The 1,148,595-nt window shown below is 45.2% G+C and overlaps 10 protein-coding genes across 16 annotated transcripts; all 10 read right to left on the bottom strand.

The window, feature by feature from the left end:
• Positions 1-474: 474 nt before the first annotated feature.
• LOC143767276 (uncharacterized) lies at positions 475-32,069 on the bottom strand. Its single transcript, XM_077255483.1, has 6 exons — positions 31,924-32,069; positions 31,615-31,794; positions 31,408-31,531; positions 31,227-31,324; positions 29,325-29,406; positions 475-2,612 (listed from the first exon to the last, which is right to left on the bottom strand). The coding sequence occupies exons 1-6, from the start codon at positions 31,999-32,001 to the stop codon at positions 1,510-1,512; spliced, it is 1,665 nt and encodes a 554-aa protein (XP_077111598.1). The 5' UTR covers positions 32,002-32,069; the 3' UTR covers positions 475-1,509.
• Positions 32,070-146,576: 114,507 nt separating this feature from the next.
• Positions 146,577-154,443, bottom strand: LOC143767281 (uncharacterized). 2 transcript variants are annotated; one of them, XM_077255491.1, is made up of 7 exons: positions 154,390-154,443; positions 154,016-154,165; positions 153,707-153,886; positions 153,501-153,624; positions 153,320-153,417; positions 151,231-151,321; positions 146,577-148,254 (listed from the first exon to the last, which is right to left on the bottom strand). In XM_077255491.1, exons 1-7 carry the CDS (start codon positions 154,414-154,416, stop codon positions 147,332-147,334), a joined length of 1,593 nt encoding a protein of 530 aa, XP_077111606.1. In that variant the 5' UTR covers positions 154,417-154,443; the 3' UTR covers positions 146,577-147,331. The 2 variants fall into 2 exon arrangements, with proteins under 2 accessions (XP_077111606.1, XP_077111607.1); XM_077255492.1 differs by having other exon boundaries at positions 154,016-154,393.
• Positions 154,444-230,137: 75,694 nt separating this feature from the next.
• On the bottom strand, positions 230,138-914,496 carry LOC143767203 (uncharacterized). Of its 6 annotated transcripts, XM_077255335.1 has the most exons (13): positions 914,214-914,483; positions 462,384-462,507; positions 462,203-462,300; positions 450,739-450,888; positions 450,430-450,609; positions 450,224-450,347; positions 369,684-369,781; positions 247,915-248,064; positions 247,606-247,785; positions 247,400-247,523; positions 247,219-247,316; positions 233,378-233,468; positions 230,138-232,435 (listed from the first exon to the last, which is right to left on the bottom strand). In XM_077255335.1, the coding sequence occupies exons 1-13, from the start codon at positions 914,466-914,468 to the stop codon at positions 230,634-230,636; spliced, it is 3,474 nt and encodes a 1,157-aa protein (XP_077111450.1). In that variant the 5' UTR covers positions 914,469-914,483; the 3' UTR covers positions 230,138-230,633. The 6 variants fall into 6 exon arrangements, with proteins under 6 accessions (XP_077111450.1, XP_077111451.1, XP_077111452.1 ...); XM_077255336.1 differs by lacking the exons at positions 369,684-369,781; positions 450,224-450,347; positions 450,430-450,609; ... (2 more) ...; positions 462,384-462,507; positions 914,214-914,483 and adding exons at positions 270,774-270,871; positions 270,955-271,078; positions 271,162-271,341; positions 271,471-271,620; positions 271,845-271,882; XM_077255332.1 differs by lacking the exons at positions 230,138-232,435; positions 233,378-233,468; positions 247,219-247,316; ... (7 more) ...; positions 462,384-462,507; positions 914,214-914,483 and adding exons at positions 338,575-344,393; positions 361,363-361,453; positions 369,865-369,988; ... (5 more) ...; positions 379,276-379,425; positions 412,106-412,204.
• Positions 435,699-442,014, bottom strand: LOC143767033 (uncharacterized). The gene is made up of 3 exons (XM_077255053.1): positions 441,963-442,014; positions 440,676-441,090; positions 435,699-439,608 (listed from the first exon to the last, which is right to left on the bottom strand). Exons 1-3 carry the CDS (start codon positions 442,012-442,014, stop codon positions 438,261-438,263), a joined length of 1,815 nt encoding a protein of 604 aa, XP_077111168.1. The 3' UTR covers positions 435,699-438,260.
• LOC143767211 (uncharacterized) lies at positions 494,141-522,954 on the bottom strand. Its single transcript, XM_077255358.1, has 10 exons — positions 522,805-522,954; positions 522,496-522,675; positions 522,290-522,413; positions 522,109-522,206; positions 509,181-509,330; positions 508,872-509,051; positions 508,666-508,789; positions 508,488-508,582; positions 505,855-505,945; positions 494,141-497,011 (listed from the first exon to the last, which is right to left on the bottom strand). Exons 1-10 carry the CDS (start codon positions 522,880-522,882, stop codon positions 494,904-494,906), a joined length of 3,228 nt encoding a protein of 1,075 aa, XP_077111473.1. The 5' UTR covers positions 522,883-522,954; the 3' UTR covers positions 494,141-494,903.
• Positions 594,704-617,930, bottom strand: LOC143767232 (uncharacterized). The gene is made up of 10 exons (XM_077255410.1): positions 617,785-617,930; positions 617,476-617,655; positions 617,269-617,392; positions 617,088-617,185; positions 612,623-612,772; positions 612,314-612,493; positions 611,609-611,732; positions 611,428-611,525; positions 609,354-609,444; positions 594,704-598,721 (listed from the first exon to the last, which is right to left on the bottom strand). The coding sequence occupies exons 1-10, from the start codon at positions 617,860-617,862 to the stop codon at positions 597,040-597,042; spliced, it is 2,805 nt and encodes a 934-aa protein (XP_077111525.1). The 5' UTR covers positions 617,863-617,930; the 3' UTR covers positions 594,704-597,039.
• LOC143767034 (uncharacterized) lies at positions 676,386-786,580 on the bottom strand. Its single transcript, XM_077255054.1, is given in 10 exon segments — positions 676,386-681,315; positions 681,318-681,958; positions 682,126-682,662; positions 699,227-699,317; positions 765,846-765,943; positions 766,024-766,147; positions 766,218-766,676; positions 779,210-779,316; positions 779,396-779,519; positions 786,560-786,580. Coding segments are annotated over 10 exon segments (3,051 nt in total). The 3' UTR covers positions 676,386-680,466.
• LOC143767309 (uncharacterized) lies at positions 882,099-888,297 on the bottom strand. Its single transcript, XM_077255549.1, has one exon. It carries the CDS (start codon positions 887,107-887,109, stop codon positions 886,030-886,032), a length of 1,080 nt encoding a protein of 359 aa, XP_077111664.1. The 5' UTR covers positions 887,110-888,297; the 3' UTR covers positions 882,099-886,029.
• Positions 914,497-977,246: 62,750 nt separating the features above from the next.
• Positions 977,247-1,042,706, bottom strand: LOC143768155 (uncharacterized). The gene is made up of 13 exons (XM_077256843.1): positions 1,042,679-1,042,706; positions 1,042,301-1,042,450; positions 1,041,992-1,042,171; positions 1,041,785-1,041,908; positions 1,041,604-1,041,701; positions 1,030,663-1,030,812; positions 1,030,354-1,030,533; positions 1,030,147-1,030,270; positions 1,029,966-1,030,063; positions 1,016,464-1,016,554; positions 985,000-987,271; positions 981,674-981,683; positions 977,247-978,929 (listed from the first exon to the last, which is right to left on the bottom strand). Exons 1-13 carry the CDS (start codon positions 1,042,703-1,042,705, stop codon positions 977,565-977,567), a joined length of 4,869 nt encoding a protein of 1,622 aa, XP_077112958.1. The 5' UTR covers position 1,042,706; the 3' UTR covers positions 977,247-977,564.
• A 27,919-nt stretch (positions 1,042,707-1,070,625) lies between these two features.
• LOC143767219 (uncharacterized) lies at positions 1,070,626-1,101,981 on the bottom strand. Its single transcript, XM_077255369.1, has 10 exons — positions 1,101,601-1,101,981; positions 1,101,292-1,101,471; positions 1,101,086-1,101,209; positions 1,100,905-1,101,002; positions 1,082,041-1,082,190; positions 1,081,747-1,081,911; positions 1,081,541-1,081,664; positions 1,081,360-1,081,457; positions 1,079,957-1,080,044; positions 1,070,626-1,074,969 (listed from the first exon to the last, which is right to left on the bottom strand). Exons 1-10 carry the CDS (start codon positions 1,101,781-1,101,783, stop codon positions 1,073,282-1,073,284), a joined length of 2,898 nt encoding a protein of 965 aa, XP_077111484.1. The 5' UTR covers positions 1,101,784-1,101,981; the 3' UTR covers positions 1,070,626-1,073,281.
• Positions 1,101,982-1,148,595: the final 46,614 nt, after the last annotated feature.

Raw genomic sequence — 1,148,595 nt, forward strand, 5'->3', positions numbered from 1 at the left:
AAATATCTCTCCGAGGATCTATTTATACCAAGGAATGTGACGGTCACAAGAGGGCATTCTCTGCGTCTGGAGGAGAGAAAGTTTTTCCATCAACATTGAAGAGGATTCTTTACTGTTAGGGCAGTGAGAATCTGGAATTCCTTGCCTGATTAGGTGGTGATGGCGAACTCAGTTTAGGGGTTCAAAAGAGGCCTGGATGTCTTCCTGGAGCGTAACAATATTGTATCTTACAGTTATTAGGTTCTTTAAAAGGACGTAGATCTGGGGATTTATTCTGATGGAATATAGACTGAACTGGATGGACAAATGTCTTTTTTCAGCCTTGCTAACTATGTTACTATGTTTAGAACTAACTTGCTGAAGCTGATGTTTTCTCTGCAGATTTCAGGACTGCTGAACGGGGAGCATATTTTTTAAAATTTTGCACTTTATTAACCTTCAGTTAGTCGCGTCAAAATATTTACACTATTAGTCACAATGGGTACATGGGACCCAATTTTCATACAGAAAAATAAACAATATATTAAAAGAGAATTTTTACTTTATTTAGGAACCTACGGTACAGCACGTTAGCTGAATGAAAATATGACATTTTTAGTAATCAGCAAAATTTAAACCTCTACTTCTATACTAAGAAAAAAACAAGTAATAATTTGGTACAATAATCACATATCTTCTTATGGAGCTCATTGAACACAAATTTCTTGCAATCATGACATCTGGTTTTGTTTTTATCAGTCACTAGATCTCACATACAATTGACACTGACCTACTTCCACAAAAAAGCTCAATTTCATAAATGAGCTGTCTTTTCAGGAAACTTGACAATTTAGAAAATTCTGCTTTCATACTTTTATCGGCGCTTACGAATTCCATCGGAAAAATGTTTCAGCAATTCTCTTAGGGTAATTTTAGTCTTATTAGTCATGTTATAAATGACATAAGCATTTATTACTGATAGATTGAAGAGATGAAAAAACATAACCATTGGACATCTCTTACTGTTCGAAGCGACTTTATAAGTTTTGTACAGTTTATTATTTGTATCAACGCCACCCTTGGTTTTATTGTAAAAGACTATTATTTCCGGCTTCTTGTTATCAACTTCACATATATATACCATGATGCATAGTGGACAGTACTAGAAATGCCTTGGATTTTTTTTGCCATGGCACATGTAGTCAATGCAGGAAGGAGGGGTGCTCGGAAGATTCTAAAACAGAGGGTTAGTCACAGTCCATACTTGCGGAAACATGATGAAAACAAACTCGACTGGGGTCCGATGGACTCCACTAAACTAATTAAAGGTTAAATAGTACATACAAATTATAAATATTTTATAGACATTATAATTGTAATTGCTTTTTAGAATAAATGGTCATTGATCATTATATACATTTTCTAATAATGATTTAGTGCTCTAAGTTGTTTTCCCTTTCTCTTGTAGACAAGTGACTTTACATGATTACAGCTTGTAATTTTTCTTTTACATGGTGACACTGTAATGATTTAAAACAAAACCGGCTTCTCTCCTGTATGAGTTTTGCGATGCCTAACAAGTTGTGATGTATCTGTAAAACATTTCCCACATTCAGAACATGAAAATGGTTTTTCCCCTGTGTGAGTTCTCTGATGTTTAACAAGATACGATTTACCTAAAAAGCATTTCCCACATTTTGAACATGAAAATGGCTTCTCCCCTGTGTGAGTTCTCTGATGTGTAACAAGATGTGATTTAGCTAAAAAACATTTCCCACATTCTGAACATGGAAATGGTTTTTCCCCTGTGTGAGTTCTCTGATGTGTAACAAGATAATATTTATGCATAAAATATTTCCCACATTCTGAACAAGAAAATGATTTTTCTCCAGTGTGAGTTTTCTGATGTCTAAGAAGTTGTGATTTATCTGTAAAACATTTCCCACATTCAGAACATAAAAATGGTCTCTCCCCTGTGTGTGTTCTCTGATGTCTAACAAGATTGTGTTTCTCACTAAAACTTTTCCCACATTCTGAGCATGAAAATGGCTTCTCCCCTGTGTGAGTTTTTTGATGTGAAACAAAATGTGCTTTCGTTTTAAAAAATTTCCCACAATTTAAACATGAAAATGGTTTCACCCCTGTGTGAGTTCTTTGATGTGTAAGAAGATTTTTTTTCTCACTGAAACATTTCCCACATTCTGAGCATGAAAATGGCTTCTCCCCTGTGTGAGTTTTTTGATGTGAAACAAGATATGATTTCTTTTTAAAATATTTCCCACATTTTAAACATGAACATTGGTTCTTCCCTGAGTGACTTTGCTGATGTAAAAAAAATCTTGATTTAATACTGTAACATTTCCCAGATTCTGAATATAAAAATGTTTTTTCCCCTGTGTGAGCTACTTCATGTTCCTCAGTACTTTTGTGGTTTTGCTTTTCCATAATTTCCTTTAATGAAGAAGAAGAAAGGACCTGTTGAAAAGGATCAGATGATAGATTTTTCCTAAGAAGGGCTTGAGGTGAATCTGGGAAAATTACATATTCTTCACATGATTCTGATTTGATACCATGATCGCCTGTTTCAAAATCTGAAAATATCAGATGACCCTCTGTGCTCCTGGTACCATCATCTGCCAAGAATAAAATTATTTGTAAATAACACTGCATTTACAGTATATTAATATTTAGATTTTTCTATATTTTATAACATTTTCATACAAATTGTAATAAAATTCAGGTTTAGACTGACTAAGAAAGTAGACTGCTAACCAAGGACTAGTAGATTATGATGTTTGGCCACCAGGTTGTATTTTTTTCAATATTTTCTTGTCTCTGTTAACTGTAAGCCAGTGCTAGTGTACATCGCTCACACACTTTTTGACAGGTATATACATGTATCTAGCATAGAGCAAAACAGTATGGTCATGTAAAACTAAAACATGGCTTTGGTTAAAGTGTAGGTTTTGTATTTTTTTTTTACAAAAAGGAACTATGCGATAGATACAAGATAATAGAAGAAATTCTTTGTACTATTTTATATGTATTGGAAGTCAACAGCAAGCTTTGGACTCCGTCATGAAGTGATGGAGCAATGGAACATCTGAAAAAGAATTTGCAGCCGTGTCCTCTGTAATCCATGGTTGACAGTGGCAAGTTCTTTCAAAGATCACCTAACTTACAGGCTACAGACACCTTTGTGCACAACAAATAGGTAACCACATATGTGACTAAGCTTCTCTAGTGAATAAAGTTTCACATATCTGTTTTTTTGCTTGGAGTTATCCTGCTCATAGCAGTTTTTCACCTTTCCCACACTCAAACTTTTACCTTTTGGGATTTTTCTCCAGCTTCCACCCTTGGTATGTTTTGATTTCTCATGAACTAGCACTACTGAAGTTCAGTTACCCCCATCACCACCTCCTTCTTCACTGTCTATGGCTGTTTACTACAACCAAGCACACTCACTGCCAAGAAGGTATATGATTTCTCTGACATTCGTCCCCTCTCCATGGGACTTATTCACACTATGAAGTTCTGCACCGTAAAAATATTGGTATTTGGTGGTTCATGAGAAAAAAATTGCCACACGCTTCATTCTGTTGCAGTCAATGGACCAGGATATTTCATGGAATGGAAGGCAGCTTCTGCGCCTGTCTGCATTATGAATCAAAAGCTGCACACAGAGCCAAACAAGGCCACAATAGACACATCAAGTGCACATTCGTACACCATTTTTGTAAATGAAGATGTAACCCCAAGTCTGAGTGCTCAGTGCACAACGCTTCAGAATATGAACATAGGCATTATCCCTCAATCCGACATCAGCTTTTATACATCCAAAACTGATTTGTTGCACAACTGATGCAAACAGAAACAGAGAGTGGTCCAGTTAATTGTTGTTGGGTCTGTCTAGGTTCCATTATGTCTTCGTTTTTAGAATGGAAAACAAAGTTCTGCATGATGAGCTTTTTTATAAAAAAAATATAATATGAATAAAAGGTGTCATTTTATTCACACTATTTACCGATAACCATAAATCACTGTATTGTACATATACATCCAAAGAAGCAAGAAGAGCTATAGCTTTAAAAGTATGAATACTTTATTTGAATCAACAATAAAAACATAAATAAAGATAGGAAGCAAAAAAATTTTTTTCTGTAGAGACACTGTGCACATTATAAACGGACCAGCCTGTGAAGGATGTGGTGCTGGAAGGGCCTTGTAATTAAAGCCAGATGCAGCGGTAAAGCTTGCAAGGATATAATAAATAAGGTGCAAGTGCGACTTAAGATAAAGATAAAGGGTTAAATAACCTGGATGTAAAGGACCCCCAAAATTAGTACATTTGCTCAATAGCATAAACACATTACCTCCGTGGGCGTGGACCGGTTCCCTAGGCATGATAGTACCTAGGCATGATAGTTTTTTGAGGTTATACTGTATTGTACATGTTGTTACAATTACAGGGACACAAAATATGTCCATGTTTACTGGGATGGTTTTTGTGACGATCTGAGGTTGTGGGTTGTAATAATCACCTAGGAAGGTTAACGATACAACTATTTTTTACTCCTTACATCCATGGTTTTACAACTCCGGGTAGATGGCCAAAATACAGCCTCTGTACCAGGTGATACTCATTGTCTTCCAGCTTTTGGTTGAACCACAGATTTCGTATCTCCTGCCAGTATAGTCTGTAGTCCAAATCCACACTCCTCCAAGCGACAGATAACAAAACCAAAGCCCATGTATACAGCAACAACAGTCCTTAAGAAACTTCCTTAACCTTTGTCTGGCTGAGTAGGTACAATTGTAACTATTCCGCTTTAAAATTGCAATAACTTTTTTTCTAAAAGCCGTAGAGGGCTGAAATTTCGTGACATCTCTGCAGTCTGAAACCAATTAAAGGAGAACGTCTTCCCACAGTGGAGGTATATATGAAGGTACAATTGTACCTCTGCAGCCTGTTAACGTTGTAAAATTATGCAGCCTGACGAAGGTTAAATCAAGAAGACAGATCCCTCAGCGGTAGCAGGGGGAACCAGTCCAGCCGACAATCGATCTCCAAACTCCATAGGCCATCCATCCATGGGCTCCAGGACCTCAGCCTAGATCCTCACCCCTTGATGTCATTCCAACACCTCCCTGACTAGACATGTGAATTCTTGTTCTCTCTCCCTGGGATCAGCCCCCTGGATGGGCAGAAGAGCTCACACCGTCTCCCTTAAACATCGGCTTTTAACTCAAAGAATGAAGAATGTTACAAAAAGACCATCATCTAGAAATTCATGTGAGATCCCCTGTTATGACAGCTCCATTGGGAGCACCCTACTGAGAGAGGGGATCCGCCCACCAGGACAGGGAACCTACAGATTAAAAGGGGGCGGTCCTCCTCAGTTGTGTTTCAGAGCATGAGAGGAACCGCCAACCGGATTAGTACATAATAATCATATTTACATCACAGAGTACCATCACCTCTAAAGAGTGAGAAAATTACAACACACTTCCCTTCAGCCCAGGAAGATGCCATGGCGCGCTAGCTGAATGATCTCTCACTTCTTCCAGAAGGGTTTCCCCTTTGGCTGAATAAGCTAGGCAGATCGTGTCTCTTATCCACAGGGCGATAGTGTTCCTTGTGACACCCGACCACTTCTTTCTGCCTTGAAAGGAGACAAAGCCCTACTCTGCCTCCAAGACTGAGTCCTCTCTAAATACTCTAGTATATTAAAGTATGATATCTTTGTTCCTCCGCTGTAACAGGGCTATCGAAAAAGGATGGTAGATACATTTCCTGACTCCTATGAAATCTAGACGCGACTTTTGATAAATAAGCCGGGACCAGTTTCAGAACTATCTTGTCTTGAAAAATCATCAAAAATGGAGTATCTACGACAGTGCTTGAATGTCACTGACTCGTCTTGCAGAAGTTAAGTTTACTAATAAAGCTGTCTTGAGGGTCAGAACCTTAACAGAGGCAGCATCTTATGGTTCGAAGGGGGAAACTTGTTAATGCATCTAGCACAAGGTTCAAATCCAACGGAGGTAATCTAGAAATACGCACTATGTCACCCCGTTCACAGGCTTTTATAAATATAGTAACTCACCTGTCCCCTGCTACATTATACCTGTACTCTAAGGGTGTAACAGATAACCCCAACTCCCGACCCTTCTGCAAAAATTCCAGAATTGCCGGAATTGGAACCTGGTCCGACAGGGGAGCTGAGTGGAACAGCAAAAACTTCCTCCAGGTCTTATAATAAATTTTGGTGTTAACCTTCTTCCTACTCTTTAGTAAGGTGGTGATTAGGGCTTAAGAAAACCCTCTACGCCTCAGCAGCTCCCTCTCAAAATCCACGGCACCAAGTGGAGACCTTCCATCTGGGGATGACAGAATGGGCCCTGAGAGAGAAGCCCCGGGGTCGTTGGCAGTACCCAAGGGTCGGTCACGGACATCGCCCTCAGCCAAGAAAACCAAGGCCTCCTGGGCCAGAAGGGGGCGACCAAGATTACACTTGCTTTCTTGTCTCTGATTTTCCTGAGTACTAGCAGGATCAGACACATTGGAGGGAATGCGTAGAATGCCAGAGTATAATCCCACCGGACTTGAAGGGAGTCTACCACCTCTGGCTGGTCTGACGCTTGTATGGACGCAAACCTCCTGACCTGCTTCTTGTAGCAAAAACGTCTATGTCTGGGAGGGCCCATAACCTTACTATCTGCCTGAACACCCGTCGGTCTAGGGACCATTCCCCCTGGCATACGGAGTGACGACTGAGATAGTCTACCTGAATATTGTGTTCCCCTCTGATATGATGTGTTGACAGGGAGAGGAGGTGATCTTCGGCCAGGGTGAGTGTCGTCTGAGGTGGACATTAGTGACTGTGACCTTGTCCCCCCCTGCCGACTCAAATAGGCTACCACTGTAGTGTTGTCGGTGTGTACTCGTATATGTGTGCACAGCAGAATTGGTAGAAACTCGAAAAGCGAATACTTTACCGCCCTAATTCTTTCAGGTTTGAGGAACCCTGTGCTTTCCTGGTCGTCCACTTCCCCTGGGCTAGTCTGTCTCCCACGTGAGCTCCCCACCCAGAGAGACTGCCATCTGTCGTGACTATAATGTTGGGTTTTATCTCCCACTGTACCCCTTTGGACAGATGTAGTGGGTCTATCCACCAAGATAGGTTGTCCACAGTGGCGACTGACAACTGCATTCTTCCTTCGAGGTGACCCTGCAATCTCCTCTCTGCTTCGAGCACCTCATTCTGCAAAGCCCTGGTGTGAAATTGGGCCCACTGCATGGCCGGCATACAAGACATGAGAGAACCTAGCAGTTACATTGCATCCCTCAAGGACAGATCTGTATTGTCAATTATCTTCCCGACTTTCTGGATGATGCTGAGTCTTTTATTCTCTGGTAGAAAGCAACGTTGAGCTACCAAATCCAGAAGGAGGCCGAGGGAACTAGTCTTGATTTTTCCAAATTTATTATTCATCCCAGACCCTGTAGATGATATTATATGGTTCAGCAGGGTACTACACGGGGTAGCCGATCTCCCTACTACAAGGAAATCATCCAGATATGGGATGACCAGGGTATCCTGTTCTCTCAAATGAGCCATCACCTCTGCCATCACCTTAGTGAACACATGTGGTGCCATGGACAGATCAAATGGCACAGCAGCGAACTGAAAGTGTCTAAACTGATCGTGAGCCATACCGCCACTCTGAGGTACTGTTGGTGGTCCTGGTATTTGGGCAAGTGGCAATAGGCGTCCTTTAGGTCCAGGACCGTCATGAAGCACCTGGGAAACAGAAGCTTGGTTGTAGATCTTATGGACTCCGTTTTAAAGGTATGAGATCATAAGAAGGAATTTAGTTTTCACAAATTAATAATGGTTCTGAAAGAACCATCAGGTTTGGAGACCAAGAACAGAGGAGAATAAAACCCCCTCACTCCCTGGCCCCCAGGAACCTCAACTAGGATCCGTTTATTTATCAACTGCAGAATTTCCAGGTTCAGGGCCCGTTGTCGATCAGAGGAATCTCTTAGGGTTGTTAATATGAAAGCATCCAGAGGAATATTCCAGAATTCCAATTTTAGCCCAGATGAAATTACCGTATTTTTCGGACTATAAGACGCACCCCAAATTTTGGGGTGAAAATAGCAGAAAAAAAGATTTTTATAAGATGGGGGTCCATCTTATTGTCCGAATTTAAGGTATCTTATCTGAGGGCAGGCGGTGGTACAGCAGGGTCACAGGAGGCATGGTCCCTTTCTCAGGATAAGTCCGGTCCGATGTCGGCGGTGCTGATGTTCGGTGTGGGCTGTGGGGAGTGCACCTTAACAGGGTCCCTTCCTGCTAACGTGGGCGATGCCACAGCCTGGTGTCCACGGTGGGTTGCGGCAGTGGTGTAGCGGCGGCCAAGATGCGGTGATGCTGAGGTTCGGTGGGAGGTAAGGCGTGCACCTGAACAGGGTCCCTTCCTGCTAAGGTGGACGATGCCGCTGCCTGGTGTCCACGGGAGGTTGCAGCAGTGGTGTGGTGGTGGCAGAGGTGCGGTGATGCTGAAACGCAGTGGGCGGTACGGCGTGCACCTGAGCAGGGTCCCTTCCTCAGGTGAGGTGACGCCGCAGCCCGGTATCCAAGGCGAGCAGCAGAGTCGGATTAATTACGAGTTTCTTGGTGGCGATGGCCATCTTCCTGAGGCCACGCATGCGCAGATTGAGTTCTCTGCTTCCTGGGGCTTCAGGAAAATGGCCACAGTAGGCCGCGAGTGCGCAGATGGAGATCGCGGCAGCCATTTTCCTGAAGTCGAGATCTAAATCTGCGAACTCGGCTTCAGGAAAATGGCCGCCGTGAGCTCAATCTGAACACGTGTGGCCTCCCATGGCCATTTTCCTGAAGCCCCGGGAAGCAAAGAACTCAATCTGCGCACACGCGGCCTCATGAAGATGGCCGCCGCCACAGAGAAACCCATGATTCACCCAGCTCTGCTCTCCGTGGACACCGGGCCGCGGCGTCACCTCACCTGAGGAAGGAACCCTGCTCAGGTACACAGCATACCGCCCACCGCACATCAGCATCGCCACACCTCTGCCGCCGCCACACCACTGCCGCAACCAACCGGTAAGCCTGCGTTCGAACTTTAAGACGCACCCCCCATTTTCCTCACAATTTTTTGGGGGAAAAAGTGTGTCTTATAGTCCAAAAAATACGGTATATCGAGGATCCAGATATTAGATATTATGCGGACCCATTGTTTAAAGAAATATTTCAGCCTACCTCCCACCGGGAGATCAGGGCTAGTGTTACTTGTGCCTATATCTGGATGATGAGGTCCCACCGAAGTAGGCACCTTTATGTTTCGATTCCGCTAGCTCCCAGTCTCGGTTTCTATACTTCCTCTGAAAAGATGATCGCCTCCTAACGGTGTTCCTGAAAGTAGGGGTATACGGTTTAGGAAACCCTTTTTTCCTGTCACCCGCTTTTGCGAAGATCTCATTCAGCACAGGGCCAAACAAGCACCTCGGCATGGAATGGCACACAATTAGCGTGTGCATCCCCTTCCAGTTCTTCAACCACAGGGCTCGGCAGGCAGCATTGGCCAGACCAGCAGACCTGGCAGCTAACCGCAATGAGTCGACGGAAGCATCCGCCAGATAGGCTGCCCCTCCATGGATTTGTGGAAACGAGTCCAAAAACTTGTCCCTAGGCTTTCCAGACCAAATCTCATCCTCTAGCTGGTCCAGACAGACCATCATCAACCTGGCTGTACAGGAGCTGGCAATACCCGGTTTGAATGCTCCGGCCGACGACTCCCAAGTCCGCTTTAGAAACATCTCTGCCATTTTATTGGACGGATCTTTCAGGAGACATCTGTCTTCTAGGGGCAATGCTGACCATTTGGATGAAGAGGCTACTGCAGCATCGACTTTGGGGACTTTAACCCATTCTGCTAAGACATCATCATCAAAGGGGTATTTACGTTTTGTGGAGGATGGCAGGAACCACTGACTGTCCTGCTTCTCCCATTACCTCATCACAAGGTTTTTAACCATGTCAATCAGAGGAAAAGATTTCCGATTCCTGTGGCCTAGGAATGCGAACATCAAGTCCTGAGCAGACTTGGGCCCCATCTTGTCAGTCATTCCCATGGTAGACCAGACTGACCTGACCAATGCATCCACATTCTCAATAGAGGAACAAGACTTGCCCTTCTCGTCTGAGGAAGATGAAGACAAAGAGGATTCTCCAGATTCCATTTGCTGTCCTCTTGCTGGCAGGATAGATCCTGAGTCAGATTCTACACAGCTAGCCTTCCTATGGGTTTTCCGCCCTTTAAGGGAGCTCCTAATCTCCTTTCTGATAAATGTTTTAAGATCAGGCGTACGCAGCATAGGAGCTTCCTCCTCCAGGGTCTGGCATATACACGATTGACATAGCCTTTTAAGCGTCAGGCAGGGGCTCTGTACATAAAATAAAGCACACTGTGCTTGGTTTTAACGGACTTTTTCTTTACCTGGGAATACACAGAAACAGAAGGGGGATTCAGCTTACCAGGTGATCATTGCATGCACTCACCAACTGAAGCTTGTTAGCAGGGTACCGGCTTGGGAGGTGGAGACATAGCATATGATTTGGGCGTTACAAATGATTGCTGACCCCGTTCACTCCTGGCATCCGTGGTGTCATTCCTAGAGCGACCACTGTTGCTGCCAATCCTGCGCCGTTCAGTGGCCCCTTCTTTAGGCGGTGGGTGCTCCTCGACATCTCTTGGGGAAGACATGCTACCGGCACACTGCTGCTGTATGTCACGCCCCTTCACTTTCCCATCCACAATGTACCTCTCCGGTCCGTCCGGAAGTTAAGTACAAGAAGTCCGGTTCACGGGCGCGTCACCTTGTATGCATGGATGCCTGATCTGGAATGGCCTCCACGCGGTGCCGGACGGCCGATGCCTGCACCGAATGGAACACGGGAAGCTCACCTCTACCTGTGCCGCACCCACGTGGCCCAGGGCGGCGCTACCCAGGCCCTGGGATCGCGACAGCCATGTCAGATGAGGAGGCGCCTGAACAGGCAGAGCACCCATGACGCTGCTTCTGGCATCCCAGGCTCTTCCATTCTCACAGGCACCGCACAGAGGCTGATTGGACACAGGTTCGATTTCTTCCACAGGTTCCCATCAAAACAGGAAACCAACTGAGGAAGCGAGGGGGACCATCCCCTTTTAACTTGTAGGTTCCCTGTACTGGTGGGCGGATCACCTCTCCCAGTAGGGTGCTTTTGTGGTGATAGGAAAATATGATTTTTATTTTTACGGCTCTACTTTATAAACTTCTGTGAAACACTTGGGGGTTCAAAGTGCTCACCACACATCTAGATAAGTTCCTTGGGGGGGTCTAGTTTCCAAAATGGTGTCACTTGTGGGGGGTTTCCACTGTTTAGGCACATCAGGGGCTCTCTAAATGCGACATGGCATCCGATATCAATTCCAGCCAATTTTGCGCTGAAAAAGTCAAACGTCGATCCTTCCCTTCAGAGCTCTGCCATGCGCCCAAACAGTGGTTTACTCCCACATATGGGGTATCAGTGTACTCAGGCCAAATTGAACAACAATTATTGGGGTCCAATTTCTCCTGTTACCCTTGGTCAAATAAAAAAAAAATTAGATCTGAAGTAAATTTTTTGTGAAAAAAAAGTTACCGTATTTTTCCGACTATAAGACGCACTTTTCCCCAAAAAAAATTGTGAGGAAAATGGGGGGGGTGCATCTTATAGTTGGAACGCAGGCTTACCGGCATTGTGGCGGCGACAGAGGCGCGGTCAGCGGTATGGCGTGAGAAGGGCCCCGTCCATATTTGAGGTGGATCCGCGGCCCGGTATTGAAGGAGAGCAGCAGAGCTGGGTGAGTTACGGTTTTCCCGGTGGCGGCGGCCATCTTCCTGAGGCCGCGCATGTGCAGATTGAGTTTTCTGCTTCCTGGGGCTTCAGGAAAATGGCCGCGGGAGGCCGCGCATGCGCAGATGGAGATCGTGGCGGCCATTTTCCTGAAGCCGAGTTCGCAGATTGAGATCTCGGCTTCAGGAAAATGGCCGCCACGATCTCCATCTGCGCACGCGTGGCCTCCCGCGGCCATTTTCCTGAAGCCCTGGGAAGCAGAGTACTGAATCTGCGCACGCGCGGCCTCAGAAAGATGCCGCCGCCACCGGGAAAACCGTAACTCACCCAGCTCTGCTGCTCTCCTTCAATACCGGGCCGCGGATTCACCTAAAATGTGGACGGGACCCTGCTCACGCCATACCGCTCACTGCGCCACATCATCCCCGCATCTCTGTCGCCGCCACAATGCCGGTAAGCCCGCCTACACCGGGAAAACCGTGACTCACCCAGCTCTGCTGCTCTCCTTCAATACTGCCGTGGCATCACCTCAAATGTGGAAGGGACCCTGGCCGCCGCCACCTGAGGAAGTGACCGCACACCTGCCGCCGCCACAGCACTGCCGCAACCTCCCCATGGACACCAGGCCATGGCGTTGCCCACCTAAGCAGGATGGGACCCTGCTCAGGTGCACGCCGTTCCGCCCACCGCACCTCAGCATCACCTCACCTCTGCCACCACCATGCCTCCTGTGACCCTGCTCTGCCACTGCCTGCCCTCAGGTAAGAGATCTTAAATTCGGACAATAAGACGGACCCCCATCTTATAAAAAAATCTTTTTTTCTGCAATTTTCACCCCAATTTTGGGGTGCGTCTTATGGTACGGTGCGTCTTATAGTCCGAAAAATACGGTAAATGTTCATTTTTTTTTAAAACATTCCAAAAATTCCTGTGAAGCACCTGAACGGTTAATAAACGTCTTGAATGTGGTTTTGAGCACCTTGATAGGAGCAGTTTTTAGAATTGTGCCAATTTTGATTTTAACCCTTATAACTTCTGTCATGATTCTCAATGGCGAGAGAACATAGCCCAGCATATATGAGAACTAGCTCTTGGAAGATGGAAACTATACTGACCATGAACTAAACCTGCCGCACAACTAGAAGTGGCCGGGTAGCATGCCTACGTTATTTTATCCCTAGATGCCCAGCGCCAGCCGGAGAACTACCTAATCCTAGCAGAGGAAAAGACAGTCCTGGCTCACCTCTAGAGAAATTTTCCCAAAAGGCAGACAGAGGCCCCCACATATATTGGCGGTGATTTTAGATGAAATGACAAACGTAGTATGAAAATAGGTTTAGCAAAATCGAGGTCCGCTTACTAGATAGCAGGAAGACAGAAAGGGCACTTTCATGGTCAGCAGAAAACCCTATCAAAACACCATCCAGAAATTACTTTAAGACTCTAGCATTAACTCATAACACCAGAGTGGCAATTTCCGATCACTAGAGCTTTCCCGACACAGTAACGAAACAGCAGCTGTGAACAGGAACAAAATGCAAAAACACACAAGGACAAAAGTCCAACTTAGCTGGGAGTTGTCTAGTAGCAGGAACATGCACAGAGGCTTCTGATTACATTGTTGACCGGCAAGAAACTGACAGAGGAGCAAGGTTATATAGCGACTCCCACATCCTGATAGGAGCAGGTGAACAGAGGGGATGATGAACACAAGTTCAATTCCACAAGTGGCCACCGGGGGAGCCCAGAATCCAATTTCACAACAAACTTCCTATCAAAAAAAAAAAATTGTGCTGATGTTAAGTAGACATGTGGGAAAAATACAGCTCTTACCGATAACGGTATTTCTCTGAGCCCATGACGGCACCACGGAGAGACGGGATCCGCCCACCAAGGACAGGAAACCTACAGATAAAAAGGCGGTACCTCTCTCCTGCATCAGTTGTTTACTAGAGAACGATCGGAGACTAATGAATAGAGTCTTAATTTTAACATTACTTGAAAACTTATTTGAGATACCGCGTGACTATTTAGATAATTGGCATAGGGCACTATATTAATGTGCACACCAATAAGTGAAGGGAGGGAATGTACGGGTGCTGTTATGGGCTCAGAGAAATACTGTTATCGGTAAGAACTATATTTTTCTCTGATGCCCATGATGGCACCACGGAGAGAATTGCAGAGATTGTACATTTAGGGAGGGCCCACCGCTTCCAGAACCCTTTTACCAAAGGTAAGGTCTGAAGAGGAGATAAGGTCCAATCTATAGTGCTTATAGAATGTAGATGGTGAAGACCAGGTAGCAGCTCTACATATCTGATCGATTGAGGCTCTGGCCTTCTCCGCCCATGAGCTTGCAACTGCTCTCGTTGAGTGAGCCTTGACATTTCCTGGGACGGGTACTCCGCTTGATGAGTACGATAGGCTGATGGCGTCCGTGATCCATCTTGCCAAAGTGCCTTTGGAGGCTTTTTTCCCCTTCCGGGGACCCTGAAAGCACACAATAAGAGAGCTGTCCTCCCTACTCTCTCTGGTGGCTTCTATGTAATGCATCAGGCATCTCCTAACATCCAATGTATGTAAGGACTCTTCCTCCTTGTTTTTGGGGTTAGGACAAAAGGAGGGAAGAGATATCTCTTGTGTCCTATGGAATCGGGATGCTACTTTAGGGAGATACGCTGGATCTGTTTTGAGAACAACCCTATCATCAAGGAATTGAGTGAAAGGGGGGTTAGCAGATAGAGCCTGTATGTCGCTAACTCTACGTGCAGAGGTGAGAGCGTCCAGCAGAGATGTTTTGAGGGATAAGATTTTTAATGGGATATCTGCCAAGGGTTCAAATGGAGGTTTAGTCAGGGCTTTAAGGACTAAATTTAAATCCCACTGAGGGGTGTTCCTTACAGGAAGAAGTCTCGATCTACCAGCTGCCCTGATCAACCTGGAAACCCACCGATACTCCGCCAAATCGTAGTTGAATAGAGCTCTCAAAGCTGGTACGTGGACTTTCAGGGTGCTTGTGGCCAGACCAATTTCTAACCCGTTTTGCAGGAATTCTAGTATGGCTTTAAGAGGGACTCCCTCATCTATTTTGGCACCCGAGGATAGGAATTTTTTCCATATTTTCCTGTACTACCTGGTTGTAATTGGTTTCCTACTTTGTTTTTAAATCATATATTTTTTATTAAAGCATATGACACGCCATTAACACAGTCCGATACAATTTCCAGACAAATACCGTACATTAGATACATGACCTGATAATATATTTTCATTTTACTAAACAACACCCTTACCACCTAACCAACCCCCCTCCCCCTCCCCCCAATCTCTTGCCCATTATCCAATACAACCATCTGACAGCATCACCTCTTGAGAAAAGATAACAAGCTTTACAAAAACACGCCTGTACATGTAGGAGTCCTCCCTGTTATGATCCGGTGACCTTGGAGCCACATGAAACTTTCTCTGGAGTCGGTGGAACCTGTACTGACCGCAAATCCTGAACTAACACAGCAACTAGAAGTAGCCGTGGGGTGTGCCTAACAAAACCCTAGACACCTCGACACAGCCGGAGGACTAAATACCCCTATAGATGGAAATAGGAATACTGCCTTGCCTCAGAGCAGAACCCCAAAGGATAGGCAGCCCCCCACAAATAATGACTGTGAGTAGGAGAAGAAAAGACACACGCAGGTAGAAAACAGGATTTCGCAAAAGAGGCCACTCTAGCTAAATAGGAAAGGATAGGACAGAATACTAGGCGGTCAGTAATAAAACCCTTCCAAAAATATCCACCGCAGATAATACAAAAAATTCCACAATCTAACTAAAGACGTGGAATGAATATCTGCAACCCCAGAGAATACAACAAGACTAAGAAAATACTGACACAATCTAAGCTGGACAAGAAAGCACAAAAGAATAGCACTGAATTATGAAGCACACAGCATGTGTGCCACAGAGAAAAAAAAAAACAGACACTTATCTTTGCTGATTTGGCAGAAAGGCAGGAGGAACGGCAGAGGTCCAACACCTCCCAACAACAATTGACAACTGGCAAGGACTAATGAATCCTGCACACCTAAATACCCCAGTCAGAACTGCAATCAGCAGACACACCTGACCAGGACTGCAACCCAGGGACAACTGCATTACCACCTACTACCACCGGAGGGAACCCAAAAGCAGAATTCACAACACCCCCCAGAATCAACTACACGACACCCATTCTACTTTGCAGTAACTCAGCAGACGCCACACCTGGGTAATTCATCCATGCACCCCACACATTTTCAAATTTTGTACTCTGACCTCTCTTACAGTATATATTTCTTTCCATAAGGACAATAAAATTTATCTTGTTGATAAATTCCTTTTTCCCTGGCGTTTTTTCATCCAACCAGTGCATTGCGATAAGCTTTCTCGCAGCATACAGCAATCTTGCGATAGTCAGCCTTCCACATTCATCCGTAGCAATATCATCCATACAGCCCAAAAGGCAAGTCAGCGGGTTACGCACCACATCTACTCCTGTCACCTCCTGGATCAAGTTAAGCACCTTCACCCAAAAGGGTTGGAGGCGAGCACACGACCACATCATATGTAGCAGATCAGCGCCTTCCTCACCACACCTGGGACACTTTGAGTCACCTCTCAGTCCTGCCTTCCTCATCCATGCCGGGGTCCTGTACACCCTATACACCAGGTATAACTGTGACACACTCTTAGCCTCACTCAGGGAAGCCCTGGGGATATATTGAAGTATGGACTCCCACTGGGACTCCGACAAGGGGCCCACATCCGCCACCCATTTCTCCTTAATCTTTAACGGATGCTTCAATAAAAAGGTATCCATCAGACCCCTGTACATCAAGGTAATGAACCCCCTCATATTCCTCCGAGGCCCAATAAGATTCAACAAGCTATCTGACTGCAAATTCACGCGCAACACCTCATTTTGACAGTTTAGGGCATGTCTCAGCTGCAGGTACTGAATGACTTCTGGGTTAAAGGAAACTCAGTCCTAAGTGTCTCGAATGTTTTAATAACATCTCCATCAAGCAACTGAGACACGAACCAAGTGCCAATGTGCCTCCACTGACCGAACCCCCACAATCTCATGAGCTCTGCCAACCTAGGTTCAAACCAAATTGGAGTATATCTCGTAAATTCCGTTACTCCCCTCCATTGCTTAATTTTCTGCCATACTTTCCCCATCATAGCTATTGTTGGGAATTTTGGGGGGTTAATTCTGAATCTACCTGCTTCAAGACTGGCCAACAATGGGCCCTTCCCTACCGCGCGTTCAATGATTATCCCTGCTGAAGAGCTCTGTTCTGGCTCTCCCCAACCTACCATGTGCTGGCATTGAGATGCTATATAGTAAATCCATGGATTGGGGACCGCCAGACCACCCTCATCTTTTGCCCTTTGCAGATGTTCCAATTTGATGCGCGCCTGTCCACCCTTCCAAATTAAATCCCTAAATAGAGTATTGATCCTATAAAATTTACTCTGAGGCAGCCACACTGGAGCATTATGCAATATGTAGAGGAGCTCAGGCATAAGTATCATTTTGATCAAATTGGCTCTGCCTGCGACCGACAGAAATAGCTTCTTCCAGGCCCCAATCTTCTGCTGGAACTTCCCAAGCAAAGGAGTCAGGTTGAGCCGCACATAGTCCTCTATTTTGTCCGAAACCACAATGCCCAGATACTTAAACTCATGTACTACTCTTAAGGGAACCCCAGGGTCAAGAGTCAGAGGAGCCGCCGCGTCCATGGGCAACAACACAGACTTCTCCCAATTAATAGATAATCCGGAAAGAGCCCCAAATTTAGAGATACTGTTCATAGCGGCCCCCAGAGACTCCTGTGCATCTTCCAAGAACAATAACACGTCGTCAGCGTACAGGGCTATTTTTTCTTCATAGTTTCCATACCGAAACCCCTTTACGTCCCTGTCCCTCCGTATTGCCGCCGCCAAGGGCTCAACAGCAATTGCAAGCAGCAGAGGAGACAAGGGGCACCCCTGCCGCGCTCCCCTATACAAAGGGAAATCCCCCGACAAGACTCCATTCACCCGTATCCTGGCTCTTGGAGACGCATACATCAGCTGCACCTAACGTATGAACCTCTCACCAAAACCCATAGCCTTCATGACCGCCCACAAATACCGCCACTCCACACTATCAAACGCCTTAGCGGCGTCTAAAGACACCACAACCCTCCGACCCATATTATCCGCCTTTACCTGCATATTGAGAAACAGTCGTCGAAGATTACACGCTGTAGAACTATTGGGCATAAATCCGGACTGGTCTCGGTGTATTAGTGTTGTTATCACCTTGTTAAGACGGTTAGCCAACATCTTGGCCAAGATTTTGATATCTGTCGTTAATAACGAGATTGGGCGATAAGAAGCTGGATCCCTCGGATCCTTACCCTGTTTTGGCAGTACAACAATTATTGCCTCCCGCATGGACCTCGGCAGCTCCCCCTCCACCAGACCAGCAGCATACACCTCCAATAAGGCAGGAAGCAGTATCTCTTTATATTTTTTATACACCTCCCCCGGGATCCCATCTACCCCCGGGGCTTTATCATTGGGCATAGAGACCAATGCGGCGTCAAGCTCCTCCAAGTTAAACGGCCCCTCAAGAAGTCCCCGATCGGCCACTGAGAGTCTGGGAAGCTGTACCCCTGTCAAGAAACCATCCACCTCCTCCATCGTTGGCTGTACCCGTGATTTATAAAGATCCTAGTAATACTCAGTCATCACCTCCAAAATTGCTTTGCAACCAGTGTGCTCCCTCCCATCCCATCCCTTCAAAGTGACTATATGTGTGTAATCTCTCTGCGCCGTCACTATTCTGGAAAGGAGATGGCCCGCCCTGTCCCCCTCTTCAAAGTATTTGGCAGTTTGAAACATTCTTCTACGTTCCGCTGTTTTCATTGCCATCTGACATACTCTATTCTGCGCCACCTTTAATCTTCCCTGTGCCTCTGGGGATTGATCGTTAATTAATGCCTCCTCAGCCTCCTCCAACTCTTTTATCAACATCTGATCCTTCCTGCCTGTTTCTGCCTTCATTCGAGATATCCCCTTAATACAACAGAGCCCTTTGAAATAGGCCTTCATGGCCTCCCATACCGTCAATACCGAAGCCGACCCAGCATTAATTTTAAAATATTCCTCAATTCCCCCCCCCATGTGTCCATCTAAATCAATAAGGTGTAGCCAGAACGGATTCAGCCTCCACATGCACCCCCAGAAGGCCAGGATCACACACTCTCAAGTATCACACTCATGGGGGAATGATCAGATATTGTTCTAGCCATATACGTTACCTCCCCTACAAGGCCCAACATCTGTGAATTGCCCAAGGCCAGATCTATTCTTGACAAAGAAGCGAAAGAGGACGAAAAACAGGAATACTTATACACCCCAGGATGAGAAATCCTCCAAAAATCATGCAGAGCAGTTTCCCTCAGGACGGCACCAAATGGTGTGCAATTACCACCCGACTTCAACGGCTCTCGTCTCCCCCTATCCCAGTGTGCGTCCGGAATGTTGTTAAAGTCCCCTATTATCAAAAATGGTATCCCCGGTGTCTCCTCCAATATTCCCAGAAATCTGTGGATAACCTTTCCACAATATGGTGGTGGAATATAAATTGAAACCAGCCACATCAGACATCCGTCCAATTTTGAAAGCAAACATACGAATCTACCCGACTGATCTATAACCACTTTGTGATACACAAAATGTACCCCGGCACAGATGAGGATGCTGACCCCCCTGGAATATGCTGAATATGTGGCATGTTACCCCACCTGAACCCATCTCTTAGCCAGAAAATGAGTTCTCTCCTTCACCATATGAGTCTCCTGCAGACAGATCACTGACGGCTTGGCATCATTCAAAAATTTGAACACAGCTTGCCGCTTCACACCAGACGCCAAACCCCTGACATTCCAACTCACAATTCTCATTCTTCCCGCCATTTTCCCTCCTCAGTACATATATTTCCACATTTTTTCATCCATTTGCGGCCAAAGCCACAACCACAGTAACCATGGTGATGTACATTATACAAATATTTCCCCAACCCCACCCCCCACACAACAGAGAAACATCCCCAACAGTAAGTTAGTAAAAGAGAAACAAGAATAAGAAAGAACCGTTCTATCATCCCGCTGAGTCCTTTAATTTTGCTTGACGCAAATGTTGCTCGTTGCTGTCCAGCCATCCGAGTGCCTCTTTATCCTCCGTGAAGAAGTGCACTTTCCCTTCAGCGACCACTCTTAGTTTGGCCGGGTACAGCATCGAGTAAGTGACGCTGATCTCCCTCAGCCTTTTCTTGATATGGACAAATTTGGCTCTCTGCTTCTGCACCTCTATGGAGAAGTCCGGAAATATGGAAATCCTGGAGCCATTTATCTGCAAATCCGGGTTTTCTCTGGCATGTCTGAGAATGGCGTCTCTGTCACGGTAGTGCAAGACCTTGACTAGCACTTGTGTAGGAGGACGCCCAGGGGGGAGGGGATACATAGGCACGCGGTGTGCTCTTTCAATAGCATACATCCGAGATAACTTGTCGGCTCCAATATGGTTTAATAGCCATTTTTCAAAGAACTCTGTTGGCGCCGCACCTTCCGTCTTTTCAGGCACCCCAATCAGCCACACATTATTGCGCCTGGACCTATTTTCAAGGTCATCTGTTTTTGCTTGTATGGCAAAAATCGCAGCACTCATGCGTTTTGTAGCCTTATCCGCCTTAGCAATACAGTCCTCGGCACCGCTAATGCGTTTTTCCGCCTCTCCCATCCTTTCCTTAGTCACGTGCAAGGAATGTTGCATTTTAGACATGTCTGCCTGCATGACCCCCATCTGTGCAGCCATGTTGGTGATAGTATTGTGACTGTATAAAACCACCTTAAACACATCCTTCAGAGTGGGCTCCTCAGGAATCTGCATTCCCTCGATGCATAGCACAGAGCCTTTCATGATTCCCTGTCATGGTTCCCAATGGCAAGGGAACGTAAGAAACATATAAATAACGAACAAGCTCTCGGGTGATGGAAACTCGAGTTGACCGTGAGCTAAATCTACCACACAACTAATAGTAGCCAGGGAGCATACCTACGGCTTCCTATATGCCACGCGCCAGCCGGAGGACTAACTACGCCTGGTAGAGGAAGAAACAGACCTGGCTTACCTCTAGGGAAATACCCCAAAAGATGATAGCAGCCCCCCACATGTAATAACGGTGAATTAAGAGGAAAAGACATACACAGTATGAAAGTAGATTTAGCAAAGAGAGGTCCACTTACTAGATAGCAGAAAGATACAAAAGAGGACTTCACGGTCAACTGAAAACCCTTTCAAAAACCATCCTGAAATTACTTTAAGACTCCTGTGTCAACTCATGACACAGGAGTGGCAATTTCAGCCCGCAAGAGCTTCCAGCTACAGAGAATTACAAAAACTGCAAACTGGACAAAAGATACAAAACAAAAGGACAAAGTCCACTTAGCTGATAAGCAGACTAGTAGCAGGAACATGCAACCGAAGGCTCTGGTTACAATGATGACCGGCAAGGAAATGACTGGAGAGCAAGGCTAAATAGGAAACTCCCAAACACTGATGGAAGCAGGTGAACAGAAGCAGAAAAGTGCAAACAAGTCACCAATACCACCAGCAACCACCAGGGGAGCCCAAAAAGCGGATACACAACAGTACCCTCCCCTTAAGGAGGGGGCACCGAACCCTCACAAGAACCGCCAGGGCGATCTGGATGAGCCCTATGAAAGGCACGAACCAAATCCGAGGCATGAACATCAGAGGCAGTTACCCAAGAATTATCTTCCTGACCATAGCCCTTCCATTTAACCAGATATTGAAGTCTCCGTCTGGAAATACGGGAGTCCAAGATCTTTTCTACCACGTACTCCAATTCACCCTCCACCAGCACAGGAGCAGGAGGTTCAGTAGAAGGAACCACCGGTACCTCATATCTCCGCAACAGCGACCGATGGAACACATTATGGATAGCGAAAGATGCCGGGAGGTCCAAACGAAAGGAGACAGGGTTAAGAATCTCCAAAATCCTATAAGGACCGATGAACCGAGGCTTAAATTTAGGAGAAGAAACCCTCATAGGGACAAAACGGGAAGACAACCACACCAAGTCCCCAACACGAAGGTGGGGGCCAACACGATGACGGCGGTTAGCAAACTGCTGAGTCCTCTCCTGGGACAATTCCAAATTATCCACCACTTGTCCCCAAATCTGATGCAACCGATCCACTACCGCATCCACTCCAGGACAATCCGAAGATTCAACCTGACCAGATGAAAAACGCGGATGAAACCCTGAATTGCAAAAGAAAGGAGAAACCAAAGTGGCAGAACTAGCCCGATTATTAAGAGCAAACTCCGCCAACGGCAGAAAGGCAACCCAATCATCCTGATCCGCAGACACAAAACACCTCAAATAAGTCTCCAAAGTTTGATTAGTTCGTTCCGTCTGGCCATTGGTTTGAGGATGGAATGCAGACGAAAAAGACAAATCAATGCCCAACCTGGCACAGACTGCCCGCCAAAATCTAGACACGAACTGGGTACCCCTGTCAGAAACGATGTTTTCCGGAATACCATGCAAGCGAACCACATTTTGAAAAAACAGAGGGACCAACTCAGATGAGGAAGGCAACTTAGGCAATGGCACCAAATGAACCATTTTAGAAAAACGGTCACACACCACCCAGATGACAGACATCTTCTGAGAAACAGGGAGGTCCGAGATAAAGTCCATAGAGATGTGCGTCCAAGGCCTCTTCGGAATAGGCAAGGGCAACAACAACCCACTAGCCCTAGAACAACAAGGCTTGGCCCGAGCACACACATCGCAAGACTGCACAAAAACACGCATATCTCGAGACAGGGAAGGCCACCAGAAGGATCTAGCCACCAAATCTCTGGTGCCAAAAATTCCCGGATGACCTGCCAGAGTAGAAGAATGAACTTCCGAGATGACTCTAGTGGTCCACTCGTCAGGAACAAACAGTCTACCAGACGGACAACGATCAGGTCTATCCGCCTGAAATTCTTGCAAAGCACGCCGCAAATCTGGAGAGACAGCAGACAAAACCACTCCATCCTTAAGGACACCAGCAGGTTCAGAATTCCCAGGAGAGTCAGGCTCAAAACTCCTAGAAAGAGCATCTGCCTTCACATTCCTAGAACCCGGTAAGTACGAGACCACAAAATTAAACCGGGAAAAGAACAACGACCAACGTGCCTGTCTAGGATTCAGGCGCCTGGCAGACTCCAAATAAATTAAATTCTTGTGATCAGTCAAAACTACCACCTGATGTTTGGCACCCTCAAGCCAATGACGCCACTCCTCAAATGCCCACTTCATGGCCAAAAGCTCCCGATTACCAACATCATAGTTTCGCTCGGCGGCCGAAAATTTTTGCGAAAAGAACGCACAAGGTCTCATCACTGAGCAGTCGGAACTTTTCTGCGACAAAACCGCCCCCGCTCCGATCTCGGAAGCATCGACCTCAACCTGAAAGGGAAGAGAAACATCAGGCTGGCGCAACACAGGTGCAGACAAAAAGCGGCGCTTAAGCTCCCGAAAGGCCTCCACGGCAGCAGGGGACCAATTGGCAACATCAGCACCCTTTTTAGTCAAATCCGTCAGAGGTTTAGCAACGCCAGAAAAACCAGCTATAAATCGACGATAAAAATTAGCAAAGCCCAAGAATTTCTGGAGACTCTTCAGAGAAGTAGGCTGCGTCCAGTCGTAAATAGCCCGAACCTTGACAGGGTCCATCTCAATAGAAGAAGGGGAAAAAATGTACCCCAAAAAGGAAATTTTTTGAACCCCAAAAACACACTTTGAACCCTTTACACACAAAGAATTCTCCCGCAAAACCTGAAAAACCCTCCTGACCTGCTGAACATGAGACTCCCAGTCATCAGAAAAAATCAAAATATCATCCAAGTACACTATCATAAATTTATCCAAATATTCACGGAAAATATCATGCATTAAGGACTGAAAGACAGAAGGTGCATTAGAAAGGCCGAAAGGCATTACCAAATACTCAAAATGGCCCTCAGGCGTATTAAATGCGGTTTTCCACTCATCCCCCTGCTTAATTCGCACCAAATTATACGCCCCACGAAGATCAATCTTAGAGAACCACTTAGCCCCCCTTATGCGAGCAAACAAATCAGTCAGCAAAGGCAACGGATACTGATATTTGACTGTAATTTTATTCAGGAGTCGATAATCAATACAAGGCCTCAGAGAGCCATCCTTTTTAGAGACAAAGAAAAAACCGGCTCCTAAAGGTGATGAAGAAGGACGAATATGTCCCTTTTCCAGGGACTCCTTAATATACTCGCGCATAGCAGCATGTTCAGGTACAGATAGGTTAAACAAACGACCCTTTGGAAATTTACTGCCAGGAATCAGATCTATGGCGCAATCACAATCCCTGTGAGGAGGGAGTGAACCAATTTTAGGCTCTTCAAAAATATCACGATAATCAGACAAAAATGCCGGAATCTCAGATGGAATAGATGACGAAATGGACACCAAAGGAGTGTCCCCATGAGCCCCCCGACATCCCCAGCTTAACACAGACATAGCTTTCCAGTCAAGGACTGGGTTATGAGACTGTAACCATGGTAATCCAAGCACCAAAACATCATGTAAATTGTACAACACAAGGAAGCGAATCACCTCCTGATGGTCTGGAGTCATACGCATAGTCACTTGCGTCCAGAACTGTGGTTTATTACAAGCCAAAGGTGTAGAATCAATACCCTTCAGAGGTATAGGGACTTCCAGAGGCTCTAAATCAAACCCACAGCGCCTGGCAAAGGACCAGTCCATAAGACTCAGAGCGACGCCAGAGTCCACATAGGCATCCACGGTAATAACTGATAATGAACAAATCAAGGTTACAGACAAAATAAATTTGGACTGTAAAGTGCCAATTGAAATAGACTTGTCAACCTTCCTAGTACGTTTAGAGCATGCCGATATAACATGAGCAGAATCACCACAATAGAAGCATAACCCATTTTTACGCCTATAATTCTGCCGCTCGCTTCTGGACATAATTCTGTCACATTGCATTTTCTCTGGCATCTCTTCAGAAGATACCGCCAAATGGTGCACGGGTTTGCACTCCCGCAAACGCCGATCAATCTGAATTGCCAATGTCATGGACTCATTCAGACCTGTAGGCGCAGGGAACCCGACCATAACATCTTTAACGGCATCAGAAAGGCCCTCTCTGAAATTTGCCGCTAAGGCGCACTCATTCCACTGAGTAAGCACAGACCATTTACGAAATTTTTGGCAGTATATCTCAGCTTCATCTTGCCCTTGAGATAGGGCTATCAAAGCTTTTTCAGCTTGAATCTCCAAATTAGGTTCCTCATAAAGCAACCCTAAAGCCAGGAAAAACGCATCCACATTGAGCAACGCAGGATCCCCTGGTGCCAATGAAAATGCCCAATTTTGAGGGTCACCTCGCAGCAAAGAAATTACAATCTTAACCTGCTGGACAGGATCTCCTGAGGAGTCAGGTCTGAGAGAAAGGAACAATTTACAATTATATTTGAAATTCAAAAACCGAGATCTATCTCCGGAAAACACCTCTGGTGTAGGGATTTTAGGTTCAGAAATAGGAGTATGCATAACAAAATCTTGTAAATTTTGAACCTTCGTAGCAAGATTATTTAAACCTGCAGCCAAACTCTGAGGATCCATCTTTAAACAGGTGAGCTCAGAGCCATTCAAGGATTATAAGGAGAGAAAGGCAAAGGCAGTAATTAGAGCTGAAATACAACTGATCCAACTATGGAGCAAGCATAGGGAAAAAGAAAAAAAAAAAAATTACAGACTTCTTTTTTCTCTCCTTTCTTCTGCCAATAAGTTTTAACTCGGGCCGGTCATACTGTCATGGTTCCCAATGGCAAGGGAACGTAAGAAACATATAAATAACGAACGAGCTCTCGGGTGATGGAAACTCGAGTTGACCGTGAGCTAAATCTACCACACAACTAATAGTAGCCAGGGAGCATACCTACGGCTTCCTATATGCCACGCGCCAGCCGGAGGACTAACTACGCCTGGTAGAGGAAGAAACAGACCTGGCTTACCTCTAGGGAAATACCCCAAAAGATGATAGCAGCCCCCCACATGTAATAACGGTGAATTAAGAGGAAAAGACATACACAGTATGAAAGTAGATTTAGCAAAGAGAGGTCCACTTACTAGATAGCAGAAAGATACAAAAGAGGACTTCACGGTCAACTGAAAACCCTTTCAAAAACCATCCTGAAATTACTTTAAGACTCCTGTGTCAACTCATGACACAGGAGTGGCAATTTCAGCCCGCAAGAGCTTCCAGCTACAGAGAATTACAAAAACTGCAAACTGGACAAAAGATACAAAACAAAAGGACAAAGTCCACTTAGCTGATAAGCAGACTAGTAGCAGGAACATGCAACCGAAGGCTCTGGTTACAATGATGACCGGCAAGGAAATGACTGGAGAGCAAGGCTAAATAGGAAACTCCCAAACACTGATGGAAGCAGGTGAACAGAAGCAGAAAAGTGCAAACAAGTCACCAATACCACCAGCAACCACCAGGGGAGCCCAAAAAGCGGATACACAACAATTCCCCTGCTCTCCTCCTCCTTCTCCTGCACAGAACGGCTCCCACCATCGCTGTCCTCTCCCTCCTCCTCCATATCTCCGTGCCCCACAGGCTTATCTTTCACCTTGACTGTCACAGCTGGGCTCCGGATCTCCTCTGTCTGTCGGGCGAAGCGCTGCAGCCTGGCTGCTGCATCTGCTCTCCTAGGATCCTCCCCCGCAATCACAGGCTCCTCCGACAGCCTTTCCTCCTGGCCAGCGCCATCTTGGGTCTTTTTCTCCTGCTCCCCAGCCACCTTCCTGGAGCTCCTTCTGCCGGTCATTGCCCCGAAGGCACTCAGATCCGCAGGCACCACACCGGTCACTGATTCCCCAATAATTTCAGGTACCTGGCCACCAATTTTACAGGCTGCAATCCTGCATATAGCTTATACAGAGCGGGAGCTCCTGCCTCAGACGACTGCTCACATCATGCTCAGGCCACGCCCCCCCTTGGTTTCCTACTTTGTAGTAGTGTAGATACCAGCCCCGGAGAAAATCTTCTACTTTCTAGTAGCTCCCTTTCAAATGCCAGGCTGTCAAGTGTAAACTTGCAACCTGCGGATGATGATCTGGACCCTGGGAGAGGAGGTTTGGGAGGTCCGAAAGTACCCAAGGGTAGGAGATGGACATCCTCATCATCCAAGAGAACCAAGGCCTCTTGGGCCAGAATGGGGCTATTAAGATTACATGATTACATGAGCCCTGTCCTCCCGAATCTTCCTCAGCACTGCTGGAATCAGAGCAATTGGGGAAAAGGCATATGCTAGTTGATGGTGCCAAGGAATCAGAAATGCATCTAGTGATACGGGACTCCCCGATGGTGTTATGGAGCAAAAGGTGTCTACTTTTTTTGTTCAGATTGTTCGTGAAGAGGTCTATGCTCAGTACACCCCATTTTTCCGAGATCTGGATGAACATCGTTTGGTTTACCTCCCATTCCCCTTGTTTTAGATGGGAACAACTCAGAAAATCCGCTCTGTAATTGTCCACCCCTTTATATGAAGGCCTGACAGAGATTGAAGGTTGCCCTCAGCTATATGGAAGATCGATTTGGTTACTTCCATCAATCTCTGAGGGGGTACTCCCTTGGTGATTCAGGTACGCTATCACTACTCTGTTGTACGACATAATCCTGACATGGTGGGAGTGAAGGGGATCTAGGAACTCTAAGAGTGTAAACTTGACTGCCAGCAGTTCTTTCATGTTGGAAGATGCTTTCTCTAGACTCGGCGGCCAAGTCCCCTGAGCTAATAGGTCGTTCAGGTGTGCCCCCAACCGCTGGGGCTCCCATTCTGCACCACGCAAAATCACGTCCCAGATCCCGCGCATGCGCAGACGGACGATGCTGCTCACAAGATGGCGCCACGCATCACCGCGCGCGTGTGCTGGTTCCCGAAGCCCCCGGGAGCTTCAGACAGGCAGACTGACGCTTGGGGTAAGCGGTGTGCTTAATCCCCCATCCACAGAGGGACCCCCCCTGGATGCTGCTGCTGTTTCTTACCTGGAGAGGTGGCCGCGATTCCTCCTCGCCACCTCTCCTCGTGCACCCTAGAGGCCCACTAGCCCCAGCGGTGGCGCTTCGGGTCACCACACCAGCTGAGACAGGGGGACCCCCGCTGCCTGAGTCGGACTGATTGGCCCCGGACTCCCACGACGACATCGTCTTCTGTAGGTAAGTCTGTAGGTCTCCCATCAAGGACAGGAAACCAACTGATGTGAGAGAGAGGTACTGCCTTTTTATCTGTAGGTTTCCTGCCCTTGATGGGTGGATCCCCTCTCTCTGTGGTGCCGTCATGGGCGTCAGAGAAATGTTACTTATTAAGTATTTTGTGTGACATATCTGTGTGATTTAAGGGCATAAAAATTCAAAATTGAAAACATTGCGAAATTTTCGCCAAATTTCCATTTTTTTCACAAAGAAACACAAGTTATGTCAAAGAAATTTTACCACTATCATGAAGTACAATATGTCTTGAGGAAACATTATAAGAATCACTAGGATCCGGACAGTGGTCAGAATTGTAAAAATTGGCCCGGTCATTAACATGCAAACCACCCTCGGGAGTAAATGGGTCAAGAGACATCCACTGAGTGTATTAAACAGGACTGTGAATACAGAAGTATGTTTTGTGCATCAAAAGTGGCAAAAACAAAAACAGAAAAAAGGGTAAGTGGCCGATATGCACACATAGTACCAAAAAAGTGCCATGATTACAGAACTAAAACCTAAAAAAAACAATTGATACTGGATAGTTTAATTCACTATTTAACTTATCTATATCTTTTATCACACATGTAAAATATAGAGTAACAAAAATGAATTACGTGGATGGAAAATAAATCACCAGAGGCAAGATGTCAGAATATAAGAACATGATTGTACAAAAATGAGGAATGAAAACAAAATCGATGGCAGTAGGTTTACAAAAAACAGGGTAATACCAGACATTGCAAAGATCTTCAGTAGATCATCATATAATGTAATACAGTAACATGTGCCCCAATACAGATAATATAAACTGACCAGATATGAGCAAGAGATGAAATGTCCGAACATGTCACAAAATAATCATATATTATTGTATGCACAATCATGGAGCATAAATAAGAAATACCCATAATGGAGGTTTGTTCACTCTGGGATGGAGCCAACCCCGACGTGCGTTTCTGCCGCTGATTATAACCTAAAAAACACTCACCTGTATTATCTGTAGGAATCTCCTCTTTACACCGCTCATCACCCCTCAAATATGTCTCTGTAATATGGGTCAGATCTTTACCCTGAAACAGATGGAGAAGTTGTATCAAATGATCCAAAAGAACAAAAAAGATAATAATAAGAATCTTATTTATATAGCGCCAACATATTCCGCAGCGCTTTACAAATTATAAAGGGGATTTGTACAGACAATAGACATTACAGCATAACAGAAATCACAGTTCAAAACAGATACCAAGAGGAATGAGGGCCCTGCTCGCAAGCTTACAACCTATGAGGAAAAGGGGAGACACGAGAGGTGGATGGTAACAATTGCTTTCGTTGTTCGGACCAGCCATAGTGTATGATCATAAATTATCATAAGAATCAAAAAATGACAGCAGTAGTTATCATATAGCTGCAGGTCTCCTGTATAAATCCAACCTATTGGATCCTATTTCTAACCAGCAGCCTCCATAACCAGAAAATGGTGATAAGATCCAGACAACACTTAATGTCTATGATCAGATTTACCCTGTCATCTCCACCAGGAATAAAACACAAATGGCCACATTATTAGAGACAACCATCTAGTGACTGTTTGTTTTCAGAACCTCAGAAATTCATCTTGTAATAGATTCCACTAGATGAAGAAGTAATTCTGCAGGAAACAGTGGCCCATCCCGATAGGATAGCTTCTTACAGTTGGCACAAAATAAGATGGAGAAACTGATATGTTGTGAACAGTCTGTTTAACCTCATCCAAGAGACTCTCTATAGGATTAAAACATGAGGACTATGAAAGCCGGGAAGCAATAAACACACTGTGTAATGTTCCTGGAATCAATTCATTAGTAGACCATTGCGACAAGGTGCATTGTCCTTCTACTGTAGGGTAAACAGCTGCCATGAAGTGATGAACTTAATTGGTCAAAATGCTTCTGTAAGCCCTAATGTCCAAACATCCATCCAGAGATAATAAAGGGCCCAGGATGAGCCAAGAAAAAATCCCCAGTTTTTGCTCTCCAGCTCTGTCCATCTGTTATTCCCATAGATAAGAATGATGTAATGTGACATCTTCAGAATCTCTCACCTCTCCAGTAAGCCGGAAGAGGATCTCTAGGGTGAGGTGTAATATCCTCTCCACCATCTTGTCCCTGTCCCTATCCATCCTTGTAGGGTCACTCAGGAGAATTATCTTATATACTCTACCTCCACTAGCCCGAAATGATGACACCTGACAGAGGATACATGGATTCCTGCTGCGTGCATGAAATTCTGACCCACTAATCAGCATAGCGCAACAGAAATCAGGATTCATCTGACTAGAAGCTGTTTTCCACTGCTCAGTGATATCATTTTTACTCAATTAAGTTTTTTTTTCTATTTGTCTCAGACAATGGTGGCACTGGAACTGTTCATCTGGTGTTATATCAAACCTGTTAAAAGGACCAATGATTGTATTCTAACACGTTAGTTGGACTCCAGTTCTGTATTCAGTTAAAACTTACAAGACTGTGCACTACCTGCTCCTCAGCACAGTTATTGCTCGATAAGTCATTAACGTTCACAGGATCCCATTTCATTGTATTTTCTTCCTCGATCACAACATTCTCAGTACTTTTGATAAAGAGAGTTTTTCTAAAGTTACCTAGTTGAAGTGCTCAATACTCCCAGTGTAATGAGGTTTCACACTGAAAAATGATCACTTCATTTTGTATTACACTCCAGGGTTACAGGTCTAATCTCTATACAACAAAGTAATGGTAAGAAAGTGTTGGTATCTCTAATAAATTGGCCATTCAGTGTATAATACTGCTGGATACAACAAGACTGAACACAAGACCTTCATAGCCTTATACACATCATAGGGGAGATCTCATGACACCTTCTCTCCATCTACCTGATGATCCTGAGGAATATCAAGATCTTCTTGTTTACAGTCCTGTGGAAGAAGAGGACGGGGACATCTCTCTGGTGTTGTCCTCTCACTGGATAGAACTGGAGGAAACACATACAGGGACTGAATTCATTCTTTACATACAGATAATTATAGACCGTGTGTATTTAGTCCTGTCTATTACCTGGAGATGTGAGGGGCTGGGGAACCTCCATCATGACGTCCTTGTACAGATCTTTGTGTCCTTCTAAATACTCCCACTCCTCCATGGAGAAATAGACGGCGACATCCTGACATTTTATAGGAACCTGACACATACAATGATACCGTCATCCCCCCGATCCCTCCATAGCGTTACTGTATAATGTCCCAGCATTCCCAGCAGTGTCACCTCTCCAGTCAGCAGCTCAATCATCTTGTAGGTGAGTTCTAGGATCTTCTGGTCATTGATATTCTCATGTATCAGGGGGTGAGGTGGAGGCCCCGTGATTGGACTCAGGGGTCTTCCCCATCCCTCAGACACAGGGTCCTGACAGCGCTCACTAGTGGTCTTCTTCACTACTGTGTAATCCTGGTTATGGAGAGACACATTAATAAACCTCACTACAGACATTTCCAGAGTCCTCACCTCTCCAGTTCTGTCCATCTGTTATTCCCATAGATAAGAATGATGTAAAGTGACGTCATCAGAATCTCTCACCTCTCCAGTAAGCCGGAAGAGGATCTCTAGGGTGAGGTGTAATATCCTCTCCGCCATCTTGTCCCTGTCCCTATCCATCCTTGTAGGGTCACTCAGGAGAATTCTCTTATATAGAAGATCTCCACTGAGAGGATCCGATATTGTAGGGACCTGAATGGGGAGAAGATGACGATGTAACATCATAAAGATCCCATGTAAGAAACCTCCGGAGCTGTTACCGGCGTCACATGATCACTACATCCAGTCATGGCCCCGTCCTGCCCCCGGTATAACACACAGTCCCACTATAGTCACATACAGAGATTTATCACAGGCTCAGCACTGAGGGGGTTAATGTCCCCTGCGCCCAGTAATGGGGAATCTCCAGCACCTACCTCCACCTGCAGAGCCGCACACCACATATATGGCTGTTCTGTGCGCACAGGACCTGGGATGAGGTCACAGGAGGGGAGGAGTCAGGGGTCACATGATCAGGGGCCTCAGTGTATGCAGGACTCTGCTGTGTGCTGGTTGTCATGGTGCTGGATGAGGGGAAGTTTGTGTGGGGTCAGGAGGGGTTTACAGGCTGGATGTAGCAAAGCCGCGTGTGTACGAGGTGTACGGAGCAGAGCCGTGTGCTATGTACACCTGGGCATAGACCTGTCAATCATCTGGTGGGGAGAATCTCGCTGTGGGCCGCACTGGATTATCCAGGTCTCTGTATCGTCTCCGTTCCCTTCTATCTATGGTCTCTGAAGCTCCGGAGCTTATCGTGCAGTCAGGCTCAGATTCTTGCCGCTCGGGGATCAGGAGATTCTGTGTGAATGTAAAGTGTAACCGTCGTTTTCATTTTTTTTTTTTTTAAATTCGTTTATTAATTCAGTATAAACAAACAATGCACACATTTGCAATTATCATCAATTATACCGTGACATACAGATAGTTGTAGAATAACGTCATATCAGAAGTTACTAAATAATGAGATGTGCATGGTAAATCATTAGATTCTTATAAGAAAAATACCTATTATACAACTTAACAACTTTAACCACTAACAGTAACAGTAAGTCGCCAAAAGAAAACAGATTTAAATCCTGCTCTATGAGCAATGTCCCCAAAAAACCACAAGCCCACCCTCCAAAGTAGATGTCTAGTCAGTGCAAACTATAGAGTATGACAAGAGGAGTTCCATTTGCCCCATATCTTCTCGAATTTACCTGGACATCCTCTATTCTGATACATTGTTTTTTCATATGGGATAATTGAATTCACCAGATCGATCCAAACTCTAAGGGTCGGGGGGGAGCCACCCATCCATCTTAACGCCAATACCTTCCTTGCCAAAAAGAGCGTCTCTCGGAGAAAGATCCCAGTGTGATGATCCCAGGTCTCCGTATCCCACACCCCGAACAGACAGGTTAACGGTTCAAGTGGGACAGGGATCGACAATAACGATGTTAATAATGTCGTCACCTCTCTCCAATAATGAAGAACTACAGGGCACCTCCAAATCATATGAACAAAATCAGCATCGGGCACATGACATCGCAAACAATCCGACGAATGTAAGCGGCCCATTTTAAAGAGACGCGTCGGGGTTAAATAGGCCTGATATATGATATATAATTGGGTCATTCTATTATTGATTGAAGGGGAAACTTTAGTTGAAGATTCAAGAATATCCTCCCAATCCTCTCCCAGTACATCGGGAAGGAGTTCCTCCCATTTCCCCTTGACAGAGTCGATGACCGACCCATCTCCCATGGATAATAGATATGTGTATAGAGAGGATATAAGTCCTTGAGGACCCTGTGATTTGAGGATACCTATTAAAGGCAAAGAAGAGATCGCCCGACCCGTACCCACATTTCGTACATATGATTGAAAAGCTGACCTCAGCTGTAAATACCTGAAGAACTGAGACCTAGGGATGTTGTAATTATTTCGTAGTTGTTCAAAGGTTACAAAAATCCCCTGGTTATGTATATCACTCACCGAGAGAACACCATGGGAGACCCAGAAATCAGTGGATGGGTGGTTTAGTAATTCAGGTATATAACCATTGTTCCACAGTGGCATCTCGGCTATGACATCTGTAAATTTAATAATTCTTTTTATTTGTCTCCATATCAATCTCGCCAGCCGGAGCATAGGTAACAAACGACAAGTACCAACTTTCTCCATCTCTAAAAATCCCAGTGGGCAATCAATCCGGGCAGAATGGATTAAATGACTCTCAGAATTAGGCAAGGAGCTATCAGGCATCCATTTACTTATCGCCTTAGCCTGTCCGGCAAGGTAGTACAAATAGAGGTTTGGCAGAGCCGCCCCACCCCCCTTTTTTGGTCTCTGTAAAATAGATAGTTTGAGTTTGGGTCTGGCCTTTCCCCATATAAAGGATGTGATTAAGGAGTTTAATTTTGCAAAAAATGATTTGGGTATTGGTACAGCACTATGTTGAAAGCAGTAATTGAGTTTGGGAAGCAGTATCATCTTAATTAAATTAATGCGGCCTGCGACAGAAAGGGGGAGTCTACTCCAGGTTATAAATTTAGACTTGACCAAATCCAGCAATGGGTAAATGTTTTGTTGTAGGTCTAACCGACTGTATTGAGACATATGAATACCCAGATATTTGAAGTTGGAAGCCACAGGTAGCGAAGTGGGAATCCCGAGGCAGGGAGACAAAGTATGAGATAGAGGCATCAGGGCAGATTTATCCCAATTTATATATAGGCCGGAAAATTTGCTAAATTTATCTATGGTTGTTATCACTTGTGGTAGAGTTTCTTCTGTTTTATCCATAAATATTATCATATCATCAGCATATAGGCCAATGGTATCTGTACGATCTGCAATATTTATTCCTTTAATATCCGTGGAAGATCTTATGCGTATTGCTAAAGCCTCTATCGCAAGGGCGAAGAGAGCTGGGGACAGAGGACATCCCTGACGGGTTCCCCTGTGTAATGTAAAAGAATCGGAGGTGGAATTATTTACGATTACACGCGCCCTGGGATTCTTATACAGCGTGTCTATCCCCCTAATAAATTTCTCTCCAAAACCATATTTCTGCAGACACGCGGAGAGGAAAGGCCACTCGAGGGAGTCAAATGCCTTGGCCGTATCCAGCGATGCCAGCGCCCAACTATTGTCTGGCTCTAGAGAGCTGTATTGAATCACCGATTGGACTCGCCTGATATTGATAGAAGTACTTTTCCCGGGCATAAAGCCAGTTTGATCTGGGTGTATAAGGTCCAATATGAGTGTATTTAGTCTAGTGGCCAATATTTTAGTGAAAATTTTGTAATCTACGTTTACCAGTGATATGGGGCGATACGATCCACACTCCAGCGGATCCTTTCCTTCTTTTTTAAGTACAATAATGTTTGCATCATAGAATGTTTCGGGCATTGTCTCTCCCTCCCATATACTCTTGAGTACTTTCAATAAAAGTGGTGCCAATTGACCTCGATATTTCTTATACAGCTCAATAGGGAACCCATCAGGTCCAGGGGCCTTCCCGGTGGCCATGTCCATTATAGCTTGCTCAACCTCCTCCAAAGTAAACTCAGCTTCCATAAAGGCTTGCTGAATTGGACTTAATGAAGGGAATGCTATGTCCGATAAATAGTCTACACATTCAGGAACACCCAAACCACTATTAGACTTGTATAAAGATTTATAGTAATCATGAAAACACTGGAGGATCTCCTCAGTAGAAGAAACCAATGAACCATCAGGTGCCCGAATCTGCAATACTGTATTGGATGTGTTATGTTGGCGTACTAAAAAGGCCAATAGTTTACTGGCTTGATTCCCCAATTCGAAATATGATTGACGGGTAAAAAACAATTTACGTTTGGATTTTGTGTCCATATGTTGGGTATATAGCCTTTGGGAAGTGAGCCAAGCTACCCTGTTGCCACTAGTTTGGTTGGCTACATAGGCGGCCTCGGATTCCTTTAACTGTCGCTCCATCTCATCATCCCCTCCCGCCGTTATTCTTTTAATGTAGGAAATAGTGGAGGACAGACATCCCCTTAGATATGCTTTTAAAGTATCCCAGAACAGACCAAGACTTGGGGGATCTGGGTGGGTGAGGATAAAACAGTTCAACTGATCTACCGTTCTATCGCTAGAATCTATTAATTTCAGCCAGAAGGGATTCAATTTCCAAGGTATAAAATTATTTGATTGACCATATTTAAGTTTAAGAATAACTGGACTGTGGTCCGATATCCCCCTATTGCCATGCTCAATACTATCTACCCATAACGCCATATCGCTAGACCCAAATATGTAGTCTATACAAGACAGAGACCGCCTAGTTGATGACTGGCAAGTGTAATACTTTATCCCAGGGTGACGAATTCTCCATAGGTCCAGCCATCCGCTACCACCCATAAACAGTGCCAACGGAGAAGAAGATTGAACAGAAGGGCCTCCAGATATCCCATCCCCCAGTCTCAATCTATCCAAGGAACTATCCATGACTAAGTTAAAATCTCCCATACAAATAATACTAGCGTCAGGATAATTTAGGGAGAATCCCATTGCCATACGGAGAACCGATAAATTAGCTGGGGGTGGGTTATAAATACACAGTATTACGTATTCCCGAGTATTAATAAAGGCGTGTACAAAAACGAAGCGACCTTCGGGATCTCGTCTTGCCTCCCTGGCCTCCCATCTAACACTTCTATGGATTAGCAGAGAAACCCCTCTTGAGTAACTGGTATGAAATGCATGGAGGGACCACTGCACCCACGGCTTTTGTGTACACTTAGCGGTGTCCCCGGTCAGATGTGTCTCGACAAGTGCTACAACATGGGGGTGATATCGCTTAATTTGTGAAAATACCTTGATTTTTTTACGGGGAGTCTTAATTCCCCGCACATTCCAAGTCATACACACAATCTCAGATCCCATAGTTACACTTGAGAAAAAGAATATTATACACCATAGCTTGTGTAGAGATCAGGAACACCACGCAGAGCACAGAATTATCAATGGCGACTATTAAACACATCAAAAGGTCAAAACTGGTGTAAAAACCCAAATAAAATAAAACTTGAACAGTAGAGGAGTTTAATCCTTCACTCCTACAGTCAATCAGAAAAGGGGATACCCTCACTGGAACCAGCGTTCGGTATTGTTGGTAAACTCAACACCCTGTACGGAGAGCTCCATTTGTATTGCCATTGGATAAGAGAGATTACTCAGGAGTCCGGCACATTAGACACCTTGTATGTACGTAACCATTCGGTTACCTCCGCCGGATCTGTAAAAAACAGGGAAGAGCCTTCATGGACAACACGGAGCCGAGCCGGGTAGAGCATGGAATAGAGGATGCTTTTATCCCTGAGCCGCTTCTTAACTTCCACAAATCGAACTCGCTGCTTTTGGAGCTCCATAGAGAAATCCGGGAAAATTGATATAGTGGCGTTATTGAATTTAATAGGGCCCTTCTGCCTCGCCAGGCGGAGTATCGCATCTCTGTCCCTGCAATTGAGAAGACGCGCCAAGAAAGGCCGGGGTGGGGCTCCAGCAGGGAGAGGCCTCGTTGGTACTCTATGGGCCCTCTCCACAGAAAACGTTGAGGAGAATCCATCTCCTAGGGAGGTTTTCAGCCAGTCTTCTAGAAATTGTTCAGGCTGCTGACCCTCCGTGCGCTCCGGCAAGCCAATTATTCGAATATTATTACGGCGCAGTCTGTTTTCCAAGTCATCTGCCTTTTGTTTCCAAGCGGTCACGGACCCGGTGGCCTTTGATAACTTAGCTTCCATAGGGGTAATGGTGTCCTCTATCTGAGACACTCTTGTTTCAACCTCCGAGATGCGCCCTCTCATAGCCTGCATGTCATGTCGCAAGCGACCAACTTCAGTATGTACATCCTCTATTTTCTCAGTAAGAGAGGATCTAGTGAGGGAAATGGCCTGCATCAGTTGCTCAGAGGCTTGTTTGAGAGTTAGTTCGTCCTGTTCTCCCACCTCATTACTGTCAGGTGGACAATTTTTGCGTTGGTGCTGCGTGGGATTATTTCTGAGAGTGCGCACATTATCAGGGGTGCTTTCTCTGGAATATTTCTTTAATTTCTCAGCAGCCCCCGTTCCTTTAGAGTGTTGCATGGCGGTTAGCAGAAGGACCCCACAGAAGGATCACACATATAGTTATAGCTGATCTATTCTTCAATAACTGATCTGCCAATATTAAATACTGAGATGGCTTCCAGGAAGATCATCAGTTAGGCAAGGGACCTTTCAGATGTTCATAGAAACAGCAGCACAGAGTTTAATAGGCACAACGTCCCAGAGCAGCCAACAGCATCCCCAGGCAGCACAGCAGGTAGGGAGGGGTTAATTCCTCCAAAGTTTATGGTACAAATAGGGGCTTGTCAGACAAGGGGGGTGCAGAGCCCAATTTTCCAGGGCACATACCGCACTACCCCTTTATTATTGCTATGATGTGCTCACCTCCCAGATTGTACCGCTGTCTTATCATGGAGCGTCACTCTCCTTGCTGCTGGAGAGCACGCTGCAGTAATGGCCGCCGCCTCCCGGGTGCCGCCGCCGCTCCGGACCCAGCACCTGTATTGCAGTGTTCCACAGCGCTCCCGTCCCAGCGCAGGTGCCCGCTCTCTCCAAGGGGGATATGTCCGGCTTCAGCAACCGCCGGCGCCGCGTCCCTGTGCAATGGAACACGCGCCCAAGATGGCCGCCGCAGCTTGGGGATCACACTGCCCGTCCAGGCCACTTCACTTCCCGACGTCTCCGGGCTCCAAAACCGCCGTTTTCAGGGGTCACCGGTCTCCTGGGATCTTAAGGGCTCCTCTCCAGCCGGTGGAGCCGGTGAAACAGGGGAATTTATGGCAGGATTGTTCAGGATGACCGGAGCTCTCCAGAGGTGCGTCCTTTCTCCTGGACTACATAGCCACGCCCCCCGTCGTTTTCATTTTTACTTAATAATAATGTAGGAGAAGCGATTTTTTAGTAAAGTTTCAAATATATTTTATAAATGAAATCCAAAAGAAAACCTTTCAGAAACCTTCTAGAAGATTCTCCCAATGCTGTTTGTGAACCAGACAATTTGCTCGTTGTCAGGGTAACTCCATATTCAGTTCCACAGACACTCAATGTGGCTTTCTTTGGTTGCGGAGCCTACACAGCTCGCTCCTGGCTGAGTCCCGTGCACTGGTTGTCAGTACAGCAGCAGTCTCCTCAGTCTTCTCTGTCTCCTCAGTCTTCTCCGTCTCCTCAGTCTTCTCCGTCTCCTCAGTCTTCTCCGTCTCCTCAGTTTCATCAGTCTTCTCCGTCTCCTCAGTCTCCGGCACAGCGCTGAGTTCTCTCACTTGTTTGTTGTCTGCACACGGCTCCTCTGGCTGTCAGATGATTGTCCTGTGTGTTCAGTGACAAATCTATGGAACGTGACTCTGGGTTGGTGATGTGAGACCAGTAAGTGAAATACCTGTCTTTTACGATGGGTATGTGTCCTGTCTTGGAATGTGTTGCTTACAAAAATAGGATTTTCACTCTTTGTCTATGTATGGTATAAAAAATTTGTGATCGCTTCTGTGGTGTGTTAAAACCTCTTGCATTAAGCGAGCTGAGTTCAATTGATCCCATATCATGTCAAAAGAAGGTAAAGGAAAGAATGGGGAACGTGGATAGAAGAGAAAAAGAGGTGAGGTAGGGGAATGAAGCAAAACATGAAGGGATGGGAAAAAGAAGGTCTAAGCTGATGTAATTAGGAGTGGTCGCCTGGCTTCGGAAGGGCTCCAAGGGCCAGAAGATACGTTAGCTGTATTATTGTACTAACAATGATATTAACAAAAATTACCATAGAAACTGAATACCGTACTATATAAACTGAATTGGATAACATTAAAACAGCATTCATATATGCTTGTCTCAGCTTTTCAGGTGTGCAGAATAAAAAGAGAAAAGGAAAAAATAGATAATACTTGGGGAATTGGAGCAATTTCCCGGCCACTCCATGTTCTGAATTCTTCTCTGGGTCTCTGCTGTGGTTCTCTCTGGGGTTGGGGAACATTATCCAGCTTGGGAACTTCAGGAAGACCAGGCCAGTCCATAGGTGAAATCGAGAAGGTTGATATGCAGACATGGGGATTCAGTGGATGCTCTAGTCCACTGGTCTGAAACCACATGAACCAGGGCTCATACCACTGAATGCCCGATGTCCTTTTACCATGGGCATAATGTCACTTAGACGACACACCACAAAACAGGCAATAATATACTGAACAGTCCCAGCAAAATACCCAAGATGGTGCAAAATTACGAAGTCTCACCCTTTTGCTGACTCGCGTTGATTAAAGCAGCTGTGACTCTATGGCTTCCAGGGCCAACTACCACCATATGTGATACCCACAGAGAGGAGGTTTCAACAAACTTAGGAAGCCTTCAGACCATTGAGGTACATGACCAGGTGACCTGAGGCTCACAACCTGGCTTCTCCGAATGTCTCCATGGAGCCACGTAAGCCTCAGGTCAAAATCCTGGCTTCCCCAAACGTATCCATGAGGCTCAGGTGACCGGTGAGTCAAAATCCTGGCTTCCCCAAACGTATCTAGCTAGAGATGGGTTGCACCTTACAAAGACTGGAAAACATGTATTTGGAAGTCGCCTTGCTACACTTATCAGAAGAGCTTTAAACTAGAACAATGTGGGAAGGGAAGCAAAAGGCCAGAAAAAAAACATTTATCTGACAAATACTATTGAGAACTCTGCTATTAAAAGAGGAAAGGAAGAACAAAGAAAAAAATCAAAATAATACAAATATTGGAGGAAGAGAAACCAATCACAGACTAAAATGTTTCTATACAAATGTGCAAAGCATGGGCAACAAACAAGGGGAATTTGAACTACTAACACAGAAGAAGAAATATGATGTCATTGGAATCACTGAAACTTGGTGGGACGATATACAGGGGTTGGACAAAATAATGGAAACACCTGGAAACATCAACAAAAGTTAGTTTAATATGGTGTAGGTCCACCTTTTGCGGCGATTACAGCCTCAATTCTCCGAGGTATGGTTTCATACAAGGTGTGAATTGTTTCCAAAGGAATTTAATCCGATTCTGCAGTTAAAACACCCTCCAGTTCTTTGAGCGACGATGGAGGCGGAAATCGACGTCTAACTTGAATCTCTAAAATCGACCATAAATGCTCAATAATGTTGAGCTCTGGGGATTGTGGGGGCCAGATGAGATGCTCAACTTCATTAGAATGTTCCTCGTGTCATGCTTTAACGATTCTAGCTGTATGAATTGGTGCATTATCATCTTGAAAGATGGCATTCCCCTCTGGGAACAGTGCTTGAACCATTGGATGCACTTGGTCACCCAAAATGCCTAAATAATCTCGGCTGATAATTCTTCCATGAAGGGATATCATTGGCCCGGCGGATCTCCACGAAATAGCACCCCAGATCATCACAGAACCTCCGCCATGTTTTACAGTTAGGAGAAGGCAGTCTGGATGGAATGCTTCTTTCGGCTGTCTCCAAACGTACACTCGGCCGGAGGTCGGAAATCGAGTAAACGATGATTCGTCTGAGAATATCACGTTTCCCCTGCTCGAGGGACCAATTCTGGAGGTTTCTACACCACTCTAAACACTTGAAAACATTTGTCATTGAGAGCAGCGGTTTTCTAATTGCAGCTCTTCCGTGGAATCCAGATTTGTGCAGCTCCCGACGAACAGTTTTCATGGAAACTGGGTTCTGTAGGTGTTCATTGAGGTCAGCAGTGATTTTCGGAGCCGTGGTCTTGCGATCCTCTCACAATTCGCTTTAGAGTCCGACGGTCTCTTTCAGTCAACTTTGACTTTCAGCCAGACCTGTGCTTTGCTGCGGACGTTTTTCCTTTTCTTTCAAACGCAGTCATTACTTTGGAGACAGTACCTCTTGACACGCCAAGCATTCGGGCACTTTCTGTTACACTAGCGCCTGCCATACGAGCACCAACAATTTGGCCTCTTTGAAAATCCGAGAGGTCTGCCATTGGTATCAGTTTCTCATCAATCTTCTAAGGCTACTTTCACACTAGCGTTAACTGCAATCCGCCACAATGCGTCGTTTTGCCGAAAAAACGCATCCTGCAAAAGTGCTTGCAGGATGCGTTTTTTCCCCATAGACTTACATTAAGCGACGTTTTGCGACGGATTGACACACGTCGCAACCGTCGTGCGATGGTTGCACCGTGTTCTGGCGGACCGTCGGGACCAAAAAATGCTACATGTAACGTTTTTTGCTCACGACGGTCCGCTTTTTCCGACCGCACATGCACGGCCGGAACTCCGCCCCCACCTCCCTGCACTTCCCCGCGCCTCACAATGGGGCAGCGGATGCGCTGGAAAAATGCATCCGCTGCCCCCGTTGTGCGGCGGAGACAACGCTAGCGTCGGGAACCTCGGCCCGACGCACCGCGACGGGCCGAGCCCGACGCTAGTGTGAAAGTAGCCTTACAATTATGCAAAACAAACAGTTAATTTACATACACATATCACATAACACAAATAATCAACTACAAAACATTACCATATGTCACCGTTTACATGTTTATCACATGTTCGAAGATTATAATGCCAAAACATTAGGTGTTTCCATTATTTTGTCCAACCCCTGTACATGATTGGAATACAAGGCTAGAAGGATACAACTTATTTGCAAGAAATAGACTTGATAAATGAGGAGGAGGTGTTGCATTGTATGTTAGAAAAGATTATATCTGCACAGAGATTGAAGCTTCAGAGACTGGGAGTTCTGTGGAAACTGTTTGGGTAAGAATACAAGGAGAGAACAACGGAAAGGACACCATTGTAAGCATTTATACTATAGGCCGCATGTGCAAGCTAAAGATATGGATTAACTCTTTATGCATCGAATGGTCAAGTTCTCCAAAAATATGACATAGTGGTCATGGGAGATTTCAACTAGTCAGACATTTGTGGGGAATCTCTCTCAGGCAAAACTAACAGGTCAAGCAAATTCTTATCCTCTCTTGCCGACAACTTTATCTTCCAAAAGGTAGGGGAAAAAACAAGGGGATCTGCTACCTTGGATCTAATCCTTATAAATAGGGAGGAAATGGTTGAGGAGGTAAGAGTGACTGGGACCCAAGGAGACAGCGACCATGCTATTTTAGAGTTTTGGATAACTGGTGGAGGAAGACCTGTGAAGACTCAGACTTCAAGGTTAGATTTAAGAAAGGCAGATTTGAAGGGACTCAGAGAATCGGAGGGATCCAATGGCTGGATATCCTTAAGGACAAAAATGTCCAGGAAGGATGGGAAATCTTGAAAAATTCTCAAAGCACAATCGTTAACAATTCCAAAAAGAGGGAAGAATACAAAGCATTTAAGAAAACCAGGATGGATGAACACAGAACTTAACATGCTAAAAAGGAAGAAATAAATATTTCTGAAATGGAAAGCGAGAGGCATATCTAAAGAAGAATATAATGCTGTCTAAAGAACCTGCAGGGCACAAATCAGATTACTAAAGCTGACAATGAATTAAAGCTTGAAAGAGACGTCAAAAGCAATAAAAAAGTATTTTAGGGATATGTCAAAAGTAAAATAAAAGTCATAGATGCTATAGGATTTTTACAGATTGAAAATGATGAAATGGTAAGAAAGGATGTTGAGGGGCCAAACTTTTAAATTCCTATTTTGCATCTGTTTTCTCTCAGAAAGGAAATGTAACATCAACTGATCTTCACTATCCTATTACAGGAATACAAGAATCCAGGATATCTATAAACAGAAAGATAGTGAGGAAACACTTAGCTAACATAAATGAATTCAAGTCTCCAGGTTCTGATGAATTACACCCCAGAGAACTGAAGGAGATAGCAGAAGACATTTTTGAAACACTCTCCATAATCTTTGACAATTCTTGGAGAACAGAAGTCCCAGAACACTGGAGAAGAGCAAATGTTGTTCCTATCTTCAAAAAGGGGAAGAAGGTGGACCCAGGGAACTATAGGCCGAGAATGAAGTGTGTAACCCGAGTCAGCATTGGTTTATAACTAATAAGTCATGTCAGACTAACTTAATTTCCTTCTATGACAGAATCACTGACTGGATGGATCAGGGAAATGCTGTGGATATAGTATATCTTGATTTCAGCAAAGCATTTGACAAAGTATCTCACACCATACTTATTGAATTAATGACTAAGTATTGAATGGACAAGGCAACTGTTAGGTGAATTCATAACTGCCTTAGTGATCGGAACCAGAGTGGTCGTAAATGGCTGCACATCCAGTTGGAAGACTGTCTTAAGTGGGGTACCAAAGGGTTCTATCCTGGGCCCTGTATTGTTTAACATCTTCATTAATGATTTAGATAAAGGAATTGCGGGTAAACTGATTAAATTTGCTGATGACACAAAGCTAGGAGGGATAGCTAATACTGGAGAAGAGAGAGAGAGGATTCAAAAAGATATAAATAAACTGGAGCAGTGGACAGCAACTAACAGAATGGATTTTAGCAGGGAAAAATGCAAAGAACTACATCTGGGCAATAAAAATGAAGAAAGCATATACAGAATGGGAGGAATAGAAAAAGACTTGGGTATACTAATAGATCACAGACTGAACATGAGTCAACAGTGTGGTGCAGCAGCAAAAAAGGCAAATACAATTCTGGGATGTATTAACAGAAGCTTATAGTCTAGATCACGTAAAGTCATTATTGCCCTCTACTCCTCTTTGGTCAGACCTCATCTGGAATACTGTGTCCAGTTTTGGGCACCATATTTTAAAAAAAGACATCAACAAACTGGAGCACGTTCCAAGAAGAGTGACCAGAATAGTGACCACTCTGCAAACCATGTCCTATGAGGAACAGTTACAGGATTTGGGAATGTTTAGCTTGGAAAAAAGAAGACTGAGAGGAGACTTAATAGCTGTCTACAAATTTCTCAAGGGCTGTCACATTGTACAAAGATCATCTTTATTCTCATTTGCACAAGGAAAGACTAGAAGCAATGGGATGAAACTGAATGGGAGGAGACAGATTAGATATTAGAATAAACTTTTTGACAGGGTGATCAATGAGTGGAACAGGCTGCCACAAGAGGTGGTGAGTTCTCCTTCAATGGAAGTCTTCAAACAGAGGCTGGACAGATATCTCTCTGGGATGATTTAGTGAATCCTGCTTTGAGCAGCATGGCCCAGGAGGTCCCTTCCAACTCTACCATTCTATGTTTCTATGATTCCTCTGGAGATGAGGAGCAACGAGTAGGAATTGTTATTTCACTGTTGCAGGGGAATCTCAGTCCTGGGCTTTTTGTCTACCACAGGATTCTATGTGTCTGCAGTCTGTGGAGGAGTTTTTCAGGGCCCTAGCCCTTATCTATGATGATCCTGACCATATTTCCTTGGCTGAATCCATGCTGTGTCGCATTCAGCAAGGAAATCGTTTAGTAGAAAGCTGTAGCTCTGAGTTCCATAGGTGGTCAACTGACACCTAATGGAATGACCGGGCTCTCAGAAGCCAATTCCTATAGGGCCTCACTGAAAGGGTGAAGGATGCATTAGCAGTGTATGAAACTCCTGTGTCTTTGGAGGCTGCCATGTTCTTGGCTATTCGGTTGGACAGACGCCTGAGGGACAGGTGGGTAAGACCACTAGCTTCCGAGACCTCTTTCCGGGACAAGATCCTGTTGTTGGAGCAAAGGTCCGGGGGTGAACCTATACTTGCTGAGTTAGAGGAACCCATGCAGTTGGGAGGGACATTCATGTCACATATTTCCCCTGACATTTTATTTTGGCATCTCCTGCAATTCCAAAGCAAAAGGAGACTTAATTAACCCTTGGAAGCCTTGAGCTTGATATTCAAGGAGTGTGTTTGTCTTCAACCTGCAATTATCATTTTGTCTTGACAACAGAGGTGGAGCTAGAGAGTAGGCTTGAAAAAAATTCTGTGATTGTAGAAAGTAGAGCTGGAGTCAGTATGGTGGATGCTGAGTTTGCTAAAACTGATAGTTTTGTCTGCTCTATCTTGGCTAAACCTATTCCTATTTATGCCATCGACTCAGCACCACTTGCACAGAGAACACTGACACAAATTGTTCATAACTAGTGATGAGCGAGTGTACTCGTTGCTCGGGTTTTCCCGAGCATGCTCGGGTGACCTCCGAGTATTTGTTAGTGTTCGGAGATTAAGTTTTCATTGCCTCAGCTGAATGATTTACAGCTATTAGCCAGGCTGAGTACATGTGGGAGTTGCCTGGTTGCTAGGGAATCCTCACATGTAATCAATCTGTCTAGTAGCTGTAAATCATTCAGCTGCCGTGATGAAAACCCGAGCAACGAGTACACTTGCTCATCACTATTCATAACATAAGACTGAAGGTAGGCTCTTGGCATTATGAAATAATCCCTTGTTATGTCCTGAAGGGTCTCCACACTCCAATGGTTCTGGATTTGCCCTGGTTGGTGACGCATAATCCAACTGTGGATTGGCTATCCTCCCCGATGTTAATGGCCACACCAGTACCTGAGTGTTGATATACTTCCTGCTTGCTGCTAGCAAGAGCAGGTGATATTTTTCTATTTGCACTTCCCTGTTGAGGCTTGGAGCAGCAGCAGTCGGCTAGCGTCCTCTTTCACGTTTGAAGGATGACAGTGTTTCTGTGATGGACACCGTATCAGGCTCACCACCACAGACTGTACGCGTGTCCAAAGACGTGCTGGGGAACCCGGGGACTCCTGCAATGGAATGTGTGGACATTGCAGAAATTGTGCTGCAGGAGAAACAGGATTTGCAATGACATGAGCACTGGGGGAGTGATTGGGGGTGGAGCTAGGTCCTGGACTCCTAGCAGGGATAGTGGTACCCAGCAGTGCCGGGAGAATAGTCAGTAAAGCCGAGGTCAGACCAGAGGGCAGCATGGTAACAAACGGGTAACACGAATAAAGTGGTAAGAAGTAAGCCGGGGGTCAGAAGCCAGAGAAAGCAACGCAGTACCAGGTGGACAGGCAGGCAGGAAGTCAGAGATGGAGCCGGGGTAGAACCAAGAGTAACACAAAAAGTACAGAATCAGCAGATGAATATCAAACAGGAAACGGACCAGGTCATACACAGAACAATTGTACAGAAGCAGGCAATATACACAGGTATACAAGGGTCAGCTATTCAGCCAGGAACGGATGTATCACTGACAACAAGCATAGCACCAGTGCAGTTACAGTTAGGTCCATATATATTTGGACAGAGACAACATTTTTCTCATTTTGGTTATAGACATTACCACAATTTAATTTTAAACAAAACAATTCAGATGCAGTTGAAGTTCAGACTTTTAGCTTTCATTTGAGGGTATCCATATTAAAATTGGATGAAGAGTTTAGGAGTTTCAGCTCCTTAACCTGTGCCACCCTGTTTTTTAAAGGGACCAAAAGTAATTGGACAATTGACTCCAAGGCTATTTAATGGACAGGTGTGGGCAATCCCTTCATTATGTCATTCTCAACTAAGCAGATAAAAGGCCTGGAGTTGATTTGAGGTGTGGTGCTTGCATTTGGAAGGTTTTCCTATGAAGTAAACATGCGGTCAAAAGTGCTCTCCATGAAGGTGAAACAAGCCATTCTTAAGCTGTGAAAACAGAGAAAAAACCCATCCGAGAAATTGCTACAATATTAGGAGTGGCAAAATGTACAGTTTGGTACATCCTGAGAAGGAAAGAAAGCACTGGTGATCTCATCAATGCAAAAAGACCTGGGCGCCCACGGAAGACAACAGTGGTGGGTGATCGCAGAATAATCTCCATGGTGAAGAGAAACCCCTTCACAACAGCCAACCAAGTGACCAACACTCTCCCGGAGGTCGGCGTATCAATATCCAAATCTGTCATAAAGAGAAGACTGCATGAAAGTAAATACAGAGGGTTCACTGCATGGTGCAAGCCACTCATAAGTGTCAAGAATAAAAAGGCTAGACTGGACTTTGCTAAAAAACATCTAAAAAAGCCAGCACAGTTCAGGAAGAACATTCTTTGGACAGATGAAACCAAGATCAACCTCTACCAGAATGATGGAAAGCGAAAAGTATGGCGAAGGCTTGGTACAGCTCATGATCCAAAGCATACCACATCATCTGTAAAACACGGCGGAGGCAGTGTGATGGCTTGGGCATGCATGGCTGCCAGTGGCACTGGGTCACTAGTGATTATTGATGATGTGACAGGACAGAAGCAGCCGAATGAATTCGGAGGTATTCGGAGCCATACTGTGTGCTCAGATCCAGCCAAATGCAGCAAAACTGATTGGTCGTCGTTTCATACTACAGATGGACAATGACCCAAAACATGAAGCCAAAGCAACCCAGGAGTCTATTAAAGCAAAGAAGTGGAATATTCTTGAATGGCCAAGTCAGTCACCTGATCTCAACCCAATTGAGCATGCATTTCACTTGTTAAAGACTAAACTTCAGACAGAAAGGCCCACAAACAAACAGCAACTGAAAACCACCGCAGTGAAGGCCTGGCAGAGCATCAAAAAGGAGGAAACACAGCGTCTGGTGATGTCCATGAGTTCAAGACTTCAGGCAGTCATTGCCAACAAAGGGTTTTCAACCAAGTACTAGAAATGAACATTTTATTTAAAATTATTGAATCTGTCCAATTACTTTTGGTCCCTTTAAAAACAGGGTGGCACATGTTAAGGAGCTGAAACTCCTAAACCCTTCATCCAATTTTAATGTGGATACCCTCAAATGAAAGCTGAAAGTCTGAACTTCAACTGCATCTGAATTGTTTTGTTTAAAATACATTGTGGTAATGTCTATAACCAAAATGAGAAAAATGTTGTCTCTGTCCAAATATATATGGACCTAACTGTACTTATAGCCCTCCCCAAACCAAAGAGAGACCACATAGGATTAACCCTAGAAGGACCGTAACAGGAATTCCAGGCAGACCATGAGTTTCTCTCCGAGTCTACTCAAGTTTCCCCTTGTTTTGTGTATTCTAGCTGTTTTTAGTAGTTAGTAGGGTTCAACCAGCGTTCACCTCTTCCTTCCCTAAGCAGGGCTTACCACTAGGGTCTGACAGGGACTAGGTATCCTGCTGGGCGATAGGTTCGGAACCTTAGGGCAGACAGCGTGAGGTTAGATCTGCCTAGGGGTCTCCACTCCCATTTCCCTAATGTTGGCTCCCCCTCCCTTTATTCCTTTGTGTTGCAATTGGTCTGTCCTACACTGTGCATCACACCACATATACTCCCACTCTACACAATCAATGGAGACAATAGTTTTAGTGGATGGGTTATCTTGTGTCACTTGCGGGAGCAGAACAGTTCTCCCCCCCCCATATCTAGTATGATGGCCCCAGTTCTCCTCATATATACACTGCTAAAAAAAAAAAATAAAGGGAGCACTTAAACAACAGAATATAACTCCAAGTAAATCAAACTTCTGTGAAATCAAACTGTCCACTTAGGAAGCAACACTGTTTCACAATCAATTTCGCATGCTGTTGTTTAAATGGAATAGACAACAGATGGAAATTATTGGCAATTATCAAGACACACTCAATAAAGGAGTGGTTCGGCAGGTGGGGACCACAGACCACATCTCAGTACCAATGCTTTCTGACTGATGTTTTGGTCACTTTTGAATGTTGGTTAGGCTTTCACACTCCTACAACCCACACAAGTGGCTCAGGTAGTGCAGCTCATCCAGGATGGCACATCAATGCGAGCTGTGGCAAGAAGGTTTGTTGTGTCTGTCAGCGTAGTGTCCAAAGGCTGGAGGTGCTACCAGGAGACAGCCCAGTACACCAGGAGACGTGGAGGGGGCCGTAGGAGGGCAACAACCCAGCAGCAGGACCGCTACCTCAGCCTTTGTGCAAGGAAGAACATGAGGAGCACTGCCCGGGCCCCGCAAAATGATGTCCATCAGGCCACAAATGTGCATGTGTCTGCACAAATGGTTAGAAACCGACTCCATGAGGATGGTCTGCGTGCCCGATGTCCACAGATGGGGGTTGTGCTCACAGTCCAACACCATGCAGGATGCTTGGCATTTGCCACAGAACACCAGGATTGGCAAATTCGCCACTGGTGCCCTGTGCTCTTCACAGATGAAAGCAGGTTCACATTGAGCACATTTGACAGACGTGACAGAGTCTGAAGATGCCGTGGAGAGCAATCTGCTGCCTGCAACATCCTTCAGCATGACTGGTTTGACAGTGGGTCAGTAATGGTGCGGGGTGGTATTTCTTTGTAGGGCCGCACAGCCCTCCTTGGGCTCACCAGAGGTAGCCTGACTGCCATTAGGTACTGAGATGAGATCCTCAGACCCCTTGTGAGACCGTATGCTGGTGCGGTTGACCCTGGGTTCCTCCTAATGCAGGACAATGCCAGACCTCATGTGGCTGGAATGTGTCAGCAGTTCCTGCAAGATGAAGGCACTGAAGCTATGGACTGGCCCACCCGTTCCCCAGACCTGAATTCGATTGAACACATCTGGGACATCATGTCTCGCACAATCCACCAATGTCACGTTGCACCACAGACTGTCCAGGAGTTGGCGGATGGTTTAGTCCAGGTCTGGGAGGAGATCCCTCAGGAGACCATCCGCCGCCTCATCAGGAGCTTGCCCAGGCATTGTTGGGAGATCATACAGGCACGTGGACGCCACAAACACTACTGAGCATCATTTCCTTTTCTTGAGGCATTTCCACTGAAGTTGGATCAGCCAGTAACTTCATTTTCCACTTTGATTTTGAGCATCATTCCAACTCCAGACCTCTGTTGGATATTAGTGATTTACGGTTTTATTGTTCTCAACACATTCCACTATGTAAAGAATAAAGATTTACAACTGGAATATTTCATTCAGTGATATCTAGGATGTGGGATTTTAGTGTTCCCTTTATTTTTTTGAGCAGTATATATAGTATGACGTCCCCAGTTATCCTCACATATACACTCACCGGCCACTTTATTAGGTACACCTGTCCAACTTCTTGTTAACACTTAATTTCTAATCAGCCAATCACATGGCGGCAACTCAGTGCATTTAGGCATGTAGACATGGTCAAGACAATCTCCTGCAGTTCAAACCGAGCATTAGTATGGGGAAGAAAGGTGATTTGAGTGCCTTTGAACGTGGCATGGTTGTTGGTGCCAGAAGGGCTGGTCTGAGTATTTCAGAAACTGCTGATCTACTGGGATTTTCACGCACAACCATCTCTAGGGTTTACAGAGAATGGTCCGAAAAAGAAAAAAAATCCAGTGAGCGGCAGTTCTGTGGGCGGAAATGCCTTGTTGATGCCAGAGGTCAGAGGAGAATGGGCAGACTGGTTCGAGCTGATAGAAAGGCAACAGTGACTCAAATCGCCACCCGTTACAACCAAGGTAGGCCTAAGAGCATCTCTGAACGCACAGTGCGTCGAACTTTGAGACAGATGGGCTACAGCAGCAGAAGACCACACCGGGTACCACTCCTTTCAGCTAAGAACAGGAAACTGAGGCTACAATTTGTACAAGCTCATCAAAATTGGACAGTAGAAGATTGGAAAAACGTTGCTTGGTCTGATGAGTCTCGATTTCTGCTGCGACATTCGGATGGTAGGGTCAGAATTTGGCGTAAACAACATGAAAGCATGGATCCATCCTGCCTTGTATGGAGCATCTTTGGGATGTGCAGCCGACAAATCTGCAGCAACTGTGTGATGCCATCATGTCAATATGGACCAAAATCTCTGAGGAATGCTTCCAGCACCTTGTTGAATCTATGCCACGAAGAATTGAGGCAGTTCTGAAGGCAAAAGGGGGTCCAACCCGTTACTAGCATGGTGTACCTAATAAAGTGGCCGGTGAGTGTATATAGTATAATAGCCCCAGTCCTCCCATATATATAGTGGGATGGCCCCAGTTCTCCATATTAAAAATAATGAAGTTTATACTCACCTCAAACTGATTCCCGGCACTGCAGCCTCCACTTTCTCTTCAAGTCTGCAGAGCGGCATGAGACAATAATGTCATCACGCCGCCTGCGTGAGCACACTGAAGTCTCAGGAAGCTGCGGTCTGCAGTTTATGAGACAGACCAGGGCTTACACTAGGAATTACGGGGCCCCATACTGGCAAAATTTTAGGATTCCATTGAGACTCCACCCGGTTCCACACCAGCTTGGCCTCCACCGTCCCACCACCCACTCTTGGAAAAACTCAACTTCACCAGCATATCCTCACTAATCAGATATTAACAGTTCCCATCAAACACCAGATCACATTCATAACCAGCAGCTTTTGCTCTGGCCAAAATAATTTTTAAGTTGATACCACGACACGGTAGACTCTTTCAGCTGGACCCTGCTGCTCTACTCTAAACTGTTAAAAATAAATATATATTTATGTATTTTTAGACAATAGAATACACCTAAGTGTACACAGGTACGCGCTGGACTATTAGCACAACAAAATAAGGGCTATAAATGTACTTGAGGACTGGCCATTTATATCAGTCCCATTCAATGCCAGTATTATGACCGGATCAGTGCCAGTATATCCTCAATGTACTAAACATATATAGTCAAGGAGTTAGTGTAATATATGTTTTCCTACCTCCAAGTGATGAAATAAAAGACTGTAGCGATGCTCCTATATTTCCAGATCCTCTCGGGTAGAGATGGTATAGTGAGCAGGTGGCTGCCCCGGCCGGCAGCAAGCCACCACTGACTAACCTCCAGATGAAGACAAGATCCTGCAGAGCCGACGCCGCGTGTGTTCTCAGCAGTAAGTGCGGGCGGTGCGCAGGACCTGTGTGACGTAGTAGGTCACGTGACCGTAATCCCCGGGGAGTGAGTACGATGTGCAGCTAGGACATAATCAACCAACGCGTTTCAGAGACACCTGTCTCCTTCTTCAGGGTTAGTCCCTGCCTCATACTCATCGTCCTTATATAGCTGCTGGTTAGGTTAAATGGCTATTGGAAGCCAAATAGTTCCGTGCCCATATTCAGTCCTCTTGGTGCAACGGTGTCCAGAGCGAAAATCCACTGAGTCTCTGCTCGTGACATTGCCTTAATATAGTCCCCACCTCTCCAGTGGCGTTGAACCACCGCTATACCGGATACTTTCATGTCCCGTATTGTCCCGCCATGATGTTCTATAAAATGCTGTGATAGTGGGTGACCCATGAACTTATTTTTAATATTGCGGATATGTTCACTGATCCTTATTTTTAAGGGTCGTTTTGTTCTTCCCACATATAATTTCCTGCAGGGACATTCTATGGTATAAATCACCCCCGATGTGGAGCACGTGATAAAGTCCCTAATATAAATTGTCCTATCCTCTTTTTTTAATGTATAGACATTTATGAGTTGTAGTCTGCTTACATACATTGCATCTATGACAGGGAAAAAAACCTTTTAACTTGGTATGTAAGAGAGAGGACTATGTAAAAAAGGATTTTCTCTGGACAGTAGGGGCAATCATATTTCCCAGATTTTGAGATTTTTTATATACAAAGCGTGGCTGATTGCTAATATTTTCTCCCAATATTTTGTCATTTTTAAAAAAATGCCAATGTCTACTTACTATCTTGCGGAGGATATTTGCATTTGTATTATACTATTTATGTATTTTTCTTTAAGGGAATGAGTCACATACATTTACATTTTTTTTAAACAACCATTAATACCACATATGAGGGATAAATATTGTCTCACCATGACCAGACCACATATTACCACCACATATTACCATCACATAGTGAACGAATAATACCACATACAAGGAACAAATACTGCCACACCTTGGCCAGACCACATATTACCACCACATAGTGACCGAATAATACCACATACAAGGAACAAAAAATGCCACACCATGACCAGACAACATATTACCACCACATAGTGACTGAATACAATACTGATAATTAATTAAAAAAACAATACTAAGTGCTACTGTGTACAGGAACTCTGTATTAACTGTCAGTGTACAGGTAATACAGTGATCACTGATGGCATTATACACAGGAGCTCTGTACATAGTGCCAGTGTACAGGTAATACAGTGATCACCAGTGACATTATACACAGGAGCTCTGTATAAAATGTCAGTGTACAGGTAATACAGAGATCACCGCTGCCAGTGACATTATATACAGGAGCTCTGTATATAGTATACAGTGTATAGTGTCAGTTTACAGGTAACACACTGACTCACCAGTGACGTCTCTAGCTGAAGTCCTTCATCTTTGCTTTGCTTTTTCATCCAGCACAGACAGTCATCACTTCTTCCAGCCAGGACTTGTCTCTGCATAAAATAACAGTTACCTAGATCACCACTTCCAGAGCACATTCCCCATATATTCCCTTTCTTCTACACTACACATCTGAATGCAGAGGTGCACCCACAATCAATATATAATTGATTATTATGCAACCCACCATTCCAAATATAAATTATAATCCACCACTGTGCACCCACTAACTATAAATAGCCACTTTCCTCATTTAATATATAAATTAATTCGCACCTGTACTCTTTCCCTCAATTCATTACTTCATCCTCAACACCCCCACTATGTACCTCCCGCTCTAACCCTATCCCCGATTAATTATATTTACATGACCCTCCCACCCCAATTCATTGTCATGTCTTTCTCTCCCACCCTCTACTCATTATCAACTGCTCTACCCCACATTCAATACATCATTTACTCCCCCACCCTCAAAATTCATTATTTGTTTTCCCCTAGAGCATTATTTGCTCTCCCCAGCCCCCACCTTCAATTCATCAGTTGCTCTACCCACCCCCACCTTCAATTAAATTGCTGTGCCCTATCACTCACACTTAATTCATCATTTGCAGTGCCCCTTCCTCCCCCCCACTTTATCATTTGCCGTCCCCACATTTTAATTTGAAGTCCCCTTACTTCATCCACTACAGTCCCCTATCACCCCCTCACTTCATCTGCAGTGCCTCATCATTTGCAGCCCCCTTCCATTTCATCATGTGCAGTCCCCTTCCCCCCACTTTATCATGTGCAGTCCCCCTTACTAATCCACTTTCTTGTGCAGTCCCACTCCCCTTCATCATGTGCAGTCCCCCTTACCCCCACATCATGCGCAGTCCCCCTTACCCCCACTTCATATGCAGTCCTCCTTAACCCCACTTCATGTGCAGTCCCCCTTACCCCCCACTTCAACATGTGCAGTCCCTCTTACCCCCCACTTCATCATGTGCAGTACCCCTTACCCCCACTTCATCATGAGCAATCCTCCTTACTCCCCCCCACTTCATCATGTGCAGTCCCCCTTAACCCCCACTTCATGTGCAGCCCCACTCCCCCTTCATCATGTGCAGTCCCCTTTACCCCACACTTCATCTGCAGCCCCACTCCCCCTTCATCATGTACAACCCAACTCCCCCCACTGCATCATATGCAGCCCCACTCCATCATGTGCAGCCCCACTAACCCCGACTTCATCATGTGCAGCCCCACTCCATCGTGTACAGCTCCACACTCCCCCATTTCATCATGTGCAGCCCCACTCCTGGCACTTCATCATGTGCAGCTCCACTCACCGCACTTCATGTGCAGCTCCACTTACCCCCCACCCAATTATGTGCAGTCTCCTTTATCCCCCAAACCAAACTCCATCATGTGCAGTCCCCCATACACCCCCCCACTTCACTTGGAGTTACCCTCACCCACTGAATTTATTTTATAAAGAAAACAAAAAAGTTTTCCATACTTATCTCAGTCGCTCCCCAGCAGTGCCTCTCTGCTTCCAGCATCAGGGACATGTCGGCGCGTGCGCGATGACATCATCGAGCACGCCCGATACCTGACCCGGAAAAGCTTCCTGTACATGGAGGGAGCGGGAGCTGTACAGCCATCAATGTTAAACGGCCAGGCACAGCTCCCGGCCCCGGCGTGATAGGACTGTGAAGCGGGCGACTGTGTCTGCTGCTGGCCGTGTCACAGACTGTACAGAGGACACGGCAGCACACAATTTGCTGTGCGGCCGTTCCTGTACAGCTTCCGGCGGGAGCAATTTGCCTCTCTGCTACCCGGCCTGTCATGATCTCTGCAAGCAGAGATCATAGCAAGCCTATAGAGGGACAAGCTCTCGGAAGATGGAACTATACTGACCATGAACTAAGCCTGCCGCGCAACTAGAAATAGCCAGGTAGCATTTCCTATTTATTGCTAGATGCCCAGCTCTGGCCTAAGACCTAAATAGCTAGCAGAGGGAAATATAAGACCTGGCTCACCTCTAGAGAAATATTTCAAAAGCAGACAGTAGCCCCCCACATATAATGACGGTGAGTTCAGATGAAACAACAAACGCAGCAGGAAAATAGTCTTAGCAAATTTGAGGTCCGCTTACTAGATAGCAGAAGACAGATAGTATACTTTCATGGTCAGCAGAAAAACACTAACAAAACACCATCCAGAGATTACCTTAAACTCTGGCATTAACTCATAACACCAGAGTAGCAATCCCTGATCAACGAGAGCTTTCCAGACACAGTAACAAAACTTCAGCTGTGAACTGGAACAAATAGGCAAACGAAACATGGACAACAGTCCAACTTATCTAGTAGTTGTCAGAAGCAGGAACAAGCACTGAGAGGCATCAGATAACATTGTTGACCGGCAAGAAACCACCAGAGAAATGAGCTTAAATAGCGACACCCACTACTGATGGAACCAGGTGAAACAGGAAAGAGGATGACAAGTCCAATTCCACAAGCGGCCACCGGGGGAGCCCAGAATCCAAATTCACAACAGTACCCCCCCCTCAAGGAGGGGGCACCGAACCCTCACCAGATCCACCAGGGCGACCAGGATGAGCCCTATGGAAGGCACGAACAAGATCAGAAGCATGAACATCAGATGCATTGACCCAAGAATTATCCTCCTGGCCGTAACCCTTCCAGTTGACCAGATACTGGAGTCTCCGTCTGGAAACACGAGAGTCCAAAATTTTCTCCACAACGTACTCCAACTCACCCTCAACCAACACCGGAGCAGGAGGCTCAACTGAAGGTACAACAGGCACCTCATACCTGCGCAATAACGACCGATGAAAAACGTTATGAATGGAAAAGGACGCAGGGAGGTCCAAACGGAAAGAAACAGGATTAAGAATCTCCAATATTCTATAAGGGCCGATGAACCGAGGTTTAAACTTAGGAGAAGAGACCCTTATAGGGACAAAACGAGAAGACAACCAGACCAAATCTCCAACACAAAGCCGAGAACCAACACGACGATGACGGTTGGCAAAACGCTGAGTCTTCTCCTGGGACAACTTCAAATTGTCCATAACCTGCCCCCAGATGTGATGCAATCTCTCCACCACCGCATCCACTCCAGGACAATCCGAGGATTCCACCTGACCGGAGGAAAATCGAGGGTGAAACCCCGAATTACAGAAAAACGGGGACACCAAGGTGGAAGAGCTGGCCCGATTATTGAGGGCGAACTCTGCCAATGGCAAAAAAGCAACCCAATCATCCTGGTCAGCAGAGACAAAACACCTCAGATATGTCTCCAGGGTCTGATTAGTCCGCTCGGTCTGGCCATTAGTCTGAGGGTGAAAAGCAGATGAAAAAGACAAATCTATGCCCATCCTAGCACAGAATGCCCGCCAAAATCTAGACACAAATTGGGTACCTCTGTCAGAAACAATATTCTCAGGAATACCGTGCAATCGGACAACATTCTGAAAAAACAGAGGAACCAACTCAGAAGAAGAAGGCAACTTGGGCAGAGGAACCAAATGGACCATTTTAGAGAAACGGTCACAGACCACCCAGATGACAGACATCTTCTGGGAAACAGGCAGATCTGAAATAAAATCCATCGAGATGTGTGTCCAAGGCCTCTTAGGAATAGGCAAGGGCAACAGCAGTCCGCTAGCCCGAGAACTACAAGACTTGGCCCGAGCACAAATGTCACATGACTGCACAAAGACTCGCACATCTCGTGACAGGGAAGGCCACCAGAAGGATCTTGCCACCAAATCCCTGGTACCAAAAATTCCGGGATGACCTGCCAATGCAGAAGAATGTACCTCAGAGATGACTCTACTGGTCCAATCATCCGGAACAAACAGTCTATCAGGCGGACAACGATCCGGTCTATCCGCCTGAAACTCTTGCAAGGACCGCCGCAGATCAGGAGAAACGGCCGACAAAATTACTCCCTCCCTAAGGATACCTGTGGGTTCAGTATTACCAGGAGAGTCCGGGTCAAAACTCCTAGAAAGGGCATCTGCCTTAACATTCTTAGAACCCGGTAGGTATGACACCACAAAATTAAAGCGAGAAAAAAATAAAGACCAGCGCGCCTGTCTAGGATTCAGGCGCCTGGCAGTCTCAAGATAAATCAAATTTTTGTGGTCAGTCAATACCACCACCTGATGCTTAGCCCCCTCTAGCCAATGGCGCCACTCCTCAAACGCCCACTTCATGGCCAAAAGCTCCCTATTCCCAACATCATAATTCCGCTCTGCGGGCGAAAATTTGCGAGAAAAGAAGGCACAAGGTCTAATGACGGAGCAGTCGGAACCTTTCTGCGACAACACTGCCCCAGCTCCGATCTCCGAAGCGTCAACCTCAACCTGAAAAGGCAGATTCACATCAGGCTGACGTAACACAGGGGCAGAGGCAAAACGGTGCTTAAGCTCCTGAAAGGCCTCTACAGCATGAGGGGACCAATTAGCAACATCAGCGCCATGTCTGGTCAAATCAGTCAGTGGTTTAACGACATCCGAAAAACCAGCAATAAATCGGCGGTAAAAGTTGGCAAAGCCCAAAAATCTCTGAAGACCCTTAAGAGAGGAGGGCTGAGTCCAGTCACAAATAGCTTGCACCTTGACGGGATCCATCTCAATGGAAGAGGGAGAAAAAATATACCCCAAAAAGGAAATTTTCTGGACCCCAAAAACGCACTTAGACCCCTTCACACATAAAGAATTAGACCGCAGAACCTGAAAAACTCTCCTGACCTGCTGGACATGAGAGTCCCAGTCATCAGAAAAAATCAGAATATCATCCAGATATATTATCATAAATTTATCCAGAAAATCGCGGAAAATATCATGCATAAAAGACTGGAAAACTGAAGGGGCATTAGAAAGACCAAAAGGCATGACCAAATACTCAAAGTGGCCCTCGGGCGTATTAAATGCGGTCTTCCACTCATCCCCCTGCCTGATCCGCACCAAATTATACGCCCCACGAAGATCAATTTTAGAGAACCACTTAGCACCCTCTATACGAGCAAACAAATCAGTAAGCAATGGCAATGGGTATTGGTACTTAACAGTGATCTTATTCAGAAGCCGATAATCAATACATGGTCTCAAAGAGCCGTCCTTTTTTGAGACAAAGAAAAACCCAGCTCCCAAGGGAGAAGAAGATGGACGAATATGTCCCTTTTCCAAAGACTCCTTTATATATTCCCGCATAGCAGCATGTTCCGGCACGGACAAATTAAACAAACGACCCTTTGGATATTTGCAACCCGGTATCAAATCTATGGCACAATCGCACTCACGGTGCGGAGGTAACGACCCAAGCTTGGGTTCGTCAAAGACGTCTTGATAATCTGAGAGGAACTCAGGGACTTCAGAGGGAATGGACGACGAAATAGAAACCAAAGGTAAGTCCCCATGAATACCCTTACATCCCCAGCTCAACACAGACATTGCTCTCCAGTCCAAGACTGGATTGTGAGACTGCAACCATGGCAATCCCAGTACCAAATCGTCATGTAAATTATACAGCACCAGGAAACGAATAATCTCCTGGTGATCCGGATTGATACGCATGGTTACTTGTGTCCAGTATTGTGGTTTATTATTAGCCAATGGGGTGGAGTCAATCCCCTTCAGAGGAATAAGAGTCTCCAAAGGCTCTAAATCAAAACCACAACGATTGGCAAAGGACCAATCCATAAGACTCAGAGCGGCGCCAGAGTCAACATAGGCGTCCGTGGCAATGGATGACAAAGAGCAAATCAGGGTTACAGACAAAATAAATTTAGACTGAATGGTGCCAATGGAAACAGACTTATCAAGCTTCTTTGTACGCCTAGAGCATGCTGATATAACATGAGTAGAATCCCCACAATAGAAGCACAATCCATTCTTCCGTCTAAAATTCTGTCGCTCGCTCCTGGACAGAATTCTATCACACTGCATACTTTCTGGCGTCTTTTCCATAGACACCGCCAGATGGTGCACCGGTTTGCGCTCCCGCAGACGCCTATCAATCTGAATAGCCATTGTCATGGACTCATTCAGACCTGCAGGCACAGGGAACCCCACCATAACATCCTTAACGGCATCAGAGAGACCTTCTCTGAAAGTTGCCGCCAAGGCGCACTCATTCCACTGAGTAAGCACAGACCATTTACGGAATTTTTGGCAGTAAACCTCAGCTTCGTCTTGCCCCTGAGATAGTGCCATCAAAGTTTTTTCTGCCTGAAGTTCCAAATGAGGTTCCTCATAAAGCAAGCCCAAGGCCAGAAAAAACGCATCCACATCGCGCAACGCAGGATCCCCTGCTGGCAATGAGAAGGCCCAATCTTGAGGGTCACCCCTGAGCAAGGAAATCACAATCCTAACCTGCTGAGCAGGGTCTCCAGCTGAACGAGACTTCAGGGACAAATAAAGCTTACAATTATTTCGGAAATTCTGGAAGCTAACTCTATTCCCTGTGAAGAACTCCGGCAAAGGAATTCTCGGCTCAGATACTGGAGCATGTACCACAAAATCTTGTAAATTTTGTACTTTCGTGATGAGATTATTCAAACCCGCAGTTACACTCTGAAGATCCATTATTGTCAGGTGCACACAGAGCCATACAGAGATGAGGAGGAGAGAGAGAAAAAAGACTGCAGCAAGGCAAACTGGAGGGAAAAAAAAAAAAAAAAAAAAAAAATACCAGCAGACTTCTTATAACTCTCCTTTCTCAACCTGGGTCTTTAACACTTTATTGGCCGGTCAAACTATCATGATCTCTGCAAGCAGAGATCATAGCAAGCCTATAGAGGGACAAGCTCTCGGAAGATGGAACTATACTGACCATGAACTAAGCCTGCCGCGCAACTAGAAATAGCCAGGTAGCATTTCCTATTTATTGCTAGATGCCCAGCTCTGGCCTAAGACCTAAATAGCTAGCAGAGGGAAATATAAGACCTGGCTCACCTCTAGAGAAATATTTCAAAAGCAGACAGTAGCCCCCCACATATAATGACGGTGAGTTCAGATGAAACAACAAACGCAGCAGGAAAATAGTCTTAGCAAATTTGAGGTCCGCTTACTAGATAGCAGAAGACAGATAGTATACTTTCATGGTCAGCAGAAAAACACTAACAAAACACCATCCAGAGATTACCTTAAACTCTGGCATTAACTCATAACACCAGAGTAGCAATCCCTGATCAACGAGAGCTTTCCAGACACAGTAACAAAACTTCAGCTGTGAACTGGAACAAATAGGCAAACGAAACATGGACAACAGTCCAACTTATCTAGTAGTTGTCAGAAGCAGGAACAAGCACTGAGAGGCATCAGATAACATTGTTGACCGGCAAGAAACCACCAGAGAAATGAGCTTAAATAGCGACACCCACTACTGATGGAACCAGGTGAAACAGGAAAGAGGATGACAAGTCCAATTCCACAAGCGGCCACCGGGGGAGCCCAGAATCCAAATTCACAACACCGGCCCAGCCCGCCCCTGATACCAGCCTTAACCCCTTAAGCCCCGAGGGTGGTTTGCACGTTAATGACCGGGCCAATTTTTACAATTCTGATACTGTCCCTTTATGAGGTTATAACTGGAACGCTTCAACAGATCCCGGTGATTCTGACATTGTTTTCTCGTGACATATTGTACTTCATGATAGTGGTAAAATTTCTTTCATATTACCTGCGTTTATTTGTGGAAAAAAAATGGAAAATTTTGAAAATTTCGCAATTTTTCAACTTTGAATTTTTATGCCCTTAAATCAGAGATATGTCACACAAAATACTTAATAAGTAACATTTCCCACATGTCTACTTCAGCACAATTTTGGAAACAAATTTTTTTTTGTCAGGGAGTTATAAGGGTTAAAAGTTGACCAGCAATTTCTCATTTTTACAACACCATATTTTTTTAGGGACCACATCACATTTGAAGTCATTTTGAGGGGTCTATATGGTAGAAAATAACCAAGTGTGATACCATTCTAAAAACTGCACCCCTCAGGGCGCTCAAAACCACATTCAAAAAGTTCATTAACCCTTCAGGTGTATCACAGGAATTTTTGCAATGTTTTGCAAATAAACATTTAATTTTTTTTACTTCAACCCACTAAGGAACTTATCTAGATGTTATGGTGAGCACTTTGACCCACCAAGTGCTTCACAGAAGTTTATAATGCAGAGCCGTAAAAATAAAAAATAATATTTTTTCACAAAAATGAATTTTTTTACCCCAATTTTTTATTTTCCTAAGGCTACCAGAAGAAATTGTACCACAAACTTTGTTGTGCAATTTGTCCTGAGTACGCCGATACCCTATATATGGGGGTAAACCACTGTTTGGGTGCATGGCAGAGCTTGGAAGGGAATGAGCGCCGTTTGACTTTTCAATGCAAAATTGGCTGGAATTGAGATGGGACGCCATGTTGCGTTGGGGAGCCCCTGATGTACCTAAACATTGAAGCCCCCCACAAGTGACACCATTTTGGAAAGTAGACCCCTTAAGGAACTTATCTAGATGTGTTGTGAGCACTTTGACCCACCAAGTGCTTCACAGAAGTTTATAATGTAGAGCCTTAAAAATAAAAAATAATATTTTTTCACAAAAATGAACTTTTCGCACAGTTTTTTGTTCTCAAGGGTACCAGAAGAAACGTACCCCAAAAGTTGTTGTGCAATTTGTCCTGAGTACGCTGATTCCCCATATGTGAGGTTAAACCACTGTTTGGGTGCATGGCAGAGCTCGGAAGGGAAGGAGTGCGGTTTGACTTTTCAATGCAAAATTGGCTGGAATTGAGATGGGACGCCATGTTGCGTTTGGAGACACCCTGATATGCATAAACATTGAAACCCCCCACAAGTGACAGCATTTTGGAAAGTAGACCACTAAGGATCTTATCTAGATGTGTTGTGAGAGCTTTGAACCCCCAAGTGTTTCACTACAGTTTATATCGCAGAGCCGTGAAAATAAAAACATTTTTTTTCCACAAAAATTATTTTTTAGCCCCCAGTTTTGTATTTTTCCAAGGGTAACAGGGGAAATTCGACCCCAAAGTTGTTGTTCAATTTGTCCTGAGTACGCTGATACCCCATATGTGGGGGGTAACCACCGTTTGGGCGCATGGCAAAGCTTGGAAGGGAAGGAGCACCATTTGGAATGCATACTTGGATGAAATGGTCTGCCGGCATCACATTGTGTTTGCAGAGCCCCTAATGTACCTAAACAGTGAAAAAAACCCAAAAGTGACCCTATATTGGAAACTAGACCCCCCCAAGGAACTTATCTAGATGTGGTGTGAGAACTTTTAACCCCCAAGTGTTTCACTACAGTTAATAACGCAGAGCCATGAAAATAAAAAATCATTTTTTTTCCACAAAAATTATCTTTAACACCCAGTTTTGTATTTTCCCAAGGGTAACAGGACAAATTGGTCCCCAAGATTTGTTGTCCAATTTGTCCTGAGTACGCTGATACCCCATATGTGGGGGGGAACCACCATTTGGGCGCATGGCAGAGCTTGGAAGGGAAGGAGCGCCATTTGGAATGCAGACTGCATGGATTGGTCTGCAGGTGTCATGTTGCATTTGCGGAGCTCCTGATGTACCTAAACAGTAGAAACCCCCCACTAGTGACCCCATATTGGAAACTAGACCCCCCAAGGAACTTATCTAGATGTGTTGTGAGAACTTTGATCCCCCAAGTATTTCACTACAGTTTATAACGCAGATCCGTGAAAATAAAAAAATCATTTTTTTCCACAAAAATGGTTTTTTAGCCCCCCAAATTTTTATTTTCCCAAAGGTAACAAGAGAAATTGGACCCCGGAAGCTGTTGTCCAATTTGTCCTGAGTACGCTGATACCCCATATGTTGGGGTAAACCCCTGTTTGGGCGCAAGAGAGAGCTTGGAAGGGAAGGAGCATTGTTTTACTTTTTCAACACAGAATTGTCACGCGGGAGCTGGGTAGACTACAGCTGATTACCCAGGCCCCTGCGATATCCCTCAGACTAGGGAAAACCCTGTCTGTCCCTCTCCCAGAATTTACACTGATGGTGTGCTTGTCTGGGCCGCCAGGCCTGACCCTGACTCCTGTTTCAGTCCTAAGCTGAAACCTCCACCCGCCTCCCAGTGATTAGACCACACACCAACCCCTACAGAAAGCACAGACAGGGAAAACTAAAAACGCTCCACGCCGCTGACACACAGGAAAACACTATAATGTGCACAGGGCAAAACAAATACAAATATAGGAAGGAGAAATATGACAAAGGATAATACACCACCAGATACGATATTTCTTCTCCTAGACCACCACTCCAGACCGAGATCACCAGGCACAAGACACAAACTATAATCGGCGACGCCCAAAGTCCAGAATGACTATTTAAAGGCCACGGGCGTGACCCAGCCTCCAACCCGATTACCAGCTAGATTAACCCTGGACAACCTGGATAAAGTCTAGCCGGCGCCACTGAGCGTATAGTGGACGAATGTGGAATTACCGCTGTCTGTCGGACGCCCTAGTGTGAATAGCGTCCGACATGACAAGAATTGGCTGGAATTGAGATCGGACGCCATGTCGCGTTTGCAGAGCCCTGATATGCCTAAACAGTGGATACCCCCAATTCTAACTGAAACCCAAACCCAAACACACCCCTAACCCCAACCCTAACCACACCCCTAACTCCAACACACCCCTAACCCTAATCCCAACCATATCCCTATAAACACACCCCTAACCCTGACACACCCCTAACCCTAATCCCAACCGTAAATGTAATACAAACCCTAGCCCCAACCCTAACCCTAGCCCCAACCCTAACCCTAGCCACAACCCTAACTCTAATGGGAAAATGGAAATACTTTTTTTAATTTTTTTTATTTTTCCCTAACTAATGGGGTGATGAAGGTGGGTTTGATTTACTTTTATAGCGGGTTTTTAGCGTATTTTTATGATTGGCAGCTGTCACACACTAAAAGACGCTTTTCATTGCAAAAAATATTTTTTCGCGTTACCACATTTTGAGAGCTATAATTTTTCCATATTTTGGTCCACAGAGTAATGTGAGGTCTTGTTTTTTGCTGGACGAGTTGACGTTTTTATTGGTAACATTTTCAGGCACGTGACATTTTTTGATCGCTTTTTATTCCGATGTTTCTGAGGCAGTATGACCAAAAACCAGCTATTCATGAATTTCTTTTGGGGGGGCATTTATACCTTTCCGCGTTTGGTAAAATGGATAAAGCAGTTTTATTTTTCGGGTCAGTACGATTACAGCGATACCTCATTTATATCATTTTTTTTATGTTTTGGCGCTTTTATTTGATAAAAACTATTTTATAGAAAAAATAATTATTTTTGCTTCGCTTTATTCTGAGGATTATGACTTTTTATTTTTTCGTTGATGATGCTGTATGGCGGCTCGTTTTTTGCTGGACAAGATGACGCTTTCAGTGGTACCATGGTTATTTATATGTCTTTTTGATCACGTGTTATTCCACTTTTTGTTCGGCGGTATGTTAATAAAGCGTTGTTTTTTGCCTCGTTTTTTTTTTACGGTGTTCACTGAAGGGGTTAACTAGTGGGACAGTTTTATAGGTCGGGTTGTTACGGACGCGGTGATGCTAAATATGTGTACTTTTATTGTTTTTTTATTTAGATAAAGGAATATATTTATGGGAACAATATATTTTTTTTTCTTTATTTAGGAATTTCTTTTTTTTTTTACACATCTAAAATTTTTTTTTTTACTTTATAACATTGCCCCAGGGGGGGCATCATGTTATAAGGTTAGATCGCTGATCTGACACTTTGCAGAGCACTGTGTCAGATCAGGGTTCTGACATGCACGGCTGCAGGCTTACCAGCGCTTGCTCTGAGCAGGCGCTTGGTAAGCCACCTCCCTGCAGAACCCAGAAGTAGCCCCACGGCCATTTTGGATCCGGGGCCTGCAGGGAGGAGACGCTCGATACAAGCAGGGGTGGATTAAGGGTAGCCAGGGCCCCGGGCTGTTCAGACACTGTGGGCCCCCCCGGTCATGTGACGGGGGTCATGTGACGGGGGTCATGTGACACCCGAACCAGATTATTCCAGAAAAATGGCCGGCCGGGCCCTACTCTACTGTAACCTATTAAATATTTGTTAAAATCTGCAATACAATTTAGGTATATTTTGACCAATAATATCACATACAAGGAACAAATACCACTGCGCCATGACCAGACCACAAATTACAACCACAGTGATCGAATAATATCACATGCAAGGAACAAATACCACTGCACCATGTCAAGACCACATATTACCACCACTTGGTGAACAAATAGCACATTCAAGGGACAAATACCACAACACCATTTCCAGACCACATATTACCACCACATAGTGACTGAATACTACAATACTGATCAGTAATTAAAAAAAAAAAAAAACACAATACTATCACCATAAGTGCCAGTATTCACAGGAGATCTGTACTTAGTATGCAGTGTCTGTGTAGAGGTAATACAGAGATCACTGGTGACATTATACACAGGAGCTCTGTATATAATGTATAGGTAATACAGTGATCACTGGTGACATTGTACACAGGACCTCTGTATATAGTATACAGTGTCTAGTGTCAGTGTATAGGTAACACTGACTCACCAGTGACTTCTCTAGGTGAAGTCCTTCATCTTTCATCCAGCACAGACCGCCATCATTTCTTCCAGCCAGGACTCGTTTCTGCAGGAAATAACACCGTTATCTCGAGCTCTGCTTGCAGAACACATTACTTAATTTTTCACAACTTCTACATTACACCATATGGAGAAAAAAAGGCGATATAGTGTCACTCTGCACAGTAACAGGACCGCCCCCCCCCCCATTTGAAACAGTATACTAAAAAAATAAAATAAATACATCACTGCAGTAATAATATCCCTTAATTAGCCCCTATGGTAATAATATTCCCCACCCTGGCCCCGTGTGTCTCATTCCTGGCTCCAGCCATATGTTCTCCCATCCTGCCCTCATGAGTATCCATTCTACACCATATGATCTCCCCATCCTGCCCCATCTGTCTCCATCGTATCCATCCTGCCCCATGATCCAATCCTGCCCCATGTTTCATTCTGCCCCATGTCTCCAATCATGCCCCGCGTCTACATTCTGCCCATGCCTCCAGTCCTGCGCCCAGCGTGTCCAGGAATCTGCCCCAGTGTGTCCAGCATATTACCCCCAGTGTGTCCAGCATATTACCCCCAGTGTGTCCAGTAATCTGCCCCAGTATGTCCAGCATATTGCCCCAGTGTCCAGCAATCTGCCCCAGTGTGTCCAGCATTGCCCCCAGACAGTGTCTCCAGCAATCTGCCCCAGTGTCTGACTCCAGCATATTGCCCCCAGTGTGTCCAGCATTGCCCCCATACAGTGTGTCCAGCAATCTGCTCCAGTGTGTCCAGCATATTACCACCAGTGTGTCCAGCAATCTGCTCCAGTATGTCCAATTGTCCAGCATTGCCCACAGTGTGTCCAGCATTGCCCCAGTGTCTCCAGCATTGCCCCAGTGTCTCCAGCATTGCCGCCAGACAGTGTGTTCAACAATCTGCCCCAGTATGTCCAGCATATTGCCCCAGAGTATCCAGCATTGCCCCCAGTGTGTCCAGCAATCTGCCCCAGTGTCTCCAGCATATTACCCCCAGTGTGTCCAGCAATCTGCCCCAGTATGTCCAGCATTGCCGTCAGTGTGTCCAGCAATCTGCCCCAGTGTCTCCAGCATTGCCCCAGTGTCTCCAGCATTGCCCCAGTGTCTCCAGCATTGCCCCAGTGTCTCCAGCAATGTGCCCCAGTGTCTCCAGCATTGCCCCCAATGTGTCCAGCATTGCCCCAGTGTGTCCTCCAGCATTGCCCCCAGTGTGTCCAGCAATCTGACCCAATGTCTCCAGCATTGCCCCAGTGTCTCCAGCAATCTGCACCAGTGTGTCCTCCAGCATTGCCCCAGTGTGTCCAGCAATCTGCCCCAGTGTCTCCAGCATTGCCCCAGTGTCTCCAGCATTGCCACAGTGTCTCCAGCAATCTGCCCCAGTGTCTCCAGCAATCTGCCCGTGTGTCCTCCAGCATTGCCCCAGTGTGTCCAGCAATCTGCCCCAGTGTCTCTAGCATTGCCCCAGTGTCTCCAGCAATCTGCCCCAGTGTCTCCAGCATTGCCCCAGTGTCTCCAGCATTGCCCCCAGTGTGTCCAGCAATCTGCCCCAGTGTCTCCAGCATTGCCCCAGTGTGTCCACCGTTAGCTTATCAAAAAACAAAAAAAACCAAACAGAATCTCCTCACCTGACCAGCGCTCCAGGCGGCGAGCTCCCTCCAGCAGCGCACACTCGCCGGCGACGTGTGCGCTGCGGCCGACTTCAGCTGCCAGCCTCCAATTGGCTGGCGGCTGTTGTTAACTATTGACGTGCGGGCGCGCAGCGCCGGAAGAGGGCCCGGTGAGCAGACGAGAAGGGGCCCGCTGTGGGCCCCCTCTCTCTGCCCACCGGGTCCAGGGGCACATAAATGCCGGCGGGCTTTCACAGTCACACTCGGGCGGATTAGCAGAGGGTCAATCTGTGCGGTAGCCCAGGGCCCCCCCACACCACTGGGCCCTGGGCTACCGCCCACATTGACCCTCTGGTAATCCGCCCCTGGATACAAGGTGAGCACATCGCCTTGTACCGAGGGTCTCAGGGAGACCCGCAGGGAGCCCCCTCCCTGCGCAATGCTTCCCTATGCCCCCAGAACGCTGCGATCATGTTTGATTGCAGTGTGCCAGGGGTTAATGTGCCAGGAGCGGTCCGTGACCGCTCCTGGCACATAGTGCCGGATGTTAGCTGCGATAGTCAGCTGACACCCGGCCGCGCTCCCCCCGTGAGCGCAGCCGATCGCTATGACGTACTATCCCGTCCCTGGGAATTAAGTCCCAGGTCACCTTGACGGGATAGTACGTCATATGGGGTTAAATAAAGATACACACACGAAATCTGCATTAGGCCAGGGTCACACTTGCAAGAAACTCGCATGAGTCTCGCACCTCTATACACTGCACTGCCGCCTGCACTCGGGACCGGAGTGTGCGGCTGCATGTATTTCTATGCAGCTGAACGCTCTGGTTCCAGTGGCGGTGGCAGTGCCAGGTATTGAGGTGCAAGACTTGCGCAAGTTTCTCGCAAGTGTGACCCTGGTCTTAATTGCCATATGTTTAATTAAAAAAAAAAAATTGAAAAAAATGGCATGGGCTCCGGTGCAATTTTCTGTGCCAGCGACTGGGGTACCGATGTTTATAGCCTGGGAAGGGGTTAATACCCATAATAATAATAATATTTTTTATTTATATAGTGCTAACATATTCCTCAGAACTTTACATTATAGAGGGGACTTGTACAGACAATAGACATTACAGCATAACAATAAACACAGATCAAAACAGATACCAAGAGGAATGACGGCCCTGCTAGCAAGCTTATAAATTATGAGGAAAAAGGGGAGACACGAGAGGTGGATGGTAACAGAACATGATGCGAGGAACTTGATTATGGTTTAAGTTTTTTGAATGGGCCACACAGGGATAGTTAGTAATGATGAGCGAATATACTCGTTACTCGAGATTTCTCGAGCACGCTCGGGTGTCCTCCGAGTATTTTTTAGCGGTTGGAGATTTAGTTTTTCTTGCCGTAGCTGAATGATTTACATCTGTTAGCCAGCTTGATTACATGTGGGGATTCCCTAGCAACCAGGCAACCCCCACGTGTACTTATGCTGGCTAACAGATGTAAATCATTAAGCTGCGGCAAGAAAAACTAAATCTCCGAGCACTAAAAAATACTCGGAGGACACCCGAGCGTGCTCGAGAAATCTCCAGTAACAAGTATATTCGCTCATCACTAATACTTAGGTTAATGATAGGCCAGTCTGAACAAATGCCTTTTTAGGGCACGCTTAAAAATGTGGGGATTGGGGATTAATCATATTAACCTGGGTAGTGCATTCCAAAGAATTGGTGCAGCACTGTTGTGAATTCTGCTCTTGGGCTCCCTCCGGTGGTTGTAAGTGGTAGCGCTGCTGTCTCTGAATCGCAGCAGTTATCAGGTGTGTTCACTTTTTGCAATTTTGACTGGGCTATTTAGTCTTGCTTCACCCTTTAGTCAGTGCCAGTTGTCCATTGTTCCTGGAGGATTCACGTGCCTGCCTGGTCTCTTCTGCTTTGCAGTTCATTTCAACAAAGATAAGTTCTGGCCTTGATTTTTCTTGTCCAGCTTGGTCTGTATAAGGATTTGTTTAGCCAAGCTAGTAACTCTGGAGATGCAGATATACCCCTCCATATCTTTAGTTAGCTATGGAGATTTTGTATTTTCTGTGGTGGATATTTTCTAGTGTTTTAATACTGACCGCATAGTACTCTGTCCTATCCTTTCTATTTAGCTAGAAGTGGCCTCCTTTGCTAAATTCTCATTTCCGTCTGTGTATGTTTTTTCCCTCTCCTCTCACAGTCAATATTTGTGGGGGGCTGCCTATCTTTTGGGGATTTTCTCTGAGGCAAGATAGTTTTCCCTTTTCTATCTCTAGGGGTAATTAGTCCTCCGGCTGTGTCGAGATGTCTAGGGAGCGCTAGGTACATTCCACGGCTACTTCTAGTTGCAGTGTTAAGTTCAGGGTCTGCGGTCAGTACAGGTACCACCTTCTCCAGAGTACGTCTCATGCTGCTCTTAGGCCACCAGATCATAACACAGCATGTGAAAAGTCTTGGAGACGGGAGTGGGAGGTTCTGAAGATGCTAACCTCAGGTTATTAGCAGAACGGAGAGCACGGGTAGGGTGGTAGGCTGAGACCAGGGAGGAGATGTAGGATGGTGCTGAGCCATGGAACGCTTTGTAGATAAGGGTAATAAGTTTGTACTAGATTCTGGAGTTGATGGGTAACCAGTATAATGACTGGCACAAGGTAGAGGCATCAGTATAACAGTTGGTGAGGAATATGATCCTGGCTGCAGCATTCAGAACAGATTGGAGTATGGAGAGTTTGGTAAGAGGGAGGCTGATTAGTAGAGGGTTACAATAGTCCAGACGAGAATGAATGAGAGAAACAGTAAGAGTTTTTGCAGAGTCGAAAGTAAGAAAAGGTCAAATTCTAGAAATGTTTTTAAGGTGCAGATAACAAGAGTGAACTTTTGATCGGATGTGGAGGGTGAATGAAAGCTCGGAATCAAGTATGACACCAAGGCTCCAGGCATGTTGCTTGGGAGTAATGGTGGAACCACACACGGTGTCACACTCATGCCCTGACTGGTGGGCGTAAGTCAGGGGGTTTGTGGCCCCACTGTGCCACAAGCCAGACTACCCTGGAAGGGGTGTGACTAGTACATCTGCCTTGGTCTTCTCTGGAGCCTCTGATGGTGAGGTCAGACTTGTGTGGCAGGCAGCTGCCAGGTGCTACTCCAGGGTGGTGTCTGGCTGTGGCTGCTGATCCCACTTGGAGAACAGGAACACTAGGACAGGTGCGGGCATCAGGCAGGACTGGCAGATGAGCACGGCTGAAACTCGGACGAGTAGGCTGGCAGGCACGGCTGAGACACAGGGCAGGCAGGCACGGCTGAGACACAGGGCAGGCAAGCACGGCTGAGACACAGGGCAGGCAGGCACGGCTGAGACACAGGGCAGGTTGGTGTGGTGTATGAAGGAACAGGTTGGGTCATGCTCACACAGGAGGGGCAGGTACAGATACAAGCAGGAAGGAATGAAGTATGAAGGAACAGGTTGGGACCTGTTCACACAGGAAGAGAACCGCAAGGCTGCGGAAAGGAGCTGTAGAGCAGCAAGAGATAGTGCAGCAACAGAAGCTAAGCAGAGCAGAACCGCAAGGAATGCAGAGAGGAGCTGCAGTAAGAGATTTCTGCAGCAGCAGAAGCTAAGCAGAGCGGAACCACAAGGAATGCATAGAGGAGCTGCAGCAAGAGATTTCTGCAGGAGCAGAGCAGAGTAGAACGGAGCAGAACTGCAGGAGTGCAGAGCAGAGGTAAAGCTGCAAGAGAGCAGAGCACAGGCAAAGTCACAAGGGTACAGAGCAGCAAGAGTGCAGAGCATAAGCAAATAGAGAGGACACAAGGAAACACACAGCAGGGAAAGAAGCCACAGACAAGGAGACAGAGGTATGTGTTATGACCCCAATGGCGAGGGTCTCAGAGGAACGTGGAAGTCTGCAGAATACAAAAAATCCAGCTCATAGGGCAGTGGTAACTGGGTTGACCATATATCTACTCCTAACGCCAACACTAGAAGTAGCCGGGGATCATTCCTACGTTGATTCTAGATGACACGCGCCAGCCGGAGAATCTAGCTACCCCTAGTAGAGGAAAACAAAAGACCTTTCTTGCCTCCAGAGAAGGGGACCCCAAAGCTGGATAGAAGCCCCCCACAAATAATGACGGTGAGGTAAGAGGAAATGACAAACACAGAAATGAACCAGGTTTAGCACAGAGAGGCCCGCTTACTGATAGCAGAATAAAGAAAGGTAACTTATATGGTCAACAAAAACCCTATCAAAATCCACACTGGAAATTCAAGAACCCCCGAACCGTCTAACGGTCCGGGGGGAGAACACCAGCCCCCCTAGAGCTTCCAGCAAAGGTCAGGATATAGATTTGGAACAAGCTGGACAAAAATACAAAACCAAAACAAATAGCAAAAAGCAAAAGGCAGACTTAGCTGATATAACTGGAACCAGGATCAGAAGACAAGAGCACAGCAGACTAGCTCTGATAACTACGTTGCCAGGCATAGAACTGAAGGTCCAGGGAGCTTATATAGCAACACCCCTAACTAACGACCCAGGTGCGGATAAAAGGAATGACAGAAAAACCAGAGTCAAAAAACTAGTAACCACTAGAGGGAGCAAAAAGCAAATTCACAACAGTACCCCCCCCTTAGTGAGGGGTCACCGAACCCTCACCACGACCACCAGGGCGATCAGGATGAGCGGCATGAAAGGCACGAACTAAATCGGCCGCATGAACATCAGAGGCGACCACCCAGGAATTATCCTCCTGACCATAGCCCTTCCACTTGACCAGGTACTGAAGTCTCCGCCTGGAGAGGCGAGAATCCAAGATCTTCTCCACCACGTACTCCAACTCGCCCTCAACCAACACCGGAGCAGGAGGCTCAGCAGAAGGAACCACAGGCACAATGTACCGCCACAACAAGGACCTATGAAATACATTGTGAATAGCAAACGACACAGGAAGATCCAGACGAAAAGATACAGGATTAAGGATTTCCAATATCTTGTAAGGCCCAATAAAACGAGGTTTAAATTTGGGAGAGGAGACCTTCATAGGAACAAAGCGGGAAGAAAGCCATACCAAATCCCCAACGCGTAGTCGGGGACCCACACCGCGGCGGCGGTTGGCAAAGCGCTGAGCCTTCTCCTGTGACAACTTCAAGTTGTCCACCACATGATTCCAGATCTGCTGCAACCTATCCACCACAGAATCCACCCCAGGACAGTCAGAAGGCTCCACATGACCCGAAGAAAAGCGAGGATGGAAACCAGAGTTGCAGAAAAAAGGCGAAACCAAGGTGGCGGAACTAGCCCGATTATTAAGGGCAAACTCAGCCAACGGCAAGAATGTCACCCAATCGTCCTGATCAGCAGAGACAAAACACCTCAAATAAGCCTCCAAAGTCTGATTGGTTCGCTCCGTCTGTCCATTAGTCTGAGGATGGAAAGCAGACGAAAACGACAAATCAATGCCCACCCTACTACAAAAGGATCGCCAGAACCTGGAAACGAACTGGGATCCTCTGTCTGACACAATATTCTCAGGGATGCCGTGCAAATGAACCACGTTCTGGAAAAACACAGGAACCAGATCGGAAGAGGAAGGCAGCTTAGGCAAAGGAACCAAATGGACCATCTTGGAGAAGCGATCACAAATCACCCAGATAACGGACATGCCCTGAGATATCGGAAGATCAGAAATGAAATCCATGGAGATATGTGTCCAAGGTCTCTTCGGGACAGGCAAGGGCAAGAGCAAACCGCTGGCACGAGAACAGCAAGGCTTAGCTCGAGCACAAAATTTATCCAGATACTTCCGGAAAATGTCATGCATAAAGGACTGAAAAACTGAAGGCGCATTGGAGAGCCCAAAAGGCATCACCAAGTACTCAAAATGACCTTCGGGCGTATTGAATGCGGTTTTCCATTCATCACCTTGCTTAATGCGCACAAGGTTGTACGCACCACGAAGGTCTATCTTGGTGAACCACTTGGCACCCTTAATCCGGGCAAACAAGTCAGACAACAGCGGTAAAGGATACTGAAATTTGACAGTGATCTTATTTAAAAGCCGATAATCAATACAAGGTCTCAAAGATCCGTCCTTTTTTGCCACAAAAAAGAATCCCGCACCAAGAGGGGAAGAAGACGGACGAATATGTCCTTTCTCCAGAGACTCCTTGATATATGAACGCATAGCGGTATGTTCAGGTACCGACAGATTAAACAGTCTTCCCTTAGGAAATTTACTGCCTGGGATCAAATCTATAGCACAGTCACAGCCCCTATGAGGAGGCAGTGCACTGGACTCAGACTCACTGAAGACATCCTGATAATCAGACAAATACTCCGGAACTTCCGAAGGCGTAGAAGAAGCAATAGACACAGGCAGGGAATCCCCATGAATACCACGACAGCCCCAACTTGAGACTGACATAGCCTTCCAGTCCAGGACTGGATTATGGGTCTGTAACCATGGCAGCCCTAAAACGACCAAATCATGCATTTTATGTAAAACCAGGAAACGTATCACCTCGCGGTGTTCAGGAGTCATGCACATGGTAACCTGTGTCCAATACTGCGGTTTATTTGCTGCCAATGGTGTAGCATCAATACCCCTAAGAGGAATAGGATTTTCTAATGGTTCAAGAGTAAAACCACAGCGCTTAGCAAATGAGAGATCCATGAGACTCAGGGCAGCACCTGAATCTACAAACGCCATGACAGGATAAGATGACAGTGAGCAAATCAAAGTTACAGACAGAATAAATTTAGGTTGCAAATTACCAACGGTGACAGGACTAACAACCTTAGCTATACGTTTAGAACATGCTGAGATAACATGTGTAGAATCACCACAGTAGTAGCACAAGCCATTCCGGCGTCTATGAATTTTCCGCTCATTTCTAGTCAGGATTCTATCACATTGCATTAAATCAGGTGTCTGTTCAGACAACACCATGAGGGAATTTGCGGTTTTTCTATCACATTGCACCGAATTAGGTGTCTGTTCAGACAACACCATGAGGGAATTTGCGGTTTTGCGCTCCCGCAACCGCCGGTCAATTTGAATAGCCAGTGCCATAGTATCATTCAGACCTGTGGGAATGGGAAAACCCACCATAACATTCTTAATGGCTTCAGAAAGGCCATTTCTAAAATTAGCGGCCAGTGCACACTCGTTCCAATGTGTCAGCACGGACCATTTCCGAAATTTTTGGCAATACACTTCAGCCTCGTCCTGCCCCTGAGACATAGCCAGCAAGGCCTTTTCTGCCTGAATCTCAAGATTGGGTTCCTCATAAAGTAAACCGAGCGCCAGAAAAAACGCATCAAGATCAGCCAATGCCGGATCTCCTGGCGCCAGCGAAAAAGCCCAATCCTGAGGGTCGCCCCGTAAGAACGAAATAACAATTTTTACTTGCTGAGCAGAATCTCCAGATGAACAGGGTCTCAGGGACAGAAACAATTTACAATTATTCACGAAATTCCTAAACTTAAACCTGTCTCCGGAAAACAGTTCAGGAATCGGTATTTTAGGTTCTGACCTAGGATTTCTGATAACATAGTCTTGTATGCCCTGCACACGAGTAGCCAGCTGGTCCACACTTGTAATCAAGGTCTGGACATTCATGTCTGCAGCAAGCATAGCCACTCTGAGGTAAAGGGGAAGAAGAAAAAAAAAACTCAGAATCTTCTTTCTTATAATCCCTCTTCTGCAATGCATTAAACATTTAATACTGGCCTGGCAAACTGTTATGACCCCAATGGCGAGGGTCTCAGAGGAACGTGGAAGTCTGCAGAATACAAAAAATCCAGCTCATAGGGCAGTGGTAACTGGGTTGACCATATATCTACTCCTAACGCCAACACTAGAAGTAGCCGGGGATCATTCCTACGTTGATTCTAGATGACACGCGCCAGCCGGAGAATCTAGCTACCCCTAGTAGAGGAAAACAAAAGACCTTTCTTGCCTCCAGAGAAGGGGACCCCAAAGCTGGATAGAAGCCCCCCACAAATAATGACGGTGAGGTAAGAGGAAATGACAAACACAGAAATGAACCAGGTTTAGCACAGAGAGGCCCGCTTACTGATAGCAGAATAAAGAAAGGTAACTTATATGGTCAACAAAAACCCTATCAAAATCCACACTGGAAATTCAAGAACCCCCGAACCGTCTAACGGTCCGGGGGGAGAACACCAGCCCCCCTAGAGCTTCCAGCAAAGGTCAGGATATAGATTTGGAACAAGCTGGACAAAAATACAAAACCAAAACAAATAGCAAAAAGCAAAAGGCAGACTTAGCTGATATAACTGGAACCAGGATCAGAAGACAAGAGCACAGCAGACTAGCTCTGATAACTACGTTGCCAGGCATAGAACTGAAGGTCCAGGGAGCTTATATAGCAACACCCCTAACTAACGACCCAGGTGCGGATAAAAGGAATGACAGAAAAACCAGAGTCAAAAAACTAGTAACCACTAGAGGGAGCAAAAAGCAAATTCACAACAGGTATGACAAAGTTCAGACAAGGTAATGGACAAGAACAAATGGTAATGGTACAAGAACAAAGACACAGGGACCAGGATATTCTGCCTCCTGTAGGGCGGAAAAACAAGATCAAGGCAAAGCTAGAACAAAGACACTGAGAGCAGGATATACAGCCTCCTGGAGGGCAGACAAACAAGATCAAGGCAAGGCAAAGAAAAAAGCCTCCAGAGAAGGCAAAACACAGAGCAAGGCCTGGCAGCTAAGAAGCAAAACACTGAGTTAACACATTGCACAAGCCCAGTCCACAGGAAGCATGCAGAGAGCAGAGGCACAGAATATGGAGCCGGCAACAGACAGAAATCACAACATGACCTGCAGCAGTGAGTAAGATGGTGTGGGAGGGATGGGAGGCCATGCAGTGATGCTGGCAGAGTTGTTACACACGGAGATGGCAAAGTCAGGCAAAGGTAGGTTAGTAGAGGGAGAGAACACGAGTTCAGTTTTTGACAGGTTGAGTTTCAGATAGAGGGAGGACATGATGTAAGAGACAGTGGTAAAACAATTACTGGTGTTTTCTAAAAAGGCAGGCGTGATATCAGGAGCAGAAGTGTATAATTGGGTGTCATCAGCATAGAGATGATATTGGAACCCAAATCCACTGATTATTTGTCCAATAGGGGCGGTATACAAAGAGAAGAGGAGGGGGCCTAGGACTCATCCTTGAGGAACCCCAACAGTAAGGCCTCTTTCACACTTGCGTTTTTTACAATCAGTCACAATCTGTCAAAATGTTGAAAAGACGGATCCTGTGCAGATTGTAAAAAATGGATGCACTGGATCTGTTTTTTTGACGGATCCATAGCGTTTTCCAAGCGATCTGTAGCATCGATTGGAAAACTGATTGACAGGTTGGTCACACTTGTCAAACATAGTGTTACCAACTTTTTGCTATTGATGCTGATGTGGCGCCCCTAGGGGTATTTGCCACAAAAATAGTTATTGACACCAAATACAAATACTAGAATAGCAAGACTGCACTACCATCTCCGGCCAGAAGGGGGAGCTCCAGAGACTCCCCTTGATCTATTCTGGTCTGAGAAAAGGACTGGCAGTTGGGTTGAGGAGCTGAAAGTGAGAGGTCGTATAACTGAACTCCTAACAGCCCTATGACGGATTATAGGCCTGTAATACCCATAGTAGGAAAAGAGGAATAGAGAAAAAGGACATTGTGAGAACCGGGTAGCAATAATCACTACCCATAATAGGCGCAGAGACGGATACCGGATCCGCGGCTATATTCATTATATATAATACAGCAACCGGAAGGAAGTGAGGTGATATCAGCTTCACCAGGGTAAGACGCAGCAACAGACACAGAGTTCAGCGGTACTCCCAGAGGGGGTAAGCCGACAAAAAAAAGGACTCGGGTTGTCCGTCGAACCAGAGCACAGAAGAGACAGATTGGGTCGGCAGCCAGTTCACAAACAGCAGCAGGGCCATACAGAAACTGCGCATAATAAGAGGTGGAAATCCTAACAGGGTCAAAGTAATTCAGAGTTCTTAAACAGACTCCGGTGACAGTATTGGTTGCAAATCCCTTTATGTTGAAGTAAACTGGTTAAACGTTTCAGCGCTTCAGTCTTTCATTTGGACAATAGCCATCGATCCAGGATCGGGGTCATCACAGCTGAGAGGACCTGCTGCTGATCAAGTAAGTGTCTGTTCCTTCATGATATCCCTTACACTGTGCATCGCCTGAGGCCACAGCACCGGGTCAAGCCACTAGTGACATCCCCCTCAAGAGACGGACCTCATTGATCTGGTGCTGGGTACCTCGGTCTCCCGCGTCACGAACAGGATTTGGGCCAGCCCGTACACCGGGTATTGTGTGCCGTAATTGGAGTCTGAAACTGCAAAAATTTGGATGAAAAATCTTGGAAATTGACTTTGTTAAAGAAAATCCCGTTCCCCATTGAAAACTATTGAAAGTGACTTTTCTCCATTGGTTATAATGGGGTAAAAATGGCCGCCATCCCCTGATGTAATCATCTCATAACCGTTAGGCACAAAACTGTTAATCGAGCTACGTCATTACCCAAGCCCCAGTCTAACTGAAAAACTTCAAAATCCACCATCACAGAGCGTGCGGCAGTTAGAGGCAGCAGGGGGCGTGTCATTGTCATCCTGCTGCACAGAGGAACGAATCTACATTATCTAGACGGAAGCTGGGACCGGAGGGGTCTGGATTAACTTAGGGGGTACAGCATGTCGCAGCACGGAGACGCCGCAGCACTCGGCGACGCTAATGCAGCTGAAAGACAGTGTCGATAGAGAGCCCGGCAGCGCAGCAGTGCAAGGAGTGGCGCCCATCATGCCGGTGTTGATGCCATATACCCCGGGTGGCCCGTGGCTTCCAATGTATGAAGGTGAACCTAATACCCTTGACGGTTTCAGGGAAAAGATGCTGGCTCATTTTGATATGTTCCCCGTGGGTGAAGCTCAGCGTGTTAGCCTCCTGATGATGCAGTTAAGTGGCCATGCTAAGCGAGAAGTCACGGCATGGGCAACTGATCTAAAAGGTACTGTTGAACGCATATTTGCTGGATTAAAAGCTACATTTGAAACCACTACCAGCAGCAAAGCTAAAGTACGATTCTTTAATTGCAAACAAAAAGCTAATGAGGGCGTGAGAGATTTTGCCTTAAACCTGCAGGAAGCCCTTAAATCACTTACACTGGCTGAACCCATTTTTAACACAGGAGCTGATAAACTGCTAAGAGACCAATTTATTGAGGGACTCTACACCCCTTCTCACCGGGGTCATGTGAGCATGCTTGTTTTTAAGAACCCTGAATTGACATTTGCCCAATTAAAGGAGAGCGCTATACGTCTCCAGCTGGCAGAGGCACCTCAGGATCAGGATCTCACACAACCCATGGCAGATGCACTTCAGCAATGGGGAATGCCAGTGACATCAGCTACGTCCAGTGCCAGTGCTAAGTCCCTGGGGCCCATTACTAATGAGGCTCTTCAGCAAAAGCTTGACTCTTTAACTGATGTTGTTGCTTCAATGGCTAAAACCATGCAGGAGATGAGAGAACCCAAGATGGAGTTGGTAAACCGTAGAGAGGATGTTCCATGGATGAGGTCCCGGAGATACCTGACATGGAGAGGACGACCCCGTGACTGCTACCAACCGGATGGACAGCCCATTTGCCGCCGTTGCCAGCAGCCAGACCACTTTGCACGAAATTGTGATTTAAACGGGAATCCCCTGGGAATGCGGGCCACTTCGCAGGAATGAATTTTCAAGGCCCAACACCCTGGCATGAGAGGTACATCGGAGGACGACCCATCATCCCTATCGTGCTGGATGGAATTCCCCTCAACGCTTTGCTGGATACAGGTTCCCAGATTTCATCTATACCATATATCCTTTATAAGAGGTACTGGGCTGAGGTAGATATTGATAAAGGACCCTCTGATGTTGAACTAGATATATGGGCCAGTAATGGTAAGTTGGTACCGAAACTAGGATTCAGGGAGATGACCATAAAGATTGGTAAAGCAGAATTGAAGAAACAGGGTATAATTGTCGTTGATGTTGACCGACAGAACTGCGAACCAACTGTATTGATAGGAATGAATGTGTTAGAGAACTGCTTTTCTGAAGTTATTTCTGTCTTACAACAAATTGCTGAAACTGCCCGATCCTGCCAGCAGAGAGTTCTCCGGAGGGAAATAAAAGTATTAATGTTAAGGCAACAGATAGAAGTTGCAGGTGGAGAAATCGGCAGTGTGAGGGTGAGTGATCCAACGTCTATTGTAATCCCACCAAAAACAGAAATGCTGGTATGGTGTAGAGCGGCCATTGGTACTAAAAGAGGAGACTATCAAGCCTTAATAGAACCAGCGTACACCGACAGCAGGCCCACTATACTCACGGCACGAGGGGTGGTCGAGGTACACCGGGGACGGGTGCCGGTACGACTTTTGAACTGTGGAGAGGAAGAGGTCACTTTGCCAAGGTACGCTACAGTGGCAAAGTTATATACTGTTGACAACAATGCCATCACAACCGTTGAGCCCTTAGAATCGACCTGTCAGGTAGAAAATAACGGCTCAGATGGAGAATCGGAGGATTGGTGCCAACGGCTAGACGTGGGTGTAGATTCAACACCTACCCATCAAAGACAAGGGGTGTATAGATTAGTGACGGAATATGAACAGGTCTTCAGTAAACACCCATTGGACTTCGGACGGATAGAAGGGGTGGAACATACAATCCCCACCGGTGACCATCCCCCGATAAAAGAAAGATATAGACCCATACCGCCCGCTCACTATCAATGCACGAAGGACATGCTGAGAGAGATGAAACAGGCCGGGGTAATAAGAGATAGTTGTAGCCCTTGGGCGGCCCCTCTGGTGATTGTCAAAAAAAAGGATGGAACCATGAGAATGTGCGTAGACTACCGGCGGATTAATAACATCACCCATAAAGACGCCTATCCCTTGCCTAGGATAGAAGAGTCCTTGACTGCTTTGAAATCTGCTAATTATTTTTCCACCTTAGACTTAACAAGCGGATATTGGCAAGTCCCTGTGGCTGAGAGAGATTAAGAAAAAACGGCATTCACCACACCAATGGGTCTAAGCGAATTTAATCGCATGCCGTTCGGACTCTGCAACGCATCCGGTACTTTCCAGCGACTGATGGAATGTTGCCTCGGACACAAGAACTTCGAGACCGTCCTCTTGTACCTAGATGATGTGATCGTCTACTCAAAGACTTACGAACAGCACTTAACAGACCTGGCAGAGGTGTTCGAAGCCTTATCCAAGTATGGTATGAAAATCAAACCATCCAAATGTCACCTTCTCAAGCCAAAGGTACAATACTTAGGGCACATCGTGAGTTCGGAGGGAGTAGTGTTATGACCCCAATGGCGAGGGTCTCAGAGGAACAAGTAAGTCTGCGAAGTACAAAAATCCAGCTCATAGGGCAGTGGTAACTGGGTTGACCATATATCTACTCCTAACGCCAACACTAGAAGTAGCCGGGGAACATGCCCACGTTGGTCGCTAGATGTCTCGCGCCAGCCGGAGGACCAACTACCCCTAGAAGAGGAAAACAAAGACCTCTCCCGCCTCCAGATAATAGACCCCAAAAGTTGGATACAAGCCCCCCACAAATAATAACGGCGAGGCAAGAGGAAATGACAAACACAGAGATGAACTAGGTCTAGCAAAGAGAGGCCCACTCACCAACAGCAGAATGTAGTAAGATAACTTATATGGTCAACGAAAACCCTATCAAAATTCCACACTGGAAATTCAAGAACCCCCGAACCGTCTAACGGCCCGGGGGGAGAACTCCAGCCTCCCTAGAGCTTCCAGCAAGGTTAGGATACAGATTATGTACAAGCTGGACAAAAATGCAAACAAAAACAAATAGCAAAAAGCAAGAAAGCAGACTTAGCTTAATCTAGCAGGAACCAGGATCAGTAGACAAGAGCACAACAGATTAGCTCTGATTACAACGTTGCCAGGCATTGAACTGAAGGTCCAAGGAGCTTATATAGCAACACCCCTGAACTAACGGCCCAGGTGAGCATACAAGGGATGACTGACATACCCAGAGTCAAATCACTAGTAACCACTAGAGGGAGCCAAAAAGCAAATTCACAACAGTACCCCCCCTTAGTGAGGGGTCACCGAACCCTCACCAAGACCACCAGGGCGATCAGGATGAGCGGCGTGAAAGGCACGAACCAAATCGGCCGCATGCACATCAGAGGCGACCACCCAGGAATTATCCTCCTGACCATAGCCCTTCCACTTGACCAGGTACTGAAGCCTCCGCCTGGAGAGACGAGAATCTAAGATCTTCTCCACCACGTACTCCAACTCGCCCTCAACCAACACCGGAGCAGGAGGCTCCGCAGAAGGGACCACAGGCACAACGTACCGCCGCAACAAGGACCTATGAAATACGTTGTGAATGGCAAACGACACCGGAAGATCCAGGCGAAAAGATACAGGATTAAGGATTTCCAATATCTTGTAAGGACCAATGAAGCGAGGCTTAAATTTGGGAGAGGAGACCTTCATAGGAACAAATCGAGAAGACAGCCACACCAAATCCCCAACGCGAAGTCGGGGACCCACACCGCGGCGGCGGTTGGCAAAACGCTGAGCCTTCTCCTGTGACAACTTCAAGTTGTCCACCACATGACTCCAGATCCGCTGCAACCTATCCACCACAGAATCCACCCCAGGACAGTCAGAAGGCTCCACATGTCCCGAGGAAAAACGAGGATGGAATCCAGAGTTGCAGAAAAATGGCGAAACCAAGGTGGCGGAACTAGCCCGATTATTAAGGGCAAATTCAGCCAACGGCAAGAAGGTCACCCAATCATCCTGATCAGAAGAGACAAAACACCTCAAATAAGCCTCCAGAGTCTGATTAGTTCGCTCCGTTTGTCCGTTAGTCTGGGGATGAAAAGCGGACGAAAACGACAAATCAATGCCCATCCTACCACAAAAGGATCGCCAGAACCTGGAAACAAACTGGGATCCTCTGTCCGACACAATATTCTCAGGAATGCCGTGCAAACGAACCACGTTCTGGAAGAACACAGGAACCAGATCAGAAGAGGAGGGCAGCTTAGGTAAAGGAACCAAATGGACCATCTTGGAGAAACGATCACATATCACCCAGATGACAGACATGCCCTGAGACACCGGAAGATCAGAAATGAAATCCATAGAGATGTGTGTCCAAGGTCTCTTCGGGACAGGCAAGGGCAAGAGCAACCCGCTGGCACGAGAACAGCAAGGCTTAGCTCGAGCACAAGTTCCACAGGACTGCACAAATGACCGCACATCCCTTGACAAGGAAGGCCACCAAAAGGACCTGGCCACCAGATCTCTGGTGCCAAAAATTCCCGGGTGCCCTGCCAACACTGAGGAATGAACCTCGGAAATGACTCTGCTGGTCCATTTAGCAGGCACAAACAATCTGTCAGATGGACAAGAGTCAGGCCTACCAGCCTGAAATCTCTGCAACACACGCCGCAGATCAGGAGAAATAGCTGACAAGATAACTCCTTCCTTAAGAATACCCACAGGTTCAGCGACTCCAGGAGCATCAGGCACAAAGCTCCTAGACAGAGCATCGGCCTTCACATTCTTAGAACCTGGTAAATACGAGACCACAAAGTCAAAACGGGAGAAAAACAATGACCAGCGGGCCTGTCTAGGATTCAGGCGTTTAGCAGACTCGAGATACATCAGATTTTTGTGATCAGTCAAGACCACCACACGATGCTTAGCACCCTCGAGCCAATGACGCCACTCCTCAAATGCCCACTTCATGGCCAACAACTCCCGATTGCCCACATCATAATTTCGCTCTGCCGGCGAAAACTTCCTGGAGAAAAAGGCACAAGGTCTCATAGTAGAGCAACCAGGGCCTCTCTGCGACAAAACGGCCCCTGCCCCAATCTCCGAAGCATCCACCTCCACCTGAAAGGGAAGTGAGGTGTCAGGTTGGCACAAAACAGGCGCCGAAGTAAACCGGCGTTTCAACTCCTGGAAAGCCTCCACGGCAGCAGGAGCCCAGTTAGCTACATCAGAGCCTTTCTTGGTCATATCCGTCAATGGTTTAACAACGCTAGAAAAATTTGCGATAAAACGACGGTAGAAGTTAGCAAAACCCAAGAACTTCTGAAGACTCTTAACTGACGAGGGTTGAGTCCAATCATGAATAGCTCGGACCTTGACTGGGTCCATCTCCACAGCAGAAGGGGAAAAAATGAACCCCAAAAAGGGAACCCTCTGTACACCAAAGAGACACTTTGAGCCTTTAACAAACAAAGAATTTTCACGCAAAATCTTAAAAACCATCCTGACCTGCTCCACATGCGAGTCCCAATCATCAGAAAAAAACAGAATATCATCCAGATAAACAATCAAAAATTTATCCAGATACTTCCGGAAAATGTCATGCATGAAGGACTGAAAAACTGAAGGTGCATTAGAGAGCCCAAATGGCATCACCAAGTACTCAAAATGACCTTCGGGCGTATTGAATGCGGTTTTCCATTCATCGCCTTGCTTAATGCGCACAAGGTTGTACGCACCACGAAGGTCTATCTTGGTGAACCACTTGGCACCTTTAATCCGGGCAAACAAGTCTGACAACAGCGGCAAAGGATACTGAAATTTGACAGTGATCTTGTTTAAAAGCCGATAATCAATACAAGGCCTCAAAGATCCGTCCTTTTTAGCCACAAAAAAGAATCCCGCACCAAGAGGGGAAGAAGAAGGATGGATATGCCCTTTCTCAAGAGACTCCTTGATATATGAACGCATCGCGGTATGTTCAGGTACCGACAAATTAAACAGTCTGCCCTTAGGAAACTTACTGCCAGGAATCAAATCTATTGCACAGTCACATTCCCTATGAGGAGGCAGTGCACAGGACTTAGACTCGCTGAAGACATCCTGATAATCAGACAAATACGCCGGAACTTCCGAAGGCGTAGAAGAAGCAATAGACAAGGGCAGGGAATCTCCATGAATTCCATGGCAGCCCCAACTTGACACCGACATTGCCTTCCAGTCCAAGACTGGATTATGGGTCTGTAACCATGGCAAACCCAAAACAACCAAATCATGCATCTTATGCAGAACAAGAAAACGTATCACCTCCCGATGTTCGGGAGTCATGCACATGGTAACCTGTGTCCAAAACTGCGGTTTATTTTTTGCCAAAGGCGTAGCATCAATACCCCTAAGAGGGATAGGATTTTCTAATGGCTCCAGAACAAAACCGCAGCGCTTGGCAAATGACAGATCCATCAGACTCAGGGCAGCACCTGAGTCTACAAACGCCATGACAGGATACGATGACAGTGAGCAAATCAAAGTTACAGATAGAATAAATTTAGGTTGCAAATTACCAATGGCGACAGGACTAACAACCCTAGTAAGACGTTTAGAGCATGCTGAGATAACATGTGCAGAATCACCACAGTAGTAACACAAGCCATTCTGGCGTCTATGAATTTTCCGCTCATTTCTAGTCAGGATTCTATCACATTGCATTAAATCAGGTGCCTGTTCAGACAACACCATGAGGGAATTTGCGGTTTTGCGCTCCCGCAACCGCCGGTCGATTTGAATTGCCAGGGCCATGGAATCATTCAGACCTGTGGGAATGGGAAAACCCACCATCACATTCTTAATGGCTTCAGAAAGGCCATTTCTGAAATTTGCAGCCAATGCACACTCGTTCCACTGGGTCAGCACGGACCATTTCCGAAATTTTTGGCAATACACTTCAGCCTCGTCCTGGCCCTGAGACATAGCCAGCAAGGCTTTTTCTGCCTGAATCTCAAGATTGGGTTCCTCATAAAGCAAACCGAGCGCCAGAAAAAACGCATCAACATCAGCCAATGCCGGATCTCCTGGCGCCAGCGAGAAGGCCCAATCCTGAGGGTCGCCCCGTAAAAAAGAAATAACAATTTTCACTTGCTGAGCGGAGTCTCCAGATGAACAGGGTCTCAGGGACAAAAACAATTTACAATTATTCCTGAAATTTCTAAATTTAAATCGGTCTCCGGAAAACAGTTCAGGAATCGGTATCTTAGGTTCTGACATAGGATTTCTGATAACATAATCTTGTATGCCCTGCACACGAGCAGTAAGCTGGTCCACACCTGTAATCAAGGTCTGGACATTCATGTCTGCAGCAAACACAAGCCACTCAGAGGTAAAGGGGAAAAGAAAAAAAAAAATGAGAAAAAGAAAAAAAAAAACTCAGAATTTTCTTTCTTATAATCCCGCTTCTGCAATGCATTTAACATTTAATACTGGCCTGGCAAACTGTTATGACCCCAATGGCGAGGGTCTCAGAGGAACAAGTAAGTCTGCGAAGTACAAAAATCCAGCTCATAGGGCAGTGGTAACTGGGTTGACCATATATCTACTCCTAACGCCAACACTAGAAGTAGCCGGGGAACATGCCCACGTTGGTCGCTAGATGTCTCGCGCCAGCCGGAGGACCAACTACCCCTAGAAGAGGAAAACAAAGACCTCTCCCGCCTCCAGATAATAGACCCCAAAAGTTGGATACAAGCCCCCCACAAATAATAACGGCGAGGCAAGAGGAAATGACAAACACAGAGATGAACTAGGTCTAGCAAAGAGAGGCCCACTCACCAACAGCAGAATGTAGTAAGATAACTTATATGGTCAACGAAAACCCTATCAAAATTCCACACTGGAAATTCAAGAACCCCCGAACCGTCTAACGGCCCGGGGGGAGAACTCCAGCCTCCCTAGAGCTTCCAGCAAGGTTAGGATACAGATTATGTACAAGCTGGACAAAAATGCAAACAAAAACAAATAGCAAAAAGCAAGAAAGCAGACTTAGCTTAATCTAGCAGGAACCAGGATCAGTAGACAAGAGCACAACAGATTAGCTCTGATTACAACGTTGCCAGGCATTGAACTGAAGGTCCAGGGAGCTTATATAGCAACACCCCTGAACTAACGGCCCAGGTGAGCATACAAGGGATGACTGACATACCCAGAGTCAAATCACTAGTAACCACTAGAGGGAGCCAAAAAGCAAATTCACAACAGAGTAGCACCGGATCCCGAGAAAATAACTGCCATAAGGGATTGGCCAAGACCTACCAACGCAAAAGAAGTGAGGCAATTCTTGGGATTAGTGGGTTACTATCGTAGATTTATAAAAGGATTTACCAAATTGGCAGCGCCCTTGCAAGATGCTTTGATAGGGCAGACGAAGAAACCTTCAAACCGAAACCCTCCTTTTCAGTGGAACGACGAAAGAGAAGACTCCTTTGAACAACTAAAGAAGGCACTAACCGGAGAAGAAGTTCTGGCGTACCCGGATTACCATCAACCTTTCATCCTCTACACCGATGCCAGTAATGTGGGATTGGGAGCGGTGCTGTCACAAAAGCAAGAAGGTCGGGAGAAAGTCATCGCCTTTGCAAGTAGAAAACTCCGGCCTACTGAAAGAAATTCTGAAAATTATAGCTCCTTCAAATTGGAGCTACTGGCAGTAGTTTGGGCTGTGACTGAACGTTTCAAACACTATTTGACCGGTGCAGAATTTATTGTCTATACTGACAACAATCCATTGACCCACCTAGACACGGCTAAATTAGGTGCGTTAGAACAGCGATGGGTAGCCCGGTTATCTAATTACAACTTCGTGATCAAGTATCGAGCAGGTCGCAAGAATGGAAATGCCGATGCCCTATCCCGGATGCCACGCTTGAGAGATGTAGAAGAAGAAACGGGGGAGCTTGAAGAAATTGAACTACCAGCCTTTCATCAGCCCAAGGTAAAACATCGTCAGTCAAATACCTATCAGAAACAACAAGAAGTGAATTTTAATCCGTTAGCACACCATAGATGGGCTGACACCCAAGATAGCAATCCGGCTGTGAAGCTAGTGAAGGAACTATTGACTAAGCAAAGTGCATATCCCGATGAGGATGCCCCAGAAGAGACGCATCAACTCTGGAAAGAGAGAGGCAAAATGTTCCTGTATCAAGGGAAACTCTGTAGAAGATACACCAATCCGAAAACACATGAATTGTTTTGGCAGATTATCGTGCCTAAACAAGATGTGAGGATGGTCCTCGAGGCTTACCACCATGGTGCTGGTCACTTTGGTTGGAAAAAGCTAGAAGTACTTCTGAGAGAAAGATTTTATTGGGTCGGGATGAGAAAATCAATCGAACAGTGGTGTAGAAACTGTGGCCCGTGCAACCTCAGAAGGAACGATCAAAAGAGCCAAAGAGCACCACTGCAGCCCATAATCACCAAACAACCACTTGAACTGGTAGCCATGGACCACGTGAAGTTGACACCGAGCCGGTCCGGTTACGTCTATGCCTTGACCATCGTGGATCATTATTCGCGCTTCTTGGTAGTAGTACCTGTAAAAGATCTGACTGCAAAAACAGCAGCCAAAGCGTTCCAAACGTACTTTTGTAGACCCCATGGATATCCGGAACAGGCTCTCACTGACCAGGGTACAGCCTTTGAATCAGAGATCTTCAGAGAATTCTGTAATATGTATGGTTGCAAAAAGATCCGGACGACGGCCTATCATCCGCAAACAAACGGCTTATGTGAGAAGATGAACCATATTGTGATAGACCTACTAAAGACTTTACCTGAAACGGAAAGGAATCTATGGCCAGAGAAATTGCCTGACTTGGTGGATCTGTATAATCATGTCCCGGTGAGCTCTACCAACTGCACCCCAGCTTATCTTATGCGTGCAAGACCCGGCCAATTGCCAATAGATCTAGAAATGGGAATTCTGAAACCAGACGCAGAAGTTCAAGACTCCAATTGGGATGTCGTACGGCAAAAGCAGTATCGCCAAGTGCAAGAGAGTGTGGAAATAAGCCTCCAGCAAACCAGAGAAAGACAAGAGCGAATTTTCAACCAGAATGCTCTAGCAACTCCATTAAGACCGGGTGACCAAGTACTCAAGAGGAATCGTCGAACCAATAAACTGGATAATCAATGGGAAGCCGTACCCTACACAGTTTTACCAACAAGAATGGATAATCCTAAAATGTGTCTCATTAGCAAAAACGGAGGTTTAACATCTGTACTAGTGTCAAGAGACAATCTTAAATTATGTCCAGAAACGTTGAAAGAGCCAGAAGTTGTCCAGCCAGAATCAGAAGTTATTCAACCTATACAGGTTCAACCAGTAAAGGAAAAAGAGGAGGAAATGTATCACACCTGTATAGGAGACTTTCCCAAAACCCTACTAACATACCATGGTGCAGTAGTGGTTCCCATGGTGGCCTTTTATCCAACACCGAATCCAATATTAGAAGTCCCAAGACAGGAAGAGGCTGACCCCGTACTACAAGAGGTTCCAGGTCAGGAAGAACAGATTCCTGATCAGAGTGATCCCATTCACGGTGGACTTGCCAACCCCATAGTGGTGGAATTATCTTTAGCAGAGAGGGCAGATACTATATCCGCAGTAGACAGTAGTACACCACATAAAGAGACACCGCTATTACGTAGATCCCAGCGTAGTACCCAGGGTCAATTGCCGGCCAGGTATGCGGATTACCAACTATAAGACTATAGTCATTGTTATCGTTCTGTAACGTTTAAGCCCAGTACCTACAGAGACTTACCTGTATGAACTTTTTGCATATTCTTGAACTTTTTATCAGCCCAGAAACACTAAATCAGAGCTCCGGAAAGACTGTTTTGTGAACTTTGCTTCCTAGTACCTTCAAGGATAGAACTGTATTAATGGACGCTATTTGAAGTGACTTTTTACAGAATTCCATTTTTTTTTTGTTTCTTTGAGTGGTTTTTGTAACTTTTTATTTTGAAGACTCTGTACATATCAATTGTTATTTCAAAATGTTATCATCCCACAGAGTACTGTTCTTAACTAAGGGGGGATGTGGCGCCCCTAGGGGTATTTGCCACAAAAATAGTTATTGACACCAAATACAAATACTAGAATAGCAAGACTGCACTAACATCTCTGGCCAGAAGGGGGAGCTCCAGAGACTCCCCTTGATCTATTCTGGTCTGAGAAAAGGACTGGCAGTTGGGTTGAGGAGCTGAAAGTGAGAGGTCGTATAACTGAACTCCTAACAGCCCTATGACGGATTATAGGCCTGTAATACCCATAGTAGGAAAAGAGGAATAGAGAAAAAGGACATTGTGAGAACCGGGTAGCAATAATCACTACCCATAATAGGCGCAGAGACGGATACCGGATCCGCGGCTATATTCATTATATATAATACAGCAACCGGAAGGAAGTGAGGTGATATCAGCTTCACCAGGGTAAGACGCAGCAACAGACACAGAGTTCAGCGGTACTCCCAGAGGGGGTAAGCCGACAAAAAAAAGGACTCGGGTTGTCTGTCGAACCAGAGCACAGAAGAGACAGATTGGGTCGGCAGCCAGTTCACAAACAGCAGCAGGGCCATACAGAAACTGCGCATAATAAGAGGTGGAAATCCTGACAGGGTCAAAGTAATTCAGAGTTCTTAAACAGACTCCGGTGACAGTATTGGTTGCAAATCCCTTTTTGTTGAAGTAAACTGGTTAAACGTTTCAGCGCCTCAGTCTTTCATTTGGACAATAGCCATCGATCCAGGATCGGGGTCATCACAGCTGAGAGGACCTGCTGCTGATCAAGTAAGTGTCTGTTCCTTCATGATATCCCTTACACTGTGCATCGCCTGAGGCCACAGCACCGGGTCAAGCCACTAGTGACATCCCCCTCAAGAGACGGACCTCATTGATCTGGTGCTGGGTACCTCGGTCTCCCGGGCGTCACACTGCCTATGCAGCATCAGGAATAAAAAGATATAATGTTAAAAATAATAAAAAATCTTGATATTCTCACCTTCCGGCGTCCACCGCAGCCTTCCCGATGCGAAATGACCCGATGACGTTACGGTCTCGCGAGACTGCAACGTCATCACATGTCATTGTCTCGCAATGCATTTACTGAGAACAGGAGCTGCCGGCAGCATCGGGAAGGCTACAGAGGACGCTGGAAGGTAAGAATATCACGATTTTTTATTTTTTTAAATTATTTTTAACCTTATATCTTTTTACTATTGATGCTGCATGGGCAGCATCAATAGTAAAGAGAGAGCGAGAGAGAATTTCCCTGAAGGGAAATTCTTCCGCACATGCTCAGTTTCAAAAGACGGCATCCGTTGCTGGATTCCTGCGTCTATAGGCTTCCATTATAGCCAACGACGGGCAGCGCAGGATCCATCGCTGACCGATTTTCCGACGTACAGAAAAAACGTTCCTCTGTGCGTTGTCTCCGCCCGACGGACAGCAAATTTACGACGGATCCAGTCAGTGCATGATGGATGAAATGGAAGGCCATCCGTCACAATCCATCGCTAATACAAGTCTATGAGAAAAAAACAGATCCAGCAGAACCATTTGCTGGATCCGTTTTTTTCACAAAATGACGCATTGTGACGGAAAAAGAAAGATGGAAGGTGGTATAGAGATGTTCAGCACAGCCTGTGAGGAGAGGTGCACAGTTGCAGGTTCCCAAACCTTAATATATAGAAAAGTAGGTAACTAGCACACTCCAGTAAATTGTGATGCAAAAACGGGGGATTTATTTACATACAGTAGTCACCGGTAGTCACAAACATTTCGGTCTATATTTGACCTTCATATAAGAGGAGGAAATGTGAAGTATACGCGGTGTCCACCGCTAGTAAAGGACTTTACTAGCGGTGGACACCACGTATACTTCACATTTCCTCCTCTTATATTGGACTCATTTGCCGCCCATTTTTGGCGTATTTAGCCTATATTGTTCAAGTGGATGCAAATCTAAATATTACCATCGGGGCCATATCAAGTTTACCACTATATACTGTAGCACACTGATGAAGGTCGAATATAGACCGAAACGTTTGTGACTACTGGTGACTACTGTATGTAAATAAATCCCCCGTTTTTGCATCACAATTTACTGGAGTGTGCTAGTTACCTACTTTTCTGGAAGGTGTGAAAGAGGCCTAAGGTGAAGATGAGAGGAGGAGGAACCAGCAAAAGATACAGTGAAAGAGCAGTCGGAGAGATAGGAGAACCAGAAGAGAACGGTGTCTTTAAGGCCAATGGAGCGGAGCATAGTGAGGAGGAGCTGATGATCCACAGTGTTGAATACTGCAGAGAGATCCAAGAGAATTAGCATGGAGTAGTGACCATTATTTTTAGCTGTTAGTAAATCATTAGAGACTTTAGTGAGGGCAGTTTCAGTAGAGTGTAAAGAGCGGAAACCAGATTGAAGAGGGTCGAGAAGAGCGTTATCTGAGAGATAGCGGATAAGACGGGAGTGGACCAGACGTTCGAGGAGGTTAGAGATGAAGGGAAGATTAGATACAGGTCTATAGTTAGAGCAGTTTTTGTCAAGGGATGGTTTTTTAAGTAATGGATGTATGAAGGCACACTTAAATGAGGAGGGAAAGATACCGGAAGAGAGAGAGGGTGAATATTTTTGTTAGGTGAGAGCTGACAGCAGGGGAAAGGGACTGGAGGAGATGTGACGGAATGGGGTCACTGGTGCAAGTGGTCGGGTGAGAAGATGGAGCTTTCTGAGGCTATGAATATCAGACCCCAGCTGTATATTTAGCCTTAACTGGCTATTAAAATAGGAGAGGCCCCAAAAATGACATAGGGCTCCCCTATAATTTATAGCCAGAAAGGCTATGCAGATGACTGCGGGCTGATATTCATAGCCTGATGTGCCAATTCCGGCACTTACCCTCTCTCTTCCCTTTGCCCTGTAGCGGTGGCATATTGGGTAATAAGGTGTTAATGTCACATTTGTAAGGTGATATTAAGCCGGCTTAGTAACAGAGACGCATCAATAAGACTCCTACCATTACTAATCCTATAATTGGTAAATGGTTAATAAAACACACACATGCAGAAAAAAGTATTTTAATGAAATAAAACACCACTCAGTTTTGCCATCTTTATTACACTGGTAATCCAAGCGAAGCCATCGATCTTCTGAAAAAAATTAAATAAATAAACCAACAGTATACTCCCTGGTTCGACGCAGTCCTTAATAACGAGTGTCCCACGACGAGTCCAGCTCTGCTACATCTGGATGCCTGACATCCAGACATAGCAGAGATTGTAGATGACCACCGGAGATAACTCTCCGGCGATCACCTACACTCTAGCTGACTAGCCTAGGGTGACCCCCGGTCACATGCACGGCAGTTCTCACGGTAAGCTAAGTTATCATGAGAACTGCAGTGGACGTGGACTTCCGGCGTTGTGACAGGTAAGACATTATTTAAATTAGTAGACATGCGTAGTAAGCTGCATTTACACAGTTACTACGCATGTGACTATCATTAGATAGTCTATGGTAAATTTACGGTGCGGTGACGCATTGTAAACAGACATGCTGCATTCTGGAAAGATGCACCGCATGTCCATTTACGCAGGTCTACCGAATGCATCTTTTAACGCATAGTGGAGACGGGACTTCATGAATGCTGTAACATCTGGACGCTGCATGTTGGACGCTGCATGTTTGACGCTGCGGCTGTAGGCAGCGTCAAACATGCAGCGTTTCCTGACATGGAAACATACCCTTAAGATGGATCCTGGGAATGTGCAGGCAATAATTGATTGGGTTCAGCCTCGTGACCTTAATGCATGGCAAAATTTTCTAGGTTTTGCCATTTACTACATAAAGTTTATTAGAGGTTTTTCATAGATTGTTAAACCTCCTACTGATCTCACATGTAAGGGGGCGGATCTTAAAGTTTGGTTGTTGAATGCTATTGGGGCCTTTAATAAATTGAAAGAGTTTCTTACAACTCTCTCATGGTGCGCCCATTTAACTGCTCTCTTTCCTGGCCTCATGTCATATAGTACCTACGCCACTGTTCTGGCTTTGAGATCCCATAAAAAAAAACTTATCCTTAATCCCCCAATTTTAGATAATCTGGATTTCCCACCAGGCCTATCTGCAAATAGGTTTCTCCGTTCAAAACAGATCCCATCTTATATACTTTTCTCATGTCGTCTCCAATACTTCGCTGCTCCCCATCAGTGACTTGCTACAGGGAAGATTTTGAATATAGTCAATTACAACACTTCTATTCAACTATGAAGAAGCGCACACATTCATAGAGATCTCACAAAGTTTGAAAAACTGTGCCTGTCATTGTCACCCCCTACACACTCCATTTCCCTGCTTTATAATCTCCTCATTGCCAGGAAAACTGACAATAGGCCAGCATTTTGCGATGCCTGGGAAAGGGAACTTGGGAAATCCTTCTCTGACTCACAATGGGATAAGTGTTTCTTCCTAATACATAAAACCTCAACAGAGTCCAAAGCTCAGGAAACCTCCATCAAAATTTTCTCTAGATGGTACCGGCGATCCTTCATAGATGGTATCCAGTGGTCTCAGACAGATGATGGAGGTGTGGGGAGGGGACAATGTCACACATATGGTGGGGTGCCCTATAATTAATACATTTTGGGCAAAGGTGGGTCCCTCGATTGAGAAAATAACTGACCACCCCGAATACGCCAGAAGCCCTCCTCCTATCAATGTCACCAATAAGTAAACGCATGTATAAAAGGTCATCAATAGGCTACCTAATACAGGCAGCTAAGAATGCCATTCCGCAACATTGGAAGAGCACTACTCCACCCACTGTGGAGGAATGGTTTGCAGAGAGTTCTCTCCTTAATAGGATGGAGCATCCGTTTACTCTCTCACTGGCTGATGTTGATAGATACTGTGTGATTTGGAGGGATTGGATAGATTTCCAAAACTCTGACGCATACCATATAGCCCCCAACTAAGATTATCCGGGATGCCGTCACAATATTCATAATCACACTCTATTGATTAGTGATCTGCTGTGGTACGCTCCCTCTCTCTCTATCTTTCATATGGGAAAATACATGCTTGATTAGGATATTGATGGAAAACCTTCTCTATACCCAAATGTACTGTAGTTATGCATAGATTTATAGTTATATTTACCCCCTGAACTATTTGTATTGTATTTTCTTGTATTTTATGAACACAAAAATAAAAAAACTTGAATTTAAAAAATTGAAAGAGTTTTTTTATGTCCACTCCAGTTTTAATCCAATCAGATCTCCAGGAATCATTCATTGTGGAGGTAGATGCTTCGGAGGTGGAGGTAGGATCTATATTACCTCAAGGTTCCAAAACTCTGACCAACTTGGGGTCATGTGTATTTATTGATAGGAAATTTTTGTCCATCAAGTGAAATTAAGATGTTTTGATTCGGGAGCTAATCACTGTCAAATTCATTTTTAAGAATGGCGACTTTTTTGGAGGGAGCTATTGATCAGGTCACTGTGGTGATAGATTATAAAAATTTAGCTTACATTGCATCAGGTAAACGGTTGACCCCAAGACAGGCCAGATGGTCCTTATGTTTTTCTACTGTTTCCTGTTCGGAGCAGTTACCTGGCTATTTAGTCAGCTCTCTGCCTTAGATTGCTGCCAATTGCAGCTTTGCTCAAGAGATGTGTGTTTGCTCTGTGCTCCTAGTCTTTTATTGTGATCTTTGCTTCTTGACCTTGGATCAGTTTGTTAAGCCCATTTGTCGTGATCCACTACCTTCTTGGTATTCTGACCTTGAACTGTTACCTGACTCTGTCTTTGCCTCACCCCTCTGTCTATGACATACTCTCCTGGCTTTTCACAACTTGAAGAGAGAGTGGTCTTTTCTTTTAAATAGGATTTCCTGTCTGCATTGTTCATGGTATGACTAAGTAGGTTACACCGTCGAAACATGACAATTGTTACCATTTTTCCTGACATGTATATAGAATTTTAATTAAAACTAAATATTTTTTATATAAATCCAGCAGCTATTTTTCCATTTTTATATTAATTTGCTGAAGCCGACAAGCTTTCAGGACTCCTCAAAATATATATGGAACTGGTAATGGTGAGCATATTTTACAAAGTTTTGCACTTTACTAACCTTCAGATAGTTCCATCAAAATATTTACAATATTAGTGGCATTGGTTTCATGGGGCCCCAGTTTTAATTTTTTTAAATAAATAATTAAAGAAGAATTTTTACTTTATTTAGGAGCTTAAAGCACAGCATCTTCGCTAAATGAAAATATAAAATGTTTAGTAATCAACAAAATGTAAGCATCTACTTATTGGCACAAGAATCATATCTTCTTATGGTGCTAATTGTGCATAAATTTCTTGCAATTATCACATCTGGCTTTCTTTTTTTTGGCCCCTAGATCTCACATAAATTGACATCGACATTCTTCCAGAAAAGAAGCCTCGGTGTCACCACTAAGTCGTCTTTTTCGGAAACTTGGCAATTTTGAAATTTCTACATTCATGAGCTCTTACGAATTCCGTAAAAAAAACCTCTCAGAAATTCTCTCTGGGTAATATTAGTCTTATTAGACATGTTGCACATAACAAAAGCTTTTATTGCTGATACATAAAAGACATGAAAAAATATGACCATTGGCCATCTCTTACTGCTCCAAGTGACATTTTAATAGAACGCCAGAGTAAGTGGACTACAAGGACGCTACCGATTCAAGAATGAATCAAACAATTTAGTTGAAGGTGGTTTTAACCACCTTCAACTAAATTGTTTAAGATTCCTTCTTAAATCATCAGCACAGTTTAAGTCCATTTACCCTGGCTTTCTATTCTATACAGCTCTGTGGAGGTTGCAACGGTTGACAATATAGCTATGATAGTGGTGGTGTTATACACAACCCTTACAAGTGAGCAGCTTTCAAGTAAATCTCTAACCATAATACCCAGATAAGACCCTATTGCATTTTGTATCCTTTTACAGAGCAACGTTTTAAGTTTCGCACAGTTTGATGTTTGTATCAAACCCACACTTGGGTTTTCTTGCAAAAGTGTTTTATTTCCAGCTTCTTGTTATCACATTCATTTATAACTTTATCAGGACGGAGGGGCATTTAAGCTAGGAAGCTACCGAAACAGACAATTATCTACCTTAACAAAATAAGATGATGGCTAAAAAGCCATGGCCAGCTCACCGATCCTTGCAGGCGCACAGAGCTTCGTCTCGGATCCAGACGAGGGATAATTACAAAGTAGAAACAGAAGGTGCTCCAGCTCCAATAAAAGAGATTCTTTATTAATGGTTAAAATCCAGTGACATAATAAATCCTTGCTGTAATACAAATGCGGGGGTACAGAGCCCATGCAACGCGTTTCGATCGCTGCCGATCTTAATCAATGCATGAGTATAAGCCTAGGGTGGAAAATGCAACAGCTACCGGTAAAAGTCAAAAATAAAAATAGATACCAATAAAAGTAAAATTAATTGAGACATCAGTAGGTTAAGTGTTTTTGAATATCCATATTGAATCAGGAGCCCCATATAATGCTCCATACAGTTCATGATGGGCCCCATAAGATGCTCCATACAAAATACGCCCCATATAATGCTCCATATTAAAATATGCCCCATATAATGCTGCACAAAGGTTAATAATGGCCCCATAAGATGCTCCATAGAAACATTTGCCACATACAATGCTGCATAAAGGTTAATGGCCCAATAAGATGCTCCACACATTATGGCCCAATAAGATGCTCCCTACATTATGGCCCAATAAGATGCTCCACACATTATGGCCCCATGAGATGCTCCACACATTATTGCCCCATGAGATGCTCCATACATTGTGGCTCCATACATTGTGGCCCCATACATTGTGGCTCCATACATTGTGGCCCTATACATTGTGGCCCCATACATTGTGGCTCCATACATTGTGGCTCCATGCATTGTGGCTCCATGCATTGTGGCTCCATACATTGTGGCTCCATACATTGTGGCCCCATGAGATGCTCCACACATTATGGCCCCATACGATTCTCCATACATTGTGGCCCCATAAGATGCTCCACACATTTGCCCCATTTGCTGTTGCTGCGATTAAAATAAAAAAAAATCACATACTCACCTCTCTTCGCTCAGGCCCCCGGCACTTGCGATAGTCACCTTCCTCGTTCCATCGCTGCGCGTCATCGCGTCATCGCGCCCTCTGACCTGAACAGTCACAGCCAAAGGACGGAAGACAGAGCAGCGCGCAGCGGTGGAACGAGGAAGGTGACTATCGCGCAATGCTTACCTCCCCGATATACTCACCTGCTCCCGCCGCGGTCCCTGGCAGCGTCTCACTGTCAGATGGTCTCCGGGAGCCGGCGGCATCTTCCTGTGTTAAGCGGTCACGTACCGCTCATTACAGTAATGAATATGCGTGCATATTCATTACTTTAATGAGCGTTACCACGTGACCGCTGAACACAGGAAGAGCTGCCCGGAGATCATCGGACATGCAGGGACCGCGCCAGGAGCAGGTGAGTATGTGACAGCCACAGCTCTCCCTCACCCGCCAACCCCACGCCGACACTGACTCGAGTATAAGCCGAGAGGGTCACTTGTTGTGAATTCCGCTCTTGGGCTCCCTCCGGTGGCTGTAAGTGGCACTTTTGTGAGTTCTGCTCTTGGGCTCCCTCTGGTGGTTTTAAGTAGTACTGCTGCTCCTTGGATTTAGTAGTCAGCAGCTGCTTCCACTGATTGTCTTTCTGGCTTGGCTATTTAGCCTGGTTCTATCCTTCAGCCTGTGCCAGTTGTCAATGGTTCCTGGTTGGATTCACATCTCTGCTTGGATTTCCCTGATATTCTGACCAGTTCAGCAAAGATAAGTCCTTGCTTTGTTCTTTTGCAGTCCACTTGTTGTGGACTTAATCTTTCTGCACTTTCTATGTTTTTTCTAGTCCAGCTTGTCAGTATGGATTTATTCAGTTAAGCTGGAAGCTTTTGGAAGCAAATTTACCCTCCACACCTTTAGTCAGGTGTGGAGATTTTTGTAAACTCTGTGGTGGATTTTTCTAGTTTTTAATACTGACCGCACAGTATTCTGTCCTGTTCTATCTATCTAGCTAGACTGGCCTCCTTTGCTACATCCTGGTTTCATTCTGCGTATGTCATTTCCCTCTCCACTAACAGTCAATATTTGTGGGGGGCTGTCCTATCCTTTGGGGATTTTCTCTGAGGCGAGATAGCTTTCCTGTTTCTATCTTTAGGGGTAGTTAGTCCTCCGGCTGTGACCAGGTGTCTAGGGAGTGACAGGAACATCCCACGGCTACTTCTAGAGTTGTGTTAAGCTCAGGAACTGCGGTCAGTACAGGTACCACCTCCTCCAGAGCACGTCCCATGTTGCTCCTAAACCACCAGTTCATAGCAGTCACTATCAGCCCAAAAAAGTCGGCTGAAAATCTTGGCTTATACTTGAGTATATACGGTACATTTTCTAATAATCATTTAGTGCTCCAAGTTGTTTTCCCTTTCTCTTGTAGACAAGTGTCAGGACTCTGAACATTTTTTACCTTTTGTGCATTGCTGCCCTTTTCCAAGATGGCGTCTTTGGTCTCATGTGCACTGTGTCTTCCTGCTATAAAGCTCCACCCCAGCCTTCAGTCTGTGCTAGAGTATTCTGCCTTGCTTCCAGCTCTTGACCTCTGATTACTCCCTGGCTATACACCTGCTCCTGTGAACCTGTGTGGTGATCCTGCTACTTTGCTCTGAGTTCCTGCTGCATACACAAGTTTCCAGTAATCCTCCTTCATCTGCTGCTCGTGTTTACTTCATCTGCATTTGCTGGACATGTAAGCTGCTGCTGCTTTGCATTAACCTGAGACTATTAACCAGGCCTCCCTGGTTGAGCTAAGATATGATTTGAACTGCCTAATAAGCTTATCTATCTGTGCCTGGATTAAGACAAGGATTTATTCGTGTCAAGTATCCTCAAGAATAACTGTGCTTCATAGATTTTCTGCTTGATTGCATCTTCCTCTGAAGTTTCCTATAGACAGCTAAGCTGCGTTTATTATTTGCACCAAGTGTTGTGGACTTGGGTTCCTCTCTGCACCTGTTTGAATTACCGTGTGATAATATAGACTTTACCACTTATAAAACTGTGTCCTGTAGTTGTCTTGTTCCACACAAAGAGTCTCCTGAGTTATCCCCTATAATTATTACAGGATACTCTAGCCTAAAAAAAAAAAAAGAAGACTGCTGGAACAATGACTGCAGAAAGCAAATTAGAGAAGGTGTTTTCCATAATTAGATCACTGCAGAAAGATGTGGAAGGTCTGCAAAAGAAGTTTGGAAGCTTTGAACACAATCAACAAGTGTTTGGACAAACTTTGCAGGACTTGAGCAACTGCATGGCAGCCCAGGAAAACAAACTTGCTGGCATAGAGTCCCAGTATGGACGGGCTTTTCAGGACATAAGCACACAAATAGCTGCACAAGTGACTATACCCTCTGGGCAACAGCCACCAACTGGCCCACCTAAGTTGCCCCCATTCAGATTTAATGGTGATTGAGACAAATTTCGTGGCTTTGTGAATCAATGTATGCTATATTTTGATGTGCATGCTGACCGTTTTCCTACTGATAGATCCAAAGTATTGTGTGTAATAATGCTACTGACCTCACGAGCGCTCGCCTGGGCGAATCCGATGATTGAGTCTCGTGACCCACGGTTAAATGACTTGGATGATTTCTTGGACGCTATGGCATTAATGTTTGATGAGCCTAATCGCCGTGCAACCGCTGAATCTGCTTTGTTGTCTTTACACCAGGCTAAACGTTCTATTATTGAGTATGCCACTGAATTCAGGAGATTGGCGGTAGATACCAATTGGGACAGTTATGCACAATTGCCTATTTTTAAAAGGGGTCTGTCTAGTATTGTAAAAGATGAACTAGCCAGCTCTGAGTCACCACAAGAGCTAGAGACATTTATACAGCATTGTGTGCGCATAGACATTCGCCTTACTGAGCGTAGGTGTTTCTAACTTTTCCCTTCCTTCCAAAGAGCCTGCAGGTAAAACCTCTCGGGAGGTGGAGGAGGTGCCCATGCAAATTGATTCCGTTCAGAGGCGCGAGATCAATGAGCGCCGGGAGCTTCGCCTTCATGAAAGTCTATGTTTCTACTGCGACCAGTCTGACCACTTCTTGATCAATTGTCCTAAGTGTCCTAGACGGCCTAACAAGGTTCACCCCCCAAGGAGCTGAAGGAAAAGAACTCTCACTGTTCTCTCCCTATTAAGATCCTGTGTTCAGGACAGTGGATTTCCAGTTCAGCTATGATTGACTCTGGTGCAGGTGGCAATTTCATGGATATCGCATTTGCCAAGGAACATGGTATTAAAATTCAGCAAAGAGCCTCTCCAATTACCATGGAAACAGTGGATGGGTCACCTTTAATCTCTTGGACTGTGGATCAGGAGACCGTACCCCTTGAAATTTTGTTGGAACCTAATCATCAGGAGCAACTTTCTTTCTTGCTAATTTCTTCTCCTCATTTTCCTGTGATTTTAGGCATTCCTTGGTTGCGTTCTCAGAACCCAATTATCAACTGGGAGACCAAGGAGATTATCTTCCCAACAAGGAGCAACTCAGCGTTAACAGAAGCTGTCCCTGAGTTCACGGCTACGGAGCCACATGTACAGGTATTTTCTTTACCTCCAGCTTATAAAGAGTTCTCTGACATCTGTGACAAGAAGAATGCAGATCAGCTTCCTCCACACAGGCATTATGACTGTCCTATTGAGCTGCTTCCCGGGGCAGCCATTCCTTTTGGTAACGTATACCCTTTGGTGGCACCTGAGCTTCAAGCCTTAACCCCTTCATGACCCAGCCTATTTTGACCTTAATGACCTGGCCATTTTTTGCAATTCTGACCAGTGTCCCTTTATGAGGTAATAACTCAGGAACTCTTCAACGGATCCTAGCGGTTCTGAGATTGTTTTTTCGTGACATATTGGGCTTCATGTTAGTGGTAAATTTAGGTCGATAATTTCTGAGTTTATTTGTGAAAAAAAATGGAAATTTGGCGAAAATTTTGAAAATTTCGCAATTTTCACATTTTGAATTTTTATTCTGTTAAACCAGAGAGTTATGTGACACAAAATAGTTAATAAATAACATTTCCCACGTCTACTTTACATCAGCACAACTTTGGAAACATTTTTTTTTGCTAGGAAGTTATAAGGGTTAAAATTTGACCAGTGATTTCTCATTTTTACAACAAAATTTACAAAACCATTTTTTTTTTAGGGACCACCTCACATTTGAAGTCAGTTTGAGGGTTCTATATGGCTGAAAATACCCAAAAGTGACACCATTCTAAAAACTGCACCCCTCAAGGTGCTCAAAACCACATTCAAGAAGTTTATTAGCCCTTCAGGTGTTTCACAGCAGCAGAAGCAACATGGAAGCAACAATTTCTTTATTTTCCCAAGGGTAAAAGGAGAAACTGGACCACGAACAATGTTGTCCAATTTGTCCTGGGCATGCTGATACCTCATATGTGGGGGTAAACCACTGTTTGGGCGCACGACAGGGCTCGGAAGGGAAGGAGCGCCATTTGACTTTTTGAATGAAAAATTGGCTCTGTCATGGTTCTCAATGGCAAGAGAACGTAATTAAGCATACAAAAGGACTAGCTCTTGGAAGATGGGAACTCGAGCTGACCATGAGCTAAACCTACCGCACAACTAACAGTGGCCGGGTAGCGTGCCTACGTTTTATCCCTAGACGCCCAGCGCCAGCCGGAGAACTGACTGACCCTAGCAGAGGAAAATACAGACCTGGCTTACCTCTAGAGAAATTTTCCCCAAAAGGCAGACAGTAGCCCCCACATATATTGGCGGTGATTTTAGAGGAAAATGACATACGAAGTATGAAGATAGGTTTAGCAAATTGAGGTCCGCTTACTAGATAGTAGGAAGACAGAAAAGGGAACTTCACGGTCAGCTGAAAACCCTTTCAAAATACCATCCTGAAATTACTTTAAGACTCTAACATCAACTCATGACACCAGAGTGGCAATTTCAGCTCACAAGAGCTTCCAGCCTCAGAAATATTCAATCACAGAGAACTGGAACAAAAATGCAAAACAAACTTAGGACAACAAGTCCAACTTAGCTGATAGTAGTCTAGGAGCAGGAACATGCAACAGAAAGGCTTCTGGTAACATTGTTGGCCGGCATAGAAATGACTGAGGAGCAAGGCTAAATAGAAAACTCCCACATACTGATGGAAAACAGGTGAACAGAGGAGATGAAGCACACAAGTGCAGTACCACCAGAAACCACCGGGGGAGCCCAGAAACCAAATTCACAACACTATAGGCTGGACCACGGTGAGTCATTGGACGTGGTATATCTCGATTTTTCCAAAGCGTTTGATACCGTGCCGCACAAGAGGTTGGTACACAAAATGAGAATGCTTGGTCTGGGGGAAAATGTGTGTAAATGGGTTAGTAACTGGCTTAGTGATAGAAAGCAGAGGGTGGTTATAAATGGTATAGTCTTTAACTGGGTCGCTGTGACCAGTGGGGTACCGCAGGGGTCGGTATTGGGACCTGTTCTCTTCAACATATTCATTAATGATCTGGTAGAAGGTTTACACAGTAAAATATTGATATTTGCAGATGATACAAAACTATGTAAAGCAGTTAATACAAGAGAAGATAGTATTCTGCTACAGATGGATCTGGATAAGTTGGAAACTTGGGCTGAAAGGTGGCAGATGAGGTTTAACAATGATAAATGTAAGGTTATACACATTGGAAGAAGGAATCAATATCACCATTACACACTGAACGGGAAACCACTGGGTAAATCTGACAGGGAGAAGGACTTGGGGATCCTAGTTAATTATAAACTTACCTGGAGCAGCCAGTACCAGGCAGCAGCTGCCAAGGCAAACAGGATCATGGGGTGCATTAAAAGAGGTCTGGATACACATAATGAGAGCATTATACTGCCTCTGTACAAATCCCTAGTTAGACCGCACATGGAGTACTGTGTCCAGTTTTGGGCACCGGTGCTCAGGAAGGATATAATGGAACTAGAGAGAGTACAAAGGAGGGCAACAAAATTAATAAAGGATGGGAGAACTACAATACCCAGATAGATTAGCGAAATTAGGATTATTTAGTCTAGAAAAAAGACGACTGAGGGGCGATCTAATAACCATGTATAAGTATATCTCGCTGAGGATCTGTTTATACCAAGGAAGGTGACGGGCACAAGGGGGCATTCTTTGCGTCTGGAGGAGAGAAGGTTTTTCCACCAACATAGAAGAGGATTCTTTACTGTTAGGGCAGTGAGAATCTGGAATTGCTTGCCTGAGGAGGTGGTGATGGCGAACTCAGTCGAGGGGTTCAAGAGAGGCCTGGATGTCTTCCTGGAGCAGAACAATATTGTATCATACAATTATTAGGTTCTGTAGAAGGATGTAGATCTGGGGATTTATTATGATGGAATATAGGCTGAACTGGATGGACAAATGTCTTTTTTCGGCGTTACTAACTATGTTACTATGTTACTATGATCACTTCTGTGGTGTGTTAAAACCTCTTGGATTAAGGGAGCTGAGTTCAATTGATTCCATATCATGAAAATAGAAGGCAAAGTGAAGAATGAGGAGAATTACACAGTTGAGAATAAAGACCCAGCAGCGGAGAATGTTAGTGTTGAGCCTGAAGAACCTGCATTGGAGCATTGCAGTGTTGAGGAAGAACACCCAGCAGTTGATAATTGCAATGTTGAGCCTGAAGAACCTGCATTGGAGAAATGCAGTGTTGAGGATGAAGACCCAGCAGTGAAGAATATCAGTGTTGAGCCTGAAAAACCTGCAGTGGAGCATTTCAGTTTTGAGGCTGCAGAAACTGCAGTGGAGAATTGCAGTGTTGAGGATGAAGACCCGACATTGACGAATTTCAGTGTTGAGGCTGAAGACCCTGCAGTGGCGAATTGCAGTGTTGAGGATGAAGACCCGGCAGTGAAGAATTACAGTTTTGAAGCTGAAGACCTGGCAGTGGAGAATTGCAATGTTGAGTCTGAAGACCCAGTATTGGCGAATTGCAGTATTGAGGCTGAAGAACCTGCAGTGGAGAATTGCAGTGTTGAGTCTGAAGACCCAGCAGTGGCGAATTGCAGTGTTGAAGCTGACCAACCACTACAGTTCCCATTATTAGGAAGTGTTTCTCCCATATTGTTTGCCTATGCATTGAATGCAAGGCCTGCCCCAAATTTTAACGCACCCCTTGGAAGAGATGTGGAAGAGGGCCTCAAACATCTGTTCCTTCCCATTACAATTACAAAGGAGCGGGTCTCCTATACTTGTAATGCCCATGCAGCAACATTTCCCTCTTGGGGGTATACCTCAACATACTGTATAAAAAATTTTGTTACAGGCATCATAAACACTAGGGTTGAGCGAAACGGATCGTTCATTTTCATAAGTCGCCAATTTTTGGCAAAGTCGGCGTCTCATGAAACCGAGCCGATCCCAGCGTTGCATCGGCCATGAGGTACGCGACTTTCGCGCCAAAGTCGCGTTTCGATGACGCTAAAAGCGCCATTTCTCAGCCAATGAAGGTGGACGCAGAGTGTGGGCAGCGTGATGACATAGATCTCAGTCTCCACCATCTTAGAGAAGGGCATTGCAGTGATTGGCTTGCTTTCTGCCGCGTCACAGGGGCTATAAAGGGGCGTTCCCGCCGACCGCCATCTTACTGCTGCTGATGTGAGCGTAGGGAGAGGTTGCTGCCGCTTCTTCAGAAGCAGGGATAGTGATAGGCAGGGTACATAAAGCTACAAACCGCTTGTGCTGTAGCGATTTCCACTGTCCAACACCACCTTTTGTTTGCAGGGACAGTGGAAGCTACATTTTTTTTTCCTCAGCGCTGTCGCTCATTGGGCTGCCTTAGAAGGCTCCCTGACCCTGATAGCTGCGTTGCTATGTGTGTGTGCGCCGCTGTGCAAACCAACTGCTTTTTTCAAAGCACAAATCCTGTATTTCCTTCCTTTCTGCACAGCTATCTTGTGTGTTTGTCCACAAACTTTTGTGTGCAGCAGTCCTTTTTCTAGCTGCCTGCCATACTTTTCTGAGATAACTGCAGGGAGATAAATATTGGCAACTCTGCCTCCGTGCCAGTCCTGTGGGTGGCATCTCTCTCTCATTGTGTGGCACCAAAAACGAAAACCACTGTGTGACACTTGGCCATTTTTTTTTTTTTGGGCTACATTCTCCCTTTTCCAAAAAAATAAATTAGTGGGAGATAAATATTGGCAAGTCTGCCTCCGTGCCATTGCTGTGGGTGGCATCTCTCTCTCATTGTGTGGCACCGAAAAAAACACTGTGTGATACTTGGCCATTTTTTTTTTTTTGGCTAAATTCTCCCTTTTCAAAAAAAATAAAAATTAGTGGGAGATAAATATTGGCAAGTCTGCCTCCGTGCCATTGCTGTGGGTGGCATCTCTCTCTCATTGTGTGGCACCGAAAAAAACACTGTGTGATACTTGGCCATTTTTTTTTTTTGGCTAAATTCTCCCTTTAAAAAAAAATAAAAAAATAGTGGGAGATAAATATTGGCAAGTCTGCCTCCGTGCCATTGCTGTGTATGGCATCTGTCTCTCATTGTGTGCCACCGAAAAGCAGTGTGTAATACTGGGCCTTTTTGTTTTTTTTGGGTAAATTCTCCCTTTTCAAAAAAAAAAAAATTAGTGGGAGATAAATATTGGCAAGTTTGCCTCCGTGCCAGTCCTGTGTGTGGCATCTGTCTCTCATTGTGTGCCACCAAAAAGCAGTGTGTAATACTGGGCCTTTTTGTTTTTTTTGGGTAAATTCTCCCTTTTCAAAAAAAAATAGTTAGTGGGAGATAAATATTGGCAAGTCTGCCTCCGTGCCAGTACTGTGTGTGGCATCTGTCTCTCATTGTGTCCCACCAAAAAGCAGTGTGTAATACTGGGCCTTTTTGTTTTTTTTGGGTAAATTCTCCCTTTTCAAAAAAAAATAGTTAGTGGGAGATAAATATTTGAAAGTTTGCCTCCGTGCCAGTCCTGTGTGTGGCATCTCTCTCTCATTGTGTGCCACCGAAAAGCAGTGTGTAATACTGGGCCTTTTTGTTTTTTTGGGGTAAATTCTCCCTTTTCCAAAAAAAAATAGTTAGTGGGAGATAAATATTGGCAAGTCTGCCTCCGTGCCAGTCCTGTGTGTGGCATCTGTCTCTCATTGTGTCCCACCGAAAAGCAGTGTGTAATACTGGGCCTTTTTGTTTTTTTGGGTAAATTCTCCCTTTTCAAAAAAAATAGTTAGTGGGAGATAAATATTGGCAAGTTTGCCTCCGTGCCAGTCCTGTGTGTGGCATCTGTCTCTCATTGTGTCCCACCGAAAAGCAGTGTGTAATACTGGGCCTTTTTGTTTTTTTTGGGTAAATTCTCCCTTTTCAAAAAAAAAATAGTTAGTGGGAGATAAATATTGGCAAGTTTGCCTCCGTGCCAGTCCTGTGTGTGGCATCTGTCTCTCATTGTGTCCCACCGAAAAGCAGTGTGTAATACTGGGCCTTTTTGGTTTTTTTGGGTAAATTCTCCCTTTTCCAAAAAAAATAGTTAGTGGGAGATAAATATTGGCAAGTCTGCCTCCGCGCCAGTCGTGTGTGTGGCATCTGTCTCTCATTGTGTCCCACCGAAAAGCAGTGTGTAATACTGGGCCTTTTTGTTTTTTTTTGGGTAAATTCTCCCTTTTCAAAAAAAATAGTTAGTGGGAGATAAATATTTGAAAGTTTGCCTCCGTGCCAGTCCTATGTGTGGCATCTGTCTCTCATTGTGTGCCACCGAAAAGCAGTGTGTAATACTGGGCCTTTTTGTTTTTTTGGGGTAAATTCTCCCTTTTCAAAAAAAAATAGTTAGTGGGAGATAAATATTGGCAAGTTTGCCTCCGTGCCAGTCCTGTGTGTGGCATCTGTCTCTCATTGTGTGCCACTGAGAAGCACTGTGTAATACTGGGCCTTTTTGTTTTTTTTGGGTAAATTCTCCCTTTAAAAAAAAAATAGTTAGTGGGAGATAAATATTGGCAAGTCTGCCTCCGTGCCAGTCCTGTGTGTGGCATCTGTCTCTCATTGTGTGCCACCGAAAAGCACTGTGTAATACTGGGCCTTTTTGTTTTTTGGGGGTAAATTCTCCCTTTTCAAAAAAAAATAGTTAGTGGGAGATAAATATTGGCAAGTTTGCCTCCGTGCCAGTCCTGTGTGTGGCATCTGTCTCTCATTGTGTGCCACCGAAAAGCACTGTGTAATACTGGGCCTTTTTGGTTTTTTTGGGTAAATTCTCCCTTTTCAAAAAAAAATAGTTAGTGGGAGATAAATATTGGCAAGTCTGCTTGAGTGCTGCTCTTGTGTGTGCCATCTGTCTCAAAATATTGGGGCACAGAAAACCTAGTGTGTAACATTGGGCCTGATTTTCCTTTCAGTGTCAGGCACCTATAAAGGTATATATAAATCCTACAGAAGTTTGAGTTCAAGTTATAAGTTGTTTTACAGTAACAAATAGCGTTACTTTAGTTACGTTTTGCAAACAATGAGGAAGTCTAGTGGAAGAGGTCGTGGCCGTGGGCGGTCATTGTCAGCTGGTAATGATGGTAGTGGTGGTGGTGGAGCATCAGGTGGTCGTGGTAAAAGCAGTACAGCACCTAAGTCTCGAGTTGTTGAGCCAAAAACGTCGTCTGCCTACACAAGGCCTCGAACGCTCTCTTTTCTGGGAGTAGGAAAACCACTTTTGAAGCCGGAGCAGGAGGAACAAGTATTGGCTTTCATTGCTCACTCTGCCTCTAGCTCTTTCGCCTCCTCCTCGGAAAGGGCAAAATGTCAGAGCAGTGCATCATCAGTGGATGCTCCCGGTCAGGAACAAGTCGCTTCCTTGTGTCCTTCACCCAGAACAACAGTGAAGGATGCGTCAGTCGACACAACAGGTTACTCCATGGAGCTCTTTACACATACCGTTCCTGGGTTAGACAGTGAAACAGTTAACAGGCCATGCCCATTAGAAGTTGAATCGGACATGGAGTGCACAGATGCACAGCCACAGCCAGTTTACTATGCTGTTCCTTTGACTCAGACCAGAACATTGCCCTCGCAGTGTACTGAGGCAGAATCAAACCCAGCGGAGACTATGGTGCCCCGTCACGAACGCTATACCACCGGCTTACACGGTTACACAGACGAAGTTGCACACGACATAGAAGAGGAGGTCATAGATGACCCAGTTGTTGACCCCGATTGGCAGCCATTGGGGGAACAGGGTGCAGGTGGCAGTAGTTCAGAAGCGGAGGAGGAGGAGCCGCAGCAGGCATCAACATCACAACAGGTTCAATCTGCCGGGCCCGTATCTGGCCAAAAATGCGTGGCAAAACCAAAACCAGTTGGAGGACAGCGTGGCCATCCAGTTAAAGAAGCTCAGTCTGCAATGCCTGAAAAGGTATCCGATAGTAGAAAGAGTGCAGTCTGGCATTTTTTTAAACAACATCCAAATGATCAGCGCAAAGTCATCTGTCAAAAATGTTCAACTACCTTAAGCAGAGGTCAGAATCTTAAATGTCTAAATACAAGTTGCATGCATAGACATTTATCCACCATGCATTTGCAAGCCTGGACTAACTACCAAACGTCCCTAAAGGTTGCAGCACCCTCGGCCAATGAAGCTAGTCAGCAACGCTACATCCCTTCCCTCACTGTAAACCCACCATTTCCCGCACCACCTGCAGTATCTGTGCAGCTTTCGTCGCCAGGCCAAAGAAGTCAGGGAATCGCCAGGTTTGCAGTAGGAAACACTGCATGTAGGGCACCGGCAAGAATACCATCTCCAACCCTCTCTCACCCATGTCCACCGGCACCACCGCTAGTTCCACGATCTCCAGCTCTTCAGTCCAACTCACCCTACATGAGACTCTTGTTAGGAAAAGGAAGTACTCATCCTCGCATCCGCATACACAGGGTTTGAACGCACACATTGCTAGACTAATCTCATTAGAGATGATGCCCTACCGGTTAGTTGAAAGCGAAGCTTTCAAAGCGCTGATGGACTACGCTGTACCACGCTACGAGCTACCCAGTCGGCACTTCTTTTCTAGAAAAGCCATCCCAGCCCTCCAACAGCATGTTAAAGACCGCATCGTCCATGCACCCAGGAAGTCTGTGACTGCAAAGGTACACCTGACAACAGATGCATGGACCAGTAGGCATGGCAAGGGACGTTACGTGTCCATCACGGCACACTGGGTGAATGTGGTGGATGCAGGGTCCACAGGGGACAGCAATATTGGGACAGTTTTGCCTAGCCCACGGTCAAGGAAAGAGTTGGCTGTAGGCGTTCGCCCCCACTCCTCCTCTTCCTCCTCCTCATGCAGAAGCGAGAGCTCGTCCACACACCGCAGTCGCACATCCACTCCATCCGCAGCTGCCACTGTTGCACACCAGGTGTGCCATTATGGGACAGCTAGTGGCAAGCGTCAGCAGGCTGTATTGGCAATGAAGTGTTTGTGCGACAACAGACACACCGCGGAAGTTCTGTCCGAGTTCTTGCAGAATGAAACTCAGTCATGGCTGGGCACTGTACATCTTGAGGCAGGCAAGGTTGTGAGTGATAACGGAAGGAATTTCATGGCTGCCATAGCCCTTTCCCAACTGAAACACATTCCTTGCCTGGCTCACACCTTAAACCTGGTGGTGCAGTGCTTCCTGAAAAGTTACCCGGGGTTACCCGACCTGCTCCTCAAAATGCGCAGACTTTGCTCGCATATCCGCCGTTCGCCCGTACACTCCAGCCGTATGCAGAACTATCAGCGGTCTTTGAACCTTCCCCAGCATCGCCTAATCATCGGCATTGCAACAAGGTGGAACTCCACACTGCACATGCTTCAGAGACTGTGCGAACAGAGGCGTGCTGTTATGTTTTTGTGGGAGGATACACATACACGGGCAGGCAGTTGGATGGCAGACATGGAGTTGTCAGGTGTGCAGTGGTCGAAGCTACAAGACCTGTGTCAAGTCCTTCAGTGTTTTGAGGAATGCACACGGCTGGTTAGTGCAGACAACGCCATAATAAGCATGAGCATCCCCCTAATGCGTCTGCTGATGCAAAGTTTGACGCACATAAAGGAGCAGGCGTCTGCAGCCGAGGAAGAGGAAAGCCTTGATGACAGTCAGCCATTGTCTGGTCAGGGCCGTGTTGAGGACGCGGTAGCAGGCGAAGAGGTGGAGGAGGACGAGGAGGATGATGGGGATGAGTACTTTTTGAATGAGGAAGCTTCTCCTGGGCCAACAGAAATTAGTGGCATTGCAAGGCCGGGTTCTGTTTTTTTAAGGGAGACAAGTGACGTAGATTTGCCTGTAACTGCCCCTCCAACCAGCACAACCGCAGATTTGACAACTGGAACTTTGGCCCACATGGCGGATTATGCCTTACGTATCCTCAAAAGGGACACACGCATTATTAAAATGATGAGCGATGATGATTACTGGTTGGCCTGCATCCTTGACCCTCGCTATAAAGGCAAATTGCAAAATATTATGCCACATGAGAACCTCGAACAAATATTAGCAACCAAACAAGCTACTCTTGTAGACCGTTTGATTCAGGTATTCCCAGCACACAGCGCCGGTGATGGTTCTCAGTCTCACACAAGCTGCAGGGGGCTACATGGCAGAGGTGTTCGAGGTGCACAGATCAGAAGTGGCGTTGGACAGAGGGGTTTTCTGGCCAGGTTGTGGAGTGATTTCGCAATGACCGCAGACAGGACAGGTACTGCAGCATCCATTCAAAGTGACAGGAGACAACATTTGTCCAGTATGGTTACGAACTATTTTTCAGCCCTTATCGATGTTCTCCCTCAAGCGTCATTCCCATTTGATTACTGGGCATCCAAATTAGACACCTGGCCTGAATTGGCAGAATATGCATTGCAGGAGCTTGCTTGCCCAGCAGCTAGTGTGCTATCAGAAAGATTATTCAGTGCTGCTGGTTCAATATTAACCGAAAAAAGGACTCGTCTGGCTACCCAAAATGTGGATGATCTCACCTTCATTAAAATGAACCACTCCTGGATTTCAAATTATTTTGCCCCACCTTTCCCGGCTGACACCTAGCTTTCCTATAAAAAGTGCTTGCTTGTGGACTGGTCTTACTGAGTGTTCCAATCTGTTAATTTGCAGCAGCTGTTTGTCCAGCATACGACAGGTTTACACCTCCCGCAATGTGAAAACTCCCCCCACGGGGCCGTGGTCTCGCCACTTGGCTCAAGCACCCGTTACAGTGCTGTTTGTCTGAAGAGGTGGGTGTGCCCGCTTTTGGTCGACGGCACTGCCACTGGGTCCCTCATAGTACAATGTAGTGTCTCTGGTGGTGGTGGTGCGCACCCAACGTCAGACACACCGTTGTAACATGAGGGGCCCTGGGGCGGTACCGCCGGCCACAAGAGAGTTCCCCCCCCCCAGCTCAAACTGTGCTCTACCACGTGCAAAATTATCTCGCACAGCTCCACCAATGTTTAGTCTATTCGCTGACATCATTCAATGTCTGGCACCGACAATACCAATTTGTAGACATCTATGATGCTACTTAAAGTAGTCTGGGTCAGTGTCCTATATTGGCACCATTAAATATTTACTGCCAAATTACTATGTCAGAAACTCAGCAGATGAGCCCACCCCTGTACCTAAGTATGCCACCCTTTTTATTTTTTTTTGTTTGTTTTGCGAGACATTAACATCTATTTATATTTTGGGAGTACTGGGTCAGAAACTCCTTGCAATACTCCTCCACTGACCACAATGCTGCCTGCCTGTGTATCCATGTAACCGATGTAAAACTGCCATGAGCCTATTGTTTGTTTTTTTAGGCCTTTGATAGCCTGTCTGCGGCCCCTACTTGCATTACTCCTCCACTGACCACAATGCTGCCTGCCTGTGTATCCATGTAACTGATGTAAAACTGCCATGAGCCTATTGTTTGTTATTTTAGGCCTTTGATAGCCTGTCTGTGTTCCCTACTTGCATTACTCCTCCACTGACCACAATGCTGCCTGCCTGTGTATCCATGTAACCGATGTAAAACTGCCATGAGCCTATTGTTTGTTATTTTAGGCCTTTGATAGCCTGTCTGCGGCCCCTACTTGCAATACTCCTCCTCCGCTGACCACAAAGCTGCCTGTGTATCCATGTAACCTATTTTAAACTGCCTTGAGCCTATTTTTAGGTATTTTAGGCCTAGTAAGCCTGTCTGCGGTGCCTCCTTGCAATCCTCCTCCACTGACCACAATGCTGCCTGCCTGTGTATCCATGTAACCGATGTAAAACTGCCATGAGCCTATTGTTTGTTATTTTAGGCCTTTGATAGCCTGTCTGCGGTCCCTACTTGCATTACTCCTCCACTGACCACAATGCTGCCTGCCTGTGTATCCAAGTAACCGATGTAAAACTGCCATGAGCCTATTGTTTGTTATTTTAGGCCTTTGATAGCCTGTCTGCGGCCCCTACTTGCATTACTCCTCCACTGACCACAACAATGCTGCCCGTTTACCCCTTGAACCAATTTTACAGTGCATAGAGCCTATTTTTTTATTTTATTTAATATTAATAAAGCCATGAAGGACTACGCTGTACCACGCTATGAGCTACCCAGTTGACAATTCTTTTGCGAGAAAAGCCATCCCACCCCTCCACCAGCATGTAAAAGACCGCATTGTCCATGCACTCTGACAACATACACATGGACCTGTAGGCATGGCCACGGAAGGTTACGTGTCCATTACGGCGCAATGGGTTAATGTGGTGGATGCATGGTCCACAGGGGACAGCCTACTAAGTCTGTCTGCAGTCCCTAATTCAAATTGTCCTCCACTGTCTAAATCTTACCTTCTACCTTCTGGCTCTCATTAAGTGCTGTTTTTAAATAAAAAAATGGTGTTTAGGGCCTACTAACGGTGTCTGCCCCTGCCTGGTGTTTGTCCTCAACTGAATACAGCTGAGCTTCTACCTTCTGGCTCTCATTAAGTGCTGTTTTTAAATAAAAAAAATGGTGTTTAGGGCCTACTAACGGTGTCTGCCCCTCCCTGGTGTTGCCCTCAACTGAATACAGCTGAGTTTCTACCTTCTGGCTCTCATTAAGTGCTGTTTTTAAATAAAAAAAATGGTGTTTAGGGCCTACTAACGGTGTCTGCCCCTGCCTGGCGTTTGTCCTCAACTGAATACAGCTGAGCTTCTACCTTCTGGCTCTCATTAAGTGCTGTTTTTAAATAAAAAAAATGGTGTTTAGGGCCTACTAACGGTGTCTGCCCCTCCCTGGTGTTTGTCCTCAACTGAATACAGCTGTGCTTCAACCTACTGGCTCTCATTAAGTGCTGTGTTTTTAAAAATTGGTGGTTAGGGCCTACTAACGGTGTCTGCCCCTCCCTGGTGTTTGCCCTCAACTGAATACAGCTGAGCTTCTACCTTCTGGCTTTCGGCCTATAGTATCAGATATTAAACTGCATTTGGCCTTCAACTTTGGTTACGGCCTACTAACGGTGTCTGCCCCTCCCTGGTGTTGCCCTCAACTGAATACAGCTGAGCTTCTACCTTCTGGCTCTCATTAAGTGCTGTTTTTAAATTAAAAAAATGGTGTTTAGGGCCTACTAATGGTGTCTGCCCCTGCCTGGTGTTTGTCCTCAACTGAATACAGCTGAGCTTCAACCTTCTGGCTCTCATTAAGTGCTGCTGTGTTTTTAAAAATTGGTGGTTAGGGCCTACTAACGGTCTCTGCCCCTCCCTGGTGTTTGTCCTCAACTGAATACAGCTGTGCTTCTACCTTCTGGCTCTCATTAAGTGCTGTTTTTAAATAAAAAAAATGGTGTTTAGGGCCTACTAACGGTGTCTGCCCCTCCCTGGTGTTTGTCCTCAACTGAATACAGCTGTGCTTCAACCTACTGGCTCTCATTAAGTGCTGTGTTTTTAAAAATTGGTGGTTAGGGCCTACTAACGGTGTCTGCCCCTCCCTGGTGTTTGCCCTCAACTGAATACAGCTGAGCTTCTACCTTCTGGCTTTCAGCCTATAGTATCAGATATTAAACTGCATTTGGCCTTCAACTTTGGTTACGGCCTACTAACGGTGTCTGCCCCTCCCTGGTGTTGCCCTCAACTGAATACAGCTGAGCTTCTACCTTCTGGCTCTCATTAAGTGCTGTTTTTAAATTAAAAAAATGGTGTTTAGGGCCTACTAATGGTGTCTGCCCCTGCCTGGTGTTTGTCCTCAACTGAATACAGCTGAGCTTCAACCTTCTGGCTCTCATTAAGTGCTGCTGTGTTTTTAAAAATTGGTGGTTAGGGCCTACTAACGGTCTCTGCCCCTCCCTGGTGTTTGTCCTCAACTGAATACAGCTGTGCTTCAACCTTCTGGCTCTCATTAAGTGCTGTGTTTTTAAAAATTGGTGGTTAGGGCCTACTAACGGTGTCTGCCCCTCCCTGGTGTTGCCCTCAACTGAATACAGCTGAGCTTCTACCTTCTGGCTTTTGGCCTATAGTATCAGATATTAAACTGCATTTGGCCTTCAACTTTGGTTACGGCCTACTAACGGTGTCTGCCCCTGCCTGGTGTTTGTCCTCAACTGAATACAGCAGAGCTTCTACCTTCTGGCTCTCATTAAGTGCTGTTTTTAAATTAAAAAATGGTGTTTAGGGCCTACTAACGGTGTCTGCCCCTGCCTGGTGTTTGTCCTCAACTGAATACAGCTGAGCTTCAACCTTCTGGCTCTCATTAAGTGCTGTGTTTTTAAAAATTGGTGGTTAGGGCCTACTAACAGTGTCTGCCCCTCCCTGGTGTTGTCCTCAACTGAATAAAGCTGAGCTTCTACCTTCTGGCTTTCGGCCTGTAGTATCAGATATTAAACTGCATTTGGCCTTCAACTTTGGTTGCGGCCTACTAACGGTGTCTGCCCCTCCCTGGTGTTGCCCTCAACTGAATACAGCTGAGCTTCAACCTTCTGGCTTTCAGCCTATAGTATCAGATATTAAACTGCATTTGGCCTTCAACTTTGGTTACGGCCTACTAACGGTGTCTGCCCCTCCCTGGTGTTGCCCTCAACTGAATACAGCTGAGCTTCAACCTTCTGGCTTTCAGCCTATAGTATCAGATATTAAACTGCATTTGGCCTTCAACTTTGGTTACGGCCTACTAACGGTGTCTGCCCCTCCCTGGTGTTGCCCTCAACTGAACACAGCTGAGCTTCTACCTTCTGGCTTTCGGCCTATAGTATCAGATATTAAACTGCATTTGGCCTACTAGTGTGGTTGGGCCCTTGAAACACTGTCTGCTGCTCTTGGGTTTGCTACTCCACTGAACAAAGCAATGCCGCCTGTTTAGTCCTGTTACCAATTTTGAACTGCATTTAGCCTACTTTATTCTTTGGCCCTATATCTGTTTCCTCCTCATCCTGCCCATTGCCCAGCCACTGCTAGATGAGTCTGCTGGTACATTGACTTAGACCACTACATTCCCCTTGCACTCTACACAGCCAGAATCTGACCCTGCTGAAAGTAAGGTTCCCCTTCCCGCATGTTATACCACCTTACACAGGGACAAAGAGGAAGGTGCAGATGAAAGTGCAGGTTCCTTCATCAGGTGGGGGGAGCATACTCGTTGGCGATGTCACTGGCACAGGGCCCCTCAGAGTACGCAAAAGTGTCGCTGCTGGTGGGAGGCGCCCCCGCCATGCAAACACACCGCCGTACTTTGAGGGGCCCTGTGCCAGTGCCAATGCGAACGAGTGGGCCCCCCCTGCTTGCTCAGGATCACAGCACTTGCAACGTTGAAATACTTACCTCTCCCTGCTCCACCGCCGTGACGTAGTCCACGTTTCCTGAGCCCACTAAACCAGCCCTACCCCCCACAACTTTTGCCAAATGACCCCCAATTTCCTATGCCCAACTATTATTATAAAGTTAATTAAGATTGACAAGCTTCAGAAACAAGAATGGATGTTTTAGGCATTAAAATGGGCACTGTAGGTGTTTTCCTGGCCTCCACTCACTGCCGACTATGCTTCCCCATTGACTTGCATTGGGTTTCGTGTTTCGGTCGATCCCCGACTTTTAGCGATAATCGGCCGACTGCACTCGACTCGACTCTGGACAAAGTCGGGTTTCACAAAACCCGACTCGATCTTAAAAAAATGAAAGTCGCTCAACCCTAATAAACACCCTTTAAAAAATGATGTGGCTGTTGCATCACAGACCACGGTCACCTTGGTGATCTAGTGGTGGATGAAGAGGATGAGGAGGAGGACAACAGCAAATAGGCCAAATCTGGAAGCGTATACCCATGTGTGGGTGTGAAGAGCTGCATGGGAGTAGACCTCCCAAAAAAAGACACTGGATTTGAGTTTATGTTACGCTGCTATCATTCAGAGGTGTTGAGAAGTCTGGCCCAATCCAGGCCTTACTCATTTTTATAAGAGTCAGCCTGTCAGCATTTTTAGTTGACAGGTGGATGCGCTTATCAGTTATAATTCCACCAGTGGCACTAAATACCCGCTCTGACAAAACGCTAGTGGCAGGGCAGGCCTGGACCTCCATGGCGTAGAGAGCGAGTTCATGCCATGTGTCCAGCTTGGATACCCAATAATTATAAGGCAAAGAGGAATCACGGAGGACGTTGGTACGATCAGCAAGGTACTTCCTCAGCATCTTCCAAAACTTTGCACTCCTTGTGAGAGTACCCCGCGCCTCAGGGCCTGTGCGATGGGAGGGTCTGAGAAAAGATTCCCACAACTTTGCCAGTGTTCCCCTGCCTCTGCTGGATTGGAGTTGTATCTCTCTCACCTGTACTCATTGGTTTTCCAATGAACTGTGACCTCTGCCGCCAGCATTTTCAGATGGGAATTTTTTTTAAATAATTCCACAACAAGGGCCCTCTGGTACTGAACCATTTTAGTACACCTCTCTGCCTCTGGAATAAAAGATAGACAGTTCTCCCTGTAGCGTGGGTCTAGAAGTGTCACCAACCAGTAATGACTGTCACTCAAAATTTTGAGAACACGAGGGTCACAGGAAAGGCAGAAAAACCTAAACTCAGCCATATGTGCCAGACTGCTAACAGGCAAGACTTCTGTGTCCTCACCAAGAGGATGACTGACCATTCTCTCCTCCTCCTCCCTGTCCTCTGGGCCATCCACGCTGAATAGACGGCATGACAGTTGTTCTTATAGTACCGTCTATAGCGCATGAACCTAGCTCCTGTTCTTCCTCCTCCTCATTGTCACCCAACCCACGTTGGGATGAGATGAGACTGGACTGTGTGTAATCACCCTTTATGGTTCCTTGCTCTATCTCATCATGCTCCACCTGCAATGCATCCTGTTTGATTGTGAGCAGAGAGCATTTCAGAACACAGATAAGCGGGATGGTGATGCTAATTATGGCATAATTGCCGCTCACCATCTTAGTGGAGTCCTCAAAGTTTTGGAGGATGGTACATATGTCTGACATCCATGTCCACTCCTGAGGTGTTATGTGTGGAGTCTCAACTGAATACCGATGGCCTTGTTGATGCTAGTAGTTAGCAACTTCCCTCTTCTGCTCACAAATCCTTTCCAACATCTGCATTGTGGAGTTCCAACCCATGGGGACATCACACACCAGTCGGTGAGCCAGAAGCTGCAAACGCTGAAGCACGGCAAGAGCTTTGGAAGCTGTAGCTGACTTTCTAAAATGGGCACACAGGCAGCATACTTTCACAAGCAGCTTCGCGTAGCTTATGAGAAACCGTTGAACAATGACATTAAGCACATGAGCGAGGCATGGAACATGTGGGAGCTCGCTTCACCTCAAAGCCACCACCAGGTTCGGCCATTGTCACACAAGACCATGCCTGGCTGTAGGTTCAGCAGTGTCAGCCACAGATCTGCCTGCTCTTTCAGAGCTGTCCACAACTCTTCAGCATTGTGCAATATGTCACCTAAACATATCAGCTTCAGCACAGCCTGTTGCCGCTTGGCTGAGGAAGTGCTGCAGTGCTTCCAGCTTGTTACTGATATGGTCATTTCAGAGATGGAGGCTGAAGAGGAGGAGGTGCAGGAGCTGTAGACTGTGGGGGCAATCTTGATTGACCTAGGGCCCGCAATCCTCAGCTTTGGAAGGATGTGTTTCATCCCACGGTCTGACTGGGTGGCGCCTTCCACTATGTTAACCCAGTGTGCCATCAGCGAAATGTACCGGCCATGCCCACAAGCACTTGTCCACGTGTCCGTGGTTAGGTGGACTTTCCAAGTAACTGCATTGTTGAGGGCATAGCTAATGTTGTGGGACATGTGCTTGTGTAATGTGGGGACGGCACACTGGGAGAAATAGTGGCGGCTGGGGACCGAGTACCGAGGGACGGCCGCCGCCATCAGGTAGCGGAAAGCTTCAGTCTCCACGAGCCTAAAAGGCAACATTTCGAGTGGAAGCAGACGAGTGTGAATGTGTGAATTTAGTAGCGTGGCCTGTGGGGTGTTGGCTGCGTTTTTGTGCTTGCGTTCCAAGGACTGGGGTATGGACAACTGAAAGTGAACATATATTCCCTTAAAAGATTTATTTTCAAAAATCCAATATTGCAAAAAAAAACCTACCCAGTGAACAGACTGGTAAGATACCAATAAATAAACTGTGGAGATCAGACTGAAAGAATCCATTGTGTCTTTCTCCTGAGACATCTGGCTTATATCAGGAAACTTAAGCAAAGTTGACATTTCCTTTTATGGACGCATTCCTTCTTGATATGGTAACCTTTTACCTACATACCAGAAGCTGTACCTTATCTCTAGTATAGACTGTTTTTGTAAAAGGATGTGAAATATGAGCGCTTGTGCGCATGTCTGTAAATGTATGACTCTTTTCTATATAAAGGAGGGGTAGAGTCCAGTGAGTCAGACGTGCTCCTGGGCTTCCCCTGTATATGATCACACAACCTTTTGTGCTGCGTGTCATTTCACTCGGATCCCTACCTCTAGTAAGCCAGGGACTGAGAAGGACTCAACATTTCTTTGGTGCACCGAACAGGGACTCGAGGTGAGAGTATTTGCTCGAGATTTACCTGCGGATACGGACAACGGAGATCTGGGATAATGGACGGCAAATGAACTGAAAAACCTGGCCAGGTAAGAGACATTATTAGTTCTCTTTTATCTGCCCTGTATTATCCGAAAGATCTCTATGAGCCGTGTCACGCTGGGTTAGTCTAGTAGTGAGTAGATACCTATAAAACTCGGGTTACCATATTGTATAGATTTATGAGTCCTGTCCCTGGCAGTGTGTGAACAGTGTGAAGGTTGTGGTATGTTGTGAAAGAAGAGCAAAAGTGCGTAGAAAAATAAGCCGAAATAGTTGGGGTATAAGCCTTATACACGGAAGTCAGCCTAACTGGGTCATGTGGTTGCGTCCTTCTGGGAGACCTCCGCCCATGCTTGACTCTCATTAAGTGCTTAACCTCCTTCATTTCTGGATAAGGTTTGATAGAATGAGCCCAGGACGCGGTTTCATGAGCCTGGGACAAGTATGCTAACTGACACAGAAAGTTTTGTGATCTGTATGGTGTTGCTGGGTCTGTTTGCGTGCATAATAGCACTTAAGTACGTTCTGCACGTTAGGAAGAACGGAGCAGACAAGCCTTTCAATATTTTAGCTCCCTAGGAGAGAAGGCAACGATACATCACCATAGAGTAAGTGATTGTCCAAACGTCACCTGGGGTAGAAATAGCTAATATTGAAGAGAAAAATGGGAAATAAACAGACAAAAACCGTCTTAGGACAAGTGGAAGCAGCAGATATCATACAGGAAAGATGTGGAAAGATAGTCAGAAGGCAGATTAGGAGGGTAAGAGAAAAATTGGGAATTTCAGAAGCACTTATGTTCAGTACAGAATGGGAAAAACTGAGTAAAGAACGAGGTGGAATTATCAAAGACAATGGGTGGGAAGAAATCATACATTGTATGATAGAGGTCTCAAAAACAGCTAAAGAGGAGAATTGGAAGTACGATCCAGACACTTCCAAATGGATCATGGGGAAGGGAAAAAGTTGTGACATAATCCCGCCACCTTACCTAGATCCAAAAGCCCAATCATTTGTACCATCTGGAAGAGCAGAAGGAGGAAAACAATTTCCAGCCTTGTATCCCAATCTTGGTGGGGTAGGAGGATGGGAATGTTCACACTGTGGACAACAAAATCCAGATTGGAGAAATGATTGCCTAGCCTGTGGTACACCTAGATATGGCGCTGTACTTGCCCCTGTTAGGGTAGTACCAAGACCCTTTAGGGAACCTGGTGCTGACGGGGTAATGTGAACTAGATATCATCAGACCCGACAGTATTTTCCATGGTCTCCAGCCGAGGGTATGTCCCTCCTGCATAATGCGCCTGATCCCACTCAATATCCTATCCGATTTGCACAATACATACAACAAATCATGCAGACTCATGCCGGGGTCTGGGCGGACGGGGAAGAATTATGTAGAATGAAAATGTCCCCCGGACTTTTTCAGGAATTATTGACACACCTACAGCCCAATAGACCAGTGGCAGAAGGGGGTGCCTTACAGACAGAAGCATCAGGTACCCAGTTCACAGAGGCATTAATAATTTTCATGAGAGGAAAACAGAGGGAAAGGGGGTCTACAGGTGTGATTATGCAGAAATTTGGGCAAAGTATTGAAGAATATAGTCAAGAACTAGAAAATAGCTTTAGGGATGAAGGATTGGATTTGACTGATGCTTCAGTAAGGAGACTTTTTACAAAACAATTAATAGAGGGGCTAGATCCGAAAATCAGAGAAAAATTTAAATCCTCTACTCCAGATTGGAGAACAATTGAACAACCAAATATTGTGAAACAACGATGTTTAGGAATAGCCATGGATATGAGAGAGAATCGTAAGCCTGTTAGAATAGCACAAGCTAATACAGGAGGAAGAGTGAGACACAATTTTCCTTGCCACTACTGTAAAAAGCCAGGTCATTTTCAAAGAGAGTGCAGGAAGAAGTTGGCAGATATAAAGTCAGGCAAATTTGTTCCCAGAAATAACCCTCCCCAAACGGACAACCAGCAGAAATCTACCATCATAGATGGTCCCATACCAGATTCAGATTGACTCGATGTGTTACAAACTTCCCTACCAGCTAGAAGACCTATGATACAGGTGAATGTGGGGGGGAGAGAGATTCCATTTTTGATAGATACAGGTGCAACTTCCTCAATTTTGAATCAAGATTTTCTTCCGAATCCGGAAGATATTTCAGAACAAACAACTTTTGCTGAGGGTTATGATGGGGTAATTCGAACACTGCCATATACTGTGCCCCTAGAGGTCTCATTAGGACCTAAATGTTTTGCATCCAGATTTTTGTATGCCAGAGGTGCCCCAACATGTCTGTTAGGAACTGATGTACTAAATAAATTAGAAGCTAACATCAATTTTAGGGAAGATGGCACAGTTATGCTGACTATCCCTGATGATGCAGAATCATTAGAACAATATGTCAGAATTCAGGCTTTTGAGGATTATACTGAAGAAAAAGAGTACACTACAGATCTAGACCTCTCAATGATCCCAGAAACACTGTGGGCACAGGGTGACACTGATGTGGGATTATTGCATATTTCTCCTGTAAAATTATCTGTGCAACCAGGAACTGTTCTCCCACAGCTCAGACAATACCCTGTGAGTGCCCAGCAGGAATTAGCGATTACAAAACAGATAGAGGGATATAGAGAGAAAGGAGTTTTGGTAGAGATACAATCACCTGCTAACACTCCTCTGTATCCAGTCAAGAAGAGAACTCTTGATAAGGGTTCTATGCCCAAATATCGTATGGTACATGATCTAAGAGAAATAAACAAAGTTCTAGATCCAATCACCCCAGTTGTACCCAATCCTCATACGTTACTATCACAGATACCAGCCAGTTCTCAAGTGTTTACTGTAATAGATCTTTCAAATGCATTTTTCTCGGTTCCTTTACACCAAGATAGTTGGCATTTGTTTGCATTTACATTTAAGGGCAAACAGTTGGCGTGGACACGCCTTCCACAGGGAATGATACACTCCCCTACTCTTTATTCAAATGCCCTACAAACAGTCCTTCAGAGATTTGAACCTGAACCACAGGTAGTAATTTTACAGTATGTGGATGACATACTACTTTGCTGCCCAGATCTAGAAACCGCAGAAAGGTCCACTGTAAGTTTACTATGTTTTCTAGAAAAAGAAGGGTGTAAAGTGAATAGACAAAAGCTACAAGTTTGTCAGACCAAAGTGGTCTTTCTAGGTCATTGCATTTCTCAAGGTAAAAAGCATCTTACACCTCAAAGAACTGAAGCAATAAGACAGATGAATGAGCCTAGAAATCATAAACAGCTACGAGCATTTTTAGGAATAGTGTCTCATTGTAGACAATGGATTATACATGCCAGTCAACTAATGCAACCACTGTATGACTGTGTAAAAAGTGAACCTTATTTGTTGACAAAAGAAGGTCAGATTTCGTTCCAACAATTAAAAGATGCCCTTGTTTCAGCTCCAGCGTTAGGGCTACCAGACTACACCAAACCATTTCAGCTTATGGCTGCAGAAGTTGATTCTCATGCTACAGGAGTTCTTACCCAGAAGCATGCAGGGAAACAAAGACCAATTGCATATCTTTCAGCAAGGTTAGATCCCGTAGCTAGAGCAGCGCCAACCTGTGTACGTGTAGTTGTTGCTGTCTCACTATTGTTGGACAAAGCATCAGAAATTGTCCTAGAGTATCCACTCACAGTTCAAACTACGCATGATGTTTATGGGATATTAAACCAGGTCCAACCAAAACACATTTCCATGGCCAGACATTTGCGGCTACAGTGTTCTTTGCTGCTCCCCTCTACTATCACATTTGCAAGGCTTCAGACTCTTAATTTAGCAACACTGCTACCTCTCGAGTCTGAAGGGGGGAATAAGGACACTGATCCACACGCAAATTTTTTCCCTACAGACACACATGATTGTACAGAGCTCATTTTACAAGAAACGGCAGGCTTACCCAATGTATCCGAAACACCACTTCAAAATCCAGATTTAGAGCTGTTTATAGACGGTAGTAGGTTTGCAGATGACACAGGTAACTTCCATACAGGGTATGCAGTTGTGTCAGAATCTGAAACTCTCAAAGCAGAACCACTTCCACCAAAACAGTCTGCACAAGAAGCAGAACTAACAGCATTGATCGAAGCGCTAAAAATAGCTGAGAATCAGACAGCTAATATATACACTGATTCTAGGTATGCACATGGTATTGTGTTTGACTTTGGAGTAATCTGGAGAGCTAGAGGTTACATGACAGCGTCAGGACAACCTGTAAAACATGCTTCTTTGATCAAACAGATCTTAGAGGCTGCACAAGAAACAAAAGAAGTAGCAGTAATTAAGGTAGCTGCACATGTGAGACTCGACACTAGGGAATCTAGGGGAAATGATAGGGCTGACAAAGCAGCCAAAGCAGCAGCGGTCAAACCCTTACAACAGGTTTATACTGTAAATCCCACAGAAAATACTGAAGATAGACTGAGACAAGCACAGGAAGATGCAGGAGAAGAGGAGAGGGACAGGTGGAAAAAGGAAGGGGCAGAAGAACAAGCGGGAATTTGGAAGAAAGATGGACTAATATGTCTACCTAGAGCCTGGTACCCGATTGTAGTTGGTGGACTACACCACCCTACTCATGTGTCTGCAAATGCAATGACACTACTGGCAAAGCAAGTCTGGTTGGCTCCAGGTTTTGGCAACTACGCAAGAGACTATTGTGCTGCATGCGTTATATGCCTGGCACATAATCCCGGACAGACAACAAAGACCCCTATGAAGCACCACGTCCGACCTCTCTATCCGTTTCAGCGATTACAAATAGACTTTATCCAGCTGCCAAAAAGTAATGGGTATGAGTATGTGTTGGTGTGTGTGGACATGTTCTCAGGGTGGCCAGAGGCCTATCCAGTTCGGAAGGCTTCAGCTAAAAACACTGCTGTAAAGCTAGTTGCCGAACTGATACCCCGTTACGGTCTCCCTGAAGTGATCGAGTCAGATAGGGGTACTCATTTCACTGGAGAAATATTTCAAAATGTACTGAAAATGTTGGGTGTTGAAAGTCAGTTACACACTCCGTACCATCCTCAAAGTTCTGGTAAGGTGGAACGCATGAATGGAACTTTAAAATTAAAAATACAGAAAGCCATGGCTGAAACAGGAAAGCCTTGGACAGAATGCCTTCCACTGGCCCTTTACTCAATACGCAATACCCCAAGGGGTAAGACTAAACTGTCTCCATATGAAATTTTGTTTGGCAGGACTGCCAATTTAGGATGTTATTTTCCACAGCAGCTTGTGTTAAATATTGAGTCATTGACTTCTTATGTGCAAAATCTTCAGAAACAATTAACTAAGGTGCATGCACAAGTTTTTGCTTCCCTTCCAGATCCTGACAACACAGAAGGAAGTCACAAGTTGGAACCAGGTGATCAAGTCTATGTAAAAAGACACACCAGAAAGGCTCTAGAACCAAGGTTTGACGGACCCTTCCAAGTCCTGTTGACAACACCTACATCAGTCAAGCTTGAAGGAAAGGCATCATGGATACATGCAAGCCATTGCAAAAAAAGCAGTATAAACTCATGATATTGATGTTAATAATGATAACCTCAATGGAGGCATGGGATAGACTGAATTCTCTAGCCCCTTTGAACAATAGATTCGTACAACATCATAAAAAATTAGTGCATGACTTGTTAAACAATACACAAACCCTGACAGATTGTTGGATCTGTACCCATTCACCGGTATCAGCCACAAGTATACCTTTTCTAGCAGTTCCCGTATCAGCAGAAGAAATATTCGCTTGGCCTAATTGTTCAGACAACCTGGCCAACAACCAAACTGGTAATGCTAGGCTGTGGAATACTACAATCGCCATACCAATTGTGGGATGGGTAGAATTTCCTTGGTGGCAGGGTAATCTCTCAGGGACTGGTACACATCTACAATATTTGGCCTATAAGGGTGGGGCCTGGGTACCTAGGAATAAGACTGGATTAACTAATTTAGGACAGGTCCCCACAGAAAATCTACAGCTCAGTTTCAGTACAACCGCCGATCCCTCTGATGCTTTCAAACCTGTAGTATTGGAAAGATACATACACAATAGAAATTGGGAACATTCTGAGTTGTTCCCTCAAGGTAATGCAAGCGATTGTACAAGCAAACCGGGGAACCTGGTTTGTAATGAATCTGATGAGTATGTCAATGGAATGCCTGTATGTGGAAATCCCGCAGCCGGGTACTGTAGCCCCTTGGGACAAAAACCCTCTTGGTGTATGCTTCAGGATGTATCTAGATTTGTGGATTTGGCTCACAGATTGGTATTGCAGCACTCAGCTCTATGGGATCTGCCTGAAGGTACATTTTGGATATGCGGAGAAGGAGCATATAAATGGCTTCCCGTAGGTATAAAGGGTACTTGTACATTAGGACGCCTAACCCCAGCTACATTCATAATTTCAAATAAACAAGTGAATATGCAAGCCGTGCCCAAGCACACACTATATAAAAGAGCTGCAGATAACTCACCACGTCCCTCGGGGAGGCCACATACAGTACAAATGGGAATTCCTAACAAAATTGCTAGTACCATTTTTATTTATCCTATGTTAACACAAATGTGGGATAAATTAGTTAGAGCCACGGATTATTTAGATGATCAGATCTGGGATATATTGGATATACTAAACACTAGTATAGCTGTACAGAATCAGCTTATAATAGTCGTCAACCAACATACCCTGGTATTGGATTACCTAACTGCCTCACAAGGGGGTATGTGTCAAATCATCGGACCCACCTGCTGTCATTATATAGACCCGAATAGTACTATGAGTATGACATTTAAATTAAAGGACGTACAACGACTCAGAGATCAGTATGACAAAGATAATGACCAGAATAAGGATAGCTGGTGGTCAGATACCTTTTCTTTTCTTAACCCAGCCAACTGGTTCAGAGGAATCGGTGGGTGGGTTGCTGGGATTATGCAGAGCATAATACATATAGTTATGATTATTGTAGTCATATACGTACTATTCCAGATTGTGCTCAAGGGTATCTCAGTATGCACAGATAAACTTTGTGTAATAGATGCAAGAGTATAAATTTTTTATTTTTTTTTTTTCTTTATTCTTATGTTATCCTCTAGTGATTCTAATTAATATTACCGTACTAATTTTTGTTTTTATATTTTAGTATACTGCTAAAGAAGAAAATAATTTGCGATAGAAGAATTAATACTAGATTTGATTCTCTTATTAATAATATAAGTGTGTGCATGTGTAATACCAAAAATAAAGGCTTTGTCTTTGGCCCTGTGGTAATAAAAAAAGAATATGTCAAAGGGGGGAATTGTGGAGATCAGACTGAAAGAATCCATTGTGTCTTTCTCCTGAGACATCTGGCTTATATCAGGAAACTTAAGCAAAGTTGACATTTCCTTTTATGGACGCATTCCTTCTTGATATGGTAACCTTTTACCTACATACCAGAAGCTGTACCTTATCTCTAGTATAGACTGTTTTTGTAAAAGGATGTGAAATATGAGCGCTTGTGCGCATGTCTGTAAATGTATGACTCTTTTCTATATAAAGGAGGGGTAGAGTCCAGTGAGTCAGACGTGCTCCTGGGCTTCCCCTGTATATGATCACACAACCTTTTGTGCTGCGTGTCATTTCACTCGGATCCCTACCTCTAGTAAGCCAGGGACTGAGAAGGACTCAACAAAACCGACCACAAAAAGGCTACAATGACCCTGCAATAAGCCTAACTGGAAACCTGCCTTGCTGTGGAGGTTGGCACCCTAATAACGAATTTGGTGCCCCCACTCACCGAGGACTATCCCTCACTCCCCTAACTCATCCTACCAATAAAGGTGGGAAAGCAATAATAATATAGGGAAGATGAAAAAAGCAGGAGACAATATAATATACAAGGCTTGCAGGTATGTTGTAGACCAAAAAAGATATAGATTAAAAGAATGTTGTCATCTCACACACTGATTAGTGCTCCAGCAATATCACCAATGGCATATTAATAGTTACTACCTAATCCATAGGCCAGATGTAGTTTATGTATTAACAAAAACACCCTAATGCCCAAGTAAAGTTTACTTATCGTGTGTAGGATGCCCCCCGCTGTAACGTTTCATCAGGAGGTCACAATAGCGATATCAGATGCCGGATGCCATGATGGAACAGCTTTTTTAAGTGAACTTCACTGGGACATTTTAGTGACTCGGGAAGACCTAACAGTTGGACTGGCAACTTCCGTCGTGTTGGTGTTATGGGGAACGGTCGCCTACCTTCTGTCTGCGGCCACCACACTGCTTCTTCCTGCCTGTTGTGGTGCTACGCCTCCCTCCAGGGCTGGACTGGGACTAAAATTCAGCCCTGGCATTTGAAGGTACACAGGCCCACTTGTCACATGGTGACTGTATAATATCTTTGTTCACTTGTAGGTTACAAGAAGTGAGGGGAGTGTAACATGACTATATAACATAAAATTACAGCTGTATCCAGCTCAGTCCTATTTATTGCTTTTAGTTGAATTAAAAAAGAAAAGCCACTACTTTACCGACATACCTGGATCTCGTAGATAATGAGGGATTGTGACGACCAAAGGCTATGGAACCTCATTCTGATGCTCCATACACTTTGCCTACAGCCACTTTTGGCTCCGCTGCGTAGCACAAGACCCGGTGACTCTGAAGAGCGGTGACATCAGTAACGTCACCGCTCTTCAGATATTCCGGGTCTTGCGCTGAGCTTGGCGACTGTGAAGAGCGGTATTGTTACTACCGTCACCGCTCTTCAGAGTCGCTGGGTCTCGCCAGGTCTGGGCTAGTAGAGGGGGTGTTTGATAATGGAGAGCCATTACTTACACCAGGGATTGATAGCAGCTGACATTTCGCAGCTGACATCAACCCTAAAAATCATTACACATACCAGAATTAAATGCTCTGGCGGATGGGAAAAGCAGTACAGTTAGCGCTATTCCCAGGCGCCGGGTGCTTACTACAACTGTCATCATCCTTGCCTTATCTCCCTGTGAAGCATTTCTGCTGTATTTACATGTGCTGATCTCAGGCCACTAAATGAGTGTGATCGACAATACTGAAGTCGTTCACTTGTTTCCCGGCCTCTTTACACCAACTGAGAAAGAATGAAGGGAACAGAACAATCACAATTAGATCAATCTGTCCCCATACAGTATCATGTTATCAGCAGCACAACTACAGTTTACACCGGCGATGTGCTGCTGAGAACAAGGATTTCTGTTCCCATATAAACAATCCAATCACTTGCTGAATAGGCAGCATTTTGCTTGTTTAGTATAATACACCCCATAGTCCTCCATATATTATAATGTGCACCTCAGTCCTCCATATAGTATAATACACTCCTCAGTCCTCCATATGGTATAATACACTCCTCAGTCCTCCATATAGTATAATACACTCCTCAGTGCTCCATATAGTATAATACACTCCTCAGTCCTCCATATAGTATAATACACTCCTCATAGACCTCCATATATTAAAATACACTGCAATTCCTCCATATAGTATAATACACTCCTCATAGTGCTCCATATAGTATAATGCGCCGCCATTGTCATCCATGTAGTACAATTCACTTCCCATAGTATAATGCACCCCATAGTTCTTCATATAGTAGAATGTATTCCTAATAGTCTTCGATACAGTATAATGCAGCCCACATATAGTCTAATGTCACACCAGAGTATAATGCAGCCACACCACAGAATATATTGTAGCCCCGAGTATAATGTAACCCCCCAGAGAATATAATGCAGCCCCCTCATATAGTATAATGCAGCCCCTGCATATATAATATATGGTACCCCCCTCATAGAGCATAATGCAGCCCCCCATAGAATATAATGTAGCCCCTCCATAGAATATAATACAGCACCCCATAGAATGTAATACAGCCCTCCCCCATAGAATGTAATGCAGCCAGCTCTCCATAGAATGTAATGCAGCGAGCCTCCATAGAATGTAATGCAGCCAGCCGCCCATAGAATGTAATGCAGCCATCCCCCATAAATGTAATGCAGCCATCCACCATAGAATATAATACAGCACAGCACCCATAGAATGTAATACAGCACAGCCCCCATAGAATGTAATGCAGCACAGCCCCCATAGAATGTAATGCAGCACAGCCCCCATAGAATGTAATGCAGCACAGCCCCCATAGAATGAAATGCAGTCATCCCCTATAGAATGTAATACAGCACAGCCCCCATAGAATGTAATACAGCACAGCTCCCATAGAATGTAATGCAGCACAGCCCCCATAGAATGTAATGCAGCACAGCCCCCATAGAATGTAATACAACACAGCCCCCATATAATGTAATACAGCACAGCCCCATAGAATGTAATACAGCACAGCCCCCATAGAATGTAATGCAGCACAGCCCCATAGAATGTAATGCAGCACAGCCTCCATAGACTGTAATGCAGCACAGCCCCCATAGAATGTAATGCAGCACAGCCCCCAAAGAATGTAATGCAGCACAGCCCCCATAGAATGCAATGCAGCACAGCCCCAATAGAATGTAATGCAGCACAGCCCCCATAGAATGTAATACAGCAGAGCCCCCATAGAATGTAATGCAGTCAGCCCCCATAGAATGTAATGCAGCCCCCCCCAATCCAGTTATCTCTCAGTGATATATTTAAAAAAAAAAACCTCACCTCCCCTCATGCCCAGCGCTGCTCCTGGCTCCGGTCTCAGCAGCTGCAGTCTGCCCGGCCACACAGCAGGTGCGCGATGATATGACGTCATCGCGCACCTGAAGTATCAGCGCCAGGCAGAGCGGGGAATGATGGGAGAGGGAGCGTCAGCAGACGCTTTCTCCTCCATCATTGCATTCAACTGTACCTGTATAGTTGAATGCGGCGGTGCTGGCGGGGGGTGAGTCGGTGGGGGTGGTGAGTCAGCGCTGGCGAGTGGCCCACGACTGCCACCGGCCCTTCTGGCATTTGCCAGAACTGCCTGATGGCCAGTCGGCCCCTGCCTCCCTCCCCCTGTGTGCTGCTGTCCTCACTCTGCATGTCCTCCTGCCAGCTTGGGTCAGTTACTATATCATTTACCACCTCGTCTTTTACTTCTGCACCCTGGTCCTCCTCCTGACTTTCTGGCAACTGGGTCTCATCATTGTTCACCTCTTGTGACATGTTCCCACTGTCCCCTTCGTGTGAGCGTGGCTGCTCAAATATTTGGGCATCTGTTATGGTTACCCCAATGACCATGGGAAAAAAATACAAAACGGACTAGCTCTCGGGTGATGGAAACTAAGGTCGACCGTGACCTGAACCTGACCCAACACTTACAGTAGCCGGGGGATGTACCTACGATGCCCTAGACACCACGCGCCAGCCGGAGATCTAACTACCCCTATAAGAGGAATATACAGGCCTGCCTTACCTCCAGTGAGGAACCCCAAAAGATGATAGTAGGCCCCCACAGATATTGACGGTGAGTTCAGAGGAAATGACATACGTAGGATGAACAGCAGATTTAGCACAGTGAGGTCCGCTTACTAGATAGCAGAAGGACAGGAAAGAGTTACTTCACGGTCGACCTAAAAATCACTATTCAAAAACACCATCCAGAAATTACTTTAAACTCCAGTGACAACTCATGCCACTGGAGTAGTAATTTTCTGTCCACAAGAGCTTCCAGCACTGAAGAGTCACATTGCAGATAGCTGGACAAAAATAGCAAAACAAGAAACAAAATTCAACTTAGCTGAACTGGAACTTGAGGCAGGTGAATGCAACAGAATGCTACTAGCACATTGTTGGCCGGCATGTGACTAACAGCCAAGCAGCCTTAAATAGGAAACTCCCCAAGAGGGTGGCGACAGGTAATCAGAGATGGAGGAAGGCACATAAGAGACACTACCATAACAGACCACCGGGGGAGCCCACAAACCGAATTCACAACAGTACCCCCCCCTTAAGGAGGGGGCACCGAACCCTCACCAGAACCACCAGGGCGACCTGGATGAGCACTATGAAATGCACGAACCAAATCGGGAGCATGAACATCGGATGCTGTCACCCAAGAATTATCCTCCTGGCCATAACCTTTCCACTTAACCAGATACTGAAGTTTCCGTCTGGAAACACGGGAGTCCAAGATCTTTTCCACCACATACTCCAATTCACCCTCAACCAACACAGGAGCAGGTGGATCAGCAGAAGGAACAACCGGTACCTCATACCTCCGCAATAATGACCGATGGAAAACATTATGGATATTAAAAGATGCTGGGAGGTCCAAACGAAAGGACACAGGATTAAGAACCTCCAGAATCCTATAAGGGCCGATAAACCGAGGCTTAAACTTAGGAGACGAGACCTTCATAGGAACAAATCGAGAAGACAGCCACACCAGGTCCCCAACACAAAGACGAGGACCAATACGCCGATGACGATTAGTGAACTGTTGAGTCTTCTCCTGGGACAACTTCAGATTGTCCACAACCTGTCCCCAAATCTGATGCATCCTATCAACCACAGCATCCACTCCAGGACAATCCGAAGACTCCAATTGACCGGACGAAAACCGAGGGTGAAACCCTGAATTACAAAAAAATGGAGAAACCAAAGTGGCAGAACTAGCCCGATTGTTAAGGGCAAACTCTGCCAATGGCAAAAAGTCAAGCCAATCATCCTGATCAGCGGACACAAAACACCTCAAGTAAGTCTCCAAGGTCTGATTAGTACGCTCAGTCTGGCCATTAGTCTGAGGATGGAATGCAGACGAAAAAGACAAATCGATACCCATCCTGGCACAGAACGTCCGCCAAAATCTAGACACAAACTGAGTACCCCTGTCAGACACTATATTCTCAGGAATACCATGCAAACGCACCACATTCTGAAAAAATAGAGGAACCAACTCAGAGGAGGAGGGCAATTTGGGTAAAGGTACCAAATGAACCATCTTGGAAAAACGGTCACAAATCACCCAGATGACAGACATCCTACGAGAAACCGGAAGGTCAGAAATAAAGTCCATAGAGATGTGCGTCCAAGGCCTCTTAGGAATAGGCAAGGGCAACAACAACCCACTGGCCCTAGAACAGCAGGGCTTGGCCCGAGCACAAACATCACAAGACTGCACAAACATGCGCACATCTCGAGACAAAGAAGGCCACCAGAAGGACCTAGACACCAAATCCCTGGTGCCAAAAATTCCAGGATGACCTGTCAACGCGGAAGAATGAACCTCCGAGATAACTCTACTGGTCCAATCATCAGGGACAAACAGTCTACCAGGCGGACAGCGATCAGGCCTATCCACCTGAAACTCCTGCAAAGAACGCCGCAGGTCTGGGGAGACAGCTGACAATATCACCCCATCCTTCAGGATGCCGGTAGGTTCGGAATCACCAGGCGAGTCAGGCTCAAAACTCCTAGAGAGGGCATCCGCCTTCACATTCTTGGACCCAGGCAGATATGACACCACAAAGTTAAATCGGGAGAAAAACAACGACCAGCGCGCCTGTCTAGGATTCAGACGCCTGGCCGACTCAAGATAAATTAGATTCTTGTGGTCAGTGAGGACCACCACCTGGTGTCTAGCACCCTCAAGCCAATGACGCCACTCCTCAAACGCCCACTTCATGGCCAGAAGTTCCCGATTTCCCACATCATAATTTCGCTCAGCGGGCGAAAACTTTCGGGAGAAAAACGCACATGGTCTCATTACTGAGCAGTCAGGATCTTTCTGCGACAAAACTGCACCTGCTCCGATCTCCGAAGCATCCACCTCAACCTGGAACGGAAGTAACACATCAGGTTGGCGCAACACAGGAGCGGAAGAAAAGCGGCGCTTAAGCTCTTGAAAGGCCTCCACAGCCGCAGAGGACCAATTAGCAACATCAGCACCCTTTTTGGTCAAATCAGTCAAAGGTTTAGCAATGGCAGAAAAACCCGCTATAAATCGGCGATAGAAATTAGCAAAACCCAAGAACTTTTGCAGACTCTTCAAAGAAGTAGGTTGCATCCAATCACAAATAGCCTGGACCTTGACAGGGTCCATCTCCATAGATGAAGGGGAAAAAATATATCCCAAAAAGGAAATTCTCTGAACTCCAAAACTACACTTTGAGCCCTTTACAAAAAGAGAATTAGCTCGCAAAACCTGAAAAACTCTCCTGACCTGTTGAACGTGAGATTCCCAGTCCTCCGAAAAAACAAGAATATCATCCAAATACACAATCATAAACTTATCCAGATATTCACGGAAAATATCGTGCATAAAGGACTGAAAAACGGAAGGGGCATTTGCGAGACCGAAAGGCATTACCAAATACTCAAAATGGCCTTCAGGCGTATTAAATGCGGTCTTCCACTCATCCCCCTGCTTAATCCGCACCAAATTATACGCACCACGTAGATCGATCTTAGTGAACCACTTAGCCCCCTTTATACGAGCAAACAGATCAGTCAGTAAAGGTAACGGGTACTGGTATTTAACTGTAATCTTATTCAAAAGTCGATAGTCGATACAAGGTCTCAATGAACCATCCTTTTTACCTACAAAGAAAAATCCTGCCCCTAGTGGAGACAACGAGGGGCGAATATGACCCTTTTCCAAGGATTCTCTGATATACTCCCGCATAGCAGTATGTTCAGGTACAGACAAATTAAACAAGCGACCCTTAGGAAACTTACTACCGGGGATCAATTCAATAGCGCAGTCACACTCTCTGTGGGGAGGGAGAGAATCAACTTTAGGCTCTTGAAAGACATCATAAAAATCTGACAGAAATGCTGGGATCTCAGAGGGAGTAGATGAAGAAATAGGAACCAAAGGTGCATCCCCATGAATACCCCGACATCCCCAGCTCAACACAGACATAGATTTCCAGTCCAAGACGGGATTATGAATCTGTAACCATGGTAATCCAAGCACTAAGACATCATGTAGGTTATATAATACAAGGAAACGAATAATCTCCTGATGGTCTGGGGTAAGACGCATAGTCACTTGTGTCCAATATTGTGGTTTATTGCTAGCCAAAGGTGTAGAATCAATACCCTTCAGGGGAATAGAAACTTCCAACGGCTCCAAACCAAACCCACAACGCTTGGCAAAGGACCAATCCATGAGACTCAGAGCGGCGCCAGAATCCACATAAGCATTCACAGTCACAGATGATAAGGTACAAATCAATGTCACGGACAAAAGAAATTTTGACTGCAAGGTACCTGTAGAAAAAGATTTATCAACCTTTTTATCAACCTTATTTATACGTTTAGAGCATGCTGATATAACATGAGCTGGATCTCCACAGTAGAAGCACAATCCATTTTTGCGCCTGTAATTTTGACGTTCGCCTCTAGACAAAACACGATCGCATTGCATATGCTCCAATGCCTTTTCAGAGGTCACCGCCAAATGGTGCACAGGTCTTTGCTCAGAAGACACCGCCATATGGTGCACAGGTTTTTGCTCAGAAGATACCGCCATATGGTGCACAGATTCTTCCTCAGAAGACCCCGCCATATGGTGCACAGATTTGCGCTCCCGCAAACGCCGATCAATCTGGATAGCCAATTTCATGGCATCATTCAGACCTGTAGGCACAGGGAACCCCACCATGACATCCTTCACGGCATCAGAGAGACCTTCTCTGAAATTAGCTGCTAAAGCGCACTCATTCCATTTAGTAAGCACCGACCATTTACGGAATTTCTGGCAGTATATCTCAGCTTCATCTTGCCCTTGGGAAAGAGCTATCAAGGCTTTCTCAGCCAAAATCTCCAAATTAGGTTCTTCATAAAGCAACCCCAAAGCCTGAAAAAACGCATCTACATTTAACAACGCAGGATCCCCTGGCGATAATGCAAATGCCCAACTTTGTGGGTCGCCGCGCAGTAGAGAGATAACAATTTTAACTTGTTGAGTCTGATCACCAGCAGAGTGAGATCTCAGAGACAAAAACAATTTGCAATTTTCTCTGAAACTCAAAAACCGGGATCTGTCTCCGGTAAAGTATTCAGGCAGAGGAATCTTAGGTTCAGACATTGGAGCACGTATAACAAAATCTTGTAGGTTCTGTACTTTTGTCGCAAGGTTATTCAAACCCGCAACTAAACTCTGTGGATCCATGTTTCAAATGGGTGTAACCCAAGCATTCAGAGGTTAAGAGGAGAGGAGAAAAAAAAAGGCTGAAGACTGCAGTTTAAGCAAGGAATACAAATGATCAAACTAAGGTGCACTTTCAAACACAGAAAAAAAAAAAACCTTTTCTTCTCCTTCCTACTTTAGTGCATATTTTAACACATAGATTTTTTACAGGCCGGCCAAACTGTTATGGTTACCCCAATGACCATGGGAAAAAAATACAAAACGGACTAGCTCTCGGGTGATGGAAACTAAGGTCGACCGTGACCTGAACCTGACCCAACACTTACAGTAGCCGGGGGATGTACCTACGATGCCCTAGACACCACGCGCCAGCCGGAGATCTAACTACCCCTATAAGAGGAATATACAGGCCTGCCTTACCTCCAGTGAGGAACCCCAAAAGATGATAGTAGGCCCCCACAGATATTGACGGTGAGTTCAGAGGAAATGACATACGTAGGATGAACAGCAGATTTAGCACAGTGAGGTCCGCTTACTAGATAGCAGAAGGACAGGAAAGAGTTACTTCACGGTCGACCTAAAAATCACTATTCAAAAACACCATCCAGAAATTACTTTAAACTCCAGTGACAACTCATGCCACTGGAGTAGTAATTTTCTGTCCACAAGAGCTTCCAGCACTGAAGAGTCACATTGCAGATAGCTGGACAAAAATAGCAAAACAAGAAACAAAATTCAACTTAGCTGAACTGGAACTTGAGGCAGGTGAATGCAACAGAATGCTACTAGCACATTGTTGGCCGGCATGTGACTAACAGCCAAGCAGCCTTAAATAGGAAACTCCCCAAGAGGGTGGCGACAGGTAATCAGAGATGGAGGAAGGCACATAAGAGACACTACCATAACAGACCACCGGGGGAGCCCACAAACCGAATTCACAACAGGCATCGCTACATGCCATCTCCTCTTGCCCCACTTCAAGTAGACTGGGTGAGAGTCCCGAATCTATAAATGGAAAAGTGAACAGCTCTTCAGAGTGTCCAAGTGTGGGATCAGTTGTCTCTGGGCACTAGGCATGGTGGGAAAAAGGAGGATCAGGGTGAGGAATATACGGTCCAGACTCACGGCTACTCAGACTTGACAGTGTGGAAGACAGGGTGGTGGTGATTGCAGCAAAGTGACTGGAAGCATTATCTGCTATCCAACCAACAACCTTTTGACACTGCTCTGGGTTCAATAGTGGTGTGCTGCTGCAGTCCTCTAGTAATTGGGACAAGAAGGTCAGGCAAGAAGATGTGGGTGTTTGTTGGTCCACAATTTCAGCTTGCCCACAGCCTCGGCATGCACCATCACCATCACATCTAGTTCCCCATCCCTTGCCACGTGCCTTGTCCATTTTAAATGGAGGACAATATTTTGCACGGTCACTACAAATGAGTTTAAAATAGGTGGCCTGTAGGTAACTATTTTTTAGTTCAGCAAAATTGTGTCAATAATTTGTATAAGATGAAACGGAGCGGGGTAGTCGTGACTGAGGGTGTTAGTACTGGAACACCCTGGCCCTCTGTCACATTACCTCATTGCAGTCCACACACTTGTAAGTCAGGGTCCATTCCACACTGCCGGGGTTCCTTTTCTTTCAACACCACACAATGACAGTCAGAGTCCAGGGTTATCTTCAACATAACAATTTTACTCAGCTCGTCCAGTTTAGTCACCGAAACAGCACAAGATTCTTTGCAGAATATCACCATTCTGTTCCCTGTACTGTCCCTCACTACTCCAGGAATATCCACCGGATCTGCCGGTGCCGCAGCTTCCTGACTGTTCAGACTAACCCGCTTCAAGAGTTCCTTGCCCACTTCCCTGTCCAAAGGTGAAGTCGAAGAATGGCTCTTCTGTTCCTTACTAGGCCATAGGCCTTGGACGTTAAGAGTTGTTCCCACAAATTTAGCTGCTACCATCTTTATGCTGCTCTGGTCAGGGCCGGCGTTATGGGCAGGCAGACCAGGCAGCTGCCTGGGGCCCCCGCTCCCCCAGCTAGCGGCAAGTCACACAGCTGCTATGGGGCCCCTGTGAGGCAGGGGGGCCCGCCTGCCGCCAGCGCTGACTCCCCCGCCGCATTGATCTATACCGGCGTCTGCCGATACAGTTCAATGCAATGATGGAGGAGAGAGCGTCACCTGACGCTCCCTCTCCCTTCATTCCCCGCTCTGCCTCTGACACAGCGGGTGCACATCATCGCGCACTCACTGTGTCCCAGGCAGTGCGGCGGCAGCCGCCGACACAGGAGCAGGGAGCAGCGCGGGCTCGGTAAAGAGCTTGTGTTTTTTTTTACTGGACTGTGCGGCCATTCTCGGGAGGAGAGAGGCAGGGAGGGAAGGGGGATGTGGGCTGTGCTGTATACGACTGTGGGCAGTGCTGTATACTACTCTGGGCAGTGCTGTATACTACTGTGGGCTGTGCTGTATACGACAGTGGGCAGTGCTGTATACGACTGTGGGCTGTGCTGTATACGACTGTGGGCTGTGCTATATACGACTGTGGGCTGTGCTGTATACTACTGTGGGCAGTGCTGTATACTACTGTGGGCAGTGCTATATACGACTGTGGGCAGTGCTGTATACGACTGTGGGCAGTGCTGTACACTACTGTGGGCTGTACTGTACACTACTGTGTGGGCTGTGCTCTACACTACTATGTTGGCTGTGCTGTATACTACTGTGTGGGCTGTGCTATACACTACTGTGTGGGCTGTGCTATACACTACTGTGTGGGCTGTATTATACATAATATATATATATATTATATATGGCTGCATTATACTCTGTGGGGTGGTGGCTGCATTATACTGTATCGAGGACTATGGGGAATACATTATACTATATGAAGAACTATGGGGTGCATTATACTATGGGAAGTGAATTGTACTACATGGATGACTATGGCGGTGCATTATACTATATGGAGCACTGTGAGGAGAGTATTATACTATATGGAGGACTGAGGAGTATATTTTAATAAATGGAGGACTATAGGGTGTATTATACTAAACAAGCAAAATGCTGCATATTCATTGGGTGATTGGATTGTTTATGCTGGAATAAAAATCATTGCTCTCATCAGCACATCGCGGGTGTAAACTGTAGATGTGCTGCTGATAGCATGATACTGTATGGTGATGTTAGTGATCGTTCTGTCCCCTTCATTCTTTCTCAGACGGTGGAAAGAGGATGGGAAACAAGCGTCCAACGACTTCAGTATTGTCGATCACACTTGTTTAGCGGCCTGAACTCAGAGCAAGTAAATACAACCGAAATGCTTCTGTATGATGTGCAATATGTTAGCATTTGGGGCCCCATTTTAAACATTGCCTAGGGCCCCACTTTGCCTAAAACCGGCCCTGGCTCTGATATTCCTCCGCTACTGCGTGACTGTCAGCTCTTAGGCCCTGGACCGCTGGGCTCTTCTGCTTGAACGTTCCCCTGGACACGACTGTCCTGTCCCTGCTCCAAGCATACACACACTAACTTCAGGAAGTTCCCCAACTACTCTTTTCCTAGCCCCTCCTAACCAGATAAAATCCTATTGGTTTAACTAATCCCTATTCTATTGTATTCTACTGTGCTCCCCCCTACTGGTCTAAAGGCCCCGTCTCACATAGCGAGATCGCTGCTGAGTCACAAGTTTTGTGACGCAACAGCGACCTCAGTAGCGATCTCGCTATGTTACATAGTTACATAGTTATTAAGGTTGAAGGAAGACTGTAAGTCCATCTAGTTCAACCCATGTGTGACACGTACCAGCGATCAGGCCCCTGCTGTGAGATCGCTGGTCGTGTCGGAATGGCCTGGACCTTTTTTTGGTCGTTGAGGTCCCGCTGACATCGCTGAATCGGTGTGTGTGACACCGATCCAGCGATGTCTTCACTGGTCACCAGGGTAAACATCGGGTTACTAAGCGCAGGGCCGCGCTTAGTAACCCGATGTTTACACTGGTTACCAGCGTAAATGTAAAAAAAACAAACACTACATACTCACTATCTGATGCCCGTCAGGTCCCTTGCCGTCTGCTTCCTGCTCTGACTGCCGCCGTAAAGTGAGAGCACAGCAGTGACGTCACCGCTGCGCTCTGCTCTCACTGTACGGCGGCTCAGTCAGAGCAGGAAGCAGACGGCAAGGGACCTGACGGGCATCAGATAGTGAGTATGTAGTGTTTGTTTTTTTTGGTAACCAGGGTAAACATCGGGTTACTAAGCGCGGCCCTGCGCTTAGTAACCCGATGTTTACCCTGGTTACCCGGGTGCTGCAGGGGGACTTCGGCATAGTTGAAGACAGTTTCAACGATGCCGAAGTCGTTCCCCTGATCGTTGGTCGCTGGAGAGAGCTGTCTGTGTGACAGCTCCCCAGCGACCACACAGCGACTTACCAACGATCACGGCCAGGTCGTATCGCTGGTCGTTGGTAAATCGCTATGTGAGACGGGGCCTTAAGTCTAAAGGTACCGTCACACTCAGCGACGCTGCAGCGATATAGACAACGAGCCGATTGCTGCAGTGTCGCTGTTTAGGTCGCTGTAGAGATGTCAAACACAGCAGCTCCAGAACGATGCAGGAGCGATCCAGTGACGTAACGGTGACTCATTTATCGTTCTCACAGGTCGTTACCTCCATGTAAAACATTGCTGACATTGTTGCTTTTGCTGTCAAACACGACGATACACGCCGATCTGACGACCAAATAAGGTTCTGGACTTCTAGTTCCGACCAGCGATGGCACAGCGGGATCCAGATCGCTGCTGCGTGTCAAACACAACGAGATCACTAACCAGGATGCTGCAACGTCACGGATCGTTCTCGTTGTAAAGTTGCTCAGTGTGAAGGTACCTTTACACTATCCCTATATCTTTACAACACATGAACTAAGTACAATGCAATACACAATGTATAAACATTACATGACATATGAAATATACCAGGGACGTATGCAAGGAGTGCAGGGCATTAAACTGGCCCCCTGCACACCTTACAAACACTCTCCAACAAAATTTTCTAGTAGCCCAGAAAAGGCAAAATTTTCTGCACACTCAGATGTGAAACTTGTGATTGCCAAACTCCTGTTTAAAAAAATGCCCTGTAGGTAATTTTTTTTTACTTCAAACTGGTGTCAATAACTTGTATAAGACACGCCAACAAAATTTTACAGTAGCCCAGAAATGGCAGAATTTTCTGAACACTCAGATGTGAAGCCTGCGACTGCCAAACCCCTGTTTAAAATAGCTGGCCTGTAGGTAACTTTTTTTTCAGCAAACTGGTGTCAATAATTTGTATAACACACTCCAACAAAATTTTACAGTAGCCCAGAAATGGCAGAATTTTCAGCATAGTCAGATGTGAACCCTATGATGGCCAAACCCCTGTTTAACCCCTTTACCCCCAAGGGTAGTTTGTATGTTAATGACCAGGACAATTTTTATAATTCTGACCACTCTCCCTTTATGTGGTAATAACTCTGGAATGCTTCCATGGATCCCGGTGATTCTGAAACTGTATTCTTGTGACATATTGTAACTCATGATAGTGGTAAAATTTCTTTGATATTACTTGCGTTTATTTGTGAAAAAAATGGAAATTTGGCGAAAATTTAGGAAATTTAGCAATTTTCCAACTTTGAATTTTCATGCCCTTAAATTATAGAGATATGTCACACAAAATACTTAATAAGTAACATTTCCCACATGTTTACTTTACGTCGGCTTAAGTTTGGAACCAAAATTTTTTTTTGTTAGAAAGGTATAAGGGTTAAAAGTTGACCAGCGATTTTTCATTTTTTCAGCACCATTTTTTTTTTAGAAACCACATCACATTTGAAGTCACTTTGAGGGGTCTATATGACAGAAAATACCCAAGTGTGGTGCAATTCTAAAAAATGCACCCCTGAAGGTGCTCAAAACCACATTCATGAAGTTTACTAACTCTTCAGGTGCTTCACATGAAGTTTTGGAATGTTTAAAAAAAAAAAATGAACATTTAACTTTTTTTCACAAATAATTTACTGGAATTTTTTAGAATTTACAAGGCTGGAATTGGGCAGGTTAATCCTTGCAAAGGACGTATGAATCAAGCCGCATACAAGGTTATCCTGAAAAAAACGTTGATTCCTTCTGCTCAGGCAATGTTCCCCAACTCTGAGGACTGTTTTTTTACAGCAGTACAATTCCCCATGCCACACAGCTAGGTCAATTAAGACTTGAACCCCATTGAAAACCTCTGGAATGTAATCACGAGGAAGATGGATAGTCACAAGCCATCAAACAAAGAAGAACTGCTTACAATGTTGTACCAGGAGAGGCATAAGGTCACCCTAAAGCAGTGTGAATGACTGGTGGAAAGCATGCCAAGACTCATGAAAGCTGTGATTAAAAATCATGGTTATTTTACAAAATATTGATTTCTGAGCTCTTCGTGAGTATTGTTGTTTCTAAAAGATTATGAACTTGTTTTTATGCATTATTGGAGGTCTGCAAGCAATACATTTTTTTGTTATTTTGACCATTTCTCATTTTCAGAAAATAAATACAAAATGTATTGCTTGGAACTTCAGAGACATGTTGTCAGTAGTTTATAGAATAAAAGACCAATTTACATTTTACTCAAAATTATACCTATAAAGAGAAAAATCAGACCAACTGAACATTTTGCAGTGGTCTCTTAATTTTTACCAGAGCTGTATCTTCTAATGGTGCTCATCTAATATATAAAGCTGAATGTGTGTGTGTGTGTATGTATGTATGTATGTATGTATGTATGTCCGGGATTGGCATCTGAACCGTAGCAGCTACAGCCACAAAATTTTGCACAGTCACACGTCTGGACCCCGAGAGCGTCATAGGCTATGTTGTGAGGTGAAATTTTAACCCCGCGCTTTCCAATTCACCAAACAATTTTGCCCCTATCTACATAATGGGGAAAAAGTGAAAGGAAAAGTGTTGGAGGCGTCGCAGCTACAGGCACAAAATTTTGCACAGTCACACGTCTGGACCCTGAGAGCGTCAAAGCTATATTGTGAGGTGAAATTTTAACCCCGCGCTTTCCAATTCACCAAACAATTTTGCCCCTATCTACATAATGGGGAAAAAATGAAAGGAAAAGTGTTGGAGGCAAATTAACAGCTGCCAGATGTGAACAAGGGGGACTTAAAGAATGACAGCGATGGCACCAAAGAGTATATACTGTACAGTTGCTAAGGTGGGGCCCCAACATGGGATAATCACACCACCACGGGGATATGAACACACACACAAAATGCGCCACACACTACCACGTGCTCGAACACATATACCACCCTCAGTGCACATTTCACCACACATACACCAACCTCGCCACATAAAAGTAGAAACACAAAAGTCGCCGCTCAAAACTCGCCACGCGCAAAACTCTCCACATGCAAAACTCGCCACACGTGCAAAACTCGCCACACGCAAAACTTGCACACGCAGAAAAATTGCCACACGCAGAAAAATTGCCACATGCACAAAAGTTGCAACACATGCAAAAGTTGCCTCACACAAAACTTGCACATACTCAAAAGGCACCACACATAAAACTCGCCACGCGCAAAACTCGCCATGCGCAAAACTTGCTGCACACAACTTGCTACACTAACCTGTCACATGCAACTCGACACACAAAAAGTTGCTACACGCATGTCGCCACACAAAACTCATCTCACAAAAGTCCCTACATGCATGTCGCCACACGCAACTCAACACACACAACTTGACACACGAAACTCGCCCTAAAACACACACAAGTCTGGTATCCTTCAAAAATAAAAATCTGATTAATAAGCAGACAAACTACAAGAGCAACAAATGTACCATATAGGAATCCGGCAGCTGTCAGTCACATGACCAGTCTATTATGTGTATGTGTGAGCTAATATATACTGCCAGGGGGTGGGCTTACTGTTGGCTGGGGATTTATCAGGCTGCCATTTTAGCTTACAAATACTGAGGTAAAAATACTGACCAAATAACGTGTGAACGAGGGCTAATACAGGAGGAGATGACATACAGCTATATACTATATACAGGAGATGACACACAGGTATATACTATTTACAGGGGAGATGACACACAGGTATATACTATATACAGGAGGAGATGACACACAGATATATACTATATACAGGAGAGATGACACACAGGTATATACTATATAGAGGAGGAGATGACATACAGGTACATACTACATACAGGAGGAGATGACATACAGGTATATACTATATACAGGAGGAGATGACACACAGGTATATACTATATACAGGAGCAGATTACCTACAGGTATATAGTATATACAGGAGGAGATGACACAGGTATATGCTATGTATAGGAGGAGATGACATACAGGTATATACTATATACAGGAGATGACACACAGATATATACTATATATAGGTGAGATGACACACAGGTATATACTATATACAGGAGATTACATACAGGTATATCTAATATATAAAGCTGAATGTGTGTATGTATGTATGTGTGTATGTCCGGGATTGGCATCTGTACCGTCGCAGCTACAGCCACAAAATTTTGCACAGTCACACGTCTGGACCCCGAGAGCGTCATAGGCTATGTTGTGAGGTGAAATTTTAACCCCGCGCGTTCCAATTCACCAAACAATTTTGCTCCTATCTACATAATGGGGAAAAAGTGAAGGGAAAAGTGTTGGAGGAAAATTGACAGCTGCCAGATGTGAACAATGAGGACTTAAAGAATGAGAGCGATGGCGACAAAGAGTATATACCGTACAGTTGCTAAGGTGGGGCCCCGACATGGGATACTCACCACACACGGGGATATGAACACAAACACAAAATGCGCCACACACTACCACGTGCTTGAACACATATACCACCCTCAGCACACATTTCACCACACACACACACCAACCTCGCCACATAAAAGTCGAAACACAAAAGTCACCACTCAAAACTCGCTACATGCAAAACTCGCCATATGCAAAACTAGGCTCACGCAAAACTCGCCACACGTGCAAAACTCACCTCATGGAAAACTCACCTCATGCAAAACTTGCACACACAGAAAAATTGCCACATGTACAAAAGTTGCACCACATGCAAAAGTTGCCTCACACAAAACTTGCACATACTCAAAATGCACCACACATAAAACTCGCCACGCGCAAAACTCGCCATGCACAAATCTTGCTGCACACAACTTGCTACACTAACCTGTCACATGCAACTCAACACACAAAATGTTGCTACACGCATGTCGCCACACAAAACTCATCTCACAAAAGTCGCTACATGCATGTCGCCACACGCAACTCAACACACACAACTTGACACATAAAACTCGCCCTAAAACACACACAAGTCTGGTATTGTCCTTCAAAAATAAAAATCTGATTAATAAGCAAACTACAAGAGCAACAAATGTACCATATAGGAAATACGGCAGCTGTCAGTCACATGACCTGTCTATTATGTGTATGTGTGAGCTAATATATACTGCCAGGGGGGAGGGCTTCCTGTTGGCTGGGGATTTATCAGGCTGCCAATAGCAACCAATCACAGCTCAGCTTCTATTTTGCTACAGTTAATTAACCTGAGCTCTGATTGGTTAATATAGGCAACAAAGACATTCTCAGTATAACAAAGCTAATATATGTTGTGAAATGCTTCTATTTGCTTAGTTTTTGCCTTTTAATAATTACATTTCTATCTATTTGTTTTGTGGTTTTTGTGTGCAGAATAAATTTTTGTTAACACATTCTATTTTGCTAACAGCAGTCATTAACCCGGGCGAAGCCGGGTAGTACAGCTAGTTGTATATAAATTTCTTGCAATTATCAGATCTTGTTTTGGTTTTTTTTTGGTCACTAGGTCCCACTTACAAATGACATCAACCTACTTCCAGAAATGAAAGCTCGGTGTCATCATTGAATCGTATTTTCAAGAAACTTGGCAATTTTGTAATTTCTGTACTTTTATGACCTCTTACGAATCCTATCAAAAATAGTATCAGAAATTCTCTTGAGGTAATTTTAGTCTTATTAATCATGTTATAAATAACAAGCATTTATTGCTGATACATTGAAGAGATTAAAAAATACGGCCATTTCTTAATGTGCTTAGAGACATTTTAAGGTTTGCACAATTTGACATTTGTATTAACGCCATCCTTGGTTTCATTGTCAAAGTCTATTATTTCCTGCTTCTTGTTGTCATCTTCACACATAACCTTGCATAATGCATAGTGGACAGTACTAGAAATGCCGTGGATTTGTTTTCACTGTGGCATATGTAGTCAATACAGTGTCTCAAGATGCACGGAGGATGGAGGTGCACCCAAGCTAAGAAGCTACCAAAACGGACAGTTACATTCCTTCCAGACTTGTGGAGAGACGACGAAACTCGATTGAGGTCCAATGGATTGTAATTACTTTTTAAACAAATGGTCATTGGTAATTATGTACATAATCATTCAGTGCACTAGGTGGTTTTCCCTTTCTCTTATAGAAAAGTGACTTTATTTGATTATAACTTGTAATTTTTAGTTTAGATGTTCACAAGGTAATGATTTAAAACAAAAGTGGCTTCTCCCCTGTGTGAGTTTTTTCATGTTTAACAAGATCGTATTTACGGGTGAAACATTTCCCACATTCTGAACATGAAAATTGCTTCTCCAATATATGAGTTCTGTGATGCTTAACAAGATTTGATTTATCTATAAAACATTTCCCGCATTCTGAACATGAAAATGGCTTTTCTCCCGTGTGAGTTCTCTGATGTTTAACAAGATTTGATTTATCTACAAAATATTTCCCACATTCTGAACATGAAAATGGTTTTTCCCCTGTGTGAGTTCTTTGATGTGTAACAAGATGGGATTTATCTAGAAAACATTTCCCACATTCAGGACATGAAAATGGCTTTTCCCCAGTGTGAGTTCTCTGATGTCTAACAAGATTTGCTCTCTGATTAAAACAATACCCACATTCAGAACATAAAAATGGTTTCTCCCCTGTGTGAGTTCTTTGATGTTTAACAAGAATTTTTTTTTCACTAAAACATTTCCCACATTCTGAGCATGAATATGGCTTCTCCCCTGTGTGAATTTTTTGATGTGAAACATGATGTGCTTTCCTTTTAAAATATTTCCCACATTTTAAACATGAAAATAGTTTATTCCCTGAGTGACTTCTCCGATATAAAATAAATCTTGATTTAATACTGTAACTTTTCCCAGATGAAAATTGCTTCTCCCCTGTGTGTACTTCAAGATCATTGGTAGTTTTGTGATTTTTGTTTTTCACATTTTCCTTTAATGAAGCAGAAGAAAGCACCTGTTGAAAAGGTTCAGATGAATGATTTTTCATGAGAAGGGCTTGAGGTATATCTGGGATAATTAAATGTTCTTCATATGTATCTGATGTGATACCATGATCACCTGCTGCAAAATCTGAAAATATCAGATGTCCCTCAGAGTTCCTGGTAACATCATCTGCCAAGAGTAAAATTATTATTTGTTAATAACACTGCATTAAACTTATATTAATATTTATATTATTCTATACAATTTCCATGCATCTAGCATAGAGCACAGCAGTATGGTCATGTAAAAATAAGCCATGGCTCTCGTGCAAGTGTAGGATAGAATATATATATATATATATATATATATATATATATATATATATATATATATATATATATATATATATATATATATATATATATATATATATATATATATGAACTAAGTGAGAGGTGAAAGATAAGAGAAATCATTCTTTATACTATTGTATTTGTATTGGAAGTCAACAGATAACAATGTATTCCATCATGAATATGGGAGCACTGGAGATCTGAAAATGAATTTGCAGCAGTGTCCTCTGTAATCCATGGTTGACATTCGCTGGTTCTTCCAAAGATCACCTAGCTTAACGGCTACGGCCACCTTTGTGCACAACAAATAAGTAACCACATATCTGACTAAGCTTCTGTAGTGAATAAAGTTACACATATCTGTTTTATGCATTGAGTTATCCTGCTTATAGATGCTTTTTTCACGTCTTCCATATTCAAAGATTTTCTTCTCGAGATTTTTGCCGACAATGATCACATGATATGTTTTGATTTCTCATGAACTAGCACAGCTGAAGTTCAGTTACCCACCACCAGGCATGTATGTGATTTCTCCGTCATCCTTCCCCTCTCCATGGGACATATTCATAGTATGAAATTCTGCACTAGAAAAATAGTGGTGTCTTGTGGTCCACGAAGAAAAAAAATGTAAACCTACACCATTCTGATTCAATTAATGGACCTGGATATTCTGGATGGCATGTATGTGCTAACCGGAAATGCAGACCCATTCCCTTTGACAGGGGAGTTCAATTCGCAAATCTGATCAAACACAGACAAGTCTCCATACTTAAGGTACCTTCACACTAAGCGACGCTGCAGCGATATCGACAACGATGCCGATCGCTGCAGCGTCGCTGTTTGGTCGCTGGAGAGCTGTCACACAGACAGCTCTCCAGCGACCAACGATGCCGAAGTCCCCTGGTAACCAGGGTAAACATCGGGTTGCTAAGCGCAGGACCGCGCTTAGTAACCCGATGTTTACCCTGGTTACCAGCGTAAACGTAAAAAAACAAACAGTACATACTTACATTCGCGTCCCCCGGCATCCGCTTCCCTGCACTGTGTGAGCGCCGGCAGTACAGAGCACAGCGGTGACGTCACCGCTGGGCTTTGCTTTACGGCCGGCACTGACACACTCAGTGCAGGAAGCTCTGAGCAGCAGCGTTGACGCCGGGGGACGTGACAGACATCAGAGGGTGAGTATGTACTGTTTTTTTTTTTACTTTTACAATGGTAACCAGGGTAAATATCGGGTTACTAAGCGCGGCCCTGCGATTAGTAACCCGATATTTACCCTGGTTACCATTGTAAAACATTGCTGGCATCGTTGCTTTTGCTGTCAAACACGACGATACACGCCGATCTGATGACCAAATAAAGTTCTGAACTTTGAGCAACGACCAGCGATATCACAGCAGGATCCAGATCGCTGCTGCGTGTCAAACACAACGATATCGCTAGCCAGGACGCTGCAACGTCACGGATCGCTAGCGATATCGTTTAGTGTGAAGGTACCTTAAGTTGGACAGCTTTGGAGTGTGATTACACCAGTATTTGTGAGTTTCGTCTTTTCCATTTCAGGAAAATGGAATTTACATCTAAAACTAAACTATTGCACAATTGAAGCAAACGGTAGCGGAGTGGTCCTGTTAATTGTTGTGGGGTCCATCTGGGTTCCATACTGTGTTCTTTTTTTAGAATGGAAAACAAAGTTCTGCATGATTAGCTTTTTATACAGTTATAAAAACAAATATAATATGAATAAAAACAAAGGTGTCATTTTTATTCACACTATTTATCGATCACCATAAATCACTATATTGTACATGTTGTTACATTTACAGGGACACAACATATGTCCATGTTTACTGTGATGATTTTGTAAAAATTTTTAATAGTAATTCTATAGGTATAAATCTCTGGTGATCACTTTCAGCACTTATAATGTTCTGGAATTATATCTGTATATAACGTCATATTATGCATGTAAAGAATGCTTTTGAGGTTCTTGGGCTGAGAAAATTCTCCTGTACATAACAGCACAACCAGTGGCTCCCTAGTAATGTTTCTACCTTCCATATCAGGGGTCTTGAGTTCGGATCCCCGGCACTGACAAACGTCAAAAATATATTAAGAGACATCCACTATGTGTCCTGTATTAAACAAGACTGTGAATACAGAAGTATCTCTGCTGCATCAAAAGTGGAAAAACAAAAGGAAATAAACAGGTTAGGTGCTTGATATGTCATGGTACCAAAAAAGCACCATGATTACAGAACTATAAACAAAAACAATACTAGGAATAAGAGTGAATTAAAAACCATCAATATCTTTTATCACACATATAAAATATAAAGTGAAAAATGGATCAAGTGTAATGTAAACAAAAATTACCAGAGGCAAGATGTCAGAATTTAAGAACATGATTGTACAAGCATGAGGAAGGGAGCCAAAATCTGTTTAAGATTTAGGAATACAGACACATAATCAACGTGTTTAATTAGGGGAAAAATATACTATGTAATTATCAGAGTGGATGATAGTAGGTTTACAAAATACAGGGTTATACCAGAAATTGCAGAAGTCTGCAGCAAATCACCATATAATGTAATATAATAATAATTATCATGTGCTGCAAGACAGATAATGTAAACTGACCAGATATGTGCAAGAGATGAAATGTCCGAACATGTCACAAAAATAATCATATATTATTATATGCACAATCATGGCGCATAAATAAATACCCATAATGAATTTGTGCTCCCTCTGGGATGGAGCCAACCCGATGTGCGCTCCTTGCACTGATTGTTTTTTAGGTTATACTCACCTGTGCGGTTATCTGTGGGAATCTCCTCTTTACACCGCTCATCACCTCTCATATATGTCTCTGTAGTATTAATACGGGGCAGATATTTACCCTGAAAGAAAAATTGTAAGAGTCAGAGAACGATGGAAAAAAATCAGAAGATCAGAAAAGATCATAAATTATCATGATGATCAAAAATGACAGCAGTAGTGATCACATAGTTACAGGTCTCCTGTATAAATCCAATCTCTTGGCTCCTTACTCTAGCCAGCAGTCTCCATAAGTAGAAAATTGATCCAGACAACATCTAATGTCTATGATCAGCTTTAGGCTACTTTCACACTAGCGTTAACTGCATTCCATCACAATGCGTCGTTTTGCAGAAAAAACGCATCCTGCAAAAGTGCTTGCAGGATGCGTTTTTTCTCCATTGACTAACATTAGCGACGCATTGCGACGGATTGCCACACGTCGCAACCGTCATGAGACGGTTGCGCCGTGTTGTGGCGGTCCGCCGGGAGCAAAAAACGTAATGTTATTTGCTCCCGACGGTCCGCTTTTTCCGACCGCGCATGCGCGGCCGGAACTCCGCCCCCACCTCCCCGCACCTCACAATGGGGCAGCGGATGCGCTGGAAAAATGCATCCGCTGCCCCCGTTGAGCGGCGGAGACAACGCTAGCGTTGGTGACCTCGGCCCGACGCACTGCGACGGGCCGAGCCCGATGCTAGTGTGAAAGTAGCCTTACCCTGTCATCTCCACCAGGTATAAAACACACACTGAATGGCCACATTACTAGAGACACCCATCTAGTGAGGTTTTCTTTTCAGAATCACAGATAATTAATCTTGTAATAGATTCCATTAGATCAAGAAGTAATTCTGCAAGAGTATTGGCCCGTCCGCAAATAAGATGGAGATACTGACATGAGGTGTAAAAGACTGTTCACAACATCCTGGAAATGTTCTATATCAGAGGTGTCAAACTGCATTCCTCGAGGGCCGCCAACAGGTCATGTTTTCAGGATTTCCTTGTATCGCACAGGTGATAATTTAATCACCTGCACAGAATGATTCCAGCACCTTGTGGAATGCTCAGGAAATCCTGAAAACATGACCTGATGGCGGCCCTCGAGGAATGCAGTTTGACACCTCTGTTCTATATGATTAAAACCTGAAGACAATGAAGGCCATGGTGGAAACAAGTGTTCCTGGAATCAATCCATGACTAGTGACCATTGTGACATGGTGCATTGTCCTTCTACCGTAGGGGAAACAGCTGCCATGAAGTGATGAACTTGATTGGCCAAAATGCTTCTGTAAGCCCTAATGTCCAAACAGCCATCTACTGATAACAAAGGACCCATAATCAAAAAAGAATACATCCCCCGCCGTTACTCCTCCAGCACCAGCCTGAAATGATGACACCTAACAGAAAGGACACATGGATTCCTGCTGCTTGTATGAGCTTCTGACCCACTAATCAGCACAGAAATCTGGAGTCATCTGACTGCACAATGTTTTCCACTGCTCAGTGATATCATTATTGTTCAATTAAGTTTTTGGTTTCCATTTCTCTCAGACAATGGTGGCACTGGGACTGGGCATCTGTTGTAATAGACTTTCTGTGCTTCGGTCCAATGATTGTATTCTAACTTGTTAGTTGGACTCCAGATCTGTATTCAGTTGAAATTTCCAACAATGTGCACGACCTGCTCCTCAGCACAGTTATTGATAACTTCCTGAACAAGTCATTTATGTTTTGTGGATCCCCTTTCCCTCAATCACAATAGTCTCAGTACTAACACTTCTTTAGGAGTTTTTCAAAATGTTGGCCTTATCATAACACTGACAACTAAGCCTTGTTGAAGTGCTCAATACTCCCAGTGTAATGTGGTTTCATACTGAAAAATGATCACTTTATTTTATATTACACTCCGGGATTACAGGTCTAATTTGTATACGGGAAAGTTGCAATTAGGAAAGCACCGGAGTCTAATAAATTGGCCGCTGAGTGTCTAATGCTAGGGGATAAAACAAGACTGAACACAAGACCTTCATAGCCTTATACACATCATAGGGAAGATCTCATGACACCTTCTCTCTATCTACCTGATGATCCTGAGGAACATTGGGATCTTCTTGTTTACAGTCCTGTAGAAGAAGAGGACGGGGACATCTCTCTGGTGTTGTCCTCTTACTGGATAGAACTGGAGGAAACACATACAGGGACTGAATTCATTCTTTACATACAGATAATTATAGACCGTGTGTATTTAGTCCTGTCTATTACCTGGTGATGTGAGGGGCTGGGGAACCTCCATCATGACGTCCTTGTACAGATCTTTGTGTCCTTCTAAATACTCCCACTCCTCCATGGAGAAATAGACGGTGACATCCTGACACCTTATAGGAACCTGACACATACAATGATACCGTCATCCCCCGATCCCTCCATAGTGTTACTGTATAATGTCCCAGCATTCCCAGCAGTGTCACCTCTCCAGTCAGCAGCTCAATCATCTTGTAGGCGAGTTCTAGGATCTTCTGGTCATTGATGTCCTCATGTATCAGGGGGTGAGGTGGAGGCCCTGTGATTGGGCTCAGGGGTCTTCCCCATCCCTCAGACACATCGGCCTGACAGCGCTCACTAGAGGTCTTCTTCACTACTGTGTAATCCTGGTTATGGAGAGACACATTAATAAACCTCACTACAGACATTTCCAGAGTCCTCACCTCTCCAGTTCTGTCCATCTGTTATTCCCATAGATAAGAATGATGTAATGTGACGTCATCAGAATCTCTCACCTCTCCAGTAAGCCGGAAGAGGATCTCTAGGGTGAGGTGTAATATCCTCTCCGCCATCTTGTCCCTGTCCCTATCCATCCTTGTAGGGTCACTCAGGAGAATTCTCTTATATAGAAGATCTCCACTGAGAGGATCCGATATTGTAGGGACCTGAATGGGGAGAAGATGACGATGTAACATCATAAAGATCCCATGTAAGAAATCTCCGGAGCTGTTACCGGCGTCACATGATCACTACATCCAGTCATGGCCCCGTCCTGCCCCCAGTATAACACACAGTCCCAATATAGTCACATACAGAGATTTATCACAGGCTCAGCACTGAGGGGGTTAATGTCCCCTGCGCCCAGTAATGGAGAATCTCCAGCACCTACCTCCACCTGCAAAGCCGCACACCACATATATGGCTGCTCTGTGCGCACAGGACCTGGGATGAGGTCACAGGAGGGGAGGAGTCAGGGGTCACATGATCAGGGGCCTCAGTGTATGCAGGACTCTGCTGTGCTGGTTGTCATGGTGCTGGATGAGGGGAAGTTTATCTGTGGGGTCATGAGGGGTTTAAAGTGTGGATGTAGCAGAGGCGTGTGTGTAGGAGGTGTACGGAGCGGAGCCGTGTGTGTGTGTGTGTACACGAAGAAACCGCATCCATATCTTTGCATTAACTCTGTATATACACTGCACAGTACCATTTCTACAGTCCTGTATATATACACTGCACAGTACCACTCCTCCTGTCCTGTATATATACACTGCACAGTACCACTCCTCCTGTCCTGTATATATACACTGCACAGTACCACTCCTCCTGTCCTGTATATATACACTGCACAGTACCACTCCTCCTGTCCTGTATATATATACTGTACAGTACCACTCCTCCTGTCCTGTATATATACACTGCACAGTACCACTCCTCCTGTCCTGTATATATACACTGCACAGTACCACTTCTCCTATCCTGTATATATACACTGCACAGTACCACTCATCCTATCCTGTATATATACACTGCACAGTACCACTTCTCCTGTATATATACACTGCACAGTACCACTCCTCCTGTCCTGTATATATATACACTGCACAGTACCACTCCTCCTATCCTGTATATATACACTGCACAGTACCACTTCTCCTGTCCTGTGTATATACACTGCACAGTACCACTCCTCCTGTCCTGTATATATACACTGCACAGTACCACTCCTCCTGTCCTGTATATATACACTGCACAGTACCACTTCTCCTATCCTGTATATATACACTGCACAGTATCACTCCTCCTGTCCTGTATATATACACTGCACAGTACCACTCATCCTATCCTGTATATATACACTGCACAGTACCACTTCTCCTGTCCTGTATATATACACTGCACAGTACCACTCCTCCTGTCCTGTATATATACACTGCACAGTACCACTCCTCCTATCCTGTATATATACACTGCACAGTACCACTTCTCCTGTCCTGTATATATACACTGCACAGTACCACTCCTCCTGTCCTGTATATATATACTGTACAGTACCACTTCTCCTGTCCTGTATATATACACTGCACAGTACCACTCCTCCTGTCCTGTATATATACACTGCACAGTACCACTTCTCCTATCCTGTATATATACACTGCACAGTACCACTCCTCCTGTCCTGTATATATATACTGCACAGTACCACTCCTCCTGTCCTGTATATATATACTGTACAGTACCACTTCTCCTGTCCTGTATATATACACTGCACAGTACCACTCCTCCTGTCCTGTATATATACACTGCACAGTACCACTTCTCCTATCCTGTATATATACACTGCACAGTACCACTCATCCTATCCTGTATATATACACTGCACAGTACCACTTCTCCTGTATATATACACTGCACAGTACCACTCCTCCTGTCCTGTATATATATACACTGCACAGTACCACTCCTCCTATCCTGTATATATACACTGCACAGTACCACTTCTCCTGTCCTGTGTATATACACTGCACAGTACCACTCCTCCTGTCCTGTATATATACACTGCACAGTACCACTCCTCCTGTCCTGTATATATACACTGCACAGTACCACTTCTCCTATCCTGTATATATACACTGCACAGTATCACTCCTCCTGTCCTGTATATATACACTGCACAGTACCACTCATCCTATCCTGTATATATACACTGCACAGTACCACTTCTCCTGTCCTGTATATATACACTGCACAGTACCACTCCTCCTGTCCTGTATATATACACTGCACAGTACCACTCCTCCTATCCTGTATATATACACTGCACAGTACCACTTCTCCTGTCCTGTATATATACACTGCACAGTACCACTCCTCCTGTCCTGTATATATACACTGCACAGTACCACTCCTCCTATCCTGTATATATACACTGCACAGTACCACTTCTCCTGTCCTGTGTATATACACTGCACAGTACCACTCCTCCTGTCCTGTATATATACACTGCACAGTACCACTCCTCCTGTCCTGTATATATACACTGCACAGTACCACTTCTCCTGTCCTGTGTATATACACTGCACAGTACCACTTCTCCTGTCCTGTATATATACACTGCACAGTACCACTCCTCCTGTCCTGTATATATACACTGCACAGTACCACTCCTCCTGTCCTGTATATATACACTGCACAGTACCACTCCTCCTGTCCTGTATATATACACTGCACAGTACCACTTCTCCTGTCCTGTATATATACACTGCACAGTACCACTCCTCCTGTCCTGTATATATATACTGCACAGTACCACTTCTCCTGTCCTGTATATATACACTGTACAGTACCACTTCTCCTGTCCTGTATATATACACTGCACAGTACCACTTCTCCTATCCTGTATATATACACTGCACAGTACCACTCATCCTATCCTGTATATATACACTGCACAGTACCACTTCTCCTGTATATATACACTGCACAGTACCACTCCTCCTGTCCTGTATATATACACTGCACAGTACCACTCCTCCTGTCCTGTATATATACACTGCACAGTACCACTCCTCCTGTCCTGTATATATACACTGCACAGTACCACTCCTCCTGTCCTGTATATATACACTGCACAGTACCACTTCTCCTGTCCTGTATATATACACTGCACAGTACCACTCCTCCTGTCCTGTATATATATACTGCACAGTACCACTTCTCCTGTCCTGTATATATACACTGTACAGTACCACTTCTCCTGTCCTGTATATATACACTGCACAGTACCACTTCTCCTATCCTGTATATATACACTGCACAGTACCACTCATCCTATCCTGTATATATACACTGCACAGTACCACTTCTCCTGTCCTGTATATAAACACTGCACAGTACCACTCCTCCTGTCCTGTATATATACACTGCACAGTACCACTCCTCCTGTCCTGTATATATACACTGCACAGTACCACTCCTCCTGTCCTGTATATATACACTGCACAGTACCACTTCTCCTGTCCTGTATATATACACTGCACAGTACCACTCCTCCTGTCCTGTATATATATACTGCACAGTACCACTTCTCCTGTCCTGTATATATACACTGTACAGTACCACTTCTCCTGTCCTGTATATATACACTGCACAGTACCACTTCTCCTGTCCTGTATATATACACTGCACAGTACCACTTCTCCTATCCTGTATATATACACTGCACAGTACCACTCATCCTATCCTGTATATATACACTGCACAGTACCACTTCTCCTGTATATATACACTGCACAGTACCACTCCTCCTGTCCTGTATATATATACACTGCACAGTACCACTCCTCCTATCCTGTATATATACACTGCACAGTACCACTTCTCCTGTCCTGTGTATATACACTGCACAGTACCACTCCTCCTGTCCTGTATATATACACTGCACAGTACCACTCCTCCTGTCCTGTATATATACACTGCACAGTACCATTTCTCCTATCCTGTATATATACACTGCACAGTATCACTCCTCCTGTCCTGTATATATACACTGCACAGTACCACTCATCCTATCCTGTATATATACACTGCACAGTACCACTTCTCCTGTCCTGTATATATACACTGCACAGTACCACTCCTCCTGTCCTGTATATATACACTGCACAGTACCACTCCTCCTATCCTGTATATATACACTGCACAGTACCACTTCTCCTGTCCTGTATATATACACTGCACAGTACCACTCCTCCTGTCCTGTATATATACACTGCACAGTACCACTCCTCCGATCCTGTATATATACACTGCACAGTACCACTTCTCCTGTCCTGTGTATATACACTGCACAGTACCACTCCTCCTGTCCTGTATATATACACTGCACAGTACCACTCCTCCTGTCCTGTATATATACACTGCACAGTACCACTTCTCCTGTCCTGTGTATATACACTGCACAGTACCACTTCTCCTGTCCTGTATATATACACTGCACAGTACCACTCCTCCTGTCCTGTATATATACACTGCACAGTACCACTCCTCCTGTCCTGTATATATACACTGCACAGTACCACTCCTCCTGTCCTGTATATATACACTGCACAGTACCACTTCTCCTGTCCTGTATATATACACTGCACAGTACCACTCCTCCTGTCCTGTATATATATACTGCACAGTACCACTTCTCCTGTCCTGTATATATACACTGTACAGTACCACTTCTCCTGTCCTGTATATATACACTGCACAGTACCACTTCTCCTATCCTGTATATATACACTGCACAGTACCACTCATCCTATCCTGTATATATACACTGCACAGTACCACTTCTCCTGTATATATACACTGCACAGTACCACTCCTCCTGTCCTGTATATATACACTGCACAGTACCACTCCTCCTGTCCTGTATATATACACTGCACAGTACCACTCCTCCTGTCCTGTATATATACACTGCACAGAACCACTCCTCCTGTCCTGTATATATACACTGCACAGTACCACTTCTCCTGTCCTGTATATATACACTGCACAGTACCACTCCTCCTGTCCTGTATATATATACTGCACAGTACCACTTCTCCTGTCCTGTATATATACACTGTACAGTACCACTTCTCCTGTCCTGTATATATACACTGCACAGTACCACTTCTCCTATCCTGTATATATACACTGCACAGTACCACTCATCCTATCCTGTATATATACACTGCACAGTACCACTTCTCCTGTATATATACACTGCACAGTACCACTCCTCCTGTCCTGTATATATATACACTGCACAGTACCACTCCTCCTATCCTGTATATATACACTGCACAGTACCACTTCTCCTGTCCTGTGTATATACACTGCACAGTACCACTCCTCCTGTCCTGTATATATACACTGCACAGTACCACTCATCCTATCCTGTATATATACACTGCACAGTACCACTTCTCCTGTCCTGTATATAAACACTGCACAGTACCACTCCTCCTGTCCTGTATATATACACTGCACAGTACCACTCCTCCTGTCCTGTATATATACACTGCACAGTACCACTCCTCCTGTCCTGTATATATACACTGCACAGTACCACTTCTCCTGTCCTGTATATATACACTGCACAGTACCACTCCTCCTGTCCTGTATATATATACTGCACAGTACCACTTCTCCTGTCCTGTATATATACACTGTACAGTACCACTTCTCCTGTCCTGTATATATACACTGCACAGTACCACTTCTCCTGTCCTGTATATATACACTGCACAGTACCACTTCTCCTATCCTGTATATATACACTGCACAGTACCACTCATCCTATCCTGTATATATACACTGCACAGTACCACTTCTCCTGTATATATACACTGCACAGTACCACTCCTCCTGTCCTGTATATATATACACTGCACAGTACCACTCCTCCTATCCTGTATATATACACTGCACAGTACCACTTCTCCTGTCCTGTGTATATACACTGCACAGTACCACTCCTCCTGTCCTGTATATATACACTGCACAGTACCACTCCTCCTGTCCTGTATATATACACTGCACAGTACCACTTCTCCTATCCTGTATATATACACTGCACAGTATCACTCCTCCTGTCCTGTATATATACACTGCACAGTACCACTCATCCTATCCTGTATATATACACTGCACAGTACCACTTCTCCTGTCCTGTATATATACACTGCACAGTACCACTCCTCCTGTCCTGTATATATACACTGCACAGTACCACTCCTCCTATCCTGTATATATACACTGCACAGTACCACTTCTCCTGTCCTGTATATATACACTGCACAGTACCACTCCTCCTGTCCTGTATATATACACTGCACAGTACCACTCCTCCGATCCTGTATATATACACTGCACAGTACCACTTCTCCTGTCCTGTGTATATACACTGCACAGTACCACTCCTCCTGTCCTGTATATATACACTGCACAGTACCACTCCTCCTGTCCTGTATATATACACTGCACAGTACCACTCCTCCTGTCCTGTATATATACACTGCACAGTACCACTTCTCCTGTCCTGTATATATACACTGCACAGTACCACTCCTCCTGTCCTGTATATATATACTGCACAGTACCACTTCTCCTGTCCTGTATATATACACTGTACAGTACCACTTCTCCTGTCCTGTATATATACACTGCACAGTACCACTTCTCCTATCCTGTATATATACACTGCACAGTACCACTCATCCTATCCTGTATATATACACTGCACAGTACCACTTCTCCTGTCCTGTATATAAACACTGCACAGTACCACTCCTCCTGTCCTGTATATATACACTGCACAGTACCACTCCTCCTGTCCTGTATATATACACTGCACAGTACCACTCCTCCTGTCCTGTATATATACACTGCACAGTACCACTTCTCCTGTCCTGTATATATACACTGCACAGTACCACTCCTCCTGTCCTGTATATATATACTGCACAGTACCACTTCTCCTGTCCTGTATATATACACTGTACAGTACCACTTCTCCTGTCCTGTATATATACACTGCACAGTACCACTTCTCCTGTCCTGTATATATACACTGCACAGTACCACTTCTCCTATCCTGTATATATACACTGCACAGTACCACTCATCCTATCCTGTATATATACACTGCACAGTACCACTTCTCCTGTATATATACACTGCACAGTACCACTCCTCCTGTCCTGTATATATATACACTGCACAGTACCACTCCTCCTATCCTGTATATATACACTGCACAGTACCACTTCTCCTGTCCTGTGTATATACACTGCACAGTACCACTCCTCCTGTCCTGTATATATACACTGCACAGTACCACTCCTCCTGTCCTGTATATATACACTGCACAGTACCACTTCTCCTATCCTGTATATATACACTGCACAGTATCACTCCTCCTGTCCTGTATATATACACTGCACAGTACCACTCATCCTATCCTGTATATATACACTGCACAGTACCACTTCTCCTGTCCTGTATATATACACTGCACAGTACCACTCCTCCTGTCCTGTATATATACACTGCACAGTACCACTCCTCCTATCCTGTATATATACACTGCACAGTACCACTTCTCCTGTCCTGTATATATACACTGCACAGTACCACTCCTCCTGTCCTGTATATATACACTGCACAGTACCACTCCTCCGATCCTGTATATATACACTGCACAGTACCACTTCTCCTGTCCTGTGTATATACACTGCACAGTACCACTCCTCCTGTCCTGTATATATACACTGCACAGTACCACTCCTCCTGTCCTGTATATATACACTGCACAGTACCACTTCTCCTGTCCTGTGTATATACACTGCACAGTACCACTTCTCCTGTCCTGTATATATACACTGCACAGTACCACTCCTCCTGTCCTGTATATATACACTGCACAGTACCACTCCTCCTGTCCTGTATATATACACTGCACAGTACCACTCCTCCTGTCCTGTATATATACACTGCACAGTACCACTTCTCCTGTCCTGTATATATACACTGCACAGTACCACTCCTCCTGTCCTGTATATATATACTGCACAGTACCACTTCTCCTGTCCTGTATATATACACTGTACAGTACCACTTCTCCTGTCCTGTATATATACACTGCACAGTACCACTTCTCCTATCCTGTATATATACACTGCACAGTACCACTCATCCTATCCTGTATATATACACTGCACAGTACCACTTCTCCTGTATATATACACTGCACAGTACCACTCCTCCTGTCCTGTATATATACACTGCACAGTACCACTTCTCCTGTCCTGTATATATACACTGCACAGTACCACTCCTCCTGTCCTGTATATATATACTGCACAGTACCACTTCTCCTGTCCTGTATATATACACTGTACAGTACCACTTCTCCTGTCCTGTATATATACACTGCACAGTACCACTTCTCCTATCCTGTATATATACACTGCACAGTACCACTCATCCTATCCTGTATATATACACTGCACAGTACCACTTCTCCTGTATATATACACTGCACAGTACCACTCCTCCTGTCCTGTATATATATACACTGCACAGTACCACTCCTCCTATCCTGTATATATACACTGCACAGTACCACTTCTCCTGTCCTGTGTATATACACTGCACAGTACCACTCCTCCTGTCCTGTATATATACACTGCACAGTACCACTCCTCCTGTCCTGTATATATACACTGCACAGTACCACTTCTCCTATCCTGTATATATACACTGCACAGTATCACTCCTCCTGTCCTGTATATATAAACTGCACAGTACCACTCATCCTATCCTGTATATATACACACTGCACAGTACCACTTCTCCTGTCCTGTATATATACACTGCACAGTACCACTCCTCCTGTCCTGTATATATACACTGCACAGTACCACTCCTCCTATCCTGTATATATACACTGCACAGTACCACTTCTCCTGTCCTGTATATATACACTGCACAGTACCACTCCTCCTGTCCTGTATGTATACACTGCACAGTACCACTCCTCCTATCCTGTATATATACACTGCACAGTACCACTTCTCCTGTCCTGTGTATATACACTGCACAGTACCACTCCTCCTGTCCTGTATATATACACTGCACAGTACCACTCCTCCTGTCCTGTATATATACACTGCACAGTACCACTTCTCCTGTCCTGTGTATATACACTGCACAGTACCACTTCTCCTGTCCTGTATATATACACTGCACAGTACCACTCCTCCTGTCCTGTATATATACACTGCACAGTACCACTCCTCCTGTCCTGCATATATACACTGCACAGTACCACTCCTCCTGTCCTGTATATATACACTGCACAGTACCACTTCTCCTGTCCTGTATATATACACTGCACAGTACCACTCCTCCTGTCCTGTATATATATACTGCACAGTACCACTTCTCCTGTCCTGTATATATACACTGTACAGTACCACTTCTCCTGTCCTGTATATATACACTGCACAGTACCACTTCTCCTATCCTGTATATATACACTGCACAGTACCACTCATCCTATCCTGTATATATACACTGCACAGTACCACTTCTCCTGTATATATACACTGCACAGTACCACTCCTCCTGTCCTGTATATATATACACTGCACAGTACCACTCCTCCTGTCCTGTGTATATACACTGCACAGTACCACTCCTCCTGTCCTGTATATATACACTGCACAGTACCACTCCTCCTGTCCTGTATATATACACTGCACAGTACCACTTCTCCTATCCTGTATATATACACTGCACAGTATCACTCCTCCTGTCCTGTATATATACACTGCACAGTACCACTCATCCTATCCTGTATATATACACTGCACAGTACCACTTCTCCTGTCCTGTATATATACACTGCACAGTACCACTCCTCCTGTCCTGTATATATACACTGCACAGTACCACTCCTCCTATCCTGTATATATACACTGCACAGTACCACTCATCCTATCCTGTATATATACACTGCACAGTACCACTTCTCCTGTCCTGTATATATACACTGCACAGTACCACTCCTCCTGTCCTGTATATATACACTGCACAGTACCACTTCTCCTATCCTGTATATATACACTGCACAGTACCACTCATCCTATCCTGTATATATACACTGCACAGTACCACTTCTCCTGTATATATACACTGCACAGTACCACTCCTCCTGTCCTGTATATATATACAATGCACAGTACCACTCTTTCTGTCCTGTGTATATACACTGCACAGTACCACTCCTCCTGTCCTGTATATATACACTGCACAGTACCACTCCTCCTGTCCTGTATATATACACTGCACAGTACCACTTCTCCTATCCTGTATATATACACTGCACAGTATCACTCCTCCTGTCCTGTATATATACACTGCACAGTACCACTCATCCTATCCTGTATATATACACTGCACAGTACCACTTCTCCTGTCCTGTATATATACACTGCACAGTACCACTCCTCCTGTCCTGTATATATACACTGCACAGTACCACTCCTCCTATCCTGTATATATACACTGCACAGTACCACTTCTCCTGTCCTGTATATATACACTGCACAGTACCACTCCTCCTGTCCTGTATATATACACTGCACAGTACCACTCCTCCTGTCCTGTATATATACACTGCACAGTACCACTTCTCCTGTCCTGTGTATATACACTGCACAGTGCCACTCCTCCTGTCCTGTATATATACACTGCACAGTACCACTCCTCCTGTCCTGTATATATACACTGCACAGTACCACTTCTCCTGTCCTGTGTATATACACTGCACAGTACCACTTCTCCTGTCCTGTATATATACACTGCACAGTACCACTCCTCCTATCCTGTATATATACATTGCACAGTACCACTTCTCCTGTCCTGTGTATATACACTGCACAGTACCACTTCTCCTGTCCTGTATATATACACTGCACAGTACCACTCCTCATGTCCTGTATATATACACTGCACAGTACCACTCCTCCTGTCCTGTATATATACACTGCACAGTACCGCTTCTGTCCTGTATATATACACTGCACAGTACCACTTCTCCTGTCCTGTGTATATACACTGCACAGTACCACTCCTCCTGTCCTGTATATATACACTGCACAGTACCACTCCTCCTGTCCTGTATATATACACTGCACAGTACCACTTCTCCTGTCCTGTATATATACACTGCACAGTACCACTTCTCTTATCCCGTATATATACACTGCACAGTACCACTTCTCCTATCCTGTATATATACACTGCACAGTACCACTCCTCCTATCCTGTATATATACACTGCACAGTACCACTTCTCCTGTCCTGTGTATATACACTGCACAGTGCCACTCCTCCTGTCCTGTATATATACACTGCACAGTACCACTCCTCCTGTCCTGTATATATACACTGCACAGTACCACTTCTCCTGTCCTGTGTATATACACTGCACAGTACCACTCCTCATGTCCTGTATATATACACTGCACAGTACCACTCCTCCTGTCCTGTATATATACACTGCACAGTACCGCTTCTGTCCTGTATATATACACTGCACAGTACCACTTCTCCTGTCCTGTGTATATACACTGCACAGTACCACTCCTCCTGTCCTGTATATATACACTGCACAGTACCACTCCTCCTGTCCTGTATATATACACTGCACAGTACCACTTCTCCTGTCCTGTATATATACACTGCACAGTACCACTTCTCTTATCCCGTATATATACACTGCACAGTACCACTTCTCCTATCCTGTATATATACACTGCACAGTACCACTTCTCCTGTCCTATATATATACACTGCACAGTACCACTCCTCCTGTCCTGTATATATATACTGCACAGTACCACTCCTCCTATCCTGTATATATACACGGCACAGTACCACTCCTTCTGTCCTGTATATATACACTGCACAGTACCAGTCCTCCTGTATATATACACTGCACAGTACCACTTCTCCTGTCCTGTATATATACACTGCACAGTACCACTCCGCCTGACCTGTATATATACACTGCATAGTACCACTTCTCCTATCCTGTATATATACACTGCACAGTACCACTCCTCCTATCCTGTATATATACACTGCACAGTACCACTTCTCATGTCCTGTGTATATACACTGCACAGTACCACTTCTCCTGTCCTGTGTATATACACTGCACAGTACCACTTCTCCTGACCTGTATATATACACTGCACAGTACCACTTCTCCTATCCTGTATATATACACTGCACAGTACCACTCCTCCTGTCCTGTATATATACACTGCACAGTACCACTCCTACTGTATATATACACTGACAGTACCACTCCTCCTGTCCTGTATATATACACTGCACAGTACCACTTCTGTCCTGTATATATACACTGCACAGTACCACTCCGCCTGTCCTGTATATATACACTGCACAGTACCACTCCTCCTGTCCTGTATATATACACTGCACAGTACCACTCCTCCTGTCCTGTATATATACACTGCACAGTACCACTCCTCCTGTCCTGTATATATACACTGCACAGTACCACTCCTATCCTGTATATATACACTGCACAGTACCACTTCTCCTGTCCTGTGTATATACACTGCACAGTACCACTTCTCCTGTCCTGTGCATATACACTGCACAGTACCACTTCTCCTGTCCTGTATATATACACTGCACAGTACCACTCCTCCTATCCTGTATATATACACTGCACAGTACCACTTCTCCTATCCTGTATATATACACTGCACAGTACCACTCCTCCTATCCTGTATATATATACTGCACAGTACCACTTCTCCTGTCCTGTGTATATACACTGCACTTTACCACTTCTCCTGACCTGTATATATACACTGCACAGTACCACTTCTCCTGTCCTGTATTTATACACTGCACAGTACTACTCCTCCTGTCCTGTATATATACACTGCACAGTACCACTCCTACTGTATATATACACTGCACAGTACCATTCCTCCTGTCCAGTATATATACACTGCACAGTACCACTTCTGTCCTGTATATATACACTGCACAGTACCACTCCTCCTGTCCTGTATATATACACTGCACAGTACCACTCCTCCTGTCCTGTATATATACACTGCACAGTACCACTTCTCCTGTCCTGTATATATACACTGCACAGTACCACTTCTGTCCTGTATATATACACTGCACAGTACAATTCCTCCTGTCCTGTATATATACACTGCACAGTACCACTCCTCCTGTCCTGTATATATACACTGAACAGTGCCACGTCTCCTGTCCTGTATATATACACTGCACAGTACCACTTCTCCTGTCCTGTATATATACATTGCACAGTACCACTCCCCCTGACCTGTATATATACACTGCACAGTACCACTTCTCCTGTCCTGTATATATACACTGCACAGTACCACTTCTCCTGTCCTGTGTATATACACTGCACAGTACCACTTCTCCTGACCTGTATATATACACTGCACAGTACCACTTCTCCTGTCCTGTATATATACACTGCACATTACCACTCCCCCTGACCTGTATATATACACTGCACAGTACCACTTCTCCTATCCTGTATATATACACTGCACAGTACCACTCCTCCTATTCTGTATATATACACTGCACAGTACCACTTCTCCTGTCCTGTGTATATACACTGCACAGTACCACTTCTCCTGTCCTGTATATATACACTGCACAGTACCACTCCTCCTGTCCTGTATATATACTGCACAGTACCACTCCTCCTGTCCTGTATATATACACTGCACAGTACCACTCCTCCTGTCCTGTATATATACACTGCACAGTACCACTCCTCCTGTCCTGTATATATACACTGCACAGTACCACTCCCCCTGACCTTTATATATACACTGCACAGTACCACTCCTCCTGTATATACACTGCACAGTACCACTCCTCCTGTCCTGTATATATTTACTGCACAGTACCACTCCTCCTGTCCTGTATATACACACTGCACAGTACCACTCCTCCTGTCCTGCATATATACACTGCACAGTACCACTCCTCTTGCCTTGTTTTTATACACTGCACAGTACCACTCCTCATGTCCTGTATATATACTGCACAGTACCACTCCTCTTGTCTTTATACACTGCACAGTACCACTCCTCATGTCCTGTTTTTATACACTGCACAGTACCACTTCTCCTGTCCTTTTCTCGGAGAGGCAACATTGGTCTTTGGGAGAGTCAATACTTATTATTGTATAATAATAACTTAACTTATATAAATAAACTAAAATATATAAAATATAACTTGTAATTATATTATTTTCAGTTTTTCCATGGGAAAATAAAAAAATATTGGAAAACCCATTTAAATGGATTATCCCAAGTAATCTCCTACCCTGAGAACTTTCCAATCTCTTGAGTCCGACCACTGAGACCTCCATGATCCCCAGAACTGGAGTTCTAAAAAGCACCATGTAAATGGACCTGTGGTCGATCATGTCCACTGCGGCACCATTCACATGTGGCTCTCCAAATAACGCCTTTAAGAGGAGAGTTGAAGGGCACGACAAAGTATAGCAAAATCCACTGATCGGGTGTGGGGGGGGGGGGAGTGTTATAGTATGTGGGCTGGTGGGGTTTGTGTGGCAGGGCTGCTTTCTTGTCCCAGTCCAGCCCTGCCTCAGACAATGGTGGCACTGGAACTGTTCATCTGGTGTTATAGTTCACCTGTGTTAAGGACCAATGATTGTATTCTAACACGTTAGTTGGACTCCAGTTCGGTATTCAGTTGAAATTTACAACACTGCGCACTACCTGCTCCTCAGCACAATTATCACAATTATTCATAACTTCCTCGATGAGTTGTTAACATCAACATTATCTCTTTCCATTGTATTTTTTTCCTCAAAACATTCTCTGTACTTTTGACAAAAAACCTCTTGAGGTTGTGAGTTTTTCAAAATTTAGGCCTTAGCTGTTGAAGTGCTCAATATTCCCAGTCTATTGTGATTTCACACTGAAAAATGATCACTTACTTTTATATTACTCTCCAGGGTTAGAGGTCTAATCTGTATACAGCAAAGCTTCAATTAACTGATAGAGGACTCTAAATACTCTCAATTAGATATCCACCAATTAAATAAAGACACATCTCTATGCTGCTGGCTGGTTCCTGGGCATGGTTGGCTACTGTGTGTTATATTCAAATCAGGCATTGTTAGGTCCTGGTAAACGAGAAATGCCTTACCGTGGCTACCAGGTACACATGAATTTACCAATTTATGCACTATACTTTCTCAGGTTTTCTTGTTTCTAGTGCAGTAATGCAATTCAATTTTCATAGTTCATGTTTGCAAGTTTTGGCGCTACAGAGCGCTTCCTTTTTTGTTTGAATGTATATGAGTTGGTGACTCTAGGTTCAGCACCTGTTCACACTTAGTCTATGTTTGGATGTGACGGTCAGTTTTTGAAATTCACATTACATTTTAAGTCACTTAGAGGGGTCTATATTAAAGAAAATACCCATAAGTTACACCATTCTAAAAACTGCACCCCTCAAGGTGCTCAAAACCACATTCAATAAGTTTAATAACCCTTCAGGTGCTTCACAGGAATTTTTGGAATTTGAAAGGGAAAAATAAACATTTAATTTTCTATCACAAAACTTTTTATTTAGACCTTTTTTTTAACTTTTGCTAGGATAACAAAAGAATTTGGACCATACATTTTGTTGTCCAATTTCTCCTGAGCATGCCCATACCCAATATGTGGGGGAAATCTACTGTTTGGGCGAACGGCAAGGCTCAGAAGGGAAGGAGTGCCATTTGACTTTTTGAATGTAAAATTTGATGGAATAAATAGCGGATCCCATGTCACATTTGAAGAGACCCTGATGTGCCTAAACAGTGGAAACCCCCCACAAGTGACACCATTTTAGAAACTAGACCCGTTATGGAACTTATCTAGATGTGTATTGAGCACCATGAACCCACAGGTGCTTCACAGAAGTTTATAGCGTAGAGCCGTGAATATAAACAAAATCAAATTTTTCTCAAATAAATCTTTTTTAGCTCCATATTTTGCATTTTCATGAGGGCAAAAGGAGAAAATGGACCATAAACTTTGTTGTGCAAATTCTCCTGAGTTCACCGATACCCCACATGCTGTAGAAAATTACTTTTGAGGCACAGTGCAAAGCTCAGAAGGGAAGTAGCTGTTTGAGGGTGCCATGTTACTTTGACAGAGCTTCTGAAGTGCCAGAAAAATAGAACCCCCCATAAGTGACTTACCAATTAAACCTCTCAATTAACTCATCTAGGGGGTGCAGTGATTATATTGACACCACAGGTGTGTCACAAAGTTTTCTACCATTGGGAAGTGAAGAAATTTTTTTTTACAGCTTTACCACCAAGATTATGTGTTAGTTTTACATTTTCAAACTGGGAAATGGCTAAACATGGCACCAGAATATGTCCCACAATTTCTACTGAACGTGACAATGCCCAATATGTATACCTCCCAACTTTTGAAGATGGGAAAGAGGGACAAAGGGGCAAATTTTAGGTCATGCCCCGGACCACACTTTGAGGCTGGATACTCCCCTGTCTTAGCATTATGAAAACCCATCATCCCACAGTTCTTGGCGTAGGAACCTCATAGAAAGACGACACCCATGTCGTTATGCTCAGCGTGCCATAGGGATTTGTTTAAGTGTAGACATGGGGTAGTTGGGTGAGCCAGTTCCGTAGTAATCCGTTTCTCAATTGTGCTGGTTCTGGAACCTAGAAAACTCACTGGCTGATAGTTCCACCGAAGTCCATGTCAAAATGTATTTGTCCCACTTCTATCATTATTCGGTGCTATGATATTTACATTTGCAAGGACAAAGAAGCCTGGGTTTTATTTTCACATGTGCTCCTACTTGTACTTTTGCTTTGAAGCCATAAAAATTCCTGAGGGAGAGGGGAAATGAGGGATTTAGGGTTACACACACAGGCAGAGTGGGAAGAGGCGGTCGGAAAGGCCCACAGCCTGTGTCTGAAAAGCCAATGTACTTTTAGGTAGTGTAGCATGGCTAAAGGGTGTCTAATCGACGGGAGGTATGTATCACAGAGAAGGCTTGTCGCTGTGATGTAACCCGGAGTGTTTTCTGTTTGCACATAAAGCAATAAGGAGTTGCTTAGTATATTTGGGTCCGGGTTACGGGTAGCTATGAGAGATGGGAGGGTCTGGCTACCCATATACCTCACCGCTGGGTAAGGGGCATAACCATGCCTATCAATGTTTATTTCAGGGCCTGTGGTGATGTCAGAACCACATGTCTAATCATGTGACAGGTACCTGGGTGTGGTTTCAGGCTTCATAATGGAGGTGTGTTTGGCACATGGCAGAGAGTGTGGGAATCTGTCATGGTGGACAGAGATCCCTGTGTCCAGGCGGGACACTACAGACAGGAGTCTGTGTGTATGGAGGAGAAAGCCTCCACAGGACTGAGCCTGAAGGACTGGACTCTTGTATTTTCCTTTCCTGAGCTGAAGGCCATTTGTTTTCTATTTAGCTGTATGGTTTATGGAGCAAATAAACCTGTGAACTTTTAAAGAGAACGTGCCTCCTGTTTCCTCCAACGCACCTGAGGGAGTGAATCTCTACAATTGGTGTTTGGAATGCGGGCAAAGATCCAAGGAGCACGTCTTGCAGCGCTGGCTGGTCTGAGCCAGAAGATTGGACGGTCTTGAAAAACCGTGAGTAAAAACTGACTGGGGTCAGTGAGAACTGCAGTTTGTGGATACCTCTGAGGAGAAGAGGGAGCCGGGAACCTGTGTGGCTGGCACCAACAGGTAACGGACAGGTGTCCGTGTGTACTGACCAGGGTCAGAGTGGAAGAAAACAGAGACAGTGTGTCTGGGCATCTCTGAGGCTGAGGGGTGTCCAGGAACCCATGAAGTTGCCAACGGGTGACGGTCTGAAAACCGTGCATTGTACTGACCGGGGTCAGTGGAAAAACTATGTTTGGGCTGTGTGTAAAGCCGGGTGCGTAACAGACCGGAGTCTGTGTGCTGTACTGACTGGGGTCAGTGAAAGACTGTGTTTTTTTTCTATAAAGCACATGTGCAGGTGTTTGCTGTGGCTCGGCGGGGCCACGAAGACTGAAGGTGTCTAGCTGTAACTCGGCGGGGTTACGAAGGTTGCTGTGGATCGGCGGGTCCACGAAGTCTGCGGTGGTTACGTGCAGTGCAGTTGCAGCAAGCGGTTCTGCAGCAGCCGAAGCTGCAGTTGCAGCAAAGAAAAAAAAAAAAAAGACATTGCTGGTTTAATGTGTGCAGACTCTTAAAGGGCCAGAGTCACATTGGTGTGCTGGGCGAACTGAGGCCTGAGAGTACTGTGGGAAGTCCACGGGGTGTACCCCAGTGTGGGGTGGTGTCCCTAAAAGTGGGGTGGAGTCCCAAAACGGAGCGGTGAGCCAAATAATTATGGTTGGTCAAAAAGGGGCCGGGCATCCCAAAAAAGGGGCGGGGTCCCAAAAGGTGGTAGTTGCCCAAAAGGGGGTCGAGTCCCTAAAAGGGGTGGTGGCCCTAAAGGAGAAAATGGTCCACAAGGGGGCGGTAACCCAAAAGGGGGCGGAGTCCAAAAAAGGGGCGGCGGCGAATGCACTGATAAACTGTTGCTGAGTTCAGTGTTTGAACAGCGCATGTTCAGAATGTTGTACTGACTTTTCATCTGACAAAATGACACAGAGCTGTTCTGTAGAAGTCAATGGTGTATGCGTGACTGGACTTCTGGACTCAGGGAGCCTGGTGACGCTGGTGAGCGCCACACTCCCTGTCTATCTGATTCCCGGAAGGAAGATGGAAGCCCACTGCGTTCATGGGGTTGCTAGGGATTATCCGGTGTCCAGGGTAATCATTGAGACGCCCACTGTTATTGCCAGCCATGATGTACCTGTAGTCCCAGACTTGCCATTCCCTGTTGTAATAGGCCAGGACTTTGAAAGGTTTTGGGACTTGTGGGAGGAAAGGGGAGTGTCTGATTGCTCAGAACGGAGTCTGAGTGACCCTAAGGGAGCCTCACCACAACAGGAGGCTGTAGTGATTTCGAGTGGTGTGATGTGTAAAGAGAAAGTAGCGCCACCTAATGTCAGTAGTCCAGAGTTACGGGTGACTGGAAGAAAGTGTGGGTCTGACACCTGTTTAAGTGGGGACTTGCTGTTCCAGGATGACAGAGTGAGAGGGGGTGACTCCTATCCAGACTGTGACTCGAGCGCAAAGGGAAAGGAGTACAGTAAGGAGGAGCCCAGTAAAAATCACAATTCTTCAACTCGTCGTGGGGGACGCAAAAAGACGGGACAGGTTACACCCTCTGAGAAGAAAGATGTTGAGGAAGAGACAGGGTCAGGTGCAGATAACGTTATTGTCCTTGATGAGGAGGTCACTTTATCTTTGACAAACCCTAGCACTAAGATAGTTAGTGACGGGCTGGCGTTAGAACAGACCTGTAGTAGACCCACATCTGCAATGCCTGGAAAGAGTGAAGTGGCTCAGTATGATGAAGTACCTGATGCTGAAGAGATGGAGAACTCTGAGGTTACCAAGAGTCCAGAGGTACCAGAGAGTCTGAGTGGGCAAGAGAGCCCGTCTGAAAATCTAATTAGAGAATTGGTGGTGCAACATGTGCTGGCCAAAAGAGAGCAGGACCATAACATAGAGCTGCTTAATGAAACAGTCGAACGAGAAAGGGTCCTGAGGCAAGCAATCAAGCACAGAGTGGGTGACCTAGAGAAGGAAGTCTCTGAACTCAGAGGTCACCTATCAGCGTGTCAGGCCATGAATAGGGCCATATTGAAAGATATGGATGTGCTCAGAATGGCTCAAGAAAAGCATCAGCAGGAGCTTCTCCAGAGAGAGGAGGAACGTCGCTGCCTGGCAGAGGAGTTGCCAATGCCCATCTTGGCGAAGGCTCAAGTGGAAGAAAAGACTGAGGAAGAGTTTGTGCTAAAAGCGGAACAAGAGAGTCACCCGGTCGTGACAGATGTCTTGGTGGAAAGGTCAGAGGCAAAAAGGGAGCTGTCTGTCTATGAAGAGAGTGAGACCCCGCTCTTCAAGACCGTGATTGATGTACCCGAAGAGGTGCAAGAAGCCTGTATCGGTGAAGGTGTGCATGAGGCCTTCAGAAAAGCAGTGGAAGCATGTAGTGTGCACTGGGCACCAGAGACTAAACAGTTGGTGATACTGTCAAATAGGGAAGTCACAGTGAAGCGGGTGGCTGTCCTGAGGGATATGCATCTACACTGCCTCCATACAAAGCAGAAGATCATTTTGAAGAATGATGAAGCCGTTCGATGTTTGGAGCGTGAAAGGAAAGCTCTTAGTCAGCTGGGCTTAGTGGAAGACACAGTCCAAGTACCCAAAGGTCTGGTGGCGAAAGTCATTGGGAAACTTGGGAGAGTGATGCAGGAGATGGTGGATAAATCCGGTCTGAAGAGACTGAGGATACCGGCTGATGAAGAGGTCCAGGTCATGGATGAAGATGAGATGGTTCCGTTCCTGGTTGTCGGGTCCAGAGAGAGTCTTAGGAATATCCGCATGCTCCTGGAATATCGCGTGGCCTACCTAAGGGAGGTAGAGAAGCTGAGACGTGAGAGACTGCAAGTTAATAAACAGCTGCCAGAGAGGCGAAGAGGTGCTCCAAAGCCTGGAAGTCCTCAAGCTGAAGTTAACAGAGGATATAGACGTAAAGAGAAGAGCTGTTCTCCGAAGGAAGATAATAGGAGAGATCAACAACCGAGAGAGAACCGAAGGTGGTCAGTTGAAAGAGCTAGAAATAGTGACTCCTCAGTTAGCTCAGGGTTAAGTGACCTCAGCAGGAAATCCTGTAGCAGACGAGGTGACAAGGGTTCAATAACAGGCCCTGACTTAGACAGAATGTTTGACTGTCAGGGACGACTGAGAGAGGTCTCTAGTCGGTTTAGGATAAGTGCCAAGCCCCACGGCTTTAGGCAGAGGGGGGAGGTATGTAGCATGGCTAAAGGGTGTCTAATCGACGGGAGGTATGTATCACAGAGAAGGCTTGTCGCTGTGATGTAACCCGGAGTGTTTTCTGTTTGCACATAAAGCAATAAGGAGTTGCTTAGTATATTTGGGTCCGGGTTACGGGTAGCTATGAGAGACGGGAGGGCCTGGCTACCCATATACCTCACCCCTGGGTAAGGGGCATAACCATGCCTATCAATGTTTATTTCAGGGCCTGTGGTGATGTCAGAACCACATGTCTAATCATGTGACAGGTACCTGGGTGTGGTTTCAGGCTTCATAATGGAGGTGTGTTTGGCACATGGCAGAGAGTGTGGGAATCTGTCATGGTGGACAGAGATCCCTGTGTCCAGGCGGAACACTACAGACAGGAGTCTGTGTGTATGGAAGACAAAGCCTCCACAGGACTGAGCCTGAAGGACTGGACTCTTGTATTTTCCTTTCCTGAGCTGAAGGCCATTTGTTTTCTATTTAGCTGTATGGTTTATGGAGCAAATAAACCTGTGAACTTTTAAAGAGAACGTGTCTCCTGTTTCCTCCAACGCACCTGAGGGAGTGAATCTCTACAGTAGATACTCAGACATGGCATATTCACATTATCGCGACATCGGGGTTTTATGTTTGGCTGCTGTCATGCACTAAAAGACGCTTTTCATTGTGAAAACTAGTTTTTGCATCACCATATTTTGAGAGCTATAATTTTTCATATTTCGCCTGACCGAGTCATGTGAGGGCTTGTTTTTTGAGGGACGAGCTGACATTTTCTCATTGGTACCATTTTCAGGCACATGACATTTTTTTTGTCACTTTCTACTGAGATTTTTGGGAGACAGAATGAACAAGCTCCAGCAATTCAGGAATTGCTTTTTTTTTTTTTTAATACTGTTCCGCATCTGGTAAAATTGGTAAGGTTGGTAAGGCAGCTTTATTCTTCGGGATAGGGTTCCTTCTCACTTGCGAGAAATACGTGCGAGTCTCGCATGTTAAAACCAAGCTCTGGTGCCTGCACTCCGGAGCGGAGCGTGCGGCTGCATAGCAACAAAAGGAGCTGCACGCTACGCTCCCGAGTGCCAGTGCCAGAGCTTGGTTTTAACATGCGAGACTCACATGTATATCTTGCAAGTGAGGAGCCCGTAGTACGATTACAGCGATACCTCATTGATATCATTTTCTTGTGTGTTTTGGCACTTTTACACAATAAACACGATTTTATAGAAAAAATTATTATTTTTGCATCGCTTTATTCAGACAACTAAAACTTTTTTATTTTTCTGCTGATGGAGTTGTATGGCGGCTTGTTTTTTGCGGGATAAGATGATGTTTTCCAAATATGTGTGCTTTTATTTTTGTTCACATTTACATAAGTGTATTTATTGGTAAAATAATTATTTTTTTTTTTTTCTTTATTTGGGGTTTTTTAAGAAAATATTTTTACACATATTTTTTTTCACTTAATTACAATGTCCCAGTATGGGACATTACTATATAATGTCAGATCGCTGATCTGACACTTAGCACTGCTGAATAGCAGATCAGTGATCTGACAGGCAGGGAAAGAGGCTTCTCAGGTCCTGCTCTTAGCAGGCACTGACAAGCCCCCTCCCTGCAGGACCCGGAAGGACCCCGCAGCCATCTTGGTGCCGGAAGTCTCCATGGAGTCCATCAGAATGACTCGATCGTGTGCACAAATTTCACAAGTGGATACAAAATATTTAATATCATTAAGCACGCATGGCTACCAAGAGTCTAGAAATATCTTTCTGTGTAGCTGTGAACCCAGGATCACCACTTAAGACAGAATCATGAAACTCCTACAGACGTAATCTTAAGTACACAGGCACAAATAATTTGGACCTTCTAGTAGTGGAAGGAGCAAATGATGGAACTTTACAGATCTCCTCTTCCGATTCTGGTATAACATAGAAACCATAATAGCCTAAGAAAGAATAGAGAGTGGAGGTTTTGGAGGAGAAACTGAATCATGGCAGCCGGGTAAAGCATCAGCCCTCACATTATTGGACCCTGGCCTGAACGTGAAAGAAAAATTGAATCTAAAAAACATTGACCATCTAGCTTGTCTTGGCGTTAGCCCACATATGTCAAACTCTGAGCCATGGGCCAAATCTGGCCAGCAGAGTAAGTATATTTGGCCCACGATGCTGCATACCCAATGTGAAGGCTTGTTTTTTGTGGGACGAGTTGTACTTTTGAACGAAACCATTGGTTTTAATAAATATTGTCCTGGAAAATGGGAAATAAATTCAAAGTGCTGTGAAATTGCAAAAAAGTGCAATCCCCCAGTTGTTTTTTATTTTTTACTAGGTTCACTAAATGCTAAAACTTACTTGTCTTTATATTTCTCCATGTCATTATGAGTTCATAGACACCAAACATGTCTAGGTTCTTTTTTATCTAAGGGTACCGTCACACATTGAAATTTTCATCGCTGCGACGGCACGATTCGTGACGTCGCAGCGTCGTATAAGCATCGCTCCAGCGTCGTAGACTGCGGTCACACATTGCAATCACGGCGCTGGAGCGATGCCGAAGTCCCCGGGTAACCAGGGTAAACATCGGGTAACTAAGCGCAGGGCCGCGCTTAGTAACCCGATGTTTATCCTGGTTACAAGCGTAAACGTAAAAAAACAAACAGTACATACTCACCCGTCGGTGTCCTTCAGGTCCCTTGCCGTCTGCTTCCTGCTCTGAGTGCAGCTGTACAGTGAGAGCAGAGCGCAGCACCGCTGCGCTCTGCTCTCACTTTCCGGCCGGCACTCAGAGCAGGAAGCAGACGGCAAGGGACCTGAAGGACACCGACGGGTGAGTATGTACGGTTTGTTTTTTTTACGTTTACGCTTGTAACCAGGGTAAACATCGGGTTACTAAGCGCGGCCCTGCGCTTAGTTACCCGATGTTTACCCTGGTTACAAGCGAAGACATCGCTGGATCGCTGTCACACACAACGATCCAGCGATGTCAGCGGGTGATCAAGCGACGAAAGAAAGTTCCAAACGATCTGCTACGACGTACGATTCTTAGCAGGGTGTCTGATCGCAGTAGCGTGTCAGACACAGCGATATCGTAACGATATCGCTAGAACGTCACGAATCGTAACGTCGTAGCGATGGAAATTTCAATGTGTGACGGTACCCTTAGTGGTGAAAAAAATTTCCCAACTTTGTTAAAAAAATCAAATAAAAATTGTGCCGTTTTCCAATATCCGTAGCGTCTTCATTTTTTGTGATCTCGGGCCGGGTTGGGGATTGTATTGCATGCCGAGCTGATGTATTTAATGATACCATTTTGGTGCAGATACGATCTTTTGATTGCCCATTATTGCATTTTAATGCAATGTCGCGGTGACCAAAAACGTGTAATTCTGCCGTTTTCACTTTTTTTCTCACTACGCCGTTCAGCGATCAGGTTAATGCTTTTTTTATTGACAGATCAAGCAATTCTGAACTTGACGATACAAAATACAGTATGTGTTTGTTTGCACGTTAATGACGGGCCAATTTTTACAATTCTGACCACTGTCCTTTTATGAGGTTATAACTCTGGAACGCTTCAATGGATCCCGGTGATTCTGACATTGTTTTCTCGTGACATATTGGGCATCATGATAATGGTAAAATTTCTTTGATATTATCTGCGTTTATTTGTGAAAAAAATGGAAATTTGGCAAAAATTTCGCAATTTTCCAACTTTTAATTTTTATGCCCTTAAATCACAGAGATATGTCACACAAAATACTTAACCCCTTAACGACCGCCGATACGCCTTTTAACGGCGGCCGCTAAGGGTACTTAAACCACAGCGCCGTTAATTAACGGCGCTGTGGAAAAAGTGAATAGCGCCCCCCAGAGTCGGATTTTCTCTGGGGTCTCGGTTGCCGAGGGTAGCCGAGACCCCAGAGAACATGATTCGGGGGGTTTTTACCGACCCCCGAGTTGCGATCGCCGGTAATTAACCGTTTACCGGCGGTCGCAACAAAAAAAAAACGCGATTTGCCGTTTAATTTCTCTGTCCTCCAATGTGATCGCACATCGGAGGACAGAGAAATAGGGTCCCCGATGGCCTCCGATAGCCCCCCAATACTCACCTATCTCCCCTGGTGCTCCTCGTGGCTCCCGATGGGCGCCGCCATCTTTTTTCCGGGGAAAAGATGGCGGGCGCATGCGCAGTACGCCCGCCGCCCGGCACCCGGAAGATCTTTGGGGTCTCGGCTGCCGGGGGTAGCCAAGACCCCAAAGAACATGATCGGGGTCGGTTTGCACCGACCCCTGTTTTGCGATCGCCGGTAATTAACAGTTTCCCGGCGACCGCAAAAAAAAAAAAAAAAAAAGCGATCTGTAATTCTCTGTCCTCTGATGTGATCGCACATCAGAGGACAGAGAAATAGGGGGATTCGGGGACCCTATCATACTCACCCGGTGTCCCTGGGTCCTCTTCTGTCTCCTCCTGCCGGCAGGCTTTTTCCTCATGGCGGGCGCATGCGCAGTGCGCCCGCCATCTGCTGCCATCTGCCGGCCGGCAGGAGAGACGAGTTGGGGCTAAAATTAGGGTTAGGGTTAGGGTTAAGGCTAAAATTAGGGTTAGGGTTAGGGTTGGGGCTAAATTTAGGGTTAGGGTTAGGGCTAGGGTTAGGGTTAGGGCTAGGGTTAGGGTTGGGGCTAAATTTAGGGTTAGGGTTAGGGCTAGGGTTATTGTTAGGGTTAGGCTACTTTCACACTAGCGTTTTTTGGCTTCCGTCGCAATGCGTCGTTGGAGAAAAAATGCATCCTGCAAAAGTGCTTGCAGGATGCGTTTTTTCTCCATTGGCTTGCATTAGCGACGCATTGCGACGGATTGCCACACGTCGCATCCGTCGTGCGATGGATGCGTCGTGCTTTGGCGGACCGTCGGCACAAAAAAGCTACATGTAACTTTTTTGTGCGACGTGTCCGCCATTTCCGACCGTGCCTCCCTGCACCTCACAATGGGGCAGCGGATGCGTTGAAAAAACAGCATCCGCTGCACCCGTTGTGCGGCGCTTACAACGCTAGCGTCGGTACGTCGGCCCGACACACTGCGATGGGCCGAGTACGACGCTAGTGTGAAAGTAGCCTTAGGCTTCTTTCACACTTGCGTCGGTACGGGGCGGTCGCAATGCGTCAGCCCGACGTACCGACGCACGTTGTGAAAATTGTGCACAACGTGGGCAGCGGATGCAGTTTTTCAACGCATCCGCTGCCCAGTCTATGTCCTGGGGAGGAGGGGGCAGAGTTACGGCCACGCATGCGCGGATATGGCGGACGCGACGTACAAAAAAAAGGTTACATTGAACTTTTTTGTGACGACGGGGCTAAAGTTATGGTTAGGGTTGGGGCTAAAGTTAGGGTTAGAGTTGGGATTAGGGTTAGGGTTTGGATTAGGGTTGGGATTAGGGTAACGTTTGGGATTAGGGTTGGGATTAGGGTTACGTTTGGGATTAGGGTTGGGATTAGGGTTAGGGTTGGGATTAGGGTTGGGATTAGGGTTAGGGGTGTGTTGGATTTAGGGTTTTGATTAGGGTTATGGTTAGGGTTGAGATTAGGGCTGTTTTGGGGTTAGGGTTGTGATTATCGTTAGGGTTGTGATTAGGATTATGGATCGGGTTGAGATTAGGGTTAGGGGTGTGTTGGAGTTAGGGTTGGAGTTATAATTTGGGGGTTTCCACTGTTTAGGTACATCAGGGGGTCTCCAAACACGACAGCCAATTTTGCGCTAAAAAAGTCAAATGGTGCTCCCTCCCTTCTGAGCTCTGCCGTGCGCCCAAACAGTGGTTTACCCCCACATATGGGGCATCAGCCTACTCGGGATAAATTGGACAACAACTTTTGGGGTCCAATTTCTCCTGTTACCCTTGTGAAAATAAAAACTTGGGGGCTAAAAATCTTTTTTGTGGGAAAAAAAAATATTTTTTTATTTTCACTACTCTGCATTATAAACTTCTGTGAAGCACTTGAGCATTCAAAGTTCTCACCACATATCTAGATAAGTTCCTTAGGGGGTCTAGTTTCCAAAATTTGGTCACTTGTGGGGGGTTTCTACAGTTAAGGTACATCAGTGGCTCTGCAAACGCAACATAACGCCCGCAGACCATTCTATCAAAGCCTGCATTTCAAAATGGCGCTCCTTCCCTTCTGAGCTCTGCCGTGCACCCAAACAGTGGTTTACCCCCACATGTTGGGTACCAGCATACTCAGGACAAATTGGACAACAACTTTTGGGGTCCAATTTCTCTTGTTACTCTTGTGAAAATAAAAATTTGGGGGCTAAAAAAATCTTCTTTGTGGGAAAATTTTTTATTTTTTATTTTCACTACTCTGCATTATAAACTTCTGTGAAGCACTTGGGCATTCAAAGTTCTCACCACATATCTAGATAAGTTCCTTGGGGGGTCTATTTTCCAAAATGGGGTCACTTGTTGGGGGTTTCTACTGTTTAGGTACATTAGGGGTCTGCAAACGCAACATAACGCCCGCAGACAATTCTATCAAAGTCTGCATTCCAAAATGGCGTTCCTTCCCTTCCGAGCCCTGCCGTGCACCCAAACAGTGGTTTACCCCCACATATGGGGTACCAGCATACTCAGGACAAATTGCACAACAACTTTTGGGGTCCAATTTCTCTTGTTACCCTTGTGAAAATAAAAACTTGGGGGCTAAAAAATCTTTATTGTTAAAAAATATATATTTTTTATTTTCACGACTCTGCATTATAAACTTCTGTGATGCACTTGGGCATTCAAAGTTCTAACTACACATCTAGATAAGTTCCATGGGGGGTCTAGTTTCCAAAATGGGGTCACTTTTGGGGGGTTTCTACTGTTTAGGCACATCAGGGGCTCTCCAAACGCGACATGGCGTCCGATCTCAATTCCAGTCAATTTTGCATTGAAAAGTCAAATGGCGCTCCTTTGCTTCCGAGCTCAGCCATGCGCCCAAACAGTGGTTTACCCCCACATATGGGGTGTCGGCGTACTCACAACAAATTGTACAACAACTTCTGTGGTCCATTTTCTCCTGTTACACTTGGTAAAATAAAAATTTGGAGGCAAAAAGATCATTTTTGTAGAAAAAATGCAATTTTTTTATTTTCACGGCTCTACGTTATAAACTTCTGTGAAGCACCTGGGGGTTTAAAGTGCTCACCACATATCTAGATAAGTTCCTTAAGGGGTCTAGTTTCCAAAATGGTGTCATTTGTGGGGGGTCTCCACTGTTTAGGCACATCAGCGGCTCTCCAAACGTGACATGGCGTCCGATCTCAATTCCAGCCAATTCTACATTGAAAAAGTAAAACGACACTCCTTCTCTTCCAAGCTCTGCGGTGCGCCCAAACAGTGGTTTACTCCCACATATGGGGTATCGACGTACTCAGTAGAAATTGCACAACAACTTTTGTGGTCTAATTTCTCCTGTTACCCTTGTGAAAATAAAAATTTTGGGGCAAAAAGATCATTTTTGTAGAAAAAATGCAATTTTTTATTTTCACGGCTCTACGTTATAAACTTCTGTGAAGCACTTGAGGGTTCAAAGTGCTCACCACACATCTAGATAAGTTCCTTAAGGGGTCTAGTTTCCAAAATGGTATTACTTGTGGGGGGTTTCCACTGTTTAGGCACATCAGGGGCTCTCCAAACGCGACATGGCATCCGATCTCAATTCCAGCCAATTCTGCATTGAAAAAGTCAAACGGTGCTCCTTCACTTCCAAGCTCTGCGGTGCGCCCAAACAGTGGTTTACCTCCACATATGGGGCATCAACGTACTCAGGAGAAATTGCACAACAAATTTTGTGGTCTAATTTCTCCTGTTACCCTTGTGAAAATAAGAATTTGTGGGCGAAAAAATCATTTTTGTGAAAACAAATGCGATTTTTTATTTTCACGGCTCTACGTTATAAACTTCTGTGAAGCACTTGGGGGTTAAAAGTGCTCACCACACATCTAGATAAGTTCCTTAAGGGGTCTAGTTTCCAAAATGGTGTCACTTGTGGGGGGTTTCCACTGTTTAGGCACATTAGGGGCTCTCCAAACGCGACATGGCGTCCGATCTCAATTCCAGCCAATTCTGCATTGAAACAGTCAAACAGTGCTCATTCACTTCCAAGCTCTGCGGTGCGCCCAAACAATGGTTTACCTCCACATATGGGGTATCGGCATACTCAAGAAAAATTGCACAACTAAATTTGTGGTTAAATTTCTTTTTTTACACTTGTGAAAATTAAAAAAAATGGTTCTGAAGTAAAATGTTTGCAAAAAAAAGTTAAATGTTCATTTTTTTCTTCCACATTGTTTCAGTTCCTGTGAAGTACGTAAAGGGTTAATAAACTTCTTGAATGTGGTTTTGAGCAGCTTGAGGGGTGCAGTTTTTAGAATGGTGTCACACTTGGTTATTTTCTATCATATAGACCCCTCAAAATGACTTCAAAGGTGATGTGGTCCCTAAAAAAAAACATGGTGTTGTAAAAATGAGAAATTGCTGGTCAAATTTTAACCCTTATAACTCCCTAACAAAGAAAAATTTGTTTCCAAAATTGTGCTGATGTAAAGTAGACATGTGGGAAATGTTATTTATTAACTATTTTTTGTGACATATCTCTCTGATTTAAGGGCATAAAAATACAAAGTTTGAAAATTGCAAAATTTTAAAAAGTTTCGCCATATTTCCATTTTTTTCATAAATAATCGCAAGTAATATCGAAGAAATGTGACCACTATCTTGAAGTACAATATGTCACGAAAAAACAATCTCAGAATCAGCGGGATCCGATAAAGCTTTCCAGAATTATAACCTCTTAAAGTGACACTGGTCAGAATTGTAAAAATTGGCTCGGTCATTAAGGGGTTAATAAGTAACATTTCCCACATGTCAACTTTACATCAGCCCAATTTTGGAACCAAATTTTTGTTAGGGAGTTAAGGGTTAAAAGTTGACCAGCAATTTCTCATTTTTACAACACCATTTTTTATTTGGGACCACATCACATTTGAAGTCATTTTGAGGGGTCTATATGATAGAAAATAACCAAGTGTGACACCATTCTCAAAACCACATTCAAGAAGTTTATTAACCCTTCAGGTGTTTCACAGGAATTTTTGAAATGTTTAAAAATAAATGAACATTTAACTTTTTTTCACAAAAAAATTATCCAGCTCCAATTTGCTTTAGTTTACCAAGAGTAACAGGAGAAAATAGACCCCAACAGTTGTTGTACAATTTTCCTGAGTACAACGATACCCCATATGTGGGGGTAAACCACTGTTTGGGCGCATGGCAGAGCTCGGAAGGGAAGGAGCGCCAACTTTTCAATGCAAAATTTACAGGAATTAAGATGGGACGCCATGTTGCGTTTTGGAGAGCCACTGATGTGCCTAAACAATGAAACCCCCCCAAAAGTGACACCATTTTAGAAAGTAGACCCCCTAAGGAACTTATCTAGATGTGTTTTGAGCTATAAACCCGTAAGTGTTTCACTACAGTTTATAACACAGAACCGTGAAAATAAAAATTCTTTTTTTTTTCCACAAAAATAATCTTTTAGCCCCCAGTTTTGTATTTTCTCAAGGGTAACAGGAGAAATTGGACACCAAAAGTTGTTGTCCAATTTGTCCTGAGTACGCGTATACCCTATATATGGGGGGGACCACCGTTTGGGCGCATGGCAGAGCTCGGAAGGGAAAGAGCGCCATTTGGAATACAGACTTGGGCCGGCGTCACACTCAGCGTATGTTTTTTACGGCCGTAATATGCAGAAAAGTCCCCAAAATAGTGATCCGTATGTCATCTGTAGCAGGGCCGGACTGGCCATAGGGCATTTCTGGCAAATGCCAGAAGGGCCGGTCCCTGCAGTGGGCCGCTCGATCTGTCGCTCCCTTCATGCTGTTAGCTGGCGTTCTGTTCTTTGCAGCCAGCACACTAGGCAGCATCAGCTTGCCTTGTGCACAGGATCGCGCTGCACTTCTAAAATCACTGCGGCCGCCACGCTAGACAGGATGAAGTTTTTGGCCGCAGTCTGATGGTCTGAACACCAGCTGTCATGAGGTAACATAGACGCAGGGGGAGGGGGAGAGGCGCGCTCTGCTCTTCTTTGCTGCTGGGACCCTGCCACTTACTGCAGCCTGGGGTCAGGAGTCAGGACATCAGACGCCCACTTCCTCCTGTCCAGCCAGGCGGCAGGGACAGAAAGCATTTACGAGCTGCTGATAACCTTACCCTGAGTGCATGGAGCAGAAGCACAGAAAGCCCGGAATTGTACCTGGAGGCAAGCTCTAAGGCTACGTTCACACTAGCGTTGTGCGCCGCTGCGTCGGCGACGCAACGCACAACGCACGCAAAAACGCGGCAAAACGCACGCAAAAACGCTGCGTTTTGCGACGCATGCGTCGGTTTTTGCCGAAAATCGGACGCAAGAAAAATGCAACTTGTTGCGTTTTCTTGGTCCGACGCTTGCGGCAAAAAAGACGCATGTGTGGCACAACGCAACAAAAAAAAACGCATGCGTCCCCCATGTTAAGTATAGGGGGCGCATGACGCATGCGTCGCCGCTGCGTCGCCGACGCAAACCCGACGCACATTAGCTTAACGCTAATGTGAACGTAGCCTAATAGAATTAAGAAAAAAAAGCTGTGTCCACTCTTCTTCCATGGCACTAGCTCAAAAAATCACCACTCCTGTGGTGAACTATACTCCCAGCATGCCATAGGACCTGCTGTACATGCTGGGAGTTATAGTTCTCAAAAGCAGGGAAAAGGCTATGTGCACACGTAGTTTTGATGGCTGCAGATTTTTCCGCAGCGGATTTCAGAAATCCGCAGGTAAAAGGCACTGCGTTTTACCTGCGGATTTATCGCGGTTTTTATGCGGATTTTGTGCAGATTCCACCTGCGGATTCCTATTATGGAGCAGGTGTAAACCGCTGCGGAAACCGCACAAAGAATTGACATGCTGCGAAATGTAAACTGCAGGGTTTCTGCTCTTTTTTCCGCAGCATGTGCACTGCGGATTGCGTTTTCCATAGGTTTACATTGTACCGTAAATGCATGGAAAGCTGCTGCGGACCCGCAGCGTCAAAACCGCTGCAAAATCCGCAACGTGTGCACATAGCCTAATAGTCAACCATGGGACATAGATGGCACCTATGGGATCTTAAAGGAAATCTGATGGCTGAGGGTATGTTTCCACTTGGCGTATTTGCTGTGGATTTGATGCAGTGTCCTATCCACAGCAACCAGATGTTACAGCATAGTGGATGGGATTTTATGAAATCCCATCTCCACTAAGCGTGCACTGACACCTCCGCGACGTCATCCCAGGTCCTTCGCACACATCATCCCTGGGAACGGAAGGCGCCACGTGCACCACTGACAGGCGGGAGGACTCCGGAGGCCATCAGAAGGTAAGTATATCAATATTTTTTATTTTAATTCTTTTTTTTTTACAGGGATATGGTGTTCAGTTCATGGAGGAGGAGAGTCTCCTCCACCCTGGGTACCAACCTCACATGATCCGCTTACTTCCTGCATGGTGGACATAGCCCAATGCGGGAAGTAAGCAGATGAATGCATTCCTATGTGTGCGGAATCCCTGCGATTCCGCAAAATAATGAACATGCTGCGTTTTTTTCCGGAATGATTTTCTGCTACGGAAAAAAATGCAACGTGCACAAAAATTGCGGAATGCATTCTAAAAATAGGATGCTTAATGTGACTTTTTTTTCGCGTTTTCATAGCGAAAAAACATGAAAAAAAGTGAAAAATCCTGAACGTGTGCACTTAGCCTTAGTGTGTAACCACCATACGACAAGTGGGCCTATGTACCTTCAAGTGCCAGGGCTGAATTTTTGTCCCAGTCCGGCCCTGATCTGTAGGCAGGGTGTGTCAGCGTATTTTGCGCATGGCATCCTCCGTATGTAATCCGTATGGCATCCGTACTGCGATATTTTCTCGCAGGCTTGCAAAACCGACATCTAATAGATTTATGTGCTCAAATGTTCGTTAAAACATATATACAGTATATATACACTCACCGGCCACTTTATTGGGTACACCATGCTAGTAACGGGTTGGACCCCCTTTTGCCTTCAGAACTGCCTCAATTCTTCGTGGCATAGATTCAACAAGGTGCTGGAAGCATTCCTCAGAGATTTTGGTCCATATTGACATGATGGCATCACACAGTTGCCGCAGATTTGTCGGCTGCACATCCCAAAGATGCTCCATACAAGGCAGGATGGATCCATGCTTTTATGTTGTTTACGCCAAATTCTGACCCTACCATCCGAATGTCGCAGCAGAAATCGAGACTCATCAGACCAAGCAACGTTTTTCCAATCTTCTATTGTCCAATTTCGATGAGCTTGTACAAATTGTAGCCTCAGTTTCCTGTTCTTAGCTGAAAGGAGTGGTACCCAGTGTGGTCTTCTGCTGCTGTAGCCCATCTGCCTCAAAGTTCGACGCACTGTGCGTTCAGAGATGCTCTTAGGCCTACCTTGGTTGTAACGGGTGGCGATTTGAGTCACTGTTGCCTTTCTATCAGCTCGAACCAGTCTGCCCATTCTCCTCTGACCTCTGGCATCAACAAGGCATTTCCGCCCACAGAACTGCCGCTCACTGGATTTTTTTTCTTTTTCGGACCATTCTCTGTAAACCCTAGAGATGGTTGTGCGTGAAAATCCCAGTAGATCAGCAGTTTCTGAAATACTCAGACCAGCCCTTCTGGCACCAACAACCATGCCACGTTCAAAGGCACTCAAATCACCTTTCTTCCCCATACTGATGCTCGTTTTGAACTGCAGGAGATTGTCTTGACCATGTCTACATGCCTAAATGCACTGAGTTGCCGCCATGTGATTGGCTGATTAGAAATTAAGTGTTAACAAGAAGTTGGACAGGTGTACCTAATAAAGTGGCCAGTGAGTGTATATATATATATATATATATATATATATATATATATATATATATATATATATATATATATATATATATATATATGTCATATATAGACACATATATATATATATATATATATATATATATATAATGTATTTATATTTAATTCAGCGCGATATATGTGAAAAGCCGGTAATTCAATTGCCGGCTTTTCATTTCTCCTTCACAAACCCGACATGATATGAGACATGGTTTACATACAGTAAACCATCTCATATCCCTTTTTTTTTTCCATATTACACACTACTAATGTTAGTAGTGTGTATGTGCAAAATTTGGGCGCTGTAGCTTGTAAAATAAAGGGTTAAATGGCGGAAAAAATTGGCGTGGGCTCCCGCGCAATTTTCTCCGCCAGAGTGGTAAAGCCAGTGACTGAGGGCGGATATTAATAGCCTAGAGAGGGTCCATGGTTATTGGCTTCCCCCGGCTACAAACATCTGCCCCCAGCCACCCCAGAAAAGGCACATCTGGAAGAGGCGCCTATTCTTGCACTTGGCCACTCTCTTCCCACTCCCGTGTGGCGGTGGGATATGGGGTAATGAAGGGTTAATGTCACCTTGCTATTGTAAGGTGACATTAAGCCAGATTAATAATGGATGACACCTATCCATTATTAATCCAATAGTATGAAATGGTTAATAAAACACACATTTTTAAAAAGTATTTTAATGAAATAAAGACACAGGTTGTTGTAATATTTTATTATACTGGTAATCCAGCTGAAGACCCTCGTTCTGTAACAAAGGAAAAATAAAAAAACAACAATATCTCATACCTTCCAACGCTCAGGTCAGTCTGTTGTGAATTCTGCATTTGGGTTCCCTCCGGTGGTTGTAGGTGGTAATGCAGTTGTCCCTGGGTTGCAGTCCTGGTCAGGTGTATCTGCTGACTGCAGTTCTGACTGGGGTATTTAGGCGTGCAGGATTCATTAGTCCTTGCCAGTTGTCCATGGTTTTTGGAGGTGTTGTCCTTGCTTGGTTCCTTCTGCCTTGCTGCCAAATCTGCAAAGATAAGTGTCTGGTCTTGTTTTTGTGGCACACATGCTGTGTGCTTAATAATTCAGTGCTGTTCATTGTTTTTTTGTCCAGCTTAGATTGTGTCAGTATTTACTCAGTCTTGTTGGATTCTCAGGAGTTGCAGATGTACATTCCATGTCTTTAGTTAGATTGTGGAATTTTTTGTATTATCTGCTGTGGATATTTTTGGAAGGGTTTTAATACTGACCGCTTAGTATTCTGTCCTATCTTTCCCTATTTAGCTAGAGTGGCCTCTTTTGCTGAAATCTGTTTTCTGCCTGCGTGTGTCTTTCCTCTCCTACTCACAGTCAATATTCGTGGGGGGCTGCCTATCCTTTGAGGTTCTGCTCTGAGGCAAGTTAGTATTCCTATTTCCATCTATAGGGGTATTTAGTCCTCCGGCTGTGTCGAGGTGTCTAGGGTTTGTTAGGCACACCCCACGGCTACTTCTAGTTGCGGTGTTAGTTCAGGGTTTGCGGTCAGTACAGTTTCCACCTACTCCAGAGAAAGTTTCATGCGGCTCCAAAGTCACCGGATCATAACAGTACAACTGTCCAACAATGAGTTAAATGCATCTCAGAAGAAGGGAAGAAAGGTGTTGAGTCATTTTTTTTTCTGTAGTTTGCTTTGCCTGTTCTTCCCTCTTTTTCTCTGGGTGGCTGAGGAGTCTTGTGTTAGCATGGATGTTCAGGAATTAGTTTCTCGTGTAGACCAGCTTGCTGCTAGGGTACAGGGAATTTCTGATTATATTGTTCAGACTCCTGTTTTAGAGCCGAAGATTCCTACTCCTGATTTGTTTTTTGGTGACAGGTCTAAATTTTTGAGTTTTAAAAACAACTGTAGACTGTTTTTTGCTTTGAGACCTCGATCCTCTGGTGATTCCATTCAGCAGGTTAAAATCGTTATTTCCCTGCTGCGTGGTGATCCACAGGATTGGGCATTTTCCCTGGAATCTGGGAATTCGGCTTTGCTTAATGTAGATTCCTTTTTGCAGGCTTTAGGACTATTATATGATGAACCTAATTCTGTGGATCAAGCGGAGAAGACCTTGTTGGCCCTGTCTCAGGGTCAAGAGGCGGAAGAATTGTATTGTCAGAAATTTTGAAAATGGTCTGTGTTGACTAAATGGAATGATGATGCTTTGGCGGCAATTTTCAGAAAGGGTCTTTCTGAATCCGTTAAAGATGTTATGGTGGGGTTTCCCACGCCTGTCGGTCTGAGTGATTCTATGTCTCTGGCCATTCAGATTGATCGGCGCTTGCGGGAGCGCAGAACTGTGCGTGCTGTGGCGTTGTCCTCAGAGCAGAGTCCTGAGCCAATGCAGTGTGATAGGATTCTGTCTAGAACAGAACGACAAGGATTCAGACGTCAGAATAGGTTGTGTTATTATTGTGGCGACGCTTCTCCTGTCATTTCAGTCTGCCCTAAGTGGACGGAGAGGATCGCGAGTTCAGTTACCATCAGTACTGTACAACCTAAATTTCTGTTATCTGTGTCCTTGATCTGCTGATTGTCATCATTTTCTGTCATGGCGTTTGTGGATTCAGGCGCCGCTTTGAACTTAATGGACTTTGAGTTTGCCAGGCGTTGTGGTTTTCCCTTGCAGCCTTTGCAGAACCTTATTCCTTTAAGGGGCATTGATGCTACACCTTTGGCTAAAAATAAGTTTTGGACACAGGTGACCATGCGCATGGCGCCAGCCCATCAGGAAGATTGTCGATTTCTGGTGTTACATAATTTACATGATGCTATCGTGCTGGGTTTTCCGTGGTTGCAGGTACATAATCCTGTGTTGGATTGGAAGTCTATGTCTGTGACTAGTTGGGGTTGTCAGGGGGTTCATAATGAGGTTCCTTTAATGTCCATCTCTGTTGTGAACTCTGTTTTCGGGCTCCCTCTTGTGGTCACAGGTGGTATTGTGTGAGTTTTGTTTTTGGGCTCCCCCTGGTGGCTTTGTTTGTTATCTTTCGGGTCTGTGGCTGGATCAGCTGCCTCGTTATGCACTAGGGAGGTTCCTATTTAGCTCTGCTACACCTCCACTTGTTGCCGGCTGTCGATGTACTCAGTGCTATTCTGATTACTCCTGACTATCTTCATTTTCAGTCTCTTCATGAGAAGCTAAGTTTCTGTTTGATTATTTTTTACTCATCAGTCTGCAATATGATTTCTGTGTATGATGAGTTTAGGCCAGTTTGCTAATATGTGATTTCTTGCTGCTGGTAAGCTCTGGGGTACGGAGTTGCTTCCCCCGCACCGTTAGTTGGTGCGGGGGCTCGAGCAATCTCTGCGTGGATATTTTGAATAGGGTTTTCTATTGACCGCACAGTTCCCTTCCTATTTTCTGCTATCTAGAGTTAGCGGGCCTCATTTGCTAAATCTATTTCATCTCTGCGTTTGTGCTTTCCCCTTAACTCACCGTAAATATTTGTGGGGGGCTTGTCTATATCTTTGGGGTCATTTCTCTGTGGCAAGTGAGGACTTTACTTTCCCTCTAGGAATAGTCAGTTTCTCAGGCCGTGAAGAGACGTCTAGGATTTTCAGGTAACGTTCCACGGCTACCTATAGTTGTGTTCGGATAGGATCAGGTTGCGGTCAATCTAGTTACCACTTCCCCAGAGCTAGTCGTCGGTTTAGTTACTTAGCTAGTCAGACTTGCGATCCTTGCCACTAGGATCATAACAGTACAGCCGGCCCATAAAGTGTTAATTGCATGGCAGAAGCAGGAGAAGAGAAGCCTTGAGAATTTTTTTTTTTTTCTTTTTGCTGCCGTGTGTCTAGCTGCTGTGGGTCTAGCTTCTCTCCTCCTCTTAATCTTGGTGTGGCTCTGAGTTCAGCTGCTGACATGGATATCCAGAGTTTGGCCTCCAGTGTAGATCATCTTGCTGCAAGGGTACAAAGTATTCAGGATTTTGTTGTTCACAGTCCTATGTCAGAGCCTAGAATACCTATTCCGGAGTTGTTTTCTGGAGATAGATCTAGGTTCCTGAATTTTAAGAACAATTGCAAATTGTTTCTTTCCTTGAAACCTCGTTCCTCTGGTGATTCCGTTCAGCAAGTTAAGATTATTATTTATTTCTTGCGCGGCGACCCTCAAGATTGGGCCTTCGCATTGGCGCCAGGGGATCCTGCATTGCTCAGTGTGGATGCGTTTTTTCTGGCCCTTGGATTGCTCTATGAGGAACCTAATCTTGAGAACCAGGCTGAAAAAGCTTTGCTGGCCCTCTCTCAGGGGCAAGATGAAGCAGAGGTGTATTGCCAGAAAGTTCGGAAATGGTCGGTGCTTACTCAATGGAATGAGTGTGCCTTGGCTGCTAATTTCAGAAAAGGTCTTTCTGAAGCCATTAAGAATGTTATGGTGGGGTCCCCTACGCCTGCAGGTCTGAATGAGTCAATGACTCTGGCCATTCAGATTGATCGGCGTTTGCGGGAGCGCAAACCTGCGCACCATTTGGCGGTGTCTTCTGAACAGACACCTGAGTCTATGCAATGTGATAGAATTCTGACCAGAAGTGAATGGCAAAATTATAGACAGCAAAATGGGTTGTGCTTTTACTGTGGTGACTCAGCTCATGTTATCTCAGCATGCTCTAAGCGCACAAAAAAAGATTGATAAATCTGTCACCATCGGTACTTTACAGCCTAAGTTTATTTTGTCTGTTACCTTGATTTGTTCCCTGTCATCTTACCCGGTTATGGCTTTTGTAGATTCAGGTGCTGCCCTGAGTCTGATGGATTTGTCATTTGCCAAGCGCTGTGGTTTTGTTTTGGAGCCTTTAAAATTCCCTATTCCACTAAGGGGAATTGATGCTACACCATTGGCTACGAATAAACCTCAGTACTGGACACAAGTGACCATGTGCATGACTCCTGTTCATCAGGAGGTGATTCGCTTTCTTGTACTGCATAATTTGCATGATGTTGTCGTGTTGGGTCTGCCATGGTTGCAGACTCATAATCCAGTCCTGGATTGGAAAGCAATGTCTGTGTCAAGTTGGGGTTGTCAGGGAATTCATGGCGACGCTCCTGTGGTGTCAATTGCTTCATCCACTCCTTCTGAAGTCCCTGCGTTTTTGTCAGACTACCAGGATGTATTTGATGAGCCCAAACTCAGTTCTCTACCTCCTCATAGGGATTGTGATTGTGCTATAAATTTGATTCCTGGTAGTAAGTTTCCTAAGGGACGACTTTTCAATTTGTCAGTGTCGGAGCATGCTGCTATGCGGAGTTATATAAAGGAGTCTTTGGAGAAAGGACTTATTCGCCCCTCCTCCTCCCCTCTTGGTGCGGGATTCTTTTTTGTGGCTAAGAAGGATGGTTCCCTGAGACCTTGTATTGATTATCGCCTTCTAAATAAAATCACGGTCAAATTTCAGTATCCTTTGCCATTGTTATCTGATCTGTTTGCTCGCATTAGGGGGTCTAGTTGGTTCACCAAGATAGATCTTCGTGGTGCGTATAACCTTTTGCGTATTAAGCAGGGTGATGAATGGAAAACTGCATTTAATACGCCCGAAGGCCATTTTGAGTACTTGGTGATGCCTTTTGGACTTTCTAATGCTCCTTCTGTCTTTCAGTCCTTCATGCACGACATCTTCCGCGAGTATCTGGATAAATTTATGATTGTGTATCTGGATGATATTCTGTTTTTTTTCTGATGATTGGGAGTCCCATGTTAAGCAGGTCAGGATGGTGTTTCGGGTCCTGCGTGCCAATGCTTTATTTGTGAAGGGCTCAAAATGTCTTTTTGGAGTCCAGAAGGTTTCTTTTTTGGGTTTCATTTTTTCTCCTTCTACTATTGAGATGGACCCAGTCAAGGTTCAAGCTATTTATGACTGGACTCAGCCTACATCTGTTAAGAGTCTTCAGAAGTTCTTGGGTTTTGCTAATTTTTACCGTCGCTTCATCGCTAATTTTTCTGGTGTTGTTAAGCCTTTGACGGATTTGACCAAGAAGGGTTCTGATGTTACTAATTGGTCTCCTGCGGCTGTGGAGGCCTTTCGGGAGCTGAAGCGCCGGTTTTCTTCGGCTCCGGTCTTATGTCAGCCAGATGTCTCTCTTCCTTTCCAGGTCGATGTTGATGCTTCTGAGATTGGAGCGGGGGCTGTTTTGTCGCAGAGAAGCTCTGATGGCTCTGTGATGAAGCCATGTGCTTTCTTTTCAAGAAAGTTTTCGCCTGCCGAGCGGAATTATGATGTCGGTAATCGGGAGTTGTTGGCTATGAAGTGGGCATTTGAGGAGTGGCGACATTGGCTCGAGGGAGCTAAGCATCGTGTGGTGGTCTTGACTGATCACAAAAATCTGATTTATCTCGAGTTGGCCAAGCGGCTGAATCCTAGACAGGCTCGTTGGTCGTTGTTTTTCTCTCGTTTTGATTTCGTGGTCTCGTACCTGCCTGGTTCGAAGAATGTGAAGGCTGATGCTCTTTCTAGGAGTTTTGTGCCTGACTCTCCTGGAGATTCAGAGCCGACTGGTATCCTCAGAGAAGGGGTGATTTTGTCTGCCATCTCCCCAGATTTGCGACGAGTGCTGCAGGAGTTTCAGGCGGATAGACCTGACCGTTGTCCACCGGAGAGACTGTTTGTCCCAGATAGATGGACCAGCAGAGTTATTTCCGAGGTTCATTCTTCGGTGTTGGCAGGCCATAGGCCATCCTGGAATATTTGGTACCAGAGATTTGGTGGCCAGGTCCTTTTGGTGGCCTTCCTTGTCGCGGGATGTGCGTTCCTTTGTGCAGTCTTGTGGAATTTGTGCTCAGGCTAAGCCTTGCTGTTCTCGTGCCAGTGGTTTGCTGTTACCTTTGCCTGTCCCGAAGAGGCCTTGGACGCACATTTCCATGGATTTTATTTCAGATCTCCCTGTCTCTCAGAGAATGTCGGTCATCTGGGTGGTGTGTGATCGTTTCTCTAAGATGGTCCATTTGGTGCCTTTGCCTAAGTTGCCTTCCTCCTCCGAGTTGGTTCCGCTGTTTTTTCAAAATGTGGTTCGTTTGCACGGGATCCCTGAAAATATTGTTTCCGACAGAGGATCCCAGTTTGTGTCTAGATTTTGGCGGACTTTTTGTGCTAAGATGGGCATTGATTTGTCTTTTTCGTCGGCCTTCCATCCTCAGACGAATGGCCAAACCGAGCGAACTAATCAGACCTTGGAAACCTACTTAAGATGTTTTGTTTCTGCTGATCAGGACGACTGGGTGACTTTTTTGCCATTGGCTGAATTTGCCCTGTAAGAGTCAGGTCGGTCTGGTAGTTGGGGGCAGGTATATCTCGCCTAGATACCTGTCCTATGTGTGTTAGGCTGCTCTGTGTCTTCAGCATACTCATGGGTTAATTAGTGCAGGTTCAAAAGATGACCAGCTGGAGGAATCAGGCGTCAGCCTGGGGCACACAGAATGCTTGTCTGTGTGGGACAAATGTGAGTAAGGAGCTGTGCTCATGACCTGTGTTATGTTTGCTGGGTGGGAGTAGCCCCCCAGTTGTTAGATAGGAACGTATTTGTCTAGTAAGTGCCGGACAGGCAAGGATTTTCTTTTATGCTTTGTTTTCTTTATGTTGCTTTCACCTTAAATAAACCTGACCAGAGGTCAGCATACTTCGTAACCAGCTGTACGCCTCAGATTCAATGCACAAACCACGTGACCTTTGACCCCAGCAAAGGCGATCCCGGAGTGTTTTGTCACAGCCCTTAATAATCGGGCTAGTTCTGCTACTTTGGTTTCGCCTTTTTTTTGTAATTCGGGGTTTCATCCTCGTTTTTCCTCGGGTCAGGTGGAGCCTTCTGACTGTCCTGGAGTGGATATTGTGGTGGATAGGTTGCATCAGATTTGGGATCATGTGGTGGACAATTTGAAGATGTCACAAGAGAAGGCTCAGTGCTTTGCCAACCGCCGTCGCTGTGTGGGTCCCCGACTTCGCCCTGGTGGCTTTGTTTGTTATCTTGCGGGTCTGTGGCTGGATCAGCTGCCTCGTTATGCACTAGGGAGGTTCCTATTTAGCTCTGCTACACCTCCACTTGTTGCCGGCTGTCGATGTACTCAGTGCTATTCTGATTACTCCTGACTATCTTCGTTTTCAGTCTCTTCATGAGAAGCTAAGTTTCTGTTTGATTATTTTTTACTCATCAGTCTGCAATATGATTTCTGTGTATGATGAGTTTAGGCCAGTTTGCTAATATGTGATTTCTTGCTGCTGGTAAGCTCTGGGGTACGGAGTTGCTTCCCCCGCACCGTTAGTTGGTGCGGGGGCTCGAGCAATCTCTGCGTGGATATTTTGAATAGGGTTTTCTATTGACCGCACAGTTCCCTTCCTATTTTCTGCTATCTAGAGTTAGCAGGCCTCATTTGCTAAATCTATTTCATCTCTGCGTTTGTGCTTTCCCCTTAACTCACCGTAAATATTTGTGGGGGGCTTGTCTATATCTTTGGGGTCATTTCTCTGTGGCAAGTGAGGACTTTACTTTCCCTCTAGGAATAGTCAGTTTCTCAGGCCGTGAAGAGACGTCTAGGATTTTCAGGTAACGTTCCACGGCTACCTATAGTTGTGTTCGGATAGGATCAGGTTGCGGTCAATCTAGTTACCACTTCCCCAGAGCTAGTCGTCGGTTTAGTTACTTAGCTAGTCAGACTTGCGATCCTTGCCACTAGGATCATAACACATCTCCTCTTCTTCCTCTTCCGAAATTCCAGAGTTTTTGTCTGATTTTCAGGATGTATTCGATGAGCCCAAGTCCAGTTCTCTTCCACCGCACAGGGACTGTGATTGTGCGATTGATTTGATTCCAGGCTGTAAGTTTCCTAAGGGCCGACTCTTCAACCTGTCTGTGCCTGAACATACCGCTATGCGGAGTTATGTTAAAGGGACACTGTCACCTGAATTTGGAGGGAACAATTTTCAGCCATAGAGGCGGGTTTTCGGCTGTTTGATTCACCCTTTCCTTACCCGCTGGCTGCATGCTGGCTGCAATATTGGATTGAAGTTCATTCTCTGTCTTCCGTAGTACACACCTGCGCAAGGCAATCTTGCCTTACGCAGGCGTGTACTATGGAGGACAGAGAATGAACTTCAATCAAATATTGCAGCCAGCATGCAGCCAGCGTGTAAGGAAAGGGTGAATCAAACAGCCGAAAACCCCGCCTCTATGGCTGAAAATTGTTCCCTCCAAATTCAGGTGACAGTTTCCCTTTAAGGAGTCTTTGGAGAAAGGGCATATTCGGCCATCTTCTTCACCGATGGGAGCAGGTTTTTTTTTGCTGCTAAGAAGGATGGCTCCTTGAGACCCTGTATTGATTATCGCCTATTGAATAAGATCACGGTCAAGTTTCAATACCCTTTACCTTTGCTTTCCGATTTGTTTGCAAGGATTAAGGGGGCTAGTTGGTTTACAAAGATTGACCTTCGGGGGGCGTATAATCTTGTTCGTATTAAGCGGGGTGATGAATGTAAAACTGCGTTCAATATGCCCGAAGACCATTTTGAATACCTTGTGATGCCGTTCGGGCTCACTAATGCTCCATCTGTTTTTCAATCTTTCATGCATGATATCTTCCGGACTTATATTGATAAGCTCTTGATTGTATATCTGGACAATATTTAGATTTTTTCTGATGATTGGGAGACTCATGTGGAACAGGTCAGGATGGTATTTCAGATCCTTCGTGACAATGCTTTGTTTGTGAAGGGGTCTAAGTGTCTCTTTGGGGTGCAGAAGGTTTCTTTTTTGGGTTTTATTTTTTCTCCTTCATGTATTGAGATGGACCCGGGTTAAGGTTCAGGCCATTCATGATTGGATTCAACCCACGTCCATAAAGAGCCTTCAGAAATTTGGGGGTTTTGCAAATTTTTATCGCCGTTTCATTGCTAACTTTTCCAGCGTGGTTAAACCCTTGACCGATTTGACGAAGAAAGGTGCTGATGTGGCGAATTGGTCCTCTGCGGCTGTTTCTGCCTTTCAGGAGCTTAAACGTCGATTTACTTCTGCTCCGGTGTTGCGTCAACCGGATGTTTCTCTTCTGTTTCAGGTTGAGATTGACGCTTCTGGGTTTGGGGCAGGGGCCGTTTTGTCTCAAAGGGATCCTGTTGGTTCCTTGATGAAACCGTGTGCCTTCTTTTCCCGTAAATTTTCGCCTACTGAACGCAATTACGATGTCGGCAATCGGGAGTTGTTGGCTATGAAGTGGGCGTTTGAGGAGTGGCGACATTGGCTTGAGGGAGCTAAGCACCGTATTGTGGTCTTGACCGATCATAAGAATCTGATTTACCTCGAGTCTGCCAAACGGCTGAATCCTAGACAGGCTCGATGGTCTTTGTTTTTTTCCCGTTTTGATTTTGTGGTCTCGTATCTTCCGGGTTCTAAGAATATTAAGGCTGATGCCCTTTCTAGGAGTTTTTTGCCTGATTCTCCTGAGGTCCTTGAACCGGTCGGCATTCTGAAAGAAGGGGTGGTTCTTTCTGCCATTTCCCCTGATTTACGACGGGTTCTTCAGGAATTTCAGGCTGACAGTGTTGTGAATTCCGTTCTTGGGCTCCCTCCGGTGGTTGTAAATGGCACTTTTGTGAATTCTGCCCTTGGGCTCCCTCCGGTGGTTTTAAGTGGAACTGCTGCTCTTTGGATTGAGCATTAGCAGCTGCTTTCACTGATCGTCTCTCTTGGTTCTGCTATTTAACCTGGCTCTGGTCTGCAGCCATTGCCAGCTGTCAATGTTTCTTAGTTGGATTCAGATCTCTCTTGGATTTCTCTGACAGTCGGTCCAGTTCAGCACAGATAAGTCCTTGTTTGTTCATTTGTTGTCCACTTCCTGTGGACTTAATCGTTCAGCTCTCATTATGTTTTCTCTAGTCCAGCTTGTCAGTATGATATATTCTGTTTAGCTGGAAGCTCTGGGAATGCAGATTTGCCCTCCACACCATTAGTCAGGTGTGGAGTTTTTTCCTGAAACTCTGCGGTGGATTTTCTAGCTTTTAATACAGACCGCACATTATACTTTCCTATTCTGTCTATCTAGGTAGAAGTGGCCTCCTTTGCTAAAATCCTGATTTCATTCTGTGTATGTCATTTTCCTCTCCACTCACAGTCAATATTTGTGGGGGGCTGTCTTTCCTTTCCTTGTCTTTGACTCCCTGATGAAGCAGTGAGCGAAACGGCGTTGGAGTGGTGTGTGCAGGGCAGTGGTACTCCTAACTGGTCAGTATTCATAATATATTTTGGTACATTTGGCAGCGCTTTTACTGAGCAATATATAATTATTTGTTTTTTGTTTTTGGCTCACAACTTTTGTGGACACACTGGTTGTTTTGTATGCAATTTATTTTTTATTGCACTATTGCACTTTATTATGAATTGATTTATTTTTGCTGCACACAATAGGTGTGTGTGTGTGTGTGTATATATGGATATACACACATATTATTCACAAATTTATTTGACTGATTTTTATCACATATTATATTATTAAATTATTATTTGCTGCATTATATATATTTTTATGTTTATTATACTGATCAGTTTGGACTTGCCCTGTCTTGCACATACAGGATTTTTATATATATTTTTTTTATCTATCCCTAAGTAAACCTCGATTGGAGGAGATACATATTATCTATAGTTGTATGTTTTATATTCTTAATAAATAAATATCTGTTGTAGATTATACAATTTTAGTAATAAAAATCTCCATACGTTTTGGTGATGTTCTTTGTGATTGCAATTTATTTTTAATAAAAAATATATTTTATTTAATATAATCTGGTCTGATGGAATTTTTTAAGGGTTCATTTCTATAGTGTTTTTCCTCAGTTTATAAAAATTATTATCTCTGGTGTTTCTTTCTATATAGGTTGTTGTTCACATCTGTGAAGAGCCTTCAGAAATTTTTGGGCTTTACTAATTTTTATCGCCGTTTCATTGCTAACTTTTCCAGTGTAGTTAAGCCCCTGACCGATTTGACGAAGAAAGGCGCTGATGTGATGAATTGGTCCTCTGCGGCCGTTGAGGCCTTTCAGGAGCTTAAACGTCGATTTATTTCTGCCCCTGTGTTGCGTCAGCCGGATGTTTCTCTTCCTTTTCAGGTTGAGGTTGATGCTTCTGAGATTGGGGCCGTGTGCCTTCTTCTCCAGAAAGTTTTCGCCTGCGGAGCGTAATTATGATGTCGGCAATCGGGAGTTGTTCGCTATGAAATGGGCATTTGAGGAGTGGCGTCATTGGCTTGAGGGAGCCAAGCACCGCGTTGTGGTCTTGACCGATCATAAGAATCTGATTTACCTCGAGTCTGCCAAGCGGTTGAATCCTAGACAGGCTCGATGGTCCCTGTTTTTCTCCCGTTTCGATTTTGTGGTCTCGTATCTTCCAGGATCTAAGAATGTGAAGGCGGATGCCCTCTCTAGGAGTTTTTTGCCTGATTCTCTGGGAGTCCTTGAGCCGGTTGGTATTCTTAAGGAGGGGGTGATTCTTTCTGCCATCTCCCCTGATTTACGGCGGGTGCTTCAGGAATTTCAGGCTGATAAACCTGACCGCTGTCCAGTGGGGAAATTGTTTGTTCCTGTGAGATGGACTAGTAAAGTAATTTCTGAGGTTCATTGTTCGGTGTTGGCTGGTCATCCTGGGATTTTTGGTACCAGAGATTTGGTTGCTAGGTCCTTTTGGTGGCCTTCCTTGTCGGTTGATGTGCGTTCTTTTGTGCAGTCCTGTGGGACTTGTGCCCGGGCCAAGCCTTGCTGTTCCCGCGCTAGTGGGTTGCTTTTGCCCTTGCCGGTCCCTGAGAGGCCCTGGACGCATATTTCCATGGATTTTATTTCGGATCTTCCTGTTTCCCAGAAGATGTCTGTTATCTGGGTGGTTTGTGACCGGTTTTCTAAGATGGTCCATTTGGTACCTTTGCCTAAGTTGCCTTCCTCTTCTGATTTGGTTCCATTGTTTTTTCAGCATGTGGTTGGTTTGCATGGCATTCCGGAGAATATTGTGTCTGACAGAGGTTCCCAGTTTGTTTCCAGGTTTTGGCGGTCCTTTTGTGCTAGGATGGGCATTGATTTGTCTTTTTCTTCAGCGTTTCATCCTCAGACAAATGGCCAAACTGAGCGAACTAATCAGACCTTGGAAACCTATTTGAGATGCTTTGTGTCTGCTGATCAGGATGATTGGGTGGCCTTTTTGCCGTTGGCCGAGTTTGCCCTTAATAATCGGGCTAGTTCGGCTACTTTGGTTTCACCTTTCTTCTGTAATTTTGGTTTTCATCCTCGTTTTTCTTCAGGGCAGGATGAGCCTTCTGACTGTCCTGGTGTGGATTCTGTGGTGGACAGGTTACAGCAGATTTGGACTCATGTGGTGGACAATTTGAAGTTGTCTCAGGAAAAGGCTCAACGTTTTGCTAACCGCCGTCAGTGTGTTGGTCACCGGCTTCGTGTTGGGGATTTAGTCTGGTTATCTTCTCGTCATGTTCCTATGAAGGTTTCTTCCCCTAAGTTCAAGCCTCGCTTTATTGGTCCTTATAAGATTTCTGAAATTATCAATCCGGTATCTTTTCGTTTGGCCCTTCCAGCCTCTTTTGCCATCCATAATGTTTTCCACAGATCTTTGTTGCGGAGATATGTGGTGCCCGTTGTTCCCTCTGTTGATCCTCCTGCCCCGGTGTTGGTTGAGGGGGAGTTGGAGTATGTGGTGGAGAAGATTTTGGATTCTCGTTTTTCGAGGCGGAAGCTTCAGTATCTTGTCAAGTGGAAGGGTTATGGCCAGGAGGATAATTCTTGGGTTGTTGCCTCCGATGTCCATGCTGCCGATTTGGTTCGTGCTTTTCATTTGGCTCGTCCTGGGGCTCTGGTGAGGGTTCAGTGACCCCTCCTCAAGGGGGGGGTACTGTTGTGAATTCCGTTCTTGGGCTCCCTCCGGTGGTTGTAAATGGCACTTTTGTGAATTCTGCCCTTGGGCTCCCTCCGGTGGTTTTAAGTGGAACTGCTGCTCCTTGGATTGAGCATTAGCAGCTGCTTTCACTGATCGTCTCTCTTGGTTCTGCTATTTAACCTGGCTCTGGTCTGCAGCCATTGCCAGCTGTCAATGTTTCTTAGTTGGATTCAGATCTCTCTTGGATTTCTCTGACAGTCGGTCCAGTTCAGCACAGATAAGTCCTTGTTTGTTCATTTGTTGTCCACTTGCTGTGGACTTAATCGTTCAGCTCTCATTATGTTTTCTCTAGTCCAGCTTGTCAGTATGATATATTCTGTTTAGCTGGAAGCTCTGGGAATGCAGATTTGCCCTCCACACCGTTAGTCAGGTGTGGAGTTTTTTTCTGCAAACTCTGCGGTGGATTTTCTAGCTTTTAATACGGACTGCACAGTATACTTTCCTATTCTGTCTATCTAGGTAGAAGTGGCCTCCTTTGCTAAAATCCTAATTTCATTCTGTGTATGTCATTTTCCTCTCCACTCACAGTCAATATTTGTGGGGGGCTGTCTTTCCTTTGGGGAATGTTCTCTGAGGCAAGATAGCTTTCTGTTTCCATCTTTAGGGGTAGTTAGTTCTCCGGCTGTGACGAGATGTCTAGGGAGTGACAGGAACATTCCACGGCTACTTCTAGTGTTGTGTTAGGATCAGGAACTGCGGTCCGTATAGATACCACCACCTCCAGAGCTCGTCCATGTTGCTCCTTAACCACCAGGTCATAACAGACAGACCTGACCGCTGTCCAGTGGGAAACTGTTTGTTCCTGACAGATGGACTAGTAGATTGATTTCTGAGGTTCACTGTTCTGTGTTGGCTGGTCATCCTGGTATTTTTGGTACCAGAGACTTGGTTGGTAGGTCCTTTTGGTGGCCTTCTTTATCACCTGATGAGCGTTCTTTTGTGCAGTCCTGTGGGACTTGTGCGCGGGCTAAGCCTTGTTGTTTCCATGCTAGTGGGTTGCTTTTGCCATTGCCGGTCCCTGAGAGGCTCTGGACGCAAATTTCTATGGATTTTATTTCTGATCTTCCGGTTTCCCAGAGGATGTCGGTTATCTGGGTTGTTTGTGACCGGTTCTCTAAGATGGTTCATTTGGTGCCTTTGCCTAAATTGCCTTCCTCTTCAGATTACACCTAAAGAACATCTCTAGAATCCGCCCTTTTCTCACCATGGAGACAACAAAAACTCTCACTGTCGCCCTAATCCACTCCCGCCTGGACTACTGTAACTCTCTTTTAATTGGCCTCCCCCTCACGCGACTTTCCCCTCTCCAGTCTATCCTTAATGCAGCAGCCAGGGTCGTCCATCTGGCTAATCGTTACTCGGACGTGTCCGCTCTTCGCCAGTCATTACACTGGCTGCCCATTCATTACAGGATACAATTCAAAGCACTTGTTCTCACCCACAAAGCTCTCCACAGTGCGGCACCCCCTTACATCTCCTCCCTCATTTCTGTCTATCGGCCTAGCCGACCGCTGCGCTCTGCAAACGACTTTCGACTAACCTCTGCACTAATCCGTACCTCCCACTCCCGACTCCAAGACTTCTCCCGTGCTGCGCCAATCCTCTGGAATGCTCTACCCCAAGATATTAGGACCATCCACAACTTGCATAGCTTTAGGCGCTCACTCAAAACTCATTTGTTCAGAGCGGCCTATCACGTTCCCTAATCAGTCATTTTATGTTTGTGTGTGTGTGTAGCCCATTCACTCTCATCTACCCCCCACCCCCTGAAGATGGCTGGACCATCATTGTAAATACATCATTGTAAATACACACCTGTACTTTGTATCTCCCCACCTCATTGTAGATTGTAAGCTCTCACGAGCAGGGTCGTCTTATTTTGCTTTATTGCTGTATTGTTAACATTGTTACCTATGACTGTTGTGTTTGAAACTGTTAAACTGTAAAGCGCTGCGGAATATGTTGGCGCTATATAAATAAAGATTATTATTATTATTATTATTATTTGGTTTCATTGTTTTTTTCAGCATGTGGTTCGTTTGCATGGTATTCCGGAGAATATTGTGTCTGACAGAGGTTCCCAGTTTGTTTCTAGGTTTTGGCGGGCCTTTTGTGCTAGGCTGGGCATTGATTTATCTTTTTCCTCTGCATTTCATCCTCAGACAAATGGCCAATCTGAGCGAACTAATCAGACCTTGGAGACTTATTTGAGATGCTTTGTGTCTGCTGATCAGGATGATTGGGTGGCCTTTTTGCCATTGGCCGAGTTTGCCCTTAATAATCGGGCTAGTTCGGCTACTTTGGTTTCGCCTTTTTTTGTAATTTTGGTTTTCATCCTCGTTTTTTTCTGGGCAGGTTGAGCCTTCTGACTGTCCTGGTGTAGATTCTGTGGTTGACAGGTTGCAGCAGATTTGGGCTCATGTGGTAGACAATTTGGTGTTGTCTCAGGAGCAGGCTCAACATTTTGCTAACCGTCGTCGGTGTGTTGGTTCCCGGCTTCGGGTTGGGGATCTGGTCTGGTTGTCTTCCCGTCATGTTCCTATGAAGGATTCTTCTCCTAAGTTTAAGCCTCGATTTATTGGTCCTTATAGGATTTCTGGGATTATTAATCCAGTGTCTTTTCGATTGGCGCTTCCGGCCTCTTTTGCTATCCATAATGTCTTCCATAGATCTTTATTGCGGAAATATGTGGTACCCGTTGTTCCCTCTGTTGATCCTCCGGCCCCTGTGTTGGTTGATGGGGAGTTGGAGTATGTGGTTGAGAAGATTTTGGATTCTCGTTTTTCGAGGCGGAGGCTGTTGTGAATTAGACTTTTTTGGCTCCCTCTTGTGGTCACTAGTGATATGACTCTGGGATTGTCTTTCCTCAGTTTGGCACCCACCTGGGTCGTTAGTCCAGGGGTGTTGCTATATAAACTTCCTGGATTCTCAGTCCAGTGCCTGGCATCGTTGTAGTCAGTTCCTTTCTGTATGCTCCTGTCTGCTGGTCCTGGTTCTTGCAAATTAAGCTAAGTCCTGCTTCCTTGTTTTTTGGTTATTTGCATTGCTCTTATTTTCTGTCCAGCTTGTACTGAATGTGATTCCTGATTTTGCTGGAAGCTCTAGGGGGCTGGTATTCTCCCCCCGGGCCGTTAGACGGTTCGGGGGTTCTTGAATATCCAGCGTGGAAATTTTGATAGGGTTTTTGCTGACCGTATAAGTCATCTTACTATATTCTGCTATTAGTCAGTGGGCCTCTCTTTGCTAAATATCTAGTTCATTCTTACGTTTGTCTTTTCTTCTTACCTCACCGTTATTATTTGTTGGGGGCTTGTATCCAACTTTTGGGGTCTTTTCTCTGGAGGCAAGAAAGGTCTATCTTTTCCCTTCTAGGGTTAGTTAGTTCTCCGGCTGGCGCGAGACGTCTAGAACCAACGTAGGCACGTTCCCCGGCTGCTGCTATTTGTGGTGCTAGGATTAGATATACGGTCAGCCCAGTTACCACTGCCCTATGAGCTGTTTTTTTGTGTTTGCAGACTTGGTATTTATTTCTGCGACCCTCTGCCATTGGGGTCATAACAGTATGCCAGGCCTAAGTTGAATGTTTAATGCATTGCAGAAGTGGGATAATAAGAAAGGAAATTCTGAGTTTTTTTGTTTTTTTTTTCTTTCTTCCTCCCCTTTACCTCTGAGTGGCTTGAGCTTGCTGCAGACATGAATGTCCTGACCTTGATTACAAGTGTGGATCAGCTTGCTGCTCGTGTGCAGGGCATACAAGATTTTGTTACCAGTAGTCCAATGTCTGAACCTAAAATACCTATTCCTGAACTGTTCTCTGGAGACCGATTTAAGTTTAGGAATTTCAGGAATAATTGTAAATTGTTTCTATCTCTGAGACCCCGTTCATCTGGAGACTCAGCTCAGCAAGTTAAAATTGTTATCTCTTTCTTACGGGGCGACCCTCAGGATTGGGCCTTCTCGCTAGCGCCAGGAGATCCGGCATTGGCAAATATTGATGCGTTTTTTCTGGCGCTCGGATTGCTTTACGAGGAACCCAATCTTGAAATTCAGGCAGAAAAAGCCTTGCTGGCTATTTCTCAGGGCCAGGATGAAGCTGAAGTGTATTGCCAAAAATTTCGGAAATGGTCCGTGCTTACTCAGTGGAATGAGTGTGCTCTGGCCGCAAGTTTCAGAAATGGCCTTTCTGAAGCCATTAAGAATGTGATGGTGGGTTTCTCCATTCCTACAAGTCTGAATGATTCCATGGCGCTGGCTATTCAAATTGACCGGCGTTTGCGGGAGCGCAAAACTGCTAATCCTCTGGTGGTGTTGTCTGAACAAACACCTGATTTAATGCAATGTGATAGAATTCAGACTAGAAATGAACGGAAAAATCATAGACGTCAGAATGGGTTGTGTTTTTACTGTGGTGATTCTACACATGTTATATCAGCATGCTCTAAACGCCTAACAAGGGTTGTTAGCCCTGTCGCCATTGGTAATTTGCAACCTAAATTTATTTTGTCTGTGACTTTAATTTGCTCATTGTCTTCCTACCCTGTTATGGCGTTTGTGGATTCAGGTGCTGCCCTGAGTCTTATGGATTTGTCATTTGCCAAGCGCTGTGGTTTTGTTCTTGAGCCTTTGGTAAATCCTATCCCTCTTAGAGGTATTGATGCTACGCCATTGGCGGAAAATAAACCGCAGTTTTGGACACAGGTAACCATGTGCATGACTCCTGAACATCGGGAGGTGATTCGTTTTCTTGTTCTGCATAAGATGCATGATTTGGTCGTTTTGGGTCTGCCATGGTTACAGACCCATAATCCAGTCTTGGATTGGAAGGCAATGTCTGTGTCAAGTTGGGGCTGTCAGGGAATTCATGGTGATTCCCCACTGGTGTCTATTGCTTCCTCTACTCCTTCGGAAGTTCCTGAGTATTTGTCTGATTATCAGGATGTATTCATCGAGTCCAGGTCCAGTGCTCTTCCTCCTCATAGGGACTGTGACTACGCTATAGATTTGATTCCAGGTAGTAAATTTCCTAAGGGAAGATTATTTAATCTGTCTGTACCTGAGCATACCGCAATGCGTTCGTATATCAAGGAGTCTCTGGAGAAGGGGCATATCCATCCATCCTCTTCCCCTCTTGGTGCTGGATTCTTTTTTGTGGCCAAGAAGGACGGATCTTTGAGACCTTGTATTGACTATCGGCTTCTGAATAAAATCACTGTTAAATTTCAGTATCCTTTGCCTCTGTTGTCGGACTTGTTTGCCCGGATTAAAGGTGCCAAGTGGTTCACCAAGATAGATCTTCGTGGTGCGTACAACCTTGTGCGCATTAAGCAAGGAGATGAATGGAAAACTGCATTTAATACGCCCGAAGGTCATTTTGAGTACTTGGTGATGCCTTTTGGGCTCTCTAATGCTCCTTCAGTGTTTCAGTCCTTTATGCATGATATTTTCCGGAAGTATCTGGATAAATTTATGATTGTTTATCTGGATGATATTCTGTTTTTTTCTGATGATTGGGACTCGCATGTAGAGCAGGTCAGGATGGTGTTTCAGGTTTTGCGTGAGCATGCTTTGTTTGTTAAGGGCTCAAAGTGTCTCTTTGGAGTACAGAAGGTTCCCTTTTTGGGTTTTATTTTTTCCCCTTCTGCGGTGGAGATGGACCCAGTCAAGGTCCGAGCTATTCATGATTGGACTCAGCCCACGTCAGTTAAGAGTCTTCAGAAGTTCTTGGGTTTTGCTAACTTCTACCGTCGTTTTATCGCTAATTTTTCTAGCGTTGTTAAACCTTTGACAGATATGACCAAGAAAGGTTCTGATGTTGCTAACTGGGCTCCTGCAGCCGTGGAAGCTTTCCAAGAGTTGAAGCGCCGGTTTACTTCGGCGCCTGTTTTGTGCCAGCCTGATGTCTCACTTCCCTTTCAGGTTGAAGTGGATGCTTCTGAGATTGGGGCAGGGGCCGTTTTGTCGCAGAGAGGCCCTGGTTGCTCTGTAATGAAACCATGTGCTTTTTTCTCTAGGAAGTTTTCGCCTGCTGAGCGGAATTATGATGTTGGCAATCGGGAGTTGTTGGCCATGAAGTGGGCATTTGAGGAGTGGCGTCATTGGCTCGAGGGTGCTAAGCATCGTGTGGTGGTCTTGACTGATCACAAAAATCTGATGTATCTCGAGTCTGCTAAACGCCTGAATCCTAGACAGGCCCGCTGGTCATTGTTTTTCTCCCGTTTTGACTTTGTGGTCTCGTATTTACCAGGTTCAAAGAATGTGAAGGCTGATGCTCTTTCAAGGAGCTTTGTGCCTGACTCTCCTGGAGTCGCAGAACCAGTTGGTATTCTTAAAGAGGGAGTTATCTTGTCAGCCATTTCTCCGGATTTGCGACGTGTGTTGCAGAGATTTCAGGCTGGTAGACCTGACTCTTGTCCACCTGACAGACTGTTTGTTCCTGATAAGTGGACCAGCAGAGTCATTTCCGAGGTTCATTCCTCGGTGTTGGCAGGGCATCCGGGAATTTTTGGCACCAGAGATCTGGTGGCTAGGTCCTTTTGGTGGCCTTCCTTGTCACGGGATGTGCGGTCATTTGTGCAGTCCTGTGGGACTTGTGCTCGAGCTAAGCCTTGCTGTTCTCGTGCCAGCGGGTTGCTCTTGCCCTTGCCTGTCCCGAAGAGGCCTTGGACACACATTTCCATGGATTTCATTTCAGATCTTCCGGTGTCTCAGGGCATGTCTGTCATCTGGGTGGTATGTGATCGCTTTTCCAAGATGGTCCATTTGGTATCTTTGCCTAAGCTGCCTTCCTCTTCCGATCTGGTTCCTTTGTTCTTTCAGAATGTGGTTCGTTTACACGGCATTCCTGAGAATATTGTGTCTGACAGAGGATCCCAGTTTGTTTCCAGGTTCTGGCGATCCTTTTGTGCTAAGATGGGCATTGATTTGTCGTTTTCGTCTGCCTTTCATCCTCAGACTAATGGACAAACGGAGCGAACTAATCAGACTCTGGAGGCTTATTTGAGGTGTTTTGTTTCTGCAGATCAGGATGATTGGGTGACCTTCTTGCCGTTGGCTGAGTTTGCCCTTAATAATCGGGCTAGTTCCGCTACTTTGGTTTCGCCTTTTTTTTGCAACTCTGGTTTCCATCCTCTTTTTTCCTCGGGACATGTGGAGCCTTCTGACTGTCCTGGAGTAGATTCCGTGGTGGATAGGTTGCAGCAGATCTGGAATCATGTGGTGGACAACTTAAAGTTGTCACAGGAGAAGGCTCAGCGTTTTGCCAACCGCCGCCGCGGTGTGGGTCCCCGACTTCGTGTTGGGGATTTGGTATGGCTGTCTTCTCGATTTGTTCCTATGAAGGTCTCCTCTCCTAAATTTAAGCCTCACTTCATCGGTCCTTACAAGATATTGGAAATCCTTAATCCTGTGTCCTTTCGCTTGGATCTTCCGGTGTCGTTTGCCATTCACAACGTGTTCCATAGGTCTTTGTTGCGGCGGTACGTTGTACCTGTGGTTCCTTCTGTTGAGCCTCCGGCTCCGGTGTTGGTTGAGGGCGAGTTGGAGTACGTGGTGGAGAAGATCTTGGATTCTCGTCTCTCCAGGTGGAGGCTTCAGTATCTGGTCAAGTGGAAGGGCTATGGTCAGGAGGATAATTCCTGGGTGGTTGCCTCTGATGTGCATGCAGCCGATTTAGTTCGTGCCTTTCACGCTGCTCATCCTGATCGCCCTGGTGGTCTTGGTGAGGGTTCGGTGACCCCTCCTTAAAGGGGGGGTACTGTTGTGAATTAGACTTTTTTGGCTCCCTCTTGTGGTCACTAGTGATATGACTCTGGGATTGTCTTTCCTCAGTTTGGCACCCACCTGGGTTGTTAGTCCAGGGGTATTGCTATATAAACTTCCTGGATTCTCAGTCCAGTGCCTGGCATCGTTGTAATCAGTTCCTTTCTGTTTGCTCCTGTCTGCTGGTCCTGGTTCTTGCAAATTAAGCTAAGTCCTGCTTCCTTGTTTTTTGGTTATTTGCATTGCTCTTATTTTCTGTCCAGCTTGTACTGAATGTGATTCCTGATTTTGCTGGAAGCTCTAGGGGGCTGGTATTCTCCCCCCGGGCCGTTAGACGGTTCGGGGGTTCTTGAATATCCAGCGAGGAAATTTTGATAGGGTTTTTGCTGACCGTATAAGTCATCTTACTATATTCTGCTATTAGTCAGTGGGCCTCTCTTTGCTAAATATCTAGTTCATTCTTACGTTTGTCTTTTCTTCTTACCTCACCGTTATTATTTGTTGGGGGCTTGTATCCAACTTTTGGGGTCTTTTCTCTGGAGGCAAGAAAGGTCTATCTTTTCCCTTCTAGGGTTAGTTAGTTCTCCGGCTGGCGCGAGACGTCTAGAACCAACGTAGGCACGTTCCCCGGCTGCTGCTATTTGTGGTGCTAGGATTAGATATACGGTCAGCCCAGTTACCACTGCCCTATGAGCTGTTTTTTTGTGTTTGCAGACTTGGTATTTATTTCTGCGACCCTCTGCCATTGGGGTCATAACAGGAGGCTTCAGTATCTTGTCAAATGGAAGGGTTATGGCCAGGTGGATAATTCTTGTTTTTTTTGCCTCTGATGTCCATGCTGCTGATTTGGTTCATGCTTTTCATCTAGCTCGTCCTGATCGGCCTGGGGGCTCTGGTGAGTGTTCGGTGACCCCTCCTCAAGGGGGGGTACTGTTGTGAATTCTGCTTTTGGGTTCTTTCCGGTGGTTGTAGGTGGTAATGCAGTTGTCCCTGGGTTGCAGCCCTGGTCAGGTGTATCTGCTGATTGCAGTTCTGACTGGGGTATTTAGGCGTGCAGGATTCATTAGTCCTTGCCAGTTGTCCATGGTTTTTGGAGGTGTTGTCCTTGCTTGGTTCCTTCTGCCTTGCTGCCAAATCTGCAAAGATAAGTGTCTGGTCTTGTTTTTGTGGCACACATGCTGTGTGCTTAATAATTCAGTGCTGTTCATTGTTTTTTTGTCCAGCTTAGATTGTGTCAGTATTTACTCAGTCTTGTTGGATTCTCAGGAGTTGCAGATATACATTCCATGTCTTTAGTTAGATTGTGGAACTTTTTGTATTATCTGCTGTGGATATTTTTGGAAGGGTTTTAATACTGACCGCTTAGTATTCTGTCCTATCTTTCCCTATTTAGCTAGAGTGGCCTCTTTTGCTGAAATCTGTTTTCTGCCTGTGTGTGTCTTTCCTCTCCTACTCACAGTCAATATTCGTGGGGGGCTGCCTATCCTTTGGGGTTCTGCTCTGAGGCAAGTTAGTATTCCTATTTCCATCTATAGGGGTATTTAGTCCTCTGGCTGTGTCGAGGTGTCTAGGGTTTGTTAGGCACACCCCACGGCTACTTCTAGTTGCAGTGTTAGTTCAGGGTTTGCAGGCAGTACAGTTTCCACCTACTCCAGAGAAAGTTTCATGCAGCTCCAAAGTCACCGGATCATAACATCAGTCCCACGAAGTAAATCCATCTGAAGGGGTTAAATCATTTTACAGCCAGGAGCTGTGCTAAAGCAGTGCTCGTGGCTGTAAAACCCCGGGGACTGAATGGAAAGCGGGTGACCTGGAGTTACCTTGAGTTGCGGTTATGCGCCCTCTGCTGTCCTCATATGAACTCGAGCGTGGGAACTTTTACCAGGCAGCAGCTTCCGATGGATTTACTTCGTGGTACTGACCTGAGCGTCGGAAGGTATGAGATAGTTGTTTTTTTATTTTTCCTTTGTTACAGAACGAGGATCTTCAGCTGGATTACCAGTATAATAAAATATTACAACAACCTGTGTCTTTATTTCATTAAAATACTTTTTAAAAATGTGTGTGTTTTATTAACCATTTTGTACTATTGGATTAATAATGGATAGGTGTCATAATTGATGCCTCTCCATTATTAATCTGGCTTAATGTCACCTTACAATAGCAAGGTGACATTAACCCTTCATTACCCCATATCCCACCGCTACACGGGAGTGGGAAGAGAGTGGCCAAGTGCAAGAATAGATGTGCCTTTTCTGGGGTGGCTGGGGGCAGATGTTTGTAGCCAGGGGGGGCCAATAACCATGGACCCTCTCTAGGCTATTAATATCTGCCCTCAGTCACTGGCTTTACCACTCTGGCGGAGAAAATTGCGCGGGAGCCCACGTTAATTTTTTCCGCCACTTAACCCTTTATTTTACAAGCTACAGCGCCCAAATTTTGCACATACACACTACTAACATTAGTAGTGTGGAATATGCAAAAAAAAAGGGGATATGAGATGGTTTACTGTATGTAAACCATGTCTCATATCATGTCGGGTTTGGGAAGGAGAAATGAAAAGCCGGCAATTGAATTACCGGCTTTTCTATAGAACACCGCTGCGTATTTCTCGCAAGTCACACTGCTGGTCCGTGTGTAATCCGTATTTTTCTCGCCCCCATAGACTTTCATTGGCGATTTTTTTGCGCATTACGGTGACAAACGCAACATGCTTTGATTTTGTACGGCCGTAGAAGACCGTATAATACGGATCAGTAAAATACGGCTGATAGGAGCTGGGACATAGAGAATCATTGGGCCGTTTGTTATGCGTATTTCACGGGTGTATTTTCTGCGCTCATACATCCGTAAAACTCACCAGTGTGACGCCGGCCTTAGATGAATTGGTCTGCAGGCGTCACGTTGCATTTGCACAGCCCCTAATGTACCTAAACAGTAGAAACCCCCCACAAGTGACCCCATATTGGAAACTAGACCCCCTAAGGAACTGATCTAGATGTGTTGTGAGAACTTCGAACCCCCAAATGTTTCACTAGTTTATAACGCATAGCTGTGAAAATACAAAATATTTTTTTTCTCGCAAAAATGTTTTTTAGCCCCCCAAATTTGTATTTTCCCAAGGGTAACAAGAGAAATTGGACCCCAAAAGTTGTTGTACAATTTGTCCTGAGTATGCTCATACCCCATATGTTGGGGTAAACCCGTTTGGGCGCACGGGAGAGCTCGGAAGGGAAGGAGCACTGTTTTACATTTTCAAAGCAGAATTGGCTGAAATTGAGATCGAACGCCATGTCGCGTTTGGAGGGCCCCTGATGTGCCAAAACCCCCCAATTCTAACTAAAACCCTAATTCAAACACATTCATAACCCTAATCCCAATGGTAACCCTAACCACACCCCTAACCCTGACACACCCCTAACCCTAATCCCAACCCTATTCCCAACCATAAATGTAATCCAAACCCTAACCCTAGCCCCAACCCTAACCCTAACTTTAGCCCCAACCTTAACTGTAGCCTTAACCCTAGCCCCAACCCTAACCCTTGCCCTAACCCTAATGGGAAAATGGAAATAAATATTTTTTTTTAATTTTTCGCTAAGGGGGTGATGAAGGGGGGTTTGATTTACTTTTATAGCTTTTTTTTGTGATTTTTATGATTGGCAGCCATCACACACTGAAAGATGCTTTTTATTGCAAAAAATATTTTTTGAGTTACCACATTTTGAGAGCTATAATTTTTCCATATTTTGGTCCACAGAGTCATGTGAGGTCTTGTTTTTTGCGGGACGAGTTGCCGTTTATATTGGTAACATTTTCGGGCATGTGACATTTTTTGATCGCTTTTTATTCTGATTTTTGTGAGGCAGAATGACCAAAAACCAGCTATTCATGAATTTCTTTTGGGGGAGGCGTTTATACCATTCCGCGTTTGGTAAAATGGATAAAGCAGTTTTATTCTTTGGGTCAGTACGATTACAGCGATACCTCATTTATATCACTTTTTTATGTTTTGGCGCTTTTATACGATAAAAACTATTTTATAGAAAAAATAATTATTTTTGCAACGCTTTATTCTGAGGACTATAACTTTTTTCTTTGATGATGCTGTATGGTGGCTTGTTTTTTTGCGGGACAAGATGTTTTCAGCGGTACCATGGTTATTTATATCCGTCTTTTTGATCGCGTGTTATTCCACTTTTTGTTTGGCGGTATGATAATGAAGCATTTTTTGCCTTTTTTTACGGTGTTCACTGAAGGGGTTAACTAGTGGTACAGTTTTATAGGTTGGGTCGTTACGGACGTGGCGATACTAAATATGTGTACTTTTATGTTTTTTTTTTAATTTAGATAAAGAAATGTATTTATAGGAACAATATATATATATATTTTTTTTAAATGTATTAATTTTTTTTACACTATAACATTGCCCCGGGGGGGGGGGGGGGGGGCATCATGTTATAGTGTAAGTTCGCTGATCTGACACTTTGCTGTGCACAGTGTCAGATTGGCGATCTGAAGTGCACAGCTCCAGGCTTCCCGGCGCCTGCTCTGAGCGGGACCTGTATGCCGCGGCCATTTTGGATCCGGGCCTGCTGCAGGGGGGAGATAAGAGACCCTCGGAGCAACGCGATGCTTCCCTATACTTCCGGAACACTGCAATTATATTTGATCGCAGTGTGCCGGGGGTTAATGTGCCGGGGGCGGTCCGTGACCGCTCCAGATGTCAGCTGACACCCGGCCTCGCTCCCCCGTGAGCACGGCCGATTGCATATGACGTACTATCCCGTCGGTGGTCATACGGGCCCACCCCACCTCAATGGGATAGTACGTCTAATGTCAGAAAGGGGTTAAGAGAGAGACGTGGAAAGTGTCGGTGATACCAAGGCGCAGAGGATTGGCCAAACAGTAGACCACAGGATTGACCTGTTCCAGAACCTTGTACGGGCCAATGTAGCGAGGCGCAAACTTAGTGGACTCAACTCGCAGCAAGATGTTACGGGAGGAGAGCCACACTAAGTCGCCAGGAGCAAAGGTTGGAGCGGGGCGCTGGTGTGTATCAGCAGAAACCCTCATTCTCTCCTTGGAGGCAGGGATTGCATCCTCTGTGTGGTTCCAAATGTCACGTGCCTCCACCGCCCAGTCTACCACCCTAGAATCAGTGGATGACACGGGCATGGGCACAGGGACACGCGGATGCTGGCCGTAATTAGAGAGAAAAGGAGTCTGCCCAGTGGAATCGGCTACGGCGTTGTTCAAGGCAAATTCCGCCCAAGGTAGCAAAGATGCCAAGTCATCCTGTCTAGCAGAGACAAAATGTTGCAAGTATGTCACCAGTCTGGTTGGTCCTCTCTACCAACCCATTTGCCTCGGAATGATATGCAGAGGAGAAATTCAACTCTATGCTGAGTAAACGGCAGAGTTCTCTCTAAAACCGAGACGTGAACTGGGGACCCCGGTCGCTGACAATTTTATCAGGCATTCCATGTAAACGCAAAATATGCTTTATGAATAACGCCACCAAGGCCTGTGCAGAAGGTAACCGTGGAAGCGGCACCAAGTGCACCATCTTAGAGAAATGATCGGTGACAACCCAGATAACAGTGCAGCCACGAGACTTGGGTAAGCCCACCACGAAGTCCATCCCGACCATCTCCCAGGGCCTGTCTGCCACCGGCAGGGGGTACAGCAACCCAGCAGGCCGTTGCCGAGGAGACCGATTCTGGGAGAAGGAAACGTACACCCGAATATAGTCCCCGACATCACGGGCCATATGTGGCCACCAGTACGTCCTCGCCAAAAGCTCAGATGTCCTTTTGGTCCCAAAATGCCCACCCACTCTGGACGAATGAGCCCAAGAGAGAACCTCCGATCGCAAATTCGCTGGCACGAAAGTCTTGCCGGGGGCACGGACTCTAGCGAGACCGGAGCCACAGTTCTCAAGCTCTCAGAAGGGACAATAAGCCGAGGCTCCTCCTCCTCAGATGACACTACGGAGGGGGAGAGAGCATCGGCACGAATGTTCTTCTCCCTCGAGAGAAAATGGAGAGTAAAATGAAACCGGGAGAAGAACAGGGAACATCTAGCCTGGCAAGAATTAAGCCGCTGGGCCGTCTGTAGATATACCAAGTTCTTATAGTCAGTGAATACCTGGGAGGGAAAGCGAGCTCCCTCCAAGAGGTGTCTCCACTCTGAGAAAGCCAACTTCATGGCTAGCAACTCCCTGTCCCCGATGGAATAATTCCTCTCCGCCGGTGTGAAGGTCTTGGAGAAGAAGAAGCAAGGATGCTTCCGACCTTGAGCATCCTTTTGGAAAAGGACTGCGCCAGCACCAACGGATGAGGCATCCACCTCCATGATAAATGGCTTATCTACATCAGGGCGATGTAGAATGGGAGCGCTAGCGAAGTGTGATTTGTTCGAGAGAAAGGCCTTGGAGACATCCTCCGACCACAACTTGGGATTTGCTCCCTTCTTGGTGAGTGCAACCAAGGGAGCTACCAAACTTGAGAAGTGTGGAATGAACTGGCGATAGTAATTAATGAACCCCATAAAGCGCTGCACCGCTTTAAGTGAATGGGGTTCCTGCCAGTCCATCACAGCCTGTAGCTTGGCAGGATCCATAGCCAAACCCTGGGCAGAGATTATATAACCAAGGAAAGGCAAGGACTCCTGATCAAACACACACTTCTCCAACCTGGCGTAGAGGGAGTTTGCCCATAAGAAGTCGAAGACTTTGCGAACATCTATCCGATGGGAGTCAATATCTGGAAAGTAGATGAGAATATCATCCACATAGACTACGACCGAGGTGGTGAGCATATCCCGGAAGATGTTGTTCACAAAGTCTTGGAAAACGGCTGGGGCATTACAGAGCCCGAAGGGCATCACCAGATATTCATAGTGCCCATCCCTGGTGTTAAAAGCCGTCTTCCATTCGTCCTCCTCACGAATCAGGTTGACAGCACCCCGCAGATCTAATTTTGTAAATACCCTTGCTCCCCGTAGCATATCAAAGAGCTCAGATATCAGGGGTAGTGGGTACTTGTTCTTAACGGTGATGTCGTTAAGACCCCTGTAGTTTATGCATGGATGTAATTCTCCACTCTTTTTCTGCACGAAGAACCCAGCCCCTGCAGGTGACACTGACTTTTTAATGAATCCTCTTGCCAGATTCTCTTGGATGTACTGAGACATTGCCTCCGTCTCCGGGAGAGATAACGGATAGACTCGACCCCGGGGAGGCTCAGCACCAGGCAAGAGGTCGATAGGACAGTCATAGGGGCGGTGAGTCGGAAGGGTCTCTGCAGCCCTTTTGGAAAACACGTCCGCATAGGACCAATAGTGCTTGGGGAGAGAGGAAAGATCTGTGGGTACCTCTGTTGTAGCAACCTGAACGCACTCCCTGACATCTACCCTCACAGGATTTACTCCATCCCAAAATTCTTCCTGAGGACCACTCTATATGAGAATGATAGCATAGCAACAGGACCTCATCAACTCCCTCAGGAAGGACTAATAGAGAGATAATCTCCTGATGTGATGGAGATACAAAGAGTGAAGGGAATGGTTTGGTGTGTAATCTGTGAGGGTAGAGTCGACCCATTTACCACTCGAACGGTTACTGGTTTAGTGAGCATCACCAGGGGTATTGCGTGTAGCTGGGCGAAAGCGGATGACATAAAATTACCCTCCGCCCAGAGTTCATGCATAGCTCTACCATAAGAGTGGATGGGCCTATGGTAATTGTCCCATTGAAGGACAATTTAGAGGCAAACGTCGCCATGTCTAGTGTATCTCCTCCAACTGCCACTAGACGCTGACGTTTCCCCGACCGCTGAGAACACTTGGAGGCAAGATGTCCTGACTGCCGGCAAACATGACAGACCTCAAGTGCACGAGCGGACCGGGACTTGGACCCCACTCGTGACCCCTCTATGGCCTCATGTGACTCGGGCACCTGGACCAGAGATTCCAAAGGTCTGGCGAAGGTGGGAGCCATCCGAAACCTCTGCCTACACTGGGCTCGCTCCAACCTTCGCTCGTGAAAATGAAGGTCTATGCGAGTTGATACAGCTATGAGCTCCTCCAGTGTGGCGGGAATCTCCCTGGTGGCCAACGCGTTCTTCACATGGTCAGCCAGCCCCCTCTAAAATACAGGAGAGTTTTATCTGGCCACTCCAACTCAGACGCTAATGTCCGGAAGTGGACGGCAAAATGGCTGACCATGGTCGAACCCTGAGTCAATGCCAGCAGTTGGAGCGCCGTATCATGGGTGACTTGAGGTCCTACAAAGACCTGTTTCAGAGTGCCCAGAAACCGAGGAACACTGCACCACATGATCGTTGCGCTCCCACAGCGGCGTAGCCCACTCCAAAGCTCCATCTGACAGGAGAGAGATTATGAATCCCACTTTTGCCCGCTCTGTGGGAAAACGTGCAGCCAGGAGCTCGAGATGTATACCACACTGGCTCACGAAACCCCTACAGGACTCACTGTCCCCAGAGTATTTTTCAGGCAACAGGAGTTAAAATCAGGTTGGAACAGAGGTGGCAGTGGGTAAAGCTGCTGCAGCCACGCTAGCAGCCTGAACAGCTATTGCGGTAACATCCACCGCCGAGGTTGCACACTCGAGAGACGCCAACCGGCCCTCCAGCAGCTGGATGTACCCCTGCAATCACTGTTCATCTGGCATTACTTATCCAGATCCTGGCACTAGTATACTGTTAGGGTTGGCGGCACGCAGAGAATATATATTTATTAGAAATAGTAGGTGCGTTCGCAACCCGGGATCCACCGTGCAGGAAAGAACCTGCTGCTAGATATGGCGGTACAAAATAGTAGAATAAACAAACTTCACAGAGTCTGTTAGCAAAGAGAACGCTGTGCCCGGTTTAGCTCACAGAGGAACACAGCTACTTAGTAGAGCAGGTAGTGGTCATGCAGTCAAATGCAAACACGCAGCTCCTCTCCGGTGGAGCCGGATTTCTATGGCTATACGCCAGCCCTGAATCCATTTACATGAAACTCCTCGCCGGAGGTGCCAGCATTCTATGGGCTTATTTCAGCCGGGTCCCTGACTACATACAAACACAACCACACTGGCGCTGAGCTCATACATAAATTGATACTAGCGCATGGCCGTGCGGTCATGAGAATTTTTTATAGCTGCAGCAACTTCAGGATCTTCCCAGAAGGACCAATGGAAGACTGCCACAGAACTTGATCAGGTACAGGACCTTCCTGGAGGACCAATGGAAGTTGCTGCAGTACCTGAGCATGTGACCCTTGATCTCCACTGAGAGATCTTACCCTGGGCATGCTCAGTGTGTGCAAAGCAGGACTTAGTCCCAGAAAAGCCTGCTCGCAGCAGACCAGTGCAGGGAACAATAGCAGAGCCTGGAGAGGCAGCAGTAACCTTTTGCACAGTATCAGATTCAGTGAGACGCTGGGACCGACGTCTCCACTGAGCAGGCTCCACTGCGGCTGATGCAGAATAGGAGACCGCAGCAGACATGGTTCGAGATTCCCCCTGTGCAGCGCTGGGAACTCGACTCCTAACAGACCCCTCAAAATGATTTCAAATGAGATGTGGTCCCTAAAAAAAATGGTGTTGTAAAAATGAGAAATTGCTGGTCAACTTTTAACCCTTATAACTCCCTAACAAAAAAAATTTTGGGTTCCAACATTGTGCTGATGTAAAGTAGACATGTGGGAAATGTTACTTATTAAGTATGTTGTGTGACATATCTCTGTGATTTAATTGCATAAAAATTAAAATTTGGAAAATTGCGAAATTTTCAAAATTTTTGCCAAATTTCTGTTTTTTTCACAAATAAACGCAGGTAATATCAAATAAATTTTACCACTATCATGAAGTACAATATGTCAGAATCACCGGGATCATTTGAAGCGTTCCAGAGTTATAACCTCATATAGGGACAGTGGTCAGAATTGTAAAAATTGGCTTGGTCATTAACGTGCAAACCACCCTTGGGGGTAAAGGGATTAAAGGGCTAAATTAAGCCATTGGGCCATGTGCTTTTTACTGCTCTTACATAAAATAAAACATTGGAATATTATGTTAAGATGTATTAATTAAAATGTACTTTGTTCGTGGAACAGCCCCTTTAAGTTTGTTTCCATATTAAAAAGTTCATTGTTATATTTGATAAGGAAAAGCTAGTTTTTTTTTTAAAATATATCAAGGTTGTCCAAGCTTTTAATTTTGGCCCTTTGTGTATTTGAGTTAGACATCCTTGTTAACCATTTTGCTATTTCAATATAAGCTTCATTTTTATGCTCCGCCACAAAAGTGAGCTGTTGAATAGTGTTGAGCATTCCGATACCGCAAGTATCGGGTATCGGCCGATACTTGCGGGTATCGGAATTCCGATACCGAGATCCGATACTTTTGTTGTATCGGGTATCGGTATCGAAACAACATTAATAGTAATTATGTGTAAAAGAGAGAATTAAAATAAAAAATATTGCTATACTCACCTCTCCGACGCAGCCTGGACCTCACCGAGGGAACCGGCAGCGTTGTTTGCTTAAAATTCGCGCTTTTCCTTCCTTACTTGAAGTCCCGGCTTGTGATTGGTCGCGTCGCGGTCACATGGGCGACGCGACCAATCACAAGCCGTGACGTCACGGGAGGCTGGACATGCGCGCATTTTAAAATGCGCGCTTGTCCTGCCTCCCGTGACGTCCCGGCTTGTGATTGGTCGCGTCGCCCATGTGGCCGCGACGCGACCAATCACAGCAAGCCGTGACGTAATTTTAGGTCCTTCAGGATTTTAAAATTACGTTCTGGCTTGTGATTGGTCGCGTCGCGATCACATGGGCGACGCGACCAATCACAAGCCGTGACGTCACGGGAGGCTGGACACGCGCGCATTTTAAAATGCGTGCTTGTCCTGCCTCCCGTGACGTCCCGGCTTGTGATTGGTCGCGTCGCCCATGTGGCCGCGACGCGACCAATCACAGCAAGCCGTGACGTAATTTTAGGTCCTTCAGGATTTTAAAATTACGTTCTGGCTTGTGATTGGTCGCGACGCGATGCGACCAATCACAAGCCGTGACGTCACGGGAGGCAGGACAAGCGCGCATTTTAAAATGCGCGCGTGTCGAGCCTCCCGTGACGTCACGGCTTGTGATTGGTCGCATCGCGTCGCGACCAATCACAAGCCAGAACGTAATTTTAAAATCCTGAAGGACCTAAAATTACGTCACGGCTTGCTGTGATTGGTCGCGTCGCGGCCACATGGGCGGCACGCGACCAATCACAAGCCGGGACTTCACGTAAGGAAGGAAAAGCGCGAATTTTAAGCAAACAACGCTGCCGGTTCCCTCGGAGAGGTGAGTATAGCAATATTTTTTATTTTAATTCTTTATTTTACACATTAATATGGTTCCCAGGGCCTGAAGGAGAGTTTCCTCTCCTTCAGACCCTGGGAACCATCAGGAATACCGTCCGATACATGAGTCCCATTGACTTGTATTGGTATCGGGTATCGGTATCGGATTAGATCCGATACTTTGCCGGTATCGGCCGATACTTTCCGATACCGATAGTTTCAAGTATCGGACGGTATCGCTCAACACTACTGTTGAATCAATTACAAGATTGTAAATACTCAGCCATGCAATCCCAATACCAACCCAGCAGGCAAATTATTCAAAACATAGCAGGAGATAGACTCAAGGTGAAGTCCTTAAATTGTTCCCACTTTAAGTGTGAATTCCACCATTACCAGCTGGACAATGTTCTGGAGAAACAGTGTCCTGTCAATGGCAACAATTTGAATGGGTCTTTCCAACTTGTCCCTAATCCTAATCTCAGGGCCAGTCCTGAATCAATGGCAGCAGACAGACAATCAAAGAAAGATACTGCTGATAATATATGGTTTTGGAAAAGGAGTTCCACGCTCAACAGTACTTTATCTGAGTAAAAAGGAACCTGGAAGTCTTGATGACCTCCTCAACAATCATCCAAACTTAGGCGTTTTCCCGACGGCTTGTTTCCCTGTTCCCTGTGGGCATATCAAGCAGTCTTTGATAAAATATCCAGCATGACCACAGTAGAGGCAAAATATAAGATTGGTCCAACAACGGGCAGCTCCAACTTCTATTGGTTCCACTTCTGGTAGGTAGACTGATTCGGGGGAATTGACCAAAACCTCCTGTAGCTCATAACACCTCTCCTACCCCAAGGAACAGGGTGGAGTATGCAGAGCCAGAGCTTCCTTAAGTGTATCCGAAAGGCCACAGCGAAACTGATACCTGAGAGCTGCATCATTCAGAACTTCAGAGGACCATTGTTGGAATTCGGTACTATAGTCAGGTTCATGATCTTTTGCTCCACAACCAGGATTATGTCAAGTTCATCATAGATTAACTCCAAGGAGTAAAAAAAGAAGCATTAACAAATGACCGTACTGTGGTTTGGGAAGACAAAGAAAATGCACAAACCTTGAGACCCCCTCGCAGTAAGAACATAATTATTCCCACCCCCTGGGACTTATTCTCTGATGAGCAGGGTTGTAGGGTAAAAATAGTTCTCCCTGAACACCCAAAACAGGTCTTTTGCCCCTGAAAATTTGACAGGAAAGGCCATTACTGATTAGGGAAAAACCAATTTCATATTAGAGGATACTGACATCACAGCCACTGCCAGTAGTGGAGAGCAATGGGAAATTTTCATCAAACTAATTATCTGACACTGCAACTGATATTGCGACGATTAAATACTCTGGTATTACTAGGCCAGATCCTGCATAATCTGTTTCAGGTTTGTCACTTGGTCACAGAGCATGTGAACACGTTCATACATTGTAATGTGGCACTAGTCACTACTCAAGGACAAGCCCTTAGGCTGGGTAGTCTAGAGGTTCAAGGTCAAAAGTCAGGGGAGTACATCACAGACAGTCTGTAATTGTTAGTTTGCTTACTGTAAGGGTACCGTCACACATTGAAATTTTCATCGCTGCGACGGCACGATTCGTGACGTCGCAGCGTCGTATAATCATCGCTCCAGCGTCGTAGACTGCGGTCACACGTTGCAATCACGGCGCTGGAGAGATGCCGAAGTCCCCGGGTAACCAGGGTAAACATCGGGTAACTAAGCGCAGGGCCGCGCTTAGTAACCCGATGTTTACCCTGGTTACAAGCGTAAACGTAAAAAAACAAACAGTACATACTCACCCGTCGGTGTCCTTCAGGTCCCTTGCCGTCTGCTTCCTGCTCTGAGTGCAGCCGTACAGTGAGAGCAGAGCGCAGCACCGCTGCGCTCTGCTCTCACTTTCCGGCCGGCACTCAGAGCAGGAAGCAGACGGCAAGGGACCTGAAGGACACCGACGGGTGAGTATGTACTGTTTGTTTTTTTACGTTTACGCTTGTAACCAGGGTAAACATCGGGTTACTAAGCGCGGCCCTGCGCTTAGTTACCCGATGTTTACCCTGGTTACAAGCGAAGACATCGCTGGATCGCTGTCACACACAACGATCCAGCGATGTCAGCGGGTGATCAAGCGACGAAAGAAAGTTCCAAACGATCTGCTACGACGTACGATTCTCAGCAGGGTGTCTGATCGCAGTAGCGTGTCAGACACAGCGATATCGTAACGATATCGCTAGAACGTCACGAATCGTAACGTCGTAGCGATGGAAATTTCAATGTGTGACGGTACCCTTAGTGATATCTGTAATTTGTATGTAATCCCTTCTCATGTACAGCAACGGGAGGAAATCAAATTGCACAAGTATCATTTCACTGGTGACAAAGACAAGGCTTTTACATAGTTTTCATTCTTTTGTGGTAACATACTGATCCAAAACATGGATAATAAAAAAAACAAGACAAAAGAAGAATTAAAGCCTTTGAAGTGTGGTGCGGGAGAAGCATGTTATGGATTTTTTATATAAATCCAATGGCACTTTTCCATTTTTATATTCACTTACTGAACATGACAAGTTTTCTCTGCAGATTTCAGGACTGCTCAACATATACTGTATATGAAACTGGTAATGGTGAGAATTTTTTTTTTTAAGTTTTGCACTTTATTAACCTTCAGTTAGTCGTGTCAAAATATTTACACTGTTATTTGCGTTGGGTTCATGGGACTTCAGTTTTCATATTGAAAAAATCCCCAATAAATTAAAGAAACATTTTTACTTTATTTAGGAATTTAAGGCACAATATCTTAGCTAAACGAAAAATATTACATTTTTATTAATCAACAAAATGTAAACGGCTACTTATATACTATGAAAAAAAACAAGTAATTATTTGGAATCACATATCTTCTTATGGTGCTCATTGCACATAATTCTTGCAATTATCACATCTGGTTTTGTTTTTTTCGGCCACTAGATGTCACATAAAATTGACATTGACCTTCTTCCAGAAAAGAAGGCTCGGTGTCATCATTGAGTCGTCTTTCCAGGAAACTTGGTGATTTCTAAATTAATGTTTTCATACTTTTATGAGCTCTTACACATTACATCGGAAAAATAATTTTAGAAATTCTTTTGGGGTAATTATCTTATTAATCATGTTATAAATAATGTAAGCATTTATATCTGATACATTGAAGAGATAAAAACAAAGGCCATTGGCCATCTCTTATTGTTTCGAGCAACGTTTTAAGTTTCTCACAGTTTGACATTTGTATCAATGCCATTGTGGGTTTTATGGTAAAAGTCTATTATTTCCAGCTTCTTGTTATCACCGTCACATATAACTTTATCATGACTCATAGTGGACAGTATGGTGGCTCAGTAGTTAGCACTGCAGCCTTGCAGCGCTACGGTCCTGGGTTCAAATACAACCAAGGACAATATCTGAAAGTTTGTATGTCCTCCCCGTGTTTGCGTGGGTTTCCTCCCAAACTCCAAAGATATACTGATAGGAATTTTAGATTGTACCAATAATGTCTGTAAAACGCTATGGAATAAATGACGCTATATAAGGAAGTAAAATAAATACTAGAAATGCCTTGGGGTTTTGTTTTGCTGTAGCACATGTAGTTGATGCAGCGTCATTAACCCCTTCACCCCGAAGCCTGTTTTCACCTAAGTGACAGGGCCAATTTTTACAATTCTGACCACTGTCACTTTATGAGGTAATAACTCTGAAACGCTTCAACGGATCCTGGTGATTCTGACATTGTTTTCTCGTGACATATTGTACTTCATGATAGTGGCAAAATTTCTTTGATATTACTTGCGTTTATTTGTGAAAAAAACAGAAATTTGGTGAAAATTTTGAAATTTTCAAACTTTGAATTTTTATACCCTTGCATTAGAGACTCATATCGCACAAATTAGGTAATAAATAACATTTCCCACATGTCTACTTTACATCAGCAAAATTTTGGAACCAAATTTTTTTTTGTTAGGGAGTTATAAGGGTTAAAAATTAAACAGTGATTTCTCATTTTTTTCAACAACCTTTACAAAACCATTTTTTTAGGGACCACATCACATTTGAAGTCACTTTGAGGGGCTTATAAGATTTAAAATACCCAAAAGTGACACCATTCTAAAAACTACACCCCTCGAGGTACTCAAAACCACATTCAAGAAGTTTATTAACCCTTCAGGTGCTTCACAGGAATTAACGGAATGTGGAAGGAAAAAATTAACAGTTAACTTTTTTTCCACATAATGATCTTTTAGCAACAATTTTTTCATCTTCACAAGTATAAAAGGAGAAAATGGACCACTAAAGTTGTTGTGCAATTTCTCCTGAATACACCGATACCCCATATGTGGGGGAACACCACTGTTTGGGCGCACGGCAGGGTTCGGAAGGAAAGGAGCGCCATTTGACTTTTTCAAACCAAAATTGGCTGGAATTGAGATCGGACACCATGTCGCGTTTGGAGAGCCCCTGATGTACCTAAACAGTGGAAAACCGCCACACGTGACCCCATTTTGGAAACGAGACCCTTCAATGAACTTATCTAGCTATGTGATGAGCACCGTGAACCTCCAAGTGCCTCACCAAAAATTATAACGAGTCGTAAAAAAAATTAAACACATTTTTTCCACAAAAATGATCTTTTAGCTATGATTTTTTTTATTTTCCCAAAGGTTATAGGACAAAATAGACAGAAAAAGATGTGCAATTTTTCATGAGTACGCCGATACCCCATATGTGGGGAAAAACCAGTTTGGGCACACGTCGGGGCTCGGAATGGAATAAGTGACGTTTTGGATTGCAGACTTTGATGGAATGGTCTGCGGGCGTCATGTTGTGTTTGCAGAGCCCCTAATGTGCCTCAACAGTGGAAATCTCCCACAAGTGACCCCATTTTGAAAACTGGACCTCCCAAGGAATTTATTTAGATATGTGGTGAGCACCGTAAACCTCCAAGTGCCTCACCAAAAATTCTAACAATGAGTCGTGAAAAAAACCAAAACACAATTTTTCCACAAAAATGATCTTTTAGCTACGATTTTTTTATTTTCCCAAAGGTTATAGGACAAAATAGACAGAAAAAGATGTTGAGCAATTTTTCATGAGTACGCCGATACCCCATATGTGGGGAAAAACCACTGTTTGGGCACACGTCGGGGCTCGGAATAGAATAAGTGACGTTTTGGATTGCAGACTTTGATGGAATGGTCTGCGGGCGTCATGTTGTGTTTGCAGAGCCCCTGATGTGCCTAAACAGTGGAAATCCTCCACAAGTGACCCCATTTTGGAAACTACACCCCTGAAGGAATATATCTAGAGGCATAGTTTTATAGTATTGATTAGAATTCTTTTGCTTTTACTGGTGTATGAATTTATAATGTGGTGTTATGTGTAAGATGTGCTCGGTACATCAGATAATAAAAGTGTGTTGTGTCAACAGGGTATAAACTAATTTTATTAATTTGAGGACGTGTGGTATGCTTTGAAGCAATCCTTAAAGCAAAGGCCAGGTTTCTCAGGGCAGGTTTCACAATGGTAAATTGTATCCTTTTGGATTCCCCTCTTGGAACATACTCTGCACCGTTTTTGTGATCGTCCTGTCCTCGCTGTTTGGGGAACCTCTCCTGGGAAATGTTGACCTGGGACAATACGGGCACTATCAGATTCAGAAGTACTGGGACCCTCACCTCCCTGTGTGCCAAACATTAGGGCCTTGATGACTCCCTCCTGAAACTGAAGGAAGGTCCCCCCGTATTGCTTGTAGATCGGAACAGCTTAAAAGCATTGTACAGTGCCATCTGTACAATGTGCACGGCCAATTTTTTGTACCATACGTAAGCTTTTCGCATGGCATTGTATGGTTGGAGGACCTGATCTGAGAGATCCACACCCCCCATGAACCGATTGTAATCCAGGATACAATCTGACTTTGGGACTTGTGTTATGGTCCCACTAACAGTGACAAGGGTGCTGTTGTCACGGTGTATGGTGTTCAGGATAAGGACATCCCTTTTGTCCTTATACTTGACCACCAGCATGTTGTCGCTGCATTTGGCTCTGCTTTCCCCTTTTCTCAGCATTTGTCCAATTAGCGGCTTAGAGAGGCCTCGCTGATTTTTTCGCACGGTGCCACATGCAGCTGTACCTCTGGCAGAGAGGGCCTTGAAGAGTGGGACGCTGGTGTAAAAGTTATCAATGTAGAGGTGATAACCCTTATCCAGCAGTGGGTGCAGCAATTCCCACAATTTTCCCACTCACCCCCAGGATGGGGGGGGCATTCAGGAGGGTTAATCTGGGTGTCCTTACCCTCGTAGACCCTAAATCTGTGGGTGTACCCTGAGGTACTCTCGCAGTTTGTACAGCTTTATTCCGTACCTGGACCTCTTACTGGGCAGGTACTGTCGGAATTTTAGCCTCCCTTTGAAATGAACCAGAGATTCATCAATAGCGATGTCCCTCTAGGGTGTGTACGCCTCAGCAAATTTTCTGCTGAAGTGTTCAATCACTGGCCGAATTTTATATAGACGATCAAAGTTTGGATCGTCTCGGGGAGGACACTGCGCATTATCACTGAAATGCAAAAATTTTTGGATCCCTTCAAATCGTGTCCTTTTCATGGCCATGCAGAATACCGGTGTACTGTCGAGAATTTCAGTACTCCAGTATTGCCGAAGCTTTGGCTTTTTGATTATGCCCATATGCAGCACAATTCCCCAAAATGTCATCATCTCTGCTGCATTTACAGGGGTCCATCTGGCGTAAGATGACGTGGGATTTTGGGTGAAAAATTGCTGGGCATAAAGGTTCGTCTGGGCCACCATAAGATTTATTATTTCATCACTGAAAAAGAATTTGAAGAAGTCAATTTCAGTGAGGCCAGTCGTGTCAAACTGGATTCCTGAGCTGCTGCTGAAATCCGGATTGATGGGCTGTAAATTTTCAGGGGGTGCAATCCATACGGGATCGATTGCTGCAGGAGTTGCCTGGGTCCTTCGGCGCCTTGTTGTGGGTCCTTCCTCACCAAATGAGGATGATGATGATGATGATAATGATGATGATGAGGAGGAATAGAGGAATGTGGGATCTTCCTCACTGGCTGTATCCGTGTCTGACGCAAGGATGGCGTAAGCTTCCTCTGGTGAATAGCGCCTTGTTGACGAATGGGCCATTTTTTTTCCCCAAACCCTGGGGATGTGTGTGTAAGTGGTGCTTTTACACGTGTAATGTGTGGGGCTTTTGTATAGGGTACTCTTTATTATAACCAATGAGAGAGAAAAAACAAGTAGTGAGAAAAAATGTAGAAGAAACAAGAAAAAAAAGATGAAAAGAAAAATCAGATGTAAAAAAATAAGTTTGTATAAAAAAAAGTATAAATTTACCGTACGCAACTAAATTTTTTTTGCAAAAGAAAAAACAAACGCCACTAACAGTGTGACGTACGCTCCCCTAATGAACGCGCTAAAAATTCGACGACGCAACTAATTATTCTTTTTACAAAAAAATGCGAACGCCACTAACAGTGTGACGTACGCTCCCCTAATGCACTAGAGATTATCCGGCAAAAAAGACGCTACCTCCCTACCTATAAAACTACACTGTACGATTTTTTTTTCTAAAAGATGATCGGTCGTCACTAACGCTGTGACGCCGGCTACACTAACACGCTACCACTAAACTACTCTGTACAATTTTTTTTCTCTCTAAAAAAAAAGACCGGTCGTCACTAACTCTGTGACACCAGCTAATCTACGTCTAAAACTACACTGTACTAACTACTATTATATTTTTGTAACGTCCGCTACGCTAACTAGCTAAAAAAAAAAAAGTCCAGTAGCGCAGTCTCTTATCAGCAGCGATACTGATCAAAGAGCTGCGGACACAGGAAGAGCACGAAATGCTCTGCGCGGGACGCCGCGCACAGGAAAAAAGCGCAAAAAAGTGTGCTAAAAATTGAATTGGAGGGGTGGAGGGGTTTACTGGAACAGGGATGGAGGGACGTCACCAAACAGTGACACCGGCTACGCTACCTTGTTACGTCTAAAACTACACTGTACTAACTACAATTTTTTTCCTAAAAAAAAAAACAAAAACGGACGTCGCTTAGACTGCAACGTCCGCTACGCTAACTAGCTAAAAAAAAAAAAAGTCCTGTGGCGCAGTCTCTAATCAGCAGCGATACTGATCAGAGCGCTGCGGACACCACAGGAAGAGCATGAATGCTCTGCGGGGGACGCCGCGCACAGGAAAAAAAGCGCAAAAAAGTGCGCAAAAAATTTCAATTGGAGGGTGGGGGAGGGAGGGGGTACTGGAACAGGGATGGGGGGATGGGAAAGGGGTGGGGGAGGTGCTGCTGCTGTGATCACAGGCCTCACACAGCAGCAGATGGCAGCAGAGAGCACAAGCACGAAGCTGGAGCAGGAGATCAGCACAGCACAGGAAGCAGGAGATCGCCGGGACGATCGCACTGGCCACAAATGGATTCCTTCACTCAGGTGACACAGAGGGGCTTAGACCACCGCTCTGCACGCCAAATCTGAGAGAAAGATCGGTATTTTAAATTAACCCCTTTGGCACCGATTGGCTAGAAGCTATTGTTCAGCCAATCAGCGCCATAGGGGTTAATCAGGTGAGGTGACGTGGCGATCACCCCACCTACTGTGACGGCTGTGATTGGTGCGACGTCACACAGCATCAATCACAGCCTGTCACATGCTTTTTTTTTTTAACTTTATTGTCATTTCGCTGTGTTTGGCTGGTCAGAATTGACCAGCCAATCACAGCGATCGCTGATGCGGGGGGGGGGGGGGGGGGGCGCGGTGCAACCCCCCGGAGCTACGTGCAGAGATGGCAGCATCAGGGACAGCAGCCATCGGAGCCCGATCACCGCACGGTGCCACGCAGTGACCAGAAAATGGCGGCGCCGTACTAGTACTGCGGCTGGCACTAATGCAGTGCCGGCAGCGCCGTGCTAGTACGGCGCATGGCACGAAGGGGTTAAGGACAAGGAACCTACTAAAACACTCTTAACTGCCTTCAATACTTGTGGAAATATGACAAAAACAAACTTGATTCACGCGACGAAAGGCTAAATAGTACATAGAAATATTAAATATTTTATAGAAATTAGGATTGTGCTTACTTTATAGAACAAATGGTCATTGATAATTATATACATTTTCTAGTAATCATTTAGTGATCTGAGTTGATTTTCCTTTCTCTAGTAGAAAATTGACTTTACTTGATTATAACTTGTAATTTTTCTGTTACATGGTGACAATGTAATGATTTAAAATAAAAGTGGCTTCTCTCCTGTGTGAGTTATTTAATGTTTAACAAGATTGAATTTGAGTAAAAAAGATTTCCCACATTCTGAACATGAAAATGTTTTTTCTCCTTTGTGAGTTTTTTGATGAGAAAAGATTTGATTTCCTTTCCAAATATTTCTCACATTTTAAACATGAAAATGACTTCTAAAATATGTGAGTTCTCTGATGTTTAACAAGATTTGATTTATCTATAAAACATTTCCCACATTCTGAACATGAAAATGGCTTTTGCCCAGTGTGAGTTATCTGATGTCTAGCAAGATGTGATTTATCAGCAAAACATTTCCCACATTCTGAACATGAAAATGGCTTTTCCCCTGTGTGACTTCTCTGATGTGTAACAAGATGTGATTTATATATAAAACATTTCCCACATTCTGAACAGGAAAATGGCTTTTCCCCCATGTGAGTTCTCTGATGTGAAACAAGATGTGATTTATCTACAAAACATTTACCACATTCTGAACAGGAAAATGGCTTTTGCCCAGTGTGAGTCCTCTGATGTTTAACAAGATGTGATTTATCAGCAAAACATTTCCCACATTCTGAACATGAAAATGGCTTTTCCCCTGTGTGACTTCTCTGATGTGTAACAAGATGTGATTTATCAGCAAAACATTTCCCACATTCCAAACATGAAAATGGCTTTTCACCAGTGTGCGTTCTCTGATGTCTAACAAGAACTGATTTCTGACTAAAACAATCCCCACATTCAGAACATAAAAATGGTTTCTCACCTGTGTGAGTTCTCTGGTGTTTAACAAGAGTTCTTTTCTCACTAAAACATTTCCCACATTCTGAACATGAAAATGGCTTGTGACCAGTGTGAGTTCTCTGATGTGTAACAAGATGTGCTTTATTCATAAAACATTTCCCACATTCTGAACATGAAAATGGCTTGTGCCCTGTATGAGTTCTCTGATGTGCACCAAGATGGACTTTAAGTCTAAAACATTTCCCACATTCTGAACATGAAAATGGCTTTTCCCCTGTGTGACTTCTCTGATGTCTAACAAGATAGAAATTCTCAGCAAAACATTTCCCACATTCCAAACATGAAAATGGCTTTTCACCAGTATGAGTTCTCAGATGTCTAACAAGAACTGATTTCTGATTAAAACAACCCCCACATTCAGAACATAAAAACGGTTTCTCACCTGTGTGAGTTCGCTGGTGTTTAACAAGAGTGTTTTTCTCACTAAAACATTTCCCACATTCTGAACATGAAAATGGCTTGTGCCCAGTGTGAGTTCTCTGATGTGAAACAAGATTGACTTTAAGTCTAAAACATTTCCCACATTCTGGACATGAAAATGGCTTTTCCCCAGTGTGAGTTCTATGATGTGCTACAAGATAGCATTTATGTGAAAAAAATTTCCCACAGTCTGAACATGAAAATGGCTTTTTCCCTGTGTGAGTTCTCTGATGTCTAACAACACCCGCATTCGGTGTCTCACCTGTGTGAGTTCTCTGGTGTTTAACAAGAATTTTTTTCTCACTAAAACATTTGCCACATTCTGAGCATGAAAATGGCTTCTCCCCTGTGTGAGGTTTTTGATGTGAAACAAGATCTGATTTCCTTTTAAAATATTTCCCACATTTCAAACATAAAAATAGCTTCTTCCCTGAGTGACTTCTCTTATATGAAAGAAATCTTGATTTAATATTGTTACATTTCCCAGATTTTGAACATGAAAATGGTTTCTCCCCTGTATGAGCTACTTCATGTTCATCAGTACTTTTGTGGTTTTTGTTTTTCATATTTTCCTTTAATGAAGCAGAAGAAAGGACCCGTTTAAAAGGATTAGATAGATTTTTCCGAAGAAGGGCTTGAGGTTTATCTGTGATAATTATATGTTCTCCATATGTATCTGATGTGATGCCTTGCTCCCATGCTGCAAAATCTGAAAATATCAGATGACCCTCTGAGCTCCTGGTACCGTCATCTGCCAAGAATAAAATTATTATTTGTCAATAACACTGCATTGAAAATATATTAATATTTATATTATCTATACAGACTAACTAAGACAGGAGACTAATACCCAAAGGACTAGTAGATTATGATGTTAGGCCACCAGGTTGTGCTTTTTCAATATCTTCACATCTCAGTTGAAGCCGTATTCTCTGTAGGTTCTGGTTTTACCTCACTTGTCACCAATTATTTGCAGTTTCATGTTCAGTGGACCCTGAGTGTCCTGTATTAAACAGGACTGTGAATACAGAAGTATCTCTTCTGCTTCAAAAGTGGCAAAAAAAGGACCTAAAAAGGTTAATTAAGTAAATGATATGTCATAGTAACAAAAAAAGGCCATCAGTATAGAGCTGTAACTGAAAAAAAATCACTACTAAAAGTAAAAGAGTGAGTTAAAAACCATCAATATCTTATCACATATGTAAAATATAAAGTAAAAAAAAGGATCAAGTGTAATGTAAAAAAATCACTAGATACAAGAGGGAAGATGTCAGAATGTAAGAACATGATTGTACAAAAATGAGGAAGGAAACCAAAATCTGTTTAAGATTTAGGAATACAGACACATAATCAACGTGTTTAATTAGGGGAAAAATATACTATGTAATGATCAGAGTGGATGGTAGCAGGTTTACAAAAAAACAGGGTTATACCAGACATTGCAGAAGTCTGCAGAAGATCACCATATAATGTAATATAATAATAATCATCATGTGCTGCAAGACAGATAATGTAAACTGACCAGATATGTGCAAGAGATGAAATGTCCGAACATGTCACAAAATAATCATATATTATTATAACCACAATCATAGTGTATAAATAAATACCCATAATGGATTTGTGTTCCCTCTGGGATGGAGCCAACCCGATGTGCGCTCCTGGCACTGATTGTTTTTTAGGTTATACTCACCTGTGCGGTTATCTGTGGGAATCTCCTCTTTACACCGCTCATCACCTCTCATATATGTCTCTGTAGTATTAATATGGGGCAGATATTTACCCTGAAACAAAAATTTTAAGGGTCAGAGAAAGATGACAAAAATCATAACCAGAAAATTAGGGGAAGATCCAGACAACATTTAATGTCTATGATCAGCTTTACCCTGTCATCTCCACCAAGTATAGAACACACACTGAATGGCCACATTATTAGAGACACCCACGTTGTCTTTTCAAATCCTCAGCAATTCAGATTGTAATAGATTCCACTAGATGAAGAAGTAATTATGTGGGATTATTGGCCCATCTGCAAATAATATGGAGATACTGATATGTTGTGAACAGTCTCTTTCATCTCATCATGAAGATGCGCTATAGGATTAAAACATGAGGACTATGAAGTCCGGGGAAGCAACAAAAACTCTCTAATGTTCCTGGAAGCAATCTATGACTAGTGGATCATTGTAGAACGTAAATGACGTTTTATTTTGTAGCACTCGAAACGTTTCAGTCCTAACATGGACTTTCATCAGTCACGTGCCAACGTGGGCCTGTGGGGCTAGGCAAAAAAATAAGGAGATGGAGGCAGTATGCTAGGATATGGCAGAAGAACCCTATGTGGCACAAAAAGGGAAAATGGTAACCGCTTAGTTGTGGTATTAGAGGTCGTGGACGCCAATGCCACGGGTGAGATGTAGCACCTGTAGGCGGAGGTGGTGCCGTAGAGAGGGACAAGCGGCGGATACCGCGTCTGAAGGAAGCACCCCTCTCCCTCTCTACGGCAGGATGACCCAAGAAAAAATCCCCCGCCATTACTCTACCTCCACCTGCCTGAAATGATGACACCTGATAGATGGTGGCACAGGAACTGTTCATCTGATGTTATAGCCCATCTGTGCCAAGGAAAAATGAGTGATTTCAAACACATTAGTTGGACACCAGTCCTGTAGTCAGTTGAAATTTACAACACTGTGCACTACCTACAATTTGTAGTGCAGCGGTATCCACGCTATGCAGTGATGAGGCAGTGACCCAGAAAAGTTCCAAACAAAGGTCTCTTTAATGCGTTTCCTTGACAGCATTAATGTCCAAATCACAGCATTACACAGTACACGATATCCTCCGGATAGCAGCCGAGAACCATATCCTCCAGTTTACGGGCAATAAACACGCCAGTCCACTTCCAGGACCAGTTGCCATGGGCAACTGCACCGCTGTGTATGTGGGTGCCAGGCGTCTCAGCTCCCCTGGGTGTTTGGCCTCATACAGGTGGAGCTCTGCAGAGCTGACTGCACTGAACTCTAGCAAACACCAGATTGACACTAAAGCCTGGGTCAGACATGCGAGAAACTCGCACGAGCCTCGCATGTCAGTACCCGGCACTCCCACCAGCACACAGATAGGAGCATGCGGCTGCATGTATTTCTATGTAGTAGCACGCTCTGGTCCTGAGTGCCGGCAGTAGTGCCGGGTATTGACATGCGAGACTCGTGCGAGTTTCTCACGTGCCTGACTCCAGCTTAACTCTGACCCTGACACACCTAAATCGTTTACTGCAGGGCTTTTATTTTAACCAAAGAACCAGTAGCCTTCGGCCACAAGGAAAACCAGGCCAGGAAGGAAATGGACTGCCACACTACCATCCTGTAGTCTCTTTAAAAACAAAACTCCAGCAGGTTTTCTCAAATCTGCCCTGGACAAATAGCTTGTCCAAGACTAACACTCACTTTTATTTTTCATTGCAATCACAGCTACGCCTGTGACTGCAATGCACTCCCATGGCCTCAATTATCCTCCAAACGCATCCTGGGGGTAACATACAGTGACCCTGACATGTAACACAGGTCACTGTCTCACGTATTATTGATATCTTCAACAAATCATGTAAGTCCCGAGGATCCCCTTTCATTGTATTTTTTCCCTCAATCACGATATTCTCACTACTAATACTTTTGACAAGAAAAACTGAAGAGGTTAGGAGTTTTTCAAAACTTCCCTGACAACCATGCCTAGGTGAAGTGTTCAAAATTACCATTCCAATGTGGTTTCAGACTGAAAAATGATCACTTTATTTTATATTACACTAGTTATTAGTATTCTCTATACAGGAAAGATTCAATAAGGAGATTTTTGTGTACTCACCGTAAAATCTTTTTCTCCGAGCCAATCATTGGGGGACACAGGACCATGGGTGTTATGCTGCTTGCCACTAGGAGGACACTAAGTAAACACAAAGAGTTAACTCCTCCTCTGCAGTATACACCCCTTGACTGGCCAGTAACGACTCAGTTCGGTAGTAAAGCAGTAGGAGTAAAACCAAGACACGTAAACTATGTCCAAAACTAAGTAACAAAATACCAACAACAACCAGCCAATAGGCTAACAGGGTGGGTGCTGTGTCCCCCAATGATTGGCTCGGAGAAAAGGATTTTACGGTGAGTACACAAAAATCTCATTTTCTCCTACGCCTCATTGGGGGACACAGGACCATGGGACGTCCTAAAGCAGTCCCTGAGTGGGGAGCAATTGCACTGCTAAAACCCCATGTACCACTGGCTTACTGAGGTACCGCTGTCTGCAGAATGCGCCTGCCGAGGGCAGCGTCTGCCGAAGCCTAGGTATGGATGTGATAGTGATTCATGAAGGTATGCAGACTGGACCAAGTCGCAGCTTTACAAAGCTGTTGTGCGGATGCCTGGTGCCGAATGGCCCAAGAAGCACCGACCGACCGAGTCGAATGCGCCGTAATCCCTGCTGGGACAGGAGTGTTCCTGACGCGATAGGATTCCTGAATGGTGGAACGAATCCACTTGGCTAGAGTGGCCCTTGAGGCAGGTAGACCTTTCCTATGTCCTTCCGGAAGCACGAACAGGACATCCGACTTACGGAAGAGAGCCGTGCGAGATATGTACCGCCGAAGGTCTCTAACCACATCCAGAGTATGGAGAGCCTTCTCGATACGATGGGTTGGTGCCAGACAGAATGACGGCAAGACAATGTCCTCATTGAGATGAAAGGAGACGACCTTCGGTAGGAAAGAGGGAGAGGTTCTCAAAACCACCTTGTCTGAGTGAAAAATCAAGAAGAGGGGTCGGCAAGAGAGCCGCCAACTCAAACTCTCCTGATTGACATAATCGCCACAAGAGAGACCACCTTCCATGAAAGGAGGGTGAGAGAGATGTCCTGCAATGGTTCGAAAGGGGCCTCCTGAAGAACTCCGAGAACCAAGTTAAAATCCCATGACGCCAAAGGCATTCTATAGGGAGGGACCACCCGGGAGACTCCTTGGATGAACGTCTTAACGGACAGTTTGGAAGCGATCTTCCGTTGGAAAAGAACAGACAATGCGGACACCTGTCCCTTGAGCGAGCTTAGGGCAAGGCCTGACTCTAGACCGGATTGGAGAAAATCCAGAATGGACGGAATGGAAAAGACCAAGGGAGAACGTCCATGGGTATTGCACCATGAAAAGAAGATGCGCCAGGTGCGATGATAAATGCGCATGGATACGGGTTTCCTAGCGCAAATCATGGTAGAAGAAACCCCTGGAGAGAATCCGGCTTGGGTTAAAATCCAGGATTCAACGGCCACGCCGTCAAAGACAGGGCCCCGGAGTTCTGGTGGTAAAACGGGCCCTGTGAGAGAAGGTCCGTGCGATCTGGAAGGCGCCAGGGGGTGTCGGCGACCATTTGGAGGAGTTCCGCGTACCATGCTCGGCGCAGCCAGTCGGGCGCGACGAGAATCACCGGTCTCCCCTCTGCTCTGATCTTCTTGATGACTCTCGGGAGCAGAAGAAGAAGCGGAAATATGAATGGCAGCTGGCACCGATGCCTCGACAGCACCAGGGCATCTGCCCCAACGGCGCAAGGATCGCGGGAGCGAGCAATGAACTGGGGAACCTGGTTGTTGAACCTCGAGGCCATAAGATCCACATCCGGCATCCCCCAGCGAAGGCAAATCTGCTGGAAGACTTCGGGATGGAGGGACCACTCGCCCGAGGCAAGACCTTGGCGACTGAGGAAGTCCGCTTCCCAATTCTGCACGCCCGGTATGTGGATCGCCGAGATGAGTGAGTGATTGGTCTCGGCCCAGCGCAGGATGTGGGAGACTTCAAGCATGGCTGCTCTGCTGCGGGTTCCCCCTTGTCAGTTGATGTACACCACGGCTGTGGCGTTGTCGGATTGGATTCTGATGGGATGGCCTGCGAGAAGGTGGTGAAAGTTGCGTAAGGCAAGAGTGATTGCTCGAATTTCCAAAATATTGTATGGTAGGCGACTCTTGTGGACCAACGACCCTGTGCCGTGTGGTGATAGAAAACTGCACCCCAGCCCAAGAGGCTGGCATCGGTGGTCACCACTAACCAACGCACAGGAAGAAAGGACTTCCCGTGGTTCAGGGAGGACTGTAGCGTCCACCACCTGAGGGTCTGCCTGACCTGTGGGGGCAGGCGAAAACGACGGTCAAGGGAAGTCGGGCTCCTGTCCCAGGCTAACAGGAGCGCCTGTTGCAAAGGACAGAGATGGAACTGTGCAAATGGAACGGCTTCCATCGCCGCAACCATTTTCCCCAGGATGCGCATCGTGAAGTGAATGGAGTGAGGGACTGGGCGGGAGAGCTTGCGCGCTCCATGTTGTAAGGATAAAACCTTCTCTGGAGGGAGAACGACCAACCCGCGGGAGGAGTCCAGAATCATGCCCAGGAAGCAGATTTGCTGAGCCGGCACTGGAGATGATTTCTCGAAGCTGATCTTCCAACCCAGGCGAGAAAGAGAATCCACGGTGATGCTGACAGACTCCTCGCAGGCAAACTGGGACGGACCTTTGATTAATAGGTCATCTAGATAGGGCAGGACTACCACTCCCCGAGCGTGAAGAATGGCCATGACAGCCGTCATGACCTTTGTGAAGACTCTGGGGGCGGTGGCAAGTCCAAAGGGCAAGGCCACAAACTGGAAGTGTTCTTCTTGGACTGCGAAGCGCAGGAACTGCTGATGAGAGGGAAAGATTGAAATGTGTAGATAAGGACGCGACAACAGAACGGAGCGAGTCCATCCTGAAGTGTCGGACCCGTACGAACTTGTTCAGCAGTTTGAGGTCCAGTACGGGCCGTAGAGTCCCGTCCTTCTTTGGCACGACGAAAAGGTTGGAGTAAAACCCCTTGAACCTTTGGTCTCGAGGGACCGGAGCGATGACACCGTCCCTTTGAAGCGCCTGTATGGCCTGAAGGAGACGTGACGCCCTTGATTTGGGGGGAGAAGACTGGAAGAAACACAGAGGGGGGGATGGAGGAAAACTCGATTTTGAAGACACGAGCTCTCTGACCCACTCGTCGTGAACCACCGAGAGCCAATTTTGACGGAACGAAAGAAGGCGTCCGCCTACTCTGTCGGTGTCCGCCGGATACGCCAACAAGTCATTGTGTGGAAGGTTTAAGGGATGCGGACGGCTTAGGGGCAGACGGTCTCAGTCTGGGTTTCCAGGAATGGTTTGGTCTGTATGGTAGCTGGGAAGTTCTGTTGTCCCGTCGTCCCGAACCAGGGGAAGAGGAGGACCAACCGGAGTTGTTACGAAAGGACCGGAATCGAAACTGCTGTTGATTCCGAAAGGGGCAGGCCGGTTTTTGCTGGGGAAGAAATTTACTCTTCCCTCCGGTAGCGTCAGAAATGATTTGGTCTAGTTTCTCCCTGAATAAACGACCCGCTTGGTAAGGTAGAGAAGTCAGCGACTTTAGAAACAGAATCTGCTCGCCAATCGCAGAGCCATAAGGCCCTCCTGATGGAAAATGCGTTTGCAGCCGCTTGCGCTGTGCAATTAGCCGCATCTATGGAAGCGTTAACAACGAAATCTCCAGCCTGAGCTATCTGGTTAGCGAGTCTGGCCGCCTCTGGGGGAAGGTTACTGCCGTGGACGGTAGAGGTTAACACCTCTGCCCAGGCCACCATAGCCTTAGCTTCTCAGGTAGCTGCAAAGGATGGAAGAAGAGCTGCTCCTGAGACTTCAAAGACTGAGCGAGCCAAATAATCAATTTGACGGTCAGAAGGATTTTTTGACTGATGAACCGTCTGACAGGGATAAGACCGTTTAGGATGTGAGTCGCGATACGGCCGGATCCACAGAAGGAGAGAGAAGCAACCCCTTCACCAGATCCTTTGAGAAAGGATATTTAGCTTCCGTGGCTTTTTGAGCAGTGAAATGCTTTTCGGGGTGCTCCCTGTGTTTTTGGATAATGTCCTGAAACTCAAGGTGATTAGCAAATATCCTTTGGACGCGTTTAGTCTTTTTAAAAGATACGACGTGTTCCTGAGAGGAAGCAGATTCGTCGTCCACCATTAATGTTTTGCTGACTGCCTCAATAAGGGAGTCAAGTGTCTCCTGACCAATAGAGGAGTCTTGGGTTAAAGATTCCTCCGACTCATATACTGAGTCCTGTACGCTGCGACCTTCAGGGGAGGGAGAGCGAGAAGATGAGCTCGCAGAAGCTCGAGTGTGTACGGGAGATGAAGGAAGGGTCCTTTTCCTGGAACCCCGGGAGTCCCGTACAACGGTACGCCCCCTGTGGTCGGACGGCCCCGCACCGTCACCAGATTCCGTCGCAGCCGACGGAGGTGAGTTCTGGCTTAAGGAGGACCCTCGGAAAGAGTCCAATGCCTTGACTAAGGATTCCATTGAACATGACAGGGACGCGGCCCACACAGGAGGATTAGGCTCGGCGGGATCGGTGGCGACATTGGAGGTGGCAGCAGAAGACGGCTGCGCACAGGCCGGGTCACAGTTCTGGCACAAGGGGGTACTGTGGGCACGTGGCAAAGAAGAATTGCAAGTGGCACATACGGTAAAAAATACAGTGTGCTTTTTGTTGCCCCTTTTTGCCTCCTTAGATTGAGACATAGGGAATGTCTATCTCCGATAAACTGCAATAGCAGAGTTATGTGTGCAGAGAAGGGGTTAAGCTTTTCCCTATGCAGTGGAGCAGCTTACCCGCGTGTCATGGTTCTCAATGGCAAGAGAACGTAATTAAGCATACAAAAGGACTAGCTCTTGGAAGATGGGAACTCGAGCTGACCATGAGCTAAACCTACCGCACAACTAACAGTGGCCGGGTAGCGTGCCTACGTTTTATCCCTAGACGCCCAGCGCCAGCCGGAGAACTGACTGACCCTAGCAGAGGAAAATACAGACCTGGCTTACCTCTAGAGAAATTTTCCCCAAAAGGCAGACAGTAGCCCCCACATATATTGGCGGTGATTTTAGAGGAAAATGACATACGAAGTATGAAGATAGGTTTAGCAAATTGAGGTCCGCTTACTAGATAGTAGGAAGACAGAAAAGGGAACTTCACGGTCAGCTGAAAATCCTTTCAAAATACCATCCTGAAATTACTTTAAGACTCTAACATCAACTCATGACACCAGAGTGGCAATTTCAGCTCACAAGAGCTTCCAGCCTCAGAAATATTCAATCACAGAGAACTGGAACAAAAATGCAAAACAAACTTAGGACAACAAGTCCAACTTAGCTGATAGTAGTCTAGGAGCAGGAACATGCAACAGAAAGGCTTCTGGTAACATTGTTGGCCGGCATAGAAATGACTGAGGAGCAAGGCTAAATAGAAAACTCCCACATACTGATGGAAAACAGGTGAACAGAGGAGATGAAGCACACAAGTGCAGTACCACCAGAAACCACCGGGGGAGCCCAGAAACCAAATTCACAACAGTACCCCCCCCTCAAGGAGGGGGCACTGAACCCTCACCAGAACCACCAGGGCGATCAGGATGAGCCCTATGAAAGGCACGGACCAAATCGGAGGCATGAACATCAGAGGCTGTCACCCAAGAGTTATCCTCCTGACCGTAGCCCTTCCACTTGACCAGATACTGAAGTCTCCGTCTGGAAACACGGGAGTCCAAGATCTTCTCGACAACGTACTCCAACTCACCCTCAACCAACACCGGAGCAGGAGGCTCAACGGAAGGCACAACCGGTACCTCATACCTGCGCAACAATGACCGATGGAAGACATTATGAATAGAAAAAGATGCAGGGAGGTCCAAACGAAAGGACACAGGGTTAAGAATCTCCAATATCTTGTACGGGCCGATGAACTGAGGCTTAAACTTAGGAGAAGAAACCTTCATAGGGACAAAACGAGAAGATAACCACACCAAGTCCCCAACACAAAGACGAGGACCAACACGACGACGGCGGTTGGCAAAATGCTGAGTCTTCTCCTGGGACAACTTCAAATTGTCCACCACATGCCCCCAAATCTGATGCAACCTCTCCACCACAGCATCCACTCCAGGACAATCCGAAGACTCCACCTGACCGGAAGAGAAACGAGGATGAAACCCCGAATTACAGAAGAAAGGAGAAACCAAGGTGGCAGAACTAGCCCGATTATTGAGGGCAAACTCCGCCAAGGGCAAAAAGGCAACCCAATCATCCTGATCCGCAGACACAAAACACCTCAAATAAGTCTCCAAGGTCTGATTAGTTCGCTCGGTCTGGCCATTAGTCTGAGGATGGAAAGCAGACGAAAAAGACAAATCAATGCCCATCCTAGCACAGAACGCTCGCCAAAATCTAGACACGAATTGGGTTCCCCTGTCAGAAACGATATTCTCCGGAATACCATGCAAGCGCACCACATTTTGAAAAAACAGAGGAACCAGCTCAGATGAGGAAGGCAACTTGGGCAAGGGAACCAAATGGACCATCTTAGAGAAACGGTCACACACCACCCAGATGACAGACATCTTCTGAGAAACAGGGAGATCAGAAATAAAATCCATGGAGATGTGAGTCCAAGGCCTCTTCGGAATAGGCAAAGATAACAACAATCCACTAGCCCGAGAACAACAAGGCTTGGCCCGAGCACAAACATCACAAGACTGCACAAAACCTCGCACATCTCGCGACAGGGAAGGCCACCAGAAGGACCTAGCCACCAAATCCCTGGTACCAAAGATTCCAGGATGACCTGCTAACGCAGAAGAATGGACCTCCGAGATGACTCTACTGGTCCAATCATCAGGAACAAACATTCTACCAGGCGGGCAACGATCAGATCTATTCGCCTGAAACTCCTGCAAGACCCGTCGCAAGTCTGGGGAAACAGCAGATAATATCACTCCATCCTTAAGGATACCTGTAGGTTCAGAATTACCAGGGGAATCAGGCTCAAAACTCCTAGAAAGGGCATCCGCCTTCACATTTTTAGAACCTGGTAGGTAAGAAACCACAAAATTAAACCGAGAGAAAAATAACGACCAGCGCGCCTGTCTAGGATTCAGGCGCCTGGCAGACTCAAGATAAATCAAATTCTTGTGGTCGGTCAATACCACCACCTGATGTCTAGCCCCCTCAAGCCAATGACGCCACTCCTCAAAAGCCCACTTCATAGCCAAGAGCTCCCGATTACCAATATCATAATTTCGCTCAGCGGGCGAAAATTTACGAGAAAAGAACGCACAAGGTCTCATCACGGAGCAGTCGGAACTTTTCTGCGACAAAACCGCCCCAGCTCCGATTTCTGAAGCGTCAACCTCAACCTGAAAAGGAAGAGTAACATCAGGCTGACGCAATACAGGGGCGGAAGAAAAGCGGCGCTTAAGCTCCCGAAAGGCCTCCACAGCAGCAGGGGACCAATCAGCAACATCAGCACCCTTCTTAGTCAAATCAGTCAACGGTTTAGCAACATCAGAAAAACCAGTTATAAATCGACGATAAAAATTAGCAAAGCCCAAAAACTTCTGAAGGCTCTTAAGAGAAGAGGGTTGCGTCCAATCACAAATAGCCTGAACCTTGACAGGGTCCATCTCAATGGAAGAGGGGGAAAAAATGTACCCCAAAAACGAAATCTTTTGAACCCCAAAAACGCACTTAGAACCCTTTACACACAAGGAATTAGAGCGCAAAACCTGAAAAACCCTCCTGACCTGTTGGACATGAGAGTCCCAGTCATCCGAAAAAAATCAAAATATCATCAAGATACACAATCAAAAATTTATCCAAATAATCACGGAAAATGTCATGCATAAAGGACTGAAAGACTGAAGGGGCATTTGAAAGACCAAAAGGCATTACTAAATACTCAAAATGGCCCTCAGGCGTATTAAATGCGGTTTTCCACTCATCCCCCTGCTTAATTCGCACCAAATTATACGCCCCACGAAGATCAATCTTAGAGAACCACTTGGCCCCCTTTATTCGAGCAAACAAATCAGTAAGCAGTGGCAAAGGATACTGATATTTAACCGTGATTTTATTCAAAAGCCGATAATCAATACACGGCCTCAAAGAGCCATCTTTTTTAGATACAAAGAAAAAACCGGCTCCTAAGGGAGATGACGAAGGACGAATATGTCCCTTTTCCAAGGACTCCTTAATATATTCCCGCATAGCAGCATGTTCAGGCACAGATAGATTAAATAAACGACCCTTTGGAAACTTACTGCCCGGAATCAGATCTATAGTACAATCGCAATCTCTGTGCGGAGGTAGTGAACCAAGTTTAGGCTCCTCAAAAACGTCACGATAATCAGATAAAAATTCCGGAATCTCAGAGGGAATAGATGACGAAATGGAAACCAAAGGTACGTCCCCATGAGTCCCCTGACATCCCCAGCTTAACACAGACATTGCTTTCCAGTCGAGGACTGGGTTATGAGATTGCAGCCATGGCAATCCAAGCACCAACACATCATGTAGATTATACAACACAAGGAAGTGAATAATCTCCTGGTGATCCGGATTAATACGCATAGTTACTTGTGTCCAGTATTGTGGTTTGTTACTAGCCAATGGCGTGAAGTCAATACCCTTCAGAGGTATAGGAACTTCCAGAGGCTCTAAATCAAACCCACAGCGTTTGGCAAAGGACCAATCCATAAGACTCAAAGCGGCGCCAGAGTCGACATAGGCGTCCGCGGTAATAGACGATAAAGAGCAAATCAGGGTCACAGATAGAATAAACTTAGACTGTAAAGTGCCAATTGAAACAGACTTATCAACTTTCTTAGTACGTTTAGAGCATGCTGATATAACATGAGTTGAATCACCACAATAGAAGCATAACCCATTTTTTCGCCTAAAATTCTGTCGTTCGCTTCTGGACAGAATTCTATCACATTGCATAATCTCTGGCGCCTTCTCAGTAGACACCGCCAAATGGTGCACAGGTTTGCGCTCCCGCAAACGCCGATCAATCTGAATAGCCATTGTCATGGACTCATTCAGACCTGTAGGCACAGGGAACCCCACCATAACATCTTTAATGGCATCAGAGAGACCCTCTCTGAATTTCGCCGCCAGGGCGCACTCATTCCACTGAGTAAGCACAGACCACTTACGAAATTTTTGGCAGTATATTTCAGCCTCATCTTGCCCTTGAGACAGGGTCATTAAGGCTTTTTCAGCCTGAATCTCTAAATGAGGTTCCTCATAAAGCAACCCCAAAGCCAGGAAAAATGCATCCACATTGAGCAACGCAGGATCCCCTGGTGCCAAAGCAAATGCCCAATCCTGAGGGTCGCCCCGGAGCAAGGAAATTACAATCCTGACCTGCTGTGCAGGATCTCCAGCGGAGCGAGATCTCAGAGACAAAAATAATTTACAATTATGTTTGAAATTCTGGAAGCGAGATCTATCCCCAGAGAAAAATTCAGGTAAAGGAATTCTAGGTTCAGATGTAGGAGCATGAATAACGAAATCCTGTAAGCTTTGAACCTTCATAGCGAGATTATTCAAACCTGTAGCTAAACTCTGTGGATCCATATTAATCAGGTGAAATCAGAACCATTCAAGGATTAGAAGGAGAGAGAGACGAAGGCTGCAGTAAGCAGAGATGCTAGTGAATCAACTAATGAGCAAACTCAGGAAAAAAAAAAAAATTCTCTGCAGACTTCTTTTCTCTCCTTTCTTCTGCCAATTATTTTAACCCTTGGCCGGCCAAACTGTCATGGTTCTCAATGGCAAGAGAACGTAATTAAGCATACAAAAGGACTAGCTCTTGGAAGATGGGAACTCGAGCTGACCATGAGCTAAACCTACCGCACAACTAACAGTGGCCGGGTAGCGTGCCTACGTTTTATCCCTAGACGCCCAGCGCCAGCCGGAGAACTGACTGACCCTAGCAGAGGAAAATACAGACCTGGCTTACCTCTACAGAAATTTTCCCCAAAAGGCAGACAGTAGCCCCCACATATATTGGCGGTGATTTTAGAGGAAAATGACATACGAAGTATGAAGATAGGTTTAGCAAATTGAGGTCCGCTTACTAGATAGTAGGAAGACAGAAAAGGGAACTTCACGGTCAGCTGAAAACCCTTTCAAAATACCATCCGGAAATTACTTTAAGACTCTAACATCAACTCATGACACCAGAGTGGCAATTTCAGCTCACAAGAGCTTCCAGCCTCAGAAATATTCAATCACAGAGAACTGGAACAAAAATGCAAAACAAACTTAGGACAACAAGTCCAACTTAGCTGATAGTAGTCTAGGAGCAGGAACATGCAACAGAAAGGCTTCTGGTAACATTGTTGGCCGGCATAGAAATGACTGAGGAGCAAGGCTAAATAGAAAACTCCCACATACTGATGGAAAACAGGTGAACAGAGGAGATGAAGCACACAAGTGCAGTACCACCAGAAACCACCGGGGGAGCCCAGAAACCAAATTCACAACACCCACGGTCCTGAAGTGGGGTCCCCAGGGAGGAAGAGAGGGAGGTAGCATTTTCGCCTGTATTTCCCTGCAGCAGTGGAGTCCCAAGATGGCGCCCGAGATTTGCAGGACCCTTCTCATTCAAAGCGAGAAGCGCCTGAACAGTGGGCGGGGCTCCGGCGGTGGGCGGGATTTTTGAACTGCGGCCTAGTCCGGCTGGAGAAGTCGGGAACTAAATTAGTGGAGCCGGCCGGTGGAGCGCTCTGGCGGCCGCGACGCCGCGCCTAACGATCGCCGCTGGCATCTAGCCAACGGTACCTCTCCCCAGGGACCCGGACCGCGTCTTCCCACGCCGGCAGCGTGAGGAAAAATAGTACTCACCGAGGAGGAACCACCTCCAGCTCAATCGATCCTCCCTGTGTCGGGGGACAGAGAGCCTCCTGAAGCGTGCTTGCCTTCTTAGGGGACTTACAGCTGTGCCTGCCGCAGGGGACTTATGGATGCGCCTGCCACAGGGGGCTTACGGCTACTGTGGGGACTACAAGACGCCAAGGTGGGGCTTGAGTGCGGTGGAGCCCGGGAGATGCACATGAGAGGAATACTCTAAGTGCTCGTCATCTTACAGGGGGGAGATCGGGACCGTATAGGAACCGTCGCCCTAGCATAGATTAGGCATGCCCCAAACGTCGCAGGAGAGGTACGGGGAGCCGTGCTCGCCTGTTGATGGTTCGGGGGAGAGCGGACCCGGAAAGGTTCCGTCGCCCCCTTCACTCCGTTAATTAAAAAATAAAAATTTACAGAAAATTAAATATAAAATAAAAAACGTTGGGGTCTGAGAACAGACCCAAGTGCCTCCTACAGACACTAAGCAAGAACTGAGTCGTTACTGGCCAGTCAAGGGGTGTATACAGCAGAGGAGGAGTTAACTCTTTGTGTTTACTTAGTGTCCTCCTAGTGGCAAGCAGCATAACACCCATGGTCCTGTGTCCCTCAATGAGGCGTAGGAGAAAAAGAAAGTGTCAGTGTTTCTAATAAATTGGCAGTTCAGTGTATTATACTGGTGGATAAAACAAGACTGAACACACGACCTTCACAGCCTTATACACATCATAGGGGAGATCTCATGACACCTTCTTCCATCTACCTGATAATCCTGAGGAACATTGACATCTTCTTGTTTATAGTCCTGTGGATGAAGAGGACGGGGACATCTCTCTGGTGTTGTCCTCACACTGGATAGAACTGGAAGAAACACAAACAGGGACAGAATTCACTCTTTACATACAGATAATTATAGGCCGTGTGTATTTAGTCCTGTCTATTACCTGGTGATGTGAGGGGCTGGGGAACCTCCATCATGACATCCTTGTAGAGATCTTTGTGTCCTTCTAGATACTCCCACTCCTCCATGGAGAAATAGACGGTGACATCCTGACACCTTATAGGAACCTGACACATACAATGATACCGTCATCCCCCGATCCCTCCATAGCGTTACTGTATAATGTCCCAGCATTCCCAGCAGTGTCACCTCTCCAGTGAGCAGCTCAATCATCTTGTAGGTGAGTTCTAGGATCCTCTGGTCATTGATGTCCTCATGTATCAGGGGGTGAGGTGGAGGCCCCGTGATTGGGCTCAGGGGTCTTCCCCATCCCTCAGACACAGGGGCCTGACAGTGCTCACTAGAGGTCTTCTTCACTACTGTGTAATCCTGGTTATGGAGAGACACATTAATAAACCTCACTACAGACATTTCCAGAGTCCTCACCTCTCCAGTTCTGTCCATCTGTTATTCCCATAGATAAGAATGATGTAATGTGAGGTCATCAGAATCTCTCACCTCTCCAGTAAGCCGGAAGAGGATCTCTAGGGTGAGGTGTAATATCCTCTCCGCCATCTTGTCCCTGTCCCTATCCATCCTTGTAGGGTCACTCCGGAGAATTCTCTTATATAGAAGATCTCCACTGAGAGGATCCGATATTGTAGGGACCTGAATGGGGAGAAGATGACGATGTAACATCATAAAGATCCCATGTAAGAAACCTCCGGAGCTGTTACCGGCGTCACATGATCACTACATCCAGTCATGGCCCCGTCCTGCCCCCGGTATAACACACAGTCCCATTATAGTCACATACAGAGATTTATCACAGGCTCAGCACTGAGGGGGTTAATGTCCCCTGCGCCCAGTAATGGGGAATCTCCAGCACCTACCTCCACCTGCAGAGCCGCACACCACATATATGGCTGTTCTGTGCCCACAGGACCTGGGGTCACAGGAGGGGAGAAGTCAGGGGTCACATGATCAGGGGCCTCTATGACTAGTGGCCATTGTGACAAGGTGCATTGTCCTTTTACTGTAGGGGAAACAGCTGCAATGAAGTGATGAACGTGATTGGCCAAAATGCTTCTGTAAGCCCTAATGTCCAAACATCTATCCTGAGATAATAAAGGGCCCAGGATGAGCCAAGAACACATTCCCGCCATTACTGCACCTGACAGAAAGGATCCATGGATTCCTGCTGCTTGTATGAGATTCTGTTATGGCCTGGTGGTTAAGAAGCCACACTGATATGACCTGGTGGCTAAAAGGCAACATGGGACGAGCTCTGAGGAGGTGGTATCTCTACTGACCGCAGTTCCTAATCCTAACAACAACACTAGTAATAGCCGTGGGATGTTCCTGACTATCCCTAGACACCTCGTCACAGCCTAAGAACTAACTACCCCTAAAGAAGGAAACAGAAAGCTATCTTGCCTCAGAGAAAACCCCAAAAGGAAAGACAGCCCCCCACAAATATTGACTGAGTGGAGAGGGAAATGACGTACACAGAAATGAAATCAGATTTTAGCAAAGGAGGCCAATACTAAACTTGATAGACAGAATAGAAAAGGATAATGTGCGGTCAGTATTAAAAAGCTACAAAAATCCACGCAGAGTTTACAAAAATGAACTCCACACCGACTCACGGTGTGGAGGGGCAAATCTGCTTCCCCAGAGCTACCAGCTAGCCTGAATATAACATAGTGACAAGCTGGACAAAAAGAGACATATTTGCAGAGCAATAGAGTCCAAAGCAAATGGACAAACAAGAACTAGCAAAAACTTATCTTTTGCTGAAAAGGACAGGCCATATGAGAAATCCAAGGAGAGAACAAAATCCAACCAAGAACATTGACAGCTGGCATGAACTAAAGCCCAGAGCAGGTTTAAATAACAAACCCAGGCAAGAAAATTAGTGAAGTCAGCTGCTACAGCTACCTAAAGGAGCAGCAGTTCCACTCGAAACCACCAGAGGGAGCCCAAAGGCAGAACTCGCAAAAATACCATTAGCAGCCACAGGAGGGAGCTCCAGAACGGAATTCACAACAGATTCTGACCCACTAATCAGCACAGAAATCTGGAGTCATCTGACTGCACAATGTTTTCCACTGCTCAGTGATATCATTTTTGTTCAGTTAAGTTTTTTCTCTCCATTTCCCTCAGACCAGGCCCGGATTGCTAATCTGCCCAGGCAGCAGATGCCCGGTGGGCCGACATGTCTCCACCACACAGTGGGCCGCCGGTCCTTTAACCCCTTCCCGACCTTTGACGCATACGCTGCGTCATGAAAGTCTGTGCAAATCCGACCTATGACGCAGCGTATGCGTCATGGAATGATCGCGTCTCTGCAGATCGGGTGAAAGGGTTAACTCCAATCTCACCCGATCTGCAGAGACAGGGGGAGTGGTGCTTCAGCCCAGGGGGGGTGGCTTCACCCCCCGTGGCTACGATCGCTCTGATTGGCTGTTGAAAGTGAAACTGCCAATCAGAGCGATTTGTAATATTTCACCTAAAAAACTGGTGAAATATTACAATCCAGCCATGGCCGATGCTGCAATATCATCGGCCATGGCTGGAATTACTGAAGTGACCCCCCCCCACACCCACCGATCGCCCCCCCAGTCCTCTGTTATGGGGTCCGGTCCCCTCCGTCCGCCTGCCGGCTCCCCTGTCCTCCTGTCCGCTCCCTTTTTGTTTGGATTCACCCCCCCTGTGGTCCGATTACCCCCCCTGTGCTCCGATCCACCCCCCCACCACCCCTTCATACTTACCGATCCTCCCGGTGTCCGTACGTCTCCTCGCTGGGCGCCGCCATCTTCCAAAATGGCGGGCGCATGCTCAGTGCGCCCGCTGAATCTGCCAGCCGGCAGATTCCTTACAAGTACATTTTGATCGCTGTGGTAGGTTCTATCACAGCGATCAAAATAAAAAAAATAATAAATAAACCCCCCCCTTTATCACCCCCATAGGTAGGGACAATAATAAAATAAAGAAAATATTTTTTTTTAGTTTTCCACTAGGGTTAGGGTTAGAACTAGGGGTAGGGTTAGGGTTACGGGTAGGGTTAGGATTATGGCATGTGCACACAGTGCGGATTTGGCCGCGGATCCGCAGCGGATTGGCCGCGGATCCGCAGCTGATTGGCCGCAGATCCGCAGCGGATTGGCCGCGGATCCGCAGCGGATTGGCCGCGGATCCGCAGCGGATTGGCCGCTGCGAATTCGTAGCAGTTTTCCATCAGGTTTACAGTACCATGTACACCTATGGAAAACCAAATCCACTGTGCCCATGGTGCGGAAAATTCTGTGCAGAAACGCTGCGTTGTATTTTCCGCAGCACGTCAATTCTTTGTGCGGATTCCGCAGCGTTTTACACCTGTTCCTCAATAGGAATCCGCAGGTGAAATCCGCACAAAAAACCACTGGAAATCTGCTGTAAATCTGCAGGTAAAACGCAGTGCCTTTTACCTGCAGATTTTTCAAAAATCGTGCGGAAAAATCTCACACGAATCCGCAACGTGGGCACATAGCCTTAGGGTTAGGGTTGGAATTAGAGTTAGGGTTGGAAATAGGGCTAGGGTTGGAAATAGGGTTAAGATTAGGCTTGTGGTTAGGGTTACAGATAGGGTTAGGGGGTGTGTTGGGGTTACAGTTGTGGTTAGGGTTGGGATTAGGGTTAGGGTTGGGATTAGGGTTGGAATTAGGGTTACGGGTGTGTTGCGGTTAGGGTTGTGGTTAGGGGTGTGTTGGGGTTAGGGTTGTGATTAGGGTTATGGCTACAGTTGGGATTAGGATTAGGGGTGTGTTGGGGTTAGTGTTGAAGTTAGAATTGAGGGGTTTCCACTGTTTAGGCACATCAGGGGTCTCCAAACGCAACATGGCGCCACCATTGATTCCAGCCAATCTTGCGTTCAAAAAGTCAAATGGTGCTCCCTCCCTTCCAAGCCCCAACGTGCGCTCAAACAGTGGTTTACCCCCACATTTGGGGTACCAGCGTACTCAGGACAAACTGGGCAACAACTGTTGGGGTCCAATTTCTCCTGTTACCCTTGCAAAAATAAAAAATTACTTGCTAAAACATAATTTTTGAGGAAAGAACAATTATTTTTTATTTTCACGGCTCTGCATTATAAACTTCTGTGAAGCACTTGGGGGTTGAAAGTGCTCATCACACATCTAGATAAGTTCCTTGGGGGGTCTAGTTTCCAAAATGGGGTCACTTGTGGGGTGTTTCTACTGTTTAGGCACATCAGGGGCTCTGCAAATGCAATGTGACGCCCGCAGACCATTCCATCAAAGTCTGCATTTCAAATGCCACTACTTCCCTTCCGAGCCCCGGCATATGCCCAAACAGTGGTCTACCCCCACATATGGGGTATCAGCGTACTCACAACAAACTGGGCAACAAATATTGGGGTCCAATTTCTCCTGTTACCCTTGTAAAAATAAAAAATTGCTTGCTAAAACATCTTTTTTGAGGAAAGAAGAATGATTTTTTATTTTTACGGCTCTGCGTTCTAAACTTCTGTGAAGCACTTGGGGGTTCAAAGTGCTCACCACACATCTAGATAAGTTCCCTTGGGGGTCTAGTTTCCAAAGTGGAGTCACTTGTGGGGAGTTCCTACTGTTTAGGCACATCAGGGGCTCTGCAAACGCAACCTGACGCCCGCAGAGCATTCCATCAAAGTCTGCATTTCAAAACGTCACTACTTCCCTTCCGAACCACGACGTGTGCCAAAACAGTGGTTTACCCCCACATATGGGGTATCAGCATACTCAGGAGAAACTGGACAACAACTTTTGGGGTCCAATTTCTTTTGTTACCCTTGGGAAAATAAAAAATTGTGGGCTAAAAAATCATTTTTGAGAAAAGAAAAATTATTTTTTATTTTCATGGCTCTGCGTTATAAACTTCTGTGAAGCACTTGGGGGTTCAAAGTGCTCACCACACATCTAGATTAGTTCCTTGGGAGGTCTAGTTTCCAAAATGGGGTCACTTGTGCAGGAGCTCCAATGTTTAGGCACACAGGGGCTCTCCAAACGCGACATGGTGTCCGCTAATGATTGGAGCTAATTTTCCATTCAAAAAGCCAAATGGCGTGCCTTCCCTTCCGAGCCCTGCCGTGCGCCCAAACAGTGGTTTACCCCCACATATGGGGTATCATCGTACTCAGGACAAACTGGACAACAACATTTGGGGTCCAATTTCTCCTATTACCCTTGGGAAAATAAAAAATTCTGGGCTAAAAATCATTTTTGAGGAAAGAAAAATTATTTTTTATTTTCACGGCTCTGCGTTATAAACTTCTGTGAAGCACCTGGGGGTTATAAGTGCTCACTATGCATCTAGATAAGTTCCTTGGGGGGTCTAGTTTCCAAAATGGGGTCACTTGTAGGGGAGCTCCAATGTTTAGGCACACAGCGCCTCTCCAAACGCGACATGGTGTCCGCTAACGATTGGAGCTAATTTTCCATTCAAAAAGTCAAATGGCAAGCCTCCCCTTCCGAGCCTTGCCGTGCACCCAAACAGTGGTTTACCCCCACATATGAGGTATCGGGGTACTCAGGAGAAATTGTCCAACAAATTTGAGGATCCATTTTATCCTGTTGCCCATGTGAAAATGAAAAAATTGAGGCTAAAATAATTTTTTTGTGAAAAAAAAGTACTTTTTCATTTTTACGGAACAATTTGTGAAGTACCTGGGGGTTTAAAGTGCTCACTATGCCTCTAGATAAGTTCCTTTGGGGGTCTAGTTTCCAAAATGGGGTCACTTGTGGGGGAGCTCCAATGTTTAGGCACACGGGGGCTCTCCAAACGCGACATGGTGTCCGCTAAAGATTGGAGCCAATTTTTCATTGAAAAAGTCAAATGGCGCTCCTTCCCTTCCGAGCCCTGCCGTGCGCCCAAACAGTGGTTTACCCCCACATATGAGGTATCAGCGTACTCAGGACAAATTGGACAACAACGTCCATGGTCCATTTTCTCCTTTTACCCTTGGGAAAATAAAAAAATTGTTGCTAAAAGATAATTTTTGTGACTAAAAAGTTAAATGTTCATTTTTTACTTCCATGTTGCTTCTGCTGCTGTGAAACACCTGAAGGGTTAATAAACTTCTTGAATGTGGTTTTGAGCACCTTGAGGGGTGCAGTTTTTAGAATGGTGTCACTTTTGGGTATTTTCAGCCATATAGAACCCTCAAACTGACTTCAAATGTGAGGTGGTCCCTAAAAAAAAATGGTTTTGTAAATTTTGTTGTAAAAATGAGAAATCACTGGTCAAATTTTAACCCTTATAACTTCCTAGCAAAAAAAAAAAATTGTTTCCAAAATTGTGCTGATGTAAAGTAGACATGTGGGAAATGTTATTTATTAACTATTTTGTGTCACATAACTCTCTGGTTTAACAGAATAAAAATTCAAAATGTGAAAATTAAGAAATTTTTAAAATTTTCGCCAAATTTCCGTTTTTTTCACAAATAAACTCAGAAATTATCGACCTAAATTTACCACTAACATGAAGCCCAATATGTCACGAAAAAACAATCTCAGAATCGCTAGGATCCATTGAAGCGTTCCTGAGTTATTACCTCATAAAGGGACACTGGTCAGAATTGCAAAAAACGGGAAGGTCATTAAGGCCAAAATAGGCTGGGTCATGAAGGGGTTAAATCCTATGAGTTAGGTCCTGTGTGTGCGTGTTATCTAGTTGTCATCAGTGCGCGAGCACGGACGCCGTCCTCCTGTGTGCGCGGCTGCGGCCCGTGTCAGGGCGGGCAAGCAGGAGATCACACGAACACACGGGGTCAAGATATTTGTAAAGGCCGCCGCGCATAGGGCACCTCCATCTGTGACGCTGGCCGGCCTGTACCAGCGACAGAGGAGACTCCTCACCAATTCCTGGGATCCGCTCCCCTTCACCACCGAGGCTGGACAGGACCCACCTCAGCTCTTCATCCTCCCCCCATCTCGGGGACCTGGGTGAGACCCAAGATAATATTTTTTAATGTATATACAGCAGTTGCACCTATATAATGTGTATAGACTGCTGTATATGCGATATATAGGTGACACTGCTGTATATAATCACTGTGTCACCTATATAATGTATATACAGCAGCTGCACCTATATATTGTGTATAGACTGCTGTATATACGATATATAAGTGATACTGCTGTATATAATCACTGTATCACCTATATAATGTACTAGACTGTGGCCCGATTCCAACGCATCGGGTATTCTAGAATATGCATGTCCCTGTAGTATATTGACAATGATGATTCCAGAATTCGCGGCAGACTGAGCCCGTCGCTGATTGGTCGAGGCAACCTTTATGACATCATCGTCGCCATGGCAACCATTATGACATCTACGTCGATACTGTGCCCGTCGCTGATTGGTCGAGGCCTGGCGGCCTCGACCAATCAGAGACGCGGGATTTCCAGGACAGACAGACAGAAAGACGGAAAAACCCTTAGACAATTATATATATAGATATACAGCAGCTGCACCTATATAATGTGTATAGACTGCTGTATATGCGATATATAAGTGACACTGCTGTATATAATCACTGTGTCACCTATATAATGTGTATAGACTGCTGTATATGCGATATATAAGTGACACTGCTGTATATAATCACTGTGTCACCTATATAATGTGTACAGACTGCTGTATATACGATATATAAGTGACACTGCTGTATATAATCACTGTGTCACCTATATAATGTGTATAGACTGCTGTATATACGATATATAAGTGACACTGCTGTATATAATCACTGTCACCTATATAATGTGTATAGACTGCTGTATATACGATATATAAGTGACACTGCTGTATATAATCACTGTGTCACCTATATAATGTGTATAGACTGCTGTATATACGATATATAAGTGACACTGCTGTATATAATCACTGTGTCACCTATATAATGTGTATAGACTGCTGTATATACGATATATAAGTGACACTGCTGTATATAATCACTGTATCACCTATATAATGTGTATAGACTGCTGTATATACGATATATAAGTGACACTGCTGTATATAATCACTGTATCACCTATATAATGTATGTACAGCAGTCTATATACAATGCCTACAAGTAGTATTCAACCCCCTGCAGATTTAGCAGGTTTAATAAGATGCAAATAAGTTAGAGCCTTCAAACTTCAAACAAGAGCAGGATTTATTAACAGATGCATAAATCTTACAAACCAAAAAGTTTTGTTGCTCAGTTAAATTTTTATAAATTTTAAACATAAAAGTGTGGGTCAATTATTACTCAACCCCTAGGTTTAATATTTTGTGGAATAACCTTTGTTTGCAATTACAGCTAATAATCGTCTTTTATAAGACCTGATCAGGCCGGCACAGGTCTCTGGAGTTATCTTGGCCCACTCCTCCATGCAGATCTTCTCCAAGTTATCTAGGTTCTTTGGGTGTCTCATGTGGACTTTAATCTTGAGCTCCTTCCACAAGTTTTCAATTGGGTTAAGGTCAGGAGACTGACTAGGCCACTGCAACACCTTGATGTTTTTGCCTCTTGAACCAGGCCTTAGTTTTCTTGGCTGTGTGCTTTGGGTCGTTGTCTTGTTGGAAGATGAAATGACGACCCATCTTAAGATCCTTGATGGAGGAGCGGAGGTTCTTGGCCAAAATCTCCAGGTAGGCCGTGCTATCCATCTTCCCATGGATGCGGACCAGATGGCCAGGCCCCTTGACTGAGAAACAGCCCCACAGCATGATGCTGCCACCACCATGCTTGACTGTAGGGATGGTATTCTTGGGGTCGTATGCAGTGCCATCCAGTCTCCAAACGTCACGTGTGTGGTTGGCACCAAAGATCTCGATCTTGGTCTCATCAGACCAGAGAACCTTGAACCAGTCAGTCTCAGAGTCCTCCAAGTGATCATGAGCAAACTGTAGACGAGCCTTGATATGACGCTTTGAAAGTAAAGGTACCTTACGGGCTCGTCTGGAACGGAGACCATTGCGGTGGAGTACGTTACTTATGGTATTGACTGAAACCAATGTCCCCACTGCCATGAGATCTTCCCGGAGCTCCTTCCTTGTTGTCCTTGGGTTAGCCTTGACTCTTCGGACAAGCCTGGCCTCAGCACGGGAGGAAACTTTTAAAGGCTGTCCAGGCCGTGGAAGGCTAACAGTAGTTCCATAAGCCTTCCACTTCCGGATGATGCTCCCAACAGTGGAGACAGGTAGGCCCAACTCCTTGGAAAGGGTTTTGTACCCCTTGCCAGCCTTGTGACCCTCCACGATCTTGTCTCTGATGGCCTTGGAATGCTCCTTTGTCTTTCCCATGTTGACCATGTATGAGTGCTGTTCACAAGTTTGGGGAGGGTCTTAAATAGTCAGAAAAGGCTGGAAAAAGAGATAATTAATCCAAACATGTGAAGCTCATTGTTCTTTGTGCCTGAACTACTTCTTAATACTTTAGGGGAACCAAACAGAATTCTGGTGGGTTGAGGGGTTGAATAATAAATGACCCTCTGAAAAAACTTTTCACAATTTAAAAAAAATAATAAAGAAATAACATTCTTTTTTTGCTGCAGTGCATTTCACACTTAAAGGCTGATCTACAGTCCAAATGTCACAATGCCAAGTTAATTCCAAATGTGTAAACCTGCTAAATCTGCAGGGGGTTGAATACTACTTGCAGGCACTGTACATGATACTGCTACTGATGTGTATATACATTATACAGGTGATACTGCTGTGTATATATGTATGTGTGTGTGTGTATACAGTATGTGTACACACACACACCGCAGTGTCACCTGTATAATGTATATACACATCAGTAGCAGTATCATGTATAGAGACTGCTGTACATACATTATATAGGTGACAGGAAAAACATTTAAATCATTGGTATTAAGATACATATGACATTTTTCCAGATCTGCTGTAGAACCCTGCCATATAGAGATCACATCGCTCACATATCTGCTCAAGCATCATTTTTTTGTTTTTGAAAACTTTTTTTTTTTTTGCAAATTCCTTGGTGCTCCTATGGGCTCGAAAGTTTCACCTACGCTTGCAACTTTCTACATAGCCAATCCGCTGCGGATCCACAGCCAAATCCGCACCATGTGCACATAGCCTAATTCTAACCGTAATCCTAACCCTAATTGCAACCCTAACCCTAGTTCTAACAATAACCCTAACCCTAGCTAACCCTAGTTCTAACCCTAACTCTAACCCTAACCCTAGTTCTAACCCTAACCCTAGTTCTAACCCTAACCCTAGTGGAAAAATAAAATATATTTATCTTATTATGTTCCCTATCTATGGGGGTGATAAAGGGGGGGGGGTTATTTACTATTTTTTTTATTTTGATCACTGTGATATGATCTATCACAGTGATCAAAATGAATGAACGAATTTTGGAATATGGGGTAAGTATGGGGGGGTGGGAACAGAGCACGGGGGGAGCGGACAGGAGGATGGAGGAGAGCAGAGGACAGGACTGAGAACGGAGAGGAGATCGGTAGCAGATCGTGGTCTCCAGCCATGGCCGATGATACTGCAGCATCGGCCATGGCTGGATTGTAATATTTCACCAATTTTCATTGGTGAAATATTACAATTGCTCTTATTGAAAGTGAAACGTCACTTTCAACAGCCAATCAGAGCGATGTTAGCCACGGGGGGGAGGGTAGAAGCCACCCCCCCTGGGCTCAAGTATCACTCCCCCTGTCCCTGCAGGTCGGGTGAAATTTCAGTTATCCCTTTCACACGATCTGCAGGAATGAAATCCTGCCATGACGCCACAAAGGCATCACAAGTCGGATTGCCACCGACTTTCATGACGCCTACGTGGCATCACAGGTCGGGAAAGGGTTAATACCAATGATTTAAATGTATCGTTTACCATCAGTGGTGTAGGCACAAGAATTCCTATTTTGGATGTATTGCTAACAGGTGATTCCATTTTAAATAAGATACATTCTTCGCATACAGAAAAGATACCGTATTTTTCGGACTATAAGACGCACTTTTTTCTTAAAACTTTTTTTGGGAAAATGGGGGTGTGTCTTATGGTCGCAATATACTTACATATCCTGTGGCAGTGGCAGCGGTCCCGATGCAGCCTCCCATCCCCTGCTAGTGCGGCTGGGCTCTGTGGTGTGGTGGTGGTGAGCTGTACTCCGGGGAAGTGGCAGCGGCTCTCTGTGCTCCGTGGGGGGCTCCGCCGGCATACCAAAGCCCAGAGGCCCCGCTCATCCGTTAATGCCATGTTACTGAGGCCTCCGGGAAGATGGCCGCCGAGCCGGCGCATGCTCGGATTCAAATCTCGTCCCGAGATCTCGTGGCGAGATCTCGGCAACGAGATCTGAATCTGAGTGTGCGCCGGCCCGGCAGCCATCTTCCCAGCGGCCGTGTTCCTGGAGGCCATGTTCCCGGAGGACACCGCAACATAACATTTACGGATGAGCGGGGTCCTCCGGGCTTTGAAGAAATGCTGTCGGAGCCCCCCACAGAGCCCAGAGAGCCTCTGCCACTGCCCCGGAGCACAGCCCCTGCCCCCTAGCACAGCCACTGCCCCGGAGCCCAGCCACTGCCCCGGAGCCCAGCCAAAGCCCAGAAGCACAGCCCCTGCCCCAGAGCACAGCCCCTGCCCCAGCACAGAGCACCGCACCTGCCTGGGATTTCCCGGAGGCCAACACACCAGCCTGGACCACCAAACGACCAATGAACACTCCTCCACCTGTGCCGATCCCTTCACTGGTAAGCTGAATTCGGACTGTAAGACAGACCCCCATTTGACACATTTTTTTTTTTTCCCCTATTTTCCTTCTGAAAATTTGGGGTGTGTTTTATGGTGCAATGCATCTTATAGTCCGAAAAATACGGTAATTCAGGAAACTCACTACTTCTTTCTTCCTCCTCTCATTCCAAACATACCATTAAGGCGATCCCTTATGGTGAATTTAACAGAATCAAACGTCTATGTTTTAATCGGGATTTTTTTTATATGGAAGTTATGTTGTCACTGAACATTTGATACCTAAAGGTTATAATTGTCATGATATCAGAGAAGCTTTCAACAAGGTTTGCAGACAACCTAGATCCCTTTCATCTACCAGAGCCCTTCCCACTACTGATTCAGATTCCATTGTTACATTTTCCACCCCCTATAGTCCCCAATTTCAGTTAATAAAAAATATATTGAAAAAATATTTACCTGTAGTTAATCAGGATGGCAAATTAAGTCAAATTACCAGGAATGGCTGCAGATATGTAGCCAGGAAAGGTTTCAGTTTAGGCAATGCGCTTTCTCCTAGTGTTCTCAAACAACATTCAACTCCTAAATCCTGGTTGTCCACTACTGGTTCTTACAAATGTGCTGGTAATCATTGCAATGTGTGCGATTACGCACTGGATAAAACTAAATTTATTAGTTCTATTAGTTCTTTTTCAGGTTTTCACAGAAGATTACGTCTTTCATGAATTGTGACACACAATATGGAATTTACTGCATCTGTTCTTTGTTGTGCAAAATGTAAGATGTTGGTTGCACTGCACGAAAGATTAACCCCTTCACGACATGCCCCGTACTAGTACTGCGCATGCCGTGTCTCCTCCTTTGATGTGAGTTCCGGAACTGAGCCCACATCAAAATCGCGACATGGCAGCTGTTTTGTACAGCTGACAAGTGCACGCAATAGCAGCAGGTGGAATCGCGATCCACCTGCCGCTATTAACTAGTTAAATGCCACTGTCAAACGCGGCATGATCACATGATCGGGGGTCGGCTATGCGTCGGCATAGTAACCAGATGTCTCCTTGAGACCTCTATGGTTGTTGATGACGGTTTGCTGTGAGCGCCACCTTGTGGCCGGCGCTCATAGCAAGCCTGTAATTCAGCTACATAGCAGCGATCTAATGATCACAGCTATGTAGCAGAGCCGATCAGGCTATGCCAGCTTCTAGCCTCCCGTGGAGGCTATTGAAACATGGAAAAAGTTAAAATAGAAGGTTTTAAAAAATATGAAAAAAATAAATAAATAAAAAGTTTAAATCACCCCCTTTCGCCTCATTCAAAATAAAACAATAATAAAAAAAAAAAAAAAATCAAGCCTACACATATTTGGTATCGCCGAGTTCAGAATCGCCCGATCTATCAATAACAAAAAGGATTAACCTGATCGCTAAACGGCGTAGCGACAAAAAGATTCAAAACGCCAGAATTACGTTTTTTTGGTCGCAGCGAAATTTAATTTAAATGCAGTAACGGGCGATCAAAAGAACGTATCTGCACAAAAGTGGTATCAATAAAAATGCCAGCTCGGCATGCAAAAAAATAAGCCCTCATCTGACCCGAGATCCCGAAAAATGGAGACGCTTCGGATATCGGAAAATGGCGCAATTTTTTTTTTTTAGCAAAGTTTGGAATTTTTTTTTGCCACTTAGATAAAAAATAACCTAGACATGTTTGGTGTCTATGAACTCGTAATGACCTGGAGAATCATAATGGCAGGTCAATTTTAGCATTTAGTGAACCTAGCAAAAAAGCCAAACAAAAAACAAGTGTGGGATTGCATTCTTTTTGCAATTTCACTGCACTTGGAATTTTTTTCCCCGTTTTCTAGTACAATACATGCAAAAACCAATGGTGTCGTTCAAAAGTACAACTTGTCCCGCAAAAAAATAAGCCCTCACAATGCCATATTGACGGAAAAATAAAAAAGTTATGGCTCTGAGAAGGAGGGGAGTGAAAAACGAAAATGCAAAAAGGCTGCGTCTTGAAGGGGTTAAAGGGAACCTGTCACCCCCAAAATCGATGGTGAGGTAAGCTCACCGGCATCAGGGGCTTATCTACAGCATTCTGTAATGCTGTAGATAAGCCCCCGATGTTACCTGAAAGAGGAGAAAAACAGGTTATATTATACTCACCCAGGGGCGGTACCGCTGCGGTCTGGTCAAATGGGTGTCTCAGGTCCATTCCGGCACCTCCTATCTTCATTCCATGACGTCCTCTTCTGGTCTTCACGCCGCGGCTCCGGCGCAGGCATACTTTGTCTGCTCTGTTGAGGGCAGAGCAAAGTACTGCAATGCGCAGGTGCCGGGCCTCTCTGACCTTTCCGGCGCCTGCGCGCTGCAGTACTGAATGCTGTAGATAAGCCCCTGAAGACGGTGAGCTTACCTCGCCATCGATTTTGGGGGTGACAGGTTCCCTTTAAGAAACGCATAGCTGAACATCTAGCCAACATTCAAAACAAGAATGTGGCTTACTCCGGTGCCTCAAACACTGTGAATATTCATCAAGGAAACGTCACACATTTTGCTTTTTATGCATTTGAAAAGATTTGTAATCTTATTCGGGGTGGAAAAAAAAAGAAACCATTGACTTCAAGGGAGGCATTCTGGATTCTAAAGCTGGACACGAGATACCAGATGGGCATGAACTCGAGAAATGATTTATTTTATATTTATTGACTTTTTTTTTGTTTTGTTTTCCTTTCGCTGCTGTGTTTGCATCCACACCTTGTGCATATGTAATTAATCATTTGTCGTCTGTGATTGGTTGTTCATTGATATTTATTCTGTGATTATAATTGTATATCCTGTAACTAAGAGTGCTGCATGCACCTGGCTTGCTATGCCTAAATAATTTTTTCATCAGTGGTGTGCCGCTATCCTCCTGATTGGCTGTGCTGCTATCCTCTGTTTCTCCTGATTGGCTGTGCTCACCAGCCTTGCGAGCACCCACCTGCCTTCTGATTTGGCTCTACCCATTTGGTGCTGCATGTGGATCCCGTTGAAGCTCCCAGACCTCCTTCTCCTATATAGTATAGATAGTACAGTATGTGTATCTATCTATCTATCACTCCGATTAATTGTGAGAAAAGTAGCGGACTCTTTATTGGCCCATGTGGCAACGTTTCGGATCCATAACTGAACATTTCTCGGATATGGAAGTGAAATGTTGCCACAAGGGCAAATAAAGAATATATAAAAAAAAATCGGTTCCATTTTCTTCCAGAAAAGTGGTACGATTTTCTTCTCACTCGCTGTCCGTGTGCAGCTGTTTTTTTTTTCTCAGTAGAAGTTGCAGTCTGATACAGGGCGAGTCAGACCATTGAGAAGAGCAAGAGCCGAGTATCATTGGCATATCACATCCGATGCCATATGCTAGTGTGATTCCACCCTAATGAGTACCTGTATTAAGCCCACGTTCACAATGTCAGTATTTGTTCAGTATTTTATCAATATTTGTAAGAAAACCAGGAGTGGAGCAATCAGAGGAAAAGTATAATAGAAACACGTCACCACTTCTGTATTTCTCACCCACTGCTGGTTTTGGCTTATAAAGACTGATGTGAAATACTAACCATATACTGAACATGGGAATGATTGCAGGTGTACTAATGTCAATTAACAGTGACTAATATACCTGAACTACCCATATTTATTTGATAAGTAATGTTGGTATACTTGTGCAAGATTTGTGTCCTAATTAGTGATGAGCGAATATACTCGTTGCTCGGGTTTTCCCAAGCATCCTCCGGTGACTTCCGAGTATTTGTTAGTGTTCGGAGATTTAGTTTTCATCCCAGCAGCTGAATGATTTACAGCTACTAGACAGATTGATTACATGTGGGGATTCCCTAGCAACCCCCACATGTACTCAGGCTGGCTAGTAGCTGTAAATCATTCAGCTGCCGTGATGAAAACTAAATCTCTGAACACTAACAAATACTCGGAAGTCACCCGAGCATGCTCGGGAAAATCTGAGCAACGAGTATACTTGCTCATCACTTGTTAGGGCTGGCGGAACGCACCAAATAATTATAAGCTACAAATAAGGTGCGTTCGCAGTCCAGGGTCCACCATGCAGAGATGACACCTGCTGCTCGGTAATGGCGGACAGTATATGGCAGTATAATGTGAACACACACGGGTTAGTGTCACCCGATATGCAAGAAGGCGAACCCTGTTGCGTCACAATACCGCAGAATGAACACTAGTATTAGGTCACAGGACTGTACCCCAAGGACACGGGGTTAGAGTCCCTCTAGACCACAACCAGCCTCGCTGTAACTGCGGTGCCAGGGAAAAGCTAAATAATGATTTACAGCACTAAGTGCGCACAGCGCCGCTCTGGCGGACGCCAGTAACCACCCTAACTAGGGCCTGGAAAGCGCACTAGTTGCGCACGGTGCAGCACTGGCGGTCGCTGTTAATAGACGCAGTATACTCATGCCTAGTGCTGGATGGCACAGTCTGGCGCTAAATAGCTCAATCACCCAAGTACATTCAACACCACTAGGGATGGGTATGATTTGGGGCTTTCACCAGATTCAATCACACGTACACACACACACGAGTTTAGTTTTATACTAGCGCATGGCCGAGCGGCCATGCGAACTTTTTATAGTTGTAGCTATCCAGGAGCTTCATAGTGGTGCAATCGGAGCCGTTCCAGGACCTGAGCATGTGACCTCCAATGACAGGTCGTCCCGTGGGCATGCTCAGTACTAGAAAAGCAGGACTTACTTACTGAAACGTCTGCTCACTGCTGATCATTGCTAGTTACAAAGGCTGAGCCTGGAAAGGAAGCAGTAACCAAGCGCATAGTATAAGCTTGAGCCAGATGCTGGGATCGACGTCTCTGCTGAGCAGGTTCCACTGCTGCTGGAGGAGAATGGGAGACCGTAGTGGACATGGTTCGAGATTCCCACTGTGCAGCGGCGGGAACTCAACACCTAACATTGCCCCCCTCCTTGGGCCTCGCTATGTTCAAAAGCTGCAATGAGCTGAGGAGCACGAATATGCTCAACATGTTCCCATGTCCTGTCCCCTGAGCCATGACCCTTCCAGTCCACCAGATCTTTTTGCCATGTACCACCTTGCACCCAACGATACCATTCACCTCATAATCATCCGTAGACGAGCCCGATGTCCCGGCAGATGATTCGGAAAACCGGGACATATGAACGGGTTTTAGGAAGAACACATGAAAGGTGTTGGTGATACCTAGGCGTGGAGGAAGGGCCAGACGGTAGACCACAGGATTAACCTGTTCCAGGACCTTGAATAGACCTATGTAACGAGGCGCAAACTTAGGGGACTCAACTCGCAGCCTAATATTACGGGTGGAGAGCCACACTAAGTCGCCAGGAGCAAAGGTCAGAGCGGGGCGCTGATGTGCATTGGCGGAGACCCTCATTCTCTCCTTGAAGGCCCGGATGGCATCCTGTGTGCTGTCGCAAATGTCACGTGCCTCCACTGCCCTGTGTGCCATCCTAGAGTCGGCGGAAGACATGGGCACAGGAACCCGCGGATGCTGGCCGTAGTTAAGGAGAAATGGGGTCTGCCCAGTGGAGTCGGCTGCTGCGTTGTTCAGCACAAACTCCGCCCATGTTAGCAAGGATGCCCAGTCATCCTGCCTAGCTGAAACAAAATGTCACAGGTATGTGACCAGAGTCTAGTTGGTACTCTCTACCAACCCATTCGTCTCAGGATGGTAAGCTGAAGAGAGATTCAGCTCAATGTTGAGCAGATGACAACGCTCTCTCCAGAACCGAGATGCAAACTGGGGACCCTGGTCACTGACAATTTTGTCTGGCAAACGGTGTAGGCGGAAAGCGTGCTTAATAAATAAGGCCACCAAGACCCATGCAGAAGGTAGTCGTGGAAGAGGCACCAAGTGCACCATTTTGGAAAAATGGTCGTTGACTACCCAAATAACGGTGCAGCTACAGAACTTGGGTAAGCCCACCACAAAGTCCATCCTGACCATTTCCCAGGGCCTGTCTGCCACCGGCAGGGGGTAAAGTAGCCCAGCAGGCCGTTGTCAAGGAGACCTATTCTTGGCGCAGGAGACACATGCCCGAATATAGTCTCTGACGTCACGGGCCATATGCAGCCACCAGTACGTCCTCGCCAGAAGCTGAGATGTCCTCTTGATCCCAAAATGTCCACCCACCACCCTGGATGAGTGAGCCCAAGACAGAACCTCCAGTCGCAAATTAGATGGCACAAAAGTCTTGCCCGGGGGCACAGACTCTAGCAAAACCGGGGCCATGGTCCTCAGGCTCTCCGAAGGGACAATTAGCCGAGGCTCGTCCTCCTCAACTGATGACACTGCGGAGCAGGAGAGAGCATCAGCATGGATGTTCTTCTCCCCGGAAAGATAATGGAGGGTGAAGTTGAAGCGGGAAAAGAACAAGGACCATCTAGTCTGGCGAGAATTTAGCCGCTGGGAAGTCTGTAAATAAACCAAATTTTTGTGGTCGGTATACACTTGGAAGGGAAAACGAGTCCCCTCCAGGAGATGTCTCCACTCCGAGAAGGCCAACTACATAGCTAGCAACTCCCTGTCCTCGATGGAATAATTCCTCTCCACTGGTGAGAAAGTTTTAGAGAACAAGAAGCAAGGATGCTTCCGACCTTGAGCATCCTTCTGGAAGAGGACTGCTCCAGCACCGACGGATGAGGCATCCACCTCCTTAATAAATGGTTTATCTACATCATGACTATGTAGAATGGGAGCGCTAGCAAAGTGTAACTTGATAGAGGACAAGGCCTTGGAGACCTCCTCCGACCACAATTTGGGATTAGCTCCTTTCTTGGTGAGGGCTACCAAGGGAGCTACCAAACTTGAAAAGTGGGGAATGAACTGCCGATAATAGTTAATGAACCCAATAATGCGCTGCACCGCTTTGAGAGAATGGGGTTCCTGCCAGTCTATCACAGCCTGTAGCTTGGCAGAATCCATAGCCAATCCCTGGGAGGAGATGATATAGCCCAGGAAAGGCAAGGACTCCTGCTCAAACACACACTTCTCCAACTTGGCATAGCGGGAGTTTGCCCATAGGAGGTCGAAGACTCTGCAAACAGCTCTACAGCAGGAGTCTATATCTGGAGAGTAGATGAGTATATCATCCAGATAGGCTACGACCAAGGTGGAGAGCATATCCCGAAAAATGTTGTTTACAAAGTCTTGGAAGACGGCATTACAAAGCCCGAAAGGCGTCACCAGTTACTCATAATGGCCGTCCTTGGTGTTAAATGCCATCTTCCATTCGTCCCCCGCACAGATGCGAATCAGGTTGTAAGCACCCCGCAGATCAAGCTTGGTAAAAACCCTCGCTCCCCGCAACCTGTCAAAGAGCTCAGATATCAGGGGCAGAGGATACTTGTTTTTAACGGTGATGGCGTTAAGACCCCAGTAGTCTATGCAGGGACGTAATTCTCCATTCTTCTTCTGCACGAAGAAGAACCCAGCCCCTGCGGGTGACACGGACTTCCTAATGAATCCTCTTGACAGATTCTCCTGGATGTACTGAGACATTGCCTCCGTCTCCAGAAGAGATAACGGGTAGACTTGACCCCAGGGAAGCTCAGCACCAGGCAAGAGGTCAATAGGACAGTCATAGGGGCGGTGTGGAGGAAGGGTCTCCGCAGCCCTCTTGGAGAACACATCTGCATAGGGTCAATAGTGCTTGGGGAGAGAGGAAAGATCTGCGGGTACCTCAGCAGGAGCAACCTGAACGCACTCCCTCTGACTTCTACCCTCACAAGATTCACTCAATCCCAAAATTCTTCCTGTGGACCACTGTATATGAGGTGAGTAGTACCGTAGCCAAGGTATCCCCAACAGGACCTCATCAATTCCCTCGGGAATGACAAGAGATAATCTCCTGATGAGATGGCGACATAGAAAGAGTAAATGGGATGGTCTGGTGTGTTATCTGTGAGGGAAGTGTAGTCCCATTCACCACTCTTACGGTCACTGGTTTGGCGAGCATCACCAAAGGTATTGTGTGCTGTTTGGCGAAGGCAGAAGACATGAAGTTGCCCTCCGCCTCGGAATTCATGCAAAGCTCTACCGTATGAGTGGATGGGCCTGTGGTAATTGTCCCCTTGAAGGACAATTTGGAGGAAAACATCTCCGTGTCTAATGTACCTCCTCCTACAACCACTAGACGCTGACGTTTTCCTGACCGCTGAGGACATTTTCTGGCATAATGTCCCGACTGCTGGCAGACAGGACAGACCTTGAGTGCACGAGCAGTCCGGGACTTGGACCCCGCCTTCATGGCCTCATGTGGCTCCGACGCCTGGACCGGAGATTCAAATGTTTGGTGAAGGTGGGAGCCAGTCGAAACCTCTGCCTACACTGGGCTCGCTCCAACCTTCACTCATTAAAACGTAGGTCGATGCGGATAGATATTGCTATTAGCTCCTTCAGTGTGGCAGGAATCTCCCTAGTGGCCAAGGTGCCCTTCACATGGTCAGCTAGTCCCCTCCAGAATACAGGGATGAGGACTTTATCCGGCCACTGCAGCTAAGATGCCAAAACCCGCAAGTGGACAGCAAAATGGCTGACCATGGACGAACCCTGTGTCAATGCCAGCAGTTGGAGCGCCGTATCATGGGTGATACGAGGTCCCAAAAAGACCTGTTTCAGAGAGCTCAAGAACCGCGGAGCACTCTGCACCACATGATCGTCGCGCTCCCACAGCGGCGTAGCCCACTCCAACGCCCTGTCCGACAGGAGGGATATAATAAATCCCACCTTAGCCCGCTCCGTGGGAAAACGTGCAGCCAGGAGCTCAAGATGTATAGCACACTGGCTCACAAATCCCTGACACAGCTTACTGCCACCAGCAAACTTGTCAGGCAACGGGAGACTGGATAATGTCGGAGCTGGGGTGGCAGTGGACAAACTAGCTGCAGCCACGCTAGCAGCCTGAACAGCTACTGCGGTAACATCCACGGCCGAGGTTGTGCGCTTGAGAGCCCCCAACCTGCCCTCCAGCTGCTGGATGTACCGCTGTAGTCGCTGTTCATCCGCCATTACTAGCCAGACTGTGGCGCTAGTATAATGTTAGGTTTGGCAGAACGCACCAAATAATTATAAGGAAGATGTAAGGTGCCGGAGTCAACCTTGCAGAGATGACACCTGCTGCTCGGTAATGGCGGACAGTATATGGCGGTATAATGTGAACATACACGGGTTAGCTTCACCGGGTATGTAAGGCGAACCCTGTTGCATCACAGGGCCACAATACCGCAGAGTGAACACTAGTATTAGGTCACAGGACTCTACCCCAAGGACACGGGATTAGAGTCCCTCTACACCACTAGAGCTCGGAGCCGCAACTGCGGTGCCAGGGAAAAGCTAAATAATGATTTACCGCACTAAGTGCGCACAGCGTCGCTCTGGCGGACGCCACTAACCACCCTAACTAGGGCCTGGAAAGCGCACTAGTTGCACACAGCGCCGAACTGGCGGTCGAATAGACGCAGTATACTCGTGCCTAGTGCTGGATGGCACAGTCTAGCGCTAAATAGCTCAATCACCCAAGTACATGCAACAACACTAGGGATGGGTATGATTAGGAGCTTTCACCAGATTCAATCACACATCCACAAATTTAGTTTTATACAAGCGCATGGCCAAGCGGCCATGCAAACCTTTTATAGTTGTAGCTCTCCAGGACATTCCTAGTGGTCCAATCGGAGCGGCTACAGGACCTGAGCATGTGACCCCCAACCTCCAATGAGAGGTCGTCCCGTGGGCATGCTCAGTAGAAGAAAAGCAGGACTTGGTCCCTAAAACGTCTGCTCGCCGCTAATCATTGCTGGTTAAAAAGGCTGAGCCTGGAAAGGCAGCAGTAACCAAGCGCACAATATCAGCTTGAGCCAGACGCTGGGATCGATGTCTCTGCTGAGCAGGTTTCACTGCGGCTGGAGGAGAATGGGAGACAGCAGCGGACATGGTTCAAGATTCCCCCTGTGCAGTGGCGGGAACTCGACACCTAACAATCACTAGTCCTAATATTTTATGTACTGTTGCTGTAATACCGTAATTTCCCCCGGGATCAATAAAGTATATTATATCGTATGTGGTCTTATTCTGTAAATATACACTGCACAGTACCACTCCTCCTGTCCTGTATATATACACCGCACAATACCTCTCCCCTGTATATATACACACTGCACAGTACCACTCCTCCTGTCCTGTATATATACACCGCACAATACCTCTCCCCTGTATATATACACTGCACAGTACCACTCCTCCTGTCCTGTATATACACTGCACAGTACCACTCCTCCTGTCCTGTATATATACACTGCACAGTACCACTCCTCCTGTCCTGTATATATACACTGCACAGTACTACTCCTCCTGTCCTGTATATACACTGCACAGTACCACTCCTCCTGTCCTGTATATATACACTGCACAGTACCACTCCTCCTGTCCTGTATATATACACTGCACAGTACTACTCCTCCTGTCCTGTATATATACACTGCACAGTACCACTCCTCCTGTCCTGTATATATACACTGCACAGTACCACTCCTCCTGTATATATACACTGCACAGTACCACTCTTCCTGTGTATATGCACTGCACAGTACCACTCCTCCTGTCCTGTATATATACACTGCACAGTACCACTCCTCCTGTCCTGTCTATATACACTGCACAGTACCACTCCTCCTGTCCTGTATATATACACTGCACAGTACCACTCCTCCTGTCCTGTATATATACACTGCACAGTACTACTCCTCCTGTCCTGTATATATACACTGCACAGTACCACTCCTCCTGTCCTGTATATATACACTGCACAGTACCACTCCTCCTGTCTTGTATATATACACTGCACAGTACCACTCCTCCTGTCTTGTATATATACACTGCACAGTACCACTCCTCCTGTCTTGTATATATACACTGCACAGTACCACTCCTTCTGTCTTGTATATATACACTGCACAGTACCACTCCTCCTGTCTTGTATATATACACTGCACAGTACCACTCCTCCTGTCCTGTATATATACACTGCACAGTACCACTTCTCCTGTCCTGTATATATACACTGCACAGTACCACTCCTCCTGTCCTGTATATATATACTGTACAGTACCACTCCTCCTGTCCTGTATATATACACTGCACAGTACCACTCCTCCTGTCCTGTATATATACACTGCACAGTACCACTTCTCCTATCCTGTATATATACACTGCACAGTACCACTCATCCTATCCTGTATATATACACTGCACAGTACCACTCCTCCTGTCCTATATATATACACTGCACAGAACCACTCCTCCTGTCTTGTATATATATTTTTCAGACTGAAAAATTATCACTTCATTTTATACTACATTAGTTATTAGTATTCTCTATATAGGGAAGTTTCAATAAAGAAAGTGTCAGTGTTTCAACTTTCTAATAAATTGTCCGTTCAGTGTATAATACTGGGGGATAAAACAAGACTGAACACAAGACCTTCACAGCCGTCTACACGTCATAGGGGAGATCACATGACATCTTCTCTATAGCTACCTGATGATCCTGAGTAACATTGGGATCTTCTTGTTTACAGTCCTGTGGAAGAAGAGGACGGGGACATCTCTCTGGTGTTGTCCTCTCACTGGATAGAACTGGAGGAAACACATACAGAGACTGAATTCATTCTTTACATACAGATAATTATAGGCCGTGTGCATTTAGTTCCATCTATTACCTGGTGATGTGAGGGGCTGAGGAACCTCCATCATGACGTCCTGGTACAGATCTTTGTGTCCTTCTAAATACTCCCACTCCTCCATGGAGAAATAGACGGCGACATCCTGACACCTTATAGGAACCTGACACATACAATGATACCGTCATCCCCCCAATCCCTCCATAGCGTTACTGTGTAATGTCCCAGCATTCCCAGCAGTGTCACCTCTCCAGTCAGCAGCTCAATCATCTTGTAGGTGAGTTCTAGGATCTTCTGGTCATTGATGTCCTCATGTATCAGGGGGTGAGGTGGAGGCCCCGTGATTGGGCTCAGGGGTCTTCCCCATCCCTCAGACACAGGGGCCTGACAGCGCTCACTAGAGGTCTTCTTCACTACTGTGTAATCCTGGTTATGGAGAGACACATTAATAAACCTCACTACAGACATTCCCAGAGTCCTCACCTCTCTAGTTCTGTCCATCTGTTATTCCCATAGATAAGAATGATGTAATGTGACGTCATCAGAATCTCTCACCTCTCCAGTAAGCCGGAAGAGGATCTCTAGGGTGAGGTGTAATATCCTCTCCGCCATCTTGTCCCTGTCCCTATCCATCCTTGTAGGGTCACTCAGGAGAATTCTCTTATATAGAAGATCTCCAGTGAGAGGATCCGATATTGTAGGGACCTGAATGGGGAGAAGATGACGATGTAACATCATAAAGATCCCATGTAAGAAACCTCCGGAGCTGTCACCGGCGTCACATGATCACTACATCCAGTCATGGCCCCGTCCTGCCCCCGGTATAACACACAGTCCCATTATAGTCACAAACAGAGATTTATCACAGGCTCAGCACTGAGGGGGTTAATGTCCCCTGCGCCCAGTAATGGGGAATCTCCAGCACCTACCTCCACCTGCAGAGCCGCACACCACATATATGGCTGCTCTGTGCGCACAGGACCTGGGATGAGGTCACAGGAGGGGAGGAGTCAGGGGTCACATGATCAGGGGCCTCTATGACTAGTGGCCATTGTGACAAGGTGCATTGTCCTTTTACTGTAGGGGAAACAGCTGCCATGAAGTGATGAACCTGATTGGCCAAAATGCTCCTGTAAGCCCTAATGTCCAAACATCCATCCAGAGATAATAAAGGGCCCAGGATGAGCCAAGAACACATTCCCGCCATTACTGCACCTGACAGAAAGGACACATGGATTCCTGCTGCTTGTAGGAGATTCTGACCCACTAATCAGCACAGAAATCTGGACTCATCTGACTGCACAATGTTTCCACTGCTCAGTGATGTCATTTTTGTTCAGTTAAGTTTTTTGTCTCCATTTCCCTCAGATAAGGGCGGCACTGGAGCTGGGCATCTGGTGCTATAGTTCGCCTGTGTAAGGACCAATGATTGGATTCTAACACGTTAGTTGGACTCCAGTTCTGTATTCAGCTGACATTTCCAACACTGCACTACCTGCTCCTCAGCACAGTTATTGATAACTTCCTCGATGAGTTGTTTACGTCGACATTATCTCTTTCCATTGTATTTTATTCCACACAACATTCTCCGTAATTTTGACAAAAACCCTTTAAACGTTGGAAGTTTTTCAAAATTTAGGCCTTAACTGTTGAAGCGCTCAATATTCCCAGTCTAATGTGATTTCACACTGAAAAATGATCACTTACTGTTATATTACTCTCCGAGGTTACAGGTCTAATCTGTGTACAGCAAAGCTGCAATTAACTGATAGAGGACCCTGAGGCCGGCGTCACCCTAGCGAGTTTTACGTACGTATGAGCGCAGAAAATACGTCCAGAAAATACGCATTGCACACGGCCCAATGATTCTCTATGGGGCAGCTCCTATCTGCCGTATATTACGCATCCATAATATACGGTATGTTACGGCCGTAGACAGTAGCAGCATGCTGCGTTTGTCAGCGTATTGCGCAAAAAATCTGCCAATGAAAGTCTATGGGAGCGAGAAAATTACGGATTACTCACGGACCATGCGTGTGACTTGCGAGAAATACACAGCGGTGTTCTATAGAAAAGCCGGTAATTCCGTGCGGTGTACAGTAAAATCACACCGACAGAATAGAATAGGTAGAATAAATGTGCACACATAGTATAGGTATATATATACTGTATATATGTCAGTGAGACACATCTGCTATATAATTGTCTAAGGGTCACTTCCGTCTTTCTGTCTGTCCTTCTGTCTGTCTGTCTTTCACGGATATTCATTGGTCGCGGTCTCTGTCTGTCATGAAATCCAAGTCGCTGATTGGTCGTGGCAAAACAGCCACGACCAATCAGCGACGGCCACAGTCCAGTGGAAAAATGGCCGCTCCTTCCTCCCCGCACTCACCGCCCGCTCCGTACTCCCCTGCAGTCTGCCCTCACACAGGGTTAATAGCAGCGGTAACGGACCGCGTTATGCCATGGTGTAATGCACTCCGTTACCGCTGCTATTAACCCTGTGTGACCAACTTTTTACTATTCATGCAGCCTATGCAGCATGAATAGTAAAACGATCTAATGTTAAAAATAATAAAAAAAATAAAAAATCGTTATATACTCACCGTCCGTCGTCCCCTCAGATCCAGAACCGGCCTTTCCCGCACGCGACACTCCGGTAACCTGTCCACGCTGCGATCTCGCGAGATGATGAAGTAGCAGTCTCGCGAGACCGCTACGTCATCATCTCGCAAGACCGCAATGCACTCTTGGGACCGGAGCACGCGAGGAGCATCGGTAACCGCTTCGCTTGGATCCGGGGGCTCCGGAAGGTGAGTATATAACTATTTTTTATTTTATTTCTTTTTTTTTAACAGGGATATGATGCCCACATTGCTATATACTACGTGGGCTGGGCAATATACCTCATGGGCTGTGCTATATACTACGTGGCTGGGCAATATACTACATGGGCTGGGCAATATACTACGTGGCTGGGCAATATACTACGTAGCTGGGCAATAATACTACATGGGCTGGGCAATATACTACGTGGCTGGGCAATATAGCACATGGGCTGTGCTATATACTATGTGGCTGGGCAATATACTACATGGGCTGTGCTATATACTATGTGGCTGGGCAATATACTACGTGACTATACAACGTGGGCTGCGCAATATACAACGTGGGCTGCTCAATATACTATGTGGGCTGCGCAATATACTACGTGGGCTGCGCAATATACAACGTGGGCTGCGCAATATACAACGTGGGCTGCGCAATATACTACATGGGCTGCGCAATTTACTATGTGGGCTGCGCAATGTACTACGTGGGCTGCGCAATGTACTACGTGGGCTGCGCAATGTACTACGTGGGCTGCGCAATGTACTACGTGGGCTGCGCAATATACTACGTGGGCTGCACAATGTACAACGTGGGCTGCGCAATATACAACGTGGGCTGAGCAATGTACGTGGGCTGCGCAATGTACTACGTGGGCTGCGCAATGTACTGCGTGGGCTGCGCAATATACTACGTGGGCTGCACAATGTACAACGTGGGCTGCGCAATATACAACGTGGGCTGAGCAATGTACGTGGGCTGCGCAATGTACTACGTGGGCTGCGCAATGTACTGCGTGGGCTGCGCAATGTACTGCGTGGGCTGCGCAATATACTACGTGGGCTGCACAATGTACAACGTGGGCTGCGCAATATACAACGTGGGCTGCGCAATATACAACGTGGGCTGAGCAATGTACGTGGGCTGCGCAATGTACTACGTGGGCTGCGCAATGTACTGCGTGGGCTGCGCAATGTACTACGTGGGCTGCGCAATATACTACGTGGGCTGCACAATGTACAACGTGGGCTGCGCAATATACAACGTGGGCTGCGCAATGTACGTGGGCTGCGCAATGTACTACGTGGGCTGCGCAATGTACTGCGTGGGCTGCGCAATGTACTGCGTGGGCTGCGCAATGTACTGCGTGGGCTGCGCAATATACTGCGTGGGCTGCGCAATGTACTGCGTGGGCTGCGCAATGTACTGTGTGGGCTGTGCAATGTACTGTGTGGGCTGCGCAATGTACTGCGTGGCTGTGCAATATACTACGTGGGCTGTGCTATACACTACGCATACATATTCTAGAATTCCCGATGCGTTAGAATCGGGCCACGATCTAGTATATATATATATTTATATTTAATTCAGCGCTAGATAGCAGAAAAGCCGGTAATTCAATAACCATGGTCCCTCTCTAGGCTACTAATATCTGCCCTCAGTCACTGGCTTTACCACTCTGGCGGAGAAAATTGCGCGGGAGCCCACGCCAATTTTTTCCTGTATTTAACCCTTTAATTTAATAGCTAGAGCCCCCAAATTTTACACAGAGACACTTCTTACATTAGTAAAGAGGAATAAGTAATAAAAGAAGGGGTATGAGATGGTTTACTGTATGTAAACCATGTCTCATATCCTGTCAGCTTTGTGAAGGAGATAGGAAAAGCCAGCAATTGAATTACCGGCTTTTCTGCTATCTAGCGCTGTATTAAACATAAATAAATATATATATATATATATATATATATATATATATATGTGTGTCTCACTGACATATATATAGACTGTATATATGTTTTTAAGAATATTTGAGCCGATGGATCCATGATATGTCCATTTTGCAAGCCTGCGAGAAAAAAATCACTGTACGGAAGCCATACGGATGACACACGGATAAATTTGTGCATAAAAATCGCATCTTCGCATTGAATACGGAACAGTGTTTTGGGACAATTACTGCGTATTACGGCCGTAAAAAACGGACCGTATTTACTTACGCCTAGTGTGACGCCGGCCTAAGGATGTGTGCACACGTAGGTGGGATATCTGTGGATTTTACCGCACCTGTTTTTGTAAATCCTCAGGTAAACCGCACTGCGGATTACCTGCGGATTCACTGTGGAATTACCACGTATTTACTGCAGTTTTTGTGCAGATTCCACCTGCTGTTTACACCTGCGGATTCCTATTATGGAGCAGGTGTAAACCGCAGCGGAATCCGCACAAAGAATTGACATACTGCAGAATGTAAACCGCTGCGTTTCCGGGCGTTTTTTCCTGCAGCATGTGCACTGCGGTTTTTGTTTTCCATAGGTTTACATGGTACTGTAAACTCATGGAAAACAGCTGCAGATCCGCAGCAAAGTCCACACCGTGTGCACATACCCTAAATACTCACAATTAGATATCCACCAATTAAATAAAGACACATCTCCATGCTGCTGGCTGGTTCCTGGGCATGGTTGGCTACTGCGTGTTATATTCAAATCTGTTACCTATTGTAGATAATTAAAGAAGTTGTCCACTACAATAATTTTTGTTTTCATAAATCTTGCTATTATGTGCCACTGAAAACATCCACTGTGTTTATTTTAGCAATATTACCTTTTATCATGCTGTAGCAGCACATTCTCAGTGCTGGATCCAGCTCTCATGGGGTTAATCGACAACTTCCTTTCTCCTGAGTTATTGTGCTCTAATACTACAAGTTCCATGATGCATTGCACTGGCCACTAAGCCCGAACCTACCACACCCTCTCCAAAACACACCCCTCCCTCCTCTCCCTCCTCTAGCTTCAAAAAGATTTGTGATGTCATTTCTGTCCAACCTCCTCTTTTACATTTGTCCAACCCACACTCCATTACACACAGATAGATAGATAGATAGATAGATAGATAGATAGATAGATAGATAGATAGATACAGATATATTTATGTCTATTTCCATAGATATGTCCATATCCATGTTTCTAAACTCCTTCACCCCTGGAGCTTTTTTCGTTTATCGCTCCCCTTCTATCCAGAGCCATCATTTTTCCGTCAATATGGCCATGTGAGGGCTTACTTTTTGCGGGACAAGTTCTACAAGTTTTGAACGACACCGTTGGTTTTACCATGTCGTGTAACAGAAAATGTGAAAAAAATTCAAAGTGCGATGAAATAAAAAAAAAAGTGCAATCCCACACTTGTTTTTTGCTTGGCTTTTTTGCTAGGTTCACTAAATGCTAAGGCTGTGTGCTAAGGCAGCCTAGCAGTATTTGGTCAGTATTTTACATCAGTATTTGTAAGCCAAAACCAGGAGTGGAACAAATAGAGGAAAAGTATAATAGAAACATATGCACCACTTCTGCATTTATCACCCACTCCTGGTTTTGGCTTACAAATACTGATGTAAATACTGACCAAATACTGCTAGTGTGACAGCAGCCTTAGGCTATGTGCACACGTATAATGGTGCACTGCGGATTTGATAAATCTGCAGAGCAAAAACGCTGCTTTTTTGCAGATTTTTCACGGACTTACCGCTGATTTACTGCGTTTTTTCTGCGGATTTCACTGCGGTTTTACAACTGAGGTTTTCTGTAGGAGCAGCTGTAAAACCGCTGCGGAATCCGCAGAAAGTGGTGACATGCTGTGGAATCTAAACCGCTGTGCTTCCGCGCGTTTTTTTTCCGCAGCATGTGCACAGCGTTTTTTGTTTCCCATAGGTTTACATTGTAATGTAAACTCATGGGAAACTGCTGCGGATCTGCAGCGTTTTCCGCATCGTGTGCACATACCCTTAGACTTTTCATTGAGTCAGGCACATCCGCAGCAAAACCGCAGATGTAAAAAAGATCTGCAGTTTTGCTGCAGATGTGGGTCCGAGAAACGCTGCAGTTTGGGAGGAGGGAAGTGTGTGGGCGGTGACTGTGTGCGTGTATGTGTGTGCGGGCGGGGTCTGCGGGCTGTTCGGATGTGTGCGGGACTGTTCGGGTGTGTGCGGGCGGGGTGTGCGGGCTGTTCGGATGTGTGCGGCGCTGTGCGGGACTGTTCAGTAGGGTTGAGCGAAACGGATCGTTCATTTTCATAAGTCGCCGACTTTTGGCTAAGTCGGTGTCTCATGAAACCCGATCCGATCCCTGTGTGGGGTCGGCCATGCAGGACGCGACTTTCGCCCAAAGTCGCGTTTCAATGACGCTAAAAGCGCCATTTCTCAGCCAATGAAGGTGGACGCAGAGTGTGGGCAGCGTGATGACATAGATCTCAGTCCCCACCATCTTAGAGAAGGGCATTGCAGTGATTGGCTTGCTTTCTGCTGCGTCACAGGGGCTATAAAGGGGCGTTCCCGCCGACCGCCATCTTACTGCTGCTGATCTGAGCGTAGGGAGAGGTTGCTGCCGCTTCGTCAGAAGCAGGGATAGTGTTAGGCAGGGTACATAAAGCCACAAACCGCTTGTGCTGTAACGATTTCCACTGTCCAACACCACCTTTTGTTTGCAGGGACAGTGGAAGCTACATTTTTTTCCCTCAGCGCTGTCGCTCATTGGGCTGCCCTAGAAGGCTCCCTGACCCTGATAGCTGCGTTGCTGTGCCTGTGTGTGTACGCCGCTGTGCAAACCAACTGCTTTTTTCAAAGCACAAATCCTGTTTTTCCTTCCTTTCTGCACAGCTATCTTGTGTGTTTGTCCACACTTTTGTGTGCAGCAGTCCTTTTTATAGCTGCCTGCCATACTTTTCTGAGATAACTGCAGGGAGATAAATATTGGCAAGTCTGCCTCCGTGCCATTGCTGTGTGTGGCATCAGTCTCTCATTGTGTGCCACCGAAAACCAGTGTGTGATACTTGGCCATTTTTTATTTTTTTTATAAATTCTCCCTTTTCTAAAAAAAAAAATTAGTGGGAGATAAATATTGGCAACTCTGCTTCTGTGCCAGTCCTGTGTGTGGCATCTGTCTCTCATTGTGTGCCACCGAAAACCACTGTGTAATACTTGGCCATTTTTTGGGGGGTACATTCTCCCTTTAAAAAAAAAAAAATAATTAGTGGGAGATAAATATTGCCAAGTCTGCCTCTGTGCCATTGCTGTGTGTGGCATCTGTCTCTCATTGTGTGCCACCGAAAACCAGTGTGTGATACTTGGCCATTTTTTTTTTTGGGTACATTCTCCCTTTTAAAAAAAAAACTAATTAGTGGGAGATAAATATTGGCAAGTCTGCCTCCGTGCCATTGCTGTGTGTGGCATCTGTCTCTCATTGTGTGCCACCAAAAACCACTGTGTAATACTTGGCCATTTTTTTGGGGGGTACATTCTCCCTTTTAAAAAAATAATAATAATTAGTGGGAGATAAATATTGGCAAGTCTGCCTCCGTGCCATTGCTGTGTGTGGCATCTGTCTCTCATTGTGTGCCACCGAAAACCAGTGTGTGATACTTGGCAATTTTTTTTGGGGGGGTACATTCTCCCTTTTCAAAAAAAAATAATTAGTGGGAGATAAATATTGGCAACTCTGCCTCTGTGCCAGTCCTGTGTGTGGCATCTGTCTCTCATTGTGTGCCACCAAAAACCAGTGTGTGATACTTGGCAATTTTTTTTTTTTTGGGGTACATTCTCCCTTTTAAAAAAAAATAATAATTAGTGGGAGATAAATATTGGCAACTCTGCCTCTGTGCCAGTCCTGTGTGTGGCATCTGTCTCTCATTGTGTGCCACCGAAAACCAGTGTGTGATACTTGGCCTTTTTTTTGGGGGGGTACATTCTCCCTTTTCAAAAAAAAATTATTAGTAGGAGATAAATATTGGCAACTCTGCCTCTGTGCCAGTCCTGTGTGTGGCATCTGTCTCTCATTGTGTGCCACCGAAAACCAGTCTGTGATACTTGGCCATTTTTTTTGGGGGGGTACATTCTTCCTTTTCAAAAAAAAATTATTAGTGGGAGATAAATATTGGCAACTCTGCCTCTGTGCCAGTCCTGTGTGTGGCATCTGTCTCTCACTGTGTGCCACCGAAAACCAGTGTGTGATACTTGGCCATTTTTTTTTTTTTGGTACATTCTCCCTTTAAAAAAAAAAAAATAATTAGTGGGAGATAAATATTGGCAAGTCTGCCTCCATGCCATTGCTGTGTGTGGCATCTGTCTCTCATTGTGTGCCACTGAAAACCACTGTGTAATACTTGGCCATTTTTTGGGGGGGTACATTCTCCCTTTTAAAAAAAAATAATAATTAGTGGGAGATAAATATTGCCAAGTCTGCCTCTGTGCCATTGCTGTGTGTGGCATCTCTCTCTCATTGTGTGCCACCGAAAACCAGTGTGTGATACTTAGCCATTTTTTTTTTTTGGGTACATTCTCCCTTTAAAAAAAACCAACTAATTAGTGGGAGATAAATATTGGCAAGTCTGCCTCTGTGCCATTGCTGTGTGTGGCATCTGTCTCTCATTGTGTGCCACCAAAAACCACTGTGTAATACTTGGCCATTTTTTTTGGGGTACATTCTCCCTTTTAAAAAAAAAATAATAATTAGTGGGAGATAAATGTTGGCAAGTCTGCCTCCGTGCCATTGCTGTGTGTGGCATCTGTCTCTCATTGTGTGCCACCGAAAACCAGTGTGTGATACTTGGCAATTTTTTTTGGGGGGGGTACATTCTCCCTTTTAAAAAAAAAAAAATTAGTGGGAGATAAATATTGGCAACTCTGCCTCTGTGCCAGTCCTGTGTGTGGCATCTGTCTCTCATTGTGTGCCACCAAAAACCAGTGTGTGATACTTGGCAATTTTTTTTTTTTTTGGGTACATTCTCCTTTTAAAAAAAAAATAATAATTAGTGGGAGATAAATATTGGCAACTCTGCCTCTGTGCCAGTCCTGTGTGTGGCATCTGTCTCTCATTGTGTGCCACCGAAAACCAGTGTGTGATACTTGGCCTTTTTTTGGGGGGGGTACATTCTCCCTTTTCAAAAAAAAATAATTAGTGGGAGATAAATATTGGCAACTCTGCCTCTGTGCCAGTCCTGTGTGTGGCATCTGTCTCTCATTGTGTGCCACCGAAAACCAGTGTGTGATACTTGGCAATTTTTTTTTTTTTTGGTACATTCTCCCTTTTAAAAAAAAAAAATAATTAGTGGGAGATAAATATTGGCAACTCTGCCTCTGTGCCAGTCCTGTGTGTGGCATCTGTCTCTCATTGTGTGCCACCAAAAACCAGTGTGTGATACTTGGCAATTTTTTTTATTTTTTGGGTACATTCTCCCTTTAAAAAAAAAATAATAATCAGTGGGAGATAAATATTGGCAACTCTGCCTCTGTGCCAGTCCTGTGTGTGGCATCTGTCTCTCATTGTGTGCCACCGAAAACCAGTGTGTGATACTTGGCCTTTTTTTTGGGGGGGTACATTCTCCCTTTTCAAAAAAAAATTATTAGTGGGAGATAAATATTGGCAACTCTGCCTCTGTGCCAGTCCTGTGTGTGGCATCTGTCTCTCATTGTGTGCCACCGAAAACCAATCTGTGATACTTGGCCATTTTTTTGGGGGGGTACATTCTCCCTTTTCAAAAAAAATTATTAGTGGGAGATAAATATTGGCAACTCTGCCTCTGTGCCAGTCCTGTGTGTGGCATCTGTCTCTCATTGTGTGCCACCAAAAACCAGTGTGTGATACTTGGCAATTTTTTTTTTTTTTTGTTGGTACATTCTCCCTTTTAAAAAAAAATAATAATTAGTGGGAGATAAATATTGGCAACTCTGCCTCTGTGCCAGTCCTGTGTGTGGCATCTGTCTCTCATTGTGTGCCACCGAAAACCAGTGTGTGATACTTGGCCTTTTTTTGGGGGGGGGTACATTCTCCCTTTTCAAAAAAAAATTATTAGTGGGAGATAAATATTGGCAACTCTGCCTCTGTGCCAGTCCTGTGTGTGGCATCTGTCTCTCATTGTGTGCCACCGAAAACCAGTCTGTGATACTTGGCAATTTTTTTTTGGGGGGGTACATTCTCCCTTTTCAAAAAAAAATAATTAGTGGGAGATAAATATTGGCAACTCTGCCTCTGTGCCAGTCCTGTGTGTGGCATCTGTCTCTCATTGTGTGCCACCGAAAACCAGTGTGTGATACTTGGCAAGTTTTTTTTTTTTGGTACATTCTCCTTTTAAAAAAAAAAAATAATTAGTGGGAGATAAATATTGGCAACTCTGCCTCTGTGCCAGTCCTGTGTGTGGCATCTGTCTCTCATTGTGTGCCACCAAAAACCAGTGTGTGATACTTGGCAATTTTTTTTTTTTTTTGGTTACATTCTCCCTTTAAAAAAAAAAAAATAATTAGTGGGAGATAAATATTGGCAACTCTGCCTCTGTGCCAGTCCTGTGTGTGGCATCTGTCTCTCATTGTGTGCCACCGAAAACCAGTGTGTGATACTTGGCCATTTTTTTTTGGGGGGGGTACATTCTCCCTTTTCAAAAAAAAATTATTAGTGGGAGATAAATATTGGCAACTCTGCCTTTGTGCCAGTCCTGTGTGTGGCATCTGTCTCTCATTGTGTGCCACCGAAAACCAGTCTGTGATACTTGGCCATTTTTTTTGGGGGGGGTACATTCTCCCTTTTAAAAAAAAAAAAATAATTAGTGGGAGATAAATATTGGCAAGTCTGCCTCCGTGCCATTGCTGTGTGTGGCATCTGTCTCTCATTGTGTGCCACCGAAAACCACTGTGTAATACTTGGCCATTTTTTTGGGGGTACATTCTCCCTTTAAAAAAAAAAATAATAATTAGTGGGAGATAAATATTGCCAAGTCTGCCTCTGTGCCATTGCTGTGTGTGGCATCTGTCTCTCATTGTGTGCCACCGAAAACCAGTGTGTGATACTTGGCCATTTTTTTTTGGGGGGGTACATTCTCCCTTTTAAAAAAAAAAACTAATTAGTGGGAGATAAATATTGGCAAGTCTGCCTCCGTGCCATTGCTGTGTGTGGCATCTGTCTCTCATTGTGTGCCACCAAAAACCACTGTGTAATACTTGGCCATTTTTTTGGGGGGTACATTCTCCCTTTTAAAAAAAAAATCATAATTAGTGGGAGATAAATATTGGCAAGTCTGCCTCCGTGCCATTGCTGTGTGTGGCATCTGTCTCTCATTGTGTGCCACCGAAAACCAGTGTGTGATACTTGGCAATTTTTTTTGGGGGGGGTACATTCTCCCTTTTCAAAAAAAAAATAATTAGTGGGAGATAAATATTGGCAACTCTGCCTCTGTGCCAGTCCTGTGTGTGGCATCTGTCTCTCTGTGGCATCTGTCTCTCTTTGTGTGCCATCAAAAACCAGTGTGTGATACTTTGCAATTTTTTTTTTTTGGGGTACATTCTCCCTTTAAAAAAAAAAAATAACTAGTGGGAGATAAATATTGGCAACTCTGCCTCTGTGCCAGTCCTGTGTGTGGCATCTGTCTCTCAATGTGTGCCACCGAAAACCAGTGTGTGATACTTGGCCATTTTTTTTTTGGGGTACATTCTCCCTTTTAAAAAAAATAATAATTAGTGGGAGATAAATATTGGCAAGTCTGCCTCCGTGCCATTGCTGTGTGTGGCATCTGTCTCTCATTGTGTGCCACCGAAAACCACTGTGTAATACTTGGCCATTTTTTTTTTGGGTACATTCTCCCTTTTAAAAAATAAAAATAATTAGTGGGAGATAAATATTGCCAAGTCTGCCTCTGTGCCATTGCTGTGTGTGGCATCTGTCTCTCATTGTGTGCCACCGAAAACCACTCTGTAATACTTGGCCATTTTTTTCTTTTTGGGTACATTCTCCCTTTTAAAAAAAAATAATAATTAGTGGGAGATAAATATTGGCAACTCTGCCTCTGTGCCAGTCCTGTGTGTGGCATCTGTCTCTCATTGTGTGCCATCGAAAACCAGTGTGTGATCCTTGGCCTTTTTTTTGGGGGGGGGGGGTAAATTCTCCCTGGAAAAAAAAAAATATTTAGTGGGAGATAAAGATTGGCAAGTCTGCTTGAGTGCTGGTCCTGTGTGTGCCATCAGTCTCAAATTATTGGGGCACAGAAAACCTAGTGTGTAACATTGGGCCTGATTTTCCTTTCAGTGTCAGGCACCTATAAAGGTGTATATATAAATCCAACAGAAGTTTGAGTTCACCTTATAAGTTGTTTTACAGTAACAAATACCGTTACTTTGGTTACGTTTTGTAAACAATGAGGAAGTCTAGTGGAATAGGTCGTGGCCGTGGGCGGTCATTGTCAGCTGGTAATGATGGTAGTGGTGGTGGAGCATCAGGTGGTCGTGGTAAAAGCAGTACAGCACCTAAGTCTCAAGTTGTTGAGCCAAAAACGTCGTCTGCCTACACAAGGCCTCGAACGCTACCTTTTCTGGGAGTAGGAAAACCACTTTTGAAGCCGGAGCAGGAGAAACAAGTATTGGCTTTCATTGCTGACTCTGCCTCTAGCTCTTTCGCCTCCTCCTCGGAAAGTGCCAAATGTCAGAGCAGTGCATCGTCAGTGGATGCTCCCGGTCAGGAACAAGTCGCTTCCTTGTGTCCTTCACCCAGAACAACAGTGAAGGATGCGTCAGTCGACACAACAGGTTACTCCATGGAGCTCTTTACACATACCGTTCCTGGGTTAGACAGTGAAACAGTTAACAGGCCATGCCCATTAGAAGTTGAATCGGACATGGAATGCACAGATGCAAAGCCACAGCCAGATTACTATGCTGTTCCTTTGACTCAGACCAGAACATTGCCCTCGCAGTGTACTGAGCCAGAATCAAACACAGCGGAGACTATGGTGCCCCGTCACAAACGCTATACCACCGGCTTACACGGTGACACAGACGAAGTTGCACACGACATAGAAGAGGAGGTCATAGATGACCCAGTTGTTGACCCCGATTGGCAGCCATTGGGGGAACAGGGTGCAGGCGGCAGTAGTTCTGAAGCGGAGGAGGAGGAGCCGCAGCAGGCATCAACATCACAACAGGTTCCATCTACCGGGCCCGTATCTGGCCACAAACGCGTGGCAAAACCAAAATCAGTTGGAGGACAGCGTGGCCATCCGGTTAAAGAAGCTCAGTCTGCAATGCCTGGAAAGGTATCCGATAGTAGAAAGAGTGCAGTCTGGCATTTTTTTAAACAACATCCAAATGATCAGCGCAAAGTCATCTGTCAAAAATGTTCAACTATCTTAAGCAGAGGTCAGAATCTAAAAAGTCTAAATACAAGTTGCATGCATAGACATTTATCCACCATGCATTTGCAAGCCTGGACTAACTACCAAACGTCCCTAAAGGTTGCAGCACCCTCGGCCAATGAAGCTAGTAAGCAACGCTACATCCCTTCCCTCACTGTAAACCCACCATTTCCCGCACCACCTGCAGTATCTGTGCAGCTTTCATCACCAGGCCAAAGCAGTCAGAGAATCACCAGGTTTGCAGTAGGAAACACTGCATGTAGGGCACCGGCAAGAATACCATCTCCAACCCTCTCTCACTCACCCATGTCCACCGGCACCACCGCTAGTTCCACGATCTCCAGCTCTCCAGTCCAGCTCACCCTACATGAGACTCTTGTAAGGAAAAGGAAGTACTCATCCTCGCATCCGCGTACACAGGGTTTGAACGCACACATTGCTATACTAATCTCATTAGAGATGATGCCCTACCGGTTAGTTGAAAGCGAAGCTTTCAAAGCGCTGATGGACTACGCTGTACCACGCTACGAGCTACCCAGTCGGCACTTCTTTTCTAGAAAAGCCATCCCAGCCCTCCAACAGCATGTTAAAGACCGCATCGTCCATGCACTCAGGCAGTCTGTGACTACAAAGGTGCACCTGACAACAGATGCATGGACCAGTAGGCATGGCCAGGGACGTTACGTGTCCATCACGGCACACTGGGTGAATGTGGTGGATGCAGGGTCCACAGGGGACAGCAATATTGGGACAGTTCTGCCTAGCCCACGGTCAAGGAAAGAGTTGGCTGTAGGCGTTCGCCCCCCTCCTCCTCTTCCTCCTCCTCATGCAGAAGCGAGAGCTTGTCCACAGACCGCAGTCGCACATCCACTCCAACCGCAGCTGCCACTGTTTCACACCAGATGTGCCATTATGGGACAGCTAGTGGCAAGCGTCAGCAGGCTGTATTGGCAATGAAGTGTTTGGGCGACAACAGACACACCGCGGAAGTTCTGTCCGAGTTCTTGCAGAATGAAACTCAGTCATGGCTGGGCACTGTACATCATGAGGCAGGCAAGGTAGTGAGTGATAACAGAAGGAATTTCATGGCTGCCATAGCCCTTTCCCAACTGAAACACATTCCTTGCCTGGCTCACACCTTAAACCTGGTGGTGCAGTGCTTCCTGAAAAGTTACCCGGGGTTACCCGACCTGCTCCTCAAAGTGCGCAGACTTTGCTCGCATATCCGCCGTTCGCCCGTACACTCCAGCCGTATGCAGAACTATCAGCGGTCTTTGAACCTTCCCCAGCATCGCCTAATCATCGACGTTGCAACAAGGTGGAACTCCACACTGCACATGCTTCAGAGACTGTGCGAACAGAGGCGTGCTGTTATGTTTTTGTGGGAGGATACACATACACGGGCAGGCAGTTGGATGGCAGACATGGAGTTGTCAGGTGTGCAGTGGTCGAAGCTACAAGACCTGTGTCAAGTCCTTCAGTGTTTTGAGGAATGCACACGGCTGGTTAGTGCAGACAACGCCATAATAAGCATGAGCATCCCCCTAATGCGTCTGCTGATGCAAAGTTTGACGCACATAAAGGAGCAGCCGAGGAAGAGGAAAGCCTTGATGACAGTCAGCCATTGTCTGGTCAGGGCCGTGTAGAGGACGCGGTAGTGGGTGAAGAGGAGGAGGAGGACGAGGAGGATGATGGGGATGAGTACTTTTTGAATGAGGAAGCTTCTCCTGGGCCAACAAAAATTAGTGGAGTTGCAAGGCCGGGTTCTGTTTTTTTAAGGGAGACAAGTGACGTAGATTTGCCTGTAACTGCCCCTCCAACCAGCACAACCGCAGATTTGACAACTGGAACTTTGGCCCACATGGCGGATTATGACTTACGTATCCTCAAAAAAGACACACACATTATTAAAATGATGAGCGATGATGATTACTGGTTGGCCTGCATCCTTGACCCTCGCTATAAAGGCAAATTGCAAAATATTATGCCACATGAGAACCTCGAACAAATCTTAGCAACCAAACAAGCTACTCTTGTAGACCGTTTGATTCAGGCATTCCCAGCACACAGAGCCGGTGATGGTTCTCACACAAGCTGCAGGGGGCTACATGGCAGAGGTGTTCGAGGTGCACAGATCAGAAGTGGCGTTGGACAGAGGGGTTTTCTGACCAGGTTGTGGAGTGATTTTGCAATGACCGCAGACAGGACAGGTACTGCAGCATCTATTCAAAGTGACAGGAGACAACATTTGTCCAGTATGGTTACTAACTATTTTTCATCCCTTATCGATGTTCTCCCTCAACCGTCATTCCCATTTGATTACTGGGCATCAAAATTAGACACCTGGCCTGAATTGGCAGAATATGCGTTGCAGGAGCTTGCTTGCCCAGCAGCTAGTGTGCTATCAGAAAGAGTATTCAGTGCTGCTGGTTCAATATTAACCGAAAAAAGGACTCGTCTGGCTACCCAAAATGTGGATGATCTCACCTTCATTAAAATGAACCACTCCTGGATTTTAAATTATTTTGCCCCACCTTTCCCGGCTGACACCTAGCTTTCCTATAAAAAGTGCTTGCTTGTGGACAGGTCTTACTGAGTGTTCCAATCTCTTAATTTACAGCAGCTGTTTGTCCAGCATACGACATGTTTACACCTCCCCCAATGGGAAAACTCCCCCCACGGGGCCGTGGTCTCGCCACTTGGCGCAAGCACCCGTTAGTTACAGTGCTGTTTGTCTGAAGAGGTGGGTGTGCCCGCTTTTGGTCGACGGCACTGCCACTGGGTCCCTCATAGTACAATGTAGTGTCTCTGGCAGTGGTGGTGCGCACCCAACGTCAGACACACCGTTGTAACATGAGGGGCCCTGGGGCGGTACCGCCAGCCACAAGAGAGTTCCCCCCCCCCAGCTCAAACTGTGCTCTACCACGTGCAAAATTATCTCGCACAGCTCCACCAATGTTTAGTCTATGCGCTGACATCATTCAATGCCTGGCACTGACAAACAATACCAATTTGTTGACATCTATGATGCTAGTTAAAGTAGTCTGGGTCAGTGTCCTATATTGACACCAGTAAATACTAATTTACTGCCAAATTACTTTGTCATAAACTCTGCAGATGAGCCCACCCCTGTACCTAAGCATGCCACCCTTTTTTTATTTATAGTTGTTTTGCGAGACATTAACATCTATTTATTTTTTGTGAGTACTAACTGTGTCAGACACTCCTTGCAATCCTCCTCCTCCGCTGACCACAATGCTGCCTGTGTATCCATGTAACCGATGTAAAACTGCCATGAGCCTATTGTTTTGTTATGTTAGGCCTTTGTTAGCCTGTCTGCGGTCCCTACTTGCAATACTCCTCCACTGACCACAATGCTGCCTGTGTATCCATGTAACTGATGTAAAACTGCCATGAGCCTATTGTTTGTTATGTTAGGCCTTTGTTAGCCTGTCTGTGGTCCCTACTTGCAATACTCCTCCACTGACCACAATGCTGCCTGTGTATCCATGTAACCGATGTAAAACTGCCATGAGCCTATTGTTTTGTTATGTTAGGCCTTTGTTAGCCTGTCTGCGGTCTCTACTTGCAAAACTCCTCCTCCACTGACCACAATGCTGCCTGTGTATCCATGTAACCGATGTAAAACTGCCATGAGCCTATTGTTTTGTTATGTTAGGCCTTTGTTAGCCTGTCTGCGGTCCCTACTTGCAAAACTCCTCCTCCGCTGACCACAATGCTGCCTGTGTATCCATGTAACCGACGTAAAACTGCCATGAGCCTATTGTTTTGTTATGTTAGGCCTTTGTTAGCCTGTCTGCGGTCCCTACTTGCAAAACTCCTCCTCTGCTGACCACAATGCTGCCTGTGTATCCATGTAAACGATGTAAAACTGCCATGAGCCTATTGTTTTGTTATGTTAGGCCTTTGTTAGCCTGTCTGCGGTCCCTACTTGCAAAACTCCTCCTCCGCTGACCACAATGCTGCCTGTGTATCCATGTAACCGATGTAAAACTGCCATGAGCCTATTGTTTTGTTATGTTAGGCCTTTGTTAGCCTGTCTGCGGTCCCTACTTGCAATACTCCTCCACTGACCACACCAATGCTGCCCGTGTACCCCTGGAACCTATTTAAAAGTTCATAGAGCCTAGTTATATATTTTATTTACTATTAATAAGTAGGGTTGAGCGAAACGGGTCAACCATTTTCAGAAGTCGCCGACTTCCTATGTGGGGTCGGCCATGAGGTCGGCGATCTTCTGAATCTGGTATCGGAATTCCGATACCGAGTTCCGATATGTTTGCGATATCGGAAATCGGTATCGGAATCCACATTTAAGTGTAAAATAAAGAATTAAAATAAAAAATATTGATATACTCACCTCTCCGACGCAGCCTGGACATCGCCGCTGGTAACCGGCATCTTCCGTTCCTAAGAATGGCGCTTGAAAGACCTTTCGATGACATCACGGCTTGTGATTGGTCGCGGCGGCCCACGTGACCGCTCAGCGACCAATCACAACAAGCCGTGATGTAATTCTCAGGTCCTAAATTCCTCATTCTAGGAATTTAGGCCATGAGAATTACGTCACGGCTTGTGATTGGTCGCTGAGCGGTCACGTGGGCCGCCGCGACCAATCACAAAGCCGTGACGTCATCTAAGGTCCTTCACGCGCTCATTCTTAAGAAGGAAGGCTGCCGGAAAGAAGCAGGGCGCGGCCGAGGGTGAGTATATACCTAATAGGAATATACTCACCCTCGGCTTCTTTCTGGCAGCCTTCCTTCTTAAGAATGAGCGCGTGAAGGACCTTAGATGACGTCACGGCTTTGTGATTGGTCGCGGCGGCCCACGTGATAGCTCAGCGACCAATCACAAGCCGTGACGTAATTCTCATGGCATAAATTCCTAGAATGAGGAATTTAGGACCTGAGAATTACGTCACGGCTTGTTGTGATTGGTCGCTGAGCGGTCACGTGGGCCGCCGCGACCAATCACAAGCTGTGACGTCATCGAAAGGTATTTCAAGCGCCATTCTTAAGAACGGAAGATGCCGGTTACCAGCGGCGATGTCCAGGCTGCTTCGGAGAGGTGAGTATATCAATATTTTTTATTTTAATTCTTTATTTTACACTTAAATATGGATCCCAGGGCCTGAAGGAGAGTTTCCTCTCCTTCAGACCCTGGGAACCATAGTATCCCATTGCACTGCATTGGGTTTCGCGTTTCGGCCGACCCCGACCCCGACTTTTTTATAGGATCGGCCGATTTCACTCGACCCGACTTTTGGGAAAGTCGGGTTTCATGAAACCCCACCCGATCCTATAAAAATAAAAGTTGCTCAACCCTATTAATAAGGCCATGATGGACTACGCTGTACCACGCTACAAGCTAACCAGTCGACACTTCTTTTGCGAGAAAAGCCATCCCAACCCTCCACCAGCATGTAAAAGACCGCATTGTCCATGCACTCTGGCAATCTGTGAGTACAAAGGTGCACCTGACAACAGACGCATGGACCTGTAGGCATGGCCACGGAAGGTTATGTGTCCATTACGGCGCAATGGGTTAATGTGGTGGATGCATGGTCCACAGGTGACAGCCTACTAAGTCTGTCTGCAGTCCCTAATTCAAATTGTCCTCAACTGAATAAAGCTGAGCTTCCACCTTCTGTCTCTCATTAAGTGCTGTTTTTTAAAAAATTGGTGGTTAGGGCCTACTAACGGTGTCTGCCCCTCCCTGGTGTTTGTCCTCAACTGAATAAAGCTGAGCTTCCACCTTCTGGCTTTCAGCCTATAGTATCAGAAATTAAACTGCATTTGGCCTTCAACTTTGGTTACGGCCTACTAACGGTGTTTTTCCTCAACTGAATAAAGCTGAGCTTCAACCTTCTGGATCTCATTAAGTGCTGTTTTTTTAAAAATTGGTGGTTAGGGCCTACTAACGGTGTCTGCCCCTCCATGGTGTTGTCCTCCACTGTATAAAGCTGAGCTTCCACCTTCTGGCTCTCATTAAGTGCTGTGTTTTTAAAAATTGGTGGATAGAGCCTACTAACGGTGTCTGCTGTTGTGAATTCTGTTTGTGGGCTCCCTCTGGTGGCTACTGGTGGTACTGGTTGACTTCTGTCTTCTATCTCCAGTGCACCTGTTCCTATCAGGAAATGGGAGTTTCCTATATAGTCTGGCTTCTCACTCATTTACTTGCCGGCTATCAATGTTACCAGAGCTCCTCTGTTACTTGCTACCTGCTCCAAGTCTGCTGAGTCAGATAAGTTTGATCATTTTGTACCTTTTGTCCAGCGTGCATTTATATGAATCTTGCTGCTGGAAGCTCTAGTGAACTGAAATGACCACTCCGGTGTCATGAATTGATACCGGAGTTTAAAGTCATTTCAGGATGGTATTTTGTAGGGTTTTGAGTTGACCGCGAAGTCCACTTTTGTATTTTCTGCTATCTAGTTAGTGGGCCTCTCTTTGCTGAACCTGTATTCATACTGCGTATGTGTTTTCTTCTTAACTAACCGTCATTATATGTTGGGGGCTACTATTACTTTGGGGTTTTCTCTGGAGGCAAGCCAGGTCTGTGTTTCCTCTATTAGGGGTAGCTAGATCTCCGGCTGGTGCGAGACGTCTAGGGATAAAACGCAGGTACGTTCCCCGGCCACTGGTAGTTGTGCGTTAGGTTCAGCATCGCGGTCAGCTTAGATTCCATCTTCCTAGAGCTAGTCCTGTTTTTGCCCATGTCCCTGCCATTGGGAATCATGACAGTATAGCCGGCCCAAATGTGTTAAGTATTGGCTGAAGAAGGAGAGAAAAAGAAGTCTCTGACACCTTTTTTTTTTTTTTTTTACTCTGAAGTCTGTTTAGCCATAATTGCAGTCTGCTTCTTTTCCCTCCTCTTAATCCCTGAATGGCTCAGATCTCAGCTGCTGAGAAATGGATATCCAGAGTTTTGCTTCAAATCTGAATAGTCTTGCTTCTAAGGTTCAAAATATACAAGATTTTGTCATACATGCTCCTATGTCTGAACCTAAAATTCCTATACCAGAGTTTTTTTCTGGAGATAGATCTCGTTTTTTGAATTTTAAGCACAATTGTAAATTGTATCTTTCTCTGAGACCTCACTCCGCTGGAAACCCTGCTCAGCAGGTTAAGATTGTTATTTCCTTGCTGCGGGGTGACCCCCAGAATTGGGCATTTGCATTGGCGCCAGGGGATCCTGCGCTGTTCAATGTGGATGCGTTTTTTCTGGCACTGTGGTTGCTCTATGAGGAACCGAATTTGGAGATTCAAGCTGAAAAGGCCTTGATAGCCCTCTCTCAAGGGCATGATGAAGCTGAAATATATTGTCAAAAGTTTCGTAAATGGTCTGTGCTTACTCAGTGGAATGAGTGCGCCCTGGTGGCGAATTTCAGAGAGGGTCTCTCTGACGCCGTTAAAGATGTCATGGTGGGGTTTCCTACGCCCACAGGTCTGAATGAGTCCATGACAATGGCTATTCAGATTGACCGGCGTTTGCGGGAACGCAAACCTGTGCACCATTTGGCGGTGTCTTCTGAGCAGGCACCGGAGAATATGCAATGTGATAGAATTCTGTCCAGAAGTGAACGGCAGAATTATAGGCGTAAAAATGGGTTGTGTTTCTATTGTGGCGATTCTGCTCATGTTATATCAGCATGCTCTAAACGCACTAAAAGGGTTGATAAGTCTTTTGCAGTTAGCAACTTGCAGTTTAAGTTTCTTTTGTCTGTAACTTTGATTTGTTCGTTATCATCTATTAATGTGAATGCCTATGTGGACTCTGGCGCCACCCTGAGTCTTATGGATTGGTCCTTTGCCAGGCGTTGTGGGTGTAGTCTAGAGTCTCTGGAAGTCCCTATTCCTTTGAAGGGTATCGACTCCACACCATTGGCTAGGAATAAACCTCAATACTGGACACAAGTGACTATGTGTATGACTCCAGACCATCAGGAGGTGATTCGATTCCTTGTGTTGCATAATTTGCATGATGTCTTAGTGCTTGGATTGCCATGGTTACAAACTCACAACCCAGTCCTTGACTGGAAAACAATGTCCGTATTAAGCTGGGGATGTCAGGGGGTTCATGGGGAAGTACCTTTGGTTTCCATTGCTTCATCTACTCCCTCTGAGGTTCCGGCATTTTTGTCTGACTATTGTGATGTTTTTGAGGAGCCTAAACTTAGTTCGCTCCCTCCTCACAGGGATTGCGATTGTGCTATAGATTTGATTCCTGGCAGCAAATTTCCTAAAGGTCGTTTGTTCAATCTGTCTGTGCCAGAGCATGCTGCTATGCGAGAGTATATTAAGGAGTCCTTGGAAAAGGGACATATTCGTCCATCCTCATCCCCTTTAGGAGCAGGTTTTTTTTTGTGGGTAAAAAAGATGGTTCCCTGAGGCCTTGTATTGATTATCGGCTGTTGAATAAGATTACAATCAAATATCAGTATCCTTTGCCACTGTTGACTGATTTGTTTGCTCGTATTAAGGGGGCAAGGTGGTTCTCTAAGATTGACCTTCGGGGTGCGTATAATTTGGTGCGGATTAAGCAGGGAGATGAGTGGAAAACTGCATTTAATACGCCCGAGGGCCATTTTGAGTATCTGGTAATGCCTTTTGGTCTTTCTAATGCCCCTTCAGTCTTTCAGTCCTTTATGCACAATATTTTCCGTGAATATCTGGATAAATTTATGATTGTGTATCTGGATGATATTTTGATTTTTTCCGATGACTGGGAGTCGCATGTTCAACAGGTCAGGAAGGTTTTTCAGGTTTTGCGGGCCAATTCTTTGTTTGTAAAGGGTTCAAAGTGTATTTTTGGGGTTCAGAAGATCTCTTTTTTGGGGTATATTTTTTCCCCTTCTTCTATTGAGATGGATCCTGTCAAGGTTCGGGCTATTTGTGATTGGACGCAACCGACTTCCCTTAAGAGCCTTCAGAAGTTCTTGGGCTTTGCTAATTTCTATCATCGATTTATAACTGGTTTTTCAAGTGTCGTTAAGCCTCTAACGGATTTGACTAAGAAGGGTGCTGATGTTTCCAATTGGTCCTCGGCGGCTGTGGAGGCCTTTCGGGAGCTTAAGCACCGCTTTTCTTCTGCTCCTGTGTTGCGCCAGCCTGATGTTTCACTTCCTTTTCAGGTCGAAGTTGATGCTTCAGAGATCGGAGCGGGGGCGGTTTTGTCGCAGAGAAGTTCCGATTGCTCGGTGATGAGACCATGTGCGTTCTTTTCTCGAAAATTTTCGCCTGCCGAGCGAAATTATGATGTTGGTAATCGGGAACTCTTGGCTATGAAGTGGGCCTTTGAGGAGTGGCGTCATTGGCTTGAGGGTGCTAGGCATCAGGTGGTGGTATTGACTGATCACAAGAATCTGATTTACCTTGAGTCAGCCAGGCGTCTGAATCCTAGACAGGCGCGCTGGTCGTTGTTTTTCTCTCGGTTTAATTTTGTGGTCTCATATCTACCAGGTTCAAAAAATGTGAAGGCAGATGCCCTTTCTAGGAGTTTTGAGCCTGACTCCCCTGGTGATTCTGAGCCTACGGGTATCCTTAAGGATGGGGTGATATTGTCTGCTGTCTCTCCAGACTTGCGACGTGCTTTGCAGGAGTTTCAAGTGGATAGGCCTGATCGTTGTCCGCCTGGGAGACTGTTTGTTCCAGATGAGTGGACCAGTAGAGTCATCTTGGAAGTTCATTCTTCTGTGTTGGCAGGCCACCCTGGAATCTTTGGTACCAGAGATTTGGTGGCCAGGTCCTTTTGGTGGCCTTCCCTGTCTCGGGATGTGCGTACTTTTGTACAGTCTTGTGATGTTTGTGCTCGGGCCAAGCCTTGTTGTTCTCGGGCTAGTGGATTGTTGTTGCCCTTGCCTATTCCGAAGAGGCCTCGGACGCACATCTCTATGGACTTTATTTCGGATCTCCCGGTTTCTCAGAAAATGACCGTCATCTGGGTGGTGTGTGACCGTTTTTCTAAAATGGTTCATTTGGTACCCTTGCCCAAGTTGCCTTCTTCATCGGAGTTGGTTCTTCTGTTTTTTCAGAATGTGGTTCGTCTGCATGGTATCCCGGAGAACATCGTTTCTGACAGGGGATCCCAATTTGTGTCTAGATTTTGGCGGGCGTTCTGTGCCAGGATGGGCATTTGTCTTTTTCGTCTGCTTTCCATCCTCAGACGAATGGCCAGACAGAGCGAACTAATCAGACCTTGGAGACTTATTTGAGGTGTTTTGTGTCTGCTGATCAGGATGACTGGGTCGCCTTTTTGCCGTTGGCGGAGTTTGCCCTTAATAATCGGGCTAGTTCTGCCACTCTGGTTTCTCCTTTCTTCTGCAATTCAGGGTTTCACCCTCGTTTTTCATCTGGTCAGGTGGAATCTTCGGACTGTCCTGGAGTGAACACTGTGGTGGATAGATTGCACCAGATTTGGAGTCATGTGGTGGACAACTTGAAGTTGTCCCAGGAGAAGACTCAGCAGTTTGCTAATCGTCATCGTCGTGCTGGTAATCGTCTTCGCGTTGGGGACTTGGTGTGGTTATCTTCTCGTTTTGTCCCTATGAAGGTCTCTTCTCCTAAGTTTAAACCTCGGTTCATAGGTCCTTATAAGATTTTGGAGATTCTTAATCCTGTATCGTTTCGTTTGGACCTACCAGCATCTTTCACTATTCATAATGTCTTCCATCGGTCTTTGTTGCGGAGGTACGAGATACCGGTTGTTCCTTCTGTTGAGCCTCCTGCTCCTGTGCTGGTGCAGGGTGAATTGGAGTATGTTGTGGAGAAGATTTTGGACTCTCGCATTTCCAGACGGAGACTTCAATATTTGGTCAAATGGAAGGGATACGGTCAGGAGGATAATTCTTGGGTGACTGCCTCTGATGTTCATGCCTCTGATTTGGTTCGCGCCTTTCATAGGGCTCGTCCAGATCGCCCTGGTGGTTCTCATGAGGGTTCAGTGCCCCCTCCTCAAGGGGGGGGTACTGTTGTGAATTCTGTTTGTGGGCTCCCTCTGGTGGCTACTGGTGGTACTGGTTGACTTCTGTCTTCTATCTCCAGTGCACCTGTTCCTATCAGGAAATGGGAGTTTCCTATATAGTCTGGCTTCTCACTCATTTACTTGCCGGCTATCAATGTTACCAGAGCTCCTCTGTTACTTGCTACCTGCTCCAAGTCTGCTGAGTCAGATAAGTTTGATCATTTTGTACCTTTTGTCCAGCGTGCATTTATATGAATCTTGCTGCTGGAAGCTCTAGTGAACTGAAATGACCACTCCGGTGTCATGAGTTGATACCGGAGTTTAAAGTCATTTCAGGATGGTATTTTGTAGGGTTTTGAGTTGACCGCGAAGTCCACTTTTGTATTTTCTGCTATCTAGTTAGTGGGCCTCTCTTTGCTGAACCTGTATTCATACTGCGTATGTGTTTTCTTCTTAACTAACCGTCATTATATGTTGGGGGCTACTATTACTTTGGGGTTTTCTCTGGAGGCAAGCCAGGTCTGTGTTTCCTCTATTAGGGGTAGCTAGATCTCCGGCTGGTGCGAGACGTCTAGGGATAAAACGCAGGTACGTTCCCCGGCCACTGGTAGTTGTGCGTTAGGTTCAGCATCGCGGTCAGCTTAGATTCCATCTTCCTAGAGCTAGTCCTGTTTTTGCCCATGTCCCTGCCATTGGGAATCATGACAGTCTGCCCTTGCCTGGTGTTTTTCCTCAACTGAATAAAGCTGAGCTTCCACCTTCTGTCTCTCATTAAGTGCTGTTTTTTTAAAAATTGGTGGTTAGGGCCTACTAACGGTGTCTGCCCCTCCATGGTGTTTGTCCTCAACTGAATAAAGCTGAGCTTCCACCTTCTGGCTCTAATTCTTTTTTTTTTTTTTTTTAATTGCTGGATGGGGCCTAAAGGTACCTTCACACGAAACGACTTTGTAACGATATCGCTAGCGTTCCGTGACGTTGCAGCGTCCTGGCTAGCGATATCGTTTAGTTTGACACGCAGCAGCGATCAGGATCCTGCTGTGATGTCGCTGGTCGTTGAATAAAGTTCAGAACTTTATTTGGTCGTCCGATCGCCGTGTATCGTTGTATTTGACAGCAAAAGCAACGATACCAGCGATGTTTTACACTGGTAACCAGGGTAAACATCGGGTTACCAAGCGCAGGGCCGTGCTTAGTAACCCGATGTTTACCCTGGTTACCAGCGTAAAAGTAAAAAAACCAAACAGTACATACTCACCTGCGCGTCCCCCAGCGTCTGCTTCCTGACACTTACTGAGCGCCGGCCCTAAAGTGAAAGTAAAAGCACAGCGGTGACGTCACCGCTGTGCTGTTAGGGCCGGAGCTCAGTCAGTGTCAGGAAGCAGACGCTGGGGGACGCGCAGGTGAGTATGTAGTGTTTCTTTTTTTTACTTTTACGCTGGTAACCAGGGTAAACATCGGGTTGCTAAGCGCGGCCCTGCGCTTAGCAACCCGATGTTTACCCTGGTTACCCGGGGACCTCGGCATCGTTGGTCGCTGGAGAGCGGTCTGTGTGACAGCTCTCCAGCGATCAAACAGCGACGCTGCAGCGATCGGCATCGTTGTCGCTATCGCTGCAGCGTCGCTTCGTGTGAAGGTACCTTAATACCTCTGTTTGCTGCTCCCTGGTGTTTTTCCTCAACTGAATAAAGCTGAGCTTCCACCTTCTGCCTCTCATTAAGTGCTGTTTTTTAAAAAATTGGTGGTTAGGGCCTACTAACGGTGTCTGACCCTCCATGGTGTTTGTCCTCAAATGAATAAAGCTGAGCTTCCACCTTCTGGCTCTAATTCTTTTTTTTTTTTTTTTTTTTTTATTGCTGGATGGGGCCTAATACCTCTGTTTGCTGCTCCCTGGTGTTTTTCCTCAACTGAATAAAGCTGAGCTTCCACCTTCTGCCTCTCATTAAGTGCTGTTTTTTAAAAAATTGGTGGTTAGGGCCTATTAACGGTGTCTGACCCTCCCTGGTGTTTTTCCTCAACTGAATAAAGCTGAGCTTCCACCTTCTGGCTCTCATTAAGTGCTGTTATTTTAAAAATTGGTGGTTAGAGCCTACTAACGGTGTCTGTCCCTGCCTGGTGTTTGTCCTCAACTGAATAAAGCTGAGCTTCCACCTTCTGGCTCTCATTAAGTGCTGTTTTTTTAAAAATTGGTGGTTAGGGCCTACTAACGGTGTCTGCCCCTCTATGGTGTTTGTCCTCAACTGAATAAAGCTGAGCTTCAACCTTCTGGCTTTTGGCCTACAGTAGCAGATATTAAACTGCATTTGGCCTATTAGTGTGTTTGGGCCCTTAAAACAGTGTCTGCTGCTCCTGGGTTTGCTACTCCACTGAACAAAGCAATGCCGCCTGTTTAGTCCTGTTACCAATTTTGAACTGCATTTAGCCTACTTTATTCTTTGGCCCTATATCTGTTTCCTCCTCATCCTGCCCATTGCCCAGCCACTGCTAGATGAGTCTGCTGGTACATTGACCTAGACCAGTACATTCCCCTTGCACTCTACACAGCCAGAATCTGACCCTGCTGAAAGTAAGGTTCCCCTTCCCGCATGTTATACCACCTTACACAGGGACAAAGAGGACGTTGCTGATGAAAGTGCAGGTTCCTTCATCAGGTGGGGGGTGACGTCACTGGCACAGGGCCCCTCAGAGTACGCAAAAGTGTCGCTGCTTGTGGGAGGCGCCCCCGCCGTGCAAACACACCGCTGTACTTTGAGGGGCCCTGTGCCAGTGTCAATGCGAACGAGTGGGCCCCCCCTGCTTGCTCAGGATCACAGCACTTGCAACATTGAAATACTTACCTCTCCCTGCTCCACCGCCGTGACGTAGTGCACGTTTCCTGGGCCCACTAAAACCTTGAACCAGCCCTACCCCCCACAACTTTTGCCAAATGACCCCCAAGTTCCAATGCCCAACTATTATTATAAAGTTAATTAAGATTGACAAGCTTCAGAAACAAGAATGGATGTTTTTGGCATTAAAATGGGCACTGTAGGTGTTTTCCTGGCCTCCACTCACTGCCGACTATGCTTCCCCATTGACTTGCATTGGGTTTCGTGTTTCGGTCGATCCCCGACTTTTAGCGATAATCGGCCGACTGCACTCGACTCGACTCTGGACAAAGTCGGGTTTCACAAAACCCGACTCGATCTTAAAAGAATGAAAGTCGCTCAACCCTACTGTTCAGCTGTGTGCGGGGTTTGCGGACTGTTCGGATGTGTGCGGGTGTGTGCGGAACTGTTCGGATGTGTGCGGCGCTGTGCGGGACTGTTCGGGTGTGTGAGGGACTGTACGGGTGTGTGCCTGGCTGTTCGGGTGTGTGCGGGACTGTTCCAATGTGTGCGACGCTGTGCAGGGCTGTTCGGGTGCGTGCGGGAATGTTCGGGTGTGTGCGAGATGTCTTTTGGTGTGTGTGTGCAGGCATCATCCAATGGGACTACTACAAGTACGCAGCATCCAATCTGCAGCTAAATCGGATGTAATCCGGACAGTGGACACGCACCCTACACTATCCATACATCTATCAATAGATACAGTACAGACCAAAAGTTTGCTGGACCGCAGAGTGAAGGCAAAAGGACAAACAAGTGCTGAGCATCTCTGGGAACTCCTTCAAGATTGTTGGAAGACCATTCCCGGTGACTACCTCTTGAAGCTCATCAAGAGAATGCCAAGAGTGTGCAAAGCAGTCATCAAAGCAAAAGGTGGCTACTTTGAAGAATCTAGAATATAATACATAATTTCAGTTGTTTCACACTTTTTTGTTAAGTATATAATTCCACACGTGTTATTTCATAGTTTTGATGCCTTCAGTGTTGTGAACTATACTTCTTGGCTCCCTCTTGTGGTCACTAGTGGTATGGCACTGGGATTGTCTTTCCCCAGGTTGGTACCCACCTGGTTCGTTAGGCCAGGGGTGTTGCTATTTAAACTTCCTGGATTCTTAGTCTGGTGCCTGGCATCGTTGTAATCAGTTCATTTCTGTTTGCTCCTGTCTGCTGGTCCTGGTTCTTTGCAAGATAAGCTAAGTCCTGCTTCCTTATTTTTGTTTATTTGCATTGTTCTAATTTTTGTCCAGCTTGTACAAAATGTGATTCCTGATATTGCTGGAAGCTCTAGGGGGCTTATATTCTCCCCCCTCACCGTTAGTCGGTTCGGGGGTTCTTGAATATTCAGCGTGGATATTTTGATAGGGTTTTTTGCTGACCGTATAAGTCATCTTCCTATTTTCTGCTATTAGTCAGTGGGCCTCTCTTTGCTAAAATCTAGTTCATTCTTACGTTTGTCTTTTCTTCTTACCTCACCGTTATTATTTGTTGGGGGCTTGTATTTAACTTTGTGGTCTTTTCTCTGGAGGCAAGAGAGGTCTTATTTTCCCTTATAGGGTTAGTTAGTTCTCCGGCTGGCGCGAGACGTCTAGAATCAACGTAGGTAGTTTCCCCGGCTACTGCTAGTTGTTTGTGCTAGGATCAGATATACGGTCAGCCTAGTTACCACTTCCCTATGAGCTGGGTTTTTTGTGTTTGCAGACCTTGCTGAAACCTCTGAGATCCTCTGCCATTGGGATCATAACACTTCAGTGTGAATGTACAATTTTTATAGTCATGAAAATACAGAAAAATCTTTAATTGAGAAGGTGTGTCCAAACTTTTGGTCTGTACTGTATATCTATCCAGATATATCTATAGATATATGAATAGATGTATGTATCTATAGAGCTATCTATATGTAGATCTGTCTATCCATTTCTTCTATCATCTACCTATCTATCTGTGTGTAATTGAGTGTGGGTTGGACAAATGTAAAAGAGGAGGTTGGACAATAATGACATCACAAATCTTTTTTTTTTGTTCAATAATACATCTTTATTTAGCTTTCAAAAATGCATACACAAACGCAGAAAAACCGCGCAAAGAACGCACCCAAAAAAATTAAAACATGCACAAAAACTGCGCAAAAACGACACAAAAAAAAATAAAAATGCATCAAAACCGCACAAAAACTGCACCAAAAACGCATCAAAACTGCATAAAAAAACGCATCAAAACTGCACCAAAAACTGCATCAAAACCGCATGAAAACCACACCAAAAACTGCATCAAAACCGCATGAAAACCACACCAAAAACTGCATCAAAACCGCACTAAAAACTGCATCAAAACTGCACCAAAAACACTTCAAAACTGCACCAAAAACGCAACAAAACCGCACCAAGAACTGCATCAAAACCGCACCAAAAACTGCATCAAAACCGCACCAAAAACTGCATCAAAATCACACCAAAAACGCATCAAAACTGCACCAAAAACTGCATAAAAAAGCATCAAAAACCTGAATCAAAACCACGCAAAAAAACATACCAAATACTGCAGCAAAAACTGAATCAAAACCACAAAAAACCCGCATCAAAACCGCGCAAAAAACGTGAAAAAAACGTGAAAACATGCATCAAAAACGCAGCTGCGTTTTCTGCAAGGAGATGCAGATTTTGTGCAGAAAATTCTGCACCCAAATCTGCAACGTGTGCACACAGCATAAAACTGACCTACCATTATGATTCTCCAAGTGATTACGAGTTCATAGACACCAAACATGTGTAGGTTATTTTTTATCTAAGTGGTGAAAAAAAATTCCAAACTTTGCTAAAAATAAATAAAATAATTGCGCCATTTTCTGATACTCGTAGCGTCTATATTTTCTGAGATATCGGGTTGGGTGAGTGCTAATTTTTTGCGTGCTGAGCTGACGTTTTTAATGTTACCACTTTTGTGCAGATACGTTCTTTTGATCGCCCGTTATTGTATTTTAATGCAATGTCGCGGCGACCATAAAACCATAATTTTGGCTTTTGATTTTTTTTCTCGCTACGCCGTTTAGCGATTATGCAATTTTTTTTGTTGTATTGAAAACAGCTGACATGCTGCGGCTTTGAAGTGGGCTCACCGCCGAAGCCCACCTCAAAGCGGGGGATACTGCCAGCTGACGGACTATTCCGTCAGCTGGCAGAAAGGGGTTAATGAACAATATGTTTCAGTTAAAAAAAATGAAAAAAAAAAATGGCTCCCACGCAATTTTCTGCACCAGAGGGGAAAAGCCGATGGCCGGGGGCCAATATTTGTAGCCTAGGAAGGGGGTAATGCCCATGGCCACTCCAAGGCTTTGAATATCAGCCCGCAGCTGTCTGCGTAGCCTTTACTGGCTATTAAAATAGGGGGACCCCCCCAAAAAATGACGTGGGGTCCCCCTATATGAAAGGCTACGCAGACAGCTGCGGGCTGATATTCATAGCCTAAAGAGGGGCCATGGATATTGGCCCCCCCGGCTACAAATACCAGTCCGCAGCCCCCCTAGAAATGGCGCATCTGTCAGATGCGCCAATTCCGGCACTTAGCCCCTCTCTTCCCACTCCCGTGTAGCGGTGGGATATGGGGTAATAAGGGGATAATGTCACCTTGCTATTGTAAGGTGACATTAAGCCGGATAAATAATGGAGAGGCGTCAATATGACACCTATCCATTATTAATCCTATAGTAGTGCAAGAGTTGGAAAAAAAAAAAGACACAGCCAGAAAAAAGTATTTTAATATTCTTAATTTAACCATTCTTACCATACTTCAGCCCCTGCAAAAAAAGTAAAAAAATAAACCGTATACTCACTTTCCGCCATAGTCCAATTAATAACGAGTGTCCCACGACGATTTCCCCTATAGAACAGTGACATCGGTTGATGTCACTGCTCTATAGACCTCCAGTGACACACTGACAGGAGACAATGGCTCCTGCAGTGCATCACTGAGAGGTTACTATAGTTCACTGATCTCACTTTATGGCATTTGCTGCGTGGGAACTTTCTCACACAGCAATGCCAAAAGTGAGACTAGGGACTATTTTCTCACAGGGGCGTAGGAATACATTGTGGGAATACATTGTGGAAGGATACCTTCCATCATTGTATTCCTGGTGCCCCTGGAGAGCGGATTTAACAGCTGATGCTGCTGCTCTCCACGGGAGATCGTCATGGGACATTTGTTTTAATTGGATGTCTGCGGATCAGGGAGTATAGTGTTTATTATTTTAATATTTTTACAGGTGACACTGGCTTCGGGGATCAGTGACAAGTGTTGGTGAGTATGTACTCTATGTTATATGTACTGTATGTCTATATGTATGTTGTATGTATGTACTGTATGTATGTACTGTATGTAGCATGTTGCATGTCGCATGTTGCCACATGTTGCATGCTGCATGTCGACGCATGCTGCATGTTCTCACATGTCGCCACATGTCGCATGTTGTCACATGTTGCATGTCACATGTCGTCACATGTTGCACGTCGCATGTTGTCACATGCTGCATGTAGCATGGTGCATGTCACGTGTCGCATGGTGCATGTCACATGTCGCATGGTGCATCAAACATGATTGCAGCGTTCCAGCGGCATAGGAAAGCATCGCACAGGGATTGGGCTCCCTGCGTTCTTTCCTGAGACCTTCGGAACAACGCAATGTGATCACGATGTTCCGAGCGTCTCCTCCATCCTCCTCCCTGCAGGCCCTGGATCCAAGACACTATAGCATGATGTCCCACCCTGGGACAAAGTAAAAAAAAAAAAATTTTACATGTGTAAAAAAAAATAAATGATATATTGTTCCAATAAATACATTTATGTAAATAAAAAAAAAACAATAAAAGTACACATATTTTGGGGTCCAATTTCTCCTGCTACCCTTGAGAAAATACAAAACTGGGGGCTAAAAAAAATGATTTTTGTGGAAAAAAGATTTTTTATTTTCACGGCTCTGCGCTATAAACTTTTAGTGAAACACTTGGGGGTTCACTGTTCTCACAAGACATATAGATAAGTTCCTTGGGGGGGGGTCTAGTTTCCAATATGGGGTCAATTGTGGGGGGGGTTTATACTGTTTAAATACATCAGGAGCTTTGCAAACGCAACGTGACTCCCTCAGACCATTCCATGAAAATCTGCATTCATAAACGCCACTTTTTCCCTTCCAAGCTCTGCCATGTGCCCAAACAGTAGTTTTCTCCCACATATGGGGTATCAGCGTACTGAGGACAAATTGCACAACAACTGTTGGGGTCTGATTTCTCCAGATACCCTTGGGAAAATATCAAATTGGGGGCTAAAAGATCATTTTTGTGGAAAAAAAAAGGATTTCTTAATTTTCACGGCTCTACATTATAAACGTCTGTGAAGCACTTGGGGGCTCAAAGTGCTCAACACACAGCTAGATAAGTTCCTTAGGGGGTCTACTTTCCAAAATGGGGTAACTTTTGGGGGATTTCCACTGTTTAGGCACATCGGGGGCTCTCCAAACGAGACATGGCGTCCTATCCCAATTCCAGCCAATTTGCATTGAAAAGTCAAATGGCGCTCCTTCCCTTCCGAGCTCTGCCATGCGCCCAAACAGTTGCTTACCTCCACATATGGGGTATCTGCGTACTCAGGACAAATTGTACAATAAGTTTTGGGGTCCAATTTCTCCTGTTACTCTCAGTAAAATAAAACAAATTGGATATGAACTAATTTTTTTGTTAAAAAAATTTAAATGTTCATTTTTTTTAAACATTCTGAAAATTCCTGTGAAACACCTGAAGGGTTAATAAACTTCTTGAATGTGGTGTTGAGCACCTTGAGGGGTGTAGTTTTTAGAGTGGTGTCACACTTGGGTATTTTCTATCATATAGACCCAAATGTGATACCCAAATGTGACTTCAAATGTGATGTGGTCCCTAAAAAAAAATAGTGTTGTAAAAATGAGAAATTGCTGGTCAACTTTTAACCCTTATAACTCCCTAACAAAAAAAATGTTGGTTCCAAAATTATGCTGATGTACAGTAGACATGTGGGAAATGTTACTTATTAAGTATTTCGTGTGACATATCTCTGAGTTAAAGGCATGAAAATTCAAAGTTGGAAAATTGCGACATTTTCTACATTTTCGCCAAATTTCCATTTTTTCCACAAATAAACTAAAGTAATGTTAAGGAAGTTTTACCATTACCATGAAGTACAATATGTCTTGAGAAAACATTATCAGAATCATCAGGATCCGTTGAAGCGTTCCAGAGTTATAACCTCATAAAGGGACAGTGGTCAGAATTGTAAAAATTGGCCCGATCATTAAAGGAAACCTGTCACCCCCCCCCCCCCCCAGGCGTTTTTAACTAAAAGAGCCACCTTGTGCAGCACTAATACTGCATGCTGCCAAGGTGGCTCTTTTAGTTCTGGTCCCTGCCAACGCTGCAATAATCGCTTTTATAATGTGCCCCTCATACCTGAATTTGTCAGGGGGGCATGTCTTTCCCCCTGACACAAACGCCTCCCAGCCGTCACTCAGGGCCTCTGAGCTCCGGGCGCCGCCTCCTCTTCCTTCATTAGTGTCCCCGCCACCTGCGCTGTAAGGTTTTTTTTGAGCATGCGCAGTTGCGCTGCCCTTCGAACTTACAGCGCAGGTGCCGGGGACGCTAATGAAGGAACAGGAAGCGGCAAACCACCCTTGGGGGTAAAGGGGTTAATGACTAGGCCAATTTTTACAATTCTGAACACTGTCACTTTATGAGGTTATAACTCTGGAACACTTTAACGGATCCCGCTGATTCTGAGTCTGATTTTTTGTGACATATTGTATTTCCTATTAGTGGTTACATTTATTTGATATTGCTTGTGTTTATTTATGTAAAAAACGGAAATATGGCGAAAATGTTTAAAATTTAGCAATTTTCAAACTTTGAATTTTTATGCCCTTAATTCAGAAATATACAGTACGTCACACAAAATAGTTAATAAATAACATTTCCCTGTCTACATGAGCACAATTTTGGAAACAACATTTTTTAAGTTAGGATGTTGTAAGGGTTAAAAGTTGACCAGCGATTTCTCATTTTTACAAAATTCATAAAACCATTTTTTTAGGGACCATCTGACATTTAAAGTCACTTTGAGGGGTTACATGACAGAAAATACTCAAAAGTGACACCATTCTAAAAACTGCACCCCTCAAGGTGCTCAAAATCACATTTAAGGCTAAGTTCACATTTGCGGTCAGCGCTGCAGCGTCGGGCGCCGCAGCGGCGCCGCATGCATCATGCGCCCCTATATTTAACATGGGGGCGCATGGACATGCGTCGCACTTGCGTTTTGCGCCGCATGCGTCACTGCGGCGCCCGCGTCCGGGCGCAGAGGACGCAGCAAGTTGCATTTTTGCTGCGTCCAAAATCAATGGAAAAAAAGACGCATGCGGCGCAAAACGCAGCGTTGTGCATGCGTTCACATTTGCGTTGTGCGTTGCGTCACCGACGCTGCGGCGCACAACGCAAATGTGAACGTAGCCTAAGAAGTTTATTAACCCTTTACGTGCTTCACAGGAACTGAAGCAATGTGGAAGGAAAAATTAACATTTAACTTTTTTTTTACAAATATTTTACTTCAGAACCATTTTTTTGAATTGAGATCGGACGGTGTTGCATTTGGAGAAACCCCTGATGTGCCTAAACAGTGGACACCCCCACAAGTGACACCATTTTGGAAACTAGACCCCTTAAGGAACTTATCTAAATGGGTGGTGAGCACTTTGAACCCCCAAGCGCTTCACAGAAGTTTATAACGTAGAGCCGTGAAAATAAAAAATCTTATTTTTTCCACAAAAATTATTTTTCGCCCCCACATTTTTATTTTCCCAAGGGTAACAGGAGAAATTAGACCCCAAATGTTGTTGTGCAATTTGTTCTGAGTACGCTGATACACGTTATGCGGGGAAAAACCACTGTTTGGGTGCACAGCAGAGCTCGGAAGGGAAGGAGCGAAGTTTGACTTTTTCAATGGACAATTGGCTGGAATTGAGATAGGACACCATGTCGCGTTTGGAGAGCCCATTTTGGAAACTAGACCCCTTAAGGAACTTATCTAGCTGTGTGGTGAGTAGTGATAAGCGAATATACTCGATGCTCGGGTGATCTCCGAGTATTTATGACTGATCGGAGATTTAGTTTTAATCTCTGCAGCTGAATGATTTGCAGCTATTAGACAGCTTGATTACATTTGGGGATTCCCTAGCAACCAGGCAACCCCCAAATGTACTCAGGCTGGATAGTAGATGTAAATCATTCAGCTGCAGAGAGGAAAACTAAAGCTCCGAGCACTTACAAATACTCCGAGACCACCCGAGTGTGCTCGGGAAAACCCGGGCAATGAGTAACTTTGCTCATCACTAGTGGTGAGGACTTTCAACCCCCAAGTGCTTCACAGAAGTTTATAACGTAGAGCCGTGAAAATAAAAAATCATATTTTTTCCACAAAAATTATTTTTTCGCCTCCAAATTTTTATTTTTCCAAGGGTAACAGGAGAAATTAGACCACCAATGTTGTTGTGCAATTTGTCCTGAGCATGCCGATACACGTTATGTGGGGAAAAACCACTGTTTAGGTGCACAGCAGAGCTCGGAAGGGAAGGAGCGTATTTTGACTTTTTCAATGTAGAATTGGCTGGAATTGAGATCGGATACCATGTCACGTTTGTTTGGAGAGACCCTGATGTGCCTAAACAGTGGAACTCTCCACAAGTGACACCATTTTGGAAACTAGAACCCGTAAGGAACTTATCTAGCTGTGTGGTGAGTAGTGATGAGCAAATATACTTGATGCTCGGGTGATCTCCGAGTATTTATGACTGTTCGAAGATTTAGTTTTCATCGCTGCAGCTGAATGATTTGCAGCTATTAGACAACTTGTTTACATGTGCGGATTCCCTAGCAACCAAGCAACCCCCACATATACTCAGGCTGGAGAGTAGCTGTAAATCATTCAGCTGCAGAGATGAAAATTAAAGCTCCGAGCACTTACAAATGCTCGGAGACCACCCGAGCGTGATCGGGAAAACCCAGGCAACAAGTAAATTCGCACATCACTAGTGGTGAGGACTTTGAACCCCCAAGTGCTTCACAAAAGTTTATAACGTAGAGCCATGAAAATAAAAAATCGTATTTTTTCCACAAAAATTATCTTTTTGCCCCCCAAATTTTTATTTTCCCAAGGGTAACAGGAGAAATTAGACCCCGAATGTTGTTGTGCAATTTGTCCTGAGTACGCCGATACATGTTATGTGGGGAAAAACCACTGCTTGGGTGCACAGCAGAGCTCGGAAGAGGAGCACCGTTTGACTTTTTTAATGTAGAATTGGCTGTAATTGAGATCGGACACCATGTCACGTTCGTTTGGAGAGACCCTGATGTGCCTAAACAGTGGAAACCCCTCACAAGTGACAGCATTTTGGACACTAGACCCCTTAAGGAACTTATCTAGCTGTGTGGTGCGTAGTGATGAGCGAATATACTCAATGCTCTGGTGATCTCCGAGTATTTATGACTGATCGGAGATTTAGTTTTCATCACTGCAGCTGAATGATTTGCAGCTATTAGACAGCTTGATTACATGTGGGGATTCCCTAGCAACCAGGCAACCCCCACATGTACTCAGGCTGGATAGTAGCTGTAAATCATTCAGCTGCGGAAATGAAAACCAAAGCTTCGAGCACTTACAAATACTTGGAGACCACCCAAGTGTGCTCAGGTAAAACCTGGGCAACAAGTAAATTCGCTCATCACTAGTGGTGAGGACTTTGAACCCCCAAGTGCTTCACAGAAGTTTATAACGCAGAGTTGTGAAAATAAAAAATCTTTTTCCCTCAAAAATGATTTTTTAGCTGGCAATTTTTCATTTTCATAAGGGTAATTGGAGAAATTAGACCCAAAATGTTGTTATTGGTTTGTCATGAGTACGCCGATACCCAATATGTGGGGGGACCACTGTTTGGGCGCATGGCAGAGCTCGGAAGGGATGGAGCGCCGTTTTGGACTGCAGACTTTGATAGAATGTCTGCAGGCATCATGTTGCATTTGCAGAGCACCTGATGTGCCTAAACAGTAGAAACCCCCGTAAGTTCCCCAATTTTGGACCCCAAAAGGAACGTATCTAGATGTGTTGTGTGAACTTTGAACCCCAAATGTTTCACTAAAGTTTATAGAGCAGAGCCGTGAAAATAAAAAATTCCACAAAAATGATTTTTTTTACCCCACACTTTTTTATTTTCCCAAGAGTAACAGGAGAAACTGGACTTCAAAAGCTGTTGTCCAATTTGTCCTGAGTACGCAGATATCACATATGTTGGAGAAAACTACTGTTTGGGAACACGTTCGGGCTCAGAAGGGAAGTAGTGATGTTTTGGAATGCAGACTTTGATAGAATGGTCTGCGGGCATAATGTTGCGTTTGCAGAACTCTTGATGTGCCTAAACAGTAGTAACCCCCCACAAGTGAACCCATTTTGGAAACTAGACTCCACAATGGAGCTTATCTAGATGTGTGCTGAGCCCATTGAACACCCAAATGCTTCACAGAAGTTTATAACGCAGAGCCGTGAAAATAAAAAATCACTTTTTTCCACAAAACTGATTTTTAGCACGCAATTTTTTATTTTCCCAAGAGTAACAGGAGAAATTGGACCCCAAAAGTTGTTGTCCGATTTGTCCTGTGTATAATGATGCCACATATGTGGGGGTAAACCACTGTTTGGGCACACAGCAGAGCTCAGAAGCGAGGGAGCACCATTTGACTTTTTGAACGCAAAATTTGCTGGAATCCATCGTGGCGCCTTTTTGCATTTGGAGACCCCTGATGTACCTAAACAGTGGAAACCCCCCAATTCTAACTCCAACCCTAACTCCAACACACCCCTAACCCTAATCCCGACCCAAACCATAACCCTAATCACAACCCTAACCCCAACACACCCCTAACCGTAATCACCCTAATCCAACTTAACCCTAATAATAACCCTAACCCCAACACACCCCTAACCGTAATCACAACCCTAACCCTAATCCCAACCCTAACCATAACCCTAACCACAAACGTAACCCTAATCCCCACCCTAACTCTCATCCAACTAATCCCAACCCTAACCCTAATCTCAACCCTAACCCTTATCCGAACTCTAATTCCAACTTTAACCCTAATCCCAACTCTAACCCTAACTTTAGTCCCAATCCTAAGGGTATGTTTCCACAGTGCGTAATCTCTGTGCTTTGGACGCAGCGGTTACCGAGCTCTGCCCAAAGCGCCGCGCTGTGTTGTATGTACAGTGATTCTGGATGTGTTCATTGAACACATGCTGAATCACCACGTCATATTCATAGACAATGTTATGTATCTTGCGGAGACGGAGTGTCTACGCAAATAAATAGACATGCTGCGATCTGGAAAGATACGTCGAATGTCCGGTTGCGCAGGGCCGCCGGATGCGGCCCTGCACGCATAGTGGAGATGGGATTTCATAAAATCCCCTCCACTATGCTGTAATGTCATGATCTCTGCAGGCAGAGATCATAGCAAGCCTATAGAGGGACAAGCTCTCGGAAGATGGAACTATACTGACCATGAACTAAGCCTGCCGCGCAACTAGAAATAGCCAGGTAGCATTTCCTATTTATTGCTAGATGCCCAGCTCTGGCCTAAGACCTAAATAGCTAGCAGAGGGAAATATAAGACCTGGCTCACCTCTAGAGAAATATTCCAAAGAAGACAGTAGCCCCCCACATATAATGACGGTGAGTTCAGATGAAACAACAAACGCAGCAGGAAAATAGTCTTAGCAAATTTGAGGTCCGCTTACTAGATAGGAGAAGACAGATAGTATACTTTCATGGTCAGCAGAAAAACACTAACAAAACACCATCCAGAGATTACCTTAAACTCTGGCATTAACTCATAACGCAGGAGTAGCAATCCCTGATCAACGAGAGCTTTCCAGACACAGTAACAAAACTTCAGCTGTGAACTGGAACAAATAGGCAAAACGAAACATGGACAAAAGTCCAACTTATCTAGTAGTTGTCAGAAGCAGGAACAAGCACTGAGAGGCATCAGATAACATTGTTGACCGGCAAGAAACCACCAGAGAAATGAGCTTAAATAGCGACACCCACTACTGATGGAAACAGGTGAAACAGGAAAGAGGATGACAAGTCCAATTCCACAAGCGGCCACCGGGGGAGCCCAGAATCCAAATTCACAACAGTACCCCCCCCTCAAGGAGGGGGCACCGAACCCTCACCAGATCCACCAGGGCGACCAGGATGAGCCCTATGGAAGGCACGAACAAGATCAGAAGCATGAACATCAGATGCATTGACCCAAGAATTATCCTCCTGGCCGTAACCCTTCCAGTTGACCAGATACTGGAGTCTCCGTCTGGAAACACGAGAGTCCAAAATTTTCTCCACAACGTACTCCAACTCACCCTCAACCAACACTGGAGCAGGAGGCTCAACTGAAGGTACAACAGGTACCTCATACCTGCGCAATAACGACCGATGAAAAACGTTATGAATGGAAAAGGACGCAGGGAGGTCCAAACGGAAAGAAACAGGATTAAGAATCTCCAATATTCTATAAGGGCCGATGAACCGAGGTTTAAACTTAGGAGAAGAGACCCTCATAGGGACAAAACGAGAAGACAACCACACCAAATCTCCAACACAAAGCCGAGAACCAACACGACGATGACGGTTGGCAAAACGCTGAGTCTTCTCCTGGGACAACTTCAAATTGTCCATAACCTGCCCCCAGATGTGATGCAATCTCTCCACCACCGCATCCACTCCAGGACAATCCGAGGATTCCACCTGACCGGAGGAAAATCGAGGGTGAAACCCCGAATTACAGAAAAACGGGGACACCAAGGTGGAAGAGCTGGCCCGATTATTGAGGGCGAACTCTGCCAATGGCAAAAAAGCAACCCAATCATCCTGGTCAGCAGAGACAAAACACCTCAGATATGTCTCCAGGGTCTGATTAGTCCGCTCGGTCTGGCCATTAGTCTGAGGGTGAAAAGCAGATGAAAAAGACAAATCTATGCCCATCCTAGCACAGAATGCCCGCCAAAATCTAGACACAAATTGGGTACCTCTGTCAGAAACAATATTCTCAGGAATACCGTGCAATCGGACAACATTCTGAAAAAACAGAGGAACCAACTCAGAAGAAGAAGGCAACTTGGGCAGAGGAACCAAATGGACCATTTTAGAGAAACGGTCACAGACCACCCAGATGACAGACATCTTCTGGGAAACAGGCAGATCTGAAATAAAATCCATCGAGATGTGTGTCCAAGGCCTCTTAGGAATAGGCAAGGGCAACAGCAGTCCGCTAGCCCGAGAACTACAAGACTTGGCCCGAGCACAAATGTCACATGACTGCACAAAGACTCGCACATCTCGTGACAGGGAAGGCCACCAGAAGGATCTTGCCACCAAATCCCTGGTACCAAAAATTCCGGGATGACCTGCCAATGCAGAAGAATGTACCTCAGAGATGACTCTACTGGTCCAATCATCCGGAACAAACAGTCTATCAGGCGGACAACGATCCGGTCTATCCGCCTGAAACTCTTGCAAGGACCGCCGCAGATCAGGAGAAACGGCCGACAAAATTACTCCCTCCCTAAGGATACCTGTGGGTTCAGCATTACCAGGAGAGTCCGGGTCAAAACTCCTAGAAAGGGCATCTGCCTTAACATTCTTAGAACCCGGTAGGTATGACACCACAAAATTAAAGCGAGAAAAAAATAAAGACCAGCGCGCCTGTCTAGGATTCAGGCGCCTGGCAGTCTCAAGATAAATCAAATTTTTGTGGTCAGTCAATACCACCACCTGATGCTTAGCCCCCTCTAGCCAATGGCGCCACTCCTCAAACGCCCACTTCATGGCCAAAAGCTCCCTATTCCCAACATCATAATTCCGCTCTGCGGGCGAAAATTTGCGAGAAAAGAAGGCACAAGGCCTAATGACGGAGCAGTCGGAACCTTTCTGCGACAACACTGCCCCAGCTCCGATCTCCGAAGCGTCAACCTCAACCTGAAAAGGCAGATTCACATCAGGCTGACGTAACACAGGGGCAGAGGCAAAACGGTGCTTAAGCTCCTGAAAGGCCTCTACAGCATGAGGGGACCAATTAGCAACATCAGCGCCATGTCTGGTCAAATCAGTCAGTGGTTTAACGACATCCGAAAAACCAGCAATAAATCGGCGGTAAAAGTTGGCAAAGCCCAAAAATCTCTGAAGACCCTTAAGAGAGGAGGGCTGAGTCCAGTCACAAATAGCTTGCACCTTGACGGGATCCATCTCAATGGAAGAGGGAGAAAAAATATACCCCAAAAAGGAAATTTTCTGGACCCCAAAAACGCACTTAGACCCCTTCACACATAAAGAATTAGACCGCAGAACCTGAAAAACTCTCCTGACCTGCTGGACATGAGAGTCCCAGTCATCAGAAAAAATCAGAATATCATCCAGATATATTATCATAAATTTATCCAGAAAATCGCGGAAAATATCATGCATAAAAGACTGGAAAACTGAAGGGGCATTAGAAAGACCAAAAGGCATGACCAAATACTCAAAGTGGCCCTCGGGCGTATTAAATGCGGTCTTCCACTCATCCCCCTGCCTGATCCGCACCAAATTATACGCCCCACGAAGATCAATTTTAGAGAACCACTTAGCACCCTCTATACGAGCAAACAAATCAGTAAGCAATGGCAATGGGTACTGGTACTTAACAGTGATCTTATTCAGAAGCCGATAATCAATACATGGTCTCAAAGAGCCGTCCTTTTTTGAGACAAAGAAAAACCCAGCTCCCAAGGGAGAAGAAGATGGACGAATATGTCCCTTTTCCAAAGACTCCTTTATATATTCCCGCATAGCAGCATGTTCCGGCACAGACAGATTAAACAAACGACCCTTTGGATATTTGCAACCCGGTATCAAATCTATGGCACAATCGCACTCACGGTGCGGAGGTAACGACCCAAGCTTGGGTTCGTCAAAGACGTCTTGATAATCAGAGAGGAACTCAGGGACTTCAGAGGGAATGGACGACGAAATAGAAACCAAAGGTAAGTCCCCATGAATACCCTTACATCCCCAGCTCAACACAGACATTGCTCTCCAGTCCAAGACTGGGTTGTGAGACTGCAACCATGGCAATCCCAGTACCAAATCGTCATGTAAATTATACAGCACCAGGAAACGAATAATCTCCTGGTGATCCGGATTGATACACATGGTTACTTGTGTCCAGTATTGTGGTTTATTATTAGCCAATGGGGTGGAGTCAATCCCCTTCAGAGGAATAAGAGTCTCCAAAGGCTCTAAATCAAAACCACAACGATTGGCAAAGGACCAATCCATAAGACTCAGAGCGGCGCCAGAGTCAACATAGGCGTCCGTGGCAATGGATGACAAAGAGCAAATCAGGGTTACAGACAAAATAAACTTAGACTGAATGGTGCCAATGGAAACAGACTTATCAAGCTTCTTTGTACGCCTAGAGCATGCTGATATAACATGAGTAGAATCCCCACAATAGAAACACAATCCATTCTTCCGTCTAAAATTCTGTCGCTCGCTCCTGGACAGAATTCTATCACACTGCATACTTTCTGGCGTCTTTTCCATAGACACCGCCAGATGGTGCACCGGTTTGCGCTCCCGCAGACGCCTATCAATCTGAATAGCCATTGTCATGGACTCATTCAGACCTGCAGGCACAGGGAACCCCACCATAACATCCTTAACGGCATCAGAGAGACCTTCTCTGAAAGTTGCCGCCAAGGCGCACTCATTCCACTGAGTAAGCACAGACCATTTACGGAATTTTTGGCAGTAAACCTCAGCTTCGTCTTGCCCCTGAGATAGTGCCATCAAAGTTTTTTCTGCCTGAAGTTCCAAATGAGGTTCCTCATAAAGCAAGCCCAAGGCCAGAAAAAACGCATCCACATCGCGCAACGCAGGATCCCCTGCTGGCAATGAGAAGGCCCAATCTTGAGGGTCACCCCTGAGCAAGGAAATCACAATCCTAACCTGCTGAGCAGGGTCTCCAGCTGAACGAGACTTCAGGGACAAATAAAGCTTACAATTATTTCGGAAATTCTGGAAGCTAGCTCTATTCCCTGTGAAGAACTCCGGCAAAGGAATTCTCGGCTCAGATACTGGAGCATGTACCACAAAATCTTGTAAATTTTGTACTTTCGTGATGAGATTATTCAAACCCGCAGTTACACTCTGAAGATCCATTATTGTCAGGTGCACACAGAGCCATACAGAGATTAGGAGGAGAGAGAGAAAAAAGACTGCAGCAAGGCAAACTGGAGGAAAAAAAAAAAAAAAAAATTCCAGCAGACTTCTTATAACTCTCCTTTCTCAACCTGGGTCTTTAACACTTTATTGGCCGGTCAAACTGTCATGATCTCTGCAGGCAGAGATCATAGCAAGCCTATAGAGGGACAAGCTCTCGGAAGATGGAACTATACTGACCATGAACTAAGCCTGCCGCGCAACTAGAAATAGCCAGGTAGCATTTCCTATTTATTGCTAGATGCCCAGCTCTGGCCTAAGACCTAAATAGCTAGCAGAGGGAAATATAAGACCTGGCTCACCTCTAGAGAAATATTCCAAAGAAGACAGTAGCCCCCCACATATAATGACGGTGAGTTCAGATGAAACAACAAACGCAGCAGGAAAATAGTCTTAGCAAATTTGAGGTCCGCTTACTAGATAGCAGAAGACAGATAGTATACTTTCATGGTCAGCAGAAAAACACTAACAAAACACCATCCAGAGATTACCTTAAACTCTGGCATTAACTCATAACGCCAGAGTAGCAATCCCTGATCAACGAGAGCTTTCCAGACACAGTAACAAAACTTCAGCTGTGAACTGGAACAAATAGGCAAAACGAAACATGGACAAAAGTCCAACTTATCTAGTAGTTGTCAGAAGCAGGAACAAGCACTGAGAGGCATCAGATAACATTGTTGACCGGCAAGAAACCACCAGAGAAATGAGCTTAAATAGCGACACCCACTACTGATGGAAACAGGTGAAACAGGAAAGAGGATGACAAGTCCAATTCCACAAGCGGCCACCGGGGGAGCCCAGAATCCAAATTCACAACACTGTAACATCTGGACGCTGCGGCTGTACGCAGTGCCCAATCCCTAGCAAATCCTGAAGAATCCTTAATGTGTAAACATACCTAGGTTTGGAAACATACTAGGTACACTAAATGCTAAAACTGACCTGCCATCTTGATTCTCCAGGTCATTATGAGCTCATAAACACCAAACAAGTCTAGGTTCTTTTTTATCTAAGTGGTGAAAAAAAATTCCAAATTTTGTTAAAAAAAAAACATTGCGCCATTTTTACGTAGTGTTTCCATTTTTCGTGATCTTGGGTCACGTGAGAGCTTTGTTTTGCGCACTGAGCTGACATATTTAATGATACCATTTTCGTGCAGATCTTTTGATCGCCCATTATTGCATTTTAATGCAATGTGGCGGCGACCAAAAAGCATATTTCTGGCATTTTGACTTTTTTCATCGCTATTCCGTTTAGCAACCAGGGTAATCCTTTTTTTATTCATTGATCGGGCGATTCTGAACTCGACCATAACAAATAGAAGCTGCCATAACCAGATCTTCTCTGCTACATGCAGGCACTGATCAGATCACCTGCATGTAGCAGAATACCTCAGTTGCTATGAGTGCTGACCATTGGATGGCGCTCATAGTAATTCGGCAGTAAAAACCACAGAGGGGGTCACCGATGGTCAGATTTCAGACACGATTGCAGGAAATTTATGTTAAATGTAACTGTCATCGTTTGACAGCAGCATTTAATGGGTTAACAGCCGTGGGGGATCACGATTTCTCCCACGGCTGTTAGTGGCCATGTCAGCTGTTCAAAACAGCTGACATGTGCCGGAAAAAGTGTGATCTTACAGCCAGAGACCACAACAAACTGGGGTAGGCGTCCAATAACAGATAAATCCTTTATTGGTAGTTAAGGGGTTAAATTAGACCATTGGGCTTATGCTTTTTACTGCTCTTACATAAAATAAAATATTGGAATATTATGTTAAGATGTATTTAATTAATTAAAATTAAAATGTACTTTGTTCGTGGAACAGCCCCTTTGTTTATTTCTATATTAAAAAGTTCATTGTTATCTATATATATAAGAGGCTCGCTAATCCCGCCCCCTGCACAGTAGCTCCGCCCCCCACATCACCACACACAATCCCGCCCCCACATTACCACACACAATCCCGCCCCCCTACCACATTAACACACAATCCCGCCCCCACCACATTACCACACACAATCCTCCCCATCACATCACCACACATAACCCCGCCCCCACCATATCACCATACACAACCCTGCCCCCCACCACATCACCACACATAAACCCGCCCCCCCCACATCACCACACATAATCCCGCCCCCCACATTACCACATAATCCCGCTCCCCAAGACATTACCACATAATACCGCCCCCCACCACAGATAATCCTGCCCCACCACATCACCACACATAATCCTGCCCCCCACCACATAATCCCGCCCCCCACCACATAACCACACATAATCCCGCCCCCACATTACCACACATAATCCCGCCCCCCACCACATTACCACACATAATCCCGCCCCCCCACCACATCACCACACATTATCCCCCCCCCCACATAATCCGGCCCCCACCACATAACCACACATAATCCCGCCCCCCACATCACCACACATAATCCCGCCCCCCCACCACATCACCACACATTATCCCGCCCCCACATCACCACACATTATCCCCACCCCCCACATCACCACACATAATCCCGCCCCCCCACATATAATCCCGCCCCCACATCACCACATAATTCCGCCCCCCATCGCCACACATAATCCCAGCCCCCCACATCACCACACATAATCCCGTCCCCCCACATCACAACACATAATCCCGCCCCCTCACCACATATACTCCCGCCCCCCCACCACATCACCACACATAATCCCACCCCCCAACACATCACCACACATAATCCCGCCTTCCAAGACATCACCACACATAATCCCGCCCCCATCCCATTACCACACATAATTCCGCCCCCCACCACATTACCACATAATCCCGCCCCCCACTACATTACCATAGATAATCCTGCTCCCCACATCACCACACATAATCCCACCTCTCAACACATCACCACACATAATCCCACCCCCACCACAGATAATCTCGCCCCCACATACCACACACAATCCCGCCCCCACCACATTACCACACATAATCCCACCCCCCACATGAGGTTCTGTCCCCACACATTACCACACGAGGCTCCGTCCCCACACATTACCACACGAGGCTCTGTCCCAAGACATTACCACACGAGGCTCCGTCCCCACACATTACCACACGAGGCTCCATCCCCCCACATTACCACACGAGGCTCCGTCCTCACACATTACCACATGAGGCTCCGTCCCCACATATTACCACACGAGGCTCTGTCCCCACACATTACCACACGAGGCTCCATTCCCCCACATTACCACACAAGGCTCCGTCCCGACATTACCACACGAGGCTGTCCCTACACATTACCATACGAGGCTCTGTCCTCACACATTAACACACGAGGCTCCGTACCCCCACATTACCACACAAGGCTCCGTCCCCACACATTACCACACGAGGCTCTGTCCCCACACATTACCATACGAGGCTCCGTCCTCACACATTACCACACGAGGCTCCGCCCCTCCACATTTCCACATGCAGCACTTCCTTTCTATGTAATTCAACCACTTTAGCCAAGGTAAACATACATTTAATTGCATCCGCATTCTCCCAAACAAAATGAGCCAAGAAGAGTGGCCAGGTCCATCTTACAGGCCGCAGGAAAATCTGGACAAAGATGCAGTAGCTGATGGACAACAACAATATCGACTAAATCATAGCATTGGTTATCAAAAACGAACACCTGAGAAGATTGATAAGGACAAAGAGAGATATTATTGTTATTAACTTCATTTTCAGTTAATTTACCACCTGCGTAAGCGCTGTTGAATGTTGTCATTATTTACTTTAGTTTAATCACCAGCAGCGTTAACTAGATAGCAATGAGTGTGCCAAGCGTTAGCTGGCTGGAAACAGCTAGTATTTGATAAGGAAAATCTTCAGCAATTGTGCAAATGTTTTTTTAAATATATCGAGGTTGTCCAACCTTTTAATTTTGGCCCTTTGTATTTGAGTTTGACATCCTTGTTAACCATTTTGCTAATTCAATATGCTTCCTTTTTTTTGCTCCACCACAAGTGAGCTGTTGAATCAATTACAAGATTGTGAATACTCAGCCATGCAATCCCCAATACCAACCCAGCAGGCAAATTATCCAAAACATAGCAGATGGACTCAAAGTGAAGTGTTCCCACTTTAAGTGTCCTAAATCAATGAAGTTGACAGCAGGCCCACAATCAAAGAAAGATACTGCTGATAATGTATGGTTTTAGAAAAGGAGTACCACGCTCAACAGTACTTTATCTGAGGAGTAAAAAGGTACCTGAAAGTCTGCATGACCTCCTCAACAATCATCCAGACTTAGGCATTTTCTCGACGTCATGTTTCCTTGAGGGCATATCGAGCAGTCTTTGAGAAAATATCCAGCATGACCACAGTAGATAATATAGCAAAATATAGGATCGGTCCGACAGCTGGCAGCTCCAACTTCCATTGGTTCGACCTCAGGTAGGAAGATTGATTTCAGAGAAATAACCAAAACCTCCTGTCACTCATAACACCTCTGCCAAATCTTGCGATCGAACCAAATGGCATAAGTCATGGCCTTCCCCAAGGAACAAGGTGGAGTATGCAGAGATTCCTTCAGTGTATCCGAAAGGCCACAGTGAAACTGACACCTGAGAGCTGGACCATTCAGAACTTCAGAAGAATATTGACGGAATTCGGTACTACAGGGTGGGCCATTTCTATGGATACACCTAAATAAAAGGGTAATGGTTGGTGATATCAACTTCCTGTTTGTGGCACATTAGTATATGGGAGGGGGAAAACTTTTCAAGATAGGTGGTGACCATGGTGGCCATTTTGGATCCAACTTTATTTTTTTCAATGGGAAGAGGGTCATGTAACACATCAAACTTATTGAGAATTTCACAAGAAAAACAATGATGTACTTTGTATTAACGTAACTTTATTCTTTCATGAGTTATTTACAAGTTTATGACCACTTCTAAAATGTGCTCAAAGTGCTGCCCATTGTGTTGGATTGTCAATGCAACCCTCTTGTCCCACTCTTAACACTCTGACAGCAACACCGAAGAAGAAATGCTAGCACAGGCTTCCAGTATCTGTTGTTTCTGTTGGATCCAAAATGGCCAAGTTCAAAATGGCCGCCATGGTCACCATCCATCTTGAAACGTTTTTCCCCTTCCATATACTAATGTGCCACAAACAGGAAGTTGATATCACCAACCATTCCCATTTTATTTAGGTGTATCCATATAAATGGCCCACCCTGTACAGTCAGGTTCATGATCTTTGCCTCCGCAACAAGGATTATGTCAAGTTCATCGTAGATTAACACCCAAAACAGGTCTTTCTCCCCTGAAAATCTGTCAGGAAAGGCCATTACTGATTAGGGAGAAACCAATTGCATATGAGAGGATACTTACATCACAGCCTCTGCCAGTAGTGGAGAGCAATGGGAAGTTTTCATCAAACTAATTATCTGACACTCCAACTAATATTATGCCTACTCAACACTCCGGTATTATTTGGCCAGATTCTGCATCATCTGTGTTAGGTTTCCCACTTGGTCACAGAGCATGTGAACACGCTCCATACACTGTAATGTGACGCTAATCACTACTCAAGGACAAGCCCTTAGGCTGTGTATTCAAAATGTTCAAGGTAAAAAGCCAGGAGGGTACATCACAGACAGAGGGGTGAAATAAAGGCATAGTCATGTCACAGTCTGGAGTACTGGATCAGAATTCCAAGAAGGTAGTGCAGTATGAAAAAGAGCAAGGCAAATGCAAGGTGAGAAGCAAATCGAAGGTCGGGCAACAAAGATCAGAATACAAGATGAGGAGCACAGACCACACACACCTGTTGAGCAAAGCTACATTTGGCAGAGCTGGCTGAATAGTACTCATAACAAGGGGCACATGACCTGATGGGTGGACCTGATTGGATGGCTAAATTGTCACTCAAGACACGGACAGTCATCACGTCCTGTCCTAGATTGGATGACAGAACTCTCATTCACTGCATCCAGACACACTGACAGGCAGAATCATGACAGTACCTCCTCTTTTGGGGGGGGGGGGGGTGCCATTAGACCCCCAGGTTTCCCAGAAAACCTATGATGGAAGGCTCTGAGCAGACCAAATGAACCTGAACCCAAGATCCCTCCTCGGGTCCATATCCTTTCCAATCATCGAGATATTGGAGTCTCTTACCCTCCGAGAATCCACGATCCTCTGCACCTCATACTCCAAACCTCAATTGACATAAACTGGTGGAGGCAGACAAGAGGCAAACAGCACTGATGGGACAAACTCCTTCAACAGGGACACTGATAGACAGAATCGTTACAAATGTATTATCAAAATGTTCCTTAGAAGTTATGACCCATATTATCTAACAGGAGAAAATCAAATTGCACAAGTAACATTTCACTGGCGACGAAGAGACGGCTTGTACATAGTTTTCCTTTTTGTGGCAACATACCGATACCAAACATGGACAATAATAAAACAAGACAGAAGAAGAATTGAAACCTTTGAATTGGGGTGCTGGAGAAGGATGTTATCGATATTCTATATAAATCCAGCAACACTTTTTCCATTTTTATATTCATTTAATGAAACTGACAAGTTTTCTCTGCAGATTTCAGGACTGCTCAACATATATATGGTACTGGTAATGGTGAGAATATTTTTTAAAGTTTTTCACTTTATTAACCATCAGTTAGTCGTGTCAAAATATTTACCCTATTATTTGTGTTGGGTTCATGGGACCTCAGTTTTCATATTGAAAAAAACCCCCAATAAATTAAAGAAGATTTTTTACTTTATTTAGGAACTTAAGGTACAACATTTAGCTAAACGAAAAATATAACATTTTTAGTAATCAATAAAATGTAAGCATCTACTTATATACTATGAAAAAAGCAAGTAATTATTTGGCACAAGAATCACATATCTTCTTATGGTGCTCATTGCACATACATTTCTTGCAATTATCAATCACATCTGGTTTTATTTTTTTTCACATACAATTGACCGACTTACTTCCAGAAAAGAAGGCTCGGTGTCATTATTGAGTCATCTTTTCAGGAAACATGGTCATTTCTAAATTAACGCTTTCATACTTTTATGAGCTCTTGCAAATTATGTCGAAAAAATTGCTTCAGAAATTGTTTTGGAGTAATTTTAGTCTTATTACTCATGTTATAAATAAATAATATAAGCATTTATAGCTGATATATTGAACATATAAGAAAATATGACCACTGGCCATCTCTTATTGTTTCGTACAACGTTTTAGGTTTCTCACAGTTTCACATTTGTATCAATGCCACCCTTGGTTTTATTGCAAAAGTCTATTATTTCCAGCTTCTTGTTATCACCGTCACATATAACTTTATCATGATGCATAGTGGACAGTATGGTGGCTCAGTAGTTAGCACTGCAGTCCTGTCACCCTATGGTCCTGGGTTCAAATCCAACCAAGGACAACGCCTCTCAATCAGCCAAACCAGATCTCCACTTTGCACTGACGAGGGGCAGTACCCCGAAACACAGTGTCTGCAAGTTGAGATTGTGGTTTGGCTATTATCCTAAGTCATGTGACAAGGCTCGTTATATGGTCGACATTGACTTGTAGGATTGCTACCTTCCAATAGGTGGCACTAAAGTTCTAGTTCTCTTCCTCTCTGAAGAGACAATCGGCATAATTAGCATATTTCCCAGAGGAGCTTTGCGGCTTTGTCTCCTCACCTCGACATGCTTAACATGTCACTCTCCACAAGGAGAAATTATACTTTATGTAAAGCACCATGGAATAAATGGCGCTATAGGGTATGTGCACACGATGCGGAAAACACTGCGCATCCGCAGCAGTTTCCCATGTGTTTACATTACAATGTAAACCTATGGGAAACAAAAAACGCTGTGCACATGCTGCGGAAAAAAACGTGCAGAAACGCAGTGGTTTACATTCCGCAGCATGTCACTTCTTTCTGCGGATTCCGCAGCGGTTTTACAGCTGCTCCTATAGAAAACCGCAGTTGTAAAACCGCAGTGAAATCCGCAGAAAAAACGCGGTAAATCCGCGATAAATCTGAAGCAAAAATGCAGCGTTTTTGCCCTGCAGATTTATCAAATCCACTGTGGAAAAATCCGCAGTGGACCAATATACGTGTGCACATACCCATATAAGTGAGTAAAATAAATACTAGAAATGTCTTGGGATTTTTATTTTTTTGCTGTAGCACGTGTAGATGATGCAGCCTCATTAAGGACTAGAAAGCTACCAAATCAGACTGTTAACTGCCTTCCATACTTGCAGAAATATGACCAAAATAAATTTGATTGGGGTCCAATGGACTCCACACAACTAAGGTTAAATAGTACATAGAAATATTTAAGATTTTGAAGAAATTAGGATTGTACTTACTTTATAGAACAAATGGTCATTGGTAATTATATACATTTTCTATTAATTATTTAGTGTTTTAAGTTGCTTTCCCTTTCTCTTGTAGAAAAGTGACTTTACTTGATAATAACTTGTAATTTTTCTGTTACATGGTAACAATGTAATGATTTAAAACAAAAGAGGCTTCTCTCCTGTGTGAGTTATTTCATGTATAACAAGATCGAATTTCTGGGTAAAACATTTCCCACATTCTGAACATGAAAATGGCTTCTCTCTTTTGTGAGTTTTTTTTTCAAACTCTTTTTATTAGTTTAAAACAATACATATCAAACCAGTAACATGTCATAGAATCCATGTCAAGTTGTCGTTTCCATTCTGCTCAATATGACATTATCAAAACAATAATAATAAGACAAAATAAGACGACCCTGCTTGTGAGAGCTTACAATCTACAATGAGGTGGGGAGATACAAAGCACAGGTGTGTATTTACAATGGTGTATTTACAGTGATGGTCCAGCCATCTTCCGGGGATGGGGGTAGATGGAAGTAGTGAATGGGTTACACCCGCACAAAAACAGAAAATGAGTTTGATTAGGGAACGTGATAGGCCGCTCTGAACAAATGTGTTTTGAGCGAGTGCCTAAAACTATGAAAGTTGTGGATGGTCCTAATGTCTTGGGGTAGAGCATTCCAGAGGATTGGCGCAGCAAGGGAGAAGTCTTGGAGTCGGGAGTGGGAGGTACGGATTAGTGCAGAGGTTAGTCGAAAGTCATTTGCAGAGCGCAGAGGTAGGTTAGGCCGATAGACAGAAATGAGGGAGGAGATGTATGGGGGTGCCGCACTATGGAGAGCTTTGTGGGTGAGAACAAGTACTTTGAATTGTATCCTGTAATGAATGGGCAGCCAGTGTAACGACTGGCGAAGAGCGGACACGTCCGAGTAACGATTAGCCAGATGGACGACCCTGGCTGCTGCATTAAGGATAGACTGGAGAGGGGAAAGTCGAGTGAGGGGGAGGCCAATTAATAGAGCGTTACAGTAGTCCAGACGGGAGTGGATTAGGACGACAGAGAGAGTTTTTGTTGTCTCCATCGTGAGAAAAGGGCGAATTCTAGAGATGTTCTTTAGGTGTAAGCGGCACGAGCGGGCAAGACATTGTATGTGGGAGGTGAAGGAGAGATCGGAGTCAAACATAACACCCAGACAGCGTGCCTGCTGCCGGGGTGTTATGATGGTGCCACCCACGGAGAGGGAAATGTCAGATTTAGGGAGGTTAGTAGAAGGCGGGAGCAGAAGAAGTTCAGTTTTGGAGAGGTTGAGTAACAATAAACTCATCCAAACTCTACCTAGGTTTGGAAACATACTAGGTACACTAAATGCTAAAACTGACCTTCCATCATGATTCTCCAGGTCATTATGAGCTCATAAACACCAAACAAGTCTAGGTTCTTTTTTATCTAAGTGGTGAAAAAAATTCCAAACTTTGTTAAAAAAAAAACAAAAAAACAAACATTCCACCATTTTTCTGTAGTGTTTCCATTTTTTGTGATCTTTGGTCTCGTGAGGGCTTTATTTTGCGCACTGAGCTGACATATTTAACCCCTTCATGACCTTGGGATTTTCCGTTTTTCCGTGTTCGTTTTTCACTTCCCTCCTTCCCAGAGCCATAACTTTTTTATTTTTCTGTCAATTTGGCCATGTGTGGGCTTATTTTTTGCGGGATGAGTTGTACTTTTGAAAGACATCATTGGTTTTACCATGCGGTGTACTAGAAAACGGGAAAAAAATTCCAAGTGCGGTGAAATTGCAAAAAAAGTGCAGTCCCACACTTGTTTTTTGCTTGGCTTTTTTGCTAGGTTTACTAAATGCTAAAAGTGACCTACCGTTATGATTCTCCTGTTCAGTACGAGTTCATAGACACCTAACATGACTAGGTTATTTTTTTATTTAAGTGGTGAAAAAAAATTCCAAACGTTGCTTAAAAAAAAACAAAAAAAAACGCTCACCGCCGGAGCCCGCATCAAAGCGGGGCTTCTGACCTCGGACGTACTATTCCGTCCGAGGTCAGAAAGGGTTTAATGATACCATTTTCATGCAGATACAATCTTTTGATCGCCCATTATTGCATTTTAATGCAATGTGGCGGCGACCAAAAAGCATATTTCTGGCATTTTGACTTTTTTCATCAAAACAATAAACTCACTCAAACTCTACTTATTCTGTAATCCCCCCCCCCCCCCCCACTTCTCTTTGTGCATCCATAAAAATCTAGAGTTTATGAAATCGGGTAATGTCCATCAATACATTTAAGGAGATACCATCAGGTGTCCTTCAACTGGACTCTCAGTCTATCTTTGATAGCTGGTGATAATGTAGGAATAAGAAAAGACCAAGTCGTGAGAAACTTCCCTGTTAGTCTCGCTCTGTTTGTTAATGTTTCCAACCAATCCATTTTGAATGGGAACATTATTTTTGTCTGTATTGGTGATTGGGATGGTATATTAGGGTTCAACCAATGGTGTAATATGTTCTTCCTAACTGCCGAAGCCCATATTACCGAAATTACTTTTATATGCTTGGGCAGAGATTGCTGAGATTCCCCCAACATTTTGAAGATAGCCCATTGCGGTGTAAGTGGGAATGTGTTACACCCTGCCATACTTACCGATCCGGCCGGCGCGCTCCCGACGCTCCTCCTCGCTCCTCCTTTCCTCGGTGCTCGTCCCTTTGCCGGTCCGCGCATGCGCAGACAGGCACCTCGCACCGCACGGGTCTCTGGGAGTTCGTGACCCGATGGCTCCGCCCCCAATATGGCGGCGCCCATCGGGTATTTCACTCCAGCACCTGCCCGGGTTAGACGCCTTTGCGTCTATCGTGTTTGCCGGTTCCTTGCCGGTACCCCCTTGGTCTCTTAGGCTCCCTGCGTTTATTCTGTGCCCTGCTCTGCCTCATTGTCTCCTTCCTCCGTACCTGTCCCGTGTTCCAGCCTCCGTACCAGTCCTGTGTTCCAGCCTCCGTACCAGTCCTGTGTTCCAGCCTCCGTACCAGTCCTGTGTTCCAGCCTCCGTACCAGTCCTGTGTTCCAGTCTCCGTACCAGTCCTGTGTTCCAGCCTCCGTACCAGTCCTGTGTTCCAGTCTCCGTACCAGTCCTGTGTTCCAGCCTCCGTACCAGTCCTGTGTTCCAGCCTCCGTACCAGTCCTGTGTTCCAGTCTCCGTACCAGTCCTGTGTTCCAGTCTCCGTACCAGTCCTGTGTTCCAGTCTCCGTACCAGTCCTGTGTTCCAGTCTCCGTATCAGTCCTGTGTTCCAGTCTCCGTACCAGTCCTGTGTTCCAGTCTCCGTACCAGTCCTGTGTTCCAGTCTCCGTACCAGTCCTGTGTTCCAGCCTCCGTACCACTCCTGTGTTCCAGTCTCCGTACCAGTCCAGTGTTCCAGCCTCCGTACCTGCCCGGTGCTCCAGTCATCCTCCCAGCCTAGTGTTCCTGCCTTCCTAGCCGGTCCTGTGTTTCCATCGCTCCCAATCTTCCGTGAATCCTCTTCATACTGGTTAGTACCTAACGTCCTAGGCTAGTCTCTTATCTATGCGCCTGGGTGGCACCACTTCTCCTGTATTCTCTGTCCCACCTCTGGCTCCCATACTAGTCGCCCCTTTGGTTCCGGCAGTCGCGGCCTCACCCCCCTTGGGCTTGTCCCAAACACTCCCTGTATAGGGGGTGGTTCCATCTGGTCCGCTCGCCCTCGGGGGCTCTGTAGCCGTGACCCAGAGGGTCCACTTCTTGAGTTGTGACAGTACGCAAAGGCCATGGATCCCGCCGGAGCCGCAGCCGCTCAGAAGGAGTTAGTTTTCTTGCGGGAAAACCAGTCTCGTATGATGTCCTTCATGAAGTCTATGGACTCCCGTCTCTCGGCCCTCCAGTCCTCCGATCCGGGAAATGTCTCTCAGCTGGCCAGCTTGCAACAAGAACTGGCGCAGCAGCGCGACGCTCAGTCCCATATTTTGGGGTATATGGCTTCTGTAGATAGTCGTCTACTTTCTCTCCAGGCTGCCGCGTCTGTTCCCGCACCAGCTCTTGCACCTCATCCCACTCCTCGTTTGGCTAAGCCCCCTCGTTTTAATGGTGATCCCAAACAATGTCGGGGATTTCTCAATCAGTGCCGTCTTCACTTTGAGCTCCTTCCCTTGCAGTATCCCACGGATCGGGCCAAGGTGGCGTTTATTGTTTCGCATTTGGAGGGGGAAGCCTTAGCATGGGTTAATCCACTTTGGGAGCGGGATGACCCTGTGGTCCTCCAGCTTACACCATTCTTAGAGACCTTTCGTCGAGTGTTCGATGAGCCAGGTCGTTTGGCTTCCACCACCGAAGCCTTGTTCAATCTACAGCAGGGGTCCCTAACCGTTGGGCAATATGCAATTCAGTTCCGAACTTTAGCTACCGATTTGGGTTGGAATAATGAGGCGTTAGTCGGGGCTTTCTGGCGGGGGCTTTCCAGTCGTATTAAGGATGAATTAGCTGGCCGAGATACTCCTACAATTTTGGAGGATTTAATTTCTTTAGCTACGCGAATTGATCTTCGCTTTCAGGAGAGAGCCCGGGAGAAAAAATTTCCGCGTTCTTCTATGACCTCTCGCAGGCCTCTCAGCCCTCGTCCTAGGGTCACCGCTTCAGTTTCTGCCCCTGAACCGATGCAGGTGGATCGTGTCAAACTCTCAGAACAACGTCGCAAGGAGAGGCGAGCCCAGGGTCTCTGTTTTTACTGTGGCAGTTCCTCACATCTCCTTCGTGCCTGTCCTGACCGTCCGGAAAACTCCTCCGCCTAGGTCAGGTAAGAGAGGCCTCCCTAGGTACAAATGAAACCTCTCAACCCCTCACTTTGCCTGTTTTATTGCACGTACATGACAAACGTTTCTCTCTTGAGGCTTATTTAGACTCTGGGGCTGCGGGAAATTTTATTAGGCTAGAGGAGGTAACTAAATTCTCAGTTCCCGTTAGACCGTTAGAGAACCCTCTTCTTCTTGCTTCAGTAGACGGGAGACCTCTGCAGGAGACTATTACTCAAGTCACGCATTTTGTGGAACTTCAGGTTGGGGCTCTTCATAGAGAGAAAATTTCGTTTTTAGTTTTGGCCAACATCTCTCACCCTGTTCTTCTCGGTCTCCCGTGGTTGCGTCTCCACGAACCTTTCCTGGATTGGCGTAGGGGCAATATTCTTCGTTGGGGAGATTCCTGTCGGTCTCGTTGTCTGCTGCCGGTGCGCCCTGTTGGTGTCCCTTGTTCCTCTCCCGTCCTCTCCGGGCTGCCCTCTGCCTATTCTTCTTTTTCTGATGTTTTTGACAAAAAGGAGGCGGAGTCTCTTCCGCCGCACCGACCTTACGACTGTCCCATTGACCTTGTTCCTGGTGCCCTGCCTCCTAGGGGAAGAATCTATCCGCTCTCGCCTGCAGAAACTCAAGCTATGTCGGACTATGTTCAAGAAAATCTTGCCAGAGGCTTTATTCGGAAATCGTCCTCTCCTGCAGGTGCGGGATTCTTTTTTGTGAAGAAGGATGGTTCCCTTCGTCCGTGTATAGATTACAGAGGGTTAAACAACATCACTGTGAAGAACAAATACCCTTTACCGCTTATCTCTGAACTCTTCGACCGACTGAGAGGTGCACGGATTTTTACTAAGCTTGATCTTCGAGGAGCTTATAACTTGGTTCGTATCCGTGCGGGAGACGAGTGGAAGACCGCATTCAATACTCGGGACGGTCACTATGAGTATCTGGTAATGCCGTTTGGGCTTTGTAATGCTCCAGCGGTGTTCCAGGAGTTCGTCAATGACATCTTTCGTGACTGCCTCTACACCAGTGTAGTTGTCTACTTGGATGACATCCTCGTCTTCTCTCCTGATCTTTCCACTCATCGCCGAGACGTTCGCCGAGTCTTACTTCGCCTAAGGGAGAATCATCTCTTTGCAAAGTTCGAAAAATGTGTTTTTGAGCAGTCTTCTGTGCCTTTCCTGGGATATATTGTTTCTGAGGAGGGTCTAAGAATGGATCCTGAAAAGGTGTCTGCCGTTTTGAATTGGCCCCGTCCTTCGGGAACAAAAGCTATCCAGCGGTTCCTTGGCTTTGCCAATTACTACAGACAATTTATCCCTCAATTCTCCTCATTGTCTAAGCCAATCTCTGCTCTGGTCCGTAAAGGGGTTGATCCTAATCTCTGGCCTCCGGAGGCAGAGACAGCTTTCCAAACTCTGAAACAAGAATTTGCTTCTGCCTCGGTGCTTCATCGTCCCGATTCCAACAGGCCTTTTATCCTTGAAGTGGACGCATCTTCTTTTGGAGCCGGAGCTGTGCTTTTACAGAGATCCAATTCTGGACGGTTGGTTTCCTGTGGCTTTTTCTCCAAAGCTTTTTCTCCCCCGGAACGCAATTATTCCATCGGTGACAAGGAATTGTTAGCCATCAAGTTGGCCCTGGAGGAGTGGCGGTATCTTCTTGAAGGGGCTGTTCATCCTTTTGTTATTTTCACTGACCACAAGAATCTAGCCTATGTTCAGTCAGCCCAAAGACTGAATCCTCGACAAGCTAGATGGTCCTTGTTCTTCGGACGCTTCGATTTCGAGCTACACTTCCGGCCTGGAGACAAGAACATCAGGGCTGACGCTCTGTCTCGGTCTTTTCTACCTTCGGATGTAGAGGAGAGACCCGCACACATTCTTGATCCAACTAAGATTGTCTCTTTGGCTCCCCTCGATGTAATCTCACCGCCTCCAGGAAAGACCCTCGTTTCTAATTGTGACAAGTTGAAGGTCTTACGCTGGGGACACTCCTCCCAGTTCGCCGGACATGTCGGAGCTAAGAAGACCCTCTTCCTGATTTCTCGCCATTATTGGTGGCCTTCTCTTCGCCAGGATGTTTTAGATTTTGTTGCTTCTTGCTCCACGTGTGCTCGGAATAAAGTTCCTCGACAGCTGCCTTCTGGACCTCTACTTCCACTTCCTGTGCCATCGGTTCCATGGACTCATATCGCTATGGACTTTGTCACCGATTTACCGAGATCCTCTAATTGCACGGCAATTCTAGTGGTAGTAGACAGATTTTCCAAGATGGCCCACTTCATCTCTCTACCTGGACTCCCATCTGCTCCTGACCTTGCGAAGATTTTTTTACTTCAAGTTTTTCGGCTTCACGGATTCCCTCAGCACATCGTCTCTGACCGAGGAGTCCAGTTTACCTCCCGTTTTTGGAGAGCGCTCTGTGGTCTTATGAAGGTATCGCTAGATTTTTCTTCTGCTTATCATCCCCAGTCCAACGGTCAAGTGGAACGTGTTAATCAAATCCTCATCTCTTATCTTCGGCATTTTACTAATGCTCACCATGATGACTGGGTATCTCTTCTTCCTTGGGCAGAATTCGCCTGTCATGATCTCTGCAGGCAGAGATCATAGCAAGCCTATAGAGGGACAAGCTCTCGGAAGATGGAACTATACTGACCATGAACTAAGCCTGCCGCGCAACTAGAAATAGCCAGGTAGCATTTCCTATTTATCGCTAGATGCCCAGCTCTGGCCTAAGACCTAAATAGCTAGCAGAGGGAAATATAAGACCTGGCTCACCTCTAGAGAAATATTCCAAAGAAGACAGTAGCCCCCCACATATAATGACGGTGAGTTCAGATGAAACAACAAACGCAGCAGGAAAATAGTCTTAGCAAATTTGAGGTCCGCTTACTAGATAGCAGAAGACAGATAGTATACTTTCATGGTCAGCAGAAAAACACTAACAAAACACCATCCAGAGATTACCTTAAACTCTGGCATTAACTCATAACGCCAGAGTAGCAATCCCTGATCAACGAGAGCTTTCCAGACACAGTAACAAAACTTCAGCTGTGAACTGGAACAAATAGGCAAAACAAAACATGGACAAAAGTCCAACTTATCTAGTAGTTGTCTAGAAGCAGGAACAAGCACTGAGAGGCATCAGATAACATTGTTGACCGGCAAGAAACCACCAGAGAAATGAGCTTAAATAGCGACACCCACTACTGATGGAACCAGGTGAAACAGGAAAGAGGATGACAAGTCCAATTCCACAAGCGGCCACCGGGGGAGCCCAGAATCCAAATTCACAACAGTACCCCCCCCTCAAGGAGGGGGCACCGAACCCTCACCAGATCCACCAGGGCGACCAGGATGAGCCCTATGGAAGGCACGAACAAGATCAGAAGCATGAACATCAGATGCATTGACCCAAGAATTATCCTCCTGGCCGTAACCCTTCCAGTTGACCAGATACTGGAGTCTCCGTCTGGAAACACGAGAGTCCAAAATTTTCTCCACAACGTACTCCAACTCACCCTCAACCAACACCGGAGCAGGAGGCTCAACTGAAGGTACAACAGGTACCTCATACCTGCGCAATAACGACCGATGAAAAACGTTATGAATGGAAAAGGACGCAGGGAGGTCCAAACGGAAAGAAACAGGATTAAGAATCTCCAATATTCTATAAGGGCCGATGAACCGAGGTTTAAACTTAGGAGAAGAGACCCTCATAGGGACAAAACGAGAAGACAACCACACCAAATCTCCAACACAAAGCCGAGAACCAACACGACGATGACGGTTGGCAAAACGCTGAGTCCTCTCCTGGGACAACTTCAAATTGTCCATAACCTGCCCCCAGATGTGATGCAATCTCTCCACCACCGCATCCACTCCAGGACAATCCGAGGATTCCACCTGACCGGAGGAAAATCGAGGGTGAAACCCCGAATTACAGAAAAACGGGGACACCAAGGTGGAAGAGCTGGCCCGATTATTGAGGGCAAACTCTGCCAATGGCAAAAAAGCAACCCAATCATCCTGGTCAGCAGAGACAAAACACCTCAGATATGTCTCAAGGGTCTGATTAGTCCGCTCGGTCTGGCCATTAGTCTGAGGGTGAAAAGCAGATGAAAAAGACAAATCTATGCCCATCCTAGCACAGAATGCCCGCCAAAATCTAGACACAAATTGGGTACCTCTGTCAGAAACAATATTCTCAGGAATACCGTGCAATCGGACAACATTCTGAAAAAACAGAGGAACCAACTCAGAAGAAGAAGGCAACTTGGGCAGAGGAACCAAATGGACCATTTTAGAGAAACGGTCACAGACCACCCAGATGACAGACATCTTCTGGGAAACAGGCAGATCTGAAATAAAATCCATCGAGATGTGTGTCCAAGGCCTCTTAGGAATAGGCAAGGGCAACAGCAGTCCGCTAGCCCGAGAACTACAAGACTTGGCCCGAGCACAAACGTCACATGACTGCACAAAGACTCGCACATCTCGTGACAGGGAAGGCCACCAGAAGGATCTTGCCACCAAATCCCTGGTACCAAAAATTCCGGGATGACCTGCCAATGCAGAAGAATGTACCTCAGAGATGACTCTGCTGGTCCAATCATCCGGAACAAACAGTCTATCAGGCGGACAACGATCCGGTCTATCCGCCTGAAACTCTTGCAAGGACCGCCGCAGATCAGGAGAAACGGCCGACTAAATTACTCCCTCCCTAAGGATACCTGTGGGTTCAGAATTACCAGGAGAGTCCGGGTCAAAACTCCTAGAAAGGGCATCTGCCTTAACATTCTTAGAACCCGGTAGGTATGACACCACAAAATTAAAGCGAGAAAAAAATAAAGACCAGCGCGCCTGTCTAGGATTCAGGCGTCTGGCAGTCTCAAGATAAATCAAATTTTTGTGGTCAGTCAATACCACCACCTGATGCCTAGCCCCCTCGAGCCAATGGCGCCACTCCTCAAACGCCCACTTCATGGCCAAAAGCTCCCGATTCCCAACATCATAATTCCACTCTGCGGGCGAAAATTTGCGAGAAAAGAAGGCACAAGGCCTAATGACGGAGCAGTCGGAACCTTTCTGCGACAACACTGCCCCAGCTCCGATCTCCGAAGCGTCAACCTCAACCTGAAAAGGCAGATTCACATCAGGCTGACGCAACACAGGGGCAGAGGCAAAACGGCGCTTAAGCTCCTGAAAGGCCTCTACAGCATGAGGGGACCAATTAGCAACATCAGCGCCTTGTCTGGTCAAATCAGTCAGTGGTTTAACGACATCCGAAAAACCAGCAATAAATCGGCGGTAAAAGTTGGCAAAGCCCAAAAATCTCTGAAGACCCTTAAGAGAGGAGGGCTGAGTCCAGTCACAAATAGCTTGCACCTTGACGGGATCCATCTCAATGGAAGAGGGAGAAAAAATATACCCCAAAAAGGAAATTTTCTGGACCCCAAAAACGCACTTAGACCCCTTCACACATAAAGAATTAGACCGCAGAACCTGAAAAACTCTCCTGACCTGCTGGACATGAGAGTCCCAGTCATCAGAAAAAATCAGAATATCATCCAGATATATTATCATAAATTTATCCAGAAAATCGCGGAAAATATCATGCATAAAAGACTGGAAAACTGAAGGGGCATTAGAAAGACCAAAAGGCATGACCAAATACTCAAAGTGGCCCTCGGGCGTATTAAATGCGGTCTTCCACTCATCCCCCTGCCTGATCCGCACCAAATTATACGCCCCACGAAGATCAATTTTAGAGAACCACTTAGCACCCTCTATACGAGCAAACAAATCAGTAAGCAATGGCAATGGGTATTGATACTTAACAGTGATCTTATTCAGAAGCCGATAATCAATACATGGTCTCAAAGAGCCGTCTTTTTTTGAGACAAAGAAAAACCCAGCTCCCAAGGGAGAAGAAGATGGACGAATATGTCCCTTTTCCAAAGACTCCTTTATATATTCCCGCATAGCAGCATGTTCCGGCACAGACAGATTAAACAAACGACCCTTTGGATATTTACAACCCGGTATCAAATCTATGGCACAATCGCACTCACGGTGCGGAGGTAACGACCCAAGCTTGGGTTCGTCAAAGACGTCTTGATAATCAGAGAGGAACTCAGGGACTTCAGAGGGAATGGACGACGAAATAGAAACCAAAGGTAAGTCCCCATGAATACCCTTACATCCCCAGCTCAACACAGACATTGCTCTCCAGTCCAAGACTGGGTTGTGAGACTGCAACCATGGCAATCCCAGTACCAAATCGTCATGTAAATTATACAGCACCAGGAAACGAATAATCTCCTGGTGATCCGGATTGATACGCATGGTTACTTGTGTCCAGTATTGTGGTTTATTATTAGCCAATGGGGTGGAGTCAATCCCCTTCAGAGGAATAAGAGTCTCCAAAGGCTCTAAATCAAAACCACAACGATTGGCAAAGGACCAATCCATAAGACTCAGAGCGGCGCCAGAGTCAACATAGGCGTCCGTGGCAATGGATGACAAAGAGCAAATCAGGGTTACAGACAAAATAAACTTAGACTGAATGGTGCCAATGGAAACAGACTTATCAAGCTTCTTTGTACGCCTAGAGCATGCTGATATAACATGAGTAGAATCCCCACAATAGAAACACAATCCATTCTTCCGTCTAAAATTCTGTCGCTCGCTCCTGGACAGAATTCTATCACACTGCATACTTTCTGGCGTCTTTTCCATAGACACCGCCAGATGGTGCACCGGTTTGCGCTCCCGCAGACGCCTATCAATCTGAATAGCCATTGTCATGGACTCATTCAGACCTGCAGGCACAGGGAACCCCACCATAACATCCTTAACGGCATCAGAGAGACCTTCTCTAAAAGTTGCCGCCAAGGCGCACTCATTCCACTGAGTAAGCACAGACCATTTACGGAATTTTTGGCAGAAAACTTCAGCTTCGTCTTGCCCCTGAGATAGTGCCATCAAAGTTTTTTCTGCCTGAAGTTCCAAATGAGGTTCCTCATAAAGCAAGCCCAAGGCCAGAAAAAACGCATCCACATCGCGTAACGCAGGATCCCCTTCTGGCAATGAGAAGGCCCAATCTTGAGGGTCACCCCTGAGCAAGGAAATCACAATCCTAACCTGCTGAGCAGGGTCACCAGCTGAACGAGACTTCAGGGACAAATAAAGCTTACAATTATTTCGGAAATTCTGGAAGCTAGCTCTATTCCCTGTGAAGAACTCCGGCAAAGGAATTCTCGGCTCAGATACCGGAGCATGTACCACAAAATCTTGTAAATTTTGTACTTTCATGATGAGATTATTCAAACCCGCAGTTACACTCTGGAGATCCATTATTGTCAGGTGCACACAGAGCCATACAGAGATTAGGAGGAGAGAGAGAAAAAAGACTGCAGCAAGGCAGACTGGAGGAAAAAAAAAAAAAAAAAAAATTCCAGCAGACTTCTTATAACTCTCCTTTCTCAACCTGGGTCTTTAACACTTTATTGGCCGGTCAAACTGTCATGATCTCTGCAGGCAGAGATCATAGCAAGCCTATAGAGGGACAAGCTCTCGGAAGATGGAACTATACTGACCATGAACTAAGCCTGCCGCGCAACTAGAAATAGCCAGGTAGCATTTCCTATTTATCGCTAGATGCCCAGCTCTGGCCTAAGACCTAAATAGCTAGCAGAGGGAAATATAAGACCTGGCTCACCTCTAGAGAAATATTCCAAAGAAGACAGTAGCCCCCCACATATAATGACGGTGAGTTCAGATGAAACAACAAACGCAGCAGGAAAATAGTCTTAGCAAATTTGAGGTCCGCTTACTAGATAGCAGAAGACAGATAGTATACTTTCATGGTCAGCAGAAAAACACTAACAAAACACCATCCAGAGATTACCTTAAACTCTGGCATTAACTCATAACGCCAGAGTAGCAATCCCTGATCAACGAGAGCTTTCCAGACACAGTAACAAAACTTCAGCTGTGAACTGGAACAAATAGGCAAAACAAAACATGGACAAAAGTCCAACTTATCTAGTAGTTGTCTAGAAGCAGGAACAAGCACTGAGAGGCATCAGATAACATTGTTGACCGGCAAGAAACCACCAGAGAAATGAGCTTAAATAGCGACACCCACTACTGATGGAACCAGGTGAAACAGGAAAGAGGATGACAAGTCCAATTCCACAAGCGGCCACCGGGGGAGCCCAGAATCCAAATTCACAACATTCGCCTACAACAACCATACTAGCGAATCTTCATCTAAGTCACCTTTTTTTATTGTTTTTGGGCAACATCCCGGCATTCCCCTCCCTGTTCTCCCCACCTCAGGCGTACCGGCGGCGGATTCCTTGTCCCAGGAGTTTTCCCAAATTTGGCTGGAGACTAAGGAGGCGCTAGTAAAAGCCAGTAGCAAAATGAAGAGGTTTGCCGACAAAAGGCATTTGGATGCTCCTCCTTATCGACCTGGCAATAAGGTGTGGCTTTCCTCTCGCTATATCAGACTTAAAATTCCTTCTCAGAAGCTGGGCCCACGATACATCGGTCCCTTTGAGATTTCTAGCCGAGTTAATGATGTAGCATACAAATTGAAATTACCCACCTCCTTACGCATTCCTAATGTCTTTCATGTATTCCTCCTCAAACCCGCAATTTTCAACCATTTCCATTCTGTTCCATCTCGTTCTCTTCAACCAGTCTCCTCTGATGCGTTTTTTGAGGTTAAGAATATTCTCGCCAAAAAGACTGTCAAGGGCAAAACATTTTTTCTAATTGATTGGAAAGGGTTCGGACCCGAGGAAAGGTCTTGGGAGCCTCTTGAGAATATCAATGCTCCTTTAATTTTGAAAAAATTCCTTTCCAGCCCTAAAGAGAGGGGGGGTAAGAGAGGGGATACTGTTACACCCTGCCATACTTACCGATCCGGCCGGCGCGCTCCCGACGCTCCTCCGCTCCTGCTTTCCTCGGTGCTCGTCCCTTTGCCGGTCCGCGCATGCGCAGACAGGCACCTCGCACCGCACGGGTCTCTGGGAGTTCGTGACCCGATGGCTCCGCCCCCAATATGGCGGCGCCCATCGGGTATTTCACTCCAGCACCTGCCCGGGTTAGACGCCTTTGCGTCTATCGTGTTTGCTGGTTCCTTGCCGGTACCCCCTTGGTCTCTTAGGCTCCCTGCGTTTATTCTGTGCCCTGCTCTGCCTCATTGTCTCCTTCCTCCGTACCTGTCCCGTGTTCCAGCCTCCGTACCAGTCCTGTGTTCCAGCCTCCGTACCAGTCCTGTGTTCCAGCCTCCGTACCAGTCCTGTGTTCCAGCCTCCGTACCAGTCCTGTGTTCCAGTCTCCGTACCAGTCCTGTGTTCCAGCCTCCGTACCAGTCCTGTGTTCCAGTCTCCGTACCAGTCCTGTGTTCCAGCCTCCGTACCAGTCCTGTGTTCCAGCCTCCGTACCAGTCCTGTGTTCCAGCCTCCGTACCAGTCCTGTGTTCCAGTCTCCGTACCAGTCCTGTGTTCCAGTCTCCGTACCAGTCCTGTGTTCCAGTCTCCGTACCACTCCTGTGTTCCAGTCTCCGTACCAGTCCTGTGTTCCAGTCTTCGTACCAGTCCTGTGTTCCAGTCTCCGTACCAGTCCTGTGTTCCAGCCTCCGTACCACTCCTGTGTTCCAGTCTCCGTACCAGTCCAGTGTTCCATTCTCCGTACCAGTCCAGTGTTCCAGCCTCCGTACCTGCCCGGTGCTCCAGTCATCCTCCCAGCCTAGTGTTCCTGCCTTCCTAGCCGGTCCTGTGTTTCCATCGCTCCCAATCTTCCGTGAATCCTCTTCATACTGGTTAGTACCTAACGTCCTAGGCTAGTCTCTTATCTATGCGCCTGGGTGGCACCACTTCTCCTGTATTCTCTGTCCCACCTCTGGCTCCCATACTAGTCGCCCCTTTGGTTCCGGCAGTCGCGGCCTCACCCCCCTTGGGCTTGTCCCAAACACTCCCTGTATAGGGGGTGGTTCCATCTGGTCCACTCGCCCTCGGGGGCTCTGTAGCCGTGACCCAGAGGGTCCACTTCTTGAGTCGTGACAGAATGTAATATGACAGGTAGTCTCTAAATCTACATATATCTAGTGATCAGCGAGTGTGCTCGTTACTCAAGATTTCAGAGCATGCTCGGGTGATCTCCGAGTATTTTGGGAGTGCTTGGAGATTTGGCTTGTGTCGCAGCAGCTGCATAATTTGCGGCTGCTAGACAGCCTGAACACATGTGGAGATTCCCTAACAAACAGGCAATCCCCACATGTATTCAGGCTGTCTAGCAGCAGCAAATCATTGTAACATCCCTGCCGTCATAACTGCATGGCTTCCCATCTCCTCTTACCACTCTGGGCCGTGCTGTGAGTTCTGTCTTCTGCCGGCTCCATGATCTGGGCCTCATGTCCTTGCATGCTGGCTGTATGCTTAGGGCTGTGGCCCCAGCACTTCCTGTTTTTTGTACAGACTGTGTGCACCCTCCTAAGGTGTCCCCAGCCAATCGCCAAGAGGCATCAGGTACTTAAGGCATCTCCACCCCTAGGGGGATGCCTGAGCAATGTACTTTCTCAGTTAGTGTTTTTCTGCTGAGTTGCCAGGTCCTGTCTTGCTGTGTCTCTCACTTCAGCCATCCAGGGGGACTCGTACCCTGGCCTGTACCTGTGTCTCTTGTTTCAGCCACCCAGGGGGTCTTCGTGCCCTTGGCTGCACCTGTGTCCAGTATCTCTTGTTTCAGCCACCCGGGGGGACTTTCTACCCTTGTCTGAATCCTTATTTCTGTGCCTTGTCCCGTACCTAACCCTGTCTGAACTAAGTCCTATAACTGTGTCAGTTTGTATCCGTCTGTAGCCTTTTCTATCCTGCTGTGTTTCCTTGTGTTGACTCCTACTCTTTGCTCCTCAACCTGTGGCTCTGCTCTTTTCTCCGCAATCTGCGGCTCTGCTCTCTGCGGTGAATCCTGCGGTTCTATTCTGCTCCGCCTCTTGCGGTTCTGCTCTGCTCCACCTACTGCGCTTCTGCTTTGCGCCGCCTCCTTCGGTTCTGCACTGCTCCACATCCTGTGGTTCTGCTCTGCTCTGCCTCCTGCAGTTCTGCTCTACTCAGCCTCCCGTGGTTCTGCTTCTTGAGTCTGTACTGGTTCCTGCGTGCTTCCTTATCCTACTCATTACTACCTGTGTTTTTGTGTCCCTCCAGTCTGAACTGGTTCCTATCTGATCCCTATTCAGACCTGCATATGCTCCTGTCCTAATCGAACCTGTTCCAGTCCCGATAGCCGTGCCCACCTGCCTGCCTTGAGTTCCAGCCATGCCTGCCTGCCTAGAGTGCCAGCCTTCCTGCCAGAGTGCCTGTCCATACTAGCTCGCACCTGTCACTAGGGTTTCGTCCTTCAGTGGGATCAGCTGACACAACCAAAGCCCTGGAATGGCACCTGGCAGCGATCTGCAAAACAAGCCTGAATTCACCATCAGAGGCTCCAGTGAACACCAAGGTAGCTGCTTACACATGCCCCTTCCACGGTAGTCTAGTTTGTGGCACAGCGGGGCCACATTCCGACGCTCACGCCACCCAGTCAGGGTACGAGCCTAACAATCATGTAGCTGAAGCGACACAAACTAAATCTCTGAGCACACCCAAAATACTCGGAGATCAACCGAGCATGCTCGGAAATCTCAAGTAACGAGCATACTCGCTCATCACTATATGTATCCTAAGCCATAGATCTTGTATTCCTGGACAACTCCACAGGTGATGGAGGATGTCTGTGTTGTGTGTTCCACATTTTGAACATGTATACAATGTTGTAGGTGAAATTTTGTCCTGCATTGATGGAGTGATGTATGCTCTTTGGATAATCAATAAAGCCATGTCCGTGTAACTACTATAGGGAATAAATTTCTTCTGTGACATCGTAGCATCCAAATTACCCATCTAGAAGGCCGGGTGTCTCTCCCCTCCCAAGACCAAAGCTGGTGTAGTATGGAGTATATTTTGCTCGCTGAAGCATTCTGCAATCTTGAGGTTTTAAGAATGACCTCCATGTTATTCATCTGAGCTGTGTCTTTCCTACTTCTAGTATATTTTTGGGCTAGGCTACGTGCCTGAAGGAAGAGGAATGGCCGGAGTATAAAAAAAGGAAAGCGCTGTGTTATTGTTTCAAAAGATAGCAGCTAGAAATTCTGATCCAACATGTCAGCCCGCATAGCCTGTTGAAGAGACGTAAACAACTTAATATATCCCTGTTTTGCCAAGGTTACATAATGTACAGGTGGACAATTCATAAATTTAGGATTGCGTAGAAATGGCTGAAAGGGAGACAGATCACCTGTCCCTCCACAGATTTTCTCCCTCTCCTCCATGTCAAAATAGTTTGCCACAAAACCAAGTGTTCTCTAATATCATCAGGGAGCTCATCGTTACCAAGTTTGATCAGAGCGGTTAGTGACACCTGAGGGCTCAACAGTTTCTCCAATTGTACATTGGCAAAATGGGAGACCCCGCAAATCCAATGCACAATGTACCTAAAGTTAGCCACCAGACTGTATATTCCAATATCCAGAAAATTAATTCCTCCCTCTCTTCTGTGCAATTGTAGATTGAGCAATCTTATACGCGTTCTCACCCCATATGAACCCCCTAAACACTGCATTTAATTGTTTAATATCTGGTTGTGACAATAACAGCGGAATAGCTTGGAATAAGTATAGCAACTTTAGAAAGATGACCTTTTTAATCAAATAGCATCTACATGAACTTTGTGAGTTTTTTTATGCGAAACAAGATTTGATTTCCTTTTAAAACATTTCCCACATTCTGAACATGAAAATGGCTTTTCACCAGTGTGAGTTCTCTGATGTGTAACAAGATTTGATTTCCTTGTAAAACATTTCCCACATTCTGAACATGAAAATAGCTTTTCCCCTGTGTGAGTTCTCTGATGTCTAACAAGATGTGATTTATCTATAAAACATTTCCCACATTCTGAACATGAAAATGGCTTTTGCCCAGTGTGAGTTCTCTGATGTCTAACAAGATGTGATTTCTTTATAAAACATTTCCCACATTCTGAACATGAAAATGGCTTTTCCCCTGTGTGACTTCTCTGATGTTCAGCAAGACGTGATTTATCTATAAAACATTTCCCACATTCTGAACATGAAAATGGCTTTTGCCCAGTGTGAGTTCTCTGATGTCTAACAAGATGTGATTTCTTTATAAAACATTTCCCACATTCTGAACATGAAAATGGCTTTTGCCCAGTGTGAGTTCTCTGATGTACAGCAAGACGTGATTTATCTATAAAACATTTCCCACATTCTGAACATGAAAATGGCTTTTCCCCCGTGTGAGTTCTCTGATGTGTAACAAGATGTGATTTATCTATAAAACATTTCCCACATTCTGAACATGAAAATGGCTTTTCCCCCGTGTGAGTTCTCTGATGTTTAACAAGCTGTGATTTATCTATAAAAAAATTCCCACATTCTGAGCATGAAAATGGCTTTTCACCAGTGTGCGTTCTTTGATGTGTAACAAGATGTGTTTTAGCCATAAAACATTTCCCACATTCTGAACATGAAAATGGCTTTTCCCCTGTGTGACTTCTCTGATGTACAACAAGACATGATTTATCTATAAAACATTTCCCACATTCTGAACATAAAAATGGCTTTTCCCCTGTGTGACTTCTCTGATGTACAACAAGACATGATTTATCTATAAAACATTTCCCACATTCTGAACATGAAAATGGCTTTTCCCCCGTGTGACTTCTCTGATGTTTAACACAATTTGATTTATCTATAAAACATTTCCCACATTCTGAACATGAAAATGGCTTTTCCCCCGTGTGACTTCTCTGATGTTTAACACAATTTGATTTATCTCTAAAACATTTCCCACATTCTGAACATGAAAATGGCTTTTCCCCTGTGTGACTTCTCTGATGTACAATAAGATGTGATTTATCTATAAAACATTTCCCACATTCTGAACATGAAAATGGCTTTTCCCCCGTGTGAGTTCTCTGATGTTTAACAAAATTTGATTTATCTATAAAACATTTCCCACATTCTGAACATGAAAATGGCTTTTGCCCAGTGTGAGTTCTCTGATGCTTAACAAGATACGATTTCTTTATAAAACATTTCCCACATTCTGAACATGAAAATGGCTTTTGCCCTGCGTGACTTCTCTGATGTGTAACAAGATAGAATTTACAGCTAAAACATTTCCCACATTCCGAACATGAAAATGGCTTTTCACCAGTGTGAGTTATCTGATGTGTAACAAGATTTGATTTCCTTTTAAAACATTTCCCACATTCTGAACATGAAAATGGCTTTTCCCCCGTGTGAGTTCTCTGATGTGTAACAAGATGTGATTTCTTTATAAAACATTTCCCACATTCTGAACATGAAAATGGCTTTTCCCCTGTGTGACTTCTCTGATGTACAACAAGACGTGATTTATCTATAAAACATTTCCCACATTCTGAACATGAAAATGGCTTGTGCTCTGTGTGAGTTCTCTGGTGTGTAACAAAATGGCATTTATGTAAAAAACATTTCCCACATTCTGAGCATGAAAATGGCTTTTCAGCAGTGTGAGTTTTTTGATGTGTAACAAGATGTGTTTTATCTATAAAACATTTACCACATTCTGAACACGAAAATGGCTTTTCCCCTGTGTGAGTTCTCTGATGTACAACAAGATGTGATTTATCTATAAAACATTTCCCACATTCGGAACATGAAAATGGCTTTTCCCCCGTGTGAGTTCTCTGATGTACAACAAGATGTGATTTATCTATAAAACATTTACCACATTCTGAACATGAAAATGGCTTTTCCCCAGTGTGAGTTCTCTGATGAATAACAAGATGTGATTTATCTATAAAACATTTCCCACATTCTGAACATGAAAATGGCTTTTCCCCAGTGTGAGTTCTCTGATGAATAACAAGATGTGATTTATCTATAAAACATTTCCCACATTCTGAACATGAAAATGGCTTAAGCCCAGTGTGAGTTCTCTGATGTTTAACAAGATGTGATTTATCTATAAAAAAATTCCCACATTCTGAGCATGAAAATGGCTTTTCACCAGTGTGAGTTCTTTGATGTGTAACAAGATGTGTTTTAGCCATAAAACATTTACCACATTCTGAACATGAAAATGGCTTTTGCCCTGTGTGAGTTCTCTGATGTACAACAAGTTGTGATTTATCTATAAAACATTTCCCACATTCTGAACATGAAAATGGCTTTTGCCCAGTGTGAGTTCTCTGATGTGCAACAAGATAGCATTTATGTGAAAAACATTTCCCACATTCTGAACATGAAAATGGCTTTTGCCCAGAGTGATTTCTCTGATGCTTAACAAGATTGAATTTACGGCTAAAACATTTCCCACATTCCGAACATGAAAATGGCTTTTCACCAGTGTGAGTTCTCTGATGTACAACAAGATTTGATATCTGATTAAAACAACTCCCACCTTCGGAACATAAAAAAGGTTTTTCCCCTGTGTGAGTTCTTTGATGTTTAACAAGATCGAATTTACAGCTAAAAGATTTCCCACATTCAGAGCATGAAAATGGCTTCTCCCCTGTGTGAGGTTTTTGATGTGAAACAAGATCTGATTTCCTTTTAAAATATTTCCCACATTTTAAACATGAAAATAGCTTCTTCCCTGATTGACTTCTCTGATGTGAAAGAAATCTTGATTTAGCATTGTAACATTTCTCAGATTGTGAGCATAAAAATGGTTTCTCCCCTGTGTGAGCAACTTCATGTTCATCAGTACTTTTGTGTTTTTTGTTTTCCATATTTTCTTTTGATGAAGTAGAAGAAAGGACCCGTTTAAAAGGATAAGATGATAGCTTTTTCCTAAGAAGGGCTTGAGGTATATCTGGCATAATTACATGGTCTTCATATGTATCTGATGTGATACCTTGATCCTCTGCTGCAAAACCTGAAAATATCAGATGTTCCTCTGAGCTCCTGGTACCGTCATCTGCCAAGAATAAAATTATTATTTGTCAATAACACTCCATTGAAATTATATTAATATTTATATTATCTATATAGACTGACTAAGACAGGATACTAATACCCAAGGACTACTAGATTTTGATGTTAGGCCACCAGGTTGTGCTTTTTTTGTTTAAGAAGTTTTTTATTGAAGGATGCAATATTCATGTTCACAAATTATGCAATACAGTGATCCATGTATTAGTGTACAAATCTAGGCCTCATGGGCATCATATAATTGAAACATGTGTAATTATATTCAGAATCCATGAGATCAGTAAACTCAACAGTATCACACATTCAAAAAGGAAATGACCTTCATTTTTAACTTATTTTGTTCCTTTTTTAAACAGCAAAATAAAGATTATAAAACGAACAATAACTTTTCATCATTGAAACCATATCAACCTACTGGTAACAGTTATTTAGTGTATTGTCACTTCCGTCACACCCTATCGTGTCCATTAGATCGAATCGGGGGATCTCCTGCCACCATCCTAGTGATATACCATGGGGACTGTTCAAAACAAGCTATAAGATGAGTTCTCACCTCTTCAGAGAACATATCGATGAAACTCTCCCAAGTATCAAAAAAACAGGGCACCATGCGATCTTCCCCCAACTGTGCCTCTATCCATTCCATACGGAACACATGTTTTAATTTATTTAAAAACATTGTCAGCGTTGGAGGTTCCGCTGTGATCCATTGTTGTAATATACATTTTTTCCCTACCATGGACACTATACACGTCAGACGTTTGGCCCCTTTCGTAATTCTTGATACCTCCTCAGGCCATATTCCCAATATCGCCCACTCTGCCGTGGAGGGTATATAATTCAAGAGGTGGTCTAGACAAAATCTTTTTACCTCCCTCCAAAACCCCATAATTGCCGGGCAATCCCAAAATTGATGGTAAAGGCCTGCCTCAGGAGCCGCACACTTTAGACAATTAGCCGATTGAGATAGGCCCATGAGAAACGAACGATGTGGGGATACATATGTGCCATGGTACAATCTAAGCAACATTTCCCTATAAGAAGAGGCCGGTAAAGCTTTCCAAGCATAAAACATTGCCTTAACGATATGTTCTGGGGTTAAGGCTGGGAAACGAGCGAGCCATCTTGGAAGGCCTGCTTTTCGTTTAGTGTAGTCCATCTCCTCTCTCAAAAAGAGATAGAATCTAGAAGTAGAATGGAATAGTGAAGACCTATTTCGTAACATGGTGTCAAATGGGTTTTCCCAATCTGTATCCGATAACCGCTCTCCCACCCTTGTAGCATAGACCTCCAAGATTGCACAATTCGCGAGACACCCCATTGTCAAGGGAAGGTATCTCCGAGTGAATGTCCAAGAGTGTGGTCTACGTGTCGAAGAGTCTAATATGCAGCCCACTGTCACAGCCCGATACCTAGCACATAAGCCCTCCATCCCCAATCTCAACCCGACATCTCGATTCCCAAATATTGGTAAGAAAAGTGAAGAATGTGCATTAAGAGAAAATCTATGGCGTAACTTATGCCATACCTTCCACATCACCATTAACAAAGGATTATCCGTCACTGAGGAGGGTAACAGTTCCTTATGTGTATGTAGGAGATATAATAAGTTGGTATGGGGTATCAGATTCTGGTCTACTTGAGTGTTAGTGAATATGGAAGTATCATGAATCCAGTCTTTAAGATAGCGAAGCAGCGCTGCCAGGTTGTAATTTTCCAAATTTGGAAAGTTGATGCCCCCATTCGATGGGCGCTGTTCCAAAATGGCCATACTAATAGCATGATGCTTCTTTCCCCATATGAAAGAGCGGAACATACCATTTATTACCCGTAATTCACTAGGGGAAAGCAATACTGGAAGGGATTGTATAAAATATAATATCTGTGGGATAGCAATCATTTTTAACAGATATGCCCGACCCAAATATGAAAGGGTTAGATGTTGCCATCCTTCTAGTTCCTTTTTAATTTTTTGCATAAGAGGAAAAAGATTACTTCTCTGGAGATCATGAGGGTTTTTAGTTATATGTACCCCCAAGTAAGGCAATGCCTCTTTGCACCATTCAAAGGTATATAGCCCCGCCCATGGTGGTTTGCGCGAAGCGCATAGGTTAAGTGCCTTGGATTTAGTTGGATTAATAGAGTATCCAGACATAGTCCCCAGTTTATCCATAAGGGCTATAATTTCAGGGAGGGCCTCCTCTGGGTTGGCAATATAGAGCAAGATGTCATCTGCAAATGCTGTGAGCTTCAGGCTAATTCTCCCTACCCGTATCCCTCTAAACAATGGCAGGGACTCTAAAGCACGAATAAGAGGATCAAGGGCAAGGTTAAATAGAATGGGGGAAAGTGGGCAGCCCTGACGAGTGCCTCTGGTTAACTCCACCCCCTCAGTTAGTTGTTGATTAACTATAATTTTGGACTTAGGTGAATTATATAATAGTCTGATCAATGCCGCAAATCTCTCACCAAATCCCTGGCTCTCCAGCACCGCATATATCCAATGCCACTCTACACTATCAAACGCAGCCTCCGCGTCCAGACTAAGCAAGATGTTAGAAGAGTTCTTGTTTCTAGCTGACACTATGGTGGCCGCAATTGCCGTGCGGACAGCAATGGTCGAGTGTCTATCTCGGGTGAAACCATATTGGTTCGGTGATAGAAGCTCAGGGAGAAACATCTGTATTCTGTTAGCCATAATCTTTGCCAGCAGTTTATAATCCAGATTTAACAAGGATATGGGTCTGTATGATGTTATCTGTGTTGGGCTTCTACCCGGCTTTAAAATTAGGGAAGTTAATGCAGAGTTAAAAGAGGTTGGGGATGTGCCCCCCTCCAAATAATAGTTGAGTAGGTCCTTGAGGAGGGGATCTATATCAGGAGAGAGCAATTTATAATATTCTACAGGTAAACCATCCGGTCCCGGTGATTTATAATTTGCCATTGTTTTAATAGCGGAGCGTATCTCTGTTAGTGTGATAGGCATCTCAAGGGTTGTGCGCTGGGAGTCTGTCAACATAGGTAACTGTAAAGAGTTTAAAGAATGTGTTATGGAGGATATGTCTCCTCCCCGTGTGGAGTAAAGGGCCGTGTAGTGGGTGTGAACAGCCTGTAGTATGTCCTCACTATTAGTCAAATGAGTCCCTGAAATGGGGTCCACTAGAAGCGGGATTTTCTGTCTAGGACCTTTCGGATTTGCCAGTCTAGCCAGTAGAGTTCCTATTTTATTACCCCATCGGAAAAAATGTTGTTTGTCAAAGTCTACTTTCTGTTGGGCTATCTTAGTCAAATGTGCATTTAGTAACGACAGAGCATCCTGCCATTGTGACCAGTCCTCTGAATCATCAGATCCCAGGTACCGTCTATAGGCCAGTATGGCCATATTCTGGAGGTCCCTCGTTTCCCGTCCAGCCTTACGCTTTTTCCCTGTCACATATCCTATAATTCTCCCTCTCATAACTGCCTTGCCCGTCTCCCACATGAGTACAGGATCATCCCAATGCTGTATATTGTCGTCAACAAAGTTACCCCACTCCTGCTTGAGGAATGTCTCAAACTCTCTACTCCTAGCCAAGTAGGCTGGGAATCTCCATGGGCCCGGCTGGTGTGGGTTACGGCCGCAACGGAGAAGCAAAGTAATAGGTGTATGGTCAGAGATCCCAGCATCCCCTATATCTGCTTCTATCACCTCCGACAAAAGGGACTCACCAACCAGAAACATATCAATGCGTGAGAGGGACTTATGTGCCTTAGATATGCAGGTGTAATCTCTCTCCGTCGGATGCAGCACTCGCCATATGTCGACCAAAGGGGTGTCACGCATGAGATTAATCAAGCCAGGTCCCGATCCGGAACAGGGAGTGGGCGAGCCCGCCGACCTATCTAATTGCGGATCTAGCACAGCATTAAGATCACCCCCCACCACCAAGTTAGGCAAATTTTCCGTTAAGATCATCTGGGAGACGGAGGCAAAAAAGGCAGCGTTGTCAACATTCGGGGCATAAATGTTCAATAATGAGTAGGGGGTATCTTCAATGGTCACTTTCATTAGAAGAAATCTGCTCTGAGGGTCATTAACTATGTCTCCCGGGATCACCCGCAAGTGTCTAGCAAACGCTATGGCCACTCCCCGTTTTTTTGAAGAGTATGTGGTAGCATAAGTCTGGCCTAACCAGTTATCTCTCAAATGCAGTGTATCCTTATGTGACCAATGAGTTTCCTGTAAGAATATAACATCAGGTTTGGCTCGTTTGAGTGCCTGTAATACGCGACGCCGTTTTACCGGCGAATTGAGGCCCGCAAAATTCCATGATAAGATTTTTAAAGGATTACCTGTCCCTTTCCGGCCAGGTATTTGCGAAGTTGTCATCATGGTGGATAGAAGTGGCGTAAAGGCAGAGCGCTTCCAATGTACAGTAACATATAGGGTTTCGGAGTCCCAGCTGCTCCGCGACCCTCTAAATTAGATAGGTGTGTGACATCATTAGCAACAATACACTTATGCAAAAATACAGTAACCAATTTCTTGTTTTCATAGAAAATTAATTTTAACCAAAGTATATTCAATATTACTATGTATCTCATGTTCCTTGTCATTTTGACTTATTTAAAGAAAGATCTGTCAGTATCATATCTGGTCTCATCCTAGATGTTAAGACGTGCTTTCAAGTGTCTGGGGGAGCAAGGTCTCGTCTCAGCTGATCTAGAGCAAGCTTAGGGTCTTCAAACAACTTTGTCTCTGTGCCCAGGGTTACTCGGAGTCTAGCCGGGTAAGCCAAAGCAAAACGGACCCCTTGATCAATGAGGAGCCGACAAACCGGGCCAAACTCCTTTCTACGCCGGGAGACAGCTGCCGAGAAATCTTGGAACACCAAGATCTTTGTCCCTTGGATAGTAACATTTCTGAGTTTCCTGGCTGCTGCCAGAACTCTCTCTTTGTCATGGTAATGGAAATATTTAGTAATGACCGGGCGAGGCCTCGCACCAGGCTCCCTCCTCTCCGGTCCCACCCGGTGTGCCCTCTCAATTTGCCTAGAAGAGCCAGGCTCCAGCTGGAGGGCCTCCATCAAGTCAACCGTGAGGAACCGAAGAAGGTCCGCACCCCTACAACTCTCAGGGATGCCAATGAACCTGAGGTTGGATCTCCTGCTACGATTCTCAAGATCCTCAACCTTGTCTAACAAAGAGCCAATGAGAATCTTTTGTGCCTCCACCGTGGTCTGGGTAGTCATTACGGTGTCCTCCATATCACTAATCCGCTGCTCAGCCTCTGTAATTCGAGATGTATTTGCCGACACAGCGGTCACTGTTGTCTCAAGGGCCTTATTCCAGGTTTCAAATTTTTTGTCAAAATATGGGAGGAGAATATTCGATACTGCTTGAGCCGTAGCGGTGTGGGGCCCAGGTGGGAGCTGTGGATCAGAGGTGTCCTGCGACTCCTCCTCCGGCCGCATCCGATCAGGAGACCCCCCAGCCGGAGGCCCACCCGCCGGTTTGTTTTTATTTTTATTTTTAGTCCGTCTAGATGTAGCCCCTTCCTGTGAGGGAGTCTGTGTTTTATCAAGGTACCTCTCCATGATGCGGTAGCACAAAAGCTCTCTCAACACCAGGGGCCCTAGTAGTAGGCTTTGGTTTTGGACCAATTGGTCTCAGCTGCCACTATCATTCAGGTGAGCGAGATTGAGGTCCTAGATTAGCAATAGTGGGGACAGGGGGTTTGATCTGTCTAGCAAAGAGGGGCCGCACCAAAAATAAGAGAATTATTTATATGATTAAATGACTACCAGAGAGTTTTGGTAAATGTAAACAGCCTGTGACTATAAGCAATATATCAGGTGTTATTGAGCATGAATATTATAACCAGTCATATATAAAAAGAATCGCACGTCCCCTGTTTTTCTGTCACAATGCAGGGTATAGAAGGACTATTCTCTCCTCTCCCCCCTGCACAAAGCCACACTCCACTCACCCAAAGGGGAAATGAAATTAAAAGAGGAGGAACTATAACTAAATAAATTTGAGGAGAGAAAAGAAAATAAATAGAAAATAAAAATTAAAAGAATGAGTTCAATAGGAGATGAGATTAACTCTGCCTGTGCTTCCCAATGCTAAGGAAGTCCTTATCCTTTCTCCAGGTGGATCCCAAGAAGACTTCACCCTGGGCTGAGATAGGGTCCCGGCTGAAACGGTGGGGCCTGGGGGCCACGCTACAAGAAGCCAGCAAAGGCTTAGTGAGTCAGGAGGGCCGTTTACTCACTGGGGCCACAATGTCCAGCTTGATGAACAGGACGACTCCGCTCACCTCCTCTCTGCCAGCCACTTCGCCTCCGATGGTGTTTCCCGGAACAAGGCGGACCCAGGACTCCAATATCAGCTGCCAAATCAGAGGGCCAAATGCCCGGCTCCAAACTGAGGCCAAATATGGCGGGAAGGCGCCTTTACACCGCGGCCGCGATGTCCCACTGTCGTCGGCTCCGACAGAGCCTCCCACCACCACCTCACCTGTCGGGTGCTCCGCTCCAGTGGTCTCGCCCAAGGCTGGCCGGGTCCGTCTGGTAAGTATGTCGTTCGGGTGTAACACCCTCGTGTCCTCCGGCTCCTGTTCGTCACTCGGTGGAGCCGCGCCTCCTCCACGGCTCTCTCAGTCACTCTCCAGCCGCATCCAGAGCACGATCGTTCCAGAATCACGAATCCTTTCTCCCAGCCAGGTATTTCCGGGCACCGTTAGCAATGCGGTCAGAATGGCTGTAGTCTGCCTCACCGCCGCGTGGCCCGCTCTCAGGCCGCAGGTCGGGTCTCACCCACCAGGAAGGATAGCAAACGGCAGGGACTCCCGGGCAAGATAATGCGCATACCCCTGTAATCCTCTTTTCGTGGTGAATCACAGCCGATATAATCAGTCGGTGTTTGAGGGTTGTAATCGGGGATGACTCCAGATTAGATTTCTCATTAACAGGGAGCACTTCTAAAATGCGGCCATCTTAGTTGGCTCCGCCCCCGGAAGAGGTTGTGCTTTTTTAATATTTTCACATCTCTGTTGAAGCCGTATTCTCTGTAGGTTCTGGTTTTACTTCACCTGTCACCAATCATTTGCAGTTTCATGGTAAATGGACCCTCATAAATGTAACTGCAAGTCAGTGCTAATAGATAATGTTCATCTCTCATACACTCCCTGACAGGTATATACATGCATCTAGCACAGAGCACAGAAGTATGGTCATGTAAAAATAAGCCACGGCTTTTATGCAAGTGTAGGTTTTGCATTTTTGTTATAAAAAGAAACTAAGCGATAGTTACAAGGTACGAGAAGTTTTTTATACTATTTTATATGTAATGGAACTCAACAGAAAGCATTGGATTCCATCATGAATATGGGAGCACTGGGGATCTGAAAATGAATTTGCAGCAGTGTCCTCTGTAATCCATGGTTGACAGTTGTTGGTTCTTTCAAAGATCACCTAGCTTAAAGGCTACGGACACCTCTGTGCACAACACATAGGTGACGAAGCCTCTGTGGTAATAAAGTTCCACATATCTGTATTTGCATGGAGCTGTCCTGCTCATCAGAAACACTCATAGCTGTTTTTTCACCTCTTCCACATTCAAACTTTTTCCTCTCGGGATGTTTCTCCAGCTCTGTTCACATGATATGTTTTGATTTCTCATGAACTAGCACCGCTGAAGTTATGTTACCCTCCACCTTCTTCAATTTCTATGGCTGTTTCCCACACCCAAGAACACTTCCTGCCAGGCAGTTATATGATTTCTCCGTCACTCTTCCCCTCTCGATGGGACATATTCACACTATGACGTTCTCCACCGTAAAAATATTGGCGCCTGGTGGTTCAGGAGGAAAAAATGTCAACATACAATATTCTGATTCAGGTAATGAACCAGGATATTCTGGATGACATGCGAGTGCAATCTGGAAATGCAGACCCATTCCCTTGAATGGGCAAATTCAATCAAGCGGATCAAACACAGACATGTATCCATTTTTCCATTTTTTGCCAGACAACTTTGGAGTGTGTTCACTTCTGAGTTTTGACTGTTCTTTTCAGGAAAATGGAATTTATGTCCAAAATAGATCTGTTGCACAACTGAAGCAAACAGAAGCCGAGTGGGCCTGTTAATTGTGGTCCGTCTGGGTTCCTTTATTACTGTTTATTATATGTGTTCTTTTTTAGAATGGAAATCAAAGTTCTGAGTGATAAGCTTTTTTTGCCGTTAAAAAATATATATTTATATAATATGAATGTAAACAAAGGTGTCATTTTCATTCACACTATTTACCGATCACCATAAATCACTCTATTGTACATGTTGTTACAATTACAGGGACACAACATATGTTCATGTTTACTGTGATGATTTTGTATGACTTCTGAAAATGATTCTATAGTTAGAAATCTCTGGTGATTACTTTTCAGCACTTATAATGTTCTGGCGAGATATCTGTATATAACGTTATATTATGCATGTAGAGAAGAATGCTTTTGAGGTTTTTAGGCTGAGAAAATTCTCCATAACAGTACAGCCTGTGGCTCCCTAGTAGGGTTGAGCGACCTTAACTTTTTGGGGGTCGAGTCGGGTTTTGCGAAACCCGACTTTGTCAAAAGTCGAGTCGAGTGAAGTCGTCTGATTATCGCGAAAAGTCGGGGATCGACCGAAACACGAAACCCAATGCAAGTCAATGGGGAAGCATAGTCGGCAGTGAGGGGGGCCAGGAAAACACCTACAGTGCCCATTTTAATGGCAAAAACATCTATTCTTGTTACTGAAGCTTGTCAATCTTAATTTACTTTATAATAATAGATAGGCATTGGAAATTTGGGGTAATTTTGCAAAAGTTGTGGTGGGTAGGGCTGGTTCAAGTTTTTAGTGGGCCCAGGAAACGTGGATTACGTCACGGCGGTGGAGCAGTGAGAGGTAAGTATGTCAAGTTTGCAAGTGCTGTGATCCTGAGCAAGCAGGGGGGGCCCACTCATTTGCATTGGCACTGGCACAGGGCCCCTCAAAGTGCAGCGGTGTGTTTGAACGGCGGGGGCGCCTCCCACCAGCAGCGACACTTTTGCGTACTCTGAGGGGCCCTGTGCCAGTGACGTCGCCAACGAGTATGCCCCACCCACCTGATGAAGGAACCTGCACTTTCATCTGCACCTTCCTCTTTGTCCCTGTGTAAGGTGGTATAGCATGCGGGAAGGGGAACCTTACTTTCAGCAGGGTCAGATTCTGGCTGTGTAGAGTGAAAGGGGAATGTAGTGGTCTGGGTCAATGTACCAGCAGACTCATCTAACAGTGGCTGGGCAATGGGCAGGATGAGGAGGAAACACAGATATAGGGCCAAAGAATAAAGTAGGCTAAATGCAGTTCAAAATTGGTAACAGGACTAAACAGGCGGCATTGCTTTGTTCAGTGGAGTAGCAAACCCAGGAGCAGCAGACACCGTTTTAAGGGCCCAACCACACTAGTAGGCCAAATGCAGTTTAATATCTGCTACTATAGGCCGAAAGCCTAAAAACTGAAGCTCAGCTTTATACAGTGGAGGAAAACACCAGGGAGCGGCACACACCGTTAGTAGGGCCCAAGCAAATTTGAAGGCCAAATGCAGTTTAATATCTGCTACTATAGGCCGAAAGCCTAAAAACTGAAGCTCAGCTATATACAGTGGAGGAAAACACCAGGGAGCGGCACACACCGTTAGTAGGGCCCAAGCAAATTTGAAGGCCAAATGCAGTTTAATATCTGCTACTATAGGCCGAAAGCCTAAAAACTGAAGCTCAGCTTTATACAGTGGAGGAAAACACCAGGGAGCGGCACACACCGTTACTAGGCCCCAACCACCCTTTTAAAAAAACAACTACTTAACGAGAGCCTGAAAGTTGAAGCTCAGACAAGGAAACCTGGAGGAGAACACCAAGGAGGAGGACAACACCAAGGAGCGGCAGACACCGTTACTAGGCCCCAACCACCCTTTTTAAAAAACAACTACTTAACGAGAGCCTGAAAATTGAAGCTCAGCTTTATACAGTGGAGGAAAACACCAGGGAGCGGCACACACCGTTACTAGGCCCCAACCACACTTTTTAAAAAAACAACTACTTAACGAGAGCCTGAAAATTGAAGCTCAGACAAGGAAACCTGGAGGAGAACACCAAGGAGGAGGAGAACACCAAGGAGCGGCAGACACCGTTACTAGGCCCCAACCAAAGTAGTAGGGCAACTGCAGTGTTACATTTAAAAATACTTAATGAGAGCCTGAATGTTGAAGCTCTGCTTTTTCAGTGTAGGACAGCGTGATTGAGTGGTGCCGCAGACAGACCAAGGTAGTATGTGGTAACTAAAAAAGTTGGCTCTATGCATGTTTAAATTTGTAACAGGGGTACACAGGCAGCATTGGTGTGGTGAGCGGAGGACAATCGTAAGGAGGGACCGCAGACAGACTTCCTAGGCCTAAAATAATAAAGTAGGCTCTACGCAGCTTCCATTAGGTGGCAGGGGTACACAGGCAGCATTGGTGTGGTGAGCGGAGGACAATCGTAAGGAGGGACCGCAGACTTCCTAGGCCTAAAATAATAAAATAGGCTCCATGCAGCTTAAATTTGGCAACAGGGGTACACAGGCAGCATTGGTGTGGTCAGCGGAGGACAATTGGAAGGACGGACCGCAGACAGACTTCCTAGGCCTAAAAAAATAACATAGGCTCCATGCAGCTTAAATATGGCAACAGGGGTACACAGGCAGCATTGGTGTGGTCAGCGGAGGACAATTGGAAGGACGGACCGCAGACAGACTTCCTAGGCCTAAAATAACATAGGCTCCATGCAGCTTAAATTTGGCAACAGGGGTACACAGGCAGCATTGGTGTGGTCAGCGGAGGACAATTGGAAGGACGGACCGCAGACAGACTTCCTAGGCCTAAAATAATAACATAGGCTCCATGCAGCTTAAATTTGGCAACAGGATTACACAGGCAGCATTGGTGTGGTCAGCGGAGGACAATTGGAAGGACGGACCGCAGACAGACTTCCTAGGCCTAAAATAACATAGGCTCCATGCAGCTTAAATATGGCAACAGGGGTACACAGGCAGCATTGGTGTGGTCAGCGGAGGACAATTGGAAGGACGGACCGCAGACAGACTTCCTAGGCCTAAAATAACATAGGCTCCATGCAGCTTAAATTTGGCAACAGGAGTACACAGGCAGCATTGGTGTGGTCTGCGGAGGACGATTGGAAGGAGTCTCTGACACAGTTAGTACTCCCAAAAAATAAATAAATGTTAATGTCTCGCAAAACTACAAAACAAAAAAACAAAAGGGTGGCATATTTAGGTACAGTGGTGGTCTCCTCTGCTGAGTTTCAGACATAGTTATTTGGCGCTAAGTATTTACTGTTGTCAATGTAGGACACTGACCCTGACTATTTTAACTAGCATCATACATGTCAACAAATTGGTATTGTCAGTGCCAGGCATTGAATGATGTCAGCGCATAGACTAAACATTGGTGGAGCTGTGAGAGATAATTTTGCACGTGGTAGAGCACAGTTTGAGCTGGGGGGGAAAACTCTCTTGTGGCCGGCGGTACAGGCCCAGGGCCCCTCATGTTACAACGGTGTGTCTGACGTTGGGTGCGCGCCACCACCGCCAGAGACACTTTATTGTACTATGAGGGACCCAGTGGCAGTGCCGGCGACCAAAAGCGGGCACACCCACCTCTTCAGACTAACGACACTCTAACGGGTGGTTGCGCCAAGTGGCGAGACCACGGCCCCGTGGGGGGAGTTTTCCCATTTAGGGAGGTGTAAACATGTCGTATGCAGGACAAACAGCTGCTGCATAGTAAGAGATTGGAACACTCAGTAAGACCAGTCCACAAGCAAGACATTTTTATAGGAAAGCTAGGTGTCAGCCGTGAAAGGTGGGGCAAAATAATTCGAAATCCAGGAGTGGTTAATTTTAATGAAGGTTAGATCATCAACATTTTGGGTAGCCAGACGAGTCATTTTTTCGGTTAATATTGAACCAGCAGCACTGAATACTCTTTCAGATAGCACACTAGCTGCTGGGCAAGCAAGCTCCTGCAATGCATATTCTGCCAATTCAGGCCAGGTGTCTAATTTGGATGCCCAGTAATCAAATGGGAATGACGGTTGAGGGAGAACATCGATACGGGATGAAAAATAGTTAGTAACCATACTGGACAAATGTTGTCTCCTGTCACTTTGAATAGATGCTGCAGTACCTGTCCTGTCTGCGGTCATTGCGAAATCACTCCACAACCTGGTCAGAAAACCCCTGTGATCAACGCCACTTCTGATTTGTACATCTCTAACACCTCTGCCCTGTAGCCCCCTGCATCTCGTGTGAGAACCATCACCGGCGCTGTGTGCTGGGAATGCCTGAATCAAACGTTCTACAATAGTTGCTTGATTGTTTGCTAATATTTGTTCGAGGTTCTCATGGGGCATAATATTTTGCAATTTCCCTTTATAGCGAGGATCAAGGAGGCAGGCCAACCAGTAATCGTCATCGGTCATCATTTTAGAAATGCGTGGGTCCTTTTGGAGGATACGTAAGGCGTAATCCGCTATGTGGGCCAAAGTTCCAGTTGTCAAATCTGCGGTAGTCCTGGGTTGAGGGGCAGTAACAGGCAAATCTACGTCACTTGTCTCCCTCAAAAAACCAGAACCCGGCCTTGCAACGCCACCAATTTCTATTGGCCCAGGAGAAGCTTCCTCATTAAAAAAATACTCATCCCCATCATCCTCCTCTTCGCCCGCTAACGCGTCCTCTACACTGCCCTGACCAGACAATGGCTGACTGTCATCAAGGCTTTCCTCTTCCTCGGCTGCAGACGCCTGCTCCTTTATGTGCGTCAAACTTTGCATCAGCAGACGCATTAGGGGGATGCTCATGCTTATTATGGCGTTGTCTGCACTAACCAGCCGTGTGCATTCCTCAAAACACTGAAGGACTTGACACAGGTCTTGGAGCTTCAACCACTGCACAGATGACAACTCCATGTCTGCCATCCAACTGCCTGCCCATGTATGTGTATCCTCCCACAAATACATAACAGCACGCCTCTGTTCGCACAGTCTTTGAAGCATGTGCAGTGTGGAGTTCCACCTTGTTGCAACGTCGATGATTAGGCGATGACGTGGAAGGTTCAAAGCCCGCTGATGGTTCTGCATACGGCTGGAGTGTACGGGCGAACGGAGGATGTGAGAGCAAAGTCTGCGCACTTTGAGAAGCAGGTCGAGTAACCCCGGATAACTTTTCAGGAAGCACTGCACCACCAGGTTTAAGGTGTGAGCCAGGCAAGGAATGTGTTTCAGTTGGGAAAGGGCTATGGCAGCCATGAAATTCCTTCCGTTATCACTCACTACCTTGCCTGCCTCAAGATGTACAGTGCCCAGCCATGACTGAGTTTCTTTCTGCAAGAACTCGGACAGAACTTCCGTGGTGTGTCTGTTGTTGCCCAAACACTTCATTGCCAATACAGCCTGCTGACGCTTGCCAATAGCTGTCCCATAATGGGACACCTGGTGGGCAACAGTGGCAGCTGCGGATGGAGTGATTGTGCGACTGAGGTCTGTGGATGACCTCTCGCTTCTGCAGGAGGATGAGGAGGAGGAGGAGGGGGGGCGAACACCAACAGCCAACTGTTTCCTAGACCGTGGGCTTGGCAGAACTGTCCCAATATTGCTGTCCCCTGTGGACCCTGCATCCACCACATTCACCCAGTGTGCCGTGATGGACATGTAACGTCCCTGCCCATGCCTACTGGTCCATGCATCTGTTGTCAGGTGCACCTTTGTACTCACAGATTGGCTGAGTGCATGGACGATGCGGTCCTGAACATGCTGTTTGAGGGCTGGGATGGCTTTTCGCGAAAAGAAGTGTCGACTGGGTAGCTCGTAGCGTGGTACAGCGTAGTCCATCAGCGCTTTGAAAGCTTCGCTTTCAACTACCCGGTAGGGCATCATCTCTAATGAGATTACTCTAGCAATGTGGGCGTTCAAACCCTGTGTACGCGGATGCAAGGATGAGTACTTCCTTTTCCTAACGAGAGTCTCATGTAGGGTGAGCTGGACTGGAGAGCTGGAGATCGTGGAACTAGCAGGGGTGCCGGTGGACATGGCAGACAGAGAGGGTTGGAGATGGTATTCTTGCCGGTGCCCTACATGCAGTGTTTCCGACTACGAACCTGGTGATTCCCTGACTGCTTTGGTCTGGCGACGAAAGCTGCACAAATACTGCAGGTGGTGCGGGAAATGGTGGGCTTACAGTGAGGGAAGGGATGTAGCGTTGCTGAGTAGCTTCATTGGCCGAGGGTGCTGCAACCTTTAGGGATGTTTGGTAGTTAGTCCAGGCTTGCAAATGCATGGTAGTTAAATGTCTATGCATGCAACTTGTATTTAGACTTTTAAGATTCTGACCTCTGCTTAAGGTAGTTGAACATTTTTGACAGATGACTTTGCGCTGATCATTTGGATGTTGTTTAAAAAAATGCCAGACTGCACTCTTTCTACTATCGGATACCTTTCCAGGCATTGCAGACTGAGCTTCTGTAACCGGATGGCCACGCTGTCCTCCAACTGGTTTTGGTTTTGCCACGCGTTTTTGGCCAGATACGGGCACGGCAGATGGAACCTGTTGCGATGTTGATGCCTGCTGCGGCTCCTCCTCCTCCGCTTCAGAACTACTGCCGCCTGCACCCTGTTCCCCCAATGGCTGCCAATCGGGGTCAACAACTGGGTCATCTATGACCTCCTCTTCTATGTTCTGTGCACCTTCCTCTGGGTCACCGTGTAAGTCGGTGCTATAGCGTTCGTGACGGGGATCCATAGTCTCATCGGGATCAGATTCTGGATCAGTACACTGCGAGGGCAATGTTCTGATCTGCGTCAAAGGAACAGCATTATAATCTGGCTGTGGCTGGGCATCTGTGCACTCCATGTCCGATTCATCTTGTAATGGGCATGGCCTGTTAACAATTTCCCTTTCTAACCCAGGCACGGTATGTGTAAAGAGCTCCATGGAGTAACCAGTTGTGTCGCCTGACGCATCCTTCACTGTTCTTCTGGGTCAAGGACACAAGGAAGCGACTTGTTCCCGACCGGGGGCATCCACTGACGACGCACTGCTCTGACATTTGGCACTTTCCGAGGAGGAGGCGAAAGAGCTAGAGGCAGAGTCAGCAATGAAAGCCAATACTTGTTCCTCCTGCTCCGGCTTCAAAAGCCGTTTTCCTACTCCCAGAAAAGGGAGCCTTCGAGGCCTTGTGTAGCCAGACGACGAACCTGGCTCAACAACTCGAGACTTAGGTGCTGTACTGCTTTTACCACGACCACCTGATGCTCCACCACCACTACCATCATTACCAGCTGACAATGACCGCCCACGGCCACGACCTCTTCCACCAGACTTCCTCATTGTTTGCAAAACGTAACCAAAGTAACGGTATTTGTTACTGTAAAACAACTTATAAGGTGAACTCAAACTTCTGTAGGATTTATATATACCTTTATAGGTGCCTGACACTGAAAGGAAAATCAGGCCCAATGTTACACACTAGGTTTTCTGTGCCCCAATACTTTGAGACAGATGGCACACACAGGAGCGGCACTCAAGCAGAAATGCCAATCTTAATCTCACACTATTTTTTTTTTCAGGGAGAATTAAAAAAAAAAAAAAAAAAGGGACTGTCCTACAATTACTATCTCCCTGCAGTAATCTCAGCAAGGTATGGCAGGCAGCAATAACAAGGAGTGGACAGCTGCACAAAAAAAAAACAAAAGTGTGGACAAACAAACAAGATAGCTGTGCAGAAAGGAAGGAACAACAGGATTTGTGCTTTGAAAAAAGCAGTTGGTTTGCACAGCGGCATACACACACAGCAACGCAGCTATCAGGGAGCCTTCTAGGGCAGCCCAATGAGCTACAGCGCTGAGGAAAAAAAATGTAGCTTCCACTGTCCCTGCAAACTAAAGGTGGTGTTGGGCAGTGGAAATCGCTACAGCACAAGCGGTTTGGGGGTGAATGTACCCTGCCTAACACTATGCCCACACAGGCATCGGGTCGGGTTTCATGAAACCCGACTTTGCCAAAAGTCGGTGACTTATGAAAATGAACGATCCGTTTCGCTCAACCCTACTCCCTAGTAATGTTTCTACCTTCCATATCAGGGGTCTTGAGTTCGGATCCCCGGCACTGACAAACTTCAAAAGTATATTAAGAGACATCCACTGAGTGTCCTGTATTAAACAGGACTGTGAATACAGAAATATCTCTTCTGCTTCAAAAGTGGCAAAAATAAAAGGCCTAAAAAGGTTAAGTGCCTGACATTTCACGGTACCAAAAGAGGGCCATGATTATAGAGCTATAACTGAAAAAAAAATCACTACTAGAAGTAAAAGAGTGAAATAAAAACCATCAATATCTTTTATCACACATGTAAAATATAAAGTAAAAAAATGGATCAAGTGTAATGTAAAAAAAAATCACTAGATGCAAGAGGGAAGATGTTAGAACGTAAGAACATGACTGTACAAAAATGAGGAAGGGAACCAAAATCTGTTTAAGATTTAGGAATACAGACACATAATCAACGCGTTTAATTAGGGGAAAAATATACTATGTAATGATCAGAGTGCATGGTAGTAGGTTTACAAAAAACAGGGTTATACCAGACATTGCAGAAGTCTGCAGCAGATCACCATATAATGTAATATAATAATTATCATGTGCTGCAAGACAGATAATGTAAACTGACCAGATATGTGCAAGAGATGAAATGTCCGAACATGTCACAAAATAATCATATATTATTATATGCACAATCATGGCGCATATATAAATAAATACCCATAATGGATTTGTGCTCCCTCTGGGATGGAGCCAACCCGATGTGCGCTCCTGGCACTGATTGTTTTTTAGGTTATACTCACCTGTGCGGTTATCTGTGGGAATCTCCTCTTTACACCGCTCATCACCAATCATATATGTCTCTGTACTATTAATATGGGGAAGATATTTACCCTGAAAGAAAATTTTTAAGTCAGAGAAAGATGAAAAAATCATAACCAGAAAATTGGGGGAAGATCCAGACAACATTTAGGCTGTGTTCACACGTTGCAGATTATTTGCGTTTTTTCGCGTTTTTTCCCTATAAAAATGCTATAAAACCGCAAATAATCTGCATACATTATGCATCCTATCATTTTTAATGAATTCCGCATGTTTTGTGCACATGATGCGTTTTTTTCCGCAAAAAAAAAGCATACCGCACAAAATCCGGACATGCTCTATCTTTTTGCGTTTTTTTTTGCGGATTTCCCACTCCAAAATGCATTGGGAAGTGTCCGGAAAAAACCGCGGCAAAAACGCGTCAAAACCGCGGCAAAAACGTGTCAAAACCGCGGCAAAAACGCATGCGGTTTTCTTGCGGATTTCTTGCAGAAAATGTCCGGAATTCTCAGGAATTTTCTGCAAGAAATCTTGAACGTGTGCACATAGCCTAAATGTCTATGATCAGCTTTACCCTGTCATCTCCACCAAGTATAAAACACACACTGAATGGCCACATTATTAGAGACACCCGCGTTGTCTATTCAGATCCTCAGCAATTCAGATTGTAATAGTTTCCACTAGATGAAGAAGTAATTCTGTGGGATTATTGGCCCATCCCATACTGATATGTTGTGAATAGTATCTTTCATCTCATCATGAAGATGCGCTATAGGATTAAAACATGAGGACTATGAAATCCGGGGAAGCAACAAAAACTCTCTAATGTTCCTGGAATCAATCCTTGACTAGTGGATCATTGTGTCATGTTGCATTGTCCTTCTACCATAAGGAAACAGCTGCCATGAAGTGATGATCTTGGTTGGACAAAATGCTTATGTAAGCCCTAATGTCCAAACATCCATCCACAGATAACAAAGGATACAGGATGAGCCAAGAAAAAAATCCCCCGCCATTACTCTACGTCCACCAGCCTGAAATGATGACACCTGATAGATGGTGGCACAGGAACTGTTCATCTGATGTTATAGCCCATCTGTGCCAAGGAAAAATGAGTGATTTCAAACACATTAGTTGGACACCAGTCCTGTAATCAGTTAAAATTTACAACACTGTGCACTACCTACAATTTGTAGTGCAGCTGTGTTATGATCCTTAGTGGCTGAGGATCACAAATATACCAGCTAGGTAACTAAACAGAGGACAAGCTCTAGGGAGATGGTAACTGGACTGACCGCAAATCTGAACCTATCCAAACACAACTAGAGGTAGCCGGTGAACGTTCCTAAAATCCTAGACGTTTCGAGCCAGCCTGAGAAACTAACTACCCCTAGAGAGAAAGAAAGACCTCGCTTGCCTCCAGAGAAATAATCCCCAAAGATATAGAAGCCCCCAACAAATAATAACGGTGAGGTTAGAGGAAGGCACATACATAGGGGTGAAAACAGATTCATCAAATGAGGCCCACTAATACTAGATAGCAGAAAATAGAAAAGGGATCTATGCGGTCAGTAAAAAACCCTTACAAAATATCCATGCTGAGATTTCAAGAACCCCCGCACCAACTAACGGTGTGAGGGGAGAAACTCAGTCCACTAGAGCAACCAGCAAGCGAGGGAATCACCTTTTAGCAAGCTGGACAAATAACATGATGAACACTGATGATCAAAAAACGAACAAACAAAAACTTAGCTGGTCTTGGAGAGACTGGGAGCAAGGTAGTCAGAAGGAATCTGAATAGTACTGATTACATCAACAGCCGGCAACAAGTGGAAGTGAAACAGAGCTATATAGGAACCTCCCAGTGAATAATGAGGCAGCTGATCAGCCAAGACCAGCAGGATAACAAACAAAGCCACCAGGGGGAGCCCAAAACAAAAGTCACACCATACCACCTGTGACCACAAGAGGGAGCCTGAAAACAGAGTTCACAACAGTACCCCCCCCTTGAGGAGGGGTCACCGAACCCTCATCAAAACCCCCAGGGCGATCGGGATGAGCCACATGGAAGGCACGAACCAAATCGGCCGCATGAACATCAGAGGCGACAACCCAGGAATTATCCTCCTGACCATAGCCCTTCCACTTAACCAAATACTGAAGCCTCCGTCTAGAAATACGAGAATCCAAGATCTTCTCCACCACGTATTCCAATTCTCCCTCAACCAGCACAGGGGCAGGAGGCTCAACCGGAGGAACCACAGGCACCACATACCTCCGCAACAACGACCGATGGAACACATTATGAATAGCAAACGATGCTGGGAGGTCCAGACGAAATGACACAGGGCCAAGAACTTCCAAAATCTTATAAGGACCGATAAACCGAGGCCTGAACTTAGGAGAGGAGACCTTCATAGGAACAAAGCGAGAAGACAACCACACCAAGTCCCCAACACGAAGTCGGGGACCCACACAGTGACGGCGGTTGGCAAAGAGCTGAGCCTTCTCTTGTGACAGCTTCAAATTGTCCACCACATGATTCCAAATCTGATGCAACCTATCCACCACAACATCCACTCCAGGACAGTCAGAAGGCTCCACCTGACCCGAGGAAAAACGAGGATGAAACCCCGAATTACAAAAAAAAAGGACAAACCAAAGTAGCAGAACTAGCCCGATTATTAAGGGCAAACTCGGCCAATGGCAAAAAAGTCACCCAGTCGTCCTGATCAGCAGAAACAAAACATCTTAAATAAGTTTCCAAGGTCTGATTAGTTCGCTCGGTTTGGCCATTCGTCTGAGGATGGAAGGCCGACGAAAAAGATAAATCAATGCCCATCTTAGCACAAAAGGTCCGCCAAAATCTAGACACAAACTGGGGTCCTCTGTCGGAAACAATATTCTCAGGGATCCTGTGCAAACGAACCACATTTTGAAAAAACAGCGGAACCAACTCGGAGGAGGAAGGCAACTTAGGCAAGGGCACCAAATGGACCATCTTAGAAAAACGATCACACACCACCCAGATGACAGACATTCTCTGAGAGACAGGGAGATCTGAAATAAAATCCATGGAAATGTGCGTCCAAGGCCTCTTAGGGACAGGCAAAGGTAACAACAACCCACTGGCACGAGAACAGCAAGGCTTAGACCGAGCACAAATTCCACAAGACTGCACAAAGGAACGCACATCCCGCGACAAGGAAGGCCACCAAAAGGACCTGGCCACCAAGTCTCTGGTACCAAATATTCCAGGATGGCCCGCCAACACCGAAGAATGAACCTTGGAAATAACTCTGCTGGTCCATCTATCCGGGACAAACAGTCTCTCCGGTGGACAACGGTCAGGTCTATCTGCCTGAAACTCCTGCAGCACTCGTCGCAAATCTGGGGAGATGGCAGACAAAATCACCCCTTCTCTGAGGACACCAGCCGCCTCTGAATCTCCAGGAGAGTCAGGCACAAAACTCCTAGAAAGAGCATCAGCCTTCACATTCTTCGAACCAGGCAGGTACGAGACCACGAAATCAAAACGAGAGAAAAACAATGACCAACGAGCCTGCCTAGGATTCAGCCGCTTGGCCGACTCGAGATAAATCAAATTCTTGTGATCAGTCAAGACCACCACACGATGCTTAGCCCCCTCGAGCCAATGTCGCCACTCCTCAAATGCCCACTTCATAGCCAACAGCTCCCGATTACCGACATCATAATTCCGCTCGGCAGGCGAAAACTTTCTTGAAAAGAAAGCACATGGCTTCATCACAGAGCCATCGGAGCTTCTCTGCGACAAAACAGCCCCCGCTCCAATCTCGGAAGCATCAACCTCAACCTGGAAGGGAAGAGAGACATCTGGCTGACATAAGACCGGAGCCGAAGAAAACCGGCGCTTCAGCTCCCGAAAGGCCTCCACAGCCGCAGGAGACCAATTAGTCACATCAGAACCTTTCTTGGTCAAATCCGTCAAAGGCTTAACAACACCAGAAAAATTAGCGATGAAGCGACGGTAAAAATTAGCAAAATCCAAGAACTTCTGAAGACTCTTAACAGATGTAGGCTGCGTCCAGTCATGAATAGCCTGAACCTTGACTGGGTCCATCTCAATAGTAGAAGGAGAAAAAATGAAACCCAAAAAAGAAACCTTCTGGACTCCAAAAAGACATTTTGAGCCCTTCACAAATAAAGCATTGGCACGCAGGACCTGAAACACCATCCTGACCTGCTTAACATGAGACTCCCAATCATCATAAAAAAACAGAATATCATCCAGATACACAATCATAAATTTATCCAGATATTCGCAGAAGATGTCGTGCATAAAGGACTGAAAGACAGAAGGAGCGTTAGAAAGTCCAAAAGGCATCACCAAGTACTCAAAATGACCTTCAGGCGTATTAAATGCAGTTTTCCATTCATCACCCTGCTTAATACGCACAAGGTTATACGCACCACGAAGATCTATCTTGGTGAACCAACTAGACCCCCTAATGCGAGCAAACAAATCAGTTAACAATGGCAAAGGATACTGAAATTTGACCGTGATCTTATTTAGAAGGCGATAATCAATACAAGGTCTCAGGGAACCATCCTTCTTAGCCACAAAAAAGAATCCCGCACCAAGAGGGGAGGAGGAGGGGTGAATAAGTCCTTTCTCCAAAGACTCCTTTATATAACTCCGCATGGCAGCATGCTCTGGCACTGATAAATTGAAAAGTCGTCCCTTAGGAAACTTACTACCAGGAATCAAATTTATAGCACAATCACAATCCCTATGAGGAGGTAGAGAACTGAGTTTGGGCTCCTCAAATACATCCTGGTAGTCTGACAAAAACGCCGGGACTTCAGAAGGAGTGGACGAAGCAATTGACACCACAGGAGCGTCACCATGAATTCCCTGACAACCCCAACTTGACACAGACATTGCTTTCCAATCCAGGACTGGATTATGAGTCTGCAACCATGGCAGACCCAACACGACAACATCATGCAAATTATGCTGTACAAGAAAGCGAATCACCTCCTGATGAACAGGAGTCATGCACATGGTCACTTGTGTCCAGTACTGAGGTTTATTCGTAGCCAATGGTGTAGCATCAATTCCCCTTAATGGAATAGGAAATTTTAAAGGCTCTAAATCAAAACCACAGCGCCTGGCAAATGACCAATCCATCAGACTCAGGGCAGCACCTGAATCTACAAAAGCCATAACCGGGTAAGATGACAGGGAACAAATCAGGGTAACAGACAAAATGAACTTAGGCTGTAAAGTACCGATGGTGACAGATTTATCAACCTTTTTTTTGTGCTTAGAGCATGCTGAGATAACATGAGCTGAGTCACCACAGTAAAAACACAACCCATTTTGCCGTCTATAATTTTGCCGTTCACTTCTGGTCAGAATTCTATCACATTGCATAGACTCAGGCGTCTGTTCAGAAGACACCGCCAAATATTGCGCAGGTTTGCGCTCCCGCAAACGCCGATCAATCTGAATGGCCAGAGTCATTGACTCATTCAGACCTGCAGGCGTAGGGAACCCCACCATGACATTCTTAATGGCTTCAGAAAGACCTTCTCTGAAATTTGCAGCCAGGGCACGCTCATTCCACTGAGTAAGCACCGACCATTTCCGAAATTTCTGGCAGTACACCTCTGCTTCATCTTGCCCCTGAGAGAGGGCCAATAACGCTTTTTCAGCCTGGTTCTCAAGATTAGGTTCCTCATAGAGCAATCCAAGGGCCAGAAAAAACGCATCCACACTGAGCAATGCAGGATCCCCTGGCGCCAATGCGAAGGCCCAATCTTGAGGGTCACCACGCAAAAAAGAAATGATAATTTTAACTTGCTGAACGGAATTACCAGAGGAATGAGATTTCAAAGAAAGTAACAACTTACAATTGTTCTTAAAATTCAGGAACTTAGATCTATCTCCAGAAAACAACTCCGGAATAGGTATTCTAGGCTCTGACATAGGACTGCGAACAACAAAATCCTGAATACTTTGAACCCTAGCAGCAAGATGATCCAGACTGGAAGCCAAACTCTGGACATCCATGTCAGCAGCTGAACTCAGAGCCACACCAAGATTAAGAGGAGAAGAGAAGCTAGACACACTGCAGCTAGACACACGGCAGCAAAAAAAAAATGTCTCAAGGCTTCTTTTCTCCTGCTTCTGCCATGCAATTAACACTTTATGGGCCAGCTGTACTGTTATGATCCTTAGTGGCTGAGGATCACAAATATACCAGCTAGGTAACTAAACAGAGGACAAGCTCTAGGGAGATGGTAACTGGACTGACTGCAAATCTGAACCTATCCAAACACAACTAGAGGTAGCCGGTGAACGTTCCTAAAATCCTAGACGTCTCGAGCCAGCCTGAGAAACTAACTACGCCTAGAGAGAAAGAAAGACCTCGCTTGCCTCCAGAGAAATAATCCCCAAAGATATAGAAGCCCCCAACAAATAATAACGGTGAGGTAAGAGGAAGGCACATACATAGGGGTGAAAACAGATTCAGCAAATGAGGCCCACTAATACTAGATAGCAGAAAATAGAAAAGGGATCTATGCGGTCAGTAAAAAACCCTTACAAAATATCCATGCTGAGATTTCAAGAACCCCCGCACCAACTAACGGTGTGAGGGGAGAAACTCAGTCCACTAGAGCAACCAGCAAGCGAGGGAATCACATTTTAGCAAGCTGGACAAATAACATGATGAACACTGATGATCAAAAAATGAACAAACAAAAACTTAGCTGGTCTTGGAGAGACTGGGAGCAAGGTAGTCAGAAGGAATCTGAATAGTACTGATTACATCGACAGCCGGCAACAAGTGGAAGTGAAACAGAGCTATATAGGAACCTCCCAGTGAATAATGAGGCAGCTGATCAGCCAAGACCAGCAGGATAACAAACAAAGCCACCAGGGGGAGCCCAAAACAAAAGTCACACCATACCACCTGTGACCACAAGAGGGAGCCTGAAAACAGAGTTCACAACACAGCGGTATCCCTGCTATGCAGTGATGAGGCAGTGACCCAGCAAAGTTCCAAACAAAAGTCTCTTTAATGCGTTTCCTTGACAGCATTAATGTACAAATCACAGCATTAGTGTCCAACTCACCACATTACACAGTACACGATATTCTCCGGATAGCAGCCGAGAACCATATCCTCCAGTTCGCAGCCAATAAACACGCCAGTCCACCTCCAAGACCAATTGACGTCGGTGACTGCACAGCTATGTACGCTGTGGGTGCCAGGCATCTCAGCTCCCCTGGCTGTTTGGCTCCTCTTGCCTGTGTTGCCTCACACAGGTGGAGCTCTGCAGAGCCGACTGCACTGCACTCCAGCAAACACCAGACTGACACTAAGCCAGGGTCAGACATGCGAGAAACTCGCACGAGTCTCGCACATCAATATTAGGAACTGCCGCCAGCACTCGGACAGGAGCGTGCGGCTGCATGCATTTCTATGCAGCAGCATGCTCCAGTCCCGAGTGCCAGCAGCAGTGCCAGGTATTGACATTCGAGACTCATGAGAGTTTCTCTCATGCCTGACCCTGGCCTAACTCTGATCCTGACACACCCAAACCCTTTACTGCAGGGCTTTTAACCAAAGAATCTGGAGCCTTCGGCCACATGGAAAACCAGGCCAGGAAGTAAACGGACTGCCACACTACCATCCTGTAGTCCATTTCAAAACAAAAGTCCAGCACGTTTTCTTAAATCTGCCCTGGACAAATAGCTTGTCCAAGACGAACACTCACTTTTATTTTTCATTGCAATCACAGCTACGCCTGTGACTGCAATGCACTCCCATGGCCTCAATTATCCTCCAAACGCATCCTGGGGGGAACATACAGTGACCCTCACATGTAACACAGGTCACTGCCTCACATATTATTAATATCTTCCTCAACAAATCGTGTATGTTCTATGGATCCCCTTTCATTGTATTTTTTCCCTCAGTCACAATATTATAAGTACTAATACTTTTGACAAGAAAAACTGAAGAGGTTAGGAGTTTTTCAAAATTTCACTGACAACCCTGCCTAGGTGAAGTGCTCTAAATTCCCATTCTAATGTTGTTTCAGACTGAAATATGATCACTTTATTTTCTATTACACTAGTTATCAGTATTCTCTATACAGGAAAGTTTCGATTAAGAAAGTGTCAGTGTTTCTAATAAATTGGCAGTTCAGTGTATAATACTGGGGGATAAAAAAAGTCTGATCACAAGACCTTCATAGCCTTATACACATCAAAGGGGAGATCTCATGACACCTTCTCTATATCTACCTGATGATCCTGAGGAACATTGGGATCTTCTTGTTTACAGTCCTGTGGAAGAAGAGGACGGGGACATCTCTCTGCTGTTGTCCTCTCACTGGATAGAACTGGAGGAAACACATACAGGGACTGAATTCATTCTTTACATAAAGATAATTAAAAGCTGTGTGTATTTAGTGCTGTGTATTACCTGGTGATGTGAGGGGCTGGGGAACCTCCATCATGACGTCCTTGTACAGATCTTTGTGTCCTTCTAAATACTCCCACTCCTCCATGGAGAAACAGACGGCGACATCCTGACACCTTATAGGAACCTGAAATGACAGAAAAAAGACTCGCACATCCAAACTAGTGTGAATAGGTGCATACCAGGAGCAGCTACCTCCATACATAAATATACAAAGAAGGTTGTACTCTATCGTGCCAAAGCATGTCTAATATGAAATACATGAAATATGAATAGCAAAATGGCTTTTGAACATTAGGAAAATATTTAACCCCTTCCCGACATGTGACGGTATAGTACGTCACATGTCGGGACCCCCGCTTTGATGTGCGCTCCGGCGGTGAGCGCACATCAAAGTCGCGACATGTCAGCTGTTTTTTACAGCTGACATGTGCGCGCAATAGCGGCGGGTGAAATCGCGATCACCCGCCGCTATTAACTAGTTAAATGCCGCTGTCAAGCGCAGACAGCGGCATTTAACTACCGCATCCGGCCGTGCGGCCGGATATGAGCGCATCGCCGACCCCCGTCACATGATCGGGGGTCGGCGATGTGTCAGGAAGGTAACCATAGAGGTCCTTGAGACCTCTATGGTTACTGATTGCCGGTGGCTGTGAGCGCCACCCTGTGGTCGGCGCTCACAGCACACCTGCAAATCTGCTGTGTAGCAGCGATCTTATGATCACTGCTGCATAGCAGAGCCGATCGGGCTGTGCCTGCTTCTAGCCTCCCATGGAGGCTATTGAAGCATGGCAAAAGTAAAAAAAAAAAGTTTTTAAAAATGTGAAAAAAATAAAAAAAATATAAAAGTTTAAATCACCCCCCTTTCGCCCCAATCAAAATAAATCAATAAAAAAAAACCCCAACCTACACATATTTGGTATCGCCGCGTTCAGAATCGCCCGATCTATCAATAAAAAAAAAGCATTAACCTGATCGCTAAATGGCGTAATGAGAAAAAAATTCGAAACGCCAGATTTACGTTTTTTTGGTCGCCACGACATTGCATTAAAATGCAATAACGGGCGATCAAAAGAACGTATCTACACCAAAATGCTATCATTAAAAACGCCAGCTCGGCACGCAAAAAATAAGCCCTCACCTGACCCCAGATCACGAAAAATGGAGACGCTACGAGTATCGGAAAATGGCGCAATTTTGTTTTGTTTTGTTTTTTGCAAAGTTTGGAATTTTTTTTCACCACTTAGGTGAAAAATAACCTAGTCATGTTAGGTGTCTATAAACTCGTAGTGACCTGGAGAATCATAATGGCAGGTCAGTTTTAGCATTTAGTGAACCTAGCAAAATAGGCAAGCAAAAAACAAGTGTGGGATTGCACTTTTTTTGCAATTTCACTGCACTTGGAATTTTTTTCCCGTTTTCTAGTACACGACATGCTAAAACCAATGATGTCGTTCAAAAGTACAACTCGTCCCGCAAAAAATAAGCCCTCACATGGCCAAATTGACGGAAAAATAAAAAAGTTATGGCTCTGGGAAGGAGGGTAGCGAAAAACGAAAATGGAAAAACGGAAAAAGCTCCGGGGGTGAAGGGGTTAAGAGACGCTTAGCACAGAATTTGATATAATCAAATAGTGTGAGCCCATCAACCAATCGTCAAGGTGGTCTCATAAAACTGATGGGTCCCTGACCTCCCTGTCCAAATGTGAACACTTACCGAAGGCCAATATCTGTATGCCTGGGTGAATGTGGACACCTCTGTTCAGCAAAGCCTACATATGAGTTGGCCGGGACCAAGTGTGATGAGATGCAATTAAAAACCACATGGTGATGGGAGAAGTGCTCAGTCAATAAGCTAGCATAGAAATGACAGAAAAAAGACTCGCACATCCAAACTAGTATGGAGGTAGCTGCTCCTGGTATGCACCTATTCACACTAGTTTGGATGTGCGAGTCTTTTTTCTGTCATTTCTATGTTAGCTTATTGACTGAGCACTCCTCCCATCACCATGTGGTTTTTAATTGCATCTCATCACACTTGGTCCCGGCCAACTCATATGTAGGCTTTGCTGAACAGAGGTGTCCACATTCACCCAGGCATACAGATATTGGCCTTCGGTAAGTGTTCACATTTGGACAGGGAGGTCAGGGACCCATCAGTTTTATGAGACCACCTTGACGATTGGTTGATGGGCTCACACTATTTGATTATATCAAATTCTGTGCTAAGCGTCTCTTAAATATTTTCCTAATGTTCAAAAGCCATTTTGCTATTCATATTTCATGTATTTCATATTAGACATGCTTTGGCACGATAGAGTGCAACCTTCTTTGTATATTTACCTTATAGGAACCTGACACACACAATGATACCGTCATCCCCCCGATCCCTTCATAGCGTTACTGTATAATGTCCCAGCATTCCCACCTCTCCAGTCAGCAGCTCAATCATCTTGTATGTGAGTTCTAGGATCTTCTGGTCATTGATGTCCTCATGTATCAGGGGGTGAGGTGGAGGCCCCGAGATTGGGCTCAGGGGTCTTCCCCATCCCTCAGACACAGGTTCCTGACAGCGCTCACTAGAGGTCTTCTTCACTGCTGTGTAATCCTGGTTATGGAGAGACACATTAATAAACCTCACTACAGACATTCCCAGAGTCCTCACCTCTCCAGTTCTGTCCATCTGTTATTCCCATAGATAAGAATGATGTAATGTGACATCATCAGAATCTCTCACCTCTCCAGTAAGCCGGAAGAGGATCTCTAGGGTGAGGTGTAATATCCTCTCCGCCATCTTGTCCCTGTCCCTATCCATCCTTGTAGGGTCACTCAGGAGAATTCTCTTATCTAGAAGATCTGCACTGAGAGGATCCGATATTGTAGGGACCTGAATGGGGAGAAGATGACGATGTAACATCATAAAGATCCTATGTAAGAAACCTCCGGAGCTGTTACAGGCTTCACATGATCACTACATCCAGTCATGGCCCCGTCCTGCCCCCGGTATAACACACAGTCCCATTATAGTCACATACAGAAATTTATCACAGGCTCAGCACTGAGGGAGTTAATGCCCCCTGCCCCAGCAATGGGGAATCTCCAGCACCTACCTCCACCTGCAGAGCCGCACACCACATATATGGCTGTACTGTGTGCACAGGACCTGAGATGAGGTCACAGGAGGGGAGGAGTCAGGGTCACATTATCAGGGGCCTCTATGACTAGTGGACCATGGTGTCACGGTGCATTGTTATTCTAGGGTAGGGTAAACAGCTGCCATGAAGTAATGAACTTGATTGGCCAAAATGCTTATGTAAGCCCTAATGTCCAAACATCCATCCACAGATAACAAAGGACCCAGGATGAGCCAAGAAACAAATCCCCCGCCCTTAATCTACCTCCACAAGCCTTATATGATGACACCTTATAGATGGTGGACCAGGAACTGTTCGTCTGATGTTATAGCCCATCTCTGCCAAGAAAAAATGAGTGATTTCAAACACATTAGTTGGACACCAGTCCTGTAGTCAGTTAAAATTTACAACACTGTGCACTACCTACAATTTGTAGTGCAGCGGTATCCACGCTATGCAGTGATGAGGCAGTGACCCAGCAAAGTTCCAAACAAAAGTCTCTTTAATGTGTTCATTTGACAGCATTAATGTCCAACTCACAGCATTACACAGTACACGATATGCTCCGGATCCCAGCCAGGAACCATATCCTCCAGTTTGCAGCCAATAAACATGCCAGTCCAACTCCAAGACCAGTTACCGTGGGCGACTGCACAGCTATGTATGCTGTGGGTGCTAGGCATCTCAGCTCCCCTGGCTGTTTGGCTCTGCTTACCTGTGCAGCCTCACACAGGTGGAGCTCTGCAGAACCGACTGCTTCTGCACTCTAGCAAACACCAGACTGACAACAACTCTGACCCTGACACACCCAAACCCTTTACTGCAGGGCTTTTAACCAAAGAACCTGTAGCCTTCGGTCACATAGAAAACCAGGCCAGGAAGTGAACAGACTGCCATCCTGTAGTCAGTTTCAAAACAAAAGCTCAGCAGGTTTTCTCAAATCTACCCTGGACAAATAGCTTGTCCAAGACTAACACTCACTTTTATTTTTCATTGCAATCACAGCTACGCCTGTGACTTTAATGCACTCCCATGGCCTCAATGTGCCTCCTTGCGCATCCTGGGGGAACATACAGCAACCCTCACATGTAACACTGGTCACTGCCTCAGATATTATTGATATCTTCCTCAACAAATCGTGTATATCCTGTGGATCCCCTTTCATTGTATTTTTTCCCTCAATCATAATGTTCTCAGTACTAATACTTTTGACAAGAAAAACTGAAGAGGTTAGGAGTTTTTCAAAATTTCACTGACAACCATGCCTAGGTGAAGTGCTCAAAATTACCATTCTAATGTGGTTTCAGACTGAAAAATGATCACTTTATTTTATATTACACTGCAATATATTCTAATGGTACAACTTCCCACCTCTGATTGCTGTCTCATCTCCTGCAATATATTCTAATGGTATATAATTCCAGCTACTCCACACAATTCCAGCATGAGTCCGCAAATGTTATTCATCTTAGCTGCATAGATAATGGTATTTAGTTATTACAACTTACTCTGTTTGTCCTCTTATGCTATGAGGTGAACTATCTTCTCAAAGTGGTTTATGATCCATGTAGGCCTGGACATTTGTTTATATGTTCACTACATTTATTGTGTCCTGCTGTCTCAACTTAGGGAGGCATTTATGCACATTTAATGTAAGCACATTTCATCAAAGTACTGGCAGTTATAACATGGCAATTAGACAGGGCAGGAGACAGGTAAGACAATTAAATAAATCTATTCCCTGTACATTTAGAACACAGCAAATATTCACCATATGCATTTGTATAATCTATATCCTGGCTGCAGCATTCACTCACACTCACCACCCTAGCATTAATTCTTTACGCTCCATTCATATCGGCCCCTCTGTCCCTTCCTCTCCTATGTATAGTACTCACGCTCTGTTCATATTGCTAAACAGCGCAGATCCACTCAGTCCCACCATCCAACACACGAGACGATCTCACAAATCACTTAACCATCTGCTTACTCTTTCTATCCTCCTTCTCCTAGTCACAGGAGATATCTCTCCCAACCCCGGCCCCCCATGTTATAGAAAGTCAAACCTCCCAACTGCTACACTCAGAAACCCCTCTAAACTTATTAACAGTCACTGCATGCCTTCGGTCTCTTTCAATTGTGCCCTTTGGAATTCTCGCTCAGTGTGTAATAAACTGCCCTTCATCATTGACTTCTTCCTTTCTGATTCTCTTAACCTTCTAGCTCTTACTGAAACCTGGATCCAGCAGTCAGACACCACCGCTGCTGCTGCTCTTTCATATGATGGACTACACTTTTCTCATACCCCAAGATCGACAACAGAGGAGGTGGAGGCATTGATCTGCTCCTATCACCCAAATGTACCTTTCAGGTTATCCCCCAAGTACCCTCACTTGTCTTCCCTTCTTTTGAGGTCCATGCGATCAGACTCTTCATCCCCTTCTCCATGCGAGTGGCGGTGGTGTATCGTCCCCCAGGACCCTCCCATCAGTTCCTGGATCACTTTACCACCTGGCTTCTGCACTTTCTCTCCTGTGACATCCTCACCCTCATCATGGGTGATTTCAACATCCCCATTGCTTTTCCCCTCTCCTCATCTGTTTCTCACCTTTTATCTCTAACCTCCTCTTTCAGCCTGTCGCAGCATAATAACTCTTCAACTCATGAAGACGGAAACTCTCTCGACTTGGTCTTCTCCCGTTTTTGTTCAGTGGATCATTTTACAAACTCCCCTCTCCCACTCTCTGACCACAACCTTCTTTCATTCTCTATCAAGAACTGTCATCCCGCTCAGGTCAACCTCACTTTCCACTTTTGGAAACATACAGGCCATTAACACCCAGAAACTTATGAAGAACTTGCAGTCCTCGTTGGCCCCTATCTCCTCCCTCTCATGTCCCTATTCTGCACTGAAGCACCTCCTATACATAGAACAACTCGGCACAGATGGCAAAAACCGTGGCACACACTGAAAACACGTTTCCTACAATGGTGCTCCAGGTGCACCGAACGCCTGTGGAGAAAATCTAATCTACCCGAAGATTTCATCCATTATAAGTTTATGCTTAAAACATACAACTGTGCCCTACACCTCTCCAAACAAACCTATTTCAACACCCTCATCACCTCACTGTCCAATAACCCTAAAAGTCTCTTTGAAGCTTTTCATTCCCTTCTCAAACCAAGAGTGCAGGCCCCAACCACAGATCTCCGCGCTGACGATCTGGCCAATTACTTCAAAGAAAAAATTGACCATATCCGACAGGAAATTATCTCCCAATCTCCTCATATCATGCACGGTCCTCCCTCCCCCACTGCATCTAGCTCACTCTCTGACTTTGAACCAGTCACAGAAGAAGAAGTAATTAGGCTCCTTGCATCTTCTTGCCCAACCACTTGCACCAGTGACCCCATTCCGTCACTTCTCGTACAGTCCCTTTCCCCTGCTGTCACCTTTCACCTAACAAAAATATTCAACCTCTCTCTCTCTCTTCCGGTATCTTTCCCTCCTCATTTAAGCATGTCATCATACATCCATTACTTAAAAAAACCATCCCTCGACCAAAACTGTGCCGCTAACTATAGACCTGTCTCTAATCTTCCCTTCATCTCTAAACTCCTCGAACGCCTGGTCCACTCCCGTCTTATCCGCTATCTCTCAGATAACTCTCTTCTCGACCCTTTTCAATCTGGTTTCCGCTCTTTACACTCTACTGAAACTGCCCTCACTAAAATCTCTAATGATTTACTAACAGCTAAATCTAATGGTCACTACTCCATGCTAATTTTCTTGGCTCTCTCTGCAGCATTCGACACTGTGGATCATCAGCTCCTCCTCACTATGCTCCGCTCCATCGGCCTTAAGGACACCGTTCTCTCCTGGTTCTTCTCCTATCTCTCCGACTGCTCTTTCATTGTATCTTTTGCTAGTTAATAATAATAATAATCTTTATTTTTATATAGCGCTAACAGATTCCGCAGCGCTTTGCAGTTTGCAAACATTATCATTGCGGTCCCCGATGGGGCTCACAATCTACATTCCCTATAAGTATGTCTTTGGTATGTGGGAGGAAACCGGATTACCAGGAGAAAAAAAACGCAAACACAGGGAGAACATACAAACGCCTTGCAGATGTTGCTCTTGGTGGGATTTGAACCCAGGACTCCAGCACGGCAAGGCTGCAGTGCTAATCACTGAGCTACCATGCTCCTCCTCCTCTCATCTTCCCCTTACTGTTGGGGTTCCTCAAGGATCAGTCCTAGGCCCCCTCCTTTTCTCTTTGTATACCGCCCCTATTGGACAATCAGTAGATTTGGGTTCCAGTACCATCTCTATGCAGATGACACCCAATTATACACTTCTGCTCCTGATATCATGCCTGCCTTTTTAGAAAACACCAGTGATTGTCTTACCGCTGTCTCTAACATCATGTCCTCCCTCTATCTGAAACTGAACCTGTCAAAAACTGAATTCCTCATGTTCACTCCCTCTACTAGCCTACCTTTGCCTGACATTGACATCTCCGTTTGTGGTTCCACTATTACTCCCAAGCAACATGCCCGCAGCCTTGGGGTCATACTTGATTCCGAGCTTTCATTCACCCACCACATCCGATCACTGGCTCGCTCTTGTTATCTGCACCTCAAAAACATTTCTAGAATTCGACTTTTTCTTACTTTCGATTCTGCAAAAACGCTTACGGTTTCTCTTACTCACTCTCATCTGGACTATTATAACTCTCTACTAATCGACCTCCCTCTTACCAAACTCTCCCCGCTCCAATCTGTCCTGAATGCTGCAGCCAGAATCATATTCCTCACCAACCGTTACACCGGTGCCTCTACCTTGTGCCAGTCATTACACTGGTTACCCATCCACTCCAGAATCCAGTACAAACGTATTACCCTCATCCACAAAGCACTCCATGGCTCAGCACCAGCCTACATCTCCTCCCTGGTCTCAGCCTACCACCCTACTCGTGCTCTTCCTTGTGCTAATGACCTGAGGTTAGCATCCTCAATAACCAAGAGCCTCCCGTCTCCGAGACTTTTCACACGTTGCGCCAATTCTTTGGAATGTACTCACCAGGTTAATACGATTAATTCCCACAGTTTTCCCACAGTTTTAAGCGTGCCCTAAAAATGCATTTGTTCAGACGGGCCTACCGTCTCAACGCATTAACCTAACTATCCCTGTGTGGCCCATTCAAAAAACTTAAACCATAATCCGGTTCCTTGCATCATGTTCTGTTACCATCCACCTCTGGTGTCTCCCCTTTTCCCATAGATTGTAAGCTTGCGAGCAGGGCCCTCAATCCTCTTGGTGTCTGTGTTGATCTGTTTATTGTTATGCTGTAATGTCTATTGTCTATACAAGTCTATGTAAATTATAATGTACAGTGCTGCGGAATATGTCAGCGTTATAGAAATAAAAATTATTATTATTAGTATTCTGTATACAGGGAAGTTTCAATAAAGAAAGTGTCAGTTCAGTGTATAATACTGGGGGATAAAACAAGACTGAACACAAGACCTTCATAGCCTTCTACACATCATAGGGGAGATCTCATGACACCTTCTCTCCATCTACCTGATGATCCTGAGGAACATTGGGATCTTCTTGTTTACAGTCCTGTGGAAGAGGAGGGGGACATCTCTCTGGTGTTGTCCTCTCACTGGATAGATCTGGAGGAAACACATACGGGACCGAGTTAATTCTTTACATACAGATAATTATAGGCCGTGTGTATTTAGTCCTGTCTATTACCTGGTGATGTGAGGGGCTGGGGAACCTCCATCATGATGTCCTCATACAGATCTTTGTGTCCTTCTAAATACCCCCACTCCTCCATGGAGAAATAGACGGCGACATCCTGACTCCTTATAGGAACCTGACACATACAATGATACCGTCATCCCCCGATCCCTCCATAGTGTTACTGTATAATGTCCCCCATTCCCAGCAGTGTCACCTCTCCAGTCAGCAGCTCAATCATCTTGTAGGTGAGTTCTAGGATCTTCTGGTCATTGATGTCCTCATGTATCAGGGGGTGAGGTGGAGGCCCTGTGATTGGGCTCAGGGGTCTTCCCCATCCCTCAGACACAGGGGCCTGACAGCGCTCACTAGAGGTCTTCTTCACTACTGTGTAATCCTGGTTATGGAGAGACACATTAATAAACCTCACTACAGACATTTCCAGAGTCCTCACCTCTCCAGTTCTGTCCATCTGTTATTCCCATAGATAAGAATAATGTAATGTGACGTCATCAGAATCTCTCACCTTTCCAGTAAGTCGGAAGAGGATCTCTAGGGTGAGGTGTAATATCCTCTCCGCCATCTTGTCCCTGTCCCTATCCATCCTTGTAGGGTCACTCAGGAGAATTCTCTTATATAGAAGATCTCCACTGAGAGGATCCGATATTGTAGGGACCTGAATGGGGAGAAGATGACGATGTAACATCATAAAGATCCAATGTAAGAAAGGTAAATGCTAGAGTGTATGGGCTCCTTCCCGGTGTGACGTCATTTCCGGGGGCGTGTCCTATTGGGAGGGGGCGTGTTCTCCAAGGCGGCAAAGGAAAGCAGCATGATAGCTTGTGGACGCCATGGAGGTCAGTGGTTTCAGGGTGAAAAATGCTACTTGCCCATCGCTATTCGCTATTGGGGGGAGGCCCTGTGGTGGTCGACCTACTTGTCTGTGTGGGGAGTGACCCGTGGTGGGATTTTGGGGGGCTCCGCTGCTGCTGGCTATTGTGGGGGACTCCTGCAGTGTGGTTTTGGGGGCTCCGCTGCTGCTGGCTATTGTGGGGGACCCCTGTGGTGGGATTCTGGGGGGCTCTGCTGCTGCTGGCTATTGTGGGGGATCCCTGCGGTGTGGTTTTGGGGGGCTCTGCTGCTGCTGGCTATTGTGGGGGACCCCTGCGGTGGGATTTTGGGGGGCTCCGCTGCTGCTGGCTATTGTGGGGGACCCCTGCGGTGGGATTTTGGGGGGCTCCGCTGCTGCTGGCTATTGTGGGGGATCGCTGCGGTGTGGTTTTGGGGGGCTCCGCTGCTGCTGGCTATTGTGGGGGACCCCTGCGGTGGGATTTTGAGGGGCTCTGCTGCTGCTGGCTATTGTGGGGGACCCCTGCGGTGGGATTTTGGGGGGCTCCGCTGCTGCTGGCTATTGTGGGGGACTCCTGTGGTGGGATTTTGGTGGGCTCCGCTGCTGCTGGCTATTGTGGGGGATCGCTGCGGTGTGGTTTTGGTGGGCTTCGCTGCTGCTGGCTATTGTGGGGGATCCCTGAGGTGGGATTTTGGGGGGCTCCGCTGCTGCTGGCTATTGTGGAAGACCGCTGCGGTGTGGTTTTGGGGGGCTCCACTGCTGCTGGCTATTGTGGGGGACCGCTGTGGTTTTGGGGGGCTCCGCTGCTGCTGGCTATTGTGGGGGACCCCTGTGGTGGAATTTTGGTGGGCTCCGCTGCTGCTGGCTATTGTGGGGGACCCCTGTGGTGGAATTTTGGTGGGCTCCACTGCTGCTGGCTATTGTGGGGGACCCCTGCGGTGGGATTTTGGGGGGCTCCGCTGCTGCTGGCTATTGTGGGGGACCGCTGCGGTGTGGTTTTGGGGGGCTCCGCTGCTGCTGGCTATTGTGGGGGACCCCTGTGGTGGGGTTTTGGGGGGCTTTGCTGCTGCTGACTATTGTGGGAGACCCCTGTGGTGGGATTTTGGGGGGGCTCTGCTGCTGCTGGCTATTGTGGGGGACCGCTGCGGTGTGGTTTTGGGGGGCTCCGCTGCTGCTGGCTATTGTGGGGGACCCCTGTGGTGGGATTTTGGGGGGCTCTGCTGCTGCTGGCTATTGTGGGGGATCCCTGCGGTGGGATTTTGGGGGGCTCCGCTGCTGCTGGCTATTGTGGGGGACCCCTGTGGTGGGATTTTGGGGGGCTCTGCTGCTGCTGGCTATTGTGGGGGATCCCTGCGGTGGGATTTGGGGGGGCTCCGCTGCTGCTGGCTATTGTGGGGGACCGCTGCGGTGTGGTTTTGGGGGGCTCCGCTGCTGCTGGCTATTGTGGGGGACCCCTGTGGTGGGATTTTGGTGGGCTCCGCTGCTGCTGGCTATTGTGGGGGACCCCTGCGGTGTGGTTTTGGGGGGCTCCGCTGCTGCTGGCTATTGTGGGGGACCCCTGTGGTGGGATTTTGGGGGGCTCTGCTGCTGCTGGCTATTGTGGGGGATCCCTGCGGTGGGATTTTGGGGGGCTCCGCTGCTGCTGGCTATTGTGGGGGACCGCTGCGGTGTGGTTTTGGGGGGCTCCGCTGCTGCTGGCTATTGTGGGGGACCCCTGCGGTGGGATTTTGGGGGGCTCCGCTGCTGCTGGCTATTGTGGGGGACCGCTGCGGTGTGGTTTTGGGGGGCTCCGCTGCTGCTGGCTATTGTGGGGGACCCCTGTGGTGGGATTTTGGGGGGCTCTGCTGCTGCTGGCTATTGTGGGGGATCCCTGCGGTGGGATTTTGGGGGGCTCCGCTGCTGCTGGCTATTGTGGGGGATGTTATGATTCCAATGGCAGGGAATCGCAAAGTCTGCAAACATAAGTACTAGCTCAATAGGGAAGTGGTAACTAGGCTGACCATATACCTGATCCTAGCACAAACACTAAACAGTAGCCGGGGAACGCCTACGTTGGTCCTAGACGTCTCGCCCAGCCGGAGAACTAACTAACCCTATCAGGGAAAATAAGAACAATGCAAATGATCAAAAGTACGAAAGCAGGACTTAGCTTATCTTGCAAAGAACCAGGACCTGAAGACAGGAGCAAACAGAAGTGAACTGATTACAACGATGCCAGGCACTGGACTGAGAATCCAGGAAGTTTAAGTAGCAACACCCCGGACCTAACGAAGCAGGTGAGTATCAACCTGGGAAAGAACAATCAAGTGCCAACCCACTAGTGACCAAAAGAGGGAGCCAAAAAGTATAGTTCACAACAGTACCCCCCCTTTAAGGAGGGGTCACCGAACCCTCACCAAGACCACCAGGGCGATCAGGATGAGCAGCGTGGAAGGCACGAACCAAATCGGCCGCATGAACATCCGAGGCGACCACCCAGGAATTATCCTCCTGACCATAGCCCTTCCATTTGACCAAATACTGGAGCCTCCGTCTAGAGAGATGAGAATCCAAGATCTTCTCCACCACGTACTCCAACTCGCCCTCAACCAACACCGGAGCAGGAGGCTCAACAGCAGGAACCACAGGCACAACGTACCGCCGCAACAAAGACCTATGGAATACGTTGTGAATGGCAAACGACACAGGAAGATCCAAACGAAAAGAAACCGGGTTAAGAATTTCCAAAATTTTATAAGGACCAATAAAGCGAGGCTTAAACTGAGGAGAGGAAACCTTCAGAGGGACATACCGAGAAGACAACCAAACCAATTCCCCAACACGAAGTCGGGGCCCCACACCGCGGCGGCGGTTGGCAAAATGCTGAGCCTTCTCCTGTGACAACTTCAAGTTGTCCACCACATGATTCCAAATCCGCTGCAACCTATCCACCACAGAATCCACCCCAGGACAGTCAGAAGACTCAACATGACCCGAGGAGAAACGAGGATGAAAACCAGAGTTGCAGAAGAATGGCGAAACCAAGGTAGCGGAACTAGCCCGATTATTAAGGGCAAACTCAGCCAATGGCAAGAAGGTCACCCAATCATCCTGGTCCGCAGAAACAAAACATCTCAAATAAGCCTCCAGTGTCTGATTAGTTCGCTCCGTTTGACCATTAGTCTGAGGATGGAAGGCAGATGAAAATGACAAATCAATGCCCATCTTAGCACAAAAAGATCGCCAGAATCTGGACACAAACTGGGATCCTCTGTCGGACAGGATATTCTCCGGAATGCCGTGTAAACGAACCACATTCTGAAAAAACACAGGAACCAGATCGGAAGAGGAAGGCAACTTAGGCAAGGGTACCAAATGGACCATCTTGGAAAAACGATCACACACCACCCAGATGACAGACATTCCTTGAGACACCGGAAGATCAGAAATGAAATCCATGGAAATGTGTGTCCAAGGCCTCTTCGGGACAGGCAAGGGCAAGAGCAACCCGCTAGCACGAGAACAACAAGGCTTAGCCCGAGCACAAGTCCCACAGGACTGCACAAATGACCGCACATCCCGTGACAAGGAAGGCCACCAAAAGGACCTAGCCACCAAATCTCGGGTACCAAAAATTCCCGGATGTCCTGCCAACACCGAGGAATGAACCTCGGAAATGACTCTGCTAGTCCATTTATCAGGAACAAACAGTCTGTCGGGTGGGCACGAGTCAGGTCTACCAGCCTGAAATCTCTGCAACACACGCCGCAAATCAGGAGATATGGCCGACACGATTACTCCCTCTTTAAGAATACCAGCTGGCTCTGAGACTCCAGGAGAGTCAGGCACAAAGCTCCTAGAGAGAGCATCAGCCTTAACATTCTTTGAACCAGGCAGGTATGAGACCACAAAGTCAAAACGAGAGAAAAACAATGACCAACGAGCCTGTCTAGGATTCAGGCGCTTAGCAGACTCGAGATACATCAGATTTTTGTGATCCGTCAGGACCACCACACGATGCTTAGCACCCTCGAGCCAATGACGCCACTCCTCAAATGCCCACTTCATGGCCAACAACTCTCGATTTCCAACATCATAGTTCCGCTCAGCAGGCGAAAACTTCCTAGAGAAAAAGGCACATGGTTTCATCACAGAACAACCAGAGCCTCTCTGCGACAAAACAGCCCCAGCACCGATCTCAGACGCATCCACTTCAACCTGAAAGGGAAGTGAGACATCAGGTTGGCACAAAACAGGCGCCGAAGTAAACCGGCGCTTCAGCTCCTGGAAGGCCTCCACGGCCGCAGGAGCCCAATTAGCCACATCAGAACCTTTCTTGGTCATATCCGTCAAAGGTTTAACAACGCTAGAAAAATTAGCAATAAAGCGACGGTAGAAATTAGCAAACCCCAAGAACTTCTGAAGACTCTTAACAGACGTGGGCTGAGTCCAATCATGAATAGCTCGGACCTTAACTGGGTCCATCTCCACAGCAGAAGGGGAGAAAATAAACCCCAAAAAACCTTCTGCACTCCAAAGAGACACTTTGAGCCCTTCACAAACAAAGCATTATCACGCAAAACCTGAAACACCATCCTGACCTACTTTACATGAGAATCCCAATCATCCGAGAAAACTAGAATATCGTCCAGATACACAATCAAAAATATATCCAGATACTTCCGGAAGATATCATGCATAAAGGACTGAAACACTGAAGGGGCATTAGAGAGCCCAAAGGGCATCACCAAGTATTCAAAATGACCTTCGGGCGTATTGAATGCAGTTTTCCATTCATCTCCCTGCCTAATGCGCACAAGGTTGTACGCACCACGAAGAACTATCTTAGTGAACCACTTGGCACCCTTAATCCGAGCAAACAAGTCTGACAATAGTGGCAAAGGATACTGAAACTTAACAGTGATTTTATTCAGAAGCCGATAGTCAATACAAGGTCTCAAAGACCCGTCTTTCTTGGCCACAAAAAAGAATCCCGCACCAAGAGGGGAAGAGGATGGACGAATATGCCCCTTCTCCAAAGACTGCTTGATATAAGAACGCATCGCGGCATGCTCGGGTACAGACAAATTAAATAATCGTCCCTTAGGAAATTTACTGCCAGGAATCAAATCTATAGCGCAGTCACAGTCCCTATGAGGAGGAAGAGCACTGGACCTGGACTCACTGAATACATCCTGATAGTCACACAAATACTCAGGAACTTCTGAAGGAGTAGAAGTAGCAATAGACACCGGCGGAGAATCGCAATGAATTCCCTGACAACCCCAACTTGACACAGACATAGCTTTCCAATCCAAAACAGGATTATGGGTCTGTAACCATGGCAAACCTAAAACGACCAAATCATTCATTTTATGCAGAACAAGAAAACGAATCACCTCCCGATGTTCAGGAGTCATGCACATGGTCACTTGTGTCCAATACTGCGGTTTATTTTCTGCCAGTGGTGTAGCAACAATTCCTCTGAGAGGAATCGGAATTTTTAAAGGCTCCAGGACAAAACCGCAGCGCTTGGCAAAGGACAAGTCCATAAGACTCAGGGCAGCACCTGAATCCACAAACGCCATAACAGGGTAGGAAGACAATGAACAAATTAAAGTCACAGACAAAATAAATTTAGGATGCAAATTACCAATGGTGACAGGGCTGACAACCTTGGTTAGGCGTTTAGAGCATGCTGATGTAACATGTGTAGAATCACCACAGTAAAAACACAGCCCATTCTGACGTCTATGATTTTGTCGTTCGGTTCTAGTCAGGATTCTATCACATTGCATTGAGAGAGGTGTCTGTTCAGACAACACCGCCAGAGGTTTAGCGGTTTTGCGCTCCCGCAAACGCCGATCAATCTGAATAGCCAGCGCCATAGAATCATTCAGACTTGTAGGAATTGTAAAACCCACCATCACATTCTTAATGGCCTCAGAAAGGCCATTTCTGAAATTTGCGGCCAGAGCACATTCATTCCATCGAGTAAGCACGGACCATTTCCGAAATTTTTGGCAGTACACCTCAGCTTCATCCTGGCCCTGAGAGATGGCCAGTAGAGCTTTTTCTGCCTGAATTTCAAGATTAGGCTCCTCATAAAGCAATCCGAGCGCCAGAAAAAACGCATCAACATCCGCCAATGCCGGATCTCCTGGCGCTAACGAGAAAGCCCAATCCTGAGGGTCGCCACGCAAGAAGGAGATAACAATTTTAACTTGCTGAGCTGAATCTCCAGACGAACGAGGTCTCAAAGATAGAAACAATTTACAATTATTCCTAAAATTCCTAAATTTAAATCGATCTCCAGAGAACAGCTCAGGAATGGGTATCTTAGGCTCTGACATAGGACTGCTAACAACAAAATCCTGAATGCTATGCACACGTGCAGCAAGCTGATCCACACTAGTAATCAAGGTCTGAACATTCATGTCTGCAGCAAAGCTTCAAGCCACTCAGAGATTAAGGGGAAGAAAAAAAAAAAAAAAAAAACAAACTCAGAACTTCTTTTTCTTTTAATCCCACTTCAGCAATGCATTAACTATTTATGGCCTGGCATACTGTTATGATTCCAATGGCAGGGAATCGCAAAGTCTGCAAACATAAGTACTAGCTCAATAGGGAAGTGGTAACTAGGCTGACCATATACCTGATCCTAGCACAAACACTAAACAGTAGCCGGGGAACGCCTACGTTGGTCCTAGACGTCTCGCCCAGCCGGAGAACTAACTAACCCTATCAGGGAAAATAAGAACAATGCAAATGATCAAAAGTACGAAAGCAGGACTTAGCTTATCTTGCAAAGAACCAGGACCTGAAGACAGGAGCAAACAGAAGTGAACTGATTACAACGATGCCAGGCACTGGACTGAGAATCCAGGAAGTTTAAGTAGCAACACCCCGGACCTAACGAAGCAGGTGAGTATCAACCTGGGAAAGAACAATCAAGTGCCAACCCACTAGTGACCACAAGAGGGAGCCAAAAAGTATAGTTCACAACAGGAGGACCCCTGTGGTGGGATTTTGGGGGGCTCGGCTGCTGCTGGCTATTGTGGGGGACCCCTGCGGTGGGGTTTTGGGAGGCTCCGCTGCTGCTGGCTATTGTGGGGGACCCCTGTGGTGGGATTTTGGTGGGCTCCGTTGCTGCTGGCTATTGTGGGGGAGCCCTGCGGTGGGATTTTGGGAGGCTCCGATGCTGCTGGCTATTGTGGGGGACCCCTGTGGTGGGATTTTGGGGGGACCTGCTGCTGCTGGCTATTGTGGGATTTTGTGGGGGGGACTGCTGCTGGCTGTTGTGGTTGACTTCAGTGGTAGGCGACCTGCTTGTGTGAGGGGGGCTGCAGGCTATTGGGGGACCCCTGACCTGCTTGTGGGGGGGCGACCTGCTGCATGCTATTGGGGGTGACCCATTTTAGTGGGGGGTGACCTGCTTGTGGGGGGGGGACCTGCTGCTGGCAATTGGGGGGACCCCTGTGGTGGGATTTAGGGGTGACCTGCTTATGGGGTGACTTGTTTGGGGTGGGAGATCTGCTGCTGGCTATTGGGGTGACCCCTATGGTGGGACCCCTGTGATGTGATTTGGGGGCGACCTGCGTGCGGGGGACCCCTTTTAGTGAGGGTGACCTGCTTATGGTTGGGTTTGGGGAGGCGACATGCTTGTTGCGGGACCCCTTTTAGTGGGGGTGACCTGCTTGTGGAGGGGTGACCTGCTAATGGCTATTGATGGGCCCCTGTGGTGGGGTTTGGGGGTGACCTGCTGGCTATTGAGGGGGACCCCTGTGGTGGGGTTTGGAGGTGACGTGCGGCTTACGGGGTGGACCCCTTTTAGTGGGGGCGACCTGCTGCTGGCTATTGGGGAGACCCTGGTGGTGGGGTTTGAGGGCGACATGCTTGTGGTCGGGTTTTGGGAGGGCGTGACCTGCTGTCTATTGGGGGGGACCCTTGTGGTGGATGTGGGGGGAGACCTGCTGCAAGCTATTGGGGGACCCCTGTGGTGGGATGTGGGGGTGACCTGCTTGTGGTGGGATGTGGGGAGGCGACCTGCATGTGAGGGGTGACCTGCTGCAGGCTATTTGGCGGACCCCTGTGGTGAGATTTGAGGGCGACCTGCTTGTGGGGAGGCGACCTGCTTGTCGTTGAATGTGGGGAGGCGACCTGCTTGTCGTTGAATGTGGGGAGGTGACCTGCTTGTCGTTGAATGTGGGGAGGCGACCTGCTTGTCGTTGAATGTGGGCAGGCGACCTGCTTGTCGTTGAATGTGGGCAGGCGACCTGCTTGTCGTTGAATGTGGGGAGGCGACCTGCTTGTCATTGAATGTGGGGAGGCGACCTGCTTGTCGTTGAATGTGGGGAGGCGACCTGCTTGTCGTTGAATGTGGGGAGGCGACCTGCTTGTCGTTGAATGTGGGGAGGCGACCTGCTTGTCGTTGAATGTGGGGAGGCGACCTGCTTGTCGTTGAATGTGGGGAGGCGACCTGCTTGTCGTTGAATGTGGGGAGGCGACCTGCTTGTCGTTGAATGTGGGGAGGCGACCTGCTTGTCGTTGAATGTGGGGAGGCGACCTGCTGCTTACAGATGGAACCCTTTTATTGGGGGGTGACCTGCTGCTTACTGGGGGATACTTTTAATTGGGGGCTGACCTGCTTATGGGTTGGGTTTGGGGGGGGGCTGAAGAGGGTTTAAGCTGGGTGGGGGGTGGACATCGAAGGGGGTGTGTGCTGGGTGGGGGGGTCCACGTCCGATGGGTGTTGGACGTCCGATGGGGGTTTGTGGGGGTTGGACGTCCGAAGGGGGTGTGTGCTGGGTGGGGGGTCCACGTCCGATGGGGGTTTGTGCTGGGTGGGGGGGGTCCACGTCTGATGGGGGTTTGTGCGGGGTGGGGGGTCTGCATCTGGGGGTTTCTGCTGAGTGGGGGGTTCCGCGTCCGGTGGGGGTTGGACGTCCGATGGGGGTTTGTGGGGGTTGGACGTCCGATGAGAGTTTAAGCTGGGGTGGCGTTCGATTGGAGGGGGTGTCTGATGGGATTTATGGTTGTGGCAGGGGGCGTCATATTTGGATTTACGCTTGAGGGGAGGGAATGTCTGGTGGGCTTTAGATTTATCCTGTGGGGTCCGCTGGTTAATGTGAGGTGGATGTTTCTGACTGGGGGAGCGAGGTTATGCTGTGTGGCCCGCTGGTTAATGTCAGGTGGAGGTTTCTGACTGGGGGAGCGAGGTTATGCTGTATGGCCATCTGGTTGATGTGGGGGGGCTAATGCTTCATTGGGGTACACAAAAAAAATATGAGTGTATGCTGCTTATGCTATGCAAAAATTTTTTTTAGGTATTTCCCTGTAGAGTAGGCCACACCACCAACTGGCACGAAGCTAATCCTTTTTAGCTTAATGTCAGTAGGAGGCAGACATGGGTCTGGACCACCCAGCCCAGTTTCTGACTTAGGTTTTGGTTGTTTTTTTTTTATTAACGATTTTCCTTTTTTTCAGATACGGCTTTTGAGGGCGACAGTGGAATTGTCACTCTAATCTCCCACCTAGAATTGTCACTACCGTATCATCTGTGGTCTACGAAGCAAGGCCCTAACACATCAAGAGTGTTTGTGGTTCCCCAGAGGACGGTCCATGCCACGAATCCCCCTGCCCTCTGGCCCCCCCAGAGCCAGATAGAGTAGGGAGGGAAGACGAATCCGTTATGTGCCAGCCGCCGAAAGGTCTGCGTCCAGGTTATTCCATGCCCATCTTCATCATCGGTCTGTGAAGAATGATGTGTGAGCTTCAGGACACATACAGTGGGGCAAAAAAGTATTTAGTCAGTCAGCAATAGTGCAAGTTCCACCACTTAAAAAGATGAGAGGCGTCTGTAATTTACATCATAGGTAGACCTCAACTATGGGAGACAAACTGAGAAAAAAAAATCCAGAAAATCACATTGTCTGCTTTTTTATCATTTTATTTGCATTTTATGGTGGAAAATAAGTATTTGGTCAGAAACAAAATTTAATCTCAATACTTTGTAATATTTCCTTTGTTGGCAATGACAGAGGTCAAACGTTTTCTGTAAGTCTTCACAAGGTTGCCACACACTGTTGTTGGTATGTTGGCCCATTCCTCCATGCAGATCTCCTCTAGAGCAGTGATGTTTTTGGCTTTTCGCTTGGCAACATGGACTTTATTCGGACTCCCATGACAGCACTACGAGAGAGGGGATCCGCCCTTCAGGAACAGGAAACCTACAGAGATACAAAAGGGCGGCACCTCTCCCTATGCATCAGTTGGTTTCCTGTTCCTGGAGGGACAGGATCCTACAGATGAAATTCTCCGTAGTGGATCCCAGGCCGGCCGGCCGAATCTGGTAGCGGGGGGGTCTCCTACCTCGGCCGGTGCGGATGTCCCTGGAGGCGCCACGGTGGTCCTGGCTGGACTGCACGTCGGTGGCGTATGACAGCAGGGAGCAGGGTCCGGAGGATTGCCTGATCTCCATTCTATGCCGGCGTTGGTAAGTATATCCCCCCCTTGGTTCTTGCAGCGATGCGGTGCGGCGGTGGAGTGGGGTGGCGGTGACGGGAGAGCGGCGCCGACCGGAGCGCTGTCGCACATCTCCGGCGTCCTGCACCGCTCTCAGGAGCGTTTCCGGAGTGCTGTGACGCCGGGGGCGGAGTCGGCAGGCGCTTCCGGGTTACTGGATGGCTGCGCATGCGCAGTCTATCCAAGATGGCGGCGCCCATCGATCCTGGACACCGGATTCCCCACTAACTACCGCTGACCTCCCAGCTGCGGTCTGGTAAGCAGAAACCAATGGGATGACGCCAGGCAGCCTGCTGACCGGAACCCAGGGGGATTTAAGCAGGTGTCGGACTTAGAGCCCTGCTTTTGGTCACACTTCCATCATGGAGAGTGATGGTGAGCAGCCTCAGCTACTGGAGGTGCGACAGAAGCCCTTGGAGAAGGAGCATGTCAGGAGTGACCAGTCCAGCCGCAAAAGCTCGTCCAAGCAGGGATCGAGAGCGTCGACTGGGAAAGAACCCCCTCGTGTTCCGGTACCTTTCTTGGCGTACACTGGTAAGTGATCTACGTGAATGTTCACTCAGTGACGCGGGCCCCCTTATACTTTGTCATTCTAGGGGAAGAAAAGTGCAAAGACGAAACATAAGGAGTGCGCCCTATGTGGAATCCCCTTACCAGATTCTTATCCCAAAAAGTTATGTGCCCCCTGTATACAGCAGACGGTGAGGTCTACAGGTATGGTAGGGGTTAAGGGACATCAGGTCGGATAGATGGTATCACCTTATTGTCCTCCCCTAGGTAGCGGAAGAATCTGCAACTACGGCTAACTTAAAAGAGATGATCCGTCTGGAAGTAAGGGAATCCCTGCGGTCTCTATCCCAGGCGGGAAGTTCAAAACCTAGAACTCCCTTAATCTCTGAGTCTTCGGAGGAAGAAAGAGAGGAAGGTTCCTATGGCTCTATTCCCTCTTCCTCGTCATCGGAAGAGGACTCTGGCCGTTTTTGTCTGCCGCTGGACCGAGTTGATAAACTAGTTAAATCGGTCAGGGGTACGATGGGCCTGGAAGAGCCAAAAACTCAACCTTCCAGGCAGGAATTAATGTTCAGCGGATTAGACCATAAGAAACGCAGATCTTTTCCGGTGATAGATAAAGTTCAAGAGTTAATTCTCCGAGAGTGGAAGAAACCGGAGAAAAAAGGCTCGTTACCACCAGCTTTAAAACGCAGGTATCCCTTTGAGGATGCAGCGGTTGATACCTGGGACAAGGCCCCTAAGCTAGATGCTGCGGTGGCAAAAGCGTCCAAAAAAGCCGCATTACCCTTTGAGGATATGGGGTCCCTTAAAGATCCGCTGGATAGGAAGGCAGACACCTTTCTTAAAGGTACCTGGGAGATGGCGGCTGGATCTCTGAGACCAGCGGTGGCCGCAACGTGTACAGGAAGATCCTTAATGGTCTGGCTGAATCAGCTGGAGTCACAACTTAAGGAAGGTGCGTCCAGGAATACAATCCTGAATGCGCTCCCAGTAATTCAAGATGCTGCGGCCTTCCTGTCGGACGCTTCATTGGATTCTGTCAAGATGGCGGCCAGAGCAGCAGGTCTTTCCAACGCGGCTCGTAGAGCCTTATGGTTAAAATGTTGGTCCGGTGACATCCAATCAAGATCCAAGCTCTGCGCTATCCCATGTAAAGGGGAATATCTCTTCGGACCAACTCTGGATGACTTGCTTGAAAAAGCAGGTGATGACAAGAAGAAGTTCCCTAATCTGGCATCAGCATCTTACCGTCGCCCCTTCAACAGAAGGAGGTTTGGTCGCGGAAGGAAACGCGCGTCCTCACCCTCGAGAGATAATTTCAGATGGAAGGATAGACGCAAGAGAGGTACGGGCTATATGTTCCGCCGTTCCTCAAAAGAACGTAAAAAGTCAGACCAATGACTAGCAATCCCTGTGGGAGGGAGATTGGCAGCCTTCTCTTCCGCATGGTCTGACATCACTAATAGTGACTGGGTCCGAGGCATTGTATCAGACGGCCTGAGACTGGAGTTTGACCATTGGCCTCAGGATAAGTTCAAATTAACCCCCTTACGTTCCTCCTCTATTGAACAAACGGCTTTGGAAGCTGAAGTCACCAATTTATGTCTTAAAAAGGTGCTGATTGAGATCCCAGATTCAGAAAGAGGAAGAGGGTTCTACTCTCCTCTATTTCTGATTCAAAAACCAGATAAGTCATTTAGGACCATCATTAATCTTAAATCTCTTAATGAATTCCTGGTTAATAAAACCTTCAAAATGGAGTCTATCAGTACTACAATAAAGATGTTGTTCAAACACTGCTTTATGGTAGTTGTAGATCTTAAGGACGCATACTATCATGTTCCTATCCATGAGAACTTCCAGAGGTTCCTGAGGGTGGCGGTGTCTATAGAGGGAATTGTTCGTCATTTTCAATATCGAGCCCTTCCCTTCGGCATTTCTGCAGCTCCTAGGGTATTTACCAAGGTAGTCGCTGAGGTTATGGCATATTTGCGAGAATCCGATATCCTCATAATACCTTATCTGGATGATTTCCTTATTGTGGGGAATTCAGCAGATCATTGCCTTTCGCAAGCAATGACAGCCATAGCCAAACTAGAACATCTGGGCTGGATTATAAATTATGACAAATCCCGTTTACAGCCCCTAAAAATTCAGAGATTCCTCGGACTGTTATTAAATTCAGAGACCCAACAATGCTGTTTGCCGCCTGATAAATTACTCCACATTCAACAACAGGTGTTGAAGGCGATTAATAAACCATCCATGACCCTTAGACAGGCTATGTCACTGTTAGGATCCCTAACTTCGTGCATTCCTGCCGTCCGTTGGGCCCAATTCCATACCAGACCTTTACAGTTTGAGGTTCTGGACAATGATAGAGCCTTACAGGGGTCCTTGCAGGGTCAGGTGATGTTAAGTCCAGTAGTACTTACATCTCTCAGATGGTGGCTAGGAGAAGGCAATCTGTCGGCAGGAGTTCCCTGGGTGACACATGTGACTCGTGTAATAACAACTGACGCCAGCCCTACGGGATGGGGGGCGCACATGGGTGACATCGTAGTTCAAGGGCTATGGGACCCTCAAACATCAGCTTCCTCCAATCAGAGAGAGTTAATGGCTATTGAGCTAGCAGTTAAAAAACTCCTCGTGTATCTACAGGGTCACCATGTCAAGATCCTCTCCGACAACCAGGTGGCAGTAGCCTACGTAAACCACCAGGGTGGAACACACTCCGAATCTCTGATGGAAGTAGCAGACCGCCTTCTCCAGACAGCAGAGAGCAATTTACTATCTTTAACTGCTCTACATTTAAAAGGGAAAGAAAACATAAAAGCGGACTTTCTAAGCCGCAACACGTTAAAACAAGGGGAATGGTCCCTGAACAGAGACATCTTCGGTCAGATTGTCCACATGTGGGGTCATCCAGACGTGGACCTGTTTGCCACCAGGGACAACAGAAAAACAAAAAAATTCTGTTCTCTGAATCCCAGGGAGAATCCGTTGGCAGTGGACGCCTTCCTGATCAAATGGGACTTCCGTTTGGCTTATGCGTTTCCCCCGCTGGGCCTATTACCTCTTGTGGTCAGGAAAATAAGGGAGGACCGAGCAAGGGTCATACTGGTCGCCCCTTTCTGGCCCAAGAGAGCTTGGTTCGCGTGGCTCAGGACCATGTCGGTGGAAGACCCCTGGGTACTTCCGGACATTCCCAATTTACTCCATCAAGGTCCGATCACCCATCCGCAGGTGAAGGGGCTCCATTTGACGGCATGGTGTTTGAGAGGTCATTATTAAAAAACAGAGGTTTTTCCTAAACTTAATTGATACCCTTATGAAGAGTAGAAAAAATATAACAACAAAGATCTACTCTAGAACCTGGAGGAAGTTCTTGGCCTCTTCAGATTTCAGAATTGAAGAAGGGTTACCAATTAACCAAATTTTAGAATTCCTGCAGAAAGGGTTAGAGTTAAACCTATCCACGAGTACACTAAAAGTACAAGTCTCAGCCCTGGGGGCCCTGTTTTCTTGTAACGTTGCTAATAACTATTGGGTATCAAGGTTTATAAAAGCTTCTAGTAGAGCTAGACCTATACACAAGAACAGGTCGGTACCTTGGGATCTCAACCTAGTCCTGTCAGCCTTGACTAGAGAACCGTTTGAGCCCTTACATTCTGCTTCAATTAAATTATTGTCCCTCAAGACAGCGTTCTTGGTAGCGATAACATCTGCTCGTAGAGTAGGGGACATTCAAGCGCTCTCTAGACTCTCCCCATATACAGAGTTTTTACAGGACAGAGTAGTCCTAAAACCGGACCCCGCCTATTTGCCAAAAGTCGCCTCACATTTTCACAGATCACAGGAGATAGTGTTACCATCATTTCTCCCTAACCCCTCTAACGCCAAAGAAGAACTACTCCATACATTAGATGTTAGGAGATGCCTGTTAGAATACATCACAGTCACTAATACTTGGAAGAGAGAGGATGCGTTATTTTTATCCTTCCAAGGTCCTAGGAAAGGGCTTAGAGTTTCGAAGTTCACACTAGCGAAGTGGATTAGGGAGGCTATCTCTCTGGCTTATACTGCAGGTGGAGGTCCGGCTCCGCAGAATCTGAGGGCGCATTCCACCAGGGCCATGGCTACATCCTGGGCGGAAAGATCTGGAGTATCAATCGACCAGATATGTAAGGCAGCTACGTGGTCGTCCCCTTCCACCTTTTTCAAGCACTATCGGTTGGACTTGGGGTGCTCCTCTGATCTCACCTTCGGGTTAAGGGTGCTGCAGGCTATAGTCCCTCCCTAAGGTAGTTTTACATCTCTGTAATTCTCTCGTAGTGCTGTCATGGGAGTCCGAATAAAGCATTAAGCTACTTACGGGTAGCTGCGTTTTTTGGAGGCCCATGACAGCACCCTTAGTTCCCTCCCTATTCACGGGGGGTTGCACTTCCTATAATGTATATAATGAGATATATATAGATCTCACGTGTGGTATTTGTATTGGATTAGTTTTGTATATAAACTGTATATAATATTTGTGTGCTACTAACCGCGGTAGTCCTCTCAGGCTCTAATATACAACTGATGCATAGGGAGAGGTGCCGCCCTTTTGTATCTCTGTAGGTTTCCTGTTCCTGAAGGGCGGATCCCCTCTCTCGTAGTGCTGTCATGGGCCTCCGAAAAACGCAGCTACCCGTAAGTAGCTTAATGCTTTCAACTCCCTCCAAAGGTTTTCTATAGGGTTGAGATCTGGAGACTGGCTAGGCCACTCCAGGACCTTGAAATGCTTCTTACGAAGCCACTCCTTCGTTGCCCTGGCGGTGTGCTTTGGATCATTGTCATGTTGAAAGACCCAGCCACGTTTCATCTTCAATGCCCTTGCTGATGGAAGGAGGTTTGCACTCAAAATCTCACGATACATGTCCCCATTCATTCTTTCATGTACCCGGATCAGTCGTCCTGGCCCCTTTGCAGAGAAACAGCCCCAAAGCATGATGTTTCCACCACCATGCTTTACAGTAGGTATGGTGTTTGATGGATGCAACTCAGTATTCTTTTTCCTCCAAACACGACAAGTTGTGTTTCTACCAAACAGTTCCAGTTTGGTTTCATCAGACCATAGGACATTTTCCCAAAACTCCTCTGGATCATCCAAATGCTCTCTAGCAAACTTCAGACGGGCCCGGACATGTACTGGCTTAAGCAGTGGGACACGTCTGGCACTGCAGGATGAGTCCATGGTGGCGTAGTGTGTTACTTATGGTAGGCCTTGTTACATTGGTCCCAGCTCTCTGCAGTTCATTCACTAGGCCCCCCCGCGTGGTTCTGGGATTTTTGCTCACCGTTCTTGTGATCATTCTGACCCCACGGGGTGGGATTTTGCGTGGAGCCCCAGATCGAGGGAGATTATCAGTGGTCTTGTATGTCTTCCATTTTCTAATTATTGCTCCCACTGTTGATTTCTTCACTCCAAGCTGGTTGGCTATTGCAGATTCAGTCTTCCCAGCTTGGTGCAGGGCTACAATTTTGTTTCTGGTGTCCTTTGACAGCTCTTTGGTCTTCACCATAGTGGAGTTTGGAGTCAGACTGTTTGAGGGTGTGCACAGGTGTCTTTTTATACTGATAACAAGTTTAAACAGGTGCCATTACTACAGGTAATGAGTGGAGGAAAGAGGAGACTCTTAAAGAAGAAGTTACAGGTCTGTGAGAGCCAGAAATCTTGATTGTTTGTTTCTGACCAAATACTTATTTTCCACCATAAAATGCAAATAAAATGATAAAAAAACAGACAATGTGATTTTCTGGATTTTTTTTCCTCAGTTTGTCTCCCATAGTTGAGGTCTATGATGTAAATTACAGACGCCTCTCATCTTTTTAAGTGGTGGAACTTGCACTATTGCTGACTGACTAAATATTTTTTGCCCCACTGTATATCCTACCAGGCAGTGAGGGGGCTACTTTAAAAAAAAAAAAATAAAATGGAAAAGACAGGACAAATATGTCCTAGTTCGCCCCTGAGCTATATGGACGTCTCCTGGGGAAACCTTCCTATTCATGCAGCCTCCATGTTTTCCAGAGGCTCCTGTGACCCTGCTCTTAAAATATCCAGGCTTCGGTCTAGGCCTTCTCTGGTGGCCGGTCCACACCGCCACTGCCCTGAACAATCATGCACGCCAACTTTCTAGTGTGTCCTACTCTTCACCTATCAGTTTAAGAGTACTTCGCTTCTGCAACAGAGGACTAAAGTCTGCCTCCCAAGAGATCTGCTGTTCAATTTTGGTTGTTTTGGAAATGTTCTGTCCAAAAAACCGACGGGACAACTCTCCGACCCGCCAGGAAAAGATGAGACCTTCCTTTAGGCCAACCCCCTCCTGGCATCCACGAACCCACCAGCACTGGTCTGCTAGGCCTGGATCTAGCAGACTCTCTTCGACATGATGGGGCGTTCCCACCTTGGATGTTTCTCAGGGTCGGATGCCGTGTCCTTCACAATTCAAGGCCGGTACTATGATCTCTGGTCTGGGACACCGAAACCTCAGACATCGGAAGCAGGCCTGGGGGGAACAGAGCCACATACCAAACCGACAGTCCAGCCCGCATGCACCAACAGCATACTACAGTTTTACAATACTGTAGAAATGCATAAAATGAAACAAGCAAAGGCATAAAGTTATTCAATGCAAAAAAATGCAGTTTTATAAAATTGGAAATGTTTCTATATCTAATGGTAAAATGATATTTATCCAGTATTTCTATAAGTAAAAGTCTGAGATTTCTGTGGGAAATGGTCATTTGTTCCTCTTAAACCAGTTCTGAATGTAAATAAAACATTGCTCTGATGAAGTCTCCACATTGTATTTTAGCCTTTCATTTCATGTGTAGGGCAGGACAAGCCCATGATGTATCTGTGTAACACATGGAAGGTGCTATAATAACAGCCTTAGGCTGGTTTCACACCAGCGTTCGGCAGGGCTGCGGATGGCAGCCTTCTTCCTCCGTTAAGGCTACTTTCACACTAACGTCGCTTGCTGTACGTCTCAATGCGTCGTTTTGTAGAAAAACCGCATCCTGCAAAGTTGCCTGCATGATGCGTTTTTTCTCCATAGACTTTCATTAGCAACACATAAGGACGGATTGCCACACGTCGCATCCGTCATGCGACAGATGCGTCGTGTTTTGGCGGACCGTCGGCACAAAAAAAGTCGAGTCCGCCATTTTTGACCGCGCATGCGTGGCCGAAACTCCGCCCCCTCCTCCCTGGAACTCACAATGGGCCACGGATGCGTTGTAAAACTGCCTCCGCTGCCCACGTTCTACATAAAACACACTGTCCGTCGGGCCGACGGTTTGCGACGGCCCGTACCGACTGACTAGTGTGAAAGTAGCCTAAGCCCTGCTCACTGCCACAACTCTTCATTCAGTTCTGCCTACGTCTGCATGCGTCCTGCATACCCTATCTTTAATATTGGGTACGCAGGCCAAGCGGATGCCTCCGCATGCGTTGTTTTAACGCTGCGCCGACTGCAATAAAATGCAACATGTTGCGTTTGACGCAGTTCAGCTCATCTTCAAAATGAGGCATGCCTGCGTACCCAATGTTAGGGGACGCATGCAGACTTAGGCGGAGCTGAAGGAAGAGGCGCAGCAGTGGGCAGGGCTTAATGGAGGAAGAAGGCTGCCGAACGCTGGTGTGAAACCTGCCTGAGACAGGTAAGCCACCTTTGAAACAATGTTCACATGTACAAGCTCTTAGCCCCTTTGTGGCGGGGCCAATTTTTTAAAATCTGACCAGTGTCACTTTATATAGTAATAACTCTGGAATGCTTCAACATCCCATTGATTTTGAGATTAATTTTTTTTTTCGTGTTATATTAGACTTTATGATAATGGTAAACTTGAGTTGATATGTTTTGCTTTATTTTGTAAAAAATCAGAAATTTTACAAATTTTAAAAAATATAAATTTTTAATGATTTTCCCGGGGTCACACTAGAGAGGAATACGGACGAGTGCTATGCGAGAAAAAAATCGCATAGCACTCGAACCAATGTTAATCTCCCATCACTTTTTTTTCACGGCCGTATATGTGCGAGTGAAATTGCAGTATGCTGTGATTTGCACCGTATATCAGCCGAGACTCGCCAATGAAAGTCTATTTGTGCACGAAAAACTCGTACCACACGGGCCATCAGTGTGACTTGCGAAAAATACGCAACGGTGTCCTTTGAAAGGCCGACAATTCAGGTGCAGTGTACAGTAAAATCACACTGACAGGTTACAATAGAATAGATATATATACACACAGTATAGGTGTATATAAAATCTAAAGAGATACACTACAGACCAAAAGTTTGGACACACCTTCTCATTTAAAGATTTTTCTGTATTTTCATGACTATGAAAATTGTACATTCACACTGAAGGCATCAAAACTATGAATTAACACATGTGGAATTATATACTTAATTTCAGTTGTTTCACACTTTTTTGTTATGTCTTATATTCTAGGTTCTTCAAAGTAGTCACCTTTTTCTTTGACTGCTTTGCACACTCTTGGCATTCTCTTGATGAGCTGCAAGAGGTAGTCACTGGGAATGATTTTCACTTCACAGGTGTGCCCTGTCAGGTTTAATAAGTGGGATTTCTTGCCTTATAAATGGGTTTGGGACCATCAGTTGTGTTGTGCAGAAGTCTGGTGGATACACAGCTGATAGTCCTACTGAATAGACTGTTAGAATTTGTATTATGGCAGGAAAAAAGCAGCTAAGTAAAGAAAAACGAGTGGCCATCATTACTTTAAGAAATGAAGGTCAGTCAGTCGGAAAAATTGGGAAAACTTTGAAAGTGTCCCCAAGTGCAGTGGCAAAAACCACCAAGCGCTACTAAGAAACTGGCTCACATGAGGACCGCCCCAGGAAAGGAAGACCAAGAGTCACCTCTGCTTCTAAGGATAAGTTTATGCGAGTCACCAGCCTCAGAAATCGCAGGTTAACAGCAGCTCAGATTAGAGACCAGGTCAGTGCCACACAGAGTTCTAGCAGCAGACACATCTCTACAACAACTGTTAGGGCTTGTTTCCATTTGCGAGAAACACATCCGTATCTCGCATGTGGAAACCAAGCTGTGATGCTGACACTTTGGAGCGGAGCGTGCAGCTCCATGTGTTCCTATGCGGCCGCATGCTCCGCTCTGGAGTGCCGGTGCTACAGCTTGGTTTCCACATGCGAGATACGGACGTGTTTCTCGCAAATGGAAACAAGCCCTTAAGAGGAGACTTTGTGCAGCAGGCCTTCATGGTAAAATAGCTGCTAGGAAACCACTGCTAAGGACAGGCAACAAGCAGAAGAGACTTGTTTGGGCTAAATAACGCAAGGAATGGACATTAGACCAGTGGAAACCTGTGCTTTGGTCAGATGAGTCCAAATTTGAGATCTTTGGTTCCAACCACCGTGTCTTTGTACACAGAAAAGGTGAACGGATGGACTCTAAATGCCTGGTTTCCACCGTGAAGCATGGAGGAGGTGTGATGGTGTGGGGGGGCTTGGCTGGTGACACTGTTGGGGATTTATTCAAAATTGAAGGCATACTGAACCAGCATGGCTACCACAGCATCTTGCAGCGACATGCTATTCCATCCGGTTTGCTTTTAGTTGGACCATAATTTATTTTTCAACAGGACAATGACCCCAAACACACCTCCAGGCTGTGTAAGGGCTATTTGACCAAGAAGGAGAGTGATGGGGTGCTACGCCAGATGACCTGGCCTCCACAGTCACCAGACCTGAACCCAATCGAGATGGTTTGGGGTGAGCTGGACCGCAGAGTGAAGGCAAAAAAGGCCAACAAGTGCTAAGCATCTCTGGGAACTCCTTCAAGATTGTTGGAAGACCATTCCCAGTGACTACCTCTTGAAGCTCATCAAGAGACTGCCAAGAGTGTGCCAAGAGTGTGCAAAGCAGTCATCAAAGCAAAAGGTGGCTACTTTGAAAAACCTAGAATATAAGACATATTTTCAGTTGCCTTACACTTTTATTAAGTATATAGTTCCACATAGTTTTGATGCCTTCAGAGTGAATGTACAGTTTTCATAGTCATGAAAATACAGAAAAATCTTTAAATGAGGTGTGTCTAAACATTTGGTCTGTACTGTCTGTGTGTATGTATGTGTGTGTGTATATGTGTGTATATATATATATAATATAATATATCACACGGACAGCGGAATAGCTGATAGTTAATTTGTCGGCTTCTGTTAAATCATTGCAGAGGCTGACAGGATAGGAGACATGGTTTACATACAGTAAACCATTGCAGAACAGTTAGACTTATATAGGTCAGTGACTAATACGGTTAGTAGTGTGTGTGTGTGTAAAATTTGGGGCCTGTATGTATTTAATGTTTTCACTGAAAAAACTGGCGTGGGCTCCCGCAAAATTTTCTGTGCCACAGAGGGAAAGCCAGTGACTGAGGACAGATATTATAGCCTAGAGAGGGACCATGGTTATTGCCACCCCAGAAAAGGTGCATCTGTAAGATGCGCCAATTCTGGCACTCAGCCTCTGTCTTCTCACTGCCCTGTAGTGGTGGCATATGGGGTAATAAGGGGTTAATGTCACCTTTGTATTGTAAGGTGACATTAGGCCAGCTTAGTAATGGAGAGATGTCTGATAGATGCCTCTCCATTACTAACCTGTGGGCTTGATGTTACTTGACAATAAAAAGGTGACATCAACCGCACAATTATGAACCCCTCTGCTACAGGGCAAGTGGGAAGAGCGAGGCTAAGTGCCAGAATTGGCACATCTATAAGATGCGCCATTTCTGCGACAGCTGAGAGCTGATGGTTTTTAGCCTGTGGGGCTGCCAATATCCATGGCCTCTTCACAGGCTATAAATATCAGCCTACAGCTGTCTGCCTAGCATTTGCTGGTTGGATTTTATGTCAATATTTTGTGTCCCCCTGTAAAATAGCCAGTAAAGGCTAAGCAAACAGCTGTGAGCTGATATTAATAGCCTGGGAACCTTTATGGTTATTGGCTCCTTTCCAGAATAGTAACATCAGCTGTCAGCTTTCCCACTGCTGGTTATGAAAATTATGCGGGAGCCCATGCAGGTTTTATTTTTTGAAAAATAAACATATTGCATTTCACGCAGGTTTCTTAGTTGTTTTTTTTACAGCATATGTAGGTTAACCCCTTCATGACCTTGGGATTTTTCGTTTTTCCGTTTTCGTTTTTCACTCCCCTCCTTACCAGAGCCATAACTTTTTTATTTTTCCGTCAATTTGGCCATGTGAGGGCTTATTTTTTGCGGGACAAGTTGTACTTTTGAACGACATCATTGGTTTTACCATGTCGTGTACTAGAAAACGGGAAAAAAATTCCAAGTGCGATGAAATTGCAAAAAAAGTGCAATCCCACACTTGTTTTTTGCTTGGCTTTTTTGCTAGGTTCACTAAATGCTAAAACTGACCTGCCATTATGATTCTCCAGGTCAGTACGAGTTCATAGACACCTCACATGACTAGGTTATTTTTTACCTAAGTGGTGAAAAAAAATTCCAAACTTTGCTCAAAAAAAAAAAAAATTGCGCCATTTTCCGATACCCGTAGCGTCTCCATTTTTCGTGATCTGGGGTCGGGTGAGGGCTTATTTTTTGTGTGCCGAGCTGGCGTTTTTAATGATACCATTTCGGTGCAGATACGTTCTTTTGATCGCCCGTTATTGCATTTTAATGCAATGTCGCGGCGACCAAAAAACCGTAATTCTGGCGTTTCTATTTTTTTTCTCGTTACGCCGTTTAGCGATCAGGTTAATGCTTTTTTTTTATTGATAGATCGGGCGATTCTGAACGCGGCGATACCAAATATGTGTAGGTTTGATTTTTTTTTTATTGATTTATTTTGATTGGGGCGAAAGGGGGGTGATTTAAACTTTTATGTTTTATTTATTTTTTTCACATTTTTTTAAACTTTTTTTTTTCACTTTTGCCATGCTTCAATAGCCTCCATGGGAGGATAGAAGCAGGCACAACGCGATCGCCTCTGCTATGTAGCAGCGATCATAAGATCGCTGCTACACAGCAGAATTGCAGGTGTGCTGTGAGCGCCGACCACAGGGTGGCGCTCACAGCTGCCGAGGATCAGTAACCATAGAGGTCTCAAGGACCTCTATGGTTACCATTCAGAAGCATCGCCGACCTCCGATCATGTGACGGGGGTCGGCGATGACGTCATATCCGGCCGCCCGGCCCGATGCGGTAGTTAAATGCCGCTGTCTGCGTTTGACAGCGGCATTTAACTAGTTAATAGGCGCGGGCAGATCGCGATTCTGCCCGCGCCTATTGCAGGCACATGTCAGCTGTTCAAAACAGCTGACATGTCCCGGCTTTGATGCGGGCTCACCGCGGAGCCCTGCATCAAAGCAGGGGAGCTGACCTCGGACGGTATAGTACGTCCGAGGTCAGTAAGGGGTTAATTATGTTAATGCTCTTACATGGGTGCATGGGTGTGTGTCTTTAGTTAATATTAATGAGGGTATCTCGTGAAGAGTTTGAATAAGGAAATGCATCAAATTCCTTTATTTTTTTAAATATATCTTTATTTAGCGCTCACGATTTACAGAAACGCATCAAATCCGCATAAAAAAGTACAGAATTTCCACTGCGTTTTCTGCTAAGAGACGCACTAACCATGCAGACATTTCCTCAAGCAAATCTGCAACGTGCGCACTTAGCCTTAACCATTATGCATCCATATTCATTAATGAGCAGAACCACGTGACCGCTGAACACAGGAAGAGCTGCCCGGAGACCATCGGACATGCAGGGACCGTGCCAGGAGCAGGTGAGTATGTGACAGCCGCCGCTTCCCCGCCGACAATGACTCGAGAATAAGCCGAGAGGGTCTCTTTCTGCCCAAAAAAATTTCGGCTTATACGCGAGTATATACGGTACAGCACTCTAGAAGGGTGTGTATAAGGGCATATAGGCGCTGGTGGTACTATATATGGGGAAAACCTGGTGACAGGTTCCCTTTAAGAAACCTATGGAACTAGGTTAAAATTTGCATTTTTTTGGATGGTGAAAAACTTGTAATTTAAATATTGATGGTGGCTGAACTGCAGGTGGTCTGTGTCGCTTCATAAGTTTAAGGCCGGGGTCACACTAGCGTAGAATACGGACGAGCGCTATGTGAGAAAGCATCGCATGGCACTCGGACCAGTGTTAATCTATGGGGCAGATCACATCTGTGATTATTTTTTCATGCCAAACAAATCAGCATACGAGAAGAATCGCAGCATATATACCTGACAGGGGCCCATACATTCTGATATTATCAGTAATATATACCTGACAGGAGCCCACACATTCTGATATCATCAGTAATATATACCTGACAGGGGCCCATACATTCTGATATCATCAGTAATATATACCTGACAGGGGCCCATACATTCTGATATCATCACTAATATATACCTGACATGGGCCCATACATTCTGATATCATCACTAATATATACCTGACAGGGGCCCATGCATTCTGATATCATCACTAATATATACCTGACATGGGCCCATACATTCTGATATCATCACTAATATATATACCTGACAGAGGCCCATACATTCTGATATCATCACTAATATATACCTCACAGGGGCCCATACATTCTGATATCATCAGTAATATATACCTGACAGGGGCTCATACATTCTGATATCATCACTAATATATATACCTGACAGGGCCCATACATTCTGATATCACTAATATATACCTGACGGGGCCCATACATTCTGATATCATCACTAATATATACCTGACAGGAGCCCATACATTCTGATATCATCACTAATATATATACCTGACGGGGCCCATACATTCTGATATCATCACAAATATATACCTGACAGAGGCCCATACATTCTGATATCATCAGTAATATATACCTGACAGGGGCCCATACATTCTGATATCATCAGTAATATATACCTGACAGGGGCTCATACATTCTGATATCATCACTAATATATACCTGACAGGGGCTCATACATTCTGATATCATCACTAATATATACCTGACAGGGGCCCATGCATTCTGATATCATCACTAATATATACCTGACAGGGGCCCATACATTCTGATATCATCACTAATATATATACCTGACGGGGCCCATACATTCTGATATCATCACTAATATATACCTGACAGAGGCCCATACATTCTGATATCATCAGTAATATATACCTGACAGGGGCTCATACATTCTGATATCATCACTAATATATATACCTGACAGAGGCCCATACATTCTGATATCATCACTAATATATACCTGACAGAGGCCCATACATTCTGATATCATCAGTAATATATACCTGACGGGGCCCATACATTCTGATATCATCACTAATATATACCTGACAGGAGCCCATACATTCTGATATCATCACTAATATATACCTGACAGGGGCCCATACATTCTGATATCATCACTAATATATACCTGACAGAGGCCCATACATTCTGATATCATCAGTAATATATACCTGACGGGGCCCATACATTCTGATATCATCACTAATATATACCTGACAGAGGCCCATACATTCTGATATCATCAGTAATATATACCTGACAGGGGCTCATACATTCTGATATCATCACTAATATATATACCTGACAGAGGCCCATACATTCTGATATCATCACTAATATATACCTGACAGGAGTCCATACATTCTGATATCATCACTAATATATATACCTGACAGGGGCCCATACATTCTGATATCATCAGTAATATATACCTGACAGGGGCTCATACATTCTGATATCATCACTAATATATATACCTGACAGAGGCCCATACATTCTGATATCATCACTAATATGTACCTGACAGGGGCCCATACATTCTGATATCATCACTAATATATATACCTGACGGGGCCCATACATTCTGATATCATCACTAATATATACCTGACAGGAGCCCGTACATTCTGATATCATCAGTAATATATACCTGACAGGGGCCCATACATTCTGATATCATCAGTAATATATACCTGACAGGGGCTCATACATTCTGATATCATCACTAATATATATACCTGACAGGGGCCCATACATTCTGATATCATCACTAATATATATACCTGACGGGGCCCATACATTCTGATATCATCACTAATATATATACCTGACGGGGCCCATACATTCTGATATCATCACTAATATATACCTGACAGAGGCCCATACATTCTGATATCATCAGTAATATATACCTGACAGGGGCTCATACATTCTGATATCATCACTAATATATATACCTGACAGAGGCCCATACATTCTGATATCATCACTAATATATACCTGACAGGGGCCCATACATTCTGATATCATCAGTAATATATACCTGACAGGGGCCCATACATTCTGATATCATCAGTAATATATACCTGACAGGGGCTCATACATTCTGATATCATCACTAATATATACCTGACAGGGGCCCATACATTCTGATATCATCACTAATATATATACCTGACAGGGGCTCATACATTCTGATATCATCACTAATATATACCTGACAGGGGCCCATACATTCTGATATCATCAGTAATATATACCTGACAGGGGCCCATACATTCTGATATCATCAGTAATATATACCTGACAGGAGCCCATACATTCTGATATCATCACTAATATATACCTGACAGGGGCCCATACATTCTGATATCATCACTAATATATATACCTGACGGGGCCCATACATTCTGATATCATCACTAATATATATACCTGACGGGGCCCATACATTCTGATATCATCACTAATATATACCTGACAGAGGCCCATACATTCTGATATCATCAGTAATATATACCTGACAGGGGCTCATACATTCTGATATCATCACTAATATATATACCTGACGGGGCCCATACATTCTGATATCATCACTAATATATACCTGACAGAGGCCCATACATTCTGATATCATCAGTAATATATACCTGACAGGGGCTCATACATTCTGATATCATCACTAATATATATATTCCTGACAGAGGCCCATACATTCTGATATCATCACTAATATATACCTGACAGGGGCCCATACATTCTGATATCATCAGTAATATATACCTGACAGGGGCTCATACATTCTGATATCATCACTAATATATATACCTGACAGAGGCCCATACATTCTGATATCATCACTAATATATACCTGACAGAGGCCCATACATTCTGATATCATCAGTAATATATACCTGACAGGAGCCCATACATTCTGATATCATCACTAATATATACCTGACAGGAGCCCATACATTCTGATACCATCACTAATATATACCTGACAGGAGCCCATACATTCTGATATCATCACTAATATATACCTGACAGGAGCCCATACATTCTGATACCATCACTAATATATATACCTGACAGAGGCCCATACATTCTGATACCATCACTAATATATACCTGACAGGAGCCCATACATTCTGATATCATCACTAATATATACCTGACAGGAGCCCATACATTCTGATACCATCACTAATATATATACCTGACAGAGGCCCATACATTCTGATATCATCAGTAATATATACCTGACAGGGGCTCATACATTCTGATATCATCACTAATATATATACCTGACGGGGCCCATACATTCTGATATCATCACTAATATATACCTGACAGAGGCCCATACATTCTGATATTATCAGTAATATATACCTGACAGGAGCCCATACATTCTGATACCATCACTAATGTATATACCTGACAGGAGCCCATACATTCTGATATCATAACTAATATATACCTGACAGGGGCCCACACATTCTGATATCATCACTAATATATACCTGACAGGAGCCCATACATTCTGATATCATCAGTAATATATACCTGACAGGAGCCCATACATTCTGATATCATCAGTAATATATACCTGACAGAGGCCCATACATTCTGATATCATCACTAATATATATACCTGACAGGAGCCCATACATTCTGATATCATCACTAATATATACCTGACAGGGGCCCACACATTCTGATATCATCACTAATATATACCTGACAGGGGCCCATACATTCTGATATCATCAGTAATATATACCTGACAGGGGCCCATACATTCTGATATCATCAGTAATATATACCTGACAGGGGCTCATACATTCTGATATCATCACTAATATATACCTGACAGGGGCCCATACATTCTGATATCATCACTAATATATACCTGACAGGAGCCCATACATTCTGATATCATCAGTAATATATACCTGACAGGGGCCCATACATTCTGATATCATCAGTAATATATACCTGACAGGAGCCCATACATTCTGATATCATCACTAATATATACCTGACAGGGGCCCATACATTCTGATATCATCACTAATATATATACCTGACGGGGCCCATACATTCTGATATCATCACTAATATATATACCTGACGGGGCCCATACATTCTGATATCATCACTAATATATACCTGACAGAGGCCCATACATTCTGATATCATCAGTAATATATACCTGACAGGGGCTCATACATTCTGATATCATCACTAATATATATACCTGACGGGGCCCATACATTCTGATATCATCACTAATATATACCTGACAGAGGCCCATACATTCTGATATCACTAATATATACCTGACAGGGGCCCATACATTCTGATATCATCAGTAATATATACCTGACAGGGGCTCATACATTCTGATATCATCACTAATATATATATTCCTGACAGAGGCCCATACATTCTGATATCATCACTAATATATACCTGACAGGGGCCCATACATTCTGATATCATCAGTAATATATACCTGACAGGGGCTCATACATTCTGATATCATCACTAATATATACCTGACAGGAGCCCATACATTCTGATATCATCACTAATATATACCTGACAGGAGCCCATACATTCTGATATCATCACTAATATATACCTGACAGGAGCCCATACATTCTGATACCATCACTAATATATATACCTGACAGAGGCCCATACATTCTGATATCATCAGTAATATATACCTGACAGGGGCTCATACATTCTGATATCATCACTAATATATACCTGACAGGGGCTCATACATTCTGATATCATCACTAATATATATACCTGACGGGGCCCATACATTCTGATACCATCACTAATGTATATACCTGACAGGAGCCCATACATTCTGATATCATAACTAATATATACCTGACAGGGGCCCACACATTCTGATATCATCACTAATATATACCTGACAGGGGCTCATACATTCTGATACCATCACTAATGTATATACCTGACAGGAGCCCATACATTCTGATATCATAACTAATATATATACCTGACGGGGCCCATACATTCTGATATCATCACTAATATATACCTGACAGGGGCCCACACATTCTGATATCATCACTAATATATACCTGACAGGGGCTCATACATTCTGATACCATCACTAATGTATATACCTGACAGGAGCCCATACATTCTGATATCATAACTAATATATATACCTGACGGGGCCCATACATTCTGATATCATCACTAATATATACCTGACAGGGGCCCACACATTCTGATATCATCACTAATATATACCTGACAGGGGCTCATACATTCTGATATCATCAGTAATATATACCTGACAGGAGCCCATACATTCTGATATCATCAGTAATATATACCTGACAGAGGCCCATACATTCTGATATCATCACTAATATATATACCTGACAGGAGCCCATACATTCTGATATCATCACTAATATATACCTGACAGGGGCCCACACATTCTGATATCATCACTAATATATACCTGACAGGAGCCCATACATTCTGATATCATCACTAATATATACCTGACAGGAGCCCATACATTCTGATATCATCAGTAATATATATACCTGACAGGAGCCCATACATTCTGATATCATCACTAATATATACCTGACAGGGGCCCACACATTCTGATATCATCAGTAATATATACCTGACAGGGGCTCATACATTCTGATATCATCAGTAATATATACCTGACAGGAGCCCATACATTCTGATATCATCACTAATATATACCTGACAGGGGCCCACACATTCTGATATCATCACTAATATATACCTGACAGGGGCTCATACATTCTGATATCATCAGTAATATATATACCTGACAGGAGCCCATACATTCTGATATCATCACTAATATATACCTGACAGGGGCCCATACATTCTGATATCATCAGTAATATATATACCTGACAGGAGCCCATACATTCTGATATCATCACTAATATATACCTGACAGGGGCCCACACATTCTGATATCATCAGTAATATATACCTGACAGGGGCTCATACATTCTGATATCATCAGTAATATATACCTGACAGGAGCCCATACATTCTGATATCATCACTAATATATACCTGACAGGGGCCCACACATTCTGATATCATCACTAATATATACCTGACAGGGGCTCATACATTCTGATATCATCACTAATATATATACCTGACGGGGCCCATACATTCTGATACCATCACTAATGTATATACCTGACAGGAGCCCATACATTCTGATATCATAACTAATATATACCTGACAGGGGCCCACACATTCTGATATCATCAGTAATATATACCTGACAGGGGCTCATACATTCTGATACCATCACTAATGTATATACCTGACAGGAGCCCATACATTCTGATATCATAACTAATATATATACCTGACGGGGCCCATACATTCTGATATCATCACTAATATATACCTGACAGGGGCCCACACATTCTGATATCATCACTAATATATACCTGACAGGGGCTCATACATTCTGATACCATCACTAATGTATATACCTGACAGGAGCCCATACATTCTGATATCATAACTAATATATATACCTGACGGGGCCCATACATTCTGATATCATCACTAATATATACCTGACAGGGGCCCACACATTCTGATATCATCACTAATATATACCTGACAGGGGCTCATACATTCTGATATCATCAGTAATATATACCTGACAGGAGCCCATACATTCTGATATCATCAGTAATATATACCTGACAGAGGCCCATACATTCTGATATCATCACTAATATATATACCTGACAGGAGCCCATACATTCTGATATCATCACTAATATATACCTGACAGGGGCCCACACATTCTGATATCATCACTAATATATACCTGACAGGAGCCCATACATTCTGATACCATCACTAATGTATATACCTGACGGGGCCCATACATTCTGATATCATCACTAATATATACCTGACAGGGGCCCACACATTCTGATATCATCACTAATATATACCTGACAGGGGCTCATACATTCTGATACCATCACTAATGTATATACCTGACAGGAGCCCATACATTCTGATATCATAACTAATATATATACCTGACGGGGCCCATACATTCTGATATCATCACTAATATATACCTGACAGGGGCCCACACATTCTGATATCATCACTAATATATACCTGACAGGGGCTCATACATTCTGATATCATCAGTAATATATACCTGACAGGAGCCCATACATTCTGATATCATCAGTAATATATACCTGACAGAGGCCCATACATTCTGATATCATCACTAATATATATACCTGACAGGAGCCCATACATTCTGATATCATCACTAATATATACCTGACAGGGGCCCACACATTCTGATATCATCACTAATATATACCTGACAGGAGCCCATACATTCTGATATCATCAGTAATATATATACCTGACAGGAGCCCATACATTCTGATATCATCACTAATATATACCTGACAGGGGCCCACACATTCTGATATCATCAGTAATATATACCTGACAGGGGCTCATACATTCTGATATCATCAGTAATATATACCTGACAGGAGCCCATACATTCTGATATCATCACTAATATATACCTGACAGGGGCCCATACATTCTGATATCATCACTAATATATACCTGACAGGAGCCCATACATTCTGATATCATCAGTAATATATATACCTGACAGAGGCCCATACATTCTGATATCATCACTACTGTAATATATACCTGACAGGAGCCCGTACAGTCTACAATAATATATACCAGGAAGGAGCCCATACACTCTAGCATCTTCACAGTGAGCTGGCTAGAGTGTATGGGCTGCAGTCAGGCACCTGGAAGGAGCCCATACAGTCTAGGCTCAACCATGTAAGAAACCTCCGGAGCTGTTACCGGCGTCACATGATCACTACATCCAGTCATGGCCCCGTCCTGCCCCCGGTATAACACACAGTCCCATTATAGTCACATACAGAGATTTATCTCAGGCTCAGCACTGAGGGGGTTAATGTCCCCTGCGCCCAGTAATGGGGAATCTCCAGCACCTACCTCCACCTGCAGAGCCGCACACCACATATATGGCTGCTCTGTGCGCACAGGACCTGGGATGAGGTCACAGGAGGGGAGGAGTCAGGGGGTCACATGATCAGGGGCCTCTATGACTAGTGGCCATTGTGACAAGGTGCATTGTCCTTCTACTGTAGGGGAAACAGCTGCCATGAAGTGATGAACCTGATTGGCCAAAATGCTTCTGTAAGCCCTAATGTCCAAACATCCATCCAGAGATAATAAAGGGCCCAGGATGAGCCAAGAACACATTCCCGCCATTACTGCACCTGACAGAAAGGACACATGGACTCCTGCTGCTTGTATGAGATTCTGACCCACTAATCAGCACAGAAATCTGGACTCATCTGACTGCACAATGTTCCCACTGCTCAGTGATGTCATTTTTGTTCAGTTAAGTTTTTTCTCTCCATTTCCCTCAGACAATGGCGGCACTGGGACTGGGCATCTGGTGCTATAGTTCGCCTGTGTAAGGACCAATGATTGGATTCTAACACGTTAGTTGGACTCCAGTTCTGTATTCAGCTGACATTTCCAACACTGCACTACCTGCTCCTCAGCACAGTTATTGATAACTTCCTCGATGAGTTGTTTACGTCGACATTATCTCTTTCCATTGTATTTTTTATATTCCCAGTCTAATGTGATTTCACACTGAAAAATGATCACTTACTGTTATATTACTCTCCGAGGTTACAGGTCTAATCTGTGTACAGCAAGGCTTCAATTAACTGATAGAGGACCCTGAGGCTGTGTGCACACGTAGGGGGGATGTCTGCTGATTTTTCCGCACCTGTTTTTGTAAATCCTCAGGTAAACCGCACTGCGGATTCACTGCAGAATTACCGCGGATTTACCACAGTTTTTGTGCGGATTCCATCTGCAATTTACACCTGCGAATTCCTATTATGGAACAGGTGTAAACCGCTGTGGAATCCGCACAAAAAATTGACATGCTGCGGAATGTAAACCGCGGCGTTTCCGCACTGTGCACTGCGGTTTTTGTTTTCCATAGGTTTACATGGTACTGTAAACTCATGGAAAACCACTGCGGATCCGCAACAACCCGATAACGGAACAAAATTAGCCAACTACTAATTAGGTCAACTACCAACCAACCAACAGTTTTCCTTCCATACAAAGGTTAATTCATGATGAAATCCATGAACAAATGAGTCCACGGTACTTCTGGAGTTGGCAATGGAGCCAATTCCCCGGCCGGTTATGACCGACACGTTAGCACATACACAAATTTCACAAGTGGATACAAAATCTTTAACCCCTTAGTGACGGAACCAATTTGCAGCTATCCTGTCGAGGTGGTCTGGGCCCCTATGACCACCAACGGGATAGTACGTCATCACCAATCAGCTGCGCTGACGGGGGAGCGTTGGCGGTCGCGGCCGGGTATCAACTGATTAACATTAACCCCCACGGAACACTGCAATCAAACATGATCGCAGCGTTCTGGCGGCATAGGAAAGCATCAAGCAGGAATTGGGCTCCCTGCGTTCTTTCCTGAGACCTTTGGAACATCGCGATGTGATCACATTGTTCCGAGCGTCTCCTCCATCCTCCTCCCTGCAGGCCCCGTATCCAAGATGGCAGCGGGGGGCCTTCCGGGTCCGCAGGGAGGTGGCTTGCAAGCCTGCAGCACTGCCTGTCAGATCGCAGATCTGACAGAGTGCTATGCAAAGTGTCGATCAGCGATCTGACACTATAGCATGATGTCCTACCCTGGGACAAAGTAAAAAAAAAATATTTTACATGTGTAAAAAAAAAAAAATATTTATATATTGTCCCAATAAATACATTTATGTAAATAAATAAAAAAAACAATAAAAGTACACATATTTAGTATCACCACATCGGTAACTACCCGACCTATAAAACTGTCCAAATAGTTAACCCCTTCAGTGAACACCATAAAAAAAAAAAACGAGGCAAAAAAACATTGCTTTATCATCATATCGCAGAACAAAAAGTGGAATAACGAGATCTCTTCCTCCCAGAACTCCACCCCGGCCTTTTTTGGTGCGCCTCCTCAATTGCAGAGACAGGGATGCGATTCTTCGCTTGGCAAGGCACAAGGGCCCTATTAAATTCAATAACGCTACTATATCAATCTTCCCGGATTTCTCCATGGAACTTCAAAAGCAGCGAGTCCGATTTATGGAAGTTAAAAAGCAGCTCAGGGATAAGAACATCATTTACTCCATGCTTTACCCAGCTCGACTCCGCATTGTCCATGAAGGCTCCTCCTTATTCTTTACTGATCCGGCGGAGGTAGCCGAATGGTTGCGGTCATACAAGGGGTCTAGAGTGTCGGATTCCTAAGTAGTTCTCCTTGTCTAATGGCAACACAAATTGGAGCTCTCCATATGGGTGTTGAGTTTATCAACAATACCGGACGCTGGTTCCAGTGAGGGTATCCCCTTTTCTATCTGACTGTAGGAGTATAGGATTATACTCCTCCACTGTTCAAACTCTGTTTTGTTTGGGTTTTTACACCAGTTTTGATTGTTTGGTATGTTTGTTAGTCGCCAATGATAATTTTATGCTCTGATCCCTGCTCAGGTTATGGTGTATATTATTCCTTTTTCTAAGTGTGGATATGGGGTCTGAGATTATATATATGACATGGAATATACGGGGTATTAAGACTCCCCGAAAGAAAATCAAGGTATTTTCGCAGATTAAAAGGTATCATCCCTATGTTGTAGCACTTGTGGAGACACATCTGACCAGAGACAGTTAAATGTACACAAAAGCCGTGGGTGCAGTGGTCCCTTCACGCATTCATACTAGCTACTCTTTGTTGATACATAAGAGTGTTAGATGGGAGGCTAGGGAGGCACAACGAGATCCCGAGGATCGCTTTGTTTTTGTACACGCCTTTATTAATACGCTGGAATATGTGATATTATGTGTTTATAACCCACCCCCGGCTAGTATATCGGTTCTCCGCATGGCAATGGGTTTCTCCCTAAATTATCCTAATGCTAGTGTTATTTGTATGGGAGACTTTAACTTAGTCATGGATAATTTTAAAGATAGATTGAGACTGGACGGTGAGATGTCCGGGGGGCATCCTGCTCAATCCCCCTCTCAATTGGCACTATTTATGAGCGGTAGCAGATGGTTAGACCTATGGAGAACACACCACCCTGAGACAAAGGAATATACCTGCCATTCATCAACTAGACGATCTCTATCTTGCATAGATTACATATTTGGATCTAGTGACCTGGCATTATGGGTGGATAGTGTCGAACATGGTAATAGGGGGATATCAGACCACAGTCCAGTTATTCTTAAATTTAAATAGGGTCAGTCAAATAATAATATATCTTGGAAATTGAATCCCTTCTGGTTGAAATTGATAGATTCTAGTGATAGAACGGTTGATCAGCTGAACTGCTTTGTCTCTACTCATCCAGACTCCTCGAATCTTAATCTGTTTTGGGACACTCTAAAGGCATATTTAAGGGGATGTCTGTCCTCCACAATTTCCTACATAAAAAGGGTGACGGCAGGGGAGGATGATGAGATGGAGCGGCGACTGAGGGATTCGGAGGCCGCCTATGTAACCAATCAAACCAGTGGCAACAGAGCGGAATGGCTCACTTCCCAAAGATTATATACCCAGCATATAGACACTAAATCGAAACGTAAATTATTCTTTACCCGTCAATCCTATTTTGAGCTGGGGAATCAGGCCAGTACACTTCTAGCCTTTTTAGTACGCCAGCATAATACCTCTAATACAGTACTACAGATTCGGGCACTTGATGGTTCGCTGGTATCCTCTACTGAGGAGATTCTTCGGTGTTTTGTGTTTTTGTAATTACTATAAGTTATTGTACAAATCTGGTAGTAATCTTGGTGTCCCTGAATGTGTAGACTATTTATCGGACATAACGTTCCCCTCACTGTGTCCAACCCAGCAAGCTTTTATGGAGGCCGAGTTTACTCTGGAGGAAGTGGAGCACGCTATAATGGACATGGCCACTGGGAAGGCCCCTGGACCTGACGGGTTTCCCGCTGAGTTCTATAAAAAATATCGGAGCCACCTGGCACCACTTTTACTGAAGATACTCCGGAGTATATGGGAGGGAGAATCTATGCCTGAAACATTTTACGATGCAAATATTATTGTACTAAAAAAGGAGGGGAAGGATCCTTTGGAATGTGGATTGTATCGCCCCATATCATTGGTGAACGTAGATTATAAAATCTTCACTAAAATCTTGGCTACTAGATTAAACACGATCATGCTAGACCTTATACACCCAGATCAAACTGGCTTTATGCCTGGGAAAAGTACTTCTATCAATATTAGGCGGGTCCAATCGGTGATTCAATATAGTTCTTTAGAGTCGGATAATAATTGGGCACTGGCATCACTAGACACAGCCAAAGCGTTCGACTCTCTCGAGTGGCCCTTCCTCTCCGCATGTCTACAGAAATACGGTTTTGGGGACAAATTTATTAGAGGGATGGATACACTATATAGGAATCCTAGGGCACGTGTAATTGTGAATAATTCTATCTCTGATTCTTTTACCTTGCACAGGGGAACCCGTCAAGGATGACTTCTGTCCCCGGCCCTCTTTGCCCTCGCGATACAGGCTTTGGCAATACGCATAAGGTCCTCCACAGATATCAAGGGAATAAATATTGCGGATCGTGTGGATGCCATCGGTCTTTATGCCGATGACATGCTCATATTTATGGATAAAATAGAAGAAACACTACCACAAGTAATAACGACCATTGATAAATTTAGTAAATTCTCCAATCTTTATATAAATTGGGACAAGTCTGCCCTGATGCCTCTATCTCATGCTCTGATACCTTGTCTCGAAAATCTCTCGTCACTACCTGTAGTCTCCAATTTCAAATATCTAGGAATCCATATGTCTCACTGTAGTCGGCTGGACTTACAACTTAACATTTATCCACTATTAGACCTGGTCAAATCTAAATTTATAACCTGGAGCAAACTCCCCCTCTCTGTTGCAGGCCGCATTTATCTAATTAAAATGATATTGCTTCCCAAACTTAATTACTGTTTCCAACATAGTGCCGTGCCAATACCCAAGTCTTTCTTTGCAAATTTGAACTCTCTAGTTACATCCTTTATATGGGGGAAGACCAGACCCAAACTTAAACTATCTACTTTACAGAGACCGAAAAAGGGGGGTGGAGCGGCCCTACCAGACTTTTATCTGTACCATCTTGCCAGGCAAGCTAAGGCAATAAGCAAATGGATGCCTAATAACTCCCTACCTAATTCAGAGAGTCATCTAATCCATTCTGCCCGGATTGATTGTCCATTGGGTTTTTTGGAAGTGGAGAAAGTCAGTGCTCCCCGTTTGCTGCCTTTACTTCGACTGGCGAGATTAATATGGAGACAAATTAAAAGAGTTATTAAATTTGCAGATATACGGTAATAGCCGAAATGCCACTGTGGAATAATAGTTGTTTCCCAGAACTATTGAATCACCCATCTACTGAGTTCTGGATCTCGTGTGGTGTTCTTTCGGTGGGTAATGTACATGACCAGGGGGTTTTTGTATCCTTAGAACAACTACGGAATACTTACAACATCCCAAGATCTCAATTCTTCCGTTATTTACAGCTAAGGTCAGCTTTCCAATCGCATATACGAAATGTGGGTGCAGGTCGAGCAATCTCATCTCTACCTCTGATAGGCATTCTCAACTCAAAGGGTCCTCAGGGACTCATTTCCTCTTTATATACGTGTTTATTATCCGTGGGAGATGGGTCTACTATTAACTCTATCAAAGGGAAGTGGGAGGGACTTCTTCCCGATATACTGGGAGAGGAATGGGAAGATATTCTAGAATCTCCAACTAAAGTTTCTCCTTCAGTTAATAACAGGATGACCCAGCTATATATTATTTATCAGACTTATTTGACCCCGACACGACTCTTTAAAATGGGTCGCCTCCACTCGTCAGATTGCTTACGATGTCATACACATGAAACAGATTTTATCCATGTGATATGGAGGTGCCTGGTAATTTTTCGCTATTGGAAAGAGGTCACGACATTATTAACATCTTTATTGTCAATCCCTGTCCCACTTGAGCCATTGACCTGCTTATTCGGGGTGTGGGATACAGAGGCCTGGGATCACCATACTGGGATCTTTCTTCGTGAGACGCTCTTCTTGGCACGGAAGGTACTGGCGTTAAGGTGGATGGGTGGTTCCTCCCCGTCTCTCAGAGCTTGGATTGACTTGGTGAACTCGGTCATTCCATATGAAAGAACACTGTACCAAAATAGAGGATGCCCAGGTAAATTCGAAACATTTTGGGTAGATGGAATTCCTCTTATCATACTCTGTAGTCTACACTGATTAGATACATACACAGGAGAGTGGGCTTGTGGTTTTGGGACATTGCTTGCGGAGCAGGATTTAAATCTGTTTTTTCCTTTTGGTGACTAACTATTACTGGTTAAAGTTGTTAAAGTTGTATAGTAGGTATTTTATAGGCACTAATGATTTAACATGCACAGTTTATTACCCCTATAAACCTTGGATATGATGATATTCTGCAATTATTTGTATTATGCGGTATTATTGATAATGATAAATGCAAATGTGTGCATTGTTTGTTTTATTCTGGAATTAATAAACGAATTAAAAAAAAAAAAGTGGAATAACACGTGATCAGAAAACTGGATATAAACATGGTACCGCCGAAAACGTAATCTTGTCCCGCAAAAAACAAGCTACCATACAGCATCATCAGCAAAAAAATAAAAAAGTTATAGCCCTCAGTATAAAGGGATGCAAAAATAAATATTTTTTCTATAAAATAGTTTTTATTGTATAAAAGCGCCAAAACATAAAAAAATGATATAAATGAGATATCGCTGTAATCGTACAGACCCGAAGAATAAAACTGCTTTATGAATTTTACCAAACGTGGAATGGTATAAACGCCCCCACAAAAGAAATTCATGAATAGCTGGTTTATGTTCATTCTGCCTAACAAAAATCGGAATAAAAAGCGATCAAAAAATGTAATGTGCCCAAAATTGGTACCAATAAAAACGTCAACTCGTCCCGCAAAAAACAAGACCTCACATGACTCTGTGGACCAAAATATGGAAAAATTATAGCTCTCAGAATGTGATAACGTAAACAATATTTTTTGCAATAAAAAGCGTCTTTTAGTGTGTGACAGCTGCCAAACACAAAACCCGCTATAAATAGTAAATCAAACCCCCCTTTATCACAGCCTTAGTTAGGGAAAAACAATTAAAAAATAATAATTATTTCCATTTTCCCATTAGGGTTAAGGTTGGGGCTAAAGTTAGGGTTGGGGCTAAAGTTAGGGTTGGGGCTAAAGTTAGGGTTAAAGTTAGGGTTCGGGTTGGGGCTAAAGTTAGGGTTGGGGCTGAAGTTAGGGATGGGGCTAAAGTTAGGGTTGGGGCTAGAGTTGGGGTTAGGGTTTGGATTACTTTTACGGTTGGGTTCAGGGTGTGTCAGGGTTAGGGGTATGGTTAGGGTTGGGATTAGGGGTGTGTTCGGATTAGGGGTGTGGTTAGGGTTGGGATTGGGGTTAGGGGTGTGTTGGGGTAGGGGTGTGGTTAGGTTTGGGATTAGGGTTGGGGGTGTGTTGGGGTTAGGGTTGGAGTTAGAATTGGGAGGTTTCCACTGTTTAGGCACACCAGGGGCTCTGCAAATGCGACATGACGTCTGATCTCAATTCCATACAATTCTGCGTTGTAAAAGTAAAACGTTGCTCCTTCTCTTCTGATCTCCGCCATGCGCCCAAACATTAGTTTACCCCCACATATGGGGTATCAGCGTACTCAGGACAAATTGGACAACAACTTTTGGGGTACAATTTCTCCTGCTACCCTTGAGAAAATACAAAACTAGGGGATAAAAATTTATTTTTGTGGAAAAGGTTTTTTTTATTTTCACGGCTCTGCGCTATAAACTTTAGTGAAACACTTCGGAGTTCACTGTTCTCACAAGACATAGATAAGTTCCTTGGGGGGTCTAGTTTCCAATATGGGGTCACTTGTGGGGGGGTTATACTGTTTAGGTACATCAGGAGCTCTGCAAACGCAACGTAACGCCCTCATACCATTCCGTCAAAATCTGCATTCATAAACGCCACTTCTTCCCTTCCAAGCTCTGCCATGTGCCCAAACAGTAGTTTTCTCCCACATATGGGGTATCAGCGTACTGAGGACAAATTGCACAACAACTTTTGGGGTCTAATTTCTCCAGATACCCTTTGGAAAATATAATATTGGGGGCTAAAAGATCATTTTTGTGGGAAAAAAAATAATTTTTTAATTTTCACAGCTCTACATTATAAACTTCTGTGAAGCACTTGGGGGATCAAAGTGCTCACCACACATCTAGATAAGTTCCTTAGGGGGTCTACTTTCCAAAATGGGGTCACTTTCGGGGGATTTCCACTGTTTAGGCACATCAGGGGCTCTCCAAACGAGACATGGCGTCTTCTCTCAATTCCAGCTAATTCTGCATTGAAAACTCAAAGGGCGCTACTTCCCTTCCGAGCTCTGCCATGCGCCCAAACAGTGGCTTACCTCCACATATGGGGTATCAGAGTACTCAGGACAAATTGCACAACAACGCTTGGTGTCCAATTTCTCCTGTTACCCTTGGGAAAATAAAAAATTGGGGGCGAAAAATTATTTTTGTGAAAAAAAATACGATTTTTTATTTTTACGGCTCTACATTATAAACTTCTGTGAAGCACTTGGGGGTTCAAAGAGCTCACCACATAGGGGATTTACTTTCCAAAATAATGTCACTTTTGGTGGGTTTCCATTGTTTAGGCACATCAGGGGCTCTCCAAATGAGACATGGCGTCCTATCTCAATTCCAGCCAATTTTGCATTGAAAAGTCAAATGGCGCTCCTTCCCTTCCGAGCTCTGCCATGCGCCCAAACAGTTGCATACCTCCACATATGGTGTATCTGTGCACTCAGGACAAATTGTACAATAACTTTTGTGGCGCAATTTCTCCTGATACTCTTGGTAAAATAAAACAAATTGGATCTGAACTAAATTCTTTGTGAAAAAAAAGTTAAATGTTCATTTTTTAAACATTCCATAAATTCCTGTGAAACACCTGAAGGGTTAATAAACTTTTTGAATGTGGGTTTGAGCACCTTGAGGGGTGCAGTTTTTAGAATGGTGTCACACTTGGTTATTTTCTATCATATAGACCCCTCAAAGTGACTTCAAATGTGATGTGGTACCTAAAAAAAAATGGTGTTGTAAAAATGAGAAATTGGTCAACTTTTAACCCTTATAACTCCCTAACAAAAAAAAATGTTGGTTCCAAAATTGTGCTGATGTACAGTAGACATGTGGGAAACGTTACTTATTAAGTATTTTGTGTGACATATATCTATGATTTAAAGGCATGACAATTCAAAATTGGAAAATTGCAACATTTTCAAAATTTTAGCAAAATTTCCATTTTTTTCACAAATAAACTTAAGTAATGTCAAGGTAATTTTACCACTACCATGAAGTACAATATGTCACGAGAAAACAATGTCAAAATCACCGGGATCTATTGAATCGTTCCAGAGTTATAACCTCATACAGGGACAGTGGTCTGAATTGCAAAAATTGGCCCGGTCATTAAAGGGAACCTGTCACCCCCCCCCAGGTGTTTTTAACTAAAAGAGCCACCTTGTGCAGCACTAATGCTGCATGCTGCCATGGTGGCTCTTTTAGTTCTGGTCCCTGCCAACGCTGCAATAATCGCTTTTATAATGTGCCCCTCATACCTAAATTTGTCAGGGGGGCATGTCTTTTCCCCCCTGACACAAAAGCCTCCCAGCCGTCACTAAGGGCCTCTGCACTCGGGGCGCCGCCTCCTCTTCCTTCACTAGTGACCCCGGCACCTGCGCTGTAAGGTTTTTTTCGAACATGCGCAGTTGTGCTGCCTTTCGAACTTACAGCGCAGGTGCCGGGGACGCTAATGAAGGAACAGGAAGCTGCAAACCACCCTTGGGGGTAAAGGGGTTAATGACTATGTCAATTTTTACAATTCTGAACACTGTCACTTTATGAGGTTATGACTCTGGAACACTTTAACGGATCCCGCTGATTCTGAGTCTGATTTTTTGTGACATATTGTATTTCCTATTAGTGGTAACATTTATTTGATATTGCTTGTGTTTATTTATGAAAAAAACGGAAATATGGCGAAAATGTTTAAAATTTAGCAATTTTCAAACTTTGAATTTTTATTCCCTTAATTCAGAAATACACAGTATTGCACACAAAATAGTTAATAAGTAACATTTCCCTGTCTACATATCTACATGAGCAGAATTTTGGAAACAAAATTTTTTTAGTTAGGAAGTTGTAAGGGTTAAAAGTTGACCAGCGATTTCTCATTTTTACAAAATTCATAAAACCATTTTTTAGGGACCATCTGACATTTAAAGTCACTTTGAGGGGTTACATGACAGAAAATACCCAAAAGTGACACCAATCTAAAAACTGCATCCCTCAAGGTGCTCAAAATCACATTTAAGAAGTTTATTAACCCTTTACGTGCTTCACAGGAACTGAAGCAATGTGGAAGGAAAAAAATAACATTCAACTTTTTTTTACAAACATTTTACTTCAGAACCATTTTTTTTATTTTTACAAGTGTAAAAAGAGAAAATGAGCCACAAAATTTGTTGTGCAATTTCTCCTGAATACGTCGATACCCCATTTGTGGGGTGAACCACTGTTTGGGCGCAAGGCACAGCTCGGAAGAAAAGAAGTGCCGTCTGACTTTATCAATGCAGAATTGGCTGGAATTGAGATCGGACGGTGTTGCATTTGGAGAGCCCCTGATGTGCCTAAACAGTGGAAACCCCCACAAGTGACACCATTTCGGAAACTGGACCCCTTAAGGAACTTATCTAGATGGGTGGTGAGCACTTTGAACCCCCAAGTGCTTCACAGAAGTTTATAACGTAGAGCCATGAAAATAAAAAATCGTATTTTTTCCACAAAAATTATTTTTCGCCCCCAAATTTTTATTTTCCCAAGGGTAACAGGAGAAACTAGACCCCCAATGTTGCTGTGCAATTTGTTCTGAGTACGCGATACACGTTATGTGGGGAAAAACCACTGTTTGGGTGCACAGCAGAGCTCGGAAGGGAAGGAGCGAAGTTTGACTTTTTCAATGGACGATTGGCTGGAATTGAGATAGGACACCATGTCGCGTTTGGAGAGCCCTTGATGTGCCTAAACAGTGGAAACCCCCCTGAAGTGACACCATTTTGGAAACTAGACCCTGATGAGCGAATATACTCAATGCTCGGGTGATCTCCGAGTATTTATGACTGATCGGAGATTTAGTTTTAATCTCTGCAGCTGAATGATTTGCAGCTATTAGACAGCTTGATTACATGTGGGGATTCCCTAGCAACCAGGCAACCCCCACATGTACTCAGGCTGGATAGTAGCTGTAAATCATTCAGCTGCAGAGAGGAAAACTAAAGCTCCGAGCACTTACAAATGCTCGGCGACCACCCGATCGTGATCGGAAAAACCTGGGCAACAAGTAAATTCGCTCATCACTAGTGGTGAGGACTTTGAACACCCAAGTGCTTCACAAAAGTTTATAACGTAGAGCCATGAAAATAAAAAATCTTATTTTTTCCACAAAAATTATCTTTTTGCCCCCAAAATTTTTATTTTCCCAAGGGTAACAGGAGAAATTAGACCCCAAATGTTGTTGTGCAATTTTTCCGGAGTACGCCGATACACGTTATGTGGGGAAAAACCACTGTTTGGGTGCACAGCAGAGCTCGGAAGGGAAGGAGCGCCGTTTGACTTTTTCAATGTAGAATTGGCTGTAATTGAGATCGGACACCATGTCACGTTCGTTTGGAGAGACCCTGATGTGCCTAAACAGTGGAAACCCCCCCACAAGTGACACCATTTTAGAAACTAGACCCCTTAAGGAACTTATCTAGCTGTGTGGTGAGTAGTGATGAGCGAATAAACTTAATGATCGGATGATCATGTACTCAGGCTGGATAGTAGCTGTAAATCATTCAGCTGCGGAAATTAAAATTAAAGCTCCGAGCACTTACAAATACTCGGAGACCACCCAAGCGTTCTTGGGGAAAACCCGGGCAACGAGTAAATTCGCTCATCACTAGTGGTGAGGACTTTGAACCCCCAAGTGCTTCACAGAAGTTTATAACGCAGAGTCGTGAAAATAAAAAATCTTTTTTTCCCTCAAAAATGATTTTTTAGCTGGCAATTTTTTATTTTCATAAGGGTAATTGGAGAAATTAGACCCAAAATGTTGTTGTCCGGTTTGTCATGAGTAAGCCGATACTCAATATATGGCGGGGACCACTGATTGGGCGCATGGCAGAGCTCGGACGGGATGGAGCGCCGTTTTGGAATGCAGACTTTGATAGAATGTCTGCGGGCATCCTGTTGCATTTGCAGAGCACCTGATGTGCCTAAACAGTAGAAACCCCCGTAAGTTCCCCAATTTTGGAAACTAGACCCCAAAAGGAACTTATCTAGATGTGTTGTGTGAACTTTAAACCCCCAAATGTTTCACTAAAGTTTATAGCGCAGAGCCGTGAAAATAAAAAATTCCACAAAAATGATATTTTTACCCCACACTTTTTTATTTTCCCAAGGGTAACAGGAGAAACTGGACTTCAAAAGCTGTTGTCCAATTTGTCCTGAGTACACTGATATCACATATGCTGGAGAAAACTACTGTTTGGGCACACGTTGGGGCTCAGAAGGGAAGTAGTGATGTTTTGGAATGCAGACTTTGATAGAATCGTCTGTGGGCATAATGTTGCGTTTGCAGAACTCTTGATGTGCCTAAACAGTAGTAACCCTTCACAAGTGAACCCATTTTGGAAACTAGACCCCACCATGGAGCTTATTTAGATGTGTGCTGAGCCCATTGAACACCAAAGTGCTTCACAGAAGTTTATAACGCAGAGCCGTGAAAATAAAAAAATCATTTTTTTCCACAAAAATGATTTTTTAGCCCACAATTTTTCATTTTCCCAAGGGTAACAGGAGAAATTGAACCCCAAAAGTTGTTGTCCGATTTGTCCTGAGTACGCTGATGCCACATATGTGGGGGTAAACCACTGTTTGGGCACACAGCAGAGCTCAGAAGCGAGGGAGCACCATTTGACTTTTTGAACGCAAAATTTGCTGGAATCCATCGTGGCGCCATGTTGCGTTTGGAAACCCCTGATGTACCTAAACAGTGGAAACCCCCCAATTCTAACCCCAACACACCCCTAACCCTAATCCCAACCCTAACCATAACCTTAATCACAACCCTAACCCTAATCACAACCCTAACCCCAACACACCCCTAACTGTAATCACAACCCTAATCTAACTTAACCCTAATAAAAACCCTAACCCCAACACACCCCTAACCGTAATCACAACCCTAACCCTAATCCCAACACACCCCTAACCCGAATCCCAACCCTAACCACAAACGTAACCCTAATCCCAACCATAACTCTCATCCAACTAATCCCAACCCTAACCCTAATCTCAACCCTAACCCTTATCCGAACTCTAATTCCAACCTTAACCCTAATCCCAACTCTAACCCTAACTTTAGCCCCAATCCTAGGGGTATGTTTTCACAGTTCGTAATCTCTGCGCTTTGGACGCAGCGGTTACCGAGCTCTGCCCAAAGCGCCGCGCCCTATTGCACGTACAGTGATTCTGGATGTGTTCATTGAACACATCCTGAATCACCACGTCATATTCATAGACAATGTTATTTATCTTGTGGAGACGGAGCGTCTACGCAAATGAATAGACATGCTGCGATCTGGAAAGATACGCCGCATGTCTGGTTACGCAGAGCCGCTGGATGCGGCCCTGCACGCATAGTGGAGATGGGATTTCATAAAATCCCCTCCACTATGCCGTAACATCTGGACGCTGCAGCTGTACGCAGTGTCCAATCCGTAGCAAATCCTGAACTAATCCTTAATGTGTAAACATACCTAGGTTTGGAAACATACTAGGTACACTAAATGCTAAAACTGACCTGCCATCATGATTCTCCAGGTCACTATGAGCTCATAAACACCAAACAAGTCTAGGTTCTTTTTTATCTAAGTGGTGAAAAAAAATTCCAAACTTTGTTAAAAAAAAAAAGCGCCATTTTTACGTAGTGTTTCTATTTTTCATGATCTTGGGTCGCGTGAGGGCTTTGTTTTGCGCACTGATTTTTTGATCGCCCATTATTGCATTTTAATGCAATGTGGTGGCGACCAAAAAGCATATTTCTGGCCTTTTGACTTTTTTCATCGCTATGCCGTTTAGCGATCAGGTTAATCCTTTTTTTATTCATTGATCAGGCGATTCTGAACTCGACCATAACAAATAGAAGCTACCATAACCCGATCTGCTCTGCTACATGCAGGCGCTGATCAGATCACCTGCATGTAGCAGAATACCTCAGTTGCTATGAGTGCTGACCACTGGATGGCGCTCATAGCAATTCGGCAGTGACAACCACAGAGGGGGTCACCGATGGGCAGATTTCCGACACGATTGCAGGAAATTTATGTTAAATGTCACTGTCATCGTTTGACAGCAGCATTTAATGGGTTAACAGCCGTGGGGGATCACGATTTCTCCCACGGCTGTTAGCTGCCATGTCAGCTGTTCAAAACAGCTGACATGTACCGGAAAAAGTGCGATCTTACAGCCAGAGACCACACCAAACTGGGGTAGGCGTCCACTAACAGATAAATCCTTCATTGGTAGTTAAGGGGTTAAATTAGACCATTGCTTTTTTCTGCTCTTACATAAAATAAAATATTGGAATATTATGTTAAGATGTATGAATTAAAATGTACTTTGTTCGTGGAACAGCCCCTTTGTTTCTATATTAAAAAGTTCATTGTTATCTATATATATAAGAGGCATCATGATTACTCGCTAATCCTGCCCCCTGCACAGTAGCTCCGCCCCCTACATCACCACACACAATCCCGCCCCCACATTACCACACAATCCCGCCCCCCACCACATTAACACACAATCCCGCCCCCACCACATTACCACACACAATCCCGACCCCCATCACCACATATACCCGCCCCCACATCACCATACACAACCCTGCCCCCCCACCACACATAATCCCGCCCCCCACATCACCACACATAATCCCACCCCCTCAACACATCACCACACATAATCCCGCCGCCCAACACATCACAACACATAATCCCGCCCCCCACATTGCCACACATAATCCCGCCCCCAGGACATTACCACATAATCCTGCCCCCATCACATTACCACACATAATCCCGCCCCTCACATTACCACATAATCCCACCCCCATCACATTACCACACATAATACCGCCCCCCACCCAATATAATCCCGCCCCCTCACCACATATAATCTCGCCCCCCACCACATATAATCCCGCCCCCCACCACATCACCACACATAATCCCGCCCCCCCACATCACCACACATAATCCCGCCCCCCACATCATTACACATAATCCCGCCCCCACCACATTACCACACATAATCCCGCCCCCCCACCACACATAATCCCAGCCCCTAACACATCACCACACATAATCCCAACCCCCACCACATAATCCCGCCCCTCCACCTCATCACCACACGATACCGCCCCACATCACCACACATAATCCCGCCCCCCACATCACCACACATAATCCCGCCCCCTCACCACACATAATCCAGCCCCCCACAACATCACCACATAATCCCACCCCCAACACATCACCACACATAATCACGCCCCCCCACCCCATTAACACACATAATCCTGGCCCCCCACCACATCACTACACATAATCCCGTCCCCCACCACATCACCACACATAATCCCGCCCCCACCACATAACCACACATAATCCAGCTCCCACATTACCACACATAATCCTGCCCCCCACATTACCACACATAATCCCACCCCCCACCACATAATCCCGCCCGCCCACATCACCACATATAATCCTGCCCCCTCACCACATATAATCCCGCCCCCCACATTACCACACATAATCCCACTCCCCCAACACATCACCACATAATCCCGCCCCCCAAGACATCACCACACATAATCCCGCCCCCCATACCATTACCACACATAATCCCGCACCCCACATTACCACACATAATCCCGCCCCCTCCCTACATTACCATAGATAATCCCGCTCCCCACCACATCACCACACATAATTCCGCCCCCCACCACACATAATCCCTCCCCTCAATACATCACCACACATAATCCCGCCCCCACCACATCACCACAGATAATCTCGCCCCCCACATTTCCACACATAATCCCACCCCCCACGTTACCACACATTACCACACGAGGCTCCGTCCCCACACGAGGCTCCGTCCCCCCACATTACCATACGAGGCTCCGTCCTCACACATTACCATACGAGGCTCCGTCCTCACACATTAACACACGAGGCTCTGTCCCTCCACATTACCACACGAGTCTTCGTCCCCACACATTACCACAAGAGGCTCCGTCCTCACACATTACCACACGAGGCTGTGTCCCCACACATTACCACACGAGGCTGTCCCCACACATTACAACAAGAGGCTCCGTTCCCACACATTACCACACGAGGCTCCGTCCCCTCACATTACCACACGAGGCTCTGTCCCCACACATTACCACACGAGGCTCCGCCCCTCCACATTTCCACATGCAGCACTTCCTTTCTATGTAATTCAACCACTTCAGCTAAGGTAAACATACATTTAATTGCATCCGAATTCTCCAAAACAAAATGAGCCAAGAAGAGTCGCCAGGTCCATCTCACAGGCCGCAGGAAAATCCGGACAGCGATGCAGTAGCTGATTGACAACAACATCGACTAAATTGTAGGATTGGTTATCAAAAACGAACACCTGAGCAGATTGATAAGGACAGAGAGAGATATTATTGTTATTAACTTCATTTTAAGTTAATTTACCACCTGCGTAAGCGCTATTGAATGTTGTCATTATTTACTTTAGTTTAATCACCAGCAGCGTTAATTAGATAGCAATGAGCGTGCCGAGCGTTAGCTGGCTGGAAAAAGCTAGTATTTGATAAGGAAAAGCTTCAGCAATTGTGCTATTTTTTTTCTAAAAATATATCGAGGTTGACCAAGCTTTTAATTTTGGCCCTTTGTATTTGAGTTTGACATCCTAGTTAACCATTTTGCTAATTCAATATAAGCTTCCTTTTTTTGCTCCACCACAAAAGTGAGCTGTTGAATCAATTACAAGATTGTGAATACTCAGCCATGCAATTCCCAATACCAACCCAGCAGGCAAATTATCCAAAACATAGCAGGAGATGGACTCAAAGTGAAGTGTTCCCACTTTGTGTCCTGAATCAATGAAGTTGACAGCAGACCCACAATCAAAGAAAGATACTGCTGATAATATATGGTTTTAGAAAAGGAGTACCACGCTCAACAGTACTTTATCTGAGGAGTAAAAAGGTACCTGAAATTCTGGATGACCTCCTCAACAATCATCCAGACTTAGGCATTTTCTCGACGTCATGTTTCCTTGAGGGCATATCGAGCAGTCTTTGAGAAAATATCCAGCATGACCACATTAGAGGCAAAATATAGGATCGGTCCAACAGCTGGCAGCTCCAGCTTCGACCTCAGGTAGGTAGACTGATTTGGGGGAAATGACCAAAACCTCCTGTCACTCATAACACCTCTGCCAAATCTTGTGATCGAACCAAATGGCATGTCATGGAAGTCATGGACTTCCCCTAGGAACAAGGTGGAGTATGCAGAGCCAGAGATTCCTTCAGTGTATCTGAAAGGCCACAGTGAAACGGACACCTGAGAGCTGCACCATTCAGAACTTTAGAGGACCATTGCCGGAATTCGGTACTACAGGGTGGGCCATTTATATGGATACACCTAAATAAAAGGGGAATGGTTGGTGATATCAACTTCCTGTTTGTGGCACATTAGTATATGGTAGGGGGAAAACTTTTCAAGATGGGTGGTGACCATGGTGGTCATTTTGGATCCAACTTTATTTTTTTCAGTGGGAAGAGGGTCATGTAACACATCAAACTTATTGAGAATTTCACAAGAAAAACAATGATGTACTTGGTATTAACGTAACTTTATTCTTTCATGAGTTATTTACAAGTTTATGACCACTTCTAAAATGTGCTCAAAGTGCTGCCCATTGTGTTGGATTGTCAATGCAACCCTCTTGTCCCACTCTTAACACTCTGACAGCAACACCGAAGAAGAAATGCTAGCACAGGCTTCCAGTATCTGTTGTTTCTGCTGGATCCAAAATGGCCAAGTTCAAAATGGCCACCATCCATCTTGAAAAGTTTTTCCCCTTCCATATACTAATGTGCCACAAACAGGAAGTTGATATCATCAACCATTCCCATTTTATTTAGGTGTATCCATATAAATGGCCCACCCTGTACAGTCAGGTTCATGATCTTTGCCTTCGCAACAAGGATTATGTCAAGTTCATCGTAGATTAACCCAAGGCGTAAAAAAAGCATCAAAAGATGCCGTTCTGTGGTTTGGGAGGACGAAGAAAATGCCCAAATCTGGAGACCCCCTTGCAGTAAGGACATAATTATTCCCACCCACTAGGACTTATTCTCTGATGAGTAGGGTTGCAGGGTAAAAAATAGTTCTCACTGAACACCCAAAACAGGTCTTTCTTCCCTGAAAATTTGTCAGGAAAGGCCACTACTGTTAAGGGAGAAACCAATTGCATATGAGAGGATACTGACATCACAGCCACTGCCAGTAGTGGAGAGCAATGTGAAGTTTTCATCAAACTAATTATCTGACACTCCAACTAATATTATGACTCAACACTCTGGTATTATTTGGCCAGATCCTGCATCATCTGTGTTAGGTTTTCCACTTGGTCACAGAGCATGTGAACACGTTCCATACACTGTAATGTGACGCTAATCACTACTCAAGGACAAGCCCTTAGGCTGTGTATTAAAAACCAGGAGGGTACATCACAGACAGAGGGGTGAAATAAAGGCATAGTCATGTCACAGTCTGGAGTACTGGATCAGAATTCCAAGAAGGTAGCGGAGTATGAAAAAGAGCAAGGCAAATGCAAGGTCAGAAGCAAATCGAAGGTCGAGCAACAAAGATCAGAATACAAGATAAGGAGCACAGACCACACACACCTGTTGAGCAAAGCTACATTTGGCAGTGCTGGCTAAATAGTACTCATAACAAGGGGCACATGACCTGATGGGTGGACCTGATTGGATGGCTAAATTGTCACTCAAGACACTGACAGTCATCACGTCCTGTCCTAGATTGGATGACAGAACTCTCATTCACTGCATCCAGACACAGACAGGCAGAATCATGACAGTACCTCCTCTTTTAGGGGGGGGGGTGCCATTAGACCCCCAGGTTTCCCAGGAAACTTACGACGGAAGGCTCTGACCAGACCGAATGAACCTGAACCCAAGACCATCCTTGGGTCCATATCCCCTCCAATCAACAAGATATTGGAGTCTCTTACCCTCTGAGAATCTATGATCCTCTGCACCTCATACTCCAAACCTCCATTGACATAAACTGGTGGAGGCTGAGAAGAGGCAAACAGCACTGATGGGACAAACTCCTTCAACAGGGACACTGATAGACAGAATCGTGACAAATGTATTATCAAAATGTTCCTTAGACGTTATGACTCATATTATCTAACAGGAGAAAATCAAATTGCATAAGTAACATTTCACTGGCGAGAAGAAACGGCTTGTACATAGTTTTCTTTTTTTTGTGGCAACATACTGATCCCAAACATGGACAATAATAAAACAAGACAGAAGAAGAATTGAAGCCTTTGAATTGTGGTGCTAGAGAAGGATGTTATCGATATTTTATATAAATCCAGCGGCACTTTTTCCATTTTTATATTCACTTGCTGAAGCTGACAAGGTTTCTCTGCAGATTTCAGGACTGCTCAACATATATATGGAACTGGTAATGGTGAGAAATTATTTTAAAGTTTGCACTTTATTAACCTTCAGTTAGTCGTGTCAAAATATTTACACTATTATTTGCGTTGGGTTCATGGGACCTCAGCTTTCATATTGAAAAAAAACCCCAATAAATTAAAGAAGATTTTTTACTTTATTTAGGAACTTAAGGTACAACATCTTAGCTAAATGAAAAATAACATTTTTAGTAATCAACAAAATGTAAGCATCTACTTATATACTATGAAATAAGCAAGTCATTATTTGGCACAAGAATCACATCTTTTTATGGTGCTCATTGCACATACATTTTTTTGCAATTATCACATCTGGTTTTATTTTTTTCCACATACAGTTGACATCGACTTACTTCCAGAAAAGAAGGCTCGGTGTCATCATTGAGTCGTCTTTTCAGGAAACATGGTCATTTCTAAATTAATGCTTTCATACTTTTATGAGCTCTTACAAATTATGTCGAAAAAATAGTTTCAGAAATTCTTTTGGAGTAATTTTAGTCTTATTACTCATGTTATAAATAAATAATATAAGCATTTATAGCTGATATATTGAAGATATAAGAAAATATGACCATTGGCCATCTCTTATTGTTTCGTACAACGTTTTAAGTTTCTCACAGTTTCACATTTGTATCAATGCCACCCTGGGTTTTATTGCAAAAGTCTATTATTTCCAGCTTCTTCTTATCACGTCACATATAACTTTATCATGATGTACAGTGGACAGTATGGTGGCTCAGTAGTTAGCACTGCAGCCTTGTCACCCTATGGTCCTGGGTTCAAATCCAACCAAGGACAACGCCTCTCAATCAGCCAAAATGAGCCTCCACTTTTCACTGACGAGGGGCAGTACCCCGAAACACAGTGTATGCAAATTGAGATTGTGGTTTGGCTATTATCCTAAGTCATGTGACAAGGCTCGTTAAAGGGTCGACATTGACTTGTAGGATTGCTACCTTCCAATAGGTGGCACTAAAGTTCTAGTTCTCTTCCTCTCTGAAGAGACAATCGGCATAATTAGCATATTTCCCAGAGGAGCATTGCATCTTTAAGTCTCCTCACCTCGACATGCTTAACATGTCACTTCTTCACAAGGAGAAATTATACTTTATGTAAAGCACTATGGAATAAATGGAATTATAGGGTATGTGCACACGATGCGGAAAACACTGCGGATCCGCAGCAGTTTCCCATGAGTTTACATTACAATGTAAACCTATGGGAAACAAAAAACGCTGTGCACATGCTGCGGAAAAAAACGCGCGGAAACGCAGCGGTTTACATTCCCACAGCATGTCACTTCTTTCTGCGGATTCCGCAGCGGTTTTACAGCTGCTCCTATAGAAAACCGCAGTTGTAAAACCGCAGTGAAATCCGCGGTAAATCCGCAGCAAAAATGCAGCGTTTTTGCCCTGCAGATTTATCAATATATGTGTGCACATACCCATATAAGTGAGTAAAATAAATACTAGAAATGCCTTGGGATTTTTTTTGCTGTAGCACGTGTAGATGATGCAGCGTCAATAAGGACTAGGAAGCTACCAAATCAGACTGTTAACTGCCTTCCATACTTGTGGAAATATGACAAAAACAAATTTGATTGGGGTCCAATTGACTCCACGCGACTAAAGGTTAAATAGTACAAAGAAATATTCAATATTTTATAGAAATTAGGATTGTACTTACTTTATAGAACAAATGGTCATTGGTAATTATATACATTTTCTATTAATTATTTAGTGTTTTAAGTTGCTTTCCCTTTCTCTTGTAGAAAAGTGACTTTACTTGATAATAACTTGTAATTTTTGTGTTACATGGTAACAATGGTGTGAGTTATTTTATATATAACAAGATCGAATTTCTGGGTAAAACATTTCCCACATTCTGAACGTGAAAATGGCTTCTCTCCTTTGTGAGTTTTTTTTTTCAAACTCTTTTTATTAGTTTAAAACAATACATATCAAACCAGTAACATGTCATAGAATCCATGTCAAGTTGTCTTTTCCATTCTGTTCAATATGACATTATCAAAACAATAAACTCATCCAAACTCTACCTACGTTTGGAAATATACTAGGTACACTAAATGCTAAAACTGACCTGCCATTATGAATCTCCAGGTCATTATGAGCTCATAAACACCAAACAAGTCTAGGTTCTTTTTTATCTAAGTGGTGAAAAAAATTCCAAACTTTTGTTTTAAAAAAAAACATTCCACCATTTTTCTGTAGTGTTTCCATTTTTCGTGATCTTTGGTCGCGTGAGGGCTTTGTTTTGCGCACTGAGCTGACATATTTAACCCCTTCATGACCTTGCAATTTTCCGTTTTTCCTTGTTCGTTTTTCACTCCCCTCATTCCCAGAGCCATAACTTTTTTATTTTTCCGTCAATTTGGCCATGTGAGGGCTTATTTATTTGCGGGACGAGTTGTACTTTTGAACGACATCATTGGTTTTACCATGTCGTGTACTAGAAAACGGGAAAAAAATTCCAAGTGCGGTGAAATTGCAAAAAAAGTGCAGTCCCAAATTTGTATTTTGTTTGGCTTTTTTGCTAGGTTCACTAAATGCTAAAACTGACCTACCATTATGATTCTCCAGGTCAGTACGAGTTCATAGACACCTAACATGACTAGGTTATTTGTTATCTAAGTGGTGAAAAAAAATTCCAAACTTTGCTAAAAAAAAAAAAAGCACCGCCGGAGCCCACATCAAAGCGGGGCTTCTGACCTCGGACGTACTATCCCATCCGAGGTCAGAAAGGGGTTAATGATACCATTTTCATGCAGATACAATCTTTTGATTGCACAGTATTGCATTTCAGTATTTGCAATGTGGCGGCGACCAAAAAGCATATTTCTAGCATCTTGACTTTTTTCATCAAAACAATAAACTCATTCAAACTCTACTTATTCTGCAATATCCCCCCCCCCCCTCTTCTCTTTGTGCATCCATAAAAATCTAGAGTTTATGGAATCGGGTAATGTCCATCAATACATTTAAGGAGATACCATCTGGTGTCCTTCAACTGGACTCTCAGTTTATCTTTGATAGCTGGTGATAATGTAGGAATAAGAAAAGACCAAGTCGTGAGAAACTTCCCCGTTAGTCTCTCTCTGTTTGTTAATGTTTCCAACCAATCCATTTTGAATGGGAACATTATTTTTGTCTGTATTAGTGATTGGGATGGTATATTAGGGTTCAACCAATGGTGTATTATGTTCTTCCTAATTGCCGAAGCCCATATTACCAAAATTGCTTTTATATGATTGTGCAGAGTGCTGAGATTCCCCCAACATATTGAAGATTTCCCATTGCTGTGTAAGTGGGAATGTAATATGACAGGTAGTCTCTAAATCTACATATATATATAGTGATCAGCGAGTGTGCTCGTTACTCAAGATTTCCGAGCATGCTCGGGTGATCTGAGTATTTTGGGTGTGCTCGGAGATTTGGTTTGTGTCGCCGCAGCTGCATAATTTGCGGCTGCTAGACAGCCTGAACACATGTGGAGATTCCCTAACAAACAGGCAATCCCCCACATGTATTCAGGCTGTCTAGCAGCAGCAAATCATTGTAACATCCCTGCCGTCATAACTGCATGGCTTCCCATCTCCCCTCTTACTTACCACTCTGGGCCATGCTGTGAGTTCTGTCTTCTGCTGGCTCCATGATGTGGGCCTCATGTCCTTGCTTGCTGCATGCTTCCTGGCTGTATGCTTAGGGCCGTGACCCCGGCACTTCCTGTTTTTTGTACAGACTGTGTGCACCTTCCAAAGGTGTCCCCAGCAAATCGCAAAGAGGCATCAGGTACTTAAGGCATCTCCAGCCCTAGGGGGATACCTGAGCAATGTACTTTCTCAGTTAGTGTTTTGCTGCTGAGTTGCCAGGTCCTATCTTGCTGTGTCTCTCATTTCAGCCACCCAGAGGGACTTCGTACCCTGGCCTGTACCTGTGTCTCTTGTTTCAGCCACCTGGGGGACTTTATACCCTGGTCTGAATCCTTGTTTCTGTGCCTTGTCCCATATCTGACCCTGTCTGAACTAAGTCCTATAACTGTGTCAGTTTGTATCCCTGTCTGTAGCATTTTCTATCCTGCTGTTTCCTTGTGTTGACTCCTTCTAATCTTTGCTCCGCAACCTGTGGCTCTGCTCCGCAACCTGCAGCTTTGCTCCGCAACCTGCGGCTCTACCCTTAGCTACGCAACCTGTGGCTCTGCTCTTCGCTCCGCAACCTACGACTCTGCTCTCTGCTGCGCATCCTGCGGTTCTATTCTGCTCCGCCTAATGCGGTTCTGCTCTGCTCCACCTACTGCGCTTCTGCTTTGCTCCTTCGGTTCTGCACTGCTCCACCTCCTGTGGTTCTGCTCTGCCTCCTGCAGTTCTGCTCTACTCAGCCTCCCGTGGTTCTCCTTCTTGAGTCTGTACTGGTTCCTGCCTGCTTCCTTATCCTACTCATTCCTACCTGTGTTTTTGTGTCCCTCCAGTCTGAACGGATTCCTATCTGATCCCTATTCAAACCTGCCTATGCTCCTGTCCTACTCGAACCTGTTCCAGTTACGATTGCCGTTCCCGCCTGCCTGCCTTGAGTGCCAGTCATGCCCGCCTGCCTAGAGTGCCAGCCTTCCTGCCAGAGTGCCTGTCCATACTAGCTCGCACCTGTCACTAGGGTTTTGTCCTTCAGTGGGATCAGCTGACACAGCCAGACAAAGCCCTGGAGTGGCACCTGGCAGCGATCTGCCACACAAGCCTGAATTCACCATCAGAGGCTCCAGTGAACATCAAGGTAGCTGCTTAGTCATGCCCCTTCCACGGTAGTCTAGTTTGTGGCACAGTGGGGCCACATTCCCACGCTCACGCCACCCAGTCAGGGCACGAGCAAAACAATCATGTAGCTGAAGCGACAAACTAAATCTCTGAGCACACCCACAATACTCGGAGATCAACCGAGCATGCTCGGAAATCTCAAGTAACGAGCATACTCGCTCATCACTATATGTATCCTAAGCCATAGATCTTGTATTCCTGGACAACTCCACAGGCGATGGATGATGTCTGTGTTGTGTGTTCCACATTTTGAGCATGTATACACTATTGTAGGTGAAATTTTGTCCTGCATTGACGGAGTGATGTATGCCCTTTGGATAATCAATAAAGCCATGTCCGTGTAACTACTATAGGGAATACATTTCTTCTGTGACATCGTAGCATCCAAATTACCCATCTAGAAGGCCGGGTGTCTCTCCCCTCCCAAGACCAAAGCTGACGTAGTATGGAATATATTTTGCTCGTTGAAGCATTCTGCAATCTTGAGGTTTTAAGAAAGACCTCCACGTTATTCATCTGAGCTGTGTCTTTCTTACTTCTAGTATATTTTTGGGCTAGGCTACGTGCCTGAAGGAAGAGGAATGGCCGGAGTCTAAAAAAAGGAAAGCGCTGTGTTATTGTTTCAAAAAATAATAGGGAGAAATTCTGATCCAACATGTCAGCCTGCATAGCCTGTTGAAGAAACGTAAACAACTTAATATATCCCTGTTTTGATAAGGTTACATAATGTACAGGTGGGCAATTATTCATAAATTTAGGATTGCTTAGAAAAGGTTGAAAGGGAGATAGATCACCTGTCCCTCCACAGATTTTCTCCCTCTCCTCCCTGTCAAAATAGTTTGCCACAAAACCAAATGTTCTCTAATATCATCAGGGAGCTCATCGTTACCAAGTTGGATCAGAGAGGTTAGTGACACCTGAGGGCTCAACTGTTTCTCCAATTGTACATTGGCAAAATGGGAGGCCCCGCAAATCCAATGCACAATGTACGTAAAGTTAGCTACCAGATTGTATATTCCAATATCCAGAAAATTAATTCCTCCCTCTCTTCTGGGCAATTGTAGATTGAGCAATCTTATACGCGTTCTCACCCCATATGAACCCTCTAAATACTGCATTTAATTGTTTAATATCTGGTTGTGACAATAACAGCGGAATAGCTTGGAATAAGTATAGCAACTTTGGAAAGATGACCATTTTAATCAAACAGCATCTACATGAACTTTGTGAGTTTTTTGATGCGAAACAAGATTTGATTTCCTTTTAAAACATTTCCCACATTCTGAACATGAAAATGGCTTTTCTCCTGTGTGAGTTCTCTCATGTACAACAAGACGTGATTTATGTATAAAACATTTCCCACATTCTGAACATGAAAATGACTTTTCCCCTGTGTGAGATCTCTGATGCGAAACAAGATTTGATTTCCATTTAAAACATTTCCCACATTCTGAACATGAAAATGGCTTTTGCCCAGTGTGAGTTCTCTGATGTACAACAAGACGTGATTTATCTATAAAACATTTCCCACATTCTGAACATGAAAATGGCTTTTCCCCCGTGTGAGTTCTCTGATGTGTAACAAGAAATGATTTCTTTATAAAACATTTCCCACATTCTGAACATGAAAATGGCTTTTCCCCTGTGTGACTTCTCTGATGTACAACAAGACGTGATTTATCTATAAAACATTTCCCACATTCTGAACATGAAAATGGCTTTTGCCCTGTGTGAGTTTTCTGATGTGTAACAAGATAGCATTTACGTAAAAAACATTTCCCACATTCTGAACATGAAAATGGCTTTTCCCCAGTGTGAGTTCTCTGATGTATAACAAGATGTGATTTATCTATAAAACATTTCCCACATTCTGAACATGAAAATGGCTTTTCCCCAGTGTGAGTTCTCTGATGTTTAACAAGATATGGTTTCTTTATAAAACATTTCCTACATTCTGAACATGAAAATGGCTTTTCCCCAGTGTGAGTTCTCTGATGTATAACAAGATGTGATTTATTTGTAAAACATTTCCCACATTCTGAACATGAAAATGGCTTTTGCCCAGTGTGAGTTCTCTGATGTTTAACAAGATATGATTTCTCTATAAAACATTTCCCACATTCTGAACATGAAAATGGCTTTTCCCCAGTGTGATTTCTCTGATGTATAACAAGATGTGATTTATCTATAAAACATTTCCCACATTCTGAACATGAAAATGGCTTTTGCCCAGTGTGAGTTCTCTGATGTTTAACAAGATGTGATTTATTTATAAAAAATTTCCCACATTCTGAGCATGAAAATGGCTTTTCACCAGTGTGAGTTCTCTGATGTTTAACAAGATATGATTTGTCTATAAAACATTTCCCACATTCTGAACATGAAAATGGCTTTTCCCCAGTGTGATTTCTCTGATGTATAACAAGATGTGATTTATCTATAAAACATTTCCCACATTCTGAGCATGAAAATGGCTTTTCCCCAGTGTGAGTTCTCTGGTGTTTAACAAGATGGCATTTATGTAAGGGCTGTCCCACACGTCCAGATAATTCCGGTACCGGAATAAATCGGTACCGGAGTTATCCGTGTCCGTGTGCCTGGGAACTCACGGAGGCCATACGAGCGGGACACGTGTGCCGCCCGTATGGCGAGTGGGTACCACACGGAGCGTGTGGTACCCACTCTGCATGGTGCTGAAGCTGCGATTCATATCCTCTCTGCAGTAACGTTTGCTGCAGAGAAAATATGAAGAATAGTGTTAAAAATAAAGATTTAGGTGTCCGCCGCCCCCCCACCCCCTGTGCGCCCCCCCGCTGGTCAGAAAATACTCACCCGGATCCCCCGTCGGCAGTCGCTCCTTCCTGGTCTGGCCGCGGCTTACTGTATGCGGTCACGTGGGGCCGCTCATTTACACTCATGAATAGGCGGCTCCGCCCCTATTGGAGGTGGAGCCACATATTCATGAGTGTAATCGGCCGCATACAGTAGAGAAGCCGCGGCCAGACCAGGAAGGAGCGACTGCCGACGGGGGACCCGGGTAAGTATTTTCCGACCAGCGGGGGGGCGGACAGGGGGTGGGGGGGCGGCGGACACATGGATCTTTATTTTAAACACTATCATTCATATTTTCTCTGTAGCAAACGGTGCTACAGGGAAGATATGAATGGCGGCTTCAGCACCATGTGGGGGGGACAGCGCTTACTGTAGCGCTGTCTCCGGCACGCCACACGGACCCCAGACGGAGAATGTCCGTGTGAGGTCCGTGTTTTACACGGACCCATTGACTCTATTGGGTCCGTGTAATCCGTGCGCTCCCACGAACACTGACATGTCTCCGTGTTTGGCACACGGAGACACGGTCCGCACACGGTCCGCACAAAATCAATGACATCTGAACAGATGCATTGATTTTTATGGGTCTACGTGTGTCAGTGTCTCCGGTACGGGAGGAAACTGTCACCTCACGTACCGGAGCCACTGACGTGTGAAACCGGCCTAAAAAACATTTCCCACATTCTGAACATGAAAATGGCTTTTCCCCAGTGTGAGTTCTCTGGTGTTTAACAAGATGGCATTTATGTAAAAAACATTTCCCACAATCTGAACATGAAAATGGCTTCTCCCCTGTGTGAGGTTTTTGATGTGAAACAAGATCTGATTTCCTTTTAAAATATTTCCCACATTTTAAACATGAAAATAGCTTCTTCCCTGATTGACTTCTCTGATGTGAAAGAAATCTTGATTTAGTATTGTAACATTTCTCAGATTGTGAACATGAAAATGGTTTCTCCCCTGTATGAGCTACTTCATGTTCATCAGTACTTTTGTGCTTTTTGTTTTCCATATTTTCTTTTGATGAAGTAGAAGAAAGGACCCGTTTAAAAGGATTAGATGATAGCTTTTTCCTAAGAAGGGCTTGAGGTATATCTGGCATAATTACATGGTCTTCATATGTATCTGATGTGATACCTTGATCCCCTGCTGCAAAATCTGAAAATATCAGATGTTCCTCTGAGCTCCTAGTACCGTTATCTGCCAAGAATAAAATTATTATTTGTCAATAACACTCCATTGAAATTATATTAATATTTATATTATCTATATAGACTGACTAAGACAGGATACTAATACCCAAGGACTACTAGATTATGATGTTAGGCCACCAGGTTGTGCTTTTTCAATATTTTCACATCTCTGTTGAAGCTGTATTCTCTGTAGGTTCTGGTTTCACTTCACCTGTCACCAATCATTTGCAGTTCCATGGTAAATGGACCCTCATAAATTTAACTGCAAGTCAGTGCTAATAGATAATGTTCATCTCTCATACACTCCCTGACAGGTATATACATGCATCTAGCACAGAAGTGTGGTCATGTAAAAATAAGCCACGGCTTTTATGCAAGTGTAGGTTTTGCATTTTTGTTATAAAAAGAAACTAAGCGATAGTTACAAGGTATGAGAAGTTTTTTATACTATTTTATATGTAATGGAACTCAACAGAAAGCATTGCATTCCATCATGAATATGGGAGCACTGGGGATCTGAAAATGAATTTGCAGCAGTGTCCTCTGTAATCCATGATTGACAGTTGTTGGTTCTTTCAAAGATCACCTAACTTAAAGGCTACGGACACCTTTGTGCACAACAAATAGGTAACCACATATGTGACTAAGCCTATGTGGTAATAAAGTTCCACATATCTGTTTTTGCATGGAGCTGTCCTGCTCATCAGAAACCTTCATAGCTGTTTTTTCACCTATTCCACATTCAAACTTTTTCCTCTCGGGATGTTTCTCCAGCTCTGTTCACATGATATGTTTTGATTTCTCATGAACTAGCACAGCACGTTACCCCTCCACCTTCTTCAATTTCTATGGCTGTTTACCACAACCAAGCACACTTACTGCCAGGCAGGTAAATGATTTCTCCGTCACTCTTCCCCTCTCCATGGGACATATTCACACTATGAAGTTATCCACCGTAAAAATATTGGCGCCTGGTGGTTCAGGAGGAAAAAATGTCAACATACAATATTCTGATTCAGTTAATGAACCAGGATATTCTGGATGACATGCGAGTACGATCTGGAAATGCAGACCCATTCCCTTGAATGGGCAAATTCAATCAAGCGGATCAAACACAGACATGTATCCATTTTTCCATTTTTTGCCAGACAACTTTGGAGTGTGTTCACACCCGAGTTTCTGAGTTTTGACTGTTCTTTTCAGGAAAATGGAATTTATGTCCAAAATAGATGTGTTGCACAACTGAAGCAAACAGAAGCCGAGTGGGCCTGTTAATTGTGGTCCGTCTGGGTTCCTTTATTATTGTTTATAATATGTGTTCTTTTTTAGAATGGAAATCAAAGTTCTGAGTGATAAGCTTTTTTTGCCGTTAAAAAATATATATTTTGAATGTAAACAAAAGTGTCATTTTTATTCACACCATTTACCGATCACCATAAATCACTATATTGTACATTGTACATGTTGTTACAATTACAGGGACACAACATATGTCCATATTTACTGTGATGATTTTGTATGACTTTTGAAAATTATTCTATAGTTAGAAATCTCTGGTGATTACTTTTCAGCACTTATAATGTTCTGGCGAGATATCTGTATACAACGTTATATTATGCATGTAAAGAAGAATGCTTTTGAGTTTTTTAGGCTGAGAAAATTTTCCAGAACAGTACAGCCTGTGGCTCCCTAGTAATGTTTCTACCTTCCATATCGGGGGTCTTGAGTTCAGATTCCCGGCGCTGACAAACTTCAAAAGTATATAAAGAGACATCCACTGAGTGCCCTGTATTAAACAGGACTGTGAATACAGAAGTATCTCTTCTGCTTCAAAAGAGGCAAAAACAAAAGGACCTAAAAAGGTTAAGTGCCTGACATTTCATGGTTCCAAAAGAGGGCCATGATTATAGAGCTATAACTGAAAAAAATCACTACTAGAAGTAAAAGAGTGAAATAAAAACCATCAATATCTTTTATCACATACATAAAATATAAAGTAAAAAAATGGATCAAGTGTAATGTAAAAAAAAATCACTAGATGCAAGAGGGAAGATGTCAGAATGTAAGAATATGATAGCACAAAAACGAGGAAGGGAACCAAAATCTGTTTAACCCCTTTAGACGTACTATCCCGTCGAGGTGGGGTGGGCCCGTATGACCACCGACAGGATAGTATGTCATATGTGATCGGCCGCGCTCACGGGGGGAGCGCGGCCGATCGCGGCCGGGTCTCAGCTGACTATCGCAGCTGACATCCGGCACTATGTGCCAGGAGCGGTCACGGACCACCCCAGGCACACTGCGATCAAACATGATCGCAGTGTTCCGGCGGTATAGGGAAGCATCGCGCAGGGAGGGGGCTCCCTGCATGCTTCCCTGAGACCCCCGGATCCAAAATGGCCGCGGCATCCGGGTCCTGCAGGGAGGTGGCTTCACAGTGCATGCTCAGAGCAGGCGCCGGGAAGCCTCCAGGAGCTCTGCACGTCAGATCGCCGATCTGACACAGTGCACAGAAAAGTGTCAGATCGCCGATCTTACACTATAACATGATGCCCCCTGGGGCAATGTTATAGTGTTAAAAAAATATATATTCATATGTGTAAAAAAAAAAAAAAAATATTGATCCTATAAACACATTTCTTTATCTAAATAAAAAAAAAACAATAAAAGTATACATATTTAGTATCGCCGCGTGCGTAACGACCCGACCTATAAAATTGTCACACCGTAAAAAAAAAAAAGGCAAAAAACAACGCTTTATTATCATACCGCCAAACAAAAAGTGGAATAACACGCGATCAAAAAGACGGATATAAATAACCATGGTACCGCTGAAAACTTCATCTTGTCCCGCAAAAAACAAGCCGCCGTACAGCGTCATCAAAGAAAAAATAAAAAAGTTATAGTCCTCAGAATAAAGCGATGCAAAAATAATTATTTTTTCTATAAAATTGTTATTGTATAAAAGCGCCAAAACATAAAAAAGTGATATAAATGAGGTATCGCTGTAATCGTACTGACCCGAAGAATAAAACGGCTTTATCCATTTTACCAAACGCGGAACGGTATAAACGCCTCCCCCAAAAGAAATTAATGAATAGCAGATTTTTGGTCATTCTGCCTCACAAACATCAGAATAAAAAGCGATCAAAAAATGTCACGTGCCTGAAAATGTCACCAATAAACACGTCAACTCGTCCTGCAAAAAACAAGACCTCACATGACTCTGTGGACCAAAATATGGAAAAATTATAGCTCTCAAAATGTGGAATAAAAAGCATCATTCAGTGTGTGACAGCTGCCAATCATAAAAATCCGTTAAAAAACCCGCTATAAAAGTAAATCAAACCCCCCTTCATGACCCCCTTAATTAGCGAAAAATTTAAAAATTAAAAAATGTATTTATTTCCATTTTCCCATGAGGGTTATTGTTAGGGCAAGGGTTAGGGCAAGGGTTAGGGCTAGAGTTAAGGCTACAGTTAGGGTTTGGATTACATTTACGGTTGGGAATAGGGTTGGGATTAGAGTTAGGGGTGCGTCAGGTTTAGGGGTGTGGTTAGGGTTACCGTTGGGATTAGGGTTAGGGATGTGTTTGGATTAGGGTATCAGTTATAATTGGGGGGTTTCCACTGTTTAGGCACATCAGGGGCTCTCCAAACGCGACATGGCGTCCGATCTCAATTCCAGCCAATTCTGCGTTGAAAAAGTAAAACCTTGCTCCTTCCCTTCCGAGCTCTCCCGTGCGCCCAAACAGGGGTTTACCCCAACATATGGGGTATCAGCGTACTCAGGACACATTGGACAACAACTTTTGGGGTCCAATTTCTCCTGTCACCCTTGGGAAAATACAAAACTGGGGGCTAAAAAATAATTTTTGTGGAAAAAAAAGGATTTTTTATTTTCACGGCTCTGCGTTATAAACTGTAGTGAAACACTTGGGGATTCAAAGTTCTCACAATACATCTAGATAAGTTCCTTGGGGGGTCTAGTTTCCAATATGGGGTCACTTGTGGGGGGATTCTACTGTTTAGGTACATTAGGGGCTCTGCAAACGCAATGTGATGCCTGCAGACCAATCCATATAAGTCTGCATTCCAAATGACGCTCCTTCCCTTCCGAGCTCTGGCATGCGCTCAAACGGTGGTTCCCCCCCACATATGGGGTATCAGCATACACAGAACAAATTGGACAACAACTTTTGGGGTCCAATTTCAACTGTTACCCTTGGAAAAATACAAAACTAGGGGCTAAAAAATTATTTTTGTGGAAAAAAAATAATTTTTATTTTCACGGCTCTGCGTTATAAACGGTAGTGAAACACTTGGGGGTTCAAAGCTCTCACAACACTGTTGTGAATTCTGCTCTTGGGCTCCCTCCGGTGGTTATAAGTGGTTGCGCTGCTGTCTTTGGATCGCAGCATTCATCAGGTGTGTTCACTTAGTGCATTTCTGACTGGGCTATTTAGTCTTGCTTGACCCTTTAGTCAGTGCCAGTGTCCATTGTTCCTGGAGGATTCACATCCCAGCCTGGTCTCTCCTGCTTTGCTGTTCATTTCAACAAAGATAAGTTCTGGCTTAGTTTTTTGCAGTCCACATGCTGTGGGCCTTATAGTTCAGTTCATTTCCATGTTTTGTCTTGTCCAGCTTGGTCTGTTTAAGGATTTGTTCAGCCAAGCTGGTATCTCTGGAGATGCAGATATACCCTTAAATGTGGAGATTTTGTATTTTCTGTGGTGGATATTTTCTAGTGTTTTAATACTGACCGCATAGTACTCTGTCCTATCCTTTCTATTTAGCTAGAGTGGCCTCCTTTGCTAAATCCTGATTTCAGTCTGCGTATGTTATTTCCCTCTCCTCTCACAGTCAATATTTGTGGGGGGCTGTCTATCCGTTGGGGATTTTCTCTGAGGCAAGATAGTTTTCCCTTTTCTATCTCTAGGGGTATTTAGTCCTCCGGCTGTGTCGAGGTGTCTAGGGAGTGCTAGGTACATCCCACGGCTACTTCTAGTTGCGGTGTTAAGTTCAGGGTCTGCGGTCAGTACAGGTACCACCTTCTCCAGAGTACGTCTCATGCTGCTCCTAGGCCACCAGATTATAACAGGGAACGGTTACGATTTTGTGCTGGACGCGAGACGGACCAGCCCGAGGAATTCCGAAAGGATCGGAATCGAGTTTGGTTACGCTTCTTGTAAGTGCGTTTAGGTCTGAGTTGGGGAAGAGAAGTACTCTTACCCCTGGTAGCGTTGGATATCATAGTATCCAACTGTTCACCGAAAAGTTGCCCACTGAGGTAGGGCAGGTGCGTGAGGGACTTCTTTGAGGCTGTGTCCGCTTTCCATTCTCGCAGCCAGAGGATATGCCGAATTGTGATGGCGTTTGATGCTATCCCTGCTACTCCCCTTGCGGAATCCAGAGCTGCATGAAGCATGTAGTCTGCTACAACTGCTATTTGAACTGCTTGGTCTGACAGCTCAGGAATGGATGCTTGGAGAGCTTGTAAATTTTTTTGCCTAGGCCCAAACTGAGGCGACCGCGGGAGCCAGGGATGCCCCTGCTGCCTCGAAAATTGAACGAGCCATGCGTTCTACCTGCCAGTCTGCTGCGTCCCTGAGGGTTGGGATATCTGGCAGTGAAAGGAGGGTCTGTGCTGCTAACCTAGAGACTGGGGGGTCCACTTCGGGTGGATCCGTGCATTCCTTGGTGTCCTTTTGTGGGAAGGGGTACCTCGCCTCCAGATATTTGCGATTAGCGAATTTTTTCTCAGGCTGTGATAGCTGCTTTTTAAGGATCGCCTTAAACTCTGGGTGGTTAGAGAAAACCTTAGGTGGCTTCAGAGGTCCTTCAAAGGAAATGTTCTGGGGCCTCTGGTGGCGGATCAGAAATGTCCAGCACCCGATGGATGGAAGAGATTATGTCCTCAACTAGCGCTGTATTGCTAGGAGGGATTGGGATCAGGGACCCCTCCGTTTCCCTGTCTGAGTCAGAGTCGCAGATGCCTTCCGAATTCTGTGTATCACTGAGGCGTCCCCTGCTGAGTGAGCCGGGGAGGAGGCCTTCTCTGGTTGGGGATTGCGGAGATCTGCATTGTCTGTCCCTGGAATGGGACGGTCTAGATGACTTGGAGCTACGGTGTCTCTCCCTAGAGGGGGATGGCCGAGTGCTATGGGATGACGCAGATGGACTTGATCTATGGGTCCACTTGCGTCCTGACCTAGACATGGATCTGCCAGGAAACCAAATAATGTATAATGAACAGCGCTCCATCCAGGTGTAAGAGTCTTCAAGATGAACTTTATTTAAGCCATGGTTCAATGCGACGTTTCGACCATAACATGGTCTTTATCAAGCATGCTTGATAAAGACCATGTTATGGTCGAAACGTCGCATTGAACCATGGCTTAAATAAAGTTCATCTTGAAGACTTTTACACCTGGATGGAGCGCTGTTCATTATACATTATTTGGTTTGCTGGAATCCAGGACGGTTCTCTGGATGTGGAACGAGCGCTCTATTGAACAGTGAGTGCTGTCAGTCTGCTTTGCTTTTTTATGGATCTGCCAGGGTCATCTTGTTCCTGAGTCAAGCTCTCCCTTTGTTGAGTAACGGTCATAGCCAAGGCATGACCCTGCAGAGCCTGAAGCAATGTGGAGGTTAGGTTATCTATAGACTGCGTCATAGATTGCGATATCTGAGTAGCCCATAGTGGCATTAGACACCGAGGCATTGGCAGGGGCTTCTTCATGGCGCATAAATAAATACCCATAATGGATTTGTGCTCCCTCTGGGATGGAGCCAACCCGATGTGCACTCCTGGCACTGATTGTTTTTTAGGTTATACTCACCTGTGCGGTTATCTGTGGGAATCTCCTCTTTACACTGCACATCACCTCTCATATATGTCTCTGTACTATTAATATGGGGCAGATATTTACCCTGAAACAAAAATATTAAGAGTCAAAGAAAGATGAAAAAATCATAACCAGAAAACTGGGGGAAGATCCAGACAATATTTTATGTCTATGATCAGCTTTACCCTGTCATCTCCACCAAGTATAAAACACACACTGAATGGCCACATTATTAGAGACACCCACGTTGTCTATTCAGATCCTCAGAAATTCAGATTGTAATAGATTCCACTAGATGAAGAAGTAATTCTGTGGGATTATTTGCCCATCCGCAAATAATATGGAGATACTGATATGTTGTGAACAGTCTCTTTCATCTCATCCTGAAGATGCGCTATAGGATTAAAACATGAGGACTATGAAGTCGAGGGAAGCAACAAAAACTCTCTAATATTCCTGGAAGCAATCCATGACTACTGGACCATTGTGTCATGGTGCATTGTCCTTCTACCGTAGGGGAAACAGCTGCCATGAAGTGATGAACTTGATTGGCCAAAATGCTTATGTAAGCCCTAATGTCCAAACATCCATCCACAGATAATAAAGGATCCAGGATGAGCCAAGAAAAAAATCCCCCGCCATTACTCTACCTCCACAAGCCTTAAATGATGACACCTGATAGATGGTGGCACAGGAACTGTTCATTTTATGTTATATAGCCCATGTGTGCCAAGGAAAAATGAGTTGGACACCAGTCATGTAGTCAGTTAAAATTTACAACACTGTGCACTACCTACAATTTGCAGGGCAGCGGTATCCACGCTATGCAGTGATGAGGCAGTGACCCAGCAAAGTTTCAAACAAAAGTCTCTTTAATGCGTTTCCTTGACAGCATTAATGTCCAAATCACAGCATTAGTGTCCAACTCACCGCATTACACAGTACACGATCTCCTCCGAATAGCAGCCGAGAACCATATCCTCCAGTTTGCAGCCAATAAACACGCCAGTCCACCTCCAAGACCAGTTGACGTGGGTGACTGCACTGCTATGTACGCTGTGGGTGCCAGGCATCTCAGCTCCCCTGGCTGTTTGGCTCCACTAGCCTGTGTTGCCTCACACAGGTGGAGCTCTGCAGAGGTGACTGCACTGCACTCCAGCAAACACCAGACTGACACTAAGCCAGGGTCAGACATGCGAGAAAATCGCACGAGTCTCGCATGTCAATACAGGGAACTGCCGCCAGCACTCGCACAGAAGCGTGCGGCTGCATGTATTTCTATGCAGCAGCATGCTCCAAGTCCCGAGTGCCAGCGGCAGTGCCAGGTATTGACAATCGAGATTCGTGCGAGTTTCTCGCATGTCTGACCCTGGCCTAACTCTGACCCTGACACACCCAAACCCTTTACTGCAGGGCTTTTAACCAAAGAATCTGGAGCCTTTGGCCACATGGAAAACCAGGCCTGGAAGTAAACGGACTGCCACATTTCCATACTGTAGTCCATTTCAAAGCAAAAGTCCAGCAGGTTTTCTTAAATCTGCCCTGGACAAATAGCTTGTCCAAGACTAACACTCACTTTTATTTTTCTTTGCAATCACAGCTACGCCTGTGACTGCAATGCACTCCAATGGCCTCAATTATCCTCCAAACGCATCCTGGGGGGGAACATACAGTGACCTTCACATGTAACATAGGTCACTGAATCACATATTATTAATATCTTCCTCAACAAATCGTGTATGTCCTATGGATCCTCTTTCATTGTATTTTTTCCCTCAGTCACAATATTATCAGTACTAATACTTTTGACAAGAAAAACTGAAGAGGATAGGAATTTTTCAAAATTTCCCTGACAACCATGCCTAGGTGAAGTCCTCAAAATTCCCATTCTAATGTTGTTTCAGACTGAAATATGATCACTTTATTTTTATATTACACTAATTATTAATATTCTCTATACAGGAATGTTTAAGACGATTAAGAAAGTGTCAGTGTTTCTAATAAATTGGCCATTCAGTGTATAATACAGGGGGATAAAAAAAAGTCTGATCACAAGACCTTCATAGCCTTATACACATCATAGGGGAGATCTCATGACATCTTCTCTATATCTACCTGATGATCCTGAGTAACATTGGGATCTTCTTGTTTACAGTCCTGTGGAAGAGGACGGGGACATCTCTCTGGTGTTGTCCTTTCACTGGATAGAACTGGAAAAAACACATACAGGGACTGAATTCATTCTTTACATTCAGATAATTATAGGCCGTGTGTATTTAGTGCTGTGTATTACCTGGTGATGTGCGGGGCTGGGGAACCTCCATCATGACAACCTTGTACAGATCTTTATGTCCTTCTAAATACTCCCACTCCTCCATGGAGAAATAGACGGTGACATCCTGACACCGAATAGGAACCTGACACATACAATGATATCATCATCCCCCGATCCCTCCATAGCGTTACTGTATAATATCCCAGCATTCCCAGCAGTGTCACCTCTCCAGTCAGCAGCTCAATCATCTTGTAGGTGAGTTCCAGGATCTTCTGGTCATTGATGTCCTCATGTATCAGGGGGTGAGGTGGAGATCCCGTGATTGAGCTCAGGGTTCTTCCCCATCCCTCAGACACAGGTTCCTGACAGCGCTCACTAGAGGTCTTCTTCACTACTGTGTAATCCTGGTTATGGGGAGACACATTAATAAACCTCTCTACAGACATTTCCAGAGTTCTCACCTTCCCAGTTATGTCCATGTGTTATTCCCATAGATAAGAATGATGTAATGTGACGTCATCAGAATCTCTCACCTCTCCTGTAAGCCGGAAGAGGAACTCTAGGGTGAGGTGTAATATCCTCGCCGCCATCTTGTCCTTGTCCCTATCCATCCTTGATGGGTCACTCAGAAGCATTCTCTTATATAGAAGATCTCCACTGAGAGGATCCGATATTGTAGGGACCTGAATGGGGAGAAGATGACGATGTAACATCATAAAGATCCCATGTAAGAAATCTCCGGAGCTGTCACCGGCGTCACATGATCACTACATCCAGTCATGGCCCCGCTCTGCCCCCGGTATAACACACAGTCCCATTATAGTCACATCCAGAGATTTATCACAGGCTCAGCACTGAGGGAGTTAATGTCCCCTGCGCCCAGTAATGGGGAATCTCCAGCACCTACCTCCACCTGCAAAGTTGCACACCACATATATCGCTGTACTGTGTGCACAGGTCCTGTGATGACGTCACAGGAGGGAAGGAGTCAGTGGTCACATGATCAGCACTAATGTCCAAACATCCATCCACAGATCCACATCCACAGAACAAAAGATCCAGGATGAGCCAAGAAACAAATCCCCCGCCCTTAATCAACCTCCACAAGCCTTATATGATGACGCCTTATAGATGGTGGCACAGGAACTGTTCATCTGATGTTATAGCCCATCTGTGCCAAGAAAAAATGAGTGATTTCAAACACATTAGTTGGACACCAGTCCTGTAGTCAGTTAAAATTTACAACACTGTGCACTACCTACAATTTGTAGTGCAGTGGTATCCACGCTATGCAGTGATGAGGCAGTGACCCAGCAAAGTTCCAAACAAAAGTCTCTTTAATGTGTTCATTTGACAGCATTAATGTCCAACTCACAGCATTACACAGTAAACAATATCATCCGGATCCCAGCCTGGAACCATATCCTCCAGTTTGCAGCCAATAAACATGCCAGTCCAACTCCAAGACCAGTTAACGTGCGCGACTGCACAGCTATGTATGCTGTGGGTGCCAGGCATCTCAGCTCCCCTGGCTGTTTGGCTCTGCTTACCTGTGTTGCCTAACACGGGTGGAGCTCTACAGAGCCGACTGCTTTGCACTCTAGCAAACACCAGACTGACAACAACTCTGACCCTGACACACCCAAACCCTTTACTGCAGGGCTTTTAACCAAAGAACCTGTAGCCTTCGGCCACATAGAAAACCAGCCAAGAAGGAAACAGACTGCCAAACTACCATCCTGTAGTCAGTTTCAAAACAAAAGCTCAGCAGGTTTTCTCAAATCTGCCCAGGACAAATAGCTTTTCCAAGACTAACACTCTCTTTTATTTTTCATTGCAATCACAGCTACGCCTGTGACTGCAATGCACTCCCATGGCCTCAATGTGCCTCTTTGCGCATCCTGGGGGAACATACAGCAACCCTCACATGTAACACTGGTCACTGCCTCAGATATTATTGATATCTTCCTCAACAAATCGTGTATGTCCTGTGGATCCCCTTTCATTGTATTTTTTCGCTCAGTCATAATGTTCTCAGTACTAATACTTTTGACAAGAAAAACTGAAGAGGTTAGGAGTTTTTCAAAATTTCACTGACAACCATGCCTAGGTGAAGTGCTCAAAATTACCATTCTAATGTGGTTTCAGACTGAAAAATGATCACTTTACTTTATATTACACTGCAATATATTCTAATGGTACAACTTCCCACCTCTGATTGCTGTCTCATCTTCTGCAATATATTCTAATAACATATAATTCCAGCTACTGCACACAATTCCTGCATAAGTCCGCAAATGTTATTCATCTTAGCTGCATAGATAATGGTATTTAGTTATTACAACTTACTCTGTTTGTCCTCTTATGCTATGAAGTGAATTAACTTCTCAAAGTTTTTTATGATCCATGTAGGCCTGAACATTTGTTTATCTGTTCACTATATTTATTGTGTCCTGCTGTCTCAACTTAGGGAGGCATTTATGCACATTTAATGGAAGCACATTTCATCAAAGTACTGGCAGTTATAACATGGCAATTAGACAGGGCAGAATACAGGTAAGACAATTAAATAAATCTATTCCCTGTACATTTAGAACACAACAAATATTCACCATATGCATTTGTATAATCTATTTCCTGGCTGCTGCATTCACTCACATTCACCGCCCTTGCATTAATTCTTTACACTCCATTCATATCGGCCCCTCTGTCCTTTCCTCTCCTATGTATAGTACTAACTCTCTGTTCATATTGCTAAACAGCGCAGATCCACTCAGTCCCACCATCCAACACACGAGACGCTCTCACAAATCACTTAACCATCTGCTCACTCTTTCTATCCTCCTTCTCCTAGTCACAGGAGACATCTCTTAACCCCGGCCCCCCATGTTATAGCAAGTCAAACCTCCCAATTGCTACATCAAGAAACCCCTTAAACCTTATTAACATTCCCTGCATGCCTTCTGTCTCTTTCAATTGTGCCCTTTGGAATTCTCGCTCAGTGTGTAATAAACTCCCCTTCATCATTGACTTCTTCCTTTCTGATTCTCTTAACCTTCTAGCTCTTACTGAAAACTGGATCCAGCAGTCAGACACCACCGCTGCTGCTCTTTCATATGATGGACTACACTTTTCTCATACCCCAAGATCGGACAACAGAGCAGGTGGAGGCATTGGTCTGCTCCTATCACCCAAATGTACCTTTCAGATTATCCCCCAAGTACCTTCGCTTGTCTTCCCTTCTTTTGAGGTCCATGTGATCAGACTCTACATTCCCTTCTCCATGCGAGTGGTGGTGGTGTATCGTCCTCCGGGCCCCTCCCATCAGTTCCTGGATCACTTTATCACCTGGCTTCCGCAGTTTCTCTCCTGTGACATCCTCACACTCATCATGTGTGATTTCAACATCCCCATTGCTTTTCCCCTCTCTCCATCTGCTTCTCACCTTTTATCTCTAACCTCCTCTTTCAGCCTCTCGCAGCATACTAACTCTTCCACTCATGAAGACGGGAACTCCCTCGACTTGGTCTTCTCCCGTTTTTGTTCAGTGGATGATTTCACAAACTCCCCTCTCCCACTCTCTGACCACAACCTTCTTTCATTCTCTATCAAGAACTGCCATCCCGCTCAGGTCAACCTCACTTTCCACTTTTAGAAACATACAGGCCATTAACACCCAGAAACTTATGAAGAACTTGCAGTCCTCATTGGCCCCTATCTCCTCCCTCTCATGTCCCTATTCTGCACTGAAGCACATCCTAAACATAGAACAACTCTGCTCAGATGGCGAAAACCGTGGCACACACTGAAAACACTTTTCCTACAGTGGTGCTCCAGGTGCACCGAACGCCTGTGGAGAAAATCTAATCTACCTGAAGATTTCAATCATTATAAGTTGTTGCTTAAAACATACAACTGTGCCGTTCACCTCTCCAAACAAACCTATTTCAACACCCTCATCATCTCACTGTCCAATAATCCTAAACGTCTCTTTGACACTTTTCATTCCCTACTCAAACCAAGAGTGCAGGCCCCAACCACAGATCTCCGCGCTGACGATCTGGCCAATTACTTCAAAGAAAAAAATTGACCATATCCGACAGGAAATTATCTCCCAATCTCCTCATATCATGCACTGTCCTCCCTCCCCCACTGCATCTAGCTCACTCTCTGACTTTGAACCAGTCACAGAAGAAGAAGTAATCAGGCTCCTTGCATCTTATCGCCTGACCACTTGCACCAGTGACCCCATTCCGTCACTTCTCGTACAGTCCCTTTCCCCTGCTGTCACCTTTCACCTAACAAAAATATTCAACTTCTCTCTCTCTCTCTCTTCCGGTATCTTTCCCTCCTCATTTAAGCATGCAATCATACATCCATTACTTAAAAAACCATCCCTCGACCAAAACTGTGCCACTAACTATAGACCTGTCTCTAATCTTCCCTTCATCTCTAAACTCCTTGAATGCCTGGTCCACTCCTGTCTTATCCGCTATCTCTCAGATAACGCTCTTCTCGACCTTCTTCAATCTGGTTTCCGCTCTTTACACTCTACTGAAACTCCCCTCACTAAAGTCTCTAGTGATTTACTAACAGCTAAATCTAATGGTCACTACTCCATGCTAATTCTCTTGGATCTCTCCGCAGCATTCGACACTGTGGATCATCAGCTCCTCCTCACTATGCTACGCTCCATCGGCCTTAAGGATACCATTCTCTCCTGGTTCTTCTCCTATCTCTCCGACTGCTCTTTTACTGTATATTTTGCTAGTTAATAATAATAATCTTTATTTTTATATAGCGCTAACAGATTCCGCAGCGCTTTGCAGTTTGCAAACATTTTCATTGAGGTCCCCGATGGGGCTCACAATCTAAATTCCCTATCAGTATGTCTTTGGAATGTGGGAGGAAACCGGAGTACCAGGAGGAAAACCACGCAAACACAGGGAGAACATAAAAACTCCTTGCAGATGTTGTCCTTGGTGGGATTTGAACCCAGGACTCCAGCTGCTGCAAGGGTGCAGTGCTAACCACTGAGCCACCGTGCTCCTCCTCCTCTCATCTTCCCCTTACTGTTGGGGTTCCTCAAGGATCAGTCCTAGGTCCCCTCCTCTTCGTATACTGCCCCTATTGGACAATCAGTGGATTTGGGTTCCAGTACCATCTCTATGCTGATGACACCTAATTATACACTTCTGCTCCTGATATCACGCCTGCCTTTTTAGAAAACACCAGTGATTATCTTACCGCTGTCTCTAACATCATGTCCTCCCTCTATCTGAAACTGAACCTGTCAAAAACTGAACTCCTCATGTTCTCTCCCTCTACTAACTTAACTTTGCCTGACATTGCCATCTGCGTGTGTGGTTCCACTATTACTCCCAAGCAACATGCCTGCAGCCTTGGGGTCATACTTGATTCCGAGCTTTCATTCACCCCCCACATCCGATCACTGTCTCGCTCTTGTTATTTTCACCTCAAAACATTTCTAGAATTCGACCTTTTCTTACTTTCGATTCTGCAAAAACTCTTACGATTTCTCTTACTCACTCCCGTCTGGACTATTGTAACTCTCTACTAATCGTCCTCCCTCTTACCAAACTCTCCCCATTCCAATCTGTCCTGAATGCTGCAGCCGGGATCAAATTCCTCACCAACCGTTACACGGATGCCTCTACCTTGTGCCAGTCATTACACTGGTTACCCATCCACTCCAGAATCCAGTACAAACTTATTACCCTTATCCACAAAGCGCTCCATGGCTCAGCACCACCCTACATCTCCGCCCTGGTCTCAGCCTACCACCGTACTCGTGCTCTTTCTTGTGCTAATGACCTGAGGTTAGCATCCTCAATAATCAGAACCTCCCGAGGGGGCGTGGCCAAGCAGCATGTGAGGAGGACGTGTGCCTGCGGAGCTCCCACATGTCCTAGTTAATTACGGCTGCTAAATCCCCACAGCACAGCCAGTAATTATCTGTGGAGAGGCCCTGGGGACTGGTGGAGGTCGTCAAGCCATCGAGGGAGCATTCCAGGCCTGCAACATGCCAAAAAAAGGTCAAAGGAGGATTACAGGAGAGATGGCCTCTGGTTCCCAAGATGGCGCCACCGCTTCAGCATGTGCTCTGGCAGATGCAAACACTGATAGTGCAGCCAGAAACAGAGAAGTAGCGGCTCGTCTGCAGCGATATGCCTGAGTGGAGGAATTGGAGAAGGAATCTCCCCAAGCAGCTGGAAAAGATCCGGACACAGGAGGAAAAGGTACAGAGCGGGGGATGAGTGAAGAGGGGGAGGAGGAGACTGAAAGTGCTGGAGGGCAGAAGAACCAGGAGGCTCTGGCTAGCTGGGGAGAGCTGGTGGAACAAAATAAGAAGCAGCTCACAAGCTGCAGATTCCTGCTGAGCCCACTATAAAGGACGTGCTGGTGGCTGTTATGGAGTGTGGATCAGCCATTACTAAGTTGGGCTTTCTACAGGAATCAATGCAAAATGTAAAACATGAACTCCACACAGTTAAGGACAGAACTGGGCAATTGGAAAAAAGATTTGTTGCGGTTGAAAATACGGTTTCTGTGTCTGCGCAGCACAATAAGGAGATCACGAAAGATATTGCTGCGATTTGGAACAAAACGGATGATTTGGAGAACAGGTCCAGGCGCAATAATGTTCGCATTGTCGGTGTGCCAGAACGATGCAGAGGGCAAAAATGCTACCACTTTTATTGAGGCCTGGATAAAGGAGAAAGTTGGACCGGACATTCTGACTCACTTGTACGCAGTGGAGAGCACTCATAGGATCCCGGCCCGTCCCCCTCCCCCCGGCCATCCACCAAGGCCTATTTTGGCCAAATTACACCACTACAGAGACAGAGACAACATTCTTTGGTTCTCAAGAGATCACCCTGAACTAACTATTGATGGTTCTAGAGTTTGATTTTATCTGGATTTTTCACCGACAGTGCAGAAAATGAGAGCAAAATTTGTTGATATTAAAAAACGGCTGGGGGCTATTGGCCTGAAATACTCAATGATTTTCCCGGCTAAATTGCGGGTCGAGGCTGGGAATAAATCTCATTTTTTTCTGGATGCTATGGAGGCAGCTGACTGGTTGGATCTGAATGAACAACATTTAAGAAGAGAGATGGAGGACTGCAGTGGGGAAAAGTAAACTTTTAGACACTTTAAGTTGTCTCTTTGCTCAGATGGTCGCCTTGTGCTGTGGGGTGTTATCCTGTAAAATGTGGGGGGCGAGATGGGAACTAAAACGCCCGGTGTTGGGGTTTTATCTATTCCAGAGTGGAGAATACGCTTCTTCTGTGTGATGAATCCAACACAATTTAAAGTTATGTTGGGATGGGTTGTTAGGAGGGCAGGAGGGAATAGGGGGGTGTTCGGTCCTTTGATATGTGCACATATGTTAAAATAGGTTTGGCTAAGATTAACTGGATATTGTTGTGTATGACTAAAACTACCAGTTATGGGGGAGGTTAGGATTCTTAGTTGGAATGTTAGAGGGATGAAGTCCCAGTAAAAAGACAGGCGATTTTTTCTTTTATTGCGGACCATAAACCAACAGTAATCTGTCTCAATATTCTAGATAAGAGATGGATATTGGCGGGATATCACTCCACTTATTCCCAGTATTCCAGAGGCGTTAGTATACTAATTGGACGGGGTGCTCAGTTTTCATGTAATCAGGTGGTGGTGGACGAGGAGGGGCGGTTTGTTATTTTATGTTGTACCTTGTCTGCAGTTACAATGGTACTCATATCTTTATATATTCCTCCGCCATATAGTAGTAAGATCATATATCAAATCCTTACTATTTTGAGAGGTTTTCCAGGGGTCCCATATTTACTGGTGGGTGATTTCAATAACATTTTAGATGCCCATTGGGATAGAGGTAATCATGCACCTATAAAACCGGGAGGTAATTGCACACCATTTGGGGCGCTCCTGCGAGAACTAGCTTTAACTGATCTGTGGAGATGCAGGAATCCCGAGGTGTATCAGTATTCATGTTTTTCCCCTACTTTTACTTCCCTATCTCGTATCGATCTGGCCCTGGGGGATGGTCTCATGTTGGGGAAAATTAAAAATGTTGAATATTTGCCGAGGACTGTGTCGGACCATTCACCCCTGTCCATTGTGATCAGAGGGGATGACGTGGTGTCACGGGGTAGGCCTTTGTGGCGCTTGAATCCATTTTGGTTGCAGCTAGTGGATAAGACTGATATGTTCACCTCAGAATTACAGGAATTCCTTCGGTTTAATGAGAACTCAGCCTCTTGTCTGGTGGTGTGGGAGACTCTGAAGGCATGCGTGCGTGGTATGTTTATTCGTGAGATTTCAAAGATTAAGCCTAGTTCAAGACAAAAATCTAAACTTGTACTTCAGGAGTTGGACAGAGCGGGCTTTCTCAATGCAGGTCACCCCTAACACACAGAGGAGACTTAAGGGTGCTCAGTCACGAGTGACCAAAATGACTCTAGAGGTGGCCGCGCAGAAACGTATGCTCCAATCGACCCAATTCTTTGAAAGTGCAGAGAGTGTGGGGCACCTACTCTCGGTTATAACGTCAGCACAAAAAGGGTCCTCGTTCATACCTGGGGTCAGTGGGGTCAGTGGTGGGGATGGGACACTTATTACAGATTCCCCGGGAATTCTAAGAATTTGAGGGCCTTTGACACTAACTTGTATTCCTCTCATTTGGAGCTTGCGGACTTTCTAGAAGCCGCCAGGCTCCCGCGACTTTCTGATGCGGATAGAGCTTAGTTAGATGAACCTTTGGGTTTAGATGAGCTTGAAGAGGCTCTGAACACTATATCTAATAACAAATCACCGGGGGTGGATGGCATACCAGTGGAGGTGTATAAAAAATCTAAGTCGGTTCTACTCCCAATATTATTGACTACAATTAACGATAGCCTCGGGCTTGGGGTCCTTCCGCCTTCTATGTGGGAAGCTATTATTACTGTCTTACCAAAAAAAGATAAGGATCCTACCCTCCCGGCCTCGTACAGACCAGTCTCCCTTCTGACAGTAGATGTTAAGCTATTAGCAGAGGTGTTGGCCATTCGTCTTTCAAAAGTCGTGGAATCTCTAATACACTCGGATCAGACGGGATTCATGCCTCGTAAGTCAACGGCCCTAAATGTTAGAAGACTGTATCTCAATATGCAAGTGTGGGTGGACAATGTGGGGAGGAGGGCAGTTCTGTCCCTTGATGCCGCTAAGGCGTTTGACAGCGTGGAATGGAAATACCTGTTTGCTACGCTTCAGTGCATGGGTTTTGGTCCAGGCTTTATTGGTTGGATTAAGCTTTTGTACTCAGAACCGTCGGCAAGAATGGACTGTTATCTGAGCCCTTCAATCTGTATAGGGGTACGAGGCAGGGTTGCCCTCTGTCTCTGCTGCTGTTCGCCCTGGCGGTGGAGCCTTTGGCTTCGAGGATAAGACTTAGCCCAGAAATTGAGGGGTTTAGGTACGGGACATTAGAGGAGAAAGTGGTTCTCTACGCCGATGACATTCTCCTGTTTTTGGCTGAATGACAAATCGCTGAATGGAGTAATGTCACTTTTTGCTGCGTTTGGGGCTATATCGGGTTTGGCCATAAATTGGGAAAAGTCTGCTATTTTACCATTAGACCCAACTGTGGTTAGAGCTCCACAGGTGTCAGTAGTGTCATGTTTTAAATACCTGGGTATCAATGTATCAAACAACATATTAGATTATGAACGCTTAAATCTTTCCCCACTTGTGGCTAGGATTAAACAGAAGATTAAGGCCTGGACTAAGTTACATTTGTCAATAGTTGGGAGAGTGAAACTGTTGAAAATGGTGATTATGCCTCAGCTTTTATATGTTCTTCATAACTCCCCAATTTGGCTTCCCCAAAATAGGTTCTTTAAAATTAATGCACTGTTTAGGGAACTTATATGGTTGAAAAAGGGTGCGAGAATTAAGTTAGAGCACTTACAAAGGAGTAAGGAGCAGGGAGGGTTGGCAATGCCTAACCCTTGGCTATATTTTTTATCTTCCCAGTGCCAACATCTGGCAAGTAGAATGGAGGACACATCTGTGGAAATAGAGGGAGGTCGAGGGATTCTTCAGTTTCTGGGGGGTCGGGGTCCCCTTGTTGTCTAAGTTAGAGGCGAATAAATTTAAACCGTGGGTTTCTAAATTTCCGACGGTAATGCTTATGGTCAAAGTGTGGGGTAAAATTAAAAGTTTAAGGGTAATTACTGGGTTCACGAGGTATACCCCTTTATGGGATAATCCATACCTGCCGCAATTGAGGACATTGAAGGGGTTTGCGCAATGGCGAAGAGTGGGTATCTGGTGGCTCTCACAGCTGATAGATGGGGGTGTCTAAATCATTTGAGGACTTACGAAAGGAGTTCTCACTTCAGCATTCTGTATTTTATCAGTATTTACAAGTAAGACACGCTTATACAATGCAGACTCATATACACCCTATTATTATACATCATGATACTGTTATTAATAGGCTTGGATTACAGGCATCTACAAGGGGACTAATTTCATTCGTGTATCCTCCTCTCGAGGGTGCTAATAGGTCACCCAATGACTGCATTAGCGAAATGGGAACAACAAGTGGGGGGGGGGGATTTCGGTAGATCAATGGGAGTCATTAATGCAAATGATCCCTAAGTTGTCCCTCAGTGAGCCTAACCGTCTGTCTCAACTATATATCCTTTATAGGGTTTATAGGACTCCTAAGTGGCTGTTTGATTTGGGTCTAAGGCCAGATTCAAAATGTCCCAAGTGTACGCTCGATAATGCAGATATCCTACATATGTTCTGGACGTGTCCCTGTATACAAATATTTTGGATTATGGTTCTCAACTTAATACATATTGCCACAGAGCAGGATATTCCCAGAGATCCTATTGTCTGTGTGCTTGGATATGTTGAGGAGGCGGGAGGAGATGATTATTCACAAATAGCTGTTGCTAGAATGCTTTTTACTGCTAGAAAATTAATAGCATATCACTGGATCTCAGATAAAGTTCCCACGAGGAAAGAATATGTAAATAAGCTAAACCTCATACTATGCAGAGAGAAGGCCATTTATCTTAAACGGGGTAGACCGGCAGTGTTTGAGAAAATTTGGGCAGGATGGTTGAATGTTCTGGGCTTACCGTATGTAAGTTTATTCTCGTGACACCATGTTTATATCACCCTGAAAGTGATTTAGTTGTACTCCATGACTGGTGCCTTGGGATATGTGCCTTATCTATGTCTGTATTTTTCTTGTGATATATTTTATCATTGGACCAGGGTTGGGTAGGGGGGGAGCGGTTGGGAATGGGGAAAAGATTATGGGGAATTTTGGTGAAAATTCTGTTATGTCCTGAAAACTTTAATAAAAAATATCTGATTAAAAAAATAATCAGAACCTCCCGCTCCCGTCTCCAAGACTTTTCACGTGCTGCGCCAATTCTTTGGAATGCACTAACCAGGTTAATACGATTAATCCCCACAGTTTTATGCGTGCCCTAAAAATGCATTTGTTCAGACTGGCCTACCGCCTCAACGCATTAACCTAACTATCCCTGTGTGGCTCATTCAAAAAACTTAAACCATAATCCGGTTCCTTGCATCATGTTCTGTTACCATCCACCTCTGGTGTCTCCCCTTTTCCTCATAGATTGTAAGCTTGAGAGCAGGGCCCTCATTCCTATTGGTGTCTGTTTTGATCTGTGTTTATTACTATTCTGTAATATCTATTGTCTGTACAAGTCCCCTCTATAACGTAAAGTGCTGTGGATATGTTGGCGCTATATAAATACAATTATTATTATTAGTTATTAGTAATCTCTATACAGGGAAGTTTCAATAAAGAAAGTGTCAATGTTTCTAATAAATTGGCCATTCAGTGTATAATACTGGGGGATAAAACAAGACTGATCACAAGACATTCATAGCCTTATACACATCATAGGGGAGATCTCATGACACCTTCTCTCCATCTACCTGATCATCCTGAGGAACATTGGGATCTTCGTGTTTACAGTCCTGTGGAAGAAGAGGATGGGGACATCTCTCTGGTGTTGCCCTCTCACTGGATAAAACTGGAGGAAACACATACAGGGACTGAATTCATTCTTTACATACAGATAATTATAGGCCGTGTGTATTTAGTCCCGTCTATTACCTGGTGATGTGAGGGGCTGGGGAACCTCCATCATGACGTCCTTGTACAGATCTTTGTGTCCTTCTACATACTCCCACTCCTCCATGGAGAAATAGACGGTGACATCCTGACACCTTATAGGAACCTGACACATACAATGATACCGTCATCCCCCGATCCCTCCATAGCATTACTGTATAATGTCCCAGCAGTGTCACCTCTCCAGTCAGCAGCTCAATCATCTTGTAGGTGAGTTCTAGGATCTTCTGGTCGTTGATGTCCTCATGTATCAGGGGGTGAGGTGGAGGCCCCGTGATTGGGCTCAGGGGTCTTCCCCATCCCTCAGACACAGGGGCCTGACAGCGCTCACTAGAGGTCTTCTTCACTACTGTGTAATCCTGGTTATGGAGAGACACATTAATAAACCTCACTACAGACATTCCCAGAGTCCTCACCTCTCCAGTTCTGTCCATCTGTTATTCCCATAGATAAGAATGATGTAATGTGACGTCATCAGAATCTCTCACCTCTCCAGTAAGACGGGAGAGGATCTCTAGGGTGAGGTGTAATATCCTCTCCGCCATCTTGTCCCTGTCCCTATCCATCCTTGTAGGGTCACTCAGGAGAATTCTCTTATATAGAAGATCTCCACTGAGAGGATCCGATATTGTAGGGACCTGAATGGGGAGAAGATGACGATGTAACATCATAAAGATCCATGTAAGAAACCTCCGGAGCTGTTACCGGCGTCACATGATCACTACATCCAGTCATGGCCCCGTCCTGCCCCCGGTATAACACACAGTCCCATTATAGTCACATACAGGGATTTATCACAGGCTCAGCACTGAGGGGGTTACTGTCCCCTGCGCCCAGTAATGGGGAATCTCCAGCACCTACCTCCACCTGCAGAGCCGCACACCACAGATATGGCTGCTCTGTGCGCACAGGACCTGGGATGAGGTCACAGGAGGGGAGGAGTCAGGGGTCACATGATCAGGGGCCTCTATGACTAGTGGCCATTGTGACAAGGTGCATTGTCCTTTTACTGTAGGGGAAACAGCTGCCATGAAGTGATGAACCTGATTGGCCAAAATGCTTCTGTAAGCCCTAATGGCCAAACATCCATCCAGAGATAATAAAGGGCCCAGGATGAGCCAAGAACACATTCCCGCCATTACTGCACCTGACAGAAAGGACACATGGATTCCTGCTGCTTGTATGAGATTCTGACCCACTAATCAGCACAGAAATCTGGACTCATCTGACTGCACAATGTTCCCACTGCTCAGTGATGTCATTTTTGTTCAGTTAAGTTTTTTCTCTCCATTTCCCTCAGATAATGGCGGCACTGGAGCTGGGCATCTGGTGCTATAGTTCGCCTGTGTAAGGACCAATGATTGGATTCTAACACGTTAGTTGGACTCCAGTTCTGTATTCAGCTGACATTTCCAACACTGCACTACCTGCTCCTCAGCACAGTTATTGATAACTTCCCCGATGAGTTGTTTACGTCGACATTATCTCTTTCCATTGTATTTTTTATATTCCCAGTCTAATGTGATTTCACACTGAAAAATGATCACTTACTGTTATATTACTCTCCGGGGTTACAGGTCTAATCTGTGTACAGCAAGGCTTCAATTAACTGATAGAGGACCCTGAGGCTGTGTGCACACGTAGGGGGGATGTCTGCTGATTTTTCCGCACCTGTTTTTGTAAATCCTCAGGTAAACCGCACTGCGGATTCACTGCAGAATTACCGCGGATTTACCACAGTTTTTGTGCGGATTCCATCTGCAATTTAAACCTGCGAATTCCTATTATGGAACAGGTGTAAACCGCTGTGGAATCCGCACAAAAAATTGACATGCTGCGGAATGTAAACCGCGGCGTTTCCGCACTGTGCACTGCGGTTTTTGTTTTCCATAGGTTTACATGGTACTGTAAACTCATGGAAAACCACTGCGGATCCGCAACAACCCGATAACGGAACAAAATTAGCCAACTACTAATTAGGTCAACTACCAACCAACCAACAGTTTTCCTTCCATACAAAGGTTAATTCATGATGAAATCCATGAACAAATGAGTCCACGGTACTTCTGGAGTTGGCAATGGAGCCAATTCCCCGGCCGGTTATGACCTACACGTTAGCACATACACAAATTTCACAAGTGGATACAAAATCTTTAACCCCTTAGTGACGGAACCAATTTGCAGCTATCCTGTCGAGGTGGTCTGGGCCCCTATGACCACCGACGTGATAGTACGTCATCACCGATCAGCTGCGCTGACGGGGGAGCGTTGGCGGTCACGGCCGGGTATCAACTGATTAACATTAACCCCCACGGAACACTGCAATCAAACATGATCGCAGCGTTCTGGCGGCATAGGAAAGCATCAAGCAGGAATTGGGCTCCCTGCGTTCTTTCCTGAGACCTTTGGAACATCGCGATGTGATCACATTGTTCCGAGCGTCTCCTCCATCCTCCTCCCTGCAGGCCCCGTATCCAAGATGGCAGCGGGGGGCCTTCCGGGTCCGCAGGGAGGTGGCTTGCAAGCCTGCAGCACTGCCTGTCAGATTGCAGATCTGACAGAGTGCTATGCAAAGTGTCGATCAGCGATCTGACACTATAGCATGATGTCCCACCCTGGGACAAAGTAAAAAAAAAATATTTTACATGTGTAAAAAAAAAAAAATATTTATATATTGTCCCAATAAATACATTTATGTAAATAAATAAAAAAAACAATAAAAGTACACATATTTAGTATCACCACATCGGTAACTACCCGACCTATAAAACTGTCCAAATAGTTAACCCCTTCAGTGAACACCATAAAAAAAAAAAAACGAGGCAAAAAAACATTGCTTTATCATCATATCGCAGAACAAAAAGTGGAATAACGAGATCTCTTCCTCCCAGAACTCCACCCCGGCCTTTTTTGGTGCGCCTCCTCAATTGCAGAGACAGGGATGCGATTCTTCGCTTGGCAAGGCACAAGGGCCCTATTAAATTCAATAACGCTACTATATCAATCTTCCCGGATTTCTCCATGGAACTTCAAAAGCAGCGAGTCCGATTTATGGAAGTTAAAAAGCAGCTCAGGGATAAGAACATCATTTACTCCATGCTTTACCCAGCTCGACTCCGCATTGTCCATGAAGGCTCCTCCTTATTCTTTACTGATCCGGCGGAGGTAGCCGAATGGTTGCGGTCATACAAGGGGTCTAGAGTGTCGGATTCCTAAGTAGTTCTCCTTGTCTAATGGCAACACAAATTGGAGCTCTCCATATGGGTGTTGAGTTTATCAACAATACCGGACGCTGGTTCCAGTGAGGGTATCCCCTTTTCTATCTGACTGTAGGAGTATAGGATTATACTCCTCCACTGTTCAAACTCTGTTTTGTTTGGGTTTTTACACCAGTTTTGATTGTTTGGTATGTTTGTTAGTCGCCAATGATAATTTTATGCTCTGATCCCTGCTCAGGTTATGGTGTATATTATTCCTTTTTCTAAGTGTGGATATGGGGTCTGAGATTATATATATGACATGGAATATACGGGGTATTAAGACTCCCCGAAAGAAAATCAAGGTATTTTCGCAGATTAAAAGGTATCATCCCTATGTTGTAGGGCTTGTGGAGACACATCTGACCAGAGACAGTTAAATGTACACAAAAGCCGTGGGTGCAGTGGTCCCTTCACGCATTCATACTAGCTACTCCAGAGGGGTCTCTTTGTTGATACATAGGAGTGTTAGATGGGAGGCTAGGGAGGCACGACGAGATCCCGAGGGTCGCTTTGTTTTTGTACACGCCTTTATTAATACGCGGGAATATGTGATATTATGTGTTTATAACCCACCCCCGGCTAGTATATCGGTTCTCCGCATGGCAATGGGTTTCTCCCTAAATTATCCTAATGCTAGTGTTATTTGTATGGGAGACTTTAACTTAGTCATGGATAATTTTAAAGATAGATTGAGACTGGACGGTGAGATGTCCGGGGGGCATCCTGCTCAATCCCCCTCTCAATTGGCACTATTTATGAGCTGTAGCGGATGGTTAGATCTATGGAGAACACGCCACCCTGAGACAAAGGAATATACCTGCCATTCATCAACTAGACGATCTCTATCTCGCATAGATTACATATTTGGATCTAGTGACCTGGCATTATGGGTGGATAGTGTCGAACATGGTAATAGGGGGATATCAGACCACAGTCCAGTTATTCTTAAATTTAAATAGAGTCAGTCAAATAATAATATATCTTGGAAATTGAATCCCTTCTGGTTGAAATTGATAGATTCTAGTGATAGAACGGTTGATCAGCTGAACTGCTTTGTCTCTACTCATCCAGACTCCTCGAATCTTAATCTGTTTTGGGACACTCTAAAGGCATATTTAAGGGGATGTCTGTCCTCCACAATTTCCTACATAAAAAGGGTGACGGCAGGGGAGGATGATGAGATGGAGCGGCGACTGAGGGATTCGGAGGCCGCCTATGTAACCAATCAAACCAGTGGCAACAGAGCGGAATGGCTCACTTCCCAAAGATTATATACCCAGCATATAGACACTAAATCGAAACGTAAATTATTCTTTACCCGTCAATCCTATTTTGAGCTGGGGAATCAGGCCAGTACACTTCTAGCCTTTTTAGTACGCCAGCATAATACCTCTAATACAGTACTACAGATTCGGGCACTTGATGGTTCGCTGGTATCCTCTACTGAGGAGATTCTTCGGTGTTTTTGTAATTACTATAAGTTATTGTACAAATCTAGTAGTGATCTTGGTGTCCCTGAATGTGTAGACTATTTATCTGACATAACGTTCCCCTCACTGTGTCCAACCCAGCAAGCTTTTATGGAGGCCGAGTTTACTCTGGAGGAAGTGGAGCACGCTATAATGGACATGGCCACTGGGAAGGCCCCTGGACCTGACGGGTTTCCCGCTGAGTTCTATAAAAAATATCGGAGCCACCTGGCACCACGTTTACTGAAGATACTCCGGAGCATATGGGAGGGAGAATCTATGCCTGAAACATTTTACGATGCAAATATTATTGTACTAAAAAAGGAGGGGAAGGATCCTTTGGAATGTGGATTGTATCGCCCCATATCATTGGTGAACGTAGATTATAAAATCTTCACTAAAATCTTGGCTACTAGATTAAACACGATCATATTAGACCTTATACACCCAGATCAAACTGGCTTTATGCCTGGGAAAAGTACTTCTATCAATATTAGGCGGGTCCAATCGGTGATTCAATATAGTTCTTTAGAGTCGGATAATAATTGGGCACTGGCATCACTAGACACAGCCAAAGCGTTCGACTCTCTCGAGTGGCCCTTCCTCTCCGCATGTCTACAGAAATACGGTTTTGGGGACAAATTTATTAGAGGGATAGATACACTATATAGGAATCCTAGGGCACGTGTAATTGTGAATAATACTATCTCTGATTCTTTTACCTTGCACAGGGGAACCCGTCAAGGATGTCCTCTGTCCCCGGCCCTCTTTGCCTTCGCGATAGAGGCTTTGGCAATACGCATAAGGTCCTCCACAGATATTAAGGGAATAAATATTGCGGATCGTGTGGATGCCATCGGTCTTTATGCCGATGACATGCTCATATTTATGGATAAAATAGAAGAAACACTACCACAAGTAATAACGACCATTGATAAATTTAGTAAATTCTCCGGTCTTTATATAAATTGGGACAAGTCTGCCCTGATGCCTCTATCTCATGCTCTGATACATTGTCTCGAAAATCTCTCGTCACTACCTGTAGTCTCCAATTTCAAATATCTAGGAATCCATATGTCTCAATGTAGTCGGCTGGACTTACAACTTAACATTTATCCACTATTAGACCTGGTCAAATCTAAATTTATAACCTGGAGCAAACTCCCCCTCTCTGTTGCAGGCCGCATTTATCTAATTAAAATGATATTGCTTCCCAAACTTAATTACTGTTTCCAACATAGTGCCGTGCCAATACCCAAGTCTTTCTTTGCAAATTTGAACTCTCTAGTTACATCCTTTATATGGGGGAAGACCAGACCCAAACTTAAACTATCTACTTTACAGAGACCGAAAAAGGGGGGTGGGGCGGCCCTACCAGACGTTTATCTGTACCATCTTGCCGGGCAAGCTAAGGCAATAAGCAAATGGATGCCTAATAACTCCCTACCTAATTCAGAGAGTCATCTAATCCATTCTGCCCGGATTGGTTGTCCATTGGGTTTTTTGGAAGTGGAGAAAGTCAGTGCTCCCCGTTTGCTGCCTTTACTTCGACTGGCGAGATTAATATGGAGACAAATTAAAAGAGTTATTAAATTTGCAGATATACGTTAATAGCCTAAATGCCACTGTGGAATAATAGTTGTTTCCCAGAACTATTGAATCACCCATCTACTGAGTTCTGGATCTCGTGTGGTGTTCTTTCGGTGGGTAATGTACATGACCAGGGGTTTTTTGTATCCTTAGAACAACTACGGAATACTTACAACATCCCAAGATCTCAATTCTTCCGTTATTTACAGCTAAGGTCAGCTTTCCAATCGCATATACGAAATGTGGGTGCAGGTCGAGCAATCTCATCTCTACCTCTGATAGGCATTCTCAACTCAAAGGGTCCTCAGGGACTCATTTCCTCTTTATATACATATTTATTATCCGTGGGAGATGGGTCTACTATTAACTCTATAAAAGGGAAGTGGGAGGGACTTCTTCCCGATATACTGGGAGAGGAATGGGAAGATATTCTAGAATCTTCAACTAAAGTTTCTCCTTCAGTTAATAACAGGATGACCAAGCTATATATTATTTATCAGACTTATTTGACCCCGACACGACTCTTTAAAATGGGTCGCCTCCACTCGTCAGATTGCTTACGATGTCATACACATGAAACAGATTTTATCCATATGATATGGAGGTGCCTGGTAATTTTTCACTATTGGAAAGAGGTCACAACATTATTAACATCTTTATTGTCAATCCCTGTCCCACTTGAGCCATTGACCTGCTTATTCGGGGTGTGGGATACAGAGGCCTGGGATCACCATACTGTGATCTTTCTTCGTGAGACGCTCTTCTTGGCACGGAAGGTACTGGCGTTAAGGTGGATGGGTGGTTCCTCCCCGTCTCTCAGAGCTTGGATTGACTTGGTGAACTCGGTCATTCCATATGAAAGAACACTGTACCAAAATAGAGGATGCCCAGGTAAATTCGAAAAAATTTGGGGTAGATGGAATTCCTCTTATCATACTCTGTAGTCTACACTGATTAGATACACACACAGGAGAGTGGGCTTGTGGTTTTGGGACATCGCTTGCGGAGCAGGATTTAAATCTGTTTTTTCCTTTTGGCGACTAACTATTACTGGTTAAAGTTGTATAGTAGGTATTTTATAGGCACTAATGATTTAACATGCACAGTTTATTACCCCTATAAACCTTGGATATGATGATATTCTGCAATTATTTGTATTATGCGGTATAATTGATAATGATAAATGCAAATGTGTGCATTGTTTGTTTTATTCTGGAATTAATAAACGAATTTAAAAAAAAAAAGTGGAATAACACGTGATCAGAAAACTGGATATAAACATGGTACCGCCGAAAACGTCATCTTGTCCCGCAAAAAACGAGCTACCATACAGCATCATCAGCAAAAAAATAAAAAAGTTATAGCCCTCAGTATAAAGGGATGCAAAAATAAATATTTTTTCTATAAAATAGTTTTTATTGTATAAAAGCGCCAAAACATAAAAAAATTATATAAATGAGATATCGCTGTAATCGTACAGACCCGAAGAATAAAACTGCTTTATGAATTTTACCAAATGTGGAATGGTATAAACGCCCCCCGAAAAGAAATTCATGAATAGCTGGTTTATGTTCATTCTGCCTAACAAAAATCGGAATAAAAAGCGATCAAAAAATGTCATGTGCCCAAAATTGGTACCAATAAAAACGTCAACTCGTCCCGCAAAAAACAAGACCTCACATGACTCTGTGGACCAAAATATGGAAAAATTATAGCTCTCAGAATGTGATAACGTAAACAATATTTTTTGCAATAAAAAGCGTCTTTTAGTGTGTGACAGCTGCCAAACACAAAAACCCGCTATAAATAGTAAATCAAACCCCCCTTTATCACAGCCTTAGTTAGGGAAAAATAATTAAAAAATAATTATTATTTCCATTTTCCCATTAGGGTTAGGGTTGGGGCTAAAGTTAGGGTTGGGGCTAAAGTTAGGGCTGGAGCTAAAGTTAGGGTTGGGGCTAAAGTTATGGTTAAAGTTAGGGTTCGGGTTGGGGCTAAAGTTAGGGTTGGGGCTGGAGTTAGGGATGGGGCTAAAGTTAGGGTTGGGGTTAGGGTTTGGATTACTTTTACGGTTGGGTTTGGGGTGTGTCAGGGTTAGGGGTATGGTTAGGGTTGGGATTAGGGTTAGGGGTGTGTTCGGATTAGGGGTGTGGTTAGGTTTGGGGTTAGGGGTGTGTTGGGGTAGGGGTGTGGTTAGGTTTGGGATTAGGGTTGGGGGTGTGTTGGGGTTAGGGTTGGAGTTAGAATTGGGAGGTTTCCACTGTTTAGGCACACCAGGGGCTCTGCAAATGCGACATGACGTCCGATCTCAATTCCATACAATTCTGCCTTGTAAAAGTAAAACGTTGCTCCTTCTCTTCTGATCTCCGCCATGCGCCCAAACATTAGTTTACCCCCACATATGGGGTATCAGCGTACTCAGGACAAATTGGACAACAACTTTTGGGGTCCAATTTCTCCTGCTACCCTTGAGAAAATACAAAACTAGGGGATAAAAATTTATTTTTGTGGAAAAAAGATTTTTATTTTCACGGCTCTGCGTTATAAACTTTAGTGAAACACTTGGGAGTTCACTGTTCTCACAAGACATATAGATAAGTTCCTTGGGGGGTCTAGTTTCCAATATGGGGTCACTTGTGGGGGGGTTATACTGTTTAGGTACATGAGGAGCTCTGCAAACGCAACGTAACGCCCTCATACCATTCCGTCAAAATCTGCATTCATAAACGCCACTTCTTCCCTTCCAAGCTCTGCCATGTGCCCAAACAGTAGTTTTCTCCCACATATGGGGTATCAGCGTACTGAGGACAAATTGCACAACAACTTTTGGGGTCTAATTTCTCCAGGTACCCTTGGAAAAATATAATATTGGAGGCTAAAAGATCATTTTTGTGGGAAAAAAATTATTTTTTAATTTTCACAGCTCTACATTATAAACTTCTGTGAAGCACTTGGGGGCTCAAAGTGCTCACCACACATCTAGATAAGTTCCTTAGGGGGTCTACTTTCCAAAATGGGGTCACTTTGGGGGGATTTCCACTGTTTAGGCACATCAGGGGCTCTCCAAACGAGACATGGCGTCCTATCTCAATTCCAGCTAATTCTGCATTGAAAACTCAAAGGGCGCTCCTTCCCTTCCGAGCTCTGCCATGCACCCAAACAGTGGCTTACCTCCACATATGGGGTATCAGAGTACTCAGGACAAATTGCACAACAACGCTTGGTGTCCAATTTCTCCTGTTACCCTTGGGAAAATAAAAAATTTGGGGTGAAAAATTATTTTTGTGAAAAAAAATAAGATTTTTTATTTTTACGGCTCTACATTATAAACTTCTGTGAAGCACTTGGGGGTTCAAAGAGCTCACCACATAGGGGGTTTACTTTCCAAAATAATGTCACTTTTGGTGGGTTTCCATTGTTTAGGCACATCAGGGGCTCTCCAAATGAGACATGGCGTCCTATCTCAATTCCAGCCAATTTAGCATTGAAAAGTCAAATGGCGCTCCTTCCCTTCCGAGCTCTGCCATGCGCCCAAACAGTGGCTTACCTCCACATATGGGGTATCTGTGTACTCAGGACAAATTGTACAATAACTTTTGTGGTCCAATTTCTCCTGATACTCTTGGTAAAATAAAACAAATTGGATCTGAACTAAATTCTTTGTGAAAAAAGTTAAATGTTCATTTTTTAAACATTCCATAAATTCCTGTGAAACACCTGAAGGGTTAATAAACTTTTTGAATGTGGTTTTGAGCACCTTGATGGTGCAGTTTTTAGAATGGTGTCACACTTGGTTATTTTCTATCATATAGACCCCTCAAAGTGACTTCAAATGTGATGTGGTACCTAAAAAAAAATGGTGTTGTAAAAATGAGAAATTGGTCAACTTTTAACCCTTATATCTGCCTAACAAAAAAAAAAAATGTTGGTTCCAAAATTGTGCTGATGTACAGTAGACATGTGGGAAATGTTACATATTAAGTATTTTGTGTGACATATATCTGTGATTTAAAGGCATGAAAATTCAAAGTTGGAAAATTGCAAAATTTTCAAAATTTTTGCCAAATTTCCATTTTTGTCACAAATGAACTTAAGTAATGTCAAGGAAATTTTACCACTACCATGAAGTACAATACGTCACGAGAAAACAATGTCAGAATCACCGGGATCCATTGAAGCATTCCAGAGTTATAACCTCATAAATGGACAGTGGTCTGAATTGTAAAAATTGGCCCGGTCATTAAAGGGAACCTGTCACCCCCCCAGGTGTTTTTAACTAAAAGAGCCACCTTGTGCAGCACTAATGCTGCATGCTGCCATGGTGGCTCTTTTAGTTCTGGTCCCTGCCAACGCTGCAATAATCGCTTTTATAATGTGCCCCTCATACCTAAATTTGTCAGGGGGCATGTCTTTTCCTCCCTGACACAAAAGCCTCCCAGCCGTCACTAAGGGCCTCTGCACTCGGGGCGCCGCCTCCTCTTCCTTCACTAGTGACCCCGGCACCTGCGCTGTAAGGTTTTTTTCGAACATGCGCAGTTGCGCTGCCTTTCGAGCTTACAGCGCAGGTGCCGGGGACGCTAATGAAGGAACAGGAAGCGGCAAACCACCCTTGGGGGTAAAGGAGTTAATGACTATGTCAATTTTTACAATTCTGATCACTGTCACTTTATGAGGTTATGACTCTGGAACACTTTAACGAATCCCGCTGATTCTGAGTCTGATTTTTTGTGACATATTGTACTGACTGTTAGTGGTAACATTTATTTGATATTACTTGTGCTTATTTATGAAAAAAACGGAAATATGGCGAAAATGTTTAAAATTTAGGAATTTTCAAACTTTGAATTTTTATTCCCTTAATTCAGAAATACACAGTATTGCACACAAAATAGTTAATAAGTAACATTTCCCTGTCTATATATCTACATGAGCAGAATTTTGGAAACAAAATTTTTTTAGTTAGGAAGTTGTAAGGGTTAAAAGTTGACCAGCAATTTCTAATTTTTACAAAATTCATAAAACCATTTTTTAGGGACCATCTGACATTTAAAGTCACTTTGAGGGGTTACATGACAGAAAATACCCAAAAGTGACACCAATCTAAAAACTGCACCCCTCAAGGTGCTCAAAATCACATTTAAGAAGTTTATTAACCCTTTACGTGCTTCACAGGAACTGAAGCAATGTGGAAGGAAAAAAATAACATCCAACTTTTTTTTACAAACATTTTACTTCAGAACCATTTTTTTTATTTTTACAAGTGTAAAAAGAGAAAATGAGCCACAAAATTTGTTGTGCAATTTCTCCTGAATACGCCGATACCCCATTTGTGGAGTGAACCACTCTTTGGGTGCAAGGCACAGCTCGGAAGAAAAGAAGTGCCGTCTGACTTTTTCAATGCAGAATTGGCTGGAATTGAAATCGGACGATGTTGCATTTGGAGAGCCCCTGATGTGCCTAAACAGTGGAAACCCCCACAAGTGACACCATTTCGGAAACTGGACCCCTTAAGGAACTTATCTAGATGGGTGGTGAGCACTTTGAACCCCCAAGTGCTTCACAGAAGTTTATAACGTAGAGCCATGAAAATAAAAAATCGTATTTTTTCCACAAAAATTATTTTTCGCCCCCAAATTTTTATTTTCGCAAGGGTAACAGGAGAAACTAGACCCCCAATGTTGTTGTGTAATGTGTTCTGAGTATGCAATACACGTTATGTGGGGAAAAACCACTGTTTGGGTGCACAGCAGAGCTCGGAAGGGAAGGAGCGAAGTTTGACTTTTTCAATGGACGATTGGCTGGAATTGAGATAGGACACCATGTCGCGTTTGGAGAGCCCTTGATATGCCTAAACAGTGGAAACCCCCCTGAAGTGACACCATTTTGGAAACTAGACCCCTTAAGGAACTTATCTAGCTGTGTGGTGAGTAGAGATGAGCGAATATACTCAATGCTCGGGTGATCTCCGAGTATTTATGACTGATCGGAGATTTAGTTTTAATCTCTGCAGCTGAATGATTTGCAGCTATTAGACAGCTTGATTACATGTGGGGATTCCCTAGCAACCAGGCAACCCCCACATGTACTCAGGCTGGATAGTAGCTGTAAATCATTCTGCTGCAGAGAGGAAAACTAAAGCTCCGAGCACTTATAAATACTCGGAGAACACCTGAGCATGCTCGGGAAAACCCGGGCAACAAGTAAATTTGCTCATCACTAGTGGTGAGGACTTTGAACCCCCATGTGCTTCACAGAAGTTTATAATGTAGAGCCGTGAAAATATAAAATCATATTTTTTCGACAAATATTTTTTTCGCCCCAAAATTTTTATTTTCCCAAGGGTAACAGGAGAAATTAGACCCCCAATGTCGTTGTGCAAATTGTCCTGAGCATGCCAATACACGTTATGTGGGGAAAAACCACTGTTTGGGTGCACAGCAGAGCTCGGAAGGGAAGGAGCGCCGTTTGACTTTTTCAATGTAGAATTGGCTGGAATTGAGATCGGATACCATTTCACGTTCGTGTGGAGAGACCCTGATGTGCCTAAACAGTGGAACTCCCCACCAGTGACACCATTTTGGAAACTAGACCCCTTAAGGAACTTATCTGGATGTGTGGTGAGCACTTTGAACCCCCAAGTGCTTCACAGACATTCATAACGTAGAGCCATGAAAATAAAAATCTTATTTTTTCCACAAAAATTATCTTTTTGCCCCCAAAATTTTTATTTTCCCAAGGGTAACAGGAGAAATTAGACCCCCAATGTTGTTGTGCAATTTCTCCTGACTACGCCGATACACGTTATGTGGGGAAAAACCACTGTTTGGGTTCACAGCAGAGCTCGGAAGGGAAGGAGCGCATTTTGACTTTTTCAATGTAGAATTGGCTGGAATTGAGATCGGACACCATGTCGTGTTCGTTTGGAGAGACCCTGATGTGCCTAAACAGTGGAAACACCCCCACAAGTGACACCATTTTGGAAACTAGACCCCTTAAGGAACTTATTTAGCTGTGTGGTGAGTAGTGATGAGCAAATATACTCGATGCTCGGGTGATCTCCGAGTATTTATGACTGCTCGGAGATTTAGTTTTCATCGCTGCAGCTGAACGATTTGCAGCTATTAGACAACTTGTTTACATGTGCGGATTCCCTAGCAACCAAGCAACCCCCACATATACTCAGGCTGGAGAGTAGCTGTAAATCATTCAGCTGCGGAGATGAAAATTAAAGCTCTGTGCACTTACAAATGCTCGGAGACAACCCGATCATGATCGGGAAAACCCGGGCAACAAGTAAATTCGCTCATCACTAGTGGTGAGGACTTTGAACACCCAAGTGCTTCACAAAAGTTTATAACGTAGAGCCATGAAAATAAAAAATCGTATTTTTTCCACAAAAATTATCTTTTTGCCCCCAAAATTTTTATTTTCCCAAGGGTAACAGGAGAAATTAGACCCCAAATGTTGTTGTGCAATTTTTCCTGAGTACGCCGATACACGTTATGTGGGGAAAAACCACTGTTTGGGTGCACAGCAGAGCTCGGAAGGGAAGGAGCGCCGTTTGACTTTTTCAATGTAGAATTGGTTGTAATTGAGATCGGACACCATGTCACGTTCGTTTGGAGAGACCCTGATGTGCCTAAACAGTGGAAACCCCCCACAAGTGACACCATTTTGGAAACTAGACCCCTTAAGGAACTTATCTAGCTGTGTGGTGAGTAGTGATGAGCAAATAAACTTAATGATCGGATGATCATGTACTCAGGCTGGATAGTAGCTGTAAATCATTCAGCTGCGGAAATGAAAACTAAAGCTCCGAGCACTTACAAATACTCGGAGACCACCCAAGCGTGCTCGGGGAAAACCCGGGCAACGAGTAAATTCGCTCATCACTAGTGGTGAGGACTTTGAACCCCCAAGTGCTTCACAGAAATTTATAACTCAGAGTCGTGAAAATAAAAAATCTTTTTTTTCCCTCAAAAATGATTTTTTAGCTGGCAATTTTTTATTTTCATAAGGGTAATTGGAGAAATTAGACACAAAATGTTGTTGTCCGGTTTGTCATGAGTAAGCCGATACCCAATATGTGGCGGGGACCACTGATTGGGCGCATGGCAGAGCTCGGAAGGGATGGAGCGCCGTTTTGGACTGCAGACTTTGATAGAATGTCTGCGGGCATCATGTTGCATTTGCAGAGCACCTAATGTGCCTAAGCAGTAGAAAGCCCCGTAAGTTCCCCAATTTTGGAAACTAGACCCCAAAAGGAACTTATCTAGATGTGTTGTGTGAACTTTAAACCCCCAAATGTTTCACTAAAGTTTATAGCGCAGAGCCGTGAAAATAAAAAATTCCACAAAAATGATTTTTTTACCCCACACTTTTTTATTTTCCCAAGGGTAACAGGAGAAACTGGACTTCAAAAGCTGTTGTCCAATTTGTCCTGAGTACACTGATATCACATATGTTGGAGAAAACTACTGTTTGGGCACACGTTGGAGCTCAGAAGGGAAGTAGTGATGTTTTGGAATGCAGACTTTGATAGAATGGTCTGTGGGCATAATGTTGCGTTTGCAGAACTCTTGATGTGCCTAAACAGTAGTAAACCCCCACAAGTGAACCCATTTTGGAAACTAGACCCCACCATGGAGCTTATCTAGATGTGTGCTGAGCCCATTGAACACCCAAGTGCTTCACAGAAGTTTATAACGCAGAGCCGTGAAAATAAAAAAATAATTTTTTTCCACAAAAATGATTTTTTAGCCCGCAATTTTTCATTTTCCCAAGGGTAACAGGAGAAATTGGACCCCAAAAGTTGTTGTCCGATTTGTCCTGAGTACGCTGATGCCACATATATGGGGGTAAACCACTATTTGGTCACACAGCAGAGCTCAGAAGCGAGGGAGCACCATTTGACTTTTTGAACGCAAAATTTGCTGGAATCCATCGTGGCGCCTTTTTGCGTTTGGAAACCCCTGATGTACCTAAACAGTGGAAACCCCCCAATTCTAACTCCAACCCTAACCCCAAACACCCCTAACCCTAATCCCAACCCTAACCATAACCTTAATCACAACCCTAACCCTAATCACAACCCTAACCCCAACACACCCCTAACTGTAATCACAACCCTAACCCAAATCCCAACACACCCCTAACCCGAATCCCAACCCTAACCACAAACGTAACCCTAATCCCAACCATAACTCTCATCCAACTAATCCCAACCCTAACCCTAATCTCAACCCTAACCCTTATCCAACCTTAACCTTAATCCCAACTCTAACCCTAACTTTAGCCCCAATCCTAAGGGTATGTTTCCACAGTTCGTAATCTCTAGACGCAGCGGTTACCGAGCTCTGCCCAAAGCGCCGCGCCCTGTTGTACGTACAGTGATTCTGGATGTGTTCATTGAACACATGCTGAATCACCACGTCATATTCATAGACAATGTTATTTATCTTGCGGAGACGGAGCGTCTTCGCAAATGAATAGACATGCTGCGATCTGGAAAGATACGCCGCATGTCCGGTTACGCAGTGCTGCCGGATGCGGCCCTGCACGCATAGTGGAGATGGGATTTCATAAAATCCCCTCCACTATGCCGTAACATCTGGACGCTGCGGCTGTACACAGTGTCCAATCCGTAGCAAATCCTGAACGAATCTTAATGTGTAAACATACCTAGGTTTGGAAACATACTAGGTACATTAAATGCTAAAACTGACCTGCCATCATGATTCTCCAGGTCATTATGAGCTCATAAACACCAAACAAGTCTAGGTTCTTTTTTAGCTAAGTGGTGAAAAAAAATTCCAAACTTTGTTAAAAAAAAAAAACATTGCGCCATTTTTACGTAGTGTTTCCATTTTTCGTGATCTTGGGTTGCGTGAGGGCTTTGTTTTGCGCACTGATTTTTTGATCGCCCATTATTGCATTTTAATGCAATGTGGTGGCAACCAAAAAGCATATTTCTGGCCTTTTGACTTTTTTCATCGCTATGCCATTTGGCGATCAGGTTAATCCTTTTTTTATTCATTGATCGGGCGATTCTGAATTCGACCATAACAAATAGAAGCTACCATAACCCGATCTGCTCTGCTACATGCAGGCGCTGATTAGATCACCTGCATGTAGCAGAATACCTCAGTTGCTATGAGTGCTGACCACTGGATGGCGCTCATAGCAATTCGGCAGTGACAACCACAGAGGGGGTCACCGATGGGCAGATTTCCGCCACGATTGCAGGAAATTTATGTTAAATGTCACTGTCATCGTTTGACAGCAGCATTTAATGGGTTAACAGCCGTGGGGGATCACGATTTCTCCCACGGCTGTTAGCTGCCATGTCAGCTGTTCAAAACAGCTGACATGTACCGGAAAAAGTGCGATCTTACAGCCAGAGACCACACCAAACTGGGGTAGGCGTCCACTAACAGATAAATCCTTCATTGGTAGTTAAGGGGTTAAATTAGACCATTGCTTTTTACTGCTCTTACATAAAATAAAATATTGGAATATTATGTTAAGATGTATGAATTAAAATGTACTTTGTTCGTGGAACAGCCCCTTTGTTTCTATATTAAAAAGTTCATTGTTATCTATATATATGAGGCATCATGATTACTCGCTAATCCAGCCCCCTGCACAGTAGCTCCGCCCCCCTACATCACCACACACAATCCCGCCCCCACATTACCACACACAATCCCGCCCCCACATTACCACACACAATCCCGACCCCCATCACCACATAACCCCCGCCCCCCACCACACATAATCCCGCCCCCCACATCACCACACATAATCCCGCTTCCTCAACACATCACCACACATAATCCCGCCGCCCAACACATAATCCCGCCCCCCACATTACTACACATAATCCCGCCCCCCACATTACCATACATAATCCCGCCCCCAGGACATTACCACATAATCCTGCCCCCCACCACATTACCACACATAATCCCGCCCCTCACCACATTACCACATAATCCCACCCCCACCACATTACCACACATAATCCCGCCCCCACCACATATAATCCCGCCCCCTCACCACATATAATCCCGCCCCCACCACATATAATCCCGCCCCCCACCACATAACCACACATAATCCCGCCCCCCCACATCACCACACGTAATCCCGCACCCCATATCACCACATAATCCCACCCCCCACCACATCACCACACATAATTCCGCCCCCCCACATCACCACACATAATCCCGCCCCCACCACATTACCACACATAATCCCGCCCCCCCACCACACATAATCCCAGCCCCCAACACATCACCACACATAATCCCAACCCCACCACATAATCCCGCCCCTCCACCACATCACCACACATGATACCGCCCCCACATCACCACACATAATCCCGCCCCCCACATAATCCCGCCCCCTCACCACACATAATCCAGCCCCCCACAACATCACCACATAATCCCATCCCCAACACATCACCACACATAATCACGCCCCCACCCCATTATCACACATAACCCTGGCCCCCCACCACATCACTACACATAATCCCGTCCCCCCACCACATCACCACACATAATCCCGCCCTCCACCACATAACCACACATAATCCAGCTCCCACATTACCACACATAATCCCGCCCCCCACCACATTACCACACATAATCCCACCCCCCACCACATAATCCCGCCCCCACCACATCATCACACATAATCCCGCCCCCCCACCACATCACCACATAATACCGACCCCCCACATCACCACACATAATCCCGCCCCCCATCACCACACATAATCCCGCCCCCCCACATCACCACAATCCAGCCCGCCCACATCACCACACATAATCCCGCCCCCTCAACACATATAATCCCGCCCCCCACATTACCACACATAATCCCGCTCCCACATCACCACATAATCCCGCCCCCCAAGACATCACCACATAATCCCGCCCCCCAAGACATCACCACACATAATCCCGCCCCCCATCCCATTACCACACATAATCCCGCCCCCCACATTACCACACATAATCCCGCCCCCTCACTACATTACCATAGATAATCCCGCTCCCCACATCACCACACATAATCCTGCCCCCCACCACACATAATCCCTCCCCTCAACACATCACCACACATAATCCCACCCCCACCACATCACCACATATAATCTCTACCCCCACCACATTTCCACACATAATCCCACCCCCCACGTTACCACACGAGGATCCGTCCACACACATTACCACACGAGGCTCCATCCCCACATTACCACACGAGGCACTGTTCCCACACATTACCACATGAGGCTCCGTCCCCCCACATTAGCATACGAGGCTCCGTCCTCACACATTACCATACGAGGCTCCGTCCTCACACATTAACACACGAGGCTCTGTCCCTCCACATTACCACACGAGTCTTCGTCCCCACACATTACCACAAGAGGCTCCATCCTCACACATTACCACACGAGGCTGTGTCCCCACACATTACCACACGAGGCTGTCCCCACACATTACAACAAGAGGCTCCGTTCCCCCACATTACCACACGAGGCTCCATCCCCTCACATTACCACACAAGGCTCCGTCCCCACACATTACCACACGAGGCTCCGCCCCTCCACATTTCCATGATTCAACGATTTAATTCAACCACTTCAGCTAAGGTAAACATACATTTAATTGCATCCGAATTCTCCCAAACAAAATAAGCCAAGAAGAGTCACCAGTTCCATCTCACAGGCCGGACAACGATGCAGTAGCTGATCGACAACATCGACTAAATCGTAGGATTGGCTATCAAAAACGAACACCTGAGCAGATTGATAAGGACAGAGAGAGATATTATGGTTATTAACTTCATTTTAAGTTAATTTACCACCTGCGTAAGCGCTATTGAATGTTGTCATTATTTACTTTAGTTTAATCACCAGCAGCGTTAATTCGATAGCAATGAGCGTGCCGAGCATTAGCTGGCTGGAAACGGCTAGTATTTGATAAGGAAAAGCTTCAGCAATTGTGCTAATTTTTTATTAAATGTATCGAGGTTGTTCAAGCGTTTAATTTTGGCCCTTTGTATTTGAGTTTGACATCCTTGTTAACCATTTTGCTAATTCAATATAAGCTTCCTTTATTTGCTCTACCACAAAAGTGAGCTGTTGAATCAATTACAAGATTGTGAATACTCAGCCATGCAATCCACAATACCAACCCAGCAGGCAAATTATCCAAAACATAGCAGGAGATGGACTCAAAGTGAAGTGTTCCCACTTTAAGTGTCCTGAATCAATGAAGTTGACAGCAGACCCAAAAACAATCAAAGAAAGATACTGCTGATAATATATGGTTTTAGAAAAGGAGTAAAACGCTCAACAGTACTTTATCTGAGGAGTAAAAAGGTACCTGAAAGTCTGGATGACCTCCTCAACAATCATCCAGACTTAGGCATTTTCTCGACGTCATATTTCCTTGAAGGCATATCGAGCAGTCTTTGAGAAAATATCCAGCATGGCCACAGTAGAGGCAAAATATAGGATCGGTCCGACAGCTGGCAGCTCCAACTTCCATTGGTTCGACCTCAGGTAGGTAGACTGATTTGGGGAAAATGACCAAAACCTCCTGTCACTCATAACACCTCTGCCAAATCTTGCGATCAAACCAAATGGCATAAGTCATGGCCTTCCCCAAGGAACAAGGTGGAGTATGCAGAGCCAGAGATTCCATCAGTGTATCCGAAAGGCTACAGAGAAACTGACACCTGAGAGCTGCACCATTCAGAACTTCAGAAGAATATTGCCAGAATTCGGTACTACAGGGTGGGCCATTCAGTGGCGTAGGAAGGGGGGTGCGGGGGGGGCGGGCCGCCCCGGGCGGCACAGTGCGGGGGGGCGGCACAATGTGGGGGTGAGTCAGTGGCGTATCTAGGGGGGAGCAGCCGGCAGGGGGGCGCAGTCGGGCCGCCTAAAGCGGCGGTCCGCAGTGTCTCCCCCGGCGGCTGCATTCTGCCACCCCCCCCCGCACTGGGAGTCAGCTGTTCTCTGTGCCGACTGTCAAGCTGACAGCCGGCACAGAGAAGCTGCGGCGCGCCGGCTCCCAGTGTTCAATTGTACTCGTATCTGAGATGCGAGTACAATTGAAGCTCTGACTGCCGGGTCAGAGCGACGCCAGCAGTGTGATCAGGTCATGTGATCACGCTGCTGACGTCACTCACCTGCGCGGCAGAGCAGGAGACACAGAGCGGTGGTAAGTGCTCCAGTGGAGCTGAAGACACCGAAGGTGCAGGGGGGGATTTACTGTAAGTGGGAATGGGGGGGCATACATTGTGGGGGGGGGGGATTTACTGTGAGTGGATGGGGGGCATATATTGTGGGGGGGGATTTACTGTGAGTGGATGGGGGGCATATATTGTGGGGGGGGGATTTACTGTGAGTGGGGATGGGGGCATATATTGTGGGGGGGATTTACTGTGACTGGGGGGGATTTAATGTGAGTGGGGATAGTGGGATATATTATTGGATTGGGGATTTACTGTGAGTGGAGATGGGGGGATTTATTGTGGGGGGAGATTTAATGTGAGTGGAGATGGGGGATTGAATGTGTGTGGGGGGAGATTTGTCAAGGGGATGGGGGGATTTAATGTGTGGGGGAGATCTGAGGACACAAAATGAAGAGCAAAGGGGGAGATGGGGGGGCATATATGAGGAAACGGTATGGGGGATGGGTGCAGACAGCTTGGGGTCAAACGGGGGAATGTATGCGGACACAGTATGAGTAGCGATGTGAAAAACGTATGTGGACAGAGTACGGGGAGTGAGGGTGTTGGGATGTGTGCATGCGTAGCATGGGAGACAGTGTAAGGGCACAGCCAGGAGGGGATAGTATACAAAGGAGGGGGAGTGTGATGAGAGGGGACAGTATAAATACTGGGCCCTATAGGGGGGACACAGTGTGAGAGGTCAGTGTGAAGAGGGGTCCGGTATAGAAAGGAGAGGTCAGTGTGAAGAGCATGTACCATAAGAGGGACAGTGTGGGGGTCATATTTTGTGCAGACAATATAGTGAGGGGAAATTTTTCATTCAGGAGCATTATAATGACACTTGTATCTTTAAGGGCGTCATGTGGAGATTTTCTGCAAAAGAACAGAGAAGATGGAAGTCTGCAGAGACGGCTGTGGATGAGAAAACTCATCATGGGGTCTGGATAAGATGAAGAAAAGGAGAACGACTCCAGAGACGACGCCATCTATCAGGTACCTGGATGTAAATGTTATTTGTGATACTGACTAACTCTCATGTTTTTATTTATGTTAGGAGCATTAAAGGGGATGTCCAGGTTTGTGATGAGTCTGCAGTCATTCTTTGTGACTGCAGACTTCTGAGTTCTCACAGTGCGCCCTGCACACTGTCAGGATTCTCTGGTGCTGGCGATTTACATACATGCGGTCACGTGCTGACTAGACACGTGTGGCCTCACTCTATGAAAATGAACTGAGCGAGGCCAGGCACGTCTAGTCGGAATGTGGTCGGAAGTATACAAATCGCATGCTTGTGCTGACATGACTGTCCACCGGCAAGGGAGAATCCTAAAAGTGTGCAGTGCATTAGTTGTGAGAATTCAGAAGCTGCGATGTCAGGATTCAGCTCTGCAGGTTCCAGTCGTCGACACATGGACACGTCACTCATATGCGATTTTCATACTCATGGTCCTGTAACAACGAGCTTCTCTTCTGCTTCTCTCAGTTTTTCACTGAACATTGGGAGCTTAAGGGAGAGGAGCTCGTCGGTACATGACTAAGTGTGAAAATCGCATACGTTCTGGGGGGGGCGCCAAACTCGGGAACAGCCCCGGGCGGCAAAAGCTCTAGCTACGCCCCTGGGGCCATTTATATGGATACACTTAAATAAAAGGGGAATGGTTGGTGATATCAACTTTCTGTTTGTGGCACATTAGTATATGGGAGGGGGAAAACTTTTGAAGATCGGTGGTGACTATGGTGGCTGCAGCGCCCCAGGGTCCTGGTCGTTGCAGTACTGTTGCTCCGCCGCTAAGGGGGGCTATGGTACGTCTGATGGCACTGAAGGAGTTCATCTGAGCAGGTATCACAGACACTAGTACACTTCACAGTCTGGTCTCCAGGGGGAGCTAAGGGCGCTATGTATTAGGCCACTCCTCACAGTCTGGTAAAACTGGGGGTCAGATAGGAAGTTAGAAAGAAGCTGACTGGGAATCGAACAGGCAACATCCTGTGGCAGAGGGTGTTGCGGGGAGAGACTCAGGGGGGTCCTTGTCAGGGGTGGGATCCTGACAGAGACCTAGCGAACAGAGAGAACATTACGGGACCGCACCTGCCCTTCGTAGCGGTGGTACCCCAAGAAAGGATAAGAAGTGAGGTGTATTGAGAAGAGTGAGAAACGAGATCAAAGCAACAAGGAGATAAGCCAGTAGGAGTCGTGCTGTAAGACCGAGGCAACATCCTACTGAGGCGCGTAGCCGGTGGCCAGAACGCCGAGGAAGTAATTGACTCCAAGTATTACTTCAAACAGAGGCAGGACAGTTGATTACAGGTTGGCTGTCTCACCTAAATCACCTATGAAGACATGGGGGGCAACAGTGGGAGAGGGGCGACTCTAGGGTCCCGGAAGAACTCCAGGCCTACTCGTCATACGGGTGCGTCCCAACCATAGCATCTGGGGGACAGAGAAGAACATCAGAAACAGTTGTGAGGGAACACGAGAAACAGACACAACAGTTGTGGGGACTATCCCGGGAGCACAGCAGGGGAGGACCACAACACACAAGCGCTAGCAGGTAGGCACAGATTTCCACCTGCAAAGGGGACTCTGGAGGTGCCATCGGACCGGCCGGACTTGCGCAGCCCGGTTAACCGTATTCCGGACTGAGGATCCTGAAACCTTCAGTAAAGAGGTAAAGAGACTGCAACCTGGTGTCCTCGTTATTGAATGCGCCTTGCACCACACACCGAACTGTTACCCCTTTTATTTGGATGCCCCTCAGCAGGGTCACGGACCGGGCCTAGCCACCGTGACAACCCCAAAGCAGAGACTCAGAGGCCCGGTACCGGGTACCCCTCAGCCCTGCGGCAGTGGGGGCCCTCCATGGCCATTACGGATCCAACTTTATTTTTTTCAATGGGAAGAGGGTCATGTAACACATCAAACTTATTGAGAATTTCACAAGAAAAACAATGCTGTACTTGGTATTAACGTAACTTTATTCTTTCATGAGTTATTTACAAGTTTATGACCACTTCTAAAATGTGCTCAAAGTGCTGCCCATGGTGTTGGATTGTCAATGCAACCGTCTTGTCCCACTCTTAACACTCTGACAGCAACACCGAAGAATAAATGCTAGCACAGGCTTCCAGTATCTGTTGTTTCTGTTGGATCCAAAATGGCCAAGTTCGAAATGGCCGCCATGGTCACCATCCATCTTGAAAAGTTTTTCCCCTCCCATATACTAATGTGCCACAAACAGGAAGTTGATATCACCAACCATTCCCATTTTATTTAGGTGTATCCATATAAATGGCCCACCCTATACAGTCAGGTTCATGATCTTTGCCTCCGCAACAAGGATTATGTCAAGTTCATCGTAGATTAACCCAAGGCATAAAAAAAGGATCAACAGATGCCATTCTGTGGTTTGGGAGGACGAAGAAAATGCCCAAATCTGTAGACCCCCTCGCAGTAAGGACAAAATTATTCCCACCCACTGGGACTTATTCTCTGATGAGTAGGGTTGCAGGGTAAAAAACAGTTCTCACTGAACACCCAAAACAGGTCTTTCTCCCCTGAAAATTTGTCAGGAAAGGCCATTACTGATTAGGGAGAAACCAATTGCATATGAGAGGATACTGACATCACAGCCACTGCCAGTAGTGGAGAGCAATGGGAAGTTTTCATCAAACTAATTATCTGATACTCCAACTAATATTATGACTACTCAATACTCTGGTATTATTTGGCCAGATTCTGCATCATCTGTGTTAGGTTTCCCACTTGGTCACAGAGCATGTGAACACGTTCCATACACTGTAATGTGACGCTAATCACTAGTCAAGGACAAGCCCTTAGGCTGTGTATTCAAAAGGTTCAAGGTAAAAAGCCAGGAGGGTATATCACAGACAGAGGGGTGAAATAAAGGCATAGTCATGTCACAGTCTGGAGTACTGGATCAGAATTCCAAGAAGGTAGCGGATTATGAAAAAAGAGCAAGGCAAATGCAAGGTCAGAAGCAAATCGAAGGATCGAAGGTCGAGCAACAAAGATCAGAATACAAGATGAGGAGCACAGACCACACACACCTGTTGAGCAAAGCTACATTTGGCAGAGCTGGCTAAATAGTACTCATAACAAGGGGCACATGACCTGATGGGTGGACCTGATTGGATGGCTAAATTGTCACTCAAGACACTGACAGTCATCACGTCCTGTCCTAGATTGGATGACAGAACTCTCATTCATTGCATCCAGACACACTGACAGGCAGAATCATGACAGTACCTCCTCTTTTAGGGGGGGTGCCATTAAACCCCCAGGTTTCCCAGGAAACCTACGACTGAAGGCTCTGACCCAACCGAATGAACCTGAACCCAAGACCCTCCTCGGGTCCATATCCCCTCCAGTCAACAAGATACTAGAGTCTCTTACCCTCCGAGAATCCACGATCCTCTGTACCTCATACTCCAAACCTCCATTGACATAAACTGGTGGAGGCTGAGAAGAGGCAAACAACACTGATGGGACAAACTCCTTCAACAGGGACACTGATAGACAAAATCGTGACAAATGTATTATCAAAATGTTCCTTAGAAGTTATGACCCTTATTATCTAACAGGAGGAAATCAAATTGCACAAGTAACATTTCACTGGCGACGAAGAGACGGCTTGTACATAGTTGTTTTTTTTTTTGTGGCAACATACCGATACCAAACATGGACAATAATAAAACAAGACAGAAGAAGAATTGAAGCCTTTGAATTGTGGTGCTGGAGAAGGATGTTATCGATATTTTATATAAATCCAGCAGCACTTTTTCCATTTTTATATTCACTTGCTGAAGCTGACAAGGTTTCTCTGCAGATTTCAGGACTGCTCAACATATATATGGTTCTGGTAATGGTGAGAATATTTTTTAAAGTTTTGCACTTTATCAACCTTCAGTTAGTCGTGTCAAAATATTTACACTATTATTTGCGTTGGGTTCATTTGACCTCAGTTTTCATATTGAAAAAAACCCTAATAAATTAAAGAAGAATTTTTACTTTATTTAGGAACTTAAGGTACAACATTTAGCTAAACGAAAAATAACATTTTTAGTAATCAACAAAATGTAAACGGCTACTTATATACTATGAAAAAAGCAAGTAATTATTTGGCACAAGAATCACATATCTTTTTATGGTGCTCATTGCACATACATTTCTTGCAATTATCACATCTGGTTTTATTTTTTTTCACATACAATTGACATCGACTTACTTCCAGAAAAGAAGGCTCGGTGTCATTATTGAGTCGTCTTTTCAGGAAACATGGTCATTTCTAAATTAATGCTTTCATACTTTTATGAGCTCTTGCAAATTATGTCGAAAAAATAAGTTTCAGAAATTCTTTTGGAGTAATTTTAGTCTTATTACTTATGTTATAAATAAATAATATAAGCATTTATAGCTGACATATTGAAGATATAAGAAAATATGACCATTGGCCATCTCTTATTGTTTCGTACAACGTTTTAAGTTTCTCACAGTTTCACATTTGTATCAATGCCACCCTGGGTTTTATTGCAAAAGTCTATTATTTCCAGCTTCTTGTTATCACCGTCACATATAACTTTATCATGATGCATAGTGGACAGTATGGTGGCTCAGTAGTTAGCACTGCAGCATTGTCACCCTATGGTCCTGGGTTCAAATCCAACCAAGGACAACGCCTCTCAATCAGCCAAACCAGATCTCCACTTTGCACTGACGAGGGGCAGTACCCCGAAACACAGTGTATGCAAAGTGAGATTGTGGTTTGGCTATTATCCTAAGTCATGTGACAAGGCTCGTTAAAGGGTCGACATTGACTTGTAGGATTGCTACCTTCCAATAGGTGGCACTAAAGTTCTAGTTCTCTTCCTCTCTGAAGAGACAATTGGCATAATTAGCATATTTCCCAGAGGAGCATTGCATCTTTAAGTCTCCTCACCTCGACATGCTTAACATGTCACTCTTCACAAGGAGAAATGATACTTTATGTAAAGCACTATGGAATAAATGGATTTATAGGGTATGTGCACACGATGCGGAAAACACTGCGGATCCGCAGCAGTTTCCCATGAGTTTACATTACAATGTAAACCTATGGGAAACAAAAAACGCTGTGCACATGCTGCGGAAAAAAACACGTGGAAACGCAGCGGTTTACATTCCGCAGCATGTCACTTCTTTCTGCGGATTCCACAGCGGTTTTACAGCTGCTCCTATGGAAAACCGCAGTTGTAAAACCGCAGTGAAATCCGCGGTAAATCCGCAGCAAAAATGCAGCGTTTTTGCCCTGCAGATTTATCAATATACCAATATACGTGTGCACATACTCATATAAGTGAGTAAAATAAATACTAGAAATGCCTTGGGATTTTTTTTTGCTGTAGCACGTGTAGATGATGCAGCGTCAATAAGGACTAGGAAGCTACCAAATCAGACTGTTAACTGACTTCCATACTTGTGGAAATATGACAAAAACAAATTTGATTGGGGTCCAATTGACTCCACGCGACTAAAGGTTAAATAGTACAAAGAAATATTCAATATTTTATAGAAATTAGGATTGTACTTACTTTATAGAACAAATGGTCATTGGTAATTATATACATTTTCTATTAATTATTTAGTGTTTTAAGTTGCTTTCCTTTTCTCTTGTAGAAAAGTGACTACTTGATTATAACTTGTAATTTTTCTGTTACATGGTAACAATGGTGTGAGTTATTTCATGTATTACAAGATCGAATTTCTGGGTAAAACATTTCCCACATTCTGAACATGAAAATGGCTTCTCTCCTTTGTGAGTTTTTTTTTTCAAACTCTTTTTATTAGTTTAAAACAATACATATCAAACCAGTAACATGTCATAGAATCCATGTCAAGTTGTCTTTTCCATTCTGTTCAATATGACATTATCAAAACAATAAACTCATCCAAACTCTACCTACATTTGGAAATATACTAGGTACACTAAATGCTAAAACTGACCTGCCATTATGATTCTCCAGGTCATTATGAGCTCATAAGCACCAAACATGTCTAGGTTCTTTTTTATCTAAGTGGTGAAAAAAATTCCAAACTTTGTTTTTTTTTAAAAAAAAAAAACATTCCACCATTTTTCTGTAGTGTTTCCATTTTTCGTGATCTTTGGTCGCGTGAGGGCTTTGCTTTGCGCACTGAGCTGACATATTTAACCCCTTCATGACCTTGGGAGTTTCCGTTTTTCCTTGTTCGTTTTTCACTCCCCTCATTCCCAGAGCCATAACTTTTTTATTTTTCTGTCAATTTGGCCATGTGAGGGTTTATTTATTTGCGGGACGAGTTGTACTTTTGAACGACATCATTGGTTTTACCATGTCGTGTACTAGAAAACGGGAAAAAAATTCCAAGTGCGGTGAAATTGCAAAAAAAGTGCAGTCCCACATTTGTATTTTGTTTGGCTTTTTTGCTAGGTTCACTAAATGCTAAAACTGACCAACCATTATGATTCTCCAGGTCAGTACAAGTTCATAGACACCTAACATGACTAGGTTATTTTTTATCTAAGTGGTGAAAAAAAATTCCAAACTTTGCTAAAAAAAAAAGCACCGCCGGAGCCCACATCAAAGCGGGGCTTCTGACCTCGGACGTACTATCCCATCCGAGGTCAGAAAGGGGTTAATGATACCATTATCATGCAGATACAATCTTTTGATCGCCCAGTATTGCATTTTAATGCAATGTGGCGGCGACCAAAAAGCATATTTCTAGCATTTTGACTTTTTTCATCAAAACAATAAACTCATTCAAACTCTACTTATTCTGCAATATCCCCCCCCCTCTTCTCTTTGTGCATCCATAAAAATCTAGAGTTTATGGAATCGGGTAATGTCCATCAATACATTTAAGGAGATACCATCTGGTGTCCTTCAACTGGACTCTCAGTTTATCTTTGATAGCTGGTGATAATGTAGGAATAAGAAAAGACCAAGTCGTGAGAAACTTCCCCGTTAGTCTCTCTCTGTTTGTTAATGTTTCCAACCAATCCATTTTGAATAGGAACATTATTTTTGTCTGTATTAGGCTGGTTTCACACTTGCGTTTTTGTCTGCAGCGTTTTTTGCACAAAAAACGCATGCGTTTTTTTCCTATATTTAACATTGAAAACGCATGCGTTTTTTGCACATGCGTTTGGTCGCGTTTTCAAACGCATGCGTTTTTTGTCTGCATGCGTTCATTTTCAAAAATGCTACCTGCAGTATTTTCTTGCGCGTTTTTTTGCCGCGAAAAAACGCATGCGTTTTTTCGCGGCAAAAAAATGCATTGCTGTCTATGTAAACGCATGCATTTTTAAGCACATGCGTTTGTTTGCGCTAAAAACGCATGCGTTTTTATAGAAAAAAACCAGAAAACACACTGAAAAGCCACCCACCACCATCAAGGTGATAAAGGGATCCAAACCCTAACCCTAACTCTACCCCTAACCTCACCCCTAACCGTTTAATGAACATTTTCTGACAGTCATATTGCCACGTATTTAAGTGCCACGTATCACGTATTTCAGTGCCACGTATGCCACGTATTTAAGTGCCACATATTTAAGTGCCACGTGCCACGTATTAAAGTGCCACGTGCCACGTATTTAAGTGCCACGTGGCACATATTTAAGTGCCACGTATTTAAGTGCCACGTGCCACGTATTTAAGTGCCACATATTTAAGTGCCACGTATTTAAGTGCCACATGCCACGTATTTAAGTGCCACGTGCCACGTATTTAAGTGCCACGTATTTAAGTACCACGTATTTCAGTCACGTTTAGGGTTAGGGTTAGGGGTAGGGTTAGGGTTTTCTTGTTTTTTCTTGTGTTTTTCTATAAAAACGCATGCGTCTAAAAAACGCATGCGTTTTACCGCGTTTACATGCGTTTTTCACACATGCGTTTTTTTTAAAAAACGCATGCAGATAAAAACGCAAGTGTGAAACCAGCCTTAGTGATTGGGATGGTATATTAGGGTTCAACCAATGGTGTATTATGTTCTTCCTAACTGCCGAAGCCCATATTACCAAAATTGCTTTTATATGCTTGTGCAGGGAGTGCTGAGATTCCCCCAACATATTGAAGATTTCCCATTGCTGTGTAAGTGGGAATGTAATATGACAGGTAGTCTCTAAATCTACATATATATAGTGATCAGCGAGTGTGCTCGTTACTCAAGATTTCCGAGCATGCTCGGGTGATCTCCGAGTATTTTGGGTGTGCTCGGAGATTTGGTTTGTGTCGCCGCAGCTGCATAATTTGCGGCTGCTAGACAGCCTGAACACATGTGGAGATTCCCTAACAAACAGGCAATCCCCCACATGTATTCAGGCTGTCTAGCAGCAGCAAATCATTGTAACATCCCTGCCGTCATAACTGCATGGCTTCCCATCTCCCCTTACTTACCACTCTGGGCCATGCTGTGAGTTCTGTCTTCTGCCGGCTCCATGTTGTGGGCCTCATGTCCTTGCTTGCTGCATGCTTCCTGGCTGTATGCTTAGGGCCGTGACCCCGGCACTTCCTATTTTTTGTACAGACTGTGTGCACCTTCCAAAGGTGTCCCCTGCAAATCGCCAAGAGGCATCAGGTACTTAAGGCATCTCCAGCCCTAGGGGGATGCCTGAGCAATGTACTTTCTCAGTTAGTGTTTTGCTGCTGAGTTGCCAGGTCCTATTTTGCTGTGTCTCTCATTTTAGCCACCCAGAGGGACTTCGTACCCTGGCCTGTACCTGTGTCTATTGTTTCAGCCACCCAGGGGGGCTTCATACCCTTGGCTGCACCTGTGTCGTGTCTCTTGTTTCAGCCACCTGGGGGACTTTATACCCTGGTCTGAATCCTTGTTTCTGTGCCTTGTCCCATATCTGACCCTGTCTGAACTAAGTCCTATAACTGTGTCAGTTTGTATCCCTGTCTGTAGCCTTTTCTATCCTGCCGTTTCCTTGTGTTGACTCATTATAATCTTTGCTCCGCAACCTGTGGCTCTGCTCTTTGCTCCGCAACCTGCAGCTTTGCTCCGCAACCTGCGGCTCTGCTCTTTGCTCTGCAACTTACAGCTCTGCCCTTAGCTACGCAACCTGTGGCTCTGCTCTTCGCTCCGCAACCTGTGGCTCTGCTCTTCGCTCCGCAACCTACGACTCTGCTCTCTGCTGCGCATCCTGCGGTTCTATTCTGTTCCGCCTCCTGGGGTTCTGCTCTGCTCCACCTACTGCACTTCTGCTTTACTCCTTCGGTTCTGCACTGCTCCACCTCCTGTGGTTCTGCTCTGCTCTGCCTCCTGCAGTTCTGCTCTACTCAGCCTCCCGTGGTTCTCCTTCTTGAGTCTGTACTGGTTCCTGCCTGCTTCCTTATCCTACTCATTCCTACCTGTGTTTTTGTGTCCCTCCAGTCTGAACTGATTCCTATTCAAACCTGCCTATGCTCCTGTCCTACTCGAACCTGTTCCAGTTATGATAGCCGTTCCCGCCTGCCTGCCTTGAGTGCCAGTCATGCCCGCCTGCCTAGAGTGCCAGCCTTCCTGCCAGATTGCCAGCCGTGCCTGTCCATACTAGCTCGCACCTGTCACTAGGGTTTCGTCCTTCAGTGGGATCAGCTGACACAGCCAGACAAAGCCCTGGAGTGGCACCTGGCAGCGATCTGCCACACAAGCCCGAATTCACCATCAGAGGCTCCAGTGAACATCAAGGTCGCTGCTTAGTCATGCCCCTTCCACGGTAGTCTAGTTTGTGGCACAGTGGGGCCACATTCCCACGCTCACGCCACCCAGTCAGGGCATGAGCAAAACAATCATGTAGCTGAAGCGACACAAACTAAATCTCTGAGCACACCCACAATACTCGGAGATCAACCGAGCATGCTCAGAAATCTCAAGTAACGAGCATACTCGCTCATCACTATATGTATCCTAAGCCATAGATCTTGTATTCCTGGACAACTCCACAGGTGATGGAAGATGTCTATGTTGTGTGTTCCACATTTTGAGCATGTATACACTATTGTAGGTGAAATTTTGTCCTGCATTGACGGAGTGATGTATGCCCTTTGGATAATCAATAAAGCCATGTCCGTGTAACTATTATAGGGAATAAATTTCTTTTGTGACTTGTCTCTCCCCTCCCAAGACCAAAGCTGATGTACTATGGAGTATATTTTGCTCGTTGAAGCATTCTGCAATCTTGAGGTTTTAAGAAAGACCTCCACGTTATTCATCTGAGCTGTGTCTTTCTTACTTCTAGTATATTTTTGGGCTAGGCTACATGCCTGAAGGAAGAGGAATGGCCGGAGTCTAAAAAAAGGAAAGCGCTGTGTTATTATTTCAAAAGATAGTAGGGAGAAATTCTGATCCAACATGCCAGCCTGCATAGCCTGTTGAAGAAACGTAAACAACTTAATATATCCCTGTTTTGCCAAGGTTACATAATGTACAGGTGGACAATTATTCATAAATTTAGGATTGCTTAGAAAAGGCTGAAAGGGAGATAGATCACCTGTCCCTCCACAGATTTTCTCCCTCTCCTCCCTGTCAAAATAGTTTGCCACAAAACCAAATGTTCTCTAATATCATCAGGGAGCTCATCGTTACCAAGTTGGATCAGAGAGGTTAGTGACACCTGAGGGCTCAACTGTTTCTCCAATTGTACATTGGCAAAATGGGAGACCCCGCAAATCCAATGCACAATGTACGTAAAGTTAGCTACCAGATTGTATATTCCAATATCCAGAAAATTAATTCCTCCCTCTCTTCTGGGCAATTGTAGATTGAGCAATCTTATACGCGTTCTCACCCCATATGAACCCCCTAAATACTGCATTTAATTGTTTAATATCTGGTTGTGACAATAACAGCGGAATAGCTTGGAATAAGTATAGCAACTTTGGAAAGATGACCATTTTAATCAAACAGCATCTACATGAACTTTGTGAGTTTTTTGATGCGAAACAAGATTTGATTTCCTTTTAAAACATTTCCCACATTCTGAACATGAAAAAGGCTTTTCCCCTGTGTGAGTTCTCTGATGTACAACAAGACGTGATTTATGTATAAAACATTTCCCACATTCTGAACATGAAAATGACTTTTCCCCCGTGTGAGATCTCTGATGCGAAACAAGATTTGATTTCCATTTAAAACATTTCCCACATTCTGAACATGAAAATGGCTTTTCCCCTGTGTGAGTTCTCTGATGTACAACAAGACGTGATTTATCTATAAAACATTTCCCACATTCTGAACATGAAAATGGCTTTTCCCCCGTGTGAGTTCTCTGATGTGTAACAAGATGTGATTTCTTTATAAAACATTTCCGACATTCTGAACATGAAAATGGCTTTTCCCCTGTGTGACTTCTCTGATGTTCAACAAGACGTGATTTATCTATAAAACATTTCCCACATTCTGAACATGAAAATGGCTTTTGCCCTGTGTGAGTTCTCTGATGTGTAACAAGATAGCATTTATGTAAAAAACATTTCCCACATTCTGAGCATGAAAATGGCTTTTCAGCAGTGTGAGTTTTTTGATGTGTAACAAGATATGTTTTATCTATAAAACATTTACCACATTCTGAACATGAAAATGGCTTTTCCCCTGTGTGAGTTCTCTGGTGTACAACAAGATGTGATTTATCTATAAAACATTTCCCACATTCTGAACATGAAAATGGCTTTTGCCCTGAGTGAGTTCTCTGGTGTTTAACAAGATGGCATTTATGTAAAAAACATTTACCACATTCTGAACATGAAAATGGCTTTTCCCCAGTGTGAGTTCTCTGATGTATAACAAGATGTGATTTATCTATAAAACATTTCCCACATTCTGAACATGAAAATGGCTTTTGCCCAGTGTGAGTTCTCTGATGTTTAACAAGATATGATTTCTTTATAAAACATTTCCCACATTCTGAACATGAAAATGGCTTTTCCCCAGTGTGAGTTCTCTGATGTATAACAAGATGTGATTTATCTATAAAACATTTCCCACATTCTGAACATGAAAATGGCTTTTGCCCAGTGTGAGTTCTCTGATGTTTAACAAGATTTGATTTCTCTATAAAACATTTCCCACATTCTGAACATGAAAATGGCTTTTCCCCAGTGTGATTTCTCTGATGTATAACAAGATGTGATTTATCTATAAAACATTTCCCACATTCTGAACATGAAAATGGCTTTTGCCCAGTGTGAGTTCTCTGATGTTTAACAAGATGTGATTTATCTATAAAAAATTTCCCACATTCTGAGCATGAAAATGGCTTTTCACCAGTGTGAGTTCTCTGATGTTTAACAAGATATGATTTCTCTATAAAACATTTCCCACATTCTGAACATGAAAATGGCTTTTCCCCAGTGTGATTTCTCTGATGTATAACAAGATGTGATTTATCTATAAAACATTTCCCACATTCTGAGCATGAAAATGGCTTTTCCCCAGTGTGAGTTCTCTGGTGTTTAACAAGATGGCATTTATGTAAAAAACATTTCCCACATTCTGAACATGAAAATGGCTTTTCCCCAGTGTGAGTTCTCTGATGTATAACAAGATGTGATTTATCTATAAAACATTTCCCACAATCTGAACATGAAAATGGCTTCTCCCCTGTGTGAGGTTTTTGATGTGAAACAAGATCTGATTTCCTTTTAAAATATTTCCCACATTTTAAACATGAAAATAGCTTTTTCCCTGATTGACTTCTCTGATGTGAAAGAAATCTTGATTTAGTATTGTAACATTTCTCAGATTGTGAACATGAAAATGGTTTCTCCCCTGTATGAGCTACTTCATGTTCATCAGTACTTTTGTGCTTTTTGTTTTCCATATTTCCTTTTGATGAAGTAGAATAAAGGACCCGTTTAAAAGGATTAGATGATAGCTTTTTCCTAAGAAGGGCTTGAGGTATATCTGGCATAATTACATGGTCTTCATATTTATCTGATGTGATACCTTGATCCCCTGCTGCAAAATCTGAAAATATCAGATGTTCCTCTGAGCTCCTAGTACCGTCATCTGCCAAGAATAAAATTATTTGTCAATAACATTCCATTGAAATTATATTAATATTTATATTATCTATATAGACTGACTAAGACAGGATACTAATACCCAAGGACTACTAGATTATGATGTTAGGCCACCAGGTTGTGCTTTTTCAATATTTTCACATCTCTGTTGAAGCCGTATTCTCTGTAGGTTCTGGTTTCACTTCACCTGTCACCAATCATTTGCAGTTTCATGGTAAATGGACCCTCATAAATTTAACTGCAAGTCAGTGCTAATAGATAATGTTCATCTCTCATACACTCCCTGACAGGTACATGCATCTAGCACAGAAGTGTGGTCATGTAAAAATAAGCCACGGCTTTTATGCAAGTGTAGGTTTTGCATTTTTGTTATAAAAAGAAACTAAGCGATAGTTACAAGGTATGAGAAGTTTTTTATACTATTTTATATGTAATGGAACTCAACAGAAAGCATTGCATTCCATCATGAATATGGGAGCGCTGGGGATCTGAAAATGAATTTACAGCAGTGTCCTCTGTAATCCATGGTTGACAGTTGTTGGTTCTTTCAAAGATCACCTAACTTAAAGGCTACGGACATCTTTGTGCACAACAAATAGGTAACCACATAGGTGACTAAGCCTATGTGGTAATAAAGTTCCACATATCTGTTTTTGCATGGAGCTATCCTGCTCATCAGAAACCTTCATAGCTGTTTTTTCACCTATTCCACATTCAAACTTTTTCCTCTCGTGATGTTTCTCCAGCTCTGTTCACATGATATGTTTTGATTTCTCATGAACTAGCACAGCACGTTACCTCCCACCTTCTTCAATTTCTATGGCTGTTTACCACAACCAAGCACACTTACTGCCAGGCAGGTAAATGATTTCTCCGTCATTCTTCCCCTCTCCGTGGGATATATTCACACTATGAAGTTATCCGCCGTAAAAATATTGGCGCCTGGTGGTTCAGGAGGAAAAAATGTCAACATACAATATTGTGATTCAGTTAATGAACCAGGATATTCTGGATGACATGAGAGTACGATCTGGAAATGCAGACCAATTCCCTTGAATGGGCAAATTCAATCAAGCGGATCAAACACAGACATGTATCCATTTTTCCATTTTTTGCCAGACAACTTTGGAGTGTGTTCACACCTGAGTTTCTGAGTTTTGACTGTTCTTTTCAAGAAAATGGAATTTATGTCCAAAATAGATCTGTTGCACAACTGAAGCAAACAGAAGCCGAGTGGGCCTGTTAATTGTGGTCCGTCTAGGTTCCCTTATTATTGTTTATAATATGTGTTCTTTTTTAGAATGGAAATCAAAGTTCTGAGTGATAAGCTTTTTTTGCCGTTAAAAAATATATATTTTGAATGTAAACAAAAGTGTCTTTTATTCACACCATTTACCGATCACCATAAATCACTATATTGTACATTGTACATGTTGTTACAATTACAGGGACACAACACATGCCCATATTTACTGTGATGATTTTGTATAATTTTTGAAAATGATTCTATAGTTAGAAATCTCTGGTGATTACTTTTCAAAACGTATAATATTCTGGCGAGATATCTGTATACAACGTTATATTATGCATGTAAAGAAGAATGCTTTTGAGGTTTTTAGGCTGAGAAAATTCTCCCGAACAGCACAGCCTGTGGCTCCCAAGTAATGTTTCTACCTTCCATATCAGGGGTCTTGAGTTGAGATTCCCGGCGCTGACAAACTTCAAAAGTATATTTATAGACATCCCCTGTGTGTGTCCTGTATTAGACAGGACTGTGAATACAGAAGTATCTCTTCTGCTTCAAAAGTGGCAAAAACAAAAGGACCTAAAAAGGTTAAGTGCCTGACATTTCATGGTACCAAAAGAGGGCCATGATTATAGAGCTATAACTGAAAAAAAATCACTACTAGAAGTAAAAGAGTGAAATAAAAACCATCAATATCTTTTATCACATATATAAAATATAAAGTAAAAAAATGGATCAAGTGTAATGTAAAAAAAAAAATCACTAGATGCAAGAGGGAAGATGTCAGAATGTAAGAATATGATAGCACAAAAACGAGGAAGGGAACCAAAATCTGTTTAACCCCTTTAGACGTACTATCCCGTCGAGGTGGGGTGGTGGGCCCGTATGACCACTGACGGGATAGTATGTCATATGTGATCGGCCGCGCTCACGGGGGGAGCGCGGCCGATCGCGGCCGGGTCTCAGCTGACTATCACAGCTGACATCCGGCACTATGTGCCAGGAGCGGTCACGGACCACCCCAGGCACACTGCGATCAAACATGATCGCAGTGTTCCGGCGGTATAGGGAAGCATCGCGCAGGGAGGGGGCTCCCTGCATGCTTCCCTGAGACCCCCGGAGCAACGCAGTATGATCGCGTTGCTCCGAGGGTCTCTTACCTCCTCGTCGCTGCAGCAGGCCCGGATCCAAAATGGCCGCGGCATCCGGGTCCTGCAGGGAGGTGGCTTCACAGTGCATGCTCAGAGCAGGCGCCGGGAAGCCTCCAGGAGCTCTGCACGTCAGATCGCCGATCTGACACAGTGCACAGAAAAGTGTCAGATCGCCGATCTTACACTATAACATGATGCCCCCCGGGGCAATGTTATAGTGTTAAAAAAATATATATTCACATGTGTAAAAAAATAAAAATAAAAAATATTGATCCTATAAACACATTTCTTTATCTAAATAAAAAAAAAACAATAAAAGTATACATATTTAGTATCGCCGCGTGCGTAACGACCCGACCTATAAAACTGTCACACCGTAAAAAAAAAAGGCAAAAAACAACGCTTTATTATCATACCGCCAAACAAAAAGTGGAATAACACGAGATCAAAAAGACGGATATAAATAACCATGGTACCGCTGAAAACGTCATCTTGTCCCGCAAAAAACAAGCCGCCGTACAGCGTCATCAAAGAAAAAATAAAAAGTTATAGTCCTCAGAATAAAGCGATGCAAAAATAATTATTTTTTCTATAAAATTGTTATCGTATAAAAGCGCCAAAACATAAAAAAGTGATATAAATGAGGTATCGCTGTAATCGTACTGACCCGAAGAATAAAACTGCTTCATCCATTTTACCAAACGCGGAACGGTATAAACGCCTCCCCCAAAAGAAATTAATGAATAGCAGGTTTTTGGTAATTCTGCCTCACAAACATCAGAATAAAAAGCGATCAAAAAATGTCACGTGCCTGAAAATGTCACCAATAAACACGTCAACTCGTCCTGCAAAAAACAAGACCTCACATGACTCTGTGGACCAAAATATGGAAAAATTATAGCTCTCAAAATGTGGTAATGCAAAAAATATTTTTTGCAATAAAAAGCATCATTCAGTGTGTGACGGCTGCCAATTATAAAAATCCGTTAAAAAACCCGCTATAAAAGTAAATCAAACTCCCCTTCATCACCCCCTTAATTAGCGAAAATTTAAAAAATGTATTTATTTCCATTTTCCCATGAGGGTTATTGTTAGGGCAAGGGTTAGGGCTAGAGTTAAGGCTACAGTTAGGGTTGGGGCTAAAGTTAGGGTTTGGATTACATTTACGGTTGGGAATAGGGTTGGGATTAGGGTTAGGGGTGCGTCAGGTTTAGGGGTGTGGTTAGGGTTACCGTTGGGATTAGGGTTAGGGATGTGTTTGGATTAGGGTATCAGTTATAATTGGGGAGTTTCCACTGTTTAGGCACATCAGGGGCTCTCCAAACGCGACATGGCGTCCGATCTCAATTCCAGCCAATTCTGCGTTGAAAAAGTAAAACCTTGCTCCTTCCCTTTCCGAGCTCTCCCGTGCGCCCAAACAGGGGTTTACCCCAACATATGGGGTATCAGCGTACTCAGGACACATTGGACAACAACTTTTGGGGTCCAATTTCTCCTGTCCCATTGGGAAAATATAAAACTGGGGGCTAAAATATAATTTTTGTGGAAAAAAAATGATTTTTTATTTTCACGGCTCTGCGTTATAAACTGTAGTGAAACACTTGGGGATTCAAAGTTCTCACAATATATCTAGATAAGTTCCTTGGGGGGTTTCCAATATGGGGTCACTTGTGGGGGGATTCTACTGTTTAGGTACATTAGGGGCTCTGCAAACGCAATGTGATGCCTGCAGACCAATCCATATAAGTCTGCATTCCAAATGACGCTCCTTCCCTTCCGAGCTCTGGCATGCGCTCAAACGGTGGTTCCCCCCCACATATGGGGTATCAGCGTACACAGAACAAATTGGACAACAACTTTTGGGGTCCAATTTCAACTGTTACCCTTGGAAAAATACAAAACTAGGGGCTAAAAAATTATTTTTGTGGAAAAAAAATAATTTTTATTTTCACGCCTCTGCGTTATAAACGGTAGTGAAACACTTGGGGGTTCAAAGCTCTCACAACACTGTTGTGAATTCTGCTCTTGGGCTCCCTCCGGTGATTATAAGTGGTTGCGCTGCTGTCTTTGGATCGCAGCATTCATCAGGTGTGTTCACTTAGTGCATTTCTGACTGGGCTATTTAGTCTTGCTTGACCCTTTAGTCAGTGCCAGTTGTCCATTGTTCCTGGAGGATTCACATCCCAGCCTGGTCTCTCCTGCTTTGCTGTTCATTTCAACAAAGATAAGTTCTGGCTTAGTTTTTTGCAGTCCACATGCTGTGGGCCTTATAGTTCAGTTCATTTCCATGTTTTGTCTTGTCCAGCTTGGTCTGTTTAAGGATTTGTTCAGCCAAGCTGGTATCTCTGGAGATGCAGATATACCCTCCATATCTTTAGTTAGATGTGGAGTTTTTGGATTTTCTGTGGTGGATATTTTCTAGTGTTTTAATACTGACCGCATAGTACTCTGTCCTATCCTTTCTATTTAGCTAGAGTGGCCTCCTTTGCTAACTCCTGATTTCAGTCTGCGTATGTTATTTCCCTCTCCTCTCACAGTCAATATTTGTGGGGGGCTGTCTATCCGTTGGGGATTTTCTCTGAGGCAAGATAGTTTTCCCTTTTCTATCTCTAGGGGTATTTAGTCCTCTGGCTGTCGAGGTGTCTAGGGAGTGTTAGGTACATCCCACGGCTACTTCTAGTTGCGGTGTTAAGTTCAGGGTCTGCGGTCAGTACAGGTACCACCTTCTCCAGAGTACGTCTCATGCTGCTCCTAGGCCACCAGATCATAACAGGGAACGGTTACGATTTTGTGCTGGACGCGAGACGGACCAGCCCGAGGAATTCCGAAAGGATCGGAATCGAGTTTGGTTACGCTTCCTGTAAGTGCGTTTAGGTCTGAGTTGGGGAAGAGAAGTACTCTTACCCCCGGTAGCGTTGGATATCATAGTATCCAACTGTTCACCGAAAAGTTTCCCACTGAGGTAGGGCAGGTGCGTGAGGGACTTCTTTGAGGCTGCGTCCGCTTTCCATTCTCGCAGCCAGAGGATATGCCGAATTGTGATGGCGTTTGATGCTATCCCTGCTACTCCCCTTGCGGAATCCAGAGCTGCATGAAGCATGTAGTCTGCTACAACTGCTATTTGAACCGCTTGGTCCGACTGCTCAGGAGCGGATGCTTGGAGAGCTTGTAAATTTTTTTGCCCAGGCCAGAATGGCCTTGGCAGCCCAAACTGAGGCGACCGCGGGAGCCAGGGATGCCCCTGCTGCCTCGAAAATTGAACGAGCCATGCGTTCTACCTGCCAGTCTGCTGCGTCCCTGAGGGTTGGGATATCTGGCAGTGAAAGGAGGGTCTGTGCTGCTAGCCTAGAGACTGGGGGGTCCACTTCGGGTGGATCTGTGCATTCCTTGGTGTCCTTTTGTGGGAAGGGGTACCTCGCCTCCAGATATTTGCGATTAGCGAATTTTTTCTCAGGCTGTGATAGCTGCTTTTTAAGGATCGCCTTAAACTCTGGGTGGTTAGAGAAAACCTTAGGTGGCTTCAGAGGTCCTTCAAAGGAAATGTTCTGGGGCCTCTGGTGGCAGATCAGAAATGTCCAGCACCCGATGGATGGAAGAGATTATGTCCTCAACTAGCGCTGTATTGCTAGGATGGATTGGGATCAGGGACCCCTCCGTTTCCCTGTCTGAGTCAGAGTCGCAGATGCCTTCTGAATCCTGTGTATCACTGAGGCATCCCCTGCTGAGTGAGCCGGGGAGGAGGCCTTCTCTGGTTGGGGATTGCGGAGATCTGCATTGTCTGTCCCTGGAATGGGACGGTCTAGATGACTTGGAGCTACGGTGTCTCTCCCTAGAGGGGGATGGCCGTGTGCTATGGGATGACGCAGATGGACTTGATCTATGGGTCCACTTGCGTCCTGACCTAGACATGGATGTGCCAGGGTCATCTTGTTCCTGAGTCAAGCTCTCCCTTTGTTGAGTAAAGGTCATAGCCAAGGCATGACCCTGCAGAGCCTGAAGCAATGTGGAGGTTAGGTTAGCTATAGACTGCGTCATAGATTGCGATATCTGAGTAGCCCATAGTGGCATTAGACACCGAGGCATTGGCAGGGGCTTCTTGGGGCCCTGACACATTAGTTTGTATACAGTTCTGGCAATGTGGGTACGTGCTGCCACTGGGGAGAGCGGTCCCGCAGGCTGTGCAGAATGCATATAGCAGTTCTGCCTGGTTCTTTTGGACCTTGAGCCCGGCATAGTGCAGAAGGGCTAGCTATGTAGAGAACCCTATAGTGATTGCAGAGAAGCCTATAGGGGAGCCTTATAGGGAATATGGATTCACAGCTGAGTAAAAAAAACCCAGCTGTGATCTTACCCCACCAGTGTGCCCCTAGGTCCAGCGCCGAAGATCCACAGTCCTGTGCCCCCCGGAGACTGGCTGCCTGGTCCGGGTCCTGCAGGTCGGGAGATGCAGGGTTAATCTGCAGCAGAAAATGGCTGCTGAGAAAGAGAGGAAGTGGGAGAAGGGGGCGAAGAGCTGGAAAAAGGTGGCAGAACTGTGTAAAAATGCGCCCTTTCTGTCTTGATCCACCCCCTCTATGACACTGTAGAGTGTCATATTTGTCATCCGGGGGCAGGCCGGAGGGGGGGAGAGGAGGCGGCGGCTTCAGCTAGGCCGAAGCCGGGGCCTAAATTAGATGCCTGAGGCCCAGAAGTGCTCCAGGCCGGCGCGAAAGTCCGGGAGGGGGTCGGATCTGAACCGGATTCCCCCGGATTTAAAGGCAGGATGGCGGTGGGGCTATAAGCGGAAGGGGGACCCCGCTGTGGGGTCCCCCTGAGGCAGTATATAGCTGGTGTTGCCGCAGAGACAGGGACGCAGGGAGCCCTGTGTCTGTATTGTGCCATGCCTGCCTGCACTCCCCCCAGCCCCGACATTAGCCCGCAGCTGGGCTGGGGTCCCTGGATGCAGGCGCAGTGTGCTGGCCCATTGCTGGGAGCTGTAGGATGCTGCCTGTACAGGCCCTACCTGAGGCGTCTCAACCTAATACCCCCAGAGGGGGATTAGGGAGGGTGATGTTGTCACCTTCAGGGGCCTTTATCCTCGCCTCGACCTCAACCCAGAAACCAAAAGGAATTGGGGAAGGAGGGGGGTCTCGACTTCGAACCAGCACCCGAGGGACTGGGGAAGGAGGAACATGGGGAATAGCCATCTCCACTTCAACCGGGCACCCCATAATAGGGGGCCGAGGAAGGAGCCATGCCGGAGTCTCACAGGAGACCCTCTTTTCTTCATCTGTAATCCCGTCGGAAAAAAAGGAGTAAAGAAAAATTTTTTTTAGGTGTGCCTCCTATGCGACACTAAGCAAAAACTGGAGAACGCTGACGCCGTCCAGGGGTGTATACTGCAGAGGAGGAGCCACAGTTAATCTTTTTCAGATTATGCATAGTGTCGCATCCTAGTGGACAGCAGCATAACACCCATGGTCCTGTGTCCCCCAATGAGGCGACAGAGTAAATTCCTGTGAAACACCTGAAGGGTTAATAAACTTCTTGAATGTGGTTTTGAGCACCTTGAGGGGTGCAGTTTTTAGAATGGTGTCACACTTGGTTATTTTCTATCATATAGACCCCTCAAAATTACTTCAAATGAGATGTGGTCACTAAAAAAAAATGGTGTTGTAAAAATGAGAAATTGCTGGTCAACTTTTAACCCTTATAACTCCCTAACAAAAAAAAATTTTGGTTCCAAAATTGTGCTGATGTAAAGTAGACATGTGGGAAATGTTACTTATTAAGTATTTTGTGTGACATATCTCTGTGATTTAATTGCATAAAAATTCAAAGTTCGAAAATTGCGAAATTTTCAAAATTTTTGCCAAATTTCCTTTTTTCTCACAAATAAACGCAGGTAATATCAGAGAAATTTTACCACTATCATGAAGTACAATATGTCACGAGAAAACAATGTCAGAATCACCGGGATCCGTTGAAGCGTTCCAGAGTTATAACCTCATAAAGGGACAGTTGTCAGAATTGTAAAAATTGGCCCGGTCATTAACGTGCAAACCACCCTTGGGGGTAAAGGAGTTAAGATTTAGGAATACAAACACATAGTCAACGTGTTTAATTAGGGGAAAAATATACTATGTAATGATCAGAGTGGATGGTAGTAGGTTTACAAAATAGAGGGTTATACCAGAAATTGCAGAAGTCTGCAGCAGATCACCATATAATGTAATACAATAATAATTATCATGTGCTGCAAGACAGATAATGTAAACTGACCAGATATGTGCAAGAGATGAAATGTCCGAACATGTCACAAAATAATCATATATTATTATAAGCACAATCATGGCGCATAAATAAATACCCATAATGGATTTGTGCTCCCTCTGGGATGGAGCCAACCCGATGTGCGCTCCTGGCACTGATTGTTATTTAGGTTATACTCACCTGTGCGGTTATCTGTGGGAATCTCCTCTTTACACCGCTCATCACCTCTCATATATGTCTCTGTACTATTAATATGGGGCAGATATTTACCCTGAAACAAAAATATTAAGAGTCAAAGAAAGATGAAAAAATCATAACCAGAAAACTGGGGGAAGATCCAGACAATATGTAATGTCTATGATCAGCTTTACTCAGACATCTCCACCAAGTATAGAACACACACTGAATGGCCACATTATTAGAGACACCCACGTTGTCTATTCAGATCCTCAGAAATTCGATTGTAATAGATTCCACTAGATGAAGAAGTAATTCTGTGGGATTATTTGCCCATCAGCAAATAATATGGAGATACTGATATGTTGTGAACAGTCTCTTTCATCTCATCCTGAAGATGCGCTATAGGATTAAAGCATGAGGACTATGAAGTCGAGGGAAGCAACAAAAACTCTCTAATATTCCTGGAAGCAATCCATGACTACTGGACCATTGTGTCATGGTGCATTGTCCTTCTACCGTAGGGGAAACAGCTGCCACGAAGTGATGAACTTGATTGGCCAAAATGCTTATGTAAGCCCTAATGTCCAAACATCCATTCACAGATAATAAAGGATCCAGGATGAGCCAAGAAAAAAATCTCCCGCCATTACTCTACCTCCACAAGCCTTAAATGATGACACCTGATAGATGGTGGCACAGGAACTGTTCATTTTATGTTATATAGCCCATGTGTGCCAAGGAAAAATGAGTTGGACACCAGTCATGTAGTCAGTTAAAATTTACAACACTGTGCACTACCTACAATTTGCAGGGCAGCGGTATCCACGCTATGCAGTGATGAGGCAGTGACCCAGCAAAGTTTCAAACAAAAGTCTCTTTAAGGCTACGTTCACATTTGCGTTGTGCGCCGCAGCGTCGTCGCCGCAGCGTCGTCGCCGCAACAAAACGCATGCGTCGTGCGGCCCTATCTTTAACATTGGGGCCGCATGGCGCCGCATGTACATGCGTTGTCATGCGTTTTGGTGCGTCGTACGCCGCATGCGGCGTTAGGGCGCACCTGTCAGGGCGCGGCAAACGCAACATGTTGCATTTTTTTTGCGGCGCTGACTTTTTAAAAAACGCATGCATCGTGTTTGCGTCGCTTTTGCGTCGTCGATGCGCCTTTTTTCCCATTGATTTGTATTGACAACGCAGACGACGCAAGTACTTGCGTCGTGGTGCGTTGTACGACGCATGCGTTTTCCAATAAATATGCAAAACATTGTATAGATTTTGGGGGGGCGCATGCGGCGCAAAACGCAGCGTTTTTTGTTCAAAACGCAACTGCGTTTTTGTTTGCGTTGTGCGTTGCGGCGCCGACGCTGCGGCGCACAACGCAAATGTGAACGTAGCCTAATGCGTTTCCTTGACAGCATTAATGTCCAAATCACAGCATTAGTGTCCAACTCACCGCATTACACAGTACACGATCTCCTCCGGATAGCAGCCGAGAACCATATCCTCCAGTTTGCAGCCAATAAACACGCCAGTCCACCTCCAAGACCAGCTGACGTGGGCGACTGCACTGCTATGTACGCTGTGGGTGCCAGGCATCTCAGCTCCCCTGGCTGTTTGGCTCCGCTAGCCTGTGTTGCCTCACACAGGTGGAGCTCTGCAGAGGTGACTGCACTGCACTCCAGCAAACACCAGACTGACACTAAGCCAGGGTCAGACATGCGGGAAAATCGCACGAGTCTCGCATGTCAATACAGGGAACTGCCGCCAGCACTCGCACAGAAGCGTGCGGCTGCATGTATTTCTATGCAGCAGCATGCTCCAAGTCCCGAGTGCCAGCGGCAGTGCCAGGTATTGACATTCGAGATTCGTGCGAGTTTCTCGCATGTCTGACCCTGGCCTAACTCTGACCCTGACACACCCAAACCCTTTACTGCAGGGCTTTTAACCAAAGAATCTGGAGCCTTCGGCCACATGGAAAACCAGGCCTGGAAGTAAAAGGACTGCCACATTTCCATACTGTAGTCCATTTCAAAACAAAAGTCCAGCAGGTTTTCTTAAATCTGCCCTGGACAAATAGCTTGTCCAAGACTAACACTCACTTTTATTTTTCTTTGCAATCACAGCTACGCCTGTGACTGCAATGCACTCCAATGGCCTCAATTATCCTCCAAACGCATCCTGGGGGGGAACATACAGTGACCTTCACATGTAACATAGGTCACTGAATCACATATTATTAATATCTTCCTCAACAAATCGTGTATGTCCTATGGATCCTCTTTCATTGTATTTTTTCCCTCAGTCACAATATTATCAGTACTAATACTTTTGACAAGAAAAACTGAAGAGGATAGGAATTTTTCATTTCCCTGACAACCATGCCTAGGTGAAGTGCTCAAAATTCCCATTCTAATGTTGTTTCAGACTGAAATATGATCACTTTATTTTTATATTACACTAATTATTAGTATTCTCTACAACAGGAATGATTAAGACGATTAAGAAAGTGTCAGTGTTTCTAATAAATTGGCCATTCAGTGTATAATACAGGGGGATAAAAAAAAGTCTGATCACAAGACCTTCATAGCCTTATACACATCATAGGGGAGATCTCATGACATCTTCTCTATATCTACCTGATGATCCTGAGTAATATTGGGATCTTCTTGTTTACAGTCCTGTGGAAGAGGACGGGGACATCTCTCTGGTGTTGTCCTCTCACTGGATAGAACTGGAAGAAACACATACAGTGACTGAATTCATTCTTTACATTCAGATAATTATAGGCCGTGTGTATTTAGTGCTGTGTATTACCTGGTGATGTGCGGGGCTGGGGAACCTCCATCATGACAACCTTGTACAGATCTTTATGTCCTTTTAAATACTCCCACTCCTCCATGGAGAAATAGACGGTGACATCCTGACACCGAATAGGAACCTGACACATACAATGATACCATCATCCCCCGATCCCTCCATAGCGTTACTGTATAATATCCCAGCATTCCCAGCAGTGTCACCTCTCCAGTCAGCAGCTCAATCATCTTGTAGGTGAGTTCCAGGATCTTCTGGTCATTGATGTCCTCATGTATCAGGGGGTGAGGTGGAGATCCCGTGATTGAGCTCAGGGGTCTTCCCCATCCCTCAGACACAGGTTCCTGACAGCGCTCACTAGAGGTCTTCTTCACTACTGTGTAATCCTGGTTATGGGGAGACAGATTAATAAACCTCTCTACAGACATTTCCAGAGTTCTCACCTTCCCAGTTATGTCCATGTGTTATTCCCATAGATAAGAATGATGTAATGTGACGTCATCAGAATCTCTCACCTCTCCCGTAAGCCGGAAGAGGAACTCTAGGGTGTGGTGTAATATCTTCTCCGCCATCTTGTCCCTGTCCCTATCCATCCTTGATGGGTCACTCAGGAGAATTCTCTTATATAGAAGATCTCCACTGAGAGGATCCGATATTGTAGGGACCTGAATGGGGAGAAGATGATGATGTAACATCATAAAGATCCCATGTAAGAAACCTCCGGAGCTGTTACCGGCGTCACATGATCACTACATCCAGTCATGGCCCCGCTCTGCCCCCGGTATAACACACAGTCCCATTATAGTCACATCCAGAGATTTATCACAGGCTCAGCACTGAGGGGGTTAATGTCCCCTGCGCCCAGTAATGGGGAATCTCCAGCACCTACCTCCACCTGCAAAGTTGCACACCACATACACTCACCGGCCACTTTATTAGGTACACCATGCTAGTAACGGGTTGGACCCCTTTTGCCTTCAGAACTGCCTCAATTCTTCGTGGCATAGATTCAACAAGGTGCTGGAAGCATTTCTCAGAGATTTTGGTCCATATTGACATGATGGCATCACACAGTTGCCGCAGATTTGTCGGCTGCACATCCCAAAGATGCTCCATACAAGGCAGGATGGATCCATGCTTTCATGTTGTTTACGCCAAATTCTGACCCTACCATCCGAATGTCGCAGCAGAAATCGAGACTCATCAGACCAAGCAACGTTTTTCCAATCTTCTACTGTCCAATTTCGATGAGCTTGTACAAATTGTAGCCTCAGTTTCCTGTTCTTAGCTGAAAGGAGTGGTACCCGGTGTGGTCTTCTGCTGCTGTAGCCCATCTGCCTCAAAGTTCGACGCACTGTGCGTTCAGAGATGCTCTTAGGCCTACCTTGGTTGTAACGGGTGGCGATTTGAGTCACTGTTGCCTTTCTATCAGCTCGAACCAGTCTGCCCATTCTCCTCTGACCTCTGGCATCAACAAGGCATTTCCGCCCACAGAACTGCCGCTCACTGGATTTTTTTTCTTTTTCGGACCATTCTCTGTAAACCCATTCTCTGTAAACCCTAGAGATGGTTGTGCGTGAAAATCCCAGTAGATCAGCAGTTTCTGAAATACTCAGACCAGCCCTTCTGGCACCAACAACCATGCCACGTTCAAAGGCACTCAAATCACCTTTCTTCCCCATACTGATGCTCGGTTTGAACTGCAGGAGATTGTCTTGACCATGTCTACATGCCTAAATGCACTGAGTTGCCGCCATGTGATTGGCTGATTAGAAATTAAGTGTTAACAAGAAGTTGGACAGGTGTACCTAATAAAGTGGCCAGTGAGTGTATATGGCTGTACTGTGTGCACAGGACCTGTGATGTGGTCACAGGAGGGGAGGAGTCAGGGGTCACATGATCAGCACTAATGTCCAAACATCAATCCACAGATCCACATCCACAGAACAAAAGATCCAGGATGAGCCAAGAAACAAATCCCCCGCTCTTAATCAACCTCCACAACCCTTATATGATGACGCCTTATAGATGGTGGCACAGGAACTGTTCATCTGATGTTATAGCCCATCTGTGCCAAGAAAAAATGAGTGATTTCAAACACATTAGTTGGAAACCAGTCAAGTAGTCAGTTAAAATTTACAACACTGTGCACTACCTACAATTTGTAGTGCAGCGGTATCCACGCTATGCAGTGATGAGGCAGTGACCCAGCAAAGTTCCAAACAAAAGTCTCTTTAATGTGTTCATTTGACAGCATTAATGTCCAACTCACAGCATTACACAGTACACGATATCATCCGGATCCCAGCCTGGAACCATATCCTCCAGTTTGCAGCCAATAAACATGCTAGTCCAACTCCAAGACCAGTTACTGTGCGCGACTGCACAGCTATGTATGCTGTGGGTGCCAGGCATCTCAGCTCCCCTGGCTGTTTGGCTCTGCTTGCCTGTGTTGCCTAACACAGGTGGAGCTCTACAGAGCCGACTGCTTTGCACTCTAGCAAACACCAGACTGACAACAACTCTGACCCTGACACACCCAAACCCTTTACTGCAGGGCTTTTAACCAAAGAACCTGTAGCCTTCAGCCACATAGAAAACCAGCCAAGAAGGAAACAGACTGCCAAACTACCATCATGTAGTCAGTTTCAAAACAAAAGCTCAGCAGGTTTTCTCAAATCTGCCCAGGACAAATAGCTTGTCCAAGACTAACACTCGCTTTTATTTTTCATTGCAATCACAGCTACGCCTGTGACTGCAATGCACTCCCATGGCCTCAATGTGCCTCTTTGCGCATCCTGGGGGAACATACAGCAACCCTCACATGTAACACTGGTCACTGCCTCAGATATTATTGATATCTTCCTCAACAAATCGTGTATGTCCTGTGGATCCCCTTTCATTGTATTTTTTCGCTCAATCATAATGTTCTCAGTACTAATACTTTTGACAAGAAAAACTAAAGAGGTTAGGAGTTTTTCAAAATTTCACTGACAACCATGCCTAGGTGAAGTGCTCAAAATTACCATTCTAATGTGGTTTCAGACTGAAAAATGATCACTTTACTTTATATTACACTGCAATATATTCTAATGGTACAACTTCCCACCTCTGATTGTTGTCTCATCTCCTGCAATATATTCTAATGGTACAACTCCCCACCTCTGATTGCTGTCTCATCTCCTGCAATATATTCTAATGGTACAACTTCCCACCTCTGATTGCTGTCTCATCTCCTGCAATATATTCTAATGGTACAACTTACCACCTCTGATTGCTGTCTCATCTTCTGCAATATATTCTAATAACATATAATTCCAGCTACTGCACACAATTCCTGCATGATGTTATTCATCTTAGCTGCATAGATAATGGTATTTAGTTATTACAACTTACTCTGTTTGTCCTCTTATGCTATGAGGTGAATTAACTTCTCAAAGTGTTTTATGATCCATGTAGGCCTGAACATTTGTTTATCTGTTCACTATATTTATTGTGTCCTGCTGTCTCAACTTAGGGAGGCATTTATGCACATTTAATGGAAGCACATTTCATCAAAATACTGGCAGTTATAACATGGCAATTAGACAGGGCAGGAGACAGGTAAGACAATTAAATAAATCTATTCCCTGTACATTTAGAACACAACAAATATTCACCATATTCATTTGTATAATCTATTTCCTGGCTGCTGCATTCACTCACATTCACTGCCCTTGCATTAATTCTTTACACTCCATTCATATCGGCCCCTCTGTCCTTTCCTCTCCTATGTATAGCATAAAATGAAACGCTCTCACAAATCACTTAACCATCTGCTCACTCTTTCTATCCTCCTTCTCCTAGTCACAGGAGACATCTCTCAACCCCGGCCCCCCATGTTATAGCAAGTCAAACCTCCCAACTGCTACATCAAGAAACCCCTCAAACCTTATTAACATTCCCTGCATGCCTTGTCTCTTTCAATTGTGCCCTTTGGAATTCTCGCTCAGTGTGTAATAAACTCCCCTTCATCATTGACTTCTTCCTTTCTGATTCGCTTAACCTTCTAGCTCTTACTGAAACCTGGATCCAGCAGTCAGACACCACCGCTGCTGCTACTCTTTCATATGATGGACTACACTTTTCTCATACCCCAAGATCGGACAACAGAGCAGGTGGAGGCATTGGTCTGCTCCTATCACCCAAATGTACCTTTCAGATTATCCCCCAAGTACCTTCGCTTGTCTTCCCTTCTTTTGAGGTCCATGTGATCAGACTCTACATTCCCTTCTCCATGCAAGTGGTGGTGGTGTATCATCCTCCGGGCCCCTCCCATCAGTTCCTGGATCAGTTTATCACCTGGCTTCCGCAGTTTCTCTCCTGTGACATCCTCACACTCATCATGGGTGATTTCAACATCCCCATTGCTTTTCCCCTCTCCCCATCTGCTTCTCACCTTTTATCTCTAAGGCTACGTTCACATTTGCGTTTTGCGCCGCATGCGTCCTTTTTGGCCGAAAGTTGGACGCAAAAAAAATGCAACTTGAAGCGTTTCTTGCGTCCAACGCTTGCGGCCATGCGGCGCAAAACGCAGCACAACGCATGTCCATGCGCCCCCATGTTAAATATAGGGGCGCATGACGCATGCGGCGCCGCTGCGGCGCCCGACGCTGCGGCGCTGACCGCAAATGTGAACGTAGCCTAACCTCCTCTTTCAGCCTCTCGCAGCATACTAACTCTTCCACTCATGAAGAATGGGAACTCCCTCGACTTGGTCTTCTCCCGTTTTTGTTCAGTGGATGATTTCACAAACTCCCCTCTCCCACTCTCTGACCACAACCTTCTTTCATTCTCCATCAAGAACTGCCATCCCGCTCAGGTCACCCTCACTTTCCACTTTTAGAAACATACAGGCCATTAACACCCAGAAACTTATGAAGAACTTGCAGTCCTCATTGGCCCCTATCTCCTCCCTCTCATGTCCCTATTCTGCACTGAAGCACATCCTAAACATAGAACAACTCTGCTGAGACGGCGAAAACCGTTGCACACACTGAAAACACTTTTCCTACAGTGGTGCTCCAGGTGCACCGAATGCCTGTGGAGAAAATCTAATCTACCCGAAGATTTCAATCATTATAAGTTTTTGCTTAAAACATACAACTGTGCCGTTCACCTCTCCAAACAAACCTATTTCAACACCCTCATCATCTCACTGTCCAATAACCCTAAACGTCTCTTTGACACTTTTCATTCCCTACTCAAACCAAGAGTGCAGGCCCCAACCACAGATCTCCGCGCTGACGATCTGGCCAATTACTTCAAAGAAAAAAATTGACCATATCCGACAGGAAATTATCTCCCAATCTCCTCATATCATGCACTGTCCTCCCTCGCCCACTGCATCTAGCTCACTCTCTGACTTTGAACCAGTCACAGAAGAAGAAGTAATCAGGCTCCTTGCATCTTCTCGCCTGACCACTTGCACCAGTGACCCCATTCCGTCACTTCTCGTACAGTCCCTTTCCCCTGCTGTCACCTTTCACCTAACAAAAATATTCAACCTCTCTCTCTCTCTCTCTCTTCCGGTATCTTTCCCTCCTCATTTAAGCATGCCATCATACATCCATTACTTAAAAAACCATCCCTCGACCAAAACTGTGCCACTAACTATAGACCTGTCTCTAATCTTCCCTTCATCTCTAAACTCCTTGAATGCCTGGTCCACTCCCGTCTTATCCGCTATCTCTCAGATAACTCTCTTCTCGACCCGACCCTCTTCAATCTGGTTTCCGCTCTTTACACTCTACTGAAACTCCCCTCACTAAAGTCTCTAGTGATTTACTAACAGCTAAATCTAATGGTCACTACTCTATGCTAATTCTCTTGGATCTCTCCGCAGCATTCGACACTGTGGATCATCAGCTCCTCCTCACTATGCTACGCTCCATCGGCCTTAAGGATACCGTTCTCTCCTGGTTCTTCTCCTATCTCTCCGACTGCTCTTTTACTGTATCTTTTGCTAGTTAATAATAATAAGAAGAATAATCTTTATTTTTATATAGCGCTAACAGATTCCGCAGCGCTTTGCAGTTTGCAAACAATATCATTGAGGTCCCCGATGGGGCTCACAATCTAAATTCCCTATCAGTATGTCTTTGGAATGTGGGAGGAAACCGGAGTACCAGGAGGAAAACCACGCAAACACAGGGAGAACATAAAAACTCCTTGCAGATGTTGTCCTTGGTGGGATTTGAACCCAGGACTCCAGCTGCTGCAAGGGTGCAGTGCTAACCACTGAGCCACCGTGCTCCTCCTCCTCTCATCTTCCCCTTACTGTTGGGGTTCCTCAAGGATCAGTCCTAGGTCCCCTCCTCTTCGTATACCGCCCCTATTGGACAATCAGTGGATTTGGGTTCCAGTACCATCTCTATGCTGATGACACCTAATTATACACTTCTGCTCCTGATATCACGCCTGCCTTTTTAGAAAACACCAGTGATTATCTTACCGCTGTCTCTAACATCATGTCCTCCCTCTATCTGAAACTGAACCTGTCAAAAACTGAACTCCTCATGTTCTCTCCCTCTACTAACTTAACTTTGCCTGACATTGCCATCTGCGTGTGTGGTTCCACTATTACTCCCAAGCAACATGCCTGCAGCCTTGGGGTCATACTTGATTCCGAGCTTTCATTCACCCCCCACATCCGATCACTGTCTCGCTCTTGTTATTTGCACCTCAAAACATTTCTAGAATTCGACCTTTTCTTACTTTCGATTCTGCAAAAACTCTTACGATTTCTCTTACTCACTCCCATCTGGACTATTGTAACTCTCTACTAATCGTCCTCCCTCTTACCAAACTCTCCCCACTCCAATCTGTCCTGAATGCTGCAGCCGGGATCAAATTCCTCACCAACCGTTACACGGATGCCTCTACCTTGTGCCAGTCATTACACTGGTTACCCATCCACTCCAGAATCCAGTACAAACTTATTACCCTTATCCACAAAGCGCTCCATGGCTCAGCACCACCCTACATCTCCGCCCTGGTCTCAGCCTACCACCCTACTCATGCTCTTCCTTGTGCTAATGACCTGAGGTTAGCATCCTCAATAATCAGAACCTCCCGAGGGGGCGTGGCCAAGCAGCATGTGAGGAGGACGTGTGCCTGCAGAGCTCCCACATGTCCTAGTTAATTACTGCTGCTAAATCCCCACAGCACAGCCAGTAATTATCTGTGGAGAGGCCCTGGGGACTGGCGGAGGTCGTCAAGCCATCGAGGGAGCATTCCAGGCCTGCAACATGCCGAAAAAAGGTCAAAGGAAGATTACAGGAGAGATGGCCTCTGGTTCCCAAGATGGCGCCACCGCTTCAGCACGTGCTCTGGCAGATGCAAACACTGATAGTGCAGCCAGAAACAGAGAAGTAGCGGCTCGTCTGCAGCGATATGCCTGAGTGGAGGAATTGGAGAAGGAATCTCCCCAAGCAGCTGGAAAAGATCCGGACACAGGAGGAAAAGGTACAGAGTGGGGGATGAGTGAAGAGGGGGAGGAGGAGACTGAAAGTGCTGGAGGGCAGAGGAACCAGGAGGTTCTGGCTAGCTGGGGAGAGCTGGTGGAACAAAATAAGAAGCAGCTCACAAGCTGCAAATTCCTGCTGAGCCCACTATAAAGGACGTGCTGGTGGCTGTTATGCAGTGTGGATCAGCCATTACTAAGTTGGGCTTTCTACAGGAATCAATGCAAAATGTAAAACATGATCTCCACACAGTTAAGGACAGAACTGGGCAATTGGAAAAAAGAGTTGGTGTGGTTGAAAATACGGTTTCTGCGTCTGCGCAGCACAATAAGGTGATCACGAAAGATATTGCTGCGATTTGGAACAAAACGGATGATTTGGAGAACAGGTCCAGGCGCAATAATGTTCGCATTATCGGTGTGCCAGAACGATGCAGAGGGCAAAAATGCTACCACTTTTATTGAGGCCTGGATAAAGGAGAAAGTTGGACCGGACATTCTGACTCACTTGTACGCAGTGGAGAGCACTCATAGGATCCCGGCCCATCCCCCTCCCCCCGGCCATCCACCAAGGCCTATTTTGGCCAAATTACACCACTACAGAGACAGAGACAACATTCTTTGGTTCTCAAGAGATCACCCTGAACTAACTATTGATGGTTCTAGAGTTTGATTTTATCTGGATTTTTCACCGACAGTGCAGAAAATGAGAGCAAAATTTGTTGATATTAAAAAAACGGCTGGGGGCTATTGGCCTGAAATACTCAATGATTTTCCCAGCTAAATTGCGGGTCGAGGCTGGGAATAAATCTCATTTTTTTCTGGATGCTATGGAGGCAGCTGACTGGTTGGATCTGAATGAACAACATTTAAGAAGAGAGATGGAGGACTGCAGTGGGGAAAAGTAAACTTTTAGACACTTTAAGTTGTCTCTTTGCTCAGATGGTCACCTAGTGCTGTGGGGTGTTATCCTGTAAAATGTGGGGGGCGAGATGGGAACTAAAACGCCCGGTGTTGGGGTTTTATCTATTCCAGAGGGGAGAATACGCTTCTTCTGTGGGATGAATCCAACACAATTTAAAGTTATGTTGGGATGGGTTGTTAGGAGGGCAGGAGGGAATAGGGGGGTGTTAGGTCCTTTGATATGTGCACATATGTTAAAATAGGTTTGGCTAAGATTAACTAGATATTGTTGTGTATGACTAAAACTACCAGTTATGGGGGAGGTTAGGATTCTTAGTTGGAATGTTAGAGGGATGAAGTCCCAGTAAAAAGACAGGCGATTTTTTCTTTTATTGCGGACCATAAACCAACAGTAATCTGTCTCAATATTCTAGATAAGAGATGGATATTGGCGGGATATCACTCCACTTATTCCCAGTATTCCAGAGGTGTTAGTATACTAATTGGACGGGGTGCTCAGTTTTCATGTAATCAGGTGGTGGTGGACGAGGAGGGGCGGTTTGTTATTTTATGTTGTACCTTGTCTGCAGTTACAATGGTACTCATATCTTTATATATTCCTCTGCCATATAGTAGTAAGATCATATATCAAATCCTTACTATTTTGAGAGGTTTTCCAGGGGTCTCATATTTACTGGTGGGTGATTTCAATAACATTTTAGATGCCCATTGGGATAGAGGTAATCATGCACCTATAAAACCGGGAGGTAATTGCACACCATTTGGGGCACTCCGGCGAGAACTAGCTTTAACTGATCTGTGGAGATGCAGGAATCCCGAGGTGTATCAGTATTCATGTTTTTCCCCTACTTTTACTTCCCTATCTCGTATCGATCTGGCCCTGGGGGATGGTCTCATGCTGGGGAAAATTAAAAATGTTGAATATTTGCCGAGGACCGTGTCGGACCATTCACCCCTGTCCATTGTGATCAAGGGGGATGACGTGGTGTCACGGGGTAGGCCTCTGTGGCGCTTAAATCCATTTTGGTTGCAGCTAGTGGATAAGGCTGATATGTTCACCTCAGAATTACAGGAATTCCTTCGGTTTAATGAGAACTCAGCCTCTTGTCTGGTGGTGTGGGAGACTCTGAAGGCATGCTTGCGTGGTATGTTTATTCGTGAGATTTCAAAGATTAAGCCTAGTTCAAGACAAAAATCTAAACTTGTACTTCAGGAGTTTGAGGCTGCAGAGCGGGCTTTCTCAATGCAGGTCACCCCTAACACACAGAGGAGACTTAAGGGTGCTCAGTCACGAGTGACCAAAATGACTCTAGAGGTGGCCGCGCAGAAACGTATGCTCTAATCGACCCAATTCTTTGAAAGTGCAGAGAGTGTGGGGCACCTACTCTCGGTTATAACGTCAGCACAAAAAGGGTCCTCTTTCATACCTTGGCTCAGTGGTGGGGATGGGACACTTATTACAGATTCCCCGGGAATTCTAAGGATTTGAGGGCCTTTGACACTAACTTGTATTCCTCTCATTTTGGGGCTACCACGGAAGAACTTGCGGACTTTCTAGAAGCTGTCAGGCTCCCGCGACTTTCTGATGCGGATAGAGCTTTGTTAGATGAACCTTTGGGTTTAGATGAGCTTGAAGAGGCTCTGAACACTATATCTAATAACAAATCACCGGGGGTGGATGGCATACCAGTGGAGGTGTATAAAAAATCTAAGTCGGTTCTACTCCCAATATTATTGACTACAATTAACGATAGCCTCAGGCTTGGGGTCCTTCCGCCTTCTATGTGGGAAGCTATTATTACTGTCTTACCAAAAAAAGATAAGGATCCTACCCTCCCGGCCTCGTATAGACCAGTCTCCCTTCTGACAGTAGATGTTAAGCTATTAGCAGAGGTGTTGGCCATTCGTCTTTCAAAAGTCGTGGAATCTCTAATACACTCAGACGGGATTCATGCCTCGTAAGTCAACGGCCCTAAATGTTAGAAGACTGTATCTCAATATGCAAGTGGGGGTGGACAATGTGGGGAGGAGGGCAGTTCTGTCCCTTGATGCCGCTAAGGCGTTTGACAGCGTGGAATGGAAATACCGGTTTGCTACGCTTCAGTGCATGGGTTTTGGTCCAGGCTTTATTGGTTGGATTAAGCTTTTGTACTAAGAACCGTCGGCAAGAATGGACTGTTATCTGAGCCCTTCAATCTGTATAGGGGTACGAGGCAGGGTTGCCCTCTGTCTCTGCTGCTGTTCGCCCTGGCGGTGGAGCCTTTGGCTTCGAGGATAAGACTTAGCCCAGAAATTGAGGGGTTTAGATACGGGACATTAGAGGAGAAAGTGGCTCTCTACGCCGATGACATTCTCCTGTTTTTGGCTGACTCTGACGAATCGCTCAATGGAGTAATGTCACTTTTTGCTGCGTTTGGGGCTATATCGGGTTTGGCCATAAATTGGGAAAAGTCTGCTATTTTACCATTAGACCCAACTGTCGTTAGAGCTCCACAGGTGCCAGTAGTGTCATGTTTTAAATACCTGGGTATCAATGTATCAAACAATATATTAGATTATGAACGCTTAAATCTTTCCCCACTTGTGGCTAGGATTAAACAGAAGATTAAGGCCTGGACTAAGTTACATTTGTCAATAGTTGGGAGAGTGAACCTGTTGAAAATGGTGATTATGCCTCAGCTTTTATATGTTCTTCATAACTCCCCAATTTGGCTTCCCCAAAATAGGTTATTTAAAATTAATGTGCTGTTTAGGGAACTTATATGGTTGAAAAAGGGTGCGAGAATTAAGTTAGAGCACTTGCAAAGGAGTAAGGAGGAGGGAGGGTTGGCAATGCCTAACCCTAGGCTATATTTTTTATCTTCCCAGTGCCAACATCTGGCAAGTAGAATGGAGTACACATCTGTGGAAATAGAGGAAGGTCGAGGGATTTTTTTTTTTTTATTATTATTATTTATTTATATAGCACCATTAATTCCATTGTGCTGTACATGAGAAGGGGTTACATCAAAATATAAATATCACTTACAGTAAATAAAACTAACAATGACAGACTGGTACAGAGTGAAGAGGACCCTGCCTTTGCGGGCTTACATTCTACAGGATTATGGGGAAGGAGACAGTTTCTTCAGTTTCTGTGGGGTGGGGGTCCCCTTGTTGGCTAAGTTAGAGGCGAATAAATTTAAACCGTGGGTGTCTAAATTTCCGACGGTAATGCTTATGGTCAAAGTGTGGGGTAAAATTAAAAGTTTAAGGGGAATTACTGGGTTCACGAGGTATACCCCTTTATGGGATAATCCATACCTGCCGCAATTGAGGACATTGAAGGGGTTTGCGCAATGGCGAAGAGTGGGTATCTGGTGGCTCTCACAGCTGATAGATGGGGGTGTCTAAATCATTTGAGGACTTACGAAAGGAGCTCTCACTTCAGCATTCTGTATTTTATCAGTATTTACAAGTAAGACACGCTTATATAATGAAAACTCATATACACCCTATTATTATACATCATGATACTGTTATTAATAGGCTCGGTTTACAGGCATCTACAAGGGGACTAATTTCATTCGTGTACGGGGAGCTCCTCTCGAGGGTGCTATTAGGTCACCCGATGACTGCATTAGCGAAATGGGAACAACAAGTGGGGGGGGATTTCGGTAGATCAATGGGAGTCATTAATGCAAATGATCCCTAAGTTGTCCTTCAGTGAGCCTAACCGTCTGTCTCAACTATATATCCTTTATAGGGTTTATAGGACCCCTAAGCGGCTGTCTGATTTGGGTCTAAGGCCAGATTCAAAATGTCCCAAGTGTACGCTCGATAATGCAGATATCCTACATATGTTCTGGACGTGTCCCTGTACACAAATATTCTGGATTGTGGTTCTCAACTTAATACATATGGCCACAGAGCAGGATATTCCCAGAGATCCTATTGTCTGTGTGCTTGGATATGTTGAGGAGGCGGGAGGAGATGATCATTCACAAATAGCTGTTGCCAGAATGCTTTTTACTGCTAGAAAATTAATAGCATATCACTGGATCTCAGATAAAGTTCCCACGAGGAAAGAATATGTAAATAAGCTAAACCTCATACTATGCAGAGAGAAGGACATTTATCTTAAACGGGGTAGACCGGCAGTGTTTGAGAAAATTTGGGCAGGATTGTTGAATGTTCTGGGCTTCCCATGTGTAAGTTTATTCTCGTGATACCATGTTTATATCACCCTGAAAGTGATTTAGTTGTACTCCATGACTGGTGCCTTGGGATATGTGCCTTATCTAGGTCTGTATTTTTCTCATGATATATTTTATCATCGGACCAGGGTTGGGTAGGGGGGAGCGGTTGGGAATGGGGAAAAGATTGTGGGGTATTTTGGAAAAAATTCTGTTATGTTCTGAAAACTTTAATAAAAAACATCTGATTAAAAAATAATCAGAACCTCCCACTCCCGTCTCCAAGACTTTTCACGTGCTGCGCCAATTCTTTGGAATGTACTAACCAGGTTAATACGATTAATCCCCACAGTTATATGCGTGCCCTAAAAATGCATTTGTTCAGACTGGCCTACCGCCTCAATGCATTAACCTAACTATCCCTGTGTGGCTCATTCAAAAAAGTTAAAACCATAATCTGGTTCCTTGCATCATGTTCTGTTACCATCCACCTCTGGTGTCTCCCCTTTTCCTCATAGATTGTAAGCTTGCGAGCAGGGCCCTCATTCCTCTTGGTGTCTGTTTTGATCTGTGTTTATTGTTATGCTGTAATGTCTATTGTCTATACAAGTCCCCTCTATAACGTAAAGTTCTGCGGAATATGTCAGCGCTATAGAAATAAAAATTATTAGTTATTAGTATTCTCTATACAGGGAAGTTTCAATAAAGAAAGTGTCGGTGTTTCTAATAAATTGTCAGTTCAGTGTATAATACTGGGGGATAAAACAAGGCTGATCACAAGACATTCATAGCCTTATACACATCATAGGGGAGATTTCATGACACCTTCTCTCCATCTACCTGATGATCCTGAGGAACATTGGGATCTTCTTGTTTACAGTCCTGTAGAAGAAGAGGACGGGGACATCTCTCTGGTGTTGTCCTCTCACTGGATAGAACTGGAGGAAACACATACAGGGACTGAATTCATTCCTTACATACAGATAATTATAGGTCGTGTGTATTTAGTCCTGTCTATTACCTGGTGATGTGAGGGGCTGGGGAATCTCCATCATGACGTCCTTGTACTGATCTTTGTGTCCTTCTAAATACTCCCACTCCTCCATGGAGAAATAGACGGTGACATCCTGACACCTTATAGGAACCTGACACATACAATGATACCGTCATCCCCCGATCCCTCCATAGCGTTACAGTATAATGTCCCAGCATTCCCAGCAGTGTCACCTCTCCAGTCAGCAGCTCAATCATCTTGTAGGTGAGTTCTAGGATCTTCTGGTCATTGATGTCCTCATGTATCAGGGGGTGAGGTGGAGGTCCCGTGATTGGGCTCAGGGGTCTTCCCCATCCCTCAGACACAGGGGCCTGACAGCGCTCACTAGAGGTCTTCTTCACTACTGTGTAATCCTGGTTATGGAGAGACACATTAATAAACCTCACTACAGACATTCCCAGAGTCCTCACCTCTCCAGTTCTGTCCATCTGTTATTCCCATAGATAAGAATGATGTAATGTGACGTCATCAGAATCTCTCACCTCTCCAGTAAGCCGGAAGAGGATCTCTAGGGTGAGGTGTAATATCCTCTCCGCCATCTTGTCCCTGTCCCTCTCCATCCTTGTAGGGTCACTCAGGAGAATTCTCTTATATAGAAGATCTCCACTGATAGGATCCTATATTGTAGGGACCTGAATGGGGAGAAGATGACGATGTAACATCATAAAGATCCCATGTAAGAAATCTCCGGAGCTGTTACCGGCGTCACATGATCACTACATCCAGTCATGGCCCCGTCCTGCCCCCGGTATAACACACAGTCCCATTATAGTCACATACAGAGATTTATCACAGGCTCAGCACTGAGGGGGTTAATGGGGAATCTCCAGCACCTACCTCCACCTGCAGAGCCGCACACCACATATATGGCTGTTCTGTGCGCACAGGACCTGGGATGAGGTCACAGGAGGGGAGGAGTCAGGGGTCACATGATCAGGGGCCTCTATGACTAGTGGCCATTGTGACAAGGTGCATTGTCCTTCTACTGTAGGGGAAACAGCTGCCATGAAGTGATGAACCTGATTGGCCAAAATGCTTCTGTAAGGCTACTTTCACACTAGCGTTAACTGCAAACCGTCGCAAACCGTCTTTTTTCTGAAAAAACGCATCCTGCAAAAGTGCTTGCTGGATGCGTTTTTTCCACATAGACTTGTATTGGCGACGTATTGCGACGGATTGGCATACGTCGTGTCCGTCGCACGACATATGCGTCGAAATTTGGCGACACGTCGTCGGCAAAAAACGTTGATTGTAACGTTTTTTGTCTCCGCCTAAAAAACGTGTCGCGACGCATCCTGCGGGATGCGTCGTTGGCTACAATGGAAGCCTATGAGCGACGGATGCGTCGGGACACGTCGTACGACGCAATGCAGCGCTGCAATATGTTTTTTTTTACACTGAGCATGCTCAGAAGCTGGATTTTGTTGCCAATTGGCCAGACACCCCCAAATCTATATAAACCTGGCCTGGGCCTTCAACCCCACATATGCCTGCAAGACCCAGAGAGAAGACTGCCAGCAAGACTCCAGCCACAAGACTCCAGCCACAAGACTCCAGCCACCATAGAGCCAGTGTGAGTATTGCAATTTTTGTGTGCATCTGTGTGCCTGTGCATTTGTGTGTGTATCTGAGGTACTGACTACAGCAAGAGCTTAAAACCTGAAGAGAACCAGAGGCCTGCCATCGTCCTGCACCAGCCAGTGCCATGCTAGAGTCCAGATCCACCCTGATGCCAGCCACTGTGAAGACATGCAGCTCCAGCCAAAGGATTGTCAGCCTTTTTTACGTGTGTGTGTGTATGTGTGTGCATATGCGTCTTCTGATTGGGTTCACCTTTCTGCCTTTGTTGTACATAAGCTTTATGCAAATACACATATGTGCTTGTGCGCGTGTGTGTGTGTGTGTATTTTTGTACGGCTGTGTGCTTTTGTAAGTATGTCTTCATGTGCCTGCACCTTATTATGCCTTCGCCAATCTTATGTCTGTTCATGTGGGAGGGTATGTGTCCACGTTCAGGATTTCATCAGGATTTGGTCATGATTTTTCATCAGTATTTGTGTGGGTGATAAATGTAGAAGTGGAGCAGATGTTTCTATTATACTTTTCCTCTAATTGTTACACTCCTGGTTTTGGATTACAAATACTGATGGAAAATCCTGACCAAATCCTGATGAAATTCTGAACATGGACACATACCAGGCATGTTTGTGCGCATCATGTTGATTTTATATGCATTTGTCCATGCCTAATTGGTTCATTGCCTTTTTCTGATGGATTTACTAAGTATAGTGGTCTGTGCAGCATGTGGTTTAAATGTGTGTCTTTTTTTTTTAATCTTATTTTATTTATTTATTTATTTTTTTAAATCTGATGTATTTTTGCAAAGTCTAGTCTGCAGCTTGTGGTTTGAATGTGTGAGTGTGTGTTTTTTTTTCTATTTTAGGCCGGCGTCACACTTGGCGTAAGACAATACGCCACGTATTATACGTCCGTACTACGGCCGTAATACGAAGAAATGTTCCCAAAATATTGATCCGTAGTCAGGGTGTGTCAGCGTATTTTGCGCATGGCATCCTCCGTATGTAATCTGTATGGCATCCGTACTGCGAGATTTTCGCGCAGGCTTGCAAAACCGACATCTAATGGATTTATGTGCTCAAATGTTCGGTAAAACATATATACAGTGTATATATATATATATATATATATATATATATATATATATATATATATATATATATATATATATAATGTATGTCATTGAGACACATATATATATTCTGTATTTAGATTTCATTCAGCGCGATATCTGTGAAAAGCCGGTAATTCAATTGCCGGCTTTTCATTTCTCCTGCACAAACCCGACATGAAATGAGACATGGTTTACATACAGTAAACCATCTTCATATCCCCTTTTTTTTTTTTGCATATTCCACACTACTAATGTTAGTAGTGTGTATGCGCAAAATGTGGGCACTGTAGCTGCTAAAATAAAGGGTTAAATCGAGGAAAAAATTGGCGTGGGCTCCCGCGCAATTTTCTCCGCCAGAATGGTAAAGCCAGTGACTGAGGGCAGATATTAATAGCCAGGAGAGGGTCCATGGTTATTGGCCCCCCCGTGGCTAAAAACATCTGCCCCCAGCCACCCCAGAAAAGGCACATCTGGAAGATGCGCCTATTCTGGCACTTGGCCACTCTCTTCCCACTCCCTGTAGCGGTGGGATATGGGGTAATGAAGGGTTAATGCCACCTTGCTATTGTAAGGTGACATTAAGCCAGATTAATAATGGAGAGGCGTCAATTATGACACCTATCCATTATTAATCCAATTGTTTGAAAGGGTTAAAAAACACACACACATGATTTAAAAGTATTTTATTGAAATAAACACAGCGGTTGTTTTAATAATTTATTGTTCTCTCAATCCATCAGCAACACCCTCGCTTGGAAAATAATAAACGCACAAGATACATACCTTCTGATGTCAGATCACGTCCCACGAGGTAATCCATCTGAAGGGGTTAACTAATATTACAGGCACGAGCTGCGATAAACCACTCGCTGGTGCCTGTAATCCCCCGGGTGCTGAAAGGAAAGCTGGATCTGTACTTACATTGAGTCGCGGTGATGCGCCCCTGCTGGATGTTCTCATGAACTGCAGCCTGGGAACTTTTTCCCACGCTCCAGGTCATATGAGGACATCCACCAGGGGGCGCATCACCGCGACTGAAGGAAATATAGGTCAATGACCTACATTTCATTCATTCGCCGGGGAATTACAAGCACGAGCACAGCTGCATTAGCAAGGCTCCTGCTTGTAAATTATTTTAACCCCTTCAGATGCATTACATCGTGGGACGTGACGGTTCAGCTGAGGGTATGTATCTTGTGCGTTTATTATTTTGCCAAGCGAGGGCCTGGAAATGGATTGAGAGAGCAATAAATTATTACACCAACCGCTGTGTTTATTTCATTAAAATACTTTTTAATCGTGTGTGTGTGTGTGTTTTTTAACCCTTTCAAACAATTGGATTATGGATAGGTGTCATAATTGACGCCTCTCCATTATTAATCTGGCTTAATGTCACCTTACAATAGCAAGGTGGCATTAACCCTTCATTACCCCATATCCCACCGCTACAGGGAGTGGGAAGAGAGTGGCCAAGTGCCAGAATAGGCGCATCTTCCAGATGTGCCTTTTCTGGGGTGGCTGGGGGCAGATGTTTTTAGCCACGGGGGGGCCAATAACCATGGACCCTCTCCTGGCTATTAATATCTGCCCTCAGTCACTGGCTTTACCATTCTGGCGGAGAAAATTGTGCGGGAGCCCACGCCAATTTTTTCCGCCATTTAACCCTTTATTTTAGCAGCTACAGCGCTGAAATTTTGCGCATACACACTACTAACATTAGTAGTGTGGAATATGCAAAAAAAAAGGGGATATGAGATGGTTTACTGTATGTAAACCATGTCTCATATAATGTCGGGTTTAGGCAGGAGAAATGAAAAGCCGGCAATTGAATTACCGACTTTTCACTAACACCGCTGCGTATTTCTCGCAAGTCACACTGCTGGTCCGTGTGGAATCCGTATTTTTCTCGCCCCCATAGACTTTCATTGGCGAATTTTTTGAGCAATACGCTGAAAAACGCAGCATGCTGCGATTTTGTACGGCCGTAGAAAGCCGTATAATACTGAACCGTAATATACGGCTGATAGGAGCAGCCCCATTGAGAATAATTGTGCCGTTTATTTTGCGAGTTTTACGGACGTAATTTCTGCGCTCTTACGTCCGTAAAACTCGCCAGTGTGACGCCGGCCTTAAAGTGTTGATTTTCTGTTGAAACCATTCGCAGTTGATGTACCGTACTTGTATTTAAAATAAAGAGCATTTCAGCTCCCAATTGTGATGTGAAGGAAAAAAAAAAAGAAAAAAAAAATAATAAAATGTTTGTTAAAAAAATGTCCGTAGTATCATTTCAGAAAGGTAAATTTAAAACTGGTGTATGTACCAATGGTTACACATGCAATAAAGAGTTGGTTGACATCTCATTTTTTAATAAAGGTTATACTTTAAAGGTTTTTTGGGGGAGGTGATTTTTGAAAATAAAATGTGGTAAATATATTTTTACATGGTGGGTTCACATTTAAAAATATTTTTTTGGGACATGGAAATGAATGGTCTAACGTGCACCTGTTTTTCTGTGTATCTTAAACATTACCTAGTTCAGGGGGTGGTCTAACTATAAATCCATTATACTTATTACAGATACACCAGGGACCAGGACCACATCCGCCGCCTTCTGTCTTGCACACCTGGAACAGCCAACCAGGACCTGCCCACCAGGACCACAGCCACCAAACTTTTAAAGTAAGTTTTGAAGACCCCAAATCTGCTTCTTCAATGTGTAGAGCAGATTGCAAGTGTCTTTTAACTTACAGATACACCAGGACCACAGCTGCCGGCCTTGCTACAGCAACAATGTCCTCTTCTGACAGCCCTCCTCCAGAGCAACGGCGTGTATTGGTAAGTTAACACAAAAAATGTTGGGTTTTTTTTAGTTTTTTTAAATTTACATTTTTGAGGTTCACTACATGCATAAATTATGTTTCAACAGGAAGCTGAATCAGATGAGGAGCTGTCAGAAGGGGGCGAGACGGGTGGAGAGATGCAAGTGGAGGAGGAACCAAGTGTAAGTAGTGGTGAAACAGTTGCTTCGCACATCACACTGCACCATACACAAAACAGATTTTCATACATAACTAAACACCGAAAACATGCCTACATTACAGAGAATTTGTTTCCTTTATTTCAGTCTCCTGCTGCTGCTGCTGACCAGTCAGCAAATCGTGAAGGTTCTCCCAGCCACTCCCAGAGTCGGCGGACTCGTCGCCGCGGTCGGCCATCAGTGAGTTGTTTTTTTTTTGGAGCGGGATTCTATTGGTACTTTAGTGTTTCAGTGTACTAATTTGTTTGTTTTTCTTCTTTTTTTTGCACAGGCTTCACAGCGTGCTCCCGCAGAGGAGTTTGATGATGACATAGACATCGACAGTCTCATCGAGGAGGTTCGCGAGCGGGAGCCGCTGTGGAACATGGCTGACCGCAGGCATGCCGATACCGGTGTCACCCGTCGGCTCTGGGACGAAGTGTGTCATAACATCTTTCCAAGGTGGGAGAGCCTTCATCCTCAGCAGCTGAGCAAACTAGGTAAGTATTCACTTTCCAGTGATGTTTTGAGCTGACTGTAATGTATTGCATTTACCAATTTTTTTTTTTTTTTCTTTTTATTCTTGTCTTCACAGTTGGAAAGGTTAGGAAGCGGTGGCGGTCACTGAGGGATCGCTTTAAGAGGGAATTCAACGCGGAGATGCAGGCCCCGAGTGGCTCAGCAGGAAGGAAGAGGAGCAAATACAAATATGGCCCGGCCCTCTCCTTCCTGAGGCGAACCATGCTGAGTAGAGTGTAAGTATTCTACAGCCCACTAATAACCATGTTAACCTGTCTACTTAGTTTGGTTTCAGTCAGGGCTTTTTCATATCAATATATTAATTTCTTTTGTTTTTTCTTTCACAGCACCTTCTCCAGCCACCGTGCGCCTGCATCTTCCTCTGCGCCCTCTGGAGCGATCCCTCCTGAGTCCGCCACTGAGGGCCACGTCGGTAGGCCCCACACCACTGACCCCTCCTCTGACCCCTCTGTCCCCTCCACTTCATCCGCCCCAAGCAGTGGAGCATTATTGCAGCCTTCATTGCTCGCATCTGATGATGAACAGATAGCGTTCCCTTTACCCCACCCCTCTGATCCTGCCACCTCGAGACCACCATTAGGTTCGTGGCGGCAGCGACAGAGGGGTCAGGAAAGGAGCTATGCTCCTGAATTCTTACATCTGAATGCATCCTTCCAAGGCTCTTTCAAAATTTTGGGAGAGCAAGTGACTGCTGGTTTCAACATGGTGCAATCCCGCATCAGTGAAACAAGCCAGGAAACCAGCAGTCGCTTGGATAGGCTGCATTCAGCTGTAAGTCAATCTCCGGCCAATCTTTTTTCCAATCCATGCTCAGGAGCATGGAGAAGCTTTCTTTTGAGCAACAGATGCGGGTAATGAATACCTGCCATAATGCTCTACTGAAGGCAATTAACGAACCCCAATCTACCCACACATCCACTACAATTCCACCCCAGGCCCCACCCCAGGCCCCATTTCCACACCATACCCCCCCAACACCCAACCCAGTCCCCATACCCATCCCGGCCCCCAAACCAAATTCCTTCCCCAATGTTTTCTTCCTTACCCAGCTTTTCTTCCCCAGTAAGTATTCCCCCTACCCCAACACCACCCCCCTCTGGTCAGCCTCCTGGTTTTACCCCCCCCCCTTCCACTGCACCCCAAACAAGTAGGGTTTCCCCACCTATCGACGTGGTCCAACCTTCCAGCCCCTCCTCCCCTCGTATCTCCACCCCACACTTTGAAGATTTCTAATGTTATGTAAATGTTATTTAAAAAAAAATTGCAAAGTTTTAGAAAAAAAATTTGAAAATAAAAAATCTCTACTTTTTTTGCAAAGAAATTAAAAAAAAAAAAAAAAAAAAAAGAGTTAAAATAAAATTCTGTCTGATTTAAATTCTAGTCTTTGTGTGTGTGTGTGTGGATTTATTAAGGTAATATGGCAACTAATAAAAAAGGTAAAATAAAAATAAACACCAGACGTGTGAAAGGTATAACATATTGGTTTTACTAGCAAGAAAACCACGCTTTTGGGCTTTTTTTTTTTTATTTATTTTTTTTTTTTTGGGGAGAAACACATTTTTTACATAAACAAAACACATGGAAAACAGGTCACAAAATGATGTCTTGCCATGGGATCCACCCGACAGGTGACACAAAATAATCCGCAAACTGGTCCCTCATCCTTGTAACAGAACCTGTAGAGCGAACCGAGCTGCTGCGGTAGTCCCACAAGGTTGTCTCCAACTCTTCGTCATCCAAGGAAATGGGCTCCTTTGAAAGGACAAAGTTGTGGAGCACCACACAGGCTTTAACCCCTTTCTGTCATTAGACGTACTATTCCGTCCATGTGGGGTGGGCCCTACTTCCCAAGGACGGAATAGTACGTCATACGCGATCGGCCGCGCTCACGGGGGGAGCGCGGCCGATCGCGGCCGGGTGTCAGCTGACTATCGCAGCTGACATCCGGCACTGTGTGCCAGGAGCGGTCACGGACCGCCCCCGGCACATTAACCCCCGGCACACCGCGATCAAACATGATCGCGGTATAGGGAAGCATCGCGCAGGGAGGGGGCTCCCTGCGGGCTTCCCTGAGACCCCCGGAGCAACGCGATGTGATCGCGTTGCTCTGAGGGTCTCCTACCTCCCTCCTCGCCGCAGGTCCCGGATCCAAGATGGCCGCGGCATCCGGGTCCTGCAGGGAGGGAGGTGGCTTACCGAGTGTCTGCTCAGAGCAGACACTTGGTAAGCCTGCAGCCCTGCACAGCAGATCGCAGATCTGGCAGAGTGCTGTGCACACTGCCAGATCAATGATCTGTAATGTCCCCCCCCCGGGACAAAGTTAAAAAGTTAAAAAAAAAATGTCCACATGTGTAAAAAAAAAAATTAAAAAAAAATTCCTAAATAAATTAAAAAAAAATATTATTCCCATAAATACATTTCTTTATCTAAATAAAAAAAAATCAAACAATAAAAGTACACATATTTAGTATCGCCACGTCCGTAACGACCCCACCTATAAAACTATATCACTAGTTAACCCCTTCAGAGAACACCGTAAAAAAAAAAAACGAGGCAAAAAACAACGCTTTATTCTCATACCGCCAAACAAAAAGTGGAATAACACGCGATCAAAAAGACGGATATAAATAACCATGGTACCGCTGAAAACGTCATCTTGTCCTGCAAAAAACGAGCCGCCATACACCATCATGTGCGAAAAAATAAAAAAGTTATAGTCCTCAGAATAAAGCGATGCCAAAATAATTATTTTTTCTATAAAATAGTTTTTATCGTATAAAAGCGCCAAAACAAAAAAAAATGATATAAATGAGGTATCGCTGTAATCGTACTGACCCGAAGAATAAAACTGCTTTATCAATTTTACCAAACGCGGAACGGTATAAATGCCTCCCCCAAAAGAAATTCATGAATAGCTGGTTTTTGGTCATTCTGCCTCACAAAAATCGGAATAAAAAGTGATCAAAAAAATATCCCGTGCCCGAACATGTTACCAATAAAAACGTCAACTCGTCCCACAAAAAACAAGACCTCACATGACTCTGTGGTCTCAAATATGGAAAAATTATAGCTCTCAAAATGTGGTAACGCAAAAAATATTTTTTGCAATAAAAAGCGTCTTTCATGTGTGATGGCTGCCAATCATAAAAATCCGATAAATAACCCGCTATAAAAGTAAATCAAACCCCCCTTCATCACCCGCTTAGTTAGGGAAAAATTAAAAAAATGTAAAAAATGTATTTATTTCCATTTTCCCATTAGGGTTGGGGCTAGGGCTAGGGTTAGGGTTAGGGCTAGGGTTAAGGCTACAGTTAGGGTTGGGGCTAAAGTTAGGGTTAGGGTTTGGATTACATTTACGGTTGGGATTAGGGTTGGGATTAGGGTTAGGGGTGTGTCTGGGTTAGAGGTGTGGTTAGGGTTACCGTTGGGATTAGGGTTAGGGGTGTGTTTGGATTAGGGTTTCAGTTATAATTGGGGGTTTCCACTGTTTAGGCACATCAGGGGCTCTCCAAACATGACATGGCGTCCGATTTCAATTCCAGCCAATTCTGCGTTGAAAAACTAAAACAGTGCTTTTTCCCTTCCAAACTCTCCCGTGCGCCCAAACAGGGGTTTACCCCAACATATGGGGTATCAGCGTACTCGGAACACATTGGAGAACGACTTTTGGGGTCCAATTTCTCCTGTTACCCTTGGGAAAATACAAAACTAGGGGCTAAAAAATAATTTTTGTGGAAAAAAAAAAAAATTTATTTGCATGGATCTGCGTTATAAACTGTAGTGAAACACTTGGGGGTTCAAAGCTCTCAACACATCTAGATGAGTTCCTTAGGGGTTCTACTTTCCAAAATGGTGTCACTTGTGGGGGGGTTTTACTGTTTAGGTACATTAGGGGCTCTGCAAACGCAATGTGACGCCTGCAGACCATTCCATCTAAGTCTGCATTCCAAATGGCGCTCCTTCCTTTCCGAGCCCTCCCATGCGCCCAAACGATGGTTCCCCCCCACATATGGGGTATCAGCGCACTCAGGACAAATTGGACAACAACTTTTGGGGTCCAATTTCTCCTGTTACCATTGGGAAAATACAAAACTGGGGGCTAAAAAATAATTTTTTGGGGAAATTTTTTATTTTTTTTATCTTCACGGCTCTGCGTTCTAAACTGTAGTGAAACGCTTGGGGGTTCAAAGTTCTCACAACACAACTAGATAAGTTCCTTGGGGGGTCTAGTTTCCAATATTGGGTCACTTGTGGGGGGTTTATACTGTTTAGGTACATTAGGGGCTCTGCAAACGCAATGTGACGCCTGTAGACCAATCCATCTAAGTCTGCATTGCAAATGATGATCCTTCCCTTCCAAGCCCTGCCATGCGCTCAAACGGTGGTTCACCCCCAGATATCAGGTATCAGCGTACTCAGGACAAATTGGACAACAATATATAGGGTCCAATTTCTCCTGTTACCCTTGGAAAAATACAAAACTGGGGGCTAAAAAATAATTTTTGTGGAAAAAAAATATTTTTTATTTGCACGGCTCTGCGTTATAAACTGTAGTGAAACAATTGGGGGTTCAAAGCTCTCACAACACATCTAGATGAGTTCCTTAGGGGGTCTACTTTCCAAAATGGTGTCACTTGTGGGGGGGGGTTTACTGTTTAGGTACATTAGGGGCTCTGCAAACGCAATGTGATGCCTGCAGACCATTCCATCTAAGTCTGCATTCCAAATGGCGCTCCATCCCTTCCGAGCCCTCCCATGCGCCCAAACGGTGGTTCCCCCCCACATATGGGGTATCAGCGTAATCAGGACAAATTGGACAACAACTATTGGGGTCCAATTTCTCCTGTTACCCTTGGGAAAATAGAAAACTGGGGGCTAAAAAATAATTTTTGTGGGAAAAAAATGTTGTTTTATTTTTACGGCTCTGCATTATAAACTTCTGTGAAGCACTTGGTGGGTCAAAGTGCTCACCACACATCTAGATAAGTTCCTTAGGGGGTCTACTTTCCAAAATGGTGTCACTTGTGGGGGGTTTCAATGTTTAGGCACATCAGTGGCTCTCCAAACGCAACATGGCGTCCCATCTCAATTCCTGTCAATTTTGCAGTGAAAAGTCAAACGGCGCTCCTTTTCTTCCGAGCTCTCCCATGCGCCCAAACAGTGGTTTACCCCCACATATGGGGTATCAGCGTACTCAGGACAAATAGTACAACAACTTTTGGGGTCCAATTTCTTCTCTTACCCTTGGGAAAATAAAAAATTGGGGGCGAAAAGATCATTTTTGTGAAAAAATATGATTTTTTATTTTTACGGTTCTGCATTATAAACTTCTGTGAAGCACCTGGTGGGTCAAAGTGCTCACCACACATCTAGATAAGTTCCTTAGGGGGTCTACTTTCCAAAATGGTGTCACTTGTGGGGGGTTTCACTGTTTAGGCACATCAGTGGCTCTCCAAACGCAACATGGCATCCCATCTCAATTCCAGTCAATTTTGCATTGAAAAGTCAAATGGCGCTCCTTCGCTTCCGAGCTCTGTCATGCGCCCAAACAGTGGTTTACCCCCACATATGGAGTATCGGCGTACTCAGGACAAATTGTATAACATCTTTTGGGGTCCATTTTTTCCTGTTACCCTTGGTAAAATAAAACAAATTGGAGCTGAAGTAAATTTTGTGTGAAAAAAAGTTAAATGTTCATTTTTATTTAAACATTCCAAAAATTCCTGTGAAACATCTGAAGGGTTAATAAACTTCTTGAATGTGGTTTTGAGCACCTTGAGGGGTGCAGTTTTTAGAATGGTGTCACACTTGGGTATTTTCTATCATATAGACCCCTCAAAATGACTTCAAATGAGATGTGGTCCCTAAAAAAAAATGGTGTTGTAAAAATGAGAAATTGCTGGTCAACTTTTAACCCTTATAACTCCCTAACAAAAAAAAATTTTGGTTCCAAAATGGTGCTGATGTAAAGTAGACATGTGGGAAATGTTACTTATTAAGTATTTTGTGTGACATATCACTGTGATTTAATTGCATAAAAATTCAAATTTGGAAAATTGCGAAATTTTCAAAATTTTCGCCAAATTTCCATTTTTTTCACAAATAAACGCAGGTAATATCAAAGAAATTTTACCACTATCATGAAGTACAATATGTCACGAGAAAACAATGTCAGAATCACCAGGATCCGTTGAAGCGTTCCAGAGTTATAACCTCATAAAGGGACAGTGGTCAGAATTGTAAAAATTGGCCCGGTCCATAACGTGCAAACCACCCTTGGGGGTGAAGGGGTTAAAGGGAAGGTGCCATCAAAAAAATTTTTTTTGCAGCAATTGTAAAAATGTAAAGAATTAATGTTTACATTTTCTTAAAAAATATTATCATTTGTTTATAATTTAGTAAAATATGAAAAATAATTTGAAAAGTTTTGGAATTTCCACTTTTAAACACTAGGGGGAGCAGCTGCTGAAATTTCAGAAAAACCTAGTGTACAACTAGCTCACATTACAGCACTGCAGTAATTATGGGCGGAGTCTGCTGACATGTGTGTGATGTCACTCCTCTCCTTCCCTTCTGGGTGTCTGCTAAGGGATAAGAGCGGATGATATTCAGGAACCCAGTGAGCAGCCATTTTGTTGGTGACTGCAGAGTAAGGCTACTTTCAGACATAGCGCATTTTTGAGCGCTATTTTGCGGGCGCTTTTCAAAAATGCGCAATGTCATTTTCGTCTGCCGGCAAAGTGAATGAGAAATTCACTTTGCCGTTCAGACACACCGCAAAAAAACGCGGCGCTTTTGTCTGCAAACACGCCGGCGTAAAAAGAATTGACATGTCAATTCTTTACGCAGCGGCGTGTCTGCGTATCCCCCTAGGGCCCCATATTAACGTGCACACACAGCGCCTTTGTCCTGGGTGTCGGCGTCTTTGTACGGAGGGGTTGACACCCAGGACCGGACGTGACGTCGGACAGGAAGAGGGAAGCCCCCGCCCCCCAGTGAAGCAGCATGGAGTCCTTCTGTGTGTGTGTGTGTGCGTGTGTGTAGCGACGCTGCAGCGATAGCGACAACGATGCCGATCGCTGCAGCGTCGCTGTTTGATCGCTGGAGAGCTGTCACACAGACCGCTCTCCAGCGACCAAGGATGCCGAGGCCCCCGGGTAACCAGAGTAAACATCGGGTTACTAAGCGCAGGGCCGCGCTTAGTAACCCGATGTTTACCCTGGTTACCAGCGTAAAAGTAAAAAAAACAAACAGTACATGCTCACCTGCGCGTCCCCCAGCGTCTGCTTCCTGACACTGACTGAGCTCCGGCCTTAACAGCACAGCGGTGACGTCACCGCTCTGCTTTCACTTTCACTTTAGGGCCGGCGCTCAGTCACTTTGATACGTGGCACTTTGATACGTGGCACGTGGCACTGAAATATGTGGCACTGAAATATGTGGCACGTGGCACTTTGATACGTGGCACGTGTCACTTAAATACGTGGCACGTGGCACTTTGATACGTGGCACTTTGATACGTGGCACGTGGCACTTTGATATGTGGCACGTGGCACTTTGATACGTGGCACGTGGCACTGAAATACGTGGCACTGAAATACGTGGCACTGAAATACGTGATACGTGGCACTTAAATACGTGGCACTGAAATACATGGCACTGAAATACGTGGCACGTGGCACTGAAATACGTGGCACGTGGCACTGAAATACGTGGCACTGAAATACATGGCACTGAAATACGTGGCACGTGGCACTGAAATACGTGGCACGTGGCACTGAAATACGTGGCACTGAAATACGTGGCACTTAAATACGTGGCACTTAAATACGTGGCACTTAGGCTATGTTCACATTTGCGTTGTGCGCCGCATGCGTCCTTTTTTTGATTGATTTTGGACGCAGCAAAAATGCAACTTGCTGCGTCCTCTGCGGCCGGATGCGTGCGCTGCAGTGACGCATGCGGCCGGCGCAAAACGCAAGTGCGACGCATGTCCATGCGCCCCCATGTTAAATATAGGGGCGCATGACGCATGCGGCGCCCGACGCTGCGGCGCAGACCGCAAATGTGAACGTAGACTTAAATAGTTGGATAGAGCTGGATCCGCGGGCTGTGATCTGGCCTACGCTCAGCACTCTGCGGAGCGCTGTCATTCAAAACACGTCCACTCATTTTGGTGTTTAGTCCCAAAATGGAGGATGGAAGAAGAAAAGGGTTGGACAAGGAAATGACATCATTTCTTTTTTTTTTCCCCCACTGCAGTTAAAGCTTTATTTGTGTCAAACACAGACAATCTGCAGAGAAAACTGCATAAAAAACCGCACTAAAAACCGCATCAAAAACCGCATCAAAAACGCACCTGCGTTTTCTGCCAAGAGCTGCGGTTTTTGTCCTGAAAAAAAAGGATTGAAATCAGGATCGTGTGAACATACCCTTACCGTACAGGGTTACGAGGGGGGGCGTCTGACTGACGCCTGCCCTAGTAACCTGGGGTTAGTGACAGTGGGGTTAGTAAACCCCAGCTGATGTCTGTTCCGCTTGCTGAGGCGTCTTTGGCTCAAGGCCATTGCAGCTGGCAGAATCGACATGATGTTAACTCCAGTGTGTATTGTATTCTGAGTCATAAAGACAGGAAATGACCTCAATGACTCTTTTTTTTTTTCCCCTTTTTTTTTTTTTCAAACAAACTTTATTTTCAGTACACAATGCTGAAAAAAACGCAGCTGCAAAAAACGCAGCAAAAAACGCTGTGTGTGAAAGCAGCTGCGTTTTTTGCCTGCGTAAAAAAACGCAGGTAAGGCTACTTTCAGACATAGCGCATTTTTGAGCGCTATTTTGCGGGCGCTTTTCAAAAATGCGCAATGTCATTTTCGTCTGCCGGCAAAGTGAATGAGAAATTCACTTTGCCGTTCAGACACACCGCAAAAAAACGCGGCGCTTTTGTCTGCAAACACGCCGGCGTAAAAAGAATTGACATGTCAATTCTTTACGCAGCGGCGTGTCTGCGTATCCCCCTAGGGCCCCATATTAACGTGCACACACAGCGCCTTTGTCCTGGGTGTCGGCGTCTTTGTACGGAGGGGTTGACACCCAGGACCGGACGTGACGTCGGACAGGAAGAGGGAAGCCCCCGCCCCTGTGTGTGTGTGTGTAGCGACGCTGCAGCGATAGCGACAACGATGCCGATCGCTGCAGCGTCGCTGTTTGATCGCTGGAGAGCTGTCACACAGACCGCTCTCCAGCGACCAAGGATGCCGAGGCCCCCGGGTAACCAGAGTAAACATCGGGTTACTAAGCGCAGGGCCGCGCTTAGTAACCCGATGTTTACCCTGGTTACCAGCGTAAAAGTAAAAAAAACAAACAGTACATGCTCACCTGCGCGTCCCCCAGCGTCTGCTTCCTGACACTGACTGAGCTCCGGCCTTAACAGCACAGCGGTGACGTCACCGCTCTACTTTCACTTTAGGGCCGGCGCTCAGTCACTTTGATACGTGGCACTTTGATACGTGGCACTGAAATATGTGGCACTGAAATATGTGGCACGTGGCACTTTGATACGTGGCACGTGTCACTTAAATACGTGGCAAGTGGCACTTTGATACGTGGCACTTTGATACGTGGCACGTGGCACTTTGATACGTGGCACTGAAATACGTGGCACGTGGCACTTTGATACGTGGCACGTGGCACTTTGATACGTGGCACTGAAATATGTGGCACGTGGCACTTTGATATGTGGCACGTGGCACTTTGATACGTGGCACTGAAATATGTGGCACGTGGCACGTGGCACTTTGATACGTGGCACTGAAATACGTGGCACTGAAATACGTGATACGTGGCACGTGGCACTGAAATACGTGGCACTGAAATACGTGGCACGTGGCACTTTGATACGTGGCACGTGGCACTTTGATACGTGGCACTGAAATACGTGGCACTGAAATACGTGATACGTGGCACTTAAATACGTGGCACTTAAATACGTGGCACTGAAATACGTGGCACTGAAATACGTGGCACTGAAATACGTGGCACGTGGCACTGAAATACGTGGCACTGAAATACGTGGCACGTGGCACTGAAATACGTGGCACTGAAATACGTGGCACTTAAATACGTGGCACTTAGGCTATGTTCACATTTGCGTTGTGCGCCGCATGCGTCCTTTTTTTGATTGATTTTGGACGCAGCAAAAATGCAACTTGCTGCGTCCTCTGCGGCCGGATGCGTGCGCTGCAGTGACGCATGCGGCCGGCGCAAAACGCAAGTGCGACGCATGTCCATGCGCCCCCATGTTAAATATAGGGGCGCATGACGCATGCGGCGCCCGACGCTGCGGCGCAGACCGCAAATGTGAACGTAGACTTAAATAGCTGGATAGAGCTGGATCCGCGGGCTGTGATCTGGCCTACGCTCAGCACTCTGCGGAGCGCTGTCATTCAAAACACGTCCACTCATTTTGGTGTTTAGTCCCAAAATGGAGGATGGAAGAAGAAAAGGGTTGGACAAGGAAATGACATCATTTCTTTTTTTTTTCCCCCACTGCAGTTAAAGCTTTATTTGTGTCAAACACAGACAATCTGCAGAGAAAACTGCATAAAAAACCGCACTAAAAACCGCATCAAAAACCGCATCAAAAACGCACCAAAAACGCACCTGCGTTTTCTGCCAAGAGCTGCGGTTTTTGTCCTGAAAAAAAAGGATTGAAATCAGGATCGTGTGAACATACCCTTACCGTACAGGGTTACGAGGGGGGCGTCTGACTGACGCCTGCCCTAATAACCTGGGGTTAGTGACAGTGGGGTTAGTAAACCCCAGCTGATGTCTGTTCCGCTTGCTGAGGCGTCTTTGGCTCAAGGCCATTGCAGCTAGCAGAATCAACATGATGTTAACTCCAGTGTGTATTGTATTCTGAGTCATAAAGACAGGAAATGACCTCAATGACTCTTTTTTTTTTTTCCCCTTTTTTTTTTTTTCAAACAAACTTTATTTTCAGTACACAATGCTGAAAAAAACGCAGCTGCAAAAAACGCAGCAAAAAACGCTGTGTGTGAAAGCAGCTGCGTTTTTTGCCTGCGTAAAAAAACGCAGGTAAAGCAGCAGCAAAATACGCGCGCGTAAAAATACGCAGCAAATATGCTGTGTGTGAAAGTAGCCTAAAGCAGCAGCAAAATACGCGCGCGTAAAAATACGCAGCAAATATGCTGTGTGTGAAAGTAGCCTAAGGCTGCCGTCACACTAGCAGTATTTGGTCAGTATTTTACCTCAGTATTTGTAAGCCAAAACCAGGAGTGGAACAATTAGAGGAAAAGTATAATAGAAACATATGCACCACTTCTGTATTTATCACCCACTCCTGGTTTTGGCTTACAAATACTGAGGTAAAATACTGACCAAATACTGAATGTGTGACCGCAGCCTTAGGCTACTTTCACACTAGCGTTGTTTGCAATACGTCGCAATGCGTCATTCAGGAGAAAAAAAACGCATCCTGCAAAGTTGTCTGCAGGATTCATTTTTTCACCATAGACTAACATTACCGACGCATTGCGATGTATTGCCACACGTCGCAACCGTCGTGCGACGGTTGCGTCGTGTTTTGGCGGACCGCCGCCACAAAAAAATGTTACATGTAACTTTTCTTGTGCGTCGAGTCCAACATTTTCGACCGCGCATGTGTGGCCGAAACTCCGCCCCCTCCTCCCGGGACCTTACAATGGGGCAGCGGAAGCGTCGTAAGACTGCTTCCACTGCCCACGTCGGGCATTTCTTTCACAGCATGTGTCGGTACGTCGGGCCGACGCACTGCGACGGGCCCGTACCGACGCTAGTGTGAAAGCAGCCTTATACTGACAAGTAGACAGTCACCGAGGATGGCAGGCAGCAAGGATTCTGGGAGATATGTGGTGGAGGGAGCAGGGTGACAGCAGCACAGAGTATTTCAGGAGAGCAGTGTGCTGGTCTATGGGGGGCACCCTGTTTAGTGCGCGGAGCAGCCAGGGATTGTACACAGAGCGCTGTCTTTTATACACATGGATGGACCGTCTCCTCAGAAATCCAGGAAACATTTCTGCGGATTGATGGCCTGTTCTGATCCAGACTTTGCATGCAGACCCCATTCCCCTCCTCAGATCCTGTCTTCTCCATCCTGTCCTGGCGATGTGTGAAAGCGAGACGACAGGCGCAGTCTGGGGTGACGCTGGGAAGGAAATGTAGCCATATAGTAACGATAAGGCCGGAGACACACTGGTGCGAGAGACGGCCGAGTCTCGCTGGTTAAAAGCAAGCTGTGGCACCTGCATTCCGGAGCTGAGCGTGCAGCTCCATGTATTGCTATGGAGCCGCACGCTCCGCTCCGGAGTGCAGGTGCCACAGCTTGCTTTTAACCAGCGAGACTCGGCCGTCTCTCGCACCAGTGTGTCTCCGGCCTAAAAATGAGACTCCTCTTCAGCTGCCTCACCAGCCTTCCCCTGACTGCACCTAACTGGAGGTCATGCTGCCCCCTCTATTACCCCAGACCCGCGTGCAGGTGCTCAGCCAGAACCACCCTATAATGGGTCCACTTTCTGAAGATAATACTGCCATAGTGTTCTCACATAATACCGCCATATAGATCACACATAATACCGCCATATAGATCACACATAATACCGCCATATAGATCACACATAATACCGCCATATAGATCACACATAATGCTGTCCTATAGTTCTCACATAATACCATCATATAGATCGCAAATAACGACGCCATAGTGTTCTCACATAATACCGCCATATAGATCACACACAATACTGTCATACAGTTCTCACATAATACCACCATATAGATCACACATAATACCGCCAGTGTTCTCACATACCGCCATATAGATCACACATAATACCTCCATAGTGTTCTCACATAATACCGCCATATAGATCACACAATACCGCCTTATAGATCACACACAATACCACCATATAATTCTCACAATACTGATAAAGCATAATACCACCATACAGATCACATAATACCGTCATATAGATCTCACATAATGCCATAATACAGCATGACCCCTGCAGCTCCTGTTATCGCACGCATTGAGTTGTGTGTGCAATGGGGAAAGACATGCAGGGGGGAGAGGAGTGCATAGGAGAGGATTAGATACATGGCTCAGCAGACAGTATCACACAGGAGCGGATTAGATACACGGCTCAGGCTACTTTCACACTTTCGTCTTTAGGGATACGTCACAATGCTTCGTTTTGGAGAAAAAACGCATCCTGCAAAGTTGCCCGCAGGATGTGCTTTTTTCCCATAGACTTACATTAGCGACACATTGCGACGTATGGCCACACGTCGCATCCGTCGTGCGACGGATGCGTTGTGTTTCGGCGGCCGCGACGCGCAAAAAAAAGTTCCATGTAACTTTTTTTGTCCGTCGGTTCCGCTTTTTCTGCCCGCTCATGCGCGGCCGGAACTCCGCACCCTCCTCCCCGCTCATCACACTGGGTAGCGGATGCGTCGTAAGACTGCATCCGCTGCCCACGTTGTGCTAAATTTAGCACAACATCCGTCGGTACGACGGGCCAACGGTTTGCGACGGCCCCGTACTGACGGAAGTGTGAAAGTAGCCTCAGCAGACAGTATCACACAGGAGCAGATTAGATACACAGGTCAGCACAGTATAGGATTAGATACACAGGTCAGCATACAGTATCACACAGTATAGGATTAGATACACGGTTCAGCATAGTATCACACAGTATAGGATTAGATACACGGCGCAGCAGACAGTATCATACAGGATAGGATTAGATACACGGCTCAGCATAGTATCACACAGGATAGGATTAGATACACGGCTCAGCATAGTATCACACAGTATAGGATTAGATGCATGGCTCAGCACACAGTATCACACAGGATAGGATTAGGTACACGGCTCAGCAGACAGTATCATACAGGATAGGATTAGATACACGGCTCAGCATAGTATCACACAGGATAGGATTAGATACACGGCTCAGCAGACAGTATGACACAGGAGAGGATTAGATACACGGCTCAACATAGTATCACACAGGAGAGGATTAGATACACGCGCAGCAGAAAGTATCACACAGGATAGGATTAGATACTCGCGCAGCAGAAAGTATCACACAGGATAGGATTAGATACACGGCTCAGCATAGTATCACACAGTATAGGATTAGATGCATGGCTCAGCACACAGTATCACACAGGATAGGATTAGGTACACGGCTCAGCAGACAGTATCACACAGGATAGGATTAAGTACACGGCTCAGCAGACAGTATCACACAGGATAGGATTAGATACACGGCTCAACATAGTATCACACAGGAGAGGATTAGATACACGGCTCAGCATAGTATCACACAGTATAGGATTAGATGCATGGCTCAGCACACAGTATCACACAGGAGAGGATTAGATACACAGCTCAGTTAGTATCACACAGGAGATGATTAGATGCATGGCTAAGCAAACAGTATCACACAGGAGAGGAGTAGATACACAGCACAGTAACACACATAGGAGGAGATAACTGCTCAGTCAGCACCACAAAGGAGAGGATTAGATTCCCTCTCCCCCCTCCCCACTGATACTTACTTCATGGCTCACGGCTGAGTCCTTCTCCCTCCCGTCCTTGGTCTCCTCCTCCTCCTCCTATGACTGCAGGGTTCCTGTGATTATCCTGGTAAGCTGGAGCTCACAGCTGCAGTGTGAGCTCCAGGAAGATGGCGCTGGTCTCCTGCCTTTGCCGTGCTGTGGACGGCTTAGGGGGCGTGGCCAGATCACAGCAGGGAGCAGCTTATAATGGTAGGTATAGAGTCGGCTCCTGCCCTGGGCTGCCGTAAATGCAGAGTGTAAGTGCCGTGCAGCTACACTTACACTCCTGCAAAGCAAAATGGCGGCGCCCAGTGGCTGAAAAAAAAATTAATAATAAAAAAAAATGTTGAAGTTAAAAAATGTAAATTTGTATTAAAAATAATTGTTTATATAAACAATCATTTTTAATACAAAAAATAAAATGCGGCACCTTTCCTTTAACAACCTCGTCTATAGTTGTGGTTTTCAGTTTGATTGCCGTCAGCAGAACTCGCCACTTCGCCGTCAATATACCAAAAGAACACTCTACTACTCTTCGTGCTCTAGTAAGCCGGTAATTAAATACCCGCTTGGTACGGGTTAAAGGGCCACTGTCACCCCCCTCCAGCCGTTATAAACTAAAAGAGACACCTTGTGCAGCAGTAATGCTGCAGTCTAACAAGGTGGCTCTTTTAGTTTTTGATTCATTTATTACCTCAATAAAGCGTTTTAAAAATTGGCCACAAATACCAGATATTGTACCTGGAGGCGGTCCGAATCGTCCTCTATGAATCTCCCAACTGCCGTCACTCTTCTCTTCAGGGGCGATGGTCGCCGCCCCCTTCGCGCTGTTGCTTCTTAAATCCGGCGCCTGCGCTGTGCGTGCCTGCCTGGGGCAGGCGCAGTCTTCATTGTCAGTCACAGCTCAGACGCAGGGTGCCTGACTGCGCCTGTGCCGGCAGTGCGGCCACCCTGTTGCTGAATCCCCGCCCCGCACTGTGTTATTCATTATGCACAGTGCGGGGCTGGCATTCCTGGGCATGCGCACAGCGCTTGTCAGACGCTCCCCCGGTCCCCCGCCTTCCAGCATTGCCCGAATATACAGGTTTCATTGCCGACGTTTGGAACAGCCACAAAGAACAACGCTGGAAGGCGGGGGACCGGGGGAGCGTCTGACAAGCGCTGTGCGCATGCCCAGGAATGCCAGCCCCGCACTGTGCATAATGAATAACACAGTGCGGGGCGGGGATTCAGCAACAGGGTGGCCGCACTGCCGGCACAGGCGCAGTCAGGCACCCTGCGTCTGAGCTGTGACTGACAATGAAGACTGCGCCTGCCCTAGGCAGGCACGCACAGCGCAGGCGCCGGATTTAAGAAGCAACAGCGCGAAGGGGGCGGCGACCATCGCCCCTGAAGAGAAGAGTGACGGCAGTTGGGAGATTCATAGAGGACGATTCGGACCGCCTCCAGGTACAATATCTGGTATTTGTGGCCAATTTTTAAAACGCTTTATTGAGGTAATAAATGAATCAAAAACTAAAAGAGCCACCTTGTTAGACTGCAGCCTTACTGCTGCACAAGGTGGCTCTTTTAGTTTATAACGGCTGGAGGGGGGTGACAGTGGCCCTTTAAGTTCCGGCTACTATACGGTTTCAGTAGGTGCGGCGACAGTTGAAAGGCTTCATCACCTACACAAACATATTCCATGGCTGGTTCACTTGTTCCTGGCAGTGGTCTGGCTGACGGGAAATCGTAGGTCTCTCCATAAAGGCAACGACCCATTGGAGAGTTTTTAAAAACTTGCGAATCGTTGGACCGTCCATACGCTCCTATGTCCACGGCAAGGAACTTGCAGTTGGCGTCTGCAATAGCCATAAGGACGATGGAGAAATACTTCTTGTAATTATAGTACTCCGATCCTGTTCCTGCCGGTTTCGCAATCCTTATATGTTTCCCGTCAACTGCACCCACACAATTTGGGAAATTGCAAATTTGCTGAAACTGTTCTGCACTTCTCAACCAGATTTCCATGGATGGTTGGGGGATATACTCTGGCTGTAAAGTGGTCCAAATAGCCCGACATGTGTCCTTCACTATTCCTGAAATAGTGGAAATGCCCAGCCGGAATTGGTAATGGAGCGAAGTCATCGATTCACCAGTAGCTAGGAAACTTTAAAAAAAAAAAAAAAATGTTAGAAAAAATTGCACAGACCAAAAAGTTTCAATAAATGGCACTGTGAAAAATTTTTTTAGGACGGGACACACAATAAAACCTGCATGAAACCGGTGTAAAAAAGCAGTGGAATGACCGCAAACAAAACAAAAATTACATGCTGCAGAAAATAGTGCGCAATATGTCAGCACAGTATTGTCTGCAGCATGTAATATAACATTAAAAATTACCAATGACAGAAAAAAAAGCAGTTGCATGTCAACAACCCCCCCCCCCAAAAAAAAAATGCAGAAAATGCAACGCAATATTTCAGCGCAGTATTTTCTGCAGTCTGTTATAGAGCATTCAATCTCAGCAATAACATTAAAAAAAAGCAGTGGAATGGCGGCAAAGAAAACCAAAATTACATGCTGCAGAAAATAGTGCGCAGTATGTCAGCGCAGTATTGTCTGCAGCATGTAATATAACATTAAAAATGACCAATGACAGAAAAAAAAGCAGTTGCATGTCAACAAACCCCCCCCCCAAAAAAAAATCTGCAGAAAATGCAACGCAATATTTCAGCGCAGTATTTTCTGCAGTCTGTTATAGAACATTCAATATGAGCAATGACATTAAAAAAAAAGCAGTGGAATGGCCGCAAAGAAAACCAAAATTACATGCTGCAGAAAATAGTGCGCAATATGTCAGCGCAGTATTGTCTGCAGCATGTAATATAACACAAAATATGAGAAATGACATAAAAAAAGAGGCTTACCGCAGGGTCACCATCAGCCGCTCCGCCGGTGTGATGGCAAGCCTCATCCTTGTGTCCTGCCTTTGGATGACATCCTCCAGTTTTTCAAGCAAAAAGTCAAAATTTTCCATCCTCATCCGCACGTAATTGTAGAATTTGTGTGGATTGTGCCGCAACTCCAGGTACAGAGTGGACTGGACACCCCGGGTCATCCGTAGTTCATTAATCGGATGAATCCACAGTCGTCTCCGTCTCCGTTGCTGCAGAAGCATCCTACGCCTTTCCGCTGCCGCCTCCTTCTCCCGCACTATGATATCCAGGCGATTCGTCTCAAAGATAACGTCGGTAACCAAACTAGCAATCCTCACAAGAACACCTTCCATCGCTGCCACAAAACTAAAACCCTCAAAGATGGGCTGTAAAAACAGTAACTATATAGTTTTCCATATTTTCCAGTAGCCAATCAAATTTGGGAGCCTCCCATTTTAAAAATGGATCCGTCGTAAAAATGGATGCAAAGGATGGTAAAAACGGATGCAACGTATGCAACGCATCCAGTATTTCGACGGAAACGTTTAGCGAATTTGCGACGGATCCGTCGAAATGCTGTATGCGTTGCATACGTTTTTCACTTTTTTGACGCATCCGTTTTTTTTGCAAAAAAGACGATTTGCTAAGGTTTGCAGTTAACGCTAGTGTGAAAGTAGCCTAAGCCCTAATGTCCAAACATCTATCCAGAGATAATAAAGGGCCCAGGATGAGCCAAGAACACATTCCCGCCATTACTGCACCTGACAGAAAGGACACATGGATTCCTGCTGCTTGTATGAGATTCTGACCCACTAATCAGCACAGAAATCTGGAGTCATCTGACTGCACAATGTTTTCCACTGCTCAGTGATGTCATTTTTGTTCAGTTAAGTTTTTTCTCTCCATTTCCCTCAGACAATGGCGGCACTGGAGCTGGTCATCTGGTGTTATAGTTCACCTGTGCTAAGGACCAATGATTGGATTCTAACACGTTAGTTGGACTCCAGTTCTGTATTCAGCTGAAATTTCCAACACTGCACTACCTGCTCCTCAGCACAGTTATTGATAACTTCCTCGATGAGTTGTTTACGTCGACATTATCTCTTTCCATTGTATTTTTTATATTCCCAGTCTAATGTGATTTCACACTGAAAAATGATCACTTACTGATATATTACTCTCCGAGGTTACAGGTCTAATCTGTGTACAGCAAAGCTGCAATTAACTGATAGAGGACCCTGAGGCTGTGTGCACACGTAGGGGGGATGTCTGCTGATTTTTCCGAACCTGTTTTTGTAAATCCTCAGGTAAACCGCACTGCAGATTCACTGCAGAATTACCGCGGATTTACCGCAGTTTTTGTGCGGATTTCATCTGCAATTTACACCTGCGGATTCCTATTATGGAACAGGTGTAAACCGCAGCGGATCCGCACAAAAAATTGACATGCTGCGGTTTCCACACTGTGCACTGCGGTTTTTGTTTTCCATAGGTTTACATGGTACTGTAAACTCATGGAAAACCACAGCGGATCCGCAACAACCCGATAACGGAACAAAATTAGCCAACTACTAATTAGGTCAACTACCAACCAACAGTTTTCCTTCCATACAAAGGTTAATACATGATGAAATCCATGAACAAATGAGTCCACGGTACTTCTGGAGTTGGCAATGGAGCCAATTCCCCGGCCGGTTATGACCGACACTTTAGCACATACACAAATTTCACAAGTGGATACAAAATCTTTAACCCCTTAGTGACGGAACCAATTTGCAGCTATCCTGTCGAGGTGGTCTGGGCCCCTATGACCACCGACGGGATAGTACGTCATCACCGATCAGCTGCGCTGACGGGGGGAGCGTTGCCGGTCGCGGCCGGGTATCAACTGATTAACATTAACCCCCACGGAACACTGCAATCAAACATGATCGCAGCCTTCTGGCGGCATAGGAAAGCATCAAGCAGGGATTGGGCTCCCTGCATTCTTTCCTGAGACCTTCGGAACAACGCGATGTGACCACGTTGTTCCAAGCGTCTCCTCCATCCTCCTCCCTGCAGGCCCCGTATCCAAGATGGCAGCGGGGGGCCTTCCGGGTCCGCAGGGAGGTGGCTTGCAAGCCTGCAGCACTGCCTGTCAGATCGCAGGTCTGACACAGTGCTATGCAAAGTGTCGGTCAGCGATCTGACACTATAGCATGATGTCCCACCCTGGGACAAAGTTAAAAAAAAATATTTTACATGTGTAAAAAAAAAAATATTTATATATTGTCCCAATAAATACATTTATGTAAATAAATAAACAATAAAAGTACACATATTTAGTATCACCACATCGGTAACTACCCGACCTATAAAACTGTCCAACTAGTTAACCCCTTCAGTGAACACCGTAAAAAAAAAAACTAGGCAAAAAAACATTGCTTTATCATCATATCGCAGAACAAAAAGTGGAATAACGAGACCTCTTCCTCCTGGAACTCCACCCCGGCCTTTTTTGGCGCGTCTCCTCAATTGCAGAGACAGGGATGCGATTCTTCGCTTGGCAAGGCAGAAGGGCCCTATTAAATTCAATAACGCTACTATATCAATCTTTCCGGATTTCTCCATGGAACTTCAAAAGCAGCGAGTCCATTTATGGAAGTTAAAAAGCAGCTCAGGAATAAGAACATCATTTACTCCATGCTTTACCCAGCTCGACTCCGCATTTTCCATGAAGGCTCCTCCTTATTCTTTACTGATCCGGCGGAGGTAGCCGAATGGTTGCGGTCATACAAGGGGTCTAGAGTGTCGGATTCCTAAGTAGTTCTCCTTGTCTAATGGCAACACAAATTGGAGCTCTCCATATGGGTGTTGAGTTTATCAACAATACCGGACGCTGGTTCCAGTGAGGGTATCCCCTTTTCTATCTGACTGTAGGAGTATAGGATTATACTCCTCCACTGTTCAAACTCTGTTTTGTTTGGGTTTTTACACCAGTTTTGATTGTTTGGTATGTTTGTTAGTCGCCAATGATAATTTTATGCTCTGCGTGATGTTCCTGATCCCTGCTCAGGTTATGGTGTATATTATTCCTTTTTCTAAGTGTGGATATGGGGTCTGAGATTATATATATGACATGGAATATACGGGGTATTAAGACTCCCCGAAAGAAAATCAAGGTATTTTCGCAGATTAAAAGGTATCATCCCTATGTTGTAGCACTTGTGGAGACACATCTGACCAGAGACAGTTAAATGTACACAAAAGCCGTGGGTGCAGTGGTCCCTTCACGCATTCATACTAGCTACTCTTTGTTGATACATAGGAGTGTTAGATGGGAGGCTAGGGAGGCACAACGAGATCCCGAGGGTCGCTTTGTTTTTGTACACGCCTTTATTAATACGCGGGAATATGTGATATTATGTGTTTATAACCCACCCCCGGCTAGTATATCGGTTCTCCGCATGGCAATGGGTTTCTCCCTAAATTATCCTAATGCTAGTGTTATTTGTATGGGAGACTTTAACTTAGTCATGGATAATTTTAAAGATAGATTGAGACTGGACGGTGAGATGTCCGGGGGGCATCCTCCTCAATCCCCCTCTCAATTGGCACTATTTATGAGCGGTAGCGGATGGTTAGATCTATGGAGAACACGCCACCCTGAGACAAAGGAATATACCTGCCATTCATCAACTAGACGATCTCTATCTCGCATAGATTACATATTTGGATCTAGTGACCTGGCATTATGGGTCGATAGTGTAGAACATGGTAATAGGGGGATATCAGACCACAGTCCAGTTATTCTTAAATTTAAATAGGGTCAGTCAAATAATAATATATCTTGGAAATTGAATCCCTTCTGGTTGAAATTGATAGATTCTAGTGATAGAACAGTTGATCAGCTGAACTGCTTTGTCTCTACTCATCCAGACCCCTCGAATCTTAATCTGTTTTGGGACACTCTAAAGGCATATTTAAGGGGATGTCTGTCCTCCACAATTTCCTACATAAAAAGGGTGACGGCAGGGGAGGATGATGAGATGGAGCGGCGACTGAGGGATTTGGAGGCCGCCTATGTAACCAATCAAACCAGTGGCAACAGAGCGGAATGGCTCACTTCCCAAAGATTATATACCCAGCATATAGACACTAAATCGAAACGTAAATTATTCTTTACCCGTCAATCCTATTTTGAGCTGGGGAATCAGGCCAGTACACTTCTAGCCTTTTTAGTATGCCAGCATAATACCTCTAATACAGTACTATAGATTCGGGCACCTGATGGTTCGCTGGTATCCTCTACTGAGATTCTTCGGTGTTTTTGTAATTACTATAAGTTATTGTACAAATCTGGTAGTGATCTTGGTGTCCCTGAATGTGTAGACTATTTATCGGACATAACGTTCCCCTCACTGTGTCCAACCCAGCAAGCTTTTATGGAGGCCGAGTTTACTCTGGAGGAAGTGGAGCACGCTATAATGGACATGGCCACTGGGAAGGCCCCTGGACCCGACGGGTTTCCCGCTGAGTTCTATAAAAAATATCGGAGCCACCTAGCACCACTTTTACTGAAGATACTCCGGAGTATATGGGAGGGAGAATCTATGCCTGAAACATTTTACGATACAAATATTATTGTACTAAAAAAGGAGGGGAAGGATCCTTTGGAATGTGGATCGTATCGCCCCATATCATTGTTGAACGTAGATTATAAAATCTTCACTAAAATCTTGGCTACTAGATTAAACACGATCATACTAGACCTTATACACCCAGATCAAACTGGCTTTATGCCTGGGAAAAGTACTTCTATCAATATTAGGCGGGTCCAATCGGTGATTCAATATAGTTCTTTAGAGTCGGATAATAATTGGGCACTGGCATCACTAGACACAGCCAAAGCGTTCGACTCTCTCGAGTGGCCCTTCCTCTCCGCATGTCTACAGAAATACGGTTTTGGGGACAAATTTATTAGAGGGATAGATATACTATATAGGAATCCTAGGGCACGTGTAATGTGAATAATTCTATCTCTGATTCTTTTACCTTGCACAGGGGAACCCGTCAAGGATGTTCTCTGTCCCCGGCCCTCTTTGCCCTCGCGATAGAGGCTTTGGCAATACGCATAAGGTCCTCCACAGATATTAAGGGAATAAATATTGCGGATCGTGTGGATGCCATCGGTCTTTATGCCGATGACATGCTCATATTTATGGATAAAATAGAAGAAACACTACCACAAGTAATAACGACCATTGATAAATTTAGTAAATTCTCCGGTCTTTATATGAATTGGGACAAGTCTGCCCTGATGCCTCTATCTCATGCTCTGATACCTTGTCTCGAAAATCTCTCGTCACTACCTGTAGTCTCCAATTTCAAATATCTAGGAATCCATATGTCTCAATGTAGTCGGCTGGACTTTGTTAAATATTAATTAATAGACTTATTCTTGGTCTTGATGCAATACAGAGCACATATTGTTTCATGCTGACGTTACAAAAGCTATTTATGTATATAGGAGCTCAGAGCATAAGTCCACTCCATATACAGGGTAACACGTGATCTGTAGAGAAGATATATAAGTGTCTCTTAGGAGGGTGTGGGGGTCTTTTGTCACGTGGGACTGTCACCTCCCATCTCCACCTCATTCTCTCCATGGATGTCTGAAGAAGAAGCAACAGCTGATAGCTGCAGTCATGATGACCTTCAAACTCCAGACACACAGACAGATGACTTCCATTCAGGACTTGGGAAAGATGGGTAACTAATGCTGTTCTCTACACATGGACAATCCGTTCGTAACTATATTTTGATCTGTTTTATGTTTTGCTGCAACCTGATTTTTCTATGGACAATCAATAAATCACTATACTTTTTATGTGAATATGACGACATTTTTCTTTTAAGAATAACGCACCTGGTTAAGTCCTGATTTAAATGAATGTGCAGAATAAGCATATTTAACATTGCCGAAGCCAGCCAGTTTTGATTTTTGTGCTATTTTTTTTTCGTGAATTTCCTTCATTTTTGCACACGGGGGGAAGACAGAAGAGTTTGCAAGATTTTGTGCAAGTATTCAGAAATTTCACTTCAAAACTTCAAGTCACAAAGATCTTAAGAAGAACCTATGACTTTCTAAACGAACAGAGACTAACAGGTGTTAGTTGAATTGACAAGTAGTAGGAGTACTACAAGTGCCGGACGTGTTGAAAAGAGACGTGCTAAAAATAGCCGTGCTGAAGTCCGGAGACCAGCAAAAGGATCTACAAGCTGAGATTTCAAGGTAGGACAAATGGAATTGATTAATTCATTTGCTAAATCAAGTCAGATAGAATTTGTAAGTTTGTACAGATCTAGTGTAGAAATATTTTGGTTCTCGTTATATGCGGAATGTAGAATCGCGAACTTGAAGTTAGATTCTAAGCTAGTATCTAGGAAAAAAGAAAAAGAGCAACTGAAAAATATATTACATATGGTTAATGTATTTCATGAGTTTGTTACAGAGAAGTCCAAAAAAGATTGTGTAGAAAGAATTTCTAAGGAAAAGGAAGTTAATGATGTCCCCAAGATTGACTGTAATGTGAAGTGTGAGGAAGAGGAAGATGTGACGCACATGTCTGTAATGGCGGCCACTCAAGGTGACCTTGACTTTGTGCCTCATGATGAAAAACAAGATGGAGGACACGTAGGAGACCTGACAACTGACAAAGATGATGTGGTAGGGCCACTAAAAATAGAAGACGGCTCAGAGGCCCAACTCCAAACTAAATCTAGGAAGTCCTTGTTAAAATTATGTAAAATCATTCCTGCATATGATGACAAAATCGATGTGTGCAGAAATTCAGAGATATTTGAAAGTTTTGCCGATAAGTATGATCTGACTAATCAGGAGAAAAATAAATTATTTAAAATTTGGCTTCCAGTAAGTTTCTCCAGGAAATTCTCACTAAAAATGCAGAATGAAGAATTCCACGAAGAAATGACTGATGTAGAAAGATTAAAAATTTTGATATTTTGTGGACTAAAAGAAAATTATCCAGATCTTGATATTCTTCTAAAATTGAGGATTGGCCGGAAAGAATGTACTTTTACATTCATGTCCATTTTTGAAAGGGTTTACAGGATGATCAGTACAAATTCCAGTAAAAAATCAATGATAAATTGTTTTGTGAACAAATTTCGATTCCTAGATCCTGTATCTCGTGATATTGCTTCACAAAAAGATTCTTTATATGAATGTGCACAGTCCATTGAATTTTTTAGAAAACATGAGAATCTTGAAAGGAAAACAAATCATACTAAGGTTTTTAGATCAGACAGAATTATATCTTATCAGAAGCCAAAATCAAAATCTCCAAAACTGACCCAAAATCAAATCTATGAAGAACGAAGAAAATTACATATTTGCTACAAACCCTATAATGAAATGCAGAAGTCTCCCACTGAAGCTGCACTGAAAGGGTTAAAAGCTGGAGGTTCAGATCTCCTTTTAAAAATGGCGGAAATTGACAGATGGAAGCAGGTGAGTATCCCAGGGCCTGCTCAACTGAACACTCCATTATTGCAGCTCTTCAACTTCAAAGAGTCCATAGGGTTAATGACTTTATTAAATGGTGTTTACCAACAGATTATTGACAGAGAGGTAAATTTTGGGTTAGGAATTGGCTAAAAATGTAATCAATTATATGAGGTGTAGAGGAGTTATACAATGTATTATTTGTTAATATGTAATTATTTTATACAATATATTTCTGCAGTTATATATATTAATATAGTATACAGTAAATACTGTAGCATATTTGTATAGGTATAGATTATAGTAACTGTATTTATATATATATATGTATAGTGAAATAATTAAAATTTATTCCAGTAATAATACTTAGAATTACATTAATTACATATTGTGATGCAGCGGTATGACCATACACAGTGAAACGGCAGTGACCCAAACAAGTTCAAACAAAACGTTCTTTTAGTGTGTTACTTCACACAGTCAATAGAGTATACGCCTTCTTCATACAGTCCATTAATAGTGCATGGCTATATGACGCAGTCAATACACAGGCCGAACTTCCCTCTATCCAGTTTCCCTGGGTGACTGCAGCCGGGTATAACAAGTCTCTGTACTCACTCAGCACACTGCACTCTTTATCCTCTGGAGTGCAGCCGGGTACAACATAAGACAGGCCAAGACGCAGGGTGTCAGTCCCTCTGGTTCCTTCAGCTTTTGTGCTGCTCCACACAGAGAGATCTCTGCAGGCAATTGCCCTGTCTGCTTCCAAGAACACACTGACACCCCTCCCCCACTATTCCAGGGCTTTGAACCAGTCACTGCCTCACAATATATATATATTAAATATATACATATGTATAACATATTTAAATTATTTTGTTTCTGAATAAATATGAAATTAACCTTTATCTTTTATTTTTCCTTAGAGCTTTCATTTCAAAAACAGGAATTGAACAAAAAACCCTCTTTCATGAATTTATGTTTTATTTACACAGGAAGTTAAAATAACTGCATGATTGTATATATTTAACACTTAATAAAAAAATAATACATAACTAATAAACTAAAAACTTATTTTTTTCCTTTGCATGGTAATAATATAGTTTTTCTCCTTCACTGCATGGGGTGACAGGTCACTCTCTTGTTTCAACTTAAAGCTGTAAAAAGGAAACTTTAGAAGCTCTTCAGCCTTTACATTCAAATGGATTCAGTTGCAGACTTGTACTAAATATAACTGTACAACAAATGCACACATTTCATATGGAAGAGTCCTATCTATAGGTTAGAACATAGTGTTAGATATGAACTCAGTGAAACAAAAAACGTGCGCACTGTTCAGCCTGAGCTTCCTGTTTCACCTCCCTTCGGTTTGGGAACGTTTTACTACCACTACGGACCAATGGTGCTCATTCGGAAAAAAGTTAATCTACATGAATCAATGAAAGAAAAGGAAGAGCACTCACCATCCGTGTATTAAGTCCGGTCTTTATTAAAGTGGTTTACGATAAAAATAGAGCATGGCAGGGAGATGCAGTGGAGGGACCATAGTGTTAGATATATTTGGGGAATATTCAAATAAATATTAGAATACTAAATTTAATAGTACAATGCGCATTGATTGATAATTAGGACACAATATTTTGGGTTAATATATGTGTATTCTTTTTTGTATGTAATATATGTAGTGTCGACTTATATGTGAGTCATAGTTTGAGTGACATATGACAGATGAGCATTTGCTAAGTGCACTTAACGCAAGAATGAAGTGTAACGTAAGGAGCGTGGAGCGTGGAATGTACAGTATGTAAAGAGGCCTCATGATTTATGGTATGTTGAGAGAACAAAAAACTTGTGTGTATGAGAAAATAGAAAAATAAGATTTAGCTAAATTGCAATAGTAAGATATATTGAAATATTATTTACTCAACATATATTTATATATATTTCTTTAATTATTATTTCTTGATTTAGTAATTAGTGAATAAGTGCAATTACACATCAATATGGTTAAATCATAATTTTTTTATATTCAGTGTTTTTTTAAGTTACATAAATGCATACCCATTTTCAAACAAATATATGGCACAAGCTGATATGACAGTTATAAAATTAATTATTTTAAATTTTGGTTTTTACAAATTTATTTTTTTCATAAAATAATATTTTTTGGTATTAAGGGGGAAATGTGTTTTTGATCCAGATTACATCATCACATTTCATCAATACCTCTTTCACACATTTTAATAAAAAAAGAAATATTAATAAGGTATTATTGGGTACAATACAATAAGTATTATAAAAGTCATTTTTTTTCCTCTAATAAAGGGTATTATATGCAAAGTTGCATAATTTCAATATTTTGGTAATCCAAGGTTATGACAACATCTAGATAATGAAAATATTAAAGGGAATGTGTTACTGGGACATAACCTCAGCATTTATCATCAACATATAAAGGCCTTATTTTTATTTTTATTTTATTCTCATTTTTCATTTTTCACTATTTCTTATTTTTATTTGTTTATCATTTTTATTTTTCATTTTTTCATTTTTTCCTTCAATTTTTATTCTCAACTTTTATTTTTCATTTTTCACTTTTTTCTTCAATTTTTATTCTTAAATTTTCATTTTTTATCTCAAAAAGAAAAATCAATATTTAATAAAGTAGTGTCTAATACAAGTATATTGCTTTATCAAATATAATGATTATATGGTTTCATTATATAAGAAATGTTTCAATTCTGAGTTAAATACAACAATTCATTCATTCATTCATTTTCATATATATATATATTCTTATTTTGGTTCATGGCTACACATTCTTACATATTATTGGTTATAGTTTATTAATAAAGTTTTAGTAATATCAATATTTGTTACATAAAAGACACACTGACATCTATGGGTTCATAAAGAAATTACACCCATGACATAAAAACGTCCTATCACATGAAGAATATGGTTAATAACATATTATCATTTTTCATTATTATTATTTTATTTTTCCAAATATAAGTTCCATATTAATATTCTGATAATTATATGGATATTATTGATTGCTATGGTAAGCTATGATATTATAGGTTAGGAAATTACCAGATTTGGTATAGAATAGGGAATGAAGACTTCAATCAAGATACTAAAGTTACGTTAATAAAGACTTTTCATATTTTTTAAATTCAATTAAAAGTTGCAAGAAGAAAAAGACGTTATCCAGAAGTTTCACAAGGTAACAATGCTATGATTTCTGAGTAATAATAGACTGTGTCAAATACAATTCATGTCACCATTCACAACTACAGCATCCATCACTGACAAGTATGAGTACAGTATCCTACCTGCCAACCACGGAGAGGACGATGATCCTATGATACTAAGATGAACTGTGTTATTATGTTCCAGTGGTTTCCTATCACCTGTAAGACTTCCATGAAAGCTGGTGAACAATTCAGGTGACTGTCAGGATGCTACAACCCTGACATGTGTCCGGTGCACCAAAGACTGGTTATGGTGCTATATTTAGCAGGGAAGAGTCAATGTAACCCTTGCTGTGCTGACCAAAAACACCTGATCCAAGACCACTACGGATGATATGGAGATTCCAGAAATATCCAAGGCGAGCCAATGTAAGTCCAGGTTTTTAAAGGTGACACTACACAGATATTAAAGCTACATCACATCTATGAACTTTGTTTTCTTATCAACATTTGAATTTATGGACTTTGTTTGACACATGACACACAGTCTCTACAATATCTACATGCCATCATCTATTTCATAAGAATTATAATAAAGATTGTTTAAAAAGAACCAAGGAGAAGACATCAAGATGAAGACCAGATGACATCAGATGACATCAGACCAGAGATGCTTCAAGTAGATATAGGGAAGTATAATTATATATTTTATATAAATATTGGTCACGGCTTACCATAACATGAATTTACATATCATTATATTATTGAATACGTAGAACAATATTATTATTGTTATTGATATTATGAACACTAAATTATTTTGCTAAAGAAGAAGAAAAGAAGAAAGAAGATTTTATTAATATATTTAATTTGAGGGTTCCAATCAATGTCTTTTACCCTCAAAAGGGGGAATTGTTAAATATTAATTAATAGACTTATTCTTGGTCTTGATGCAATACAGAGCACATATTGTTTCATGCTGACGTTACAAAAGCTATTTATGTATATAGGAGCTCAGAGCATAAGTCCACTCCATATACAGGGTAACACGTGATCTGTAGAGAAGATATATAAGTGTCTCTTAGGAGGGTGTGGGGGTCTTTTGTCACGTGGGACTGTCACCTCCCATCTCCACCTCATTCTCTCCATGGATGTCTGAAGAAGAAGCAACAGCTGATAGCTGCAGTCATGATGACCTTCAAACTCCAGACACACAGACAGATGACTTCCATTCAGGACTTGGGAAAGATGGGTAACTAATGCTGTTCTCTACACATGGACAATCCGTTCGTAACTATATTTTGATCTGTTTTATGTTTTGCTGCAACCTGATTTTTCTATGGACAATCAATAAATCACTATACTTTTTATGTGAATATGACGACATTTTTCTTTTAAGAATAACGCACCTGGTTAAGTCCTGATTTAAATGAATGTGCAGAATAAGCATATTTAACAGACTTACAACTTAACATTTATCCACTATTAGACCTGGTCAAATCTAAATTTATAACCTGGAGCAAACTCCCCCTCTCTGTTGCAGGCCGCATTTATCTAATTAAAATGATATTGCTTCCCAAACTTAATTACTGTTTCCAACATAGTGCCGTGCCAATACCCAAGCCTTTCTTTGCAAATTTGAACTCTCTAGTTACATCCTTTATATGGGGGAAGACCAGACCCAAACTTAAACTATCTACTTTACAGAGACCGAAAAAGGGGGGTGGGGCGGCCCTACCAGACTTTTATCTGTACCATCTTGCCGGGCAAGCTAAGGCAATAAGCAAATGGATGCCTAATAACTCCCTACCTAATTCAGAGAGTCATCTAATCCATTCTGCCCGGATTGATTGTCCATTGGGTTTTTTGGAAGTGGAGAAAGTCAGTGCTCCTCGTTTGCTGCCTTTACTTCGACTGGCGAGATTAATATGGAGACAAATTAAAAGAGTTATTAAATTTGCAGATATACGGTAATAGCCGAAATGCCACTGTGGAATAATAGTTGTTTCCCAGAACTATTGAATCACCCATCTACTGAGTTCTGGATCTCGTGTGGTGTTCTTTCGGTGGGTAATGTACATGACCAGGGGGTTTTTGTATCCTTAGAACAACTACGGAATACTTACAACATCCCAAGATCTCAATTCTTCCATTATTTACAGCTAAGGTCAGCTTTCCAATCGCATATACGAAATGTGGGTGCAGGTCGAGCAATCTCATCTCTACCTCTGATAGGCATTCTCAACTCAAAGGGTCCTCAGGGACTCATTTCCTCTTTATATACATATTTATTATCTGTGGGAGATGGGTCTACTATTAACTATCAAAGTGAAGTGGGAGGGACTTCTTCACGATATACTGGGAGAGGAATGGGAAGATATTCTAGAATCTCCAACTAAAGGTACCTTCACACGAAACGACTTTGTAACGATATCGCTAGCGATCCGTGACGTTGCAGCGTCCTGGCTAGCGATATCGTTTAGTTTGACACGCAGCAGCGATCAGGATCCTGCTGTGATGTCGCTGGTCGCTGAATAAAGTTCAGAACTTTATTTGGTCGTCCGATCGCCGTGTATCGTTGTGTTTGACAGCAAAAGCAACGATACCAGCGATATTTTACACTGGTAACCAGGGTAAACATCGGGTTACTAAGCGCAGGGCCGCGCTTAGTAACCCGATGTTTACCCTGGTTACCAGCGTAAAATGTAAAGAAAACAAACAGTACATACTTACATGCGTCCCCTGCCGTCTGCTTCCCACACTGACTGAGCGCCGCAAAGTGAAAGTGAAAGCACAGCACAGCGGTGACGTCACCGCTGTGCCCTGCTACTGCCGGCGCTCACACAGTGCAGGAAGCGGACGCCGGGGGACGCATGTAAGTATGTACTGTTTGTTTTTTTAACATTTTACGCTGGTAACCAGGGTAAACATCGGGTTACTAAGCGCGGCCCTGCGCTTAGCAACCCGATGTTTACCCTGGTTACCCGGGGACCTCGGCATCGTTGGTCGCTGGAGAGCGGTCTGCGTGACAGCTCTCCAGCGACCAAACAGCGACGCTGCAGCGATCGGCATCGTTGTCGCTATCGCTGCAGCGTCGCTTCGTGTGAAGGTACCTTAAAGTTTCTCCTTCAGTTAATAACAGGATGACCCAGCTATATATTATTTATCAGACTTATTTGACCCCGACACGACTCTTTAAAATGGGTCGCCTCCACTCGTCAGATTGCTTACGATGTCATACACATGAAACAGATTTTATCCATATGATATGGAGGTGCCTGGTAATTTTTCACTATTGGAAAGAGGTCACAACATTATTAACATCTTTATTGTCAATCCCTGTCCCACTTGAGCCATTGACCTGCTTATTCGGGGTGTGGGATACAGAGGCCTGGGATCACCATACTGGGATCTTTCTTCGTGAGACGCTCTTCTTGGCACGGAAGGTACTGGCGTTAAGGTGGATGGGTGGTTCCTCCCCGTCTCTCAGAGCTTGGATTGACTTGGTGAACTCGGTCATTCCATATGAAAGAACACTGTACCAAAATAGAGGATGCCCAGGTAAATTCGAAAAAATTTGGGGTAGATGGAATTCCTCTTATCATACTCTGTAGTCTACACTGATTAGATACACACACAGGAGAGTGGGCTTGTGGTTTTGGGACATCGCTTGCGGAGCAGGATTTAAATCTATTTTTTCCTTTTGGCGACTAACTATTACTGGTTAAAGTTGTTAAAGTTGTATAGTAGGTATTTTATAGGCACTAATGATTTAACATGCACAGTTTATTACCCCTATAAACCTTGGATATAATGATATTCTGCAATTATTTGTATTATGCGGTATAATTGATAATGATAAATGCAAATGTGTGCATTGTTTGTTTTATTCTGGAATTAATAAACGAATAAAAAAAAAAAAAGTGGAATAACACGTGATCAGAAAACTGGATATGAACATGGTACCGCCGAAAACATCATCTTTTCCCGCAAAAAACGAGCTACCATACAGCATCATCAGCAAAAAAATAAAAAAGTTATAGCCCTCAGTATAAAGGGATGCAAAAATAAATATTTTTTCTATAAAATAGTTTTTATTGTATAAAAGCGCCAAAACATAAAAAAAATATAAATGAGATATCGCTGTAATCATACTAACCCTAAGAATAAAACTGCTTTATGAATTTTACCAAACGTGGAACGGTATAAACGCCCCCCCAAAAGAAATTCATGAATAGCTGGTTTATGTTCATTCTGCCTAACAAAAATCGGAATGAAAAGCGATCAAAAAATGTCATGTGCCCAAAATTGGTACCACTAAAAACGTCAACTCGTCCCGCAAAAAACAAGACCTCACATGACTCTGTGGACCAAAATATGGAAAAATTATAGCTCTCAGAATGTGATAACGTAAACAATGTTTTTTGCAATAAAAAGCGTCTTTTAGTGTGTGACAGCTGCCAAACACAAAAAACCCGCTATAAATAGTAAATCAAACCCCCCTTTATCACAGCCTTAGTTATGGAAAAATAATTAAAAAATAATAATTATTTCCATTTTCCCATTAGGGTTAGGGTTGGGGCTAAAGTTAGGGTTGGGGCTAAAGTTAGGTTTGGAACTAAAGTTAGGGTTGGGGCTAAAGTTAGGGTTAAAGTTAGGGTTCGGGTTGGGGCTAAAGTTAGGGTTGGGGCTGAAGTTAGGGATGGGGCTAAAGTTAGGGTTGGTGCTAGAGTTGGGGTTAGGGTTTGGATTACTTTTACGGTTGGGTTCGGGGTGTGTCAGGGTTAGGGGTATGGTTGGGGTTGGGATTAGGGTTAGGGGTGTGTTCGGATTAGGGGTGTGGTTAGGGTTGGGATTGGGGTTAGGGGTGTGTTGGGGTAGGGGTGTGGTTAGGTTTGGGATTAGGGTTGGGGGTGTGTTGGGGTTAGGGTTGGAGTTAGAATTGGGAGGTTTCCACTGTTTAGGCACACCAGGGGCTCTGCAAATGCGACATGACGTCCGATCTCAATTCCATACAATTCTGCGTTGTAAAAGTAAAACGTTGCTCCTTCTCTTCTGATCTCCGCCATACGCCCAAACATTAGTTTACCCCCACATATGTGGTATCAGCGTACTCAGGACAAATTGGACAACAACTTTTGGGGTCCAATTTCTCCTGCTACCCTTGAGAAAATACAAAAGTAGGGGATAAAAATTTATTTTTGTGGAAAAAAAGATTTTTATTTTCACGGCTCTGCGTTATAAACTTTAGTGAAACACTTGGGAGTTCGCTGTTCTCACAAGACATATAGATAAGTTCCTTGGGGGGTCTAGTTTCCAATATGGGGTCACTTGTGGGGGGGTTATACTGTTTAGGTACATCAGGAGCTCTGCAAACGCAACGTAACGCCCTCATACCATTCCGTCAAAATCTGCATTCATAAACGCCACTTCTTCCCTTCCAAGCTCTGCCATGTGCCCAAACAGTAGTTTTCTCCCACATATGGGGTATCAGCGTACTGAGGACAAATTGCACAACAACTTTTGGGGTCTAATTTCTCCAGATACCCTTGGGAAAATATAATATTGGGGGCTAAAAGATCATTTTTGTGGGAAAAAAAATGATTTTTTAATGTTTACAGCTCTACATTATAAACTTCTGTGAAGCACTTGGGGGCTCAAAGTGCTCACCACACATCTAGATAAGTTCCTTAGGGGGTCTATTTTCCAAAAGGGGGTCTACTTTCCTAAAGGATGTTTAGGCACATCAGGGGCTCTCCAAACGAGACATGGCATCCTATCTCAATTCCAGCTAATTCTGCATTAAAAACTCAAAGGGCGCTCCTTCCCTTCCGAGCCCTGCCATGCACCCAAACAGTGGCTTACCTCCACATATGGGGTATCAGAGTACTAGGACAAATTGCACAACAATGCTTGGTGTCCGATTTCTCCTGTTACCCTTGGGAAAATAAAAAATTGGGGGCGAAAAATTATTTTTGTGAAAAAAAATAAGATTTTTTATTTTTACGGCTGTACATTATAAACTTCTGTGAAGCACTTGGGGGTTCAAAGAGCTCACCACATAGGGGGTTTACTTTCCAAAATAATGCCACTTTTGGTGGGTTTCCATTGTTTAGGCACATCAGGGGCTCTCCCAGGGCTGCCACTAGAAATTTCGGGGCCCCATACTAGCAAAATTTTCGGGGCCCCCTTGAGACTCCACCCTGGCTCCACCCCAGCCCCGCCTCCACGCTCCACCCCTCGAACTGGCCACAGTCCCACTGCTTTCTCTTGGAAAATCTCCACTTCTCACCTTACACACATTGACAGTTCCCATCACCAGATCACACATACAGCCGGCACCTTTTGTTTTGGCCAAAAGATTTTTTAAGCCACCAAAATGACAAGGTAGACACTTTTGGCTGGGCCCTACTCTACTGTAACCTATTAAATATTTGTTAAAATATGCAATACAATTTAGGTTTATTTTTATTTATTTTTCAATTTTTAAAATGACCTATAATACTACATACAAGGAACAAATACCACAGCACCATGACCAGACACCATATTACCACCACAGTGACCGAATAATATCAAATATAAGGAACAAATACCACAACACCATGACCAGACCACATGTTACCACCACATAGTGACTGAATACTACAATACTGATCAGTAATAAGAAACACCCCACAATACTATCACCATAAGTGCCAGTATTCACAGTACTTAGTATGCAGTGTCTGTGTACAGGTAATACAGTGATCACCGGTGACATTATACACAGGAGCTCTGTATATAGTGTACAGTGTAATGTCAGTGTATAGGTAACACACTGACTCACCAGTGACGTCTCTAGGTGAAGTCCTTCATCTTTCATCCCGCACAGACCGCCATCACTTCATACAGCCAGGACTCGTTTCTGCAGGGAATAACAGAGTTATCTCGAGTTCCGCTTGCAGAACACATTACTTAATTTTCCCAACTTCTACATTACACCACATGAAGAAGGCAACATAGTATCACTCTACACAGTAACAGGACCACCCCCCATTTAAAACGGTATACTCAAAAAATAATATAAATACATCACTGCAGCAATAATATCCCTTAATTAGCCCCTATGGTAATAACATTCGCCATCCTAGCCCCCGTGTGTCTCATTCCTGGCATCAGCCATATGTTCTCGCATCCTGCCCTAATGAGTATCCATTCTGCCCCATATGATTTCCCCATCCTACCTCATCTGTCTCCATCGTATCCATCCTGCCCCATGATCCTGCCCCATCTGTCTCCAATCCTGCCCCCAGTGTCTCCAATCATGCCCATATCACCATTCTGCCCCGTCTCTAATCATGCCCCCATGTCTGCAACCATGCCCCCTGTGTCTCCATTCTGCCCCATCTGTTTCCAATCCTGCCCCATCTGTTTCCAATCCTGCCCCATCTGTTTCCAATCCTGCCCCATCTGTCTCCAGTCATGCCGCCATGTTTTTCATCCTGCCCCCTCTGTCTCCAATCATGCCCCGTATCTCCATTCTGCCCCTGTGTCCAGCTTTCTGCCCGTGTCCAGCTTTCTGCCCCAATGTCCAGCTTTCTGCACCAGTGTCCAGCATACTGCCCCCGTGTCCAGCATACTGCCCCGTGTCCAGCATACTGCCCCGTGACCAGTATTCTGCCCCTTTGTCCAGCATTCTGCCCCCGTGTCCAGCATTCTGCCCCTGTGTCCAGCATCTCCTCTGCCCGTGTCCAGCATTCTGCCCCTGTGTCCAGCATACTGCCCCTGTGTCCAGCATACTGCCCGTGTCCAGCATACTGCCCCTGTGTCCAGCATTCTGCCCCGTGTCCAGCATCTCCTCTGCCCCTGTGTCCAGCATTCTGCCCCTGTGTCCAGCATACTGCCCGTGTCCAGCATACTGCCCCTGTGCCCAGCATTCTGCCCCTGTGTCCAGCATCTCCTCTGCCCCAGTGTGTCCAGCATTCTGCCCCCGTGTCCAGCATACTGCCCCCTTGTCCAGCATTCTGCCCCCGTGTCCAGCATTCTGCCCCCGTGTCCAGCATTCTGCCCCTGTGTCCAGCATACTGCCCATGTCCAGCATACTGCCCCTGTGTCCAGCATCTCCTCTGCCCATGTCCAGCATTCTGCCCGTGTCCAGCATACTGCCCCCGTGTCCAGCATACTGCCCCCGTGTCCAGCATTCTGCCCCTGTGTCCAGCATACTGCCCTTGTCCAGCATTCTGCCCCTGTGTCCAGCATACTGCCCGTGTCCAGCATACTGCCCCTGTGTCCAGCATCTCCTCTGCCCCTGTGTCCAGCTTTCTGCCCCCGTGTCCAGCATTCTGCCCCCGTGTCCAGCATTCTGCCCCTGTGTCCAGCATCTCCTCTGCCCCTGTGTCCAGCTTTCTGCCCCTTTGTCCAGCATTCTGCCCCTGAGTCCAACATCTCCTCTGCCCCTGTGTCCAGCTTTCTGCCCCTGTGTCCAGCATCTCCTCTGCCCAGCTTTCTGCCCCTTTGTCCAGCATTCTGCCCCTGTGTCCAGCATCTCCTCTGCCCCAGCGTGTCCAGCATTCAGCCGTGTCTAGCATACTGCCCCGGGCCCCCTCCTCCCCCCCTCCCTGGATCGCCGCTACCAAAAAAAAAAAAATACTTCTTACCTGGCCGTGTGCTCCTGAGGCGGGCGAATTTCACTTCCTCCACGCAGGTGAAGGACTCACTTGCCGGCGGCTGACGATGACGTCAGACGCCGGCGAAGTGCGACTGCGCACTGCGGTCGCTCAAGTCTGCTGCCAGCCTCCGACTGGCTGGCGGCGGCTGTTAACTATTGATGTGCGGGCACGGGCCCGCACGTCAATAGTGTGCCGCAGTGCCTGCAGGGGGGGCCCGGTGAGCAGATTAGACGGGGCCCGATGCGGGCCCCCTCTGCCCACCGGGCCCCATACGCCAGTCATGGCTGTAATGCCCTGATGGCGGCCCTGGGCTCTCCAAATGAGACATGGCGTCCTATCTCAATTCCAGCCAATTTTGCATTGAAAAGTCAAATGGTTCTCCTTCCCTTCTGAGCTTTGCCATGCGCACAAACAGTGGCTTACCTCCACATATGGGGTAGCTGTGTACTCAGGACAAATTGTACAATAACTTTTGTGGTCCAATTTCTCCTGATACTCTTGGTAAAATAAAACAAATTGGATCTGAACTAAATTCTTTGTGAAAAAAAGTTAAATGTTCATTTTTTAAACATTCCATAAATTCCTGTGAAACACCTGAAGGGTTAATAAACTTTTTGAATGTGGTTTTGAGCACCTTGAGGGGTGCAGTTTTTAGAATGGTGTCACACTTGGTTATTTTCTATCATATAGACCCCTCAAAGTGACTTCAAATGTGATGTGGTAGCTAAAACAAAATGGTGTTGTAAAAATGAGAAATTGGTCAACTTTTAACCCTTATAACTGCCTAACAAAAAAAAAAATGTTGGTTCCAAAATTGTGCTGATGTACAGTAGACATGTGGGAAATGTTACTTATTAAGTATTTTGTGTGACATATATCTGTGATTTAACCCCTTCACCCCCGGAGCTTTTTCCGTTTTTCCGTTTTCGTTTTTCGCTCCCCTCCTTCCCAGAGCCATAACTTTTTTATTTTTCCGTCAATTTGGCCATGTGAGGGCTTATTTTTTGCGGGACGAGTTGTACTTTTGAACGACATCATTGGTTTTAGCATGTCGTGTACTAGAAAACGGGAAAAAAATTCCAAGTGCAGTGAAATTGCAAAAAAAGTGCAATCCCACACTTGTTTTTTGCTTGCCTATTTTGCTAGGTTCACTAAATGCTAAAACTGACCTGCCATTATGATTCTCCAGGTCACTACGAGTTCATAGACACCTAACATGACTAGGTTATTTTTCACCTAAGTGGTGAAAAAAAATTCCAAACTTTGCAAAAAACAAAACAAAACAAAATTGCGCCATTTTCCGATACTCGTAGCGTCTCCATTTTTCGTGATCTGGGGTCGGGTGAGGGCTTATTTTTTGCGTGCCGAGCTGGCGTTTTTAATGATAGCATTTTGGTGTAGATACGTTCTTTTGATCGCCCGTTATTGCATTTTAATGCAATGTCGTGGCGACCAAAAAAACGTAAATCTGGCGTTTCGAATTTTTTTCTCATTACGCCATTTAGCGATCAGGTTAATGCTTTTTTTTAATTGATAGATCGGGCGATTCTGAACGCGGCGATACCAAATATGTGTAGGTTTTTTTTTTTTTTTATTGATTTATTTTGATTGGGGCGAAAGGGGGGTGATTTAAACTTTTATGTTTTTTTTATTTTTTTCACATTTTTAAAAACTTTTTTTTTTTACTTTTGCCATGCTTCTATAGCCTCCATGGGAGGCTAGAAGCAGGCACAGCCCGATCGGCTCTGCTACATAACAGCGATCATCAGATCGCTGTTATGTAGCTAAAATGCAGGTGTGCTGTGAGCGCCGACCACAGGGGGGCGCTCACAGCCACCGGCAATCAGTAACCATAGAGGTCTCAAGGACCTCTATGGTTACAATGGAGGAGCATCGCCGACCCCCGATCATGTGACAGGGGTCGGCGATGCGCTCATATCCGGCCGCACGGCCGGATGCGGTAGTTAAATGCCGCTGTCTGCGTTTGACAGCGGCATTTAACTAGTTAATAGCGGCGGGTGATCGCGATTTCACCCGCCGCTATTGCGCGCACATGTCAGCTGTAAAAAACAGCTGACATGTCGCGACTTTGATGTGCGCTCACCGCCGGAGCGCACATCAAAGCGGGGGTCCCGACATGTGACGTACTATACCGTCACATGTCGGGAAGGGGTTAAAGGCATGAAAATTCAAAGTTGGAAAATTGCAAAATTTTCGCCAAATTTCAATTTTTTTCACAAATGAACTTAAGTAATGTCAAGGAAATTTTACCACTACCATGAAGTACAATACGTCACGAGAAAACAATGTCAGAATCATCGGGATCCATTGAAGCATTCCAGAGTTATAACCTCATAAATGGACAGTGGTCTGAATTGTAAAAATTGGCCCGGTCATTAAAGGGAACCTGTCACCCCCCCAGGCGTTTTTAACTAAAAGAGCCACCTTGTGCAGCACTAATGCTGCATGCTGCCATGGTGGCTCTTTTAGTTCTGGTCCCTGCCAACGCTGCAATAATCGCTTTTATAATGTGCCCCTCATACCTAAATTTGTCAGGGGGGCATGTCTTTTCCCCCATGACACAAAAGCCTCCCAGCCGTCACTAAGGGCCTCTGCACTCGGGGCGCCGCCTCCTCTTCCTTCACTAGTGACCCCGGCACCTGCGCTGTAAGGTTTTTTTCGAACATGCGCAGTTGCGCTGCCTTTCGAGCTTACAGCGCAGGTGCCGGGGACGCTAATGAAGGAACAGGAAGCGGCAAACCACCCTTCGGGGTAAAGGGGTTAATGACTATGTCAATTTTTACAATTCTGAACACTGTCACTTTATGAGGTTATGACTCTGGAACACTTTAACGGATCCCGCTGATTCTGAGTCTGATTTTTTTGTGACATATTGTACTTCCTATTAGTGGTAACATTTATTTGATATTACTTGTGTTTATTTATGAAAAAAACGGAAATATGGCGAAAATGTTTAAAATTTAGCAATTTTCAAACTTTGACTTTTTATTCCCTTAATTCAGAAATATACAGTACGTCACACAAAATAGTTAATAAATAACATTTCCCTGTCTACATGTCTACATGAGCAGAATTTTGGAAACAAATTTTTTTTAGTTAGGAAGTTGTAAGGGTTAAAAGTTGACCAGCGATTTCTCATTTTTACAAAATTCATAAAACCATTTTTTAGGGACCATCTGACATTAAGGCTATGTTCACACGATGCGGTTTTTGCTGCGGATCCGCAGCAGAATTGCAGTTGCGGATCCGCATCCTTTTTCCATGCAGGTTACAGTACAATGTAACCCAATGGAAAACAAAACCCGCTGTGCCGACGATCCTTTTTTCCCCAGGAAAATCCGCGCGGATTTTCTGCGGAAAAAAAGAAGTACCATGTCAATTCTTGCTGCGGATTCCGCTGCGGGTTTCCAGCAGCACCAATAGGAAAGTGCTGTTGGAAACCCGCAGAGAAACCCGCAGAGGAATCCGCAGGAAAATCAGCAGTGCTGTTTTGCACTGCAGATTTCCAAAAACAGGACCTGAAAAAAAAAGGATCAGAAAAAGGATCGTGTGAACATAGCCTTAAAGTCACTTTGAGGGGTTACATGACAGAAAATACCCAAAAGTGACACCAATCTAAAAACTGCACCCCTCAAGGTGCTCAAAATCACATTTAAGAAGTTTATTGACCCTTTACGTGCTTCACAGGAACTGAAGCAATGTGAAAGGAAAAAAATAACATTCAACTTTTTTTACAAACATTTTACTTCAGAACCATTTTTTTTATTTTTACAAGTGTAAAAAGAGAAAATGAGCCACAAAATTTGTTGTGCAATTTCTCCTGAATACGCCGATACCCCATTTTTGGGGTGAACCACTGTTTGAGTGCAAGGCACAGCTCGGAAGAAAAGAAGTGCCGTCTGACTTTTTCAATGCAGAATTGGCTGGAATTGAGATCGGACGGTGTTGCATTTGGAGAGCCCCTGATGTGCCTAAACAGTGGAAACCCCCACAAGTGACACCATTTCGGAAACTGGACCCCTTAAGGAACTTATCTAGATGGGTGGTGAGCACTTTGAACCCCCAAGTGCTTCACAGAAGTTTATAACGTAGAGCCATGAAAATAAAAAATCGTATTTTTTCCACAAAAATTATTTTTCGCCCCTAAATTTTTATTTTCCCAAGGGTAACAGGAGAAACTAGACCCCCAATGTTGTTGTGCAATTTGTTCTGAGTACACGATACACGTTATGTGGGGAAAAAACACTGTTTGGGTGCACAGCAGAGCTCGGAAGGGAAGGAGCGAAGTTTGACTTTTTCAATGGACGATTGGCTGGAATTGAGATAGGACACCATGTCACGTTTGGAGAGCCCTTGATGTGCCTAAATAGTGGAAACCCCCCTGAAGTGACACCATTTTGGAAACTAGACCCCTTAAGGAACTTATCTAGCTGTGTGGTGAGTAGTGATGAGCGAATATACTCAATGCTCGGGTGATCTCCGAGTATTTATGACTGATCAGAGATTTAGTTTTAATCTCTGCAGCTGAATGATTTTCAGCTATTAGACAGCTTGATTACATGTGTGGATTCCCTAGCAACCAGGCAACCCCCACATGTACTCAGGCTGGATAGTGGCTGTAAATCATTCAGCTGCAGAGAGGAAAACTAAAGCTCCGAGCACTTATAAATACTCGGAGACCACACGAGCATGCTCGGGAAAACCCGGGCAACGAGTAAATTGGCTCATCACTAGTGGTGAGGACTTTGAACCCCCAAGTGCTTCACAGAAGTTTATAATGTAGAGCCGTGAAAATATAAAATCATATTTTTTCCACAAATATTATTTTTTTCACCCCAAAATTTTTATTTTCCCAAGGGTAACAGGAGAAATTAGACCCCCAATGTTGTTGTGCAATTTGTCCTGAGCATGTCAATACACGTTATGTGGGGAAAAACCACTGTTTGGGTGCACAGCAGAGCTCGGAAGGGAAGGAGCGCCGTTTGACTTTCTCAATGTAGAATTGGCTGGAATTGAGATCGGATACCATTTCACGTTCGTGTGGAGAGACCCTGATGTGCCTAAACAGTGGAACTCCCCACCAGTGACACCATTTTGGAAACTAGACCCCTTAAGGAACTTATCTGGATGTGTGGTGAGCACTTTGAACCCCCAAGTGCTTCACAGACGTTCATAACGTAGAGCCATGAAAATAAAAATTGTATTTTTTCCACAAAAATTATCTTTTTGCCCCCAAAATTTTTATTTTCCCAAGGGTAACAGGAGAAATTAGACCCCCAATGTTGTTGTGCAATTTGTCCTGACTACGCCGATATATGTTATGTGGGGAAAAACCACTGTTTGGGTTCACAGCAGAGCTCGGAAGGGAAGGAGCGCATTTTGACTTTTTCAATGTAGAATTGGCTGGAATTGAGATCGGACACCATGTCGTGTTCGTTTGGAGAGACCCTGATGTGCCTAAACAGTGGAAACCCCCCCACAAGTGACACCATTTTGGAAACTAGACCCCTTAAGGAACTTATTTAGCTGTGTGGTGAGTAGTGATGAGCAAATATACTCGATGCTCGGGTGATCTCTGAGTATTTATGACTGCTCGGAGATTTTGTTTTCATCGCTGCAGCTGAACGATTTGCAGCTATTAGACAACTTGTTTACATGTGCGGATTCCCTAGCAACCAAGCAACCCCCACATATACTCAGGCTGGAGAGTAGCTGTAAATCATTCAGCTGCGGAGATGAAAATTAAAGCTCCGTGCACTTACAAATGCTCGGAGACCACCCGATCGTGATCGGGAAAACCCGGGCAACAAGTAAATTCGCTCATCCCTAGTGGTGAGGACTTTGAACACCCAAGTGCTTCACAAAAGTTTATAACGTAGAGCCATGAAAATAAAAAATCGTATTTTTTCCACAAAAATTATCTTTTTGCCCCCCAAATTTTTATTTTCCCAAGGGTAACAGGAGAAATTATACCCCAAATGTTGTTGTGCAATTTTTCCTGAGTACGCCGATACACGTTATGTGGGGAAAAACCACTGTTTGGGTGCACAGCAGAGCTCGGAAGGAAAGGAGCGCCGTTTGACTTTTTCAATGTAGAATTGGCTGTAATTGAGATCGGACACCATGTCACGTTTGTTTGGAGAGACCCTGATGTGCCTAACAGTGGAAACCCCCCACAAGTGACACCATTTTGGAAACTAGACCCCTTAAGGAACTTATCTAGCTGTGTGGTGAGTAGTGATGAGCGAATAAACTTAATGATCGGATGATCATGTACTCAGGCTGGATAGTAGCTGTAAATCATTCAGCTGTGGAAATGAAAACTAAAGCTCCGAGCACTTACAAATACTCGGAGACCACCCAAGCGTGCTCGGGAAAAACCCGGGCAACGAGTAAATTTGCTCATCACTAGTGGTGAGGACTTTGAACCCCCAAGTGCTTCACAGAAGTTTATAACGCAGAGTCGTGAAAATAAAAAATCTTTTTTTTTCCCTCAAAAATGATTTTTTAGCTGTCAATTTTTTATTTTCATAAGGGTAATTGGAGAAATTAGACCCAAAATGTTGTTGTCTGGTTTGTCATGAGTAAGCCGATACCCAATATGTGGCGGGGACCACTGATTGGGCGCATGGCAGAGCTCGGAAGGGATGGAGCGCCGTTTTGGAATGCAGACTTTGATAGAATGTCTGCGGGCATCATGTTGCATTTGCAGAGCACCTGATGTGCCTAAACAGTAGAAACCCCCGTAAGTTCCCCAATTTTGGAAACTAGACCCCAAAAGGAACTTATCTAGATGTGTTGTGTGAACTTTGAACCCCCAAATGTTTCACTAAAGTTTATAGCGCAGAGCCGTGAAAATAAAAAATTCCACAAAAATGATTTTTTTATCCCACACTTTTTTATTTTCCCAAGGATAATAGGAGAAACTGGACTTCAAAAGCTGTTGTCCAATTTGTCCTGAGTACACTGATATCACATATGTTGGAGAAAACTACTGTTTGGGCACACGTTGGGGCTCAGAAGGGAAGTAGTGATGTTTGGAATGCAGACTTTGATAGAATCGTCTGTGGGCATAATGTTGCGTTTGCAGAACTCTTGATGTGCCTTGTAGTACTCCCCACAAGTGAACCCATTTTGGAAACTAGACCCCACCATGGAGCTTATCTAGATGTATGCTGAGCCCATTGAACACCCAAGTGCTTCACAGAAGTTTTTAACGCAGAGCCGTGAAAATAAAAAAAAAAAATTTTCCACAAAAATGATTTTTTAGCCCGCAATTTTTTATTTTCCCAAGGGTAACACGAGAAATTGGACCGCAAAAGTTGTTGTCCGATTTGTCCTGAGTACGCTGATGCCACATATGTGGGGGTAAACCACTATTTGGGCACACAGCAGAGCTCAGAAGCGAGGGAGCACCATTTGACTTTTTGAACGCAAAATTTGCTGGAATCCATCGTGGCGCCTTGTTGCGTTTGGAAACCCCTGATGTACCTAAACAGTGGAAACCCCCCAATTCTAACTCCAACCCTAACCCCAACACACCCCTAACCCTAATCCCAACCCTAACCATAACCTTAATCACAACCCTAACCCTAATCACAACCCTAACCCCAACACACCCCTAACTGTAATCACAACCCTAATCCAACTTAACCCTAATAACAACCCTAACCCCAACACACCCCTAACCGTAATCACAACCCTAACCCTAATCCCAACACACCCCTAACCCGAATCCCAACCCTAACCACAAACGTAACCCTAATCCCAACCATAACTCTCATCTAACTAATCCCAACCCTAACCCTAATCTCAACCCTAACCCTTATCCGAACTCTAATTCCAACCTTAACCCTAATCCCAACTCTAACCCAACTTTAGCCCCAATCCTAAGGGTATGTTTTCACAGTTCGTAATCTCTGCGCTTTGGACGCAGCGGTTACCGAGCTCTGCCCAAAGCGCTGCGCCCTGTTGTACGTACAGTGATTCTGGATGTGTTCATTGAACACATGCTGAATCCCCACGTCATATTCATAGACAATGGTATTTATCTTGCGGAGACGGAGCGTCTACGCAAATGAATAGACATGCTGCGATCTGGAAAGATACGCCGCATGTCCAGTTACGCAGTGCCGCCGGATTCGGCCCTGCACGCATAGTGGAGATGGGATTTCATAAAATCTGGAAGCTGCGGCTGTACGCAGTGTCCAATCCGTAGCAAATCCTGAACGAATCCTTAATGTGTAAACATACCTAGGTTTGGAAACATACTAGGTACACTGAATGCTAAAACTGACCTGCCATCATGATTCTCCAGGTCATTATGAGCTCATAAACACCAAACAAGTCTAGGTTCTTTTTTATCTAAGTGGTGAAAAAAAAATTCCAAACTTTGTTAAAAAAAAAAACAATGCGCCATTTTTACGTAGTGTTTCCATTTTTCGTGATCTTGGGTCACGTGAGGGCTTTGTTTTGCGCACTGATTTTTTGATCGCCCATTATTGCATTTTAATGCAATGTGGTGGCGGCCAAAAAGCATATTTCTGGCCTTTTGACTTTTTTCATCGCTATGCCGTTTAGCGATCAGGTTAATCCTTTTTTTATTCATTGATCGGGCGATTCTGAACTCGACCATAACAAATAGAAGCTACCATAACCCGATCTGCTCTGCTACATGCAGGCGCTGATCAGATCACCTGCATGTAGCAGAATACCTCAGTTGCTATGAGTGCTGACCACTGGATGGCGCTCATAGCAATTCGGCAGTGACAACCACAGAGGGGGTCACCGATGGGCAGATTTCCGACACGATTGCAGGAAATTTATGTTAAATGTCACTGTCATCGTTTGACAGCAGCATTTAATGGGTTAACAGCCGTGGGGGATCAAGATTTCTCCCATTGCTGTTAGCGGCCATGTCAGCTGTTCAAAACAGCTGACATGTGCCGGAAAAAGTGCGATCTTACAGCCAGAGACCACACCAAACTGGGGTAGGCGTCCAATAACAGATAAATCCTTCATTGGTAGTTAAGGGGTTAAATTAGACCATTGCTTTTTACTGCTCTTACATAAAATAAAATATTGGAATATTATGTTAAGATGTATGAATTAAAATGTACTTTGTTCGTGGAACAGCCCCTTTGTTTCTATATTAAAAAGTTCATTGTTATCTATATATATAAGAGGCATCATGATTACACACACAATCCCGCCGCCACCACATTACCACACAATCGCGACCCCCATCACCACATAACCCCGCCCCCACATCACCATACACAACCCCGCCCCCACACACATAATCCCGCCCCCCACATCACCACACATAATCCCGCCCCCTCAACACATCACCACACATAATCCCACCGCCCAACACATCACAACACATAATCCCGCCCCCCGCATTACCACACATAATCCCGCCCCCAGGACATTACCACATAATCCTGCCCCCACCACATTACCACACATAATCCCGCCCCTCACCACATTACCACATAATCCCACCCCCACCTCATTACCACACATAATCCCGCCCCCCACCACATATAATCCCGCCCCCTCACCACATATAATCCCGCCCCACCACATATAATCCCATCCACCCACATCACCACACATAATCCCGCCCCCCCACATCACCACACATAATCCCGCCCCCCACATCACCACATAATCCCACCCCCCCACCACATTACCACACATAATCCCGCCCCTCACCACATTACCACATAATCCCACCCCCACCTCATTACCACACATAATCCCGCCCCCCACCACATATAATCCCGCCCCCTCACCACATATAATCCCGCCCCACCACATATAATCCCATCCACCCACATCACCACACATAATCCCGCCCCCCCACATCACCACACATAATCCCGCCCCCCACATCACCACATAATCCCACCCCCCCACCACATTACCACACATAATCCCGCCCACCACATATAATCCCGCCCCCCACCACCACACATAATCACAGCCCCCAACACATCACCACACATAATCCCAACCCCCACCACATAATCCCGCCCCTCCACCACATCACCACACATAATCCCGCCCCCCACATCACCACACATAATCCCGCCCCCTCACCACACATAATCCAGCCCCCCACAACATCACAACATAATCCCGCCCCCCAACACATCACCACACATAATCACGCCCCCCCACCCCATTACCACACATAATCCTGGCCCCCACCACATCACCACACATGATCCCACCCCCCACCACATAACCACACATAATCCAGCTCCCACATTACCACACATAATCCTGCACCCCACCACATTACCACACATAATCCCACCCCTCACCACATAATCCCGCCCCCTACCACATCATCACACATAATCCCGCCCCCCCACCACATCACCACACATAATCCCGACCCCCACATCACCACACATAATCCCGCCCCCCATCACCACACATAATCCTGCATCACCACAATCCCGCCCGCCCACATCACCACACATAATCCCGCCCCCTAATCACATATAATCCCGCCCCCCAACACATCACCACATAATCCCGCTCCCCCAACACATCACTACATAATCCCGCCCCCCAAGACATCACCACACATAATCCCGCCCCCCATCCCATTACCACACATAATCCCGCCCCCCACATTACCACACATAATCCCGCCCACTCACTACATTACCATAGATAATCCCGCTCCCCACCACATCACCACACATAATCCCGCCCCCCACCACACCTAATCTCTCCCCTCAACACATCACCACACATAATCCCGCCCCCACCACATCACCACAGATAATCTCGCCCCCCACCACATTTCCACACATAATCCCACCCCCCACGTTACCACACGAGGCTCCGTCCACACACATTACCACACGAGGCTCCATCCCCACATTACCACACGAGGCACTGTTCCCACACATTACCACACGAGGCTCCATCCCCACACGAGGCTCCGTCCCCCCACATTACCATACGAGGCTCCGTCCTCACACATTACCATACGAGGCTCCGTCCTCACACATTAACACACGAGGCTCTGTCCCTCCACATTATCACACGAGTCTTCGTCCCCACACATTACCACAAGAGGCTCCGTCCTCACACATTACCACACGAGGCTGTGTCCCCACACATTACCACACGAGGCTGTCCCCCCACATTACCACACGAGGCTCCATCCCCTCACATTACCCCAAGAGGCTCCGTCCCCACACATTACCACACGAGGCTCCGTCCTCACACATTACCACACGAGGCTCTGTCCCCACACATTACCACACGAGGCTCCGCCCCTCCACATTTCCACATGCAGCACTTCCTTTCTATGTAATTCAACCACTTCAGCTAAGGTAAACATACATTTAATTGCATCCGCATTCTCCCAAACAAAATGAGCCAAGAAGAGTCACCAGGTCCATCTCACAGGCCGCAGGAAAATCCGGACAACGATGCAGTAGCTGATCGTCAACATCGACTAAATCGTAGGATTGGCTATCAAAAACGAACACCTGAGCAGATTGATAAGGACAGAGAGAGATATTATTGTTATTAACTTCATTTTAAGTTAATTTACCACCTGCGTAAGCACTATTGAATGTTGTCATTATTTACTTTAGTTTAATCACCAGCAGCGTTAATTCGATAGCAATGAGCGTGCCGAGCATTAGCTGGCTGGAAATAGCTAGTATTTGATAAGGAAAAGCTTCAGCAATTGTGCTAATTTTTTATTAAATGTATCGAGGTTGTTCAAGCGTTTAATTTTGGCCCTTTGTATTTGAGTTTGACATCCTTGTTAACCATTTTGCTAATTCAATATAAGCTTCCTTTTTTTGCTCCACCACAAAAGTGAGCTGTTGAATCAATTACAAGATTGTGAATACTCAGCCATGCAATCCACAATACCAACCCAGCAGGCAAATTATCCAAAACATAGCAGGAGATGGACTCAAAGTGAAGTGTTCCCACTTTAAGTGTCCTGAATCAATGAAGTTGACAGCAGACCCAAAAACAATCAAAGAAAGATACTGCTGATAATATATAGTTTTAGAAAAGGAGTAAAACGCTCAACAGTACTTTATCTGAGGAGTAAAAAGGTACCTGAAAGTCTGGATGACCTCCTCAACAATCATCCAGACTTAGGCATTTTCTCGATGTCATGTTTCCTTGAGGGCATATCGAGCAGTCTTTGAGAAAATATCCAGCATGACCACAGTAGAGGCAAAATATAGGATCGGTCCGACAGCTGGCAGCTCCAACTTCCATTGGTTCGACCTCAGGTAGGTAGATGTTGTGAACTCTGTTCTTGGGCTCCCTCTTGTGGTCACGTCTGGTACTGAGTGAGTGCTGTCTTTGGGCTCCCTCTGGTGGCTCTTTTTGTCATTCTGCGGGTCTGTGGCTGGGATCAGCTGTCTCGTCATCTGCTAGTTGGTTCCCTATTTAGCTCACCTGGACTTTCAGTGGTTGCCTGCTGTCAATGTATTCAGTGCTATTCTGATTCCTCTTGACTACATTCGTTATCAGTCTCTCCAAGAGAAGCTAAGTTTCTGTTTGTTCATATTTTGCTCATCTGCGTTCTATATGTTTCTTTGTTTATTATGAGTTCTGTCCAGCTTGCTAATATGTGATTCCTCGCTTGCTGGTAGCTCTAGGGGGCTGAGTTTCTCCCCTCACACCGTTAGTTGGTGTGGGGGTTCTTGAACTCTCAGCGTGGATATTTTTGTATAAGGGTTTTTTACTGACCGCACAGTTTCCTATCTATCTTCTGCTATCTAGTGATTAGCGGGCCTCATTTGCTAAATCTCATTCCTACGTTTGTATTTTCCCCTTAACTCACCGTTATTATTTGTGGGGGGCTTTCTATATCTTTGGGTAGTGTTGAGCATTCCGATACCGCAAGTATCGGGTATCGGTATCGATACCGAGATCCGATACTTTTGTGGTATCGGGTATCGGTATCGAAACAACATTAATGTAATAATGTGTAAAAGAAAGAATTAAAATAAAAAATATTGTTATACTCACCTCTCCGACGCAGCCTGGACCTCACCGAGGGAACCGGCAGCGTTCTTTGCTTAAAATGCGCGCGTGTCCTGCCTCCCGTGACGTCATGGCTTGTGATTGGTCGCGTCGCCCATGTGGCCGCGACGCGACCAATCACAGCAAGCCGTGACGTAATTTCAGGTCCTTCAGGATTTTAAAATTACGTTCTGGCTTGTGATTGGTCGCGTCACGGTCACATGGGCGACGCGACCAATCACAAGCCGTGACGTCACGGGAGGCAGGACACGCGCGCATTTTAAAATGCGCGCGTGTCCTGCCTCCCATGACGTCACGGCTTGTGATTGGTCGCGTCGCCCATGTGACCGTGATGCGACCAATCACAAGCCAGAACGTAATTTTAAAATCCTGAAGGACCTGAAATTACGTCACGGCTTGCTGTGATTGGTCGCGTCGCGGCCACATGGGCGACGCGACCAATCACAAGCCGGGACGTCACGGGAGGCAGGACACGCGCACATTTTAAAATGCGCGCGTGTCCTGCCTCCCGTGACGTCACGGCTTGTGATTGGTCGCGTCGCCCATGTGACCGTGACGCGACCAATCACAAGCCAGAACGTAATTTTAAAATCCTGAAGGACCTGAAATTACGTCACGGCTTGCTGTGATTGGTCGCGTCGCGGCCACATGGGCGACGCGACCAATCACAAGCCGTGACGTCACGGGAGGCAGGACACGCGCGCATTTTAAAATGCGCGCGTGTCCTGCCTCCCGTGACGTCACGGCTTGTGATTGGTCGCGTCGCCCATGTGACCGTGACGCGACCAATCACAAGCCAGAACGTAATTTTAAAATCCTGAAGGACCTGAAATTACGTCACGGCTTGCTGTGATTGGTCGCGTCGCGGCCACATGGGCGGCACGCGACCAATCACAAGCCGGGACTTCACGGAAGGAAGTAAACGCGCGAATTTTAAGCAAAGAACGCTGCCGGTTCCCTCGGTGAGGTCCAGGCTGCTTCGGAGAGGTGAGTATAGCAATATTTTTTATTTTAATTCTTTCTTTTACACATTAATATGGATCCCAGGGCCTGAAGGAGAGTTTCCTCTCCTTCAGACCCTGGGAACCATCAGGGATACCGTCCGATACTTGAGTCCCATTGACTTGTATTGGTATCGGGTATCGGTATCGGATTGGATCCGACACTTTGCCGGTATCGGCCGATACTTTCCGATACCGATACTTTCAAGTATCGGACGGTATCGCTCAACACTATCTTTGGGGTATTTTCTCTTAGGCAAGTGAGGTCTTGCTTTCTCTCTTTAGGGGTAGCTAGTTTCTCAGGCCGTGAAGAGACGTCTAGGATTTCAGGAAACGTTCCACAGCTACTTTTAGTGTGTATTGGATAGGATCAGGATTGCGGTCAGTCCAGTTACCACCTCCCTAGAGCTCGTTCTATGTTCAGTTACTTAGCCGGTCAGATCTGCGATCCTCAGCCACTAAGGATCATAACAGTACAGCAGGCCAAAAGTGTTTAATGCATCGCAGAAGTGGGATAGGAGAAGTCCGGAGTGCATTTTTTTTTTTCCTTTGCTGCAGTTTGTCCAGCTTCTCTCTTCCCCTTAATCTCTGGGTGGCTCTGAGTTCAGCTGCAGACATGGATATTCAGAGTCTGACTTCTAGTATGGATCATCTTGCTGCAAGGGTTCAAAGCATTCAGGATTTTGTTGTTCACAGTCCTATGTCAGAGCCAAAAATTCCCATTCCTGAGTTATTTTCTGGAGATAGATCTAGGTTTCTGAATTTTAAGAATAATTGTAAATTATTTCTTTCTTTGAGACCTCGTTCCTCTGGTGATTCCGCTCAGCAAGTTAAAATAATTATCTCCTTATTACGTGGTGACCCTCAAGATTGGGCATTCTCCCTGGCGCCAGGAGACCCTGCATTGCTGAATGTGGATGCATTTTTTCTGGCGCTTGGAGTGCTTTATGAGGAACCTAATCTTGAGAACCAGGCAGAAAAGGCTTTACTGGCTCTTTTTCAGGGTCAGGATGAAGCAGAGGTGTATTGTCAAAAATTTAGGAAATGGTCGGTACTTACTCAATGGAATGAGTGTGCTTTGGCTGCAAATTTCAGAAAAGGTCTTTCTGAAGCCATTAAGAATGTCATGGTGGGATTCCCCACGCCTGCAGGTCTGAATGAGTCAATGGCTTTGGCCATTCAGATTGATCGGCGTTTGCGGGAGCGCAAATCTGCGCACCATCTGGCAGTGTTTTCTGAACAGAAACCTGAGTCTATGCAATGTGACAGAATTCTGACCAGAATTGAACGGCAAAATCATAGACGTCAAAATGGGTTGTGCTTTTACTGTGGTGATTCTGCTCATGTTATCTCAGCATGCTCTAAGCGCTTTAAAAAAATCGCTGAATCTGTCACCGTTGGTACTATACAGCCTAAATTCATTTTGTCTGTTACTGTAATTTGCTCTCTGTCATCCTACTCGGTTATGGCTTTTGTGGATTCAGGTGCTGCCCTGAATCTGATGGATTTGTCATTTGCCAAGCGCTGTGGTTTTATTTTGGAGCCTTTAAAAATCCCTATTCCACTGAGGGGAATTGATGCTACACCATTGGCTAAGAATAAACCTCAGTACTGGACTCAAGTAACCATGTGCATGGCTCCTGTACATCAGGAGGTGATTCGTTTTCTTGTGCTGCATAATTTGCATGATGTTGTCGTGTTGGGTCTGCCATGGTTGCAGATTCACAATCCAGTCCTTGATTGGAAAGCTATGTCTGTGTCAAGTTGGGGTTGCCAGGGAGTTCATGGCGACGCACCTTTGGTGTCGATTGCTTCTTCCACTCCTTCTGAAGTCCCTGAGTTTTTGTCGGACTACCAGGATGTATTTGATGAGCCCAGATCCAGTGCCCTACCTCCTCATAGGGATTGTGATTGTGCTATAAATTTGATTCCTGGTAGTAAGTTCCCTAAGGGATGACTTTTTAATATGTCTGTGCCAGAGCATGCCGCTATGCGGAGTTATATAAAGGAGTCTTTGGAGAAGGGACATATTCGCCCGTCCTCCTCCCCTCTTGGTGCAGGATTCTTTTTTGTGGCCAAGAAGGATGGTTCTCTGAGACCTTGTATAGATTATCGCCTTCTAAATAAAATCACGGTCAAATTTCAGTATCCTTTGCCATTATTGTCTGATCTGTTTGCTCGGATTAGGGGGTCTAGTTGGTTCACCAAGATAGATCTTCGTGGTGCGTATAACCTTGTGCATATTAAGCAGGGTGATGAATGGAAAACTGCATTTAATACGCCCGAAGGCCATTTTGAGTACTTGGTAATGCCTTTTGGACTGTCTAATGCTCCTTCTGTGTTTCAGTCCTTCATGCATGACATCTTCCGAGAATATCTGGATAAATTTATGATTGTGTATCTGGATGACATTTTGGTCTTTTCTGATGATTGGGAGTCCCATGTGAAGCAGGTCAGGATGGTATTTCAGGTCCTGCGTGCCAATGCCTTATTTGTGAAGGGCTCAAAATGTCTCTTCGGAGTCCAGAAGGTTTCCTTTTTGGGTTTTATTTTTTCTCCTTCTACTATTGAGATGGACCCAGTCAAGGTCCAGGCTATTCATGACTGGACTCAGCCTTCTTCTGTTAAGAGTCTTCAGAAGTTCTTGGGTTTTGCTAATTTTTACCGTCGCTTCATCGCTAATTTTTCTGGCGTGGTTAAGCCCTTGACGGATTTGACCAAGAAGGGTTCTGATGTGACTAATTGGTCTCCTGCGGCCGTGGAGGCCTTTCGGGAGCTGAAGCGCCGGTTTTCTTCGGCTCCAGTCTTATGTCAGCCAGATACCTCTCTTCCTTTTCAGGTCGAGGTTGATGCTTCTGAGATTGGAGCAGGGGCTGTTTTGTCGCAGAGAAGCTCTGATGACTCTGTGATGAAGCCTTGTGCTTTCTTTTCGAGGAAGTTTTCGCCTGCGGAGCGGAATTATGATGTTGGTAATCGGGAGTTGTTGGCAATGAAGTGGGCATTTGAGGAGTGGCGACATTGGCTCGAGGGGGCTAAGCATCGTGTGGTGGTCTTGACTGATCACAAAAATCTGATTTATCTCGAGTCTGCCAAGCGGCTGAATCCTAGACAGGCTCGTTGGTCGTTGTTTTTCTCCCGTTTCGATTTTGTGGTCTCGTACCTGCCTGGTTCGAAGAATGTGAAGGCTGATGCTCTTTCTAGGAGTTTTGTGCCTGACTCTCCTGGAGTTTCAGAGCCGGCTGGTATCCTCAGAGAGGGAGTGATTGTGTCAGCCATTTCCCCAGATTTGCGACGAGTGCTGCAGGAATTTCAGGCGGATAGACCTGACCGTTGTCCACCAGAGAGACTGTTTGTCCCAGATAGATGGACCAGCAGAGTTATTTCCGAGGTTCATTCTTCGGTGTTAGTGGGTCATCCTGGGATTTTTGGTACCAGAGATTTGGTGGCTAGGTCCTTCTGGTGGCCTTCCTTGTCGCGGGATGTGCGTTCCTTTGTGCAGTCCTGTGGGATTTGTGCTCGGGCTAAGCCTTGCTGTTCTCGTGCCAGTGGATTGCTTTTGCCTTTGCCTGTCCCGAAGAGGCCCTGGACGCATATTTCCATGGATTTTATTTCGGATCTTCCAGTCTCTCAGAGGATGTCTGTCATCTGGGTGGTTTGTGATCGTTTTTCTAAAATGGTCCATTTGGTGCCCTTGCCTAAGCTGCCTTCCTCCTCCGATTTGGTTCCACTGTTTTTTCAGAATGTGGTTCGTTTGCATGGTATTCCTGAGAATATTGTGTCTGACAGAGGATCCCAGTTCATGTCCAGATTTTGGCGGTCCTTTTGTGCTAAGATGGGCATTGATTTGTCTTTTTCGTCGGCCTTCCATCCTCAGACGAATGGCCAAACCGAACGAACTAATCAGACCTTGGCAACTTATCTGAGATGTTTTGTTTCTGCTGATCAGGATGATTGGGTGACTTTTTTGCCTTTGGCGGAGTTCGACCTTAATAATCGGGCTAGTTCTGCTACTTTGGTTTCGCCGTTTTTTTGTAATTCTGGTTTTCATCCTCGTTTTTCCTCGGGTCAGGTTGAACCTTCTGACTGTCCTGGGGTGGATTCTGTGGTGGATAGGTTGCAGCAGATCTGGAACCACGTGGTGGACAATTTGACATTGTCACAAGAGAAGGCACAGCGCTTTGCTAACCGCCGTCGCTGTGTGGGTCCCCGACTTCATGTGGGGGATTTGGTATGGTTGTCTTCTCGTTATGTTGCTATGAAGGTTTCCTCGCCTAAGTTCAAGCCTCGTTTCATTGGTCCTTATAGGATTTTAGAAATCCTCAACCCTGTGTCATTTCGTTTGGACCTCCCAGCATCATTTGCTATTCATAATGTGTTCCATCGGTCATTATTGCGGAGGTATGTGGTGCCTGTGGTTCCTTCTGTTGATCCTCCTGCTCCGGTGTTGGTCGAGGGAGAATTGGAGTATGTGGTAGAGAAAATCTTGGATTCTCATATTTCGAGACGGAAGCTTCAGTATTTGGTTAAGTAGAAGGGCTATGGTCAGGAGGATAATTCCTGGGTTGTCGCCTCTGATGTCCATGCGGCCAATTTGGTTCGTGCCTTTCATTTGGCTCGTCCTGATCGTCCTGGGGGCTCTGGTGAGGGTTCGGTGACCCCTCCTCAAGGGGGGGTACTGTTGTGAATTCCGTTTCCGGGCTCCCTCCTGTGGTCATGAGTGGTACTGTGTGAGTTCTGTTCTTGGGCTCCCTCTGGTGGCCTTTAGCGATACGTCTGGTCTGTATCTGGGTTCCAGCTGCCTGGTTTTCTGGCACTCTGGCTCCTATTTAACTCCACCTGGACCTTTACTTTTTGCCAGCTGTCGTTGTATTCAGTCCTGGTTTGATCTCTCTTGGACTTCCCTTGTGACCTGTCTCCTCCTGGAGAAGCTAAGTCTTGCTTGTTCATGTTTGCTCATTGTTTCCTTGAACATGTTTCTCACTATATGATGAGTTCAGTCCAGCTTGCTTATATGTCATTTTCTTGCTTGCTGGAAGCTCTGGGGTGCAGAGTGCGCCCCTCACATCGTGAGTCGGTGTGGGGGTTCTTGTATTCTCTGCATGGATATTTTTGATAGCTTTTGTACTGACCGCACAGATCCCTTGCTGTCTTCTGACTATTTAGTATTAGCGGGCCTCATTTGCTAAAACCTGTTTCATTTCTACGTTTGTGTTTTCCCCTTCACTCACCGTTATTATTTGTGGGGGGCTGTCTAAACTTTGGGGTTTTCTCTGAGGCAAGTGAGGCTTGCTTTCTCTCTAGGGGTAGCTAGTTTCTCAGGCTGTGAAGAGGCGTCTAGGTTTTTAGGAAACGCTCCACGGCTGCCTTTAGTGTGTGTGGATAGGATCAGGGTTGCGGTCAGTATAGTTCCCACATCCCCAGAGTTAGTCCGATATTCTGGTTACTTATCAGGTCAGATCGGTTATCCTTACCACCAGGATCATAACACACAGGCTTCCAGTATCTGTTGTTTCTGTTGGATCCAAAATGGACAATGTTCAAAATGGCCGCCATGGTCACCATCCATCTTGAAAAGTTTTTCCCCTTCCATATACTAATGTGCCACAAACAGATGCCATTCTGTGGTTTGGGAGGATGAAGAAAATGCCCAAATCTGGAGACCCCCTCGCAGTAAGGACATAATTATTCCCACCCACTGGGAATTATTCTCTGATGAGTAGGGTTGCAGGGTAAAAAACAGTTCTCACTGAACACCCAAAACAGGTCTTTCTCCCCTGAAAATTTGTCAGGAAAGGCCATTACTAATTAGGGAGAAACCAATTGCATATGAGAGGATACTGACATCACAGCCACTGCCAGTAGTGGAGAGCAATGGGAAGTTTTCATCAAACTAATTATCTGACACTCCAACTAATATTATGACTACTCTACACTCTGGTATTATTTGGCCAGATCCTGCATCATCTGTGTTAGGTTTTCCACTTGGTCACAGAGCATGTGAACACGTTCCATACACTGTAATGTGACGCTAATCACTACTCAAGGACAAGCCCTTAGGCTGTGTATTCAAAAGGTTCAAGGTAAAAAGCCAGGAGGGTATATCACAGACAGAGGGGTGAAATAAAGGCATAGTCATGTCACAGTCTGGAGTACTGGATCAGAATTCCAAGAAGGTAGCGGATTATGAAAAAAGAGCAAGGCAAATGCAAGGTCAGAAGCAAATCGAAGGTCGAGCAACAAAGATCAGAATACAAGATGAGGAGCACAGACCACACACACCTGTTGACATTTGGCAGAGCTGGCTAAATAGTACTCATAACAAGGGGCACATGACCTGATGGGTGGACCTGATTGGATGGCTAAATTGTCACTCAAGACACTGACAGTCATCACGTCCTGTCCTAGATTGGATGACAGAACTCTCATTCACTGCATCCAGACACACTGACAGGCAGAATCATGACAGTACCTCCTCTTTTAGGGGGGGTGCCATTAGACCCCCAGGTTTCCCAGGAAACCTACGACCAAAAGCTCTGACCCGACCGAATGAACCTGAACCCAAGACCCTCCTCGGGTCCATATCCCCTCCAATCAACAAGTCTCTTACCCTCCGAGAATCCACGATCCTCTGCACCTCATAGTCCAAACCTCCATTGACATAAACTGGTGGAGGCTGAGAAGAGGCAAACAGCACTGATGGGACAAACTCCTTCAACAGGGACACTGATAGAATCGTGACAAATGTATTATCAAAATGTTCCTTAGAAGTTATGACCCTTATTATCTAACAGGAGGAAATCAAATTGCATAAGTAACATTTCACTGGCGACGAAGAAACGGCTCGTACGTAGTTTTTTTTTGTGGCAACATACCGATACCAAACATGGACAATAATAAAACAAGACAGAAGAAGAATTGAAGCCTTTGAAGTGTGGTGCTGGAGAAGGATGCTATCGATATTTTATATAAATCCAGCGGCACTTTTTCCATGTTTATATTCACTTGCTGAAGCTGACAAGGTTTCTCTGCAAATTTCAGGACTGCTCAACATATATATGCTACTAGGAATGGTGAGAATATTTTTTTAAAGTTTTGCACTTTATCAACCTTCAGTTAGTCGTGTCAAAATATTTACACTATTATTTGCGTTGGGTTCATGGGACCTCAGTTTTCATATTGAAAAAACCCCAATAAATTAAAGAATTTTTACTTTATTTAGGAACTTATGGTACAACATCTTAGCTAAGCGAAAAATAACATTTTTAGTACTCAACAAAATGTAAGCATCTACTTATATACTATGAAAAAAGCAAGTAATTATTTGGCACAAGAATCACATATCTTCTTATGGTGCTCATTGCACATACATTTCTTGCAATTATCACATCTGGTTTTATTTTTTTTCACATACAATTGACATCGACTTACTTCCAGAAAAGAAGGCTCGGTGTCATTATTGAGTCGTCTTTTCAGGAAACATTGTCATTTCTAAATTAATGCTTTCATACTTTTATGAGCTCTTGCAAATTATGTCGAAAAAATAGTTTCAGAAATTCTTTTGGAGTAATTTTAGTCTTATTACTCATTTTATAAATAATATAAGCATTTATAGCTGATATATTGAAGATATAAGAAAATATGACCATTGGCCATCTCTTATTGTTTCGTACAACGTTTTAAGTTTCTCACAGTTTCACATTTGTATCAATGCCACCCTGGGTTTTATTGCAAAAGTCTATTATTTCCAGCTTCTTGTTATCACCCTCCCATATAACTTGATCATGATTCATAGTGGACAGTATGGTGGCTCAATAGTTAGCACTGCAGCCTTGTCACCCTATGGTCCTGGGTTCAAATCCAACCAAGGACAACGCCTCTCAATCAGCCAAACCAGATCTCCACTTTGCACTGACGAGGGGCAGTACCCGAAACACAGTGTATGCAAATTGAGATTGTTGTTTGGCTATTATCCTAAGTCATGTGACAAGGCTCGTTAAAGGGTCGACATTGACTTGTAGGATTGCTACCTTCCAATAGGTGGCACTAAAGTTCTAGTTCTCTTCCTCTCTGAAGAGACAATCGGCATAATTAGCATATTTCCCAGAGGAGCATTGCATCTTTAAGTCTCCTCACCTCGACATGCTTAACATGTCACTCTCCACAAGGAGAAATGATACTTTATGTAAAGCACCATGGAATAAATGGTGCTATAGGGTATGTGCACACGATGCGGAAAACACTGCGGATCTGCAGCAGTTTCCCATGAGTTTACATTACAATGTAAACCTATGGGAAACAAAAAACGCTGTGCACATGCTGCGGACAAAAACGTGCAGAAACGCAGCGGTTTACATTCCGCAGCATGTCACTTCTTTCTGCGGATACCGCAGCGGTTTTACAGCTGCTCCTATAGAAAACCACAGAAAAACCGCAGAAAAACCGCTGTAAATCCGTGATAAATCTGCAGCAAAAACGCAGCATTTTTGCCCTGCAGATTTATCAAATCCACTGCGGATTTTTCAGCAGTGGAGAGTGACCAATATACGTGTGCCCATACCCATATAAGTGAGCAAAATAAATACTAGAAATGCCTTGGTATTTTTTTGCTGTAACACGTGTAGTTGATGAAATCTCATTAAGGACTAGAAATCTACCAAAACAGACTGTTAACTGCCTTCCATACTTGCAGAAATATGACCAAAACAAATTTGATTGGGGTCCAATGGACTCCACGCGACTTAAGGTTAAATAGTACGTAGAAATATTCAATATTTTACAGAAATTAGGATTGTACTTACTTTATAGAACAAATGGTCATTGGTAATTATATACATTTTCTATTAATTAGTGCTTTAAGTTGCTTTCCCTTTCTCTTGTAGAAAAGTGACTTTACTTGATAATAACTTGTAATTTTTCTGTTAAATGGTAACAATGTAATGATTTTAAAAAAAAGAGGCTTCTCTCCTGTGTGAGTTATTTCATGTATAACAAGATCGAATTTCTGAGTAAAACATTTCCCACATTCTGAACATGAAAATGGTTTCTCTCCTTTGTGGTTTTTTTTTAAACTCTTTTTATTAGTTTAAAACAATACATATCAAACCAGTAACATGTCATAGAATCCATGTCAAGTTGTCGTTTCCATTCTGCTCAATATGACATTATCAAAACAATAAACTCATCCAAACTCTACCTAGGTTTGGAAACATACTAGGTACGCTAAATGCTAAAACTGACCTCCCATCATGATTCTCCAGGTCATTATGAGCTCATAAACACCAAACAAGTCTAGGTTATTTTTTATCTAAGTGGTGAAAAAAATTCCAAACTTTGTTAAAAAAACAAACAAACAAAAAAAAACACAACATTCCACCATTTTTCTGAAGTGTTTCCATTTTTCGTGATCTTTGGTCTCGTGAGGGCTTTGTTTTGCGCACTGAGCTGACATATTTAACCCCTTCATGACCTTGGGATTTTCCGTTTTTCCGTGTTCGTTTTTCACTCCCCTCCTTCCCAGAGCCATAACTTTTTTATTTTTCTGTCAATTTGGCCATGTGAGGGCTTATTGTTTGCGGGACGAGTTGTACTTTTGAAAGACATCATTGGTTTTACCATGTCGTGTACTAGAAAACGGGAAAAAAATTCCAAGTGCGGTGAAATTGCAAAAAAAGTGCAGTCCCACACTTGTTTTTTTGCTTGGCTTTTTTGCTATGTTCACTAAATGCTAAAACTGACCTGCCACTGTGATTCTCCAGATCAGTACGAGTTCATAGACACCTAATATGACTAGGTTATTTTTTTATTTAAGTGGTGAAAAAAAATTCCAAAGTTTGCTAAAAAAAAAAAAAAAATTGCGCCATTTTCTGATACTCGTAGCGTCTCCATTTTTCATGATCTGGGGTCGGTTGGGGGCTTATTTTTTGAGTGCCGAACTGGCGTTTTTTAATGATACCATGTTGGTGCAGATACATTCTTTTGATCGCCCGTTATTGCATTTTAATGCAATGTCGTGGCGAACAAAAAAGCGTAATTCTGGCGTTTCAAATTTTTTTCTCGCTACGCCGTTTAGCGATCAGGTTAATGCTTTTTTTTTATAGATCGGGCGATTCTGAACGCGGCGATACCAAATATGTGTAAGTTTGATTTTTTTTTAATTGATTTATTTTGATTGGGGCGAAAGGGGGGCGATTTAAACTTTTATATTTTTTAAATTTTTTTCACATTTTTTTTTTTTTTTTAACTTTTGCCATGCTTCTATAGCCTCCATGGGAGGCTAGAAGCAGGCACAACACGATCGGCTCTGCTGCATAGCAGTGATCTGATGTTCGCTGCTATGTAGCAGAAATGCAGGTGTGCTGTGAGCGCCGACCACAGGGTGGCGCTCACAGCTACTGTGGATCAGTAACCATAGAGGTCTCAAGGACCTCTATGGTTACAATGTGGAAGCATCGCCGACCTCCGATCATGTGATCTGCGTTTGACAGCGGCATTTAACTAGTTAATAGGCGCGGGCAGATCACGATTCCGCCCGTGCCTATTACGGGCACATGTCAGCTGTTCAAAACAGCTGACATGTCCCGGCTTTGATGCGGGCTCACCGCCGGAGCCCGCATCAAAGCGGGGCTTCTGACCTCGGACGTACTATTCCGTCCGAGGTTAGAAAGGGGTTAATGATACCATTTTCATGCAGATACAATCTTTTGATCGCCCATTATTGCATTTTAATGCAATGTGGCGGCGACCAAAAAGCATATTTCTGGCATTTTTACTTTTTTCATCAAAACAATAAACTCATTCAAACTCTACTTATTCTGTAATCCCACCCCCCACACTTCTCTTTGTGCATCCATAAAAATCTAGAGTTTATGGAATCAGGTACGTCCATCAATACATTTAAGGAGATACCATCAGGTGTCCTTCAACTGGACTCTCAGTTTATCTTTGATAGCTGGTGATAATGTAGGAATAAGAAAAGACCAAGTCGTGAGAAACTTCCCTGTTAGTCTCGCTTTGTTGGTTAATGTTTCCAACAAATCCATTTTGAATAGGAACATTATTTTTGTCTGTATTAGTGATTGGGATGGTATATTAGGGTTCAACCAATGGTGTAATATGTTCTTCCTAACTGCCGAAGCCCATATTACCAAAATTACTTTTATATGCTTGGGCAGAGATTGCTGAGATTCCCCCAACATTTTGAAGATTGCCCATTGCGGTGTAAGTGGGAATGTAATATGACAGGTAGTCTCTAAATCTACATATATGTAGTGATCAGTGAGTGTGCTCATTACTCAAGATTTCCGAGCATGCTTGGGTGATCTCCGAGTATTTTGGGAGTGCTCGGAGATTTGGTTTGTGTCGCAGCAGCTGCATAATTTGCGGCTGCTAGACAGCCTGAACACATGTGGAGATTCCATAACAAACAGGCAATCCCCACATGTATTCAGGCTGTCTAGCAGCAGCAAATCATTGTAACATCCCTGCCGTCATAACTGCATGGCTTCCCATCTCCCCTCTTACTTACCACTCTGGGCCATGCTGCGAGTTCTGTCTTCTGCCGGCTCCATGATCTGGGCCTCATGTCCTTGCATGCTTCCTGGCTGTATGCTTAGGGCTGTGGCCCCAGCACTTCCTGTTTTTTACTTACTACAAAAAGGCCTTAAATATGCTCCATCTAGCCAGTTTAACAAGTTTGACGCCTTCATTGGCATCAAACTATTTATGAGGAAACTTGCCATTAAAAAATATTTCCTAAAAAATCCTATTTGTGAGAATAGTGAAGGAACACAAACTAACCTCTACATGCATACGGACTTGAGAGGAAAATCCATGTTCCATCCGACTAATGAATATTCTGAGCAGATGGAAACTTTTCAAAAAAATGTTACTGATGAAATTCGGAAATTAAACGATAAAAAATGCCAAAAATATAAATACAATCTAACTTTGAAGGAGAAAAAGGCTATTCAATCATTACAGCGGAATAAAGCAATAGTAATACGTCCAGCTGATAAAGGTGGGGGGATTGTCATATTAGATCAGGAAGCATATCACAAAGAAGCATTGCGCCTCCTCAATGATTCAGTTACTTACAAAAAACTTAATAAGGATCCTACCGAGGACTACATGAGAGATATGAGAGATTTAACTTATAAAGGATTCACCATGGGTCTTCTTAATAAACATGAATATGACTTCATTAATAATCCTACTCCAAGATTAGCTGTTTTTTATTATTTACCAAAAGTACACAAAAACCAAGACAACCCACCAGGCAGACCGATTATATCGGGCATTCAATGCCTGACTGCAAATTTATCAAAATATGTGGACTGCCACCTGCAGAGAATTGTACCGATGTTACCAGCTTATCTTAAAGATAGTGCACACATTTTAAGGCTTTTACAGAACATTCAATGGCAGGATCATTTTATTCTTGGCACGCTGGATATCACCTCATTATATACAATAATAGATCATACTAGGGGGTGTAACGCTGCCAAATATTTTTTAAATAAATTTTCTATGCTTCCCAAGGAACAAATTGAGTTTTTATATGATTCTATGCTATTTATTCTAACCCATAATTATTTTATATACAACAAGGACTACTACTCCCAGCGGTGGGGTACTGCTATGGGGACCAGGTTCGCGCCCAGTTACGCCAACCTCTATGTGGGTGGGTGGGAAGAAACCACCATCTACCCAGAGGGGCGGCTGAGGGCGGGCCTGGTCCTCTGGCAACGTTTCATTGATGACATCGTTTTTATATGGTCAGATGGATCTCACACTCTTAATAATTTTTTAAATTATTTAAATAAAAATGAGTTCTTTTTAAAATTCACATCTAACACCAGTACGAATGTCATCAATTTTTTAGATTTAGAAATTTTCATTCAGTGCCATTCAGACGAGGACTTTTTATAAACCTACAGATACTAACAGCTTCATCCCTCTGGATAGTTGCCACCTCCCAGTCTGGTTACTGAACATTCCTAAAAGTCAATTCATGAGAATCCATCGGAATTGCTCAAGAAATGAGGATTTTAATAGTGAGGCTAAAAAACAAATTTTTTACAAAAAGGGTATAAGCAGGATGCTCTGTGTTGTGAACTCTGTTTTCAGGCTCCCTCTTGTGGTCACTGGTGGTATGGTGTGACGTTTGCTTTGGGCTCCCCCTGGTGGCTTTGTTTGTTATCCTGCTGGTCTCTGGCTATCAGCTGGTTCGTTATCCTCTGGGAGGTTCCTATATAGCTCTGTTTCACTTCCACTTGTTGCCGGCTGTCGATGTAATCAGTGCTACTCAGATTCCTTCTGACTACCTTGCTCCCAGTCCCTCCAAGACAAGCTAAGTTTTGTTTGCTCATTTTTTGATCATCAGTGTTTATCATGTTTTCTTGTCCAGCTTGCTAAAATGTTATTTCCTCGCTTGCTGGTTGCTCTAGTGGACTGAGTTTCTCCCCACACACCGTTAGTTGGTGTGTGGGTTCTTGAAATCTCAGGATGGATATTTTGTAAGGGTTTTTTATTGATCACATAGACCCCTGCTCTATTTTCTGCTTTCTAGTATTAGTGGGCCTCTTTTGCTGAATCTGATTTCATCCCTATGTATGTGCCTTCCTCTTACTTCACCGTTAATATTTGTTGGGGGCTTCTATATCTTTGGGGATTATTTCTCTGCAGGCAAGTGAGGTCTTTCTTTCTCTAGGGGTAGCTAGTTTCTCAGGCTGGCTCGAGACGTCTAGGAATTTTTTAGGCATGTTCACCGGCTACCTCTAGTTGTGTTGGATAGGTTCAGATTTGCGATCAGTCCAGTTACCATCTCCCTAGAGCTTGTCCTAAGTTTGATCACTTGCTGGTCTATTTGTGATCCTCAGCCACTAAGGATCATAACAGCTCTGGCAATATCGAGAGATAGCGCCCTTATAAAATCACGTCAGGATTTGATTAATCCCATTGGAAAGCAGAAAGCAAATAATGAGTGTATACCCATAATCACCCAATATAATACCAACTCATACCTGCTACGCAAAATAGTAAATAAATATTGGCATCTATTGAAAGGTGATTGGGGATCAAATACCGGCCCGGCCCAGATTTGTATACAAGAGGGCCCAGAATTTGGGAAATATGGTCTCCCCTACTATTCATAACAGACCATTTCTTACTAATTATTCTTATTTTCAGAACTCACTAAAAGGCTTTTTTCCGTGCCGTAGGTGCAATGTGTGTAAACACACTAACACACATAAAATTACTAGTATAGAGAAAGGGGATGTGAACTTCAAAATAAAAGACTTTATTACGTGTTCAACAACAGGAGTAATTTATATGATCAAATGCCCATGTAAAAAACTGTACGTGGGACGTACAAAAAGATCCTTGAAAATTAGAATTAATGAACACATGCGCAACATAAAGAAGTTTACAGGTCACCCACTTTCCAAGCACTTCATAGAAGTACATGGTGGAAGGGTCCAAACAATGGAAATCTCCGGTATTGAAACTGTACATCCACACTGGAGAGGTGGCGACTTTATAAAATCCATGTCCAGGACTGAGAGTAAATGGATTTTCCTACTAGATACGCTGATTCCCAGAGGACTCAATTGTGGAGTGGAGCTATTTGGCTTTTACTAATAGGGAGGATCACGGAAGCTATATAAGGACCTTTAAGTCGGGCAAGGACCAGCCCTGAGGAAGAAAACAGTTGTTTTCGAAACGCGTAGGCTGTGTTGGTCCTTACCGCGATCCGTACCGAACGTTGCAGTCACGTGGGGCGGTCACCTGATACACTGCGTCACGCAGGTCCTAGACGCGCCGCTCACACTACTCGCACTGTGCGGCGCTGCCGGCCCTAGACTGAGTGCTCCCACCCCTGGCTCAAGTTCGGTGCACGGAGTAGCTGCCACCGGCCGGGGCAGCTCTCCGGTACAGTACTCCAGCAAAGACTTCATCTACATTGCCCAGGAATCCCGACGATCCACAGTAATGGACAAATGATGCAGCTTTTCTTCTAAGGTACTGACTCTTCACCCAGGTTACGTGATTAAGCTGCAAGTTTGCAGCGTCTTAACTGTTTCTTTTATATAGCAAGCCTGCTATTTTAATAAAGTGTACTATTGAGCTAACTATTGAGCTAATTATCTGGATTATACACCTATCTGAGTGTATAACTATAGGGTTTACCAGTGCGAAATATACCTATATTTAGTTTTTGACTTCCTGTTTTTTGTACAGACTGTGTGCACCTTCCTAAGGTGTCCCCAGCCAATCGCCAAGAGGCATCAGGTACTTAAGGCATCTCCACCCCTAGGGGGATGCCTGAGCAATGTACTTTCTCAGTTAGTGTTTTGCTGCTGAGTTGCCAGGTCCTGTCTTGCTGTGTCTCTCATTTCAGCCATCCAGGGGGACTCGTACTCTGGCCTGTACCTGTGTCTCTTGTTTCAGCCACCCAGGGGGTCTTTGTGCCCTTGGCTGCACCTGTGTCCAGTGTCTCTTGTTTCAGCCACCCGGGGGGACTTTCTACCCTTGTCTGAATCCTTGTTTCTGTGCCTTGTCCCGTACCTGACCCTGTCTGAACTAAGTCCTATAACTGTGTCAGTTTGTATCCCTGGCTGTAGCCTTTTCTATCCTGCTGTTTCCTTGTGTTGACTCCTTCTACTCTTTGCTCCACAACCTGTGGCTCTGCTCTTTGCTCCGCAACCTACGGCTCTGCTCTTTGCTCCGCAATCTGCGGTGAATCCTGCGGTTCTATTCTGCTCCGCCTCCTGCGGTTCTGCTCTGCTCCACCTACTGCGCTTCTGCTTTGCGCCGCCTCCTTCGGTTCTGCACTGCTCCACATCCTGTGGTTCTGCTCTGCCTCCTGCAGTTCTGCTCTACTCAGCCTCCCGTGGTTCTGCTTCTTGAGTCTGTACTGGTTCCTGCGTGCTTCCTTATCCTACTCATTACTACCTGTGTTTTTGTGTCCCTCCAGTCTGAACTGGTTCCTATCTGATCCCTATTCAAACCTGCATATGCTCCTGTCCTACTCGAACCTGTTCCAGTCTCGATAGCCGTGCCCGCCTGCCTGCCTGGAGTGCCAGCTGGGCCAGCTTTCCTGCCAGAGTGCCAGCCGTGCCTGTCCATACTAGCTCGCACCTGTCACTAGGGTTTCGTCCTTCAGTGGGATCAGCTGACACAGCCAAAGCCCTGGAGTGGCACCTGTCAGCGATCTGCACAAGCCTGAATTCACCATCAGAGGCTCCAGTGAACACCAAGGTAGCTGCTTACACATGCCCCTTCCACGGTAGTCTAGTTTGTGGCACAGCGGAGCCACATTCCCACGCTCACACCACCCAGTCAGGGTACGAGCCTAACAATCATGTAGCTGAAGCGACACAAACTAAATCTCTGAGCACACCCAAAATACTCGGAGATCAACCGAGCATGCTCGGAAATCTCAAGTAACCAGCATACTCGCTCATCACTATATGTATCCTAAGCCATAGATCTTGTATTCCTGGACAACTCCACAGGTGATGGAGGATGTCTGTGTTGTGTGTTCCACATTTTGAGCATGTATACAATGTTGTAGGTGAAATTTTGTCCTGCATTGACGGAGTGATGTATGCCCTTTGGATAATCAATAAAGCCATGTCCGTGTAACTACTATAGGGAATAAATTTCTTCTGTGACATCGTAGCATCCAAATTACCCATCTAGAAGGCCGGGTGTCTCTCCCCTCCCAAGACCAAAGCTGGTGTAGTATGGAGTATATTTTGCTCGTTGAAGCATTCTGCAATCTTGAGGTTTTAAGAAAGACCTCCATGTTATTCATCTGAGCTGTGTCTTTCCTACTTCTAGTATATTTTTGGGCTAGGCTACGTGCCTGAAGGAAGAAGAATGGCCGGAGTCTAAAAAAAGGAAAGCGCTGTGTTATTGTTTCAAAAGATAGTAGCTAGAAATTCTGATCCAACATGTCAGCCCGCATAGCCTGTTGAAGAGACGTAAACAACTTAATATATCCCTGTTTTGCCAAGGTTACATAATGTACAGGTGGACAATTCATAAATTTAGGATTGCTTAGAAACGGCTGAAAGGGAGACAGATCACCTGTCCCTCCACAGATTTTCTCCCTCTCCTCCATGTCAAAATAGTTTGCCACAAAACCAAGTGTTCACTAATATCATCAGGGAGCTCATCGTTACCAAGTTTGATCAGAGCGGTTAGTGACACCTGAGGGCTCAACTGTTTCTCCAATTGTACATTGGCAAAATGGGAGACCCCGCAAATCCAATGCACAATGTACCTAAAGTTAGCTACCAGACTGTATATTCCAATATCCAGAAAATTAATTCCTCCCTCTCTTCTGTGCAATTGTAGATTGAGCAATCTTATACGCGTTCTCACCCCATATGAACCCCCTAAACACTGCATTTAATTGTTTAATATCTGGTTGTGACAATAACAGCGGAATAGCTTGGAATCAGTATAGCAACTTTAGAAAGATGACCATTTTAATCAAATAGCATCTACATGAACTTTGTGAGTTTTTTGATGCGAAACAAGATTTGATTTCCTTTTAAAACATTTCCCACATTCTGAACATGAAAATGGCTTTTCCCCTGTGTGAGTTCTCTGATGTCTAACAAGATGTGATTTCTTTATAAAACATTTCCCACATTCTGAACATGAAAATGGCTTTTCCCCTGTGTGAGTTCTCTGATGTTTAACAAAATTTGATTTATCTATAAAACATTTCCCACAGTCTGAACATGAAAATGGCTTTTCCCCTGTGTGAGTTCTCTGATGTACAACAAAATTTGATTTATCTATAAAACATTTCCCACATTCTGAACATGAAAATGGCTTTTTCCCAGTGTGAGTTCTCTGATGCTTAACAAGATACGATTTCTTTATAAAACATTTCCCACATTCTGAACATGAAAATGGCTTTTGCCCTGAGTGACTTCTCTGATGTGTAACAAGATCGAATTTACAGCTAAAACATTTCCCACATTCCGAACATGAAAATGGCTTTTCACCAGTGTGAGTTCTCTGATGTACAGCAAGACGTGATTTATCTATAAAACATTTTCCACATTCTGAACATGAAAATGGCTTTTCCCCCATGTGAGTTCTCTGATGTGTAACAAGATGTGATTTCTTTATAAAACATTTCCCACATTCTGAACATGAAAATGGCTTTTCCCCTGTGTGACTTCTCTGATGTACAACAAGACGTGATTTATGTAAAAAACATTTCCCACATTCTGAACATGAAAATGGCTTTTGCCCAGAGTGATTTCTCTGATGCTTAACAAGATGTGATTTCTTTATAAAACATTTCCCACATTCTGAACATGAAAATGGCTTTTCCCCTGTGTGACTTCTCTGATGTACAACAAGACGTGATTTATGTAAAAAACATTTCCCACATTCTGAACATGAAAATGGCTTTTCCCCTGTGTGACTTCTCTGATGTACAACAAGACGTGATTTATGTAAAAAACATTTCCCACATTCTGAACATGAAAATGGCTTTTGCCCAGAGTGATTTCTCTGATGCTTAACAAGATGTGATTTCTTTATAAAACATTTCCCACATTCCGAACATGAAAATGGCTTTTCACCAGTGTGAGTTCTCTGATGAACAACAAGATTTGATATCTGATTAAAACAACTCCCACATTCAGAACATAAAAAAGGTTTTTCCCCTATGTGAGTTCTTTGATGTTTAACAAGATCGAATTTACGGCTAAAAGATTTCCCACATTCAGAGCATGAAAATGGCTTCTCCCCTGTGTGAGGTTTATGATGTGAAACAAGATCTGTTTTCCTTTTAAAATATTTCCCACATTTTAAACATGAAAATAGCTTCTTCCCTGATTGACTTCTCGGATGTGAAAGAAATCTTGATTTAGCATTGTAACATTTCTCAGGTTGTGAGCATGAAAATGGTTTCTCCCCTGTGTGAGCATGTTCATCAGTACTTTTGTGTTTTCTGTTTTCCATATTTTCTTTTGATGAAGTAGAAGAAAGGACCCGTTTAAAAGGATAAGATGACAGCTTTTTCCTAAGAAGGGCTTGAGGTATATCTGGCATAATTACATGGTCTTCATATGTATCTGATGTGATACCTTGATCCCCTGCTGCAAAACCTGAAAATATCAGATGTTCCTCTGAGCTCCTGGTACCGTCATCTGCCAAGAATAAAATTATTATTTGTCAATAACACTCCATTGAAATTATATTAATATTAATATTATCTATATAGACTGACTAAGACAGGATACTAATACCCAAGGACTACTAGATTTTTATGTTAGGCCACCAGGTTGTGCTTTTTTAATATTTTCACATCTCTGTTGAAGCCGTATTCTCTGTAGGTTCTGGTTTTACTTCACCTGTCACCAATGATTTGCAGTTTCATGGTAAATGGACCCTCATAAATTTAACTGCAAGTCAGTGCTAATAGATAATGTTCATCTCTCATACACTCCCTGACAGGTATATACATGCATCTAGCACAGAGCACAGAAGTATGGTCATGTAAAAATAAGCCACGGCTTTTATGCAAGTGTAGGTTTTGCATTTTTGTTATAAAAAGAAACTAAGCGATAGTTACAAGGTACGAGAAGTTTTTTATACTATTTTATATGTAATGGAACTCAACAGAAAGCACTGGATTCCATCATGAATATGGGAGCACTGGGGATCTGAAAATGAATTTGCAGCAGTGTCCTCTGTAATCCATGGTTGACAGTTGTTGGTTCTTTCAAAGATAACCTAGCTTAAAGGCTACGGACACCTCTGTGCACAACACATAGGTGACTAAGCCTCTGTGGTAATAAAGTTCCACATATCTGTATTTGCATGGAGCTATCCTGCTCATCAGAAACACTCATAGCTGTTTTTTCACCTCTTCCACATTCAAACTTTTTCCTCTCGGGATGTTTCTCCAGCTCTGTTTCACATGATATGTTTTGATTTCTCATGAACTAGCACCGCTGAAGTTACGTTACCCCCCACCTTCTTCAATTTCTATGGCTGTTTCCCACAACCAAGCACACTTACTGCCAGGCAGGTATATGATTTCTCCGTCATTCTTCCCCTCTCTATGGGACATATTCACACTATGACGTTCTCCACCGTAAAAATATTGGCGCCTGGTGGTTCAGGAGGAAAAAATGTCAACATACAATATTCTGATTCAGGTAATGAACCAGGATATTCTGGATGACATGCGAGTGCGATCTGGAAATGCAGACCCATTCCCTTGAATGGGCAAATTCAATCAAGCGGATCAAACACATACATGTATCTATTTTTCCATTTTTTGCCAGACAACTTTGGAGTGTGTTCACATCTGAGTTTCTGAGTTTTGACTGTTCTTTTCAGGAAAATGGAATTTATGTCCAAAATAGATCTGTTGCACAACTGAAGCAAACAGAAGCCGAGTGGGCCTGTTAATTGTGGTCCGTCTGGGTTCCTTTATTATTGTTTATAATATGTGTTCTTTTTTAGAATGGAAATCAAAGTTCTGAGTAATAAGCTGTTTTTGCCGTTAAAAAATATATATTTATATAATATGAATGTAAACAAAGGTGTCATTTTCATTCACACTATTTACCGATCACCATAGATCACTCTATTGTACATGTTGTTACAATTACAGGGACACAACATATGTCCATGTTTACTGTGATGATTTTGTATGACTTTTGAAAATTATTCTATAGTTTGAAATCTCTGGTGATTACTTTTCAGCACTTATAATGTTCTGGCGAGATATCTGTATATAACGTTATATTATGCATGTAGAGAAGAATGCTTTTGAGGTTTTTAGGCTGAGAAAATTCTCCATAACAGTACAGCCTGTGGCTCCCTAGTAGGGTTGAGCGACCTTAACTTTTTTGGGGTCGAGTCGGGTTTTGCGAAACCCGACTTTGTCAAAAGTCGAGTCGAGTGAAGTCGTCCGATTATCGCGAAAAGTCGGGGATCGACCGAAACACACGAAACCCAATGCAAGTCAATGGGGAAGCATAGTCGGCAGTGAGGGGGGGCCAGGAAAACACCTACAGTGCCCATTTTAATGGTAAAAACATCCATTCTTGTTACTGAAGCTTGTCAATCTTAATTTACTTTATAATAATAGATAGGCATTGGAAATTTGGGGTAATTTTGCAAAAGTTGTGGTGGGTAGGGCTGGTTCTAGTTTTTAGTGGGCCCAGGAAACGTGGATTACGTCACGGCGGTGGAGCAGTGAGAGGTAAGTATGTCAAGTTTGCAAGTGCTGTGATCCTGAGCAAGCAGGGGGGGCCCACTCGTTTGCATTGGCACTGGCACAGGGCCCCTCAAAGTGCAGCGGTGTGTTTGCACGGCGGGGGCGCCTCCCACCGGCAGCGACACTTTTGCGTACTCTGAGGGGCCCTGTGCCAGTGACGTCGCCAACGAGTATGCCCCACCCACCTGATGAAGGAACCTGCACTTTCATCTGCACCTTCTTCTTTGTCCCTGTGTAAGGTGGTATAGCATGCGGGAAGGGGAACCTTACTTTCAGCAGGGTCAGATTCTGGCTGTGTAGAGTGAAAGGGGAATGTAGTGGTCTGGGTCAATGTACCAGCAGACTCATCTAGCAGTGGCTGGGCAATGAGCACGATGAGGAGGAAACACAGATATAGGGCCAAAGAATAAAGTAGGCTAAATGCAGTTCAAAATTGGTAACAGGACTAAACAGGCGGCATTGCTTTGTTCAGTGGAGTAGCAAACCCAGGAGCAGCAGACACCGTTTTAAGGGCCCAACCACACTAGTAGGCCAAATGCAGTTTAATATCTGCTACTATAGGCCGAAAGCATAAAAACTGAAGCTCAGCTTTATACAGTGGAGGAAAACACCAGGGAGCGGCACACACCGTTACTAGGCCCCAACCACTCTTTTTAAAAAAACAACTACTTAACGAGAGCCTGAAAGTTGAAGCTCAGACAAGGAAACCTGGAGGAGAACACCAAGGAGGAGGACAACACCAAGGAGCGGCAGACACCGTTACTAGGCCCCAACCACCTTTTTTAAAAAAACAACTACTTAACGAGAGCCTGAAAATTGAAGCTCAGCTTTATACAGTGGAGGAAAACACCAGGGAGCGGCACACACCGTTACTAGGCCCCAACCACCCTTTTTAAAAAAACAACTACTTAACGAGAGCCTGAAAATTGAAGCTCAGACAAGGAAACCTGGAGGAGTACACCAAGGAGGAGGAGAACACCAAGGAGCGGCAGACACCGTTACTAGGCCCCAACCAAAGTAGTAGGGCAACTGCAGTGTTACATTTAAAAATACTTAATGAGAGCCTGAATGTTGAAGCTCTGCTTTTTCAGTGTAGGACAGCGTGATTGAGTGGCACCGCAGACAGACCAAGGTAGTATGTGGTAACTAAAAAAGTTGGCTCTATGCATGTTTAAATTTGTAACAGGGGTACACAGGCAGCATTGGTGTGGTGAGCGGAGGACAATCGTAAGGAGGGACCGCAGACAGACTTCCTAGGCCTAAAATAATAAAGTAGGCTCTACGCAGCTTCCATTAGGTGGCAGGGGTACACAGGCAGCATTGGTGTGGTGAACGGAGGACAATCGTAAGGAGGGACCGCAGACAGACTTCCTAGGCCTAAAATAATAAAATAGGCTCCATGCAGCTTAAATTTGGCAACAGGGGTACACAGGCAGCATTGGTGTGGTCAGCGGAGGACAATTGGAAGGACGGACCGCAGACAGACTTCCTAGGCCTAAAAAAATAACATAGGCTCCATGCAGCTTAAATTTGGCAACAGGGGTACACAGGCAGCATTGTTGTGGTCACACCCACCTCCTCAGACAAACGACACTCTAATGGGTGGTTGCGCCAAGTGGCGAGACCACGGCCCCGTGGGGGGAGTTTTCCCATTTAGGGAGGTGTAAACATGTCGTATGCAGGACAAACAGCTGCTGCAAAGTAAGAGATTGGAACACTCAGTAAGACCAGTCCACAAGCAAGACCTTTTTATAGGAAAGCTAGGTGTCAGCCGTGAAAGGTGGGGCAAAATAATTCGAAATCCAGGAGTGGTTAATTTTAATGAAGGTTAGATCACCAACACTTTGGGTAGCCAGACGAGTCCTTTTTTCGGTTAATATTGAACCAGCAGCACTGAATACTCTTTCAGATAGCACACTAGCTGCTGGGCAAGCAAGCTCCTGCAATGCATATTCTGCCAATTCAGGCCAGGTGTCTAATTTGGATGCCCAGTAATCAAATGGGAATGACGGTTGAGGGAGAACATCGATACGGGATGAAAAATAGTTAGTAACCATACTGGACAAATGTTGTCTCCTGTCACTTGGAATAGATGCTGCAGTACCTGTCCTGTCTGCGGTCATTGCGAAATCACTCCACAACCTGGTCAGAAAACCCCTGTGTCCAACGCCACTTCTGATTTGTACATCTCTAACACCTCTGCCCTGTAGCCCCCTGCATCTCGTGTGAGAACCATCACCGGCGCTGTGTGCTGGGAATGCCTGAATCAAACGTTCTACAATAGTTGCTTGTTTGTTTGCTAATATTTGTTCGAGGTTCTCATGGGGCATAATATTTTGCAATTTGCCTTTATAGCGAGGATCAAGGAGGCAGGCCAACCAGTAATCGTCATCGGTCATCATTTTAGAAATGCGTGGGTCCTTTTGGAGGATACGTAAGGCGTAATCCGCCATGTGGGCCAAAGTTCCAGTTGTCAAATCTGCGGTAGTGCTGGGTTGAGGGGCAGTAACAGGCAAATCTACGTCACTTGTCTCCCTCAAAAAACCAGAACCCGGCCTTGCAACGCCACCAATTTCTATTGGCCCAGGAGAAGCTTCCTCATTAAAAAAATACTCATCCCCATCATCCTCCTCGTCCTCCTCTTCGCCCGCTAACGCGTCCTCTACACTGCCCTGACCAGACAATGGCTGACTGTCATCAAGGCTTTCCTCTTCCTCGGCTGCAGACGCCTGCTCCTTTATGTGCGTCAAACTTTGCATCAGCAGAAGCATTAGGGGGATGCTCATGCTTATTATGGCGTTGTCTGCACTAACCAGCCGTGTGCATTCCTCAAAACACTGAAGGACTTGACACAGGTCTTGGAGCTTCGACCACTGCACAGATGACAACTCCATGTCTGCCATCCAACTGCCTGCCCATGTATGTGTATCCTCCCACAAATACATAACAGCACGCCTCTGTTCGCACAGTCTTTGAAGCATGTGCAGTGTGGAGTTCCACTTTGTTGCCACGTCGATGATTAGGCGATGACGTGGAAGGTTCAAAGCCCGCTGATGGCTCTGCATACGGCTGGAGTGTACAGGCGAACGGCGGATGTGAGAGCAAAGTCTGCGCACTTTGAGAAGCAGGTCGGGTAACCCCGGATAACGGATAACTTTTCAGGAAGCACTGCACCACCAGGTTTAAGGTGTGAGCCAAGCAAGGAATGTGTTTCAGTTGGGAAAGGGCTATGGCAGCCATGAAATTCCTTCCGTTATCACTCACAACCTTGCCTGCCTCAAGATGTACAGTGCCCAGCCATGACTGAGTTTCATTCTGCAAGAACTCGGAAAGAACTTCCGCGGTGTGTCTGTTGTCGCCCAAACACTTCATTGCCAATACAGCCTGCTGACGCTTGCCACTAGCTGTCCCATAATGGCACACCTGGTGTGCAACAGTGGCAGCTGCGGATGTAGTGGATGTGCGACTGCGGTGTGTGGACGAGCTCTCGCTTCCGCATGAGGAGGAGGAAGAGGAGGAGGGGGGGCGAACGCCTACAGTCAACTCTTTCCTTGACCGTGGGCTAGGCAAAACTATCCCAATATTGCTGTCCCCTGTGGACCCTGCATCCACCACATTCACCCAGTGTGCCGTGATGGACACGTAACGTCCCTGGCCATGCCTACTGGTCCATGCATCTGTTGTCAGGTGCACCTTTGCAGTCACAGACTGCCTGAGTGCATGGACGATGCGGTCTTTAACATGCTGTTGGAGTGCTGGGATGGCTTTTCTAGAAAAGAAGTGCCGACTGGGTAGCTCGTAGCGTGGTACAGCGTAGTCCATCAGCGCTTTGAAAGCTTCGCTTTCAACTAACCGGTAGGGCATCATCTCTAATGAGATTAGTCTAGCAATGTGTGTGTTCAAACCCTGTGTACGCGGATGCGAGGATGAGTACTTCCTTTTCCTAACAAGAGTCTCATGTAGGGTGAGTTGGACTGGAGAGCTGGAGATCGTGGAACTAGCGGTGGTGCCGGTGGACATGGGTGAGTGAGAGAGGGTTGGAGATGGTATTCTTGCCGGTGCCCTACATGCAGTGTTTCCTACTGCAAACCTGGCGATTCCCTGACTTCTTTGGCCTGGCGACGAAAGCTGCACAGATACTGCATATGGTGCGGGAAATGGTGGGTTTACAGTGAGGGAAGGGATGTAGCGTTGCTGACTAGCTTCATTGGCCAAGGGTGCTGCAACCTTTAGGGACGTTTGGTAGTTAGTCCAGGCTTGCAAATGCATGGTGGATAAATGTCTATGCATGCAACTTGTATTTAGACTTTTAAGATTCTGACCTCTGCTTAAGGTAGTTGAACATTTTTGACAGATGACTTTGCGCTGATCATTTGGATGTTGTTTAAAAAAATGCCAGACTGCACTCTTTCCACTATCGGATAACTTTTCAGGCATTGCAGACTGAGCTTCTTTAACCGGATGGCCACGCTGTCCTCCAACTGGTTTTGGTTTTGCCACGCGTTTTTGGCCAGATACGGGCCCGGCAGATGGAACCTGTTGTGATGTTGATGCCTGCTGCGGCTCCTCCTCCTCCTCCTCCGCTTCTGAACTACTGCAGCCTGCACCCTGTTCCCCCAATGGCTGCCAATCGGGGTCAACAACTGGGTCATCTATGACCTCCTCTTCTATGTCGTGTGCAACTTCGTCTGTGTCACCGTGTAAGCCGGTGGTATAGCGTTCGTGACGGGGCACCATAGTCTCCGCTGGGTTTGATTCTGCCTCAGTACACTGCGAGGGCAATGTTCTGGTCTGAGTCAAAGGAACAGCATAGTAATGTGGCTGTGCATCTGTGCACTCCATGTCCGATTCAACTTCTAATGGGCATGGCCTGTTAACTGTTTCACTGTCTAACCCAGGAACGGTATGTGTAAAGAGCTCCATGGAGTAACCTGTTGTGTCGACTGACGCATCCTTCACTGTTGTTCTGGGTGAAGGACACAAGGAAGCAACTTTTTCCTGACCGGGAGCATCCACTGATGATGCACTGCTCTGACATTTGGAACTTTCCGAGGAGGAGGCAAAAGAGCTAGAGGCAGAGTGAGCAATGAAAGCCAATACTTGTTCCTCCTGCTCCGGCTTCAAAAGTGGTTTTCCTACTCCCAGAAAAGAGAGCGTTCGAGGCCTTGTGTAGCCAGACAACGAACCTGGCTCAACAACTCGAGACTTAGGTGCTGTACTGCTTTTACCACCACTACCATCATTACCAGCTGACAATGACCGCCCACGGCCACGACCTCTTCCACTAGACTTCCTCATTGTTTGCAAAACGTAACCAAAGTAACGGTATTTGTTACTGTAAAACAACATAAGGTGAACTCAAACTTCTGTAGGATTTATATATACCTTTATAGGTGCCTGACACTGAAAGGAAAATCAGGCCCAATGTTACACACTAGGTTTTCTGTGCCCCAATACTTTGAGACAGATGGCACACACAGGAGCAGCACTCAAGCAGAAATGCCAATCTTAATCTCCCACTATTTTTTTTTTCAGGGAGAATTTAAAAAAAAAAAAAAAAAAAAAAAAAGGGACTGTCCTACAATTACTATCTCCCTGCAGTAATCTCAGCAAGGTATGGCAGGAAGCAATAACAAGGAGTGGACAGCTGCACAAAAAAAAACAAAAGTGTGGACAAACAAACAAGATAGCTGTGCAGAAAGGAAGGAGCAACAGGATTTGTGCTTTGAAAAAAGCAGTTGGTTTGCACAGCGGCATACACACACAGCAACGCAGCTATCAGGGAGCCTTCTAGGGCAGCCCAATGAGCTACAGCGCTGAGGAAAAAAAAAAATGTAGCTTCCACTGTCCCTGCAAACTAAGGCCGGCGTCACACTGGCGAGTTTTCCGGACGTATGAGCGCAGAAAATACATCCGTAAAATACGCATAACGCATGGCCCAATGATTCCCTATGTCCCAGCTCCTATCAGCCGTATTTTACTGATCCGTATTATACGGTCCTCTACGGCCGTACAAAATCGCAGCATGCTGCGTTTGTCACCGTATTGCGCAAATAAATCGCCAATGAAAGTCTACGGGGGCGAGAAAAATACGGATTACACACGGACCAGCAGTGTGACTTGCGAGAAATATGCCAGACATCTCCAGACATCGCCAGGTGCAAGGAATTGTGACAAACACTCAATCTTGAATCTCAGACATGCTAATTAGCTGAAAACGCCCCACACACATCCCGGAAGTCTGGTTCTCGCCTCCACGGAGTTGCAAGCAGCATGTCCACCATCATAAACGTGGATATGCTCCTCATCCTGGTCCAAGAAAGGCCAGAAATCTGGGACCAGCGGGATGCAAATTATTCCAACAGGGCCAGGAAAGAGGCAGCATGGCGTGCGATATGTGGGATCTTATTCCCTGACTATGGCCAAAGGCCACCTGCGGAGCAGACCCAACTCTGTAAGTACAATAATGTCTTAACATTATGTCTCCTTCCAAAATGCTCCCCCATCCTTGTTTCTTGAAAACTTAGACTTGCATTTTTTTTTAAAGTCTGATATTATGGCATCTTTAGGTAACAAAACAAAGCTTAGTACCATGACATAGCTAATATTGATGTGTCGTTGTGTCCTATTTTAGGAAGCATAGTAACATAGTAACATAGTAACATAGTTAGTAAGGCCGAAAAAAGACATTTGTCCATCCAGTTCAGCCTATATTCCATCATAATAAATCCCCAGATCTACGTCCTTCTACAGAACCTAATAATTGTATGATACAATATTGTTCTGCTCCAGGAAGACATCCAGGCCTCTCTTGAACCCCTCGACTGAGTTCGCCATCACCACCTCCTCAGGCAAGCAATTCCAGATTCTCACTGCCCTAACAGTAAAGAATCCTCTTCTATCTTGGTGGAAAAACCTTCTCTCCTCCAGACGCAAAGAATGCCCCCTTGTGCCCGTCACCTTCCTTGGTATAAACAGATCCTCAGCGAGATATTTGTATTGTCCCCTTATATACTTATACATGGTTATTAGATCGCCCCTCAGTCGTCTTTTTTCTAGACTAAATAATCCTAATTTCGCTAATCTATCTGGGTATTGTAGTTCTCCCATCCCCTTTATTAATTTTGTTGCCCTCCTTTGTACTCTCTCTAGTTCCATTATATCCTTCCTGAGCACCGGTGCCCAAAACTGGACACAGTACTCCATGTGCGGTCTAACTAGGGATTTGTACAGAGGCAGTATAATGCTCTCATCATGTATATTCAGACCTCTTTTAATGCACCCCATGATCCTGTTTGCCTTGGCAGCTGCTGCCTGGCACTGGCTGCTCCAGGTAAGTTTATCATTAACTAGGATCCCCAAGTAAAAAAAGAAGAAGCAAAAAACTAGTACAGAGGGTTGTGGTCCATGTTCTTGTATTTAGTCATAATTGAGGTATTACTTTAGGATAAGATTTTCATAATGCTTTTGACGTTTCGTCTTTAAAAACTCCAGAAATGTAACTCTGCAAGGACAGGGCACGCTCCCCTCAGTACCAGTCTGTCACTGTAAACCTGTTTACTGTAAAGGATATCTAGAACCCTGTATGTAACCCCTTTCACATGTACAGCACCATGGAATTTATGGTGCTATCTAAACAAATAATACTAAGATTGTTTTGAGATCAATGACAACTGTTTTAAGCAATGTGCAGAATGAGGGTTTGGTAATTACAAAATGTTGGACCATGTCATTGCAGTGGATGATGTTATGAGAAGATGGCGCAGCATCCGGGACCAGTACCGGCGGGAACGTCAGATGCGTGCAAGAAGTGGGTCAGCAGCACCCCCCAAAAAAAGAAAATACATCTACTATGACCGTCTGTCGTTTTTGGATGGCAGTATGGATTTAAGGCCGTAAGTCATAAGCACACCACACTTTAGGCATTTTTTTTTTGTTTGTAAGGAGTGGTAAAGATATGCAAAAGCAAAATGGCTAACAATAATTGCCCAAATATGGGCCAGGATGAGAGAGGACCCTGGCCGCCAAGCCTCACAAGCTCCAACAAGGGATATAAAATATAAAGTAAAAAAAATTGATCAAGTGTAATGTAAAAAAAAAATCACTAGATGCAAGAGGGAAGATGTCAGAATGTAAGAACATGATTGTACAAAAATGAGGAAGGGAACCAAAATCTGTTTAAGATTTAGGAATACAGACACATAATCAACGTGTTTAATTAGGGGAAAAATATACTATGTAATGATCAGAGTGGATGATAGTAGGTTTTTCAAAAAACAGGGTTATACCAGACATTGCAGAAGTCTGCAGCAGATCACCATATAATGTAATATAATAATAATTATCATGTGCTGCAAGACAGATAATGTAAACTGACCAGATATGTGCAAGAGATGAAATGTCCGAACATGTCACAAAATAATCATATATTATTATATGCACAATCATGGCGCATAAATAAATACCCATAATGGATTTGTGCTCCCTCTGGGATGGAGCCAACCCGATGTGCGCTCCGGGCACTGATTGTTTTTTAGGTTATACTCACCTGTGCGGTTATCTGTGGGAATCTCCTCTTTACACCGCTCATCACCTCTCATATATGTCTCTGTAGTATTAATATGGGGCAGATATTTACCCTGAAAGAAATATTAAGAGTCAGAGAAAGATGAAAAAATCATAACCAGAAAATTGGGGGAAGATCCAGACAACATTTAATGTCTATGATCAGCTTTACCCTGTCATCTCCACCAAGTATAGAACACACACTGAATGGCCACATTATTAGAGACACCCGCGTTGTCTATTCAGATCCTCAGCAATTCAGATTGTAATAGATTCCACTAGATGAAGAAGTAATTCTGTGGGATTATTGGCCCATCCCATACTGATATGTTGTGAATAGTATCTTTCATCTCATCATGAAGATGCGCTATAGGATTAAAACATGAGGACTATGAAATCCGGGGAAGCAACAAAAACTCTCTAATGTTCCTGGAATCAATCCTTGACTAGTGGATCATTGTGTCATGGTGCATTGCATGGTGCTGCCATGAAGTGATGATCTTGGTTGGACAAAATGCTTATGTAAGCCCTAATGTCCAAACATCCATCCACAGATAACAAAGGATACAGGATGAGCCAAGAAAAAATCCCCTGCCATTACTCTACGTCCACCAGCCTGAAATGATGACACCTGATAGATGGTGGCACAGGAACTGTTCATCTGATGTTATAGCCCATCTGTGCCAAGGAAAAATGAGTGATTTCAAACACATTAGTTGGACACCAGTCCTGTAATCAGTTAAAATTTACAACACTGTGCACTACCTACAATTTGTAGTGCAGCGGTATCCAAGCTATGCAGTGATGAGGCAGTGACCCAGCAAAGTTCCAAACAAAAGTCTCTTTAATGCATTTCCTTGACAGCATTAATGTCCAACTCACCACATTACACAGTACACGATATTCTCCGGATAGCAGCCGAGAACCATATCCTCCAGTTCGCAGCCAATAAACATGCCAGTCCACCTCCAAGACCAGTTGACGTGGGTGACTGCACAGCTATGTACGCTGTGTGGGCCAGGCATCTCAGCTCCCCTGGCTGTTTGGCTCCGCTTGCCTGTGTTGCCTCACACAGGTGGAGCTCTGCAGAGCCGGCTGCACTGCACTCCAGCAAACACCAGACTGACACTAAGCCAGGGTCAGACATGCGAGAAACTTGCACGAGTCTCGCATGTCAATACTCAGAACTGCCGCCAGCACTCGGACAGGAGCGTGCGGCTGCATGCATTTCTATGCAGCAGCATGCTCCAGTCCCGAGTGCCAGCAGCAGTGCCAGGTATTGACATTCGAGACTCATGAGAGTTTCTCTCATGCCTGACCCTGGCCTAACTCTGATCCTGACACACCCAAACCCTTTACTGCAGGGCTTTTAACCAAAGAATCTGGAGCCTTCGGCCACATGGAAAACCAGGCCAGGAAGTAAACGGACTGCCACACTACCATCCTGTAGTCCATTTCAAAACAAAAGTCCAGCAGGTTTTCTTAAATCTGCCCTGGACAAATAGCTTGTCCAAGACGAACACTCACTTTTATTTTTCATTGCAATCACAGCTACGCCTGTGACTGCAATGCACTCCCATGGCCTCAATTATCCTACAAACGCATCCTGGGGGGAACATACAGTGACCCTCACATGTAACACAGGTCACTGCCTCACATATTATTAATATCTTCCTCAACAAATCGTGTATGTTCTATGGATCCCCTTTCATTGTATTTTTTCCCTCAGTCACAATATTATCAGTACTAATACTTTTGACAAGAAAAACTGAAGAGGTTAGGAGTTTTTCAAAATTTCACTGACAACCATGCCTAGGAGAAGTGCTCAACATTCCCATTCTAATGTTGTTTCAGACTGAAATATGATCACTTTATTTTCTATTACACTAGTTATTAGTATTCTCTATACAGGAATGTTTCGATTAAGAAAGTGTCAGTGTTTCTAATAAATTGGCCATTCAGTGTATAATACTGGGGGATAAAAAGTTTGATCACAAGACCTTCATAGCCTTATACACATCAAAGGGGAGATCTCATGACACCTTCTCTATATCTACCTGATGATCCTGAGGAACATTGGGATCTTCTTGTTTACAGTCCTGTGGAAGAAGAGGACGGGGACATCTCTCTGCTGTTGTCCTCTCACTGGATAGAACTGGAGGAAACACATACAGGGACTGAATTCATTCTTTACATAAAGATAATTAAAAGCTGTGTGTATTTAGTGCTGTGTATTACCTGGTGATGTGAGGGGCTGGGGAACCTCCATCATGACGTCCTTGTAGAGATCTTTGTGTCCTTCTAAATACTCCCACTCCTCCATGGAGAAACAGACGGCGACATCCTGACACCTTATAGGAACCTGAAATGACAGAAAAAAGACTCGCACATCCAAACTAGTGTGAATAGGTGCATACCAGGAGCAGCTACCTCCATACCTCCACACTAGTTTGGATGCGCGAGTCTTTTTTCTGTCATTTCTATGTTAGCTTATTGACTGAGCACTCCTCCCATCACCATGTGGTTTTTAATTGCATCATCACACTTGGTCCCAGCCAACTCATATGTAGGCTTTGCTGAACAGAGGTGTCCACATTCACCCAGGCATACAGATATTGGCCTTCGGTAAGTGTTCACATTTGGACAGGGAGGTCAGGGACCCATCAGTTTTATGAGACCACCTTGACGATTGGTTGATGGGCTCACACTATTTAATTATATCAAATTCTGTGCTAAGCGTCTCTCAAATATTTTCCTAATGTTCAAAAGCCATTTTGCTATTCATATTTCATGTATTTCATATTAGACATGCTTTGGCACGATAGAGTGCAACCTTCTTTGTATATTTACCTTATAGGAACCTGACACATACAATGATACCGTCATCCCCTGATCCCTCCATAGTGTTACTGTATAATGTCCCAGCATTCCCAGCAGTGTCACCTCTCCAGTCAGCAGCTCAATCATCTTGTAGGTGAGTTCTAGGATCTTCTGGTCATTGATGTCCTCATGTATCAGGGGGTGAGGTGGAGGCCCCGTGATTGGGCCCAGGGGTCTTCCCCATCCCTCAGACACAGGGGCCTGACAGCGCTCACTAGAGGTCTTCTTCACTACTGTGTAATCCTGGTTATGGAGAGACACATTAATAAACCTCACTACAGACATTCCCAGAGTCCTCACCTCTCCAGTTCTGTCCATCTGTTATTCCCATAGATAAGAATGATGTAATGTGACGTCATCAGAATCTCTCACCTCTCCAGTAAGCCGGAAGAGGATCTCTAGGGTGAGGTGTAATATCCTCTCCGCCATCTTGTCCCTGTCCTTATTCATCCTTGTAGGGTCACTCAGGAGAATTCTCTTATATAGAAGATCTCCACTGAGAGGATCCGATATTGTAGGGACCTGAATGGGGAGAAGATGACGATGTAACATCATAAAGATCCCATGTAAGAAACCTCCGGAGTTGTTACCGGCGTCACATGATCACTACATCCAGTCATGGCCCCGTCCTGCCCCCGGTATAACACACAGTCCCGTTATAGTCACATACAGAGATTTATCACAGGCTCAGCACTGAGGGGGTTAATGTCCCCTGCGCCCAGTAATGGGGAATCTCCAGCACCTACCTCCACCTGCAGAGCCGCACACCACATATATGGCTGTTCTGTGCGCACAGGACCTGTGATGAGGTCACAGGAGAGGAGGAGTCAGGGGTCACATTATCAGGGGCCTCTATGACTAGTGGCCATTGTGACAAGGTGCATTGTCCTTCTACTGTAGGGGAAACAGCTGCCATGAAGTAATGAACTTGATTGGCCAAAATGCTTATGTAAGCCCTAATGTCCAAACATCCATCCACAGATAACAAAAGATCCAGGATGAGCCAAGAAAAAAATCCCCCGCCATTACTCTACCTCCACAAGCCTTATATGATGACACCTGATAGATGGTGGCACAGGAACTATTCATCTGATGTTATAGCCCATCTCTGCCAAGAAAAAATGAGTGATTTCAAACACATTAGTTGGACACCAGTCCTGTAGTCAGTTAAAATTTACAACACTGTGCACTACCTACAATTTGTAGTGCAGCGGTATCCAAGCTATGCAGTGATGAGGCAGTGACCCAGCAAAGTTCCAAACAAAAGTCTCTTTAATGTGTTCATTTGACAGCATTAATGTCCAACTCACAGCATTACACAGTACATGATATGCTCCGGATCCCAGCCTGGAACCATATCCTCCAGTTTGCAGCCAATAAACATGCCAGTCCAACTCCAAGACCAGTTACCGTGGGCGACTGCCCAGCTATGTATGCTGTGGGTGCCAGGCATCTCAGCTCCCCTGGCTGTTTGGCTCTGCTTGCCTGTGTTGCCTCACACAGGTGGAGCTCTGCAGAGCCGACTGCTCTGCACTCTAACAAACACCAGACTGACAACAACTCTGACCCTGACACACCCAAACCCTTTACTGCAGGGCTTTTAACCAAAGAACCTGTAGCCTTCGGTCACATAGAAAACCAGGCCAGGAAGTGAACAGACTGCCATCCTGTAGTCAGTTTCAAAACAAAAGCTCAGCAGGTTTTCTCAAATCTACCCTGGACGAATAGCTTGTCCAAGACTAACACTCACTTTTATTTTTCATTGCAATCACAGCTACGCCTGTGACTTCAATGCACTCCCATGGCCTCAATGTGCCTCCTTGCGCATCCTGGAACGCAAATTGTGTATGTCCTGTGGATCCCCTTTCATTGTATTTTTTCCCTCAGTCACAATATTATCAGTACTAATACTTTTGACAAGAAAAACTGAAGAGGTTAGGAGTTTTTCAAAATTTCACTGACAACCATGCCTAGGTGAAGTGCTCAAAATTCACATTCTAATGTGGTTTCAGACTGAAAAATGATCACTTTATTTTATATTACACTGCAATATATTCTAATGGTACAACTTCCCACCTCTGATTGCTGTCTCATCTCCTGCAATATATTCTAATGGTATATAATTTCAGCTACTCCACACAATTCCTGCATGAGTCCGCAAATGTTATTCATCTTAGCTGCATAGATAATGGTATTTAGTTATTAAAACTTACTCTGTTTGTCCTCTTATGCTATGAGGTGAACTAACTTCTCAAAGTGGTTTATGATCCATGTAGGCCTGGACATTTGTTTATATGTTCACTACATTTAATGTGTCCTGCTGTCTCAACTTAGGGAGGCATTTATGCACATTTAATGTAAGCACATTTCATCAAAGTACTGGCAGTTATAACATGGCAATTAGACAGGGCAGGAGACAGGTAAGACAATTAAATAAATCTATTCCCTGTACATTTAGAACACAGCAAATATTCACCATATGCATTTGTATAGTCTATATCCTGGCTGCAGCATTCACTCACACTCACCACCCTAGCATTAATTCTTTACACTCCATTCATATCGGCCCCTCTGTCCCTTCCTCTCCTATGTATAGTACTCACGCTCTGTTCATATTGCTAAACAGCGCAGATCCACTCAGTCCCACCATCCAACACAAGCCAGCCACCTTTGGAATCCCCCCCCCACACTATGTGTTATGCATTATGCACAGTGCGGGGCGGGGATTCCAAAGGTTCCAGGCACAGGCGCAGTGTGCAAGCCTGGCTGGGACATCAGACGGCCAGAGCTTACTGCGTCTGCGCAGGACACCAGTACACAGCGCAGGCGCCGGTTTTGAAACGATAACCGCGCTGAGGGGGCGGCGCCGAAAACGCAGGAAGATTGGAGTGACGGCAGAGGAGCTGGCCAAGCTGGGGAGTGAGGACCCGCCTACCTGGCTAGAGACAGGAATTGTGGCTAAGTATCAAATCGCTTTATTTGGGGTATACTTGAACCTAAAACTAAAAGAGCCACCTTGTTAGAATGCAGCATTATTGCTGCACAAGGTGGCTCTTTTAGTTTATAACGGCTGGAGGGGGGTGACAGTGGCCCTTTAAGGACACCGTTCTCTCCTGGTTCTTCTCCTATCTCTCCGACTGCTCTTTCATTGTATCTTTTGCTAGTTAATAATAATAATCTTTATTTTTATATAGCGCTAACAGATTCCGCAGCGCTTTGCAGTTTGCAAACATTATCATTGCGGTCCCCGATGGGGCTCACAATCTACATTCCCTATATAAGTATGTCTTTGGTATGTGGGAGGAAACCGGATTACCAGGAGAAAAAAAAACGCAAACACAGGGAGAACATACAAACTCCTTGCAGATGTTTTCCTTGGTGGGATTTGAACCCAGGACTCCAGCGCGGCAAGGCTGCAGTGCTAATCACTGAGCCACCATGCTCCTCCTCCTCTCATCTTCCCCTTACTGTTGGGGTTCCTCAAGGATCAGTCCTAGGCCCCCTCCTCTTCTCTTTGTATACCGCTTCTATTGGACAATCAGTAGATTTGGGTTCCAGTACCATCTCTATGCAGATGACACCCAATTATACACTTCTGCTCCTGATATCATGCCTGCCTTTTTAGAAAACACCAGTGATTGTCTTACCGCTGTCTCTAACATCATGTCCTCCCTCTATCTGAAACTGAACCTGTCAAAAACTGAATTCCTCATGTTCTCTCCCTCTACTAGCCTACCTTTGCCTGACATTGCCATCTCCGTTTGTGGTTCCACTATTACTCCCAAGCAACATGCCCGCTGCCTTGGGGTCATCCTTGATTCCGAGCTTTCATTCACCCCCCACATCCGATCACTGGCTCGCTCTTCTTATCTGCATCTCAAAAACATTTCTAGAATTCGACCTTTTCTTACTTTCGATTCTGCAAAAACGCTTACGGTTTCTGTTACTCACTCTCATCTGGACTATTATAACTCTCTACTAATCGACCTCCCTCTTTCCAAACTCTCCCCTGTCCAATCTGTCCTGAATGCTGCAGCCAGGATCATATTCCTCACCAACCGTTACACGGATGCCTCTACCTTGTGCCAGTCATTACACTGGTTACCCATCCACTCCAGAATCCAGTACAAACTTATTACCCTCATCCACAAAGCACTCCATGGCTCAGCACCAGCCTACATCTCCTCCCTGGTCTCAGCCTACCACCCTACTCATGCTCTTCCTTGTGCTAATGACCTGAGGTTAGCATCCTCAATAACCAGAGCCTCCCGTCTCCGAGACTTTTCACACGCTGCGCCAATTCTTTGGAATGTACTCACCAGGTTAATACGATTAATTCCCACAGTTTTCCCACAGTTTTAAGGGTGCCCTAAAAATGCATTTGTTCAGACTGGCCTACCGTCTCAACGCATTAACCTAACTATCCCTGTGTGGCCCATTCAAAAAACTTAAACCATAATCTGGTTCCTTGCATCATGTTCTGTTACCATCCACCTCTGGTGTCTCCCCTTTTCCTCATAGATTGTAAGCTTGCGAGCAGGGCCCTCATTCCTCTTGGTGTCTGTGTTGATGCTGTAATGTCTATTGTCTGTACAAGTCTATGTAAATTATAATGTACAGTGCTGCGGAATATGTCAGCGTTATAGAAATAAAAATTATTATTATTAGTTATTAGTATTCTCTATACAGGGAAGTTTCAATAAAGAAAGTGTCAGTGTTTCTAATAAATTGTCAGTTCAGTGTATAATACTGGGGGATAAAACAAGACTGAACACAAGACCTTCACAGCCTTCTACACATCATAGGGGAGATCTAATGACACCTTCTCTCCATCTACCTGATGATCCTGAGGAACATTGGGATCTTCTTGTTTACAGTCCTGTGGAAGAAGAGGACGGGGACATCTCTCTGGTGTTGTTCTCTCACTGGATAGAACTGGAGGAAACACATACAGGGACTGAATCCATTCTTTACATACAGATAATTATAGGCCGTGTGTATTTAGTCCTGTCTATTACCTGGTGGTGTGAGGGGCTGGGGAACCTCCATCATGACGTCCTTGTACAGATCTTTGTGTCCTTCTAGATACTCCCACTCCTCCATAGAGAAATAGACGGCGACATCCTGACACCTTATAGGAACCTGACACATACAATGATACCGTCATCCCCCCAATCCCTCCATAGCGTTACTGTATAATGTCCCAGCATTCCCAGCAGTGTCACCTCTCCAGTCAGCAGCTCAATCATCTTGTAGGTGAGTTCTAGGATCTTCTGGTCATTGATGGCCTCATGTATCAGGGGGTGAGGTGGAGGCCCCGTGATTGGGCTCAGGGGTCTTCCCCATCCCTCAGACACAGGGGCCTGACAGCGCTCACTAGAGGTCTTCTTCACTACTGTGTAATCCTGGTTATGGAGAGACACATTAATAAATCTCACTACAGACATTCCCAGAGTCCTCACCTCTCCAGTTCTGTCCATCTGTTATTCCCATAGATAAGAATGATGTAATGTGAGGTCATCAGAATCTCTTACCTCTCCAGTAAGCCGGAAGAGGATCTCTAGGGTGAGGTGTAATATCCTCTCCGCCATCTTGTCCCTGTCCCTATCCATCCTTGTAGGGTCACTCAGGAGAATTCTCTTATATAGAAGATCTCCACTGAGAGGATCCGATATTGTAGGGACCTGAATGGGGAGAAGATGACGATGTAACATCATAAAGATCCCATGTAAGAAATCTCCGGACCTGTTACCGGCGTCACATGATCACTACATCCAGTCATGGCCCCGTCCTGCCCCCGGTATAACACAGTCCCATTATAGTCACATACAGGGATTTATCACAGGCTCAGCACTGAGGGGGTTAATGTCCCCTGCGCCCAGTAATGGGGAATCTCCAGCACCTACCTCCACCTGCAGAGCCGCACACCACATATATGGCTGTTCTGTGCGCACAGGACCTGTGATGAGGTCACAGGAGGGGAGGAGTCAGGGGGTCACATGATCAGGGGCCTCTATGACTAGTGGCCATTGTGACAAGGTGCATTGTCCTTCTACTGTAGGGGAAACAGCTGCCATGAAGTGATGAACCTGATTGGCCAAAATGCTTCTGTAAGCCCTAATGTCCAAACATCCATCCAGAGATAATAAAGGGCCCAGGATGAGCCAAGAACACATTCCCGCCATTACTGCACCTGACAGAAAGGACACATGGATTCCTGCTGCTTGTATGAGATTCTGACCCACTAATCAGCACAGAAATCCGGACTCATCTGACTGCACAATGTTTCCACTGCTCAGTGATGTCATTTTTGTTCAGTTAAGTTTTTTCTCTCCATTTCCCTCAGATAATGGCGGCACTGGAGCTGGGCATCTGGTGCTATAGTTCACCTGTGTAAGGACCAATGATTGGATTCTAACACGTTAGTTGGACTCCAGTTCTGTATTCAGCTGACATTTCCAACACTGCACTACCTGCTCCTCAGCACAGTTATTGATAACTTCCTCGATGAGTTGTTTACGTCGACATTATCTTTATTATTGTATTTTTTTCCACACAACATTCTCCGTAATTTTGACAAAAATCCTCTTGACGTTGGAAGTTTTTCAAAATGTAGGCCTTAACTGTTGAAGCGCTCAATATTCCCAGTCTAATGTGATTTCACACTGAAAAATGATCACTTACTGTTATATTACTCTCCGAGGTTACAGGTCTAATCTGTATACAGCAAGGCTTCAATTAACCCTAGAACGCATACCCATAGAAATCTACACATTAACGCACCTGGGGCCTTTTAGGCCTGTTTACAATTATCATGGAATAACTCAAATAAAAATAGTTTTCAAAATTTATTTTACAATTGCAAGGTAAGGATGCATTCCAACTAGCGCTGGGGTCCGCCAGGACGGGATTCCGTAATGAATCTGACCTCCTGGTGACCCCAGCTAAGGCTGGCGGAATCCTGGAGTTACCAGGAGGTCAGATCCATTATGGATCCCCTTCTGGCGAACCCCAGCGCTACTGGGAACACAGCCTAAAGGTACCGTCACATTAAGCGATGCTGCAGCGATATAGACAACGAGCCGATCGCTGCAGCATCGCTGTTTAGGTCGCTGGGGAGCTGTCACACAGACCGCTCTCTCCAGCGACCAACGATCAGGGTGTAATGCATTTGATGTAAATGGTATAAAACATTGCTTTGGCTTTTTATATATCAGATAAAAGTGACTTGCTCACAGGATACGTGTGAGGTGTCTTTTGTCTCCAAGCGCTTGTCAACTAAGGGCATAAATCCACAATTAGGCCTCACTGGTGATCTGTCAGCTGACACTGGGTCAGAACAAAAACAGCTACGACAGTTTGGCGCCCGAATGGGGACCGTGTAACCAGCCACCTTATTCGGAATCCGTATGTGGGAGCTTCCAGAGAGATTGGACAATGCAAACAACAGCTGCAACAAGGTGAGAAATGTTAATTCTTACAATCTGTTTGCACCTGCAATCTCTCTTCCGGGTTTCTCCATACCTCTGGGTAAAAGGCTGCGAACAACACGGTTCAAAGAACCACACATCACCAGTGAGTTTTTGTGTTGTCCGTTGATGTCCGTATGAGAGTTGAATAATAGAGTAATAAGATGATAATTGTGATAATTGTTATCTGTATTATTTGTCAATATCCTGATTGGTTGTGTATTTGTTTAGTGTGTGTAATACAAGAGCTGGGATAGGCTCTGTGCAGTGTTGTTATTTTGGTCATTTTGGATTGGCAGTACATTATATGAAGCTGTATTTTGTATAAGGCTGTGGTTTTTGTTGTTTGGCCTTAAAGTGTTTTCAGAGTGTCAGTGGACACTGCTGCAGTTTTATTTATATGGAGTTGTGTTAATTCCAAAGTGCAGAATAGACAGGCTGTGTGAGCCTTGTATGTGTGTATGTCTATGAGAACCTCTGAGGCCATGTGCACACGTTCAGTATTTTTCGCGTTTTTTTCGCGTTTTTTCGCTATAAAAACGTGATAAAAACGCGAAAAAAACGCTAACATATGCCTCCCATTATTTTCAGTGTATTCTGCATTTTTTGTGCAAATGTAGCCTTTTTTTCCGTGAAAAAATCGCATCGCGGAAAAAAAAGCAACATGTTCATTAAAATGCGGAATTGCAGGGGATTCCGCACACCTAGGGGTCCATTGATCTGCTTACTTCCCGCACGGGGCTGTGCCCACGATGCGGGAAGTAAGCAGATTATGTGCGGTTGGTACCCAGGGTGGAGGAGAGGAGACTCTCCTCCACGCACTGGGCACCATATAATTGGTAAAAAAATAAGAATTAAAATAAAAAATAGTCCTATACTCACCCTCTGATGGCCCCCGAAGTGTTCCCGCCTCTGTGCTGCACGCTGGCTTCGGTTCCTGTAGCTGGTGTGCGGTGAAGGACCTTGCCGAATGACGTCACTGTCCTGTGATTGGCCGAGACCGCTCACGTGACCGTGACGTCATGGAAGGCCCTGCGCGCACACATCAGCTATAGGAACGGACGCCGGTGAGGAGATCTGATGTCTGCGGGTGAGTATAAGCATTTTTTTTATTTTTTTTATTATTTTTAAACGTTCTATCTTTTACTATAGATGCTGCAAAAGCAGCATCTATAGTAACAAGTTGGTCACACTTGTCAAACGCTATGTTTGACAAGTGTGACCAACTTGTCAGTCAGTTTTCCAAGCGATGCTACAGATCGCTTGGAAAACTTTAGCATTCTGCAAGCTAATTACGCTTGCAGAATGCTAAAAAAACGCAAAAAAAACGGAAAAAAAACGCAAAAAAAAAAAATGCGGATTTCTTGCAGAAAATTTCCGGTTTTCTTCAGGAAATTTCTGCAAGAAATCCGCAACGTGTGCACATACCCTGAATGAGATAAGAGGTGGAGTGATTGAGATAAGGGATTTTCTTCTTGTAAAACTCAACTAAAAAGTGAAAGGAAAAGAAAAAAAAAAACAATCCCTGCATGAGCATGTATGAATGAATGATCACATAAGTATCATTACTTATCTAACTGTTGTTGAGGGTCCAGGATGAATGAGTTGCGGATATTTTTAATGTACATTTAATTTACATCTGAGATTCAGTGAAACCTGTGTTGTATATGGTTTGACACTGGATAGGTTTCTATGTGTGTCTATGTGTGTTTTGGCCGGACGCGGTCAGAATCCGCTTATTCAAGTTATGCAGTAATTTGCCTGTATAGAGAAATTGTTTGTAAATTCCGAGAGGATGAGTGTTTTGTAAACTGCTGTATTCTGTGTGTGTGAGGCACCAAGCTCTTATCAGCGCGAAATACCAGATGGGAGGGGTGAGTCGATCCCCTGCGCGACTTGCTTGAGATTTCTCCCCTTTGCGCTGTGGGCCAGAGGAAGGGGGGGCCATGTATTGCATTCTAAGTTTCTCTGTCCTTGGTTTAGTGCACGCTGAGAGATTTGTGTTTAAAGCAATAAGTACTGTATGAAATTGAAAGTGAAAAGAACTGTGCCTATTTTAGAGGAAACTTGTAAGTGATTTAAAGATTGGTAAAAAGATTCTCCTGCTCCAAGTTGAGTAATTGATATAGCAAATTGAGGATCAACAGAGGAGATACCCAACTGCACGGCTGATGTAGTAGGTGAGAGGCCTAACACAGCTGGGCCTTCCTTCTACAGTGAATTTACGGGTCAGAGGTGGCATAACCTTCCCGTCCATGGAACTGAGCTAGTGGGTCAGAGGCCTAACAAATCTGGGCCTTCTGTTGTGAATTTGGATTCTGGGCTCCCCCGGTGGCTACTGGTGGAATTGAACTGGTGTTTTCATCTTCTCTGTTCACCTGTTCCCATCAAGATGTGGGAGTCGCTATATAACCTTGCTGCTCTGTTAGTTGCTTGCCGGTCAACAATGTTATCAGAAGCCTCTCTGTGCTTGTTCCTGCTCCTAGACAACTACTAGATAAGTTGGACTCTTGTCCATGTTTGTTTTTGCATTTTTGTTCCAGTTCACAGCTGTAGTTTCGTTACTGTGTCTGGAAAGCTCTTGTGAACAGGAATTGCCACTCTGGTGTTATGAGTTAATGCCAGAGTTTTAAAGTAATTTCTGGATGGTGTTTTGATAGGGTTTTCAGCTGACCATGAAAGTGCCCTTTCTGTCTTCTGCTATGTAGTAAGTGGACCTCAAATTTGCTAAACCTATTTTCATACTACGTTTGTTATTTCATCTTGATTCACCGCCAATACATGTGGGGGGCCTCTGTCTCCTTTCGGGGTATTTCTCTAGAGGTGAGCTAGGACTAATATTTCCCTCTGCTAGCATTATTTAGTCCTCCGGCTGGTGCTGGGCATCTAGAATCAACGTAGGCATGCTACCCGGCCACTGCTAGTTGTGTGTTAGGTTTAGTTCATGGTCAGCTCAGTTCCCATCTTCCAAGAGCTAGTTCCTATATATGCTTATGCTATGTTCTCTTGCCATTGAGAACATGACAGTTTGACCGGCCACTAAAGGGTTAAAATCCTTGGCTGAGAAAGAGAAATAAGAAGTCTGCTGAGAATTTTTTTTTTTTTTTTTTTCTCCTTCTAATCTTTGAATGGCTCTGTGTCCACCTGTTTGTAATGGATCTTCAGAGTGTAACTGCAGGTTTGAATAATCTCGCCACGAAGGTACAAAATTTGCAAGACTTGGTTTGTCATGCACCTATATCTGAGCCGAGAATTCCTTTGCCGGAATTTTTCTCGGGGAATAGATCTGGGTTTCAGAATTTTCGAAATAATTGCAAATTATTTTTGTCCCTGAAATTTCGCTCTGCCGGAGACCCTGCACAGCAGGTCAGGATTGTGATTTCCTTGCTCCGGGGCGACCCTCAAGACTGGGCTTTTTCATTGACACCAGGGGATCCTGCGTTGCTCAATGTGGATGCGTTTTTTCTGGCCTTGGGGTTGCTTTATGACGAACCTCATTTGGAGCTTCAGGCAGAAAAAACTTTGATGTCCCTATCTCAGGGGCAAGATGAAGCGGAAATTTACTGTCAAAGATTCCATAAATGGTCTGTGCTTACTCAGTGGAATGAGTGCGCCCTGGCGGCGACTTTCAGAGAGGGTCTCTCTGATGCCATTAAGGATGTTATGGTGGGGTTCCCTGTGCCTGCGGGTCTGAATGAGTCCATGACAATGGCTATTCAGATCGATAGGCGTTTGCGGGAGCGCAAACCAGTGCACCATCTGGCGGTGTCCACTGAGAAGTCGCCAGAGAGTATGCAGTGTGATAGAATTCTGTCCCGAAGCGAGCGGCAGAATTTTAGACGGAAAAATGGGTTGTGTTTCTATTGTGGTGATTCTACTCATGTTATATCAGCATGCTCTAAGCGCACTAAAAAGCTTGATAAATCTGTTTCCATTTGCACCTTACCGTCTAAGTTTATTCTATCTGTGACCCTGATTTGCTCTTTGTCATCTATTACCACGGACGCATATGTCGACTCTGGCGCCGCTTTGAGTCTTATGGATTGGTCCTTTGCCAAACGTTGTGGGTATGATTTAGAGCCTTTGGAGACTCTTATTCCTCTGAAGGGGATTGACTCCACCCCATTGGCTAATAATAAACCACAATACTGGACACAAGTAACTATGCGTATTAATCCGGATCACCAGGAGATTATTCGCTTTCTGGTGCTGTATAATCTACATGATGATTTGGTGCTAGGATTGCCTTGGCTGCAATCTCACAACCCAGTCCTCGACTGGAGAGCTATGTCTGTGTTGAGCTGGGGATGTAAGGGGGCTCATGGGGATGTACCTGTGGTTTCCATTTCATCATCTATTCCCTCTGAAATTCCTGAGTTCCTGTCTGACTATCGTGACGTCTTTGAAGAATCCAAGCTTGGTTCATTACCTCCGCACCGAGAGTGCGATTGTGCCATAGATTTAATCCCGGGTAGTAAATACCCAAAGGGTCGTTTATTTAATCTGTCTGTGCCTGAACATGCTGCTATGCGAGAATATATAAAGGAGTCCTTGGAAAAGGGACATATTCGTCCATCGTCATCTCCCTTAGGAGCCGGTTTTTTCTTTGTGTCAAAAAAAGACGGCTCTTTGAGACCATGTATCGATTATCGGCTTTTGAATAAAATCACTGTAAAATATCAATACCCATTGCCGTTGCTGACTGATTTGTTTGCTCGCATAAAGGGGGCCAAGTGGTTCTCTAAGATTGACCTTCGTGAGGCGTATAATTTGGTGCGAATCAGGCAGGGGGATGAGTGGAAAACCGCATTTAATACGCCCGAGGGCCACTTTGAGTATTTAGTGATGCCTTTTGGTCTTTCAAATGCTCCATCAGTTTTCCAGTCCTTTATGCATGATATTTTTCGCGATTATTTGGATAAATTTATGATTGTGTATCTGGATGATATTCTGATTTTTTCGGATGACTGGGACTCTCATGTCCAGCAAGTCAGGAGGGTTTTTCAGGTTTTGCGGTCTAATTCTTTGTGTGTGAAGGGTTCTAAGTGTGTTTTTGGGGTACAGAGGATTTCCTTTTTGGGATATATTTTTTCTCCCTCTTCCATTGAAATGGATCCTGTCAAGGTTCAAGCTATTTGTGATTGGACGCAGCCCTCTTCTCTTAAGAGTCTTCAGAAATTTTTGGGCTTTGCTAACTTTTATCGTCGATTTATTGCTGGTTTTTCGGATATTGCTAAGCCATTGACCGATTTGACTAAGAAGGGTGCTGATGTTGCTGATTGGTCCCCCGACGCTGTGGAGGCCTTTCGGGAGCTTAAGCGCCGTTTTTCCTCTGCCCCTGTGTTGCGTCAGCCTGATGTTGCTCTACCTTTTCAGGTTGAGGTCGACGCTTCTGAGATCGGAGCTGGGGCAGTGTTGTCGCAGAAAAGTTCTGACTGCTCCGTGATGAGGCCTTGTGCCTTCTTTTCCCGTAAATTTTCGCCCGCTGAGCGGAATTATGATGTTGGGAATCGGGAGCTTTTGGCCATGAAGTGGGCTTTTGAGGAGTGGCGCCATTGGCTTGAGGGGGCCAGACATCAGGTGGTGGTATTGACTGACCACAAAAACTTGATTTATCTTGAGACCGCCAGGCGCCTGAATCCTAGACAGGCGCGCTGGTCATTATTTTTCTCTCGGTTTAATTTTGTGGTGTCATACCTACCGGGTTCTAAGAATGTTAAGGCGGATGCCCTTTCTAGGAGTTTTGAGCCTGACTCGCCTGGTAACTCTGAGCCCACAGGTATCCTTAAGGATGGAGTGGTATTGTCAGCCGTTTCTCCAGACCTGCGGCGGGCCTTGCAGGAGTTTCAGGCGGATAGACCGGATCGTTGCCCACCTGATAAACTGTTTGTTCCTGATGATTGGACCAGTAGAGTTATCTCTGAGGTTCATTCTTCTGCATTGGCAGGTCATCCTGGCATTTTTGGTACCAGGGATTTGGTGGCAAGGTCCTTCTGGTGGCCTTCCCTGTCACGAGATGTGCGAGGCTTTGTGCAGTCTTGTGACGTTTGTGCTCGGGCCAAGCCTTGTTGCTCTCGGGCTAGTGGATTATTGTTGCCCTTGCCTATTCCTAAGAGGCCTTGGACGCACATCTCGATGGATTTTATTTCAGATCTGCCTGTTTCTCAGAAGATGTCTGTCATCTGGGTGGTGTGTGACCGTTTCTCTAAGATGGTCCATTTGGTTCCTCTGCCCAAGTTGCCTTCTTCTTCCGAGTTGGTTCCTCTGTTTTTTCAAAATGTTGTTCGTTTGCATGGTATTCCTGAGAATATCATTTCTGACAGAGGGACCCAATTCGTGTCTAGATTTTGGCGGGCATTCTGTGCTAGGATGGGCATAGATTTGTCTTTTTCGTCCGCTTTCCATCCTCAGACGAATGGCCAGACCGAGCGGACTAATCAGACCCTGGAGACATATCTGAGGTGTTTTGTGTCTGCTGACCAGGATGATTGGGTTGCTTTTTTGCCATTGGCAGAGTTCGCTCTCAATAATCGGGCCAGCTCTGCCACTTTGGTGTCCCCATTTTTCTGTAATTCGGGGTTTCATCCTCGATTTTCCTCTGGTCAGGTGGAATCTTCGGATTGTCCTGGAGTGGATGCTGTGGTGGAGAGATTGCATCAGATCTGGGGGCAGGTGGTGGACAATTTGAGGTTGTCCCAGGAGAAGACTCAGCTTTTTGCCAACCGCCACCGTCGTGTTGGTCCTCGGCTTTGTGTTGGGGATTTGGTGTGGCTGTCTTCTCGTTTTGTCCCTATGAGGGTCTCTTCTCCTAAGTTTAAGCCTCGGTTCATCGGCCCGTATAAGATATTGGAAATTCTTAACCCTGTTTCCTTCCGTTTGGACCTCCCTGCATCCTTTTCTATTCATAACGTTTTTCATCGGTCATTATTGCGCAGGTATGAGGTACCGCTTGTGCCTTCCGTTGAGCCTCCTGCTCCGGTGTTGGTTGAGGGTGAGTTGGAGTACGTTGTGGAGAAAATCTTAGACTCTCGTGTTTCCAGACGGAGACTCCAGTATCTGGTCAAGTGGAAGGGATACGGCCAGGAGGATAATTCTTGGGTGAATGCATCTGATGATCATGCCTCTGATCTGGTTCGTGCCTTTCATAGGGCCCATCCTGATCGCCCTGGTGGTTCTGGTGAGGGTTCGGTGCCCCCTCCTTGAGGGGGGGGTACTGTTGTGAATTTGGATTCTGGGCTCCCCCGGTGGCTACTGGTGGAATTGAACTGGTGTTTTCATCTTCTCTGTTCACCTGTTCCCATCAAGATGTGGGAGTCGCTATATAACCTTGCTGCTCTGTTAGTTGCTTGCCGGTCAACAATGTTATCAGAAGCCTCTCTGTGCTTGTTCCTGCTCCTAGACAACTACTAGATAAGTTGGACTCTTGTCCATGTTTGTTTTTGCATTTTTGTTCCAGTTCACAACTGTAGTTTCGTTACTGTGTCTGGAAAGCTCTTGTGAACAGGAATTGCCACTCTGGTGTTATGAGTTAATGCCAGAGTTTTAAAGTAATTTCTGGATGGTGTTTTGATAGGGTTTTCAGCTGACCATGAAAGTGCCCTTTCTGTCTTCTGCTATGTAGTAAGTGGACCTCAAATTTGCTAAACCTATTTTCATACTACGTTTGTTATTTCATCTTGATTCACCGCCAATACATGTGGGGGGCCTCTGTCTCCTTTCGGGGTATTTCTCTAGAGGTGAGCTAGGACTAATATTTCCCTCTGCTAGCATTATTTAGTCCTCCGGCTGGTGCTGGGCATCTAGAATCAACGTAGGCATGCTACCCGGCCACTGCTAGTTGTGTGTTAGGTTTAGTTCATGGTCAGCTCAGTTCCCATCTTCCAAGAGCTAGTTCCTATATATGCTTATGCTATGTTCTCTTGCCATTGAGAACATGACAGCCTTCCTTTTCTAGCCAGCTGATCTAACGGGTGAGAGGCAGTTTTAGCCTTCTCGTTACATCCTTTAGGTTTACAGGGTGAGAGGTGGCATAACCTTCCCTCTAAATCTTGACACTCACACTGCAGGTGAGTTGTCTGAGCGGATAAGTTGAAGCCATGGGCAACTTATTCTGTGTGCAGTCAGGGCCCCCAATGGGATCCAAAGACCGCTGTATAGATTGGAAAAAGGAAGCAGTGAAAGATGTAAAACCAATATTGAAAAAGGCAAAAATGCCAGTGAGTGGATGTTGTTGTTCAAAAAAGCACAAACAAAGGAGGAAAATAGCAAGTGAATAAATGGTGTCTGAGAGAGTGCAGCAGGACGGAAGTAAGGTGTATTATCAATGTCTTGATGCATAAAAGTCCGACTATGACTGACACATTACTGCTACGGTCATACCTTTGTATAACCAGAGACCCAGACAAGACAGATGGACTGTGGTCAGACAAACCCAGACTGGAGAAATACTTGTATGATCTGTGCTGCAACCTGACCTAAAAGAATTGCACTGAATCCTGTCCAGACAAGATCACATGTAGTGACATAAGAAGCTGACACAGGATTGTGGTTGGTGGATAGTGGGGACATTAACTTTTGGGAGTAGGCTGACAGTAATCCTTTTGGGAAGGAGCTGTAGACCAGCATGTCATGTCACCTCCAACCGGTCATCTAGTCACCCCCACCACCAGAGAACCAACCACATCAGGTAGGGCAAGACAGATACAGGAGTAATATCCCTGGAGGTCCTCTGACTAGCTAGTTACGCAAAGCAATTGGCTGACCCTGAGAACCAACCTTTCCCATTTTTCAGATAAAGACAATATGATGGACGTATAAGTGCACCTGGGCAGGCCTAGGGAGCTAGTGAGCACAAAAGCAGGTGACGTACTAAGATGTACTTTGGACGGTTACAGCTGAAAAGGGAAGACATGGGGTACAGTCCAGTAAACCCACCTGATGTTAAAGTATTGGTAAATACATTCATTGACGGTATGATCAAAGGCTTACGAGACGCAGTACAGACAGCCAGACCTGAATGGAGAAATGTAGATCCAAAAGATCTCCTGAAAGTTGCTAAAGGAATTGAACCAACTAGGACAATAAGACGACGTGTCATGTATGCTGGAGTACAAGGAAAACAGTAGAGACGTAGTGAGGGACCTAAGAACTTAGAAACAGTAAAGTGCTGGAATCCTTCACCTTTAGACTAGGAAACTGACAACCCAGTGACAAATGTGTGCCCTGTTCTTGTCCCCTCCGGACCTGGTCCAGCCTTGATGACCACCATACCAATGCCGGGAGGGAAAGAGACAGAATTCTTGATTGATGCTGGGGCAGCCGGAACTGTGGTACACAAAGACTTGGTAATGCCAGACATGATTACTGACGAGACTGTGGAATACGTGAGGGTAGAAGGACAAGCGACTGAAGCCCCTATGACTAAACAAATAAGACTAGAATCACGAGACAGCCAAGAGGTGCTTACAAATTTATTGTTAGTGACAATACCACTATGAATTGCTGGGAGCAGAGTTGAGTGCTGGCTAGGCCATCATACAGTACTCTCCTGAGGGTATTACAGTCACCAATTCCCAAAAAGTCCCCTTTCATATAAACACTTGGGGCAGAGGGACGCCAGGGTCATCCACGTGCACATTATACCACAGGTAAATCATGCCCTATTATAGTTACACTTAATTCCATTCATTTGCCAGTTTAGTAGTTTCCTTACACAAGGTGGTATAGTTACCATGTATTTCTAGGTTGTCTTCATATGATATATAGTTTTTTTTAGCCATTCATTATATTGGCTCAAACCATAGTCACTGTTTATTTGTCCTTTCCACTTCTTATACCTTATCGCAGGCAACTGGTATTGATATTTGGTATTTTTCAAAACCTCTTTTTATATTTGGAACTGTTAGGGATTAATATAGGGCTGCTACTTTCTTAAAATAAGCTTGTGTTTTGCTGTGGCCTATGGCATTGTGCTCTCCCATTTTACGACTCAGTATCTTTCGTAATTATATATATTTTCATATATATAATTTTCTTTTGGTAACATATTCTGTGAATCAAATTTAGTTTTCTTAAGGGGTACTCTACCCAATCAAATACGGGTATAAATAATATTTGGACATTAATGTGTGACTTATATAAACACTTGTGTAATATTTTCAAAAGGGGTGTATATGGCAAGAGTGGTGAAGGTAATGCCTGACACCAGAATGTCTGAGCACAGGTAAAAGAGTCAGGTGCCAGACACCGTTTGGGCAAGGGGATATCTGATGTGGGTCGGCTGCCCATTCCCCTTGTTTTGATTAACTTAAAAGAAGGAACCACTCCTCTTTGGTTAAAGCAACACCCCTTTGTATCCAATTAAGAAAAAAAAAAAAAAAGGACCCAAGGGTTCCCCTGACACAGGATAGTTCAGGACTTACAGGCCATTAATGATGTTACAGTGAGTGTAATCTCAATTGTCCCTAATACACACACCGTACGGTCACAAAATGTTTCACAGTCATTAATTTGGCAAAATGCATTCTTTTCTGTACCCCTGCACCCTGACTGACGGCATCTTTTCTCTTTTACTCACGAAGGTAAACAATACTGTTGGACGGTCCTCCCACAAGGGGGAAAGAACTCCCCAACCATCTATTCAACAGCGATGGCAGGGATTCTTGAGCAGTGGCAACCACCTCATCCACAGACTGTACTATTGCAGTACGTGGATGAACTCTTGCTCTGCTGCCCGGACCAGACTGCAGTTTCCTTGCTGTGTTTTTTGGCAGAGAAGGGTTGCAAGGTCTCACGTGACAAATTACAGTATTGCAAACAAAAGGTGACATTTTTAGGACATTGTATTGCTAAAGGTACAAGACACCTGACTGAAGACAGAAAACAGGCAATACAAAATCTCCCTTTACCCAGGTCACACCAGCATCTACGCATTTTTCTAGGTTTGGTGACCTACTGTAGGCCTTGGATAAGGTCTGCTTCACAAATGATGCAACTACTCTATGACAGGTTGTCATCAGACCCCTACAATCTCACTCAATAAGCAATTGAGGCATGTGAGCTCACACTGACTTTTTCTTTTGACAATTTGTTCCCCACATGACATTAATGAATGCGTCACCCTCAAAAGGTACAATGTTCTGAATCCAGCCACTCTTCTGCTTGTGGATTCAGAAAAGGGGGAATTGGTGACAGCATTAGAGAGAAAAAAAAAAAAACGTTGACATGACGCACAAACATGACTGCATAGGAACTGATGAGTCAGGAGACAGTATGTTTTACATATGTTCATGAAAAAAACCTGTTCCTTATGCATATGTTGAGGTTTTTATTTTTGTACATGGCTCCAGATACCACCAGGATGGGCGATTCTACACTGGACATGCAGTAGTATCCTCACATGAGGTAATCCGAGTTGAGCCACTCCCTCCTCACATGTCAGTGCAGGAGGCAGAGTTGAGGGCACTCACTGAGGCGTGTAGAGCTGCTGCAGGTAAAGTCGCTAATATTTACACAAGATTCGAATTGTGCATGGGGAATATCCCATGATTATCACCCTGTTTGGAGAAGCAGAACGTTTCTTACATCAGCCGGTAAGCCCATTAAAAATGTAGAGCTGGTGAAACAATTAGTGGAGGCATTGACGTTACCAGTCTAGGTTGGCATCATCAAGGTAACAGCACACACGGACGGTGACTCTGTGGAGGTAGAGGGCAACAGAAGGGCGGACGAGGCTGCTAAAGTAGCAGCAAGGCGGCCTAGGGAGCAGTGGACGGTGGCGGAGAGTCAGCGTATTCCAGCCACACTGAGCCTAGATGTCCTGAAATCCCTCCAGCTGCCCAAACAGAGAAGGACCACGGGGGAGAATGGGAGCTGAGCTGAACTCTAAAGGAGTATGGGAGAATAAGGATAAATTGTATATACCAAGGTCCCTGTTCCTAATTATGGCACAAGCAACACTTGGCCCCACTCACACCTCAAAATGTCACATGTGTCCATGGTAGATGCCTTCTGGATCACTCCTGGTTTCAGTTACGCAGCAGCAAAGCTCGTACGGTCATGCCTCATCTGTGCACAGCACAACCCTGGTAAAACAGTAAAAATCCCTAAGAAAGCGACACCCAGGCCTCTCTACCCGTTTCAGAGACTGTAGACTGACTACATACAGCTACCCAAGGTAGGAGTGTGTGAAAAATGTCCTAGTATGTGTAGATCTCTTCTCTGGTTGGCTGGAAGCCTATCTGGTAAAATGTGCAAATGTTAAAGCGACTGCAGACAAACTGATGAAAGAACTGATCTGCAGGTATGGTGTCCCAGAAGCCACAGAGAGCGATAGGGATACACACTTCACGGGAGAAATATTGAGGGAAGTCATGCAGGCCCTGGGAGTACAGCAAGCATATCATGCACCATATAGACAACAAAGTAGTGGGAAAGTGGAAAGACTAAGTGGGACACTTAAACTGAAAATTCAGAAGCCATGGCAGACACAGGAAAGAGCGGGATAGAGTGCTTGTCTCTTGCACTCTTGTCAGTCAGACACACTCCAAATAGAAAGACAGGCTTGTCCCCTTTTCTGAAGTCCTGTTTAGTAGTTTGCCAGAGACTGGTCTGTACTTCCCACAGGTGCTACAAATGCAACACGGTTCTATAACAGCCCATGTCCAGGCCTTGCAGAAAATACTTATTGTGGTGCATAAATATGTGTTTTCATCCATTCCAGATCTTAATGCCAGTGCAGACACACATCTTCTGATTCCAGGTGATTGGGTGGTCATACACAGACACGTGAGAAGGAGCCTATATCCACGGTTTGACGGCCCTTTATAAAGTCCAGCTGACCACATTCAATTGAGGGAACGCCCACCTGGATCCATACCAGTCACTGCAAAAAGATCTTTTTACTAGCAGAAAGACTGTTGTTCTAATCACCTTGCTGGCAGTGGTAGGATGTCTGCCCCTTAGGGTATGACTCCACGGTACGGATGGGCGGCAGTATCGCCGCAGCGGCGAAGCCGCTCGGCGCTAAGCCCCGCCCCCTTAATGGGACGCGATCATGCCGGATGTGTTAACTCTTCACATCCGGGATGATCGCTCTGTCCCATAGGGCCCTGTGATATGCCTTGCGGGGACGCTGCGTCCCCGCAAGGTGTACGGGCATGCTGCGATCTGAAAAGACGCGCAGCATGTCCGTAGTCGCAGGGCCGTCGCGTGCGGGTTTCCACGCATAGTGGAGACGGGATTTCATCAAATCCCCTCCACTATGCTGGAACATCTGGACGCTGCTTGTTTGACGCTGCAGCGCTGCGCAGCGTCAAACAAGCAGCGTTTCCTGAACGTGGAAATATACCCTTACAGAGACACTGGATAAACTTTTAAGTGTTGACAAGGACAACAAACTTATTCAGCATCTTGCTTTTCTTACAAGCGACGCGGAAGGACAAAAACTGCTGGACTGTTGGATCTGTACACATAGCCCAGTATTTGTAATGGCTATGCTGTACTTAGCCTTTACCTCTGGAGCCAAGGAAGGTATTAACACCACACAGCATACCCAATGAGACTTGGACTCAGGTTTTCTAGGTTTCTTAAGGCTCTTAATGAGACTAATACAATATAGAGACTCCTTTTTAAATCCAGCCGATTGGCTTAGCGGCCTAGCAGGATGGATTATTTTTGGTATTTTTTCAGACTTGTATGCAAATTTTATTGCTTTACTTATTGTTTTATGTAGCCGTAAAAGCGCTAATATATGTCTTATCTAAGGCTGAACCTTCTGTAGTATATCATAGGCCTTGTATGGCCACTGCTGACGGGGGAGTTGAGTGTCCACACTGAGGGTGGATGGGCGAAGCAGGTAGAAAGCCCCCTTGTGGGTACTAGACCCATGAGACAGTAGCTCCTTTGTGGACATCAGCTAACCCCGTAGCAAAGGTTATACCATTTACAAAAGGGGGAAATTGTTATAGAAGGGTTAATAGTTTGCCTTTAAGTGCCTTGCCTTTAAGTGCCTTTTACCTTTAAGTGATAGAATTACTAGAATCTGTTAACGCAGTAGTCTGATGGTCTCCCCCTTCAAGGAGACTACTCTTCTTATCATGTATGTTCTCAATAGTCAGTCACAACATGTTCTGAGCTATGGTAAATAGAATATGACCCTGGGTGATGGTGGGGGCTACATGAGTTACATTGAAATGCATTTGATGTAAATGGTATAAAACATTGCTTTGGCTTTTTATATATCAGATAAAAGTGACTTGCTCACAGGATACGTGTGAGGTGTCTTTTGTCTCCAAGCGCTTGTCAACTAAGGGCGTAAATCCACAATTAGGCACTAACACATTCAGTGCAGGAAGCTCTGAGCAGCAGCGCGTAACCCTGTGGACGCCGGCGGGGGACGTGACAGACATCAGAAGGTGAGTATGTACTGTTTTTTTTTACTTTTACAATGGTAACCAGGAAAAATATCGGGTTACTAAGTGCGGCCCTGCGCTTAGTAACCCGATGTTTACCCTGGTTACAAGTGAACACATCGCTGTATCGGCGTCACACACACCGATCCAGCGATGACAGCGAGTGATCAGCGACGAAATAAAGTTCTGGACTTCTAGCTCCGACCAACGATATCACAGCGAGATCCAGATCGCTGCTGCGTGTCAAACACAACGAGATCGCTATCCAGGACGCTGCAACGTCACGGATCGTCGTCGTTCTCGCTGCAAAGTCGCTTAGTGTGAAGGTACCTTAAGATGTGTATATTTAAAAACATAATTATGTGCATAAAACAACAAAAAAGTCAGTAAATGGGCACGCCAAATATAGGCATTCTATATGCAATTTTTTTATGAAAACATTTTTTGGTTGTAGCAAACTTGGTGCAGGAATATTTATTTGTAACTTTACATATTCCCCCGACAATTCTCGCATATTATTTTTTCAGCTGAATGTTCCTTGCATACATTTTGTCCGCAAGTAGAACAGAAACGCTCCAATTTTCTTTCCTTCTTTGCTGGACAAATATAGCAGCGCTTTCTTTTTTGTTCTCTTTGCTCTGTCTGTTCCAGAAAGCATATTCCACATCGGATCATTGCCTCCGTAATTTGCCTTGATAAGCAATTCTGTGTATCACATGTAAACCTAGTATAGGCCTAAAAGCCCCCAGGTGCATGAATATGGAGTAGTCCCAAAAAAAGGTTGTTATAGCGAAATGTCTGTAACATAAAAATATATGAATAACTGGAAATTACTAACAACTATATACCTGAGGATTACCTACATTTTCAAAATTCTAACTAAAGTACTTTTACAGAAAATAGAAAACAAGTAACCTGGCGGGCCTGCGAGGCCCCAGATATGCGTTCTAGGGTTAACTGATAGAGGACCCTGAGGCCGGCGTCACCCTAGCGAGTTTTACGTACGTATGAGCGCAGAAAATACGTCCAGAAAATACGCATTGCACACGGCCCAATGATTCTCTATGGGGCAGCTCCTATCTGCCGTATATTACGCATCCATAATATACGGTATGTTACGGCCGTAGACAATAGCAGCATGCTGCGTTTGTCAGCGTATTGCGCAACAAATCTGCCAATGAAAGTCTATGGGGGTGAGAAAATTACGGATTACACACGGACCAGGCGTGTGACTTGCGAGAAATACACAGCGGTGTTCTATAGAAAAGCCGGTAATTCAGTGCGGTGTACAGTAAAATCACACTGACAGAATGGAATAGAATAGGTAGAATAAATGTGCACACATAGTATAGGTATATATATATATATATATATATATATATGTCAGTGAGACACATCTACTATATAATTGTCTAAGGGTCACTTCCTTCTTTCTGTCTGTCCTTCTGTCTGTCTTTCACGGATATTCATTGGTCGCGGCCTCTGTCTGTCATGGAATCCAAGTCGCTGATTGGTTGTGGCAAAACAGCCATGACCAATCAGCGACGGCCACAGTCCGGCGGAAAAATGGCCGCTCCTTCCTCCCCGCACTCACCGCCCGCTCCGTACTCCCCTGCAGTCTGCCCTCACACAGGGTTAATTGCAGCAGTAACGGACCGCGTTATGCCGTGGTGTAATGCACTCTGTTACCGCTGCTATTAACCCTGTGTGACCAACTTTTTACTATTCATGCAGCCTATGCAGCATGAATAGTAAAATGATCTAATGTTAAAAATAATAATAATAAAAAAAAAATCGTTATATACTCACCGTCCGTCGGCCCCTCAGATTCAGAACCGGCCTTTCCCGCTCGCGACACTCCGGTAACCTGTCCATGCTACGATCTTGCGAGATGATGACGTAGCGGTCTCGCGAGACCGCTACATCACCATCTCGCGAGACCGCAATGCACTCTTGGGACCGGAGCGTGCGAGGAGCATAGGTAACCGCTTCGCTTGGATCCGGGGGCTCCGGAAGGTGAGTATATAACTATTTTTTATTTTATTTATTTTTTTTAACAGGGATATGATGCCCACATTGCTATATACTACGTGGGCTGGGCAATATACTACATGGGCTGTGCTATATACTACGTGGCTGGGCAATATACTACATGGGCTGGGCAATATACTACATGGGCTGGGCAATATACTACGTGGCTGGGCAATATACTACATGGGCTGGGCAATATACTACGTGGCTGGGCAATATACTACGTGACTGGGCAATATACTACATGGGCTGAGCAATATACTACGTGGTTGGGCAATATACTACGTGGCTGTGCTATATACTACGTGGCTGGGCAATATACTACATGGGCTGGGCAATATACAACATGGGCTGTGGTATATACTGCGTGGCTGGGCAATATACTACGTGGCTGTGCTATATACTACGTGGCTGGGCAATATACTACATGGGCTGGGCAATATACTACGTGACTATACAACGTGGGCTGCGCAATATACAACATGGGCTGCGCAATATACAACGTGGGCTGCTCAATACACTACGTGGGCTGCGCAATATACTACGTGGACTGCGCAATATACAACGTGGGCTGCGCAATATACAACATGGGCTGTGCAATATACATCGTGAGCTGTGCAATATACAACGTGGGCTGCGCAATATACTGCGTGGGCTGCGCAATTTACTACGTGGGCTGCGCAATATACTACGTGGGCTGCGCAATATACTACGTGGGCTGCGCAATGTACAACGTGGGCTGCGCAATGTACAACGTGGGCTGCGCAATGTACTACGTGGGCTGCGCAATGTACAATGTGGGCTGCACAATGTACAACGTGGGCTGCGCAATGTACTACGTGGGCTGCGCAATATACTACGTGGGCTGCGCAATGTACAATGTGGGCTGTGCAATGTACTACGTGGGCTACGCAATATACAACTTGGGCTGCGCAATGTACTGCGTGGGCTGCGCAATATACTACGTGGGCTGCGCAATATACTACGTGGGCTGCACAATGTACAACGTGGGCTGCGCAACGTTCAACGTGGGCTGCGCAATGTACTACGTGGGCTGCGCAATATACTACGTGGGCTGCGCAATATACAATGTGGGCTGCGCAATGTACTGCGTGGGCTGCCCAATGTACTGCGTGGGCTGCGCAATATACTACGTGGGCTGCACAATGTACAACGTGGGCTGCGCAATGTTCAACGTGGGCTGCGCAATGTACTACGTGGGCTGCGCAATATACTACGTGGGCTGCGCAATATACAACGTGGGCTGCGCAATGTACTGCGTGGGCTGCCCAATGTACTGCGTGGGCTGCGCAATATACTATGTGGGCTGCGCAATATACTACGTGGGCTGCGCAATATACTACGTGGGCTGCGCAATGTACAACGTGGGCTGCGCAATGTACTGCGTGGGCTGCACAATGTACTGCGTGGGCTGCGCAATGTACAACGTGGGCTGCGCAATGTACTGCGTGGGCTGCACAATGTACTGCGTGGGCTGCGCAATGTACTGCGTGGGCTGCGCAATATACTACATGGGCTGTGCTATACACTACGCATACATATTCTAGAATTCCCGAAGCGTTAGAATCGGGCCACAATCTAGTATATATATATATTTATATTTAATTCAGCGCTAGATAGCAGAAAAGCCGGTAATTCAATTGCCGGCTTTTGCTATCTCCTTCCCAAACCCGACATGATATGAGACATGGTTTACATACAGTAAACCATCTCATATCCCTTCTTTTATTACATATTCCTCTTTACTAATGTAAGAAGTGTCTCTGTGTAAAATTTGGGGTCTCTAGCTATTAAATTAAAGGGTTAAATACCGGAAAAAATTGGCATGTGCTCCCGCGCAATTTTCTCCGCCAGAGTGGTAAAGACAGTGACTGAGGGCAGACATTAATAGCCTAGAGAGGGACCATCGTTATTGCCACCCCCCCCCCCGGCTAAAAACATCTGCCCCCAGCCACCCCAGAAAAGGCACATCTGGAAGATGCGCCTATTCTGGCACTTGGCCACTCTCTTCCCACTCACCTGTAGCGGTGTGATATGGGGTAATGAAGGGTTAATGTCACCTTGCTATTGTAAGGTGACATTAAGCCAGGTTAATAATGGAGATGCGTCAATTATGACACCTATCCATTATTAATCCAATCGTACGAAATGGTTAATAAAACACACACACATTATTAAAAAGGGTATTTTAATATTTTATTATACTCTTAATCCACCTGAAGACCCTTGTCACCTGAAATAAAGTTAAAAAAAAAAAAACAATATCCCATACCTTCTGTCGTTCAGTCTTGTCCCACGCTGTAAATCCATCTGAAGGGGTTAAATCATTTTACACCCAGGAGCTCTGCTAATGCAGCTGTGCTCCTGGCTGTAAAACTTGGTGAATGAATGGAATGCAGGGGAATGTCCTGTTGTTACCTCGAGTCGCGGTGATGCGCCCTCTGCTGGATGAACTCATATGAACTCGAGCTCGGGAACTTTTCAGAATATTTTCTCACCCTCGAGTGCATATGAGTTCATCCAGCAGAGGGCGCATTTGGATTAATAATGGATAGGTGTCATAATTGACGCCTCTCCATTATTAACCTGGCTTAATGTCACCTTACAATAGCAAGGTGACATTAACCCTTCATTACCCCATATCCCACCGCTACACGGGAGTGGGAAGAGAGAGGCCAAGTTCCAGAATAGGCGCATCTTCCAGATGTGCCTTTTCTGGGGTGGCTGGGGGCAGATGTTTTTAGCCGGGGGGGGGGGAGCAATAACCATGGTCCCTCTCTAGGCTATTAATATCTGCCCTCAGTCACTGGCTTTACCACTCTGGCGGAGAAAATTGGGCGGGAGCCCACACCAATTTTTTCCGGGATTTAACCCATTAATTTAATAGCTAGAGCCCCCAAATTTTACAGAGACACTTCTTACATTAGTAAAGGAGGAATAAGTAATAAAAGAAGGGATATGAGATGGTTTACTGTATGTAAACCATGTGTCATATCCTGTTGGCTTTGTATAGGAGATAGGAAAAGCCAGCAAACTGAATTACCGGCTTTTCTGATATCTAGCGCTGAATTGAATATAAATATATATATATATATATATATATATGTGTGTCTCACTGACATATATATATAGACTGTATATATGTTTTTTAAGAATATTTGAGCTGATAGATCCATGATATGTTCATTTTGCAAGCCTGTGAGAAAAAAATCGCCGTACGGAAGCCATACGGAAGACACACGGATAAATTTGTGCATAAAAATCGCATCTTCGCATTGAATACGGAACAGTGTTTTGGGACAATTACTGCATATTACGGCCGTATAAAACGGACTGTATTTACTTACGCCTAGTGTGACGCCGGCCTAAGGCTGTGTGCACACGTGGGTGAGATGTCTGTGGATTTTACCGCACCTGTTTTTGTATATCCTCAGGTAAACCGCACTTCGGATTACCTGCGGATTCACTGTGGAATTACCACGTATTTACTGCAGTTTTTGTGCGGATTCCACCTGCGGTTTTACACTTGCGGATTCCTATTATGGAGCAGGTGTAAACCGCAGCGGAATCCGCACAAAGAATTGACATGCTGCAGAATGTAAACCGCAGCGTTTCCGGGCGTTTTTTTCTGCAGCATGTGCACTGCGGTTTTTGTTTTCCATAGGTTTACATGGTACTGTAAACTGATGGAAAACAGCTGCAGATCCGCAGCAAAGTCCACACCGTGTGCACATACCCTAAATACTCACAATTAGATATCCACCAATTAAATAAAGACTAGTGTTGAGCGATACCGTCCGATACTTGAAAGTATCGGTATCGGAAAGTATCGGCCGATACCGGCAAAGTATCGGATCCAATCCGATACCGATACCCGATACCAATACAAGTCAATGGGACTCAAGTATCGGACGGTATCCCTGATGGTTCCCAGGGTCTGAAGGAGAGGAAACTCTCCTTCAGACCCTGGGATCCATATAAATGTGTAAAATAAAGAATTAAAATAAAAAATATTGCTATACTCACCTGTCCGACGCAGCCTGGACCTCAGCGAGGGAACCGGCAGCGTTGTTTGTTTAAAATTCGCGCTTTTACTTGGTTACGTGAAGTCCCGGCTTGTGATTGGTCAGGGCGGCCATGTTGCCGGGACGCGGACCAATCACAGCAAGCCGTGACGAAATTACGTCACGGCTTGCTGTGATTGGTCCGCGTCCCGGCAACATGGCGCCGTGACCAATCATAAGCCGGGACGTCACTGGAGGCTGGACACGCGCGCTTTTTAAAATACGCGCATGTCCAGCCTCCCGTGACGTCACGGCTTGTGATTGGTTAATGGCGGCCATGTTGCCGGGACGCGGACCAATCACAGCAAGCCGTGACGTAATTTCGTCACGGCTTGCTGTGATTGGTCCGCGTCCCGGCAACATGGCGCCGTGACCAATCATAAGCCGGGACGTCACTGGAGGCTGGACACGCGCGCTTTTTAAAATACGCGCATGTCCAGCCTCCCGTGACGTCACGGCTTGTGATTGGTTAATGGCGGCCATGTTGCCGGGACGCGGACCAATCACAGCAAGCCGTGACGTAATTTCGTCACGGCTTGCTGTGATTGGTCCGCGTCCCGGCAACATGGCGCCGTGACCAATCATAAGCCGGGACGTCACTGGAGGCTGGACACGCGCGCTTTTTAAAATACGCGCATGTCCAGCCTCCCGTGACGTCACGGCTTGTGATTGGTTAATGGCGGCCATGTTGCCGGGACGCGGACCAATCACAGCAAGCCGTGACGTAATTTCGTCACGGCTTGCTGTGATTGGTCCGCGTCCCGGGAACATGGCCGCCCTGACCAATCACAAGCCGGGACTTCACGTAACCAAGTAAAAGCGCGAAATTTAAACAAACAACGCTGCCGGTTCCCTCGCTGAGGTCCAGGCTGCGTCGGAGAGGTGAGTATAGCAATATTTTTTATTTTAATTCTCTCTTTTACACATTATTACATTAATGTTGTTGCGATACCCGATACCCGATACCACAAAAGTATCGGATCTCGGTATCGGAAATTCCGATACAGCAAATATCGGAATGCTCAACACTAATAAAGACACATCTCCATGCTGCTGGCTGGTTCCTGGGCATGGTTGGCTACTGTGTGTTATATTCAAATCTGTTACCTATTGTAGATAATTAAAGAAGTTGTCCACTACAATAATTTTTGTTTTCATAAATCTTGCTATTATGTGCCACTGAAAACATCCTCTGTGTTTATTTTAGCAATATTACCTTTTATCATGCTGTAGCAGCACATCCTCAGTGCTGGATCCAGCTCTCATGGGGTTAATCGACAACTTCCTTTCTCCTGAGTTATTGTGCTCTAATACTACAAGTTCCATGATGCATTGCACTGGCACTAAGCACGAACCTACCACACCCACTCCAAAACACACCCCAACCTCTCCCTCCTCTCCCCCCTCTATCTTCAAAAAGATTTGTGATGTCATTTCTGTCCGACCTCCTCTTTTACATTTGTCCAACCCACACTCCATTACACACAGATAGATAGATAGATAGATAGATAACAAATAGATAGATGAATACATACAGATATCTCTATATATCTATGTCTATGTCCATAGATATGTCCATATCCATGTTTCTAAACTCCTTCACCTTGGAGCTTTTTTCGTTTATTGCTCCCCTTCTTTCCAGAGGAATTTTTCCGTCAATTTGGCCATGTGAGGGCTTATCTTTTGCGGGACAAGTTCTACTTTTGAACGACATCATTGGTTTTACCATGTCGTGTAACAGAAAATGTGAAAAAAATTCAAAGTGCGATGAAATTCCAAAAAAGTGCAATCCCACACTTGTTTTTTGCTAGGTTCATTAAATGCTAAGGCTGTGCACACGTTGCAGATTTGATTGCAGATCTGCATGGTTTTTTGCTGCACAGAATTGCATCAAATCCGCAGTGTAGTGCACAACCAATGTAAGTCTATGGGAGCCGCAGACTTGTTGTGCACATGCTGCGGAAAAAGCCGCACCGAAACGCAGCTTTTTTTCTCCGCAGCATGTCACTTCTTTTGTGCCGAAATGCAGCGTTTCTGCACCCTTAGGCTGCCGTCACACTATCAGTATTTGGTCAGTATTTTACATCAGTATTTGTAAGCCAAACCAGGAGTGGAACAATTAGAGGATAAGTATAATAGAAACATATGCACCACTTCTGTATTTATCACCCACTCCTGGTTTTATCTTACAAATACTGATGTAAATACTGACCAAATAATGCTAGTGTGACAGCAGCCTTAGGCTATGTGCACACGTATAATGGTCCACTGCAGATTTTTCCACAGCGGATTTGATAAATCTGCAGGACAAAAACACTGCGTTTTTGCTGCAGATTTTTCGCGGACTTACCGCTGATTTACTGATTTATGACACCTATCCATTATTAATCCTATAGTAGTGAAAGAGTTGAAAAAAAAAAAAGACACAGCCAGAAAAAAGTATTTTAATATTCTTAATTTAAACATACTTACTGTTATGACCCCAATGGCGAGGGTCTCAGAGAAACAAGTAAGTGTGCGACGTACAAAAATCCAGCTCATAGGGCAGTGGTAACTGGGTTGACCATATATCTACTCCCAACGCCAACACTAGCAGTAGCCGGGGAACATGCCCACGTTGGTCGCCAGACGTCTCGCACCAGCCGGAGGACCAACCACCCCCAGAAGAGGAAAACAAAGACCCCTCCTGCCTCCAGAGAATAGACCCCAAAAGTAGGACAGTAGCCCCCCACAAATAATAACGGCGAGGTAAGAGGAAACGACAAACACAGAGATGAACTAGGTTTTAGCAAAGAGAGACCCACTTACTAATAGCAGAATGTAGTAAGATAACTTATATGGTCAACAAAAACCCTATCAAAATCCACGCTGGAGATTCTAGAACCCCCGAACCGTCTAACGGCCCGGGGGGAGAACACCAGCCACCCTAGAGCTTCCAGCAAGGTCAGGAAACAGATAATATACAAGCTGGACAAAAATGCAAACCAAAACAAATAGCAAAAAGCAAGGAAGCAGACTTAGCTTAATCAAGCAGGAACCAGGATCAGTAGACAAGAGCACTACAGATTAGCTCTGATATCAACGTTGCCAGGCATTGAACTGAAGGTCCAGGGAGCTTATATAGCAACACCCCTGACCTAACGACCCAGGTGAGCATACAAGGGATGAATTACATACCCAGAGTCAAATCACTAGTAGCCACTAGAGGGAGCCAAAAGGTAAATTCACAACAGTACCCCCCCCTTAGTGAGGGGTCACCGAACCCTCACCAAGACCACCAGGGCGATCAGGATGAGCGGCGTGAAAGGCACGAACTAAATCGGCCGCATGCACATCAGAGGCGACCACCCAGGAATTATCCTCCTGACCATAGCCCTTCCACTTGACCAGGTACTGAAGCCTCCGCCTGGAGAGACGAGAATCTAAGATCTTCTCCACCACGTACTCCAACTCGCCCTCAACCAACACCGGAGCAGGAGGCTCAGCAGAAGGAACCACAGGCACAACGTACCGCCGCAACAAGGACCTATGAAATACGTTGTGGATGGCAAACGACACCGGAAGATCCAGGCGAAAGGATACAGGATTAATGATTTCCAATATCTTGTAAGTACCAATGAAGCGAGGCTTAAATTTGGGAGAGGAGACCTTCATAGGAACAAATCGAGAAGACAGCCATACCAAATCCCCAACGCGAAGTCGGGGACCCACACCGCGGCGGCGGTTGGCAAAACGCTGAGCCTTCTCCTGTGACAACTTCAAGTTGTCCACCACATGCCCCCAGATCCGCTGCAACCTATCCACCACGGAATCCACCCCAGGACAGTCAGAAGGCTCCACATGTCCCGAGGAAAAACGAGGATGGAAACCAGAGTTGCAGAAAAATGGCGAAACCAAGGTGGCGGAACTAGCCCGATTATTAAGGGCAAATTCAGCCAACGGCAAGAAGGTCACCCAATCATCCTGATCAGAAGAGACAAAACACCTCAAATAAGCCTCCAGAGTCTGATTAGTTCGCTCCGTTTGTCCGTTAGTCTGGGGATGGAAAGCGGATGAAAACGACAACTCAATGCCCATCCTACCACAAAAGGATCGCCAGAACCTGGAAACAAACTGGGATCCTCTGTCCGACACAATATTCTCAGGAATGCCGTGCAAACGAACCACGTTCTGGAAGAACACAGGAACCAGATCAGAAGAGGACGGCAGCTTAGGCAAAGGAACCAAATGGACCATCTTGGAGAAACGATCACATATCACCCAGATGACAGACATGCCCTGAGACACCGGAAGATCAGAAATGAAATCCATAGAGATGTGTGTCCAAGGTCTCTTCGGGACAGGCAAGGGCAAGAGCAACCCGCTGGCACGAGAGCAGCAAGGCTTAGCTCGAGCACAAGTACCACAGGACTGTACAAATGACCGCACATCCCTTGACAAGGAAGGCCACCAAAAGGACCTGGCCACCAGATCTCTGGTGCCAAAAATTCCCGGGTGCCCTGCCAACACCGAGGAATGAACCTCGGAAATGACTCTGCTGGTCCATCTAGCAGGCACAAACAATCTGTCAGGTGGACAAGAGTCAGGCCTACCAGCCTGAAATCTCTGCAACACACGTCGCAGATCTGGAGAAATAGCAGACACGATAACTCCTTCCTTAAGAATACCCACAGGTTCAGCGACTCCAGGAGCATCAGGCACAAAGCTCCTAGACAGAGCATCGGCCTTCACATTCTTAGAACCTGGTAAATACGAGACCACAAAGTCAAAACGGGAGAAAAACAATGACCAGCGGGCCTGTCTAGGATTCAGGCATTTAGCAGACTCGAGATACATCAGATTTTTGTGATCAGTCAAGACCACCACACGATGCTTAGCACCCTCGAGCCAATGACGCCACTCCTCAAATGCCCACTTCATGGCCAACAACTCCCGATTGCCCACATCATAATTTCGCTCTGCCGGCGAAAACTTCCTAGAGAAAAAGGCACAAGGTCTCATAGTAGAGCAACCAGGGCCTCTCTGCGACAAAACGGCCCCTGCCCCAATCTCCGAAGCATCCACCTCAACCTGAAAGGGAAGTGAGATGTCAGGCTGGCACAAAACAGGCGCCGAAGTAAACCGGCGTTTTAACTCCTGGAAAGCCTCCACGGCAGCAGGAGCCCAGTTAGCTACATCAGAGCCTTTCTTGGTCATATCCGTCAGCGGTTTAACAACGCTAGAGAAATTTGCGATAAAACGACGGTAGAAGTTAGCAAAACCCAAGAACTTCTGAAGACTCTTAACTGACGAGGGTTAAGTCCAATCATGAATAGCTCGGACCTTGACTGGATCCATCTCCACAGCAGAAGGGGAAAAAATGAACCCCAAAAAGGGAACCTTCTGTACACCAAAGAGACACTTTGAGCCTTTTACAAACAAAGAATTTTCACGCAGAATCTCAAAAAACATCCTGACCTGCTCCACATGCGAGTCCCAATCATCAGAAAAAAACAGAATATCATCCAGATAAACAATCAAAAATTTATCCAGATACTTCCGGAAAATGTCATGCATGAAGGACTGAAAAACTGAAGGTGCATTAGAGAGACCGAATGGCATCACCAAGTACTCAAAATGACCTTCGGGCGTATTGAATGCGGTTTTCCATTCATCGCCCTGCCTAATGCGCACAAGGTTGTACGCACCACGAAGGTCTATCTTGGTGAACCACTTGGCACCTTTAATCCGGGCAAACAAATCTGACAACAGCGGCAAAGGATACTGAAATTTGACAGTGATCTTATTTAAAAGCCGATAGTCAATACAAGGCCTCAAAGATCCGTCCTTTTTGGCCACAAAAAAGAATCCCGCACCAAGAGGGGAAGAAGAAGGACGGATATGCCCCTTCTCAAGAGACTCCTTGATATATGAACGCATCGCGGTATGTTCAGGTACCGACAGATTAAACAGTCTCCCCTTAGGAAACTTACTGCCAGGAATCAAATCTATTGCACAGTCACATTCCCTATGAGGAGGCAGTGCACTGGACTTAGACTCGCTGAAGACATCCTGATAATCAGACAAATACGCCGGAACTTCCGAAGGCGTAGAAGAAGCAATAGACAAGGGCAGGGAATCTCCATGAATTCCATGGCAGCCCCAACTTGACACTGACATAGCCTTCCAGTCCAAGACTGGATTATGGGTCTGTAACCATGGCAAACCCAAAACAACCAAATCATGCATTTTATGCAGAACAAGAAAACGTATTACCTCCCGATGTTCGGGAGTCATGCACATGGTAACCTGTGTCCAAAACTGCGGTTTATTTTTTGCCAATGGCGTAGAATCAATACCCCTAAGAGGGATAGGATTTTCCAATGGCTCAAGAACAAATCCGCAGCGCTTGGCAAATGACAGATCCATAAGGCTCAGGGCAGCACCCGAGTCCACAAACGCCATGACAGGATACGATGACAGTGAGCAAATCAAGGTTACAGATAGAATAAATTTAGGTTGCAAATTACCAATGGCGACCGGACTAACAACCTTAGTAAGACGTTTAGAGCATGCTGAGATAACATGTGTAGAATCACCACAGTAGTAACACAAGCCATTCTGGTGTCTATGAATTTTCCGCTCATTTCTAGTCAGGATTCTATCACATTGCATTAAATCAGGTGTCTGTTCAGACAACACCATGAGGGAATTAGCGGTTTTGCGCTCCCGCAACCGCCGGTCGATTTGAATAGCCAGGGCCATAGAATCATTCAGACCTGTGGGAATGGGAAAACCCACCATCACATTCTTAATGGCTTCAGAAAGGCCATTTCTAAAATTAGCAGCCAATGCACACTCGTTCCACTGGGTCAGCACGGACCATTTCCGAAATTTTTGGCAATACACTTCAGCCTCGTCCTGGCCCTGAGACATAGCCAGCAAGGCCTTTTCTGCCTGAATCTCAAGATTGGGTTCCTCATAAAGCAAACCGAGCGCCAGAAAAAACGCATCAATGTCAGCCAATGCCGGATCTCCTGGCGCCAGCGAGAAGGCCCAATCCTGAGGGTCGCCCCGTAAAAAAGAAATAACAATTTTTACTTGCTGAGCGGAGTCTCCAGATGAACAGGGTTTCAGGGACAAAAACAATTTACAATTATTCCTGAAATTTCTAAATTTAAATCGGTCTCCGGAAAACGGTTCAGGAATCGGTATCTTAGGTTCTGACATAGGACTTCTGATAACATAATCTTGTATGCCCTGCACACGAGCAGCAAGCTGGTCCACACTTGTAATCAAGGTCTGGACATTCATGTCTGCAGCAAACACAAGCCACTCAGAGGTAAAGGGGAAAAGAAAAAAAAATGAGAGAGAGAAAAAAAAAACTCAGAACTATCTTTCTTATAATCCCGCTTCTGCAATGCATTTAACATTTAATACTGGCCTGGCAAACTGTTATGACCCCAATGGCGAGGGTCTCAGAGAAACAAGTAAGTCTGCGACGTACAAAAATCCAGCTCATAGGGCAGTGGTAACTGGGTTGACCATATATCTACTCCCAACGCCAACACTAGCAGTAGCCGGGGAACATGCCCACGTTGGTCGCCAGACGTCTCGCGCCAGCCGGAGGACCAACCACCCCCAGAAGAGGAAAACAAAGACCCCTCCTGCCTCCAGAGAATAGACCCCAAAAGTAGGACAGTAGCCCCCCACAAATAATAACGGCGAGGTAAGAGGAAACGACAAACACAGAGATGAACTAGGTTTTAGCAAAGAGAGACCCACTTACTAATAGCAGAATGTAGTAAGATAACTTATATGGTCAACAAAAACCCTATCAAAATCCACGCTGGAGATTCTAGAACCCCCGAACCGTCTAACGGCCCGGGGGGAGAACACCAGCCACCCTAGAGCTTCCAGCAAGGTCAGGAAACAGATAATATACAAGCTGGACAAAAATGCAAACCAAAACAAATAGCAAAAAGCAAGGAAGCAGACTTAGCTTAATCAAGCAGGAACCAGGATCAGTAGACAAGAGCACTACAGATTAGCTCTGATATCAACGTTGCCAGGCATTGAACTGAAGGTCCAGGGAGCTTATATAGCAACACCCCTGACCTAACGACCCAGGTGAGCATACAAGGGATGAATGACATACCCAGAGTCAAATCACTAGTAGCCACTAGAGGGAGCCAAAAGGTAAATTCACAACAACTTACCATACTTCAGCGCCTGCAAAAAACGTAAAATAATAAACTGTATACTCACTTTCCGCCACAGTCCAATTAATAACGAGTGTCCCACGACGATTTCCCCTATAGAACAGTGACATCGGGTGATGTCACTGCTCTATAGACCTCCAGTGACACACTGACAGGATTGTTATGGCCTGATGGTTAAGAAGCCACACTGATATGACCTGGTGGCTAAAAGGCAACATGGGACGAGCTCTGAGGAGGTGGTATCTCTACTGACCGCAGTTCCTAATCCTAACAACAACACTAGTAATAGCCGTGGGATGTTCCTGACTCTCCCTAGACACCTCGTCACAGCCTAAGAACTAATTACCCATAAAGAAGGAAATAGAAAGCTACCTTGCCTCAGAGAAAACCCCAAAAGGAAAGATAGCCCCCCACAAATATTGACTGTGAGTGGAGAGGGAAATGACAGACACAGAAATGAAATCAGATTTTAGCAAAGGAGGCCAATACTAAACTTGATAGACAGAATAGAAAAGGATACTGTGCGGTCAGTATTAAAAACTAAAAAATCCATGCAGAGTTTACAAAAATGAACTCCACACCGACTCACGATGTGGAGGGGCAAATCTGCTTCCCCAGAGCTTCCAGCTAGCCTGAATATAACATAGTGACAAGCTGGACAAAAAGAGACATATTTGCAGAGCAATAGAGTCCAAAGCAACTGGACAAACAAGAACTAGCAAAAACTTATCTTTTACTGAAAAGGACAGGCCATATGAGAAATCCAAGGAGAGAACCAAATCCAACCAAGAACATTGACAGCTGGCATGAACTACAGCCCAGAGCAGGTTTAAATAACAAACCCAGGCAAGACGATTAGTGAAGGCAGCTGCTACAGCTACCCAAAGGAGCAGCAGTTCCACTCAAAACCACCAGAGGGAGCCCAAGGGCAGAACTCACAAAAATACCATTAGCAACCACAGGAGGGAGCTCCAGAATGGAATTCACAACACAGGATACAATGGCTCCTGCTGTGTATCACTGAGAGGTTACTATAGTTCACTGATCTCACTTTATGGCATTTGCTGCGTGGGAACTTTCTCACACAGCAATGCCAAAAGTGAGACTAGAGACTTTTTTCTCACAGGGGTGTAGGAATACATTGTGGGGAATAAATTGTGGAAGGATACCTTCCATCATTGTATTCCTGGAGCCCCTGGAGAGCGGGCTCATCAGCTGATGCTGCTGCTTTCCACAGGAGATCGTCATGGGACACTCGTTTTAATTGGATATCTGCGGATCAGGGAGTATAGTGTTTGTTTATTATTTTAATATTTTTTAAAGGTGACACTGGCTTCGGGGATCAGTGACAAGTGTTGGTGAGTATGTACTCTATGTTATATGTACTGTATGTCTATATGTATGTTATATGTATGTACTGTATGTGGCATGTTGCATGTCACATGTTGTCACATGTCGCATGTTGTCACATGTTGCATGTCGAATGCTGCATGTCGCATGTTGTCACATGTCGTCGCATGTTTGTCAGGACTCTGAACATTTTTTACCTTTTGTGCATCACTGCCCTTTTCCAACATGGCGTCTTTGGTCTCATGTGCACTTGTCGTCGTGCTATAAAACTCCACCCCAGCCTTCAGTCTGTGCTAGATTATTCTGCCTTGCATCCAGCTCCTGACCTCTGATTACTCCCTGGCTACACACCTACTCCTGTGAACCTGTGTAATGATCCTGCTACTCTGCTCTGAGTTCCTACTGCATACACAAGTCTCCAGTAATCCTCCTTCATCTGCTGCTCGTGTTTACTTCATCTGCATTTGCTGGACATGTAAGCTGCTGCTGCTGCAATAACCTGAGACTATTAACCAGGCCTCCCTGGTTGAGCTAAGATATGATTTGAACTGCCTTACAAGCATATCTTTCTGTGTCTGGACTGAGTCAAGGATTTATTCGTGTCAAGTATCCTCAAGTATTACTGTACTTCATAGACTTTCTGCTTGATTGCTTGTTTCTCTGAAGTTTCCTATAGACTGCTAAGCTGCGTTTATTATTTGCACCAAGTGTTGTGGACTTGAGTTTCTCTCTGCACCTGTTTGAATCACCGTGTGATAATATAAACTTTACCACTTATAAAACTGTGTCCTGTAGTTGTCTTGTTCCACGCAGTCTCCTGAGTTATCCCCTATAATTATTACAATGCTGCATGTCGCCGCATGCTGCATGTCATCACATGTTGCATGTCGTCACATGTCACATGCTGCATGTCGTCACATGCTGCATGTCGTCGCATGCTGCATGCTGTCACATGTTGCATGCTGCATGTTGTCACATGTTGCATGTCACATGTTGTCAAATGTTGCATGCTGCATGTCATCGCATGCTGCATGTTGTCACATGTCGTCACATGTTGCATGTTGTCACATGTTGCATGTCATCACATGTTGCATGTTGTCACATGTTGCACGTCGCATGTTGTCACATGCTGCATGTCGCATGGTGCATGTCACGTGTCGCATGGTGCATGTCGCATGTCACATGGTGCATGTCGCATGGTGCATCAAACATTATCACAGCGTTCCAGCGGCATAGGAAAGCATCACGCAGGGATTGGGCTCCCTGCTTTCTTTCCTGAGACCTTAGGAACAACGCAATGTGATCACGATGTTCCGAGTGTCTCCTCCATCCTCCTGCCTGCAGGCCCTGGATCCAAGACACTATAGCATGATGTCCCATCCTGGGACAAAGTAAAAAAAAAAAATTTTAATACATGTGTTATTAAAAAAAACAATTATATATTGTTCCAATAAATACATTTATGTAAATAAAAAAAACAATAAAAGTACACATATTTAGTATCACCGCATCGGTAACTACCCGACCTATAAAACTCCAACTAGTTAACCCCTTAAATGAACACCGTAAAAAAAAAACAAGGCAAAAAAATTGCTTTATCATCATATCGCAGAACAAAAAGTGGAATAAAGCGATCAGAAAACTGGATATAAATAAACATGGTACCGCCGAAAACATCAACTTGTCCCGCAAAAAAACGAGTTGCCATACAGCATCATCAGCAAAAAAATAAAAAAGTTATAGCCCTCAGTATAAAGGGATGCAAAAATAAATATTTGTTCTATAAAATAGTTTTTATTGTATAAAAGCGCCAAAACATAAAAAAATGATATAAATGAGATATCGCTGTAATCGTACTGAACCGAAGAATAAAACTGCTTTATGAATTTTACCAAACGCGGAACGGTATAAATGCCCCCCAAAAAGAAATTCATGAATAGCTGGTTTATGTTCATTCTTCATAACAAAAATCGGAGTAAAAAGCGATCAAAAAATATCATGTGCCCGAAATTGGTACCAATAAAAACGTCAACTCGTCCCGCAAAAAACAAGACCTCACATGACCCTGTGGACCAAAATATGGAAAAAGTATAGCTCTCAGAATGTGGGAACGCAAACAATATTTTGTACAATAAAAAGCGTCTGTTAGTGTGTGACGACTGCCAATCATAAAAACCCGCTATAAATAGTGTTGTGAACTCTATTTTTGGGCTCCCTCTAGTGGTCACAAGCGGTACTGTGTAGTGTTGTCTTTCTGCAGGTTGGCAGCATCAGCTGGTTCGTTATCCTTGGTTGGTTTCCTATTTAGCTCACCTGGATACTCAGTTCCTTGCCTGCTATCAATGTATTCAGTGCTCTTCAGATTCCTTGTGTCTACCGTGCTCCCAGTTTCTCCAAGACAAGCTAAGTCTTTGTTTGATCATTTTTTGATTATCAGCGTTCATTATGTTTTTAGTCCAGCTCGCTAAAATGTGATTTCCTCGCTTGCTGGTTGCTCTAGGGGACTGAGTTTCTCCCCCCACACCGTTAGTTGGTGTGGGGGTTCTTGAAATCTCAGAGTGGATATTTTGTAAGGGTTTTTTACTGACCGCATAGATTCCCTTTTCTATTTTCTGCTATCTAGTATTAGTGGGCCTCATTTGCTGAATCTGCTTTCACCCCTGTGTATGTGCCTTCCTCTTACCTCACCGTTATTATTTGTTGGGGGCTTCTATATCTTTGGGGATTCTTTCTCTGGAGGCAAGGTCTTTCTTTCTCTCTAGGGGTAGTTAGTTCCTCAGGCTGGCTCGAGACGGCTAGGATTTTTAGGCACGTTCACCGGCTACTTCTAGTGTGTTTGGATAGGTTTAGATTTGCGGTCAGTCCAGTTTGCCACCTCCCTAGAGCTTGTCCTATGTTTGTTACTTAGCTGGAGTAATTTGTGATCCTCAACCACTAAGGATCATAACAGTATAGCAGGCCAAAAAGTGTTTAATGCATCGCAGAAGTGGGATAAAAAGAAGACCTGAGTACATTTCTTTTTTCCCTCCCGCTTTTCCTTTGCTGCAGTCTGTTTAGCTTCTTTCATCCCCTTGAACTCTGGGTGGTTTTGAGCTCAGCTGCAGACATGAATGTTCAGACTCTGACTTCTAGTGTGGATCATCTTACTGCACGGGTGCAAAGTATTCAGGATTTTGTTATTCATAGCCCTATGTCAGAACCAAAGATACCCATTCCTGAGTTGTTTTCTGGAGATAGATCTAGGTTTCTAAATTTTAAGAATAATTGTAAGTTATTTCTATCTCTGAGACCTCGTTCCTCTGATGATTCCGCTCAGCAAGTTAAAATTGTTATCTCCTTGTTGCGTGGCGACCCTCAAGATTGGGCTTTCTCTCTGGCGCCAGGAGATCCTGCATTGCTTAATGTAGATGCATTTTTTCTGGCTCTTGGACTGCTTTATGAGGAGCCTAATCTTGAGAATCAGGCAGAAAAAGCGTTGCTGGCTATCTCTCAGGGTCAGGATGAAGCAGAGGTGTATTGTCAAAAATTTCGGAAATGGTCGGTGCTTACTCAATGGAATGAGTGTGCCCTGGCTGCAAATTTCAGAGAAGGTCTTTCTGAGGCCGTTAAGAATGTTATGGTGGGGTTTCCCACCCCTACAGGTCTGAGTGATTCTATGGCTTTAGCCATTCAGGTTGATCGGCGTTTGCGGGAGCGCAAATCTGCTCATCCTTTGGCGGTATTTTCTGAACAGAGACCTGAGTCTATGCAATGTGACCGAACTCTGACCAGAATTGAGCGACAAAGTCATAGACGTCAAAATGGGTTGTGCTTTTACTGTGGTGATTCTACTCATGTTATCTCAGCATGCTCTAAACGCTTAAAAAAAATCACTAAACCTGTCACCATTGGTACTATACAGCCTAAATTTATTTTGTCTGTTACTTTGATTTGTTCTTTGTCGTCCTACCCGGTTATGGCTTTTGTGGATTCGGGTGCTGCCCTGAATCTGATGGATTTGTCGTTTGCCAGGCGCTGTGGTTTTGTCCTGGAGCCTTTGGAATTTCCTATTCCTCTGAGGGGAATTGATGCTACGCCATTGGCTGAGAATAAGCCTCAGTATTGGACGCAAATGACCATGTGCATGACTCCCGTACATCAGGAGGTGATTCGCTTTCTTGTTCTGCATAATTTGCATGATGTTGTCGTTTTGGGTCTGCCATGGCTGCAGGCTCATAATCCAGTTTTAGATTGGAAAGCTATGTCTGTGTCAAGTTGGGGTTGTCAGGGAATTCATGGCGATACTCCGTTGGTGTCTATTGCTTCTTCCACTCCTTCTGAGGTCCCTGAGTTTTTGTCTGACTATCAGGATGTATTTGATGAGCCCAGGTCCAGTGCCCTGCCCCCTCATAGGGATTGTGACTGTGCTATAAATTTAATTCCTGGTAGTAAATTCCCTAAGGGACGACTTTTTAATTTGTCTATACCAGAGCATGCCGCGATGCGGAGTTATATAAAGGAGTCTTTGGAGAAGGGACATATTCGCCCATCCTCTTCCCCTCTTGGTGCAGGATTTTTTTTGTGGCCAAGAAGGACGGTTCTTTGAGACCTTGTATAGATTATCGCCTTCTGAATAAAATCACAGTCAAATTTCAGTATCCTTTGCCACTATTGTCTGATTTGTTTGCTCGGATTAAGGGTGCCAGTTGGTTCACCAAGATAGATCTCCGTGGTGCGTATAACCTTGTGCGCATTAAGCAGGGAGATGAATGGAAAACAGCATTTAATACGCCCGAAGGCCATTTTGAGTACTTAGTGATGCCTTTTGGACTCTCTAATGCTCCTTCTGTGTTTCAGTCCTTCATGCATGACATATTCCGAGAATATCTAGATAAATTTATGATTGTTTATCTGGATGACATTTTGGTCTTTTCTGATTATTGGGAGTCCCATGTGAAGCAGGTCAGGATGGTGTTTCAGGTCCTGCGTGCTAATGCTTTATTTGTGAAGGGCTCAAAATGCCTCTTCGGAGTACAGAAGGTCTCCTTTTTGGGTTTTATTTTTTCTCCTTCTACTGTGGAGATGGACCCAGTCAAGTTCCAGGCTATTCATGACTGGACTCAGCCCACGTCTGTTAAGAGTCTTCAGAAGTTCTTGGGTTTTGCTAATTTTTACCGTCGTTTCATCGCTAATTTTTCTAGCGTGGTTAAACCTTTGACGGATTTGACCAAGAAGGGTTCTGATGTGACTAATTGGTCTCCTGCGGCCGTGGAGGCCTTTCGGGAGCTGAATCACCGGTTTTCTTCAGCTCCAGTCTTATGTCAGCCAGATGTCTCTCTCCCCTTCCAGGTCGAGGTTGATGCTTCTGAGATTGGAGCAGGGGCTGTTTTGTCACAGAGAAGCTCTGATGGCTCTGTGATGAAGCCATGTGCTTTCTTTTCAAGAAAGTTTTCGCCTGCCGAGCGGAATTATGATGTTGGTAATCGGGAGTTGTTGGCTATGAAGTGGGCATTTGAGGAGTGGCGACATTGGCTCGAAGGAGCTAAACATCGTGTGGTGGTCTTGACTGATCACAAAAATCTGATTTACCTTGAATCTGCCAAGCGCCTGAATCCTAGACAGGCTCGTTGGTCGTTGTTTTTCTCCCGTTTCAACTTCGTGGTCTCATACCTGCCTGGTTCGAAGAACGTGAAAGCTGATGCACTTTCTAGGGGTTTTGTGCCTGACTCTCCGGGAGTTTCTGAGCCGGCTGGTATTCTCAGAGAGGGAGTTATTTTGTCTGCCATTTCCCCAGATTTGCGACGAGTGCTGCAGAAATTTCAGGCGGATAGACCTGACCGTTGTCCACCAGAGAGACTGTTTGTCCCGGATAGATGGACCAGCAGAGTTATTTCCGAGGTTCATTCTTCGGTGTTGGCGGGTCATCCTGGGATTTTTGGTACCAGAGATTTGGTGGCTAGGTCCTTCTGGTGGCCTTCCTTGTCGCGGGATGTGCGTTCCTTTGTGCAGTCTTGTGGGATTTGTGCTCGGGCTAAGCCTTGCTGTTCTCGTGCCAGCGGTTTGCTTTTGCCTTTGCCTAATCCGAAAAGGCCTTGGACGCACATTTCCATGGATTTTATTTCGGATCTTCCAGTATCTCAGAAAATGTCTGTCATCTGGGTGGTGTGTGATCGTTTTTCCAAGATGGTCCATTTGGTGCCCTTGCCTAAGTTGCCTTCTTCCTCCGATTTGGTTCCTCTATTTTTTCAGAATGTGGTTCGCTTACACGGCATTCCTGAAAATATTGTGTCTGATAGAGGATCCCAGTTTGTGTCCAGGTTTTGGCTGACTTTTTGTGCTAAGATGGGCATTGATTTGTCTTTTTCGTCGGCCTTCCATCCTCAGACGAATGGCCAAACCGAGCGAACTAATCAGACGTTGGAAACTTATTTGAGATGTTTTGTTTCTGCTGATCAGGATGATTGGGTGACTTTTTTGCCGTTGGCCGAGTTTGCCCTTAATAATTGGGCTAGTTCTGCTACTTTGGTTTCGCCTTTTTTCTGCAATTCTGGTTTCCATCCTCGCTTTTCCTCGGGTCAGGTTGAGCCTTCTGACTGTCCTGGGGTGGATTCTGTGGTGGATAGGTTGCAGCAGATTTGGAACCATGTGGTGGACAATTTGAGGTTGTCACAGGAGAAGGGTCAGCGCTTTGCCAACTGCCGCCGCGGTGTGGGTCCCCGACTTCGTGTTGGGGATTTGGTGTGGCTGTCTTCTCGGTATGTTCCTATGAAGGTCTCCTCTCCTAAATTCAAGCCTCGCTTCATCGGTCCTTATAAGATCTTGGAAATCCTTAACCCGGTGTCTTTTCGTTTGGATCTCCCAGCATCGTTTGCCATTCATAATGTGTTCCATAGGTCTTTGTTGCGGAGGTATGTGGTACCTGTGGTTCCTTCTGTTGAGCCTCCTGCTCCGGTGCTGGTCAAGGGCGAATTGGAGTACGTGGTGGAGAAGATTTTGGATTCTCGTATCTCTAGACGGAGGCTTCAGTATTTGGTTAAGTGGAAGGGCTATGGTCAGGAGGATAATTCCTGGGTTGTCGCCTCTGATGTTCATGCGGCCGATTTGGTTCGTGCCTTCCACGCGGCTCATCCTGATCGCCCTGGGGGTCTTGATGAGGGTTCGGTGACCCCTCCTCAAGGGGGGGTACTGTTGTGAACTCTATTTTTGGGCTCCCTCTAGTGGTCACAAGCGGTACTGTGTAATGTTGTCTTTCTGCAGGTTGGCAGCATCAGCTGGTTCGTTATCCTTGGTTGGTTTCCTATTTAGCTCACCTGGATACTCAGTTCCTTGCCTGCTATCAATGTATTCAGTGCTCTTCAGATTCCTTGTGTCTACCTTGCTCCCAGTTTCTCCAAGACAAGCTAAGTCTTTGTTTGATCATTTTTTGATTATCAGCGTTCATTATGTTTTTAGTCCAGCTCGCTAAAATGTGATTTCCTCGCTTGCTGGTTGCTCTAGGGGACTGAGTTTCTTCCCCCACACCGTTAGTTGGTGTGGGGGTTCTTGAAATCTCAGAGTGGATATTCATAGATTCCCTTTTCTATTTTCTGCTATCTAGTATTAGTGGGCCTCATTGCTGAATCTGCTTTCACCCCCGTGTATGTGCCTTCCTCTTACCTCACCGTTATTATTTGTTGGGGGCTTCTATATCTTTGGGGATTATTTCTCTGGAGGCAAGAGAGGTCTTTCTTTCTCTCTAGGGGTAGTTAGTTCCTCAGGCTGGCTCGAGACGTCTAGGATTTTTAGGCACGTTCACCGGCTACTTCTAGTGTGTTTGGATAGGTTCAGATTTGCGGTCAGTCCAGTTTGCCACCTCCCTAGAGCTTGTCCTATGTTTGTTACTTAGCTGGAGTAATTTGTGATCCTCAACCACTAAGGATCATAACAAAATAGTAAATCAAACCCCCCTTTATCACCGCCTTAGTTTGGGAAAAAGGGTTGGGGCTAAAGTTAGGGTTTGGCTAAAGTTAGGGTTGGGGCTAAAGTTAGGGTTGGGGCTGAAGTTAGGGATGGGGCTAAAGTTAGGGTTGAGGCTAAAGTTAGGGTTGAGGCTAGAGTTGGGGTTATGGTTTGGATTACTTTTACGGTTGGGTTAGGGGTGTGTCAGGGTAAGGGGTGTGTTGGGGTTGGGATTAGGGTTAGGGGTGTGTTTGGATTAGGGGTGTGGTTAGGGTTGGGATTGGAGTTAGGGGTGTGTTGGTGTTAGGGGTGTGGTTAGGTTTGGGATTAGGGTTGGGGATGTGTTGGGGTTAGGGTTGGAGTTAGAATTGGGAGGTTTCCACTGTTTAGGCACACCAGGGGCTCTGAAAACGCAACATGACATCCGATCTCAATTCCATACAATTCTGCGTTGTAAAAGTAAAACGTTGCTCCTTCCCTTCTGATCTCTGCCATGCGCCCAAACATTGGTTTATCCCCATATATGGGGTATCAGCGTACTCAGGACAAATTGCACAACTTTTGGGGTCCAATTTCTTCTGCTACCCTTGAGAAAATACAAAAGTAGGGGCTAAAAAAATCATTTTTGTGGAAAAAAGATTATTTTCACGGCTCTGCGTTATAAACTTTGGTGAAACACTTGGGGGTTCACTGTTCTCACAAGACATATAGATAAGTTCCTTGGGGGGTCTAGTTTCCAATATGGGGTCACTTGTGGGGGGGTTTATACTGTTTAAATACATCAGGTGCTTTGCAAACGCAACGTGACACCCTCAGACCATTCCATCAAAATCTGCATTCATAAACGCCACTTCTTCCCTTCCAAGCTCTGCCATGTGCCTAAACAGTAGTTTTCTCCCACATATGGGGTATCAGCGTACTGAGAACAAATTGCACAACAACCTTTCGGGTCTGATTTCTCCAGATACCCTTGGGAAAATATAAAATTGGGGGCTAAAAGATCATTTTTGTGGAAAAAAAATGATTTTTTAATTTTCACGGCTCTACATTATAATCTTCTGTGAAGCACTTCTGGGCTCAAAGTGCTCACCACACAGCTAGCTAAGATTGTTAGGGGGTCTACTTTCCAAAATGGGGTCACTTATGGGGGATTTCCACTGTTTAGGCACATCGGGGGCTCTCCAAACGAGACATGGAGTCCTATCTCAATTCCAGCCAATTCTGCATTGAAAACTCAAACGGCGTTCCTTCCCTTCCGAGGTCTGCCAGGCGCCCAAACAGTGGTTTACCTCCACATATGGAGTATCAGCGTACTCAGGACAAATTGCACAACAACGTTTGGTGTCCAATTTCTCCTGTTACCCTTGGGAAAATAAAAAATTGGGGGCGAAAAATCATTGTTGTGAAAAAAATAAGATTTTTTATTTACATTATAAACTTCTGTGAAGCACTTGGGGGTTCAAAGTTCTCACCACATAGGGGTTCTACTTTCCAAAATGATGTCACTTTTGGTGGGTTTCCATTGTTTAGGCACATGAGGGGCTCTCCAAACGAGACACGGCGTCCTATCTCAATTCCAGCCAATTTTGCATTGAAAAGTCAAATGGAGGTCCTTCCCTTCCGAGCTCTGCCATGCGCCAAAACAGTGGCTTACGTCCACATATGGGGTATCTGCGTACTCAGGACAAATTACACAATAACTTTTGGGGTCCAATTTCTCCTGTTACTCTCGGTAAAATAAAACAAATTGTATCTGAAATAAATTTTTTGTTAAAAAAATTTAAACGTTCATTTTTTTTAAACATTCCGAAAATTCCTGTGAAACACCTGAAGGGTTAATAATCTTCTTGAATGTGGTTTTGAGCACCTTGAGGGGTGTAGTTTTTAGAAAGGTGTCACACTTGGGTATTTTCTATCATATAGACCCAAATGTGACACCCAAATGTGACTTCAAATGTGATGTGGTCCCTAAAAAAAAATGGTGTTGTAAAAATTAGAAATTGCTGGTCAAATTTTAACCCTTATAACTCCCTAACAAAAAAAAATGTTGGTTCCAAAATTGTGCTGATGTACAGTAGACATGTGGGAAATGTTACTTATTAAGTATTTCGTGTGACATATCTCTGTGATTAAAAGGCATAAAAATTCAAAGTTAGAAAATTGCGAAATGTTCAAAATTTTGCCAAATTTCCATTTTTTTCACAAATAAACTTAAGTAATGTCAAGGAAGTTTTACCATTACCATGAAGCACAATATGTCCCAAGAAAACATTATCAGAATCATCAGGATCCGTTGAAGCGTTCCAGAGTTATAACCTCATAAAGGGACAGTGGTCAGAATTGTAAAAATTGGTCCGGTCATTAAAGGGAACCTGTCACCCCCCCAGGCGTTTTTAACTAAAAGAGCCACCTTGTGCAGCACTAATGCTGCATGCTGCCATGGTGGCTCTTTTAGTTCTGGTCCCTGCCAACGCTGCAATAATCGCTTTTATAATGTGCCCCTCATACCTGAATTTGTCAGGGGGGCATGTCTTTTCCCCCCTGACACAAAAGCCTCCCAGCCGTCACTCAGGGCCTCTGCACTCGGGGCGCCGCCTCCTCTTCCTTCACTAGTGTCCCCGGCACCTGCGCTGTAAGGTTTTTTTGAGCATGTGCAGTTGCGCTGCCCTTCGAACTTACAGCGCAGGTGACGGAGACACTAATAAAGGAACAGGAAGCGGCAAACTACCCTTTGGGGTAAAGGGGTTAATGACGAGGCCAATTTTTACAATTCTGAACTCTGTCACTTTATGAGGTTATAACTCTGGAACACTTTAACGTATCCCGCTGATTCTGAGTCTGATTTTTTGCGACATATTGTACTTCCTATTAGTGGTAACATTTATTTGATATTACTTGTGTTTATTTATGAAAAAAATGGAAATATGGCGAAAATGTTTAAAATTTTTCAATTTTCAAACTTTGAATTTTTATGCCCTTAATTCAGAAATATACAGTATGTCACACAAAATAGTTAATAAATAACATTTCCCTGTCTACATGAGCAGAATTTTGGATTTGGAAGTTGTAAGGGTTAAAAGTTGACCAGCGATTTCTCATTTTTACAAAATTCATAAAACCATTTTTTTAGGGACCATCTGACATTTAAAGTCACTTTGAGGGGTTACATGACAGAAAATACCCAAAAGTGACACCAATCTAAAAACTGCACCCCTCAAGGTGCTCAAAATCACATTTAAGAAGTTTATTAACCCTTTACGTGCTTCATAGGAACTGAAGCAATGTGGAAGGAAAAAATTAACATTTAACTTTTTTTTTACAAATATTTTACTTCAGAACCATTTTTTTTATTTTCATAAGTGTAAAAAGAGAAAATGAGCCACAAAATTTGTTGTGCAATTTCTCCTGAATATGCCGATACCCCATTTGTGGGGTAAACCACTGCTTGGGTGCAAGGCACAGCTCGGAAGAGACGAAGTGCCATCTGACTTTTTCAATGCAGATTTGGCTGGAATTGAGATCGGACGGTGTTGCATTTGGAGAGCCCCTGATGTGCCTAAACAGTGAAAACCCCCCACAAGTGACACCATTTTGGAAACTAGACCCCTTAAGGAACTTATCTAGATGGGTGGTGAGCACTTTGAACCCCCAAGCGCTTCACAGAAGTTTATAACGTAGAGCCGTGAAAACAAAAAATCTTATTTTTCGCCCCCCAAATTTTTATTTTCCCAAGGGTAACAGCAGAAATTAGACCCCCAATGTTGTTGTGCAATTTGTTCTGAGTATGCCGATACACGTTATGTGGGGAAAAACCACTGATGGTGTGCACAGCAGAGCTTGGAAGGGAAGGAGCGAAGTTTGACTTTTTCAATGGACAATTGGCTGGAATTGAGATAGGACGCCATGTCGCGTTTGGAGAGCCCTTGATGTGCCTAAACAGTGGAAACCCCCCTGAAGTGACACCATTTTGGAAACTAGACCCCTTAAGGAACTTATCTAGCTGTGTGGTGAGCAGTGATGAGCGAATATACTCAATGCTCGGGTGATCTGCGAGTTTTTATGACTGATCGGAGATTTAGTTTTAATCTCTGCAGCTGAATGATTTGCAGCTATTAGACAGCTTGATTACATGTGGGGATTCCCTAGCAACCAGGCAACCCCCACATGTACTCAGGCTGGATAGTAGCTGTAAATCATTCAGCTGCAGAGAGGAAAACTAAAGCTCCGAGCACTTATAAATACTCAGAGACCACCCGAGCATGCTCGTGAAAACCCGGGCAATGAGTAAATTTGCTCATCACTAGTGGTGAGGACTTTGAACCCCCAAGTGCTTCACAGAAGCTTATAACGTAGACCCGTGACAATAAAAAATCATATTTTTTTCCACAAATATTATTTACTCGCCCCAAAATTTTTATTTTCCCAAGGGTAACAGGAGAAATTAGACCCCAAATGTTGTTGTGCAATTTGTCCTGAGCATGCCGATACACGTTAGGCTAGTTTCACATTTGCATTTAAAAACGCAGCGTTTTTAACGCAAACGCATGTGGTGAAAAAACGCATGTAAACGCGTGCAAAAGCTGCATTTTTTAGACGCATGCGTTTTTGCATGCAGAAAAAAAAAACGCGGCGTTTTGCCGCGTTTACATGCGTTTTTTCCTGCGTTTGCGTTTTTAAAACGCATGCTGAAAAGTGTGTGACAGCTGCCAATCATCAAAATCAACAAGAAAACCCACTACAAATAGAAATAGCTAGGGTTAGGGTTAAGGTACCTTCACACTAAACGACTTTGCAGCGAGAACGACAGCGATCCGTGACGTTGCAGCGTCCTGGCTAGCGATATCGTTGTGTTTGACAGGCAGCAGCGATCAGGATCCCGCTGTGAGATCGCTGGTCGTTGCTGAAAGTCCAGAACTTTATTTCTTCGCTGGATCTCCCGCTGACATCGCTGAATTGGTGTGTGTGACACCGATCCAGCGATGTCTTCACTGGTAACCAGGGTAAACATCAGGTTACTAAGCGCAGGGCCGCGCTTAGTAACCCGATGTTTACCCTGGTTACCATTGTAAATGTAAAAAAAAAACACATACTCACATTTCGGTGCCCGGCGTCCGCTTCCCTGCACTCCTCCTGCATCCTGTGTAAGTGCCGGCTGTAAAGCAGAGCGGTGACGTCACCGCTGTGCTCTGTGGGAGATGCCGGAGATGTTCGGCGCTGACACAGGATGCAGGAGGAGTGCAAGGAAGCGGACGCCGGGCACCGGAATGTGAGTATGTGTTTTTTTTTTACATTTACAATGGTAACCAGGGTAAACATCGGGTTACTAAGTGCGGCCCTGCGCTTAGTAACCCGATGTTTACCCTGGTTACCCGGGGACTTCGGCATCGTTGGTCGCTGGAGAGCTGTCTGTGTGACAGCTCTCCAGCGACCACACGACTAAACAGCGACGCTGCAGCGATCGGCATCGTTGTCGATATCGCTGTAGCGTCACTTAATGTGAAGGTACCTTTAGGATCCCTAGGATTAGGGGTAGGGTTAGGGTTAGGATACCTAGGGTTAGGGGTAGGGGTAGGGTTTGGATCCCTTTATCACCTTGATGGTGGGGGGTGGCTTATAAGTGTGTATTCTTGTTTTTTTCTATAAAAACGCATGCGTTTTTAACGCAAACAAACGCATGTGCTTAAAAACGCATGCGTTTACATAGACAGCAATACGTTTTTTTTGCGGCAAAAAAACGCATGCTTTTTTGCGGCAAAAAAACGCCTCTAGAAATTACTACATGTTGCATTTCTGCAACCAATAGCAAGCATGGAAAAAACACATGCATTGTCAAACGCGGCAAAACACATGCAAAAAACCGCATGCGTTTTTAATGTTAAACATAGGAAAAAAAGCATGCGTTTTTTTGCGGAAAAACGCAGCGGCAAAAAACGCAAATGTGAAACCAGCCTTATGTGGGGAGAAACCACTGTTTGGGTGCAAAGCAGAGCTCGGTAGGGAAGGAGCACCGTTTGACTATTTCAATGTAGAATTGGCTGTAATTGAGATCGGACACCATGTCACGTTAGTTTGGAGATACCCTGATGTGCCTAAACAGTGGAAACCCCCCACAAGTGACACCATTTTGGAAACTTGACCCCTTAAGGAACTTATCTAGCTGTGTGGTGAGTAGTGATGAGCGAATAAACTTAATGATCGGATGATCTCCGAGTATTTATGACTGCTCGTAGATTTAGTTTTCATCACTGCAGCTGAATGATTTGCAGCTATTAGACAGCTTGATTACATGTGGGGATTCCCTAGCAACCAGGCAACCCCCACATGTACTCAGGCTGGATAGTAGCTGTAAATCATTCAGCTGCGGAAATGAAAACTAAGGCTCCGAGCACTTACAAATAACCCGGGCAACGAGTAAATTCGCTCATCACTAGTGGTGAGGACTTTGAACCCCCAAATGCTACACAGAAGTTTATAACGCAGAGTATTGAAAATAAAAAAATCTTTTTTTTCCCTCAAAAATGATTTTTTAGCTGGCAATTTTTTTTATTTTCATAAGGGTAATTGGAGAAATTAGACCCAAAATATTGTTGTCCGGTTTGTCATGAGTAAGCCGAGACCCAATATGTGGGGGGACCACTGTTTGGGCGCATGGCAGAGCTCGGAAGGGATGGAGCGCCATTTTGGAATGCAGACTTTGATAGAATGTCTGCGGGCATCATGTTGCATTTGCAGAGCACCTGATGTGCCTAAACAGTAGAAACCCTAGTAAGTTCCCCAATTTTGGAAACTAGACCCCAAAAGGAACTTATCTAGATGTGTTGTGTGAACTTTGAACCCCCAAATGTTTCACTAAAGTTTATAGCACAGAGCCGTGAAAATAAAAAATTCCACAAAAATGATTTTTTCACCCCCAACTTTTTTATTTTCCCAAGGCTAACAGGAGAAACTGGACTTCAAAAGCTGTTGTCCAATTTGACCGGAGTACGCTGATATCACATATGTTGGAGAAAACTACTGTTTGGGCACACGTTGGGGCTCAGAAGGGAAGTAGTGATGTTTTGGAATGCAGGCTTTGATAGAATGGTCTGCGGGCATAATGTTGCGTTTGCAGAACTCTTGATGTGCCTAAACAGTAGTAACCCCCCACAAGTGAACCCATTTTTGAAACTAGACCCCACCATGGAGCTTATCTAGATGTGTGCTGAGCCCATTGAACACCCAAGTGCTTCACAGAAGTTTATAACGCAGAGCCGTGAAAATAAAAAATCATTTTTTTCCACAAAAATGATTTTTTAACCCGCAATTATTCATTTTCCCAAGGGTAACAGGAGAAATTGGACCCCAAAAGTTGTTGTCCGATTTGTCCTGAGTACGCTGATGCCACATGTGGGGGTAAACCACTGTTTGGGCACACAGCAGAGCTCAGAAGCAAGGGAGCACCATTTGACTTTTTGAACGCAAAATTTGCTGGAATCCATCGTGGTGCCTTGTTGCGTTTGGAGACCCCTGATGTACCTAAACAGTGGAAACCCCCCAATTCTAACTCCAACCCTAACCCCAACACACCCCTAACCCTAATCCCAACCCTAACCCTTATCACAACACTAACCCTAATCACAACCCTAACCCCAACACACCCCTAATCGTAATCACAACCCTACTCCAACTTAACCCTAATAACAACCCTAACCCCAACACACCCCTAACCATAATCACAACCCTAACCCTAATCCCATCCCTAACCCTAATCCCAACACACCCCTAACCCTAATCCCAACCCTATCCATAACCCTAACCACAAACATAACCCTAACTCTCATCCAACTAATCCCAACCCTAACCTCAACCCTAACCCTTATCCGAACTCTAATTCCAACCTTAACCCTAATCGCAACTCTAACCCTAACTTTAGCCCCAATCCTAAGGGTATGTTTCCACAGTGCGTAATCTCTGCGCTTTGGACGCAGTGGTTACCAAGCTCTGCCCAAAGCGCAGCGCCCTGTTGTACGTACAGTGATTCTGGATGTGTTCATTGAACACATGCGGAATCACCACGTCATATTCATAGACAATGTTATTTATCTTGCGGAGACGGAGCGTCTACTCAAATAGACATGCTGCGATCTGGTAAGATACGCCGCATGTCTGGTTACGCAGGGCCGCCGGATGTGGCCCTGCACACATAGTGGAGATGGGATTTCATAAAATCCCCTCCACTATGCTGTAACATCTGGACGCTATGGCTGTACGCAGTGTGCAATCCGTAGCAAATCCTGAACGAATCCTTAATGTGTAAACATACCTAGGTTTGGAAACATACTAGGTACACTAAATGCTAAAACTGACCTGCCATCATGATTCTCCAGGTCATTATGAGCTCATAAACACCAAACAAGTCTAGGTTCTTTTTTATCTAAGTGGTGAAAAAAAATTCCAAACTTTGTTAAAAAAACAAAACATTGCGCCATTTTTACGTAGTGTTTCCATTTTTCGTGATCTTGGGTCGCGTGAGGGCTTTATTTTGCACACTGAGCTGACATATTTAATGATACAATTTTCGTGCAGATCCAATCTTTTGATCGCCCATTATTGCATTTTAATGCAATGTGGGGCCGACCAAAAATCATATTTCTGGCATTTTGACTTTTTTCATCGCTATGCCATTTAGCGATCAGGTTAATCCTTTTTTTATTCATTGATCGGGCGATTCTGAACTCGACCATAACAAATAGAAGCTGCCATAACCCGATCTGCTCTGCTACATGCAGGCGATGATCAGATCACCTGCATGTAGCAGAATACCTCAGTTGCTATGAGTGCTGACCACTGGATGGCACTCATAGCAATTCGGCAGTGACAACCACAGAGGGGGTCACCGATGGGCAGATTTCCGACACGATTGCAGGAAATTTGTTAAATGTCACTGTCATCGTTTGACAGCAGCATTTAATGGGTTAACATCCGTGGGGGATCACGATTTCTCCCACGGCTGTTAGCGGCCATGTCAGCTGTTCAAAACAGCTGACATGTGCTGGAAAAAGTGCGATCTTACAGCCAGAGACCACACCAAAGTGGGGTAGGCGTCCAATAACAGATAAATCCTTCATTGGTAGTTAAGGGGTTAAATTAGACCATTGGGCCATATGCTTTTTACTGCTCTTACATGAAATAAAATATTAGAATATTATGTTAAGATGTATGAATTAAAATGTACTTTGTTCGTGGAACAGCCCCTTTGTTTCTATATTAAAAACTTCATTGTTATCTATATATAAGAGGCATCGTGATTACTCGCTAATCCCGTCCCCTGCACAGTAGCTCCGCCCCCCCATCACCACACAATCCCACCCCCACATCACCATACACAACCCTGCCCCCCACATCACCACACATAATCCCGCCCCCCACATCACCACACATAATCCCGCCCCCTCAACACATCACCACATAATCGCGCCCCCCCAACACATCACAACACATAATCCCGCCCCCCACATTACCACACATAATCCCGCCCCCACGACATTACCACATAATCCTGCCCCCCACCACATTACCACAGATAATCCCGCCCCTCCACCACATCACCAGACATGATCCCGCCCCCCATCACACCACCACACATAATGCCGCCCACCACATCACCACACATAATCCTGACCACCCACCACATCACCACACATAATCCCGCCCCCTCACCACACATAATCCAGCCCCCCACCACATCACCACACATAATCCCGCCCCCCAACACATCACCACACATAATACCGCCCCCCCACCCTATTATCACACATAATCCCGCCCCCCACCACATCACCACATAATCCCGTCCCCCCACATCACAACACATAATCCCGCCCCCCACATCACCACACATAATCCCGCCCCCACCACATAACCACACATAATCCCGCCCCCACCACATTACCACACATAATCCCACCCCCCACCACCACATAATCCCGCCCCCACCACACCACCACACATAATCCCGCCCCCCCCACAATCCCGCCCCCACACATAATCCCACCCCCCACCACATCACCACACATAATCCTGCCCCTACCACATCACCACACAATCCCGCCCGCCCACATCACCACACATAATCCTGCCCCCTCACATAGAATCCCGCCCCTCCACATCACCACACATAATCCCGCCCCCCAACACATCACCACATAATCCCGCCCCCCAAGATATCACCACACATAATCCCACCCCCCATCCCATTACCACACGTAATCCCACCCCCCCACTACATTACCATAGATAATCCCGCCCCCCACCACCACACATAAACCCGCCCCCCACCACATCACACATAATCCCGCCCCTCAACACATCACCACACATAATCCCGCCCCCACCACATCACCACAGATAATCTCTCCCCCCACCACATTACCACACATAATCCCGCCCCCCACCACATTTCCACACATAATCCCACCCCCACATTACCACACGAGGCTCCGTCCACACACATTACCACACGAGGCTCTGTCCCCACACATTACCACACGAGGCTCCGTCCCCCCACATTACCACACGAGGCTCCATCCTCACACATTACCATATGAGGCTCCATCCTAACACATTACCATACGAGGCTCCGTCCTCACACATTAACACACGAGGCTCCGTTCCCCCACATTACCACACGAGGCTTCGCCCCTCACATTACCACATGAGGCTCCGTCCCTCCACATTTCCACATGCAGCACTTCCTTTCTATGTAATTCAACCACTTCAGCCAAGGTAAACATACATTTAATTGCATCTGCATTCTCCCAAACAAAATGAGCCAAGAAGAGTCGCCAGGTCCATCTCACAGGCAGCAGGAAAATCCAGACAACGATGCAGTAGCTGATCGACAACAACAATATTGACTAAATCGTAGGATTGGCTATCAAAAACAAACACCTGAGCAGATCGATAAGGACAGAGAGAGATATTATTGTTATTAACTTCATTTTAAGTTAATTTACCACCTGCGTAAGCGCTATTGAATGTTGTCATTATTTTAGTTTAATCACCAGCAGCGTTAATTAGATAGCAATGAGCGTGCCGAGCGTTAGCTGGCTGGAAACAGCTAGTAATTGATAAGGAAAAGCTTCAGCAATTGTGCTAATTTTTTATTAAATATATCGAGGTTGTCCAAGCTTTTAATTTTGGCCCATTGTATTTGAGTTTGACATCCTTGTTAACCATTTTGCTAATTCAATATAAGCTTCCTTTTTTTTTGCTCCACCACAAAAGTGAGCTGTTGAATCAATTACAAGATTGTGAATACTCAGCCATGCAATCCCCAATACCAACCCAGCAGGCAAATTATCCAAAACATAGCAGGAGATGGACTCAAAGTGAAGTGTTCCCACTATAAGTGTCCTGAATCAATGAAGTTGATAGCAGACCCACAATCAAAGAAAGATACTGCTGATTATATATGGTTTTAGAAAAGGAGTACCACGCTCAACAGTACTTTATCTGAGGAGTAAAAAGGTACCTGAAAGTCTGAATGACCTCAACAATCATCCAGACTTAGGCATTTTCTCGACGTCATGTTTCCTTGAGGGCATATCGAGCAGTCTTTGAGAAAATATCCAGCATGACCACAGTAGAGGCAAAATATAGGATCGGTCCGACAGCTGGCAGCTCCAACTTCCATTGGTTCGACCTCAGGTAGGTAGACTGATTTGGGGGAAATGACCAAAACCTCCTGTCACTCATAACACCTCTGCCAAATCTTGCAATCGAACCAAATGGCACAAGTCATGGCCTTCCCCAAGGAACAAGGTGGAGTATGCAGAGCCAGAGATTCCATCAGTGTATCCGAAAGGCCACAGTGAAACTGACACCTGAGAGCTGCACCATTCAGAACTTCAAAGACCATTGCCGGAATTCGATACTACAGGGTGGGCCATTTATATGGATACACTTAAATAAAAGGGGAATGGTTGGTGATATCAACTTCCTGTTTGTGGCACATTAGTATATGGGAGGGGGAAAACTTTTCAAGATGGGTGGTGACCATGGTGGCCATTTTGGATCCAACTTTATTTTTTTCAATGGGAAGAGGGTCATGTAACACATCAAACTTATTGAGAATTTCACAAGAAAAACAATGATGTACTTGGTATTAACGTAACTTTATTCTTTCATGAGTTATTTACAAGTTTATGACCACTTCTAAAATGTGCTCAAAGTGCTGCCCATTGTGTTAAATTGTAAATGCAACCCTCTTGTCCCACTCTTAACACTCTGTCAGCAACACCGAAGAAGAAATGCTAATACAGGCTTCCAGTATCTGTTGTTTCTGTTGGATCCAAAATGGCCAAGTTCAAAATGGCCGCCATGGTCACCATCCATCTTGAAAAGTTTTTCCCCTTCCATATACTAATGTGCCACAAACAGGAAGTTGATATCACCAACCATTCCCATTTTATTTAGGTGTATCCATATAAATGGCCCACCCTGTACAGTCAGGTTCATGATCTTTGCCTCCGCAACAAGGATTATGCCAAGTTCATCGTAGATTAACCCAAGGCATAAAAAAAGGATCAACAGATGCTGTTCTGTGGTTTGGGAGGACGAAGAAAATGCCCAAATCTGGAGACCCCCTCGCAGTAAGGACATAATTATTCCCACCCACTGGGACTTATTCTCTGATGAGTAGGGTTGCAGGGTAAAAAATAGTTCTCACTAAACACCCAAAACAGGTCTTTCTCCCCTGAAAATTTGTCAGGAAAGGCCATTACTGATTAGGGAGAAACCAATTGCATATGAGAGGATATTGACATCACAGCCACTGCCAGTAGTGGAGAGCAATGGGAAGTTTTCATCAAACTAATTATCTGACACTCCAACTGATATTATGACTACTCAACACTGTAATGTGACGCTAATCACTACTCAAGGACAAGCCCTTAGGCTGTGTATTCAAAAGGTTCAAGGCAAAAAGCCAGGATGGTACATCACAGACAGTGGGGTGAAATAAAGGTCTAGTCATGTCACAGTCTGGAGTACTGGATCAGAATTCCAAGAAGGTAGCGGCGTATGAAAAAAGATCAAGGCAAATGCAAGGTCAGAAGCAAATCGAAGGTCGAGCTACAAAGATCAGAATACAAGATGAGGAGCACAAACCACACACACCTGTTGAGCAAAGCTACATTTGGCAGAGCTGGCTAAATAGTACTCATAACAAGGGGCACATGACCTGATGGGTGGACCTGAATGGATGGCTAAATTGTCACTCAAGACACTGACAATCATCACGTCCTGTCCTAGATTGGATGACAGAACTCTCATTCACTGCATCCAGACACACTGACAGGCAGAATCATGACAGTACCTCCTCTTTTAGGGGGGGTGCCATTAGACCCCCAGGTTTCCCAGGAAACTTACGACGGAAGGCTCTGACCAGACCGAATGAACCTGAACCCAAGATCCTCCTCGGGTCCATATCCCCTCCAATCAACGAGATATTAGAGTCTCTTACCCTCCGAGAATCTACGATCCTCTGCACCTCATACTCCAAACCTCCATTGACATAAACTGGTGGAGGCGGAGAAGAGGCAGACAACACTGATGGGACAAATTCCTTCAACAGGGACACTGATAGAATCGTGACAAATGTATTATCAAAATGTTCCTTAGTCTTCCAGCTAATTATATCAAAATTAGCCACTCTTACGTACGACCACCTTATCTGGTGCGGCGACTTTAACTTTATCATTAATCCTAAATTAGATAGCAGCGCTCAGAAACGATCGGATTTAACAAAAGCTGACAAAAAGAAAATCCAACACCTAATAAAAGACAATTGCCTGGTCGATGTATGGAGGGAACTAAACGGTCCTGTAAAGGGCTACACATACTTCTCACCTGCACACCAGTCCTATTCTCGAATAGACCTACACTTAACTACTGCAAGAACGATCCCGTCTGTCCTATTCTCTCGTCATATTCCATCATCATGGTCTGACCATGATGTTGTCCTATCAACATTTAAATTCAATGTTACCACTTCTAAATTATTCAAATGGAGACTGAACGAATCCTTACTTACTGACCCTGTTATACTCTCTAAAATTAAAGAGGAGTTGAGACTGTATTTCCAGACTAATTCCACTGATGACACCTCTCCTGGAGTAGTGTGGATGGCACATAAAAAATTTATTACTGGCTCCCTAATCAAAATTGCGTCCAATAAAAAGAAACAAAGATCTGAATTACAAACGCGCTTAGAGACTAAACTTATGAAACTCGAACTTGCTAACCAGGCCACCACTTCCCTCTTTCTGATTAAACAAATCAGAGACACTAAGCAACAATTAGACACTATTCTTACGAACAAAACAGAGAGAGCGTTAACATGGACCAAGTCAACTTTTTATAAATATGCAAATAAACCTTCTGGCATGTTAGCACGTAGACTCAGATGCAGAGAATCTTTAAATAATGTCACCTCCATCAAAGACTCCAAAGGCAAAATTTCCGCACACCCGGATATAGTATACGAAACATTCCGAGACTATTATCAGAAACTATATACCTCCCCACAGACTTCTTCACCGCAATCCTTATCCTCCTTCCTAGATGAATTGAAATTACCTAAAATTCCCAACTCCTCGCTAGACCAACTGCATGCACCAATATCTGAAGATGAAATTTCTGCAGTAATTAAAAACCTAAAAAAAAACAAAGCTCCCGGACCTGACGGCCTCACGGCACTATATTACAAGAAATTTACAAACATCCTCATACCATACATTAAAACTTACTGTAACGCTCTACTAAATGGCACCCAAATGCCCCCTGAATTCTATATTGCCCATGTGACGGTAATCCCCAAACCAAAGAAAGACCACCTCCTTCCCAAGAATTATAGACCTATATCATTGCTAAATGTTGACCTCAAACTCTTTACATCCATTATTACCACTAGGCTCAACAAATTTCTACCCACCCTTATCCACCGTGACCAAGTGGGGTTCATACCTAATAGACAAGGTCCCGATAATATTAGAAGAAATCTAAATATTATACATTCAGCAAACTACCATAAGCAACCCCTACTACTATTAGCTTTAGACATAGAAAAAGCTTTCGACTCGGTCTCGTGGTCCTATTTATTTGAAGTCCTTTCCAGATTTGGCATCCCTCGCACCCTTATTTCATGCCTCCAACTATTGTACGACAGTCCTACAGCCTATCTGAAACTCCCGTCAACTAAACCTACTCCTATCAACATACAAAGGGGGACGAGGCAGGGCTGTCCACTTTCTCCAGCCCTGTTTGCCATGGCCATGGAACCACTAGCCGAGGCAATAAGGCTTAATCCAAGCATACTTGGGCCTGTAGGACTTGGCGCACAGTATAAGGCAAGCTTATTTGCAGATGATTTACTGTTGACTCTATCTAGCCCACTCACCACTCTCCCAAATTTATTTTCAGTTTTACGTAAATTTGAGTCGATCTCAGGACTCAAAATTAATGTTGACAAATCCGAAGCTTTATTCCTTAACACCAATAAGGACATGCAAACAAATATTATCTCCCAGTTTAAATTTACAAAGAATGAACACTATATAACTTATCTCGGTGTCAACCTTACCTCTCATAAGTCGACCCTATTTAAGTGGAATTATCTCCCATTAATAAAAAATCTCCGAGCTGACTTAGCTAGATGGTCTGCCATGAAATTAACCTGGTTGGGCAGATTGCATGCAATTAAAATGGTCTCTTTGCCTAGATTTCTGTACTTATTCCGCTCTCTCCCCATATCATTACCCCATGAGACCCTATGCGAGGTTCACTCTATAATTTCAAAATTTATCTGGCAGGGGAAAAAACCCAGAATCCGTCAAAAAACTATGTTCATACATAGAAGACTGGGGGGGCTTTCCATGCCTAACTTCACACTGTACTACAAAGCGGCTCAGTTAGCCCAATTGACTAATGCCTGCGCTGTCAACCGTGCTCCGAGATGGGTTGACCTGGAATCGTTCCTTCTACTTCCGTTTTCCTTGCCGGGCCTTATGTGGTCCACACAAAAACTACCAAAGAGTCTACACATCACAGCACCTTTCACAGCACATTCCCTGATCCTTTGGAGGAAGGTAAGATTTAAATTCGAACTCCAATCTGGGTCTGCCCCACTGACCCCCCTCTTCTGCAACCCCATGTTCCCACCAGGACTTGACCCACGTTCTTTTGCTTGGTGGAAAGTAAACGGAATTACTACTCTAAAGCACCTCTGCTCACCCTTTAATATAATTTTATCTAGACAAGAATTCCTTCATAAATACAACCCACCCATTAGCGAAACCTTCCGTACCTATCAGGTTTTCCATTTTGCGGAACAGTTTCTACAACGGAAAATCCCTTTTTGCGCGACTGGCTTTGAACAGAGATGCATGGATGACCCACTGGGAAGAGGAACTATTTCTCTGCTGTACGGATGCCTCAATGCAGCACATGGTGTTGACAAACTGCAATACATGAAACAGTGGGAGGAAGATCTAGGTTTCCAACTAACTTTGGAAAATTGGAGACGAAGCTGTGACACAATTTCCAGGGGTAGTCATCAAGCCTCCTTGGCAGAGACATCCATTAAGGTCTTACACAGAACATACCAAGTCCCAAGTAAACTCCACGCTATATACCCCAACATTTCAGATCAATGCTTTAGAGGATGTGGCGCAGTGGGAGATATGAAGCATATTTGGTGGGAATGTCCAGTAGCCTCAGCTATGTGGCAGGAAGTAGGATTAATAATTGGAAAAATGTATGGCGGGACAATACAACCTGACCCGGCCACATTCCTCTTGGGAGCCAAATACCCTGGATTCACTAATAAATTCCACAAGCTGATAGGCCAACTGCTTATGGCTGCTAAGCTACATATAGCTACCAGCTGGAGGTCGCCGTTTCTCTCTGTCCAGACAGTTAGAGATAAAATGAATTCAATCCTCTTATATGAACGTATACATGCGACTAGGGAAGATGTGTGGGAAACCTTCTACCAGGTTTGGAAACCGTGGATAGATCTTAACGCGAACTTAAATCTTGAACAAACCTTGACTCTATCTATTTGAGACTCTATCCTGTGGGAGATTCTGATGACACTGGGGTCGAGCCGGCGTGGGGTGGGGTGCGAGGAGGTGGGAGGCAGAACTCATAAAATGGAACATAGTATGTCCTTGTCTGGTAAATATACTGCTGCTTATCACGAAATAAAGTGCAGCATCTCATTACCCTCCCCATTTTCCCTCTTTTATGTCTCCCCATGTTCTTGTCTTGTCATATTTGTATCTTTGAATTTGAGTTAATATATGTATGTTTTTTCTTATTGAATTCCCATGTAAGGGAAAGTGCTGTTCAATTACTATGTTATTGAAAATAAAAATTATTGAAACTAAAATGTTCCTTAGAAGTTATGACCCTTATTATCTAACATGAGAAAATCAAATTGCACAAGTAACATTTCACTGGCGACGAAGAAACGGCTTGTACATAGTTTTCTTTTTTTGTGGCAACATACCGATACCAAACATGGACAATAATAAAACAAGACAGAAGAAGAATTGAAGCCTTTGAATTGTGATGCTGGAGAAGGATGTTATCGATATTTTATATAAATCCAGCAACACTTTTTCCATTTTTATATTCATTTAATGAAGCTGACAAGTTTTCTCTGCAGATTTCAGGACTGCTCAACTTATATATGGTACTGGTAATGGTGAGAATATTTTTAAAGTTTTGCACTTTATTAACCTTCAGTTAGGGTACCGTCTCACTATACGATTTACCAACGATCACGACCTGCGATACGACCTGGCCGTGATCGTTGGTAAGTCGTTGTGTGGTCGCTGGGGAGCTGTCACACAGACCGCTCTCCAGCGACCAACGATGCCGAGGTTCGCTGGTAACCAGGGTAAACATCGGGTTACTAAGCGCAGGGCCGCGCTTAGTAACCCAATGTTTACCGTGGTTACCAGCGTAAAAGTAAAAAAAAAAAAAACAGTACATACTGACCATCTGATGTCCGTCAGGTCCCTTGCCGTCTGCTTCCTGCTCTGACTGAGTGCAGCCGTACAGTGAGAGCAGAGCGCAGCAGTGACGTCACCGCTGTGATCTGCTCTCACTTTCCGGCCGGCAGACAGTCAGAGCGGGAAGCAGACGGCAAGGGACCTGACGGACATCAGATGGTGAGTATGTACGGTTTTTTTTTTTTTACTTTTACGCTGGTAACCAGGGTAAACATCGGGTTACTAAGCGCAGCCCTGCGCTTAGTAACCCGATGTTTACCCTGGTTACCAGCGAACGCATCGCTGGATCGCTGTCACACACAACGATCCAGCGATGACAGCGGGAGATCCAGCGACGAAAGAAAGTTTCAAACGATGTGCTACGACGTACGATTCTCAGCAGGGTCCCTGATCGCTGCTGCGTGTCAGACACTGCGAGATCGTAACGATATCGCTAGAACGTCACGAATCGTGCCGTCGTAGCGATAAAAATGCCACTGTGTGACGGTACCCTAAGTCGTGTCAAAATATTTACCCTATTGCGTTGGGTTCATGGGACCTCAGTTTTCATATTGAAAAAAACTCCAATAAATTAATGAAGAATTTTTACTTTATTTAGGAACTTAAGGTACAACATCTTAGCTAAACGAAAAATAACATTTTTAGTAATCAACAAAATGTAAGCATCTACTTATATACTATGAATAAAGCAAGTAATTATTTGGCACAAGAATCACATATCTTCTTATGGTGCTCATTGCACATACATTTTTTGCAATTATCACATCTGGTTTTATTTTTTTTCACATACAATTGACATCGACTTACTTCCAGAAAAGAAGGCTCGGTGTCATCATTGAGTCGTGTTTTCAGGAAACATGGTCATTTCTAAATTAATGCTTTCATACTTTTATGAGCTCTTACAAATTAGGTCGAAAAAATAGTTTCAGAAATTCTTTTGGAGTAATTTTAGTCTTATTACTCATGTTATAAATTAATAATATAAGCATTTATAGCTGATATATTGAAGAGATAAGAAAATATGACCATTGGCCATCTCTTATTGTTTTGTACAACATTTTAAGTTTCTCACAGTTTCACATTTGTATCAATGCCACCCTGGGTTTTATTGCAAAAGTCTATTATTTCCAGCTTCTTGTTATCACCGTCACATATAACTTTATCATGATGCATAGTGGACAGTATGGTGGCTCAGTAGTTAGCACTGCAGCCTTGTCACCCTATGGTCCTGGGTTCAAATCCAACCAAGGACAACGCCTCTCAATCAGCCAAACCAGATCTCCACTTTGGACTGACGAGGGGCAGTACCCCGAAACACAGTGTATGCAAAGTGAGATTGTGGTTTGGCTATTATCCTAAGTCATGTGACAAGGCTCGTTAAAGGGTCGACATTGACTTGTAGGATTGCTACCTTCCACTAGGTGGCACTAAAGTTCTAGTTCTCTTCCTCTCTGAAGAGACAATCGGCATAATTAGCATATTTCCCAGAGGAGCATTGCGGCTTTAAGTCCCCTCACCTCGACATGCATAACATGTCACTCTCCACAAGGAGAAATTATACTTTATGTAAAGGACCATGGAATAAATGGTGCTATAGGGTATGTACACACGATGCGGAAAACACTGTGGATCCGCAGCAGTTTCCCATGAGTTTACATTACAATGTAAACCTATGGGAAACAAAAAACGCTGTGCACATGCTGCGGAAAAAAACGTGCAGAAACGCAGCGGTTTACATTCCCGCAGCATGTCACTTCTTTCTGCAGATACCACAGCGGTTTTACAGCTGCTCCTATAGAAAACCGCAGTTGTAAAACCGCAGTGAAATCCGCAGAAAAACCGCGATAAATCTGCAGCAAAAACGCAGCGTTTTTGCCCTGCAGATTTATCAAATCCACTATACGTGTGCACATACCCATATAAGTGAGTAAAATAAATACTAGAAATGCCTTGGGATTTTTTTTGCTGTAGCACGTGTAGTTGATGAAGTCTCATTAAGGACTAGAAAGCTACCAAAACAGACTGTTAACTGCCCTCCATACTTCCAGAAATATGACCAAAATAAATTTGATTGGGGTCCAATGGACTCCACGCAACTAAAGGTTAAATAGTACATAGAAATATTCAAGATTTTGTAGAAATTAGGATTGTACTTACTTTATAGAACAAATGGTCATTGGTAATTATATACATTTTCTATTAATTATTTAGTGTTTTAAGTTGCTTTCCCTTTCTCTTGTAGAAAAGTGACTTTACTTGATAATAACTTGTAATTTTTCTGTTACATGGTAACAATGGTGTGAGTTATTTCATGTATAACAAGATCGAATTTCTGGGTAAAATATTTCCCACATTCTGAACATGAAAATGGCTTCTCTCCTTTGTGAGTTTTTTTTTCAAACTCTTTTTATTAGTTTAAAACAATACATATCAAACCAGTAACATGTCATAGAATCCATGTCAAGTTGTCTTTTCCATTCTGTTCAATATGACATTATCAAAGCAATAAACTCATCCAAACTCTACCTAGGTTTGGAAACATACTAGGTTCACTAAATGCTAAAACTGACCTGCCATTATGATTCTTCAGGACATTATGAGATCATAAACACCAAACAAGTCTAGGTTCTTTTTTATCTAAGTGGTGAAAAAAATTACAAACTTTGGTTTTTTTTTAAAAAAAACAACAAAACATTCCACCATTTTTCTGTAGTGTTTCCATTTTTCGTAATCTTTGGTCGCGTGAGGGCTTTGTTTTGCGCACTGAGCTGACATTTAACCCCTTCATGACCTTGGGACTTTCCGTTTTTCCGTGTTCGCTTTTCACTCCCCTCGTTCCCAGAGCCACAACTTTTTTATTTTTCCGTCAGTTTGGCTATGTGAGGGCTTATTTTTTGCGGGACAAGTTGTACTTTTGAACAGCATCATTGATTTTACCATGTCGTCTACTAGAAAATGGGAAAAAAATTCCAAGTGCGGTGAAATTGCAAAAAAAGTGCAGTCCCACACTTGTTTTTTGTTTGCCTTTTTTACTAGGTTGACTAAATGCTAAAACCGACCTGCCACTATGATTCTCCAGGTCAGTACGAGTTCATAGACCCCTAACATGACTAGGTTATTTTTTATCTAAGTGGTGAAAAAAAATTCCAAACTTTGCTAAAAAAAAAAAAAAAATTGCGCCATTTTCCAATACTCGTAGCGTCTCCATCTGGGGTCGGTTGGGGCTTATTTCTTGTGTGCCGAGCTGGCGTTTTTAATGATACCATTTTGGTGCAGATACGTTCTTTTGATCGCCCATTATTGCATTTTAATGCAATGTCGCGGCGACCAAAAAAACATGATTCCGGTGTTTCGAATTTTTTTCTCGCTACGCCGTTTAGCGATCAGGTTAATGCCTTTTTTTTTTATAGATCGGGCGATTCTGAACACATCGATACTAAATATGTATAGGTTTGATTTTTTTTATTGATTTATTTTGATTGGGGCGAAAGGGGGGTGATTTAAACTTTTATATTTTTTTTTATTTTGTTCACATTTTTTTTTACTTTTTTTTTTTTTTTTTTTTTTTTTTTACTTTTGCCATGCTTCTATAGCCTCCATGGGAGGATGGAAGCTGGCACAACGCGATCGGCTCTGCTACATAGCAGCGATCTGATGTTCGCTGCTATGTAGCAGAAATGCAGGTGTGCTGTGAGTGCCGACCACAGGGTGGCGCTCACAGATACCGCGGATCAGTAACCATAGAGGACTCAAGGACCTCTATGGTTACAATGTAGAAGCATCGCCGACCTCCGATCATGTGACGGGAGTCGGCGATGCGCTCATTTCCGGCCGCCCGGCCGTAAGCGCCGGTTAAATGCCGCTGTCTGCATTTGACAGCGGCATTTAACTAGTTAATAGGCGCGGGCAGATCGCGATTCTGCCCGCGCCTATTACGGGCACATGCATGTAGAAAAGCCGCGGAGACACCATCACGTGTTTCTCAACACAAGCAATGAATAGCCAGGTCTTTCACCGGGAAAAAACAACCACGGGAAGGGCAGCATCCAATAAAGGAAAACCATCTATGCCAAAACATGGTATCCATCCACAGACAGCTGTTTCGGGGTATTTGCCCCTCATCAGTGTGGAGTAGGAAACTGGCTATTAGGAGCAGTGCCTAGTGAAAAGGCTATAAACATAAGGATGGATGACTTCGGGGAGATCAAAACATCCAACACCGCGGAGACACCATCACGTGTTTCTCAACGCAGTGATCCAGAACACTGCCCCCATCCCTTATTACCTGTCCCTCCACAGATTTTCTCCCTCTCCTCCATGTAAAAATAGTTTGCCACAAAACCAAGTGTTCTCTAATATCATAAGGGAGCTCATCGTTACCAAGTTGGATCAGAGCGGTTAGTGACACCTGAGGGCTCAACTGTTTCTCCAATTGTACATTGGCAAAATGGGAGACCCCGCAAATCCAATGCACAATGTACCTAAAGTTAGCTACCAGATTGTATATTCCAATATCCAGAAAATTAATTCCTCCCTCTCTTCTGGGCAATTGTAGATTGAGCAATCTTATACGCGTTCTCACCCCATATGAACCCCCTAAACACTGCATTTAATTGTTTAATATCTGGTTGTGACAATAACAGCGGAATAGCTTGGAATAAGTATAGCTACTTTGGAAAAATGACCATTTTAATCAAATAGCATCTACCTGAACTTTGTGAGTTTTTTGATGCGAAACAAGATTTGATTTCCTTTTAAAACATTTCCCACATTCTGAACATGAAAATGGCTTTTCCCCTGTGTGAGTTCTCTGATGTTTAACAAAATTTGATTTATCTATAAAACATTTCCCACATTCTGAACATGAAAATGGCTTTTCCCCCGTGTGAGATCTCTGATGCGAAACAAGATTTGATTTCCTTTTAAAACATTTCCCACATTCTGAACATGAAAATGGCTTTTGCCCAGTGTGAGTTCTCTGATGTACAACAAGACGTGATTTATCTATAAAACATTTCCCACATTCTGAACATGAAAATGGCTTTTCCCCTGTGTGAGTTCTCTGATGTGTAACAAGATGTGATTTCTTTATAAAACATTTCCCACATTCTGAACATGAAAATGGCTTTTCCCCTGTGTGACTTCTCTGATGTACAACAAGACTTGATTTATCAATAAAACATTTCCCACATTCTGAACATGAAAATGGCTTTTCCCCTGTGTGAGTTCTCTGATGTACAACAAGATGTGATTTATCTATAAAACATTTCCCACATTCTGAACATGAAAATGGCTTTTGCCCTGTGTGAGTTCTCTGGTGTTTAACAAGATGGCATTTATGTAAAAAACATTTCCCACATTCTGAACATGAAAATGGCTTTTCCCCAGTGTGAGTTCTCTGATGTATAACAAGATGTGATTTATCTATAAAACATTTCCCACATTCTGAACATGAAAATGGCTTTTGCCCAGTGTGAGTTCTCTGATGTTTAACAAGATGTGATTTATCTATAAAAAATTTCCCACATTCTGAGCATGAAAATGAAATGGCTTTTCACCAGTGTGAGTTCTTTGATGTATAACAAGATGTGTTTTAGCCATAAAACATTTACCACATTCTGAACATGAAAATGGCTTTTGCCCTGTATGAGTTCTCTGATGCGCAACACGATGTGATTTATCTATAAAACATTTCCCACATTCTGAACATGAAAATGGCTTTTGCCCAGTGTGAGTTCTCTGATGTGTAACAAGATAGCATTTATGTAAAAAACATTTCCCACATTCTGAACATGAAAATGGCTTTTGCCCAGAGTGATTTCTCTGATGCTTAACAAGATGTGATTTCTTTATAAAATATTTCCCACATTCTGAACATGAAAATGGCTTTTCCCCAGTATGAGTTCTCTGATGTATAAGAAGATGTGATTTATCTATAAAACATTTCCCACATTCTGAACATGAAAATGGCTTTTGCCCAGTGTGAGTTCTCTGACGTTTAACAAGATGTGATTTATCTATAAAAAATTTCCCACATTCTGAGCATGAAAATGGCTTTTCACCAGTTTGAGTTCTTTGATGTATAACAAGATGTGTTTTAGCCATAAAACATTTACCACATTCTGAACATGAAAATGGCTTTTGCCCTGTATGAGTTCTCTGATGTGTAAAGATCAAATTTACGGCTAAAACATTTCCCACATTCCGAACATGAAAATGGTTTTTCACCAGTGTGAGTTCTCTGATGTACAACAAGATTTGATATCTGATTAAAACAACTCCCACATTCGGAACATAAAAAAAGGTTTTTCCCCTGTGTGAGTTCTTTGATGTTTAACAAGATCGAATTTACGGCTAAAAGATTTCCCACATTCAGAGCATGAAAATGGCTTTTCCACGGTGTGAGTTCTCTGATGTGCAACAAGATGTGATTTATCTATAAAACATTTCCCACATTCTGAACATGAAAATGGCTTCTCCCCTGTGTGAGGTTTTTGATGTGAAACAAGATCTGATTTCCTTTTAAAATATTTCCCACATTTTAAACATGAAAATAGCTTCTTCTCTGATTGACTTCTCTGATGTGAAAGAAATCTTGATTTAGTATTGTAACATTTCTCAGATTGTGAACATGAAAATTGTTTCTCCCCTGTATGAGCTACTTCATGTTCATCAGTACTTTTGTGCTTTTTGTTTTCCATATTTTCTTTTGATGAAGTAGAAGAAAGGACCGGTTTAAAAGGATTAGATGATAGATTTTTCCTAAGAAGGGCTTGAGGTATATCTGGCATAATTACATGGTCTTCATATGTATCTGATGTGATACCTTGATCCTCTGCTGCACAATCTGAAAATATCAGATGTTCCTCTGAGCTCCTAGTACCGTCATCTGCCAAGAATAAAATTATTATTTGTCAATAACACTCCATTGAAATTATATTAATATTTATATTATCTATATAGACTGACTAAGACAGGATACTAATACCCAAGGACTAGTAGATTATGATGTTAGGCCACCAGGTTGTGCTTTTTCAATATTTTCACATCTCTGTTGAAGCCGTATTCTCTGTAGGTTCTGGTTTCACTTCACCTGTCACCAATCATTTGCAGTTTCATGGTAAATGGACCCTCGTAAATTTAACTGCAAGTCAGTGCTAATAGATAATGTTCATCTCTCATACACTCCCTGACAGGTATATACATGCATCTAGCACAGAGCACAGAAGTGTGGTCATGTAAAAATAAGGCACGGCTTTTATGCAAGTGTAGGTTTTGCATTTTTGTTATAAAAAGAAACTAAGCGATAGTTACAAGGTATGAGAAGTTTTTTATACTATTTTATATGTAATGGAACTCAACAGAAAGCATTGGATTCCATCATGAATATAGGAGCACTGGGGATCTGGAAATGAATTTGCAGCAGTGTCCTCTGTAATCCATAGTTCACAGGTGTTGGTTCTTTCAAAGATCACCTAGCTTAACCCCTTCACCCCGAAGCCTGTTTTCACCTAAGTGACAGGGCCAATTTTTACAATTCTGACCACTGTCACTTTATGAGGTCATAACTCTGAAACGCTTCAACGGATCCTGGTGATTCTGAGGTTGTTTTCTCATGACATATTGTACTTCATGATAGTGGTAAAACTTCTTCTATATGACTTGCATTTATTTGTGAAAAAAAACAAAATTTGTCGAAAATTATGAAAATTTAGCAATTTTCAAACTTTTAGTTTTTATGACCTTAAATTAGAGAGTTATATCACATAATATAGTTAATAAACAACATTTCCCACATGTCTGCTTTACATCAGCACAATTTTGGAAACATAATTTTTTTTTTGTTAGGGAGTTATAAGGGTTAAAAGTTGACCAGCAATTTCTCATTTTTGCAACAAAATTTGCAAAACCATTTTTTTTACGGACCACCTCACACTTGAAGTGACTTTGAGGGGTCTATATGACAGAAAACGCCCAAAAGTGACACCATTCTAAAAACTGCATGCCTCAAGGTACTCAAAACCACATTCAAAAAGTTTATTAACCCCTCAGGTGCTTCACAGGAATTTTTGGAATGTTTAAAAAAAATTGAACATTTAACTTTTTTTTCACAAAATTTTTACTTCAGATCCAATTTGTTTTATTTTACCAAGGGTAACAGGAGAAATTGGGCCACAAAAGTTGTTGTACAATTTGTCCTGAGTACGCTGATACCCCACATGTTGGGGTAAACCATTGATTGGGCACATGGCAGAGCTCGGAAGGGAAGGAGCGCCATTTGACTTTTCAATGCAAGATTTGCTGGAATTGAGATCGGAACCCATGGCTCGATTGGAGAGCCCCTGACGTGCCTAAACAGTGGAAACCCCCACAAGTGACACCATTTTGGAAAGTAGACCCTCTAAGGAACTAATCTAGATGTGTGGTGAGCACTTTGAACCTCCAAGTGCTTCACAGAAGTTTATAATGTAGAGCCGTAAAAAAAATTGCGTATTAATTTTCACAAAAAATGATCTTTTTGCCCCCAATTTTTTATTTTCCCAAGGGTAACAGGATAAATTGGACCCCAAAAGTTGTTGTGCAATTTGTCCTGAGTACGCTGATACTTCATATATGGGGATAAACCACTGTTTGAGCACATGGCAGAGCTCAGAAGGGAAGGAGCGCCGTTTGACTTTTCAATGCAAAATTGGCTGGAATTGAGATCGGAACCCATGTCGCCTTTGGAGAGCCCCTGACATGTCTAAACAGTGGAAACCCCCCACAATGGACCCCATTTTGGAAAGAAGACCCCCTAAGGAACTTATCTAGATGTGTGGTGAGCACTTTTAACCCCCCAATTGTTTCACTAAAGTTTAGAATATAGCGCTGTGAAAATTAAAAAAATCATTTTTTCTTTCCACAAAATGATGTTTCAGCCCGCAATTTTTTTTTCCCCAAGGGTAACAGGAGAAATTGGACCACAAAAGTTATTGTCCAATTTGTCCTGAGTACGCTGATATCCCATACATGGGGGGGAACCACTGTTTGGGCGCACGGCAGAGCTCGGAAGGGAAGGAGTGCCGTTTGAAATGCAGACTTAGATGGATTGGTCTGCAGGTGTCATGTTGCATTTGCAGAGCCCCTGATGTACCTAAACAGAAGAAACCCCCCACAAGTGACCCCATATTGGAAACTAAACCCCCCGAGGAACTTATCTAGATGTGTTGTGAGAACTTTGAACCAACAAGTGTTTCACTACAGTTTATAACGCAGAGCCGTGAAAATAAAAAATATTTTTTTTTCCACGAAAATGATATTTTAGACCCCACGTTTTTATTTTCCCAAGGGTATCAGGAGAAATTGGACCACAAAAGTTGTTGTCCAATTTGTCCCGAGTACGCTGATACCCCATATATGGGGGGGAACCACCGTTTGGGCACATGGCAGAGCTCGGAAGGGAAAGAGCGCCGTTTGAAATGCAGACTTAGATGGATTGGTCTGTAGGCGTCATGTTGCATTTGCAGAGCCCCTGATGTACCTAAACAGTAGAAACCCCCCACAAGTGACCCCATATTGGAAACTAGACCCCCCGAGAAACTTATCTAGATGTGTTGTGAGAACTTTGAACCAACAAGTGTTTCACTACAGTTTATAACGCAGAGCCGTGAAAATAAAAAATCTTTTTTTTCCACGAAAATGATATTTTAGCCCCCACGTTTTTATTTTCCCAAGGGTAACAGGACAAATTGGACCCCAAAAGTTGTTGTCCAACTTGTCCTGAGAACGCTGATACCCCATATGTTGGGGGGGACCACTGTTTGGGCGCACAGGAGAACTCCGATGGGAAAGAGCACTGTTTTAGTTTTTCAAAGCAGAATTGGCTGGAATTGAGATCGGACGCCATGTCGCGTTTGGAGAGCCCCTGATGTGCCTAAACAGTGGAAACCCCCAAATCTAACTGAAATCCTAACCCCAACCTTAACCCCAGCCCTAACCCTAGCCCTAACCCTAGCCCTAACTCTAGCCCTAACCGTAGCCCTAACCCTAACCCTAATGGGAAAATGGAAATACATACATTTTTTAACATTTTATTATTTTTCCCTAACTAAGGGGGTGATGAAGGGGGGTTTGATTTACTTTTATAGCGTTTTTTTGGTGGATTTTATGGTTGGCAGCCATCACACACTAAAAGACGCTTTTTATTACAAAAAATAGTTTTTGCATCACCACATTTTGAGAGCTATAATTTATCCATATTTTGGCCCACAGAGTCATGTGAGATCTTGTTTTTTGCGGGACGAGATGACGTTTTTATTGGTACCATTTTCGGGCACATGACATTTTTTGATCGCTTTTTATTCCGATTTTTGGGAGGCAGAATGAACAAAAACCAGCAATTCCTGAAATTCTTTTAGGGGGGCGTTTATACCGTTCCACGTGTGGTAAAATTGATAAAGCAGCATTATTCTTCAGGTCAGTACGATTACAGCGATACCTCATTTATGTAATTTTTTCATGTTTTGGCGCTTTTACACAATAAAAACTATTTTATATAAAAAAATAATTGTTTTTGCATCGCTTTATTCTGAGAGCTATAACTTTTTTATTTTTCTGTTGATGAGGCTGTATGGCGGCTTTTTTTTGGCGGGACAAGATGACGTTTTCAACGGTACCATGGTTATTTATATCCGTCTTTTTGATCGCGTGTTATTCCACTTTTTGTTCGCCTGTATGATAATAAAGCGTTGTTTTCTGCCTTCTTTTTTATTTTTGCGGTGTTCACTGAAGGGGTTAACTAGTGGGATAGTTTTATAGAGCGGGTCGTTACGGACGCGGCGATACCAAATATGTGTACTTTTATTGTTTTTTTTTTTATTTACATAAATAAATGGATTTATTGGGAAATGTTTTTTTTTTCTTTATTTGGGGATTTTTTTATTTTATTCTTATACATTTTATTTATTTTTTTTTTACTTTTTACCATTGTCCCAGGCTGGGACATCACTGTTTTACATCAGATCGTTGATCTGACAGTGTGCATAGCACTCTGGCAGATCAACGATCTGACAGGCACGTTCCACAGGCTTGCCGGCGCCTGCTATTAGGAACTCTCAGCAGGCGCCGGCAAGTCAGGTGATTTCATGACCCGGAAGGAGTCACGCGGCCATCTTGGATCCGGGGACTCCTTCCAGGTCACCGGAGCAGCGTGATCTCATCGCGTTGCTCTGGTGGGAGAGCGCAGGGAGCCCCCGTCCCTGCGCGATCCACCTATATGCCGCTGTCACTATTGACAGCGGCATCAGAGGGGTTAAATGCCCGCGATTGGCGATAGCGCCGATCGTGGGCATTGCTGCGGGGTGTCAGCTGTCATATACAGCTGACACCCGCACCCGATCACCGCGGCGCACAGCACAAATGCAGTGCCGGCAGCGCCGTACTAGTACGGCGGCTGACGCGAAGGGGTTAAAGGCTACGAACACCTTTGTGCAAAACAAATAGGTAACCACATACTGTATGTGACTAAGCCTCTGTGGTAATAAAGTTCCACCTATCTGTTTTTGCATGGAGCTATCCTGCTCATCAGAAACCTTCATAGCTGTTTTTTCACCTATTCCACATTCAAACTTTTTCCTCTCGGGATGTTTCTCCAGCTCTGTTCACATGATATGTTTTGATTTCTCATGAACTAGCACAGCTGAAGTTATGTTACCCCCACCTTCTTCAGTTTCTATGGCTGTTTACCACAACCAAGCACACTCACTGCCAGGCAGGTATATGATTTATTCGTCATTCTTGCCCTCTCCATGGGACATATTCACACTATGAAGTTCTCCACCGTAAAAATATTGGCACCTGGTGGTTCAGGAGGAACCAAGATATTCTGGATGACAAGCGAGTGCGATCTGGAAATGCAGACCCATTCCCTTGAATGGGCAAATTCAATCAAGCGGATCAAACACAGACATGTATCCATTTTTCCATTTTTTGCCAGACAACTTTGGAGTGTGTTCACATCTGAGTTTCTGAGTTTTGACAGTTCTTTTCAGGAAAATGGAATTTATGTCCAAAATAGATCTGTTGCACAACAGAAGCAAACAGAAGCCGAGTGGGCCTATTAATTGTGGTCCGTCTGGGTTCCTTTATTATTGTTTATAATATGTGTTCTTTTTTAGAATGAAAATCAAAGTTCTGAGTGATAAGCTTTTTTGCCGTAAAAAAAAAATATATTTATATAATATGAATGTAAACAAAGGTGTCATTTTTATTCACACTATTTATCGATCACCATAAATCACTATATTGTACATGTTGTTACAATTACAGGAACACAACACATGTCCATATTTACTGTGATGATTTTGTATAATTTTTGAAAATGATTCTATAGTTAGAAATCTCTGGTGATTACTTTTCAGCACTTATAATGTTCTGGCGAGATATCTGTATACAACGTTATATTATGCATGTAAAGAAGAATGCTTTTGAGGTTTTTAGGCTGAGAAAATTCTCCAGAACAGCACAGCCTGTGGCTCCCAAGTAATGTTTCTACCTTACATATCGGGGGTCTTGAGTTGAGATTCCCGGCGCTGACAAACTTCAAAAGTATATTAATAGACATCCACTGTGTGTGTCCTGTATTAAACATTAAAACAAAAGGACCTAAAAAGGTTAAGTGCCTGACATTTCATGGTACCAAAAGAGGGCCATGATTATAGAGCTATAACTGAAAAAAAATCACTACTAGAAGTAAAAGAGTGAAATAAAAACCATCAATATCTTTTATTACATATATAAAACATAAAGTAAAAAAATCGATCAAGTGTAATGTAAAAAAAAAATCACTAGATGCAAGAGGGAAGATGTCAGAATGTAAGAACATGATAGATCAAAAATGAGGAAGGGAACCAAAATCTGTTTAACCCCTATATACGTACTATCCCGTTGAGGTGGGTCCGTATGACCACCGACGGGATAGTATGTCATATGCGATCGGCCGCGCTCACGAGGGGAGCGCGGCCGATCGCGGCCGGGTCTCAGCTGACTATCGCAGCTGATATCCGGCACTATGTGCCAGGAGCGGTCACGGACCACCCCAGGCACAGTGCGATCAAACATGATCGCAGTGTTCCGGCGGTATAGGGAAGCATCGCGCAGGGAGGGGGCTCCCTGCGTGCTTCCCTGAGACCCCCGGAGCAACGCGATGTGATCACGTTGCTCCGAGGTCTCTTACCTCCTCCTCGCTGCAGCAGGCCCGGATCTAAAATGGCCACGGCATCCGGGTCCTGCAGGGAGATGGCTTCACAGTGCCTGCTCAGAGCAGGCGCCGGGAAGCCTCCAGGAGCTGAGCACGTCAGATCGCCGATCTCTACACAGTGCACAGCAAAGTGTCAGATCGGCGATCTTATACTATAACATGATGCCCCCCCCCCCCCCCCCCCCGGGGCAACGTTATAGTGTAAAAAAAAAAATTTTCACATGTGTAAAAAAAATATATATATATTGTTCCTATAAACACATTTCTTTATCTAAATAAAAAAAAGAACAATAAAGTACACATATTTAGTATCGCCGTACACCGTAAAAAAAAAAAAAAAAAACCCGAGGCAAAAAACATCACTTTATTATCATACCGCCAAACAAAAAGTGGAATAACATGCGATCAAAAAGCCGGATATAAATAACCATGGTACCGCTGAAAACGTCATCTTTTCCCGCAAAAAACGAGCTGCCATACAGCGTCATCAAAGAAAAAATTAAAAAGTTATAGTCCTCAGAATAAAGCGATGCAAAAATAATTATTTTTTCTATACATAGTTTTTATCGTATAAAAGCGCCAAAACATAAAAAAATGATATAAATGAGGTATCGCTGTAATCGTACTGACCCGAAGAATAAAACTGCTTTATCCATTTTACCAAACGCGGAACGGTATAAACGCCTCCCTCAAAAGAAATTCATGAATAGCTGGTTTTTGGTCATTCTGCCTCACAAAAATCAGAATAAAAAGCAATCAAAAAATGTCACGTGCCTGAAAATGTCACCAATAAACACATCAACTCGTCCTGCAAAAAACAAGACCTCGCATGACTCTGTGGACCAAAATATGGAAAAATTATAGCTCTTAAAATGTGGTAACGCAAAAAATGTTTTTTGCAATAAAAAGCGTCTTTCAGTGTGTGACGGATGCAAATCATAAAAATCCGCTAAAAAACCCGCTATAAAAGTAAATCAAACCCCCGTTCATCACCCCCTTAATTAGCAAAAAATTAAAAAAATGTATTTATTTCCATTTTCCCATGAGGGTTATCGTTAGGGCAAGGGTTAGGGCTAGGGTTGGGGCTAGGGTTAAGGCTACAGTTAGGGTTGGGGCTAAAGTTAGGGTTGGGGCTAAAGTTAAGGTTTGGATTACATTTACGGTTGGGAATAGGGTTGGGATTAGGGTTAGGGGTGTGTCAGGTTTAGGGGTGTGGTTAGGGTTACCGTTGGGATTAGGGTTAGGGATGTGTTTGGATTAGGGTTTCAGTTATAATTGGGGGGTTTCCACTGTTAAACATCAGGGGCTCTCCAAACGCAACATGGCGTCCGATCTCAATTCCAGCCAATTCTGCGTTGAAAAAGTAAAACGTTGCTCCTTCCCTTCTGAGCTCTCCCGTGCGCCCAAACAGGGGTTTACCCCAACATATGGGGTATCAGCATACTCAGGACACATTGGACAACAACTTTTGGGGTCCAATTTCTCCTGTCACCCTTGGGAAAATACAAAACTGGGGGTTAAAAAATAATTTTTGTGGAAACAAAATGATTTTTTAATTTCACGGCTCTGCGTTATAAACTGTAGTGAAACACTTGGGGATTCAACGTTCTCACAACACATCTAGATAAGTTCCTTGGGGGGTCTAGTTTCCAATTTGGGGTCACTTGTGGGGGGATTCTACTGTTTAGGTACATTAGGGGCTCTGCAAACGCAATGTGATGCCTGCAGACCAATCCATCTAAGTCTGCATTCCAAATGACGCTCCTTCCCTTCCGAGCTCTGCCATGCGCCCAAACGGTGGTTCCCCCACACATATGGGGTATCAGCGTACACAGAACAAATTGGACAACAACTTTTGGGGTCCAGTTTCAACTGTTACCCTTGGAAAAATACAAAACTGGGGGCTAAAAAATAATTTTTGTGGAAAAAAAATAATTTTTATTTTCACGGCTCTGCGTTAGAAACTGTAGTGAAACACTTGGGGGTTCAAAGCTCTCACGACACATCTAGATGAGCTCCTTAGGGGGTCTACTTTCCAAAACGGTGTCACTTGTGGGGGGTTTCAATGTTTAGGCACATCAGGGGCTCTCCAAACGCAACATGGCGTCCCATCTCAATTCCTGTCAATTTTGTATTGAAAAGTCAACCGACGCTCCTTCCCTTCCGAGCATCCCCATGCGCCCAAACAGTGGTTTACCCCCACATATGGGGTATCAGCGTACTCAGGACAAATTGTACAACTTTTGGGGTCCAATTTCTTCTCTTACCCTTGGGAAAATAAAAAATTGGGGGCGAAAAATCATTTTTGTGAAAAAATATGATTTGTTATTTTTACGGCTCTGCATTATAAACTTCTGTGAATCACTTAATGGGTCAAAGTGCTTACCATACATCTAGATAAGTTCCTTAGGGGGGTCTACTTTCCAAAATGGTGTCACTTGTGGGGGTTTCAATGTTTAGGCACATCAGTGGCTCTACAAACGCAACATGATGTCCCATCTCAATTCCTGTCAATTTTGCATTGAAAAGTCAAACTGTGCTCCTTCCCCTCCGAGCTCTCCCATGCGCCCAAACAGTTTACCCCCACATGTGGGTTTACCCCCACATATGGGGTATCGGCGTACTCAGGACAAATTGTACAACAAATTTTGGGGTCCATTTTCTCCTGTTACCCTTGGTAAAATAAAACAAATTGGAGCTGAAGTACATTTTTTGTGAAAAAAAGTTAAATGTTCATTTTTATTTAAACATTCCAAAAAGGAGATTTGTGTACTCACCGTAAAATCTCTTTCTCTTAGCCTCTATTTGGGGGACACAGGACCATGGCTGTTATGCTGCTGTTCACTAGGAGGCGACACTATGCATAATCTGAAAAAGATTAACTGTAGCTCCTCCTCTGCAGTATACACCCCTGGACGGCATCAGCCTTCTCCAGTTTTGTGCAAAAAGCAGTAGGAAGAATGTAACATGAATAACATAGACATGCCTATAAGATGGCCACTATGTACGAGCTCAAAGAACAATATGAGAAAACAACAGCCCGAAAAGGGCAACAGGGTGGGAGCTGTGTCCCCCAATTAGAGGCTAAGAGAAAGAGATTTTACGGTGAGTACACAAAAATCTCCTTTACTCTGTCGCCTCATTGGGGACACAGGACCATGGGACGTCCTAAAGCAGTCCCTGGGTCGGAAGCAATGGACGAATATTGTGCAGACAGGTCCCTATACTTAGGGCACCGCCGCCTGCAGAACACATCCACCCAGGCTCGCGTCCGCTGAGGACTGGGTATGAACCCTGTAGTGTTTAGTAAATGTGTGTAGGCTAGTCCAAGTGGCCGCCCTACACACTTGTTGTGCCGAAGCCTGGTGCCGAATGGCCCAGGAGGCCCCTACCGCCCGTGTAGAGTGTGCCGTAATACCGGCTGGAAGAGGTGAATTGTTAAGGTGGCAGGCCTCTTGTATGGTGAATTTGATCCACCTGGCAAGGGTAGCTTTGGAAGCTGGCAGACCCTTGTGGCTGCCTTCCGGAAGGAGGAAAAGAGAACCAGACCTCCAGAAGGACGCAGTCCTAGACACGTATATACGCAATGCCCTGACGAGGTCAAGCGTATGCAGAGCCTTCTCCACTCTATCAACCGGACAAAGGGATGGTAGTGAAACTTCCTCATTGAGGTGGAAGTTGGACACAACCTTCGGAAGGAAGGATGGGACCGTACGAAGAACTACCTTGTCCTGGTGAAAAGTCAGGAAGGGCCGTCTGCAGGAGAGTGCTGTCAGTTCAGACACCCTGCTGTCATGTTCTCAATGGCAAGAGAACATAGCATCAGCATATATAGGAACTAGCTCTTGGAAGATGGGAACTGAGCTGACCATGAACTAAACCTAACGCACAACTAGCAGTGGCCGGGTAGCATGCCTACGTTGATTCTAGATGCCCAGCACCAGCCGGAGGACTAAATAATGCTAGCAGAGGAAAATATTAGTCCTAGCTCACCTCTAGAGAAATACCCCGAAAGGAGACAGAGGCCCCCCACATGTATTGGCGGTGAATTAAGATGAAATAACAAACGTAGTATGAAAATAGGTTTAGCAAATTTGAGGTCCACTTACTACATAGCAGAAGACAGAAAGGACACTTTCATGGTCAGCTGAAAACCCTATCAAAACACCATCCAGAAATTACTTTAAAACTCTGGCATTAACTCATAACACCAGAGTGGCAATTCCTGTTCACAAGAGCTTTCCAGACACAGTAACGAAACTACAGCTGTGAACTGGAACAAAAATGCAAAAACAAACATGGACAAGAGTCCAACTTATCTAGTAGTTGTCTAGGAGCAGGAACAAGCACAGAGAGGCTTCTGATAACATTGTTGACCGGCAAGCAACTAACAGAGCAGCAAGGTTATATAGCGACTCCCACATCTTGATGGGAACAGGTGAACAGAGAAGATGAAGACACCAGTTCAATTCCACCAGTAGCCACCGGGGGAGCCCAGAATCCAAATTCACAACACCCTGCGTAGCGAGGTGATTGCCACCAGGAAAATCACCTTCTGGGAGAGAAGGTGGAGCGGGACCTCCTTAAGGGGTTCGAAGGGTGGTTCCTGCAATGCTGTCAGGACCAGGTTGAGGTCCCACGTTTATAGTGGTCGTCTGTAGGGGGGAACCAATCGGGAAACCCCCTGAAGGAAAGTCCTTACTTGCGACTTGGTAGCAATGCGCCTTTGAAAAAGCACTGAGAGGGCTGACACCTGGCTCTTAAGCGATCCCAATGACAGCCTGGCCTCCAGACCCGATTGGAGAAAACCAAGTACTTTGGGTAGGGAATAAGGGAGTGGGGTCTGGCCACGAGATTCGCACCAGGTAAAGAAAGCTTGCCAGGTACGGTAATAAATCTTGGCAGAGGCTGGCTTCCGTGCCCTGATCATGGTTCCAATGACGTCCGGCGAGAGCCCTGCCTGGGTTAGAACCCAGGTCTCAAGGGCCACGCCATCAAATTGAGAGCCCCCGAGTTCTGGTGGTAGAACGGGCCTTGTGATAGAAGATCGTGGCGGTCGGGGAGACGCCAGGGGGTGTCTGCTGTAAGTTGTACGATGTCGGTGTACCATGTACGTCTGGGCCAGTCCGGTGCAATTAGGATGGTTGGAACTCCCTCTTGTTTGATCTTCCTCACCACTCTGGATATCAGGGGGAGAGGTGGAAAAATATACAGAAGCTGGAACTGGGTCCAGTCCTGAACCAGAGCGCCTGCTCTGAGCGACCGCGGATCGTGTGTTCTGGCCATAAGTTGGAAACCTTGGTATTGAAGTGGGATGCCATTAGGTCTACATCCGGGGTCCCCCAGCGGTGACAGATCTGGCGAAAAATTTCGGGATGGAGAGACCACTCTCCCGAGTCTATTCCTTGTCGGCTGAGAAGTCTGCTTCCCAGTTGTCCACACCCGGAATGTGGACCGCCGAAAGAACCGACCCCGTGTCCTCCGCCCAGCGGAGGATGTGTGACACTTCTCGCATCGCCTGGGTACTGCGGATTCCCTTTTTGGTGATTCACATATGCCACGGCCGTGGCATTGTCCGACTGTATTCTGATGTGAGAGGCTGCCAGTAAGTGATGGAAGGCCCTCAATGCCAGGAGTATGGCACGAATTTCCAGGATGTTGATGGGCATGGTCGCTTCCACTGGGGACCACTTGCCCTGTGGTGTAGGTGCACCGCACCCCAACCCGTCAGGCTCGCGTCGGTGGTCAGAACCTTCCATTGACTTGTAAGAAAGGATTTCCCCTTTGCTAGCGAGGTTGGCTTGAGCCACCAGTGCAGGGACCTCCTGGTTGACGACGTTAGCTGGAACTCCCTGTCGAGAGAAAAGGAATTCCTGTCCCAGGTCTTGAGAATGGCTAGTTGGAGAGGCCTGAGGTGAAACTGGGCAAATGGGACTGCTTCTATTGCTGCCCCCATCTTGCCGAGGACTCTCATGGCAAACCGGAGAGATCGAGGGGGTTTGCGGAGGAGGGTGCGAACTCCTAGGCAGAGAGCCAGTGCCTTGTCCTTGAGAAGGAGCACTAGACCCCTGGAGGTGTTGAATAGCATTCCCAGGAAGGTCAGTTGACTCGGGGTTGGTGATGACTTTTGTAGGTTGATTAACCAGCCCATGCGACTGAGAGTATCGGTTGTGATTGAGACGCTGAGCTCACAGTCCTTGAAGGTGGGAGCCTTGATGAGTAGATCGTCCAGGTATGGAACGACTACTATGCCTCTGGAGTGCAGGATGTCCATGGTGGCTGCTATGACTTTGGTGAACACTCTGGGAGCTGTGGCGAGTCTGAAAGGGAGAGCCACAAATTGGTAGTGGTCCTGGCCTTTTGCGAACCTGAGAAACCTCTGATGGGCAGGTGCAATGGGTATATGCAGGTATGCGTCTTGTATGTCTATGGAGGCGAGATATTATCCCTTCTCCATGGACCCAATGATGGACCGAAGGGACTCCATGCGGAAGTGACGGACCCGTACATATTTGTTGAGCTGTTTTAGGTCTAGTATGGGCCGTACGCTGCCTCCTTTCTTGAGAACTACGAACAGATTGGAGTAGAGCCCTCGGAAGCAGTAGGTCGTGGGGACCGGTACTATGACTCCTGCTTGAAAAAGCGAGGAGACCGCTTGGTGGTAGGCACGAGCCTTGGCTGGCGGTTTTGGGGGGACAGAGAGGAAGAAACGGTCCGGTGGGTTGGAGGTGAAGTCTATTTTGTATCCGGAAGACACTAGTTCCCTGACCCACCTGTCTTCTGTAATAGGCAGCCAGACTTGATGAAAGAGCAAAAGTCGTCCGCCTACTGGTGTGGTGTCTTCCGGAGTCCGTGAGTCATGATGAGGAGAAAGTCTGAGATTTTCCTCCTCTGGGCTTAGGCTGGCCTGATTTTGACTGCCAGGTCTTGTCCGACCTTTGCGTCGATCGTGAGTTGTCCTTGCATGGGGAACGGTTACAATTTTATGCTGTACGCGAGACGGTCCAGCCCGAGGAATTCCGAAAGGATCGGAATCGAGTTTGGTTACGCTTCTTGTAAGTGCGTTTAGGTCTTAGTTGGGGAAGAGAAGTACTCTTACCCCCGGTAGCGTTGGATATCATAGTGTCCAACTGTTCACCGGAAAGTCTCCCACTGAGGTAGGGGAGGTGCGTGAGGGACTTCTTTGAGGCTGCGTCTGCTTTCCATTCCCGCAGCCAGAGGATACGCCGAATTGTGATGGCGTTTGATGCTATCCCTGCTACTCCCCTTGCGGAATCCAGAGCTGCATGAAGCATGTAGTCTGCTACAACTGCTATTTGAACCGCTTGGTCCGACTGCTCAGGAGCGGATGCTTGGAGAGCTTGTAAATTTCTTTGCCCATGCCAGAATGGCCTTGGCAGCCCAAACTGAGGCGAACGCGGGAGCCAGGGATGCCCCTGCTGCCTCAAAAATTGAATGAGCCATGCGTTCTACCTGCCGGTCTGCTGCGTCCCTGAGGGTTGAGCTATCTGGCAGTGAAAGGAGGGTCTGTGCTGCTAGCCTAGAGACTGGGGGGTCCACTTCGGGTGGATCCGTGCATTCCTTGGTGTCCTTCTGTGGGAAGGGGTACCTCGCCTCCAGATATTTGCGATTAGCGAATTTTTTCTCAGGCTGTGAGAGCTGCTTTTTAAGGATCGCCTTAAACTCTGGGTGGTTAGAGAAAACCTTAGGCGGCTTCAGAGGTCCTACAAAGGAAATCTTATGTTCTGGGGCCTCTGGTGGCAGATCAGAAATGTCCAGCACCCGATGGATGGAAGAGATTATGTCCTCAACTAGCGCTGTATTGCTAGGAGGGATTGGGATCAGGGACCCATCCGTTTCCCTGTCTGAGTCAGAGTCGCAGATGCCTTCCGAATCCTGTGTATCACTGAGGCGTCCCCTGCTGAGTGAGCCGGGGAGGAGGCCTTTGTCACGGGGAGACTAGGTGGGCAAGAACTAATAACCCGGGCCCCTGCAATTTCCCTCAGACTAGGGAAATCCTGACTGGCCCTCTACCTGAAGTTTACACTGATGGTGTGCATGTCCAGGCCTCGAACCTCACCCTGTCTCCTGTTTCAACCCAGGGCTGAAACCTCCGCCCACCACCCAGTGAATGTAATACACCAATACCCACAGTTAGCACAGACAAGGATAAAGGAAAATATACACCACGCCGCAGTCACTCAGGAATACACTATAAATGTGCAGGGCAAAATAAATACAAATATAGGAAGGAGTAAATAAGACAAAGGAAAATACACCACCAGCAACGATACTCCAACAACCAGCTCTCCACTCCAGACCGAGATAACAACGCAAGAGACAGAAGCTATAATCGGCGACGCCCAATGATCAGGAGAGCTATTCAAAGGCAATGGGCATGGCCCAGCTTCCAATCCGAGGATCAGGTAAATTAACCCCGGAACAGCTAGATAGAATCTAGCCGACGCCAATGAGCAAATAGTGGTCAAAAGCGGAATTACCGCTGTCTGTCGAACGACCTGGTCTGAACAGCGTCCGACATGACAGCCTTCTCTGGTTGGGGATTGCGGAGATCTGCATTGTCTGTCCCTGGAATGGGACGGTCTAGATGACCTGGAGGTGTCTCTCCCTAGAAGGGGATGACCGTGTGCTATGGGATGACGCAGATGGACTTGATCTATGGGTCCGCTTGCGTCCTGACCTAGACGTGGATGTGCCAGGGTCATCTTGTTCCTGAGTCAAGCTCTCCCTTTGCTGGGTAACGGTCATAGCCGAGGCATGACCCTGCAGAGCCTGAAGCAATGTGGAGGTTAGGTTATCTATAGACTGCGTCATAGATTGCGATATCTGAGTAGCCCATTCCGGCGTTGCATTAGACACCGAGGCATTGGCAGGGGCTTCTTGGGGCTCTGAAACATTAGTTTGTATACAGTTCTGGCAATGCGGGTACCTGCTGCCACTGGGGAGAGCGGTCCCGCAGGCTGTGCAGAATGCATAATAGCTATGTAGAGAACCCTATAGTGATTGCAGAGAAGCCTAGAGGGGAGCCTTATAGGGAATATGGATTCACAGCTGAGTAACAAAAAAAACAGCTGTGATCTTACCCCACCAGTGTGCCCCTAGGTCCGGCGCCGAAGATCCACAGTCCTGTGCCCCCCGGAGACTGGCTGCCTGGTCCTGGTCCTGCAGACTGGGAGATGCAGGGTTAATCTGCAGCAGAAAATGGCTGCTGAGAAGGAGAGGAAGGGGGAGAAGGGGGCGGAAAGCTGGATAAAGGCGGCAGAACTGTGTAAAAACGCGCCCTTTCTGTCTCGATCCGCCCCCTCTATGACACTGTAGAGTGTCATATTTGTCATCCGGGGGCGGGCCGGGGGGGCAGAGAGGAGGCGGCGGCTTCAGATAGGCCAAAGCCGGGGCCTAAATTAGATGCCTGAGGCCCAGAAGTGCTCCAGGTCGGCGCAAAAGTCCGGGAGGGGGTCGGATCTGAACCGGACCCCCCCAGATTTAAAGGCAGGATGGCGGTGGGGCTATAAGCGGAAGGGGGAGCCCGGTGTGGGGTCCCCGAGGCAGTATATCTGTGATTTAATTGCATAAAAATTCAAAGTTGGAAAATTGCGAAATTTTCAAAATTTTTGCCAAATTTCCATTTTTTTCACAAATAAACGCAGGTAATATAAAAGAAATGTTACCACTATCATGAAGTACAATATGTCACGAGAAAACAATCTCAGAATCAGCGGGATCCGTTGAACCGTTCTAGAGTTATAACCTCATAAAGGGACAGCGGTCAGCATTGTAAAAATTGGCCTGGTCATTAACGTGCAAACCACCCTTGGGGGTAAAGGGGTTAAGATTTAGGAATACAGACACATAGTCAACGTGTTTATTTAGGGAAAAAATATACTATGTAATGATCAGAATGGATGGTAGTAGGTTTACAAAATACAGGGTTATACCAGAAATTGCAGAAGTCTGCAGCAGATCACCATATAATGTAATATAAAAATAATTATCATGTGCTGCAAAACACATAATGTAAACTGACCAGATGTGTGCAAGAGATGAAATGTCTGAACATGTTACAAAATAATCAAATATTATTATATGCACAATCATGGCGCATAAATAAATACCCATAATGGATTTGTGCTCCCTCTGGGATGGAGCCAACCCGATGTGCGCTCCTGGCACTGATTGTTTTTTAGGTTATACTCACCTGTGCGGTTATCTGTGGGAATCTCCTCTTTACACCGCTCATCACCTCTCATATATGTCTCTGTAGTATTAATATGGGGCAGATATTTACCCTGAAACAAAAATATTAAGAGTCAAAGAAAGATGAAAAAATCATAACCAGAAAACTGGGGGAAGATCCAGACAACATTTAATGTCTATGATCAGCTTTACCCTGTCATCTCCACCAAGTATAGAACACACACTGAATGGCCACATTATTAGAGACACCCACGTTGTCTATTCAGATCCTCAGCAATTCAGATTGTAATAGATTCCACTAGATGAAGAAGTAATTCTGTGGGATTATTGGCCCATCCGCAAATAATATGGAGATACTGATATGTTGTGAATAGTATCTTTCATCTCATCCTGAAGATGCGCTATAGGATTAAAACATGAAGACTATGAAGTCCAGGGAAGCAACAAAAACTCTCTAATATTCCTGGAATCAATCCTTGACTAGTGGATCATTGTGTCATGGTGCATTGTCCTTCTACCGTAGGGGAAACAGCTGCCATGAAGTGATGAACTTGGTTGGCCAAAATGCTTATGTAAGCCCTAATGTCCAAACATCCATCCACAGAGGTTCCAGTATGAGCCAAGAAAAAATCCCCCGCCATTACTCTACGTCCACCAGCCTTAAATGATGACACCTGATAGATGGTGGCACTGTTAATTTTATGTTATAGCCCATGTGTGCCAAGGAAAAATGAGTGATTTCAAACACATTAGTTGGACACCAGTCATGTAGTCAGTTAAAATTTACAACACTGTGCACTACCTACAATTTGTAGGGCAGCGGTATCCACGCTATACAGTGATGAGGCAGTGACCCAGCAAAATTTCAAACAAAAGTCTCTTTAATGCGTTTCCTTGACAGCATTAATGTCCAAATCACAGCATTAGTGTCCAACACCGCATTACACAGTACACGATATCCTCCGGATAGCAGCCGAGAACCATATCCTCCAGTTTGCAGCCAATAAACACGCCAGTCCACCTCCAAGACCAGTTGACGTGGACGACTGCACTGCTATGTACGCTGTGGGTGCCAGGCATCTCAGCTCCCCTGGCTGTTTGGCTCCGCTTGCCTGTGTTGCCTCAGACAGGTGGAGCTCTGCAGAGCTGACTGCACTGCACTCCAGCAAACACCAGACTGACACTAAGCCAGGGTCAGACATGCGAGAAAATCGCACGAGTCTCGCATGTCAATACAGGGAACTGCCGCCAGCACTCGGACAGAAGCGTGCGGCTGCATGTATTTCTATGCAGCAGCATGTTCCAGTCCCGAGTGCCAGTGGCAGTGCCAGGTATTGACATGCGAGTTTCTCGCATGTCTAACCCTGGCCTAACTCTGACCCTGACACACCCAAACCCTTTACTGCAGGGCTTTTAACCAAAGAATCTGGAGCCTTCGGCCACATGGAATACCAGGCCTGGAAGTAAACAGACTGCCACACTACCATACTGTAGTCCATTTCAAAACAAAAGTCCAGCAGGTTTTCTAAAATCTGCCCTGGACAAATAGCTTGTCCAAGACTAACACTCACTTTTATTTTTCTTTGCAATCACAGCTACGCCTGTGACTGCAATGCACTCCAATGGCCTCAATTATCCTCCAAACGCATCCCGGGGGAAACATACAGTGACCTTCACATGTAACACAGGTCACTGCCTCACATATTATTAATATCTTCTTCAACAAATCGTGTATGTCCTATGGATCCTCTTTCATTGTATTTTTTCCCTCAGTCACAATATTATCAGTACTAATACTTTTGACAAGAAAAACTGAAGAGGATAGGAATTTTTCAAAATTTTCCTGACAACCATGCCTAGGTGAAGAGCTCAAAATTCCCATTCTAATGTTGTTTCAGACTGAAATATGATCACTTTATTTTTATATTACACTAATTATTTGTATTCTCTATACAGGAATGTTTCGATTAAGAAAGTGTCAGTGTTTCTAATAAATTGGCCATTCATTGTATAATACTGGGGGATAAAAAAAAGTCTGATCACAAGACCTTCATAGCCTTATACACATCATAGGGAAGATCTCATGACATCTTCTCTATAGCTACCTGATGATCCTGAGTAACATTGGGATCTTCTTGTTTACAGTCCTGTGGAAGAAGAGGACAGGGACATCTCTCTGGTGTTGTCCTCTCACTGGATAGAACTGGAAGCAACACATACAGGGACTGAATTCATTCTTTACATACAGATAATTATAGGCCGTGTTTATTTAGTGCTGTGTATTACCTGGTGATGTGAGGGGCTGGGGAATCTCCATCATGACGTCCTTGTACAAATCTTTATGTCCTTTTAAATACTCCCACTCCTCCATGGAGAAATAGACGGTGACATCCTGACACCTTATAGGAACCTGACACACACAATGATACCGTCATCCCCCCGATCCCTCCATAGCGTTACTGTATAATATCCCAGCATTCCCAGCAGTGTCACCTCTCCAGTCAGCAGCTCAATCATCTTGTAGGTGAGTTCTAGGATCTTCTGGACATTGATGTCCTCATGTATCAGGGGGTGAGGTGGAGGTCCCGTGATTGGGCTCAGGGGTCTTCCCCATCCCTCAGACACAGGTTCCTGACAGCGCTCACTAGAGGTCTTCTTCACTACTGTGTAATCCTGGTTATGGAGAGACACATTAATAAACCTCACTACAGACATTTCCAGAGTCCTCACCTCTCCAGTTCTGTCCATCTGTTATTCCCATAGATAAGAATGATGTAATGTGACGCCATCAGAATCTCTCACCTCTCCAGTAAGCCGGAAGAGGATCTCTAGGGTGAGGTGTAATATCCTCTCCGCCATCTTGTCCCTGTCCCTCTCCATCCTTGTAGGGTCACTCAGGAGAATTCTCTTATATAGAAGATCTCTACTGAGAGGATCCGATATTGTAGGGACCTGAATGGGGAGAAGATGACGATGTAACATCATAAAGATCCCATGTAAGAAACCTCCGGAGCTGTTACCGGCGTCACATGATCACTACATCCAGTCATGGCCGCGTTCTGCCCCCGGTATAACACACAATCCCACTATAGTCACAAACAGAAATTTATCACAGGCTTGGCACTGAGGGGGTTAATGTCCCCTGCGCCCAGTAATGGGGAATCTCCAGCACCTACCTCCACCTGCAGAGCCGCACACCACATATATGGCTGTACTGTGTGCACAGGACCTGTGATGAGGTCACAGGAGGGAAGGAGTCAGTGGTCACATGATCAGGGGCCTCTATGACTAGAGGACCATGATGTCACGGTGCATTGTTCTTCTAGCGTAGGATAAACAGCTGCCATGAAGTAATAAACTTGATTGGCCAAAATGCTTATGTAAGCCCTAATGTCCAAACATCCATCCACAGATCCACATCCACAGAACAAAAGATCCAGGATGAGCCAAGAAACAAATCCCCCGCCGTTAATATACCTCCACAAGCCTTATATGATGACGCCTTATAGATGGTGGCACAGGAACTGTTCATCTGATGTTATAGCCCATCTGTGCCAAGAAAAAATTAGTGATTTCAAACACATTAGTTGGAAACCAGTCATGTAGTCAGTTAAAATTTACAACACTGTGTACTACCTACAATTTGTAGTGCAGCGGTATCCACGCTATGCAGTGAAGAGGCAGTGACCCAGCAAAGTTCCAAACAAAAGTCTCTTTAGTGTGTTCATTTGACAGCATTAATGTCCGACTCACAGCATTACACAGTACACAATATCATTCGGATTCCAGCCTGGAACCATATCCTCCAGTTTGCAGCCAATAAACATGCCAGTCCAACTCCAAGACCAGTTACCGTGGGCGACTGCACAGCTATGTATGCTGTGGGTGCCAGGCATCTCAGCTCCCCTGGCTGTTTGGCTCTGCTTGCCTGTGTTGCCTAACACAGGTGGAGCTCTGCAGAGACAGCTCTGCACTCTAGCAAACACCAGACTGACAACAACTGCAGTCTAGCAAAGTACCTTCACTCAAAAAAGTACCTTCGCTTGTCTTCCCTTCTTTTGAAGTCCATGCGATTAGACTCTACATCACCTTCTCCATGCGAGTGGTGGTGGTGTATCCTCCTTCGGGCCCCTCCCATCAGTTCCTGGATCACTTTATCACCTGGCTTCCACAGTTTCTCTCCTGTGACATCCTCACCCTCATCATGGGTGATTTCAACATCCCCATTGCTTTTCCCCTCTCCCCATGTGCTTCTCACCTTTTATCTCTAACCTCCTCTTTCAGCCTCTCGCAGCATACTAACTCTTCCACCTATGAAGACGGAAACTCCCTCGACTTGGTCTTCTCCCGTTTTTGTTCAGTGGATGATTTCACAAACTCCCCTCTCCCACTCTCTGACCACAACCTTCTTTCATTTTCTATCAAGAACTGCCATCCCGCTCAGGTCACCCTCACTTTCCACTTTTGGAAACATACAGGCCATTAACACCCAGAAACTTATGAAGAACTTGCAGTCCTCATTGGCCCCTATCTCCTCCCTCTCATGTCCCTATTCTGCACTGAAGCACCTCCTAAACATAGAACAAGTCTGCTCAGACGGCGAAAACCGTGGCACACACTGAAAACACGTTTCTTACAGTGGTGCTCCGGGTGCACCGAACGCCTGTGGAGAAAATCTAATCTACCCGAAGATTTCAATCATTATACGTTTTTGCTTAAAACATACAACTGTGCCCTACACCTCTCCAAACAAACCTATTTCAACACCCTCATCACCTCACTGTCGAATAACCCTAAATGTCTCTTTGACGCTTTTCATTCCCTACTCAAACCAAGAGTGCAGGCCGCAACCACAGATCTCCGCGCTGACGATCTGGCCAATTACTTCAAAGAAAAAAATTGACCATATCCGACAGGAAATTATCTCCCAATCTCCTCCTATCATGCACTGTCCTTCCTCCCCCACTGCATCTAGCTGACTCTCTGACTTTGAACCAGTCACAGAAGAAGAAGTAATCAGGCTCCTTGCATCTTCTCGCCTGACCACTTGCACCAGTGACCCCATTCCGTCACTTCTCGTACAGTCCCTTTCCCCTGCTGTTACCTTTCACCTAACAAAAATATTCAACCTCTCTCTCTCTCTTCCGGTATCTTTCCCTCCTCATTTAAGCATGCCATCATACATCCATTACTTAAAAAACGATCCCTCGCTCAAAACTGTGCCACTAACTATAGACCTGTCTCTAATCTTCAAATGTGATGTGGTCCCTAAAAAAAAATGGTGTTGTAAAAATGAGAAATTGCTGGTCAACTTTTAACCCTTATAACTCCCTAACAAAAAAAAATGTTGGTTCCAAAATTGTGCTGATGTACAGTAGACATGTGGGAAACGTTACTTATTAAGTATTTTGTGTGACATATATCTATGATTTAAAGGCATGAAAATTCAAAATTGGAAAATTGCAACATTTTCAAAATTTTAGCCAAATTTCCATTTTTTTCACAAATAAACTTAAGTAATGTCAAGGTAATTTTACCACTACCATGAAGTACAATATGTCACGAGAAAACAATGTAAAAATCACTGGGATCTATTGAATCGTTCCAGAGTTATAACCTCATACAGGGACAGTGGTCTGAATTGTAAAAATTGGCCCGGTCATTAAAGGGAACCTGTCACCCCCTCCCAGGTGTTTTTAACTAAAAGAGCCACCTTGTGCAGCACTAATGCTGCATGCTGCCAAGGTGGCTCTTTTAGTTCTGGTCCCTGCCAACGCTGCAATAATCGCTTTTATAATGTGCCCCTCATACCTGAATTTGTCAACGGGGCATGTCTTTTCCCCCCTGACACAAAAGCCTCCCAGCCGTCACTCAGGGCCTCTGTGCTCCGGCCCCCGCCTCCTCTTTCTTCATTAGCGTCCCCAGCACCTGTGCTGTAAGTTTTTTGGGGGGCATGCGCAGTTGCGCTGCCCTTCGAACTTACAGCGCAGGTGCCGGGGATGCTAATGAAGGAAGACGAGGCAGCAAACCACCCCTGGGGATAAAGGGGTTAATGACTAGGCCAATTTTTACAATTCTGAACACTGTCACTTTATGAGGTTATAACTCTGGAATGCTTTAACGGATCCCGCTGATTCTGAGTCTGATTTTTTGTGACATATGGAACTTCCTATTAGTGGTAACATTTATTTGATATTACTTGTGTTTATTTATGAAAAAAATGGAAATATGGCGAAAATGTTTAAAATTTTGCAATTTTCAAACTATGAATTTTTATGCCCTTAAATCAGATAATATACAGTATGTCACACAAAATAGTTACTAAATAACATTTCCCACATGTCTACTTTACATCAGCACAATTTTGGAAACAAAATTTTTTAGTTAGGAAGTTATAAGGGTTAAAAGTTGACCAGCGATTTCTCATTTTTACAACAAAATTCATAAAATCATTTTTTAGGGACCATCTGACATTTAAAGTCACTTTGAGGGGTTACATAACAGAACATACCCAAAAGTGACACCATTCTAAAAACTGCACCCCTTAAGGTGCTCAAACCCACATTCAAGAAGTTTATTAACCCTTTACCTGCTTCACAGGAACTGAAGCAATGTGGAAGGAAAAAATTAACATTTAACATTTTTTTACAAATATTTTACTTCAGAACCATTTTTTTTTTCACAAGTGTAAAAAGAGAAAATTAACCACAAAATTTATTGTGCAATTTCTCCTGAATACACCGTTACCCCATATGTGGGGGTAAACCACTGTTTGGGTGCATAGCAGAGCTTGGAAGGGAAGGAGCGCCGTCTGACTTTTTCAATGCAGAATTGGTTGTAATTAAGATCGGATGCCATGTTGCGTTTGGAGAGCCCCTGATGTGTCTAAACAGTGGAAACCCCCACAAGTGACACCATTTTGGAAACTAGACCCCTTAAGGAACTTATCTAGATGTGTGGTGAGTAGTGATGAGCGAATATACTCGGGTGATCTCCGAGTATTTATGACTGCTCGGAGATTTAGTTTTCATCGCTGCAGCTGAATGATTTGCAGCTATTAGACAGCTTAATTACATGTGTGAATTCCCTAGCAACCAGGCAACCCCCACATGTACTCAGGCTGGATAGTAGCTGTAAATCATTCAGCTGCGGAGATAAAAACTAAAGCTCCGAGGACTTACAAATACTCGGAGACCACCCGAGCAACGAGAATATTCGCTCTTCACTAGTGGTGAGGACTTTGAACCCCCAAGTGCTTCACAGAAGTTTATAATGCAGAGTCGTGAAAATAAAAATAAAAAAATTTTCCCTCAAAAATTATTTTTTTAGCTAGCAATTTTTGATTTTCATAAGGGTAATTGGAGAAATTAGACCCAAAAAGTTGTTGTCCAGTTTGTCATGAGTAAGCCGATATCCAATATGTGGAGGGGGGACCACTGTTTGGGCGCATGGCTGAGCTCGGAAGGGAAGGAGTGCCGTTTTGGAATGCAGACTTTGATAGAATGGTCTGCGAGGTTCATGTTGCATTTGCATAGCCCCTGATGTGCCTAAACAGAAGAAACCCTAACACGTGACCCAATTTTGGAAACCAGACCCCCCAAGGAACTTATCTAGATGTGTGGTGAGCACTATGAACCCCCAAGTGCTTCACAGAAGTTTATAACTTAGAGCAGTAAAAATAAAAAAATCATTTTTTTTTCCACCAAAAATTATCTTTTCACCCCAAGATTTTTACTTACACGAGGGTAACAGGAGAAATTGGACCACCATAGTTGTTGTGCACCTGGCCTGAGTACTCTGATACTCCATATGTGGGAGGGACCACTGTTTGGGCGAATGGCAGTGTTCGTAAGGGATGGAGCGCCGTTTTGGAATGCAGACTTTGATAGAATGTCTGCGGGCGTCATGTTGCATTTGCAGAGCACCTGATGTGCCTAAACAGTAGAAACCCCAACAAGTACCCCATTTTAGAAACTAGACCCCCAAAGGAACATATCTAGATATGTTGTGTGAACTTTGAACCCACAAATGTTTCACTAAAGTTTATAGCGCAGAGCCGTGAAAATAAAAATAAAAATTTTCCACAAAAATGATTTTTTTTTTAGCCCAAAGTTTTTTTTTCCCCCAAGGTTAACAGGAGAAACTGGACTTCAAAAGTTGTTGTCCAATTTGTCCTGAGTACGCTGATATCATATATGTTGGAGAAAAATACTGTTTGGGCACACGTTGGGGCTCAGAAGGGAAGTAGTGATGTTTTGGAATGCAGACTTTGATAGAATGGTCTGCGGGTATCATGTTGCGTTTGCAGAACCCTTGATGTGCCTAAACAGTAGTAACCCCCCACAAGTGACCCCATTTTGGAAACTAGACTCCCCCATGGAGCTTATCTAGATGTGTGTTGAGCCTATTGAACACCCAAGTGCTTCACAGAAGTTTATAACGCAGAGCCGTGAAAATAAAAAATATTTTTTTTTCCACAAAAATGTTTATTTTCCCAAGGGTAACAGGAGAAATTGGACCCCTAACGTTGTTGTCCAATTTGTCCTGAGTACGCTGATGCCATATATGTGGGGGTAAACCACTGTTTGGGTGCACAGCAGAGCTCAGAAGAGAGGGTGCACCATTTGACTTTTTGAACGCAAAATTGGCTGGAATCAATGGTGGCGCCATGATGCGTTTGGAGACCCCCAATGTACCTAAAAAGTGGAAACCCTCTAATTCTAACTCCAATCCTAACCCCTAACCCTAATCCCAACAAACCCTTAACACCAACACACCCCTAATCCCAACCCTAACCCCAACACACCCCTAACCGTAATCACAACCCTAACCCCATCCCTAACCCTAATCCCAACACACCCCTAACCCTAATCCCAACCCTAACCCTAACCAAAAACGTAACCCTAATCCCAACCCTAACTCTCATACAACTAATCCCAACCCTAACCCTAATCTCAACCCTAACCCTTATCCAAACTCTAATCCCAACCTTAACCCTAATCCCAACTTTAACCCCAACTTTAGCCCCAACCCTAAGGGTATGTTTCCACAGGGCGTAATCTCTGCGCTATGGACGCAGCGGATACCCCGCTCCGCCCAAAGCGCCGCTCCCTGTTGTACGTGCGGTGATTCTGGATGTGTTCATTGAACACATGCAGAATCACCGCATCATATTCATAGACTGTGTTATTTATCTTGCGGAGACACTCCGTCTCCGATAAATAGACATGCTGTGATCTGGAAAGATATGTCGCATGTCCGATTACTCAGGGCCGCCGGATGCGGCCCTGCACGCATAGTGGAGATGGGATTTCATAAAATCCCTTGCACTATGCTGTAACATCTGGACACTGCGGCTGTACGCAGCATCCAATCCATAGCAAATCCTGAACGAATCCTTAAAGGGAACCTGTCACCCCCAAAATCGATGGTGAGGTAAGCCCACCGTCATCAGGGGCTTATCTACAGCATTCTGTAATGCAGTAGATAAGCCCCCGATGTTACTTAAAAGAGGAGAAAAAGAGGTTAGATTATACTCACCCAGGGGCGGTCCCGCTGCGGTCCGGGTCCGATGGGTGTTTCAGGTCCGATCCGAAGCCTCCCATCTTCATTCCATGACTGTAATAATTATAGGGGATAACTCAGGAGACTCTTTGCGTGGAACAAGACAACTTCAGGACACAGTTTTATAAGTGGTAAAGTCTGTATTATCACACGGTGATTCAAACAGGTGCAGAGAGAAACTCAAGCCCACAACACTTGGGTGTAAATATTAAACGCAGCTTAACAGTCTATAGGGAACTTCAGAGAAAAATGCAATCACGCAGAAAGTCTATGTAGCACAATTATTCTTGAGGATACTTGACACGAATAAGTCCTTGTTTAGTCCAAACACAGATAGCTATGCTTATAAGGCAGTTCAAATAATATCTTAGCTCAACCAGGGAGGCCTGGGTAATAGTCTCAGGGTTTTGCAGAGCAGCAACAGCTTACATGTCCAACAAATGCAGATGGAAGAAAACACAAGCAGCAGATGAAGGAAGATTACTGGAAACTGGTGTATGCAGCAGGAACTCAGAGCAGAGTAGCAGGATCACCACACAGGTTCACAGAAGCAGGTATATAGCCAGGGAGTCACCAGGGTCAGGAGCTGGATGCAAGGCAGAATACTCTAGCACAGACCGAAGGCTGGGGTGGAGTTTTATAGCAGAAAGACACAGTGCACATGAGACCAAAGACGCCATCTTGGAAAAGGGCAGTAATGCACAAAAGGTAATAAAAAATGTTCAGAGACCTGACAATGATGTCCTCTTCTGGTCTTCATGCTGCGGCTCCCAATTGTATTCTTTCATTCCAGGTCCATATTGTGCAGCAAAACCAATCGGGTATTAATTCCCAGCCAGTCTCCCATGCAATACAAATTGGGAGTTTTTTATTTATATGGTCAGATTGCTCTTTGCGCACCAATGCGACTTGGAGAGAAGGAATGCTGAGAGAACGCTCCTGTCATGCACACCTATGGCAGATTTATTTTTGTTCTCTTTATGCTGCTGTCATATCGGATCTGTGACATGCGCACAAGACTTCTGCAAACCGATGATGTCATGGACATGTGTGCGGCGATGAACGTTCCTGTCCTGCGCACCTTTGATCCTGGTGTAATGTTGTAATTTCGGATCTGTGACATGCGCATAAGATTCCTGTAAGCCGATGATGTGCGCACAGTGATGGACATGAGTGGGCGTACTCATTGGAGATGACACGTCGAGAAATCACTCCTTGGACTGGTGGACTGCTGAACATTGCATGCTGGGGAGGTGGCGGTCACATGATGCGAGAGCTGGAGAATTGATTGGACTGTTACCGCTATGAACACTCCCATGCTGCTATGGCAATCACTGATGCTATGCTCTGATTGGTGCGATTGGTGTTGTTTACACCATGGACTCTGGGGATGTTTATGTGGATTTATGGGCGCAATTCAATAGTAGAGAACGATCAGAGTAAGTTGAACTATGTTAGTAGTTAGTATATACAGAGGGCTGGTTATTGGTTATTGTTTTTTACTGTGTATATGTTTGTTATATTTAATGTCGTTTTTTCTAATTGCACATGGCTACCCCATTGGTTACTAGTTAATTGATGGGTTGGGTCAGATGGTATATAATGGTGGTTATATGGTCTTTTCACTATGCTTGATAAAGGTCTCAGGACCGAAACGTTGCAGATGGCAGAATAAACACGTAAGCTGTTCTGTCACAATTGCTGTGGTGCTGTCCGTTTCTTTTTTTGCATTTGGACTTTATACTGGGATGGATCCCCTGGTGTGGATGGGCACCCTGTTGTCCATAGAGACGTTATTAATTTAGGGTGCGGCCTGACTTCCAATTTTTTATTTTTACCCATCGGACCCAGACAGCAGCGGGACCGCCCCTGGGTGAGTATAATCTAACCTGTTTTTCTCCTCTTTTAGGCAACATCGGCGGCTTATCTACAGCATTACAGAATGCTGTAGATAAGCCCCTGATGACGGTGGGCTTACCTCACCATCGATTTTGGGGGTGACAGGTTCCCTTTAATGTGGAAGCATACCAAGGTTTGGAAACATACTAGGTACACTAAATGCTAAAACTGACCTACCATTATGATTCTCCAGGTCATTATGAGCTCATAAACACCAAACAAGTCTAGATTCTTTTTTATCTAAGTGGTGAAAAAAAATTCCAAACTTTGGTAAAATAAAACATTGCGCCATTTTTCCGTAGTGTTTCCATTTTTCGGGATCTTGGGTTACGTGAGGGCTTTGTTTTGCGCACTAAGCTGACATATTTAATGATACCATATTCATGCAGTTACAATCTTTTGATCGCCCACTATTGCATTTTAACCCCTTTCTGACCTCGGACGGGATAGTACGTCCGAGCTCAGAAGCCCCGCTTTGATGCGGGCTCCGGCGGTGAGCCCGCATCAAAGCCGGGACATGTCAGCTGTTTTGAACAGCTCACATGTGCCCGCAATAGCGGCAGGTGAAATTGCGATTCACCCGCCGCTATTAACTAGTTAACCCCTTCATGACCGTGGGATTTTCCGTTTTTCCGTATTCGTTTTTCACTCCCCTCCTCCCCAGAGCCATAACTTTTTTATTTTTCCGTCAATTTGACCATGTGAGGGCTTATTTTTTGCGGGACGAGTTGTACTTTTGAATGAGATCATTGGGTTTACCATGTCGTGTACTAAAAAACGGGAAAAAAATTCCAAGTGAGGTGAAATTGCAAAAAAAGTGCAATCCCACACTTGTTTTTTGCTTGGCTTTTTTGCTAGGTTCACTAATTTTTTTTCACCACTTAGATAAAATATAACCTAGACATGTTTGGTGTCTATGAACTCGAAATGACCTGGAGAATCATGATGGCAGGTCAGTTTTAGCATTTAGTGAACCTAGCAAAAAAGCCAAACAAAAAACAAGTGTGGGATTGCACTTTTTTTGCAATTTGACCGCACTTGGAATTTTTTTTCCCGCTTTCTAGTACACGACATGCTAAAACCAATGATGTTGTTCAAAAATACAACTCGTCCCACAAAAAAATAAGCCCTCACATGGCCAAATTGACAGGAAAAATATAAAAGTTATGGCTCTGGGAAGGAGGGGAGCGAAAAACGAACACAGAAAAATGGAAAATCCCAAGGTCATGAAGGGGTTAATGCAATGTGGCGACGAATAAAAAGCATATTTCTGGCATTTTGACCTTTTTCATCGCTACGCCGTTTAGCGATAAGGTTAATCTTTTATTCATAGATCGGGCGACTCTGAACTCGACGATAACAAATATGTGTATATTTGATTTTTTTATTGTTTTATTTTGAATGGGGCGAAAGAGTGGTGATTTGAACTTTTATATTTTTTTTATTATTTAGATTAGAAGCTGCCATAACCCGATCTGCTGTGATGATCAGATCACCTGCATGTAGCAGAATACCTCAGTTGCTATGAGTGCTGACCACTGCATGGCGCTCATAGCAATCCGGCAGTGACAACCACAGAGGGGGTCACTGATGGGCAGATTTACGGCACGATTGGGGGAAATTTATGTTAAATGCCACTGTCATCGTTTGACGGCAGCATTTAATGTGTTAACATCTGTGTGGGATTACGATTTTGCCCACAGCTGGTAGCGGCCATGTCAGCTGTTCAAAACAGCTGACAAGTGCCAGAAAAAGGGCAGCACAGTGGCGCAGTGGATAGCACAGCAGCCTTGCAGCGCTGGAGTCCTGGGTTCAAGCCCCACTAAGGACAACATCTGCAAAGAGTATGTATGGTGTTTGCGTGAGTTTCCTCCGGTTTTCTCCCACATTCCAAAGACATACTGATAGGGAATTTAGATTGTGAGCCCCAATGGGGACAGCGACGATAATGTGTGCAACCTGTAAAGCGCTGCAGAATATGTTAGCACTATATAAATATTATTATAGATTATTATTAAAAAGTGCGATCTTACAGCCAGAGACCACACCAAACTGGGGTAGGCGACCAATAACAGATATATCCTTCATTGGTAGTTAAGGGGTTAAATTAGGCCATTGGGCCATGTGCTTTGTACTGCTCTTACATAAAATAAAATATTGGAATATTATGTTAAGATGTATTAATTAAAATGGACTTAGTTCGTGGAACAGCCCCTTTGCTTGTTTCCATATTAAAAAGTTCTTTGTTATATTTGATAAGAAAAAGCTTCAGCAATTGTGCTAATTTTTTTTAAATATATCGATGTTGTCCAAGCTTTTAATTTTGGCCCTTTGTATATTTGAGTTTGACATCCTTGTTAACCATTGTGCTAATTCAATATAAGCTTCCTTTTTCTCTGCTCCACCACAAAAGTGAGCTGTTGAATCAATTACAAGATTGTGAATACTCAGCCATGCAATCCCCAATACCAACCCAGCAGGCAAATTATCCAAAGCATAGCAGGAGATGGACTCAAAGTAAAGTGCTCCCACTTTAAGGCCGGCGTCACACTGGCGAGTTTTACGGACGTAAGAGCGCAGAAACTACGTCCGTAAAACTCGCATAACATACGGCACAATTATTCTCAATGGGGCTGCTCCTATTAGCCGTATATTACGGTTCAGTATTATACGGCTTTCTACGGCCCTACAAAATCGCAGCATGCTGCGTTTGTCAGCGTACTGCGCAAAAAAATCGCCAATGAAAGTCTATGGGGGCGAGAAAAATACGGATTCCACACGGACCAGCAGTGTGACTTGCGAGAAATACGCAGCGCTGTTAGTGAAAAGTCGGTAATTCAATTGCCGGCTTTTCATTTCTCCTGCACAAACCCGACAGGATATGAGACATGGTTTACATACAGTAAACCATCTCATATCCCCTTTTTTTTTGCATATTCCACACTACTAATGTTAGTAGTGTGTATGTGCAAAATTTCAGCGCTGTAGCTGCTAAAATAAAGGGTTAAATGGCGGAAAAAATTGGCGTGGGCTCCCGCGCAATTTTCTCCGCCAGAGCGGTAAAGCCAGTGACTGAGGGCAGATATTAATAGCCAGGAGAGGGTCCATGGTTATTGGCCCCCCCGTGGCTAAAAACATCTGCCCCCAGCCACCCCAGAAAAGGCACATCTGGAAGATGTGCCTATTCTGGCACTTGGCCACTCTCTTCCCACTCCCTGTAGCGGTGGGATATGGGGTAATGAAGGGTTAATGCCACCTTGCTATTGGAAGGTGACATTAAGCCAGATTAATAATGGAGAGGCGTCAATTATGACACCTATCCATTATTAATCCAATTGTTGGAAAGGGTTAAACACACACACACATGATTAAAAAGGATTTTAATGAAATAAACACAGCGGTTGTTGTAATAATTTATTGTTCTCTCAAATCCATTTGCAGTCCCTCGCTTGGCAACATAATAAACGCACAAGATACATACCTTCTGATGTACTGTCAGGTCCAACGATGTAATCCATCTGAAGGGGTTAACTAATATTACAAGCAGGAGCCCTGCTATAATGCAGCTGTGCTCCGTGCTTGTAATTCCCCTGCGAATGAATGAAATGTAGGTCATTGACCTACATTTCATTCATTCGCGGTGAGGCGCCCCCTGGTGGATGTCCTCATATGACCTGGAGCGTGGGAAAAAGTTCCCAGGCTGCAGTTCATGAGAACATCCACCAGAGGGCGCCTCACCGCGAATGAATGAAATGTAGGTCAATGACCTACATTTCATTCATTCGCTGGGGATTACAAGCACGGAGCACAGCTGCATTATAGCAGGGCTCCTGCTTGTAATATTAGTTAACCCCTTCAGATGGATTACATCGTTGGACCTGACAGTACATCAGAAGGTATGTATCTTGTGCGTTTATTATGTTGCCAAGCGAGGGACTGCAAATGGATTTGAGAGAACAATAAATTATTACAACAACCGCTGTGTTTATTTCATTAAAATCCCTTTTAATCATGTGTGTGTGTGTTTTTTAACCCTTTCCAACAATTGGATTAATAATGGATAGGTGTCATAATTGACGCCTCTCCATTATTAATCTGGCTTAATGTCACCTTCCAATAGCAAGGTGGCATTAACCCTTCATTACCCCATATCCCACCGCTACAGGGAGTGGGAAGAGAGTGGCCAAGTGCCAGAATAGGCGCATCTTCCAGATGTGCCTTTTCTGGGGTGGCTGGGGGCAGATGTTTTTAGCCACGGGGGGGCCAAAAACCATGGACCCTCTCCTGGCTATTAATATCTGCCCTCAGTCACTGGCTTTACCGCTCTGGCGGAGAAAATTGCGCGGGAGCCCACGCCAATTTTTTCCGCCATTTAACCCTTTATTTTAGCAGCTACAGCGCTGAAATTTTGCACATACACACTACTAACATTAGTAGTGTGGAATATGCAAAAAAAAAAGGGGATATGAGATGGTTTACTATATGTAAACCATGTCTCATATCCTGTCGGGTTTGTGCAGGAGAAATGAAAAGCCGGCAATTGAATTACCGGCTGTTCACAGATATCGCGCTGAATGAAATCTAAATACAGAATATATATATATGTGTCTCAATGACATATATATATATATATATACTGTATATATGTTTTAATGAACATTTGAGCACATAAATCCATTAGATGTCGGTTTTGCAAGCCTGCGCGAAAATCTCGCAGTACGGATGCCATACGGATTACATACGGAGGATGCCATGCGCAAAATACGCTGACACACCCTGCCTACGGATCACTATTTTGGGAACATTTCACCGTATTTCGTCCGTATTACGGCCGTAAAATACGGACCGTATTGTCTTACGCCGAGTGTGACGCCGGCCTAAGTGTGAATTCCACCATTACCAGCTGGACAAGGTGCGGGAGAAACGGTGTCCTATCAATGGCAATAATTTGAATGGGTCTTTCCAACTTAACTGTCCCTAATCCTAATGTCAGGACCAGTCCCGAATCAATGAAGTTGACAGCAGACCCACAATCAAAGAAAGATACTGCTGACAATATATGGTTTTGGAAAACGAGTACCACGGTCAACAGTACTTTATCTGAGGAGTAAAAAGGTACCTGAAAGTCTGGATGACCTCCTCAACAATCATCCAGACTTAGGCATTTTCCCGACGGCATGTTTCCTTGAGGGCATATCGAGCAGTCTTTGAGAAAATATCCAGCATGACTGTCACCAATACCTGACCTTTGGCCAGCCCACAGCTATCACATGTGCAGGGGGCTTATCTTAGTTATCCCTCCACTGCTCCGATGTGATGAAAACACAAAGAAGGCTATTGACCTATCAATAAACTGCAGGGGCTTATTTTAGTTATCCCACTGCTCTGCAATATAACACGTACTGCAGGGATTTATGTATATCCCGCTTTACAGTACCGCTTGGGAACTTGCAGCTCTCTGGTGCCCCCTTACCCTCAGGTCAGATTAAGTACTGCACCTAGGGTAATTAGTCGCCAGAAAGGCTGCCTGCGATGTACTGGCTATTGGGCACGCTGCAGTGTGGGCGATATAACTACATCCACTCAGGCAGGAACAATAATTATCAACGTCGCCGTCGCTACAACTCCCGAAAGCACTGAACCAATATGCTGCCACCAGCTTCGAATAAACGGGTCCGAAGCCAACCCAAATCAGTAGCGCAATTCACTTCAAAGGCTTAGGGTACGTTTTAGAGCAAGAGAACGAAACTAGTAATTTATATATTTTACTCCATAAAAAGATCAGGCAGTGTTTATAAAAAGGTATATAAAGATGTTACAATATGAGACAAAGAATGTACAAAGCAATTATAAAATAACATGGATTAAAGAAGAAAGATAAAACTCACATGTGCTCAGATCATTTCAGACAACCATGCTGGTAGGCGGAGCCCCAAATGTCCCAATTCATGAGGTCTGGCAGTAACAGCTCCTCAGGCAAGAATGAAGGTGGGGTTGCTTGCCTGGCTTTATAGTCGCCGGCTTGTAACATCACTAAAAACACTGGTTTCCCTGGACGCTCCCCTCTCCTCAGACTTACAGCTTTTAACAGCAATCCTTATAATTCTCATATCTTCGCTCGAGAATCTGGCAGAGTCCCAACACCCACCTCATTCATCTTGTATTAAAATGGTCTCTCTATTGAATCCAAACGTGATCTGGCTATTCAGCTTTGTTTGGGAGAAATCAATTTCTCAGGTTCTGTTGGAGTTAGACTCCAGCAAGAGGCCCCGTTGTGAAGCTCTATTAAATCACATTCCGAATATGCATCCATCTTTTTTTCTATCATTGATGGGGCCCAAATTATGCCCTTTTCACTATCTCCCATATCTACAAAGGAAAGCACATGTTTCTTGTGGACAAAGCCAGCTCGGGGCTAATTAACATTCCTGGCTTGGAGGAGAGGCAGAGGAGAGAGGAATAGCTTCACACACAGCAGAAGCAAAGAGAGAAGGGGGGTTAGAACCCACAGTATGCATGATAACAGGGAAAATGAAAAATCCTACTCCATTTTATACATTATCGTGACAATGACCACAGTAGATGCAATATATAGGATCGGTCCAACAGCTGGCAGCTCCAACTTCCATTGGTTCGACCTCAGGTAGGTAGACTGATTTGGGGGAAATTAACAAAACCTCCTGTCACTCATAACACCTCTGCCGAATCTTGCGATGGAACCAAATGATACAAGTCATGGCCTTCCCCAAGGAACAGGGTGGAGTATGCAGAGCCAGAGCTTCCTTAAGTGTATCCGAAAGGCCACAGTGAAACTGACACCAGAGAGCTGCACCATTCAGAATTTCAGAGGACCATTGCCGGAATTCGGTACTACAGGGTGGGCCATTTATATGGATACACCTAAATAAAAGGGGAATGGTTGGTGATATCAACTTCCTGTTTGTGGCACATTAGTATATGGGAGGGGGAAAACTTTTCAAGATGGGTGGTGACCATGATGGCCATTTTTGATCCAACTTTATTTTTTTCAAGGGGAAGAGGGTCATGTAACACATAATAATAATCTTTATTTTTATATAGCGCTAACATATTACGCAGCGCTTTACAGTTTGCACACATTATCATCGCTGTCCCCGATGGGGCTCACAATCTAAATTCCCTATCAGTATGTCTTTGGAATGTGGGAGGAAACCGGAGTGCCCGGAGGAAACCCACGCAAACACGGAGAGAACATACAAACTCTTTGCAGATGTTGTCCAAGGTGGGATTAGAACCCAGGACTCCAGCGCTGCAAGGCTGCTGTGCTAACCACTGCGCCACCGTGCACATCAAACTTATTGAGAATTTCACAAGAAAAACAATGATGTGCTTGGTATTAACGTAACTTTATTCTTTCATGAGTTATTTACAAGTTTATGACCATTTCTAAAATGTGTTCAAAGTGCTGCCCATTGTGTTGGATTGTCAATGCAACCCTCTTGTCCCACTCTTAACACTCTGACAGCAACACCGAAGAAGAAATGCTAGCACAGGCTTCCAGTATCTGTTGTTTCTGTTGGATCCAAAATGGCCAAGTTCAAAATGGCCGCCATGGTCACCATCCAACTTGAAAAGTTTTTCCCCTTCCATATACTAATGTGCCACAAACAGGAAGTTGATATCACCAACCATTCCCATTTTATTTAGGTGTATCCATATAAATGGCCCACCCTGTATAGTCAGGTTCATGATCTTTGCCTCCGCAACAAGGATTATGTCAAGTTCATCGTAGATTAAGCCCAAGGCGTAAAAAAAAGCATCAACAGATGCCGTTCTGTGGTTTGGGAGGACAAAGAAAATGCCCAAATCTGGAGACCCCCTCACAGTAAGGACATAATTATTCCCACCCACTGGGACTTATTCTCTGATGAGTAGGGTTGTAGGGTAAAAAATTGTTCTCCCTGAATACCCAAAACAGGTCTTTCTCCCCTGAAAATCTGTCAGGAAAGGCCATTACTGATTAGGGAGAAACCAATTGCATATGAGAGGATACTGACATCACAGCCACTGCCAGTAGTGGAGAGCAATTGGAAGTTTTCATTAACCCCTTCCCGACCTTTGACGCATACGCTGCGTCATGAAAGTCTGTGCCTTCCCGACCTATGACGCAGCGTATGCGTCATGGAGGGATCGCGTCCCTGCAGATCGGGTGAAGGGGTTAAATCCTATTTTACCCGATCTGCAGGGAGAGGGGGAGTGGTACTTCAGCCCAGGGGGGGTGGCTTCACCCCCCCGTGGCTACGATCGCTCTGATTGGCTGTTGAAAGTGAAACTGCCAATCAGAGCGATTTGTAATATTTCACCTAAAAAACTGGTGAAATATTACAATCCAGCCATGGCCGATGCTGCAATAACATCGGCCATGGCTGGAAAACCTAATATGTCCCCCCCCACACCCACCGATCGCCCCCCCAGTGGTCCGTTATGGGGTCCGGTCCCCTCCGTCCGCCTGCCGGCTCCCCCGTCCTCCTGCCCGCTCCCTCCTTGTTTCAATAAACCCCCCCTGTGGTCCGATCACCCCCCTGTGCTCCAATCCACCCCCCCACCACCCCTTCATACTTACCGATCCTCCCGGTGTCCGGACGTCTCCTCGCTGGGCGCCGCCATCTTGGAAAATGGCGGGCGCATGATCAGTGCGCCCGCCGAATCTGCCAGGCGGCAGATTCCTTACAGGTACATTTTGATCGCTGTGGTAGGTTCTATCACAGCGATCAAAATAAAAAAAATAATAAATACCCCCCCCCCCTTTATCACCCCCATAGGGACAATAATAAAATAAAGAAACATTTTTTTATTTTTTTTTCGTTTTCCACTAGGGTTAGGGTTAGAACTAGGGTTAGGGTTAGAACTAGGGGTAGGGTTAGGGGTAGGGTTAGGGTTATGGCATGTGCGGATTTGGCTGCGGATCCGCAGCGGATTGGTCGCGGATCCGCAGCGGATTTGGCCGCGGATCCGCAGCGGATTTGGCCGCGGATCCGCAGTGGATTTGGCCGCGGATCCGCAGCGGATTTGGCCGCGGATCCGCAGCGGATTTGGCCGCGGATCCGCAGCGGATTTGGCCGCGGATCCGCAGCGGATTTGGCTGCGGATCCGCAGCGGATTGGCCGCTGCGAATTCGTTGCAGTTTTCCATCAGGTTTACAGTACCATGTACACCTATGGAAAACCAAATCCGCTGTGCCCATGGTGCGGAAAATTCCGTGCAGAAACGCTGCGTTGTATTTTCTGCAGCATGTCAATTTTTTGTGCGGATTCCGCAGCGTTTTACACCTGTTCCTCAATAGGAATCCGCAGGTGAAATCCGCACAAAAAAACACTGGAAATCTGCTGTAAATCTGCAGGTAAAACGCAGTGCCTTTTACCTGCAGATTTTTAAAAAATCGTGCGGAAAAATCTCACACGAATCCGCAACGTGGGCACATAGCCTTAGGGTTAGGGTTGGAATTAGAGTTAGGGTACCGTCTCACAGTGGCACTTTGATCGCTACGACGGTACGATCCGTGACGTTCCAGCGATATCCATACGATATCGCTGTGTCTGACACGCAGCAGCGATCAGGGACCCTGCCGAGAATCGTACGTCGTAGCAGATCGTTTGGAACTTTCTTTCGTCGCTGGATCTCCCGCTGTCATCGCTGGATCGTTGTGACAGCGATCCAGCGATGCGTTCGCTTGTAACCAGGGTAAACATCGGGTTACTAAGCACAGGGCCGCGCTTAGTAACCCGATGTTTACCGTGGTTACCAGCGTAAAAGTAAAAAGAAAAAAAACGTACATACTCACATTTCGGTGTCCTTCAGGTCCCTTGCCGTCTGCTTCCCGCTCTGACTGTCTGCCGGCCGGAAAGTGAGAGCACAGCACAGCAGTGACATCACCGCTGCGCTCTGCTCTCACTGTACGGCGGCACTCAGTCAGAGTGGGAAGCAGACGGCAAGGGACCTGAAGGACACCGAAATGTGAGTATGTACGGTTTTTTTTTTTTTACTTTTACGCTGGTAACCACGGTAAACACCGGGTTACTAAGCGCGGCCCTGCGCTTAATAACCCGATGTTTACCCTGGTTACCCGGGACCTTGGCATCGTTGGTCGCTGGAGAGCGGTCTGTGTGACAGCTCCCCAGCGACCACACAACGACTTTCCAACGATCACGGCCAGGTCGTATCGCTGGTCGTGATCGTTGGTAAATCGTTATGTGAGACGGTACCCTTAGGGTTGGAATTAGGGCTAGGGTTGGAAATAGGGTTAAGATTAGGCTTGTGGTTAGGGTTAAGGATAGGGTTAGGGTTGTGTTGGGGTTACAGTTGTGGTTAGGGTTGGGATTAGGGTTACGGTTGGGATTAGGGTTAGGATTAGGGTTGGAATTAGGGTTACGGGTGTGTTGCGGTTAGGGTTGTGGTTAGGGGTGTGTTGGGGTTAGGGTTGTGATTAGGGTTATGGCTACAGTTGGGATTAGGATTAGGGGTGTGTTGGGGTTAGTGTTGAAGTTAGAATTGAGGGTTTTCCACTGTTTAGGCACATCAGGGGTCTCCAAACGCAACATGGCGCCACCATTGATTCCAGCCAATCTTGCGTTCAAAAAGTCAAATGGTGCGCCCTCCCTTCCAAGCCCCGACGTGCGCCCAAACAGTGGTTTACCCCCACATATGGGATACCAGCGTACTCAGGACAAACTGGGCAACAACAATTGGGGTCCAATTTCTCCTGTTACCCTTGCAAAAATAAAAAATTACTTGCTAGAACATAATTTTTGAGGAAAGAACAATTATTTTTTATTTTCATGGCTCTACGTTATAAACTTATGTGAAGCACTTGGGGGTTGAAAGTGCTCACCACACATCTAGATAAGATCCTTTTGGGGTCTAGTTTCCAAAATGGGGTCACTTATGGGGTGTTTCTACTGTTTAGGCACATCAGGGGCTCTGCAAATGCAACGTGACGCCCGCAGACCATTCCATCAAAGTCTGCATTTCAAATGTCACTACTTCCCTTCCAAGCCCTGACGTGCGCCCAAACAGTGGTTTACCCCCACATATGGGGTACCAGCATACTCACAACAAACTGGGCAACAAATATTGGGGTCCAATTTCTCCTGCTACCCTTGTGAAAAAAAAATTGCTTGCTAAAACATCTTTTTTGAGGACAGAAAAATGATTTTTAATTTTCACGGCTCTGCGTTGTAAACTTCTGTGAAGCACTTGGGGGTTGAACGTGCTCACCACACATCTAGATAAGTTCTTTGGGGGGACTAGTTTCCAATATGGGGTCACTTAGGGGGGGTTTCTACTGTTTAGGCACATCAGGGGCTCTGCAAATGCAACGTGATGCCCGCAGACCATTCCATCAAAGTCTGCATTTCAAATGTCACTACTTCCCTTCCGAGCCCTGACGTGCGCCCAAACAGTGGTTTACCCCCACATATGAGGTATCAGCGTACTCACAGCAAACTGGGCAACAAATATTGGGGTCCAATTTCTCCTGTTACCCTTGTGAAAATAAACAATTGCTTGCTAAAACATCTTTTTTGAGGAAAGAAAAATGATTTTTTATTTTCACGGCTCTGCGTTGTAAACTTCTGTGAAGCACTTGGGGGTTGAACGTGCTCACCACACATCTAGATAAGTTCCTTGGGGGGTCTAGTTTCCAAAATGGGGTCACTTGTGGGGGGTTTCTACTGTTTAGGCACATCAGGGGCTCTGCAAACGTAACATGATTCCCGCAGACCATTCCATCAAAGTCTGCATTCCAAATCGTCACTACTTCCCTTCCGAGCCCCGGCATGTGCCCAAACAGTGGTTTACCCCCACATATGGGGTATCAGCGTACTCAGGAGAAACTGCACAACAACTTTTGGGGTCCAATTTCTCCTGTTACCCTTGGGAAAATAAAAAATTGTGGGTTAAAAAATCATTTTTGAGGAAAGAAAAATAATTTTTTATTTTCATGGCTCTGCGTTATAAACTTCTGTGAAGCACTTGGGGGTTCAAAGTGCTCACCACACATCTAGATTAGTTCCTTGGGAGGTCAAGTTTCCAAAATGGGGTCACTTGTGCGGGAGCTCCAATGTTTAGGCACACAGGGGCTCTCCAAACGCGACATGGTGTCCGCTAATGATTGAAGCTAATTTTCCATTCAAAAAGCCAAATGGCGTGCCTTCCCTTCCGAGCCCTGCCGTGCGCCCAAACAGTGGTTTACCCCCACATATGGGGTATCATCGTACTCAGGACAAACTGGACAACAACATTTGGGGTCCAATTTCTCCTATTATCCTTGGGAAAATAAAAAACTCTGGGCTAAAAATCATTTTTGAGGAAAGAAAAATATTTTTTTTATTTTCATGGCTCTGCGTTATAAACTTCTGTGAAGCACCTGGGGGTTTTAAGTGCTCACTATGCGTCTAGATTAGTTTCTTGGGGGGTCTAGTTTCCAAAATGGGGTCAACTGTAGGGGAGCTCCAATGTTTAGGCACACAGGGGCTCTCCAAACGCGACATGGTGTCCACTAACGATTGGAGCTAATTTTCCATTCAAAAAGTCAAATGGCGCGCCTTCCCTTCCGAGCCTTGCCGTGCACCCAAACAGTGGTTTACCCCCACATATGAGGTATCGGCGTACTCAGGAGAAATTGCCCAACAAATTTTAGGATCCATTTTATCCTGTTGCCCATGTGAAAATGAAAAAATTGAGGCTAAACGAAATTTTGTGTGAAAAAAAAGTACTTTTTCATTTTTACGGCTCAATTTGTGAAGCACCTGAGGGTTTAAAGTGCTCACTATGCATCTAGATAAGTTCCTTGGGGGGTCTAGTTTCCAAAATGGGGTCACTTGTGGGGGAGCTCCAATGTTTAGGCACACAGGGCCTCTCCAAACCTGACATGGTGTCCGCTAACTATGGAGATAATTTTTCATTCAAAAAGTCAAATGGCGCTCCTTCCCTTCCGAGCCTTACCATGTGCCCAAACAGTAGTTTACCCCCACATATGAGGTATTGGCGTACTCAGGAGAAATTGCCCAACCAATTTTAGGATCCATTTTATCCTGTTGCCCATGTGAAAATGAAAAAATTAAGGCTAAAAGAAATTTTGTGTGAAAAAAAAGTACTTTTTCATTTTTACGGATTAATTTGTGAAGCACCTGGGGGTTTAAAGTGCTCACTATGCTTCTAGATAAGTTCCTTGGGGGGTCTAGTTTCCAAAATGGGGTCACTTGTGGGGGAGCTCCAATGTTTAGGCACACGGGGGCTCTCCAAACGCGACATGGTGTCCGCTAAAGATTGGAGCCAATTTTTCATTCAAAAAGTCAAATGGCGCTCCTTCCCTTCCGAGCCCTGCCGTGCGCCCAAACAGTGGTTTACCCCCACATATGAGGTATCAGCGTACTCAGGACAAATTGGACAACAACATTCGTGGTCCAGTTTCTCCTTTTACCCTTGGGAAAATAAAAAAATTGTTGCGAAAAGATCATTTTTGTGACTAAAAAGTTAAATGTTAATTTTTCCCCTCCATGTTGCTTCTGCTGCTGTGAAACACCTGAAGGGTTAATAAACTTCTTGAATGTGGTTTTGAGCACCTTGAGGGGTGCAGTTTTTAGAATGGTGTCACTTTTGGGTATTTTCAGCCATATAGAACCCTCAAACTGACTTCAAATGTGAGGTGGTCCCTAAAAAAAATGGTTTTGTAAATTTTGTTGTAAAAATGAGAAATCACTGGTCAAATTTTAACCCTTATAACTTCCTAGCAAAAAAAAAATTTGTTTCCAAAATTGTGCTGATGTAAAGTAGACATGTGGGAAATGTTATTTATTAACTATTTTGTGTCACATAACTCTCTGGTTTAACAGAATAAAAATTCAAAATGTGAAAATTGCAAAATTTTCAAATTTTTCGCCAAATTTCCGTTTTTTTCACAAATAAACTCAGAAATTATCGACCTAAATTTACCACTAACATGAAGCCCAATATGTCACGAAAAAACAATCTCAGAATCGCTAGGATCCGTTGAAGCGTTCCGGAGTTATTACCTCATAAAGGGACACTGGTCAGAATTGCAAAAAATGGCAAGGTCATTAAGGCCAAAATAGGCTGGGTCATGAAGGGGTTAAACTAGTTATCTGACACTCCAACTAATATTATGACTCAACACTCAGGTATTATTTGGCCAGATCCTGCATCATCTGTGTTAGGTTTTCCACTTGGACACAGAGCATGTGAACACATTCCATACATTGGAATGTGACGCTAATCACTAATCAAGGACAAGCCCTTAGGTTGTGTATTCAAGAGGTTCAAGGTAAAAAGCAGGGGGGTACATCACAGACAGAAGGCTGAAACAAAAGCATAGTCACGTCACAGTCTGGAGTACTGGATCAGAATTCCAAGAAGGTAGAGGATTATGAAAATAGAGCAAGGCAAATGCAAGGTCAGAAGCAAATCGAAGGTCGAGCAACAAAGATCAGAATACAAGATTAGGAGCACAGACCACACACACCTTTTGAGCAAAGCTACATTTGGCAGAGCTGGCTAAATAGTACTCATAACAGGGGGCACATGGGTGAAGCTTTGGCAGGCCGTGGACCTGATTGGATGGCTAAATTGTCACTCAAAACACTGACAGTCATCACGCTCTGTCCTAGATTGGAAGACAGAACTCTCATTCACTGCATCCAGACACACTGACAGGCAGAATCATGGCAGTACCTCCTCTTTTAGGGGGGGATGTGTCATGGTTCCCAATGGCGAGGGAACGTAAGAAACATATAAATAACGAACGAGCTCTCGGGTGATGGAAACTCGAGTTGACCGTGAGCTAAATCTACCACACAACTAATAGTAGCCAAGGAGCATACCTACGGCTTCCTAAATGCCACGCGCCAGCCAGAGGACTAACTAAGCCTGGTAGAGGAAGAAACAGACCTGGCTTACCTCTAGGGAAATACCCCAAAAGATGATAGCAGCCCCCCACATGTAATAACGGTGAAATAAGAGGAAAAGACATACACAGTATGAAAGTAGATTTAGCAAAGAGAGGTCCACTTACTAGATAGCAGAAGGATACAAAAGAGGACTTCACGGTCAACTGAAAACCCTTTCAAAAAACCATCCTGAAATTACTTTAAGACTCCTGTGTCAACTCATGACACAGGAGTGGCAATTTCAGCCCGCAAGAGCTTCCAGCTACAGAGAATTACAAAAAACTGCAAACTGGACTAAAGATACAAAACAAAAGGACAAAGTCCACTTAGCTGATCAGCAGACTAGTAGCAGGAACATGCAACCGAAGGCTCTGGTTACAATGATGACCGGCAAGGAAATGACTGGAGAGCAAGGCTAAATAGGAAACTCCCAAACGCTGATGGAAGCAGGTGAACAGAAGCAGCAAAGTGCAAACAAGTCACCAGTACCACCAGCAACCACCAGGGGAGCCCAAAAAGCGGATACACAACAGGGATGCCATTAGACCTCCAGGTTTCCCAGAAAACTTGCGATGGAAGGCTCTGAGCAGACCAAATGAACCTGAACCCAAGATCCCTCCTCGGGTCCATATCCCCTCCAATCATCGAGATATTGGAGTCTCTTACCCTCCGAGAATCCACGATCCTCTGCACCTCATACTCCAAACCTCAATTGACATAAACTGGTGGAGGCAGAGAAGAGGCAGACAGCACTGATGGGACAAACTCCTTCAACAGGGACACTGATAGACAGAATCGTGACAAATGTATTATCAAAATGTTCCTTAGAAGTTATGACCCATATTATCTAACAGGAGAAAATCAAATTGCACAAGTAACATTTCACTGATGACGAAGAAACAGCTTGTACATAGTTTTCTTTTTTTTTGTGGCAGCATACTGAAACCAAACATGGACAATAATAAAGCAAGACAGAAGAAGAATTGAAGCCTTTGAATTGTGGTGCTGGAGAAGGATGCGATTTTTTATATAAATCCAGTGGCACTTTTTCCATTTTTATATTCACTTGCTGAAGCTGACAAGTTTTCTCTGCAGATTTCAGGACTGCTCAACATATATATGGTACTGGTATTGGTGAGAATGTTTTGCACTTTATTAACCTTCAGTTAGTCGTGTCAAAATATTTACCCTATTGCGTTGGGTTCATGGGACCTCAGTTTTCATATTGAAAAAACCCCAATAAATTAAAGAAGATTTTTTACTTTATTTAGGAAATTAAGGTACAACATTTAGCTAAATGAAAAATATAAAATTTTTAGTAATCAACAAAATGTAAGCATCTACTTATATACTATGAAAAAAGCAAGTAATTATTTGGCACAAGAATCACATATCTTCTAAGGGTATGTGTCCACGTTCAGGATTGCATCAGGATTTGGTCAGGATTTTTCATCAGTATTTGTAAGCCAAAACCAGGAGTGGAACAATTAGAGGAAAAGTATAATAGAAACATATGCTCCACTTTTGCATTCATCACCCACTCCTGGTTTTGGCTTACAAATACTGATGAAAAATCCTGACCAAATCCTGATGCAATCCTGAACGTGGACACATACCCTTATGGTGCTCATTGCACATAAATTTCTTGCAATTATCACATCTGGTTTTGTTTTTTTTCGGTCACTAGATCTCCCATACAATTGACATCGACTTACTTCCAGAAAAGAACGCTCGGTGTCATTATTGAGTCATCTTTTCAGGAAACATGGTAATTTCTAAATTAATGCTTTCATACTTTTAAGAGCGCTTACAAATTATGTTGAAAAAATAGTTTCAGAAATTAATTTGGAGTAATTTTAGTCTTATTATTCATTGTTAGGTGTGGAGTTTCAGCTGCTGCACAGAGTGAATCTGGTCTCCCATTCTCCTCCAGCCGCAGTGGAACCTGCTCAGCAGAGACATTGGTCCCAGAGTCTGGCTCAGCCTGATACTGTGTGGATGGTTACTGCTGCTTTTCCAGGCTCAGCCTTTGTAGCCAGCACTGGTCAGAGGCGAGCAAGCTTTTCTGGGACTGTCCTGCTTTTCACACACTGAGCATGCCCACAGGAGGACCTCTCATTGGAGGTCGGGGGTCCCATGCTCAGGTCCTGTTGCAGCTCTCATTGATACACAGGAAGGTCCTGAAGAGCTGCAACTATAAAACGTTTGCATGGCAGCACGGCCATGCGCTAGTATCAAATGTATTGGGCTTATGCCAGTGGATACTATACCACTCTATACATATGTGGTGTGAGGCTGTAGATTTGGGACTGTACACTCAGGCAGGCAGCTGGCGCCAGTGGGGGCAATTAGCCTTGGCTTAGCATCTGGTTCCTTCATGTGTGCAGAAGAGTTCCAAAGCAAGCACAACCCTAGTTAGGGTAATAGTTCTGTGTACAGCGCGGCTCTGTGAGGCAACAGAGATCGCTTCCAGTTCACATGGGGTTATACCCAGAGAAAAATGGAGTACTCAGTCCTACATTCCGTAAAAATGTATAGAACTTTATTAAATAATCAATTGGTAACATACAACATTAATAGGACAAACAAGTATATAAGGAGGGATCAGATCAAACACAGGTGTACCAGCAAAATATCATAGAAATGTAAAGTGCCTAGTGCTCATAGTTAGTATGGGAAGCATCCACAATAACCCCCACAATGGGATCCATTGGCCAAACATATCAACAAACAAATCATTGCTCAGTGGCAGCTATTTAGTATCTGGAAGTACTCATAAAGAATGCTTACCCATATAGTGGTGTGGTGCCAGACCCGGGTCTCGCCGCTACCGACGCGCGTTTCGCTGCTCTTTTTCAAGGTGCGGTGATGTCATGTGTGTGGGCCAAAAGTTTAAATACCTTTAGCGCCAGAAACCTGTATCGTCGGCGCATGTCTCCGGAACTGCATGCCGGGATAACATCACTTCCGACAGGGCGGAGTAACACTGCGTGTCAGCGTGCATGTCAATATGACGTCGCTGGAACGCAAGTGTCATCCATGGTCGCCATCAGCGATGCTCCGGTCAATGCCACAGGGGACATGCGCACAACAGGATCCGGTACCATATTAAAAGACTCTACAGCATCTACCTGTTTAGGGAATTGGAGGATAGCTGGGTAATGGTGTAAGCATATAAATACTATTATAAATACTGTTATAAATGTGAAGTGAATGGATATGAATTGTAAAACATGCAATAGAAAAATACTAGTGATAAAACTAATAATGATACAGAAATGAATCATATAATATATATATATATATATATCACAATAATAACAACAATATACTACATGAGTGATACAGTGACATACAGATATATAATACAAAAGTGATACAGTGTCTTACAACAATAAATTAATTTCCAATTGATAAAATAAATAGATAAATAAAGTGAACAGTGCGTTGTGAACCAGTTCATCCTTCATATTTCCAGTCCATATAGGGAAAGCTGCAAAGTGACTCTCCGGCCCCAGTAAGTTATGCCAGTTCACACATCAAGGGGATAATAAAAATCAACAGAACAATACTAAAAAATAAAACATTGAAATTAATATACATGAAACATAACAAACATCAAACACAAAAATAAGAGAAAGTTTAAAAATCAAGACTGGGATATCATATCAAGAACCTACAAAAATGAACTAAAACTCAACTGTTCATTAAGGCCTGTTGGTGCCATGGTATTTAAAACCATGATCCACCGACATTCCCTTTGGGCCAAAACACGTTTGGTGTCACCCCCCCTGATGCCCACACGAATCTTGTTAATACCCCAAGCTTTTAGACCGTCAGGATTACAATTATGTTTGAGACGAAAATGTTTTGGAATTGGCTTCAATAGAGAGACATCTTCCATGTCACGTGCGGCCATAATGTCCTTTACATGTTCACGTATGCGAATGCGCAGTTCTCTTGATGTTAAACCTATATAAATCAAGTTACAGGGACAAACTGCATAATATACCACATTAGTGGTACTGCAGGTAATGTGATCTCTAATATTGTATTCTTTATGGCCGTCTGATGACATGAAAGATGTGGCACGTCTCAAATTTCTACAAGCCAGGCAATTACCACAAGGGTAAAAGCCTGTTCTTGGATTGCCAATTCCAAAAAGATTAGATTTTTTCTGTACATAATGGCTTTGTACTATCATATCTTTGAGGTTCCTGCTCCTTCGTGCAGTCATCAGGGGGCGTTGTGCAAGGCATTCCCGCAGGATGGGATCTGTTTTTAATATCGACCAATGTCGATTTAATATTGATCGCATAGTGTCCCATCTGTGATTGAATGTGGAAATATACCTACGCTCCCCCTCATTTTTCACTGGTACTACTCCATCTCTTTGCACCAATAATTCATCTCTCTGCACTCTTTTGGCTCTCAAATAGTCCCTCCTAACATTTCTTTTACTGTAGCCCCTTTGGGCAAATCTCTCCCCAAGGTCCACAGCTTGCCCTTCAAAAGCTGTATCAGTGGTACATATCCTCCTGGCACGAAGAAATTGTCCTATAGGTATGGATATGATTGTGGAACGCAAATGTGATGAGGACGCATGCAAGAGAGCATTCACAGAAGTCTCTTTCCGATATAAATCGGTGTGTATGAGACCATTAGACTGGACCCTAAGGGTGATATCCAAAAACGTAATTTTATGTTGATCAAAGACGTAGGTGAGATAGATGTTGGAGCCATTGCAATTCAATTCTGACATAAAACTCTGTAAATCAGCAATTGGCCCTGCCAGATGAATAGGACATCATCGATGTACCTATACCATCCCATGATCTGGGGGTTGGCGTGTGCGCCATCCGAGAAAATCTCCCTTTCCCAAAACCCCAAAAACAAATTAGCATAGGATGGTGCACACGCCGCCCCCATGGCAGTCCCCTGCTTCTGCAAAAAGAAACGATCTTTAAAAGTGAAAAAATTATGAGTCAGGATGAATTCCAACAACTCCAACACCAACTCACGTACGTCTGGGTCCAAATTACTGGTCTCCAGAAAGAATCTGGATGCCCTCAAGCCGTCCTCATGGCGGATGCTGGTGTACAAAGATTCAACATCCGCCGTGACAAGCACCATATCCGCGTCCACAAAAATACCATCCAGGCGTCTAAGAATGTCATTAGTGTCTCTGACATAGGAGGGAAGCGTCTCCACCTGTGGATGCAGATAGTATTCAATAAATTTGCAGACTGGATCGCATAACCCCCCCATGCCAGAGACAATTGGGCATCCAGGAGGATTGACTGGGTCCTTGTGGACCTTGGGGAGAAGATAAAGTGTTGGAATCATTGGGGTACAGACTAATAGTCCTCACAGTACTTTTTTTTTGGAGATAATGCCCCTCTCATATGCAATCTCCAAGATATTTTTTAATTGATTTTCAAATTTTGAGAGGGGATTCTGAAGCAGCTGCACGCAAGTTTTCTAATTCCTCAGTTGCCTCATGGCCTCTTTTTCGTATTTTTCAACCGGCCAGATCATCACATTACCCCCCTTGTCTGCTGACTTAATCACCACATCGTCCCATGTTTTAATTTCCTCCAAGGCCTGTCTCTGTGTTAAGACTTAAATTGTCCCTTTTCTTATAGTTGTTAATGGCCTTAAAGTCTTCCATAACCAGGCGGGTAAAAATCTCCACCTGTGGGCATAGTGACAAGGGGGGAATGTGGTGCATCTGGCCGAGATAGGGGGCATGGGCGTACTCACAGAGTCAGGATTTGCTTCATTTTCTAGCTCTTCCAAAATACGAAACGCCTCTGCCTCAGCATTATCCGTCTCCTGACTGGGTAAGGATCGTGCATGTAGTCTTTTGAGGATAATCTTACGGGAAAAGAAGCCAATTCCAAAACATTTTCGTCTGAAACATAATTGTAATCCTGACGGTCTAAAAGCTTGGGGTATTGACAAGATTTGTGTGGGCATAAGGGGGGGTGACACCAAACGTGTTTGGCCCAAAGGGAATGTCGGTGGATCATGGTTTTAAATACCATGGCACCGACAGGCCTCAATGAACAGTTGAGTTTTAGTTCATTTTTGTAGGTTCTTGATACGATATCCCAGTCTTGATTTTTAAACTTTCTTTTGTTTTTGTGTTTGATGTTTGTTATGTTTCATGTATATTAATTCCAATGTTTTATTTTTTAGTATTGTTCTGTTGATTTTTATTATCCCCTTGATGTGTGAACTGGCATAACTTACTGGTGCCGGAGAGTCACTTTGCAGCTTTTCCTATATGGACTGGAAATATGAAGGATGAACTGGTTCACAGCGCACTGTTCACTTTATTTATCTATTTATTTTATCAATTGGAAATTAAGTGATATTTATTGTTGTAAGATACTGTATCATTTTTGTATTATATATCTGTATGTCACTGTATCACTCATGTAGTATATTGTTGTTATTATTGTGATATATATATATTATATGATTAATTTCTGTATCATTATTAGTTTTATCACTAGTATTTTTCTATTGCATGTTTTGCAATTCATATCCATTCACTTCACATTTATAATAGTATTAATATGCTTACACCATTACCCAGCTATCCTCCAATTCCCTAAACAGGTAGATGCTGTAGTGTCTTTTAATATGGTACCGGATCCTGTTGTGCGCATGTCCCCTGTGGCATTGACCGGAGCATCGCTGATGGCGACCATGGATGACACTTGCGTTCCAGCGACGTCATATTGACATGCACGCTGACACGCAGTGTTACTCCGCCCTGCCGGAAGTGATGTTATCCCGGCATGCAGGTCCGGACACATGCGCCGACGATACAGGTTTCCGGCGCTAAAGGTATTTAAACATCGGCCCACACACATGACATCACCGCACCTTGAAAAAGAGCAGCGAAACGCGCGTCGGTAGCGGCGAGACCCGGGTCCGGCACCACACCACTATATGGGTAAGCATTCTTTAGGAGTACTGCCATATACTAAATAGCTGACACTGAGCAATGATTTGTTTGTTGATATGTTTGGCCAATGGATCCCATTGTGGGGGTTATTGTGGATGCTTCCCATACTAACTATGAGCACTAGGCACTCTACATTTCTATGATATTTTGCTGGTACACCTGTGTTTGACCTGATCCCTCCTTATATACTTGTTTGTCCTATTAATGTTGTATGTTACCAATTGATTATTTAATAAAGTTATATACATTTTTACGGAATGTGGGACTGAGTACTCCGTTTTTCTCTGGGTATAATTGTGTTCAGGAGTGTCCTCTCGAAAGAGATTGCCTAGGATATAGATGTATTGTGATGTATTTATTAGGCATCCAAATATCAAAAGTGTTTTATTTGGTCTGGATTTATACAGTTCACACGGGGTGAAGCTTAACCCACGTGTGAGCTCAGGGTCTTTCCGCCATTACTTTGCAGCAGGTATCTCTGCACGGTGGACCCCGGGCTGCGAACGCACCTTGTAGCTACCTATCTATACTCGGTGCGTTCCATTAGCCCTAACAGTATACTCGCGCCAGGGTCTGGCTCAGTAATGGCGGACGAACAGCGATTGAAGCGATACATCCAGCAGCTGGAGGGCAGGTTGGTGGCTCTCGAGCGTGCAACCTCAGCTGTGGATGTTACCGCAATAGCTGTTCAGGCTGCTAGCGTGGCTGCGCAAATTTATCCACTGCCACCTCTGTTCCGACCTTATCCCACCTCTCGCTCCCAGATAAATACTCTGGTGACAGTAAACCATGTAGGGGTTTTGTGAGCCAGTGCGGTATACACCTCGAGCTACTGGCTGCACGTTTTCCCACAGAGCGGGCAAAGGTGGGATTTATTATTTCTCTTATGTCAGACAGAGTGTTGGAGTGGGCTACGCCGCTGTGGGAGCGCGACGATCATGTGGTGTAGAGTGCTCTTCGGTTTTTGAGCACTCTGAAACAGGTCTTTTTAGGACCTCGAGTAACCCATGACTTCCGGAGATGGAGGCAATGTCCCAGTACATCCAAAAGAGTCTGGCAAGAGGATTCATTAGGAAGTCAGTGTCACCTGCAGGGGCTGGGTTCTTCATCATGCAGAAGAATGGAGAACGACATCCATGCATAGACTACAGGGGTCTTAACGCCATCACCGTTAAGAATAAGTACCCACTACCGCTGATATCTGAGCTCTTTGATAGGCTACGGAGAGTAAGGGTATTTACTAAACTAGATCTGCGGGGTGCTTACAACCCGATTCACATCCGTGAGGAGGACGAATGGAAGACGGCTTTTAACACCAGGGATGGGCACTATGAATACCTGGTGATGCCCTTCGGGCTCTGTAATGCCCCAGCCGTTTTCCAAGACTTTGTGAACGACATCTTCCGGGATATGCTCACCACCTCGGTCGTAGTCTATCTGGATGATATTCACATCTACTCTACAGATATTGACTCCCACCAGAGAGATGTTTGCAAAGTCTTCGACCTCTTACGGGCAAACTCCCTCTAAGCCAAGTTGGAGAAGTGTGTGTTTGAGCCTGAGTCCTTGCCTTTCCTTGGCTATATCTCTGCTCAGGGATTGGCTATGGATCCTGCCAAACTACAGGCTGTGATGGACTGGCAGGAACCCCATTCTCTTAAAGCGGTGCAGCGCTTTATGGGGTTCATTAATTACTATTGCCAGTTCATTCCCCATTTCTCAACTTTGGTAGCCCCTTTGGATGCCCTCACCAAGAAGGGAGTAAATCCCAAAATGTGGTCGGAGGTCTCCAAGGCCTTTCTCTCTATTAAGTCACACTTCGCTAGCGCTCCCATTCTTCATCGTCCCGATGTTAATAAGCCGTTTATAATGGAGGTGGATGCCTCATCCATCGGTGCTGGAGCAGTCCTCTTCCAAAAGGATGCTCAAGGTCGGAAGCATCCTTGCTTCTTCTTCTCCAAGACGTTTACACCAGCGGAGAGGAATTATTCCATCGGGGACAGGGAGTTGCTAGCCATGAAGTTGGCTTTCTCAGAGTGGAGACATCTCCCGGAGGGGGCTCGTTTTCCCTTCCAAGTTTACACCAACCACAAAAATTGTGTGTATATACAGACTGCCCAGCGGCTAAATTATCGCCAGGCTAGATGGTCCCTGTTCTTCTCCCGGTTCCCTTTCACCCTCCATTTTCTCTCCGGGGAGAACATTCGTGCAGACGCTCTCTCCCGTTCCTTAGTGTCATCAAAGGAGGAGGATCCTCGGCTTATTGTCCCTTCTGAGAGCCTGAGAACCGTGGCTCTGGTTTCGCTAGAGTCTGTGCCCCCGGGCAATACTTTTGTACCATCAAATTTGCGACCGGAGGTTCTCTCTTGGGCTCATTCGTCCAGGGTGAGTGGACATTTTGGGACCAAGAGGACATCTGAGCTTCTGGCGTGGACATACTGGTGGCCGCATATGGCTCGTGACGTCGGGGATTATATTTGGGCGTGTCTCCTGTGCCAAGAATCGGTCTCCTCGGCAACGGCATGCTGGATTACTTTACCCCCTGCCGGTGGCAGACAGGCCCTGGGAGATGGTTGGGATGGACTTCGTGGTGGGCTTACCTAAGTCTCGTAGCTGCACCGTTATCTGGGTAGTCACCGATCATTTTTATAAAATGGTGCACTTGGTGCAGCTTCCACGGTTGCCTTCTGCATGGGCCTTGGCGGCATTGTTCATTAAACATATTTTCCTTCTACATGGCATACCTGACAATATTGTCAGTGACCGAGGTCCCCAGTTTGCTTCTTGGTTTTGGAGAGAGCTCTGTCGTCTACTCAGCATTGAGCTGAATCTCTCTTCTGCATACCATCCCAAGACGAATGGGTTGGTAGAGAGAGCCAACCAGACTCTGATGACATACCTGCGACATTTTGTCTCCGCTAGGCAGGATGACTGGGCATCTTTGCTACCTTGGGCGGAATTTGCTTTGAACAATGCTGTAGCCGACTCCACTGGGCAGACTCCATTTCTCCTTAATTACGCGGGTACCTGTGCCCAAGCCCGTGTCATCCTCTGATTCCAGGGTGGCAGACTGGGCAGTGGAGGCGCGTGACATTTGGGACCGCACACAGGATGCCATTCGGACCTCCAAGGAGAGAATGAGGGTTTCTGCCGATGCACACCGGCGCCCCGCTCCAACCATTGCTCCTGGCGACTTATTGTGGCTCGCTACATAGGTCCTTTCAAGGTTCTGGAACAGTTTAACCCTGTGGTCTACCGTTTGGCTATTCCTCCGCACCTTGGTATCACAGACACCTTTCATGTTTCCCTCTTAAAACCCGTCTATATGTCCCGGTTATCCGAGTCATCTGCCCGGACATCGGGGTCATCCACGGATGAGTACGAGGTGAACTCTATCTTGGGGTGCAAGGTGGTACGTGGCAAAAAACACTATCTGGTGGACTGGAAGGGTCACGGCCCAGAGGGCAAAACCTGCAGAGCACATTTGGGCTCCGCTGCTCATTGCAGCCATTGAGCGTAGTGAGGGTCAAGGAGGAGGCAGCCCTAGGAGGGGGGTAATGTTAGGTGTTGAGTTCCTGCCGCTGCACAGGGGGAATCTCGAACCACGTCTGCTGCAGTCTCCCATTCTCCTCCAGCCACAGTAGAACCTGCTCAACGGAGATGTCGGTCCCAGCGTCTGGCTCAGCCTGATACTGTGCGGATAGCTACTGCTGCCTTTCCAGGCTCTGCCTTTGTAGCCAGCACTGGTCAGCGGCAAGCAGGCTTTTCTGGGACTAAGTCCTGCTTTTTCACACACTGAGCATGCCCACGGGAGGACCTCTTATTGGAAGTCGGGGGTCACATGCTCAAGTCCTGTTGCAGCTCTCATTGGTCCACCAGGAAGGTCCTGAAGAGCTGCAACTGTAAAAGGTTTTCATGGCCGCACGGCCATGCGCTAGTATCAAATGTATTTGGCTTATGGCAGTGGATACTATACCACTCTATACATATGTGGTGTGAGGCTGTAGCTTTGGGACTGTACACTCAGGCAGGCAGCTGTTATGATCTGGTGGCCTAGGAGCAGCATGGACGAGCTCTGGAGTAGGTGGCCTCTATACTGACCGCAGACCCTGAACTTAACACCGCAACTAGAAGTAGCCGTGGGATGTTCCTGTCACTCCCTAGACACCTCGTCACAGCCGGAGGACTAATTACCCCTAAAGAAAGAAACAGGAAAACTATCTTGCCTCAGAGAAAATTCCCAAAGGAAAGACAGCCCCCCACAAATATTGACTGTGAGAGGAGGGAAATTACAAACGCAGACTGAAAACAGAATTTAGCAAAGGAGGCCACGCTACCTAGAAAGAAAAGACAGGACAGAGTACTGTGCGGTCAGTATTAAAATACTACAAAAATCCACCACAGAGAATACAAAAATCTCCACACCTAACTAAAGGCATGGAGGGTAACTCTGCAACTCCAGAGCTTCCAGCTTGGCTGAATAAATCCTTACACAGACAAAGCTGGACAAGAAAAAACATAGCAATTCACTGAACTATAAAGTCCACCGCATGTGGACTGCAAAAACAAAGCCAGGACTTATCTTTGATGATTTGGACAATCCAGCAGGAGAAACCAAGCAGAGAAGTGAATCCTCCAGAAAACAATGGACAACTGGCAGTCACCAAAGGGTGAAGCCAGACTAAATAGCCCCATCCAAAGTGGAAGCACCTGATGACTGCTGTGAAGGACAAACAGCAGCACTACCACTTATAACCACCGGAGGGAGCCCAAGAGCAGAACCCACAACAGAATTCACAACAGGCAGCTAGCGTCAGTGGGGGCAATTAGCCTTGGCTTAGCATCTGGTTCCTTCATGTGTGCGGTTAGCACAGAAGAGTTCCAGAGCAAGCACAACCCTAGTTAGGGTAATAGTTCTGTGTACAGTGCGGCTCTGTGAGGCAACAGAGATCGCTTCCAGTTCACACGGGGTGAAGCTTAACCCACGTGTGAGCTCAGGGTCTTTCCGCCATTACTTTGCACCAGGTATCTCTGCACGGTGGACCCCGGGCTGCGAACGCACCTTGTAGCTACCTATCTATACTCAGTGAGTTCCGATAGCCCTAACACTCATGTTATAAATAAATAAGCATTTATAGCTGATATATTGAAGATATATATATATAATATATATATATAAGAAAATATGACCATTGGCCATCTCTTATTGTTTCGTACAACGTTTAGGTTTCTCACAGTTTCACATTAGTATCAATGCCACCCTGGGTTTTATTGCAAAAGTCTATTATTTCCAGCTTCTTCTTATCACTGTCCCATATAACTTTATCATGATGCATAGTGGACAGTATGGTGGCTCAGTAGTTAGCTCTTCAGCCTTGCCGCGCTATGGTACTGGGTTCAAATCCAACCAAGGACAACATCTGTTGTGAATTCTGCTTTTGGGTTCCCTCCGGTGGTGGTAGGTGGTAATGCAGTTGTCCCTGGGTTTCAGTCCTGGTCAGGTGTTTCTGCTGATTGCAGTTCTGACTGGGGTATTTAGGTGTGCAGGATTCATTAGTCCTTGCCAGTTGTCAATTGTTGTTGGGAGGTGTTGGACCTCTGCCTGGTTCCTCCTGCCTTTCTGCCAAATCAGCAAAGATAAGTGTCTGTTTTTTTTCTGTGGCACACATGCTGTGTGCTTCATGATTCAGTGCTATTCTTTTGTGTTTTCTAGTCCAGCTTAGATTGTGTCAGTATTTTCTCAGTCTTGTTGGATTCTCTGGGGTTGCAGATATTCATTCCACGTCTTAAGTTAGATTGTGGAATTTTTTGTATTATCTGCTGTGGATATTTTTGAAGGGTTTTAATACGTTACGTTAATAAGTTTGTATGTCCTCCCCGTGTTTGCGTGGGTTTCCTCTAAGTATTTCGGTTTCATCCCATACACCAAAGATATACTGATAGAAATTTTAGATTGTGCCAATAACGGAACATTAAGAAGAAGAATTGACTGGACCACCGTCATAGAGTATTATCATTAAAATTCAATCTTTATTGATAAATATAACATATAAACGCCTCTCAATCAGCCAAACCACATCTCCACTTTGCACTGACGAGGGGCAATACTCCGAAACACAGTGTCTGCAAGTTGAGATTGTGGTTTGGCTATTATCCCAAGTCATGTGACAAGGCTCGTTAAAGAGTCGACATTGACTTGTAGGATTGCTACCTTCCAATAGGTGGCAGTAGAGTTTTTATTCTCTTCCTCTCTGGAGAGACAATTTGCATAATTAGCATATTTCCCAGAGGAGCATTGCGGCTTTAAATCTCCTCACCTCAACATGCTTAACATGTCACTCTCCAGAAGGAGAAATTATACTTTATGTAAAGCACTATGGAATAAATGGCGCTATATAAGTGAGTAAAATAAATACTAGAAATGTCTTGGGATTTTTTTGCTGTAGCACGTGTAGCTGATACAGCGTCAATAAGGACTAGGAAGCTACCAAAGCAGACTGTTAACTGACTTCCATACTTGCACAAATATTTCCAAAACAAATTTGATTGGGGTCCAATGGACTCCACACAACTAATGGTTAAATAGTACATAGAAATATTCAATATTTTGTAAAAATTAGGATTGTACTTACTTTATAGAACAAATGGTCATTGGTAATTATATACATTTTCTATTATTTAGTGTTTTACGTTGCTTTCCTTTTCCCTTGTAGAAAAGTGACTTTACTTGATAATAACTTGTAATTTTTCTGTTACATAGTAACAATGTAATGATTTAAAACAAAAGAGGCTTCTCTCCTGTGTGAGTTATTTCATGTATAACAGGATCGAATTTCTGGGTAAAACATTTCCCACATTCTGAACATAAAAATGGCTTCTCTCCTTTGTGGGTTTTTTTTTTTACAAACTCTTTTTATTAGTTTAAAAAAATACATATCAAACCAGTAACATGTCATAGAATCCATGTCAAATTGTCTTTTCCATTCTGTTCAATATGACATTATCAAAACAATAAACTCATCCAAACTCTACCTAGGTTTGGAAACATACTAGGTTCACTAAATGCTAAAACTGACCTGCCATTATGATTCTCCAGGTTATTATGAGCTCATAAACACCAAACAAGTCTAGGTTCTTTTTTTATCTAAGTGGTGAAAAAAATTCCAAACTTTGTTAAAAAAACAACAACAAAAAAAACATTGCTCCATTTTTCTGCAGTGTTTCCATTTTTCGTGATTTTGGGTCGCGTGAGGGCTTTGTTTTGCGCGCTGAGCTGACATATTTAATGATACCATTTTCATGCAGATACAATCTTTTGATCGCCCATTATTGCATTTTAATGCAATGTGGCGGCGACCAAAAAGCATACTTCTGGCATTTTGACTTTTTTCATCAAAACAATAAACTCATTCAAACTCTACTTATTCTGTAATATCCCCCCCCCCCCCCTCACTTCTCTTTGGGCATCCATAAAAATCTAGAGTTTATGGGATGTTTATGGGGTAATGTCCATCAATACATTAAAGGAGATACCATCAGGTGTCCTTCAACTGGGCTCTCAGTCTATCTTTGATAGCTGGTGATAATGTAGGAATAAGAAAAGACCAAGTCGTGAGAAAATTCCCTGTTAGTCTCTCTCTGTTGGTTAATGTTTCCAACCAATCCATTTTGAATAGGAACATTATTTTTGTCTGTATTAGTGATTGGGATGGTATATTAGGGTTCAACCAATGGTGTAATATGTTCTTACTAACTGCCGAAGCCCATATTACAAAAATTGCTTTTATATGCATGGGCAGAGATTGCTGAGATTCTCCCAACATATTGAAGATTGCCCATTGCGGTGTAAGTGGGAATGTAATATGACAGGTAGTCTCTAGTTCTACATATATCTAGTGATCAGCCAGTGTGCTCGTTACTCAAGATTTCCGAGCATGCTCGGGTGATCTCCGAGTATTTTGGGTGTGGTTGGATTTAGTTTGTGTCGCCGCAGCTGCATGATTTGCAGCTGCTAGACAGCCTGAACACATGTGGGGATTCACTAAGGCCTGTTTCACACGTCAGTGGCTCCAGTACGTGTGGTGACAGTTTTCTCAAGTACCGGAGACACTGACACACGTAGAAACATTAAAATCAATGTGTCTCTGCAGATGTCAGTGATTTTTCATGGACCGTGTGTCCGTGTGCAAAACACGGAGACATGTCAGTGTTCGTGGGAGCGCATGGATCACACGGACCCATAAAAGTCAATGGGTGCGTGTCAACACGTACCGCACACGGATGCAGTCCGTGTGCCGACTGAGGACCACACGGACCGTGAAGGAGACAGTGCTAGAGTTAAGCGCTGTCCCCCCTGCGTGTGGTGCTGAAGCCGGCATTCATTCCTTCTCCCCAGCAGCTTTCGCTGGGGAGAAGGAATGAAAAATCAAGGTTTTTTTTTTTTTTTTTTTTTGTGTTTAAAATAAAGTTCCTGGTCACCTCCCGCCTCCCACCCCCTGTGCGCCCGCCCGCTTGCGTTAAAATACTCACCCAGCTCCCGCGATGCATCCTCTCACCTCCCATAGGGGTGGAGCCGCATATTCATCACTGTAATGAGCGGTACCACATGACCGCTCACAGAGGACAAGCTGCCGGCGCTGAGAGGATGCATCGCGGGAGCTGGGTGAGTATTTTAACGCAAGCGGGCGGGCGCACAGGGGGTGGGAGGCGGTAGGTGACCAGGAACTTTATTTTAAACACAAAAAAAATAAAAAAACCTTGATTTTTCATTCCTTCTCTCCAGCGAACGCTGCTGGGGAGAAGGAATGAATGCCGGCTTCAGCACCACACGCAGGAAGGACAGCGCTTAACTCTAGCGCTGTCTCCTGCACGGTCCGTGTGGTCCTCAGTCGGCACACGGGCGGCACACGGCTGCCGCACGTGTGCCACACTGATGTGCCACGTGAGCACACAGAAACGGATAACTCCGGTACCGATTTTTCCGGTACCAGAATTATCTGGACGTGTGAGACTGGCCTAACAAACAGGCAATCCCCACATGTATTCAGGCTGTCTAGCAGCAGCAAATCATTGTAACATCCCTGCCGTCATAACTACATGGCTTCCCATCTCCCCTCTTACTCACTACCATGCTGTGAGTTCTGTCTTCTGCCGGCTCCATGCTCTGGCCTCATGTCCTTGCTTGCTACATGCTTCCTGGCTGTATGCTTAGGGCGGTGGCCCCAGCACTTCCTGTTTCTTGTACAGACTGTGTGCACTTTCCTAAGGTGTCCCCAGCCCCCAGCCAATTGCAAAGAGGCATCAGGTACTTAAGGCATCTCCACCCCTAGGGGGATGCCTGAGCAATGTACTTTCTCAGTTAGTGTTTTGCTGCTGAGTTGCCAGGTCCTGTCTTGCTGTGTCCCTCGTTTCAGCCACCCAGGGGGACTTCGTACCCTGGCCTGTACCTGTGTCTCTTGTTTCAGCCACCCAGGGGGGCTTCGTACCCTTGGCTGCACCTGTGTCCAGTGTCTCTTGTTTCAGCCACCCGGGGGACTTTATACCCTGGTCTGAATCCTTGTTTCTGTGCTTTGTCCCGTAACTGACCCTGTCTAAACTAAGTCCTATAACTGTGTCAGTTTGTATCCCTGTCTGCCTTTTCTTTCCTGCTGTGTTTCCTTGTGTTGACTCCTTCTACTCTTTGCTCCGCGACCTGTGGCTCTGCTCTTTGCTCCGCAACCTATGGCTCTGCTCTTTGCCCCGCAATCTGCGGCTCTGCTCTCTGCTGCGCATCCTGCAGTTCTGCTCTGCTCCACCTACTGTGGTTTTGCATTGCTCCGCCTCCTTCGATTCTGCTCTGCTCCACCACCTGTGGTTCTGCTCTGCTCTGCCTCCTGCGGTTCTGCTGTGCTCCGCCTCCCGTGCTTCTGCTTCTTTAGTCTGTACTGGTTCCTGCCTGCTTCCTTATCCTACTCATTCCTGCCTGTGTTACCGTGTCCCTCCAGTCTGAACTGGTTCCTATCTTATCTCCATTCATACCTGCCTATGCTCCTGTCCTACTCGAACCTGTTCCAGTCCCGATAGCCATGCCCTACTGCCTGCCTTGAGTGCCAACCATGCCCGCCTGCCTAGAGTGCCAGCTTGGCCCACCTTCCTGCCAGCCGTGCCCGTCCGTACTAGCTCGCACCTGTCACTAGGGTTTTGTCCCTCAGTGGGATCAGCTGACACAGCCAGACAACACCCTGGAGTGGTACCTGGCAGCGATCTGCCGCACAAGCCTGAATTCACCATCAGAGGCTCCAGTGAACACCAAGGTAGCTGCTTAGTCATGCCCCTTCCACGGTAGTCTACTTTGTGGCACAGTGGGGCCACATTCCCACGCTCACGCCACCCAGTCAGGGCACGAGCATAACAATCATGTAGCTGAAGCGACACACTAAATCTCTGAGCACACCCAAAATACTCGGAGATCACCCGAGCATGCTCGGAAATCTCAAGTAACGAGCATACTCGCTCATCACTATACTGTATGTATCCTAAGCCATAGATATTGTATTCCTGGACAACTCCACAGGTGATGGAAGATGTCTGTGTTGTGTGTTCCACATTTTGAGCATGTATACAATGTTGTAGGTGAAATTTTGTCCTGCATTGACGGAGTGATGTATGCCCTATGGAAAATCAATAAAGCCATGTCCGTGTAGCTAATATAGGGAATAAATTTCTTCTCTGACATCGTAGCATCCAAATTACCCATCTAGAAGGCCGGGTGTCTCTCCCCTCCCAAGACCAAAGCTGGTGTAGTATGGAGTATATTTTGCTTGTTGAAGCATTCTGCAATCTTGAGGTTTTAAGAACGACCTCCATGTTATTCAACTGAGCTGTGTCTTTCCTACCTCTAGTATATTTTTGAGCTAGGCTACGTGCCTGAAGGAAGAGGAATGGCTGCTGTCTAAAAAAAGGAAAGCGCTGTGTTATTGTTTCAAAAGAGAAATTCCGATCCAACATGTCAGCCCGCATAGCCTGATGAAGAGACGTAAACATCTTAGTACATCCCTGTTTTGCCAAGGTTACATAATGTACAGGTGGACAATTATTCATAAATTTAGGATTGCTTAGAAATGGCTGAAAGGGAGATAGATCACCTGTCCCTCCACAAATTTTTTTCCCGCTCCTCCATGTCAAAATAGTTTGATCGTTACCAAGCTGGATCAGAGCAGTTAGTGACACATGAGGGCTCAACTGTTTCTCCAATTGTACGTTGGCAAAATGGGAGACCCCGCAAATCCAATCCACAATGTACCTAAAGTTAGCGGCCAGATTGTATCTTCCAATATCCAGAAAATTAATTCCTCCCTCTCTTCTGGGCAATTGTAGCTTGAGCAATCTTATACGCGTTCTCACCCCATTATGAACCTCCTAAACGCTGCATTTAATTGTTTAATATCTGGTTGTGACAATAACAGTGGAATAGCTTGGAATAAGTATAGCAACTTTGGAAAGATGACCATTTTAATCAAATAGCATCTACCTGAACTTTGTGAGTTTTTTGATGCGAAACAAGATTTGATTTCCTTTTAAAACATTTCCCACATTCTGAACATGAAAATGGCTTTTCCTCTGTGTGAGTTATCTGATGTTTAACAAAATTTGATTTATCTATAAAACATTTCCCACATTCTGAACATGAAAATGGCATTTCCCCCGTGTGAGTTCTCTGATGTGTAAAAAGATGTGATTTATCTATAAAACATTTCCCACATTCTGAACATGAAAATGGCTTTTGCCCAGTGTGAGTTCTCTGATGCTTAACAAGATGTGATTTCTTTATAAAACATTTCCCACATTCTGAACATGAAAATGGCTTTTCCCCTGTGTGACTTCTCTGATGTGTAACAAGACCGAATTTACGTCTAAAACATTTCCCACATTCCGAACATGGAAATGGCTTTTCATCAGTGTGAGTTCTCTGATGTCTAACAAGATGTGATATGTGATTAAAACAACTCCCACATTCGGAACATAAAAACGGTTTCTCCCCTGTGTGAGTTGTTTGATGTGTCATAAGATTTTTTTTATCACTAAAACATTTCCCACATTCTGAGCATGAAAATGGCTTTTCACCAGTGTGAGTTCTTTGATGTGTAACAAGATGTGGTTTATCTATAAAACATTTCCCACATTCTGAACATGAAAATGGCTTTTCCCCTGTGTGAGTTCTCTGATGTACAACAAGATGTGATTTATCTCTAAAACATTTCCCACACTCTGAACATGAAAATGGCTTTTCCCCAGTGTGACCTCTCTGATGTTTAACAAGTTGGCATTTATGTAAAAAACATTTCCCACATTCTGAGCATAAAAATGGCTTTTCACCAGTGTGAGTTCTTTGATGTGTAACAAGATGTGGTTTATCTATAAAACATTTCCCACATTCTGAACATGAAAATGGCTTTTGCCCAGTGTGAGTTCTCTGATGTTTAACAAGATGTGATTTATCTATAAAACATTTCCCACATTCTGAGCATGAAAATGGCTTTTCACCAGTGTGAGTTCTATGATGTGTAACAAGATGTGTTTTATCCCTAAAACATTTACCACATTCTGAACATAAAAATGTTTTTTTCCCTGCTGCAAAATCTGAAAATATCAGATCTCCCTCTGACCTCCTGGTACCGTCATCTGCAAAGAATAAAATTATTATTTGTCAATAACACTGCATTGAAATTATATAAATATTTATATTATCTATATAGACTGACTAAGACAGGATACTGATACCCAAGGACTAGTAGATTATGATGTTAGGCCACCAGGTTGTGCTTTTTCAATATTTTCACATCTCAGTTGAAGCCGTATTCTCTGTAGGTTCTGGTTTCACTTCACCTGTCACCAATCATTTGCAGTTTCATGTTCAGTGGACCATCATAAATTTAACTGCAAGTCAGTGCTAATAGATAGTATTCAGCTCTCATACACTCCCTGACAGGTATATACTTGCATACAGCATAGAGCACAGCAGTGGGCATGTAACAATAAGCAATGGCTTTTATGCAAGTGTAGGTTTTGCATTTTTTTAATAAAAAGAAACTAAGCGATAGATACAAGATATGAGAAGAAGTTTTTTATACTATTTTATATGTATTGGAAGTCTTAAACCTACCCTATAAAAGCCAATTTTTATTATTCATTATTAAAACCAATAGATAGGTCACAAAAAGAACCAAAAAACACACGTGAAAAAATAGCAAACAAAACTATGGGATATTAGGGGATCCCTAGTACTGTATCTATGCTGTCACCTTCCTACCAGCGGGGGTTGGCACCCTATGGGAAATGGACTGGTGCCCCTGCTCAACGATGGCTGCCCCTTGTGGCCCTAAAAATATCATGAGCCGTAACCCTTCCCAGGTAGGGAATAAAGGGCACCTCTAGGTCTATACAGTGATCACTCCCACAAAACTAAGGATAACCCTAATCCCCAGATGTGTGTGCAAATAAAACCAAATGATGAACACAATCGGCGAATGGTGGAAACATTATGCATATAAATCCTGCTTAATTGATATCAATGGGATAACCGTAAAATCTCAATAATAAATATGGTTAACCCTTCAAAATGACAAGTACCAAAACGTAAAGTCTATTTCTGGTAACAAAGGTTTGCTGCAGTCTCCTCCTCCTGAACTGGCAAAGTCATCACCCTGTCCCCCTGAAAAAAGGGATTCCTAGGGGTCAGTTTTTAAGACTCCGGAGGAACTGCTCTGACAACAAAATCTTTAGGAGTCAAGCAGGAGACATGTACAATAGATTTAGGGAAAAAGGGTATCCAGGACATGTGTTAGAGACAGCCTATAGAGTCGCTGAGAAAGAGGATAGTATAGAAAAGTAGGAGACAAAAAAAGCGCAAATAGGGTCTTATCCTCAGGATTGCTTCTAATCAATTATGAGAGAACTGCTCACCTGGTGGTACACAGTAAAGGCGTGTAGTTTGTCAGCTGCTGCAGATCCACAGGTCGGCGCTGCGACCTCTTAGAGACGTTATAATAGATGAATGTGGATAAAATCCGCGCTGCTGCGACAAATAATGGATCCAGATATAGTTATAAGGTGTTCGGGTGGTTTATTCATCAGAATATGCCAGGAATCATTAATAAATAATAAAATTAAAACCCCAGCTAACAAAGAATACACACTTAGCTTCATTACTCAGTTCAGTTCAGAACACAAAGAAATACGAAATATCCTTCAAAAAAACTGGCATATTCTGATGAATAAACCACCCGAACACCTTATAACTATATCTGGATCCATTATTTGTCGCAGCAGCGCGGATTTTATCCACATTCATCTATTATAACGTCTCTGAGAAAGAGGATAGAGAGAAGTTGTTGCAGGGGAAGAGTGGTAGAAAAACGCAAGAATCTGAGAATGATGTGATTAGAATCATTGGTACCTTTGATCATCAACACCAGAGTGTCAGAGATATCATTAACAAACATTGGGACATATTAAAAATGGACCCATATCTTAGTGATTGTATAGGCGAGCGACCAAATATTACATTTCGCAAAGGAAAGTCCATCAAAGATCTTTTGGTGCATAGCCACTACAAAAGACCAGTGGCAGAAGGGACTTGGCTGGATAGGAAGCCATGTGGCTTCTATCGTTGTGGCCATTGCCATATGTGTAAGTGGATGAAGCCAAATAAATCCTTTGAGAGTTCATCTTCGGGTAAAAAATTCTACCAGAGAGACTTCTCCAATTGTAAAACGACTGGTGTTGTCTATAAGGCCACCTGCCCTTGTCCGAAGGACTACGTAGGGAAGACAAAATGTGAGTTCCGGAGAAGGGTGGGGGAACACCTGGGGGATATAAGGAACAATAGGGATACCCCCCTAGCCAAACATATGAGATCAGTCCATGGAGATCAACTGGATAATATTCACTTTATGATCATTGAAGTGGTAATACATAATTGTAGAGGTGGAAACCAGGATAAGTCCATCCTCAAAAGGGAATGTGAGTGGACTTTTAGACTGGACTCACTGGTGCCCAAAGGTCTAAATGAACAAATATCTTTTGCCTGCTTCCTGTAGACCGGGTGTGTGGCTCCGGCCATATGGGTGTATTGTCCCATTTGGACTGCTTGGATATAGATATAGAAAAGCTAATAGGGAAATACTGGACCAAAAAAAAATAAAAAATTCCCCCCCCCCCCCCTATGTTGGGGTTTTACATATTGATGTAACCTATTTTTAATAATAAAACTCCTCCATTGGTTCCTGACCTATTCTCCCTCCCCCCTCCTCTTTAACTATAACGGCTATTGTTGTGGAGTTTTATACTCCATTTGCAATTTATCACACCGGGAAAAAAATTTTTTTTTGCAATTTCTATATGTGATTCAATCGAGTCTGTTTGTAATCTACTAATTCTATGTAAAATAGGATACTTTATTTAGAATTAATGTTACCATTTGTAACCTGTTTTCCCCTTGGCTGCTTAAAAACAATAATTATGGGCTGATCGAATAATGTGACTCAATTTAGGGGTCGCCCCTTTAATCTATTAATGCAGCGTTCTGGTTTTGTTCCGAGTCATCTGTATTTTATAGGGTTAACAACTCTGTGGCAGTCATTTGACTGCATTTAGCTAGGATCACGTATTCTGTTGGGCGCATGCGCCATCGGCTATCCATTGAAAAAACTGAGGATAGTGCCAGAGCGCAGCCCTCCATATTGCAAGGGCTGCGCCTCCCATACTGAGTCTGCGCAGTTTAATCTTATGCGTTCCAACTGGGGCATGCGCAGTGGAATGTTTCCCACATGACTGTGCGGCCACGGTACTTCCGGTTTGGCGCAGCGGAAGTGTAAGGGGAGAGAGACAATAGCGGGACTATTTAAATGGAGGGGTTGTATCCATCGGTAAGCATCATATTAGAATCGGAACACTTTCTCTGTATCGGGCCTCCTGATGAGCCAGAGGGGGAAACGCGTTGAGGCGGAAGTGGCGGGTGGACATGCATGGATGAGTACCAATATATATATTCTCCTTTTGTCATGTCTCAATCTGTGCTCAGGTTCCTAAAGGGCAAATAGGGCATGGCCTGGACTCCAGCAAACCTTTGTTACCAGAAATAGACTTTACGTTTTGGTACTTGTCATTTTGAAGCGTTAACCATATTTATTATTGAGATTTTACGGTTATCCCATTGATATCAATTAAGCAGGATTTATATGCATAATGTTTCCACCATTCGCCGATTGTGTTCATCATTTGGTTTTATTTGCACGCACATCTGGGGATTAGGGTTATCCTTAGTTTTGTAGGAGTGATCACTGTATAGACCTAGAGGTGCCCTTTATTCCCTACCTGGGGAGGGTTACGGCTCATGATATTTTTAGGGCCACAAGGGGCAGCCATCGTTGAGTGGGGGTGCCAGTCCGTTTCCCATAGGGTGCCAACCCCCGCTGGTAGGAAGGTGACAGCATAGATACAGTACTAGGGATCCCCTAATATCCCATAGTTTTGTTTGGTATTTTTTCACGTGTGTTTTTTGGTTCTTTTTGTGACCTATCTATTGGTTTTAATAATGAATAATAAAAATTGGCTTTTATAGGGTAGGTTTATGATTTATACTAATTGATTTATGCTCTTTAGTAATCTATTTTGGTATTTAATGTATTGGAAGTCAACAGAAAGCATTGGATTCCATCATGAATATGGGAGCACTGGGGACCTGAAAATGCATTTGCAGCAGTGTCCTCTGTAATCCATGGTTCACGGTTGTTGGTTCTTTCAAAGAGCACCTAGCTTAAAGGCTACGGACACCTTTGTGCACAACAAATAGGTAACCACATATGTGACTGAGCCTCTGTGGTAATAAAGTTCCACATATCTGTTTTTTGCATGGAGCTATCCTGCTCACCTGATGGGGAAATCAGGGACCACCTTGATATATTCTTATAATTCATACACACATCCAGAATATGTCTCAACATGTCTCAAGCTCTGCTAAAGTCATTCTGCTGACAAGTGATTATTAATTAGAATTGCTGACTGCTGATTAAAGTTGTTGACGAGAGTTAGGCCTAATCAAGATGAGGTTTAGAACCTTAGCCCCTTACGTGGCTAAACTCAAGTTACCTCTTATGTAAGGACTACCTGTCCACAGTTCTGTCCTTATTAGGAATAAATCTGATGAATTAAGAATGATCTCATATGTAATAAATAGCTGATTGGCGCTCGGACATAATGTACACGTCTACTCAAAAGTGTATATAACTAACGGTCCGGAATAAACTTTATGGCTTGGTACAGAGTCACACCTGGGTCCGTCCATCATTCTCCGGAGAATCCACGCATTTGGCAGCCATCCAATATCCCTGAGGGTCTGACTTGCAGACCACCCTAACATAATTGGCGTCCCTGGGGCGAGCGGCCAAACGGAAGACCATCAATATCTGGAGGCCCGGCAAACCGCAGACCTGAGACCAGGACACACAGACAACATCACCGGTGAAGGTAAAGGTACCTTCACACCTAACGATTTCGTTAACGATATCGTTGCAACGTCACACTTAACGATCTCGTTATGTGTGACAGCGACCAACGATCAGGCCCCTGCTGGGAGATCGTTGGTCGTAGGGAATGATCAGGACCTTTTTTTGGTCGCTGATCACCCGCTGTCATCGCTGGATCGGCGTGTGTGATGCCGATCCAGCGATGTGTTCACTTGTAACCAGGGTAAATATCGGGTTACTAAGCGCAGGGCCGCACTTAGTAACCCGATATTTACCCTGGTTACCATTGTAAAAGTTAAAAAAAAAAAGTACATACTCACATTCCGATGTCTGTCACGTCCCCCGCAGTCAGCTTCCCTGCACTGACTGTCAGCGCGGGAAGCTGACTGCGGGGGACGTGACAGACATCGGAATGTGAGTATGTAGTGTTTTTTTTTTAACTTTTACAATGGTAACCAGGGTAAATATCGGGTTACTAAGCGCGGCCCTGCACTTAGTAACCCGATGTTTACCCTGGTTACCCGGGGACTTCGGCATAGTTGAAGACAGTTTCAACGATGCCGAAGTCGTTCCCCTGATCATTGGTCGCTGGAGAGAGCTGTTTGTGTGACAGCTCCCCAGCGACCACACAACGACTTACCAACGATCACGGCCAGGTCGTATCGCTGGTCGTGATCGTTGGTAAGTCGTTTAGTGTAACGGTACCTTAAGAACCTTAGCTTCTTACAATCTCTCTGTGTCTCCACCTGTCTCACAATCTGCAATCTAGGTATGTTATAGTCTGGTCCTCCTACAAGGCCGTCCATATTTGTTTGGCAAAGAACCATAGAATATCCTAGTGATACTTGAAAGGCATATTGGATTAGTCAATTTTATGTGCTGTTATATGTCAAGCATATAACTGAAGAGTGACTGAGTGTGTGAATTTGCCCTTGAGGAGACGTCCTCTTGGGGGAGTGATAGAGATACGGTGTAAAAAGCCGGTTGAATCGGGATAGGGCCTCTGCAGTTCCCTCCAGTGACTCTTCGGAGCATCCTGGGTCAGAGGTCAAGTCTGTCTGTGTCTATCCGTCCTTGCACGCACAAGCTGCCCTTCCCTAGATGGTGCTAGTGCGTCGGGAGAGAATTTTGGTCACATTAATCTGCCTGCTGTTAGCTAGTTTTGTTCTCTGGTTAGTATATAGGATTTCTGTGTATGCCATACTAAGTCTGAAGGAGGTGCCCTTAGATATATCAGGAGGCCTGAGTAGGATTAGTGAGTGACGCTGCTGCGGTCACACGGGCCAAATCACTAATGACGCCCCGCACGCCTATTAGCTGTGTGTCGGCATAGGTTACGAAGGAGAGGAAAAGGGGACTTGGAAGTTAGCCGCCAACACTGTTACGTACAGGTTAGCAAGTTGCTACGAGTTAGAGGCCGTCAGAAGTGGGCACAATAGAGGCTACACAGTAAGATATCAGTGTTAGTCAGGGAGACCAGAGAACGCAGAGAGAGAGAGAGCAGGCAGAAATGGGGAACATAGACAGTAAAGAGCACAGGGAGGGGTGCAGCGCCCATGAGATAGTGAAGAAAAGGAAAGGCAAAGCTGCTGTGAAGGACTCTAGAAAGTTGTTGAAAGGTTTGGGGATGAAGAATGACCCGTTAGATTCTTTCCTTTGGAACTCAGCTTTAAAAGGGAGTCTGGGATGGATTACGGATAACAAATTGTTAACACAGGCAAGGACTTGGACAGATGTAGCAAACGAGTTAAAGAGAGAAGGAGGTTGGGTTAAGGTAGAAACACCGCAAGGAATGAGATTCAGACAGAAAGCAAAAATGCCTCCGCCATATCAACCTCACCTCACGGCTCCTGCTCTGCCAGGTCCGGAAGGGTGGGTGTGTGTGTGTGGACAGCAAAACCCCGTCTGGCGTGAACAATGTTCTGCTTGTGGGAGACTGAGACCCTACGGGGCAACAGGACTTTATCCTGTCATTCACACCCAGACGAGGACACAAGACCCTGAGCGCAATGTGACAATAAAATCAGAAGAAAACGTAGGCACATCAGTAGATGACGGAGACTATCAACCTCCACTTCTCCGCACCTTGGACGAAACTGGCACTGTTGCAGCAACATCCACCCCCGTACGCACAACTGCACCCATGATGACAACTGCCTCCCATTACAAACCATGGGGCCCAAAAGACCACATGACATTGGTCAAGGACGCACCAGACCCATATGACTTACCCATGGCCTTCTACAGATGGATGGTAGGACTGAATAATACCTACACATGTACTTGGGTAGACTTAGAGTCCATCTTGAGGGGGAAAATTGGGGACGCGAGAATGCAGTCAGTTCTGGAGGCAATAAATAGGGCAGGGAGAGGATATGGTTTAGAACGAGACTTGGGAGCACAGTATGTCAGAACTGTGGAATCAGGGATAGACTTTCTACAGGGTCTACATGCATGGTGCCAGGCACGGGTGGGGGAATCCACAATTTCTCTGCTAGATATAGTACAAGGTCCTAATGATACAGTAGAACACTTCTGGGGGAACTTGAAACTGAGACAAGCAGATTTGGGTTATGGAGACATGGGGGAAGCAGGTAGGAGACTTTTCCATGGGGCATTCATGGCAGGGCTTAAACCACAGCTTAGGCAGAAGGTCCAGGCAGCTAAGCCCGACTGGAGAATATGTCAGATAGAGGAGTTGGTGCGGGTGGCAAAAGGGGTGGAATTAGATCAGAAGGCAAAGCCAGTACAGATACATTATGCTTCCAACGACATTCAGGGGCACAGGACAAATTCTGCCAGAAGAGACCGGCGACAGATGAAGTGCTATAATTGTGGGGAAAAGGGGCACATTAGCTGTCAGTGTAGGGCACCCAGGAAAGAGACTCAGCCCAAGACGGACGCCCCAACCCAAAACCCACAATAGGAAACAGGCAACCCCATAGCCATCTACCCCCTTAGGGCACGCACACACACAAGCCCGCAAGGGGTAGTCCCAGTACATGTCCCAGATGGTAGAAAAATCCCATTCCTGGTGGATACGGGGCAGCCAAAACAGTAATCCACCAGGAACATGTCAAATCATCAGACATATCAGACGATACCCTCTACACTCAAGGCTTTGAGGGATTGATCCAAGAAGGCAAACTGACTAAACCACTGCCCCTCCGTTTAGTTGACCACACTTGCCTCGCCAGAATACTGATCAGTGACAAGTCACCTGTTAATCTGCTAGGTTCTGATGTACTACAGGCAATACAAGCACACATCATGTACGAACCTGACGGTACTGTTAAGTGACAGCTGGAATTCCGGAATCCGCACTGTGTAAAGTGCTGGCGTGCCTGCATGTGACAGACTCCCTCTCCCCACCTGAAGCAAATGAGTCACTGGCACAGGTCCCAGACGTGCTATGGGCAAAGTCCAAGACTGATATCGGACATATGCCTGTTCCTCCGGTAATGATTAACTTGAAGCCAGGAGCAAAGCCACCTCAAGTTAGACCGTTCCCTTTAAGTGCTGCTCAGGAAGAAGCAATAGGGAAGAATATCACAGATCTAATTGCTTCTGGGGCCATAAAACCTACAAAGTCTGTAGCAAATACTCCCTTATTTCCAGTAAAGAAAAAGGGTAGGAAAGGGGAGCCGGTCACCTACAGAATAGTCCATGACCTTAGGGCCATCAATGCAGTCACTGAGTTACTCACACCAGTGGTACCAAACCCACACACCATCATGTCACAAATCCCGACAAATGCAGGTTGTTTAACCTGCATTGACCTTGCAAATGCTTACTTCTCTGTGCCTTTACACCAGGACTGTCAATATCTTTTTGCTTTCACTTTCAGGAGCCAGCAGTATACTTGGATGGTGCTACCGCAGGGGGCTCACAACTCTCCAACCCTGTATACGACTGCGTTGCAACTTGTTTTGCAGGATTGGATCATTCCACATGCTGAGGTAGTCCTACTCCAGTATGTGGATGACCTGCTCCTTTGTGCCCCAGAGATGTATGCTGTGAAGCTACAATCTCACTGCTCCTGTATCTTGCTTCCAAAGGGTGTAAAGCTTCGAGAGAGAAGTTACAGTTTTGTCAACTAAAGGTTGTATTTCTGGGACATTGCATATCACAGGGAGCACGCCACCTGACTGAGGACAGGAAAAAGGCAATCCAACTGTTAACGCCTCCTACAGGTATCCAACATCTACGCACTTTCTTGGGGCTGGCATCATATTGTAGGCCTTGGATTCGCTCTGCATCCATTCTCATGCAGCCACTCTATGATTGTCTGCCCACACAGCCTTTTCACCTCAGTCAGGAAGCCTTAGACAGTTTTTACTCACTCAAACTAGCAATTGTCTCTGCTCCAGCCCTAGGTACCCCAGACTATGCAAAACTTTTTCTTCTGTACTGCACAGAAATGCAGGGGCATGCTACAGGGGTCCTAGCCCAGAAACATGGCCAACAGAACAGGCCTGTTGCATACTACTCTGCCCGGTTAGATCCTGTTGCTAGAGGTGCCCCATAATGTGTTCGAGCAGTAGCAGCCGTCTCACTTCTGCTTGACAAGGCATCAGAGATTGTGCTTGACTACCAAGTAACTGTCTACACTCCACATGATCTCCACAGCATACTCAGCCAGGTCCAACGTAAACACATTGCTGTAGCCAGACACCTCAGACTTCAATGTGCACTCCTAATGCCTCCCAATGTCACCTTAAAAAGATGCATGACTTTGAACCCAGCTACTCTCATTCCAATTGATGTAGTGGATTCAAAGGGGAAGGGGAAGGAGGCAGGCCAAGGAAAACCACTATTTTTGCAAAATTTGACAGAAGAAGAGCTATTTGATGCATACAATGAACATGACTGTATAGCCCTTATGGCTCAAGAAACTGCAGGGTTTTCACATGTTTCTAATGTACCTCTCACTAATCCAGATGTTGAGCTTTTTGTAGATGGTTCAAGGAGCATCGGTGAGGATGGCCGGTTCTACACTGGGTATGCAGTGGTCACACAGCATGAGGTAGTAAAAGCAGAACCACTCCCTCCTCATATGTCTGCACAGGAGGCGGAGCTGACCGCACTCATTGAAGCGCTTAAAGGGGCTGAAGGTAAACGGTACACCATTTACACAGACTCCAGGTACGGTTTTGGGGTCGCACATGACTACGGCCCCATATGGAGGGCAAGGGACTTTCTTACATCAACAGATACTCCTATTAAGCATGGGCACCTCATCAAGCAGCTAATGGACGCACTACTACTTCCAAAGGAGGTTGCCATAGTTAAGGTAAAGGCACACACCAGGCTTGCGACCAACGAAGCACGAGGCAATGACAACGCAGACTGAGCAGCCAAGGAAGCTGCAAGGAAGCCACGGCAACACGAGACCCCTGCGGCCACCCCACTGATTATGGTAAGCACTGAGTGTAACCAGTTGGACTTGAGTATCTTACAGGCTCTGACTCGGCAAGCCACCGGGGAAGAGAAAAAGGTCTGGTCGAAAGCTGGAGCTCGGGAGCACGAAGGTTTGTGGAAGGTGGGACAGCAGGTGTTTCTGCCAAGATCTCTGTATCCTGCAATGGCCCAAGCGGCCCATGATCCAACGCACCTATCTAAGAATGCCATGTGTGCTCTGGTGGAGAAGCAATGGGTCGCACCTGGTTTCACAATGGTTGCTACTAGGTTTACACAGGCATGTCTCACATGTGCACAACACAATCCAGGCAGTGTAGTGAAAGTACCACAAAAACACACACCTAAGCCCCTCTATCCGTTTCAACGACTGCGGATTGATTTCATACAGCTTCCCAAGGTAGGAACGTATGAATATTGTCTTGTGTGTGTCGACCTCTTCTCAGGGTGGCCGGAAGCTTTCCGAATGCCAAAAGCTACTGCACGAGCCACTGCAAAGAAATTGATGTCAGAAGTCTTCTGTAGATTCGGACTGCCTGAAACCATAGAATCTGACAGAGGTACCCACTTCACTGGAGAGGTAATGCAAAATGTCATGCAAATGCTAGGGGTCACACAGGCGTTTCACACCCCCTACAGACCACAAGCTAGCGGCAAGGTAGAACGGCTAAATGGTACACTTAAGCTAAAGATCCAGAAAGCGTGTGAGGAATTGGGGAAGCCATGGACAGAGTGTTTGCCTTTAGCTCTGTTCTCCATCAGGTACACGCCTAACAGAAATACAAAGGTGTCCCCCTTAGAGGTTTTGTTTGGGTCAGCACCAAGACTAGGCCTGTACTTCCCACAGACACTGCAGCTTCAGTGTGACAGCCTCACCAGCTATGTCCAGGGCCTTCAAAAGAGGCTCTCATTCGTGCATAAACAAGTGTTTGATTCTATTCCAGACCCAGAGAGCCGAGAGGAAACCCACTCTCTACAACCCGGAGATTGGGTGGTGGTCAAGAGACACACACGGAAGCCTCTGGAGCCGAGGTTTGACAGACCCTTCCAAGTCCTCCTAACTACAGCCACGTCAGTAAAGCTTGAGGGGAAGCCCACCTGGATCCATGCAAGCCACTGCAAGATCCTGGAACGGAAGAGCGATCGTCCTGCTCCTGATGATGCTGATGACACTTCCCCAGAGAAGACAGAAGGCTCAGACAAGCCAGCGCGACACTTATAATGAAATAGCCCTGCTTAGACTTGATTTTGTGAAAAATGTGGACTGGATACACTACATTTATTATAATCAACAAAGATTTATAAAGTACACTAAGGAAGCACTGACAAACCCGGTAGATCACTCCGCAGACAAATAAAGATGCCATCAGTAAAATCACACATAAAAATGTAACACTCACAATAATGAATATATGAAATGCTATGATTGAGAATAAGATATGATCTCCCCGTCCTATGGGGGATTCGGCTGAAGAATTGACAAGAAAGTCCGACACTGGTGACAGCACCTGTAGGTCAGGGGTAGAGTCGTATCTAATCTCAAAAGGGGGGACTAATGGGGATATCAGGGACCACCGTGATATATTCTTATAATTCATACACACATCCAGAATATGTCTCAACATGTCTCAAGCTCTGCTAAAGTCATTCTGCTGACAAGTGATTATTAATTAGAATTGCTGACTGCTGATTAAAGTTGTTGACGAGATTTAGGCCTAATCAAGATGAGGTTTAGAACCTTGGCCCCTTACGTGGCTAAACTCAAGTTACCTCTTATGTAAGGACTACCTGTCCACAGTTCTGTCCTTATTAGGAATAAACCTGATGAATTAAGAATGATCTCATATGTAATAAATAGCTGATTGGCGCTCGGACATAATGTACACGTCTACTCAAAAGTGTATATAACTAACGGTCCGGAATAAACTTTATGGCTTGGTACAGAGTCACACCTGGGTCCGTCCATCATTCTCCGGAGAATCCACGCATTTGGAAGCCATCCAATATCCCTGAGGGTCTGACTTGCAGACCACCCTAACACACCAAAAACCTTTATAGCTTTTTTTTTTCACCTCTTCCACATTCAAACTTTTTTCTCTCGGGATGTTTCTCCAGCTCTGCTCACATGATATGTTTTAATTTCTCATGAACTAGCACAGCTGAAGTTACGTTACCCCCACCTTCTTCAATTTCTATGGCTGTTTCCCACAACCAAGCACACTCACTGCCAGGCAGGTAGGTATATGATTTCTCCGTCATTCTTCCCCTCTCCATGGGACATATTCACACTATGAAGTTCTCCACCGTAAAAATATTGGAGTCTGGTGGTTCACGAGGAAAAAACGTCAACATACAATATTCTGAGTCAGTTAATGAACCAGGATATTCTGGATGAGATGCGAGTACGATCTGGAAATGCAGACCCATTCCCTTGAATGGGCAAATTCAATCAAGCGGATCAAACACAGACATGTATCCATTTTTCCATTTTTTGCCGGACCGTTTTGGAGTGTGTTCACACCCGAGTTTCTGAGTTTTGACTGCTCTTTTCAGGAAAAAGGAATTTATGTCCAAAATAGATCTGTTGCACAACTGAAGCAAATAGAGGCCGAGTGGGCCTGTTAACCCCTTCCCGACCTTTGGTCGCAGCGTATACGTCATGAAAACCAGTGCCTATCCGACCTGTGACGCAGCGCATGCGTCATGGTCAGGTCGCGTCCCTGCAGGCCGGGTGAAAAGGTTAACTCCAATTTCACCCGACATGCAGGGACAGGGGGAGTGGTGCTACAGCCCAGGGGGGGTGGCTTCACCCCCCCGTGGCTACGATCGCTCTGATTGGCTGTTTCACTTTCAACAGCCAATCAGAGCAATCTGTAATATTTCACCTATGAAAATTGGTGAAATATTACAATCCAGCCATGGCCGATGCTGCAATAGCATCGGCCATGGCTGGAGACCCCAATCTGGCCCCCCCCACCGACTGACAGCGGCGATCTGCAGCTGCCGTCAGTGTTCCCTACCCCTCCGTCCTGTCCTAAATGCCTTCCTCTCCCCTCCGACCCTCCCCCGTCGTCCGCACCCCCCATACTTACCTAGTCCCGGTGTCCCTCCCGGTGTCCTCGGTCTTCTTGCATGGGCGCCGCCATCTTGGAAAATGGCGGGCGCATGCGCAGTGCGCCCGCCGAATCTGCCGGCCGGCAGATTCGTTCCCTGTACATTTTGATCGCTGTGATAAGTTCTATCACAGCGATCAAATAAAAAAAAATAGTAAATAACCCCCCCCCCCCCCCCCCCTTTATCACCCCCATAGGTAGGGACAATAATAAAGTACAGAAAATATACTTATTTTTGTTTTTCCATTAGGGTTAGGGGTAGGGTTACACTTAGGGATAGGGTTGCACTTAGGGATAGGGTTGCACTTAGGGATAGGGTTGCACTTAGGGATGCACTTAGGGCTAGGGTTGCACTTAGGGCTAGGGTTAGAATTAGGGTTAGGGTTAGAATTAGGGTTAGAATTAGGGTTACAATTAGGGCTAGGGTTGGAATTAGGGTTAGAATTAGGCTATGTGCACACGGTGCGGATTTGGATTCGTAGCATTTTTCCATCATGTTTACAGTACCACGTAAACCTATGGAAAACCAAATCTGCTGTGCCCATGGTGCGGAAAATACAGCACGGAAACGCTGCGTTGTATTTTCCGCAGCATGTCAATTCTTTGTGCAGATTCCGCAGCGTTTTACACCTGCTCCATAATAGGAATCCGCAGGGGAAATCCACACGAAAAACACTGGAAATCCGCAGTAAATCCGTAGGTAAAGTGCAGTGCGTTTTACCTGAAGATTTTTCAAAAACGTGGCCGAAAAATCCGCACACAAATCCGCAACGTGGGCACATAGCCTTAGGGTTAGGGTTGGAATTAGGGTTAAGACTAGGGATAGGGGTGTGTTGGGGTTAGGGTTGTGGTTAGGGTTGGGATTAGGGTTAGGGGTGTGTTGGGGTTAGTGTTTGAGTTAGAATTGAGGGGTTTCCACTGTTTAGGCACATCAGGGGGTCTCCAAATGCGACATGGCGCCACCATTGATTCCAGCCAATCTTGCGTTGAAAAAGTCAAATTGTGCTCTCTCCCTTCCGAGCCCGGACGTGTGCCCAAACAGTGGTTTACCCCCACATATGGGGTACCAGCGTACTCAGGAGAAACTGGACAACAACTTTTGGGGTCCAATTTCTCCTGTAACTCTTGGGAAAATAAAAAATTGCGGGCTAAAAAATTATTTTTGAGGAAAGAAAAATTAATTTTTATTTTCACGGCTCTGCGTTATAAACTTCTGTGAAGCACTTGGGGGTTCAAAGTGCTCACTACACATCTAGGAAGTTCCTTTGGGGGTCTAGTTTCCAAAATGGGGTCACTTGTGGGGGGTTTCTACTGTTTGGGCACATCAGGGGCTCTGCAAACTCAACGTGACGCCCACAGAGCATTCCATCAAAGTCTGCATTTCAAAACGTCACTACTTCACTTCCGTGCCCCGGCATGTGCCCAAGCAGTGGTTTACCCCCACATATGGGGTATCAGCGTACTCAGGAGAAACTGGACAACAACTTTTGGGGTCAAATTTCTCCTGTTACCATTGGGAAAATAAAAAATTCTGGGCTAAAAAAGTATTTATTATTTTCACGGCTCTGCGTTATAAACTTCTGTGAAGCACTTGGGGATTCAAAGTGCTCACCACACATCTAGATAAGTTCCTTCGGGGGTCTAGTTTCCAAAATGAGGTCACTTGTGGGGGGATTCTACTGTTTAGGCACATCAGGGGCTCTGCAAACGCAACGTGACGCCCGCAGAGCATTACATCAAAGTCTGCATTTCAAAACGTCACTACTTCACTTCCGAGCCCCGGAATGTGCCCAAACAGTGGTTTAAACCCACATATGGGATATCAGCGTACTCAGGAGAAACTGGACAACAACGTTTGGGGTCAAATTTCTCCTGTTACCCTTGGGAAAATAAAAAATCGCGGGCTAAAAAATCATTTTTGAGAAAAGAAAAATTATTTTTTATTTTCATGGCTCTGCGTTATAAACTTCTGTGAAGCACTTGGGGTTTAAAGTGCTCATTATGCATCTAGATAAGTTCCTTGGGGGGTCTAGATTCCAAAATGGGGTCCCTTGTGGGGGAGCTCCAATGTTTAGGCACACAGAGGCTCTCCAAACGCGACATAGTGTCCGCTAACGATTGGAGCTAATTTTCCATTCAAAAAGTCAAATGGCGCGCCTTCCCTTCCGAGCCTTGCCGTGTGCCCAAACAGTGGTTTACCCCCACATATGAGGTATCGGCGTACTCAGGAGAAATTGCCCAACAAATTTTAGGATCCATTTTATCCTGTTGCCCATGTGAAAATCAAAAATTAAGGCTAAAAGAATTTTTTTGTGAAAAAAAGTACTTTTTCATTTTTACGGATCAATTTGTGAAGCACCTGGGGGTTTAAAGTGCTCATTATGCATCTAGATAAGTTCCTTGGGGCGTCTAGTTTCCAAAATGGGGTCACTTGTGGGGGAGCTCCAATGTTTAGGCACACGGGGGCTCTCCAAACGTGACATGGTGTCCGCTAAAGATTGGAGCCAATTTTTCATTCAAAAAGTCAAATGGCGCTCCTTCCATTCCGAGCCCTGCCGTGCGCCCAATCAGTGGTTTACCCCCACATATGAGGTATCAGCGTACTCAGGACAAATTGGACAACTTTCATGGTCCAGTTTCTCCTTTTACCCTTGGGAAAATAACAAAATTGTTGCTAAAAGATCATTTTTGTGACTAAAAATTAAATGTTCATTTTTTCCTTCCATGTTGCTTCTGCTGCTGTGAAACACCTGAAGGGTTAATAAACTTCTTGAATATGGTTTTGAGCACCTTGAGGGGTGCAGTTTTTAGAATGGTGTCACTTTTGGGTATTTTCTGCCATATAGAGCCCTGAAACTGACTTCAAATGTGAGGTGGTCCCTAAAAAAAATGGTTTTGTAAATTTTGTTGTAAAAATGAGAAATCACTGGTCAAATTTTAACCCTTATAACATCCTAGCAAAAAAAAATTTGTTTCCAAAATTGTGCTGATGTAAAGTAGACATATGGGAAATGTTATTTATTAACTATTTTGTGTCACATAACTCTCTGGTTTAACAGAATAAAAATTCAAAATGTGAAAATTGCAAAATTTTCAAAATTTTTGTGAAATTTCCGTTTTTTCCCCAAATAAACGCAGAAATTAACGACCTAAATTTACCACTAACATGAAGCCCAATATGTCACGAAAAAACAATCTCAGAATCGCTAGGATCCGTTGAAGCGTTGCTGAGTTATTACCTCATAAAGGGACACTGGATCATGAAGGGGTTAATTGTGGTCCGTCTGGGTTCCTTTATTATTGTTTATTATATGTGTTCTTTTTTAGAATGGAAATCAAAGTTCTGAGTGATAAGCTTTTTTTGCTGTTAAAAAATATATATTTATATAATATGAATGTAAGTAAAGGTGTCATTTTTATTCACATTATTTACCGATCACCATAAATCACTATATTGTACATATTGTTACAATTACAGGGACACATCATATGTCCATTTTACTGTGATGATTTTGTATAATTTTTGAAAATAATTCTATAGTTAGAACTCTCTGATTACTTTTCAGCAGTTATAATATTCTGGCATGATATCTGTATATAACATTATATTATGCATGTAGAGAAGAATGCTTCTGAGGTTTTTAGGCTGAGAAAATTCTCCAGAACAGTACAGCCTGTGGCTCCCTAGTAATGTTTCTACCTTCCATATCAGGGGTCTTGAGTTCAGATCCCCGGCACTGACAAGCTTCAAAAGTATAATAAGAGACATCCACTGAGTGTCCTGTATTAAACAGGACTGTGAATACAGAAGTATCTCTTCTGCTTCAAAAGTGGCAAAAACAAAAGGATCTAAAAAGGTTAAGTACATGATATATAATGGTAACAAAAAATTGCCATGAGTATAGAGCTATAACTGAAAAAAAATTACTACTAAAAGTAAAAGAGTAAATTAAAAACCTTCAATATCTTATCACATATGTAAAATATAAAGTAAAAAAAATGGATCAAGTGTAATGTAAAAAAAATCACTAGATGCAAGAGGGAAGATGTCAGAATGTAAGAACGTGATTGTACAAAAATGGGGAAGGGAACCAAAATCTGTTTAAGATTTAGGAATACAGACACATAATCAACGTGTTTAATTAGGGGAAAAATATACTATGTAATGATCAGAGTGGATGGTAGTAGGTTTACAAAAAACAGGGTTATACCGGACATAGCAGAAGTCTGCAGCAGATCACCATATAATGTAATATAATAATAATTATCATGTGCTGCAAGACAGATAATGTAAACTGACCAGATATGTGCAAGAGATGAAATCTCCGAACATGTCACAAAATAATCATATATTATTATATGCACAATCATGGCGCATAAATAAATACCCAGAATGGATTTGTGTTCCCTCTGGGATGGAGCCAACCCGATGTGCACTCCTGGCACTGATTGTTTTTTAGGTTATACTCACCTGTGCGGTTATCTGTGGGAATCTCCTCTTTACACCGCTCATCACCAATCATATATGTCTCTGTAGTATTAATATGGGGCAGATATTTACCCTGAAACAAAAATTTTAAGAGTCAGAGAAAGATGAAAAAATCATAACCAGAAAACTGGGGAAAGATTCAGACAACATTTAATGTCTATGATCAGCTTTACCCTGTCATCTCCACCAAGTATAGAACACACACTGAATGGCCACATTATTAGAGACACCCACGTTGTCTATTCAGATCCTCAGCAATTCAGATTGTAATAGATTCCACTAGATGAAGAAGTAATTCTGTGGGATTATTGGCCCATCCACAAATAATATGGAGATACTGATATGTTGTGAACAGTCTCTTTCATCTCATCCTGAAGATGCGCTATAGGATTAAAGCATGAGGACTATAAAGCCCAGGGAAGCAACAAAAACTCTCTAATATTCCAGGAAGCAATCCATAACTAGTGGATCATTGTGTCATCATGGTGCATTGTCCTTCTACCGTAGGGTAAACAGCTGCCATGAAGTGATGATCTTGGTTGGCCAACATGCTTATGTAAGCCCTAATGTCCAAACATCCAACCACAGATAACAAAGGATCCAGGATGACCCAAGAAAAAATCCCCCACCATTACTCTACCTCCACCCGCCTGAAATGATGACACCTGATAGATGGTGGCACAGGAACTGTTCATCTGATGTTATAGCCCATCTGTGCCAAGGAAAAATGAGTGATTTCAAACACATTAGTTTGTAGTGCAGCGGTATCCACGCTATGCAGTGATGAGCAGGGACCCAGCAAAGTTACAAACAAAAGTCTCTTTAATGCGTTTACTTGACAGCATTAATGTCCAACTCACAGCATTACACAGTACACGATATCATCCGGATAGCAGCTGAGAACCATATCCTCCAAGACTAGTTGCCGTGGGCGACCACACCGCTATGTACGCTGTGGGTGCCAGGCATCTGAGCTCCCCTGGCTGTTTGGCTTCGCTTGCCTGTGTAGCCTCACACAGGTGGAGCTCTGCAGAGCCGACTGCACTGCACACTAGCAAACACCAGACTGACACTAAGGCCAGGGTCAGACATTCGAGAAACTCGCACGAGTCTCGCATTTCAATACCCGGCACTGCCGCCGGCACTCGGACAGGAGCGTGCGGCTGAATGTATTTCTATGCATCCGCACGCTCTGATCCAGAGTGCCGGCAGCAGTGCCAGGTAATGACATGCGAGAATCGTGCGAGTCTCTCGAATGTCTGACCCAGGCCTAAAGGTACCTTCACACGAAACGACATCGCTAGCGATCCGTGACGTTGCAGCGTCCTCGCTAGCGATATCGTTTAGTTTGACACGCAGCAGCGATCAGGATCCTGCTGTGATGTCGCTGGTCGCTGAATAAAGTCCAGAACTTTATTTGGTCGTTCGATCGCTGTGTATCGTTGTGTTTGAAAGCAAAAGCAACGATACCAGCGATGTTTTACACTGGTAACCAGGGTAAACATCGGGTTACCAAGCGCAGGGCCGCGCTTAGTAACCCGATGTTTACCCTGGTTACCAGCGTAAAAGTAAAAAAAACAAACAGTACATGCTCACCTGCGCGTCCCCCAGCGTCTGCTTCCTGACACTTACTGAGCGCCGGCCCTAAAGTGAAAGTGAAAGCACAGCGGTGACGTCACCGCTGTGCTGTTAGGGCCGGAGCTCAGTCAGTGTCAGGAAGCAGACGCTGGGGGACGCGCAGGTGAGCATGTACTGTTTGTTTTTTTTACTTTTACGCTGGTAACCAGGGTAAACATCGGGTTACTAAGCGCGGCCCTGCGCTTAGCAACCCGATGTTTACCCTGGTTACCCGGGGACCTCGGCATCGTTGGTCGCTGGAGAGCGGTCTGTGTGACAGCTCTCCAGCGATCAAACAGCGACGCTGCAGCGATCGGCATCGTTGTCGCTATCGCTGCAGCGTCGCTTCGTGTGAAGGTACCTTAACTCTGACCCTGACACACCCAAACCCTTTACTGCAGGGCTTTTAACCAAAGTCCCTGGAGCCTTCAGACCCATGGAAAACCAGGCCAGGAAGGAAACGGACTGCCACACTACCATCCTGTAGTCTGTTTCAAAATAAAAGTCCAGCAGCTTTTCTCAAATCTGCCCTGGACAAATAGTTTGTCCAAGACTAACACTCACTTTTATTTTTATTGCAATCACAGCTTCGCCTGTGACTGCAATGCACTCCTATGGCCTCAATACGCCTCCATGCACATCCTGGGAGGAACATACAGTGACCCTCACATGTAACACATGTCACTGTCTCACATATTATTAATATCTTCATCAACAAATCGAGTATGTCCTATGGATTCCCTTTAATTTTATTTTTTTCCCTCAATCACAATATTCTCAGTAGTAATACTTTTGACAAGAAAAACTGCAGAGGTTAGGAGTTTTTCAAAATTTCCCTGACAACCATGCCTAGGTGAAGTGCAAAAATTCCCTTTCTAATGTGGTTTCAAACTGAAAAATTATCACTTTATTTTATACTACACGAGTTATTAGTATTCTCAATACAGTAAAGTTTCAATAAAGAAAGTGTCAGTGCTTCTAATAAATAGGCAGTTCAGTGTATAATATTAGGGGAAAAAACAAGTCTGACAACAAGACCTTCATAGCCTTCTACACATCATAGGGGAGATCTCATGACATCTTCTCTCCATCTACCTGATGATCCTGAGGAACACTGAGATCTTCTTGTTTACAGTCCTGTGGAAGAAGAGGACGGGGACATCTCTCTGGTGTTGTCCTCTCACTGGATAGAACTGGAAGAAACACATACAGGGACTGAATTCATTTTTTTCATACAGATTATAGGCCGTGTGTATTTAGTCCTGTCTGTTACCTGGTGATGTGAGGGGCTGGGGAACCTCCATCATGACGTCCTTGTACAGATCTTTGTGTCCTTCTAAATACTCCCACTCCTCCATGGAGAAATAGACGGCGACATCCTGACACCTTATAGGAACCTGAATACAATGATACCGTCATCCCCCGATCCCTCCATAGCGTTACTATATAATGTCCCAGCAGTGTCACCTCTGCAATCAGCAGCTCTATCATCTTGTAGGTGAGTTCTAGGATCTTCTGGTCATTGATGTCCTCATGTATCAGGGGGAGAGGTGGAGGCCCCATGATTGGGCTCAGGGGTCTTCCCCATCCCTCAGACACAGGGGCCTGACAGCGCTCACTAGAGGTCTTCTTCACTACTGTGTAATCCTGGTTACGGAGAGACACATTAATAAATCTCACTACAGACATTTCCAGAGTCCTCACCTCTCCAGTTCTGCCCATCTGTGATTCCCATAGATAAGAATGATGTAATGTGACGTCATCAGAATCTCTCACCTCTCCAGTAAGCCAGAAGAGGATCTCTAGGGTGAGGTGTAATATCCTCTCCGCCATCTTGTCCCTGTCCCTCTCCATCCTTGTAGGGTCACTCAGGAGAATTCTCTTATATAGAAGATCTCCACTGAGAGGATCCGATATTGCAGGGACCTGAATGGGGAGAAGATGACGATGTAACATCATAAAGATCCCATGTAAGACATCTCCGGAGCTGATACCGGCGTCACATGATACGATACGATACACTTTATTGATCCCGTGGGAAATTATGGTATCACAGCAGCACAACTTAAATCATAAAAATCATAAAATGAATTACTTAATTGACATGACAGTGGAGTTGACAGAAGAACATTATACATTATACATTAGAATAGGACATACACAACGAGTGAACTGAAATGTAGAGAAATAAAGTAGACATTCACCTTGATGATTTAACCCTAATGTTATTGTTGTACATTCCCATGGCAGTTGGCACAAACGATTTCCTATATTTTTCCTTCTTACATCTCAGAAGTATTAGCCGGTTACTGAAGGTGCTCTTCTGTCTCATGAATAGCTCATATAATGGATGTGCATTATTGTTCATAATTGCCATACACTTTCTCAGAGTTCTTCTCTCCATGACCTCCTCAAAAGAGTCCAGATTGCAGCCAACAGCAGAGCTTGCCTTCTTGATAATCTTATTCAGCTTATTAGCATCAGAGGCCCGCACGCTACTACCCCAGCATATGATTGCAAAAAAGATGGCACTTGCCACTACAGACTGGTAGAACATTTCTAACATTTTGCTGCACACATTAAAAGACCTCAGTTTCCTTAGGAAATACAATCTGCTCATCCCCTTCTTGTAGACAAACTCCGAGTGGCATCTCCAGTCCAGTTTGCTATCCAAATGGACCCCCAAATATTTTTAACTCTCCACCTGCTCTACCTCCTGACCAGCAATAGTGATCGGTAAGCATTCCATCTTTATCCTGCCATAGTTGGCCACCAACTCCTTAGTTTTCTTAACATTTAGTTGTAGATAGTTACCATTGCACCAATCCATGAAATTCGACACCACCCTTCTGTACTCCTCATCCCCCTGATCTCCCCTAATGCATCCCACAACCACGGAGTCATCCGAAAATTTTTGAAGGTGGCAAAGATCAGATTTATACTGAAAGTCTGAAGTATACAGAGTGAAAAGAAAGGGCGCAAGCACCGTTCCCTGGGGGGCACCTACACTGCTCAATAATCTGCTTGACACAACTGCTCCCATCTGTACAAACTGTGGCCGATCTGATAGGTAGTCAGTTATCCAGTTTCTCATCCCCTCCTCAACCTTCATATCAGTCATCTTTTTGTGTAGTAAAAGTGGCTGCAGGGAGTTAAATGCACTCGAGAAATCGAAGAACATCGCTCGCACCATGGTTCCGTCAATCTCCAGAAATGAATGTACACTATGTAACAGAGAAAGAATAGCATCATCCACCCCCAATCTATGTCGGTAAGCAAACTGAAGGGGATCGATAAAAGCATTGACCCTTGGTCTTAAGTGAGCAAGCACTAATCTTTCCAAGGCCTTCATAGCGTGAGATGTTAAGGCTACAGGACGATAGTCATTTAGGGTTGCAGGAGAAGAAGTCTTGGGTACCGGCACCAGACAGGAAGTTTTCCATAACACAGGTACCCTCTGTGTTTGTAGACTTCCATTAAATAGGAGTGTAAAGACAGTACACAGCTGGTCTGCACACACTTTAAGGACATGTGGACTGAGTCCATCAGGTCCTGCAGCTTTACCAATGTTAAGTGACTTAAACTGCCTCCTCACATCATTTTCGGATACTCTAAAATTAGTCTGCTCATCCTCCAATATCGATGTTGCAGAATTTGCACCCAATACCCATCCACTATCAGTTGGCAGTACACATGTACTGCTAAACCTATTGAAATACGCGTTCATCTCATTAGCCTTGTCCAGTTTTCCTCCCCCCGTGTTCAGACCTCACCTTAAGCCCAGTCAGTAATTTCATTCCTGACCAAACCTCCCTGGTATTATTGGGACAGTTTCTTTTCAAGTTTAATTCTGAAGGCTTCCTGGGCCTCCTTTATTTTATGCTTCAATTCATGCTGTATCATTTTAATTTCCTCTTTGTCACCTAATTTAAATGCCTTTTTTTTCCTGTTGAGCAAATGCTTCAATTCCTTTGTTATCCATGGCTTGTTATTTGCAAAACACCTAATCTTTTTAGCCGGCACCAGCATATCAGTGCAGAAGTTAATGTAGTCAGTCACTCTACCAACCACTTCATTAACATTTGTATACTCGTCCATTGTCCCAAGCAACACATCCCAGTCTGTAAGATGAAAGCAATCCTGTAAAGCCTGTTCATTTGTTGGACTCCACATTCTAACGGATTTAATCGTAGCAGGCCGTTTACCAACAACAGGTTGGTAGACTGGGGACAATGGTATAAGATTGTGATCAGACTTCCCCAAGGGCAGCAGGGTAGACGATGAATAAGCATTCTTGACATTCGCATAGAGTAAGTCAAAAATAATTTTGTCACGTGTTGTACATTTAACAAATTGATAGAATTTAGGTAAGGCAGTAGAAATTTTAGCCCGATTAAAATCCCCAGAGATTACAGTAAGCGAGTTGGGGTGTTTCAACTGGAGCTGAGCAATGACTCCTGACAGCACTTCACCTACAGCCTCATGGTTTGCAGTTGGTGGTATGTACAACACTATTGCAGTAACAAGCGAAAATTCTCTAGGAATATAGTAAGGTCTGAGGCCAACAGCTAGCAATTCAATGTTAGGACAACAATGGCGCTCCCTTACTGTCACATGCCCGATTGCACCATCCATTGTTTATGTAGAGTATAACTCCACCGCCCTTTTTTTTTGCCGCTCTTCATAGTGTCTCTATCCGCCCGGACCATGTGAAATCCTGGTACTGAGACACTTGAGTCAGGGATCTCACCACGTAACCATGTTTCAGTAAGGCTACGTTCACATTTGCGTTGTTGTGTGTTGCATTGGCGACGCATCGGTGACGCAAAGCACAACGCATGCAAAACGCATTGTTTTGTGACGCATGCGTCCTTTTTTTGCATGATTTTGGATGCAAAAAAAATGCAACTTGCTGCGTCCTCTGCGCCCTGACGCGTGCGCCCAAAAAGACACATGCGACACAAAACGCAACACAACGCATGTCCATGCGCCCCCATGTTAAATATAGGGGCGCATGACGCATGCGGCGACGCTGCAGCGCCCGACGCTGTGCACACAACACAAATGTGAACGTAGCCTAAAACACATCAAACTGCATTCCTTGTAATCCCTCTGGGTCCGTATTAATGCCAGCAGTTCATCCGACTTATTTCCCAGTGATTGAACATTCCCCATGATGATGGACGGAACTACAGGTTTAAACCGTCTTCGCCTTGCCTTAAGTTCTTTGCCCGCTCTGCAGCCTCTGAAAGGTCACTACATGATCACTACATCCAGTCATGGCCCCGTCCTGCCCCCGGTATAACACACAGTCCCATTATACTCACATACAGAGATTTATCACAGGCTCAGCAGTGAGGGGGTTAATGTCCCCTGCGCCCAGTAATGGGGAATCTCCAGCACCTACCTCCACCTGCAGAGCCGCACACCACATATATGGCTGCTCTGTGCGCACAGGACCTGGGATGAGGTCACAGGAGGGGAGGAGTCAGGGGTCACATGATCAGGGGCCTCTATGACTAGTGGCCATTGTGACAAGGTGCATTGTCCTTCTACTGTAGGGGAAACAGCTGCCATGAAGTGATGAACTTGGTTGGCCAAAATGCTTCTGTAAGCCCTAATGTCCAAACATCCATCCAGAGATAATAAAGGGCCCAGGATGAATCAAGAAAAAATCCCCTGCCATTACTCTACCTCCACAAGCCTTAAATGATGACACCTGAGAGATGGTGGCACAGGAACTGTTCATCTGATGTTATAGCCCATCTGTGCCAAGGAAAAATGAGTGATTTCAAACACATTAGTTGGACACCAGTCCTGTAGTCAGTTAAAATTTACAACACTGTGCACTACCTACAATTTGCAGTGCAGCGGTATCCACGCTATGCAGTGATGAGGCAGTGACCAAGCAACTTTCGAAACAATAGTCTCTTTAATGTGTTCACTTGACAGCATTAATGTCCAACTCACAGCATTACACAGTACACGATATCCTCCGAATCCCAGCCTGGAACCATATCCTCCAGTTTGCAGCCAATAAACACGCCAGTCCACCTCCAAGACCAGAGGCCGTGGGACACTGCACTGCTATGTACGCTGTGGGTGCCAGGCATCTCAGCTCCCCTTGCTGTCTGGCTCTGCTTGCCTGTGCTGCCTCACACAGGTGGAGCTCTGCAGAGCCGACTGGTCTGCACTCTAGCAAAACACCAGACTGACACTAACTCTGACCCTGACACACCCAAACCCTTCAAAAGCAGGGCTTTTAATCAAAGAACCTGTAGCCTTCGGCCACATATAAAACCAGGCCAGGAAGAAAACAGACTGCCACACTAGCATCCTGTAGTCAGTTTCAAAACAAAAGTCCAGCAGGTTTTCTCAAATCTGCCCTGGACAAATAGCTTGTCCAAGACTAAAGGCCCCGTCTCACATAGCGAGATCGCTAGCGAGATCGCTGCTGAGTCACTAGTTTTGTGACGCAACAGCGACCTCCATAGCGATCTCGCTATGTGTGACACGTACCAGCGATCAGGCCCCTGCTGCGAGATCGCTGGTCGTGTCAGAATGGCCTGGACCTTTTTTTGGTCGTTGAGGCCCCGCTGACATCGCTGAATCGGTGTGTGTGACACCGATCCAGCGATGTCTTCACTGGTAACCAGGGTAAACATCGGGTTACTAAGCGCAGGGCCGCGCTTAGTAACCCGATGTTTACCCTGGTTACCAAAAAAAACAAACAGTGCATACTCGCCTTTCGGTGTCCAGGTCCCTCGCCGTCTGCTTCCTGCTCTCACTGACTGCCGGCCGTACAGTGAGAAGTGAGAGCACAGCAGTGACGTCACCGCTGCGCTCTCACTGTACGGCGGCTCAGTCAGAGCAGGAAGCAGACGGCAAGGGACCTGGACACCGAAAGGCGAGTATGTACTGTTTGTTTTTTTTGGTAACCAGGGTAAACATCGGGTTACTAAGCGCGGCCCTGCACTTAGTAACCCGATGTTTACCCTGGTTACCCGGGTGCTGCAGGGGGACTTCGGCATCGTTGAAGACAGTTTCAACGATGCCGAAGTCGTTCCCCTGATCGTTGGTCGCTGGAGAGATCTGTCTGTGTGACAGCTCCCCAGCGACCACACAGCGACTTACCAACGATCACGGCCAGGTCATATCGCTGGTCGTGATCGTTGGTAAATCGCTATGTGAGACGGGGCCCTAACACTCACTTTTATTTTTCATTGCAATCAGAGCTACACCTGTGACTGCAATGCACTCCCATGGCCTCAATGTGGCTCCTTGCGCATCCTGGTAGAAACAAACAGCAATTCTCACATGTAACACTGGTCACTGCCTCAGATATTATTGATATCTTCCTCAACAAATCATGTATGTCCTGTGGATCCCCTTTCATTGCATTTTTTCCCTCAATCAGAATATTCTCAGCACTAATACTTTTGACAAGAAAAACTGAAGAGGTTTGGAGTTTTTCAAAATTTCCCTGACAACCATGCCTAGGTGAAGTGCTCAAAATTTCCATGCCAATGTGGTTGCAGACTGAAAAATGATTACTTTTTATATTACACTGCAATATATTCTAATGGTACAACTTCCCCCCTCTGATTGCTGTCTCATCTCCTGCAATATATTCTAATGGTACAACTTCCCACCTCTGATTGCTGTCTCATCTCCTGCAATATATTCTAATGGTACAACTTCCCCCCTCTGATTGCTGTCTCGTCTCCTGCAATATATTCTAATGGTACAACTTCCCCCCTCTGATTGCTGTCTCATCTCCTGCAATATATTCTAATGGTACAACTTCCCACCTCTGATTGCTGTCTCATCTCCAGAAATATATTCTAATGGTACAACTTCCCACCTCTGATTGCTGTCGATCATCTTCTGCAATATATTCTATTGGTACAACTTCCCACCTCTGATTGCTGTCTCATCTCCTGCAATATATTCTAATGGTACAACTTCCCACCTCTGATTGCTGTCTCATCTCCTGCAATATATTCTAATGGTACAACTTCCCACCTCTGATTGCTGTCTCATCTCCTGCAATATATTCTAATGGTACAACTTCCCCCCTCTGATTGCTGTCTCGTCTCCTGCAATATATTCTAATGGTACAACTTCCCACCTCTGATTGCTGTCTCATCTCCTGCAATATATTCTAATGGTACAACTTCCCACCTCTGATTGCTATCTCATCTTCTGAAATATATTCTAATGGTACAACTTACCACCTCTGATTGCTGTCTCATCTCCTGCAATATATTCTAATGGTATATAATTCCAGCTACTGCACACAATTCCTGCATGAGTCCGCAAATGTTATTCATCTTAGCTGCACAGATAAAGGTATTTAGTTATTACAACTTACTCTGTTTGTCCTCTTATGCTATGAGGTGCTAACTTCTCAAAGTGGTTTATGATCCATGTAGGCCTGGACATTTGTTTATCTGTTCACTACATTGTGTCCTGCTGTCTCAACTTAGTATCTACCGTATTTTTCAGACTATAACACGCACTTTTCCACCAAACAAATGTGAGGAAAATGGGGGTGCGTCTTATAGTTGGAATGCATGCTTACCGGCAGTGGTGTGGCGGCGGAGGTCCGGGGATGATGAGGCGCGGTGAGCGGTATGGCGTGAGCAGGGTCCCTTCCACAGGTGAGGTGACGCAGCGGCCCATCTTCCTGAGGCCGCGCGTGCGCAGATGGAGATAGCGGCGGCCATTTTCCTGAAGCCGAGATCTAAATCTGTGCCGCAGCCACTGAGAAACCTGTGATTAACCCGGCTCTACTGCTTGCCTTGGATACCGGGCCGCAGCGTCACCTCACCTGTGGAAGGGACCCTGCTCACGCCATACTGCTCATTATTCCCGCAACTCTGCCGCCGCCATACCACTGCTGCAAACCCCCACATGGACACCAGGAAGTGGCGTCGCCCACCTAAGCAGGAAGGGACCCTGCTCAGGTGCACGCCGTACGGCATCACCGCACCTCTGCTGACACCATGCCTCCTATGACCCTGCTCTGCCACCGCCAGCCCTCAGGTAAGATACTGTAAAAACGGACAATAAGACGGACCCCCATCTTATAAAAAAATCTTTTTTTCTGCAATTATCACCCCAAATTTGGGGTGCGTCTTACGGTCCGGTGCGTCTTATAGTCCGAAAAATACGGTATATCCTGGCTGCTGCATTCACTCACATTCACTGCCCTTGCATTAATTCTTTAAACTCCATTCATTTCGGCCCCTCTGTCCTTTCCTCTCCTATGTATAGCACTCACTCTCTGTTCACATTGCTAAATAGTGCAGATCCACTCAGTGCCACCATCCAACACACGAGACGCTCTTACAAATCACTTAACCATCTGCTCACTCTTTCTGTCCTCCTTCTCCAAGTCACAGGAGACATCTCTCAACCCCGACCCCCATGTTATAGCAAGTCAAACCTCCCAACTGCTACACTCAGAAACCCCTCTAACCTTATTAACAGTCACTGCATGCCTTCGGTCTCTTTCAATTGTGCCCTTTGGAATTCTCGCTCAGGATGTAATATACTCCCCTTCATTCATGACTTCTTCCTTTCTGATTCTCTTAACCTTCTAGCTCTTACTGAAACCTGGATCCAGCAGACACCACCGCTGCTGCTGCTCTTTCATATGATGGACTACACTTTTCTCATACCCCAAGATCGGACAACAGAGGAGGTGGAGGCATTGGTCTGCTCCTATCACCCAAATGTACCTTTCAGGTTATCCCCCAAGTACCCTCACTTGTCTTCCCTTCTTTTGAGGTCCATGCGGTCAGACTCTTCATCCCCTTCTCCATGCGAGTGGCGGTGGTGTATCGTCCTCCGGGCCCCGCCCATCAGATCCTGGATCACTTTGCCACCTAGCTTCCGCACTCTCTCTCCTGTGACATCCCCACCCTCATCATGGGTGATTTCAACATCCCCATTGCTTTTCCCCTCTCCCCATCTGCTTCTCACCTTTTATCTCTAACCTCCTCTTTCGGCCTCTCGCAGCATACTAACTCTTCAACTCATGAAGACGGGAACTCCCTCGACTTGGTCTTTTCCCGGCTTTGCTCAGTGGATGATTTCACAATCTCCTCTCTACTGCTCTCTGACCACAACTTTCTTTCTTTCTCTATTAAGAACTACCATCCCGCTCAGGTCACCCCCACTTTCCACCCTTATAGTAACATACAGGCCATTAACACCCAGAAACTTACGAAGAACTTACAGTGCTCATTGGCCCCTATCTCCTCCCTCTCATGTCCGGAGTCTGCACTGAAGCATTACAATGAAACCCTGCAAAGAGCCCTGGATGAAATTGAACCTCCTATACATAGAACATCTTGGCACAGACGGCGACAACCGTGGCACACGCTGCAAACACAAACACGTTTCCTAAAGCGGTGCTCCTGGTTCGCCGAACACCTGTAGAGAAAATCTAATCTACCCGAAGATTTCATCCATTATAAGTCTATGCTTAAAACATACAACTCTGCCCTTCATCTCTCCAAACAAACCTATTTCAACACCCTCATCACCTCACTGTTCAATAATCCTAAACGTCTCTTTGACACTTTTCATTCCCTACTCAACCCAAGAATGCAGGCCCCAACCACGGATCTCCACGCTGACGATCTGGCCAACTACTTCAAAGAAAAAATTGACTATATCTGACAGGAAATTATCTCCCAATCTCCTCATATCATGCACTGTCCTCCCTCCCCACTGCATCTAGCTCACTCTCTGACTTTGAGGCCATGTGCACACGTTCAGGATTTTTCGCGTTTTTTCGCTATAAAAACGTGATAAAAACTTGAATAAAAAAGGTTACATATGCCTCCTATTATTTACAGGGTATTCCGCATTTTTTGTGCAAATGTTGCGATTGAACATGTTGCTTTTTTTTCCGCGATGCGATTTTTTCGCGGAAAAAAATCGCATCGCGGAAAAAAAAGCAACATGTTCATTAAAAATGCGGAATTGCGGGGATTCCGCACACCTAGGAGCCCATTGATCCGCTTACTTCCCGCACGGGGCTGTGCACACCATGCGGGAAGTAAGCAGATTATATGCGGTTGGTACCCAGGGTGGAGGAGAGGAGACTCTCCTTCACTGACTGGGCACCATATAATTGGTAAAAAAAAAAAGAATTAAAATAAAAAATAGTCCTATACTCACCCTCTGATGCCCCCCCGAAGTGTTCCCGCCTCTCCGGTGCATGCTTTCTCTTCCGTTTCTATAGATGCTGTGGTTCAGGACCTGTGATGACGTCGCTGTCTTGTGATTGGTCGCGTGACCGCTCATGTGACTCACGCGACCAATCACAAGCCGCAACGTCATCGAAGGTCCTGAACCACACCAGCATCTATAGGAACGGACGCCGCTGAGGAGATTGGCTGTCTGCAGAGGGTGAGTATAACCATTTTTTTATTTTTTTTATTATTTTTAAACATTCTATCTTTTACTATAGATGCTGCATAAGCAGCATCTATAGTAAAAAGTTGGTCACACTTGTCAAACATTATGTTTGACAAGTGTGACCAACTTGTCAGTCAGTTTTCCAAGCGATGCTACAGATCGCTTGGAAAACTTTAGCATTCTGCAAGCTAATTACGCTTGCAAAATGCGAAAAAAATGCGAAAAAAACGGAAAAAAAACGCAAAAAAAAAATGCGGATTTCTTGCAGAAAATTTCCGGTTTTCTTCAGGAAATTTCTGCAAGAAATCCGGACGTGTGCACATACCCTGAACCAGTCACAGAAGAAGAAGTAATCAGGCTCCTTGCATCTTCTCGCCCAGTGACCCCATTCCGTCACTTCTCCTCCCCGGCTGTCACCTCTCACCTATCAAAAATATTCAACCTCTCTCTCTCTTCCGGTATCTTTCCCTCCTCATTTAAGCATGCCATCCATTACTTAAAAAAACCATCCCTAGACCAAAACTGTGCCGCTAACTATAGACCTGTCTCTAATCTTCCCTTCATCTCTAAACTCCTCGAATGCGTGGTCCACTCCCTTCTTATCCGCTATCTCTCAGATAACTCTCTTCTCGACCCCCTTCAACCTGGTTTCCGCTCTTTACACTCTACTGAAACTGCCCTCACTAAAGTCTCTAATGATTTACTAACAGCTAAATCCAATGGTCACTACTCCATGCTAATTCTCTTGGATCTCGCCGCAGCATTCGACACTGTGGATCATCAGCTCCTCCTCACTATGCTCTGCTCTATCGGCCTTAAGGACACCATTCTCTCCTGGTTCGCCTATCTCTCCGACCACTCTTTCACTATATCTTTTGCTAGTTAATAATAATAATAATAATAATCTTTATTTTTATATAGCGCTAACATATTCCGCAGCGCTTTACAATTTGCACACATTATCATTGCTGTCCTCCATGGGGCTCACAATCTAAATTCCCTATCAGTATCTCTTTGTAATGTGGGAGGAAACCGGAGTACGCAGAGGAAACCCACACAAACACGGGGAGAACATACAAACTCCTTGCAGATATTGTCCTTGGTGGCTTTTGAACCCAGGACCCCAGGGCTGCAAGGCTGTAGTGCTATCCACTGAGCCACGATGCTCCTCCTCCTCTCACCTTACCCTTACTCTTGGGGTTCCTCAAGAATCAGTACTAGGCCACCTCCTCTTCTCTTTGTATACGGCCCTTATTGGACAAACAATCAGTGGATTTGGGTTCCAGTACCATCTCTATGCAGATGACACCCAATTAAACACTTCTTCTCCTGATATCACGCCTGCCTTTTTAGAAAACACCAGTGATTGTCTTACCGCTATCTCTAACATCATGTCCTCTCTCTATCTGAAACTGAACCTGTCAAAAACTGAACTCCCCGTGTTCTCTCCCTGTACTAACCTATCTTTGCCTGACATTGCCATCTCCGTGTGTGGTTCCACCATTACTCCCAAGCAACATGCCCGCAGCCTTGGGGTCATACTTGATTCCGAGCTTTCATTCGCCCCCCACATCTGATCACTGGCTCGCTCTTGTTATCTGCACCTCAAAAACATTTCTAGAATTTGACCTTTTCTTACTTTTGACTCTGCAAAAACTCTTACTGTTTCTCTTAATCACTCTCGTCTGGACTATTGTAATTCTCTACTAATCGGCCTCCCTCTTACCAAACTCTCCCCACTCCAATCTGTCCTGAATGCTGCAGCCAGGATCATATTCCTCACCAATCGTTATACCAATGCCTCTACCTTGTGCCAGTCATTACACTGATTACCCATCCACTCCAGAATCCAGTACAAACTTATTACCCTTATCCACAAAGCACTCCATGGCTCAGCACCACCCTACATCTCATCCCACTCCCGTCTCCAAGACTTTTCACATGCTGCGCCAATTCTTTGGAATGCACTACTCAGGTTAATATGATTAATCCCCACAGTTTTAAGCGTGGCCTAAAAATGCATTTGCTCAGACTGGCCTACCATCTCAACGCATTAACCTAACTATCCCTGTGTGGCTCATTCAAAAAAACTTAAACCATAATCTGGTTCCTTGCATCATGTTCTGGTACCATCCACCTCTGGTGTCTCCCCTTTTCCTCATAGATTGTAAGCTTGCGAGCAGGACCCTCATTCCTCTTGGTATCTGTTTTGATCTGTGTTTATTATTATGCTGTAATGTCTATTGTCTGTACAAGTCCTCTCTATAATGTAAAGTTCTGCGGAATATGTCAGCACTATAGAAATAAAAATTATTATTATTATTAGTTATTAGTATTCTCTATACAGGGAAGTTTCCATAAAGAAAGTGTCAGTGTTTCTAATAAATTGGCAGTTCAGTGTATTATACTGGGGGATAAAACAAGACTGAGCACAAGACCTTCACAGCTTCCTACACATCATAGTGGAGATCTCATGACACCTTCTCTCCCTGAGGAAGGAACGCGGTAGTTCCGAAACGCGTTGGATGTGGTCCTTCTTGCTCTCCTTAGCCGAATCACGTGTTTACCCACGTGTTTGTGACGTCACGATAGGTCCTGCTTCGGCGGAGTACCTAACGGCTACATTAGCGCTCACTTACTACAAGCGGTAGGCGAGCTCGTTGCGTTCTGCCACCGGCCGGGGCGACGCACACAGCCTGCCTACCTGAAGATATCGTACAGTTCAGTTGGCGGAAAAGCTGCACCCTTTACAGAGCTGCACGGAAGACTCCTTATCATCGCTGCAGACCTCTAAGGTAATTGTGCCTCATCCTCATATCGCCCACACTGGACCTACGTACTTGAGCCTTGCATGAAAGACGATGTTCTGAGATAGAACCTAACTTGTGGTGATTTTTCAGCGCGGGTATTTCATTATTTATTATTCATTGGTTATTACTATACGAACAGGGTGGGTTTGTATTATTACCTGCAGCTTGCTGGTTATTGGCGCTACTGGTCTCTTAATAGTTTTTGTTTATTACCTTCTCTCCATCTACCTGATGATCCTGAGGTACATCGAGATCTTCTTGTTTACAGTCCTGTGGAAGAAGAGGACATCTCTCTGGTGTTGTCCTCTCACTGGATAAAACTGGAGGAAACACATACAGGGACTGAATTCATTCTTTACATAGAGATATAGGCCGTGTGTATTTAGTCGTGTCTATTACCTGGTGATGTGAGGGGCTGGGGAACCTTCATCATGACGTCCTTGTACAGATCTTTGTGTCCTCCTAAATACTCCCACTCCTCCATGGAGAAATAGACGGTGACATCCTGACACCTTATAGGAACCTGACACACACAATGATACAGTCATCCCCCGATCCCTCCATAGCGTTACTGTATAATGTCCCAGCATTCCCAGCAGTGTCACCTCTCCAGTCAGCAGCTCAATCATCTTGTAGGTGAGTTCTAGGATCTTCTGGTCATTGATGTCCTCATGTATCAGGGGGTGAGGTGGAGGCCCCGTGATTGGGCTCAGGGGTCTTCCCCATCCCTCAGACACAGGGGCCTGACAGCGCTCACCAGAGGTCTTCTTCACTACTGTGTAATCCTGGTTATGGAGAGACACATTAATAAATCTCACTACAGACATTCCCAGAGTCCTCACCGCTCCAGTTCTGTCCATCTGTTATTCCCATAGATAAGAATGATGTAATGTGACGTCATCAGAATCTCTCACCTCTCCAGTAAGCCGGAAGAGGATCTCTAGGGTGAGGTGTAATATCCTCTCTGCCATCTTGTCCCTGTCCCTATCCATCCTTGTAGGGTCACTCAGGAGAATTCTCTTATATAGAAGATCTCCACTGAGAGGATCCGATATTGTAGGGACCTGAATGGGGAGAAGATGACGATGTAACATCATAAAGATCCCATGTAAGAAACCTCCGGAGCTGTTACCAGCGTCACATGATCACTACATCCAGTCATGGTAGAGCCTAGATTGGAGTTGATTTCTTGAGGGGGAGGAGTGATTCCAAGAAATCATGATGTCACCGGAAGGGGCGGGGCCTCCTTTAGTCCAATGACGAGCCGATAGCTGGAAGTTGCGTTTTGCTGAGGCTGCTGCTGGAGAAGAGACGCGGGAAATGAAATGCTGCTCTATGGAGCTGTGTGAGGAGAGGACCGAGGAGCCGCAGCATGGAGCTGTGTGAGGAGCTGTACAAGGGAATGAGGACTCAGTGTGAGTGCTCTGAGGTTGTAATTTGCGGTGAGTAGGCATGGGGTATGTAGAGGGGCATCCAGGGGGCTGGTGTGAGGGGGGGTATGTAGCGGGGCAACCAGGTTGCTGGTGTGAGGGGGCATGGGGTATTTAGAAGGGCATCCAGGGGGCTGGTGTGAGGGGGGCATCCAGAGTGCTGTGTGGATGGTGTGAGGGGGTATGTATAGGGGCATCCAGGGGGCCTTGTGGCTGTTGTGAGGGGGCATGGGGTATGTAGAGGAGCATCCAGGGGGCTGTGTTTCATAGTGTGAGGGGGTTGGTGTGAGGGGGGGCATCCAGGGGGCTGGTGTGAGGAGGGGCATGGGGCATCCAGGGTGCTGTGTGGATGGTGTGAGGGGGTATGTATAGGGGCATCCAGGGGGCCTTGCGGCTGTTGTGAGGGGGTATGTAGAGGGGGCATGGGTTATGTAGAGAGGCATCCAGGGGGCTGTGATGCATAGTGTGAGGGGGCATGGGGTATGTAGGTGAGAGGGCATCCAGGGGGCCTTGTGGCTGTTGAGGGGGCTGGTGTGAGGGGGGCATGGGGTATGTAGAGGGGCTTCCAGGGTGCCTTGTGGCTGTTGAGGAGGCATGGGGTATGTAGAGGGGCATCCAGGGTGCCTTGTGGCTGTTGTGAGGAGGCATGGGGTATGTAGAGGGGCATCCAGGGGGCTGTGTTTCATAGTGTGAGGGGGGGCATCCAGGGGGCTGGTATGAGAGTGGGCATCAGGCATCCAGGGTGCTGTGTGGATGGTGTGAGGGGGTATGGGGTATGTAGAGGGGCATCCAGGGGGCTGGTATGAGGGGGAAGATGGCCCCTGTGATGGCCCTATTGAACGATGCACTCTGGACGCTACTGCGCATGCGCCGGCGTCACCGGCTCTACTTCCGGGTTTATGATATTTAAACACAATGAGACACATTATGGATACACCCTGTTGAAAAAGCCACACGAAACGCGCGTCCGGGGGGACCGAGTGAGGTGGGGAGAACACACCTGATCCATAATGGGTAAGCAGCAACTATATGTACTTATGAAGATATGATCCTGTACTTTGGGCTATTTTGCCATGTGAGTTAGACGTAGTGATTGTATTTGATCGTACGTTCTCTTTACTTTCTGAGCTGACTCTGCCACCCAAAAGGTGTATATGTGAACTCCCCCCCTGACTTGGTCATTGCCGCATTTCCTCCTATGTGTCTTCTGCTATATGGCGGTATTGACAATACACCCATGTTTTGTATTTTACATATTTGTATTTGTATATGATTGATTATTTAATAAACCTTTTGTATATTGTTTTCTAAATATGTTGAAGTGGACTTTTCGCGGGGCATCCAGGGTGCCTTGTATCTGTTGAGAGGAGGCATGGAGTATGTAGAGGGGCATCCAGGGTGCCTTGTGTCTGTTGTGAGGAGGCATGGGGTATGTAGCGGGGCATCCAGGGTGCCTTGTCTGTTGTGAGGAGGCATGGGGTATGTAGCGGGGCATCCAGGGTGCCTTGTGTCTGTTGTGAGGAGGCATGGGGTATGTAGAGGGGCATCCAGGGGGCTGGTGTGAGGGGGGTATGTAGAGGGGCATCCAGGGTGCCTTGTGTCTGTTGTGAGGAGGCATGGAGTATGTAGAGGGGCATCCATGGGGCCTTGTCTGTTGTGAGGAGGCATGGGGTATGTAGAGGGGCATCCAGGGTGCCTTGTGCCTGCCGTGAGGAGGCATGGGGTATGTAGCGGGGCATTCAGGGTGCCTTGTGTCTGTTGTGAGGAGGCATGGGGTATGTAGAGGAGCATCCAGGGTGCCTTGTGTCTGTTTTGAGGAGGCATGGAGTATGTAGAGGGGCATTCAGGGGGCCTTGTCTGTTGTGAGGAGGCATGGGGTATGTAAAGGGGCATCCAGGGTGCCTTGTGTCTGCCGTGAGGAGGCATGGGGTATGTAGCGGGGCATCCAGGGTGCCTTGTGTCTGTTGTGAGGAGGCATGGGGTATGTAGAGGGGCATCCAGGGTGCCTTGTGTCTGTTGTGAGGAGGCATGGGGTATGTAGAGGGGCATCCAGGGGGCCTTGTGGCTGTTGTGAGGGAGCGTGGGGTATGTAGAGGCGCATCCAGGGGGCTGTTGTGAGGGGGCGTGGGGTATGTAGAGGGGCATGGGGTATGTAGAGGGGCATCCAGGGTGCCTTGTGTCTGTTGTGAGGAGGCATGGGGTATGTAGAGGGGCATCCAGGGGGTTTTGTTTCATAGTGTGAGGGGGCTGATGAGACGGGGGGCATCCAGGGGGCTGGTGTGAGGGGGGCATCAGGCATCCAGGGTGCTGTGTGGATGGTGTGAGGGGGTATGTATAGGGGCATTCAGGGGGCCTTGTGGTTGTTGAGGGGGCATGGGGTATGTAGAGGGGCATCCAGGGGGCTGTTGTGAGGGGGCATGGGGTATGTAGGTGAGGGGGCATGGGGCATCCAGGGGGCCTTGTGGCTGTTGAGGGGGCATGGGGCATCCAGGGGCTGTGTTTCATATTGTCAGGGGGCTGTGTTGCATAGTGTGGGGGGGCATGGGGTATGTAGGTATGGGGCATCCAGGGGGCCTTGTGGCTGTTGTGAGGGGGCATGGAGTGTAGAGGGGCATCTAGGGGCTGGTGTGAGGGGGCATGGGGCATCCAGAGTGCTGTGTGGGTGGTGTGAGGGGGCATGGGGTATGTAGAGGGGCATCCAGGGGGCTGTGTGAGGAGGGGCATGGGGTATGTAGGTGAGGGGGCATGGGGCATCCAGGGGCTGTGTTTCATAGTATCAGGGGGCTGGTGTGAGGGGGGGCATGGGGCATGTAGGTATGGGACATCCAGGGGGCCTTGTGGCTGTTGTGAGGGGGCATGGGTTATGTAGAGTGGCATCAAGGGGGCTGTTGTGAGGGGGCATGGGGTGTGTAGAGGGGCATCCAGGGGGCTGGTGTGAGGGGGCATTGGGGTATGTAGAGGGGGCATGGGGCATCCAGAGTGCTGTGTGGGTGGTGTGAGGGGGCATGGGGTAAGTAGAGGGGCATCCAGGGGGCTGTGTGAGGAGGGGCATGGGGTATGTAGGTCAGGGGGCATGGAGCATCCAGGGGGCCTTGTGGCTGTTGAGGGGGCATGGGGCATCAAGGGGCTGTGTTTCATAGTCAGGAGGCTGGTGTGAGGGGGGGCATGGGGCATTCAGGGGGCTGTGTTGCATAGTGTGGGGGGGCATGGGGTATGTAGGTATGGCGCATCCAGGGGGCCTTGTGGCTGTTGTGAGGGGGCATGGGGTATGTAGAGGGGCATCCAGGGGGCTGTTGTGAGGGGGCATGGGGTGTGTAGAGGGGCATCCAGGGGCTGGTGTGAGGGGGCATTGGGGTATGTAGAGGGGGCATGGGGCATCCAGAGTGCTGTGTGGGTGGTGTGAGGGGGCATGGGGTAAGTAGAGGGGCATCCAGGGGGCTGTGTAAGGAGGGGCATGGGGTATGTAGGTGAGGGGGCATGGAGCATCCAGGGGGCCTTGTGGCTGTTGAGGGGGCATGGGGCATCAAGGGGCTGTGTTTCATAGTGTCAGGAGGCTGGTGTGAGGGGGGGCATGGGGCATTCAGGGGGCTGTGTTGCATAGTGTGGGGGGGCATGGGGTATGTAGGTATGGCGCATCCAGGGGGCCTTGTGGCTGTTGTGAGGGGGCATGGGGTATGTAGAGGGGCATCCAGGGGGCTGTTGTGAGGGGGCATGGGGTGTGTAGAGGGGCATCCAGGGGCTGGTGTGAGGGGGCATTGGGGTATGTAGAGGGGGCATGGGGCATCCAGAGTGCTGTGTGGGTGGTGTGAGGGGGCATGGGGTAAGTAGAGGGGCATCCAGGGGGCTGTGTAAGGAGGGGCATGGGGTATGTAGGTGAGGGGGCATGGAGCATCCAGGGGGCCTTGTGGCTGTTGAGGGGGCATGGGGCATCAAGGGGCTGTGTTTCATAGTGTCAGGAGGCTGGTGTGAGGGGGGGCATGGGGCATTCAGGGGGCTGTGTTGCATAGTGTGGGGGGGCATGGGGTATGTAGGTATGGCGCATCCAGGGGGCCTTGTGGCTGTTGTGAGGGGGCATGGGGTATGTAGAGGGGCATCCAGGGGGCTGTTGTGAGGGGGCATGGGGTGTGTAGAGGGGCATCCAGGGGCTGGTGTGAGGGGGCATTGGGGTATGTAGAGGGGGCATGGGGCATCCAGAGTGCTGTGTGGGTGGTGTGAGGGGGCATGGGGTATGTAGAGGGGCATCCAGGGGGCTGTGTGAGGAGGGGTATGTAGGTGAGGGGGCATGGGGCATCCAGGGGGCCTTGTGGCTGTTGAGGGGGCATGGGGTTTGTAGGTGAGGGGGCATGGGGCATCCAGGGGCTGTGTTTCATAGTGTCAGGGGGCTGGTGTGAGGGGGGCATGGGGCATTCAGGGGGCTGTGTGAGGAGGGGTATGTAGGTGAGGGGGCATGGGGCATCCAGGGGGCCTTGTGGCTGTTGAGGGGGCATGGGGTTTGTAGGTGAGGGGCATGGGGCATCCAGGGGCTGTGTTTCATAGTGTCAGGGGGCTGGAGTGAGGGGGGCATGGGGCATTCAGGGGGCTGTGTGAGGAGGGGTATGTAGGTGAGGGGGCATGGGGCATCCAGGGGGCCTTGTGGCTGTTGAGGGGGCATGGGGTTTGTAGGTGAGGGGGCATGGGGCATCCAGAGGTTGTGTTTCATAGTGTCACGGGGCTGGTGTGAGGGGGGGCATGGGGCATTCAGGGGGCTGTGTTGCATAGTGTGGGGGGGCATGGGGTATGTAGGTGAGGGGCATGGGGCATCCAGGGGGCCTTGTGGCTGTTGTGAGGGGGCATCCGGGGGGGGGGCTGTGTTGCATAGTGTGAGGGGCTGGTGTGAGGGGGTATGTAGAGGGGCATTCAGGGGGCTGGTGTGAGGGGGGCATGGGGTATGTAGGGGGGCATGGGGCATCCAGGAGGCTGTGTTTCATAGTGTAAGGGGCATGGGTATGTAGGTGAGGGGGCATCCAGGGGGTCTTGTGACTGTTGTGAGGGGGCATGGGACATCCAGGGGGCTGTATTGCATGGTGTGAGGGGGGCATCCAGTGGGCTGTGTTGCATAGTGTGAGGGGGCATGGGGTATGTAGGTGATGGGGCATCCAGGGGGCCTTGTGGCTGTTGAGAGGGCATGGGGCATCCAGGGTGTTGTGTGGATGGTGTGAAGGGGCATGGGGTATGTAGAGGGGCATAGGGTATGTAGAGGGGCATTGAGGGGGCTGGAGTGAGGGGGCATGGGGTATGTAGAGGGGCATCCAAGGGACTGGTGTGAGGGGGTATGGGGTATGTAGATGAGGCATCCAGGGGGCTGGTGTGAGAGGGTATGTAGCTGGCATCCAGGGGGCTGTGTTGCATAGTGTGAGGGGGGCATGGGGTATGTAGAGGGGCATCCAGGGGGCTGGTGTGAGGGGGCATGCATCACTGCTCCACCACCGCAACCCCCCTCAGTAACTTGTTTTTTTTTTTTTTAAGGTTCAGATTATAAGATGCACCCTGTTTTCGCACCAATTTGGGGGGGAAAAGTGTGCGTTAGGGTATGTGCACACGTTACAGATCTGCCTGTGGAATTTTCTGTGCAGATTCTGCATCTCTTGGCAGAAAAATCCGTGCAGATTTGATGCTGATTTTCATGCGGCTTTGTGTGCGTTTTTGTAAGCTAAATAAAGATTATTTAACAAAAAAAAAAAAGAATTGTGATCTCATTTCTCGTTCTACCTTTTCCTTTATATACTCCATTGAAGAATAATGTTTACACACACATAGATAAATCTATAGATAGATATATAGATAATACCAAGCCCGATGTTTAGTAATGAACACAATAAAATGGTACATAGAGAGTTAATCCGACCTGTACCAATCCGACCTGTGATGCCTATGTGGCGTCATGGCAGGATCGCGTTCCTGCAGATCGGGTGAAAGGGTTAACTGAAAATTGGTGAAATATTACAATCCAGCCATGGCCCATGCTGCAATATCGGCCATGGTTGAGACCCCGATCTGCCCCCTCCACCGACTGACAGCGGCGATACGCCACCATTAGTCTTCTCTCTGCCAGCACCCCCCCCACGCGCCCTCCGATCCCACCCCCCATACTTACCAAGTCCAGGTGTCCGGCCATCTTACAAAATGGCTGGCAGATTCATTCCAGGTACATTTTGATCACTGCGATACAATCTATCACAGTGATCAAAATAAAAAAAAATAGTAAATAAAACTCCCCCCCCCTTTATCACCCCCATAGGTAGGCAAAATAATAAAATAAAGAAAATTTATTTTTCCACTAGGGTTAGGGTTGCAATTAGGGTTAGGGTTGCAATTAGGGTTAGAATTAGGGTTGGGGTTAGAATTAGGCTCTGTGCACACGGTGCGGATTGGCCGCTGCGGATTCATAGCAGTTTTCCTTCACGTTTACAGTACCATGTAAACCTATGGAAAACCAAATCCGCTGTGCCCATGGTGCGGAACATACCGCGTGGAAACACTACGTTGTATTTTCCGCAGCATGTCAATTCTTTGTGCGGATTCCGCAGCGTTTTACACCTGTTCCTCAATAGGAATCCGCGGGTGAAATCAGCACAGAAAACATTGTAAATCCGCAAGTAAAATGCAGTGCGTTTTGCCTGCGGATTTTTCAAAAACTGTGCGGAAAAATCCGCACACGAATCCGCAACGTGGGCACTTAGGGTTAGGGTTGGAACTAGAGTTAGGGTTGGAATTAGGGTTAAGGTTAGGGTTAGGCTTGTGGTTAGGGGTGTGTTGGGGTTAGGGTTAGGCTTGTGGTTAGGGTTATGGTTGGTAATAGGGTATGGTTGGGTTAGGCTAAGGGGTGTGTTAGGTTTGGAATTAGGGTTAAAGCTGTGTTGGGGTTAGTGTTGGAGTTAGAATTGACGGGTTTCCACTGTTTAGGCACATCAGGGGCTCTCCAAGCGCGACATGGCGCCACCATTGATTCCAGCCAATCTTGCATTCAAAAAGTCAAATGGTGCTCCCTCTCTTCCGAGCCCCGACGTGCGCCCAAACAGTGGTTCACCCAAACATAGGGCATAAGTGTACTCAGGAACAATTGCACAACCACTTTGGGGGTCTAATTTCTCCTGTTACCCTTGGGAAAATAAAAAAATGGGGACTAAAATTATTTTTGTGGGGGAAAAAAATTATTTTGTATTTTCACGGCTCTGCGTTATAAACTGTAGTGAAACACTTTGGGCTTCATAGTGCTCTCCACACATCTAGATAAGCTCTTTGGGGGGTCTAGTTTCCAAAATGGGGTCACTTGTGGGGGGTTTCTACTGTTTAGGTACATTATGAGCTCTGCAATTCTGCATTGAAAAAGTCAAACGGCGCTCCTTCTCTTCCAAGCTCTGCCGTGCGCCCAAAGAGCGGTTTACCCCCACATATAGGGTATCGACGTACTCAGGAGAAATTGCACAACAACTTTCGTGGTCTAATTTCTCCTGTTACCCTTGTGAAAATAAGAATTTGGGGGCGAAAAGATCATTTTTGTGTAAAAAATATGATTATTTATTTTCACGCCTCTACGTCATAAACTTCTGTGAAGCACTTGGGGGCTCAAAGTGCTCATCACACATCAAGATAAGTTCCATAAGGGGTCTAGTTTCCAAAATGGTGTCACTTGTGGGTGTTACCACTGTTTAGGCACACCAGGGGCTCTCCAAACGCGACATGGCGTCCGATCTCAATTCCAGCCAATTCTACATTGAAAAAGTCAAACGGTGCTCCTTCTCTTCCAAGCCCTGCCGTGCGCCAAAACAGTGGTTTACCCCCACATATGGGGTATCGGCGTATTTAGGAGAAATTGCACAACAATTGTTGTGTTTTATTTTCTCTTTTTACACTTGTCAAAATAAAAAAAATTGGTTCTGAAGTAAAATGTTTGCAAAAAAAGTTAAATGTTCATTTTTTCCTTCCACATTGTTTCAGTTCCTGTGAAGCACGTAAAAGGTTAAGGTTGAATGTAGTTTTGAGCAACTTGAGGGGTGTAGTTTTTAGAATGATGTTAAGTTTGGGTATTTTCTGTCATGTACACCCCTCAAAGTGACTTTAAATGTGAGATGGTCCCTAAAAATTTTTCTATTTATTAACCCCTTCCCGACCTATGACGCATACGCTGCATCATGAAAGTCGGTGCCAATCCGAACTGTGACGCAGCGTATGCGTCATGGAGGGATCGCGTCCATGCAGATCGGGTGAAAGGGTTAACTCCAATTTCACCCGATCTGCAGGGACAGGGGGAGTGGTACTTCAGCCCAGGGGGGGTGGCTTTACTTCCCCCCCCCCCCCATGGCTACGATCACTCTGATAGGCTGCTGAAAGTGAAACAATCAGAGCGATTTGTAATATTTCACCTATGAAAAGTGGTGAAATATTACAATCCAGCCATGGCCGATGCTGCAATATCATCAGCCATGGCTGGAAACCCTGATCTGCCCACCGCCACTGATCTCCTCCCCAGTCCTCCGTCCTGTGCTCCGCTCCCCTCTGTCCGCTCCCCCCGTGCTCTGATCCCACCCCCCGTGCTTACCGAGCCTCCCGGTGTCCATCCGTCTTCTTCATGGGCGCCGCCATCTTCCAAAATGGCGGGCGCATTCGCAGTGCGTCCACCGAATCTGCCGGCCTGCAGATTCGTTCCAGATACATATTGATCACTGTGATAAAACCTATCACAGTGATCAAAATAAAAATAATAGTAAATGAACGCCCCCCTTTATCACCCCCATAGGTAGGGACAATAATAAAATACAGAAAATATATTTACTTTTATTTTTCCACTAGGGTTAGAACTAGGGTTAGAGTGAGAACTAGGGTTAGGGTTAGAACTAGGGTTAGGGTTAGAATCAGGCTATGTGCACACGGTGCGGATTTGGCTGCGGATCCGCAGCGGATTGGCCGCTGCGGATTCGTAGCAGTTTTCCATCAGGTTTACAATACTATGTAAACCTATGGAAAACCGAATCCGCTGTGCCCATGGTGCGGAAAATACCATGCAGAAACGCTGCGTTGTATTTTCCGCAGCATGTCAATTCTTTGTGCGGATTCCGCAGCGTTTTACACCTGTTCCTCAATAGGAATCCGCAGGTGAAATCCGCACAAAGAACACTGGAAATCCGCAGGTAAAGCGCAGTGCCTTTTACCTACGGATTTTTAAAAAATGGTGCGGAAAAACCTCACACGAATCCGCAACGTGGGCACATAGTTAGGGTTGGAATTAGGGCTAGGGTTGGAAATAGGGTTAAGATTAGCTTGTAGTTAGGGTTAGGAGTGTGTTGGAGTTAGGGTTGTGGTTAGGGTTGGAATTAGGGTTAGGGTTGGGATTACCGTAGTGTTAGGGGTGTGTTGGGGTTAGGGGTGTGTTGGGGTTAGGGATTAGGGTTAGGGGTGTGTTGGGGTTAGTGTTGGAGTTAGAATTGAGGGGTTTCCACTGTTTAGGCACATCAGGGGTCTCCAAACGCAACATGGCGACACCATTGATTCCAGCCAATCTTGCGTTCAAAAAGTCAAATGGTGCTCCTTCCTTTCCGAGCCCCAACGTGCGCCCAAACAGTGGTTTACCCCCACATATAGGGTACCAGCATACTCCGGACAAACCAGGCAACAACTATTGGCGTCAAATTTCTCCTGTTACCCTTGCGAAAATAAAAAATTGCTTGCTATCAGGGGCTCTGCAAACGCAACATGACGCCCGCAGACCATTCTATCAAAGTCTGCATTTCAAAACGTCACTACTTCCCTTCCGAGCCCCGACATGTGCCCAAACAGTGGTTTACCCCCACATATGGCGCATCAGCATGCTCAGGACAAACTGGGCAACAACTATTGGGGTCCAATTTCTCCTGTTACCCTTGTGAAAATAAAAAATTGCTTGCTAAAACATAATTTTTGAGGAAAGAAAAATGATTTTTTTATTTTCACGGCTCTGTGTTATAAACTTCAGTGAAGCACTTGGGGGTTCAAAGTGCTCACCACACATCTAGATAAGTTCCTTGGGCGGTCTAGTTTCCAAAATGGGGTCACTTGTGGGGGGTTTCTAATGTTTAGGCACATCAGAGGCTTTGCAAACGTAACATGACGCCCGCAGACCATTCCATCAAAGTCTGCATTCCAAAACATCACTACTTCCCTTCTGAGCCCCGACGTGTGCCCAAACAATGGTTCCTCCCCACATATGGGGTATCAGCGTACTCAGGACAAACTGGACAACAACGTTTGGGGTCCAATTTCTCCTGTTACTCTTGTGAAAATAAAAAATTGTGGGCTAAAATATAATTTTTGAGGAAAGAAAAATGATTTTTTATTTTTACGGCTCTGTATTATAAACTTCTGTGAAGCACTTGGGGGTTTAAAGAGGTCATCGCACATGTAGATTAGTTCCATGGGAGGTCTAGTTTCCAAAATGGGGTCACATGTGCGGGAGCTCCAATGTTTAGGCACACAGGGGCTCTCCAAACGCAACATGGTGTCCGCTAACGATTGGAGCTAATTTTTCATTCAAAAAGTCAAATGGCACGCCTCCCCTTCCGAGCCCTGTCGTGTGCCCAAACAGTGGTTTACCCCCACATGTGATGTATCAGTGTACTCAGGAGAAATTGCCCAATAAATTTTAGGATCCATTTTATCCTGTTGCCCATGTGGAAATGAACAAATTGAGGCTATAAGAATTTTTTTGTGGGAAAAAAAGTACTTTTTCATTATTACGGATCAATTTGTGATGCACCTGGGGGTTTAAAGTGCTCACTATGCATCTAGATAAGTTCCTTGGGGGGTCTAGTTTCCAAACTGGGGTCACTTGTGGGGGAGCTCCAATGTTTAGGCACACAGAGGTTCACCAAACGCGACATGGTGTCCTCTAAAGAGTGGAGCCAATTTTTCATTGAAAAAGTCAAATGGCGCTCCTTCCCTTCCGAGCGCTGTCGTGCGCCCAAACAGTGGTTCTCCCTCACATATGGCGTATCTGTGTACTCAGGACAAATTGTACAATAACTTTTGGGGTTCAGTTTCTCTTTTTACCCTTGGGAAAATAAAAAAAATTGTTGCTAAAAGATCATTTTTGTGACTAAAAAGTTAAATGTTAATTTTTTCCTTCCATGTTGCTTCTGCTGCTGTGAAGCACCTGAAGGGTTAATAAACTTTTTGAATGTGGTTTTGAGCAACTTGAAGGGTGTAGTTTTTAGAATGGTGTCACTTTTGGGTATTTTCAGCCATATAGACCCCTCAAACTGACTTCAAATGTGAGGTGGTCCCTAAAAAAATGGTGTTGTAAAATGAGAAATCGCTGGTCAAATTTTAACCCTTATAACTTCTTAGCAAAAAAAAATGTTGTTTTCAAAATTGTGCTGATGTAAAGTAGACATATGGGTAATGTTATTTATTAACTATTTTGTGTCACATAAGGGTATGTTTCCACGTTCAGGAAATGCTGCGTGTTTGACACTGTGCAGAGCCGCAGCGTCAAACACGCAGCGTCCAGATGTTACAGCATAGTGGAGGGGATTTTATGAAATCCCGTCTCCACTATATGTGGTAACACGCATCCGGCGGCCCTGCAATTCCGGACATGTGGCGCATCTTTTTTAGATTGCAGCATGTTCGTTTACAGGGCCCTATGTGTGGGGTGCGATGATGCCGGATGTGTTCAAAGAACACAACCGGCATCATTGCGTCTACAGAAGGGGGCGGAGCGTTAGAATCGGGCCACCATCTAGTAATAAATAATTAGTAAATCAGCTAGAATGGAGTTGCTAAAAGGAGGTCCTCAAAAAATCCACTACGATCCAATATTGTAAATTACAAGGACTCTGTTGCTTCGCTCTGTTATGTTTCTCCCTGCGAAGCTCCGCTCACTCTTTGAAAAACTCGATTCCATTCACCTCAGCACCAAACTACAGATTGGAGGCTACAGGGAGATCGTCCAAAAATCCACTCCGATCTAGACGGTTCACTAATGAATCAGCTAGAATGGAGTTGCTAAAATGAGGTCCTCAAAATATCCACTCCGATCTAATGTTGTAAATTATGAGGACTCTGTTGATGCTCTGTTACGTTTTTCCCCGTAAGGCTTCGCCCACTCCTCCAATGTCGGAGCTGCGGCCAGGACTGGTAATACAGCAAAAGTAAAATTCAGGCAAAAAGTAACAGTCAGCACTATGTGTAATTATTAATGTTACAAAAAGCGATAATAAAATGTAAGTTTGATTAATCATGAAAAAAAATTGCCCTTTGGAAATACATAATAAATATAACAGTTTGAGCAAGTATCTAAAAAATAAAACCATTAAATTGTTACAATTATAAAGCTGATATATATATATATATACACAATGTGTGAGTACACATTCCAATTCCACTACACTGCAGTCTATGAGGCTCCTGGAATCCGCTCCATTCTGAACATTGGAGCTGATTTTTTGAGGAACATCAATGCAGAAACTGAACTGTCTAGAATGGAGGAAGCTGCAGAGAGATCATCAAAAAATCCTCTCCGATCTAGTCACCTCACCAGAGATCCGTGTACAGTGGAGTGGCGGGAATGAGGACCACAAAATATCAACTCCGAACTAGACGCAACCATCCAGTCATGGCCCCGTCCTGCCCCCGGTATAACACACAGTCCCATTATAGTCACATACAGAGATTTATCACAGGCTCAGCACTGAGGGGGTTAATGTCCCCTGCGCCCAGTAATGGGGAATCTCCAGCACCTACCTCCACCTGCAGAGCCGCACACGAGATATATACAGTAGAGGGCGGCTAAATCCAAGTCGGCTAAAGGACCTTTGCTGACGTCATGCCATGTGACCGGAAGGGGCGGCGCCTCTACTTCCTCCATAGAGCAGACACGAGGAAGCTGAGGATACCATGGCCTGATTTCGTGCAGGATTTGGAGTGTTTTGGGGTCATTTTCCATAGTCACAGATCAGGTAAGTTGGAGTCTGCCCGAGGAGAAAGGGGTGATGCTTGCATGGGGCTGCATGTGCATGCTGGACAGGGGGGGTCTGCCTGGGGAGAAAGGGGTGATGTTGCTTGCACGAGGCTGCATGTGCATGCTGGACGGGGTCTGCCTGGGAAGAAAGGGGTGATGCTTGCATGGGGCTGCATGTGCATGCTGGACGGGGTCTGCCTGGGGAGAAAGGGGTGATGCTTGCATGGGGCTGCATGTGCATGCTGGACAGGGGGGGTCTGCCTGGGGAGAAAGGGGTGATGTTGCTTGCACGAGGCTGCATGTGCATGCTGGACGGGGTCTGCCTGGGAAGAAAGGGGTGATGCTTGCATGGGGCTGCATGTGCATGCTGGACGGGGTCTGCCTGCTGAGAAAGGGGTGATGTTGCTTGCATGGGGCTGCATGTGCATGCTGGACGGGGTCTGCCTGGGGAGAAAGGGGTGATGCTTGCATGGGGCTGCATGTGCATGCTTGACGGGGTCTGCCTGCTGAGAAAGGGGTGATGTTGCTTGCATGGGGCTGCATGTGCATGCTGGACAGGGTCTGCCTGGGGAGAAAGGGGTGATGCTTGCATGGGGCTGCATGTGCATGCTGGATGGGGTCTGCCTGGGGAGAAAGGGGTGATGCTTGCATGGGGCTGCATGTGCATGCTGGACGGGGGTCTGCCTGGGGAGAAAGGGGTGATGTTGCTTGCATGGGGCTGCATGTGCATGCTGGACGGGGGTCTGCCTGCGGAGAAAGGGGTGATGTTGCTTGCATGGGGCTGCATGTGCATGCTGGACGGGGGTCTGCCTGTGGAGAAAGGGGTGATGTTGCTTGCATGGGGCTGCATGTGCATGCTGGACGGGGTCTGCCTGTGGAGAAAGGGGTGATGTTGCTTGCATGGGGCTGCATGTGCATGCTGGACGGGGGTCTGCCTGCGGAGAAAGGGGTGATGCTTGCATGGGGCTGCATGTGCATGCTAAACAGGGGGGGTCTGCCTGGGGAGAAAGGGGTGATGTTGCTTGCATGGGGCTGCATGTGCATGCTGGAAGGGGGGTCTGCCAGGGGAGATGTTGCTTGCATGGGACTGCGTTCTGGTGGTCTGCCTGGGGAAGGGGGTGATGCTTGCGTGAGACTGCGTGCCTCGGGGTCTGCCTGGGGAAGGGGGTGATGCTTGCGTGAGACTGCGTGCCTCGGGGTCTGCCTGGGGAAGGGGGTGATGCTTGCGTGAGACTGCGTGCCTCGGGGTCTGCCTGGGGAAGGGGGTGATGCTTGCGTGGGACTGGAGGGGTGTAGGGAAGTATAGTGCTACGCGTGTGGGGGTGAACAGGGGAGGGAATGGATGATGTTGGAGATCTGAGGGATTGATATTACTTAACATGAGAATCTCTGCTGATGGTGAGGGGTCGGTCCTGGTTTCTTTTTTTTTTTTTTTTTTTTTTTTTTTTTTTAAGCATAAAACGTTTTCTCATTAATATTATTGGGGGCACATAACGTTCGGGCCTCTGTCGCCCCGCCCCCGGGCCTCTGTCGCCCCGCCCCCGGGCCTCTGTCGCCCCGCCCCCGGGCCTCTGTCGCCCCGCCCCCGGGCCTCTGTCGCCCCGCCCCCGGGCCTCTGTCGCCCCGCCCCCGGGCCTCTGTCGCCCCGCCCCCGGGCCTCTGTCGCCCCGCCCCCGGGCCTCTGTCGCCCCGCCCCCGGGCCTCTGTCGCCCCGCCCCCGGGCCTCTGTCGCCCCGCCCCCGGGCCTCTGTCGCCCCGCCCCCGGGCCTCTGTCGCCCCGCCCCCGGGCCTCTGTCGCCCCGCCCCCGGGCCTCTGTCGCCCCGCCCCCGGGCCTCTGTCGCCCCGCCCCCGGGCCTCTGTCGCCCCGCCCCCGGGCCTCTGTCGCCCCGCCCCCGGGCCTCTGTCGCCCCGCCCCCGGGCCTCTGTCGCCCCGCCCCCGGGCCTCTGTCGCCCCGCCCCCGGGCCTCTGTCGCCCCGCCCCCGGGCCTCTGTCGCCCCGCCCCCGGGCCTCTGTCGCCCCGCCCCCGCCTCTGTCGCCCCGCCCCCGGGCCTCTGTCGCCCCGCCCCCGCCTCTGTCGCCCCGCCTCTGTCGCCCCGCCCCCGCCTCTGTCGCCCCGCCTCTGTCGCCCCGCCCCCGCCTCTGTCGCCCCGCCCCCGCCTCTGTCGCCCCGCCTCTGTCGCCCCGCCCCCGCCCGGGCCTCTGTCGCCCCGCCCCCGCCCGGGCCTCTGTCGCCCCGCCCCCGCCCGGGCCTCTGTCGCCCCGCCCCCGCCCGGGCCTCTGTCGCCCCGCCCGGGCCTCTGTCGCCCCGCCCGGGCCTCTGTCGCCCCGCCCGGGCCTCTGTCGCCCCGCCCGGGCCTCTGTCGCCCCGCCCGGGCCTCTGTCGCCCCGCCCGGGCCTCTGTCGCCCCGCCCGGGCCTCTGTCGCCCCGCCCGGGCCTCTGTCGCCCCGCCCGGGCCTCTGTCGCCCCGCCCGGGCCTCTGTCGCCCCGCCCCCGCCCGGGCCTCTGTCGCCCCGCCCCCGCCCGGGCCTCTGTCGCCCCGCCCCCGCCCGGGCCTCTGTCGCCCCGCCCCCGCCCGGGCCTCTGTCGCCCCGCCCGGGCCTCTGTCGCCCCGCCCGGGCCTCTGTCGCCCCGCCCGGGCCTCTGTCGCCCCGCCCGGGCCTCTGTCGCCCCGCCCGGGCCTCTGTCGCCCCGCCCGGGCCTCTGTCGCCCCGCCCGGGCCTCTGTCGCCCCGCCCGGGCCTCTGTCGCCCCGCCCCCGCCCGGGCCTCTGTCGCCCCGCCCCCGCCCGGGCCTCTGTCGCCCCGCCCCCGCCCGGGCCTCTGTCGCCCCGCCCCCGCCCGGGCCTCTGTCGCCCCGCCCCCGCCCGGGCCTCTGTCGCCCCGCCCCCGCCCGGGCCTCTGTCGCCCCGCCCCCGCCCGGGCCTCTGTCGCCCCGCCCCCGCCCGGGCCTCTGTCGCCCCGCCCCCGCCCGGGCCTCTGTCGCCCCGCCCCCGCCCGGGCCTCTGTCGCCCCGCCCCCGCCCGGGCCTCTGTCGCCCCGCCCCCGCCCGGGCCTCTGTCGCCCCGCCCCCGCCCGGGCCTCTGTCGCCCCGCCCCCGCCCGGGCCTCTGTCGCCCCGCCCCCGCCCGGGCCTCTGTCGCCCCGCCCCCGCCCGGGCCTCTGTCGCCCCGCCCCCGCCCGGGCCTCTGTCGCCCCGCCCCCGCCCGGGCCTCTGTCGCCCCGCCCCCGCCCGGGCCTCTGTCGCCCCGCCCGGGCCTCTGTCGCCCCGCCCGGGCCTCTGTCGCCCCGCCCGGGCCTCTGTCGCCCCGCCCGGGCCTCTGTCGCCCCGCCCGGGCCTCTGTCGCCCCGCCCGGGCCTCTGTCGCCCCGCCCGGGCCTCTGTCGCCCCGCCCGGGCCTCTGTCGCCCCGCCCGGGCCTCTGTCGCCCCGCCCGGGCCTCTGTCGCCCCGCCCGGGCCTCTGTCGCCCCGCCCCCGCCTCTGTCGCCCCGCCCCCGCCCGGGCCTCTGTCGCCCCGCCCCCGCCTCTGTCGCCCCGCCCCCGCCTCTGTCGCCCCGCCCCCGCCTCTGTCGCCCCGCCCCCGCCCGGGCCTCTGTCGCCCCGCCCCCGCCCGGGCCTCTGTCGCCCCGCCCGGGCCTCTGTCGCCCCGCCCCCGCCCGGGCCTCTGTCGCCCCCGCCCGGGCGTTGTGGTCCGGTCCTGAGCCTCCCATTTGATAGGATGACATCCTCTTCTTGTCTTCGCGGTGCGCAGGCATCGGGAAAGGTCACAGAGGCCCGGCTACAGCACTACAGAATGCTGCAGGTAAGCCCCTGATGCTGGTGGGCTTAGCTCGCCCTCGATTTTGGGGTGACAGGTTCCCTTTAAGCACCATAATACAATTTTTGCAGCTAAAGCACAGGGGACTTTGGTACCAAATTTGTTTTGCTTTTTTGTTATTGATCTGTCTTTAATGTTTAATTCATTGTTTTGATTTCTAAAACTCTTTATTATTCATTTGTATGTATGCATATATTTATATATTTCTCTTTTTTATTTCTAACTATTTGACTTGTAATAAAATTGTTTGGCAGCTATGAGTTGAGTTTTCATTTCTATAATTCTTAAGCGCGGGTGACATCAGTGGAGAGTAACGCAGTTGGATCTGTATCAGGCTGAGTTTACACATTGCAGGTTATTGGGGAAACTATCTGTAGGGACGTCCTCACCAGTAGACCGGACCCGCACTTCCATGTAGCCCATACAGCCGGACTAGCTGTATGTTGTTTTTTTTTAAATCCATAATTGTTTTTTCTTAAAAAGACATAAGCCGGTTTTAGCTGAGTGTTTGACTGCTGCTGCCACCACTGATGGGACAGGCTATGACATATTTTCCAGAGGAAAAATGTATCTCTGTAATGTTAGGCAATATTAAATTTTTATTTTTTTTTGTACTAATGGTTTACAAAATTCTGACGACCTGTGACAGAGCTGGAATGAATGTGTCGCATGTATTTGTCTTGCTCCATCAATTAAGGAATGTTCCCTCAGACCTGGAGACTTCACAACCCTGGATCAGACCTAAATCACAGGACAATAAAACCTCACGCTCCTTATCTATGAACTGCTGCAATATTTATGGACACAACTGTTTCCCCCTCCCATACTGATAGTTCTGCTTCACTTGTCTTATTTGCGGCCATTTCTGAATAATATGTGACTCTTCACATTTTATCTCGCTTTTGTTAGCATAAAAATCAGATGAGTGCAATCCTGTAAATGTCAGCCTGCACTCGGAGCAATGATCTTCCATCAGGCCGGGCTGGTCTGTATTCAGCTGCAATGTGACTGAGATCAGATGGGTGTGCGCAGAAAACATTGGCTACCATGCGGCCCATCAGTGTGACATTTATAAAGATACAATTCTGTAATATGGAAAACTGGAAATGGTCCTGTAAGATGAATAAAAACTGGGCTAGTACACCAATGAGAAGTGAGAAGAAATCATCCCGTTCTCCTGGATGAGAGTGGGAGCGCTTTCTGTATCCACTGCTGTAAGCATCCTCCTATACCGAGCCTGATAAAGACCGGAGGAGACGCCCAAGATGCCAGCTGCAATCATTGTTGCACTTCTCCTTTAAAAGGGTATCAACCACTGATGATTCTCAAATTTTAATATTTCACTTATTTTTTTTATTTTTTTTTTTTTTAAAAAAAGAAAAATGTAGACAATTAACGTATACTGTTTATTTACCACCCTTGTGCAGCATGCCGTAACAACCTGATGCCCGCTGCCAGTAATGAAGCATGGTTCAGTGTGCCTTAATTCAGCCTCTTCTCTACTGGGAATTATTGTTGGGGGAGTGACATAAGGAGAGCATCAAATGAAGGTCGTGGTGGAGGTGTACCTGCTTCAAGGAGATGACATAGTTGATCTGTGCCCGTTACGTGTCTACATGAAACATGTTCCTCTGGTACATGCAGTCTACGGGATGTTGTGCACCATATCCTAGGCACGAGCACTGCTGGATGGATAGTGAGGCAAGAACATGTGCAGACGGTGTTAGGTTGGATGGCTGAGAGCGCCTCCAGTTCCTTCTGCTGAAAGCGCAGAGTTTTCACCTGAGGACCGTGGGCATCTTTCTACCACCTCACCCCCTTGCAAATCGGCCAAGGAGTATCAGCCCAAAGTCATGAAGCAGTCTCTTCTGATTTTTTATTTATTTTTTTTTACATTTTCTTAACCTGAGCACCACCTGTGTTATGATCCTAGTGGCAAGGATCGCAAGTCGGACTAGCTAAGTAACTGAACAGACTACTAGCTCTGGGGAAGTGGTAACTAGATTGACCGCAACCTGATCCTATCCGCAAACCACTATAGGCAGCCGTGGAACGTTACCTAAAAATCCTAGACGTCTCTTCACGGCCTGAGAAACTGACTATTCCTGGAGGGAAAGAAAGTCCTCTCTTGCCTCAGTGGAATGACCCCAAAGATATAGAATAGCCCCCCATAAATATTAACGGTGAGTTAAGGGGAAAGCACAAACGCAGAGATGAAATCAGATTTAGCAAATGAGGCCCGCTAATACTAGATAGCAGAAAATAGGAAGGGAACTGTGCGGTCAATAAAAAACCCTATTCAAAATATCCACGCAGAGATTGCTCGAGCCCCCGCACCAACTAACGGTGCGGGGGAAGCAACTCCGTACCCCAGAGCTTACCAGCAAAAAGAAATCACATATTAGCAAGCTGGACTAGACTCATCATACACAGAAATCATATTGCAGGCAGATGAGCAAAAAATATTCAAACAGAACTTAGCTTATCCTGAAGAGGCAGAAAACGAGATAATCAGGAGTAATCAGAATAGCACTGAATACATTGACAGCCGGCAACAAGTGGAAGTGAAGCAGAGCTAAATAGGAGCCTCCCTGGTGAATAACAAGGCAGCTGATCCAGCCAGACCCGCAGGATAATAAACCAAACCACCAGGGGGAGCCAAAAAACCAAAGTCACACAATACCATCTGTGACCACAAGAGGGAGCCTGAAAACGGAGTTCACAACACACCTGCATCTGAGTTCTAAGTACGAGCTGCAGTAGAGTAGACACCTTAAAAAACATGACAGATGTGATCTTTCCTCCTGCTCCCTCCTGTGGTCTTGACCTCTTCATCCAGCTCACGAACAACAGCCTACCCGCAAAGACAGGATGTGACAGCACCGTCACCAAGCATCTCCACCCTGTCCCATGGAAGTGTTCATCTCTCCATCACCCAAACGCCATAGAGAAAGAGGAAATACCCCACTACCCGCCCACAGATCCTGGTCCTGAATAACAGCATTTACCAATTCCTGGCCTTTGAAACGCTGCCATTCCAGCTGATGGAGAAAAACCATTTAAAGAAAATGATGGTGGTGGCTGTTGCGAAGTATGTGGTTCCCATCCACCAATAATGTTTCAAGTTGGCCATCCCTGCCCAGCACCCACATGTTGCAACCAAAATCAGGTGTGCACTGTGCAACGCCATCAGTGGCAAGGTCCAGATAACTACCGATAAGTAGACCAGCAAGCAAGGGCAGGGACGTTACATCTCCCTATCTGCACACTGGGTAAATGTGGCAGCTGGGACAGAAAAGGAAGGTGTTCTAGCACATGTCCTACATCTGTTTTTGGACATTGCTCATGTGGCATCCTACTCCGCTTACTCCATCACCTAGCAGTAAGACTTGCACCAGCAACTTCAACACAGGGGGAAAAGACTCATCATTTTGGGGGACAAGTTCCATACTGCGCAAGAGCTGTGGTGATGATGAGTGGTTGGGGCCGCTGGACCTAAATCCAGGCCTGGTGGTGTGCGATAACGGGCAAAATCTGGTAGCAGCTCTAGGCCTAGCTGGTTTGACCACATCCCTTGCCTGGCACGTGTTAAGTTTAGTAGTGCAAATCTTTCTTAAAAATTACCCATATGTGAGAGGTCGTCTGTGCACGATTAAGGCGTTCACACTCTGCAGCTGCACGACAGTCTGCGCTGCAGCGTCACTTCTACCTTTTCGCTCGGCGCCTCATATGTGACATATCAACAAGGTGGAACTCAAAACTTGAATACGCTGTAGAGGCTGTGCGAGCAGAAGCAATACTGGAGTTTCAGCTGCAGCACGCACGGGCAAGTCGCTCTGTTGAACAAAACTTCATGTCGTGAACACAACAGGGTGGCACTCAAAGTAGCTCACGGGCATCACTGGAGCATGGCAGGGAGGACATAGACCATACACCTCCCACAGAGGACAGTTTGTCTTTGCCTCTGGGCAGCCTGGCATCAGTTATTATTATATAGCATCATTAATTCCATGGTGCTGTACGTGAGAAAGGGGTTACATACCGGGTTATAGATATCATTTACAGTGAACAAATTTACAATGACAGACCGGTACAGAGGGGAGAGGACCCTGTCCTTGCGGATTTACATTCTATGGGATAATGGGAAAGAGACAGAAGTTCGGGGGTGCAGCAGCTCTGGTGGTGGGGAGGCGGCAGAATAGTTATTGCAGGCTGTGTAGGCTTTCCTGAAGAGATGGGTTTTCAGGTTCCGTCTGAAGGATCCGAGGGTGGTGGATAATCGGACGTGTTGAGGCGTGGAATTCCAGAGGATGGGGGATATTGGGGAGAAATCTTGGAGGCGGTTGTGTGAGGAATGAATAAGTGTGGAGGAGAGTAGGAGGTCTTGGGAGGATTGAAGATTATGTGAGGGAAGATATTGGGAGATTAGTTCAGAGATATAGGGAGGGGACAGGTTGTGGATGGCTTTGTAGATCAAGTGTTAGTAGTTTGAACTGGATTCGTTGGCGAATTTGGAGCCAGTGGAGGGATTTTCAGAGGGGAGGAGAGAGGTGGATTAGCCGGGCAGCAGAGTTGAGGACAGACTGGAGTGATGCAAGAGAGTTAGCGGGGAGGCCACAGCGGAGGATGTTGCAGTAGTCGAGGTGAGAGACGATGAGGGCATGCACAAGCGTTTTAGTAGATTGAGGGCAGAGGAAGGGACGGATTCTGGCAATATGAGTTGGAGGCGACAGGAGGTGGCAAGAGTTTGGACGTCCGGTTTGATGGACAGGGAAGAGTCGAGAGTTACCACGAGGCAGTGGATTTCAGATGTGGGAGAGAACGTGATGCCGCTTACCATAATAGATAGATCAGGTAGGGGGGATACGCGAGATGGAGGGAAGATGATGAGTTCGGTATTGTCTACATTGAGTTTTAGGAAGCGAGAGGTGAAGAAGGAGGATATGGCTGATAGACACTTTAGGATTTTGGACAGCAGAGAGGTGACATCTGGGCGAAAGAGGTAGATCTGAGTGTCATCAGCATACAGGTGATACTGGAAGCCATGGGACTTTGAGTTGTCCTAGGCCAAGGGTATAGATGGAAAAAAGTAGGGGCCCCAGGACAGAGCCTTGAGGGACTCCAACAGAGAGAGCGTGGGATGAGCCAATACAGTCTGCTGTGCCTACGCAACGACCGCAGAGTTGCCCAGATCATACCCCTACTGATTACTGGGTGGCCACCCTGCTGCAAAGTCAAAGTACCATTATTACTTCCGTCACTGGAGTGGGATGGCAAAATGTGTGAATACAAGCACATGCTGGTAGGGCACTACTGAAAGCATTCCCACCTGACAGAAGAAACACGAGGCAGAGGAGGAGGAGGAAATCGCCAACACAGCTAGAGCACCACCTCGGAAGGGAGGGTTAGCATGGCTAAAATGTGAAAAAAAATTCATCAGCATGCCACAGCATCCAGCACCACCATCTGATACGGTCTATACAACCAGGTGCCAGCATTATAACAACATGGTGGAAGAGTACATGTCCATGTCCACACGTCTGCATGTACTAAGTGATGGGTCTGCCCATTTAACTTCTTGGTTTCCAAACGACACATGGCCAAGGCTTGTACTTTTTGACTTGGAAGTGCTGGCATGCCCTGGGCAAGTGTAATGTTGGAACGTGTGTTTATCACAGCAGGGGATATAATCACACATAGGCGCATCCATCTGTCCAAAGCCAACGTGGGCACTCTCGCATTCATTAAAAGAAACCAGGAGTGGAGTCCACAGGATTTGTCTGTACCTTTGGCTGACCAGACAAATGTACCATCTGCACCCAGACATTGTTATATTTTATTTGCCATTTGTTTTATTTTAGGGCCTTAACAAAAAGGAAGAGAAATTAAATACACAAAAATAATGTTGGATACCATCAGGCCTGCCTCTTCCACCTACACTGCAATGTCCACCTACTGCTAGTCCACCTACACCACCTCCTCCACTAGGACATCCGACTACTGTATCTACATTGTTCTTTTTTATTTTATTTTATACTATGTTCTTTTAACCCCTTAGTGACAGAGCCAATTTGGTACTTAATGACCGAGCCACATCGGGGCTTGGAAGGGAAGGAATGCAGACTTTGATGGGATGGTCTGCGGGCGTCATGTTGCATTTGCAGAGCTCCTGATGTACCTAAACAGTAGAAACCCCCCACAAGTGAACCCATTTTGGAAACTAGACCCAAAGAGCTTATCTACATGTGTGGTGAGCACTATGAACCCCCAACTGCTTCACAGAAGTATATAATGTAGAGCCGTGAAAATAAAAAAAAAATCATTTTTTCCACAAAAATGATTTTTCACCCCCAAATTTTTACTTTCACAAGGGTAACAGGAAAAATTGGACCCCAAAATTTATTTAGCAATTTATGCTGAGTAGGCTGATACCCCATATGTGGGGGTAAACCACTGTTTGGGCGCATGGCAGAGCTCGGAAGGGAAGGAGCGCCGTTTTGGAATGCAGACTTTGATAGAATGGCTTTTTTATTTTATTTTATACTATGTTCTTTCAACCCCTTAGTGACAGAGCCAATTTGGTACTTAATGACCGAGCCACATCGGGGCTTGGAAGGGAAGTAATGCAGACTGATGGGATGGTCTGCGGGCGTTATGTTGCGTTTGCAGAGCCCCGATGTACCTAAACAGTAGAAACCCCCCACAAGTGACCCCATTTTGGAAACTAGACCCACCAAGGAACTTATCTAGATGTGCTGTGAGAACTTTGAATGCCCAAGTGCTTCACAGAAGTTTATAATGCAGAGTGGTGAAAATAAAAGCCACAGTGACATCATAAAACGTGACCCCTCCCCGAGTCCACCGTACACACACTGTCAACTGTCGCTTGAGGTGAACTCAAGGAGCACAGTGACCGGCAATACACATAACCTGGCGGAAACATTGTAGTAGGTTGGATTGCCGGACTGCCCCCTGCGTGACACAGGGGCACTACAGTACAGAAGTCTGACAGTGAACCAGTGGAATCATTACAGTGCATCAGATTGGTGAATCACTGTTGGACTGTGTTGCCCACTAGAATTTGTTATATACAGCAAGCTAAATCTAAGGGGGCAGAAGGACCTGGTGTTTTAGCTTACTAAGTCTGGTATTAAACCACTCCAAGGGACCTGGTCCTTTATCTCACTTGGATTTAGCTTTCTCACAGTGAGCAGGCTAAATCCAAGTTGGCAGAAGGATCTGGTCCTTTAGCCTGCTAGATCTAGTATTAAAACACTCACAGGGACCTGGTCCTTTAGCCGACTGGGATTTAGCTTTCTCACAGAGAGCAGGCTAAATCCAAGTTGGCAGAAGGACCTGGTCCTTTAGCCTGCTAGATCTAGTATTAAAACACAGGGACATGGTCCTTTAGCCAACTGGCATTTAGCTTTCTCACAGAGAGCAGGTTAAATTCAAGTTGGCAGAAGGACATGGTCCATTTGGCCAATACTTATAGTATTAACCCCTTCACAACGCATGAAGCAGTTACGTCATATATCATAGAAATATAAGAAAAAAAATACTGCTTTTGCTCAATTAAAAAAAATGCACAAATTTGGAATTGACGTGTTCAGAGAGGTCTGACCAATCAAAATGTAAAATAATCTGATCAGTAAACGGCATAACGAGAAAAAAACTCGAAACGCCATAATGACTTTTTTTTGGTCACCGCGACACTGCAATAAAATTAACCAATGATTGTATTCTAACTAGTGTTGAGCGATACCTTCCGATATCGGAAAGTATCGGTATCGGAAAGTATCGGCCGATACCGTCAAAATATCGGATCTAATCCGATACCGATACCCGATCCCAATGCAAGTCAATGGGACGAAAATATCGGAATTAAAATAAACCCTTTCTTTCCTTGTAGGTTCATTCTACATGAAGGAAAACAACTAAGAATAATGTAGGATGTATTGGGGGACGTGGCGGAGACATTAAAGGCACAGAGGTTTAGCCCAATGTAATAGAATAGCAGGATTTTTTTTTTTTTTTATGACGTTCGGCGTTAGAAAGATTTTGACTATGTTAATTTTTTTTTTATTTTGTCAGATATTGATGTTTCACTACTTCCACGCCCTTCACCTTCTTTTTTACTTCTCCCACACTTTCTTCTTCATTATCCTCATCATCAGCTTCTTTGACATCAACTTCTTCACCTTATTCATCTTCTTCTTCATCTTCTACCTATTATTTTTTTGGTTACATTGTTCATATTCTTTTTATTTTACTATTATCTTCATCATATTCTACTTCTTCATCATATTCTTATTTGTGACAGGCATTCCCGTAGTTGTTATCTATAAAAGTTTGAAGATTACACCTTCCGTTCTGCCTGTCACAAAACAGTTACATTTGTCCGCGTTCAGTTTGGCCTGCAGCATCAGGCTGTATCCAGGGGCACCACGAGGAGGAACGGACTCACCCCCATACACTGCTTAGTCTTCTTCTGCTTATAATTTAGATAATATTTTTTGCTCTGATATTTAGTGTTATGCTTAATGTTCTTCTGCTCTTTGTTCTGCAGCCTCTTGTTCTTCTGCTTCTCGGTCTTCCAGGTCGTCGTCGTCTCCAGGGTCGTCGTCTCCGGGGTCGTCGTCATCGGGGTGGTCTTCAGGGTCGTCGTCTCCGGGGTCGTCGTCATCGGGGTGGTCTTCAGGGTCATCGTCTCCAGGGTCGTCGTCATCACGGTGGTTGTCGTCTCTGGTGTCGTCGTCGTCATCTTAGGGGTGGTCTTCCGGGTCATCGTGTTTAGTCTCTTGAACTTGGAAATGTAGCAGAAGGTACAAGAAGGCTGAGAAAATGCCGAGAACCAGCTGATGGAACTGGAACTCGGATGGCTACCTGAAGGTCCAAGAGCCAATGGAACTACCGAGGACCAGCTGACGTTACTGGAACCCGGTTACTAAGCAGGAGGTACCCATGCCTGAAAGCACTACCAAGGACCACCTGACGTTGGTGGAACTCGGATACACAGAGGGAGGCACCTAAGCCAAAGGCTCTGCCCGGAACCAGCTGACGGTACTGGAACCAGGATGGGGAGCAGAAGGTACAAGAGCAAAAGACACTGCCGAGAACCAGCTGACGGTGCTGGAACCCGGATGGGTAGCCGAAGGTCCAAGAGCCAATGGAACTACCGAGGACCAGCTGACGTTACTGGAACCCGGTTACTAAGCAGGAGGTACCCGTGCCTGAAAGCACTACCAAGGACCACCTGACGTTGGTGGAACTCGGATACCCAGAGGGAGGCACCTAAGCCAAAGGCTCTGCCCGGAACCAGCTGACGGTACTGGAACCAGGATGGGGAGCAGAAGGTACAAGAGCAAGTGTCTGCGTGGCATTTGCAGGACACGATGCCGGCTGCACAGCAGGGGAACAGCTGGCGGTGCTGAACCCCACTGACACATTGGCTGGTGTTTTTCTCTGTGCAGCTAGCAGTACCGGGCCCCAACTGGCGGTGTTGGAGCCCGGGCTCTGCAGGGGGAGCAGAGTGTAGGCCGAAGCCTAATTGAACCAATTTCAAAGGTAACCTTTAACCCCCCCTCAGGGGTTACAAAGTAGAAGAGCCACAGCTTATGCAGCAGTAGTGCTGCACAAGTCAAAGGTTGCTCTTTTAATTTTGCTCCTTGCACACGCTGAATGAAACACGTATAACATTTAGCCCTTTATACAGTCAAACTGTGTTGGAGGCGCGAGTTCCCTTTGTAATGAGACGCAGCACAGATGTCAAGAATCTCACCTTGGTGCTGGGTGCAGCCTCCTGAGCGTTGTTATTTGCTGTACAGGAGTCTGCGCTGTCGTGTTATCCCCTGGCCTAGCGCTGTTAGCGCTGCCCATCTTCTGACATCATTTAATGTCGGCCGGTGCGGTTCGCGATGACCATGAATCCCAGCCCCGCAGTGTCTTAACATTGTTAAAACACTGCGGGGCTGGGATTCATGGCCTGGCGCAGCACATATGTTCGCCTCTCACACTCGGGTCCTTACACCCGCTTCAGACTGTGCGGCGTCAGCTGATCCCTTATTGCATGCCACGGCCATGAAGCCGCACAGTCTGAAGAAGGTGGAAGGAGATGAGGGACAGGCGAACTGATGCACCGATCATGCCCATCAATCACACCCTCGCAGTCCCAAGAAATAAGACACCGAGGGGCGTTGTGTGGGTCAGGGCGGCCGCAGAGGCGCAGGCAGCCAAACAATGATGCCAGGAGACGGGCAGCGCTACCAAGGGGGTTGCAGCGTGTCATTACAAAGGAAAGTCACACCACCGGGACGGTTAAATGGTCACACAGAGGACACATTTTAGACGTGTTTTCAGTTCCACATGTGCGAGGAGAATACGTTTATGAGCCACCTTGCACACATGCAGCATTACCGCTGTACAAGGTGGCTGTAAAACGTACAAACGCCTGGGGGAGGGGGGACAGGTTCCCTTCAATTTCAGTTCTGGTGTCTGCGTGGCTTTTGCAGGACACGATGCCGGCTGCACAGCAGGGGAACAGCTGGCGGTGCTGAACCCCACTGACACATTGGCTGGTGTTTTTCTCTGTGCAGCTAGCAGTACCGGGCCCCAACTGGCGGTGTTAGAGCCCGGGGTCAGCAGGAGGAGGAGATGGAGCAGAGTGTAGGCCGAAGCCTGCACTGGCGGCAGCTTTGGGTCTGTTGTGCCTGCGTGGCAGTTGCAGGACACGTTGCCGGCTGCACAGCAGGGGAACAGCTGGCGGTGCTGAACCCCACTGACACATTGGCTGGTGTTTTTCTCTGTGCAGCTAGCAGTACCGGGCCCCAACTGGCGGTGTTGGAGCCCGGGCTCTGCAGGGGGAGCAGAGTGTAGGCCGAAGCCTAATTGAACCAATTTCAAAGGTAACCTTTAACCCCCCCTCAGGGGTTACAAAGTAGAAGAGCCACAGCTTATGCAGCAGTAGTGCTGCACAAGTCAAAGGTTGCTCTTTTAATTTTGCTCCTTGCACACGCTGAATGAAACACATATAACATTTAGCCCTTTATACAGTCAAACTGTGTTGGAGGCGCGAGTTCCCTTTGTAATGAGACGCAGCACAGATGTCAAGAATCCCACCTTGGTGCTGGGTGCAGCCTCCTGAGCGTTGTTATTTGCTGTACAGGAGTCTGCGCTGTCGTGTTATCCCCTGGCCTAGCGCTGTTAGCGCTGCCCATCTTCTGACATCATTTAATGTCGGCCGGTGCAGTTCGCGATGACCATGAATCCCAGCCCCGCAGTGTCTTAACATTGTTAAAACACTGCGGGGCTGGGATTCATGGCCTGGCGCAGTACATATGTTCGCCTCCCGCTTGGGTTCTTACACCCGCTTCAGACTATGCGGCGTCAGCTGATCCCTTATCGCATGCCACGGCCATGAAGCCGCACAGTCCGAAGAAGGCGGAAGGAGATGAGGGACTGGCGAAGAAATGCACCGTTCATGCCCATCGATCACACCCTCGCAGTCCAAATAAATAAGACACCGAGGGGCGTTGTGTGGGGCAAGGCGGCCGCAGAGGCGCAGGCAGCCAAACAATGATGCCAGAAGACGGGCAGCGCTACCAAGGAGCTTGTTGCGTGTCAATACAAAGGAAAATCACACCTGAGGGACGTTTTAATGGTCGCAGAGGACTCATTTTTAGACGTGTTCACTTCAACATGGGCAAGGAGAATAAGTTTCTGAGCCACCTTGCACACATGCAGCATTACTGTCGTACAAGGTGGCTGTAAAACGTAAAAACGCCTGGGGGAGGGGGGACAGGTTTCCTTCAATTTCAGTTCTTGTGTCTGCGTGGCTGTTGCAGGACACGTTGCCGGCTACACAGCAGGAGAACAGCTGGCGGTGCTGAACCCCACTGACACATTGGCTGGTGTTTGGCTCTGTGCAGCTAGCACATCTGGGCCCCAACTGGCGGTGTTAGAGCCCAGGGTCAGCAGGAGGAGGAGAGGGAGCAGAGTGTAGGCCGAAGCCTGCACTGGAGCAAGTTGAAAGGGAAACTTTAACCCCCCCCCCCCAGGCGTTTGTAGCTGAAAGAGCCATCGTGTACAGCACTAATGCTGGAAAAGGTAAACTTAGCTCTTTTAATTATGGTCCTTGCACATGCTGAACCTAACACTTATAAAAAGTGTCCCCTCCTACCGTGATACCGTCCGGTAGGTGGAACTTTCCTTTGTGATGTGACGCAGCACAGCCGTCATTCTTACCCCCTTGGCGCCGTGCGCCGCCTCCTCAGCGTTGTTTGAATCAGTCCCGGAGCCTGCGCTGTTAGGTTAGCCCTTGGCCATGCACACATTTTGCGCTGCCCGTCTTCTGACATAATTTGGTGTCAGGCTGGCTGCGCCTGTGTGGCCGCGCTGGCCGAGAGCCCGCCTCGTACTGTCTTCTGATTTAATCCCACTGGGGGCCTGAGATCCATGGACATGCGCAGTGCATATCTGAACCTCCACCTCTCACTCATCTCCCTACGGCTTATTCAAACTGTGCGGTGTCAGCTGGTCCCTAATAGCATGCCACGGCCGTGACACCACACAGTCTGAAGAAGCCATAGGGAGATGAGTGAGAGGTGGAGGTTCAGATATGCAATGCGCATGTCCATGGATCCCAGGCCCCCAGTGGGATTAAATCAGAAGACACTGCGAGGCGGGCTCTCGGCCAGCGCGGCCGCACAGGCGCAGCCATCCTGACACCAAATGATGCCAGAAGACGGGCAGCGCTAAGTGTGCCTGGCCACGGGATAACATAACAGCGCAGGCTCCGGGACGGAATCAAACAACGCTGAGGAGCCGGGGTGCGGCGCCGGGGGGGTAGGAATGACGGCTGTGCTGCGTCATATTACGAAGGAAAGTCCCACCTCCGGGACGGTTTTACGGTATCAGTGGACACATTTTATAAGTGTTAAGTTCTGCGTGTGCAAGGAGCTAAACCAAAATAGCTACCTTTTCCTTGTGCAGCATTACTGCTGCACAAGGTGGCTCTTTCAGTAACAAACGCCTTGGGGGGGGGACAGATTCCCTTACATTTCAGTTGTTGTGTCAGCGTGGCGGTCGCATGACACATTGCCGGCTACACAGCTGGGGATCAGCTGACGTTACTGAAACCCAATAACACTGGGTCGTATGTTTTGACTGTGCAGACGGCACTTCTGAGCCTCAACTGGCGGTGTTGGAGCCCAGGAATTTAAGTTCAGGTGGTAGAAAGATGAACACAACAGGAGACCTGGATAACGTATACAGTGACCTAATTATTTAATCAGGAGGAGGAGTGGCAAATTCCTGCGAGATCCAGGCCTTGTTCATTTTCAGGAAAGTAAGCCGGTCAACGTTATCGGAGGATAGTCGCATGCGACGGTCAGTTAGTACACCACCTGCAGCACTAAAGACACGTTCCGATAATACACTGGCCGCAGGGCAAGACAGCACCTCCAATGCATACTGGCTTAGCTCTGGCCATGTATCCAGCTTTGAGACCCAAAACTTGAAAGGGGAAGAGCCGTCTGGGAGTACAGCAAGAGAGGGCAAGACATGTAGTCTGTCACCATCTGACGGAACCGTTGCCTCCTGCTGACTGGAGCCGTCTGTGATGGTGTAGACTTTTGTGGGGGGCACAGAAAACTGTGCCACAGTTGGGCCATACTGGTCTTGCCTTGGGCAGAGGCACTGCTTCTGCTCCCTCTTTGTGCAGAGCCTCCACCACTGCCTGGACGCACTGAGCTGCTTTGGAATGCACTAGCAGCACTTCTCTCAGTTGGAATGGAGAAGATGATGGAATTGACCAGTGTGTCTTGGTACTCCCGCATTTTTCGCTCCCGGTTCAACGGTGTGATGAGGCTTTCTACGTTGTCCCGGTAGCGAGGATCGAGGAGGGTGAACACCCAATAATCAGACATGTTGAGAATGTGGGCGATGCGGCGGTCGTTTCTCAGGCACTGCAGCATGTAATCCACCATGTGCTGCAGACTGCCAACTGCCCAAGAAATGCTGTCCCCTGCTGGAGGCGTGATCTCTGCCCGCTCGTCATCACCCCACCCTCGCTGTACACACTGAGTACTGGACAATTCGGTAACTCCCTCCTCTGGACGGATGTCTTCCTCCTCCATTGACTCCTCCTCATCCTCCTCACAAACTGTCCCCTGCCTACGCGTTTGTGAGGAACCACGTGGCGCTGACTGTCCAGAAGATGATGGAAATGGTGAATCCTCATCCTCCACCTCTTCCACAACATCATCCCTTAGCGCTTGCAGTGATTTTTCAAGCAGGCAGATAAGGGGGACAGTCATGCTGACTAGTGCATCATCTGCACTCGCCATCCGCGTGGAATAATCAAAGGGACGCAAAACCTGGCAGACGTCATTCATAGTGGCCCACTCTGTGGTTGTGAAGTCTGTACGGCGCTGACTGCGACTTCTTTGCGCCTGAAGCAGCTGGTACTCCATTACAGCTTGCTGCTGCTCACACAACCGCTCCAACATATGTAACGTGGAATTCCACCTGGTAGGTAGGTCACATATGATGCGATGTTCCGGCAGGCGGTGTCGGCGCTGCAGAGCCGCAATGCGCGCTTTTGCCGTGCTGGAACGCCGCAAGTGAGCACACTCTAGGCGGACCTTGTGCAGCAGTGCATCAAGATCCGGATAGTCCCTCAAAAAGCTCTGCACGACCAAATTGAGCACATGTGCCAGACATGGGATGTGAGTGAGGTTGCCGAGGCCCAGAGCTGCCACCAGATTTCGGCCATTATCACACACTACCATGCCTGGCTGGAGATTCGCTGGCACAAACCACACATCGCTCTCCTGCTTGATGGCATTCCAGAGCTCCTGCGCTGTGTGGCTACGATTCCCAAAAAAAATTAATTTCAAGACGGCCTGTTGACGTTTGGCCACGGCTGTGCTCATGTCGGTCGTAACAGGTACACGTTCATCACGGGTCCATGTGGAGGTGGACTGTGACGGCTCCTGCAGCGATGATTCTGAGGAACTGGTGTAAGAGGAGGAGTCAATGCGTACAGAATGGATTCCTGCAATCCTTGGAGTGGGCAGGACATGTCCTGCGCCACTCGCACGGTCTGTACCCGGCTCAACGACATTAACCCAATGGGCAGTGAGGGAAAGGTATTGCCCCTGTCCATGTTGACTGGTCCACGCATCGGTGGTGAGGTGGACCTTGCTACTGACGGCGTTCAGTAGCGCGTGTTTTATGTGTCCCTCCACATGCTTGTGCAGGGCAGGGACGGCTTGCCTGCTGAAGTAAAAGCGGCTGGGCACATTGTACTGTGGGACTGCCAATGACATCAAGTCACGGAAGCTGTCAGTCTCCACCAGCCTGAATGACAGCATTTCCAGTGACAGAAGTTTGGCAATGCCTGCAGTCAGAGCCTGTGCTTGTGGGTGGTTTGACGAGAAAGGCCGCCTTTTCTCCCATGCCTGTACTACCGATGGCTGTAGACTGGGCTGGGAGTGTGTGGGTGACTGGGAAAGTGGTGCTGCGGGTGGAATTACAGCGGGTCTCTGGACAACAGGGCCAGAGGTTCTTCCACGGCGATCCTTGGAGGAAGCCGAACCAGCTGCGTGTGAGCTGGAGGAAGAGGCAACACGAGCTGAAGAGGTGGTAGCTGCCGCTGTTGGTTGGCCTAGCTCTTCAGTGTGTTTTTCTAACTCCGCCGGGTGCCTGTTGCGCACATGTTTCCACATGTTGGAGGTATTGAGGTTGCTGACATTTCGACCTCTTTTGACTTTTTGATGACACACCTTGCATCTGACATAGCAAATGTCATCTGCAACTGTGTCAAAAAAGGACCAGGCACTGCAAGTCTTGGGAGCGCCCTTTTTGGCTTTTGGAAGAGACATGCTCCTAACGGGTGCCAAAGCGGAGGCTGCAGGATCCGCAGTCTTCCCCCTCCCTCTCCCTCTTTGGGCCGTACGGGGAATCTCTTCCTCAGAGCTGCTCCCACCACCTTCCTGTCCCTCACGCCAAGATGGGTCAAGGACCTCATCATCTACACTACCCTCTGCCCCCAACTGCTCCTCCTGGGTAGTCTCAGCAGCAGAGCACGCACCAGTAAGTGGCACCTGAGTGTCATCATCAGCTGATGCGGCCTGCGATGTGGTGACCGGAGCCACTGGCCCACCCGCCTCTTCAGACTCAGAGAGAAAAAGCTGTTGGGCATCACTGCACCCTGCCTCTTCTTCCATTTCTCCAATGCTGCTTGGCTGGCCCCCTGTTTCCAAGCCAAGAGATTCAGAGAACAGAAGTAGAGACGGCTCCTGTCCTGGGCTCTCTGTCTGCCTGGGCAATTTGGCAGGTGGTGAAGAGACAGATGGCTGCTCTCCAGTGCTCTGTGTCTGAGAGGATGTGGCACTAATTGAAGTTGATGCATTAGCTGCCATCCATCCGACAACGGCTTCAATTTGTTCTTCACGCAGCAGCGGTGTACGGCGCTCTGCGACAAAGCTGCGCATGAATGACTGTTGCCTGGTGAAAGTGGGTGCTGATGAGTCACCGGTGCCCGCAGCAGGCACAGAATCCCCATGTCCCCTCCCTGCTCCGCGCCCACACCCACGCCCACGTGCCTTACTCACTGCCTTCTTCATCTTGGTTGACTGATAAAGATAAGCAGAAAAGTACTAACGGATTTGTGTGCTTATTCCTGAACAACTCCTCCTAACAGGTATAAGAAACACTAATTTTCTAAAGTGTGGACTAGACTTTAATATGAGCTAATGTGGCCTACACAAATGTAAAGTGGTGTCACTGGTGTGTTTGGTGAACTTTATTATTTATTTATTTTTTGGGGGCTGAACTGACAACAGATAGAGCTGCAGTCACACGGAGACCGTGCAGACAGACGTAAACGGCGCTGCAAGGCCCAAAAACCCTCCTCTACATTATCCTATGTAGTGTTTTTCCACAAGTTAGCTGGAGACGGGTGGAAAGACACTAATAGGATTTTTTTGAAAAAATGTGCAGCAGCCTGCACTACTTAAAACAAAATGAAAATTGATTTGGCGGTATGACGCAGTGAAGAACCCTGAGCTGGAGACAACCAGGCTATGGCTGCTCACAGACTACAGGGCGAGCTGCAGTCACACGGAGACCGTGCAGACAGCCGTAAACGGCGCTGCAAGGCCCAAAAACCCTCCTCTACGTTATCCTATGTAGTGTTTTTCCACAAATTAGCTGGAGACGGGTGGAAAGACACTAATAGGAATTTTTTGAAAAAATGTGCAGCAGCCTGCACTACTTAAAACAAAATGAAAATTGATTTTGCGGTATGACGCAGTGAACAACCCTGAGCTGGAGACAACCAGGCTATGGCTGCTCACAGACTACAGGGCGAGCTGCAGTCACACGGAGACCGTGCAGACAGCCGTAAACGGCGCTGCAAGGCCCAAAAACCCTCCTCTACGTTATCCTATGTAGTGTTTTTCCACAAATTAGCTGGAGACGGGTGGAAAGACACTAATAGGATTTTTTTGAATAAATTAGCAGCAGACTACACTACTTGGAAAAAAAAAAAAAAAAAAGAACTGTATGAGGCAATGAACCACCCTCCCTGAACTGAATACAACCAGCTATGGATAGCCTATGTGGCTGCACTCAGATTAGAGAGTGGGCTGCACTCACACACACACACACAGAGACCTTGCAGATCGCTGTGAAAACAGCGCTACAAGGCAAAAGCAAGGTGAATAGTAGGTGAACACAGCGGTTGCTAAATTAGCCTTTGGAAAGCACAAAGAAGCAAATCGCTATCTCTAAACTGTCCCTCAGTCAGCAAACAGCGTCCTGTCACTAACTGAATTCACAGCAGAGTGATCGCAAAATGGCGCCAGCGACTTTTAAACTGCATCATGACATCATTTCAGCAGCCAATCACAGCCTTGCCAGTAGTTTCATGCCCTCCATGCTAAACAGGATGTGCCCACACTTGGAATCATTCTCATTGGCTGAATTTGTGCATTTTGAATCTGGGAACTTCCGATTCCGGTATCCGATACGCGGCAAGTATCGGAATCCCGGTATCGGAATTCCGATACCGCAAGTATCGGCCGATACCCGATACTTGCGGTATCGGAATGCTCAACACTAATTCTAACACGTTAGTTGAACTCCAGTTCTGTATTCAGCTGAAATTTACAACACTGTGCACTACCTGCTCCTCAGCACAGTTATTGATAACTTCCTCAATGAGTTGTTTACTTCGACATTATCTCTTTCCATTGTATTTTTACCTCAAAACATTCTCTGCACTTTTGAAAAAAACCCTCTTGAGGTTGGGAGTTTTTCAAAATTGAGGCCTTAGCTGTTGAAGCGCTCAGTATTCCCAGTCTAATGTGATTTCACACTGAAAAATGATCACTTACTGATATATTACTCTCCGAGGTTACAGGTCTAATCTGTATACAGCAAAGCTTCAATTAACTGATAGAGGACCCTAAATACTCACAATTAGATATCCACCAATTAAATAAAGACCCATCTCCATGCTGCTGGCTGGTTCCTGGGCATGGTTGGCTACTGTATGTTATATTCAAATCTGTTACCTATTGTAGATAATTAACCTGATTTGATATAAGACTAAAAAACACTGCAAATTATGGTTAGAAGAAGTGATTGTTGCCAGTTTATAAGTGTGTTTATAAGTGTTTAGCATCTCCTTCCCTTCGGAGCCCTGCCGTGTGCCCAAACAGTAGGTTTACATCACATCTGGGGTATTGTACTCGGGAGAAATTGCACAGCAAACTGTAGGTTCCATTTTCTCCTGTAACTCTTGTGGAAATGAAAAATTTGAAGCAACATTTTTGCTGGAAAAAGTAACATTTTAATTTATTCCTTCCACATTGTTTTTCATTCCAGTGATACATCACATGCAGTTTTTAAAATGTTGTCACTTTTGGGTATTTTCTGTCACATAGGCCCCTCAAAGTCACTTCAAATGTGATGTGGTCCCTAAAAATAGGTTGTGTAAAGTTTGCTGGAAAAATGGAAAACTGATGATAAAGATCCTGAAAAGTGTTTCAGTGTTTGGTGACCCCGATAACGGAACAAAATTAGCCAACTACTAATTAGGTCAACTACCAACCAACTAACAGTTTTCCTTCCATACAAAGGCTAATCCATGATGAAATCCATGAACAAATGAGTCCACGGTACTTCTGGAGTTGGCAATGGAGCCAATTCCCCGGCCGGTTATGACAGACACTTTAGCACGTGCACAAATTTCACAAGTGGATACAAAATCTTTAACCCCTCAGTGACGGAGCCAATTTGCAGCTGAACCCCTTTCTGACATTAGACGTACTATCCCGTCGAGGTGGTCTGGGCCCCTATGACCACCGACGGGAGAGTACGTCATCACCGATCAGCTGTGCTCACGGGGGTAGCGTGGCCGATCGTGGCCGGGTGTCAACTGATTATCACTCCTGACATCCGGCACTATGTGCCAGGAGCGGTCACGGACCGCTCCCGGCACATTAACCCCCTGGAACACTGCGATCAAACATGATCGCAGCGTTCCAGCGGCATAGGAAAGCATCGCGCAGGGATTGGGCTCCCTGCGTTCTTTTCTGAGACCTTCGGAACAACGCGATGTGATCACGTTGCTCTGAGCATCTCCTCCATCCTCCTCCCTGCAGGCCCCGGATCCAAGATGGCAGCGGAGGGCCTTCCGGGTCCGCAGGGAGGTGGCTTGCAAGCCTGCAGCACTGCCTGTCAGATCGCAGATCTGAAAGAGTGCTGTGCAAAGTGTCGATCAGTAATCTGACACTATAGCATGATGTCCCACCCTGGGACAAAGTAAAAAAAAAATATTTTACATGTGTAAAAAAAAAATAAAAAATATTTATATATTGTTACAATAAATACATTTATATAAATAAAAAAAAATAATAAAAGTACACATGTAGTATCACCTGTAGCGTGGCTAAAGGTTGTATAGTCGACGGGAGGTATGTGTCACATAGATGGCTTGTTGCTGTGATGTAACCCGGAGTGTTTTCTTTGATGCACTTAAAGCAATGAGAGGGTCTGACTACCCATATACCTCACCCCTGGGTAAGGGGCATAACCATGCCTATCTATATGTGTTTCAGGACCTGTGGTGATGTCATAACCACATGTCTAATCATGTGATGGGTTCCTGGGTGTGGTTAGATCTATAAAAGAAAGGCTAATGCTTAACACTAGTGTTGAGCATTCCGATACCGCAAGTATCGGGTATCGGCCGATATTTGCTGTATCGGAATTCCGATACCGAGTTCCGATATTTTTGTGATATCGGAATCAGAAGTTCCCAGTGTATGGTTCCCAGGGTCTGGAGGAGAGGAGACTCTCCTTCAGGCCCTGGGATCCATATTCATGTAAAAAATAAAGAATAAAAAATATGGATATACTCACCCATCCGGCGACCCCTGGACCTTACCGATGTAACCGGCAGCCTCCGTTCCTAAGAATGCAGTGAGTTTAGGACCTGCGATGACGTCGCGGCTTGTGATTGGTCGCGTGAGCGGTCACATGAGCGGTCACGCGACCAATCACAAGCCGCGACGTCATCTAAGGTCCTTCACTGCTCATTCTTAGGAACGGAGGGTGCCGGTTACATCGGTAAGGTCCAGGGGCCGCCGGTGGGGTGAGTATATCCATATTTTTTATTTTTATTCTTTATTTTTTACATGAATATGGATCCCAGGGCCTGAAGGAGAGTTTCCTCTCCTTCAGACCCTGGGAACCATCCAGGATACCTTCCGATACTTGTGTCCCATTGACTTGCATTGGTATCGGCGATATCCGATATTTTTTGGATATCGGCCGATACCATCCGATACCAATACCTTTGAGTATCGGAAGGAATCGCTCAACACTACTTAACACAGGAGATGTGTGTGTGGAGGTGAAAGCCTCCAGAGTGTGTTAAGGCTCCAGGTCTGAGCCTGAAGGACTGGACACTTGTTGTTTTCTTTTCCTGAGCTAAAGGCTATTTGTTTTCTGTTTTTGCTATGTGGTTTATGGAGCAATAAACCCTGTGAACTTTTAATGGAACGTGCCTCCTGAGTGTCAGCCGTCGCACCTGAGTGAGTACAACCCCTACAATTGGTGGTAGACGTGCGGGCAGCGTTCCCAGCGGAGACGTAAGTCTATTATTGAATGTCCTGGGTCAAGTCTGTTGCAAGCCAGCAAGCATTGCCAGGGAAAATGGAGGAGCTTCTGAAACACTTTGTCCAGTCACAGCAGCAAGAGACCAACAGGCTGTTGCTGCAGCAGATACAACAGAGCCAGCAGGAGCCACAGCAGCCAATGCAGCTTCTGGCAACTGCCATCCAGTTCAGGACGAGCGCCCCAACCCCAGGTCTGGCTGATGACACCCATGTCCGGAAGACGGTAAGGCGCATTGCAGAAAATGACCCCCGGTAATGATGTTGATGCCTTCCTGATGGTGTTTGAGAGGGTCGCTGAGAGGGAAAAACTTCCGCCAGAGCAGTGGGCAGAGGTACTGGCGCCATACCTGACGGGAGAACCCCAGAAGGCATACTATGACTTGACCTTGCAGGATGCCAAGGAGTATCACAAACTGAAAGCCGAGATTCTCGCACGTTTGTGGGTGACACTGACTGTCAGGGCACAGCGAATTCACTGCTGGGCCTATCACCGGGACAAACCGCCTCGCTCCCAAATGTTTGACCTGTTGCACCTGGTTCAGAAATGGCTGCAGCCAGAGTCCTCTACGCCTGCACAGATCGTAGAACGAGTGATGATGGATCGGTTTGTGCATTCCCTCCCGAGGCCCATACAGACTTGGGTTGCCGAGGATGATCCCCAGAATGCCGACGAGTGAACGGACTGGTCGAGAGATACCAAGGGATGGAAGGCTCCTTCGGGAGGCAGCCCATGCCATACTGGGGGTCCCAGAAGGGGGCTGAGTCCCAAAAAGGGGTGGGGCATCCAAGGTCACAAAGGGCGGGGGAGGTGGTGCCCAAGGTCCCTACGGGTGATATTATTTGCTGGAGGTGCCACGGGCCAGGACATATAGCTGCCCGTTGTTCCCAGACCACTGAGCAGATTGACTGCAGCATGGGACGCCGTAGTTCATACTATGCATATCCAGCCTGTAGTGTGACCTCTCCGCCCAACGAGGGGCCTCAAGCGTGTCCCGTAAAGGTGAAGGGTCGAGCAGTAACGGCGCTGTTAGACTCAGGGAGCTTGGAAAGAAGTTCGGCGTGCGATGTATACATGGTGATGCAAAGGACTACTCTATGGTTAGGGTGGATATTGAAACGGCGTGTGGCACTGAGTCCCATGAAGTCTGGGTCGTTCGGGACTTGTTGCACCCTATAATTATTGGCCGGGATTTCCGTTTTGGGATTTGTGGGAAAAGGGTTCTGGGGGTCGCTAGAAAGAGTAGGGAAACAATGAACCCTAAAAAGGTATCACCACACCCAGAGACAGACAGGGTTCCTTTTTTTGTCCTGGTAGGGGATGAGGAGGAAGTGTCACCTGCATCTGATATTCTGGAGATAGGGGTGACCGGTGAAAATTTTGTGACTGTCCAACATAGGGACCCCACTCTGAGGGAAGCCTTTAATAATATCACAGTTATTAATGGGGTTGTACAGGAGACGGGAGCAGACACAAGATTTCCCTATTTTCTGGTGAGTGGAGAGTTGTATCGGGTGACTAAAATAAGGGAGGAGTTGGTAGAGCAGTTGGTAGGGCCGGGTCCATATAGACGGAAGGTGTTGGACATAGCCCATTCACACATCCTGGATAGTGTTGAGCATTCCGATACTGCAAATATAGGGTATCGGTCGATATTCGCTGTATCGGAATTCCGATACTGAGTTCCGATATTTTTGCGACATCGGATACCGGAATCGGAAGTTCCCATAGTGCAATTATGCACTATAATGGAGTGTGGGCGGAGACTGCGTGTGTGTGTGTGTGTGTGTGTGTGTGGGCTCTGTGCGGGCGTGCCAGGGCTCTGTGCGGGTGTGCCGGGGCTCTGTGCAAGCGCCGGGGCTCTGCGGCATGCTGGGGCTCTGTGGGGCTCTGTGCAGTGTGCCGGGGCTCTGCGGGCTGCCGGGGGTCTGTGCATGTGTGCAGGTATCGTCCGATGGGTCTACAAGTCCCTGGCGGCCCAGACATGCACACCTTTAGTGTAACTTCTGGCAAAGGGACAGACAGGGTTTCCCTAGCCTAAGGGAAATCGCAGGGGCCCAGGTAACCAGCCTTAGTCTACCCAGTACCCCCGTTACAGTCCCCTACCCAAGAGTGGCCAATGTCTACGTATAATATTAGAGACTTGTTTACTCATTCCATTATAAGTGGTAACAAACGGTATACTTTTCTGGGATTGCACAGCCATCTTTGGGACCAAGAGTTCTTCCCAACTTTTGTTCAAGGCACTTTCTCTAAATTTATCAAGTTCAACCCTTGGGTATCCCCTACAAAGAAACTTTTTGCACATTTCATCAAGTCTCATCAATATGTGTCTCGCACGAAACAATTCTTCTCACTCTTAATAGCTGACTCCATGGTAGGGATTCCACCATCCTCTGCGGATGTTCACTAGAAAAGTGTAAGATGTTATTTCTATCCGTACCCTTCACAAATAGGTCCGTGTGCAACGTCCCCCCACTCTTATACACACACATGTATCCAAAAACTGCATTTTTGTTTGAGAACAATCCATAGTGAACCCAAGTTCTGGGTAAATGTCATTCAGATATTGAAAAAACAGTTCCAATTCATCCCTATCACCATCCCACACCAGGAAGATGTCATCGATGTAATGCCGCAAGCCCCTAAGTCCCAAAGATGGCTGTGCAATCCCAGAAAAGATACCGTTTGTTACCACTTATAATGGAATGAGTAAACAATTCTCTAATATTATACGTAGACATTGGCCACTCTTGGGTAGGGGTCATACTGATATTGTGGAATTTCAACAGCCTCCATTGTTCTCCTATAGACAAAATAGGAATCTTAAAGACCAATTGGTAGTATCGGATATACGAAGTATGAAAAAAGATTTGCAAACTACCTTTAGCCGCCCAAGTTTGGGTAATTTCTGTGACTAATTGTCTTTTATGGTTTTGTTGTTTACATCAGACCCAACGGGAACGTCTAACTTGTAGAATGCTTATTCCTGTGCCAGATTACAAAAGCTAAGCAGCTTGTGGCTGGGCAGGTATTGGTATGGGAGACTGGTATATTGTTAGTTTATGTTTCTTTATGACTTTTTTTCTTTTGACTTATTGATTATTCATAATATTTATTATCTATTTTGTTATGCTCCGGTTGTGTCTGATATTGCTCGTTTGTTTTTTTGCATGCACATGCATTTTTTGCATGTGAATGCATTTATTGTGTTGAACATAATGATTACACGGATTATTCGTAGTATAGATGTATATGGATATGTAGGTTGTTTTGACAATTGATCCACATTTATGACAGCATTAATATATGTATATACCTACAAAATATGTTGTATTTGTTCTGTGATGATTGCCTTTTGTGGTGGAGTGTTGTTTGCAGCAAACTCAACTGGAATGTTGAATTTGTAGTATGCTTATGCCCGTGACGGATTGTGAATGCTAAGCAGCTTGAGGCTGGGTAGATAACAGTAAGGGAGACGGGTTTATGGTCAGTCTGTCTCTTTTCGACCTATTGATCATTCATTATTTACTCTGTTATGCTCCAGTTGGGTCTGATGTTGCATTTACATTTATTGTGTGGAATGAACTGATTACACGTAGTATAATTGTATATGGATATGTAGGGTGTTTTGACAATTGATCCACATTTATGGCAGCATGTGTGGCTCTCCCCTTTTCGGAATTGGGATTTTTTCATGTGTATAATGTTTTTATGTACCCTGAGCACAATCTCGGTCCTGTAGCTGCACCGCTGAAAAGGTGATGTGAATGTAATGGGTTCGCTGTTATAACTCCGGGAAGTGTGCGCAGTTTGGTAGAACAGAGGGAGCCTTTGGATTGGAACATACGCAGCGAGTGCCTTTCGGTGCTTAGACACCGCTGGCTGGGAAGGACTTCGGATGGCATGCGCAATACCTTCACCGGAGAGGCGCAGGCTAGAGTTGCCTTGGACGTGCGCAGTTTGGCCAGCTGTGTGTTCACCGGAGGATTGATTCAACTACGCACATGGAGGAACTTATGATTCACAGCTACTTCGATCTTACCTATCAGTGTTTGATTGATAGGGTCTGGACATTGCGAGTGGATATTCGCACTGGTGAGTGCTGTGGGTTGGGGCGTAGCTATTACCATGATTGGTTTGTGCACTAAAAGGACATACCTGTGGGGGTGGTTATCACCATGGGGACTATAATGCTGTCTATTGATTGGTGGTATCGCTTTGTTTACATTTTAAGGGATAGCAGCTCTAAAATGATATGATTTACTTATAAGAGTGATCAGAGCTATTTAACTGCCTAGTATATGAAGGGCCTTTGTGGTAATGACTCTATGGGACTGTTTTTAACATTTTTGTATGTGTGTTAAGGTTATGTTTTTTTTCACTTTTGTATTGACACCCTATTGGTGCTAGGCTAATTAGTGGGTGGGGTTATGTGTATATAATGGTGGTTAGAATGCTGTATACTGTGCTTGATAAAGGTCTGTTGACCGAAACGTCACTACAGGAAGCAGAATAAATGTAAGCTCCTATTTTTTCACCATCCATTGTGGCGCTGTCTCTTTGTTTTTTTGTGGTCAACTCCGTCTAAGCAGGGCAGCCAGCCCTCAGTCCCTCAGATGTGGACAAGTAAAAGACCATTTCCTCCTAGCCATGACAAAGATAAGAGGTTGAATTTCTCCATCTGCAAGCTGTTGACTACAGAAATGCTGCCTTTCCGCCTGGTGGACACAGAGGATTTTCGAGACCTTATGTCCATCGCAGTGCCCCAGTACCAGATGCCCAGTTGCCACTACTTCTCAAAGAAAGCTGTGCCTGTGCTACACCAGCATGTCGCACACAACATCACCGCTTCCTTGAGAAACTGTGTGTGACAGGGTGCATTTCACCACAGACACTTGGACGAGTAGACATGGACAGAGGCGTTACATGTTGGTGACTGGGCACTGGGTAACTACAGCGACATCAGGAGAAGGGGCTGCTGTCCAAGTCTTGCCGTCCCCACGAGTTGCTCGTCGATCCTCTGCATCTAGAAGTTCCTCCACTGCTTCTGCCTCCTCAACCTCCTCTCGATCCTCCACCTGCACCCAAAGCCTGTCTGGTAATGTCACCCGCATTGTAACTGCGCAGAAGGAATCCTGCACACCTCCTCACTATGCTGTCACCAGGGTTCAACGGCATCAGGCAGTGTTTACATTGAAATGTCTGGGAAATGTGAGTCACACAGCTGAGGAGTTGTGGTCAGCTCTGGAGATTGAGTTCCATCAATGGTTGTCTCCACTCAACCTGCAGCCAGGGAAGGCTGTGTGCGACAATGCTGCAAACCTGGGTGCGGCCCTTCGCCGGGGCAATGTCACACACGTGCCTTGTATGGCTCACGTTTTGAACCTGGTTGTCCAGCAATTTTTATCCCACTATCCTTGACTATATGGGCTTCTGCAGAGGGCACGGTCGCTGTGTGCTCACTTCCGTCGTTCGCATCCCGCAGCTCGACGACTTGCATCTCTACAGAAGTCGTTGGGCCTGCCAGTTCACCGGCTGAAATGCGATGTGCCCACACGGTGGAATTCAACTCTGCACATGTTGCAGCGACTGTGGCAGCACCGACGAGCCCTGGTGCAATACGTTATGACGTATAGCTTGGGCCAACAAGATCAAGAGGTGGGGCAAATCACGCTGCAGGAGTGGTCTCAGATCAGGGACCTATGCACCCTTCTGCACAGTTTTGAAATAGCAACGAAGATGTTTAGTGCTGACGATACCATTATCAGCATGACCATTCCGGTGATTTACATGCTGGAGCACACCTTACACAGTGTCCGGAGTCAGGTGGTGGAACAAGAGGAGGAGGAACAGGAGGAGTCATATGCAGAAGGGATCATATCTCCAAGGTCAAGAAGGTTGGCAGCACCAAGGTGGCTGGCATTGGAGGCTGGGAGAGAGGGATTACCGAGGGCGCATGGTAGCAGCCAAACTGTTGAAGAAGGTGCAGGAGGCGAGGAAGAAGTGGAGGACGAACTGGCACTGGGCATGGAAGACTCATCAGATGAGGGAAACCTTGATCAAATTTCTGTTGTGCGAGGTTGGGGGGAGAGGGCAGACGAAGGAAGCATGATTCTCACCTCGCCACCACCAAGACTGCCTAGTATATGAAGGGCCTTTGTGGTAATGACTCTATGGGACTGTTTTTTAATATTTTTGTAAGTATGTTAAGGTTATAATGTTTTTTTCACTTTTGTATTGACACCCTATTGGTGCTAAGCTAACTAGTGGGTGGGGTTATGTGTATATAATGGTGGTTAGAACGCTGTATACTGTGCTTGATAAAGGTCTGTTGACCAAAACGTCGCTACAGGAGGTAGAATAAATGTAAGCTTCTATTTTTTCACCATCCATTGTGGCGCTGTCTCTTTCTTTTTTGTGGTCTTGGTACTGTCCGGGATGGGCTCCCTGGTTTTGGACGTGCGCCCTTGTGTCCGCTGAGACCTACAATCTTTATATAAAAGTGTGCGGTTTTTACTTTCTTTTGTTTTGACTCTGGAGTTGAGTAGGGTGTCCCCGGCAAACTGCTGGTCTGTGAGGAAGGTGCAGGCGGAGATGTTATGTTGCCTTGATCAAAATGTGGTGTCGATGTCGGAGAGCGCTCAACACCAGCAGGTGTTTCCACTTGCAAATGTCCTGACGACCTGCCAATCACACTGGCTGTTGCCGGTAAAGAGGTGGAAGGTCTACATCCAAAACCAAGTGCGACTGCTGTCCCCACAGTCACAGAGGATGAAGAGGATGCGGATGCACTTGATGGGGCAGACGGTGGTTGACCTGGCCCACTAGGCCGCATTGTAGCACAGTGAGCTTCCCACTGCAACTTATGCCTCATATCCATGTGACGGTTCATGCATGAAGTACTCAAGCTAGTGATTTTTTGGCCTCTACTGAGATTTTGTTGACAAATCTTACAGACATGAGTTGGGTCATCCTTTGCAATGTCAAAAAATGCCCAGGCTATGCAAGGCTTAGAACCCGTGCGACCTGAAGAGCCACCATGACTTCTGGTCTGAGGCACAGTTGGGGTTGAGGATGCAGTTGTTGACGTGCTTCCAGTACTCCGTCTCTGTCCAGGAAGGTGCACCGTTACCTCGTCGTCAGACTCGTCACTAGCATCCTCCTCCACCTCCTCTGCTGACCTCATGGACTGGCAGACTGGGGGTTGACAGTAAGTGAGGTCTACAACCTCGTCATCATCATCCTGTGTGTTCTCACACCCGTCGTCCTCAGAGCCAACCTCTTCCTGCCCCGACCGAAAAGTCAAGTTTTCGTTCCAATCAGGTATCTCAGTCTCATCATCTTCCTCATTGTCTCCACCAACAGGAGTTAAGTTTGGGAACGAGGGTCTACATTATGCTTAGAACCTTCTTCATCTGGGCCTGGATCCGACTCCCAAAGATTGTGGGCATCAGTGCAGATCATTTCCTCATCTGGATTCACAGAAGCTCTGGAGCAGACCTCTGATTCCCAGGCTATAGTATGCGTAAACAGCTCTACAGACTTAACCATGCTCAGACGGGCAGCTGGAGACTTGGGAGCTGTGAGGAAACAAATGCGATTGTGGTGACAACTCTGAGGATTGGAGTAGTTGTGATGTTGAAGTTGACATGGAGGAGAGCCCACTTGAACGAGCACTTGATATCCGTTCAAGCACCTGCTGTTTTTGTGCCTCATCTGGAATTTTTGGCGATGCTTGTAGCGATGGTCGTAAGAAAGGGATCATATCAGATTGTCCACGAAAAGAAGTAGACATCTTACTTTGGCTGGAAGATGGTCTTTCTTCTGCAGATGTTACTGTTCCTTTACCACCTACCCCACGGACAAAACCTTTTTTTCCCTTTCCAACACGCCTATTCCCCATTCCACCAGCAGCAGGCCTTTTGCCACTCATTTTAGTGTTTAACTAATTGGCAACTCTGTATCTGTAGTTGTTGGCACAACAACCGATGGATGAAAACCGAGCAGAACTGAGTGGCCAAACTCTGGTACTAGGCCCAAAACTATTAACTGGATTAGATGCAGTGAAAATTGAGATACACAGGTGGTGTAGTTAGTCTCACAGGCGGGCTACTCTGCTGACGTGCAGACACTGCTCCTAGGCCCAAAACTATTAACTGGGTTAGATGCAGTAAAAATTGAGATACACAGGCGGTGTAGTTAGTTTCACAGGCGGGCTACTCTGCTGACGTGCAGACACTGCTCCTAGGCCCAAAACTATTAACTGGGTTAGATGCAGTAAAAATTGAGATACACAGGCAGTGTAGTTAGTTTCTCAGGCGGGCTACTCTGCTGACGTGCAGACACTGCTACTAAGCCCAAAACCCCAAAACGATTTACTGGGTTAGATGCAGTAAAAATTGAGATACACAGGCGGTGTAGTTAGTTTCACAGGCGGGCTACTCTGCTGATGTGCAGACACTGCTCCTAGGCCCTAAAATATTAACTGGATTAGATGCAGTAAAAATTGAGATACACAGGCGGTGTAGCTAGCTTCACAGGTGGGCTACTCAGATGACTATCAGACAATGCTACTAGCCCAAAAGGATTGGCTGAGCTAGATTACACCAAATGCTGTGACTAACACTTGCACAGCACTGGCTCAGACATGCCTGGCAAACAGTGCTATGAACTGCTGTAACCTACCCTGAAAAGGGCTGATATTACAACTAGTCCCGACTTTTCCCGACTCCCTAAACCTATCTCTCTGACAATTTGCTCCAAAAAAACAGTCTTAGTCTGTATAGCGCCCACAGCAGCAGCAGTGCCGTCTAACACTAAGATGCAGCAGTGAGGAAATGGTGGCGACGGGGCAAATGACTGGTTCTTAAAGTGCAAGGACACGTGACATACACAGCCAATAACACATGCCCTTGCTTGTGTGTATCACATGCACATTGCTGTGTGTGTGTGCACTGCTGATAGGCTGAGAGACTGCACCGCCCCTCTGTAAATGCGGGAAAGAAAAAAAAATGGAGATCGGCGTTATTTCAGCACAGATCTATCTCCCCGCCCACTATACACTGAAACAGTCTATTAATAATGATAAACAGTTTTAATGTGCAAATCAAGCTAGGCTTTTGGTGAACGAACAGTTATCGAACAGAAACTCGAACAGCCGAATTTTAAGCAAATTGTTCGGGTTCGTCGAACGACTCGAACACCGCCCAAAACAGCTCGAATTTGAAATTGGAGAACAGTTCGACTCGAACACCGCTCATCTCCGGTGGTAAGCACTTTGAACCCCCAAGTGCTTCACAGAAGTTTATAACGTAGAGCCGTGAAAATAAAAAATCGTATTTTTTCCACGAAAATTATTTTTCGCCCCCAAATTTTTATTTTCCCAAGGGCAACAGGAGAAATTACACCACCAATGTTGTTGTACAATTTGTTCTGAGTACACCAATACACGTTATGTGGGGAAAAACCACTGTTTGGGTTCACAGCAGAGCTCGGAAGGGAAGGATCGCCGTTTGACTTTTTCAATGTAGAATTGGCTGGAATTGAGATCGGACACCATGTCGCGTTCGTCTGGAGAGCCCCTGATGTGCCTAAACAGTGGAACTCCCCACAAGTGATACCATTTTGGAAACTAGACCCCTTAAGGAACTTATCTAGCAGTGTGGTGAGTAGTAATGAGCAAATATACTCGATGCTCGGGTGATCTCCGAGTATTTATGACTGCTCGGAGATTTAGTTTTCATCGCTGCAGCTGAATGATTTGCAGCTATTAGACAGCTTGATTACATGTGGGGATTCCCTAGCAACCAGGCAACCCCCACATGTACTCAGGCTGGATAGTAGCTGTAAATCATTCAGCTGCAGAGATGAAAACTAAAGCTCCGATCACTTACAAATACTCGGAAACCACCTGAGCGTAATCGGGAAAACCAGGGCAACGAGTAAATTCGCTCATCACTAGTGGTGAGGACTTTGAACTCCCAAATGCTTCATAGAAGTTTATAACGTAGAGCCGTGAAAATAGGGATTTTTGTGTACTCACCGTAAAATCCTTTTCTCTGAGCCAATCATTGGGGGACACAGGAAAATGGGGACACAGGACCATGGGTGTTATGCTGCTGCCACTAGGAGGACACTAAGTTAACACATAAAGAATAACTCCTCCCCTGCAGTATACACCCTCCTGCTGGCTTTAAGTGAACCAGTTCGGTAACAAAGCAGTAGGAGCTTAACAATTAACAAGAATGAACTATGTCAAAACCAAGTCAACACAGAATAAAAACTAGAGCCAATAGGCTAACAGGGTGGGTGCTGTGTCCCCCAATAATTGGCTCGGAGAAAAGGACTTTACGGTGAGTACACAAAAATCCCTATTTCTCCTACGCCTCATTGGGGGACACAGGACCAATGGACGTCCTAAAGCAGTCCCTGGGTGGGAAAACAATCCACTGCAATTGCTCCTTGTACCACTGCAATTGCTCCTTGTACACACAAGTTACAGATGCGGCACTGCCGCTTGCAAAATTCTTCTGCCGACGGACGCATTTGCCGAGGCCTGAGAATGGACATGGTAATGTTTTGTAAACATATGCAGGCTGGACCAAGTCACAGCTCTGCAGACTTGTGCTGCTGACGCCTGGTGCCAGATGACCCAGGATGCACCCATTGACCCAGTAGAATGAGCGTTAATCCCTGCTGGGACAGAGTGACCTCTGACTCGGTAGGACTCCTGGATAGCTGAACGAATCCACTTGGCTATCGTAGCTTTGGAAGCAGCTAGACCTTTCCTTGGCCCTTCTGGGAGCACAAACAGGGCATCTGACCTGCGGAAAGACGCCGTCCTCGAGACGTATCTCCTAAGAGCTCTGACTAAGTCCAGTGTGTGGAGAGCCTTCTCGGTGTAATGTACTGGCACCGGGCAAAGTGAAGGCAATACAATTTCCTCATTGAAAAGGAAAGATTTCGGTAGGAAAGATGGAAATGTTCTCAAAACCACCTTATCCTGATGAAAATTGAGGAAAGGAACTTGGCAAGTCAAGGCTGCCAATTCTGAGACTTGTCGAATGGACGTGACCAGAACCAGGAAGGCAACTTTCCATGAGAGAAGAGACAGGGAAACATCCTGCAGAGGTTCAAAAGGAGCCTCCTGCAAGACTCCGAGGACCAAATTAAGGTCCCATGGTTCCAATGGCATCTTATATGGCAGCACCACATGGGAGACTCCCTGAATGAACGTCTTCACCTGTAATCTGTTGGCAATTTTACGTTGGAACAGGACTGACAAGGCTGAAATCTGCCCTTTGAGAGAAGGGCGAGACCTAAGTCCAATCCCGACTGAAGGAATTCGAGGATGGAAGGAACGGAAAATTTAAGAGGAGAGAATCCACAGTCCTGGCACCATGAGAAGAAGGTCTTCCAAATGCGATGATATATACGCATAGACGTAGGCTTTCTAGCACTGATCATGGTAGAAATTACTTTCTGAGAGAAGCCTGCCTGTGTCAGCACCCAGGATTCAACGGCCATGCCGTCAAACACAGGGCCTCGGAGTTCTGGTGGTAAATGGGGCCCTGGGACAACAGGTCTGTGCGATTCGGTAATCGCCAGGGGACATCGGCGACTAGTTGAACTAGTTTGGCGTGCCAGGCCCTGTGCGGCCAATCTGGCGCAATGAGGATTACTGGTATCCCCTCCGCTCTGATCTTCTTGATGACTCACGGCAGCAAGGGAAGCGGGGAAAATATGTACAGGAGCTGGAACTGATGCCACGAGTGAACGAGTGCATCTGCCCGATGGCTGCCGGATCGTGGGACCGAGCTATGAAATTGGGAACCTTGGAATTTAGCCGTGAAGCCATCAGATCCACATCCGGGGTTCCCCAACGACAGCAGATCTGGTGGAAGATCTCCGGATGGAGAGACCACTCCGGAGTCGAGACCTTGGCAGCTGAGGAAATCTGCCTCCCAATTTCCCACTCCTGGGATGTGAACCGCTGATATCATTGAGCGGTTTTCCTCGGCCCAACGAAGGATGTGGTCTACCTTGGTCATGGCTGCCTTGCTGCGTGTTCCTCCCTGCCGGTTGATGTATGCCACTGCCGTGGCATTGTCTGACTGAATCCTGATGGGACGACCCATCAGGAAGGGATGGAAATGAAGAAGAGCCAACCTGATTGCTCGTATTTCCAGGATGTTGATGGGCAGACGAGCTCCCTGAAGGGACCAGTGGCCCTGGGCAGTGTGATGGTGGAACACTGCTCCCCAGCCCAGAAGACTGGCATCTGTTGTCACAACTAGCCAATGTACTGGGAGAAAGGACTTCCCTTGATTCAGGGAGGACTTCAAAGTCCACCACTTGAGAGACTGCCTGACTCGCTGGGGAAGAAAAAAACGACGATCGAGAGATAACGGGTTCCTGTCCCACACAGCCAGGAGAGCATGCTGTAAGGGGCGGAGGTGTAGTTGAGCGAATGGGACCGCCTCCATAGCTGCTACCATCCTGCCGAGGACTCATACTGAAATGTAGAGAGTGAGTATGAGGTTGGGAGAGCTTCTGAGCTTCCCGCTGTAAGACTGAGACCTTTTCCGGGGGAAGAAGTACCAACCACTGAGACGAGTCCAGTATCATTCCTAGAAAGGAAATTTGCTGAGCCGGTACTGGGGAAGATTTTTTGAGGTTTATCTTCCAACCCAGGCGAGAAAGAGTATCTATTGTGATGGACACGGCCTCCTTGCAGGTGCAGAAAGAGGGGCCTTTGATGAGGACATCGTCTTGATACGGTAACACCACCACACCTCGGTTATAGAGGATGGCCACGGCAGCCGCCATGACCTTGGTGAATACCCTGGGAGCGGTGACGAGGCCGAAGGGCAGAGCAGCAAACTGAAAGTGATCTTCCTGAACTGCGAAGCGAAGAAACCTTTGGGAAGAAGGTAAAATAGGAATGTGGAGCTACGCGTCTTGGATGTCTATGGACGCCAGGAACTCACCTTTCTCCATGGAGGCGATGACAGAGTGAAGCGATTCCATCCGGAACCGTCGCACCATGACAAATTTGTTCAGCAGTTTTAGGTCCAGTATGGACCGTACTGTACCGTCCTTCTTTGGAACAATGAACAGGTTTGAATAAAAACCTTGAAACCTTTCGCTTTGAGGAACCGGAACAATAACCCCGTCTTCTTTTAGAGACCTTATGGCCTGGAAGAACTCTGATGCCTTTGCCCTGGGAGGAGAGGACAGGAAGAAGCGATTTGGTGGAAAAGAGAGAAATTCTATCTTGTATCCGGAGGATAGCAGGCGGCCGCCTACTTTGAGGGTGTCCTCTGGATACTGCATGGCGTCATTGTATGGAGGACGTGCCCGGTCTGGACCCTGTGGACCCTGACTGCCTAGGCCTGCCTCTCCAAGAGGGAGAAGGTTTGTAAGAGGTTTGAGGACCTCTATCCCTACGTTGCGCCCGGCCAGGTCCAGAGGATGTGGAAGTAGAGGACCAATTTGAGTTGAAGCGAAAAAATCGGGACCGGGCCTGCTGTTGCTAATTCCGAAAGGGTCTCTGTTGTGGAAGAAATTTACTCTTCCCTCCAGTGGGGTCGGAAATTAATTGGTCGAGCTTTTTGCCAAAAAGGCGACCGCCCTGATACAGAAGAGAAGTCAATGACTTTTTGGAAGTCGAATCCGCACGCCAGTCCCTCAGCCATAAGGATCTCCGGATGGTGATGGCGTTTGCTGCTGCTTGCGAAGCACAGTTAGCAGCGTCCAGGGACGCGGTAACAACAAAATCTCCCGCTCTGGCTATCTGAGTAGCGAGATCTGCTACCTCGGGGGGAAGATCGGTATTCAGCACCGCTGCGGACAAAACCTCAGCCCAGTGGGTCATAGCCTTAGCCACCCACGTAGCAGCAAAAGATGGGAAGAGTGCGGCTGCTGAGGCTTCAAAGGCTGAACGCGCCATATTGTAGATCTGACGATCGGTTGGATTTTTAATAGAGGCGCCCTCCGAAGAGGATGAAACAGATTTAGTAGCCAGGCGTGATACCGGAGGATCTACCGGGGGAGAATGAGACCAATCTTTTCTTAGATCCTGAGCAAAGGGATATTTTGATTCCATGGGCTTCTGCCCTGTGAATCGTTTATCGGGACTGATCCTGTGAGATTCAACAATTTCCTTAAATTCAGGATGAGCAGCGAATACCTTGTGAGCTCGCTTGGTCCTCTGAAAGGACACGGCATGATCCGTTTTAGATAAAGGTTCCTCCTCAAGTTTCAAAGCCTTATTCACTGACTCAATCAGAGAGTCGAGCATCTCCTGATCGTGATGAAATTCCTGATCTAGGGACGTGTCAGAATCATCCTCTGAAACAGGTGCTCTGCTAGCCCCAATGGAAGGGGAGCGAGAAATGGAGCTCTCAGAACCCGAATCCCGGTGATGGTCTGGGGATATGGCATGAGTCCTTTTTCTGGAAGGGTGAGAGCCCCTTGGCAAGGTACGACCCCTGGAGTATGAGGAGTTTTGAGGATCAGAAGCGTCGTCCGTAAGAGTGCCCTGGTTAGAGGAGGGGTCTCGGAACGATTCTAACGCCTTTGCCAGGGATGCCATAGACCGGGTAAGGGAGGTAGCCCACTCAGGGGGACCAGGCTCACTAGGTTCTGTATCAGTAACAGGTGGTTCCTGAACAGTCGCCGGTTCACAAGCTGTGCACAATGAGGTATTGTGACCCCGGGGTAATGACACCTTACAAGAGGTACATGCAGCAAAAAATACAGTGTGGGTTTTCCCAGACTTTTTGTGAGGCCTTGATTGAGACATAGTAACCTTGAGGAGAGCGCTTACTAGCAGGGGAAGGGTTAAGCTATGTATCTGCATCTTACCCAGGTCCTGTCTCTTGAGTCCCCAGGGAGGTCTGCAATGTATGGTCCTGGAGGCTGTATATCGGTTGTGACCCCGGATCCAGAGATTAGGAGGGCTGGAGCAGCGCTGCAGGATCAGCGCTGGGTGTACCAAGATGGCCGCCGAGATCTGAGAGAGCGCTTCTCATGGAACGAGCCCTGTTAGAGGTGCGGACCTTCCATACCCTGGGGACCAGGACCCCCCCAGCGCCTCAGCCCCCGCAGTGTACTCATGGTAGATGCGGTGGGCCGGTGCTCAATCCACCATCGCCATAATCAGGGAGGGGGTGGAGAGCTTCTGCCGCCTTGAGTCATCCGCTATGTCAGTGGTGATGCAGAGGGGGGCTGCACAGACGCCATACACATTTATGTCCGGCTTTGCACCTGGCTCCAGGAGAGGTAGATGGAGGGCTACTCCATGTGGTCGCCTGCTATGGAGGGGAGAGATTGGAACGCGAAGGAACCGTCGCCTGTGAGCTCAGGGCTGGCATCCAACGTTGCAGGATAGGATATGGGAGGAACGCTCCACGTACTTGCCTGTCGATGGTTGGGGGAGATCGGAACCTAGAAAGGATCCGTCGCCCCCATCCCCTCCGTTAAGGAAAAAATAGAATAAAAAATTAAAATAAAATAAACGGTGGGGTCTGAAAGCAGACCCAAGTGCCTCCTACAGACACTAAGCAAGAACTGGTTCACTTAGAGCCAGCAGGAGGGTGTATACTGAAGGATAGGAGTTATTCTTTATGTGTTAACTTAGTGTCCTCCTAGTGGCAGCAGCATAACACCCATGGTCCTGTGTCCCCATGGTCCTGTGACCCCCAATGAGGCGTAGGAGAAATAAAAAATCGTATTTTTTCCACAAAAATTATCTTTTTGCCCCCAAATTTTTATTTTCCAAACGGTCACAGGAGAAATGAGACCACCAATGTTGTTGTGCAATTTGTCCTGAGTACGCCGATACATGTTATGTTGGGAAAAACCACTGTTTGGGTGCACAGCAGAGCTCGGAAGGGAAGGAGCGCCGTTTGACTTTTTCAATGTAGAATTGGCTGTAATTGAGATCGGACACCATGTCACGTTCGTTTGGAGAGACCCTGATGTGCCTAAACAGTGGAAACCCCCCACAAGTGACACCATTTTGGAAACTAGACCCCTTAAGGAACTTATCTAGCTGTGTGGTGAGTAGTGATGAGCAAATATACTCAATGCTCGGGTGATCTCCGAGTATTTATGACTGCTCGGAGATTTCGTTTTCATCACTGCAGCTGAATGATTTGCAGCTATTAGACAGCTTGATTACATGTGGGGATTCCCTAGCAACCAGGCAACCTCCACATGTACTCAGGCTGGATAGTAGCTGTAAATCATTCAGCTGCGGAAATGAAAACTAAAGCTCTGAGCACTTACAAATACTCAGAGACCACCCAAGCATGCTCGGGAAAACCCGGGCAACGAGTAAATTCGCTCATCACTAGTGGTGAGGACTTTGAACCCCCAAATGCTTCACAGAAGTTTATAGCGCAGAGTCGTGAAAATGAAAATCTTTTTTTTCCCTCAAAAATCATTTTTTTACCTGGCAATTTTTTATTTTCATAAGGGTAATTGGAGAAATTAGACCCAAAAAGTTGTTGTCCGGTTTGTCATGAGTACGCGGATACCCAATATGTGGGGGACGCATGGCAGAGCTCGGAAGGGATGGAGCGCCGTTTTGGAATGCAGACTTTGATAGAATGTCTGCGGGCATCATGTTGGATTTGCAGAGCACCTGATGTGCCTAAACAGTAGAAACCCCCCAATAGTTCCCCAATTTTGGAAACTAGATCCCAAAAGGAACTCTAGATGTGTTGTGTGAACTTTGAACCCCCAAATGTTTCACTAAAGTTTATAGCGCAGAGCTGTGAAAATAAAAATAAACATTTCCACAAAAATGATTTTTTTTAGCCCACACTTTTTTATTTTCCCAAGGGTAACAGGAGAAACTGGACTTCAAAAGTTGTTGTCCAATTTGTCCTGAGTATGCTGATATCACATATGTTGGAGAACACTACTGTTTGGGCACACGTTGGGGCTCAAAAGGGAAGTAGTGATGTTTTGGAATGCAGACTGATAGAATGGTCTGCGGGCATAATGTTGCGTTTGCAGAACCCTTGATGAGCCTAAACAGTAGTAACCCCCCCACGAGTGAACCCATTTTGGTAACTAGACCCCCCCATGGAGCTTATCTAGATGTGTGCCCATTGAACACCCAAGTGCTTTACAGAAGTTTATAACGCAGAGCCATGAAAATAAAAAAATCATTTTTTTCCACAAAAATGATTTTTTTAGCCCGCGATTTTTTATTTTCCCAAGGGTAACAGGAGAAATTGGACCCCAAAACAAGTTGTCTGATTTGTCCTGAGTACGCTGATGCCACATATGTGGGGGTAAACCACTGTTTGGGCACACAGCAGAGCTCAGAAGGGAGGGAGCACCATTTTACTTTTTGAACGCAAAATTGGCTGGAATCAATGGTGGCGCCATGTTGCGTTTGGAGACCCCCAATGTACCTAAAAAGTGGAAACCCCCCCAATTCTAACTCCAACCCTAACCCCCACACACCCCTAACCCTAATCCCAACCCTAACCATAACCCTAATCACAACCCTAACCCCAACACACCCCTAACCCTAATCCCAACCCTAACCCTAATCACAACACTAACCCCAACACACCCCTAACCGTAATCACAACCCTAACCCCAACACACCCCTAACCCTAATCCCAACCCTAATCCCAACCTTAACACTAATAACAACCCTAACCCCAACACACCCCTAACCGTAATCCCAACCCTAACCCTAATCCCAACACACCCCTAACCCTAATGCCAACCCTAACCACAAACACAACCCTAATCCCAACCCTAACTCTCATCCAACTAATCCCAACCCTAACCCTTATCCAAACTCTAATCCCAACCTTAACCCTAAAACCTTAACCCTAATCCCAACTCTAACCCTAACTTTAGCCCCATCTCTAAGAGTATGTTTCCACAGGGTGTAATCTCTGCTCTTTGGACGCAGCGGATACCGTGCTCAATGTTATTTATCTTGTGGAGATGGAGCGTCTACGCAAGATAAATAGACACGCTGCGATCTGGAAATATACGCCGCATGTCCGGTTATGCAGGGCCACCGGATGCGGCCCTGCACGCATAGTGGAGATGGGATTTCATAAAATCCCCTCCACTATGCTGTAACATCTGGACGCTGTGGCCGTACGCAGTGTCCAATCCGTAGCAAATCCTGAACGAATCCGTAATGTGTAAACATACCTAGGTTTGGAAACATACTAGGTACACTAAATGCTAAAACTGACCTGCCATTATGATTCTCCAGGTCATTATGAGCTCATAAACACCAAACAAGTCTAGGTTCTTTTTTATCTAAGTAGTGAAAAAAAATTCCAAACTTTGTTAGAAAAAAAAACATTGCACCATTTTTCCGTAGTGTTTCCATTTTTCGTGATCTTGGGTCGCGTGAGGGCTTTGTTTTGCGCACTGAGCTGACATATTTAATGATACCATTTTCGTGCAGATACAATCTTTTGATCGCCCATTATTGCATTTTAATGCAATGTGGCGGTGACCAAAAAGCATATTTCTGGCATTTTGACTTTTTTCATCGCTACACCATTTAGCGATCAGTTTAATCTTTTTTTTATTCATAGATCGGGCGATTCTGAACTCGACAATAACAAATATGTGTATGTTTGATTTTTTTAAATTGTTTTATTTTGAATGGGGCGAAAGAGTGGCGATTTGAACTTTTATAATTTTTTTATTTTTAAAAAAATATTTTCTTTTTTACTTTTGGCATCTTCAATAGTCTCCATGGGAGATTAGAAGCTGCCAAAACCCGATCTGCTCTGCTACATGCAGGCGATGAGCAGATCACCTGCATGTAGCAGAATACCTCAGTTGCTATGAGCGCTGACCACTGGATGCCAACCCATTGGTGACCCACGATCACGTTACGGGGTCACTGATGGGCAGATTTCAGGCACGATTTCTGGAAATGCATGTTAAATGCCGATGTCAGCATTTGACAGCAGCATTTATGGGTTAACAGCCGTGGGAGGATCGCGATTTCTCCCGCAGCTATTAGCTTCACATGTCAGCTGTTCAAAACAGCTGACATGTGCCGGAAAAGGTGCGGGCTCACAGCCGGAGCCCACACCAAACAGGGGTAGGCGTCCAATGATGGATAAATCCGTCATTGGTAGCTAAGGGGTTAAATTGGGCCATATGCTTTTTACTGCTCTTACATAAAATAAAATATTGGAACATTATGTTAAAATGTATTAAATAAAATGTACCAACTTTCTTCCATGGAATAAAAAGCAGAAACGTGCCTTCAGGAGAAAAATCATCTTCATGCATGACAATGCACCATTTAATGCTGCAAAGAATACTTCTGAGTCATTGGCTGCTATGGGCATAAAAGGAGATAAACTCATGGTGTGGCCATCATCTTCTCCTGACCTCAACCCTATAGAGAACCTTTGGAGTATCATCAAGCAAACGATTTATGAGGGTGGGAGGCAGTTCACATCAAAACAGCAGCTCTAGGAGGCTATTCTGTCTTCAAGCAAAGAAATACAAGCAGAAACTCTCCAAAAACTCACAAGTTCAATGGATGCAAGAACTGTGAAGGTGACATCAAAGAAGGGTTCCTATGTTAACATGTAACTTGGCCTGTTAGGATGTTTTTGGAGTTAATTAGCTTTTCTGCTCAGTGAACGTGACCTCCTAATGCTGCAAATTCAACAAATGAGCATTTTCGGTTATTTAAAACATCAAAGGTTTAGACATTCTGCTGTGCCTAATAATTTGGAACATTACATTTTGAGTTTTTATTCATTTTGGAGATTATACTGTTATAATTGGGAGGTTTCTTCAATAAAATTCGATGTATACTCCAACGGATGATGACTTTTATTAGACTGACTCTCATTTGCACCGAACATTTAGGAAAATCCGAAAAAAATATCATTTGCATAATAATTTGGAACATGGTGTACAAAATATAGCAGGAGATGGACTCAAACTGAAAGGCTCCCACTTTAAGTGTGAATTCCACCATTACCAGCTGGACAAGGATCTAGAGTAACGGTGTCCTGTCAATGGAAACAATTTGAATGGGTCTTTCCAACTTAGCTGTCCCTAATCCTAATCTCAGGGCCAGTCCTGAATCAATTAAGTTGGTAGCAGATGTACAATCAAAGTGAGATACTGCTGATAATATATGGTTTTGGAAAAGGAGTTTCATGCTCAACAGTACTTTATCTGAGGAGTAAAAAGGAACCTGGAAGTCTGGATGACCTCCTCAACAATCATCCAGACTTAGGCATTTTCCCAACAGCTTGTTTCCCTGAGGGCATATCGAGCAGTCTTTGAGAATATATTCAGCATGACTAGGGTTGAGCGACTTTCATTTTTTTAAGATCGAGTCTGGTTTTGTGAAACCCGATTTAGTCCAGAGTCGAGTCGAGTGAAGTCGGCCGATTATCGCTAAAAGTCGGGGATCGACCGAAACACGAAACCCAATGCAAGTCAATGGGGAAGCATAGCCGGCAGTGAGTGGAGGCCAGGAAAACACCTACAGTGCACATTTTACTGCCAAAAACATCCATTCTTGTTTTCTGAAGCTTGTCAATCTTAATTAACTTTATAATAATAGTTGGGCACTGGAAATTGGGGGTCATTTGGCAAAAGTTGTGGGGGTAGGGCTGGTTCAAGGTTTTAGTGGGCCCAGGAAACATGGACTACGTCATGGCGGTGGAGCAGGGAGAGGTAAGTATTTCAACGTTGTAAGTGCTGTGATCCTGAGCAAGCAGGGGGGGCCCACTCGTTCGCATTGGCACTGGCACAGGGCCCCTCAAAGTACGGCGGTGTGTTTGCATGGCGGGGGCGCCTCCCACCAGCAGCGACACTTTTGCGTACTCTGAGTGGCCCTGTGCCAGTGACGTCGCCAACGAGTATGCCCCCCCACCTGATGAAGGAACCTGCACTTTCATCTGCACCTTCCTCTTTGTCCCTGTGTAAGGTGGTATAACATGCGGGAAGGGGAACCTTACTTTCAGCAGGGTCAGATTCTGGCTGTGTAGAGTACAAGGGGAATGTAGTGGTCTAGGTCAATGTACCAGCAGACTCATCTAGCAGTGGCTGGGCAATGGGCAGGATGATGAGGAAACAGATATAGGGCCAAAGAATAAAGTAGGCTAAATGCAGATCAAAATTGGTAACAGGACTAAACAGGCGGCATTGCTTTGTTCAGTGGAGTAGCAAACCCAAGAGCAGCAGACACTGTTTCAAGGGCCTAACCACACTAGTAGGCCAAATGCAGTTTAATATCTGATAGTATAGGCCGAAAGCCAGAATGTGGAAGCTCAGCTTTGTTCAGTTGAGGACAACACCAGGGAGGGGCAGACACCGTTAGTAGGCCCTAACCACCATTTTGTTTTTTAAAAAACACTTAATGAGAGCCAGAAGGTTGAAGCTCAGCTTTATTCAGTTGAGGGCAACACCAGGCAGGGGCAGACACCGTTAGTAGGCCGGAACCACCAATGTGTTTAAAAACAGCAGTTAATCAGAGCCGGAAGGTAGAAGCTCAGCTTTATTCAGTTGAGGGCAACACCAGGGAGGGGCAGAAGCCGTTAGTAGGCCCTAACCACCATTTTGTTTTTTAAAAAACACTTAATGAGAGCCAGAAGGTTGAAGCTCAGCTTTATTCAGTTGAGGGCAACACCAGGCAGGGGCAGACACCGTTAGTAGGCCGGAACCACCAATGTGTTTAAAAACAGCAGTTAATCAGAGCCGGAAGGTAGAAGCTCAGCTTTATTCAGTTGAGGGCAACACCAGGCAGGGGCAGACACCGTTAGTAGGCCCTAACCACCATTTTGTTTTTTAAAAAACACTTAATGAGAGCCAGAAGGTTGAAGCTCAGCTTTATTCAGTTGAGGGCAACACCAGGCAGGGGCAGACACCGTTAGTAGGCCGGAACCACCAATGTGTTTAAAAACAGCAGTTAATCAGAGCCGGAAGGTAGAAGCTCAGCTTTATTCAGTTGAGGGCAACACCAGGGAGGGGCAGAAGCCGTTAGTAGGCCCTAACCACCATTTTGTTTTTTAAAAAACACTTAATGAGAGCCAGAAGGTTGAAGCTCAGCTTTATTCAGTTGAGGGCAACACCAGGGAGGGGCAGAAGCCGTTAGTAGGCCCTAACCACCATTTTGTTTTTTAAAAAACACTTAATGAGAGCCAGAAGGTTGAAGCTCAGCTTTATTCAGTTGAGGGCAACACCAGGCAGGGGCAGACACCGTTAGTAGGCCCTAACCACCATTTTGTTTTTTAAAAAACACTTAATGAGAGCCAGAAGGTTGAAGCTCAGCTTTATTCAGTTGAGGGCAACACCAGGCAGGGGCAGACACCGTTAGTAGGCCGGAATCACCAATGTGTTTAAAAACAGCAGTTAATCAGAGCCGGAAGGTAGAAGCTCAGCTTTATTCAGTTGAGGGCAACACCAGGGAGGGGCAGAAGCCGTTAGTAGGCCCTAACCACCATTTTGTTTTTTAAAAAACACTTAATGAGAGCCAGAAGGTTGAAGCTCAGCTTTATTCAGTTGAGGGCAACACCAGGGAGGGGCAGAAGCCGTTAGTAGGCCCTAACCACCATTTTGTTTTTTTAAAAAACACTTAATGAGAGCCAGAAGGTTGAAGCTCAGCTTTATTCAGTTGAGGGCAACACCAGGCAGGGGCAGACACCGTTAGTAGGCCGGAACCACCAATGTGTTTAAAAACAGCAGTTAATCAGAGCCGGAAGGTAGAAGCTCAGCTTTATTCAGTTGAGGGCAACACCAGGGAGGGGCAGAAGCCGTTAGTAGGCCCTAACCACCATTTTGTTTTTTAAAAAACACTTAATGAGAGCCAGAAGGTTGAAGCTCAGCTTTATTCAGTTGAGGGCAACACCAGGCAGGGGCAGACACCGTTAGTAGGCCCTAACCACCATTTTGTTTTTTAAAAAACACTTAATGAGAGCCAGAAGGTTGAAGCTCAGCTTTATTCAGTTGAGGGCAACACCAGGCAGGGGCAGACACCGTTAGTAGGCCCTAACCACCATTTTGTTTTTTAAAAAACACTTAATGAGAGCCAGAAGGTTGAAGCTCAGCTTTATTCAGTTGAGGGCAACACCAGGCAGGGGCAGACACCGTTAGTAGGCCCTAACCACCATTTTGTTTTTTAAAAAACACTTAATGAGAGCCAGAAGGTTGAAGCTCAGCTTTATTCAGTTGAGGGCAACACCAGGCAGGGGCAGACACCGTTAGTAGGCCCTAACCACCATTTTGTTTTTTAAAAAACAATGAGAGCCAGAAGGTTGAAGCTCAGCTTTATTCAGTTGAGGGCAACACCAGGCAGGGGCAGACACCGTTAGTAGGCCCTAACCACCATTTTGTTTTTTAAAAAACACTTAATGAGAGCCAGAAGGTTGAAGCTCCGCTTTATTCAGTTGAGGGCAACACCAGGGAGGGGCAGAAGCCGTTAGTAGGCCCTAACCACCATTTTGTTTTTTAAAAAACACTTAATGAGAGCCAGAAGGTTGAAGCTCAGCTTTATTCAGTTGAGGGCAACACCAGGCAGGGGCAGACACCGTTAGTAGGCCGGAACCACCAATGTGTTTAAAAACAGCAGTTAATCAGAGCCGGAAGGTAGAAGCTCAGCTTTATTCAGTTGAGGGCAACACCAGGGAGGGGCAGAAGCCGTTAGTAGGCCCTAACCACCATTTTGTTTTTTAAAAAACACTAAATGAGAGCCAGAAGGTTGAAGCTCAGCTTTATTCAGTTGAGGGCAACACCAGGCAGGGGCAGACACCGTTAGTAGGCCCTAACCACCATTTTGTTTTTTAAAAAACACTTAATGAGAGCCAGAAGGTTGAAGCTCAGCTTTATTCAGTTGAGGGCAACACCAGGCAGGGGCAGACACCGTTAGTAGGCCCTAACCACCATTTTGTTTTTTAAAAAACACTTAATGAGAGCCAGAAGGTTGAAGCTCAGCTTTATTCAGTTGAGGGCAACACCAGGCAGGGGCAGACACCGTTAGTAGGCCCTAACCACCATTTTGTTTTTTAAAAAACACTTAATGAGAGCCAGAAGGTTGAAGCTCAGCTTTATTCAGTTGAGGGCAACACCAGGCAGGGGCAGACACCGTTAGTAGGCCGGAACCACCAATGTGTTTAAAAACAGCAGTTTATCAGAGCCGGAAGGTAGAAGCTCAGCTTTATTCAGTTGAGGACAACTTGAATTAGGGACTGCAGACAGACTTAGCAGGCTGTCCCCTGTGTGGACCATGCATCCAATACATTAACCCATTGCGCCGTAATGGACACGTAACCTTCCGTGGCCATGCCTACAGGTCCATGTGTCTGTTGTCAGGTGTACCTTTGTCAGTGTAGGCCTATTGGAAGGAGGGACCGCAGACAGGCTTCGAAGGCCTAACACAATAAAATGGGCTGGCTGTAGGCACTTTAAAATTGGTTCCAGGGGTACACGGGCAGCAGTGGTCTGGTCAGTGGAGGCCTAGTGGAAGGAGGGACCGCAGACAGGCTTCGAAGGCCTAACACAATAAAATGGGCTGGCTGTAGGCACTTTAAAATTGGTTCCAGGGGTACACGGGCAGCAGTGGTCTGGTCAGTGGAGGCCTAGTGGAAGGAGGGACCGCAGACAGGCTTCGAAGGCCTAACACAATAAAATGGGCTGGCTGTAGGCACTTTAAAATTGGTTCCAGGGGTACACGGGCAGCAGTGGTCTGGTCAGTGGAGGCCTAGTGGAAGGAGGGACCGCAGACAGGCTTCGAAGGCCTAACACAATAAAATGGGCTGGCTGTAGGCACTTTAAAATTGGTTCCAGGGGTACACGGGCAGCAGTGGTCTGGTCAGTGGAGGCCTAGTGGAAGGAGGGACCGCAGACAGGCTTCGAAGGCCTAACACAATAAAATGGGCTGGCTGTAGGCACTTTAAAATTGGTTCCAGGGGTACACGGGCAGCAGTGGTCTGGTCAGTGGAGGCCTAGTGGAAGGAGGGACCGCAGACAGGCTTCGAAGGCCTAACACAATAAAATGGGCTGGCTGTAGGCACTTTAAAATTGGTTCCAGGGGTACACGGGCAGCAGTGGTCTGGTCAGTGGAGGCCTAGTGGAAGGAGGGACCGCAGACAGGCTTCGAAGGCCTAACACAATAAAATGGGCTGGCTGTAGGCACTTTAAAATTGGTTCCAGGGGTACACGGGCAGCAGTGGTCTGGTCAGTGGAGGCCTAGTGGAAGGAGGGACCGGAGACAGGCTTCGAAGGCCTAACACAATAAAATGGGCTGGCTGTAGGCACTTTAAAATTGGTTCCAGGGGTACACGGGCAGCAGTGGTCTGGTCAGTGGAGGCCTAGTGGAAGGAGGGACCGCAGACAGGCTTCGAAGGCCTAACACAATAAAATGGGCTGGCTGTAGGCACTTTAAAATTGGTTCCAGGGGTACACGGGCAGCAGTGGTCTGGTCAGTGGAGGCCTAGTGGAAGGAGGGACCGGAGACAGGCTTCGAAGGCCTAACACAATAAAATGGGCTGGCTGTAGGCACTTTAAAATTGGTTCCAGGGGTACACGGGCAGCAGTGGTCTGGTCAGTGGAGGCCTAGTGGAAGGAGGGACCGCAGACAGGCTTCGAAGGCCTAACACAATAAAATGGGCTGGCTGTAGGCACTTTAAAATTGGTTCCAGGGGTACACGGGCAGCAGTGGTCTGGTCAGTGGAGGCCTAGTGGAAGGAGGGACCGCAGACAGGCTTCGAAGGCCTAACACAATAAAATGGGCTGGCTGTAGGCACTTTAAAATTGGTTCCAGGGGTACACGGGCAGCAGTGGTCTGGTCAGTGGAGGCCTAGTGGAAGGAGGGACCGGAGACAGGCTTCGAAGGCCTAACACAATAAAATGGGCTGGCTGTAGGCACTTTAAAATTGGTTCCAGGGGTACACGGGCAGCAGTGGTCTGGTCAGTGGAGGCCTAGTGGAAGGAGGGACCGCAGACAGGCTTCGAAGGCCTAACACAATAAAATGGGCTGGCTGTAGGCACTTTAAAATTGGTTCCAGGGGTACACGGGCAGCAGTGGTCTGGTCAGTGGAGGCCTAGTGGAAGGAGGGACCGGAGACAGGCTTCGAAGGCCTAACACAATAAAATGGGCTGGCTGTAGGCACTTTAAAATTGGTTCCAGGGGTACACGGGCAGCAGTGGTCTGGTCAGTGGAGGCCTAGTGGAAGGAGGGACCGCAGACAGGCTTCGAAGGCCTAACACAATAAAATGGGCTGGCTGTAGGCACTTTAAAATTGGTTCCAGGGGTACACGGGCAGCAGTGGTCTGGTCAGTGGAGGCCTAGTGGAAGGAGGGACCGCAGACAGGCTTCGAAGGCCTAACACAATAAAATGGGCTGGCTGTAGGCACTTTAAAATTGGTTCCAGGGGTACACGGGCAGCAGTGGTCTGGTCAGTGGAGGCCTAGTGGAAGGAGGGACCGCAGACAGGCTTCGAAGGCCTAACACAATAAAATGGGCTGGCTGTAGGCACTTTAAAATTGGTTCCAGGGGTACACGGGCAGCAGTGGTCTGGTCAGTGGAGGCCTAGTGGAAGGAGGGACCGCAGACAGGCTTCGAAGGCCTAAAATAACAAACAATAGGCTCATGGCAGTTTTACAGCGGTTACATGGATACACGGGCAGGCAGCTTGGTGGTGAGTGGAGGAGTATTTAAAGTAGGGACCGCAGACAGGCTATCAAAGGCCTAAAATAACAAACAATAGGCTCATGGCAGTTTTACAGCGGTTACATGGATACACGGGCAGGCAGCTTGGTGGTGAGTGGAGGAGTATTTAAAGTAGGGACCGCAGACAGGCTATCAAAGGCCTAAAATAACAAACAATAGGCTCATGGCAGTTTTACAGCGGTTACATGGATACACGGGCAGGCAGCTTGGTGGTGAGTGGAGGAGTATTTAAAGTAGGGACCGCAGACAGGCTATCAAAGGCCTAAAATAACAAACAATAGGCTCATGGCAGTTTTACAGCGGTTACATGGATACACGGGCAGGCAGCTTGGTGGTGAGTGGAGGAGTATTTAAAGTAGGGACCGCAGACAGGCTATCAAAGGCCTAAAATAACAAACAATAGGCTCATGGCAGTTTTACAGCGGTTACATGGATACACGGGCAGGCAGCTTGGTGGTGAGTGGAGGAGTATTTAAAGTAGGGACCGCAGACAGGCTATCAAAGGCCTAAAATAACAAACAATAGGCTCATGGCAGTTTTACAGCGGTTACATGGATACACGGGCAGGCAGCTTGGTGGTGAGTGGAGGAGTATTTAAAGTAGGGACCGCAGACAGGCTATCAAAGGCCTAAAATAACAAACAATAGGCTCATGGCAGTTTTACAGCGGTTACATGGATACACGGGCAGGCAGCTTGGTGGTGAGTGGAGGAGTATTTAAAGTAGGGACCGCAGACAGGCTATCAAAGGCCTAAAATAACAAACAATAGGCTCATGGCAGTTTTACAGCGGTTACATGGATACACGGGCAGGCAGCTTGGTGGTGAGTGGAGGAGTATTTAAAGTAGGGACCGCAGACAGGCTATCAAAGGCCTAAAATAACAAACAATAGGCTCATGGCAGTTTTACAGCGGTTACATGGATACACGGGCAGGCAGCTTGGTGGTGAGTGGAGGAGTATTTAAAGTAGGGACCGCAGACAGGCTATCAAAGGCCTAAAATAACAAACAATAGGCTCATGGCAGTTTTACAGCGGTTACATGGATACACGGGCAGGCAGCTTGGTGGTGAGTGGAGGAGTATTTAAAGTAGGGACCGCAGACAGGCTATCAAAGGCCTAAAATAACAAACAATAGGCTCATGGCAGTTTTACAGCGGTTACATGGATACACGGGCAGGCAGCTTGGTGGTGAGTGGAGGAGTATTTAAAGTAGGGACCGCAGACAGGCTATCAAAGGCCTAAAATAACAAACAATAGGCTCATGGCAGTTTTACAGCGGTTACATGGATACACGGGCAGGCAGCTTGGTGGTGAGTGGAGGAGTATTTAAAGTAGGGACCGCAGACAGGCTATCAAAGGCCTAAAATAACAAACAATAGGCTCATGGCAGTTTTACAGCGGTTACATGGATACACGGGCAGGCAGCTTGGTGGTGAGTGGAGGAGTATTTAAAGTAGGGACCGCAGACAGGCTATCAAAGGCCTAAAATAACAAACAATAGGCTCATGGCAGTTTTACAGCGGTTACATGGATACACGGGCAGGCAGCTTGGTGGTGAGTGGAGGAGTATTTAAAGTAGGGACCGCAGACAGGCTATCAAAGGCCTAAAATAACAAACAATAGGCTCATGGCAGTTTTACAGCGGTTACATGGATACACGGGCAGGCAGCTTGGTGGTGAGTGGAGGAGTATTTAAAGTAGGGACCGCAGACAGGCTATCAAAGGCCTAAAATAACAAACAATAGGCTCATGGCAGTTTTACAGCGGTTACATGGATACACAGGCAGCTTGGTGGTGAGTGGAGGAGTAGTGCAAGGAGTGTCTGTCCCAGTACTCCCAAAATATAAATAGATGTTAATGTCTCGCAAAACAACCAAAACAAAAAAAAAGGTGGCATACTTTGGTACAGGGGTGGGCTCATCTACTGAATTTCTGACATAGTAATTTGGCAGTAACTATTTAATGGTGCCAATATAGGACACAGACACAGACTACTTTAAGTTGCATCATAGATGTCTACAAATTTGTATTGTCAGTGCCAGACATTGAATGATGTCAGCGAATAGACTAAAGATTGGTGGAGCTGTGCGACATAATTTTGCACGTGGTAGAGCACATTTTGAGCTGGGGTAGGGGGGAACTCTCTTGAGGCCGGCGGGACCGCCCCAGGGCCCCTCATGTTACAACGGTGTGTCTGACGGGTGCGCACCACCACCGCCAGAGACACTACATTGTACTATGAGGGACCCAGTAGCAATGCCGTCAACCAAAAGCGAGCACACCCACCTCTTCAGACAAACAGCAGTCTCACGGGTGCTTGCGCCAAGTCGCGATACCACGGCCCCGTGTGGGGAGTTTGGCCATTTAGGGAGGTGTAAACATGTCGTATGCTGTACAATCAGCTGCAGCAAATTAGACATTAGAAAAGTAATTCACAGGCAAGAGCTTTTCATAGGAAAGCTAGGTGTCGGCCGGGCAAGGTGGGGCAAAAGATTTCGAAATCCAGTTGTGGTTCATTTTAATGAATGTTAGATCGTCAACATTTTGGGTAGCCAGACGAGTCCTTTTTTCGGTTAATATTGAACCTGCAGCACTGAATACTCTTTCTGATAGGACACTTGCTGCTGGGCAAGCAAGCTCCTGCAATGCATATTCTGCCAATTCTGGCCAGGTGTCTAATTTGGAGGCCCAGTAATCAAATGGGAATGACGGTTGAGGGAGAACATCGATAAGGGATGAAAAATAGTTAGTAACCATACTGGACAAATGTTGTCTCCTGTCACTTTCAATTGATGCAGCAGTACCTGTCCTGTCTGCGGTCATAGCAAAATCACTCCACAACCTGGTCAGAAAACCCCTCTGTCCAACGCCACTTCTGATGTGTGCACCCCTAACACTCCTAGTCTGCTGCCCCCTGGAGCTCGTGTGAGAACGATCACGTGCGCTGTGTGCTGGGAATGCCTGAAGCAAACGGTCAACAAGAGTTGATTGTTTGGTTGCTAATATTAGTTCCAAGTTCTCATGTGGCATAATATTTTGCAATTTGCCTTTATAGCGTGGATCAAGGAGGCAGGCCAACCAGTAATCGTCATCGTTCATCATTTTCGTAATGCGTGTGTCCCTTTTTAGGATACGTAAGGCATAATCCGCCATGTGGGCCAAAGTTCCAGTTGTCAAATCTCCGGTTGTGATTGGTTGAGGGGCAGTTGCAGGCAAATCTACGTCACTTGTGTCCCTCAAAAAACCAGAACCCGGCCGTGACACGCAACCAATTTCCTGTGCCCCCGGGAAAGGTTCGGCATTAAAAATATACTCATCCCCATCATCCTCCTCGTCCTCCACCTCCTCTTCGCCCGCTACCTCGTCCTGTACACTGCCCTGACCAGACAATGGCTGACTGTCATCAAGGCTTTCCTCTTCCTCTGGTGCAGACGCCTGCTCCTTTATGTGCGTCAAACTTTGCATCAGCAGACGCATTAGGGGGATGCTCATGCTTATTACGGCGTTGTCTGCACTAACCAGCCGTGTGCATTCCTCAAAACACTGAAGGACTTGACACATGTCTTGTATCTTAGACCACTGCACACCTGACAACTCCATGTCTGCCATCCTACTGCCTGCCCGTGTATCCTCCCACAAATAAATAACAGCACGCCTCTGTTCGCACAGTCTCTGAAGCATGTGCAGTGTTGAGTTCCACCTTGTTGCAACGTCTATGATTAGGCGATGCTGGGGAAGGTTCAAAGACCGCTGATAGGTCTGCATACGGCTGGCGTGTACAGGCGAACGTCGGATATGTAAGCAAAGTGCACGCACTTTGAGGAGCAGGTCGGAGAACCCAGGATAAGTTTTCAATAAGCACTTGTTGTGAATTTGCTTTTTGCTCCCTCTAGTGGTTACTAGTTTTTTTTTGACTCTGGTTTTTCTGTCATTCCTTTTATCCGCACCTGGGTCGTTAGTTAGGGGTGTTGCTATATAAGCTCCCTGGACCTTCAGTTCAATGCCTGGCAACGTAGTTATCAGAGCTAGTCTGCTGTGCTCTTGTCTACTGATCCTGGTTCCAGTTATATCAGCTAAGTCTGCCTTTTGCTTTTTGCTATTTGTTTTGGTTTTGTATTTTTGTCCAGCTTGTTCCAAATCTATATCCTGACCTTTGCTGGAAGCTCTAGGGGGGCTGGTGTTCTCCCCCCGGACCGTTAGACGGTTCGGGGGTTCTTGAATTTCCAGTGTGGATTTTGATAGGGTTTTTGTTGACCATATAAGTTACCTTTCTTTATTCTGCTATCAGTAAGCGGGCCTCTCTGTGCTAAACCTGGTTCATTTCTGTGTTTGTCATTTCCTCTTACCTCACCGTCATTATTTGTGGGGGGCTTCTATCCAGCTTTGGGGTCCCCTTCTCTGGAGGCAAGAAAGGTCTTTGTTTTCCTCTACTAGGGGTAGCTAGATTCTCCGGCTGGCGCGTGTCATCTAGAATCAACGTAGGAATGATCCCCGGCTACTTCTAGTGTTGGCGTTAGGAGTAGATATATGGTCAACCCAGTTACCACTGCCCTATGAGCTGGATTTTTGTATTCTGCAGACTTCCACGTTCCTCTGAGACCCTCGCCATTGGGGTCATAACAGTTTGCCAGGCCAGTATTAAATGTTTAATGCATTGCAGAAGAGGGATTATAAGAAAGAAGATTCTGAGTTTTTTTTTTTTTTTTCCTTTTTCCCCTTTACCTCAGAGTGGCTATGCTTGCTGCAGACATGAATGTCCAGACCTTGATTACAAGTGTGGACCAGCTGGCTACTCGTGTGCAGGGCATACAAGACTATGTTATCAGAAATCCTAGGTCAGAACCTAAAATACCGATTCCTGAACTGTTTTCCGGAGACAGGTTTAAGTTTAGGAATTTCGTGAATAATTGTAAATTGTTTTTGTCCCTGAGACCCTGTTCATCTGGAGATTCTGCTCAGCAAGTAAAAATTGTTATTTCGTTCTTACGGGGCGACCCTCAGGATTGGGCTTTTTCGTTGGCGCCAGGAGATCCGGCATTGGCTGATCTTGATGCGTTTTTTCTGGCGCTCGGTTTACTTTATGAGGAACCCAATCTTGAGATTCAGGCAGAAAAGGCCTTGCTGGCTATGTCTCAGGGGCAGGACGAGGCTGAAGTGTATTGCCAAAAATTTCGGAAATGGTCCGTGCTGACACATTGGAACGAGTGTGCACTGGCCGCTAATTTTAGAAATGGCCTTTCTGAAGCCATTAAGAATGTTATGGTGGGTTTTCCCATTCCCACAGGTCTGAATGATACTATGGCACTGGCTATTCAAATTGACCGGCGGTTGCGGGAGCGCAAAACCGCAAATTCCCTCATGGTGTTGTCTGAACAGACACCTAATTCGGTGCAATGTGATAGAAAAACCGCAAATTCCCTCATGGTGTTGTCTGAACAGACACCTGATTTAATGCAATGTGATAGAATCCTGACTAGAAATGAGGGGAAAATTCATAGACGCCGGAATGGCTTGTGCTACTACTGTGGTGATTCTACACATGTTATCTCAGCATGCTCTAAACGTATAGCTAAGGTTGTTAGTCCTGTCACCGTTGGTAATTTGCAACCTAAATTTATTCTGTCTGTAACTTTGATTTGCTCACTGTCATCTTATCCTGTCATGGCGTTTGTAGATTCAGGTGCTGCCCTGAGTCTCATGGATCTCTCATTTGCTAAGCGCTGTGGTTTTACTCTTGAACCATTAGAAAATCCTATTCCTCTTAGGGGTATTGATGCTACACCATTGGCAGCAAATAAACCGCAGTATTGGACACAGGTTACCATGTGCATGAATCCTGAACACCGCGAGGTGATACGTTTCCTGGTTTTACATAAAATGCATGATTTGGTTGTTTTAGGGCTGCCATGGTTACAGACCCATAATCCAGTCCTGGACTGGAAGGCTATGTCAGTCTCAAGTTGGGGCTGTCGTGGTATTCATGGGGATTCCCTGCCTGTGTCTATTGCTTCTTCTACGCCTTCGGAAGTTCCGGAGTATTTGTCTGATTATCAGGATGTCTTCAGTGAGTCTGAGTCCAGTGCACTGCCTCCTCATAGGGACTGTGACTGTGCTATAGATTTGATCCCAGGCAGTAAATTTCCTAAGGGAAGACTGTTTAATCTGTCGGTACCTGAACATACCGCTATGCGTTCATATATCAAGGAGTCTCTGGAGAAAGGACATATTCGTCCGTCTTCTTCCCCTCTTGGTGCGGGATTCTTTTTTGTGGCAAAAAAGGACGGATCTTTGAGACCTTGTATTGATTATCGGCTTTTAAATAAGATCACTGTCAAATTTCAGTATCCTTTACCGCTGTTGTCTGACTTGTTTGCCCGGATTAAGGGTGCCAAGTGGTTCACCAAGATAGACCTTCGTGGTGCGTACAACCTTGTGCGCATTAAGCAAGGTGATGAATGGAAAACCGCATTCAATACGCCCGAAGGTCATTTTGAGTACTTGGTGATGCCTTTTGGGCTCTCCAATGCGCCTTCAGTTTTTCAGTCCTTTATGCATGACATTTTCCGGAAGTATCTGGATAAATTTTTGATTGTTTATCTGGATGATATTTTGGTTTTTTCTGATAATTGGGATTCGCATGTGGAGCCGGTCAGGTTGGTCTTTAAAATTTTGCGTGAAAATTCTTTGTTTGTCAAGGGCTCAAAGTGTCTCTTTGGTGTACAGAAGGTTCCCTTTTTGGGGTTCATTTTTTCCCCTTCTGCTGTGGAGATGGACCCAGTCAAGGTCCGAGCTATTCTTGATTGGACTCAGCCCTCGTCAGTTAAGAGTCTTCAGAAGTTCTTGGGCTTCGCTAACTTCTACCGTCGTTTTATCGCTAATTTTTCTAGCATTGTGAAACCTTTGACGGATATGACCAAGAAGGGCTCCGATGTAGCTAACTGGGCTCCTGCTGCCGTGGAGGCTTTCCAGGAGTTGAAACGCCGGTTTACTTCGGCGCCTGTTTTGTGCCAGCCTGACGTCTCACTTCCCTTTCAGGTTGAGGTGGATGCTTCGGAGATTGGGGCAGGGGCCGTTTTGTCGCAGAGAGGCCCTGGTTGCTCTGTTATGAAACCTTGTGCCTTTTTCTCTAGGAAGTTTTCGCCTGCCGAGTGAAATTATGATGTGGGCAATCGGGAGTTGTTGGCCATTAAATGGGCATTTGAGGAGTGGCGTCATTGGCTCGAGGGTGCTAAGCATCGTGTGGTGGTCTTGACTGATCACAAAAATCTGATGTATCTCGAGTCTGCTAAACGCCTTAATCCGAGACAGGCCCGCTGGTCATTGTTTTTCTCCCGCTTTGATTTTGTTGTCTCGTATTTACCAGGTTCAAAGAATGTGAAGGCCGATGCTCTTTCTAGGAGCTTTGTGCCTGATGCTCCTGGAGTCACGGATCCTGTTGGTATTCTTAAAGACGGAGTTATCTTGTCAGCTATTTCTCCGGATCTGCGACGTGTGTTGCAGAGATTTCAGGCTGATAGGCCTGAGTCTTGTCCACCTGACAGACTGTTTGTCCCGGATAAGTGGACCAGCAGAGTCATTTCCGAGGTTCATTCCTCGGTGTTGGCAGGTCACCCGGGAATTTTTGGCACCAGAGATCTGGTGGCCAGGTCCTTTTGGTGGCCTTCCTTGTCAAGGGATGTGCGGTCATTTGTGCAGTCCTGTGGGACTTGTGCTCGAGCTAAGCCTTGCTGTTCTCGTGCCAGCGGTTTGCTCTTGCCCTTGCCTGTCCCGAAGAGACCTTGGACACATATCTCCATGGATTTCATTTCTGATCTTCCGCTATCTCAGGGCATGTCCGTTATCTGGGTGATATGTGATCGCTTCTCCAAGATGGTCCATTTGGTTCCTTTGCCTAAGCTGCCTTCCTCTTCCGATCTGGTTCCTGTGTTTTTCCAGAACGTGGTTCGTTTGCACGGCATCCCTGAGAATATTGTGTCAGACAGAGGATCCCAGTTCGTTTCCAGGTTCTGGCGATCCTTTTGTAGTAGGATGGGCATTGATTTGTCGTTTTCGTCTGCTTTCCATCCTCAGACTAATGGACAGACGGAGCGAACCAATCAGACTTTGGAGGCTTATTTGAGGTGTTTTGTCTCTGCTGATCAGGACGATTGGGTGACATTCTTGCCGTTGGCTGAGTTTGCCCTTAATAATCGGGCTAGTTCCGCCACCTTGGTTTCGCCTTTTTTCTGCAACTCTGGTTTCCATCCTCGCTTTTCTTCGGGTCATGTGGAGCCTTCTGACTGTCCTGGGGTGGATTCTTTGGTGGATAGGTTGCAGCAGATCTGGAATCATGTGGTGGACAACTTGAAGTTGTCACAGGAGAAGGCTCAGCGCTTTGCCAACCGCCGCCGCGGTGTGGGTCCCCGACTACGCGTTGGGGATTTGGTATGGCTTTCTTCCCGCTTTGTTCCTATGAAGGTCTCCTCTCCCAAATTTAAACCTCGTTTTATTGGGCCTTACAAGATATTGGAAATCCTTAATCCTGTATCTTTTCGTCTGGATCTTCCTGTGTCGTTTGCTATTCACAATGTATTTCATAGGTCCTTGTTGCGGCGGTACATTGTGCCTGTAGTTCCTTCTGCTGAGCCTCCTGCTCCGGTGTTGGTTGAGGGCGAGTTGGAGTACGTGGTGGAGAAGATCTTGGATTCTCGCCTCTCCAGGCGGAGGCTTCAGTACCTGGTCAAGTGGAAGGGCTATGGTCAGGAGGATAATTCCTGGGTGGTCGCCTCTGATGTTCATGCGGACGATTTAGTTCGTGCCTTTCATGCCGCTCATCCTGATCGCCCTGGTGGTCGTGGTGAGGGTTCGGTGACCCCTCACTAAGGGGGGGGTACTGTTGTGAATTTGCTTTTTGCTCCCTCTAGTGGTTACTAGGTTTTTTTTGACTCTGGTTTTTCTGTCATTCCTTTTATCCGCACCTGGGTCGTTAGTTAGGGGTGTTGCTATATAAGCTCCCTGGACCTTCAGTTCAATGCCTGGCAACGTAGTTATCAGAGCTAGTCTGCTGTGCTCTTGTCTACTGATCCTGGTTCCAGTTATATCAGCTAAGTCTGCCTTTTGCTTTTTGCTATTTGTTTTGGTTTTGTATTTTTGTCCAGCTTGTTCCAAATCTATATCCTGACCTTTGCTGGAAGCTCTAGGGGGGCTGGTGTTCTCCCCCCGGACCGTTAGACGGTTCGGGGGTTCTTGAATTTCCAGTGTGGATTTTGATAGGGTTTTTGTTGACCATATAAGTTACCTTTCTTTATTCTGCTATCAGTAAGCGGGCCTCTCTGTGCTAAACCTGGTTCATTTCTGTGTTTGTCATTTCCTCTTACCTCACCGTCATTATTTGTGGGGGGCTTCTATCCAGCTTTGGGGTCCCCTTCTCTGGAGGCAAGAAAGGTCTTTGTTTTCCTCTACTAGGGGTAGCTAGATTCTCCGGCTGGCGCGTGTCATCTAGAATCAACGTAGGAATGATCCCCGGCTACTTCTAGTGTTGGCGTTAGGAGTAGATATATGGTCAACCCAGTTACCACTGCCCTATGAGCTGGATTTTTGTATTCTGCAGACTTCCACGTTCCTCTGAGACCCTCGCCATTGGGGTCATAACAGTTTGCCAGGCCAGTATTAAATGTTTAATGCATTGCAGAAGAGGGATTATAAGAAAGAAGATTCTGAGTTTTTTTTTTTTTTTTCCTTTTTCCCCTTTACCTCAGAGTGGCTATGCTTGCTGCAGACATGAATGTCCAGACCTTGATTACAAGTGTGGACCAGCTGGCTACTCGTGTGCAGGGCATACAAGACTATGTTATCAGAAATCCTAGGTCAGAACCTAAAATACCGATTCCTGAACTGTTTTCCGGAGACAGGTTTAAGTTTAGGAATTTCGTGAATAATTGTAAATTGTTTTTGTCCCTGAGACCCTGTTCATCTGGAGATTCTGCTCAGCAAGTAAAAATTGTTATTTCGTTCTTACGGGGCGACCCTCAGGATTGGGCTTTTTCGTTGGCGCCAGGAGATCCGGCATTGGCTGATCTTGATGCGTTTTTTCTGGCGCTCGGTTTACTTTATGAGGAACCCAATCTTGAGATTCAGGCAGAAAAGGCCTTGCTGGCTATGTCTCAGGGGCAGGACGAGGCTGAAGTGTATTGCCAAAAATTTCGGAAATGGTCCGTGCTGACACATTGGAACGAGTGTGCACTGGCCGCTAATTTTAGAAATGGCCTTTCTGAAGCCATTAAGAATGTTATGGTGGGTTTTCCCATTCCCACAGGTCTGAATGATACTATGGCACTGGCTATTCAAATTGACCGGCGGTTGCGGGAGCGCAAAACCGCAAATTCCCTCATGGTGTTGTCTGAACAGACACCTAATTCGGTGCAATGTGATAGAAAAACCGCAAATTCCCTCATGGTGTTGTCTGAACAGACACCTGATTTAATGCAATGTGATAGAATCCTGACTAGAAATGAGGGGAAAATTCATAGACGCCGGAATGGCTTGTGCTACTACTGTGGTGATTCTACACATGTTATCTCAGCATGCTCTAAACGTATAGCTAAGGTTGTTAGTCCTGTCACCGTTGGTAATTTGCAACCTAAATTTATTCTGTCTGTAACTTTGATTTGCTCACTGTCATCTTATCCTGTCATGGCGTTTGTAGATTCAGGTGCTGCCCTGAGTCTCATGGATCTCTCATTTGCTAAGCGCTGTGGTTTTACTCTTGAACCATTAGAAAATCCTATTCCTCTTAGGGGTATTGATGCTACACCATTGGCAGCAAATAAACCGTAGTATTGGACACAGGTTACCATGTGCATGAATCCTGAACACCGCGAGGTGATACGTTTCCTGGTTTTACATAAAATGCATGATTTGGTTGTTTTAGGGCTGCCATGGTTACAGACCCATAATCCAGTCCTGGACTGGAAGGCTATGTCAGTCTCAAGTTGGGGCTGTCGTGGTATTCATGGGGATTCCCTGCCTGTGTCTATTGCTTCTTCTACGCCTTCGGAAGTTCCAGAGTATTTGTCTGATTATCAGGATGTCTTCAGTGAGTCTGAGTCCAGTGCACTGCCTCCTCATAGGGACTGTGACTGTGCTATAGATTTGATCCCAGGCAGTAAATTTCCTAAGGGAAGACTGTTTAATCTGTCGGTACCTGAACATACCGCTATGCGTTCATATATCAAGGAGTCTCTGGAGAAAGGACATATTCGTCCGTCTTCTTCCCCTCTTGGTGCGGGATTCTTTTTTGTGGCAAAAAAGGACGGATCTTTGAGACCTTGTATTGATTATCGGCTTTTAAATAAGATCACTGTCAAATTTCAGTATCCTTTACCGCTGTTGTCTGACTTGTTTGCCCGGATTAAGGGTGCCAAGTGGTTCACCAAGATAGACCTTCGTGGTGCGTACAACCTTGTGCGCATTAAGCAAGGTGATGAATGGAAAACCGCATTCAATACGCCCGAAGGTCATTTTGAGTACTTGGTGATGCCTTTTGGGCTCTCCAATGCGCCTTCAGTTTTTCAGTCCTTTATGCATGACATTTTCCGGAAGTATCTGGATAAATTTTTGATTGTTTATCTGGATGATATTTTGTTTTTTTCTGATAATTGGGATTCGCATGTGGAGCAGGTCAGGTTGGTCTTTAAAATTTTGCGTGAAAATTCTTTGTTTGTCAAGGGCTCAAAGTGTCTCTTTGGTGTACAGAAGGTTCCCTTTTTGGGGTTCATTTTTTCCCCTTCTGCTGTGGAGATGGACCCAGTCAAGGTCCGAGCTATTCTTGATTGGACTCAGCCCTCGTCAGTTAAGAGTCTTCAGAAGTTCTTGGGCTTCGCTAACTTCTACCGTCGTTTTATCGCTAATTTTTCTAGCATTGTGAAACCTTTGACGGATATGACCAAGAAGGGCTCCGATGTAGCTAACTGGGCTCCTGCTGCCGTGGAGGCTTTCCAGGAGTTGAAACGCCGGTTTACTTCGGCGCCTGTTTTGTGCCAGCCTGACGTCTCACTTCCCTTTCAGGTTGAGGTGGATGCTTCGGAGATTGGGGCAGGGGCCGTTTTGTCGCAGAGAGGCCCTGGTTGCTCTGTTATGAAACCGTGTGCCTTTTTCTCTAGGACGTTTTCGCCTGCCGAGCGAAATTATGATGTGGGCAATCGGGAGTTGTTGGCCATGAAATGGGCATTTGAGGAGTGGCGTCATTGGCTCGAGGGTGCTAAGCATCGTGTGGTGGTCTTGACTGATCACAAAAATCTGATGTATCTCGAGTCTGCTAAACGCCTTAATCCGAGACAGGCCCGCTGGTCATTGTTTTTCTCCCGCTTTGATTTTGTTGTCTCGTATTTACCAGGTTCAAAGAATGTGAAGGCCGATGCTCTTTCTAGGAGCTTTGTGCCTGATGCTCCTGGAGTCACGGATCCTGTTGGTATTCTTAAAGACGGAGTTATCTTGTCAGCTATTTCTCCGGATCTGCGACGTGTGTTGCAGAGATTTCAGGCTGATAGGCCTGAGTCTTGTCCACCTGACAGACTGTTTGTCCCGGATAAGTGGACCAGCAGAGTCATTTCCGAGGTTCATTCCTCGGTGTTGGCAGGTCACCCGGGAATTTTTGGCACCAGAGATCTGGTGGCCAGGTCCTTTTGGTGGCCTTCCTTGTCAAGGGATGTGCGGTCATTTGTGCAGTCCTGTGGGACTTGTGCTCGAGCTAAGCCTTGCTGTTCTCGTGCCAGCGGTTTGCTCTTGCCCTTGCCTGTCCCGAAGAGACCTTGGACAGATATCTCCATGGATTTCATTTCTGATCTTCCGCTATCTCAGGGCATGTCCGTTATCTGGGTGATATGTGATCGCTTCTCCAAGATGGTCCATTTGGTTCCTTTGCCTAAGCTGCCTTCCTCTTCCGATCTGGTTCCTGTGTTTTTCCAGAACGTGGTTCGTTTGCACGGCATCCCTGAGAATATTGTGTCAGACAGAGGATCCCAGTTCGTTTCCAGGTTCTGGCGATCCTTTTGTAGTAGGATGGGCATTGATTTGTCGTTTTCGTCTGCTTTCCATCCTCAGACTAATGGACAGACGGAGCGAACCAATCAGACTTTGGAGGCTTATTTGAGGTGTTTTGTCTCTGCTGATCAGGACGATTGGGTGACATTCTTGCCGTTGGCTGAGTTTGCCCTTAATAATCGGGCTAGTTCCGCCACCTTGGTTTCGCCTTTTTTCTGCAACTCTGGTTTCCATCCTCGCTTTTCTTCGGGTCATGTGGAGCCTTCTGACTGTCCTGGGGTGGATTCTTTGGTGGATAGGTTGCAGCAGATCTGGAATCATGTGGTGGACAACTTGAAGTTGTCACAGGAGAAGGCTCAGCGCTTTGCCAACCGCCGCCGCGGTGTGGGTCCCCGACTACGCGTTGGGGATTTGGTATGGCTTTCTTCCCGCTTTGTTCCTATGAAGGTCTCCTCTCCCAAATTTAAACCTCGTTTTATTGGGCCTTACAAGATATTGGAAATCCTTAATCCTGTATCTTTTCGTCTGGATCTTCCTGTGTCGTTTGCTATTCACAATGTATTTCATAGGTCCTTGTTGCGGCGGTACATTGTGCCTGTAGTTCCTTCTGCTGAGCCTCCTGCTCCGGTGTTGGTTGAGGGCGAGTTGGAGTACGTGGTGGAGAAGATCTTGGATTCTCGCCTCTCCAGGCGGAGGCTTCAGTACCTGGTCAAGTGGAAGGGCTATGGTCAGGAGGATAATTCCTGGGTGGTCGCCTCTGATGTTCATGCGGCCGATTTAGTTCGTGCCTTTCATGCCGCTCATCCTGATCGCCCTGGTGGTCGTGGTGAGGGTTCAGTGACCCCTCACTAAGGGGGGGGTACTGTTGTGAATTTGCTTTTTGCTCCCTCTAGTGGTTACTAGTTTTTTTTTTACTCTGGTTTTTCTGTCATTCCTTTTATCCGCACCTGGGTCGTTAGTTAGGGGTGTTGCTATATAAGCTCCCTGGACCTTCAGTTCAATGCCTGGCAACGTAGTTATCAGAGCTAGTCTGCTGTGCTCTTGTCTACTGATCCTGGTTCCAGTTATATCAGCTAAGTCTGCCTTTTGCTTTTTGCTATTTGTTTTGGTTTTGTATTTTTGTCCAGCTTGTTCCAAATCTATATCCTGACCTTTGCTGGAAGCTCTAGGGGGGCTGGTGTTCTCCCCCCGGACCGTTAGACGGTTCGGGGGTTCTTGAATTTCCAGTGTGGATTTTGATAGGGTTTTTGTTGACCATATAAGTTACCTTTCTTTATTCTGCTATCAGTAAGCGGGCCTCTCTGTGCTAAACCTGGTTCATTTCTGTGTTTGTCATTTCCTCTTACCTCACCGTCATTATTTGTGGGGGGCTTCTATCCAGCTTTGGGGTCCCCTTCTCTGGAGGCAAGAAAGGTCTTTGTTTTCCTCTACTAGGGGTAGCTAGATTCTCCGGCTGGCGCGTGTCATCTAGAATCAACGTAGGAATGATCCCCGGCTACTTCTAGTGTTGGCGTTAGGAGTAGATATATGGTCAACCCAGTTACCACTGCCCTATGAGCTGGATTTTTGTATTCTGCAGACTTCCACGTTCCTCTGAGACCCTCGCCATTGGGGTCATAACAGCACTGCACCACCAGGTTTAAGGTGTGAGCCAGGCAAGGAATGTGTTTCAGTTGGGAAAGGGATATGGCAGCCATGAAATTCCTTCCGTTATCACTCACTACCTTGCCTGCCTCAAGATCTACTGTGCCCAGCCACGACTGCGTTTCTTGTTGCAAGAACTCGGACAGAACTTCCGCGGTGTGTCTGTTGTCGCCCAAACACTTCATAGCCAATACAGCCTGCTGACGCTTGGCAGTAGCTGGCCCATAATGGGACAACTGGTGTGCAACAGTGTCATCTGCCGATGGAGTGGTTGGCAGACTGCGTTCTGTGGAAGAGCTGTAGCTTCTGCAGGAGGACGAGGAGGAGGAGGGGGTGCGAACGCCTACAGCCAACTGTTTCCTAGACCGTGGGCTAGGCACAACTGTCCCTAAATTGATGTCGCCTGTGGACCCTGCATCCATCACATTCACCCAGTGTGCCGTGATGGACACATAACGTCCCTGGCCATGCCTACTGGTCCATGCATCTGTAGTCAGGTGCACCTTTGTACTCACAGATTGCCTGAGTGCATGGACGATGCGCTGTTTAACATGCTGGTGCAGGGCTGGGATGGCTTTTCTGGAAAAAAAGTGTCGACTGGGTAGCTCGTATCGTGGTTCAGCGTACTCCATCAGGGCTTTGAAAGCTTCGCTTTCAACTAACCGGTAGGGCATCATCTCTAACGAGATTAGTCTAGCTATGTGGGCGTTAAAACCCTGTGTACGCGGATGCGAGGATAAGTACTTCCTTTTTCTAACCAGAGTCTCATGTAGGGTGAGCTGGACTGGAGAGCTGGAGATCGTGGAACTTTCGGGTGTGCCGGTGTACATGGCAGACTGAGAGACGGTTGGAGACGGTATTGTTTCCGCCGGTGCCCTAGATGCAATATTTCCTCCTACAAAACTGGTGATTCCCTGACCCTGACTGCTTTTGGCTGGCAAAGAAACCTGCACAGATACTGCCGGTGGTGTGGAAAATGGTGGCCTTACAGTGACGGAAGGGATGTTGCGTTGCTGACTAGCTTCATTGGCCGAGGGTGCTACAACCTTAAGGGACGTTTGGTAGTTAGTCCAGGCTTGAAAATGCATGGTGGTTAAGTGTCTATGCATGCAACTAGTATTTAGACTTTTCAGATTCTGACCTCTGCTTAAGCTAGTTGAACATTTTTGACAGATGACTTTGCGCTGATCAGTTGGATGTTGTTTAAAAAAATGCCAGACTGCACTCTTCCTAGACTCGGATCCCTTTTCAGGGATTGCAGACTGAGCTTTAACCGGATGGCCACGCTGTCCTCCAACAGGTTTTGGCTTTGACACGCGTTTTGGGCCAGATACGGGCCCGGCAGATGGAACCTGTTGCGATGTTGATGCCTGCTGCGGCCCCTCCTCCACCTCCGCTTCTGAACTACTGCCGCCTGCACCCTGTTCCCCCAATGGCTGCCAATCGGGGTCAATAACTGGGTCATCTATTACCTCCTCTTCGAGCTCGTGTGCAACTTCGTCTGTGTCACTGTGTCGGTCGGTGGTATAGCGTTCGTGGCGGGGCAACATAGTCTCATCAGGGTCTGATTGTGGATCTGTACCCTGAGAGGGCAATGTGGTGGTCTGAGTCAAAGGAGCAGCATAGTACTCTGGCTGTGGCTGTGCATCAGTGCACTCCATGTCAGAATCTACTTGTAATGGGCATGGCCTGTTAAATGTTTCACTTTCTAAGCCAGGGACGGCATGTGTAAAGAGCTCCATGGAGTGACCCGTTGTGTCGCCTGCTGCATCCTTCTCTCTTGTTGTAGTTTTTGCTGAGGAGGACAAGGAAGCGACTTGTCCCTGACCGTGAACATCCACAAGCGACGCGCTGCTTTTACATTTACCAGTTTCTGAAGAGGAGGCAAAAGAGCTAGAGGCTGAGTCTGCAATGTAAGCCAAAACTTGCTGTTGCTGCTCCGCCTTTAAAAGCGGTTTTCCTACTCCCAGAAAAGAGAGCGTTCGAGGCCTTGTGTAGCCTGACGACGAAACTGGCTCCACAGCTCCAGACTTAGGTGGAATATTTTTATCCACACGACCACCTGATGCTCCACTACCACTACCATCATTACCAGCTGACAATGAACGCCCACGACGACCTCTTGCACCAGACTTCCTCATTGTTTTAAAATCTTAACCAAAGTAACTTTATTTGTTGCTGTCAAACAACTTACACGGTGAGCTATAACTTCAGTATGATTTCAATATCCCTTAACAGGTTGGTGAGACCACAAGGAAAATCAGGCACAATGTTACACACTCTGTTTTCTGTGGCACAAAATCACAGAGATGACACACACGCAGGACTGTCACTCAAGCACTAATGTCAATATTAATCTCCCACCTAATTTATTTATTTTTTTTTCTCAGGGAGACTTTAGAAACCAAATAATATTAAAAAAAAAAACAACAAAAAAAAGGCTTTCTATGGCCCACAATTAGAGAGAGAGAGGTGGCACACCCAGGAGTCAAGACTGGCGCACAAGCTGAAAGGGCAATATTACTCTCCCACTGTTTTTTTAAGTTTTTTTTTTTTTTATTTTCAGGGAGACTTTAGAAACCAAATAATATTAAAAAAACCCAAAAAATAAATAGCCTTTCTATGGCCCACTGAATGAGAGAGAGAGGTGGCACACCCAGGAGTCAAGACTGGCACACAAGCTGAAAGGGCAATATTACTCTCCCACTGTTTTTTTATGTTTTTTTTTTTTTTTCAGGGAGACTTTAGAAACCAAATAATATTAAAAAAAAAACCCCAAAAAAATGCTTTCTATGGCCCACTGAATGAGAGAGAGGTGGCACACCCAGGAGTCAAGACTGGCACACAAGCTGAAAGGGCAATATTACTCTCCCACTGTTTTTTTATGTATTTTTTGTTTTTTAAGGGAGACTTTAGAAACCCAATAATATTTAAAAAAAATAAATAAATAGGCTTTCTATGGCCCACTGAATGAGAGGGAGAGAGGTGGCACACCCAGGAGTCAAGACTGGCACACAAGCTGAAAGGGCAATATTACTCTCCCACTGTTTTTTTATGTTTTTTTTTTTTTTTTCAGGGAGACTTTAGAAACCAAATAATATTAAAAAAACCAAAAAAATAAATAGCCTTTCTATGGCCCACTGAATGAGAGAGAGAGGTGGCACACCCAGGAGTCAAGACTGGCACACAAGCTGAAAGGGCAATATTACTCTCCCACTGTTTTTTTATGTATTTTTTGTTTTTTAAGGGAGACTTTAGAAACCCAATAATATTTAAAAAAATAAATAAATAGGCTTTCTATGGCCCACTGAATGAGAGGGAGAGAGGTGGCACACCCAGGAGTCAAGACTGGCACACAAGCTGAAAGGGCAATATTACTCTCCCACTGTTTTTTTATGTTTTTTTTTTTTTTTTTCAGGGAGACTTTAGAAACCAAATAATATTAAAAAAACCAAAAAAATAAATAGCCTTTCTATGGCCCACTGAATGAGAGAGAGAGGTGGCACACCCAGGAGTCAAGACTGGCACACAAGCTGAAAGGACAATATTACTCTCCCACTGTTTTTTTATGTATTTTTTGTTTTTTAAGGGAGACTTTAGAAACCCAATAATATTTAAAAAAAATAAATAAATAAATAGGCTTTCTATAGCCCACTGAATGAGAGATAGCACACACAGCAGTGGCACACAAGCCCTGACTGAGGCCAATATTTTTCTCCCACTGATTGATGTAGTGTTTTTGTGTTGAGGTAGATTTTAGAACACAAATCAAGGAAAAAAAAAATGCTTTCTATGGCCCACTGAATGAGAGAGAGGTGGCACACCCAGGAGTCAAGACTGGCACACAAGCTGAAAGGGCAATATTACTCTCCCACTGTTTTTTTATGTATTTTTTGTTTTTTAAGGGAGACTTTAGAAACCCAATAATATTTAAAAAAAAAAAAAATAGGCTTTCTATGGCCCACTGAATGAGAGGGAGAGAGGTGGCACACCCAGGAGTCAAGACTGGCACACAAGCTGAAAGGGCAATATTACTCTCCCACTGTTTTTTTATGTTTTTTTTTTTTTTTCAGGGAGACTTTAGAAACCAAATAATATTAAAAAAACCAAAAAAATAAATAGCCTTTCTATGGCCCACTGAATGAGAGAGAGAGGTGGCACACCCAGGAGTCAAGACTGGCACACAAGCTGAAAGGGCAATATTACTCTCCCACTGTTTTTTTATTATTTTTTTTTTTTTTCAGGGAGACTTTAGAAACCAAATAATAAGAAAAAAAATAAATAAATAAATAGGCTTTCTATAGCCCACTGAATAAGAGATAGCACACACAGCAGTGGCACACAAGCCCTGACTGAGGCCAATATTTTTCTACCACTGATTGATGTAGTGTTTTTGTGTTGAGGTAGAATTTAGAACACAAATCACAGAAAAAATAAATAGGCTTTCTATGGCCCACTCAGTGAGAGATGGCACACACAGGGATGGCACTGTAGCAGAAATGCCAATCTTAATCTCCCACAAAAAAAAAAAAAAAAAAAACAGGGACTGTCCTACAATTACTATCTCCCTGCAGTAATCTAAGCCAGGTATGGCAGGCAGCAATAGGAGTGGACTGATGCACAAATTAAATAAAAAGTGTGGACAAACAAAAAAGATAGCTGTGCAGAAAGGAACAAGAGGATATGTGCTTTGAAAAAAGCAGTTGGTTTCCACAGTGGCGTACACACAGCAATACAGCTATCACGGAGCCTTCTAGGGCAGCCCAATGAGCTACAGCGCTGAGGAAAAAAAAAAAAAATAGCTTCCACTGTTCCTGCACACCGAAGGTGGTGTTGGACAGTGGAAATCGCTACAGCACAAGCGGTTTGGTGGTTAGTGTACCCTGCCTAACGCTCTCCCTGCTTCTGACGAAGCGGCAGCAACCTCTCCCTAAGCTCAGATCAGCAGCAGTAAGATGGCGGTCGGCGGGAACGCCCCTTTATAGCCCCTGTGACGCCGCAGACAGCAAGCCAATCACTGCAATGCCCTTCTCTAAGATGGTGGGGACCAGGACCTATGTCATCACGCTGCCCACACTCTGCGTTCACCTTCATTGGCTGAGAAATGGCGCTTTTCGCGTCATTGAAACGCGACTTTGGCGCGAAAGTCGCGTACCGCATGGCCGACAAGCACAGGGGTCGGATCGGGTTTCATGAGACGCCGACTTAGCCAAAAGTCGGCGACTTTTGAAAATGATCGACCCGTTTCGCTCAACCCTAAGCATGACCACAGTAGGAGGCAGAATATAAGATCGGTCCAACAGCTGGCAGCTCTAACTTCCATCGGTTCCACCTCAGGTAGGTAGACTGATTCGGGGGCAATTTCCAAAACCTCCTGTCGCTCATAACACCTTTCTCGAATCTTGTGATCCAACCGAATGGCATAAATCATGGCCTTCCCCAAGGAAAAGGGTGGAGTATTCAGAACCAGAGCTTCTTTAAGTGTATCTGAAAGACCTCAGTGAAACTGACACCTGAGAGCTGCATCATTCAGAACTTCAGAGGACCATTGCAGGAATTCGGTACTATAGTCAGGTTCATGATCTTTGCCTCCGCAACCAGAATTATATCAAGTTCATCGTAGATTAACCCCAAGGAGTAAAAAAAAAGCATCAATAGATGACCATTCTGTGGTTTGTGAGGACAATGAAAATGCCCAAATCTGGAGACCCACTCACAATAAGGACATTATTATTCCCACCCACTGGAACTTATTCTCTGATGAGCAGGTTGCAGGGTAAAAAATAGTTCTCCCTGAACATCCAAAACAGGTCTTTTTTCCCTGAAAATTTGTCAGGAAAGGCCATTACTGATTAGGAAGAAACCAATTGCATATCAGAGGATACTGACATCACAGCCACTGCCAGTAGTGGAGAGCAGTGGGAAGTTTTCATCAAACTAATTATCTGACGCTGCAACTGATATTGCGACAATTTAATACTCTGGTATTACTTGGCCAGATCCTGAATCATCTGTGTCAAGTTTGCCACTTGGTCACAGAGCATGTGAACATGTTCTGTACATTGTAAAGTGACGCTAGTCACTACTCAAGGACAAGCCCTTAGGCTGGGTAGTCGAGAGGTTCAAGGTCAAAAGCCAGGGGGGTACATCAGAGACCGAGGGGTGAAACAAAGGCATAGTCAAGTCACAGTCTGGAGTACTGGATCAGAATTCCAAGAAGGTAGAGGATTATGAAAAAATGGCAAGGCAAATGCAAGGTCAGAAGCAAATCGAAGGTTGTGCAACAAAGATCAGAATACAAAACTAGGAGCACAGACCACACACACTTGTTGAGCAAAGCTGCAATTGGCAGAGCTGGCTAAATAGCCAGATATTTACTCATAACAAGTGGCACATGGATGAAGCTTTGGCATGCCGTGGACCTGATTGGATGGCTAAACTGTCACTCAAGACACTGACATTCATCACGCTCTGTCCTAGACTGGATGGCAGAACTCTCATTCACTGCATCCAGACACACTGACAGGCAAAATCATGACAGTATATCCTCTTTTAGGGGTCCACCAGAGAAGGAAACCTACAACAAGAATGCTCTGACCAGACTGAATGAGACTGAACCCAAGATCCCTCTTCAGGTCCATATCCCCTCCAATCAATGAGAGATTGGAGTTTCTGACCCTCCAAGAATCCACGATCCTCTGCACCTCATACTCCAAACCTTCACTGACAAAAACTGGTGGAGGCATAGAAGAGGCAGAAAACACTGATGGGACAAACTCCTTCAACAGGGACACTGATAGTCAGAATCTAGACAAATATATTATCAAAATGTTCATTAGAAGTTATGACCCTTATTATCTAACAGGAGAAAATCAAATTGCACACATAACATTTCACTGGCGACGAAGACATGGCTCGTATATAGTTTTCTTTTTTTGTGGTAACCAAAACATGTACCAAACATAGACAATAAAAAAACAATACAGAAGAAGGATTGAAGTCTTTGAAGTGTGGTGCTGGAGAAGATTGTTATCCTGTATTTGTTACTATAAATCAAGCGGCACTTTTTCCATTTTTATATTCACTTGCTGAAGCTGACAAGTTTTCTCTGCAGATTCCAGGACTGCTCAACATATACAGTGCCTTGCGAAAGTATTTGGCCCCCTTGAACTTTTCAACCTTTCCCACATATCATGCTTCAAACATAAAGATACCAAATGTAAGTTTTTTGTGAAAAATCAACAAGTGGAGCACAATTGTGAAGTTGAACAAAATTTATTGGTTATTTTAAATTTTTGTGGAAATTCAAAAACTGAACAGTGGGGCATGTCTTTGAATGATCCAATGTTGTCCTAAATTTCTAATGATGATAAATATAATCCACCTGTGTGTGATCAAGTCTCCTTATAAATGCACCTGCTCTGTGATAGTCTCAGGGTTCTGTTAGAAGCACAGAGAGCATCATGAAGACCAAGGAACACAACAGGCAGGTCTGTGATACTGTTGTGGAGAAGTTTAAAGCCAGATTTGGATACAAAATGATTTCCAAAACTTTAAACATCCCAAGGAGCACTGTGCAAGCGATCATATTGAAATGGAAGGAGTATCATACCACTGCAAATCTACCAACACACGGCCGTCCCTCTAAACTTTCATCTCAAACAAGGAGAAGTGTTATGATCCTAGTGGCAAGGATCGCAGGTCGGACTAGCTAAGTAACTGAACAGACTACTAGCTCTGGGGAATGTTGTGAATTTGGTTTTTGGGCTCCCCCGGTGGTCACTGGTGGTACTGGACTTGTGTGCTTCACTTTCTCTGTTCACCTGTTTCCATCAGGATATGGGAGTATCCTATTTAGCCTTGCTGCTCAGTTATTCTAGTGCCGGCCATCAATGTAACCAGAGCCTTTCTGTTGCATGTTCCTGCTTCTAGACTACTATCAGCTAAGTTGGACTCTTAGTCCTAAGTTTGTTTTGCATTTTTGTTCCAGTTCACAGTTATGTTATTTTTCTGTAGCTGGAAGCTCTTGTGGGCCGAAATTGCCACTCCGGTGTCATGAGTTGACACATGAGTCTTAAAGTAATTTCGGGATGGTATTTTAATAGGGTTTTCAGCTGACCGTGAAGTTCCCTATTGTATCTTCTTGCTATCTAGTAAGCGGACCTCGCTTTGCTGAACCTACCTTCATACTGCGTATGTCTTTTCCTCTGAACTCACCGTCAATATATGTGGGGGGCTTCTGTCTCCTTTTTGGGGGAATTTCCCTAGAGGTAAGCCAGGTCTGTCTTTTCCTCTATTAGGGTTAGTTAGTCCTCCGGCTGGCGCTGGGCGTCTAGGGGTAAAACGTAGGTACGTCACCCGGCCACTGTTAGTTGTGTGATAGGTTTAGCTCACGGTCAGCTCGAGATTCCATCACCCAAGAGCTGTTCTGTTATTTATGTTCTCTGACGTCCCCTTGCCATTGGGAACCATGACAGTATGGCCGGCCAAGGGTTAAAACCGTTGGCAGAAGAAAGGAGAGAAAAAGAAGTCTGCAGATTTTTTTTTTTTTTTTTCCCTCTGAGCTTGCTCTATAGTTGACTTAGTTGCATTTCTGCTCTAATTGCAGCCTTTGTCTCTCTCTCTCCTTCTAATCCTTGAATGGCTCTGATCTCACCTGATTAAAATGGATCCTCAGAGTTTGGCTACAGGTTTGAATAATCTTGCTACGAAGGTTCAAAATTTACAGGATTTTGTTATTCATGCTCCTATATCTGAACCTAGAATTCCTATACCAGAATTTTTCTCCGGGGATAGATCTCGTTTCCTGAATTTAAAAAATAATTGTAAATTATTTCTTTCCCTGAGATCTCGCTCCGCTGGAGATCCCGCACAGCAGGTTAGGATAGTAATTTCCTTGCTGCGGGGTGACCCTCAAGACTGGGCATTTGCATTGGCACCCGGGGATCCTGCGTTGCTCAATGTGGATGCGTTTTTTCTGGCTTTGGGGTTGCTTTATGAGGAACCTAACTTAGAGATTCAGGCTGAAAAAGCCTTGATGGCCCTATCTCAAGGGCAAGATGAAGCTGAAATATACTGCCAAAAATTTCGTAAATGGTCTGTGCTTACTCAGTGGAATGAGTGCGCCCTGGCGGCGAATTTCAGAGAGGGTCTCTCTGATGCCATTAAAGATGTTATGGTGGGGTTCCCTGCACCTACAGGTCTGAATGAGTCCATGACAATGGCTATTCAGATTGATCGGCGTTTGCGGGAGCGCAAACCTGTGCACCATTTGGCGGTGTCTTCTGAGAAGGCTCCAGAAAATATGCAATGTGATAGAATTCTGTCCAGAAGCGAACGGCAGAATTTTAGGCGAAAAAATGGGTTGTGCTTCTATTGTGGTGATTCAACTCATGTTATATCAGCATGCTCTAAACGTACAAAAAAGGTTGATAAGTCTATTTCAATTGGCACTTTACAGTCTAAGTTTATTCTGTCTGTGACCTTGATTTGTTCATTATCGTCAATTACCGCGGATGCCTATGTCGACTCTGGCGCCGCTTTGAGTCTAATGGATTGGTCCTTTGCCAGGCGCTGTGGGTTTGATCTAGAGCCTCTGGAAGTTCCTATACCTCTGAAGGGTATTGACTCTACACCATTGGCTAGTAATAAACCACAATACTGGACACAAGTGACTATGCGTATGAATCCAGACCATCAGGAGATGATTCGCTTCCTTGTGTTGTACAATTTACATGACGTTTTGGTGCTCGGATTACCATGGTTACAATCTCATAACCCAGTCCTTGACTGGAAAGCAATGTCTGTGTTAAGCTGGGGATGTCAGGGGGCTCATGGGGACGTACCTTTGGTTTCCATTTCGTCATCTATTCCCTCTGAGATTCCGGAATTTTTATCTGATTATCGTGATGTTTTTGAGGAGCCTAAGCTTGGTTCACTACCTCCTCACAGAGATTGCGATTGTGCCATAGATCTGATTCCGGGCAGTAAATTTCCAAAGGGTCGTTTATTTAATCTATCTGTACCTGAACATGCTGCTATGCGAGAATATATTAAGGAGTCCCTGGAAAAGGGACATATTCGTCCTTCTTCATCTCCCTTAGGAGCCGGTTTTTTCTTTGTATCTAAAAAAGATGGCTCTTTGAGGCCGTGTATTGATTATCGACTCTTGAATAAAATTACAGTCAAATATCAGTAATCTCTGCCACTGCTTACTGATTTGTTTGCTCGAATAAAAGGGGCTAAGTGGTTCTCTAAGATTGATCTCCGTGGGGCGTATAATTTGGTGCGAATTAAGCAGGGGGATGAGTGGAAAACCGCATTTAATACGCCCGAGGGCCATTTTGAGTATTTAGTAATGCCTTTTGGTCTTTCAAATGCCCCTTCAGTCTTTCAGTCCTTTATGCATGACATTTTCCGTGAATATTTGGATAAATTTATGATCGTGTATCTGGATGATATTTTGATTTTTTCGGATGACTGGGATTCTCATGTCCAACAGGTCAGGAGGGTTTTTCAGGTTTTGCGGGCTAATTCCTTGTGTGTGAAGGGTTCTAAGTGTATTTTTGGGGTTCAAAAGATTTCTTTTTTGGGGTACATTTTTTCCCCCTCTTCCATTGAGATGGATCCTGTCAAGGTTCGGGCTATTTGTGATTGGACGCAACCTTCTTCTCTTAAGAGCCTTCAGAAATTTTTGGGCTTTGCTAATTTTTATCGTCGATTTATAACTGGTTTTTCTGATGTTGCTAAACCTTTGACTGATTTGACCAAAAAGGGTGCTGATGTTGCTGATTGGTCCCCTGCTGCTGTGGAGGCCTTTCGGGAGCTTAAGCGCCGCTTTTCTTCCGCCCCTGTGTTGCGTCAGCCTGATGTTACTCTTCCTTTTCAGGTTGAGGTCGATGCTTCCGAGATCGGAGCTGGGGCGGTCTTGTCGCAGAAAAGTTCCGACTGCTCCGTGATGAGACCTTGTGCGTTCTTTTCTCGAAAATTTTCGCCCGCCGAGCGAAATTATGATATTGGTAATCGGGAGCTTTTGGCTATGAAGTGGGCTTTTGAGGAGTGGCGTCATTGGCTTGAGGGGGCTAGACATCAGGTGGTGGTATTGACCGATCACAAGAATTTGATTTATCTTGAGTCTGCCAGGCGCCTGAATCCTAGACAGGCGCGCTGGTCGTTGTTTTTCTCTCGGTTTAATTTTGTGGTCTCATACTTACCAGGTTCTAAAAATGTGAAGGCGGATGCCCTTTCTAGGAGTTTTGAGCCTGATTCCCCTGGTGATTCTGAACCTACAGGTATCCTTAAGGATGGGGTGATATTATCTGCTGTTTCCCCAGACCTGCGACGGGCTTTGCAGGAGTTTCAGGCGGATAGACCTGATCGTTGCCCGCCTGGTAGACTGTTCGTTCCTGATGATTGGACCAGTAGAGTCATCTCGGAGGTTCATTCTTCTGTGTTGGCAGGTCATCCCGGGATCTTTGGTACCAGGGATTTGGTGGCTAGGTCCTTCTGGTGGCCTTCCCTGTCTCGAGATGTACGAGTTTTTGTGCAGTCTTGTGATGTTTGTGCTCGGGCCAAACCTTGTTGTTCTCGGGCTAGCGGATTGTTGTTATCTTTGCCTATTCCGAAGAGGCCTTGGACTCACATCTCTATGGATTTTATTTCTGATCTCCCTGTTTCTCAGAAAATGTCTGTCATCTGGGTGGTGTGTGACCGTTTTTCAAAGATGGTTCATTTGGTGCCCTTGCCTAAGTTGCCTTCCTCATCCGAGTTGGTTCCTGTTTTTTCAAAATGTGGTTCGCTTGCATGGTATTCCGGAGAATATTGTTTCTGACAGGGGGACCCAGTTCGTGTCTAGATTTTGGCGGGTGTTCTGTGCTAGGATGGGCATTGATTTGTCTTTTTCGTCTGCGTTCCATCCTCAGACTAATGGCCAGACTGAGCGAACTAATCAGACCTTGGAGACTTATTTGAGGTGTTTTGTGTCTGCAGATCAGGATGACTGGGTTGCCTTTTTGCCGTTGGCGGAGTTTGCCCTCAATAATCGGGCTAGTTCTGCCACTTTGGTTTCTCCTTTCTTTTGCAATTCGGGGTTTCATCCTTGTTTTTCTTCCGGTCAGGTGGAGTCTTCGGATTGTCCTGGAGTGGATACTGTGGTGGATAGGTTGCATCGGATTTGGGGACAGGTGGTGGACAATTTGGAGTTGTCCCAGGAAAAGACTCGGCATTTTGCTAACCGCCGTCGTCGTGTTGGTCCTCGTCTTCGTGTTGGGGACTTGGTGTGGTTGTCTTCTCGTTTTGTCCCTATGAGGGTTTCTTCTCCTAAGTTTAAGCCTCGGTTCATCGGCCCGTATAGGATTTTGGAGATTCTTAACCCCGTGTCCTTTCGATTGGACCTCCCAGCATCTTTTTCTATCCATAATGTCTTCCATCGGTCATTATTGCGCAGGTATGAGGTACCGGTTGTGCCTTCCGTTGAGCCTCCCGCTCCGGTGTTGGTTGAGGGTGAATTGGAGTACGTTGTGGAGAAGATCTTGGACTCCCGTGTTTCCAGATGGAAACTTCAGTATCTGGTCAAGTGGAAGGGCTACGGTCAGGAGGATAATTCTTGGGTGACAGCCTCTGATGTTCATGCCTCTGATTTGGTCCGTGCCTTTCATAGGGCTCATCCTGATCGCCCTGGTGGTTCTTGTGAGGCAGTCAGTGTAGTTACCCATTCGATCTGAGATTACCTTGACGTTTTGGTGAATGGGCTCACAACGTTTGCAAATCTTGTGCTAAAAATCTCATGTGTTTGTTCATAAAGTTCATAAGCCAGTATGCTATTTCCTATTTCACACATTTCACATTTTCCTTAGTTTTTAGCACAGACTAATGTAGTCATTGATCTATTTTTGTATTTGAATTTTTTTGGCTACAATTTATATATATATATATATATACATTGTTCGGTCAGTTGATCTATTTACTATATACTATTTTCTGACTTGAACGTCCCGCCCTTCTCCAGGTTTTAATTACATCTCAACACAGTTGGTTCTGAGCCTCCTATATAAGTAGGCTTTACCCTGACATTAGCCACAAGTAAGTGTTCACATTAGGCATTCAGCTCAGAAACCATAGGTAAGTGTTCACACCAGACAGTCAGTGTAGTTACCCATTCGATCTGAGATTACCTTGACGTTTTGGTGAATGGGCTCACAACGTTTGCAAATCTTGTGCTAAAAATCTCATGTGTTTGTTCATAAAGTTCATAAGCCAGTATGCTATTTCCTATTACACACATTTCACATTTTCCTTAGTTTTTAGCACAGACTAATGTAGTCATTGATCTATTTTGGTTCTTGTGAGGGTTCGGTGCCCCCTCCTTGAGGGGGGGGGGGTACTGTTGTGAATTTGGTTTTTGGGCTCCCCCGGTGGTCACTGGTGGTACTGGACTTGTGTGCTTCACTTTCTCTGTTCACCTGTTTCCATCAGGATATGGGAGTATCCTATTTAGCCTTGCTGCTCAGTTATTCTAGTGCCGGCCATCAATGTAACCAGAGCCTTTCTGTTGCATGTTCCTGCTTCTAGACTACTATCAGCTAAGTTGGACTCTTAGTCCTAAGTTTGTTTTGCATTTTTGTTCCAGTTCACAGTTATGTTATTTTTCTGTAGCTGGAAGCTCTTGTGGGCCGAAATTGCCACTCCGGTGTCATGAGTTGACACATGAGTCTTAAAGTAATTTCGGGATGGTATTTTAATAGGGTTTTCAGCTGACCGTGAAGTTCCCTATTGTATCTTCTTGCTATCTAGTAAGCGGACCTCGCTTTGCTGAACCTACCTTCATACTGCGTATGTCTTTTCCTCTGAACTCACCGTCAATATATGTGGGGGGCTTCTGTCTCCTTTTTGGGGGAATTTCCCTAGAGGTAAGCCAGGTCTGTCTTTTCCTCTATTAGGGTTAGTTAGTCCTCCGGCTGGCGCTGGGCATCTAGGGATAAAACGTAGGTACGTCACCCGGCCACTGTTAGTTGTGTGATAGGTTTAGCTCACGGTCAGCTCGAGATTCCATAACCCAAGAGCTGTTCTGTTATTTATGTTCTCTGACGTCCCCTTGCCATTGGGAACCATGACAGGGGAAGTGGTAACTAGATTGACCGCAACCTGATCCTATCCGCAAACAACTATAGGCAGCCGTGGAACGTTACCTAAAAATCCTAGACGTCTCGTCACGGCCTGAGAAACTGACTATTCCTGGAGGGAAAGTAAGTCCTCACTTGCCTCAGTGGAATGACCCCAAAGATATAGAATAGCCCCCCACAAATATTAACGGTGAGTTAAGGGGAAAGCACAAACGCAGAGATGAAATCAGATTTAGCAAATGAGGCCCGCTAATACTAGATAGCAGAAAATAGGAAGGAAACTGTGCGGTCAATAAAAAACCCTATTCAAAATATCCACGCAGAGATTGCTCGAGCCCCTGCACCAACTAACGGTGCGGGGGAAGCAACTCCGTACCCCAGAGCTTACCAGCAAAAAGAAATCACATGTTAGCAAGCTGGACTAGACTCATCATACACAGAAATCATATTGCAGGCAGATGAGCAAAAAATATTCAAACAGAACTTAGCTTATCCTGAAGAGGCAGAAAACGAGATGATCAGGAGTAATCAGAATAGCACTGAATACATTGACAGCCGGCAACAAGTGGAAGTGAAGCAGAGCTAAATAGGAGCCTCCCTGGTGAATAACGAGGCAGCTGATCCAGCAGACCCGCAGGATAATAAACCAAACCACCAGGGGGAGCCAAAAAACTAAAGTCACACAATACCATCTGTGACCACAAGAGGGAGCCTGAAAACGGAGTTCACAACAGTACCCCCCCCCCCTTGAGGAGGGGTCACCGAACCCTCATCAATACCCCCAGGGCGATCAGGGTGAGCCACATGGAAGGCACGAACCAAATCGGCCGCATGAACATCAGAGGCAACAACCCAGGAATTATCCTCCTGACCATAGCCTTTCCACTTAACCAAATACTGAAGCCTCCGTCTAGAAATACGAGAATCCAAGATCTTCTCCACCACGTATTCCAATTCTCCCTCAACCAGCACAGGGGCAGGAGGCTCAACCGAAGGAACCACAGGCACCACATACCTCCGCAACAACGACCGATGGAACACATTATGAATAGCAAACGATGCCGGGAGGTCCAAACGAATTGACACAGGGTTAAGGACTTCTAAAATCTTATAAGGACCGATAAACCGAGGCTTAAACTTAGGAGAGGAGACCTTCATAGGAACAAAGCGAGAAGACAACCACACCAAATCCCCAACGCGAAGTCGGGGACCCACACAGCGACGGCGGTTGGCAAAGCGCTGAGCCTTCTCTTGTGACAGCTTCAAATTGTCCACCACATGATTCCAAATCTGATGCAACCTATCCACCACAACATCCACTCCAGGACAGTCAGAAGACTCCACCTGACCCGAGGAAAAACGAGAATGAAACCCTGAATTACAAAAAAAAGGCGAAACCAAAGTAGCAGAACTAGCCCGATTATTAAGGGCAAACTCGGCCAATGGCAAAAAAGTCACCCAGTCGTCCTGATCAGCAGAAACAAAACATCTTAAATAGGTTTCCAAAGTCTGATTAGTGCGCTCGGTTTGGCCATTCGTCTGAGGATGGAAGGCCGACGAAAAAGACAAATTAATGCCCATCTTAGCACAAAAGGTCCGCCAAAATCTAGACACAAACTGGGATCCTCTGTCGGAAACAATATTTTCAGGGATCCCGTGCAAACGAACCACATTTTGAAAAAACAGAGGAACCAACTCGGAGGAGGAAGGCAACTTAGGCAAGGGCACCAAATGGACCATTTTAGAAAAACGATCACACACCACCCAAATGACCGACATTCTCTGAGAGACAGGGAGATCTGAAATAAAATCCATGGAAATGTGCGTCCAAGGCCTCTTCGGGACAGGCAAAGGCAACAACAAGCCACTGGCACGAGAACAGCAAGGCTTAGCCCGAGCACAAATTCCACAAGACTGAACAAAGGAACGCACATCCCGCGACAAGGAAGGCCACCAGAAGGACCTAGCCACCAAATCTCTGGTACCAAAAATCCCAGGATGGCCTGCCAACACCGAAGAATGAACCTCGGAAATAACTCTGCTGGTCCATCTATCCGGGACAAACAGTCTCTCCGGTGGACAACGGTCAGGTCTATCCGCCTGAAACTCCTGCAGCACTCGTCGCAAATCTGGGGAGATGGCAGACAAAATCACCCCTTCTCTGAGGATACCAGCTGGCTCTGAATCACCAGGAGAGTCAGGCACAAATCTCCTAGAAAGAGCATCAGCCTTCACATTCTTCGAACCAGGCAGGTATGAGACCACGAAATCAAAACGAGAGAAAAACAATGACCAACGAGCCTGTCTAGGATTCAGCCGCTTGGCCGACTCGAGATAAATCAAATTCTTGTGATCAGTCAAGACCACCACACGATGCTTAGCTCCCTCGAGCCAATGTCGCCACTCCTCAAATGCCCACTTCATAGCCAACAACTCCCGATTACCAACATCATAATTCCGCTCGGCAGGCGAAAACTTTCTTGAAAAGAAAGCACATGGCTTCATCACAGAGCCATCAGAGCTTCTCTGCGACAAAACAGCCCCCGCTCCAATCTCAGAAGCATCAACCTCGACCTGGAAAGGAAGGGAGACGTCTGGCTGACATAAGACCGGAGCCGAAGAAAACTGGTGCTTCAGCTCCCGAAAGGCCTCCACAGCCGCAGGAGACCAATTAGTAACATCAGAACCCTTCTTGGTCAAATCCGTCAATGGCTTAACAACACCAGAAAAATTAGCGATGAAGCGACGGTAAAAATTAGCAAAACCCAAGAACTTCTGAAGACTCTTAACAGATGTAGGCTGAGTCCAGTCATGAATAGCCTGAACCTTGACTGGGTCCATCTCAATAGCAGAAGGAGAAAAAATTAAACCCAAAAAAGAGACCTTCTGGACTCCAAAAAGACATTTTGAGCCCTTCACAAATAAAGCATTGGCACGCAGGACCTGAAACACCATCCTGACCTGCTTAACATGGGACTCCCAATCATCCGAAAAAAACAGAATATCATCCAGATACACAATCATAAATTTATCCAGATATTCGCGGAAGATGTCGTGCATAAAGGACTGAAAGACAGAAGGAGCGTTAGAAAGTCCAAAAGGCATCACCAAGTACTCAAAATGGCCTTCGGGCGTATTAAATGCAGTTTTCCATTCATCACACTGCTTAATACGCACAAGGTTATACGCACCACGAAGATCTATCTTGGTGAACCAACTAGACCCCCTAATGCGAGCAAACAGATCAGATAACGATGGCAAAGGATACTGAAATTTGACCGTGATTTTGTTTAGAAGGCGATAATCAATACAAGGTCTCAAGGAACCATCCTTCTTAGCCACAAAAAAGAACCCCGCACCAAGAGGGGAGGAGGAGGGGCGAATAAGTCCTTTCTCCAAAGACTCCTTTATATAACTCCGCATAGCAGCATGCTCCGGCACTGACAAATTGAAAAGTCGTCCCTTAGGAAACTTACTACCAGGAATCAAATTTATAGCACAATCACAATCCCTATGAGGAGGTAGAGAACTGAGTTTGGGCTCATCAAATACATCCTGGTAATCTGACAAAAATGCAGGGACCTCAGAAGGAGTGGATGAAGCAATTGACACCACAGGAGCGTCGCCATGAATTGCCTGACAACCCCAACTTGACACAGACATTGCTTTCCAATCCAGGACTGGATTATGAGTCTGCAACCATGGCAGGCCCAACACGACAACATCATGCAAATTATGCAATACAAGAAAGCGAATCACCTCCTGATGAACAGGAGTCATGCACATGGTCACTTGTGTTCAGTACTGAGGTTTATTCGTAGCCAATGGTGTAGCATCAATTCCCCTTAGTGGAATAGGGAATTTTAAAGGCTCCAAAACAAAACCACAGCGCCTGGAAAATGACAAATCCATCAGACTCAGGGCAGCACCTGAATCCACAAAAGCCATAACCGGGTAAGATGACAGGGAACAAATCAGGGTAACAGACAAAATAAACTTAGGCTGTAAAGTACCGATGGTGACAGATTTATCAATCTTTTTTGTGCGCTTAGAGCATGCTGAGATAACATGAGCTGAGTCACCACAGTAAAAGCACAACCCATTTTGCCGTCTATAATTTTGCCGTTCACTTCTGGTCAGAATTCTATCACATTGCATAGACTCAGGTGTCTGTTCAGAAGACACCGCCAAATGGTGTGCAGGTTTGCGCTCCCGCAAACGCCGATCAATCTGAATGGCCAGAGTCATTGACTCATTCAGACCTGCAGGCGTAGGGAACCCCACCATGACATTCTCAATGGCTTCAGAAAGACCTTTTCTGAAATTTACAGCCAGGGCACACTCATTCCATTGAGTAAGCACCGACCATTTCCGAAATTTCTGGCAGTACACCTCTGCATCATCTTGCCCCTGAGAGAGGGCCAACAACGCTTTTTCAGCCTGGTTCTCAAGATTAGGTTCCTCATAGAGCAATCCAAGGGCCAGAAAAAACGCATCCACACTGAGCAATGCAGGATCCCCTGGAGCCAATGCGAAAGCCCAATCTTGAGGATCGCCACGCAAGAAAGAAATAATAATCTTAACTTGCTGAACAGAATCCCCAAAGGAACGAGGTTTCAAAGAAAGAAACAACTTGCAATTGTTCTTCAAATTCAGGAACCTAGATCTATCTCCAGAAAACAACTCCGGAATAGGTATTCTAGGCTCTGACATAGGACTGTGCACAACAAAATCCTGAATACTTTGTACCCTTGCAGCAAGATGATCTACACTGGAGGCTAAACTCTGGATATCCATATCAGCAGCTGAACTCAGAGCCACACCAAGATTAAGAGGAGGAGAGAAGCCAGACACACAGCAGCTAGACACACGGCAGCAAAAAAAAAAAAATATATCTCCAAGCTTCTTTTCTCCTGCTTCTGCCATGCAATTAACACTTTATAGGCCGGCTGTACTGTTATGATCCTAGTGGCAAGGATCGCAGGTCGGACTAGTTAAGTAACTGAACAGACTACTAGCTCTGGGGAAGTGGTAACTAGATTGACTGCAACCTGATCCTATCCGCAAACAACTATAGGCAGCCGTGGAACGTTACCTAAAAATCCTAGACGTCTCGTCACGGCCTGAGAAACTGACTATTCCTGGAGGGAAAGTAAGTCCTCACTTGCCTCAGTGGAATGACCCCAAAGATATAGAATAGCCCCCCACAAATATTAACGGTGAGTTAAGGGGAAAGCACAAACGCAGAGATGAAATCAGATTTAGCAAATGAGGCCCGCTAATACTAGATAGCAGAAAATAGGAAGGAAACTGTGCGGTCAATAAAAAACCCTATTCAAAATATCCACACAGAGATTGCTCGAGCCCCCGCACCAACTAACGGTGCGGGGGAAGCAACTCCGTACCCCAGAGCTTACCAGCAAAAAGAAATCACATGTTAGCAAGCTGGACTAGACTCATCATACACAGAAATCATATTGCAGGCAGATGAGCAAAAAATATTCAAACAGAACTTAGCTTATCCTGAAGAGGCAGAAAACGAGATAATCAGGAGTAATCAGAATAGCAGTGAATACATTGACAGCCGGCAACAAGTGGAAGTGAAGCAGAGCTAAATAGGAGCCTCCCTGGTGAATAACGAGGCAGCTGATCCAGCAGACCCGCAGGATAATAAACCAAACCACCAGGGGGAGCCAAAAAACCAAAGTCACACAATACCATCTGTGACCACAAGAGGGAGCCTGAAAACGGAGTTCACAACAGAGAAGACTGATCAGAGATGCAGCCAAGAGGCCCATGATCACTCTGTATGAACTGCAGAGATCTACAGCTGAGGTGGGACAGTCTGTCCATAGGACAACAATCAGTCGTACACTGCACAAATCTGGCCTTTATGGAAGAGTGCAAATAAGAAAGCCATTTCTCAAAGATATCCATAAAAAGTGTTGTTTAAAGTTTGCAACAAGCCACCTGGGAGACACACCAAACATGTGGAAGAAGGAGCTCTGGTCAGATGAAATCAAAATCAAACTTTTTGGCAACAATGCCAAACGATATGTTTGGTGTAAAGGCAAAACAGCTCATCACCCTCAACACACCATGCCCACTGTCAAACATGGTGGTGGCAGCATCATGGTTTGGGCCTGCTTTTCTTTATCAGGGACAGGGAAGATTGTTCAAAATTGATGGGAAGATGGATGGAGCCATATACAGGACCATTCTTGAAAAAAACCTGTTGGAGTCTGCAAAAGACCTGAGACTGAGATTTGTCTTCCAACAAGACAAGGATCCCAAACATAAAGCAAAATCTACAATGCAAAATCTACAATGGAATGGTTCACAAATAAATGTATCCAGGTGTTAGAATGGTCAAGTCAAAGTCCAGACCTCAAGCCAATCGAGAATCTGTGGAAAGAGCTGAAAACTGCTGTTCACAAACGATCTCCATCAAACCTCACTGAGCTCGAGCTGTTTGCCAAGGAAGAATGGGCAAGAATTTCAGTCTCTCGATGTACAAAACTAATAGAGACATACCCCAAGCTACTTGCAGCTGTAATCGCAGCAAAAGGTGGTGCAACAAAGTATTAAGTTAAAGGGGCTGAATAATATTGCACGCCTCACTTTTCAGTTTTTGAATTTCCACAAAAAATTAAAATAACCAATAAATTTTGTTCAACTTCACAATTGTGTTCCACTTGTTGTTGATTCGTCACCAAAAATTTACATTTGGTATCTTTATGTTTGAAGCATGATATGTGGGAAAAGGTTGAAAAGTTCAAGGGGGCCGAATACTTTCGCAAGGCACTGTATATGGTACTGGAAATGGTGAGAATATTTTTTAAAGTTTTGCTCTTTATTAACCTTCACTTAGTCTTGTCAAAATATTTACACTATTATTTGCGTTGGGTTCATGGGACCTGTTTTCATATTGAAAAAAAAAAAAAAAACAATAAATGAAAGAAGATTTTTTACTTTATTTAGGAACTTAAGGTACAACATCTTAGCTAAACGAAAACTATAAAATTTTTAGTCATCAACAAAATGTAAGCATCTACTTATATACTATGAAAAAAGCAAGTAATTATTTGGCACAAGAATCACATATCTTCTTATGGTGCTCATTGCACATAATTCTTGCAATTATCACATCTGGTTTTGTTTTTTTCGGTCACTAGATTTCACATACAATTGACACTTACTTACAGAAAAGAAGGCTTGGTGTCATCATTGAGTCGTCTTCTCAGGAAACATGGTCATTTGTAAATTAACGCTTTCATACTTTTATGAGCTCTTACAAATTATATCGAAAAAATAGTTTCAGAAATTCTTTTGGAGTAATTTTAGTCTTATTATTCATGTTATAAATAAATAATATAAGCAAATATAGCTGATATATTGAAGAGATAAGAAAATATGACCATTGGCCACCTCTTACCGTTTCGTACAATGTTTTAAGTTTCTCACAGTTTGACATTTGTATCAATGCCACCCTGGGTTTTATTGCAAAAGTCTATTATTTTCAGCTTATTCTTATCATGTCACATATAACTTTATCATGATGCATAGTGTACAGTATGGTGGCTCAGTAGTTAGCATTACAGCCTTGCCGCACTATGGTACTGGGTTCAAATCCAACCAAGGACAACATCTGCAAGGAGTTTGTATGTTCTCCCCGTGTTTGCGTGAGTTTCCTCTAAGTATTTCGGTTTCATCCCATACACCAAAGATATACTGATAGGAATTTTAGAATTTGTCAATAATGGAACACTAAGAAGAGGAAGTGACTGGACCATCGTCATAGAGTATAATCATTAAAATTCAATCTTTATAACATAAAATATATTGAAGTACTGTACATGGAAAATCAGAAAACTACTGTCCAGTAGTTTTCTGATTTTCCATATACTCAATATATTTTATGTGTTATATTTATTAGTGATGAGCGAATATACTCATTACTCGAGATTTCTCGAGCAATCTCGGGTGTCCTCTGAGTATTTTTTAGTGCTCGGAGATTTAGTTTTCATCGCTGCAGCTGAATGATTTACATCTTTTAGCCAGCATAAGTACATGTCGGGGATGCCTGGTTGCTAGGGAATCCCCACATGTAATCAAGCTGGCTAAGAGATGTAAATGAATCAGCTGCAGCGATGAAAACTAAATCTCCGAGCACTAAGAAACACTCGGAGGTCACCCGAGCGTGCTCGGGAAATCTCGAGTAACTAGTATATTCGCTCGTCACTAATATTTATCAATAAAGATTGACTTTTAAGGATTATACTTTATGATGGTCATTCAGTCACTTCTACTTCTTAGTGTGTGAATGTACTCTTGAGTTTTTTTGTCCTTGACATGTGAATTGGGACTGTTTGTGTTAAATTGTGCCAATAATGTCTGTAAAGCACTATGGAATAAATGGCTCTATATAAGTGAGTAAAATAAATAGTATAAATGTCTTGGGATTTTTTTTGCTGTAGCACGTGTAGTTGATGAAGTCTCATTAAGGACTAAGAAGCTACCAAAACAGACTGTTAACTGCTTTCCATACTTGCAGAAATATGACCAAAACAAATTTGATTGGGGTCCAATAAACTCCACGCGGCTAAAGGTTAAATAGTACAAAGAAATATTCAATATTTTATAGAAATTAGGGTTGTACTTACTTTATAGAACAAATGGTCATTGGTAATTATATTTTCAATTAATTATTCAGAGCTTTAAGTCGCTTTCCCTTTCTTTTTTAGAAATGTGACTTTACTTGATAATAACTTGTAATTTTTCTGTTACATGGTAACAATGTAATGATTTAAAACAAAAGAGGCTTCTCTCCTGTGTGAGTTATTTCATGTATAACAAGATCGAATTTCTGGGTAAAACATTTCCCACATTCTGAACATGAAAATGGCTTCTCTCCTTTGTGAGGTTTTTTTTTAAACTCTTTTTATTAGTTTAAAACAATACATATCAAGCCAGTAACATGTCATAGAATCCATGTCAATTTGTCTTTTCCATTCTATTCAATATGACATTATCAATACAATAAACTTATCCAAACTCTACCTGTAATCCCTCCCCTTAACCACCCCCTCTTCTCTTTGTGCATCCATAAAAATCTAGAGTTTATGAAATCGGGTAATGTCCATCAATACATTTAAGGAGATATCATCAGGTGTCCTTCAACTGGGCTCTCAGTCTATCTTTGATAGCTAGTGATAATGCAGGAATAAGGAAAGACCAAGTCTTGAGAAACTTCCCCGTTAGTCTCTCTCTGTTTGTTAATGTTTCCAACCAATCCATTTTGAATAGGAACATTACTTTTGTCTGTATTAGTGATTGGGATGGTATATTAGGGTTCAACCAATGGTGTAACATGTTCTTTCTAACTGTCGAAGCCCATATTACCAAAATTGCTTTTATATGCTTGGGCAGAGATTGCTGAGATTCCCCCAACATATTGAAGATTGCCCTTTGCGGTGTAAGTGAGAATGTAATATGAAAGGTAGTCTCTAGTTCTACATATATCTAGTGATCAGTGAGCATGCTCGGGTGATCTCCGAGTATTTTGGGCATGGTCAAAGATTTAGCTTGTTTCGCCGCAGCTGCATGATTTGCGGCTGCTAGACAGCCTGATCACATGTGGGGATTCCCTAACAAACAGGTAATCCCCACATGTATTCAGGCTGTCTAGCAGCAGCAAATCATTGTAACATCCCTGCCGGCATAACTGCATGGTTTCCCATCTCCCCTCTTACTCACCACTCTGGGCCATGCTGTGAGTTCTGTCTTCTGCCGGCTCCATGCTCTGGACCTCATGTCCTTGCTTGCTGCATGCTTCCTGGCTGTATGCTTAGGGCGACGGCCCCGGTACTTCCTGTTTCTTGTACAGACTGTGTGCACCTTCCTAAGGTGTCCCCAGCCAATTGCCAAGAGGCATCAGGTACTTAAGGCATCTCCACCCCTAGGGGGATGCCCGAGCAATGAACTTTCACAGTTACGGTCTTGCTGTCATTTCAGCCACCCAGGGGGGCTTCGTACCCTGCTCTGAATCCTTGTTTCTGTGCCTTGTCCTGAACCTGTCCCTGTATGAACTAAGTCCTATAACTGTGTCTGTTTGTATCCCTGTCTGTAGCCTTTTCTATCCTGCTGTGTTTCTTTGCGTTGACTCGTTCTGCTCCGCAACCTGCGGCTTTGCTCCGCAACCTGCGGCTCTGCTCCTTGCTCCACAACCTACGGCTCTGCTCTTTGCTCCACAACCTACGGCTCTGCTCTTTGCTCCGCAACCTGCGGCTCTGCTCTTTGTTCTGCAACCTGAGGCTCTGCTCTTTGCTCCGCAACCTGCAGTTCTGCTCTATGCTGTGCAACCTGCGGCTCTGCTCTCAGCTGCGCATCCTGCAGTTCTACTTTGCTCCGCCTCCTGCGGTTTTGCTCTGCTCCGCCTACTGCGGTTCTGCTTTGCTCCGCCTCCTTCAGTTCTGCACTGCTCCACCTCCTGTAGTTCTACTGTGCTCCGCCTCCTGCAGTTCTGCTCTGACTCCTGCGGTTCTGCTTCTTTGGTCTGTACTGGTTCCTGTCTGCTTCCTTATCCTATTCATTCCTGCCTGTGTTGCCATGTCCCTCCTGTCTGAACTGGTTCCTATCTGATCCCTAATCATACCTGCCTATGCTCCTGCCCTACCCGAACCAGTTTCAGTCCCGCTAGCCATGCCCGCCTGCCTTAAGTGCCAACCATGTCTGCCTGCCTGCCTAGAGTGCCAGCTGTGCCCGCCTGCCTGAGTGAAAGCTGTGCCCGTCTGTACTAGCTCACACCTGTCACTAGGGTTTTGTCCCTCAGTGGGATCAGCTGCCACAGCCAGACAACGCCCTGGAGTGGTACCTGGCAGCTACCTGCTGCACAAGCCTGAACTCGCCATCAGAGGCTCCAGTGAACACCAAGGTAGCTGTTTAGTCACGCCCCTTCCATGGTAGTCTGGTTTGTGGCACAGTGGGGCCACATTCCCATGCTCACGCCACCCAGTCAGGGCACGAGCATAACAACCATGTAGCTGCAGCAACAAAAACTAAATCTCCGAACACGCCCAAAATACTCGGAGATCACCCAAGCATGGTCTGAAATCTCAAGTAACGAGCATACTCGCTCATCACTATATGTATCCTAAGCCATAAATCTTGTATTCGTGGACAACTCCACAGGTGATGGAGGATGTCTGTGTTTTATGTTCCACATTGTGAGCATGTATACAATGTTGTAGGTGAAATTTTGTCATGCATTGACGGAGTGATGTATGTCCTATGGAGAATCAATAACGCCATGTCTGTGTAACTACTATAGGGAATAAATTTCTTCTGTGACATCGTAGCATCCAAATTACTCATCTAGAAGACCCGGTGTCTCTCCCAAGACCAACGCTGACGTAGTATGGAGTATATTTTGTTCATTGAAGCATTCTGCAATCTCGAGGTTTTAAGAAAGACCTCCGTGTTATTCATCTGAGCTGTGTCTTTCCTACCACTAGAATATTTTTGGGCTAGGCTACGTGCCTGAAGGAAGAGGAATGGCCAGTGTCTAAAAAAAGGAAAGCACTGTGTTATTGTTTCAAAAGATAGTAGGGAGAAATTCTGATCCAACATGTCAGTCCGCGTAGCCTCATGAAGAGACGTAAGCAACTTAGTGCGTCCCTGTTTTGCCAAGGTTAAATAATGTACAGGTGGACAATTATTCATAAATTTAGGATTGTTTAGAAATGTCTGAAAGGGAGAGAGATCACCTGTCCCTCCACAGATTTTTTTTCCCGCTCCTCCATGTCAAAATAGTTTGCCACAAAACCGAGTGCTCTCTAATATCATCAGGGAGCTCATCATTACCAAGCTGGATCAGAGCGGATAGTGACACCCGAGGGCTCAACTGTTGCTCCAATTGTACGTTGGCAAAATGGGAGACCCCGCAAGTCCAATCCACAATGTACCTCCCTCTCTTCTGGGCAATTGTAGTTTGAGCAATCTTATACACGTTCTTCCCTTCTCACCCCATATAAACCTCCTAAACGCTGCATTTAATTAATATCTGGTTGTGACAATAGCAGCGGAATAGCTAGGAATAAGTATAGCAACTTTGGAAAGATGACCATTTTAATCAAATAGCATCTACCTGAACTTTGTGAGTTTTTTGATGCGAAACAAGATTAGATTTCCTTTTAAAATATTTCTCACATTTTAAACATGAAAATGGCATCTCCAATATGTGAGTTCTCTGATGTTTAACAAGATATGATTTATCTATAAAACATTTCCCACATTCTGAACATGAAAATGGCTTTTCCCCCGTATGAGTTCTCTGATGTGTAATAAGATGTGATTTATCTTTAAAACATTTACCACATTCTGAACATGAAAATGGCTTTTGCCCAGTGTGAGTTCTCTGATGCTTAACAAGATGTGATTTCTCGATAAAACATTTCCCACATTCTGAACATGAAAATGGCTTTTCCCCTGTGTGCCTTCTCTGATGTGTAACAAGATCGAATTTACGTCTAAAACATTTCCCACATTCTGAACATGGAAATGGCTTTTCACCAGTGTGAGTTCTCTGATGTCTAACAAGATGTGATATCTGATTAAAACAACTCCCACATTCGGAACATAAAAACGGTTTCTCCCCTGTGTGAGTTATTTGATGTTTCACAAGAGTTTTTTTCAAACTAAAACATTTCCCACATTCTGAGCATGAAAATGGCTTTTCACCAGTGTGGGTTCTTTGATGTGTAACCAGATGTGTTTTATCAATAAAACATTTACCACATTCTGAACATGAAAACGGCTTTTGCCCTGTGTGAGTTCTCTGATGTCTAACAAGATGTAATTTCTGATTAAAACAATCCCCACATTCGGAACATAAAAATGTTTTTTCCCTTGTGTGAGTTCTCTGATGTCTAACAAGAATTTTTTTCTCACTAAAACATTTCCCACATTCTGAGCATAAAAATGTCTTCTCCCCTGTGTGAGGTTTTTGATGTGAAACAAGATCTGATTTCCTTTTAAAATATTTCCCACATTTTAAACATGAAAATAACTTCTTCCCTGAGTGACTTCTCTGGTGTGAAAGAAATCTTGATTTAGTATTGTAACATTTCCCAGATTGTGAACATGAAAATGGTTTCTCCCCTGTGTGAGCTACTTCATGTTCATCAGTAGTTTGGTGGTTTTTGTTTTCCATATTTTCTTTTAATGAAGTAGAAGAAAGGACCCGTTTAAAATGATCAGATGATAGATTTTTCCTAAGAAGGGCTTGAGGTATATCTGGGATAATTATATGTTCTTCATATGTATCTGATGTGATACCTTGATCCCCTGCTGCAAAATCTGAAAATATCAGATGTCCCTTTGAGCTCCAGGTACCGTCATCTGCCAAGAATAAAATTATTTGTCAATAACACTGCATTGAAATTATAATAATATTATCTATATAGACTAACTAAGACAGGAGACTATTACCCAAGGAATAATAGATTATGATGTTAGGCCACCAGGTTGTGCTTTTTCAATATTTTCACATTTCTTTTGAAGCCGTATTCTCTGTAGGTTTTGGTTTCACTTCACGTCACCAATCATTTGCAGTTTCATGTTCAGTGGACCCTCATAAATTTAACTGCAAGTCAGTGCTATTAAATAGTGTTCATCTCTCATACACTCCCTGGCAGGTATTACATGCATCTAGCATAGAGCACAGAAATGTGGTCATATAAAAATAAGCAATGGCTTTTATGCCAGTGTAGGTTCTGAATTTTTTTTATAAAAAGAAAGAAAGAAACTAAGCGATAGATACAAGATATGAGAATAAGATTTTTATACTATTTTATATGTATTGGAACTCAACAGAAAGCATTGGATTCCATCATGAATATGGGAGCACTGGGGATCTGAAAATGAATTTGCAGCAGTGTCCTCTGTAATCCATGGTTGACAGTTGTTGGTTCTTTCAAAGATCACCTAGCTTAAAGGCTACAGACACCTTTGTGCACAACAAATTGGTAACCACATATGTGACTAAGCCTCTGTGGTAATAAAGCTCCACATATCTGTGTTTGCATGGAGCCATCCTGCTCATCAAAAACCTTCATAGCTTTTTTTCCTATCGCCCCATGACAGCAACCACTAGGAGAGAGGGGATCCGCCCACCATCAGAATAGGAACCTACAGGTTAAAAAGGGCAGTCCCCCTCGCCTCTCCAGTTTGGGGTCCTGTCCGGCACGGGACCCTGCATGTTAAAGAAACTGACCCGGGTCTATCCAGCCTCTATGTACACTAAGGCAGACAGGACCATATATAGACAACTGCACTGACATATATCATCAGTCTAAAGCACCGAAAAAACGCAGTCAAAACGTCCACTTAATGCAAAATATACAAAACTTTATTAGAAAATACACGTGTACAAATCAGGTATGCAGCAGGGCAGGCAGCAATACCCCCATAAGGCTACTTTCACACTAGCATTAACTGCAATACGTCGCAAATGCGTCGTTTTGCCGAAAATGCGCATCCAGCAAAAGTTCTTGCTGGATACGTTTTTTCGTCATAGACTAACATTAGTGACGCATTTGCGACGCATTGCCAAACGTTGCGTCCGTTTTGCGACGCTTGGGCGTGTGGTAGCGGACCGTCGGGAGAAAAAAACGTTACATGTAATGTTTTTTGCTCCCGACGGTCCGCTTTTTCCGACCGCGCATGCGCGGCCGGAACTCCGCCCCCACCTCCCCGCACTTCCCCGCACCTCACAATGGGGCAGCGGATGCGTGGGAAAAATGCATCCGCTGCCCCCGTTGTGCGGCGGAGACCACGCTAGCATCGGGAACGTCGGCCCGACGCACAGCGACGGGTTGTTCCTGACGCTAGTGTGAAAGTAGCCTAAGCCCGCATACACGTCTCTCAGACAAGGACCAGACTAAGGTGCACTCACATAGTAACAGGTTATATAGGACCCATACCTAATATACACTTGTATCACATAATAGTGCAAAGGACACTCATCATCCTAATGATATACATACCGCAGTGGGGAGTGACAGTGTTCGTGCACCACAATCCGGTCCACCCCGACACGCGTTTCGGCGACTACCTTCCTCAGGGGGTGTGCCCGAAGTTAGGGGGCACAGATTAAATACCTTTATGTCCGGAAATAGCGGGGGATCGTGTCCTTAGCATGCCGCATCCTTCTGTTTCCGGTCTGCACGGTCGGTGGGCCCGGAAACACATGGGCCCATGTGATCCGCCCCACAAGACACCACAGAAGCCGAAGACAGGAAGGATGCTACAGCGCATGCGCAAATACCGGCGCGGCCATTTTTATTTAGGGCATATTCACTGGCGCACTACATGAAAGGTAGAAATATATAGTGCATAGTGCGCTCATGCACCAGACCGCAGCGCAGACAATAACAAGATAAAACAATAAAACACACAATCCATTATAAGGATAAAATACAGATTAGCCGCTATAGTGACCAATATTAGAGAGACCAACCCCATATGTGGCAATTACCACCAGATAATAGAATCAACTATCCACCAATATAAATTATAGATTATATACACACCTATGGCAACTATAGATACAGATCACACACTTATCATGATAGCTATACATATATGAACAATATCACAATACTATCCCCCACCTAATCCCTATTACAAGAGACATGTGTCCATATCATACATCATTGCATACGTATAAGGTAGATAGTTAGCCTCTATATCATATAATGCACAGTGTCCAATGTATAAAGCATATGCTTGGTGGAGATGTAGATATTTGCTCAAGCTGATCCACAAATGATGTATCTTTATATTGGATCCATTTTCTTCTTTCGATCACTTAAAGGGATTGTCCCACACATAGGTCACCATATAAGGACAACTAAAATTATGAAACAATAAAAATAAGAATTAAAATCACATAAAGAGAATGTATGCGGAGTCATGCAGGGAAAAAAAAAAAAAAGGTGCACAGCATACGGGAGACTATAGGAACGGGGCGAACGACAGACCCTCATTTAGCCCATCTGGCTGGACTGTGTGTAGACGCCAGATCCAACGCGTCTCTAGCATACCCAGTCTTTTAGATAGACGGCCACCCCTAATATTAATTTTCAGGGCATCAATCCCCCTCACCCTTAACATTGTAGCATCGCACCCATGATAGGCTTTGAAATGCCTCGGCAACGTCTTTAGTGTGGTCACATCCGTATGGCCGGCGGCCTCCTGTATCCCCAGAACATGCTCCCTCACGCGGACTTTTAATTGGCGGGTAGTAAGACCGATATATATAAGTCCACAGGGGCATGTAGCATAATATATAACATACCTGGTGGTACAGGTGATTCGTTGTCTAATTGAAAACACCTTTGTACCACCAGAATTGGAGAACGAATCACATCTATCAATGTTGGGACAGGCGACACACCGACCACACGGAAAGCAACCCACACCAGGTGTAAAATTATCCAAAAAGGTTCCAGAGGGCCGTCCCTCATGATGACTATGGACCAACTGATCCCTGAGATTGGCGGCTCGCCTAAATGTCAAGGATGGTTTTTTGGGAATAAATTTTTTGATTATGGGATCTACCTGAAGGATCGGCCAAGCTTTACCCAAGACTCTCCGTATCTGGTCTGCCTTGGAGTTAAAGGTGGTGACAAACCTAATTTTATTATTGCCTCTATTAATTTTTCTATGTTGGTTGCCATAGAGTAGATTATAGCGTGTGGTATGCTTGGCCCTCTGATAGGCTTTCTTGATGGATCTGCCACTATACCCTCGTGCTAAAAATCGCATCCTCCGTTCCGCTGCTCTTTTCTCAAAATCACTGTCGGAGGAACAGATCCGACGTAACCGAAGGAACTGTCCCACCGGAATAGAACGAATCATATGGCGGGGATGACCTGAGGATGCATGTAGCAGGGTATTAGTGGACGTCAACTTCCGGAAAATGTCTGTGCATATCATACCATTAGGGTCCCTCTTAATCGTCACATCCAGGAAATCAATGGACTCTTTACTCCACACAAATGTCAGATGAATATTCAAATCATTGCTATTCAAGGAGGAGATATATTGCGCAAGGTCGACGGGTGTGCCCTGCCAGACGAAGAAGATGTCATCAATGTACCGTGTCCATAGAGGGACACGGTCAATTGATCCCTGTTCGCACGACAGGAAAAGGAGGTCCCTCTCCCACAGCCCCAGGAAGAGGTTGGCATAGGAGGGCGCAAAGGCCGCTCCCATGGCAGTCCCCTGGAGCTGCAGGTAGAAGGACCCCTTGAAGACAAAAAAATTGTGAGTGAGGGTGAATTCTAGAAGCTCCAGCAAAAGCGATCTCATACCTATAGATAGAGTAGATGACTCAAGAAAATATCTAACAGCACCAATGCCGTCTCTATGCCTGATATTAGTATATAGGGATTCAACATCTGCCGAAACCAATAGAATATCACCCTCAAGACACAAACCATCGACCCTACGCAATACATCCCCAGTATCCTTGAGAAAGGAGGGCAGGCTAGTCACCAATGGCTGCAAGTGGAAATCAATCCACCTGTTGACATGCTCCAGCAGATTTCCCCTACCGGATATTATCGGTCTCCCCGGGGGTGTAAGTATGTTCTTATGGATCTTGGGGAGTAAATATAGTGTTGGAACAGTCGGTTCAGACACTACCAGAGCTGTTGCAAGATCTTTGGTGATAACGTCGTTCCGTAAGGCCCGTTGGATGATAGAATCTAATTGTGCACTATAGGCAGAGAGAGGGTTATATGTTAGTTAAATAATAACACCTGCTATAAGAAACTATCTATATGCCTCTCTCTCATACATCTCAACGGGCCACAGAACGACGTTACCACCTTTGTCAGCTGGTTTTACAACTATGTCAGGTAGATTTTTAAGAAAACACAGTCTCTCCCTTTCTTCCCCAGAGAGGTTGTCATATTTACCAAAATTACGGATATTGGAGAGATCCTCAGTCACCACCCGAACGAATAAATCAATGCTAGCGCAGGAGGATAAAGGGGGAAATCCACTGGAGCGTGGGCGAATAGACGGAGGAACCTTACCTCCTGCGTGAACATGTTCCACTGCCAACTCTTCTAGTATCATTAGCGCATTTTTTGTCTTCAAGGGGTCCTTCTACCTGCAGCTCCAGGGGACTGCCATGGGAGCGGCCTTTGCGCCCTCCTATGCCAACCTCTTCCTGGGGTTGTGGGAGAGGGACCTCCTTTTCCTGTCGGGCGAACAGGGATCAATTGACCGTGTCCCTCTATGGACACGGTACATTGATGACATCTTCTTCGTCTGGTAGGGCACACCCGTCGACCTTGCGCAATATATCTCCTCCTTGAATAGCAATGATTTGAATATTCATCTGACATTTGTGTGGAGTAATGAGTCCATTGATTTCCTGGATGTGACGATTAAGAGGGACCCTAATGGTATGATATGCACAGACATTTTCCGGAAGTTGACGTCCACTAATACCCTGCTACATGCATCCTCAGGTCATCCCCGCCATATGATTCGTTCTATTCCGGTGGGACAGTTCCTTCGGTTACGTCGGATCTGTTCCTCCGACAGTGATTTTGAGAAAAGAGCAGCGGAACGGAGGATGCGATTTTTAGCACGAGGGTATAGTGGCAGATCCATCAAGAAAGCCTATCAGAGGGCCAAGCATACCACACGCTATAATCTACTCTATGGCAACCAACATAGAAAAATTAATAGAGGCAATAATAAAATTAGGTTTGTCACCACCTTTAACTCCAAGGCAGACCAGATACGGAGAGTCTTGGGTAAAGCTTGGCCGATCCTTCAGGTAGATCCCATAATCAAAAAATGTATTCCCAAAAAACCATCCTTGACATTTAGGCGAGCCGCCAATCTCAGGGATCAGTTGGTCCATAGTCATCATGAGGGACGGCCCTCTGGAACCTTTTTGGATAATTTTACACCTGGTGTGGGTTGCTTTCCGTGTGGTCGGTGTGTCGCCTGTCCCAACATTGATAGATGTGATTCGTTCTCCAATTCTGGTGGTACAAAGGTGTTTTCAATTAGACAACGAATCACCTGTACCACCAGGTATGTTATATATTATGCTACATGCCCCTGTAGACTTATATATATTGGTCTTACTACCCGCCAATTAAAAGTCCGCGTGAGGGAGCATGTTCTGGGGATACAGGCGGCCGCCGGCCATACGGATGTGACCACACTAAAGACGTTGCCGAGGCATTTCAAAGCCTATCATGGGTGCGATGCTACAATGTTAAGGGTGAGGGGGATTGATGCCCTGAAAATTAATATTAGGGGTGGCCATCTATCTAAAAGACTGAGTATGCTAGAGACACGTTGGATCTGGCATCTACACACAGTCCAACTAGATGGGCTAAATGAGGGTCTGTCATTCGCCCCGTTCCTATAGTCTCCCGTATGCTGTGCACCTTTTTTTTTTTTCCCTGCATGACTCCGCATACATTCTCTTTATGTGATTTTAATTCTTATTTTTATTGTTTCATAATTTTAGTTGTCCTTATATGGTGACCTATGTGTGGGACAATCCCTTTAAGTGATCGAAAGAAGAAAATGGATCCAATATAAAGATACATCATTTGTGGATCAGCTTGAGCAAATATCTACATCTCCACCAAGCATATGCTTTATACATTGGACACTGTGCATTATATGATATAGAGGCTAACTATCTACCTTATACGTATGCAATGATGTATGATATGGACACATGTCTCTTGTAATAGGGATTAGGTGGGGGATAGTATTGTGATATTGTTCATATATGTATAGCTATCATGATAAGTGTGTGATCTGTATCTATAGTTGCCATAGGTGTGTATATAATCTATAATTTATATTGGTGGATAGTTGATTCTATTATCTGGTGGTAATTGCCACATATGGGGTTGGTCTCTCTAATATTGGTCACTATAGCAGCTAATCTGTATTTTATCCTTATAATGGATTGTGTGTTTTATTGTTTTATCTTGTTATTGTCTGCGCTGCGGTCTGGTGCATGAGCGCACTATGCACTATATATTTCTACCTTTCATGTAGTGCGCCAGTGAATATGCCCTAAATAAAAATGGCCGCGCCGGTATTTGCACATGCGCTGTAGCATCCTTCCTGTCTTTGGCTTCTGTGGTGTCTTGTGGGGCGGATCACATGGGCCCATGTGTTTCCGGGCCCACGGACCGTGCAGACCGGAAACAGGAGGATGCGGCATGCTAAGGACACGATCCCCCGCTATTTCCGGACATAAAGGTATTTAATCTGTGCCCCCTAACTTCGGGCACACCCCCTGAGGAAGGTAGTCGCCGAAACGTGCGTCAGGGTGGACCGGATTGTGGTGCACGAACACTGTCACTCCCCACTGCGGTATGTATATCATTAGGATGATGAGTGTCCTTTGCACTATTATGTGATACAAGTGTATATTAGGTATGGGTCCTATATAACCTGTTACTATGTGAGTGCACCTTAGTCTGGTCCTTGTCTGAGAGACGTGTATGCGGGCTTATGGGGGTATTGCTGCCTGCCCTGCTGCATACCTGATTTGTACACGTGTATTTTCTAATAAAGTTTTGTATATTTTGCATTAAGTGGACGTTTTGACTGCATTTTTTCGGTGCTCTATCCAGCCTCTGCGCGGTCTCTGCGGGAATGACAGAGACGGGGGCACTGGAAGCAGCGTCAGGGGTGTACTGCTTGCAGCCCCCCCCCTCGTCTGGGCAGAAGGAGGACGCGATCCCAGGGGCCGGGGAATGCCGCCCTGGGTCGCGTGAGCGCGGCGCTACTCAGGGCGCTTATCCGGAATACAAGCCCTCGTGACCCGGAAGTAGTTGCAGTACTTTCGGGGGAGGCCGGGAGGAGGCGCGTGGCAATTTGTTTAAAACGGAGCCGCAGCAGGTGAGCAGTGTGCGGCAAGATGTCCTCGACAGGGGACGCAGAGCACCTTCAGAAGGAGGTGCCTGAGCAGCACAGGAAGAGCGGTAGTAGCCATTCAAGGAACAGCAGCGCTACGTGGCAATTCACCTCCTCCGGAACCGGTACTCCATTGATCAGCCTTTGGTGAGTGTGTGATCTACACCTAGTAGCTGATTTGTTCCGTTTTCTTGTGCTTTGTTATAGGTTAAAAAGACAACAAAAACCAAACACTAGCAGTGTGCATTATGCACAGTACCCTTGTCAGACAGTTATGTTAAAAAGCTGTGTCAGGCGTGTATTTGCCATACTTCAGAGGAAGAGGCTCCCCTCCATTATTAGGGAAGAAATCAAATGTTCCCTTAAAACCAGACGGCATGAAAAACTTTGTATTGACTTATTGTCTGATTCCTGCCCATCTCTACAGGAGGGTGAATGTTCAGACTCATCATCACCATCATCCTCAGATGAGGAGGGAAGGCCGTGCTTTTCTGTAGAAAACATGGATACATTAGTTAAGGCGGTTCGTACGACCATGGGGGTCGCAGAGAATAAAGAACTTAGATATACACAGGATATTATGTTTGCAGGATTATGTCAAAAAAATTGCAGCTCTTTCCCGGTAGTAGACACAGTTAAGGACCTTGTCAGACGAGAATGGGACAAACAGGATAAGCGGTTTTTACCATCATCTGCAAGAAGAAGAAGAAGATACCCCTTTGATGATGAACTTTTGTCTCAGTGGGTAAAAGTCCCTAAAGTGGACGCAGCTGTGGCTTCTACATCAAGGTCAGCCACTCTACCACTGGAAGATGTAGGCCTTCTTAAGGACCCATCTGACAGAAAAGCAGACATGTTCCTAAAGAAGGTTTGGGAATCGTCATCTGGAACTTTTAAGCCTGCGATTGCAAGCACCTGTACAGCCAGATCTATTATGGTCTGGGTAAGTCAGCTGGAGGATCAACTTAAATCTAAAGTTCCTAGAGATAAGCTGCTATACTCTCTATCTCAGATCCGTGAGGGGTAGCATACTTGGCGGATGCATCGGTAGACTCTCTGAAATTAGCAGCCAGATCCACAGGTCTTTCGAATGCTGCCCAGCGAGCACTCTGGCTAAAAACCTGGAAAGCAAAATTGTGTACTATTCCATGCATGGGTGAGTACTTATTTGGCCCTGTGCTGGATGATATCCTTGCAAAGGCAGAGGATAGGAAAAAAGGATTTCCTAAGGTATTTAATCCTGCTTTCAGAAATGCCTTCAGAAGACGGATGCCTTTCCGGAGATCTCATTAAGACCGAGATTGGGAATCAGCGGAGCAGAAGAAAAGAGGTGCATACTTCGGGGGCTCTTCATCATCATCAAGACGCAGACGCAACTATAGATAAGACTGATCTCCCAGTCGGGGGTAGATTAAAATATTTCTCTAAAGGTACCTTCACACGAAGCGACGCTGCAGCGATAGCGACAACAATGCCGATCGCTGCAGCGTCGCTGTTTGATCGCTGGAGAGCTGTCACACAGACAGCTCTCCAGCGACCAACGATGCCGAGGTCCCCAGGTAACCAGGGTAAACATCGGGTTGCTAAGCGCAGGGCCGCGCTTAGTAACCCGATGTTTACCCTGGTTACCAGCGTAAAAGTAAAAAAAACAAACATTACATGCTCACCTGCGCGTCCCCTGCCGTCTGCTTCCTGACACTGACTGAGCTCCGGCCCTAACAGCAGAGCGGTGACGTCACCGCTGTGCTTTCACTTTCACTTTCACTTTAGGGCCGGAGCTCAGTCAGTGTCAGGAAGTAGAGGCTGGGGGACGCGCAGGTGAGTATGTACTGTTTGTTTTTTTTACTTTTACGCTGGTAACCAGGGTAAACATCGGGTTACTAAGCGCGGCCCTGCGCTTAGCAACCCAATGTTTACCCTGGTTACCAGTGTAAAATATCGCTGGTATCGTTGCGTTTGCTTTCAAACACAACGATACACGGCGATCGGACGACCAAATAAAGTTCTGGACTTTATTCAGCGACCAGCGACATCACAGCAGGATCCTGATCGCTGCTGCGTGTCAAACGAAACGATATCGCTAGCGAGGACGCTGCAACGTCACGGATCGCTAGCGATATCGTTTCGTGTGAAGGTACCTTTACCAACGGGCCAAGATAACATCTAGTAGCTGGATCTTAAGTATAGTTGCTTCAGGGTTGAAATTGGAGTTCCAGAGAATACCTCCAAATCATTATGTATTGACTACTCTTGATTCTTCGGACCAACAGCAGGCCCTAGAAATAGAAATTCAGCAGTTGAGGAAAAAGCAAGTTATTGTAGAAGTCCTAAAGGATCAAGAGAGGGAAGGGTTTTACTCTCCTCTATTTTTGATTTCCAAGCCTGATGGATCCTTTAGAACCATCATAAATCTGCGGAAATTAAACCATTTTCTACAATATCGTGCCTTTAAAATGGAGTCCATTAAGTCGACAACTAAACTTCTATTTCCCAGGTGTTACATGTCTGTGCTGGATCTAAAAGATGCATACTATCATCTACCTATTTACAGAGATCACCAGCAGTTCCTCAGGATGGCGGTGCAGCTAAACGATCAGGTTAGGCATTTTCTGTTTGCAGCAATGCCTTTTGGCCTGTCCATTGCCCCGAGGGTATTCACTAAGGTAAATGCGGAAGTAATGGCCCATGTCAGAGAAAGAGATACCCTTGTTGTACCCTACTTGGATGATTTCCTGATTGTTGGGAATTCGGTTTCCAATGTAAGGCCCGCTTAAATTGTATGATATCATCTCTACAGGGCCTTGGATGGTTGATCAACTTAAAAAATCAAAACTGGAACCCTCAACATATCAAGTTTTCCTCGGTATTCTTCTAAACTTACAGAATCAGTCTTGTTTTCTGCCAGAAGACAAAAAACAGAGGATTATTCACAAAGTCAAAGCAGTGAGGAAAGATCCAGTTCTAACATTAAGAGACGCAATGTCCCTGCTGGGAACATTGACATCATGTATACCGGCTGTTCAATGGGCTCAATCCCATACTCGCGTACTGCAAGCCGAAATCCTCAAGGCAGAAAGGAAGCTTCAAAATCGCCTAAGCGGTAAACTCAGCCTATCGACTGTTACTCTCTATGACCTGAAATGGTGGCTGGACATGTACCATTTGTCAAAGTGGGTTCAATGGGGAATCATACCGGACATTGTAGCCACGATTCCAGCCAGCCCATTTGGTAGGGGAGCTCACATGGGGTACGTTCTGGCCCAAGGGTGGTGGTCAGTTCTAGAATCCCAAAGTTCATCAAACTTGAAAGAGCTCGCAGCAGTCAGATACGCGCTCCTTCACTTACTACGGTCCCTGAGGGGTTTGCATGTACAAGTACAGACCGACAATATGACAGTAGTGGCCTATCTCAACCATCGGGGGGGACAAGATCACAATCTCTAATGTCCACCACGGCAGAAATACTCACTTTAGCTGAAGCTCACTTCCTTTCCCTTTCAGCAGTTCACATAAAAGGGGAACTCAATGTGGAAGCAGACTATCTCAGCTGACATTGCCTACGCCAGGGGGAATGGTCTCTGGACCGGCAAATATTCAGATCTGTTTGCCACAAGGAGAAACAGGCAGGTCAGGGAGTTTGCATCGCTTCAGGTAGCAGACAGACCATGCATAGTAGACTCCCTTCAAGTCCGTTGGGATTTTCCTCTAGCATATGCGCTTCCCCCAATGTGCTTGATTCCCCTAGTTCTCAGGAAGATCAGGGAGGAAAAGGCGAGAGTAATTCTAATTGCCCCCTTTTGGCCCAGGAGACCATGGTTTTCTGTACTCAGAGCGATGTCAGTAACCGATCCTTGGGTATTGCCTGTGAGTCCGGGGCTCCTCTCTCAAGGTCCATTTCATCATCCCAATATGGAGAGTCTTCATTTGACGGTGTGGAAGTTGAGAGGGAGTTACTAAAACGGAGAGGATTTTCAGAGGCTTAAATATCTACTTTATTAAATAGCCGAAAGGAGGTTACTACAAAAATTTATTCTAAGGTCTGGAAAAAATTTCTTGCATTTCATCAGCATCCTCTGACAGACCATGTTCCAATTCCGGCTATTCTGGAATTCTTGCAGAAAGGCAGGGAATTTGGTTGGGCAGTTAATACTCTTGGTTCAAGTGTCAGCCTTAGGAGCCCTATACAACAGCAATGTGGCAGGAAATAGATGGGTTTCTAGGTTTATTAAAGCTACTGAGCGTAGTAACCCAGTTCATATTGCTTGGTTGCCGCCATGGGATTTAAACTTGGTGTTAGATGCATTGACACAACCCCCTTTTGAGCCCTTAGATTCTGCCTCAATTAAAATTCTAACCTTAAAGACAGCTCTTCTGTTAGCCTTAACTTCTGCTAGACGAGTTAGTGATATCCAGGCGTTATCAGTGGATCCTCCCCATCTAATGGTCTTTCAGGATAAAACTGTTTTGAAACCAGACCCAGCATACTTACCAAAGGTAGCTTCTAGGTTTCATAGGAGTCAGGAGATATATTTACCATCCTTTTTCGATAATCCAGTCAGAGCAGAAGAACACAAACGTCATACTCTAGATGTTAAAAGAGCAGTATTAGAGTATTTAAATAGGACACAAAGCTGGAGGCAGAGTAGGGCTCTGTTTGTTTCTTTCGACACTCAAAAGAAAGGTTTGAGTGTCACAAAAGGTTCTATCGCCAGATGGATCAGGGATGCGATATGTCTTGCCTATTCCGCTAAAGGGGAAACACCACCAAAAGGCATCAAGGCCCATTCCACTTGAGCTATGTCCTCATCCTGGGCGGAGAAGGCGGATGCTCCCATTGATATGATATGTAAGGCAGCAACGTGGTCATCTCCTTCCACCTTTTTTTATAAACACTACCGCCTTGATCTATCAGCCAATTCTAGTCTAGACTTTGGGCGTTCGGTACTTAGTGCTGTGGGCCCTCCCAGTTAAATAGTCTCTGAAAGTATCTCGTAGTGGGTGCTGTCGTGGCGATAGGAAAACCGGTTGTTACTTACCAGTAATAGGATTTTACAGAGTCCACGACAGCTCCCGCACATTTCCCCCCTGTAGTTGTTCACTAATTTTCTGCACTCTTTGGAAGGTGTGCTTTTCAGATTTCACTCTGTAGGGGTGATGGTATTTAGTATTGGTTAAGGAATAATTAGCATGTACTAATTCAATGGCGGTATCCCTTGTACTCTGGAACACAAACTGGAGAGGCGAGGGGTACCGCCCCTTTTTAACCTGGAGGTTCCTGTCCTGATGGTGGGCGGATCCCCTCTCTCGTAGTGGGTGCTGTCGTGGACTCTGTAAAATCCTATTACCGGTAAGTAACAACTGGTTTTTCACCTCTTCCACATTAAAACTTTTTTCTCTCGGGAAGTTTCTCCAGCTCTGCTCACATGATATGTTTTGATTTCTCATGAACTAGCACAGCTGAAGTTACGTTACCCCCACCTTCTTCAATTTCTATGGCTGTTTACCACACCCAAGTGTTGTGAATCTGCTTTTGGGCTCCTTCTGGTGGTGGCTAGTGGTACTGGTGACTCGGGTGTGTTTTCTTTCTCAGTTCACCTGTTTTCATCAGTAGTGGGGAGTTCCTATTTATTCCTGCTCTTCAGTCATTGCCTTGCCGGCCATCAATGTAACCAGAGCCTTTCTGTTGCATGTTCCTGCTCCTAGACTACTGATCAGCTAAGTTGGACTCTTAGTCCTAAGTTTGTTTGCATTTTTTGTTCCAGTTTACAGTTATATAATTCTCTGTAGCTGGAAGCTCTTGTGGGCTGAAATTACCACTCCGGTGTCATGAGTTGACACATGAGTCTTAAAGTAATTTCAGGATGGTATTTTAAGAGGGTTTTCAGCTGACCGTGCAGTTCCCTTTTGTATGTTTCTACTATCTAGTAAGCGGACCTCGCTTTGCTGAACCTACCTTCATACTGCGTATGTCTTTTCCTCTGAACTCACCGTCAATATATGTGGGGGGCTTCTGTCTCCTTTTCGGGGGAATTTCCCTAGAGGTAAGCCAGGTCTGTTTTTTCCTCTACTAGGGTTAGTTAGTCCTCCGGCTGGCGAGAGACGTCTAGGGATAAAACTTAGGCACGCCCCCCGGCCACTATTAGTTGTGTGGTAGGTTTAGCTCACGGTCAGCTTGAGATTCCATCACCCAAGAGCTCGTCCGGAACCATGACAGTATGGCCGGCCAAGTGTTAAAACTGTTGGCAAAAGAAAGGAGAGAAAAAGAAGTCTGCAAATTTTTTTTTTTTTTTCCCTTGGTGCTTGCTCTATAGTTGAATCAGTTGCATTTCAGCTCTAATTGCAGTCTTTGTCTCCCTCTCCTTCTAACCCTTGAATGGCTCTGATCTCACCTGCTTAAAATGGATCCTCAGAGTTTGGCTACAGGTTTGAATAATCTTGCCACAAAAGTTCAAGATTTACAGGATTTTGTTATACATGCTCCTATATCTGAACCTAGAATTCCTATACCAGAATTTTTCTCCGGAGATAGATCTCGTTTTTTGAATTTCAAATATAATTGTAAATTATTTCTTTCTCTGAGACCTCGCTCCGCTGGAGATCCCACACAGCAGGTTAAGATTGTAATTTCCTTGCTGCGAGGTGACCCTCAAGATTGGGCATTTGCATTGGCACCAGGGGATCCTGCGTTGCTCAATGTGGATGCGTTTTTTCTGGCTTTGGGGTTGCTTTATGAGGAACCTAATTTAGAGATTCAGGCTGAAAAAGCCTTGATGGCCCTGTCTCAAGGGCAAGATGAAGCTGAAATATACTGCCAAAAATTTCGTAAATGGTCTGTGCTTACTCAGTGGAATGAGTGCGCTTTGGCGGCGAATTTCAGAGAGGGTCTCTCTGATGCCATTAAGGATGTTATGGTGGGGTTCCCTGCACCTACAGGTCTGAATGAGTCCATGACAATGGCTATTCAGATTGATCGGCGTTTGCGGGAGCGTAAACCTGTGCACCATTTGGCGGTGTCTTCTGAGAAGGCGCCAGAGAATATGCAATGTGATAGAATTCTGTCCAGAAGCGAACGGCAGAATTTTAGGCGAAAAAATGGGTTGTGCTTCTATTGTGGTGATTCAACTCATGTTATATCAGCATGCTCTAGACGCACAAAGAAGGTTGATAAGTCTGTTTCAATTGGCACTTTACAGTCTAAGTTTATTCTATCTGTGACCTTGATTTGTTCATTATCGTCAATTACCGCGGACGCCTATGTCGACTCTGGCGCCGCTTTGAGTCTTATGGATTGGTCCTTTGCCAGGCGCTGTGGGTTTAATCTAGAGCCTCTGGAAGTCCCTATACCTCTGAAGGGTATTGATTCTACGCCATTGGCTAGTAATAAACCACAATACTGGACACAAGTGACTATGCGTATGACTCCAGACCATCAGGAGGTGATTCGCTTCCTTGTGTTATACAATCTATATGATGTTTTGGTGCTCGGATTGCCATGGTTACAATCTCATAACCCAGTCCTTGACTGGAAAGCAATGTCTGTGTTAAGCTGGGGATGTCAGGGGGCTCATGGGGACGTACCTTTGGTTTCCATTTCATCATCTATTCCCTCTGAGATTCCGGCATTTTTGTCTGATTATCGTGATGTTTTTGAGGAGCCTAAGCTTGGTTCACTCCCTCCTCACAGAGATTGCGATTGTACCATAGATCTGATTCCAGGCAGTAAATTTCCAAAGGGTCGTTTGTTTAATTTATCCGTACCTGAACATGTTGCTATGCGAGAGTATATTAAGGAGTCCCTGGAAAAGGGACATATTCGTCCTTCATCTCCCTTAGGAGCCGGTTTTTTCTTTGTGTCTAAAAAAGATGGCTCTTTGAGGCCGTGTATTGATTATCGACTCTTGAATAAAATTACAGTCAAATATCAGTATCCTTTGCCACTGCTGACTGATTTGTTTGCTCGAATAAAGGGGGCTAAGTGGTTCTCTAAGATTGATCTTCGTGGGGCGTATAATTTGGTGCGAATTAAGCAGGGGGATGAGTGGAAAACCGCATTTAATACGCCCGAGGGCCATTTTGAGTATTTAGTAATGCCTTTTGGTCTTTCAACTGCCCCTTCAGTCTTTCAGTCCTTTATGCATAACATTTTCCGTGAATATTTGGATAAATTTATGATTGTGTATCTGGATGATATTTTGATTTTTTCGGATGACTGGGACTCTCATGTCCAACAAGTCAGGAGGGTTTTTCAGGTTTTGCGGGCTAATTCCTTGTGTGTGAAGGGTTCTAAGTGTATTTTTGGGGTTCAAAAGATTTCTTTTTTGGGGTACATTTTTTCCCCTTCTTCCATTGAGATGGATCCTGTCAAGGTTCGGGCTATTTGTGATTGGACGCAACCTACTTCTCTTAAGAGCCTTCAGAAATTCTTGGGCTTTGCTAATTTTTATCGTCGATTTATAACTGGTTTTTCGGATGTTGCTAAACCTTTGACTGATTTGACTAAAAAGGGTGCTGATGTTGCTGATTGGTCCCCTGCTGCTGTGGAGGCCTTTCGGGAGCTTAAGCGCCGCTTTTCTTCTGCCCCTGTGTTGCGTCAGCCTGATGTTGCTCTTCCTTTTCAGGTTGAGGTCGACGCTTCCGAGATCGGAGCTGGGGCGGTTTTGTCGCAGAAAAGTTCCGACTGCTCCGTGATGAGACCTTGTGCGTTCTTTTCTCGAAAATTTTCGCCCGCCGAGCGAAACTATGATATTGGTAATCGGGAGCTTTTGGCTATGAAGTGGGCTTTTGAGGAGTGGCGTCATTGGCTTGAGGGGGCTAGACATCAGGTGGTAGTATTGACCGATCACAAGAATCTGATTTATCTTGAGTCTGCCAAGCGCCTGAATCCTAGACAGGCGCGCTGGTCGTTGTTTTTCTCTCGGTTTAATTTTGTGGTCTCATACCTACCAGGTTCTAAAAATGTGAAGGCAGATGCCCTTTCTAGGAGTTTTGAGCCTGATTCCCCTGGTGATTCTGAACCTACAGGTATCCTTAAGGATGGGGTGATATTATCTGCTGTTTCCCCAGACCTGCGACGGGCTTTGCAGGAGTTTCAGGCGGATAGACCTGATCGTTGCCCGCCTGGTAGACTGTTTGTTCCTGATGATTGGACCAGTAGAGTCATCTCGGAGGTTCATTCTTCTGCGTTGGCAGGTCATCCTGGAATCTTTGGTACTAGGGATTTGGTGGCTAGGTCCTTCTGGTGGCCTTCCCTGTCTCGAGACGTACGAGTTTTTGTGCAGTCTTGTGATGTTTGTGCTCGGGCCAAGCCTTGTTGTTCTCGGGCTAGCGGATTGTTGTTATCTTTGCCTATTCCGAAGAGGCCTTGGACTCACATCTCTATGGATTTTATTTCTGATCTCCCTGCTTCTCAGAAAATGTCTGTCATCTGGGTGGTGTGTGACCGTTTTTCAAAGATGGTTCATTTGGTACCTTTGCCTAAGTTGCCTTCCTCATCCGAATTGGTTCCTCTGTTTTTTCAAAATGTGGTTCGCTTGCATGGTATTCCGGAAAATATCGTTTCTGACAGGGGGACCCAGTTCGTGTCTAGATTTTGGCGGGCATTCTGTGCTAGGATGGGCATTGATTTGTCTTTTTCGTCTGCGTTCCATCCTCAGACTAATGGCCAGACGGAGCGAACTAATCAGACCTTGGAGACTTATTTGAGGTGCTTTGTGTCTGCGGATCAGGATGACTGGGTTGCCTTTTTGCCATTGGCAGAGTTTGCCCTCAATAATCGGGCTAGTTCTGCCACTTTGGTTTCTCCTTTCTTTTGCAATTCGGGGTTTCACCCTCGTTTTTCTTCCGGTCAGGTGGAGTCTTCGGATTGTCCTGGAGTGGATACTATGGTGGATAGGTTGCATCGGATTTGGGGACAGGTGGTGGACAATTTGAAGTTGTCCCAGGAGAAGACTCAGCATTTTGCCAACCGCCGTCGTCGTGTTGGTCCTCGTCTTCGTGTTGGGCACTTGGTGTGGTTGTCTTCCCGTTTTGTCCCTATGAGGGTTTCTTCTCCTAAGTTTAAGCCTCGGTTCATCGGTCCTTATAGGATTTTGGAGATTCTTAACCCTGTATCCTTTCGTTTAGACCTTCCGGCATCTTTCGCTATCCATAATGTCTTCCATCGGTCGTTGTTGCGGAGGTATGAGGTGCCGGTTGTTCCTTCTACCGAGCCTCCTGCTCCTGTGCTGGTTGAGGGTGAATTGGAGTATGTTGTGGAGAAAATCTTGGACTCCCGTATTTCCAGACGGAGACTACAATATCTGGTTAAGTGGAAGGGTTATGGTCAAGAAGATAATTCTTGGGTAACTGCTTCTGATGTTCACGCCTCTGATTTGGTTCGTGCCTTTCATAGGGCTCATCCGGATCGCCCTGGTGGTTCTTGTGAGGGTTCGGTGCCCCCTCCTTGAGGGGGGGGTACTGTTGTGAATCTGCTTTTGGGCTCCTTCTGGTGGTGGCTAGTGGTACTGGTGACTCGGGTGTGTTTTCTTTCTCAGTTCACCTGTTTTCATCAGTAGTGGGGAGTTCCTATTTATTCCTGCTCTTCAGTCATTGCCTTGCCGGCCATCAATGTAACCAGAGCCTTTCTGTTGCATGTTCCTGCTCCTAGACTACTGATCAGCTAAGTTGGACTCTTAGTCCTAAGTTTGTTTGCATTTTTTGTTCCAGTTTACAGTTATATCATTCTCTGTAGCTGGAAGCTCTTGTGGGCTGAAATTACCACTCCGGTGTCATGAGTTGACACATGAGTCTTAAAGTAATTTCAGGATGGTATTTTAAGAGGGTTTTCAGCTGACCGTGCAGTTCCCTTTTGTATCTTTCTACTATCTAGTAAGCGGACCTCGCTTTGCTGAACCTACCTTCATACTGCGTATATCTTTTCCTCTGAACTCACCGTCAATATATGTGGGGGGCTTCTGTCTCCTTTTCGGGGGAATTTCCCTAGAGGTAAGCCAGGTCTGTTTTTTCCTCTACTAGGGTTAGTTAGTCCTCCGGCTGGCGAGAGACGTCTAGGGATAAAACTTAGGCACGCCCCCCGGCCACTATTTGTTGTGTGGTAGGTTTAGCTCACGGTCAGCTCGAGATTCCATCACCCAAGAGCTCGTCCGTTATTTAGGTGTCCTGACGTTCCCCTGCCATTGGGAACCATGACACCCAAGCACACTTACTGCCAGGCAGGTATATGATTTCTCCATCATTCTTCCCCTCTCCATGGGAAATATTCACACTATGAAGTTCTCCACCGTAAAAATATTGGAGTCTGGTGGATCATGAGGAAAGAAATGTCAACATACAATATTCTGAGTCAGTTAATGAACCAGAATACTCTGGATGATATGTGAGTATGATCTGGAAATGCAGACCCATTCCCTTGATTGGGCAAATTCAATCAAGCGGATCAAACAGAGACATGTATCCATTTTTCCATTTTTTGCCGGACAGCTTTGGAGTGTGTTCACAACTGAATTTCTGAGTTTTTACTGTTCTTTTCAGGAAAATGGAATTTATGTCCAAAATAGATCTGTTGCACAACTGAAGCAAACAGAAGCCGAGTGGGCCTGTTAATTGTGGTCCGTCTGGGTTCCTTTATTATTGTTTATAATATGTGTTCTTTTTTAGAATGGAAATCAAAGTTCTGAGTGATAAGCTTTTTTTGTTGTTAAAAAATATATATTTATATAATATGAATGTAAACAAAGGTGTCATTTTTATTCACACTATTTACCGATCACCATAAATCACTATATTGTACATGTTGTTACAATTACAGGGACACATCATATGTCCATGTTTACTGTGATAATTTTGTATAATTTTTGAAAATGATTCTATAGTTAGAAATCTCTGATGATTACTTTTCAGCACTTATAATGTTCTGGCATGATATCTGTATATAACATTATATTATGCATGTAAAGAAGAATGCATTCGAGGTTTTTAGGCTGAGAAAATTCTCAAGAACAATACAGCCTGTGTCTCCCTACTCGTGCCCTCCGTTCTACAAATGACCTAAGACTAACATCCCCCGTAATCCGAACCTCACACCTCCGTCTCCAAGACTTCTCTCGTGCTGCGCCAGCTCTCTGGAATGCTCTTCCCCAGACGATCAGACTGATACCTAGCCCCGACCTATTCAAGCGCGCTTTGAAAACCCATCTCTTCAAACAAGCCTACCACATCAACTACTCAGTAAACTAACTTTGCCCTGTTCCCTCCTTCCAAATATTACTCTGAATCTGCACCCTACTATTCATCTGTCTCCACACCCTTCATTCACATGATAACTGCACTTGATACTTGACTATTGCACTTAAACACACGGGCTGATGACTGGATCATGCAGCTTTGTATGAAAATCCCTATTTATTATAATTGCCAGACCTGAAATAACAAGCACTTTTCACCTATTGTGTCCCCCCATTAACTTGTAGATTGTAAGCTTGCGAGCAGGGACCTCACCCCTAATGTCACAGTTTAAATTGTCTTAACTCGTACCGAATTTATTGTTTGTACATGTCCCCGCTTAATTGTAAAGTGCTGCGGAATATGTTGGCGATATATAAATAAAAATTATTATTAATTATTATTATTAATGTTTCTACCTTCCATATCAGGGGTCTTGAGTTCGGATCCCTGGCGCTGACAAGCTTCAAAAGTATATTAAGAGACATCCACTGAGCGTCCTGTATTAAACAGGACTGTGAATACAGAAGTATCTCTTCTGCTTCAAAAGTGGCAAAAACAAAAAGGACCTAAAAAGGTTAAGTACATGATATGCAATGGTACCAAAAAAAGGCCATGAGTATAGAGCTATAACTGAAAAAAAATCACTAGTAAAAGTAAAAGAGTGAATTAGAAACCATCAATATCTTTTATCACATATGTAAAATATAAAGTAAAAAAAATGGATCAAGTGTAATGTAAAAAAATCACTAGATGCAAGAGGGAAGATGTCAGAATGTAAGAACATGATTGTACAAAAATTGAGGAAGGGAACCAAAATCTGTTTAACCCCTTTCTGACATGTGACGTACTATCCAGTCGAGGTGGGGTGGGCCCATATGCCCACCGACGGGATAATACGTCATAGCGACTATCACAGCTGACATCCGGCACTATGTGCCAGGAGCGGTCACGGACCGCCCCTGGCACATTAACCCCTGGCACACTGCAATCAAACATGATCGCAGTGTTCCGGGGGCATAGGGAAGCATCGCACAGGGAGGGGGCTCCCTGCGGGCTTCCTTGAGACCCTCGGTACAATGCGATGTGCTCGCGTTGTACCGAGCGTCTCCTCCCTGCAGGCCCCGGATTCAAAATGGCTGCGGGGCTGCATCCGGGTCCTGCAGGGAGGTGGCCTTACCAGCGCCTGCTCAGAGCAAGCGCTGGTAAGCCTGCAGCAGTGTAAGTCAGATTGCAGATCTGACACAGTGCACAGCAAAGTGTCTGATCAGCGATCTTACACTATAACATGATGCCCCATGATGCAATGTTATAGGGTAAAAAAAAAATATTTAGATGTGTAAAAAAAATTAAAAAAATATTGTTCCCATAAATACATTTCTTTATCTAAATAAGAAAAACAACAATAAAAGTACACATATTTAGTATCGCCGCGTCAGTAACGACCCGACCTATAAAACTGTCCCACTAGTTAACCCCTTCAGTGAACACCGTAAAAAAAAAAAAAAAAAAAAAACACGAAGCAAAAAACAACGCTTTAGTATCATACCGCCGAACAAAAAGTGGAATAACACGCGATCAGAAATACGGATATAAATAACCATGGTACCACTGAAAACGTCATATTGTCCCGCAAAAAACGAGCCGCCATACAGCATCATCAAAGAAAAAATAAAAAAGTTATACTCCTCAGAATAAAGCGATGCAAAAATAATTATTTTTTTTATAAAAGTTTTTATCGTATAAAAGCGCCAAAACATAAAAAATTATATAAATGAGGTATCGCTGTAATTGTACTGCTTTATCAATGTTACCAAACCCGGAATGGTATAAACGCCCCCAAAAGAAATTCATGAATAGCTGGTTTTTGGTCATTCTGCCTCACAAAAATAGGAATAAAAGGCGATCAAAAAATGTCCAGTGCCTGAAAATGTTACCAATAAAAACGTCAACTCGTCCCGCAAAAAACAAGACCTCACATGACTCTGTGGACCAAAATATGGAAAAATTATAGCTCTCAAAATGTGGTGACGCAAAAAATATTTTTTGCAATAAAAAGCGTCTTTTAGTGTGTGACGGCTGCCAATCATAAAAATCCGCTAAAAAACCCGCTATAAATAGTAAATCAAACCCCCCTTCATCACCCCCTTAGGAAAAAATTTAAAAAATGTACTTATTTCCATTTTCTCATTAGCGTTAGGGCTAGGGTTAGGGTTAGAGTTGGGGCTAGGGTTAGGGCTAGGGTTTGGATTGCATTTACGGTTGGGATTAGGGTTAGGGGTGTGTCAGGGATAGGGGTGTGGTTAGGCTTATGGTTGGGATTAGGGGTGTGTTGGAGTTAAGGGTGTGGTTGGGGTTAGGGGTGTGGTTGGGATTAGGGGTGTGTTTGGGTTAGGGTTGGAGTTAGAATTGGGGGTTTCCACTGTTTAGGCACATCAGGGCTCTCCAAACGCAACATGGTGTCCCATCTCAATTCCAGTCAATTTTGCATTGAAAAGTCAAACGGCGCTCCTTCCCTTCTGATTTCTGCCATGCGCCCAAACAGTGGTTTATCCCCACATATGGGGTATCAGCGTACTCAGGACAAATTGCACAACAGCTTTTGGGGTCCAATTTCTTCTCTTACCCTTGGGAGAATAAAAAATTGGGGTCGAAAAGATCATTTTTGCGAACAAATATGATTTTTTTATTTATATGGCTCTGCATTATAAACTTCTGTGAAGCACTTGGGGGTTCAAAGTGCTCACCAAACATCTAGATAAGTTCCTTAGGGGGTCTAGTTTCCAAAATGGTGTCACTTGTGGGGGGCTTCAATGTTTAGGCACATCCGGGGCTCTCCAAACGCAACATGGCGTCCCATCTCAATTCCAGTCAATTTTGCATTGAAAAAGTCAAATGGCGCTCCTTCCCTTCTGAGCTCTGCCATGCGCCCAAACAGTAATTTACTCCCACATATGGGGTATCGGCATACTCAGGACAAATTGTACAACAACTGTTGGCATCAAATTTCTCCTGTTACCCTTGGTAAAATAAAACAAATTGTAGCTGAAGTAAATTTTTTGTGAAAAAAAGTTAAATGTTCATTTTTTTTAAACATTCCAAAAATTCCTGTGAAACACCCGAAGGGTTAATAAACTTCTTGAATGTGGTTTTGAGCACCTTGAGGGGTGCAGTTTTTAGAGTGGTGTCACACTTGGTTATTTTCTATCATATAGACCCCTCAAAATGACTTCAAATGTGATGTGGTCCCTAAAAAAAAAAAATGGTGTTGTAAAAATGAGAAAATGCTGGTCAACTTTTAACCCTTATAACTCCCTAACAAAAAAATGTTGGTTCCAAAATTGTGCTGATGTAAAGTAGACATGTTACTTATTAAGTATTTTGTGTGACATATCTCTGTGATTTAAGGGCATAAAAATTCAAAGTTGGAAAATTGGGAAATTTTCAAAATTTTTGCCAAATTTCCATTTTTTTCACAAATAAACGCAGGTAATATCAAATAAATTTTACCACTATCATGAAGTACAATATGTCTTGAGAAAACAGTATCAGAATCACCGGGATCCGTTGAAGCGTTCCAGAGTTATAACCTCATAAAGGGACAGTGGTCAGAATTGTAAAAATTGGCCTGTCATTAACGTGCAAACCACCCTTGGGGGTAAAAGGGTTAAGATTTAGGAATACAGACACATAATCAATGTTTTTAATTAGGGGGAAAAATATACTATGTAATTATCAGAGTGGATGGTAGTAGGTTTACAAAAAACAGGGTTATACCAGACATTGCAGAAGTCTGCAGCAGATCACCATATAATGTAATATAATAATAATTATCATGTGCTGCAAGACAGATAATGTAAACTGACCAGATATGTGCAAGAGATGAAATGTCCGAACATGTCACAAAATAATCATATATTATTATATGCACAATCATGGCACATAAATAAATACCCATAATGGATTTGTGTTCCCTCTGGGATGGAGCCAACCCGATGTGCGCTCCGGGCACTGATTGTTTTTTAGGTTATACTCACCTGTGCGGTTATCTGTGGGAATCTCCTCTTTACACTGCACATCACCTCTCATATATGTCTCTGTAGTATTAATATGGGGCAGATATTTACCCTGAAACAAAAATGTAAAGAGTTAGCGGAGAGATGACAAAATCATAACCAGAAAATTGTGAGACGATCCAGACAACATTTAATGTCTATGATCAGCTTTACCCTGTCATCTCCACCAAGTATAGAACACACACTGAATGGCCACATTATTAGAGACACCCGCGTTGTCTTTTCAGATTCTCAGCAATTCAGAATGTAATAGATTCCACTAGATGAAGAAGTAATTCTGTGGGATTATTGGCCCATCCGCAAATAATATGGAGATACTGATATGTTGTGAACAGTCTCTTTCATCTCATCCTGAAGATGCGCTATAGGATTAAAACATGAGGACTATGAAGTCCAGGGAAGCAACAAAAACTCTCTAATGTTCCTGGAATCAATCCTTGACTAGTGGATCATTGTGTCATGGTGCATTGTCCTTCTACCGTAGGGGAAACAGCTGCCATGAAGTGATGAACTTGGTTGGACAAAATGCTTATGTAAGCCCTAATGTCCAAACATCCATCCACAGATAACAAAGGATCCAGGAAGAGCCAAGAAAAAATCCCCCACCATTACTCTACCTCCACCAGCCTGAAATGATGACCCCTGATAGATGGTGGCACAGGAACTGTTCATCTGATGTTATAGCCCATCTGTGCCAAGGAAAAATGAGTGATTTCAAACACATTAGTTGGACACCAGTCCTATAGCCAGTTAAAATTTACAACACTGTACACTACCTACAATTTGTAGTGCAGCGGTATCCACGCTATGCAGTGATGAGGCAGTGACCCAGCAAAGTTCCAAACAAAAGTCTCTTTAATGCGTTTACTTGACAGCATTAATGTCCAACTCACAGCATTACACAGTACATGATGTCCTCTGGATAGCAGCCGAGAACCATATCCTCCAAGTCCAGTTGCTGTAGGTGACAGCACCGCTATGTATGCTGTGGGTGCCAGGCATCTCAGCTCCCCTGGCTGTTTGGCTCCGCTTGCCTGTGTTGCCTCACACAGGTGGAGCTCTGCAGAGCCGACTGCATTACACACTAGCAAACACCAGACTGACTCTAATGCAGGGGTCAGACATGCGAGAAACTCGAACGAGTCTCGCATTTCAATACTCGGACAGGAGCGTGCGGCTGAATGTACTTCTATGCAGCCGCATGCTCCGGTCCAGAGTGCCGACAGCAGTGCCAGGTATTGAAATGCGAGACTCCTTCGAGTTTCTCAGACAATCAGTTAAACAACTCTATGCGCATAATTTCTGGTGCTATCAGACCTACGCCCGTCCACTGGTTACCTGACTTGAGCCATATCGCACCTGCAAATCTGAGAAGACAAAAGCTCCTACTTAAAGAATACACCAAAGTAGTGAATAATGAAAATCTTCCAATACATCAAAATACCCAAGATGCTCAAATACAGCGACCATGATTTCAATTTAGAAGAGAAATGGCGTGAACTTTGGGTCAGTGCAGTAGACGGTGAGCCTCAAACGTTTCCTCACCACCAGGCTTCAGTCTGCCAAGGAAAACCTGGGTCACTTTGAATCATATCAGAACAAACTTTGGTGTCTGTGCAGATCTTATGCATAAGTGGGGAAAATCTGACTCTTCTGCCTGTGACTGTGGAGCTGACCATCAAACAATTCAGCACATTGTCAAATCGTATACTGGTGACAAGAATGATTTCTATACAGGAAATGACAATGTTATTGCATACATAGAAAATCTCGATATCCGACTGATTTCTGTTCTTTTCAATCACTGTTTATCATTTATTTATTCTTATATGATGTTTAAATATATGTTCATACGATTAAATAAGTGCCAGGTATTGACATGCGAGACTCGTACGAGTTTCTCGCATGTCTGACCTAGGCCTAACTGTGACCTTGATACACCCAAACCCTTTACTGCAGGGCTTTTAACCAAAGAACCTAGAGCCTTCAGCCACATGGAAAACCAGGCCAGGAAGGAAACGGACTGCCACACTACCATTCTGTAGTCGGTTTCAAAACAAAAGTCCAGCAGGTTTTCTCAAATCTGCCCTGGACAAATAGCTTGTCCAAGACTAACACTCACTTTTATTTTTTGTTGCAATCACAGCTACGCCTGTGACTGCAATGCACTCCCATGGCCTCAATACGCCTCCATGCACATCCTGGGGGGAACATACAGCAACCCTCACATGTAACACTGGTCACTGCCTCACATATTATTAATATCTTCCTCAACAAATCGATTATGTTCTATGGATCCCCTTCATTGTATTTTTTCCCTCAATCACAATATTCTCAGTACTAATACTTTTGACAAGAAAAACTGAAGAGGTTAGGAATTTTTCAAAATTTCCCTGACAACCATGCCTAGGTGAAGTGCTCAAAATTCCCATTCTAATGTGGTTTCAGACTCAAAAATGATCACTTTATTTTATATTACACGAGTTATTAGTATTCTCTATACAGAAAAGTTTCAATAAAGAAAGTGTCAGTGTTTCTAATAAATTAGCAGTTCAGTGTATAATACTGGGGGATAAAACAAGACTGAACACAAGACCTTCACAGCCTTATACACATCATAGGGGAGATCTCATGACACCTTCTCTCCATCTACCTGATGATCCTGAGGAACATCGGAATCTTCTTGTTTACAGTCCTGTGGAAGAAGAGGACGGGGACATCTCTCTGGTGTTGTCCTCTCACTGGAAAGATCTGGAGGAAACACATACAGGGACTGAATTCATTCTTTACATACAGATAATTATAGGCCGTGTGTATTTAGTCCTGTCTATTACCTGGTGATGTGAGGGGCTTGGGAACCACCATCATGACGTCCTTGTACAGATCTTTGTGTCCTTCTAAATACTCCCACTCCTCCATGGAGAAATAGACGGTGACATCCTGACACCTTATAGGAACCTGACACATATAATGATACCGTCATCCCCCGATCCCTCCATAGCGTTACTGTATAATGTCCCAGCATTCCCAGCAGTGTCACCTCTCCAGTCAGCAGCTCAATCATCTTGTAGGCGAGTTCTAGGATCTTCTGGTCATTGATGTCCTCATGTATCAGGGGGTGAGGTGGAGGCCCCGTGATTGGGCTCAGGGTTCTTCCCCATCCCTCAGACACAGGGGCCTGACAGCGCTCACTAGAGGTCTTCTTCACTACTGTGTAATCCTGGTTATGGAGAGACACATTAATAAACCTCACTACAGACATTCCCAGAGTCCTCACCTCTCCAGTTCTGTCCATCTGTTATTCCCATAGATAAGAATGATATAATGTGACGTCATCAGAATCTCTCACCTCTCCAGTAAGCCGGAAGAGGATCTCTAGGGTGAGGTGTAATATCCTCTCCGCCATCTTGTCCCTGTCCCTATCCATCCTTGTAGGGTCACTCAGGAGAATTCTCTTATATAGAAGATCTCCACTGAGAGGATCCAATATTGTAGGGACCTGAATGGGAAGAAGATGACGATGTAACATTATAAAGATCCCATGTAAGAAACCTCCGGAGCTGTTACCAGCGTCACATGATCACTACATCCAGTCACGGCCCCGTCCTGCCCCGGTATAACACACAGTCCCATTATAGTCACATACAGGGATTTATCACAGGCACAGCACTGAGGGGGTTACTGCCCCCTGCCCCCGCCCAGTAATGGGGAATCTCCAGCACCTACCTCCACCTGCAGAGCCGCACACCACATATATGGCTGTTCTGTGCGCACAGGACCTGGGATGAGGTCACAGGAGGGGAGGAGTCAGGGGTCACATGATCAGGGGCCTCTATGACTAGTGGCCATTGTGACAAGGTGCATTGTCCTTTTACTGTAGGGGAAACAGCTGCCATGAAGTGATGAACCTGATTGGCCAAAATGCTCCTGTAAGCCCTAATGTCCAAACATCCATCCAGAGATAATAAAGGGCCCAGGATGAGCCAAGAACACATTCCCGCCATTACTGCACCTGACAGAAAGGACACATGGATTCCTGCTGCTTGTATGAGATTCTGACCCACTAATCAGCACAGAAATCCGGAGCCATCTGACTGCACAATGTTTCCACTGCTCAGTGATGTCATTATTGTTCAGTTAAGTTTTTTCTCTCCATTTCCCTCAGACAATGGCGGCACTGGGACTGGGCATCTGGTGTTATAGTTCGCCTGTGTAAGGACCAATGATTGGATTCTAACACGTTAGTTGGACTCCAGTTCTGTATTCAGCTGACATTTCCAACACTGCACTACCTGCTCCTCAGCACAGTTATTGATAACTTCCTCGATGAGTTGTTTACGTCGACATTATCTCTTTCCATTGTATTTTATTCCTCACAACATTCTCTGCACTTTTGACAAAAATCTTCTTGACGTTCGGAGTTTTTCAAAATTGAGGCCTTAGCTGTTGAAGCGCTCAATATTCCCAGTCTAATGTGATTTCACACTGAAAAATGATCACTTACTGTTATATTACTCTCCGAGGTTACAGGTCTAATCTGTGTACAGCAAAGCTGCAATTAACTGATAGAGGACTCTAAATACTCACAATTAGATATCCACCAATTAAATAAAGACCCATCTCCATGCTGCTGGCTGGTTCCGGGGAATGGTTGGCTACTGTATGTTATATTCAAATCTGTTACCTATTGTAGATAATCTGATTTAGTCTAAGACTAAAACCACTGCAAATTATAGTAATAAGAAGTGATTGTTACCAGTTTAGAAGTGTTTAACCCCTTCACGACCCAGCCTGTTTACACTTTTCCGATCCAGCCAATTTTTACAATTCTGACCCACTGTCCCTGGAACGCTTCAACGGATCCCACCGATTCTGAGAATGTTTTCTCGTGACATATTGTAATTTATGATAGTGGTAAAATTTCTTCAAAATGACTTGTGTTTATTTGTGAAAAAAGGAAATTTGGCGATAATTTAGAAAATTTTGCAATTTTCCAACTTTTAATTTTTGTGCCCTAAAATTGGAGAGTCATATCACACAAAATAGTTAATAAATAACATTTCCCACATGTCCACTTTATATCAACACAATTTTGGAACCACATTTTTTTTCTTGTTAGGAAGTTACAAGGGTTAAAAGTTGAACAGCGATTTCTCATTTTTTCAACAAAATTTACAAAACCATTTATTTTAGGGACCACATCACATTTGAAGTCACTTTGAGGGGTCTATATGAAAGAAAATACCCAATAGTGACGCCATTCTAAAAATAGCGCCCCTCAAGGTGCTCAAAATCACATTCAATAAGTTTGTTAACCCTTCAGGTGCTTCACAGGAATTTTTGGAATGTAGAAGGGAAAAATAAACATTTAATTTTCTTTCACAAAATTTCTTGTTTAGACCTAATTTTTCTTGCTTGCCCAAGGGTAACAGAAGAAAACGGACCATACATTTTGTTGTGCAATTTCTCCTGAGCATGCCGATACCCCATATGTGGGCGGAATCTATTGTTTGAGCGCACGGCAGGGCTCGGAAGGGAAGAAGCGCCATTTGACTTTTTGAATGAAAAATTTGATGGAATAATGAGCGGACGCCATGTCACGCTTGAAGGGACCCTGATGTGCCTAAACAGAGGAAACCTCCTACAAGTGACACTATTTTAGAAACTAGACCCGTTATGGAACTTATCTAGATGTGTATTGAGCACCTTAAACCCACAGGTGCTTCACAGAAGTTTATTGCGTAGAGCCGTGGAAATAAAAAAAAGTCACATTTTTCCCAAATAAATCTTTTTCAGCTCCGTATTTTGCATTTTCATAGGTTAACAGGAGAAATTGCTCCATACAATTTGTTGTGCCATTTCTCCTGAGTACAACGATACCCCATATGTGGGGGAAAACCACTGTTTTGAGCGCATGGCAGGGCTTGGAAGGGAAGGAACGCCATTTGAATTTTTTAATTTAAAATTTGATGGAATAAACAGCGGACACTATGTCACATTTGAAGAGACCCTGATGTGCCTAAACAGTGGAAACCCCCCACAAGTGACACCATTTTGGAAACTAAACCCCTTAGTGAATTTATCTATATGTGTATTGAGCACCTTGAACCCACAGGTGCTTCACAGAAGTTTAGAGCGTAGAACCATGGAAATAAAAAAAATCTAATTTTTACCAAATAAATCTTTATTTTGCATTTTCATGAGGGCAAAAGGAGAAAATGCACCCTAAAAGTTGTTGTGCAAATTCTCCTGAGTTCACCAATACCCCATATGTGGTAGAAAACTACTTTTGAGGCACAGTGCAAAGCTCAGAAGGGAAGTAGCACCGTATTACAGTGCAGATTTTGCTGCACTTGTTTGAGGGTGCAATGTTACACTGGAAGAGCCCCTGAGGTGCCAGAACAGCAGAACCCCCCCCCCCCCATAAGTGACCACATTTTACTAATTAAACCTCTCAATGAATTAATCTAGGGGTGCAGTGATTATATTGACACCACAGGTGTGTCACAAACCTTTCTACCATTGGGAAGTGAAGAAAAAATAATTTACATTTTTACCACCAAGATTGTGTGCTAGTTTTAAATTTTCACACTGGGAAATGGGTAAAAATGGCACCAGAATTTGTCCCACAATTTCTGCTGAACATGGCAATACCTAATATTCATACCTCCCAACTTTTGAAGAAGGGAAAGAGGGACAAAGGGGCAAATTTTAGGCCATGCCCCTGACCCCATCGATATCACAACTAGTCACACCCATATCCACGCCCCAACCACACCCATTTAGCACTGCTGATCACACTGTTTCATAAACAATAATTATAAACATGAATGAGCGGGCCAATCCATAGATTCAATGCCTTCATCTTGCAGGAACTGCTGACACACTCCAGCCACATGAGGTCTGGCATTGTCCTGCATTAGGAGATACCCAGGGCCAACTGCACCAGCATATGGTCTCACAAGGTATCTGAGGATCTCATCTCGGTACCTAATGGCAGTCAGACTACCTCTGGAGAGCACATGGAGGGCTGTGCGTCCCTCCAAAGAAATGCCACCCCACACCATTACTGATCCACTGCCAAACCGGTCATGCTGAAGGATGTTGCAGGCAGCAGATCACTCTCCACGGCATCTCCAGACTCTGTCACGTCTGTCATATGTGCTCAGTGTGAACCTGCTTTCATCTGTGATGAGCACAGAGCGCCAGAGGCAAATTTGCCAATTCTGGTGTTCTGTGGGAAAAGCCAAGCGTTATGCACGGTGTTGGGCTGTGAGCACAAAACCCATCTGTGGATGTCGGGCACTCAGACCATCCTCATGGCAGAGTGCTGGCAGAAGACAGGGTCGCCGGTGGGGTAGTGCAGCAGGACTGGAGCTGGGGGTGGCGGCGCAATTTTCTCCAGTGTTTGGGTGGCACAGTGGAGGACGGCGCCATTGCACTTCCGGTATCCAGAGTTTCCGGAATAAGCGCCTGTGCCTACAGTACAGGACTTCAAGAAAATGGTGGCCGAACCAGCGCATGCGCAGATGGAGCGCTCGGTCACTGAGCTCTCAATCTGCGCATGCGCTGCAGTAGTTCTCGGCAAATGCTAGCTGGCAGCAGGGTGAATTCTGGGCTCTACTGCATACAGAGCCCTAAAGCAGAGGAGGGAAAGAAGCATGATTCTCCTCCTCCTCTGCAGGGATAGATATTGACTGGTGGAGGGAACTGTTGCAGAACTGCCTCCACCAATCAGATATCTGTCCCTGCACAATGTATGGTGTTGCAGTTGTTATTTACACTAGCACAAGATCCTTGGGAAAGGTGAGCACACATTGAAGGGAAGAACAACCCCCATCATCCTTCAGTATATACTATACCAATGGGTGTATTCTGACGGATGATGGGGGTTGTAGCCATATTTGGTGCAACAGATCACCCAATAATTGTGTACCCTTCAGATCCCCCATAAGTGCGTCACCACAGATCCCCCATAACAGTATGTCATCCGCAGATAACCCAATAAGGGTGTAGCCTGCAGATCCCCATAGCAGTGCATCATCCGCAGATCCCCCCATAAGTGTGCACCATGCAGATCCCCCATAAAAATGTTTTTCTTCATCATAGGTGTAGAAAAAGACTTGGGCCACACGGTGACCAGAAAAATGCCCACAGGAAAAATGCCCACAGGAAAATTGCCCACAGGAAAAATTCCCACAGGAAAATTGCCCACATGGAAAATTGCCCACACGGAAAATTGCCCACAGGGAATATTGCCAATAGCAGCATCACAAAGTTTTAGATCCATGATATTTGAGGTGCAAGGTGAAGAATGCCCACAGAAAATTGCCCACAGGCTGAATTATAGGTTAAATACACTGTAGGACAGGGGGATAGTATATGCATGTATTAATGAGATGCTCTGCAGGGCAGAAGAAGAATATAGAATTATAGGTGAGATGCTCAGCAGGACAGAGAATAGCAAAGAGATATAGGTTAAATGCTCTGCAGGACAGGGGGATAGTATGCAGGTATATGTGAGATGCTCTGCAAGGCAGAAGAATAATATAGAATTATAGGTGAGATGCACTGCAGGGCAGAAGAATAATATAAAATTATAGGTGAGATGCACTGCAGGGCAGAAGAATAATATAGAATTATAGGTGAGAAGCTCTGCAGGACAGAGAATGGAAAAGAGATATAGGTTAAATGCTCTGCAGGACAGGGGGATATTATGCAGGTATACGTGAGATTCTCTGCAGGGCAGAAGAATAATATAGAATTATAGGTGAGTTGCTCCACAGGATAGAGAAGAGCCAAGATCTATAGGTTAAATGCTCTGCAGGACAGGGGGATAGTGTGCAGGTATATGTGAGATGCTCTGCAGAACAGAGAATAGTATAGAATTATAGGTGAGATGCTTTGCAGCACAGAAGAATGTTGGTGAAAATTGCCCACATAAAAAACTACCGACAAGTTTATTAAGAACAGTTTATTAAGGCGTTCTAATAACAACAATAACTTAAGTTTATTAAATAATCATTGCACACCTGCAAATAATTAGCTGCCGGGTGATTGTCCTTCACTTCCATGGGCTCCATTGAAATACAATACAGCACAACACAGGCAGCAAAGAAAATGCAGAATGGATTTCAACAAAGGTCTCAGTGCCCAGTTTACTTCTCCAGGTTCGGTTCACTCATCCCTAGTCCCAGAGTACGGATTCTGTTCTTAGGAGTTGTCATTCCACTGTGCTAACAATAATTCTACTCTCATTGTGGTGTGTGTGGGCCTAGAGACCCTTATTCCACTCTCAGTGTGCTGTGTCTGGGCCTAGAGACCCTTATTCCACTCTCGTTGTGGTGTGTCTGAGCCTAGAGACCCTTATTCCACTCATTGTAGTGTGTGTGGGCCTAGAGACGCTTATTCCACTCTCATTGTGGTGTGTGTGGGCCTAGAGACCCTTATTCCACTCTCATTATGGTGTATGTGGGCCTAGAGACCCTTATTCAAATCCACTCTGCATTTCCTTCCATCCTATGCTTGCCTGCACCTGCAGTATATGTGTATGATACAAGACTACCGCCCACCACTGCCACCTCCAACTCCCTTGATCTCTTCCGAGGACTTTGCCACCTACTTCAAAAACAAGATCGACCAAACAAGGCAAACCTTTACTTGTCCACCACCCCAACCACTCCATATACCAGACCTCTGCCCTTCCCTAATAACCTCCCTCTCCAACATCACTGAAGGAGAGCTTACTCGCCTCTTTTCCAAATCACACCTCACCACCTGTGCACTTGACCCCATGCCTTCCCACCTGCTCCCCAACATCACTAACATGCTTATTCCAGCCCTAACCCATCTCTTCAACCTATCGCTCTCTTCTGGTACCTTCCCCTCTGCCTTCAAACATGCCACCACCACACCCATCCTCAAAAAAACTAACCTTGACCCAACTGCTATGCCCAGCTATCGCCCCATATCACTGCTCCCGCTTGCTTCAAAACTCCTTGAGCAGCATGTCCATGGTCAACTTTCCTCCCACCTCTCATCTAACTCTCTCTTTGACAACCTCCAATCTGGCTTCCGCCCCCACCACTCCACCGAAACTGCCCTGACAAAAATTACTAATGACCTAGTCACAGCCAAAGCTAACAGACAGTTCTCCATCCTCCTCCTTCTTGACCTGTCCTCTGCTTTCGACACAGTCGATCACTGCCTACTGCTACAGATTCTTTCTTCCTTTGGCATCAAAGACCTCGCCCTGTCCTGGATTGCCTCATACCTATCCAACCGCACATTTAGCGTTTCCCACTCCCACACTACCTCCTCATCCCGCCCTCTCTCTGTCGGAGTCCCTCAAGGCTTTGTCCTAGGACCCCTACTTTTTTCCATCTATACCCTTGGCCTAGGAAAACTCATAAAGTCCCATGGCTTCCAGTACCACCTGTATGCAGACGACACTCAGATCTACCTCTCTGGCCCAGATGTCACCTCCCTGCTGTCCAGAATCCCGAAGTGTCTGTCAGCCATATCCTCCTTCTTCACCTCTCGCTTCCTAAAGCTCAATGTAGACAAAACCAAATTCATCATCTTTCCCCCACCTCACGTATCCCCCCTACCCAATCTATCTATTATGGTGAACAGCATCACGCTCTCTCCCGCTCCTGAAATCCCCTGCCTCGGGGTAACTCTTGACTCTGCCCTGTCCTTCAAACCTCACGTCCAAGCTCTTGCCACCTCCTGTCGCCTCCAACTCAAAAATATTGCCAGAATCCGTTCCTTCCTCAGTCCACAATCTACCAAAACTCTTGTGCATGCCCTCATCATCTCCCGCCTCGATTACTGCAACACCCTCCTCTGTGGCCTCCCCGCTAACTTTCTCGCACCACTCCAGTCTGTCCTCAACTCTGCTGCCCGCCTAATCCACCTCTCTCCTTGCTACTCCCCTGCTTCTCCCCTCTGCAAATCCCTCCACTGGCTCCCAATCCCCCAACGAATCCAGTTCAAACTACTAACACTGATCTACAAAGCCATCCACAACCTGTCCCCTCCCTATATCTCTGAAGTAATCTCCCACTATCTTCTCTCACGTAATCCTCGTTCATCCCAAGACCTCCTACTCTCCTCCACACTTATTCGTTCCTCACACAATCGCCTCCAAGATTTCTCCCGAATATCCCCCATCCTCTGGAATTCCATGCCTCAACACGTCCGATTATCCACCACCCTCGGATCCTTCAGACGGAACCTGAAAACCCATCTCTTCAGGAAAGCCTACAGCCTACAATAACCGAGCCGCCGCCTCACCACCGCCAGAGCCGCCGCCGCCTCACCCCTACCTTCTGTCTCTTCCCCACTATCCCATAGAATGTAAGTCCGCAAGGACAGGGTCCTCTCCCCTCTGTACCAGTGTGTCACTGTAAACCTGTTTACTGTAAATGATATCTATAACTCTGTATGTAACCCCTTTCTCATGTACAGCACCATGGAATTAATGGTGCTATATAAATAAATAATAATAATAATAATAATGACTACATAGGATCTGTTCACTCTTACTCTTGGTAGTCATAAGTGGACAGGGAAGGAAGTGCAGGCCCCAGATTCACTGCCACCGAAGTCAATGGGAGAGCAGCGCTGCTATGGCACTTCCGCTCCTCTGACAGATTCTGACTCTCGCTTTTCTGCGGGGCCTTCTGGGCTTCCAGGACCATCTATCTCAGCCAGCTGGACCTGCTTTTGGTGGGCTCCCACTGAGATGATAATGTATTAGATCTGACCTGCAGTCCCATGTAACTCCACAGAAAATACAGTGATTCTTTTGTGGGTACTGATAGCAGTGATGGCTCCTCTGGATCACACTGCTGCTGGTTCTGCATGTGCTGCTGTTTTGGGCTGGTGGGAGGAGTAAGGCAGAGTCAGTGAGAGAAGAGAGCAGACTAGATCTATCTATTGCTGATAATGACAGACTGCTACAAACCACAGATCATCATTTTTGCAGTTTTGCACTAGGTCAGCTGTAAATCACAAGTTGATCACACATCATGTGAACATCCTCACCTTTCACCTCAAATATCATAGATCTGAAACTTTGTGATTCTGCAATTGGCAATTTTCCATGTGGGCAATTTTCCGTGTGGGCAATTTTCATGTGGGCAATTTTCCTGTGGGCATTTTTCAGGGAACCGGTAAACTAAGAACCTCATGTTCAGTTTAATTTTGCCTAAGTGGCATTAGATGAAATTATGATTTTAGATGTGTGGCCCAGTTGACTGTATGAAGCAGCTAGCACATGACGGCAAACCTCTTTAGTGAGCAAAAATAGGCGGAACCCCTCTTGCAGTCTCTAGCCTTGCAACATGGGTGCTGTGGAGCACCAGGTACCCACTCTGCTGGTTCATTGTCACTGCGGTGGTGGTCAGCACATTACTCCACACCTTTAAGGCTGCATTATTTATGGACACACTGAAATTCGCCATGACCTGGCAGTAGGCTTCATAAGTCTGACCATAATGTTGCGGTAAACTAAAATCTTGTTCATTTGAATACAGTACATTTTTGCCTAACACCACTAGATCAACTTGTGATTTTTGGATGTGCAGCCCATGTCTTTTCTACATCAATAGTATTCATTCCTGCTCTCAGTTACCCCCATAACTATGAAGGACAGAGCTGACAATTGTTTCAATACTGTATTTTTGTTGTTGTAAAATACCGTACAGTTGGCTGCTACTTATTGTGCATTTTTTAAAGAATGTCAAAGCAAAAAAGGCTTGCATATAAAATTCCCTTTAAACTGGAGGTTATAAAATACGCTAAAGAGCATGGGAACAGAGCAGCAGAGAGACATTTTGGACCGCCTCCAACTGAAAAAATTATAAGTGAGTGGAGGAAACAGGAGGATGAGCTGCAAAAAGTGGGAAAAAGCAGATCTGGTCTTTATAGGCGTGGTGCGAAGTGGTCAGAGTTAGACATGGCCGTAAAAGAGTGGATCAGATGCCACAGAAATAATGGCCTTTCGGTCTCAACGAAAATGATCATATGCAAAGCCAAGCGGATTGCTACTGAGAAAAGCATCAATGAATTAACTGGATCACCATCATGGTGCTTCCGTTTTTTTGAAGAGATGTGGCCTTGCTATGCCCACCAAAACTAGAATTGCGCAAAAAATGCCACAAGAATATGAAGCTAAGATTCTGTCTTTCCACAAGTTTGTAATTGACAGCAGAAAAAAAAATGGATATGAATTAGGCCAGATTGGGAATATGGATGAAGTCCCTCTAAGCTTTGATGTTCCATCCAACAGGACTGTTGAGGAAAAGGGTGCCAAAACCATAACGGTAAAAACTGCAGGACATGAAAAAAACCATTACATAGTTGTGTTGTCCTGCTGTGCCGATGGCAAGAAACTGCCACCAATGTTAATTTTTAAAAGAAAGAACATGCCCAAAGAAGCTATCCCATGAGGAGTTGTTGTGCACATTCACGAAAAAGGATGGATGGACGAGAACGGAATGAGATTGTGGGTTGATAAAGTGTGGTCCAAACATCCTGGAGGGCTTCTGAAAAAAACAGCCCTGTTAGTGCTAGACCAGTTCAGAGCAAAAAAACAGCCCTGTTAGTTGTTCAGAGCACATATTAATGAAAACACAAAAAAGGTGTCTAAAGAAGTGAAGACCCATCTCGCGGTAATTCCAGGGGGGGGGGGTTACCAGCCAGCTGCAACCTCTCCATTATTCTATAAACAAGCCGTCTACATGCGAGAAGAGTGGAATAAATGGATGGCTGCTGGCAATTATGACCTGACACCAACTGGACGCATGAAGAGGCCCACTCTCACTCAAGTTTGTGAGTGGGTGAAAACATCATGGCAATCAGTAAAGGATGAAACGGTTATACGTTCATTCAAAAAATGTGGAACTAGCAATGCCTTAGATGGCACTGAAGATGGTTTGCTTTATGAAGACAGTGGAGAAAGTGACACTAATGACTGTGAGGACCTGAGCTTCTTAGGCCTCTTTCACACTCCCGTCGTCTGGTGGCCGTCACAATCCGTCGTCGCGGCGTATCGATGGATGCGTCAAAAATAGGGTAAAACGGATGCAACGGATCCAGTTTTTCAACCGGTCTGCATGACGGTTCTGTTGAAAAACTGGATTCGTTACATCCATCGTATCAGTTTTTTCCATCCGATTTTTTGACGGATCCGTTTTCCATACCTCCAAATGGGAGGCTCCCAAATGTGATTGGCTACTGGAAAGTAATGGAAACCTATATATTGAGTGTTTTAACACCCCATCTTTGAGAGGTTTTAAAGCAAGCAGCAGAAATGGAAGGAGTTATAGCAAATACTGTTACTAGCTATGTGGATTTTTTTCTTTTGAGGCCAATAGGTTGGCAGTGATTGTTCGGGAAAATGAGGAAGCAAGAGAGCACATCCTTCATCAGTGATGTTGCCGGCGCCTTTGGATCCATCCGGTCACTGCACAGCAATTGAGCCGTGGCGTCTATACAACGCTGTACATGGAACTGAGGCAAAACCTGGAGAAGTTCTTCAACTACGTAAGCATGAGAGCTGAAAACTTCGATGTTTTGGTGGAGCGCGTTGGAGAACTAATCAGGAGAAAGGACACGTATTTGTGCTTTTCCATATCACCGGCGGAGCATCTGATGGTGACACTTCGGTAAGCCTTTTTTTCTATACTTAAGGCTATGTGCACACATTGCGGATTTTGCTGCGGATTCGCAGCAATTTTCCTTGTGTTTACAGTACCATGTAAACCTATGGAAAACCACGTCCGCAGTGACCATGCTGCGGAAAATACAGCGCAGAAACGCTGCATTGCATTTTTTGCAGCATGTCAATTGCAGATTCCACATCGTTAACACCTGCTCCATAATAGGAATCCGCTGGTGTAAAACGCAGGTTGAAATCCACTCAAAAACCACGGTAAAGGGGCGTGGCCTGGCTGCAGATGGAGTAGGTCACACAGAGTGGGAGCTCCATGTCCAGGAACCTTAAAGCGGCTCATATCTTCTTCCCGGCGGACTCTCTGTCTCCTATAATATCAGCATCGCTTCCTGGTGCGGCGGTGAGTGCATGGGGAAATCCAGAGCCGGCGCAGGCGACCCATCCAGGCAGATTATAGATTTCTTTGCGGCCTCCCCCCGGCTGCTGCAGGATCCCAAGATGGCGCCATCCTCACCCAGAGCTTCCCGCTCCTCGCAACGCAACGCTCAAGCGTCGCTTTCGGGCGCCTCATCACTCCCGGGCGGTGCGGTTTCCGACGCTGCAGCGTCGCATTCTCCCGACGGCCCAGTCACTGCTGCTTTACTTAAGGATCTGCTTGGAGATCTCAGGGCCTCCATTCAGGAAGACATCCGCACCATGCTGGCAGAGCTGAAAGGTGAGGTGGTGGAGCTGGGGAACCGCACGGATCGTCTGGAGCGCAAGATGGTGGAGATGATCTCCTCTCATAATGAATTATGGGACGCTCAAGAGTCCCTGCAAGATCTGCTCACTAAAACCCATGCCAAGACTATGGATTTGGAAGATAGGTCCAGAAGGAACAATGTTAAACTTAGAGGCATTGTAGAATCTATCCTGCCGGGAGACTTGAAAGCTTTCTTGCAGGACTTTATTGTGGCTGCTCTCCCTCACCTTGCCTCAAAGGACATTATAATTGATCGTATACACCGGATTCCTAAACCGACTGGTCTGGGGCCTTCGGTCCCAAGAGATGTGCTCGCCCGCATACACTTCTATGAAATGAAAGAGAACTTTCTCCAAGCTCTGAGGAAGAATCCTGCTCTACCTGAAAGATTTGCCTGTCACCGTTTTCCCGGACCTCTCTCCGGGTACCCTGGCTCTCCGTAAAGCTTTTGGACCATACACTGCTGTTCTCAGGGAAAAAGGCATTCCATATCGCTGGGGATTTCCCACTAAGCTTCTCATCCGCAAAGATGGATCCATCACCACCTGCCTGACCCCGTCACATGCGGCGTCTGCATTGGCTGGATGGGGCCTGTCGGCTCCTGGTTCCCCAGTCTCGAGGGGTCCCTCTGGGTCTGGGACTGGCCGTAACCCCAAGGCCCGTGTTGCATCAGACTGGGAGGTCGCTTGAAGAATATTACAACTTTTGGTTCCTGGCTATTTCCCGCACTATTTTGGTTTTTCTTTTTTCTCTCCTCTCTTGAGGTTTTTCTTTTTTGATTCTATATGCTGTGCTGATCTCCTTGTTGGAGTAATTGCAGCATTTCAATTTTATGCCCCATAGGTGAACTGTTTTTTCTGATTTTCACCTTCTGGGCTCAGGATTTGCCTGAATGGACCTGGATGTCCTAATTTTCGTGTTGTTTGTTTTGTTTGTCCCTCCCTCCCCCCTCCTACCCTCCTGGTTCCCCCCTACGCATGTTCTGGTCTGCAGCTTTCATGTTGTTTCTTCTTATGCATACTCCATTGGTGCTCAATATGGGCTAAGTCTATTTATACTGTTTTACCATGAGTGTTTCGTTGTACTCCATTAATGTTAATGGTCTCAACTCCCTGGGCAAGTGTTGTGAATTTACCTTTTGGCTCCCTCTAGTGGCTACTAGTGATTTTACTCTAGGTATGTCTTTCATTCCTTGTATGCTCACCTGGGTCGTTAGGTCAGGGGCGTTGCTATATAAGCTCCCTGGACCTTCAGTTCTATGCCTGGCAACGTTGATATCAGAGCTAATCTGTAGTGCTCTTGTCTTCTGATCCTGGTTCCTGCGTGATTAAGCTAAGTCTGCTTTTTTGCTTTTTGCTATTTGTTTTTGTTTGCATTTTTGTCCAGCTTGTATATAATCTGTATCCTGACCTTGCTGGAAGCTCTAGGGTGGCTGGTGTTCTCCCCCCGGCCGTTAGACGGTTCGGGGGTTCTTGAATCTCCAGTGTGGATTTTTGATAGGGTTTTTGTTGACCATATAAGTTATCTTACTACATTCTGCTATTAGTAAGTGGGCCTCTCTTTGCTAAACCTAGTTCATCTCTGTGTTTGTCATTTCCTCTTACCTCACCGTTATTATTTGTGGGGGGCTTCTATCCTACCTTTGGGGTCTTTTCTCTGGAGGCAAGAGAGGTCTTTGTTTTCCTCTTCTAGGGGTAGTTAGCTCTCCGGCTGGCGCGAGACATCTAGCGACCAACGTAGGCATGTTCCCCGGCTACTTCTAGTGTTGGCGTTAGGAGTAGATATATGGTCAACCCAGTTACCACTGCCCTATGAGCTGGATTTTTGTACTTCGCAGACTTGCTGATATCTCTGAGACCCTCGCCATTGGGGTCATAACAGCAAGAGGTCGATTGTCTGGAGGCATCTGGGTAAATCTCGTCGGGACATCATATGTCTTCAAGAAACACATTTATTGGAATGTGATAATGTCAGAATGTACTCAGGTTTATATCCACACCAATTCTTTGCAAATGGTCCGACAAAAAAGGCAGGAGTAGCGATTTTCTTTAGCAAAGCCAATGCCTTCCAACTGATCCGTTCCATTGTGGATCCGATGGGTAGGTTCATTGTAGTCCTTTGTTTGATCAATAATGCCCCCTATACCATTGCTTCAGTTTATGCTCCTAATACCGGTCAACTTAAATTTTTAGAGGGTTTTTTCCAAACTTTGCAGGACATCCAACATGGTCACAAACTGATTGCTGGGGATTTTAATGTGCCAATGTCTAAAATTTTGGATTGCTCGACCGCTTCCCTGTCAAGGAAGGAGGCGGGGCCGCTAATCAACTCATATAAGCTGCATGACATATGGAGGTATCTGCATTGTGGCGAGAGAGATTACACGTTCATGTCTCCCAGACATGGTTCCTATAGTAGGATTGACTATGTGCTGGTGAATGATGTGGCTCTCCCTCACTGCATCTCGGCAGATATTGGTAGTATCACGTGGTCAGATCATGCCCCGGTGTCCCTTACTCTGAAGGACCCTCTTGCTATCAGGCCTCCCGCACACTGGCGTCTCAATATCCATCTTCTTACCGATCGACTAAATTCCCAGTTTATGGAGAGGGCCTTGCGGGAGTTCTTCTCCTCCAATGATACCCCAGACGTGCGGGATGATACCCTCTGGTTTGCTCACAAGGCGGTTGCTAGGGGCTGCTTTATTAAAATGGCTGCAACAGCTAAGAGGAAATACAACTCGACCCTTCAGTCGGCCCTGGACGAACTAGCTCGTCTTGAGTCTGCACATAAGATGTCCCCTAGCCCGGCGCTCTTTTCTGACCTTTCTAAAGCTCGCATGCGTGTTCGCCAATTACTTCTACATAAAGCTGAGAATGCCCTGAGGAAAACCAAGGCCAGATTCTATGCAATGGGGGATCGAGCGGGCGCTGTTCTTGCTAGGCGAGTTAGGAAGAGAGAGGCTCAATCCAAGATTCCATTCCTGCTTGGGTCTGACGGTTCCCGTGTCTACAACCCCATACATATTGCTGAGGAGTTTGTTTCGTACTACTCCTCTCTCTATGATCTTAGTTCTGAACCGGGAGTCCCTCAGCCCTCGCCGGAGCTAATTACGGTGTTCTTGGAGAAAGCTAATCTTCCCTCGGTCAATGCGGAGCAGCTTTCCTTTCTGAATTCTCCTATTGTTGAGTCTGAGCTTTCCCAAATTGTCAGAGATTCTAATAAGTGTTCTTCTCCGGGCCCGGATGGTTTTCCTTTTCTTTACTATGCACAATTCCTTTCTGTCCTCTCCCCTTTTCTCCTTCGCTTATTTAACAACTGGGCATCTGTTGGTAGCATCAGGGCAGAGGGGTTGGAGGCCTCCATCGCGACCCTTCCTAAGCCGGGGAAGCCCACAACGTCCCCGGGAAATTTTCGCCCCATAGCGCTCCTGAACTGCGACGTTAAAATCTATGCTAAAATCTGCGCCAATAGATTGATAGCGGTGCTCCCCAGCCCTATATACCCCGACCAAGTTGGGTTTGTCCCTGGCAGGCAGACCAGAGATGGCACAAGACGACTGATCGATCTCCTGGATGTGGTGGAGAGGGAGGGTCTCCCCAGTGTATTCCTGTCTCTTGATGCCGAAAAGGCGTTTGACAGGGTGCACTGGGGATATATCGAGCTCACGCTCGGGAAATTTGGGCTTACAGGTTTGATTTCCAGGGCCATTATGGCTTTATATTCTAATCCCTGCGCGTCGGTTTGCTGAGGCGGCTTTAAATCTCGGACATTCCCGATTTTGAACGGGACCCGTCAGGGCTGACCCCTCTCCCCCGTTATTTTTGCTCTAATCATGGAGCCTATGGCTGCCTTAATTAGACAGTGTCCTGATATTAGGGGGGTGTGGGTTGGGGAGACTGAACATAAAATTGGACTTTACGCTGACGATGTAGTGTTGACTTGTACTTCGGCCTTAACCTCACTGAACGCGATCACCTCAATTTTATCCCAATTCTCCGCGGTTTCATACTATAAACTTAATCTGACTAAATCCATTATTTTCCCCCTTTTCCTCTCGGCTGATCTCCAAATTCAAATTCAATCTAAATTTGCGTTTATTTGGGCCCCTATGGGCTTTTCGTACCTGGGCGTCCGGATAACTAGGTTAGATAGCATCGTTCGTTCTAACTGCGAGGAAACTATTGCCGAAATTAGGAGGGGCATCGATCAGCTATCGAGCTCTTCGCTCTCATGGATGGCCCGTATACAAAGGGTTAAAATGCTATTTCTCCCCAAGATTATCTATTTATTTCGGTGCCTTCCCCTCTCCATACCTTCCAAATTTATCTCGGCTCTCCAATCGATCATAGATCGGTTTATTTGGAAAAACAAGCCACACAGGATTAAGCGCCAAATCATGTCCCTTCCGTACTTTATGGGTGGTTTGGGTGTTCCCTCAATCCAGTTTTACTATAGGGCGGCGATCTTGGAGCCTCTTAAGCTTTGGTGGTAGGGGAACTCGCGGTTACCCTGGGTGCTCATTGAATCTCATTTCGCCCCCAGAAACTCTCTCAAATTACTTTTGGAGCTTCGGCTGCTTCAGGTCTCTCCTCGTGGCCCTACTCTTCGCTCTATCAAGGCTGCCTCTAAAATGTGGACGTCAGTTTGCTCTTCCCAATTCCTATTTATGTATGACTATGTCTCCATACGGGCCCTGGAATGTGCTATTGGACACACCTCTCTCTCCTCTTGGGAGTTGCGGGGGGTGCACCGGGTGGCTGACCTGTTTGGCTCGGATGGCTTGTTGTCGTTTGAGCTCCTTGCAGGTAGATTTTCTCTCTCTGGTAGAGACTTCTTCCAATATCTACAACTCCGCAGTTTTCTCAGGTCTCGTCGGCTATTCGGTGCCTCCCCGCCTCTGTCGGAGGACCCAGCACACCAGTTCTTCAGGCCGGCCACTTTAGTACCCCATGGAGTCTCTATTATCTATAAGGCCCTTATATCCCATGATATTCCTGCTAAGCTTCCTTTTATGATTTCCTGGGAGTCCTCTCTTGGTTTTGATGCATCCTTGGAGGACTGGCACTTTGCAATGGTGCACCCCTCTAAATATTCCTCGTGTATAGGCCACTTGGAGCAGTCCAAAAAGATCCAGCTGCAATGGTATCTAACCCCTGCTCGCTTAGCCAGGTTTGGTCCCTCTTCTTCCCCTCTCTGCTGGAGGGAGTGTGGGGCTATTGGTTCCGGTTCCCATATCTGGTGGTCCTGTCCGCGGATTCAGGTCTTCTGGCGTCAAGTTGAGACTTTGATCGCGGAGGTCATCCAGATTCCTTTCGTTTTAAGCGGGTGTCTGGCCATTTTGGGTATCTCTCTCGTAGGATTCCCCTCCCCTCTCCATCCGATAATCTCTAATATTCTGATTGCTGCCAGACAATGTATAGCGAGTCACTGGAAATCTTCAGATATTCCGTCTATGACTGTTTTAATTTCCAAGATTAACCTTCATTTTACCTATGAAGCAATTATGGCTCAGAGTCTCTCCAAGAAAAATAAAGTGCTCTTCTGGTGGGATCCTTGGGTCTCCTCGGTTCACATACCTCCGTCTGCCCTGGCTCTCATTTAGTAACTTTTGTATGCTGTGTTTTGTCTTATGGTTAATTTTGCATTTCTATGCTGGAATTGCTGTGATTCTAGAACAATGTGTATTATTTCCCTTTCCCCTTGTTCCCTTTCCCGCCTTGTTTCTCCTGCGGGGGATTTTTGTATGTACTTATTTCTTTATTGCTAATAAAAAGTTAATTGGTTAAAAAAAAAAAAAAAAAAAAACCACGGTAAATGTGCAGGTAATCCGAAGTGCGTTTAATCTGTGGATTTTTCAAAAAAGGTGTGGAAAAATCAGCAAAATATTCTTCTATGTGGGCACATAGCCTTAAACTGTAATGTTGTTGCTGGTAGCTTGTAATAATTACTTTCTGTGTATTTTTTCTTTTTTTCTTTTTTAACAGATTCCTTGCAACTGGAGAATCCCTTTCCTCTCTCCCTTATCAATTTCGGCTTGAGATTTCGACAATATCAGGTATAGTAAAACATACCTGCTGGGCATTGTGGGATTGTTTACAGGAGGAGTACATCCCAAACGGAGAGGTGGCTGGAGATTGACGATAATTTTGAAAAGATTAGCCATTTCCCAAATTACTTGGGTGTCGTGGATGGCAAGCACCTAAGGATTGTTAATAGTGATGAGCGAATATACTCGTTCCTTGAGATTTCAAGAGCACGCTCGGGTGTCCTGCGAGTATTTTTTAGTGTTCAGAGATTTAGTTTTCATCGCCGCAGCTGAATGATTTACAGCTATTAGCCAGCATAAGTACATGTGGGGGTTGCCTGGTTGCTAGGGAATCCTCACATGTAATCAAGCAGGCTAATAGCTGTAAACCATTCAGCTGCGGCGATGAAAACTAAATCTCCGAGCACTAAAAAATACTCGGAGGTCACCCGACCATGCTTGGGAAATCTCAAGTAACGAGCATATGCGCTCATCACTAACAACCTGTAGGATCGGGCTCAGAATATTTCAATTATAATAAATATTTTTCTATTGTGCTGATGGCCATAGCAGATGCCGAATGCAAATTCATAGCGGTGGATATTGGTGCCTATGGCCGCTCAAATGATTTGCAGGTTTTTAAAATGTCTGCAATGGGGCATTGTTTATACGGAGACACATATCAGTTTCCACCTTCAAGACCACTCCCTGGAACCTCTGGCCCACCAATGCCATTTGTGTGTGTTGGTGATGAAGCCTTCCAGCTTTCACCACACCTGCTCAAACCATATTCAAGTAGTGGATTAACACTAAGGAAGAGTATTTAATTATCGGTTAACTCGAGCAAGACGAGTGGTGGGGTATGCCTTCGGGATTTTAAAGGGACTCTGTCACCTGAATTTGGTGGGCTATGTAAATGCCCTGTGTCCGGTCCGATGGGCGGTGTTTTCTCTTCTTTCATTCACCCCTTCCTTTTCCGCTGGACGCAATATTTTCAGAAGTTTCAGTAGGTTTCCTCCGTAGTTCAGGCGTGCGCAATGCAATCTTGCCTTGCACACGCGCAGTATGCTTTGCCCAACTGTGGGCAAAGCCGAAAAGCATTAGTGCGCATGTGCCAGCGCACTATGTCCCGGAAGAATTTCGCTGTGTTCTGGGACAAAGTGCTTCGGCGCAGTTGGGCAAAGCATACTGCGCGTGCACAAGGCAAGATTACATTGCGCACACGTAAACTAAGGAGGAAACCTACTGAAATTCCTGAAAATATTGTGGCCAGCGGGAAAGGAAGGGGTGAATGAAAGAAGAGGAAACACCGCCCATCGGACCGGACACAGGGCATTTACATAGCCCTCCAAATTCAGGTGACAGAGTCCCTTTAACTGCAAAATGGCGAGTTCTATTGACCACTATAAAACTGAGACTGTGGATGAGGTTGTCAAGGCTTGTGTCGTGCTGCATAATTTTGTCATTTTCAAGGAACCGATTGCTTTGGAGGAAAATGAGTCTGAAACCACCTTGCGTGACTATCAAAGTATTTCTTTTGTAGCGCTGTTGCAGTCTCCAGAATAAGGGACAAATTTGCGGATTACTTTATGTCACCTCAAGGCAGAGTTGAATGGCAGGATGACATTGATTGATATGTATTGTGTTTTTATATAATGTATGATTTGATTACAACACTTATTGCTGAAGTCACTCTTCTGATTATACCTGCTGAAGTTACACTTGTGATTATACCACGTTTTGTTTTACACCAAGTTTTATACCTTTCCCTAAAGTTTTGTATGTTTTGTAATAAATCAACCATTTTATACCTTTACAACTAGAGTTGTATTTTTTGTACCTTTTTTACACATATTTATATGAAGACACTTGACAATAAAATCGTTTTAAACAAAATACATTTTTTATTAAACAAATTTATAAATCTGTAAACTATGGGGTGGAGACAGTATTGGAGGGGCTGGCAGGGCGGACCACGTCGATAGTGGGGGAAAGGCGACTGGGTTGAGGTTGATCAGAAGTGAAAAAGGGGGAGAAAACTTGAGGTTGAGCAGGGAGGACAGGTTGGGCGGGGGGGTTGAGTTGGTGGAGGTGAGAAATTATAAGGTACAGGCAGCTGTGAAGGGGAAGGAATATGTAACGGGGAAGGAAACAGTGGGGAAGGCATTTGGAACTGGGAAGGATTTTGGACCTGGGACGGATTTTGAAACTGGGACGGAGTTTGGAAACGGCAAGGGAAGGGAAGGATTTTGGTACTGGAAAGGAATGGTAGGAGAGGCAGTGGCTGGGGAGGAGGTGTGGGAGCAACTACCGGGGGAAGTGAATGGGCTTGGGAGGTGGCCTGCGCTAGAGCAGCATGGCAGCCTTGCATAACATGCATCTGCTAGTCAGGAGTAAGATTTTCCATGTGCACGAGTACTGCCTGAAAAAAAATATTATTTAGAGACTGACTTGCATCTGAATGCATCCTATCCAGACGACTGCTGAGTTCAACTATGCTTTTATTCAACATGTTGAACCCAGCAGTCATTTGCTAGACCAAAATCTTGATCGCGTTCTGGAAGGCTGCATTCAGATGCAAGAACTCGGGTGCATAGCTCCTTTCCTGACCGCTCTGTTGCTGCCGCCCACAACCTAAAGGTGTTCTAGAGGTGGCAGCATCAGAGGGGTGGGGAAAAGGGAAAGTTAACTCGTCACCAGCAGCTTCATGTGATGAAGTCTGCGATGATGCTCCAGCGCTGGTGGATGGGGCCAAGGGACCAGAAGTGAGGGAAGGGTCAGACAAAGGGTCAGAGGGGTGGGGTGTATCGACGTGGCCCCCCCGGTGGCAGACTCCTGTGGGATCACTCCAGAGGGGTGCAAGGTAGCAGCAGGCTCCCGAGTGCTGCAGATGGTGCTGTGAGAGAAAAGAAAACTACAATTAGTATATTGATATTACATAGCCCAGGCTGGAAAAAAAAAAAAAAAGGTTAGACAGGTAAACATGGTGACTTAATAAATGGGCTGTGGAATATTTACCTTCTGCTAACCATCGTCGACCGGAGGAATGACAGGGCTAGTCAATATTTGTATCTGCTCTTGCGTCCTCCCGATCTACTCAGGGCCTGCATCTCCTTGTTGAACTCCCTCTTGAAACGATCTCTGAGGGACCGCCACCGATTCATTACCCTTTCACCTGTAAAGAGAAAATAAAATTGGTTGCAACACATTCCGTCCTGCAACCGAAATTACTGAAATGTGAATACTTACACGCTGGAGTCTGCTGCCTAGGTTTGAGGTCCTCTCAGCTGTCCACAGCGATGAAGTGTACTTGCTCCCAAAGCCGACGGGTGATGAACTGATCAGCATAGCTGCGGTCAGCCATGTTCCACAGCGGCTCCCGCTCGCATACCTTTTCGATGAGGCGGTCCACATCGATAGCACCGTCCTCAACGTCCGAGTCGAGAGCACGCTGTGAAGACTGTTAAAAATTTTAAAAAAATGATTAAACTGAAATACACATCTAATTAAAAAAAAGGCACTTACTGGAGGCTGACCGCTGCGGTGATCACGACGTCGACCCTGGGAGCTGCTGGAAGGACCTTGACGGCGTTGGCCAGAACGTGCAGGAGACTAGAAAAAAATAAATAAATTATGTTGGATGTAGGCATATGTTTTGTGTGTACTGTGATGTACAATGATCTGTTTTTTATGTGTTGGGTGCACTGTGATGTCTGAAGGAACTTTTCTGCACAACTTACACTCTGTGCGGCCGCTCCGGGCATTTCTCCACCCACCCCGTCTCCTTCTGCTAGGCCCTCTGCTGCTTCAGCTTCCTGTGAAAACATAATTAATGCATATAGTGTTAAACCAAAATTTTAACAAGAACAAAAAGAAAAAATAATAATTTTTAAATTACCGCAATACGCCTACGCTGTGAAGGAGGGCCAGAAGTAGACATGCTTTTTTTTTATCTGCAAGTATAAAGACACTTGTTAGCTACTATACAAATTATAAGCAAAGCTTTGAGTTCTTTAATACTTACATCAGGAGTTCTTTTGGCTGGCCTGGTTGGTCCTTTATCTTCGGCCTGGTACTGCAAGTATACAGACAATTATAAAATTATGTGTAGGCAGCTGAATTAGAACATAAAAAGTCGCTCCACAGCTAATATGATTTAAACACCTCCCTCATAAAATAATCCCTATAGGACCCACAACCAAAGAAAAAGCTAAGTAATTTAATAGATTTATAAACCACCCTGCTCAAATGTTATATCTGAGCAATGTGCAAGCAGGCAAAAAAACACCGTTCTGTAACCCTTAAAAATATACCAAAGGCACACAAGTCTGAGCTTGATATCCTCCTTACATAATATGCGCAAGCTGGCAAACCCTTACCCCCCAAAAAAAATAAACCTTGCAAAAAATACCCTCCTTCAAAGTTTAAATGCCTAAACCCCAGTTGAAAATGTATTGATCACATATGCTATTTTTAAACATCCCTTTAAAAAATCAAATTGTGCTATGCAAATTTTCATACACCTTTTATTTAAAAAATATACCCTCAACCAGCTCTGTATTGCATGTTGTGTGTTCCAGTTTTACATACACCACACTGTAAAATTTACCTTTGTGAAATGATACTACGTACAGTTTGAAGATAAATTTTTATTTTTTTTAAACATCACAGGTAGGAGCAACAATGCTCTTTATTTTAAATAAAAGTACATTAAATGCAAATTTTGTAACCAATACATGTACATTTTAAAAGTAAAAAAAGCATGGACATACAGACACGCAGCACACACACACCGCCATTACACACACGCCACACACACACAGACACCACATTTTACACACACATGCCACACTACTTTGGAAATACATGACAGTAATAAAAAATAAAACACAGCTGCACGCATGCACAAACACACACACACAAAAATGGCAGGACGCTGGCTGGCTGGTAGTCTTCTGGCTGGCAGGACTCTTGCTGGCTGGCAGGAGTGTTGCTGGCATGTAGGCTTCTTGCTGGCACATTGAGGAATGAAGCCACATGGCAGGTTTATATAGATTTGGGGCTGTCTGGCCAATTGGCTACTGAATACTGATTTGGAGCATGCTTAGTGTAAAACATCGGAATCCAACGCTGGATTCCGTCATGTGACGAACCACGACGGATCCTGCGTCCATAGGCTTCCATTCTAGCCAACGACGTATGCCGCAGGATCCGTCGTGGCAAGTTTTTCCATCGCAGGCAAAAAACGTTTCTTTGGACGTTTTTTCCAGATGACGTATCAACAAATTCTGACGGCTCCAGTGCACGACGAACAAAGCGTGTGGCCATACATCGCTAATACAACTCTATGAGAAAAAGACGCATCCTGCGGGAAAATTTGCAGGATCAGTTTTTTTTTTTCACAAAACGACGCATTATGATGGAAAATGAAAGACTGAAATGTGAAAGAGGCCTTAGACTCTGACAGCAGTGATGAGGAATTCCTGGGATTCTCTGACTAGAAGATTGCAGTGCCTGAGGATTAAAGTTTCTCCTTACTTGTTAGCCAAAACATGGCTCTTGCTGCTACTTACGGTACACGGGACTGTTCTTACGTTACCCACAATGCTGCTGTTAACTGCTGTAGAGTCTACTATGTTAAAATAATATTTTGTTATTTCATAAAAGTTTTTTACACACTATTTGGCTCAAAATATTACTTTTCCTATTTTCCTCCTCTAAAATCTAGGTGCGTCTTATAATCAGGTGCGTCTTATAACGCAAAACATACTATACACTGTGTTCCAAATTATTATGCAAATAATATTTCCTCATATTTTCTCTAAATTACCTATCTGAATTGCAGTCATTGTTATTTTCCAGTCATCTACTATTCTAGTATAATTGCAATGTTTTGGAAAAAAAACTGCCTATGAAAACAGTATCTTTTTAAAAAAAATAAACACTCAAAATGCATGTTCCAAATTATTATGCACAGCAGAGTTTTCAACCTTTTTTTTTATTTTGAACAAAAAAATTGTCAATTGTGAAGTTATAAGCATTATCAGCTTATTACAAAATGAAATCAAACAGTTTTCAAGTGAAAACTTTATTCTAGGTGATGTTAAATTTGCACATAGGACCCCTTGTTCGAAAGAAGCTTCTGAACTCTCTCGTCCATTGAATTTGTCAGTTTTTGGATGGTTTCTGCTTCAATTGTTTTGCATGCGGACAGAATACCCTCCCAGAGCTGTTGCTTAGATGTGAACCTCCTCCCGCCATCATAGACACTCCTTTTGATGATACTCCAGAGGTTCTCAATGTGGTCGAGGTCAGGGGAAGATGGTGGCCACACCATAAGTTTGTCCTCTTTTATGCCCATAGCAGCCAGAGATGCAGATGTGTTTTTTGCAGCATGAGACAGTGCATTATCATGCATGAAAATTATCTTGCTGCGGAAAGCACGGTTCTTCCTCTTGAACCATGGCAGGAAGTGTTGTTTTAGAAACTCCACATAGATTATGGAGTTCATCTTTACCATTTCAGGGATCATAAAGGGGCCGACAATCTCTCTCCCCATGATTCCAGCCCAAAACATTACTCCACCTCCTTCTTGTTGGCGCTTTAGCTGTGTTTTCATGGGGTGTCCATCCTCCACTCCATCCATCTGGACCATCGAGCGTTGCACGGCACTCATCGGTGAACAAAACAGTTTGGAAGTCAGTCTTCATGTATCGTTTGGCCCACTGGAGCAGTTTCTGCTTGTTGCAGTAGATAGAGGTGGTCGACAGCATGGCTTACGCACAGCTGCAAACCTCTGAAGGACTGTTGTGAACTATACTTTTTGGCTCCCTCTTGTGGTCACTAGTGGGTTGGCACTTGATTGTTCTTTCCCAGGTTGATTCTCACCTGCTTCGTTAGGTCCGGGGTGTTGCTACTTAAACTTCCTGGATTCTCAGTCCAGTGCCTGGCATCGTTGTAATCAGTTCACTTCTGTTTGCTCCTGTCTTCAGGTCCTGGTTCTTTGCAAGATAAGCTAAGTCCTGCTTTCGTACTTTTGATCATTTGCAGTGTTCTTATTTTTTGTCCAGCTTGTACAATATGTGATTCCTGATATTGCTGGAAGCTCTAGGGGGCTGATATTCTCCCCCCACACCGTCAGTCGGTTTGGGGGTTCTTGGATATTCAGCGTGGATATTTTGCAGGGTTTTTGCTGACCATATTAGCCATCTTACTATATTCTGCTATTAGTCAGTGGGCCTCTCTTTGCTAAAATCTAGTTCATTCTTACGTTTGTCTTTTCTCCTTACCTCACCGTTATTATTTGTTGGGGGCTTGTATTACTTTGGGGTCTTTTCTCTGGAGGCAAGAGAGGTCTTATTTTCCCTGATAGGGTTAGTTAGTTCTCCGGCTGGGCGAGACGTCTAGGACCAACGTAGGCACGTTCCCCGGCTACTGTTTAGTGTTTGTGCTAGGATCAGGTATATGGTCAGCCTAGTTACCACTTCCCTATTGAGCTAGTACTTATGTTTGCAGACTTTGCGATTCCCTGCCATTGGAATCATAACAGTATGCCAGGCCTTAAATAGTTAATGCATTGCTGAAGTGGGATTAAAAGAAAAGAAGTTCTGAGGTTTTTTTTTTGTTTTTTTTTTCTTCCCCTTAATCTCTGAGTGGCTTGAAGCTTTGCTGCAGACATGAATGTTCAGACCTTGATTACTAGTGTGGATCAGCTTGCTGCACGTGTGCAGGGCATTCAAGATTTTGTTGTTAGCAGTCCTATGTCAGAGCCTAAGATACCCATTCCTGAGCTGTTCTCTGGAGATCGATTTAAATTTAGGAATTTTAGGAATAATTGTAAATTGTTTCTATCTTTGAAACCTCGTTCGTCTGGAGATTCAGCTCAGCAAGTTAAAATTGTTATCTCCTTCTTGCGTGGCGACCCTCAGGATTGGGCTTTCTCGTTAGCGCCAGGAGATCCGGCATTGGCAGATGTTGATGCGTTTTTTCTGGCGCTCGGATTGCTTTATGAGGAGCCTAATCTTGAAATTCAGGCAGAAAAAGCTCTACTGGCCATCTCTCAGGGCCAGGATGAAGCTGAGGTGTACTGCCAAAAATTTCGGAAATGGTCCGTGCTTACTCGATGGAATGAATGTGCTCTGGCCGCAAATTTCAGAAATGGCCTTTCTGAAGCCATTAAGAATGTGATGGTGGGTTTTACAATTCCTACAAGTCTGAATGATTCTATGGCGCTGGCTATTCAGATTGATCGGCGTTTGCGGGAGCGCAAAACCGCTAAACCTCTGGCGGTGTTGTCTGAACAGACACCTCTCTCAATGCAATGCGATAGAAACTCCGATTCGGCAATGCAATGTGATAGAATCCTGACTAGAACCGAACGACAAAATCATAGACGTCAGTATGGGCTGTGTTTTTAATGTGGTGATTCTACACATGTTATATCAGCATGCTCTAAACGCCTAACCAAGGTTGTCAGCCCTGTCACCATTGGTAATTTGCAGCCTAAATTTATTTTGTCTGTGACTTTAATTTGTTCATTGTCTTCCTACCCTGTTATGGCGTTTGTGGATTCAGGTGCTGCCCTGAGTCTTATGGACTTGTCTTTTGCCAAGCGCTGCGGTTTTGTCCTGGAGCCTTTAAAAATTCCGATTCCTCTCAGAGGAATTGATGCTACACCACTGGCAGAAAATAAACCGCAGTATTGGACACAAGTGACCATGTGCATGACTCCTGAACATCGGGAGGTGATTCGTTTTCTTGTTCTGCATAAAATGAATGATTTGGTCGTTTTAGGTTTGCCATGGTTACAGACCCATAATCCTGTTTTGGATTGGAAAGCTATGTCTGTGTCAAGTTGGGGTTGTCAGGGAATTCATTGCGATTCTCCGCCGGTGTCTATTGCTACTTCTACTCCTTCAGAAGTTCCTGAGTATTTGTGTGACTATCAGGATGTATTCAGTGAGTCCAGGTCCAGTGCTCTTCCTCCTCATAGGGACTGTGACTGCGCTATAGATTTGATTCCTGGCAGTAAATTTCCTAAGGGACGATTATTTAATTTGTCTGTACCCGAGCATGCCGCGATGCGTTCTTATATCAAGGAGTCTTTGGAGAAGGGGCATATTCGTCCATCCTCTTCCCCTCTTGGTGCGGGATTCTTTTTTGTGGCCAAGAAAGACGGGTCTTTGAGACCTTGTATAGACTATCGGCTTCTGAATAAGATCACTGTTAAGTTTCAGTATCCTTTGCCACTATTGTCAGACTTGTTTGCTCGGATTAAGGGTCCTAAGTGGTTCACTAAGATAGATCTTTGTGGTGTGTACAACCTTGTGCGCATTAGGCAGGGAGATGAATGGAAAACTGCATTCAATACGCCCGAAGGTCATTTTGAATACTTGGTGATGCCCTTTGGGCTCTCTAATGCCCCTTCAGTGTTTCAGTCCTTTATGCATGATATCTTCCGGAAGTATCTGGATACATTTTTGATTGTGTATCTGGACGATATTCTAGTTTTCTCGGATGATTGGGATTCTCATGTAAAGCAGGTCAGGATGGTGTTTCAGGTTTTGCGTGATAATGCTTTGTTTGTGAAGGGCTGAAAGTGTCTCTTTGGAGTGCGGAAGGTTTCCTTTTTGGGGTTTATTTTCTCCCCTTCTGCTGTGGAGATTGTTATGGTTCTCAATGGCAAGAGAACATAGCCCAGCAAACATAAGAACTAGCTCTTGGAAGGATGGAAACTAAACTGACCATGAACTAAACCTGCCGCACAACTAACAGTAGCCGGGTAGCGTAGCCTGCGTTTTATCCCTAGACGCCCAGCACCGGCCGGAGGACTAACTAATCCTAGCAGAGGAAAATATAGTCCTGGCTCACCTCTAGAGAAATTTCCCCGAAAGGCAGACAGAGGCCCCCACAAATATTGGCGGTGATTTTAGATGAAATGACAAACGTAGTATGAAAATAGGTTTAGCAAAATTGAGGTCCGCTTACTAGATAGCAGGAAGACAGAAAGGGCACTTTCATGGTCAGCTGAAAACCCTATCAAAATACCATCCTGAAATTACTTTAAGACTCTAGTATTAACTCATAACATCAGAGTGGCAATTTCAGATCACAAGAGCTTTCCAGACACAGAAACGAAACTACAGCTGTGAACTGGAACAAAATACAAAAACAAACAAGGACTAAAGTCCAACTTAGCTGGGAGTTGTCTAGCAGCAGGAACATGCACAGAAAGGCTTCTGATTACAATGTTGACCGGCATGGAAGTGACAGAGGAGCAAGGCTAAATAGCGACTCCCACATCCTGATGGAAACAGGTGAACAGAGAGGATGATGCACACCAGTTCAATTCCACCAGTGGCCACCGGGGGAGCCCAAAATCCAATTTCACAACAGTACCCCCCCCTCAAGGAGGGGGCACCGAACCCTCACCAGAACCACCAGGGCGATCAGGATGAGCCCTATGAAAGGCACGGACCAAATCGGAGGCATGAACATCAGAGGCAGTCACCCAAGAATTATCCTCCTGACCGTATCCCTTCCATTTGACCAGATACTGGAGTTTCCGTCTGGAAACACGGGAGTCCAAGATTTTTTCCACAACGTACTCCAACTCGCCCTCAACCAACACCGGAGCAGGAGGCTCAACGGAAGGCACAACCGGTACCTCATACCTGCGCAATAATGACCGATGAAAAACATTATGAATAGAAAAAGATGCAGGGAGGTCCAAACGGAAGGACACAGGGTTAAGAATCTCCAATATCTTGTACGGGCCGATGAACCGAGGCTTAAACTTGGGAGAAGAAACCCTCATAGGGACAAAACGAGAAGACAACCACACCAAGTCCCCAACACAAAGCCGAGGACCAACCCGACGCCGGCGGTTGGCAAAAAGCTGAGTCTTCTCCTGGGACAACTTCAAATTGTCCACTACCTGCCCCCAAATCTGATGCAACCTCTCCACCACAGCATCCACTCCAGGACAATCCGAAGATTCCACCTGACCAGAAGAAAATCGAGGATGAAACCCCGAATTACAGAAAAAGGGAGACACCAAGGTGGCAGAGCTGGCCCGATTATTGAGGGCAAACTCCGCTAAAGGCAAAAAAGCAACCCAATCATCCTGATCTGCAGACACAAAACACCTCAAATATGTCTCCAAGGTCTGATTCGTCCGCTCGGTCTGGCCATTAGTCTGAGGATGGAAAGCAGACGAGAAAGACAAATCTATGCCCATCCTAGCACAGAATGCCCGCCAAAATCTAGACACGAACTGGGTACCTCTGTCAGAAACGATATTCTCCGGAATACCATGCAAACGGACCACATTTTGAAAAAACAGAGGAACCAACTCAGAAGAAGAAGGCAACTTAGGCAGGGGAACCAAATGGACCATCTTAGAGAAACGATCACACACCACCCAGATGACAGACATCTTCTGAGAAACAGGAAGATCCGAAATAAAATCCATCGAGATGTGCGTCCAGGGCCTCTTCGGGATAGGCAAGGGCAACAACAATCCACTAGCCCGAGAACAACAAGGCTTGGCCCGAGCACAAACGTCACAAGACTGCACAAAGCCTCGCACATCTCGAGACAGGGAAGGCCACCAGAAGGACCTTGCCACCAAATCCCTGGTACCAAAGATTCCAGGATGACCTGCCAACGCAGAAGAATGAACCTCAGAAATGACTTTACTGGTCCAATCATCAGGAACAAACAGTCTACCAGGTGGGCAACGATCAGGTCTATCCGCCTGAAACTCCTGCAAGGCCCGCCGCAGGTCTGGAGAAACGGCAGACAATATCACTCCATCCTTAAGGATACCTGTAGGTTCAGAATTACCAGGGGAGTCAGGCTCAAAACTCCTAGAAAGGGCATCCGCCTTAACATTCTTAGAACCCGGCAGGTAGGACACCACAAAATTAAACCGAGAGAAAAACAACGACCAGCGCGCCTGTCTAGGATTCAGGCGTCTGGCGGACTCAAGATAAATTAGATTTTTGTGGTCAGTCAATACTACCACCTGATGTCTAGCCCCCTCAAGCCAATGACGCCACTCCTCAAAAGCCCACTTCATGGCCAAAAGCTCCCGATTCCCAACATCATAATTCCGTTCGGCGGGCGAAAATTTACGCGAGAAAAAAGCACAAGGTCTCATCACGGAGCAATCGGAACTTCTCTGCGACAAAACCGCCCCAGCTCCGATTTCAGAAGCGTCGACCTCAACCTGAAAAGGAAGAGCAACATCAGGCTGACGCAACATAGGGGCGGAAGAAAAGCGGCGCTTAAGCTCCCGAAAGGCCTCCACAGCAGCAGGGGACCAATCAGCAACATCAGCACCCTTCTTAGTCAAATCAGTCAATGGTTTAACAACATCAGAAAAACCAGCAATAAATCGACGATAAAAGTTAGCAAAGCCCAAAAATTTCTGAAGACTCTTAAGAGAAGAGGGTTGCGTCCAATCACAAATAGCCTGAACCTTGACAGGATCCATCTCGATGGAAGAGGGGGAAAAAGTATATCCCAAAAAGGAAATCTTTTGAACCCCAAAAACGCACTTAGAACCCTTCACACACAAGGAATTAGACCGCAAAACCTGAAAAACCCTCCTGACCTGCTGGACATGAGAGTTCCAGTCATCCGAAAAAATCAAAATATCATCCAGATACACAATCATAAATTTATCCAAATAATCACGGAAAATATCATGCATAAAGGACTGAAAGACTGAAGGGGCATTTGAAAGACCAAAAGGCATCACCAAATACTCAAAGTGGCCCTCGGGCGTATTAAATGCGGTTTTCCACTCATCCCCCTGCTTAATTCGCACCAAATTATACGCCCCACGGAGATCTATCTTAGAGAACCACTTGGCCCCCTTTATGCGAGCAAACAAATCAGTCAGCAGTGGCAACGGATATTGATATTTAACCGTGATTTTATTCAAAAGCCGATAATCAATGCACGGCCTCAAAGAGCCATCTTTCTTAGCCACAAAGAAAAAACCGGCTCCTAAGGGAGATGACGAAGGACGAATATGTCCCTTTTCCAAGGACTCCTTTATATATTCTCACATAGCAGCATGTTCAGGCACAGACAGATTAAATAAACGACCCTTAGGGTATTTACTACCCGGAATCAAATCTATGGCACAATCGCACTCCCGGTGCGGAGGTAATGAACCAAGCTTAGGTTCTTCAAAAACGTCACGATATTCAGTCAAGAATTCAGGACTCTCAGAGGGAATAGATGATGAAATGGAAACCACAGGTACGTCCCCATGCGTCCCCTTACATCCCCAGCTTAACACAGACATAGCTTTCCAGTCAAGGACTGGGTTATGAGATTGCAGCCATGGCAATCCAAGCACCAACACATCATGTAGGTTATACAGCACAAGAAAGCGAATAATCTCCTGGTGATCCGGATTAATCCGCATAGTTACTTGTGTCCAGTATTGTGGTTTATTGCTAGCCAATGGGGTGGAGTCAATCCCCTTCAGGGGTATAGGAGTTTCAAGAGGCTCCAAATCATACCCACAGCGTTTGGCAAAGGACCAATCCATAAGACTCAAAGCGGCGCCAGAGTCGACATAGGCATCCGCAGTAATAGATGATAAAGAACAAATCAGGGTCACAGATAGAATAAACTTAGACTGTAAAGTGCCAATTGAAACAGACTTATCAAGCTTCTTAGTACGCTTAGAGCATGCTGATATAACATGAGTTGAATCACCGCAATAGAAGCACAACCCATTTTTCGTCTAAAATTCTGCCGTTCACTTCTGGACAGAATTCTATCACATTGCATATTCTCTGGCGTCTTCTCAGTAGACACCGCCAAATGGTGCACAGGTTTGCGCTCCCGCAGACGCCTATCGATCTGGATAGCCATTGTCATGGACTCATTCAGACCCGCAGGCACAGGGAACCCCACCATAACATCCTTAATGGCATCAGAGAGACCCTCTCTGAAATTCGCCGCCAGGGCGCACTCATTCCACTGAGTAAGCACAGCCCATTTACGGAATTTCTGGCAGTATATTTCAGCTTCGTCTTGCCCCTGAGATAGGGACATCAAGGCCTTTTCCGCCTGAAGTTCTAACTGAGGTTCCTCATAAAGCAACCCCAAGGCCAGAAAAAACGCATCCACATTGAGCAACGCAGGATCCCCTGGAGCCAATGCAAAAGCCCAATCCTGAGGGTCGCCCCGGAGCAAGGAAATCACAATCCTGACCTGCTGAGCAGGATCTCCAGCAGAGCGAGATTTCAGGGACAAAAACAACTTGCAATTATTTTTGAAATTTTGAAAGCAAGATCTATTCCCCGAGAAAAATTCAGGCAAAGGAATTCTAGGTTCAGATATAGGAACATGAACAACAAAATCTTGTAAATTTTGAACTTTCGTGGTGAGATTATTCAAACCTGCAGCTAAACTCTGAATATCCATTTTAAACAGGTGAACACAGAGCCATTCCAGGATTAGAAGGAGAGAGAGAGAGAAAGGCTGCAATATAGGCAGACTTGCAAGAGATTCAATTACAAGCACACTCAGAACTGAAAAAAAAAAAAAAAAAATCTTCAGCAGACTTCTCTTTTCTCTCCTTTCTCTGTCAATTAATTTAACCCTTTTCGGGCCGGTCAAACTGTTATGGTTCTCAATGGCAAGAGAACATAGCCCAGCAAACATAAGAACTAGCTCTTGGAAGGATGGAAACTAAACTGACCATGAACTAAACCTGCCGCACAACTAACAGTAGCCGGGTAGCGTAGCCTGCGTTTTATCCCTAGACGCCCAGCGCCGGCCGGAGGACTAACTAATCCTAGCAGAGGAAAATATAGTCCTGGCTCACCTCTAGAGAAATTTCCCCGAAAGGCAGACAGAGGCCCCCACAAATATTGGCGGTGATTTTAGATGAAATGACAAACGTAGTATGAAAATAGGTTTAGCAAAATTGAGGTCCGCTTACTAGATAGCAGGAAGACAGAAAGGGCACTTTCATGGTCAGCTGAAAACCCTATCAAAATACCATCCTGAAATTACTTTAAGACTCTAGTATTAACTCATAACATCAGAGTGGCAATTTCAGATCACAAGAGCTTTCCAGACACAGAAACGAAACTACAGCTGTGAACTGGAACAAAATACAAAAACAAACAAGGACTAAAGTCCAACTTAGCTGGGAGTTGTCTAGCAGCAGGAACATGCACAGAAAGGCTTCTGATTACAATGTTGACCGGCATGGAAGTGACAGAGGAGCAAGGCTAAATAGCGACTCCCACATCCTGATGGAAACAGGTGAACAGAGAGGATGATGCACACCAGTTCAATTCCACCAGTGGCCACCGGGGGAGCCCAAAATCCAATTTCACAACAGGAGATGGACCCAGTTAAGGTCCGAGCTATTCATGATTGGACTCAGCCCACGTCTGTTAAGAGTCTTCAGAAGTTCTTGGGGTTTGCTAATTTCTACCGTCGCTTTATCGCTAATTTTTCTAGCGCTGTTAAACCTTTGACGGATATGACCAAGAAAGGTTCTGATGTGGCTAATTGGGCTCCTGCAGCCGTGGAGGCCTTCCAGGAGCTGAAGCACCGGTTTACTTCGGCGCCTGTTTTGTGCCAACCTGATGTCTCACTTCCCTTTCAGGTTGAAGTGGATGCGTCTGAGATCGGTGCTGGGGCTGTTTTGTCGCAGAGAGGCTCTGGTTGTTCTGTGATGAAACCATGTGCCTTTTTCTCTAGGAAGTTTTCGCCTGCTGAGCGGAACTATGATGTTGGAAATCAAGAGTTGTTGGCCATGAAGTGGGCCTTTGAGGAGTGGCGTCATTGGCTCGAGGGTGCTAAGCATCGTGTGGTGGTCCTGACAGATCACAAAAATCTGATGTATCTCGAGTCTGCTAAGCGCCTGAATCCTAGACAGGCTCGTTGGTCATTGTTTTTCTCTCGTTTTGACTTTGTGGTCTCATACCTGCCTGGTTCAAAGAATGTTAAGGCTGATGCTCTCTCTAGGAGCTTTGTGCCTGACTCTCCTGGAGTCTCAGAGCCAGCTGGTATTCTTAAAGAGGGAGTAATCGTGTCGGCCATATCTCCTGATTTGCGGCGTGTGTTGCAGAGATTTCAGGCTGGTAGACCTGACTCGTGCCCACCCGACAGACTGTTTGTTCCTGATAAATGGACTAGCAGAGTCATTTCCGAGGTTCATTCCTCGGTGTTGGCAGGACATCCGGGAATTTTTGGTACCCGAGATTTGGTGGCTAGGTCCTTTTGGTGGCCTTCCTTGTCACGGGATGTGCGGTCATTTGTGCAGTCCTGTGGGACTTGTGCTCGGGCTAAGCCTTGTTGTTCTCGTGCTAGCGGGTTGCTTTTGCCCTTGCCCGTCCCGAAGAGGCCTTGGACACACATTTCCATGGATTTCATTTCTGATCTCCCGGTGTCTCAGGGAATGTCTGTCATCTGGGTGGTGTGTGATCGTTTTTCCAAGATGGTCCATTTGGTACCCTTGCCTAAGTTGCCTTCCTCTTCCGATCTGGTTCCTGTGTTTTTTCAGAATGTGGTTCGTTTACACGGCATTCCGGAGAATATCGTGTCCGACAGAGGATCCCAGTTTGTGTCCAGATTCTGGCGATCTTTTTGTGCTAAGATGGGCATTGATTTGTCGTTTTCATCTGCCTTCCATCCTCAGACTAATGGTCAAACGGAGCGAACTAATCAGACACTGGAGGCTTATTTGAGATGTTTTGTTTCTGCGGACCAGGATGATTGGATGACCTTCTTGCCATTGGCTGAGTTTGCCCTTAATAATCGGGCTAGTTCCGCTACCTTGGTTTCGCCATTCTTCTGCAACTCTGGTTTTCATCCTCGTTTCTCCTCGGGTCATGTTGAGTCTTCTGACTGTCCTGGGGTGGATTCTGTGGTGGATAGGTTGCAGCAGATTTGGAATCATGTGGTGGACAACTTGAAGTTGTCACAGGAGAAGGCTCAGCATTTTGCCAACCGCCGCCGCGGTGTGGGGCCCCGACTTCGTGTTGGGGAATTGGTTTGGCTGTCTTCTCGGTATGTACCTCTGAAGGTTTCCTCTCCTACGTTTAAGCCTCGCTTTATTGGTCCTTATAAAATTTTGGAAATTCTTAACCCGGTTTCTTTTCGTTTGGATCTTCCTGTGTCGTTTGCCATTCACAACGTATTCCATAGGTCTTTGTTGCGGCGGTACGTTGTGCCTGTGGTTCCTGCTGTTGAGCCTCCTGCTCCGGTGTTGGTTGAGGGCGAGTTGGAGTACGTGGTGGAGAAGATCTTGGAATCTCGTCTCTCTAGACGGAGGCTCCAGTATTTGGTCAAATGGAAGGGCTATGGTCAGGAGGATAATTCCTGGGTGGTCGCCTCGGATGTTCATGCGGCCGATTTGGTTCGTGCCTTCCACGCTGCTCATCCTGATCGCCCTGGTGGTCTTGGTGAGGGTTCGGTGACCCCTCCTTAAAGGGGGGGTACTGTTGTGAACTATACTTTTTGGCTCCCTCTTGTGGTCACTAGTGGGTTGGCACTTGATTGTTCTTTCCCAGGTTGATTCTCACCTGCTTCGTTAGGTCCGGGGTGTTGCTACTTAAACTTCCTGGATTCTCAGTCCAGTGCCTGGCATCGTTGTAATCAGTTCACTTGTTTGCTCCTGTCTTCAGGTCCTGGTTCTTTGCAAGATAAGCTAAGTCCTGCTTTCGTACTTTTGATCATTTGCAGTGTTCTTATTTTTTGTCCAGCTTGTACAATATGTGATTCCTGATATTGCTGGAAGCTCTAGGGGGCTGATATTCTCCCCCCACACCGTCAGTCGGTTTGGGGGTTCTTGGATATTCAGCGTGGATATTTTGCAGGGTTTTTGCTGACCATATTAGCCATCTTACTATATTCTGCTATTAGTCAGTGGGCCTCTCTTTGCTAAAATCTAGTTCATTCTTACGTTTGTCTTTTCTCCTTACCTCACCGTTATTATTTGTTGGGGGCTTGTATTACTTTGGGGTCTTTTCTCTGGAGGCAAGAGAGGTCTTATTTTCCCTGATAGGGTTAGTTAGTTCTCCGGCTGGGCGAGACGTCTAGGACCAACGTAGGCACGTTCCCCGGCTACTGTTTAGTGTTTGTGCTAGGATCAGGTATATGGTCAGCCTAGTTACCACTTCCCTATTGAGCTAGTACTTATGTTTGCAGACTTTGCGATTCCCTGCCATTGGAATCATAACAAAGGACCCTGCATCTTGTTGTTCTGGGGATGTTGGAGGCACCAGCAGCTTCAAAAACTTGTCTGCTGCTATGACAAGGCATTTTTGCAGCTGCTCTTATAACCTTACACAATTGCCTGTTGGAAAGAGTCCTCAATTTTTCCTTATCAGTACGCACACGTGTGTGCTGGGAATCAGCTACATACCTCTTGATGATCACGATGAAGTGTCTTGGCAATGTTGATTGTAGTCATGCCTTGACCTCAATACTCCACAATTTGTTGCTTCTCAGCAGCCGACACATCCTTTTTCTTTCCCATGTTGGCAAAAAATGTAGGCTGCTTAATAATGTGGAACAGCCTTCTTAAGTAGTTTTGCCTTTATTTGGACAAACCTGCCAAACTAATTTGCACAGGTATCTGCAATTGCTTTCAGTGATATAAAGAGCCCTGACACACATCACCATCAATGAGTTTAAATGACAAACAAAAAAATTCTAACCTTATCACTCCTAAACTCTATGTGCATAATAATTTAGAACACAGTGTATATATTGTGATATATGTGATGCAGTAACCCCTGTAACAGGTAGGGGGCGCTGCATGGTCTCCCCGGGATGTGCACGGAGTTGTATTGAGGCCGTGAGAATTGACCTGCAGTGATGTCAGGGTCACGTGACCAGCCCATGTGATCCATTACTGTGGGTGTGGTTACAGGTACATAACGTGACCAGAGTGTGGGTCACATGTTCCTGTGTGGTTCCAGTGTTTGGACCTGAAGGGTCCAAGTGCAAAATCCCTGAGGGAGTTCCTGAGGGCTCGGTGTGTTCCTGTGTTGGAAGCCTGAGAGGAGGCTTCCTGGAAAGCACCTGCTGGCGTGGGAGGTCCTAGTAGGAGGACCGGATCCCGGAGCAGTGCACAGTGGAACTGGAGAAGCTGGAGTCCTTCAGTGAGGTCTGGACTGACTAATGTGTGCCGGCCAGGCAAGTTGGTGATCCCCGTTAGGCAGCTTACCCGGAGGTGTGGACTGGCAAGGAGTCAGCAGGTGGAGCCGGAGCTCCCGTCAGGTATCGTACAGGCCGGTAGTGCTTGTGAAGTTCTATGAACTATGTGGTCTCCCTTGGGAACTGGTTAAGGGAGGACCAGCGTGTTAGTGGCCATGAGGCAAAGCCGTACACTGAAGTGTTAGAAGCTGCAAGTAAATATCACCAGTTGGTGCCTGTTGTGTTTCATGTTATGAACTGTGCGTAACCCGGTTTATGAGGCTTAATAAACCGCATGGACTGCGTTGTTTTATAAACCCGTGCCCGTGTGCTTGAATATCGCGGCCAAGTGAGTGTCCCCCAACAATCTCAGTAAGAGAAACCTTACAATATATATATATATATATATATATATATATATATATATATATATATATATATATATACACATACACAGTGGGGCAAAAAAGTATTTAGTCAGTCAGCAATAGTGCAAGTTCCAACACTTAAAAAGATGAGAGGCGTCTGTAATTTACATCATAGGTAGACCTCAACTATGGGAGACAAACTGAGAAAAAAAAATCCAGAAAATCACATTGTCTGTTTTTTTATCATTTTATTTGCATTTTATGGTGGAAAATAAGTATTTGGTCAGAAACAAACAATCAAGATTTCTGGCTCTCACAGACCTGTAACTTCTTCTTTAAGAGTCTCCTCTTTCCTCCACTCATTACCTGTAGTAATGGCACCTGTTTAAACTTGTTATCAGTATAAAAAGACACCTGTGCACACCCTCAAACAGTCTGACTCCAAACTCCACTATGGTGAAGACCAAAGAGCTGTCAAAGGACACCAGAAACAAAATTGTAGCCCTGCACCAGGCTGGGAAGACTGAATCTGCAATAGCCAATCAGCTTGGAGTGAAGAAATCAACAGTGGGAGCAATAATTAGAAAATGGAAGACATTCAAGACCACTGATAATCTCCCTCGATCTGGGGCTCCACGCAAAATCCCACCCCGTGGGGTCAGAATGATCACAAGAACGGTGAGCAAAAATCCCAGAACCACGCGGGGGGACCTAGTGAATGAACTGCAGAGAGCTGGGACCAATGTAACAAGGCCTACCATAAGTAACACACTATGCCACCATGGACTCAGATCCTGCAGTGCAAGACGTGTCCCACTGCTTAAGCCAGTACATGTCCGGGCCCGTCTGAAGTTTGCTAGAGAGCATTTGGATGATCCAGAGGAGTTTTGGGAGAATGTCATATGGTCTGATGAAACCAAACTGGAACTGTTTGGTAGAAACACAACTTGTCGTGTTTGGAGGAAAAAGAATACTGAGTTGCATCCATCAAACACCATACCTACTGTAAAGCATGGTGGTGGAAACATCATGCTTTGGGGCTGTTTCTCTGCAAAGGGGCCAGGACGACTGATCCGGGTACATGAAAGAATGAATGGGGCCTTGTATCGTGAGATTTTGAGTGCAAACCTCCTTCCATCAGCAAGGGCATTGAAGATGAAACGTGGCTGGGTCTTTCAACATGACAATGATCCAAAGCACACCGCCAGGGCAACGAAGGAGTGGCTTCGTAAGAAGCATTTCAAGGTCCTGGAGTGGCCTAGCCAGTCTCCAAATCTCAACCCTATAGAAAACCTTTGGAGGGAGTTGAAAGTCCGTGTTGCCAAGCGAAAAGCCAAAAACATCACTGCTCTAGAGGAGATCTGCATGGAGGAATGGGCCAACATACCAACAACAGTGTGTGGCAACCTTGTGAAGACTTACAGAAAACGTTTGACCTCTGTCATTGCCAACAAAGGATATATTACAAAGTATTGAGATGAAATTTTGTTTCTGACCAAATACTTATTTTCCACCATAATATGCAAATAAAATGATAAAAAAACAGACAATGTGATTTTCTGGATTTTTTTGTCTCAGTTTGTCTCCCATAGTTGAGGTCTACCTATGATGTAAATTACAGACGCCTCTCATCTTTTTAAGTGGTGGAACTTGCACTATTGCTGACTGACTAAATACTTTTTTGCCCCACTGTATATACACATACACACACACACTATATATACACTGTACAGGTCCTTCTCAAAAAATTAGCATATAGTGTTAAATTTCATTATTTACCATAATGTAATGATTACAATTAAACTTTCATATATTATAGATTCATTATCCACCAACTGAAATTTGTCAGGTCTTTTATTGTTTTAATACTGATGATTTTGGCATACAACTCCTGATAACCCAAAAAACCTGTCTCAATAAATTAGCATATTTCACCCGTCCAATCAAATAAAAGTGTTTTTTAATAAGAAACCAAAAAACCAACAAATAATAATGTTCAGTTATGCACTCAATACTTGGTCGGGAATCCTTTGGCAGAAATGACTGCTTCAATGCGGCGTGGCATGGAGGCAATCAGCCTGTGACACTGCTGAGATGTTATGGAGGCCCAGGATGCTTCAATAGCGGCCTTAAGCTCATCCAGAGTGTTGGGTCTTGCGTCTCTCAACTTTCTCTTCACAATATCCCACAGATTCTCTATGGGGTTCAGGTGAGGAGAGTTGGCAGGCCAATTGAGCACAGTAATACCATGGACAATAAACCATTTACCAGTGGTTTTGGCACTGTGAGCAGGTGCCAGGTCGTGCTGAAAAATGAAATCTTCATCTCCATAAAGCATTTCAGCCGATGGAAGCATGAAGTGCTCCAAAATCTCCTGATAGCTAGCTGCATTGACCCTGCCCTTGATGAAACACAGTGGACCAACACCAGCAGCTGACATGGCACCCCACACCATCACTGACTGTGGGTACTTGACACTGGACTTCAGGCATTTTGGCATTTCCTTCTCCCCAGTCTTCCTCCAGACTCTGGCACCTTGATTTCCGAATGACATGCAAAATTTGCTTTCATCAGAAGAAAGTACTTGGGACCACTTAGCAACAGTCCAGTGCTGCTTCTCTGTAGCCCAGGTCAGGCGCTTCTGCCGCTGTTTATGGTTCAAAAGTGGCTTTACCTGGGGAATGCGGCACCTGTAGCCCATTTCCTGCACACGCCTGTGCACGGTGGCTCTGGATGTTTCCACACCAGACTCAGCCCACTGCTTCCTCAGGTTCCCCAAGGTCTGGAATCGGTCCTTCTCCACAATCTTCCTCAGGGTCCGGTCACCTCTTCTCGTTGCACAGCGTTTTCTGCCACATTTTTTCCTTCCAACAGACTTACCATTGAGGTGCCTTGATACAGCACTCTGGGAACAGCCTATTTGTTGAGAAATTTCTTTCTGGGTCTTACCCTCTTGCTTGAGGGTGTCAATGATGGCCTTCTTGACATCTGTCAGGTCGCTAGTCTTACCCATGATGGGGGTTTTGAGTAATGAACCAGGCAGGGAGTTTTTAAAAGCCTCAGGTATCTTTTGCATGTGTTTAGAGTTAATTAGTTGATTCAGAAGATTAGGGTAATAGGTCGTTTAGAGAACCTTTTCTTGATATGCTAATTTATTGAGACAGGTTTTTTTTGGTTATCAGGAGTTGTATGCCAAAATCATCAGTATTAAAACAATAAAAGACCTGACAAATTTCAGTTGGTGGATAATGAATCTATAATATATGAAAGTTTAATTGTAATCATTACATTATGGTAAATAATGAAATTTAACACTATATGCTAATTTTTTGAGAAGGACCTGTATATATATATATACTGTATATATATATATATATATATATATATATATATATATATATATATATATATATAATAAATATTTGAGCCCATGGATCCATTGTATGTCCATTTTGCTAGCCGGTGAGAAAATCTTGCCATATGGGTGTCACACGGATGCTTACATGTGAGAAAATCGCATTCTCGCACCAGGCATCCAGGCACCTGTAAATTAGGCAGGCTCTCATCACTGCAGAAATGCCAAACATGTTGCGCTATATGTAGTTTAGGCACACTGGGGCTCAGAAGGGAGGGAGCATTTGGATTTGGGAGCAAAGAATTTGCTGAATTTCTTTTGGCAAGTGAGGAGTCATTTCGCTTTTCCAGAGCATTTGTACCACTAGTAATGTGGCAGCCCCTTATATTTCAGCTAACAGATGACAGATCTGAGTGGGGACTTGCTTTTTTTGTGGATTGAGTGGAAGCTTTTATTGTGAACATTTTACATAACGCTTGGGATCACATTTAACCGACGCTCTACGTTGAGCACTCATTTTGGGGTTTCCATCTAAATCTCTGAATGACTTGACAAATGAAACCCCCAAGGGATCCATTCTCTATAATGAGGTAGCAGAGTTACTCTGGACTCCGTCTGGCCTCTGTTCCACCGTTTCCTTTTTTTTCCAGAAGTGCACAAAACTGTGTCCGACAGCACTTTTATGCAGTCCTAAAAAGATGGACACCGCCGGATCACAGGTCCTATGGCGTCCATCTGCCTCATTATAGGGAGTTTTCCGCCAGGGGTTCTGTCTGTATCATGTATTTCAGAGATTTACATGGAAACCCCGGTGTAAGCGCTCAGCGCAGAATAAATGTGTGCCGAGCCTTACTGTGATCATTTGGAGACCAAATGAAAAAAATCAACAGGATGTTAAGAATTGGTTTTATTTATTTTTTACGCCGTTCCTTATGCGGTATAAGTGATTAGGCGACTTTATTCTTTGGGTCGGTGTGATTACAGCGATACCAGATTCATATCAGGGTTTTACGTTTGGCTGCTGTCATGCACTAAAAGAGGCTTTTCATTGCGAAAACTAGTTTTTGCATCACCATATTTTGAGAGCTATAATTTTTTCATATTTTGGCTGACAGTGATGTGAGGGCTTGTTTTTTGCGTGACGAGCTGACATTTTTATTGGTACCATTTTCAAGCACATGACATTTTTTGGTCACTTTCTATTCCGATTTTTGGGAGACAGAATGAACAAACACCAGCAAATCAGGAATTGCTTTTTTTATACCGTTTCGCATGTGGTAAAATTGATAAAGCAGCTTTATTCTTTGGGTTAATACGATTACAGCGATACCTCATTTATATCATTTTCTTTTGTTTTGGCGCTTTTACACAATAAAAACTATTTTATAGAAAAAATAATTATTTTTGCATCGCTTTATATTGAAAGCTAAATCTTTTCTATTTTTTTTCTGATAGAGCTGTATGGTGGCTTGTTTTTTTGCGGGACAAGATGACGTTTTCATCAGTACCATTTTTATCTACATACATCTTTTTGACCGCGTTTTATTGCGCTTTTTGTTCATCAGTATGATGATAAAGCATTGTTTTTTTGCCTCATTTTTTTATTTATTTTTTACGGTGTTCACTGACGGGGTTAATTAATGGCAAGGTTTAATAGAGCCGATCGTTATGGATGCAGCAATACCAAATATATGTACTTTTATTTTTTTCTTAATTTGGAGATTTTAAAGAAAAATATTTTTACACACTGTAAATATTTTTTTTTTTACTTTATTACATTTTCCCAGTATGGGACATTACTATATAATGTCAGATCACTTATCTGACACTTAGCACTGCTGAGTATCAGATCAGTGATCTGACAGGCAGGGAAGGAGGCTTCTCAGGTTCTGCTCTTAGCAGGCACTGACAAGCCACTTCCCTGCAGGACCCTGCAGCCATCTTGGTGCAGGGAGTCTCCATGGAGACCATCAGAATAAAGCTTCCTTAAGTGTATCTGAAAGGCCACAGCGGAACTGACACCTGAGAACTGCATCATTCAGAACTTCAGAAGACTATTGCCAGAATTTGGTACTATAATTAGGTTTATTATCCCTGCCTCCACAACCAGGATTATGTCAAGTTCATTGTAGATTAACCAAAAGGCATAAAAAAATGCATCAACAGATGACCATTTTGTGGTTTGGGAAGACAAAGAAAATGCCCAAATCTGGAGACCCCCTCGCAGTAAGGACATAATTATTCCCACCCACTGGGACTTATTCTCTGATGAGCAGGGTTGCAGGGTAAAAAATAGTTCTCCCTGAACACCCAAAACAGGTTTTTTTGCCCCTGAAAATTTGTCAGGAAAGGCTATTATTAATTAGGGAAAAACCAATTGCATATTAGTGTCACGGGAGACCTAGGTAGGAAAGAGCTAATAACCCGGGTCCCTGCGATTTCCCTCAGGCTAGGGAAACCCTGACTGACCCTCTCCCAGAGTTTACACTGATGGTGTGCATGTCTGGGCCTCCACCCTCGCCCTATCTCCTGTTTCAACCCTAGGCTGAAACCACCAACCAGTGAAGAGACCACACTCCAATACCCACAGTTAGCACAGACAAGGATAACGGAAAAATAAGCACCACGCCGCAGTCACTCAGGAATAAACTATAAGTGCAAAGGGCAAAACAAATACAAATATGGGAAGGAGAAAATAAGACAATTGGAAATACACCACCAGCAACGATACTCCAACTACTAGCTCACCACTCCAGACCGAGATAACCACACACAAGACAGAAGCTATAATCGGCGACGCCCAATGTTCAGGAGAACTACTTAAAGGCAGTGGGCATGGCCCAGCTTCCAATCCGAGCACCAGGTAAATTAACCCCGGACCAGCTAGATAAAATCTAGCCGACGCCAATGAGCGCATAGTGGACAAAAGCGGAATTACTGCTGTCTGTCGAAAGACCTGGTCTGAACAGCGTCCGACATGACAGTACCCCACCTTCTACGAGGGACCCCAGGGCCCTCACAGCTTATAGGACCCGGCTTGTCCGGATGGCGGCGGTGAAACAACCTGACCAGCCGATCCTCATGAACGTCCGAGGCTGGTACCCAGGACCTCTCCTCAGGCCCATAATCTCGCCAGTGTACCAAGTACTGTAAAGTGCGGTGCACTACACGAGAGACAACCACCTTGGAGACTTCAAATTCCAAATTACCATCCACCAAGACTGGAGAAGGCATTGGTGTCGCGTCCACAAGACCCACCACCTTCTTTAACAATGATCTGTGGAACACGTTGTGTATTTTATACACCGAAGGAAGCTCCAACCGGTACGCTACTGGGTTAATGACAGCGGCGACCCTAAATGGACCAATAAACCGTGGACCCAATTTAAGGGATGGTATCTTGAGTCTTATGTTTTTTGTGGATAACCACACCCAGTCATCCACACTCAGGTCCGGACCTGTCACACGCCTACTGTCAGCCACACGTTTGTACCTAGCACCCACACTCAACAGGCGCTGTTTAACTCTCCTCCAGACTGATGATAATTGTGCTCCTAACTGGTCTTCCTCTGGGACGCCGGAAGAGCCCGCCTGACTCAAAGTACAAAATTGAGGATGAAGCCCGTAAACACAAAAAAAGGAGACTCCCCAGACGACTCCTGGCGGTGATTATTGATGGCAAAACTCAGCCAAAGGAAGGAACTTCGACCACTCCTCCTGGTTATCCAAAACAAAGCAGCGTAAGTACTGTTCCAAATGTTGGTTCATACGCTCGGTCTGACCATTTGACTGAGGATGAAACGCTGAAGAATGAGACAACTTGATCCCCAGCCGTGAACAAAATGCTTTCCAAAATTTTGCCACAAACGGAGACCCCTATCAGAAACGATGTCAGACGGAACCCCATAAAGTCTGACCACCTCCTGCACAAATACCTGAGCCAGAGTCTTAGCGTTAGGCAACGAAGGCAAAGACACAAAGTGCGACATTTTTGAGAACCGATCAACAATCACCAAGATGACCGTGTTCCCAGCTGAGGAGGGCAAGTCAGTGATAAAATCCATGGAGATTTCCGTCCATGGCTTACTAGGTACCTCAAGAGGAAGTAGTGTGCCAACAGGACGGGAGCGGGGCGTCTTAGTCCTAGCGCACGTGGTGCAAGCTGACACGTATGAGACCACGTCCTGTCGGATCTTGGGCCACCAAAACCGACGTGACACCAACTCCAAGGTACCCCTAACCCCTGGATGGCCAGCCAGGACAGCATCATGATGCTCCGCCAAAACCTTTAAGCGGAGATGAAGCGGTACAAACGTTTTGTTGATGGGAAGCTCAGATGGTACCTCCTCCTGGGCCTCGGCAATCTCAGCCTCAACCTCGGTAGTGAGAGCCGAAACCACAATACCCTTTTGGAGGATGGGTACTGGATCTTCCCGAGGCTCTCCCCCCAGAAAACACCTGGACAGAGCATCCGCCTTAGTGTTTTTAGAACCAGGTCTGTAAGTGACAACAAAGTTGAACCGCGTGAAAAACAATGCCCAGCGAGCCTGCCTGGGAGACAGACGCTTGGCAGACTCCAAATAAAGAAAAATTCTTATGGTCGGTAATAACAGTAACCTGATGAACCGACCCCTCCAAGAAGTGTCGCCATTCCTCAAAGGCCAATTTGTTTGCCAACAACTCTCTGTTGCCGATATCGTAGTTAAAATTCGGCGGGCGACAGTTTCTTGGAAAAATAGGCGCATGGACGCAAACCGCTCAAGGATGAGCCTTGTGACAGCACCGCCCCCCCACACCAACCTCTGACGCATCGACTTCTACAACAAAAGGTTTCGATACATCTGGCTGCACAAGAATGGGAGCCTGTTGTGAACTCTGTTCTCGGGCTCCCTCTTGTGGTCACAAGTGGTACTGTGTGAGTTGTATCTTTGGGCTCCCTCTGGTGGCTCTTTTGTCTTTCTTTTGGTCTGTGGCTGGGATCAGCTGCCTCGTCACCTGCTAGTTAGGTTTCCTATTTAACTCACCTGGACCTTCATTTGTTGCCTGCTGTCGATGTATTCAGTGCTGTTCTGATCTCTCCTGACTACATTCGTTATCAGTCTCTTCACGAGAAGCTAAGTTTCTGTTTGTACATTTTTTGCTCATCAGTTTTCAATATGTTTCTTAGTATATGATGAGTTCTGTCCAGCTTGCTAATATGTGATTCCCTCGCTTGCTGGTAGCTCTGGGGTCCAGAGTTTCTCCCCTCACATCGTTAGTTGGTGTGGGGGTTCTTGCATTCTCTGTGTGGATATTTTTGTATAGGGTTTTGTACTGACCGCACAGCTTCCTTCCTATCTTCTGCTATCTAGTATTAGCGGGCCTCATTTTGCTAAACCTGTTTCATTTCTACGTTTGTATTTTCCCCTTACCTCACCGTTATTATTTGTGGGGGGCTTTCTATATCTTTGGGGTTATTTCTCTGAGGCAAGTGAGGTCTTTGCTTTCTCTCTAGGGGTAGATAGTTTCTCAGGCTGTGAGAGACGTCTAGGATTTTTCTAGGCACGTTCCAGTTACCACATCCCCAGAGCTCGTCCTTTGTTCGTCTACTTAGCTGGTCAGATTTGTGATCCTAAGCCACTAAGGATCATAACAGTACAGCAGGCCACAAAGTGTTAAATGCATCGCAGAAGCGGGATAAGAGAAGTCCTGAGTGTTTTTTTTTTCCCTCTGCTGCAGTTTGTCTAGCTTCTCTCCTCCCCTTGATCTCTGGGTGGCTCAGAATTCAGCTGCAGACATGGATATTCAGAGTTTGACTTCTAGTGTGGATCAGCTTACTGCAAGAGTGCAAAGCATTCAGGATTATGTTATTCACAGTCCTATGTCAGAGCCTAAAATACCTATTCCTGAGTTGTTTTCTGGAGATAGATCTAGGTTTTTGAATTTTAAGAATAATTGCAAGTTATTCCTTTCTTTGAGACCTCGTTCCTCTGGTAATCCTGCTATGCAAGTTAAAATTATTATTTCTTTGTTACGTGGTGACCCTCAGGATTGGGCATTCTCCCTGGCGCCAGGAGACCCCGCATTGCTGAATGTGGATGCGTTTTTTCTGGCGCTTGGATTGCTTTATGAGGAACCTAATCTTGAGGACCAGGCAGAAAAGGCTTTGCTGACCCTTTCTCAGTGTCAGGATGAAGCAGAGGTTTATTGTCAGAAATTCAGGAAATAGTCAGTGCTTACTCAATGGAATGAGTGTGCCCTGGCAGCAATTTTCAGAAAGGGTCTTTCCGAAGCCCTTAAGAATGTTATGGTGGGGTTCCCCACGCCTGCGGGTCTGAATGAGTCAATGGCTTTGGCCATTCAAATTGATCGGCGTTTGCGGGAGCGCAAACCTGCGCACCATCTGGCGGTGTTTTCTGAACAGAAACCTGAGTCTATGCAATGTGACAGGATTCTGACCAGAATTGAATGGCAAAATCATAGACGTCAGAATGGGCTGTGCTTTTACTGTGGTGATTCTGCTCATGTTATCTCAGCATGCTCTAAGCGCACAAAAAAGATCGCTAAATCTGTCACCATTGGTACTGTACAGCCTAAATTCATTTTGTCTGTTACTTTGATTTTCTCTCTGTCATCCTACTCTGTTATGGCTTTTGTAGACTCAGGTGCTGCCCTGAATCTGATGGATGTATCATTTGCCAGGTGCTGTGGTTTTGTTTTAGAGCCTTTGCAGTTCCCTATTCCATTGAAGGGAATTGACGCTATGCCATTGGCTAAAAATAAACCTCAATACTGGACTCAGGTGACCATGTGTATGACTCCTGCACATCAGGAGGTGATTCGCTTTCTTGTGCTGCATAATTTACATGATGTGGTCGTGTTGGGTCTGCCATGGCTGCAGGCTCATAATCCAGTCTTGGATTGAAAAGCAATGTCTGTGCTAAGCTGGGGTTGCCAGGGAAGTCATGGCGATGCTCCTTTGGTATCAATTGCTTCCTCTACGCCCTCTGAAGTCCCTGAGTTTTTGTCGGACTACCAGGATGTATTTGATGAGCCCAAGTCCAGTGCCCTACCTCCTCATAGGGATTGTGATTGTGCTATAAATTTGATTCCTGGTAGTAAGTTCCCTAAGGGACGACTGTTTAACTTGTCTGTGCCAGAACATGCCGCTATGCGGAGTTATGTAAAGGAGTCTTTGGAGAAGGGACATATTCGCCCGTCCTCGTCCCCTCTTGGTGCTGGATTCTTTTTTGTGGCCAAGAAGGATGGTTCTTTGAGACCCTGTATAGATTATCGCCTTCTAAATAAAATCACGGTCAAATTTCTGTACCCTTTGCCATTTTTGTCTGATCTGTTTGCTCGGATTAGGGGGTCTAGTTGGTTCACCAAGATAGATCTTCGTGGTGCGTATAATCTTGTGCGTATAAAGCAGGGCGATGAATGGAAAACAGCATTTAATACGCCCGAAGGCCATTTTGAGTACTTGGTGATGCCTTTTGGACTTTCTAATGCCCCTTCTGTGTTTCAGTACTTCATGCACGACATCTTCCGAGAATATCTGGATAAATTTATGATTGTGTATCTGGATGATATTTTGGTCTTTTCTGATGATTGGGAGTCCCATGTAAAACAGGTTAGGATGGTATTTCAGGTACTGCGTGCCAATGCCTTATTTGTGAAGGGTTCTAAATGTCTCTTCGGAGTCCAGAAGATTTCCTTTTTGGGCTTTATTTTTTCTCCTTCTAATATTGAGATGGACTCAGTCAAGGTCCAGGCTATTCATGACTGGACTCAACCTACATCGGTTAAGAGTCTTCAGAAGTTCTTGGGTTTTGCTCATTTTTATCGTCGCTTCATCGCTAATTTTTCTGGTGTGGTTAAGCCTTTGACGGATTTGACCAAAAAGGGTTCTGATGTGACTAACTGGTCTCCTGCGGCCGTGGAGGCCTTTCAGGAGCTGAAGCGCCGGTTTTCTTCGGCTCCAGTCTTGCGTCAGCCAGATGTCTCTCTTCCCTTCCAGGTCAAGGTTGATGCTTCTGAGATTGGAGCAGGGGCTGTTTTGTCACAGAGAAGCTCGGATGGCTCTGTGATGAAGCCATGTGCTTTCTTTTCAAGAAAATTTTCGCCTGCCGAGCGGAATTATGATGTTGGTAATCGGGAGTTGTTGGCTATGAAGTGGGCATTTGAGGAGTGGCGACATTGGCTAGAGGGAGCTAAGCATCGTGTGGTGGTCTTGACTGATCACAAAAGTTTGATTTATCTCGAGTCGGCCAAACGGTTGAATCCTAGACAGGCTAGTTGGTCGTTGTTTTTCTCCCGTTTCGATTTCGTGGTCTCGTACCTTCCTGGTTCGAAGAACGTGAAGGCTGATGCTCTTTCTAGGAGTTTTGTGCCTGACACTCCGGGAGTTTCAGGGCCGGCTGGTGTCCTTAGAGAGGGGGTGATTTTGTCTGCCATTTCCCCAGATTTGCGACGGGTGTTACAGGAATTTCAGGCGGATAGACCTGACCGTTGTCCACCAGAGAGACTGTTTGTCCCAGATAGATGGACCAGCAGAGTTATTTCCGAGGTTCATTCTTCGGTGTTGGCAGGTCATCCTGGGATTTTTGGCACCAGAGATTTGGTGGCTAGGTCCTTCTGGTGGCCTTCCTTGTCGCGGGATGTGCGTTCCTTTGTGCAGTCCTGTGGGATTTGTGCTCGGGCTAAGCCTTGCTGTTCTCGTGCCAGTGGATTGCTTTTGCCTTTGCCGGTTCCGAAGAGGCCTTGGACGCATATTTCCATGGATTTTATTTTGGATCTTCCAGTCTCTCAGAGAATGTCTGTCATCTGGGTGGTGTGTGGTCGTTTTTCTAAGATGGTCCATTTGGTGCCCTTGCCTAAGTTGCCTTCCTCCTCCGATATGGTTCCGCTCTTTTTTCAGAATGTGGTTCGTTTGCACGGCATCCCTGAAAACATTGTGTCTGACAGAGGATCCCAGTTTGTGTCCAGATTTTGGCGGTCCTTTTGTGCTAAGATGGGCATTGATTTGTCTTTTTCGTCGGCCTTCCATCCTCAGACGAATGGCCAAACCGAGCGAACTAATCAGACCTTGGAAACTTATTTAAGATGTTTTGTTTCTGCTGATCAGGATGACTGGGTGACTTTTTTACCATTGGCCGAGTTTGCCCTTAATAATCGGGCTAGTTCTGCTACTTTGGTTTAGCCTTTTTTTTTTGTAATTCTGGTTTTCATCCTCGTTTTTCCTCGGGACCGGTGGAGCCTTCTGACTGTCCTGGGGTGGATTCTGTGGTGGATAGGTTGCAGCAGATTTGGAACCATGTGGTGGACAATTTGAAGTTGTCACAAGAGAAGGCTCAGCGCTTTGCCAACCGCCGTCGCTGTGTGGGTCCCCGACTCACTGTTGGGGATTTGGTATGGTTGTCTTCTCGTTATGTTCCTATGAAGGTCTCCTCTCCTAAGTTCAAGCCTCGTTTCATCGGTCCTTATAAGATTTTGGAAATCCTCAACCCTGTGTCATTTCGTTTGGACCTTCCAGCATCGTTTGTCATTCATAATGTGTTCCATCGGTCATTGTTGCGGAGATATGTGGTGCCTGTGGTTCCTTCTGTGGATCCTGCTGCTCCGGTGTTGGTTGACGGAGAATTGGAGTACGTGGTGGAGAAGATCTTGGATTCTCGTATTTCAAGACGGAGACTTCAGTACTTGGTTAAGTGAAAGGGCTATGGTCAGGAGGACAATTCCTGGGTTGTCGCCTCCGATGTCCATGCAGCCGATTTGGTTCGTGCCTTCCATGTGGCTCGTCCTGACCGCCCTGGGGGCTCTGATGAGGGTTCGGTGACCCCTCCTCAAGGGGGGTACTGTTGTGAACTCTGTTCTCGGGCTCCCTCTTGTGGTCACAAGTGGTACTGTGTGAGTTGTATCTTTGGGCTCCCTCTGGTGGCTCTTTTGTCTTTCTTTTGGTCTGTGGCTGGGATCAGCTGCCTCGTCACCTGCTAGTTAGGTTTCCTATTTAACTCACCTGGACCTTCATTTGTTGCCTGCTGTCGATGTATTCAGTGCTGTTCTGATCTCTCCTGACTACATTCGTTATCAGTCTCTTCACGAGAAGCTAAGTTTCTGTTTGTACATTTTTTGCTCATCAGTCTTCAATATGTTTCTTAGTATATGATGAGTACTGTCCAGTTTGCTAATATGTGATTCCCTCGCTTGCTGGTAGCTCTGGGGTCCAGAGTTTCTCCCCTCACATCGTTAGTTGGTGTGGGGGTTCTTGCATTCTCTGTGTGGATATTTTTGTATAGGGTTTTGTACTGACCGCACAGCTTCCTTCCTATCTTCTGCTATCTAGTATTAGCGGGCCTCATTTTGCTAAACCTGTTTCATTTCTACGTTTGTATTTTCCCCTTACCTCACCGTTATTATTTGTGGGGGGCTTTCTATATCTTTGGGGTTATTTCTCTGAGGCAAGTGAGGTCTTTGCTTTCTCTCTAGGGGTAGATAGTTTCTCAGGCTGTGAGAGACGTCTAGGATTTTTCTAGGCACGTTCCACGGCTACCTTTAGTGTGTGTTGGATAGGATCAGGATTGCGGTCAGTCCAGTTACCACATCCCCAGAGCTCGTCCTTTGTTCGTCTACTTAGCTGGTCAGATTTGTGATCCTAAGCCACTAAGGATCATAACAGGAGCCAAAACAAACCTGTTCTTAAGAGATTCAGATGCGCACACAGCAGCCTCAGGCCAAACGGAGAAATTGGTACCCTTTTTAGTCATGTCAGTTAGCGGTTTAGAAATGATAGAAAAATCCTTGATAAACTTCCTATAGTAGTTAGAAAACCCAAGGAACCGCTGAAATGCTTTTAGGTTATCAGGCCGTTCCCAATGCAACACCGCTTGCACCTTAGCGGTGTCTATTTTAAAACCAGAAGCAGACACAATATAGCCCAAGAAAGGCAACTCCTGTACCGAAAATACACATTTTTCCAGTTTTGCATATAGCTTATTCTCTCTGAGAAGCTGTAACACCTGCCTGACATGATCTAAATGAGTATCACGGTCGCAAGCATATATGTGTGGATGTCATCTAGGTACACAATAAAGAATTTCCACAAAACATGCGAGATCACATCATTTATGAAATGTTGAAACACTGCAGGTGCGTTTGTCAATCCAAAAGGCATCACCAAATTTTCAAAATGACCCTCAGGGGTATTAAAAGCCGTCTTCCACTCATCACCTTGACGGACTCTTATGAGGTTGTACGCCCCCCTGAGGTCAAGCTTGGTAAACCACTTAGCACCTGCCACCTGGTTGAACAAATCCGGTATCAATGGCATAGGGTATGGATCATCATGAACCGTAATCTGGTTTAACTCCCTGAAATCCAGACACGGCCGCAGTCCACCATCTTTCTTCTTAACGAAGAACCCTGCTGCCACTGGTGAGGATGAAGGCCTGATGTGCCCTTTGCTCAAACTTTCAGCAATGTAATCCTTTAGCGCTTGTCTCTCCGGACCGGAGATATTAAACATCCTTGCTTTAGGCAATTTGGCCCCTTGTTTAAACCTGATAGTACAGTCATAGGAGCGATGTGGTGGCAACTCTGAACAACCCTTCTCAGAGAACACATCCACAAAATCCAGAAGTGACTCAGGAACGCTTGAAGTCACAGCACAAACACATGTGGCCAAGCAATTCTTCTGACAGAAATCACTCCACTGAAATATAGTTATACATAGTTATTAAGGTTGAAGGAAGACTTTAAGTCCATCTAGTTCACCCCATAGCCTAACCTAACATTCCCTAACATGTTGATCCAGAGGAAGGCAAAAAAAACCCATGTGGCAAAGAGTAAGCTCCACATTGGGGAAAAAAAATTCCTTCCCGACTGCACATAAGGCAATCAGACTAGTTCCCTGGATCAACGCCCTATCAAGGAATCTAGTGTATATACCCTGTAACATTATACTTTTCAAGAAAGGCATCCAGTCCCCTCTTAAATTTTAGCAGTGAATCACTCATTACAACATCATACGGCAGAGAGTTCCATAGTCTCACTGCTCTTACAGTAAAGAATCCGCGACTGTTATTATGCTTAAACCTTCTTTCCTCCAGACGTAGAGGATGCCCCCTTGTCCCTGTCTCAGGTCTATGATTAAAACGATCATCAGAAAGGTCTTTGTACTGTCCCCTCATATATTTATACATTAAAATAAGATCACCCCTTAGTCTTCGTTTTTCCAAACTAAACAGCCCCAAGTGTAATAACCTATCTTGGTATTGCAGACCCCCCAGTCCTCTAATAACCTTGGTCGCTCTTCTCTGCACCCGCTCTAGTTCAGCTATGTCTTTCTTATACACCGGAGACCAGAACTGTGCACAGTATTCTAAGTGTGGTCGAACTAGTGACTTGTATAGAGGTAAAATTATGTCCTGAGTTTTCCAGTCAATAACCGGGTTGTGTGTAGACAACCATGGAAAACCCAGAACCAATTGAGCACCTTACATGTAACCTGCTCGAAATGAAGAACCCCAATGTGGAGTTCAACCTCAGCCACAAACTCAGTAATCTCCCCCTGTGGGAGAGGAGAAGAATTGATGGTGACCACGCGGATAGGATAAGGCAGTTTTTCGATCCTAAAACCAGCAGTGCGCGCAAACTCCTCATCAATCAGATTTGTGGCAGAACCACTATCCACAAAAACAGTGATTGGCAGCTCTCTGCCAGCGACAACAACTTTGGCAGGGAGCATGCACTGAGAAACCATCATGGAGGATATACATAAGCTCAGATTGGACTCCTCCACACCCTCTGAGCTTAGAAGTTTTCCGCCGTTGCGTTTTTCTTTGACAGCAGAGGACAGACATTAACAAAATGACCAGTTGTACCGCAGTAAAAACAGGCTCCCTGCTTCCTGAGTACAGGAGCTCGATGCTTAACTGTGATACCCCTGCGATTTGCATAGGTTCCGTGGGCTCACCTGCAGCAACCTCACGTGAACCTAAACCTTCTCCCACAGGCAGCGTCTCATGATCCCCGACGCAAACGGCGATCAATGCGGACAACAAGACTCATAGCGGAATCTAGTGAAGCAGGAGTCTCATACATCAGGAGGGCTTTTTTAACCCTATCAGAAGCTCCATGAATAAAGTGACTCCGCAGCGTGGGATCATTCCACTGTGTGTCGACCGCCCAGCGGCGAAATTCAGAACAGTAATCCTCTGCAACACGCTCCCCCTGGCGAATAATGCGTATCTTAGATTCTGCTAGAGCCATTCTGTCCGGATCATCGTAAATGTGTCCTAGAGCAGAAAAAAAAACTCTCCAGAGTTAAATGTAGCAGAATCAGATGGCAAAGAAAACGCCCATGCTTGGGGATCTGTCATGATTCCCAATGGCAAGGAAACATCAGAACACAAAAATAACGGACGAGCTCTGGGTGATGGAATTTCGAGCTGACCGTGAGCTGAATCTACCACACAACTAATAGTAGCCAGGGAGCATACCTACAACTTCCTAAATGCCACGCGCCAGCCGGAGGACTAACTACGCCTGGTAGAGGAAGGAACAGACCTGGCTTACCTCTAGGGAAATACCCCAAAAGATGATAGCAGCCCCCCACATGTAATAACGGTGAGTTAAGAGGAAAAGACATACACAGTATGAAAGTAGATTTAGCAAAGAGAGGTCCACTTACTAGATAGCAGAAGGATACAAAAGAGGACTTCACGGTCAACTGAAAACCCTTTCAAAAAACCATCCTGAAATTACTTTAAGACTCCTGTGTCAACTCATGAGTTGACCGTGAAGTCCTCTTTTGTATCCTTCTGCTATCTAGTAAGTGGACCTCTCTTTGCTAAATCTACTTTCATACTGTGTATGTCTTTTCCTCTTAACTCACCGTTATTACATGTGGGGGGCTGCTATCATCTTTTGGGGTATTTCCCTAGAGGTAAGCCAGGTCTGTTCCTTCCTCTACCAGGCGTAGTTAGTCCTCCGGCTGGCGCGTGGCATTTAGGAAGTCGTAGGTATGCTCCCTGGCTACTATTAGTTGTGTGGTAGATTTAGCTCACGGTCAGCTCGAGATTCCATCACCCAGAGCCAGTCCGTTATTTTTGTGTTCTGATGTTTCCCTGCCATTGGGAATCATGACAGGGAAGGCCACCAGAAGGATCTAGGCACCAAATCTCTGGTGCCAAAAATTCCCGGATGACCTGCCAGAGTAGAAGAATGAACTTCCGAGATGACTCTACTGGTCCAATCGTCAGGAACAAACAGTCTACCAGACGGACAACGATCAGGTCTATCCGCCTGAAATTCTTACAAAGCACGTCGCAGATCTGGGGAGACAGCAGACAAAACTACCCCATCCTTAAGGACACCAGCAGGTTCAGAATTCCCAGGAGAGTCAGGCTCAAAGCTCCTAGAAAGAGCATCTGCCTTCACATTCCTAGAACCCGGTAAGTACGAGACCACAAAATTAAACCGAGAAAAGAACAACGACCAACGTGCCTGTCTAGGATTCAGGCGCCTGGCAGACTCTAAATAAATCAGATTCTTCTGATCAGTCAAAACCACCACCTGATGTCTGGCACCCTCAAGCCAATGACGCCACTCCTCAAATGCCCACTTCATGGCCAAAAGCTCCCGATTACCAACATCATAGTTTCGCTCGGCGGCCGAAAATTTTCGAGAAAAGAACGCGCAAGGTCTCATCACCGAGCAGTCGGAACTTTTCTGCGACAAGACCGCCCCCGCTCCGATCTCGGAAGCATCGACCTCAACCTGAAAGGGAAGAGAAACATCAGGCTGGCGCAACACAGGGGCAGACAAAAAGCGGCGCTTAAGCTCCCGAAAGGCCTCCACCGCAGCAGGGGACCAATTGGCAACATCAGCACTCTTCTTAGTCAAATCCGTCAGAGGTTTAGCAACGCCAGAAAAACCAGCTATAAATCGACGATAAAAATTAGCAAAGCCCAAGAATTTCTGAAGACTCTTCAGAGAAGTAGGCTGCGTCCAGTCATAAATAGCCCGAACCTTGACAGGGTCCATCTCAATAGAAGAAGGGGAAAAAATGTACCCCAAAAAGGAAATTTTTTGAACCCCAAAAACACACTTTGAACCCTTTACACACAAAGAATTCTCCCGCAAAACCTGAAAAACCCTCCTGACCTGCTGAACATGAGACTCCCAGTCATCAGAAAAAATCAAAATATCATCCAAATACACAATCATAAATTTATCCAAATATTCACGGAAAATATCATGCATTAAGGACTGAAAGACCGAAGGTGCATTAGAAAGGCCGAAAGGCATTACTAAATACTCAAAATGGCCCTCAGGCGTATTAAATGCGGTTTTCCACTCATCCCCCTGCTTAATTCGCACCAAATTATACGCCCCACGAAGATCAATCTTAGAGAACCACTTAGCCCCCCTTATGCGAGCAAACAAATCAGTCAGCAAAGGCAACGGATACTGATATTTGACTGTAATTTTATTCAGGAGTCGATAATCAATACAAGGCCTCAGAGAGCCATCCTTTTTAGAGACAAAGAAAAAAACGGCTCCTAAAGGTGATGAAGAAGGACGAATATGTCCCTTTTCCAGGGACTCCTTAATATACTCGCGCATAGCAGCATGTTCAGGTACAGATAGGTTAAACAAACGACCCTTTGGAAATTTACTGCCAGGAATCAGATCTATGGCGCAATCACAATCCCTGTGGGGAGGGAGTGAACCAATTTTAGGCTCTTCAAAAATATCACGATAATCAGACAAAAATGCCGGAATCTCAGAGGGAGTAGATGACGAAATGGACACCAAAGGTATGTCCCCATGAACCCCCCGACATCCCCAGCTTAACACAGACATAGCTTTCCAGTCAAGGACTGGGTTATGAGATTGTAACCATGGTAATCCAAGCACCAAAACATCATGTAAATTGTACAACACAAGGAACCTCCTGATGGTCTGGAGTCATACGCATAGTCACTTGCGTCCAGAACTGTGGTTTATTACAAGCCAAAGGTGTAGAATCAATACCCTTCAGAGGTATAGGGACTTCCAGAGGCTCTAAATCAAACCCACAGCGCCTGGCAAAGGACCAGTCCATAAGACTCAGAGCGGCGCCAGAGTCCACATAGGCATCCACGGTAATAACTGATAATGAACAAATCAAGGTTACAGACAAAATAAATTTGGACTGCAAAGTGTCAATTGAAATAGACTTGTCAACCTTCCTAGTACGCTTAGAGCATGCTGATATAACATGAGCAGAATCACCACAATAGAAGCACAACCCATTTTTACGCCTATAATTCTACCGCTCGCTTCTGGACATAATTCTGTCACATTGCATTTTCTCTGGCGTCTCATCAGAAGATACCGCCAAATGGTGCACGGGTTTGCGCTCCCGCAAACGCCGATCAATCTGAATAGCCATTGTCATGGACTCATTCAGACCTGTAGGCGCAGGGAACCCGACCATAACATCTTTAACGGCATCAGAAAGGCCCTCTCTGAAATTTGCCGCCAGGGCGCACTCATTCCACTGAGTAAGCACAGACCATTTACGAAATTTTTGGCAGTATATCTCAGCTTCATCTTGCCCTTGAGATAGGGCTATCAAAGCTTTTTCAGCTTGAATCTCCAAATTAGGTTCCTGATAAAGCAACCCTAAAGCCAGGAAAAACGCATCCACATTGAGCAACGCAGGATCCCCTGGTGCCAATGAAAATGCCCAATTTTGAGGGTCACCTCGCAGCAAACAGATTACAATCTTAACCTGCTGGACAGGATCTCCTGAGGAGTGAGGTCTGAGAGAAAGGAATAATTTACAATTATATTTGAAATTCAGAAACCGAGATCTATCACCGGAAAAAACCTCTGGTGTAGGGATTTTAGGTTCAGAAATAGGAGCATGTATAACAAAATCTTGTAAATTTTGAACCTTCGTAGCAAGATTATTTAAACCTGCAGCCAAACTCTGAGGATCCATCTTTAAACATGTGAGCTCAGAGCCATTCAAGGATTATAAGGAGAGAAAGGCAAAGGCTGTAATTAGAGCTGAAATACAACTGATCCAACTATGGACCAAGCATAGGGGGAAAAAAAAAAAATCTACAGACTTCTTTTTTCTCTCCTCTCTTCTGCCAATAACTTTAACACAGGCCGGTCATACTGTCATGATTCCCAATGGCAAGGAAACATCAGAACACAAAAATAACGGACGAGCTCTGGATGATGGAATCTCGAGCTGACCGTGAGCTGAATCTACCACACAACTAATAGTAGCCAGGGAGCATACCTACGACTTCCTAAATGCCACGCGCCAGCCGGAGGACTAACTACGCCTGGTAGAGGAAGGAACAGACCTGGCTTACCTCTAGGGAAATACCCCAAAAGATGATAGCAGCCCCCCACATGTAATAACGGTGAGTTAAGAGGAAAAGACATACACAGTATGAAAGTAGATTTAGCAAAGAGAGGTCCACTTACTAGATAGCAGAAGGATACAAAAGAGGACTTCACGGTCAACTGAAAACCCTTTCAAAAAACCATCCTGAAATTACTTTAAGACTCCTGTGTCAACTCATGACACAGGAGTGGCAATTTCAGCCCGCAAGAGCTTCCAGCTACAGAGAATAACAAAAACTGCAAACTGGACAAAAGATACAAAACAAAAGGACAAAGTCCACTTAGCTGATCAGCAGACTAGTAGCAGGAACATGCAACCGAAGGCTCTGGTTACAATGATGACCGGCAAGGAAATGACTGGAGAGCAAGGCTAAATAGGAAACTCCCAAACACTGATGGGAGCAGGTGAACTGAGACAGCAAAGCACACACAAGTCACCAGTACCACCAGCAACCACCAGGGGAGCCCAAAAAGCGGATTCACAACAGGGATCCCCGCCTAATAATGACAACACCAGGCCCACACGCTGAGCCTCATTACCGGAGGAGATCGGGCGCATACGGAAATACAGTTTGCAAGCTTCACGAAAAGAAACAAATTTACTACGTTCCCCAGCAAACTTTTCAGGCAAAGGAAACTTAGGCTCAGCAACTTTACCTGTAACTCCGGCTTGCACATTAGATACTGCTAGTGCCTGTTGCTGCACTGCCCCCCTCAACTCAGTGACCTGTAGGGACAGCACCTCCAACTGGCGGGTTATGGAAATCATGGGATCCATGGAAATAATGTTGGTTGATTATAATGTCACGGGAGACCTAGGTAGGAAAGAGCTAATAACCCGGGCCCCTGTGATTTCCCTCAGACTAGGGAAACCCTGACTGACCCTCTCCCAGAGTTTACACTGATGGTGTGCATGTCTGGGCCTCCACCCTCGCCCTATCTCCTGTTTCAACCCTAGGCTGAAACTACCACCCACCACCCAGTGAAGAGACCACACTCCAATACCCACAGTTAGCACAGACAAGGATAACGGAAAAATAAGCACCACGCCGCAGTCACTCAGGAATACACTATAAGTGCAAAGGGCAAAACAAATACAAATATGGGAAGGAGAAAATAAGACAAAGGGAAATACACCACCAGCAACGATACTCCAACTACTAGCTCACCACTCCAGACCGAGATAACCACGCACAAGACAGAAGCTATAATCGGCGACGCCCAATGTTCAGGAGAACTATTTAAAGGCAGTGGGCATGGCCCAGCTTCCAATCCGAGCACCAGGTAAATTAACCCCGGACAAGCTAGATAAAATCTAGCCAACGCCAATGAGCGCATAGTGGACAAAAGCGGAATTACCGCTGTCTGTCGAACGACCTGGTCTGAACAGCATCTGACATGACAATTAGAGGATACTGACATCACAGCCACTGCCAGTAGTGGAGAGCAGTGGGAAGTTTTCATCAAACTAATTATCGGACACTGCAATCGATATTGTGATGATTTAATACTCTGGCATTACTTGGCCAGATCCTGCATCATCTGTGTCAGGTTTACCACTTGGTCACAGAGCATGTGAACACATAAACTGACGCTAGTCACTGCTCAATGAGAAGCCCTTACGCTGAGTAGTCTAGAGGTTCAAGGTCAAAAGTCAGGGAGTACATCACAGACAGAGGGGTGAAACAAAGGCATAGTCATGTCACAGTCCGAAGTACTGGATCAGAATTCCAAGAAGGTAGCGGATTATGAACAAAGGGCAAGTCAAATGCAAGGTCAGAAGCAAATTGAAGGTTGAGCAATAAAGATCAGAATACAAGACTAGGACCACACACCCCTGTTGAGCAAAGCTACAATTGGCCGTAATTTAAGGAACAGAGCTGACTAAATAGCCAGATAATTATTCATAACAGGGGGCACATGGATGAAGCTTTGGCACGCCGTGGACCTGATTGGATGGCTAAATTGTCCCTCAAGACACTGACAGTCATCACGCTCTATCCTAGATTGGATGGCAGAACTCTAATTAACTGCATCCAGACACACTGATAGGCAGAATCATGACAGTACCTCCTTTTTTAGGGGGGCCACCAGACCCCCAGGTTTCCCAGCAAACCTTCTACAGAAGGCTCTGACCAGATCAAATGAGCCTGAATCCAAGATCCCTCCTCGGATCCATATCCCTTCCAATCAACGAGATATTGGAGTCTCTGACCCTCCGAGAATCCATGATCCTGTGCACTTCATATTCCAAACCTCAATTGACATAAACTGGTGGAGGAAGAAAAAAGTCAGAAAACACTGATGGGACAAACTCCTTCAACAGGGACAATGATAGACAGAATCATGACTAATATATTATCAAAATGTTCCTTAGAAGTTATGACCCATATTATCTAACAGGAGGAAATCAAATTGCACAAGTAACATTTCACTGGCGACATAGACAAGGCTTTTACTTAGTTTTCATTCTTTTTGTGGTAACATACTGATCCCAAACATAAACAATAAAAAAAAAGACAGAAGAAGAATAGCAGCCTTTGAAGTGTGGTACTGCAGAAGGATGTTAAGGATTTTTTATAAAAATCCAGCAAAACTTTTTTCATTTTTATATTCACTTGCTGAAGCTGACTCGGTTTCTCTGCAGATTTCAGGACTACTCAACATATGTATGGTACTGCTAATGGTGACAATATTTTTTAAAGTTTTGCACTTTATTAACCTTCAGTTAGTCGTGTCAAAATATTTACCCTATTATTTGCGTTGGGTTCATTGGACCTCAGTTTTCATATTGAAAAAAAAAAAACACCAATAAATTAAAGAAGAATTTTTAACTTTAATTAGGAACTTAAGGTAAAACATCTTAGCCAAATGAAAAATATAACATTTTTAGTAAATCAACAAAATGTAAACAGCTACTTATAGACTATGAAAAAAATTCATTGCACATAAATTTCTTGCAATTATCACATCTGGTTTTGTTTATTTTCGGGCACTAGATCTCACATACAATTGACATCGACCTACTTACAGAAACGAAGGCTCAGTGTCATCATTGAGTCATCTTTTCAGTAAACTTGGTTATTTCTACATTAATGCTTTCATACTTTTATGATCTCTTACAAATTACATCTGAAAAACAGTTTCAGAAATTCTTTTGGGGTAATTATAGTCTTATTAATCATGTTATAAATAATGTACATCGAAGAGATAAAAAATATGACCATTGGCCATCTCTTATTGTTTTGAGCAACTTTTTAAGTTTCGCACAGTTTGACATATGTATCAGTTCCACCCTGGGTTTTATGGTAACAGTCTATTATTTCCAGCTTCTTGTTATCACCGTCACACATAACTTTATCATGATTCACAGTGGACAGTATGGTGGCTCAGTAGTTAGCACCGCAGCCTTGCCGCGCTATGGTCCTGGGTTCAAATCCAACCAAGAACAACATATGCAAAGAGTTTGTATGTCCTCCCTGTGTTTGCGTGGGTTTCCTCAAAGTACTTTGGATTCCTCCCACACTCCAAAGATAGACTGATAGGAATTTTAGATTGTGCCAATAATGTCTGTAAAACGCTATGGAATAAATGGCACTATATAAGTGAGTAAAATAAATACTAGAAATGCCTTGGGATTTTTTTTTTGCTGTAGCACATGTAGTCGATGCAGCGTCATTAAGTACTAGGAAGCTACCAAAACAGACAGTTAACTGCCTTTCATACTTGTGGAAATATGACAAAAACAAACTTGATTGGGGTCCAGTGGAGTCCACGTGACGAAAGGTTAAATTAAACATAGAAATATTACCGTATTTTCCGGCGTAAAAGACGACTTTGTAACCCCTAAAAATTGTCCCAAAAGTCGGGGGTTGTCTTATACGCCGGGTACGGCGTGTGCAGGGAGCGATCCTGGATGTTTCCAGGGTCTGAAGGAGAGAAGACTCTCCTTCAGGCCCTGGGATCCATATTCATGTAAAAAAATAAAGAATAAAAATAAAAAATATGGATATATTCACCCCTCCGACGAACCCTGGCTGTCACCGCTGCAAGCGTCTGCCTCCGTTCCTAAGAATGCAGAGAGTGAAGGACCTTCGATGACGTCGCGGTCATCTGACCGCTCACGTGACCGCGACGTCATCGAAGGTCCTTCACTGTCTGCATTCTTAGGAACGGAGGCAGACGCTTGCAGCGGTGACAGCCAGGGTTCGTCGGAGGGGTGAGTATATCCATATTTTTTTTTTTTATTCTTTATTTTTACATGAATACGGATCCCAGGGCCTGAAGGAGAGTCTCCTCTCCTCCAGACCCTGGGAACCACACGCCGTATAAGATGACTGGGCTTATAAGATGACCCCCGTCTTATACGGCGGGTATATCAAAATTCTATTTTATATGGAAAAGTTGGGGGTCGTCTTATACGCCCAGTCATCTTATACACCAGAAAATACGGTAAATATTTTATAGAAATTAGGATTGTACTTACTTTATAAAACAAATGGTCAATGATAATTATATACATTTTCTATTAATCAGTTAGTGATCTGAGTTGATTTTCCTTTCTCTTGTAGAAAATTGACTTTACTTGATTATAACTTGTAATTTTTCTGTTACATGGTGACAATGTAATGATTTAAAACAAAAGTGGCTTTTCTCCTGTATGAGTTATTTCATGTTTAACAAGATCGAATTTCTGGGTAAAACATTTCCCACATTCTGAACATGAAAATGGCTTTTCCCTTGTGTGAGTTCTCTGATGTTTAACAAGATATGATTTATCTAAAAAACATTTCCCACATTCCGAACATGAAAATGGCTTTTCACCAGTGTGAGTTCTCTGATGTCTAACAAGATTTGATTTAAATAAAAAACATTTCCCACATTCTGAACACGAAAATGGCTTTTCATAAGTGTGAGTTCTCTGATGTAGAACAAGATTTAATTTCTGTTTAAAAGAACCCCCACATTCGGAACATAAAAACGGTTTCTCCTCTGTGTGAGTTATTTGATGTTTAACAAGAGTTTTTTTTGCACTAAAACATTTCCCACATTCTGAACATGAAAACGGCTTTTCCCCTGTGTGATTTCTCTGATGTGTAACAAGAGTTGATTTATCTATAAAACATTTCCCACATTCTGAACATGAAAATGGCTTTTCCCCTGTGTGAGTTCTCTGATGTGTAACAAGATGTGTTTTATCCCTAAAACATTTCCCACATTCTGAACATGAAAATGGCTTTTTCCCTGTGTGAGTTCTCTGATGTTTAACAAGATTTGATTTATCTATAAAACATTTCCCACATTCTGAACATGAAAATGGCTTTTCCCCTGTGTGATTTCTCTGATGTTTAACAAGAGTTTTTTTCTCACTAAAACATTTCCCACATTCTGAGCATGAAAATAGCTTTTCCCCTGTGTGAGTTCTCTGATGTATAACTAGATGTGATTTATCTATAAAACATTTCCCACATTCTGAACATGAAAATGGCTTTTCCCCTGTGTGAGTTCTCTGATGTTTAACAAGATTTGATTTATCTATAAAACATTTCCCACATTCTGAACATGAAAATGGCTTTTCCCCTGTGTGATTTCTCTGATGTGTAATAAGATCGAATTTACGTCTAAAACATTTCCCACATTCCGAACATGGAAATGGCTTTTCACCAGTGTGAGTTCTCTGATGTCTAACAAGATTTGATTTATGATTAAAAAAATCCCCACATTCGGAACATAAAAACGGTTTGTCCCCTGTGTGAGTTATTTGATGTGTCACAAGAGCTTTTTTCTCACTAAAACATTTCCCACATTCTGAACATGAAAATGGCTTTTGCCCTGTGTGAGTTATCTGGTGTTTAACAAGAATTTTTTTCTTACTAAAACATTTCCCACATTCTGAGCATGAAAATGGCGTCTCCACTGTGTGAGCTACTTCATGTTCATCAGAACTGTTGTGGTTTTTGCTTTTCAGATTTTCCTTTAACGAAGTCAAAGAAAAGACCTGTTTTTACGCCTATAATTCTGCCGCTCGCTTCTGGACATAATTCTGTCACATTGCATTTTCTCTGGCGTCTCATCAGAAGATACCGCCAAATGGTGCACGGGTTTGCGCTCCCGCAAACGCCGATCAATCTGAATAGCCATTGTCATGGACTCATTCAGACCTGTAGGCGCAGGGAACCCGACCATAACATCTTTAACGGCATCAGAAAGGCCCTCTCTGAAATTTGCCGCCAGGGCGCACTCATTCCACTGAGTAAGCACAGACCATTTACGAAATTTTTGGCAGTATATCTCAGCTTCATCTTGCCCTTGAGATAGGGCTATCAAAGCTTTTTCAGCTTGAATCTCCAAATTAGGTTCCTCATAAAGCAACCCTAAAGCCAGGAAAAACGCATCCACATTGAGCAACGCAGGATCCCCTGGTGCCAATGAAAATGCCCAATTTTGAGGGTCACCTCGCAGCAAAGAGATTACAATCTTAACCTGCTGGACAGGATCTCCTGAGGAGTGAGGTCTGAGAGAAAGGAATAATTTACAATTATATTTGAAATTCAGAAACCGAGATCTATCACCGGAAAACACCTCTGGTGTAGGGATTTTAGGTTCAGAAATAGGAGCATGTATAACAAAATCTTGTAAATTTTGAACCTTCGTAGCAAGATTATTTAAACCTGCAGCCAAACTCTGAGGATCCATCTTTAAACATGTGAGCTCAGAGCCATTCACGGATTATAAGGAGAGAAAGGCAAAGGCTGTAATTAGAGCTGAAATACAACTGATCCAACTATGGACCAAGCATAGGGGAAAAAAAAAAATAAAAATCTACAGACTTCTTTTTTCTCTCCTTTCTTCTGCCAATAACTTTAACACAGGCCGGTCATACTGTCATGATTCCCAATGGCAAGGAAACATCAGAACACAAAAATAACGGACGAGCTCTGGGTGATGGAATCTCGAGCTGACCGTGAGCTGAATCTACCACACAACTAATAGTAGCCAGGGAGCACACCTACGACTTCCTAAATGCCACGCGCCAGCCGGAGGACTAACTACGCCTGGTAGAGGAAGGAACAGACCTGGCTTACCTCTAGGAAAATACCCCAAAAGATGATAGCAGCCCCCCACATGTAATAACAGTGAGTTAAGAGGAAAAGACATACACAGTATGAAAGTAGATTTAGCAAAGAGAGGTCCACTTACTAGATAGCAGAAGGATACAAAAGAGGACTTCACGGTCAACTGAAAACCCTTTCAAAAAACCATCCTGAAATTACTTTAAGACTCCTGTGTCAACTCATGACACAGGAGTGGCAATTTCAGCCCGCAAGAGCTTCCAGCTACAGAGAATAACAAAAACTGCAAACTGGACAAAAGATACAAAACAAAAGGACAAAGTCCACTTAGCTGATCAGCAGACTAGTAGCAGGAACATGCAACCGAAGGCTCTGGTTACAATGATGACCGGCAAGGAAATGACTGGAGAGCAAGGCTAAATAGGAAACTCCCAAACACTGATGGGAGCAGGTGAACTGAGACAGCAAAGCACACACAAGTCACCAGTACCACCAGCAACCACCAGGGGAGCCCAAAAAGCGGATTCACAACAGGGATCCCCGCCTAATAATGACAACACCAGGCCCACACGCTGAGCCTCATTACCGGAGGAGATTGGGCGCATACGGAAATACAGTTTGCAAGCTTCACGAAAAGAAACAAATTTACTACGTTCCCCAGCAAACTTTTCAGGCAAAGGAAACTTAGGCTCAGCAACTTTACCTGTAACTCCGGCTTGCACATTAGATACTGCTAGTGCCTGTTGCTGCACTGCCCCCCTCAACTCAGTGACCTGTAGGGACAGCACCTCCAACTGGCGGGTTATGGAAATCATGGGATCCATGGAAATAATGTTGGTTGATTATAATGTCACGGGAGACCTAGGTAGGAAAGAGCTAATAACCCGGGCCCCTGTGATTTCCCTCAGACTAGGGAAACCCTGACTGACCCTCTCCCAGAGTTTACACTGATGGTGTGCATGTCTGAGCCTCCACCCTCGCCCTATCTCCTGTTTCAACCCTAGGCTGAAACTACCACCCACCACCCAGTGAAGAGACCACACTCCAATACCCACAGTTAGCACAGACAAGGATAACGGAAAAATAAGCACCACGCCGCAGTCACTCAGGAATACACTATAAGTGCATAGGGCAAAACAAATACAAATATGGGAAGGAGAAAATAAGACAAAGGGAAATACACCACCAGCAACGATACTCCAACTACTAGCTCACCACTCCAGACCGAGATAACCACGCACAAGACAGAAGCTATAATCGGCGACGCCCAATGTTCAGGAGAACTATTTAAAGGCAGTGGGCATGGCCCAGCTTCCAATCCGAGCACCAGGTAAATTAACCCCGGACAAGCTAGATAAAATCTAGCCAACGCCAATGAGCGCATAGTGGACAAAAGCGGAATTACCGCTGTCTGTCGAACGACCTGGTCTGAACAGCATCTGACATGACAATTAGAGGATACTGACATCACAGCCACTGCCAGTAGTGGAGAGCAGTGGGAAGTTTTCATCAAACTAATTATCTGACACTGCAATCGATATTGTGACGATTTAATACTCTGGCATTACTTGGCCAGATCCTGCATCATCTGTGTCAGGTTTACCACTTGGTCACAGAGCATGTGAACACATAAACTGACGCTAGTCACTGCTCAATGAGAAGCCCTTACGCTGAGTAGTCTAGAGGTTCAAGGTCAAAAGTCAGGGAGTACATCACAGACAGAGGGGTGAAACAAAGGCATAGTCATGTCACAGTCCGAAGTACTGGATCAGAATTCCAAGAAGGTAGCGGATTATGAACAAAGGGCAAGTCAAATGCAAGGTCAGAAGCAAATTGAAGGTTGAGCAATAAAGATCAGAATACAAGACTAGGACCACACACCCCTGTTGAGCAAAGCTACAATTGGCCGTAATTTAAGGAACAGAGCTGACTAAATAGCCAGATAATTATTCATAACAGGGGGCACATGGATGAAGCTTTGGCACGCCGTGGACCTGATTGGATGGCTAAATTGTCCCTCAAGACACTGACAGTCATCACGCTCTATCCTAGATTGGATGGCAGAACTCTAATTAACTGCATCCAGACACACTGATAGGCAGAATCATGACAGTACCTCCTCTTTTAGGGGGGCCACCAGACCCCCAGGTTTCCCAGCAAACCTTCTACAGAAGGCTCTGACCAGATCAAATGAGCCTGAACCCAAGATCCCTCCTCGGATCCATATCCCTTCCAATCAACGAGATATTGGAGTCTCTGACCCTCCGAGAATCCATGATCCTGTGCACTTCATATTCCAAACCTCAATTGACATAAACTGGTGGAGGCAGAAAAAAGTCAGAAAACACTGATGGGACAAACTCCTTCAACAGGGACAATGATAGACAGAATCATGACTAACATATTATCAAAATGTTCCTTAGAAGTTATGACCCATATTATCTAACAGGAGGAAATCAAATTGCACAAGTAACATTTCACTGGCGACATAGACAAGGCTTTTACTTAGTTTTCATTCTTTTTGTGGTAACATACTGATCCCAAACATAAACAATAAAAAAAAAGACAGAAGAAGAATAGCAGCCTTTGAAGTGTGGTACTGCAGAAGGATGTTAAGGATTTTTTATAAAAATCCAGCAAAACTTTTTTCATTTTTATATTCACTTGCTGAAGCTGACTCGGTTTCTCTGCAGATTTCAGGACTACTCAACATATATATGGTACTGCTAATGGTGACAATATTTTTTAAAGTTTTGCACTTTATTAACCTTCAGTTAGTCGTGTCAAAATATTTACCCTATTATTTGCGTTGGGTTCATTGGACCTCAGTTTTCATATTGAAAAAAAAAACACACCAATAAATTAAAGAAGAATTTTTAACTTTAATTAGGAACTTAAGGTAAAACATCTTAGCTAAATGAAAAATATAACATTTTTAGTAAATCAACAAAATGTAAACAGCTACTTATAGACTATGAAAAAAATTCATTGCACATAAATTTCTTGCAATTATCACATCTGGTTTTGTTTATTTTCGGGCACTAGATCTCACATACAATTGACATCGACCTAATTACAGAAACGAAGGCTCAGTGTCATCATTGAGTCATCTTTTCAGTAAACTTGGTTATTTCTACATTAATGCTTTCATACTTTTATGATCTCTTACAAATTACATCGGAAAAACAGTTTCAGAAATTCTTTTGGGGTAATTATAGTCTTATTAATCATGTTATAAATAATGTACATCGAAGAGATAAAAAATATGACCATTGGCCATCTCTTATTGTTTTGAGCAACGTTTTAAGTTTCGCACAGTTTGACATATGTATCAGTTCCACCCTGGGTTTTATGGTAAGTCTATTATTTCCAGCTTCTTGTTATCACCGTCACACATAACTTTATCATGATTCACAGTGGACAGTATGGTGGCTCAGTAGTTAGCACCGCAGCCTTGCCGCGCTATGGTCCTGGGTTCAAATCCAACCAAGAACAACATATGCAAAGAGTTTGTATGTCCTCCCTGTGTTTGCGTGGGTTTCCTCAAAGTACTTTGGATTCCTCCCACACTCAAAGATAGACTGATAGGAATTTTAGATTGTGCCAATAATGTCTGTAAAACGCTATGGAATAAATGGCACTATATAAGTGAGTAAAATAAATACTAGAAATGCCTTGGGATTTTTTTTTTGCTGTAGCACATGTAGTCGATGCAGCGTCATTAAGTACTAGGAAGCTACCAAAACAGACAGTTAGGCTACGTTCACATTTGCGGTCAGCGCCGCAGCGTCGGGCGCCGCAGCGGCGCCGCATGCGTCATGCGCCCCTATACTTAACATGGGGGCGCATGGACATGCGTTGTGCTGCGTTTTGCGCCGCATGGCCGCAAGCGTTGGATGCAAGAAACGCTTCAAGTTGCATTTTTTTTGCGTCCAACTTGCGGGCAAAAACGACGCATGCGGCGCAAAACGCAGCGTTTTAGCGTGCGTTTTGCCGCGTTTTTGTTTGCGTTGTGCGCTGCGGCGCCGACGCTGCGGCGCACAACGCAAATGTGAACGTAGCCTCAACTGCCTTTCATACTTGTGGAAATATGACAAAAACAAACTTGATTGGGGTCCAGTGGAGTCCACGTGACGAAAGGTTAAATTATACATAGAAATATTACCGTATTTTCCGGCGTAAAAGACGACTTTGTAACCCCTAAAAATTGTCCCAAAAGTCGGGGGTTGTCTTATATGCCGGGTACGGCGTGTGCAGGGAGCGATCCTGGATGTTTCCAGGGTCTGAAGGAGAGGAGACTCTCCTTCAGGCCCTGGGATCCATATTCATGTAAAAAAATAAAGAATAAAAATAAAAAATATGGATATATTCACCCCTCCGACGAACCCTGGCTGTCACCGCTGCAAGCGTCTGCCTCCGTTCCTAAGAATGCAGAGAGTGAAGGACCTTCGATGACGTCGCGGTCATCTGACCGCTCACGTGACCGCGACGTCATCGAAGGTCCTTCACTGTCTGCATTCTTAGGAACGGAGGCAGACGCTTGCAGCGGTGACAGCCAGGGTTCGTCGGAGGGGTGAGTATATCCATATTTTTTATTTTTATTCTTTATTTTTACATGAATACGGATCCCAGGGCCTGAAGGAGAGTCTCCTCTCCTCCAGACCCTGGGAACCACACGCCGTATAAGATGACTGGGCGTATAAGATGACCCCCGTCTTATACGGCGGGTATATCAAAATTCTATTTTATATGGAAAAGTTGGGGGTCGTCTTATACGCCCAGTCATCTTATACACCAGAAAATATGGTAAATATTTTATAGAAATTAGGATTGTACTTACTTTATAAAACAAATGGTCAATGATAATTATATACATTTTCTATTAATCAGTTAGTGATCTGAGTTGATTTTCCTTTCTCTTGTAGAAAAATTGACTTTACTTGATTATAACTTGTAATTTTTCTGTTACATGGTGACAATGTAATGATTTAAAACAAAAGTGGCTTTTCTCCTGTATGAGTTATTTCATGTTTAACAAGATCGAATTTCTGGGTAAAACATTTCCCACATTCTGAACATGAAAATGGCTTTTCCCTTGTGTGAGTTCTCTGATGTTTAACAAGATATGATTTATCTAAAAAACATTTCCCACATTCCGAACATGAAAATGGCTTTACACCAGTGTGAGTTCTCTGATGTCTAACAAGATTTGATTTAAATAAAAAACATTTCCCACATTCTGAACACGAAAATGGCTTTTCATAAGTGTGAGTTCTCTGATGTAGAACAAGATTTAATTTCTGTTTAAAAGAACCCCCACATTCGGAACATAAAAACGGTTTCTCCTCTGTGTGAGTTATTTGATGTTTAACAAGAGTTTTTTTTGCACTAAAACATTTCCCACATTCTGAACATGAAAACGGCTTTTCCCCTGTGTGATTTCTCTGATGTGTAACAAGAGTTGATTTATCTATAAAACATTTCCCACATTCTGAACATGAAAATGGCTTTTCCCCTGTGTGAGTTCTCTGATGTGTAACAAGATGTGTTTTATCCCTAAAACATTTCCCACATTCTGAACATGAAAATGGCTTTTTCCCTGTGTGAGTTCTCTGATGTTTAACAAGATTTGATTTATCTATAAAACATTTCCCACATTCTGAACATGAAAATGGCTTTTCCCCTGTGTGATTTCTCTGATGTTTAACAAGAGTTTTTTTCTCACTAAAACATTTCCCACATTCTGAGCATGAAAATAGCTTTTCCCCTGTGTGAGTTCTCTGATGTATAACTAGATGTGATTTATCTATAAAACATTTCCCACATTCTGAACATGAAAATGGCTTTTCCCCTGTGTGAGTTCTCTGATGTTTAACAAGATTTGATTTATCTATAAAACATTTCCCACATTCTGAACATGAAAATGGCTTTTCCCCTGTGTGATTTCTCTGATGTGTAATAAGATCGAATTTACGTCTAAAACATTTCCCACATTCCGAACATGGAAATGGCTTTTCACCAGTGTGAGTTCTCTGATGTCTAACAAGATTTGATTTATGATTAAAAAAATCCCCACATTCGGAACATAAAAACGGTTTGTCCCCTGTGTGAGTTATTTGATGTGTCACAAGAGCTTTTTTCTCACTAAAACATTTCCCACATTCTGAGCATGAAAATGGCTTTTCACCAGTGTGAGTTCTTTGATGTGTAACAAGATGTGTTTTATCCATAAAACATTTACCACATTCTGAACATGAAAATGGCTTTTGCCCTGTGTGAGTTCTCTGATGTACAACAAGATGTGTTTTATCCATAAAACATTTCCCACATTCTGAACATGAAAATGGCTTTTGCCCTGTGTGAGGTCTCTGATGTTTAGCAAGATTTTTTTTCTTACTAAAACATTTCCCACATTCGGAGCATGAAAATGGCTTTTCCCCTGTGTGAGTTCTCTGATGTATAACAAGATGTGATTTATCTATAAAACATTTCCCACATTCTGAACATGAAAATGGCTTTTCCCCTGTGTGAGTTCTCTGATGTTTAACAAGATATGATTTATCTATAAAACATTTCCCACATTCTGAACATGAAAATGGCTTTTCCCCTGTGTGACTTCTCTGATGTGTAATAAGATCGAATTTACGTCTAAAACATTTCCCACATTCCGAACATGGAAATGGCTTTTCACCAGTGTGAGTTCTCTGATGTCTAACAAGATTTGATTTAAGATTAAAAAAATCCCCACATTCGGAGCATAAAAACGGTTTGTCCCCTGTGTGAGTTATTTGATGTGTCACAAGAGCTTTTTTCTCACTAAAACACTTCCCACATTCTGAGCATGAAAATGGCTTTTCACCAGTGTGAGTTCTTTGATGTGTAACAAGATGTGTTTTATCCATAAAACATTTACCACATTCTGAACATGAAAATGGCTTTTGCCCTGTGTGAGTTATCTGGTGTTTAACAAGAATTTTTTTCTTACTAAAACATTTCCCACATTCTGAGCATGAAAATGGCGTCTCCACTGTGTGAGCTACTTCATGTTCATCAGAACTGTTGTGGTTTTTGCTTTTCAGATTTTCCTTTAACGAAGTCAAAGAAAAGACCTGTTTAAAATGATCTGATAATAGATTTTTCCTAAGAAGGGCTTGAGGTATACCTGTCATAATTATATCTTCTTCATATGTATCTGATGTGATACCTTGATCCCCTGCTGCAAATTTAGAAAATATCAGATGACCCTCTGAGCTCCTGGTACCGTCATCTGCCAAGAATAAAATTTTTATTTGTCAATAACACTGCATTGAAATATTATCTATATAATTTCCATACAAAGACAGTAGACTACTACCCAAGGACTAGTAGATTATGATGTTAGGCCATCAGATTGTGCCTTTTCAATATTTTCTCTTCTCTGTTGACGCCACATTCTCTATAGGTTATGGTTTCACTTCACCTGTTACCAATCATTTGCAGTTTCATGTTCAGTGGATCCTTATATATTAAACTGCAAGTTAGTGCTATTGTCTCCGCCATCTGATTTGTTCATACCTTTATTTGTTTGTAGTGTTTTGTCTCCCTCTTGTTGTCAGAGTCATGTTCGCAATTCTATTTCTGTTTTTCCAATTTTTCCATGTCTGATTCTCCTTCCCCTTTGCAAAGCATTATGGTAGCTCAGCCTACATCTCCCTCCATTTTCTCTTCACTTCCTTCAGTCTGCCTTCAAGGAAAGAAGCCTGCACTTCATCCCCCTTGCGATTGCATTGCCGGTATTTCTTTATGTTTTCTGTAGATAATTTCTGCTCTATATTAGCCTAGCTTAGTTGTACTCCTAGTTCAGTTACTAGCTTTCTAAATGTTTATGCATAATGTACATCATGTGTAATATGTATTTCTTCTATACCATGCACTGATTGTATGTATATCATTGTTTACAGTTTCACAGCATCAATATACCACTACGTTTAATAAAGCACAGACTTAACCACAGTCTCCTTATTGGACTCCGGTATAGCGGATTAGCTGCCTGTATAGCTACGTGAGCCTGCCTTATTTAGTGAGGACAGAACAGTGAAACGGCAGCCATCCAACTAGTGGGATTCAAGTCACCGGCTACACAGAGACTAGATACAGCTAGAGCAATCTCTGCACAGTCAAGCACTTTCCCAAGACACCATGTTTCACAAATCACACAGGATAAGATCTGTTACTTCCGTCTCCTCAAAGACAACATTCATCAGCAGCGCGGTCGCCATTGCCCGTGCAAATGCTGAAGCCGCCAAAATGCGAGTGAGCTTTGCTGACCAAGAGATGCAACTTAAATTAGAGAAAGCACGCATAGATGAGGAGAGCTGATCAAGAGAGAAGGTCGCAATTAGAGAAAGCACGCACAGATGAGGAGAGCTGATCAAGAGAGGTTGCAATTAGAAAAAGCACGCATACATGAGGAGAGAGCCAATCAAGAGAGAAGGTCGCAGTTAGAAAAGGCACGAGTGGATGCCACCTTAAAAAGCCTAGCAACAAAAAGGGAAGCTTCCGCAGTCCTCACCGAAGCAGAATCGCTAGAAGCCGTGCAAAACCCCAAGCTGCATAGCCGAAGCAGTATGTCGAGTCTGGAGTTTCCACTGCAAGACTCACCACAATGCACATCTCAGTATGTTAATGAACTTCCTGATCCAAACTATAACCCTGAACCAGTACCAAAACAAGAATACAACGTCTCCAGCGAAGTGAGCGAGAGTCATCATGAGGCTCAGCTCCAGGACAGAAACAAACTCGAAAATGTGAGGCAAAACAACTCTGCTAATGACTACCTTGCCCCTCACCAGGTAACCAACGTGGATCACCCTGCTGACACACTATACGTCAGACCGAAGCAATATAACACCGGCTAGCACCACCCTGAGGATACTAACAGGTACGAACGCACCTCACATCACTATCAGGGCAACCCATCACCAGTGTACTCCGCTGATAACCGGTTCATGACAGAATTTGCCAAGTTCTTCACACGACGTGAACTGGTTGCCAAGGGACTCATGAAATTCACTGACCAAGCTGAAGGTTAAAGAGCTTGGAAAGCTTCCTTCCAAAATGTCATTAGAGACTTGGGGCTACAACACAGGGAGGAGATAGACCTGTTAGTCAAATACCTGGGAGAAAAGTCGGTCAAACACGCAGTAAGAATCAGAGACATTAATATAAACTGTCCTGAGACTGGCCTCAAAGAGATCTGGAAGAGACTGGATGAGTGTTATGGCTCAGCAGAGGTAATAGAACGAGCCTTGTTCAAAAGAATCGACGACTTCCCTAAAATATCTAACAAAGGTCTCCAGAAACTTAGAGAACTAAGCGACCTGCTAATGGAAGTCCAAGTTGCCAAATATGAAGACGACCTACAGGGACTTACATTCCTCGACACAGCCAGAGGTGTTAACCCTATAGTCCAAAAGTTGCCCTACAGGAGAGATGGCTCACACATGGTTCCACGTACAAATACAAACACAGTGTTCCATTTCCTCCCTTCTCCGTTTTTGTAGACTTTATACACCAACAAGCAAGAATTAGAAATGATCCCAGCTTTGACTTTGCAATGCCATATGCCACACCGTCACCACCTGCAAATCCACGCCGAACATCTGTGGCAGTACACAAGACCTATGTTTCTTCTCCAGGTTCTAATTACAGGTCTGCTGGCTGCTCCCAATGAGAGACAAAGGTGCAGGACCCTGACAAGCAGTGCCCACTTCATCAGAAGCCTCACCCTCTCCTGAAATGCAGAGCCTTCAGAGGAAAATCTATGCCAGATCGCAGAAGCTTCCTGAAAGAAAACGGTATCTGCTACAAGTGCTGTTCGTCCACAACTCATCTCGCCAAGGATTACAAGGTCAGTGTAAAATGCACAGAATGTGGCACCACAGACCATAACACTGCTCTACACCCTGGCCCAGCGCCATGGAGTACACAAAACACGCCAGCTGACAGTGAGCATGGCGGGGAGGAAAGGAACACTGATACATCTACACCAGAGATCACTTCACAATGTACAGAAGTCTGCAAAGGGACAATAGACAGTAGGTCCTGTTCAAAAATATGCCTTGTCAGAGTATACCCAAAAGACCATAGAGACCAAGCTGTAAAGGCCCCGTCTCACATAGCGAGATCGCTAGCGAGATCGCTGCTGAGTCACAAGTTTTGTGACGCAACAGCGACCTCAGTAGCGATCTCGCTATGTGTGACACGTACCAGCGACCAGGCCCCTGCTGTGAGATCGCTGGTCGTGTCGGAATGGCCTGGACCTTTTTTTGGTCGTTGAGGTCCCGCTGACATCGCTGAATCGGTGTGTGTGACACCGATCCAGCGATGTCTTCACTGGTAACCAGGGTAAACATCGGGTTACTAAGCGCAGGGCCGCGCTTAGTAACCCGATGTTTACCCTGGTTACCAGCGTAAATGTAAAAAAAAAAAAAACAGTACATACTCACCTTTCGGTGTCCGTCAGGTCCCTTGCCGTCTGCTTCCTGCTCTGACTGAGTGCCGCCATACAGTGAGAGCACAGCACAGCAGTGACGTCACCGCTGCGCTCTGCTCTCACTGTACGGTGATGTTTACCATGGTTACCCGGGTGCTGCAGGGGGACTTCGGCATAGTTGAAGACAGTTTCAACGATGCCGAAGTCGTTCCCCTCATCGTTGGTCGCTGTAGAGAGCTGTCTGTGTGACAGCTCCCCAGCGACCACACAACGACTTACCAACGATCACGGCCAGGTCGTATCACTGGTCGTGATCGTTGGTAAATCGCTATGTGAGACGGGGCCTTAAGACTCTATGCTATCTTGGATGATCAAAGTAATCGATCCTTGGCTAGATCAACATTTTGACCTATTCAACATCAAAGGGCCAAGCACCCCCTACTCATTAAAGACGTGTGCAGGTACTGTGACAACAGCAGGCAGGAAAGCTACTGACTACCAAATCAAGTCCTTAGACGGACAAGTCTGCCTACCGCTACCTACGATCATCGAATGTAATCAGATCCCAGACAACAGATCTGAAATACCTACGCCAGATGTAGCAATCCATCACGCTCACTTGAAACGAATAGCACACCTTATACCGGAACTCGACCATCAGGCCCAGATAATTCTGAGGTTGGGGAGAGATATCCTGCAGGTTTATAAAGTGAGACATCATATCAATGGACTCCACAATGCTCCCTATGCCCAAAAGCTAGACCTAGGATGGGTCATAATTGGCAACGTATGCTTGTGACGCATGCACGCCCCATCTTCTGTGACAAGCATGCTGACAAATACATTGGAAAAAGGACGACCATCTCTGTTTCAACCTTGTAACAATGCGTTCCATGTCAGGGAACTGCCACACAGCATCCAACTGCCAATCCATTTAATAGACTTTACTCACGACAGCAGTATAGTGTCAGGAAGCTATGAGGATCAGTTAGGGTGCACAGTCTTCCAGAGAACTAAGCAGGACAACCAAGTGCCAATGTCGGTAGAGAACAAGTTGTTCTTAGAGATATTGGACAAGGGACTTGCTAAAGATGAGACCAACAGCTGGGTCGCTCCTCTTCCCCTCAAAACCCACAGACCACGTCTACCAAACAACAGAAATCAAGCATTACAACGTTTCTCCTCTCTCAAACATAATCTGCAAAAGAAACCAGAGATTAAAGATCACTTTTACTCCTTCATGTAAAAGATTTTCAAAAACGGTCACGCAGAACTAGCTCCCACTCTCAATGACTCTGAAGAATGCTGGTTCCTACCCATGTTTGGTAACCAGGCCAGATTAGAGTCGTGTTTGATTCCAGTGCTAAGTTTAATGATGTCTCCCTAAATGACGTTCTACTGACAGGACCAGACCTCAATAACAAACTGCTGGGAGTACTTATGCGCTTCCGTAAGCATTCCATTGCCTTCATCGCTGACATCCAGCAATTGTTCCATTGTTTCCTTGTGAGAGAGAGACAGGAACTTCCTAAGATTCTTCTGGTACAGAGACAATGATCCTACTAAAGAAGTCACAGAGTATCGCATGAGAGTGCACATCTTTGGCAACAGTACTTCCCCTGCAGTCGCCATTTATGGAATCAAAAGGTCGGCTCAGGAAGGAGAAGCAGAATACGGAGCAGATGCCAGACAATTCATAGAAAAAGACTTTTATGTTGACGACTGTCTGAAAGCCATGCCTTCAAATGAGACTGCCATCAGTCTTCTCAGGAGAGCTCAGGATATGCTTGCCTGCTCGAACCTTAGGCTTCAGAAAATTGCCTCAAACAGCCAAGAACTCATGGAAGCATTCCCTTCTCAGGACCTATGTAATGGTCTCAGAGACCTGGACCTGGGGTCAGACCCTTCACCAATGCCACGCAGCCTGGGGCTTCTCTGGAATCTACAGTCAGACACTTTCACCTTTCAGGTCAGCCAGGAAGAAAGGCCTTTCACACGCAGAGGCGTCCTGTCTACCATCAACAGTCTGTACAATCCCTTGGGTTTTGCAGCTCCTGTTACTATACAAGGCAAGGCCCTACTAAGAGACTTAACTAGGGAAACATCTGACTGGGATGCACCTCTGCCACCTGACAAGAGGATCCAGTGGGAAGGGTGGAAGAACTCGTTAGCAGCCCTCTCAAACCTGAACGTGCCAAGACCATACACCCCTGTGCAATCTTCAGAAATACAAAGCCAAAGACTGTACATATTTGCAGATGCTTCTGTCAAAGCGATTGCCGCTGTTGCCTACCTCAAAACTGTAGACTCCAAATGTCAGTGCCACATTGGGTTCATTATGGGGAAGGCCAAACTAGCACCACAACCAGGGCACACTATACCCAAGTTAGAGCTTTGTGCCGCAGTCCTAGCTGTTGCTTAGCGGAGTTCATCACATCCAAAATGGATATCGACCTGACACAGGCCAAGTTCAGACAGCAAAGTAGTCCTAGGATATATCCACAACGAAACCAGGCGATTTTATGTTTATGTCAATAACAGAGTGCTACGAATCAGGAGATCAGTTCATCTGAAGCAGTGGCATTACATACCCATGGACCAGAATCTCGCAGATCACGCAACTAGGGCAGTTGACGCAAGTTGACTAGGAAGCACAACATGGCTCTCAGGACCAAAACTATTGCACATTGAGGAATGTTTTCCAGACACCTTTGAACTAGTAGGAGAGGACTCAGATGCTGAAATCAGCCCTCAGGTGTCTACACTTCATACAATGACCTCTGTTATCCAGCTTGGATCTTGCAGGTTCGACAGATTCTCAAGTTGGAAGTCGCTTATTCGAGCCATTACCTGCCTGACTCATATAGCTCGCTCATTCAGGACCACCAGAACTTGTGGCACAGAAAAATGTAAAGGTTGGCATCTTTGTAAAAATACCTATGTTACTTCCGACTTAGAATTCTCTAGAAATCACATCATTCTCACTGTTCAAAGAGAAACCTACTCTGCAGAAATTCAAAGTCTTATTAACAAAGCTCCAATACCAGTGAGCAGCGCATTGAGAAAACTCGACCCATTCATCGACAACAGCGGCCTGCTGAGACTAGGAGCCCGACTCAAAGAAGCTGAAATGGAGTCTGTGGAGAAATTCCCTCTTATACTTCCCGGAAACTGTCATGTTGCCTACCTAATCATACAACACTATCACAATCTGGTCAAGCACCAAGGAAGACTATTTACAGAAGGAGCCATGAGAACTGCTGGCGTGTGGATCGTCGGTGCAAAGAGACTCATCAGTAGTGTCATCTACAAATGTATTACCTGCCGTAAGCTTCGTGGTTCGACTCAAACCCAAAAGATGGCTGACCTACCAGCAGATAGACTCAGCCCAGATTCTCTCTTTACCAGCGTTGGTCTCAATGTGTTTGGGCCTTGGTCAGTTGTTACACGTCGTACGAGAGGCGGCCAAGCCAATAGTAAACGTTGGGCAGTCATGTTCACTTGCATGTCAATCAGAGCCGTCCACATAGAGGTCATCGAGTCCCTTGACACGTCAAGCTTCATCAATGCTTTAAGATGTTTTATTGCCATTCGTGGTCCTATCAAGCATATACGTTCAGACAGAGGTAATAACTTCGTCAGAGCAGCAAAAGAATTAGGAATACCTTCAAATCTAGACTATAAGATTCTCGAGATGTTCCTCAGTGACCAAAGTTGCACATGGTCATTCAACCCACCTCACTCTTCACATATGGGAGGATCTTGGGAACGAATGATTGGTCTAGTACGGAGAATTCTTGACTCCACTCTTCTTCAAGAAGGAACAGCGAGGCTCACCCACGAAAGCCTAATGACCTTCATGGCAGAAGCTGCAGCTATAATCAATGCAAGACTCTTGGTTCCAGTTCCTAATGACCCTGGGGAGCCCTTGTTATTGACTCCAGCTACTCTCCTTACCCAGAAAACGGGACAGTCCAGTGCCCTGTTATGGACCTGGTGGTTAGGAGCACCCGGAATGACCTGATGGTTAAACTAGTAATCGGGACAAGCTCTCGGGAAGTGGGAACTCTGCTGATCGCAAACCCTACTCCTATCACACACACTAGAAATAGCCGTGGAGCGTACCTAACTCTCCCTAGACGCCTCTTCACAGCCTAAGAGCTAACTACCCCTAAAGATAGAAATAGAAGCCTTACCTTGCCTCAGAGAAATTCCCCAAAGGAAAAGGCAGCCCCCCACATATATTGACTGTGAGTTTAGAGGAAAGTCACAAACACAGGAATGAAACAGGTCTTAGCAAAGGAGGCCAGACTTCACTAAATAGTCAGAGGATAGAAAAGGGAACTATGCGGTCAGCACAAAAAAACTACAAAAACCACGCAGAGTATGCAAAAAGACCTCCACACCGACTCACGGTGTGGAGGTGCAACTCTGCACCCCAGAGCTTCCAGCTAGCAAGGAAATATCATGATAGCAAGCTGGACTAGAATAAGCAATACTAAGAAATATATTCAAGAAGCAGTAAAAACAAATGAAGTAGCAGGAACTTAGCTTCTGCTGGAGTAGACAGGTCATCTGAGAAGTCCAATAGAGATCTGAACCAATACTGAGACATTGACAGCTGGCATGAAGTAACGATCTGAGTGGAGTTAAATAGGAAAGCCAGCATAGCAATAAACGAGGGCAGCTGAGAAACCCAACCTCAAGGACCAGCAGTTCCACTCAAAGCCACCAGAGGGGGTCCAAGGACAGAACTCACCAAAGTACCATTCATGACCACAGGAGGGAGTCCGAGAACGGAATTCACAACAGTACCCCCCCTTGAGGAGGGGTCACCGAACCCTCACCAGGGCCCCCAGGCCGATCAGGACGAGCCAAATGAAAGGCACGAACTAAATCGGCAGCATGGACATCGGAGGCAACAACCCAGGAATTATCCTCCTGACCATAGCCCTTCCATTTAACCAGGTACTGAAGCTTCCGTCTTGAAATACGAGAATCCAAAATCTTCTCTACCACATACTCCAACTCCCCCTCGACCAACACCGGAGCAGGAGGATCAACGGAGGGAACCATAGGCGCCACATATCTCCGCAACAACGACCTATGGAACACATTATGGATGGCAAAAGAAGCTGGAAGGACCAAACGAAATGACACAGGGTTGAGAATTTCAGAAATCTTGTAAGGACCAATGAAATGAGGCTTAAACTTAGGAGAAGAAACCTTCATAGGAACATAACGAGAAGACAACCAAACCAAATCCCCAACACGAAGTCGGGGACCAACACAGCGACGGCGGTTAGCGAAACATTGAGCCTTCTCCTGGGACAACGTCAAATTGTCCACTACGTGAGTCCAAATTTGCTGCAACCTGTCCACCACAGAATCCACACCAGGACAGTCAGAAGGCTCAACCTGCCCTGAAGAAAAACGAGGATGGAAACCAGAATTGCAATAAAAAGGCGAAACCAAAGTAGCCAAACTAGCCCGATTATTAAGGGCGAACTCAGCCAAAGGCAAGAAGGTCACCCAATCATCCTGATCAGCAGAAACAAAGCATCTCAGATAGGCTTCCAAAGTCTGATTGGTTCGTTCGGTTTGGCCATTTGTCTGAGGATGGAAAGCCGAAGAAAAAGACAAATCAATGCCCATCTTAGCACAAAAAGACCGCCAAAACCTAGAGACAAACTGGGAACCTCTGTCCGACACAATGTTCTCCGGAATGCCATGCAAACAAACCACATGCTGAAAAAATAATGGGACCAAATCAGAGGAGGAAGGTAATTTAGGCAGGGGTACCAAATGGACCATCTTAGAAAAGCGATCACAGACCACCCAGATAACAGACATCCTTTGAGAGACAGGAAGATCAGAAATAAAATCCATGGAAATATGCGTCCAGGGCCTCTTCGGGACCGGCAAGGGCAAAAGTAACCCACTGGCACGAGAACAGCAGGGCTTGGCCCGAGTCCCACAGGACTGCACAAAAGAACGCACATCCCGTGACAAGGAAGGCCACCAGAAGGACCTAGCCACCAAATCTCTGGTACCAAAAATCCCAGGATGACCAGCCAACACCGAACAATGAACCTCAGAAATAACTCTACTAGTCCATCTATCCGGGACAAACAGTTTCTCCGCTGGACAACGGTCAGGTCTATCAGCCTGAAACTCCTGCAGCACCCGCCGCAAATCAGGGGAGATGGCAGACAGAATTACCCCCTCTTTGAGAATACCAGCCGGCTCAGGGACTCCGGGAGAATCAGGCACAAAACTCCTAGAAAGGGCATCAGCCTTCACATTCTTAGTACCTGGAAGGTAGGAGACCACAAAATCGAAACGGGAGAAAAACAGCGACCATCGAGCCTGTCTAGGATTCAACCGCTTGGCAGACTCGAGATAAGTCAGATTCTTGTGATCCGTCAAGACCACCACGCGGTGCTTGGCTCCCTCAAGCCAATGTCGCCACTCCTCGAATGCCCACTTCATAGCCAGCAACTCCCGATTGCCAACATCATAATTACGCTCAGCAGGCGAAAACTTTCTAGAAAAGAAGGCACATGGCTTCATCACAGAGCAATCAGAACTTCTTTGAGACAAAACAGCCCCTGCTCCAATCTCAGAAGCATCAACCTCGACCTGAAAAGGGAGCGAAACATCTGGCTGACACAACACAGGGGCCGACGAAAAGCAACGTTTCAACTCCTGAAAAAAGCCTCAACGGCCGCAGAGGACCAATTCACCACATCAGCACCTTTCTTTGTCAAATCAGTCAAAGGTTTAACCACACTAGAAAAGTTAGCGATGAAGCGACGGTAAAAATTAGCAAAGCCCAGGAATTTCTGAAGGCTCTTCGCAGATGTAGGTTGAGTCCAATCATAAATGGCCTGAACTTTAACAGGGTCCATCTCGATAGTAGAAGGGGAAAAAATGAAGCCCAAAAAGGAAACCTTCTGAACTCCAAAGAGACATTTAGACCCCTTCACAAACAGGGAATTAGCACGAAGGACCTGGAATACCATTCTGAACTGCTTAACATGAGACTCCCAATCATCCGAAAAGACCAAAATATCATCCAAATATACAATCAAGAATCTATCCAGATACTTTCGGAAGATGTCATGCATAAAGGACTGAAACACAGATGGAGCATTAGAAAGCCCAAAAGGCATCACCAGGCACTCAAAATGGCCCTCGGGCGTATTAAATGCTGTTTTCCATTCATCGCCCTGTTTAATACGCATAAGATTATACGCCCCTCGAAGATCTATTTTGGTGAACCAACTAGCCCCCTTAATCCGAGCAAACAAATCTGACAGCAGAGGCAAAGGGTACTGAAATTTGACCGTGATTTTATTGAGAAGGCGGTAATCTATACAGGGTCTCAGAGAACCATCCTTCTTAGCCACAAAAAAGAACCCTGCTCCCAACGGTGACGAAGACGGGCGAATATGCCCTTTCTCCAAGGACTCCTTTATATAACTCTGCATAGCGGCGTGTTCTGGCACAGATAAATTGAAAAGTCGGCCTTTAGGAAACTTACTACCAGGAATCAAATTAATAGCACAATCACAATCCCTATGAGGAGGTAGAGCACTAGATTTAGGTTCACCAAATACATCCCGGTAATCCGACAAGAACTCAGGGACTTCAGAAGGAGTGGAAGAAGAAATTGACATCAACGGAACATCGCCATGTACCCCTTGACAACCCCAACTAGACACAGACATTGATTTCCAATCCAATACTGGATTATGAACCTGTAGCCATGGCAAACCCAACACGACCACATCATGCAAATTATGCAACACCAAAAAGCGAATTTCTTCCTGATGTGCAGGAGCCATGCACATGGTCAACTGAGTCCAGTACTGAGGTTTATTCTTGGCCAAAGGCGTAGCATCAATTCCCCTTAATGGAATAGGATACTGCAAAGGCTCCAAGGAAAAACCACAGCGCCTGGCAAACTCCAAGTCCATCAAATTCAGGGCAGCGCCCGAATCCACAAATACCATAACAGAGTAGGACGACAAAGAGCAAATCAGAGTAACCGACAAAAGAAATTTAGGCTGTACAGTACCAATGGTGACAGACCTAGCAAACCGCTTAGTGCGCTTAGGACAATCAGAGATAGCATGAGTGGAGTCACCACAGTAAAAACACAGCCCATTCTGACGTCTATGTTCTTGCCGTTCAGCTCTGGTCAAAGTCCTATCACATTGCATAGGCTCAGGCCTCTGCTCAGAGGACACCGCCAAATGGTGCACAACTTTGCGCTCGCGCAAACGCCGATCAATTTGAATGGCCAAGGACATTGATTCATTCAAACCAGCAGGCGTGGGGAACCCCACCATAACATCCTTAAGGGCTTCAGAAAGACCCTTTCTAAAAATTGCTGCCAGGACACACTCATTCCATTGAGTAAGCACAGACCATTTTCTAAACTTCTGGCAATATACCTCCGCTTCATCCTGACCCTGACACAAAGCCAGCAAGATTTTCTCTGCCTGATCCACTGAATTCGGTTCGTCATAAAGCAATCCCAGCGCCAGAAAAAACGCATCTACATTACGCAATGCAGGATCTCCTGGCGCAAGGGAGAATGCCCAGTCTTGAGGGTCGCCACGTAACAAAGAAATAATAATTTTGACTTGCTGAATGGGGTCACCAGAAGAGCGGGGTTTCAAAGCAAGAAAAAGTCTACAATTATTTTTGAAATTCAGAAACTTAGATCTATCCCCAGAAAACAAATCAGGAATTGGAATTCTAGGCTCTAACATCGGATTCTGAACTACATAATCATGAATGCTTTGCACCCTTGCAGCGAGTTGATCCACACAAGAGGACAGACCCTGAATATCCATATCCGAGTCCTGAACCACCCAGAGGTTAAGGGGAAAAGAGAGACAAAACACACTGCAAAGAAAAAAAAATGGGTTCAGAACTTCTCTTATCCCTCTTTTGAGATGCATTAACACTTTGTTGACCAGCTGTACTGTTATGGACCTGGTGGTTAGGAGCACCCGGAATGACCTGATGGCTAAACTAGTAATCGGGACAAGCTCTGGGGAAGTGGGAACTCTGCTGACCGCAAACCCTACTCCTATCACACACACTAGAAATAGCCGTGGAGCGTACCTAACTCTCCCTAGACGCCTCTTCACAGCCTAAGAGCTAACTACCCCTAAAGATAGAAATAGAAGCCTTACCTTGCCTCAGAGAAATTCCCCAAAGGAAAAGGCAGCCCCCCACATATATTGACTGTGAGTTTAGAGGAAAGTCACAAACACAGGAATGAAACAGGTCTTAGCAAAGGAGGCCAGACTTCACTTAATAGTCAGAGGATAGAAAACGGAACTATGCGGTCAGCACAAAAAAACTACAAAAACCACGCAGAGTATGCAAAAAGACCTCCACACCGACTCACGGTGTGGAGGTGCAACTCTGCACCCCAGAGCTTCCAGCTAGCAAGGAAATATCATGATAGCAAGCTGGACTAGAATAAGCAATACTAAGAAATATATTCAAGAAGCAGTAACAACAAATGAACTAGCAGGAACTTAGCTTCTGCTGGAGTAGACAGGTCATCTGAGAAGTCCAAGAGAGATCTGAACCAATACTGAGACATTGACAGCTGGCATGAAGTAACGATCTGAGTGGAGTTAAATAGGAAAGCCAGCATAGCAATAAACGAGGGCAGCTGAGAAAACCAACCTCAAGGACCAGCAGTTCCACTCAAAGCCACCAGAGGGGGTCCATGGACAGAACTCCCCAAAGTACCATTCATGACCACAGGAGGGAGTCCGAGAACGGAATTCACAACAGTGCCCCTCCAGGAAGATTCGACGCTAAGGACCTCTACAAGCGCCAATGGAGACAGGTACAAAGTCTTGCAAATACTTTCTGGGACAGGTGGCACAAACAATATTTGTCTACCCTGCAGCCACGGACGAAGTGGCAATCTACTAAGCCTAATCTGAGCATAGGTGACTTGTTCTTGTGAAGGACTGTCAAATTCACCGGAACCAGTGGCCACTTGGTCTAGTTACCGCAACATTCCCGAGCAAGGACGGCAACGTCCGCAAAGTTGAACTAAGGATGACCAAAGGGAATGAACCTAAGACATTTTTCAGGACGGTATCCGAACTGGTCCTATTGTTGCCTTCAGAAGAAAGGAGTAGTGACATCCGTTGATGTCAGACGGGGAGTCTGCCATCTAATTTGTTCATACCTTTATTGGTTTGTAGTGTTTTGGCTCCCTCGGTCAGAGTCATGTTTTCAGTTCTATTTCTGTTTTTCCTATTTTTCCATGTCTGATTCTCCTCCCCCTTTGCAAAGCATTATGGTAGCTCAGCCTACATCTCCCTCCATTTTCTCTTCACTTCCTTCAGTCTGCCTTCAAGGAAAGAAGCTTGCACTTCATCTCCCTTGCGATTGCATTGCCGGTATTTCTTTATGTTTTCTGTAGATAATTTCTGCTCTATATTAGCCTAGCTTAGTTGTACTCCTAGTTCAGTTACTAGCTTTCTAAATGTTTATGCATAATGTACATCATGTGTAGTATGTATTTCTTCTATACCATGCACTGATTGTATGTATATCATTGTTTACAGTTTCACCGCATCAATATACCACTACGTTTAATAAAGCACAGACTCAGCCACAGTCTCCTTATTGGACTCCGGTATAGCGGTTTAATTGCCTGTATAGCTATGTGAGCCTGCCTTATGTAGTGAGGACAGCTATTAGATAGTGTTCATCTGTCATAGACTTCACCATCTTTATGTACATGCAACTAGCAAAGAGTACAGCAGTATGGTCATGTAAAAATAAGCAATGGCTTTTATGCAAGTGTAGGTTTTCTATTTTTTTTAATAAAAAGAAGCTAAGCGATAGATACAAGATATGAGAATTTTTTTATACTATTTTATATGTATTGGAACTCAACAGAAAGCATTGGATTCCATCATGAAAATGAATTTGCAGCAGTGTCCAGTAATCCATGGTTAACAGTTGTTGGTTCTTTCAAAGATCACCTAGCTTAAAGGCTACGGACACCTTTGTGAACAACAAATAGGTAACCACATAGGTGACAAAACTTCTGTGGTAATAAACCTCCACATACCTATTTTTGCATGGAGCTATCCTGCTCATCAGAAACCCTCATAGCTGTTTTTTCACTTCTTCCACATTCAAACTTTTTTCTCTCGGGATGATTCTCCAGCTCTGCTCACGTGATATGTTTTGATTTCTCATGAACTAGCACAGCTGAAGTTACGTTATCCCCCACCTTCTTCAATTTCTATGGCTGTTTACCAGAACCAAGCACACTTACTGCCAGGCAGGTGTATGATTTATCTGTCATTCTTTCCCTCTCCATGGGACATATTCACACTATGAAGTTCTCCACCGTAAAAATATTGGAGTCTGGTGGTTCACGAGGAAAAAATGTCAACATACAATATTCTGATTCAGTTAATGAACAAGGATATTCTGGATGACATGTGAGTGCTATTCGGAAATGCAGACCCATTCCCTTGAATGGGCAAATTCAATCAAGCGGATCAAACCCAGACATGTGTCCATTTTTTGTCGGACAGCTTTGGAGTGTGTTCACACCTGAGTTTTCACTGTTCTTTTCAGGAAAATGGAATTTATGTCCAAAACAGATCTGTTCTTTGGCAGACATACAACCACTTCTACTGGTGCAGCAGTACCGGGGCCCAGAGGCTCCGGGGCCCCTGCAGGCAGGGCGGCGTTAGGGGCAGGCACCAGCCTAGGGCCCCCGCTCCCCCAGCTATCGGCACATCACGCAGCCGCTATGGGGCCCCTTTGAGGCAGGGGGGCCCGCCTGCCACCAGTGCCGACTCCCCCACCGCCGCCACATTGAACTATATCGGCGTCTGCAGGTACAGTTCAAAGAAATGATGGAGGAGAGAGGATCAGCTGACTCTCCCTTTCCCATCATTCCCCGCTCTGCTTCTGACACTGAAGGTGCGCGATGATGTCATCGCACACTCACTATATGCCAAGCAGTGCAGCCGCTGAGAATGAAGCAGCGCAGGCACGAGGAGAGGTGAGGTGTGTTTTTTTGTTTTTATTTACTATTACAGTGAGTACTGGACTGTGGGGCCATTCTCGGGGAAAGGGGGGAGAAGCGGGCTGTGTTATATACTATGCGAGCTGTGTTACATACTGTGGGGCTGTGCAATATACTATGCGGGCTGTGCTATATACATTGCAGGCTCTGTTATATATTATGCGGGCTCTGTTATATACTATGCGGGCTGTGTTATATACTATGCGGGCTGTGCTATATACTATGCGGGCTGTGCTATATACTATGCGGGCTGTGTTATATTCTATGCAGGCTGTGTTATATACTATGCGGGCTGTGTTGTGCTATGCACTATGCAAGCTGTGCTATATACTATGCGGGCTGTGCTATATACAATGCGGGCAGTACTATATACTGTGCAGGCTGTGCTATATACTATGGGGGGTGTTAGGACTAGCGGAACGCACCAAATAATAATATTAGAGAATATGATGTGCGTTCGCTGTTATGGACCTGGTGGTTAGGTGCACCCGGAAAGACCTGATAGTTAAACACAGCTATGCGAGCTGTGTTACATACTGTGGGGCTGTGCAATATACTATGCGGGCTGTGCTATATACTATATACTATGGGGGGTGTTAGGACTAGCGGAACGCACCAAATAATAATATTAGAGAATATGATGTGCGTTCGCTGTTATGGACCTGGTGGTTAGGTGCACCCGGAAAGACCTGATAGTTAAACACAGCTATGCGAGCTGTGTTACATACTGTGGGGCTGTGCAATATACTATGCGGGCTGTGCTATATACATTGCAGGCTCTGTTATATATTATGCGGGCTCTGTTATATACTATGCGGGCTGTGTTATATACTATGCGGGCTGTGCTATATACTATGCGGGCTGTGTTATATTCTATGCGGGCTGTGTTATATACTATGCGGGCTGTGTTGTGCTATGTACTATGCAAGCTGTGCTATATACTATGCGGGCTGTGCTATATACAATGCGGGCAGTACTATATACTGTGCAGGCTGTGCTATATACTATGGGGGGTGTTAGGACTAGCGGAACGCACCAAATAATAATATTAGAGAATATGATGTGCGTTCGCTGTTATGGACCTGGTGGTTAGGTGCACCCGGAAAGACCTGATAGTTAAACACGGAATCGGGACAAGCTCTGGGGAAGTGGGAACTCTGCTGACCGCAAACCCTATTCCTATCACACACACTAGAAATAGCCGTGGAGCGTGCCTGACTCTGCCTAGACGCCTCTTCACAGCCTAAGAGCTAACTACCCCTAAAGATAGGAAAGAAAGCCTCACCTTGCCTCAGAGAAATTCCCCAAAGGTAAAGGCAGCCCCCCACAAGTATTGACTGTGAGTTAAGAGGAATACACAAACACAGGAATGAAACAGGTTTCAGCAAAGGAGGCCATTCTAACTAAACAGATTGAGGACAGAAAAGGGATCTTTGCGGTCAACACAAAAAACTACAAATAACCACGCAGAGTGTGCAAAAACACCCCCGCACCGACTCACGGTGCGGTGGTGCCACTCTGCACCCCCAGGGCTTCCAGCTAGCAAGGCAATATCAAGGTAGCAAGCTGGACTAGAACTTAGCAAGAAAACAATGAGCAAAAATAAACTAGCAGGACTTAGCTTCTGCTGGAATAGACAGGTCCTCAGAAAGGTCCCAGAGAGATCTGAACCAATGCTAAGACATCGACAGCTGGCATGCACTAACGATCTGAGTGGAGTTAAATAGAGAAGCCAGTCTAGCAATAAACGAGGAGCAAGTGAGGAAAGCACCTCAATGGCTAGTAGCTCCACTCACAGCCACCAGAGGGAGTTCGCAGACAGAACTCGCCGAAGTACCATTCATGACCACAGAAGGGAGTTCAAGAACGGAACTCACAACAGTTCGCAGTCCGGGGTCCACCGCGCAGAGATGAACCCTGCAGCTGAGTAATGGCGGATGGATGCTTGCTCTCACGTGGGTTTGACCTCACCCAGTGTGAATGGAAGTGAACTCTGTTGCTTCAGAGTCGCCGTAAATATGCTGCGCCCTATTAGCAGTCACAGGGTGAAGCTGAAAGACCCTAGTGGGATCCCTATGAATCACCCCCACTTAACTGGTGATTGGACTCGCTCTGACCCTCGGTGGCTTTTGAGCCCGCGCCTGAGGACACCCTGAGTCAGCTGCAGAGTCCAAGCGGGAGTTCTGACCCTACACTGACCGGCTGTCAGGAAAGCGCACTGATTGCGCACAGTGCCATACAGGCGGGCACTGCGAATAGACGTAGAAACGTGTGCTAAGTGTGCAAGTAGCACTGTCGGTCGCTAGGTAGCTTACACCATTTGCAAGCAGTCATCATCACTAGGAATGCGAATGATTAAGGAGCTTTCATCCATCGACAGACATTCATCTACACACACACGTTATCAAGTTTATACTAGCGCATGGCCGCATCAATAGTAAAAAGTGAAGCGGTGTTTAAATCCCGCCCCAATATCGCTGATTGGTCGCAGCCAGCTGGGCGTGACCAATCTGCGACGCCTGATTTCCGTTACAGACAAACAGACGGAAGTGGACCTTAGACAATTATATATATAGATACCCAAAAACGACTTTTTGAAACCTTAAACTCCCTCCTGAAACCTAAAGTGCAGGCCCCCCATCACCAACCTCAGCGGTGAGGATCTGGCCACTAATTTCTTAGAAAAAATCAACCTCATCCATCAGGATATCTCAGCACAATCTCCTCAGTGCCTGGATCCCCTTCCCTGCCGCACCTCAAGCTCACTAGACATCTTCGAGCCTGTTTCAGAAGAAGAAGTCTCCAAGCTCCTCGCTTCTGCTCGGCCTACAACCTGCAACAGTGACCCCATTCCTTCACCTCTCCTGCAGTCTCTCTCACCAGTGGTCACCACTCACCTGACTAAAATATTTAACCTCTATCTTTCTTCAGGTATCTTTCCCTCCTCATTTAAACATGCCATCATAACCCCTTTACTTAAAAAGCCATCCCTGGACCAGAACTGCACTGCTAACGACAGACCTGTCTCTAACCTTTCCTTCATCTCTAACCTTTCCTTCATCTCTAAACTCCTGGAATGCTTGGTCCACTCCTGTCTAATCCGCTATCTCTCAGATAACTCTCTTCTCGACCCTTTACAATCTGGTTTCCGCTCTTTACACTCCACTGAAACTGCCCTCACTAAAGTCTCTAATGATCTAATAACAGCTAAATCCAAAGGTCATTGCTCTCTGCTGATTCTCCTGGATCTATCTGCCGCATTCGACACTGTGGATCACCAGCTCCTTCTCACTATGCTCCACTCCATAGGCCTCAAGGACACAGCCCTCTCCTGGTTCTCCACCTACCTATCTGACCGCTCCTTCACTGTATCTTTTGCCGGCTCCTCTTCCTCTCCTCGTCCCCTTACTATTGGGGTTCCGCAAGGCTCAGTCCTAGGCCCCCTCCTCTTCTCTCTTTACAAGGCCCCTATTGGACAAACAATCAGCAGATTTGGGTTCCAGTGTCATCTCTATGCTGATGACACCCAATTATACACTTCTTCCCCTGTCATCACCCCTACCCTAATTCAAAATACCAAGGATTGTCTGTCTGCTGTCTCTAACATCATGTCCTCCCTCTACCTGAAACTAAATCTCTCCAAAACGGAACTTCTTGCGTTTCTCCCTTCTACTAACCACACTCTACCCAACATCGAAATTACCCTGGAGGGTTCAACCATAACTCCCAAGCAGCATGCCCACTGTCTTGGGGTCATATTCGACTCCGAACTTTCCTTTACTCCCTACATCCGATCACTCACTCACTCTTGTCACCTGCATCTTAAAAACATCTCCAGAATCCGACCTTTTCTCACCGTTGAAACTGCTAAGACTCTTACTTATTCATTCTCGTCTGGACTACTGCAATTCTCTTCTAATCGGTCTCCCTCTTACCAAACTTTCTCCTCTCCAATCCATCTTGAATGCTGCAGCCAGAGTCATATTTCTGTCCAGCCGCTTCACCGATGCCTCCATCTTGTGCCAGTCATTACATTGGCTACCCATTCGCTACAGGGTCCAGTATAAACTCATCTGTCTCACCCACAAAGCTCTCCACAGTTCTGCACCGCCTTATATCTCCTCTCTCATCTCTGTCTATCGCCCTACACGTGCCCTCCGTTCTACAAACGACCTAAGACTAGTATCCCCCATAATCCGAACCTCACACCTCTGTCTCCAAGACTTCTCTCGTGCTGCACCAGCTCTCTGGAATGCACTTCCCCAGATGATAATTCTGATACCTAGCCCCGACCTATTCAAGCGAGCTTTAAAAACCCATCTATTCAAACAAGCCTACCACACCAACTACTCAGTAAACTAACTTTGCCCTGTTCCCTCCTTCCAAATATTACTCTGAATCTGCACCCTACTATTCATCTGTCTCCACACCCTCCATGCACACGATAACTGCACTTGATACTTGACTATTGCACTTAATCATGCAGCTTTGTATGAAAATCCCTATGTATTATAATTGCCAGACCTGAAATAACGAGCACTTTTCACCTATTGTGTCCCCCCATTTCCTTGTAGATTGTAAGCTTGCGAGCAGGGACCTCACTCCTAATGTCACTGTTTAAATTGTCTTAACCTGTATTGAATTTATTTATATGTTGGCGCTATATAAATAAAAATTATTATTATTATTATTATTATCCCCATCAATCCTTATCAATTGGTGAAAAAAGGTCGGGAAAAAAGCGTTGAACGGTTTCAATATTGTCGATCGCCCTCATTTAGCAGCCTGAACTCAGCGCATGTAAATACAACCGAAATGCTTCTGTATGATATGCAATGTTAGCATTTGGGACCCCATTTTAAACTTTACCTAGGGCCCCACTTTGCCTAAAACTGGCCCTGCCTGTAGGCTAATATTGAGGGCAATCTGGCCAGTTTATCCGGCTCCGAGGGGCCCCTAGCCAGATTGTGCTCATGTGCGGCGGGCAGGGAGCAATCCCTGCAGCTCTGCTGCCTGCAGGAGAAAATGGCAGCGGAGCAGAGCTGCAGGGACTGGATCCGTCCTGCTTCCTCGCTCACACACAGCAGCGGCTGAATTACATCATCATTGAGCGCCGCGGCTGTGCGTGACAGGAAGTTGTTGGCGATGCTATGGCTTCAGAATACCGAGCGCAGAGGTGAGGTGTGTGTGTATATGCAAAGAGGTGAATAGTGCTGTGTGTGCAGAGAGGTGAATGGTGCATGGAGGAGGAGGTGTGATGGTGTGGGGGTGCTTTGCGGGTGACACTGTTGGGGATTTATTCAAAATTGAAGGCATACTGAACCACCATGGCATCTTGCAACGGCATGCTGTTCCATCCGGTTTGCGTTTAGTTGGACCATCATTTATTTTTCAACAGGACAATGACCCCAAACACACCTCCAGGCTGTGTAAGGGCTATTTGACCAAGAAGGAGAGTGATGGGGTGCTACGCCAGATGACCTGGCCTCCATAGTCACCAGACCTGAACCCAATCGAGATGGTTTGGGGTGAGCTGGACGGCAGAGTGGAGGCAAAAGGGACAACAAGTGCTAAGCATCTCTGGGAACTCCTTCAAGATTGTTGGAAGACCATTTCTGGTTACTACCTCTTGAAGCTCATCAAGAGAATGCCAAGAGTGTGCAAAGCAGTCATCAAAGCAAAAGGTGGCTACTTTGAAGAACCTAGACTATGAGGCCACGTTCACACTTTGCGGGTTCCTCTGCGGGTTAATCCCGCAGCGGAATTTATAAATCTGCAGGGCAAAACCGCTGCGGTTATCCCTGCAGATTTATCGCAGTTTGTTCCGCGGTTTCCGCTGCGGGATTACTCCTGTACTATTGATGCTGCATATGCAGCAATATGCAGCATCAATAGTAATGTAAAAAATAATAAAAATTGGCTATACTCACCCTCTGACGTCGCGATCTCCTCGGTGCTGCAAGCGGCTGTGCCGACAAGGACCTTCGTGACGTCACGGTCATGTGACCGCGGCGTCATCACGGTCATGTGACCGCGACGTCACCACAGGTCCTGCTCGGCACAGCAACTGAGACCGGACGCCGCGGGCAGCGCTGAGAGGTGAGTATAGCATCATTTTTTATTTTAATTCTTTTTTTTACACCAAAATATGGTTCCCAGTGCCTGGAGGAGAGTCTCCTCTCCTCCACCCCGGGAACCATCGGCACATTATCCGCTTAACTTCCCGCAACGTGGGCACAGCCCCATGCGGGAAGTTAGCGGATCAATGCATTTCTATGGGTGCAGAATCGCTGCGATTCTGCACCAAGAAGTGACATGCTCCTTTTTTTCCGCAGAAAAGCCGCGCGCGGCTTTTTCCGCGGAAATCCGCAGCATGTGCACAGCGGGTTTTGTTTTCCATAGGGTAACATTGTACTTTACCCTGCATGGAAAACTGCTGCGGATCTGCAGTGTCAAATCCGCTGCGGATCCGCGGCAAAACCCGCAAAGTGTGAACATAGCCTAAGACATAATTTCAGTTGTTTCACACTTTTTTGTTAAGTATATAATTCCACATGTGTTAATTCATAGTTTTGATGCCTTCAGTGTGAATGTACAATTTTCAGTCATGAAAATACAGAAAAATCTTTAAATGAGAAGGTGTGTCCAAACTTTGGTGCCGAATGTGCCAAAGTGGCTACCAAGTGGCCAAAATGGCTACCAAGTGGCCAAAGTGGCTACCAAGGTGCTGAATGTGCCAAAGTGACTACCAAGTAGCCAAAGTGGCTACAGAGGTGCTGAATGTGCCAAAGTGGCTACCGAGGTGCCGAATGTGCCAATGTGGCTACCAAGTGACCAAAGTGGCTACCGAGGTGCCGAATGTGCCAAAATGGCTACCAAGTGGCCGAAGTGGCTACAGAGGTGCCGAATGTGCCAAAGTGGCTACCAAGGTGCCGAATATGCCAATGTGGCTACCAAGTGGCCGAAGTGGCTACCAAGGTGCCGAATGTGCCAAAGTGGCTACCAAGTGGCCAAAGTGGCTACCGAGGTGCCGAATGTGCCAAAGTGGCTACCAAGTGCCAAAAGTGGCTACCGAGGTGCCGAATCTGCCAAAGTGGCTACCAAGTGGATAAAGTGGCTACAGAGGTGCTGAATGTGCCAAAGTGGCTACCAAGTGGCTACAGAGGTGCCGAATGTGCCAAGTTGGAACCAAGTGGCCGAAGTAGCTACTGGGGTGCAGAATTTGCCAAAGTGGCTACCAAGTGGCAAAAGTGGCTACAGAGGTGCCGAATGTGCCAAAGTATCTATGAAGTGGCCAAAGTGGCTACAGAGGTGCTGAATGTGCCAAAGTGGCTACCAAGTGGCCAAAGTGGCTACAGAGGTGCTGAATGTGCCAAAGTGGCTACCAAGTGGCCAAAGTGGCTACAGAGGTGCCGAATGTGCCAAAGTGGCTACCAAGTGGCCAAAGTGGCTACTGAGGTGCCGAATGTGCTAAAGTGGCTACCAAGTGGCAAAAGTGGCTACAGAGGTGCCGAATGTGCCAAAGTGGCTACCAAGTGGCCAAAGTGGCTACAGAGGAGCCGAATGTGCCAGATTGGAACCAAGTGGCCGAAGTAGCTACCGGGGTGCCGAATGTGCCAAAGTGGCTACCAAGTGGCAAAAGTGGCTACAGAGGAGCCGAATGTGCCAGATTGGAACCAAGTGGCCGAAGTAGCTACCGGGGTGCCGAATGTGCCAAAGTGGCTACCAAGTGGCAAAAGTGGCTACAGAGGAGCCGAATGTGCCAGATTGGAACCAAGTGGCCGAAGTAGCTACCGGGGTGCCGAATGTGCCAAAGTGGCTACCAAGTGGCCAAAGTGGCTACAGAGGAGCCGAATGTGCCAGATTGGAACCAAGTGGCCGAAGTAGCTACCGGGGTGCCGAATGTGCCAAAGTGGCTACCAAGTGGCAAAAGTGGCTACAGAGTGTTATGATCCTGTGACTGTGGAGCCGCATGAGACTATCTCTGGAGTAGGTGGTACATGTACTGACTGCAATCCTAATACTAACACCGCAACTAGAAGTAGCCGTGGGATGTTCCTAACATGGCCTAGACACCTCGACACAGCCGGAGGACTAAATACCCCTAAAGATGGAAATGGGAACTTCTATCTTGCCTCACAGCAGATCCCCAAAGGATAGGCAGCCCCCCACAAATATTGACTGTGAGTTTAAGAGGAAATACGTACATAGGCAGAAAAGACAGAATTTAGCAAAAGAGGCACTTCTAGCTAAATAGAAAAGGATAGGACAGAGTTCTAAGCGGTATTAAAACTCTAGAAAAAATCCACAGCAGAATATACTATATTCTACATCTAACTAAAAGACATAGAATGTATATCTGCATCTCCAGAGAATCCAGCAAGACAGAAAAATCCAAACAAAGTCTAAGCTGGACAAAAACACATTAGATTGCACTGCACATAAAAGCACACTGCATGCGTGCTACAGAGAACAGAAACCAGACACTTATCTTAGCTGAAATGACTGCAGGGCAAGAGGAGCCAGACAGAGATGTAATCCCTCCAAGATACAATGGACAACTGGCAGGGATTGATGGATCCTACACACCTAAATACCTAATAGAGCTGCAATAAGCAGAAACACCTGCCCTGGCTACAATCCAGAGACCACTGCACTACCACTAACAACCACCGGAGGGAGCCCAAGAGCAGAATTCACAACAGAGAGGTGCCGAATGTGCCAAAGTGGCTACCAAGTGGCCAAAGTGGCTACCGAGGTGCCGAATGTGCCAAAGTGGCTACCAAGTGGCCAAAGTGGCTACAGAGTTGCAGAATGTGCCAAAGTGGCTACAAAGTGGCCAAAATGACTACCAAGTGGCCAAAGTGGCTACCGAGGTGCCGAATATGCCAAAGTGGCTACCAAGTGGCAAAAGTGGCTACCGAGGTGCCGAATGTGCCAAAGTGGCTACCAAGTGGATAAAGTGGCTACAGAGGTGCCGAATGTGCCAAAGTGGCTACCAAGAGGCCAAAGTAGCTACAGAGGTGCCGAATGTGCCAAGTTGGAACCAAGTGGCCGAAGTAGCTACTGGGGTGCCGAATGTGCCAAAGTGGCTACCAAGTGGCAAAAGTGGGTACAGAGGTGCCGAATGTGCCAAATTGGAACCAAGTGGCCGAAGTAGCTACCGGGGTGCCGAATCTGCCAAAGTGGCTACCAAGTGGCAAAAGTGGCTACCGAGGTGCCGAATGTTCCAAAGTGGCTACCAAGTGGCCAAAGTGGCTACAGAGGTGCAGAATGTGCCAAAGTGGCTACCAAGTGGCCAAAGTGGCCACCAAGTGGCTACCGAGGTGCTGAATGTGCCACAGTGGCTACCAAGGGGCCAAAGTTGCTACAGAGGTGCCAAATGTGCCAAAGTGGCTACCAAGTGGCCAAAGTGGCTACAGAGGTGCTGAGTGTGTCAAAGTGGCTACCAAGTGGCCAAAGTGGCTGCCGAGGTGCCGAATGTGCCAAAGTGGCTACCAAGTGGCCAAAGTGGCTACAGAGGTGCCGAATGTGCCAAAGTGGCTACCAAGTGGCCAAAGTGGCTACAGAGGTGCTGAGTGTGTCAAAGTGGCTACCAAGTGGCCGAAGTGGCTGCCGAGGTGCCGAATGTGCCAAAGTGGCTACCAAGTGGCCAAAGTGGCTACCGAGGTGCCGAATGTGCCAAAGTGGCTACCAAGTGGCAAAAGTGGCTACCAAGTGGCCAAAGTGGCTACCGAGGTGCCGAATTTTCCAAAGTGGCTACCAAGTGGCCAAAAGGGCTACCAAGTGGCCAAAGTGGCTACCGAGGTGCCGAATGTGCCAAAGTGGCTACCAAGTGGCCAAAGTGGCTACCAAGGAGCTGAATGTGCCAAAGTGGCTTCCAAGTGGCCAAAGTGGCTACCGAGGTGCGGAATGTACCAAAGTGGCTACCAAGTGGCAAAATTGGCTACCGAGGTGCCGAATGTGCCAAAGTGGCTACCAAGTGGCCAAAGTGGCTACCAAGGTGCCAAATATATGCTAATGTGGCTACCAAGTGGCCAAAGTGGCTACCAAGGTGCCGAATGTGCCAAATTGGCTACCAAGTGGCAAAAGTGGCTACCGAGGTGCCGAATGTGCCAAAGTGGCTACCAAGTGGCCAAAGTGGCTACCGAGGTACCAAATGTGCCAAAGTGGCTACCAAGTGGCCAAAGTGGCTACCGAGGTGCCAAAGTGGCTACCAAGTGGCAAAAGTGGGTACCGAGGTGCCTGATGTGCTAAAGTGGCTATCAAGTGGCCAGTGGCTACCAAGTGGCTACCGAGGAGCGGAAGCTGCCAAAGTGGCTACCCTGTGGCTGAAGTGGCTACTGAGGTGCCGTGACAAAGTGGCTACCAAGGTGCTGTGTGCACCAAAGTGGCTACCAAGGATTCCTGCATGCCAAAATGGCTACCAAGGGGCCAAAGTGGATAACATGGGGCCCCGCACATCAAAGTGGCTACCATGGGGCCAAAATGGCTACCCAGGGGCAGGGCCCAGCATGCCAGACTTGCTCCTGAGATTCATTGGCACCAAAGTGGTTTCTGAGGGGCTCTGGGAACCAGACTGGCCTCTGGGGGGCCCGCACAACAAAGTGGGTCTTGGACTTCACATACTCAAGTGGCCCCTGAGAGGCCTCGCATGCCAGACTGGCTCCTGAAAGGCCCCAACATCATAGTGGCTGTTGAGGGGCCACACCATGCCAAAGTGGCTTGTGAGGGGCTGCACTATGCAGTCGCTCTGGCTCTTACCAACCTAAGATGATTCGCACCACAAGAATGTCCACAAAATATTTCCATGAAAATGCGATATGCAGTTTTGTCCATTTTTATTTTTCAGGGGTTCAGCTTCAATTAAATGATTGCTATCATTACTAAGGTCCCCATCACACTAAGCGAGCGTCCGATCCATAACGTTTCAGCGATACCCCGCTGTGATGGCGGCAATTGCTGCGTGTGACAGTGGGATACAACATCGCAAGGGAGATTCCTGAGCATGGCAGATCCCAGTCCCGGCCGTTTTCATCGCTGGGGTGTCATGCATCATACACTCCCAATGAAGAAAATTGTTCACTGTGACCGCTGCGCTTGCAACGCTGCGATGTCGGTTTTGCAACGTTGCAGCGTCACAATCGTCAGCGGTATTATTCAGTGTGAAGGGACATTAAGGACTTACTAGTCCACTAATTGTACAGTTTTATTGAGTAAATAGGGACCACTGCACTGCTATAAGAAATGTATGTGACAAGGTTCCCTGATTCTATAACAAATGTTAGTGGCCTGATTAATGAAAATTGCCTCAGAGTAAAACCATTTTGGTTGTCCATAGCAACCAGAGGTCAGCTTTCATATTTATAACTGCTGAGGTAAAACGAAAGCTGACCTCTGATTGGTTGTTGGGGCAACTAGAGCTAGCTGTCTGTCAGGCAACTAGAGCTCTCTCTCAGGCAGTTTCACTGTGTGAGGCCTGTTCTTCCTAATCTGCTAGTCCCCTTCTATTTTCTGTGTTCGGTGAACAACATAAAGCAGAATTTCTGAAGGAATTTCCACTGAGGTAAATCTGCCCCTAAGGATGTATTCACAAGTGTGAGACGAGCAGTTAACAAATCGCTGCCATTTTTTTCTCACAGCAAATTTTGCCCTACAGTATTATGTAAGGGCCGGGAGCCAAAGAATAGGGCATGTCATTGTTTCTTTCCCGCAGCCCTAAAATACAGTATTTCCCCTATGTTATTAATTTCCATGGTGGGGGGGGGGGACTATGCCATGCTTATTCCAGCAGATTTGCTACAGGTTTTGTGGCAATAAGGTCGTTTCACACAGGAGATTCTTTGGCGCGAATATTGCCGGACATTTTAGCTCTACAAATCACAACCTATTATTTTCAATGGCCGTATTCACATGGCCACATGACATCACATGGCCCCATGTGCATATGTCCATTAATAACAACGGGTCATGATTTTTAGCGAGAAAATTGTCCGTAATTCTCATGCCGAAAAAAAATCGCCCCTGTGAAAAGGCCCTAATGCTGTGGATTTGCTGCGTGTCTGCAACAATTTTGCAGTCTGCAGCAAATTTGGGAATAGGTCCCATAGGTCTCAGGCATACAGCAGAGTTTGATCATTGATTTTTCAATGACGTTTGGAGGCGAAAACCAGGAGTGAAACTCGAAGACAAAATTTATACTGGAAAGATTTGCATCAATTTTGTATTTTGCACCTACTCCTGATGCTTTTCTAGGGCTTTTCATGGCCCCTTCATAAACGTCTATGTTAAAATCACCTGCAAAAATGCTCAGTCAGATGTTTTTGCAAGCGATTTTCAAGGCTCTCATAGGTTATAATGGGCAATTTCCCAGCACAAACGCGGGCTTAAGCACATTAGTGATTGTGATACTCGGTCGACTTTTTGCTTGCAACCTTCATTTGACTTTGCAACTTTTGACACCAGTCACATGATTTGACAGGTGTTGCACTGCCCATTGAAATCAATGGGAGAAGGAGGAAAATAAAATTGCTACATCACTCCCTTTGGCTGCATATACAACCCATCCCAGGTTGTCCCAACGCTATACACAACATTCATATTCTAACTACTTTCTTACAGTCGACACCTGATACACTGCTGTAAAGCTGGCAGCGCTGTTCAAGCACCATGTATTTCCTTCAGGAAATGCCCATCTAGTTATTATTATTATTTGTGTTCTTTTTTAGAATGGAAATCGAAGTTCTGCATGATAAGCTTTTTTTGTCGATAAAAAAAAAAATATATATATATATAAATGTATAATGTGAATGATAACAAAGGTGTAATTTTTATTCACATTATTTACCGATCACCATAAATCACTATATTGTACATGTTGTTACAATTACAGGGACACAACATATGTCCATGTTTACTGTGATGATTTTGTATAATTTTTTAAAATAATTCTATAGTTAGAAATCTCTGGTGATTACTTTTCAGCACTTATAATGTTCTGGCATGATATCTGTATATAACGTTATATTATGCATGTAAAGAAGAATGCTTTTGAGGTTTTTAGGCTGAGAAAATTCTCCAGAACAGTACAGCCTGTGGCTCCCTAGTAATGTTTCTACCTTCCATATCAGGGGTCTTGAGTTCAGATCCCCGATGCTGACAAACTTCAAAAGTATATTAAGAGACATCCACTGAGTGCCCTGTATTAAACAGGACTGTGAATACAGAAGTATCTCTTCTGCTTCAAAAGTGGCAAAAACCTAAACAAAAGTTAAGTACATGATATGTCATAGTAACAAAAAAGGGCCATGAGTATAGAGCTATAACTGAAAAAAAAATCATTACTAAAAGTAAAAGAGTGAGTTAAAAACCATCAATATCTTTTATCACATATCTAAAATATAAAGTAAAAAAAATGGATGAAGTGTAATGTAAAAAAATCACTAGATACAAGACGGAAGATGTCAGAATGTAAGAACATGATTGTACAAAAATGAGGAAGGGAACCAAAATGTGTTTAAGATTTAGGAATACAGACACATAATCAACGTGTTTAATTAGGGGAAAAATATACTATGTAATGATCAGAATGGATGGTAGTAGATTTACAATAAACAGGGTTATACTAGACATTGCAGAAGTCTGCAGCAGATCACCATATAATGTAATATAATAATAATCATCATGTGCTGCAAGACAGATAATGTAAACTGACCAGATGTGTGCAAGAGATGAAATGTCCGAACATGTCACAAAATAATCATATATTATAAGCACAATCATGGAGCATAAATAAATACCCATAATGGATTTGTGCTCCCTCTGGGATGGAGCCAATCCGATGTGCGCTCCTGGCACTGATTGTTTTTTAGGTTATACTCACCTGTGCGGTTATCTGTGGGAATCTCCTCTTTACACTGCTCATCACCTCTCATATATGTCTCTGTTGTATTAATATGGGGCAGATATTTACCCTGAAAGAAAATTTTTAAGAGTCAGAGAAAGATGAAAAAAATCATAACCAGAAAATTAGGGGAAGATCCAGACAATATTTGGGGCTTGTGCACACGCTGCAGATTCCATTGCGGAATTTTCCGCAGCGGATTTGATAAATCTGCAGTGCAAAACCGCTGCGGTTTTTACTGTGGATTTATCGCGGTTTCTTTGTGGGTTTTAACCTGCAGTTTTCTATTGGAGCAGGTGTAATCCCACAGCGGAATCCGCACAAAGAATTGACATGCTGCGGAATATAAACTGCTGCGTTTCCGCGCGTTTTTTTCCGCAGCATGTGCACTGCTGATTTAGTTTCCCATAGGTTTACATTGTACTGTAAACTCATGGGAAACCGCTGCGGACCCGCAGCTGCGGAAGCGCTGCGGTTCCGCAGCAAAATCTGCAGCGTGTGCACATACCCTTATTGTCTATGATCAGCTTTACCCTGTCATCTCCACCAAGTATAAAACACACACTGAATGGCCACATTATTAGAGACACCCGCATTGTCTTTTCAGATCCTCCGCAATTCAGATTGTAATAGATTCCACTAGAAGTAATTCTGTGGGATTATTGGCCCATCCGCAAATAAAATGGAGATACTGATATGTTGTGAATAGTCTCTTTCATCTCATCCTGAAGATGTGCTATAGGATTAATGCATGAGGACTATGAAGTCCAGGGAAGCAACAAAAACTCTCTAATATTCCGGGAATCAATCCATGACTAGTGGATCATTGTGTCATGGTGCATTGTCCTTCTACCGTAGGGGGAAACAGCCGCCATGAAGTGATGATCTTGGCTGACCAAAATGCTTATATAAGCCCTAATGTCCAAACATCCATCCACAGATAACAAAGGATCCAGAATGAACCTCCACCCGCCTTAAATGATGACACCTGATAGATGGTGGCACAGGAACTGTTCATCTGATGTAATAGCCCATCTGTGCCAAGGAAAAATTAGTGATTTCAAACACATTAGATGGACACCAGTCCTGTAGTCAGTTAAAATTTACAACACTGTGCACTACCTACAATTTGTAGTGGTATCCTTGCTATGCAGTGATGAGGCAGTGACCCAGCAAAGTTCCAAACAAGAGTCTCTAATGCGTTTCCTTGACAGCATTAATGTCCAACTCACCACATTACACAGTACACGAAATCCTCCGGATCCCAGCCTGGAACCATATGCTCCAGTTTGCAGCCAATAAACACGCCAGTCCACCTCCAACTCCAGTTGCCATGAGTGACTGCACTGCTATGTACGCTGTGGGTGCCAGGAATCTCAGCTCCCCTGGCTGCTTGGCTCCACTTGCCTGTGTTGCCTCACACAGGTGGAGCTCTGCAGAGCCAACTGCACTGCACCCTAGCAAACACCAGACTGACACTAAGGCAGGGGTCAGACATGCGAGAAACTCGCACAAGTCTCGCATTTCAATACCCGGCACTGCCGCCGGCACTCGGACAGGAGCCTGCGGCTGCATGTATTTCTATGCAGCAGCACACTCCGGTCCAGAGTGCTGGCGGCAGTGCCAGGTATTGACATGCGAGACTCGTGCGAGTTTCTCGTTTGTCTGACTCTGGCCTAACTCTGACCCTGACCCACCCAAACTCTTTACTGCAGGGCTTTTAACCAAAGAACCTGGAGCCTTCGGCCACCAGGAAAACCAGGTCAGGAAGGAAACGGACTGCCACACTACCATCCTGTAGTCTGTTTCAAAACAAAAGTCCAGCAGGTTTTCTCATATCTGCCCTGGACAAATAGCTTGTCCAAGACTAAGGCTAGTTTCACATTTGCGTTTAAAAACGCAGCGTTTAAAACGCAAACGCAGGTGGTGAAAAAAACACATGTAAACGCGTGCAAACGCCGCGTTTTTTAGACGCATGCGTTTTCTCATGCGGTAAAAAAACGTGGCGTTTTGACGCGTTTACATGCGTTTTTTCCTGCGTTTGCGTTTTTGAAACGCATGCTGAGAAGTGTGTGACAGCTGCCAATTATCAAAATCATCTAGAAAACCCACTATAAATAGAAAAAGCTAGGGTTGGGTTAGGATCCCTAGGGTTAGGGGTAGTGTTGTGAATTCTGCTTTTGGGCCCCCTCCGGTGGTTGTAGGTGGTAATGCAGTTGTCCCTGGGTTGCAGTCCTGGTCAGGTGTATCTGCTGATTGCAGTTCTGACTGGGGTATTTAGGCGTGCAGGATTCATTAGTCCTTGCCAGTTGTCCATGGTTGTTTGGAGGTTTTGGTCCTTGTTTGGTTCCTTCTGCCTTACTGCCAAATCAAGTATCACAGAAAAAATTATATTATAAAGTACCCAGAAAAAACAAAAAGTTCACCGACAACCAGCACTAAATAACCAGATAAATCTTAATACATAATAAAACATAACATTTATTATAGATAGGAATACAAACAACAATCACGACCTAAAAAACGTCCACTGTTTGGCTGAAGAAAAGATACAGGGTGCATAGAGTCCCTAATGCCTGACTATCTATACCCCACCTTGCTGCGGAGGTTGGCACCCTATAAATCCTGCGCAATGGCGCCCCCGCTCAACGTAGGCTCTCCCTAACTCACCCTGAGAAACCCTCAAGTGTGAGAAAAAATAGATAGACAAACAGCAGACCATGCAAACAGACAAACAAATAAATCAGTGTGCTATATAATAGGGGCACTGAATAATGATAAAGTGCAAAAGTGCTGTAATAAATTTTCAATAACACGCACTATAATTGCACATATCCCCATACGGCCTATAGCCTTATACTCTGTACCTAAATGCTCACTACCTGCCTGTGGGGGTTGGCACCCTAAATATCCTGCGCAATTGGCGCCCCCGCTCCCGTTGTCTGGCCCTAGTAAGCCCTACTACTGCCAAAAAAACAAAAAATACAAAAAGGCAGGCCGAGCGTACAGTACTTAATGTAAATACACCATAGCACCCAAATATAAACAAATACAACTAAAGCAATTTGCATCAAATCCCCAGTATCTTAAATAATGCATAAACACAGCACAATAAATATGCTCATCTCAGTATGTTTATCTCGACGCGTTTCCCCTAGATCGGTTCATCAGGAGACATACTAGAGAAATAGAGAACTTATCTGAGTGAAGGGTAAGAGGATAAATCACTTCAGAGGAGGTGTACGATATTGTAGTGGGGAACAATGTCCATCCCTGACCACCAGTTCATAACAGCCTTGCGTATATGATATACACTCCGCTTTATAAATCTAACCTCCTCCTCGTGCCAATCAGCGTCCCACGGTGCCCGCCAGTACAATCACTTCCGGGTTCTTACCCTGATGCAAGGGATTACTCTCTGCGCAAATGCCAGTCTGCGGCTGTCTTCCCATAGGCGCTTCTCGCTTGAAACACTAATGTGTATCATTATGCGCATGCCCTATAGCTTCTCACTTGAAACGCAAATGCGTGTCATTCTGCGCAGGCCCCATAGCTCCATATCAGCAAGAGGCGGTCGCTGTATAAATACATCAGTGTTACAAAAATGACGTTCATTGGAACGCAACAGCGTGCCGCACCGCGCAGACGCACTAGCGCTTATAAAAAATACTTCTATACAATCAAAATCTTAAATTAAAGCGTTACCAAGAAGCCTAAATTACCTAAAAAAGACCACCATTAAGCAATAAAGTACACACGACGCTGAAAAGAGATATTAACTATTAACCTCCCTACCATTAATTAGACCGTGCACTACAACATGAGTTATTAAATAAAATTAATAGAAAGATAACGACCGACCCCTTTCTTGGGACAATGGGTCATGGGTTTATATTCCAAAAGGGATTCTCAATAAGGAAAAGGGGGGGCAGAAACTCATACAAATCAACCGAATTGCAATTGATCGTTCAAGCCCTGTGGCTTAATACTCTTCATCCGAAATATCCATTTTGCTTCCTTTTGCAAAATTAAATGGTCCCAGTCTCCACCTCTTACCGGTACTATAAAGCGCCTCCACATCTATGGAGGCAAAACACACATCATCACTAAGGACTATAGCCTCAAGCCTGAGGAGGAGATCCGAGGAGTCCCTAACATAAGAGGGTAATGCAACCACAAAAGGTCTTAACACTCTATCAATATACACACTCGTGTCCTGTGTAAGTGAATCAATCCCAGCCACTATTGGGCGGCCCTTTAGTGGGTTTAAGCCCACTAAAGTCTCCCATCTGGTTGGAAAGAAGACAGAATGGCACCTTTAAATGCGGGAGCTGTACTTTTGTGAGCTCCTGTACTGGTAAAATCTATGATATGAGGCAATTTGCTAATTGCAGGACGGAAGGGGAGGTCTACCTATTCCAGTGCAGCTGCCCTATGGATTATGTGGGCAAAACGAAACGGGAGTTGCGCAGGAGGGTGGGCGAACATGTAGGAGACATTTTAAATGGAAGAGATACCCCTATTGCCAACCACATTAGGGAGGTACATGGGGGGGGGATTTAAAATGTTGTAGTTTCTCAGTGATTAAAGTGGTCACACCACCGGTAAGAGGTGGAGACTGGGACCGTTTAATTTTGCAAAAGGAAGCAAAACGGATATTTCGGATGAAGAGTATTAAGCCACAGGGCTTGAACGATCAATTGCAATTCGGTTGCTTTGTATTAGTTTCTGCCCCCCCTTTTCCTTATTGAGAATCCCTTTTGGAATATAAACCCATGACCCATTGTCCCAAGAAAGGGGTCGGTCGTTATCTTTCTATTAATTTTATTTAATAACTCATGTTGTAGTGCACGGTCTAATTAATGGTAGGGAGGTTAATAGTTAATATCTCTTTTCAGCGTCGTGTGTACTTTATTGCTTAATGGTGGTCTTTTTTAAGTAATTTAGGCTTCTTGGTAACGCTTTAATTTAAGATTTTGATTGTATAGAAGTATGGTTTATAAGCGCTAGTGCGTCTGCGCGGTGCGGCACGCTGTTGCGTTCCAATGAACGTCATTTTTGTAACACTGATGTATTTATACAGCGACCGCCTCTTGCTGACATGGAGCTATGGGGCCTGCACAGAATGACACGCATTTGCGTTTCAAGTGAGAAGCTATAGGGCATGCGCATAATGACACGCATTAGCGTTTCAAGCGAGAAGCGCCTATGGGAAGACAGCCGCAGACTGGCACTTGCGCAGTGAGTAATCCCTTGCATCAGGGTAAGAACCCGGAAGTGATTGTACTGGCGGGCACCGTGGGACGCTGATTGGCACGAGGAGGTTAGATTTATAAAGCGGAGTGTATATCATATACGCAAGGCTGTTATGAACTGGTGGTCAGGGATGGACATTGTTCCCCACTACAATATCGTACACCTCCTCTGAAGTGATTTATCCTCTTACCCTTCACTCAGATAAGTTCTCTATTTCTCTAGTATGTCTCCTGATGAACCGATCTTGGAGAAACGCGTCGAGATAAACATACTGAGATGAGCATATTTATTGTGCTGTGTTTATGCATTATTTAAGACACTGGGGATTTGATGCAAATTGCTTTAGTTGTATTTGTTTATATTTGGGTGCTATGGTGTATTTACATTAAGTACTGTACGCTCGGCCTGCCTTTTTGTATTTTTTGTTTTTTTGGCCGATTGGCAGTAGTAGGGCTTACTAGGGCCAGACGACGGGAGCGGGGGCGCCAATTGCGCAGGATATTTAGGGTGCCAACCCCCGCAGGCAGGTAGTGAGCATTTAGGTACAGAGTATAAGGCTATAGGCCGTATGGGGATATGTGCAATTATAGTGCGTGTTATTGAAAATTTATTACAGCACTTTTGCACTTTATCATTATTCAGTGCCCCTATTATATAGCACACTGATTTATTTGTTTGTCTGTTTGCATGGTCTGCTGTTTGTCTATCTATTTTTTCTCACACTTGAGGGTTTCTCAGGGTGAGTTAGGGAGAGCCTACGTTGAGCGGGGGCGCCATTGCGCAGGATTTATAGGGTGCCAACCTCCGCAGCAGGGTAGGGTATAGATAGTCAGGCATTAGGGACTCTATGCACCCTGTATCTTTTCTTCAGCCAAACAGTGGACGTTTTTTAGGTCGTGATTGTTGTTTTTATTCCTATCTATAATAAATGTTATGTTTTATTATGTACTAAGATTTATCTGGTTATTTAGTGCTGGTTGTCAGTGAACTTACTGCCAAATCAGCAAAGATAAGTGTCTGGTTTTGTTTCTGTGGCACACATGCTGTGTGCTTAATGATTCTGTGCTATTCATTGTTTTTTTTGTCCAGCCTAGATTGTGTCAGTATTTTCTCAGTCTTGTTGGATTCTCTGGAGTGGCAGATATACATTCCATGTCTTTAGTTAGATTGTGGAACTTTTTGTATTATCTGCTGTGGATATTTTTGGAAGGGTTTTAATACTGACCGCTTAGTATTCTGTCCTATCTTTCCCTATTTAGCTAGAGTGGCCTCTTTTGCTGAATCCTGTTTTCTGCCTGCGTGTGTCTTTCCTCTCCTACTCACAGTCAATATTCGTGGGGGGCTGCCTATCCTTTGGGGTTCTGCTCTGAGGCAAGCTAGTATTCCTATTTCCATCTATAGGGTTATTTAGTCCTCCGGCTGTGTCGAGGTGTCTAGGGTTTGTTAGGCACACCCCACGGCTACTTCTAGTTGCAGTGTTAGTTCAGGTTTTGTGGTCAGTACAGTTTCCACCTACTCCAGAGAAAGTTCATGCGGCTCCAAAGTAACCGGATCATAACAGTACAACTGGCCACTAATGAGTTAAATGCATCTCAGAAGAAGGGAAGAAAGGTGTTGAGTCATTTTTTTTTCTGTAGTTTGCTTTGCCTTTTCTTCCCTCTTTTTCTCTGGGTGGCTAAGGAGTCTTGTGTTAGCATGGATGTTCAGGAATTAGCTTCTCGTGTAGACCAGCTTGCTGCTAGGGTACAGGGAATTTCTGATTATATTGTTCAGACTCCTGTTTTAGAGCCGAAGATTCCTACTCCTGATTTGTTTTTTGGTGACAGGTCCAAATTTTTGAGTTTTAAAAACAACTGTAAACTGTTTTTTGCTTTGAGACCTCGATCCTCTGGTGATTCCATTCAGCAGTTTAAAATCATCATTTCCCTGCTGCGTGGTGATCCACAGGATTGGGCATTTTCCCTGGAATCTGGGAATCCGGCTTTGCTTAATGTAGATTCCTTTTTTCAGGCTTTAGGACTATTATATGATGAACCTAATTCTGTGAATCAAGCGGAGAAGACCTTGTTGGCCCTATCTCAGGGTCAAGAGGCGGCAGAATTGTATTGTCAGAAATTCAGAAAATGGTCTGTGTTGACTAAATGGAATGATGATGCTTTGGCGGCAATTTTTAGAAAGGGTCTTTCTGAATCCGTTAAAGATGTTATGGTGGGGTTTCCCACGCCTGTCGGTCTGAGTGATTCTATGTCTTTGGCCTTTCAGATTGATCGACGCTTGCGGGAGCGCAGAACTGTGCGCGCTGTGGCGTTGTCCTCAGAACAGAGTCCTGAGCCAATGCAGTGTGATAGGATTCTGTCTAGAACAGAACGACAAGGACTAAGACGTCAGAATAGGTTGTGTTATTATTGTGGCGACGCTTCTCATGTCATTTCAGTCTGCCCTAAGCGGACAAAGAGGATTGCTAGTTCATTTACCATCAGTACTGTACAACCTAAATTTCTGTTATCTGTGTCCTTGATCTGCTCATTGTCATCTTTTTCTGTCATGGCGTTTGTGGATTCAGGCGCCGCTTTGAACTTAATGGACTTTGAGTTTGCCAGGCGTTGTGGTTTTCCCTTGCAGCCTTTGCAGAACCTTATTCCTTTAAGGGGCATTGATGCTACACCTTTGGCTAAAAATAAGCCCCAGTTGTGGACACAGGTGACTATGCGCATGGTGCCTGCCCATCAGGAAGATTGTCGATTTCTGGTATTGCATAATTTACATGATGCTATCGTGCTGGGTTTTCCGTGGTTGCAGGTACATAATCCTGTGTTGGATTGGAAGTCTATGTCTGTGACTAGTTGGGGTTGTCAGGGGGTTCATAATGATGTTCCTTTAATGTCCATCTCCTCTTCTTCCTCTTCCGAAATTCCAGAGTTTTTGTCTGATTTTCAGGATGTATTCGATGAGCCCAAGTCCAATTCTCTTCCACCGCACAGGGATTGTGATTGTGCGATTGATTTGATTCCAGGCTGTACGTTTCCTAAGGGCCGACTCTTCAACCTGTCTGTGCCTGAACATACCGCTATGCAGAGTTATGTTAAGGAGTCTTTGGAGAAAGGGCATATTCGGCCATCTTCTTCACCGATGGGAGCGGGATTTTTTTTTGTTGCTAAGAAGGATGGCTTCTTGAGACCCTGTATTGATCGCCTCTTGAATAAGATCACGGTCAAGTTTCAATACCCTTTACCTTTGCTTTCCGATTTGTTTGCTAGGATTAAGGGGGATAGTTGGTTTACGAAGATTGACCTTCGGGGGGCGTATAATCTTGTTCGTATTAAGCAGGGTGATGAATGGAAAACTGCGTTCAATACGCCCGAAGGCCATTTTGAATACCTTGTGATGCCGTTCGGGCTCACTAATGCTCCATCTGTTTTTCAATCTTTTATGCATGATATCTTCCGGACTTATATTGATAAATTCTTGATTGTATATTTGGACGATATTTTGATTTTTTCTGATGATTGGGAGTCTCATGTGGAACAGGTCAGGATGGTACTTCAGATCCTTCGTGACAATGCTTTGTTTGTGAAGGGGTCTAAGTGTCTCTTTGGGGTGCAGAAGGTTTCTTTTTTGGGTTTAATTTTTTCTCCTTCATCTATTGAGATGGATCCGGTTAAGGTTCAGGCCATTCATGATTGGATTCAACCCACGTCCGTAAAGAGCCTTCAGAAATTTTTGGGTTTTGCAAATTTTTATCGCTGTTTCATTGCTAACTTTTCCAGCGTGGTTAAACCCTTGACCGATTTGACGAAGAAAGGCGCTGATGTGGCGAATTGGTCCTCTGCGGCTGTTTCTGCCTTTCAGGAGCTTAAACGTCGATTTACTTCTGCTCCGGTGTTGCGCCAACCGGATGTTTCTCTTCCGTTTCAGGTTGAGATTGACGCTTCTGAGATTGTTGCAGGGGCCGTTTTGTCCCAGAGGGATCCTGTTGGTTCCTTGATGAAACCGTGTGCATTCTTTTCCCGTAAATTTTCGCCTGCTGAACGCAATTATGATGTCGGCAATCGGGAGTTGTTGGCTATGAAGTGGGCGTTTGAGGAGTGGCGACATTGGCTTGAGGGAGCTAAGCACCGAATTGTGGTCTTGACCGATCATAAGAATTTGATTTACCTCGAGTCTGCCAAACGGCTGAATCCTAGACAGGCTCGATGGTCCTTGTTTTTTTCCCGTTTTGATTTTGTGGTCTCGTATCTTCCGGGTTCTAAGAATATTAAGGCTGATGCCCTTTCTAGGAGTTTTTTGCCTGATTCTCCTGAGGTCCTTGAACCGGTCGGCATTCTGAAAGAAGGTGTGGTTCTTTCTGCCATTTCCCCTGATTTACGACGGGTTATTCAGGAATTTCAGGCTGACAGACCTGATCGCTGTCCAGTGGGGAAACTGTTTGTTCCTGACAGATGGACTAGTAGAGTGATTTCTGAGGTTCACTGTTCTGTGTTGGCTGGTCATCCTGGTATTTTAGGTACCAGAGACTTGGGTGGTAGGTCCTTTTGGTGGCCTTCTTTATCACGTGATGTGCGTTCTTTTGTGCAGTCCTGTGGGACTTGTGCGCGGGCCAAGCCTTGTTGTTCCCGTGCTAGTGGGTTGCTTTTGCCATTGCCAGTCCCTGAGAGGCCCTGGACGCATATTTCTATGGATTTTATTTCTGATCTTCCGGTTTCTCAGAGGATGTCGGTTATCTGGGTTGTTTGTGACCGGTTCTCTAAGATGGTTCATTTGGTGCCTTTGCCTAAATTGCCTTCCTCTTCAGATTTGGTTTCGCTGTCTTTTCAGCATGTGGTTCGTTTGCATGGTATTCCGGAGAATATTGTGTCTGACAGAGGTTCCCAGTTTGTTTCTAGGTTTTGGCGGGCCTTTTGTGCTAGGCTGGGCATTGATTTATCTTTTTCCTCTGCATTTCATCCTCAAATGGCCAAACCGAGTGAACTAATCAGACCTTGGAGACTTCTTTGAGATGCTTTGTGTCTGCTGATCAGGATGATTGGGTGGCCTTTTTGCCATTGGCCGAGTTTGCCCTTAATAATCGGGCTAGTTCAGCTACTTTGGTTTCGCCTTTTTTTTGTAATTTTGGTTTTCATCCTCGTTTTTCTTCTGGGCAGGTTGAGCCTTCTGACTGTCCTGGTGTGGATTCTGTGGTTGACAGGTTGCAGCAGATTTGGGCTCATGTGGTGGACAATTTGGTGTTGTCTCAGGAGGAGGCTGAACGTTTTGCTAACCGTCGTCGGTGTGTTGGTTCCCGGCTTCAGGTTGGGGATCTGGTCTGGTTGTCTTCCCATCATGTTCCTATGAAGGTTTCTTCTCCTAAGTTTAAGCCTCGGTTTATTGGTCCTTATAGGATTTCTGGGATTATTAATCCGGTGTCTTTTCGATTGGCGCTTCCGGCCTCTTTTGCTATCCATAATGTCTTCTATAGATCTGTTGTGAATTTGCTTTTGGCTCCCTCTAGTGGTTACTAGTTTTTTTACTCTGGTTTTTCTGTCATTCCTTTTATCCGCACCTGGGTCGTTAGTTAGGGGTGTTGCTATATAAGCTCCCTGGACCTTCAGTTCAATGCCTGGCAACGTAGTTATCAGAGCTAGTCTGCTGTGCTCTTGTCTACTGATCCTGGTTCCAGTTATATCAGCTAAGTCTGCCTTTTGCTTTTTGCTATTTGTTTTGGTTTTGTATTTTTGTCCAGCTTGTTCCAAATCTATATCCTGACCTTTGCTGGAAGCTCTAGGGGGCTGGTGTTCTCCCCCCGGACCGTTAGACGGTTCGGGGGTTCTTGAATTTCCAGTGTGGATTTTGATAGGGTTTTTGTTGACCATATAAGTTACCTTTCTTTATTCTGCTATCAGTAAGCGGGCCTCTCTGTGCTAAACCTGGTTCATTTCTGTGTTTGTCATTTCCTCTTACCTCACCGTCATTATTTGTGGGGGGCTTCTATCCAGCTTTGGGGTCCCCTTCTCTGGAGGCAAGAAAGGTCTTTGTTTTCCTCTACTAGGGGTAGCTAGATTCTCCGGCTGGCGCGTGTCATCTAGAATCAACGTAGGAATGATCCCCGGCTACTTCTAGTGTTGGCGTTAGGAGTAGATATATGGTCAACCCAGTTACCACTGCCCTATGAGCTGGATTTTTGTATTCTGCAGACTTCCACGTTCCTCTGAGACCCTCGCCATTGGGGTCATAACAAGATCTTTATTGCGGAAATATGTGGTACCCGTTGTTCCCTCTGTTGATCCTCCGGCCCCTGTGTTGGTTGACGGGGAGTTGGAGTATGTGGTTGAGAAGATTTTGGATTTTCGTTTTTCGAGGCGGAGGCTTCAGTATCTTGTCAAATGTAAGGGTTATGGCCAGGAGGATAATTTTTGGGTTTTTGCCTCTGATGTCCATGCTGCTGATTTGGTTCATGCTTTTCATCTGGCTCGTCCTGATCGGCCTGGGGGCTCTGGTGAGGGTTCGGTGACCCCTCCTCAAGGGGGGGGGTACTGTTGTGAATTCTGCTTTTGGGCTCCCTCCGGTGGTTGTAGGTGGTAATGCAGTTGTCCCTGGGTTGCAGTCCTGGTCAGGTGTATCTGCTGATTGCAGTTCTGACTGGGGTATTTAGGCGTGCAGGATCCATTAGTCCTTGCCAGTTGTCCATGGTTGTTGGGAGGTTTTGGTCCTTGTTTGGTTCCTTCTGCCTTACTGCCAAATCAGCAAAGATAAGTGTCCGGTTTTGTTTCTGTGGCACACATGCTGTGTGCTTAATAATTCTGTGCTATTCATTGTTTTTTTGTCCAGCCTTGATTGTGTCAGTATTTTCTCAGTCTTGTTGGGTTCTCTGGAGTGGCAGATATACATTCCATGTCTTTAGTTAGATTGTGGAACTTTTTGTATTATCTGCTGTGGAAATTTTTGGAAGGGTTTTAATACTGACCGCTTAGTATTCTGTCCTATCTTTCCCTATTTAGCTAGAGTGGCCTCTTTTGCTGAATCCTGTTTTCTGCCTGCGTGTGTCTTTCCTCTCCTACTCACAGTCAATATTCGTGGGGGGCTGCCTATCCTTTGGGGTTCTGCTCTGAGGCAAGCTAGTATTCCTATTTCCATCTATAGGGGTATTTAGTCCTCCGGCTGTGTCGAGGTGTCTAGGGTTTGTTAGGCACACCCCACGGCTACTTCTAGTTGCGGTGTTAGTTCAGGTTTTGCGGTCAGTACAGTTTCCACCTACTCCAGAGAAAGGTCATGCGGCTTCAAAGTCACCGGATCATAACAGGGTTAGGATCCCTAGGGTTAGGGTTAGTGTTTGGATCCCTTTATCACCTTGATGTTGGGGGGTGGCTTATCAGTGTGTATTCTTGTTTTTTTCTATTGAAACGCATGCGTTTAAAATGCAACCAAACGCATGTGCTTAAAAACGCATGCGTTTACATAGACAGCAATACTTTTTTTGCCGCAATAAAACGCATGCGTTTTTTTGCGGCAAAAAAACACCTCTAGAAATTACTACATGTTGCATTTCTGCAACAAAACGCAAGCATAGAAAAGACGCATGTGTCGTCAAACGTGGCAAAACGCATACAAAAAAACGCATGCATTTTTAATGTTAAATATAGGAAAAAAAACGCATGCGTTTCTTTGCGCTAAAACGCAGCGGCAAAAAACACAAATGTGAAACCAGCCTAACACTCACTTTCATTTTTTATTGCAATCACAGCTACACCTGTGACTGCAATGCACTCCCATGGCCTCAATACGCCTCCATGCGCATCCTGGGGGGAACATACAGTGACCCTCACATGTAACACTTGTCACTTCCTCACATATCATTAATATCTTCCTCAACAAATCGATTATGTCCTATGGATCCCCTTTCATTGCATTTTTTCCCTCAATCACAATATTCTCAGTACTAATACTTCTGACAAGAAAAACTGAAGAGGTTAGGAATTTTTCAAAATTTCCCTAACAACCATGCCTAGGTGAAGTGCTCAAAATTCACATTCTAATGTGGTTTCACACTGAAAAATGATCACTTTATTTTATATTACACTAGTTATTAGTATTCTCTATGCAGGAAAGTTTCAATAAAGAAAGTGTCAGTGTTTCTAATAAATTGTCAGTTCAGTGCATAATACTGGGGGATAAAACAAGACTGAGCACAAAACCTTCACAGCCTTATACACATCATAGTGTAGACCTCATGACACCTTCTCTCCATCTACCTTATGATCCTGAGGAACAGTGGGATCTTCTTGTTTAATGTCCTGTGGAAGAAGAGGACGGGGACATCTCTCTGGTGTTGTCCTCTTACCGGATAGAACTGGAGGAAACACATACAGGGACTGAATTCATTCTTTACATACAGATAATTATAGGCTGTGTGTATTTAGTCCTGTGTATTACCTGGTGATGTGAGGGGCTGGGGAACCTCCATCATGACGTCCTTGTACAGATTTTTGTGTCCTTCTAAATACTCCCACTCCTCCATGGAGAAATAGATGGCGACATCCTGACACCTTATAGGAACCTGACACATACAATGATACCGTCATCCCCCCGATCCCTCCATAGCGTTACTGTATAATGTCCCAGCATTCCCAGCAGTGTCACCTCTCCAGTCAGCAGCTCAATCATCTTGTAGATGAGTTCTAGGATCTTCTGGTCATTGATGTCCTCATGTATCAGGCTGTAAGGTGGAGGCCCCATGATTGGGCTCAGGGGTCTTCCCCATCCCTCAGACACAAGGGATTGACAGCGCTCACTAGAGGTCTTCTTCACTACTGTGTAATCCTAATTATGGAGAGACACATTAATAAACCTCACTACAGACATTCCCAGAGTCCTCACCTCTCCAGTTCTGTCCATCTGGTATTCCCATAGATAAGAATGATGTAATGTGACGTCATCAGAATCTCTCACCTCTCCAGTAAGCCGGAAGAGGATCTCTAGGGTGAGGTGTAAGATCCTCTCCGCCATCTTGTCCCTGTCCCTATCCATCCTTGTAGGGTCACTCAGGAGAATTCTCTTATATAGAAGATCTCCACTGAGAGGATCCAGTATTGTAGGGACCTGAATGGGGAGAAGATGACGATGTAACATCATAAAGATCCCATGTAAGAAATCTCCGGAGCTGTTACCGGCGTCACATGATCACTACATCCAGTCATGGCCCCGTCCTGCCCCCGGTATAACACACAGTCCCATTATAGTCATAGAGATTTATCACAGGCTCAGCACTGAGGGGGTTAATGTCCCCTGCCCCCGCCCAGTAATGGGGAATCTCCAGCACCTACCTCCACCTGCAGAGCCGCACACCACATATATGGCTGTTCTGTGCGCACAGGACCAGTGCTGAGGTCACAGAAGGGGAGGAGTCGATGGGGTCACATGATCAGGGGCCTCTGACTAATGGCCATTGTGACATGGTACACTGTTCTTCTAGGGTAGGGGAAACAGCTGCCATGAAGTGATGAACTTGATTGGCCAAAATGCTTCTGTAAGCCCTAATGTCCAAACATCCATCCACAGATAACAAAGGATCCAGGATGATCCAAGAAAAAATCCCCCGCCATTACTCTACCTCCACCAGCCTGAAATGATGACACCTGATAGATGGTGGCACAGGAACTGTTCATCTGAGGTTATAGCCCATCTGTGCCAAGGAAAAATGAGTGATTTCAAACACATTAGATGGACAACAGTCCTGTAGTCAGTTAAAATTTACAACACTGTGCACTACCTACAATCATGGCCGCCATGAGGGCATTACTGCCCTGACTGGCATATGGGGCCTGGTGGGCAGAGGGGGCCCGCATCAGGCCCTGTCTCATCTGCCCATCGAGCCCGGCCCCGGGCTCGGAGACGCAGGTTCTATTGTTTTGAGGGCCCGCAAGGCAATAGTTAAAGCCACCAGCCAATCGGAGGCTGGCAGCTGACGTCAGCACGCACGTCACCGGCGTATGACGTCATTGTCATTCGCCGTCGAGTCCGCACTGAAATGTCTGGGATGGACGTCGGTGCTGGAGCCCGGCCAGGTAAGAAGAAAGTGGGGGTTTTTTTACACTGAATGCGGCAAGCCCGGGGCAGATTGGAGACACAGAAGGCAGAATAAAGAAAACACAGGGGGCAGAATGAAGAAAACACAGGGGGCAGAATGAAGACAACACAGGGGGCAGAATGAAGAAAACACAGGGGGCAGAATGAAAACAACACGGGGCAGAATGAAGAAAACACAGGGGGCAGAATGAAGAAAACACAGGGGGCAGAATGAAAAAAACACAAGGGGGGGCTGAATGAAGAAAACACAGGGGGCAGAATGAAGAAAACACAAGGGGCAGAATAAAGAAAACACAGGGGGCAGAATGAAGAAAACACAAGGGGCAGAATGAAGAAAACACAAGGGGCAGAATGAAGAAAACACAGGGGGGAGAATGAAGAAAACACAGGGGGGAGAATGAAGAAAACAGGGGGCAGAATGAAAAAATACACAGGGGGGCAGAATGAAAACAGGGGGCAGAATAAAGAAAACACAGGGGGCAGAATGAAGAAAACACAGGGGGCAGAATGAAGAAAACACAGGGGGCAGAATGAAGAAAACACAGGGGGCAGAATGAAGAAAACACAGGGGGCAGAATGAAGACAACACAGGGGGCAGAATGAAGAAAACACAGGGGGCAGAATGAAGAAAACACAAGGGGCAGAATGAAGAAAACACAAGGGGCAGAATGAAGACAACACAGGGGGAAGAATGAAGAAAACACTGATGGCAGAATGAAAACAACACGGGGCAGAATAAAAACACGGGGCAGAATGAAAACAACACAGGGGGCAGAATGAAGAAAACACAGGGGGCAGAATGAAGAAAACACAAGGGGCAGAATAAAGAAAACACAGGGGGCAGAATGAAGAAAACACAAGGGGCAGAATGAAGAAAACACAAGGGGCAGAATGAAGAAAACACAAGGGGCAGAATGAAGAAAACACAGGGGGGAGAATGAAGAAAACAGGGGGCAGAATGAAAAAATACACAGGGGGGCAGAATGAAAACAGGGGGCAGAATAAAGAAAACACAGGGGGCAGAATGAAGAAAACACAGGGGGCAGAATGAAGAAAACACAGGGGGCAGAATGAAGAAAACACAGGGGGCAGAATGAAGAAAACACAGGGGGCAGAATGAAGAAAACACAGGGGGCAGAATGAAGAAAACACAGGGGGCAGAATGAAGACAACACAGGGGGCAGAATGAAGAAAACACAGGGGGCAGAATGAAGAAAACACAGGGGGCAGAATGAAGAAAACACAAGGGGCAGAATGAAGAAAACACAAGGGGCAGAATGAAGACAACACAGGGGGAAGAATGAAGAAAACACTGATGGCAGAATGAAAACAACACGGGGCAGAATAAAAACACGGGGCAGAATGAAAACAACACAGGGGCAGAATGAAGAAAACACAGGGGGCAGAATGAAGAAAACACAGGGGGCAGAATGAAGAAAACACAGGGGGCAGAATGAAGAAAACACAGGGGGCAGAATGAAGAAAACAGGGGGGAGAATGAAGAAAACACGGGGCAGAATGAAGAAAACACGGGGCAGAATGAAGAAAACACAGGGGGCAGAATGAAGAAAACACCGGGAGCAGAATTAAAACACGGGGCAGAATGAAGACAACATAGGGGGCAGAATGAAGACAACATAGGGGCAGAATGAAGACAACACAGGGGGAAGAATGAAAACAACACGGGGCAGAATGAAAACACGGGGCAGAATGAAAACAACACAGGGGGCAGAATGAAGACAACACAGGGGGCAGAATGAAGACAGCACAGGGGGGCAGAATTAAAACATGGGGCAGGAATGGAAACAACACAGGGGCAGAATGAAAACAACACGAGCAGAATGAAAACAGCACAGGGGGCAGAATGAAAACACGGGGCAGGAATGGAAACAACACGGGCAGAATGAAAACACGGGGGCAGAATGAAAACACAGGGCAGGAATGGAAACAACACATGGGGCAGAATGAAAACAATACAGGGCAGAATGAAAACACAGGGGGCAGGAATGGAAACACAGGGGCATAATTAAAACAACATAGGGGCAGAATGAAAATAACACGGGGCAGAATGAAAACACGGAGGGCAGAATGAAAACACGGGGCAGAATGAAAACAACATATGAGGCAGAATGAAAACACGGGGCAGGAATGGAAACAACACAGGGGGCAGAATGAAGAAAACACAGGGGGCAGAATGAAGAAAACACAGGGGTCAGAATGAAAAAAAACACAGGGGGGCAGAATGAAAACAGGGGGCAGAATAAAGAAAACACAGGGGGCAGAATGAAGACAACACAGGGGGAAGAATGAAAACACAGGGGGCAGAATGAAGAAAACACCGATGGCAGAATGAAAACAACACGGGGCAGAATAAAAACACGGGGCAGAATGAAAACAACACGGGGGCAGAATGAAGAAAACACAGGGGGCAGAATGAAGAAAACACAGGGGGCAGAATGAAGAAAACAGGGGGGAGAATGAAGAAAACACGGGGCAGAATGAAGAAAACACAGGGGGCAGAATGAAGAAAACACAGGGGGCAGAATGAAGAAAACACAGGGGGCAGAATGAAGAAAACACAGGGGGCAGAATGAAGAAAACATCGGGAGCAGAATTAAAACACGGGGCAGAATGAAGACAACATAGGGGGCAGAATGAAGACAACATAGGGGCAGAATGAAGACAACACAGGGGGAAGAATGAAAACAACACGGGGCAGAATGAAAACACGGGGCAGAATGAAAACAACACAGGGGGCAGAATGAAGACAACACAGGGGGCAGAATGAAGACAACACAGGGGGCAGAATGAAAACATGGGGCAGGAATGGAAACAACACAGGGGCAGAATGAAAACAGCACAGGGGGCAGAATGAAAACACGGGGCAGGAATGGAAACAACACGGGCAGAATGAAAACACGGGGGGCAGAATGAAAACACAGGGCAGGAATGGAAACAACACATGGGGCAGAATGAAAACAATACAGGGCAGAATGAAAACACAGGGGGCAGGAATGGAAACACAGGGGCATAATTAAAACAACATAGGGGCAGAATGAAGACAACACAGGGGGAAGAATGAAAACAACACGGGGCAGAATGAAAACACGGGGCAGAATGAAAACAACACAGGGGGCAGAATGAAGACAACACAGGGGGCAGAATTAAGACAACACAGGGGGCAGAATGAAAACATGGGGCAGGAATGGAAACAACACAGGGGCAGAATGAAAACAGCACAGGGGGCAGAATGAAAACACGGGGCAGGAATGGAAACAACACGGGCAGAATGAAAACACGGGGGGCAGAATGAAAACACAGGGCAGGAATGGAATCAACACATGGGGCAGAATGAAAACAATACAGGGCAGAATGAAAACACAGGGGGCAGGAATGGAAACACAGGGGCATAATTAAAACAACATAGGGGCAGAATGAAAACACGGGGCAGGAATGGAAACAACACGGGGCAGAATGAAAACACGGAGGGCAGAATGAAAACACGGGGCAGAATGAAAACAACATATGAGGCAGAATGAAAACACGGGGCAGGAATGGAAACAACACAGGGGGCAGAATGAAGACAACACAGGGGGTAGAATGAAAACACGGGGCAGGAATGGAAATAACACGAGGCAGGAATGGAAAGAACACAGGGGGAAGAATGAAAACACAGGGAGAAGGAATGGAAACAACACAGGGGAAAATGTGGTACACAGGGGGCAGAATGAGACAAGGGGCAGGATGTAAGACACAGGGGGGCAGGATGTGAGACACAGGGAGGCAGAATGTGAGACACGGGGAAGAATGTGAGACACGGGGAAGAATGTGAGACACGGGGGGCAGGATGTGAGACACGGGAGCAGGATAGGAGACAGCAGAATGTGAGACACGGGGGCAGGATGGATACGATGGAGACAGATGGGGTGGTAGGATCATGGGACAGAATCATGGGGACAGATGGGGCAGGATCATGGGGACAGATGGGACAGGATCATGGGGATAGATGGAGAAGAATCATGGGGACAGATGGGGCAAGATCATTAAGGCTAATTAAGGGATATTATTACTGCAGTGATGTATTTATTTTATTTTTTGAGGATACTGTTTTAAATGGGGGGGTCCTGTTACTGTGCAGAGCGACACTATGTTAAGTAAAATTAAGTAATGTGTTCTGCAAGCGGAGCTCTAGATAACTGTGCTATTTCCTGCAGAGACGACCCCTGGCTGGAAGAAGTGATGGCGACCTGTGCTGGATTAAGATGAAAAGTGAAGCTGAAGGAATACACCTAGAGACGTCACTGGTGAGTCAGTGTGTTACCTGTACACTGACACTATACACTGTATGCTATATACAGCGGTCCTGTGTACAATGTCACCAGTGATCACTGTATTACTTTTACACTGACACTATATACAGAGCTCCTGTGTATAATGTCACCGGTGATCACTGTATTACCTGTACACAGACACTGCATACTTAGTACAAATCTCCTGTGTATAATGGCCCTTTTGGTGATAGTATTGTGGTTTTTTTAATTAATGATCAGTATTTTAATATTCAGTCACTATGTAGTGGTAATATGTTGTCCGGTCATGGTGTAGCGGTATTTGTTCCCTGTATGTGGTATTATTCGTCACCATGTGGTGGTAATATGTGGTCTGGTCATGGTGTGGCGGTATTTGTTCCCTGTATGTGCTATTCTTCGGTCATTGTGATGGTAATATGTGATCTGGATATGGTGTGGCAGGATTTGTTCCTTGTATGTGGTATAGGTCACTGTGGTGGTAATATGTGGTCTGGTCACAGTGTGGTGGTATTTGTCTCTTGTATCTGGTATTATTGGGTCACTGTGGTGGTAATATGTGATCTGGACATGGTGTGGCAGTATGAGTTCCTTGTATGTGGTATTACAGGTCACTATGTGGTGGTAATATGTGATCTGGTCATGGTGCAGTGTATTTGTCCCTTGTATATGATATTATTGGTCATATTAAAAATTGAAAAATAAATAAAAATATACCTAAATTGTATTGCATATTTTAACAAATTTTTAATAGGTTAGCATAGAGTAGAGCTCGGGCAAAAGAGTCTGCCTTGTTGTGGTGGCAGATTAGAAAAATCTTTTGGCTAAAACAAAAGCTGCTGGCTATATGTGTGATCTGGTGATGGGAACTGTTAATGTGTGATTGGTGAGAAGTGAAGTTTTTTCAAGAGAGAGCGGTGGGACTGTGGACAGTTTGAGGGGGTGGAGGCAGGGCTAGGGTGGAGCCTGGGCGGAGTCACAAGGGGCCTCGAAAATTTTGCCAGTATGGGGCCCCGAAATTCCTAGTGGCAGCCCTGCCTACAATTTGTAGTGCAGTAGTATCCATGCTATGCAGTGATGAGGCAGTGACCCAGCAACGTTCCAGACAAAAGTCTTTTAATGTGTTCACTTGACAGCATTAGTGTCCACCTCACAGCATTAATGTCCAACTCACAGCATTACACAGTACATGATATCCCCCGGATCGCAGCCAAGAACTATATCCTCCAGTTTGCAGTCAATAAACATGCCAGCCCAACTCCAAAACCAGTTGCCGTGGGCGACTGCACAGCTATGCAGCTATGCTATGTACGCTGTGAGTGCTTGGCATCACAGCTCCCCTGGCCACACTACCATCCTGTAGTCAGTTTCAAAACAAAAGTCCATCTGCCCTGGACAAAGAGCTTGTCCAAGACTAATATTCAGTTTTATTTTTCATTGCAATCACATTACAGGATTACAGGCGTAGTGCCTGTGACTGCAACACACTCCCATGGCCTCAATGTGCCTCCTTGCACATCCTGGCGGAAACAAACAGCAACCCTCACATGTAACACCAGTCACTGCCTCACATATTATTAATATCTTCCTCAACAAATCGTGTAGGTCCTATGGATCCCCTTTCATTGTATTTTTTCCCACAATCACAATATTCTCAGTACTAATACTTTTGACAAGAAAAACCGAAGAGGTTAGGAGTTTTTTAAAATTTCCCTGACAACCATACCTAGTTGAAGTGCTCAAAATTCCCATTCTAATGGTGTTTCTGAATGAAAAATTATCACTTTATATTATATTACTTCAGTCTGCAGTGTGTTTCCTATAAGTGAGTCCTAGAAGTGTGAGGATTACAGTAGAATTAAAACCTGAATTGAACCTGAAGGGAACAGAAGGTAACTGGCCAGTCACTGTAAACAATGTTTCTGTTTATTTTCACTCTCACCCCTATAATCTTTCATTTTATGCTACCTCCCCTAATCCCCACACCAAGTAAGGAACTGTTTATCTCTGCTTCAATCCTCCCCATCCATCTCACCTCCTCCTCAGAACTGTTCCTTAACCTACAATCCTCTGCCTCCAAACACAGACAGCCCCCTCATGCCCTCTCCTGCTCCCACCTGCTAACACTTTCTCTGCTCCTTCTCACTGCTGGTGATATCTCTCCAAATCCTGGTCCTCCTCACCACATTCCCACAGTCATTTCTACCTCCCATCCACGCTCTATCACAAACTTCCGTAACCTCTCTAACCTTATACCCATTCACCCAGCCCCCGCTTCCCCAGTCCCACTAACAGGAGCTCAGTGGAACGCTCGCTCTGTCTGTAACAAGCTTTCCTACATCCATGATCTTTTTGTTACTACCAAACTTTCCTTCCTCGTCATCACCGAAACCTGGCTCACCCCTTCTGACACAGCATCCCCTGCTGCACTCCCTTACGGTGGCTTCCACCTTTCTCACACACCCCACCCCAGCAGCAAACATGGCAGAGGAGTTGGTTTTCTCCTGTCAGATAACTGCTCCTTCACCCCAATCCCACTGCCACCCTCTGTTACCCTCCCTTCCTTTGAGGTGCACTCTGTACGCATCTACTCCCCCTCCAACCTCCAACTGGCTGTCATCTACCGCCCCCCAGGGACAGCCACCACCTTCTTTGACCATTTCACCACCTGGCTACTTCATTTCCTTTCCGCGGACATCCCCACTATCATCATGGGTGACTTCAACATCCCCATTGACACTTCCCTCTCAGCTGCCAATAAACTTCTATCTCTCACTTCCTCCTTCGGCCTCACTCAATGGTCTTCTACAGCCACCCACAAAGATGGTCACACACTGGACCTCATCTTCACCCACCTCTGCTCCCTATCTAACTTCTCTAACTCACCTCTTCCACTCTCTGACCACAACCTTCTCACATTCTCTTCCCCCTCCACTCCATGTCTACAATCCCCACCCCACAAACTTTCACACCCTCGCAGAAATCTTAAACATCTTGACCTACATTCATTCTCTGAATCCCTCCTCCCTCTCACAGATATAAGTTCCTTACACAATGCGGATGACGCTGCCGCTCTATATAACACCACAATAGCTGTAGTTTTGGAATCTGCTGCCCCACTTACACATACCAAAGCTCGCAAAATCAACAGACAGCCCTGGCACACCAGCCTGACCAAAGAACTGAGGCGAGCTTCCAGGGCTGCTGAGCGCAGATGGAAAAGATCCCACTCCAACGAGCACTTCATCATATTCAAACAGTCCCTCACTACTTTCAAGACCACACTCGCCACAGCTAAACAAACCTACTTCTCATCTCTAATATCCTCCCTGTCTCACAACCCTAAACAGTTATTGAACACCTTCAACTCTCTCCTCCGTCCTCCAGCACCTCCTCCCTCCCCACTCATCTCAGCTTAAGACTTTGCCTCATTTTTCAAGCAGAAGATTGACAACATCAAAGACAGTTCTGGTCAACAACCCCCAGAGCCCTTCCTCCCGACTTCCCAGCCCTCCACCTCCAAAACCGACTTCTCCACCATTACAGAAGATCAACTCTCCACAGTACTCTCAAGATCGCATCTCACCACCTGTGCACTTGACCCGCTCCCATTCCACTTCATCCCAAACCTCACCAGTCTTCATCCCAACCCTAACCCATCTCTTCAACCTATCACTAACAACTGGTGTTTTCCCCTCAAGCTTTAAACATGCCTCCATCACACCTATCCTCAAAAAGCCCTCTCTTGACCCATCCTCTGTATCTAGCTATCGCCCTATATCACTTCTCCCCTATGCCTCCAAACTACTGGAACAACACATCTACCTTGAACCGTCCTCCCATCTCTCTTCCTGCTCCCTCTTTGACCGCTTACAATCTGGCTTCCGGTCACACCATTCCACTGAAACGGCCCTAACTAAGGTCACCAATGACCTCTTAACAGCCAAAAGCAAGCGACACTACTCTGTCCTCCTCCTCCTCGACCTGTCGGCTGCCTTTGACACAGTGGACCATTCCCTATTATTACAGACCCTCTCATCCCTTGGTATCACAGACTTGGCCCTAACCTGGATCTCGTCATACCTAACAGACCGGACATTCAGCGTCTCTCACTCACACACCACCTCCTCACCTCGCCCCCTATCTGTCGGAGTCCCACAAGGTTCAGTCCTAGGGCCCCTGCTCTTCTCCATTTACACCTTTGGCCTGGGACAGCTCATAGAATCTCATGGCTTTCAGTATCACCTCTATGCCGATGACACACAGATCTACATCTCTGGACCAGATATCACCTCCCTACTAACCAGAATCCCTCAATGCCTGTCCACTATTTCATCCTTCTTCTCCGCTAGATTTCTGAAACTTAACATGGACAAAACAGAATTCATCATCTTTCCCCCATCTCACGCGACCCCCCAACGAACCTATCCATTACAGTAAATGGCTGCCCACTCTCCCCAGTCCCACAAGCTCCGTGCCTCGGGGTAATCCTTGATGCTGATCTCTCCTTCAAACCACATATCCAAGCCTTTTCCACTTCCTGCCGACTTCAACTCAAAAATATTTCACGAATCCTTACATTCCTCAACCAAGAATCTGCAAAAACTCTAGTCCATGCCCTCATCATCTCTCGCCTTGACTACTGCAACCTCCTGCTCTGTGGCCTCCCCTCTAACACTCTCGCACCCCTCCAATCTATTCTAAACTCAGCTGCCCGACTAATCCACCTGTCCTCCCGCTACTCCCCAGCCTCTCCCCTCTGTCAATCCCTTCACTGGCTCCCCATTGCCCAGAGACTCCAGTACAAAACCCTAACCATGACGTACAAAGCCATCCACAACCTGTCTCCTCCATGCATCTGTGACCTTGTCTCCCGGTACTTACCTACACGCAACCTCCGATCCTCACAAGATCTCCTTCTCTACTCCCCTCTTATCTCCTCTTCCCACAATCGTATAAAAGATTTCTCTCGCGTATCACCCCTACTCTGGAACCCTCTACCACAACACATCAGACTCTCGCCTACCATCGAAACCTTCAAAAAGAGCCTGAAGACCCACCTCTTCCGACAAGCCTACAACCTGCAGTAACCACCGATCGACCAAACCGCTGCATGACCAGCTCTATCCTCACCTACTGTATTCTCACCCATCCCTTGTAGATTGTGAGCCTTCGCGGGCAGGGTCCTCTCTCCTCCTGTACCAGTTATGACTTGTATTGTTTAAGATTATTGTACTTATTTTTATTATGTATACCCCTCCTCACATGTAAAGCGCCATGTAATAAATGGTGCTATAACAATAAATAATAATAATAATATTACACTAGATATTAGTATTCTCTATACAGGAAAGTTTCAATAAAGAGATTGTCAGTGTTTCTAATAAATTGTAAGTTCAGTGCATAATACTGGGGGATAAAACAAGACTGAACACAAAACCTTCATAGCCTTATACACATCATAGGGGAGATTTCATGACACCTTCTCTCCATCTACCTTATGATCCTGAGGAACATCGAGATCTTCTTGTTTACAGTCCTGTGGAAGAAGAGGACGGGGACATCTCTCTGGTGTTGTCCTCTCACTGGATAGAACTGGAGGAAACACATACAGGGACTGAATTCATTCTTTACATACAGATAATTATAGGCCGTGTATATTTAGTCCTGTCTATTACCTGGTGATGTGAGGGGCTGGGGAACCTCCATCATGACGTCCTGGTACAGATCTTTGTGTCCTTCTAAATACTCCCACTCCTCCATGGAGAAATAGACGGCGACATCCTGACACCTTATAGGAACCTGACACATACAATGATACCATCATCCCCCTGATCCCTTCATAGTGTTACTGTATAATGTCCCAGCATTCCCAGCAGTGTCACCTCTCCAGTCAGCAGCTCAATCATCTTGTAGGTGAGTTCTAGGATCTTCTGGTCATTGATGTCCTCATGTATCAGGGGGTGAGGTGGAGGCCCCGTGATTGGGCTCAGGGGTCTTCCCCATCCCTCAGACACAGGGGCCTGACAGCGCTCACTAGAGGTCTTCTTCACTACTGTGTAATCCTGGTTATGGAGAGACACATTAATAAACCTCACTACAGACATTTCCAGAGTCCTCACCTCTCCAGTTCTGTCCGTCTGTTATTCCCATAGATAAGAACGATGTAATGTGACGTCATCAGAATCTCTCACCTCTCCAGTAAGCCGGAAGAGGATCTCTAGGGTGAGGTGTAATATCCTCTCCGCCATCTTGTCCCTGTCCTTATCCATCCTTGTAGGGTCACTCAGGAGAATTCTCTTATATAGAAGATCTCCACTGAGAGGATCCGATATTGTAGGGACCTGAATGGGGAGAAGATGACGATGTAACATCATAAAGATCCCATGTAAGAAACCTCCGGAGCTGTTACCGGCGTCACATGATCACTACATCCAGTCATGGCCCCGTCCTGCCCCCGGTATAACACACAGTCCCATTATAGTCACATACAGAGATTTATCACAGGCTCAGCACTGAGGGGGTTACTGCCCCCTGCCCCCGCCCAGTAATGGGGAATCTCCAGCACCTACCTCCACCTGCAGAGCCGCACACCACATATATGGCTGTTCTGTGCACACAGGACCTGGGATGAGGTCACAGGAGGGGAGGAGTCAGGGGTCACATGATCAGGGGCCTCTGTGACTAGTGGCCATTGTGACAAGGTGCATTGTCCTTCTACTGTAGGGGAAACAGCTGCCATGAAGTGATGAACTTGATTGGCCAAAATGCTCCTGTAAGCCCTAATGTCCAAACATCCATCCAGAGATAATAAAGGGCCCAGGATGAGCCAAGAACACATTCCCGCCATTACTGCACCTGACAGAAAGGACACATGGATTCCTGCTGCTTGTATGAGATTCTGACCCACTAATCAGCACAGAAATCTGGACTCATCTGACTGCGCAATGTTTCCACTGCTCGGTGATATCATTTTTGTTCAATTAAGTTTTTACTTTCCATTTCTTTCAGACAATGGTGGCGCTGGGACTGGGCATCTGGTGCTATAGTTCGCCTCTTTTTTGTTTGAGTGTATATGAGTTGGTGACTCAAGGTTCAGCACCTGTTCACACTTAGTTAATGTTTGGATGTGACGTTCAGTTCACCCTTCAGGTGCTTTAGAGGAATTTTTGGAATTTGGAAGGGAAAAATAAACATTTAATTTTCTTTCACAAAATATTTTATTTAGACCTAATTTTTTTTACTTTTGCAAGGGTAACAGAAGAAAATGGACCATATGTTTTGTTGTGCAATTTCTCCTGAGCATGCCGATACCCCATATGTGGGGGAAATCTACTGTTTGGGCGCACGGCCAGGCTCGGAAGGGAAGGGGCGCCATTTGGCTTTTTGAATTTAAAGGGAACCTGTCACCCCCAAAATCGCTGGTGAGGTAAGCTCACCATCATCAGGGGCTTATCTACAGCATTCTGTAATGCTGTAGATAAGCCGCCGATGTTACCTGAAAGAGGAGAAAAAGATGATAGATTATACTCACCTAGGGGCGGTCCCGCTCTGATGGGCATCTCAGGTCCGGTACAGCGCCTCCCATCTTCATTCCATGACGTCCTCTTCTGGTCTTCACGCCGCGGCTCCAGCACAGGCGTACTTTGTCTTCCCTGTTGAGGGCAGAGCAAAGTACTGCAGTGCGCAGGCGCCGGAAAGGTCAGAGAGGCCCATCATGGAATGAAGATAGGAGGCGCCGGAGCGGACCTGAGACGCCCATCGGACCGGACCGCAGCGGGACCGCCCTGGGTGAGTATAATCTAACCTCTATTTCTCCTCTTTCAGGTAACATCGGGGGCTTGTCTACAGCATTACAGAATGCTGTAGATAAGCCCCTGATGACGGTGAGCTTACCTCATCATCGATTTTTGGGGTGACAGGTTCCCTTTAAAATTTGATGGAATAATTAGAGGAACACCACTTCACGTTTGAAGCGACCCTGATGTGCCTAAACAGTGTAAACTCCCCACAAGTGACACCATTTCAGAAACTAGACTCGTTACTGTACTTACCTAGATGTGTATTGAGCACCTTGAACCCACAGGTGCTTCACAGAAGTTTATAGCGTAGAGCCGTGGAAAAAAAAAAATCACATTTTTCTCAAATAAATCTTTTTTAGCTCCATATTTTGCATTTTCATAAGGGCAAAAGGAGAAAATGGACCCTAAACTTTGTTGTCCAAATTCTCCTGAGTTCACGATACCCCATATGTGGTAGAAAACTACTTTTGAGGCACAGTGCAAAGCTCAGAAGGAAAGTAGCGCCGTGTTACAGTGCAGATTTTGCTGCACTTGTTTGAGGGTGCAATATTACATTGACAGAGCCCGAGGTGCCAAAACAATAGAACCCCCCTTAAGTGACTCCATTTTACCAATTAAACCTCTCAATTAATTAATCTAGGGGTGCAGTGATTATATTGACACCACAGGTGTGTCATATAGTTTTCTACCATTGGGAAGTGAAGCAAAAATAATTTACATTTTTACCACCAAGATTGTGGGTTAGTTTTACATTTTCCCACTGGAAAATGGGTAAAAATGGCACCAGAATTTGTTCCACAATTTCTACTGAACGAGGCAATACCTAATATTCATACCTCCCAACTTTTGAAGAAGGGAAAGAGGGACAAAGGTTGCAGTGCGCGGCGGCAATTTTTAGGCCACGCCCCTGACCACACCCATTTCACAACTAGTCACACCCATATCCACGCCCCAACCACACCCATTTAGCACTGCTGATCACAATGTTTCATAAACAATAATTATAAACAGAAAAAAATACATTTATTTACAAGTAATGAATTAAAGTACATGCTACGCCCCCACTACTCAGTTTGTTTTCTGTGCCCACTCACTTTTCTTCCCCTTTACTGTCTCCTCACACTATTCCCCTCCCTCTGTACATATACCCTGTACACTATATATAAAACTACTACTCCCAGCATGCTAGGTCAGTAATCTGTGGTAACGCTACTACTCCTAGCATGCTGTGCTTGTAATACATGATAAAACTACTACTCCCAGCATGCTATGTCAGTAATCTGTGGTAACGCTACTACTCCTAGCATGCTGTGCTTGTAATACATGATAAAACTACTACTCCCAGTATGCAGTGTCAGTAATCTGTGGTAAAACTATCACTCCCAGCATGCAGTTTCAGTAATCTGTGATAAACTTACTACTCCTAGCATGCTGTGTCAGTGATACATGATAAAACTACTACTCCCAGCATGGTAAAAACTACGGAGTAGTTTCACCATGCTGGGAGTAGTAGTTTTATCATGGACTACAAGCACAGCATGCTGGGAGTAGTAGTTTTACCACAGATTACTGACACTGCATACTGTGCTAGTAATCTGTGGTAAAACGACACTGATGTTTACACCACATGACCCTGGACACACCCACACACCTCACTCCAGGTTGTAATCTTCTTCATTTCAGGAGGGCGCAGGTCAGGTATGGCTCCGATAAAAGAGACAGACACCACAGGACGGGCAGACCGGGCACCGTGTGAGGAGAATGAAGACTCCTCATCAGTGACTCCGAGCTCCTGCAGCTTCCAGATGCGGTGGAAATAGGTGAGTGACGTCACTAGAGGGGCAGGGTTCAGGTTCCCGACTAGAAAAGTTCTGACTTATCACAGTCATGTGACCCACATGTCCGTGCGCTCGCTGCTTCTGTAGTTTCTCCTGAGGCTGGTACAACCTCAGTGCAATGCGGTAAAAGTAAGATCCCGCTCGGGACAAAATCGGGACTGTCCCGCTGGATCCGGGACTGTTGGGAGGTCTGCATATGTGGCTGTACAGTACTACTTTGCCATACGGAGTGACTCTGGAGGAACAAAGTGCTATTTGCCTCCTGGAACGCAAATTTTCCTAGACTAGTTTATGGATTCCATATAGTAAAGAGTCTCTAAGTGGTAGAAAAGCAGAACCCCTTTTAAGTGACCCAATTTTGGAAATGATAATCCTTTGGGAATTTATCTACAGATGTGACGATTTTGACTTTATGGGTGTTTTGCAGAAACAGGCAGCAGTGGATGTTGCTGAGTGAAAATTGCAAACTGCCGTTGTAGTCACCAGTACGCTGTAGTGACCAGTACAATATGCTCAGCCCGTGCTACTGGAGACAGGCATCTGTAAATTAGGCAGGCTATCATCCCTATATGTGGTTTAGGCACACTGGTGCTCAGAAGGGAGGGGGGCATTTGGATTTTAGAGCAAAGAATTTGGTGAATTTCTTTTGGCGAGTGAGGAGTCATTTAGCTTTTCCAGAGCCTTTTTACCACCAGTAACGAGGCAGCCCCCTATATTTCCATTAACAGATAACAGATGTGAGTGGGGACTTGATTTTTTTGTGGATTGAGTGGAAGCTTTTGTTGTGAACATTTTACATAATGCTTGGGATCACATTTAACCGGCGCTCTACGTTGAGCACTCATTTTGGGGTTTCCATCTAAATCTCTGAGTGATGTGACAAATGAAACCACTGAGGGATCCATTCACTGTAATGAGGAAGCAGAGCTACTCTGGACTCCATCTGGCCTCTGTTCCACGGTTTCCTTTTTTTTCAGAAAAGCACTAAACTGTGGCCTACAGCACTTTTATGCAATCCTAAAAAGATGGACATCGCCTGATCACAGGTCCTATGGCGCCCAGTGATTCAATTTTTCCTCATTATAGGAAGTTTTCCACCGGGGGTTCTGTTGAAATCATGCATTTCAGAGATTTACACGGAAACCCTGGTGTAAGCGCTCAGCGCAGAGTGCAGGATAAATGTGTGCAGAGCCTTACTGCGATCATTCGGAGGCAGAATGAAAAAATCAACAGCATGTGAAGAATTGGTTTTATTTTTTACGCTGTTCCTCATGCGGTATAAGTGATTAGGCGACTTTATTCTTCGGGTCGGTGTGATTACAGCGATACCAGATTTATATCAGGGTTTTATGTCTGGCTGCTGTCACGCACTAAAAGACACTTTTTATTGCGAAAAATAGTTTTTGCATCACCATATTTTGAGGTTATAATTTTCTCGCATTTCAGACGAGAGTCATGTGAGGGCTTTTTTTTTTTGCGGGATGAGCTGACATTTTTATTGGCACTATTTTCGGACACATGACATTTTTTGGTCACTTTCTATTCCGATTTTTGGGGGACAGAATGAACAAGCACCAGCAATTCAGGAATTGCTTTTTTTTTAAAAAAAAAAAATACCGTTCTGCATGTGGTAAAATTGGTAAGGCAGCTTTATTCTTCGGGTAGGTACGATTACAGGAATACCTCATTTATATCATTTTTTTATGTTTTGGCACTTTTACACAATAAAAACTATTTTATAGAAAAAATAATTATTTTTGCATCTCTTTATTCTGAAAGCTAAAACTTTTTTATTTTTCTGCTGATGGAGCTGTATAGCGGCTTGTTTTTTGCGGGACAAGATGACTTTTTTCCAAATATGTGTACTTTTTTTGAATTTACATAAATACATGTATTTATTTGTAAAATATTTTTTTTTCTTTATTTGGGGTTTAAAAAAAAATATTTTTACACATAATAAATATTTTTTTAACATTATTACATTGTCCCAGTATGGGACATTACTATATAATGTCAGATCACTGATCTGACACATAGCACTGCTGAATAGCAGATCAGCGATCTGACAGGCAGGGAAGGAGGCTTCTCAGGCCCTGCTCTTAGCAGGCACTGACAAGCCACCTCCCTGCAGGACCCGGAAGGACCCCGCAGCCATCTTGGTGTCAGGAGTCTCCATGGAGACCATCAGAATGACTCGATCATGTGCACAAATTTCACAAGTGGATACAAAATCTTTAATATCATTAAGCATGCATGGCTACCAAAAGAGTCTAGAAATAGCTTTCTGTGTAGCTGTGAACCCAGGATCACCACTCAAGACAGAATCATGAAACTCCTACAGACGTTAACTTAAGTACACAGGCACAAATAATTTGGACCTTCTAGTAGCGGAAGGAGCAAATGATGGAACTTTAAGGATCTCCTCTTCCGACACCGGTATAGCATAGAAACCATAATAGCCTGAGGAAGAATAGAGAGTGGGGGTTTTGGAGGAGAAACTGAATCATGGCAGCCTGGTAAATAGTGTTGAGCATTCCGATACTGCAAGTATCGGGTATCGGCCGATACTTGCGGGTATCAGAATTCCGATACCGAGATCCGATACTTTTGTGGTATCGGGAATCGGTATCGGGATTAATATCAATGTGTAAAATAAAGAATTAAAATAAAAAATAGGGATATACTCACCTCTCCGGCGGCTCCTGGACTTTACCGCCATAACCGGGAGCCGTTGTACCTAAGAATGCGCGCTTGAAGGGCCTTAGATGAGGTCACTGCGCTCTGATTGGTCCGTAGCGGTCGCGTGACCGCTACGCGACCAATCACAAAGCAGTGACGTCACCTAAGGTCTTTCAAGCGCTTGAAAGACCTTAGAAGACGTCACTGCTTTGTGATTGGTCGCGTAGCGGTCACGCGACCGCTACGCGACCAATCAGAAGCTGCGGACGTCTTCTAAGGTATTTCAAGCGCTTGAAAGACCTTAGGTGACGTCACTGCTTTGTGATTGGTCGCGTAGCGGTCACTCGACCGCTACGGACCAATCAGAGCGCAGTGACCTCATCTAAGGCCCTTCAAGCGCGCATTCTTAGGTACAACGGCTCCCGGTTACGGCGGTAAAGTCCAGGCTGCGTCGGAGGGTGAGTATATCCCTATTTTTTATTTTAATTCTTTCTTTTACACATTGATATGGATCCCAGGGCCTGAAGGAGAGTTTCCTCTCCTTCAGACCCTGGGAACCATCAGGGATACCGTCCGATACTTGAGTCCCATTGACTTGTATTGGTATCGGGTATCGGTATCGGATTGGATCCGATACTTTGCTGGTATCGGCCGATACTTTCCGATACCGATACTTTCAAGTATCGGACGGTATCGCTCAACACTACTGGTAAAGCATCAGCCCTCACATTATTGGACCCTGGCCTGAACGTGATAGAAAAATTGAATCTAAAAAAACATTGACCATCTAGCCTGTCTTGGGGTTAGCCCACATATGTCAAACTCTGAGCCATGGGCCAAATCTGGCCCACAGGGTAAGTATATTTGGCCCAAGATGCTGCATACCCAATGTTAAAGATAGGTACGCAGGACGCATGCGGCAGTAGGCGGAGCCTGGGCGGAGCTTCACGGAGGAAGTAAGCGGCCATCCACAGCCCTCCTCAATGCAAGTGTGAAACCACCCTAACCCCTTCATGACCAGAGGTATTTTTGGTTTTGTGTTTTCGTTTTTTGATACCCTTCTTCCCAGAGCCATAACTTTTTATTTTTCAGTCAATAGGGCAATGTGAGGGCTTGGTTTTTGCGGGACGAGTTGTCCTTTTGAACGACACCATTGGTTTTAAAATATCTTGTCCTTGAAAATGTGAAATAAATTTAAAGTGCTGTGAAATTGCAAAAAAAAGTGCAATCCACCAGTTGTTTTTTTGTTTTGATTTCTTACTAGATTCACTAAATGCTAAATATTACCTTCCATTATAATTTTCCATGTCATTATGAGTTCATAGACACCAAACATTTCTAGGTTCTTTTTTATCTAGGTGGTGAAAAAAAATTCCAAACTTTGTTAAAAAAATAAATTAAAAATTGTGCCATCTTTCAATATCCGTAGCGTCTCCATTTTTCGTGATCTCGGGTTGATGACCCGTGATCACATGACAGGGGTCACCGATGGGCAGATTTCCGGCACGATTGCTGGAAAAGCATGTTAAATGCCGCTGTCAGCATTTGACAGTAGCATTTAAAGGGTTAAAAGATGTGGAAGGATCGCAATTTCTCCTGCGGCTGTTATTTTGAACAGCTGACATTTGAAGCTAACTGACATGTGCCGGAAAAGGTGCGAGCTCACAGCCGCAGCCCACACCAAACAGGGGTAGGTGTCCAATGACAGATAAATCCGTCATTGGTACTTAACCCCTTCATGACCCAGCCTATTTTGGCCTTAATGACCTTGCCGTTTTTTGCAATTCTGACCAGTGCCCCTTTATGAGGTAATAACTCAGGAACGCTTCAACGGATCCTAGCGATTCTGAGACTGTTTTTTCGTGACATATTGGGCTTCATGTTAGTGGTAAATTTAGGTCGATAATTTCTGAGTTTATTTGTGAAAAAAATGGAAATTTGGCAAAAATTTTGAAAATTTTGCAATTTTCACATTTTTAATTTTTATTTTGTTAAACCAGAGAGTTATGTGACACAAAATAGTTAATAAATAACATTTCCCACATGTCTACTTTACATCAGCACAATTTTGGAAACAAATTGTTTTTTTGGCTAGCAAGTTATAAGGGTTAAAATTTGACCAGTGATTTCTCATTTTTACAACATAATTTACAAAACCATTTTTTTAGGGACCACCTCACATTTGAAGTCAGTTTGAGGGTTCTATATGGCTGAAAATACCCAAAAGTGACACCATTCTAAAAACTGCACTCCTCAAGGTGCTCAAAACCACATTCAAGAAGTTTATTAACCCTTCAGGTGTTTCACAGCAGCAGAAGCAACATGGAAGTAAAAAATGAACATTTAACTTTTTAGTCACAAAAATGATCTTTTAGCGAAATTTTTTTTATTTTCCCAAGGGTAAAAGGAGAAACTGGACCACGACTGTTGTTGTCCAATTTGTCCTGAGTACGCTGATACCTCATATGTGGGGGTAAACCACTGTTTGGGCGCACGGCAGGGCTCGGAAGGGAAGGAGCGCCATTTCACTTTTTCAATGAAAAATTGGCTCCAATCTTTAGCGGACACCATGTCGCGTTTGGAGAGCCCCCGTGTGCCTAAACATTGGAGCTCCCCCACAAGTGACCCCATTTTGGAAACTAGACCCCCCAAGGAACTTATCTAGAAGCATAGTGAGCACTTTAAACTCTCAGGTGCTTCACAAATTGATCCGTAAAAATGAAACAGTACTTTTTTTTCACAAAAAAATTATTTTAGCCTCAATTTTTTCATTTTCACATGGGCAACAGGATAAAATGGATCCTAAAATTTGTTGGACAATTTCTCCTGAGTACAACGATACCTCACATGTGGGGGTAAACCACTGTTTGGGCACATGGTAAGGCTCGGAAGGGAAGGAGCGCCATTTGACTTTTTGAATGAAAAATTATCTCCATCGCTAGCAGACACCATGTCACGTTTGGAGAGCCCCTGTGTGCCTAAACATTGGAGCTCCCCCACAAGTGACCCCATTTTGGAAACTAGACCCCCCAAGGAACTCATCTAGAAGCATAGTGAGCACTTTAAACTCTCAGGTGCTTCACAAATTGATCCGTAAAAATGAAAAAGTACTTTTTTTTCACACAAAATTTCTTTTAGCCTCAATTTTTTCATTTTCACATGGGCAACAGGATAAAATGGATCCTAAAATTTGTTGGGCAATTTCTCCTGAGTATGCCGATACCTCATATGTGGGGGTAAACCACTGTTTGGGTGCACGGCAAGGCTCGGAAGGGGAGGCGTGCCATATGACTTTTTGAATGGAAAATTAGCTCCAATCGTTAGCGGACACCATGTCGTGTTTGGAGGGCCCCTGTGTGCCTAAACATTTGAGCTCCCCTACAAGTGACCCCATTTTGGAAACTAGACCCCCCAAGGAACTTATCTAGATGCATAGTGAGCACTTATAACCCCCAGGTGCTTCACAGAAGTTTATAACGCAGAGCCGTGAAAATAAAAAATAATTTTTCTTTCCTCAAAAATTATTTTTAGCCCATTTTTTTAATTTTCCCAAGGGTAATAGGAGAAATTGGACCCCAAATGTTGTTGTCCAGTTTGTCCTGAGTACGATGATACCCCATATGTGGGGGTAAACCACTGTTTGGGCGCACGGCAGGGCTCGGAAGGGAAGGCACGCCATTTGGCTTTTTGAATGGAAAATTAGCTCCAATCATTAGCGGACACCATGTCGCGTTTGGAGAGCCCCTGTGTGCCTAAACATTGGAGCTCCCGCACAAGTGACCCCATTTTGGAAACTAGACCTCCCAAGGAACTAATCTAGATGTGTGGTGAGCACTTTGAACCAAGTGCTTCACAGAAGTTTATAACGCAGAGCCATGACAATAAAAAATAATTTTTCTTTTCTCAAAAATGATTTTTTAGCCCACAATTTTTTATTTTCCCAAGGGTAACAGGAGAAATTTGACCCCAAAAGTTGTTGTCCAGTTTCTCCTGAGTACGCTGATACCCCATATGTGGGGGTAAACCACTGTTTTGGCACACGTCGGGGTTCGGAAGGGAAGTAGTGACGTTTTGAAATGCAGACTTTGATGGAATGCTCTGCGGGCGTCAGGTTGCGTTTGCAGAGCCCCTGATGTGCCTAAACAGTAGGAACTCCCCACAAGTGACTCCATTTTGGAAACTAGACCCCCAAGGGAACTTATCTAGATGTGTGGTGAGCACTTTGAACCCCCAAGTGCTTCACAGAAGTTTATAACGCAGAGCCGTGAAAATAATAAATGTGTTTCCTTTCCTCAAAAATATTTTTTTAGCCCAGAATTTTTTATTTTTGCAAGAGTAACAGGAGAAATTGGACCCCAAAAGTTGTTGTCCAGTTTCTCCTGAGTACGCTGATACCCCATATGTGGGGGTAAACCACTGTTTGGGCACATGCCGGGGCTCGGAAGGGAAGTAGTGATGTTTTGGAATGCAGACTTTGATGGAATGGTCTGCGGGCATCATGTTACGTTTGCAGAGCCCCTGATATGCCTAAACAGTAGAAACCCCCCACAAGTGACCCCATTTTGGAAACTAGACCCCCCCAAGGAACTTATCTAGATGTGTGGTGAGCACATTCAACCCCCAAGTGCTTCACAGAAGTTTACAAAGCAGAGCCGTGAAAATAAAAAATCATTTTTCTTTCCTCAAAAAAGATGTTTTAGCAAGCAATTTTTTATTTTCACAAGGATAACAGGAGAAATTGGGCCCCAATATTTGTTGCCCAGTTTGTTGTGAGTGTGCTGGTACCCCATATGTGGGGGTAAACCACTGTTTGGGCGCACGTCAGGGCTCGGAAGGGAAGTAGTGACATTTGAAATGCAGACTTTGATGGAATGGTCTGCGGGCATCACGTTGCATTTGCAGAGCCCCTGATGTGCCTAAACAGTAGAAACACCCCACAAGTGACCCCATTTTGGAAACTAGACCCCCGAAGGAACTTATCTAGATGTGTGGTGAGCACTTTCAACACCCAAGTGCTTCACAGAAGTTTATAACGCAGAGCCGTGAAAATAAAAAATAATTGTTCTTTCCTCAAAAATTATGTTTTAGCAAGTAATTTTTTATTTTTGCAAGGGTAACAGGAGAAATTGGACCCCAACAGTTGTTGCCCAGTTTGTCCTGAGTACGCTGGTACCCCAAATGTGGGGGTAAACCACTGTTTGGGCGCACGTCGGGGCTTGGAAGGGAGGGAGCACCATTTGACTGTTTGAACGCAAGATTGGCTGGAATCAATGGTGGCGCCATGTTGCGTTTGGAGACCCCTGATGTGCCTAAACAGTGGAAACCCCTCAATTCTAACTTCAACACTAACCCCAACACACCCCTAATCCTAATCCCAACTGTAGCCATAACCCTAATCACAACCCTAACCCCAACACACCCCTAACCACAACCCTAACCCCAACACACCCGTAACCCTATCCGTAACCCTAACCACAAGCCTAATCTTAACCCTATTTCCAACCCTAGCCCTAATTCCAACCCTAACTCTAATTCCAACCCTAACCCTAAGGCTATGTGCCCACGTTGCGGATTCGTGTGAGATTTTTCCGCACGATTTTTGAAAAATCTGCAGGTAAAAGGCACTGCGTTTTACCTGCGGATTTACAGCAGATTTCCAGTGTTTTTTTGTGCGGATTTCACCTGCGGATTCCTATTGAGGAACAGGTGTAAAACGCTGCGGAATCCGCACAAAGAATTGACATGCTGCGGAAAATACAACGCAGCGTTTCTGCATGGAATTTTCCGCACCATGGGCACAGCGGATTTGGTTTTCCATAGGTGTACATGGTACTGTAAACCTGATGAAAAACTGCTACGAATTCGCAGCGGCCAATCCGCGGCCAATCCGCTGCGGATCCGCGGCCAATCCGCTGCGGATCCGCAGCCAAATCCGCACTGTGTGCACATGCCATAACCCTAACCCTAACCCTACCCGTAACCCTAACCCTACCCCTAACCCTACCCCTAGTTCTAACCCTAGTTCTAACCCTAACCCTAGTGGAAAAAGAAAAAAAAATATTTTCTTTATTTTATTATTGTCCCTACCTATGGGGGTGATAAAGGGGGGGGGGTTTATTTATTATTTTTTTTATTTTGATCGCTGTGATAGAACCTACCACAGCGATCAAAATGTACTTGTAATGAATCTGCCGGCCGGCAGATTCGGCGGGTGCACTGAGCCCATGGAGAAGACGGACCGACACCAGGAGCCTCGGTAAGTATAAGGGGGGGAGATCGGGGCACGGGGGGGGGCGTCGGAGCACGAGGGGGTGACATAGGAGCACGGGGTGAGCGGACAGGAGGACGGGGGAGCGGAGCACAGGACGGAGGTGACTACGGGACAGATTGGTGGCTTGGGGGGGCGATCGGTGGGGTGGGGGGGTCACTTCAGTATTTCCAGCCATGGCCGATGATATTGCAGCATCGGCCATGGCTGGATTGTAATATTTCACCAGTTTTTTAGGTGAAATATTACAAATCGCTCTGATTGGCAGTTTCACTTTCAACAGCCAATCAGAGCTATCGTAGCCACGGGGGGGTGAAGCCACCCCCCCTGGGCTGATGTACCACTCCCCCTCTCCCTGCAGATCGGGTAAAATAGGAGTTAACCCTTTCACCCGATCTGCAGGGACGCGATCATTCCATGACGCCACATAGGCGTCATGGGTCGGATTGGCACCGACTTTCATGACGCCTACGTGGCGTCAAAGGTCGGGAAGGGGTTAAAAGGCTAAATTAGGCCATTGGGTCATGTGCTTTTTACTGGTCTTACATAAAATAAAATATTGGAATATTATGTTAAGATGTTTTAACTAAAATGTACTTTGTTCGTGGAACAGACCCTTTAAGTTTGTTTCCATATTAAATTAAATAACTTAAATTAAGTTAATTGTTATATTTGATAAGGAAAAGCTTCATCAATTGTGCTATTTTCTTTTTAAATATACCAAGGTTGTCCAAGTTTTTCATTTTGGCCCTTTGTGTATTTGAGTTTGACATCCTTGTTAACTATTTTGCTACTTCCATATAAGCTTCATTTTTATGCTCCGCCACAGAAGTGAGCTGCTGAATCAATTACAAGATTGTGAATACTCAGCAATGCAATCCCAATATCAACCCAGCAGGCAAATTATTCAAAACATAGCAGGAGATGGACTCACGCTGAAGTGTTCCCACTTTAAGTGTGAATTCCACCATTACCAGCTGGACAAGGTACGGGAGTAACGGTGTCCTGTCAATGGCAACAATTTGAATGAGTCTTTCCAACTTAGGCTACTTTCACACTAGCGGCGTGCGCTGCACGTCGCTATGCGACGTTGTGGCGCACCGACTCTAGCTGTGGAAACGCCGCACAACGGGGGCAGCAGATGCTGTTTTTCAATGCATCCGCTGCCCCATTGTGAGGTGTGGGGAGGCGGGGGCGGAGTTCCGGCCGCGGATGCGCGGTCGGAAATGCTGCAGACGACGCACCAAAAAACGTTACATGTAACGTTTTTTGGTGGCGACGGTCCGACGCAACACGACGCAACCGTCGCACAACGGTTGCGACGTGTGGCAATGCGTCGCACTGCGTCATTAATAAAAGTCTATGGAGAAAAAACGCATCCTGCAAGCACTTTTGCACGATGCATTTTTTCTCCAAAATGACGCATAGCGACGTGCAGTGCACAACGCTAGTGAGAAAGTAGCCTTAGCTGTCCCTAACCCTAATCTTAGGGCCAGTCTTGAATCAATGAAGTTGGCAGCAGACCCACAATCAAAGAAAGATACTGCTGATAATATATGGTTTTGGAAAAAGAGTTCCACGCTCAACAGTACTTTATCTTATGCGTAAAAAGGTACCTGGAAGTCTGCATAACCTCCTCAACAATCATCCAGACTTAGGCGTTTTCCCGATTTCTTGTTTCCCTGTGGGCATATCGAGCAGTCTTTGAGAAAATATCCAGCATGACCACAGTAGAGGCAAAATATAAGATCAGTCCAACAACAGGCAGCTCCAACTTCCATTGGTTCCACCTCAGGTAGGTAGACTGATTTGGGGGAAATGATCAAAACCTCCTGTAGCTCATAACACCTCTCCCAAATCTTGCGATCCAACCAAATGGCATAAGTCATGACCTACCCCAAGCAACAGGGTGGAGTATGCAGAGCCAGAGCTTCCTTAAGTGTATCCGAAAGGCCACAGCGAAACTGAAACCTGAGAGCTGCATTATTCAGAACTTCAGAGGACCATTGCCAGAACTTGGTACTATAGTCAGGTTCATGATCCTTACCTCCGCAACCAGGATTATGTCAAGTTCATCGTAGATTAACCCCAAGGCATAAAAAAAGCATCAACAGATGACAGTTCTGTGATTTGGGAAGACAAAGAAACTGCCCAAATCTGGAGACCCCCTCGCAGTAAGGACGTAATTATTCCCACCCACTGGGACTTATTATCTGATGAGTAGGGTTGCAGGGTAAAAAATAGTTCTCCCTGAACACCCAAAACAGGTCTTTCACCCCTAAAAATTTGTCAGGAAAGGCGATTACTGATTAGGGAGAAACCAATTGCATATTAGAGGATACTGACATCACAGCCACAGTCAGTAGTGGAGAGCAATGGGAAGTTTTCATCAAACTAATTATCTGACACTGCAACTGATATTGCGACGATTCAATACTCTGGTATTACTTGCCAGATTCTGAATCATCTGGGTCAGATTTGTCACTTGGTCACAGAGCATGTGAACACGTTCCATACACTGTAATGTGACGCTAGTCACTACTCAAGGACAAGCCCTTAGGCTGGGCAGTCTACAGGTTCAAGGTCAAAAGTCAGGGGGGTACATCACAGACAGAGGGGTGAAACAAAGGCATGGTCATGTCACAGTCCAGAGTACTGGATCAGAATTCCAAGAAGGTAGCGGATTATGAAAAATGGGCTAGGTAAGCACAAGGTCAGTAGCAAATCGAAGGTTGAGCAACAAAGATCAGAATGCAAGACTGTCACGATTCACACCGTGACTGTCAACAGTATGTCATGATCGGGGTGACATTTGGCCAGCCCACGGCTATCACATGTGCAGAGGGCTTATCTTAGTTATCCCTCCACTGATCCAATGTGATGAAAATACAAACAAGGCTATTGACCTCTCAATTTAAAACTAACTGCAGGGATTAATGTATATCCCGCTTTACAGTTCCGCTTGAAAACTTGCAGCTCTCTGTCACCCCCCCCCCCTTACCCTCAGGTCAGATTAGGTACTGCACCTAGGGTAATTAGTCACCAGAATGGCTGCCTGCTCTGTACTCGCTATTGGGCACGCTGCAGCGAGGGCGATATAACTACTCCCACTCAGGCAGGGACAATAATTAGCAATGCCGCCATCGCTACAACGACCCCCAAAAGCGCAGGACAAGGTATGCCGCCACCAGCTTCGATTAACCGGTTCGAAGCTAACCCAAAACAGTAGTGTAATTTCCTTCAGAAGACTTGGGGTACGTTTTAGAGCAGGAGAACGAAGCTAGTATTTTAAATATTTTACTCCATAAAAATCAGGCAGTGTTTATAAAAAGGTATATAAAGATGTTACAACATGAGACAAAGTATATATGTACAAAGCATTTATAAAATAACATGGATTAAAGAAGAAAGATAAAACTCACATGTGCTCAGATCATTTCAGGCAACCATGCTGCTAGGCGGAGCCCCAAATGTCCCAATTCATGAGATAAGACCTGCTCTAACAGCTTCTTAGGCAAACTGACTGCTGGGTGAAGTGCAGAAACTTATAACTGCAGCCTTGTGACATCACTAAAGGGGTTGAGTTAACATAGCCCTCCCCTCTCCTCAGCTGTACAGTTTTTTCCAACAATTCTTATAACTCTCATATCTTCGCTCGAGATTCTTGCAGAGTCAAAACACACACCTCATCCATCTTGTATTAAAATTAGCTCTCTATTGATACCAAATTCGTCCTAGTTGTTCCACACGGTTCTGGAGAAATCCGTACTTTTTACTCGTCGTGTTTAGCTGCTAGTAGTTACAGTGGCTGACAGATCTACCGATGGAAGTTAGCAAATCTTCTTACAGTACCGCCATCCTCCCACACACAGTATACTGTTCCTACAGTACCTCCATCCCAACATACACTGTATAATCTTCTCACAGTACCGCCATCCTCCCACACACAGTATAATGTTCCTACAGTACCTCCATCCCACCACACACAGTATAATCTTCTCATAGCACCGCCATACCCCTACACACAGTATAATGTTTTCACAGTACTGGCATCTCTCGTAAAAAAAGGTATTTTCACACTACCGCAATACCCCCACACAGTATAATGTTCCTACAGTACCTCCATCCCACCACACACAGTAATGTTCTCACAGTACCGCCACACAGACGCCGCTGTTATTTCAACGGCAGTTAGTCACGGCAAGAGTCAGGACCCCACTCTATGATCTGTCTCTTTTGAGTATGTCTGCTGAGTAAGCACTTTTTACTTGGATCTAGCTTTTCTATTAACCCATCTTAAGGCCCCGTCTCACATAGCGAGATCGCTAGCGAGATCGCTGCTGAGTCACAAGTTTTGTGACGCAACAGCGACCTCAGTAGCGATCTCGCTATGTGTGACACGTACCAGCGACCAGGCCCCTGCTGTGAGATCGCTGGTCGTGTCGGAATGGCCTGGACCTTTTTTTGGTTGTTGAGGTCCCGCTGACATCGCTGAATCGGTGTGTGTGACACCGATCCAGCGATGTCTTCACTGGTAACCAGGGTAAACATCGGGTTACTAAGCGCAGGGCCGCGCTTAGTAACCTGATGTTTACCCTGGTTACCAGCGTAAATGTAAAAAAAAACACTACATACGCACCATCTGATGTCCGTCAGGTCCCTTGCCGTCTGCTTCCTGCTCTGACTGACTGCCGCTGTACAGTGAGAGCAGAGCACAGCAGTGACGTCATCGCTGCGCTCTGCTCTCACTGTACGGCGGCACTCAGTGAGAGCAGGAAGCAGACAGCAAGGGACCTGACGGACACCGAAAGGCGAGTATGTACTGTTTGTTTTTTTTGGTAACCAGGGTAAACATCGGGTTACTAAGCGCGGCCCTGCGCTTAGTAACACGATGTTTACCCTGGATACCCGGGTGCTGCAGGGGGACTTCGGCATCGTTGAAGACAGTTTCAACGATGCCAAAGTCGTTCCCCTGATCGTTGGTCGCTGGAGAGAGCTGTCTGTGTGACAGCTCCCCAGCGACCACACAACGACTTACCAACGATCACGGCCAGGTCGTATCGCTGGTCGTGATCGTTGGTAAATCGCTATGTGAGACGGGGCCTTTACTCCTTCACCATGTTTACCTATGCCCTTACAGTGTTTGCTCCACTAATCCTCTCTCTCCTTCGCTATCACAAACCCCAGCACTCTCTAACCTAATAATCATCTCCCCTTCCCTCTTACCTCCCCACCTGTCCTCCTCTGCTGACCTCAAATCTGTCCTAAGAAAACATAAAACAAGTTGGCCACTCTCTTTCTCCCACCTGCTCTCAGTTTCTCTGCTTTTCCTCACTGCTGGACACATATCTACCAACCCGGGACCCCCACAACTCATACCTCCCACTACTACCCATTCCTATCGCTCCCTATCTAATGTGAACTACCGCAATCTTTCCAACATAAAACCCGTGCCCCTGACGCCCACCACCCTGCTCCCTCTCTCTGGAGCTCTGGAATGCCTGCTCAATCTGCAATAAGCTTCACGTGATTCACAACCTTTTTCTGTCTCGCAATCTTGCCTTCCTTGGCCTTACAAAAACATGGCTAACACCCTCTGACACCACCTCCTCTGCTGCGCTGTGTTACGGAGGCCTCCACTTCACCCACACCCCTCGACGCCGCAACAGACATGGTGGAGGAGTGGGTCTTCTCCTTTCTTCTAACTGCATCTTTAACCCAATCCCACCTCTACCATCCCTTATCCTCCCCTCTTTTGAAGTCCATTCTGTCCGCATCTACTCTCCCTCCAACCTCCAAGTGGCCATCATATACCGACCTCCAGGTCCAGCCATTGCCTTTATTGACCAATTCTCCACCTGGCTTCTTCACTTTCTCTCTGCTGACATTCCCACCATCATCATGGGTGACTTCAACATCCCCATTGATACTCTTCATTCAACAGCCTCCAAACTTCTGTCCCTTACCTCATCCTTTGGACTTACTCAGTGGTCCTCTACAGCCACCCACAGACGGACATAAATTAGACCTGGTATTCACCCGTCTCTGCTCTCTAACTTCACCACCTCCCCTCTCCCTCTATCCAACCACCATCTGCTCCCCCTCTCATCCCTGTCCTCCTCACCAGTCATCTATGTCCAGCAAAATGCACACCCCCACAGAAACCTTGCACATCTAGACACCCACACACTCTCTGACTCTATCCTACCACTGGCATCCATATCCTCACTCCACGACACAGACAGTGCCACTGCTTTCTGCAATGCCACTCTTGCATCAGCTATTGACACAGTTGCCCCTCTCGTCCATGGCAGAGTGCGACGTATCAATAGACAACCTTGGCACAATAACACCACTAAAAAGCTCCGGCAAGTGTCCAGGGTTGCAGAGCGGCGTTGGGAGAAAACACACTTGCAAGACGACTTCACTGTATTCAAACAGGCAACACTCGCTTTTAAATCTGCTCTCACCTCTGCTGAACAGGCCTACTTCACAACCCCTGTATCTTCCCTATCCTACAACCCCAAACAGTTATTAACCTTTAACTCCCTCCTCCGCCCTCCACTGCCCCCTCCAACCTCCCTCATCTCTGCTAAGGACTTTGCCACACACTTTAAAAATAAGATCGACCAGACAAGGCAAGTCTTCATTGTTCAACCACCACAACCCCTTTGTATACCAGACCAATGCCCAAACCCCATAACCTCCCTATCCAACATCACTGAAGGGGGGCTTAATTGTCTCCTCTCCAAATCGCACCTCACCACCTGTGCGCTCGACCCCATCCCATCCCACCTCCTCCCCAACCTCACCACCAAACTTATCCCATCCCTAACCCACCTCTTCAACCTATCACTATCTTCTGGCACCTTCCCTTCTGCTTTCAAACATGCCACAATCACGCCTATCCTTAAAAAGCCAACCCTCGATCCAACTGCTATGTCCAGCTATCGCCTAATATCGCTGCTCCCATTCGCTTCCAAACTCCTGGAGCAGCACGTCCACTCTGAACTTTCCTCCCACCTCTCATCTAACTTGCTCTTTGACAATCTACAATCTGGTTTCTGCCCCATCACTCAACTGAGACAGCCCTGACCAAAATCACTAACGACCTACTTATCGCCAAAGCTAATGGACAATACTCTGTACTCCTCCTTCTAGACCAATCTTCTGCTTTTGACACAGTTGACCACTGCCTCCTACTACAGATCCTCTCCTCCTTTGGCATCAAAGACCTCGCCCTATCCTGGATCTCCTTGTACCTTTCCAACCGCACATTCAGCGTCTCCCACTCCCACACTGCCTCCTCATCCCACCCTCTCTCTGTTGGAGTCCCCCAAGGCTCTGTTCTAGGACCCCTACTCTTCTCAATCTATACACTTGGCTTGGGACAATTCATAAAGTCCCATGGATTCCAATACCACCTCTATGCTGATGACACTCAGATCTACCTCTCTGGCCCAGACGTCACCGCTCTGCTGTCCAGAATCCCAGAGTGCCTATCAGCCATATCCTCCTTCTTCTCCTCTCGCTTCCTCAAACTCAATGTGGACAAATCTGAAATCATCATCTTTCCTCCATCCCATAGATCTTTCTTACTTGACCTATCTATCGCAATCAATGACATCATGCTTTCCCCCGTACCGGAAGTCCCCTGCCTCGGAGTAACTTTCGACTGTGCCCTGTCCTTCAAACCGCACATCCAATCTCTTTCCACCTCCTGTCGCCTCCAGCTCAAAAATATCTCCAGAATCCGTCCTTTCCTCAACCGTCAATCTACTAAAATGCTTGTGCATGCCCTCATCATCTCCCGCCTTGACTACTGCAACATCCTTTTCTGCGGCCCCCCTGCTAACACCCTTGCACCTCTCCAGTCCATCCTTAACTCTGCTGCCCGACTAATTCATCTCTCTCCTCGCTACTCCTCTGCTTCCCCCCTCTGCAAATCTCTTCACTGGCTCCCATTTCCTCAGAGTATCCAGTTCAAATTACTAATACTGACCTACAAAGCCATCCATAACCTGTCTCCTCCATATATCTCTGAACTAATCTCCCGATATAGTGTGGTAATGTGGAGGGATGGAGCCTCGTGTGGTAATGTGTGGGACAGAGCCTAGTGTGGTAATGTGTGGGGAAGGAGCCTCGTGTGGTAACGTGTGAGGACGGAGCCTCGTATGGTAATGTGTGGGGACAGAGCCTCGTGTGGTAATGTGTGGGGACGGAGCCTCGTGTGGTAATGTGTGGGGACGGAGCCTCGTGTGGTAATGTGGGGGGGGCGGGATTATGTGTGGTAATATGGTGGGGGGCGGGATTATGTGTGGTAATGTGCTGGGGGGTGGGATTGTGGGTGGCAATGTGGTGGGGGGCGGGATTATGTGTGGTAATGTGGTGGGGGCGGGATTGTGTGTAGTAATATGGTGGGGAGGCGGGATTATGTGTGGTAATGTGGTGGGGGGCGGGATTGTGTGTGGTAATGTGGTGGGGAGCAGGATTGTGTGTGGTAATGTGGTGGGGGGCGGGATTGTGTGTGGTAATGTGGTGGGGCGGGATTATGTGTGGTAATGTGGTGGGGCGGGATTATGTGTGGTAATGTGGTGGGGGCGGGATTATGTGTGGTAATGTGGTGGGGGTGGGATTATGTGTGGTAATGTGGTGGGGGCAGGATTGTGTGTAATATTGGGGTGGGGGCGGGATTATGTGTAATGATATGTGGGGGAGGAGCTACTGTGCAGGGGGCGGGATTAGCGAGTAATCACGATGCCTCATATATATAGATGAAAAAAGCAAGTAATTTTTTGGCACAAGAATCACATATCTTCTTATGGTGCTCATTGCACATAAATTTCTTGCAATTATGAAATCTGGTTTTGTTTTTTTTCGGTCACTAGATTTCACATACAATTGACATCGACTTACTTCCAGAAAAGAAGGCTCATCATTAAGTCATCTTTTCAGGAAACATGGTCATTTCTAAATTAATGATTTCATACTTTTATAAGCTCTTATAAATTACGTAAAAAAAATAGTTTCAGAAATTCTTTTGGAGTAATTTTAGTCTTATTACTCATGTTATAAATAAATAATATAAGCATTTATAGCTGATATATTGAAGAGATAAGAAAATATGACCATTGGCCATCTCTTATTGTTTCGAACGTTTTAAGTTTCTCACAGTTTCACATTTGTATCAATGCCACCCTGGGTTTTATTGCAAACGTCTATTATTTTCAGCTTCTTCTTATCACGGTCAGGGTGCAGTTGGGCCTATATGGCTCTGTAAACTGTGGCCTCTGTTCACACAGGATGCATTAGTCAGCACTGGTTAAGCCCGCCATATGGCGTCATTAATAGGCTTTGAGCCATATGCTCAAGGGGAGATGCCTGAGCAATGTACTTTCTCAGCAAGGGCTTGTTTCCATTTGCGAGAATCACGTCCGTGTCTCGCATGTGGAAACCAAGCTGTGGCGCCGGCACTCCAGAGCGGAGCGTGCGGCTCCATGTGTTCCTATGCGGCCGCACGCTCCACTCCAAAGTGTCGGGGCCAGAGCTTGGTTTCCACATGCGAGATACGGACGTGTTTCTCGCAAATGGAAACAAGCCCTTAGTGTTTTGCTGCTGAGTTGCCAGGTCCTGTCTTGCTGTGTCTCGTTTCAGCCACCCAGGGGGACTTCATACCCTGGCCCATACCTCTGTCTATTGTTTCAGCCACCAAGGGGTCCTTCGTACCCTTGGCTGCACCTGTGTCCAGTGTCTCTTGTTTCAGCCACCCGGGGGACTTTATACCCTGGTCTTAATCCTTGTTTCTGTGCCTTGTCCTGTACCTGACCCTGTCTGAACTAAGTTCTATAACTGTGTCCGTTTGTATTCTTGTCTGTAGCCTTTTCTATCCTGCTGTGTTTCTTTGTGTTGACTCCTTCTGCTCTTTGCTCCGCAACCTGTGGCTCTGCTCTTTGCTCCGCAACCTGCGGCTTTGCTTTGCAACCTGTGGCTCTGCTCTTTGCTCCGCAACCTGTGGCTCTGCTCTTTGCTCAGTAACCTGCAGCTCTGCAATCTGCAGCTCTGCTCTATGCTGCGCATCCTGCAGTTCTACTCTGTTCTGCCTCCTGCGGTTCTGCTCTGCCCACTGCGGTTCTGCTTTACTCCGCTTCCTTTGGATCTGCACTGCTCCACCTCCTGTGTTTCAACTCTGCTCCACCTCCCGCGGTTCTGCTCTGCCTCCCGCGGTTCTGCTTCTTTAGTCTGTCCTGGTTCCTGCCTGCTTCCTTATCCTACTAATTCCTGCCTGTCTTCCCGTGTCCCTTCAGTCTGATCTGGTTCCTATCTGATCCCTACTCGCACCTTCCTATGCTCCTGTCCTACCCGAACCAGTTCCAGTCCCGCTAGCCGTGCCCGCCTACCTGCCAGAGAGCCAGTACTAGCTCGCACCTGTCACTGGAGTTTCATCCCTCAGTGGGATCAGCTGCCACAGCCAGACAATGCCCTGGAGTGGTACCTGGCAGCTACTTGCCGCACAAGCCTGAACTCACCATCAGAGGCTCCAGTCAACACCAAGGTAGCTGCTTAGTCTTGCACCTTCCATGGTAGTCTGGCACAGTGGGGCCACATTCCCACGCTCACACCACCTAGTCAGGGCATGAGCATAACAATCATGTAGCTGCAGCTACACAAACTAATTCTCCAAGGACGCCCAAAATACTCAGAGATCACCCGAGCATGCTCAAAAATCTCAAGTAACGAGTATAATCGCTCATCATTATATGTATCCTAAGCCATAAATCTTGTATCACTGGACAACTCCACAGGTGATGGAGGATGTCTGTGTTGTGTTCCACATTTTGAGCATGTATACAATACTGTAGGTGAAATTTTGTCCTGCATTGACGGAGTGATGTATGCCCTATGGACAATCAATAAAGCCATGTCTGTGTAACTACTATAGGGAATAAATTTCTTCTGTGACATTGTAGCATCTAAATTACCCATCTAGAAGGCCCGGTGTCTCTCCCCTCCCAAGACCAATGCTGACGTAGTATGGAGTATATTTTGCTCGCTGAAGCATTCTGCAATCTAAAGGTTTTAAGAAAGACCTCCATGTTATTCATCTGAGCTGTGTCTTTCCTACCACTAGTTGTAAAATATTAATATATCAATAATAAAAATATAGAAGATTACTTAACGGATACAGAGTCCAACTAGAGATAGACTAGCAGAGACTATGGGTAGTTTGTGACTGCGTTATTCTGAGGATTTTGGCGGATACATCTGTGCTCTGTATGTCATAGTTAAAGGACACTTGTCAGAACTGCCAAAATGTGGCTATATGGAGATAACAAATGGTTCTTTTAAAGGTCACACAAGCAATATGCTGTTCAAAGTTTGTCGTGACGCTACCTGTGGGGTTCGGTCAATAGGAGTTACCAACACTGCATTAGAGGCGTCCCCTCTGATATGTTGTGGCAGCCCAGATGTTACACTTCCCACAGGTGAAGCGGGGTCCCCAGGGGTCCTATGGTGTAGATGGTATAGCCAGTGAATAAATGCAGGAGACAGGTTGTAAGTCTTTACCTGGTTTAATTGTGGGTGACAAGCCACAGTCCAGGGCACCGGCAACAGGTGAAGTAGAATTCTGGGTAGTCCAGAGACAAGTGGAAGCCCCTTGGCAGGTCAGGTAGGAGCCTTCTACTCTGCGCTTATTGTCTCTGAGGTCCCTGCTTCCACTAAGTGTCCTAAGCAAAGTCCTTAATTGTTCTCCTGTCCAGGGAGAGGTACCTGTATGGCATACTGGGGTCCTTTCATGGTGACTCCAGGCTCCAAGGTGCTGCTGTGCCACAGGTGAATATGGGCAAAGTCCATGTAATTCAATGCCCTCCGGTTCTGCTCTGTGTCTTATATTCCACAAAAGCCCCGGGCTCCCGATACCCAGATTCTCTGCACTCTGCCTCCCTGGGGGCCTTTCTAGTCCCCTCCTGGCGTCCTGTATCTCTACTGTGCTCCGTCCCTGTCTGCCCTCGCACACAGACTCTCTGTACTAACTGAACTAGCTCCTCCTCCAAACCAGGATTTGTATTCAGGGAAGCTACCCCAAAACAGGGTTTTGAGCTCCCCCTCCTGGCATGGATTTGGAAGGTGTTGTGTGTGTGTGTGTGGTAACCTACCAAAGGGAATCTCAGCTTGTCTCCAGACATAGCACTACCGTCCCAGAGAGGAAGGCAGCACTATTGTGGTACCCGAACTCCTGGGGTGCCACAGTAGAAGTTATGAACATAGCAATAGGTCACCATATATGGTTATGAGATAGAAAAATAGAAACCAATGTAAGTGGGTCAAAATGGTATATAAAGCAGACCCGACTGTTCAGGAGATGGCTCATACCTTGAGAATCTCCACACGGACCACATCATTTGTAAGATCAATGAATGCTTGATTTCTCTTCTATAATTTTAATACTTAATGTTATGTGCTATGAACTTACTTTTCTTCATTTTTGTAATCACTTTTTGAATGGACATTAAACAAGATTTGTTTTATCCACAAAATTCAATATTGCTTTCCTTTCTATCCTCACCGTGCTCTTACTTGAAAAAGTAAGTGTTAGAAAAAATAACATTATTGGCGAGCTTCAGCCACATCTGACTTTTGAGCTATTTTAGTGCAATCCTTTCCCTTGCACACGGAGAATAGGAGAGCTTTGCTAAACACCTGTTGTTCAAGGTGCAGAAATTCCACTATATCACGTCACACGGGTCAGATAGAGCCTACAGATGAGTGAGGATTTGTGTCTTCAAAGAGTTGCACGTCCCGTCCAGATGGAGGTCTGAGGAATTAGTAAAAAGACACAGAGGACCATCCATTGACGGTTGGATCAATCCAGGAGAAGAAAAGATATTCCATAGGTAAGAAAATGGATTTTATTCATGATTATTCTAAGAAAAGTAATATACAGTTTCAGTTTGTTCATAGCCATACAGATGCACAATTATGGTCTAGCTTGTATAGCCAATGTGAAGCAGAGAATCTTAAAATTGATAAGAGTTTTTTTCAGTAAAAAAGTTACAAATGAAGCTTCAAAATGTAATGCACATGGTCCGAGTGTACAATAATTTAGTTTTTGAGAAAAACTGAAACACAAACACATAAAGCATGTACTATCACACAAGACATTGGTCATACTGACACAAGGTGACACACAAGAAACTGATGGGGATTACTTCGATTGTCCAAATTGTTTGATATTGTCAGAACATATTGAACAATTGGAAAATCAAGTTGATAATCAAACAGAATTATTGTCCAAATTGCGCCAAGATATAAAAAAGGCTTCTATTGTTACATGATCAGGCCAACATGAAGACAATGCCGCCACATCATTTATACCAGACATACAACATCCAGATGTTTCAGTAGAAGATTTACAGGCAGATGAATTACAATGGAAAAAATTCCATGACAGAGCAGCACGCATTAACCCCTTAAGCCCCGAGGGTGGTTTGCACGTTAATGACCGGGCCAATTTTTACAATTCTTACCACTGTCCCTTTATGAGGTTATAACTCTGGAACGCTTCAACGGATCTTGGCGATTCTGACTTTGTTTTCTCGTGACATATTGTACTTAATGTTAGTGGTAAAATTTATTTGATATAACTTGTGTTTATTTGTGAAAAAAACGGAAATTTGGCAAAAATTTTGAAAATTTCACAATTTTCCAACTTTGAATTTTTATGCCCTTAAATTACAGAGATACGTCACGCAAAATACTTAATAAGTAACATTTCCTACATGTCTACTTTACATCAGCACAATTTTGGAACCAAAATTTTTTTTTGTTAGGGAGTTATAAGGGTTAAAAGTTGACCAGCAATTTCTCATTTTTACAACACCATTTTTTTTTAGGTACCACATCTCATTTGAAGTCATTTTGAGGGGTCTATATGATAGAAAATACCCAAGTGTGACACCATTCTAAAAACTGCACCCCTCAAGGTGCTCAAAACCACATTCAAGAAGTTTATTAACCCTTCAGGTGTTTCACAGGAATTTTTGGAATGTTTAAATAAAAATGAACATTTACCTTTTTTTCACACAAAATTTACTTCAGCTCCAATTTGTTTTATTTTACCAAGGGTAACAGGAGAAAATGGACCCCAATAGTTGTTGTACAATTTGTCCTGAGTACGCCGATACCCCATTTGTGGGGGTAAACCACTGTTTGGGCACATGACAGAGCTCGGAAGCGAAGGAGCGCCATTTGACTTTTCAATGCAAAATTGACTGGAATTGAGATGGGACGCCATGTTGCGTTTGGAGAGCCCCTGATGTGCCTAAACATTGAAACCCCCCACAAGTGACACCATTTTGGAAAGTAGACCCCTTAAGGAACTTATCTAGATGTGTGGTGAGCACTTTGACCCAACAAGTGCTTCACAGAAGTTTATAATGCAGAGCCGTAAAAATACAAAATCATATTTTTTCACAAAAATGATCTTTTCGCCCCCAATTTTTTTATTTTCCCAAGGGTAAGAGAAGAAATTGGACCCCAAAAATTGTTGTGCAATTTGTCCTGAGTACGCGGATACCCCATATGTGGGTGTAAACCATTGTTTGGGTGCATGGCAGAGCTCGGAAGGGAAGGAGCGCCATTTGACTTTTCAATGCAAAATTGACTGGAATTGAGATGGGACACCATGTCGCGTTTGGAGAACCCCTGATGTGCCTAAACATTAAACCCCCCCACAAGTGACAGCATTTTGGAAAGTAGACCCCCTAGGGAACTTATCTTGATGTGTTTTGAGAGCTTTGAACCCCCAAGTGTTTCACTACAGTTTATAACGCAGAGCCGTGATATTAAAAATTCTTTTTTTTTTTTCAGAAAAATGATTTTTTAGCCCCCAGTTTTGTATTTTCACAAGGGTAACAGGATAAATTGGACTCCAAAAGTTGTTGTCCAGTTTGTCCTGAGTACGCTGATACCCCATATGTGGGGGGGGACCACTGTTTGGGCGCATGGCAGAGCTCGGAAGGGAAGGAGCGCCATTTGGAATACAGACTTAGATGGATTGGTCTGCAGGCGTCACGTTGCATTTGCAGAGCCCCTGATGTACCCAAACAGTACAAACCCCCACAAGTGACCCCATATTGGAAACCAGACCTCCCAAGGAACTTATCTAGATGTGTTTTGAGAACTTTGAACTCCCAAGTGTTTCACTACAGTTTACAACGCAGAGCCGTGAAAATAAAAAAATCTTATTTTCCCTCAAAAATGATTTTTAGCCCACCAAATTTTTATTTTCCCAAGGATAAAAAGAGAACTTGGACCCCAAAAGTTGTTGTCCAATTTGTCCCGAGTACGCTGATACCCCATATGTTGGGGTAAACCCCTGTTTGGGCGCACGGGAGAGCTCGGAAGGGAAGGAGCACTGTTTTACTTTTTCAACGCAGAATTGGCTGGAATTGAGATCGGACACCATGTCGCGTTTGGAGAGCCCCTGATGTGCCTAAACAGTGGAAACCCCCCAATTATAACTGAAACCCTAATCCAACAACAACCCTATCACTAAACCCAACGGTAACCCTAACCACACCCCTAACCCTGACACACCCCTAATTCTAATCCCAACCCTAATCCCAACCGTAAATGTAATCCAAACCCTAACCCTAACTTTAGCCCCAACCCTAACCTAAGCCCCAACCCTAACCCTAACTTTAGGCCCAACCCTAACCCTAACTTTAGCCCCAACCCTAGCCCTAACTTTAGCCCCAACCCTAACCCTAACTTTAGCCCCAACCCTAACCCTAACTTTAGCCCCAAACCTAGCCCCAACCCTAACCCTAGCCCCAACCCTAACCCTAGCCCTAACCCTAGCCCCAACCCTAACCCTAGCCCCAAACCTAGCCCCAACCCTAACCCTAGCCCCAACCCTAACCCTAGCCCTAACCCTAATGGGAAAATGGAAATAAATACATTTTTTAAATTTTATTATTTTTCCCTAACTAAGGGGGTGATGAAGGGGGGTTTGATTTACTTTTATAGCGTTTTTTTATATCAGATTTTTATGATTGGCAGCCGTCATACACTAAAAGACGCTTTTTTATAGCAAAAAAGTTTTTGCGTCTCCACATTTTGAGACCTATAATTTTTCCATATTTTGGTCCACAGAGTCATGTGAGGTATTGTTTTTTGCGGGACGAGTTGACGCTTTTATTGGTAACATTTTCGGACACGTGACAGTTTTTGATCACTTTTTATTCCGATTTTTGTGAGGCAGAATGACCAAAAACCAGCTATTCATGAATTTCTTTTGGGGGAGACGTTTATACCGTTCCGCATTTGGTAAAATTGATAAAGCAGTTTTATTCGTCGGGTCAGTACGATTACAGAGATATCTCATTTATATAATTTTTTTATGTTTTGACGCTTTTATACGATAAAAGCTATTTTATAGAAAAAATAATTATTTTGGCATCGCTTTATTCTGAGGACTACAACTTTTTTATTTTTTTGCTTATGATGCTTTGTGGCGGCTCGTTTTTTGCGGGACAAGATGACGTTTTCAGCGGTACCATGGATATTTATATCCGTCTTTTTGATCGCGTGTTATTCCACTTTTTGTTTGGCGGTATGATAATAAAGCGTTTTTTTGGCTCACTTTTTTTTCTTTTTTTCTTACGGTGTTCACTGAAGGGGTTAACTAGTGGGACAGTTTTATAGGTTGGGTCGTTACGGACGCGGCGACACTAAATATGTGTACTTTTATTGTTTTTGTTTGTTTTTTTTAGATAAAGAAATGTATTTATGGAAATATTTTTTTTTTTCCTTTATTTAGGAATTTATTTTATTTTTTTTACACATGGGTAAATTTTTTTTTAACTTTTTTACTTTGTCCCAGGGGGGGGACATCACAGATCGCCGATTTGACAGTGTGCACAGCACTCTGTCAAATCGGCGATCATACTTTCATCGGAGCAGGCTGCTCTGCAGCCTGCTCCGGACCCGGAAGTACTCCCTGCAGGACCCGGATGCAGCCCCGTGGCCATTTTGGATCCGGGCCCTGCAGGGAGAAGACGCTCGGTACAAGGTGAGTACATCACCTTGTACCGATCGTCTCAGGGAAGCCCGCAGGGAGCCCCCTCCCTGCGCGATGCTTCCCTGTACCTCCGGTACACCGCGATCATGTTTGATCGCGGTGTGCCGGTGGTTAATGTGCCGGGGGCGGTCCGTGACCGCTCCTGGCACATAGTGCCGGATGTCAGCTGCGATAGGCAGCTGACACCCGGCCGCGATCGGCTGCGCTCCCCCCGTGAGCGCGGCCGATCGCTATGACGTACTATCCCGTCGACGGGAATTAAGGCCCACCCCACCTCGACAGGATAGTACATCATATGGGATTAAGGGGTTAAAGGACACTTGTCAGAACTGCCAAAATGTGGCTATATGGAGATAAATGGTTCTTTTAAAGGTCACACAAGCAATATGCTTAAGCATTTTAAAATGAGGTAATGTACAGAACTAATATGCATATTCTGCAAGTTACTAGTGTTCTTCTAATATGGTAGAAGTTATGAACATAGCAATAGGTCACCATATGTGGTTATGAGATAGAAAAATAGAAACCAATGTAAGTGGGTCAAAATGGTTTATAAAGCAGACCCGACTGTTCAGGAGATGCTCATACCTTGAGAATCTCCACACGGACCACATCATATGTAAGATCAATGAATGCTTGATTTCTCTTCTATAATCTAACACTTAATATTGTTTGACAAGAACTTATCAACTTACTTTTCTTCATTTTTGTAATCACTTTTTGAATGGACATTAAACAAGATTTGTTTTATCTACACAATTCAATATTGCTTTCCTTTCTATCCTCACCGTGGTCTTACTTAAAAAAGTAAGGAAGTGTTATTTTTTCTAACATCGTATATTTTTAGGTTAGGCTACGTGCCTAAAGGAAGAGGAATGGCCTGTGTCTAAAAAAAGGAAAGAGCTGTGTTATTGTTTCAAAAGATAGTAGGGAGAAATTCTGATCCAACATGTCAGCCCGCACAGCCTGATGAAGAGACGTATGCAACTAAGTGCATCCCTGTTTTGCCAAGGTTACATAATGTACAGTTCGACATTTATTCATAAATTTAGGATTGCTTAGAAATGGCTGAAAGGGAGAGAGATCTCCTGTCCCTCCACAGGTTTTTCTCCCGCTCCTCCATGTCAAAATAGTTTGCCACAAAACTGAGTGCTCTCTAATATCATCAGAGAGCTTATCGTTACCCAGATAGATCAGAGCGGTTAGTGACACCCGAGGGCTTAACTGTTGCTCCAATTGTACGTTGGCAAAATGGGAGACCCCGCAAATCCAATCCACAATGTACCTAAAGTTAGCTGCCAGATTGTATCTTCCAATATCCAGAAAATTAATTCCTCCCTCTCTTCTGGGCAATTGTAGCTTGAGCAAGCCTATAAGCGTTCTTCCCTTCTCACCCCATATGAACCTCCTAAATGCTGCATTTAATTGTTTAATATCTGGTTGTGACAATAGCAGTGGAATAGCTTGGAATAAGTATAGCAACTTTGGAAAGATGACCATTTTAATCAAATAGCATCTACCTGAACTTTGTGAGTTTTTTGATGCGAAGCAAGATTTGATTTCGTTTTAAAATATTTCTCACATTTTAAACATGAAAATGGCTTCTCCAATATGTGAGTTCTCTGATGTTTAGCAAGATATGATTTATCTATAAAACATTTCCCACATTCTGAACATGAAAATGGCTTTTCCCCTGTGTGAGTTCTCTGATGTCTAACAAGATTTGAATTATCTATAAAACATTTCCCACATTCTGAACATGGAAATGGCTTTTCACCAGTGTGAGTTCTCTGATGTCTAACAAGAAGTGATTTCTGATTAAAACAATTCCCACATTCGGAACATAAAAACGGTTTCTCCCCTGTGTGAGTTATTTGATGTGTCACAAGAGCTTTTTTCTCATTAAAACATTTACCACATTCTGAGCATGAAAATGGCTTTTCCCCCGTGTGAGTTCTCTGATGTGTAACAAGATGTGATTTATCTTTATAACTTTTCCCACATTCTGAACATGAAAATGGCTTTTCCCCTGTGTGCGCTCTGTGATGCTTAACAAGATATGATTTCTTTATAAAACATTTCCCACATTCTGAACATGAAAATGGCTTTTCCCCTGTGTGACTTCTCTGATGTGTAACAAGATCGAATTTACTTCTAAAACATTTCCCACATTCCGAACATGGAAATGGCTTTTCACCAGTGTGAGTTCTCCGATGTCTAACAAGATTTGATTTCTGATTAAAACAATCCCCACATTCGGAACATAAAAACGGTTTCTCCCCTGTGTGAGTTTTTTGATGTGTCACAAGAGCTTTTTTCTCATTAAAACTTTTCCCACATTCGGAGCATGAAAATGGCTTTTCACCAGTGTGAGTTCTTTGATGTGTAACAAGATGTGTTTTATCCATAAAACATTTACCACATTCTGAACATGAAAATGGCTTTTGCCCTGTGTGAGTTCTCTGATGTGTAGCAAGACGTGATTTATCTATAAAACATTTCCCACATTCTGAACATGAAAATGGCTTTTGCCCTGTGTGAGTTCTCTGATGTGTAACAAGATGGCATTTATGTAAAAAACATTTCCCACATTTTGAACATGAAAATGGCTTTTCCCCAGTGTGACTTCTCTGATGTGTAACGAGATGTGATTTATCTATAAAACATTTCCCACATTCTAAACATAAAAATGTTTTTTCCCCTGTGTGAGTTTTCTGGTGTTTAACAAGAATTTTTTTCTCACTAAAACATTTCCCACATTCTGAGCATAAGAATTGCTTCTCCCCTGTGTGAGGTTTTTGATGTGAAGCAAGATCTGATTTCCTTTCAAAATATTTCCCACATTTTAAACATGAAAATAGCTTCTTCCCTGAGTGACACATCTGATGTGAAAGAAATCTTGATTTAGTATTGTAACATTTCCCAGTTTGTGAACATGAAAATGGTTTCTCCCCTGTGTGAGCTACTTCATGTTCATCAGTACTTTTGTGGTTTTTGTTTTTCTGATATTCCTTTAATGAAGTAGAAGAAAGGACCCGTTTAAAAGGATCAGATGATAGATTTTTCCTAAGAAGGGATTGAGGTATATCTGTGATAACTACATGGTCTTCATATGTATCTGATGTGATACCTTGATCCCCTGCTGCAAAATATGAAAATATCAGATGTCCCTCTGAGCTCCTGGTACCGTCATCTGCCAAGAATAAAATTATTATTTGTCAATAACACTACATTGAAATTATATTAATATTTATATTATCTATATAGTATGACTAAGAGAGGAGACTACTACCCAAGGACTAGTAGATTATGATGTTAGGCCACCAGGTTGTGCTTTTTCAATATTTGTCGAAGCCGTATTCTCTGTAGGTTCTGGTTTCACTTCACCTGCCACCAATCATTTGCAGTTTCATGTTCAGTGGACCCTCATAAATTTAACTACAAGTCAGTGCTAATAGATAGTGTTCATCTCTCATACACTCCCTGACAGGTATATACTTGCATCTAGCATAGAGCACAGAAGTATGGTCATGTAACAATAAGCAATGGCTTTTATGCAAGTGTAGGTTTTGCATTTTTTTTATAAAAAGAAACTAAGCGATAGATACAAGATAGGAAAAGTTTTTCATATTATTTTATATGTATTGGAAGTCAACAGAAAGCATTGGATTCCATCATGAATATGGGAGCACTGGGGATCTGAAAATGAATTTGCAGCAGTGTCCTCAGTCATTAATGGTTCACAGTTGTTGGTTCTTTCAAAGATCACCTAGCTTAAGGCTATGTTCACACGTTCAGGATTTCCATCCTTTTTTTTTCCTGACTGAAACTGCAGGTCTCTGCAGAAAACGCAGGTGCGTTTTTTGGTGCGTTTTTGGTGCGTTTTTTGGTGCGTTTTTTAGTGCGTTTTTTGATGCAGTTTTGTCTGCAGATTGTCTGTGTTTGACAGAAATAAAGTTTACTGCAGTGGGGGGAAAAAAAAAAAAAAAATGATGTCATTTCCTTGTCCAACCCTTTTCTTCTTCCATCCTCCATTTTGGGACTAAACACCAAAATGAGTGGACGTGTTTTGAATGACAGTGCTCCGCGTTTTGCGCCGCATGCGTCACTGCAGCGCACGCATCCGGGCGCAGAGGACGCAGCAAGTTGCATTTTTGCTGCGTCCAAAATCAATCAAAAAAAGGACGCATGCGGCGCAAAACGCAGCGTTGTGCATGCGTTTTGCTGCGTTTTACTTTGCGTTGTGTGTTGCGGCGCCGACGCTGCGGCGCACAACGCAAATGTGAACATAGCCTAAGTGCCACGTATTTCAGTGCCACGTGCCACGTATTTAAGTGCCACGTGCCACGTATTTCAGTGCCACGTATCACGTATTTAAGTGCCACGTGCCACGTATTTAAGTGCCACGTGCCACGTATTTCAGTGCCACGTGCCACGTATTTAAGTGCCACGTGCCACGTATTTCAGTGCCACGTGCCACGTATTTAAGTGCCACGTATTTAAGTGCCACGTGCCACGTATTTAAGTGCCACGTGCCACGTATTTCAGTGCCACGTGCCACGTATTTAAGTGCCACGTATTTAAGTGCCACGTGCCACGTATTTCAGTGCCACGTATCACGTATTTAAGTGCCACGTGCCACGTATTTAAGTGCCACGTGCCACGTATTTCAGTGCCACGTGCCACGTATTTAAGTGCCACGTGCCACGTATTTCAGTGCCACGTGCCACGTATTTAAGTGCCACGTGCCACGTATTTCAGTGCCACGTGCCACGTATTTAAGTGCCACGTATTTAAGTGCCACGTGCCACGTATTTAAGTGCCACGTGCCACGTATTTCAGTGCCACGTGCCACGTATTTAAGTGCCACGTATTTAAGTGCCACGTGCCACGTATTTAAGTGCCACGTGCCACGTATTTCAGTGCCACGTGCCACGTATTTAAGTGCCACGTATTTAAGTGCCACGTGCCACGTATTTAAGTGCCACGTGCCACGTATTTCAGTGCCACGTGCCACGTATTTAAGTGCCACGTATTTAAGTGCCACGTGCCACGTATTTAAGTGCCACGTGCCACGTATTTCAGTGCCACGTGCCACGTATTTAAGTGCCACGTATTTAAGTGCCACGTATTTAAGTGCCACGTGCCACGTATTTCAGTGCCACGTATCACGTATTTAAGTGCCACGTATTTAAGTGCCACGTGCCACGTATTTAAGTGCCACGTGTCACGTATTTAAGTGACACGTGTCACGTATTTAAGTATCCACGTATCCCACGAAGATTTTCCATGGAGAACAGACACATCCAGAGATATGTCTGCTCTCCACGGATGCAGCAACACACTGACAGGAGCCATAGTTCCTGTCGGTGTGTCACTGCGCATGCGCGAGCGAGTTTACCGGCGGTCATTGACCCCGGCACTCTCGCTTAACGGCAGTGCTGCGTGGGAAAGTTCAACGCAGCTGTACTGCTGTTAACCGAGACGCCGGAGCCATTGAACTCCGGAACAGTACGCGATACACTGCTAGGAGCTTCGCTCCTGGCAGTGTATCGCCAGAGAGCAGGGGATCGGCGTGGGACACTCGTTTTATGGATTCTGCGGACAGGGAGTATGAATTTGGTTTATTATTTTTGGATTTTTTCCTGGAGGATCGAGGGCTTCGCCTACAAGGGTGCTGTTGGTGAGTATATACTCTGTGTTATGTGTTGTATGTACTGTACTGTGTGTCATGTATGTGTATTGTGTTTGGTGTAAACTTTACTATTGTGCTAAGTCGCCGGACACAGGGACAACTCTCCCATCCTAATACCGGATGGGAGTAGTAGTCCGATACGGCGACTTAGCACAATGGTGGCACTAGCGTCGCATGGGGACACACACACACACACACACACACACACACACACACATACCAAATCAATCAAACGGCCGACACGATCCCCATGCGATGGTATGCCTCCATGTCTCTCCGCCCACGCACTTCCGGCCCCGCACTTCCGCCGGCTTCCCCGCACTTCCTGCTGCAGCGGTTCTGCACATCAAACCGCAGTAAAACACGCAGATATATTTTTGATCTGCGTGTTTTACTGCGATTTTGACCTCACAATGGAGGTCTATGGGTGCAGAACCGCTGCGGTTCAGGAAGAAGAATTGACATGCTCCTTCTTTTTTCCGGGAGCTATTCAGCACGGCTTTTTTTTTAAATTTCCGGACCATGTGCACAGTGTGTCCTGTTTTCCATAGGGTACAGTGTACTGTACCCTGCATGGAAAACAGCTGCGGAACCGCAGCGGCAAAACCGCCGCGGTTCCGCGGTAAAAAACGCACTGTGTGAACATGGCCTAAAGGCTACGGACACCTTTGTGTACAACAAATAGTGTTGACTAAGCCTCTGCGGTAATAAAGTTCCACATATCTGACTTTTGCATGGAGCTATCCTGCTCATCAGAAACCTTCATAGCTTTTTTTCACCTCATCCACATTCAAACTTTTTTCTCTCGGGATGTTTCTCCAGCTCTGCTCACATGATACGTTTTGATTTCTCATGAACTAGCACAGCTGAAGTTACATTATCCCCCACCTTCTTCAAATTCTATGGCTGTTTACCACAACCAAGCACACTCACTGCCAGGCAGGTATATGATTTCTCCGTCATTCTTCCCCTCTCTATGGGACATATTCACACTATGAAGTTCTCCACCGTAAAAATATTGGTCTGGTGGTTCACAAGGAAAGAAATGTCAACATACAATATTCTGAGTCAGGTAATGAACCACGATACTCTGGATGACATGCGAGTACGATCTGGAAATGCAGACCCATTCCCTTGAATGGGCAAATTCAATCAAGCAGATCAAACCCAGACATGTATCCATTTTTAGCCAGACAGCTTTGGAGTGTGTTCACACCTGAGTTTCTGAGTTTTGACTGTTCTTTTCAGGAAAATGGAATTTATGTCCAAAATAGATCTGTTGCACAACTGAAGCAAACAGAAGCCGAGTGGGCCTATTAATTGTGGTCCGTCTGGGTTCCTTTATTATTATTATTAAGTGATAAGCTTTTTTTGCCGTTAAAAATATATATATTTATATAATAGGAATGTAAACAAAGGTGTCATTTTTATTCACACTATTTACCGATCACCGTAAATCACTTTATTGTTCATGTTGTTACAATTACAGGGACACATAATATGTCCATATTTACTGTGATGATTTTGTATAATTTTTGAAAATAATTCTATAGTTAGAAATCTCTGGTGATTACTTTTCAGCACTTATAATGTTCTGGCATGATATTTGTATAAAACGTTATATTATGCATGTAAAGAAGAATGCTTTTGAGGTTTTTAGGCTGAGAAAATTCTCCAGAACAGCACAGCCTATGGCTCCCAAGTAATGTTTCTACCTTCCATATCAGGGGTCTTGAGTTCGGATCCCCGTCGCTGACCAACTTCAAAAGTATATTAACAGACAACCACTGAGTGTCTTGTATTAAACTGGACTGTGAATACAGAAGTATCTCTTCTGCTTCAAAAGTGGCAAAAACAAAAGGACCTGAAAAGGTTAAGTGCCTGACATTTCATGGTACCAAAAGAGGGCCATGATTATAGAACTATAACTGAAAACATATCACTACTAGAAGTAAAAGAGTGAATTAAAAACCATCAATATCTTTTATAACATATGTAAAATCTAAAGTAAAAAAATGGATCAAGAGTAGTGTAAAAAAAATCACTAGATACAAGAGGGAAGATGTCAGAACGTAAGAACATGATAGTACAAAAATGAGGAAGGCAACCAAAATCTGTTTAAGATTTAGGAATACAGACACAATCAACATGTTTAATTAGGGGGAAAATATACTATGTAATGATCAGAGTGGATGATAGTAGGTTTACAAAAAACAGGGTTATACCAGACATTGCAGAAATCTGCAGCAGATCACCATATAATGTAATATAATAATAATCATCATGTGCTGCAAGACAGATAATGTAAACTGACCAGATATGTGCAAGAGATGAAATGTCCGAGCATGTCACAAAATAATCATATATTATTATATGCACAATCATGGCGCATAAATAAATACCCATAATGGATTTGTGCTCCCTCTGGGATGGAGCCAACTCGATGTGCGCTCCTGGCACTGATTGTTTTTTAGGTTATACTCACCTGTGCAGTTATCTGTGGGCTCCTCTTTACACCAATCATCACCTCTCATATATGTCTCTGTAGTATTAATATGGGGCAGATATTTACCCTGAAACAAAAATTTTAATAGTCAGAGAAAGATGAAAAAATCATAACCAGAAAACTGGGGGAAGATCCAGACAACATTTAATGTCTATGATCAGCTTTACCCTGTCATCTCCACCAAGTATAGAACACACACTGAATGGCCACATTATTATAGACACCCGCGTTGTCTTTTCAGATCCTCAGCAATTCAGATTGTAATAGATTCCACTAGATGAAGAAGTAATTCTGTTGGATTATTGGCCCATCCACAAGTAATATGGAGATACTGATATGTTGTGAATAGTCTCTTTCATCTCATCTTGAAGATGCGCTATAGGATTAAAACATGAGGACTATGAAGCCCGGGGAAGCAACACAAACTCTCTAATGTTCCTGGAATCAATCCTTGACTTGTGGATCATTGTGTCATGGTGCACTGTCTATCTACCGTACTCGCCCAAGTCTCAGATGTCAATACCCGGACAGGAGCGTGCAACTGCATGTATTTCTATGCAGAAGCACGCTCCGATCCCGAGTGCCAGCGGCAGTGCCGGGTATTGACATTCGAGACTCAGGCGAGTTCCTTGCATGTCTGGCCCAGGCCTAATTCTGACCCTGACACACCCAAACCCTTTACTGCAGGGCTTTTAACCAAAGAACCTGGAGCCTTCGGCCACATAGAAAACCAGGCCAGGAAGGAAACGGACTGCCACACTACCATTCTGTAGTCAGTTTCAAAACAAAAGTCCAGCAGGTTTTCTTAAATCTGCCCTGGACAAATAGCTTGTCCAAGACTAACACTCACTTTTATTTTTCATTGCAATCACAGCTATGCCTGTGACTGCAATGCACTCCCATGGTCTCAATACGCCTCCATGCATATCCTGGCAGGAACATACAGTGACCCTCACATGTAACACCGGTCACTGCCTCACATATTATTTATATCTTCCTCAAAAAATCGTGTATGTCCTATGGATCCCCTTTCATTGTATTTTTTCCCTCAATCATAATGTTCTCAGTACTCATACTTTTGAGAAGAAAAACTAAAGAGGTTAGGAGTTTTTCAAAATTTCCCTGACAACCATGCCTAGGTGAAGTGCTCAAAATTCCCATTCTAATGTGGTTTCAGATGGAAAAATGAAAACTTTATTTTATATTACACTAGTTATTAGTATTCTCTATACAGGAAAGTTTTGATAAAGAAAGTGTCAGTGCTTCTAATAAATAGGCAGTTCGGTGTATAATACTGGGGGATAAAACAAGTCTGATCACAAGACCTTCATAGCCTTGTACACATCATAGGGGAGATGTCATGACACCTTCTCTCCATCTACCTGATGATCCAGAGGAACATCGAGATCTTCTTGTTTACATTCCTGTGGAAGAAGGGGAAAGAAACATCTCTCTTGTGTTGTCCTCTCACTGGATAGAACTGGAAGAAACACATACAGGGACTGAATTCATTTTTTACATACAGATAATTAAAGGCCATGTGTAGTTAGTGCTGTGAATTACCTGGTGATGTGAGGGGCTGGGGAACTTCCATCTTGATTTCCTTGTACCAATCTTTATGTTCTTCTAAATACTCCCACTCCTCCATGGAGAAATAGACGGCGACATCCTGACACCTTATAGGAACCTGACACATACAATGATACCGTCATCCCCCGATCCCTTCATAGCGTTACTGTATAATGTCCCAGCATTCCCAGCAGTGTCACCTCTCCAATCAGCAGCTCGATCATCTTGTAGGTGAGTTCTAGGATCTTCTGGTCATTGATGTCCTTATGTATCAGGGGGTGAGGTGGGCTCAGGAGTCTTCCCCATCCCGCAGACACAGGGGCCTGATAGCGCTCACTAGAGGTCTTCTTCACTACTGTGTAGTCCTGGTTATGCAGAGACACATTAATAAATCTCACTACAGACATTTCCAGGGTCCTCACCTCTCCAGTTCTGTCCATCTGCTATTCCCATAGATAAGAATGATGTAATGTGATGTTATCAGAATCTCTCACCTCTCCAGTGAGCCGGAAGAGGATCTCTAGGGTGACGTGTAAAATCCTCTCCGCCATCTTGTCCCTGTCACTTTCAATCCTTGTAGGGTCACTCAGGAGAATTCTCTTATATAGAAGATCTCCACTGAGAGGATCCGATATTGTAGGGACCTGAATGGGGAGAAGATGATGATGTAACATCATAAAGATCCCATGTAAGAAACCTCCGGAGCCGTTACCGGTGTCACATGATCACTACATCCAGTCATGGCCCCGTCTTGCCCCCGGTATAACACACAATCCCACTATAGTCACATACAGAGATTTATCACAGGCTCAGCACTGAGGGGGTTAATGTCCCCTGCCCCAGCAATGGGGAATCTCCAGCACCTACAGTACCTCCACCTGCAGAGCCGCACATCACATATATGGCTGTACTGTGTGCACAGGACCTGTGATGAGGTCACAAGAGTGGAGGAGTCAGGGGATCACATGATCAGGGACCTCTATGACTAGTGGACCATGGTGTCATGGTGCATTGTTCTTCTAGGGTAGGGTAAACAGCTGCCATAAAGTGATGAACTTGATTGGTCAAAATGCTTATGTAGGCCCTAATGTCCAAACATCCATCAACAGATAAAGGATCCAGGATGAGCCAAGAAAAATAGGGATTTTTGTGTACAAACCGTAAAATCCTTTTCTCCGAGCCATTCAATGGGGGACACAGACCGTGGGTGTATGCTGCTGCCACTAGGAGGCTGACACTAAGTGATACAAAGAAAGTTAGCTCATCCTCTGCAGTATACACCCTCCTGCTGGCTCTCAGAGAACCAGGTCATTGCAAAAGCAGTAGATCAATAACAACATATGAGAGTATAGAATGTCAAATTATAAAATAAACACAAGCTAATAACAGGGTGGGAGCTGTGTCGCCCAATGAATGGCTTGGAAAAAAAGATTTTACAGTGAGTACACAAAAAATCCCTATTTCTCCTTTGCCTCATTGGGGGACAGATGTGGGACTTTCCAAAGCAGTCCCTGGGTGGGGACAACATCAGATCAGGCTCTGCGTAACCGCTTCTTACAATTGCGCAACTACTGCCTGCAGAATCAGCCACATCTGCAGAAGTCTGGGAATTATAGTGCTTCAAGAATGCATGTGGACTGGACGAGCCCCGCAAGCTTGCAGGCGTGCTTTGCCGACGCCTGGTGCCTAGAACCCAAGAAACCTCGCTAGACAGGGAGATAGGCTGACATCTAACACGGAAGGACTCCTGGATGGTGTAACGAATCCACCAGGCTAACATGGCCGATGAAACGGATAAACCCTTCCTGTAACCGCCAGGAACACTTCCTCTTACTGTCAGGAAGCCCAAACAAAGTGTCCAACCTTCAAGAAGGATATCGTCCTCGATACGTACCTACTCAGAGCACTCACTTCGTCCAGAATATGGGGAACCCATTCCGTTTTGTGGACTGGTGCCGAAAGAGATGAGGGAAGAATGATGCCCTCATAACAGTGGGAATACAATACCACCTTGGTAACAAGGGACGGAGATGGCCTGAGGACAACCTTGCCTTGATGGTAATAAGGAAAAAGTCTGAAAGAACAGAGTGGCTAGCTCCAAAGACTCGTCAGGATGACGAGATCGCAGAGAAAAAAGGGCGACCTTCCCTGATAGTAAAGTCTGTCCGGATCAAAAGGAATCTACTGTAAAACTCCCAGAACCATGAAGGTCCCAAAGATCTAACGGTATGCGATAGGGAAGAACCACATGTGAAAACTCTCTGTGAGAAAGTCCCTACTTGCAGTTTTGTTGCAATAAGATGAAAAAAATACTAGTTGCGCAAACAAAAAACTTGAGGTGGTCAGTGTGGATCTCCCAGGATCACTGGGGCCCTTCCTGCTTCCGAAAGGCTCTCAGAAGTAGTGGAAGAGGGGTTATGGAAACTCGTACCACGGAAGAACCAGAGCATGCACTGGCTTTTGGATCTCGAGGCCGAACCATGAACTAGAGTGCATTGGTGTTCAGTCTGGACGCCATGAGATCTACATCTGGAGTGCTCCAGTGAAGGCAGATCTGATGGAAGACTTCCGGGTGAAGTTCCCACTCACTTGAGGCGGGACAGTGACAGTGTCTGCCACCCAGATAACTACTCCTGGGATGTATAGTGCCGAGATCACCGAATGATAGATCTCGGCCCATCAGAGAATGTGAGATACCTCGGCCATGGCGCCTGACCGTGGGTACTTGCTAGATGATTGACGCTCTGCTGGCCGCGGCTTCAGGAAAATGGCCGCGGGATGCCGCGCGTGCGCAGATGGATATCGCGGCGGCCATTTTCCTGAAGCCGCGGCCAGCAGAGCGCCGCTTCTGCGCACGCACGGCCAAAGGAAGATGGCCGCGCCCACCGATCACCAATGAAAACGAACAGCGCGCTCTTTTAAATCCCCTGGGAGAGGATTCGGGACCTTGGGCATGCGCACACCACTACGCCACCAACGGAAAACAACGCAAAATCTGGGGGAAGACAACGCCCTTTTGACCAGACCAGCCTGATTGACAGGCGAAAACGGAGACTTTGCAAAGGTATTTCGGCAACTTAGGTGGGTAATAAACGCATAACAAACACACTAATGTAATGCCCACCTCTGCCCCTATTTAACGCTATTTTTATCCCATCTTCCAAAAACGTGGTGACAGGTTCCCTTTAATCCTTCATTTACTCCCCCCAGTGGGAGCTACTGGAATCTACACCAGTATAATATTTTAATGTGAACTTGTTCTGGAGTTACCCATGTTTATACTACAACTGAGATCAACTTGAGAACTTGTTTCTGGACTTACCCGTGTTCATGCCACACCTGGGATTAACCTGAGAACTTGTTCTGGACTTCCCTGTGTTTACTACATACCTGGATTTGACTCTTTCTGCACCGACAGTCTTTTGCATCTGCACCACCTCACCTGTCACACTCACCTTGCTGAGGACTCTGCCCTAAGAACTCTGCCGATTTGCTGTATATGGTAAAGGGACTTGATTTATTGCGGGTTATCAGTATATTATTTTGGGTGTTATTGCTGTTGTACAAATACACTATTTGCACTAAAGAAACCCGTCTCTGTCTGTTCATTGCCCCACGCTAACAGAATCCTCGAGTTCCTACAATAGTATTACACGTTCGGAACCGCAGAACAATGATCGGGAGAAGAAGACTGGCATTGGTAATCACTAATAAGCATTGAACCGGGAGAAAGGATCTCCCCTGGATGAGGAAGGAGCTCAGAGACTACACTCTGAAAGCCTGTTTGACCTGCAGAAAATGAGAGGAGTGAAGGAAACTGCCTCCATTGCCATCACCATTTTTCCTAAGAACCCTCCTAGCAAATCGAATGGAATGAGGGGATAAGTGATCAAGTGCACAAGCTCCCTGTTGAAGGGCCACGGTCTTGTCTCAAGGGAGAATTACCAACCTCCTGGAAGGATATCTGCTGGGCTGGAAATGAGGAAAACTTGTCTAAGTTTAGCTGACAGCCCAGGTGAGAGGGTATCGCAAGTGATATGGACGAGCTCCTGGAAGAGCGGCTAGAAAGTCAACCAGATAGGGCAGGACGACCATGCCTCTGGTTGCAAGAGGAACATGACAGCCGCCATGACTCTTGCGAACACTCTGGGTGTGGTTGCAAGGCCGAAGGGCAAGGTTTTGACTTAAATGCTGTTCGCAAATGGAATAGCAAAGGAATTTTTGAAGAGGGGAAAAATAAGAATGTGAAGGTAAGCATACCGATTGTCAATGGATGCCAGAAACTCCACCTTTTTCCGATGAAGTAATGGCCGAGCGGAGGAACTCCATCGGAAGAAGGAGGACCTTGTCAAACTTGTTAGAAGTTTGAGGTCCAGGATCGGTCTTACATTTCGGTCCCCTTTTTGGAACCAAGATCCCTTAGATCTAGATTGTCCTGGACAACCCCTCCACTGCTGGTTGGGTCTATAGGAAACATGCGATCCTTTTGTTCCTGCGTGAGGAACACTCCCAACTTCTCACTGAATAACCGACCACTCTGGTAAGGGAGTGATCTCAGAGGCTTTTTGAATGCAGAGTACGCTTCCATTCTCTAAACTATAATGCCCTTCTGAGTGTAACGGTATTTGCTGCTGACAGCGTCACGCAACTAGCCGCATTCAAGAAGCATGAACCACATAGACTCCCGTTCAAGAAATTTGATTGGCCAGCTGTATTGTCTAAGGGAAAAGGTTACTGTTGTGAATCAAAGTAGTTTAAGTCTCCGACCATGAGACCATTGCTCTAGCAACCCATGTGGTGTCTAAGGGAGGGTAGAGCTCTGAACCCGAGGCCGGAAGACAGAACGAACCAGATTTTCTATTTGACAGTCCTTGGTATTTTTAATTGATGACCCATCGGGCAGGGATACTGGTAGGTATACCACAGGAGATTCTACTCGGTTAATCTGCCAAGTTGCAGAATGCGTGGCTGCATCCAGCAGGTCAGGAAAAAGCCTTCTCTTGCTATCGCTGCTCTCTTTTGACGGTGCAGTTAAAATGATGAACCCTCGATCCACCATTCTCTTAACAGGGAAGTGGAGAGGGATCGTCCGCCTTCTTGCATCATCTGCTAAATAATGGTGATGCAGAGGGGGGTGCTCGGATGCCAAAAAGAGTGCCCCTGTAAATCCACAGAGTTCAGATCCTTGGGTGGACAGGGCTGGTTGTCCTGCGTTAGGCTTGGCTGCAGAAGAGGATACATGGAGGCGACACTCCATGTGCTTGTCTGCTGATGGTGTGGGGCGATCAGTGCCCTTTAAAGGACCCGTCGCCCCTAAAAATCAGACCAGGCATGGCATCCCACGTCATAGGGGGTATACGTGGATAGGACACCCGTGTTTGCATACTGGCAGAAAAAGGACACCTACGGAGATTGGTTGATGATATAAATAGTTGAATCCATCCTTTTCTGAACCTCTGGCGAGTCCAGATCCAAGGCAATATCCGATCCATATTCAGAGTCTTGATCTCAGCAAATCATTGGCGAGGAAGATCAGGAAATGAAGCTTCCGTTTTCCTAGACGCCTGTACATTTCTAGAATACTTGCGGCCCCACTAGCCGACGTCTCCCATGTAGGAGAGGGACCATCTATATTGGTCCTGCGAGCACTCTGAGTCACAGAGGGTTGACGGAGGGATTCAATCTCTTGTTCAGAGAAGCCATGCATTGTGGTCAGTGACGAAACCCACTCAGGGGAACTAGGTATTCTGGGATAAGCTGGGACCAGCGGTGGAGGGCTCCTGAGCTCATTTGGGGTGACTCGCTTCGGACTTTAAGACAAGGGTATACTAGTTCTGTGCCTTAAAAGACCAGGGAATGCTGGTCAAGTGCCTTTAAGACCAGGGAATGCTGGTCAAGCGCCTTTAAGACCAGGGAATACTGGTCATGTGCCTTTAAGACCAGGAAATACTGCTCATGTGCCTTTAAGACCAAGGAATACTGGTCATGTGCCTTTAAGACCAGGGAATACTGGTAATGTGCCTTTAAGACCAAGGAATACTGGTCATATGCCTTTAAGACCAGGGAATACTGGTCATGTGCCCTTAAGTACAGGGGGGAAATGCAGAGGGAGAGAGCAGTACTTCCTTACCCAGGTACTGATGTTGCAGCGTCGTTCTGCCTCTTTAATGCATAACCGTCACACCTGTGTTGAGCCGGCCAGGCGGACCAAGATGGCCACCGGGAGTTGCAGAGGTGTCAGAGAGCGAGAGGCGCCAATTCGGGGGCGGAGCCACAGACACGATGTGGGTGAAGCCTCGTGATTTCCATGAATAGGCCAAGCCAGGGCCTAAATTTCTGCAGCTGGCGGGAGCAATACCAAGGGTAGACGTGAGGGGAGTTGGAGTAGCCGATAAAAGGAGCGCTCCTGTGTCAGGAGAGAAGCGTCAGAAAAGTGGGTGGAGCCTCCTTAGCACGCCATAGTGCGGGCGCGGCTTCCGGGATGAGGCCTACACATCGGCCGAAGCTGGGGGCTTAATTTTTTGCAGCCAGCCGGAGCATTACCTCAGGGAGGTGGGCCACAGGGAAGCCATGGCTGCCTGTCAGCATGTGAATATCCCACTGCAGAGGCCCATCTCCGACTGGATCCACTCACCATCGGTGTGCATCCCGGCATGGAGCTGCCGCGAATGGCTGTGTTTCAGTGCCAAGGAAAGCGTGCACTATACTGTTCTGCTGCAGGTAAGGTATTGCAGCGTGGACGGTGCTGGGATAAAGGGGTAAACCTCAATCCACCATCCCTTTGTTAGGGAGGTGGAGAGGGACTGTTCGCCTCCTTGTGCCATCCGCTTTAACAGTGGTGGTACAGTGGGGGCTGCTCGGATGCCAAAGAGAGGGTGCCTCTGTACATCCACGGATTTCAAGCCCCGGGGTGAACAGAGCCAGTTGTCCGGCATTAGGCTTGGCTGCAGAAGAGGATACATGGAGGCGACACTCCATGTGCTCGTCTGTTGATAGTATGGGGAGATCGGTGCCCTTCAAGGGACCCGTCGACCCTAAAAATCAGCTCAGGCGTGGCATCTCATGTCGCAGGAGAGGATATGCAGAGGCGACACTCTCCGTGCTCACCTGTTGATGGTTCGGGGAGATCGGAACCTTGAAAAGATCCGTCGCCCCATTCGCCCGTGGAAAAATTAAAAATCAAAAAGGTAAAGAGTAAAAATTGAAAAGTAAAATAATAAAGAGTTTGGGGTCTGAATAGCAGACCCGTCTGGGTGCCTCCTACGGACACTAAGCAAGAACTGGTTCTCTGAGAGTCAGCAGGAGGCTGTATACTGCAAAGGAGGAGCTAACTTTCTTTGTATCCTTTAGTGTCAGCCTCCTAGTGGCAGCAGCATACACCCACGGTCTGTGTCCCCCAATGAGGGGAAGGAGAAAATCCCCCACTCTTGCTATACCTCCAGAAGCCTTAACCCCTTTACCCCCAAGGGTGGTTTGCACGTTAATGACCGGGCCAATTTTTACAATTCTGACCACTGTCCCTTTATGAGGTTATAACTCTGGAATGCTTCAACGGATCTTGGCGATTCTGACAGTTTTCTCGTGACATATTGTACTTAATGTTAGTGGTAAAATTTATTCTATATAACTTGCGTTTATTTGTGAAAAAAACAGAAATTTGGCGAAAATTTAGAAAATTTAGCAATTTTCCAACTTTGAATTTTTATGCCCTTAAATCAACGCATATGTCACGCAAAATACTTACTAAGTAACATTTCCCACATGTCTACTTTACATCAGCACAATTTTGGAACCCAAATTTTTTTTTGTTAGGGAGTTATAAGGGTTAAAAGTTGACCAGAAATTTCTCATTTTTACAACACCATTTTTTTTTTAGGGACCACATCTCATTTGAAGTTATTTTGAGGGGTCTATATGATAGAAAATAACCAAGTGTGACACCATTCTAAAAACTGCACCCCTCAAGGTGCTCAAAACCACATTCAAGAAGTTTATTAACCCTTCAGGTGTTTCACAGGAATTTTTGGAATGTTTAAATAAAAATGAACATGTGCCTAAACATTGAAACCCCCCACAAGTGAAACCATTTTGGAAAGTAGACCCCCTAAGGAACTTATCTAGATGTGTGGTGAGCACTTTGACCCACCCACCAAGTGCTTCACAGAAGTTTATAATGCAGAGCCGTAAAAGTAAAAAATCATATTTTTTCACAAAAATGATCTTTTCGCCCCCAATTTTTTATTTTCCCAAGGGTAAGAGAGGAAATTGGACCCCAAAAATTGTTGTACATTTTGTCCTGAGTACGCTGATACCCCATATGTGGGGGTAAACGACTGGTTGGGCGCATGACAGAGCTCGGAAGGGAAGGAGCGCCGTTTGACTTTTCAATGCAAAATTGACTGGAATTGAGATGGGACACCATGTCGCGTTTGGAGAGCCCCTGATGTGCCTAAACATTAAACCCCCCCCCCCACAAGTGACACCATTTTGGAAAGTAGACCCCCTAGGGAACTTATCTAGATGTGATTTGAGAGCTTTGAACCCCCAAGTGTTTCACTACAGTTTATAACGCAGAGCCGTGAAAATATATATATTTTTTTTTTCAGAAAAATGATTTTTTAGCCCCCAGTTTTGTATTTTCACAAGGGTGACAGGATAAATTGAACCCCAAAAGTTGTTGTCCAATTTGTCCTGAGTACGCTGATACCCCATATGTGGGGAGGAACCACTGTTTGGGCGCATGGCAGAGCTCGGAAGGGAAGGAGCGCCATTTGGAATGCAGACTTAGATGGATTGGTCTGCAGGCGTCACGTTGCATTTGCAGAGCCCCTGATGTACCCAAACAGTAGAAACCCCCCACAAGTGACCCCATATTGGAAACTAGACCCCCCAAGGTACTTATCTAGATGTGTTGTGAGAACTTTGAACCCCCAAGTGTTTCATTACAGTTTACAACACAGAGCCGTGAAAATAAAAAATCTTTTTTTTCCCACAAAAATGATTTTTAGACCCCCCAAATGTTTATTTTCCCAAGGATAACAAGAGAACTTCGACCCCAAAAGTTGTTGTCCAATTTGTCCCAAGTACGCTGATACCCCATATGTTGGGGTAAACCCTTGTTTGGGCGCACGGGAGAGCTCGGAAGGGAAGGAGCACTGTTTTACTTTTTCAATGCAGAATTGGCTGGAATTGAGATCAGACGTCATGTTGCGTTTGGAGAGCCCCTGATGTGCCTGAACAGTGGAAACTCCCCAATTCTACCTGAAACCCTAATCTAAACACACCCCTAACCCTAATCCCAACGGTAACCCTAATCACACCCCTAACTCTAAACCCAACCCTAATCCCAACCATAAATGTAATCCAAACCCTAACCCTAACTTGAGCCCCAACCCTAACCCTAACTTTAGCCCCAACCCTAGCCCTAACTTTAGCTCCAACCCTAGCCCCAACCCTAGCCCTAACCCTAGCCCTAACCCTAGTTCTAACCCTAACACTAGCCCTAACCCTAGCCCTAATGGGAAAATGGAAATAAATACATTTTTTTAATTTTTTTATTTTTCGCTAACTAAGGGGGTGATGAAGGGGGGGTTTGATTTACTTTAATAGCGGGTTGTTTAGCGGATTTTTATGACTGGCAGCCGTCACACACTGAAAGACGCTTTTTATTGCAAAAAATATTTTTTGCATTACCACATTTTGAGAGCTATAATTTTTCCATATTTTGGTCCACAGAGTCATGCGAGGTCTTGTTTTTTGCGAGATGAGTTGACGTTTTTATTGGTAACATTTTCGGACACGTGACAGTTTTTGATCACTTTTTATTCCGATTTTTGTGAGGCAGAATGACCAAAAACCAGCTATTCATGAATTTCTTTTCGGGGAGGCGTTTATACCATTCCACGTTTGGTAAAATTGATAAAGCAGTTTTATTCTTCGGGTCAGTCCGATTACAGCGATACCTCATTTATATCATTTTTTTATGTTTTGGCGCTTTTATACAATAAAAACTATTTTATAGAAAAAATAATTATTTTGGCATTGCTTTATTCTGAGGACTATAACTTTTTTATTTTTTCTTTGATGACGCTGTATGGCGGCTCGTTTTTTGTGGGACAAGATGACGTTTTCAGCAGTACCATGGTTATTTATATCCGTCTTTTTGATCGCGTGTTATTCCACTTTTTGTTCGGCGGTATGATAAAGCGTTGTTTTTTGGCTCTTTTTTTCTTACGGTGTTCACTGAAGGGGTTAACTAGTGGGACAGTTTTATAGGTTGGGTCGTTACGGACGCGGCGATACTAAATATGTGTACTTTTATTGTTTTTGGGGGGGTTTTTAGATAAAGAAATGTATTTATGGTAAATAATTTATTTTTCCTTTATTTAGGAATTTTATTTTTATTTTTTTTTACACATGTGGAAATTTTTTTTTTTTAACTTTTTTACTTTGTCCCAGGGGGGGACATCACAGATCGCCGATCTGACAGTTTTCACAGCACTCTGTCAGATCGGCGATCTTACTTTCATCGTAGCAGGCTGCTCTGCAGCCTGCTCCGGACCCGGAAGTACTCCCTGCAGGACCCGGATGCAGCCCCGCGGCCATTTTGGATCCGGGGACTGCAGGGAGTAGAAGCTCGGTACAAGGTGAGTACATCGCCTTGTACCGATCGTCTCAGGGAAGCCCCGCAGGGAGCCCCCTCCCTGCGCGATGCTTCCCTGTACCGCCGTTACACCGCGATCATGTTTGATCGCGGTGTGCCGGGGGCAGTCCGTGACCACTCCTGGCACATAGTGCCGGATGTAAGCTGCGATAGGCAGCTGACACCCGGCCGCGATCGGCCGCGCTCCCCCCGTGAGCGCGGCCGATCGCATATGACGTACTATCCCGTCGGTGGTCATACGGGCCCACCCCACCTCGACGGGATAGTACGTCAGATGTCAGAAAGGGGTTAAAGGGAACCTGTCACCCCCAAAATGGAAGTTGAGCTAAGCCCACCGGCATCAGGGGCTTATCTACAGCATTCTGTAATGCTGTAGATAAGCCCCCGATGTATCCTGAAAGATAAGAAAAAGAGGTTATATTATACTCACCTGGGCGGGCAGTCCGATCCGAAGGGTGTCGAGGTCCAGTCCAGGGCCTCCCATCTTCTTACGATCACGTCCTCTTCTTGTCTTCACGCCGCAGCTCCGGCGCAGGCGTACTTTATCTACCCTGAGGGCCCTTTATCTGCCCTGAGGGCAGAGCAAAGTACTGCAGTGCGCAGGCGCCGGGAAAAGTCAGCGAGGCCCGGCGCTTGCGCACTGCAGACAAAGTACGCCTGCACCGGAGTCGCAGCCTGAATACAAGAAGAGGACGTGATCATACGAAGATGGGAGGCCCCGAACCGGACTGCGACGCTCATCAGACCAGACCGCAGCGGGACCGCCCCTGGGTGAGTATAATATAACCTCTTTTTCTCATCTTTCAGGATACATTGGGGGCTTATCTACAGCATTACAGAATGCACACCTAGAATACCGGTGTGTTTGCATTACCACTGACTGCTATCAGTTCGGCAGTTAGCTTGTGCTCCTGTGAGTCTAACAGGGTGCAGTACTTTCCTTTCACGGCTACTCTGTGAACTAACAGAGCTAGCCTATACCGCCACCATTCACTAGCAGCAGGTTCCTCCTGCACGGTGGACCCCGGGCTGCGAACACACCAATAATAATAAACATCTATATTTACTCGGTGCTTTCTGCTAGCCCTAACAAGCGCACTCAGGAAAATTGCACAACAACTTTGGGGGTATAATTTCTCCTGTTACCCTTGGGAAAATAAAAAAGTTGGTGCTAAAAAATTATTTTTGTGGGAAAAAAAAAAAGATTTTTTATTTTCACGGCTCTGCGTTATAAACTTCTGTGAAGCACTTGGGGGTTCAAAGTGCTCACCATACATCTGAATAAGTTCCTTGGGGGTCTAGTTTCCAAAATGGAGTCACTTGTGGGGAGTTCCTACTGTTTAGGCACATCAGGGCCTCTGCAAACGTAACATGATGCCCGCAGACCATTCCATCAAAGTCTGCATTCCAAAACGTCACTATTTCCCTTCCGAGCCCCGACGTGTGCCCAAACAGTGGTTCTCCCCCACATATGGCGTATCAGCGTACTCAGGATAAACTGGACAACAACTTTTCGGGTCTACTTTCTCCTCTTACCCTTGGGAAAATAAAAATATGCTTGCTAAAAAATAATTTTGGAGGACAGAAAAATGATTTTTTATTTTCATGGCTCTGCGTTATAAACTTCCGTGAAGCACTTCGGGGTTCAAAGTGCTCACCACACATCTAGATTAGTTCCTTGGGAGATCTAGTTTCCAAAATGGGGTCACTTGTGGGGGAGCTCCATTGTTTAGGCACACAGGGGCTCTCCAAACGCGACATCGTGTCCGCTAACGATTGGAGCTAATTTTTCATTCAAAAGTCAAATGGCGCTCCTTCCCTTCATAGCCTTGCCGTGTGCCCAAACAGTGGTTTACTCCCACATGTGAGGTATCGGTGTACTCAGGAGAAATTGCCCAAAACATTTTAGGATCAATTTCATCCTATTGCCCATGTAAAAATGAAAAAATTGAGGCTAAAAGATTTTTTTTGTGAAAAAAAAAAGTACTTTTTCATTTTTACGGAACAATTTGTGAACCACCTGGGAGTTCAAAGTGCTCACTATGCATCTAGATTAGTTCCTTGGGAGGTCTAGTTTCCAAAATAGTGTCATTTGTGGGGGAGCTCCAATGTTTAGGCACACAGGGGCTCTCCAAACGCGACATGGTGTCCGCTAAAGATTGGAGCCAATTTTTCATTCAAAAAGTCAAATGGCGCTCCTTCCCTTCCGAGCCCTGTAGTGCACCCAAACAGTGGTTCCCCCCCCAAATATGGGGTATCGGCGTACTCAGGACAAATTGAGCAATAACTTTCAGGGTCTAGTTTCTCCTTTGACCCTTGGGAAAATAAAAAAAATTGTTGTTAAAAGATCATTTTTGTGACTAAAAACTTAAATGTTCTTTTTTTTCCCTTCCATGTTGCTTCTACTGCTGTGAAGCACCTGAAGGGTTAATAAACTTTTTGAATGTGGTTTTGAGCACCTTGAGGGGTGCAGTTTTTAGAATGGTGTCACTTTGGGGTATTTTCAGCCATATAGACCCCTCAAACTGACTTCAAATGTGAGGTGGTCCCTAAAAAAAATGGTTTTGTAAATTTTGTTATAAAAATGAGAAATCGCTGGTCAAATTTTAACCCTTACAACTTCCAAGCAAACAAATTTTGTTTCCAAAATTGTGCTGATGTAAAAAGTAGACATGTGGGTAATGTTATTTATTAACTATTAACTCACATAACTCTCTGGTTTAACAGAATAAACATTCAAAATTTGAAAATAAACCAAATTTTCAAAATTTTCACTAAATTTCCATTTTTTTCACAAATAAACGCAACAATTATCAACCTAAATTTACCACTAACATGAAGCCCAATATGTCACGAAAAAAACATCTCAGAACCACTAAGATCCATTGATCCGTTCCTGAGTTATTACCTCATAAAGGGACACTGGTCAGAATTGCAAAAAATGGCCAGGTCATTAAGGTCAAAATAGGCTGGGTCATGAAGGGCTTAAGGTCCAACACACAGCATTACACAGTACACGATATCCTCCGGATCCCAGCCTGGAACCATATCCTCCAGTTTGCAGCCAATAAACAGTCCAGTCCAACTCCAAGACCAGTTACCGTGGGCGACTGCACTGCTATGCACGCTGTGGGTGCCAGGCATCTCAGCTCCCCTGGCTGTTTGGCTCTGCTTGCCTGTGTTACCTCACACAGGTGGAGCTCTGCAGAGCCGACTGTTGTGCACCAGACTGACACTAAGGGCTCCTTTTCACTTGCAAGAAATAAGTCCGTGTATCGCATGTGAAAACCAAGCTCTGGCGCCGGCACTCCGGAGCAGAGCGTGCAGCTCCATGTGTTGCTATGGAGACGCACGCTCCGCACTGGAGTGCCGGTGCCAGAGCTTGGTTTTCACATGCGAGACACGGACATATTTCTCGCAAGTGGAAAGGAGCCCTAACTCTGACCCTGACACACCCAAACCCTTTACTGCAAGGCTTTTAACCAAAGAACCTGTAGCCTTCAGCCACACAGAAAACCAGGGCAGGAAGGAAACAGACTGCCACACTACCATCCTGTAGTCAGTTTCAATACAAAAGCTCAGAAGGTTTTCTCAAATCTGCCCTGGACAAAAAGCTTGTCCAAGACTAACACTCACTTTTATTTTTATTGCAATCACAGCTACGCCTGTGACTGCAATGCACTCCCATGGCCTTAATGTGCCTCCATGCGCATCCTGGGGGGGAACAAACAGCAACTCTCACATGTAACACTGGTCACTGCCTCAGATATTATTGATATCTTCCTCAAAAAATCATGTATGTCCTACGGATCCCCTTTCATTTAATTTTTTCCCTCAATCATAATGTTCTCAGTACTAATACTTTTGAGAAGAAAAACTGAAGAGGTTATTAGGAGTTTTTCAAAATTTCAGTGACAACCTTGCCTAGGTGAAGTGCGCAAAATTCCCATTCTAATGTGGTTTCAGACTGAAAAATGATCACTTATTTTATATTACACTGCAATATATTCTAATGGTACAACTTCCCACCTCTGATTGTTGTCTCGTCTCCTGCAACATATTCTAATGGTACAACTTCCCACCTCTGATTGTTGTCTCATCTCCTGCAATATATTCTAATGGACGGAACTCCGCCCCCTCCTTCCCGGAGCTCAGAATGGGGCAGCGGATACGTGGAAAAACAGCATCCGCTGCCCCCATTGTGCAGCGCTTCCACACTATGTGTCGGTGCGCTGCAAGTGTGAAAGTAGCCTAAGTCTGATTGATTGCTAACGAGAGAAAAAAAAAGTAAGATCTAAGAACTAGCCTCCTATATATTCAGACATAGCCTGGGGAGGCATTTATGCACATTTAATGGAAGCACATTTCATCAAAGTATAGGCAGCTATAACATGGCAATTGGACAGGGCAGGAGACAGGTAAGACAATTAAATAAATCTATTCCCTGTATATTTGGAACACAACAAATATTCACCATATGCATTTGTATAATCTATATCCTGGCTGCTGCATTCACTCACATTCACCACCTTTCAATTAATTCTTTACACTCCATATCGGCCCCTCTGTTCTTTCCTCTCCTATGTATAGCACTCACTCTCTGTTCACATTGCTTAACACATGAGACGCTCTCACAAATCACTTAACCATCTGCTCACTCTTTCTATCCTCCTTCTCCAAGTCACAGGAGACATCTCTCCCAACCCCGGCCCCCCATGTTATAGCAAGTCAAACCTCCCAACTGCTACATCAAGAAACCCCTCTAACCTTATTAACATTCCCTGCATGCCTTCTGCCTCTTTCAATTGTGCGCTTTTGAATTCTCGCTATGTGTGTGTAATAAACTCTCCTTCATCCATGACTTCTTCCTTTCTGATTCTCTTAACCTCCTGGCTCTTACTGAAACCTGGATCCAGCAGTCAGACACCACCGCTGCTGCTCTCATATGGTGGACTACACTTTTCTCATACCCCAAGATCGGACACCAGAGCAGGTGGAGGCGTTGGTCTGCTCCTATCACCCAAATGTACCTTTCAGGTTATCCCCCAAGTACTCTCACTTGTCTTCCCTTCTTTTGAGGTCCATGCGATCAAACTCTACATCCCCTTCTCCATGAGAGTGGCGGTGGTGTATCGTTCTCCCGGCCCCTCTCATCAGTTCCTCGATCACTTTGCCACCTAGCTTCCGCACTTTCTCTCCTGTGACATTCCCACCCTACATCATGGGTGATTTCAACATCCCCATTGCTTTTCCCCTCTCTCCATCTGCTTCTCACCTTTTATCTCTAACCTCCTCTTTCGGCCTCTCGCAGCATACTAACTCTCCAACGCATGAAGATGGAAACTCCCTCGACTTGGTCTTCTCCCGGCTTTGCTCAGTGGATGATTTCACAAACTCCCCTCTCCCACTCTCTGACCACAACCTTCTTTCATTCTTTATCAAGAACTGCCATCCCGCTCAGGTCACCCTCACTTTCCACACTTATAGAAACATACAGGCCATTAACACCCAGAAACTTATGAAGAACTTGCAGTCCTCATTGGCCCCTATCTCCTCCCTCTCATGTCCCTATTCTGCACTGAAGCATTACAATAAAACCCTGCAAAGTGCCCTGGATGAAATTGAACCTCCTATACATAGAACAACTTGGCATAGATGGCAAAAACCGTGGCACACACTGAAAACACGTTTCCTACAGTGGTGCTCCAGGTGCGCCGAACGCCTGTGGAGAAAATCTAATCTACCCGAAGATTTCAATCATTATAAGTTTTTGCTTAAAACATACAACTGTGCCCTTCACCTCTCCAAACAAACCTATTTCAACACCCTCATCACCTCACTGTCCAATAACCCTAAACGTCTCTTTGACGCTTTTCATTCCCTACTCAAACCAAGAGTGCAGGCCCCAACCACAGATCTCCGCGCTGACGATCTGGCCAACTACTTCAAAGAAAAAATTGACCATATCCGACAGGAAATTATCTCCCAATCTCCTCATATCATGCACTGTTCTCCCTCCCCCACTGCATCTAGTTCACTCTCTGACTTTGAACCAGTCACAGAAGAAGAAGTAATCAGCCTCCTTGCATCTTCTCGCCCGACCACTTGCACCAGTGACCCCATTCCGTCACTTCTCCTTCAGTCCCTTTCCCCTGCTGTCACCTCTCACCTAACAAAAATATTCAACCTCTCTCTCCCCCTCCTGTATCTTTCCCTCCTCATTTAAGCATGCCATCATACATCCATTACTTTAAAAACCATCCCTCAACCAAAACTGTGCCACTAACTACAGACCTGTCTCTAATCTTCCCTTCATCTCTAAACTCCTCGAACGCCTGGTCCACTCCCGTCTTACCCACTATCTCTCAGATAACTCTCTTCTCGACCCTCTTCAATCTGGCTTCCGCTCTTTACACTCTACTGAAACTGCCCTCACTAAAGTCTCTAATGATCTACTAACAGCTAAATCTAATGGTCACTGCTCCCTCTTGATTCTCTTGGCTCTCTCCGCAGCATTCGACACTGTGGATCATCAGCTCCTCCTCACTATGCTCCGCTCCATCAGCCTTAAGGACACCGTTCTCTCCTGGTTCTCCTCCAATCTCTCCGACCACTCTTTCACTGTATCTTTTGCTAGTTAATAATAATAATCTTTATTTTTATATAGCGCTAACATATTCTGCAGCGCATTAGTTTGCACACATTATCACTGCTGTCCGTTGGAGCTCACAATCTAAATTCCCTCTCAGTATGTCTCAATATGGAGCATCTTATGGGCCCATCATAAACTGTATGGAGCATTATATGGGGCTCCTGATTCAATATGGATATTCAAAAACACTTAAACTACAGATGTCTCAATTAATTTTACTTTTATTGGTATCTATTTTTATTTTTGAAATTTACCAGTAGCTGCTGCATTTTCCACCCTAGGCTTATACTCGAGTCATTAAGTTTTCCCAGTTTTTTTGTGGCAAAATTAGGCGTCTAGGCTTATACTCGGGTCGGCTTTTACTCGAGTATATACAGTAACTATCCCTGTGTGGCTCATCCAAAAAACTTAAACCATAATCTGGTTCCTTGCATCATGTTCTGTTACCATCCACCTCTGGTGTCTCCCCTTTTCAAGAAAAACCAATTGCAATAGCTAGGTCTAATATTCCAAAACAGAAAAACCAAAAAACTAACATAAGACCTAAAACGTATAAATTTTAATATAGTAATTAAAACCAAAAAACAATAATATCATATAGACCAACAGTAGAGGGCCTGCAGGAAAAAGGGGTCTCTGGTATATCAAAAAATGCCAGAAAAAAAACAGTATTTCTTCAAAGATGTACAGGAAAGGGCTAGGGAAGGTAGAGGTGCCTATCCCTGCCCAAATGCCCTTCCTGACAGCGGAGGTTGGCACCCTGGGATACGAAGTGGCACCCCCGCTCAACGTAGACTGACCCTGAAATCCCTAGCAGGGGTCCCTACCAAAAAGCCACCACCAACATAAAGCAATAAATAAATAACAGCACAAAGAAAGAGAAAAAGTGTAGTCTATACAGTGCCAGTGCTGCTGAATACTGGCAGTTGGTACACAAATAGCACAATTAGGCTGATATATAATTAACTCTGGCGTGTAGCGTGAGCTAGAGACAAGCAAAGATGAGAGGTAGAAATGATATTATTTAGGGTATTTTTGCACAGCAAGATGTCTTATTGTCGGTAGTAATAATACCCAATATGTACAGAGTATATTCACTATATTTTATTTTATTTTTTTTCCCAGAGTGAATATACTCTGTACATATTGGGTATTATTACTACCGACAATAAGACATCTTGCTGTGCAAAAATACCCTAAATAATATCATTTCTACCTCTCATCTTTGCTTGTCTCTAGCTCACGCTACACGCCAGAGTTAATTATATATCAGCCTAATTGTGCTATTTGTGTACCAACTGCCAGTATTCAGCGGCACTGTATAGACTACACTTTTTCTTTTTCTCTTTCTTTGTGCTGTTATTTATTTATTGCTTTATGTTGGTGGTGGCTTTTTGGTAGGGACCCCTGCTAGGGATTTCAGGGTCAGTCTACGTTGAGCGGGGGTGCCACTTCGTATCCCAGGGTGCCAACCTCCGCTGTCAGGAAGGGCATTTGGGCAGGGATAGGCACCTCTATCTTCCCTAGCCCTTTCCTGTACATCTTTGAAGAAATACTGTTTTTTTTCTGGCATTTTTTGATATACCAGAGACCCCTTTTTCCTGCAGGCCCTCTACTGTTGGTCTATATGATATTATTGTTATTTGGTTTTAATTACTATATTAAAATTTATACGTTTTAGGTCTTATGTTAGTTTTTTGGTTTTTCTGTCTCCCCTTTTCCCATGGTTTGTAAGCTTGTGAGCAGGGCCCTCATTCCTCTTGGTGTCTATTTTGATCTGTTTATTGTTATGCTGTAATGTCTATTGTCTGCACAAGTCCTCTCTATAATGTAAAGTGCTGCGGAATATGTTGGCGCTGTATAAATAAATATTATTATTAGTATTCTCTATACAGGGAAGTTTCCATAAAGAAAGTGTCAGTCTTTCTAATAAATTGTCAGCTCAGTGTATAATACTGGGGGATAAAACAAGACTGATCACAAGACCTTCATAGCCTTATACATATCATAGGGGAGATCTCATGACACCTTCTCTCCATCTACCTGATGATCCTGAGGAACATCGAGATCTTCTTGTTTACAGTCCTGTGGAAGAAGAGGACGGGGACATCTCTCTGGTGTTGTCCTCTTACTGGAAAGATCTGGAGGAAACACATAAAGAGACTGAATTCATTCTTTACATACAGATAATTATAGGCCGTGTGTATTTAGCCCTGTCTATTACCTGGTGATGTGAGGGGCTGGGGAACCTCCATCATGAAGTCCTTGTACAGATCTTTGTGTCCTTCTAAATACTCCCACTCCTCCATGGAGAAATAGACGGCGACATCCTGACACCTTATAGGAACCTGACACATACAATGATACCGTCATCCCCCAATCCCTGCATAGCGTTACTGTATAATCTCCCAGCATTCCCAGCAGTGTCACCTCTCCAGTCAGCAGCTCAATCATCTTGTAGGTGAGTTCTAGGATCTTCTGGTCATTGATGGCCTCATGTATCAGGGGGTGAGGTGGAGGCCCTGTGATTGGGCTCAGGGGTCTTCCCCATCCCTCAGACACAGGGGCCTGACAGCGCTCACTAGAGGTCTTCTTCACTACTGTGTAATCCTGGTTATGGAGAGACACATTAATAAACCTCACTACAGACATTTCCAGAGTCCTCACCTCTCCAGTTCTGTCCATCTGTTATTCCCATAGATAAGAATGATGTAATGTGATGTCATCAGAATCTCTCACCTCTCCAGTAAGCCGGAAGAGGATCTCTAGGGTGAGGTGTAATATCCTCTCCGCCATCTTGTCCCTGTCCCTATCCATCCTTGTAGGGTCACTCAGGAGAAGTCTCTTATATAGAAGATCTCCACTGAGAGGATCCGATATTGTAGGGACCTGAATGGGGAGAAGATGACGATGTAACATCATAAAGATCCCATGTAAGAAACCTCCGGAGCTGTTACCGGCGACACATGATCACTACATCCAGTCAGGGCCCCGTCCTGCCCCCGGTATAACACACAGTCCCATTATAGTCACATACAGGGATTTATCACAGGCTCAGCACTGAGGGGGTTAATGTCCCCTGCCCCCGCCCAGTAATGGGGAATCTCCAGCACCTACCTCCACCTGCAGAGCCGCACACCACATATATGGCTGTTCTGTGCGCACAGGACCTGGGATGAGGTCACAGGAGGGGAGGAGTCAGGGGTCACATGATCAGGGGCCTCTATGACTAGTGGCCATTGTGACAAGGTGCATTGTCCTTCTACTGTAGGGGAAACAGCTGCCATGAAGTGATGAACCTGATTGGCCAAAATGCTTCTGTAAGCCCTAATGTCCAAACATCTATCCAGAGATAATAAAGGGCCCAGGATGAGCCAAGAACACATTCCCGCCATTACTGCACCTGACAGAAAGGACACATGGATTCCTGCTGCTTGTATGAGATTCTGACCCACTAATCAGCACAGAAATCCGGAGCCATCTGACTGCACAATGTTTCCCACTGCTCAGTGATGTCATTTTTGTTCAGAAAAGTTTTTTCTTTCTATTTCCCTCAGACCAGAGTCGGATTGCTAATCTGCCCAGGCGGCAGATGCCCGGTGGGCCGACAGATCTCCACCACACAGTGGGCCGCCGGACCTATAATCTTATGAGTTCGGTCCTGTGTGCGCGGGTAGGGTAATCGCTCGCTTTCTGCCTGTTCTATATGGTATAGGGCTATTATGCCCTACCTCTGAAGGGGTTTCGGCTGTCTTGCTTTTCTTGTGCACTTAGGTACTTAGCGATATTGGAGCAGTACATTTACACTGACGCCGATGCTGGACAGGACCCACCTCAGCTCTTCATCCTCCCCCATCTCAGGGACCTGGGTGAGACCCAAGATAATTTTTTTTATGTATATACAGCAGCTGCACCTACATAATGTGTATAGACTGCTGTATATAATCACTGTATCACCTATATAATGTATGTTCAGCAGTCATATATACATGATACTGCTACTGAAGTGTATATACATTATATAGGTGATACTGCTGTGTATATATGTGTGTGTGTTTGTATATATGTGTACACACACAGCAGTGTCTTCGCCGCAGCTGAATGATTTACATCTGGTAGCCAGCAAAAGTACATGTGGGGGTTGCCTGGTTGCTAGGGAATCCCCACATGTAATCAAGCTGCTAACAGATGTAAATCATTCAGCTGCGGTGAAGAAAATTAAATATCTCCGAGCACTAAAAAATACTCAGAGGACACCCGAGCGTGCTGGGGAAATCTCGAGCAACAATTACACTCGCTCATTACTAGTAGGAACTAGGGTTGAGCAAAACGGATCGGACATTTTCAGAAATTGCCGACTTTTGACAAAGTCGGGTTTCATGAAACCCGAACCGATCCTGGTGTGGGATCGGCCATGCGGTCGGCGATCTTCGCGCCAAAGTCGTTTCATATGACGCTTTCAGCGCCGTTTTTCAGCCAATGAAGGTGGACGCAGAGTGTGGGCAGCGTGATGACATAGGTCTCGGTCCCCACCATCTTGGAGAAGGGCATGACAGTGATTGGCTTGCTCTCTGCGGCGTCACAAGGGCTATAAAGGGGCGTGCACGCCAACCACCATCTTAGGCCGGAGACACACTGGTGCGAGATACGGCCGAGTCTCGCTGGTTAAAAGCAAGCTGTGGCACCTGCACTCCGGAGCGGAGCGTGCAGCTGCATAGCAATACATGGAGCCGCACGCTCCACTCCGGAGTGCCGGTGCCACAGCTTGCTTTTAACCAGCGAGACTCGGCCGTATCTCGCACCAGTGTGTCCCCGGCCTTACTCTGCCAATCTGAGCATAGGGAGAGATTGCTGCAGCTTCGTCAGAAGAAGGGATATAGTTAGGGAGGGAAGATTAACCCCCAAATCGCTTGTGCTGTAGCGATTTTCACTGTCCAACACCACCTTATTGTGCAGGGACAGTGGAGGTCGTATTTTAGTGCATCAGCTGCATTGCTGTGTGCACGGTGTGGTGCAGACCAACTGCTTTTTTAAAAGCAAAAATCCTGTTCCTCCTTTCTGCAGTTATCTGTCTTGTTTGTTTGTCCACACTTTTGTGTTCAGCAGTCCTTTTTATTGCTGCCATACTTGTCCTGAGCTCGTTGTAGGAGCTTGTTATTGTAGTAATTTTTTTTTTTTATATAATAATAATTCCAGCCACTTTCTGCCACTTATATTGTGTTGTTTTATACAGTGGGCCAGAGTTCTGGTGCAGTGTCTCCCCCCAAAAAGTGAGATAGTAATTCTCACACAGTGTATATTCTGCAGTGCTGCTAGTGTGTCGTATATCAGGCAGCCACTTGCTGCCATGTTCATAGTGTTGTGTTATACCACTGGGCCAGAGTTGTGGTTCAGTGTCTCCCCCCAAAAAAGGGAGATTCTAAGTCTCAACAAGTAAAGATACAACTTCAACCTTGTTTTACTGTACCAGATAGCGGTTGTTATTTGGGTGACATTATACAAAAAAAAATGAGGAAGTCTGGTGGAAGAGGCAGTGGGCAGGGTTTGCCAGCTGGTACTGATGGTGCTGGTGGTGCTGCATCTGGTGGTAGTGGCAAAAGCACAATAGCACCTAAGGCTGGAGGTGTTGAGCCTGCGTCATTGTCTGGCAACACAAGGCCTCGAAGGCTCCCTTACCTTGGAGTAGGAAAACAGCTTTTAAAGCCGGAGAAGCAGGAAAACGTTTTGTCTTACATTGCTGACTCAGCCTCTAGCTCTTTCGCCTCCTCTTCCCAAAGTTCAAAATCTAAAAGCAGCCAGTCGTCAGTGGATGCTCCCGGTCAGGATCAAGACGTTTCCTTGTGTCCTTCTCCCAAACCAAAAGTGAAGGATGCGTCAGGCGACACTACAGGTTACTCCATGGAGCTCTTTACACATACCGTGCCTGGGTTAGAAAGGGAAATTCTACACTGCCCATTACATGAAGAATTGGACATGGAGTGCACTGATGCACAGCCACAGCTAGATTATGATGCTGTTCCATTGACTCAGATCACTACATTGCCCTCGCAGTTTACTGAGCCAGAATCTGACCCTGATGAGACTATGGTGCCCTGTCCCGAACACTATAGCACCTTACACGGTGACACAGAGGAAGGTGCACATGACATTGAGGAGGAGGTGATAGATGACCCAGTTGTTGACCCAGATTGGCAGCCATTGGGGGAAGAGGGTGCCAATGGCAGTAGCTCAGAAGCGGAGGAGGGTTATCCGCAGCAGCACCAATCTACATCGCCACAGCTTTCATCTGGCAGGCCCATATCAGGCCAAAAACGTTTGACAAAAACAGTTTTAGGACAGCGTGGCCATCCGGTGAAAGTTGCACAGCGTGCAATGCCTGAAAAGGAATTCCATAGTAGGAAGAGTGCAGTGTGGCATTTTTTTAACCAAGATCCCAATGATCAGTCAAAAGTGGTCTGTAAGAAATGCTCAAAGACCTTTAGCAGAGGGAAGATTCTTCACAATTTAAATACAACGTGCATGCATAGACATTTAACCAGCATGCACTTGCAAGCCTGGACTAACTACCAAACGTCCCGTACTGTTGGTGCATCAGCTCAGAATGAAGGTAGTCAGCAACGCAACATAGCTTCCTTCACTGTAAGCCCACCGATTAGGACACCACCAGCAGCAAATGTGGAGGGATCGTCGCAAGGCCAAAGCAGTCAGGGAATCAGAAGGTTATTGGTAGGAAGCACTGTATGTAGGCCAACATCACCAACTCTCTCTCAATCCGCCATGTCCACCACCACCACCGCTAGTTCCACCATATGCAGCTCTCCAGTCCAGCTCACCCTAGAAGAGACTCTCGTTAGGAAAACAAAGTACTCATCCTCTCATCCGCGTACACAGGGTTTGAACGCCCACATTGCCAGACTAATCTTGTTAGAGATGATGCCCTACCGGTTGGTCAAAAGCAGTACCACGCTATGACCTACCCAGTCGGCACTTCTTTGTGAGAAAAGCCATCCCAGCCCTCCACCAGCATGTCAAAGACCGCATTGTCCATGCACTAAGGCAGTCTGTCAGTGGAAAGGTGCACCTCACAACAGATGCATAGACCAGTAGGCCAGGGACGTTACGTGTCCATCACGGCGCACTGGGTTAATGTCGTGGATGCAGGGTCCACAGGGGACAGCAATAGTGGGACAGTTCTGCCTAGCCCACGGTCTAGGAAACAGTTGGCTGTAGGTGTTCGCCTCCCCTCCTCCTCCTCCAGAAGCGAAAGCTCGTCCACAGAGCGCTGTCGCACGACCACTCCATCCGCAGCTGCCAGTGTTGCACACGAGGTGTCCCATTATGGAACAGCTAGTGGGAAGCATCAGCAGGCTGTGTTGGAAATGAAGTGTTTGGGCGACAACAGACACACCGCGGAAGTACTGGCCGAGTTCTTGCAGCAAGAAACTCAGTCATGGCTGGGCAGTGTACATCTTGGGGCAGGCAAGGTAGTCAGTGATAACGGTAGGAATTTTATGGCTGCCACAGCCCTTTCAGAACTGAAACACATACCTTGCCTTGCTCACACTTTGATCCTGGTGGTGCAGTGCTTCCTGAAAAATTATCCGGAGTTACCAGCCCTGCTCCTGAAGCTGCAAAGACTTTGCTCGCACATCCGCCGGTCGCCCGTACACTCCAGCCGTATGCAGAACCATCAGCGATCGCTGAATCTTCCCCAGCACCGCCTAATTATCGACGTTGCAACAAGGTGGAACTCCACACTGCACATGGTTCAGAGGCTGTGTGAACAGAGGCGTGCTGTCATTTATTTGTGGGAGCATACACATATACGGGCAGGCAGTTGGATGGCAGACATGAAGTTGTCTGGTGTACAGTGGTCGAAGCTACAAGACCTCTGTCAAGTCCTTCAGTGTTTTGAGGAATGCACACGGCTGGTAAGTGCAGACGATGCCATCATAAGCATGAGCATCCAACTTATGCGTCTGCTGATGCAAAGTTTGACGCACATTAAGGAGCAGACATCTGCAGCCGAGGAGGAGGGAAGCCTTGATGACAGTCAGCCATTGTCTGGTCAGGGAACTGTCCAGGATGAGGTGGCGGACGAAGAGGATGAACACTTGTGATGTTGATTTGCAAAAAAGTGCTCCTCAGCCCAGCAGAAGCCGTGAATTGACAGCTGGAACATTGGCCCACATGGCTGAGTATGCCTTGCGTATCCTATAAAGGGACCCCCGCATTGTCAAAATGATGACTGATGATATTTACTGGTTGGCCTGCCTCCTGGATCCACGCTATAAAGGGAAATTGCAAAATATCATGCCACATGAGAACCTAGAGCAAATATTGGCTACCAAATAAGCAACTCTTGTAGACCGTTTGGTTCAGGCATTCCCAGCACACAGCGGCGGTGATGGTTCTCACACGAGCCGTAGGGGGCAACATGGCAGAGGTGCTGAAATCCGAAGTGGTGTTGGACAGAGGGGTTTTATGACCAGGTTGTGGAATGATTTCACAATGACCGCTGACACAACAGGGACTGCTGCATCGATTCAAAGTGACAGGAGACAGCATTTGTCCAGTTTGGTTACAAACTACTTTTCCTCCCTTATCAATGTTCTCCCTCACAGGTCATTCCCCTTTGATTACTGGGCATCTAAACAAGACACCTGGCCTGAATTGGCAGAATATGCATTACAGGAGCTCGCTTGCCCTGCTGCCAGTGTGCTATCAGAAAGAGTCTTCAGTGCTGCTGGTTCAATACTGACCGAAAAAAGGACACGTCTGGCTACCAAAAGTCTTGATGATCTAACCTTCATTAAAATGAACCAATCATGGATTTCAAATTATTTTGCCCCACCTTCCCCTGCTGACACCTAGCTTGCCTGAAAAATGACTTGCTTTTGGCCTCCTCTTACTGACTTCTCCAATTCCTCCATTTGCAGCTGCTGAATGTCCACCATAGGCCATTTTTATACCTCCCTAAATGGGCTGACTCCCCCACAGGGCCGTGGTCACCACTTGGCGCAAGCACCCGTGCGAGTGCCGTTTGCCTGGACAGGTGGGTGTGCCCACTCTTAGGCGACGGCACTGGCACAGGGTCCCTCATGCTACAATGAAGTGTCTCTGACGGTGGTGGTGCACAACCAACGTCAGACACACTGTCGTAATATGAGGGGCCCTGTGCCAGTACCGCCGCCCACGAGAGAGTGTTCCCCCCCAGCTCGAACAGTGCTCTACCACTTGCAATACTTACCTCTCCCTGCTGCACCACTGTGTAGTCTGTGCTGTTAAATCCTTCAATGGCACTCCCAATACAAATTTGTTGATATGATAGATGATAGTTAAAATATACAGGGGCCCTGGCCTCCATTTAATACTTTACACCTACTACCACTGTCTTTATTTTTTGGGCTTACTAACGGTGTCTACCGCTGCTTGTTTTTTTTTCTACTGAACAAAGCTGAGCTTCAACTGTAGTCCCGTTTCAAATATTACACTGCATTTGGCCTACATGTTTGGTTGGGCCTAGTAACGTTGTCTGCCGCAGCTTGTTTTTTTCCTCTCCTAAACAAAGCTGAGCTTGAATCTTCAGGCTTTCGGCCTGTATCAACAATATGAAACTGCATGTGGCCTAGTTCTTGGTTTGGGCCTAGTAACGTTGTCTGCTGCTGCCTCTTGTTTTCCTCTCCAAAACAAAGCTGAGCTTGAATCTTCAGGCTTTCGGCCTGTATGAACAATATGAAACTGCATTTGGCCTAGTTCTTGGTTTGGGCCTAGTAACGTTGTCTGCTGCTGCCTCTTATTTTCCTCTACTAAACAAAGCTGAGCTGGAATCTTCAGGCTTTCTGACCCTGCTGAAAGTCAGGTTCCCCTTCCCGCATACTATACCACCTTACACGGGGACAAAGAGGAAGGTGCAGATTAAAGTGCAGGTTCCTTCATCAGGTGGGGGGCACACTCATTGGCGACGTCACTGGCACAGGGCCCCTCATATTACGCCAAAGTGTCTCTGGCAGTGGGCAGTGCCACCCGCTGTCAAACACACCGCCGTACTATGAGGGGCCCTGTGCTAGTGCCAACGAGTGTGCCCCCCTGCTTGCTCAGAATCACAGCACTTGCAAAGTTGAAATACTTACCTCTCCCTGCTCCACCGCCGTGATGTATTCCGCATTTCCTGGGCCCACGAAAAACTTGAGCCAGCCCTACCCCCCCCCCCACAACATTTAGCCAAATGACCCCCAATTTTCAATGCCTAACTATTATTATAAGGTAAATTAAGATTGACAAGCTTAAGTAACAAGAATTGATGTTTTTGGCATTAAAATGGGCTCTGTAGGTGTTTTCCTGTCCTCCACTCACTGCCGACTTTGTTTCCCCGTTGACTTGCATTGGGTTTCGTGTTTCAGTCGGCCCCCGACTTTTCGCAGTAATCGGCCGATTTCACCCGACCCGACTTTTGAGAAAGTCGGGTTTTCCTAAAAAAGTAAAAGTCGCTCAACTCTAGTAGGAACCCTTCTTTGATATCACCTTCACAATTCTTGCATCCATTGAACTTGTGAGTTTTTGGAGAGTTTCTGCTTGTAGTTCTTTGCATGAAGTCAGAATAGCCTCCCAGAGCTGCTGTTTTGATGTGAACAGCCTCCCACCCTTATAGATCTTTTGCTTGATGATACTCCAAAGGTTCTCTATAGGGTTGAGGTCAGGGGAAGATGGTGGCCACACCATGAGTTTATCTCCTTTTATGCCCATAGCAGCCAATGACTCAGAGGTATTCTTTGCAGCATGAGATGGTGCAATGTCATGCATGAAGATGATTTTGCTCCTGCAGGCACGTTTCTGCTTTTTATACCATGGAAGAAAGTTGCCAGTCAGAAACTCTCTATACTTTGCAGAGGTCATTTTGATACCTTCAAGAACCTTAAGGGGCCCTACCAGCTGTTTCCCCATGATTCTGGCCAAAAACATGACTCCTCCACCTCCTTGCTGATGTCGCAGCCTTGTTGGGACATGGTGGCCATCCACCAGCCATCCACTACTCCATCCATCTGGACCATCCAGGGTTGCTCGACACTCATCAGTTAACAAGACTGTTTGAAAATTTGTCTTCATGTACAGTACACACCAAAAGTTTGGACACACCTTCTCATTTAAAGATTTTTCTGTATTTTCACACTGAAGACATCAAAACTATGATGTGCAGTGTCTCCCCCCAAAAAGTGAGATAGTAATTCTCACACAGTGTATATTCTGCAGTGCTGCTAGTGTGTCGTATATCAGGCAGCCACTTTCTGCCACGTTCATAGTGTTGTGTTATACCACTGGGCCAGAGTTTTGGAAACAAAATTTTTTTTTGGTTAGGGAGTTATAAGGGTTAAAAATTGACCAGCAATTTCTCATTTTTACAACACCATTTATTTTCAGGGACCACATCTCATTTGAAGTCATTTTGAGGGGTCTATATGATAGAAAATAACCAAGTCTGACACCATTGTAAAAATTGCACCCCTAAAGGTGCTCAAAACCACATTCAAGAAGTTTATTAACCCTTGAGGTGTTTCACACGAATTTTTGGAATGTTTAAATAAAAATGGACATTTAACATTTTTTCACAAAAAAATTACTTCAGCTCCAATTTGTTTTATTTTACCAAGGGTGTCAGGAGAAAATGGACCCCAAAAGTTGTACAATTTGTCCTGAGTACGCCGATACCCCATATGTGAGGGTAAACCACTGTTTGGGCGCATGGCTGAGCTCAGAAGCGAAGGAGCGCCATTTGACTTTTCAATGGAAAATTGACTGGAATTGAGATGGGACGCCATGTTGCGTTTGGAGAGCTCCTGATGTGCCTAAACATTGAAACCCCCCACAAATGGCACCATTTTGGAAAGTAGACCCCCTAAGGAACTTATCTAGATGTGTGTTGAGCACTTTGACCCAATAAGTGATTCACATAATTTTATAATGCAGAGCTGTAAAAATAAAAAATCATATTTTTTCCCAAAAATGATCTTTTTGCCCCCAATTTTTTATTTTCCCAAGGGTAAGAGAAGAAATTGGACCTAAAAGTTGTTGTACATTTTGTCCTGAGTACGCTGATACCCCATATGTGGGGTTAAACCACTGTTTGGGCGCATGGAAGAGCTTGGAAGGGAAGGAGCGCCGTTTGACTTTTCAATGCAAAATTGATAGGAATTGAGATGGGATGCCATGTTGCGTTTGGAATGCCACTGATGTGCCTAAACATTGAAGCCCTCCACAAGTGACACCATTTTGGAAAGTAGACCCCCTAAGGAACTCATCTAGATGTGTTGCGAGAGCTTTGAACCCCCAAGTGTTTCGTTTGTTTTAAACATCTTTTTATTAAGGTTAATACAATTAACAATTCAATATCAAAAATAGTATTGGGAGTCATCTGTTAATTAATACAATAACATAAAATCGTGGGGCCACTTTATAATGGAAACAGAAAGAACAGTATTCGTTTGTAGTGCAGTCGGTGGCCAGCAGGGTATAACAAAACAGAGACTACCAGTAGAAATAGGATTATATATTCATCACATATAACTTTTATGCAATAAATTTTGAGAAATAAAAAGATAAAGAAGAGAAGAAGAGGGGAGGGGGGGGGGGGGGGAGTTGGGGGGTTACTCCTACGGCGGAGAGGATGTCCGGCCTGTTGAGAAACACCAACAGGTAAGGTGCTATTGTGCATCAGAACATTCGTTAATAGGATGTAGTAGCATCTAAGGATCTTCAGGAAACCTATAGATTAATAATGGCCAGGTATTCATTACTTGTTCTGAAAGTTTTCCAGGGAGCCCATGTTAAATGAAATCTATCTTGTGAGAAGTAGGAATATGCAGAGATTTCTTCTATATAAAATAATTGATCGACCTTATTTACCCAGTCCGAGAGACTCGGACAGTTTTTAGTCATCCAATGAACTGGGATTAGGAGTTTAGCTGCTGAAAGAAGAAATGCCAATAGGGATTTATTCTTAGATTTCGACTTGTCTCCCTTCCAGTTCAGGAAAATGAGCGTCAGGGAAGGAGGCTGCAATAATTTTCAAATGTCAGTTGTGTACTTCAACACTTCCTTCCAGAAAGTTTGTATTTGTTCACAGGACCACCACAAGTGTAGAAAGGTTCCAGTATCCCTAGAGCATCTCCAACATATTTGACGCTGTCTTAGGGTACCACAGATGGGATAATGTTGGGGTAGTGTACATCTAGTGATGATTTTGTATGAGTTTTCTTGTACTCTAATACAACTTGAGGGTCCATGTGAATTTTTATATATTTGATCCACCTCCCATCCCTGAAACTCAACACCCAAGTCTTTCTCCCAGCTACAAATATAAGCTCGTTTGAGTGGAGTTGTATTAACTGTGATTACTTGGTAAAGCTTAGCCATAATTTTCTTTGTAGGATTACTCTGCACCAAGAGTTGTTCAAAAGTTGTCAATTCTCTATGAAAGTGACCAGTCTTAAGGTAAAGTCTCAAGGCGTTTTTAAGTCTATTATAATGAAGGAAACTTAGCTGGAGCTGAGGGAACCTAGACTGCAACTCCGATAGCGGAAGTAATGTGCCATCAGTCAGTATACATTCTAGATTATCTTTGATCTTATATAGGGGATCTGACACTAAGGACATAGAATCCTTCGGGTAAAGCTCAGGTAAGTCTGCCACTCTAACCAGTGGGGAGGGAAGACGCATCAGTAATTGTGCGTGTCTCAACCAGGTTCTAATGATGTTTTTAGAAATTGCATTTGAGATTTTGATTTTGTGGATAAACTCTTTGGAAGTGAACCCCCAAGTGTTTCACTACAGTTTATAACGCAGAGCCGTGAAAATAAAAATTCTTTTTTTTCCCACAAAAATTATCTTTTAGCCCCAGTTTTGTATTTTCCCAAGGGTAACAGGAGAAATTGTACCACAAAAGTTGTTGTGCAATTTGTCCTGAGTACGCTGATATCCCATATGTGGGTGGGAACCACCGTTTGGGCGCAAGGGAGAGCTCAGAAGGGAAGGAGCGCCATTTGGAATGCAGACTTAGATGGAATGGTCTGCAGGCGTCACGTTGCATTTGCAGAGCCCCTGATGTACCTAAACAGTAGGAACCCCCGACAGGTGACCCCATATTGGAAACTAGACCCACCAAGGAACTTATCTAGATGTGTTGTGAGAACTTTGAACCCCCAAGTGTTTCACTACAGTTTATAACGCAGAGCCGTGAAAATAAAAAATCTTTTTTTTCCACAAAAAATAATTTTTTATCCCCAGTTTTGCATTTTCCCAAGGGTAACAGGAGAAATTGGACTGCAAAAGTTGTTGTCCAATGTGTCCTGAGTACTCTGATACCCCATATGTTGGGTAAACCCCTGTTTGGGCGCATGGGAGAGCTTGGAAGGGAAGGAGCACTGTTTTACTTTTTCAATGCAGAATTGGCTAGAATTGAGATTGCACGCCATGTCGCGTTTGGAGAGCCCCTGATGTGCCTAAGCAGTGGAAACCCCCAATTATAACTGAAACCCTAATCCAAACACACCCCTAACCCTAATCCCAAAGGTAACCCTAACCACACCCCTAACCCTGACACACCGCTAACCCTAAACCCAACCCTATTCCCAACCGTAAATGTAATCCAAACCCTAACCCTAACTTTAGCCCCAACCCTAACCCTAACTTTAGCCCCAACCCTAACTGTAGCCCTAACCCTAGCCCCAACCCTAACCCTATCCCTAACCCTAATGTGAAAATGAAAATAAATACATTTTTTTAATTTTTCCCTAACTAAGGGGGTGGTTAAGGGGGTTTGATTTACTATTCATAGCGGGTTTTCTAGCGGATTTTTATGATTGGCAGCCATAACACACTAAAAGACGCTTTTTATTGCAAAAAATATTTTTTGCATTTTATTCCGATTTTTGTGAGGCAGAATGACCAAAAAAACAGCTATTCATGAATTTCTTTTGGGGGGGGGGGGGGCGTTTATACCGTTCCGCGTTTGGTAAAATGGATAAAGCAGTTTTATTCTTCGGGTCAGTACGATTACAGCGATACCTAATTTATATCATTTTTTGGCGCTTTTATACGATAACAACTATTTTATAGAAAAAATAATTATTATTATTTTTGCATCGCTTTATTCTGAGGACTATAACTTTTTTATTTTTTCGCTGATGATGCTGTATGGCAGCTCATTTTTAGCGGGAAAAGATTACGTTTTCAGGGGTACCATGGTTATTTATATTTGTCTTTTTGATCGCGTGTTATTCCACTTTTTGTTCGGCGGTATGATAATAAAGCGTTGTTTTTTGCCTTGTTTTTTTTACGGTGTTCACTGAAGGGGTTAACTAGTGGGACAGTTTTATAGGACGGGTCATTACGGACGCGGTGATACTAATTATGTGTGCTTTTATTGTTTTTTTTTATTATTTAGATAAAGAAATGTATTTATGGGAACAATATATATATAGATATATATATATATATATATATATATATATATATATATATATATATATATATATATTTTAGGAATTTTTTTAACAATTTTTTTTACATTATTATCTATTTTTTTACACTATAACATTGCCCTGGGGGGCATCATGTTATAGTGTAAGGCTACTTTCACACATCAGTTTAACAACGCATCCACTACCCATTCTGCATTCCGGGGAGGAGGGGGCGGAGTTGGCGGATGCGATGCACAAAAAAATTACATGGAACTTTTTTTGTGCCAACGGTCCGCCAAAACACGACCCATCCGTCGCACGTACGTCATAAGACGGAAGTGTTAAAGTAGCTGCATGCGTGGCCGAAACTCCGCCCCCTCCTCCCCGGACTGCAGAATGGGCAGCGCATGCGTTGTAAAACTGCATCCGCTGCCCAAGTCTTGCAGTTATTTCACAGCGTCCGTCGGTACGTCGGCCTGAGGCATCCTGGAGGCTTCCCGGCGCCTGCTCTGAGCAGGCGCTGTGAAGCCACCTCCCTGCAGGACCCGGATGCAGCCCCGAGGCCATTTTGGATCCGGGCTTGCAGGGAGGAGGAGGTAAGAGACCCTCGGAGCAACGCGATCACATCGCGTTGCTCCGAAACTCCCAGGAAGCACACAGGGAGCCCCCTCTCTGCGCAATGCTTCCCTACACCGCCAGAACACTGCGATCAAGATTGATCGCAGTGTGCCGGGGGTTAACGTGCCGGGGGCGGTCCGTGACATAGTGCCGGATGTCAGCGGCGACAGTCAGCTGACACCCGGCTGCTGTTGGCCGCCCCCCCCCCCCCCCCCCGTGAGCCTGGCCGATCGCTATTACGTACTATCCCATCGGTGGGCATACGGGCCCACCCCACCTCGATGGGATAGTACGTCTATTGTGAGAAAGGGGTTAAGATTGATTACAGTGATCCATTGAGCCCTGAGACACAACATGAGTTTATTTGAAAAACAAAACAATGAAATCTTTAGGACACTTAAATCCAATTTGCATAATAGTTTGGAACACACTGTATAGTGTAGAGATGTTAATATAGTATGGTGCTGTGTATATCGTGTGGAATTCACACTATATATACACTGCCACATCTCTACACTAGATAGTATATACACCGCTCTATATTCCTTAACACGGTATATAATATGCAGCTGTGTATATAATAGATTGTAGTATACCGTATATACTTGTGTATAAGCCGAGTTTCTCAGCACTTTTTTGCTGCTGAAAACAACCCCCAAGGCTCATACACGAGTCTTTGTCCCAGAACGATGGCGGGGGAGGGGGAGAAGCGGGTCACAGAGGCAGGAGCCGGTGGCTGCGGCTAAAGCCTGTGCCGCTGCTAAAGAGAAATGAATATTCACTGTGCTGGCAGTGAATATTAATTTCTCTTATAGCATACACAGTTACAGCCGCAGCCGCCGGCTTCCAGCACACATCCTAATCCTACATACCTTCCCTGCGTGCCCTCACTGCATCTCGTTCTGGCACCAGCAGCACTTCAGGCAGAGAGATCACGTGGCCCTGCTCATTAAGGTAATCAATATTCACCCCTCTAGACTCCCATAGGTGTGGAGTAAATATTCATTACTTTAATGAACGGGGGAAACGTGATCACCCTGCTGCAGGAGCTGCTGGCACCGGAACGAGATGCTGCAAGGGCATGCAGGGAAGCTAAGTAGGATGTGTTTTTTTATAGGAACCAGGCATACTAGAACAGTGATAAGGAGCCATGCATATAAGGACGGGGATAAGGAGCCATGCATACAAGGATTGGAATAAGGAGCCAAGCATACAAGGACAGGGACGGGGGAACCATGCAAACAAGGACAGGGAAGGGGGAGCCATGCCAACAGGGACAGGGGAGCCATACAAACAAGGACAGGGACAGGGGAGCCATGCAAACAAGGACGGGGTCGGGGGAGCCATGCAAACAAGGACAGGGACAGGGAAGCCATGCAAACAAGGACAGGAACGGGGGAGCCATGCAAACAAGGACAGGGACGGGGGACTCATGCAAACAGGGACTGGGGAGCCATGCAAACAAGGACAGGGACGGGGTAGCCATGCAAACAAGGACGGGGTCGGGGGAGTCATGCAAAGAAGGACAGGAACAGGGGACTCATGCAAACAGGGACTGGGGAGCCATGCAAACAAGGACGGGGTCGGGGGAGTCATGCAAAGAAGGATGGGAATGAGGAACCATGCAAACAAGGACAGGGGAGCCATGCAAACAAGGACAGGGACAGGGGAGCCGTGCAAACAAGGACAGGGACGGGGGGAGCCATGCAAACAAAGATGGGAATGAGGAACCATGCATACCAGGATAGGGATGAGGGGACAATGCATACCCAGCTTATTCTCGAGTCATTAAGTTTTCCCAGTTTTTTTGTAGCAAAATTAGGTGCCTCGGCTTATACTTGTGTCGACTTATACTCGAGTATTTACGGTATATTGTGGAGCTGTGTATACTTCTACTGTCCTGCATAAATAGTGTAATTCTCAGTATCTATTCTTATTATTTATGTGTGTTTATCTATCTATTAGTCTGATTGTGAGAAAAGTAGTGCACTCTTTATTGGCCCATGTGGCAACGTTTCGGATCCATAACTAAACATTTCTCTGATATGGAAATGAAATGTTGCCACAAGGGCAAATAAAGAATATATAAAAAATCTGTTCCATTTTCTCCCAGGAAAGTGGTACGATTTTCTTCTCACTTGCTGTCTGTGTGCAGCCGTTTTTTTTTTCTCAGCAGATGTTGCAGTCTGATACTCGGCTAGCCAGACCATTGAGCAGATGGAGAAATTAATTTCTCCATCTCCTCCACACCTGTGCTGCAAGAGCATTGGAGCACTGACACTTGGCTCACGCTCGCAGCAGAGCAAGAGACGAGTATCATTGGCATATCACATCCGATGCCATATGCTAGTGTGATTCCACCCTAATGAGTACCTGTATTAAGCCCACGTTCACAATGTCAGTATTTGTTCAGTATTTTATCCCCTTCATGACCTTGCCCTTTTCCGTTTTTGCGTTCTTGTTTTCCGCTCCCCTCCTTCCCAGAGCCATAACTTTTTTATTTTTCTGTCAATATGGCCATTTGAGGGCTTGTTTTTTGCGAGTCAAGTTGAACTTTTCAACGACATAATTGGTTTTAGCATGTCGTGTACTAGAAAACGGGAAAAAAATTTCAAGTGTGGTGAAATTGCAAAAAAAAGTGCAATCTCTCACTGTTTTTTTGTTTGGCTTTTTTGCTAGGTTCACTAAATGCTAAAACTGACCTGCCATTTTGATTCTCCAGGTCATTACGAGTTCATAGACACCAAACATGTCTAGGTTACGTTTTATATAACTGGTAAAAAAAAATCCAAACTTTGCTTAAAAAAAAATTGTGCAATTTTCCGTTACCCATAGCGTCTCCATTTTTCATGATCTGGGGTCGGGTGAGGGCTTCTTTTTGCGTGCAGAGCTGGCATTTTTAATGATACCATTTTGGTGCAGATACGTTCTTTTGATCGCCTGTTATTACATTTTAATGCAATGTCGCGGTGACCAAAAAAATGTAATTCTGGCGTTTCTAAATTTTTCTCGCTAAGCCGTTCAGCGATCAGGTTAATCCTTTTTTTTATTGATAGATCAGGCAATACTGAACTTGGCGATACCAAATATGTGTATGTTTGATTTTTTTTTTATGTTTTATTTTGAATGGGGCGAAAGGGGGGTGATTTAAACTTTTATATTTTTTTTATTTTTTTCATATTTTTTAAAACATTTTTTTTAACTTTTGCCATGCTTCAATAGCCTCCATGGGAGGCTAGAAGCAGGCACAACTGGATCAGCTCTGCTACATAGCAGCGATCATCAGATCGCTGCTAAGTAGCTCAATTGCAGGCTTGCTATGAGCTCCGACCACAGGGTGGCGCTCACAGGAGGCCGGCAGCAGTAACCATAGAGGTCTCAAGGACCTCTATGGTTGCCATCCTGACGCATCTTCGACCCCCGATCATGTGATGGGGATCGGCGATGTGATCATTTTCGGCCACGCAGCCGGAAGAGCCGGTTAAATGCCACTGTCAGCGGCATTTAGCTGGTTAATAGCGGCTGGTGAATCGCGATTTTACCCGCCGCTATTGCGGGCACATGTCAGCTGTTCAAAACAGCTGACATGTCCCAGCTTTGAGGTGGGCTCAGCGCCGAAGCCCACATCAAAGCAGGGGACCCGACCTCCGCAGTAATAGTACGGCGGAGGTCGGGGAGGGTTAATCAATATTTGTAAGCTAAAACCAGGAGTGGAGCAATCAGAGGAAAAGTATAATAGAAACACCTCACTACTAGAGTTGACCGACTTTTACTTTTTTCGGATCGGGACGGGTTTCGCGAAACCCGACTTTGTCAAAAGTCGGGTCGGTTGAAATCGGCCGATTATTGCGAAAAGTCAGGGGCCGACTGAAACACGAAACCCAATGCAAGTCAATGGGGAATCAAAGTCAGCAGTGAGTGGAGGACAGGAAAACACCTACAGTGCCCATTTTAATGCCAAAAACATCAATTCTTATTACTTAAGCTTGTCAATCTTAATTTACGTTATAATAATAGTTAGGCATTGAAAACTGGGGGTCATTTGGCTAAAGTTGTGGGGGGGTAGGGCTGGCTCAAGATTTCCGTGGGCCCAGGAAACGCGGAATACGTCACGGCGGTGGAGCAGGGAGAGGTAAGTATTTCAACTTTGCAAGTGCTGTGATCCTGAGCAAGCAGGGGGAGGCCCACTCGTTGGCACTGGCATAGGGCCCCTCATAGTACGGCGGTGTGGCGCCTCCCACTGGCAGAGACACTTTTGCGTACTATGAGGGGCCCTGTGCCAGTGACGTCGCCAACGAGTATGCCCCCCCACCTGATGAAGGAACCTGCACTTTCATCTGCACCTTCCTCTTTGTCCCCGTGTAAGGTGGTATAGTATGCGGGAAGGGGAACCTGACTTTCAGCAGGGTCAGATTCTGGCTGTGTAGAGTGCAAGGGGAATATAGTGGTCTGGGTCAATGTACAAGCAGACTCATCTAGCAGTGGCTGGGCAATGAGCAGGATGAGGAGGAAACAAAGATATAGGCCCAAATAATAAAATAGGCTAAATGCAGTTCAAATGTGGTAACAGGACTAAACAGGCGGCATTGCTTTGTTCAGTGGAGGAAAACTGTAATGAGTGGCAGACACAGTTAGTAGGCCCAAATAATAAAGTAGGCTAAATGCAGTTCAAATGTGGTAACAGGACTAAACAGGCGGCATTGCTTTGTTCAGTGGAGGAAAACTGTAATGAGTGGCAGACAGTTAGTAGGCCCAAATAATAAAGTAGGCTAAATGCAGTTCAAATGTGGTAACAGGGCTAAACAGGCGGCATTGCTTTGTTCAGTGGAGGAAAACTGTAATGAGTGGCAGACACAGTTAGTAGGCCCAAATAATAAAGTAGGCTAAATGCAGTTCAAATGTGGTAACAGGACTAAACAGGCACCATTGCTTTGCTCAGTGGAGGAAAACTGTAATGAGTGGCAGACACAGTTAGTAGACCCAAATAATAAAGTACGCTAAATGCAGTTCAAATGTGGTAACAGGACTAAACAGGCGGCATTGCTTGAAAACTGTAATGAGTAGCAGACACAGTTAGTAGGCCCAAATAATAAAGTGGGCTAAATGTCTGCCAAAAAATTGTTCATAAACAGGTGGCATAGCTAGGTACAGGGGTGGCCTCCTCTGCTGAGTAGCAGACAATGGTAGTAGGCGCAAAGTATTAACTGGTCTAAATAGAGACCAGGGCCCCTGTATATTTTACCCTTCGCCACGACAGCACCCCACATGAGAGAGAGGGATCCGCCCATAGGAACAGGAAACCTACAGAATAAAAGGAGGCGGTCCCCTCTCCTCCTCAGTTTAGGTTTCCTGTTTCTATGGGAACCCGAAGTACCTGCAGTTCAAGAGGATTCCTGGGCCATGCACCCGCCTGCGTCAGTCTCCGTGGGAACGGCAGGGGCTGCGGTGCCAGAAGCAGCGGCAGGGGAGCCACTGTTTGCAGCCTCCCCCCTCGTCTGGTCGGTCGCCATGGTCCGGGTTCGGTGCCGCTGGTCCGCCCGGCTCCATGAGGATGCGCGCGCTCAGCGGCCGGCTTTTTATCCAGCAGCCGCCGCATGGTAAGGAGGAGCGGCGCGTCTAACCCGGAAGTCGCTGTAGCACTTCCGGGTTAGGTCCGGGGAGGCAGGAGATTCGGCGCCAAATTTAAAAGTGCAGCGCTAGCGTCGGCCGGTGTGTGTAAGTATGGCTTCACCGGCCGATGTAGCGCACTTGCCTGTAACAGAGCGGTCTCCCAGCAAGGAGACAAGCGCCAGGAGCAGCACCAAAAGTGGGGATCGATCTCAGGAAAAGCGATCTGCCACCAAACAGAAGGATCTTTCATCAAAAAATCCGCCTCCAGAACCGGTACCTGTCAGCTTCACTGGGTGAGTTTTTAAAAGAGCCTCTTCCCATATGCTGATATATGTTCCTCCTGTATCCCCTTCCTCTAGACTAAGAAAAGGACACATAAAACCAAACACAGAGAATGTGCCTTATGTTTGCAACCCCTCCTGGACTCATATACAAAGAGATTATGTGCAGAATGCATCATACTAACTTTACGGCAGGAAAACGTAATGACTCCGTCTGACGTTAGAGCCATAATACGCGAAGACATGCAGGGTCTGGCGCATACAAGTAGCACCAGTACCCGTCAGCCTAGCCGGTCCCGATCTCCAGCGAGCTCGGAGTCAGAGGTAGTACAAAAATCCTCTGACGAAGAGGAATCTCAGCCAAGTTCATCAGAATATGAAGGAGGGCTTTGTCTACCAAATAGCAGCGTAGACAATGTAGTAAAAGCCGTCAGAAGCACGATGGGGTGCCCAGACGAGAAGGGAAAGAAGTCAGCTCAGGGCATCATGTTTGCGGGGTTAGGACAGAAAAAATGGAGGTCCTTCCCCGTCATACCCACAATTAAAGAGCTAATTAAAAAGGAGTGGGAAAAACAGCATACAAGAGGATTCTTACCATCCTCTGCTAAGAGACGCTACCCCTTCAGTGACGAAGAACTTAATTCTTGGCAAAAAATACCAAAAGTGGATGCGGCAGTGGCCTCAACTTCTAAACAGTCGGTCTTGCCTGTTGAAGACTCGGGGACTCTGACTGATCCCTTAGACCGAAAGGCAGAAGCCTTGCTTAAGAGGTCATGGGAGGCTAATACGGGGGCATTCAGGCCAGCCATTTCTGGCACCTGTACTGCAAGATCGCTGCTAGTATGGACAGAGCAGCTGGAGGAACAAATTAGAGGTGGAGCTTCGAGAAATACAATTCTATCAAAAATCCCTCTAATGAAAGAGGCAGTAGCGTTTCTAGCTGATGCCTCTGTGGACTCGCTACGCCTAACAGCCAGGTCAGCCGGCCTAGTGAACACAGCCCGGCGAGCACTCAGGTTGAAAAATTGGAAAGGGGACGCACAGGCCAAAGCAAAACTTTGTGCGATCTCCTGCCAGGGTGAGTTCCTATTTAGGAAAACTCTGGATGAGCTCTTAAATAAAGCAGGAGAGCGGAAGAAGGGCTTCCCTAACCAGTATCTTCCCTCTTACAGGAGAGCCTTCAGGAGACGCCCCTTTACCAGGAACAAACCTGCTGAGCAAAGGGAGCGCTGGGAGACAAAGGATCCAAAACAAAGAGGTGCTCTGTTTTCAGGATCCTATAACCAAAAACGTAACAAATACCGTTAATTATGAAGTAGGCGGTAGATTAAAATATTTCTTTTCTAAATGGAAGCTGATAACATCTAGTCATTGGATTCTGGACATTATTGAAAACGGATTAAAATTAGAATTTGATAGAATCCCTTGGGATTCTTTTATAGTAACATCTCCAAAAGGACGACAACAGCAAGAAGCTCTAGAATCAGAGATCCTGTCGCTTCTATCTAAAAAAGTATTGATAGAGGTTCCCCGGGGTCAAGAAAGGAAGGGGTTCTATTCCCCTCTATTCTTGATCAATAAGCCGGATGGTTCATTTAGAACCATCATAAACCTTAGAAAACTAAATTCCTTTTTGCGTAACCATACTTTCAAGATGGAATCCATTAGTTCTACCATCAAACTTTTGTTCCCTAGGTGTGTCATGGCTGGGATAGACTTAAAAGATGCATACTATCATCTTCCCATACATGCCGAACACCAGCAGTATCTAAGAGTAGCAGTCACCATGGAGGGACAGGTTTGTCACTTTCAGTATGTAGCAATGCCATTTGGGCTTTCTATGGCCCCCCGCATCTTTACAAAAGTGATATTAGAGGTGATGGCTTATATGCGCCAACGGGACACTTTGATAATACCCTACCTGGATGACTTTCTAGTGGTAGGACATTCTGTTGCTCAATGTAAAATGCGGTTGTCTAACACGATCTCATCCCTGCAGGAGTTGGGTTGGATCGTCAACTTCGAAAAGTCCAGACTGAATCCAGACACTACTCAAATGTTTCTAGGGATCCAGCTAGACTCCGTAAGTCAAAAAAGCTTCCTCCCGCATTCAAAGAAAATGACTATACAGTCAAAAGTGTCAGAAGCAATAAGAAACCCATACATGACACTAAGAAAGGCTATGTCCTTATTAGGATCATTGTCCTCATGTATCCCGGCTGTACCATGGGCTCAATTCCATACCCGCCAATTACAGTACGAAGTATTGTCAGTCCAAGGACGAAAAGGACACCTGGAGAGTAAACTAACTCTCTCTAGGGATGTCATAGAATCTCTGTCCTGGTGGCTAGATATGGGACACCTTTCAGGGGGTGTACCTTGGATAATAGATCCATCCAGAATAATTACTACCGACGCCAGCCCTACGGGGTGGGGTGCGCACATGGAAGATAATGTGGTCCAGGATACCTGGAATCGGGCAGAATCATCATGTTCTTCAAATTGGAAAGAATTAACAGCGGTAGAAAAAGCCTTAAATTATTTTCTTCCACAGATTCAAGGGACACATGTAAGAGTCTTCTCAGACAACTCCACCACAGTGGCCTATGTAAACCGTCAGGGCGGTACACGGTCAGGAAGTCTGATGACCATCGCAGGAGAGATCTTCCAGTTCGCAGAGACTCATCTTGCGTCCCTAACAGCCCTACACATCAGAGGAGTAGAAAATACCAAAGCGCACTACCTCAGTCGAAACATGCTACGCCAGGGAGAATGGTCCTTAAACAGAGATGTGTTCAGAGTGATATCGAGAGCATGGGGAATGCCTCAGATAGATCTATTTGCCACAAGAGGCAACAGACAGGTAGAAAGATTCGCTTCCCTGAACTCCATAGATCATCCAGACATGCTGGACTCTCTACACCATCCTTGGAACTTCAAACTGGCATACGCCTTTCCTCCAATGTCTCTAATTCCGCTAGTGATCAGGAAGATCAGGAGGGAGCAAGCAAGGGTAATCCTCATTGCACCCTTCTGGCCAAAAAGACCGTGGTTCTCCTGCCTCCAGAGCATGTGTCTATGCGATCCATGGATTCTCCCATTGGACAAGGAACTACTGTTCCAGGGGCCGTTTTTCCACCCGCAAGTGAAAGGGCTTCACTTGACGGCGTGGAACTTGAGCGGCAATTATTAAGTTCAAGGGGTTTCTCAGAACAGCTAGTAAACACCCTGCTACTAAGTAGAAAAAGATCTACCACCCTGATATATAGCAGGGTATGGAAAAAATTCTTAAACTTTCATACAATACCGTTCACTAAGCACGTCCCGGTAACACCTATTCTAGAGTTCCTACAAAAAGGTAGGGAATTAGGTTTATCGGTAAACACCTTAAGAGTCCAGATCTCAGCATTAGGAGCCCTATATGGATGTAATATAGCAGCTGATAGATGGGTCTCCAGATTCATTAAGTCTTGTGAATTAAGTAATCCAGTACACATTCCCCGTCTACCTCCGTGGGATTTAAATCTAGTACTAGAAGCCTTAACCAGCTCCCCATTTGAGCCACTAGATTCGATACCTTTAAATGTCCTCACATATAAAGTAGCCCTCTTGGTAGCCCTAACCTCAGCTAGACGTGTTAGTGACATCCAATCCCTATCAGTAGACCCACCCTTCTTACTGATATTCCATGATCGGATAGTCCTAAAACCAGACCCCTCATACCTCCCTAAGGTAGCGTCCACCTACCACAGGTCACAGGAAATATTTCTCCCTTCCTTTTTTGATTCACCTGTAACTCCAGAACAACATAAGTTCCACACCTTAGATGTCAGAAGAGCCATCCTGACTTATATAGAAAGGTATCAGACATGGAGGGAGAGTAGGGCTCTGTTTATCTCCTTTCAGGGCCACAAGAAAGGACATGGGGTCACGAGAGCTACCATATCACGATGGATCAGAGAGGCTATCTGCTTGGCCTATACGTCAAAAGGCGAAATTCCTCCAGTGGGTATTAAAGCGCACTCAACACGAGCCATGGCTTCCTACTGGGCGGAACAAGCGGATGTACCGATCCATTTAATATGTAAGGCCGCAACTTGGTCTACACCTTCTACCTTTTACAACCATTATAGACTTGATCTATCTACATCTTCTGACCTGACCTTTGGTAGAGCTGTTCTTAGTACAGTAATCCCACCCAGATAATGACTCTCTGAAAATCTCTCATGTGGGGTGCTGTCGTGGCGAAGGGTAAAAAGGCGGATTACTCACCGGTAATGCTCTTTTAATGAGTCCACGACAGCACCCATTTACAACCCTCCCTGATTATGCACAGCTCTTTCTTTAAGTTCACAAATAATGGTTGTATAGAGTTTTTAAGATATTTTGCTGAATAAGAATTAATACTAAAGCTTTTGCGGTTCCCTTTTTATACTCTGTAAACTAAACTGAGGAGGAGAGGGGACCGCCTCCTTTTATTCTGTAGGTTTCCTGTTCCTATGGGCGGATCCCTCTCTCTCATGTGGGGTGCTGTCGTGGACTCATTAAAAGAGCATTACCGGTGAGTAATCCGGCTTTTTAACTATCATCTATCATTTCAACAAATTTTGTATTGGCAGTGCCATTGAAGGATTTAACAGCACAGACTACACAGTGGTGGAGCAGGGAGAGGTAAGTATTGCAAGTGGTAGAGCACTGTTCAAGCTGGGGGGAACACTCTCATGGGTGGTGGTACTGGCACAGGGCCCCTCATATTACGACAGTGTGTCTGACGTTGGTTGTGCACCACCACCGTCAGAGACACTTCATTGTACTATGAGGGACCCTGTGCCAGTGCCATCGCCCAAGAGTGGGCCCACCCAGGTGTCCAGGCAAACGGAACTCGCACGGGTGCTTGCGCCAGGTGGTGACCACGGCCCTGTGGGGGGAGTCAGCCCATTGAGGGTGGCATAAAAATGGCCTATGGTGGACATTCAGCACCTGCAAATGGAGGAATTGGAGAAGTCAGTAAGAGGAGGCCAAAAGCAAGACATTTTTCAGGCAAGCTATGTGTCAGCAGGGGAAGGTGGGGCAAAAGAATTTGAAATCCATGATTGGTACATTTTAATGAAGGTTAGATCATCAACATTTTGGGCAGCCAGACGTGTCCTTTTTTCGGTCTGTATTGAACCAGCAGCACTCAAGACTCTTTCTGATAGCACACTAGCAGCAGGGCAAGTGAGCTCCTGTAATGCATATTCTCCCAATTCAGGCCAGGTGTCTATTTTAGATGCCCAGTAATCAAAGGGGAATGACCTGTGACGGAGAACATCGATAAGGGAGGAAAAGTAGTTTGTAACCGTACTAGACAAATGCTGTGTCCTGTCACTTTGAATCGATGCAGCAGTACCTGTCGTGTCAGCGGTCATTGCAAAATCACTCCACAACCTGGTCATAAACCCCTCTGTCCAATGCCACTTCGGATTTGTGCACCTCTAACACCTTTGCCATGTTGCTCCCTACGGCTCGTGTGAGAACCATCACCGCCGCTGTGTGCTGGGAGTGCCTGAATCAAACGGTCTACAAGAGTTGCTTGTTTGGTAGCCAATATTTGCTGAAGGTTCTCATGTGGCATGATATTTAGTAATTTTCCTTTATATCGTGGATCCAGGAGGCAGGCCAACCAGTAATCGTCATCGGTCATCATTTTGATAATGCGGGGGTCCCTTTTTAGGATACACAAGGCATACTCAGCCATGTGGGCCAATGTTCCAGGTGTCAATTCACTGCTTGTGCTGGGCTGAGGAGCACTTTCTTGCAAATAAACATCACTTGTTTCTCGCAAAAACCCTGTACCTGACCTTGCAACGCCACCAGTTTCTATTGCCCACTGAGAAGCATCCTCCTCCCATAAATATTCATCCCCATCATCCTCCTCCTTCTCCTCCTCTTCGTCCGCCACCTTGTCCAGGAGAGTTGCCTGAGCAGACAATGGCTGACTGTCATCAAGGCTTTCCTCCTCCTCGGCTGCAGACGCCTGCACCTTAATGCGCGTCAAACTTTGCATCAGCAGACGCATTAGTGGGATGTTCATGCTTATGATGGCGTCGTCTGCACTTACCAGCCGTGTGCATTCCTCAAAACACTGAAGGACTTGACAGAGGTCTTGTAGCTTCGACCATTTGTGAATCTTTGGAAGTAAGTATAGAGTCGGGACAATGGGGGAGGCTGTGGTTAAAAACTTAAACTCCCTGTTGTCCAATATCTGATTGTTTTTCGCCGAGACAAGCAGTCGATCCAGTTTTTTCTTAAAAATTTCATATCATAAAAGATCTGAATCGTGGGGGAACCCAAGAAGAATGGTGTTGCTTGTGAGGGTAGACGCCATAGCCTATTCGTGTCCTTACTCCGGGGGCCTTCACTTTCTTCAAGCAGCTGTATCAAATCATTGTCTCTCATCCTGTATCGTGGGTGCTTGCTCCAAGTATCACTTCCTCCTGTTGTGCCTCAATGGTCTCTTGTACGTGGGGGACCATGCCTGTGGTCGTCGTCCCTTCCTGCGTTGGTTTGGCTGATCTACGGCGACCTCTTCTATTGCGCTTTCTTGGCCGCTCGTGACTGAGGATAAAAAATCACTTGTGGAGGAGCCACCAGCTGTTTCAGAGGATATTGGTTTCTTTACACCACTGAATCTATTAAATCGCCTGTTACCATGGTGTGTCCACTTAAAGATTTGCTGATTGTCAAAGTCCAATTTGTCACTTAAAAATTTTCTCTTTTTCTTCTGTATGATATCTTTTTCAAAAGCTTCAATGGTCTCTTTGAGATGTTGTTGAAATGGTACAACAACACTTTGGGCATCAAGTTTATTAAGCTGAGCTTCTTTATCCTTTATGCTCACTTTTAATTTTTCCATGAGGTTGATCAATCAATTAATTAATTATTTAAATTAAATAAATTATTTTTTTATCCTCAGGCACGAGCAACCAAGAAAGCGCAAGAGAAGAGGTCGCCGTAGATCAGCCAAACCAACGCAGGAAGGGACGACGACCACAGGCATGGTCCCCCACGTACAAGAGACCATTGAGGCACAACAGAAGGAAGTGATACTTGGAGCAAGCACTCACGATACAGGATGAGAGACAAGTTTTCAATGATTTGATACAGCTGCTTGAAGAAAGTGAAGGCCCCCGGAGTAAGGACACGAATAAGCTATGGCGTCTACCCTCACAAGCAACACCATTCTTCTCGGTTTCCCCCACGATTCAGATCTTTTATGATATGAAATTTTTAAGAACAAACTGGGTCGACTGCTTGTCTCGGCGAAAAACAGATCTTGGAGAACAGGGAGTTTAAGTTTTTAACCACAGCCTCCCCCATTGTCCCGACTCTATACTTACTTCCAAAGATTCACAAATCCATCTGTGAGCCACCAGGGTCCTATGTTCAAGATACTTCACATCTGATTAGACAACTGCAGGATTTGACTGTCCTGGACAATACCAACCTTGTCAAGATGAACGTCACATCACTTTACACTTGCATCAGCCAAAAATTGGGGGTCGAGACAGTATCATTTTTTCTCAACCAACAAGTAACAGCTTCTCTTTCCACAACAACGGTGGACTTTTTGGATTTGAAGATAGTTAAAGTTGGTTGTCAAATTGAGACCAAGATTTATCGAAAAGCGATTGCCACCAACAATTTGCTCCATTACTCAAGCTTTCATCCCTCACATTTGCGAAGAAACCTTCCCAAGGGTCACTTTTTACGGGTAAGGCGCAACTGTAGTAAGGACACTGATTTCCGAGAGGGAGCACGAGAGCTCACTGCCCGTTTATCCGATAGAGGGTACCCACGCAGAATTATATTGAATGCCTTTCAGCATTCCCAGAATAGTGATAGGCGGAGCCTCTTACAACCAAAAGTGAGGTAGGACATTTCATCAACAAATCTAATCACAGTCTACAATAGACAGTGGCAGGATATCTATGGGATTTTAGAGAGACATTGGGGTATTTTGTTAAATGAGCCAAAGCTTAGACCCCATCTATCTGACAAACCCAAGATCATTGCTAGAAGAGCCAAAAATCTTAAGGATTATCTTACCACTAGTCACTTTAGAAGGCCAACCATGAGACTGGGGACAGGAAGCCGTGTAAGGGGATCATTCCCCTGTGGCAATTGTAGCGTGTGTCCCTTCATGATTGCAACTGACATCTTGACCCTTTCAGATTTTCCCGGGGAAGATTGAAACAAAAATCTATGCTAACTGTTGATCCAGGAATGTCATCTATTTACTAATTTGTCCATGTCCGAAAATATATGTTGGACAGACAGGTCAAGAAGTCAGAAAGAGGATCCAGCAACATGTATCAAATATCGGCAAAGCAAGAGGTGATAAAGAAAAGGATTTTTGTACCATCTGCGGTTCTTGCTTGAGTTTAAGACAAGCACTGCTGTGGTGTGCATCAGAAAACTTAGCTTCTTACCAAATTGGACATACAGCTCTTGGCTATTCTCAGCGGGAAAAACTTTTGGGACAATTTTCATGTGACATCATGATTCTGACCCTCTCTACAGGACCTATGAACTTTGGCTCTGAATGATTCCCATAATAGCTTGCTATACTATACCTTATACAGTTACGGTGTCTCTCTCCAGAAATTCAGCCTCCAATCTCATTTGATATACAAACACAGTACTGTATGGGTCCCTCTCTTCGTATATTATGTCTTCTTTATCCCGTTTTTTGACTGACAAACTGGCTGTTTTTACAGCCTTGCATTGGACACACGGTGCCTGGTTACTATTACCGTGGGAAATTTTGTGGACAACTCTTATATGATACCTTGTATTGGTTTCACTTTGCAGGACCTATGGATTCTTTGTTTCTGGAAAACTTTATAACCGTTCGCCTTGTTAAATCTCACACCGTCTCGGTAATGTTTTCCAGCTATCTAGTCTCCATTTCTCATTATACAATCACAGTACTGTATGGGCTCTCTATCGTTCCTTACCTCGGGTTTTGTGATTTACCAACTGGCTGTTTCTAATTACAGTTTTCTACTGGATTTTTGCTCTGGACCATTTCACATTTGGACCGCTATATGTGTTTGTCATTCCCCCCATGTGTGGGGAATTTCACACAAGTACAAAAAATTAACTATAGCATTATCTTTTAAAAAAAATATCTTTGGGTTATTTGGCCCAATACGTTTTCATAATATTCAGTCAGAAAGGCATAGGGTTACGCTTTGATGTCTATATTCAATGGCCATTCTAGTCTAATGGGCTTGTTCTTGTTCATTCACAATTGCTAAGCAGCTGAAGGCTAGGCAAGTGTCAGTATGGGAGACAGGCCGGCTCTTCAAACACAGTATTATATTGCTTTCTTCTTTTATATATATATATATATATATTTTATATATATTTTACTTTTTCACATTATGATAAATAACTAGCGGTTTCCAGCCAGCTAACTCTCGGCGGTAATGTGGGGGGACGGAGCTTCGTGTGGTAATGTGGGGGAACGGATCCTCATGTGGTAATGTGTGGGGACGCAGCCTTGTGTGGTAATGTGTGAGGGCGGAGCCTCGTGTGGTAATGTGGAGGGACGGAGCTTCGTGTTAGTGTGAGGACGGAGCCTCGTGTGGTAATGTGGAGGGACGGAGCCTCGTGTGGTAATGTGGAGGGACAGAGCCTCGTGTGTTAATGTGTGAGGACGGAGCCTTGTGTGGTAATGTGTGGGGACGGAGCCTCATGTGGTATTGTGTGGGGACGGAGCGTCATTTGGTAATGTGTGGGGACGGAGCCTGGTGTGGTAATTTGTGGGGATGGAGCCTTGTGTGGTAACGGAGCCTCGTGTGGTAATGTGTGGGGACTGAGATTTGTGTGGTAATGTGCGGGGAGAGCATCGTGTGGTAATGTGCGGGGACAGAGCCTCGTGTGGTAATGTGTGGGGACACAGCCTCGTGTGGTAATGTGTGAGGATCGAGCCTTCATGTAGTAATGTGTGGGGATGGAGCCTCGTGTGGTAATGTGTGGGGACGGAGCCTCGTGGTAATGTGCGGGGACAGAGTCTCGTGTGGTAATGTGGAAGGATGGAGCCTCGTGTGGTAATGTGTGAGGACGGAGCCTCGTGTGGTAATGTGTGGGGACGGAGCCTCGTGTGGTAATGTGTGGGGATGGAGCTTCGTGTGGTAATGTGGGGGAACGGAGCATCGTGTGGTAATGTGTGGGGATGGAGCCTCGTGTGATAATGTGAGGGGGTGGGATTATGTCTGGTAATGTGGTGGGGGCGGGATTATGTGTGGGGATGTGGGGGGCGGGATTATGTGTGGTAATGTGGTGGGGGGGTGGTATTATGTGTGGTGATTTGGTGGGGGGTGGGATTATGTATGATTATATGGTGGGGAGCGAGATTATCAGCAATAATATACTTGGCACTCAGAGATTATGTCTGGTGATGTGGTGGGGGGGCGGGATTATGTGTGGTGATGTGGTGGGGGGGCGGGATTATGTGTGGTGATGTGGTGGGGGGGCGGGATTATGTGTGGTGATGTGGTGGGGGGGCGGGATTATGTGTGGTGATGTGGTGGGGGGGCGGGATTATGTGTGGTGATGTGTTGGGGGCACGGGATTATGTGTGGTGATGTGGTGGGGACGGGATTATATGTGATTTGGTGGGGGAGTGGGATTATGTGTGGTGATGTGGTGACGGGCGGGATTTTATGTGGTGATGTGGGGGGGCGGGATTATGTGTGGTGATGTGGTGGGGGGCTGGATTATGTGGTGGGGGGCAGGATTATGTGTGGTGAGGGGGGCGGAATTATGTGTGGTGATGTGATGGGGGGCAGGATTATGTGTAATGTGGTGGGAAGGCAGGATTATGTGTGGTGATGTGGTGGGGGGCGGGATTATGTGTGGTGATTTGGTGGGTGCGGGATTATGTGTGGTGATGTGGTGGGGGGCAGGAGTATGTGTGGTGATGTGGTGGGGGCGGGATTATGTGTGGTGATGTGGTGGGGGGGTGGGATTATTATTATTATTATTATTTATTGTTATAGCGCCATTTATTCCATGGCGCTTTACAAGTGAGGAGGGGTATACATAATAACAAGTACAATAATCTTGAACAATGCAAGTCATAACTGGTACAGTAGGAGAGAGGACCCTGCCCGCGAAGGCTCACAATCTACAAGGGATGGGTGAGAATACAGTAGGTGAGGGTAGAGCTGGTCATGCAGCGGTTTGGTCGATCGGTGGTTACTGCAGGTTGTAGGCTTGTCGGAAGAGGTGGGTCTTCAGATTCTTTTTGAAGGTTTCGATGGTGGGCGAGAGTCTGATGTGTTGTGGTAGAGGGTTCCAGAGTAGGGGTGATACGCGAGAGAAATCTTGTATGCGATTGTGGGAAGAGGAGATAAGAGGGGAGTAGAGAAGGAGATCTTGTGAGGATCGGAGGTTGCGTGTAGGAAAGTACCGGGAGATGAGGTCGCAGATGTAAGGAGGAGACAGGTTGTGGATGGCTTTGTACGTCATGGTTAGGGTTTTGTACTGGAGTCTCTGGGCAATGGGGAGCCAGTGAAGGGATTGACAGAGGGGAGAGGCCGGAGAATAGCGGGGGGACAGGTGGATTAGTCGGGCAGCAGAGTTTAGAATAGATTGGAGGGGTGCGAGAGTGTTTGAGGGGAGGCCACAGAGCAGAAGGTTGCAGTAGTCAAGGCGAGAGATGATGAGGGCATGGACTAGGGTTTTTGCAGATTCTTGGTTGAGGAATGAACGGATTCGTGCAATATTTTTGAGTTGAAGTCGGCAGGAAGTGGAAAGGGCTTGGATATGTGGTTTGAAGGAGAGATCAGCGTCAAGGATTACCCTGAGGCAGCGAGCTTGTGGGACTGGGGAGAGTGGGCAGCCATTTACTGTAATGGATAGGTTCGTTGGGGGGGTCACGTGAGATGGGGGAAAGATGATGAATTCTGTTTTGTCCATGTTAAGTTTCAGAAATCTAGCGGAGAAGAAGGATGAAATAGTGGACAGACATTGAGGGATTCTGGTTAGTAGGGAGGTGATATCTGGTCCAGAGATGTAGATCTGTGTGTCATCAGCATAGAGGTGATACTGAAAGCCATGAGATTCTATGAGCTGTCCCAGGCCAAAGGTGTAAATGGAGAAGAGCAGGGGCCCAAGGACTGAACCTTGTGGGACTCCGACAGATAGGGGGCGAGGTGAGGAGGTGGTGTGTGAGTGGGAGACGCTGAATGTCCGGTCTGTTAGGTATGATGAGATCCAGGATAGGGCCAAGTCTGTGATGCCAAGGGATGAGAGGGTCTGTAATAATAGGGAATGGTCCACTGTGTCAAAGGCAGCCGACAGGTCGAGGAGGAGGAGGACAGAGTAGTGTCGCTTGCTCTTGGCGGTTAAGAGGTCATTGGTGACCTTAGTTAGGGCAGTTTCAGTGGAATGGTGTGACCGGAAGCCAGATTGTAAGCGGTCAAAGAGGGAGCAAGAAGAGAGATGGGAGGACAGTTCAAGGTAGACGTGTTGTTCCAGTAGTTTTGAGGCATAGGGGAGAAGTGATATAGGGCGATAGCTAGATACAGAGGATGGGTCAAGAGAGGGCTTTTTGAGGATAGGTGTGATGGAGGCATGTTTAAAGCTTGAGGGGAAAACACCAGTTGTTAGTGATAGGTTGAAGAGATGGGTTAGGGTTGGGATGAAGATTGTGGTGAGGTTTGGGATGAGGTGGGATGGGAGCGGGTCAAGTGCACAGGTGGTGAGATGCGATCTTGAGAGTAGAGTGGCGAGCTGATCTTCTGTAATGGTGGAGTAGTTGGTTTTGGAGGTGGAGGGTAGGGAAGTTGGGAGGAAGGGCTCTGGGGCTTGTTGACCAAAACTGTCTCTGATGTTATCAATCTTCTGCTTGAAGAATGAGGCAAAGTCTTCAGCAGAGATAAGTGGGGAGAGAGGAGGTGCTGGGGGACGGAGGAGAGAATTGAAGGTGTTGAATAACTGTTTAGGGTTGTGAGACAGGGAGGATATGAGAGATGAGAAGTAGGTTTGTTTAGCTGTGGCGAGTGCGGTCTTGAAAGTAGTGAGGGACTGTTTGAATGCGATTAAGTGGTCGTTGGAGTGGGATCTTTTCCATCTGCGCTCAGCAGCCCTGGAAGCTCGCCTCAGTTCCTTGGTCAGGCTGGTGTGCCAGGGCTGTCTGTTGATTTTGCGAGCTTTGGTATGTGTAAGTGGGGCAGCAGATTCCAAAGCTACAGCTATTGTGGTGTTATATAGAGCGGCAGCATCATCCGCATTGTGTATGGAACTTATGTCAGTGAGAGGTAGGAGGGATTCAGAGAATGAATGTAGGTCAAGATGTTTAAGATTTCTGCGAGGGTGTGAAAGTTTGTGGGGTGGGGACTCTAGACATGGAGTGGAGAGAGATGAGAATGTGAGAAGGTTGTGGTCAGAGAGAGGAAGAGGTGAGTTAGAGAGGTTAGATAGGGAGCAGAGGCGGGTGAAGATGAGGTCCAGTGTGTGACCATCTTTGTGAGTGGCTGCAGAAGACCATTGAGTGAGGCCGAAGGAGGAAGAGAGAGATAGAAGTTTAGTGGCAGCTGAGAGGGAAGTGTCAATGGAGATGTTAAAATCGCCCATGATGATAGTGGGGATGTCTGCAGAGAGGAAATGAAGTAGCCAGGTGGTGAAGTGGTCAAAGAAGATGGTGGCTGGCCCTGGGGGGCGGTAAATGACAGCCAGTTGGAGGTTGGAGGGGGAGTAGATGCGCACAGAGTGCACCTCAAAGGAAGGGAGGGTAACAGAGGGTGGCAGTGGGATTGGGGTGAAGGAGCAGTTATCTGACAGGAGAAAACCAACTCCTCCGCCATGCTTGCTGCTGGGGCGGGGTGTGTGAGAAAGGTGGAAGCCACCGTAAGAGAGTGCAGCAGGAGAGGCTGTGTCAGAAGGGGTGAGCCAGGTTTCGGTGATGGCGAGGAAGGAAAGTTTGGTAGTAACAAAGAGATCATGGATGTAGGAAAGCTTGTGGTGTGGTGTAGGAAAGCTTGTGGTGATTTGGTGGGGGGGCAGGATTATGTGCGGTGATGTGGTGGGGGGGCGGGATTATGTGCGGTGATGTGGTGAGGGGCGTGATTATGTGTGGTGATGTGGGGGGCGGGATTATGTGTGGTGAGGGGGCGGAATTATGTGTGGTGATGTGGTGGGGGGCAGGATTATGTGTGGTGATGTGGTGGGAGGGCAGGATTATGTGTGGTGATGTGGGGGTGGGATTATGTGTGGTGATGTGGGAGGCGGGATTATGTGTGGTGATGTGGTGGGGGGTGGGATTATGTGTGGTAATGTGGGGGGGCAGGATTATGTGTGGTGATGTGGGGGGTGGGATTATGTGTGGTGATGTGGTGGGGGGGCAGGATTATGTGTGGTGATGTGGTGGGGGGGCGTGTTGTGAACTCTGTTCTTGGGCTCCCTCTTGTGGTCACGAGTGGTACTGTGTGAGTGCTATCTTTGGGCTCCCTCTGGTGGCTCTTTTTGTCATTCTGCGGGTCTGTGGCTGGGATCAGCTGTCTCGTCATCTGCTAGTTGGTTTCCTATTTAGCTCACCTGGACCTTCATTCGTTGCCTGCTGTCAATGTATTCAGTGCTATTCTGATCTCTCCTGACTACATTCGTTATCAGTCTCTCCAAGAGAAGCTAAGTTTCTGTTTGTTCATTTTTTGCTCATCTGTGTTCAATATGCTTCTTTGTTTATGATGAGTTCTGTCCAGCTTGCTAATATGTGATTTCCTCGCTTGCTGGTAGCTCTAGGGGGCTGAGTTTCTCCCCCTCACACCGTTAGTTGGTGTGGGGGTTCTTGAACTCTCAGCGTGGATATTTTGTATAGGGTTTTTTACTGACCGCACAGTTTCCTATCTATCTTCTGCTATCTAGTAATTAGCGGGCCTCATTTGCTAAATCTGTTTCATTTCTACGTTTGTATTTTCCCCTTACCTCAACGTTATTATTTGTGGGGGGCTTTCTATATCTTTGGGGTATTTTCTCTGAGGCAAGTGAGGTCTTTGCTTTCTCTCTTTAGGGGTAGCTAGTTTCTCAGGCCGTGAAGAGACGTCTAGGATTTCAGGAACGTTCCACGGCTACTTTTAGTGTGTATTGGATAGGATCAGGATTGCGGTCAGTCCAGTTGCCACCTCTAGAGCTCGTCCTATGTTCAGTTACTTAGCTGGTCAGATCTGTGATCCTCAGCCACTAAGGATTATAACAGTACAGCAGGCCAAAAGTGTTTTATGCATCGCAGAAGCGGGATAGGAGAAGTCCGGAGTGCATTTTTTTTTTTCCCTTTGCTGCAGTTTGTCCAGCTTCTCTCTTCCCCTTAATCTCTGGGTGGTTTTGAGCTCAGCTGCAGACATGGATATTCAGAGTCTGACTTCTAGTATGGATCATCTTGCTGCAAGGGTTCAAAGCATTCAGGATTTTGTTGTTCACAGTCCTATGTCAGAGCCAAAAATTCCCATTCCTGAGTTGTTTTCTGGAGATAGATCTAGGTTTCTGAATTTTAAGAATAATTGTAAATTATTTATTTCTTTGAGACCTCGTTCCTCTGGTGATTCCGCTCAGCAAGTTAAAATTATCTCCTTATTACGTGGCGACCCTCAAGATTGGGCATTCTCCCTGGCGCCAGGAGACCCTGCATTGCTGAATGTGGATGCGTTTTTTCTGGCGCTTGGAATGCTTTATGAGGAACCTAATCTTGAGAACCAGGCAGAAAAGGCTTTGCTGGCTCTTTCTCAGGGTCAGGATGAAGCAGAGGTGTATTGTCAAAAATTTAGGAAATGGTCGGTGCTTACTCAATGGAATGAGTGTGCTTTGGCTGCAAATTTCAGAAAAGGTCTTTCTGAAGCCATTAAGAATGTCATGGTGGGATTCCCCACGCCTGCAAGTCTGAATGAGTCAATGGCTTTGGCCATTCGGATTGATCAGCGTTTGCGGGAGCGCAAACCTGCGCACCATCTGGCGGTGTTTTCTGAACAGAAACCTGAGTCTATGCAATGTGACAGAATTCTGACCAGAATTGAACGGCAAAATCATAGACGTCAAAATGGGTTGTGCTTTTACTGTGGTGATTCTGCTCATGTTATCTCAGCATGCTCTAAGCGCTTAAAAAAAAATTGCTGAATCTGTCACCGTTGGTACTATACAGCCTAAATTCATTTTGTCTGTTACTTTAATTTGCTCTCTGTCATCCTACTCGGTTATGGCTTTTGTAGATTCAGGTGCTGCCCTGAATCTGATGGATTTGTCATTTGCCAGGTGCTGTGGGTTTATTTTGGAGCCTTTAAAATTCCCTATTCCACTAAGGGGAATTGATGCTACACCATTGGCTAAGAATAAACCTCAGTACTGGACCCAAGTGACCATGTGCATGGCTCCTGTACATCAGGAGGTGATTCGCTTTCTTGTGCTGCATAATTTGCATGATGTTGTCGTGTTGGGTCTGCCATGGTTGCAGACTCACAATCCAGTCCTGGATTGGAAAGCTATGTCTGTGTCAAGTTGGGGTTGCCAGGGAGTTCATGGCGATGCACCTTTGGTGTCGATTGCTTCTTCCACTCCTTCTGAAGTCCCTGAGTTTTTGGCGGACTACCAGGATGTATTTGATAAGCCCAGATCCAGTGCCCTACCTCCTCATAGGGATTGTGATTGTGCTATAAATTTGATTCCTGGTAGTAAGTTCCCTAAGGGACGACTTTTTAATTTGTCGGTACCAGAACATGCCGCTATGCGGAGTTATATAAAGGAGTCTTTGGAGAAGGGACATATTCGCCCGTCCTCCTCCCCTCTTGGTGCAGGATTCTTTTTTGTGGCCAAGAAGGATGGTTCTCTGAGACCTTGTATAGAATATCGCCTTCTAAATAAAATCACGGTCAAATTTCAGTATCCTTTGCCATTATTGTCTGATCTGTTTGCTCGGATTAGGGGGTCTAGTTGGTTCACCAAGATAGATCTTCGTGGTGCATATAACCTTGTGCGTATTAAGCAGGGTGATGAATGGAAAACTGCATTTAATACGCCCGAAGGCCATTTTGAGTACTTGGTGATGCCTTTTGGACTGTCTAATGCTCCTTCTGTGTTTCAGTCCTTCATGCATGACATCTTCCGAGAATATCTGGATAAATTTATGATTGTGTATCTGGATGACATTTTGGTCTTTTCTGATGATTGGGAGTCCCATGTGAAGCAGGTCAGGATGGTATTTCAGGTCCTGCGTGCCAATGCCTTATTTGTGAAGGGCTCAAAATGTCTCTTCGGAGTCCAGAAGGTTTCCTTTTTGGGTTTTATTTTTTCTCCTTCTACTATTGAGATGGACCCAGTCAAGGTCCAGGCTATTCATGACTGGACTCAGCCTACATCTGTTAAGAGTCTTCAGAAGTTCTTGGGTTTTGCTAATTTTTACCGTCGCTTCATCGCAAATTTTTCTGGCGTGGTTAAGCCCTTGACGGATTTGACCAAGAAGGGTTCTGATGTGACTAATTGGTCTCCTGCGGCCGTGGAGGCCTTTCGGGAGCTGAAGCGCCGGTTTTCTTCGGCTCCAGTCTTATGTCAGCCAGATATCTCTCTTCCTTTTCAGGTCGAGGTTGATGCTTCTGAGATTGGAGCAGGGGCTGTTTTATCGCAGAGAAGCTCTGATGGCTCTGTGATGAAGCCTTGTGCTTTCTTTTCAAGAAAGTTTTCGCCTGCTGAGCGGAATTATGATGTTGTTAATCGGGAGTTGTTGGCAATGAAGTGGGCATTTGAGGAGTGGCGACATTGGCTCGAGGGGGCTAGGCATCGTGTGGTGGTCTTGACTGATCACAAAAATCTGATTTATCTCGAGTCTGCCAAGCGGCTGAATCCTAGACAGGCTCGTTGGTCGTTGTTTTTCTCCCGTTTCGATTTCGTGGTCTCGTACCTGCCTGGTTCGAAGAACGTGAAGGCTGATGCTCTTTCTAGGAGTTTTGTGCCTGACTCTCCTGGAGTTTCAGAACCGGCTGGTATCCTCAGAGAGGGAGTGATTTTGTCTGCCATTTCCCCAGATTTGCGACGAGTGCTGCAGGAATTTCAGGCGGATAGACCTGACCGTTGTCCACCAGAGAGACTGTTTGTCCCAGATAGATGGACCAGCAGAGTTATTTCTGAGGTTCATTCTTCGGTGTTAGCGGGTCATCCTGGGATTTTTGGTACCAGAGATTTGGTGGCTAGGTCCTTCTGGTGGCCTTCCTTGTCGCGGGATGTGCGTTCCTTTGTGCAGTCCTGTGGGATTTGTGCTCGGGCTAAGCCTTGCTGTTCTCGTGCCAGTGGATTGCTTTTGCCTTTGCCTGTCCCGAAGAGGCCTTGGACGCACATTTCCATGGATTTTATTTCGGATCTCCCTGTCTCTCAGAGAATGTCTGTCATCTGGGTGGTGTGTGATCGTTTTTCTAAAATGGTCCATTTGGTGCCCTTGCCTAAGTTGCCTTCCTCCTCCGATTTGGTTCCTCTGTTTTTTCAGAATGTGGTTCATTTGCACGGCATCCCGGAAAACATTGTGTCTGACAGAGGATCCCAGTTTGTGTCCAGATTTTGGCGGACCTTCTGTGCTAAGAAGGGCATTGATTTGTCTTTTTCGTCGGCCTTCCATCCTCAGACGAATGGCCAAACCGAGCGAACTAATCAGACCTTGGAAACTTATTTGAGATGTTTTGTTTCTGCTGATCAGGACGACTGGGTGACTTTTTTGCCATTGGCCGAGTTTGCCCTTAATAATCGGGCTAGTTCTGCTACTTTGGTTTCACCGTTTTTTTGTAATTCTGGTTTTCATCCTCGTTTTTCCTTGGGTCAGGTGGAGCCTTCAGACTGTCCTGGGGTGGATTCTGTGGTGGATAGGTTGCAGCAGATTTGGAACCATGTGGTGGACAATTTGAAGTTGTCACAGGAGAAGGCTCAGCGCTTTGCCAACCGCCGTCGCTGTGTGGGTCCCCGACTTCGTGTTGGGGATTTGGTGTGGCTGTATTCTCGTTATGTTCCTATGAAGGTCTCCTCTCCTAAGTTCAAGCCTCGTTTCATCTGTCCTTATAAGATTTTGGAAATCCTTAACCCTGTGTCATTTCCTTTGGACCTCCCAGCATCGTTTGCCATTCATAATGTGTTCCATAGGTCTTTGTTGCCGAGGTATGTGGTGCCCGTGGTTCCTTCTGTTGAGCCTCCTGCTCCGGTGCTGGTTGAGGGAGAATTGGAGTACGTGGTGGAGAAGATCTTGGATTCTCGTATTTCTAGACGGAGGCTTCAGTATTTGGTTAAGTGGAAGGGCTATGGTCAGGAGGATAATTCCTGGGTGGTCGCCTCTGATGTTCATGCGGCCGATTTGGTTCATGCCTTCCATGTGGCTCATCCTGATCGCCCTGGAGGTTTTGATGAGGGTTCGGTGACCCCTCCTCAAGGGGGGGTACTGTTGTAAACTCTGTTCTTGGGCTCCCTCTTGTGGTCACGAGTGGTACTGTGTGAGTGCTATCTTTGGGCTCCCTCTGGTGGCTCTTTTTGTCATTCTGTGGGTCTGTGGCTGGGATCAGCTGTCTCGTCATCTGCTAGTTGGTTTCCTATTTAGCTCACCTGGACCTTCATTCGTTGCCTGCTGTCAATGTATTCAGTGCTATTCTGATCTCTCCTGACTACATTCGTTATCAGTCTCTCCAAGAGAAGCTAAGTTTCTGCTTGTTCATTTTTTGCTCATCTGTGTTCAATATGTTTCTTTGTTTATGATGAGTTCTGTCCAGCTTGCTAATATGTGATTTCCTCGCTTGCTGGTAGCTCTAGAGGGCTGAGTTTCTCCCCCTCACACCGTTAGTTGGTGTGGGGTTCTTGAACTCTCAGCGTGGATATTTTGTATAGGGTTTTTTACTGACCGCACAGTTTCCTATCTATCTTCTGCTATCTAGTGATTAGCGGGCCTCATTTGCTAAATCTGTTTCATTTCTACAATTGTATTTTCCCCTTACCTCAACGTTATTTGTGGGGGGCTTTCTATATCTTTGGGGTATTTTCTCTGAGGCAAGTGAGGTCTTTGCTTTCTCTCTTTAGGGGTAGCTAGTTTCTCAGGCCGTGAAGAGACGTCTAGGATTTCAGGAACGTTCCACGGCTACTTTTAGTGTGTATTGGATAGGATCAGGATTGTGGTCAGTCCAGTTGCCACCTCCCTAGAGCTCGTCCTATGTTCAGTTACTTAGCTGGTCAGATCTGTGATCCTCAGCCACTAAGGATCATAACAGGGGCGGGATTATGTGTGGTAACGGAGTGGGGAGCGGGATTGTGTGTGGTAATGAAGTGGGGGGCAGGATTATGTGTGGTGATGTGTGGGGGCGGGATTGTGTGGTGATGTGGTGCGGATTGTGTGTGGTAATGTGGTGGGGGCGGGATTATGTGTGGTAATGTGGTGGGGGCGGGATTGTGTGTGGCAATGGAGTGGGGGACGGGATTATGTGTGGTAATGTGGTGGGGGCGGGATTGTGTGTGGTAACGGAGTGGGGGGCAGGATTATGTGTGGTGATGTGTGGGGGGTGGGATTATGTGTGGTGATGTGTGGGGGGGCGGGATTGTGTGTGGTAATGGGGTGGGGGCGGGATTGTGTGTGGTAATATGGTGGGGGCGGGATGGTGTGGTAATGGGGTGGGGGCAGAGCTTCTCTGCAGGGAATAGGATTAGCGAGTAATCATGATGCCTCATATATATAGATGAATAAGAATGTAACACAATAGCTGTCTCTCCTTTGCTTATTATCGCTATCCCTTAAGGTCTCTAAGTCTAACCACCATGCTCTAGTTGAACCATATACGCAGCTGCATTTTTTGGTTTGGTATGTACAGTTAGGTCCATATATATTTGGACAGAGACAACATTTTTCTCATTTTGGTTATAGACATTACCACAATGAATTTTAAACAAAACAATTCAGATGCAGTTGAAGTTCAGACTTTCAGCTTTCATTTGAGGGTATCCACATTAAAATTGGATGAAGGGTTTAGGAGTTTCAGCTCCTTAACATGTGCCACCCTGTTTTTAAAGGGACCAAAAGTAATTGGACAGATTCAATCATTTTAAATAAAATGTTCATTTCTAGTACTTGGTTGAAAACCCTTTGTTGGCAATGACTGCCTGAAGTCTTGAACTCATGGACATCACCAGACGCTGTGTTTCCTCCTTTTTGATGCTCTGCCAGGCCTTCACTGCGGTGGTTTTCAGTTGCTGTTTGTTTGTGGGCCTTTCTGTCTGAAGTTTAGTCTTTAACAAGTGAAATGCATGCTCAATTGGGTTGAGATCAGGTGACTGACTTGGCCATTCAAGAATATTCCACTTCTTTGCTTTAATAGACTCCTGGGTTGCTTTGGCTTCATGTTTTGGGTCATTGTCCATCTGTAGTATGAAACGACGACCAATCAGTTTTGCTGCATTTGGCTGGATCTGAGCATACAGTATGGCTCTGAATACCTCAGAATTCATTTGGCTGCTTCTGTCCTGTGTCACATCATCAATAAACACTAGTGACCCAGTGCCACTGGCAGCCATGCATGCCCAAGCCATCACACTGCCTCCGCCGTGTTTTACAGATGTTGTGGTATGCTTTGGATCATGAGCTGTACCACGCCTTCGCCATACTTTTCTCTTTCCATCATTCTGGTAGAGGTTGATCTTGGTTTCATCTGTCCAAAGAATGTTCTTCCTGAACTGTGCTGGCTTTTTTAGATGTTTTTTAGCAAAGTCCAGTCTAGCCTTTTTATTCTTGACACTTATGAGTGGCTTGCACCGTGCAGTGAACCCTCTGTATTTACTTTCATGCAGTCTTCTCTTTATGATAGATTTGGATATTGATACGCCGACCTCCGGGAGAGTGTTGGTCACTTGGTTGGCTGTTGTGAAGGGGTTTCTCTTCACCATGGAGATTATTCTGCGATCACCCACCACTGTTGTCTTCCGTGGGCGCCCAGGTCTTTTTGCATTGATGAGATCACCAGTGCTTTCTTTCTTTCTCAGGATGTACCAAACTGTAGATTTTGCCACTCCTAATATTGTAGCAATTTCTCGGATGGTTTTTTTTCTGTTTTCGCAGCTTAAGGATGGCTTGTTTCACCTTCATGGAGAGCACTTTTGACCGCATGTTTACTTCATAGGAAAACCTTCCAAATGCAAGCACCACACCTCACATCAACTCCAGGCCTTTTATCTGCTTAGTTGAGAATGACATAATGAAGGGATTGCCCACACCTGTCCATGAAATAGCCTTGGAGTCAATTGTCCAATTACTTTTGGTCCCTTTAAAAAACAGGGTGGCACAGGTTAAGGAGCTGAAACTCCTAAACTCTTCATCCAATTTTAATATGGATACCCTCAAATGAAAGCTAAAAGTCTGAACTTCAACTGCATCTGAATTGTTTTGTTTAAAATTAAATTGTGGTAATGTCTATAACCAAAATGAGAAAAATGTTGTCTCTGTCCAAATATATATGGACCTAACTGTATGTTGCATGATGTGAATGGGAGGTATCGGTACCTGTGTTTTGACTGTGTGTACATGCACCATTCTTTTACCAGCGCGTTTACTTTCATCTCTAGCGCGCCCCTCTCCACCAATTGTTTTTTTTTTTATGCATACGCACACGCTGTGCTCTTGCTGCACTGCATTATCCCCGGCTCCATTGCGCCTGTGTGCGATCTGTCCTCTTCATGCATGCGCCATTTGGCTTGCACCTTCTGCGCACGCGCGTGTTCGCAGTACATTTCTGTTGCTTTGTCTCAGTCCGGAGCAGAGCCAAGATGGCTGTATCCTTACATCTCTTTGTGCACCTGATTGGCATCAGCCTTGTGAACAGGTGCTCGCCCTCTAACAATCACTGTGAGTACGTATATATACCTGCTGGGAATCCAGCACAGTATGCTATTTCTCCCTGAGGAAGCCGCTTGGTTTGCGGCGATACTATCCCGCACCTGTTCTTCTCCCCCTCTGCTTATGCTGGCTCCGTCTCCAAATATCTGGACTCTTGGTATATTTATCCTCAGATTTTGGCATGCTTTATTTATTTTTTGCCGTCCCCATCTTTTTCCTATCTTCGTTCATTGTGCATTGCATTTTCTTCGCAAGGATGTTATCTAACATCTTTTTGCACCCATACCGTACTGTGACATGGGTTTAGGCACATATATTTCTCATCTGCACATTGTGTCTGGATATATGCATATTGAGACCTGTATGGTTCACTACTAAGGCTGGTTTCACACTTGCGATCGGAGCAGCTGCGGAGGGCTGTGGACTTCCTCCGTGAAGCCCCGCCCTCCGCCGCTAGCTCTGCCTACTTCTGCATGCCGCCCGCATGCGGCCTGTGTATCTATATTTAACATTAGGTACGCAGGTCGTGCCGCAGTATGCGGAGGCTGCCGCATGCGTCGTTTGGACGTTGCGGCGAACAGCGTAGGACGCAGCCTGTAGCATTTTTATTTTATCTGCAGCGTCAAAACGACGCATGCGGCAGCCTCCGCATACTGCGGCATGACCTGCGTACCTAATGATAAATATAGGTACACAGGCCGCATGCGGGCGGCATGCAGAAGTAGGCGGAGCTAGCGGCGGATGGCGGGGCTTCACGGAGGAAGTCTGCAGCCCTCCGCAGCTGCTCCGATCGCAAGTGTGAAACCAGCCTTAGGAGCCAGTTTTTGTATTTTCCACATATTTTGTGTGCTTGCATTTTTTTTGCACATTATTTGCATATTGTTTTCTGTGTGAAAAAGAAGGGGGGAAGGGGACTCTAGGTGCTAGTCATCATTGCCCCTATACTAGGGCATGGTTTCTTGTATAGGTATCTGTTTGTAATTTAGTGTTTTTAACTGTTTGTGCTGTGCATTCCTACCAATAAAGCTTTTTTGACTTTTATATAATCTGAGGTGTTCCCAATATATGGGCATGATCTTTTTTTTTTTTTCGCTGTTCTCAGAACATAATTTTGCATTAACTCATACGAATTTGTGGGTAAATAAGTGGTTAGGATGTGAACAGAACATTTGTGGAGGAATATCACTGATTCCAGTGTCGGGAAGAGAACAAACCCTGGTTCCTATAACTGTTCTGGGAATTCCTGTTAGTCATACACAATTGCTATATTATCAATTACAGGACACAGATTTTGCATTTGACGGTACAAACACTGAACAATTAGACATTTCCTCATGCTTAAGTTTTGTTTCTAAGGTAATGTGTCTCCCTGGACAGGATAAAGTCATTTATCATTCATGTTTCCATAATCATACCTCAAGTCATGCCAGAGTTGAGAATGTACACACGATACACGACTTGGTGACACCAGTAAGCGCTAATAAGATTTGTTTCCAAGTTATGTCTGAAAAAGAAGTGGTTTCTGCATTCTTTTCATCCTGTGCACATGCTGAAAATTGTTGTGAACTCTGTTTTCAGGCTCCCTCTTGTGGTCACAGGTGGTATTGTGTGACTTTTGTTTTGGGCTCCCCCTGGTGGCTTTGTTTGTTATCCTGCGGGTCTGTGGCTGGATCAGCTGCCTCGTTATTCACTTGGGAGTTTCCTATTTAGCTCTGTTTCACTTCAACTTGTTGCCGGCTGTCAATGTATTCAGTGCTACTCTGATTACTCCTCATTATCTTCGTTTTCAGTCTCTTCAGGATAAGCTAAGTTCTGTTTAATTATTTTTTGCTCTTCAGTCTGCAATATGATTTCTGTGTATGATGAGTTTAGTCCAGCTTGCTAATATGTGATTTCTTGCTGTTGGTAAGCTCTGGGGTACAGAGTTGCTTCCCCCGCACCGTTAGTTGGTGCGGGGGCTCGAGCAATCTCTGCGTGGATATTTTGAATAGGGTTTTTAATTGACCGCACAGTTCCCTTTCTATTTTCTGCTATCTAGTGTTAGCGGGCCTCATTTGCTAAATCTAATTTCATCTCTGCGTTTGTGCTTTCCCCTTAACTCACCGTTAATATTTGTGGGGGGCTATTCTATATCTTTGGGGTCATTTCACTGAGGCAAGAGAGGACTTTTCGTTTCCTCTAGGAATAGTCAGTTTCTCAGGCCGTGAAGAGACGTCTAGGATTTTCAGGTAACGTTCCACGGCTACCTATAGTTGTGTGCGGATAGGATCAGGTTGCGGTCAATTCAGTTACCACTTCCCCAGAGTTTGTAGTCGGTTTAGTTACTTAGCTAGTCCTACTTGCGATCCTTGCCACTAGGATCATAACAGTACAGCCGGCCCACAAAGTGTTAATTGCATGGCAGAAGCAGGAGAAAAGAAGCCTTGAGAATTTTTTTTTTTTTTTTGCTGCTGAGTGTCTAGCTGCTGTGTGTCTAGCTTCTCTCCTCCTCTTAATCTTGGTGTGGATCTGAATTCAGCTGCTGATATGGATATTCAGAGTTTGGCCTCCAGTGTAGATCATCTTGCTGCAAGGGTACAAAGTATTCAGGATTTTGTTGTTCACAGTCCTATGTCAGAGCCTAGAATACCTATTCCGGAGTTGTTTTCTGGAGATAGATCTAGGTTCCTGAATTTTAGGAACAATTGTAAATTGTTTCTTTCTTTGAAACCTCGTTCCTCTGGTCATTCCGTTCAGCAAGTTAAAATTATTATTTCTTTCTTGCGTGGTGACCCTCAAGATTGGGCCTTCGCATTGGCGCCAGGGGATCCTGCATTGCTTAGTGTGGATGCGTTTTTTCTGGCCCTTGGATTGCTCTATGAGGAACCTAATCTTGAGAACCAGGCTGAAAAAGCATTGTTGGCCCTCTCTCAGGGGCAAGATGAAGCAGAGGTGTACTGCCAGAAATTTCGGAAATGGTCAGTGCTTACTCAGTGGAATGAGTGTGCCCTGGCTGCAAATTTCAGAAAAGGTCTTTCTAAGGCCATTAAGAATGTCATGGTGGGGTTCCCTACGCCTGCAGGTCTGAATGTGTCAATGACTCTGGCCATTCAGATTGATCGGCGTTTACGGGAGCGCAAACCTGCGCACCATTTGGCGGTGTCTTCTGAACAGACACCTGAGTCTATGCAATGTGATAGAATTCTGACCAGAAGTGAACGGCAAAATTATAGACGGCAAAATGGGTTGTGCTTTTACTGTGGTGACTCAGCTCATGTTATCTCAGCATGCTCTAAGCGCAAAAAAAAGGTTGATAAATCTGTCACCATCGGTACTTTACAGCCTAAGTTCATTTTGTCTGTTACCCTGATTTGTTCCCTGTCATCTTACCCGGTTATGGCTTTTGTAGATTCAGGTGCTGCCCTGAGTCTGATGGATTTGTCATTTGCCAGGCGCTGTGGTTTTGTTTTGGAGCCTTTAAAATTCCCTATTCCACTAAGGGGAATTGATGCTACACCATTGGCTACGAATAAACCTCAGTACTGGACACAGGTGACCATGTGCATGACTCCTGTTCATCAGGAGGTGATTCGCTTTCTTGTACTGCATAATTTGCATGATGTTGTCGTGTTGGGTCTGCCATGGTTGCAGACTCATAATCCAGTCCTGGATTGGAAAGCAATGTCTGTGTCAAGTTGGGGTTGTCAGGGAATTCATGGCAATGCTCCTGTGGTGTCAATTGCTTCATCCACTCCTTCTGAAGTCCCTGCGTTTTTGTCAGACTACCAGGATGTATTTGATGAGCCCAAACTCAGTTCTCTACCTCCTCATAGGGATTGTGATTGTGCTATAAATTTGATTCCTGGTAGTAAGTTCCCTAAGGGACGACTTTTCAATTTGTCAGTGCCGGAGCATGCTGCCATGCGGAGTTATATAAAGGAGTCTTTGGAGAAAGGACTTATTCGCCCCTCCTCCTCCCCTCTTGGTGCGGGGTTCTTTTTTGTGGCTAAGAAGGATGGTTCCCTGAGACCTTGTATTGATTATCGCCTTCTAAATAAAATCACGGTCAAATTTCAGTATCCTTTGCCATTGTTATCTGATCTGTTTGCTTGCATTAAGGGGTCTAGTTGGTTCACCAAGATAGATCTTCGTGGTGCGTATAACCTTGTGTGTATTAAGCAGGGTGATGAATGGAAAACTGCATTTAATACGCCCGAAGGCCATTTTGAGTACTTGGTGATGCCTTTTGGACTGTCTAATGCTCCTTCTGTCTTTCAGTCCTTTATGCACGACATCTTCCGCGAATATCTGGATAAATTTATGATTGTGTATCTGGATGATATTCTGTTTTTTTCTGATGATTGGGAGTCCCATGTTAAGCAGGTCAGGATGGTGTTTCATGTCCTGCGTGCCAATGCTTTATTTGTGAAGGGCTCAAAATGTCTTTTTGGAGTCCAGAAGGTTTCTTTTTTGGGTTTCATTTTTTCTCCTTCTACTATTGAGATGGACCCAGTCAAGGTTCAGGCTATTCATGACTGGACGCAGCCTACATCTGTTAAGAGTCTTCAGAAGTTCTTGGGTTTTGCTAATTTTTACCGTCGCTTCATCGTTAATTTTTCTGGTGTTGTTAAGCCATTGACGGATTTCACCAAGAAAGGTTCTGATGTTACTAATTGGTCTACTGCGGCTGTGCAGGCCTTTCGGGAGCTGAAGCGCCGGTTTTCTTCGGCTCCGGTCTTATGCCAGCCAGATGTCTCTCTTCCTTTCCAAGTCGAGGTTGATGCTTCCGAGATTGGAGCGGGGGCTGTTTTGTCGCAGAGAAGCTCCGATGGCTCTGTGATGAAGCCATGTGCTTTCTTTTCAAGAAAGTTTTTGCCTGCCGAGCGGAATTATGATGTCGGTAATCGGGAGTTGTTGG

This window comes from Ranitomeya variabilis, chromosome 4 (assembly GCF_051348905.1).
Source record: "Ranitomeya variabilis isolate aRanVar5 chromosome 4, aRanVar5.hap1, whole genome shotgun sequence".
Classification (NCBI taxonomy): domain Eukaryota; kingdom Metazoa; phylum Chordata; class Amphibia; order Anura; family Dendrobatidae; genus Ranitomeya; species Ranitomeya variabilis.

Excerpts from the sequence above, each read along its gene's own strand:
- LOC143767276 (XM_077255483.1), bottom strand. The coding sequence starts at position 32,001 with ATGGATAGGGACAGGGACAAGATGGCGGAGAGGATATTACACCTCACC. Across the intron at positions 31,325-31,407 it reads CCAGCCCCTCACATCTCCAG|TTCTATCCAGTGAGAGGACA; the intron begins GTAATAGACAGG and ends TGTTTCCTCCAG. Across the intron at positions 2,613-29,324 it reads GATTCCTACAGATAATACAG|ATGATGGTACCAGGAGCACA; the intron begins GTGAGTGTTTTT and ends TATTCTTGGCAG.
- LOC143767281 (XM_077255492.1), bottom strand. The coding sequence starts at position 154,198 with ATGATGTTACATCGTCATCTTCTCCCCATTCAGGTCCCTACAATATCG. Across the intron at positions 153,625-153,706 it reads TTGAGCTGCTGACTGGAGAG|GTTCCTATAAGGTGTCAGGA; the intron begins GTGACACTGCTG and ends TGTATGTGTCAG. Across the intron at positions 151,322-153,319 it reads ATGTTCCTCAGGATCATCAG|GGTAAATATCTGCCCCGTAT; the intron begins GTAGATAGAGAG and ends TTTTTCTTTCAG.
- LOC143767203 (XM_077255332.1), bottom strand. The coding sequence starts at position 412,132 with ATGTGGTGTGCGGCTCTGCAGGTGGAG. Across the intron at positions 372,748-378,584 it reads ATGTTCCTCAGGATCATCAG|GTCCCTACAATATCGGATCC; the intron begins GTAGATGGAGAG and ends CTCCCCATTCAG. Across the intron at positions 369,989-372,288 it reads TTGAGCTGCTGACTGGAGAG|GTTCCTATAAGGTGTCAGGA; the intron begins GTGGGAATGCTG and ends CTGTCATTTCAG.
- LOC143767033 (XM_077255053.1), bottom strand. The coding sequence starts at position 442,014 with ATGTCCCATGGAGAGGGGAAGAGTGACGGAGAAATCATTTACCTGCCT. Across the intron at positions 441,091-441,962 it reads AATCATTTACCTGCCTGGCA|ATAACGGTACTAGGAGCTCA; the intron begins GTAAGTGTGCTT and ends TATTCTTGGCAG. Across the intron at positions 439,609-440,675 it reads AAACCTCACACAGGGGAGAA|ATTATCTGGACGTGTGGGAC; the intron begins GCCATTTTCATG and ends TCCGGTACCGGA.
- LOC143767211 (XM_077255358.1), bottom strand. The coding sequence starts at position 522,882 with ATGGAGAGGGACAGGGACAAGATGGCGGAGAGGATATTACACCTCACC. Across the intron at positions 508,790-508,871 it reads TTGAGCTGCTGACTGGAGAG|GTTCCTATTCGGTGTCAGGA; the intron begins GTGACACTGCTG and ends TGTATGTGTCAG. Across the intron at positions 497,012-505,854 it reads TCCCACAGATAACCGCACAG|ATGACGGTACTAGGAGCTCA; the intron begins GTGAGTATAACC and ends TATTCTTGGCAG.
- LOC143767232 (XM_077255410.1), bottom strand. The coding sequence starts at position 617,862 with ATGGATAGGGACAGGGACAAGATGGCGGAGAGGATATTACACCTCACC. Across the intron at positions 612,773-617,087 it reads ATGTTCCTCAGGATCATCAG|GTCCCTACAATATCGGATCC; the intron begins GTAGATGGAGAG and ends CTCCCCATTCAG. Across the intron at positions 612,494-612,622 it reads TCTTCCGGCTTACTGGAGAG|GATTACACAGTAGTGAAGAA; the intron begins GTGAGAGATTCT and ends CTCCATAACCAG.
- LOC143767309 (XM_077255549.1), bottom strand. The coding sequence starts at position 887,109 with ATGGAAAACAAAAACCACCAAACTACTGATGAACATGAAGTAGCTCAC.
- LOC143768155 (XM_077256843.1), bottom strand. The coding sequence starts at position 1,042,705 with ATGTGGTGTGCGGCTCTGCAGGTGGAG. Across the intron at positions 1,042,451-1,042,678 it reads GTGCGGCTCTGCAGGTGGAG|GTCCCTACAATATCGGATCC; the intron begins GTAGGTGCTGGA and ends CTCCCCATTCAG. Across the intron at positions 987,272-1,016,463 it reads TCCCACAGATAACCGCACAG|ATGACGGTACCAGGAGCTCA; the intron begins GTGAGTATAACC and ends TATTCTTGGCAG.
- LOC143767219 (XM_077255369.1), bottom strand. The coding sequence starts at position 1,101,783 with ATGATGTTACATCGTCATCTTCTCCCCATTCAGGTCCCTACAATATCG. Across the intron at positions 1,101,472-1,101,600 it reads TCTTCCGGCTTACTGGAGAG|GATTACACAGTAGTGAAGAA; the intron begins GTGAGAGATTCT and ends CTCCATAACCAG. Across the intron at positions 1,082,191-1,100,904 it reads ATGTTCCTCAGGATCATCAG|GTCCCTACAATATCGGATCC; the intron begins GTAGATGGAGAG and ends CTCCCCATTCAG.